The sequence below is a fragment of the Aquila chrysaetos genome, chromosome 8, assembly GCF_900496995.4.
Source record: "Aquila chrysaetos chrysaetos chromosome 8, bAquChr1.4, whole genome shotgun sequence".
In the NCBI taxonomy this organism is placed as follows: Eukaryota; Metazoa; Chordata; class Aves; order Accipitriformes; family Accipitridae; genus Aquila; species Aquila chrysaetos.
The window spans coordinates 29,768,898-30,922,330 of record NC_044011.1 but is presented as its reverse complement, the minus strand read 5'-3'; the positions used below and the strand labels follow the sequence as shown (position 1 = coordinate 30,922,330).

Sequence of the window (1,153,433 nt, the reverse complement as noted above, 5' to 3'; positions counted from 1 at the left end):
ACTGAAGATAAGCAAACAAGCTACACAGTTTTGTTTGGTTTTGCCTTTTAAGTATAATTTTTCATCTGTGTAACTAAAACTGTTCCTTCACAAATGAGGATGGATCATATTGCATGCTGCACTTGATAGCATGAGAAACAAAATGTTTGCATTTATTTAGCTAGCAGATTTCATTTGCCTTTTATGGAGGCAAAAAAAAAAAATCCTCCACCAAAAAATCAGAATATTTACTCTCATCATAAAGAACACTGCTTTCTGATATTCTGAACATCTGATGTCCCTTAAAGAAGATACTTAAAAAATACGCATGTACAATGAATAAAGCCTCATTCTTGCTTTAGGACCAGGCCACATATAAAAGGTAGCAATACTGAGAACATCCAATATTTGATGTCAAGGACTGGATGCTCTGTAAGCCTGTTCATACCTACACCACAAGCAGCTGGAAGAAGATGACAATCTCAAGAAAGCAGGTGGAAGAAGACAACACCTTCAAGAAGGCAGATAATACTTTCTTTGAAGCAGAAACTCATATAAACCATAAAAGGGAAAACTATTTGCTTGTGAACGTGTTTGTAACCTTAATTTTTTAAATGGCTCCGGCTTTGGACAATTACAGGCAACTGAAGCTGCCCTCGTTGATGCCAGCCTTATTCATGCCAAGTGCAAGCTATGCAGCTGCTCAAACACAGCCACGGAGTTGAGCCCTGCATGTATGGAGCCACCAGGGAGATGACTGAATTTACTGGCGCTCAGCATTGGGCTCTAGATCCTTAAAACCAGAAAGAAGTATGTGTCGAATTTCAACCTCCCCGAGCAACACAGTTTTTGCAAAGACTGTCTTTATGAAGCCAGGCTGGGAAGCAGCCTCACTCTCCACGGTTGGTGTGCCAGGCAATCACACAGCAGCCACAGCTTTTTGCTAACACCTCGAGAACAACGTGAAGGCTTAATTCTGAAGCTGCATTCCCAGCAGTCCAGGGGAGAAAACACGGCGGAGGATTTATATCAGAAGGCACGACAGGCTGATGCTCTGCCCCACTCGGGCACAAGCCGTGCTCACACCTTGGCTCTCAGGCACACTTGTAGCGGAGGGTCTGGAGGGGATATGTAGGAGCAAGATGCGATGTTACCACACGTGTGTGTTAGTTCCAATACCGAAACCGTGTCCCTGTCTGTGGTACCCCCCTGTGGCCAGGTCTGACATAGCAATCTCCCTGCCACCTGCGACGCTTCTCCCACAGCAATCTGCGTGCATTTCTCCATCCACCCGGACCGCCGTGCCATCCGCAATGCTTCTTCACCCCTAGTGATCTCCACGGCACGTGTTCATCCATAGCGATCTCTGTGTCACCTGCAACACTTCGTCATCCCTCACCACCTCCCTGCCACGCGTTCATCCGCAGCAACCTCCAAGCCATCCGCAGCCCTTCTTCATCCCTGGCGATCCCTGCGCCTCCCGGGACCCTTGGCCCCTGGTTTCTGAGCAGAGCCCTCGGTGAGCACAGAGCTCCCACGGGGCCAGACCTGCGCCGGCACAGGGCACAGCAGCCCCTGGCTCTGCTGCTCACTGGAGACTGCCCAGAGGAATGGAGCTGCCCTTTCCGCAGCTCCCAGTTGGGCAGCTTTGTAGGGGTGGCTCCTGCCTCTGTCCACATCTTATCATCCAGCTGCTCCTGCAGCTGCCTTCCAGCTGTCTGTGTGCAGTGGGCAGGGCCCGTGAGACCCCACGGCCCCTCCGTATCACCGGCCACCTCCACCTCCTCTGTTTCCAGCAAGCAGAGCCCCCGTCAGCCCTTGGCAGGCTGCACCCGGAGCAGCAAGTCTGAGCTGGGAAACGAAAGGAAATGGCGTGAGGACACAAGGTGCAGAGGGTTTCCCTCCTCGTGTCTGCCCAAATATGCAGCGTCCTCAGCAGACACGTGGCACTCCTGATTTCGGAGGATGCTGAAGACACAGGGGAGCCCAGGGATGCAGGAGTTCTACCCAGCAGGTTTCGGAGGCAGGTAGCTGGTGCACCAGGCCTGACGCCCATCATTTCTCTTCACGGTCAAAGTGGAAAGGCTATTCTTGCTGCTGGGTTTTGGGGGGATTTTTTTTTTAGCCTTTTTTCGATATGGCAATGCGATGCCAACAGATGGAGCTGTTCAGAGCAGAGACCGCTCACTTTGGCAGAGCACCGAGGAAGCACTGGACGAGCATGGAATTCTAATTATAAAACATAATGAGAGATGAATCATCTCCAAGCAGGAGACAAACTCTATTTACTATGCTAAAGTGAAAAATAAGTCTGTCAACAAAGCTATAGCCCAGAATGGGGGAATCCCAGGATTTCTCCGTCTCCGCAGGTGAGGATGTTCTGTCCCAAGAGAGAGGAAGGGCTCATCACAACTCTTCAGCAGAGGATTGGAGCCTCACAGTCCTGTGCTGGACTCACATCATCACTCACCAGAGCTTCAAATCAAAAGGATACATCATGCAGGACTTTTTTCCTTCCCCCCAGCCCAATCCCAGACTTCAAAGCCAGGACACATCGGCATGTCACAGAGCTATCACCCTTCATCTCCTTGGAGTTGGATCAAAGTCCTCAACCCTCTTCCCTAAACTATGGCCACAAGCAGAGCATGAAGCCTCCACAGCTCACCAGCAACCAGGGATGTGTTACAGGCTATCAGGAGGACAGGAAAGAGGAAAGAGTAAACAACAGGTGACCCTTCTTGGATTTGTGCATGTGTGTGTATGGACAGTGAATTTGAGAGCTGCGTTGTTTCACTAGGGAGCAAACTGGGAGGAAAAATCGACTGTCAACTGTTACTGCATTTTTTTTCCTGGCAAGATGGAGTGAAACAAAATGTATTTGGTATCCTTACTGGCACATGACTAACAAAGAACAAGGTCTTGCAGCCTATCTGCCAGTGAAATATAAATAATTAGAAAATTTAAGGTGAGGGGGAGATGTCAGCTCTATTTGAAAGATACTTGCCTTTTCGTTATTTTCAGGTAAGGAGAACTAATTAGTTACCAGGCAGGGGAAAAGGGCTTGTATCTTCTTTCCAGACACATGAGGTGTTTCAGAAAAGAAGAAAAAAAAGATTAGGTGGTCTTTCCATTATAAGCCCTGTTCCAAAAAGCCATTGTGTCTGCTTTTATATAATGGATACAGGATTTCTCATGGCAAAATTACCTGAACATTGCATTGTTCTTAGCAAAAGGACTGCATATGCACTAATGGAGGGACATCTGTGATGAAGAATTTGCAGGGCAGAAAAAATAAACTGCATCAGTACAGAAAGCAGATATGGGTCCTTCGTGACCTTCACCAGTAGCACTGTTGCCAGCAGGAATGCACTGGCTTCTTCAGGTGATATTCAGTGTAAGCCTGGCACCACATTATTGTGCAGGTGATTTTTACCAGTTGTGAAAAAATCTGAGAAATAAAAAAGGCAAATAAATTGGTGAAAAAAAAAAAACAAACAAAAACAACCAAACAAAGCCAAAACTTTTGCACCAACCTAAAACATTCCTAACTGTGAATTAAGCTGTTCTGTAATCACTGGAACAAACAATGCCTGGTTTCTTCCAGATTTGTGCCAACTGGAGCTCACAGCAACCTACGCTTTAGCCCTAACTGGGAAAAAAATCCTGTATAAAGACTTTCTCCTGCATGGATCCTCAAGGGACTCATCAGTCTCCTTTCAATTCAGGAACTTACTGTAGTTCTTTATTCACTCTAGCCACATATATTAATTTAACTGGGGAAACTTAATTGTTTACCCTCTGTTAATAGTATTGAACTGAGACAAGTGATGCCGTTGGGGGAAGAGAGAAGAAAGAGGAACAGAGAAGAGTGGCGAGAACAGGACATAAAGATGGACATACATAAAGACAGCACATGCACATATAAACCTTGTTCACAGGAGCACACTAGCCTGAAGAAACCCACACCTAAGATTTCCACATGAATAGGTAATCACACTTACTAGCCAGCCTGGCCACCATTATTACTAAAAAAATGTTAAAATGTAGTTTATGGAGACTACTCTTTGACTTATTTAAAATGGAGGCTTCAAGTGTTTTCTCAGGCACCAAATTATTCTGCTGATCCTGGACAGGGTCACTGCTGGACAGGAGAACTCACTGCTAGAAGGAGAAACAGCATTAGAGTGGTGGAAACAGGCTTTAGTACTCCTAGTACTGTGACTGCAAATCATCATGCTGTAGCATTCAGAAAGCATCCTAAAGAAAATGTGACATATCCTCAGGACAGGGCTTAGGCAAGGTGAGTAGTATGGATTGGTTCTGGGAAAAAAAAATTCAGCAGGTCTTGTTTTCTTCATTACCTTTCCAGGAGGAGTAAAAGGAAGCCTTTTACCTCTTTGTGTGTGTTATTTATGAGACCACCTAACATGTCTGTGGCTCATTCTATTGCAGTTAAATAGATGAAGGACTAGAATTTGAACTAGGTTGAAGAAAAAGAACAGGGGATTGTTGAAAGCCTACCTCATTTCCTCAGACACCTGAACACTTTCAGGTGCTGCTTCCCTGCAGGGTTAGTCCCCACCAACTACCTTATCTGGGCTTGTCATCCCCACAGAAGTAAAAGCATCTTTATTTTAAAAGAGTTTACGTGACTTTAGGGATACCTAAAATGAAAATACTTTTACTAGTGAGGCAAAAGAAAAGGCATGTTAGTTTCAAAATTGAAAACAAATAAAATAGAGAAGTATTGAAAGAAGAAAACAGCATTAGCTCATACCTGAACTTAAAACTCTCACACTTTGGACAACAGGATAATTCAGTTGCCTTCTGCCCCTTGTATGTTAACGGTGAATTTTTTCCTGGGTTTCTGTTCATCATTTATAGTTGGGAGTTACCTTATTTTTGAGTTCTATTCTAATTTAGGTACCTCCCTTATGTTGGTCAAGATTTTTGAAACTTACCTGGGAATAACTATTTTTTTGATGTGCAAAGAAGACACTCAAAATTCTGCTTTTTCTATCCATTCATCCTTTTCCCCGAGGAATGAACTGGATTGCAGTTCCCAAATTGTAACATTTTGCAAATCATGTATCATAACACATTTTCTGCTGTGCTGTGGCATTGTTTGTCTTTTGGTTTGCTAATTTTCTTTCATGGACATTACACGACACATTAATACAATAAACATGGGGTTTGAAACAATCTCCCTTCCATCCTCACACACACACAGTATTAGTTTCAAAGGCCACCATGTCACAACATTGACTTTTAATTACCTCAAGACTTGGCATGCTCTTATCTCCCCAGAGGAGTTCACTGCCTTTCAAAAGGACTAGCCTCCAAACTTTAGAAAATGTTTCTTCATCGGATTGAGAACTGCACTTAACTAGAGTTGATTCCTGTAAAATTAGACACAAATGCAATTTTATAAACATGGCAAATTTTTCCCAACAACATCCATAGTGCATTATAGCAGTTACTTCCAGAGATGGACTGGAAGTGATAAGAGCAACATCCAGCAAGATGAAAAATCAGAGTAAGCGCAATGAAGGGGCAATTTCATTTTATACCTGATCTGATTTAACAACAGCCCAAAGCAGGTTATCCCATCCTCCCCATCCCTCTTCCAGCCGTACGCTCCTCTGTTTCCTTTATGTTAGCTCTAACAATCATGCAGCTGCAGGGCACAAAAAATCAATTCACTGGCCCAAGAGAAAACTAACCTACCAGAAGAATATCTCCTGCAAAGTTTTACTTTTAGTCCTGAAGAGAATTCTGGGTACAATTGTAATTGATACCTGCGGTGCATTGGTCTTGGCCAGCTGCTGGTGCCCACCCAGCTGCTCTCTCCCTCTCCCTCCTCAAAAGCACACCAGGGGGGAGAAATTAAGATGAAAAAGTTAATGCGTTGATCTTACAACAGGGAGATCACTTGCCAAGTACCATCATGGGCAAAACAGACGCAACTTGGGGAAAAGTAATTTAATTTATTGCCAACTAAAATAGGTTTAGGATAGCAAGAGACAAAGGCAAATTAAAACACACCTTCCCCTCGCCCCCAAATCCTCCACCCTCTCCTGCAAGAGGGGCTCGCAGGGCCGTTTCTCACCTTTTTTTTCCTCACCCTTTGCGGCCGGGTGCTCTTTTCCCTTTTCTTAAAGCTGCTTCCCCTGAGGTGCTGGGCTGTGGCCTGCACTGCCCCTGCCGGAACCGGCCGGAACCGGCCGGAACCGGCGGCAGCTGGGGCGGGGCAGGCACGCCTCTCCTCGCAGCCCCCCGCCAGCCCCTCCGCACCTGCACACAATACAGCACCACAGACAAAAGAGCTTTCTTTTAGCCACAAAAAGTAAAGCAGCAACACTTTCAAATATGGACAATTTGATCTCAACTTAAAATTGAATCTCCTCTGGCCCACGGGCAGTGGGGCCAGGAGATTTCCAGCACAGCGTCACACTGCCCAGCTGTATCAGTCAGATACAACTTACATTTTAAGAAAACAATTGAAAAAAAATGTTTAATAGGATTTCTATCCCAGGTACAGTACATACCAAAGATGTTACAATCCAGGCTGGTATCACGGTTTATTGGCACTTAACCTCGAACACAGTGGTTTTGCCACAAGCGAGTTATATCGCAGCAAACCGAAATCCTCGCTCATGCTTGTGCTGCGAGGGTATGTAGTCTGTACCATTCAAACACATACACCCGAAGCGAAACCAGGGCTGCAGAAATGATTACCTTTAGGAAAACTGTTGAAATTATAAAAATATGCTGAGAGCCCTTGGCTAGTGAAGAGCTCCTTTTGGAGCAGTCATCGCCTGGCTGCATCAGATTATTTGCCCGGAGGAGTCTGCAGTTTGGCTCTTCCACTTGGCTTTTCAAGCCTTGCACATCCACCAGATATTCCCAGATAATCCAAAAAATAAGTATGAGTCTTCAAAACATTTTGCACCACCTCATTTCTTAAGTCTCCAGTGTTGACATTAAAGGACTTGCAGTGTTTGAGTCCTCTAAGAGAAATACCTCCAAGGGTGATGTCCCGGCTCCGCCGAAGCTGACGGCTGAGCTCCAAGTGATCTCACTGAGGACAGGACCTCACCTCAAACACTGGCCTTCATGAGGTGCTTTCTGAAAACTGCATTTTAACAACTTTGAAAGGCTTTTTATTTTAGAAAAATGAGTTTAGTTGGTCTCTTTCTGTAGGTCTATGTGGATACTTACAGCAATATAACTGAGTATAATAAATTGGGCAAACTGCACCCTAAATATCTATCACAATACATCGTAGCTGATAGGCTCTAAGAGGGATGATAAACTATGGGGGCTCCTCCTCTGTAAGTCCACCTGGATGTCTGACCGACATACACCTGCACACTGTGCGTAGGAACAGCCATGCGTGCCTGAAGGTGCAGAGCCTCGGGGGGTTAACCATGCGAGGACATGACACCCATGGTCCTTAGGAGGCTTGTACAAACTCCAGGATGAGCCCTGACACCGTAACTTCACAGCGCTCTTCTCTCTGGGATGATTACACTGTGAGGAGGTTGGAGCCTGCCAGCTTTGCCACATTTACACCCCACACTCACCCTCAGGGGAGTGGTGAACATAGCTGTCCGTGTCTCTCATGCTGTTTAAGAAACAAGGAAAAGCAGCTACTTCGAACTCTTGTAGCCTGGACCCTAAGGAAACCATGCCTACACATTCACGCTGTCCATCTGTACAGTTTCAGCAATTCTTGCGTTCGTTAGCAAATTCCTACAAAGCTGAAGAGGACTACAGATCTGACAGATGCTCATTGCCTATGGGAGTCTCGCACAAAGTATGGCCTGGGGCTTACAGGCAACTCTTGAGACCAGCAGCCAAGAGGTAGGAGCCACATACACAGTCACCACTCACGTACACTGTCTCTTGTGTAACAGATATATGTGGACACAAGGGTTGGCTAAAAGTCTTGGAGGCAGAGAAGCTGGGGTAGCTGACACTTCTGTACTAGGATAGGGAACTCGGGAAGAAGAGCAGGATAGTACCTTGCAAGGAACTGTGAACTCAAGAGTTTGTAAAGGAGCATAGGACATAAAATAAGTGCATTGCATTGCTGTCACAGAGGAGGCTTCTAAGGTAAGTGAGGTTAAGGCACAAAACCATACGAAAGCAGGTCTCGCTGTAGCTGTTGCTCATGTGTTCGTTAATGTATTTTATTTGGTTCATTAGGCAGACAGGAGTGGGCAACAAGACAGACATTTATTGCATTCAAATCACCATTAAGTGATGCTAATGGTCTTTATGGGGATTTATTGCCCAGGTTATGTGGAAGATAAATGCTGTGTCACTAGAGGACCTAAACCAAGAAAAGTCAGTGTACAAGTCCTCCTTATTTCTGTATTATCTCGTAATGGAATGAATAATCAAGTACAGGGCGATTGGAGCCGAACAACCTCCCACAAGCTTTCCTGTAAAAAATGAGCAAAAAGAAAAGACGTAAGTTTTATTAATGAGTACTGCTATCTTTAGACCCACTACAGGAGTTCTTTACCACAAGCTATCAGTGATGTCAGCTTCCATATAAAATCTCAATACAATTTCCTGCAATTTGTAGGCTCTCAGCATTTTTTGGCAGATCTGGACTCTGATACGAGGCAGTGGCACTTTCTTAACTCACCTGCAAGGCATCTACAAAAACCTCTGCTGACGCTCCATGCTAAAAGCCACAGAAATTGTGTGTTTGTCTTCACTTTGCTGTAAACCAAAATTGAGTCTTTCACATGAAAAACCTGGCCAGGTATAAGGTTACAGTTTATATTCCTTCACCTCTTCAAAGCTCCCTTGGAAGATGAGCCTTATTAGCACTGTGAAGTATATATCAATTCTTACCCAGGTTTCTTGGAAGTTCTCACAACTATTTCCTCTTATTCTTTCTCTTCTTTCCTTAAAAATAATTTTGTTTTCCCTCTACCCACTTTACACTGATTCCTGTTCTCCGCTGTTAAAGAAGTCTCTTTGTATACTCTGCTTTCTAACAAGAGCCTTTATTTCCTTACCTAGCCACATCCTAAACTTTCCCTTCAACTCTCCAGTTCTCTGCTAAGCCTTCTCCTGCCAATCAAGCTGACCTGAAAATCAGATTCTTTCCTAAGTCATATTTTAACCTGAAAGGTGCCTCTCTGCTGAATTACAGGATGGGATTGCAGTCACTTAGAATTGCATAGGTCCAAATACAGTTAAGAGTGGCAAACCTTTTGAGATTCAGGAGATGCTTTTGAAATAGGGCTGCATATAGACTGCAGATAGTGTTATTTGCAAACATAACACTATAAAAGCTTTCCATGCCATTCAATGTTTTTGAATAAATGAATCCTGCTACCACTGAAACACTAGAACTCCTAGTATATCTCGTTGATTCAAAGTAAATGACTCTCATAACAACCAGAAGAAACAGAAATTATGGTGGAATTCCAAGTTTTCATTTTTAAAATATGTAGATATATACTCTAGAACTTCCTGTCTAATTCTGCATCATTCTGCTCAAAACTGAGCTATAAAGACTGTCCAGTTGCTGCATTACCACATGCCACTGTGAAACGTTGCACCTGTTTCACCTGTAATACCATAATAACCAATAGTTGTGGCTTCTTTTTTTAGACTCTGCTATTAACTTACATTTTAAGTAACAATAACAGTTACCACAGCCTTGCTAATACCCCTGGATTTATTACTAGCTTTCCTTCCTTTTAGGCTTCTTTCTCCTTTCACAGCATCTTCCATATTGTACTTTACGGGTGAACGGCTGCAGTTTCCCTAAATCAGGCCACTTCTTCCTCCTCAGTCAAATCTTGTATTTCACAGTGTTTCCAGAGGTTGATTCACAAGCAGAGATGCATACTCTTCATACCTACAGAATACACAAAATAGAATTCAAATCACCTCTAAACATTTTTTTAGTGTAACAGTGTATTGGCTTTGTGTGGCAAGGTTTTGGTGGGGGGGGGGGGTGGGGGGGGGGTGGGGGTTACAGGGGTGGCTTCTGTAAGAAGCTGCTGGAAGCTTCCCCTGTGTTCGAGAGAGAGCCAATACCAGCCAGCTCTAAGACGGACCCGCCGCCGGCCAAGGCCGAGCCAAGCAGCAATAATGGTAACACCTCTATGATAACATTTTAAGAAGGAAATAAAAAGTTGGGACAGACAAAAGTGGCAGCCGGAGAGAGGAGTGAGAACATGTAAGAGAAACAACCCTGCGGACACCAAGGTCAGTGAAGAAGGAGGGGGAGGAGATGCTCCAGGCGCCGGAGCAGAGATTCCCCTGCAGCCCGTGGGGAAGACCATGGTGAGGCAGGCTGTCCCCCTGCAGCCCAGGGAGGTCCACGGTGGAGCAGATATCCACCTGCAGCCCGGGGAGGACCCCACACCAGAGCAGGTGGGTGCCCGAAGGAGGCTGGGACCCCGTGGGAAGCCCGTGCTGGAGCAGGCTCCTGGCAGGACCTGCAGATCTGTGGAGAGAGGAGCCCACTCTGGAGCAGGCTCCTGGCAGGACCTGCAGATCTGTGGAGAGAGGAGCCCACTCTGGAGCAGGTTTTCTGGCAGGACTTGTGACCCTGTGGGGGACCCACGCTGGAGCAGTGTGCTCCTGAAGGACTGCACACCGTGGAAAGGACCCATGCTGGAGCAGTTCAGGAAGAACTGCAGCCCGTGGGAAGGACCCATGTTGGAGAAGTTCGTGGAGGACTGTCTCCCGTGGGAGGGACCCCACGCTGGAGCAGGGGAAGAGTGTGATTAGTCCTCCCTCTGAGGATGATGAAGGGGCAGAAGATAACGTGTGATGAACCGACTGTACACCCCATTCCCCATCCCCCTACACCGCTGGGGGGGTTGGTAGAGAATCCAGGAGTGAAGTTGTGCCCGGGAAGAAGGGAGGGGTGGAGGGAAGGTGTTCTGAGATTTGGGTTTATTTCTCATTACCCTACTCTGGTTGATTTGTAATAAATTGAGTTAATTTTCCCCAAGCTGAGTCTGTTTTGCCCATGATGGTAACTGGTGAGTGATCTCTCCTGTCCTTATCTCAACCCACGAGCCCTTTGTTATATTTTCTCTCCCCTGTCCAGCTGAGGAGGGGGAGTGACAGAATGGCTTTGGTGGGCACCTGGCATCCAGCCAGGGTCAACCCGCCACAAACAGGCCTCTCCTCTGTGACTTGCTCAACAGCAGCCCTCTGAAGTCACTCATTGCAGGGCCACACCATTAAGGTCCAGAAGCAAAGATAAAGGTAAAGGAGCAAAGGAAGACAAAAAAATGGGCTATATGTTAGGTTTGGTTTAGGCTATTACGAGCTTTTAGCAGCAAGATTTATTATGGCAGAAGACTGTACTCTGGCACCAACTTGTCTGCTACAAAACACTCTAGGACACGTAATTGTGTGTTTGAGTATAAAAATCAACAGTATTCAAATTGTTTGTATTTATATGCATTGCATCTGGTTGCCCTTCCTTTATAATTTTAGCCAGCTATTGCTGTCAACTGTGTAATTTCCTCCTGGACTGTATCTCTATGCCAGTGGCAATGGTTACTCATCGTGTGCAAGAGTTTACAGACCATGTCATTGCAAAGTGTGTCCATCCTCACCATTTATTTTTTCATAAGCCCCTTTTAAGTCCAAAATAGAACTGGTAGCAGACTTAGACCCACAACAAAATTAGTGTAAGATCTTTCATTAGCTTAAGTGGGAGTAGAATGATAGGAAGTTCTGCTCCTGCCAGTCTTCATGATTACTGATACAGAAATACGTAAGTGCTAATACAGTTTTCTTCTCACAAGTACCTTAGGTAGGTGGTCAGCTCTGTACCTGGTTTGCGCTCTGCATCTTGCTTGTGATTCTCAAGACAAGAGAATCCTTTTTTTCCTTTTTACTCTACCTAGACAGAAGGAAGAAACATTGGACAATGAAAAGGGACACTGCTCAAGTTCAAACAATGATTCCTAGGTAGCTTCCTGAAGAAGCCTGGCTTTTTTGGCAAAAAAAAATTTGGAGTATTATATGGACACGAAAGCAAAGTAAAAGCAAAATATGTTATTTGCTGTTCAAGTTATGATTTTTTATATATATATATATATATATGTATACATACAAATACAATTTTTAGATAGTGAGTGGGAAAAAATTATATGCTGAAATCCAAACCTCCATGGAGAGAGACAGTAAGCAAGTAAGGGGAAGAAACGATTTATCAATTTACACATTTTACAAGCCATTCTGCCATGCTTATTCCATGAGAGAGTGAATTTATGCCAAAGTTTCTATGAAGTCGACACTGAAAAGCACTTTTAGAATGAAAGTAGGCTAACAGTTACTTAACTTTTCCAAAACCAATGCCATTTTCAAATGTGGGTATTTACAAACCCATATACACGATCTTCAATTTTTTCACTCGCTATATAGCAAAGCTCCCACACAATTATTTAATGCTGCATGTTAGAGTAATTTAATGGCTCTGACAACACAGCTTCTTTGCTAGAACATTTCTGAAGCATTGTAGTCTGCACTGCCAAGGCCTCAGCTAGTGTAAAACTGTATAGGTATTCATTTCATCAGACCATGAGTGTATCAGCTGAGGATCCAACCTGATAGCACAAACTACTTCAAAGAGATGCAGTCCACTTTGTGTTTCTGCAACCCGGATAGCCTCTGTTTCTTATTATTCAGAGAGCTGTATAGAATTACCTTCAACTATAGGACTACACTGATGTCACAACTAAAAAACCACACAAAGATGACAGTATCTCAATGTATGCTGTAACATAACAGTGAAAATGAACTCAGGCTATTAAAAAAATTTATTAAGATTTTTATCCATGAAAGATTGGTACTACAATCAATGTAACCATTTAATCAGTCAAGTATGTCTGTTATAGGCAGGCACAACATTACAAAACAGGCAAATACAATGCCTGATTAAGCGAATACAGTCTGAATATCTATTTATCCACTATTTCTGAAAACAGAATTATCAAATATCCACCAGGGAAAAAGATGAACTATTTTAGTTTCTCTTTGGCATACTTATCAGAACAATGAATTAATTACAAAAGTCTTCTATTGCTGCCAGTGCTATGAAGAAAAAAAGTACTGAATGGAAGATTGGATGTCAGAACTCACTTTTAGGTCTCAGGCGACCTGACTAACGTTATCAGAACTGGTGACAAAAGACAGTTCAGCTGCCAATGCTTCACAAGGCAGACAAGGATTACATTGTTTTATAATGCAGTTTTGTTGAAGGTATAAAAAGAATTACAGTAAATTTATGCACAGTACATACATATTACACACAGTTATATAAATACCCATGCTGTGGCTGGACTTTAGGAAGTTGCTTTATCAATAAGAAAGCTAGTATCAGACCTCCCAAAATCCATTTAATACACATTGCACTTCGCATCCAGTAATATGTTCAATTTCTGTACCTCTCAAAAATAGATTTAAAACAGAAGCGAAGAATAATAGCGAATCTTTCCATAAACTTTGTTTTCTTATTTACATTGTAATATTCCATTATACATAAAGACTGCGTTACGATACATCATCTTCATATAGCTTTTTGTAATACATACAGCTTGAAGCTATTAACATCTTAGTTTGGGAACAGAGATATGACCTATAAGACTATTTAAAAACAATTCTAGCCTTAATTTTGCTCTAGTTTGTTTCACTGAAACCATTCTTTGACAAAAAAAATTCCTCCTTATTGGGGAGGAAAAAAACAACCCATGTTTAAACCACCACTGGATTTCCTTAAACCACTGAGAAACTTAGAAACCATAATCATTTTTTGCATAATTATATAGCCACTTCAGAGGCCTGTTACTTTTAAATTTAGACCATGAATGACAATTGTGACCATATCTTTAAATTAAAAAAAATTTTTTGAACTTCCTATTATTTTTCAAATATAAAACAATGAAAACGCAATCATTAATCATACATAATCTTTGCACAACTGGGAAGAGTTCCTATTTTATTAGGGGAAAAATGAACATGCACATACCCCCATTCACAGGGTAAGAACATAAACTACAGCAGCACTTGTCTCAAGTTATGGTGCACATGGTTGCAATACGGGGTATAAAACAAGAGTAGAATTTCCAACATCTGTTAAAACACAAAAAACTTATTGTACAAAAAGTCATTCACATTCTTCGCAATGAAGTGAGGAATCAGCTGTTCAGCTTTCTGGACTCTCCAGCCTGCAAACTCCTCCTTCTATTGCCACAGACTGTCCTGCCACGGCTCCAGGAGGAAGTCTTGAAATGTGAGTCTGTGGAAAGTCAAGACAGTATTATCCAGTGAGAAGAGAGGCAAAATTATGCAGGGGACAAAGCAAGCTTGTAAGTATTGAACAATTAAGCTGTTCCATCACTGAAGTCTGAGGGCAAACTACAAAGCAACTTGAAAAGTTGCAAACAACTAGGATTGTTTTTTTTTTTTTTATTTTGTTTGCATTAATGTTTAACACATGAAGAGGAAGACCATGACAGATGGGTAGAAAAGGTACAGCGGATGACCCAGCACACTGAAAGTAGAAGAAAGGAATATCCAGCATGAAGACAAAAGAAAAATAACTGTGGCATTCCGTGGTTTAATAAGTCTATTTCTTAGGGAGATTCAAAAAAAGTTTAGTACTGCATACAGAAATACACCTTACAGAAATCTTAGACACAATAAACTATTTGACAGAGAGAAACTAACACTTCAGAGCCTAAGGCAACTGCAATGATCAGGATGCAAAGAAGAAATTTCTCTGCATAAAATACCTACTTGTCCACCTAAAAAAACCCCCACTTCCTCTAAAATATTTGTTGCCAACTGTCAAATAAACGGACCCAAAGAGCAGTTGTGTTTCTGTCAACAGGCATCTTTTCCATGGAGAAGTTTTAAAAGCAGGCCTTTGAGATGGCTCTGTAATATTTCAGCCAGAGAGCAAAAGCCAGAGAGGGGGCACATGTGTTTGTGTACAAAAAACTTCAGCTTATAACTCTATCGTAACTCAGTGACACTGAAAATCTCTTAAAGATCCTTTATATTCTGAGGCGCATTTTATCACTGATGCACATTTGCTTGCAAAAAGATACTTTGACTTATCATTAGAAATAATGACTTCCTCCTCTGCCCCTTGCACACGTTTTTATACTGTGAAAACTGCTTATGTTTTCATTCACACTGCCAATTTTGAGCTACAGCAAGAGCCACTTACAGATATATTGACTGCTTTCATACAGGGCCAAGTGGCTAAAGCAGTGTTTACACAGAACAACAAAAAGGAGTCAGAGGCATCTTCCTACAAACTTTACTGTTTCCTACTTTCAGAGCTGCTGAGTGGGCTCTGGTAAAACACAAAAAAGAGCCTTCATGAAACTCCAAAATGCAATAGGGCTGATAACAGCATTTACACAGGCTTGAGGCAGAAAGTAGCAATCACAGGGACTCACCAGCTCAAGCTACACTCCAACCATGCCTCCCACGGAAGCGAGAGTGCTGGCCTTCATTCCCCTCATGAGTTACAAGTTTCACCAAGTGATTCATTAATGCTCAGACAATATAATGGTTAAACAATTATTAAATTAGGAACTAGAAATGATTCCTACTACGATATAAAGCTCACAACATAGAAGTTGCTGGCATTTAGAAATTACAGCTTCCTCTAAGTGCAGCCAACTACATATTTAAGTTTTAGTATGTACATTATCCCATTTAAACGATTCAACTGCTGCAAAAATGTGTAACTTGCAATGAGGGCAACAGACAACAAAAAGTATAGATGTAAAAGTTCAGTAAGAATAACTTGCATCAATTGAGCAGCAAGTGATTTGAAAATCACTTTTCAAATTCATTGCATCAGAGACATTCTGTATCTCAGAGGCAGCTTCTTGTAATTCCTTTCTTGATAAGGGTATCCTGGTGTCTGCTCTTAGGTGGTCTTGTTTCCAGTTAAATTACAGTATGAGATTTAATTAAAAACATTTAAAGGTTTTCATTTTACTGTTAAAACTTTGATCTCCGGCCTTCCTGCTTGATGTATGAACATCTTCCTACTTTCAGAACAATTTTGGTTACAACTGTGCTTTACCACTTCAAGAAGAAAAGATTCTTTTCAAATCTGTTAGTTTCCCCCAAAACGTAACTGACAATTTTTTGAGATATTATTTCATAAGTTTAAATAAAATACAAAAAAGAAAAAGGAAGAAAAACAAGCGGAAGAAGGTTATTTTTCATTTTATGACCGAGAGACCCAAGTCATTTTTCCAGGTCTGTGAAAATTTCTAAATGAAAAGTGGGATAGGATGACAGTGTAAAAGCAACATTGTATGATGGGCACAGTAGCAAATTTCCTCAGTGGAAGAATCCACTGACTGTTTAGTGAGATACTGCAATCAAAGCAAGCCAGTGGTCCACTCTAAGGCAGGCATCATTTATGAGTGAGATGGCTTATACAGTGATCAGTCTGAATTATCAGCACATCATTGCAGCAATACAATAAAAAGCACAGAGGCCAAGGATGCTGCCAAGAGGCATAAGAGAGGAAGCTTGTTACTGAAACAGAAGAAATATTAGCACCATCATGATTATCATGAATCTTATAATAAATTTTTTTCATTATAACTACAACAGACCTGATTTGTGTAAATTAGTTTTCTGACCCAAGTTATGAATTAACCTTTTGCATAGGCTTGACTTATCCCACAAATCAAAGTTAAATGCCTAATAAGCCCTTATGCAATTGCAGGCGCAAAATGTGAGGCTTCATTGAATCCACATGAAATTTATAGATCCTGTTATTTTAAAAAGTTAGTTAAGCATAATATCCCAATAAGTTTTTGAGCACAGAAAGGAAAATATACAAGAGGGGATAAGCAGATAGTCAATATCTATCAATACATTATAAAGTAGCTATGCTTAAATAGCTGTCCAAAACACACTTCCTGTACAAAACCTCATTTCCTATAAAAGGAAAAACACGTTTCCCACACAAAAGACCCCAAACCACTATACACTAGCATCTGTACATTTCCACTTACAGAAACACCCAAACCACATATAACAAAACCTTTCTTAAAGCCTTTACTTGCATCCTGTTTATTTGCATACTTTATATGATGGAGCAAATACAGATGCTGTTTTACACTGACTACTTCTTATTACTTTCACCAATGGCTGCCTTATGTAGAAGAAAAACAAGACAGATTTATGATGATAGTGTTTAAAATATGCTACCTAATAAGTAATATGAAAGGATAACATTGCCATATCAAGACAACTTCAGATAAACTTCCAAGTGAATTCTTATAATTGTATCTCCCTTGTTCTTAGCCGTAAGAACAAACTCTAGTAAATAAAAAGAAAGATCAAAGAATATTTAATATTTTCAAATGCAACCACAGAACTTATTTGTAGAGTTCGTTACATTTTTATATCCCAACATCATATTTTACATTAAGTCCAGATTGTACAGTGGATTAGGTTTAGATTTTTAAAACATAAAAATAAAAAGCAAACAAAAAAGAACACCACTGGAAAGCTTTTAATTGAATTTGATTAGTCTGTCAGCTTTACAAGCTGAATGAAACCACATCTGGGGGAAATTGTGCCTGGGAGCACAAAAATGGGAAAAGAAAAAGTTTTCCTGAATTAATCCTCCATTCAGCTTCGTGGAAGCCTCTCTTTGAGGAAACCATATGCCAAGGAAAGGTAGATTAAGAACGTCAGGGCTACCCATATCTTCAGCTCTACAAATAGAAATTTTACTGTCCCTGAGAATATTCTGATTTGATTTGCTTTCCTAGAGAAAAGTGGAGTTGGTGAGGGCCTAGTAGGAGCAGAGGTCCTGACAGCTAGGAAACCAGTTAGTCACCACAGACCTTTGTCTGTGGCTTCTAGGAGGAATCTCTTGCCCACATTTCAAAAGGAAAAAAGATAAATGCTAGATGAAAGACTTGATTTTGCTTCCCACCCCTCCATAAAGCACAAACATGCTAACCAACCTTCCAACACTGATTCTTGCTCCGTGTACTTGCCATCCAAACACATGACATTTCCCTCTTTCCCTCCTAACCAAACCAAAACCATGGAGCAGCCAGCTCCCCCAACCCCAAAGCTGCAGACACTGCCTGTGCAATGTTACTATCTCTCAGTCCCTTTTGATGCACACTGGAAAGTTTCCCACTATCCTTCGAGTCCAAAACTAATAGGTCTTTCTGCCCTGGAATAAGTGTTAACTGCTACAGGGTCAATATATCGTTTCATCTTCTTGTCACGAACATTGTGTCTATTTTTTGAGTTACGTATTTTTAGTATACCTTTTTTAAAAAAGTAAAATAAAAATACTAAAAGTTGTGCCAAGGCTTACTTTACTTCAAGTCTCATAGGTAAAGATTCTGAAACAACCTTGAGACCAACTAACATAAAAAATATGTTTTTTAGTCTTTAAAGAGCTACTCTACTCCTTTTATTCACATAAGAGTATTAGTTTGTCACAACAGCTTCATTTTTTTTTCATTAAAAGCATAAATACAATGTAAAATGAATATAAAGTTTAAGCCAAAAGACAAATAGTGCTGCATGAGAAAACTGAAGTCAATCTAACACTGCCAACAGGACAGAGTACAACTACCAGATGGCAGCACCTTCAGTTCTTAAGCAAATCTAGGGAGTACTGCATGCGTTTAGCTTTCCTATTACATGCTCAGGATGTGCTTTGGACAGAATAATTAATAAAACAATCTTTTTCCATTCATCACCCTACTGAGATGAAATATAACGAAAGACCAAGGAGATAACATACTTAATGAAATTGCTTTCTACCACCTTACTCCCTAAAGAAAAGTACCACCAAACCCATATATTCTTTAGAAATTCAGAATCACTCAGAGGTCTACGAGCTTTCTAGCTGGGTACACACTTCCATCATAAGAACCATCTGGCCACCTATTCTGAATTTACTTTCTAGGCAGTAATAGCCCATTTGGACACCAATAGCCATCCTCTGCTGCTCTGTCTACTGGGAAGCTCCCCTCTAACATGGTTTGAATGTACACCTGCCATATGACAGGAGAAGGTGCCCTGCAAAATACTGGTAAGTGCTGCTATCAGAATATCCCATGTGCAACTTATTTGGTAAAAATCTTAAAAAAGGAAAAAAAAAAGGGGGGAGGAGAAAAAAAAAAAAAAAAAAAGAGGGGCTCCAGAATTATTACCCTTGTGGGCAAAAGACAGACAGACATACTGATGGTGTGCTTCTGGCTCTCAGGCACTGAAAATACTGATTCTACATACAGGTTTGTTTAGGAAGCTAACGGTTTTCCAAGCACAAGTTCATTCTGTGGGTTAAGTATATTACTATACGCTATTTACCTATCTAAAACCATTAATATAATGCATTAGAAAAAAAATACCAAATTTTAAGGAAGTTGAAAACTAAAGCATTTTCATCTCTCTAAATCATTCATACACGTATTTAGACAGTCTAAAGCCATGTACCAACCAATCATCTATTCAGCTCAGTGTCCCAGGCTTTTGTAGTGGTATTCTAAAATACTGCCATATATCTTAAAATGTGATTTTTACCATTCTGAATTGCAGGTGCTAAGTCAGGTTATTGCATTTATATTTGCATACCTGGATGCACAATCCCATCTTCTCTGCTCCATTCTAAAATGTCGGCCAAATATGTGGAGAGTTCCAGAACTACTGGGTTTATGCAAGAACTCAACCCAAAAAGCTGAACTTATCTTCCCATCTCAGAACCCATAATTTCCACAAAGGTCTACAAGCCAAATATTTTAAATTGTAACTTAGCAGTGAAGGTTATTTCCAACAAATATAAATACCTTATTTTTATGAGAGAACTGGATGCTCTACTGTATGCACGGAGTTCTTTTCAAGTGAAAATTTCTGACTGATTCCCCGGTCTCCAGACAAGAGTACAGATTAAAGAAGAAAATAAAAAACCAACCTACAATAGTGACATATACTTTTCCTGTCTCATGAAGTTAAAAGACTGTCTCTGTAGTCTGAAATGAATGACTGAATTATTTGACTTAATATTTCTGTTAACTAAACAGGCTCAGTAAATTTTTCCAGCAATTTTCAAATTGGAATTAGGATTCTTCCAAGATGTATTTCTTCACCCAATAAGCACTGGATAACTGCCCTTCTCCTGACAAAGGGCTTTCACAGACCTTTTACTCACAAAGTAACATACAGAAGTCCATCATCAGAAAACCAACAACAATGACTATAATCAGCGTTTGTCATATGTATCACTTCAAACAGAGGGAGGTAATTTTGCTAAATTTTACAGTGTTAGTAAAGGCGAATAAATCTGATTATGACACCTAACATCTCAACACAAAAAGCACACTGGAAATGGTCTCCCTGTCCACTGTTTGCTCATACTAGAAAATGAAATTAACTGTCAAAGATTAAGTTTCTGTTTGCATATTGCAACCACCACAGCAGTTGTTGCTGACGGATGTTTTCAAACACAGCAATATGCAACACTCTCCACCACTGTTATCCTATATCTTGCAAAGCAACTTGAATTTGGTTCATTAGAAAATGGAAAGAATGGCATATGTAGCTTTGCAATATTAAAATCTGCCATAACATAAAGCTTAGCAATTCATGTTGTAAGAACTGAATATTTGCCAAAGAGAGATTTAAATTGGCAACTGAATTGGATTACATTCAATACTACAACTAAATTTTTAGAATTTGTTGTCTAGGTCATCTAGCTGTTACAAAAACTAAAACCTACGAAACTGAACTACAAGGATATCTCAAGAGTATTGCAACATTTACAATAATTGCATAAGTTACCAAAACTTATACACAGATCATATAGTGAATTTATACATGCTAAGAACCATAGTGAGTTGACAAATTATTTCAAATACGTATGTATAACACAAGACCAAAACTGCACATTATTGGTATTGAGATTGGATCTCTCACTGTGAAGAAAGCACTCTAACTTCAAACACTACTGAAAACACTGTGAAGAAGTAACTATTTTCAAGCAAAAACATTATCCATCCACCACCAACTACTCTCAATCACTAAGATAATACAAGAAACTTTGGAGATCCAGGAAAAAAAGAAGTTCTGTGGCACATCCTGCTCACAGAATACTGTGGGCCTCGAGTGAACAAATACTCTGCAGAACCTGTCTGAGATAAAAGGGCTCCTGCTTGATTATGCACAGATACACAACATTAAATCAAAGAAAGGCTGCCTACCCATAACCAGAACCTTCAAGAGATGCAGTTGGTACGTGAATTCACATTGCAGGCATACGCTGCACCGTCATTTGAGACTGAAGAAATTCTTTTCCTCTGCAGCATCCTCCTTTGGGCAAGCAGACAAGGAACAAGAAAATATGAAGACTATGTAACTAAGAGGAGTCAATTAACTTGTAACCTACCCACGAACCTCTTTTCCTTCTCGTTCTCCACATACATCTAAAAATCACATTATGGGTGAATTCAAGGAGTTATTTCTCCCACTCCCAAATTACAAGGCAGAAGGTCTCAGAGCCCTTCAGGCGAACTGACACTTAAACTGCTCTACCAAATGCTACACCAACCATTAAGACCTCAAATATTGCACACTGCCTGTGACAGTATGGACAGAGCTCCAAGAAGCAACACTGCAGCCATCAGAATAGAGCTATTTTCCCAATGGCGACAACACAATTGCTTAAGCTCTCAGAATGCAACCTAATAAGTTCAGGAAAATTGGAACAGATTAATTGAAAGCTGCCAGAGTATCTTTAAAGAGGTCACAGCTCCGGTAACAGGATGACCTCTTAGCTGATGCTATGATCAGCTGTTGCATCTATTTTGGATCCATGAAAAAAAACATCTGGAAGGTTATTCTGAAGACTAGTGTCTCAGAGAAGAAAGTTTGGGCAGGAAACCTAAAAAAACTAACTGTTTATCAAAGATCTTGAATTCATGTCAACTAATTTATGACACAACATCAGAATAACAAAAAAGAAAAAACATACCTCCTCGGTTCATAAAGATATTTAATTTAAATTTTTAATTTAATTTAATTTACTTCAATCTAGAAGTCTTAACCTTTGCTGATGCAGCAGTTACTGCTACAGAAGGAGCTGGGTAAGTGCAAAGGAAGTCCACAGACTAGTATTTTCTATCTACTCTCATGGCTGTGGCCAGAAACTTTCACAGCAGCCTAGAATATTTTAACAGCCTCACTAATGGCTAGAAGTAGTTGAGTGCCAGCTTATGTGACAATTCTACCATCATATAGATGGCAATGCAGGAACTTGCTTCAGGAGATCCCGGGAAGTCCATTCATCTTCCCAAAGAACAGGCCTAATGCTGGAAAAATCTGTCACGATATTGCTTCAGGAAGGAGGTCTGGGACTGGCAACTTCTAAAGCAATATATCTGTCCCTTAAGCTTATCATAGCTGAGGCTCCCTGGCACCAGCCTGGGTAAGTTGTAGCAATAGGTGGTATAGGTTAGTTCCAAGAAGTACGTAAAAGAGTCAAAGCTGTTCAGACAAAGAGTTTGTTTCCTTCCACGTCCAATACATGACAAACACTGGCACCGAGTGATTATGAAACTGCTCGTGTCAAGAGGGATGACAAGAAACAAAGAAGAGTACAGTTGAACCAGCAAGTATATGATTTGATCAGCTGTTTGTGGCAGTGATGTAGGGGTTCAAGGGCATAAGACTCAAGAGGGAAGTCAATGAGATATCCACTATGCAGGTAGTGAAGATAACATTGTCAGCATTATCAGTGGTGGAAGAGCTGAAATACTTTCAGCCTCGAGAGAGCACTAAAGGCAAGTAATAGGACATGCAACCAGAGGTGACTGTGTCAGCAATAAGGTGTGAACTTAGTTCATCTGGCAAGCCTCCACAGTATTTTTAAAGTAACGTTCAACTGAACATTTTAAACCAATGTTCAACAGGAAACAGTGACTTTTCCAGGCAACTGGTTTTCCAAAATAAGACTGGACACCTTTCCAGAAAGTATGCTTTAAATCAAACAATTATTAGTCACAGCGCAAAACTGTTCCACAGCTCTTGCAGGCTCAGCCATTTTATACATTTAGGCTAGCAAGTTAGCATTCAGGCAGCCTAGCTGGGAGGTGAGTGGCCAGCCGCAGAGCCCAGTCTTTGCTAAATTGGGAGGAAATAAACCCTGGTTGCAAGGCTACATCCGAATCAGTACTTGGAGAGCTCACAGTGCTAACAGCCAGAAGCACCGGCAGGTCAGGACATACAAACCACTTCAAGTCTCCGATCCCACTTTCCTGTGCCACTGTTCTTTTAAGGAGTTGCTAATAGTTAATTGGCTGAGTACGTTTCCACCTCTTGAGTATACCAGTGTCTGCAGGTGAGCTGGTATCTAGCTTGTAAGTGTCCAAGTGCCTTGAAAGAAAAAAAGCCTCCTATATGTCCACAGTCTTTGTGTGGGGTTCAGTCCCACCATTTGCTAGGTCCTATTATGAAATCCATTAACCTCCAATGCACAAAGAATCACACTGAGATTATAAAGCAGGATCCTTTTCTTCTTTAGTATGTACCCCTTTATATAATTACAATACTAATACTAGTCTAATTCATAACAGTATACACTCAAAACCCTTCTCACTTTCTAAAAGTCTTGCTATAAAAATATGTTTTCATGTTCATTAAATTGAACCAGCCCAAAATCAGCCACTGTGACAACCCCTGGGTTTAAGAATAAAACTTGAGTCCTAGACTGATGAAAGAAATAAAAACTGAAGCTCTTTACCACCCTAGAAAAACAGGAAAGCAAGATGTTTCCCTACAAGCCGCTGCCTGATCATTTTCCTATGGTAGTCATAAACAAGTGATATTTTATACTTTTATGAATTCTTATACCATTATTCTTTCATGGCAAGCACTCAAAATTAATTGTACCAAACCAGTTACTCTGTTAAAGAAAAGGAATTTTTTTTTTCCACTAGCAATACATTGTGTTCTATTTCAAGCCCAGTTTTCCATCTATAACTTAGCCCTAGTTGTAGCAGAACAAAATTCCAGCTTTTATGACAGAAGACTTTTTTTGATCAATAGAAGTCAGCAGCAAAAGCATTTGTGGTTTTTCTCTGGAAAGCATTTGTGGCCACAGACTCAAAGGAAGAAGAAAGGGAGGGGGATTAACTCTTCAATGAAGGTCAAAAACATAATTTAAAAGTGAACCAAGAAGAGCAGCTGTGTCTGTCAGCGCAATCAAGATTACCAGCTGGAGAATTTACCAGCAGTATGAAAACAATGCACACCAGATGTCAAATGTTGCAACTGTGAGTAGGAAAACATCTCTGGGCATGGCACTGTCATGCTAGTACTCATTACCAGACAGATTCATATTTAGCATTTATTTATTGATTAGACAGACACTACCAGAAGAAACAATAATATTTCCTTAGAAACAGCTTTTGAGCTTGCAGTGTAAGCCAGACACAGGTGTGCACACTGTAATAATTTTAACATTGCACATTCTAATAATTTTCCTTATTTCACTGTGAACACAATACAATTGACTTTTAAACTAACTAGAGAATACTAGAACATCTGCAGCTGAGCTTGCTTTAGCTTCACTCAGTTCAGTCTGAGCTTTTAGCTTGATTTTGGATTCTTTTCTAACAAATCTAAAATAAATACTAAGAAAAAGTAAAAACACACCCTATTCCATGGATAATCAAGCGGAAAAGACTCTACATAAGCCATGAAAGTGAGTACTTCAATAACATCTCTGCCAGCACTTCCCTCACCAGCTGCTTTTTATCTTCCTCCTCCTTCTGGGGCATTCTTGTCTTTTTTTTCTATACATTTTACTCCTTGAGGATGAACTCATTCATTCCCAATGCTTCAACCACCATTCTTGCTGTTTAAAATATCTGATGTCAATTTACTTCTTTTGTATGTTCTTTTATTATCTCACTCACGTCCTCCTTTGTATTTATCTCTCAAGTGAAACAGAGTGAGAAATAAAGAAAAAAAAAAAAAGAAAGAGAGAAAGATTTTGGTTTTGTACTCCTCTCCCCCTCCATTGTTGATGACTAAACTTTCTTCCTCAGCAGATCCACAAGCAGCCATTTCTGCAGAGCACCAACAAATCCAGGCCCTCAAATTCTTTCTTTTTCCAGGCTTTAAAATTTATCCTTTAAATTCTACCATCAAAATGCTGGATGTCTTTCTTGCTATTACCTGCTGGTATAAACTTCCTGGGTGTCATCTCCTCCTCTAATACATGCAAATATTCCAGTAAACACCCTGCCTCCCCCATTAGTTTAACCGTATCGGGGAGCTGCCTTCTAATTCTAACTCTTCCCCCACTTTTGTCACTTCCTTTAACCAGTTCTGATTGTACATTCTTACCCTTGAATAGTGAAGGCTGTACATTTATAAAAATCTACATAAATCATGATTTTGTCTCTGCTTGAAGCTTCTCCCATGTTCATTTCGTTGTCCAAACACCTCTCCCAAATGCTCTAGTTGCTACTTTGCAAAACCTGCCTTTTTCTCCTTTCAATGCTATATTCCTAAGAGTAGGTGGCTCTTGGTTAACCCCTACTGTTTGATGTTGAGGATTTTTCCAGTTTCCACTGCTAAATTGAGTTTTAACATATTATTTCTCGCACTCCAGAAAAAAAAAAAAAATTAGACCCCAAGAAACAAAAAGAACCACGGATGTTAATATCCAAATTGTTTACCACGGAGGCTATTCTAGAAACTACTTTAAAGTTTGATTTATACCCTCTCCCTTCTTCCTTGGTGCAAATGCTTTATCTGAAGGAAGACATGCCATCCTAAATAGCTAGTATAACTGAATCAAGACAAAGTTATTCAAATACAATTACTGTCAGCAGAGGAAATGGAAATGTGTTTGTGGCACCTTTTCCTGACCTAATACGTATGTTAGCGTAGGTTTGTCAACTGCTGCACGTAGGTTTGTTAACTGCTGCAATAAAAAAAAAAAAAAAAAAAAAAAAAAAAGCCCAATCAATAGGTACATTTAACCGCTTATGCACCCATTACTTTTTCCATTCTCTTACAGACAGACATTTCTTATATATTTCATTATCATAATTTCATATTCGCCTTAGCTTCTGCACTCATTCTACTGTATTACAACCTATTGTCCATGGCTTACCTTAGCTTTGCCATCCTGTGCAGACATATATCCTACACACATGCTCTCTGTTGTATGGCTCCACAGAAATTCCACTATAAAGGAAAATGCAAGAAGTCACAAAAAATGCTTTGGTTTAAAATGTAAGATGTAATTTAACAAGACTGGAATCTTGAGAAACAAATACAGCTTAAAATATAGTTAGGGAAAGGACAAAAACCAAAGGACAAAAACTACTTACCAGATTAATTCAATCTCAAAAGAAACAGTTATCAAACAAACAAGATTTTCCTGCACTATTTGCAGTCACACACTGCAGCACTAATACCCAGAATGAGAATGTCACTTCAATGATATGGAGCATCCAAGATGAGAAATACCTCAACTGCAACTACAGCTAAAAGACAGGACCAACTTCTAAAGCAGAAGCCTGTTCCACCCATAAAGTAGAAGCAGATATAATTTGCATTTACTTACCTTGAACCCAAACACAAGCACACTACAATAGCATAAACCCAGATGGTTTATGGATGGTACAAGGATTCTGTAGAATTGTAACGCTATCAGCAGAATAACCAGTAACAAGCATTTTTTCACAGAACTGAGCATAAATACATACATAATATGTAATTACCAATGGGCAAATGGAGATTTGTGCTTTAGCTCCACAAGTAGGGTACAGAAAAACATGCAGAAGTAGTAAAGTCTGCAAGATGAGAACTGAAGATACAGAGCAGGCAGGAAAGACATCTGGTGAAAGCAAAATAATCCTGCAGAAGAAGGAGATGTCTGCTGATGGAAGCAGAGTACCACTGCATAAAAAGCAAGAAAGATGCCTGGCAAAATTAAAGCAAGACCTGGTCCCAGAAGTAAGCTGAATTACATCAAAAGCATATGCAATCACCCCCTTTCTTAGGGGAGAGGATAAGGAGCACCAAAGGTAAGAGAGAAAAGAAAGATGGAGACGAAATGAGCCCATTTTGATTTTGGCTTCGCCATCAAAGCACTCTCAGGTCTGATCACCTTGACTTCTAGCATTTGCTATATAGCATCAACTCTCTGGTACTGTATACTCACAGCTAATTTAGGATATAAATGTTAAAGACGAACAGTTTTGTGTTTGTAGTGGTAATGATTAGAAAACTAACCATTGGTAATGTGTATGGTTAATGCATGTTAATTCAGTAAGGTGTTGTTTTAAAGTTTGAAACTGCCCTGATTTATCAGCCATTTAAACAGCCCATTACAGCGATCTTTAATTCCCCGATACATACATAGATATCTTTATATCTTTACACACACACACCTCTACTCAGTTGCAACACAAAATTCAAAGATCATATTATTCCTACGTTTAGCTCCCATCTAGTGGAGCTTTATAAACTGCCACACTATTCTTCCTGCTCTATGTCACAGTAATTTTTCTTCTGGTTCATTAAGTACATAATTTGGAAGGGGGGAAAAGAATGAGTTGCTGATCAGAAGTCAGGGTATTCATAGAATACTGTAAAGGGCTTAAGAAATTGCACTGAAGTGTAAATTTTTCCTTTGGATTACAGGAGTCAGCTTACATGAATTACACAAGATGCCATGAAAAGCTATTTCCAGGTATTTCATTGGAGAGAGACTTTAACATACTGCAAAAAGCATCTTTAGATGGTTTTAAAACTCTTATTCATTCCTATTCCTCATGTTCCTTTAATATGATTGAAGAAGGTCACAGCATGCTGAGTATGCTTACCCTTTGAACCATTTATCCTTGCATAGCAATTAACCCTGAGTAGAAGATCAAAGTTTAGACAATCCCGGCAAGACTTGAAGATTCCAACAGATATGTAGATATCATCATAAAAGAAAAATGAACTTCATTTAGGTATGCGATTTGCTCTCCCCTGTAACAGATTCATGACTGATATCGCCAAAGGTTAGTCAAAAGCTTTCAGAGACTGAAATATATTCAGTGCAATGTAACTGCATTCAATGAGGCCGACCCCTCCCTAATACCTTAAAGGTTCAACTGTCAGTGAAAGCATTTATTTTTTGGAGACAAATTTAATCTTATCTTTCAATTTTGAGAAGTTGGGCAACAGTTCCTGCCAAATACACTCAAAATATTATTTCTTTGCCTTTGATAACTCTAGGCATAGTCTTTTAAGTTTTTAATAATTTTTTCCTTCTACATTGTCCACCAAAGGTAGCATGTACTAGCTTGAGACATGGTTATTGCTAGCTATTACAAGTAGTGGAATTAGAATGAAAATCCTAAATTACATAATTATCTGAAGACTTTTTACATATTTTCAATCATTTAATAAATTGCTGTCTTGCCATTTGTTTCAATAGTTAAAAAAATAATAAAAAAAAAGATCATCCCTACAACAAAGACATGAGATTTCATTATTCTACACACAGACTTCTTCAGTATTACACAACTTATTTTCAGTCCAAACACCACAAAAACTACATACGTTTAATTATACATTAACTCAGCATACACTATAAGGCAGGAAATTTCTGTGGTACAGAAAAAAATCTTTAGAATAAGCTGTGCTACATTAATCTTATTTCAGTGGAAAGAAAACCAAAAATCAATGGACAAATAGTCTTAAGATGTATCGGGATTTTATTAATTTTTGAGGAAAAAATCCCAATCTTCCTGAATAGGTACATGTTATCTTACATGAATGACAAACATTAAATGAATAGAAATATTTCTCTCACTCCCAAACGTAAGAAATTGAAGGTTAAGTTGATCTTGTTCGTTATTATTTAGTCAAACTTATATTTTCATTTTCTTAACTCTTTTTTAGGGATAGAATTTATGTTGTAGGATGCTCTTCCACTAGGTCAATAATGTCATAATTATTCCAATCTGAAAACTGTAAATCAAACTTGCAACGTTCTCTGTACGTCTAGCAACCCATGCCCTGATTCTGGAGTCAGGATTAGACAGTCTTGGCTTTCAAACAGTTGAAAGACAAGAGCAAGATGATTGTCAAAGTCTATATGACAGCCCGCTTCTTCAAAAAGACAAGCTATTCAAGTAATAACTCCAAAAAAATATAACATACAAAAGCTATTTCTAAGACCTTTTCCCACCCAAGCCTTACAAAATTCCTTTGTTGTCCATCAGGATAATCCCAGAACCATCATCAGAATTGTGAGGATTCATGTCCCAAATCTCTGGTTCTTTGTAATAGCAAAATAAACGTACATGAAACTCTTATGGATAAGATGAGATGTTGACTAAAAGCATAAAAGACAAAAACTGCAACTGTTGGGTAGAGAAACATGAATGTTATTAACTGTATTGAGCAAAATTACTTATTAGAGTGAATGACTGGAAGGCTGTACAATCAGACTCAAATTGACCAACACAGAAAAAGTAGTATATGATATTTAAAGAATCTTGTAAAACAAACTAGCAAGGTGTAATATGACAACAAAACTGAAAGATAACATACACCTCATCCTGTGCAACTGTAATAACTTGACCCTAACATCCTGGAAGTCATTGAACAGACAGCAATAAACACTAGATTTTGTGTGAGTTAACCCATCGTTAAGAATATATCTGCCGGCCCACCTTTAGCACACTCTGCCTGCTACTCCAGGCTGGCTGTAAGCAGGCAAAATCTGGTGACACGATGTTAGGATTTAGTGGGACAAAAGTAGTAATGAATTAAAACAAAGGTGAGGTGTCTTTCTAAACAATAGCCTATAGATTAAAAAGAATTATGCAATTCAAGAATTACCGGGTGAGATGCTATGACCTGCCTTAATAAACAAAGTTAAGTTAGGTGATCAAATTTGTCATGTCAGATCTTAAAAGCTATGAAATCTACTTTAAATCTGTAATGCTACTGGCAGCGATTCAGTAAACACTTGGGGAAACAACAATAAAGCAGAGCATTATGCAACTTTCATTGTGGTAGCATAACATAAATATACATTAGACAGGTCCATGTGACCCAATACATAAGCACATAGCATGACCAGACACATAAGCCCACATCTGAGGAGCACCACTGGAAAGGAGATGGTACAAGTGTCACGCTGAAGTAATTCGTATGTCCCCAGTCCCAAATCCCTGCCTTCAAAGAGAACATGGGCTTTACTGTCTCTGCGTTGTATTTCCACCCACCTCTGCCAGGAGTCTACAGCCTTCAGTTTCCTAGCTGTTTCTCCAGGACAAACCACACAACAGTTTACTATAATACACTTGTTCCACTGTAAAAAGCGAGACAGATGAGGATCTTGTTTCTAGGACATAAACAGGGTGGAAGGGCTGTAAAGCTCATTGCCTTTTTAACCAGTCAGCTACTGATGGAGGCAAGGTACAGTTTTCTGCTGATCTCAACATAAACAGCAAGTACTCCTGTTGCCTGCACATGCAAATAGTAACTGCGACTTATCTGAACACATTTTCCTGGGCATAACAAAAAAATTCTAGCCATAAACCAACTTCCCTTCCAAATTTTAAGTGTATCCTCCAAATTGTCACATTTTGTCCTGCAAAAAGGAGGAACGAAGAACTTTTTAGATAGCAATTTTAGCATATAAACCACTGAGAAGCAGTAAACAGTCATACGCATTACTCCTAGCTAAAATGTGACTTTTTTTCTATGAGGAACATACCCTGTCTTGCCACAAGCAACCGTTATTTCTGTGCCGTGGTTTTAGAAGGTTCCCACATAACCCTCTGAATCACAATTCTGCTTAGAAATAATGAGTCAGAAAGAATGCTCTTCTCCAGTTTTAGAGCACAAACACAGATAATACTATTTCACTTTCTAGAATTTTATCATCTCAAACAATTTCAATTCCTTTTTGTTTTCCCTGTGGATTTTGAACAACGGTAAACATGCACAGGCAGTTTTTACTTCATCTTTCACTTTAAGTTAGCACCTAGCTAAAGTAAAAATGAGTAAGAATTTCTTACCTAGTAAAGTCGGCTTTTCCTGTGATGATTCAGGATCTGCTGAACACCTGCAAGACCGAAGAACTATCACACCTCCGAGTACACCATCTTCATTGGCTAGAAAAGGTGAACCTGGGTAAAACCATTGGGGAGAATTATTTGTAATAGGCATAGTTTCTTGGGTATTTTTTTATTTTACTTTCCTGCCTTCCCCCTTTAATCTTGTCACTAAGGGTTGAAAAGACTGTCAGGTCAACCAGTACTTCTACAAAAGCATCAGTTTTATTTTTTCTAGTGTTTCTAATGAGTAACTTTCTAAGTAGTAATCTACTAATCTACCAGTAATCAAAAAATGAAAAAGAGCTACACGGAATAAAAAAACATATTGGAAATTACATTTGCGAGTGCAAAAACATTTGTTCGTGGATCAAAGAAGAGATAATGAAAAGTGGAGCATCGAGTTGAAAAAAAATCATGTCTCAATATTTATATTAATTATAGTACAGAAAGAACCAAAAGATGGGCATATATGAAAAAAATCAAGCAAATTTCGGTCACTTTTACTGTTTATTAATTTTTCCCAATTTAAAGCATTTTGTACAGAGACATCATCAAACTGCTGTACGCTGCCTTCCTTGCTGTTTTATGAATATGAACAGAAAAGCCAAAACACATCCTACTTTATACAGTGGCTTTTCTGCTCTTAATTTAAGATGTATGATATAAAACATCTTCTATCAGAAGCTGGAAAAGTTTTAAAGTTAGCTGCATCAAGTCTAAGTATTCTTTTTCTGGTTTGTAGTTTGAAATGAGATTCCTATAGTTTTAAATGTGGAAACAATTGTATGATTTACATATGACCTAAAATGTCTTGAGCCACAAAATTAACCAAGTTCTTGCACTTAAGCCCAAAGAGACCTTAGTCACACATTCACAATATACTGTGATTTAAAGCTGAATATACAATTGCAACAGGCTTTTCATATATTTCTTTTCAATGATTTTCTTTTAAATAAATTAGTATACTATGTCTAGTGTACAGACACTGTAAAAGGATTTGCTGGCCCCATGAACTTTAGAGCAGATCTACCCATCAGCCTCCTTCAACTTGCCCACAGCTATTCATATAATTAAAATTACTCCTTTAATGCAAATAACAGGCAAAAAAACACCAGTAAGAACCAACTTCAAGGTTTACTGTAAGGAAAACTAAAAGCTTTACCATGTTTTCTCTCAACATAAGAGTAGCCACGTTCAAAAGTGATTCAAGGTGGTCATTACAATAGAAGCCCATATTGCAGGAAAATAATAAAAGTGGTATGCTTAATAAACAGTAACATCTTATTTGATGTAATACAAACAGATATTATCTTTAAAGCGACACTGGCTTTGTACAAGAATTACTACTAGGTACCAATTACACCTACTGTATTACTCATTGACTGTGACCAAATCCCTGTGAACCAAGAATCCAGCCAATCGTAACGTAATAGGTAACAAAACAGGAAAATATGTTTGGTTAAAACAGAAATGAAAGGCTTGGGAAGTTATAAAGAGTTTTACCACTCAAATCAAAGTTTTTTACTCCATGCTTTCTAAGATGCTAAGTATATCTCTTACACTTTCACTGCATCAACCAAGTGCTGGCTAAGTATGTGGTATGACTTCTGCAAGCAAATGAACAAAAAACCAAGTGGTTTTCCTCATAGGGGACATGCACCCTTTAATCTTTACTTCAGAAACTCAGGTACTTCAAAGACAATGTCTTAACCTGAACTTCGTATGCAGACCTAATCTTATACTGAATTACATAAATTATTCAGGCTATAAGGCATGAGTTGAAAAGTCATTGCAAAAAGACAGAAAAGTTTTGCTTTGTTTTTTAATAAGCAGTTTCTCCTCCTCTTTCAAGGCCCGTGAAAGGTTCTTTCAAGGTTCTAGTGAAAAATACTAATCATCTCTTTAATTAGAATGGTTAAAAATGTTCTACTTAAGCAGAACACAACCAGCAAATAGTATGTAAAGCAGATAGCATATTCAAGGCCATACTAAAACACTAAGACCGTATGAATGCACAAAAAACCAGACAGCAACTACTGATTATAGACTTGATGCCACTTAAGTCTTGTTCTAGAAATGCTTACATTGGATTAATCACTTTTTTTTGAAGTGTTTTTCTTTCTCCCACTCTCAGGAAAGTAGATGAAAGAAAAGTCTGTAAATAAACCAATCACATATTTCTTAATTTTCCCAGTATTTTTGTCAACTATGTGCCATCATCACTGATCAAATTTTCAATCATCTGAATAACTTGCACATGCTAGGCTCTCTCTCTTTTTAAACTGTAAGAGAAGACTTGGCAGTATATTTCTTTCCATGTAAAAAGTCTGCAGCAAAACATGTAACGCTACATTTTCATCAGAATTCTTTCATTTTTACAGTGATTTCTTTGCAAGAACAAAACATTCATCATCTTCAGTGGAGTACAGAATGAGAAAAGTAATCGCTCAAAGAATGTCCTTTGTGAGACTTTTTTTAAAAAGGGGTTTAAAAAAAGTTTTAAATCCGCAAAATTGAAAGGCTTTTAAGTCCATGATAAACATTCAAAAGCTACAAAACTGACTGTATTAACTCAGTCTTTGCTGAAATACATTGCCACTCTGTTATTTCAACTAGAAAACTCAAGAGGATTAATTTAATAGCACTGCGCATGATAAAAGCATGATAAAAACATGATAAAGTACCATTTTAACTTCAGCACTCATAAAACACACCAGATAAGCAAGAAGCTGACTTCTTTAAGAATAACAGAAGTTGGGCCCTTGGAGTAAGGACAAATGTTCGTTATGCCAAACGAGACCATGTCTTACTGCACTGACTTTGTAAGAATTGACCATGACAGTAGTACTGGGGTGATACAGAGATGAGTAAAATGGCTTAGAGTGACTTGTAGTGTGCAATTTGAATGGAGTATTAAACCAGGAAATGTCTTAAAAGTTTGTGTTATGCAAACAAAGCAAAGAAGGCAGGATGCATTATATCTCTCCTACAGATGGAGGAAACACAGTGTTACTTGCCCAGAGGTGCCCAACATCAAAACCCAGAACCTACAGGCTATCCTCAGTTGTAGCACCTTGACTGATATACTACAACACAGCAGTGAAAACGATGGGATCATGTTGGCTTTCTTGTTGCAGCCAGCCATGGTTTGAAGCCATAGCAGTAGAGATTGAGCCAAAAAACAGTTGCAACTCAAGAAATTACTGAGATTTAGTATTGTCAGCTGAGCTACTGAAGATTTTTCTTCTTTTTTTTTTTTTTTTTTTTTTAAAGAACAATGCAGAGCCAACTTTTAATCTTCTGCACCATTTTATCATCAGCTGCACAATCAACATTATTCTGGAAAGGAGAAAAAGTCTGAAACAAGAACATATCCCTTCTTCTCACCTCCAAACACAAGCAGCAAATGAAGACACAAACACACAGTCACTTGCAAAACTCCTGCAATGGTTCACAATTTTCTCACTCACGCCACTTCCATGGGCCATCTCTTTCCCCACTGCTGCTGAAGGTTGCCATCCAGAGTAATCAGAAACAAATTGTGTGACTACACCCTCATCCATTCTGATTGCTTTCACCAGCAATTTCAGCCAAACCATCTCAATACAAAATCAGCAACAATTCAGTAGGTGCCTCCAATTCACTGCACTGGCTAAGTCATGGGGAATCAACTTCTAAATAGTGGCAGTAAAAACCAGTTGCCTACAGTAATAATATTACAGTATTCTACATTACAGTAAATTCAGACAGACTGTTTCTCCTCTCTTAAAAATCAGACTCTAAGCCAAATTAAACACACACTGAACAGCACATTCTTTAACACAGAGAACATATTTTATTTTCCAATTAAAGCAATTTTTAAAAAAGTTAAAAGAGGGATTCAAATATATTAATATTTTTTTAAACAAAGGTATTTCTGGATATGCAGACTTATTACTGATTATTACAATTATGCTAAAGAGTGTATTTTAACACAGCAATACAGTGCAAATTAGTAGGTCTATGTTAAGCAAGATTCTAGACAACTGAATGCTGTGCATCCATCATTAAAGCTGTAAAAATAACGGCAGCACAGAAGTAGTACTATCCTTTATTTCTAAACGGAATCAATGCACTGTACACAGGAATTAATTTGAGTGTTCTCAAAACACTCAATTCAAAGGCTAGGAACATATTTCATTAATTTAGTTCTAAAAATCATTTTGTTACAGCCAAGCCATTGAGAAAAAGAAATAATACTGCACACTTCTGTAAAAAATAACAATCTAGGTAATGGCATTTTTTCATATACATTATATTTAATTAGTATTTAAACAGGAAGAGAAAAGGTGCAGCTGAAATACTGCCACGTATATTGAAGTCATAATGGTTTCTCATTAGAAGGAAAAAGTAATCTGGGTCCAACACTCCTACACCATTTTTGCTCTCTCTGTACTCTTAAGAATGATAGATCTTGCTGTACAATTAAAAATTTATTAAAATAAAACAAAATATGCCTAGTAGCCAAAAATATCTTTTTCTACTGTAATAAAATAGAATTGCTAGACAAATCTTTGATCTAATAGCTTGCTAATGACAAAACTACAAAAACCTGGGGCTTTTAATACCATTTTAAGTCTCATGAAACTCATTGTTCCTTCCCAGTTACACTGGCATACCACTGAAGAATTTGGCACGAAAAATCCTAAGCAAAACTTCAACTACAGCATTTACTAATAATGTTAGCACTGACTGGCCACACCAGAGAGAAGGGGTAGGAAAAAACAAACAAAACCCATCTTTCAATAGTTTTGGTTTAATCCTCACCTCCCCCAGACACAAAATTGTATTTTACAAAACACATTTCCCTCCTTCAAAGCTCAACTATTCTGTTATTCCTATCTGACATACAGAAAGCATTATCAAGTTTTTATTTATATATATTGTATGTTATCAATCTGCAGTAACGGTCTCTTAAAAATAAGCAAACAGGTCTTTGTAGCAACTCCACATTCACTGATCCCATCAAGTTCTGCAAGAGCAACCATAACTGAACACCAAGACCCAGGTTCAGCCTCAGACCGGGGACAGAGCATGTGGATTTCACAAGTGTTAAGGCAAATAATGGCCTCAACTTTCAGTCTTGCTCTGGAGGAACTACAGCTACAAGTGAAGAACATTTTTTCTTCTATGTCTCTTGTAAATTAAACTGCTCCCATGATGAAGGTTCTTTCCACTAGAGCATGCGATCGATATGAGTTGTTCATTTCTGATCCTGTGCTTTTTTTCCCATTTGTAGCTACTGGACAGATCCATTCTAGCATAGATTCAATATTAAACTGTAAAAGAAATGTTTTATTTACACTTACCCAGCTGAAGGACTAACCAGCTGTTCATCAGATGTTTTATATTCATACTCTTCCATAGTAGAGAAACCATTACCAGCTTCATTGTTTACATTAGCTTTCAAAGTCTTCAGAACTTTGGTCTAAACACTGACTGTGGCGTGGTGTAACCAATTAAGTGCTTTAGCATCCCTCAGTTTTAACAGAATGCAGCTAAACAGTTCTAAACCTTCTTGTGCTGCACTATGAGTGAAATTCAGACTTGTTCAGGTCAATAATCTATATATCACCGACGCCACTGGACTCTGTCAGCTTGTGTACACAACGTGTTTAAAGTGAAGCTGTTTGTCACTCTGCTTCTGCTATGTACCCCACTGAACTTCAAGCTAACAATTTAAATAAACATTAGAGGAATATATAAGCACTAAATGAAGCCTGCTTTTAATTTCATGCACCATTATTTCTTAAATGTTTAAGCGCAAGCTGTCTGAAAGCAGAGATCTTTATATTTCACGATAAGTAAGTTAAAACATCTGTTTAGAATTTTTAAAGAAGCTGCAAGGAACAGCACCTGTACTTCCAAACTTTACAGGTCAGATTTTAAGAAATTAAATAACTGAGGATACTGCAGTCAAATAAAATCCCAATGCTTTTGACAACGAGAAGCACAGGCACAACCTAGGAAAACTGTCGTGTAACATCACCACACTGTGTTAGTTTTTCAGCTGATTTTATTGTACGGATAACAAAGAGGCCTATTCAATTTTGTCTAGCACCAAATACAAAACTTGTGAAATCATCAACTTGCAGTGGATAAAATAGGTTATATGAAACTTCAGGATCACTTCATTCTCTTCTCAAATCTTTTCCGCTGTGTCATGGAGAAAACATAACAATGCTTCTGTAGCGTGATTCCTCTGTTACAAACCCACAAAGGATACCACAAAGCTAGAGTGATGCAGCACCAAAATACAAAGTAACAATAACACTGTGCAATGACAGTCACTGGCAGTCTTGTAACTGTTGAACTATGAAGCTTTTCTCCCCCTAAAAGCATAACTCAATCAGGAATGTCACGTTCTACGATTCCTAACTGTCCCAACTCCTGCTCCCAAGAAAGGTATTTGACACAAAATTTCTAAAAGAGAAAGCGTCAGCGTTATCCTTCTGCTATTACCTTTCTGCAGACATTGCTCATTTGTGAACTGAAGCACAACTTAAAAATACAAGAATAGACAAACATATTTCCGCTGAAGAAAGAGTATCAGATTCCAACTGTCTTTCAGCTCATTGTTTTCTAATACTTTATAAGAAGCTTTAAAGTACAATTCATAACATTGCCATTGTTAAAAGCCCAGATTTCCCGCCAGTGAGATGACACAAACATTTACTCTAAGTCTACATTCCACAAACTTGGCCACATTTGAAAGGCATGATGAGTAACAAAATCCTCTGTTCTTCTGTTTGGAAGGTATTTGTGTTTACAGAACACCATTCTTTGACTGCATACCAAGCCTTTAGTGCTCTTCGACTAAAGATATCAAGCCCATTCAATTTACAAAAAATCTAAATTTCATTTCTCTCACCTCCAATTCAACCATCAATTGTGCATTATCCATAGTAAGTTGGCTCTGAGAAGGGATGAGAGAAGCACATCTGCCATTTGTTTGCTCATCACCTGCTGTTTAAACAGCACTCACTGTTTAAGCCAGGCATTCCCTAGTTGGAAGGATTCCCAGGGCTCTGTGGAAACTGTGAGAGTTCTGTAAACAGGAAGCACCAATCTGATGGCAACTGCCAAAATCAGCTGTTCACCCCTCCAATACAAGTAACACACATTTTGACTTCTGACAAAACATTCTAGCTCTGCTTTGTAAAAGCTTTTTTGTTTTGTTTTGTTTTTTTTTTTTTTTTTTGCCTTGGTCTATTATAATTCTGGCGAAAGTTTGACAAGACCACAAAATAGGGCTTTAAGAAAGGCTAGCAAGATGAGAATCCATGCCATCAGCAAGTAGGCTATTAGCCCTTTTTATCCTATTGTTTCAGAATGGTAAGAAATCCTACATCATACCACACATCCTGAGATACAAACTAGCACATCATCTGTGAAAATTCACAGGAAAAAAAACCTATTTAGTATAAGCCTATTATTTTAAGTGTAGTGCACGTTTTCAACTGTTGCACTATATTAGCAAGACATAACTTTGCATTCCATCTCCAGAATTGCCAAGATCCCCCAAAACTACACTACTGGCTACAGACTTAGTACTATGTCACATGTAAACAGCAAGATGTATCTGGATTTTGAGGTTTTTCCTCAGTCTTCATTCATAGGACAGCTAAAGGCAAACTAGACTTTATGCTTTCTAAACAAAACACAGAATCCAGGCACTTCACCTACACACACACACGAAAAAAAAGGTGGCTGTATTTTTTTTTTTTTCTCCACATCAGAACTGCCCCAAAGTACAACTGAGAAGATAATACACATACCTGCTGTCGGGCAACAAAAACTTGCAGTGATAATTTCTGAAAATACAAGACAGACCTATCCCTAATTAAAACACAAAACCTTAAAAAGGAATTATAAAACACTTTTTTTCAAATTTTCCTATCATGAAAAGCATTAATTTGATACTGTCTCTCATTCTTTTCACTTTCCCTTGTTTTGTTGGTTTTAGTCTGTTTTCCCAAGGCAATATGACATCACACTGTTAGCCTGGTATCTTTGCCTGTGCAGCTCCTCTTTCTCTGCAATTGATAGTTGCAGGTGTAAAAAAAAATTTAGCAACTTTCAATATGTTCTTAAGTCAAATACAAACATTTTCACATTTTCACTAAAGAATACAACGTATATATCACATACTAGCCAGTTAACATTTAAAATAAAAACATCTGCTATGCAAACCAGTGGCAAAATACATTTCAACTAAACAGCAAGAGAAGAATTGCATTTTCGCTAACAGTTACCAAAAAGAAAAAAGAAACCCCAGAAAATTCAAAGCAACTTAAAGGAGGTATCTCAACTAAAAAGTTCCTGATTTTTTGGTCTTTTATCAGCCAATTTCTATGAATTACTTTGGCAGTAGCTTCCTCTTTTGTGTGTGTGCAGGCACTAACATGAAATTGCATAAGGATATGTATAGTTTGTGCTTGCTTTTACTACTCCTACCACAAACAGCACAATAAATTTTGAGAGCATGGACTGAAGATCTCACTTTCCTGAAGTTAGGCCACTTCCACACAATACCTTCAGAGTAGTGTAACAAATTAGCGAAGCTATCACAAGCATCCTTCCTAAAGGTTTCTCCTCAGTAAACAGATCCCTAATTTTATGCCACTATGAACTGGAATAAGTGATTAAATACAAAAAGTTACATTTGTGCTGCTTGGATTATAATCTCTTCGGGGAATATACGAGGATTACTTTGTTCTGCATTCTTACAGCACCTAGAAATGACTGCAGTACAGCTGTAGATTATCAAGTGCAGCGTTCCAGTGTGAAGGTGACTTCCCCTCAAACAGTCAAATGTAACATTGTCAGAAGCAAAGTTTAATATGGATTCAACACTATAAATAGAAATAAAGAAATTGCAACGCATTGCTTGCCAAGACCAAGGGCAACACTGCCTAGGTCCCAAAAAGGTATGCCTATGTCCCTCTTCCAGTTCTAATTAAAATACCATAATTTTAAAGGCTATAAAGACAGTGCAAGTCAACATATATGCCAGAAGCTTCATTGGAATCTATGCTATCTTCCAAAGTTCAAGCTTATATAGACATTTTAAAATTCCACATTCATATTTTGGTTATGACTTGAAGAAGGAAAACAAGATCTATATTCACAAGAAATTAAACATCTATAAATAGTCATGTGCAATCCTCTGAAATCAAGGAAAAAAAAATGTTTTTACCTTACAATAGTCTTGAATGAAATATACTTCACTTTTCAAGAAATTAATTTCATCATGTAAATAGCAAACCAGAATCTGTCTGTCCAAAGCATTTAATTAGAACATGCAGTGGTTTTGAGATCTATTATGTTTAAAAGGGTTAACATGATGAATAATTTTTATTAATGCTCCTAAACCACCAATTCTAAAATATGCAATTGTACACCACAGCCAGTGATTCAGGCAGGAAATTCTTTCTTCAAACCTCTCTGGGTATTCTATGACTCACATAACAATTGAGGTATTTCCAAGGGTTTTCCTTTAGATTTCCTAAAAGACTCTTCTGTAGTTTGATTGAACATTTTTTAGATGTAACACAACACTAAATTTGAAGCCAACTGCAACATAAGGCTTCAACAGAAATCACAAAAATAAGTATCTTAATTTTATTTAATAGAGTTAACTGCATTTTAAACAATGTTATGCAACGTTTAGGCAATTAGCACCATATACTTACCAATAAACTTGTTTTGCATAGTCTCTAGGAGAGCTTGGTGGGCATCTTCCGTTTGCAAAGCACATGAACATTCTCTGGCCAGTATGGTTCGGACAAGGTGCTCTCCACAACCTAAAGAAATATTAAGATTGGAAATACTCAAAATATAGATATCACTATGAAGAAATTCCTGTCATTATTTTACATCATCACAGCAAAAAAAAAAAAAAAGCATATGACAGGTTTCTGCCGTATTTTTTAGTGACACTAAGTCTCATGAAAATTCAACAATGTCAGCAGTTTTCCTCACAACTTTCCTGAAATTTCTACTGCGAGAAGTCATAAACTAAAAAAGGTTAAGTACAGAAAGAAGAAACAGCGAGACTGTCTCTAATATGTCATTTTTATCCAGATCCTGCAATTCTCCCTCAAAGAATCCACTTACTAATCATTCTCACAGGAATGATCCTTGGATGCAACTCTCTTCAAACCAAGAATATCTTTAGTGAATGCCACAGTAACTCCTTTGCATGATGTAATCTTACATTTAGGCCAGCTAATTTAGCTTTTTGTCAACAAAGGAATATGTGAATTTACCTATGCTTTTTTGACAGGGTGGCTGCTCATTGGACTCCTAATAAAAATGCCTGTAATGCTTAAGGGTTTCTCTTTAAGAAACTAAAAAGCTCCAGCAAACAACCACTTACTGCCTCAGTGCTTTCTGTAACTATCCCCTGAAACCTGTGCATAACAAAGACAAACAGGTCATTAGTGCTACTCTTACTCTGTAGGAATGCTTTCACACCTGCTGTTTTTCTCCCACGCTCTTTTCCATTCCTGTACTGTGCTTTGGGACATACAGCTGTGGCCAAATGGTACAGTGCATGTTTATTGGATCAACATTGTCTTGGACAGGGAAACACACTTGGTGATACCTGCAGCATACATACAAAAGTCATTATACTACTACACTTCCCGTTTGTTGACATTTTTCCTCAATGGCTAGGAAGCAGATGAAGCAGCTAAAAGAGGTCTAACCAAGCACCAGTTAAGCTGAAATGTGTTATCCAGTTAGGAAAAAAGGAAAAACACAACTAATTTACAGCTGTAATATGCCAATGATTTCAAATTATCTAAATTTAGGTGATTACGGTTTGATTTGACTTGTAACGTCAAGAGTATATCAGGGCCTAAAACTGCATTAGACACCAGAATATATAGAGAGAAGTCAAATATAGTAAACTCCCAATTATCTATATATATTTCTAGCAAATTTCTCATTAACCATGACAAGATGCAAGCACTGTGCTGGCTCCATAAAAAAAATCTGGTATACTCCAGTTGGACTTATTAGCTCAGGTGCAGAACTACATAAATACGCCTATGTGGCTTCCAGAGACAATTTATGGCTGGAAACAATCTAGCTGCTTTCAGATGGCAGAGCGCCGGAGCTGGTAAGACATCAGACCTAAGCTGGCTTCAGACAAAGGCAGCTCAGTCTCCATGGAAAACACTCACTTTACTGGAAGCACTAACAAGCCCAGAACAGAGAAAACTGAGTGAGTCTGGCTGAAGCCAGCCTAGATCTGGCACAAGGGAAGAACTAATAAACTCAACCCAAACTGACTCTAGTGCAGCCTGCTGAGCGTCTCATCGCTGTGCTTCCCAATATGCTGAGTTTGGAGCACTGACTGGTTTGGGCACAACATTGCATGAACACACATCTGCAGGTCTAGTGCTGTGTCTTATAGCTACTCACAGACTGGCTTCTTGTTCTTGCCATCACTTTTAAGCCCTAATTAACGTGGCAACCTACTCCAAGAATCTCTCCTTCTAGTTACTTGTCACACAATTACATCCTTCCCGTTAAAGGCAAACTGAGTTTACAAACACTGTTCTTCAAAGACTGCTAACAAAAAAAAAAAAAAAAAAAGACCCCTCACCTCTCATTTCCAAGATTAAAAAACCACCCCTATGGAGCATTATATATGCACTAGATGCCAGAGAATAAGCCCAGGGACCAGACTGTGGAAAAACTGAGTACCCGTCCTAAAATCTTGGTATCTTCAATTATCAAAATTACACCTTAGTCCTCAGTTCTGTACTCCTTCTAATGGGAAGTGTCTCCTGATTAATACAATTCAGTTAAACTGAACTGTTTGAAGTGGGGTACTTTGGCATTGAATCTACATGTAATTGGCACAACAGAAAGACAAATTCTTTTTATAGCAAACAGATTGAGTAAAAAACAGTTATAAATTCAGAGGAAAATGAAAGAGCTGAAATACTACAGCAATTACAGAGCAAATGGAGGCAGTTCTTGAGAGCACAAGGAAAAAGTGTTTTCATTGAGACTGTCAAGCTCTCGAGTTACTGAGAAAAGTGTCCCAGTTAGGATATTATCTTCAAGACGCCCACATATTAGTGTCCTCAACAGCTGCTTACAGGAGGATCTATCCGTTCATTGCCTCATTACTTCCATGCTCGAAAGCTTTTGTCCACAATAGAATTGAGAGTTATCTAATATTTGTTCAAGATGAAGTAATGTATAAAGAATATGGAAAAACTGCAGGATGCATTTTACCCATAGATCACAACATGGCTATCACTTTTGGTAAACTAAGAAAACTCAATCATTATGAAGTTTTGCTGTAAAGAATAAAACTAAACAAGCATACGCTCTAGCAATAATTTAGCAAGGTGATTTTTCCTTTAAAAGAAATTGTTAACACCTTTAAATATAACATTTATACCCTGTGTAAGGTAAGAAGCATGGGATTTAGCATATGAATCAAGCAAATGAGACACAACACTCAGACTGAGCTTATGCATCTCCTATGGATCTAGTAATAAAACCAGATGTTACTACTTCACAATTTTTAAGTAATTCCTAAATTGGCATCAAAAAGACAATAGCCATTTTTTAGCATGATGTATAATGTTATTTTCCCCTAAGAGAATGATTTTATTGAAGAGTTCCCATAACACCAAGTCTGCTACAAAAAAAAAAAAAAAAAAAAAAATTAAGAGAGAGAAAACTTAATATGGGTTAAGAACAGCTGCAGCCCACTGATGTGATCCAGGATCAACCACAAGGAAAGCAGCCTTGCAATTCTACTAACACATCACACATCTCTACATCCCCACAGACAAAGTCATTTCTTTTTGTCGTATTTATGTCAACCTATAAGGCAAACTTACAGACTGCTGCTGGCAGTATACGTAAAAATCTTTCAACGCATCACATGCCAGCAATCTGCAGGGACAGATAACTAAGGAAAATAAGTCCCCCATTTTGAAAAGAAAAATTTGTTACTGAGGTTTTTGATGTAGGAACATATACTTTTGAACAACAAAAATAACTAAGCAGTGTTTCACATACTTTGACCAGATAAAGGCTGAGGAAGAGAATTGCCCTAATTATTCCAATAGAATTGCCCTTCCTATTAGCTCAAGTTGGAACCAAATACTAGAGTGTGAACTGTCTTGCAGGTTTAGCAGACCTATATGTCTCGATAATCTCCAACTGGGAAAACACTGTAGATAATACTAGGGCTAGACACAAAATAAATGTATACAGAATTACAGTAATCAAAACCTAATTTATAACTTACAGTATAAAGTTGTGGGTTCAAATTTACAGTTCCATTCACTTATAATCTCACCACCAGCATTAGCCAACTTCCGAATAAGTTTTATTAACATGACTCAAGACAGCAACTACAGCCAAAACTACTTTAACGCATTTCCAAATCATGCACATAAGCTGATGAAACTGTAAATCTGGTTAATTTGCTTAACTATGTCACATTATACTATGTTTAACTGTATGCGTTGTTATACTCTGTGGTTTGTCACTGAATAACACTGAAACCAAACCAACAGGGACTCCTAATAAGAATTTTTCAATTCTACATTAAAGTCTTAAATGCACTTGTTTTAGTAACTTTCATGTAAACAGAGTTTAAATCATTTTATTATCATTTCCCAGTTAAGATGATGACTTTTTGGTAACCTGAAGCTCATTATATCTCGGAGACAAACACTTTGCAATGACAGGCCAAAACTTCCATAAGCCTTCACACAACAGTGACTCAAATGGAGATGACTAACTGGAAAAATTTACTGGGTTACATTAGTGCTTCTAACTGAAATAACTGTGTCATATAGTAAACAAATTATTTTCCTAACACAGTAATATTGTGCAAACACCATGTTGTTGCCTACTCATAACCTCTCCACTGACAAAAATACTACTGTTGGAACTACTGTTGTCCATGTTTGCAGAGGTAAGTACAATTAGTTGCCCTCCTCTAGGATTACTAAGGGCAAAGTAAGCAACGTTTCTACAGGAAATGTATAGTCTATTTTGATAAAAAAATACATACATATGTACATGCAAAGACAGATACTTTGATGCCATTTCCAGCCTCCCAGGTTAAGGGGAAAGAAGTTTAAAAAAATAGATTCCTAAAGTTTTACGAGCATATGAACCACTAGCCATTATGCTGTAGAGCCAAGTCCAGTCTTTGCATTTCAAGTACTGTTCAGCTGTATGCATATAACGGTTTTTAAGCTCTAAGTATTTTTGAACATTTTGTTCTATTTACTTGTCAGTAAATGAAACCAATGTAATTCAATAGCATAGCACCAGATAGGTACATACTGCAGCACGGTAGCTACAGAGACAATCCAGCTGCTGTTTGTGAAAGTGTCAGTTGCTGAACTGAGAAAACAGACAAGCCAGCGACATTTAAGATAGAGCTTAAAATTTTGTATTTTATCTTCCTAAGTGATCTTTAATAGTTAATAGCTCTATTCTGTGGTAATTTGCTAGTTAGCCTATGCACAACTTTCACAACCACCAAGTTACTAGGGGGTTTCTGTGGGTTTGGTTTTTATTTTCTTTTAACATCGTTAACGTCTTTAATTTTCAGCTATTATATTGGATACTATTTTACACTGCATACTATTTTGAAGAAAAGGTAAGAAATCTGAGCTATAATATTTAAATTTTACTCTAACCTTCTGTACCAAACAGTAACTAATACTCTACTTAATTCATAGGTTATACAAACCTTAACTTGCAATAGACTTTGGTCCTTAATTTGAGCTTCATGCAAGAAACTAAGGATTAAATTATTGTTTTTTCCTCAGCATAGTGACTTCTCAAGTAGATTTCTAATGCTTGAAATAACCACAACAAGAGAGGGAAGAACCCAGCACAATATAAGCTGAATATCCCATTCAATGCATGCTCTGCATCTTGTAACGTTCTACCAATGGAACCAAGATGGCAAACGAAAGGAAGGCCTTCTGCAAAGCAAGGGCCTCCAAGCAGCGTGTCAGAAAGAAATTGTTTTTCTGCTTCTTTTGATGGGAGATGCTTTCAAGTCAGGAAATTAGAAACAGGTGTGCCAGAGGGCACACACACATCCATGCACCACACTGAAAAACACGCGTTTTCAATTTTCAGACATGAAAGAGACTCCTGTTGAATGGAAGGAGAAATGAAAATCTAGCTTTCTTTCTGCAAGCCATAAGCAGAGAGCTTATGGAGCTTTGACAAGCTGCCGGAGCCTGTCTAGCTATTGAAACATACAGTACCTCAACACAAAGTGTTGGAACTTGTTTTAAAGGAGTACAAAATGGAAACTTGCATTACTCACATTCATTTGAGAATGGAAAAGTTAATCTAGTTTACTCCACTGCCAAAGTATGACTCTTCTCTTTTCAGAAGCTAAAGACAGCAGTTACAGGTTATCTGTATTTTATTATCTATTCCACACAGCAGAGTCTGAACCTGGTGCTGTTAAGTTGTTTCAACTTTGATGTTGTTATTTTCAGTTAAATAGCAGTACCTAGAAGTGCCAGTTAACAAGTTAAACTACTATTTCTGCTTTATTTCCTGAATAACTTCTAGTTATGTCCAATGGAAACACAGTGAAACCTGTATTTTAGTAAGCTCTGGTTGTCATTACCAGCATCTCTAGAAAGAGCTGACTAAAAACTTGCAAGCCTATGATTTTAAAAAACAAAATACAGTACAATAAAAACATTTGGCTGGTAAGATACTGATACAGTTAGTTACATATTAAAAATGTAAAGTCTAATTCTGAAAAGACAAAATGCTACAGTCTAGCATAATGCATTACAGTACTAAATTAAAGTTGCATAACTTTTAGCTTTTTGTACTGCTATCAGCTGCTGGATCGTGCCTTCATACTAGCAGGGGAAATTTTTAGCTTACTGACCTGCTGCCAGGAAGAACACCTGCAAAGTCCTGTCCATTTCCTAAAGCATTGATCCTAGAGGGATCAATGGAGCATATTCTTGTTGCAGACAGAAAATTCTTAGATGATTTAACTTCCAAACTAATGAACACCTATTAAGAATATGCAAATGGAAGTTTTCCAAAAGGTTGTAACCTCAGTAAATTTGGGTAGGATTCAAAGATAACAAAAGACAAAATCAACATCCAGACAAACTGTATCTAAAGTACATTCTCTAAGGAAAAGTGGGAAAACACTTTCTATTATCTTTAGGTTTTTAAGATGGGCAAAATAAACTAAAATCACTCCGAAGAACAACTCATTCAGCTTTTCTACAATTTTACAGATAAGGAAAAAAAAAAAGGCTGAAGAATTAAAATCTGCCAAATGTATGAATCCTTCACTTCTAAATAGTGGGAAATGCCAGATAACTTTAACTATTAAAAAAAGCTATTTGTTTCAATTATCATGAACAAGAAGAATTTCAGATATATCTCCAAGAGAGCTTAGAATGAAGAAAAAATGTAGTTCCATTAAAGAGGATGTGCGTTTTACATTCTTCTCTACATTTAATATATTTTGAAAGATTAATTTCAGTTAAACTGAAAAGCAAAAAGCAAACTCTTTTTTCCCTAGGCCTTCATCAGAAGCTTTGTTGCTATTGGTCTCTTTGTAAAAATACTACACCTTTCCAAACCACATCACTTTTGTCATATAAAACTCATAAGAAAGGAAGTAAGATAGTAGCTTATGTGTTCGCTAACTAGATGTACACAACCATTTTCTCCCAATCACAGAAAAACATTTAAGACATGAAAAGAGAGTTCAGTTTGCTGCCATCCCCATCTCACTTTATATCCTTGCACCTATTTCAAGCCATTTGGGCAAGACATGGCAATCGGGAACACGACTGACAGCGTTCAGAGAAGGAGACGGTGCTCAACACACTGGTCTCCTTCTGCAGGAGACTACCACTTCTAAAAAGCTCGTGCAACTTCATGCTTACAATATACTATTACACTAAGTCCAATTAAAATTTCAAGAGACAATAAGTACTCTTTGATTGTTGCATCCATCCAGTTCTGCTTCAAAACAACCCTTCCGAAGGCAATTCAAACAACCGGTCTGATTACATTGTGGACAAAACCCTCAGCTTTGAACACTGCGGTACTGCGTTTAATTGACTGCTTCTTAACGCTACCATTCCCACAAATCATCTCTGCCTGTTGCTTCCTCTCTCTTCACACAGCCTTGTGGTGGTAGTGAGTTAATTCAGACACCACATGCTACAGCACTGAAGCCTCCAAACGGCATCTGGACACAGAGGCTGAACTCTTGACAGAAGCATTCACTTCAGAGGTAAATACTGATCTGTCTGGAGATAGACCTCTGTCTTCCTCTACCCTCTGGTTCACTGTAACAATGACATAACTCTTCTCCATATGCAGCTGCTTCATCTGTGATGCATTAGATTACCTATTATTCCCCAAATCTTACAGGACCAGACTGATTTTGAGAGATAATACATATTTCTAACAAAGAGATTAACTGTATCATAATATCAATCTCACCTAATGTAGCTCAAACAACCTATACAGGATACAAGATTGCATGTGAAATTCCTCTGTACGTTTGGAGCATGGACTCAGAAGGATGCAGGCCAGACAAACAGCACCTGCCCAGGTATCGGCAATCACTGGATCCCAGCGCAGCCACTACTACCCTCAATGCATAGGGATCACAAAGCCAAAAAGTCCTATATCACAAGTCAATTTATTGGCATTAAAGCATCCTTGAAAAATACTTACTCCAGAGATTTGCACATCGCTGTGGTCCTGTCGAAAATGAGTTTTCAAGTAAGAATCTATGGTTCAGTGGCTTCAATAAGGAGTGAGGAAAATGCTGGCTGAGGACATAGCTCTACAACCAATTTAACAAGCAAAGCCATTTCTCTGTAGGTGTCATTTCCTATTCCACATTACCTGTTCTATTTTGCCAGCAAAAGCATGCATGAGGCACATAATGGACTGGAAAGGAGAACAGATGTGAACAAAAAGTAGAAGTTTGAGCAGGAAAAGGCATGGGGAGGAAGAGTGAATACACTTATTTCCTTATTGATAAGGATTTTGAAAACAGGAGAACCCTCCTTGAGTAGGGGAGCTGGACTAGATGATCTCCAGAGGCTCTGTCCTGGTTTTGGCTGGGATAGAGTTAATTTTCTTCACAGTAGCTAGTATGGGGCCGTGTTTTGGATTTGTGCTGGAAACAGTGTTGATAATGCTGACATGTTTTCATCATTGCTGAGCAGTGCTTACACAGAGTCAAGGCCTTTTCTGCTTCTCACCCCACCCCACCAGTGAGGAGGCTGGGGGGGGGCACAAGAAGTTGGGAGGGGACACAGCTGGGACAGCTGACCCCACTGGACCAAAGGATGTTCCAGACCATATGATGTCATGGTCAGCAATACGAACCTGGGGGAAGGAGGAGGAAGCGAGGGACATTCGGAGTTACAGCGTTTGTCTTCCCAAGTAACCGTTACGCATGGTGGAGCCCTGCTTTCCTGGAGACGGCTGAACACCAGCCTGCCGATGGGAAGCGGTGAATTAATTCCTTGTTTTGCTTTGCTTGCATGTGTGGCTTTTGCTTTACCTATTGACCTGTCTATCTCAACCCACGAGTTTTCTCACTTTTACTCTTCTGATTCTCTCCCCCATCCCACCAGGGTCGGGAGTGAGTGAGCAGCTGCATGGTCCTTAGTTGCTGGCTGGGGTTAAACCACAACAGGTTCCTTCAAAGCTAAACAATTCTATGATTCTTCACAATACAAAATGTGCTGGTTTTCACTTCATGGAATAATGCATCATATATATCATAGAATCGTTCAGGTTGGAAAAGACCTTTAAGATCATCAAGTCCAACCGTTAATCTAACACTGCCAAGTCCACCACTAAACCACGTCCCTAAGCACCACATCTACGTGTCTGTTAAATATCTCCAGGGATGGTCACTCAACCACTTCCCTGGGCAGCCTGTTCCAGTGCTTTGACAACCCTTTTGGGGAAGAAATCTTTCCTCATATCCAACCTAAACCTCCCCTGGCACAACTTGAAGCCATTTCCCCTTGTCCTATCGCTTGTTACCTGGGAAAAGAGACAAGACACCCACCTCGCTACCACCTCCCTTCAGGTAGTTGTAGAGAGCGATAAGGTCTCCCCTCAGCCTCCTTTTCTCCAGGCTAACCAACCCCAGCTCCCTCAGCCATGCCTCATAAGACTTGTGCTCTAGACCCTTCACCAGCTTTGTTGTCCTTCTCTGGACACGGTCCAGCACCTCAATGTCTTTCCTGTAGTGAGGGGCCCAAAACTGAACACGGTATTCAAGGTGCGGCCTCACCAGTGCCAAGTACAGGAGGACAATCACCTCCCTGCTCCTGCTGGCCACACTGTTTCTGATATGGGCCAGGATGCTGCTGGCCGCCTTGGCCACCTGGGCACACTCCTGGCTTGTATTCAGCCGGCTGTCAACCAGCACCCCCAGGTCCTCTTCCACCAGGCAGCTTTCCAGCCACTCTTCCCCAAGCCTGTAGCGTTGCATGGGGTTGTTGTGACCCAAGTGCAGGAGCCAGCACTTAGCCCTGATGAATCTCATACAATACATACAAATGTATGTACACCCAACACAGCTTTTAAAATATTTTTATGTAATCCCTAAAATGCCTTTATGAGAACAGAGGCCACTGCTTTTGACCAAAGAGCTTAACAGTCAGTCCTTTAGGATCTTGCTGAATTCATGAGAAATTGGTAAGGGAGTCAGGCACATTCTGCTTATTTACAGAGAATACATACAGTCTCTGTATGCATTCCTAAAACATTGCTGTTATCCGTATCTGATTTTCATTCAGTGAGGAAAAGACTCTGGATAGGGGAGAAGAGCAAGACATCATTGAAACACTTCTCCCAGACTGAATCCTCACATACACCTCAGTTTGGGTCCAGAAAACTGACATCCCTGCTACTTCCTCAACAAAACACAACTTTGGGCTCAGTCCTGAAGTCCAATTATATTTGTTAATATGCTTAATTTTTTGAAAGAATTAAAAATATTTAAAGATTCTACTCCTCTTTCTTCAGGATTATAAACCACAATTAGGTACCATTTAAATTTTCCCTAGAACATCACATCAATGTACTTCTCTTCTATCAAATATTCTCCTGAAATGGATTCTAGTAAGAGCTGGAGACTTTGCAGCTTTGTGTTATGGAATTTCTGCATTTTGTAAATAATGCAAGACTTTCTGTCCATCTTCAGAAATGCAATATTAAAAGGTTTGCTGGCTTCAATGGCTGATACACATACACAAAGCATACCACCCATATATGAAGAATGGGTAAGTACGCTTTCTACCACTTACTGTTGAAAAGATGTAAAAAGGAATGCAACACATTATTCTCAGTCTCTACATTACCATTCAAAAATTCCACTTATAGTTGCATTTTCAAAGCCTCCTGCATTAGCTGTTACTATAAATTTTATATTTATCTTTATATTTTATATTTAAGGTTCTGTATATCCAAAGAGAATTATTACTTTTCAACTTATCTCCCAGGAAAAACACAGCCTCCCTTTTACCCCAGTAGTACTACTTTTGGCACAGTTAGTAGACAAATACTCACAATCAACATGGATATTCCAACTGGGGAAGAGATTCAGTGTCAACACTCGATATTATTTTGAATGAGAAGAATATGCACAAAGTCTTTGATTCCTATTATGTTCAGGAAAAAATAGGAAATGTTTTCTTAAAGTACAGCCAAAAAATGGACTATTGTTTCTCCTGCGGTCAGGTTTTGTTCACAAATGTTTTCCCTCCAAATAATAGCCATCTTCCTGTGTTTACATTCATATACCAACGAAAAACATTCACCAAAGAGTTCCAAGTGGCCTTACAAGTGTGATTGTGGCCTCTTTTTTTCTGGGAGGTGGTGGGGGCGCTTAAAGGGGAGGCTGTTTTGCTTCTGTCTGTGTGCATGTGCAAATGTGTGCACACGTGCATGCACGAGCTTTTAAAGACCAAATATTTGGCTTCTACTATGTTGATCCAAAAACCAGTTTAGTTGTTACTTACATTTACACTAATTAAAGGCCACTGGTAATGCTCATCTCATTTAACAAGCTTTCATTCAGTCTCTACCATCAGTCTTGCATGGTATGGCACTTGCATTATGTTGTTAGATGTCACAGTTAAGGTTGCACAGTATCTTAGCTATGGCTGCAACTGCAACATTCTGTGAATTTCTTGAATTTTAATACTGGTTTTGAGATACTTACAGAATTCCTGTAATGTTTATCCTTCAGTTGCCAATAAAGTCCCACAACTGTATTTTTTGTAAAAAAATAAATATTAATTTTCATGTAATTCAGAGGTCATATGTTGAAATGTCTCCAGAAATTTATACCAAAAAAAAATCAGAAAGATTTTACTTGTTTACACAGAGAATGAATTTTAGACTGAGAGTTACAGAATAAACCTTGAATTTAAGGCCCTTTATATTCACAGTCACTCCTAAGTTCTACCATCTCCCCCATTCTGTCTTTAGAAAGTCTTCATCTTCTGATTTCAGTTGTCCCACCCCCTCTTAAACTACAGCCATAAAATATGAGTTTTACAATATCCTGTATTTTATAAACGAAGTAACTTTTGAACAGCCAAAAAAAATAAAACCAAAGACAGTGTGGCTAAACAACAAGGCCAAGAGACTATTAGAGGTAAGAAAATACTGTTCAAAAAGTTGAAGTCATGCCCAAACAAGTTCAGAACCACCACCTTTGGCACATTCAATATAAAATCATGATAAAAATGGCCAAAAATATTTGAGAAACAACTTGCTAAAGGCATAAGAACTAATACCAAATCCTCCCTGAACAGGCAAAAGCAGGAAGCCTGCCAGCATCCACAGGGCCAACAGAAGATCAAGATGTAAAAGCCTGTCTTCAAATAATACATGACCATTGAAAGAAAGCAACATGAATTTGGAAGTACTTTTAATGAAGTACTTCTATGGTGACGTGCGCCCCCCCCCCCCTTTTTTTTTTTAATGAGGAGGGTATTGAATGATGTGTCTCAAATTGAAGCTTCAGTAGAAGGATTTTAGAACAAAATTAATAAAAATTCAAGAATAAAACCTACTGTGTTACCAACTGTGGCATTTAAACTAACACTTTCCTTTTTCCAAGAAAGCTTCTAAAAGGTAAAGCATCACAGAATAAGAAAACATTCCCAGAAAAATTTAAATAACTGGTCTTCTAAGTACAAAAAGAAATGAGAAATCTTGAGAAAGTCATCCTGACCTATTAAAAACAAAGATATCTCCAGCTTACAAAGTCCCAATATCACAAATTGCTAGAAGCTTGGATAACACAGTGGAGGTGCTTTTCCCAGTCCCTTACTTTTCCTTGAAGACCTGCAAACACCGTCTATCTGAAACAGGACACCAAACTATCTGGAGCTCTGATTCACCCAGTGTGTCCATTCTTGCATTCCTGCCAATTCCACATGGATTTCCATATGCAAGAGTCTGTATTCTGTATACTTTGAATTACTGTTCCAAACTCTCCTCTCTCCACACCAGAGGTTTTCCCCAATCCATTCAATCTCTTGCTGATCAAAGCCTCCAAAACCCAAAGACATGAGCAATTTCCTAAGGATGGAATCAAAATAGTTTACAAAACTTGGCCCTTAAAAATTGCTTGTAGGAAACTAATGCCAAAGAACATCCTATTTCAAGGCTGAATATAGAGCCTGATATAACAAACTCTCAAGGCTTGAATTTCTATCCCCAGCTATCACTAAAAAAGTTAAAATGTCTAAACCAGCACAAAGGTGAAACCTTTCAATTCCCAAAGAATCCTTCAGTTAAAATTATTTGGTTTAATATATATTAATAATTTTGAGCATACTTTCAATAAAGCCTTAAGGGAATCACAGTTAAACTTCTCAATTTTTTTTTTTTAAATTCTAAATATGATTTGATGAATCAGCTATTCTGTGAAGTCATTTAACAATAAATATTAAGTCAACACATACAGTACTCAATATACAACAGCAACCAAAGCCTAATTTTCCTCCTTTTTTTCTTCTGCCCCCATACAACAGAAAATAAATTTCCCGTAAAAAATGTTAGGATAAATTTGTGCCAAATTTACCTCTTAAAGACAAATTAAAATGAAGAGACAAGTGAAATTAAAACAATAAAACGTTATATTGTGAAAACCACAGAAATCTGATTGTAAATTTCAGTTATTTTACGTACATATTTTAAATGTTTTTACATACAAGTGTGTATGTCTGTATGTAAAATGAAACATGAAATGAATGTGCATGCACCCAGTTTTTATTTATACATAACATGCAAGTTTCATATGTTGCTGGTTTTTTTAAATATATGTCCACACAAAACCAATTTAGAAACCTACAAGAGGGGGGTATAATCACTATTACAAATACAGTCTAGTCTGATTTTAGGTACACCAAGTGACCACACATACCTTCTCTTAGGAAGCACTGTCAATCTTAGAGCTTTCCAAATCAAGGCATCTTCTAGAATTTAGGTAGTACCTTTTTTTCCTAAACATTTTATCCAACAACAATGTATGTTAACATACTATTTTCTTGCTTAGCCTTGGCAATTTCACCTTTTAAATATTTGCAGATGTTTATGCCCCCATTCCCACCTCCTGTTGTGATCCAGCCAAGTTGTAAGTTTCATTCTTTCAACCTTTTCTATACTTTAGTTTTTCCATCCCTCTACCCCTTAATTAACTTCATGGATCACATTGTTGGATGCTTATATTTTAAAAAAGAGTCAGGCATCAATATATTTTAAAACTGCATTAAACATAAATTACATCATAAAATAAAACATTATGAGCTTCTGAAAATGGAAAAAAGAATGGTATTGATTACTGAAGAGTTCTCACTTCCTGTAAACATTTCTATCTCCCTCTGTCTCCCTCTCTCTCTCTCTCTCTCTCACATATATACACACACACTTTAAAGGAAAACCAGAAACAAGAGTTTAATTAAACACCGCTAGTCTGAATTTCAAATCACTGAATAAACAGATGGCCATGCTTCATAGACCGCCTGCAGTCTACTTCAATTAACTGGGATTGGTATTAATGTAATGTCATGGAAACTAGAAGATTTGAACCGAAGAAACACACACACACATATATATATGTGTGATAGTTATAAATAGTATAACACTGAAGTATTTACCATTATATAAAATTGGTACCAGCAAAAAGAAATGAGGCTTCTATTTAAGGCCATCATTAAACCCAGACATCTCCTTTAAGTGTATCAGGATGCTTGCCGGTACTTGCATAGACTTCAAATTCAACTGACTTTGTAAAGAACAGTTTTAAAAAGTTAAATAAAGGTGTCCTTCTCAGCTTTTCTGTAAACGTTCTCTAATATTGGACTTATACTTGCTAATTATTACGGTTCCCAATACTGCATTATTTAAATAGATTTGCTTACATAGGTAAGCATTTATTGAAGGAAAATCAGTATGGTGTTCCTTGAGTAGAAAGATCTTCCAACACTTCTGCATTCAGTAGAACTTACCTTTGCATAAGTACTAAAAAGGACAATCGCTACTACTAACATTGAACTTAAGGGTGAACATCTACACAAATTTTCAACAGTGAGAGACAGACTTAAATACAGGGGAAATTAGAAAGATACATGACTTCAAAAGCAACACAGGATATTTTTGATGCTCTTCAGCCTCTGTCAAATTTTAGTTCTACACCCTGTTACTTTGCTCCCCCCACTCTTTCTGCAACAGGATTCTAACTCTGCAGTACTCTTGGGATATAGTTTACCTAAATGTGAACTCTGCAGATTTTTTTCATCTCTCCCTATACTGAACGCTAATAACTCTGACCATGAAGCAGTAGTCCAAATCATAAATTTTTGCATCCTGACATAAGCATTTACGAAAAAGTGTTACAAGTAGTTTTTCCATTTGAGACTGGAGTCTCAAATGTCCCGGAGTTCATACAATCGGGGCCAGGGGGTGCGGGTAGGTGAAGAGACTAAATGCAGTCCTTTCAACTGCTTTTATGTGGTAATTGTGAAGTAAAAGTAATTCCTGCATAACTTCACCTTAAAGCTTTTGTGTTCTAGAACATTCATCCGGTATTGTATAATAATACAATTATCTTTTCACTGTCTGTTCCTGACAAATTAAAAACATCCTGTCTTACATTCTCAAATCTTACATTGCAGTATGAGCTATTTTCCTAGTCATCTTTTGGTTGTTTGGCATTGGTTCGGGTTTTTTCTTTATTCTACTTCTTACTATTTCTTCAGTCCTGTTACATTTAGTAGATTCGTTGACAAACTTGGTTTTATAATTGATATCTCTGGTGCTCAGCACACTAACTGACTGAACAGCTCTGTGTGCAGCTGGCTGATAGGCATCGCATGAACAAAATACATTTGTGTGTCCAGGATCCTGAGACTTCCAAATGGAAGACAAGCTACCCTAATTCTTATGTTACTTTCACAATTTCTAAATAAATGTTTTGGAAGACACTTACTCTAGTCATTTGGTTCTGCCTTTTCCCCTTCCTTTGGAGAAGAAAAGAGAGATGAAGAACAAATTCACTTAAATATCCACTTAAAATAGTACTTAAAATATTTTTGGAGGGAAAAATTCAATTTTATAGCATTTTTGTATCGAAGGGACACTCTTATGCTGAAGAGCCCTCTAGTTATCTTAGTCCCTTACAGAAGGCTTCCAGTCACAAGCATTCTGTGTTTAACACAATATTAGGCTTATAGCAGCACTTCTTTACAGGAGGACAAGTCACTTAATACCTAAAAAATAGAGTACATCCTTTCAGTGCAATACAAAATCTTCTGAACAGAATAAAAGTTCACATGGTTGTTAATTTGTTTTTTTAAGTAAAATGACCCATGTAAGCAACAGATGGAGACTAATTCATAGATTTCAAGACAATACTGACGTATATATATGTATTTATATGTAAATAAATTATACACATGTAGAATGTAGTCTGAAATAATGTTAATATTTTAATTCCCCACTCATAGAAATACTTTATTTGGAATTTGTAAACTAATTACAGAGAAAGATAGCAACTTTTGGAAAGATTTATAAAAGTAGCAAATACCTGAAGTACTCACAGCAGTGGAGTAAGGGGTATGAGCTCCTGTATTTTCAGCCCAGCAGCCACAACCATAAAGAGCTGCCTAAGGAAAAAGTGCATCTTTCATAAATTTAAGTATATAAGGGTTTTGGTTGGTTTGTTTCCTTCCCTCAAAAAACCCCAAACAAACAAACAAACAAAAAAACCAAAACAAAAAACAACATGAAAAAACCCCAAATCAACAAAAAAAAGAAACCCAAGAAAAATCCAAGTATTAATACAAAAGATAAATAATAAAATTATAAGTCAAAATTGCAATTCTAAACCATTTTGCTACATCTTCTTTTACTGTTCTTTAGAACTGAGTGATTATCACAGATGTATTATATTCTAACCTAACTTTACAGAAAATGAGGGTACAGATATCAAAAGACAAAATAATGCCTGCTGTTCCCTATTTATATAAAGTCCCTTTCACTCTGCTATTCCAAAGGAAAATCTTAAATAGATTTCAAAAGAGAACTGCGTTTAGGACAGTGGCAAAAGTCAACCAAAAATACAGCTGTACAGCAATGGAGTGTGACATTTCTGATGCACCTCAAAATTCCCCCACCTAATAACAGTAAGGAATGCCTATATCTGATGTGTTGTTTTAATACCTTTGTCACTTCTACCAATTCACAAGATGATTTAAAAATTAATTAGGACAGCTTCCCTAAATATTGATGAAAATCTTATTTAAAAACACTCTTAAGCATTTAAGAGTGTATTTGTGGTATTAAAGAGTACTTAAGCTCAAGAAATTAACTTCTTAATAGTTCTGGCAAAAGGTAACTAACTACAGAACAACTTTTTACCTATAAATGTTTTATAACACTGATGGAGGACACTAAAAACAAAACTTGCATTCCAATGAAGTGATAATGCCTTCAGAGTTTAACGTGAAGGAAGGGAGAACATCAGTTCGCTATCGCAGCTCTTGCTTAGTGTCACAACTGCTGAACAATCATTCCCAACTAAAAAGGTATAATCACCTGACCAACTCTTCCAGGATGCTTTAGTGCTAAACCTCCACTGGAGACAGCAGCAGCAACATTTCCTTCTTGGTCAACAACCACTGCACCAACTGTATCCAATGTTCCTGAGTCATTCTCCTGCAGGACACACAAACACAAACAACTACTAAAAATAGTATATTAAAGTCAGGTTATACTTCTCAGCAATGTGCAAACTAACGTGCACAAAACCAAGTGGCAGGCCGATCAACAAAATGGATTTGCTATTCATGCATATTGTACCAGCTGTGCTGCCATAAATCCTCCCAAAATGCTTTCTTGCCTCAGACAGGACCTGAAGAAAACTTCTCTGGAAACAAGAAGGTAATAGACACCTCAGAACTCACCCAATGCTTAGATTACCTGCCTTTACTCACAGAAGTGCCAAAAAATGCCGTTTTATTAGTGGTGGGCACTTGTCCACTAAGAAATGATTCAGCAATTCATTCCAGAGAGGCCATATCAAAAGGCCTTTCCCAAAAGCTTTGAGATGGCATTTTCAGAGATTCTGATCTTTAAAGCTATGTGTGATTAAAAAAAAAAAAAAAAAAAAAAAAAAAAATTCCACAAGGAGCAGCTTACCATATAAAGAGAAAATTCTGATATTCTGAGAGACAATAAATAGAAGCCTTGAGAAGGAATCTCCCCAGGACAGATTCTTTCTCCCAGACTTGCTCTCCCTCTGGGTCACTAGAAAAGCATCCTTACTTCCGTTGCTTCTGAGGCAGATTTGCTCCCCTAAGAGCAGGGGTCTTTCAGCATTCAATCCTGATGCAAGGAATGCATCCTCTGCCTACTGTCTCACAAAAACTTCATCCATCTAACCCTGAATCTTTCTGTTCTTCCCCCCTTACTTAATACACCACATTCAGTCACTCTAAGAGAAAGAGCAGTTCCCTCCTCTCTGCCTAGGCTTGCCGTAGATTCCCTTCTCTGCAGAACCCAGGCCAAGGCACTCTGACTTCATGCCCAGTCACACACTTTTGATGGGACACAGCATGCAGCGTACATAAAATAAAATGAATAAACACAACCGATACATCATCCATCACATACTCCACAGATGAACACTGCTGTTGCACAAGCCCTCAAGCTTTTAAGCTGATCAGTCTTTCCTACATAAAAACTTACCAGCATTAAAAAAATCCTACATAAACTTACCCAAGCAAATAAACCCAAAGGATGTTAAGCTATTCGTATAAATGCATATTTTTTGGACTAGGATCCAGAGGAAGGAAGAAAAAAAAAAAATCTCCACCCAACTATTCAACTTCAAATTATCAAGTTCCCATCACCTATTAAAATTTCTTTGGGTATATGACATCACTTGTCAAGCAGAACTCTTAGGTGACTCATGCTGATGATACTCTGGCCACACTTGATTTAAAAGATAACACCTGAGTTAATACTGCACCAGTCTTAGAAGGAAATATATGCAATGCAGCACTACAGTGCTCAACAGTAATTTTCAAGCAACTGGAACTCCTAAGCAGTATTGTCATCCTTGGCTTTTACCCAGAGTAACAGCAAGTTTCTTCTCTTCACCTACACCTAGATCTTCCTGAATGAGTTCTACACTCAGAAGCTGGCACTAACCGTATTCAATATTAAAACAGAAGGATGGCCTAACAGTAAAGCAGAATAACTGATTAGAAAAAGAAAGGTGAAAAATTATAGAACTAGAGTCTCAACAAGCATTGGGAAGAAGAGTTAGTTGAAAAGCAGAGGAAGGTAAAAACCAGGATCAGGGAATGTAGGAGAAGGAGATGCAAAAGGAATTTTGAGGACGGGAGCAAAGAGGATAAGAAAATAGCAAGTTCCCTTCCAAGTTGCAAAGATAAAAGAAAATTAAGGAACCCTTCCTTAACATTTCATGGGCAAATGTATTTCACGTCTCCCAGGACTGCCAGCCACAATGTAATTCAGGTGTTGTTAACCCAGTTAGAACAATACTATTCAGTGGACTGAAAAGATCTTAAGCTGCAGAGCAGGCTGCTCACTGCAGGTGCAGACTCCCATCCTTGGTGTTTTCAAGATCTTAAAGCTCTTCCCAACACCAATTTTCCTATGATCCTATGATTTCTATATAGAGAACAACTACTAATATGATGCAGATTTTGTTGTCCATCCCCTGCCCTCTTTTATCAAAGGAAATTATACCCACAACAAACAACCTGATTAATAGACATTTACAGATATGAAAATCAAGCCTGTCAAAGTTAGGAAATGCCAGAATTAAGGCCACCTGTGTAATCTTAATTCATATTAAGTCAAACACTTGGGGTTCCCATAATGAACAGAAATACATTTTAGAAGCATGAGGCTTAGTGTGGATCAGTATGTTTTCCACATCATCTGACAGCAAAGAAAAAAATGCCTGCAGCCTTCTTTGCAGCATCTGTAAAACTATTTCCTCAATCTGCCATCCATCTTCCGCTTTAGCTCTCACATGCGTAAAATATTTGCCTTCAGTAGCTATGTTACTAATTTCTTTTTTTAAAAGGTATTTTATTCAAAAAACCACAAGCATTTACAAGTATATGTTGCATGGAAAATTTCTTCACCATTATTTCCTTTAAAAGATTGTATTGGCTTTGTGTGGCAAGGTTTTGGTAGCGGGGAGGGGAGTTACAGGGGTGGCTTCTATAAGAAGCTGCTGGAAGCTTCCCCTGTGTTCGAGAGAGAGCCAATACCAGCCGGCTCTAAGACGGACCCACCACTGGCCAAGGCCGAGCCCATCAGTGATAGCATTAGCGCCTCTGGGATAACATTTTTAAGAAGGAAAAAAAGTTGGGACAGACAGTAAACGGCAGCCGGAGAGAGGAGTGAGAACATGTAAGAGAAACAACCCTGCGGACACCAAGGTCAGTGAAGAAGGAGGGGGAGGAGATGCTCCAGGCGCCGGAGCAGAGATTCCCCTGCAGCCCGTGGGGAAGACCATGGTGAGGCAGGCTGTCCCCCTGCAGCCCAGGGAGGTCCACGGTGGAGCAGATATCCACCTGCAGCCCGGGGAGGACCCCACACCAGAGCAGGTAGGTACCCGAAGGAGGCTGGGACCCCGTGGGAAGCCCGCGCTGGAGCAGGCTCCTGGCAGGACCTGCGGATCTGTGGAGAGAACAGCCCATGGAGCAGGTTTTCTGGCAGGACTTGTGACCCCGTGGGGGACCCACGCTGGAGCAGTGTGCTCCTGAAGGACTGCACACCGTGGAAAGGACCCATGCTGGAGCAGTTCAGGAAGAACTGCAGCCCGTGGGAAGGACCCACGTTGGAGAAGTTTGTGGAGGACTGTCTCCCGTGGGAGGGACCCCACGCTGGAGCAGGGGAAGAGTGTGATGAGTCCTCCCCCTGAGGAGGATGAAGGGGCAGAAAATAACGTATGATGAACCGACTGTACACCCCATTCCCCGTCCCCCTACACCGCTGGGGGGCTTGGTAGAGAATCCGGGAGTGAAGTTGTGCCCGGGAAGAAGGGAGGGGTGGAGGGAAGGTGTTCTGAGATTTGGGTTTATTTCTCATTACCCTGCTCTGGTTGATTTGTAATAAAGTGAGTTAATTTTCCCCAAGTTGAGTCTGTTTTGCCCGTGATGGTAATTGGTGAGTGATCTCTTTCCTGTCCTTATCTCGACCCACAAGCTCTTTGTTATATTTTCTCTCCCCTGTCCAGCTGAGGAGGGGGAGTGATAGAACGGCTTTGGTGGGCACCTGGCAACCAGCCAAGGTCAACCCATCACAAAGATCTATTTCAAATAAGTATTCGCTGTCAATTCAGTATAGTTTTCTTGCTTTGGCTTGTTTTATTTTTAGATGGGGCAACTTAGGAGGCTGGAAACCTTTTCTAAGGGAAGCATTTTTTTTAACCTGGCGCACATAACCTTCTGAAGGAAATTTGTATCACTGAAGCAAAGGAATTCCATATATTACTTCTCAGTAATATATGTTTGGCGGGTTTTTGTGATCAGAAAAAGAATCACTGCTGATGCTATATTTATCCTTACTCAACGAACTGAAAATCAATGAGGATCAGTTCTATTCCATATCCAGTGGGAAAAATATGTTGTCGGATCTATTCTAGACCTATTTTTATGTTTGCTCCCATTTCAACATTAGTGACTTCATATACTTAGAACTGACACCATGAATCAATTCTGTAGTTCAGTACTAAAATTTTTCTACGTATGTAAAGTGTATTGACAACCCTATGATTTCTGAACCAGTAAATGAAGAGCTCGTCACAATTTAACAAAGGAACTTTCTTTACTTCTCCATACAAAAAGGCATTATGCGCCTGAGGAGTTCCAGGAAGAATGCACCTGATGAGAAGACTTTCATTGTCACACATTTCATCTCTTCAAACCATATAAATTTTGAAAAATACAGGATCCCATCAAGCTAGTATCAAGACAATCAAAAGAAATATGTTAAACACTACAATTCATGAACTCTAAAGTAAGTCCAAATTCTATATGGGTCTAACAGGGACTAAACAAGATCCACCTTCCTTGCCCTTATCTTTTTACGTATCTTAGATTTAAAAATCTTGCAAGTTCCAAAGGAAACTTGATTATTACTTGGTGATATCTGTTAAGAAATTCGATACCTGACTTTAGCTAATAACTTAAACTAACACATCCATTGCAAAAGCAGTTTGGGGGTTTTAACAATGTAGTATTGCAACCTAAATAAAATCTATTATGTAGTTAATATTTTACATGGAAATAACTTAAAGTCAATGTGAAAAGTAAGACCTCACATGACTGACTTAATTTGCACCTTGCAACAGGAAAGGAAGTTAATTTCATGAAATCATGGACCAAATATTCAAACTTAGCTAAGAACATGCACACAAAGCTGGAAGACGCTCATCTGCACAAATGCAGACTTCTATCAAGTATTTTAGAAGTCTCATCCTTACCACCTTCTGCACGTAAAAAAACCCCCATAAATAGTCATCATTCTACAAGCCCCTAAGGAAGGAATTAACAGTTTAGGAGAGCTCTACCCAGTGCCCGCTGAAAGATATCTACACACAGGGCCTTTTCCCTCTCAACTTGAGATGGTTTTGAAATTCTGTAAAAAGTAACTACCATTAAATCTCACCTCCAAGTATCATAACTGACAAATGCAAAATGAATCAGATTGAAGCAATTAATATCTATACGCTATTACCCAACTATCCACACAAATAAATAGGATTTTATATTTGATGATAATTAGATCAAGTAGGTTCCTCTAAAAATATGTTTTTATACAGTATCCTCCTACTCAAATCAGAACAGGGCAACACATAAATCTTCTAGTATATCCCACATTGACCCTTTACAGATCAAGTGGGAACAGAGAGGAGCACAACAGTAGATAGTATTATCTAGAAAATAACATCCCAACAATGAATATATTTTGGTCTTTTAAAATCTCAGATTTAAGGTGTTCTTGATGCAGCACTTCTGCTGATTACAGCAGTATTTAACAAGGTGAGAGGCAATCTTATAAGCAACATTTTATTAAAGTATTGTCAAGAAATACTTAAATTCATCTAAGTCAAGGGAAAATGTCACTATTCTGTGAGCACTGAGACCAATTCATACATACCAATTTCTAGAAACATTATCCTCTAGGGCAACTGGGAGCATAGCATGATGTACTCTCACAGCAATCTAATCTTGACAAAAGTATGCATGATTGGTACAACATTCATGTGTTTGAAAAGGGGCAGTTACAGTCTAATCATACGAAGATCGACAAACAACCCTAGCCTTTCCAGTTTAATAGTTGTTTGGTATGTAAACAGAACATTTTGTCTGACCTCCATGTTCAAGATGAGGGAATTATTTCATACTGTACTCCACAGGGAAGTTTTGCTGGTTTGTTTTTATTTTAACTGGAATGGATGAAAAACATTTAGGTTTCTTTTCCACATTAAATGAATTCTGAAGTATACTTTGGAAGTCTAAAAAGTATTATTATCATCAAAGACCATTTCAGCGTGGATGCGTGACAGAAAATTTATTTCTTTAAGGAAAAGGAAATGCATAAAATTCAAATTCCTTTTCAAACTGCAAGAATAAATAAGACAGCCACTACGATTCCCATATTCAACTGCTACATCTACAATTACCTTCACACAGCCATAAAAAATTTTATTTGAGGAAAAAGCTAAGTGATTAAAATTCGCCATATATAATGGGAATGATGCATATTGCTATGCATTGACTGTTGCTCACCCAAAGAGTGCAACCTGGAACTGGCTAAAAGTTCACGTGGTACATTCAAGATGATCAATGACAAAAATTATAAAGCACAAAATACTTCAAAGAATGTTTTTCTGTTGAACAAGGACAGACGTATTTTTCTTTTCTAAGTATGTTCAGCATTATTGCCTCAATACAGTAGCTGAAGAATATGAAACTGCTGATTCCATACATATAATTCAAATTGTTGTACGCATACTTCAGTACATATCTTAAACTAGATAAAAACCAAATCAGTTTTAAAACTCAAACTAAATAATGTTATTTATGGAGTTATATAACTAGCCTATAAAAAACTAACTTATAAACACTAACCTGTAAAAAAATTCATGTGCACTGGAAATTCTTAGTGCCACTTATTCAAACCAAGGAGAGGACAGCTCCTCTCACAAGTAACTTCAGCATAGCTTTAAAAAAAGTTTGTAGTAGCAGAAGACAAATTAAAAAATAGAGCTTTTAGCCAAACACTACTAAGCTACTTTCAATGATCATTTCCTCTAGTAGAAGACAGGTTAACAGTACGACGACAAGCATTTACTTCTGATGTTTGCTGGTGCTTGAGGTGAGAACTTCAGAATGGCATCTGGCTGAATTAACACATCATAGCCAGGCCCCCTATGAATATGTTTAGTTAATTCACACACAAACAAAAATGATTTCTTAACTATGTAAATCAATATATAAGTCACTACAAATTAAAAAAAGTCCCAATTTTCACACCTTCAAAATTCGGTGAAGTTATTAAAGGATCTTCCTGTGTGCAACTGCATAACCCTCTACAAATCCTACACTGGGTAAACAATGAAAAACACAGCAAAAAGAAAATTCCATTTACTCAGGATATAAAGTCCTTCAGTAGAGTTACACTGCCTAGTTTTTCCATACACTCTTTATTAAACAGCCTCATTCTTTTTAGGCTTAGTATAATTTAACTTTTATTGAAAAGTAATTTTTAAAACTGTATGTTTATTTTTAGCTGGTGAAATTTATCAGCAGCTAAAACTTCCAAGTAATTTCAGCTACTATCTCTTCACATAGGCCTTTTAGTTATGATTTCCATTCAACTTCAACTTCATTAACATCCTTTCTACCTTGGTCTTTTCCCAACTTCTAAAACTTCATAGACAAACAAATGACCAGAACTTACAACTGTGCAGTACTGGCAACAGAGGCACATAAGCTAAGCTGCAGCATAGGGTTGGAAAAGGCGAGTCAAACTAGACAACAGAACAGCTACAAAGTCCTGCTGAAAGGGACAGGTCTGCTCCATCATCAGCTCCAGAGAAGCACAGCAAATAAAATTAAATGAGTATTTATAGATTAAAGCTTAACTTTGTCCAGAAGATTAACTTTTAATTATTCAAGTATTTAAATGTTTTTTAAACAATTATTTGTAAACCTTATATGAAAGTTCAGCTTTGACAGTACGAGTTTTGGGATGACGGATCATGTGCCTTAACCTTGCAAAATGACCCTTTTCTAATAGCTTAGAGAGAATTATTCTACTTTTTTTCATTTCGAAAACCTAAACTTCCTGTAAGGCTGCAATTATCTTACACTCTGTGGATAACACAAGCAGTCCACATCAAGAGCATGGTTTGGTTTTCATCCCCCCTCCATGGACAGGATGTGCCCAGAAAGTTGACAAAACTGGTGTGTTATGTTACTGGACTACTTACCGGTGAGTAGATTTCTATTTGATCACCTCCTTTACCTACCATCATTGGCCTTTGGGGGTCTCCCACAAACGCTGCACATGACTCTGGAGCCCTTGAAATTTCAAATTGCAGGTCGGTAAGCTCATGCATTGGCATATGTTTCAAGCATTGACTTGCCCCTTATTACATGAACATCAATACTGTACAGAGACCCCCTCCTCCCTCAGTTACGTTTTATCACTGTTAGTTTCACAAGGAGGGTACATGAAGTCCTGTAAACAGGAAAAGTTCCAAAACGAATAACTAACTTTTTTCCCCCCTCTACCCTTACTTTATTTACAGGTGTTATACCTCCTTGAAAATAGAAAAATTAGCACCCTGCTAGGGAAAACTTCTTATCTAAGAACACAGATGAAAAATGCCTAATTTATCACTGGTTTGCATTTGCACAGACTACAGAGAATAAACTTTTTTGCCAATTCTCTGGGATTTATATGTTATTCATATCAACGTATGCAACTACATAAGGCAGTGGTCAGTCAGCTTACCAAAGCAAAGAGAAATGGCCAATCTGAAAGCCCACAGGCCCCAAATAAAGCATAAGCATTTAAATTAATGAGCTATACTTTGATATTCAACAGTAAACACAAATACTGTGGTTGACATTCTCAAATGGTAACAAAAGCTCTAAATTCAAACTAAAAAGTGAGGAGAACAGAGGGAATCCTACTAGTTTTGTAGTAAAAGTAATATGGGCCAGGTCAATGCTAGATGCATGCACAGATGCACATGTTTACCTACCTGATATTTCAAATTTCACCAATTCCAGCTCCATAATGCAGTGCGCTCAGGAAACATTAAAAAGTGGGAAACAGTGACAGAGATCCCAAGCTAAAGAAAATGTTTCAGTAAATATCTGTTTGTGTTCACATTTGTCATATTTCCAGTGCAAAATGAGCAAAATATTTTTCATAGCAGAAATAAGATACAAAGTGACAGGCTGGTTTTCAAATAGCAAGGCAGAAAGTTTTAATTGCACTGTTATCATTGTATCATCTTAACATCAGGATGGTCAAGGAGAAGTGGCTTCTGATGCTACATTAGTCTCATCATATATGACATGAAATTTATTAGAAATCAGCTGTACGTTTAGGATGACACAACAAAATTTTAACCAAGAACTAACCTTTTCATTTGATTGTCGTCTTTTCTTTAGTTGAATGAGATCTGTTTCCACCTTTTCAGCCAACTCCAGCTTCCTCTTGTTCCTCTTAAAAGCTGCTAAGCTAAACCCTACAAAAATAGTTCAAAAGCATTTAACTAAATTGATGTTTTGGAAGTCTCATCCCCCACATTTTTACTGATGCAAAAAGCATCAATAAAAAAGTCAACAATTAAGTATTTAAGTTTCAGTACAAGATGTTTACATCTTTTCCTAAGTGAAAAAGTTCTACTACTGTTCAGCAACAGTGATGGGTAAAATATCTAGTAGAAACAAGTCACTGAACACATATGGAAGCTATGTTGGTCTAAATATCTCTCTGTTTGGCAAAGCAGCAGCACTGCACAGAAGAGAACAGAATAAGTGGCTTGTGTTAAAATTATTGTTTTTGACTGCTGACAAGTAAATAGATACCATGTGAGCTCATTCTGATATCCATAAAATTAGGCTACTATTTTATTACCTTAATTGCATATCTGTATGTTTACCCATATATTTAAAGCCACACAATAGTGTAGCAATACTTTTATGTTCCATAATCCAACACAGTCTAAAGACCACCTAGGTCTTGAAAAGACAAACATGTATTTTCCACATCTAAGTCCCACATTCAGAAACGAAGTGTTCTCTAAAGTGGAGTTAAAAAAAAAAAAAAAGTTATGCTTAAGAGACCAAAATGACATGTTCCCATTTTAGAAGTTTCAGTTCATGAAAAAAATACAGATATTGACCCTGTTAGTTTAAATTAGTTTTAACTTAATATTACCCACAGATTGTTTTAACATCCTCTTCGAAATGTAGAGAAAAGAGGAGGGGGGAAAATGTCTTTTGTCACTTGTTTAGGCATGCAAAATCAAGCTATTAGGAGGGCAGAAGTATACACAGGTAAGTCAAATTCAATGGAAGTTAAGAAGCACAGGTTTCCCATTTAATCTTAGAACTTAAAAAACCTTAAAAAATGTAATTTTAAATTAAATTCTCAATACAGCTATATCACCATTATTCAGATGGCTGCAACAGCTCCAAGTACAGTCTATGAATAAAATCAATATTGCACAGCCAACAGAACACAAAGCTTTCATTTACAATTCTCAAAGTACACAGACGGTCAGCATTTTACTTCTTTGAAACCTTCCCCATGCAGGTGCCAAAATCACCTAGTGAACTCTCCTTTAAACCTGTTTTCAAGTACATAAAACTGCACCTTAAACTACCACAGTTATTCAAGTATTTAACCTAAAAGTAACAAGAAAGCTGTCATTTCTCTCCAAAAACCTAATGAATACAAGTTTCTTAAAACTGTAAACACATATTAATCTGCCGTTGCCAAGAAAAGAACTCTTTCTACCACACAGAGCTGATTAATGCAGCTACTTTGGACAACACATTTCTACGTTTGAAATGAAGTGCAAGAGGTAAAAAAACCCCCACACTTGATAAGGGGGAACAGGCAAAGAATCATTGAAGTCTAGTACTAATTGGGGGTGGGGAGGAACAAACAAAAAAAAAACCTCACACAGATGAAAAATTTGTTAAACAGAAGTGCCCCAAAATAAACCAAGCCAGCACATTGTTTTTAACAGAATTTTTAAACAGGTGAACTTGTAAGTTGACATGACTTCAATAACTATAGCTAATACCCATGGGCAGAGCCACAATATGGATGAGTAGGAATGGTGCCTGGCCTTAGTACTCATCAAAAGTAAGTATTACACAAAGTATTACACAGGGATAAATATGCCTAAGTCTCTTATCTACTGCTGCCATTGTCTCCTGCCAATTCAGAAAAAAGGTGTACCTAGAGAAGCAAGACAAATACGAGGGTGCAGGAGCCCACACGTGAAAACCTGAACATGAGAAGTTCTCCTTGTACTCCAGAATCTAATGCTAGTGGTGTTCTGAAACTTTCTGCAGTATTTGCACGTTCACCAGTTCAAATATGTGCACAAAGATCCCATCAAAACTAGAGAACACATGGGCTAGTTCCAAGCTGCCCTGCCAGCTACACAGAGTGCTGCTATACGGCCTCTCAGCATCATCACTTCAACTATACCTTGCTTGCTACTTATCCTGTCATTTTTTCCACAATGTATGAAATTCTCCAAGCTTAAGAGAGAGGTTTCATTTACTGAAATCCTTAGTCTCTAGCTAAGCAATTAAACAATTTTCAGATTTTACCTTGTGCTTTAAGATTCTATTTGTCTTTTCAAAACAAGTAAAAACCCAAAGATTTGCTTTGAAGGATCTAACTGTTCACAGTAACTTCTGATCTGCATTGTTAATTCAAAGCGGTATCAGTATGCTAAGAAATATAGGGTGGCAAACAGGTCATTATTAATGGAAGCATACATTTTACTAGGCAATAAGAAACACCAAGTATGAAATTAGGCTAGCAATGTACCCCCTCGTCCATGTTTATGGAATGGATGACTACCCTACAAAGCAATGACTTTGGTTAACAAAAAACTGTACTTAGTCCTCAAGTGTCAGAAGTATTTTCAATCCCTGGGTACCCCAACTGCCTTTCAACTGTATGCTGGGGTAAAGACTTGTCATGCATTTTCTCTCTATTGCTTTTCTTACTTTGCTAGTCTCATATGTGGGAGAAGTGGTGCAGTGCATGAAGGACTCTTTCACTGGATGATCAGATATCCAGAGCCCCAGGAGATACTGCGGCATGCATTTTTTGCCTATCTTAGACCATGTCAAATGGACAGATGAAGAAAGTTTTCTAGTAACATAGAATGATGTATGTTGGAAGGGATCTTGGGAGGTCATGTACTCCAACCTCCCAGGAAAAGGAAGTCCAATTCAAAAGGGCTGCATAGGAACTTTTCAAGTTTTGAATACCTTCAAGGATGGAGATTTCACAACTCCTCTGGGCCCCTGTTCCAGTATTTGATCAACCTCATGTTAAAAAAAAATTTTTTTTTTTTAGTTAATCAAAATCTCACATATTCTAATTTACGTTAGTCCTCTCTCATCCTATCCCTGTGCATCAGATACCACCATACCTAAGTAATATAACACTAAAATGCACAAAGACAGAACAGTCTAGGTCAAGGAAGCTACCATGTTTCCCTCGTAAAATACACAAACCTTCCCAGCTTCCTTCATCACAATATCTACAAAACTTAATCATCAGCTCCTATTGTGACAGATAGGGTAATACTTTTCACATCGAAAATTTCATACCATTACACTAGAGAGAGATATCAGAGAGGTGCCAGTCATGCTTCTGTACTTCCAGATGACATGAATTTTTACCAGGAACAGCTGAAGGTCTTTTGTGAGGGGTGGGGAGGGGATTGTTTTGGGGAAGTCCTTTTTCAGAGGTGGAGGAGGGTAGGTTTTTTAATATCGTACCTCCCTTCCCAGAGTTACTTATATGAATTAATATATTAACTCAATCACTCTCAAGTTTTATTCAGTTTAGCATGAAATGTCATACCTTTCCATACTGTGAGGGAAAGAAAGTCTATTCAGACGTCCCCTAGAGTGGAAATTCTTGCACTCAGGCTACATTCAACTTCAGAACAGTTATTAGGATTAACTTTTGTCTGAAAGTTGAAGATTTTGTTTTAGCAAGGACTAATGAATAATTGCCTTTCATTATTTAGGGAAAATAATTATTATCAGTGATTATCAATTCCTCTTAGCAGGATAAAATAGCTAATACCTCCAAAGTGATCAAAGAATTGTGAAACAAAGAACCAGTTTGTAAAACAAAACGTAGCAATTTCTCTTTTTTCCTCTGACATAGATTTATGCCCAACTTCAGATGATCAGTTAAAAATAGTGTCTTGAATCTCAGATTTTTTTTTTCCCAGAATAAGGGAATAAAGACTAATAGTGAGTGAAAGGCTGCCTGCCCTCCATTTATTCCTGCCTTTGTGATGTTCTATCTATGTAAAACCACTATAAATGTCATTAAACTGGCTAGTACTCTGGTTGCTTTATCTTGCTCTACTAGTGACAAAAGAAACAAGAAAACACAAGTGAGCTTCACACTAAACAAATGAAAGATGAAATTAAAAATTTTCTGAAAACATCCTGTAAGTTTGAGCCTTGACAAAGAATATATTATAGGGTTTCAAGTTCAATGAAACGTTTTATGAACTAAAAAAAAATCCAGGATTCAAGTGTGCTTGGTTAATGATGCATACACAACATGGAAAAATAACCCACTGAAAAATTATTTTGAAAATAAGCACTATACACAGAAGGAAAATGCCTACACACAGTTTAAGTTTATAATTCACATTCAATCTAAAACAAAACCTCAACTTCGTGGTGCAAGGATGCTGAGAAATTTAATTTGTCCTAAATGACAGTACAAAAAACACTCTCACCTTCTCCAACAAGACAGCATATTCCAAGCTTGAGAAGAGGAAAAGGACACAACAGTGTTGAAGACAGGCATGTTTTCCTAAAACAAATGCAATGTAGCTACATCAGCCTGATGTTGCCTGGGCCAAGGAGAAAGGGAAGCAAGAGAGGTAGAGTTTATTGGCTGGGGAGGAAGCTAGAAAGGGAGGTGAGGGAGTAGATGGAATTCTAGTTTGAAAAATTCTTGGACCACAGCCCAGAGGTATTGTTGCCAGAATCTATGGAAAGGTATTTAGTACAACATCCTTCAATTTTGCTCAAGAATTTAAAAGTTCAGATGAAAATCAAATATGTGCTTTCAGATAAAAGTCCCTGCCAATTACTACCCTACACAGTAATAACATGTACGCCCAAACTCATTCTTAAAAGACTTGTGTCTCGGAAGCCACAGAGTACAACCAGCCGTTCTGGTTTGCTTTCTCATTTATGTATATACTGTAATAAATAAAGTTACTTCAGAGCTGCTGGGAGAGGAAGAAAAAAAAAAAAAGAACAAAAAACCCCACAGCTTTATAAAATGATTGTCTGTTAGTGTTTAAACGCCATGCTCAGGCCTCATCCAGATTAAAGACATGTAACAACTGACAACAAAAGCATGTCAGAACTACAATATTATTAAAAGCTCAGGACTTCAGTTTCACACTTAGACCTGAAAACATCTTCCCAGTCCTCCACATTCTCCCTTCAACCCTGCAAGGTACCAACAGGAGCTACCCACATGTACTCTCTACTTAAATGCACTGCATTTTGGGTCTACCTGTGCTAGACAGTGGAAGCACTGGGTAGAATACTTGGTCACAGCAGAGTTGTAGAAGTTGAGACAAGTGTAGGGGTTTGCTGTGGAGAAGGCTCAGTGGCTGAGCACAGAACAGGTGGCAGTAGCTCCTGCTCAACACCACTCGCCTGCATGAGAGGTTGGTATTAGTGGATGTGGTGTCAGAAAGTGTGCTTGATAATATGATGTATTATCTATAAATGCAGAAGAAAAATCTCACAGGCACATCTTGCTCAGAGGTAAGACTGTCATAGGTTTTCCCATTTTCAAAAGGTTCCAGTGTTACTGGGTACCCTGATGAGAAAGGACCACAAGATGGTCATTACATAATTCATTAGCACAAGATCTATCTCCTATATTATCATGGCTAGACAATAAATACAGCCTTTATACAGGCTTTTTACATCGTTACCACCACTTAACAGAAAGAGATGAGAAAGTAATTTTCAGCAAGCAGGTCAGTGGAAGAAAGAGAACATTGGTCTCTGAGTCAGTTCAGAAATGCCATCTGTGTGCCACTTGTTTGCCATAAAACTTTCACATCGTTTACTCGTTTCTTGTACTAATCCTGTTGGCACTCTGGCAGTCTGATCATTCCCATAACTCCTTTTACCATTATACTATGTACAAGTAAAAATTTAACCAAAAATCTTGAAAGTTCTATTACATAAGGATGCAGTCGCTAAGTAAATGAAAGACAACTGTATTCCCCATTCTACACAGCTCTTCAGAACTTTTTGTAGTCTCCTTTCACAGCCCATTAGAAATGATCCAGAGAACAGAGGTAAAAGAAAAATTATTAGAGAGAAAGTTGTAATTGTCCTATTCATGGAGTCATTGAAACTACTGAATTGTACATACAGAACAGAATGCAAGACTAAGGCACTTTTTTTTTTTTTTAATAATAGTAAAATTGATACATATCTACTTGTTAGTTCTAGCTCTGTGTACTTTAAATAGGCCTGTAGCTGACAGGCTGTTAATTATAATACACTAACATTTCTTGCCCAAAGTTAATGCAAAATGTTTTCGTAAAAAGTCCATGTTTCCTTTTACAAGCCACATCTATTCCCTTACATATTTTCAGGCTAGGTTGAAAATTCAGAAAATATTTAAGTGAACAATTAAGTTTTCAAACAGAAGTAACAAATACAAACTCCTAGCACCACTAAATCACAAATCAAGTTCATGATAATACTCAAACCTTCTTATTTACAGTGGTGGAACAGCAAGCTGGGAACACCAACACAAACTCCAATGTTTCTATTACAGGCATAACAAATTATTATGCAACAAAACATTATGCAACCTATGAGTGTTCAGCAATCCTTGTTTAAAAGCAAACTGTAAACTGAAGATACTAAGAAAAGTCTAAGAATATTTTTAAAACTTTGAAGTACAGATTGAGCTCTGACCAATCATATAGCACCCCCTGGCAGACATTTTTTATAGTCAACTGAAAGAACCAGAAAGAACTTTCTGCATTTTATCTTTCTATTCCATATTAAAAGAGAACGCAACTATTGGAGAGAAGCGAATTAAAAAGGAATATACTAGCAAATTAGTTAACCCACAGGAATTAAAATGATCCAGTGAATAATTCTATTGAGCAGTTGCTAAAATAAATGGCACAAATGAAAACAGACAGATGAAAATAAATTTCATTTTAACAAAGCTGTTTTAAATGACAAATTAACACCACTTATGCTTGTGTGGGGACCAAAGACTACTAGTGCTACTTCCGACATTGCCATACGTTGACAGAGACAGCAACATGAACAGGAAAAAAAACCACGCACTTAGCATCAAAAGCATATAAAAAAAACCCCCTATCTTTTTCAGAGCACTACTATAGAGATCTGTTCTTCATAACAAGAACTCAGGGTAAACTCTTGCTAGACATACCATTTCGTACTACTTCCTGGAAGAAATCTTTTTTCCATCAAGCAGCTTTTCCTGCTCCCTGGAAGATTTTCATTCAAAGCATCCTCTGGGTACTTCAGCCCAACTTTTTTCCTGGCCAACTTATAGCCATTCTATTGGCTGCACTTAGCTGTTCGGATTTTAGAACTGCAAGCGAACCTACAATATTACTTTCAATTCCAGGGAGGATTTATGTCATGTCTGGCCCTCCCCCCACCAGCACGTTTTTGGTTAGTTGGTTGGTTGGGTTTTTATTTTTTTTTTTATTGCTAATGAAACACATGCACTTATCAGAGTTCATTTACTTTGAATATTATGGAACAGAGGTAGCAATTTTTGCTGTTAAAAGACAAGCATCTCCTGAGAGATATCCCTCAGTCTCCTAAAATCAGATATGTATTCAGATTAACCAAGCTTCCTAATCAAATCTCCAAAACTTTTGAGTGTCTCTTCAGATCTCTTTCATTCTCGCCCTAAAAACAAAGCAACAAAACATGGTCTAAGCCACTGCCCTGAGCCACCGACCGAACCTCATAGCACAGTTCTGGCAATACGGCCGATGTTTTTCTTAATGCAATAATAGAGGAGGACAGAGCTGGGGGTGAGGTGAGGTTTGGGGGAGAGAGGCAGGCTAGGTAGGCAACAGTGGTGGGACAGGGAGATATACGGTGTCACTAGAAAGAAGACAATCTGCATGACACTTACCTAGAAAGGGCTCTCCCTCATTAAAGCAGCCAAGTAGCCATAAGATAAAAGGAAATATCCTTGCATTCACAAAATTGGTTAAAAAATAGAAAACAAAGGAGGAGTAAATAAATATCTTGCTACAAGTGGAATGCCAAATCAACCTACAGTAGCAACTACTCTGTTCAACAACATGATGTGATTTTACTGATGACACTAAGTTATTCAAGGTAATAAGAGACCTTGAGTGAATAAGGATTCTGAGTACTGACCTGACAATAAACCAGCAGATTTTATTCAGCAAGTCTCAAAATAATGAAAAAGGGGTAGTTCTTCACACAACCCATAGTTAAGTGGTGAAGCTAGAAATTAATATGGGCTCAAGAGGAAACAGCAATTTCATGGCAGAAAATGCCACTGATTACCTCCATGTATGCAGGAACCAGACATGACTCAGGAATGTAGAGTCTGGGATAGCAAATGGGTTAGGGAAAGGAAGTATGTATTTGCTCTGTTCTTAGATTCTTCCTTAAGCATCATTTGTGGCTACTCTTGGATTCCAGTTATCAAGCTATGAGAATCCACTGCAGCTGCTTTTGTTCTTATGTAATATAACTTACTGAAGTACTTATGGTCACTTCCACATTGCTAGAGTTAGAGGTACAAGCTTGCTGCATTAGTAGTTACCTTCCTTCTCTTCCCCTTTGAAGACTTAACATTGTAAGCAATTGTAAGATGCTGTCTTATACAGTGTTATCTTTGTCAAATCAACTACTTTGCATCTACTATAGGCTGAACTGAAAAAATTCAGATAAAAGTGGTTCAGTTACTAGTGCAGGCACAGATACTCACAGCTGAAGCTGTACCTCAAATTTACGTTGCCTATTTAGAGTAAAGTATACTTTTAACATTTATATAAGAGGTTGCATGATACAGTAAATTAGCACTTCTGAACTGTAATCACACTCTTAATACTCTGATCACACTTTCAAAGCAGTCTCTCTAGCACAGGATAACAAAGCTGTAGCATAAGCTAGTATTCGCTCTTGTATTGGCAGGAATTAAGCTCTAGTATAGGCAGGAATTAATAAATTCAGCTTTCTTGCAGACTGTAGGCAATACAGGCAGATCACATTTCACTTTTTTTTTTTTTTTTTTTTTTTTTTTTTTTTTTAGAAAAACACCCACTCACTACACTGGAAAGCCACCAGATTTCTACAAATGGTAGAAATCCCATTTCCTCCCACACTTGGCAAACCGAAGACAACAAAGCAGGTGAGCCTTGACATAACCTTGATGTAGTTCAACAAGTAACATGGTTTAAAACATCATTTCAGTTCGGTGCTTAGATACTTTGATAGTTCTGAGAGAATTATGGAGTGTGACCACAAAGCTGATCGTGCAACTTTCTTTGTAACTGATCAGACAGAGAGCTCCATCCATGCAAAACCAACCACACAATCCCACAGCCTTACAGCATGTATAACATTACTCTTGCCATCTCAGGTCTGGGAAAAATGAGACAGAATAATGCGACTTCAACAATATGTTCCATGTGCAGCACAGAGAAGCCAAAACATATGCACCTACTTCTCCCTGCTAATACTTATTGCAAGTACATGTCTAAGGTTTGGGTTAGGCGGTTGGGAGGGGGGGTGGTGGTGTTGGTTTTTATAATTAAGTTACTAAACTTATTTTCCTGATGTTTGGCAATTACTTCGTTCTTCATTTCACAAAGCTATTCAACAGTCACGTAATTTCAAGTTAATTTACCCCCAATTCTCCATGCAAGCTCTACCATAGAAATTGTAGCAAGCATAATGAAAAACTCTTCCATTTTTTGAAGTTTGTTACATTATTTTGTGCAATAGCTCACTTCAAATGAGATCCTTTGTGGTTGCTTGGAAAAAAACGTTCTCTTTAATTGTAATTTCTGAAGCACCTCTAACTTTCTCTCCCCTAGTAACACTGGAAAAAACAACTTCAGCTTTCTTACATGTTACCTGTGAGACACCTTCCAGCTTCTTTTCAGCTATAACAATCCCATGTTGTCACACATGGTGTTAACTTCCAGCCTCCCTGACCAGAAATCTATGCATTAAAAGGCTAGCTTTGCTATGGACTGGTATGGAAATCAACATGATATCATTTTCTAAAACTGAGTTTTCAGGGTTTTGTTTGCTCTTTATTGCTGTTGTGGTTTTGTTTTGTTTTAAAGAAAAATCAGATATACTACCATTAATAATTATTCTGCAAAATTAAGTTTACTAAAATGTTAGGAAAAATGACAACCTTTAAGTTGCTCAGGTAAACCAAACTAGCAGTGGTCATCCTTATCTTTAAGCCATAACGTGTAGATTTGCTCTGACCAGGGTACACTTTTGCTAGGAAGATATCATCTGGCAATTAACGTTACAATCTAATCATCTCTGTCACAACAAAAACACACTGGTACTAGAAACAACGGAAACTTTTGTGCATGTTAACAGAATTAGTCAAGAAACCTTCCTTCTGGAGTATATCCCACACATAAGTAGCAACCACCTTCTAAAAAACCAACCCCCCCCCCCTGCCAAAAACCAAAACCAAAACCAACAAAACAAAACACCCACAAAACAAAAACCACCACAAAAAAACCCCAAACCTTTACATGTTTTTTTTTCTAGAGTCACAGAAACAAAGGTGCTCTGCTTAACTGAGCCCCAAAGTTGTTCTGGAATGCTGTTTTGGACAGCAGATGGATAGGGCAAAAGTTTCAGTCATGTGGAACTAGAAATCAAAACTTTCTGTTCAAAATGAAACGTATCATGAATATGTATGAAAATTGGCATGATCAAGAAAATGCTGCCACTGTTTCAGAGGTTACATTTAAGCACTGAGTATTAGCAACTTTGAACTGCAATTTCTGGATGTTTATCTACATTTAGATCTAGACCCAATAAAAGCCTTAATGGGAGCCCTGGGTTTCTATCTCTGGTTTAGGGACTACTCATATATTTTATGCAGTAATATTGTTTACTGTAAAACAAAGAAACGTTCTGTATCTTCTGTGTTCTCCTTCTTCTTCAGGTAATGATCTCTGATTTCTTTCCCGCACAACTCAACAGGAAGTGTAGGGCATGCTCTCACCAATAGCAAACTACAGACTAGTAATAACAGCACTTTCCAAAAGGAAGGGGGACTGAAGAAGAGAAGGAAGGGGAACCACATCCTCCTTTCCATGGGTGAGTGCACTAATTTTTAGCCTAGTTTATAGATGGTGTATCAATACAACATAATAACCTCTTTTATTTCAAGAAAAAAAGGTTTTGTAAGAGACCCAACTACTGCTAGTATACAGTATAATCCAAGTCCATTTCTGGGTCGGGTTATTCCACTATATCAGATGAAGCAAAGCCTACCTAGGTAAAAAATTAAAAAAAAAAAAAAAAAAAAAAAAAAGAAAAAAAAAAAGGCAAATGAATTTGACAGCCTGTTTAAACCAGAGGAGTTCTGGACAAAGACTCAGAGATGGGTGTAACTGCAGAATATGAGAGTCAAACTGGCACCTGCTGCATTTAGATACATGGCTAGTTGGTGCTTTTGGGATTCAAGATGGACCACAACTGGAGACTTGCAGGACTGAGCTGTTAAAAAGCCTACATTTTGGTAAAGAAGTCCTTCACTGGATTTAATCCTAGAATAAGAAATTCACTTGAATTAGATGTTGCTAAAATGCAGCTGGAGTAATAGTTTATAATTTTTTCTATTCAGATACTTAATAGAAAATTAGTATACTTAAACCATCCTTATATACCATAATACCATAAGCTAGTTGAATGTTAAGAACAGTGAAGTGATGTACACCTCAAAGTATGAGGCACCGTTTAAAATTACTCTGTCCTGTTCTTCCTACTGACACCACCAGTTTACTCACTTGTAGCCATGATACCTGGAGGACATGCTGGTATCCCGTGATCAACTGCCCATCTGTAAGCTCCTTCACCAACTAAAAAGCTAGGAGACACAGAAGAGGGAGTTTAAACAAAACCATATAACAAATCCCCCTTTTCTTGCAATTATTTTTTCTATTTGGTTTGGTCATTTTAAAATTGTAAGCTGTCTACACTTCATAGAAATGTCAGCTACAATTACATTTGGCAACCTTATGTAGTTTCATTAAAAGACTACGCAGCTCTGACATTAAGTTCAGTATTGGATAAAAACAAGTGCTATTATATTTGAAATTAATTATCCAATAGCACCAGCTTTTAGTTGCAGCTAAAACAGGAGAAAGCCATCTAGAGTCTTGCTCTCTGTAACAACTTAGTAAGATCCTGAAGACCAACATGGGATGAATGAGGTGAGAATGGTAAGCTATTTCCAGTAAAGTCAGCCAATGCCACAGGAATATCAAGAAGTATTTCGAGAAGTACAACACAAGCTAAAAATAAGCCTTACTTAGAAGGATGATGATCTATCTCGTGGAGTTCCAACAAGCATTTACAAATGAGACTAGTTTACTGAATTTTTAATATACTTGTAAAAAAACCCCAACAATCTGAGAAGTTGTTTTCTAGTCGGTACTGAACACTTTACAGTAGTGAAACAGTACACACTGCTGTGACAATGAATGACAGCAAAAATTATACATGGACATGTGACTTCTAGGCAGAGAAAAAAAAAAAAACAAGCCACAATTATCTATAGTGTTTCCCCTGAAAGAAATTAATATGATTCCCTGAAAAGGGGAATGTAGTAGTTGGAAATCATAGATTTCAGAAAGCTGCTGCGCAACAGTACCGACAACAGCAGCACAATAAAGGGCAACTATTTCCAATCTTAACTTCATATCCCACTTTTGAAATAAGAATGACACAACTGCCTAATGGACACAAGAAGTAAAGACTGAGGATTTACAGAAATTTCAAAAAGTGTTACAGTAATACCAAATTTATGAATATAAGGCTAAAAAAGTTATATCGGCTACAAAGTAGTCCCTGGGGCCACCTAGTACTACAATTTCTGAGAACGTTACTGATATAGCAAATTTGTTGTCATTAATGCTGTTGGAAGTTTTGACAGTGCTGTATCTGACACCTGCAATTTTCAGTATGTATTTTGAGGTGGTTTTGTATTTTGAGATGGTATTTTCTATCTTCTCTATGACTTAACTAATACAAGAGGTGTGTCTATTCTTTCTTTACAAAAGTCTCAAAAAAAAAGTTTATCTAGATGAGAATTTGAATTGTTAAATACATATCTCTTACCATCATTAGTGCAGCTCCAGATAAATATTGTTCATGTTGCAAGATACTGTAGAATAAGTTACTGGGTACTTTGGGAAAACTCAAGCGTCTCCTATTAGGTAAGCTAGTGCTCAAGAAACAACCTGTCACTTTTATTAACATAAGAGAGAAATGCAAACTGTAGCCAAACCTAATTAAGTAGTATTCTCCATTGACTAAAAGAAGGTTTTGGTCTTTAAAAGAAAAGTTTTCTATCAACAATACATTCTCAGGAAGTGAATAAGCACTTCCTGTTCAATAAAACAATTTACCCAGAGAGGAAGAGTAGGTGGAGAAACTCTCAAGCTCAAATATTACGAGTTTTACATATGGTACCTTGAACAGCACAGATCAGTCAGAAACACTGCACTTACAAGCAATCTCACAATTGCCTTTTTAATACTTAAAAACACAGAAACAGTCACTAGGGTTTATGAAGACTGCAAAAAAAGCACCCAAGAACATCTCTAAACTTAAGTGATGTGACTTTTACTTTGCTCACACCTGCATCCCTAATTCCCAGATTCCTCTCCCTCCTATAAAATGGGCACAGACAAAGTATTTTGCAGTTCTGGTCCCAAAGAATAGTTAGATTAGTTGAAGCAGACATTTAATTGAGGCCCCATAAAACCAGAGAGATCATCCATCTTTTTTGAACTTTTCAGTTCGGATTTCTTGAAAGGACAGTGTAATCATAGAAAAGTTAAAATAAACACTATAAAAAAAAGTCAGTGTAATTATAGAAAAGTTGAAATAAACAGTATAAAAAAAAATAATCAGGATCTCAGTGCTTTGCTGTCTGTGCTACATATACTCTATCTCCTATAAATTGATACAGAATTAGTTGGTAAGAGACTCCCACAGGACATACAGCATGAACTCAGTTCTGCAGGTAGCCAAATACATAGAATCTAAACAAGAATAAACAGTCTTTACACCATCCCCAAAAGCAAGCTCTGTGATCCTGTTGAGCACACAGCCACACACAATTGTACCAGCCACAGATGATAGGGTGGCAAGAGGGTGGGAACCAGCAGTCTGGCACTAGGGAACTGCTTTAGTTGCCATGAGAATCATCCATGTAGTCATGTAGAAAAGCTGCAGCAGGCAAAAACGAACAGGGCAATACTTAAAGCTGACATAAAAACAAAACTACCTCTAAACAGCTACCACTGAGCTTGATTTGTTGGGGGAAAAGGGAAAATAGGGAATAAAGCCAGTGGGCTATAGAAAGCAGCCAAAACCCCACCAAGTTTCAAAAACCTTTAGGCTAATTCAAAATACAATTTTCCAAAGGGGGGGGGGAAACTTCAAAAACAAAGGATGAATGAGTTTGTGCTCTGCTACTCTGAAAGTTGGTTCTGCACTAACAAGATAAAAAGATCTTTCTTGCAAATACATCAAACGAAGAGTACTCTGTAGTTTTTACAGGCTCAGAACACGCAGAAGATGAAAACATCCTCCCAGCAAGGAGACGATGCTTGGACATGCTTTCCAGTTCCAGGCAAACTAGGCCATATGAATGGAAAGTGCCAGTAAAGGTGTCCAAAAATGGTCTTTTTTAAGCAATTTTCTCAAGAACATGGTTATCCTGGTGCTATTTGCTCCAAACGGGACCATTTAATATGGGGTGTAGGGAGACAGGCCACACCAAGCTAAGCAGAAGTGGCAGAAGATTAGGTTCATTAAAGATGGTCAAGGCATCCTGAATGTAATAAACTTACTCTGTAACATTTATTATAAAATGCAGCAATCACTCTGAAATCACTGTTACAAAGCATAAATCGTTCTGAAGAAATATAGAACAGAGATAAAAGGTGGTGCAACTCTTCACTCTAGGCACTTTCTTGACTACACACTGCCCTACAAGTTACACAATGTACATATCCTGCATACAGTACTGTAAAACTGTGAAGCAATTACAAATCCCTGTATACTCAAAGAGGGTGGGGGATGGGGGGGAACCCTAAGAAGTTTTAAGAAGTAACCCATTTTTCCCGTGTGGGTTACTATTAATACTGGAAGAGGGATACAGACATGAACTCAGGTATCAGTAGTACTAATGAGTTCTAAGAAAAGAGACATTTAGGTGTATTTGTACCATCCTGCAATTCTTACATATCTATACTTAATAGTAAACAGATGTAAATAAGCATTTTCCCTTAGGAAGGTCAAGGTTTCAGCATAATAAATAGAAAATCTTCAAACTACAAAACATCTAATCCATTATTCTGTAACCAAAGACCACTTCCAAAGATCCATCCAATACGTAATTGTGCAATTATAATAGTGCTTTCTTTTGTAAAGTTATACAATGAACAGGAATATCCTATATGATAACATGTAACATTTACAAGTTCAGTATTTTCTGTTCCTCCATACATAGGCAGAGAAAATCCTGACAACATCGAGCTGAATAAAATATGACAGTAAAATGTAAGGATCTTAGAAGTTTCAACAAATACACTCATGCATTCAGGGATTCTTTACTTTAAACTTTTTAAATTTTAATTTGGATAGTGGGATTCTGTGTTTAAACAAGACAGCAAGACATTGATCCAAAACGACACAGTCTACAGAGCAATTTACAGCAAATTGGATACATCAGTTAGGACACTTGATCACTCCTTCCCAATAAGCTTATAATCTCAGAAAAAAATCAATTCATATTCATTAGAATTTCTTCTACTGAAAATCAGAAATGTACTGCTTTGAATTGGTTATGAACTGTCACTATAAAAATGGGCGCTGAACAGGGGTAAACAGGCCAAACTAACTGCCTCCACGTGTTCTTTCATAAACAAGAATCTCCATAATGCCACTTTTACTAATCTCACAGTTCCTGAATTTTTCTTGTGTGGTTACGTGCCAAGCATTCTGGCCAGAAAACATTAAGCTATCTTAGATCATGCTATAGAAACAGTCTCTACCGCTAGGTTCTTTAACATGACAGGTTCTTAGGCTAAGCAGTATCCAGAAGATTCCCCAATACACTACTTGCCCATGAGACACAAGATGAACCTTGCATATCTTCACAAATAAAAATCAGTTACTAAAATCCTGACACTTGGTAGGAATGCCAAAATACAGCTGCTCTCTTGTCATGACTATATATATTCCCAACTTGTGCACAAATATATTTCAGTCCCAAAATAACAACATGTCATGCCAAACCCTGCCAGAATGGCAGGGCATGAAATTGTCAAGAGTCATCACCTACAATGAACATAAGCTCTATCATTCTGAACTTGGGATACCCTGTATGTACAGGACTATCTACCAAAGCAAGTCTGAAGCACAACCCATCATAGCCCGCTAGTATAGATTGTTCCCAGGGTAACTAATTTGCTCTAATAAAATATACATTCAAAATTCAGAATGGCAAAAAGGAAATGAAAATACATATTAGGTAACTCAGGTCCACAATATTTGCACAATAAACTGTATGTGTAGGCTCACGTCACACCTCAAGAGTTTGAGCTCCCTTGTCTTTAAAAGCATCTGTTAGCCAAGACTTTGCAGAGCGTTTGAAAGATTTAGTCTTGTCCTTCGAGGGCAAGAGGATATAGTTTCTTTTCCATTCAGTTATTTTTAAAATAGCAGCATAACCTGGATCATGATGTTACAGCAAACATGCTAAAATGCCCAAGTGCTCTTCCTTACAACAATTTGAGATAACATACAACAATTTGAGAAAACACTGAGATGATACAGACAAACCTAAATCACAAGTGCTTGCTCCTGTAGCTGACTTCAGCACTAGTTCTGGAACACCAGAAAACCCCACCTCATTTGACAGTCTCTTTAATGTAACTCAGCTAAGCCCCACTTTCTCCTGACATCTGAAGAAATGAGCTACTAACAGCAACTGAAATTCAAGTTCTTATTCCTTAGTAAACATCTCCTCTAAAAAAAAAAAAAAAAAAAAAAAGAAGTTATCTAACTACAGTTACTCTTCTCTTTCTTCATTAAAGAGTTTTAAATGCAAAATCTGCTTGTTGATGGCTTGGTTTCAAGGTAGCTTTTTTTGATCTATGAACTTCCTTTGCAGCATGACTGAAATAGTGCTTTTCCTCACTGTTTAAATTGGAATACTATACCATCCAGATACAGGCTATTTGGCTAATTCTACAGAATAAGAATAACATGCTAAGGAAAGTAAAATTTGTGAATCTAAATATACATATTTTAAACTACATAAATTCTGGTTTAATAGATCTGCAAATACTGTAGTCCATTTGTTAGCAAACTTCTGCAACAGGTATGCTAACTGAGGATAGCATTCAATTAATACGAATGAATCATTCAAGTTCTCTACTTGTCAATTTAAGCTGCTAATGAAAATTAGACAGTTTTAAGAGCAATCAATTCTGACACATTTCTTGGCTTCTTTCCAAAATGATGCAATAATATTTAAAGTTGTTATGCATTTAAGAGTCACCTCTTCCATCTAAGTATTATACCCATCTCAATAAAGGAGTGCATGTTTTCATTGTTGTTTTAAATACTACTAAATCTATCTTTAAAATAACTTCCCATTTTGGCTAAGATAAGAGGAAGTTACTAAGCACTGCACATTTCCACACTACACCTGCAAAATAAAGCCACAAAGACAGGCAGTAAAGTAGGATTCTTTTATATACTTGTTAAAAACTATGTTGCTTTTTTTAAAGGTAGACAGAGGCAAAGGCAGTAGAATTTAATGTTAATCTTGATGTATTTAGGCATTTTTCAAAATGCTACAGTAACAAATGTAAGAATTCAGTATGACATAAGAATTCAGTATGACATATGAAATAGTCACACAGACAGAAATTATCACAAAATGATGTTGCCATCTATTCACAATACTTCATTCTACCCACAGCTTCATCAAGTACACAAGATGTTTGAAGGTCAGAGAACAAAGCTTATCTTCTTTTTAAAGGCACACTATCACTGGTATGTAAAACAGCACCAGCCTTCTTGGGATAAGATATAACCTTCAAATATTGCATGCAGTAGAGACGAAAGACCAAAGTAAAGTCAAGCAGAACAAAGCAATTACCAAGGTGGAATTCTGCCAGCAGAGAGTTTTCCCTTCTGCCCTTCACACAACAATCTATTTGCAACTGAAACTGGATTCTTGATTCCTGAAAAGAAAAATTATCAAAAATGGGAATAAAACATTAAAATATTTTTCCACATAGCATTGTAGTGTTCATTTTGGCAGTGGAAGTCAGCTTCCTTAAATTTCCAAGGCTTTGCCAAGTCATTAAGAGATACCTTATGTTACGTTTCAATTTACTAACAACTTTATCAGTTTTTCCTTCACATGTCCTATCAGTAGTGACAAAGCCTTCTAATCAACACCCCTCCCACCTTTTTAGTTTTTAAAAAAAAAGAAGAAAAATATTGAAATATTAGGAGTGACCTCCTACTGCACAAATCTCAAATTAAATCTATGGTATTCTACAGGCCAAAGATGTTTTATAAGCATCAGTTTTTCAAGATGGAAAGAGCTTTCATTTGGATCTATCTGCCCAGAATAGGGATTATAGGATTCAGGCTTAGCCTTCTCTCATTCCCTCATTTCCTCCTTCCCCATGGTTGGAAGGACACATTTTGTAACAAACATGCCTTGAAACACTTAATTCGACTATTTATTTTAGATTTACATCTACATGAGGAAGTTATTACCACGGTTTAGAACTATTCTAGGATAAAGAACAAAGCTTGAAATGTTGTCATAAAAGCTATTCTATAGTAACAGTTAAGGCTGTTCAATGAATTTATGACCAAACCTCAACAATCCCTATTTGGGACTGTATACCTGTACTTGTTTTGTACTGAAAGCTGAAACTAGACAAAAAAATAGAAGCATATTAGTTCTCAGATTAAGTAAGTCCCATATGCAAATGCATCTAACCTTATAACAGTAACACACAAAATAAATCCAAATGTAAGAGAAATTATAATGAAAAATCTACAGTATACAGAAATTTTATGTCCCAAGCAAACAGCTTGACAGATGAGCAGCTGCACCCATTCTCAAGAACACATGAGGGGCTTTAGTTTGGAGGCTAGCACCCTGCATAGCCTTCTGATACTATAAAAGAAACTTTGGTCCCCTAGGAGCCTAATTTGACCAACTTAACTAAGAGACCAAAATATCATTTGTCCTTATGATTGAATTATGTACCAGTAAGTTCTTCGAGGAGACCCAGAACAAAAACAAATAAAAAGCTTAAGTTAAATGCTTGTAATCTTTTTTTTAATAATTGTAGAAAAATAACTTTATAATAAAATGCTAATTCACCTGGGCAAACTCACTCCCATTGTGAATACTGTATAGTTTCATACAATTGTTCTGCATCAAAGGATTATCAATGAACTAGTAAGACAATATGTTACACAAAGCAAATTAACACAAAACAGTATTTCAGGGAGCAGCAATGCCTCCCCCTTTTTTAAAAGGGGGCAGAATTCATTAAAACAGGGCAGTATTTACAATGTTTCCCCCCCCCAAAAAAAAATTAATAAAAAGAAACAAAATTGATCTTTGCACTTAAATCAGTAGTTAGCTTTTTAATACGTAGTTAACATACCACTCAGTGCTCCAACTGCTCCAAAATTTAGTGACTTTCCATCCATTATACTGGCATCACATTCTATCTCACCCAAAAGGTTTAGGTTAGATCCCAATCCTGCATTTGTAAAAGGAGAATCCTAAAAATAAGAACAAAACACTATAAGGCCACATCCGTAACAGACTAAATCAAAACCTCTGTATAACTGATCTCACAACACTGATCTTGGTGCAGAGCACTTTGTTATTCTAGTAGTTTAATCTTCCACAACAAAAACAACAGCAATTTGAACAGGGCATCTCAAATTACTATAATGGATACCTTACACCCTATAGAGGGTGTGATATATCTCAGTGTAATGATATGCCAATATAAAAAACAATCACCCAACAATTTAACATTATCATTTATATGCAAGCAAAAGCCTTAGAGCACAAGTGAAAATCTCTCCCTCCCTCCCCCAAAATACACACCTCATTTGGTCCCTTACCCGTCAAGTAACATTTAAGTAACATCTAATAATCACCACACAGACCACAGTCTACCTTTGAAATTCTTTAAGTATGACACAGCAGCAAAACTGAACTGTACCTTTCCTTAACATTCTAAGCCTATGATTGCAGCTTTGCATGCAGAAATAAAGAATCGGCATCAGTAACAATTCACTTTGTATAATTTCTATTTGATCATTAGCGTAAGGACAGTCATTACTGCAGGCTGGAAGTTCCTTGAATAAAAAACAAGATGTATTTCATAGAAAGTATTGAACAACGTTTAATAAACTAATTAAAAACCTAATTCCTCTTTTATTAGCACCTTCTGTAGCTTTTTGCAAACTCATGGTTCTCAAACAAGTTTTGCACGCCAGAATGAAAAACACCCATTTTTGCCCCCCCCATTTTATCAGAGCATCCCCATGACTTTAAAAACACAAAATATCAAAGTAGCACAGTTCAGGAGTCTCACTGCCAGCTCAGTATAATGCCCTCTTTCTAGATGCAAGCACAAAACGAGTACAGGACAAAGAAAGATTAACAGCCCAGAACAGCCAAACAGTAAAATTTCAGAGATGCAGTATGCTTTCAGAGTTTCATATCTGTTTTTATTAGAACAGCATAACAACCTGATGCGACAAAGAAAAATGGTTGTCTAGACCACAGGTGAACACGTCAATGAATTAGGTAGTCGTACTTTTACAGTACATGTACTAAAAGCTGAATCAGGAAACAGATCTACTGGAAACAGCTCAAAGTTCTGTCTTAAATGTTAAGTGAACTGGTTCTTTTTTGTACTTACTAATTCATAGTGAATACAAGGAAACAAAAGAGAGAGCACAAACAAATGAAAAAAATTTGCTGTCAGTTAGCTTTTGTTAACTTTCAAATGAGCAAGTAGTGAGTAAATTCAAAACTTGTTGTGCAAGATGTTGATTCTAATTTACAGAGGTATCTAAAGTGTTCTTAGTGTTTGAGTCACCAAAATGCTATCTTCCTACCAAGAACCATGAATACATAATACGATTAATACACAATCATGAAACAGACTGTAATGTCTCAGTGTCCATTTTATACTACTCATCTTTATTTTCTGCTTTTTCCTTCTGCATCCAACAAGCAGCACAAGATTTTATCCCATTTTATCCCTTCCTATTTTATCGCACACCACAACAAATCTTCAAATTCACTGTGATATTCATTGTGTTGTTCATTTTGGCAGCTATGCCTCAGCAAATAAGTAAATTTGAAAAGACTTTAGGATAATGAAACATCTGCAGTTTAGTGCACAGGGAATAACTTCCTGGGGTGGAGGGAGAGGCAGTGGAATATGATTAAAAAAAGGCTACCAAGATAATGGCCTTGAAAAGGTGGAAGACTGCAATGAAGCCGCTGGCTTAATTGACTTCATTGCTCCCCAGGCTCTACAAGTATGAAGAAAATTAAGTCAGTGAAGTTTAGAACAAAAGGAGCAGAGAAGTGATGGAAGGAATCTGAACACGAACGGTGAAAGGTATTTGGAGGACAAAGTGAAAAAAGGAATGCGTTAGGATGAAAAATGCTTACTCCTAGTGCTGTCCAAGTTCCCTGCCCATGGGTAATCAGAGTGCATAGACCTGGAGACAAATTTCTTATGTTCTGTTCCAAAAACATTTGCTCAGTGCATTATAATCAAAAGCATTAGCAAAGAGGAAGAACTTCATGCTCTACAGATTTGTCACTGCCACAAAGCGAAGACAGCTGTTATCTTAAGAGCAGATGTCATGGCCAAATAAAGGGAGTGAGAAGGACCCATCAGAACACAAGTCCTAGTAACACTGTCCAGAACCCTTCTGCAGTCAAGACACAAAGTGCTCTACCATCTGATAAACATAATAATCAAAAGAGGGTAGGGAAAAAATACAGGATACCGGGTGGCACTAGTTCACTGTATTTTGAAAAATCTAGATGTGCTTGATGCTTTGGCATAGCACCTTCACTGGCACAACATCAAGGATGCACCAAGAGACAATTTATTCAGAGGATCTCAAGACAAAGGGAGTGCCCCCTGTTTCTCCCTACAGAATATTTATCAGAATACTGCAAAATATTGGATAAATAAGAACTCTACACCAACAAAATGTAGATGCCTCTTTGGTGGCATAACTCTTTCATTTTAGGACTCAGAAGGGATCTTACCAGTACAATCAGTCACAACATGAGTAACTTCTCCAGTAAAAAGAAATAAAGACCAAATTCCAAGCACCTGTTCAAAATTTCTCTAGAGTTTTACTTAGCTTTACAATCAGATTGTATTCAATTAAGAAGATGGCCTCAAAATTGCCAAGAAGAAGATGGTCTACTCTAACTTCACAGATATGAAAGGTGATCTGACAACAGCTTTAGAAAGTGCAGGAACTGGGTGTGAACACATGGAATTTTTGATGCCTACCTGAGTGTCTCAGAGGAGATATAAAGCCTTTGAAAGAAGGCAGAGGAAAGCCTTTATAAAAAATGGAAACACCTACTTCTATGAATAGGCATGGACATGAAATACCCCACAAAAATACATCTATTTTTGAAAACAAGAATCTCTGCAAAGTCTGACCAAAAGATTTCAAGACTCTGATACACAAATGGAGGAATACAACTTATGAAAATTAAGGTGTGTTTTGAAATGAAAATACATAACCTTTAAGGACTGCAGAAACATTATTAAAACAGAAGCATGCATGCTTTCAAAGGGGGAAGAAAATAAACTGAGCTAACTGAAGCAGTCTCTTCATACCCTCGGATGGAAAAACGCAGTACTGCAAGAACTATATGGCTAACATAGGATGGGGAAGAACCCAATCAAAGCATGTATCCAAGAAGAGGGAGGAAAGGAAAGGAAGAAAATGTTTATAATACAGAAGGTATCTTCAGGAATATACTTTTATTTAAAAACACAAGCAGAGATCAGCCTTTATATTTCTAAGGAAACTGAAAACAAAAGACAAGAAAGCAAAACAAGCATGAGCTTTGCATGTTAACAGCAAGCCCTACTACCATAGAAAAGTAAAAGAGAAGAGGGAAAAGACAAATGGCTATTCAAAGCATTTTAACAAAACATAAGCTTTCAATTATGTGAAAAATACTAGACTACCTGGCCATTACCCCACCACTGAAGTACCTCTAACTTACAACATAAACCTGTAGAAAAGGAGATAATACAAAGCTTTAAGACATGAAACAAGAGTTTCATTTTCCCAAGTTACCCATCTTGTAAAAACTCTCAAGCTACCAAGGGTATCATTTTTATTTTTAGAATTCTTTTTCCTTCAAGATGTATTTATAAATGTTCTGGCAGCAAACACAGGCATGCTGAAGTTTCTAGCTGCGGTCAAAGTTGGAATGCTTGAAGAAGTTACTCAACACTATAACACTAATAGTCCTGCATTACATCTAGGCAAATAGTTAAAATGCTCTATTTTCAACATGCATTAAAGAACGTTCCATCCATCTTCGATATAGTTTTGGCCATGGTTTATTTGCAAATTTTAAAACAGATTCAAAGTCTACAGGCATTTCTTTTTACACACTGTAATTTTAAAATTTATTTTTCGGGGGGAATTTAGTGACAAGAATTAATAGTCTACAAGGATGAGTCACATCCCTTTCAATTACACCAGCTAAAATGTTTTCAAAGAACACTTTTGTCACAGATTACTGTTAGCCACTCTGCTGCAGAACATCATAGTATTGCTTTTAACTAGAATTAACAACTTCCAGTTCATTACCCATTAAAAGTTCATCTATGGTGACTGCCTTAATACAACAAGGCTGCTAAGCACTGTGCTTTCATCTTTTAAGAGAAGTCCTCGGGACTAAGATTGTATAGTAAAAAATCTTAATTACTATAAAATTAATAAATAAAAACAAACAAAACCCAATTCAACAAGAAAAGTTCGTTCACTGCAAAATTTTGCTGACAGCCAGGGAAACCCACTGCTTGAGTATACCAACAGGTTCAAAATATCCTTTGCATTGATCCACAACAACAACAACAAAAAAGCAAAAGTAAATTGAGCAATTTCAGTAGCAAGATCGAAACCCAAAATGTGACATCTGCTTCCCCATCAATCATATTAATTTCCAATTTAAATGATCATAAAGAACATTCTACTGAAGTCAGATTGATCTGCACATAGTATTAATAAACTTAGACTAAACTTAGAAAAAGGTTGAAATCATCATCGCTCTTTACAACAAACTTCTATTCTTGTCTCCAGTACCTCCAGTAGACTTTCTGAAGTGCTCTATAGTCAAATAAAAGCTTGAAATTGCACACTGTTCTCACAGCCAGCCATAAATGTAATCAGCACACGGTTTTGTTGAAAACTGCAAGCTTTAAGGTGGGTGTGTGGAGGGGGACTCCTCCCCCCCCCCCCCCCACCCCACCACCCCCCCACCCCCCCCCCCCCCCCCCCCCCCCCCCCCCCCCCCCCCCCCCCCCCAAAAGCTGCCCAAATCCCTTTGTGTTCCAAGAGAAACTCAGACTTCATATGGTGGCTGATAGCAAGAGTCCAAAAAGAAATGGTACCACAATAATGTCTGGGTGGAAGCATACAGTATAAATGATGACTCTTATGAAGCACCTTGTCCAGACCCATTTTATTACCAAAAGCTGAAAGAGGTAACATGTTCATTTGTTTCTCTGCAACGACAGAGTTCACAAACTGGAAAACGTAACTGCCTTTAATCAACTTATCAAATACAGCTGATGCTTATGAAGACCAGCACAGTTTTTTTAAGAGTATTCTGCGTCAGCTGCTCTTGTTACTTTGCAAAAAAAAAATCTACCTTTTCTCTACCAATTAGCTTTATTATCTTAATCACAGAACACTATTTCACTTGAGATTCATATAGTCCAACAAAGAAAAGCTTTTCTTTCTCCATTTAGAGCCTGCAAAAGTAAAACAAAAAACAGACAGCATACCACAAGCAAACTGTCAGCTTGCTCATAAAAGATCAAGAGCAAGTCTTGCGCCTCAGCAAGTCTTTGAAGTGATGCCTCTTGGATTAGCTGAAATTCTGTGTAATAGGAGTTGGGTAATTGAGCAGAACTGAGGAAAAAAATTCATCTTTTGTGACACTTCCACGAAAAGATATTTGTGCCTTGCAAAGGCTACAGATTTTTGGAATACAGCATTAGAAGTCCTAGAGAACTGTAAAAGTGATTAAATATTTCAGATAAACTCACAGCAACAAAAATATCAAGAAGTTACAAACAGTACTCTACAATTGAATCTGTTATCACATTATACAAACTTTTGCTGTTCTGTCTCTTAATCTCTCTTGCAGTAACACATGTAGACAAACATTGTTTTCATACGTATTTTTGCTATGCATTTACCAACTTGACATGCTGAAGTACTTTACAAAAAACTCACTATTTTTTCCCTGCATAAACAAAAGGGCAGTGATAGTTCATTGGAGAGACAGTCAACATACAAACCTACATCGCTACCCATAAAATTTTGTAATTGATGAGAAAAACTCTTCTCATTGCTTTGTTGACTTGCCACATGCAGTTTCTGTTTTCCATAGAGCAATAGGAAAAACACGAGAATTAAAACAGAAGATGCAGCTCCAGAAATGACAGAGCTGTCTGGAGGTGGTGTTCAGAATGAGATAGGAGTAGATACAAACTTTTCAACATTTTGAAAGCTGACAGTCTAACACTTTGAAATTTCTCATACCAGATTCAAAAAATACTGTCATGCAAATCACACCATTTTCTGTTCTAAGTATACCTTGGATTTTTCCTCAGTGTAACTGTATAGCTCCATACATTAAAGAAGCCCAAATCCCAAATCAAATATTCTTTATCCCAGTAACAGAGAGAACAACCCAGAATTAAGAGGTTATATAATCACTTAATGAATAAATGAAAGCCAATAATTACATTAATGACAGCAGTACAACCTGAAAAAAATTATATTTAATCTTAAAAACAGGAAAAAGAAAAAAAACCAGGTTTTGTGCAACAGTACACATAAAAATACTACCTAAGACAATTATACAACCAGAAAGTGGAATGACAGCAAGCATCACCACAATAGTAGCAAGATAGATGAAGAGAAAGACATTGCTGATTGGAGTAATTTCATAAAAAGATTTTAATTTCATCTTAAAGCCATACCTTCTTACACAGAGGTACTTCAGAGTATTTAAATCTACTAAAGTAAAAGAAGAAAAGTCTCTTGGGGATAACAAAAACAGATAAAATATTTACCCCAGGCACAGCTGCAAAGAGATATGTAACTGTTAAGTTAAGCTTCTTAAAATATGTTTTCTTCTGTCACAACACAAAGTAGATTCCCACACACACACTGAGGAGGGAACTGACACACAAAACAATCTTGTGGAGTAACAGCAGGCTCAGTTAGTTTATGGAAGCGCATTATAAATAATTCCATTAGAAAGATACCTTTTGTTTTCACATAGCTATATTCTAATATGTAAGATAACACATGAAAGCATATTTGAACAGTTCAGTGGAGACCAAAAGTACTGTTTAAAGCCAAGAAGCTTGCCAAGTTAAAAGTATGACTGAAGTCTTGGCTCCTAGTCAGCATGTCTAACATATTAAAGTACGTACTGCCTGCCTTACACTAACCCTATCAAGTGTGTTAATTAACACTTTCCCAACATACATGTAAGAAAATCCACTGCTAATCCTCTCAGAATACTACCATCAATTCCAAACCCAGGAAATCATTTTTAGAGCACACCACTTACCTTCCCTTCCTTCTTTACTAATAAAGTTGGAGAGGAAGAAGCAATTACTTCTTACAGGAGAAGAGGAATACCTGTTTCAATCATTACTGCCATGAGGGATTAGTGGACCTGGGACAATAACCAAACTGCCTCATTTATATCCCAGAAATTCTTTTAGCTTTACTCTCTTCTACGTTATTTCATAGGGACCCTTCACTAAGTCAGATGCTATAAATATCTCACCACTCCAAAAAGACACTTTTCCAAAAACCTCACAAACAGCTGCTCATCTCTTTACAATTATCAAGACTTTCTATCTTCATTAACAAGTACCACTTTCAAATAAAAGCATTACTTGTCCTATCCTTCTACACATATTTTGTCATAAAAATCAGAAAAAAACATTATCTTACACTGAAGTCACCTTTCTCTGAAGAGCCTGCTTCTAGTCTCTTATCCTGTCAGAGATCATACAGACACAAAGTAAAAAACGTAAGAAAAAAAGTCTTTGGGAACTGCGTTAATTTAAGCACATAGCAAATGTATGTTGTGGGACAAATGAGAACTTAAAATTCCTAGTTCATTTTCACAGAGTCCTTTAATTGGATGGAGAGACAAGCAGCGTTAAATTTATGCAATCACTTTTGTAGAATTATCCCAAAGAACTGAAAAAGGTATAAATAACAAACCCAAGAAAGCATATTCAGAGACAGTTACCTCAATATAATTACTACATGAGAGTGTTAATAGAACTAGTAAAGACTTTGGATCATAATCTCAAGAAATGAAACATAACTCAGTGTGAGATATTAAGGTAAACAAAAGGAATGAGGACTTATCCTAGAATTTCTAGTTAACACGTGACCAGTAGCACGATTTTTTTTCCCTATCTAAGAAGCAGTGCCAGTACAGTCTGTCTGCAACTCAGTAAGTCAGAAAAATTTCCCTACAAAGTATTCAGTAAGTCTTTAATGACTCTATTCTTGAAGGTTAAAGACTATCTGATAAGGCATACCTAAGATGACAACTAAACTGCACTAACTAGACAACTTTTATTCAGTCTGCATTTTTAGAAAGTCTTTAAATAAATATACTCCAAAATATAGTGGAAAAGCAAAAGATAAAACTAGCATAGCACAAAACCAGAGATCTCAGTAGATTTCCCATTTGAATTAATAACCTTCCTACAGAAAAATCTGGCAATGTACCCGGGAGAGATATTTACTACTAGTCAGAAATTCATACCTCTAATTCTATAAGTGCTGCAGTCACTGCATCTGTTGCAAGAGCACCAGCCTGTAGCTTTTCAATTGCCTGTAGAACAGAATTTTTAGTTGATGATTAGGACAGGCTAATATTCTGTGACTAAGCCCTACGTTTTCCTAGTCCTGTACAACACAAATCTTCACCAAATTAGTTTAAAATGTAAGAGGACATAAAAACAAGAGGCACTGGAAATAGTCAGCATGCACCATGCAAGGGCAGATCTGAAGGCACAATTTTACTACTCCGACTTTGCGACACTGCATTTAGAAGCAGACTCCTGCATGATCAAATATATAGCAAAATAAATTCTTATACCTGGTGTCCTCAAACACTTAATGTTTCAGTCAAAAATTTTCTCATTTTCCTTCCATGATTCAACAAAAGTCCCTAGTACCATATATGGCAATTGTCATGAAATCAAACAGAATCTACAAGTAAGGTTGTCTAAAAGCCAATACACGAAAACAAATCAAGTAAGACAATGTTATCTTCAAATTACATACGCACACAAAAATGAACTTTTAGAGCCTAAGATTATTTCTTAGATCCATACTGGACAAGGCCTTACAGTCGAGTACTCTCAGGGAACCCCAGAAAACAACTATGGCTTAATCTTCAGTTGCATGACAAACCTGCGACTGTTTGTTCTTCATACAAGTTATTTATGTTGGCTACCTAGCTTAAGGAACCAAACAGAATCTCAAATTAGACTTAAATTCAACTGCAAGCCACCTTTTTTCACACATAATTAGCTGGGAAATGAATATCATTAGGGCTAATGCACAACTTTAATGAAGCTAGTGTTAAGTTTGGATGATTTTTGAGGCTTCTCATTACAAAATTAGATCGGTATTAGGATTGAGCAACAGAACTGTAAGATGAAGTGATAATTATCAGAGACCAACTCTCAGACTCTTCTAAAAAGCCTGCCAAGCTTCCCAGCTCCTTCTCCCTGGAGAAAGCAAAAGGCATTAGAAATTTTGGAGACAGGTCTTCCAGCTTCTCATTCAACACTTAGTAGACAGGACTTGCCAGTTCCAAAGCAAAGTTCTTGGAGGAGATAAAAAAAATTTAATTTCAATGGAAATTAAAGTCTTGCCGTTTCTCTTTCCAGCTTTGGGAAAAGGGTTTTGATTTTTTGTTTTGTTTTTCCTGTTTCTACCTCCTCTCCTATTAAGAAATTAAGAGCTACCAGGAAGAAAAGAATTCTAGAAAACCCTGCATTCATGGAGCAATTTGGATGCTAGATATTAAATAAATTCCAAAAAGAGTGGACATTGATGAAAGAAAAATACAGACACCGCATTTAGCTCCAGAAATCTGAGAGCCTCAGGAACAGTGCAGGAAGCTGTAGGAATACTCCACTGTGACCTTGTACCACTGTGACCTCCTCCTGCTCCCCCACTGTTCCTTTGGTGTCTGCTGTTTGCCACCACTGATGAGAATGTTGCTGCACCTCATGGCCATGCGCTCTGCTGACTCTGTATCATGTTAACTGTTGCTGCTCCTTTTTTCCTCTAGAAATGCATACAGCCTGACTAGCTAAGCCCAGATATGCCCATTCATACTAAAGGGACAAGGCTACCAAATATATTTCTTGTATACCCACTACAAGACTGTGGAGCTGGTAAGACTTACCTTCTGACAGGCTCTTTTACACACATGCTTGTATTCTTTAGCTTTGGATTCGGAATGATAACCTGCACCTACAAGTAAGGCAAAAGGAAAAGAGATTATACTACCTGTCAAACTACAGCCTATAGTTTGCATAAAGAATTAAGACACAGACAAATACAGCCTTCCTTCTTCTGGATTACACTGGCATTTCCTTTTTGTATCAATGATTGACAACTTTATGCATTCGAACATTAATTCAAATACACTCAGTAAAATACAGGATACAGAGCAAATACGCAGAAGCATACAGGTATAAATCTCGGCATCATACAATCTATTCCTATAAACATTCTCCAACAGATTCCAGTTCTGCTCATTCTTGGAGGATTTCCAGCATAGCTTTTTTAATTATTGTCCATCATTAGGCAAAAGCCTTGGTTTTAAGTCAAACTCCAACCTTCCTTTTACTGCTGATTTGGAAGTTTGCAATTACCATTCTGTTCATCTTATGTTTATGCTACATTTTTAGAGCTCATTACTCCTGCTTTAGAACCATGAGAGTGCCTGGAAATAAAAATCACCCAGGTTTTTTTCACCTTTTTCTCATTTTCAGTCTTTATGTCTATCCTGTTGCATCTAGCCATTTTGCCCTGTTTTGAAGCCACTACCCCCTACTTCCATACCTGAAAAATTTATCAGTGCCCACTATTCAACTAAATACAGCATCAGAAAAATAACAAACAGGACTAGCACACTGATATTTAAATTCCATCATCTTCTGGTTTTTTGGTTTTTGAACTCGAAAAATATGCTTGTATTTATCTCAACTTCCCTTTCCTCACCTCTAGAAATGTTAGCTTTGAGAAACTCTAATAAAATAAGTTTTAGCACTACTAGTGTAAGAATTCTAAACAAAGTAACCCAATAAAGGACAACACAGAATACCAGGGTTGTCAAATATCAACCCAGAATGTTTTCTGAGGGTTTTGTTTTGGGTTTCTTTTCACCTTAAGGATCTTATAATCCAAGTAGCATGTTGGTTTTTCAAATATTTTAGGTGTCGCCAGGCTACTTTGCTCAATTTTACCTCATGTCACCACTCATATGCTAAAAACAAACATACAGCCAGATATAAGCATCACTAATATTTTCAAGATTAACAGTATTTAAGAAAGAACCTATGAGAAAATAATTTACGAACAAGACACACACAACACATCATTTTTTTATCACATCTGAGTAGATGACCTCTTTATTACACATGGAAAAAATAATAGTAATTCACTTAAACACAAACAATATTAAAAAAACCCAAAAACAAACAGACTTGGAGGAAAACTTTCAAAAGGGTAAAAAAAATTAAATTCAGCAACAAACGGCCTAAGGAGGTTTTAAAAAGTCTTAACTAGACTGTCCTTACAGACAAGTTAGACAAGAAACTGTCAGTAAGGAAACAGCTGTGTTTCCCAAGCTTACCAGATAATTGCAGAATTTGACATTTTATAACCATTTAACTTAGGGATTTTGTTTGGGGTTTTCTTTGTCAAGGAGAAACAAAAAATTACCATTCAGAACACCCAAAACCCTACATTTTTATTAACAATTTCCAAGATCCTCCAGCCAATGCAACTTCCAATCAAACTCTCCACTCCCAGATTTACACCCAAAGTTAATGTCACTTCATTGAAACAGTAGTAGTCCAAAGCCAAAATAACGTTTTAGTTGATATTTAGTTCGTATGTGCACTATTTCCATTCCAGCTGTTATGCTTCTGCATCTTACCTGCATGGACAAGCACAAATCCCACTCGTTTCCCTCTTTGGGTTTGCTTTGTTTCGGGGTCTTTGACCACCACTTTTACAGCTGTAACCTGAGACGATTTGGAAGGTAACACTTCTACTGAACTTATCCCCTTCTCCATGATCATACATTAGGATCACCATCTTCTACTGGAAAAGAGCATCCTTCCAGTCAAAAATAAACTCTGGAGAGGAATCATCCTAAAACCAAATCACATGCATACGTTAGATGCTGATTTCAAGAGATGAATTTCATACAAATGACTCCAGAAAGAACTTTTGGAAGAGAGGTTTAAAACAAGGAGAGTATGCCTCTTGAAAGAAGGGCATCCAAGTTCTGCCTCTTCCCTAGCTAACAGTATTAATAAGACTTAAAATAATCAAAGTCCATGTTGCAAGTTGAAAGCAGCCTTTTCGTTACAACTTAACTTGAACCTAATAATCTTTCCGGACGTTGTGGGGACCTGTTGATAGAAGGCTTGCCCATGACTGAGAGAAAGCTGCTTTCCATGGTCTCCTTTTATTCAACAGTAAAACTTATTTCTCTACCCATCATGCCTAACTAGTTCTTAAAGTGATGATGCTCCACAGCCACAATCTTTACTTCTTAAATGTGTCATTCCCTGCTTGAGTGGAAAGTTCTAAGCAGCACTGTAGCAATGATGGCAAAAGCTGAAAGTCGGTGTATGTGGTTGCACGGCAGAATCTCCTATCCTCAAATCACATACTGACATCTGCCTGCATGACTTTGTGTCTACATTTTATGTAGGCGATGTAGAATCTGTGCATTAACACAAATCTAATAGTCATACAAGAAGTTACAAACATGTGCTCCAGAAAATTGTGGCATATGAGTAACACTTAAAAATGCCATACCTTTTCCCTTCTTTTCCAGGAAATAGGTGTTTAAGATCCTATAATGAAATCCTACTCTTCCACACTTTTTCATCCCTTACCCTTATTATTCTCCACTAATTTGCAGGGGGGGGAAGAAAAAATTAACTTTTTTTTTATGCAAAGTATTTCTAAACAATGCCAAATAAGCCTAAAACAGTGAAAGAAAGTTTGCCTAGATAAATGTAAGGATAGCTACCATGATCATTAGCGAACCACAACATTCTTAAGTTGATCTCAAATACTTCAGTAACCCTATTTGGTTATGATCTTAACCCTTAGGATGTTTATAGAATTTAATGTTTATAGAAAGCTAATAGAAAAACTGTCAATATTTTCTAGTATACAAAACAAAAAAGCTCCCAAGTTAAAGTACAGGACTATGTATTTTTCAGGAGTCAGAAAACAAATTCACTGTATTCACTGCTCGTCTTATCCACAGCCTAATATATGTTAATCCTGACACAATACCATTTCTCTAGTTCAGCAGGTAAAATTAAAAACAGAGACATTCTACATGTTGAATTAATTCAGGAAGTGAAAAAGCATATAGTGTTAATGTATGAATGGAGAAAACCTCTATAACATATTAATATGATATTAATATGTTGTCTATCACCAATATGATGTCTATCACTCCTACCACCTCGAAAAGAATACTAGAAAGTGAATAGAAGTGAAAAAAATGAGACATTTAATACACAGGATTTAAACCACAGATTTGGCAAATGCTATATGGCTTACTCCAGTAATTAAATACCACTCCATTTGAACAACCATGCAAATTATGTTTAACAAGATTCAGCACTGGCACAGAACAGACAAACTTGCTAGTTTACCACAGCAACCCTTTCAGTAATGAAAATTAGCACAGCTTTCTAGGAAGTTAGTTATTTCCGCTCATTTTTTCTTAGATGCTAAACATACATAGGTATCTTCATATATTTATAAATTTGTATTTTAAGATTAAATATGAACTTATTGTTATAATTATAAATATATATATATATTTATACAAAATGAAAGACCGCTACAATACCTAGACTCTACAGAGAGAAAAAGCATTTATGGACTACATCCAATTGTAATGGTCTCCTCTATAAACTTCAGAGCTAAAATTGAAGTCCTAATCACTGCATTTACTTCCTTTCTGCTAATAATAATGAAGAAACCTCCAGCAGCCATTGGTACCAGCAGTAGGGTGAAACACAGTCAGTTCCCTACAAACTCTGCTTCACTGCATCTTATTACACCACACAGAATGTCATTACAGCAACAGGGGCATGACAAACACCGAAGTAAAATGACAGAGGAACAAGTAAGAGACCTATATTCTTGCAGGAATGGCAGAAATGGTATGGCGGTAGGGAAAGTAATAATGATGGTAGTCGAATCATTTTTGAAAATGAAGATACAGATGCCACTTAAAGACTACCTAACAGCATAACTCCAGGCTGAAAACTAATTAGGCCTTTACACGCACTTGGGTCTGAGGATGCATTTATTTTTTACCAGACAACGTATAGTCAACCTATCTCAATAATTTTCTTCAGTTCATAACACTTCCTCCACATGAACTCAATTTTGTCAAACCCCTTCCATCTCAAACCGTTCTTCAGGTCCTTTCAAATTTCATCCACAAACATTCTGCTTCTATTTTGTAAGCTGCTGTTGGACCCAACCTTTCCCTTTCTAGCTGCTTCTAAGATTTATCTGTTCTCCTTCCTGGATGCCATACATTCATCATTTATGATCTCACCCCTCCTTGTTACACAGTTCACTGTTCTGCATCTGTATGGCTACGGAAACGGTGGAGGAACATACTCTAGCTTGACTCCTCTAGAACGCGAGCCATAATGATTCTACCAAAGTAGCCCAAAGCACTTCTCTGAAGCGCACTGAAAAAGTAACTGAGTCCTACGCAGGCACTCAGAAAAACGTAAATAAACGTGTCACACCCAACGTCGAAAGAGTCGCTCAGGTCTTTCGGCACACTTGCCATAGACGCTACGGCTCTTCTATCAGCCAAGAGGTAGGCGGCCCTCACCGTGCCCCCCAGATTCAAAGCCCTGCCTAACGCTCACCGCGTAGAACGCCGCACCGCGGAGCCAACGCTTACAAACGCGGCGCAGGGATGGAGGCAGAGACGTACGCACCGGCGCCTCCGTCCCAGCACCGGCAACGGGGAAGAGCTCGTTTTTAAGAACTTTTGGGTTTTACAGTAAGAGGCCGGAGGGCGGCGGGGAGAAGGGCAGGTGGGGCACGAAGAGCAACCGGGCGAGAGGAAAGCCCTTAACCCCACGAGCGAGCAGCCGAGCCCCCGCAAGGGAACGCTTCGCTTCGAGAGCGCAGTATGAAGAGCAGCCACCGAGAAGCTGACGAGGAAACGAGCAGCCACGAAACCGAAACGGAAAAGAAACTTTTATTTGGGGAGGAAAAAAAAAACCCTCCTCGGCGAGACCGGCCGCGGCCGCTGGCGGGCGGCGCCGCTGCCGCCCCGCGGAAGCCCCCGGGGAGGGGAGGGCCGGGCGGCCCCCGCACGCTGGCACGGCAGCAGAAGACCCGCGCGGGCGGGAGAGGCCGGGGCGGCCGCACGGCGGGAAGGAGGCGCAGCCCGGCGCGCCCTCGGCCCCGTTACCCGCCCCGGGGAGGCGACGGCCAAGGGCCGCCGCCCGGGCAGCCGCCGCCGCGGCCCCCGCCCCCCTCCCGGGAAGCGGGGCCCCAGCGGCTGGGGTGACGTCACCCGGGGGAGCCCCCGCCGGCGGCGCGCGGACCGCTCGAGCCCGCGCGACCGCCTCGCGGCGGCTCCGCCGCCGTTACGCCCCAGCGCCGACCCGCGGAGCCCCGGCGGGAGGATTAAGCGGGCGCGGGGAGACGGGGGGAGAGGAGAGGCGGGGACCGGCGGGCTAAGGCGGGGCAGGGCGGAACCAGGCGCGAAGCACTCACCCTCCACCGCCGTCAACCTCACGCACACCCGGAACCGCCCGCCCGCCCGTTGCCTCGGTGAGGATGAGGCGTCCCGCCCACCGCCTCCCTCCGATTGGGCCAGCCGAGCCAGGCGACCGGAAATAGCGTTACGCCGATTGGCGGCTCCGCAGGCCAGTGCCGCGCCAGCCTGCCGCCGGCGCGCCAATCGCGGCGGGGGGCGGGGGGCGAGGGGCGGGGGCTCAGCCCCGGGGGAGGGCGTTGTGGCTGCCGCTAAAGGGCCGGGCGCCCCCGTTTCCCCCCTCAGGCTGGGCGGACCGCCCTGGGTGGGCGGTGGCGGGCGCTGCCGGCCGGGGGAGGGGGGAGAAATGGCGGCCGCAGCCTCCCCGAGGAGAAGGGGCTGGTGAAGGCGCCGCTCGGGCGGGGGGGGAGCCGGGCCCTGGGCTCTGGGGAGCGAGGGGGGGAGGCGGGCGCGGCGCAGACGCACCTGCCTGTGGAGCAGCTGGGCTCCGCCACTCCTAGCCCGCTTCCCGGCCCTCTGTCGGGCTGCTGGGCCTTGGGGCCGCTTTGTTTTCCCTCGCCGTCGGTTGCTTCCTCGCAAAGACTGTTTGACTGAGCAAAACCTAATGAAAAAACAGACCAGCGCGTGATGCGTTTTGCCTTAAGGATTTGTATCGGGTTTGTTACCTTGCTCCCAGGAGATGCAGGACTTACCGATGGCTGCGCTGAGCAAAACAAACTTCACTGATCACAAATAAGTGTTTTTCACAACTGTTTTGTCAGGATATCTCACAGCAGTTGGATGTTTTGCATCTCCTCCCTTCAACGGGCATTTGAGTTTTGTGTACTGTTAGAGGAATATTAAGTTCCTATTAATTTCTGCCCATTTTGTTCCGAAGGGGACTTGATGTCAACTGTGCTGGTGTCACTTGTTAAAGCTACTTTGCCAGGAACGAGGGCAGCCACATCTAAATCCCATTTCCTTCATACCTTCTCAGGTGGTCATTACTGTCAGTTTTGGGAACCAGCTGTGTACGTGCATGCCACTTCATGTATCCCAGCTGACATTGTCTACGGTTTCTAAAGTGCCTTCACTCTTACAGTCCCTGCTCCTCTTACTTTTAGGACTGTGAAACAAGACCAGATGCCTTTATGGACTTACTTATATTGCAGAGAACATTTATCTTAGCTGACGTCTCAAATTTTCATTTGCAAAGGTCAGCTCTTTCAAGCTGAAATTGTAACATTTATAAAATCAAGACACAGTTGTTCTTTTTGCAAAATTCACTGAAGAGATTTCCCTGATCTCTTGCTCAAGCTCCAGCGTGAGAAGTGATAAGATATATTTTATATAAAAGATCCTCCTCAGCCTTCTAGGTGAAACCGATTTCAACTCCTCCCCATTTTTCTTTTCCTAAAAGCGAGCACAGCGTGTAGCTCTTGCAGTGGTTCCTGCCACAGTGGACAGTATCATTCATTCTCTGCAAACCAGCTGTCAGGAAATCACCTGCTTCAGCCAAACTACATCTTTGAAGGGAATTTTTAAGAATCAAGTTTCTACAGTACTTCCTCTGACACCGATTTCATTCACTAACCAAAATACATTTCAAAGCAAATAATAACTAGTAATAGATTACTTATACTTCTTACCACCATTACCGTGTAAGGCAAACATAATTTGGCCTTGCTCACATTTGTAGCGAATACACTTTAGCCTGTGGCCACCGTGTTGCACCCAAGTTATCATATATTAAACATTAGCAAAAACTCGAGCACTGAACTGTCAAGAACTGAACAAAAAATCTGCAAACTAACCTTTTTACCCCCAGACTTTATTCCATCTCCACTGTGTCCTAATCTTCCTAAGTAGGATCTTCCCCAGGCATTCAGGAGGTTCCTTCCTGACCTGCCTTATAATCACAGAAACCCCTTTTATGGCTTTTTTCCCAATAAATAACAATGTGCTTCCATTAATTTTTGTATTATTGACTTTTTTTTTTTTTCAAAGACCAGCCTTAAATTTTTTTAACGATGCAAAAAAATGTCAAGAACACATGCAAGTCTCCTTTTTCAACACACGTTTTTGGCACACAAAACTATGTGGCTTATGGAGATCGGCTTTTCTCTTCCACGTTACCAGGTGCTTCCTCTTCTGTTGGATAAAACTACAAGGAAATAATGTGAACTCCGCAAACCCTTAGAAAATCTTTGGCCTCCTTTCACAGATTTTAACGTGAGGTCCAAATCACAGTTGCGAGTTGCTCTGTTGCCAATTTTTTTTTTACAAGTCCTCATGATTCTTGATAGCGGTGCTGAAGTGAACCAAGGAGATTCCACAACGTACTTTTTTTGCCTCTCAGATGGCAATAGTTACATTTCAGCTAGGACAGTCCGATTTTGGGGGACAGGGAGGGTGTTGTGTGGAAGTGTTCCAATGCACTTGACTGCTAGCTGCAGCCTTTCTTTGACACACAGTGTTGGCCACTACCACCACAACTTCAGCTTGACCTTGTGCATTCATCTCTATGTCCTGTATAAGGTCCTGCGCACCTTCTGCCCACCCTCTGTTTTCCCTTTCTCTGTCCACCTCTCCCGTCTGTCGGCTAAGAAGGAGGCAGCACAACATGTGGCTGACTCAGAGCTACATATATTTTGACTTGACCCTGCTGTCAAATCTCCTTGAAGTTGGCCAGCAGGTTCAAATTATGAAGATAGGCTGACAGACTGATGGATGGACAGTGTGATCACGGAGCCTTCTTTCTTTAGGGGAGTAAGCTAAACACACTGTCAATGTTTGTCCTGCCCCGTTCTCCAGGAGAACTGGATTCCAAATGCAAATGTCTGTTTTCACTTGTTTTTTGATGCATTTACTTAACTTGTCCCTCGCTGCTGGTGACAGTTTCCAAACTGGCCAAATATTTCTTGGGTTTTCCTATATTCTGGTCCTTGCTCTTCTCTAGATTTGTGGTGCTACTCCAATAAAGAAGTGATCTCATTCTGTAAATCATTCCTCAGCATACAGGTTTGAAGTGAAAGGCTTCCTTTATTCCTTTTACGAAGTTTCCAGCTGTGTTTTAATGCCTGGTTTTGGTTTTGTTAGATTTCTTTTTGCACTTTGTGTTTTGAGGCAGACTCTAGTAGTTTTACTTCCTAATTTGATAAAGAGCTTATCTGCTGCTTTAACTTATTCTGAATATAAGTGGCTGTTCAAGCCCAAAGGCTTCAGTGAGGCTTCATCTCACATGCTGTACTGTAATGAAACCATTAATTAAATAAAATCTGAGGTAAGAATGCAGACAAGTGTGCCACCGCTTGATTATTTCTTGGAACTTAAAGTATTGTTTTAATACTGACACCCTCCATTTCCTGAAAGAAAAGCTCAGAGTGTGGATACTTTTTGGGTTTTTTTGACCAAACGTTGAGTGGGGTGATCCCATGTGCTCAGTAAGAAGAATTTAATGCATTTGCAGCCAGCCAGACCCATGGACATCCACGCAAGCACAAGCACATCTCTACAAGAAGCACTTCAACACAATGCAGCTGGAAACTTCTCCTTTGACCAAGACTTTGAGAAGCGTTCTGCTCCAGAGGTGTGAGCAACACCCAGTTCGGAGCTATGTGCAAGGGGTACGCGTTTGCTGTTAAACTCAGTGAGTTGCTTAACACCATGCCAAGCAAAATCATTTGCCTCAGCGCAGGGAAGCAAGATGAAGTCCAGCCTCTCTCTGCTGCCTCACAACTCCCATTTCAGACTCAGCAGTATAGACTCTTGTCAAACAGGGTTATGGTGGATGCTCTATACGTGTCCTATAGTTCCTCCACTGAGGAAATTCCTTGCAGAGATAAATTTTGGAGCTTCTTTGAGTACGTCTAGGCAACATAGTATGCCTCTATGAGGTTCTGGCAAACCAGGCCCATGTATCTGACAACGTACATTCAGATATCATACTAGTTTGTTACAATGATGTGGACAAAGTACAAAGTAAAAGGAGAAACCATTTGATACCTCTCCTAGTTACAACCCTCCAGGACTGATGATTTTTATTAAGTTTTTATAGGTTTCTTCAAACCTTTAGCAAAGTAATTCAGCTGCTTCACTTAAAGGCAGGCTACAATTTGGAGTTGGAGATGCTAAGCTGTAGCCTTCAGGTGCAATGAAGGAGAATATTTCACAGTAGGTGACAAGAAAGGCAGGCATTTCGTCACAGTTTAGATCTCCTTTCTCATAGTTCTTTCACTATTTTGTGAGGCAACAGGAGAGCTGCTTTGAATAAAGAGATCCTGACCTCACAAAACCACTTTATTCCTGCTTTGCAAAAGAGAGCATTCCAGGCAACGAATAGCTGAATGTTTGGGTTGGGAGGTTTCAGTGCTTTTGGGCACCTGTTAAAGGACAGAGATGCTGAGAAAAGGTAGTAGAAGAGGAGAAGGCTCACATACCTCTCCTATCCCCTTTGACCCAGGTGAGAGGACAACCTTAAACAATCAATTCAAGACAACTTCAATGCTTTAAGAAAGAATTTGTCTGGGAAGTGGCCATGGGGTGGGGGGTGGGGGGGAAGCAAGCATGTAGAAATACAGCCCTATGTCGACCATTCCTGTTTAGGAACTTTGCAACTCATTTCTACAGTCAACGGAAAAAGAAGCTGAACGCACCACCAAATATGAACAGGAATTGTTATCTGAATGATTGCATGCAAAAGGAGAATAGCATCTGAAGGCCACTGTAAAGGCTGGAATCAATCCACTCAGATACCACATTATTAATCGCCCTGAAAGACTGCCTGATCTTTGCAGGTAGCATAAATAAGCCTGCAGTTTTCTCCAGGCATGCTTGTTGTTTCCTCTGCATAAGAAGAGGCCCCTTCTTTGACTTCCAGCCAGTAAAATAATGTTTTTTCCAGATAATGAGCCACTTTACATGAGGAAAATACTCTAGCATCCTGGACCTGTCTAAATAGCATTCCACATACTCCTGGCTGCTCAACACCCACGGACGGTTATTTGCAACACTCGTTCCATTGCATCTCAAAAAACTCTTAACTCAGTGTGCTTGTGATCTTCTCTCAGCCAGCTTTCACAGTTGTAACCAGATGGGGGCCAAATCATAAGACACAGGACTTATGAGAAATGAAACTTCAAATATGCATTCATCAGCTGTTGCCAAAATAACCACTACTAGTAAATCCCTGCAAGGTTTTGTCTTTATTCCTTAAACACAGAAAGTGAGTTATATGCGTACTGGGTCCGTACTGGCCCTTGTAGGAGGATAGTCATCTCCCCATCAACTGCTATGGGAAATCAGGAAGCCAGGACTCACAGAGCAGTGGTTTTCAGAGTCAGAGATCATTTCTCTTCACGCCCACACAAAGCATGGTGCAGATTTAAATATGACAATTTAAAAGAACATATTTTGTCAGAACAGGCCAAGTTGGTGACTAAGTAAATCCTGGACTAGGTTTTCTCTACAAGTTTTATCATCTCATTATTTTTAAGGGGTTTGACCTGCATGGTTGCTTTCTGCAGCTCTCCGTGGGTAATGACTTGGTCCAAACCAAAGTTATTTTATTGCCCTCAAGGTGTGATACAATTGCAGTAGGGCAGTCTTCACGACACCCTCCTCTTCAAATTCTGTGATACTGATCCAATTGCAACAGAGAGAGCTCAGGATATCTAAGTTCACTATGAAGCTTTAAGAATCATTCTCTTACCGGAGAGGTTTTGATCTTCAGGTTGTAAAATGAGGAAGAAAAAAAACCACAAAACATTCTCATCCCTCAGACTAGCTCATGAGCTCTATGAGCAACTTCATGTTTTGGAGAGGTTGAGATCGACACAAAAATCGATGCAGGTTTATTTTAGGACAGAATTTGCACTTTTAAACTACATCTCTTTAGACACGAATTTTAAGTTCATTACTGTTACCCTTCTTGTGTATATTGTACCTGTTGTCTTTCCAAAAATTTGACTTGCAGCTAAGTAAGGCAGCCATTCTGTGACGAACGCATCTTTGCTTACCAAGGCAACTTGCTTTGCTGTCAAATGTAAATTTTGCACCTCTTCAGAAAACAAGCTAACTTTAGTGATAGATTTGTATTCCTTTTAAGTGTCATTGGTCTGCTAGAACTGTTTTAATATTAATACAAGAGTGTTGTAAGTAGCTCTATAGCCATCACCTTGTGCAGCACCCCTTTGACTCGGTAAACTCCACCGAGGGCCATACACAGCACACTACCATTCACTGCTACCAGTTAGGATGTTCACCGAAGTGATCAGTCTGGTCGTCTGGATTGAGGAAGTGATGATCCATCCACGAGGCAGATGGACTTCCACAGAGCATAAGGGTTGTGGGTTTTATTTAATTGTAATAAATTAAAATTAAAACCCAGCTAACAAAACAGTTATTTTGCAAAGTCGACCACTTGGACCAAAATACAGAATAATGAAGACTGCTTCCCTTCATAGCATTTTTGTGTCAGACTACAGCTTAAAGAAAAGCATCCGTCTGTGTAACTGAAACACATGCTAGAGCTGATTTCACACGTACTATGCTCGATTTTCTCTCTGACATGGTTTTGCTTCCTAGGGATTTGTATTTAGTTACCTCATACAGAGTTCTAAAATTCACCAAATGAGAAACATGCGGAAAAAAAGATGCGTAACTTGTGGTTGGTTTGGGAATTACTGACCTCCTTTCCCACCTCCAGCTGTAAGGACACCCTTCAGAACATCTCTTGGTCAACATCAGAGGCTGCGTTGTTCATCACCGCGCATCTTCTCAGGCTCTCTCCCTGCTGGTGCTGCTCAGTTGTTACTTTTGCAGAACTCTTTTAGGAAAAGAACTGACAGCTCAGGCTTTCCTGCCCTGCCCTGCCCTGCCCCAAAATCCTCCTAAAGCCCAAGGCATCTGTTCTTGGGGCAGCTCACGCACCCACTCCCTCTTTGAGGGCCTGGGCATTAACCGAAGGGGAAAAGCAGATAAGGGAACGAGGAAGGGAAGCAGCTTATGCTTAGGGGGTTTTGCACTCCCCAGAAATGATTTTAACACTTAATCACCTGTAGAAATCACAGCCATCCTGAAACAGTCACTTTGCTATTCTTAGTCCTTTTGGTAACCACTCCTGTTCAGACTTATATTTTCCACGGACAAACTGCCAACCCGTTTGAGCAGCGGTTCAGCCACACACGTTGCTGACTGCAGCGGGCAGTTTTTCTGTTCAGACTTACAATGTCCGTCTCTGAGTCACGCTGTCGGAAGTCAATACAAACCCTATCTGCCTCAGTTGTCCTTGCCCTGCTTCCTTGTCCCAGAAATATAAAAAGAGCAAGGTCTAAGTGCATCGGGCAGGATTTCAGTGCAAAGCCAAGGGATTTCTGCAGTGCCAAGGAGCACACGGGATGCAGTCCAAGAGCATTTGCCCATGAAAACGTGGCAACCAGCCTTTGGAGCGAGTGTCTCTGAGAATGGGAGAGGAGTGAGGTTTGCCAGGGCGCTCACTGGAGGCTGGAAGCAATGTTGTTTGAAACTTGCATAGTCTCGCATGGCTGAAATACAGAGCTGGAACAGTACTGGTAGGGATTACTCATATGCTAGTGATGAGGAGGATATAAAGTAATAATGACCTTAAATGACATTAATCTAGATTGGATCCAGAACCCAGACAAAAATATTCCCATTTGTAACACCGTATGTCAAGCACAGAAAAAATATACAAGACAATAGACCTTTCTGCCACCTTGTCTTGCCTTTTACAGGAATACAGTAACATAGTCCTGTGCATGAAAAGGTACATTTTTACATTAGGAAGGTTGCAGGTTTTTGAAGTATTCTATGAAATAATGAAAATTACTGTGCCATCAGAACTACTACTTTTGTTGTTCTTATCATAGCTACAAAACTGAGGTTGAGGCATTTAACTCATGATTTAAGACAAGTTAAAAACAACCTAATTAGTAGCTTTATTTTAAATATATATCATATGTAACTTAACTTTCTAAGACTTTATTTAAAAAAACCCACAGTATTTTGGTTGGTTGTTCTGTTTGCTAAAAAAGTACGTGACGGCACAACTTACTGTTATTTTTGGACACTACTGAAATATGGAAAGAACAAAAAGCCGACTTGCTATTAATTGGAAATAATACATTTAATTTTTAGAAGGAAGGAATAATAGAAAACATACGTGGCTCTTCATCTCTGGTTGTCTGATCTTTCTTGGGTTTTAAATAAATCAAACCCTCTTGTGATTTCCACTTGTAATATTAGATCTTTAAATGTCTGGCTTATACACTAGCATGAGCTCTGGTGGCTGCCAACTTGGAGACAAACTACTTTATACCAGACCTCCATAAGTTGCTAGAAAAATGACTTCTGTCTCACTTCTAGAAGTCCTGTTTTTTAATGTGTTATTTTACTTAATTGCCATCACTTTTGCTGGTTACATGATATTTAGTGAAAGGGAAAAATAACATCATATTTTAAAGTTCAGAGGTTAGAACTTCTAGATCCTATTTTCATGTTTAAAAGGATGAGAAGGTCAAAAAGATCCTTTGTTTTGTTTACACCAAGGGCAATGAATTGCAAGGAATTCTAGATGAGACATGACCACTTCTTACCAGACTTCCAAGACACGCTTCTGCTGAAAACATAGAAAGAAATCACTTAAGATTTTGTTAGCGTTGTTCTGGAATTATGGAGATCACATGATGGGCTTTGAGCCATTAGCAATTCTTAATGAATAACTTGATTTAAAAAAAAAAAAAAAAGGCGGGGGGGGATTTAGACCTAGTCATTTTAAAAACAGGCCAAAAATTTCCCATCTAAGATGCGTGCAGAGGCAGACCCTGAAGTTCTTCCCAACCAAGATGTCCCCTCAGGACTTAGCAACTTGAGAACAAAAACAACAAAAAAGAACACCTGATAGATAAAGTTATCATACATTAAACATTTATGTGATACCCACTACACATTACCACACAGCAAAATAGTTTTTTCAACCAATAGTTAAAATCACTGTCGAGTCTGTCTTCACATTTTTGTGCATTTTGTCTGGCTATGACTTCAAAGTACAGGCTAGGCTTCCCAACTAGAAGAAAGAAGGTCGCCAGCACATGTACATGTGAAGAGAAGACACACATAAGTTATACCATCTAATTTCAATAAAAAGTCATCCCTATTTGTGACTTTTTAATTTTAGAACCATTTTTTTCAAATTAGTCCTCCAGCAAAGTTATTGTAAAGGACAGATGAACTGTAGAAGTACATAAGCTCTGTTGGAGAGTTTTGTACCAGTGAGTCATCCGGCATATCTGGGCATTCTAGAGGAGTGGAGATTCACCGATGCCACGCGTTCTTTTTCAGTAAAGTTATAAGAGCACGGAGCCAAAAAAAAAAAAAGGCACTGATAATTTAAGCAACTCTACTCAACTACTGCCAGGAAGTCCAACACAGCAGGCTATGCCTACTGCTAGTGCACAAACAAGGAACACTCCCTTTGTAGGAGCACGCACATCAAACGCATCAAAACAAGTATTTGGTAGAACTTAGTAGGGTTAGAGGATTCAAGAGACAGTGCAGTTTGTTGCCTTTCATCCCCCACCAAATTTGCTTTTCCACACAAATTATTAAAGTTATGGGGACTGTCTGTGGACCCGGTATTAAAACAGAATTTGTAAGCACACCAACGCCGAACGAAACTCTCTGTTGTTCCTACAGCTATAAAAGTGTGCTTTTACAAAGTTAAGTAACTATAACAATTAGTCCTACCCGAGCTGTATTTCTGAAAGAAACAGTTAAAACAATTACGAACTTACCTACTTCCCCACTGATGAGGTGTAATACTATAAGTGCACCATTAGTATCTCCTGTTAGTAGCCCCTGTCAGAGCCGAGATGCTGGGCTAGGTGGATCCTTCATTTGACTTATGTTGCTGTTCAGACCTTTTGCTTTTGCTCTCAGCTGTCCGATTTTCCACACACTTTATACAGAAACATAAATGGTTGCCCTTCCGTCACTGCTAATGTTAGTATATCCAATCTCTACATCTCATTCAATTCAAGCTACTGTCCCTAGTGCACTTCATATGCCTACAATATATAAACCATACAATGAATCACACTTAGAAAAAAACCTGTACAAATACATGGTATGTCTAAATTTACCCTTTTGGCTTGGTGTCACTACTTTGTGCCTGGAAATCATCTCATATGTGCCAGTCTTAAGAAACCGCATTGAAGAAAACTACTTAGTTTTCCATGGTCCAAATTTTATTACAAAACTAATATGATCTCTCGTTATGGGAGAGGCTTGTCTCCTTACCCACTGTCTGTATCAGATGCATATGTGTACACTTTTATCACTTTTGTATGACACAATATTTTCTTAAGTAGTAACAACTGGCTTTCCTGTTTGATGCAGGGACACTTCCCTTGGTGGAAAATTCTGTTTCCCAAAGCATCTTTCTTTCCTCTCTTTCTTTATAAATTCGTATCTTGCTGAATATCATTGTGCTGTTCGCCACTGTACACCCATGTTCAGAAGCTTCCTGTGCCTTCCAGCGGGACAAGTTTTCCTTGTTCTCCATCACAGTTGGTCAGTTCAAACTACAAAACATGGGTTTGTTGGGTCCTGCCATATTGCTTGTAAGGCTAAGAAGCTGGATCAAAGTTACGTACAAAAGACTGCAGTATCTCCTCAACTTTTTCCGTTAACTCCTTGAAAATGAATCTGAAGATGTTCAAATGTTTATGAAGAGCAATTACATTTAAAATGTTCAAGGTCTGCAAGTATTCCTCATTGCAGAGCCTCATTCCATCATTGCAAAGCACTCTTGCAAAAACCATCTCCACATGTATTTCTATATTGTGTCCCTTACTTCCTTCATTTTGGCCATTAGGTATACAGCCTCCCATGTGCTAAATCTAACTCCATAATCTCCTTTACATATTGAGATATATTTACTTCATATAAACACTAGTTTTGATTATCTATAGTTTCTAACCTCTGTTTTAATAGAATCCTTTGTTTAAAATAGTAGAGTGTCTTAGAAATTAATGACAATTCTGTAAAATTACATATTACCTTTCAGGTCCTTGTTTCTAAAATTTTCATTCGTTTTTGATACAAAGTTGTATTTCCACTAGAGCTGATACAGCAAACACTTCAAAAAAACCCCACCAAACCAAACATTAAGACAAATCAATCCCCACACTCCAGGGAAGAGAGATCATTTTCTACGTACTGTATTTTCCTGCACCATTGATACCTTCATTACCAACACTAATACTAAAATGGCCAAACAACAGGGTTTCTAAAATTGTATCATCTAGATCTGCCTTTAACTTTTCTTTCTTTCTTTCTTTCTTTTTCTTTCTAACACTGGCAATGCTGGAAGACTTTATATAAGTGTAACTATATTAATGGCAATGCAATATTAATAGCAAAAAGTTTAATTTTGACATAATTTAATTTAGGCGCAGAAGAAGAAAACACAGCTAAGTACCCAAAATTCCTCTGGGACAATTTAAACCATTTATTTCCAATATATATTAATGAAACACTTCTAAATGGCAGTATTTCCATTCCAGAAAGATATCCAGGAAGTCTTCAAGTATTTAAAGGAGAAATTAATGAACCATATATGTAATCTTTAAAAAATATAGAAAAAACCTGTATACAAAATTTCTTCAATTTGTAGTTATATTACTACCTTCTTTATCAAGAGATATGTTTTACAGACTTCTGTGGAATTAAAAACACTAAGACCATTTATTTTCAGCAACAAACCTCTGCCGAAGTGTTTTTCTTATTTATAAATACAACTATATTTATGACTGCTTTTTGTAACCATCTTCAGCATTTCTGTTATCTTTAAGAGATGGCATGAGACAAAACAAACCACTCCAAAACCATCAATTCCTTACTTACACGTTTTCAAGGTGTAGTTTTTCAATAGTAGTACAAACCAGTATTTGTTGTAGCAGAAGAAAAGAGTGATTATTACTAGTCATTTCAAAACTCACCACCATAATTAAGTGACTTTTTGGGGAAATTTTAGGTGGATAGGAATCACAGCAGGCTGTAGTAACTTTAATAGATGTTGCCAGTTAGAAGAACTGAGACTAAAGTTTGAGTAAAAATAAAGTTCAGTTATTTGAATTTCTGCTTTTTCCTTGCCTGAAACTCTTCGGTTTTATTTTTGACAGATTTTATTAGCATTGATAGGGTAGGATCTATGGCTTTCTTAGCAACCCCTCCTTTCTTTGCCATATTGTTCTCCTGCCCCTTGCTTGTCTTCTTAAGATCTTGCTCCTTTTCTTCTCTTTGGCGAGCTTTCTCTTCCAAGATCTTTTCTACTGCTTTTGTCTTCTTGAAATTTGGATCTGAAGGATCCAAATTAAACAGGGGAGAAGTAAACATGGCTTGGAATCTTGTATCAGCAACATTTACCTGAAGGCGGAAAAGTAGTATTTATTTTAGGCAACCTTTACCCACAATAGCAAAGCTTTCAAGCACAATAAAATATGAGCTGCTAGCGAGTCATAGCTCATGAGATTGTTCACCATTCCTGAAACTGCTTCAGTTGCAAAAATCCCAGTGAGTGTGAAGTAGAGAGCCAGAAGATACTATTGGTAAAACAGACAAATGAATGCTTGTACAAATCCTGTATATGCCTCTACCGGCAGACCAAGGAAAGGTTTGTTATTGAGAACTGACCAGGACGAAAGAAGCATGGATAACAATCAGAGCAAACATACCAATGAGTATTTTAGGCAATAAGTTGTACAAGGCCTTGAGTAAATAGCATCTTGTTATCTTACACAGAGTTTGTGTCTGTTGCCTTCAACATTGTATCAGAATATTTCTTGCTTTTTGAGGACAGCCTGTAACTCCCTAAAAAGGTAGACCTAGTTCTTCTCCTTCAGAGAGAATAGGGGAGAAGGATATGAAACCACCAAATTTGTCCCGAAAATAATTGATATTAACAAAGGTTCTAGCCGAGCCTCAAAATCAAGAGCACACCATTACCTGGAAGTCATCTTCTAGTAATTCTTTCTTTTTCATTAGAAGTTTCTTCTTCTTCTTGCTCAAATTCTGTTGTTCTACAATCTTCTTATAATTAAAATGTTTTCTGGTGTCATCCTCATCATCCATCATAAGTAGGGCCATTTCAGCCTGTTACAAAATAAGAAAGTCCATGCACACAATGAAATTAAGTTTTCTATGAAAAACATAGCATCTCGTTAATAAAGTCTGTATGAGTCTACATACATATAAATGAGTTGAAATAGGGTTGTCAGGGCATTATTATTTCATCCATAACAACATTCTTTTAACATTTTGAGATGTAATATTAAATACGATAGTTGATTTCCTTTTTATTAGATATAAAATAAATGCAAATATCCACATTCAACTTTCAAACATACTAATAATCTAATCTGAAAATTGTACACCATAATTTAGAAATCACAGATACAATTTTGTAATGATATTTATATAACAAAATAAAAATTAACATATATGAAATTAATGAATGAAGAATGAAAAATGAAGAATGAAAAGCAAACATGCAATAGCAAACAATTCAATCTTCAAGGTTAAAAGTCTACAGGACAAGGTTTGAAAACACGTTTTATACAATGGTGATGTTAAAAGTAAATGTTCAGTACAGCCCAACATGCAAACATACTGGGATAGCTTTAAAGCTAGAGGGACTATCAGCTCAACCAGTATGGCTTCTGTGCCCTTGCATTTCAGTGTTACCTAACTGTTGAGCTGTGTTCAACTACAATCTTCCAGAAAGATATCCTGGCATAATCTTAAGACCTCAAGGCATGGACCATCTACCATTCTTCTTGGATAGTTTTTGTTCCAAAAGCTCTCGTTATTAAAATTATAAAGTTTTACTCTATTGCCATCCTATGGAATTCAGTAGTTCCACTCACAAACACCCAACATAAATATTTGCAGAATTCAGGCAATCCAGTATCTCTAATTCTTAACATCTTAAACCACTTTACCTTCTGTTTTTCAACTTCATCTTCATCTTCTGAGGTACTTTCAACCAATTCTGGCTTCTTCTTTAAACCTAAGTGCAAATATAGGACATGCACACATTTATTCAAGCTTAAGCATGAGAGCATAATTTACCTATGAATAGAACCTCTAAGTGCATCTCATTTTCTTGTAATCAATACTTAAATATCAGATGTGGAAAAAGGCTGAAAAGTTAAGAAAAACCAGCTAGACTTAAAACGATAAAAATCCACTGAATATTTGTTCAATTGAAGGAGGCAGCCACATTCAAATGGCATAAACCAACAAAAAAGAACAGTTAGAAAAAATGGGTTTACTGTATTTTTCATAGAGCAGTAGAGAGAAGTATCACAACAGTGCAGGCAAACATATGACATTACTCCACTTCCAAGGCGTTTTAAAGAGAAATTAGTTTATATACTCATAAATGTAATTGAAGCGTCTTGCAGTTGTCAAATTATTCATTCTTTCTACTTAAGTAGACAATGTAGTAAATACTTTAGAATAAATAGCAAATGTGCATCTCTTGTCTGTATCCAGAATATAAATCTGCCAGCTGAATAAGGGTTCATCGGGGAAAAAAAAAAAAAAAAAAAAAAAAGACAAAAAAAATTTTAAAATTTATACGCAAGGCTAAAAGACCATATTGTGCTGTTAGCCATGATAGCACAAAAAACCCTTGCAAAAAAGACCTCAACAGAATCACGGGAATGAAAATATGATTGACTCTGTTCAGACTGAATATTCTTCTGATGAAGCTCCCTTACTCTCTTAGAATTTACTTGAGATACACAGTGCTGATTAGACAGACATAATGAATAGTAACAGCATAAGACATTAGTCAAACATAACTTTTAATGAAAACAGACCTGTTTATAAATCCTACAAATCAAATTATTCTCTTTGGAATGCCTGTAGACCTCAATCAAGAAGGAGCAGGAAAAGCAGAAGGTTTCCTGACCTGAACCACATACTCTGACCTTTGGGCTTGGAATTACATTCTCAGGCAATTTATTACAGTCCACTGGGGGTACTCTTAAGAAAGATATTTGGCTCCATTTTGTTAAGCCAGATTTGTAGTCAGGCTAGAAATACAAACATGCCAGAAAAATGTCAAGTTATATCACTAAGTATACTCTGGAACAGGATGCATTTCTTGAAGAACATTTTTTCTGCCTTGACTATTCTCTTGACTATTTCTAAATGGATTCCAAGCTGGAAATGGATTTCTAGAAGAAACAAACCACCACCACCAAAGAATAAACTAGCCAGATGCACAATGTCATCAGCTCAAGAACTGTTGATTTAGCATTTCCAGAAAATGTGCAGGAAAATCAGATTCAGATATAATATTGGTACCTAACCTACACGATTTACGTTAATGTGTAGAAGGAAGAAATAAATGTCTTATATAAGACTTCAACAACTACGAAATCTTTTGTATCTTCCCAGAACTGGCTAAACTACAAAAAAGGAAACAAGGCACAGAGATACAAATTGGAGACAATTATTCTTGAAGTTAAATCAGTAAATCTCTTAATGTTTCCACTCATCCCCCAAAGAAGGGCCCCTCAAGTCATCTTCCCTTGTCTTTCACTATATGTAGAATCACAGAAGTGAAGATAGCTTATCTTTATGCCTTCAAAGATTTCTGTTGCTGCAGATGGGGGTGAACCAGGAGCTAGTATCAAACTAAGCTCTTTTCCATGAAAATAAATAAATAAATAAATAAACAAACAAACCCTTATTTCTTACTATGACACTATGCAGCTAATAAAACCAGCCTGGGACCTAAAATCACTCTTAGCACTAAAAATTTTGCATCACACTGAAAACAGTTTGGTTTCAGAATTCACAAATGCATCACTTTCTGTCTTTTTAACATACTCCTGACACAGTTCCCCTCCCCACATACATTCTGGAAGCCTCCCCACACACACATTTTGCACACTTACAAATGTAAAACCTATGGTAAAAGCCTTTCCCAAACTGATTGCAAAACCTCAGATTTCTCCTGGCACATGATCCCCGCTGCCACCCTTTAGTCAGATTTGTTCCACCCTACAGCAGCAGATACTTGTCTTCAATGCTATGCAGAACTGATAGCTGCCACCAGCCACTGAGAAAAGCTAGTCTCTGCTGCAATCCCCCCTCAAGCTGCTGTTTGGCTCTTTCTCAGCTCAGGAATTTAGTTTGGAACATTAATTTTGCACATCAACTTTCCAGCGCTAACAGTAGAAGCTAATCATAATTTTGAGACTTCAAATACAGAGACCGACCCCAGACCAAAAACTCCTCTCACAAGACCTCTTCTCTGTCTTACTCAGAAGCTTGTAAGTCAGTCTCAAAAGCCTTGCAAAGACACACAGTAAATGAATCAGTAATACAGCTAAGACCTTTATCTTCCAAGCACAGGTTCTACAACTATACTCAGATTTTGCTGTTAACCTCTTACGTCCCCGCAGTTGTACTGCGACCTTCCAGCATTAAAAAGCCATCAATTCCTACACATATCTTAAATTAGATCATGAGAAGGCATCAAATGGTTTGGAACCTATAGGAGTTATAACAATGTGTAAAGACATGTAGCCCTTTTCCTCAAAGAAGGATCAACAGAAACTATGTTTAATAGTCTAAAGCACTCTAAAACCAGTCAGTTTGTCTAACAGCTCCTTACACTCTTGCTTCCCTTCAACTGCCTCAGCTTGTCAAAAAACTAACTTCTACAAGACCCATACACATTACAGTCAACAAGTGAATCCAGCATGGGAGCAAATATACCACTGCAAAACCCTAACAGCACTACTGCATTCTCACAGTTTCTGCACTGAGTCTGCGAACATATCCTGTCATATACTTTTTGAGCATAATTTAAGATCATCTGACAGTCAGTTTAAGGGAGAAATTTCTATCTTTCAGGGGAATAGTGGAAGGCTTATGAAAAATTACAATCATTCAAGTTATTGCTGCCTATACCCTAAATACAAAGTTGGCAGAGCTATAGCCTAGTTCAAAGAAGATTGTAACCCATTTTCCCCAACTGGATAAGCTAGCTGTGCTTAAAAACAACCCCAGCTATGAGACAAAGGCTGTTCTGGGTAAACTCGGTGAAAGCCAGACAAAGTTGTGCTGTGTAATCATCGTTAAAATGTCGACTGGCTTTCAGCCAACCACTGTACTCTCCCTTTAAAACTTCTCCAGGGCTAGCCACATTCTGTTTTCCTTCTCTTTCTTCCTTAGTAGCTTATCAGTAATCTTGCAGACAATAGCTTCACTTTCTTAAGCTTTATGTCTATTTTGCTATCCCCAAAGACTCCATGCACACTAAAAGCCTATCCTCTATATTATGGGCAAGGTTTAAGAATCTGCAGATACAACCATTCTCTGCTGAGCCCCTCCATGACACAAAGAATTTATGTAACGCAGGAGAAAACATTTTTTCGGAGATTTCACATAGAACGTTGAAACATCAAACATTAGTATAAGAATACCTACATAATCTTCCTAGTTAATGAAAAAAAAAGTGGTAGAAGGAATGGCATCTTTACAATGAGTCCTAAAATAACCTATACACAACTCACCAGGAAAGCATGGCAGAAAACAGCATTGCATGACACCTTGAATTTTTTTTTTTCTATAAAACATGGATAGGACTCACCTACTGTTCTGTACTTCAGACTACCAAGACATATACATAAGCACATTAAGACACAAAGAAGTCCAGGTTTTGTTTTTTAATTATTTACTTTCTCCTATTAAAAATTTCAAACTATCAGGACAGAAGCCTATGCTGACTCGTATAAAATTAAAAGTAATTTACTTTTTTTAAATGGAACTTGGATCTGCACTACTATACTCAAAAAAACCCCAACCAAAACAACAGACTAGTGATATTTGTAAATCTGTTGCTATCTTCTTTTTGTTTGTTTGCTTTCTTACTTTTTTTTTTTTTTTTTTTTGTCTTTTTGTCTTCTTTTAATATACAACAGTATGAGCCACTCTTAGGTTTTGGCTCCCAAAAGCATGGAAAGCCAGGAACTCACACTTATTCATTATCCCTACCTTAAAATTTTAACCAGCAAAATCATACTCAAAATAAATTTGCTGTTACCACAGCAAAAGCTAACTTAAACATCAGACTAAAAGCTTGTAAAAAAGGTATCCTAAAAATCTAAACTGGACAAGTTATTCCCTAAAATATTACATTTCACTATTTGGGTTTCTAGGCAGCCAGAGTACACTAATAAAAATGTGTATCAGACTAAGAGAAAAGAAAATTGATTACTTCTGAAAGACAACTTTGTTTATGATGCAAAAACATTTGACATTTATGAAATTGACCCAAACTTCAAAGAGACCCATAGATATCTGGCTCCTCTTATATAAAAGGAAACAGGCTTCAAAGGCAACGAAGTTCTTTCTTCTGGAATATTTAGGGGAGCAGATGGTCAGCTTGTTTCTAACAGCCAACCCCAGAAATTGGCTAAATAATGGCCTCTGATGAAAGCTAAGAGGACAATGTTCCCTACCATTCTGCATATCACAATATGCATCATTTTACAAGAACAGCACCTGCAGTTTCAGGTAAATGACACCTACTTTATTTCATGCTGAACATGCTATCTGTGCATTTACTCTAGCTTGACTTTATTTCTAAAGCTCATTATTTAAAGAAAGGGCAAATTTATTCCAGAAGTCACCTGTCTTGACCCACCTGTTTTCTCAAGTTCTTCGGCAAAATACGGGTCGTTGAGATCAACGTCAGATGGAAGTTCATCCTCACTCTGTTCTGTCTCAGCAGTAGCCTGTAACAAAGCACAAACATTATTTCAATCAACATATAAACTACTACTTAAGTTTCACTGGAATTAGATGTTCCTGCTGTTAGTAACTATGAAGATGAAAACTGAAATACTGTATGCTGAACATCATAAAACTAGAATACACTAAAAATTGCTAGTAAAGGCAAATCAACAATTTAAAATCTGTTTCACAGATTTAAAGCTTTTTGTGTACCTGAAAAAGGGCTATTTATATATTCCAAGGATCTTTATTAGATGCACCTACAAACTGTGATGCATTAGCTAACCATACCAACAAATTACAGGATCACAGCATTGTTATGTTCCACAAATGCTCTACTTGGGAAAAAACTTGAGCAAAGAGCTTCATTTTGCGCTCCAAAATTGAAAAAAGACTGAGTTCTGATTTAAAAGAACAATTTTTTTACTGGAAGTATTGTGTCATATACCTTGCCACTTGACTTAATTTATCAGACTGAACAAGAATATTATGCTAGCAAGAGTTGCTCTACTACCTAAGAGTGCTACTTACTCTATTCAGAACACTCACCTTCTGTAAGGTTTAAGTTACTCATCGAATGCCAGTTAAAACTAACTGGAACACACAGCATAACTCAGGTTGTAGAGATGAGTCTTAAAAACATTATTCTGCAACATGAATTATATGCAGAGTAATTTAAGAATTTAGGGAAGCTAGATTCTGCATGCCATATGCTTTTTTTCCTAGCATATGCACAAACATTTCATTTATCTGCCTATTTCTGCACATTACTGCCACAGGAGTCAGTTACTTCACAATTACTTTCTGTGTGTGGAAAGATGAAGCAACAGTAATTTTCACATTACTGTAGGACCATTTTGTTATTCCTAGACAGAACTATTTACCAAATTTGCTCTTACCATTTGAAATCTGAATAGTTCTTCGGGGCTATTAATTTTTTGCCATTACAGCTTTGGGAAACAAGTCTGTATTATTTTAGGCCAAAAATTTCCAAAACTACAATTATCATTATCATAAGAACTTTGAACTGATATGCAGACAGTAGCAAAAAGACCCTTCCTAATGCATTCAAAAAAGTAAATTAAAAACCAACTATTATTATGACTCATTTATCTTTAAAGCAACACAAGTAGATAAACGAAATTTTGTGTAAGCAGATGTATGATCAGTAGTACCCTGAATATCCTTTTGCTCTGTAAGTTTGATGAGGCACTCTTGGTCTTTCCATGTGAGTGACCACTGCACATTCTGACCTTAAAATACTACTGGAAGCTATGCAAGTTTTTATTCAGTTTATCCAAAACAAACAATAACAGCAACTTAAGAAAACAACCAAACAACAACTGCCCCCCAAGCGGCCAATGCAAACATTACCTTTCTCTTTTTTTTAAGAATTCTTTTTTCCTTCTTCTTCTCTAGATATTTTTGCCATGGAGATAGGTTATCCTTTCCTTCCAACCTGTTTTTGACCATTTCTTCAGCAGTTTCTTTGAGCCCTAGAACAAAAAATAGTAAGTTAAACAAATGAGACGAATCTGAATTTTTTTTTTTAAAATCAACTGTTTTCTCCTTTGTAAAAGAATAATCTAGTTTTTCTTTAACAAATATTGCTTAAACCAACATCTTTATAAATAAGATCACTTTACAGGATGTGTTTTTCCTAATAAAACATTCCTTCAGTAATATATTGTACAAAAGTCAGAAGAAGAGTTTGCTTATGTGATATCTGATTCCAAACACTCTTGCTATTCTTCAGAAAGGTCTCCTCTCCAGACATTAGACTGTGCAGTCTACAGATGCCACTTTTTAAGGGTGAGAGTAACACAATAAAAATAACAACAGCAGACATATACACAGCCCTTATATTTAATATACCTTACTATAATTATTTGAGATTCAGAAAAACACTTTGAATACAGTCCAGTCATTCCCATTTTTTGTGCACAGCAAAACAAAGTACAGAAGATGAAGTGACTTGACAATGATTCTGAAATGTTAAATCACTATCAGAATATAGGGTTATCTCACAGCTGGCTTGAACCTCTATAGCTGGTGCTCTCCATCTCACACAGAGATACTACCTGGTTGTTGCTGTATCAGTATGCCTCACTCACATGATAAAGTTGCTATATATAGCATCTCCATTGCTGAAACTTTGCCTCTGTGATAATACTGTGACAATGCTGCAGTGCCTCTGATGACTAGTGTATTTTTCATCCATCATTGTAAAAAAGAACAATAAGCTATTATTTGAATAAATTTGAAGTAAAAATAAATCTGCAGCTAGAAAGTACAGAAAAACGTAAATAGAAAACCCAAATAATTTCTTGCATCATGTACTAATGTCATAACATGACATGCATTAAGTTAAAGTAGGGAAGTTTTTTTCAAGTCATCTAGCCTTTTAAAGCTACTTAGTACCAGTCTGATTTAACAACAGAAAAATAAAATTAAAAAACATTACACACCTGCAGTAAACCTAGATTCAGATTCAATGCTTAAGGTAAATAGGTTTGGGGTTTTTTTAAAATATTTGTTAACAAGAAGCAGAGATTAAGGGCATAGATTGCTTGAAACATATCAGCCTCTCAAAGAAACAAAAAAAATATTTGAAAGACTGTTTTCTGCTATCACTGATTACCAGTTCAAATTGTAATAACTCAAGATTAAAAAAAACAAAACACAACCAAAAAAAACAACAAAAAAAAGCAGCAGCAAGAGAAATAAACCATCCTTATATTTGGTTAGCACACCGCGTTACCAGAAATAATTTTTGTACTTAACAGCTATGTGAACTGAAATCTTGAAGAAGAGTACCATTCTCTCACCAGATTCAGTGAGGAACTGTAACTATTAGACCATTAACTCAGGTCTGCACCTCTTCCATATCCTTTTGTTATGGGCATGGTGTAAGAGAAGCCCTCAAGTTTGTGTTTCCTGATGTGTCAACAGCGGGGAAAGGTGGCTGCATACTTTGCTGAAGGAAGTTTCATCTTTTCTTTCAGAGTATGAGAGTTTTCTGAGAGTCCGAGAAAAGTAAACCCCACAGAAGTGCAGCACATCTGGCTCTAAATAATTCTCGCATAACAGGATCAGACAGTTAAGTTTGGATGTGTTAATTAGGTTTACATTATATTCCATAATTTAGCACAGACTGCCACTGTTTCAATGCCTAGCACTTGAAGCTGCATGCACAAGTATGTCCTAACCTTTAATTAAGCCTTTTTGTAAATATGCATTCTGATAGTTTCTCATCACATGATCACAATTTACCTTTTCCAGATCTTAACCATTTGATCTGTAGATCGTGAACATGTAACTATTCAATATTTTGTGTTACTGTTCAATGTATAGCTAAGTTACTGAACATAATAACGTACAGCAAAATTACTGAACATAATTGAACCCTACCCTAGCAACAGAATGGAGTTTTCTATAATATGCATCATTACAGTATTCAATGGTGCAAAAACGTCACCTTAAAATAGAATCCATTAAATAACTGAAGGATCCCCATTTGACATCTAGAATATTTAAATCAGAATAAGCACTTTATTTAAAAGCAGTCTTCGTTTTTTGGTGAAAAATTCTGTACACTTCAGGAATACTTTTTCAAAAGTCTTTACATCACACAGCACTTCCATGTTATGAGGACAAATACTGATTTCAGATGCAGCTTATACACTTTCAACCCCTTCTTCGTGAGATGGGCGCTTGCAAAAACAAAATTTCATGATGTAAAGAGATTAACTGACTTGCCTTGCAACACACCGGAGCAGAATTCAGTGGCAGAAAGACAGAATCCATTTCCCTGGCAGGAGATAACAGCCTGAGCAATGAAGTATTTTTCTCCTACCTGTAATTCCTTGCTTCATTCACTATACACTTTTTTTTTTAGCTTCTGTAACAAATGAGTCAGATATCCTATAGTTAACATCCTCTTTTACGACATGACTGATAGATCTTGGGAGTGTGTAGGAATCGTGTTTCTGCTTCCCCCTCCAAGTCTGGTACTTGCCGTCTCTTCCCCAACTCTACTTGTTCGAATTGTCTCTCTTCAGCATCTCCTTCTTACCCTCTCAGTCCAGCCCTCACCTAACCAAATCCTACTCTCCCGCCCTTCACACCAGTTTTATTGCTCGGAAATCATACTCGGACCTCTCCAGATGTCCTAGACTAGATCCCATTCTTTCTCCCAACTCCCAGGTTTCTCAGTTGGCCAGTCCCCGCTCCTCATCATTCCTTCCAGCTCTCCTCAATAACGAGAAACTGAAAACAGAGTTCATAATGGAAAAAATGGGCAGTTTTCATGGATAGTTCTACCCGTCCTCAGAAAAGCAGGCAGAACATTTTTCTGAAAAACTGCAAACACAATTCCTGTTCTTGTGCTTGTCAACACTCCAAAAATAATTCAAAGGCTGGAGAGCTGGTTACAGCATGTCTGAAACATGAAGTGTGGACAAGATCTAAAATCATATTAAACCATGCCTTATAGGAAGAAAAGAGTGGAGCAAAAAAAAGATAAAGCATCCTTCTACTATCCTGGAAAGAAGCCAGAATTAACCGTAAGTGGCAAACCGTTACAGCCACAAAAATTGGGTACTAAACCAGGAAATATGCAGAGCCATGATAAAGAAAGGGTATTGCATAGGTTCACTAAAAACGTGCCACTAAGAAACCCTCTCCATACAACAAAAACAAATACTTCGTTATTTCCAACTGTAGACCTCTTCATCTCCAAAGTCAAGGAAAGCAGAGTCAGAAAGCTTCCCAGAAGTTGAACTACTATTACTTTGGATATTATTTTGCAGTACTTTTGTGGAAAAAATTATTGGTCAGGTAGCAACCTTGCAGATTCTCTCTGCAGACAATAAATACTGGATTAAAAAATATATGTCCCATCTCCAGAAAAAGAGAGACCCAAAATCTCTAAGGAGGTTACAAGATTTCTGATTTATTTGCCTGGAAAAATGGAATCATTTGATCCATCTGGCACAGAAGGACTTGGAGGAAAATACAGCCCTTTCTTGTGGTATTTGGCAGTCTCATGAAAGGCATTAGAGTTTCTCCACAGATTAGAATGGGTTAGAAACTACTGTCCAGACCACTTCCCGAGAATAAGAGTGTATTTAAGTGGTCAAAAGGCTTTTGATTGCAGAAGGGGAAAGGAATTGACTACTTTAGGTAGAATTATTAACTGGCCATACAAAAGACTAATTTATACCCTTATCGATATAAATTTTTTTAGAATAAATAAATCACACTAGTTTTATTTAAGCTTCACAAATAAGGGACAAGAAAAGAGGGGAAAAAGGTCATCTATATTAGCATACAATTAAATCATACCTGAGCTGAAGTATACCTAAGTATATTGCTAAAGTAAACCTAAGTATATTGCCTCTCATGCTGGTGGGAGAGTGAAGGAAGGTGGGCAGGCCAGAATTTTTACTTCTCTAAACACTTAGTTTTGAAAACTTTTGGAAGTTTAACAGCATGCAACTGTCACAATTATTAGATGCTAAGAAGATATTTCTCTATTCTCAAGAAAATCTAAATGAGCAAGTTCATCTTGCATGTAATGTCTTACCAGAAAAAATAAACACCTTGTTGCAGGTAGCTAAAAGGAATGGCAGACAGAAATATTCTGATAACATTAGAATTTGTCAGCCCCGAAGACAAGATATCTTAAGTTAAGACAGTTTTCCTAACATAGTATAACTACTGGAAAAAACCCCGCCACACTTGGCAGCTACGATGTCAAGTGTGAAGAACTACAGTGCTGAGCCCATGGGTAGCTGAGCACACGCTGCTTCGTGCTGCAAGAGGTAAGGCTGCTTCAGTCAGAGGACACGGTAAGCGATGATATAGACAGAGATATATATTCTATATGAGCGTTTTTGTGCTCCATATGATCTGCAACAACATGCAGTTGGGGTTACTATGCACTTTAAAGAGACATGATTGCCTGCTATTCTACTTCTGATGAAAACAAATTTCAAATTTTCCTTTAAGCCTAGCTAAATATTTACATCTCATTCTTCCAAAGGAAGAATTTTTAAGTCCAATTAAAAAAAAATTCGTATGAAAAACTGGCTGAATATCATCAGAAATGCAGTTGTGGTCTTATCCCTCTTCACCTTCTGAAGGGAGCTTTGGGAGCTGGATAAGGATGGATAGCAATTGTTGCTCAAATCAGATATGATTAAGAAAACAGATGGATGCTTAAATATAACACTGATTTTGTGCCTAAAAGAAAAAGACCAAAGAGAGTTGGAACTACATCTAATTTATTTTTGCTGGCACTGTGGTTTATGTAAAACTATTATGATTCAAGAATAACTGAATCATTCACAAAGTATGCTTTCTATAACCATGTGTAAATATTTGTGCCAAAACTCAAATTTTTAAATTAATTCAAATCTCTGCCTTTCAATTGAAAAGCTTCCTAGATTTAACTGTTGTAACTCTCTGTATATTAAACATTTGGGCAGGAAAAAGATTTTGTAATAAGTCAAGCAGATTAAGGCAGAGCTTGATAATAAAAATATTTCAACAGCCATAAACTAGTTCTCAAAAAATTAAGGAGTCTTAAGAGATTATAACATAAACTATTTTTGAATTCCCAGAATGCTCCAACTGAACATAATTAAATTGTTTTGGAAATTAAATATGCACATTTGTTGAAGAAAAAAATAACATAATAACTGATGTACTTTTCTCCTGTAAGTAAGCACAACCTCAACTGTGTATATATTACCAGAGCTATAAACTACTGTTCGGCATGTGCTGACTATGCTCCACCGCAAAAAGAAATTTAAAAAAAAAAAAAAAAAATCTCCCTTTCAGGTGTGCAGGACCTCCTCTCCAAATGCTGCCTGAAGTCAGTAATGGCTAAAGTGTTCCCATACATTACACTCAAAAGCAAAGTTAAGACACTTGTCTTCACTTTTAGGACTTCTGTTTTGGACAAAACCATATTCCAGGGACTAATAGCTAGTAGTGGTATTGACTGACTTCGTGGAGTTGAGTAGTATAACGAGCAGATGCAAGTGAACACTTCTATGATTTCCAGAACCTCTCTCTTTGAAAATACTCTAACTTTTTCAGGGGAAGAAATAAGGAAACACTAACATATACTGCAAAATCATAGCTCCTAAACTGACATCAAATACTATAAACTACCAATGTAAACTTCATTGTGCACACATGTACATTCAACCCATCATTATATGAACAAATCTGACCCAGTGCACAGACATCCAACTGACTCTTATGCAAAGTCAGTCATATTTATCAGGATAGGGTTTGGTTTTGTTTTGGTTTTCCATCCTTTCCTCAAAAGAGATGAGGATATAGCAAAAGTCCTAGGAACCCCGCAAGAAGGTGCAGTAAGGAAGGGGTTGGACTAGACATAATATGGAACAAATCAAATTTTCTAAAGTCAAGTTCAGTTGCAAAGAAACGGGGAGCTTCTGTATTAGGGAACTGGATTCCATCTCTACTACAGTTCCTAAATGTTAATAGAATTCACTTGGAACATGCAAGGCACATTTTTAAGAGGCACAGCCTTTCAGAAAACTTCTTGCTCTCCCTGTGCAAGAGAGACTAAAGAGAGTTTCCTTTAGTCTCTCTGAAAACAATTTTCCATCTACTTCAATGAATGGTTTGCTCTAGATTCCTATGTCACCACATTACATTGCTTAAACTTTTTTAATTTACAGAACGTCATTCATACAATTTGCAAGATTCTTCAGAAGACAGACTGTATAACAAACAAAAAAAACCCCAAACTTGTTTTCCAAACCAACACAAAAAATGGTAGCTTTTCTTAACTGTTTAAACAATGCCTGGCCTATATAAATACAGAACACATTCCTAGCAGCAATTGTTTCGACTGTGGTTTCCACCTTCAGTCTGAAAGGTGTCAACAACAAATCTTTATAAAAATCTTGTAATAGCTACCTATGTATGAAAACTCATTTGCCTTGAAAGCTCGGTGACACAACGAATTAAAGCTACTAAGTGCGCAACATCAAGAATGCAAATACTGACACACTGTGGACAGATGAAGTAAAACATGACAATCCAGCTGCATTTGCAAGCACTTGTCCTATAGCGTGTAATACAGGCGTTATCTAAAAAGTTTTGGGAGAATTCATGCCAGAAATGATTGGAATTATATAAGCACGACTGAAAACAAACAACTATTTTTAATGCCAGTGTATATTTTCGAATGCAGATCTCACCAAGAACTAGAAATAAAACTATTCCATTCAGTTCAACCATTTTAGTGAATCAGTACAGACCAGAACAAGATTTGAAAAGTGAGCACTTATATTCAACAGAAGTCACCTGAGTGAATTCAGAACGGTATTAGTGTAAATCATATCATTAGATATGCATTCCTAGCTGGAATTAACACATCAGTGGTGAAGGGGCTGGATTCTAGTATATCTCCGGTCTCAGTATTTACAGTAACAGATCAGGCTGTGTACTTATGCAGCCTGCAGTCCTACACCTACTGAGCCAATACAGCACCTTGCTGCCCCCCAAAAGGTAATGTCACAATTTTGTAGTCTTTGGACTGCATAATTCAACCCTCTGAGCATTTGCCTGACTCACTAATTCAGTGGAGGAGATCCAGATTTTTTTCTTCTTTTCCAGAGTAGTGCTGTCATTTTAGCAAACGAAATTAAGGTTGCAAAGAGATCTAACAAGTGCTAGGGCTGGTACAGGCAGTCAGAAGGAGCTCTGGGACAGGATCAAGGAGGAGAGGCCACAGTGAAAACCTTTCCCTTTGTGGATGTAGCGAGTTGTTAAATTGGCTCATTACATCACAGGGAAAGCACACCCATAAACAAAGTATTAAAAAAAAAAAAAAAAAAATCAGTATGAATGTCTCTTCATCAAAGGAAAAAAGAAGAGACATTGATTTTCAGAACTCAGGACGAGTTCTGCAGGGATGCGATATGGTGAAGTTATCTTTTCTAATTTCCAGATGAAAATCTGGGTATCACTAAATACAACTAAATACCTCTGGTAGCTGGGATTTCTTCCTGGTAGCTTTCTTTTCCACAGAGCAGTCTCACAGGAAGGTCAGACTTCTCCCTTCTCTGTTCCCCCAAACATTCATCATTATGAAAGCAAGATTTTCAAACCATTCTCCTCTAATTTTATGCTATGTCTCCAAATCATACTGGCTTTCATTTTTAAAAGTGCAGGTATGTTTTATGACTCTACTGCAAACACATGAATACTATTCAAGAAAATCTATAAAGTGATGAATGAAGAAGGAAGCACCAAAAAAAGTGGTGAAAAAATAAGATACAAAGAGCAGCTTACAGTTGAGGAACTGAGTTCAGTCATATTATTTCTTCTATTTACCTCATTGTAATCCATCTGGATTTCAATTTATGGAAAAAAAGGTCAGTTTCTACTGCTATAAATCCAACACCATACACTACATCCCTATTAGCAGGCCAATACTGCATATCTTTTACTGCATAGTAAAAGAAAAAATAAAGCTTACCTGGAACCCATTTAATCTCCATTCCTATATCCTTTTCTTCCTGTTTTTTCTCTTTTTCTTGGATACTTTGCAAAAGTTCTCTGTACTTGGCAATTTGCTCTTCATCATCTTTCTGGCTTTTTCTGGATTTGTCATCTTCCATTTCATGAGCTACATCACCACCTAGAAAGAGAGAGTAAAGCTCTCACAGACAGCCTCAAGAAAGTGATCAATTGAAGTTAGTGTTTAGGATAAGGCACATACATTGTTTCTAAAAAACAAGCTAAAATATTTTCATCTATTATTCCCCCAAAGAGTAGTCAGTTTTAGAATTCCCCTACTTAGATGAAATAAAAATAGTATCTGAAAAGACAAAGAAAATTTGCCCACCAAAGGAAATCACTGATCGGACACAGCATCCTTTACTGCATTTTAAAATAATTTGTTTCAGACTCCCTTACAGCAGAGTAGTAACTAAAACTCAAAAAATAGTTATGTAAAGCATTTTGAAAATAGAATGCTACATTTTAACAAATAAACCTTGCAAGACTCTGTAACAGAAATAACTATTCTATGCCTTAATCTTCAGTGACTTGCTGAATTAATAAATGAAGCAAGATGGAAAGAGGTTTTTTCCTTCCTTTTTTTAAAAAAATACAATTACAACGTAACTTGCAATAAGCTTTTAAACAAATGTTTCAGAGAGAACATGCCTTTAAGGCTTTAAAGATGCTGCAGCTCCTTGAACTGCAGAAAACCAGGTTTGGGGCAGGCTCCTTTTTCTTTTTTCTCTGATTTAGCAGTAAAGCTGCGCTTCCTACAGTACCGAGTTGCATGGACAGCGTAACTGGTGTCTAGAAAGACAGATCACAGTTGCAAGTTAACACAGCGTGACCTCTTTGGCTAAAACTTGGGTGTGATGCTGTTCTCTTCCACATCCCATCACTGCAAGCTCATTGTTGGCTGGGAGCAGAAATCTTTACTGTTCATAGAATCATAGAATCTTTTAGGTTGGAAAAGACTTCTAAGATCATCAAGTCCAACCGTTAACCTAACACTGCCAAGTCCCCCACTAAAACACATCCCTAAGCACCACATCTACGTATCTTTTAAATATCTCCAGGGATGGTCACTCAACCACTTCCCTGGGCAGCGTGTTCCAGTGCTTTGACAACCCTTTTGGGGAAGAAATCTTTCCTCATATCCAATCTAAACCTCCCCTGGCACAACTTGAGGCCATTTCCTCTTGTCCTATCACTTGTTACCTGGGAAAAGAGACAGACACCCACCTCACTACAACCTCCCTTAAGGTAGTTGTAGAGAGCGATAAGGTCTCCCCTCAGCCTCTTTTTCTCCAGACTAAAAAAACCCAGTTCCCTCAGCCATGCCTCATAAGTCTTGTTCTCTAGACCCTTCACCAGCTTTGTTGCCCTTCTCCGGACACGCTCCAGCACGTCAATGCCTTTCTTGCAGTGAGGGGCCCAAAACTGAACACAGTAGCTGAGGTGCAGCCTCACCAGTGCCGAGTACAGGGGGGACAATCACTTCCCTGCTCCTGCTGGCCACACTATTTCCGATACAAGCCAGGATTTGCTAACAAGTCACATTTGCTAACCTCCAGTCAACTGGGACCTCCCCGGTTAGCCAGGACTGCTGATAAACGATGGAAAGTGGCTTGGTGAGCACTTCCGCCAGGTCCCTCAGTACCTCTTGGGTGGATCCCATCCGGCCCCATAGACTTGTGTGTGTGTCTAAGTGGTGTAGGAGGTTGCTAACCACTTCCCCTTGGATTATGGGGGCTTCACTCTGCTCACCATCCCTGTCTTCCAGCTCAGGGGGCTGGATACCCAGAGAACAACTGGCCTTACTATTAAAGACTGAGGCAAAGAAGCCAGTAAGTACGTCAACCTTCTCCTCATCCTTTGTCACCATGTTTCCCCCCCGACATCCAATAAAGGATGGAGATCCTCCTTAGCCCTCCTTTCGTTGCTGATGTATTTATAGGAACATTTTTTATTGTCTTTTACGGCAGTAGCTAGATTAAGCTCTAGTTGGGCTTTGGCCCTTCTAATTTTCTCCCTGCATAACCTCACGACATCCTTGTAGTCCTCCTGAGTGGCCTGCCCCTTCTTCCAAAGGTCATAAACTCTCCTTTTTTTCCTGAGTTCCAGTCACAGCTCTCTCTCCACCCAGGCCAGCCTTCTTCCTCGCTGGCTCATTTTTCGGCACATGGGGACAGTTAACTGCAGCTGCTTTTCCACTTTCCTCATCAGAAGCTGAGATCTAAGAGGAAAGCATCTGCTCATGCAAAAAGCAAAAGGCATTCTGTTTTGAAGACCAAGAAGAAAAATAAGCCATTTTGTTATTTTTCCTTCCTGGTGTCACGTGAAACGAGAAGTAAAGCTATACTGGATGGGAACCAAAGAAATCCTTAAGCTAAGAAAGGCTCCCTTGAAACTGGATAAGTAAGAGGCTACCAATTTGTATTTATGACTGGTTTTGTTAGTTTTGATATAAGAAATTTAAGTGGCAACGCATATTGTCATACTTCCTCATCTAGGTAAAACATGCGTTTGTTTTGTCAAAATTAACAGTTTTAAAACAAATGTTCAACATTGCCTTCAAAAAAACCTTAACAGCCTTTTCATTCTGTAAGCAAATAAAGAACACTTGACAACAGCTGCAAGAAAGGAAAGTGAGCTGAATATGTTCTCAAAGTTTGTTCAGAGTTCAAATAACCTTGTAACTAGCTTTCAAGTATCACACTGTATTGCACAACAAGAGGAATCACTTTCTGATGGATATTAAGGCAGTAATGCTTTCTGCCAATAGCCTGTTCAAAGACTTTTTGAACAAAACACACAAACAAAACAGAAAGTTCTGCTGCATTAACAGTTGCACCGCAAGAGAAAAACAATTAACCTGTGAAGGAAAAAATGGAAAAAGCTGATGAAATTTAGAGTACAAAATATGAGTATATTCTTACTGTTTTCAAAGGAGAGTAGTAACAGAAGCCCAACACCACAAGAGACTGTGCTCTCTGCTCAAACTCCTACTGCGGAGAGCAGGGTTCTACAGAGTTCCCTATAAGCCTGTTGGTATTCAAAAAGTGTTTGGATAACTCTTAGATATACGGTTTAACTTTTAGGTTGCCCTTTGTGGAGTCAGGACTTAGACTCAATGATCCTTGTGGGTCCCTTCCAACTCAGGATATTCTATGATTATACATCAGGAACAGCTAATTAAATAAATATACTGATAAAAGTATTTTGTCATATAGTCTATTCAGGTATTCTGTGTGGCTGTGCAAAGCCGAACCGCAGAAAAGATGTTGTTGCTCTTGCAAAGATAAAAAAAACAGAACAAAAGTTTAGGCATAAAAACCATAATGCTTAATTTGAAGTATCATTTAAAATGCCATACACTAAGTCACTTGTGCTCATGGTCAAAACAGCAATTATGGGCTGGATTTGATGCACGCCACAAACGCTTTCTAACTGGAACAAATGCATCCAAGTAACAGAAAATTCAGAATCAATGTAAAGGAGATACTTTGTGCTATGAACCACAACATACCAGGTCACTGAAATACTTGACATTACAAAACTATTGTATAATAGTATTACTAACATTCATGACCACATATTTTAAGTTTAAAAATTCCATAAAAAACAGATTAGAACAGGCCAACAAAACCTGTTTATAAATAAAACATTTTAATAAGTTAAAAAAAAAATGAATAAAAGTACAGGACATTTTTTTCCTTCTTATCACACTCCTACATTTCCATTCAAGCAGCTGACATTGATTTTTCCCATTTGTGCATAGTGCCACATAATTCTGCTGGATGGAATCCTGTTTTATCCATTCAGTTATGTGATACAAAAGTTCAGGAACACGTTAAAGACATGACAACATAATTCCTCTATTAATAACTTACTTTTCAAAACATCATTAGAATCTAGACATTTCTAGGTTTAAAATTGTTAGTGTGATAAGATTACTTAAGGTCAATTTCTTTTCCTTCCCAGCAATGGAAGTCTATTTTTTAAAATTCCTGGAATGTTGCTCACTTATAGATGTTTGCTTTCATCACCACCCTATTACAGATGCTAGTCTTTAACATAGCGGTAGTCTTGTACATAACAGAAGATGGAAATGCTTTCCTCTGCATCTACTGCTCCCATGCAGATACTTTACTCAGCATTAATAGAGAAACTAAAGCTCACGGAGATGCAGTTTATAAGTGCATTTTTATGTAAGATGAGAAACAAATGGACATTAACCCTGCCAAGATATTGCCAAGCTGAGTTCACTGCCAGAAGATTTCCCAACTCTATAACCAGAAAAATCTGTAATGTTCTTTTGCATGCTCTAAACCCATCTCTGATTGCAACAACCTGCTTTAATGCAGTATAAATCAATTTTAACATCTGTTTGAAAGACCTGATTAAGGCTTAATGCAATTTTCTTTGCCTTGTAATTTAGGCTATATATATTATTAATTAAGAGCAGACTGAATTTTAGAGTGAAAACAAGCAAGGCAATTGAGGAATTTACATGATGGTGAACTATACACAGAAGATTTACATACCTTATGAAGTTAAGATTACATTCTCTTTATATTCTTAAGAAGTACGTGAATCAAAAAGCATTTAAAAGATGTTACTACTACACTCTAAAGTTCTCTTAAATATGTTCTGCTGCTTAGCTTTCCCCTTACTGTATAAGACCTATAGCTTAGGAGTACCAGAAGGCCCACAGCACAGCTTTTCTCCACTGCCATTCACACTCTCCTGGTTACCCAAGAAGAGCTACTGCTGGAGTGAAGAAGCTCTGTACAATCCACATCTCCCTCAGGACCTTCTAAGGTCTGGAGTGCATTCAACACCCTGTCTAGGCCATTCCAACAAGCACAGTCTTAGGGCGGCTTCCTCAGTATCTCCTTGCCCTGCAGAGACTTTAGTATGGGTATAGAGGACCACGAAGAGGACAAAACACTGTATTAACCTATAAATAGATTTCTGCAGTGAGCATTGTACTTAATCCATTTAGTTGTTAGCCACTCCATGTTTCGAAGCAGGACTTTTCCTCTGAAAAGGAAGTACCTCCAGTTCTATTGAAAATAATTTCATCTCAGAAATCAAGAGATTAAAGCAGGTATTGCCAAACTTGACAAAGAAATGTTAAGGTACCCTGTAAAAAAGAAAGAGAGGGGTAGGAGGAAAAAGAAAAAGGGAAAAAAATGATTTTACACTCAGAGGTGGAAGGTTCTATTCAGAAAGCAGCTATTTAGCGGCTTAATCATTAGGATAATTCCTAATCACCTACCGTTTGGTAATTTTTGATCAGTGTTACTCAGGCTTCACAGAAAGGCAGCAGGTCTTCATTCAGCACTGAATGAACAGAATAGCTACCACATTCTCTACATAAATCATTCAAATGTATGAAGAAAAGCAACTTTTCTTTAACAGATTTATCCTAACAGCAATAAAGAAAATATGCCATGATTTAGATCACCTGTGATCTTGCTACTTGAAATCACTCAAATTATAATCATTATACTTGGCTTAATCAAACATTAATTATATCAGGTAAAGAGATTTTGCAGTACAGAAATGAAAACCAGAAAGGTGGTTTAAAGCTAGGGTGATAATACTTAAGCCAAACTCTCACTAACAAATCTTCTAAGTAAGCTGTAACTCCAAATTCAGCTAACGTACTCTGTCTTCAAAAAGAATGTAGTAATTTTGGGGTCATACTAGTGATATTTATTTGGAGAATCAGAATCAGGTTTGCATAATAAATCTCAATTGTGGCTTTAGAGATACCATTTTAAAAACCTGCACATGTGTTTTCTTATCATGTATAAAGAACACTGGAAAAGTGTATTTAACTCAAACAAACAAAAGAAATAAAGAAAAAAGGAATGTCAAGTTCCAGCAAATTTAAAGAACTCTACAGCTTCCATGTTAGCATGCCTAACTTCTGAATCTTTTTAAAAAAAATTTTAGCATCTGTCAACCTGTCAGTGTTCTGTCATCAATCCATTTATTTCTGAATTGAAAAGAGCCAAAAAAACCCAACCAACATGGTCACCACCAATTTCCCTCCACCTTTAGGTCACACACACAAAAAATATATGCCACTTTCAGAGATGTTTAGGTCTGGAGGAAAGGTAGGTTATTTTCATAGTAGAACCTGACCACAGCTTTTATATAACGAGCATAATACTGACCCTGTAAAAGACAATATTCAAAGCATTTTCTAAAGATATGGAATTTACATATGTAAATAGCTTGTGTTCAAAACACTGCAGCTAATGACGTTGTGGACAACATTTATTCACCTAAGTACCTTGCTGCTGTTCTTCCTCTTCTTCACTAGAAGAAGCCAAATAGGCTTGAAAATCCATGTCAAGAAGTTCCTCTTTTTTAAAAGTTCTGCTAAGTGACATTACTCGTTCATGATCTGTCTCATCCCATGTGATATCTACCTTAAAAATAAAAATGCCACTTGTAGAATCTGAAACACTAAAATTAAACATTGTTAACTCTGTTGTTTTAGGGAAAATTACTCGACACCTTCCATTTAAGACGCAATGTAAAACTGTTACTGATGTTCTCTACAACAATTAACTATAATAACTATTTACTAAAATAAATTTAATTACAACTTTTTGGAATTTGTTCTACAATGAGTTTCAAGGAGTTTTAACTACATGAAAGAATGAAGAAGTCTCCTCATGCACTGAAGGGTTCTGTAACAGCAGGTGACAACACAAAACCTCTGCAAGCCAAATTTCCTTTGTGGCAGCAGATACTGTTGTTGAAGCAGCCACCAACTCCTTTCCTTCCCTCTTCCAGCAGCAACTCATTCCTGGAATCATGCATGGATTGCAATGGGGACAATGAAAACATTTGCGCAACTGCACCCTCAACCAGAAGGTGAAACAGATCTGACTGAAAAATGATCCAGCAGGAATTACTTATTTCTCAACTAATCACTTCTCCAATGTGGTTCACTTCATGGCCAGATGGAAGTTTTGGCTGTCACATAAGACAGAATAGGAATAAATAGCCTCAAGGAGAGGAAGCAACTGTTTAAGCCTGGCACTACCACCAAAAAGGCTCTTGTTGAGCTACAAACAAATACCCATTTTAGACAAATTACAAGATTTTACTGTGAATAACAAAGTAATTCCACGTGCAACTTGTAACAGAGGTATAACGAGGTCAAAATGTAGTACTTAATTTGTAACAAAGCAGCTGAATCTCTTTTAAAATCCAAAACTCCAGCTTATTTATGGGGTTGCAACTTGTGGCTCTGTAACATGCTTACATCTTTTAATATGTTTGATGTCTTTATTTTGAAATGGTGAAGCTAATCAGGAATCTTTCCCCACTACTTATATAATTTATAAGCCGACAATAAAACTAAACAAATTCGAAAAACATTACAAAAACATTGTAAAGATACCTTTGATGTTCCCATAGCGGCAGATGTGAAGTACTTTGGCTTGTATACAGCTATGTTCACTTCTGAAGCTTCATCTTTTGGCTTATCATCAAATGTAACATTATCTGGAATAAATCTTAAAGGCAAATAAAACATGTTATTATTCAAATACACTGGGAAATTTCATAGTATAAACAGTCTAAGCTTTTCATGAGTATGGTACATCAGCACAAAAGAATTTGCTAAAATAAAAAGTTGGTAAGACTGAAAGGGAAACAAAAGAAATGGACAAGTACTCCACACATGTAAGATGAACTGTCTGGCTTCTGCACGGCTATTTCACAGGTTTTTGATGTGTAACACCACCATGTTGGGGAAGTAAACTAAACAACTTTCAGTTTGGTATTAGCAGGGTCAGAGGTGTTTTTGTTTGTTTTAAGAATCATCTTTTCAGGAAGCTTAATATTAAAAAATCAAAAGAAAAAAGTTAATAAAATAGAATTTGGGAACAGATAAATAAAAAAATGGAAAACATTTTAAGGAAGCCTGGTACATCTTTAACATTACAATTAGTAGGGGACAAAAAAAATATTAAAAAGACAACACTCGTGTTACAATGGAAGAAGTTAGATAAAAAACCAACCCTTTGTACACTACATGAGAAATTACTTCGGCTTTTTTTTTTTTTTTTTTAAATCATTGCAAATGTAATCTGATGAATACTATTCAACATTAAAATTTAACAAAGTAGATTAGGAAAAGCATTCAAGAGTTTTAAGCAGCTGTGTCTGTTGTAAAACACTATCTTTCTATGTTTCAAAGCATGAAAAGTTACATGTTCATTTGGCAGAGGTCATCATCTTCAAAACAGTTCAAAGCAAATGAACTAAGTTCATCTAGAAAATGATTCAAAGCAAAAAGACTTATCTTTCACTGACTTCCAAGAGTGCCCATAACACAGGTCTCAGCAAGCAAAGCCAGTTTCTGCCAAAACTTCTTATGATTTAGTAACTTCTCTTCTGCTCAGACTACAAGGCTTTTCAGTAACAAAAGGAAATACTAACAATAAAGCACAACTATAATTTAAAATTCTTTCTTTCCCAAACGTGCTTCCAGCTCATTCATAGGGGCTAGCATAGTAACCTATTGCAGCTTCATGACAACAGCAGCAATATCCTTGCCCTGTGGTAAGCAATCCTGAAAAAAAGCCACTTCTGGGCCCTTTGGGAAAGAAAAGAAAAAGGTGGGGGGGGCAGCAGTACATTGTTTTGTTTTCTAAATCCTACCACTTAATTGTACCCAAAAGGTTGAAGATGCAACCAGAACATTTTACCTGACTTCTCTGAGAATAATCTCTCTATGCAGAGATCCTCTCAAACTTCCCGTATTCCAGTAAAAATGCTCAAAAAGAAGCAAAAGGAATCATAGGGAAACCGAACAACTGACTGGATGCCTAATTTATTTACATATCTCGTTTTGGTTACAGATTAAAGACAATATAGTTTACTCCAAATCATTTTAAATTGGCTTTAATTCTCCCTCCCCTCCCTGGCCCAACATGTAAAGAAGTCAGCACTGGAGTTACCTCAGGTCTATAAAAGAACAGCTACTTTCAAATTCCAGTCCATCACATTCCTCATAAATTTTATTGGCTGTTTCAGGAGAATCACATTCTACAACTGCATAGAAGTATTTCAGTCGCTTAAATTGATACTCCCGCAGTTTTTCCCTATAAAGCCTGCAAAAGTGGAAAACACCACAATCAAGTGAGCTGCTTTTAACAAGTTCTCATTTACAAAATATTTTAATTCAACTCACTAAAAATACACACCATTCAAACACTCTCCTAATCTCATAATAAGATGTTAAACAGCATGAAGTTCCACCAGTATCTATTCAGTTTTATTTAAGTAAAAGGACTCATGTTATTAAGTGTACACTTTCTGTACCTGACTCTGCTTCCCACAGGCAAGGTTAGAACAGAGCACAGAATAGCATATTTGTACACCCCTGTGCAGGCCACAGAAAGTACTATTTAATAGTTCCTATCAAGTTGTTTGCAATTATCCTGGCTCCTAACAAGGCAGATGAAAAGGATGTTCATACATAAGTAAGAGTACATGTTAAGAACGTAAGAGAAACTGGGAGACTGTAAGGACAGGATTGCAGATGCTCACACTAGAAAGAGGCAGTGTAGGACTGATGAGTAAGAAAGTGGTATGGGTGAGGAAAAGAATCAGGATACCAAGTTGGTTAGCACAGCTGGTGGTGGCATCATACAAGATGACAGCAAGAGAAAAAGAAAAGCAGAACAGAGACTGAGAAGTGGATGAATTGGTGGAAGGATGCAGGAGAGAGATCGCAAGGCTGAGGTCCTGTCCTGTGAATTTAAAGGGTATGTACACAGGTATCACTGAGGTATCTCTGGGATATCTGGATTTCTGTTTGTTGTATTCCAGAATTTCTAGAGCCTGCTGAGCAGCAAATCCAACACTTCAAGATGCACCTTGATGCACACAGTGAAGCTGAGTTCAGCACACACTGTGAGTTCATCATACAATTCCCTGATGCACTAGAGACTTTCTTCAAAGGGATCTGCACTTATTTTAGAAGTATCCAGATTTCCCAAATATAGGGCAGTCCAGCGGGATGTATTATACAGAAGTGGCCCCAGTCAAGCTGCCAAACATCTGGAAATTCTGGAAAAATATAAAAGCAAAACCTCCCAACTTCCATACAGACAAGACTTTCAAGGAGAACAAAAGGAAAAAAAAAACCAAAACCAAAAAAAAACCCCAAAAAACCACGACATGCCTGAAGAATCCTGGACAATGGTAGGCCTGATGAGCTCAGCCTAGTAAACCAGGGCTGCTGCTGGTGGCATTCAAGAAATCTCAATCTGGGAATTCTTGGCCTAAGTTAAGGTCCCTGTTGATTACGCATATAAAAATTTTGACAGTAAGCAACAAAGGGAGTTTACTGCATGAATGGCAATTCATAGAGGAGAAATGCTACGTTAAGCTTTCCACACATTTGTTCCATTTATTATTCCAATGAGCTACATAATAAAAATTTTGATCTCAATTATCAACCAGCAAATTTTCTCAAGTTCCATTATAATGCATTTATTCAATGCATTGACAATGAACAAGGGCCAGTTGTAAAACATCCCTTGAAAAAGCTATAAAATTGAGGCATCCACAGGAGACTTCCAGATATGTAATTTTAGAAACAGGAGCTAATCGGGATTTTCACTGAGAACGAGACATATTATATCTCTCATCTGAAGATAAAGTTAATACCCGTCATTCTCTGTGGTACTTTCTGGAAGATCGAATAGTTCCACAGGTCCTTTTTGTTCTTCCTCTTTCAATCTCTCTTTTCCAAACTCCGAAGGATAAATCTACAAATACAACAACACAAAAGTAAATTTAACTGTAGCAGCATAATGTATACCAACTACGAAAAAATATCTCACCAAGCCTTTAAGACATTATGTTTTTTCTCTAAAATCAGTAAAGGGATCAATTCCATAAACTTTAATACCCTCTTAATTTTAATTTACAGAAAAGACAGTTTAATAAACAAACTGCCTGTTAGGAATGAGAATATTTTGGCATAGATAAAGAACAATAGGAACCCTGACTTCGTGCATTTCACTGTGGCCCTGAATTTTCAAAAAGGGGCTAACATTTCTCAGGAAGCTGGAGACAGACACTGAAAATGGAAAAATATAACTTAACTGATCAGAATTCAACCAATTTATTAATAATTCAAAAGTGGGTAAAAACAAGAAGTGTTGTGAATGGTAAAAGGGGTTAGAAAGCATTTAGAAATAGCCAGATTTAAGCTTGGGTTATCTACCATAAAGATCACTGAAATTAAACTAGCCAAGGAAATGTAGGCTCCCCCACTAGACTTTGAGAACTTCACTATTAGTCTCAGAAAAATGCACTTAGAGTCAGCCTCATAAACATGAGAAATTAACAGCTTTGGACTGTAACTCTACCAAATACATGCCCATTGCTGAAAACCAGCACATCTTTATTTCTAACACAGCAAGTTAAATTGCAACAGTTTCTCATTTGTCAGGTCAATATCTCTTTTGGTTCTCCACAGAACTGTCTTACTTCGTTCTTATTTTGTAGTCTTTTTATTTTTTTTTTTTTTGTACAGTAAAAGCCAGTACTCCTTTTATAAATCAGGTCTTACCTTAACAGAAAATATCGTTCCTCCTTTGGGCGTGAAAGAATTAAATAGAGCCAGCAAATCCTTAGCCTTCAACCTATCCCAATCCATATTACAAACTGCCAATCTACTTGTAATCTGAACAGAGAGGAAAAAAAAGGACATAAAGTTCATAGGTTTAATTCCTGACTGCTATGGGGAACACACAATTCTTTAGCAGCTATCCTTGGTAAAAATCAAAGTCAGCAACAAACTGCTGAAATAAATAAAAGAAGCATTTTCCTCAAGAGTGTGTATCACTCAAACTAGCAAAGGTCAGAAGGAGCAATCACCGGAGCAGATAAAAAGGACATAAATAGTGAAGCACCACAGAATGTCCTGCACCAGTCACAGGTTTAAGACTGCAGTTACAATGTCAGCGCTTAGGATTTTGTTATCATCATATGGTTAGTGACAATAGCAACTAGTATCACAGTATCGTAACAGCAGCAGAGTACTGTGATTTCTTATACACTAATGGTGCTCAGTCTTAAAGTCCTACTTCATTGTCTAAAGATTTTGTATTTTCTTAAAGCGTGAATTAAAAAATTAAATTAAAAAAAGTGAAAAAAAGCCAGTAGTGAACAAAAGCAGTACTATTTAAATTCTGGAATTTCTGAAAAGCTCCATTCTGATTGTTCTTTCACTTACGGATAACTTATCTATCTATAGGTAAGCCTCTGCTTAGAGGGAAGGGGAGACACCAGTGAAAACTGCAAGTCTCATTCTCAGCCAATTTCATCACTTGCATTCTGCAACTAAAAAGCTGAAAAACCTTTATGAAAAATACTTTCACAAACTGTTTCACAGATGACGGTCTATACTGAACTCATAACAGTGTACAATTCTGAGTTTGTCATGTAGCAACTTTACTCGTGCCAAGTATTGTTACCTCATCTCCACGAGGGGCATCTTTATCTAGCTCACGCCACGAATGCTCTATCTCTGGCTCCTTTGGAAATAGTTCATTTAAATCCTCATCATCCTCTGAGCTCGTTTCAATGTTCCCTATGCCTCTAGCTAGATCAGGCCCGCTATCACTTTCTTCATCATCTTCTGAATCACTATCTTCTTCGCCTGTTTCCGCATCATCTTCTGGCTCCTCTTCCTCTCCTGTTTCCCCATCATCTTCTGGCTCCTCTTCTTCTGATTCTGCATACTCAGAAGGATCACTTGCAGAAATTTCTTCCTCTGATTGCCTTTTACTGAGGTCACTTTGATCACAGGTGTCTGTGCACACAGTCACTGCAAAATAAACATTAGATATCTATTTTTATGTTGGAATTACATATGTTGCTTTACAAAGAAGAAGAGACCTCAGGTTTTCTTCATATGGATTTACTGAACCCCTGAAATGCGTAACGATGCAGGAACAAATTACATCAGGGAAGTGCAAACAACATAAATCATCAGTATTGCCTCTTCAGCTTGTCTAATCTAATCTAATTGCTCTTTAGACCCACAATTGTATTATCAATCTCAAACTCTAATTAAATATTACTCTGTTACTCTATTTATATGTAGAGAATCAACAGCTAGAAATTAGATTTCAATAATGTAGACTATACGCACGCACAAGCAATATAAAGAAAGTTTTTCTTCAAGTCACCTGTTCTCTCTAATGCCCTCTAATATTAATAGCTTGATGCTGCCATCCTTATGCCTTCAGTCAACAAGCGTTGATACACTGAAGCCTTCGTAGTATCAGATCTTATATTTGCCATTCAGTTTGATAAATACAGTAGTGTATACACTACTATACATTTTACTTTTCTAACCAACCAACAATTTCAGCTCCAGCAATTAAAAGGACATGGATGTTCACAATCTTACTGAAGAATCAGCACTGGTTCTATAAAGACCTGACCAACTCCAATTCTTCAGCAACACTGAATCTGAGTCAGCCAGCTATTTTATGACTGACCTTGTGGAATATCTTCCATGGATAAAACAAAACGAGCAACATTCAAGTAAACAAGTAGAATTCAGCTATGTTATTTGAACAACTAACCTGATTCCTTTATTTTTCCTCCTAGGGAGTGGTCCCTCCTGGGAGCTTTAACTGATTGAGTACCACTTGGTTGTGAAGACTTTTGCTTGTTTTGAATTGAAATTGATTTTCCTCCTGATGCATCTCCTTGCTTGTTTTCCCCTTTGTGTAAAAGGCCCTTGCTTCCCCGAGAGTGGTCAATTTCTGTTGCAGTTTTCTTAGAGTCCTCTTTCAAGTTCAATTTAGACATTTTTTGTCCTTCATTTTTAAGGTCATCTAGTTTTGTCACGGCTCCACATGTTTGGTCCACTGCTTGTTTGTTTATTTTGCTCTCCTCCCTAGGAAGGCCTTCGGGTAGTAGTTTTGCAGAATCTGCCCCTCCTTTAGGTTTAGCTTTTTTTTTCTTTTTTTTTTTCCCAGTATGTTCTTTACTATCACTTTCTGAAAGATCAGAGTCAGACTCTGACAAGGCATAAAATTTCCTGAGGTTCTCTGTAGAAGTATAGTTAACAGGGCGACCTCTTTTGTCCACTGTATATTTCAGCTTAAACTTCTTGTCATGAAACATAGCTCGGAATCGTTTGTCAATCTTGATTTTACGTTCTTTTTCAGGCATCTCCCAAAATCTGGGATCCCTAGTAACACAACTAAACCGCCCATCGCTCAGTATTTCCTCTTGGGATGACATTTTTGACGCTGTTGAAGACTTGGACATCTACAACGTAGGAGAAAAAAAAGCACTTCAGATTAAAAGGCCTGATTAACATAGAATCATACACATAATTGAAAAAAAATAAAGAATTAAGCAAAGTTAAGGCTTCTAACCTATACCTAAAAAGTTTTTTCCGAAAGCACGTATGGCAATTTAAACGAGTTGCAAATAATACTGTCACCACCGCAGTCTTGGCCACCAATCATAGCTTCCTCGGATAACGGATACGCAACTAAAAAGACCATACCGGCTGCAGATACGGCCTTAAGTGATTCCCGATCAGTCGGGAACAGGACCTTAAGCAGCTTCACTGTAAGCCAGGCCTCAGACTTTTACTTCCGAGAGGACTCGGCCGCTTCGCATTTTAAAGCGCCAGTTAGGAAGGAAGTCAGGAGAGCGGCAGCGTTTTGAGGAGCTCAGCCCAGTGCCACCAGCAGCTCCGGGGCAGGCAGAGGCTTAGCGCGGCCCAGCAGCAACGCGGCAGCACCAGAACCTGCCTTCCCCCGGGCACCCGCTGCCCCGCGTCCAGCCCCCGCCCGCACCCGGCTCCCTCCCCAACCCCAGCGGCGGACAAGGCCCCGCGGACGCGCCCCAGTGAGGAGCCCCGCTCGCACTACCCGACCAGCCCGAGCCCACACACCGTTACCGGCCGCCGCCTCACGGCCCGGCTGCGCTCCCTCAACGCAGAAACCCGCAACCTCCACCCACCACGCCGCGCCGCGCCACAGCCACTTCCGGCGGGCACTACGGCGACCGCAGCAGGGCAAACTCCTCCTAACCAATCACACGGCGCGACCGGCGGAAGGTTGGGGGGGGGGGAGGGGGCAGCAGCGCGCATGCGCACAGGGAGTTGGAGGCCGAGCCGGGCGGCTCCAGGGCCACAGAGGCCGCGCATGCGCCGGGGGCGCGCGCCCGAGGCCATGGCCGCCGCGGCGCGGGCCCTAAGGGGATCGGGCCGCCCGGCCTTGCGGGCGGGCTGCGGCTGCGGCTGGGGCGGCCGTCGCCGGCTCTGGGCGCCGCCGGGAGGATCCGCGGGCGCCGCCGCCGCTGCTGCTTCTCCTCCCGCCGGCTCTTCCTCGGGTTCGGGCGCGCTGAGCCCCTTCGACCGGTGGCTGAAGCGGAAGCAGAAGAACTGGGCGGCGGTGCAGGCCGAGCCCGCCAAGTGCGACTACCTGCGGGAGGAGGTGGGGGCGGCGGCGGCGGCGGCCGGCGGCCCGGGGCGGTCCCGGTCGGCCCCCTCGGCAAGGTGGGGGGGGGCGTCAGCCGCGGGCGTGGGCGATGCCCCCCGCCGCTGACCGGCGGGCTTTCCCCCTAGGTCGGCGGCAGGATAGCGGACAGGGTGTTCGACATCACCAGGTGAGCCTCGCCGGGAGGGGAAGCGGGGCACGGCTCCGTGTGCCACCCCCCCCCCCCCCCGCTCGCCCCTCGCGGCTGCGGGGTGTCGGGCGGGGGCCGCGGCCCTCGGGAAGAAACGCTGGCTGGTGGGGAGAGCCTTGCTCTGCGCCTCCTCGAAGCGGTAGCCGCGGAAGGATGCTCGGCGTGTTTAGTTGGGAAGGGTGTTTGGAAGTTGGCAGGCGAAACCTAATGCAGTCACTTAAAATAGCTCTAAGTCCTGATCGTGTTTTGTGTTGCTAAACTTCTCTAGAACGTTTCCTCTTGCTTTGGATCTTGGCTCTGGAAGAGGTTACATAGCTCGACATTTAACCAAGGTACTGGCTCTTCATACTTGAAAGTGTTTAAAACGAGTATTTCTTTATCCCTCTGTTTTCAGATAAGGCTCTACGATAACTTAAACCAATTCTCTGAACCTTGATGAGGTAAATGTAACCTCCCTGCCCCTCCGTATCTGTAGGTGTTATCCAAAGAAAGATGTTTGTTGTGCAGGCTGTTATTCTGTATTTATTGTCACTGAAGACTAGGCAAATGGTAGTGCAAGGGAAGCTATCTGTTACCTTTAGTCTTGAGTAGGGATATGCCTGTTTTTCTGATCGACGCGCTTAGTTGTTGAAGACGAGTACCGTTACAGAGACTTTTAAGCGGTGAACAGGCTAGCCTTCGTGAACCACACTCTAAGTAAAGGTACTTCATTGGATGTTAATCCATGGTTTATATTTGACTGAACTTATACCTAAAAATGCAGAATATGTTTTCTGTTACTACTTCTACCTCGGCTGTTCTCCCTGGGAGGAATTGCAAAGTACTATGTTGGGGGAAAAGATGCTTTCTGCTTTATATAAAGTTTTTATCGATTATTGAAGAAATTCTTTCTAAGTTCTTGCAAGTATGTGTAAGCGCTCCAAAAAATGACTAATGTCAACTTAGAAAAAAAAAATGTAAATATTTGATAGACTTTTTAAATTTTATTTCAGGAAACAGTTGAAAAACTTATTCAAGTTGATATTGCAGAGAATGCTTTAGTAAGTAGCTTTCTGAATGCTAATGTGTTTCAATTCCATAATACAGGAAAACAAAAGAAGTGAGTTTCTGATGTTGTTTTTCTTCTAACCCAACATTAGAAAAAGACTGTACAATCTGAAATCCCTACAGTCAGTGTTGTAGCTGATGAGGAATGCCTTCCTTTCAAAGAAGATACATTTGATCTTGTTGTTAGCAGCTTAAGGTATGTGTTAATCATTTATTTACTTTTTATTTTTTGGTTCAAGATGTTAAATGATGTTCTTTTCACAGTAACTTTAAGAAAAAAGAAGAGAAAGATTAATAGTCCATTAAACAGCAGTAAGAAATGTACTTGCATAGTTAATATGAGTGTACATTAGGAAAAACTGCTCTCCTGATGGTTCTTACTGTTGTGTTTGTTTGTTTTCCTTCAAAAGACATGTACCTTCTCTCTTTCCTGCATTTTGACAACTAGTTTCCAGGACCTTCATCTTCTCAACTTACAGAAAAGAAAAAAAAAAAAAAAGCTATTTGTATGAACTTTTGCTTTTATTTAGTATCACTTTCAGGCAGGCATTTCAGAAGTTTTGCAGCTTGAGAAACTAGTTTGTTGCTTTGGCTTCTGAAACAGATAATGTAACAATTATTTGCGTTCCCTAAATTTTTTTTAATGTGCAATTATAAAATGTACACTTCTGTTATTTCAGTTTACATTGGGTGAATGACCTTCCTAGAGCTTTTAGAGAGGTAAGAAACTGCTTTTTGGTACTAAAAATTAACACTTGCCATTACTTGCCTCCAGAGCACTCTGTATTTCCAGGTCTTTTTTAAATAAGAGACACAGAAACAGCTCATGTTGCACACAAGTATTTTTCGCAGTATTTTTGGTAGTTTGAGGAGCATCAGTTGGTATTTCTATTAATTTACTGTCTCAAATCAATTTGGAATAAATAACTGTGAAACAACATGTTTGTATAATATTTTATAGTCTCAATAGCTGAGATCATAGTAACTAATGTAAACTGAGGCAATGCTATTGATTTTTATTGTGTGTTAGCTCTTACTACTTGTAGTACAAGAGTTTTCCAAATCTAACTTCTCTAGAACTGGTTTATGGAACTTGTATTATTTTTATGTCTCAGCTATTTACTTTGAAATACAACTTTAATCAGATAAAGGCTTTTTGATTTTGAAATGAAGCAAATACTTGTTGAGGACAGGAAACTGAAACTGTTACTGAAAAAAATCTGATTTGGGATTATTTCAGGTCCTTCCTGCAGGTGAAAACTTCTTTCAAATTGGAGCAAGAGCAAGGAATATTTTAACCAATTTGCTGTTTTTTCATTTATTTCAAATTTGTGAGTCGTTACAGTGCTATTCTACCACCTGTTGGTATGAATAGGAGTACCTTACTGTTACAGAAATAATAAAAATAGAAATTGGAATTCCTTCAGTACTTTAAAACAAACAAACAGAAAGACTTGGAAAGAAATACATCATTTTCTCTGGAACTTAAGTGTTCTATAGAGTGTCAAATATTTTTACCCCCACGGTAGAAATAACTTGACACCTTATAATGTCCCTCAAAGGGGAGGAAACTGGGGTTCTTGGCCAACTTTAATTGTGAATGCTCATTTCCTATGTTGGGACCACTGGCTTTAACTAGTGGAAACTGCCTTCAACTGCTTAAATTTCTTACTTGTCAATTAAAGGCTCCTTTACTAGCATAGAAAAGGTAACTTGATTGATACTTAATTAAAAACCAGTTTAAAGGATTTTTGTTTCAAATCAGTAAGGTAAACTGAAGCCTTTGCTGTCTTGTTAAACTGATTATGTAATACGGTTCTTCTGGATATCTAAACCAGGGACCATTGCCAATTCTTAAGGAAACAAGAAAGCATGAATTTATTGGCCTTCTCAGGAGGAAGGGGGCTAGGACTTACTAGACGAGAGAGCAGCTTGTCAGCCTTGGCGTTTGAGTCATGATATTGCTTTTCTGGCTAGTTAAAAATAAGTAGAGGTAGACATAATAAGAATTGCATTACTCTGTTGTGTGTTCAGAAGTGCAAAGATCACTACTGGAAAGTAAGACCTCCATTTCTCTTAAATCAGGCCATTAAAAAGTATTTTTGCTGCCTTCATCTGAGAAAGTAGAAGTAAGCAGAAGCTATCTTAATCTACCTTACTTTCAGAAGCACATTAATTGAGGATATTGTTTTAGGAGTATTGCACTGAAAATAGTTTTACCCTAGGTTTCCACAGTGCATTTTGTGTTTCCAGACTGTAAGTGTAATTACTGGGGATTCACTCTTTCTTAAGAACAAATAGTCTCTTCTCAGACAGGTTAGTTATCTTGCAGTGCTACCAAAAGCTTTGGCACAGCGTGCCTTGTGGAATACAGTCAATGTTAAAAATCTGTTAGAAGTAGCATAACTATTGCTTTTAAGTTCATTTAAAAAAAAAAGTCCTAACAACTTCTTAGTTACATAGGCTTAATAACAAAAAACATTTTATATTTTTTTTTCTGTGTTGTAGATTCACCAAGTTCTGAAGCCAGATGGAGTATTCATTGGTGCAATGTTTGGGGGAGACACTCTGTATGAGCTTCGCTGCTCTTTGCAGCTAGCAGAATTGGAGAGAGAAGGGGGATTTTCTCCTCATGTATCACCGTTCACTGCTGTCTCTGATTTGGGACACCTGCTGTCGAGAGCTGGCTTTAACACCCTGACCGTGGTAATTCTAAATAAGAGAACAATCAGATAGAACAATCCAGCACATCAGAGCTGCTGGTATATAAAAAATACTATTTATGAAGGTATTGGTAATGTAGTGCTTCTTTCTGCATGTTGTGCACCTTGCTGAATAAGTTTCTGAAATAGCCTGGACTGCCTCTCTTCTCGGCTACACTGTGATTAATGAAACCAACTGAAGTGTATCTTTGGCTGGTGGCCCAGTAGAATTTGGATGGTCTTCTTGGCGAAATGTCAGAGAATGTTAGACCTGCTTGAAAAACTTTAGACAGTCTTGCTGTTCTTCTAAAACCAAGGAGAAAATAATGGCATTTCAATTAAAATTTGATTTCATTTGGGCTACTAACCAAAACTTTTTAGAAATGTTAAGACAGAATATTCTTCTGAGAAATACGCAGTTTGAACAGAAGTGGCAGGTGAATAGTCTGTTAGCAGCTTTGAAGGCTAGTGTAATGTTACCGTTTTAGCTTGATATGCTCTAAAACCAAGCTTCTCAATTCTTTTAGGATACTGATGAAATTCAGGTCAACTACCCAGGGCTGTTTGAGGTTATGGAAGACTTGCAAGGCAAGTATATACTTTGTAGAAACATGAATGTTTTGTGTCTTGGTGATGCAGACACAGAAGAGTTTCACTGTGTTTTTTTTAACTCCAAATCATAGAATGGTTTGGGTTGGAACGGACCTTTAAAGGTCATCTAGTCCAACCCTCCTGCAATGGTCTTCAACTAGATCAGGTTGCTCAGAGCCCTGTCCAGCCTGACCTTGAATGTTTCCAGGGATGGGGCATCTACACCCTCTCTGGGCAACCTGTTCCAGTGTCTTACTACCCTTGTAAAAAATTTCTTCCTTAAAAAAATATAAATAAATAAAGCTTATTGTAACAGTGGAAGCATTACTTTTTTCCTGATCTCTACTGATTCAAGAGATTATGCCTGTCAGTAGATTTGTGTTGGGAAACAGAAGTCAAATATTTGCTACTTCATGGTCTGCTATGAATTTTCTGCTTCCCTTGTATTCCCATTCTTTGTGAGCCTGTTCAGTGTAAGCTGCTGAAGAGCCCTGAAAGGGAGACAGAAGCATGTATGCCACATACTAACTTTTCCTGGGAGCCTCCCTAAGTATCAGGACATTCAGGAAACTGCTTTGGAATGAGAATAAATAGGCCCTCAAACTGGAGTCTGCTGAGGAATGCAAAAAACAATTGAGATGCTTAACAATTGAGTTAGTATTCTGATTGCATTTGTCATGGATTGTAAAGTAGTCATTCCTGTGCAGTCAGTTGTTATTTACAGAGCAATTCAGGGCATCTTCTTATTCTGAATCAGCTGTTGTTGTTTAGACTAACTCCTTAATGAGAATAAAACTTTAATTCTCTGCAGAAACATTCAGGTGCAATAAGTGATTAAAGAGATCAGAATTGTGGCTATTTTATTTCTTATTAAAAATCTCTTGGGATAGTCATTTTGATGCTTATCTGTGTTAAAAAAAAAATACATATGAGTGGTGTGTCTGAATAAACACTGTGTACTTATGCTTAAAATCAATGATACTAGAAAGCCTAAATGTTGGAAGACTCGGACTGAAGAAGTAGTAATTTGAAATCATTCCTAGCAATACAAACTGTAAATTGCAAAGCATTGGCATTAAAAGGTTTGGATTCTTATAGGTAAGAAACTCACCTAGTTATGTGCAGTATGTTGGTCTCTCTTACAGGGAGATTCAGAGGATTCTATACTTGTTATGCTTTAGTAAAAATCTGTCATTAGTGCATGACACTTAACTCATGGCATGTGCTATATCTTCTTTTTCTTAAAGCTAAAACGTATTTTTAGGTATGGGGGAGAGTAATTGCGCTTGGAATAGAAAACCTCTGCTACACAGGGAGACAATGTTGGCAGCTGCTGCAATATACCAAGGTAAGTATTTGAGAGGTAATGAGTTAATCCGAAATGACTTTAAGAACATATTTTCTATGTCTATTTCTCTGACCTCTGTGTAAAAGAAACCAGTTTGGAATAGAACAAAATACCATTACCGTACAGATATTTTTAACCTTAATTATGATGGCAGGATTTGAACTATGTTGATGCACCAGTATGAGATATTTTTATTGTCCCAAATCTTTCCCCAAGAGTCATTATGATGAATATGTCATACTTAGTTCTAATGTTGTGAGAGCTAAGTATTTCTTAGAACTGATGTTCTGTGTACCTTTTTTCCTCTCCCTTCCTGCCCTAACAGAAATGTACGGAAATAGCGATGGCTCGGTACCTGCCACATTTCAGATCTACTACATGATTGGCTGGAAATTCCATGAGTCGCAGGTAACGTGAAGCTGAGCTATTTTCTCTTTGAAGCTGCTTTTTAAATTACTGATGCTTTAAAAGCTTTTTACAAAATATTTTAATTTAAAATTAGCCCTGTAAATATTTTTTTTTTTCTTCTTTTTTTCTTAGGCAAGACCAGCCCAGAGAGGTTCTGCAACAGTTTCCTTTGGAGATCTGGCAAAAATAGATGGACTTCTTTCAAGAGGAAAAAAATAGTTCTCCATCAGAAATAATAGTTGTCTTGAAGCTTCTATAAAACTCATTGCAAATAGTCTTCAGTTGTGCTTATTTTGTGATGACATTCTGACATTATAATAATCCGCAAGCAAAAGAGTTTTGGGGGTTTTTTTACTGCCTGTGCTACATCATCAGCTGTGGAAAATGGTGTTCATTTTTTGTTTCTAGAGAAATATTGAGCAGTATTCTAACTGAATACATGCTCTCCCAACTTTTGATTAAATTACTATTCTCAAGTGTAATGCCTCTTCCAGCATTTCAGTAGCACAGACTGCTCCAGGTATGATTTGCAAGTCTTGAGTGTATATCACCCTGCGTTGTGTTTGAATTATTCCTAAAGGACGGTAGATCATAATAAAGAATAGTGCTTGGTGGCAAGTGTATTTATAAGACATACTGTAAGAGAGAATAATAGCAAATACACACATCTAACTTAATATGTGTTTTGTGGGTTGGAAATTATGAGTAAAAAGTTACTGTCAGTTACTGTTTCAAACTTGAATGTTTGACTTGTGTATAAGGAAGTGGTTAAGTAAATTCTCTATTATAAAAATATCTCAGGTTGCTACCTTTCACTTACAGCCCTCAAATTCAATTACTTTTCCTTCCATCCCCAAAGCTAGAAATGTTCTGAATGTGAATAGTAGAGCTCAGCCATAGGGAAAGTTGAATGCTTCATTGTAGCTTTAACAGAATGTACGCATCATGATTTGACTTAATTTACTGAAGGGAGCAGCAAGCAGAAGGGTCATCTAGCACTCAGAAGGATGTGTACGTTTCAAATTAACTAGCTTAGAATTGGCATTCTCTGGAGTTGGTACTCTTCTGGAGTTCCAAGGCATTTTTTTAACCTTTTATCTCATAGCATTTGAAAAATTAAAGGTGGTTCTTTATCTGTTAGTTAAAAGTTACATTTGCATGTTACTTTCTGCGTTTCTACCATCAGAGGCTGAAAAGCATGAAGTATACTTTTTTCTCCTTAGCTGTAACATGAAGCTATGACTTTTCCTGTATATAACTGCATTACCAGAAATCAATATTAGTTATGAATATGGCCAATTAACCTGATGTGTTTAGAAAAAATAATCTATCCAGAGATTTCACTTGATTGTAGTACTGACAGAGAATGGTAGAAAGGAAAACATGAAGAATATATAATCAGGTATACTGTTCAATCAGTTTTATCATTGTATCTAGGTTTTGTATTAATAGTGGTGAAATGAAAGCTTCTCTAGGCTTGTTGTAAGAAGATTATCCAGCAGGTGGAGTTTGACAGAATAGTGTGGCACAGACCAAATAGGCAAGGTAGGCAGAAGCCTTCGTATTCTGTCAGGGATTATTGAATTATGATTCAAAGACTAATGCAGATAGTAGAGTTACCTCCTACTGCTTAACCAATACAAAATTTTCAAAATAACAGAAATGCTGTTTAAAAAATACAGCTATTCATGCACTATTCAGCTGACTAGAAGATCAATTTAACGGCCTAATTTGGGGGTTTATTTTATCTACCAGGCTTTGACTTTAAATAAGAAATGGGCAGAGAAGGTACAAAAAATCCTGATAAGGACAGAAGGAATCTTCTGTCCAGCTTTTGCTTACAAGCCTAATCCATAGTTATTCAAGGGGAATGAGTTCATCTTTCATTTTACTTAGAAAAGAAGAGTAACCTTTCTGGAAGAAGGGGGAGAAGTGGTCTGGTAACCTTTGTAACCCTTAATGTTAAGACTAATTCTAAAAGAAGAGCTTGTCTCTCTGAAAGCTTTCATTTTTTTCATAGTACATCAATGGACTTAATACGAGACACTGCATCTCTCTACAGGTCCTCTCCATCTTTAATAAAATTAACTTATTTCCAGGGGAAGCTCTCTACTTTCCCAAATGTAGGTTTCTATGAAGTTGTGTGTCCAATGACTGTGTAACTTTATGCATTTTTTGCTTTAGTAGGTTAATTTTCAGTCACTTGAACTGGTGGTTGTGACTCAGATGTGTTAAGGGAATGAGGAGGTGGAATGTGCTGGGTAAATGTTAATTGGAGAAGTGCTCCTACTGTGCTTGTTTGAAGCACTCAGTTAAGTTACGGAGAAAAGGAAGGATTTCCAGTTCTTTGATTCCATATTCCACAAATGGAATATATAAACAGTAAAGTAGGTAAGAATTTGGTTGTTAATGGGGGAGGGTACCTTCTGGACAGAAAGAAGTGGAAGAGTAGTTTTCTTCTAGCACTTGGAAGAAAAAAAGTGTAGATATTCAGTTAACTTGGAAAAGTGCTTAGGAGCAGTAGAAGTGGGAAGTAATAAATACGGCATTGGAGCAGTGTTGGTTGGAACTAGGGGGGATGCAACTGACAGCTAAGGTGTTCATTTCCCAGGCTGACTACATGTGAATAACTGCCTTTTATGTGTTTTTTTAACTGCAATCATTATTTTTTTTTCTGTAGTATTTCTTGGAATTCTAGATTACTCTGGTTTCTGCTAGCCACTTTCTTTGTATGGCATTTGTATGAATAGCTTTGAAAACAGTTATGTGACAAAAACATGTGTTCGTAGTAAACTAAGACTCTGTAATATTTTGATACTCTTTTTCAGATTTAAGTCTTTACGGCTTTCTGAAATTGTAATGAAGAATGCTAGTTGCTAGTGTAGAAATTATTTTAAACTCTTAAGTGGATGTTAAAAATCAGCTTTTACAGAGTCAGTGACTTCTAAAAAGTAGTTGCTAAGGTGACAATGTTTCTTGCAAGCTTAGTTTTAAAAATCCTGATGCATAATACAGAATGCTTTAATCTTGATTACAGAAGAAAGGAAAAAGAATTCCGGGAGATAATTATTTTTATTAATCAAAAGTTAGGAGCCCATAAATAAAAACCAAATTCTAGTAGTAGTACATTTACACTTAATGAACATCAGTATTTTTGAGCCTCCAAAAGGTTCTGAGGGTCTGAGTCATGGATCAATGTCAACGTATAGTTTTATGCAAGTCTACTTAGGATATAGGGATGATAATGAGGCCCTACATTTTGTAACCCAGGCATTAGATTTTGCAGTTCTACACTTTCAAAAGACGTTGAGAATTTGTGAAGTTAAAACATGGGAAAGTATTCTTGATTACCTCTAATTTATAAAAATGTCATCAGCAGAAGTTCAGAAGCAAACCATACAAAATTAAATGTAACTGTATTTTTTTACTCTGCTTAAATAAAGAAATAAATATGAATGTCACTTTTTTCAATGTGTTCTAGAAGTGACCTAAAACTAAACTTTGCTCGTTGCAGGGGGAGAAACACACCAATCGTTCGTATGGTGTTTAATTGGAATTTCCTGATGCAAAAATCTCATTTAGTGGATTAAATTCATTAGAGCATCTTGTTCAAGAAGCCACATGAAGAAAGCTAGCATATATGTTAAACCTTCTAATTTTTCATTTGTCTAACCCAAGAACTTAATATCCACTTTTCAAAGACATGATCTATTTTGGTCCAGGTTTTGGAGCCGTTATTTTGGGGGACTACAGTTACCGTAGTAGTTTGATTGGAATCAGTCTTGAGTACCGAAGCAAATGTTACCTGTATAGCTAGTTGGTTGATTTCCTGAATGTCTTAGGTGCCCTCAGGTGAAGGAAAAGGAAAAAGAATTAAACAAACAAACAAACAAAAAAAACCCCCGAGACAAACAAAAAGAAAAACCTGTGTATCAGTATGAAGTAGAAAACACTGAAGAGAGTGCATGTGCTTGTTGTAGGGGAATACAACTCTTGGCTTAAATGAAGTTGGAATTTAAGTGGTTTGTTGATTTATTCATAGCTTGTAATTAACTGTTAGTCCATGAACTATACGTGCAGGATTAATAGCAGCAATATAACAGATAAATGACTGTACTAGACCCTTACAAAACCTTAGTAAACACCTTCAGGTATCTAAATGGCCTTCTACAGCAATTCCCCCACAAGTTTGCAGTTACATGCTCACCTTTATCCTATTAACGGGAGGTTTGGGTTATAAGAGCCCACCCTTCTAGGAGTGCCTTACCCTATTTACGTCCATCTTCCTGGGAGACGTGGGTGCTGTAGCTGCATGCGTACCCGTGCTGTTCCCTACACTCCGCTAATCCATCCACCCCCCACAAGGTGATGTGCAGACACCCCAGGGCTGCTGGGTGCTTGTTGCACCCTGTGCTGTCAGCCCACTGGCCAGAGTGCAGGCTGCTCCGGGCTGCTGGGGGGGGTCTCAACACAGCCGGAGAGGCCAGGAGGGCATCTTCTCGGTGTCAGACCAGGTTTTGACTGCTGCCCTCTTCTGAATTTTAGTGCTTTTTATACTTGGTCTTAAACTGACTCTCTTTTTTCCGCCACCCAAGGTCTCTTGGTAAGTGCCTGGTTAGTGTTTAGTGTGGCTGATGGTTGTCATAATTTTCAGCCTTACCGGATTTTGAGCAAACACCCAGTTTTGGATATTCTGTTCACACATGTTGCACTTGTATTTCTCTCTTAGCAGCTGATGTTGTCCAGGCTTTTTATGCCAAGAGGAGGCTATGTGGATTTCCCCCGTGATTTGGAGCTGGTTCTTGGGTTACAAGGTACTTTACTCATAAAGTAAGAGACAAAGTCTTCCTCAGAAAAAATGTTCCTGGTTGGAGCAGTGATGATGAATACTGGGGAATCCTGGTTGGCTTCAAAGTGTTCATGATAGGCTGGAATGTATCACAATATAGCAGTTTTCTCATGATAATGCGTAAAATAAGGAGGCTTCATTTTTGCCACACTAATGAATCCCGATTCATACATTTGTTTTTCGGCATTCTGTAGGGATTCCTTACACTTTGTACAAGTAGAAGTGCAACTTGAAGTTGGGATCTGCACATTATGTGTGACTTCTGATCATTGACGTGTTCTTTTAATATTGCATCCAAAGTTTGAGTACACTAAGAAAACAAAGAATAAAACTACCCTTGTGAATAAACGTAGTTACCATGAAAATTTCCATACTTCTGATCAAATATAATTTTGTGTTTCATGGATGACAAAACTACAGGGACAGAAATGCATTGAATGTATTTCTGCTGTATATAACACCAAGGTTTTAGCCAAATGAACAACCTACAAAAAAGTGACTACTTAGTGCATGCATTATTTTAAATCATTTGAAGCTCTAATCTTAAACTTTTTACTTCTAAGGTGAAGTGCCCTAATATTAAGAAATTACTCTGTGGAAATACTATCCAAAATGAGCAATTTAAGGGAATCTATTCAGTAACAGGTAATTACATCTAGTGTATATCTAGTAGGTAGTAACTTCAAATTTTTGTGGATATTGGAATTGCTGTACTCTGTTTTCTCCCTGAACTGAGCCACTGGTGGATGTATGTAATGCCCCTTTTGTAGCTCCTCCACCATGTCATCTCTACAAAGTATATACTGCTTTAGCATCCAGGTGGCAGGTGCATCCATTCCTACCAAAAGCTACTTTAGGAAAGTTAAGTCTCCCACTTCTTTTCTACTATGTATTCTAACTTTTTTTTTTTGTGAAGATCCATTCGTTTATTTAAGTTCTAGAATTATTCACTGCTTTAATTTGATGCAGAACTTACTGACATTTGATACAGGACTTCTGATGTTATTTCCTAATACCAGAGTTGCTTTCACTTTTGTAATTAAAAATGTAATACCCATAAAGAACCACTTTAGATTTGATTATTCTATTCCCAGTCAGTATCTTTGCTGACACAACAGCAGAATGCCTAGTCTTACAGCAGTAATATTGCTGTTCTAAGGCAATGGCTGTAGCAAGATTTAGTTGGTGAACTAATGCTGCACTTCATAGGTAGCCAGGTTCAAAACACAAACCACTCTCATAGCTTAGTATCCGCGTAACGTGCATTTGCATAACATCCCATCCATGCCTAATTTTTTGCGTGTGAATTTCTTTAGTTACCTACAGTTATTTCTGGAATTCCAAAAAATAGCAGAGATGTAGCTACTGCCAAGAGGTTTTGTTAGTCACATCTCAAACAAAGCAATCCTTAGATTATTTTGCCTACGGAAGTCAACTTAGAAGGCATTCTCAGGAGGAGCTGTGGTGCTGTCACAGCACTGTTCAGTCAACAGACTTAGAGCACTTGTTTGATGCAGGGATGACTGATCTTTGATTACCACCTTTCACAAAACAAACTGAAACATCTGTTGTTTTGTTTATATGTGAGCTTTCCAAATAGTAGCTTACAGTTTTGGTTTTGATTTTTTTCCTCCTGGCTCAGTTAATCTTTATTGTACGGAAAGTGGAACTTCGAACACTGAATGGATTGGGTGACTGCATCTATATTCAGGACATTGTACAGCATGGTGGCTGATAACTTTTTGGTAGCTGGGAGTTAATTGTCCCTTATTCAGAAGATAGAATTTAATTTATAGCTTCTATACCTCTGTGGTTAGCTATCTCAAAGATATGAAATTAGAAGATAATAGTGTGATTATTTATTAGCGTCTGAGATATGTTTGGAGTAGACTTAGTTGTTCCACTTTGGGAAAGAATTCAGGTTTATGAACCCAAAGCCTTCAGAAGTGCAGGGAAGTGTTTCCTTGCAGCTCGCTGCAGAGAGTTAGTATATCTTCACAAATATAAAATTTCTGTCTCTGCACTCCTTGCTAGTATTTTCTACTGGACAGCTTGGCTTTGTTATACTAGTTTTCCTAGATCTCTGAACAGTCACATAGAGACTGTGCATAATTTTAGGAGTCTTGAGCATGAGAAGTCAGAGTCCCTTAGTTGTAAAAGGAAGGATCTAAGAGTTTGCCATGGTTTAACCCCAGCTGGCAACTAAGCACCACACTGCTCGCTCACGCCCCCTGCCCAGTGGGATGGGGGAGAGAATCGGGGGAAAAAAAAGTAAAACTTGTGGGTTGAGATAAAGACAGTTTAATGGGATGGAAAGGAAGAAAATAGTAATGATAAAAATAATTGCGTCACAATAATAATTATAAAAGAATTAGGATCTACAAAACAAGTGATGCACAATGCAATTGCTCACCACTCACCGACTGATGCCCAGTTAGTTCCCAAGCAGCAATCTGCACCCATCAGACCAGCTCCCCCCAGTTTATATACTGGACATGATGTCACCTGGTATGGAATACCCCTTTGGCCAGTTTGGGTCAGCTGCCCTGGCTGTGTCCTGTGCCAACTTCTTGTGCCCCTCCAGCTTTCTCGCTGGCTGGGCATGAGAAGCTGAAAAATCCTTGACTCAGTCTAAACACTGCTTAGCAACAACTGAAAACATCAGTGAGTTATCAACATTCTTCTCATACTGAATCCAAAACATAGCACCGTACCAGCTACTAGGAAAACAATTAACACTGTCCCAGCTGAAACCAGGACAGAGTTAGGTGTTTCGGTACTGAGTACTGCAGCATACAAATGCTTCTGTACACCTATCTTTTCAGATTCTGCTTTTGAGTATTGCTGAATAACTCCATTTAACTGTACTGTAAATATTATTTGTTTTCTAGCAGTTAACCATCTTGAAAACACATCAACATGACTTAGTAAGTTTAACACCTGAGTTGAATTTACAAATGAATCTTGGCGTAGGACAAACATGTTTTAATGCTGCGGTTTGTATGCCTGCTCCCCGCATATTTATTTTCAACCTCCAGTTGATTAGCTGCTTTGTCTTGTGTACAGAAATGGACTCTTTAATGCAGTGGGAAGTCAAGTAGAAGCCAGCATTTGTTAATGGATGCTTAGAACAGGCACAGTCAGACATTTTAAATTATTCTAACTAAGCAGTAATTCTAATTTATTTCTAAAGATAGAAGTATAACAACCCAATTACCTAGTTTCCTCACAGACTGTAATGAGTACAGTTAGCATAAAATTGGTCTATAAATTTAATGGGCAATTTCTTGTTGCATGGACATTGAAAACACTAGCAAAAATGTGGCGAGCCGTGTTGAGTCTATATAGTAACTTGCTCCCATTGGATGCTTCCTTGACAAAATGCATTAAAGTAAAATATCAATCTAATCTGTTCAGTACAAGGAGTTTTTAAAGTATTGGCTTAAACAGGGATGGCAGTAGAGTTGAAAGTTCCTGCAAGAAAAAATACTTTTCTTTTTTTTTTTTTTAATCTGGATTAGCAGTAGGGTTTTTGCCCCTTTTAAAATGGTATTATGACTATGTATTCAAACTTGTAATATATGTCAGGATGTGGCTAGTACCAGGCCAGTTCTGTATGTGCAGCCTCACAAGAATAGTCGTGTCAGTTCTTCTAAATGTAGAATATACGCATGGATCATAAAGATAAAAAAAATGCATGGTAATACTCTGCTGAAGGGGGAAGGGGGTGCTGGGGTCCCACAGCTGACGCACAGATTCTCAAACCATGATTCAGGCACCTGCTGCTGCACACAGGTGCCAGCAGTTGTGCAGTTCCTCGGATGTAACCAGGTGTAGGGCACTTCAGAATTTCTAGATAGAATCCAAAGGACACTTTTCCTTCCCTTCTAGAGTTGATTTGTTTATGATGGGCAATACTCTTTGTGACCATATTTTCATATGGCACAGTACAGAAAACCGAGAAAGACATAGCTAAGTTGTAGTGAACTGCCGAGACTGAAGTGGTGAAAATTACGGGCCATGAGAACACATACTTAGTAAAACATGAAGTTTCTTCTACTTTGCCTGTTCCCTAGAGAGTGAATAAACAAAGAAAAAACCCCAAGGCTTGAAGAATAGAACCAAGTTTTCGAAGTATGTTTTCATGATGGACTTTTGATTTCACCTCTCCTATGCAAGCAGGCATTACTGGAAAGAGGGATGAATGTAAGACGCTCTTCCCTATCATGGACTTCTTGATCATGAAAATGCCTTAATTACTTCAAATGCATCCATTTTAAAAGTACTTTTATTACATCGTTTTGTTAAATACAATGAATAAAATTATAACTGCGACTGTGAAAGTAGCAAGTTATTTCTTGCGCATTAGAACATCGACTTCGTGGCACTGACTTCCCTAGGGATTTATGCCCTACCACACTTTCTCCTACCTGATAATTTTGTACAGCACACTTGCCTGCCTTTCCCTTTTGCCTTACAATGCTAACTGAGCAAATGGAATAGTGGGGCTGATCCTGGGCTGCTTTTGAGAACCGATGGGGCACTGTATAGTCTGGGGCTAGCAGCCTGCCAAACAAAACAGGCAGTGTGTTCAATTTACTCTTGTTTGGAGGTCCATTAAAAGATGTATCTTTGCCCTGAGTTAAATCCTAGAAATGTAATGTAAATTATTTTATTAAAATGTATTATTTGCTTACATTATATAAAGAAATTTGATCTTTCAATTTCTGGGATTAACAATTGCGTTCCAGGTTAGACCCAAGGAATTTTAATCCTGTGAGACTTTTAACTTTAGTTTATTCAAGAAATAGTATTTAAAAACAGGTATTAAATTTTTTTTTTTTTTTTTTTTTTCCTAGTTCCTGAGCTCAATGTAAACTCCTCAGCGAGGGGAGAAAAGCATGGAGCAGTCCATTGCTGGCCTCCATCAAACTGAGCTGTACTTTTCTAAAATAGAAATTCTTATGCAGGAGAAGCATACTCAGGACATTTGTTCAGAGAGGGTCACTGAAAAGGTAGGTCAAAGTTTTAAATAAATCTCTTTAGAAAGTGCATTCATATGTTATCCAGTCAATCAGTGCATCTCTCTTCACTAGTAGCTAAAGACTAAAGATCTTAATAAAGTGGAAATTAAAACGTGTATTCCTTCTGTAAAATGCTTTGGGACTGACAAAATAGAAGTAGATGTAAGCACAAAGCAAGGCCCTGTTTCCCAAGGAGTTTCATATGTAAAAAATGGACACATGGCTAAGTTTGGAAGCTGGCTGCAAGGCCAGGTAAGTAAAGCAACATTTTTGTTTGTAAGAAAATTTCTCTTGCAGTCCAATACTTGATTTTTCTCTTCTGTGATTTTTTTTTTTTTTTAGCACATATCTTCACCATCTATTGGAAGTAGAACACCTGTGCTCTTAATGAATGTAAATATTTGTTGAAATATATGTCATAGGTCTGTGCTGTGTCAGTACTGTCTTCCACATGCCTTCTCTTACATAACAGAGAAATTAAAACTAAAGGGAGGAAAAAGTTACTAAACCTTAGACACAACTTCAACTTTTAAGTGAAAATGAGAATGTGATGTTAATGAGATACTGCTTGGGAAAGACACTTCAGTGTTGCAGTGATGAGAACAGTAAAATAATCTCTGTTCATGTAACTTTCTTAGGCCAGAGTTTTTCTGTAGAGTCATTCTCACAGTTTTTGGGTTGCATATGAGCTACAGCTCAAGACTTGCAATGTAAATCCCAGCACTTTGCTCTACATGTGTGCAGCCCTCTTCATGCAACGGTTGGCATTCAGAATAGGGACCTACAGTGATCCCCATCAGCCGCCCGTCAAAAGTCCTACATCAATCTGATCTTAGTGTTTTCCTAATAATCATATTTTCAGTAGTGTTCTTACAGAACAGACTTTCTGAGCATACTTCCTTTAAAAAAAAAAAAATTAAACTCCAATACAGTGCCATTAACTGACAATATTTTTACTAAATGGTACGCATGAGAAGAAAATCATTTAACAGTAACAAGGACATTAAAATCAGTATTCTATGGGCCATATATGGTTTGTATTTTAGTAAAACATGCATCTTTCATTTTTTATAATTGTCCTGGTTTTGGCTGGGATAGAGTTAATTTTCTTCCTAGTAGCTGGTTTAGTGTTATGTTTTGGGTTCAGTATGAGAAGAACATTGATAATACACTGATGTTTTCAGTTGTTGCTAAGCAGTGTTTAGACTGAGTCAAGGATTTTTCAGCTTCTCATGCCCAGCCAGCAAGAAGGCTGGAGGGGCACGAGAAGTTGGGAGGGGACACAGCCAGGGCAGCTGACCCAAACTGGCCAACGGGGAATTCCATACCAGGTGACGTCATGCCCAGTATGTAAGCTGGGGGGAGTTGGTCTGATGGGTGCAGATCGCTGCTCGGGAACTAACTGGGCATCAGTGAGTGGTGAGCAATTGCATTGTGCATCACTTGTTTTGTATATTCCAATATTATTATTATTATTATTGTCATTTTATTATTGTTATTATTATCATTACTATTTTCTTCCTTTCCATCCTATTAAACTGTCTTTATCTCAACCCACAAGTTTTACTTTTTTTTTCCCCCCAATTCTCTCCCCCATCCCACTGGGTGGGGGGAACCTAGTGACCAGTTGCATGGTGCTTAGTTGCTGGCTGGGACTAAACCGTGACAATAATGTATTTTGCAGAAATACAGAATGTGGTTACTCTTTTTTGTAGTGTCTATATTTGCTGTTATTGTCACTTGTATTAAGTTGGTTTGCATCTTGTTCAGCTCTGTGGAATACAGCTAACTATGTTGCTGACTATTTTAACTTTTTTCTCAATAAGCAAAAAGGCGTAATTATTTATAAAACGAAGTGTGAAAATCCCTGTTCTGGTAAACTTTACTCAGCAATGCAGTATAACTTGACCACAGAGAATGAAGTTTGTGATGGAAGAGAAAAGTAACTTGAAAAGGCACAGCTGTAGTAGATGCACATGTGATAACCATGAAGATCTGCCTCTTTTACCAAGAACTAGAATAGCAAAGAAGAAAAGGAAACTAAAGAAAGAAAGATGGCTCACAACTTGTATATTGAAGTTCACGTTCAAAACTACTGACAAAGACTTAAAGGTATTACCCACTCAAGATTAAAAAAAGTAAAAAGTTGTCTTATTCTTTAACCTTATTTAATAATTTGGATTTCCATATGTATTTCTCTATTTCACCTTTTCATGCCCTGCCTTCCTCTTTATGTACTGTGGATGACTCTCTGCTAGTTTTTATTTTCAAGCTGTGTTGCTTCGAGGTACACAGTCATAAATCACAATGGTGTGTTTCTTTCCATTTACTAAATGAACGAGCGCACATCATTTCTGGATTGAATGATAAGTTTGGTTGCCACAAATGCTTTGGCTTAAGACTTTGACATTCATTCCTTCTCCACAGGCATTTATGTCAGGAAAACTCAATTGTTTGAGCACTCACGGAAAGTAAATGCAAGAAGTGGCCCAGTATGACTAAAGCAAATTCACTCAAAAATCTCAGTCTGTAGATGTTTTTCAGTACTTTCTGCAACAGCCAGAACTAACAAAAAACCAGAAATTCCCTAACCGGTAACACAACTGTGAACTGTGGTGGGTTTTTTAATTAAAAAATGAATGGATAATGACAAGAAAAAAGGTAAAAACTGAAGATGTGTGGCTACAGAACTGGAATGTGGTTAGCCATGGAAATAAGCCTTGTAGCTGGCTTGAGCTCAGGTTTTTTTATTACTTCTGCAGAAATTAGTTGCAGAGCTGCATGTAAAATCTGACACTAGGTCACACAAGTCTGGCTGGAGCAGGTCTGGAACTTTGACCTCCAGGTCGCTGGGTTATCGCAATCTCTGTTTTCCTTTGCTGAATGAATTTGTTACTGTTTTTTAAAGCTGGTGATTATTACCATATGCTACTCTGAAAGGGAATAAAGGGTATAGCTACAAACAGCGAGGCTGGCATTTATGGCCGGTATATAAATAACGTCATTGTTCTAGGCAGTCCTAGATAGTTACGGGGCTGGAAGTTCCCGTTTAAGGCAGCAGGCTCCCGAAGAGTGTGCCTCTGCAAAGGAAGAGCAGGAGGCACAAAGAACTGAACAATGAATCTTCCTCATAGTTTCTGTTAGCCCTTTGTTGCTCAGACCCTGAAGTGCTAAGCTTGCAAAGTCGCTTGAATGTTTCGGCTTTTTTTTTTTTTTTTTTCTTCTTCCAAATGGAATGAAAGTAGCTGTCTGGAGCAGCATATTTGTTACAGTTGTGTATTCAGTTTGAAAGTAGAGGGACTTCTGAGGGCAAAGCCTTTCTTTTGGTATGTGACTCAAGATAGCATTTTTGCTTCCTCTTCTTGTTACCAAAAATAAAACATATTACTAAACTAGTAATGTTTGCAGCTATGCCAGGGAAGCTGTCTTGCTTTCATGGGATTGCACACATGTAACTACTTAAAACTCAGGGGAAAAAACTAAAAGTGGATGCAGTCCCACTCCATTTATCATAGTTTCGTTAGCTCCACAAGGCTAACTGGACTGAGGAGTCAGAAAATTCCCTTTCGTCACTCAAAGGTAGGTAGAGCCAGAATACTAAAAATGTATCCAGAACACAATTCCGAATTCAAATTTTCCGGGTTTACAGTTCTGTTTTAAAGTGACTTCTCTGCCCTTGCAAATAGGTCTTAGAAGTGGACTAATATAAAAGTTTGAGGGGGCAGATGGTTGAGACACACTAAAGATGCGTCCATTTTCCCCACATTCCCCAGAGGAAGGCAACTATGCTAGATTTTACTTAGTTGATGGTACAGGAGTTACTCTGAAACCATCCAATCCCCTTTTGGCTCAATTTATTTAATACGGGCTCCACAGCGATTACCTCATTTCTTAAGGAAATGCTGAGAATTGTCCAAGGGAGAGGACAGTCCACAGAGCATCGGAGAACCAGAGAGCCAAAAGACTTTGACGCAACTGACTTTCCTTATGACATGTATTTCAGTGTGTACCTGTCTGTGGTAGCCACTTCATCCTCCCTTTTTAATTTTCCCTTGTACGGGAGATTGTGCTTCACCAAGCCTCTTAAATCATAATAATAAATCAGCTGTAAAAATTCAAATTATCAATTACTGCTTTTTTCCTTGTTAATTTTATATATGTTCAGCTTGACCATGGCCCCATGTTACTCATGGAAGGACCTGAACCGTGTTCATTGATACATACCAAACTGAACATGGATTGAGTGCTGCTGTGATTAGCTGTAATATAATTTGTTCTGCAAATGCAGGAGTGATAATTGCTGATAACAAATTTAGAAAGTATTTCTGAAAAAAAAAAGTTTTAAACTATTTTTTCTGCAGAACTTAACAAAATTTTGTTCCTTCTATCTGGTGTTAAAATGAAGATACATGAAGAATTATACTTTTTATGATAAGAATCCTATGATTTGTAATCAACAGGAGAGAGATGAAGAAAGAAAAAAAGTCTTAACCTAAAATCTATACACGTTATTCCGAACAAAAGAATAGAATTGGATAAAGGTGTCAAAGTACTGACAGAGAACACTATGAAAAGGACTCAGAAACAGGGCATTTGGAGCAGAGAGCTGAGACAGCACCATAGGCTAAACTAAAGCCCGAGGTGTCAGTTTAGGTAAGAGTCAGAGAGTTCTGAAGCTGAAAATGAAAAGCCTGAACGTGATGCGAAAGATAAAGGAATGACAAAACCATGTGCCAAGGCGGGGGGGTGGGTGGTATTTAGCAGCTGTATTCCCAATAAACCAAAGAACGCAGGGTGACAAGCAGGAAAAGGGGTAATGTCAAAAGTATCTACTATGGTTTCAGGATCAGAGAGAGAGGAAAACAGATTTAGAGAACAATGTGAAAGGAAAGCAGATAGGATTTAGCAATAGCTTAGCTAAAGGAGAAAGAGGTTTGAGTGTTCTGATGATGGAAGAAAAGAAGTTTGACAGAAGAGAAAGAGATCTAACAAACTTGAAACTTTTTTTTGTTGTTGGTTAGCTGGAGGTGACAAGGCACACCTTCAATTCTACTGCTAAAAATGGGAGCTGGGAGTACAGCCAGCAGAGATTTAGATCACTCAAAGGCAAAAATTACTTTTGGAAATAATGAGAATAGGTGATGTCATATAGGGGAAAGACACAAAGTGCACCGAAAGAGCTCCCCTCAAGGCTGCAGGAATAGGAAATTTTTCTTTTATCAGTTTACTCTATGAGATTAAGTTGTAGGAGGAGGAGTTATTACTGCTCCTTTCTTCTTTGACATTATATAGATTGATAGCTGCAATCATCGAAAAGATTAAAAAATTATTATGATGATAAGATTTGGACTTTGTCAGTGTCTTCCTGGTCACTTGGATAAGTCAAATTTCAGTGAAAGAAAGGGAAAAGTATGCTGTAGATTCAGAAGGTTTAGAACTAGTGGAGCAACAGGAATTACTTCGCTATACAAAATGCTGAAAAAGTTTTGGAGAGAGGTTCACTGGAACAGGTTCGGTAGTGAAGATGAGAGGCTGAAAAATGAGAGAAGAGTCAGTGTGGAGAGTGGTGTAGGCTGACTCTACTGTATGTGAAATTCAGGGTAGGCTCAGTATTTGTTGGCACTGTGAACAAGGTTGAGTTTTAATGCCCAAGAGGTGGGGGGAAAATAAAATTCTGCTCCCAGAGAGAATGAAAAGTGATTCCCGTGGCTGCTGCTACCTGCCTGAGAGAGAGTAAGTCTGCAGCCATTGCAGACAAGAAGTCAGACACAGTGCCATGGCAACTGCTATGAGACCTAGCAAGTCTGTCTCTTCTTGCCTTCTTATATGTTATGCTTTTTCCATCCCATTGGTCTGAAACGCTCTTTTCTTTTCTCTGTCCCCACCCCCATAGTTGCTCACTTTGCTAAAAAGTGAATAAAAATGAGGAAAGATGTACAAATTGTTAGACAAAGGTAAGAATATGCACAGGGATTAAATCACTTGAGAAGGCATCAACAGCAAAATTGACTATTTTATTGGGCAGATGAGAAGGCATATTTCTGTTTTCTGAGTAAATATTTTATTATCTAGAAGGAAAAGTTAAACCCAGCTGTAGGTGTTACTATTAAGGATTGATTTAAGGATACAGGTGAGTACTGTACTTAAGTAAGTACTTAAGGATATCTGTTTGCTTCCTGTTGGCAGCTTCCTACAATAGAGTGTATTAGTTTTCAAAGGCTCCAGTGGAGTCCTGAGTCCTGGTTTTGGCTGGGATAGAGTTAATTTTCTTTCTAGTAGTTGGTATAGTGCTATGTTTTGGATTCAGTATGAGAAGAATGTTGATAACTCACTGATGTTTTCAGTTGTTGCTAAGCAGTGTTTAGACTGAGTCAAGGATTTTTCAGCTTCTCATGCCCAGCCAGCACGAAGGCTGGAGGGGCACAAGAAGTTGGGAGGGGACACAGCCAGGGCACCTGACCCAAACTGGCCAAAGGGGAATTCCATACCAGGTGACGTCATGTCCAGTATATAAACTGGGGGGAGTTGGCCTGGTGGGTGCAGATCGCTGCTTGGGAACTATTTGGGCGTCGGTCGGCGAGTGGTGAGCGACTGCATTGTGCATCACTTGTTTTGTATATTCCAATCCTTTTATTATTGTTGTTATTATTATCATTACTATTTTCTTCCTTTCCATCCTATTAAACTGTCTTTATCTCAACCCACAAGTTTTACTTTTTTTTCCCCCGATTCTCTCCCCCATCCCTCTGGGCGGGGGGGAGCAAGTGAGCGGCTGCGTGGTGCTTAGCTGCTGGCTGGGGTTAAACCATGACATCCCGTTTGCTTGAAAATATCTGGGAGTTTTTCACGTTGATTGGTAAAGCTTTTTGTGCTTAGGGTCTTGACTACTTCAAGGACTTGATACCTGTTTTCCTGCCATCACCTCATAGTGCCATCATTCATAATACTGAAGAAGCCTGAATGACTTCAGTAAAGGACCCAAAAGGCATTTAATCCTGATCTGAGAGCTCAAATGCTAGAGAACCTACCACAGGCCCTATTTGCAATGGTTTATTATTTTCACTTTTTAAAACGTGAACCTTACCTTCAGCCTTAAGTCTTGAGCTTCCAGCTGTTTAATTGATTATGGATTGCTATATATGACTGTAGCTCTTCAGAGTCAAAGCTTATCCAAGAGTGGTTGGTGATCAAATTAGTTTTTAACACACTTGGATGAAGAATCAAGTAAATGTTTTTAGAACTGTTTATTCTTCAAATAGTACTTAATTGAATTAAGTACTGTATGTTTAACCAGGAACATCTTTTTACCTGTTTCTCTCAATTTTTATGCTTAATTTCCTTCAATTTTTTGAGGGAACAAGATGACATTTTTTTCTGGAAGAGATTCATTTAGCTAAAGATGACTTCTTTTTTTTTCTTTTACAGTTTTATTGATTGTAGATATACAGACTGTACACGGTAGATAATTTTTGATGCAAAAAATATTCATGTATGATGATTATGTAAATGAGTAGTATGATTGTACAACCTGAGGATGTGAAAACCTACTCTCTGTCCATCATTTTTAATATGCTTAAGGCTTTATAGGACATCTTATTTTGTGAATTGATGCAAGAATAAATCTTTTGATGATAGAATAATTGCAGTTTGCAGTACCAAACCAAATGTGGACTGGTTTCACCAATTCGGGAAAGAAAATATGCAGTACAGAAGGTCTTAGAGCAGCTTTCTAGTTCAAAAGCACTTTGGTAAAGCTGGACAGAAAACTAGCAATAGAACTAAATGAGATTTTACACTTCTGCAGCACATCTGAGCAATCGGCCAGACCTTAGTGTTTTAATATGCATAATCTATTCTATGGTTTAATGAGATCTTGAGCTATTGACTCTGAAGATTGTTAGTACCCTGGTGAATAGCCCTTTAGACTTCAGGCATACAATGAGAATTTGCTTCCTCTTTCAATTCTTCAAATTCTAGGATAGAATTTATTATTTCCTTAAATATAAGCGGCTGCCAAAATTCATTATATATTATAGTACTCCTTTCTGCTATATTTAACTCTGTTTCATTAAGTGGATTAGATGGTTTCCTCTTATAATTAACTGCAGATCAAATATTGTATTGCAGTATTATATAAAAAACATAAGAAATGACACCATTTCAGCTGCCATTCTGAAATTCTTAGCTACTCTGACGCTGATGTTTTTTTCCAGAAACATCTGTTCAATAAAAAACTGTATCTTCTTATAGATGTGATAGTAAAGTCAGAAATATCACAGATGAAATGTGCTCTGTTCTTTCCCACTTGAATTCCATTTAAAGAGAATTCTTTCTTTGCCTATTTTATCCTTTCAGTCTCTGGGTAATAATGACTTCCTTCAAAGATTTCTGTTGGATATGGTTATCTGGACACCAGCAAACTTAAATATTACTAGAGCTCAGGGAACAGAGAAAAAAATTTAAATCTAGTAGGGGCTTATGTATTAATTTGGTAAGTATTTATTTGATAACAAAATAACATTTCTATTTCTACTAGCTACTTAGGGTCAAATCAGTCTATGAGAATTACTTATAAAAATTCTCTTCCATGTTTTAAAATTTGATCAAGACAAGCATTGTGGACCCAAATCTTTCTTCATATGAACTTGCAGAGTCCCCAATCTGAATTCAACCCATTTAACATCGATCACGTAACTAAGGTTCTTCAGTTAAGACTCTCCATAGAAATAAGAGAGGGATTAGTTGTCCTAGAGATTTGATCCCCACCGGAGACTTGTGTCAGCCTTGAAAGCACCTCTCTCCCTTATTGACTACAAGGCAGTGCAAGGCAGCCACACTCTCAATCTAGGTGCCCCGTCAGTGCCAAAAGTTGGGGCATGTAAGCTCAGGGGTCTCCACGGAGCTCAGTGTAACCAAAATGCTCGGTGTAACTTGGTCCTGTATCTTTGGAGTTGAGTAGCAGGCAAATACACAGCATTTCTCTGAGTTTGGTTCAGGTATGGTTTAAGTTTAAACTAAGTTGTATGTTATTAGTAATCTCAATCTGTATCCTACAGAGATTTCTTTGGATAATACTGTCACTAATTGTAATTTATCTGGTTTCAAACTGAGCCGCTAATTACTTGATTTCTAGGCTAAATTGTTTCCTAGCTCTGAGGGTAAGTAGAGGTGAGAAGAAGGCCAGTTTACTACTGCACGTATAAGAAAACAATTCCGATTATGCATACGTGCTGGCTCTGTTCTGCCCTTTACTCTTTTGTACCTTTTTTCATCCTACATGGCTGTGATGTAGTGGCAATCAGCCGATTCTGTCACCAGTGCTTGAGTCAAGTTACAGCATTTTCTCGAAAAGAACAAAGAACAGGCATCATCCTACTCTTATTTACCTGAGCAGCTGCAGTAGACCTAGCCATTATGAAGTCCTTAATTATGGCAATTTATCAAATTATCCTTAAAATAATACATACCTTTTCCCAAATGCCATGTCATTAGCATGCCCTATTTTGGCTGTCTTTATGAAATAGTAGAAAGCTTTCTTTAAAATAAGACAGTCTTTCTACTCATCCCCAAAAGCTGAAACAAGCTTAATATATTGTACATTTTCACTTTGTTTTATATAGCTTGAAAAGTATTAAATTGCACAAAAATGGGTTTCCCTGGTTAGGTTCTTAATCTGTAATTTCTCTCAAAAAGTGATTATTGCACGTGCAGTCCCACTCAACAGAGATTCACAATGACAAAATAGCCGTAGTTTAGTGTGGGAGGTGGTAAGTGGCTGAATTTAAGGTCACATGAGAACAGTTACATATTTCAGCTGAAAAGACTTCTCTCTAAAGAACGAGGTCTAGTTAGAGGTTCTAGTAGAGGTTAACTCTACTAGAACCATACAAACCAGCAATCTGAAATGCTTGTTGCAGTGAATTGGTGTGTATGGAAGATGCATTACTTTTTGTGAAAATATGCATTAGTGTTCTTAAGTATTATCACTTAAAATACATTCTCTGGTCTGCCCAGCTGATGGTATTATCTCCAAAAGTGCTCAGCAAAGTATAAAATGTAAATATATATATTTATATATATATATTTATATATATATATATATAAAATGTAAATATATATATTTATGTGTGTATAATTTATATTTATCTCTTTTTGAGAGGGCAAGCCTTAGGCATAAGAAAGTACTTGCATCTTTGTTATTTTGCAAAGTCTTGCGGGCTATGCAGACCTAGTAAGTCAGAAGTTGTTCCATCTTCTCTTCTGACAGTAGGAATAGAAAGAGAAGACACTCACCTTCTGATTCAATTTTTTCCTATAGCACTGAAGTGGGAAGGAACTTTCTCCTAGTTTCATTCTGTCAGGCAGCCTCAGTCCCACTTTAGTTGGAGACGTAGAACCTACTTTGATTCCAGATTTGCAGCTTATTGTCTTTTGTCATATTTCTAGGTTTTATAACTGTTGCAATATTAGAAATTCTTAGGATCCAGATTGGAGTCTCATAAATCTGGGCACTTTGAAAACAAGTACAAGAACTAGCTTCCACCGCAAGAAGTCTTAAAATACAATCTGCTCTTCTGTGAGCTTTTCAGTTCTGTAGGCTGTGTCTGTGTTAGCAAATAGTGTGGAGCAGTGGCTGTGGATCTGCAGAAACAAACAGGTGGTGTTGCAGGCTCAATGTACTCACTGTATGTGTTTTGAAGGGGTGGGGTTTACATCAGCCTAGTTAAGATCTCATTCTGTGAACTAAATGCCCATTAATGGTTGATGTGCACTTCCAATTTAGTTTCATCTTAAACTAGTCTAGTTAATGCACACCAAAAATAGTCCACAATGTGAACTAAAGCAGGTAAATGGGGACAATCAGGAGATTTACTTTGAAAGTACATTATTGAGCAAAATTAGCACACCCACGATTTTTTGTGTAAAACATGCTGTTGTAGCAGTGCAAATACATTATCTGTGTCCAAGAAGTTCATATCCTGAGTGCCTAATGAATCCATGTATCTGAATGGAATCCAGTTGAAACCAATGGCTTGGCTTAATATCTTCCAATGAGTCCTTTGTTTCTATCATTTTCTGTGCCTAAAACAGAGGCCCTAATGACTTACAAAATAACACTCAAAGGTTCTTTGTGTATGACGGTGACTATCTTGAGCAAAATTCAGGAAACGCTGTTAGAGCAGAGGGCTCAAACATATCCACATAAACACCCAAACCAGTGTTTCCTTTTGTACTGCTCCCTTTTTGCCCCACACCCCCCAAAAATTTTAACAAAATATTTGAGTGTCCCCCAAACCCTCTGTTACACAGCACATAGCTTAGTGACTAAGGGCTGACCTTTTTTAACTGGTATGTCTTCAATCTTTTTAACCTAACAGCAGTTGTTAATAAACTATAAGACCTCAAGCTGAGATGAAATAGCAGTATATAGTAGAACAAAGATATCGAAACAGCCAGCTAATGTTAAATGTAATGAAACTGTGCATACACTTGTTAGGTAACTAGAATAAACATGCACAAGAAAGTATTTCCAATGCTCTTCATTTCTCCTTTTAGTCATTATTGGACAGTTCAGGAAAACAAGAACAGTATCTTTGTGTAAGATCACTTCTTACTAATGACAAAATTCCTGAACAAGTCAGCACAGAGTGGGTTGTTTTGGGGGGGTGGAGGAAGATCTGTAGATACGTTTCTTTGTTAAGAAATAATGCCTTGGCTCTACTATTATTGTTGTAGTATGATTCAGGATAACTGGCCTGCCTCCTGGTCCTGTGTGCCCAAGTATATTGGTGAAATGCAAAGAGCTACCAAAAAGCCTCTAACAAATCATCATACTGATTGTTTTGCTAACAGGAGCTGGATCTAAGAAAGAGAGAAGCAGACAGAGCCTCCACTCGTTTGCCCTCTATGAGACAAAAGGTAAGAATTAGAAGTTGGAAAAAGAGTCAGTGCCAGGGCTTACACTGGAAATTATCAACAGTTTACCCTTCATGTGGCTGCAGATAAAAGGCCAACAAGAAGTGAGAAATAATGACCGTATTTACCAAAATGTAGGGCATTTCTGTGAGCTCTGTATTTACTGTTGCTACACTAATGGAACTATTTTAAGACTGTTGGTTTGCAAAATAAGATACTTTCATTTTAGCATCGCTCATGTAAACTTGATGTTCTACTGATGATGCATTAAGGATAAAATTACCTTCTGCAAAAACAGAATAATATAAGAAAACTCAAATTGATTATATTAACTTCAAATGGTAAAATATGGTTTCAGCCATTACAAATACAATTTCTCATGAAGCTCACTATACTTTAGAAACAAAGTTAAAAGTAAAAATATATGACTTAAGGTACAACACAGCTACATTTTTCTAAGTACAGTATCATCTTGTGAATGAGGGAAACTTCTAGTTAACAATTCAGTATCAGGGTCAACATTGCTCCTATCTCTGCCCACCTGCCAGTTGCGGAACGGAGCTCATCACCAGTTCCCACAGGAAGCTTAGTCAGCTCTGTTAAATAAATTGCAAGAGTACGGTTTTAAATCATACGATAAAACTTAACACCTACTCTTGCAGTTAATGTAGGGTACAGTCATTTGTAAAGAAAAAAGTATTTGGGGAACTCGTAACTCAAATGGCTGAGCAGATTTTGCTTATAACGTCAGTGAAGCAGTACAGGTCTCATGAGCTATGGCTCTGCTGGCTGAGCTTGATTTCTATGAAATCTTAAACATAGTTCTCTCATGCTTTGCAAGACTAAATAGGGTATAAGTATAATCAAATGTGAAGCCATTAAAGCTGCGAAGTTCTACAGTCAGGTTCATTTCTTGGCTTAAAGCACTAGTGCACAGTTGAAATTTGAAATGCAAGTCTACAGTGGCACAAAATGCATCAAACTATATCTGGTGGAAGCTCTGCAAATTTTTTTCTTAGAATATCTCAGCTGCTCAAACCAGAAACATTTTTCAGGAAGAAGTACACCCATTTGATTTAGTAAAGATTTCATAGGCACACTTTGGAAATTCTGAAGAAGAATGGGAAAAGGGTTAATTGGCTGGTGGTGAAATCCAAGATCACCCTCTGTCATCTTTTTCATTAAAAAACCCAACAAAACAAACAAAAAAACCACATCAAAACCTCAACTTTTAGATTGAGTCTAGAATAAAAATGTTTTTGATATGTCAAAAACATCAGCATTATTTCCAGCGTAGGCTACTGAGAACTGGACATATTCCAGTAAACTGGTGGAAATGGCTCAGAAATGCACATAATCACATCATTATAAAGGCTGGGAACCCACAAATCAAGCCTGTAATGGAAACTGATAGGGAATCTGGGGTATGTAATTTTTGCCATGTATTCCAAATTTTTCAGTAGCTGCCATCTGGAATTGAAAACATTAATGATGATTATGAGATTAGAAGGATAAAAATCTACAGCAGCTCCTGCAGATATTATAGCAAAGCTCCTTGCATGTACCCAAGGAAATAGTGCTGTACCATGTGTAAAATATTCTCAGAGATTTTTTTTTTAATTTTAATTTAATTGATTTTCATTTTATGTATACAATGTATTTTTTGTAAGGAAGAAACAGTTCTTCAGAGCCTTTAAAATGGATGAAGGGGAAAGAGGAGTGCATAATTCATGTACTATTTGCAGCTCACTATCCTGCACAAGAGGGAAGGTTCAGAGGGAAAAAAAAACCAAACACCTGTACAGTTTAAAAAAAGGTGCTGGGATGTTAAATAAGCAAGAAATAGAGCTTCTCTTCCACAGTTTGAAGGCTGAAATGTTTGTTAAGTATAAAGGAAAAACATTCTGAAGCGCTTGAGAGACTTCAGAACAAGGCAGTGGAAGCTTCATAGTTAAGGGTGCTAGTATCTAAGTATGACTGCAACGTGGCACGCTGTTTCTTGCAAAGCTATAACAAACTGCTATCCTAACAAGCGTTTATTGTACAATTGCAGCTTAAATTGTTACCTATTACAGGACTCCTTCTTGGTCATGGCGTTTTCTTTCTTTATAATCTTGTCCACTGTAAAACTACAGGAAATGTCACAAAGGAGTTACAGGAAAAGAAACATACTTTTCAGGCTCTCTGCGGGAGACTGGAGCAGGCTGCCAGGCAGAACTTTGAAAAGGAGCCTTGCTATGCGAGATGCTAGGGGAGTGTGGAGCAGCTGAGGAACAGGGAATTAACATTATACAAACCTTCTAGTTCCCGACTGAACAAGACAGATGTCTTGTAGAAACTGAAGTTACGAGCTGATGCAAATCCCTAATATGTGTGACAAAAAAGCGTCACAGCAAAGTGGGAGAAAGCATCCTGCGTCAGACCTCTGGTGGGATGAACCCAAGAGGGGCAGCTGCCCCAGGTATCTGTTTGTGGGGTGCATCAAATGAAATGTAGGTGAGTGAAATTGTTTTACGGACAAAAAAACTGGTGCACAGAAAGTGGAATGAGCAGATCTGACTTGTAGGGACAATGGAAGGAGGCCAATGGTGCTGGGCCAACACGTGCCTTTTCTTCTATCCACCTGATGCCATCCAAGGGAGATTGCATCAACTCCTCTGCAGTGGGATGCAGTTACGGGGTAGGTACCAAACTGTGCCAGGTATGGTATCCCACTCCTTTGAAATGCAGACTTCACGGGGAAGAGTAAACAGAGATCCTGCCAGGGTACTAGGTGGATTCAGTTCAGCCTCAAATACTTGTTTCTTCCATCTTAAAAAGGAAGAAAAAAAGGCAAAATGAGTGGAGGGAGAGCCCTGCTTTGGAAAAGAAATTCTTGCTCAATCCAGGAGTGGGCAAAGTTGATACAAATCTTGGTTAGATTAGCATGTATATGAGTAATTTACAGTCGTTTATCTACTTTTTCCCTAGTGCTTTTGTCCTACAATTGTTCTTTTGCTCCGCAAAAGTGAGGCAGCGGTCAGCTGCTTTTCTGTTATCCTCCGAGGGAAGAGTTCTGCAGGTGCTGAATTGCATGCTGAACAGTGGAGAAGGATCACCATGATTTACAAGGAGGCTTCAGGTCAGTAGCCTGCTGAGGAAGAGAAGGAACAGGTTCTGAGCAGAGGAAGATAACTGCTTCTGCCTGAAAGTTAAACAGGTGCCCTTGAGGGGAGACCACACAGGGATCACAGGTTCAATCAGCTCCAGAGATGTGGTAATCACTAGATGGGTCATTTACCTAAGTAGTCTGGAGGTAGCAATAACTATTCATTACTGTAGAGCTATCAAAATGATGGTTCTCTTTTTTCCTTCTTTTCATGGGCTTCCCTTCCCTGAGCATATAGAGAGCAAAACAGGAAAGCCATTATATTGAATAGCTCTTAAATAAGGTGGAACAATGAGCTTGGTTATAAGTAGCATTTATAAATGGTGCTGAAGAAGAAAAAAATCCACAGAGGACAGTCTACAGCTATTAACACAAATGATTTCCACTCATGGGTTTGGAAAGTTCTTAGTCCAAATTAATCTAACTTTCTACATTTGAGTGAGTAATGTCACAAGAGATTGATAGTCTTTCCTTTTGAGCACAGGAGTAAAAGAAGAAGAAAGATGGGCATTCAAATCAGTGTAGTCTGATGAAGGGTAGACTCATGCCAAAGAAATCTGGATGTTCAAACTGCCTGAGACACAACCTGGCACAACAGCCAAAACAAGTTATTCAAAGCTGCATGGTTAAAGAGGATAGGTTATAGAGGCCAGACAGCTGATACGCATTACAGAGCGCGCTGTTCCTGCGTTGATAAGACTAATCTGTTCACTTAGACATTCAGCTGGGATGCAGAAGACTTGTATTCAGTTTCAGGTTTTATAAAGACAGCCCATGCTGCCTGGACAGTTAGTCATTCGACCTCTTCTCTGGTTCCTATATGAGAAATTGGTGTAGTAGTTCTCTTGCTCTGGTAACCAACAGAAAAGTTCCCTGCCAAGGTGCTCTAACTCCATGCTCCATCCACTAAAAGAGAGTTCAGAGAAACAAGAATGGATGTTTTCCTTCTGTAAGCTTTGCTTATGAAATATGTTCTCACTGAAAGCCATTAATCAACACATAGTTTGATGCATGGTTATTTGCTTGATCTAATGTTTACTGAAGTCAGCAGAAATCTTTCACTGCACGTTTAATGTCTTCCCTTCCCTGCCTTGCTGTGATGCTTTATGGTCAGCGGACCAGCTGAGGAAAAATGCTCTAGAGTAAAAGCCCTTGGGATGAGTATTGAGGCAACAAGGATCCAGAAAAATTAATCTGAAGGGTTACTTAGTTTGTAATTTAAAAGCAATCGTAGCCCTACAGTTAAGAGATGGTGTTAATGTAAGTACTGTTGCAGCCGTGATGGTTTAAAGATGTAAGGGAAATTAGGTTGTTTAACTTAAGTTCAAAATCAACTTTAAATGCATTTATTCTTACTTTTATTACACTTATCCCCAGAGTCTGAACTGCAGAACAGAGCGCGCAAGAAGCTGAACACTGACCCAACAAATCTTCGTATTTCATCAGGTAAAGCAATTGACTTTTGAAGTTGTAAGTGCCATTGTTTGAACTTCTGGAATTCTTCGCTCGAGACTTAACCTTCATTAGATAACACCGTCTTGAATTTGCCTTATTTTCCCACAAAGACTGATAATAATAACCTAGAATACAGTCTGTAGGTAAGGAACAGAAGCAGGAGGAGCATGTGGTACAAGAAAGGCTGTGTCCAGCCACAGTCCACCCAGCTCTGCTGCAGGACAAGTAGTGGTTGTCTTAGCAGCTTGCTCGTTGAGAAGAGCTCAGTGCCATAGCATGTGAGTGGTCGGATTCAAGCTCTGGGCACACCAGTGTCAGCTCCATACAAACTTCATGTGCAAGGATGTGGGCAGTTCTGAAGGAAGCTGGGGAGGTAGGGGAATGAGGAGGATTTCAGTTTTTGCATCTCCTGGAAAAAAAAATTTTAGCGTAGTCTCCTTTCTCTCCCACTCCTGTTCTGTGATTCACATATCCTGACTTATTTTATTATATTAAGAGCTACACGATGAACTTCTCTAGTCATCATTTTGGTATGTTCAGCCTCTTTTCACATCAAATGCTTATTTAGTAAATACCCGGAGCACAATTTGTAATTACTGGGACAAATTCAATATGTCCACAGAGTGTTTTAAGGGGATTTATTATAATCTACTTGTGTTATCTTTCTGTTAATAGTTTCTGGAGTGATTTTTGTGCCTCTAAGACAAATTAACTGATGAACCTGGAATGAAAAGTAGGATTTAGACCTAAAGACCAAAATTCCTAAAAGGTCTTAAAATTCTACAGCTACAGGATTTTTATGAATGAAGTAAGGAGCAGCACATAAGAGGTCTTCAGGTAAGACACTTTCCGTAGCATGTGTAGTAAGTGAAAATATGTCTTGAAAATTCAGCCCTCGCTTGATATTTATTCTACTATCCATCATGCATTGCCTTTTAGACTGTATTTTCTACACTGTATTACTGCACAGTGATAAATGGTTCAACAAAATTAAAAATTAATATAATGAAAAATGGGAATGAGATTATGTACTTTTACTATGACTTGTCAGGTTTGTACAGATGAGAGAGTATATGAAATATAATGTTATCAGTTTAATCTATGTTACTTTGGACATTACCATACTTATAGTTCATTAACAGTAACATTTTTGCTGTGTAGGTTTTGTACCAGCTAAGTTGCTTAGCAACCTTAACTCCAAGATAATGATGTCTTGCTGCCTGTGATTAAAGACTGTTTTTTCCTGTATTCTGTTTATGATACATCCAGCTTACTTATTTTCTTGTTTGCAAACTCTGTTCCTCATTCTTCATTCCAAATATAGCAAGGTATATACACATTTCTTGAATAATTTTATGTTTAAAATTCATCACAGTCACCTACTCAAGTGGATGCAAATAGCACAATAGTATTACAAAAAAAACCCACACTGTACAGTAATACAAAGAACATAAAATGGAGAAGCAGTCTATAGAACTACTACTGATACTGCTGAATAAATCCTTAAAACCTTTTCAGAAGTACATTGCTAATAACCATGGATAATGCTCTAGTTCTATGATTTAATTCCCTTCTTAAATAAATAAATAGAAGGCTATGGGACTTGCCCATATGTGATGCTATACTTTGGAAGTGGTCCAGAAAAGTGAAATACTATACTTTAAGTGGTAGGAAATATCTCTTGATACTGTTACTAGATGGATCAATTAGTTCAATAGTATTTACGGAAGCCAGCTGGATCTCAACGCTAACGGTATTCCGAGCTAATATCTGAAGGATGGCACACATTGAAATGGATATTGGGTGACATTATCTATTTAATATATTTCAGATAATTCTGTAATTCCCGCAGAGCTTATCACCATGGTTACCATGACAGGAAGTTAAACAAACAGGACAAATTTTAAATTAATCCATCCTGAATAAGATTCCAGTGGAATCTAAAATCTCATTTAAGCATTGGGAGCCACGTTGAAGAGTGACAACTCTTTAGCTAATAGTATAACCCATGCCTGCCGGAAGGAGGGGTTCTGTCCTGAGATTTGGTGTCCCTATCATAAATTATTTTCCAGATTTTAGGAAGTGGTGGTTTTGGAATGGATGCCTAGGTACGAGCTGCTGATGTAAACTGTCTGCTTCCAATAGACTGGAATCAAATCAATAATACTTCATGGTGTAGAGATTTGGAACTGAAGTACTAATATTGGTATGGATGCAATATAAGTGGAAATACGTTTATGTGACAGCACCAAACGTTACATCAGAGTAAGTGTTACAAGATTGGGACTTGTATTGAACTCTCAGTACACTGTACACTGTAGTGACTTTGAGGAATATGCTGTTTAAATCTCTGCTAAGAGCACAGCACAGATGCTTCCTCAGTGCAAGATCCTCCATCCTAAATCCAGGAGGATGGCAACAAGTTGCAGCACATAATGCATGCCAATTCTTTCCTTTTTGAAGCATACATTTCAAACAAAAAAAAAAGGAAAACCAGACAATGCATAGCGAGCTTAGCTAAGGCTTAGGGAGCTACTGGAATCAAAAGCAAAGCACCAGCTGTCAAAATGGGTAAATGGCTTGTCTTTGTGCTTCAGTATTACTTTCATTCTAAATTCAACTATCCTCAGCCAAGAGATGTGAACAACTTCTGTAGTATGGCATTTACCTACCATTTTGAAGGGCTTCTAATGTATCAAGTTGCTTACAGTTCTTAACTGTTTATTTTTATTTCAACAATTATCATTACTTAGAGATACAGAAATTTCTGATCTAACAGCATTTAGAGTAGGTTTTTAGCTACTGAACTTGACTGACTTTCACTGCAGTGTTGGGTATGTGAGGATGTTACAGAAAGCAGGAGGGGAAGGTATCTGTAATAGGCAATTATGTTAATGTCTACAGTGAACTTATTGGTACAGTAGTTTCTTTAGACCAGTGATGTAAAATCTCAGCATTTGTGCAGTGAATTCCTGCTGGATCAGTCAGGTGTTTCTTGAATATTTTTGTAAAGAATACTTTAAAAACCAGATGTGTTACCTCAATAGAAGTTCAAAGTTGTCCTGTGTAGGATATAGTCCCTCTACATGAAGCATTTGTTTCAAATGTCTGCCTTCCAGATGTACAACAAATTTGAGATTGTGTTTGGTGCTTAGTTTGAACTGGAAACCCTGTCTGCTTCTCCTAGTGTTGCCATAGTTGCCATGGGATCTGAAGCAAATTTAAAAAGTATTCTTCACAAGGAAATTCATGCAACCAAAATGCAAAACCTTGTTGAGAGCAATACCAAGGCATAAGAGGAACAGAGTACGGTCAATTAAAATACCCTCTTGAGTGACAGGGAATTCTGTTAAGTTTAGTTCACATTTACTTTATATCTTCCACCAAATAAGCATGCTTATACAAGTAAATCTTTGGTATCTGGAGATCCCCCTTCACTTGAAATCAGGCATCAATTAAAACACTTCAGCTTTTGCTGGACTAAATATTAGTCTGTACAAAACAATACAGTGAGAAACATCCAGGAAGCTGTTAACAGACATACAAGGTTGACGATCTCATCCACTGATAATTATGAATGAAATTAATAGAATCTGGAGCACCTGATTTCTTTTCGTAATGAGATCCCCGATGGGGAGTTCACAGTGGTAATGTTGGCTGGCTCTGGAGTTGAAGGTACATTAAATGATAGCGAGTCGTAATGGGAGGTGAATCTTGTATGAATCATCAGAAAACAGCAACTGGGAATAACGCAGTAATTTTAAGGGAATCCCTAATACCCATGTAGTTAGTGCATATGTAGTCACAAAGGAGTTTTACTCAGCCCAAAATTCTTCTAAATGGTATCTGGTATTTAAGAAACTTGAGGAAATCAGAAAGACTGCATTGTGATAAGTTAAAATATTTTCTGGTTTTGGATTATAGCTGATGTTTTTCCACAGGAAAACATTTCAACCTTGGTAGCACTTAAAGACAGACCTATAACTTCAACAGCTAAATATAGTTTTCAGTGGTAGTGTAAGAACATCTGAGGTAAAATAGTCAAAACATCTCTCACATTATACACTCACTCAAAATTCAGGTTTAAAACCTTCATGGGGACTCATATTTAATATTTAGTTAAACATTGCCAATTATCTTTGGAACCACAGAATAAAACAGAACTCTAGTACTTGTCACAAAAAGTGACATGGAACAGCCTATTGCAATATGAATGAAGCTCTGAACATAAGTAATCCTTTTAAAGAATAAAAAGGAAGTACATTTAAGGTTCAGTGGCTCTCACTAAAATTAGTTACTCCCAACACTTATCAGGAAATGTGATCCTCTTAAAACTATCTCGGAGAGGATACTGTCATTTTGATAATTACACGTGACCCCAGTTTATGCTAAGATATATGTAAAAGTAAACTACATCTTTACTGCTCTTCAAATATTTATAAGCTTTCCAGCTGAGTAGTGCTAATTAAAGCTTTATACACTTAAAAAGAAAATTTAAAATAGTACTTTTAGCTTGGCTTTTATAAAATTCTTTTTTTTCCCCCAAGATGTCACACAGCAGCACAGCTGCAGTGGCATTATGTGCAGAAGGCCATCATAACTGAAGAGTAAATCAGGAGCTACTATTTCCATTGCATTCTAATTTCCCACAACTTGTTTTGTTGGCATTGGTAGAGTCTAATTCAGAATTCTTGGGTTCAAATTTAATTATTTAATTTGAATGTTTCCCAAGGTGTCTGAGAGTAGTTATAGAGAGTGTAGAGCACTGGTCTGAACACCAATAGCTGTTATTCTACTGTCTGTGAGATAACTACAATACACTTTTTTAGCAACAGAGATCTTTCAAGTTCTGTTTCTCTTCCCACACTCTCAGTGCAATAGTTTCAACTTAATGTGACTATTACATGGTACATTAATATTAGCTATGTTTATGTGTGTTTTTAAGGATTAAAAGTTAACATTATCTTGCGTATTTCTTTGTTTTTGTTATGTTAAAACCTACAACTACTTTAAGGAGATGCTTATATCAAAGATTAGTACTTACAAAATCTATTACAGCTAAATGTAATATTTTATTCAGGTATTGCTGTGCTTATCTTGTTTTTAGCTAAGCTGCATTCTAATTGAATGTCACTGGTTTTTAAAAGCTTTATTTCAATAATGTCTTTGACATTTAATGTCTTATTTTATAGAGCTATTTAACTTGTAATAGTAATGGATTGATATGATACAAATTAATAGCATTATTTATAATTTGGGCAATCACTTTAATATAATGGCATAAAGTAACATTTTCTTATTGCAATAATATTGCAAAACAATACATGTTATTATCACGTTTACTGTACAGTTTTTACTATGTTAGATGTTTGACAATGGTCATACAGTTCAGACCACAGACCGTGTGGTCCCAGACCACTGTCCAGTGTTCATCAGCTCGTGTATACTTGAGGAGAGCAATGAATACTGTCAAGGGTGGTCTGAATCTCTTCCAGTTCCCTGTTTTTTACTTTTTTTTTCTTACTTTTTGATTTTCCTTCCATCTTTTCTGTTTCCTGTTTTCTCTAATTATTTGTTTCTTCCTGCATTGCTTAGGGAGGACGCTTCAGCCTTGGGAGCAGACTTCTGCTTGTCCTTAAGAGGACACTCAAAGGAAAAGTGACCAAATGAGAATGTTTCTGAAAGATTAAAACCAGGGTAAGTACACAGGATACTTTCTAGCTTCCATCAACTGAGTAGCTCAGAGAGTTCTTGACTTAGATATGGTGTGTGAGTATTTAATAACCCTCAGTGGTTTTACATTCTATGCAGTTGTCCAGACTCCCCTAGTGCTCCTGTAAGCTTTCGGCACTTACCATACCTTTTGGCAAGTAGTTCCTTAAATCTACTCTCTGCTACATGAAGAAAACTTTCATTTGTTTCCAGCGTAGCTCCTAATAGCTTAATTTGATCCCCCGCAGTTTTTGTTTGGGAAGAGGCAATGAATACTTGGTCTCTATCCAACCTCTCTGTACCACTCATGATTCTGCAGATCTTTGTCATACCCCTTTTTTGGCATCACTTTTTCAAACTAGAGAAAAATATGTATTTGACAAGTTTGGGTTTTTTTAAAAAAGCTTATAAAAATGTTTTTAAGACCTTGGGAAAACACTACTGCTAATGAAAGATACCATTCATTCTGTAGAATGATGGGCAGTATTCTGCTTTGCTCCGTGATTAATAGATGGTTGAGCTATCTGCTTTTATGATTGGTATGCCTTTATCATCACTAGCAGGGGGCTGTCCCTTCACTTGCCTGGTAGTAATCCTTACCATAATGAGGTTTGCTGCAGTCTGCCAGGCTGTTCTGCAGGCAAACAGAGCCATCCAAATAAATTACAGCACCAATAATAGGTAAGAGGCATTTTCTTCTTCCCTATTTAATATCTTACTGAAACAGCTTTCGTAATAAACAGTTAACAGAAACAGACTTTTCAATGTATTTAAAAAGGACTGTCAATCACAATGGAAGTAATATCATTCTATCTGCTATCTGTAGTTACCGTTCAGAAAATGACATGTTCATTGAATCTCCTTGTAGACACAAAATAGGAGTCTTTGCTGAACTTAGAGAGAATCTACAATCTCAGCACATGACAGTAAAGTAGAAACAAGCAAACAGACAACATCAACTTGAAATAATCAGAAGAATTGCACTGGCAATGCACTACTCGGAAAAATCCAGCAGTCAATTTAAGTAAGAGTGGATTATTCTTTTTGGGTACTTCAGTATAGATTAGATTACAGTAAGGGAAAAAATACTGTGATTCTGGCTTTTGTCTTTTGTAATAGAGGCAATTGGCTTTGCTTAATTTTATCATAGAATCACAGAACGGATGAGGTTGGGTGGGACCTCTGGAGACCACCCACTCCAATGCCCCTTCTCAGGCACGGTCACCCAGAGCAGGTTGCTCAGGACCCCATCCCAGCAGGTTTTTAATATCTCCAAGGATGGAGCCCCCACAACCTCTCCAGGCAACCTGTTCTAGTGTTCAAACACCTTCACATAAATAAGCATTTGCCTCTTGTCCTGTCTAGATACCACTGAGAAGAGTGTGGCAGTTTTCTTTACTGAAGGTTGATTGTAACGGGAAAGACTGAAGTGACAAAGGAATTGAGTACATTGGTCTTTTCTGTGTCCTTTGTCATCAGGTCCTCTGTCCCATTCAGCAGCAGGGCCACGTTCTCCCTAGACTACTTTTTGCTGCTGATCTACTCGTAGAAGCCCATCTTTTTGCACTTCCACATCCTTCAACAGATTCAACTCCAGTTGGGACTCAGTTTAAATGTAACAGATTATTTTAGATAGATTTAGCTAATTCCAAAGCCTCTTGCAAATTAGTCTGGCTCTAGTAGAGGTTTCAAGACTGAGTTTTACAGATGCTGCTTGTTACTTGAAGAACCAGGAGTTTAAGAAAAGTAAAAATGCAATTCCTAAACCAACACAATTGTTGCTTTGGACCTCAGTTTCCTGAAATATAGGAAATCTATTTATTTTCAAATTAATTTTTGCCAGTAAAGAAAATCAGGCTCTCCTGGACCCGGTATAGCTGACAAAGCACTTAGAAATGGAACGACCTGTATGAAAACTGAGGTAACTTGTTATGTTGTTCAAAGTGCCTGCCTCTGGTTTTTGCACTTCTCTGTAATCTGCCCTTAAAACAATGCATAATACTCCCTGAGGAGACAAAATGTCATTGTCGCTCAACTTAGCTGGAGCTTATGTGAAACAAGTAGCTTATTAGAATTAGCTTGTAATTAATCTAAACTTTGCTAACTATAAATATTTAATTGATTTCTGAGTAGGCAGTAAAAATATTTGGTGTAGATGGTTCAGTGCTCTAAAAGCACTAAGTCAGAAAATTCCTTTGCCTCACAAATCCCTCTGACATGTACCACAGCACTGAAAATTACTATTGACCACAATATAGAACTAAAGTCTGTGTATTTCACAGTTAAAATACATGGAATCTTTACGAGTTTAAGACCTCTTTATGGTTTTCCTCTAACCGTGACTATTTCTTCATTTCGATGTGCTGGCTGCACATTTTCCCCCACTGTGTCACTTATTTATATCATGAATCTATAATCTTATTTTTTGAAAATCTTTCTGTAAAATACATAATCTACTCCCAAATGCAAATTAAGTAAACAAAGATGAATTGGGCCCACATTCAAAAAAACCACTCAATTAAAAGTTTAAGGAAATGCTCAAACATTTTACCATATGGAAGTCCCTTTAAGCATGAATTCAAAATTAACCCTGTATGGGATTGACATGCTGAACTAGGAAAGCAGGTCATGTTTGTAGGACAAATATGTGAGCACCTAGAAGTCAAGTGTAACACTTCTGTTTACTGACTGATTCATTGTCCTCTTTTACAGCAACAGTAAGGAAGATGAGATTGGGGAATGCAGTCCTCCTTGCTTAGTCTGCAGGCAAAGAGGTATTTACGTCTATACATATGCTTTACTTGCAACTTGCAGTTTTTCGGTGCATGCATGAAAATTTTTTTATACCATATGTGTGAAATGAGAGGCAGAAATGACCTTTTATTACGATTTCCATGGTGACGATCCTCATCTTGATGTCATTAAACTGTTCATTAATACTGAATTAACTACAAGGGACATCTGGAGTGGACATGATATAACAAGTAAAAGTAGAAGAAAGGTAAACTTTGTTAAAGATTGTGCTTTAAATGTTTTAAAGACATCTGTTTTAGAAAAGCTTTGCAATTCCATTGTCTTGCACTGTCAGCATGCTTTACGCAAGGCAAACAGCATGTGGGGAAAAAAAGTACTTAAAGCCAAGGCTGATAACTTGCAGAGAGGTTGTCTTAGCTTCTTAAACTTTGAATTTCATTCAGTGTGTCCTGGATATGAGAAGAAAAGAAATTATGCACCATTTCTTTCAAAACCATTTTTATTTTTGAGGTATACATGCATCTATGTGTATTTCTAGATATCATACATCATTCACATTAGCAATAACTGAGATAAGATGTCACTTAATTCTCTACTTTTATTCTTAATATATAGGGTATAAATTAAACAGTCTTGTTATGCTGCTGTGTGAGCTACAGAGCTGTATTTGCAACATTTGTTAAGACTGAAATCCCATAAATAAAACATCTAAGAATTCAGCTTATCTACTTTTGAGATGGCACAAATATGTTCACATATTGTATGAGCTGAAGGAATCTGGGTTTCTTAGATCAAAGAAAAATAGGTTATAATTGGTAGCAGCAAACAGTGTGATCATCAAGAAAATGTACACTGTATGTATTGACTTTTAATAAACAGGAGTAATGGCCCATTCTCTGTTTAGCAGAAGACACATCAATAAGTATTTAAAGAGTCTGCTTTATTAGCACTAGGAATTTAGTAATAACAGGTATGAGAACTCTAGTGTTACCTATGAAATCTCATATTTAATGATATTTAGTATTTGTTACATTTTGCAGAAAACAAAAAGCAAAAGAAGGAACAGTTGAACAGTTGTGTAGTAAACATTTACATCTTCCATTTGTTATGTTAATAGTTTTGCAACTGTGCTTGTTTGGTTTTTTTCTTCTTGAATTGTTCTCATTTGAGGAGCCTGCTCTTTTCCAGACTAAGTATTTGCTCACGTTTCCACCCAAGTCAACCTATTTCTGTAATTTGCAGACCTGGAACCAAAGCATGTGTCTCAATAAGTAAGCAAATCTGATAGACTCTTTCCAAGTATAATATCTGTCAAATGTAATGCAAATACAATTATTTCGGGGGGCTTTCTCTGAGGAGGTGGGTTGGTCGGAGTTTACTACATAGTAATGTGTTATGAAATGTTACCATCCCTCTACTAAATTCTAAGTCCCAAGTGAAGCTGCTCCCCATCTCATTGTAGCTGGGCCACTGTGGAGGTTCATAGCCCTGGCCACTCACAGCAAACAAGACTTCTAGCCCAGGCACTTGTGGTTAATGTTTGTAGATCTAGAGGACTTTGCTGTTGACCACTCAGCTAAACGTATGATGTGAAATGCCCTCACTTCAGAGCAAGAGTTTCTTTTGGAGTAGTGTCCAGGATTTGTTTGGCAATTATTAATTTTGCAAAACAGGGTATCAAAATAGTGTATTTAAAAGTAAAGATCGCTTTTGTAATGAACTGTTTTCTTCTGCTTAAAACCACTATGCATCTTCTTTTCAGTACTGTCAAGAGTCTCTGACTTAAAGCTGAAGAGATCTTATTTTGAGCCACCATATGGTTGTGAATGATAATTTTTTAGGTAGGCAATTTTTTAAGATAGAGTAAGCGAGGTCTAGTCTATTGTTGTTGACTTATATCTGTCCTTACAAGCATGACAGGCACAGCGTGAAAGCTGTTTTTTCTGAGGGATGATTGTTCCATCTTGTGCTAACATTGCCCACGTTTGGTGACATCCTTCATTATATACTTTGAAGAGTCTTACATTCCTGATTAAAGTGCATACAAATCCATTGAAATTCTCTCAAACTATTATTTCATTTAGTGTGCGTGCCATGGGCATCACAATCACCTAAACTTTTTTCCTAAATGCTTGCCCCACTGTATTTCATGTTAGCCTGACCTAACTTACCCACATCTGAAAGACTGTGTAAGGTTTCAATCACTGTAAGTCAGTATAGCCTCTGCTGACAGCCGGGTGATATATACAGATCTAGTGAAAGTAGCTATATGCCTTGTTTTATTATTGCTGGAATTTGACCTATAAGAAACCTTCAGTTTTTATCCTGCAGGAGCTCTTTCTTAAGCCAAGGAACCGAAATTCTGTTTTTCCCTCTAGTTCTTTTCTTTCTCATATATGAGCTGACTACTGAAATATTTCTGTGGTTTCTGAAAAGCATACTGTTTTTTCCTTTTTTTTAAAAACAAACCACACACGATTTCCCCACCCCATCCCCCAAATACTCTCCGTGACTACTGATATAAATCTTGTTAATGTCCCTCACTGCTACTTCGTATTTGGAGCTATTCTTGATCTACTTTTTCTTCCAGAAGGAAACTCTTATAAAAATCTTTTCTATAATGGGAGAATCTTCTAATTCTTTGAAGAAATAAAATTTCAGCATCCTCATTATCCTTTCATCAGGATTTGGAGTGCAACTTCTTGTGTTCAGGTAGTTCCTTATCCCATTTTAGTTTTCCCTTTCAAGGTATTACTTTTTCAATTGGAACTTGACATCACTTTATGCCATAAATGGCATTTATGACCATGGACAGCATTCAACGATCATTAAAGGCAGTGGGCACTTTTGTCTTCAGCAGCCACCCTTTGGGACTAAAAACCTATTCAGACTTCTCTCTAATCCTGTTCAGATGCAGGAATATACTACGAGAATCCAACAAGACTCTAACATCAGACCAGTTTTAATAGTTTTATACAGTTTACTTACATTAGGCTAGCATACCAAAAAAAGTCAAGTTAATGCAAATGTTATAAACCTGTAGATATCACTGCTGAATCACAGCAGTATTTCATTTGAATAGCATAATGTGAAACTGCATATAGAAGGTGATGGGCAATTAAGAATAGAAAGAAAAGTAGAGACAGATCTTGTATGCGGCTGGATAATACATATGAAAAAGTCTGCTGGTAGAGTTATATTGGTAAAAGAACATTTTGGCAAGAATTGCTGTTACTGGTTCATCATGCAAAGTCAGTTGTACTAACAAAAGCACTTTGATATCAGCCTTATTGTGTCTATACTGGAAGGATAGTGGAGAATTAATAAAAAAATAATACAAATAAAATTCACCAGTGTTTCTGAGTTGGAACTTCTTTTAGAGTGGGTTTAAATTGATTTTTTGCTAAATAACTACTGCTAGGATTTCTATTTTCTGGCTTTTCATTACCTTCTCCTATTCATGATTTGCATTCTACTGGCCTCCTTAATCTAGTCTTTAAATCATTTCTATGAACCTAAGATCAAGCTATCTCATTTTGGTATTATAATATTAATATGCTTTGTTGTTTTCAGCTTGGCAGTCTTGTTCAAGAATGTACATCATTTATATTCAGGTAAGACTTTATTTGAGTGAAGAAGTTCAAGCGCAGCAGCACTTCTATTTCCCCTGGAACGTTTTTCACATTTTAAACATGTAACCATTCTAGATCACCTTTTCCATAGCTTGAGTAAGTCTATTAAAATCATATTTGCTCAAGGCAATAAACCAGCCTAAAGCTGAAATACTGACTGTGACCCTTTGGAAAGATGTAAAGAATTTCTCAGAAAAAGTGTTGTGTCCCTTTGGCAATGTCACAATTAATTATCCTTGTGACATTGTATATCTAGAACGTATATTGCCATCAAATGGCCAGGGCGAACTAAAATGCATTCTGTTATTCTATATTGCATAAAGAAACTATTTTAAAGTTAAGCAGATATTGTTATTATAGAAAGTGGAACATTGTGAAGACTGCAAAACTCTGCTAAAGCAGATGTAGTCATATATTTCTAAGTCCACTGTTAATCTAGCATTTTAACTTCTCATAAATGTTACAGTCCATAACTTCTGATGCTATCTTAAGCTGTATGTTTAACCAGAAAAACAGAAGTAGAAAACACAATTTATCTACAGGTAAATTGTAGCTGATCTTGTGATTGTTTAAGGTGAATTTTACCTGCTGCATCTGGATATATGGCTTAGTGTTAGGGGATTGATAGAGAGTTGTTCTGTCAGCTTTACTTGAACTAACCTCATTACTCTTGAATTCTTCCCTGAGGCTATTTCTACCCCACTTTGTACAACTAGAGCAACATGAAAAGACTGAAGTTTTGCAGAGACTTGAGTCTATGACATGAACTACTAATTTATCTAACTCTTTTTTTTTTCAAAGTAGCTGGCTTTTCTTGTACAATTGTCCAATTAGATTGTCAGAAGGAGCATTTTATTATTAAGGTCTGAGAAGACATGTTTGAGGTGTTTCTTTTGTGTTTTAAAATCGTTGTGATTAAACTTTTTTTTTTTTTTGTAACATTTCATGTTATTTCATTTTTAGGTTGAAGTTAAATATGGAAAATGATCAACAACTAAGATGAGTGTCAAAACCAGAAATCATAATGGAAATGGTTTTGCTACCTTTACGGAGGCAGTCTATAATGATAACATTTTAAAAAGCTAGAATACATATTTCATACACACAAAGCTGTCACTATTTCACGAACTACAGAAGTCCTTCATGATGAACATGGTATTTTTCTTTCTACTTATCGTGCTATTTACCTATCCAGAAAAGTTAACCTTGTTTTCAAATCCAACTTAAGCAATGTCCAAAGAAGTAACTGAATTATTTAATAAATACACACTGGTTTCAGGTAGATTGTATGTTGATAAACCTGTTTATTGCTCCACATGCAAAGCATCAGCAAAAAAAGTCTAAAATACGTGCGAGTCTCCAGCAGAAAAAGATTAGCAATAAAAAGCTTATGGAGAGCAGCCTATGATAATACTGTTCATAGATAAGAACCTTCTTTGATATAGCTTCTTATTTCCAATAAAAACGTCAAAATGCAACTGAATTTAGGCATAAAATGAGATAATATTTCAAAAATTCGCTGCTAAAATAATTACATCTGGAAGCAAATATTTGATAAGCTCTTCTTATATACATCACGGCTATAGCTTAACACTTGAAATTGAACTCATTTAATAAGTGGCATCTTCACAAATCACATCTATGGGATATTGATTTGGATACTGGAAATGAGCAGATCCAAAAATAATGACCACTCTGCAAAAGGTAGTTGTACTCAGATATTGTGGGACATGTCTAGCTGTGAACTGCTGAATTTCCATTTCCACCTGATTGCTAGTTTAAGAACTTGGACTGATGTATCAGTCTTAGACCAAGAAACTGGAAAGTACTTCCATCAGCAGCAACATACAAGACACTGACATTATATGGTATTATATATAAAAGAAGCTTATTGTTATTTATTTTTTCCCAATAATAATGATTTATTTCACCACAATAATGATATATCATAATTTTAAGAATTTTATTGAAAATTTTCAACCATCGCATGCGAGAACACTTTACAGTAAGAAACAGTGTTTAGGACTCAGGACCTAAAACCTAGCTCTCATTTGTTCTACCCATTTCAGATGCTCTGTGTTCAAATGTATTTCACTGACTACTTATGTACTGGTGACCAGCTACCAGAAAGATGGACAGAAGATGGGAGATGTTTGTGGCTCAAGTAATTACTAGTAAATCCACCTGTAGCGAGACGTGCGCTTGTGGGAGGGAGCACGATTTCTGCGAGGTCCTGGGGACAAATCCCAGGCAATGTATCCCACTGATGGTCCTGCTCCCCCCTCGGCGCATGACACAGTGGCTGGACTTTGCTGCTGTGAAGTGCAGACCTGACATCTCCTCCTACTTCTGGTGACAAGTCACTTGGGAACATGTGGCCCTCGACACGTGTGGTGGCCAGCGTAGGACAGCCATATTGCGAAGGCAGGGGGCTGCCCTTTTAAGTGCACAGGCTTATTTCTTTAGCACCTTCTGCACATGTAAGCTTCTCTGTGGCAGCTGCCCTCTGGAGACTTGTTTCAATTCTCTCCCACTACTCTGGTCCTTTATGACATCTGGGGGGGTCTCTGAAGCTATCAACTGATCTCTCTCTTGTTCCTGTCTGCGATTTCCCCAAGTATTATCTCAGTGTCCAGATGGAATGGTAACCCTCCAAGTCAGGGCTCAACAAGAAACACGCGTCCCTGCACATGCCCCAGAGAGCGACTAGAATTACTGTCATTGCTTTGTAATCTTCCAGCTGTGGCAGGCTCTGCAGGTCGTTCACACAATCGAGTATCAACCACGCTGTTTGCTGAAGGATGCCCGCATCCAGGAAACTCAGGACCCACGCAGTGACTGACCCTCGCTTCCCGCTCTTGCTCAGTTACGTGAATGTGAATGGTGCATGCTCCTTTCTGCCAAGCTTGGCCAACCTCATTACCGTGGCACCCAGGGGACAATTAAACCAGGTTCTCGGCTCCTGCTGGCCTCCACAGCATTGCTTTGGGTCGCTCCAGAGACCACCGCAGCCTGCCCTGAGCCTCCTGAAAGCTTCTTCCCAGGTAGGCACTTACTGCCCAGGTCCAAAGGTCCCCTTAACAGTGAATGCGTGGGACTGCTGCCTGTCTGTGACGCCTTTAAATAACTGGGTGGATGCAGCCTGAGCGTTCGTAAAAAATAACAGTATTTAAGAAAATTTTTCAAATTTATTGAGAGATAATGTCCCCATTTAGAATAATTATGCAACACAGTTTGTGACAGTGTTGGAGGGGCTAAACCTTCATCCTGATAAATTATACTTTGAGATGCATTTACTTGTTTTGAAACATTATTTCTCTGTGGTTTTCAAGAAAGTGTTTTCTGCTTCTGAAAATAAACAAGATAGCAGTAAGAGGGTACATTTTGGTATAAAACTATTTTGTTTCTATTCAAACAGAAGGTATTTGGGAGATGAACTTTCTTACTTTGCTAACTAATAATGTAATTCTTTTTCTTTAGAGATAATTCTAACACCTTAATAACCCTGTAGGATACTTATTAAAATATAAGAGATTGAATTCTAATGAGGACACTACAGACGTCTTCTTGAAAGGGCTTCCAGGAAGGGTTCGCTATAAGAAAAAAAGATTAAATTCATTTTCCAACCTATAACAAAAGGCAGCATGTAGTACATAGCTGTAACCACCTATTTGAATAACCATAAATTAAGTAGTGTTTCCCTGGTTAGCCAGCCATTTATCCCCTAGACTGCTATGCATGAGCAGGCAGAAAGTCTGCATTTTTCCCAGAATGGATGATTTGAAGACTTTGCTATATATCAGCCTTAACCGTACTTCTTGTTGTATATAAGTACTGAAGGATTTACAATAAAAAGGGTATCAGGACCTTTGTGAAGCTTGTAGATAACCCATGGAAGAGAATACATAATGCAAACACCTTCTGCATTACTGTACAGCCAGAAAATGACCCGATGGGAGGAAGACAGCATTGCAGAGCCATGGCGATAACGTGACCAGATCATGGAGATCCTCAGAGGAGAAGGGGCTGTGACCATCATTATAGTCCTATCCAGCTCATAGCAGGACTGAAACGTTTTATACTCCCTGCTTTCTCTAACACCGTTTGCACCTAGGCTTCGGATTCACTGTAGTAAATGAAATTCTGTATCCATGGTAAATAATTTACTCTCAGTCAAAATAAAAAGAGATTTTCCTGATAAGTTCAATACGAGCAGAATAGGGCTCATAATACAGGTCTTGACCAACTTGATGGGGGAAATAAAAACAAACCTGTTTCCTACAGATCAGGAAATACTTTTGGATTATGGTTTACTACTAAAAAGATTAGCACTGATTTGGGCACATTAGGAAAAGTCATTAATATACTAGCCACAAAAAATATTGTAATGAGGTAAAACATACATTAAAGCTAAAGGTGATGAGTACTATAAAAAAATGAAAGTCAGAAGTAAAACATCTAAGAATTGTGATGTCAATATCCTACTTTCCTAGTATATCTTACACTATAATGTCAATGATACAGTGACGTGCTATTTAGTAACACAAAGCAATAAAATACAATTGATGGGGAGGACATTTTAATTACCAGCATTCAGGCTGAGTATTATTGTGAATCTCCTATAAAACCTGTACTCCCAAGTTATGAACTAATTTTTACTAAGTGATATAATTAAACTAAAAACAGTACGCACAAACTGTTATGATACCCAGGTGATCAAAGGTAAAGCAGTTATTTACATTACATTACTGTTCTCCCCTCACACCAAACAAATAATTTAGAACAATTTAGTTGAGAGGAAAGTAGTGAAGTGGATATGGGGTATAGTGCATTAAGAAGAAAGAAAAATATAAGGAAAATGTAGATATGCTTTCACAGTGCTGGAAGCATTATAAGAAAAGGAGCAGGAGTATGTGTTGTATTTACAGGGGATAAAAATAGAGTGTACTACTAACAGAAAGGTGAGCAATAAACAATATGAGAGGTTAGGCAAAGCAAACAAAATGCAAGAGAAGACAAAAGAGCAAAGTAAAATTAGAAAGAAAAATAACCATGCCGTTGCTTCAACAAAGTTGAAAGACACCCCCCACCCCCCGCCTTTTTTTCATGGTGGACTCCATACAAGTAAAAAGATACAGTTCTGTGCCCAAAAGCCATGCAATCCCGCATGAAGTCCAAGGCAACAGACAAAGTGAATGTAGTTCAAGAAAGGTATAGTGTAATGGTGATACACTCATATCGTTTTATGTATTGTGGTACATCAGTTGCTTGAACTGAAATTCTTAAACTATTGTTTTAAAACTTGACTCTAGATGAAAATGTGAGAAGGATGGTGATAAACTTCAGCAAAGCCAGCAGAGGTTGGGACAGGTTGCCCAGAGAGGCTGCGGATCCGCTATCCCCGGAGGTGTTCAGCACCCAACTTGTAAAAGCCCTGAGCACCGTGATGTGAATTCAGTGCAACCTTGCTTTAGGCAAAAACCTGGACTAGAGATCTCCTGTAGGCCCTCCAGCCACAGTGAGTTTGTGATTCCTTTATTTTGTACAAGCTATGATTCTGTATGTATCGCAAGCGCTATCTCACTAATGTTAATTAGCAGATGTGCTTTTGTAATTGAAATGTGCTTTGAGAAAAGATTTGTCTCCAATCTACAAAAGGTGCATAGGAATTGATGAATTTAAAACAACAGAATCAATCAGAAATGGTGAGAGTAGATAGCCATGAATAGATGGCATCATTTGGAGGGGAAAAAAGCCAAAACCAACCAACCAACCAAGCAAAGAAAAGAGATGGAAAGGCAAAGAGTTGAAAAATTAATTCAGTTATTTCTTGTTACATATGAACTAAACATATATTTTTAGTGGTGTAATTCCACCAATTTTGATGATACATGATATCTGTTAAAACAAAAATAGTAAGATGTATAACATTTACGTTCAAGATAGCCTAGGTTTTCATCAATAACTATTTTGTACTATCTTTGCACTATATATAATGTTAAAATTTTGACTTGTCTTTCCAATTCTTACATCTTTTATTTAGTCTCTGTGTTCATTCTTTCAACTCACAACCATAACTCTTAGCTTTTTTTTTTCTGTCTGGCTACAAAGTTGTTGTAAAAGACAAAATAGATAAAATAGCAGAATAATGAAAGTGGATGTCCCATCTGGTGAGGTCTAGATTTCCTCAGTGGAATATATATGACCTTCTTTCATTTTTGACACTTGAAAGCTTTCTTTAATAATGTCATTTTGGTCTAATTTTATACAGTCAGCATGTTAGATGTCTTTTAAAAGTACTCCCATCTTTTATTGTTTTTAGCAACCAATTAGTTCCCAGCCCAGCTAGTCCCAGCTGCTCAGCTGTAGACTGGGGGATTTGGCATAGCATGTTAGAATAAATCACTTGCCTTCTGCCCTTGCAGTCTTAAAATACAAATCAAAGCATAGATGTAGATGCGTGCAGTGACAATGGAAGAACCAAACCAACAAAATGCATCCATTTACCTCTTCAAATAGTCACCCCATGTAAACCTTTCTAATGCCAAGATGTTGTTTTTCTGGAAAGAAAAGATGCAATCATTTAAGGAATTTTATAATTAGTAAATATTTCTACTAATACTGCAGATTAATACAATGCTTTCCTCTGCTAGATGTGATTGCATTTAATTATATTCTGTCCTTGCAAAGCCACTCGATGATGTGACTCTCTTGATTATAAGAAGGTTGTGCACAGCGGAGGTAAACTTCCTAAGAATCGTATAGTACATCAGCAGTGTCGGTTGAAGTCAGTAGAATTACTTTTAGGTACTTTAAGTTTGAGCACATGGTTAAGTCCTGCTTTTTTCTCTGTTCTTCTGTATTGAGGTCACTTTGACTGTTTCATTCTATTTGTGCTTTCAATCTCCATTTTTTACTGAGGACATCGCAGGCTGAGCAGGAATTCCACATTTTCAAGTGGCATACTGAAAAGTGATTTCCTGCGTAAAAGTTTTCCTCTTTATTAAGTACTTTCTGGAATACGTCTCAGTTTGTTCTGATACAGAATGACTGTGACTAAAAGGTAGTTCTGTTTCCAGCAGCCACTGGCAGAGGCCTGAAAAGGCTTCTTCAAGTGCTGCTGTCACAACTACAAACATCTGAACTGTGGCAAACTCCCTGGTAGCTGGGACCTGGGTGCCAGTTTGGCATTCCACTCCCCGCTCCATTGAGCCAGCTCCAGGGTGCAACACTTCTCTTTTCTTCCTCTTTTCCTCTCTGAGCCAGGAATAGTTCCAGGAGCAGAAGTCAGTTTCAGTCTAGATCAACAGCTGGGTTTTTTACCTTGTATTTTTATCTCTTCCATATGATGCTGATCCCAGAGAGAAGCCCAAGTTGAACATTCCTCTCTTTTTTTCTGGGTCTTCTGCTGCACATAAAAATTCACGTCTGTGAGGTTCTTTTGGAAACTCTGGAAAACTCCTTCTCCTTTGCCTTTGCAAACATGGATTTTGATCATAGGATACGGCTGGTGTGAACAGTAACGTTCACCATATTGCAGCCTTCGGCTACAACACAGTAGCCATTGCAATAACTAAAACATGCATCAGTCTCACATGGTACACATAATTACACCTGATACTTCTGAACTGTGATTAAGTTTTGGGACTTCTGCAAAGTTTGGGAACATGCTCCATTCCTTTACATTGTAAGACCAAACTGTGTTAGGATACTACTGTGTTGGAACAATGTTTTCCAAAATAGTTGACTTAAAATAGGTCTGACTTCAAAGGTTCTATAAATTTCTCTTCCAAAAGTGTTTCTGATGCTCTAACAAATCAAATAAAGACAAGTGTATACCTAAATACTAGAAAATAAGGGTCCCTTAATAATGTGTCTATATTAGATTATTTGAACAATTACCTCAAATTAATTGTTTTAAGTGTTTAATGTTTTATTTCTTTACTATCAAAAATGACCATTTCTAGAGACAAGCATAACCTTAGTGGATAAAAGATGTTAACCTGAAATACTGTGCATCTGACTACTCATGAAATAATACCCATAGAAAATCATATAAACAAGCTGATCAACAGTACAGAAACATTCTTTTTCTCTTTGTTTGAATAGTTTAGTTATCACATTATTTGACAGACCAAAATGTATTTCCCTGACAAAATGGATTAAAATCATAAAGCTCTAAGAAACACATGAGTATATTGCCTTTCATCTTTCTCTCCAATCACCCAGCTGGACAAATGGGGCTTGTAGTTACTTGCCTCCTCTTTAGCTCAGTTGCCCAAGGCAACAAACCAGAGAAATTACAGGTAATAGTTTATCAAATGCTTGTAGTCAGTTAACTGCCACTCTACCTGTCACTAGGAATCATTTTATTAACAGAACCTTGACCCAGGTGTGCTAGTAGCTTGAAAGTTCAGAAGGTAGGATGCAACTGTCAAATAAAAGATGGATGATGTGCATTTTATGTTTTAAATACACATTAGCTTATCTGAGAGTGAACATGCTAATAAAAGGTGACATTTTATCAACGATACTGTGGAAGCCTTGTGAAAAGAACTCAGAGCACTTTTAGCATGTTACATGAATGGACAGGAGGAAAGACTTCATGGTTAATGTACAAGGGCTGTAAGTTTGCATTCGAATTTCCTGTGGTGGAAGTGTGCATTGGCACACGATTGAATCAAAATCAACAAGACTGTGCATAACACAGTTTGCTACACAAGCAAGCTTTGATAAGTAAGAATAATGACAGTTGAGATACATTTTTATTAAATATAAATAATTTATAAATCCATTTTAGATTTTTATATTGCTGTGTTATTGGTATAATACATCATTTTTTTTAATAGCTACTGAAATTATACATTTCAAAATGTACCTTCACATATATGAGGAAGGAACTTCCTCTCAACATGTGAAACTGTTGTCCATTACATTGTGTTGCCTTTTTTTTTTTCCAGTGATGTAGAAATTGAGGAAATAATCCCAATTTAAACTTGAATTTAAAATTTTTGTCAATTAATTAAAATGATATTTATATGATGAAAATTCAAAAATATTTAAGATTTTTTAAGACATCTTAATTCATCTTTTCCATTTTCACTGTATTCAATGAAAAGTTGAATAAACAATGTAAATACCGATGAATTAAAGGGCTGCTTTCCATTGTACACAATGGAGTGCTTACTGTCTTTTTAATTTCTCTTAATTTCATTTTTTTCTTTTGTGCCCCAGCATTTAACTTTGTAGCAGTACAAGAAGCTCTTGAAATGAATTCATAACCAAGACAGTCTCTAGTTAAAAAAAAAAGAGAAGAAAATCTCAAATATTTTGTGTTAGACGAGGTAAAAAAAAACTTTTAGGTAAAAAGATTGAAAAATTAGTTTATCTATGGATTCTGTTTGCAGATTGTGTACTATTTTGTTGGTTTAGATTTTTATAAAATAATAAAGAAAATGAAAATATAAAATCTGAAAAATGAGGTAAACATGGCTGTACAATCATTACTGTACATTATTAAAAACCAAACAAAGAAAAAACGCAACCCAAAAAACCCCCAAACCAACCAAAGAAACAAATATACTTTTTTTTTTTTTATAGCATTTACTGCAAATAGAAGAGTTTTATTATCTGTATAAACATGCTTTCTGAAGTGAAGTACAAGGAAGTAAGAATTTACTCCAGGTAACTCATGTTACATGACCTTTGAAACAAACATACCTACTTTACAGGCTATGTGTAGTTCACAGGCCTGTTTTAAACTGTTTTATGGGCAGGAGCTTCTGACAGTTGCTTCTGTGATGAAGAAGATATAAATTTTCTTCTTGTTAAACATTGAGGCTTTTCTCACAAAACTGCTCAGTTTTGCTGCCCTCAGTTCAATGCCCACAAACACAGGCCCTGGCCCTGCATCGTGTTGTGTTCACAAAGGTGGCATCAGTTTGCCATGACTAAGTGCCCTTCCGTCTTTTGCACAGAATTTTTCAAATGTTTTTAAGACTATCAAGATCTGGAACAGCCAACTTCCATTCCCGTCCTCTGTAGTTCTCCAGCAACTGACATTTTTATCCTTCCTTTAAGATCTGCATCTCAGACCAACCCTCTCCTTCCTCTCTTCTGGTGTGCCATGTATCCCACACCACAACTGGCACCCACGAGCCACTGCTCATCCAGTGGCCACAACCTGCCTCCTCCAGGGACCTAAATCTGCTCGGCTTTACTCCACTATAGGCTCAGCGTGGCATCTGCCATGACACTGCCTTTATTTTGGTCAAGATGGTTGATGGCAATTGTAATGCTGTGTGTAGGTGCATTAATGCTAGCTTGGTTGAATGATCCAGCAGTTTGAATTGAAGCTTTAGCTCTCCTTTGGTACATTTATTCACTTATATAGTGTAGTATTCACTCTCGTATTAATTTACGTTTCCTATTATAACTCTAACAGGAACTCTCTAACCAGTCATTACTTTATCCATATGTTAAATGTTCATTTTACAGCTATTAGCAGAAACCTATATTCTGCCCAGGCTATATATCTCTTAAATGCTACTTTTTGACATTTCCCAGTTTTCTTGTCTTCCTCTGTAGAATGTCACCAGTGTGTTCACTAGGCCTTGGATGGACTAAATTCACCCAGATCATTAGACAAACACTAATTTCCTATCAGTCTCATTTTCATGCTCATTGTTTCAACAGAACATTTTTAAGCCTTCTGAGCATTGCTTTAGCTTGCCGTGTACACGGCTTACTACAGTTTTCTCAGAAAAATAACCTCCTATTTTGCAGCCTGATTGGTTTTCATCCAAGTACTGAAATGTTGCTTTTTAGATAAATTTTCCCACCACCTGTGATACTGCCGATTGCTTCTCTCCATTGCTTCTCTCAAAGATCACTGCCGTTGACTTCCATGCTTCCGTCCTAGTGCTTCTGCTCTTACTTTTCTGGCCATTGCACTGGTGGTTTTTGTGTAGACTTGTCCTCTGTTCTTCTCCATTAGCATCTTCTGGGATTTCTGTTCATGCTCACTCTAGTCTTTGCTGTAAATCTAGTGTTGTCCTTGAACAATCTCATCTATTTACATGGACAGTTAAGTGTCTGCCTAGAGGCAGAAGTTAATTACTGTATTGTGTGTTATACAAATTAACATTGTGTCTAAGCATCACTCCGCTTTTAGGTTGCTATCTGTTGGGAGACATTCCTTGCTTGGTAACAATGGGCCAACTTTCCACTTCAGGCTAAATCTCTCATCAGTGATGTTATGAAAAAAAAAAAAAAAAGTATTTATATTTAATGTTATGCCCCTGTGCCTGCTAGTCTGTTGCAGGAAGAAAAAGACATAGTCTACACTTTGTTCCCTGCTTTCCTTGGAGCTCATTGCAGTGTGTTAGTCTGCTGCCAGCATCCAGGGAGCAGGATTATTATTCTCGTCGTGTGGACATTTTCTTTCCTCCACAGACTGAGAGCCACAAACTTGTCAGAGAGAAAGTCTGATATATTTGTACCTTTGTCCCTTTAAAATTCATTCATGGCAGGCATTACATGTAGTCATCCAGGGAAAAACATCGTTATTTATATAGGTGTGTTCCCCAAACAGCATTTCTAACAGCTGATTTCCCATATATTATTCTAGCTCTGGCTGTGGGAATTGCATCCTTGCAGACAGCTATGGAATGTTTATTCATGTTTCATATCTACAAAGCTGAACGTTTTGTTCCTATTCAGGAACAGCGTGGAAGACCTAGCCCAAGTTAGCTGGGAAATGACTTACGATTTTACTTGACCTGGAAGATCAGTGATCTTTGGAAGGTTTAAGGCCTCCAGAATCAACAAGTGTAAGAAGCAAAGGACAGGTGATGCTTATATTGAAGTCACTGACATAATTTCTTACTGCTTCAGCGGAATGAACTGTACCACCAGTAACTGATGAAAAATAAGTAAAATGCAATAATAATTTTCTTACTGGAATTACAACATTTGAACATTTCTATTTTTAAGTTGAAGAAAGTTTTCTTCTCATCTTTTATCAGGTCTTCCATTTTGGTGCTGGTGTAAACATCAGGCTTCATAATTTTTTTCCTTTTATATATGTACATACTTGCCAAAATTATGGCTATTGTAGATGCTTTTACAAGTGAAACTGAAGAATGAGTGCAGATGCCCTTTACAGGAAGAGAGTTAAGTTTTCTCTCTCTCTCTCCTTCTGGTCCAATAAACATTGATTTATGAAATGTGGAACAGATCCCACAGGACACTAGAATATTCAGTAGCTTGCTGAATATGCAGTGATCTAGGATATGGGTTCAAATATTTGCTCCACATCATGCAAGCAAGCATGATTTGAAACAAGATCTCTTTTTTTAATGCCTGTTTACCTGTTGGCTTCTCTATCATTTTTATTATTGAGATGAAAAAACTGTGCTTGGGCTACCAAAGCACATCACCTGGGCCAAGTGAAGAAATCAAGATAGAAGATAGTAACATACCCTTAGGAGGTGATCTAATACGTATATTTAAATACGCTTTGTAAAGAGGAATCTTAGTCTGATTTTTAACTGGTTAAAAGGTAAACTCTGAGTGCTCCCTTGCATCAGTAAGTGTGATAAGACTGAGGATTTTGCTGTAGTGAATTGTACCATGACCTAAGACTAATGATAATAGTAGAGGTGCTAATGTGTTTGTTTATCAGAAACTATAAGAAAAGAACTTGAAAGGTTGCTATGATGTGCCTCACCTTTCCTTGCTACCAGTCACGCAAAAGAGCGTATCACCAAAGAAAAACCCGTTCTTGACCAGAAGGTATACACAAGATCCTCTCTGTATGATTTAGCTGAAATGGTACCTTTTTCATGTGAACAGATGTGGACACCTTCATACGCTTGACTTCAACCTGATGTTTACGTCCCATCGTGAACTACTCTTTATAGGTAAAGTTGTGTTGGTTTGTAAGCATTACGAGGCAGATGAAGGCCGTGAGGATGTCCTTTCTTGCCCCAACTCCTCGTAACTCCTGCGAAGCTCCAAGTTAAGCACCTGCCAGCACCCACTGTGTTCCAGGGCCAAATTCGTTCACCTGCATGAGGAAGGGCCTTTACCTCCACATGGACGCAAGTGAAGCTAAGAGGATCCATACAGCTGGAGGGAAGCTTATATATTTATTTCTTTAGTCTACAGAAGTTTACGTATTTATTTAGACAAGGAGAAAAATTAATCTCGGTAAGGAAAATGGAGAGTGAAGGAGGCGCCCAGGCGTGCCTTTCCCGACCTTCGGTCCCCAGGGGGACACTGACCTCGCTCGAGGTGCGGGTCTGCAGCGGCCGTTTTTCACAGCAACGCCGCGGGGAGATCAAAGCGCCTACACGCGAGTGGAGCCGCCCGCTCCCTCTAACCTCAGCCCGGCACCTATGTTTAAACCGACCGTGGCAGCCGTTTCCCCCTCGTACCGAGGCGCGCGGGCCGGCTGCGCTTCCAGTCCCGCTGCGGCGACGGCGTCCCCCACGCGCGACAGGGGAAGCCCGGGAGACGCTCCGGGGCGGGAGGGAGCGCTCGGCCAGGCGGGGCGGGTTCTGCCGGGCCCCGGGCCCCGCCGCGCCCGGCCCCGGCCCGCAGGCCGCGCTCCCGCCGGGCCCCGACGCCGTCGCTTAGCAACGGCTCCCGCCCTCCCGGCCAATCGGCGGCGCGCTCGGTAACGGCCGGCAACCCGGAAGCAGAGGGCGCTCTGCCCCGCCCCCACGGAGGAGGCGGGGCGGGGGGCGGTGGCGGCGGGCGGGACGGGACCGGGTGCGGGGGGGGTGGAACGGCCCGCTCCCGCCCCGCGGGGGCACCGAGCGCGGCGCTGCCGCCACCGCCGCGCAGAGCGGCCACTGTCGCACCCAAGCACTCACCACCCCTGCCCGCCCCGGCGGCCCCCCCACCCCCCCCCCCCAACCCGGCGCCGCCGTCCGCCCCGCCACCGCGCTCAGGCCTCTCCCGGCCGGTACGCGCGCCGGGTCGGGTCCGGCGGCGGCAGCGGCGGCGGGCGGAGGAGGGGGCTGCTGAGCGGCGTCTGCCGGAGCCAACGGGCGGCGGGGAGGGGGGCGGGCGCTGCGGGGGTGTCGGGTTAGAGCGAGGCGTGACCCAGCTGACGGGCGCCGTGCGGAGCCGGGCGGCGGGCGCGGAGCCGAAGCCGGCGGGGAGCGGGAGCGGCGGTGGCAGCAGACAGCGGCGCGCGGCGTCGGTAGCGGTCGGCTCTGGCGCGGCGTCTCGTCCACCCCCTCGTGAGCCTGGGGAACCTGCAGCTCAAAGCCGCCGCCAGCCACACCACCATGTACCCCGGCAACAAGCGGAAAAAGCTGTGGCGGGAGGAGAAAGGTATTACCGCCCTTCCCGCCTCCCGGTACCGGGCCCGGGCCCGCTTCTCCCGCCTTTGCCTCACGTTGAGTCGTGGGGGGAGGGCGGGTAGCGGGGGGCGTCCCGTCCCCTCAGCAGCTGTCGCCTCGCTGGGGGGTGTCCGGCGGCGCTTCCCGACGCCCGGGGCTGAGGGACGGGGTGGGGGAGGGGTGCGTGTGTGCGCTCCGTGCTCTCCGCCCTTGCCCCTGAGGTCTCCCACCTGAAACACCCCCAAATCCCGCACACCCGGGGTCCGTCCCCCCCCGCGCACCCCGGGTGTGCGGGATTTGGGGGTGTTTCCCCCCCCGCCTCGGTTATTGCTGACTAACTTTGCCTGTAAGGAGAGGGGCCTTGGGGCTGAGGGGAGCGGGGGGGTGGAGGGAAACGGCCCCTCTCCTGAGGGCTTCCCGCCCCTAAGTCACCTTGTGGAAGTCTTTCAGGCCGGAAAGTTCGGCACATACCGTCAAAACGTGCCTTTTCTCATTTTAATGCGTCTGTGTTCCGGGGAAAACGTGGTTTATTGGTATTACTGGTGTAATGCACTTGAGTTTAGCTACTAGCGTTGATCACCCGGGGTGAAATGTTTGGGGTATGGGGGCTCTCAAAGCACATACGCCCCTGGTAGGAAACATTTATTCCTTTTATTTTTTTTAAGGACCCCCACCCTGTGTAGTCTCAGTTTATAAAACCCCAATCAAACTCCAAAGCGTGAAAACTGTGGGACAAGCATTTTATGCAGACCTTGCCATTTTGATACTTTATGTTGATCACGTGGAGAGCAACGTAAAAATAAAGAGGAATTTACACAGTGGAAGCATAATATTTACATTGGCTAGGAGGAAACGATTCTTGCCTGGTGGGTTTACAAATAATCTAGAAATATACAAGGAGGAGAGGAAGAAAAACAAAAACATACGAGTGGTTTGTATTTTAAGTTTTCTTTCTTTTCTTCCATCACTGCTACGACTGTGTGTGTGTTTCAAGCCAAGGAAGCAGAAGGCCAGTTCTGAGGATGAGATTAATCCTTTTTTGTCTGTGGCAGAAATCAAGTGCATGTTTCTAAGGAAAAATTGTTAAAACACAAATAAACTGGTCTCTCTGTAGGTTAGCTGCTCCTGTCAAACTCTTCTCAAACAAAGTGAGTTTTGTTGCTTACTTTTTTCTTTCAAAAGTGTCTTACAAAGCATGTTTCTGTAGTTAAGCTGAGGCAACAAATTTCTACCAGATGTTTTAAACTTCTGTTTTCACCAGGGAAGATACTGTTAAATCTTCTCAGGCATTGCTTATGTGTGATCAATTGCAACTGCCTTTCCCTGTGCAAGTCCTTAATGCTCTATGTTGTTACCTTAAAAAAAAAAAATGCTGTTTTTTGTACTGGGGGCAGATGGGGAAAGGTTTCTAGTAGGCTCTGGTGAGTGTTGCCATTACTCCCACTTGTCTCTTCCAGCTCTGCTGTTGTCTGTGTGAATTCATAGCCTGCCTGGCATGTGAACTCAAACCCTTGGTAAGGAGGGTTGAGTGGAGGGCCTGGAGAGCGAGCTGGAAACCTGACCTGCAGGCACGCTTTTGTTGTCTTAGTCAGCTATGAGAATGGTGGCCTCTGTCAGTACGAATGCAAACCAGAGCTCACAACTGCTGGCGAGATTTTTTTCTATCCAGGGCAGCATGTTTGTGAGTGCTGGCTGGCCAGAACTCAGTGTCTCTTTGCCTAGTGAGAACAAACAGCATTTGCCAGTCTTCTGCTCCAGTAACTGCTTTCTAGCACTATGCTAATAATGCAGGCCCTGGGTATTTTGAGTGAGGAGGGCAGAAAAAACTTCCGTGTTTGTAGTTGGCATTGCTCTTCAGCTTGTAACCCTGTGTGACTGTTCTTACCAAGTACCTTCTTTACTAGAGAGGAAAACTACAGAAGCCCAACTTCTTTCCTTCCTACACAGATTGTACTTTTGAAATCAAATCTTTTGTTAGGTCTGTCTTTTACCTTTCCCAGGTAATCCTGAACCCCTGTAAAGCTGGCTGTGCTTGCTGGTTCTACTCTTCTCAGGAAGTTCTGAGTGCAATTGTTCTCAGCCTTTTATATTCTGAAGAACATTTTTTTTAAAAAGAATATGCACTGATTGCTAAATATTGAGTTCAAACCCACTGACAATACACTTGCTTTTCTTAATTACTGTCTTGGTAATTAAGGATTGGTCCATGTTCTCCCAGGAAGGATCTTGCTTGAGGACAGCTGAAACAGAGTTGGACTGGGACTGGAGTTGATTTCACAGCCTTAGACACAGGACTGGTCTGCCCGCAAACTTTCAAAGGCGCTTCATAAAGCTACAGGCAGAAAACTGTACTTGCAGCTAAAGCTGTTGGAAGCATTTTCCAGGAGGTTTGTGTATGATTAGAACTCAGTTAAAGTTCTTGCTGCTGACTTGCAAGAGCAAAGTTTTGTAAAACCTTCCTATAGAGTGGAACTTGTGTTTTGAAGGCACAGAATTGGCTCTGTAACCTCTTCAGCAAAAGGCAGTTAAACTTCCTCTGCTTGTCAGTCCCTCAAACCTGACACGCACAAACACACAGTCTCTCAGGTTTGCCTTTCTGTAGTATGTCTAATGTGCATGTTAAATACTTGGTGGTTTGTATGTTTGAAGATTAAGTAGTGGAGTTAAGTGCGTATCTGTTGTGCATAATGACAATCCTAATCACATTAGCTTTACTTTTGCATTTGTAAATATCCAGTTAAGATACTGAGCCTGAATAATGGGAGAGAAATTTTTGTGCCAACTGAAGAAATCAGTAATACTGTCAAAAATATCAAAATAAACTTATTTTTATAAGGGAACCTGTGCTCAAAACCTGCCTTTGATTATTGGACTGTGCTGATTGCAGCCTGCATAATTAGGAAACTTTATTTTGCAAAAAAAAAAAAAAAAAAATCCCAAACCCCCTGAAAGTGATTTTTCTTTCTCTTTCTTTAAGGTTTAGATTTGAGAAGTAGTTTCCATGTTCAACTCACTGCTCCTTCAGCTTGAGATGAAAATATTCTTTTCATGGCCATCTAGTCCTTTATGCCAAAGTCATATAATAAGGGTCTAGTCCTCCCTTACACCCCTAAAAACTCTTGAATTGTCAAAGGGCATTTATTACTGATTAATGTGTCAAGAAAAACTATTAGTATGGTAATAGTAGTACAGTGCCACTGGTGAAAACAGATTCAGAAACTTGATTAGCATGTGGGTGTTGTGATGCTCTCTATAGTTCGGGGTTTGTTGTTTTGTTTTTTTTTTTTTCCTTCCCTTTTGGAAGGGGAAAAGCTCTGCATCCTGTGCTGAGCTAATACTAAGCACTGATGGGGTGGGAAGGGAAAAGATGTGGCTGCAAAAATTGGGTACAGGGTCTTGCTGAAGTGCTGGGGTTTGCGGTGTTGGGTTATTGGGCTGTTTTTTTTTCTTATCTTAGAACTTAGTCCATTTATAGCAAGGTCTGAAGAAGAGTGAAGTTGGCAGTAGCCGTCATAATGATACAATCTTCGAGGCATTGCTTTTCACTAAATGTTTGAAAAAAGATGTGGTAACTTTCTCAGGAGAAAACCACCATCCATATGTGTTTTAGTGTGGTAACCAAGTGTGTCATATTAAACCTCAAATAAAAATCTCTAAAGCTTAACCCATGCTGCTCACTTTAAACCCACATTCTGTTTTGCAGCACTTGAAATCCAGCAGATGGAGTTCATGCTGATCCTGGTCTGCTTTGTAGAAACATGTTTAGTCAGTGGATGGCAGTGGGCTTCCCTAGCACTTGGGATTATGTTGAACCAAAGTTTGTCAAATTTACATACTTGTGTTACTCCTGGGTACCTAACAGATACCCTAGTATTTTCTACAGCTGCTGATTTTTGGCCCAAAATGGGATTAAATGCCACTGGATGTGTCTAAAGCAAATGACAGCAGTTTTCTCATGCTGAAAATTACATTGTTTGTGGAACAAAAAACCGAACCAAACAAAAATGCCTTTCTTATCACCCCAGCCATCTAGAAAGTGACATAATGTTTGCTTTAGTTCTTTTTTTCTTTTGTCATATAGTAGCACTTCGTTAATTTCATGCCATGCTCCTTGCTTTTACTTGCTGGCATTGGTAAACTCGTTTCAGTAAAAACGTTTTAATTTTGATCTTCTTAACTTTTTTTTTTAAGTTCTGGTTTGCAAATGCAGCATCTAAAGAATAGACTTTAATACCTGAAAATTCTCTATAAAAGAACAGTTCCCTTCTTAATAAACTTGCTGTTAGTGCTCTGTTCCTTGAATTAAAGTGGCAGCAAGAGGCAGAGTAGCGATGTGGGGAGGAAGTCTGGACAGCCACGAGTGCAGTGAAGAGGCATTTCTTTTTGCTGAACTGGGATATCCAGAAATAGGTGCATGCAGTTGTTTAGATGCTCCATGTTTAGCTCCTGTTACTTGTAACTCATTGAATCATCTGTTCTTGGTTCTCTCAAATGGCATTTAATTGCATCAAAGACACTTAACTGGTCACTACTTGGCTAATATGCAAGAATATATGAAAGCTTGCAAAACCTTTTTTATTTCTTTCCCCTAAACAGAGCGTTTGCTGAAGATGACCTTGGAAGAAAGACGCAAAGAGTACTTAAGGGATTATGTTGCACTGAAAAATATTCCAACATGGATGGAAGACTTAAAAAGTAAGAGCGAAAGTGATGGTAAGTGAAATGAGGGAATCTTTTTTAAATACAGACCATTCTGTTTTTTTTCAGTCTGAAGTTACTTTCAGGTGGGCCAAGGCTTAGAACCCCTGTTGTTACTAACAGTGGCAGCCTAACATGAGGACAAGAGCACTTTGGGGGCAGGGGGAAGAAACCCCAACACAATTTCTTAAAGCCTCACTGGTGTCCACTAATTCGACAAGTAGCCCCAGGCAGAGTCATAATAACATTGATACCTTTAAGTGTGTAAAATAGCTATTCTCTGCATGAGTCTTACTTTCCAGATACTCTAGCAGTCAGCTGTGCTTAATGAACTTTGTCGTTGAAACTTAGCAAGCATAATGATATGGGGAATTTGGGCAAAATAGTGTTGTTCTTGTAGGTGGCTGAAAAGCAGAGGGGAAGTGCACAAGTGGTGGTGTTTTCTGAAAATCCAGGAACGGGAGAAGATTGGATTTGAAGCCTCTCTTACTTATGGTCCTGCCTGCTTTCTTGGGCTGAGGAACGTCAGCCTGCCTGGATTAACTCCCCTTCTCTTACCCTATGCAGCCTTATCACAGTTATGATCACCAGTAGAGTGTCTAAATACTTGCAGTGAAGTCTGACCAAAAATGAGAATCTGATTCACTTGGAGAATTCAGTATTCTGTACGTAATTCTGTAATAGTGCCTTGTTCTTCATCTAGGTCTCTTTCATCCACACAAGTGTGTGGAAGAAGAGGGACTTCTGAGCTGGTTTCCTCCTCCTTTTTTCTTTCTGTGTCTTGTTATCCTACTTGGCTGAAGCTTATGTTTTTTGGAGGAGGATCTAACTGCGAGACCTAAGGTGTTGCCTGCTTCTGCAGATACAGGACTAGTTTTCTGACCCTTTTGTTATTGTTAAGGGCAAATACTGGCCTGTGTGGGCAGGTGTGTAGAGTAATCTTGTGGCTGCAGGTGAACATGGTCTTTATGATAATACTGCAGGTGAGATGAGGCCTGGAACTGATCAGCTGTTTTTAATAAAATGGGAAAGCTGTAACACTTACTTTAGCACAGTCTGGAGGAGCTGACAGATTTGCAGATGCCATTGCCATAAACAACTAATGCTATCGTCTACTCCAAAAAGCATCTTTAATGACTTTGAAGTGAAAACATGTCCAGGTTGCTGAGCTCTTCAATGCTGATGAGTAGTTGTATTACAACAGTACACATTGACCTCTTTCTCCCATTAGAGTAGGTCTTTTATATCTTATAACATCAAGAAGCCTGCCCATCTGGAAAACAAATGCTGCATAAAAATAAAAAAGATTACCTGACTTCTTCAAAGTTCATTTCGGAGGCCTGTGGTATATGGGGATGTGCAGTATATCATGTGGTTTAACTGTGAGACTCTTTATCCGTTCTAGCCTAAACTATGTTTTTATTCTAACTACTCTTAGATTCTGTATAACGTGTTAGAATTCACAGATCTTGTATTACTTGGGCTGCTGAACGTGACAAGGTGCGGATTTATGTTGTGATTGCTGTTACACTTCACATAAGCAAAATGTCAGTGTCTAATATGTGGGTATTGAATCATGGCAGTGGTGAATTTATTTTCTTCTAGCTGCTCTTGCATTCTTTCTGTTAGTACCTAGTACACTGCAAAAAAAATGCTGGAAGGCAAAAGTTGTGCTGAAACACTTCTCTGCTACTTGAAGCTTTTGTTACGCAGTACGTTCAGGAGAAAATATCCATAGCACTTGTTTTCTTTGATCTATTTGTTGTAAATAAGCCATGTGGAATAGTGAAGTTCTAGAATGTTGAAATGCTTCCACGTTTCAACTGATGAGTACAATTAAAAGAAATATGTGTATTAATGTGACTGTTACTGCATCTGTTTCAAACTTTTATTTCCCTTAAATATCGACCCCACTCTGAAGGTATCAAGAGTGTGTAAGAACTGTCTTTCTGAGCTGAAGTACAAAAAAAAAATAATAGAATTTATGTCGTCTTGCTGATGAGAACTTCTGCTCCATATACTGGGACATACAGAGGGAAACTGGTACAACCTAAACAAGACTCTGGAGAGAGCAGGTGAAACCCCAGGTATGATGAAATTGGTGATGACTTGACGAAGTCATGCCAGAGTTCTGCTGTTTTCTACAAATGAAAGGCTACTTCTTGCAGTGACAAACTAAAGAGGTCTGAAGGTGGGGGCCGGGAGGGGGGCCTGGGAGGGGGGGGAGGAGAGAATCCTCTGCATGTTTGACAAGCCACAACAACAACTGAATGTGGAAAAAATTCTTTATTGTTTACTTCCAACACTGCATACAGTGAAAAAATGACAGATTGATTAGTAAAGTGTGGAGTGGCTGTTCAGGAAGAGTGATGAGGAGAAATCAAGAAAGGAACCAAGAACAAATAAAGTGATGCAAGTTCAATCAATCAGCTGCTGGAGTAATAAGCTGTAGGAGAAGGGGAAAGCATCTGGGCTGGCAATAGTCCCTGTAGATAGTCAACTGGAGATTAAGGGTGTTCAGTAATGCACAAATTTTTGTACTGACTGTTAGGAAAAATTGTGTGAACAATAGAAAAGCTTTATGGTACCCATTTTTAAATGCAATGACGTACTGGAGGGTGTTAGGAGACTCCAGTTAGGCACGTGTTTTTGTTATATGGATGTCTAACAGAAGATTGAGAAGTCTGTGTGCACAACTGCTGAAACTGAAATGACCTAAAAGGTTCATGTTGGGAAGGAACCAACCTGACTGCCGTGATATCTCTGCATGTTCTTTATTGACAAGTTCGGAGAACATACCTTAGTTTGTGGAGGAAAGTGTTTCTGCCCCACCTCTCCTCCTGCACCCTTTGGTATGAAGTTGTGTTCAGAACTAAATTCTGAAGAAAACCAGTAAAGCTTGGAATAAGTTGATATTAAGGTGAATTTTGGTGAGGCTGGAAGTCTTTAATAACAGAGGGATGTGTAATGGCGTAAAGGCTTTTGAGGAGTGAGGTTAGGGAATTCTGAATGCCAGCTGACAAGGGCTTTGTCATCTTTTATGGCAGCAAAGCTGTTTGAAAACATTTGGAAGTTGACAGCAGGACAGCAGCTGTGTATAGTTTTTGTCTTTGTTTTGCTCTTCTGTGACTAAAAGAAAACCCTATGATTTTTGCAGGACTCCTTGTATGGACATGGTTAGTCATAAGAAATTAAGTTGGTGTGCATTTTGGCATGGAATTTGGTCAATATTTCTGATAGTTTTTGATTTTGGGGGGGGTGGGGGGGGGGCAATGTGGAATTCGGGGATTAAGCCCTGTACCCACTGCTTTGAATTGAGGGAAGCAAGCTGACGTGGGTACGTGCATTTCCAGAAGGACTATGTTGTCAACAGCCGTGGTTGTTGGATGGGTTTTGGTGTACAACTTGCCAGGCTGCACAAGTGGACCTCAGAGATCAAGTATCGTAACGCTATCCCTTTTTCTTCCACTGCTGTTACTGGCAACTGGCCCTCTTTAATGTCAGAGGGGATGGTAGGAAGGGAAAAAAATACTTGTTCCTGAAGTAGTTCTGTAAACGTAAGCTTTCTTTGCTTTAACCACATTTATTAAGGAAATAAGGAGTTGTCCACTTTGGAAACGAAGAATGAGCCTGTCATACAGGGTTGGCTAGCACATATATACTGTAATCCATCGTTCCTCCCACTTCTTATCCTTCAGATACACCAAAGGCAGACACATCTCATCTGTTCTGCTACGTACTTTGAAGTAGAGTTCTTTCCTGACAACATGCGAATAATGGACTTGTTTTCTGAAGCTCTGAAATTTGTATACCTTTATTTCAATGCTATCTATTATATACTACTTTATGTTAGGCATTCATGCTGTACAGCAATGGTAGCTTATGTGTTGTGATGCTTGGTGAATAAAATGCCACCACATAGACTAATAACTAGAGTGTTTTTTGAAGTTAAATGCATTTATTAGCTTTTTCTTGGGTACACAGTTATTCCCAAAGATGTCTTTACTCTTCAGTGGGGAATGTGAGAGAAGACTTCAGAAAACTTTTTCCTGAAAGCTTTTTGAAAAGTTAGGGTCTCGGGAATTCTGTTGTCACTGAGTTTGTATGTCACTGGTAGAAAAAAGTTTTGTCACATTAACAGGATAATTCAGAAAATGGAATAAATTATATAGTTTAACTCAAGGCAGCTGACAGTCCTGCTGACTCTCACAGCCTCTGAGATTCATTGGGATAGCAGTGGTGCCAAGAAAACAGCAAATTCAGGTGATGGTTTAAAGATCTTTGCTAATGGTAAGAACTACTTTTGATTGGATGAATTTACAAAGGATGGACACAGTAACTGGGTTTTTTTTTTTTTAATTTTATTTTTGTTTAAGATGAAATGACATGAAAGGTCTGCAGTCCTTTTTTTAAGCAAGTTGAGAAGTATGTGTAGACGTTTTGGCATCCTCTGGATTTTCTTAATCTGCAATATTTTTAGAAAATTATATGGTTCAACTGTATTCAAATTAATCTACTTTAACACTGAGGGTTTTATGTATAATGGTAAGGTTTGGATTTAATAAAACTGTCTTTTGTACTATGAATCTCTAGCTTTCTAAATATTCACAGTGAGTTGACACAAGATTATAGAGACAAAGCATCTAGATGAGCCACTTGAAATGCTTCATCCTGAAAAGAAAATGTGTGGTAATACTGAGCAGAGTTGACCAGCATTTCTTGAGATGGTTAACTAACCACGGGTAATACTGGGTTCTTCAGAGCATCTCTGTTTGATGTGAATATCTGTCCTGCAGGACCAGGAATCAAGATGATGATCATCAAACAGCCTTTGGAAAGTAATGCCACTGCTAAGCTGCAGTGAAATTAAGCCAGGTGTCTACAATTGAGAAATAGCATCTCTTTAAACCATTCATTATTTTCAGTGAGTTATACAGAAAAAGAAATTGTGTTCTACTAGAACATTAAGATTGTCAAAAGTTGCCCAACAAGCAGTGAGTTGTTTATAATAGCTACTTGAAACCCGTATGCTTCTAGACCATCCCCCCACGAAAAAAACAAGTCCATCAGCTTGCATTATCTTTTTTCTTATAGTGCCTTTAACAACTGTGTTCAGAACAGATTTCTAGTTTAGTGTCAGGGATGAAAGTAAGTCGAGACATCTTAGCTCAGTGTGATCCTTGCTACCTGTCAGTCAAAGAAAACGGTGGTTTTGCTACTGAAACTCTTTGTTTGGTTAAGTTCATAGTACAGCAGTTTTTCTGCGAAGTTCACAAAGAAAACCCCAATAACTTGTGTGCCACAGTCCAGGACCTCCTGGTATTAGCTGTGGCCTTGAATGTTATTTCCAGCTTCGCTTAAACTCAGTGCTGTATTTGGTTTTGTCCTTTCTTTTCTTATATTGGCATGCCGCTTTGTCACTCATGCTAAATATTTTATAACAAGGTTTCTTGAAGTCTAGTGTGTTTAAGGGTAGAAAGCTGTGTTATTTAGATACATGTGGAGATCACTGCTTATTGCTGTGTATAATAGCTGGGGGAGTTCCTTTAAAAGACTAACATCTGTGGCTTCTATGAATTGTGTGAAGATCATGGTAATGAAGTATTTTGAATGCTTAGGAAATGATGTGTTTTTTGTGGAAGTGGCTATAAATCTGTTTGCTCATTTCTGTTGCCTGTCCATGTTACACATGTATTAAGGAAGCAGCAAAGGAATTGGAGTGGTAACAACAGCAAACCATGTTTGCAGCTTTTTAGTCTATTCTAAAGGTGTCCAGGAGTTTGCATGCCTGTAGCATAATGCAGAGTGACTTTAAGGCCGAGGTGGTTTATGTTTGGCTGCAACAGATATCAAAGGCTGCCAGAGCAATAGGGAGTAACTGGAACCCTGTGTGCTCTGCTTTTCCCAGCCTCTTGGCTGCCGTTTGGGGATCTGTCCTGAACAGATGCAAAGCTGCAGAGTGGTACAAATCTGACCGTGTAATGTAGTGACCCCACGCACTTTTCTGTCTTCTTAAACATACACCTCAGCTATTCTTTTCCAAAGATAGCCTTGTGCAGCACAGAGATGGGAAAAACTCTTCAGGTGCAAGTTTACTTGAGTGTAAACTGAGAAATAACCTTTGGTGGGGTGGGGAAGGGAGGGGTGTTTGTTTGTTTTTAGAGGCAAGAATTCCTATGTAGTTAGTGATATCCCTGATGCAAGTGGATAAATCAGTGTGTTTAGTATGGTGGGGGGAAAAAAACTACAGTAAACAAAAAGAACCAATATGTATTCAATTGACCTTGTAATTCCCTGGTGAGCTGCATGCATATAACCCTTATAGCATGGATTAGCTGTGAAAGAAATGACGCTTGCATTACAGTTTTCTTTACAATATTTTTGGGGAAAACATGCCCTTTTTACAAGGGTGTGTAGTGACAGGACAGGGGGTAACGGCTTTAAACTGAAAGAGGGTAGATTTAAATTACATGTAAGGAAGCAGTTCTTTACTGTAGGGGTGGTGAGGTGCTGGACCAGGTTGCCCAGAGAGGCTGTGGATGCCCCATCCCTGGAAGTGTTCAAGGCCAGGTTGGATGGGGCTTTGAGCAAGCTGGTCTAGTGGAAGGTGTCCCTGCCCATGGCAGGGGCGTTGGAACTAGATGCTCTTTAAGGTCCCTTCCAACCCAAACCATTCTGTGATTCTATGAAAAACAAAAAAAAAATCTTTCTTTTAGCAAGTGAGAGATGATTATTGAAAAGCAAAAAATCAGCTCTGTTTATATAAAGAACACATAATCCAGTATGGCTAATCCTTTCTCTAAGAAGGTAAATCACTTGTCTTTGATGTAATTAAGATGATGACTTCTTTTTAAGCTGCTGTTCCATGATTTTTTTGAACAAGTTAACTTACACACAGTGTTAAGATTATACAGGTCCTTGATAGAGTCATCATTTTGTGGCCCTTTCGCATGCAGCTGAGAGAACCCTCTTATCTCCAGTGGCAGCCAGCTCCTCGAGGGGCAAGACCTAACCGTAGGAAGGGATGCTGCTCTCAACAATAGATTAGTATCCTTATTGAAGCTTCACAAGCTCTTAATGTGTTTTAGGGAGTAACAGGTGGAGATGCAAAGGGAAGTTAAGCACGTCTTTGCCAGAAAGAATATATCTAATGTTTAAATGCTGGTGACATGAATCTTGACCAGATTAATAACTCCTAAGCTTCTGTCCCATGCAATATGAGAAACAATAGGGGTTTTTTTTTGTAGCTACTGAACATCACTGTGCACTGAAATTTTGCACAGAGGTCCCTAAGGAAGTGCTAACCAGAGTTAGAAAGTCCAGATGATGCAGTGTGCTGTTGAGCTCGTAGGCTCATTCAGAGTGTGAGGAAGGATGGCTTTAGCAGTAGTGATGCTGTGTGTAAGTCGGTATTTGCTGTTCCTCAGAAACTGTTGAGAAAGTGTAATGTGTCTTAAGTTCCAGCCTGGAGTTTTTCAGTGGCTGACTTGTCTCATATTCAAGACTACTAAGGGAAAGAAGAAGAGTAACTTTTTGAGTGAGATAGTTTAATATATGTGGGGGAAAAGTAATAGGTTATACATCTTGGTGTCCAGTAATTTGTGTTTATATATATGTCTGTCTTCTCTCCTTTGATTATTTTTTTTTTTTCTCTCCTGCTTTTTTTCCATAAAGGAGGAGTTCCTTTTGAGCATGGGAAGCTCCTTTTGAGCATGGAGGATTGCAAGATCAAATCCCCAAATTAATTTCTTGCTCTACAAAGACAGTTTCAGTAAGTCATCTAGCTTTGCTCAATATGGTAGCTTGGCTAAAGCCCTAATCTCTAACTTATGATGGATTGTGGCATATGTCCTCACAGTCTTGTGGAGACAGATATGAGCCAATGTGCCAGCCTGACTAGAAGCCATGTGTCTTATGATTAGGTTGAGGCCAAGATCAAACTGTGAAATTGTACCCCTGTCATGGCTTACTAGTGTAGACCTTTTGCCCTGTTGACTGGCTACATGACTTTTGGATATCTTCAATTCAAGGGTAGGTGGACAAAGCTGATGTCCTCCTGCAGAAAAACTGGGAGCCTCTTTTGATGAGACAGTAAGAGACTGGTATGGCTTTTCTTAATTCACTGTACCTTAGATGTCACAGACATTTATGAAGGTGCTGAACTATTGCTTCAACTAGGATTTGCTGCCTGGAGCTAATAATAATTAGTGATCACACAGGGTAGGCCTGTCAACTGCTGCTCTCTGGATGTGGGAGGCTTGTATCAAGTCTGAAAGTTCACCACCACATAAAGGATAATGGTTTAACTCTCTTGATAAGGTATGGGGATCACTGATGCAGTTGAAGCTTACCGAGCTCTCTGTTTGGATCATATTAACCAGCTTTCATGCATAGCTGCATTTGCTTCATGCACAATTAAACACTTGATTATACATGTGTAAAAAACCCAATCACTGGAAACCAGGTAAGCTTGGTTCCCCTTTTTCGGTTCACTAGAGCTGAACTGCTCACCATGTAGAAGTGTCTCTAACAAACCAAGTAATGTCCAAATAAGTTGTTGTAGTACTTCCTATGTGAAGTGATATGTGGCCCTCTCTGTGAGACGACATCTAGCTGATGTGCTGTTGGAAAATCTGGTTGACACAGAATTCCTCAGCCCTGTAGGAAGTGCTGCGTACAGACGTGTTAGTTACGATGCACAGAAAATGTTCTTCCGTGCTGAAGAGAGGGCTTAATGATCCAGTTTATATTTAAACTTCTGTTTTGCACAGCTTTAAAAACCATTGAAATTACAATTTTATGTATGACTCCATTTCACTAAGAAATATTTCTTATTTAAGTGAAGGGAGGAAGAAGGGGAAGCATGCTGTTTGTGCACAGAAAAGGTACTGAGACTTGCAGCTGTTGTGTGTTGGCTTGGCATGTTTGCATAAGTGTGTGTTAAAAGGGCCTTTACCAAAGCTTCCAGATGTTTTTTTTTTGTAGAGAGGATGCTATAGAATGTACATCTTGCAAAATGAAACCTCTCAGCCTTGTGTTGCTATAGCCAATACATTTATTTCTGAAAGTGGAAGTAGTTCTCTACATGCACCTTTGCACTAATAGCATCTCTAGGAGTTCATGATCAAACACTGAGTTAGAAAAGACTGCTCTGCAGTTTACCAAAGGGATCCTGTCCAAAAGACTTGGTCCACCTATAATGTGGATAGGAAGAAAGTGTAGAACTGGTTGCACATGTGTCTTGCTTTAAAACGTTTACCTGCTTTATCCTGCCCTTTGCTTTTTCACAGAGGCTTGTTTATGCAAATATGGGCCTTTTTGATTCTCTCTTTGGAACTGATGGTTAGTCTTTAAAGGTTTTGTAACTTACTTGTTTTTCATTTGCTGCACAAATACAACTTGAAGTTCAACATGCATTGGATTTATTTCCATATGCTTAATGTCATCTTTTCTGTATGAATAAGGTACTCTTTAAAAAGACACTGCTGTCATACAAACGTATTGTGTGTTGCAGTGCTGTCCTTTTGTGGGAATACTTGATGAATCTACATCAACTAAAAGCTATCTCCAGACTTCAAGTAACTGTCACTAAGGGTATGAATCAGTTAACTTTAAAGAAAAAGTAGAGTTCCATTTTTTTCCCCTTGCTGCATTGCTACTGGAGTTCTTACAGGAGTTCTTACTACAATACAAGTGTATTGCAAATAAGTAAATCCGGACAGAATAAGCAGTGCACACCAATGTATGCCTATATTGACTTAAGGGCTTTGAGGTTTGGCGTGTCCTTTTTTCCAGGTAGACACGCAGAAGAAGATAAAACTGTATCTTTCTCCTAACTGCTAGTGAGTTTGTAACTGCTTGTGAGCTTGTATTAATTTCTATTTTTCAAGTCCTTTAAGCAAGTATGACTCAAAACACTAATGGGTCTTGGTAGAGTCCTCTTCAAATACTGAAGTTTTTCTTCTGTACCTTGCTGTTTGGATAGAAGCCCTATTGTTTCTTAGGGTAGTAAATTACATGTGATATCTTGGGGAGTAGGGGAGGGGAAAGCTACAAGGTAAGCGCTACCCACCAAGCCTAATGTCTTCATGTAGAAAACATTATCTTTTGTACTTGCATAAAAACTAATGTATCTGTCCCGTGGTACTAGAAAACTAAAGTTCCTGTTCCCATCTGGTAAGCAGTTGTCACTGTATCTCATGCAGAGGTTCTTGAAAGACAATGCCATGAAATATTTGCTGGCAGTTTCACGGAAGTTTTATAGTTTGCTGGTAGTAACTTTTTATTTCCAAGCTCCACAGTAAGTCCTACAAAAGGCTGTAATGCTCAACTAGAGGAGTTGTTGCTTAGCAATGGTGTAGGGAATTCAAAACGGCAGAGCATGTAGAGTAAAAATTGTCTGACTGCTTAGTAAGCTAATGAATCTGTGGTTTCCCACTATAAACTTATTTTAATTTTGCTTGATACTGTATGTGCTGTTCACACCTATTAAAAATGGGTTTTTACTTCTTGGTAAATAAAATAGATGCTGCTGAAGACCAAACACCCGGTTGCTTGTGAAAAGGCATTTTTTTCAAGCCAGTTTCTAAAGCTGAGTGAAGGAATACTGTGCTGCTAGTGTAAATTTTGGATGAAGGCTCGTGATTATCCCAGGAGGTACTAGATTGATTTGAACATACCAGGAATAGCTGTATGAATGCTGTGACATTACCAAGACACAACTCTTGTAGTGAAGGTGATCTGCTTTGTCTGTGAAGGAATCTAGTGAAGTAGCATCACTTGTAGTCTTCTAGCTTTATTGAAAAGGATCAACATACTTCTGTGAGGCAATGAACAGTGGTCTAAAGGAGTGCAATATGTTTTTCCTCTCAATTTTTATACTTCCATTGTTAATCACAAGCTCTCTGTAGTAGAGGGAGGTTATAAAGTAGGAATTGAGTTGGAGATGATGCAGTGTAGTTCTTGCCTCCATGTGACCTTGACTGACCATTTAATGTTGCTTCAGTACAACTCACCCTGCCATTCTGGAAGAAGGATCTGTGTATCGAAATTCTTGGTATCCCTCCGATTGAGGTCTGATAATCAGGCTTGGGCAAGAAGTTAGTAAATATGCTATCCAACAGCATTTTTATTCCAATATATTGTCACAAATTCTTGAATCCCTCTGAAAGCTCACATTAAAAAAAAGAAAAGCCAAACCTGAACCAAACCAGACAGTGATTGAATGAGTTTCTTCAAATGCACAAAGCACAGCTCCTTCTGGGTCACAGCTCAACCAGCAGCCATTCCTATGGACCCTAAATCATGAAATCTCGAGCCAGCAGAAGCAAGCGTAGCGACCACAGCAGCTGGATGCTGACTCTCCAAGTAAACACACAATACCCTAGGGCCTTAGCCTACTTATGTCATGTCTTTGCTGTCACTGTGCATGCTGCTGAAGTGAGAAGACTTTGATTTATGAATTGACAATTGTGTGTCCCTGCAGACCAGGTTGCATCACAAATAAGAATTGAGAATGTATTTCTTTTCTTGTTCTTCTTTGTTATTACTGCTTTCTCAAACTTCAGTTTTTGGTACTTTTGCACTCCATACCAAGTCTTCCCTCATTTTACAAAAACTTCAGAAAAAGGGCAAGTTTCTCCATTCTCTATCCTTCTTCTTTTCCAAGACTTAAAGGGTTTTTTTGCCTCTCAATTTTGTTTTTGGGGGACATAGAGCTGTGTGGGATAGACTGAGGAAAAAATTGGGACTTAACACTGTAAGGACTATGCAAGACCTTTGTAACACAAGAATAATTGCATTTTGCATGGGCGTTGTGTGGGTTGTTAGGACTGACTGCCTATTTTTTATCAATTCTCATTGTACACCATGGCTCTTCGATGGCTCCAGTTCAGTTGTGCAGCTGAAAAGTAGAGGCTCATATTTGCAGCCCTGTTTGTGGGCTGCTGATAGCCATATCACTACACTTATCTGGGACCAAGTGTGTTAGTTTTGGGCTTTTTGCAGTAGCTTTAGAGGGGTGTGTTATACACTGTTGAACTCGATTATGGTGTGGTTCATTGGATGTGGGCTCCTCAGTTAACCAGTGGACATCAAGTGATGCTTACTTCCTCAGATGGGGATATTTCATGCCTCCTGAGAAACTGTGAATGGGAGGTACCATGACCTCCTGACCTGGAAGATGGAGCAGAGTTCAACATCAGCAAATTTGTCAATGGTGCAAAAGTGGGAAGTGTAGTTGATGCACTAGATGAGCCACAAAGATGATGAAGGAACTGGAGCAACTCTTCTGCAAGGAAAGGCTGGGAAGGCTGGGTTTTAGCCTGAAGAAAAGATGCCATCTGATCAATATTTATAAATATATGATGGCAGGGTGTAAAGAAGATGGCTCCAGACTCTTCTCAGTTGTACACAGTGGCAGGACAAGGGGCAATGGGGACAAGTTGAAAGTAAGGAAATGCTTTCTGAGCATAAGAAAAGAAACCCACACGCTTACTGTGAGGGTGGCTGAACACTGGAATATGTTGCTCAGAGAGGTGATGGAGTCTTGGTCTTTGGAGATACTCAAAATCCAGCTGGGACAGGGTCCTGGACAACTTGCTCTGCGTGACCCTGATTTGAGTGGAGAAGTTAGACTTGACAATCTCTAGAGGTCCCACCCAACTTCATCCGTTCTATCATTCATGGTGTCTGTATGCCTCAAGCTTCTTACTTGGCTATAGTCCTTGGTTAATCCAATTATGCCACTTTGTAATTAGCTGAAACAGAGCATATTGGCAGAGTGTGCAGCCAGGGAGAAGGTGTTGGTGTTCATCATCAAGTGCCTTTGACTTGTGTATTGTGCTGTGTTTTTGGCTAGGTAGAAAGTGATTTGTCTGCAACAGATGTTTTTTCCTTGTGCTCAGGTTCTGATCTCGTTTAAGTCCAAGAAGTGACAGAGCAAATCTGTACTACAAATCTGAAGTACTAGAGCGCATCTGTGAATGCTTTCCCCCTGGTGATGGAACATATGGAAATAATGCTTATCTTGATTTAGATAAGCAATTGCTTTTCCTGTACAATCATCCACGGTTAGTAGGAGTAGAAGCAGGCACGTAATATAGCAGATCTTACAATCTGTCTTTTCTAGCTTATGCAGAAACAAATGGAATGGAAAGCTGTGTTACATGCAAGGTTAGTAATTGCTAATAGTTTGTCTTTTTTAATCTGTACAAGACACTAGTAAAAACAAAGCATTAAAAAAAAAAAAAAGGCACTGAAGGGAAGAGTGCAGATTATGTAGCAGAATGATTGCTGCACGTTTCCCTGTGGTCAGATGCACTCTTAAAGCTTGCTCAACTCCATTGTTTTTTCAGTAGCCCAAAAAAGTGGAGCAGTGTCCCAGTCCAGCCTTTGCTGAGGATTCTCCTAGGAGTGGAAGGGCTGGCTCTTGTCTGGGGTCGATGTTGGGACTCTTGTGCCTTGCTCAGGTTCTTTTCCCAGCGCTGTTTCCAGATCATGTTACAGACTGCTGTTGCAGAAGCCTTCCTTGTGGGGATACACTTTTCTACTAGTAGCGGTTGTAGCAGGGATGAGATAATGGGCAGACTTACTTATTTTTACCTTGAAATTAATTTAATTCCTTCAGCTGTGAATTCTAAAGCTGAGTATAAATTATGAACTTCTCCCATTTTCAGTATTGTTTCTTGCAATTCAGTCTGTTACTCTTATTTTTATGAACTAGAGGAAAAAGACATTCTTGTCTGACTTGTTAAAATTTCATTTTAATAGTGCAAGCCTGTGAGCCTAGCTGCTGTAAATCCTTTTCAGTTGTTCTTTGATTTCTTCTCTTACCTGCTTTTGCTCATGGAGTGCCAAGAGCCTTTTTCTTTGCTATAGGTATTGCTTTATACTATTGGGCTTTAATAACTACTTTTACTACTTTGTGTGTGTGCTCTATTCTTTCATTATCAAATAGATTTAAAATTAAAATGTATTTTTTAACATAAGCTCTTCCAGCTGTAGGTTTTTCTCCTCCCTTTGGTTGCAAGCTCTTTGGCATTGCTGTAGGGATTTTTGTAAGTGGGTGTCTGAGACCTCTTTCAAAAATTAAGATGCTTTAAAGTGTACTAGACTTTAAAATCCTGGATATTTTGGCAGTGGCTGAGTTTCAGAGTTAATTTTACAGTGATGTTAGCTTTGTGCCATCCTTTTCTATCGCACCGGCTGAGCATATTCATGGCCTTTATGGGGGCTCCCTCTAGTGAGCTGTTTTGAACGTCCTTTTTCCTCTTGGTTCTGAAGAATTTCACGCGTTTTCTTACCAAGTGCACTTTTTGTTCGCTAAATCTAAAGCGTTTTTCTGCACACGTGTAAGCTGTAAAGGTCCTTTTCCTTTGGTGCGAGCTGGAAGGAGTTGTAAGTAAAGCTGAGGGACAGGACTGCCTATTTGCTGTATTTGGTGTTAAGACCTCAGCTGATCAACTTCGTCATACTTCAGGCTGTGGCTCTGTGGACTCATAGATGTTGGGAGCATGATTGAAGGCTCAAAGGGTGTGACCTAGGAGGAAAAGCTAAAGGAAGTTGGGTTGTATAGGTAGAGGGATAGAAGATGATGGGGTGGATCTGTAGGGAAAATATGGTGGGGGGACATAAATTTTCAACTGTTGATAGTGAAGTTTTTCAACTCTAATGTATTTCTGAGGCTGGGGCAGAGGGGCGAAGAGGAGGACCTAGGGCATTTGTGGTGTCTCCACTGTTGTGTGTCTTTAAAAAACAGCCTAAACAAAACAGATTTTGGGAAGCAAGTAACAGGATCAACTCTATCCTTCCTGCATGTGGGTGCAAAGATGATTTAGTGAGCATTGACTTCACTTCCTAATAGGAGCTACAGTAAACTTGTTAGCAATACTAAAGTTAAAAAAAAAAAAAAAGCTGTCTTTTTTGCTTTATTTCTGTATTAGATATTTTTCAGTATATTACTACATTTCCCTAGCAGATGTTGTTTTTTGATTTTTCTTTTTTTTTTTTTTTTTTTTCCTTCTGTCAAAATCTGTCAAAATCACCCAAGAGAAGGGATGGATAAGACCTGAATGAGGGCTAGGTAGGCAGAGGAGAAAAGTTTGTGAATTTTTTAGGTCAGAAAAGTGGCAGAGAGGCTGAGTAGGCACTTGGGAAAAAATTCAAAACTTAAGTCTTATGAATTGCTTTCATGTTGGGTGTTTTCTTAGGGTTCTGTTAGGGCCTCACCTGCTTGTGAATATGCAGATTTTTGATGTGTATGTGGGGTTGCTTTACACCTCAGTGTCTCACTTGGCAAATTTAATTTTATTTCTTTCAAATGAATAGATTTGAACTGACTGTAGTTATGCCTATAGTCATTTTACTATAGAGTTTCTATTGTGCTGTGAATGGAATTTAGAAAGGCATTTCAAAAGTTTGTGGATATTCCATTTACCCTCCTCCTTAATAGTTTTCTTTGTGTGCCAATTAATTCTTCGAATTCATCTGAACCTGAAAGCTCTAAATGGTTTTGAAACTACCTGTATGGGAGATCGTGGCTTTACTGCTGGTTTTAGCCCAAGGTCTTGAATTAATTAGGACCTTTTATTCCAGAGGCAGAGCTGGCATTAAGTGATCCTGGGAAGTCATCAGGGATGAAGACTCTGGGATTGCACTGTCTCAGAAATTAGATAGCCAGACTTTACATGACATATCTTGTAAAATTCACATTAAACAAAAGAAAACAGGGTTTATTTGCTTTTGACACGCACACATGATTGTAATGAAATATGTGAAATGTTAATGTGCTTGAACTGCAGTTTGGGTCCATTCATAATCCTCACTGTTGACACAATGTACATAACTGTTTGCACAACTGTTGAGATTAGGGAAGAAAAATGACTAATGAAATTCATTGTGTGAGAGTTGGGAATGAGTGAAGATGGCTAGACTAATGCTGATTATTGCTGCTTTGTGAGAGCTCCCCATGGGTTTTGTTTTTGGTTTTGTGTGTTTGTGGGGTGTGGGTGGTTTTTTTTTTTTTTGAGAACCGTCTCCCAGTAAAAGCTCTATTTTTACTTTTTCAATGGAGATGGACATGGGGTAGAAGCTGGGGACAGAGTCATACTCAGGAGGGAAGGAAAACACCAGAAACAATCTTCCCGGGGTACACAAGGATAAAACCCCAAATAAAGCAGAAGCTATTGCTCATACTTAACTCTGCCACAATCCTATTTTGACAGCTATTTTAGCATTTTACTAACCATGGCTTGTTTAAAACCGGTGATCTAAAGGCATCCAGACTTCGTGCGCAGGTGCTCGCTACCTGTTTAGTTTTGCTTCTGAGCCAGGAAAGCTGTGGTGATGAAGGAGATGGGAGCAGTTCTTCCAGCAGGGAGGGAGCCTTCCTTCCTAGGCAGTCTTCACTGCCCAGCTGGATGATCTTAAAAATCTTCTAGTGCCTCTTAAATTTTACTGTAGCTGTGCTGGGATTCCTGTGGAGGTATTTCAGAAAATTCAGTCTCCATTATTCTGCTTGCTTCTTTGTCCTGAAAACTTACCATATTCACAGCCACAGACTAAACAAAATATTTCCTTGTCTTGGAGTCTGTGATGCCTCCATCTAAAACTGAGATGAACTTTGTCATAACCTTGATGTAGTGTGGGTTTAGTTGGTGTGGTTTTTTTGTTTGGTTGTTTTTTTTTAGGACTGGAATATATCTGAATTTTCCTGGCTTTCCAACTGTTCTGCCTTCTAAGGTGCCTTCTGGACAACCCATATGGACACAGACTTGAAAGTTTGATTTGCTTGGCAAGCAGGCTTTCTTATCTCTAAAAACTTAGGCCTTTCAGTCTAAGGACTCAACTCCTGTTTTGTATCTTGTATTGAATAGTAGGTTACATACCAGCCACTTCAGAGGATTTATTTCTTGAGCATGTATGTAAAGCTGTCTCATTAATGAGAGCAAGAAATATTCTCATTATGCTACATGTGCAAGGTAAATCTGTCATTGCTAGGATTTTATTAATGTGCTAGTATGTACCCATGGTGTGTGTCCTTTGTGAAATACACAATACCCTGGAATTGCTGGTTTGTCCTTGCTGAGTTATGGTACCATGAATTACAGCATAATACCTACAGCATTTGAGTTTCTTGGGTGTATTTGAGGGCTTACCGTACTTGTTCACAGACCTGAGATTTATCATTACTTTAGGAAGACACTTTGAAGTAAATGAGTGCAGGTTTTTTTAATCTGAGAAGCAGTCAAAAATCTGTGTGGTGAAGGAAGAGATGGGAGACAAAGGTGGGAAGCGAGTTATTTGTCATGGGCAGGAATGACTTCACTGTCCCTGCCAAGATGACTAAATTGACTACAGGAGAAGAAAATATCCCAAATCAGATATCAGTTTTGACTTTGTTAGGAAATGTTGTCTGCCAGACCCAGAGATCTAACAGATGGCAAAAGAAAAACGGTTGTCCCTCCTACAACTATTTGTGTGATATTGGGATTACTTTTGTAATCAGCAGCATGTTAGTAGACTTGTTGAGTGTCTTTGTGGACGAGACTTGGCTCTCTACGACTTCTGTCAGTGTTGAGCATCCTTCTGTAACAACCAGAACGAAATAAAGTGCAAGCTCAAATCCTCTGTTAAATTAGACTTTTATTGAAAGAAATGAGGGTAATCTATCAAAGATGTACAAGGCAGCATATGCTTTTACTGCTGAACTGTATTAAAGATAGTGGTGATCAGGGCTCTTCCAAGAACTGTGGGGCAGGTAAGGGGCTTGTTGAAGAGGATGTGGTAGACCATATAGGAGTGGGGTGTGTTTTGGTTGGGTTTTTGGTCTCCTTTTTTTTTTTTTTTTTTTTTCCTCATGAGGCAGTGACTTTATTAATGCATTTCTGTGGGGAAGGAGTCTCAGGAGAACCACACTCAAGTATATTCAGTACTTGCAAAGAGTGAGAACTAGAGGCAAACTTGTGAAGGCTGTGGAGGATAGAAATTTGGGAGGCAGTGCCAGGTTGTGCAACATCGTGTTGTGTGTCACCCTACAGAGTTAGGTGACCTTACTGGTGAATTGACTGAGGGACATGTCTGCTTTCCCTCAGACTCGGAAATTAGCGATAATGAGAATTAGCTTTTTTTATTGTGTGGTGTCTTCATGGTTCTTCCTGGTGGATTTTTTTTTTTTTGGTATTTGTTTTTGTATCGTATTCGCACAGATACTGTAGTGTCCAAGCTGTACTCTCTATTTAAATTTAAATGGTTTTAGTTTGAAGAATTCAATGTGTTTTGATTTGATGTTAGGTAGTGTTGCAGTAACTCGGGCAGAAGTGGGAGGGGGAGGATGATGGTGTGCATTTTAAATTTGGCAGAGCTCCAGTAGGATGCTCACTGGGGAGGGATGGGGAAAACAACTGTCCTACTTGCTGGGAGAATGCAGTTAACATGAAAGCAGATAATAAATTAGGCTCTAAATTGGTCACAGAGGCTGATTTTTATTTTAACACAGCTCAACAGCTAACTGCAATGGTTATCTTCTGTGGAAAAATGGTTGAATAGTATGACTTTTAGGTTAGAGTGATACAAGGTTCTTATTATGATAATAGAAACTGGCTACCTTTCACAGAAACACTCTTTGCTTTGGTTAAGGCACTGAGGGTGATCTGGTGGCAGTGGAATAGTAGCTTTAGGAGCCACATACAGAAACTGAACTCCTGAATATGCACACTTGGATACAAGACTACCTTTATGCTAATGTATGTCATAGTGGCAAGATATCTTTTGCTGGAGCATGTGATAGCTGATTTAAAGTAGAACTGAGTGAGACTAGTTAATTTGGAGTGGTTGAGAGAAACGATTTCTGATACCAGTCATTTGTGCTGAATTAGAAGACCAAGATCTGAAATAAATGCAACTTTCTTATTTCTACTTGTGGTTGCTTGTAATGCTGACAAATTTGAGCAGGTATACTTGAATTGGTGGAAATTGATTAAAATGAAGGTCAGTGTAAATACTGAAAGGCCAAACTTGTTTGGACTGCTTCTACCTTCTCTCTAAATCTTCCCTTGAGATTTTTTTACTTACAAATAAATTTCACTTGTTCTGAAGATTTGGAACTGTTTCCCACTTAAATTGTCACCTTAGCAATTCAGTTCTATTTCTGGCCAATATATAAGCTCAAGCCTCTTGAGATGCTTGACTTGTGTTGGAAAGAATTGATTTAAAAAAAAAAATCAGTTAAGCAGTCTTTTTTTTCCTCTTCTTAGTTATTTGCTAATGATGTGGATGGCTAATAACGCAAGACTAGGTTAAGCTTTTGGCCAATATGTGTTTGTAGAAGTGATTGGGGTAACTGAACTGTTATATAGATTGAGTATGATGCAAATGAACTGAATTGGTGATGGAGAAATTAAGAGTTTAGCAGAATAAGGGACCTATTATAACATTGTTTAGTAACAAATCTTTTGAAAGCTAATGTATGTTGTGTCTTCATGCCCCCTTCTAGTTGAGCAATTTCAGGTAGCAAAGCCAAGTTTGTATTTGCTGGTGGCTTTGTGTTTTTCTTCTCCCTACTACCTGCTGCCAGGGCTAGTTCTGAATTTTGGGGCCGTTGGCAAACGGCATGCTTGTGTGTTGTTGTGCACATTTGGAATAATTCTGGGTTGGATAAACTATTGCTTCAGTAGGAGGATTATCTTAACTAATTCTTAATTTTTTTTTTTGTAGGTTGCAGTCTTGTGGTTACCAAAGAAAATTCTTTGATGGATCTAGCTCTAAAAAATGTGTATATTTATACAGTTTTTAAATCAAATGGTATGTGGGCAAGGAATCAGTGCTTCGCAGTAGCTTGTATTTGAAAAAAAAAAAAAAAAGAAAAGCATGTAGTGTGTTTTAGGGAAATGCTGGTATCTTTGTGGGTTACCGGTGCCCTCTCGAGGCAAAACTGAAAGATGCTGCAGTCTGACAGCAATAGTGTAACTGGAACTGCTGATGCCTGCTCTGGACTTGTAAACAGAGATCTCAGACTGATGTTTGTAACCAGGTTTTACTGCTTTCTTGCTTTGTAGGTGAAAATGCTAAAGAAGATCTGCAAGGGAAGAAAAGTCTGAGTGAGAAAGTTTCCCTATATAGAGGTGACATTACGCTGCTTGAGGTTGATGCCATCGTTAATGCTGGTAGGTGGTTAAATGTTTTACATTGTTATGCCTTCAAAATCCTTTATAGTGCCATGTAACGAGTTTGAACTTTGAAAAGTTGCATAAAATTGGTATGTCCTGTGGAAATCTTTTGGAAACGACATATTTTTTCCCCAACTTTTCTATATTGCCTATGTTCATCCTGTGTGCCTTTACTGTGACAAGGATTATTGTGAAACTTTAATAGCATGGTCACCAAGAAAAGAATAATGATCTTGTATCCATCTTTTGACCTAACTTGAACAGCTGAGACTTCACACTTGACATTGTAGAAGGCTGAATTTTGATACTAAGCTACTGCAGTACATTCCAGTCTGTTTTTATAAATCAAGCCATTTGTGGGCTAGGTAATGTGAAAACCTCAACAATAAGCTGATAGGAAAACTGAATTTCTGTTTTATGTGGCTTGAATATTTGCTGTCTTGTAGGGAGATTGTATCTTTCAGTTTTTTGGTTGTGACCTACAGAGTTCTAAGTAGTATCATAGAATAGGTTGGAAGGGACATTTAAAGGTCATCTAGTCCAACCCCCCCTGTAATGAGCAGGGACATCTTCAACTAGATCAGGGTGCTCAGAGCCCTGTCCAACCTGACCTTGAATGTTTCCAGGGATGGGATTAGTTTTAGTACCTCTTCTCACTTAGTGACCATGTCTCCATGTATGCAACTGAGGTGAAGAAGTGCGCGTAGCATCCTCTTGTGACAGAAGAGGAGGGGGGAAATGCCTATGCAATTTCGTTGTGCATTGGGTTATAATAAGCTAATTTGGCTTGCTGGGAAAAACTATGGGAAGATTCCCCCCTGCACACATGCCCCAGCCAAATCTTGCCTGCACTCCCCACCCTGAAAAGAGTATGTTTTGTGTGTCTTGAGGCTGGAAATCATTTTCCCCCTAGTATTTGGCTGGTGTTGTCCTTAACTGTTAGGAGTATTGATTCATTTTCAAGAACTAATTTTTGGTATTAGTCATTTTTTGGAAGGAAACATACTGCAGTATCTTTTCTGTGGTGGAATAAAGTGCAGAGATTCCCAAGGCTGTGCTGGCCAAAATGAAAAAGCTGTGTGGAGATACTGGCTCACATCTGTAAAGAGTACAGAAATACTTGCTCGTACAGTGTAGAACTTAGTGAACAGACTCTCTTGGATTGTTTGACGTTGTTTCTCTCTGCCTAACTCCCCATTTCACAGTGGAGACATGCTACTGGGTTTTGTGGAGTACAGGTAGAATCCAGTTATCTCAAAATGCTTTTTTGCACTCCAGTAAGTGATGAGGATGGTATTTCCATGCAGAAGTTTTTTTAATTAAAATCTTCTAGTTTACTGATGTACAAAAGCCTTTCCAAATTACAGACAAACAATACAGTAGCATCCGTGTAGTAACATGAACCTCTCCTCACTGTGTTGGCAAAGCCTCTGAAGCTTTAATCTTTTAATTTTTTTCCCCCTGATTCTTTCAAGATGACATTTCCAGTAGTGCTCTTGCTGACTTCCTTACTTTATTACTCTACAGTAAGTCAATATTAGCATACTTCTCTTGATTTATATTTAGATTCTCTTTGTTCCTAGGTCTCCCTTGAATTACAGGCTGGAACTGGTTGCAGGTTAGCTTCAGAATGGGAATACTTTGCTTTTCTTGATTTAAAGGAGTTTTCTCCCTTTCTCTTGAAATGTCCAAAAAACTATATCCCAGGCTGTCAATGACATTATCTATTTGTAAACTTGCCTGCCATCCTGGTAAGGAATTCCTCTATCAGAGTAGAAATAAAAAATAGAACCCAATTAAAATCAACACATATTAATGTGTAATTTTGAGAAAAGGATTAAAGATCACTCAAAACCACGTGGTAAAACTGAGGTTCCAAGACCTAAAGAGGGACATAAGACTCTTCAAGTATCTTGAAGGCTATTTGGCAAAAAGAAAGAAGTTGTTTCTACTGATGTCTTTTGTAAGTAATTTAAAGAGGAGTTGGATTTGGCCTTGATGAGAGATTCAGATTAGATGTTGGCAAAACTACTTATAGGAAGGGACAGGGATACTTTGCAGTATCACGCTGATGTGTAGCAGCAGTCCTAGGTCAGGACATTGGTATGGGTCAGTTTTGGAGATTCTTCTAGCCATTTCCTTCTCTAATATTTTATAGTTCCTGAACTGCATAATATATTAACTACTATAAATTGCTAATATGCTTAGATTAAAATACTATCCTATAGTTACCTTGAAAAAATCAAATATTCTTTATATGTCAAAATGCAGTAATTAAATTTTAAGTGTAAGCCTTTGATTTGTTCATGGTTTCAGTGTCACTTTTTCTTTTGAAGTTAAACCTTTTAAACTTATTGTGGAGGATAGCTGGAAAGCTAAACGAGGAGGATGTTTTGGTTCAAGTACTATATTATTTTTTTTTAAATCAAACAGAAAAGTTTCAGTGAAATTGTAGTGTCTCCTGGATGGTGTCTAAAAACGTGTTTCTGCACTCTATGACGCTTTTGCAAAGAACTCCATTGTTTTTCCTTCTGCAGTTAAAATTATCCAAGCCTTAAAGAGAGAAAGCAAAAAGTAGTCATGTCCTGTTTCTCTTTTGGAAAGCTCCATCTTGCAGACATTCTTATGGTCTAACTAACTGACTAACACAATCCCCACAACATCAGCTTCTGTCTGTAAGTTGAATAAAATGCAGCCCATCGAACATGGAATAGGAGACAGACTTTTTAGAGGTAAATCTGTGCAAGTTCTTTTCATACTTGAAGCCTTTTGGCTACCCCAGATGTTAATGATTGACACCCTTCCTATCCCAGGGCATGCAACTGGCAGGGGTAAGAAGGGAAGAGACCCTACTGAGACTTTCTGTCTGAATTCAGGAATTCCATTAACTACCTCCTGTAATAAATAGTTTAATACACAGCAAGTCATACACAAAGCAACAGGAAGATACTTACAGTTTGAATTTTAATTTACATTGACTTACAGAAACAACATAATATGCCTTCAGTAAAGGGAATAGTTTGGCAAATTCTGGGACCATGGAAGGGTGCTGCGTGGTTCAAATTGTCTCCAGATTTGGATACAAGCATATTAGCAAAAAAATTTGTATTTTCCAATACCTGCCTGTGAGGGATAAATGAGACACAAATGGATTTACTTGATTAAACAGGGGTGTGAGAATATGTGCAGTAATTTGCTTATAGCGCTGACTTCATGCTGTGGTGCTCTCCTTTGGGTAACCAGACAACGACGTGACTCTTTGGAGTATGGCCAGGTTTATTTCTGAGCTGTACTATACAAATGCTTCTGTTAAATTTAGTAGCTTACCTTATGATCTGAATTCTGTTTCCCCTTTGACTTTCTCACATATAAAGGAGACAAAGTGATAACTGAATTTGTTTTGTTAGGCTAACAAAGGTGTTAATGGTGATCTTATGCAGCTAAATACTGAGATATCACTGACAAGCACTGCTACAAAAGGATCCCTTTTCTCCTAGACTTTAACAAACTGAATGTTACTTACTTCCCCAAAGTGTTTTACAAATATTTTATGCTAAAAGAGGACAACTACGGAAACAGTGGAAGTAGAAGTTTGTGTCTTTGCCTATTGTCAAAGCCATTGGATCATTACAGTCACTCTGAAATAATTCATGATCAGAGTGAGGATCTATTTTCTGGCTGCTGAAGAGAGTGAGAGTTAACCTAAGATGCGTTGTGATGGAGAAGGTAGCTGAAGAAGTGAGCTGATACACCATTTTGCAAAAATCGATGTCAATTATCTACCCCTGTAAATGTGTTTATCCTTCCAGAATGGTTCCCTAAAACTTCCTTGCTACTGATTGAATTGCAGACAGGTATTAGTTTAACTTGATGTTTTGCCTAAGGTGCCCTGTTATGTTAATTTCCTTCCCCTCCTTTTTTTAAGGATTTGGGTAAGATTTGTACCAAAAAAATCTTATTTTTACTCCTATATCCTTTTCTGTTCTTTCAGTATTACACTCTTAAGAATGTGAAGAGGCTGTCCCTGAGGCAGGTACTTAGTGCATAAATTCATGATAACTGCCCTTTTTAACAAATTAAATATTCCTGGATGTCCCTTCATCCTGATGTCAAAAGTGTTTCAACCACCTGGAAGCTAGATAACCACAATTAGCCAACTTCCAAATAACCCGTGGGAACTGAGTTCAGAGTGCGTGTGAGTATTTAGGGAAGGGAGAGGGAGGTTGTTTAGTCCCTCTGCCCCTTTCCTCTCAGCTGTAACACATATTTTATTCATACTGCTGGCATTTCCTGATAGAAAACATTTCTGTGGGCCGAATGGGCTATGTGAGAAAAAGCGTTTCAGACAATATTGGAATACTAAAGCCACAAAATGTGTAATGCCACCCCTACTGCTTCGCCAGCTCCCTCTACCTTAATGTTTTTGAGCTGCTTTCTCCAAGGTATGATATGGATTTAGGGAGCAAGTCTTTCCACTGCTGGTTAATTTAGCAGCAGTCCAAAATAAGTGGTGTATGTCCTGCGTTGTGACTCTAAAAAATGTTTCCCTCTGAGTCTGCTTGCCTGTTGCCTCTGCTTATTTAAAGTCTGGATGGTATGACATGATGGTCTTCGTGGCTTAGGTGTGCCTGATGTAGCAACACTGGTGCTGACTGAAGTTTTCAGGGCCTAATGAAAAAACAAAAAGGATTAGTCCACCAGTCATGGAGCTTATTCTTCTTGCTTCTAGGCTTCTTCAAGTATGTTGTTTTTATAGAGCAGCCAATCCTAAATACAGAAATAAGCAGTAAAAGCCTCAGTAAGATTTGAAAAATAAATTGTGCCGTATTTATGGTACCAGCTAAGCAGTAAATACTAAATTTCCTTTGCATTTTCAATGAAAATAGGGAAAAATATGTTGCTATTCGTATCATATGCAGTAACTTTTAAATCTGAAGTAGATAAAGGAGTTGCATTTATGGAGTGAGTGTGTATGTATGTCTATGTACCTGATACACCTTAAGCAGCAGTTGACCACTGCTGACCTCTGGTATTTCTTCACTTCTTACTTGTTAATAAATCATATTGGCCCAGTTCTAAGATAAAAAGGCATGTACTAATGTGCTTGTGAGTGAGTTTTTACTAGGAGTAAGATTGAGGGGAAAAGATTGTGGGGAAAAGGAGGACGATGACTTGCAGAACACTAGAAGAAATGTTACTTCTTAGCTTTGAAGAATATTACTAGATATCTGTACAAAAGTATGGTACTGAGAACAGAAACCTTTAATCTACAGGAAAAAGGAAGGTGATCAGTTCTGTTCAAGTAGGTATTTCTGGCAATAAGTTTACAGCATTGCTTTGAAATTAGCAATTAGACAGTTGCTACAGTTGTAGCAACTAGGTGGCTCCCTTTAAACAGTACTTGAGTGCTGGAATCCTTTCTAATCCTCCCAAATCTGGGAGGATTAACTATCACTTTTTAAAGGGAATATTTTTTCCATATGAGAAAACAAGTGGAGAGTAAAATCTTACTCTGATAAATAGTGAAAAGAGTTAGTGAAGAAAATAAGTAAACAATTTTTTATATCCCTTTTTTACTAATCTCTGATGCTGGAATGTTGTTACTGAACCTCATACTCTTCAAGAAGAGGCTTCGTCTACAGGAAACCATCTACATATCTGCAGTGAGTCACTTTGGCTGGGGATGCTGGTTTGGCAGACACACTGCACAGGTTTCTTCGCTTCCTTGGCATATTCTGCAGCACTAGCCGAGTGAAGGTACGCAGAGGGGAGGATCTCTTGGTTGCTTTAAGAGGCAAGGGTGTTTTCAGGTAGTGAATTACATTTGAGTCTTTTTAACAGGTTTGTAAGAGTTTGAAATGCTTGTCCTGCTTTACCTCCCTGTCCCAGTACTGGAAGCATGTGGAATTGGAAAATGTTTTGTTTCGAATATGCTGTGTTTGCTTTGCTTGTTGCAGGACTGGTTTCGACTGGAGCCTCTGCATGACTTGACTTAAAGGATGAAATCGCCATTTTCGTAATAAGTTTCAACTTTCCCTAATGACATATGCCTTTCCTCCCTCAGGCTTCTGACTTTATGACTGTGTTTAAGTATTTTAGTGTAACACCAATATCTTTCTCAGTTTTCTTAACTGGACATAGCAACAGATTTTCTTCTGGACTCTTCTTTTCCTGGCCTTGAACTTGAAGTACAATCTCATTGTTTAAATTCGAGGCATCCCGTTTTTCTCAAGTTCAAAATTACACATCAAGGTAGAAGTACTATGTATTGAAACTGGGAACTGAATAGATTATCAGTGAATTATGCTTAAACGAGTGTGTAAGTATAGATAGTGGCTGAACTATGCCTTTCCACATAAACAGCTTGTTAATGTGCAATCAGTCACTGCAGTTGCCTTGAACTTGGTGCTTAATGAACAGGTGGGAAAAAGGATGGATTCTAATCTGGAACAGATCTGACATCAGGCAATTTCACTGATTGCTAATCCATTTCATTTGGCAACTTAATTTATCGCACACAATTTTTATCTTGTAGCTTCTGAAGTAGAAATTACTTTAGAAGTGGCCTGAGTATTACGAAGGTATTTGAGTTAGTTGCTGGGCCTGAGCTAGTATTGTGTATATACTTACTCTCCCTCTTTTTATTTTACAGTGACTGATAGTTCTTACTCTGGAGCTTATTTGAAATTATTCTTCAGCTCTTCATTCACTATAAAAATAAGTCCCTTAACTCAAATGTTCCTGCTATTGAAAGTGGAATCAACAAAACATAAAATCTGCCCTTATGTTGCTTGTAGGATTTTTGCATGGGATTTTCGCATTTATTAACTAACATAGATTTTGTGGGGGTTTTGTGTTCTCCCCCCACCCCCAACTGAGCTAAACACAAATGGTTGCTTATGCTGCCAGCTTCTTAGTGAGTTTGGTGTCTAGTAGCATGCTTTGTAAGCATGTTTTGAATGTTTTATCTCCAGTGTACAGATAGGGAAACTGAAAACTTGTATTGAAATCACTTGCATGGAGTCATCTGGCATCTGCCTATGTAACTTAGACTGTTGTAATTTCCTCTAGGAATAGAAGCAATAATGTTAACAAATTGTTGTTAATTTGGTTTTCATCTTTAGTGTGAGCAGACTGTGGTCTTAATCAAAGGTTTCTCAAGTTAATTTACAGTCAGTGCAATTACACTTGTGTGTAAAGCCCCAGACTAATTTATATATAGTCCCCACTTACTCATCGGAAAAGTTAATGTTAATAGTTGAGGGAATTGGTCATTCTCAATCATGACATCTGTGAGTGAGTTTATTACTACTTTCTGTGGAAAATACTTTAAGTGTGTCTGGTAAGTAGTAGATATGGTTAAACTTACCCTCTGCTTTTGGTCTAATCTGGTATCAATGTAGTTCTTCCCTTTAGTGTGATACTCATTCGGATGAAAACTAAAACTCTGTGTAAAGTGACAGTGATCAAGAGAATGAAACCAAAGAAAAGTACAGCTAGATGTGCAGTTTAATTTAGGTGGACTACTTTAGCTGCTGTCTCAGTCAAACACCATTTGCTTTAAGGATGTGGCAAAGAATTAAGACTGAGGAGACCAACTCAGAATTGTACTGTAGCAAGGATGGTCACAATATACTTTGAAAATACCTCAGGTGTAATTAGTATAATTCAAAACTTAAGAACAAAAAAAGAAATGATTGGCAGTGCTGCAGACACATGGCAGGAATGAACTTTTTTCCTTGTTCTGGGGTGCTTTGGGAGGGGAAAATTAATTGTGGTGAAGTGTTTTCAGTATGCCAGTATATTCTACCAGTGTACTTACAGCTGTGTCGCTTAGCTAACGGAGATGGCTTCTGGGTGGGTCTGTGCCTCGGCCATGGGCCTGGACGTTATCCTGCCAAATCGTGTTGTGCCTGAGAGTCTCAGGTGATGGAATGAAGACCTAAACCTTGCATGCCTACAAGGAAAGCTTTGCTGATCAGCCTGCTGTGTGACCAGATTCTGCAAATAGATAGGCACTTCAAGTTAACAAGCAGTGGGATGTAAGTGTTCAATGACTTAATGAGAAGCCATAAAAAAGGCAGTAGAGAAAAATAAATACACTTTCCATTGGAACAATGCACTCAAAAGGCTCCTTAAACTAACAGATTGTGGACTGAGGCACCAGATGCACAACAAGTTGAGGTTCATAGCAATGCTATTTGACCTTGCGTGTTATTCTATGCTGGCCTAGAAGCCTGAGAAGAATGAGATGAGGGTGCAGGTTATCTAAGTGTAATACCTAAATACCTAAAACAGGTTGCCCAGAGAAGTTGTGGATGCCCCATCATTGGAAGTGTTCGAGGTGAGGCTGGATGGGACTTAGAGCAACCTGATGTAGTGAAAGATGTCCCTGACCATGGTAGGGGGGTTGAACTAGATGATCTTTGGAGGTTCAATCCAAATTCCCTTCCAATCCAAACCATTCTGTGATTCTATGAAATACCCTGGCACAAAGTTATATGGTCAACTGTCTCCTCTGACTGGATTCGGTATAGTCTAGTAGTCTTCTGAGAATCTAACATAAAAAGGGCAAGGTGGACATTATAGTAGCCTAATCTAACCTGATGTTCTATGGTACATGGATTTCTTTAACAATCTGGTCTTCATCAGTGTTGATGCTTTCAGGCCACTGTCTGTTTTACCTAGAGCAATATGTACTCCTTATTTCTTTGTGCATTCATTGTCGAACCCATTTATTGTGTCTGATTATTTCTAGGCATCCTGGGGCAATAATTGTCTATATAAACCATGTGCTGCTGATATTTTTGTTCATTAAAAAAAACAACCCAAATGCCAACTGCTTAGGAGCTTTATGAATACAAATAAAACATTTCAAGAAACTTTGACATTTTCCAGTGTAGGGGGAGAATGGGTGGGAGTCGAGGACACTACTTGCATTATCTGTGACTTGTCAGGTTTGGAAGTAACTCATTGTATTGCGGTGTTTGTGCTTTCACTTGGTCTCTTTGCTTCTCAGGTTTGTGCTTGGCCACTCAAACTTATCCTATTTTATCTCCCTAAAACCAGGGACTGTATGTGTTGCAAGCAGGGCAGTCAGAGCTGCGTGGGCTCTGCTGGAGATCCAGGTTCCTAGCAGTGTTCACGAATTAAGGGGAATAGTAACAGGCTGTGAGATGTTAGGCCTTTCACTGTATCATCTTCTCTTTTAACGTTTCTGTCCTCTGACACTGCTTAATTTTATCCTTTGTAGTTTGAGTGGGTGGTAACTTAAAATCCTTGTTCCTGTTAGCAGAACTTCTTTCCTGTATTCCAGGACTCTAACATGGACTTTAACCATCAGACCAATGTGATTATTGATCCTTGATGCCATGGTTACCCTGGACCTTTTTTGTGTGTGCCCTTTCTAGAGAAAACTAGCAACATACAGGCAAAACACGTGCCAAGTTGAATTTCTTGAAAGTCTTTAACTTCCCACGGTCGAGAAGTGCGAGGTGGTGTGGGATGTCATGAATGCTTTCTGACAGCAGGTGGCAATAGTGCCACTGTTATTGTGAAACCATTTTTTGCCTGTATACCTTAATTTTACTAGACATAAAATCAGTAATGACTTAAGCAGAGGAAACAAAATGCATGTATTCTAGGAGTGCTTGTTGGATAGGCCATTGATATGGCTCGTACTTATTAAATGTGTACTCCATTTCATCATGTGTGTTTAGTGTGTGTTTGAAATAGAACAGGAGACAGACATGGTTTGGAAGAACTGTAAGCATCTGTTTTACTTCACAGAGGAAAATATTTAGGAAGGACCTTGCTATAAGCCTGTCTCATCCTACATTTGACAGTGCAACTGTCATCTTGAGTGCACTGATGGAGCAGTGTGGTGTGAGAAACTGCTCAAGGATGGCTTGAACAATTATGCTTCGTTTCATAATATTAAATCCACTTTTAATCAGGACTTGTGGGAGATTACCCAAAGGATTGTGGGGGTTTTTTTAAGCCAATAGTTGCAACAGTATGTTCTCAGTCAAGATAGGCTTGCAACATGGTATTTTTTTTTTTCAAGCTTTTGCATTTTACAAAATACAAACCGGTCAAGCTTCTAGTAATTGTGAAGTGTTAGGACACAAAAGAGAAGACTTCTTTGAAGTCTCCTCTCTCTGCAATACCTACGAAATCTTGGCAGCAGATGGTCAGCTGGTAGGCTGAGATTATTCATGTAGTGTTAATATTCATACTTCTCTGGATGTATGATTGCTCTTTCCTACCTTTATGTTGTAACGATAAACACATTGGGATGGACTAGGTTGTTCTGGGTTTGTACAGGTATTAGCTCAACATGATCTCAGTCAGTGTAAGTAATACAGTAAGGTTTGCATGGGAATTAGTATTTCTATGCGTAACGTAATCCCATTAAATATGTGCAGTTAGGTATTGAATAGGAGAGGGTCTACTTTGGTTGGAGTAAGTAAGCTTTAGGTTTATCTCATCTAACTTACTAGATGCAGGAAACAGGATACCTACTTGCCAAAACGGTAATGAGAGTTGTTAAAAAATGCTGTTGTATAGCTTGTTGTGTAGCAGTCTGGCTAACCCTGTCTGTCTCCTCTTCCTTCTCCTTTAGTAGGAGGCATTGCTTTTGCTTAATTCCCTTAGCTGCTGAATAGAAGAGTGATGCGGTGTCTTTTACCCTGTGTTAGGATTTCAGATTTGCCTAGTGTTTTGCCATTTGCTGCAGATTTTGGGGAAGCTTTTCGGAAATGTTAGTTACTTGAAATACAGTTTCAATTACTTGTTACATAAATAATTATGGACTGTGAAATGCAGTTTAGGTTTTGTTTTGACCTATGGCTGTTAGAAACTGACTTTTCTGACAAAAGGAAAACATTTCTGTTGCACACCCAGAAGTTGCTTTCTTGAGGAATTGAGAATGTCTCTTGCTTAAAAATTAGTATTAAGGGTATGGCTTGGCTTTAAAAATCAGAACTCCAAACCCCTTTGTGTGACCTGTCACAGTCATAAAAATTAGTAATGGCAGCTAAATATACATCAAAGCATGGTGGAGGCTTGTGGAAGTGGTATTTGCTTGTTAATCCAAGCACAATGGCAAGTGCTGTTTGCGTCACGTGCATGTAATAGACGCTTGTATGTTTATATGCTGTTGTTCAGAGTTGTTTCTGAAACATGCTGTGTTGTTTGGATGTATGTGAGAGTTGTTTTAATTATAATATTGAAGATGCTGAAAACCCCTGTGCTTTCTTCGCAACAGTGGGGTGATGAGCTACTGCTGCTCCCATGCGTCTCTGATTCACTCAGAGGTGACAAGAACATTCAAGGTTCATTTTACTATCTCCTGCCTGGATTTTCACTTGTGCAATGTGCTTGAATGGCCAAGAAGTGACATGGGTCTTACCATTCCTTCCTCCTTTGGGGTACCCTGTCCCAAATACTGGACCCCCGGCTGCAGAGGAGCTATTCAGAGCTCTGCAGCTTCTCTCCTGGGCTGTGCTGGAGGGCAGGCAGTCTCATAAAGAAGAGATTACTTGGCTCTTGTTAGGAGCTATGTTGTAATGGCCCTTGTTCTCAGATGGTTTCAGCAGTGATGCCTTGAGGCCTGGGGCTTTTATTGCTTACTGTGTTTGAGTAGTTGAAATTTGTGAGAAAACACTGATTCAGAAAGCTTTTTAGGATTACTGCTCCCTCTCTCTTTTGTCACTTGCATGTCTATGCTGCAGTAACTTTAACCTGGTGTACAACATGAACCACTTAAGTACGTCTCTGTAGCACCTTTGTTTTATGCTTTAAAGTTGGTTCCTGTAGAGTAATAAAAAGTTAATATCTGGTATGCTTGGTTGTAGGCTGTCTCAAAAAGATGGTTCTGTCAGCTATATTTGATTTGTATTTAGAATGTTTTGGTTTGCAAATCCACGTTAAAAATGCTTTTAAATTTATAGTGTGAACCATATTGGTTTTTCAAGAGAACTGTACTCTTGTGTCATGTGAAATAACTTCTTATTTAAGAAAGAGATGGTATTGCTTTCAACTCTATCAAACCAGGTTATAGAGGAATGTAAGTCTTCCCAGTGACTTGATATGCTACATAATATGAACTGGCAACCCATTTCCTTTACATTTCTAAGAATTTGTGGTGTATAGCCTATTTCAGAGAAACTCTGTTTTTTCATCTTTTTGGTTTCAGTCCACTTTGAAGTTATTACTTTGAGCAGTGTGGTCCAGGTCACTACTGGACTAGTTCTGAATTTCTGCAAATCTGAGTCCTGATACTAGTCTTTCTGAAATTAAAATAAAATTTTATAATGACTTGAGAATAGTCAGTCAGTGAAAAATGGTGGATTTTACCTGCAGAGTTCACTGAACTATATTGGGAAAACAGAAATCCAGAATTTATGCATGACTTCTTATTTCTGAGGTTCTGTGAAAACTTTCATTTTAGCTTGGCCGTTTCCTTAAAAAAATAAAATAACTGTATCTGCCTTGGGGGAAGGGTTGACTAGGATAAATACAGCAGTTCTTAGTTTTCCTTTGATTCCTTGGCTGAAGGTATCTCCAGACACTGGAGGCCAGATGGTTTTTGCCTTGTCACAGCAGAGCTTTGCCTACCAGCAGTTCTAACCTTGGCTGTGACACAGCTAATTATAGTGTGGGGTTTTTTTGTTGTTGGTTGTTCTTTTGTTTTTTGGGGGTTTTTTTTTTTTTAGTACTAGATGACAAACCCCAGCATTTCAGAGAGCTGAGCGACCAGCATTAGGGCTGTTATGCCACAGAGTGATTTCTCTACCTTGCACCTCCCTTCAGGCAAAAAAATGAACCTGCTTAGGAGGCCCAAACTTGGTGTTTTGGTAGGGCTTAGAGCCCAAAGACTCTGTAGGTCAGGAGTTTACAGCTTCAGAGGCTGCAACTGTAGTTCAGACTAGTCTCCAACACCAGTGATAGATTAGATTAAAATGAAAACTGTTTCTTAAATTCAAAGTTAATCCCCTGACAGACAGCACAAGGATTGCTTTCAGCTGGGAGGATTTCTCTCTGTTATATACTCTTATCAAAGACACAGCATAAGGTTTCGGTTCCACACTTTCTTCATGCCCGTGTCCCAGGGGTTGAGTTACATCTTGCTTCTCCTCTTCCTTCATCAGACTCAAAACAAGATTTGAGCCAGAAAGTATATCTTAGCAATATCTCTGCTGCCTTCCTCTTCTCTCCCATCCTCCAGTTCTAGCACCCAGCAGAGCACCTTGTGTTGACTGCAGCCTCCCTTTCTACCCTTTCCACCCTTATCCTTCTTGTGGAGAAGGATGTAAGGGGGGAAGCATACATGACATTGCCTTTTTTCCTTAGAAAGGCTCCTATGAGCTGTTATCAGATGTAGTGTCATAACTGCAAATCGGTGTCGCAGATCATAGCCTTCAACGTTTGGTTTCAGCAGCCATGGGCACCAGCAGTCACGGAAGCTGTGCTGATGTATTTAAAACCCCTTTTTCTTATTTAGGCCAGTGCTAATCATCCAGGAAAGCTGAGTTTTGTTCTTATTTCTTGTCAGCCTCTTTTAGAGATCCAAGGCTCTTCTGCTTTGCCTGGGGGTGAGAGATAGATGGCTCCTTGGTGTCTTTGCTGTAGACGCTGTGCCTCAGGAGTCTCCCCTGAGCGCTGCTGGAGTCACTTCATATTTCATAATCCCCTGCTGACAATTAAGTCAATTTGCTGGTGGAGGCATGATGGAGCTAAGCTAGGACATGCTCCTTTTTTAGCCAGGATATGGAGTGAAAAGCTTACTCTTTTGCTTTGATTGAATTGAAAACTGAAGCATATCGTTACCTGTCCCTGGCTTGGAACGTCCATCAGATTTATCAGTGGCTTTGCCACCCTTGCTGGACTTCTTACTCATGAATTTGTTTTCCTTTTTTTGTTTAAGGGGAGGAGGAATCAAAGCAGGCATGCATTGAGTTTGGTGCAGAAGATGGTAAAGCATCACTCCTCAGCAAGAAAGGATCCAGCTGTGAGCTGGGGAGCCTGGATCTCTAAGGACCTCCTTGTGGGAGTGGGGGAAGGACATGGCCTCAACATCCAGGGCTTTAGGAAAAGGGGACAGGCACTTTGGATCTGTGCAAACTAAGTAGTGTCTTTCTTGCCCAGTGTGGTCTCTAACTGGATCAGGGGATTATTTTTTAAATTATCTGGCCAAATGCAACATTCCTCTCGCTAGAAATATTGCTTTGGCTTTGATTTTTTTTTTTTTTTTAAACAACATTGTCTTGTGTAGTCTTGATAAATATATAATTTGGTTAATATTTTCTTGGTCTGCCTTGGGTCTAATTTTTTTTTTTTTTCTCCCCAATCCTGGCATGAATACCGTGTTGCAAATGTGGTTAGTTTGGTGACATGGAGGATGATTTAACATTTAAGAAGTGGAATTTTGGGTGCTTTCTGGTTGTGGTGAAATCGGTTTATGAATTGACTTACATTTTTTTGCTTGGGGTTGTTAATGTTTTTTAGACACAGGATCTTTCTAGTTCATGTTTATACACGCTTAGCGTAGTATTTCATTCCAGGTGCCTACACTGCAACATGTAATATGTGTGTATATTTGCAGTCTTTGTACTTTGATTTTGTTTTATTTTTTTTTAATTTTAGCTGCAGTTTTAAGTGTTTTTCCCAGACTAGCTAAGTAAATAGTCTGTACCATCAGCAGTCTGCTTGGCATTGTACGAATACTGAAAATAAATCCTTTATAATTAGCAAGACTGAAGAGTTGTTATGAACCTGAATATATACCTGCAGTATACCTCTTGTGAATGCATATAATGAATCTATGAATTAGGTAAGAAAGAAAATGTGCATGTAAACTGGAAATCAAATCAGTTGCTGAACAGCCCCAGGCTTTTAATTCAACTTTTGTACAAACTGGTCCAGGTATCCCACAGTGGGCTAATTCTTAGCAAGATTGAGGTAAATGTATTAATACAGCTTCAGTGGTCCACACATGAAAGTACTGTCTTTATATTACAGAAGTTTCTTTCAATTATATCATCTTTTAAATGCTTCTTTCTTTTCCTGTGGAGTATCATAATGGAATATGATGGAATTTCCTGACATGTAACATGTATGCATGTGTGAAGGTAGCTGATGGGAGAAGGGAGTGGAAAGAAAGATGTTTGAAAAGATTGTTTATGGGTATTTTTTTTTTTTTATACTGATACAACTGGTGTCTCACTTTTTTCTTTTGAAAACCTTGCTGGGTGAAGCTGATGTGTTAATGGATGTAGGATGTCCATTCTCAAATTATGTGAACTATTTCATCTTAAGAATCGGAAATCTGAATCTGATACTTCCAAAGCATTTGGAACTTCTTTGTCCAAAATGTTTGCTTTTCAGAGTGCACGGGTGACTCTTTTTGGTACTGACACACTATTCTTCTGAAGCTTAATACCTGCATTGTATATAATAGCTTGCAAGTTTTATGAAAATGCTGATTTTAAATAAGGCAGTTGTGTCACTGACTAGATAGGAGTTTAAGTCTTGAACCTGGAAAAAGCTGCAGAAGTTCTTAAATTCTAGTGTATACATAGTCACATTCACTTTGGAAGGATTGTTAATACATAATTTTAAGGACATACACAAGTCTTGAAAAAATTATGTGTTAAAGGGCTATTTCTTAGTGAAGTTCTTTTTTTTTCTCCAGTATTTAATAAAAAGGCACTAAGTTCTGTTCTCTTTAAAAGCTGTTCTCTAATCACTGTAGTTCATAATTTTAGCTTCAAAGTGTAGTCTGTACAGAGAGGCAATGAGGTGTATCCATATCTAGAAATTAAGCAGTAATCATGTAGTTTGGTGTTTCAACAGGCTTTGTTCATTAGTAAGTACAATGATCCATTGTAAGTACTTGCTATAGTCATGATGTTCTTAACAGTCTGAAACTTAAATGCTCCAGAATGATTTTTAAATATATATTTCTGACTGAAGCGGTGCTGCCAGGTGTACCAAATGCACTTCTATGTGTCTTGGTGTAATGGTAACTGTTCTGTAGAGTCCTTATGAGAATAGTATCAGAAATTGTGTTTTTGTGTAATGTGCGCAGGCATGTGTATGTGGCTTTGGATTTACCAATAATTCATGCTTGCACTAAGAGCAACAACAACAACTATAGACATGGCAGCGTGATTGGAAAAGGTTGTTTAAATAAAACATGTCTGAAGAAATTGAAGCAAGAGAAGGAGAAACAGAGGCGCAGCAAACACTGAGGAAAACAGAGAAAGGGGAGAAATAAAACTGAAGTGCTGCAAATTAGTGGGAGAAGGAAGTTGGCACTGAAATACAGGTGAGCACACGCAGAAGAAGTTGTTAGTGATTTGATGGGTTTGAATTATTGAAGTTCATCTTGTAGCTCCATGAACCCAGCTCTTAATGACTAAGACAATACCTACAGATTGTGAAGTTTGATCAATAAGCTGTAGAATGTGAAGAAATGGATGCTTTTAATTTATGAGATGAGGGAATGTTTTGATGTGCTAAAGATGTGAGTGGGAAGGAGCAGGAGAGGGTCACTTGACCAGGGTGTTGTGGGTTGGGGCTGTAATTATACAGCAGTTTGGAAGGTTCTTGGCAATAAAACCAATTAACACTGAATGAGAGGGTCTGTCTGTGCTTTAACTCCTCCCTGGAAGCTGTCAACCCAGGATTGTCCTGGGCAAGCACATGAAAATGTGGAAGGCAGCCATTCGGTGAAATTTCTTTCACCTTTCCGACCTTAGTGAAGCAATTTAGCTTGCGACTGTACGTTAATATTTTTTGTTAATAGTGTGTGTAAGGTAATTGTGAAATGCTTACATGGGGTTGAAGGGAGAGAAGTAGCCTGTGTTTTTAGTTATTTTGGTATTGCAAATGGACTGTTTGTTACAGTAGCTGAACCACCTGTTAAGAAGCTGCTGATTTTCAGTTATGTTTTACAGTGCAGACTGTACTTGCAACCTAGAAACTGTGTAAGAAGATGCCACAGTGTGCAAAATCTTTTTAATCTGGAGATTTTGGGGCAGGGGGGCTGTCCTGGCGCAGTCCTGCTGGAGCTCGTGTGCTGCATGTGCTGCTGGGGCTTCTGCACGCAGGTACAACACTGTTGTCTGCTGCCCATCGGTTCTCAGCCAGTAAGACAGAGTGCAAAGCCATAGCTCATAAATGATTAACTATCAGTGTGATCCAAAGAAATGGCAAGCTGTATAATAACCACAGTTGCCTTCGTGTTATATTGAGAGCAAAAGGTCGGTGATCCCAGACCAACGCAGGTCTATCCTTTGCCTCCTAACAAGCATCAAATGTTTTATAAATGGAGGCAGAATTCAAATCACTGCTCTTTAGGTTTTTTTGGTGAGCGCAGCGCTGAATTTATTTAGTTTTTATTGTGGAGACTTTGGGTCACTAGAGTGTGCTGCAAGCCCAGCCCTGCGCGGCCTGAGCTGGCTGCAAGCTTGCCCCAGCGCTTTCCCTGCCGTTGGGTGACCGTGAATTTTTCATCATGTTGCTTTGCTGTCGCCTGGGCAACTTGAGCAAATTCCCCTGCTATTTTCTTTGTGTTACACCCTGCTTTCCTGCCAATGAATGACCTGGTGGCTTGTTAGCCTGGTACCTGGATGCCCCAGGAGAGCATCGTGTCGTTAAGCATTGTAATGTCCCTACGGCCGCCTTTATTTTGCCAAATAAGAAGCCCATATGAGGTTGCCACGCTGATGGCTTATAAAGAGTTGGTATCAACAGCATCTAATTAAACCCTTTATAGGTGTTGTGTAGTAATGTTTATGGAGTTGGGCTTTTGAGCTTTGTGGTAGCGAATGTGGGGAAGAAAATGCAGACCTGCTGCATAGGGCTGTGTATGGAGGAAAGCACACTGTGTGTACAGTGCTTGGAAATTTATTCATTTTCTTTATCAAAAAGTCTTAGTTCTGCCTTTTTAGAATAAATGTGGTCTGTTTTCCATGTCCCTGCAAGTTATTCTTTGATAGAGATGCACAAATTGAAACTAGTAATTTTTTTTGACGTTCAATGCTTTTCTGCTTGGTCAGGAAAACTTTGTACAGTTGAATTCTTTTCATATTTTTGGTGAAGGCTGAGGCAGTCTGGATGTCTAGCTTGAGGACAAATTCAAAACTGTAGAAATGTAATTAGAAGATTTTTTATTACTTCTGCTGTCCTGTCTTATTTTAATTAAGTTCATCTCTGATGAAAATTGCACTCTGAAATATAGTGGGAAATCCATAATGTCTTCTCTTCTTGGATGAAGATCACGGTTGACAATTCTCCTCTGCGGGCATACTGTGAGTTTCTGTTGTGAGAATAAAAGTTCAGCTGTACAGGGAGTAGTTTTCATAGGGACAGGGCTAAAGTTGTGAGGCTTCATACAGAAACCAAGGACAATTGCCTTTCATCTGAAGTGTGAGATTAACCTGTCTTCCATGTAAGTAAATGTGTATTTTTGAAGTCATAACTTCCCGAAACCAAAAGCCTGCTAAGAAAAAGCACTGTTATGTATACACTTGTCTACCTACACGTTCTGCAAAGGATGAAACAAATTATTAACTTGTTTAATGCTCTACTGGAAGGCATTTTAATACAAGGGCAAAGTCTATCTGAGCACCCCTATATATACAACAGGATTACTTGCAGTTGCTAGCATCAGGCTACTGTCAGGGCAACTTCTTTTGTTTTACTTGCAGCCGTGTGTGCTATTGCATGTTTCAGTATTAATCTTGTAACTCATTCTGCAAAGCGGGCAGGCCATCTTGTGCAATTCAACAGAAAACTGGGAAATATGAGCATGGATTAGGACAGCTAGGAAAAAATACTGTGCTGAGGGGTCCCCTTTCCTGCCCCTTCTGATGATTTTGACTTTATGCAAAAATAGGTTGTCCAGCTATTTTCTGTCTCTGAGCATGTGGATGAAGTGGCCAAATCAGACCGGCAGAATCTTTAAGTGGTGTTAGTGTTCAATGGCAATGTGATAACATGGTTTAATCTGGAAATAGTTATGGCTGCTAATATGTCTGGAATTTGTGCCAGATGGTCATTTTCTTGTCTAGAATGATACAAGCTAAACCTGAAAAAAAAAACCACCCCAAAACCCAAACCCTACAAACAGGTCCAGCAGGCTCACTGTTCATACAGTGCATGGAGCTGTTTTATCCAGTGTCTTTAATTGAATGTGATGAACATAGGTTTGGCACACCGACTTCCAAAAAGTAAAAATTCTCTTTTCAGGCCAGTGAGGGATGAATGCTTCTTGTTAATTTTTGCTGCACTAATGTGAGAAATAAATTTTTTTTTTTGTTATTTTTGAGCTATATGTTAAGGTTGTAAATTTCCTTGGAAAGCTAGCAAATGGAACATGCCTATGAAGAGATTAAAGTAATTATACTTGCAATGCTCCACTAGCAACAGAGAGCAGTCTGGGATAAAATTATTTGGAGAGACGCCAAAGCCAAGTTTGGTTCCATTTTAAGCTAAAACTAATTAAAGTTGTCAGGTCTTACAGTGGTCAAAGGTTGCTTAGCTGCTACTTGAAATAAATGAATCTTTTTCTCAATCAGTGACGCTAACAGCTACGTGTTTGCAGCTGTCTTCATAATAAAAAGAACTTCAAGAACCTTCTAGTTCTTGTACGTATGTTTATCTCTGCATATGTCTCTTTCAGCATGTCAAGTGGTATATTCTGGCCATAATATGGAGTTACCAGTCTCACCAGCTCTACGTATTAGTCTTTTTGCCTATGCCCGTCTTCTCCTTTGTTATTTTATTTCATTTGTGGGGAGGAATTCTTATGAAGAAACTTTATCAAGAGGCTGCTTTAAGTCTTTCTGTTTCAGAAAAGCTGCTTTGGGTCATTCTATATATTTAAAACAGCTGTGCAAGATTTAGGAGAACAAATATGGGTTCCTAGAATATAAAGTCTGATAGAATATTAAATTTTCTAAAATACTCTTAATTTTTCAGATGTCATATGCCAAATACAGTTTACCTCAATTTCTGTTGAATGAGCTGTTGGTGATGAAGATAGTCATGAGTTCGGCAGTTTTAAGTGGTGTAACCATCCTGAAACTCTGGATTTATTTTTTTTTTTTTATTAATGATGATAGATGTATTTCCTCCCTCAAGCAAGTACTGATAAGTAATCACTGAAAATATGCTTATGGCACTTTCAAGAATGGAAAGCCTATACTCACTGTCAGTAGTAGGTTTTTGAGAGAATCTGTATAGGGGATGACGCTATATATAATGAGGATATATTATCCATATGTTCCTAAAAATCTGAAATGGTTAAAAAGAATAGAGTTGGGATTTTTTTTTTGTTTGTTTCTTTGTTTTTTTGCTATTGCATGTGCATTGATGTGGAGGTAGGTGTATATACCCAAGGTTTGATCTCAGCATGTTAAAACTGAATTTTTGCAGTCTTGCATTTTGTAGTTTGGAGGTGGAAAGTTTGAAAATGTTTTTTCCAGTGTCCAACTTGCTGCATTTATATACCCGGTTCTGACTTTCTGCTACATAAACCAGCATGAACCTTTGGAAGCAGCTTCACTTACGCACCTCTGCACATGTGTGCACACACATGTGTGTTGAAATAACACAGCCAAGCAGTTAATTCTTTCATGCTTTTGTTATGGATGAGATGTAAAATTGAGTCACTTTTTTTTTTTTTTAATCATAGTAGGGCTCAGGAATGGCGCTGGGCCAATATCTGTGTGAAACTTATGTTTTTGACTGAAGAACTATCTAGAAATAAATTTGTTTGCATTACTTACTAGTTCAACTGTTTTCCTTCCAAAAAGAAAAACAAAACCCCCCATGTTGATAACTTTAAAAAAGCTCATTTAAAAATTTATTATTAAATTTACCTGGATATGTTTGTACATGGGGAGGAAAATGAAGAGAAGACATGGAGTGAAGAGGCTGATATCAGCCAGAGCTACTTGCTGAAACGTTGGATGTGTCACTTGTATGTACTACTTCTAATAAATAAACTTTTACCTCTACAGTTTCCCCTAGCTCTACTGTAAGCTTACCATGAAATCTAGATGTCAGGCTTGACTGGCTAAATTCCAACTGGGATAATTGGTAATTTGCCCTTGCAAATTCATTTGGGGTTTTTTTTTATTCCTCTTTTTTTATTTTACCTGAGCGGCTTTGAAGTGGTACTTCTAGGTATACCACGTGCGTGTATATATATATTTTACTATATGATATCCATTGTGCATTAATATAATGAGGAGCATTGAGGAGACAAGCTTGAAAGCATGAGTTGGGATTGCATGTCAGTTGACTTTCTGTGCTTTGGATGTCTCAACCCTGATACTTCATTAAAGCTATTGGGTTAAATTGACTTTGCGCATTAGTCTTAGGAAGTGAAAAAGCTTAGTGGATATTGCAGGTTGCAAAGAGGCACTTTATGGAAATTAACTATGTTGCCAAGATATTTTTTGTATATGAAAATTGCAAACATGAGATCAAACAGGTTGTGTAAGACTTGCTTTGGCTTTATAGTGTCTATGTATAATTTTAGTAATAATGTTTAAGCACAATTATGAAATAATACTGTTTCCTGTGAATTTTTGTTGTTGTAGAGCTTACCCTTACAGTGAGCTCATATGTCTGTAACTGTTCACAACAAGCTTTCAGCAGCAGCTACACAGAGGAGACATATTTAACTGGACTGGAATGGCAACCTAAAGCAATGCTAACGAACCCCGTGGGATTGGGATAACTCTTAGTTACAGCAGGTGCTTGCTAAGCTGGGGTTTAGCAATTTGTTGCCTGAAACTGTGAGGAAGGCAACCTGTCTGACCAGAATGTCAGTTTATGAAACTTCCAGGGGGATGACTCCAGAGTGGTCAATGTGTGATGTTAAAAACTAACAGAACCTTTTTATTAAAAAGGGAAAAATACACTTGCAGTGAGTGTGTTGAGAAAAGTGAGGAAGTGCAATTGCTGTACTTTATTTTTCAGTAAAAGAATCTTAAAAGTATTTATTAACAATAAAAGAAGTTATAAGCATATTGGACTGGATGCTGTCTTTACGTGTTAACCTACTGAGAGAGTTACCCACGGCTTGGCCATGGCAGTTCCTCTGTGTCTGTTTGGTGCTCCCCTTGTCTTTGCAGGAGAAAGGCACCATTTGACCATAGTGTGCTGTCCCGTGTTTATGGATGTGGGGAACTTGGGCTCTAGCATCGAGCAGCAGCCTCTAAATGCCAACTTCCTTAGTGCAAAATGTATTTTAAATTGTTTGCTGCTATTGCTGCAAAATTCCTGGACCAGCTTTTTACCCAACTCCTCTGTTTTGGCCATCTCACTCCCTGTGGGAGGGAGGGCTGGCTGCCCTTAGCCTTTCAGAACAGGGAGTAGCTTCAGTGTTAAACTTCTCTTCTCAACCTGTAAATCTTCTTACTGTAAAAGTGATTAGACAGATTCATAGTCAACGGGTCATAAATGGATAGTAAAAGGACTGAACATAAATGTACACTCTAACATCCTTAATGGAGCAGTTACTGATGCAGGGGGAATACAAGGGGAAGGGACCGCAGGCAGCTGCTGGGTTGACATGTTCTCCCTGAACATTGTCCCCTGTTGCTCCCATCAGAGAGATAATCCTGGGCTAGAAAGACAATTAGTCTTACCTAGTAAGGCATTTCTTCCTCTTAATAGTATTATGGAGTAGGTATCTCTTGCTCTTAAAACCTAAACTGCTCAGGCTTCTCAGGACAGACTCATTTCACCCTCACTGCCCCTGCCATCAGGAATAAGTTTAAATTTGCATAAAATATGGAGGAAATGCTTCTGAATTTATTTCCAATAGCACTGATGTCTGGAGCCATTCTTCCCTTGTAGGAATAAATGTTGTAAGAGAAGTCTACCTTCTCTAAATATTTATTTTTTTCCTTTTATGTTCACAAGTTGCCTTGTAATGAATGACAGTTCAATTATTTCAGTAACATGTAGCAATTTGGGATCTTGTGGAGTGGCATGTATGTTTATATATATGAACTCTAGTAGTTAAAGCCAACCAAGGCAGTGATGTGAAGTGGTGTGCTGTATTCCTAGAAACAGGAATATCCAAGTGGCTATAATTGAGTGATCTGAAGATGGTATCTGTTGGGGATTTGCTCTTGGGTGCATTAATAAGCAATAATGGTTAAAATAGAGATGTGGATCCACATATATACATATGCTTTTTTACCATGGCATTTTAATCAAGTACAGACTATGTAGGAGAAAGTATTATGTTGTTTTTGTGTACATAGCACAGTTAAGACTAGAGTGTTTACTTGCGAAGTTCACAGTGGATTGCCAGATTTTTTTTTCAAATCTGCTTTCAAAACTACACCGTGACAAACTGCACTTGCCAGTCTGAGTTGCTAACGATATCTAGAAACCTTATGTTAATCACTAAAACCCACAAGCCCCTGAACAAGCAAACATATCAAAGAAGTCATGGATTAGCTTGTTATGCTGTCCTGGATGACTTGTTTTTCAGTATGCTTATGGGGATTGGTTTCTACTGCCCACCAGTTATTTAATCCTGTTTTTTAACATGGAAATTTGGTGGAAAAAGCTACTAAATCTCCTTTTCTAAAATAGAAGATCTTTATTTATTGTTTATCATGGAACAATTAAAATGAATGTGAATATCTGTTTATGAAAGCGCCAAAGCTTGTAATTGCTTGCTTGTTTGCTCTGGGGTTTATTTAGGGTTTTTGAGGGCTACCAATGCCAGGTAGGAGAATACTCGCAGAAACTGTATGCTGGGTTTTGTGTGTGTTTGTTTGTTTAGTTGGAATTGTAGGATTAAATTATTATTGTAAAGGAGACAGGCCTTCAAAGGGTGCCGAAACAGTAACTGTAGCATTTAAATTACGTCTTGTTTCATCAGTAAAATTCTTGAACTTTAGTTAAGAACTTTGCATGTCAAAAGATAGTTGTTGAGTGATAGTATGTATGCATATATTTTATCACCAAATACTTCAGTGTAAGTATTGAGTATTTCACAATGAAAAAGTGGAACATTTTTGTTTATTACTGGTAAACAGTGGTTATGCTCTTCAGGTTTCATACCAGCGCTTGAACAAGTAAATATCTACTGCTTCACAATGAAAAACCCCCAAAGCTTCCAGGTTGCAGCTGGTGAAAGAGGTCATGTTTGTATTTGAGAACAGATTGATCGCAAATTTTGGCTCTACTATAATTTGTTTATTACCCATTGGCTGATTGATACTGTGCAAATAGAAAAACCCCAGGTTGAGGCAGAAGTGAAACTTGCACTTCTCCTGGTCAGCTTTAACTGAACTGGCTGCTGTCCGTCTCAAACAGAAATGCTTTTGCTTTCATCTGTGGTCTGCAGTGGAAGGACAAAAGCGGGGACTTTTAAAAGCTATATTGAGAATCAGGACCTGAAATCCCATTGACTTTTAATGAAGGTTAGGGGCAGATGCTTTTGTTGTGCATCAGAAACTTCCCTCCTCTCTCGATTGTCCAAGTTGCTGATGGTGGATGAGATGTGCCTGTGCTACTTTATGGACACCTTTAGCAACAAAAGTTGTCTGGAGTTATTTTGTTCGCTATCTTGCCTGAACTGAAATACAGATCCCCTTTACTTTTTTCCATGAAGAGCAGTCTGTAATCACACACACATCTCCGTCCCTTTCCTCTATATGCTGCAGAGCCATGTCTCTCTATAGTAAAGCCACTTGAAAGATAAAAGCACTGAGAACTTACTGCTTGGTTACTTTGTGCTGGAGAACTGGGTACCATGAGAAAATAGAGTTAAGATTTTTCTGAAGGTATCTTGTGCTGTTGTATGGGAGAAATTTTATCTGTTGACCTGCAAAAGGTGTGGCAAAGGTCTCTTTCAAGCAGTGTTGCAAATACCTTCCATGTACCTACATATGGCTGTGCTTACAGGAAACATAGTTTAATAAGTTTAAAGCACTTCTTCATTCCTTGAATAAATGAAGAAGTTGCCTCCCTAATTTTTTTTCTTTGATAATGTGAGATGATACTGTCATCATTTATATATTTTACAGTATTGCCAGTCACAACCTTGGAAAAAATGCTGCTAGCATACAGAAGCTTTTTTTAAGAATTTTTTAAAAATATTTGGATCTTCCTCTCCAGGTATGCTTTTCCCATGCTGACAGGACGCTGCTGCCATGACAAGAACTGGTTAGCGCGCACACTTGCTTAATTCACTGCAAAGTGTCCAGGCAGCTTTCTGACTGTCTCTCTGGTACTCATGGAGTAGGATCATAGCCTCTCTGTATGAAGAGGGTGGGGAGGGAGGAGTATTGTTGTTTTGGGAAATACATGGGAAATGCAAAGACTGATTTCTTTGACACTTTAAGTATTCCTGGATACAGCTTGGAATCAAACCTAGTTTTACATCTTGGTGTTTGTGCTCTCCTAATTGCCAGCTGGTTCTTCTCTCTTTGCCTGTGAATGCATTGTGTATTGTGTACTATAATCTCTGAGAATTTAGGACGTAAACGGATTTGTAGTTACTTTTGTTCCCTCCTTTTGTGTTAGAAGATCTTTGTATTTTGTGTGGTTATTGTAAGTGCAGCATTTGGTTATAAAACGTGAAACTACTTTAACTATGGGGAGTGTGCAGTGAATGCCTCTATTTTCTGCATTATTTTAGGAGTTGAGAAGGAGATGCATCTGTATGTGATTCTTGCTTCTTTTGAAAAAGGTCTTTCGATGCATTATGGATGAAGCTAAAGACAGAGTGCTTTTTAAAAAGTTTATCTTGCATAGTCACGCTATATATGAATGTAGAATCTATATTTCTCTTAATGACTACACTGTTGTCCACCTTTTTACTTGTGGCTTTCTTCCACAATTCAATAATCATCTTCTTTATTATGCATATATGAAATGATGAATGATTGCTTTATAAAAGTCTGCCGATATAGGGTTGGAAAGTATTGGAAGCAATGTAGGCTCGCCATTTGTCTTGAGTTGCGTTTCACAAATACCTGCATCCTGTCTGAACTGGTATTTTCCAAAGCTGCTCTTCCACGTGGCCTGTCTGTAGAAAAATGGTGTTCTGGCAAATGCATCTGCTTACCTCTGTGTGTGTGTTGCATATGGATTTTACTTTACCATACTGTATCAGAAAACTCAATATCACAAGAAGCTAACATACTTTCTATAACATTATGAAGTAACCTGCATTGGTAGTTGTTCTTCATAAAGGTTAGAATATATTTTTATAACCAGAACAGTTACTACTGGAAAGCTAAGATGAGGTCTCCGATTTTGGCTATTAATATTACACCCTTCAGCTGTTCTGTCTGCGTTTTTATAGTTATGTAACTTTATTTTTGGTTTAATCTTTTCATTATATAAACCTTTGTCATTTTTAAGAACAGATTATGAAACCACAAGTCAGAAGAAACTACTCTTGGGTGCTTCTGGAAAAAACTGAACATAGGGGCAGAAGTATGGTAATATCTCCATCACTGATTTAAAAAAAAAAAAAATAAAAATTGGAAGAGAGGAGATAGGGAATGCTTTCAGCCGCCTGAGCAATGTTTTCTTGGCTATGACCAGTAGTGTCTTTATGCTGAAAATGGACAGTAACCTTGTGTGTTGCCTTCATCATCTGTGTCTTATGTAACATTTGCCCAAAACCTAAGCTGTTTTCTGAGTGTTTTGATAACTGAGAATGTGACAGAAGGTTATTAAAAAGTAGAGATCTTGAAAGTCTCCAGAATAATTAAAATGCATAAACCACAAGTAAGTAGCAGATGGCAAGCAAGTGGTTGAATTAAACCAATAACTCTTTAAATACGTAACCTTAACAGCTAATGTACTGACATGGTAGGTTGTACTACAGTTCCTACTAGCATTGTTTTAATGATGGCAAGAGCTAAAATACAGTTTTAGAGACTATATTAAAAAACCCTAAAAATCATTAGCTTACTGGGTTTTAGGTTTGATCTCATCCTCCCTTCCCCCATTCACGTGGATTTTGTTCTTTAGGCTGGTGTTCTGCAAACTGTTACATGGGCTGAAGGATGGAGAGGAGTTGGCACCTTTCACTTCTTGGTATTTGAAAAAATAAAAGGAAAGTAGGTTTGCCGCATGAATTTCAGTAGATATGGTCAAGGTTCAAATCATGTTTGTTGGTTTGCAAAGGGAAGAAGTGTTATTTAGGAGGCTTTGGAGTAAGTGTAACTGAGAAAGTGGTTCTTGCATGTTTTGTAATGTGGACTTTAACATCATCCCCATCATTTGCTTTCTGTTAACTGGTGAAATTTGGACTTACTGGGTTGGCAGAGTAAGCCCTAAGACAGCTTTAGACTGAGGTTTAATTTGCTGCCTATATGCCCACCTGGTTATAGTACCTATGTTCTTACATGTTTGTAAGTTGAACTTTTTCTAATTTTGACATGAGAAGGCAATGAAGTAGATTCTGTTTCAGCTGCTAGTGTGTGTTATTTTAGAGTTTATTTTGGTTTTGGACTTTGCACAGTAGCGTTACCAGCTCAAAGACGTTCTTCATATTTCTGTTCTTTCTAAGATTGGTCAAACAGAGGGCTTGCTTCCAGCAGTGGTATCTGGTGGATTAATTGATTGCTATGACAGCATGTATGGTATAATAATTGTTCCCTGCCTCCCCAGCAATGAACATGCAAGCATAACTGTGCAGTACATGTACTTGTGAGTAGGAGAAATGGGGTTTGTTGCTAATTCTTCAGTTTAAACTACAGAATAAACAGATTAATGGTATTAGAGCCCTTAACAGTATATGTATATTGTCATGGTAACAAGGACACCTGAGATAATACAAGTCTAATCTGATTTTTTTTTTTTTTAAAAGAGAAACAGTTTAATGGAGTATTACCTACTTCTTACTTATCTCCATAGCTTATTTACTTACTCTGTAAGAAAATGTGTTTGCTCGGCCCACCCCTTTCTTTCCAGCCTTGCAGAATCCTTTGGGTATCCAAGTCAGGCTGTGTTGTGTTTTTGATCAGTCCTGTGCCAATCTTCAGGACAGATGCTGCACTCATTTTTATGTATATAACTTTCAGCATGGGGGGAGAGAAGGGAAAGAGTAAAGGAAAGACTTGTACCTAGTCATGCGTGAATTCATTTGTATGTGAGTATTAACTTTCTTACCTTTCTTTTCTCCTTCCAATCACTTCATTAAAAACAAACAAACAAACAAACAAAAAACCACTTAAAGTAGTACTGTAGGTTTTCCTGAAGGCCCTTTTAAGTTTTATTTTTGGTGGTGGTAACTTCAGCTTAGCAGAATTCCTTGGAATGATTCCTTGGTGGTGTTGAAGGTCATAATTAATGGGATTTCTCTGGAAGTGAGACAGGTAGTCAGGGTTTTGGAAGCAGAAATCCTTTGTAGGGGGGAAGTTAATGAGATGGAGACAAGGAGAAATGTAGTAGCGGAAGTATCCGCTGTAGTTCTTAGCAATTTTCTTTGTGCTAGGGCTGCTCTCTGCTTCCCTTCCAGTGCAGGCTGCTGCACTAAAATGAAGCAAAAAATATGGTTTCAATCTCAGCTCCCCTCGTGTTTCTGCCTCTTCTTAGGGAAGTGGGGAGCTGCATCTGGTCACTTATTCTGGAGAGGGACTGCCCAAAATTTGTTTTCTAAGCAATGCATTTCTTCAAACCAGGGATATTTCAGTGGAATGATAATTTCGAAGGCATTTTTTCCTAAAGTTTCATATGACTTAATGAGGAATTTAATATTTCCAAATGAGAACAGGATTTGTGAATACACATGCTTGGGCTTCTCTTAGTCAAATCTTTTTTTTCCAAATTCAGACTTCTTGGTGCTTTTGCAAGAAATCAGCAACAGAAATGTCTGAATAATTTAAAACCATCTTTAAAGCAGTATGTGTTATGACAATTTCCTTTTCAAAATTTCTGTAGCAAGGCAAGATCATTCTCTCAGAACTGTACTGCAGAACTTCAGTAGGATATTAAGATGCTGTCTACAGTGTATGTTAACCAAAAGGTAGCACCACATAGTGCTTTTGTTATGACACAAATACTTCCTGTTCTCTCTAATGGAAACTCTTATTTTTGCTTGCCTCACAATAGTAATGCTCAACTAGTCATTAGAATATCATTGCCAGATATTTTGAATAAATTGTTTTCCTTGAGAATGAAAAATTTATCAACAAATTCAAGAGTGTATTCAGCTATGCCAGATGTACAAGTAAGAAATTTGAATATGCATAAATAATTTCCCTTGGATTGCTAATGAAGTCGACAGGCAAGAAAACAAATGGCATGCATTTTTATTCATTAAACTCATTATTTAATTGAAGAACTATTTAAAACTTACTTCTGACACAATGACTACTTCTTCAACCTTATCTTTGTATCAGGCTCTTCTTAATTGCTTTTAATTCCCTGTAACTCCCCTCCCTCCCCCCAGCCTTTTTAAGCATTGTACATGATCTGAATCCACACGTGTGGGATCTAAGTTACGCTGAATCTGTTCTGGTGTTCTCTGTGCTTTTGGCCATATGGGTATCTTTGTTTTTCTTTTCTGAGTCTACTGAAAAGTCTTACAGCTTACTGTAAACAGGAACACTTGCTTTTTTCTTAATGTATTTGTTTCCACTTCTCTAAAGATACTAAAATCCAGCTGAAGGGAGAAAGAAAAGGTTATTCCTATGAAGTAAGTTGGGATGAGGCTACATTCCATTGAAAGCCCAGGAGTCCTAGGTGCCTATCTTGGGTAACCCTGGAAATTTCCCTCTTGAACTTAGGAAAGAAATGCAATAGTTTATTTTATCATAATATACTAAGAAAAGTTATTTGCTGGCATTTCAAACATGAATACCTTGATAAAGCGGCGTTTTATTGAACTTGTTTGACAGCTGTATTACAGACGAGGTTTTCTTCTTCATTCGTAGATCTAGAGTTTTCTTCTTGGTCTCTTTTCCTTGGTGTAGAAATGAAGTGATACATTTATGTATGGCCAACATTCCTTTGTATTTACATTCCAATGCAAAGAATTCGTTTAAGACTGAATTTAGGTTTGAGATTGCAATGTAATGAAGAGGGATAGGAATAGTGGTAGAACTTGGTCTTTCTTAATGACATTAATTTTTCTTCTAGATGCTTTGTGCTTAAATATTTTAACTTGATTAAAATGAAGCTAAAGGTGCCCCTTGATTCTCCTTGAAATCTCTTACTGGGCTGCTGGAAAGCTTTTGTTAACTGATGTTTGGTTAGCTGATAACAGCAAAACTGTGGCTTTCAGGTGTGTGTTAGCAGGCTGTTAGCTGAGACTTGGTGCTTGGTGATCTGCATCACTAGTAAGCCTCAGGATGAAGTTCCCTGTTGCCTTGGTGGTGATTAAGTTCCCTCTGTCAGGTTTTACTTACCTCTTTGTATCTTAACTATTTCATACAAGTAACCAAATTCTTTAGAAATACCTGTGTTTTGAATTCCAGGTGTTTGGAAATCACCATGGTAGTTTTATTCCTAAAATATGCAGTTGTCTGGGTGACAGCCTGGAGAGGCGTCCCCTAGATGAGAGGAGGAGGGTGAAGATGTGTTGCTGCTGTAATGAAGCCAGGGTGTACATGCACTCATTTGTGAGGAGTGTGCCTGCAAGGAGAAGTTATGGTTTGGAAATTGGAATAAATTTGAGAGCAAAAATGTCAGTTGGATCATAGGGAAGACTTTGGAGCTCTCTCCTGAGCAAAATAGTCATAGCAGCTGAGCTCAGTAATGCGAAAGAAAATGCAACATGCTGCCTGCACCAGCTCTGAGCCGAGGCATGGCCCGACCTCATACAGCTTCTGCCTCTAAAGCAGCCAGGAAGGCTGAGGGCGTTTGCATTTTCTGCCTTGAATAGCAAGTTACTCAACACACACGTTTATAACTTTGGAGCGCTTAATAGTAATGGAGTCAAAACTTCTTCATGGAACGAAATTTGCAATGAAGGGCTGCTCTTCTAAGGAAGGAAATTCAAATGCAAGACTTCGGATTCATTTATCAATTAACCTGTTACAGAATTGAACTCTTGCTTGATTTAATAGATAAGATGTTCACTAGCCGGGTCTTCGTAAAGCATAATGGCAAGTGAAGTTTTGTGTATTGTAAGCAGGAATAGTATCCCTTTCCAGATAACTTGCCAGACTTCTTGTGAGTTGCCAGGTTCTTAAATGAGTCTTGAAACAGGGCAGTGCTGAAGGAATTTATGGGATGGGTTTATAATCAACTGATGATTTAATGTAGCATCTTAACTACTTGTTTCTGATTTAATTTTTTCCAGATGTTTAGTTTTAATGAAAGTCTCTTCAGAGACTCATGAGGAAGGTAATGTCTGGGGAGAGCATTTAGGGCAAGCTTGCATGGAAGTGAAGCAATGCTCCCTTAGACATTACCTTCCGTGTCAACACAGGCAATCCTGAGATTTGGGCAGGCTATACATATTTTTACATATATGCGTGTGTGTGTGTGTATATATCTATAAAAGAATGAAGAAAACCAACTTTGTTTTAAGTAATGTCTTGGTTTTTAAAACACGCCCCCCCCCCCCCCCCCCCCCCCCCCCCCCCCCCCAACTGTCACTAGGCAAGTGGTAATGGCAGTTTATACTGGCAACGTTTTTGTGGACTTGGACAAAAGTGCAGTGGTTGTTACAGGTGACGTACACAGAGGTCAACTTTCAAATCAGTCAGCTTGGCCTAGATACAGCTAAGCTTGCTCCTGTTTCACGGTAAGACTTAGCCTATAAAGCAGGAGAGCTCATCTGAAATACTGCAAATAGGATGCAAACAAAAACAAGAGCTGTTGAGTTTTCTTTTGCTGAAAACTTTTATTTTAATGTGCTTTTAAGGTTCCTGTGTTAGAGGCACGTGACCTGCTCATTTAGTAGCCTGGATGAGAGCAGACAGCGACTGGGGCAGCTGATGTGAGTGTAAGATGCTTGGCCTGCATCTTTAACAGTCACTTTAGAAGAATTTTTCATTTGTTGTGTTGACTCTATTCAGATGAGAGATTGAAAAGTGGAGTCTTTATGTCAATACCTCAGCAAGCTTTTGCTTTTATAGTACACTATAGAATTACAGGAAAAGTTATCTGCATTTTCTATCCATATGCAAATACTTAAAAAACCCAAACCCTTGCAATGTTGATTATCAATCTTAGATGATCTAGCTGCTGTTTCTTTAGTTTGTGTGGCAAAGTGATTTTATTCGTACATGTTTCACATTCTAGGGGAGTAGGTATTAGGACTTGTAAATGGTAGTGCCCAAACCCAAGGAGTAGTAGGAAATGTTTTCCTGAAGTCCTGTCCCAGTGGGACAAGGAAAGTGCTTCAAGATACGTTTAAAGGGTTAATTTAAAAAAAAAAATCATTCTTTGAAAAGCTTTATGTTAAAAAGCATATTTGTCCATATGTTTTAGATAGGCTATCTATATTTTTGTAGAAAACTGATATTAAATGGAAATTCAAGCCTTGGCAGCTTTCTTAACAAAAAACACTTGTGGTCCGGAGCTCTGAGGTCCCAGGATGATTCCATTACTGTAATTCCACAGCGTGAGCTTTAAAGGTATCTGGAGATTTTAATGGATCACATGGGAAGTAAATCTCTTTGTACCTGCCTTAAGCCATATGTTACTGATACAAGATGTTGAGCTGCCTATCTCTTTCACTCAGGCGCAGCTGTGCGCTTCCATAAGGGTTGGCTTTTTGAACCGTAAAGGGAAGTTTCAGATTCCATTCTTCTCCCCCATTATAGGCGATCTCATGCTTTGTAATTTCAATTGTGTAATTTTATAGATTTTTCCAGAAGAGGTAATTTTTTTGATACATTTCTAAATCTAATGATGCTTTTAAAAATGCTTTATGACTTTTCAGGTAATCACTTCATTCTTTCGTTTCTTTATGCCTTTTTGTGTTGTTGATCAAGTTTCTTTGTTCTTACTATTTAAATAGGATGCACAAAACCTATTTGCTCCCATTGATATTGCTGAATATCGATGCAAAGCAAAATTAAACATTAGGTTTAAGTAATGGACTTGTTTTTCATACTCCTTGTTTTATTGTTTTCTAATATAACTGTAATCAGTGAATATTGTAAACAATTCATATAACTGTGAGACAAATAAAACAGGATTGAAATTTTATGCATGATAGGACACACAGACTGTTAATGTCTAAGATGCAATTTATTTTTAATAAACTAACAGTTCCCATTTGCAACTCTAACCACTCTTCTGAATGCTGCTTGTGTTTTACTTGTTTTTCAGAAGTCATACTGGTTACTTCACAGTTCTTTCAGGGACCCCTTAAATCACTGGTTGAACTCCCCACCCTGGAAATCTGAGATTGATATTCTCCCTCAATAACCAGGGCCTTCTCTGCTGCAGTTCCTGGAAAAAATATTTATGGCCAGTAATTAGTAAATCTTCGATAGTGAAGCAAGGCTTCTTCCATCCAGACTATCTTGACAGTAGTTGTAAACCCATTCTTTCTCTCTTACATGTAAGTGGCATGGGACTTATGGTAGTTACCGCTCTCTTTGTGCTCTTTTTTTTTTTCACTGTCAGAGGAAGAGTTTATTTAAGAATGAAAAATGGGTGTGGGAAGGAAGCACTGGGGGAAGTGCTTAGAAATACACTCCACAGAGCTACAGGTAGCAGGCAGCTCCTTTCTCAAAAGCATATTTTAAATAGCAGAGAGAAGGAACCTCTATAGAGAAATTCTGAAATAGAGGGAGACCAGTGTGATGACAGCAGAGAGTAATTTTTTACTGCTTTTTCTCTTGGTAAGGAGAAGATAGTTTTGTTGAGAAGATATTAGTGAATAGGGACACCCCACCCCCCCAAACAAACAGTGGTGGAGTGGTGGTGGGTATGATGAGGCAAAAACGCTAAGAAGGACATCAGCAGAACTGAAGGGAGTGGATGAAGAGTGAACGTTGGTGTGGAGATTTAGAGAAGAAAAGTTGATGAAGTTTACTTAATTCTTCAGAATGGGGTTACTCTAGCCAAAGATGTAAAAGCCCATTTTTGGTATGACTTCTGTTTCAGGGAATAATGACTTGAAACTTTAGTTTCTGTAGAAATCTTAATTTCTTTTAGTATTAAGCAATATGAAGCTTATCCTTTTAAAAAGAAAATTGATTCAGTTATTACTCCTTTCAGCAAGATGCAAATTATATGCAGTATTACCAATAAAGTTTATACAAGTTGCTCTGTACTCATTGTCTTACGTTTAATGAGCTAGGCTAATTATACCATACCATAACTAACCAAGTAATAACAAAATTGATTTTTTTTCATCTACAAGAAGCTCTGGGCTTGTAGTTCTCAGATTTAATATACCCATGTAATTGCACAGTGTTGTAGTTCAGCAAATCATCGCAGAGTATTTAGATTGTAAGTAGTGTTGCGAGACCGTGCAACTTCTTGTCCACTTTGTCCACACCTACAAGTCTGCACTTTGACTTCTGAGGAAAAACCTTGACTTAAAATAAACACAGAGTTGCTGAATTTCAGTTGTCTGCATGCAGGAAAGAAACATTTCTCAATTTTACATTTTCATTTCCTCTTTCATTTAAATGAGACAAAGGCATGATGTTTCTGTAATAATGTAGTTCTTTTGTAGATAAAATAGTGTGGATGGAATTTGCCTCCATTTAAACTGTCCAAGTTGGCCCTCTGCTGCTTCTGTAGGCAGTGGAGCAAGAGTGCATCTCCAAAAGGCGGTCCAACCTTTCCTAAAAAAGGTGCCTCACAGCTGAAGGTACATTCTCTTTTGGAGTTACTGATGTGTCTCCATTCCCTGTAGACAGAGATGGAGAGTGTTTAACCTAAGAAAAATATCCAATTTAGACCTTTGTCTTGGTCTAAATACATTAAATGTAGCTTGTTTGACTTCTTCATCACCTTTAACAGAAGTTTGCACCAACTGTCGTGTTTCAGACTGTTATTTCCATTTAGTTGAACTGGGCTTTAGTGAATGTTACTACCTGTTTACATTGAGATAAGTGGCTTCTTGTTCAGGAACATGGGCAGCCTTTGAACTGGGACACCTTAACAAGGTGCTTCCCAGCATGTTATCCAAGTATCCAGAGGCTAACAGTGGTGTCCCCAGATAAACCAGGTAGACTTGGCTGAGCAGGTATGGAAGGGTCACAGAGGAGCTCAACCAAAGATGTGGCTGGTGGTAACCAGGAAAGCTGACACAGCAGGATTTTGGAGAACTTGAGTCCATGGGGTCATGAGGCTTGTGGGTTTTTTGTTGTTAATCTGGAAGTCTTTGTTAGTTGATGTGCCTTGCGCTATTGCATGAGACAAATGTGCGGTGCTCAGTCTTGGTTATGTGCTGTTGCGGGGTAGTTTTGCTGTGAGCTCTGTGTGAGCCAACTTAGCTTTTATGATTGCTAACATAAGTCTTTTTTCTGTAGCTTAGATTAAGCTTAATGATTTTGTCATCTTTTCTGTTACCTTTCTTTGAGCAGGAAGTAAAAAAAAACAATACCCTGCAAAATAACATCCTTCTTTATTTCCTTTTAAATAAAAGAGTTTGTGGAGCAGCCAAGGCTATTTAAAATATATAATAGAATATATCATGCAGGAAGAAAAGCCACCAAATAAGTGGATTTAGAACCATAATTTGACCAGCAGTGGGTTCCTTTTGAATGTTGACCGATTAATATCAGTTTGAAGTGTGAAACAAAGCAAAAATTGCTTCCTTTTTCGTATTTCATTTGAAGTGATTTAGGTTTAAATTTTTGAACCCACTATATTCCTTCTTGAATGAGATAAAACTGTTAAGCCGAAGGGCAAGTTTGCCATTATACTTTTCTTTTTAATCAGCTGAAGAAGGCTTAATTTTACCAGCAGTATAATTTGTTTGGTTTCTTTTTTCCCTACTTTCTTGAAGAGTCAGCAGAATATAAATGATGGATACTCTGCAAATAGGTACCTGGTATTTCACATCATTAGAACTAATGCTGCTGTTGCCATAATGTTACAAAATTGCCTTCAATGTATCTGTTTTCCTGGGACTGAATTCCAGATGTTAATTTACAGTCTACCATCTGCTTGGTTTTGGTGGTTTTGTCAAGTTGCAGGTCAAAATTACGACTTGTTTGCTGTTAAGAGAATGCCAGCATTTGCAACACCCATATCTTATGCTGAATGCTTGTCTGTAATTGCAGTCCAACTTGCATTTTTGCCTTAACTTGCTAGACAATATGCATACAGAGCATGAATCTGCTATAATTGTACGTGACCCTTCTTGTGTGTATACGCTTTTTGGTTTATGGTGTACAAAACTTACAGGCTAAACAGCTCAGAATTTTATTCTTTCTGAGCTGGTGGAGTAAGTATGGTAATGCTGGGAAGCAGACGGTGACCTCTCATCTTGCAGAAGCGTTGAAACTCTTCCTTGATGCAGCGATCACAAGCTGGGTGTAGTCCTGATTCTATGACTGTAGTAAATGTTGGGTTTATTGCTAAGTGAAAACATTTTCAGCTATTAACTATGGAATTGTAAACTGCACCTCTGTGACAGCAAAAATAAATGTCAGTCTCTCACTTTGAAACATGGCTGAACGATTTGTGCTAACAAATATGCTCGTATGATTTTTTTTTTTTAATTTTTTTTTTTTTTTGCTAGAAGCTTGTCTTAGAATTAATGTGAAATTAATGACATGCAGCCTTTTATTTAGAAACTCATTACAGTTCCAGTCATCTGGTACTTCAAAAGATAAGTACATTTAATCTCTTCTCAGACCTATGTTGATAGTTGGGGGTTTTTTACCCCCAGAATTTGGTGGGGTGTTTTTTGTTTGTTTGTTTGTTTGTTTGTTTTTTATGGTTAGATGAAAAAGTAGTGAAGAAAGGGGATGGTTGGAGAACCAGATGCCTCTCTGCTGTCGTTTTTTGCCCTGAGGACACTGTAGGAGTTCATGCTTCTCCAAAAGTGTGAAGTCCTGAGGTCAGGCACAGTAGACGCGCACACATGAGCAAAACAGTGCATATGCGCTACTAATGGGAGTAGTAACAGCTCCTTTAAGTTAGCTTATGGGCAATTCTTCACTGTAATTTATCAAACTTGCATTGCAATAATTCCTGTTGCTGAAGTTCTTTAAAGCTGTAAAGCAGCAGCTGAGGATGCTCAGTGCTGACAGGTGAGTGCCTGTGTTATCTCCTGTGTTTTTCACTTGGTAATGAGCATTGCGCTATACACCTTCTTAAAAAGTAACTGACTTCACTTTTTCAAGATTTATGTTTAAATGAATGTTATTTCTGTGATGTAATGCCACAGTAACAAATAGACTGCATTTTAAAAATACTGGGTTATAAACACTACAGGTAGTTAAAAATACTTTAATTCTTCATTTAGCTTCCAGTAACTTGAATTTGCGACATGTCTCTCTTTAGGCATATTGCTTTCTTTTATCCTGGCCAGAAATATGTTCTGATATTTTAACTTAGCTTCCTTCTTAAATGAAAGTTGATATTTGAGACACTCTTTTGAAATGGACAATAGCCTCACTTAAAAACCCTCAATAGTAATCAGTTCTGGTGGGCGCTTTTAACATCTTTCTGCCATTGAGTTAGCTTAATTCAAGTATATTGGTGCTGTGAATGGTTGTGTAAAAAAAATTTTCCTTCCATTAAAAAGCTTCATGCTTAGTGTTACCATGCAAATGAAATAATGCAAGAGACAATTTCTTTGCGTGTAAATTTTTTTGAAAGGGGAAAAAGCAGTAGAGCAGTAACATGTGTGTCTAATGTATTACAGAATGAAAGACTGGGTTGCAATGACTTCTCAAAAGGCAACAAAAAACTTCTGTATCTCTGCTTTTATAAGTCAAAATCTGGGTAAGTAAACGTTCAGAACAGCAAAGGACTTTAGCAGCATAATTAATGTTTACCTTTGTGTCTATACAAGAAACTACAACTTGTTTTGACATAGTTAAAATGGAAATATTTTTTTCTAGCAAGGTTAAAACACAGAAAATAGGACCTTGTTTTCCTTCTACAGATTTGCTTCCATCCTTTAGCTTCAGTCTGTTTGAATTTTGTTGTTCTTGTTGTTATTCCTATTATTAGGAAACTCCTAATTAAAACTCCTATAACCATAAAATCTTCTATGTTGGGTTTCACTGGCAGCTCAGAATCAAAGCTTGCTGCAATCTGGCTGGAAGGCTTGTTGGATCTGCCTCCAAATTTGCTGCTGGTGTTTATCAGGAGTGGGTCCCTGCTTCCTCTTGCCAGGCAGACACGGTACTGTGCTCTGGGTCTGTCTCCCTTGGCTGGGATGGTCCCTGTCTGTTGCAGGTTCAGGGTGCGCTTCTGGCTTCTAGTGCTGTGTGATGCTGTGAACACCATGCGTCGCCTTGATCATCTTTGTTTTCCTCCATTGAACCTGTAATACTCGCTGTCAGTTTTGCTCTGTTGCACCTTCGTGCAGTGGCATCCTGCTACAAATGCCCGTGAGTGACTAATGGTTTCATGTTAAAAACCCTTCTATGAGGCAGAGGAGTTTTGACCCACCATGGCTTCGCATGTCCCATGGAGCAGGTCAGGATTATTGGAAATGTATCTTCATATAAACTGTGTACGGATATTGGCGCCAAATTCAGTTCTGTTGTTGTGCATATAGTGGTTTATCCAGAAGTATATGTGCTAGTAATCGGCAGCCCTGACTTCATTGCTATTTCCAGATTATTAAGAGCTGAAATCCACCTGTAATTCTTAGTTCTGATAGTTAGAATTAAACTGGGGCTGCCAGTTATTGGGCAGAAAAAAAATAATCTGTAAGTTTTTAGTTACGTCTGTTAAACGATTGTATGCACTTGCAAACTCAAGTAAGATGAATAAATTCTCCATGTAACTTACATTTTGCTGTAGTGTTGCAAAAGAACATGAGCTTTCTGGTGTGTGGGTTTTGGTTTTTTTTTTTGTTGTTTTGTTTTTTTTTTTTCTCCTCCTACCATGTGCTTGCTGAATATTGCATTGAGTGTAAGCAACACTTGTTTAAAGAACTGAAAACCCCCAAATCCTGGGATTGGAGAAGATTATCCAGAGAAATGAGAAGCTTGGTGCAGGGAGGACTTTTCTCCTGCCAATTTAGCTCTTTTCTGGAACGTAACTATTCAGTGCTGGATGGCAGTGCTCCTTTGCTTGTTCAGGGTTTCAGAATGGGGATGGTGCTGGTGAGAAATCCAAGGTGATGGAGACGGTGGACAGGTGTCCCTGTCTCTGCTTCCCCTTGCTCCGGTTGTTTATAAACTTTTTCCCCTGGATCCTAGGGGTCTTACTCCTGCTGGTTTCTACCAGTGTATATATGTGCATCGGCAGGCCTGGTATTTGTAACCTTTTCCATACCTTGTCATGGCCAAGTTTTCAGTCTTGTAATAAAATCTGATAAAGAAAGCTTGTATAAGCTTTCAATAAATTCATACACAAGTTGGCATTTGTTCCAAGTATTCAAAAACCATTTGAATAATTTCTTCCCCTGCTCCTTCTCCCTAACTTACACTTGCTTGTTTTCAATAGCTACCAAACACGGTATTAGAAGGCAAAAGACAGAACTTGGAGGACACCAGAAATCAGGGCTTCAGGGTTATTGCGGAAGCACTTTGCCATGTGTCTGTGCTTTTCTTTAAAGAAATAACAAGGGGGATTGAAGAAACTTCAAGTATTGGTGACTAAATCATATTTGTTATGAAAATGTTTGGTTTGTATACTAATAGAAATATAAAATAAATTGTTTTTGCATAAAGCAGTTGGTACTGCTTGATGCCAGAGCTTGGTGCCAAAGAAAAGTTCTAGCAAATCCTATTGAACAAAAACAGTAGGGGAGAGAAAGGATGATTCATACCAATGAAGAAGTTAAAATAGTAAGAAAAAGGAAAGGCAACTCCCCCAAACTTGGGTGAGGACATTTTCAGGCAGGGGTGTTCCACATGGTTGGTGATGCTGATCGCCGTGAAATACCTTAATAGTGTTCAGCTTCCATTGGGAACCCATAAGGAATCCCATTTAATGCCCCTGCATAGGTGGATGCAGTATTTGTTTTTGAAGGGGGTAAGACTATGTAGTATTAAAAATTCCTTGGCCAAACTGTTTGAGCTTTAGGAACACAGTTTACACGTGGTGATGCCAAATACTATTACAGGTATATGTGACTGGCTGTTGTCTGTTAAGAAATGTGTTGCTTAGAGTTTTTACAGACAGGTACAAGAAAGGTTGAAGGTAGCGGGTGTCTTTATAGGGATGGGCGGGGAGGGTACCAAAGTTGGAATTGAATTTTATCAAAATCCCTGAAGACTCAGCGAGGTATTCGTAAAACTTGACAGAATAATCTCGCGAAGGGTAGGTGCTAGCAAAGCCCTCAAGTGCCACATCTAGGCAACTGTGACAAAACATGGCAGGTTTCTATTGATCTATAAAAATAGAGCCTGAGAGGCAGTGTGTGCTCGTGGCTGGATCAGTGAATTTCTCCTCCCTTAATAACGGTGCCCTGAAGGCACCATTCAGCTTAGTTTCAAAATGGTCATGATCATTAAAAGCAGCAAGCTGCTTCAAAAGTATATTGAAATTTAGGAGGCTCTATTTCAAAACAAGAAAAATTACAAGGCTGGAGCAAACGAGCCAGGATGTGCAATATCAGGTTATAACTCTTCTCCCTTACGAAACAGTCCTTGATGCAGCTTTTCAAGTACAGCCTAACAGCATACAATTTCACATAAAGCGTCAGTCAATAGAGAATACTTTGACAATAATGAAATTATTACCTTACTAGAAATGAAAAATACATGAGGGAAAGTTAGTTTCTGAAAGAAATTGATTTAGAAAAAAAACAATTTAATGCATTGTGCAATAGGTGATGTTACACTGCAGTACAAATGCTTAAATACGGAATTTAGCATGGAATAGTTGTGTAAAACATGAGTAAAATAAAATGAAACTCTTAGAGAAAAAGTAAGCTAAACCAGTGACACACAAATGACAGCTTATGGAGTGTTTATCTTAGAATTAATTACGCATATTTATGTGTGCGTGTATATGAAATATATAACCCAATAGTTATAATAACCGGAAATGGCATGATGGGTATGAATCTCAGTTAATTGTTTGATTTCACCACTTTCGCAATATAAATTTATATATTTAAATTGTTTTAAAGAGTAAGTCACTGGAATGTTTGTTTTCACACAAAGTGTACGAGTACTAATTGGTATAGCAAACTTGCAGAGAATTCTTCATATGATGTCAGTATTCATGTTTAAGGCAGTACTATAAATCTGTAATAGCTATTTCTTGTTAAGCCCAATTACTACCCAGGCTTGCATCATTTGAAGAGCAGTAGCCTTTCCTACTGCATGTAACTTCTGTTGCACATCTAATTAGCAATAATTTACAAACATGATAGTATTTTTTGAAATAAATGCAAATAAATTCCTTTAATACAAATGTTAAAATTTTCTTAGACTGCATAATGAATTACAGACAGTACAAGTTTGTTTTAGAGTTTATTAATTGGGCAAAATAACAATCAGTTGACTAGTCAGAACTGTTGCCTGTTATATCCGCAGGGTACCAAAATTACCAGCAGCTTGTTGCAGCGCTTCTCCTCTGCAAGAGCGCACGCTGATAATCTCAATTAAGCGAGATATTTTGGTAACACTTATATAATAAACATTGTCAAAACCATGTGTACAATAGCTTATTTTTATGGTGGTGTCTGTAGCTGTACTAAATTTATATGTTCTCTAAAGTAAGTTTCTTATTTATTTCTTATTCTCAGTAATACACGGTGGTCAAGTGTGACACTGCTCCTGCAGCACTGCTTTTGCATCTTTACACAGGGAATACTACCCCTAGGGACCACTCAGAAGTTGAAGAAGAAATCAAGTATCTTATAAAAATAATGTTTAAACTCATAAAAACCATCCTAGAATCCTGTGATATTTTAACTTTCTCAGCAATTTTATTGGAATTACTATTTTATCCGTCTTACAGTATCCTAGGTAGTAGCACCTGGAGTTTGTGCTCATTGATGTATCCTAGACTCTTAAACATGGGAGAGATGTTGATTGTGTGTACGCTTTTATTTTTCAAATGTTTTGGGGTTTGTATATGTAAAGTCAGCTTGTTCTATAAACGTTTAAAGTTGGTCAGTCAACAGTTTGCAGTATGTAAAAGGGTGGTAAAATCATGGTGTAATGGGTAATATAAAATGCTTCTTTTCTGAGAGAAAGGAAGGAGATTAAATAGCAGATTGTTTGGGTTTGTGGTTTTTTTTTTTTTTTTCTCTTGCTCCTGTAGTCACTAAGCTTGGATTGAGTTTTAGATGGCCAAACTTGAAATGGGTTAGTTGTCATGGTACTCTATATGAAAACTTAGTCAAAACTTTGTAAAATCTGGATCTTGATTAGATGAAAAAAACTTCAATAATGATCTTGGCTAAATTGTTTGAATCTATTAAAAGCTTCTGTTTTACTATTCACTTGAGGGAAAAATCCCTCAAGCATGAAGAATAGTATTTTTTTCCAGTTTTATTGTGTCACAAAACAAGAGGAATCCTGTGTGGTTTGTGCTTTATATAGCACAGGAGGGTCTCCAGATTTTTTTTACTGACTGTTTTTCATCCCCTTCAGCAGGCACTAACCAAGAGGAATAAACCTAATGTCTGTCTTTAATAAACTCAGTAGAACTGTGTCTTTGCCTGACAAATTTAGTCCATGCATCGCTGGAAGAGTGAAAACAGTTTTCTGATTCTTAATGGTCTAAAATGTCCAGGAATTCCTCTGGAATGTCCATGCAGATGTGCATTACGGTAAATATATTCTTATACCCAGATGTCAGAGTGCATTTTTCCCTCCCTGTGTCCCCAAATGCTGCTTTTACACCTTTCCTTTTTTTTTTTTTCCTTTTCTTTTTCTTCCCCTAGCTACTGGCTGGGCAAGAGGTCTCTGTGCCCTGGGTGGTGCTGGTGTGCGTATGCTGCTTTGTAAGACTGCCAAGATGTTAACCTAGGTCTCCGTAATCCACACAGACTCACTCATTTTTCGCTAAATAGTAACTAAATACCTTTAATCTATGTGCATCTGAAGCTGCTTAACAAGCTTTAAAGTTAGTACAGGGAGGAATGATCACAAAAGACCCTTTCTTTAGGAAAAAAAGATTACACTTGCAGCAGTTTTGCCTGTTCTATGATCTAATAATTTTTAATCAATCAGAAGTGTAACCATTTGCTATTGTTTAAAGTATTATTATAGATATATATATAAATATTATATATTTATAAAGCTCACTTGGGCACAGATGTTATTTACCACCTTGACTTTAGTGTCATGGATCACTGCGCTATTCAAATACTCTTTTTCTGCTTTTTTTGACCCTGGTTGCAGCTGAACTTCCGAATGTGAAGGCTTGTGTCAGTTCGGACTAATATTGATTACTGCTGCTTTTGTGTGGTGTACTTGCTTCCAAAGTGAATAAAATAAAGGAGGTTGTTTCTTAGGCCTGGCTTGTATCTCCTGATACAAACATTTTCGAGACCATTATGAAAACCACCCGTTCTTAGCTCCTGAGCTGCCTTGGCCAGTATCTTCACCTTCTTACCTTGGACTAACTTTAGAGGGTGGGGGTCCCAAAGACTGCCAGTAGCTAGAGTTCTAGAAAATGCAAAAAATAATACGGATTTCATACTTTATTTCTTAAAAGAAAAATAAAGTCAATACTGATAGTTGTTAGTTCTACATTTAAGAACACGGTTGCTGTTTGTGCAAATGATTTCTGGAGAAAAAACTCATCACGGTTGAAAATGTGTATTATTAAAAAATCTACTGAATACTTGATTGTGTATGTGTGTTTTGCAGGAAGATGAGATTTTAAAAAGCTTAATGCTGTAAAGTTCGTGATCTATCCTCTTGGTGTCCAGGCTTTCACTCATACATTTTGTCATTCATCAAAATTTCTCATTTCTCTCTAATGTTCTGTAATTCTTGAGGGAATAGGGGATATGGCACTTGCTGTGGCCTGGGGTCTCATTCCTGTACATGCACAAATATTTCCATTTCCCTTTCTAAGGGCAAATTTTATCAGATGTTTTCTGTATTCATTTAGGAAAATTTCTGATACTTAGTACACCAGATTGTGTTCTCTTATATCATCAAATTTCATGGAATCTTCTCTCCTCAGATGTTCCTGAGGAGAATGTGTGTGGGTTTTTTCAATAGCTGTGTCAATTTGTGTATCTCAAGACCTTGTACCCCTCAAGCTTGCTTGGCTTTCATAGTCATGCCAACATATCTCTCAAGGTAGTTAAGGAATGATTCCCACCCACCCCACCCCCCCCACCCCCCCCCCCCCCCCCCACTTCAGAGTTACTTTTATTTTTCTGAGGGAAAATGTGGAAGAAACAAAGCTGAGGAAAATTGACAATATTACACAAACCCCTGAATATAAAACAGCTGCAGCATGTTCATGTGTTATGGGAACTCTTGGCTTTATGAATTAACTCCTTTACCAAACTTCTAAAGCTGATTTATTACCTATGAGAAGTACTGACTGAGCTCTTGTACCTGTAATGCTGTAAAATAGGTGGTTATGAATAAGCTTATGAATTTACCTTCCCCCACCTCCCTGGGGCATTCAGAGATGATAGTATGTCTAATTACTCTAGGTAGCTTTGTCTGTTAGGTAGTTCACGGACTGAAATACTTAATTTGTTGGCTGTATGATGTATATAATATCTAGTTTGTTGGAGTGGGCTTGTCAATTTTGTAGAAATGGATCCAAGATCATAATTTTTATTCCCTCCCATCTGTTAACCTGGCTTCTTTTTTTACCATGCTATGTCTAGGAAATACAAATGTAAGAAGCTAGAAAGCCGGTAGAAATCTTGGTCTGAATCAAAAAAAAAAAAGTAACCTAATTCTATTGCTGCACAGGAAATGAAAGCTTAAATCCTGGTATTCCTAAATTGATCAGTGCAAATACGTTTATCCAGGAGCCTTGACTGTAGCAGCAGTAGTGTGTTGTAGTGAAGACGGGTCAATTCCACCCTCAAGTCAGTGTTTCTCTGGACATATGGCTCTCGCAAGGACTCCGTGCCTGGGTGTTAGCTGGTGATAGGTGACGAGCTCTGGATGTACAAGGGGGAGGTGCAAAGTGCACCTCTGATAGCTTTTTCTTTCCCCACACCATCATGGGAAAGTCTTTAACTTGAATTCCTCAGTTGCTCTTTTTTTGGCAAGTTAAGAGAGAAGATTGCACCAAGGTAGCTGAGACCATCTCTGACGTGATGTTGCTGACTGGCTTTGCCACCCCTGTGGCAGCAAGCTCTGGGTGTCCTCTGCCTGCTGTGGTTTTACCTGTCTTAAATGGACTTTTTCCTAGGTATAAATCCCATTAGTTTTGTGTTGTGCTTTCAGCCTCTCCACTACCTGTGCTGCCTTACAAACCTGGATTATGTCTCACCTCCACCTTTTCCTTTCTGGTCCGGAGAGTCCCAGCCTTCCCAGTCCTAATGCAGCTGCGTGAGTGTATGTTTTCAGCCACGTAGTTTTTAAATTATAGCTTGCTATGTGATGTACAGGACTTTGGCAACATTTACAGTCAGCGTTTGCTGGGAGATAAGCAACACTCAGACTAAACCTTTTCACCTAAGACAATAAACGTCCTTGTAGAGCTATACTTTAGAGGTTTGTAAAGTATTAAAAAAATGCTTTTAACGAAAATTCTCAAGAGATTTCAGATGACGAAAAAGTAATGTAAGAGTGATGCTAAGACACTCTGTGTGTATGGTTCTTGAGTTATTCTCAAAAAAATATCTTCTGTGGCACTAGAGTTCTTGGAGAAAACCAACCAACCAACCAAACAACAAACCACCTCAGATTCATGGAATTGGTTGGATTTGACATTAAACCATCTGGCAGGTCTATAATTTTCCCTACCCTGACTTTGCCACGCAAGCATTATGTCCCTCTGATACCATACATTGCATTATTATGTGCACAGGAAAAGCTAGGAAGCTTTTATGGCCGTTTTCCCATGTCTGCTGAAGGTGGACAACCTGTGCAAGTGTGTCTCTGATTCACAGTCAATTGCACAACTGGGGTTTAAATGATTAGTTTTGTTTCAGTCTGAAACATGCCTGCCTTTTGGACAGTTTTATATCAATTCTTACAATTAGCTTCTTTTTGAGAATTGCTTTTTTTCCTCATCCTCCTCTTGTAAAAACCACTTAATTTTTTTTTTTTTTTTGTGTGTGCGTGTTAAACTTATCTCTGTTATATCCCAATAACCAGGTGGCCAATGATACTGTAACTGGGTAGGCTGCATGAAGAGAGTTGGCAGGTCACTGGGACAGGGGTCTCAGCTCTTTGAGCGAGGCTTGGGTGTCATCCAAGTCAACATCTACTCAACTTCTAGCAGAGTTCTGGAGCTGTGACTCTGGTCTTAGGGGTTACTGTTGTAGTGCATTAGTTTTTATAATAATGTTTGACCTGAGCAGATTAATAAGCATACTTTTAACTTTTTGTATTCACTCCTTGCTTTTTGTACTTTTCTTCTATCTTAAACCATCTTCTATTTGTGTCTCTTTACTTCCACTCTTGTCTTGCTGTATTTATTCCCCCTTCACGGTCTTTTTCTTTGTCAGTGACTTCTTCCATTTTCCGGCCTCCCAAGTTATTTTAATTGGACTTTTCATTCTCTGTTTCTTTATAATCTGGCAATTTATACTTCACAATCTAAAACTTTCCCCAGATACATGTTTGCTAAACCTCTTAACGTTGCCTGTGCTCCTTTCACTGTTCCTCAGGCTTGAACACACTTACATTCTCTCATGAATATCAATAGTGCTTTTGATTTTATAGCTCCAAATACTCTTATTTCACTTTGGTTCCCTGCTGCTCCGCTCCACTTCTCTCTAATCTTATAGAAGAGCAATGTTAGATTGGCTTTCCGTGCAAGCTCCTTTCTCCGATTTCTTCCTGAGAGAGGTCGGGAAGAGCAGAAACAGAGTCCAGCCTTTCCAGGAACCTCTGCAACTGTGGAAAAACCAGCTCCGCTTCAGGACTTGTTCTGAAGGTGTTGCTGATTCCCCAAGTGGAGAACCTTGCCTTGTACCTCAGTTGGTCTGTGAGGTGAAGCTTTTTCCAAACATGCTTGACATAGGAAAATGTGATATGCTTTTCCATGAAGACTTATTTTACATAATGGGATATGAAGGTAGGTTCTAGATGACTTGCATAAAAGTAAAACAAAAACTTGAGAAGAAGAAATTTGCTACCTTTTATCATCCCTTGTTTCAAGATAGGATAGAAATTACTCACAGAGCTAGATAAATTTTATGTATTTATTGCTAAGTAATCAAGTTTTAAAGTTGTTTCTCTCCCATTTCCTCTCTTATATTCCTGGCGGTGTTCCATCATAAATTTTCATTTATGAAAATCAATCCTTCAGATTTTTGGAGACAGTGATACTGAGGGACAGGCTAGGTTGCACTGGGCAGAAATTGTATAACTAACATTAATTTTTTTCTTCTGGAAAACCTATTAAATGGAAGTTGAGATGCATTTAAAACTTAACCATTAATGTTTGATTTTTGTTGATTTTGTAGTTGTTTGTGGGGTTTTTTTTGTTTGTGTTTGGTTTTTTGTTTTTGTTTTGTTTTTTGTTTTTTTTTCCTAAAGAAGCTGTGGGCTTGTTGGTTTTAGAAGTAGGTTTTAGGGGCCTGCTGCCAGGCAGAGCTTTGAGGTGGGTCTGCACAGACTCCGATGAATGCTGGAAGGCTTTGAAACAGGAAAAAAAAAAAGGCAGGTTTTATTACACTATAAACTAGAATAATTGACTGTTCAGACAGAAGTCAAATGATATGGGGAGGTGTAAAAGAAATCAAGAGGTTCACATACAAATCTTTCCTTGACCGTTGTGTCCTGGTGAGTGAATTTATTCTCGCAGCCTTGATTTCAATTGCTTGCTAACTTTGTGGTGGCAAGCCCTTACTTCGAGATATGGTGTTCACTTGTTTTAGTCTTCTAGTTTTTAATAAGGATGTGAGAAGGGTTACACTGGTCCATCTATGATTGACTGCAGCAGGATGCTGAGCAGTGAGCATGCAGTAACGTCTTGTCCTGGAGTACTCTTTCAGTCTCCTCTGATGGGTAGCTCAGAGGCTGCTTGAGTATAGGTGGTCTCAGTGGTTTTAGTATTTGTCATTTTTCTGCTGTGAATTTATCCAGTCGCTTTCTGAGCGTGTCCAAACTGTACTATAGCTTAGCTATATACCCAGTGGTTTCTTTTGAACTTGCTCCTTGCTGGCTTAATTAAGTTTTGCTTAATCATTGCATTGGAAAAGATGGGGAAAAGCAGTCCCTAGTAGTCTCCTCTGTGCCGGTCTTGCCTATAAGATGTTCACCTTTGCAGGTGGAAGATTTCTCTTAAGCTTTTGAGAGGCAGTTTGTTTTTGATGCGTGTTTAACATGAGTTGATCAGGAAATGCAGCCATTTTAAAAGGACTGAAAATTGAGAAAACCTAATACATTGAGACAGAAAGGAAGGAAAATGAAATCTATTTCTTCTCTTACTTGACTCAGCTTTCTACTTCAGTAGTAAATTGTAATAACAATGTAAAAGTAGGGCAGCAGCCCTAGAAAGCAGGAAAACTAATTGGTGAAAATTAGTATTATTTTTGTAAATAACTGTCAAAGTACAATTCCAAATGGGAAGGGCATCTGGTGTCACAGCAGCAATGCAAGTGGCAGAAATCTAACAGGAAATTACAAGACTTCTCTGAGGGACTTGATCCCTTCTCTGTAAAATGCAGGCTGCTGTATATATTTTCATTGGAGTATTTTATTCTTGTTAAAATAATCGTGTGTTTAGCAAATTTCTTGGTGAAATGGCATCCTTATAGGCAGCTTTGCACTTACAGATCAACAGTGTCCGTATTCAGAAAGAATATATATTTTGTTGCATTTACTGGAGTGACAGTACTGTAATGTGTCTTTTTGTTCAAAGCAGTCTGAGAAGTGCATAATCATATAATTGGTGTATTCAAAGGATAACTGTAGTGCTGAGTAAAGAATTTATTAAATGAACATAATTTTAAACTCTATCGAAAGGGGTTTAGTGAATATTTGAATCTTAAAATGCTAGGAAAAAGAAGTGGTTTATTCTAATGAAATTTCTGTTTATTTTTTTAAAACTTAGAGGGAATAACACTTTGGTTTTTACATGGCAAATACATTGTATTCTTTGTAAATATAAATACAGCCTTTCCTATTCTGAAATGGACTCACTGACTTTGGTACTTTAAATGCATGTTTTATATCTTCACTGCACCTGGAGAGAAACATTTGTGTTTTCAAGTAAAATGATACATTTTAAAAGGGCAACATCTTATTTTTCCTTTAGAAGAGATAACAACAACAAAACTCCCAATTTGTAGGCATTTTTGTTTCAAACTGATTCATATTTGGGAAAGGGGAGAAAAAAACACACTGATATCTTCCCTATATAGGTATATCTGATCACAAAATATCAGATGCATTGAAGCAGAACAAGAGGTCAACTGTGTTTCTAGTCAGTTTCTGCCACTCTTCTCTCAATATGTTAACATGACAAAAAAAACTATGTGTCATTGACACTTGCTTTAAAAATCTTCATCTGGAGGCCTGTTCTTATTTCATTAATTTTGCCTTAAATAGCAGTGCCTAATTATGAGCTACATTAACGTTTATATAAAAGGAGAAAAAACTGATGCAGATAAAATCAAATTTTCTTTTCATTTTATAGGCTTTCTGGGGGCTACTTTTGAACTGGAATAACAGTAATGACAATCAAAAAAAATTGCTCTGACTTTAGGGGTCTTTTCTCACCATGGGAGCTGGACAAATCGGAGTTGAAAGGACCTCTCCAATTAACATGTCGTCTTCTGTTCATATGTTGGACAATACACTGAATAGCCAATTAATTACAGATGTTTCAGCTTGTGTGGTTTTAGGTCAGTTCATAGACGTGGATCATGCCTCCTGATAGTTTTTTCTCCTTTAATAGCCTAATGACAAAATAAGCACTCCAGCGAGAGTAGGGGTAAGTTAGTAAGACAGCCTGGATCTAAATGTCACGTTTGCAGTATTGGGCTAAAAGGGGTCTGCTGTGTACGGGAGGGTTTTTGTTGTATGGTGTCTTCTTTTCAATGACCTTGTTTCTCTTCTGGACAAATGTTTGAAAAGCAAGGATAGCACTAGGGGAATTAGGATAGGTAAGAATCTGCACATTAAAGTGGTTTTTAGAAAATACTACAAAGGGTTATTGCTTACGTCTCTTAATTGAAAACTTCTTTTTTTTTTTTTTTTTTTAATTCTAATAACTTTACTTTTGGGTGAAAGAGTTGCTGAACGGATATAGCAGCTGTACTCCCCTGCCTGTTCGCAACCTCAAAACTAGCTGAGCTTTGATTATGTTGTCTACAGATTTGGAGACGAATCCAGATTTCTTTTTGAGGTATGGGGTTTATTGTCAGCCACTTCAGCCTGAGTTTGTATGTGAAATTTGAAATAACGTGAATGAAGATGGTAAGAAAATAGGCTGAATATTCAAAAAGCTTTCTATGTCTTATTGGCATTCTTTCAGAAACTATCGTCCTCCCAAACTGTCTGGGAGCCCAAAATAAAGGCTATTAATCTCTACATATTTATTGTATGCTCTGCCTCACCTGAAGGCTCTGCCTCAGGAGACATACTTGACTTTTTTTTCTTCTTGCAGTATGGTTGGTTGCAAGGCCAGCAGTTCATTTCACTGGATGCTGCCTATAGTTTTCACTTGGCCTATAAACTATATTTTGCACCCACAGAGCTGAAATCTGTGCACCTTCTGCACCTAGGTACCCTTTCCAACTTTCAGCAGCAAAGACATTGGTTTTAAAAAAAGGCAGCCATGAAATGGGATTTTTGATTTTTCTAACTTTGGTGCTTTATATTCTCCTCTATCCTTCAGACTTTAAGGAAAGTCTCCAGTTGGTGACAGATGGCTGATTAGGTAGAAAATGTGTGCACGAGCCATATTAATAGAAACGTTTGTGGCTGAACCACATTAGTACTAACCTTGGAGAGGTTGATAATGCTTGTTATGAAATGTTGAAGTAACGAATTAGCCATTAGGATTTTATAGCCAACATTTTTATTAAAGGCTTCTTGCAGCGTATTGTGACCTCAGAAATTGTTGTGCTAAGAGTATAATGTTACTGCTGCCTTTGGCCACCTGAGAATGTTATTCTTGGGTGGGGGGTGGGTGGGAATCAGGGATCATCTAATTAGATGCAACATCTTAAAAGTGGTGGTCAGGATATCAATATGTACTTCCAGTTTTGCTCAATTTGAGGGACAGTTACAGCCTGTCCGCTGAAGAGGTGGCTGAGTTTGTTTAGGAGACAGGTGGGAATCTCCTATCTTTCCCTGCAAGATGAAGGACTGTTAGGGCACAGAATGAGGATGTTGAGCACTGGTTCTGTGGTTGAACCAGAAAGAACAAGTGTCAGAGCTGCTTTTCCCTTCTCTCTTGTCCCTGGGGCTGGGCAAGATTAGGGGCCAGCAGTAGACAGCTATACTATCCTTTGCTGACCACTGAAAGCAAATATATGTGGGTATTTAAAGCTGCTGTGCTCAACATGAGTCACAAACATGTAGTTTCCAAAATGTTGATTACTGTGGTGCTGGTGGAGATCTAGCAGTAATTTTGAGACTTTTTTAGTTCCTTTCTTTTAGTGTGTGAAGAGCTGTTAATCTGATGGTTATGGATACTGGAAAAAGCTTGAAGTTCCCAGGTACTAAAAAATGTCTCCTCTTCTCTCCCTCTGGTGGAAAGACAGGGTAAAGGGCTCAGGAGTAATTCTGGATCTGTAAAATTGTATTGGAACAAATGAAGTGCCTCTCAAGTGCAAAATAAATAGGTATATATTGACGTCATCTACTGTTAAGCTAATAAAATATGTCTGCTGCTCAAAACCTGTTTCATTTTCTCATATCTGCACCTTCTAAATAGGTCTGGCTTCAATTTATTTTGTTGACTTAAAAAAAATTTTGTTTATTTGGACATTAAAAATTGAATTGTCAATTCCATTATCCTCCTTGTGCACTTCAATTTCAGGCTTATCTGCATCAATGAAGAAGTGTTCCAGGAAATCCTTGTTTTTAATTGAAAAAGATCTATTATTACTTGCAAAACCTATGTAGAAAGTTGCACAGTTGCTAATAATCTGGGATTTCCCCAGTGTATATTTTTTGCTTGCTTAGAGTATTTGGAATTAGAAGTCTTCATCTCGATGGGATAATTAAAAAATAATTTACCACTTGGAAGGAATAGGTCTCTTCGGGCAATCTGCACTGCTATTGGTTAATTAATACTAATTTTTGGTTATCTGATACAGTTCTTCCTGACCTGACATCTGCATAATGTAGAAGCTAATGAGAACAGAAATTAAGCCTGATAGTTGACATGTCCTCTATTCTATTTGAGAGAGTAAGGTGGAAAGAGATTAAAAATAAAATGGTCCAAGTGGGACTTCAGCATTACCAGAAACTTTATATTACACACAAAATTTTTATATAGATGGGTATATATGTAAAGAGAGAAAGGCACACATGTGACTTAGCAACCTTTCAATTGCTTTTTGTCATACTAGCTGAAGTACTGAGTACAAAATCTGAATATTATGGTGTACTCTGCATAAGCTTAATACCTAGTTTGTTGTGGGACTTGCTGTAAAATCCAAGTTTTCCTCTTTCTTTGCGACAAATAAACTTTTTACTTTGACAGTTGCTAAGGAAATATTTCCATTGCATGATATGCAATGATTTTTTTTGTATTATTTGCTTAATATGTCTTGGGTAACATCTCAATTTACAAATTGTGTCAGACTGTCAGACTCTCCTGTTTGCTATATTTGGTTCGAGAAGGCGAGTTTCTGCTGCAGCTCACGTGGGTTACTCCTCTTGCACCATGCTAGTTCTTGCCCGGTGTTACACCTAGTGGGGTTTTCTACACCTCTCTTGGCTCCGGAATGTTTATCTTTGTCAATATTTATCTTTGCCAAAGCTGAAACTATTCATGGAGCTTATATTGAGCCACAGTGGGGGTGGAGATTATGGGATCTAACAATATTTCAAAATACTCTGTGTGTTTTAACATCATAAAAACAGACACATAAATTTGGGTAAAGGTAGAACATGGCTTTTCAGTTGTTAATGGAAATTTTTGTTCACAGCAAACAGATGTTTTCTGTGGAGTGGTTGGTGTGAAATGTTTCCTCCTCGTTGCTGGTGAGAGGTTTGTGCCCATGCGTACGCACGCAGAATATGAATTTGATATTTGCTCCCAGGTAGATCGCTGCTGGTAGCTCTGGGAGGCACTCCGTGCTAACAGTGCTGTGAAGCCACAACATGCTGTTTTTTCTGTGATTTGGGGGCAGACGAGGGGAAAGAACGAGCAATGGACTAAATGTTTGTATCGTACCAATCCCAGCAAACTCGAAAAGTGTCTGGGTGCCACGTCAGCATGAGCTTGGGGAGGGAAATCAGTTTTCTATGGTAGAGTAGGTCAAGGGCAGAAGCAGAAATTGGGCCCCAAAAATAAATTGCAATGGGCTGCGGTTCTGGTAGGCAAAGGGTTCATCTTGTCCAGTACAAAACTGCTTGAAAATAGTGCAGTGGCACTTTGCTGAGGGAGCCAACAGGATTACCATGGCTCGACAGATGGATGTAAGGGGAGGAAAGAGGTTTGCAGAGACCAAACTGTTATGGTTTCTCTAAAAGGGACTGCTCTGCCTTGAAACTGATAGCAAAACCTTTTCTGGTATTTAATTTCTCTTTGTTTATTTAAATTCCCGTATCTAATAGAAGTCATCAATGGCTCATGGGCACATGGAGACCAATGACATGAATGGAGTGCATGTGCAAAATAAACTGTATGTGATTATTTTAAAGCCAATAAAGGTGAGATACATGACAAGACCATTAGGGGAAATACTAATCTGATGTTCAGCTTGGGTCTTGCAGCTCTTATACAGTGGTAAAAGGTGGTTTTATTTGGGTGAGAACAGGTTATTCCAATTAGTTGTGAACATGGACAGGTTTATTCAGAGATGAAAGGCCACCTAGCACATTTCGGAGGTAGTTTACCTGTGTAGCTGTGACCTTTATTGATCCAGAGGCATTATTCTGTTTTTAAAAAAATGCCCCATTTTCTTTTGTTGACTGCAGAGCAATAAAATCATGTTACACTTTGAATTTTTCTTAATGAGAAAATAGCCGTATCACAATTGAGAGGATTATTATGATAAATGGGCAAAATCTGCTCCCATCTCAAAAACTAAATATTTTTTTCTATTCAGCAGCCACACAGCTCACGAAATATGATGACAGATGCAAACAAGCAAGTTAAAAAGCCCATACAATAAGATCGCAGCAGAACTTTTTAAAAAAGGGGGAGTGCAGCATATGAAACGAAGCCATCTGTCTCTGCGTTACAAAGAATTCATTCCCTTGGAGAGCATAATTACGGGTCTGGCTTTTCTGTTGCTGGATTTTTATACAAAATTGTCCCTAAGAAAAATAGAATTGATTCAGAACAATGTAAAGTAACTTACTTGCGCTACTGTAAATTCCCTGGAGAACGGCCAGAGAGTTATAACTTCCATTGCTGTTCTCCATCTCTCCAGTGGCATTAGGTGAGAATAGTGGTATCTGTGGTAGCGATTTACTGACCTGGTGGCTTGTCATTAAAAAAAGCTCTTTCATGCTTTATCAATAAAATAATTTACTATGTTGGAACAATTCTTTTCAGGATGACAGATAAATTCTCAGTCCTGCTTTAAGTGATAAATTGCTTTTTGGCTTGCTAAATATTAATTGTAACTTTTATTTAAAAGTGAAAGAACACCTGAATTGTATTTCTTACAAGGGGGAAATTGAGCAAATGTCAGTATTTAGCTTAGAATTCTGTAATATTTTTTTCCTATTTTTAGATAAAATATTAGTATTTTGAATAATACACATAAGTATATGTGAATCATTCAAATTAGCAGTCTCTTGTTGCACTTAGTCATAAATGACTTATTTAAAAAAAAAAAAAAAAAAAAAGACTTAGTGTTATGGTAGAACTGAATCAGGTCATTTTTACTTGGACCATGGCTGAATTATAGTGCCGTCCTGAAGATCGGAAAGGTGGAGTTCAAGAATTTAGCACTGCTCTGTGTAAGCTATTTCACTGCTTATGTAATTTCAATTATTTAAAAATGAGGCTTCTAAAATAAATAACAGCGTAGAACAGAATCTTGTTGTGTGGAAATAAGATTGCTTTTACCTCCTTATATTGGCTCTGAACTTTAAGTTTCTTGATGGAGGTGGTGTCAAGTATGGAAGCGGTACAGGGATGTGTCTTGGCACAAAAAGTAATAATGCAGTTAAGGGAAACATTAGGAGGAGTGAAGTATGATGATCCTGAAATGCTTTTTACTCAGAGAACTTGTGAGCATTCAGCATGTTATTAAAAAATAAGGAAGTTGGTTTATATTTTGTATGTACCTATTCCCCCTGAATAATTGTCATTGATGTTACAGATGCACATCGCTCTCCAGTTCTCCTTGTTCAGGCTGCACCGTGTTGTGGTTTTTTATTCCTAAAGTTTAATGGGGTATCCATGAGAATCCTGCTCCTTGAAATTATAATATTTATCTTCTTAAATTCCTGTCAAGCGGTTTAGCAAGGTCAGATTTGCCATCAGTTACCTTAGCAGCTTTTTATCAGCTTATAGTCATGCACCCTCTGTGCACGTTTGCTGCTTTTGCTACAGGGCTAGAGGCACAGTAAGCCCAAAGAGGCTATGGAGGATGGAGGAGGGAGAATGGGAGGTTCCTAAAATATTGATTAACTCTCATCTGTCTCTAACTCCAGTACCAGCCACTGCCTGACTTCAGGTGGCCAAACATCTTTTGGTTGACGGTAAGAAGGAAAATCTCTTTTCTCCCTGTACACTCAGAATGTGTTGGTTGCTATGAAATCGAGAGTTGGCTTCGAACTGTATTTTAAATACTTGCCCACAAGTTTGGCTCTGAAACAACTTCCAAGCTTTATTTCTTTCCAGTCACTTGTGAAAGGTCTTTCCTTAGGTCTTGTCCTAACTAGGTTCGGTTTTAATGCCCTTGTTACCTTACAGTGGACAGACAGGTGCTGGTGACCTGCAGCTTTTCTTTTCCTGAGCTATTGTGTTGCTTTGGGTAGCATCTGCTTTTATGTTCTCTTACAGTCTTCCAGTAGCAGATGCTTATTTTAAAAACAAATATTAATACATTAGTATGCAATGCTCAGAGCGGCAATTTGAGAACACAGTTAATGTAATTTTCCTGTTCTGTAACACTTGTTTTCCTTGTATGTAAACTCTGGTGGAGCAACTGTGACAATCTTCTCACTCAAAGTTTGAATATTAATTTTGCACCGGCTATAGGAGCTGTTACTTTAATGAGGCTGGCACTCAAAAGCATTGGTGCGTAACTGGCACTGTCTTGAGAAAAGATGAAAACTCTCTCATGTCACCAAGGGGCAGCTGAAATTGAAAAGAAGCTTGTCAGCTTTTATTATCTCCTTGACAGTCTCTTCTACTTGGTTTTGGTTTGGCTCTATCGATCTTCAAGAATATGCAGAGTTTCTTGCATTTTCTATTTAAGATTTTCTATGAATTTACCGGTTTGCCTTTAAGAGGGACAATCCGAACACCCTCTGTGAATCCAGTGGAAAGCGGTCCCTTGACATCAGAGAATTTGGATAATGGAGATGCTGGAACAGAGGGTAATTGTTAGGTAGCTGCTTCTTGCTGACAGAAAATGAGGTCTTCTGTACCTAAGATGTGTCAGTAACGATTTTTGGACACCGGACCCCATCCCATGCAGGGAAGGGACTCGTTTGAGATGATAGTTTTTGTGGTTTTGCACTGGCTAATCTCAATACTTTATTTCTGTGTTGCAAAGTTCATGTTCTAGTTAACTTTACAGATAAATTGATGCTTAACAGTAAGTTGTGTTCTTTAACAGTAAGTTTTGTCCTCTGGTGTGAATTTTCCCTGCAGGTGTATGGGTTTTTTTGTTTGTTTGTTTTAAATCTTGAAGGTATACAGCTACTAATACAACCGTTCTTAAAAAACCAAACAAAATAAAACAAGCCCCCCAAAACCCCACCCCTATGAGTAAAGGGCCTCCCCACAGTGACCAAAAGTGAATGGCAAAACCCAAACCCCCAGTACTGTTCTTCAAAGGATCTTTTGCTGACCTTGGCTGGGAGGTTTTCAGTGCTACATGCAATAGAGATGTAATTTTCAGTGCATTAATAGGCTTTTTTTTCCTTTTCTTTTAAAGAGGGTTAATTGGACAGATTTTCAATCTAGCCAGTTAAGGGGCAAGTTCTGCTTGCTTTCTACCATCAGTAATTCCTTGCGGTGACTGGAGCTGCTTATCTGGAGGAAAATGCAAGCCGAATTTGGTCTGTTATGGATAACCACTAAAAACTACAATGAGTCTTAGCAAAATGTGTGTGCTCTATGGACAAGTGCAGTGAAAACTGTTGGGTGCAGATTTGGGTGGGAAAGGGATGGTATTTCCATGATATCGTCAACGCATTTCATATGGGGCATTTGGGCTGAGTTGATTCTTACTCTACTGAAGCTTTAGCGATGCTCTGATCGGTTACAGCAATGCTTAGGAGAAAACTGGAGACTTGAATTCTTGAGAACTCTGTGAAAGGATTCTCAATTTGAGTGGAACATAGTCAGGCCAAAGGATTTTCTGCAGTGTTTGCAGTGTGTATTGATTTCCTGCCCCCCACCTAAAACAGGAAATCTGCAGTTATTTCTTAGTTACGTGGAGTATTGGACTAAATTCAGAGAAGAACAGATGACTGACAGCAGAACAGAGCTAATCTGTACTCTAACACGTGGCTTGTTCTGTACAAAAACAGGCAGGTAAGTGATCCGGTAGAGTAAGTTAGGATGATTCAAGGGACTTGGATTACAATCAGCATCTCTGCTTCTAACTTGTGCCACTTGGGGCAAATCACTTCAACTCTGAGTTAAATACTGTTTTCATTAAATCTAAGGTAGACTTATCTTGGTTTTGGTGGAACATGGTTTCATCCTCTGCAGTTTCTTGTGTTTTTTCAGATATTATACACAGGTGAAAACATTATATAATATTGAACATCATCAATGTTATTACGATGCTACCAGTAGAGAAACAAGCAAATAAAATCTATTGTGACTGCATGCATTAAGGCTTTCCTTACACTGATGCTTTCCTTGGTTATTGAATAATTTTTCATTTTCTCATTTCCATTTCTTAAAATCTGTTGATTTAATGACATTTTATTCACTTGTTACATTTTAAAACTTCTATTTTCTGACAAATTTGCCTGTGGTATTTGCACATATAACATTATTGTACTTGTGTGATGCTATCTTTTGCCCACTGAAAAAAAATCCAGCTACTGAAACATTTTTTAGGAAATACGTGTAGTAAATTACTTAATGCTGTAAGTACATAATTAGTCTTACCAATTATTAGAAAAAAATCAACTTTAATACATTCTAATCTCTGTACAAGTATTTTTGGAATATGACATGATAAACAATAGACTTGGGTTCCCCAAATTAAGATGCTTCCAACAAATGGCTATTAAAGATGGTTGAAAAATTGCTGGTGGTGAAGGGTGGAGCTTTGCTTTAGGTTAATTTTACATCGGCTTATATGAACTTATAAATAAAACCCATCTTTTCCTTCCTTGCTCTCCTCCTAGCCTGCACTCCAGTCTATGCAAGTCCAACTAGTCTTTCTTCTGCTGTTGCACATCTGTTTCTAGGCTCTAGCTAAATTTTACACTATGCAAAAAGTACTTATTGTTTCTCACAGAGTTAGAAGAACAGGTAGAGGGGAGAGGTTTGCAGGTACCAATCTCCAAGTCTTTAGAGTGAAAAGAAAGATGCTAGTTGTTACCAAGGAATGAAACCATAATCTAATTTCCTGTAGTCTGATAACTTTCAGTTACTGCTAACTATGGTTTGATTTGAACAAGCCACATAGAAGTGAACAGTTATGTGTAGGATTATTCAGTATGTGCAAAACATCAGTTGTCATATTCAGAATGAAACAGCCACATCATTGCTGGCATGCCAGAGAAGAATGCCAGCAGTTTGTATTTCAGCATGATAATACGTTGGGAATTGGTCCATCGCTAATGAAAGAAGTGGGCAGGATTCTAGTTTTATTAAAAGGCTGCTAAGGCAACCTTCTCTCACTCATTGCTTTTTCAACTTTGAAGAAAAACTGCTTTGCTAAGAATATTTATTTGAACCTACTCAGTCTTTATTTTTAAAGTAATAAAGTTAAAACCAACACTGCCAACACAGTTCTAACAAAAGGTAGAATATAGTGTTACATGTTTTGTTAAAAGTATCTTGAAGAGGTGAAATGTGTGTTTACTTCAGAGACTGAGTATGTGACAAGGAGGAAAAATGGTGGCAGAGAACTTCTTAGTAGGCAGAACAAGGTCTCATCCCCAGCCTCTTTTTCTGGTACTCTTTATAAGGTTCATTAAGGCAGTTGCTTTCCTATAATCATGGCTATATAGAAAAACAGAAGAAGCTTCAAATGTTTCTGGGCAAATAGATTATTGACACCCATAGCTAGCAGCTACTGTAAAACTACAACTTTTTCACTTCCCTTAATGATTTTTTTGGTTGTAGATGCTTGAGCAGAGAAGAAATTTATTTTTTTAATATGCATCTGTGGTCGTTATACATATGACTTTCAAGCTGTGCTCTCTGTTAAATTGCTTACTGGTGTTGACTGTTGCAAAGACACCTTTACCACAGGAGGCACAACTTGTGTCTGAATATGGAAGTAAGGTTTCTGTAGAGGTCTTTCAGACAAATGAGTATTTTCTTTTGAAGTGCCTCTTGGGATTAGTATCTCCTGAAGAGGACCCGCTGGAAACCTTCTGCGTGGCAGCTGTAACTCTCACCTTGGGGAAAGGGTTTAATGGATTTCCCCATCTCTAGGGGCTTTTAAACAGTTTTGCCTTTAACTACATCAGCTGGATATAAAATATGTATGAATACGTCTTTATTATGCTTTGTGACAAATTGAAGGTATAAAAGTAAACCCTACTCAGATAAGGGTTTGCAACGTCTTCGCTGTAGGGAAATGAGAAGAAAAGAAAATCCATGAATGAAACTAGTGGGTTTGTATTTTTTTTCTAACTTAGGCTACTCTCTTTGAATTGACAACTTGCTATCTCACTGAGAAGAGCTTAGTCTTTTTGAATCCAAGTCCTTAGTCTTGGATATGTGTTTTATATAAGTATTTTGCATTTTAAACTACAACTGGAACATTGTAATCTGTCACCTAGAAAACAATGCTGGTGAAAATACTGGTTTTTTTATAAATATACCTGCCGATATGGCCATATATTGGACTTTGTGTAGAGCAATCCTGTGCAACTTCGGAGTTCTTTGATGTGCAGCTTTTAAGGATAAGAGATTAATCTCTTTCCCTGGTAGACAAAGAGTTCTTATTTTTTATCTTTTTATGGGACCTTATCCAAAAGTCATCAAAGTCTATGGAAAGCACCCTATTTACTTCAATGGGAGTTGAATGAGGAACATGATTTCTGTGGTCCAATGTTTTAAAAAAAACAACAAAAACTTCGCAGTAAAGTCATAATTGCATCCAGATGAGTTTCTCTAAGTGGTTGTGAAGCAGCTGGTGGAAATGTCTTGATCTGACCAAATTCAGCATGCCGCTTGTTTCTGTATGTGGGAAAATCTGACACAATCTGGAAGTAATTAGTCTGGAACCAACAGCCCCCCTGAGTGGTCCTTTTAAAATGAGTTGCAAATAAAAATGCTAGAAAATCATTAATCCTTAGGGTATATCATCCACTGTGCATTGCAGAAGGTGTTTTTATCAGTGACTTGGCTTCTAGGGTTTTTTTAATGGGCTTTTTTATGTGCATTAAGCTGTTTGTGCTACACATTGTGCAATGATGGTTGTCTTCCTATTGTTCTGTTTTATTCTGTTCTTCTGCACGTAATACACATTACGCAGTCTTCTGGCCCCGAACCTCTTTTTACATTAATATATAGGACACCAGACTTGAATTTCTAAGCAAGACTCTAGTTTGGTGATACAGGTACAGGAGCCTTTGCCTTGCTCTGGACAATTTTCTGGACCCTAGCTGGGCCCTTTTGTGTATTGCTGCTGAGGAACTAGGAAATATGAATGAAACTTTTATGAATAAAACAAAGAAAATAACAAGTTAAACAGTGAAATGGAGATAAATGTGTATGTAATGTTCAACAGCAGGTTTATTCCTTGTGGTGCTCCTCTCTCTGCAATGGGGCACGTGGTGATTCATTCCCAAGCACAGCAGTCTCGGGGCAGAGCATCATCCTGCCTCTGACAGTGTTCAGTAACAGCTGTTTAAGGAAGACAATAAAAAAAGACAAAAAGCTGGTACTAGCTCACCGGAATTATGTTCCCATCTTCAAAAATGGGCCATAAATGTATTTCACCAATTTAAGTGGAATTATTTGTACTGTTTCGAGTAAGGGCAATATGAAGTCAGTGGCCCTCTATCTTTTTTTTCCATGAGGTCAGTGCTGAACTGCTGAGCTATTACTGGTTGACCAGAGACCCTGAAAAAACAGGTTGGGGCAAAAAAGAGAAGCGGCTAAAAAATTTAAAACTCCATGATTTTTTGAGAGGCAGTGCACACAAGAATGGAAGCATTCTTTGGTATGCTTTTTAAAGTAGCGATACTACATAGGACATGTATTTCTAAATGTAAAATGGGAAGAGGGACCAAAAGAGGAATTTAAGAAAAATGTACTGATGGAAAACCAGCAAGATGTAATGTACTCTCCAGCTTCTGAAACAGAGAAAGAAAATTAACTTTTTAAATTCTGTTATGACAAGCTGAGCTGTAATGTAATATAGTAAATCTCTCAGTATTATGTAATACAATTAGTCAGAAGATGACAAAAACATAAACAATGCACTAATGAAAAAGCCTTGCAGGACTCGTATTTAAATTGGATTCTGTTTGATTTATGCTGGTGTGTAAGTACATTCGGCTCAAGTGTTTGTGGAAGCATGGACAGTATCCTCTCACTCTGTTTGCTGTTCTTTTTCTGTATTTTCTTTTTTTTTTAACGTTTGGAAATACATTACTAAATATTATAACAGCATTGTCAATTATAGGGTACTGGGAATAGATAAGTCTGTTGTGCAGTCTGAGAATATAATTAGGAACAAGCAAAAAGCCATATTTTACTGTAACATGGTAAATGGTGGAATTGCTAGATTGTCTTGAGCTCACTTGGCTCAGCTTAGATGCACATAAAACCCATCAGCAGAAAACTTTTCACTTGAGCAATATCAATGCATTTTAAAAGGAAGCATTCCCCTGGTGTCGTTTAGATTGCAGGCCAGAGCTCTGCATGTGTTGATATTTCAGAAAATGAAATACATGCAAATACCCCTTTTTCAGCATCAGTTCTGATGGTACCTCTGATGTCGCCGTGGTTCTAACGATGGTGACGACTGCTTTGTTCATGCATAATATGCATAAACCTGCAAGCTGTGCAAACCCTGTTAGCTGCTTTTAAAACAAAACCAAAACCCAGGTATATAGATGAATATAGATCTAATCTATAGCTGTGAAAGATGAGAGGAAACGGAAGTTGCTTACCAAGTTCCATACCAGTTTCTTTCCTTGTGTCCAAGCCTTATTTCTGCTCCCTGTCTGCTGATAGAAGTACCACTTGATGCTTCATCAGTATATTGTTTTCAGCTGTAGCATGCAAATACTGTCAATGTTTCAGTATCCCAAGACACTAGAGCTTAGCTCTTTCCTACTTTGATTCGACATGACAGATAGGTTTGAAACCTCTGTTCTGAACAAAAGCACACGGATATTGGAAGGTGCTCTATAATGCAAGTTATAAAGAAAGTAGCATAATACAGTGGGAAAGATTAAGAAATATATTAAAATTGAGTACTACTTCATAAAATGTAATCAATTTAAATGCGGAAAAATAGAGGATTGAATATAAGCAAACATAATGCTAACTGCTCTGGGATGAAATAGGAAGGACTGGGGGACTCAGATGTGTTCCTGCTTTAAGAATCCTGTTTGCTTCTAAAACTATTCTTGGATTTATTTATGCCTTGCTGTCCAAACAGGCCAGGAGAGACTGTGTGGTAGCAGCAGAGCAATTAGGACTGTGCGCTCGTCCCTAGTGATGTGGTATATCTGTAATACTGTTCTCTGTTGAAAAAGGCACATCTGTACTGTCTTTTTAGGGCTGCATCTTAAATGGAACAAGTATCAGACTCGCCTTTTGGCGCTATCTGTTTTGCGGGAGGTGGGGATCTGTCGTGCTCCAGCATGCTGGGTGGTGTGGTGTGCCAGTTGGCATGCCCTGGCACAACCTGTCCTCACGTTGCCCACTGTCAGCAAGGCGGTGACCTGAACAGGAGTGGGTGGGAGACAGTGTCTGTCTGAAGATGCCTTCTTGAGAGGTGCAGGGATGAGGTAACTTTGTAGGATTTAATGGAATCCATGTGACTCGAGTTGCTGATACCGATACACTGATTTATGTGCTGATGTATATGACAAGCACCCAGCCTCCTTTGAACCCTCCCCCCTGGCCTGCGTTACGGAGATGCAACGAGGTAACACTCATCTCTTTGTGGTCTCAGCCCACCCACATGCACCATATGCATAATTTTTCCTTAAAGGATGACTGTTGGGACGTATATGATCTGAATTTGAGACAGTTGCACGTACTCTTATTTTTCACATACAACTGTTTAGCTATATAATTTATCTAACCAAAGCTAATTGTTGAACACCCGAACAAGGCTAATTGCTGCGTTTTGAGAATGCATTGTGTGATGCTTTTTTAATGAAGGTCCTGATATCTGTTATCTGATTTTTCTGTTGTTCAATTTCATTAGATATCTTGCGTTTGTTAATATAAATGCTCTTACAGGAATTTTTAAGTATGATGATATTGTTGGTATACCAAGTTAACAGATAAATGGTTGGCTTTTTAGAAGTGCTCATTGTTGGGTGAATCTCATTTAAGTCAGTGGTAAATCCTCCATTAGTATCAAAACTAGTATAGTTAAGGCAACATGCAAGCACTTCGGGAAACTGTGCACTAAGAAGGTGTCTGTTTGCAGGACTGACAGGATAACAAGCTCATTGCTTCTGTTACAATGCTAGAATTCAGCTATTTGCATAATATAGAGCAGTAACACTTTAATTCACAATTCAGAAATAAGTCTTTCAGACAGTGGTTTCAGACACGACTGAAATTTGTGAATGCTTCTCAAGTAAATTGCTGGTTTTGAGCACATTTTGTTATTTATCGGGAAGCCAAAATTATACTCAGGTGCCCAAGCCTGAAAACAGCACGTAATTTGGCATTTGTGCATAAATGACTCCTGAACAAGGATGGTGGGGAAGTACTGAAATGATTCTGTATTCAGTTGTGCGTGGAATAGGTAAACTTGGTGTGGCGGCTTGACCCTGGCTGAATGCCAGGTGCCCACCAAAGCCGTTCTATCACTCCCCCCTCCTCAGCTGGACAGGGGAGAGAAAATATAACAAAGGGCTCACAGGTCGAGATAAGGACAGGGAGAGATCACTCGCCAGTTACCATCATGGGCAAAACAGACTCAACTTGGGGAAAATTAACTTAATTTATTGCCAACCAACCAGAGTAGGGTAATAAGAAATAAAACCAAATCTCAAAACACTTTCCCTCCACCCCTCCCTTCTTCCTGGGCACAATTTCACTCCCGGATTCTCTACCTACCCCGCCAGTAGCGCAGGGGGATGGGGAATGGGGTTTACAGTCAGTTCATCACATGTTATCTCTGCCGCTTCATCCTCTTCAGGGGCAGGACTCATCACACTCTTACCCCTGCTTCAGCATGGGGTCCCTCCCACGGGAGACAGTCCTCCACGAACTTCTCCAGTGTGGGTCCTTCCCACGGGCTGCAGTTCTTCATGAACTGCTCCAGCATGGGTCCTTTCCATGGGCTGCAGTCCTTCAGGCACAGACTGCTCCAATGTGCGTCCCTTGCGGGGTCACAAGTCCTGCCAGAAAACCTGCTCCAGCGTGGGCTCCTCTCTCCACAGATCCGCAGGTCCTGCCAGGACCCTGCTCCAGGGCAGGCTTCCCACAGGGTCACAGCCTCCTTTGGGCACCCACCTGCTCCGGCGTGGGGTCCTCCACGGGCTGCAGGTGGATATCTGCTCCATCGTGGACCTCCCCACGGGCTGCAGGGGAATCTCTGCTCTGGTGCCTGGAGTGTCTCCTCCCCCTCCTTCTTCACTGACCTTGGTGTCCACAGGGTTGTTTCTCTTACGTGTTCTCACTCCTCTCTCCGGCTGCCGTTTTTGTCTGTCCCAGCAACGTTTTTTCCTTAAATATGTTATCACAGAGGTACTAGCACTATCGCTGATTGGCTTGGCCTTGGCTGGCGGTGGGTCTGTCTTAGAGCCGGCTGGTATTGGCTCTGTCAGACACAGGGGAAGCTTCCAGCAGCTTCTTACAGAAGCCACCTCTGTAACCCCCCCCGCTACCAAAACCTTGCCACACAAAGCCAATGCACTTGCTTATTCTGTGCTTGCATTGTAAACTTACTGGTTTTGTTAATTAGGTGGCTATTAAAGAGAAAAGGCTGCAGTTGAGAAGAGTGAATCAAGATAAACCTTTTTTTTAAATTTTTTTATTTTTGATCAGTATTTAAGGGTAGTGCTAGTACTGGAGAAGCCCTGCTTGCTTTAGAGCTGTAAGAAACTCTGGTGGGTTTAAAAAGGATTCCTGTGCGTACTCTACACAACTGGAAGATATTGCTGGAGCTTTTCCTGTGGTTGCTGTGCTGGTCTTTTGGTTTAAAAGTAAGATAAAGCATGAGGTGGGGCCTGGGAAGTGTCTGGTGGTGGTGTTCATGGACTGCATGAACCTGTCTCCCAACAGCGGGATTGTGGTATTCCCTGATGCCAGGAAGGTTGTGTGAAGATGAATGTAGGAGTAGTGGCAGATGTGCTGACTGAAGAGCTGCATCAGGAGATGAAGAGCTGAAATACAGATAGAAGGTAAAGTCATGTATGATGTCTGTGATAAACACGATAAAAACTTGCTGAAGAGCAGCTTGGATTACAAAGAACTTTTTGCCTCTTTCATGTCTCACGATAATTAAATGCTCCATTTTTATTCAACTTCTTTCAAATGGGGTTCTAATTAGCAATAACTAATGAAATAGGAGATTAAGCATCAGCAAATCTCTGGTGGTCAGAGATGTGCCCAGGGCAAAGTCCAAAACAGTTTTGTAAAATCTGTGTTTGAAACAAAGCAAAAATAGTTATTACAGAAACAGGAGACGGATTCTATGAGTGTAATTGCTGATTGAATTAATTTTCTTAGTGTTATGCTGAACCAAAAAAAAAGTAAAATTAAATATGTATCCCTTTTTATGTGGTTTCTATATCATCACTGCAAGTTTTAAAAAAATGCATCTGTAACCAGATAAGACGCTATCAGGCACTTTTAATTTTAATTAAGGTTTAACCTATTGGAGGAATATGTATTTAAAGAATTAATTAAAATGCTGTTCACTGTATAAGAGATTTCAGTATAGGAAATGAGTTAATTGCAGTATCATAGGGGATCTGTGCTTTGCAAGCTGTTTTGTGTTGCTTAAAAAGCATCTTCATGTGGATGATTGGGACCTCTTGGGAGAACTAGAAGATGATGATGGCCTTCTTTTCGGTTTAGTTTGAATAAAAGTAGTTGCTGGTCTTGCTGCATCTGTGTGTGTCAAACAATCTTATTTCAGTTTCTGTTTTTCTTCAGGGTGGGTGGGTGGCTGGCACAAATGCTCAAAATACTTGAGATAATTGGGCATAATTTGATTGCAGCATGGTAACCCTGTATTCTGCAAGAAGGGTTTTTAAGGTGGTTAAAATACCTTTAAAATCTGGTGTCTTTCAACACTGTCATTCTTTGTAACCTTGTACCGCCGTGAGTTTGTTTTTATCGTTCTGCTGAGCATACGAACTTACTGCTGGAGTTCCTCAAGGATCAAATCATGCCTTATTTAATATTTTCATTAGCAGCCTTTACAGAAGAATTAGAAGCATGCTAAATAAATTTGCCAACTCCAAAGCAGAGAGACATTGGCAAGGCAGGGGAGGACTGGGTTATTATGTGAGAAGAACCACTTTCCTCTGCTGTTAATTGGTTTCAGGAGAATGTCATGTGCTTAAGGATGGATGACATTAATTTCTTCTATAAGCTCAGCCTCACCATTTGGGAGCAGCAAAGAATGAAGGTGTCCTACTTGTATTTAGGAAGATGAGTTTAAGCTGCCATAGGTCAAGGAAGGGTAATTAGGATGATAGTGGAAGGATTGGTCAGCCTTTTTGAGTAGCCTGGAAGAGCTTGGCTTCAGCCTAGAAAAACAAAACCGGAGTGGAGATAGGATTGTTCTCCATATGTATATGGAAGAAAAAAAAAAAAAAAAAAGCACAGTTATTTAGGTTAAAGGATGGTTTTAGGAGGAGGCATCGAGTGTAAATATGGAATACACTTAAGCTGGCAGGCAGGTTCTTTCTCACCCCATTTGGTGCTGCCCCATGGACATGGTGCGTTGAGCATTAACTCGTCTTGGAAACCCCACGGTCAAGCATTGGAAATAGCTGTCTTCAGAGCATGTTGATTGGGGAGCTTGCTTTCAAGGATTTCTTTAAAAAGAAAGAATAAAGCTGCTAGAGGAAAAGTATTTAAAAAGCAAACATAACGCATAGGCAGCCTTGTCTTCCTTAAGCATTTACTGCTGCTCTTGATGGTTGCGTGGACGCGCCAGACTTCTTCTGACACCTCAAGAGTAGGTGCCAGTCTGTCAGATTAGCTCAACTAAAATAAACCTTTCTCCCACTTCCTGCTTGCTGTCGGCCCTTTGAGAGAGAATTACCTTTTAAAATGTACTGGGGTGTTCACTGGACTTTTATTCTGCCGTTTTAAACTAGTTTTTAAATGAGCAGAGAGGAGGTGAAACATGTTGGCCACTTTTAATACTGTGATTTAATGATCTCATCCTTTGAGCTAGTGTTTGTGGAGAGATGGCTTATCTTGAGCGGTTCTCTCCTCTACTTGCCTGTTTTCCATGAGCGTGTCTCCTATTGTGTTAAGCCAATAACCCTTTTTTATATAGGTCAGCATATAGTATTAATGAGCTTTTATACTGTGGTTATAAATTTCACACATGTTTCTTAGAGTAGGAGTGGGGAATAGAAAATATTGCCTGGATTTGTTCTTTTTTTTTTCCAGCAGTAGATGTGTGAAACAGTTGATCTCCTGGTAGAAAAAAAAAAATCACTTTGATTAATCAGAGCCTTTTAGCTTTTGTTATTTAAAATGCAGTCCCAAAGACCAAATGTTGTGGTGTTTGCCTTCAAAAGCACCTCTTTAGGAAAATTGAAAAAAAAAGTTGCTGTGAGATAGGTGTACCCATAATGAGAGAATTTTACAGGACAACCTGCAAGTAACAGTTGAGAGCTTTTATTTGTCTTGTGAACCTACACTATGTTCAGAAGTGCTTGGCTGTGATGAACCTCTGCTTGCAGCAGAGCCATGTGAGGTTTATCACCGCCTCAAAAGGCAGCAGAATTAGTGCTGAGAGATATAAATGTGGCAGGCTTGGCTTATACCAAGAGTGGTCAGTATATTTGACTCAGTGTAACGTGCCCACATCTTGGTGTGGATGGCAGGTATAAGAAAACATACTGCATAACCCAGATGACAAAGTAGTGGTTCATAGAAGGGAGGTGGTAGTAGCTCTCCAAGGCTCTTGCTCCTGCCTTTTTGATTGTCTGGATTGCAGAGCACCCCAGTAATGTCATCCTTCAGAGTTTCTACTATTTAATTTCCTGCAGCAGCAACCGCTCCAGCAGTGTTACTCCTGGTAAGACAAGGTAGCCCTTATGCTGTCACGTCCATTCCGTTTTCAGCCACCGTTATGTTAGTAAACAAAGGGTTGAGCATCTGCAATTTTGCTTTATCAAATGGTCCTGTAATGCTGCAAACAAAGAAAAGGGGAAGCTGAACACATTTGAAAGCAGTTTAATAAATTAGTATTAGTATTGTAATTTGCTCAATCTTTACTTCAGGATTTTGGCTACTTAGCAAAAACTGCTTGGAAGAGCTATTAATTTTACTGTAAGAATGATGTTGCTGTATACAGAAGAATATCTGACCATATGTTTGTATCTTTATTTGAAAGGACAATGACTGATGAAATTTAATTTAAAGGGAAAAATTAATTACTATTATACATTATACTTGCAAAGAAAATTGAGAAAAGGTGGATTTAGAGCCCTAATTTTCTCATTTGCACTATGGCTGTGCATAATACATGTTTTTGAGAGTTCAGGGTAAGTGTCATCTGAAGAGCGTTCTTGAATGGAGAAGCAAGTATCACAAATTTTGCAGTTTTACACATTCGATCTGATACGTACTTGCATGGATTTCAGTATTTTATAGCTGTTTTCATATCTGGATAGTACATTTTACGTTCCTCTAGCATATTGTCCTGATTGCTTCTATTGCTGCTATAGTTGAGCTAAGAATTACTGTGAAGTTATAAGGTCTCTTTCAAGCTGATTACAAGAACTTTTAAAATTCATTAGTGAAGAAAGAATATTATAAAAAGGCCTTGTCAAGCATACTTTTAAAAAAGATTTTTCTGGACACAGAATACTTCCAGGTTTTTAAAATCAAGTTGGAATATGGAAGTTGGTCACTGTGGTGGGCAGGACTGGTCTTTTTTTTTCTTTTCTTTTCTTCTTTTAATTTCCTGCCAGTTTTATTCTAATACAAAACACCTGCGATTATCATTATTACCTTCCACCATACAGGGCATGGGTTTTTTTCTAGGCAGGTACAATGATTACTCCTGCAAAACTCTCAATTTAACAACAAACCCCCCAGCACTTTGCAGTGTTCAAGGAACCTGCATCATCAGCATATAATCATGTATCACAGGTATTAAGTAGCAAGCGATTATTTTACCATTAGAAAAATAGTCAAATCTGGGTTAGCCCCCAGGAGAATAAGAGTTTAAAGGTCTTGGACAACTTCCTAGTGCCCATGTATCAATCGACCGCCTCACTGTTGTCCTTCAGTGGTTCAAGGAAATGCTGACAGTTTTTCAAGTGCTCTCTTGAGTCCTGTGCTGAGGCCACTCGTCTGCAGGCTCACAGTGCTGCTGTCCTCTTTCGAAAGAGAGAAATGCTTCAGGTTGGCATGTGGTATCTTGGGATTGATGACAGAGCTGCTCTTTTGTTGTCTGTCCTGTACCTGAACAGGTGATGCACCATAAATTCATACCATTTACTTGTATTAGGTCATTGGGATGCATAATGCCCTAAAATAACCTTGGTGCTCCTCTTAATTTTTCTGTTAACAGTCCCAAAATAAAAAAATACAATTAAGTTTTGTAGGAGTTGGGTTTTCTATCTTGGTGGTGTCTAAAAATTGGAGGAGCTGAGGACCACTCTTTGCCTTCCTGTTCTTCCTGCCATTGAGCCTGTGGTCCTTTTAATATAGCACTAAGCTGTTCAGCCAAATGGTAAATATCATGGAGATATCTTCATGTTTGTTTGGGTTTTTTTGTGTGAGGTGAAGCAAACTTCAGTAATCCCTCATCTGATCATGAAGAATAAATTTGACGTTGCTTGTGGGCATACTTATTCTATATCCTCTTCTTACTTGTTTTCAGGACATAAGTGACACTAATTTGCACTTGCACAGTTCTTCTATTTTGATTGCTGAGCAGGCTGGATGATGTGAAGATTAGCGATGATGTTTTGAAAGACTAGACACTTGCCAGTGTCTTTAAAATTCTTTACTTTTTCTTCCTTGTCCAATCAAGCCCCAGGGTGAGATGTCAGAGGCAGCTTCCTACAAACGCAAAAGCAGTAGAAAACATGATCCTGGCTTGTTCGTCAGATGAAAGTTCATCCTAAATTTTTTTTTTTTTTTTTTTTTTCCCCCTCCTCAAAGGAAGGAGGAAGTGTGGCTGTCCATTGACCAGACCTAGCACAGGTATCACCATCTGCTGGAGCTGCTTCTGGGCAGGGGGAAAAATATTTTCCCCCTCCATACCGGCATTTTAGCAGGTTGTGAGACATATGAACAAACGCCTTGGCAGGTCTCCAACACCTGTTGACGCCTAGTATGGTTATTTCCCTATCTTCAGGAATGCTGTTTCATTCCGGGAAGAGCTCGAGCATGTCCCAGATGGGTTCATCAGTTGATGGTGATGGACCTGAGCATACCCAGACATGAGCTGCTTCTGTTTTAAGACAATTACCTATTTATTGTCTTTAAGCACCAGTTTATGGCAGTGCTGTAGAGATTTCTATGAATGACTCTGAGAGACTACACATTTTATTCCCAGATTGACTTGCAAACTTTAGAAAGAGGTTGGTGATGTGGGGATTTGACCTAATACCTTGCTAGAGCTAGTAAGCAAAACAGAATAAGAAATATTTTTAAGAGCTAGATTTATTTTGCTTCTCTTGGAAATATTTTGCCACTGAAATCTCTGCATCAGCCAATTGCTGCAGAAGTTTTTCATAATCCAAACCAGGCTTTTGTTAATACTTCACTAGTATCCTTTCAACCCACTAAATGCGTTCTAATTGATTTGGAGGGATTATACTGAAGGATAAAGTTAGTCTTTATTAGCAGGAGGACAACAATAGGTAATTTTTAATTTTTTTTTTTTTTTTTTTTTAATAAAGCAGCAGTATTTAATGTGGCAGTGAGTGCTTTCAGTAGTGTTAGGTGTTCTGTAGAGGAAAAATAAAATACCTGTCAAAAATGTGCTGATTACGGCAGCTTGCCTAGAGCTGAAGTCATTTTAATAAAACCTCCCAGACCGGAACGGGGTGCCGTTCACGCTGTTCACCTCCTGAGTTGTTTTTGCAGTGTGTGAACCCAAAGCCAACAGCTGTCAGGTCGCAAACGGCTGAAGAGCCGTGTGGCAAGGCACCGCCGAGCTGCGGGGCTCCTGTCCTTTGGAGGAGGTGTCAGCTGGGCCCTGGCAACAGTGGCTGGAGCCTGGAGGAGCTGAAAGAGTGGGATTAGAAGAGCTTACATCCTTTGACTTTGTACTGGATCACTGGATTGAAATCACTTTGATAGGTGCTTTTTGAGGATTTTGAAGGGTTGGTTGTTTTTTGATTTGTTTGGGTTTTTTTTTTTTTGAAGTCTCTGAAACTATACCCTGGGTTGCTTGCTCTCTAGTTTTGCAGCAACACAAGTACTGAGTTTGAAGTGGACATTAAGACAATCAAGCCTATACTTACCATATCAGCAGGGTGCTCCTTTACAGGACACAGAGTATCACCTTCAAACCAGTATCAAATAAAGAGACTCCCTTCTCCCTTCCCAACGTGGCAGTTGCTTTGGGAAGAAGATGCATTTCTTGCGTAACCAGCTCCATAGGTCCTTCTGTCAATATAGCTGGGTTTGTGAAATTTGTGGGTTTTTTTTTTCTTCTGATCAGCAAAACAAGGAATCTACCTGCAGCATATTGTAGTGCTTTTTTTCCCTAATTAGCATCCTAGTGTAATGTCTCTCCTTCCTTTCCCTCTCCCATCTCTAACACCCTAAAAAACTAAATTGACAAACCACTTTTTGTGCTTTTAATATTTAATGGCTAAAATGATACAAATGTTAAAAAAGCCAGTTGATAACTCAGGGAAAATGGGAAGATGTTGATGAACTGTGCTGTACTAACTGCCATTTACTTTTGTGCAGAATATGTATTGAAAAGTACTGGGGAGGGAAGGCTTTAATTAAAATGTGCTCATGATAGCTAACATTGGGTATGAATTCAAATAGACCAAACCTTTAAAACTTATTTTACAGGAAAAACTGGGCATTATGTCAAATCATCCCTGTTGAAAGCTATGTCACTTGTTTTTTAGGTTGGTTGGTTTGTTTTTAAAGTGTAGCATAAGATAGTAACAGATTTCAGAGCTTAGACCAAAATTTTTTGGACCAAACCAAAAATTTGGGACAAATGTTTTTGGACAAAACCAGTCCTTGTTACTGTTATTTGGGTGCATTTGGCTCCTCTTAATGCCTCTGTCCGTACCCAAGGTACGCACTGATCAGTGCAGCCCAGTCATCCATTGGGTTCCTAAGCCAGCAGATAATGAGAAAGACCTGAGCACTTACTGACACAAATAAGCTATGATAAACCAGATTGTTATTCTTATTTTCAGTATAATTCAATTTTCAGTAATAGAAATGTTACTTTGTGGTGTTGCATCATTCCCCCAAATTGTCTTTAATTGACCTTGTTTATTTGGACTTTCTAAGTTCAAATATGGGCCAGAGGGAAGTAGCAGTGTTGAGAGCAGCTTCTTAGGAATACGGGTCTTTTCTTCCCTGCCCCCCCCTTAACAATCTGTATTTGTAAGCTCACATAATAGTGGAGATTTCCAGGGTAAATATTTTGTGATGTGCCTACTTTGAATTTAATTGCAAACTCTTTAAGAAGGGTTTAGCACTATTCCACTATGTATCAACAAGTACAATTAGCAATGAAGAGGTTTTTACATGCAAATCAGTTGTGTTTACTGAACAAAATCTCTCAGTGAGCTTTATTTATTAAAAAAAAAAAAAAAAAGGAAAAAGAATAGAAAGAAGAGCTTAGAGGTAGTTATGGTCCTGCTAGTGCTCAACCGTCTTGACCCTTCAAGTACTGACAAAAAATTTCCTGTAGTCAAAAGGAGCAAGATACATAACTTGAGCTGAGGGGTCTGAGACAGCCATACTTGAGCCATTTGCATCCTCCATACAGTTCATTGCTTCCATCACTGCCTCTTCTCCTTTATCTAAGGAAATTGCATGAGGTCAGCAATTTAGTTCCCCCAGCAGTATTCTCCTGTACCTGACTTTTCACTTTGGCTGCTAAGTGCTGAGTTTCAGCGACCAAAACAACTTCGAAGATCTGGGAATACTGTGGGGTTTTTTTCTTAGTTCTTATTTTGGTGTATGTCATTTCTGTATTGGGGAGAAATGAAAAGGTTTTTAGTGGATGAAGTAGGTAACATGCCATTAAGGAGTTCTTAGAGTAAAATAATTGCTTTAAAGACATCAGGCACAGAGGTTCTGCATTATCAGCTAATGCCCTAAAATTATGTTTACTCGCTGGGTTAGCACATTCCTCGTATATGGCTTACTTTCTGTTAATGAGCTCATGTTCCTTCATGGGCAGTGAAGTATTCTGTCAGGCTTCAAAAATAAGCATCTTCAACATTTCTTGGGAAGATCATTGAAACCAGGAAAACAAGCAAAAACCCACAGATTCTGTAGTTGTACCCATTCTTACACTGTTCAAAGTGTGTAGAAAGTGAAAATAGACTGAGTTTCTAGTTTATATCCTACTAGAGGAGTGCAGTGCAAATAACTTTTGTTTCTGATTAATGTAGTTTAAATAGAGGATGAGCATATAATACCTGCAATCAAAAATTACATAGGGTTTATACAGGCTTGGGTTTTGCATGTACTTCTGGGGTAAGAGTTATAATGCGACTTCTTAAATCCTCTGCTTTGTCAGAACATCAGTATTCCTGGGTAGAAGGGTTTACCTTTTATAAAAAATGTATTTACTTTACCATTGAATCTATGGAAAAATAACACTTAAGTTTAAGGAAGCCAAATTAACTCCACTTTACGCATACAGAGCGGTAGCCTAAGATAACATGTGAGGTAAGGATGCTTTCTCTTACTCTGAGCTGCTAATGCTTGTTCTAGTCATTTAGGAAACGATGTTAATATAGCGGGTTCAGAGTTGGATGAAGGCTTAGGTTTGATGTGGCCTGCTGTGTGTTACCCAGCCTGAAAGATTTCTGCTTCTGGTCCATAACTGCATCTGTAAATACAGCTGCTCGTGTGCATCTCAAAATTAGAAAGTCCCAAATATTGAATAGGATCTTACAGTGGTGAAAACTGATCTCATTACCTTACTGCAATTCTTGCAATAAAAGCAAGACTTCAAGTTAAAATCCTGGACAGCGTTATTGTGAGGAGAGATGGGAAAGGAAAGTTTGTGGGGAGATGTTCTACCCCCCCAGAACCTGCCTTAAACGTGTGTTGATACGAGATAGGCGTTCACTTAAATTCGTCAACCAATTCACTTTTGTATCCAATGAAAACTGAAAGATTTGTAGTGAAATTATTTATGCTTCTTAAATAGAAAAAAAAAAAAAAGACAAGAAAAAAAACTAAACTAAACAAAACAATCCCCCCACCCCCAGAAAAACACCTGTTTTCCTGTGGAAAGCCGGTTGCCTAGTAGGCATTTATAATGGACTAAGACCACTGGAGGTATTGCATAAATCCGATGTGCATTTCTGATCTAAATAATTATTTAAATATTGTGCATAAATTAAAAGTTAAATTATGCATAATATATGCATAATTTCATCCTTTTGTAAATGATGTTCCCACAGCTAGTGATTAAAGAACATTGTGTAGTCCCTTGCTTTTGAACAATTAAACCTTCCATGGCTGCGTCTATAGATAGATAGATATTCCTTAAGCTCAGTAAGGGGACAGGAGCGCGCGCTAGCACTTGGCTATGATCCGCTCCCTTTTTCTGATTACTTAAGAGGGCTGTTCAGGACAGAGCATCAGCCTATATGAATACTATCAACTAGCTTAACAAGTCAGATTATTTAATTAGTCCTATTAAGACACTTCTATTTTTATAACTTATTTATAAGTACTCTTGCTAAGCTTAGAAGGTCCAGCTTCAGATTTCAAAAAGTGTTTTCAGCTCATGTAGTTGTTGGTAGTCTTGAAGGGTTTTATACTGTGACTCTGCAACATTTTCATCCTAAGAAAACACAAAGGGGCTCTGAAAAGCTGTTGAAGTCAGGTAATACACTTCTGCAATCCTGGCCTGTAGGTTTCAGGTGTAGGACATTTATGATGTGCATGCACAATGGACATTTGCTCAGCTTCCAAAATGTAATCCAGAGGATGGTTATTTCTTCTAATGCCCGCTTTGTTGAAGTGTTTTGGTTTCCCCCTAGGGCAGGAATGTTCCCCAGCCATCACTTAAAGACTACCATAAAATGGGTTATCTTGCTTGATGTCCAGTGGCTGGTAAAATGCAGGTGATGCTTGTTTTGAGCTAGATGCTCTGTCACTGTTTTAGTGAGATCCACATACTTTGTGTGTTTTCTAATCTTGATTTAGAGGAGCAGGAAAAGATTTGATGAAATAACTATTAAAATTAAATCAAACATGCGTGTTTCCCAAAAGAAAAAAAACTTTTAAAGCAACTGTGTCCAGAATCTGATACCTGTGTCATGGTTATACCTTCAGAGTGTTTGAAAGGGCTCTAATTTCATCACAAGGGTGGGACTCCTACTCCGCCACCCCCCAAATTTAATTCATCTGCAAAGAAAAAAGAAAAGTGCAAAATTTTCATGTCTGAATTCAGTCACTGGGCTTTTCCTTTCTGGTTAAACCACTCTGGGCTAGTTTGGAAGAAGAAATTCCCCAGTTACGGAGTAACATTATGCTTCGTAAAAAAAACTTCACTGTTGGTAAGTGCTGGCTTGTGGCTTGAAGCTTTTGTTGTTGTTCTGGTATCAGTAAAGAAACAGTTAATTAAGGTGATGCTGAAACAATATATGGACTTGGAAGCAAGGTTAAGGTGTTTTGAAAGCAGAGGATATCTATGCGAATTATGGCTCCATCCAAAACTATCCCAAACAAATGTGGTTTGGATAAATCCAGGCAGATGGCATCTGCCAGCTCACGTTTGAAAAGCTTATCCAACTTTAGCTGCAGGTGAATATGCAAAATGGCATCCTCTTACTTAGCAGAGAAGTCTATATATGTGCTTTAGTGCATTATATCATCAGTAAATTATTTTAATAGCAAATAAGGCTTTATTACTTTTGCTCTTGCTTTATTGCATTTGCTGCTCTACATTCAATATGTACAGCATTGGCACAATATAGCTTGCATGCTAGCTAGTCGATTAGCAGAAGAAATGGTAACTGTGTTCCAAGACCATAGTACTTTGAATTTGGTACTGTTAAAGCCAGGAGAAAAAAAAAAAAAAACCAAACCCAACAGTTCTTGCATTTCAGGCTGTTGTACAAAGCTAGGAAATAACAGCTTATAAATGAAGCAAATTTAGTTCTGGAAGGTACTGAGATGAGACAAAATTCATGTGATTGCCAAAGTACCAGTGGTTATTTTTGAGTCAGCTTTCAGGTTAAAACCGACCCGTGAGCACTTCAGGATAGCAATATAAAAAAAGGGGGGGGGGGGGCAGTAATAAAGAATGTAAAAGATACTTGGCATAGTATTTTAATATGGAGGATGCTGATTAAATTAACTCTGCACATAGGTTTAGGAAACACTGGAAAAACTTCAACTCCATGCTCCACACTTAAATATTGAACAGTACACTGAAATAACATGGAATTAGAAAATTATCTGACATAAATTTAATGTGGATTAATGTTATTTTGATAAGTGTGTTGAGTAAACTGCTCAATGTAGTAATCCGATTTGCCTACATCTATAACTGTCTAATAGAATGGATTTATGCATGGTGCTAGAGAGCATTGCATGCTATAACTGCAGTGCTGTGATAAGTAAAAGAGTCTTGAAGAGACAGGCATGACATGGAGCAGAATAGAAATTCGTATAAGTATCCAATGAAAAAAATGCAGAGTTTAGTTCGAAACCAGTCTTTCACTTGCTGAATTAATCTTAATTTTATGCATGTTGCATAAAAGTTGCTGTAGAACCTAAGGAAGATCTTGTATGCATGAATGTGCCATTTTTTCCATTGACATCAACTGCAGTAGGAGGACACCAGCTCTCCCCGCAAACCTGGCCTGGCTCTCTGCAGAGGACAGAATCACTTGTCCAGGTTTTCAGTCTTTCTGGTGGGGTGAACCAGGAACAACTGGGTCAACTTGTTGAAGTTGCTTTGGATTTGCATACTACTGACTCACAGTACATAAATTTCACATGAAAAGTCCTCATACTTGAGATTCACATCCAATTATCTCCTTCTCAAGTGGCAACTTTTTTTATAGCCCATATGACTTTTGCATGGCATCACCCGAGATGGGTAGTAGATGGTATGCACCATTACCAGGCTACCTCTGGTTGAGGTGCCTCAGAGGAGGCATGGGAGAGTACTCAATGAGTGTTATTTTCCCGTTTCACAACACAAACTTGGAGTCAACTAGGAGAGAGGTTTTCATGTAAATAGCTTGAAAATCCAGCAAAACCTATTTAATTTTGTTATCGGGGAGCTGATAGCAACGAAGTAGTAATCTATTGCCAGTGACCCAGCCATTAAATGTATCTCTGATATAAACGGTCCCTATATGCTAGCTTAGATGAAAAACAGGTCTGTCTTCTCCATCTGTGTTGGTTTTCCTTTCTCACTTACTGCTCAGGAAGCCTTTTGCACAAGAACATAATGAGGCTCCATGTCCTTAGTTGTGGCTTTCTCGCCGTTCCCTAGATCTGTAGCTGATGGGAAAATAGAGCAAAATAGTCTTTAGTGCATTACACTGAGCTGAGCACATAGTTGTTTAGCATTACATGCACCTTTCTGTTACTTTTGGCACTGTGGATCTGATCAACGCTCCACGTGCAGCAGGGGACGTGATTTCCGTAAAGTCAGTAGGGAAGCACAGTGCTGCTGTGCTGGGACTCCTCCACTGCTCAGGAACTACAGGAGGCATTTTTGAAGGTGTGGTTGAGGAGACAGTACTATGGCACAGGGGGTTCGGAGAGGAACTTCCCTGGGTACATCTGGAAAATGAGGGTGAAAACAGCTGTGTGTTACTGGAAGTTTTGGGTCTGCACAGTTAGATGGATCCCTGGCAGGAGAACTGTTTGCAGGCTGACTGCTGAAACCATCGGTCTCAATGTCTGTCACTGTTTGTTCTTGTCATCTTCCATCCTTTACCACTCTCAGGGAAACAGACAGGCCAAGCACAGCTAAAATTCTCGTAAAACTGGATTGCATTTGGTACACGTTCCTTCTTGTCTGAGATATTGTCCAAAATATTAAGTATTTTTCTTTTTTATTTGCCATTTCTGTTGAAAAAAACCCTGTATCTCAGAGGGTTGTAACTCCATGCTTTCCCTCCCTTTCATTGTTCACACACTTCAAAGCTGTGAAAACTTGTTTTCCAAGTAATTATTAATAAAGAAGCCCTGCAAGTGTAATACTGTCAAGTTGAACAAAGAAAAAGGTGAAGCTCATGACCTGAAAAATAGCTTCTGAGTGGGTTTCCTATCAGTGCACTGCAGTGGTGCAGCATTATTTTCAACTAATTTTTCAACTTTATTCATCAATAAGACCAGTATTTTTCATAGTTAAGTTACGTATGAAAAAGTGGGTATTTTATTTTTTTTTTTCCTTTTTAAGTTTTTAAAAGCTTGATACATGTAGCGTTGGATCAAGGCACACACAAGACTGGCCAAAGGGCGTACAAAGCACTTTGGATTTTAGTTGAAGGAACAAATGATTATGGCAACAAAGAGTGGCTTGGGGTTTAAACATGAAATAGCTCATAGTTCAGTAGGAAGGCAGAAAGAAACATGTTACCTTACAGATTTATGAAGGAATTTCTGGAAAACTGTGACAGTAATGGGCAGTATTCCTGACTGTAACGGCAGTATACTGAACACACACCTGTATACTGTTTGAGTATACGCTTTAAAATAGCTGTATTCCCCAATTGTCTGCTTACATTCGTGACTAAATTTTTTGAGACCTTGCTTATATTGTCTGGGTTTTTTTGTCCTGCTCTTTTTTCTTATGAAACTGCATTTTCAGCCTTTTTTCTGTTCAAAGCAGTTTCTAAGTGTTGACTCTGTCCTCCTGCCCTTGCCTCCCAAATGCCTGTGACCATCCATCACTTTTTCTCTGTAATAAGCAGAGCACTGGTTTTGATAACCAGAAATCTAACCCTAAACCGTACCTACCCGCTTGGTTTGTAGAGCCTAGTGCATTTTTTTAAATTCCTTGTTAAGAATTTGGTTATGCTTTTTTCTAGGGATCAATTTTTTTTTTTAACACGTCAAAAGCTTCAGTCTAACGCATGTCATTGATTTGATTATTTTCTTTTAAATTGGATTTCACAATTGTTGAATGGATATATCCAGACAGCTGATATTGCCCATTACTACACACATTTTTGTTTATTGAGTATCGTTGTGGTTTACAGATTTAATAGACCCAACATTGAAAGTTCTGTGAATTTTTGCAACCACTTCTTGATCTTCCTGATTTGCCAGGTTCAATGTTGTTTTATTGATACCAAAGTGAAAAATGGCCTGTGCTTACACTTACAAGGATCTCAGATGAATGTTCTGACTGCTCAACACGGCAAGAAAATTCACTTTCACAGTCAACAAGTCATCTTACTCAGTAGAACACAAAAGTTAAATGGTCTGTAACTTCAATATTAGCAAGGAAAATACAGTACAAATTACTAAAAAATACTAAAATATAGAATTGTGGTCAGGTATCCCCACTACATTAATCGCAGCAGTAGCCTGAAATTTGAAACTTTTAATAAAAAGTTCTTAAATATAAATTATATGGCAAATGTACAGTACATTGCTTTGTCAGTCTTTTAATCCAGTGTTTTGCAGTAGAACAGCAACTGTTAAGTCAGTCTTTTCTCGTTTTCTTTAAAAAACAAAACAAAACCAAAAAACCAACAAAACCCAAACCAGTCTTTTGTGTCCTTCAGTATCATGAGTGCGAATGATCTGAATCTGGAATACCACTGTCTCTGTAGCTCCTGTTACTACTGCTTTCACTGTGGCTGTTCTTGTACAGATTCATGCCATTAGGTGGGAAAATGGTGTGTATTACAAATTCCTCCTTGGACACTTGGTCGTTGGTTATTGGTATCATCTGGAAAGAAGTCTCCCTGATTTCTAGGATGGAGTTATCCTTCTTGGTTCCCGCTTCGGCATAGTCGTCTTTTCTCCGGCGTCCCTTGCTGTAGGCGCAGTTCCGGGAGAACAGAGACCCGTTTCTGTGGACATACCAGCAGACCAGGGCCAGCAGCGCTATGGCCACCAGCGCCACCGCACCGCCGATTATGGCAGCCAAAGGCAAGCTGGAGTTTTTATAAGGTTCTTTCTCCTGCTCCCGATTGAGGGTCGTGGTAGGGTTGTACATCTTAAGAGGTGCTGTCTCGGTCTCAATGCATTCAGGCGTTTCATCGGAGAGATAGATGTTGCTGGTTTCCATGGGAACCATGCATACACGGTATGGTGATTCTGGTTCAAGAGCTGTGAGCAAATAGTCGTTTCTGTCGCCTGTAACTATTGTTTCAGTTATAGATCCAAAGGCAGGGCTGTGACCCATCTTGAGCCAGCTCAGTCTTAAAGCAGTCATTGGTAGTGCAACTTTCCAGGAGATGTGAATAGTCTCCGTGCTTACGGATTTCACAAATATTGTAATGATTTTGCGTACCGGGCTTGCTGTGGTTCTGTAGTTTTTATTTAGGTTGGGAGTCTTGATGTCTGGTTGTTTGGTCACAGAAACCGGCCAGTGTCCCTGGGCCGGGTATAACGTGTTTGGTACCGCAGTAGTGATTTGGATGGTGCTTATCATGCCATCGTCCTTACAATCAAATAGTTCCGCATTGAGGTCTTTAATAGCCATTCCACGTACTTTTTCTGGTGCCTGACACATCAGTCCACGTACGTTAACTTTTAAAGGCAATGACTGTAACCAGTCGCGTACCCATTTCATTTTGCACCCGCAGTGCCAAGGGTTGTTACGAAGAAAAAGTTGAGTTATGTTGTCCAGGTCATCAAAGACACCCTGAGGTAAATTGCTAAGATTGTTATTGGACATATCTAGTCGATACAACTGCCTTAAGTAAGAGAAAGCATTGGGTGGCACACGGTTGATGTGGTTTTCTTGAAGATAAAGCTTTCTTAGGTTTGTTCCCGGCAAGTTTACCGGTGCAGCTGTGAGTGAATTGCGGACCAATGACAGTTCTGTAAGATTGACTAGATTCATGAAGACTTTGTCTCCTAATCCATGATTATTTAGAAGATTTCCGTCTAAAACAAGGCGTTTTAGATTTGTAAGGTCTTGAAGGGACAGCTCTGAAATCGTGGAAATACGATTATCATCCAAGCGTAGCTCTTCTATCGTTTTAGGCAAACCCCAGGGAATGGTGCTAAGGTGATTTCGAGAGAGAAAAAGAAGTCTGAGATAGATGTTGTCCCGGAAAGCTCCATCCTCAATGCTAACAGCGGAAACGGAATTATCATCCAAATGCAGTTCTTCCAGATAGGGAATTTGTGAAAGTGAATCATAAGTAATGGTCCTTATATTATTCTCCTGCAAATGTAGTTCCTTAACGTACTTAGGGAGGTTAGTGGGGAATTCATCTAGGCTGTTGTGGTATAAATATATTCTTTCCACCCTAAGCAAATTCTTCAGTTCTGAAGGAATCCCAGCATTATTTATTTGATTGTTCTGAAGGAAGAGGGTAGTAGCATCCTCTGGGATTCCTGTAGGAATAGACGTCAAATGGCGATCATTACAATATATGAAACCCACATCACAGCGACATACTGAAGGGCAGGGTTTGGCACTAACAGAATAAGGTGCCATGTCAAGTAACAGCCCTATTTTAGTCCAAACTAGGAAGATGCTCCAGGTTACACTAATCATGGTCAGGAATGATGAGATTTGTATACAGTTCTGATCTTCAACAATCTAAAAAAACCAAACAAACAAAATTATCCAGATCATCAGTGAAAAAACTGCAATGAAAATTCAACTTCAGCATTACAGAAGACATCTGAAACACGCATATTAAACTAAAATTCAAGTTCATAGAAACATTTTACTTTCTTTTCCTTACATCAGTATTTTACTACTTCTTATACTAATTCAATTAACTTAATAGGTTATTCTGCATAGTAATTGAAAAAATATAATCAAGTATGTCTGATTTGTGAATTGTTTTGCTTAAGCAAGAAGGCTCTTTCTAAGGATTCCTTCACGTTGCATGTGTAGAGACAATCTGTGTTTGCAGATACCAAGTAAGTACAGAGCTGAAGTCACACCAGAGTTCAAGTAAATCACTCTCTATCTGAAAGATAATAAGTAATTCCTAAGCCAGCTAACTATTCCAGGAGCCCTTAAGTGAACTTTAAAACCCTTACCAAACCTACAAGTTTAGTGGTAGCTATTTTGGAGGTTCAAAGAAATCCTAATGGCAGAGCATAAAATGCAGACAAAAGAGCAAGGGTCAGCTAAAGACTTTTTTCCGACGTTTTCCAAGTGCTCAATATCATGTTGTGTATCTTACAAATACTGCAGCCTACTTTTCTTGGTTTTTTGAGCTGGAAGGTTTAGAAAGGTGAATGTTAGAATTGGTAGGTAGCTAACAACCTGATGTAGCCAGTAGAGCTATGGTTTTCTAGTTGACTGGATGGAATATTTCATTACATGCTTAATTTCATGTTTAAATATTTGTCATTCTCAAAAGTTTTCTTACTAAGCAGTACACTAATAAGAGACTATTTGGCAGGTTTAACCACATTTTCCCATCTTATTAGTTCAAACTGCACAGGGTAGGATAATATAAATTAACTCTTGACTGAAATTGTACTTTGCATTGGTAGTGTGTTTGTACATTGAGCTCAGGTAATTAGCATTTTTATAGCTTTTAAGACAACATAATTCAATTACCATTGTAATTAGGGTTGTGAGAACTTCTGCAAGATGACCTATGCATTAAGCAGTGTCATGACCTTTTCTCTTGTGGGTTCATATATTAATTGAACTTTATTCTCTGAGGCATGAAAAGGAAAATAAATTAATATTGATCCTACCGTATTTAAAGGTATGAGTAAATTTTGTGCTTGAGGATATCCAGTAAAAGAATGTCTTTCTTGCGAGTCACTCTTATGGTTTACTCCACGGAGCTGTGTTTTTCTCAGCGGTGTTTACTCAGATGGTCCTTCTTGGTGGTGTGTGTTTCCTGGCCCCTGGCAAGATACTCAACGAGCATTCCAACCAAGATTTATCATGGTACATAAGCACACCAGGCTGGGGTGTAGAAAAGCTTCAGTTTTCCTCTATTTTTGTCCTCATGTGAAGTCTGTGAATGAAGAGCCTCTTTTGTTTGGTTTAATGCCTTTAGCAGGAATTACTTTCTTTGTAACTCTTACAAACTCTTCTGTGCAGTGTAGTAGTCGGAGGTGGTAACTTCAGCGCCGCGTGATGGAAACTATTCATTATGCTGAGGCTTGAAGGATGGTAGCCTCTTCAGGAGGTCAGGAACGGGGCTGCTTTTTCCTGTCCACAATTATCCAAGTATAAACTTTGTACAGTAGCTACATCCTGATACATCCACGCCTCTTTGGGAGAACCATTTTCTGACTCTCACTTTTTAACACTTCTTCCAAGTTTGTAATGCAGGAAAGAATTCCTCCTGTGCTGCAAGAATGCAAGTTACTCTACTGTAGAAATGTTAGGCAATTCAGATGGTTTTCTTCATTTAAAAAAAAAAAAAAAAAACCACAAAAATATGATTTCCTTCACAGAAAACTCCCCTTTTAAAGCTTTTCTTGAACTCTTAATTTCCTGCGAAAGTAAAAACAAACAAAAAATTTGCAATTAATAACAACTGGTGGACGCTAGAATTGTGTTGCATCCCCTATATAAATCATGCTATGCTTATTGTATACATGACTAGCACATCTTGTTTTCCCAATATATTGGTATTTCAGCAAAATACAGAGCTCTTTAAGAAAATGTTTTGCTATTTAGTCTCATGTTTACCACATTTTTGCTGGAACTATATTTTCCTTCCTTTCAGTAGAAAATAAAGTCATCCTGAATTGACAGACAGTAACAAAATATTCATAAATTGTTTTCCACCCCATTACAAATGTCAGTCCTGCTTCCTTGGAGGAAGCAAAAATGGTTGCTTGCTTTGTGTTCTTGGTAAACTGAGGTAGATGGTGATCCTCTCCTTAGTTTTAAATGTAAAGGGAGCTAATTACCATTCAGTAGTTACTACATGAAAGGGGAAACGGTTTTGCTAAAACACTGTAGTAATATTTCACATCTGCGACATGCTGATTCTGAATTGGGGACTAGCTAGGCATCTGTTATCAACTCTTCGACAACAGAGATTCATATGTGAGTTTTGTCCATGAAATTTGCTTGATTTGCAGTCTGAACTTTTAAGCTATTATATTTGTCACTTTGCACAGTGGAACTGGTGTTGAGATTAGCATTTTATCCGATTTTTCTAATTTAAAAAAAAAAAGAAAGGTCAGTCTTGGCTGTTTGTATTTCTTGAACTCCAATTATTTGGTTATTTTTGAATGTTATTTTTAACTTGGGCTACTTTGTATCACTATTGCACTATTGCAGAAAGTATCCACTCAGATACCAAGTCTGTGTTCCCCCAGAGCATGTACGTAGTACCTGCCTGAAATACAAATGGTTAAATCTGAAATTACAAAAATCCTTAACGTTTACTTGCTTCTCCCTTTCATTACTGCATGTTGTCCAGAGAACTGAACACAATCCTCAGAACTGAAATGCTCGGAAGAAACAGCATGCTGAGTAATGCTTGCTTAGCTGCCTTCCTGTGCGCTTAACTAGAGTAGCTTCTGGTCCTTCATGAAATATTAGACCTGAACAGAAACAGTCCGTTTTAAAACTCTGTCTTTTTCTATTTGAGTCAGGTCCATCATGAAGTAGATCAGTAATACTCCTAAAGCAACAGGAAATTTACACTGATACGAAATTACTGACATAGAAACAAATTATGCTGCTCTTTTCATAGAAAAATGTTGACCGTTAAAAAAAAAAAAAGCCCCCCACTTTAGAGATGGTGTGACTGTCTAGTGAGGGAATGGTAAAGCCTTTTCTCTCTGATGCTGCTTTCATGTTCATCTAAGCTTTGGTTTTGCACCTTGTTTTCAGCAGTTGTGTAATGAAAACAGTAACTTAAAATGAGAGACTCTCACTGTGGCATAAATAAGTATTTTAACATATGCTTTATGTAAGGGGAAAACTCAGCCTGCCTGGTCACATTTTAGAATATAAGGGAATGCATATTTTTTGGTAACTTATGTAATTTGGGTAAATTATGCAATCATTATAAAATGGAACAAAAAGACTCCATGTTCTTGCAGTGTCCAGTTTTCTTGGTCTGTATTACTGAAGTGTTTGGGAAAAGAAGTCCAGGCTCTATTCCTGAAACTTTGAAATAAACAGTTGCTTAACAGCTGTAGAAAACATGGTATCTCTTAGGAACCAACGTAAAGTTGTGATAGAGGGTATTTTCTGGAAGTATATAGTGAAGTAGGAATATGAATTTCTTAAATAGGCCTTTGAAGGCTACAATAACTTTTAAGTGCTTCTGAAGAAAATTTATGGTTTTTTTTTTTTTTTAACTTTTAGAGCTGTAAAAAACACCTATTAAGCAAAACAGAGGTTCTAGTATGCATACGTTACATATATACATACACACACGAGAAAGTAAATTCATTTGTTTTACCTTTCTAGCATATAAACTGTTTCCTCTTTGCTCCATTTGATAGTCATCCCTTCATTTATTGCCGCTATTATAAAAGCAGTAATGTGTAGGATTAAAATGAAAGCAGTAAAGCTCATTAAGTTCTTGGAATTTTTTTTATCCCTTCTCTCAAAATTACATGAAAATGAGAGAGAAAAATAAAAGCTGGTCTCTTTGGAGAAGACGACACTGTTTCAAAAATGTGGATTAAGACTATACCCCCCACTCCCTTTTCTAAACTTAGAATAGTTTTCTTCAGGTCTTGATTGTTTGATATCTTGCACTTCCCTTTTATATCTCTAGCCATAGCTGAAAACAATGTTTTTGCATATCAAAGGCTCCAGTGATCTGTCTACAGAGAAGAAGGGAATCCTGCTGCCATGCTCCAACTTTCCCCTTCTTGAGCTGTCTCTAAATATTCCCTGACATCAAGTCATTATAGCTGATCCACCAGGATGAAAAGAAAAGTGACCCCCACTGGTACAGACACTGTGTCCAGGTTTCTGCAACATCAAATTGGGAGGCTTCATGGACACATGGTTTTGAAAGAAGCCATTACTTTTGAACAGAGCAGATTTTAGGAAGTGTGTGCTAAAATTCATTTTTAAATGCAAAAATGACTTTTTTTGGTAACAAAAGTAACGTTGGAACAACTGAACAGCAGCTTTTTTGCTTATCTTTATTCCAAGTTGAATGTTTTCATGAACTTTGCTGAACTGCATGGTTAAATTACTTTTCCTGGGACATTGTGTAAGCAAGTGTATTACTAAAGATAGCGGTAATGCGTGAGCCTTGTGTGTGTACTTATCGCTGTGGTACAGCTAAGCAGGGGGACATCTTATTTTAAGAAGTTCAAAGTAATTTGCACTCTACAAGAAAAATGTACTGAAGAACATAATTGTATTTACTATAAAGTATGGAGTCCCGCTGCACTCCCTGTCCTGTAGGCAGGCAATGGCCAAAAAAAAAATTAAAAAAAAAAAAGTTTTGGTATATTTGAAAAGTTGAGTTTTTCAAAAAATGGTGCCAAAGAGATCTTTTCTTTCCAAGCTGTGATAAAACATGAACAAAATCAAGACCTGCTTCATTTGAGGTCACACAGTGCTTATTTGAATTTCTAATCTACCTCTGTGTTCTCTGGCAGGAACTCTGGTAGTTCAGTAGCTTCTTTCTAACCATAAAAGTAACAGGGGGAAGGGAAACAGCTTGGTATTTTTAGGTTATAAACGAGAAGAGTGTCATTTAAAGTTAACATTAGAATATATGTATTTGATATGTCTAAAATATTGCTTAATTGGTGTACTTACATTCCAGAATTACCTCTGTATTTGTTTATAATCTGAAATGTATCAGAAACATAAAATATGCTTATCATCTTTTAAAAAGACTTGTGAAGTCTATCTACTGCATATATTGCCAATTTAGTGTACAAAGGTCATGCTGCCTCTTAAATAGTTTTACTAACTTTAAAAAAAAAAAAAAAAAGTTCCACAGTGCTAATCTACACTTAAAGCAATGGCCATACTTCGTTTTCTTTAAGTGTATTACTCAGGGTTAGTTGACAGTGACAGCAAAATGCTTTCTAAGCACCCTGTCTAGGAGCAGCAATTTCCACGATCATCATATTTCAGGAAGGTGCCCCAGTCTTTTGTTTGGTGCTAGGCAAGTAGAAGGTCCTCTAGCTGTCTTTCCAAGGGGTAAAGAATGCAAAGGAGTTTGTTAAACTGAGAGTCAGGTTGTATCTCTATGTTGGTGAAATTTGGAGTTGTTTTTCTTCTGTTAGAAAGTTTTTATTTACTTGTAGAAAATTTGCTCCCCCCCCCCCCCCCGTGTAGTAGTTCAATATAATATCGCTTTTGTCTTGCTAGTTCTAACTCAAGTGTCTTAAAAAATCTGCAATTTTTCATGTGATCTTCCCTTAAATGCAAGTGAATCTGACTTAGAAATGCATACTGAGTAAAAGCTTGCCTCCATGCCTAAGATGAACCAAACCAGCATTTGCTGTAGAGGATGGAAATGAACCAAGAGTTGTTCACTTCTGAAGTTTACTTTTAAAACCTTTCCTGGTTTTGAAGATGCTAGGTTGAAAAGATCCAGACTATTACGCTATTCCTACTCACTCTCTTGTTTTGACTACTCTGCTTCTGCAAAGGTTGCACGTTAAAAAAGCACTTTGAGGGGGAGTGTTTTGCAATGGCTTTTTGTTTGGCGTTTTAGTGCTCTTTGAGTTTAGCCAATTATGGCTTCTAGGTTTTCTTTTGAGAGCTGCTGCTGAGGTAACCCGCCCGTGCTTAAAGTAAAAGAATAGGGAACAAATGCTGCCATTGTTTCAAGGTAAAATCTGTTTTTTTTCCCCTCTTGACAAATTTAGGTGAAATTATACCAGATAGGAAGTTCCTGGCACAAAATGTAAGACATGTAAAAAATACTACTTAAACACTGGATAAAGCTTCAGGAGTTTTGTTTCTTTCCCTTTTAAAACAGTTGGTTGCTCATTTCCCGATTACTAAATTTGCTCCTCAAAAAATAAGACTTCAAAAAGCGTGAAGCTGTAAGATTGCTTGAATTCTTGCAGCTCGTGGAAGGAACAGAGTTTGTGATGATACAATATATTTACTGAACACTTTTCAAGATGCCTGACCCGAGTGATATTTGGTCACTTATTAAAAATAAATGTAAGAAATCACATACTAATTCTTTTGTGCATTCCTGTGCTTTGAAGTGATTAAGGAAAAAACTGCAGAAATAACTAGCCATTAGTATCCATGTTTGCTGCTAGAAGGAGACAAAGATGGCCATCTACCAACTGAAGCCACTTCAAATAATTGCAATGCAAAGTTTGCAAACTCCAGCAATTGCTTTGATTAGTCACCACTGCCTTACATAATATCCTTCAACTTTTAGCTATTGGTTGCAAAGGAAAAATGAAAGAAGAAGAAAAAAAAACCAACCCAGAAACGCATCTTATTTTGTTCTTGCTGTAAAATGTATACGCTTTATTTCTGGAGATTAAAGCTTGTTGTGAGTTTACTACAGAGTTTTTTGCCCACTGGGGGGTGGTACACGCTACAAAAACTGTGCTTTTAAGAGCCACAAGTCAGATGTTTTTTGCTGCTGTCCAGTTTTCTCTGCTTTAATTACAACAAAGTCTCCTGTTGAAAAAAACAGAGGCAGCCTCCAAAGGAGGGAATTTAAAAAATTAAAAAGAAAAAAAAAATCACTTTCAGAGAGTTTACAGATTATTTCCCATGCTGATTGTATTAACTACGGTATTTATCTGGTCATTCTCCAGTTAAAATAAATGGCATGAATGTTAAAAAAAAAAGATAATTAGCATTTTTAATACATGCTAAGGGTTGTCACTGTTCCTGGTGTATAGGAGGAACACAGAAGGCAGGAAAAAAATACAGCTTTTAGAAGTGATTAAATGTGGATGGAAAAACAGAAAACCTTGATAGCAGTATGAATAGAAGGATTAGAATAGCCTCAGTATATTTTAAGATAATTGGCTTTCTATAAACCCAGGTATACCTTTTGTTTATGAAATATTTGAAAACCTATCTTAAACAAGGCTGTATTGTATGGTTTTGGAATAAATTAAAGGAAACTTGAGGGTGGGGTTTCTTTTTTTGGAGGGAGGGAGGGAAGGGCACTGAAACCTCTTAAGTATGACCTAATGCATGGCAGATATATTGACAAGGAAAACACATACTGATCTGTTTTATAGCAAATAATTCTTTTCTTTGTACACTTGAATTGACAAATGCATTTTTCACTCTAATTCAGAGAAATGTTCATTAAGACGCCATATCCCCAGGCAAGAGATGGCAAGCATAATTGATGCTTCTGTCTTTTTGGGCAGTATATTTTAGGCAAGGAAACTGGGGTCAGGATAATGAATTGTTTTTTTTGAAGTCTGAACATTTTCAGCCTCTTCTTTCTATACTTTTTCTCTGCATAGAGGACTTACATGGAAATGCAAAATGTGAATCTTCTTTTTCTAAGTGGCAATAAGAAAATGCATTCAGCTGCTGTGCTCTTTTGCAGGAATACGATTTAATTGTAAAGTAATTCTGCATTATGGTGTGAAGCTGGTGCATAAAACACTCCACTGTAGTCTGTTAACTGACCAGAATTGATCCCTTGAAGAAGGGAAGCAACTTGCCTTCACTCCAAATTAGTAACCCATGGCTAACAGCACTCCACGAATTAGTTAATTACATGCACTCATCGTCGCGCTTGCAACACTCCTCGTAACTTTGACTGGATGCGCCAGGGTTGCGCTCAAACCCCTTTGCGGTCAGCGAGATGAAAATTTAGGCTACCTCAAAGGGAAGGACTGAGCCAGAAAGGCAACTGTCTGTGCAAAAGCCGAGCTTTTATTTGCCAAGGGGCTGATCTTGAAAACTAAGCAGGACCCCCCCCCCCCCCCCGCCAAAAAAAACCCAAAAAAGCAACACACAAACCCCAAACCAAAAAAAAACCCAATCCAAATCGGAAAGCCCGTGCCTAGATGCTGTAAGCTGTGGCAGATGCTGGGGAGCAGGACTGCTGCGTTGAGCGGTGGTGCGCTGGGAAACGCAGGGACACCCGAGCTTCGCCTTACCAACTAAGTTGCAGATCCTAATTGTGTTGGAGGAAATCGGTAAAACAAAAGACTCTGCCACATCTAGCAGTCATGAAACGGTTTTCGGGGCGAGAATAACGTAGAGATGAGGAGTGCAAAGGAATAAGTGGACGAAATAGTTATTTGCGAGCCATTTAGAAATGCATTTGCTGTGCTTGTATGAGGGCAGACAATTACTTAATAAACTGAAAACAGCAGAAAAGTTCATTAAAACTAGGCAAAGACCTTTCGAGTGCTAGGAGGATTATCGGCCAGCTCTTCTTCCCAAAGAAAGTGGGAAAATTTGGGCCTGTTGCATTCTTTCTTAACGTATGTGCAACCATTTTGTTCCCCATCTCCTTGTCCGCAGACTTTGTGCGTGAGGAGCAGCAGCGCTGGGGAGGGTCCACAAACCCTCTCACTTTTTTTTTTTTTTTTTTTTTTTTTTTAAATATATGCAGCAAGGGGGCCGGGGGGGCGGGGAGAGCTTTCAAACCTGGGGAGACAGGCAGGGTACGGCCAGGAAGATTTCCCCCTCCCCGCCCCGTTCAAACACGGGGCTGGGATCCCAGCACACGCGGGGCGTGGGGAGCCGGCCCGCCGGCGTTGCTATGCGGGTCCCTCCGGGCTTCCCTCCGCCCCCGCGGAAGGCGGTTTTGCGCTCTTTCTCCCGGGGCCGGTGCAAGGCTGGCACCGCACTGCCAGTGTGGGGAGCAGCCGCCTTGCGCCCCAAGCCGACGGCGGGCGGGTGGGTGGGCAAAGGCCGGCTGCGGCCGCCGCTCTGCCCGCGGGGGTGGCCGCCGCGCTCCTGTGCGCCCTGCCGCGCAGCCAGCGGGGCTCTCCCCGCCGCAGCGCCGCGCCCGCACCCCGCGACTGGGGGGGGTGGGGGTGGTGGTGCGTGTGAGCGCTCAAACTTCCCGCCGCATCCTCCTTCTCTAGCTCCGCATCCCTCCCTCCCCCCTTCGCCCCGGCCCGCGCAACTCCCGCGGAGAAAGCGCTCATCCCTCGCTTACCTGTGCGGCGCAGAAAGGAACGATCCCGGCTACAGGGCGCCCGCCGCGGTAATTCCACTCATGGCTGGGGAAGGGCGGCCGGGCGCGGAGCGGTGCGCGGTGCGGTGCGCCGGGCGCTGCGCTGGCGCGGGGCAGCCGCGGAGCTCGGCGCGCGCCCTCAAGTCGCGGCGGCAGCGGCGAGCCGCGGGGGCGGTGCCAGACGTCACCGGGGGGCGGGGCCGGCGGGCGGGGCGGGGCGCGCGGCGTTGTCGCTAGGGGGAGCAGCAGGCGGCGCCATGGCCGGGCTGGGGCGGGGGAGGGGCGGTGGCGTCTCATCCCCGTGGAGAGCGGGGGGGCCCCGCGCCGGGGGGGTGTTTCTCGGCTGGTTTTTTTTGTTTTTAGTTCCCCCCCCCCCCCCCCTCTTTTTTTCCCGGCGGAACTGCGGTGGTGGCGCCGCTGGCTGTGCTGGGGGGAGGTGGCGCCCCCTCTTCCCTTCAGCGCGGCGAGTTAAACCCCGAGTGACCGTTTTCGGTTCCCCGGGTGGCGGCTGGGCTCCCGACGGGGCGGGCAACGCTGGGAAGTTAACCCCGGCCGCCGCCTTCGCCTCGGTTTTGGCCCAAAGATCAGGGGTCGTTACGAGTTGCACAAGTGCTTTTAAAAGAAAAATATTCATCAGTCGGTGTTGCTTTCCTCAGACTCCGAAAACAAACAGCTGTCGCTCCTCTGGCATCGTCCTCCAAAAGCAAGGGCCGAGCCGTAGCGCTCGCTTGAGGCGTCACAGGCAAGGGTGGCAGCTTCGGGAGGTCTAAGGGTTTTCTTGAGGTATTAGCGTTTAATGCCCTTTAAAATCGGCAAGTGGATAAGAGTTGCCTGGTTTTCGTGCTCCACCCGGGACGCCATTTGCTTGGAGATAACCTTATCGTGCCTGCCGAGACTGAGATTGAGGACGAGTGAGGCCCGGCCGGTCTGCAGTCTTCAGGGATTTTTCATTGGAAAACAAACTTTCTACTCTTCTAACAAACCCCTAAATTTCTGGTAGTCACAGGGCAAGCTAGAAAATATATTTATGAGATGTTTTTTCCTAAAACCTAGTTTCCTCTTGTTTGTAGCTTACTAACTCACGCAAGTAGCGTCGGATTTGGCAGATGCAGTTGATGTTTCTCCTCTTGGGTTTTTTTAATTTTCCATCAAAAGGGGGGTTTCTTTCCAGACAGACAGCCACTGCCTTAATGATTATCCTGTTCTCTTCATTAGCGGTGCATAGGTGATCTTGGCCATCTCCTGCAGCGTTTTGACCATGTGCATTCGCCAGCACAAGGAGCTGATGTCCGGGGGAAGGCAGGCTTCCAAAAACTGTCTCTGCTAATCCCAGTTGTCCTGCAGTTGCACTTCTTGCTGGTACCAGAAGACGGCAAGGCCAGGCTTTGTTAAGTTTAAAGAGAGCTTGATTTCTTTAAGGCCTACGGAAACTGCCAGGTAGTTGTACTTTATATAGAAAGTTTGAACACGTAAATTCCTTTTGTTTATCTTTTGGCAAAACGAAATACAGACAAACTAGAAAGTGTTAAACCTTATCCTTTCTTGAGAGGCATTTTAATAGATTTTTGAACGTCGCTTGGTGTATTCGGTATTTAGGTGTTTGGAATGTTATGTAAGTGCTGTATTTATTCAACTAATTAAAAAAAATCTTAGACTGATTTTCCTTGACAACGAGGGAAAAGGATTTTTTTCTCTCTATCACTTCAATTCTAATCTTTCCCTGAGGAGAGTAAAAACTAATAATAAATTAAACCGACTTCAAGTTCAGGTACAATTGTCTGTACCTAATCAGCTCAGTATATACAATTGTGTTGCATATACATCTTAATGTATATATAACATGTTATATGTATGCCTGTATGGATACGTATGTATGTGTACTATACAAACATAGGTACGCCTAGTATTATAGTGTGTCTGTATCTTGTCATGTGGGACAGAACAGTGGGCTATGGTAATGCAGAAGGCATTTTGAGATGCTGCGAATGTACTGTAGGTTTTCTTTTTTTAACTGAGATTCTGTTAAGATTATAGTAGCATTTTTCAAAAACAGCATGTATTTGGTATTTCTCATGCCTGACTTAGTTGTATTAGTTAACAGATTCCAGCGTTATGCTGCTGTGCTATGTTGCTAAGTCTTAATGTATATCTATGGGATATTCATAAAAGATGTATATGATAGGCATTCAGCTATCTTTCAGTTTTATTCCAAGGCTGGCCCAGTGCTTATGGCACCAGTTAGAAATTACAGTAAATGTTCCTGGAGAATTCCAAAGGGCATGTGAGAAATAATTAGATTTTACCAGGTCACAGCTGCTCTAGAGTACTGAAAGGTCTTTAATGTGCTGTTGCAAGCAGATTTTTGACGGCATTCTTTTATGTAAACTCCATAAATATACTTCTTAAGAACATGGGTAGCCTTTAAAATACTTTCCACAAAAAACCTGTTGTACATGGAGAGCTTGACCATGTTCTCCATCTTCTTAAAATACAGAAATTCAAGGCCTCTTGACTTCCAGGAGATTGGAGGACCTCTGTTAATACTGGTGGAGGTACTCATATGTGGGGAATAAAAACATGAATATGTAACACAGATGTATTAAACCCTAGGAATATAATGAGATAATTTAATTTAATTTCTAAGTTAAAATAGTCATTTACCTGTATTTTGTTTATAGAATTAATTAATGCTTGTGACATGGAGATTAAAGTTCTTGTCAGACCTATAGGGAAATTGCCTTTTGGAAGACATGGCAATCTTGTTAACACTTCATGGGCTGAGAGAGTTTAAACGGTGGCAGATGGGAAATTCAGAGGACTTGCACTACATAATGTGTTCAAAGAATTTTAAGGCACGTTTATAACGCACACTTGTAAGGTGCTATTAGGTCAACGTGATAATGATGATGCTTGTTGTTTTTTGTTTATTTGTGTTTTTTTTTCTGAGCACCCTGACGGTATGATAAGAATCACAGTTCTGGGAACTCCCTCAGCCAAGGTTGACCTGAATGACTCTCACTATGACTTGATAGGCATTTTGGATCTACTTTGTCCTGCTGTAAATCAGGTTCCAGTCATAAACGTTTCTGGGCAGGACATTTATGAAATGTTAAGAAACCAAACACATTGACCGGGAAGTGGAATTGAATCTGACATCACTCACCCTCAGTGCAGAGGAGAGCGAGCTGTCTTCCAAGCATTGAAACTGAACCGTTGCTTCTTCAAGCTTCCCAAGGACAGATTTCTTTTAGATAAACCTGAGAGTAATAGTTTGATATTCAATGAAATACCCTGAAATGAATGTTAGTGGTTTTTGGCTTTAGGCTTTTATCAGGTTTTATTGATTTTTTCAAAGCAGGCTGTCCCAAATCCAAGCTAGGCATTGGTTGATTTGTAGAGACATACAAGAAAAAAAAGCAATATAATATATGAACTTTTGTATGATACGTGTCCTATAAGGTTTTCTGATATTGATTAAGTACAGTTTCTCAGCAAATATGTATTGCAGTTTGTATTAGACTTTAATCTTTAAATAATCTGAACCATTTCAAAATTAGAATCCAATTTTGGATACATTCCTTCAAAAATAAATGCCTGTCAAATTCAGCTTTTAGCATGGTGTATGTGCATAGAGTACCTTGTCAAAGCTGGTGCGGCAGCTCTATATCGAATGCAACAGAAATGAGAATGTAATCATGCAAGACAGTTTACAGTAGAGCTAAAAAGGTATGAAGAGTGTAAAGCTAAATACTTGTTTAAGATCAGGTGGGCTCAAGAGTGCTTCTTTTTTTTCCCCGACAGAGGAATGTTTGAGAGGTAATAGTTGTAATTGTGCTTATTCTTTTGTTCTGTCTGTAAGGGCCAGGAGATTACACCACTGCACCTGTGTTTTCTGCCATTCCTCTCCCTTCTATCCGTGCTCTCTCCCTGTTCTTCTTTCCACCTCTCCTAAACAGCCCCAGGGAAAAGCCCTGCCAACTCAGAAACACCCTTGATACAACCACATCTCTATTTTTCCTAAGGCAAATAAACAGTTTTGCTTATCAGATCATGTGCTATTGATAGCAAAATTAAGTAACTTAATGGGGTACTTGAAATTGCAAAGCCTATGAGTAAGGTATTTGGGTTTTTTTATTTACAGAAGATAGAGAAGTGGATAAAGAGAGCTGACTGGGTAAAGTCATAACAAGAAAGTTTGCTCCTAATGCTTAAGGCTGATTGCTTTTTCTATTTAGAAGTCAATTTCCTCTATTTGTTAGCTGTCAAACCACGAAGGCACCACGACAGAGTTTTTAGGAGAAACAGAGCTAACTCCTTCACAGCTATGACGAATATGGAGTTTTTGCTTGCAAACTTGACAAAGTAAGCGATAGACTTTCCGTACGCTTGACGTGGCTTTGAAAGTGTGGTAAAGGAGGGAAAAATAGCGTTCCCAGGAAACAACCCTGAAAACTTAGAGATTGTTAGTAACGTTTAGTATGTGTGAGGAAGAATCCTGTAGAGGACAAAACTGCTGTTCTTCCCTGAGGGTATTTTTTTATATTTGCAGATTCAAGTTTTTATGAATGCAGCCTATACTGAGCCGAACAAAGTGGTAAATGCGTTTTTACACCTACCTCTGTATAAGGGCTCTCAATAGTACAGAAATACTTAAAAAAAAAAAAGAATTAAACATCCTGAAATGGCAAAAAAAAAATAAATTCTGGTGCAGTTTTGGTCTTGGACTCTTTTTCTTGGAGCAGTAGTGATTTGTGGCTTGCTAAGAAGGGGCTTGGGACAGATGACTCCTTTCTGTCCACGTTCCTGTTCCTGTTTCGCCTGTTGGTGTTTGTGAACTCTTTGCTGCTCATACTGTTGACTGTTTAGATACCAAACGGGCATCCATTTGGTGAAAATTCATGTTTCTTGTTGGATTCTGTGGGTCTAGCAGGTGTATATCCATTTGAAGATTAAATATGCTTTTGCCATTACTCAAAGAATTGTGCAGTTTTCAGGAGACTTTTTGGATGAAAAATGTGGGTGCTGAAAGTTAAATAACAAAATACAAAAATGTTACTGTAAGTGCACTTAGATTACAAGTTATCTTGGAGTTTTAGTTCCCTAGATGTGAGAAGTATTTGACTGAGTGGGATTTCGCTTTACAAAAATAAGACCAGCTTTCGCATTAAGTATCTTGAGTCAAAATGAGATTCTCTCAGACAAAGAAATATTTTCATGGAGGAGTTAATGTTCCCTTGGTGATGTTTTTTATGGTGGAATCTCCCCTCTTCTGAGGTAGAAGTTTAAACAATGCATGTAGCTAAAAGAACAGTCATATTTCCACGTGCAGTTTTCATAAATCTTAGTTCTTCATAGTTATACACTGAAAGCTTGAAATTCACCTACTTTCTCGCAAGTTTATTTTCAGGCCACCAAAATGATTCTTTTCCTGGTCCTTTCTCTTTGTTTTGTTTCACTTCCTGATAGCCCCAGAGTTTTTGCTGTCTCTCTCTTTCTTCTCGGCATTGTCAGCCTCTCTCTGCAGGCTTTCTGCATACGCCCTGCCTCTTACCCACCTCCTCTCCTCCTCCTGCAATGCCCAATAGCTCTTCCTCTGCACATCAAACCCACACAGGAGCGTTTACATTCCAGCTTTTTGTGCATTGATCTTCTGCCATGAGAGGCTGCTTCTGCTGAACTCTCTTCTCTCCCTCATTGTCCTTCTCCTTTGGCTCCCTTTTACATGTTAAAGAGTTTCCTATTTTCTTTCCTTCTCCTATTGGTTCCAAATTAGGTGAGCAGTTTCACATAGGTCTAATCTTGTAAAATTACAGTGACCAACTTGTGTGCAGATCTATAATGTATGAAGTTAGCCAATTTGAATATTTAGCATTCTTTGTAAACTTAAAGCAATTGCTTGGATATAGTGCTGCTGAAGGCTTTAGGTGGTGATCTGTTATCTCTCAAAAAATGTACACCCCCTGCTTTGCATGCAAATCAAATCAAACCATTTGCATGCTATTTTGGCCAAATGCACCACCCTAGTTGTTTGTGTTGTTTGTGTCTAGTCTGTGTTAACATCTAGCAATAAGCTGGAGTCTGTGCATTTGCTGATTTGCCTGTGTAATACCTGGTTTTGAAATTACAAAAGGCTATGTGCCAGTGTTGAATATATGAATAACTCAAAAGTGTTTATTCTCAGGAAGGACTAAGTTTACGTTGTCTGAACAGATTTGTTTAGTCTTAAGTAGGGGTGATTATTCTGTCTTTGTCTATTCAGCAAGAGAGGGCGTTTCAGAAATGGCTTTGCACGACAGCAGTTAATGCCATTGGCAGAAAGTTACAAGTTGATATGGTGATTAAAAATGAGTTAACAGGAATTTTGAAATTTCCCTGGCCATGAGGAGTGTAGTTACATTTAACGAGATTCTGACTCAGAAAGAGTATATATATGCAGAAACTTTATCTCAGTTGAGAAGACAAGCCGCTCTTGTACGAGAATCAACTCCACCAGCACCATCTGCGTGAATCAGTGTGGAAGCTGGCTTGTCTTCAGCATCTGCTGGCTGAATGTACTGTGGAAAGCTCCTTGAAGCTAAACAGGGAAAAAAAGTAGTTGTAAGGCATATGTGTGTTCTTTCACATTTGCTTTTGCTAGTTATACATTATTAATACTGTTTTTACTTTTTACCAGTGAAATTTTGTCTAGAATTTACCTCAAATGTAAAGGAGATCTCATTTCTAAAGTGTTGGCATGCTCGGCGGAGGCATACTGTTTCCTTCGAGTTGCAGAAGCACGTTCATGTTGGAGAGTTTCCCGGCTATTCCTAGAGTGATCCCTCTTCAGTTTTCACCTGTGTCCCAGTTGCAACACCTGGAGAGAATGACTAGGAACACTGATGAGTAGAGAGAAGCTTTCCTCTGCCAGGTGTCTGCCCAGAGCTTGCTGGTAAGCAGGGAAGTGAGGAGAAGGCCTGAGACCTGGGAATTACTTTGAACAGGTGATGGGCATACATTATTTAGTTGGTATGCTTTGCTGCTACTGAGGATGAAGTTCATTGAAGTGGTAACAGACTGAAATTTTATGGGAAACAGGATCTGAAAGTCATTTCAAGCTTAGTATCTAGAGCAATGTTCTACTTTTTTTTTTTTTTCTTAATCCATCTTTAATCTCCTTCCTCAAAATTTTTGTTCTTTGGCCTTTTGTGAACACGCACTAATTGCTGCTGCCAATCCCAAGGCCTTAGGGGAAATGTTAGGAATCCTGAAGAGAAGCAACCTGTAGAAACCCATAAGAGACCTTCAGCTTTGTGATTCAGGAAAACAAAGGCATTTTGGTTGAGCTCAGGTTGGATGTAGCCATGTATGATGTGTGGCATGCAAGACAGATGTCTTGTCTGAGATTGTGACAGCAGTGGCTTTGTTACTGAAGAACAGAGTCTTTCTGTGACTCTGGGTGATTCAGAGAAGTATAAGATTCCAGAAGGCAGGATGGACATCTTGAGGTGCAGCAGCTGTGCATTTGCTCAACACTCTCATCAAGGTCTTGTATTTTATCTGCTTTCCTTGTTTTTCCTCTCACCTTAAAAGTAAGAAAAAAACCCCGCATCCTACCTTTCACAGGTGTAGTAGAACATGGTGAGAGTGGTCTACACTATAGGAGCTTTGTATCAAATTCATTGATGGGGAAAAAGATTTTCAAACTGCTTAACAGTCGCTCTCCCACCTGCTCCTCCATCCTAAAACCCACAGGTCTCCGCTGAAAGCTTGTGGCATCAATGCTGGAGGCTTCACCTTCATTCCCATTGGAGAGAAGGTCAAAGGCAGGTCTAGGTCTGCCAACCGGCAGGTGATACAAAAGGCCTGTAGTACAGTCATTACAGTATAAGTGATGTCATAGAATAGAGAGATCAGTGATATATGCTCTTAGGTGCTTTGGCTTTTAATTTCTTTGCTTGGAAGTCTAGACGGGTTATAAAACCAGAATATAAATCAATTTCTAATTTTCAGGTATTATGACAAAACTTGTAGGTGCAAAACTCAGTTTTACATGTTGCTATGAAAGCAAAAACTACTTGGTGGTGTGACAGGACTAGTTTGACCTATGATCTGAATCAAATATGGTATGTCTGTAGTCCTAATTAAAGCATTAATTTATCTATTTCTAGATAAGCAGGCTTTCAGATACAGTAACGTGTGTGAGAAATATTTACTTTCCACTTATTGATGAAAAAAATAATCTTTATTTGAATGAGAGAAAAGGACCAAGTACCCTAATTAAAACAGGAGTAGTTCTTGACCTTAGGAATGGTTCTTTAAAATCATGCATTTCTAAAACCAGCAGTGGTGCCTGAACTAGCACATTATTTATAGTTGTTCACCTGATACATATCTCAGTATGTCTTTTGATAGATTCAAAAACATGCAAGATGCTTGTTAGAATAGCAATGTAGTTTTATATATAAAGCTTAAAACCTTTTACAGATAAAATGACCATAGTATCCCCTGAGATACAAAGTATGATTTTTGGAAGTAATGCTTGAAAGATTTGCTTTTGTAGTTTTAGAGCACTAAAACCAGAACTTTGCTTTGCAAATGCCAGCAGATGCAACACCCAAACTCCAAGAGAAGCTCAGGAAGATCTGTTAACAGCTGCACTGGGAAATTACCTTCATATTTAAATATGAACACATCTAAAAATAACCCCAATGAGAAATGAAAACTCTGTTTGTTGTTAGCTTGCCTAGCACTTGTCTTTATTTCTAGTTTATGTTATTTTACGTTATTGTTCGTGGATATAACAAAGCCTATTTCATTTCTTCTTGATCATTTTTCCCAGGGGATGTAGAGAGGCTCTGATTGCAATTGTAAATTCTTTAGCGAACAAGTCATGATTGCTATGGATTGTTCAACCACAATCATTTCAGGCCGGTGCCGGGTCAGCTCTGTACTCTGTGCACACAGTGGAGCCTAAAAGCATATAACAGAAGGGATTCAGGTTATTGGGTTCAGTTCCTTGATACTCCAGGCAAGAGCATCTAAAAATGGGTTTTAATAATACAGCTGGGCTGTTATAATGGCTGGCTGCTACCACAGAGGGCAACCCCGTCTCTGTTTTTGCATCAGTACTTGTGTTTGGCCAATCCTTTAGTTAGCTCAGCTGCCATAAATCAGACTTCTTCCCAAAATAAAATATGTTCTGTCGGTGCTGCTTTTCCATCCAGCTCATGATGGAGCCAGACAAGTGCTGGTGCCTGCACCACTGCAAAAAGGGAGCGGGATGGTCCTCTCCCACTGCAGTTTGGTGGTTAGGTCAGGCACGCTGCACTGTGGAGCTGAAGTTGGCTTTTGTGGTCAGCTTTAACAGTACTGCAGGTATGCTTTTCAGAAAGATGAAAAGTCAAGTTTTAAGCCTCATTAGGGGCTCTATTTAGTATCCACAGATTCAGTGAACGCTCTCTGTGTATGTGTGTGTGGAATGGTTTCAAGTAGAATACATCAGCTGGAAGAGCAGATGATCCAGCTCTGAATGACAGCCAGTGACAGTGCACATCACAAATTACTGCTGGCTCAGTTTCACTTGTTTGTTTGTTTACTTCACCGTTCTGTGCTGCCTGCAAAACAACTGCAAAGCCCTGCTGCCTGGTAGTTAGCTGTGGTCTTCAACCTACCATTGCTGTTCAAAACTCACTTCAATGCTGCAGCTGTGAACTTCTGCCTTAGAGCTCTCATATAAACTTGTTGTTAGTAAATGTACGAGTTTGGCATATGCAGCTATCAACTTTCTCATGGTTTATGTCACCTGTCATACTACTACAAAAACAGCTTTCTTCTTTGCTTTTTAATTTCTGAAACTAAAAAATACTTGGTTCTTTCTGTAACCTGTAATGCTACATCCACTGTATTTTTAAAAGCTGTAGATACCGTAACGTGCTGGGGCTGTGGAAGCTGTAGATACCATAACATGCTGGGGCTGTGGAATTACTTTGTTGTTTTCCTGATGGTCTTAAGGTTTTTAATATGTTGGCAAAATGCCTCAGTGAAGGCATTGTGGTATTGGTGTGGAAATTGGCACTTTCATCAAATTGTGTGGCAGCTGTTCATTTTGTCATGACTAGCAGCCCTTTGCTCTCTTGCATTGTGGTGCTTACGTTACTTAAGATTTCAAGTAGAAACAGCCCTGTGTAACTATTGATGAAATGTGCAGCATTTATTCTGGTAGTCACCTGAGCCATGGCGTTGCTGCTACCAAAGACAGTACAATTCATTAATCCTATGCAGCCAGTTACAAAATCCACCCGTCTTCTCAACCAAAGGTGGTTTGGGTTCTTTTCCCTCTCATGGATGAAGAGAAGTTATTACCTTTGACCGTTAGTTGCTTTTGGAGTGACTGCTGGAAAAACATCACTGTAACCATGTAAACCCAGGAATGCTATGGAGAAACGCAGGGAACTGGCAGTTTGTCCTTTGCCATGACATCCCAATCTGTAGAAGACTCTATACGAGAGAAGCATATTTGTATATGCTGGGCCAGAGAGCCAGGAGGATATGGGATGTTTTTGCATTCTCATTTCAGCTAGCAAACACGTTGCTGTGTTGTGTTTGCGGCGAAAAGCAGAGGTAGATGGGAACGAAGGCAGTTGTGGCAGCCAAACCATAAGTCATTTACAAGAATAATGATGAGGCATCGCTGTAACAGGCACTGACCTGTTGCTGGCCTGTGAAGGGTTGTACTTTTCCTCTTTGAAGCTGTACAAGTTTAATAGTTTTTACCTGAAAATTTTCTAATTCTGTTGGATATTCTTATGATACTGTAGATAGATTTACATATATTTTTAAATTTCATCTTATAGCAGGAATATGCTGCCTGGATTATAGGCATCTTATTGAAATCACAAATTAAGGTTCCTTTAAAGTTTTTGAATTTGCAGACTGAGCTAAGTCTTTTCGGGATTGTTTCAAAAGTGGGTGTTGTAAATTTTGCAGGCATTAGTGTGTTGTTTTGAAAACAGATGTTATTTGATATCTTCAAATCATCTGACTTGTTCTGGGTTAAGAGGGAGAACACTGCAGACAAAGAGGACTTTTAAAACCTGTGCTGTCAATTTGTGTGTCCTGTTGCCTGCCAGCTCCTTTACCTCTTTCTGGATGGCTTAGTCATCCACATAGTGGTGTGTCTACTTTAATGTAGGTACTTAAGGCCAGTGTTTTGGGTCTGTTATTTGAAATGGAGTTAATAGTATATGCCTTTTAAAATTTTAGAACAATTACTTCGTAATAGTATATTGCTGTGGTCCACAGCATAGAAGACAAATTGGTTAGGAGTACAGGAGTAAATAATCTGCTAGAATAAGGAAAAAAAAACACTTAGAAGAATAAAGGAAATATTTTATGGCTTCTAGAACTTTTTTTATAATTGAGTGTGACTGGTTTTCTCCCTGTCTGTGCTCTGTGCACACATGCACGTACATATTTTCCTTACATTCCAAACGTTTCTGATCAGAACAGCTAGTTTCAGGCAAAAATGTTGTTAGGAAAATATCAACCCTGGAAATGGCAGCTATTGAAAGATTAGAAGTGACTGAAAACAAAATCTTGTAAAAGAATTTCTAATGTAATTGTAACATAATTTGTTGCTGCTCTTGCTCTGCTATGGCATGATTAAGTACTGAATTTGAATCGGCTTTTAAAAGAAAATGCTTAGTTTCATTCCACAGTACAATTGGCAACTAAATAAAAGTTCAGACTGGATTTCCCCCCCACCACCCCCAGCCCTCTTTTCACAGAGAAAGAAAAATGTACATAGAGTCTTTTGTATTTTGCAGAGAGGAAGTGTAGCACAATAGACCGTTGGAGGAAAGCAATTCCGATAATCAGTTTTCTGTACTACTTATTACAACTGGTCAGGACTGGGTTTTAATTAAATTTTAGGGATAAAGGACAATAGTGTGTGCTAAGGGTGGCGAGTCAGCTTAAACTTAGAATTTCCTGGCTTTTATCCATTTCTGTGCCAACTCAGTAGTACTTAAATGTATGACTTCAGATGGGATTCACTTGTATAGAAAGTAGTAACTGTTGAGATTTTAGGAGTTTTTCAAAGAGTGTCTTTTGACTTCCAGAGTAGGTATTTGTTCATGGGTGGGTAATAGGAGTATGGCACCTGGTAACACCCCCCTTCTGTGCCAAGCTTCAGCACTGTGTGTTTGCACAATAAATTGGCAAGTTTGATAGTTTGTCATTATTTTTAAAATAAACTTAAAATATAGTGATTTCAAAACGGTAGTTTATTAGGAGCCAATGCTTTTTGACTCTTAGGTGTTTTGTGTCAGTTTCAGAGAGGATGAAAGTAACCTGGTGTGCCATTATGACATTTAGCATGACCTTCTGTATAGTGGAGCCCAAATAACCTCTCAACATTATTTTTTGGTATCGGAGCTGTCACAGGCACAACTTCAAAAAGCATCTGATCTTCCCAGGTGAAATGAAGAATCTACTGCATATCTTAAGTATTAACTGTTGCATGATAGTCCTCCAATCTGCCCTTGCTATTAAAATCTGTTCTCTCTAGTTTGTGATTTGTCTGGCTTCAGTGACTTTGGACATTCTCTGCAAGAATAGTAATCTACTTGATAAGAGTTCCCACACATTCTGGGTTTTAATGGCTGCAGGTAAATCACTCTTAACTTGCTGTTAGATACATATATTGATTACATTCCTCCACTTGCCCCCATTGAAGCAAAATTTCTAGGTTTTTAATTCCTTCTTGTAGAGCTTTTCTAGTGCTTTTCTGGAGTCATTAACATTTTTTTTTCCAGGGTGGCTACAGCTGCAGCAGTGATAGCTTCAGATAGTGCTCTACCAACAGACCATTTGAATTCTTTACTGATAGCATCCCCACTTTTGCATAATTTTTGCCATACTTTCTTGTCAGGCTGGCAGTCTACAGACCTTTTTCAACCAATTTTGTAGAATTCTGTTTCTCAGACACAGCTAGAGTATTAGAAAAATGAAAAGCAAAATGGGCTGTCTTGCAGGCAGCATGGAATTTTGCTTTTGTATTATTTAATAATTGCAAGAATATCTTAGAATCTTGAACTGGTACTCCTGCACATTTATTAATGAACAAACACCACTGTTTCAGCATCTACTTCATGGGGCATGGTATTTATTAGATAATAGAATAAAACATACTCATTTTGGAGAAGCCCCAAACACTGTGTTGATATATATTTAGTTCACCCTCTGTGAAAGAGGACACTGCTTCACAAACTTTCCCTTTATACTTTTGTGGGTAATATGCTCAGCTAAACTGGCATGTTATGTATGTGCTGTGCTGTACATATGCATGACAGTAGTTTTTCAGCAATGATGTGAGAAATTAAAACAAACCCAAACTGTACATATGCATGACAGTAGTTTTTCAGCAATGATGTGAGAAATTAAAACAAACCCAACATGATAAATCAATACACAACCTAGATCTTTTGTATCTCACTGCTTTTTAGCTGGTATTATAGGTTACATTTATGGTCCTACACAGTATGGGTTGGGATACCTAAAATTTGAAAAGCTTTTAGGCTTAAAATATATGATCGTAAATTAGCTCATTTTAATCTAGAATTAATTTCCTTGACTAAATTGTAAACCACTTGAAAATGGAGGCGCCTATGAATTTTGCTGACACATCCTTAAAGTGAACATTGCTAGCTTCACAGTACACAATTGTATAAACGATGTTAATAAGCCTAATTATTAAGACTGTAAATATTTGGATTGCTATTTGTCATAGCATTTTGTTAGGGCAAGTCCCTACACTGTATTTATTCTAAGTCTAAGGCATATGCTGCTTTTACACAGATGTTCAAAATCAGACTGCTTATTCCCACTCACTTTCATGAATCATTTGAAAAGGGAGGATGGAAAACACTGACAATTTTATCAAATGCAATTGCAGAAGCACATTAATAAATACTTTCTGCACGCCCCCAAAAGCTTGAATTAACAATAAACCCGATGTGAGAATATGAAATTGATACCTGCTACCTATTTTTTCCTGTGTTTGTGCTGTAAATGGTACAGGGAAGGCTATTGAGCAATTTTGCTCAATGATGGGTTATATATTGCTTTTACGGAGACCAATTTTCTTCCTTAGACAACAAAAGCTCTCGTTTTTTTTTTATTCTAGCAGCTGAAAAATTATTTCAGCTAGTCTTGCTTATCATATAACAATAAAGCTTTAGGGCAATTGACCTGCTGACCTTAATTCCCAGGAAACTGTCACATTTCTTCTTTATTCCTTTGTTCAGCCTAACAATGTGACCCAAAATACTACCCAGCTTTAAAGTTTCTCAGCATTGTAAGGTCAGGCTTTGGTCGCCATAGTTACAGTTCAGCTCTGCAGGTCAGAGGGCAAATAGATTAATGATGTCAGACACATCTTTAAATGGTTCTTACACTGCTTCGCCATGCGGTAAGCAGCTGAGCATATTTGATATGACAAAGGCCTTCTTAAGTCTTGCTAATAGGAGGATCTTTGGAGAGATCTGATGGAAAGGTCCTTTCCGCTGTGCACCGGTGTTCAATATTGAGCGGCAGTGGGCATTGGCGGCGGTCTGTTTCGGTTCACACTGTCTGAAGAATATTGCAAAGAGTAGATAAATAGGCGCTGCTCCTCTGTGCCTTTCTTTCTGGGCATCTGATTCCTTTGTCCAGGATTCAGTCCAGTGGTTAAAAGCCCCAGAGAGGATGTAAAATAGTAAGCTGGAAGAATATATTAGCATTCTTGATGAAAGACGTGCTCTTTCCTTCGCGGCTGTGAGGTGATGCACAAGCCAAGAGTAGTGTGGTTTATGTGCCTGCTTTCTGTTAGTTATTAATAAAAGCCCGTCTTCATACATGTAATAGTCGCACATATATTAAAAACATGTCTAGGTTCTTCCTCTAGATAATGAGACTTTTTAAAATAAAAAAGGAAATATGGCTCGCTTGATGAATTATATGGGTTCCTCATGGAGCAGGCCTTGGTGGTTTGGTCTAATGTTGCGTGTTTGTATCAGAATTCAGCGAGCTAAGCAGCTATATGATCATTTGAATTTACAAGAAGCTTTTTCCTTTTTAAGATCTTATTACTCACACACCTACACTATTGTGCTTTTTTCAGAGAATGATGCATGTTGCACAATAATGAGAAGCTGGGGATGACCTTACATCATTGCTATGTTAGTTTTAAGAAAAAGCACAAACCAACCCCCGCCCCCCCAAACCAAGCAAGGTACTTTCATGTGCACTGTGTCTGGGTACCTTCAGCAGGCCCCTGATTTTGAAACACCATCTGTGTGAACCACGAATTTATTCTTAAAATGGAAATCCAACTAATGGCATGTGTAAGTCACCAAAATGAATGAAAGGAATAAAAAAGTTTATCATGAAGTATGTAAGTAAATTCAGTATTTTTCATTACATATATATTCTACTCTTCATCAGAATGCATTATCAATTCATCATCGGGACAGTTGACAGCAGGAGAGTAGGAACTGTTGATTTAAAACTAATTTAGATGAAGAGTGGGGTCAGAGCCTCTCCTCAGCTGAGCGTGCCAATGCTGGTGGATAGAAGAGTAGCGTCGGTCCTGGGAGGGCCTCAGCCCTCGTTACCTGGGGCTGTTTCACAGCCTTTTCTTGTGATTGGCAGAACCATGTAGTATTTCTTTTTCAATCCCCTGGAATTAATTGGAGTGAAAGAATTCAGAAACCTGATGATCAGCAAATTAAATGCTGATCTGACAGGGCTTACTCTATTGTGCCATATAAGGGGAATAACAAATATTTATGTTCTTTAAAATAGGAGTCATTAATACATTACTTCTGCCTCTGAAAGATGTGTTGTTAGCTTTTTGGGTAGTTTTCTTAAACCTTTTTTATCTTAATATTTGGTATTTAACAGAGTCCATTCCTTTCAATTTGAAGTTCCATGAATGCAGAGTTGTCTTTATTCTAGTACTAATGAAGAATAGACCACTCTAATCGTGTTTCAATATTTTTTTTCTGTTGTTGCTGTAAGGGGAAAGAAGGGACTCCTTATTTTCCAGTATTACTTTTCCAGCGCTGTAGGATATATTACAGCCTCTTTCTTTATAGCTCTCTCATTGACTTGGCCCAGTGCAAAGTTTCCTTTTCTTCCGCAGAACACTAATGTAGTACTTGAGAGGTAAGTGTTGTCCCCTGTTTCTTGTGTTCATAGTGCCCTTCTTCCCCAGCCCAAATTGTTTCGCTGGTACTCTCACATCCTGCCCTGTGAAATCATTCTGGTTTAGCACCTATTTTTTTGTCTGAAGTAAGTTTTGATTCCTTCAATTCTTCTGTTGTATAATTTCCTGCAATCTTATTAATGTTTGGAGACTTTCATATGTCAGCTGAATTTAAGAAGTTAACTGATACTTCCAAAAAGTATTTCTCTTAAAGAGTAATTCAGTTTGTCTTGGCCTCGGGAAAACTGAGGAGTTTCATGTATGTGACATAACTGGATGTACTAAATACTGTGATTTAGCCCATGGCATACAACCAAAGTGGGAGAGGGTATCGAAATGCAGTGGACCAGGAGCAGTGCTGCCAACACAGAAAAACAATTTGCATCAATAGTAAATTGTTGATAGGGCACTACGTACTAAATGAGTGAGGCAGTGCTGGTCCTTGTACTGGTGCAGTCCTGGGACAGGGAGAATGTTTTCAGTGTTGACCTCTTAGTGCCAAGATATTATCTTGCAAGATGAAGAAAAAGCAGCTGCTGCAAACTCTTCCACTTTTTTCCCTACAGGTCTGTGCACTTTCAATCTGTGCTTTATCGATAGAACAGGTCAACTAAGGTTTTTCTTAATGTGGCAAGTACTGAGCTCACGGCCCTTGAGTTCTCTGGGAGTTGTCAAGTACTGTTGCTGGAGTTTGATTTGGCTGTGATCATTTGATGATCAGTAATGACAGTATTCTTTATGGTCATTATTTTGAATCAATTTTTTGTGATTGACAGAATCACATAATTAAGAAAGAAAAAAACCCCAAACCCAAACTTTAAACACTAGTCAGCTACCATAATGTGCTTGTGATGTGGGAAAACGTAAGCGTTACCTCCTTTTGTATATGGATTGATTTAGACGTTGAAAATGTAACCTAAGAGCTCTTGATTCTAGAGCCCTACTGTATGTGCTTCACTAGATAGCCTATTAGTTTTGTTAGGAACTATATCTAAAACCATGTTATTATTCCATAATACTGGAAAAGAAAAAAGGTAAGACTTAGTTTCCATGTCCTAGTGACAAAGTGTATTAAAAGGATTTGCATCTCCTTAGTTGATGAAGAGTGATTCTCCGCTGGAGGCAGGCTGCTGAGATATAATAAAAGAATTGTAAACCTGATAGAACAAATACTCTAAGAGTGAAAAAACATAGTACAGTGATCTCTGGCTACAAATTTGTGTGCCATATCCTTCCAAGATAACCACTAAACCTAAGGAAATTTGCTAACTTAGTAGTGAATTTGTTTGTTAGATTTTAAGTCACATTTTCTGACACATGCTTTATTGTAGCCACATGCTCTGATGCGTTTCATGTCTTCGTTAAACACTCATATCCTTCACTGGCTTCAGTGCAGCCACTGCCTGAAAAATGGCAGTGAGCATCTTCGCAAAACCTCCGTGTGAAGCGACTCCTTTTGCACTGCTTAAGAGATCCCTTGAAATGACTGACGGCAGAGCACACAGGCCCGTGCTTTCCCTCATCTGCTCTCTCCTGTGTTGAACAATATAATCGTCCTTTCTTTTGCAACTATTTTTATTATAACTGCATGAAACCTCTGTTTTCCTTGTGCTCTCTAAGGTTGCCCTGTCAGTAGTTTCTGTGTCCGACCTTTCATTTACAGCGAAACTTGAGGCACTGTTACTGTCTTCCCCTATCTGAAAATAATTCTTCTTCCTTATGGTCTCCAGGACAGCCCGTGCTAGTCACTTCAAAGGTCTGGTTTCTTTCAGGGAAATAGTTGATAGGGATGGAAATTTCCACAATCCTTTCCTGATGTTAATAGAGGAGCTCTGATTTATGAGAGATACAGTTCTTCTAGTTTTAAGTTTTACAGTTCGTGAAGTCACTTGTGTCCAGGATATTATTAGATTAGGTATCCATTTTCTTAATAAAAAACTTGGATAAGAGGAGGCTCAACATGAAGATTCAGAAAGGGAACCATTCAAAAAAATACTGAACATTGTAATTATTTTTTCAGGATATTTGGTTTTATACTAATCTTACTGTGCAAAATGGAACTGCTCAAGCACAACTTACAGTGAATTTTAGTCTACTTCTGAAAGACAATTTTAATGTGTTGTAATTAAGTAACTTCTGATACCTCGATGTTACCAAGTACTGTGATTTTTTTCTTTTTTTTTGCCACAGTGAAGGCAATTATCCGTATTTCTTATATAACAAACCACTGCTATCCTCATCACTGCATAAAAATAAACCCGTTGAACTGAAGTTTTCACATTTTGTGCGTCTCAAAAAATTTATTTTGGAAGCTCGAAATAAAGACTTCCTTTTCAATGTGAAGCATATTGTAATTGCCCTGGACTTCGAAAGTAGCACAAAAGTAGGTTTTTCACAGTGATGTCCGAAAAAAATGAGGCTTGTGCCATTGCACATGAGGTGCGGGTACACAGACGATCGTGTACAACAACTTTTAAGCTGTTTACCAATTTAAGACAAATGTGAATTAAATGATGGGGGAAACTTGTATCCAAATATACTGACATGCTGCTTTTTTAATATGAAGTTTAAAAAAACCCTTGAGTGTCGTGTCTGATCTGATTGTCTGCCATTATAAATGGTGTCTGGCAGAGTGGATGTAATTTGTGTACAAAAATGAAACGAGCGCTTAAGGGTAGAAAGTACTGCAGCTTTTTTAATATAAACACAAGCACAATACAGGCTGCTTGTTGAGGCCACTCTTTTTTCTATATTAAATCTCATCATTTACTGTGCACCACTACTTGGGTAATGTTTCATTTTAATTCCAGTCATAGCTAACATCTTCATTTTTGTAAAGCATCTGAGATTTCTTTTTGTTCAAGAACTCTTTTGAAGTGCCCGGGAGTACTACTTGTAGCTGCATAAATGGTTTGGCACTGTAATTATGATCCCATTTCTCAAAGGTACACAAGGGGAGAAACAAAAGGGGGCTTCCCCTAATCCTGCTTACATCCAAGAATGGCAAAAACAAATCAGAGACTATAAAAATAATAGTAGCAGACAGAGAAAGTCAGGAGTTGGCAAGGAGTTGTGGTAGGTACATTTCTTTCCAGATGTTTAGAGGAGAAAGTAAATAGTGTGACATACCTAGTATTAAAAAAACAATATCTAAAAAGTTGATTGAGAAGCAGAATAAGAAAGAAGGAGGCATTTTTCCCTTGATAGAACTGGAGATAGGGTAATCATCTTAGAGAAGGCTTGAAAATCAAAATGCATAAACAACGTTCAATTTAGTTGTACATGTGTATCCTTTCAGCTGGTAGACCAAATTATTCTGATTGTTCCCTCATCAGATTTTAGTCCTTCTGTTCCGTGCTGTTTATATTAACTTCCATTAACCTACATGTTTTGAGTGAAAGTTTAAAATGGGCTATGAAAATTGCTTTCATCACTTCTCAATTTTAAAATAAGCATCAACGCTGGATTACTCTGTTCCTATGATAGATTAGTTTTAATCCACAATAACGTAACCCAGAATGACTCCATGCTTTTAAATGGAAGTTTAAAAGTTTAATTTTTTATTTTGGTCAGTGATTTTAATAGATTTGCAGCACACGAAGAAAGGGTTGTGTTTATTGAATGCTAGAAATTAGATATTTAGGAGTTTTTGCTTTTACAGTTGAGATATCTTGTTGCACTTTAATGTAATGCATTTACAATAGTAAATCTATAAATTGAATAGCCTGAACTTGCTGCTTGTATGTACAGGTTAGCTTTGAGTTTGAGTACATTTTCCGTTCTTTTAAAATCATCAGTGATGAATATAGTCTAAGGATCTGAGAGTATATATATGCATATATTTTAAGCATTGTTGTTCACTGAATAATTCATGTGAAAGCTGCTCATAAAGCTTGGCTAGTAATGTACCTTTGAAAGGTATTACCATCAATATCTGACATGACTTTGATTTCCACTAATGATATGTAACCAGGAAGACTGCTTAATCTGTCACTATGTATAAATCACTGTATTTGGGTGGTCAAGGAGACCACTGTACTTGGTAGTTTGGGAATGTAAATCCCTAATCCATCACTGGTAAACTGGATTTCTAAGTGCTGCTTTATATGTTCTGTTGTAGGTCTTTGTTTATAACATATTTGATGGGTTTGGAGCGAGTAAGAGGTGAAACTGAGCAGAAAAGCGTTTATTTAATGCTGAAATCCCAGCACGTAATGCTCATTTGAATAAGGAGAACTAAAATGTAGAGCAACAAAAGGTGAATGAACTATAAATGAGCTATGAACTACTAACCAGCTGTTAGATTCCATTTTAGAAGCAAAACAAATTAATGCAAAGGAAGAAACCCAAGGAGAACAGAAAAGGATTTTTGAAGCAAAACACAAATAAACAAGTAGTGCCAAGAAGGAAGCGGGAGGCCAGCTCAGTCACAATTGCAGGCAAGGATGCAGTCATTAATTGTTTCGTAACACTTTGCCCTTACGCAGTGTGCATGCACACATAGACACAGGGTGCGCATACGTGGTATATTTTATCCTAATTTCCCAGCTGAAGAAGCAAAGATGCTTTACCCAGTGCTACGGAAAGACTCGGTGTGGAGCTGAGATTAGAATTTAATTTGATCAGCTTTTAGCGAGAAGGAAGCAGAGGCAATTAGAAAGTGATGAAGAGCCTGTCAATACACCTATAGAAGGCTTTGCTGGGTGGAAAAATTATTCTGTGTAGTAAGTGACATGTTTGGGTGACAAAATATCACCAATTTTGTAAGAAATTAGTTCATTTCATGCCATTAGGGCAGTTATCTTCGCAACCACATCCTAGGCTGATCCTTTTGGAGGAAAGCAAAGGGAACAAATGGGATTAGGATTTCAAGTTTTATGAACAGTGAAGAAAACAGCCTTAATGTTTTCATCTAGTAAAAACTGTCTTTAGTTTCCAAATAAATATAACAGCTTTTGGGAACGAAAAACCGAGAAGCCAGAGGATAATGGAGCTGTGAGCAGTAAGTGGGATGAGCTTGAAATAATTAAGTATTGCTGGAAAAAAATACTTCTTGAGATTATTACAAAAGTTTTGCACAAAGGAGGTAGGATAGTCTAAATGAATGCAAGGCTTTTGTACGTGTTGCATGAAATAAGCATCCTGAAAAATAAATTACTAAGTACTCTTTGACACTCTGCAATGTATTGAAAACTTGTTAAAGAATTAGGAGCAGACTAGTTCAAAACAATGCAGTCAGGTGATGAATCAATTGGCTATTTGCATTTAATGGAGATTTGTCAGTATATATGTTGTTTCATTGCGTCACTCTGAAATGATCGATGATTAGTAAACTTGTTTACTTTGAAGATAATACTTAGTTTGAAGAGGTAAAAAAAGCCAATGTACAAAATGAAGTTAAGGAGAGAAAAAGGAAATTATTTTCCTTTGTGGAATGTGTTTTGTGCATCCAGGGGAAAAAAAAGTGCCCAGTAAATAAAAAAAACTAGGGCAGCAAGTGGTTGTGGTGAAAAGGGACTTAGGTAGTAAATAGTAAAAATGATGGGAGTAACTTCACAACTTAGTTATTCTATGAAGAATTGAAAGTTGGGGTTTTTCTCCCTAATAGCAAATAAAAGTCAGATACTCCTTATGCAAACCTAGTAGTCACTTGCTGTGCTGAGATGGGCTACTGAAATGCACATAGGAGTTGGCCTTCCTAACCAGCCAAAACCTCTGTAGCATCCTATCTCTCAGACTGGAAACACCTGGAAATTCAAGCATAGCCCCAAGATCTGCTGTACCATCTTGTCTCTTCCCCCATTTCTCCACAGAGGAAGGGGGTCTGAAGATAGTATATGAATGTAAAATTGCTAACTGAAGCCTTCTTGGAAAAAGAGCTTCAGCTCTTGTCTCTTTATGTCAAGTTGAAAACTGAAGTTCTTGTGTCAAGAACTAAAAGTAAGCTAACATGATTTTTTCTTTAGAAGTGAGAGGGTGAGGGATGTTAGACACGGATAAAGAAAAAGTATTGAACAGAACTTAAAAGGCAAAAACAACAATGCAGTATCTTAATTGGATCATATAAAAACATTTACTTCAGTATGGTAGTTACCCTTTTATCGTTGTTTTGCATTTTCTAAGACATTATAGAGAAATCATTTAATTTCTATGTTTACTTTGAAATGAACTAATGCATAGTGCTAGGTTTTCTGTTTTATGACTTGCATTATTGCTTCACTGTATTAAAATCCTGTCTAAGTTCTTTAACCAGCACAGATCTGTTGATAATTGAAATTTAAGAATCAGCCCTCTAAACAAAGAAAAGGACAGATATTTTTTCCCCCTATGCTAAAGTAAATATTAAGTAGCTTGCCTGGCAATAGAAAAGCTAAAGTGAAAAAATGTTTCTGATTTTTAGATTCCCTTCTTTTGGTGCATAATGCTGTTTAGCAGTGTGCAGGAGTGGAGATCATGAGGCTGTATACATGGAAGAAAAACGTGAACAGGAGTTAATTGGTGCTCACACCTTTCTGACTTGAAGTGAAATTATTTGCATATCCCAAAGAACCAAAAATGAATAGACCAGATTTCCTTGGTTTTATTGACGTGAACTGATTTTTTAATTGACTAATCTATGCATATCTCCTATTACAGTCTTAATAAAGTTAATATTGCTTTTAAGAAGTTTTTTAAAATGGAATAATCTTTTCCCTCTCTTCCAAAGTTGCGTTTGGAGGAGCTTTCTGTGAGGTCTTGGAAGCCCTACTGGGCATGGCTGACCCTAGTCTTTCTACCCTGTGCAAAGCTCACATACTGCTCCTGTTTGCAGCTTTATCTTTGTAATTGTAATGTGAACTTGTCACAGAGCTAAGAATGCAATTTTACACAGACGTTTGGCTGATTTTTTTCCCCTGTTTAAACAGAAACAAATATTCCTTCTGATTTCGGTGACAAGGTGCTGTGTACATCATTTAAGTACTAGCTCACAACAGTAATAGCTACTGTGTGACAGTTTGTGAAATGAAGCTGTGATTTTCCTGGTTTTTGTGGATTTTCAAATTACACTGGATCACCAGTCACTGCTGATTATTGCTTTGCAGTGGAGAATTTTAAGAAGAAACAATGCAAAGATGGTGTTTCTTGTAACAGTGAGAGCCAAGCTGCATTAGGTCATCTTCGAGGGAGGCTGATGAAGTGTTCTGGAGAAGCTTATTTCTGCCCATGATGAGCTGCTTAGTTGATTGAATAGGTGACTCAGTTCTTGACAGCTGTCAGTCTTGATGTTTGCTTCTGAACCTCTGTTTTGCCTCAGTGATCTTCATCTCTGATTTTCTTTTCAATTTTTTTTTTGCTTTGCCTCCTGTGCTCATTTAAGTTCTCGTCTCCATGTTGCCTCTTCCTTTAGAGTGGCAAACTTTTCATCACTTTCCCGGAGTTCCCTCATAAGTAGGCTGTTGGGTTTAAATTCTAATTTTTTAAAAAAATACAGAATCTGCAGGAAAGGTGATATATTTTAAAAGCAGTCTAAAGAGGAATAATGAAGTTCCCTTTGTCCAGAATGGCTAGTGTAAGATAGATATATATATAAGATTCCTTAGTTGGCAAATGGCTGGCTGAAAATCAAGATGAAATGGTCAAAATTAATATGTATGTATCTGTCCAAACAATTTTTTAAATGCACTTCGACCATCACATAAACTGAATTTAGCTGAGTTTTTTTCCAGGAAAAAAAAATACAACAGGAGAGGGCTGTCTTTGAAAGTTTCCCAGAGATGTAGCCTGAATTAAATTTTTTGCGCACACAGATCACAGAACCTGCTTTGCAGCTTATAAAGTATTGTTATTGTTGTATCCAGTTGTGAATTATGAATAGGAATGTCTAAAAAGTGAAAAGCTACAATAGTTTCCAGACTATTGGCTGAAATTAGAGATGTATAATACTTTATTTCTTTTAGACTGACTCTCGAAGTACTGTAGTAGGTTAATCTTGCAATTTTTTAAAAGAATTAAAATTACATATTGAACTGAATGTCACATGCATTGTTTGTATAGAAAACACTACTTCAATATTAAATATATTTTAAAACGGAAATAAATTTCCTTCAGTGCTAGAACACTGAAGCCAGGAGGCCTTGAGTCCACCCCCAGATGTGCTGTGATTTTGTGACCTATTGCGTGCAGTCTGTTAATGTTTATTTCCCTGGCTCAGGAACATGTGAGTAGGTAGGGAATTTAAGTACCTAACTGAGAAATTTTATTAAAAGAGTAGCATGCTAGTAATTATGTGTGCATATAATAATGTTAATTTTTTTGGTAATACTTTACTCACTATCCTGGATGAAATTTGAATGTTATCAAGAGGGGAACTGGGCTTAAAGCCGTAAAGTCTGTCCACTTATTCCTAATAATTTGAAGAGAAGAGACTGCCCTCTCTATTGCTGCATACAACAGATCAGGCAAAGCATAGTCACCCTACATTTAATTTTGAAGTTCAGCATAATTTTCAGTATCTCTGAAATACCTGGCCTGGTTCTGATTTATATAAGATGAAATTATCAGCCACACAGCAGCCCCCAACCCCTGCCCCGGTATTTACTCAAAACTTGAGTATACAATTTAAAAATAAGGTATGTATTCTGTTGTAAGTGTGACAATATTTCAAAATTAATGGAAACTTCTTCTGCCTGTGGAATCTTTGAAATGGGAAAGGAGATTTTATCTCTCCTCCTGTTCTGATGCTTATGCACTCCTCTGTGTCAGATTTGCAAATGTGTTGGATCTGGTACTGTGTGTTGCTAGGTGGCACAGATGATAAAAGATGCATTTTCAGTGTTCCTCTAAATGATTTTGTTTGTGGTTGAACTGTGTGTATTGGTGATGACTTTTTTTTTTTCCCCTGGGGGTGGTGTGATGGAGGGGAGGTGCTAAATTCAGGTTTTAAAAACAAATAATAAAACATGTTCACACCTTCAAAAATATAATCAAAATGGTAGTTTGGCCAAAAGTGTGGTAGTTTTGCAAATTTTTCTAACATGTTTATTTGAGAGTAAAGTGAGTCTTCTCTCTCAGTGTAAATTGTCAAAACCAGTATGATGTATTACTGGGATTGCTTTCCTGTACGTGACTACAGATTATGGTTTTACAACACAAGATGCTGTTTTCTGAAAGGATGGACACAGAATACATATGGTTGAAAGGGATTTCTGGAGGCTTCCAGTCCAACCCTGTGTTCAAAGCAGGTCCAGTTAGATCAGATTGCTAAGGGCTATGTCCAGCTGAGCTTCTGATGTCTCTAAGGATAGAGATTTTACAACCTTTCTGGGCAACTTTTTCTAATACTTAAATGTCTGGGCAACTTTTTCTAATACTTAACTGCCCAAATGATGAAAAGTGTTGCCTTATGTCTCACTGGAATTTCCAGTTAATGGAAATCTAAGGTGGCAGGTGCCAGGACGTTGTGCAGAGGGTGGATAAATGCACACTAGGGTGTTTCTTACTGGTCCAGTTATATTCTGTGCGGCATGTGAGGTTTCTTGTCAGCGCAATGAGGTAAATGGTTTGACATTTCATGTTCAGCATCTGCTCTTTTGGCTTCTTTGTTACGGGAAGAAGATTGGTTGGACTCCAGCTAAGTTGACCAGAAATGTAATGTCCTTTTTATTCCTAAAGGCATGACCACTGGGACTCAGGAATCCTGCATCAGGTCCTTGATACATCCCTTCAAGAATTTTGGAGTTTGAGTGGTAGGATCTGCTGATTATCAGTCCAAGTGATTTTGCTGCCTGCACTATCTATGACAGTCATCAATTGTCAGATCAGATCTTGTTCCTGCTGTAGATGCTACTTCTCCACACTCTTGTTATTTAAACCTAGATGATCTCTGTGTATGTGTTTATAGCAAGAACTTGTTTTTTTTCTAGCAATATGCAGTGTGTTTTCATGAAACTGCATTTCCACAGTTCTTAAATAGCTTGAGTTTGCTACGGAAGATACCTCTAATCTCAAACTCATGCTTTTGCATGAAACGTTTTAGTTCATGGTAAGATCCATCTTGCCTCCTCTTACATGTCTAACCTTTAAACACCTAAATGTGAGCTACACATCTCTCAGCTTTCTGTTACAATCAATGGAGAGAAATAAATCACAGAAAGTGATTCAGCTTGATCAAATTGGGAATTGAAGAGAAGTTAGAGTAATTGCTGTCTAAAGCCATTTATTCCTTTCCATTGTCTATAGGAAACTTTGACAGTTAAATGTGAGCTAGTGACATTAACTCATGGAAACCTTACCTTACATGACTGAAATCCCACCTTCCTGTTATTACACTGCACTTCATATATTCTGCTTGCTTAATTATGGATGCTGCTTTTAGCAGACAGCAGTTCTGTCTGCTTAATGTCACAAATTCAGTGACAGATACGCTTTGGAAAGAGATTTTAGGGTGAGCGATGTGTTACGATTTAAATGATTGAATGTATTTTGATGTGACAGTTACGTTGTCTAACTAGAAATCAGTATTTTCTGAGTTCTGAGGAAAAATATTCTGAGGAAGGACAAATGATAGCACTGTGTAAAGGTAGCTGACAGCCTGTGCATGGTGGTCTGAAATTTCCAGACACAAAGACTATGCAAATGTTGACAAGACATAAAAGTAAGTCCTTGTGAAATATTGTACTTGATCTGGATAGTAATAAGGCCAGTTTTAGCCAAGATATTTCCACTTGAGGCCAGCATTCAAGTGTCTGGGAAGTCACTAGATGACCTGCAAAGAGAAGATGTGGAGTTTTTTTATTTGCTTGGTGGCTTTTGCTTTTCTTTTTAGGTGGCTAACCTTTTGCACTGCTGGCAGTAGCTGTCAAAAAAATACTTGTTTGAAACATGGAGACTGGGCAGTATTTTTTAGTTAGGATTAGAGGCAGAAATAAAACTTAACGTAGAAGCCTGAATCTATTACAAGTTGGTTGGGGAGGTTTTTTCATAATATTGTCAACTTTATGGATTGATGGCATGGAAACTGTTCTAAGGAGTAAAAAAATTAGGTAACCAGTTGTTCCTCAGAGGTAGAAAGAAGATGCACCTGACGCTGATAATTTATGAGATAATTCCCTGCAAACTCTGGACTTGAACTGAGTACTTGTACTTTCAGATTGGGGTAAAGTTGCGGCAACGCTCAATTGTTCAGAAGGAAAGAGATTCTGACTTGTGGTTGGGATTTGATGTTTATTTTAGAGCTCTTCAAGAGCATGATAGTATTTGGAAGATCCTTTAATAGCAAGTGAGGCTGTCACATATACATGATAAAATGCATTTTATTATGTGCTTTTGCAATTCCCCAAATGGGTAACCCTATGTTAAGTGTAGAATTTATAGATAGAAAAGCATTGCAAGAATATAGCTCAATATTCAGAAGTATACCATCTATAAGAGGCAATGAAAACATGTCTCGGTGCTTGGAATTGCATTCATTCATAGTTCATCACCAGCAATTGTGAAAGTAACTTTTACTAAAATACTCTGATTTTTTTCCATATTACAGTGTAAGGCCTCTTAAATTTTTATGTCGCTTTCATTTTTTTTTTGAGTTTTCCATTCTGTCTTCAATAACTTACAAGGAGTTGTTTGTTTTTTTTTTTTTCCTCCTGCATGTTTTTTTTCACCAAGAAGGAAGTGTTGTGCTCTCAAAATCTTAACCTTTCCAACATCCTTGTGTGATATTCATGCATGAGTATTGTCTCAGTCTACAGGGACCTTATCCTCCTGGAGCTACAGGAAGATGCTGTGAGAACTCGGAGTAAACCTCGAGTCCTTTGTTGTAAAGCTCATGCTCAGGGAGGTAGATGATGCTTTTCTATGCAGTGGCAGGCTTTCTTGGGTGAGTCGGGAAGTGCTGGTTGCATGAGAAGTGTTTTGACTGGAAACAACTCCAATCAAAGAAATCTCTAAGGATATAACTGTTGTGTTTCTGAACGAAGAATGATCAAATAAAAGCTTACAGTGAGGTCTTAATTCGGTCCCTGACAAAGCATCCTCTGACTTCACTGAGGTCATCTTACATTTCATGTATTGAAAAGCTGTCTAAAAATCTCTACCTTTTTATACATTTTAAAAAGCCAATTGTTAATAATAAAGGCATTTTTATCACCATATCAATATAAATTAGAGATTAAAAAGATGGATAGCATTTCCATTGTATGTTAATATTTAACTGACTCCACAGATTTTTGTATAAATAATAAATGAAAGGTGTTGTCTGAAAGATTCAGCTCGGGATCTTCGTAGTTACTCATTGTAAATTTTCTATATTTAATATTGGAAGGAGAGTCTTAAAGTAATTTTAAGTAGTATCAGAGTTTTGCATTGTCCTTTAAATATTTGCAATGATGTAAGAGAGTGACCTTTCACTGCTTCAAAAAAAAAAAAAAGTAAAAAAAAAAAAGTACCACGGGAGAGCAAATGCTGTCTACTGTATTTAGATGTAAGAGTTAAAAAGTCATCCAGGTAGAACAGCCTTCTTTCTCCTCTTGGTCTGCAAAGATAAATAGAAGTTAAACCTTCCAGCAGTAGGCTCTCTGAGTTAGGATGGTTAGGCTGATTAGACCTTCTCAAATAAAAAGATGCTGAAGTGTATTTTCTTATGTTTATTCCTTCCCGACTTTGAATGATGGAAGGAAATATTTTTATTAAGAATTGAAGTGTTGCTTTTGTTGTTTAGTTTCTTTATTGGAGTTGTCTTGTAAACTTATAGCTCGTGACAATGCCTTAAAAGATGCTTTTTATTTACTAATCAGTGAAATCTGAATCTCCTTCTGACTACCCGTTTCCAGGTTAGTCTGAATTTCATTGGGCTGATTTATTTTACAGAAAAGAAGTATGTTTTAAACAACACACCTAGGAAAGATTATTTTTTATTCAATGGTTGTGCAAAAAAGAAAGCATATACAGTTTGGTATATTAGCTCAGTTTTGTAAACAGTTCTGGAAGGTGAGGTTGTGGTAGAAGAGTGCTCCACAATTCTTCTTCAGGGAAAATGATGACCTTTGGGATCACCTAAGTTACCTTTTCTCTTCCATGCAATCATTAATACTGTTTGGTTATTTTTTGGTAGTAGTTGCCTATTTTCTGGAGGTTTTGTATGTTTGTTTTATTTGTAACCAATGGAAGCTTTCCCCTTCTGTTGGTGAGAGGAAAATGTTTACTTTTTACAGTGTTTCCATTTATCTCTTCAGCTCTTGCCTGGGGGTGTGTGTATGTGTATATTCTTTTGCAGATATGAATTATATTTTCGCTCTGGAGATCATAAGTTTTTCTGAAAGCAAAACAAAATGATTAAACTGAAGTCAACTACATTATTTGAAGCTGCTGTATGTGTTTATCCTCATAGTGCTTAATCCTTGACTTTGCCCGAGGCTACTAACCCTGGCTGGTTATTAATTCCTTAAAAATGCCCTGAGCCAATGTTGCTGGTGTTATAACTTGTTTGGGGCTGAAATGAAGTTGACGTTTTTCTTAGCTGCAGCATCTTCTTGCTGTAATGTCATAGGATCAATTGGTTACAGCAGTGCTGCTGTTTCACCATGTGCCTCGAAAAATTTATTTCTCATACAGCATCTGTTTAGACTTCTCAAGTTAACGTTTAGTCTACCAGGATGTAACCTATTTTAATGAAAGGATGTCAGATCTTTTGGAAGTACTCTCACTATCCTAAGTGGCCTGTTATGAAGAAACCTGTGTTTGTACTATACGAAACAAAAAGAAATCGGTCAGCAAGATTGGAAACTTAGCTCATTATGCTGTAGGAGGAGGAAAACTGTGAAATTGGGGTGAAATACAATACCGTTTGAAATGTTATGAACTTCTTTCTATGTACATTTTGGGGCTGATTTAATAAACTACTTTAAAACACTTCCAGGGAAAAAAAATATGTTGGCCCAGTGTGTTTGAGTCTGAGATTTTCCTCTCCTGAATGTGCAGACAAGCTTCTTCCAGGCTGGAGTTTAGACTTTTCTGTTTTAATAGAAGCCTTCCTATAAAAATCAAATAACCTGCTGTAAAATTACAGATTAGCTTCGGGAGCAGCAAAACAGCTTGGCGAATTATCTCCTAGTGCTAAAGCCATTCCCTTCCTCATCAGCTGGCGCGAGCTGTATGATAGCCGGCGTAGTGCAGACAATTTGTGCTACTGGACGCCCAGCTTGACTCCGACTGACTCAGCGGTGATTGGGGGGGACACGTCAGAGGGAGGATGAGCCTGAAGGATGTGACGGTGCGTGGAGCCTCTGCTCTTCTGTGCCCAGCACGCAGCTGAGCTGATGTCCCGGGAAATTCCTGTTGCCGTGAGAAGCCTGTGGACCAGTGTGTGGATCTGTGAAAGCCCTGCAAAGGAGAAGGAGCAGAGTGTAGCTGCCAAAAAGCCACCATCTCTTTGCTATGCTTTTATAAATGTACACTTCTTTTTTTTGGTGTTAAACATCATCTGTTTCCATGGGTTCTTTGAGATGTGCTTTTGTTTTTCAGGATGAGGCAAAACATCTTTAAAAGTGGGGGATCACTTAAACACCTTCAAAACCCAAAACATACTCCCCTTCCCCTCACCCAAAATTTTTCATTAAAAAGGAAGTTTTGGTTCCAGATTTCTATTTCAAAAATGAGTGCCTTCAAAGCCCACTGCAGAAATAAAATCCCAAACCATTCCTGCTACCTTCCAGGAAACCATGCCCAGCAGACATCACGGAAGAAAAATCACTCGATTAAAAAACAGCAACAGAAGGAGGCTATCCATTATCACCAACAGTAATATTTAGCAATCTACTTCTCCTTTAGTCACAGTCCGAAATATAGAATACTTTTAAGTGTCCTGGTATGTCCAGCTACCAGAGCATCTTCCAGCTCGTGTTACAGAAAGGGCAGATAACTCGGTTTCTAATCCTCGTTCGAGGAACAGCAAAGAATGTTATTTCAATGCATCTTTATATCAATCTATAAAGACGACTTAAATATTTGAATAATGTAATGAAAACTTTTAGTCTGATACATTACATTCATTGTGTTTCATTGACCTATTTGCATCTTGTTCTGTTTGTATCACATTATCATAAAGCTTCCTCTGTTCTCGTAGTGCCAGAAATGTTTCAAATTACCATTTAAATGGTAGAGTTAATCATTATAGATAATTAAAGCAAAGGCTGTGTGAAGAATCCTGAAATTCTGTGAATATTAAGCCAAGAAATTATTTTATGCAAGATTACTGTAATGAATATAATACGAAATAATTTAATCCATGCTAAACAACTTTATTAACCATAATCCATACTTGGTATCTCACCATTTTCCCTGTTATGACACTTGTAGGAGACAAAGTTAACAAGACGGTCAGCAGTCTATAATTAAGAGGCAAGTGGCCTCATGACGTTGGACTTCCCAAGCAAGTATTTTTGAGTTGGTGAATATAATTTATACGTCTAAGTTTGTTTTCAACGTATTACTTACAGTGTTGTTCAATGGCAGTCTAATAGCTTACTGAAGTCGAAATGTGAGATGCATAATGCCAGTGATATGTAAAGTGCTTCAGAAATTAGATGGAGACATCCGACTGCCTTTTCTCCAGGGGAAGAGAGAAAAGTGTCTCCTTTTGTAGCTGCATAAATTTTCCTTAGACCTGAGCAAGTTACTAGGTTACATGGGAGGAGAATGGTTTGGGCTGGATCTGTAATGCTTCCTGAAACTCCTTGTTGCCCAGCACACAGCGTGGAGCTGCTTCTGCCACCACCATTCTGCAGCAAACTTTCTCTTTTGGATGATGGTGATCCCAAAGCAAATTACGTTGGGGGAGCCTGGATCGATGTGATATGGTCTGTAAAAGCAATGGAGAAGCTAATTCAGAGAAGTGTTATTTCTTATGCATTAAAAGCTGTGAATTAAATGCTGGAAATGAAAGATCTTAATCTTGAGAGTTGAACAGATTTAGTTTCAGTGTTGAATTTGGTTCTCCTGGCTGCACAGAGAAATCTGTGAAGATTTTGAATATTTAGCAGAATTCGGCTCGGCGTCAAGACAGTCTGGAGTTTGAATTGAGCTACACTGATCTTGTTTCAGCAAAGTTCCCTGCCACAAATTGAGGTTCAGCACCCTGACATGTGCAGCACAGGCTTTGATACGGGAGGGAATTAGCAAAGGGTTAAGGAGCAAGGGTGGTTGATCAGAATAGCTAAAATTTTCATAGTGCTTCTTGTGTTTTCGGAGCCACATTTACAGCACTTATGCTGGAGTGGGAGAAGGCAGGGAGCTACTGGCAGAGAGACAGCAAATCACAGCTATTCACAATGTGACCAAACTGCATGGCGGATGGGGGTGGGGGCGATGACATACATACGTTGCATTAAAGATCTGCTAGTCAGGGGAAAAAAAAAAATGAGTCATTTTAGTCGCCCCCTCCCCGCAATCTTGCACAGCCACTCTCTGCTCCCTTGCTTCAAGCGCAGCCCTGGAGGCACAAGCTAGTTGTTTCATGAGGAGTTCTGCTCTGGAAAACATCCCCTTTCTTACTCAACAGCACTGCCAAAGATTATTGAAAGCCTGTATCTGCTGACTCCAGTGACAATTTCTATTAAGTTTTCCATCACCAATTTCTATGGTGATGCATGAACAGAAAAGAACACAGCTTGACTTTCAGCTCCAGAGCTATTTTTACAAGGCTGGCTGTTAAAGACAAAAGAAAACATTTTCTTTCTAAACTAAGCGTATTTGACATTGAAGGTCAATGAGAGATAATATGACCAGAACTCTGATGTTTATGCACACAGTTGCTTATGGAGCAAATTAAATGATTTAATGACCTGATGACTTCCTCTTCTGTCTTCCCTAGATGAAATACAACCCTCTTCACCCTTTCGTATGCCTCTCAGCCTGTCCCTTCACCCAAAAACCCTTAAAGGATTTTGTCTGTGAAATCCACACCTTCCATTACCCTTGCCAGGTGCAGCAACTGGAATTCCTGAAATGAGATTCAGGGGCGTCATGTGACTGCTGCTGCCATTATGCAGATGGTCATTTCTTCCCTTGCTAATTAATACCAAACAACTAAGAGAAAGATTAAAAGGTACTGTGTGCCTCAAAGCCTTTTTTTTTATTCCTTATATTCTCTGAAGGAAAGAAAAAAATAATCCTGGAAACCAGTTGGTCGGGGAAATGCAGAGGGTTAGTATCTGTTGATGCTTAGAGACGTGCATGAACCTAGCCCTCCTCCGAGGAGGGGGAGGGAGGGGGAAACAGAGGTGTGGATGTTTTTATCGGAAGGTACTTTTCTCACGGTGTCCAAGATAAAGGGACTGACATTCTTGCAGCGCTCTAATGGGGGTGGAAGAGTAACTGGATCCTGAATTAGGTGGTTCACTAATGTGCGTATTTTTTCCAGTCCAAGTAGTTCTGCCTAGCGCCTCAGGCTTCTGGAACGGTGTTTTTATGCCACTTAAGGTCTCAGATTTGTACTTTTCAAACCGAGGAAGATGCGAGTCTTGTAATTTCTTCATCCTCGGCTTTTTTTTTTTTTTTTTTTAAATACTAGGTTCAGTCCAATTGATGGTTTTGATTTTTGGGGTGGGGTTTTTTTTTTTGAATCAGTTTAATTGTGATATTATGTGGTTAATTTTATTTGGATGGAAATAATTTAATGCAGCACATAATGTATTGAGATCCTGATTTTTTTTGTCGAGTTTACAGTCTTTTTTCCAATGTGGGCTGTGGTTTCATTACAGTAAGTTCCTGCTTTGGATGCAGAGACTTACGTCAGATTCACCAGCTGCTGCTCTCTCTAAATAGGCAGCATGCCAGTACTAAGGATTAGCTGGGTTACTGTTTGTCCCACCAGTTGTTTTTAAAATCTTTAACTGCAGAAACATCCTTGTGTGTCATCCCTGCAACTCAGTGCCTCATGTTCCCACCCTCCTCTTTTTTTTTCCCCAGGTGATCTGTTTTGCTCGCACTTTTGGTATTCAGTTATTTGCTTTGGAAAATACTTTTGTAAATACATTTGTGTTTTATTAGAACCTAGCAACCTTCCATATAAATATCTTTCATCTCTTGTCTTGGATGATGGCTTTTGGGGAATGGGTTTCCTTCGGCTATCGCAATGGCTACAGTATTCAGATACTGTCATTAAAATGCTTATCATAGGGTGTGAATGACTTGCCGGTAATCCAGGAGGAGAAAACAGCAGCAGTAAGCAATGCTTACCCAAACCACAGTTTCCTCGGCTTGTGCAACAATTTTGTCAATAAAATTACCTCCATCCTACAGGGGCCATGGCTTGGAGACAGTGGCTTTGTGCAAGTTCTTCAGTCCATCAACTTCACTAATAAAGCTGAACTGAAATCCTAAGCTGGCTCCTAATTTAAGCTAAATAGCCATGTTGGTGCAGCCGAGGCAGGCAGAGATTTGCCTTACAGGGACTGTCTGAAGTACCAAGAGGGTGTATTTCCCTGGAGGAGCTGAGGCTGTGAGCGGAGGAACCTGGGACTCAGTGGAGTGCCTGTGTGACAGCGCTGGGAGCAGAGCTACACCCCTGTTATTGTTTGTGCGCTATTTCTGTGCTCCCATGAGAGCATCTTGGGACATATCATGTTTCTTTCTACTGAGATGCTTCTGCAGTCTTCAACTCTCCCCCTTGCCCAAGTTAATCGTGACAGTTTTGGAGCAGGCATGTGCTTTAGGGCAAATAGCGGGAAAGTTATCGGAAGACCATGAACACTTCGATGTATTTGCCGCTGTGCTTCCCTGCAAAGATGACAGGTTTTAGCCCAAGTTTAAAAAAGAAATCTGAATTGTAACCGCAGCCCAAGCCAGAGCAGCCAACCTGTACTTACAGGATCTTCATACTTGTACCAAAGGTGATGGTGCTGGGCCAAAACACATGTCGGAGCTAAGGTGAACTGTGAGTTAAGTGAAGAGAGACTGCAGTGCTCTTCTTCTGCTCTAGGGCAGCTGCTTCCCTCCAGGCTACAGGATTTAACTTCACTAACCACGCTAGGTCAATTGGAGTGGGCGTTTTAAGATCTACAGAAGATTTATTCTGGAAAGGAGGAAGAGCATTTTGAGGCCTGTAAGGTACATGCTGTGAGCATAAGGAAGAGAGGTGTCTGGCCAGGAGCAAGAGAGTAGCTTGTCTGGGGAAGAAAACATGGCAGGTTTAAGATTATGGTTTCCCTCTTTACTCCTAAATACCCTTTGGACAGAATGGTGTGGGTCCTTACTCTCAAATCCTGTTTTTTGCCCAGCACTCGATTTTGTCAGGTGGGTACAATTGTGGTGAGAAGTGTGTGTGGAGCTGCATCATTTTCAGTTTCAATCTTTGTCAGCAGCCATACATGATAGTGGGGAGTGTGCATATTTAGGCTATTAGTATGTGTCTTGAGTGAATGAGTAGAGAAAGCTTTTGTTCAGAAAAAGCATCCTCTGGATGCTGCAGCTATCGTCAGCTCTTCAGAGTTCCAGATGAGAGTGCCCCGGCAGCGGGTGGTTGAACCAGCTGTAGTATATACATAGCTATACACTGTATACCTGTGCGCTGTGAACATTTCTCCCACAGTTCTTGCTGCCACTCAATGTGATGAGCTCTGCTGCTCTGTCACCTGCTGCTGCTGCACTGCTGATCTGCCCAAGCCATGTTGTTTCTCTTCAAAGAGTTCCAAGCCTTCCCTCCCCATGCTCATCTCTTGTGTTTTCCAGCAAAGAACTCAAAACCATCATCAAGTGATTTTTTTGGGGCAAGCACACTTCTTTGGCATTCATGCATTGGTTATCTAACGGATGTGTCCTGCCCAGAGGACTGTGCAGCAGTATGCCACGAGTGCCCACTCAATTCTTCAACATACTTCTTCCACTGGATTTAAGATCACCTGAGGAAGCCAAAGGGATAATAACAGGAGGAGAAAAAACCCCACCCTAATTCTAGTTTAATAAATACTGGACTTATATACAGTTTAAAAAATGTATATAAATATTATAACATTTCATTAATATACATACACGTTTTAAGAAGACATTACTTAACCATTTGAAACCTGGTAGTTGCCAAGCTATTGAAGATTACCCAGTTGGGGAATTCACCGGAGGGATATGTCTGATTTGAATTTTTAAAAAATATTTTCTTAATATTAGTTTCGCAAGTAAGAAAGTTAACCTTCTTGTGCTCCCCTTGATTGACTCTTATGTAGTGCACAAGCCAAAAGATTCCAGTGTTGTTTTTAGTATGGTAATGCATAGGTTGTCAGTATTCTGAATGACAGGAGGAAAAGGTGATTGTCTTTGAAGCTTTCAGAGCTAAAACCTACTTAGCAAGCATCCTACCTAGAAGATATTCTTTCCTTTGTCAAGTACCATGTTTCATTTTGTAAATGGAATGTAACTACGATGGCCCACGTCTCATTGGCTTTCCCTTGAGATAGAAAACACAAAATCCTACAACTTTCTGGGAGCATTTCATTGTCCCATGCACTGATACTAAAGACTGTAGAAATGATGGCTGTTTAATTGTTGGACAACTGACATTGCCGTGCCACTAAAGGATGTCCTCTGTTGAGGAGAGAAAACTATGCTTTCTGACCTTAACAATTTCATGGATTACCTTACAAATCAACTTAATTTAAGGAAGTTAAAAAGAAGACAGTCATAAAAGCTCCGCAGTCCAAGGAGTGAAATTTAACTTTAATGGTAGCCTGAACTGTGGTAGCTGGATCATGTTAGTTGATCTCGACAAAATGATTTTATTGTTTCCCAAAACTTATTTAACTCTTGTCTGTGGTTGGTAAGCTGCTCTTTTGATGATTCAGTGAACTGTCACAATGGTCCATCTTGTCTCTGTATATTTTTTTTCTTATTTTCCCATGCTATCTTCTAAGGCCATGTTAGCACAGAGATGATCAGCAACAGATTAAGTGCTGATTATGGGTAACCAGCTGTGGACTAGGACATGATCCAGCAAACCACTAAGCATGGACCTTGTTTCATTGACGTCAGTGGCGACTATATGAATTCTTAAAGGTGAACATATGCTTTGGTGCTTTAGTGAATCAGTCTGCAAGGATATTTGTAAGTTAATGTCAGGACTGTCATGAAGAGAAAAAAGGTGGCTTTTTCTTAGCAGTGCTTCTTTGGTGGTGTCCAGCAGAGCTTTTTGGAGACATCACTTGGAAATTATTTCAGGTTTTATTATGGGGGAAAAATCTGACATATTTTCCTGCAGATAAGATTCATGATTCCAGTCTGACTTGACTCAAAATTTAGGAAGAGATGCCTGTATCTGGCTTGGACAAATGCTGCTTTGTCCTTGGTTGAGGTTTGTCAAATTATTATGTGAAAAGTTTAGAGGCCCGTGAGAGAGTTTCATGCTGTTTGTGGTTGGACCCATGCTTCTTCTGTAAAAAGAAGTAAGACTCTCTCCAAAATACATAGCTAGTCCTCTGAAAGAATTATTTCTCATGTTATCAAATTTTATTCTTATACTTTTGTAACATAACACAGAATATTTTCTATCTGCTTATGGCGTGTTTGTTAAAAGGAAGCATTCTCCTATTTAAAGGTTGGTGTTGGTGTTTCTGAATTTGTTTGTGCACTGGGTAATTGAGGTAGGCCACCTAGCTCTTCTGCTGTCAAAATGTGTGATTCTTCTTTAGACCTGAGAAGGTCAGGGGAAAATAATCCCCTGTTCTCATTGCCTTCCTGGCTGCTGTGTGAATATGTTAGAGTTTGCTGTGTGCTTAGATATAGCCTGGTTCTTGAAATAACATACACAGGTTAATTAAACACCAGAGAAAGAAAAATGGTGCTCATTGTATTGGTATCACTTCAGTCTTTAGTTTATTGTGGATATGAAGTTAAAACTCTAGTATCAAAGAGTGTTCTAAAAATACGTGTAAGTTAAATTATTTAATATAATTTTCTTTTATTAATGTCATACATATATTAGTATTGCCTAAGTTGTCTGATTTTGCTTCATAGTAGCAATAAAGAAATTTATGTGTGAGTTGATATAGAAAGGATTATTCAAAGCATAAGGATTAAAAATAGATTCCTTCTCAAATGTTTTTAAGAACCCAGACCATATATATTTTACACGATAGTTTAGTAGCATATCCCCTTTTGTAAGAGAATTTTTAAATAAATTAGGATCAGCCTGATTTCTTTTGTTTAAAAAAATAAATATTAACACAACTGTGTAGCATTTTAAAAATACAAAATTCAAATGTCTGAAATCAAGATAGCTGTAAAGTTGCCACATATTACAGATGTTAGTACGCGAATACATTAAAACAAGAGAATTACACTTTTAAACTGAAATTTATTGGTTTGAATATTATTTGAAGGTAGTGCAGAAATAGAATAGTGCATGATCCATCACATGGTTGGCTGTAATGGCTGCAATTTTTTTCATCATCAGTTCAGTATTGGGAAACTGCAGAGTCCTAGAAAGTTACGACTTTACGAAAACAGAGTGTTTTGTCTTGCTTTAATGTCTTATGCGAAATGGTTATGCTGATGACTTAACCGCTTTGACGATTCCGCAGTTCTTCTCTCAAGACTAATACTCTTAAAGACCAGATTTCAAGAAGAGGTGCATCAGCTTACCTGAGGGCTGCTTTATAACTACTAAGACTGAAAAGTCAAGTCAGTAACCTGAAAGAGAAGCGTAAAATGGTATGAAGAGACTATTCTGTATATAAGAAACAATCTTGATATTAAGCTTGTATGGCCTATATAAAACCCATAGCTTCTTAGGATATTGGTGCTTTTGTGCTTTGATAAAACAGCATTACTATAGTGAGTTAATCTTATAAAGTGGACTTTTTGAAACAGCACTTGAAAAAGCCACGTAAAGAGAAGCCAGGTGAAGATGTTGAGTTAAATTTTGGGTTTCTTTTTGCCATTCAAGTTGAGGATGGCAATTAATGCAGTCTTCTTGATCTTTTTGCATTTAGTCGTTCAGCATAAAGCACGAAGCTCTCAATTCAAGCCTCCATACAGCGAGTGATTGCTTCCTACTATGCTGAATAGGGCTGTTTCTGAACCGCGACTGTATCTAATCAGCAGAGAGTGGGCTGACTTCACACCAGTTATTGAAAACACATTTTCATAAGGCTTCTTTGCTGATAAATATCCAACCAGAATTCTCTTACATGTTGTAGTATGCATTGCTATTGAGAAATGTTTAGAAATGCATTTATAATACCAACCGTACAAATACGGGTTTGTAATACTTCTTAGCATATTCATTATGAATTCTTGAAATGTTAAGTTATCTCTGTCCTACAGTATATCTGTGCTGAGCAAACTGTGGCTGGGGGCCAAATCCATTTTACAGCTATCCAAAACAGTCTTGTGACCAATCAATCAAGTTTACACTTACAAAATGCCTATAGTGTAAGCACCTAAGGCACTGCGCAATCCATACTAAAATAAATACGATATACTATCTCTGAATAGTGAAGTCAGGTGAAATTAGACATGTACCTCTGAGGTTGTAGCAGATAAAGGAATCCGGTTCTGTAGGAGGAGATGATTAACACGTGGTACAAATGCACACAACTTGTAAGGCAGTCGCACTTTAGAGAAGTGAATGGAAAATTGATTGAATGTCTGAAGGGAATGAAAGGATAGTGAATAAGAAGGTTTTATAAATGGGACACAATCAAGCCACTGAAACTTCTGCAAATTAATGTTTAGTTCTGCAGAGAAGGCTATCCTCTCCTCTATCACAATCACAACTCCATGAGCTTCAATTATTTCTAAAATTTACCTGCTGTTTGGTCAAGGGCATTGACTATAAGAGTGGACAGCCCTCGGGCTTATCAGATTTTGCAGTAAGAGCACTGCGTATTGGCAAAATGTGCAATTTGGCAGTGTCTCTTTAAAAAAAAAAAAGGAAAAGAATGAGATGAATGTCATGAACGAGAAACATTCAAAAAAAAGTGTGTGAGGGGTAACCTACAGTCCGAAGTCAGTCTGGATACTGTGGTTTATTTAAGAATGAATGAGATTAAAGGCTTTATCCTGTTTGAACTTGCACATGCATTGCACCCTCCCAGCATAACCTTCACTAGGTATCACGAAGGGAGAAGATTTAGATCACGTAAAGAATCACTGTCAAAGGTATTAGCAAAAGGTGATTTTAATGTGAATTTGTAAAAAGTGTGACTTACCAAAGTTGGATGGTAAGGTTCACTGTATTACTTACTACATGGAGGAAATATACTGAGGAAAATCGAGTTAGGATTGATTTAGAATGATTTACACAGAGACTGGAGATGGAAAAGTGTAAGGGAGACCCTCCTGTTGAGTCATGAGGTTCAGATGGAACCCCTTGGTTTCTAAACTCCTGATGAAGCTTAGGTGCAGCTAGATCCAATCTTAGTCTCAGAGTTGGTCAACGGTTTATGTCTAATGGAATTAATACAAGGGTAAGGAAAACCTCCCATTGAGTCACGGGGTTCAGAATGGACCCCCTTGCTTTCTAAACTCCATCTCAGAGAGGAGTCTAGGTGCAGCTGGATCCAAACTTAGTCTCAGACTTGGACAACAGGTTATGCCTGGGATAAAGGGATACAAAGGATAAGGAAAATCTCCCGTTAAATTACTATGCCAATTTGTCAGGGAATGAGTGATTATGGATCCTATATGACTTTGATGTAGCACCAATTTAAGATTTATTAACACTATTACGGTAAATCACAAGATTAGGTTATATGATTTTTAACAATACTTAATCATCAGCCACCTATCAGGGTGATTTAATAAAGTTTGCTATCAGTGCTACAAAGTTTCATAAATCAAATCGCACAAGCACACAAACACACACAGATATGGAGGTGAACCTATAACAGAGATTTTTCACTCTTGGCCAACTATAGTAAATTATTGGTACCAAATGATCTCCAAAAACCTCGCGAAATCGAATTGTAGTGAATTACTCATTGTTCTCCCTTGTCAGCATTTGTCAGCAGATGATCTTTGACCCCTCTTCTTCAAGCCCCCCATTTTCCTGGTCTAACTGTCCCATGTGCAGAAGGGTAAAGCGTGGTCACCCTCCTAGTCTGCGGTTCTGTCTAATGTCCATGCCAGCTGCAGCTAGCAAGTAGCAGGTTTGTGTTTGAGCATTCAGAAGTTCAATTTTGCTCCCCCCAATTACCTGCTGCCCATCAGCTTTCGCAATTTAAGTTACTTTTTTTTTTTTTTTTTGCAACAACACCCCAGCACTCAGCTATTAGTAGACTGCTTGTGCAGCTATGAGCATCCAGCCGCTCTGTGTGTGTTACAGCAGTAATGATCGAAAGAAAGCGGTGTTTTTTGAGAAGGGTTGAAATGGTTTAGACAGTGCGGATTTTATTCTAATGTATGAATCCAGTATTTAACGGGCAGGTAGGAAAAATTGCTTCCTGTTCTGCTAATCCTTGGCTGGATAATTGACAGCCTTCTGGAACTTCATTTCTAGCCTTTTCAGCTTTTGTTGATAAAGATGCAAAAAAGACAGACATGTACAAAAGGACTGTATATAGCGTATAATTCATTTTGTGGAGCTAGAACATCTAGCTGAATGTGCCATTGATTTACCCTGGCACTAATTCCTGGTGAGTAGCTCATTTTGAAAGTAGCTACAAGTTGGCATATTTGCAGGAGCATTGAATTCTGGCATGCAGTCACTGTTGTATTAAAAACATGATGTGCAGCGAGTCTGGAGAGCCTTTGAAAGTGAGATATCAATAGAAGCTGAGTTACATTGTTATTCTCAGTACATACAGCATAAAAAACCCAGAGTAAGCTATATATGTTACCAATAGTGTGCAGTTTGTGGCATGGATTTTTCTTGCAAAATGTGTTAGTGGTGTTGCGTTTATTAAAAAATGGTACTCAAAGCCACTTTAAAGTCCATATGGTATCTGTTATGATTGCCCTAATAACAATAGGATAATTATGGGTATTATATCTTTATAGGATTGAATGTGCAACAAACATTGCTTGTGAGCAGCAAGTTTTCATAAGGGATGACAGCTGTTTTAGAATGAAAATTATAGCTTATTTATTGTGTGTATACATTTGAGCTGGGCAAAAAATAGCAAAAGAATGAAATCTGCAAAAGAACTATTTCTTGCTAAGTGTTATTTTGCAATAAAAAAGCTAGTTGTATACTAATGAACAATAAGAATGTGTTGGTTGGAAATAACATATTTCTGTAAAATAAGATGTTTCAAAAGGGTGCCTCTAGCTGCAGAATCTACCGAGTATCAAGGTTTTTTTTGCCTTTTCTTGGAGGGAGAAGGGGAAGATGAGAAGGGGGAGCTCCTTCAGAATTGGAAGACTTTGCTCAGTAGTGGAAACTTGTAGTGGAAAACATTGAACTAAAAGAGATGACTAATCGTCACCTCTGTAAAGCAAGGATGGTTATGGCCCTGATGAGAACAGAGGGGAGAGAAGGAAGGAGTTGTTGAAGGTTCATCACATTTTGCATGAAACTTGTAATGGAAAGTCTCAGCACTCCAGCCTGGCAGGGACAGCGCTGACCTGCAAGCAGTGGCCCTTGCGTGATTACCCCAAGCATTAGGTATGAGAGTGAGTTGAGTTGAAAGGATCGGTTGCAAGAAGGTTAACTCTGGACTAGGGTTCTCTTTTCCGTGCTTTTTCTAAGTCTATGCCTGTCTGAAGGAGTGGTGAGTACCACTCAGAAATTTCAGCTACCTCAAGCCTTTTACACGCTGTAATCTTGATGCTGGAAATGATGGCAAGGTCTTTAGGATAGGTTACAAACAAACGTATTTTAAGAAGGAGTATTTTAATTGAAAGTTAGTTTTATACTGGTATTTACTTGTCTGAGAAATCTGTATCACTTACAGGTTTTAGGAACTTGTTGAAGGTTACAGAAAATCCGGAGTTTTAGCTTGCTCACTGTTATTGCAGAGACCGTCACCCTCTCACAGAATTGAAGACATGCGAGGTGGGAACTTGTAAAGCTGTATTGAGGAGGCTGGGATAGGAGAGGAATTCAGATGGGTGTCTTCATTGCTGCAGATGAGCTAGAGTGTGGCTTCTAAGAAGGGAAAAAAAAAAAGTACATGCAATACAGTTGAACAGACAGTTCGTAGCAAGGCTTATAAAGCATTAAAATTCAGACATAACTACTATACAAACACAAACCAGGGCTCTTGCATATACAGAAAGGAACTTCGGTTCTGTGTGAAGGATCTTGGCACAAAAAGAGTTTTCAAAATATTGTGAGGTTGTTAAAAACTGGTTCCCTAGCGTAAATTAATATAAAATTTCTGGTGTGTGCTGTGAGCGAGTGTCCCATTGGCTGCGTCTCACTGAGATCTAAAACTAGGAGTAAGAATGACAGCTCAGACTTACTCTGCGGTGATATTCTGACAAAGCTGTTGGACAAATTCCCTGTAACAGATGATAAAGGTTGATCAGATATAAACTAGGCTACAAAAAGCAACTTCATCAATTCTGAATAATCGTGAACAGAAATTCTGTATGATCCCTGTTTAGGTTGTGTATCGCGTTGCTGTAGGTAATGTGTCTGTGGACACAGTGGATGAAGGGCCGTTGCCTAGAAGACTGCATATATTATAAATTCTATATTACTATATTCTATATACTATATTCTGTATAAAGAAAACCAAAGAGAAGTGACGGGGAAAAGGAGAATTCAGGGAGCAGGAAGGTTTTGAGTTGCTTGGAGGCATCATTGCTGGCATGGGCTCAGAGGTCAGGCTCAGGCTGCATTCACATCTTAGGTTTTATCCAGATTTTAACTGTCTTAATGCCTCACTGGCATTTGTATGCAACTGAGTGCAATGGGTGTCTTGGTTTTGAGGAGCTTTTCTGAGGGCTGCAGCCATGCAAAGTGAAGGTGAAGGCCTGTAGAAGATGGGGTGCGTAGCCGTTTGCACAGGCAGCGGTATCTTAAAAAGCCCTTCCCTGAGCTGCTCACTCCTGTGGCTCTGCTGCTGCTTGGCTCCTGCTGGGATCTGCCGGGATCCCCCAGGACTGTGCACGGAGCAAGCAAATCCTCAGGAGTCTCCGGCTGCGCACTGCCGGTGCCTTCATGTCATGAGAACAAGCGTCTGCTTTGAAATCTGGTGGCGGAGAGTTTTTGTGCTCTGACAATTGACATGGGCAGCAGAGAGATCTCTCTTCTGTATGGAACAGATTTTTCCAGATGGCGTTGTGGAAAGATGTACTGTATGATGGCTTGCTTCGAAAATACATCATAAACTCAGAATTCTTCCTGACTTTGTGGAAAAAAAAAACAAAACCAAAAAAACCAAAAAAAACCCAACAAACCAGTTGTGGTTTTTGGGTTTTGTTTTTTTTTTTTTTTCTTTTCAGGATCATTGTAAACATAGTGGTATGCCAAATCCTTTGAATGGCAAATACTGGCAAACTGTATCATATCTCTTTTGTGATAGAAATTATTATCAACAGTGTGAAAATGTGATGTTGACTATTTATGCAGTGGTAGTTGTGTTTAAGCAGCTTTAAATTGTATAGACCTTGTTAATCTCTCTGAAAAACCATTATAAAATGCAGTGGAGTTTAATGGTCTTGGGTTTTATTCTGTGGCTGCATCATTTTTTATTTTTTTATTTTTACCAATGCTATGAAATGGTTGCTGGTCTCATAATTTTATGGAAATGCTTTGTAAAATAATAACCAAGTTACTCAGTTTTGTCTATTGTCTCTGAAGTGATTTAGAGCAAAGTTTTAAAAAAGATTTTGCAAATTGCCAGAGCTCATTACCTAATGCATTGAATTATAGATGGAAAGAAATGCTGTAGTGCGTTAATATGAGTATAATGGCTGATCCTACTGGGACTAGGCTGCAGTATCTTTAAAAAAATGTGTACATCCTAAGTATAATAGAAGTGTAATTTCGAGGCCATACTCATTCCAATGTTGGCATTTGTTTGGAAATTATTCTACTAAATTCCAGAATGCTTTGCATAGAAATGCAACAAATAAGGTTACATTAGACAGGAAAAGTGATTATTTTTTTCTTCAACAGTAACATGAACAGGTTTTCCAGTGGCATGGAAGCCCGTTTGCAATTTAAAAAACTGAAGGACTGCTTTTCCTTTAGGAAATTGCTGTGTGGTCAAAAACTTGAGGTTCTGATGGAAAAAAAATATTGGCGCTGATGGGGAATTTTTGCTTTTTTGAGTCTCTTCTAGCATGAAATGTTTGGATCTGAAACAGCTTCCTAGTTCTGATTTTTGCTAACTGAAACTTGTATTAAAATATATATATATATATATAGAACAAAATGTTACACTGAAACTAAAAAAGTAAAGAATTTTTTCTTTTTCCAGAAATGAGTTGCAGAAACTTGTGACTGTGTTTTGGCTTTTTTCCACTTCAGAATATGAAGGTGGTTTAGATGTGGAATATTTGGTGTAATAGAAAATATAATTCCAACTGAAATCTAGTCTCTGCAAAGCAGTCAGATAAACTATTGTAATTTGATTTTAATTTTTTTAATTTCAGACTTTGTAAGGTGCACCTTACAAAATGCCATAGAAGCATCTGCTGATTGGGTGTTATAAGTAGCATTTGAGGCAATAAATTGTGTTACTTAAAGAAGTTTTGGATTCTAAGCAAAATAATGTATTTCTAAGATGATGTGACAGGTTTGCTGGATTCTACCAACATTGGTTTGGCACTATTAATATTCAAGAGTACTTTGTCTGTCCTGATTTCCCAATTTAGGAGTTACTCCAAGACGTTACAACTATTGCTACTGCACTGTTGCTGTTTGTCTTCCCTTTGCACGAAGCTGGTGTTTGCGAGTGAATGAGCCGTCTATTGTGATGAATCCTTTGAAGAATTAAATTAGGAAACAGTCAATCTTTCAGAGTTATTTTTAATGATGGAACTGACTCAAAGAAGAAAAAAAATCTTGCTGATTACATCTGTCCAAATTTTGTAGGTCTGTAATGTCATTCATTAGGCTGATACAGGTCTTGTGAGGGTTTCCACTTCAGCTGGAAGACCTCCCTTCACTTAACTGGACATTGAATCTACTATGAGTAAAGACTCAACAGGTCTGTAATTAAACAAGTGTAATGCTGCACTCTCTTTTGCCTTCTTGGCATAGTCATCTGCATCTGAGACTCATCTGCAAACTCTGTGGTGGTGAAAATGGGCTGAAACGTGCAGTGTGACACAGCAACCCTTTATGCCAACAGGAAGGGACATGCAATAGGATCAGACCAGACTATACTGAAAAAACCCAATATTGCATCTGTAGTAAGAGACCCTTGCACCAAGCTAGGATCATTTCCAAAGTGATTCATTATTCTTCCATATTTTTTTATTAAGTCCCCAAAATTACAGAGGCAGTTTATGTTATATAAATTATACTGGTTTTCAGAAGTCAGTTTTCAGGTGAGTATTCTGGTACCAAAGCTTGTCTGCTCTTAAATTTGGGAGTGTGTCATGGACAGTTTTGGTAGAACATGAAGAATTACATAGCCATACTATACCACACATACCAGAAGGGATTTGCACTGAAATGCTGGTAACCACAAAGAGCAGAGAATTTTCTTCCACCAATTTCCATTGGCAGAGATGGTCCAACATGGATTTCAAGGCAAGAGTGCCTGCTTGACATGATAGAAGCTGAGTTTTGCTTTTTGCCTTTGTGGCTCAAGATCAAATCAACACTCTCTTGTCCTCAAGAAATAGATATTGCGAAAAAATAAAAAGTGCAGTATAAAATTATCTGTTTTGCTTTGTTTACTTTCAGTTGAATGCCAAAAGTAAAACTTTAAAATGGTTGATCATTTAATGATCAGAATAATCAGTTGAGTTGAAATAGCATGCTTTTAAATCTAAACTGTTTAGGCCAGAAAGGAGCTTGAAAATAAAACAACATCAGAATCTTAATGTTTTTGCAGACAAACACCTGCATATTCCCACTGAGTAATTCTGCTACTTAAATATTCTTTGCTCTTCTGGTTCTGTATCTGCCTGTGATCTTCGGGATGATTCCTTGGAGATCAAGGAGTCAAGCCAACCAACACAAATATAAAAGTGTTGACAGCGGAGGAGAAACCTGCTGCTTTGCAATCTTAATCTTGGGTTTGTCTGAGTTTCAGCATTGTGCAAGCAGCTGAAGGACTGGGGGTATGACCACTGTTTGTTTTTTTGTTTTCTGAACATAACATTAATGTTGAAAGTAGAAAACCATATCTTAAACTAGTGTAGTTCTTTCGTAATTCTTATTTTTTCTTGCTGGTTGATTAGACTGTGTTAGTTCGACTCATAATATTAATTTTAATAATTAACCTGTTTGTTTCTGTTTCTTATTTGTCCAATCAGTGATTGGAATATTTTTGCTTCGAAAAAGAATGTGGATGCTGTCAATAGAAATGGATTTTTTAATTGTGTTCATCACCTTGACTTTGCCAGAGAGGTTGATAGCCCTTAAACATTGGGGGAAGACAAATCATCATAGTCCTTTTTCAATAGACAAAACAAAGAACCTTGTTTTCTTACAGATGATTATACAGAATATTTAATATAATCTAAATAAATTGCCTATTGAGAGCAGCAGCAATGCATGAAGAAGAGTTGTACAGATTAAAAGGTATTTATAGAAAGTAATATTTTCTAATGAAAAGTATTTGTCTTCATATGTTATTCTGCAAGTCTGATGTTTAAAATTTGATATGAATATTCAAGTAAGGTTCTTTAATGTGCTGAAATGATATGTATATAAAAGTTTTACCTCATATTTGTCAGCTGAGATTTGTTTCCTGCAATAGGAAAATAACAGGAGTTTTCTTAATTAAGTAACATTTTGTTTGGAATACATTCTTATTCAAATTCATTAGTTTTCATTCTGTCATCGGTTAAAGAAGAGCTTGTAGAGATGAGTTGCATACCTGTATGCCAAGATGATCTGGTCAAAATGCTGTGACTTGTAAAGTCTTTTTGTTATAAGTATATTCCAGCCAACTCCATCTCTTTTATTCTCATCAGAATCAAATTATAGCAATACTTGCTTTACCCAAGATCATCTGTTCCTCAAAAGCCCTTCAGCATTACTTTTAATATTACCTAAAAATGCTAATGAATTTAAAAATACTAAAAGCAGAATTTAAGCTGATTACATTTAGTGCCTTTTTCTTCTGTAGGTTACTCAGGCTCACTCATCTTTCTTTAAATCGAGCATTTCTGGAGGTTTTTCCATTTGCACACTTTGCATGTGGTGCCTTCCAGGATAAGGCCCATGCCACTGAAGGTTTGTCAGATTAGTAAAGAAAAAGCAAATTCTTATGTCAAAGCTGAAGCTGGAAAGGATGTAAAAAGGTCTCTAATGTATTTGCTATAAATAAGGCGCACAGCAAAAAAAGTCTTATTTACAGAAGGTCAGTGACTATCTCATTCCTGTCTAATTTTGGGTGGGGATTTACAAATTGATGTGAATGCTCCCCGCTGAGTTTCCTTTTTCTGTTGTCTTTGTATTTTATTTTGGTTGTGAATTACAATATATTGTGGAAATCCCTGTTTACAGTCCCCCTCAAACCTTTTGAAGGTGTCTAAAATTGACCACTTAAAATCTGTAACGAGTTTGCGAACGATGGACAAAAATAAGTGATTTGATTATTCAGTTGTGAATGATTTAAAGGATTCTTTTGGGGGTTGAGACTTTAAATAGAACTGTACAAAGTACAAAACTGTTTTTCACTGACTTTACTTAGCAAAACAAAAAGAGGTGAGGGTCAGAAGTGATTATTGTATTCTTTAAAAACGACCTGGCTTTTCTTTTTCCTGCCCCCGTGAAAAATCCATTTGCTTCTAACTATCACAGATGATAACCTAAGGTTTGGCAAAATTGCTTTGCCTGGACTAGAGGTGACTGCTGCTGTCTTACATGGTTGACGACTGAAACAATGTGCGGCTGGGGAGGGTAAGTGACTTCTTTGCGTCTCTGGAAGAAACTGAAGAGATTCATGCTACAGCAGACTTTTGTTGGGAAACTTAGAGGCTGTGTCTGAAGATAAAACAAATACGAAAGAGGTTATGAAGCGAACAGACAAAACCAGCAGTAGCACGTTTCCAGGATGAGGTGGCACTTCTTAAATGTTGTGAAGGTGCTCAAGAATGAAGAAGGTGAATTACTAATGGTGTAAATGGTTGGCTAAAACGGTTTTGGTGTTTAAGGTGGCAGATGTAACGTCATTATCTTGAACACTGCATTGGGAAAGGTGAGGATTGCAAGCCTGCAAGCTTCGTATGTTCTCAGCAAGTTATTAAAAAGTGTAATAAAACCTAAAACTTCTAACACCTGTATAAATAGAGTTAGCGCCAGGTTTGGAGCATGTGAAAGCCAGGCTTTCTATGCAGTGGGTACTAAGCTTGTGAAACTTGTTGCCAAAGGGTATTGCAGGTGCTTATGGTTTAAAGAGAGGCTGGACGAGTTCATGGACAAGAAAGCCACTGAGGATTATTTAGAAACTACAGCCAACTGAGGCATTCCCTAAGCTGAAAGCATATATAGTATTCGGAAGAATAACCGTATTTGGGAATATTGTGCTTGATTATCCTGTTCTTGTACTTTTTGTTGGTCTTGTTTTCATGACGTCTGTTAGAAGTGGGGTCTCGGGCTAGGTGAATCTTTGCTTTGAAATAGCACTGCAGTTGTCGTGGTCTTTTCTTCCAGAACACCATCTGCCACGTATGAAAGGCTAGTTACAAAAATAAACCAGCAAATGGCAGAAAACGCAGTCTATTAGAAAAATCCCGTGGTGATATGCAGGAAGAGGTCAGTAGACCAGTCATGTATCCATCATGTGGTCTCACTGTACTTCTCTTTTTCTCTCTGTAGAACAACTCTTGAGTTACCAACAAGAGGGCAAAGAAATGCTCGAAGGAAGGTTAGGGTAGGGTCTCTGAGTTTGTGCTTGTCTGGAGAGTTGAAAGGAATTACACAGACTGTTTCTTATCCCATGCTCTGGCTTACAGTACAAAAGGCATGGGGGGGAAAGTCTGGAGAGGAGTGGGATTTGGAGGTCAAATAATAGTATTTGATTTTGTTTAGTGACTTGCATTCCTTGCTCCTGATTACCTATCATTGGCCCCTGAGTTTGTGCATCACTGCTCTCTGTGCCCTGTGAGAGCGTTAGCTCTTTCTTTGGGGTTGGGGTTACTCTCTGTTCGGTTCCCAGGCTGGTGTACGGAAAGGGGAGGAAGAGGTGGTTCTCCTGAGGGCAGGACCTTTCAGATCTTGTTTTGCTGCTTCTGTACGAAGTGGCAGGCTGTCTTTTTTTGCTGAGCTTAGGGGGCACGAGCTTGTCAGCAGGAGTGCTCATTTCCTGGAAGCAGGACGTGGAAAAGGCAGTTGCAGGGGGGCAGGATAAAACATGATCCAGTAAGAAGTTGTATCTAAAAAGAAAAGTGGACTTCATACTCTCTGTGAGCCTCCATGTTACTGCAAAATAAGCCTTACTGAAAAGTATCAAGCATGCTTACCGAATCATCATTTTGAGAATAAATGGCACATGTAGCCTCATTTTTACTTCAGTTAGTTGCCTCATGATACTGGCCCTCTGTCTTGGAGGACTTGAATTTCTAGAACCAGGCTAGGTATTGATTTCCTTACCTGTCGTCTTGCAAGAAGTGGCTGTATTTTGGATCTTTTTATTTTTCAGTTCCTGAGGCTGTAAATCAGGGAAGTGTTGTATGGAACTGGAAGTGTGGAGGTCTTTAACTTCCATTTGTCCAGCCATTGGAGTATTAAAATAGTATGATTAAGAAACATCCTATTAAACTTCCCATGTTACATTTATATGACTTTGCAAATTTTGAGGTCGTATTAAATTAGAATTTTTACAGAACCTGCGAAGAATCCATGCTTCATTGTACAGGCACAGTGCAGTGTGATCTGGTCCTTACACCAGAGAAATGCATGTCTAAATAAGCAGGATGGGGAGAGGGTGGGAAGTAGACTGCAGATTGTATTCAGCTCCTCACCATATTGAATTATGTGAGCAAGCGTTCTGTTCAGGACTGCTGCATCATGGAGGCATCATGTAGTGCTCCAGTGGCACTTGCAGAGGATGAAAATGTCGTCTGCTTTGTCCATAGATGCTGTCACAGGGGTCTCCTCTTGGTGGAGGAGCAGGCAATACAGTTGCACTTAGAAGGCTGTGATTCTTTTAATTGTAAGCATTAGGTTTGGGTGGGGTTTTTTCCACATCAATTTTTGGCGGTCTGTTAGGATCAGTAAGTTGTTTAGACCTGTAGTTAGTGACAGAGGAAGCAGCGGCATTCAGTCTGACACAGGCAATTAGGTATTTTATTTTCAGGATCAGAAAGGCAGGGTTACTTCAGAAAAAAAACATCAGAGGAGAAATTTGATTACTGGTGAAGCCTAGATAACGCTTGTAATATTTAAGATAGATATATGCTTGGACAACGACTTGTATTGCAACAATTTATGAATTTATGATTGTTTGTAGAGATGGGTTATAAGCAGCGTTACAATATTTTATGTTCTTAATTACAACTCATAGTGCTGAAGCCAACAGCAAAAAATAGTGTGATGGAAAAACAAGTAATTAGGGTCTTAAAACAAAACCCAAACCCAACCCTCTCCAGAGGCAATATTGTTAACAATTTATCCATTGTTACGGAGTGTGGATTCAGTTTTTAGTCCATAATAAAAGATGCTGAAATAGACTTCCTAGAATTCTGTCTGTGAATAATCATCCTCAGTGCATGTGGAAGTATGGCGGAATATCTGTTTGTAAAAACTGCTCATTCTCTGGCAGCCGGTGTTTACTCATTTTAATTAGAGAGAATTTAAGATTGACTGGCATATTTTCCATATCATATGTTGAAGTTTAGAAAAATCTTAACTGTTTATGTGCATAAATAACACTTTTTAATGTCTTTCTAATTTCTGAACTTCGCTTGTGATAATCCTGAGATTTCCTCAGCAAAGTTTCCACTGAATGTGACAGGACTTGGTTGAAAACTCATTTAGCGACTCTTAAATATTGAGTCACTTGAAGTTAATTGATTACCTGTAGGCACCTGCATTGGAATTCACTGTCTAGTTTTATGTATGTACATTATGTTAATAAGAACAGAATACTTCTTAAATAACATTTGACAATACTTTTAAATAGCTTTTTACCAATGTTACGGGCATAACTTCTGGAATATATCCTTCATTGCATCCAGGATCCCAGGTGTGGGTGAAGGGAGGAGTACCTGCCTTGGAGCAGGAAGTTTTATCTCTCCATGTCAAAGGAGAAAGAAAAGACACAAATTAAAAAAAAAACCAACGTATGGAGCAGGCAGTTTCCTAGGAAGGCTGCTGTGGCTGCTGAGATAAAGATGCTTGCCAGTTCTTAGAAATTATATTCACTTTTGAATTGCCTGGATTGTGATAGGATCCTTATTTGGTTAAGCAATCCGAAGAAACTGGAATAAAAGGCCTTCACTGCATTTTCACCTAAATCCCTTATCTAAATTAAAAAAAGATATGATTTTGGCCCATGAGGTTTTTTTTTTCTGGGAAAGTGGGCCTAGCCAGTTGTGCACCTGAGCACCTTTTCCTTAGCCTGACGTAGTCACCAAGCATGTTTTTCATTGACAGCAAGGATGAGGCAGTGTGATAGCTTAAGAGAAATGGTCGTTAACCTTCTACTCCTTTCAGAGGTAGTGGTTTTGAAATTCATAGCCTTTAAAGTCATGCTTTTTGAGAGTCAAGATATCAGCCAGGAATTCATCCAGCTAATGCTTTCTGTTGTTTGTGGTTTTATTCGGGAAGTACCATGCTTTGCTTTTGCTTCCCAGTTGTTTAACCTTTGTTTCAAACGAATGGGGTTGTTTCATTGCAGTTGCCAGATGCAAGAGGCATCTTTTTGTGTTTGTTAAATGGGCAATGATGAAGTGCTTTAAGTGCTCCAGAGGTTTCCCCTTTTTACAATAACAACAACAACATAGCTACAGCTGAACTTTTTAAGCTTTTTTCTAGCAGTCTTAGCACTCAGGTGAAAATCATTCAAGCTTGTTCTGTGTTCTGTATATGTGACTAAACCTTGTGCGTTTGGGTGCAGGAGAATGAGCTGAAGGCTGGGTGGAGCTTTGGCTTACATTTTTCTTCGTGGCTTATTCCTCATTATTGCTCTTAATAGCTCTGACCATGTTCGTGTTTCAGTGGCGAGGGTGCTTGAGATTGCCATGTTTTGCTATGTAAAATAAAGCAGGAGAAAACAGGACGAAGAAGTGAATTTGCCAGTAATTTGTCTTTTTAGTTTTGAGATGCTCTGATCACCTTTTCCACGTCCTGCTCCCCAATGGGCAGCATGCAAACCATGTTGATGGAACAAATTACCATTAGAGAGTAGTGCTGAGGAAGGACTAAACTCTGGTAAAAGAGTTACTTGGGCCTTAGAATCCTGCACAGAGCAAACATGCCAAACGCCGTGTAAACACAACTTCTGAATTCTCCATTGTGTTGTAGTTAATTGGTGAGAGTTGATAGCGCTGTGGAAAGCAGGAGTTAGCGCGCACTGTTCCGTGACTGGCCTGTCAGCGACTGGAAAGCTGTGCGGTGAGCAGTGGCACATGTCATGAAATACCGAGTTTTTCCCTGTTTGTGTAAGCTGTTTCCATTCTGTCTCATTTTTCTCACAAGTGGCGTTTTGAAAGCATCGTGTTTTGTGACAAGTATCTGAACAATTTTATTTCTGGATTATTTATTTAAGGGAAAAATATCTTTATTCTACCCATTGTAGAAAAAATAGCTGATATATGTCCACCCACTAAAACTACTTCGGTGGATTTGAACTGAGCCCCCTGAGGACTTTCCGTTCAGGATAGACTGCCTCTCCCATAATCACGATCCATAAGCTCCTCTTAGTAAGAGCTGCTCATGTTTTCCTTCAGAAGAGCTTCTAGGTTCTTGAATACCCAAGCTCTGCTGACATCCACCAACCAGATCTGCTGTGGCATTTGGAGGTAGTCTGGAGTGGCTGACGATATCATATTCCTACCCGGAGCTAAACTGTGCATGCCATTTTCTGCAGAGTTTGATCTGCACTATTAAGTGCTCAGTATTTTCTTTACCTTCATATTTCAGGACTGTTATACAGAATTATTTTTCAAATATGATTGCTCAGTCTCTGCTTTCCAGATGACATATTATGGTGTTAAATTTCTGGTTTAAACATCACTTGTGATCTTAACAGCACACAGTTACAGAGCCCAACTTCACCCCTGAGGAGTTCCAGTAGAGCAGGTGGCAGGATACTGGGAGATTAATTTATGTCGTAAAGCCTCCAATTCAGTTGTTAATTCATGTTTCTGCTCTCTGCTTCTGTGGGTAGAAAGTAGATGTTGCCATTGGTATTCCTTCATGAAAATACAAGATAAAAATAAGACAAACGGTCATAAGAAAAAAAAAACTTGGAGCTTTAATCTAAATATTAGGTTTCAGTTAATGGTAGGAGAAGGGTTGTTGTTCAACCTACTACAGTTGAAATGCAATTGCCATATAGGATTTTGCTGTTTTATTTGTTGTTAATCGCATAAACAAGTGGAAGAAAGGATGGGGGAGTAAAGTTAATTTGAGAAGAGATAAGTCTTCTGAGACAAATCTTAAATCTTGCTGAACCAGGGAGGTTAAAATAGTACTCTCTGAGCACTAAATTTAACCTTTTGAGTATTTATTTCCTGTAGGCTGATTAAATTGTCTAGTCTCAAGGGAGCAAGTTTTTTCACATTGTGATAATGATTGGTATTCAATATCCAATTTAGGTTGTTTGTTTAATAATTCAATCTTTGTGATGAATCTTGGTAAGTTAAACTTTTTGCATATACATCTGAGTTGTAGTTGAAAAAAAGGCTTAATATCTAATCTTAATAGTGCATATATACATTTATCTTGCATACTTCTGTTTTTCAATAAATAGTATGATTCTGCAACACATTTGTTTAGTTTCATAATTACATTGCCAACGTTTATGAGACACCAAGGGACAGGCTTCAAATGATCTGTATGGTGTCCAGTAAAATTTTCTTAAGAGCTTTGTTTCTGAGAGGAAAAAATTACCATAATGCATGTGAAAGGATAATGGCTATTCTTCAATCAAGACGCTTCCTGGTCTCACGTGACCTTTTAAGTCCCAAGCTATCAGATGAGGTTTTCAAGTTAGCAGCTACATTCCCTCTCAAGAGAAAGCCCTGATAAATTAATTTGAATGTGTATTTTTCTTGACCACCCAGGGATGTGTTGTAGGTATCTTTCATGAATGATGACTCTGAAAGATGGAAAGCAGTTGGGAAGTTGCAGGCAGTATTTACTGGGGCAATGAAAAAAGGGTTGTTATCTCGAATGACAAAGTTGCTTGGATGAAGCCTGCTTTAGGCATTTACGTCTAATAGGTGCTTGTTTACATATTTGCCTTCTTTCTAACTCAAGTCACTTTAATCCGGTTACTGGAAATGGTGTGTGCTGAAACTGAAAGGCAAAAAGTCATACTGCAGTGGAAAGCTGGATAGCAAACGGTAAGATGGCAGCTTGACGGAGAAGCAGATGAAGCAGAGGGGTGTAGAAGAGCAAACTGGTTAGGCAACATAGACCTGGGGGAGGGGGGTGCGTGGAGAAAGCAGCTGAGAGAGGAACTGAAGAAGAAGGAAGTACCTGGTAGAGGATGTGGTTGTGAGAAAATGCGTAGAGCCTTGGAAGGAGAGGAGAAATGTAGGGATTAGGTCAGGGGGAGGAAACCATGATTGGGACTTGAGAGGCATGAGCATTGAGATGGGATGGCTGTCCTCTGAAAGAAAGTCTTGGAGACAAATAGTACTTGTTGGCCCTGATAACAGTGTCTCTTTTGGGCTCAAGATTATTTCTTTGCTCTGGAGTAGCGGTTCCCAAAGGGTTGCTTTCAACTAAGTATTGTGGTATTTTCGGCGCAACTGTGTTTATTTAAACATGTGCAGTCATGGAAGGATGAAATGGTCACATAAGACAATCCCTTGCAGCAGTCTGAGGCCAGGTAGAAGTAATGAGTAATGTGAAAGTGCAGCTGCTAACTTTAAGTTTATAGAAGCTGACTTAAACTTGTGTTTTGGGATGAAAACCTGGTCTGAATCAGTCTCTTATGCATTTCCACTTACTTGTGACGGTATCCGCTGAGTGCTTGAGTTTTCCTGCTGTACCTGCTGTGCATCTCTGCTAAGGGCTCACTTAATTTCCAACTGTGGATTTCTGCTTAAGAGTATTACTGTGGGTGAAAACCCGGACTTTTCTACTCTGTTGTTTGACTGTATTGTACTGAAGTGAAAATGCTGACATGCTCCCAAACTGCAGTAACCTTTTACTCTTCAAGATTTTGAAAATTGATATCGGTTGTCCCTTACTGTCCTGCAGAGTGCATATTTCCAGCTCTGATTATGCATGATGTGAATGCTGTAAAGCTTATAGGTCAAATGCTGTTTCTGAACCTAAAGAAGGATATTCACTAAAGCTAACTAGATCCATCCTACAATCAGTGGAAAGAGGGAGATTGCTCCACAGGACGAGAGTTCAGTGGCTACATCCACCGTGTGCTCCAACTTGCTTTCTAGAAGGACTGATGACTACATGGGGAACCAAGGAGAGCAGTACATTATGCTAAAATGATTATTTGTGAACACCCTTTGAAATGTCTTAGTCCAAACACTGTCATTTACAAATTCCCCATTTGCTTTCCACTCATGTGGCTTCAGCAGCATTAGTTAAAGTTGGCTGGTTTAGCAAACATTTTTTGTCATTATGTGTATTTGCTATTACATTCTTCAAGTGTAAATCATGGAAAAGTAAAAGCATTAAGCGGTTGAATAGTAATAAAAATATCTCAACCTGATGTTCTAGAGATGATATATATACAGCCATTTACAAAAAGAGAATAAAATGGAAGAAAGAAGAAAGGAGTATCAGTTGGGAAACATCTTATGTGTTCCTGGCAGTTTTTAAAGCTGCTATAAGTTTTAGTAGTTCTGTTTTTCAGCAAAAGAAACTAATATTTTTTCAATTTAATGAATTTAATAAGTAGGTGATATTAAACAGAATTTTTAGTTACAGCTTTTTTTTAACTGCAGCTGAGTAAATGCTCAAAGTATTTCTTGTTTAACAAAATAAAAGCTGATAATTTAGCTTTTAAAAATATTCCTTTGGGATGTAGAGAGTTTTCTTATAGTTTCTAGACTTCAAGAAGGTGTCCCATGAGTAAACAATATTTTGGATCTTTTCTCATGGATTTTGTTCCTTCTGGTGAGCTTTTTAAACTATATGTTAAAGTGGAATGTGTGATCCTTTTTCACTGTATTTTTTTAACAGAATGCTTTCACGTGTGAGTACAATACCGTTCATAAATGGTCATTGTCCATTACTAAATAGATGATGTTAATAGAGGATTCCTAATGCATTCACTAAGCATCTTAATTAAGATTGGTAAAACCTGGTTTATACCTTGGGAAATAATGCAAGATTCAGTTCCAGCTTGTTGGCTCTTTACCAACCCCGCTTAAAGCTGCTGGCCATCAGGGTCTTATGCTTCCCATGCCTGTAGTTAGGGTTTACCTGTTGAATATGATTTTGATGACAAATCTAATGAAAGTTCATATATGGAATAATACTTCTACACCATGGCAACGATATCAAAACATTACTGCTCTTCCTGCACTCATTTTCTTTTACTGGCCAGAAAAGTGGTTTGTGACTGGGGACTCTGAGAGACTTGTGAAAGCAGAGAACTGGTTTTTGTTGGAGTTGGGTTATTTTTTTCCACCACTTGATCTATAGGCTCAGTGTAGGTCACAAGTCCCAAGACAGAAAGTATGCATATATTAAAATTAACTAGAACTTCCCCTAACTAAATAAGCAAACCCCCCAAATAACCCAGCTTTGACAGAAAGATACGTGGAACTTTTTTCTCCTCTTCTCAATAGTAGCTCTACAGTTCTCTCTCGTAGCAGGTTAAATTGAGCCCACAGGGGTCTTTGGGACATTTTTCCCTATAAAGGTTGTAAAAACACCTACTTTCCTCTAACAATAGACGCCCTTTCTAAAAGCATAAAACCTCTTGGGCTCAGGAGCCAAAAGCATAACTGCAAGCCTGGTTTCTAAAAGCGCAGTTCAGGGCAGATTGGCGTTTGCTGAGTCCCGCACCGGGCTGTCGCAACAGATCTTCGCTGGCATCGCTCATCCCTTCCCACCTCCCACGGGGTAGCTGGGCTGGGCTGCTCCCAGCGAGGGTGCTGGGTACGGAGACCCATGGAAGTTAGCTGACAGCATGAATAACTGGCTGGAGGAGGAAGGTCAAAGCATCTGATAACTGGGGCTTCTAGTACTTTCCAGCAGTAACTGCAAGAGGTATTAATTTTGTCTGTCAAAACAGACTAAAGCAGTACTTAGGAGCTGAAGATTATTCATTTAAATTATGAAAAGGCTAAAGTTACAGTGATGGATGTTTCGAAGGATGCAAGAGGGGACTAAAGTTATATTTAAATATGAATCCACTGTGAAGCTGTCATAACATCCCTTACAGTAAAAAGTGAAATTGCTGAGCTGCAAGATTTGTTTTCTGAAACTATACTTAGGTCATATCCAGTCTTCTGCTTCTATGGTATTTCTCAGATTAGGGAATTTAATCTTTTAAAGGCTGGCTGTTTAGTTGGTACTGACCCTCGTGGTGGTTGTGGCATGAGAGCTTTCCATGCAGCTCTGAGTTTTGGCTGGGTCCCACGGGAGGTCTGTTGGTTGCATGAAAGGGGCTTGAACCTCCACATGGACATCCTCTGGAATTACTGGTTTTGAAGAGTAGGAATTACAGGTTAAGTGCATTTATTCTTCTCAAGAGTCCTTTGGGTCCACCAATGGTTGAATTTACCTTTATGAAAGTATGTTTTGCTTGCTGGATATAATGCATTTCAAATCTCAGCTTCAATGAGATGGCAGCGATAGAGTATATATTAGTATTCTCTCTATTATAAAACTAACATGGACTGTTTCATTTCTAGTTCAGCTTTTTTTTCCTTCATTTTAAAAAACTATATTAGGTGCTTCAAACAAATATAGTTTTGTTCTTTTGAAGATTAATTTGGAAATTGTAATGGTGGAACTTATCATCTGATTGCATTAATAACAGCTGACTTCATCCTGCCATATGAGATGCAGTCAGTGTGGGTCTCAATAGAATTTTCTTCAATTTGTTACAGAAAGGTACCCATGATGATGATAGTGGTATCCCACAATAATATGTACAACTAATTTTTGTGTTGTTTCTTGTAGGACCTATTACAGCTTTTATAACCATAATTCTTGTAAAAAGTCTCTCATAGAAACATTTCAAGAGGTGTACTTAGAATTTGTAATGTGAATTGACAATATAGATACATTGGTGTATCTTCTGGGGGGAAAAAAAAAAGAGACGGCTTTTTGGCAAATCTTTTGTCACAATCTTAGCCTTTATTTGCTTCCTTGTGATTAATGTTTTGTATTTGTTTGTTGGGTTTCTTTGTTTTTTGTGGGTTTTTTTTGTCCTCTGGTCCTCTCTTCTTACTCTGTTTTCTAATTTGATCTCGCAGAGGAAAACCAAATTTTATCACGAATGGAGCAGGCAAAAAAGCCATCAGCTAGTAGGGAGTTACTGCTAATAGATCCATGCTTCTGGAATATTTACATTCTTTCCCCATTTTATTCATTGGTGGTTTTATTAGCGCTTCAAAAGTCAGAACCTTCAGGATTTGCAAGGTAATTCTCTACAGCTTTCCCCATCTTCTAAGAGAAGAAAAGTCTAGGAAAAAACTTGGGTAAAAGACTGGGTAAAATATCCTCTTCAGTGTTTATGATAAAGCAATTGGGAGTGGGTAAGGGTACATGAGGACATCTAAAGCTTTGCTTGAGGTGTATTGTCCTATTAGATATACATGATCCCACTAACACTACAGCCTTTTAAATGTTCAAAGCCAGGTATTTTTGAACAAAGCTTGTGAATAAGTGACTTGCATTTACCGTAAGTATGAGGATTCTCCACCCTGGGAGTTTATAACTTGATATCCTTGATTAGATAGTCCCTTCAGGAGAGCACTGTAGACACAGATACAGGCTTGGTGTGTTTGCTCATCAAGATACTACTGCTTTCTGCAGTTCTTTACAAACTGAGGGGATTTTTAAAGACTTTATGGCTACAGATGTCTTGGCACAGGAGGAGACCTTGTGAAAAGTGTGTGTGTTGTCTTGCAACAAAGTGGTCTTTTTTTAAAAGACATGACATATTTCTCTAAGAGCATGCATGTTTTGCCTTTTAGTAAATTTTATGTAGTTCACCTTTCCGTGTTTCTGTGCAGATTCCAGGATGCTAAGTACTGCTATGGTATTCTCCGCTCCCCCCACAATTTCCATTATTAAAAGATTGGTGAACACAATTAGTTAAAAACTTGTCTTGGGTTTCACAAGTTTCCTTTTTGGAGGAGGATTACAATTTTTGTCTGTGGCAGCCAGAATTTCTTTTTTCTGCAGTGCATATTATAAAATACAAAGGTGGCTGATTGGTGAATTCAGCAAAAATAAAATAATTTGTTCCAATATGTTTAGACTTTTAAGTGTTGGTATCTCTCTTACTAGCATCAATCCGTGCTTTATGGCAGTTGGTTTTCCACTTTTGACAGTGACCACAGTGTCTTCCAGTAAGAGTCATCTGCATACTCCTACCCCTGTCTTGTACAGATCAGATGGCTTTGTGGTATTAGTAGAATGTAAACTAGCAGTTGAAATGGGATTACTGGAATTAGTCATCTGGACGGAGAAGATTTAAATTGGCCTTGATTGAGGTCCTTACAATTATGAAGTAGACAGTAAAGCCATTATGGTCAAAGAGGAAAAATTATAAAAAGAAATTAAGATGCAATGAAAAATGAAAGAACAGATTTTTTTTTTTTTTTTTTTATGTTTTGTGTACTTAAAAAGAAATAAAGGCATGATATTACCTTGTATTTTTCTGATCAGCATGGAAGTTGCCTTGTGGCAAGAGATAAGAGAAACGTACCATGAAATAATTACTTTTTAAAAAAGGAATTTCATAGCACTAAGAAATGCTTTTGCTGTGGAAATCAAGTGGAGGAAAACATGCATACTTATTCTTTCGAAATATTTCTATATAACTCTCTGTGTGTGCCTAAAAGACTTGTTTAAGAGACCTTTCATCTCAGTATCTTTATGTCATATAAAATAGAGCATTTCAATGAGCAGCTTATACTTTTTCTTCTGCTTCTTTTCTGTTTTAGGGAATCTTTCCTTTGTGTCTCAATCCTGGACTTCTTTCTTAGGATCCATTCTCCTCCTGGTGTTATTCTTCTGTTTGGTTTCCACCAGGGTGTTTTTCTACACTTAAGACTTTTATCTCCACGTTTTCCCTTGACTTCTCCTCCCTTAGTGTGGACTAATAAAACAATTTTGTTTTAGAGCATGGCAAGAAAAGAGTGTGGCTCCTAGCCTAGTTTTCTCTCCATGTGCATGGACAGTTCTTCAGTGCATGAATTATTAGCTTCTTTCTTTTGGTGGGAAAGAGAGAATTAAACCATCCTGGGTGGTGCATATTTTGCTTTTCCATTGCTCTGTGCAGCAAACATTTGACCAAAAGACTGAGTAGGAAATACAGCTTAAGACTCAGTGGAGCTACATAGGTCCTGTGTAATCAAGTCTTTGTAATACTGAAGTAATAAATTCTTCCCCCAATCTCACACCTTGGAAGTAGTCTGAACTGAGTTTTATTCTTGGCCTGTGGCTTGCCATTTCCACCTCCTCAGTCTGATGGCTGTTGTCTAAGGAATATTAGAATTTGTCTTTATTTTTGGTCATTTCCTCTCCCTCGCGTACAGTATCAAACTGTTGCCACCCGGTATTCTTGTGCTACCACGTGTAGCTTTTCTCCTTTGTTCTGGTGTAAGAAGTAAGGGGTTTTTTGATTGTAATTTTCAGTAATTAAACTGATTAGAATTAAACTGGTGGGGAAACTGCATTTGATTACACAGGCAATACAGAGGAGGTAAAACTCATCTAACTAGGTTCCTTTCCAGCCTTTAGGCTTTTAATAGCTAAGTTAATTTCCTAGAGGAATATGGGCTGATTGAAGGAAAAACTATAATCATTAATTGCAGTAGATTTAATTTGTTTGAAGTATAAAGAGAAGACTGTCTGAGACTTCAGGGGAAGAAAAGAGCCGTGCTCCTGCACAGTCACTTATTCCAGCCAGAGTAGTACGGTTTTTGCTGCCTTTAATAAATTGTGGTAAAATTTTTGGACTGTTTGTGGGTTTTATATGTATTGGTAGGAGTGTTATTCTTAGATCACAACATTATTAGATATAAATTAACAGGACAACTCTTCCTGCAAATCATGACCATAAACTTACACTGTATATTTAGTAGTGTAGGTTTCGTATTATAATCTATCTACCTGATGCTTCAGGGACATAAGATCTTCTCTAGCTATCCACTGAACCATTTCTTTGCTAATGTGGTTATAGAATATGAGATTGTTCTAGTTGCTTTCCAAAAGAAAATAGAATTTTCCATATTCAATAGTGTTTGGTTTTTTTTTTAATTGGCATTTAATTTCTTTCTCCCTGACGATTAGAGCATGTGACCAGTGTTTTGGGGCCTCTCTCTATTAATTGCCACTAGAGAAGTAATTTTATATAGAGCTTTAAAAGGTGATTCATCTTTTTCTTTTCTGAGCAGCTATAAAAACATACTCTACCTGCCTTACAGATGTGCTTATATATAGAATAAGATGCCTGTAATGACCTTTTGACATTACTGGTCTCTGTATTTGTATAAGCAACATTTGTACTTTGCCTAATTCTTTGTTTTCTTAGTACATTTTTGAAAAAGTACTCAGCTGACTCATAAATCACGCTAGTAGTGTTAGAATAATGAAATGAAGTGTTTGCTATGCACAAATGAGATTATAGTATCCCTGTTTGTGTTTCCTAGATGTGGAATAGTTCCCTGTGAGTTACATACTAATCCTGGATGCAGAAGGTCTATATGAAACCTTGGAGCTTAATATTTTGAATTTTCCTGATATAAAGTATAGAAGGGATGATAACTCATCAAAATACCAACTTACTGAGAAGATGTTTTCAGAAGATTGCTTTAGATGGGCTGTATACGTTGCAGTGTTTGGGAGAAAAATGACTAAACTTGGACCACACACAATCATCCTAGTGTGTTTTTTTGTGCTACATGTATTTGTCTCCCTTTTTCCCTTACAGGAAGATAGGTAAACCAAAAGCATAGAAGGGCTTATTAGATCAACAGTTTAAAAATACTCAGTAGTAGGAAAAAAAGGAGGAGCATATTTTGAAGTGATTAATCAGCTTTCCCAAATTTATCTTTGGTCTAAGTGTCTGTAGAAATTGTTTGTAGGATTTTTTTTTTTTTTTTTTTTTCTGCTTTGCTTCCTCTGTCCTGAGCTCTGATTAGCAAGCCACAGTCCTTTTTATTGAAGCTTTCAGTGAGAATACCTCCAACAGTTAGGTGCTATGGTATACAAAAAGGCTTACAATTGAGTTGTGGCCCAGGCAAAGGGTCAAACTTGTTCGCTTATTTGTTTTACACGGTGGTACTACTCTTGAGTCAATGGGCAAACTGTTACTAGAAGCAACGAAAGAAAATGTTAGCAGAAATAGCAAGTACAAGCAGTTCTTGCGGCTTTGAGTAGTGGTTATAACTGAAAGGATTTGTGGTGGAAGTGCTTGTGGTGATGATGGTAAATTAACCACAAGCATCTTTGCCACCAGAGGGTGAATTCACATCATCTGTCTTGGGTTCACAAAACACAGATGTCCCACATTGCCACCTGACAGTGCGTACCTCTCATCACTGGCCATTTAGGGAAATCAGTCTTCCACATGTGGTCTTCTGATCGATATACAAAAGTCATGTCTGCTCTAGACAGCCGAAATACATTGCCTAACTGGGAATAGCCCTACATGATGAGGTAGCACGAGTCCTGCTTGATATGGGCAACATTTTCATATCTAAATTTGCCCGGTGGAATTAGCAGGAAGCAAGGATGAGATATTTTAGGGTTGACGCTCTGGTGCGTATAAGATGAAGCTATTGATTTAGGTGTTGCAGCTTGACGATTTCTCTTTCCGCATGGCATTATTGGCGTGCGACAGTGCAGCCAGCTGACCCTCCTGTTGTGCTTCAGAGAAAATGAAAGATTCTTGTCCAGCCTAACCTCAGTAAATTTTTCATCAAAGCCTTAATACTGCTTCTGCCAGATATTATCTGCTTGAATGCACAATCTTATAACAGTGCCTATTTACTGCATTTTTTTTTTATATTAGCTTTAATCTCCATCATTAAGAAGTGCCTGTAATCTTAGTGTTAAAGAGGTATCTTGAGACTATAATAAAACTGACTCCTTGCTTTATTTCTCATGCAGCCATGGGGTACCCAAGGAGCAGGTGTGCAGCTGATACACAGGCAAATAAGGTGCAGGGCAATTTCTGGTAGGCAGGTGACTGAGCAGTAAGGCTCCAACCTGGCGATTGTTGAGATAAGTCAACTGTGAGCATCTGCAGCTGGGAAAGATTAGAAACCCCCAGAAAGGTGACAGGAGCAAAGAATTGTCCCACACAATCTGAAATCCTGTCATTGCTGGGGATTTCATCTGGGCTCTTGGCTCTGTCATGCCTTTGAAAATATCTACAGGCCTTCACATCATTTTGATTACTTGTGAGCTCCCTTTTCTTTAAAGTTCCTGAATAGAGTTTAAGTTTTCAGGGCATGTGAAAATGGTAAGTGCACAGTAAAAGTATTTTTTTGAACTTTAGATTATGTTTCTCCATTTTAAGACATGTAACGGATTGCATGTTGCAGGAACAGTAAAATGGAGAAGATAATCGATCTCTCTCTGACTAAGCTGACTTACTTTTACCATAAAAGAGGCAATTTCTGATTTCTCTGATAAAGTAAGTTGATGGCTACACTTTATTCTTAATATCTTTTATGGCCTTCTCAAGATTTTTATTTTTAGCTTATAGATGGTAACTTTTTGAAACAATCAGTTAAGAGCAAGTATGTATAGTGTATTTGACAACAGTATACAGAAAGATTTGGGACAATATTCTGATGGACAGTGTAGGATGTCCAGTCCATATTTTACTGTAATAGATTATTCTTGGTTTGACTGAAATACTGAGTTTGTTAAGTTCCACTTTCCCTTATAAAGGAATACATGACCATCGTTATCCAAATATTTAGCCCTATAGCAACAGTTTGGGCCTATGTTTGAAAACAAAAAAAGTGCAGTAAAATACATAACCAGATTCTCTGTTTCTTCTGTAATGTGGCTCACACTGACCACAGTGGGAGCTGCTTCTAATTTCAGGCTATATAAAGAAAGGATCATTAGAGAGGTTATACAACACGTTCATATGCAGAGCATGTTAACATTCGCCCAGTTGGATACATTTTAAAGTAGACCTTACTTCAGTGCTTTACTTGCAGGCTCTTCACATCCTACGTGTCTGCGCTAGTTGCTTGCAGGAGCTTGTAATTCATTGTCAAAATCTTCCTTCCAGGCTGCTCTTGGAAAAACAGTGCAGTAACACCTTGCCTTCCTCTAGCTTTGCGGCAAAATTTGCAAGTGAAGTCTTGTCTGCATAGCTGGAAAAAAGTGCCAGGGCTGTTTTGGTAGGGCATGAGGTGTGCCTCCCCCCCAACCCCCCTGTTTCTTTTTTCTTCTTCTTTTTATTTTTTTTTTAAATGAATATTGTTTGTGAGTCTTAATACCCTAAGAAAAAACAGTGGTATGGCCGCTTACTACTTTTACTCCAAAATACGCCCACTGAGGTCAGCCCTGCAGCTGTAGCCAGGATTGACCTTGCTTAGACTGCCGTTGAGTAAATCAGAAGCACCACGGGGTGTGCCTGCACCACAGGGTACGCCTGCACCACAGGGTACCTCTTACTGCTGGTTACCCTATGGAAAAATGCACTGTGCTGCTGTCAGGGCAAGGCCCCAGGTAGCTTCTTTTCAGCGGTGGCCTTTGTTTTCATAACAAGTTAGGGGGTTTTATTGTTTTGAAGCCTGAATGTTGAATATTGGCGTTTCAAAACTGAAATATGTTAGTTTTTATCACCCTTTGATTTCTTTTTGATTTCAGAGCATAATTGTTGTATTAAAACTTTTTGCAATCAGACATTTTCCTTCTTGAAATGGAATATTATGCAATTATTTCCTAGCGAAGGAAATTGAAATGAAATCTTGTGATTAGCTACACCATAAGTACCATACCAATGTTTTAAAAAAAAAAAAAAAAAAAAAGAAGAAAAGGCTCATAGGGTAGTGGTCTTGTGTACGGGTAGACTTTGGGAGGTTCAGATCTGGTTGTAGTTTTGAAAAGACAAAGGAAAGAAAGCACAAAGAACTTCACTCTAATTTTTTTCTGTTTTCCAGACAACTTGTTCTAGTACCTTTGGGATACTGGAAAGATGCATGAATTATATAATTTTCACTAATGATTTTGAAATAATTACTACCAAAACTGCTTTTCTAATTGTGCAAGTAGAACCTAGGACTACCTCTTACTCTATTTTGCGTAGGCTTTTAAATATTGATGATTACTCTACTTAAGTGGATTAATTATATACTGCAGCACTTTGATTCCCTTTAATGTTACATTTACAAACCACACAAATGGCCCAAATTATGAGATGAAGAATTGGCTGTAGTAGACTTGATGTTTTCTTCCTCATTATTCTGCCCTGAAGTTAGCTCCTGTTGCTTTACGTTTTAGCTCGGCTATATTCTAAAATACCTTGATGATCTAGAAGGCAACTTTACATGGTTGAGCAAACCACAAATTGACACACAAAATGGATGAAATCTTAATTCATAGCTTTCCCTTTAGCATCTGGTAGTGTGTGTGACAATTTATCAACCTGTGTTTTAGAATGAAATTATTCCTGCTTTGTGCCTTTCTCACGTTTGCCAGAAACAATGAGAGGAACGTAAAAAATGAGCATGCCTTCTGCAAAGGGGTTCACACAAAACATGACAGTGGACGTTTCTGTGCTTACCAGCCAGTTTTAGCCTTTTCTAGCTCCTTCCCATTCAAACTGCAGCTTCTGATTTAACAAGTCTGTCGTCTTCTCCCTCCCAAGGATGAGATCAGCCTCATCAAACAAGTTCTTCTAACTGTCCTTCACAGGGCGCTGGCAGGAAACCTTTTCCTTTTGCATCACTTTCTTTCCTTTGATTTGGAATAGATGTTTCTCTCTAGCTGGAAATAATACTAGTGGATGGGTATGAAGGGTATGAGTTTCACTGGTATGAACCCGTGAACTGATGGTTTTGTGGGATTTCACCTAGAAATGTTTTGCAGAGTTGTGTTTGGGACTGAAGACCTTCTGATGATGAACACCATTCTTAAAAACAAGTTCATCTGGATTTTTTTGATATTCTTTTAAGTTACATTTTTTGCTGCAGTTGACTGACTTCCCCACCAATTGTGGTGATTTGGAGTCCTCAGGCTACTGTAAAGTTTAGGCTCCTTTTAAAGTTGGAGCCTAATCTTCAGTCCATATGCAAGTTTATACAGCAGCATTTAGGAAGCACTCCAGGCCAAACGCCTTCTCTCATGTGTTTTTCTCAGTATGTGTTAGTCAACTTCCATTTCTGTTAATTTTCGCTCATTCTGCATTAAAGCAATTAATGTATTTCACTGTAAAGTAAAAACCTGTCATTTTGCTCCTTCTGCTTTGAAGGTATGCCTCTGACGAACTCTAAATTTTAAATGCCAGACTGACTGCTGTGTGCTTATTTCTATACTGCGTTCACAGTACACTGATGCTGCTGCTGACTGCTGCCTTACCTACATTGGTTTTTGTGGGTTTGGTGGTTTTTGTTTTGTTTTGGTTTGGTTTTTTTTTCACTCTTCATATCAGATTTCAGAGATGCTTTGCATATGACTGATTAAGCTTAATGTGTATAATATATAACTGTTAAAAATAGCTTTCTTGCATAAATGCACATTATATATTGACTTGGTAACATATTAACAGAAGGAAAATAACTAAAAAGTTATGACAGTTATTGTTTACTTATTGAATTCAGAATATTGTGAAGGCAATTTCCTTGACAGGTTCAACTCCAGAGCACTTAATACTATTGCTGATTTTTTTTTCCTTAATCTACCTATGAAGTACCCTTTACAAGCTTGAAATTGGAGATAATGACTACTTTATTGGAAAAGATGGGAAAACTTAGTTTTAACAATTTGTTCTCTATACAGAATTTGTGAGGGGAGGAATAGAATAGCACAGGTTGTATGGCAAGCAAACCACAAAGCCATTTTATTAGTTCCAAATACAAAACCTGTACTTTTAATTGCACAAAGCCTTCTGTTAGATTTTATTTATCTTTAAAGCAGGACAAATTTGTAGTGTGCACTTTCAGTATTTGGGAAAAAAGTAAGGCATGGAAAATTCAGTCCCTTTCTTTTGTCTCCCACATCATCTGTTTTGCTAACACAGATGATGGAAACTTCATAAGCTGAATTGTTTGGACTCATTAGGTCACGCTTCTGGACACCTTGGCTTTTTAGAAAGAGAGCTTAAGTTGGTACTCTTTACTAACAAAATAAGACTGGGTAGACATTCACGTCTATTTACTGAGTTTTATTATGGGCGGAAGAGGAGGGGGTTTCTTAATACGTGGAAGCTCAAGTCTTTGAGTGTGTTTTGAGAATGTGATGTACTCTCGATCACCCATTAAAAGCAAGCAAACCCCCAAACTATTGGACTAAACTCAGAAGCATCTTAAGAGCCTTCAGGAGCAGAGTGGTTGAGGCCAGGTCTTTGGCCGATGCAGGGATTGCTCCAAGGAGCTGTGGCATGAGGGCCGGGGTGTGCAGAGCAGCCAGTCCTCTGCGGGGACTGGCCCAGTGCCCTTGCACTCGGTGTAGCGGCCTATGTGAGGCTCCAGCTTGTGCGTGAGCCAAAGGATTCAATCCCGGTTTGGCTCTTTGGTGTTAGTCCAGAGGGGTGAAAGCCTTTTCCAGGTGTAGAGAGAAGCAACTTGTTTATAGAAATCTTCTGCACCATAGAAAACAGTTAAGTAAATTGCTGCTACCCATATTACGGAGCTGTTTCTGGTGTATGGTTGCATGCAGGTTATCGTCACACACTCCATATTGAGTAAGTATCTGAAGGCTGTATTTACAGAAGGTATATAGGTGTCTGAAGATGCTAATAGTGGTACTGACTGATGTGCCTAAAGATTTTAAGTCAATCTTATTTTGTAGGCTGGGTGGTTTTCTAATTTCTTGTAGTCTCTGCTTTGCATCATTAGGCACTTACATAACTTTGCAAATCTGGCCCAGTCCATTGTTGTAATGTTATTTTACCTCTCCTGATTGCTGTGGCTTTGTGTGCAAGGAAGTATTTTGAGTAAAGTTAATTATAGTGGTGACTATATTGCAGTATATTGTGTATGGCTGATTTTATTTACTATATGTACTTTGAAATTACTTGATGTTCTTTAAGCCTACAGCTTTTTACTTAAAGGCACCAAAACACATCTCGTGTTAAAAATGGTTGAATGTACAAGGTGCAGTTGTTAGCTCACTCTTCTTTGTTCTCTCTGCTTTCTTGAGAAAAGATCAAACAAAATGCAGTGACAGGTAAGGATGTTTCACAAAACATGTAGAAGAAATGTAGCTTCCCGTTCCATAAATTACTGGTACTCTGCTCACCAGCTGCCTGTTATGATGTTTTATTGATGGCAAAAAATGGTGTCTGAGGCAATAGAATGTCTTGCATCTTACAACACTGCCAGTTATAAAGATGTCTTCTTGAATAAATTTCACAATTAGAAAGTATTGACAAAAATATTTAATGTTTTTTACATCAAAATAAGCTCAAAACATCTGCTGCCAAAGTCAGACAATATCAAGTAATCTTTTAAAAGTATATTTTTATTATACTGACAGATGCATGGCTGCATGACATAGATGTCAATTTAAGTTACTAGTGCCATTAATACTTGACAAAGACATGCTCCCAGAAGAATTTACGTTTTTAAAATGTTGTCACATGAGTATGTGCCAACAAAAAGTAACCAGAGTTATTCAGCTGTGTTGTTAACAAAGCTAAAAGCATGTTATCTCCAGAGACATAACAAAAATTGGTATTCACATCTTTTCTATTCTCTAAATTCCACAAAATTGACAGAAGAAAAAATAATTCTGTGTCTGCAAATGTCTGTTTAAGCAACCCATACATATATCCTTTTTCACTTTTTATACCTTTTGGCTTACTGCGCAGAAAGATTCGCAGTTTCATTTGAGGTGAACTTCTTCAGCATTCATTTGATTTCCACAAAATTTAAAATAATCCTACTTCTTGGCAAGGATGCTGTTGTAAAGAGAACATTGAGGAAAATGTTAAGACCTGTGCCAGAGTTTCTGGTCTGCTCATTCAGTCAAAAAAGTATTTGAAAGCTATATGACTTAACTCATTAAGAAGGCTGAGATTTAAAACATTCATGTCCAGTTCTTATTTGTCAAATATGCTGGTATATTCATTATTCAAATTTGTACATTTTAGTAACCTCAGATTTCATTGTGGGTATTCCATAATGAGAAACTAAGCTTACTTTAAATTCTTTCCTTCCAGGTGTTCTATTTTTCTTTTCTTTTCCTATTTTTCTTTCTCCCCACAGAAGTGTTTTGGAAGGAATTTTGTTTCTTAGAGCAAGAATGGAGTTTTCTGGGTAGACCAGACCAGTGTTCATGAAGTTTGCTTAGTAGTGCTGTCCTGGTGCTGCTACGCTATGTTAAAAAGCATAAAAGTCTAGTCCGCTGAGGTACCCACTCATTTGAAATACTGAATTTCTGGTTGAATCTGGGGTCATAAACATCTCATTAAGGGCTAAATTGTTATACTCAGTGATTAGAGACTGTTTTTTGTTTTAAGTGGATTTTTTTTAGAGTGGATTTTTTTCTTAGATATGAGGCTGAACTTTGAGAAACACTTTTTACTGCTAATGCTTCTAATGTATCTAATAAAAAGAAATCTAGAACTAAAGGGCTGAAAGCCATATTACTACTTCTAGAAGTATTTCAGTTTGCTGTACTGAGGCAGACTGTGAAGGTGAGATCTGTCTCTCAAAATGCAGAGTTCAAGACTGCTTTTAAAGCAGTGGCGATGCACAGCACCTCCTGTGCTGTGATTTATCTCATCCTGAAGCTGCTATTTAAAATACAGCACAGGAACCACAGGTCCCCAAATACAGCTGGGTTTTTTTTTTTTTTAAAAATTATTATTATCATCATCATCAATATTGAAGCCTATATTACTGGTGCAGGCAAAAATACCTAAAATTAGATGAGCTCTCACCTCTGCTGCCTCTTGTGGGCCATCACCAAGTGAGATGTTTTGGATGGGGTTTTATCAATGTGTGTTATATTTCAGTCTGACAAGGAAGTATGTAGTCTGCTGGCTGCCTGACCACTCTGTGTAATCACTCCTTTTAGTATAAATGAGTACATATTAAAATAATATTTCAAGGTTTGTATAGTGAATGGATTTTCAGAATTAATGCCCAGGAATCTATTGTAAACTGTAGTTTGGAAGGAGGCAATTTTAGAAAGGTTGGGCGGGTCGACTTGAAAGGGTAATGTGAGGAATGAAATGAGGTGCAAGAAGTCTTTACCTCACATTTCTTTGGAGCCCCTTTTATGCTTGTTTGTTTTCTTTTACTGTTCTTTGCCTTGGTAACTTGGCAGCAATTCAGTCTTCCTCTTTCCTCCCACCCCAAGTCTCCTATGGCTTGAAAATCTTGTGCAGCTCTGGAGTAGAGAAATAAGGAGAAGAGGTTAGTCAGGATAGATTTACCAGTCGTCTACAAATGTTGTAAGGTGTGCTACCTAAGGCTGGGCACGCCCTGAGTTAGGTGGGGGAGTTGTACATGCGCACAGTGTAGTGGTGCAGCCTGGGGGGTAATTTGGACTGCATCGAGTTTGGAGGTTGAAAGCTCTCAGGGTCCCACTGCCGGTTGCTCATACCTTCCCATAGTTGAACCTCTATAGCAGGAGGCCCTTTCAAAGTGTTTTGTGAGATTTGATCATTTGGGAGCACCGATGGACAAAATGCAGCTGTAGATTAACACTGAGGGACTGAGAAGAGAGGCCATGCTTCCTCCAACACAAGATGATGCGATTACAGCCATGGAGCTGTGCTGACCTCCTCTCTGAATCCAGGTGAAAATCCCCAGCTCTGGCTGGGGAAAAGTATTTATTAGGTGCTAAGTGACAAGTTACTTCTTTAATGGTAAGGCTTTTCCAAAGATGGAAAGAGAGGTATATTTTATTGAACCTTTCAGGTACAGTCTGAAAAATCTGAAAATAAAAGTTCTTGCTTTTTGAGTAACACATTATCTTTCTGGAAAGGATACTGTGAATATAATTCAGTCATGTTCTATCCTGGCATTGTAGGAAAATTGTTTGATTTTCCTTCTAGTATGCAAGCATAATTCTTTTTTAAAAAAAGTGCTTATGAATTATTACTGCAATTTCAATAGCTGTAGCAGATGCATTGCAGCCAAAAATCTATTTGAACTGTTTTTGCTGTTTCTATAGAGAAGTGTGTGGTGCTGACTTATAGTATATGTTATTAACAAGTTTTAGAAAGTGTTGGAAAGATGAACATTGTCAGGAAAACTTAATGAGAGAAACATAATTCTCTGAGAAGCCATCAAATGAAAGTTTGCAATGGGGATGTTGGCTTGGTATCAGAAGAAACTTTTTTAGCAGTGGAAACTTTGGTTACAGTGAGGTATAACAGGTCTTAGCTGTGTCTCTCATGTCTCTCAAACATAATAACTGAAATCCTAGAATTTGACTCATTCAAGAATGGTAATCGTAGGTATATTGTATGGTGCCAGAAAGAATAAGCTTGAATAGCATACTCATGGCAGTAGATGACACTTCATTACTTTTATTTTCTTCTGATTTGAAGTATGCTTATTTTTATCTCAGATAAACTCATTTTACTGCAGGGAAGGTGATGTTACCTGTTGCAAGAGGCCTTTGGAAGCTGCTGTAAAAATATGTGGGGCTATGTTTAATTTGTGTCTATCTTTAATAGTGAATTTCAGTGAGGGGAAGAGCAGGTAAACACAGAAAGATTGAAGTTCAGTGGCACTCTTTGCAATACGTCTGCACACATTTATTATTACTATCATTATGTCTTTTTCAAAGGCAATTTATATATGGCAATATTTGTTCCCAGCTAGCACTTTATAGAGGATAGCCAAGAGTCTAAAGCAGTCTTGTTATGCTATGTAAAAGCAAAGTAACTGTGACAGTGATGTCCTAGCAACGCAGTTGATTCATGGGATGTAGATACATGAAAGTTAAGGATCTTGAGCTAATATAACAGTTTGTGACAGCCAAAAAAGAGGATTTGCACTGTCTTCTCCAAACTGTGTTGCCCCATCTTCTCTTTCCTAGCCACACCATTCTGCCACTTGTGTATCTCTCGATGAGCCAGTTCAACTCACTGGTGTGTCAGAAATCTGAAGCAAAAGAAATAGTGGATAATTTTCAGCTGGTTTACTGAGTTGCATCTGAGGGAGGAATCCAGGCAGCAAAAAGGAAGTCAGGCACTTCTTTGAAAATGGCTACAAATAGCTTTGTTTTAGAAGCAAAGATTATTTGCCCCATTTTCCTCCATCTAATCTTGCAGAGTATTAGAACCAGACTTGGATCAGGAAGATGCACGAGAACAACCCTCTAGGTCTTGGTCTCAACAATTCACTCACTCGGTGAGTGTAGGAGCAACTAGTCCTAGGATGGATAACGGTCCCTGTAGTTTGCAGTTTATTTTGATTTGATTTTGTCAGCTATGCTGGATATAAACCTGTGTATTTATCTCCTTAAAGAGCATTGCATTTTGAATAATCTAGAGCTACTTCCTGAGTCACTGTAAGATAATAGCATTAATGGTATATGTTGCTTTTAAAATTAGAGATCTTGGGTATGCTATTTTGACGGAAAATCTAGCTTTTCGATGAAGACAGTTTCACTGCAGTGTCAGGGAAAGCTGGTTGCAAATGGTTGAGCTGAAAGTGAATGTTAAGTCAAAGATGTTTGTAGAATATTGGAAAAAGAAATGAGGAAGACAAAGGTAACTCGATTTTTTGTAGAAGTCTCAAGAAAGTGATGAAATAAAACAACAGCAGGGAATTTGATGTTCACAGTCTTCTATTTAGGAAGCAGAGGGAAATCATAGAAACAATAAAGTTTAACAGTAAAAAGTTTGGATACTGGAAAATACCTAATTTATTCTGTGTATCTTGCCATCTACCCTTGTCCTGGAGCAGGAAATGTTTTGATGACTTGCTTCTCCTTTACTCATCAGGAGGCAATAAGAAATACCTGCGTCCATCCCTTATACTCTTGCTTTTATACTGTGTTTTATCTATGTTACGATAAGACAGGGATTTGTTTCGCACACATCTAAAGGGTGAATACTTTACTGAAGGCAGGCTTAGAAGCCTAGGCTTTCCTTCTGTTTTTGCCTAGGCTGTGAGAGGAAAATGTTTGGCATGGCTCCAATTGTGCTAGCTTAATTTGAAGGACCATCTTGTATCACCATGCTCTGAAAATTGCTTTCCATAAGTGATTTATCCATTTCTGGCATGGGTAGCCGGATGGTTGCAGTACAGAGGCAATTAAGCATACTGAGTGAAATCCCAACTTAATTGCATACAATGGTAAAACACCCTTTGATATCAATGGGGCCAAAGTTTCTCATTGCCATCCTCAAAGGTCCCATGTCATAGAAAACAAGGAGAGCTAACCCAAAGTGGCATCAAAGTCTATTTAAGTTCCTCTAAAATTAAAGACTTTTACTTCATTTGGTAATCACAAAGGAATGTAGTTTATAGAATTATAAATTCAAGACTGTAATTTCATAAGCTATTCAACATGTTACGTTTAATAATTGTATTACTGTTTTATTTATTAGTTTATATGTTCAAAAATATTGCAAAATAGTCCAAAGGTAAAGACTGCAATTGCATTTTACATAAATGCTTGTTTTTGCAATGAATATTTTTGGATAAGCGAAGAGTAGCAAAGTTACTGAAACAATGGAAAATCTCTTGTCAAACATCTTCTGTTTTGGTTCTATCTATATTTAGGAAGCTCAATGCTAATGATTCTCCTTTTGTTCTTCTTGCAGCTAATTCCAGCCTTCTTGGAGGTGGAGGAGGTGAGTCTTGGCTTAACGGTCTGTTTATTCTTAAATAAGTGTGAAATATATGCTGAACAAATGTAGTGTTTAGTTGGTTATAAAACAGTATGTGATAAGTTCAAAAGATGGAAATGTAAAATTATTAGATGGGCAAACTCACCAAAGTCGATAATGTTTCATATCACCATGAGGCAGGGTTTGTGACTGCTGCTCAATCCGGTTTCTCTTCTGGATTAGACTAGGGCTGACCTGTATATGAGACTGACTGAAATATAAAGGAGCTGAACTGCCTTATGTTATGTTGAGTTTAAGTATTTAGGTTTTTTAATTTACTTCAAGGGAACCTTGAATGCATGTTAAATAAAGAGTTTTAAAAGAAATATTAAAAAATTAAAACACTATAAAAAGTCATCTTAGTAAATTAATGAGGCTTTATCTTTGTACTTTTTTTGTTTTTTTTTCAAAACTCAGTTGCTTACCCCATTCTGTTTGCCAGAATACTCAAGCAGATTTAAATACAAATCTTTGGTGCATGTAAGATAAGCTACCAACATGTCTGCTAGTAAGACAGAGATGCTCAAGTGCATATAGTGTGTATTGTTTCCAAATATATGGATGCTGTTTTATTTTAGTAGATTGATGCTATTTTGCTTTTTGTAATACTGTAGTACTGTGGCCATAAAAGCTTACACAAGTGTTAACAATTCAGGAAAAAAAACCCATGAAGAGCTTGATCTCAGTTTTCTGTGACTTCCCCTGCCTCCCAGAGGGAAGTAAAAGAGCTCAGTTCTGGAAATTTCACAGTGCAGGAGCGGTACAGGCAGCGACTAATCTTCCTTCCTGGCTGGAGTTAAAAGGACTTGATGATCAGAGCTTACATATGCAAGGGTAAAGGAAAGGGCTCTGTGAAAAGACAGAAGATTGCTGTTGCTTGTGAGACTTGAGGATAAGTCATCAAAGCTTTTGTTTTAACAGCCTAAACTGAACAGGCCTCCCTTATTTGTGCCCCACGAAAAGGTGCTTGACAACTGCACCCGTGTGTCTAAATAAAACCGTTCATGTTTCTCAGCTGTGTGTCTGGACATTAAAGTACAGGGAAGCCTTACCTGGTAATCCTGTTGGATTAATCTGTTTCTTTTGATTCGAGTTAGTTGTTTGCAGTATCCCAAATTTTTCTTTGTTTAAAAGATAATCCTTTAAAAGGTAATCCTTTGCTAGCCGTTCATGTTCCTGCGGAGCCGTCCGCTTACCTCCTCTCCAGCGCTTGCTCCCAGCTGGTAATGTCAAAAAAAAAAAAAAAAAAAAAAAAATCAATGCAAATGTTCAAATTCCAATCAGGTTCCCAGAGCATTGCTACTGCTGAAAGGATTTGGCTATTGACTTTCTGTGGTATTTATTCAGCTGGACTGTACTTCAAAAGTTGATGTCCATTCCGTGTGGCACTAGATGTGGCTCACCCTCCGTGGCAGATGGGATGAGCCCACGCCGCAGGTCAAGTCGGGATTTTTCCCATATTTTATGTGTTAAAACTGGGGGAGTTTCAATCAAGTTAATTTATTGGCAATTAAAAACATCTCCCCCCCCCCCCCCCCCCCCCCCCGCACTTCCTGGTCTCCTGCCCCCCCCTCAGGGCAGGCCGAGGTGATGGCAGCACAGAGACTGGGGCACCTTCTCTTTTGCATCTCCCCTCTCTCCTCCTGCCTTGGCGTCTTTGTGGGCTTTTACCACCATTTCTTCAATAACTTTCCTCAGCAGCGTTGGGAAGCTGCTGTGGCAGGTTGAGTTTTGGCGCACGGTGGGTCCCGTGGGGAACCAGCTGCAACTGGCTGTGGCAGCACAGGGCAGCCCTGACGCCCTCCCACAGAGGAGGTCTCCGTGCAGCCCCCCATGGCCAAAACCCTGTGAAACACAATCCCAGATCCTTTAATCTCTGGTAGAAGGATAACAACGTACCCCATGCTTGCCATGCAGGTAAAAGACCAAATTTGACCATTACTTTATGGCTTAGAGTTTGACTGCTGATGGTTGAGGGGCTGCGTTTGTGCTCTGGAGGTGCCATGAGCTGCCTTTGGGTAGGGTGGCTGACGTGTCCTCAGAGTGCAGTCGCTTAGGTTTTCTGAGCCTTTTGAGGAAAAATCCCGAGAATTTCACTGCCAAAGTACTCTACGAGTTTGGGCGGCTGCCATGGGGTGCCTGTGGCTCCGTCCTTGGGTGCATGTGTTGGCTGTGCCCTCTTGGAGAAGTGAAGGGTGCCCAGGGTCTGCAGGCTGGAGCTTGCTCAGGGGAGCACAAGATGGCAGCACCCCTGGCTGGCCCACCTGCCTGCCGCAGGCAGATGAAGTCCGGAGCCCCTACCTCTTGGAAAAATTGCTTGCTACTGGCAACGTGCATTTCTTTGTAGAAGGGATAGTTTTGTTTCCAGTTGAATGGTTTTGGATTTTAAATTCTGGATATATTTTTCCTTTTTGATAAAGGAAGTGGTGGCAGCGCTCTGTGTGAAATATTGCTAGTGAATTATTAAAACTTTATTATATACGTAAACACCAAAGCCTTCTTTTGATTGCAGATGCTGAATATTTATGATAATGCATAATACCAGTGTAGTTTCTCCAGTAATGGGATTCAGATCTCTTCAGTAACGCTCGTTAATTTAATCTCTCTGTCACTGCTGGGGGTATGAATACGTATCTTAGTTTTACAGAAAATGAAAACTAGAAATTTCTGCTTGTCCAAGCTTGTGCAACAGGTTTTGTGATTTTGAGCTGCTTTTCAGTTGTTCTCTGTTTGAAATCTTTCCAGAATTGAACAGAAATTAGTTGGAAATAGTTATTTGAACACCCTGATCTAACATTTGCAAATTACTCAATATGTATGTTAGAACCATCTGCTGGAGGAGAACTGTTGAGGAACCCAATGGGCAACGTTGTCGGTAAACATAGTGCCCTTGGTTTTAAATTTAGGTGCTGGTGGTTTTGGGTGGCTGCTTATCATCTCTGTGTCACCTCAGAACCACATCAGGGCATCTGTGTGCTTTGCTTTCCCAGAGCTAGAGTAATGATTTGTTCTTGCATTCCCCATTTAAATGCTGTCTATTCATTTTCATGACCATTTGGAATGAAGAGATAAAAGCACAAAAGATACCAGAAACAATTCTTCACAGAACTGTTTAATCATAAAATCGAGAAACCCACAATAGAGTCTTAGAAGAATCTTTAGTTAAATATAGATGTTGAAGGTTTCTTTCTGTTTTTCACATAACTCTGAAGTTTCCAGGATTTCATTATGAGTTTGGTGAGTGAGCCTTTTTTCTTTTTCATTCTTTACTGGTTTTAATAATTGATTTTTAATTAGGAGGCATATTTCACTTTCAGGTCTAGATTTATCACACATTCAGCATCTCACTGCTGCTATTAACTTGCACAGAGCATTATGACTTATTTGTGCATCATGTATTATTTGTCCCATTATGTTCAACAGTGCAAAGGTGAAAATTATTAAGAAAATTGCCTGCATTTGGAGGGAGTGAGGAAAAAACATTTGATATTTTGAGAAAAAGTGACCCCTTTTAAAAATGTATCATGAAGTTTTGGCTGTTGAGAAATGGAAATGCCCTATTCTTCTTGGCAATGTTTTTCTTTACATTCTTTAACAGCTGTGTAAAGGAATGAAAGTTTGTGGTTTCATGCACTTTGTTAAAGCAAAGTGAGCAAAAGCTGAGACTTCTGCTCCCCCTTAGGGTTTTGGATAGTCTGTAGGGTTTTTTAGGGTTTTGTGCCCCACTGTCCCCACTTAGTTTTCAGTTATTTTCCTTGGGGTTCATTTTTCCTTTACTTCATTTGCTGACTGTAATCAGGTTCCTGTTGCATGCTGATTTCTGGCTTGGCTTGCTTTCTTTAACCTTAAATTGAGGGTATATTTAAAATAGCAGCTAGGGATTTTTTTTTTCCCTCATAAGATTTTGTTGCCTATGCTAGAGTTGAGGAAGGAGACATCATCATTTAGTGTGTCCTGTTATGAACATAATTTTTGTCAGCTGTGTATTTGAAAACGGTAATTTTGTATTTAAAAACTCTGAGAGGAGACAGGTTATATTCGCAGTCTTTTGGAAGCATTGTTTGGACCCATTTTAAGTTGGTTGCCCCAAAAGATCTGTTTGCTTTTCTGTTTCTCTCCATGTCCCTCTTTTTTGGCCACTGTAACTATGTCTTTTCTAGGGCTTTTGCTGGCATGGAAAAAATTAATTCCTATATAGCCATAAGTATGTTAGCATATCTTAAATGTAGACCAGACCTACCTCTCCAGTCTGCCAAGATACGGTTTGTAAGCATGTCATTTTAAGCAACTGTTACAGCATGGGGAGCTTGTATTGTGTTCATGATCACAGCAGGGAACTGGATTTCTCTGTACATTATCGGGTAGACTCCATTTTGAAAGTGGGATTTGCTTGCCTTCTTTGTTCGCCTTTATATCTGTGTTAGATTATAATAGTGGCAAAAAAAGTGTTTTCTCCTGCTATAGAGAAATTACCACAGGCTGACTTCTATCCTGGAAAACAGGTTTATCAGGAGGGAAATGAGCTATTCAATGACTGGAGTCTTTTGCTGAGCCTGAACACAAAATCACATGGTGCAGGAGATGGACTTTGTGCAGGGGTCAGTATGCCACTTCAAAATGCGAGCAGCTATGCTCGTCTATGTGCAAGCATCTAGTGCCATGTCAGCCCAATGGGCTTTCTGAGATAGAGACATGGATCTGGCAGATAGGACCCAGGGTTGGGTGGGGTTGAATGTCACTTTGTCTGGGGCAGCTGAAGTACCAGTAGGTACCAGTGTTCCAGCATCTGGCTGTTACCACTTGGGTCCAAACCGATGGTGGAGTTTGTCTTCAAACGTGGATATAGCAAATCTGTAGCACAACCATCATGGCTGCTGCTAATGCTATAGAAATAGACTATAACTGCTGGTAGAGTGCTGCTGCAAAGTCACTGGCGTTTGCCAGCCACCCTGTCTGTTTGTCACATAATTGCAAGCTAATGAGTTCAAAAAGCCAGTGATTATCCAGTCAGTAGTGACAGAAAGGAATGGCTGACACAAATATCTTTTCTTGACATCCCTCCCCTTGGCCAGGGATAAAGTTTTTATTCTCACAGCTGTGACTTAGTTACACTACTAACCATTTCCACCCATCTTCTGACAGTTAAATCTCTACCAAAAAAAAGGAGGTTTTTCACTGTCTGAATAGTAACTTGACATCAGCTTACATGGCAAGTGAATATTCATGACACTGAGAAGTGAAAGTTGTACAAGAGAAAATTGGAGGCAGGAATGAGACAACTTGTAGAGCACCCCATAGCAGTGTAAAAGGAGAATACTTTAAATATTAGACTGGCCCTATGCTAGCCCATTCAAAATGTATAACAGGAAGAAGACAAGCCTGTTTTATCCTGAACCAGGATGAGATGCTCTCTGTTTTGGATTTCATAGAGCTTGGGCTTGATATTTACATAATTTAAATGCAAGTGAAGCAAGGGTTTAAATCCAAAGTTCAAACTTGTGCATGACGTGTGCATAACATGAATGCATCCCTTGAGAGGAGAAGAAAGAGTTTGGGAAAGGAGCACTGACAGGATTCTTTCATCGAGAAAATAAGCATTATTATTTTGTATTTTTTTATGTTGGTCTGTTGGCATTTTCTTGTATCATGTCAAATACGTTTGTCAGATTGGGGTGTGCTTGCAACAAATGGCTTCATGGAACAAATGTGCTTCATCTGGGATTTCAGCTAGCTTCAAAAGCTTTCAGTTGCTTTGTACACTGAGTCATCATATCTTAGGTATTTAGATAATAGCTATGAAGGTACAAAGATTTTCCTAGCGAATAATGATCATGTAGACGAACTGATAATTTAAAGCAAATGGCCGTTAGCCTTTGTTGTTAATTAATCCCTTTCTGCTAGAAGATTGCTGCTGCAATTCTGTAGGGTTGTTAAAGTGTTTTATCTCTTTTTACTATTTGCATGCTATTCTTTTTCATCTCTGTAAATAGAGTGGGTTTGAGAGGGCTGTATCCACCAGTTCCCCCACTGTGACAGTACATCAGCCAATTAAAATTTTAATATTTATGCATTTATGTATTTCTTTCTGTACAGCTGTAATACTAGTTCCATTGGTAGCCCAGTAGCTCAGGGTAGACTGTAACCCTTTCAAGGTGTTTGGTTCAGCCCAAAGTCTTGTTACTATTTATGAGCTGTTTGGTGGATCAGATCAAAGCAAATAGATTTCTCTGTAATTTAACCGCTTTTGTAGAATTTATTCAAACTTCCTATGTAAGCAAAATCTTTCTTTACAGGTCAGTTATTCTTGAAATGTTTTTTCTTTCTTTCTTCAATCTGTGTATGTATGTTTGCTTTCTGCCTTCTGTTATTGCAATGGATATTTCCATGTTTTAGTTCAGCTTTAATTAAAATTAGTGTGTTTTCTCACTTTGTAGTGCATCTAGAGATACAATGATGATAGCTCTATAAATAAATAAGCATAGTTTATTTCAAAGGACCCTTAACCCAAACTGCCATGATAGTATTTAAAATGTGTGCTCTAGTCTAGTTTCTTTTTTTGGTGTTGTTGTTTTTGTTTAAATATGATATGTATTTTGCTCTTTGGGTATATAGGGTGCTAGCTTCATTTCTCCAGTCATTTTATACATTCTTATAGTTATGGGTAATAATTATAAACAGGAAGTCTCTGGATTGATTTTAAGTATTTCTTAGTTGTTGCTTAATTGTATCCTGTTAATTATACTTTCCCAGCAGTTACTTAAAAAAGAAAAAAATTATGTTTTGCTATTTACAGGAACTGATACAGGTATGTGATCAGGTGTTAAGTTTTGAATGTGTGTGTATAGTTGTTGATGCTCATAAATGACTTTCCGTAACGATGACTTTTTTAAAATACATGTTCAGCCTTTGATTCTTTAAAGTGGTGCTCCTATTCCAGCCAGTGATATAGGAACATGACTGTATGTTTTGGTCATGAAAATAATCTAAAATCTAGTGTGTCCAGGCATACTTACTCACTGCTGTCCTCAGACATTTAATGTTGCTGCTGTGTTGACTTAATTAGGCATTAAAAGGTGATGTTTTATTTTTCACTCATCCGTTAGTGAGTGCTGAGTCCGCAACACTCTGAGCTCCCACTTAATTGTGAGGCCTTTTTTCTTACTCAGACTGTCACACTGACTCTCCTCGTTTTGTTTAATTTCGTTATGAGGTAATTACAGTGTTATGTACCCACAACTAAAAAATGAACATACACAGTTTCTGCCATATATATATGGCTTTCATATACATGTACTTACATATATGCATGTCACTACATATATTTGTGACTGAATCTTGCAGTCGTGTCAGAAAGTCAGACTTAGCGTGTGTGTGTGTATGTGTGCGCACACACATGCGCACGTGTATAAATAAAAATATGGCATTAATTTTGTTAGACTGGGAAAGACCTTTGGTTTGTGGTCATTGAAAATTTAAGGTGCTCTTGATAAAAATCCAAGCCGAAAAGGCAGGCAGTTATGTAAGGGATGTATTTCTTTTTTTGTTTCATGTTATGGGACAGAGCTGCAAATGAGGATTAGAGATCACAAACCTTCCCTAATCCACAGGTACCACATTATGTATAAGGCAATTCACAGTATGTTTGTTACGTGAATTGGACATAAGCTCTAAAAATGTTAAACACTCTTTCCACATATAGACAAATACATATATGTCTTGCATGTATGTCTTGTATGCAGAAAATACAATTATTTTTTCATTTACCAAGGTGCTGCTCGAGCATCTTAGGATACTTCGGTTGAGACTCTCCCCCTGTAGTTGAAGGTGAAGAGCACAGCTCCCAGGGTGAAAGTAGAGTCTGGGAGTGCAGGAAGCGACACGTCACTGTGTGATACAATGAGAATACAGTAGGTCAGACATTTGAGTCTATATATGTGCCTGTCTATAGAAGACAGTTTTTAAAATTAAGCATTTGATTGGTTTTCTTTAAAGAAAAATCTGTAAATTGGGACACCTGTCAAAGTTGTTCAGTTTCACACCTAACAATCTTGACAGTGTTCCTTTTGCTGAGGTAAGAATGAAGCGAGCACTGCAGTAAAGACTTGTTTTATTAGGCTCAAGCAGGGGTGGTGGTGTTTTTAAATCTGTTTTTCAGATTTAAGGTCTACAGCTATTTTCCTGGTCCTGTCACAGAAGTACTGACTATTCAGTAGGAGAAAAACGTGAAATGCAATTTAAAACATTTAAAAAACCCCACATTTATTTATTTTTACAGCTGATATTAAAAGAAATAGAACAAATGAAATAAAGGAGTGATGGAGGTACTTGACTTACAGACATAGAGGCACTTTCGAATATCAGCCCATTTATTGAAGTTTTCATGCTGGTATGCCTAAATACAAAACAAAGACCTTAATCAGTAGAGAGTTCCTTAAAAGTATCTCTAAGCCCCAAGCTCATTACCTTCTACATCAAGTGTGTATACAAGTGTGAGCAGCAAGGCATGGAAAAATGGCATAGAAAAATGGCAACAACTATTTGCTGATCCTTGTTGCTTATTCTTTTTAAAATGTGTACATGTCCAATAAAATGAAAATATGGACATTGCATAGCACTAGCACCTCCCCAGAAGGAGGGAGAAGGTAACCCTAACTATGTCTCCTGATGTGCTGGGGCATGAAAAGTCACATTCCCCAAAGGTCAGAGGTGGGAGGTTGTCATTGTCCTTAATGCCCTACCTCCCATAATGGAAAAAATTTACAATAGTTCCTTCTTTTTATTTCTAATGAAAGCAATTACTTCTTAGACACTATATTTTCAAAGAAAATCTTGAATAAAACCCAGGATTAAACTACAGAGGCAAGCAAAAACCAAGTTTCAAAATTACTGATATTATAAGAAGAGTTTACAACTCTCTTCTTGCCGCATAGAATGAAGGATTATGAAATCAGGTCTGCATTCACCTCTCACCTTCTATATCAAATTTTCTGCTCTTTCCACAGAGCTTCACTACTCATTTATGAATCGCTTTTTGCTGATCACATTTTCCAAAGTTCCTTTGTTCTGTGCAAGACGCTTACAGATTATAGCATGCAGCTTTTCAAAAGCCAAGAAAATCTCCAGCAGAATAGCTGGCAAGATGGTTGAGTCTTGGAAAGAACTGTCCTTTGTTTTCTATGTGCCTATCTTCCTTCCAGTTTTGAGAACCCTCTGTCAAACAGACAGTGTAAAGTGGAATGAACTTTTGGCATAATAAAAAAAAATGAAATGTGATGATTGCTAATGAAGGATTAAAACTCTTACATAGGTAGAACTGATTTTTAGAGACATTAGCGGAAAACCTACATGTATAAGTCTGTCTCTGCAGTTGCTCATCTTTTCTAGCTGATAATATTGGATGGTAATGCGGCTTCCAGTTGCTGATTTTCATTCTAATGTCATATGGCAAGCTCCGAAGCAGACAGCTCCCATGATTTAAGAAACAAATAAAAAAGCTCCCTGCCCTTTCTAGGGCTTCAAGTTTAGCCTGAATGACTTTGTACATTCAATTTAGACTTTATTTTTAAAATCAGTTGTAGTGGGGGAACAGTAAACTGAGGTGTGAAGTAACCAGGGACAGGAACTGCTGAAGATGGCTTTGATATGAAAGAAAACACATGATGAACCTCATCCGTATGAGCATTATTACAACAGAATCTAAATGCTCCACAGACCTTTGGTGCATTTATCCTAATTGCTCTGTAAACAGAGAAGTAATGTTTTCTCCATTTTACAATTGGGAAAATGAGACAAGGAAACCGTATGTTTTGCAAAAGGTCCAAATAGAAAAGAGCTCTCTGAAGGCAAAGCGTAACTCACTGGGGTTTCATAATGCCTATATCAATTTTGCAAATAGGAATTTTGATTCCTATTTGGAAGGAAGAGGAATTTTAATTTTAGTACCAGTTTCATGGGTAGAAACAGGATGATATTTGGAAAAAGAGAAAACATACTCTACTGAGAGCAACTTTCTGACAATTAGACCTTAATTGGTTATACAGCAAATTCTCTAAATGAATGGCAGAAGGACCAGCAACTGGAAATAAGGTACTGCTAGATAACCATTTTTACACTAATGGAGATAAGATTTGAATATAGGAAAAATGTGATGTATTTGAGGCTACCACCATTAATAATTCTAAATATACAACAATTCACTCTTCTTATATGGGACTTTTCTATATTAAGTTAGAGAAGGGCTGTTTACTTTTAATTTGTATTTGTATGGTGTTAATAACAAAGCATTTTAAAATCTTTGATGATGAAAAGAGAGTCTTCTAGATTAAGAAAGTATCAAATTTTATTATTGACCAAATCCAGCCTCTTCCAACAGCAGAAGAATTTCAATGATTCTCCCATTAAAAATGCTGCCTTATAAATATGTGTAAAACAGTTGGGTTTTTTTCTTTACAAAGTTGCCTTATTTACATCTTTTTCCTTGTTCTTATGTAAATGCCTTGTAATGTGTAGGGTTTATAATTCAAGGGTTTTTTTTAAAGCTAATTTATCTTTTTAAAATTCAAAATCATATTTTTGCCATTTGGACTGACAGATCTGTAGTGTTGTAGTTTTGGCTACATATACAGTAGCAAAGAACAAAATATTTTTTGTCACCCTTCTGTTACAGTTCAGTCTGTTCCTTTTACATTGTCAGCTTGTTTCTCTGGGCTTCACAGAGGCATCTGTTTTAATTTTTATTGGGGAGGGCTGCAACTTAGCAAACTCATGTAAGCTTCACAAATCATTCACAAATGTGGATGATTATATCAACTATGTCTTGGCTGGGTGATCTATGAATGTATTATATGCACACAATGTTAAAAGAATGCTATTAAGGTGGAAAACCAAGTACTTAAAGTTAGGAAGTGCCAGAATTCAAGTTACCTTCAGGCTCACAGTGTCTATGCATATATGTCTTATGATATTGCTTCTAACTGTACAATTGCACTGTTTCTCCAGCTGGAACCTCATCTCAGTCATCCTCTTTGTTCAAAGTAAACCCATGTTTTACTTTTTGTGTACTTAAACTCTGGTCTGCAAACCAGTATTTTTTATGGTACTATCAGTTTGGTATATGATTTCATAAGTAAATTAAATATTTCATAGGTAATTTATTTTTCTTCCCCAAAACAATGGTGTTATCTTCACCAAAAGAAAAGGAAAAAAAAAGCAGAGATTAAGGTCAGAATTCTAATTTTAAGGCCTAAGATATGCAACAGGGGACTAATTTCTGTAAAAAAATGGAAGTCCTTACATTTCAAAGAGTAGATCTGGTAAATTCCAAGCGATTCTGCAAACTGGAACTTGCGTATCAACTCCAGATGTAATGCAGTATTGTATTATGCATAATACAATGCATAATTGTATTATGCATTAATTGTATTGTCAGACTGAAATTCACCCTGGGATTCCCACCTTCATATCTACTTCTTGTTCCCAGTCCCACTGCCTGTGTTTTACAGTTTACTTCTCCCTTAATCACATCCATTCAAAAGTCTGCTGGCCTAAATTTGCATATTAAAGAGGGATTGGTTTTAGGGAGGGTTTCTACTCAGACAATTTCAGACTGTGGTCTTAAAAAGGTTTGCTTTGATGTGATTAAGGAGCAGAGAGCTGATTGAGAGGAGTGATGGGTGTGGAAACAAGCGGGAAGGGGAAGAGATGAGTGGTAACTTCCTCTGCTGCTGGGCAGATTGTAATGTGAGACCCTGTTCTCAAACATTTGGGGTGCAAGGAGTGAGTGTCCCCTTTCTAACTTTTCGCCTTCATGTTCGCTTCTGAAAATTAGTCTCTGTGTCTAGCCAGTCATGGTTTTTCCCTGCTCCTGGCTCACTGTCTGATTTCTTTATTGGGAAATGATTTAGTTTTAGTCCCAGGCCAATTTCCCAGATTCTCTGTCTTTGAATTCACGTGCCTGTGCCCTTTCATTGCTAGCTTCACTCTTATACCATATCCTAATCACAGGTTTAGTCACCAGTCCCTGTCATCTTGAATCATGCCATCTGCCCCTCAATGCAGGTGGTGCCCCTTCTCCTTCCTTTCACCAGTTTGTACTGGGATGAAGGTAAAAGTGTTCTGAATAGGCAGTAATTTGTCGAGTCAAATGAATTTATTAGGAAAATGAAAGAGAACTGCCAATTTCAGAGTTGCTGTAAGTGAAGAAAAAGTTTATGAAAGCCTGCAGTTACGGTTGTCATCTTTGTTTATCTTTTAATCACAAATTTGATTTAAAATGGTTAGCCCAACCACGGTGGTCACCCTGTCTGCTGTGCCACTGGTCTTAGGAATGAAGGAAGTATTTTCGGTGTAAAAGGATAAAACCCCTGGTGTTAGTACCTTCTTTGTATTTCTTCACCCTTGATGATTGGACAATAATTTCTCCACAGGGATTATTTGTTCAAGGGTGGGGCCTCTCTTCAATCCAGAAATAAGCCAGCTGTGGTGGAATTTAGTCTCCTCTCTGGACTTACAAGCAATTAGCACTTCAGCCAGGACTGCCTGCCTTCCCAGAGAACAAAAGATTGAGCAGAAAACTTTTCCCTTGAAATGACAGCTGGACAAAGAATTGGCAGATTTATCAGGCAATTATTTCAAGTCACTTTTTACAGAAAAGAAAAGTAGCATGACCTCACCATGGACTGAGATGAGACCTCTTACATGTATAAGTTTATATGTAGATAACTAGTGGAACGTGTGTCAAAATCCTGAATCTTCTTAATAACAGTGGGTACAGATAACAGTCATATGTGAGTTTTGGAGGAAATTTGCTCTGATGACAGGTCAGTTTTTCATCAGGAGCTGGAAAATTGCAAACATATGATTATTCATATAAGATGATATCTGCAAATAGGATATACTAAGCAAATGCTATAAAGTTCATAGGCGATATTATTAACAACTTCTCCCTTAAGAGTTGATTCAGCAGGAGCAGTTGAATTTTTTTAAACATAAAAAATGTGGATGTTTAGAGGAAATTGTTTCATTATAAAGGAAAAAAGTACCAATGCACATCAAATATTAAATAGGATTCTCTCTTTTTCAAAATTAATTTCCAGATTTGATGCTATAAAATTTTAACAGTTGTGGGAGAGCTCCCAGAAGACCCTTCATTATGTCTCATTATTAGAGTATATGTGAGGCCATAGTACCCTTGGTTGCTGTAGTTCCTTATTTAATCAAGAAAAATATGTTTCACGGGTGCACAGCTGGGTAACCTTTATGTATCTATAGTTTTCTTAAGAAACAATCATATCTATGCCCCATACTATCTTAATGTGAATTTTGCTTCAAAAATTCGTAAACCAGACTTCTTATTCTTTCTTTCTTTACTTGGTAAAGTTTAAGGTCAGACCACAGTTTTGCCTAGTGCTTCTCTGAGTTTTCTTAATAAAGGGAAAGCTTTTTTCCTTTTGCAAAGCCAAATGTGATAGCAGGATTTTAGTGTTGCAGCACAACGAAGGCAGAGAGTCCATGCTGGTGGGTGTGACAGGTTTGCCATCAAGCATATAGTTGTATGTTTTTTAAAACAACCTGAATTCTTAATTATGTGGTTTTCTTTCATTTATGTTATTTAAAACCTAATACTTCTTAGTGAACAAGTTGTATCAGGTCTCCTCTGGAACTGCTATCACATAGCAGTTTAAGTATTATCTAGCTTTAGGTGCTAGCTTTAGTTAAATACCTGCCCTGCCAGGGGAGACACTGTGAGGGAGACTTGTTTAGCTTTACAATTTCAGTGGTAATGTTTAAATAACTTTGCAGGCATGAAATATCCGGGAAGGCTGCTGTAGTCTCTAGGAGCTTCTTAGAGTGAATTAATGCCCTAATACTCAGGGAGTATTTACAGTTTAATAATTGAGGAAAGTTGATTAAATATACAAAGCATTTAAATACCCATTTTAAGCTCACATTAATTCCTGACAAAGTATCTTGGCATTTAGAGAATTACAAACTTCTAGCAGTAGGTTTGGGCCTTACAGCAGTGTGCCCATTTCATGTTAAACACAATATTTGGGTTCACAACCCTATTGACGTGCATGGTTGTATTTAGTCATACTGAGTCTGATCTCATGTGTTGGTGGGATTTGAAGATTTGTGAGTACTGTTCCCCCTAACTAAGATGGTAGAAGACAACTGGAAAAGTTCTTGGTTTATTATAATTATGGGGATCATTTCTTTCCTTCATGTGGCTCTACACACTGGTGTCACAGGTGCTGATCTTTAGCAGGTCTGGGTAAGAGTATTCCAACTATTTTAAAAGATTCTATATATAATCAGGGGAAAGCAAGGGTGGATCAGACAGTGTCACTTTTGCTCAGGTCACTCCTGGTGGATACTTGTCAAACTCTTCCTTGTGTTCCTGCTTGAGACTCTGCAACTTCTGTAGGCAGTCTTGTTTTCAGTGCATCACTATCTATACCATTGTGCCATTGAAACGTTTTTCCCTGGAATCTTAATTTTTTTTTTTTTGTTACAGCTTTAAGCCTGAAATTAAAGGATTCCTGTTGCATGGGGTGGGGGGGGAGCTGTCGTCTCATTCACAGTGTCTCATCTGTGAGAAAAGCAGGTGCCTGTGAAGCAGCCCACAAGCCTAATGAAGAAGGACCAGGACACAGAAGAGATTTGTAGACTCATTGGTTTATTCCAGGCTGCCCAACCTGGTTTTGCTTTTGTAGCGCAAAATGTCTGTAAATGAAAGTACACCTTCTGAATTTCTGGGGAGAGACAAGATGACAGCAGTACTCCTGCCTGCTCGTTTGTGAGTAAATCTCCCCTGGATGCAGTTGCCCTGAAATTACAAAAAGGTGCAAATGGCTGTCTCCTCCTCATCTATGGGAATAAATCAGACATGAGAGTTGTAGGCTTGGCAGTTAAACATTTCCATTTGTAGAACAGTGACATACTAATGATGGTAATTTTGCATTTGTTACTACATGCCTAATCTAATTAAGTTTTTCTTAGGGTACAATTGTTGTTTTCTGTGTTTAATTATGTAAGCACCAGGTGCAAATGTTAACAGTAGCTGAATTCAGAAGGAAGCCTTTTATCTTTGTGTTATGCAAGACCTTTTTTCTGTATCTTTAATTTTGCAGTTAAAAAAATACATACAGTATTTGGTTGTTCCAAGGAGTTGTATTAACATTTCTGATTGATACACATAGGAAATGCTAATGAGGACTAAAAGTTTATATTACTCTTCATTTAAATGTGTTTAGAACTATTTATGAGCTCTACATTTTCATTTCAGGTGTTGCAACAGTTCAGACTCCTTTTACCAGCTATACTGCTGATTTTGAGGGTTGGCAGACTTCCCACATTCCATGACAGATCTGCCCCTGTCTATTTGAAAAGTTCTGAACTATGTAGGGGTCTGTTGTCTGAATCTGAATTTCGTGGAGCACTGGTAAAACTGCTTCTCTGACTGCCAGCCTGGCTGTGAACTTTTTGCTACCGTTTCATCAATGCTTGTTCAAACATTGAAAGAGAGTTTTCAGTAGAATTCTTTGCCTGAAATAATAAACTCAAGTATTATTTTTAAAGCTCAAGGACCTGAGCTTTGAAATAATGTCAAAGACCTCTAGTGACTCTCAAAAGGTTTTGAAATTATAATGTTAATTTTTTAATAAAGTGAACAGGAATTGCAATAGAATTTTCCACCTGTAGATTGGTAATTGTTTTAATCTATTAAGTAAAAATAAGTATAAACTTGTATTTTCTAGTTTCTAGTCATTCATTAGTAATCTATATTTACATAAATTTGGCATTAAGTACAATAGAAAAAATAGATAAATAATTGATGTGTGTTTGTTCTAAAGCATAAGGTACCCATAAAACTTTCCCATTACTAATGAATGAAAATTGTCTACAGAAGCATTTTTCAGCCTTTTCTAATTTGTGAATGCCTATACATTTTGTAGTAGAAGTATGGTCTGTATGTACCGCGAGTTTAAGCCTGCTGCCAGCATGCTGTCTTCTATTAGTTACCTTTCGTGGATTCCTTCAAAGTAGAATTTTAAGCCCTCCATGGACCACAAGTCAGTAGTAGTGACCTGAAATACGCTACCTTTCATTTTAGGATCCTGTGTGATCACTTTTCATTGGGGTGTGAAGTATGATTTTATGGTTGACTGTTGAACCATTTTTGGTATAGAAACATAAAGGTTCACATTTATACTGGTGTAAGATTGACAGCATCAATTGTTTTAACTGTAGATCCAGGTAAAGAAAGAAGCTGTGTCTGATAGTTTTTTTGAATTAAGCTTTCCAGTGTTGTTAATGGTAGTGATTTCCCCCCATCTCTGCTATTGTTCTTAGAGACCTCAGTTGTTTCAAGTTCGGTTTGTTTCTTACCCTTTAGGCTTTTAATTCAAACTGCACTCCTTTGATGGTTTATCACAAAATTTGTTCAGAGGCTGCCATTTTTTAAGGTAGTCTTTTAACTGCTACTGATTATGCATTGCATCAAAGAAAAGTGGTTGAAAACTTTAAAACCACAAATAAAATATACATCAATGGGTTACAGTAATGAATGCTAACGTACTGTTTCTTCAGAAAGAGCCCTTTAGGGACAGAACACTATGTTTCAGGTAAGGTAAAAAATAGTAAGCTTGACTTCTGAGAACACCTTGCTGGAGTTAGTGGTCAGGTTTTACTAAAAATGAATTTTAAAAAGATTCAAATAGGTATGTTTAGTATTACTTCATAGAAGTCTTCAAATTAGTATCAGGATTAATTCTTTCTGGCAACGAGGCCTGCACACTGATGGGAATAACCACTTGTCACTTAGTTCCTATATGTGTTTTGCTTTTGGATTAATTTGTCCGTTATTCCTGTTCCAGGTGTTGGTTTTTTTCCTCAGAAGTACAATGATTTATTTGGGTGATAATACACAGGCTGTGATATTTCAGAAGTTGATATCTGTTTCCATGTAGGGATGCTTGGGAAAAAAGAAAATAAGACTATCTTCCAAAAAATATGCTGGCCTCATTAGGTGCAAAAGTGTCTCAAATGGCCCTTAAGCAACACTTTGGCTTCTCCAGCTTCTCAGCATGAAAACATGTCTAAGTAAGTTATATTATTTCAGGACAGTGAACAGCTTGCTTCAGATCCAGCAAGCGTGTTTATTCTTTGGTTTTGGTTTTTCTCCCAAATGAAGAATGTCATTCTGCATTGTTTACATTTACATCTCAAAACAATTAAGCTAAAACAGCTTCATAAGATTTGGAACTGGCTTTCTCTCAGGGAAAGCTTTACATTTAGTTTCCAGAGTCACGCAGTAAATAGACTTATTTTTGTTTTTTCAAGCTGGTACAGTTGCATATGTGTTCATCTTTCTGAAGAGGTTTGAATGCTGTTGATTTTGAATTTTGCATATTGGCAAGGAAACTTGCCATAATTTCTGTATAGTGCTTTAATTATCTTTATGAGAAGAACAACTAACTGATTTAGTATATCTTTGGGGATATTTTTTATTATGTCTTTGGGTATCTCACTGAAATACCTTTTTCATGAAGAAGTATAGTAGAAAACAGTAAAAGCTTGCTTGCCTTTGATTACAGGACCAGGAACACACAAAATTCAGAGACTTTACTCCTTGTATTTTTCTGTGTCCTTGTACTACACTCATCTGTGAAATATATGAAGAACTTTTCTAGTCTGAACTGAACTTGATTTACAACATAATTGTGTTGTTCTAGTGCTTAGTCGCAGAAATATTACAATACGTAGGGAACTTCAAACAGACCTAGTGTTGCTAAGTTTTTAGGGGACCGTCCGGCTCTCTTCCATTCCTTCCCCATTTCCAGGTTTCATCAACCTACTCCTATACAGTCAAGATACACGTTGCTGAGTGTGCAATCCAATATTTCTTTGCTCCCTGTTACAATAACTGGCACTTGTTTCTCAGTAGGCAAAGCTTTAAAAGTCATTTTCCCTTACGGCAAGCTACTGGGGTAAAAATTTAGAAAAGGCTGTAAAGCTTAAGACCTTTTCAGCTTTCTTGTTTCTGGATCCTGATTCTGTTTTATCCTTATGGGATTAAAGGGGATGCCTGAGGTGGCTGTACGAATGAGCTGCCTTCCATACGCTGTTGCTTCCTCCTGCCATTCCTTAGCAAGGGCAAAACCTTATTTCAGCCAAGAACACAAAGTTGTTTGTACTAGCTGTGCTATACGGGTCCTGCATGCATGGGACTGAACAGATCAGAACTGTTAACGTAGCTGCTTATACGGCTGTCTGCTATAATGAGCTGCTATCCAGGGCTGTATGAAGACCTTCTGATGCATGGGTAACATAGGACATCAGTTTTGTATTCTATGTATGTTTTTCCCTATACATATACTGCCTGGGCTCTTTGAAGCCGGAGCAATCCCTTACAGACAGTGTCTGTCCCTCATTCTCTGACCTGAGCAAGTTCCCTGTGAAGAGTCCCGGAGCGTTTTCAAATCCCTCCTACTTGCCAGGGGACAGAGCAGGTGTGAAGCAGGACAAATGGGGGCTCAGTCCATTGCAGACTGAAGGAGACCCTAATTTTCCTCCAGATGCTTGTCATGCCTCTTCCTGAAGGTTGTCCCTACAGAGCTTGGGGGCGTCCTGCTCCGTGGAGCTGGTAAATGGTGAGTAGAGACAGGCATCGGGCTGTGATAAAGGTGCTCCCGGTTCCCGGGGCCAGTGCTATCACCTCTGACATTCCCTATGCTGCTGCTTCCTCCCCCAGGAGCAACACTTGAGATCAGCGTCATTTCTGCACTGGTTTTGCAAGCGGTGCAACCACAGTTATGAGGTCTGCTGTCAGCAGGGGTTGAGAGAGCACCAGGCGGGATTTAGCCACTGTTGCATATACAGTTCAGAACAATTTTCTGCTCCTTTGATAGTTCTTGATGTGTTTTATTCAGTTCCAGTCTAATCAAGTTAAATGTTTTAGCACATTGTCTTTCTTCAGACTTTTTACAGAAGGCAAGTGTAATCTTTCTTTGAAAGAAAAAAATAATTCCCCTTTCATCTTTCTAGGGAGATCACTTTATTCATGTGTAGTGACCTGGCTCAACATTTGATAACTAGTGTGTCACTGAAAGTTCCTCATTACGGTCCCAGCTTGCAGACCACCTGGAGTGCTTCATTATTAATGTGAACTTCAGGTTAAATTTTCAGATCTGTGCAGGTGCATTTGCACTATTCATTGCAAGCTGGTGACACATGGCTCATGAAGGGACAAGAGTACGTGAGGCTGAAGGCATATGGAGCACTTATTGTTTTGACACCAGTCATATGTGGAGTGTAAGGACTGAGGCTTGAGCTCTGTGTTGTTCATAATTTAACTTTTGCTTTCCTTGGCAATCATTCTTTGATATATAGGCACTTAATCTCAGCACCTGGAGAAAAGAAGTAGAGAAGTCAGAGAGGGGAGGATAAAGGGGAAGCCACACTCTGGTTAAAGCCAGTAACATGGAAAAAGCTTAGTTCTTATTCTAGACATGAATGTGTCTTCGGATGTAGATGATAGTTACATGGCAACCAGACACTGCAGAGCCCTCCAGATTGCTACTGGTTGTAGTGCAGGATGTAAGTAATCCTGTTGATGCAGCTAGGATGCTGTTCAGATGATGAGTTTAGGAAGAATCTTGCCTCTCCTTGATGGAAGCTTAATTTTGACAGTTTTTTGCTGTAGTTGCTTAAACCACCTAAACTCCACCAGCTAGCCATCTTTGCCTCCCGAAATCAAATAAGTGACCTACTGAATTAAATCTCTGATCTTAACTTGTTTGGTTTATAGTCTAAATAAATAAAAAGGCAAAAGATAACAGAGTCTAATGTTGCATACAGATCAATGGAGCTCTGTACAGTTGCAGGGTTATTCATTGTTTTCCCTGAGGTTTTTTTTGTGGGTTATTTTTCTTTTTTAAGGGGGAATTTCTTTGGGGACCTCTCTCTTTTTTTGTTCTGTTTTAGAAGAAATATGGAAATAGCAGAAGTGGGAGGAGATGTGGATTCATTGGAGCAATGGAGCTAGAAGGACAAAAGGAGATGGGCTGAAAAGGAAGGGGAAAAGAATAGTTGCAAGTGTGTGAAAGGGATTGGGAAGAACGGGAAATCTGAGTGTGGGATTGAGAGCACTGGGAAATGTGGGCAGGAATAAATTGGACAGGGGAAGAAAATTCCTGAAACATGTTGTTGTTTTCTTTAAAGATGCTAGCCTTATTACAATAAGATAGCATCCACTTTACTCATTGAGGACCAGGTCTTGACATACTGTATCTGTTTAAAACAAGTAATAAAATACATTAATGCTTTTTTAATGAAGAGCTAAAGCACCAAAAGGTATAATTCCTCAATAGCTTAGTATTTTAAACAAACATGTCTCTCAAATGCTGAAGGATTAAGGGTTTTAAAATCTTATACAATTGTATATAATTTGTGTAGTGGAAATCTTCCTAGTCATTTTACTCTTATTTAAACTGAATACATGCTGATTGTTTTTTCTTTGCACATGTGAAGAACAGTGCCCTGATTTTCTAACAGGTTATCATAGCACCTACTTCAGTTGAGTTGAAAATAGCATATGGTCTGAAAATGGAAATGTGAATTGCCTCTGGGATAAAATTTGGTTTTAGTGACTAAGCTGGTCATGATAGTCTGCTTTGAGTTGAAAAGCTGATAGAAAATCAACATATCTGATGACACTGTAACTACCACAGACTAGAATTTCATAGAAATAACCATTTTTGAAAATTACAATTTTATTCAGAAACCTAATCCATATAGTAGCTCTGTCCAGTTATATCTGAAAACATCAAAGTTGACAAATCAAACGAAGGGTTTTTTAAATTAATGTTTCTGGTTCTGGCCAGTAGCACTAGAATTTGAAATCTCTTTCTGATACAACCCAGCTCCTGAAAATTTTTTTCATTAAAAAAAAAAAAATTAAAAAAAGAAGTAAATTAGATCTGTGGGCACAGATTTTCTAAATTTGCTGTTGACACAGTGATTTTGCCTTTTGGAGCTGTTTTTAAATATGTGGATATACCTATCTTGTAGCATTTTAAAGTGCTAAATTGCCATTTAAAAGATGAAAGAAGTCTGGAAATTTATTGAATAGTTTAAAATGAATTAAATATACTAATTAAAGTTATTTATATCTATTATAATTTTTCATCTACACCTCAAATATTTATGGGAAGACATCCAAGGATTTGTATGGTATATTTAAAATGTGTCTGGTGAATGTCCCACATGAAGTAAATTATTTTTATTGCATTTTGGAAAAGTACATATTTAATAGTGAAATGCTTTGCTTATGTACTTATATAACTCCAGTGTATAATATGGGTCCAAAGGTCTTTAATTTATTATAAAGATAGGACTTTAATGACAAAATAATGGCTCTGATATATCAGTAACTTTGGGATTAGATATTAGAAAGGTATCATATCTTTCAGCTCTTCCTTTTGTGATGTTACATTGCTGCCCCAGACATTTTTTACTGCAGGAGCAATCAACATAAATGAAAACTAGAAAGCATTTATGTTAAGACAAGAAGCAGTGTTACTTTCAATAAGGTGACTTCAGAAAACTGTCACACAGATATTTCACTGGAGACATTCTGGTTTGACCTCTACCTTACCATTCCTTCTCTTCTTTTTTTTTTTTTTTTTTTTTAAATCATTAAGCAGAGGAGAAGGGGTTTGTAAAAACCCTCAAGAAAACTGACAGTTCCTTGTAGAATGTAGCTCTTTCTAATTTCCATATATTTTCCTGTAGGAGAATGGCTCTCTAACAGCACATTAGCCTTCAACCTTGGCAAATGTAGAAGTAAATCTGCAGTATTATGATTGAAATGTTATACCTGCTTATTCTAAAACTGACATGATAGGTGACAAATGACAGAGGCATTACTGGGTCAGGTGAAGCCTTTGTCATAATCCCTTTTCCCCTAACTTTTAGCTGGTGCAGCAAAGAGAATCCTGTTTCAAGGATTATTAACACCACCTGCTACAAAATTCCTTTGGGAAGGACCAGAGTGCTTTGGATTTGAACGCTGACTTTGAAACATGCAGGAAAATGGCACAATTTCTGCAGATACTGTAATGACTACTTTGGTTTTGTTATAAGCCAGTCTTTCCACTGTGAAAATATATTATTAAGGATATAAATGCTGTTTCTCCCATTGCAATGTAAAAATGAATTTTAAATGAATGCCTTAAATACTTGAGTTTCACAGGATTTAGACATGCAGTCTGCTGCAATGAATTGTGCAGCAAGGTTTAACTGATCTCTGGGTTGAGGGCTTGCCCCTTAGTTTTGGGTAGAACAAACAGAAAGCTCTAACTCCATTACACAAGATTTTTTTACCTATCTTTCTTCTCCAGCACCGTTTCATGTTTTTGTAAGTTTTACCTCATGTCTGGTTCATCCATAAGGCAGACTCTTCCCTCAGGACAGCCTGTGGAAAAATTATTTCTCCCTTTGGTGAACTATTTCTGTCCTACTTCTCTTCTCTAACTACTATACAATTGCTAGGAAGGAATACAATGCCTCCCTGGCTGGCTACGTGGTATGTGGCTTATCCTCTGCAACGGCGGCATGCTGGAGAGCGGAACCTGACAAGAAGCTCGAGCACCAAGTTTGACCCCAGTTCATCTCCCCTTCTGAAGTTGGCTTTTGGACTTTTTCAAAAGCCAGATGAGGGAAAGGTGTGCTTCCTTTTAATTGAAGAGCGGCATTGATACGGTCTGTTTCCTGCTGGAACTGCCTGAAGCAGAACAGGCAGAGCAGAGGAACAGGAGAAGCCCTGAGCTCTTTTCATCTCAATCTCTGATTGCAGATCCCCCTGGAACCAGGTGGTGAATCTGTCCCTTTGTATTTTTGAGTGAAGTGAGTGCTGATTGATCTGTCAAGTGATTACATGCTCAGATGAGATACTGGAATGTATAGTTTGATTTGTATTCAGTACCACAGCAATGCCTAGGAGTAGCTTCATATAGTACAATGAAGGTTGTAGTCATTGTAGGAGAATGAGTACATAGAAATCACCTTTCTGAATGTCTTTTGGAACCTGATTCAGCATCGTATCTTTTAGTTTGTTTTCTTTTGCGGGAATTTTTTGACCTTGCACTTGCAAAAATGGAATGCTGCAGTTTAAATGTTGGACAGAAGGACCTGTTTCTCAATAAACAATATCAAAGTGCACTGAAGTTAATTGCCTTTTGAGGGTTTATCTGTCCGTTCTAAACTCAGATGCCATAATATGTACCTAAGCCATGAGGAGTTTTCAACTCATCAAGCTGAGCTTTAAACAAATACTTTGGTTGGTTGGCACATTTGTACTATGGAAGGTGTTGCTCCTGTGAATATGAATCCTAGAAGATCTTCTTTCTACATAAATGCTTTCTCTGTCAAAATAAATCCCCTCAAGACCCCACTACCCATAGTTTGTTCTTGGCGGGCCATTTTGTGTTGCCATCCCCTGTCTGCCCCTTTACTTGTCACAATCTATTATTTAGAGAGTCAAACTTATACTGTTGTGGAATCTGTAAGCTCCTTTAAGACGAGGCTGCTTTCCAGAATTTTAAGCTTTGAAACCTAAAAAAAGATGGCATTTTGCACCATTTTTAGGCAATACCTAGGTGCTGTTTACTACTGTTACTGGTTACTAATGTATGTCTGTTTCTTGAAAAGTAGTTTTCAATATTTGAGGCACAACATACTTTGAGTCATTTTTTTCCTCTTAAAGCAGAAGAGGATTTTTGTATAAGAGAATCTTAAGAAGCAATCGTTATGATGTGAAGTGAATATATTAAGTTGTGATTTTTGAGCTAATCTTGGAGTCTATTTTAGAAATTAAGAAGTGCAGGCTATTTAAAACAATTCTTATATAGTAGTTGCATTTACTAAACAGTGGTTCTTCGCTTTGGTGAAAGCAGGGAGTGGGAATGGGGTTTTTGTTGGTATTGTACATTAATCATACATGTTCACATGAAGTGACTCTCTGATTAAGGACATTGCTTTTCCAGAACAGAAATAATAGTTTTGTAAGTTTTATTGCCATCAAGCCTCTAGTGAAATCAAGTCATTTTAGGAATACTAGAACTAATAAAAGCTTGAGTTCCTTTGAAGTTGCGGCTTTGAGTTCACTGTGAGCTCAACCAAACCTCTTTGCCTTGGAGTTTGGGCATCTGAAATGTGAGAAATAATTACTAGTTGTTATTTGTTTGGCAGACTGGATATTACCAGATTGAAACTTCTGGGTCTGTAAATAGAGCAAAGAATGCATGATCTTAAGCTGAGAAAAATGGGGATTGATAAACAAAAGGCAACACAGATACTAAATATGAGCTTGAGTTTGTTCCCTGTATTCGTAGAAACATCAATGAAGAGGGGGGTTGAACTGGTGTAAATTAAAAACATGACTGCTAAGCTGTAGTGAGTCTAAATGTCTCAATTGTCTGCAAGTCACTTGGTGGTAGTGGTCTTAGGCTTAGGTAATCCCTTGATACTGGCTTTCTTCATGTTAGGGGCATGTGCATGTATCTGTCTATCTAAATGTGTTTGTGTGTGTCTGTATATATATATAATAAATACAGATATAAAGATACAAATTTAGCAGATTTCAGTTCAGTTTTCACGCTGTCACTTTTTTGACAACTGTAATAGTTGTAAAGGGATGTTGCTGTATTTACAGTCCTGGATTAAAGATGGGTTACCACAAAGATGTTACACGTGCTTTATAAAACATTTGAGAACTGTTGGTTAAAACTATCTAAAATGGCTAACTTCTGGGACTTGCAAGAAGCAAAAAACACAATTCAATAAAAAACTTGAGAGTGTTTTGAGGTGATGGATAGACACTAAAATGATTGACAAGCCACTCAGCATGGGCCTGATCTTTTGAAGTCTCAGAGCAATATAGCTTTTGGGATGGGACTGTTTTGCTTGTTCATTCCATCTGTAGAAGCCAAGTTCTGGGTTTCTCTGAGAGGTCAAAAGACCACTTTAAACCCCTCTCAGGGCAAAATTACATTGGTGTCATCAGTGGGTTATCTTCTCAGTGCTGACGTGGAACTTACCTAGAAAGCAGAATCCTGTTCTATTCTACTTGCGTTTCATAACAATCTCTCACAGTACCTCTTGAAATACCAATGGTGGTATAAAACACTGAGATTCTTTCCAGATGGCTGTGGTGGTGTCCATACGTCAGTGTACATTATTTAGGAAGCAAGGATAATTCATAGATGAATACTAGAAAATACTGAAGGATATATTGTTGCTCTGATTTCCTCAAGACAGAGCAAAGGAGGATAGTGTGTCTTCTGTCTCCTACTCCATGGATAGTGCAGGGAAAAAGGGAAATGTTTGCATGGTCTGAGAGGAAATGGGATTCTTATTGGAAGAAAGACATGAATAAGATGAAAGGGAGTATGTGTGGTACTTGAATGTTATCTGGGTTGCTGCTGGATCATGGAATGAAACGGAGGCCTTTTGGGAGGAAGTTGTGAGGCAATACAGCCTTTCTGGGCACAAGATCATTGTCTTGTGTCTGGAATGATCTCTGCAAATATATTTTAGGAAGTAATTTTTAAACTTCTTTTAAACATCACTGACATGTTGAAGCAATCAATGTTTTCATTTGGTTTTGTTGACAAACTGTGTGTTTAAGAGTATGTTGTTGCAGTGAAGGCAAGCCTGTAGCTCAAACTTGCAACTGGCTGAAATGTGGTATGTGTTAAGAGTCTATAGCTCTCTAATGACATTCACAAACAATAGCAGGCATGGGTGTAAGTAAACCAAAACCAGTCTCTGCTGATCAGTTCCTTTGTGTGTAAAATTTCTCTCTGCATTGGCTGTGTGCTAAAAAGATAACTTTCTTTGTATAGTATAGTAAATTTCTTTTAACAAATACAGTGTATTAAGAGGATGGCAGACATATCTTCATTGCCAGCCTGGAATGTGCAGTTTTTAAAATGGCAATAAATGTCTTTTCACTTGCAAAAATAAAAATATCCTTTGAAACATAGGTGGGGAACATAATTTATTCCTTTACTCCATACAGGTATTTTGATGACCAAATCAGATGCAGAATTTCTGTGTTTTGTTTTTCATTAGAGTTGTGCGTCTATTCCTTCACCTCAGTGTATAATACTTCATGATACATATGACAATCTGTGTTGGAGTAATTTATTTTAAATCTTAAAAGGTAAAGAGAGTACTAATGCTCACCCAAGTTTCTCTGGCACATACATGTATCTATTCCATAAGTGCTGTAAATAACAAAGAACAAGTCATTCTCCATTTTATTAATGTACCTCAGCTTTATTATTTGAAGTTCCTGTCTCGTATATGTAATAAGTGAAAAGGAAATGAGACTTCAGAGTAGATAATGTAAACACACACTATTTCTGTGGTTTAACTGGAACAAAATGAATGCTTTGTTTTGTAAAAACCTAATTATTGCTATACCTTCTGTATATTCAGACTCTAACTCTGGCCAAGCTTGTAGTGCCTCCATTATTTCAGGCATCAGGTTTTATATAATATAATATCTCATATTGTAAACACAAGACTGTTTAATTCTCTGCTGACTTTTGGTCATCAAAAAAAGGGTTTTCACCTTAGTCCCTTGATGTTTGTTAACTTGGCTATAGGAACAATTTAATTCTTGGTACTTCATATTTCTTTGTGAAAGTGTGTTCTCATTACATGTGCTGCATGTAGGTAAAATAAACTGTGAATTGGGAATAAACTAATTTAAAAATAAAACAAAAAATTGCAAATCAGTGCACAGGCCTCCCCAGTTGTAACCTTGTCTCTAATTCTTAGCTCTTTTGTCCCAGATTATTTTCCCATCCTTCCAACGAGGAGTTCTACCAAGTTCTTGTTTCTTTCTAGCTTCCCTCCCCTGCCCCCAAGCTGTTGTGATTCAGTCCTTAGATTAAATAGTGCAGACATGTTCTTGAAAGTATTGAATTTTCTTGGCTGAATCTTCTTTTTTTTTTTTTTTTTAAAACTTGGAAGTGTAATATTTTAAATCTGGTGAAGTTATGAACAAAACCCTGGATCTTTTTTTCTTCGTACTGATGCATTTCATCCTTCTTTGTGTTACAAGTTCCAAAACTGAGAAGAGATTTGTATCTCTGTTCTATATATCTTGTCTTCGAATACTTCTTTACTGTCAGTTTTGACTGCTAACTGTCTGTTTATATTATCATACAAAACTGTGATTCCAAAATGATAACTGTTGCATGTTTTTATCCCTCTTCCTTTGGGCAGTTCTGTGGGTTGAGGGTTAGTAACTAAAGAGCCTGTTCACTCAACCAAATGCCTATCAGCCTCACTTTTATTTTCAGTTCTTGCATTTTATTTTGAAAAACAGAAGAAATATTCTGTTTGGTTTCAAATCTACTAAAATAGCCTAGACATAATGAGTGAGTAGCATATTTAGATTAGCTTCATAATCCTAACAGAAGGAAGTATTTGTGATGTGTTTTATGTGTGTCATCTTTAGATGATGGACCACTTTGCAGGAATTGCCTTTGGTCTCTTAGTGGCAGTTAAGAAGCTTTCTCTGCCCTTGCCAAATGTATAAACTAGGGCAAAGTAAATAAAATACTTGTCATTTTAGAAATTTCACCTACACTGTCAAAGTTTATGTAGACTTTTTTTTTTTTTTTAATTAAATATGGAATTAGTGCTATGCTTTCTAATTCATGTCTTCACTTCGGAATGATAAATAGTATATCTAGATCTGGAGTGCTGTGTCCAGTTCTGGGCTCCCCAGTACAAGAGAGATATGGAGCTTAATTGGGTTTTGAAGGTTTTCCTGTAGTCTGGAATATCTAAGAACCTCCACATATTTAAGTAGCATCAGAGAGCAGGAAATGATGGACTGCATGACTTCTTGAGGTCTGTTCTTAATTTCTATGAATTTTGTCTGCAGAAATACCTCCTTATTTACATCAGCATATCAAGAGTGACTTTCTTTTTGGGTAGACAACCCACAGTTTCTGAGGAATCCTTCACTTATTTCAATTTATCTAATTGGGCATCCAAGCATAGGAAGTGTCAGATTATATAATGGAGCTTTATTGCTGCTGGATAAGGATAGAAATTAAGAGATTGCCAGATTTGCATTAACCATTTAAAGTGTAGCTTTCTCAGAATGCTTTGTCTGGAACATCCCTAGAGCCATCCACATCTTCAGCATGCTTTTCCAGTGAAATAGAATGAAATGCCTAGAGGCCTACCAAATCTGCATTAATAGAATACCAGCTAGCTAATTTTTCTGTATAAAATGTATAAAGTTAAGGTAGAAAGCATGTTGATAAACAGCGTAGGCATGTGAGACCACAAACACATAACCTTATTCTATTCAGCAGTATGTAGGACCAGAGAAGTATTTCGAGACTCTTTTCTTAAGCTGTCCACTACATATAATGGAAGTGGCTGATGTCTCAGTCATCATTCTAAGTATATGTATAATTAACAGTTTTAGTTTCTATCTAAGTACATATACATTCTCTGTGGAGTTGAAACAGTTTTATTTCAATGAATATTAGAAACATTTTGCATAGTCCTCTGGAAAGTATGAACTGCTAATATGTGCATAATAGTAAAAGACCTTCTGATAATAGACTATAACTGTGCTAATAACTTTACTGTCAGTTAACAGATAATCACTTGTATGCAAAATTCTTCTGGGAGGTTCTTTAATGTAAACAGTTGCCTTTAAATAAGACAGAAATTACAGTTGCTAGCCATAATATGCTAGGTTTGTTACATTGTAACAATTTTTAATTTGCATTTGGAAACAGGCTCTTGTTATGGCTGGAACAGCTGAAGTCAAGCCCATTTAAACACTGCCCTGAAAAGCCTTTTTCTTTGGTTGTGCCAACAACAGGTTGATGTGTTCCAAAGCTGACGAACTAGTAGCAGATTTAGGTGCTACAGAAACATTTTTCTTACGCATGAAAATTGATCTGCCAAAGATATACTTACGTCAAAAAGCCAAAGGCTTGAAAATGTCTGTGTTTCGCTTTGTATCTGCCATAATATTCTTCCTTCCCTCTCTTCCTTTTTATCTTTTGTTTTCCTGTTTTCTTTATGATTGTTAGGCTTAAATTTTAGTAAGTATAAGCATTGTCTTCACTGTATTTACTAGAAGTTTCAGGTATCTGTTGTGAGCTTTGTCAACCTTTAAATCAAAGAGTAAGGGCTCATTAACAGCTGAGCAGTGTCTTGCAGCTTTCATTGAATATTTGACTTAAGAGAGATTTGGTCATAAAATACTACTAAGTAGCGTTTTAAACAATCTGAATGAATGTTGTTTTTCTCAGAATCAAATTTAAGTCCTCTGTTATCTGGATTATTACCTTGCCACCTTTCCATACTGTTATCTCTGAGAAATGGAATAGAAAAAATTGAGTTTTCTAATTAAAAAAAGAGAAAGCATAGTGTATCTAGAGGACTTGAATGTTCTGTATCCATCACAACAATTTGCATACTGCAAAAAAATCCTTTTTCTCTGGGAATATCGCTTTTAAAGATGACTGATTTCTAGGATGGCCTGTCTAAAGAGATCAAAAATTATGCAGTCTCTAAATATTGATCCTTTGTGTACAAATATGTGTGCTTTTTCTACTACATTGTCAGGAAGACTTGAATGATTGTGTGTAGTATTAGATCATTGTGTACAAAGAAGAGACATTAGCTTCTTAGTTATCGAGAATTACATAAGTCAGTCTGTGTGCTTAGTGTGGAGTGTGCCCCACAAAAATTCAGAGTTGGTATACTCTGTCTTTGGCTCTGTTGTGCTGTTTCATAAATATATTTTTTTTAATGTTATAATGCTATTCTCTGTAATAGGGTTTTCATTTGCTTTATATGAATTGAACGTGTTTCCACAAGTAAATTCGCCCAAGCAAGTATTTTTATAGCTCATACAATGGTGTTACAAACTTCGGTCCTAAATTAGAAGTATGTTTTTTAAAGTATAAAGTTAGTTCAAATGTCCATGAGCTTTTGTTCCTATTAATAACAGTGATACATCCATTTCAAATCTAGACTGAGGCAACTAGTTTGTTTTAGCCTCTGTAAGGTGCTTAAGCCTTTCAAAAATTTGGAACTCAATGAGCTAGAAGATGCAGTGTTTCGTTACTTAAGTCCTGAGCCATGCAGATTGCAACCTCAGTTTTCAGGTCTGAAAGCTTTCTGCCAGAGGCACATTTAAAAGGTAACTGTAGCAGACTAGAGAATTCTAATTTCAAATAAAATAGTATGATAGTTTATGCTGTTATTCACTCACAGTGTCAAATGTCATTAATCTTTATGTCAGTTTTAGAGGTTTAAGAAGAGCTGAACACCCAATTACAAAGTACAAGGTACTTAATGCAACTGTTTAAGGATGGGTGATGGTGGGTGGGTGGGTGGGTGGGTGAGTGAAAGGGATGCTTGCGCAGATCCTTTCACTAGTGATGAATTATACGCAAGTACAAAATTAGTATTTAAACAAGTGATAATTCTTCTACTACTTCAGGTCTTAATGCATAAAAATATTCATCATTTGAGAGCTAAAAAAAATCCAGTTACAAATTTTCTATATGACTAAGTATTCTAGATCTCTTGTATCATATAGGCTGTTTTATTAAAGTTGATCTGTAAAGTGCAAAACACCTTATCCTTCCCTGAAATGGAAGAATTGCAGAAACCTAAAATAGTCAGGAGAGGGTTAGAGACTGATGGACTTAATATCTGAGGAAAGTATGCAAACATCATCATGAGATCAAAATGAAAGGGCAAATAAAAAGAGCTCTAGGTCAGCTTTTAAAATGTAATATTCTTTGGCTAAGATCCCACTACTTCATGCTTCGATTTAATCTGTCAGGGCAAAAGGGCAAAGGTCCGCATGATTGCTGGGGAGGGTACAAGATGCATGACAGAGCAATTTGCTGAGTTTCTCTGGATGGGTGTAGACAAAGCTTACATGTCTTTGCTCTTTGTCTCTCTGACAGTAGCCTTTAACATAGTCCTTATTGTTCACTTTTTGGGTCACTGAAAGGCATTTATAACGTATTTGTGGTGCAGAAAACACATGAATCTGTTTTCTAATTTGTCTTAATTGCTTGTCTCACTAAATGGTTAATTCAGATTTGTATGTGCTCAGCAGTTTAGAAAAAAGGTGTTTGTTCATATATGAAATCTCTGTAATTGCCAAAAGTCATTAGAAGTGTTGGTGGATGATCAGCATTAGACCACCTAAATGCCTTTATTCTCACTTCTCCTACTTTACATTTAAAAGTGCTAGATGATTATTTTATAATTTGTAGAACTTTACTGAAGTTGTGCTCAGTCCTTTTTCTCCTTGGGGAAATATTTGGTCATTTGAGATTGTATTTCTTGATTTCCTTTGGTGATGGCATGTGTGTGTTAACCCTTTGTTGTGCTGTTAAAATCCTGTGCAGTCAAATTGGCCTTCAAGTTACAAAACAGTATGTGTCTCTCTTCAGGTCAATCAACTTGGTAGTAAATAGAGGAAATTACGGGAGCATAGACGCATGTCTAAAAAGTTTCTTATTTGATCAGAACACAGTTACTTCTAAGTCATGAGCATTCGAAAGACAGTCATCTTTTACTGTTCTGTGCATTACTACTAATATGCATACCTTCTAAAGAAAATAGAAAACTGCTGGCTTTTCAGGTCTGTAGATTGAGGCATTCATCCTGCAATTGAATATTCCCAAATAGAAGGACTTTCCAACCAGATGCAATGGTCTGTTTCAGAAATTTGTCATAGATTTGGAATCAAAGTACATGCAAAATACCTTCTTGGTTTAAAGAGTTGAATGCCTTTGTACAGTTTACAGGAATAGGTTCATGTGTCTTGCTTCATTTAATTCAACTTTATTCTTTTATTACAGAAAGAGAGAAAATGTCTTGCAAACATAAGTTTACCATTAGCAGAACTAATGCAATGTTTTTTATACATCTTGCGTATGGTAGTACTGTTCAGTAAGTCACCTGTAGTAGCAACAAATGTCTTAGATCAAGGTTAATTTTGTTAAAGAATGGCAAGACTGCTGGTAGCCATGAAAGCAGAGAGGAAAAGATTTGACAATGTATTTGGGCAGTTACCTAAAAGCAGTCTGCTTCAATCTCTGTTCGGATTCATTCTCGTTGCATTTTTGAGCAAAAGAAGAAAATGACTAATGGGACTACAGTAGGTCATTTTACGGTCCAGTTTTGTGTCATCATATTAAATAATGAGTGCTAGGTATTTAAAGGTAATGATTAAATGCCTCATGACATTCTAGATCTGATTAGTGATTACCGACAGCTAATGTAGTCATACATACAGGACATGAGTTTGTCAATATTTCGGACTTTGGGGGAAAAAAGCATAATTTGTTGCTCATACTTCGTAGTCATCTTAGAATCATCCTCTTTTTTTTTTTTCTCCTTCTTTTAATAACTGCCTGTTAGTGTTTCGGTTGCTTTGTTTGCAGAGAAAAAAATACATTACACAGCCCATAATGCTTTGGACTACTGACCTGTGCCTGGATTGATGTCCAGGCATAGAAGATGACTTTAGCAAAGGTCAGCACCTGGGCAATGGAAACTACATAGTTAGTGAGTGGACCCAGCTCTGAGGCTTAACATAAGAATCCTGACATTAATATTTACTGGTGCCAACCAGAGTTTTGAACAATTTGAGCTGAGTAATGCTTCCCTTATCAGTTGCCTAATTTTGGCTTGTATTTTTGGGAGTTATTATTTTACCAGTTTGCCAGACATGATGGTGTCTTCATAGCTCTGAACATTTAAGACAAATAACAATTACTAAAGAATGTTAACTTGCTGGTTTTTGAAGTAGCAGTTACTAGCCATAATTTTTGTGAGCACGTCATCTAAATTCAGCCCTCTGTTACATATGTGCCTTTCCCAGCAGTATCATCAGCTAACCTGTGTCTGTACAGACACTCCTGCCTCGATGCCCATGAGAAGGTGGGCATGAAGAACCTTTCCTGTTGTATCATTTCTCTGTTTTACACTGACTGAACATATTTCTGTTTCCAGACATTAGCATGCCAATGTTAGGGGTGGATTCGATAGGCCAGCTCGAATGCATCTATGCCAATGCACGCAGCATGGGCAATAAACAGGAGGAGCTGGAAGCCATCGTGCAGCAGGATAGATATGACTTAGTCGCCATCACAGAAACATAGTGGGATGACTCCCATGACTGGAGTGCTGCAATGGATGGCTATAAGCTCTTCAGAAGGGATAGGCAAGGTAGAAGAGGTGGTGGGGTGGCTTTCTATGTTAGGGAGTGTTTGGACTGTACAGAGCTACACGATTGTGATGACAAGGTGGAGTGCTTATGGGTAAGGATGAGAGGGAAGGCCAACAAGGCAAATATTGTGCTGGGAGTCTGTTATAGACCGCCCAGCCAGGTTGAAGAGACAGATGAATCGTTCTACAAGCGGCTGGCAGTAGTCTCAGAATCATGTGCCCTTGTTCTCATGGGGAACTTCAACTTTCCAGACATCTGCTGGAAATAAAACACAGCAGAGAGCAAACAGTCTAGGAGGTTCCTGGAGTGTGTGGAAGATAACTTCCTGACACAGCTGGTAAGTGAGCCAACCAGGGGAGGGGCCTTGCTAGCTCTACTGTTTACAGACAGGGAAGGACTGGTGGGAGGTGTGATGGTTGGAGGCTGTCTTGGGCTTAGCGACCATGAAATGATAGAATTCTCAATTCTTGGTGAGGCAAGGAAGGGGGTCAGCAAAACCACCACTATGGACTTCTGGAGGGCAAACTTTGGCCTCTTCGAGGCACTGGTTGAGAGAGTCCCTTGGGAGACGGTCCTGAAGGGCAAAGGGGTCCAGGAGGGATGGACATTCTTTGAGAAGGAAATCTTAATGGCTCAGGACCAGGCTATTCCCATGTGCCACAAGTCGAACTGCCGAGGAAAACGACCGGCCTGGCTCAACAGGAAGCTTTTGCTAGGAGTCAAGAAAAAAAGGAGAGTTTATCATCTCTGGAAGAAAGGGTGGGCAACTTGGGAGGAGTACAGGGTTCTTGTTAGGTCATACAGAGAGGAAATTAGAAAGGCGAAAGCTCAGCTAGAACTAAATCTGGCCACTGTCGTAAGGGACAACAAAAAATGTTTTTACAAATATGTTAACAGTAAAAAGAATCCTAAGGAGAATATCTATCCCTTAATGGATACAGAAGGGAACGTTGCCACCAGAGATGAGGAAAAGGCCGAGGTACTTAATGCCTTCTTTGCCTCAGTCTTTAATAGGGAGACCAGTTATCCTCAGGGTGCTCTGCCCCCTGAGCTGGAAGGTAAGGATGAAGAGCAGAACATACCCCCATTAATCCAGGAGGAGATAGTTAGAGACCTACTACACCATCTGGACACTCACAAATCTATGGGACCTGATGGGATCCATCCAAGAGTACTGAGGGAACTGGCGGAGGTCCTTGCCAAGCCACTCTCCATCATCTATCGGCAATCCTGGTCAACGGGGGAGGTCCCAGAGGACTGGAAGCTTGCCAGTGTGACTCCCATTTACAAGAAGGGTCGGAGGGAGGATCTGGGGAACTACAGGCCTGTCAGCCTGACCTGGGTACCGGGGAAGATTATGGAACGGTTTGTCTTGAGAGCACTCACATGGCATGTCCAGGATAAGAAGGGGATCAGGCCCAGTCAGCATGGGTTTACGAAAGGCAGGTCCTGCTTGACCAACCTGATCTCCTTCTATGACTAGGTGACCCGCCTAGTGGATGAGGGAAAGGCTGTGGATGTTATCTGCCTTGACTTCAGCAAGGCCTTTGACACTGTCTCTCATGGCATACTCCTTGAGAAACTGGCGTCTCATGGCTTGGACAAGTGTACTCTTTGCTGGGTGAAAAACTGGCTGGATGGATGAGCCCAGAGGGTTGTGGTGAATGGGGTGAAATCCAGTTGGTGGCGGGTCACAAGTGGTGTTCCCCAGGGCTCGGTGTTGGGGCTGGTTCTGTTTAATATCTTTATCAATGATCTGGATGAGGGAATCGAGTGCACTCTCAGCAAGTTTGTAGATGACACCAAGTTGGGAGGCAGGGTTGATCTGCTTGAGGGTAGGAAGGCTCTACTGAGAGATCTGGACAGGCTGGATTGATGGGCCGAGGCCAATCGTATGAGGTTCAACAAGGCCAAGTGCCGGGTCCTGCACTTGGGTCACAGCAACCCCATGCAGCGCTACAGGCTTGGGGAAGAGTGGCTGGAAAGCTGCCCAGCAGAGAAAGACCTGGGGGTGCTGGTTGACAGCCGGCTGAATATGAGCCAGGAGTGTGCCCAGGTGGCCAAGGTGGCCAACGGCATCCTGGCCTGCATCAGAAACAGTGTGGCCAGCAGGAGCAGGGAGGTGATTGTTCCCCTGTACTCAAGGCCGCACCTCGAGTGCTGTGTTCAGTTTTGGGCCCCTCACTCCAGGAAAGACATTGAGGTGCTGGAGCGTGTTCAGTGAAGGGCAACCAAGTTGGTGAGGGGCCTGGAGCACAAGTCTTATGAGGAGCGGCTGAGGGAGCTGGGGCTGTTTAGCCTGGAGAAAAGGAGGCTGAGGGGAGACCTCATCGCTCTCTGTAACTGCCTGAAGGGGGGTTGTAGTGAGGTGGGTGCTGGTCTCTTCTGTCAGGTGGCTGGAGATAGGACAAGAGGAAATGGCCTCAAGTTGAGGCAAGGGAGATTTAGGTTGGATATTAGGAAAAATTTCTTTACTGAGAGGGTTGTCAGACATGGGAATAGGCTGCCCAGGGAAGTGGTTGAGTCACCATCCCTGGAGGTATTCAAAAAGCGTGTATACAAGGTACTCCAGAAATGGTTTAGTGGGCATGGATGATGGTTGGACTCAATGATCTTGAAGGTTTTTTCCAACCTAAATGATTCTATGATTCTGTGAAATGTCCCAGCTTAGCACAGATAGCTCCTTAAAAGAAATGCAAAGAACTTATTTCAAAATCATTTGTTTGCAGAAATCACAGGGACAGTGTTTATGTTTAGATCCTTTAAATAAATGGAAATTAAGTAATTTTATTTTTTTTCTTCTAGTATTCTGTGCTGCATCTTAGGATAAATCACTATCCAAGATTTTAACTAGCTTTCTTGTTTGTTATGTCTTTACTATTTTTCTATTATTTTTGGCATGCCTTCCTTTGCTGATGCTTATGTTGGCATTTATTCTGATCAGTTTAAATGAAGGTCTTAACCCTGGCTCTATCCTTTTAGATGTCATTGCTTATGAAAGAATAGGAATGGCAATTGTATCTAACCATGCAATGCATTTAGGTAGTTTGTATTTAATGTCTGTTGTAAAAATGTATTTCTTTTCTGAGGTAAATGAACCATGTACATTATGTAAGAAATCCATGTTCCTACCTTCAGTCGTTCAATGAAAAATTATCTCTTTAGGTAGTGCTTGTGCTGTACCAAGAAGTGTAAAGCTTTCAATTGTTGGTGTGTTCTGACATTGTACAAGGAAGATTGTTCTGTTGCTTGTGCTTCTGCTTGTATGTATCCCATGATATGATTTCAAGGTGGTGGGTTTTTATTTTTATTTTTAATGAAGAATAAGTGATGCTGAGGTGTTCTATTTCATTCTTTCTGGGTCCAGTTTGGTAAGTTATTGGATTCCTGTGACTGTTACTAATATGGCATTAGGTGAGGGCATTCAGCACTTCAAAGATCTGATTCCTTTGCTGTTCTCTGTGTCCGTTTTCATTTAGAAAGTTATTTTCATATCTTTTTCTTGAGAAACAAATTCTTTCATAGACATTCTGTGCCCCAATTCCTCGCGCAGGAAAAGAGGAAATCTTGGAAGACGTTGCTGCTGGTGGGTTAAACAGTGGATTCTCTTTTGAACATTGTGCTTCTACCTGAGGTGTCTCTTATGTGGGAAGCCAGGGGAATAGATTTGATTATTTTTGAAAATACACTTCCTCCCTGCCCCTTGTTATTCTTAATGTTAGGTAAACTTGCATGTTTGTGTTTGACAAGATTATAGTATGTGACTTGCTTCTAGCGTTACAAATGTTTTTGATTTGAGTGGTATTTTCATTTGCAATTAGATCCTAAGTGTGATGGTAAATGAGGATCTGTTTTAAAATTATGACATGTGGAATCAAATGATGACATGAAGATCTCATCTTTCATTTGAAAAGTTACTGCTTCTTATGCCAGAGTGTGGCTTTCTCAAAATGGGCTGTAACAGGGAACTTTATCCTACCATCTATAGCATGGTCCGTCTCTGCATGGGCTTTACCAATTTCCAGCAAATCCTGAGAATATGAACCCTGAATAGACAAAATACAAAAATTGTCTTATTTTTTTTAAAGACCAAAATACGTAAGCTAATTCAAAAACCCTTGAATGCTTTTACTGTAAGCACTGCGAGTTGAAAGTCCTCTTCAGAACTGGCTGCTTTGATTTTGGCTGCTGCCTCTTTCCATGTTCAGTTCAGGGAAAATCAGAGAATTTCCACATAGATTTTGTCTCGGGTGACTCCTACTTGAATGGGAATCTCCTTGTATGTCAGTGACTCATCAGCTTTCCTGGAATACCGCACTTGAACCTCTTCCTGCATTGCGCCATTCCTGATTTTAAATCCTTCTGCCTGTCCCTCATTTGTGGCTACATGTTGGGGGATTTCTACTGGCAAAGCTAACATTAAACTTGCCTATAGATGTTTTCAGTGGAATGTAGATACAACCCGACTTCACTTAATTCCCACTTCTTCCTGCATTTAAAGGCTTTTTTTAATTGTTGACTGAAGTATAAACAGTGTGGGGGATTGTTCTCTTTCCCTTTTACATTTGTGATTAAAGAAAAAAGAATAACACTTAATTCAAGATATTAGTTTTCTTTCACTGGTTTTGTGAGATATGCTTCAGGAAGACAGTTGTTCCTATACAACCTGTTTTGTTGACTGCAGAATATAATGTGCCAGAGGAAGAGGGAGAGTATGTATTTGTTGGGGGCACACTGTGCATTTGGTATAAACCAAAAATTTTTTAGGTGCTTGATGTTTGGCAAATGCATTGATTTGCCTGTCATTTGAAGAAAGGTTTAAGAGGAACAATAAAGCCAAACTTGGTTTGTATTTTCTAAGTGAACATACTCATTTTGATAAAAGCAGATCCTTCATGTACCTAGCCTACATAAAGTATGTGTAAACTATCTGGATTAAATCAGTAAAAGCCAAGGATAATTTCTGCAGTCTTACGTATCTGAAAGAGTTGGCATTCACTTAGCCAGGCCAGTCTGTAAGCATTTCTGCGGGAGTAAAACCTGGCATTGCAAAGTATCCAAATTAAACATAAAGTTAGCTAATGTAAGGAACGTTTAAATATACGTTCCAGTTTATGTGCTTGCTAATATTACATCTGTTTTCCAACTTGCATTGGATTTTTTTTCAGCTGAAGATGAAAAAAATTGGCTAGACTTGGTTTTAACGGTTGTTAGTATCGGACTTTTTTTGTTTTGCGGACAGAGTGAGAAGACAGAAGAATAAGGAGGCTGGAGGGGAAGTTATGTTCTTGAGAGTAATACCTGATAACTCTGTAATCTTTTTGGTTATATCCCTTTGCAACTGTGGGTTTTGACAGTCTATTATTGGCTTATTTTATGGTTTTGAGCTGAACAGAACCCTCCCTGTACTCTTGTAAATAAATCTGAGAGCTCCTAAAGAAAATAAAAATCTATGTACCAAAAACATTTATAACAACTTGACTTTTGACAGTGATGGATATCTGTCTCCAGTAAAACATTTACTGTTGGCTGATTTGGTTTAGTTAATCATTGATTTGCCACACAAAAAATAATGACAAATTATGTAAACTAATCTGAAAACTCGAATTTGTTATGCCAGGCATTTACTTTTCAACTTGCAACCCATTCTCCATCATTTTACATTTTTATAGCAATAATTGAACTTGAAAAGTAAGTGGGAACTGATGTACCAAGCCTGCTAGTAGTATGATTTATGTTATCCATGAATCAGGCTTCTACCTGACACTAGAGAAGTGGCATAGCATGTTTCAGATGATTAAACCCAATCTACTGTTAAGGCTTGAATTGAATGTTGTGCCATTTTAGAATAGTGTGCACTCAGAATATTGCTTGAAAATGTGGGAAAAACTGAATGATATGAAAGGAAAAGAAACAGAACACACTCATGTAATTAGTATCCCCAAGGAAAGGAACCAAAGCTATGCAAGATAATTAAAATGGCTTGTGATAAACACAACTTTTAAACTAGTTGGTTGTGGATGCACCATTTTGATTTCTTGTGACGGTTGTATTCTGGGAGTCTCATTTGAGAGGTCAAACTGAATCCCAGGAGCTTAGCAAGCTCAGACAAATAAAAGCCATGTTACAAAACAGAAAATAATGCATGGAGGATAGAGGAAAAGGACAGAAAAATACATTTGGAAAGGTCAGAGATATTCTTACAAGTACTGGTGGCCAGTTTTCTACTGATTTGTATATTTTCTGTTTTAAGAGTGTTTGATTTATTGTGTTGTGGAAATAATACCAATTTTATAATAATCTATTCTAAAGATTAATTATTAAAGCCCATTATTAAGGGCGGTATATTCTTAACCTTATCTTTAATTTACGAAGGTCATAAATATATCCAAACAAGGCCAAGACCACTATCTAGAAAGCAGATGTGAGAGCCAAGAGCTTTGGATCTCTTCCAAGTGGTTATTCTGGGCTGTGGACCAGCTCTACATCTAATAGTAAGAAGTGGTTTTCTGGGACCCGTTCAGAGTAGAGTGGCCACCTGATCCTGAGCTACAGAGAGGAGCTTCCTCAGCCTGCCACGGGCGAGCTGCAAGTCTCACAGCCCTTGCTCTAACCCAAAAGAGTTGCTCTCCTTGCTCTCATCTGTGCAAAAAATGGCCTTTTTTTGGTGGGTTGGGTTTTTTTTTTATTTATTTCTCCCATTATTGTCTGTGAAATATGCCATACCCAAATAGTGTTTAAAAAACTTGTGTGGAAAAACCTGGTGACTGTCATTTTCTGCGAATGTTTTGAACAATGCTAAAACAATTTGGAAAAACCTTTTAACATACAAATTAATTTGCAATTTTAATACTTTCTCATATAGGAAGCAAAGGCTTTGTTTGATAGATTAAAAGATTTTATCTCCAGGTAGTCCACATTTCTCTAAAGCAGAAATTGTAGTCAGTGATACAAGGTACAAGGAAGTCTCTGCTGTGTTTCCCAGCTGTGAGTTAGAATGAAAAACATTTTCATGTGTTCTTTTAATTTTAACTTGATTCCTATCTAAGAGTTTGTTCTTGCACTTTTAAACCATTTCCTTCCTGTTATCAGTAGATGCTCCCTAATTAAAAGCTTTTAAAATGTAACATAAATTAAGTATAGAGGAAGGAGGCAAGAGTAAACAAATGTTTATAACTAGCTTGCTATCTGTCTGGGGCATAGCTGGTTTGGATGGATGGATGGATAAAGCTTAAAAAACAACCAAGCTGTAGAAGTTGAGAAAAAATTTGGAGAAAGCTGGAATACTACCTGAGACAAAAAGCCTTGTATGATTCAGGAATTGGAAATATGGACTTGATCATTAATGATTTATTACTTGCCTTTCTGTCTTAAGGATATTAGGATGACTGAATCTAGATATATCAAAATATTATTTGATTTTTTTCTGTTGTTTAAGTGGTATAAAGTGGCAGCCTTCTGACTGAGAATGGTAACTAGCCTTCTTTTTGTTATCAGGATGGAGACTTCACTGTGTAGTGAGTTATTGCTTCAGACCTAGCTCCTCTTCTGCTCTATAGCACTGAAAGTATGCTGAAGGAGGGGTGAAACATAATAAAGTACAACTCAGCGACAGTAATTCTGAAGCAATTGACACAAATTATTGCTGTACTACTATTGTAGATAGTACTGCAGCAGGCTGGAATTGCTTTTGGGTGCCTTTTAAGTTTCTCCCCTCTTCTCTGCAGTTGGGCAGAACATCAGCTCAAGACCCCAAGGGCCATGTTAATCACAGCATCACTTTGCAAATTTATTTCCACTTTTTTTTGGTAGTATTAATGTCAGCAATGTATTTTAATTTCTTCATTGCAGATAGTGGTGATTCTGCCAAAAATAGTTACATTGGAATTTCTTACGGCCAGCTACATGATGATTTTGCATATTTATTTTTTCTGATTTTTTTCTTACCAAATATATGAAATGGATTAGCTAGTGGTCCTTGAAGAATAAATCTGTCTTGTTGGACAGTGGCAAATATAAACTTCTTCTCACTATCCAATATATGTGCAAAAGGGAATAACCAGTAATGAGAGAAGTACCTGGCAAGGATGCAAAAAAATGTGCTAATTAATTTTGATGGGAAAATTAGATTTTAATTTATTTAATGTCTTCATCTGATACATTCAAGACATTTACTATTAGTAATGATAGGGAAAATCAAGAGCAGCTGCACATTCTGAGGAACCATCTATTGGAAACTGAGCTGAGATCACTAAATATTTAGCTCTTCATATTATTTGAATGAGCAGCATCAGCATTTCTCTCTATTTTTCAGGGCTTTTTCCATTCCAGTATTTCAGAAGTTTGGGTGGGATGAGAACTTGACAAATGCTAATAACCATTTATTAAATAAGACCTGTACTCTCAACTGTGCCATGACATTAATGGTAGTAATATTTAGCATTGCTAAAGGAATTTTCATCATTGTATCTTAAAGGGCTGTGCACAAACAGATTGGAAATGTTATTCCCACTTCACAGATAAGAAAAACTAAGCAAAATGATTTTGGTATGTTTTTAATGGCGAGATGTTTGAGGAGCTAGGCTTAGATTCATCACTTCTCTTATTTCCCATCTGTTCCTCTAGCAGCTGCACGTACAGGGATTTTTCTGTTTCCCCCAGTTGTGGTAGAAGAACAGAGATTAATGGATTGAAAAAAATGCAGCACTCAGGCACACGTATTTGGTAACACAGGAGTAGGCTATTGGGTGTGGATGGGTAGTCGGCAGAAAGCTGCATGGGACCAGTTAGAGCAGAGATAATGCAGAAGGAGAAGACGGAGCAGGACTCTTTGCATGCTGCTTTGCTCTGTGTGATGTGGGTTTAGGAAAGAAGAACATCACTGAGATGAAACAGGCTCAGAAGAGAGATTGAGTTGGCAGGAGCCTGTAAAACCAGTTGCATGTGAAGCTTTCAGACGCTGGATAAGTTCCTGGTCTCCCCATTCCCACCATTTTCTATTCTAGCCTATCTGATCTGCAGCTGTGTGTTCAACACACTCCCTTTCATCCATCCTCTCTCAAGTGCTCTTTTTTAGTCTAATACGAACTTTATTGCTATTTTCCTTTACTCTTTTTCTGTCTTTTTCTATTTCCTTATTTTCTTTTCATTCAGTTTGGCCTTCTGATTATGCCCTTTCTTACGTCATCTTTGTTGTTTTACTGTCCTCATAATTTCCTTGCAAAGCCCCCTTCCAGCTGTAGCGAAGGAACATGCATAGCTCACTCAATATTTACTGACCATCATATTCCCTCTGCTTTTATGGTGTATTAGCAAATCCTTGTCTGTTTTGTCAGCTCCCGGGAACCGGGATTGACTACGGTCTATCGAACATTTAGCAAAGGGAGCTATTGTTTCAAAAAAGGTTTTATCCATCAGTATGTATTTGCGTATTCATAACTCTCTATCTCACAAGCACTTGAAAAATTCAATCCTGTGCAGTGCCAAGCCATTCCTCCAAAGGCTCAAAGCTCTGTCAGCTCTCCCTGACTTGAGGGCAGGCAGCGGGTTAGACTTGCCCCCATCAGATCTCTTCACTGCGATGATTTTTTTCAGTAAGCTTAAAGTCAAATCAGTATAGGATGTTTGAAAAATCTCAACCATAAAGTTTGAAATGTATTTTTTAGTAGTTCAGGTTCCCAAAGATGATCTTGGTCTCATGTCTACACACTGAGTCTTTAAAAATGTGTGTGAGTGTGTGGGTATACCTGTAGGTAGTCCTGACTTGAACCTCTTTTGTCTATTCATTACATAAACAAAATATTTTTTAAAAATACTTCTGGTGCATTCTAAGTTATTATTTGAAGAATTAATAATGGAAAAATATTCTAAATATAATGTTTTATAAAGCATATAGTGGCTTTAAAATAAGCTTATTTCAGCATGTAATTTAATAATAATACAATGTTAATATAGGATATAAGTAAAGAACATAGGGGCAGAATTGCCTGACCTTGATTTTTTAACTGTATCGCTTGCATGGATGCATTATTCATTTGCTATGGTGAAAATGAAAAAAGAACCTGGAATTGTTTTTATAGCCAAAGGAAAATATGTGAGCAGTAATAAGAAGACTGGCCATGTCAAAATCTGGAATCATTCGTCAAATTTGCTTTGAAAATTAAGCTTTTAACACCAAGCAACTGGCTCTCTCAAATATCTTGTTTCAAGGAAAATACAGCAAGCAATAAATTGCAGTATCAAATGGCCACTGTAACTAAATCTTGTTCTTCCTTCAGTGGCCTCAGGACAATTGGTCTAAAGTCTTCTTTAAAGAAAAAGGCTATAATTACTGCTGCAATTGTTTGCTTTACCTCAGATGTAGAAAACATGCTTCCTCCTTCTTTGTCCTTTTTATGGCTATTTTAGCTTCATCTTTCAGTGTATAACTGTTTATGTCTTAGTAGATTCTCTGTAAGGTTTAAAGACTACATGTGACTAAAATGTAAATCGACAGCTTTTTTGATAAATTGAACATAATCAAAATGTATTAATACTATAAAAAACAAATTTTATGTTTTGTTTTCAATGTACGGAAATTGCAATTTTTACATAATAAGTGAACTGCTGATTATAGTTTTAATGATATTAAAAAGCACACACTAATTAAAAATATTAAAAATCCTGTGAAATTTGGTTTCACTGGAAATTAATACTCAACATTGCAGGACTGAGGGTCTTGGCAGATCTAAGCAAAGCTGTTTCTGCACAGTTGCTGATATTTATAATCTACAATAGAGAAGAGACTGTTTTATGAATGTTGAGAAAAGATCAACACTAACACCTAACAGATGGGTTATATCAGGAGAACATTTGCTAACAATACTTGATCTTAAAGACCTGCTGATACCTTGTGGAAAAGATTACAAAAATGGTTCAGAATAGATTAAATAAAAAGGCTTCTAATGACACAGATTTCACAACTGTATTCATTGTTTTAATGGACTAATTAAACAGATCTCATTTTCTGAATTAGTTGTTTCACATGTCAGTTTATTTGATCCTGGGTTCTTCTGTGGGAGTATAGATTTTGACTTCAGTGTTATGATCTCAAGTAGACTTCTGCTGTATATTGGATTTTTTAAAATGCATATTCAGAAACTTTTGAGACAAATCATTAGATTTACATATTTAATTAAGTGAGTTTAAACAGGAAGCATACTGTGAAAAGGTCACTTCATTTGTGCTGAAACTTTCTGGCATTTCAAGATGGTATAGCTCTGTAAGAGAGGAAACCAGGCTTAAACAGTTCAGAACTGGAGATGAAAAGGAATTCAAAGGCAGAGAGGTGGAAGTTCATTGTCTGTAAAATATTTATTTTGCTACAGTGCATGAAAGTAATGGATTTTGGGGGGCATTGAATCATTCATATTCTCTTTAAAGGGAAACATTCTTCTTGCTGTAATATGAATTATTTTAAAAATACATTTATTGAAATTTACTGTTAGCACAGGGCATCTCTCACTACCTTAGGTACTTCTGCGGTTCCCATCCCAGACAAATGGAAGCATGTTAGTGCCTTGGGTGTGTTAATCTTTTTTGCGCTGGGAACTGAAGGACAAGGCCAATGATAGTTTAAGATGAGGGGACTTAAACTCATTACTAAACAATGGTCCTACCTACTTATGCAATACTAAATAGAAAAAGGTTAAAATGTTTGCAGTAGTGTTTATTTTTATAAGTAAAGCTAGATACTTATAAACAGCTTGATCCTTTGCATACAATCATCTTCTTATAGCTTGTAAATTTGCTCCCTTATTTGTTCAAAAATAAATATTCATCGCTGGATGTTTGCCAAGCTTATTCATTTTTCATGTTTTTCAAGTAAAATGGCTTTCTAGTTCACAAGAATAAGACTAGAATCATTCCTTTCCTTAAATAGCTCTAGCACTCCTGAGTTTTACAGTACAAACTTGATATTTGGATACAGGATGAGCATTTCCTGCCTTCTGAGAGTATTTTATTACTTGGACAAGTTTTAAACAATAGTTGAATTTTCAGACTTCTTGGCATTTTAGAAATATATTCAGTAAAGAGTGCATCCATGTGGAACATTGTCTGCTTCAGAGATGAAAGAGACTTTCTAGGCAACTATGTTTCCATGCGGTTCACAAATGCAAATAATAGTGCTATTTCATTAGTATGAAAATAAGCTGAGGAACATTATTAAGCACACAGATAATTCCATGTCAAATGTCATGACTCCTACCAGGATATTTTTATAAATTGGTTTCCATGGCAGGTCTTGAGAAGCATCGGAGCAAAAAGTGAACTGAAAAGTAAACAAGAAGTGGCCTCATGCTGAACAGCAAGAATTACAACTTTGAGTAGGTAGAGCATCAACCATTCTTTGTACTGAGTCAGGCAGATGTACTGGGGGAAAAGCAGCCACCCATGTAGTATAATACAATGGATCGAATTAAGGCTATACTGGCATTTTCTAACTCTCAAGTGGTTCTCCATACAACAATTATCTTAAAACATAATTTTTATGTAAAAGATAAACATTTTCTTATGTAGCTAGTGATATCTCTTATCAAACTGTGTGCTGAGGAGATCCATAGTTGAAAGTGTGTGGAATAATTTGCTGTTATTACACATCTTCAGCTGCTCTCCCCCTGTTCTTAACCTCAGTCCTTTTTCTCTGCTTGCACTCTATATGTGTTTGTCCTTATAAACCATGTCTGTGAATGTCCTCTTACTCTCCAAGTGCTTCAAGTTAACGGTTTACGAATGTTTTCATAGTGTGGACCACGTTTTAGCTGTACTCTAGGTTGTGGATTCTGTGCATTCCACTTCTGATTTTATATACAGCCTTTCTGCTTTATCAATACTTGAGCAGTTGCTCAGAAGGAAAATAAATATTTCAGGAGTATTTTGTGCCTCTTAATGCAGTTCAACAGTTGAGGAGGACCCATTGCTATCAGATAATAGCAAGCTTATCTAGAAACTTCTTTGCTAAGCACTGGTGATCCATAGATGACATTATGAGAATCTGTGCTATAACTGATATTTTTCCCACAGATACTGTAAATTTCAGGTAATGAGCAAAGAGTGCATTTCCTAACTTGTCTAAATTAGTTACATGCATCAATGCTTAACAGGAGCTTTTTCATCATCACAAAAATCTGGCTCTGGGAAAGAAAAGTACTCTTCATTCCCGAAGGTAAGCTGCTGTTTGAATGGCAGACTGAGAGCCAAATGTTGCCTCATTGTTGAAAAAGCTTTGTTAAATCAAGCTGAATGTCGCCTCTTGTGTAAGCCTGGAAAAATTAAAATATCGTTGACTTTGTATTCAGTAAATCAGAACTTCTGATAACAGAGCCCACAGCAGCATGAAAATGTCCTTTGCTTTTACAAGAGAAACTGTAACCAGAAAACTCTGTTACAGGCCCTTGTTACAGCTTCAGGGTATAGATAATAGGCTGGGATGGAGAAAAAATTTCCCTTCCAGGCAAATGACAATTATGTTTAGAAGACAACTGCTGAGGATGAGAAATGTGGTCAGACTTATCGCTGGCACTTGCTTAACTAGCTCGGTTCTGAAACTTCTTATGCACACAAACTAACCCCAGATGGTATATTACTTAGTCTTTCAGTTTTGTTTTGTTTTAAACTTTTGATGTTCAAAATGTGTTAATATTTCTGCTTCTTGCTTACCCATTCGTGACTGTTGAGGATGGTATTTTACCTTGATACTCTACGTTTCCTGGGAGGTGCATTTTCCCTTGGTGCTGGATGCCCACTTACGTCACATTGCCATTAGAAATAAGCTTTAAAATTAATTTGAAATGGGGCTTCCTTCAGTGGAAATTTGGGAAAGGCAAGGGTTACCGAGGGTGCGAATGGAAACCTCCTCTAGACTATCTTTATATTTTTTTCTGGGTGATCTCCACCATGGGCAGAAGCAGGGGACTGCATATTTTTCTCCTCAGCTGGGAGTCTCTCTGGGAGAAAGAGTGAGTCCTTGTGCCCCAGGCAGTCTCTAGCAGCTATGCTCTCTTCCTTGTTGTGATGGGAAAGGTTAACATGAAGAAACCATCACTTCCTGATAAATCTGTTCTTCACCTTTCTTGGAAGCAGCTACTGCCCAGTTTCTGCCATTAGCCTTTTCCTTCTGCAAACAAATACTTTTTGCAATTTTCAAACAGTAAATGTTAAGATTTTTTGCGGCCCCCCCCCCCCCCTTTTTTTTTTTTTTTTTAAATCCCTTGAGGCTCTCACTTTGAAGATGAAACTTGTTAGGTCATCTCTTCCATTTCCTGGCACATTCAGGATCATCCCCCAAAAGCAGTGATAGCTTTTTGTGCAATTCAGTGCTCCACTTCCCCCTGGAGAAGTCCCCCAGATGAAAGTCTAATGCATCTCAGTGGCAGCTTTGCGAGACGTGCCATACAAATGCCTGGATTTTTTTAATGCGCTGTGTCAGCTTATGATTCATATTTAAAATAAAGATATTACTTTACCTATATGAGTAATAACAATTTATAAAGTAAAAAACCCAAAACAACCCTCTTCAATAATCTATTGTTGTGTGTCTTGTTAGAACAGTTTCCAGGACATGAACAGATTAATGGAGTCAGGACTGGTTTTGTTCAGTTTCCCTTAGAGATTCTGCAACACTTGAACTGCACAATTTGTTTGTTTGCAAAGGTTTTGATGTTTCTGTCTCTTTAATCCAAATTAGAAAAAAAAAAAAAATCTAGCAGTTACACATTTATAAAAATTCCCCTCTTATCCTTACCTGTTTTGATTGGTAGCTATTTTTTTCACTTTTGGGGGGTCAAAATAGCTTTTCTGTTAGAACGTTTGAAATGAAAATTTACCAAAAAAATCTGTTTTATATGCTCGTAAGTTACAGCATCCTGTGTCAGAAGCTGTTCCAGCTGCTTAATTATATATGTTAATTATGAACCTTATTTCTGTCTGAACTTTTCTGCACTCAGATTTTAACCACTGGACCTTTGCTTTGTTTGTTATATCAAAGAGTCTTTTAATGTCAGATATCTCTGCATGTGTTGCAAGGACTGGTGGGAAGACAGCATGCTCTCCATTTCTTTATAATTTTCATGTCCATTGGGGAAAAAGGTATACCAGATTGTTACCCATTTCTCCTCTTGGCTTCAGATGTGGTTTGCAGACGGCAGTCTCTTGGTTGACTCATGCTTAAGGTGATGGTTCCTCTGCGTGGGTCCAGGAAGCCATGCTCCAAGGTCTTGGTTTGTTACTTCCTAAGCAGTAACAACTGATACATAGCACTGGACATCTGAGCCTATCCTAGAGTCATAAGCCTCAGCTGCTAGTTTGGCATATGTTCCTATTTTATTTTTACTTTTTTTTTTCTTTGAAAAGATACTAGAAAACTACCTAGTGTTTGTGTGACTATTTACCTAAAATATTTGAATTATCATTAGGGGAGAGGGAAGGGGCAGTGAGGTTCCTAGGTATGTGTTTATAGCACTTGATTCGATGTTTTTATCACCACGTTGTGATCTGGCCCCTAAGGAGTTAGTAAATGGCAGTGGCTTCAGAGTTAAGTGATGTTTGGGTAACTCTTGACACACGAGTATTGCACAATGCTGCACCGTTGACACCTTCCAGATATAGACCTCCAGGGAATAGTGGCATATGATCTCATCAAAGATTTATAAGCTCATAGGAGGGTACAATGCCAAGTGATAAAAATGGACAAAAGATGCCAGAAAAACCTGAGGAATAGACTGGAAGCTCCTGACACCTTATATTGTAAGGGACAGAAAAAACAAGGCAAAAACACTTTCACCAGCTCCCAGATGAAGGGAGGAATGACACTTCATGCTGTTTTTGTCAGATAACTCTTAGTGGAGATGAATTATAACCTAACTAAACCATACCCCCTGCTGCTGCTTCTGTGTCCAAGACAAAAGAGATTTTTGTTAGGGGGAAAAAAAAGTAGTCTTAGGGTCTGATTTTTTTTATTATCTTTTTTTTTAAAAACAACAAAGGAGTACAGCTGTGAACTGATCTGATGTCAGCATCTGCAGATACAGATAATATACATGCATTTTTTGCATGTATATTTAACCTCAGCCTTTAATCTCTTGGCATTTTAATAGCATCTATTTAGATTGTTACACTATTTCTGTAAGGATTCTCACCCTTACAGATACCCACTGTGATTTCGAAAAAGGATATTCAGCTTCACCGCAGACCATTTTAGAGTTGGAAAATCTGTGATTAGTTTGAATTTCTGTTCCGGTGAACTTGTCAATATCTCTCCAAGAAATATTATCATTCCTGTACTACTGGCTTCCTTTAATTTGAGTCTATGGGTTTTTCTCCTGTAAAATTATTTTAGATATTAAGGACTTGTTGTACAGGGTCACTAAAGACATAATCTTAAGAGTAACTTTGAATTCAAATCACATTTTTCCATCCAACTTAAAAAAAATAATCCTACAAATACAGTTTTATAATCAAACTGCTGGCAGGACTTTGTTCATGGCTGTATGAACACCTCTGCTAAGATATAGCCACAGAAATATAGCACTACCTGTTTGTAATTTTAGATGCAGTTACATATATTTGTTCTGTTTGTGTCATGTAATGAACTGAAGCAATGCTGCAGGCACTTAATGAGGTTAGGTCCAACTTCTAAATAGAATATTTGCAGAGTTCTTCTGCGTACGTTATGGCATTTAAATATTGTTATGATATACTGCTACTGACATTGTTACTCTTAATAAAATCAAAATGGGTGGTGATTGCTATTTATTTGAAGTGGGGTTTATATAAATTTTTATGGAGATTAATGTTTTTTACAGTGTCTTTTTTCAGCCTGAAAACTGTAATTTCTTTCTAATGTCTTTACTCTGAAAGATGGAAAATGTATTTCCTTTTCCCAGACTACTGATCTTCCACTCCCAGTCTATTCTCAGTGTTACTTGGGCTTTTTTTTTTTCAGGGGCAGGATGTCAAGGGGACTTGTAATGTCTAGTGTTGTGGTCCTTCTCCTAGGTCTCCCTTTCCCCTCGTAGGGTGAGGCTCCTTTTCCACTTTCCAAGGCGTAACGGTTCCTTGGACAGCAAAGTACAGGTGTAAAGCAGGTTTGCTTGGGTTGGGAAGATGCTTTGCTCCTGGCAGCTTTCCATTTTCCTGTTAGCCAGAATTTTCACCCACTGACCAACATTTAGTATGAAGTTGCCCTTCACATTACAAACACAGCCCACCTTCTGTACCCACTATGAATTTTCAGACTGATGCCAAATGGCATGTGCTGGCTCTCATGTTTTGCCCAGTAATGCATTAGAAAGACACTGGCTTGCAAGTAATAAGTATTTTCTGGATAGAAGAAAAGCTTGCACAAAGAATAGTGCTTTTAAGGTTGGTGAGATACCCTAAATAATTTTGTGGTCGTGTAAATTGGATTACACCAGGGGAAGGGAGAGGTGAAGTTGTTGCAAGACTGTGAACTGGCCAGAGCTGGGAAGGGGATCTGCCCAGCGGCAGAGCCTTTAAACTCAAAAAGCCACATTGTATTTGGATGTGAACTATAATATCTCACATCTTAAACAGAGAAAACTTGAAGTGATTAGGCAAGACAGAACAAAAATAAAAAGGGTTTATAGACAATCTCCACCTTTGTCCTGGCAGGCAGCTTCCTGCTTTCAGGCTCTGTTTCAGTCAACTCGGTGCCCTTGGATTGCACCAGGGTGATGGGAGGAAGCTTGCGGAGAGGAGGCTGCCAGCCCCATGCCTCCTGTGGCAGGCTCTGTTGGAGCTCAGGCTCCCCACATCTTGCTGGGGGTCCCCCCTTTCCTGTCTGCCGCAGCCGGCCAGGGGATCCTTCTGCCACGGGCAAGGGCTAGCTCCTTCCAGCCAGAGAGCCCATCTCCACCTCTCCCTGTGACCCTTCGTAGCCTTTTTAGGCAACACACCGTAACTGTAAACTGAGAAGTAAAACAAAATAAGATACTGCCTCTCAACGGAGTTTCCTTTCAAATCAAAGAAAAGATTGGGAAAATGCCACTTTCTGATATAAAACTGCTTTAAGGTTGCAACAGTTTGTCAGAATTGTTCTCCAGCAGGATGACTTTTAAGGTTTGGATTAGATACTAAAATTTCTGGCAAAATCAGTTTCTTCTCATAACACAGTTGTAGTTTTCCTTTTTCTGCATTAAATCTGCCGTTCTTGCCTACTTCTGTGGATACATGTGGACTGTGGTCACTGCAGATCTTGTTTGGTCATTAGCAATAACCAAGAGCTGCTGGAGCCTGGTGTCCAGCGTAGCCTGCAAAACCCACTGAAGAATAAACACCAAACTCATAATGTACGCCTAGCTCTGTGCTGCCATAGGGATTTTAAGACTAGCACAGTTATCTGTACACTGCACTGCAGCATAGGTACAGCAGCACAAGTTGGCTACTAAATTAAGTCCAAATCTTTCTCACTCAGTTGTTTCAGAGGACAAGCAGCCTCGATCGTACGACGTACCCGTTTGCAGCTCCCTTTTATCACAAATGTCCTCCTGCAAGAGCCTTCTGCAAACCCAGCACTGCTTCACTGCCCGCCTGCCCCAATTTCAGTAATTTCAACCTACGCGATTTTGAGCAAATTCAATGCTGTGAATTCTAATTTTCACGTCTAGTGTCTGTTCTTCACATACTCGTGACGTGCCAAGTGAACGTGTGCAATTTCAGAGTTTTCTTGGCTGTGTTCTTGGCTTGTGTGTGTTGTGGGGGAGGCAGACATTTCTCCTAAAGCATCTCAAATAATTAGTCTCCTTTGGTTATTTTACTGTTTTGTTATACGTTGCACGAAGCTAATCCTTACTAAAACAGATTTTTACTTTACTGGAGAGATGGAAACTCATTACTTCACTATTAATTTCTGTGTCTGGCTGCTTTGTTACATCTGTAGTCAGTAGGAGTTTTGCCCCAAAGCATATAATGGCCATTATATCTTCTGCTACCCCTTACGAATGACGTCCAGATTAAACTTCCAGCACTGTGCCTTGTTGAGGACTATTAAAAAGCATCACTGTACTGATACTTTTCATAGATGCAGCTCCCCCAAAGTGCTATTAATGTGACTGAAGGATTTCTGCAAGTGAGCTGAAGGTGGAAGGGCTGTAAAAGAAAGAGAGAGGAGTTTTGACATTTCTACTTATGGTAATTCAGACTTTAACTATTGCCATGTACTGGCCTCTGCTTGGCCTTACAGAGCTTTTCTCTCCTACTGTGTTCTAAGACAGTACTATATAGCTTCTCATAATATACCCATCACTGATACCAAGTTTTATGATTTGTTACACGCCGTATGTTTTGACTACTTACAGATTTTCATTATTTCTAAATTGCCTACATTTTAAAATGAGGTGTGGCGTTGTAAGACAGAATATTCAGGCACTTATCTAGATTTTGAATCATAAACTAGATCAATGATTTTTTTTTCAAAGTAGAAAAGAGAACATTATCTACAGAAAGAATTGTACTCATGGGTTCTTGGCAGCAGCATGTGGATCTCTTGCTTTTATACCTATGAAACTAAATTCAAAAACATATATTGGGTTTGTTCAGTGTTGCACCTTGTTTATAGAGCTTTTTGGTGAAAATTATCTACCCAGATGTTTGATCATCAAGAAGCAGCCAGTTTAAAGCACAAATTAATGCTGTGCTCAGTTTAAATATTTAATTCTCAGAAGTGGTCCATTACAACAAGTTTTGTTTCTTTGTACAATATAGTTAGGTATTGATTAAATAGAGGGTTAACTTATACATGAAATATATATATAATATACTTGAAATATGAGAAATTGGTAAGTCACGGCAAGGAAAAACAGTAGGAAAAAAATTACTGCAAGTAATAAATAGAAATTAGGTAGCTTTTAGTGTCTGATGTTGAATATGGCTCTTCTAGTTTTGCTGGTGGAGGCATTATTAGGTCCATTTCCAGTTTGTTTACAAAATGTGCCTGTGTCCATTTTTGTTGTGAGCAAAGCTGAAGCATGCTGCGGTGGCTCTGAAAGCCCTGGGCCACTGACAAGGGTCAGCTCAGACAGGTGTGTTAAAACTTTTTCAGAATGGGGTCTGTGTTTGTATCATCGGCATGACTTCTGTGCAGTGTCATGTTCAAGAGAAAAGAGCCTCGCAAATCAATAACAAATTGAAAGTAGGACTAAAATCCAACTAGTTCACTTGAATGCCATTTATTTATGACAGCCCCTTCACTCCACGCTGTTGCGGAAGCTTGTTATTTTCTGCAGAGTCACAGGACATACAATGATGTGTCTTAGGGGCATACGTGCCCTTTCTGTGTTTTTATTGCAAGGCCAGGCAGCAGTATCATGCTAATAGGGTGCATGCCACTCCATCGTCCCTGAATCATCAAGGTCCCATGGCTCCCTAGATCTTTATGGCGTTTTATATGAGGCTTAGTCAGTGACATTGTTCCCTGGTGGCAGAAGCAGAGTGAGACAGATGGCAAATGCCATTCTTTTGTCGGAAAAGCTGAGGTGGAGACAGGAAAATGGAAGGAGAAAGTGTTAATATAAATGTGTACGACAAGGGAAACCAGGAAGGACAGAAAATGATGGCATACAGAGGTTAAAAAACCAGGAAAAATCAGTGTCCTGTTTCTTGGTTAATGTACCCTATTGATTTCAGAAGATCTCTATTGCGAATAGTTTTTCTGAAGGCAGGTGATCTAGTGGTAATATTCTCACCGTCTGTATTTCTTTCTAACCTTGTAGGTTAAAATTTCCTGCATGTAAAGATACCATGCTCTGGTGTGTAAAGGTTGCTCCAGCATCAGCCTTTAGTTTTCTAGGGAGTGTGGAGCATTTTCCTCAGAAATGGGAAAAGCAGTCAGAAACTGTGTTAGTAAGTATATAAACATAATAAGTATACGTGGCTATATAAACTCAGGCAAATTACATTTGTACTACTTTTTCTGTCATCATGGAAAACTAAGTCACAGGTCATCAGGTTAGCAAGTACCTTTGTCGCTTCCCTACCCTCAGACTGCAGACCCCTCAGGCAGATGGTGCTTCATTGCTCTGCAACGTGCCATGGATGTGAAGAATCCTACAGTCAGTACAGCTCCCAGTACCTGCCTTGCTATTCCCCGCCTTGCCTGCCGTCTCATCCACCCCATTACAGTCTTTGCCGCTGCTTTCTACTCCATCACTCCCTAGTGTGATTTCGTTTGAGATTCACTTTTTCATAAAATAATCAAGGAACAGAGCAGTTACATATACATACACGAAAGAAAAAAATCCTCAGTGATTGCTTAATATCTCCATAACAAGTCTTGTCACAATCTTTTTAATTTGTTTGCGTGCAAGTAATTTTCAGCGGTGCTGTTGGAAAGTCTGAGCTGAGGTTCAGTATGTTCTGACAGTTAGCTGCAAAATTGTATTGCATTGCCTCTTTCTTGATACACTTTTGTCTATCAAAAAAGATTTGGCGTTTTTGTTTCACTCCAACTCCTTCCCTGCCACCCAGGGACATACCTGAACAGGTTGGCAGACTGGTTAGGGCTAATCCTACGTAAGTAAAGTTTGTGAGGAAGACAGCAGCAATTTAAGTGTAAAAATTACACATTTTTTATCTCTGTATGGACACAGATTAGCTATTGGTTCAAATATTTTTTAAAATGTTCCCATCAAAGAACAAGCCTGTCTCGCTTGAGTCAGAAAAGCAAAACACTGGAAAAGTATACAAGCATCTGGAAACAGTGCACTGCACTGGAAAGTCTGGGGCTGTGTTTTTTGTCTACAGTGTCTATATACATGATTTGAAAATGACTCAAGTCTTATGAAGTCTAATTTTATTAGGTCTGCTAGGCCTTTGTCAACCTTTTTACTTCTCTCCTGATTTCCTTAAATCTGGATTTTTATGGAAGTTATTTCTAGTCTATTCTTCCACCCTGCCCTTCCACTGACTGCTTTAAAACAAGTCAAGTTTTTCTAGCACATGTGGCTTTCTCCAGCTCAGCTATGCTCCCTGAAATAGTGATTGCTTTACCAGATCAGTTTTCTTGGAAAGACTTCCAAACAGTGATCTAATAAACCTGATATGTTAAAATACTTAAGCATTCAACAAGTGTTTGGCGAGACAGAAGGATGTTCTTGGAGTTAATATCCAAAGAATATAGAACACGTAGCTTCTTACTGTGCTCACAGTGCTGTAACTCATTTTATAGTTTGCTGTCTGTAGAGGTTTCCCCCCCCGTCTTGGGTTTTTTCTTGGTCTGCGATCTTAATTCCTGAGGGGCAAGCATGTACATTGGGCAGGTCAACATTCAGAAGTGGCTTTTTCCAGCTGTATGCTCTCTGTGCTTGTTTGGCCAGTGAGAATTTCTATTAATACATTGACTTTAACTGGATGCTTAGCTGATTGACTCTGTCATCACCTGATAGCTTTCTGCAGACCTGGGGGATCTGGGGAGGCTGGTCAGGAGGTGGAACGGCTGTTCAGCAAACCTAAGCTTAGTTCTTCCTCCTCCTTCCCTGAAACAAACTGATTGTTTCCAAAGTGGTTGATAGATAGAAAGGAGGTAAAAATCTTAACAAGACATTAAGTAGTTTCATTGAGAGATAATTATTCTAGGAACAGATGGAGGCCTAAGGAAGACCTAGGGTCTTGGAAAGGACTGTTTTTAGATCTTCTTCCTGGATTTTGTGTCTATGTGTGTGTACATATATATACATGCATATATATGTATATATTTAAAAAAAAGATGTCTCTCTTGAAAAAAGGGAATGGATTTTTCCTGCCCCTGCTGTATTGGCTGAGGAGTTGGCCCATTGCCTTAGAAAGCCCCAGGTTTTCCTGTCTTTGCCCAGATCTCTTTTTCTGTTCCCTTGAAAGGTGTTTTGCCTCTTCTAGCACTCATCCCCAATTTGTAGAAAAGTGAGGGTCAGCGATGTTAAGCCTAATAAGCAGGGGATGCAGCTGTTTCTCTTCCAAGACTGCTTCTTACCTGTTGCTTTGTTCTGTCAAGGGTCCTTGCTTTTCTGGGAAGTTCTTGTACCCCGCTGCTCTGCTGCCTGTGATGTCTGAAAAGGATTTAAAATTCTTTTTTAAATTGCTGTAGCTCCAGGTGGCTCTAATTAGTGACTATAGCACTGCTGTTCTCTCTTGGTGCCAACATGGAACAATAAAAGACCATCCCTGCCCTGAAGAACTCACCGTGTAAGGGGAGGACAAGAGACAACAAGCAGATGTAGAAAACAGGCCTAGAAAGCCCAGCAGAACGGAGAGGTGATCATGACTATTGGGTTAGGCAATAGACAAAGCATAGTGGCTACCAAGGCACTGTCAAGGAGTTCTTCATGCCAGCAACTGCAAGCAGCTAGCTTGTTGGAGCAGGCTACTGTCGGTCTTTATTTGTCTGCAATCCCTATCCAGGGAAGGGAGCAGGGTCAGACACCTAATATCAATGGTAGTAAGACCACATGAATCTTGCATGTAACAGTTGCTAGTGCGAGAAAGGAGGGGAAAATGTTTTCTCTGTGTCTGCCAAGTCCAGCAGAGGAGAGGGGACTTTTGTGAGGAGCAATGTGCTGCATGAGCGTGGGGAATGGCAAGAATAACTGGTGCCATGGTTAGGGGAGTTATCTGTACTCAATGTGGGCTTCAGTTACATGTTATACATCATATCCACTCTTTATTTAAGCTCATCACAGGAATTGCACCAATTCTGTTTGCATAAGTCAATACAGGCATTGTACTGTAAGCAGATTTTAGAAGCAGGGTGAAATATGGTAGTCTAATAAAATATTTAATGACTTTAATTTCTTATATTTAGGTATGGTCCTTAATTTTGTAAGGACCAAAAATGAATCTAATACTTTTAGCTGCCACACAATGTCCTGTTTAAAAGTGTTCAGTTTAATCTGTGATCTATAATCCCTTTTCCCAGTGTTTTATGGGATTATGCAGGTGTATTCAATTTTCAGAAATAGATTTTTAGGATATGAGACTGGACTGTCTGCTTTTCTCCTTCCTGGTGTCCAAAAGTTTTGGAGTTTGAAAACACTGTTGATTTAGATTACTTAAAGATGTTCTTCTCTGTTCTCCAGTATTCATCAGTGTTAACATACTGCTTATGTAATACATATCCAACTTAAAACATCATAACAAGATCAAGTGGGTAACAGAGGTTCAAGCTGCCTTGCTTTCCTCCCAGAAAAATACACAAGATGGTGAAATAGAAGCCCAGACAAATAATTAATTATTGACTTTAAAAATAGAATGGAAGAGACAAGCTACATAAAAATAATTAAGTCCTGTCTTCAGAGAATACTATTTATCCACACATAAAAGAGTAGTGACCTGTGTTTCTTGTGAAGAAAAGACGATGGCAATTAATGTTTTTCTACAAACCTTTAGTTCTGAAACATTTTCTGCTGCATTAAAAAAAAAAGGTGTAAGTGGAATATTACAGAACACAAAACAAAGTGAATTTAAATTAACAATAAATTGTCATGATCAATTAGCGCTTCCTATCATGTTAGAAATCTACTCTACTAAGTGGAGATTTAAAAAAAAATATTTCCCTTCTCACCCTCCACTCCTGAAGAAATTAAATAACAATGACAAATCAGACACTTGGTAGAGAAAACAACCTGGATGATTAATCTGTTTAGTTCGCTGACTGACATTTACACAGCTAATTGTGTAGTGATGGTGCTTCTTTAATAGATCTGAATATTAATGAAATATTTGGTTAAAGTTGAAACTTGTTTGTTTAGGAATATCACTGGAGAAATAAGAATGCTTCATCAACTTCAGATTTTCATCACAGGTTTTATGACATATCATGGAACTTAAGTGCCTTTATGACTTGTAAAAAAATTGCTTCAATATTTGACATTCTGTGCTTCAAGGAATCCTGATTGGCAGTTGATTAGCCTTTTGCTCAAGTCATTATCTTCTTCAGTGAAATTAGTTGGCTAGAAAATTGCATTGTAATTTATCAAGGGGAAAGCAACGTTTCAGAAGCTCTTGAGAGTATGATCCTTTTTATTTAGTATACAATATAAATTATTTTCCTAGCATGCTCTTCTAAAATGTACTATTCATCATATTATGGCAGTTTGTATTAAATTATTGTATTAGTTTTCATTTCAGTCTTTCATTGAAACTAGGTGATACCTGCGTTTAAATTAGCTCCTGAGTAATATTGAAGGATGTGTGTACAAGAAAGAGTTCGGCCTTGAATAGAAGAGCATTGAAACGTGCATTTAAAAACTAATCCAAGTATGTGGAAAACTCCTTTCTTACTATATTTAAGGTAATGCTAGTAGTCAGATCTTTCTCATTCAAAGGGAAAACTTTCTGCAAATATGTTAATAAATAATGCACACATGTTATGGTAAGGTGAGGAAAATGTATTTGCTGAAAGAGCATCAGTTTTACCAAGTCCATAGTGTACTGGAAAAAATAAGACAATAGTTTTGATGAATGTTCCTCATTATCTAATGGAAAGTACGCTGTCTGAAACACATTGCTAATTAGGTGTGTATGGGGGGAGCATGGTGGAGGTCATCTGCTAGAAGGTAAGATTTTCCCTGCCTTGGTTTCAGGGAGGTGACTTGTCTCCTCTTAGATGCTTTCCTGCTCTCCCAAGTCACTGCGAGAGCTCATCGCGCAGATACTTCTGACGTGAAATAAGACGGAGAAACAGCAATGGGACGATGGGAACTGCGTTCTTCTGAAACAGTGGGTTTGTAAACAGTTCCCTTCCAGACACCTGAAATGTCATATGCACAGGTTGACCAGGCCTGGTGTCTGGAGATTGTCCTGCCCTGAGGGAGGGGGTGGACTACAGGACCTCCAGAGGTTTCTTCTCATCAATATTTCTGATTGCTGTATAGCATATTTCAGTTTGCTTCCCTTACTCTTGGGTTGTGGAATAAAACCAGTTTTCTGTGGTGGTGTGGCATGCAGTGGAGAGCATTCTCTTTTCCTTTTAGTAATTCTCCTTCATTCTCCAGCCATGGCTTAAGGTCATTTTAGGCACAAAGAGATGCTTTTTGACACACTGAGTGTCACCAACTTAATTAACTTCAGTTTGTGATACAATTAACAAGGTGCTTTTTTGGTGGTGTTTTCCTGATTTCATAGCATGCATGTTTTTAGATGTTTTAAAGCAGCATCTTGATATTAGAATTTCTAGATGAATTAAATATATACTTAATTGGAATACAACCACATGTCTACCATATAAAATAAGCTACTGTGCACTTATTATCCATGTGTACCATATAAAATTAGCTACTGTGCAGTGATAATCCAGTGGAAGTTAATTCCTAGCTTGCTGGTAGTCTTTTCCTACACAGAAAGACAGAAAACATTTTATCATTGCATTTAGCGTTCCTCCTGTGAGTTGAATGTCTGGAAGGAAACACACAAGTCAGATGAAATAAGATTATTCTTTGGTACGTGATTTAATACCAGTTAACTCACTGGACATCCTCTAAGACTTTAATTAAAATGGTGGTTTTGTATGTAGCTTTGTTCCAGTATTGACAGATGTGTCTGCCCAAGATCGTTTAATGAATCACCTCACTGTTGAAAATAATGGCAATCTCTCGTAACTTAAGTGTCTCCTAACTTCTCTGTGTTTCTTCTCTGTGCTAGAATAGGCTTATTCTTATTCCATGCCCTTCCATCTTCACTGCACCATTATCTATTGCTACTGTATGCTTGCTGTTGCCCTGTACTCATCTGATAGATGAGTAGCAAAGATCATTTGAGCAGAAACAAGTCAATCTAAATTGTATTTACTGTTAAATGGTCTGAAAAAAGTGTTTCACAAAGTGGCCTCCCTAGTTTGAAAGTCAGAATTTTATGCATTTTGTGTTGCATGTTTTGTATCTTTCCTGCTTTAATTATCGTTGTTATAATAATAAACCATTTTTTTCCCTAATGTAAAATACTTAAATTCCTGGATCGTTAATAAAACATACCTATGTTACACTCTGTACAAAATACTTGTCAGAATGAGTAATTAAAATTAATTAATGCTTCTGGTAAAGGAGTAATTGTCCCCTGAAGGTATCGAGCACTGGACTGGAAGATGTTTTTTAAAAGCTTCCAACAAAGTAAACAAACCAAGTTTCTTTAAAAAAAAGACTGCTTTGAAATTCGACCCATATTATTGCAGCTTACCTCACGAGCTTATTGATCGCTTATTGCCTTAACAAAAGGAACTCCGCAGTCTCTCCAGGAAACATTACCAGCTACAAGCTATCCCTCTTGGCGGTCATGCTCTGACCACACGATGAAGTATCACTCCTCATGCATAAAATACAGGATGGAGGAATTGGTCATGTCTGTTCCGCCCACCCCCCAGATGTTATATTATGATATGCTTACCGGGAGTAATGTCACAGCCTTTAATTATTTACAAAAGTCATAGTAGCAGCCAGTGTAATGATGATGATACTTTGCGTATCTATAGTTCTTCTATCTGAGGAATGTAAATTACTTTACAAACATTAGTTAAGCAAGTGTTATCTTTCCATCACTACTACTAAGTGGCCCTACTGGAATAATCAGGCTGCTATTAACTGAAGTTTCTCTCCTCTCCATTCATATTTAACATGCTAAAATAATTGACGTATTTACTGCGTGCTCTTATTTCCTTATTTTCCCTGTTCCTTTTACTTTGTGCCTTACTCCTTTAGGGCTAGTTTTGGAGGAGGGAACTTAATTTTTAAAAAATGTTTATTCTCTAAATGTGAAACTGAAAAAAAAAAAAAGAAAAATCATTTAATAGGAAGCTTGGTTTATAGTTTAAGAATTTGTAAGACTTCGGTCTCCAAAGGCCCTTTCTCAATGCGTGTTGCAGAGTAGCTGGAGAATATGCTGCTTTCTGGAATGTTTGTAGAGTTGCCAGAGCGCCTTTCAGACAGAGGGGGAAATACAATTTTAAAAAATTGTTTGGCAGTAGTTATAGGCTAGCGTGTATGGTTCTAAAGCTTCTTGGCAATATTGTGTAACTCTTCTGTCTAGGAAAAATATAAAAGTTGCAGACAGCTTTTATCTAACCTGACAGGGTGCAGTAAAATACAGTACTTACAGCTCAGGAGGTGCTATCTTTCCAAATGCTGCCAAAATATATTGGTGTGCCACAATACAGTGCTGCTTTATTAAACTCTCTAAACGAGAAAGTGGGATGGGATTTACACATTTCCTGTCCCGTTATCCAGAAGTACCTCTGTTCCCTTTCTTCAGGAAAACCATATTCTAACTCTCTTGTAGGATATTCACTTTACGGTCTGAGACCTCGTATCACTCATTTGCATCAAAGGTGTGATAGAGCAAAACCAAGACAAAAGGTTTTCTCTTTGGCTTTGCTGATTTTTGTTGATGGGCATTTCTAAACTTTGGTGGTGTTAGGTCAAGAAGTCATCCGAAGGGCAAAGGATATCTTACAGCTATGAGGAGACACACTTTTCTCCCAGCAGAAAAACAATGCTGATTCTTTCACAGCATATTTCTAATTTCTTTCCCTGGCAGATGTCAGAGTAACACCATAATACCATGTTTGAAAAGACAGAAGGGCGTGGGACATCCTCTAGATTGTAACTTCAATTATTTGTCACCGTTACCTGTCCTGGAAGAATTTTCAAAATCTGTCCCTCCACTTTCTGCCGTGTTCCTAAATCTTCTGAGTTAAATTAAGAGTATTTGAACAGAAATAACTTTCTGTTAAGTTCCCATTCTCTAATATGGTCATTGTGCTTGACAAAGGATACTTATTTTATTGTGTAGCAAAAAAATTGTACAAGGGTAGGTTTATGCTTATAATTTGTAGTATTTCTTGAGCTTGGTAAAATTGACTAGAAGCATAACAGAAGCTCTGAGGCATAAGGAAAAGAAATCAAATTTCATGTTTTCTAATCTTACACACATTAAATTCCTTTTACGGTGATTTTTAAGCTGTACTGTGTTAGGTCAGCTATGTTCCTTGCCTCTTCTGGGGAATCTCTGCATATGTTCCTGAGTGTAGTAACATCTACACATCTTTTTTTTTTTTTTTGTAGCTTTCCTTTTCAGTATTATAAAAGAATTACATTTATGCTCTTGGGGACTGTTAATGGTTTTGATATTCAGTAAAGCAGTCTTTTTATGAACAGATAACATTTATCATTTGCTTAATAACTGTCAATTTATGTGCTAATGTTGAATAATCAAAAGTAAGATAGGGAAAACACATTTGGTTATTTAACAATGCCATTTGACTGTAGCCTTTTAAGAAAGACTATATAACTATATATGTGAGAGATGTTGGCAGCACAGGTATTTAGGAATAATTTGTTTGTTGGAAAAAGGATATGTTTGACAAAAGCTTAATTGTTGTTTTCCCATACCTGTGCCAAGGAAAAGTACGTGCTGCAGTTAGCGTGGTGCTTTTGTGCATTCACCCAGGTGTCTCAGCATTCAGGAGAGAATGCTCGCAAAGTGCTCACTTTTGAAGAGACCTTTCAGATATCCACATTTACCCTCTGCAGTGTACCGTGTGGTATTGCATCCAATTTGGGGGCTTTTGAAAAATTATGCCTTGTTTTGTATATTGTAAATCCATTTCTGCTTTGCTTTGGAGTAGGTTTTGTTTTGATGTGTAGTGAAGCAGTACGTAGACCAGAGTAACTAAATGGAGCGCAAGAATTGGGGAAACAGTAAGTACAACAATCACACCTTCTGCAGCAGAAATGGGAGCAGAACCATGAATACCTAATTGACTGCAGTGATGGCTCTGCCCCATACAGACATTATTTTTGAGTGTCTTTTAGCAATGCTTCAATTTTAACTCTTTCACAAAGCTCAAGACCAGGATATGTTTACAAAGTCCCCTGAAAGAGTATGCCTGACTGATGGCAACGTGGGTGAAGTTTTCATCTGAGTCAAGGAGTCTTGCGTATTGTAAGAAGTTGCTCTCATTGTCTGCTACATCATGGGAACAGTTTATTTTGTCCTTGAGATTAATTTAGGAATGTATTGATGGAAATGAGAATAGTGACACTGACTGTTGTGTCTTCTGGTTCATCCTAGCATTTATACTCTACAAAAACCTTTACATACGAATCTCTACTCTTCTTCCTTCCCCCTACTGCAGTCCCTGTGACTTGTTTTGCTGTTTTGTTGTTGGTTTTGAAGGGGTCCATCCCTGAGTAATATAATTTTACTATTAAAGTACTTCTACATCAGTTTAAGTTTAAGCATATCCTGAGACCAGTGAGTAGAAGGAGGTTTTAAGAGGAGGGAAGGGACTTTTTTCGGAGCTATTCTGCAATGCTTTTTTATTCCTCACAGGATTCTGGAGGCATCTGTGGCCAAGGTGACTAACTGGAGTCCCGTAGACAAGGGGGCTGGTCGGACTCCTGAATCACGAAGGCCTATTATGATATACAGATGGTGTCACATTTTGGACTAAATCCATTGTGGAATTACTGAGGAACATTGTCTTTTGGGGAAATGCTATTAAGATGTGGCTCTGTGTTTGCAGGGAAGAAGTATACCTCCTGATGTGTTGGAATTAAAACTTAATGAGGCCAGGTTTCTCTGAGAACCCCTAATAATTGCGTTTTCCTTTAAAACCTGCAGGTTTATGAATAATAGAAGGGAAAGATTGAACACGGCTATCTAAACTTTTTCTTTTCACTTCTTCTTCTGTACTTTCCTGGGGTATCTATCTGAAGTACCAAGAGAACATTGTTAGTTTCACAATGATTAACTCTATGCCATCTAAAAAAAGTGCAGATGCTGTCTCGTGGAGCTATTTTGTTGCTTTCAGATAGTTAGGCTTGCAGTACTAACTCATCTCATATTTGATAGAGAATTTGCTGAACAAGACAAAATGTTCAGACTGAATGACGACTTGGTCAATATTCCACCAATAAATGCTAGAGGTAGAAGTTCAAACCCTGATGTTCACTGAGTCATCTTGTCAGTCACATCTGTGATCTTTGCTGTATTTCATAAACATTGTGACCACAGGTGCACACACTTCACTTAGTCATTCACAGATGGGCCGATTATTGTAGTAAAACCTGGGGCTTCTTGAAGCCCAAGACAGTTTTGTCAGGGATTTCTTGTCAAACTGGAAAGGAAATATGTGATAGTATCCATTTGTGCTTTGTTTATGCCACATCCTATATGAGCAGTCTGCAGATTTTGAAACACTCTTATTCTGGTTTCCTTGTGCTGTCTGTTGCCTACTATTAATTCCCAACATGTTATTTAATGTTATGGTTATTTGCAGATGTGTTTGACAGAGGGTTGCAAGATTCAAAACAAGTAGGTTTCTGCACATTTCTGAGGACTCATGTACAGAGAGTAGCTAAAGCCTTTCTTAAAGTGGGGAAATCCAGTGAGACTCAACCATTATATATTTTGTTGGCATTGTGTGGCTGGCCAGTATTTCAGATTCGGTATAGCACATGTGGCTTTTACCCTGCCAGCAAACCAAAAAGGTCCAGGTTGGAGACGTGGAAGAAGTGAGTGTACAGTGAAGGGAGACTGGAGATGTGGGACTTTCTGTAGATACAGAAAGGGTCTGGAAGGTATTGAAAATGCCATGCGTTATTTTACCCTCAGTTTCCCTCTGCATTTTGCTATTTGGTGTCTGTCTCCTTTGTGAAGTACATAAAATTGTCTAATAAAAAAGCTGTATAAAGCCTTGAGGAGTTGTTTTGATGTGATAAAAACTCTTGCTTTCAAATTATGTCTGGTCTATAAATCATTGCTCAATGAGATTTCAATTCAAAACAAATATTCTTGTAATATTTGTATCTGTGCTGACATGCACATAAGGCATTAATGGAGAAGGAACAATATATTGGTACTTGACAAAAAAAAATCCTATTAATTTTAAACAAAAAAAATCAAATAGGAAGTTTAGTTCAATAGCGAAAAATGCCTTTCAGAAGGTCGTGAATGTCACTCACCCTTTTATGACAATTAGGCTAGTAATCAGCTATGTCCCAATGGATTTTATACAACAGTATTTTTAAAAATGCTTTTGTTGGGTTGTTTATGTAAATGCTTTCAGCAGGCAAATAGATTTGTTCAGGCAAAACAATACTTAAACTCCAGGCATTGCATGCCAGTGTGAAGTAATTAAAATCATATTGTGCAATAGGTCAATAGATCAGGAAGTTGGCCTTCTAATTAGAAGAGGTAGGTATAAAAAAACTTGTTGAAAGGGAAGAGCAAATTTAAGAAAAATAATCTGAATGTGAGGAAAAGAAATCAGAACCCCAGTTCTCTGCTGAAAGCTGTGTTAAAAGTCAGCCCTTCCTTTTTTGAATCACACCATGTTATGTACTGAGAGATTTGAGGCTTTAGATTGTCCCTCATTAAGGATCTTTGTGCTCATTGCTATGCCTGCAGTGCCTGCCCATGTTGTGCATACCTCAATCCTCAGATAACAAATAATAGCCTGGCCTCCACAAATGGAGGTCTGACGGGAGTATTCAGATCTGGTTTGTATTTGCTGTCAGCTTAGACCTTTCATCCTCCTTAATACTTTAGCTACACCTTTTTTTTTGTGGTTCTTGCTATCACCACAAATAGGTGCCTGGCCAAACTGAATAGGTGTCATCTTGGGACTGGTTTTGAGTGAGCCTTTTGGGCCAATTATTGTTTAGCTTTTGTTCTTCCTTCTTAATAATTGAAAAACATTTATTTTCAGTATCATGTAGGTGCTGGGTGTTGTTTTACCCTGGAGCATAAACATAATTAGTAAAAATAATAACAATACAAAGATTTTAGATGGTAGAACAGCTTCTCAACTTTTTCTGTAGATTTTCATCACTTCAGAAGGGTAGAAAGCAGATCTATTTCAACCATGCTTTCGTTTTGTAATGGAAAGTTGAGCAGGGAGTGGGAGTGCATAACCTCCAGGGTCCAATCCAGCCTAAGTTATTCTCTGATTCTGTGTAAGGGTATACGTTGAAAATAAAATACATTAATACTATTACAGCTAGTAAATCTAAGATGTCCATTTATTGGAGTGAAAGACATCATCTTTCCATAGGACTGTGACAAGCTTGTCTTTACCGTGTGATGCTGGTAATACTGAAACATGTGAAATATTTGTGGTGTGGGATTATAAGTTAACCACAGGCTTTCTGGAGACTGTCTTATAAAATGTTTCACCAGCATATTCACATGTTTTGCTTACTTACTTTGAACTGAGATGTGTTATTCACAAGTACTTAGATGTGTAAAATTTTATGTATAATACTGTGAAGGTGGGGAGGATTACTTTTCTCGATCATCTTCCCATCAGCAGTAACTAGAACTATGGCATTAGATTATTTGTGTAAGTCATCTCAATGCTCTGAAAGAGGTTCTCCATCATTCCCTCAGTCTTGTTGCTTCCCGACGCTTTATCGTTAACATCACCACTGCAAGCAGAACGTATTAGTCATTCTAAGACAAGACTTGTTTATGCTCATACCCTAGGGTGACTGCTGAATGTTTTTGTTCTGCCATTGCTCAGTTGTTTGTTAGTGCCTGTTTGCAACTAAAACCTTAAGGGACTAATATCCTATCGTGCTGACTTCTGTGTGTGGCTGGTGCAGAGTTTGAGTTTGATGCGAGTTGTTACTTTGGTCTTTTGAACTTTGATTCATACAGGTTGTTAGGGCTCAGTAACAAAACTGCTGCCCTCTTATAATGCAGAAATCTATTTTACTTGGGTGTGAGAATCGGGGCTTTTCCCCTTTATTTGCAGGTGCACTAACTCAGACATTTTCAAAAATCCTGAAAAATTCAAATACATTTCAACTAAAAACAATACTTAAAGGGTACTTTTACCTTGTTTATAGTTGGGGCCTAGAATGTGCTTTTGAAGGGAATCCCCCGACTCTCCTCACTGCTTTGGTATTTAGCATCATCAAGTATCTTGGAGCACATGAGCTAGGTTTCTTTTTGGTACAAGTAGACTGGAGGATGTGTCCCTAATGCATTCCACTGGAAAACTGGCATTCAGTCCTAGGACCAAACAAGAACTAGCCCAAAATAAAAATAAAGAAAAACCAAAGACACCCCCTCCCCCCAAAAAAAACCACAACCCCAACAAACCCTGAAGTGTGTATAGTATTTATATAACAGGTTCTCAACACCAGTTGTTTTACTCCACAGGTGTGCTTTTATTGGTCCTTTGTATTTGCTAGTGAAGATGTATCCAGAGTGCTAAATTTTAATAGAAAAATGTAGATGGGGCTTAATATAACCTTTGTATAGATGGCAGTTCACAATGCCTCTCCAAGCTTCCTTGCCAAATTAACTGTAGTCTCTTCTCATAATCCTGTGTACGACTACCTATTTCCAAGCCTTTAACTACTATGAAAGTAAGTAGCCAAAGCTATTTTTAAAAGTATGCTTTCTGACAGTGGGTGGAGTAATACTAAGAATTATGTTGAACTTTATTCCGCATTTGACACCACTGACATAAGTTATTAAGATTTTTTTTTTTTTTAAAGTATGGGTAAAGATTCTGTTCTGTAAATGTTTCCAGAAAGGAGGGCGATCTGGAAATGGAATTTATGCCTAGGGTCCATCACTGATACAGTCTTTGGAGCTTCAGTATCTTCAGCCAGCGTTACATGTCCTCTGACTTTATCCTTTGACATAGTAGAATGATTACTTCTTTCTAATGGTATCAGGCTGCATTTTAGATATGAACCACGTATGGTTAAAAACCCTGTAATTTTAATGACTTAAAGGTTCTGAAGTAACTTTTCAGAAACAGATTAACTCTTTGTTATTTTTATTTCTCTGCAAGCTTTTTAAACTGGAACTTTGCATCTTTTTTGTACAATGCTAGAAATACACCTCACTCCACACCCCGCACCCCCGCTCCCTTTTAAGGAAGGCTGGAAAAGAAAATTTGGAGGCCTAAGTATAATACCAAATATCATAGGATATATATTGTTCAGTCTTTCTACTTATATGTGTTTTCTTTAAAAAACTGTATTTTTATATATTGGACATATGCACATTTGAATATGTTTACTACAGTTTTTATGGGCTAATGTTGAGCTGCTTTTTCCTTTTAAAGTCATGTCTCAGTGCTGTTGTATTATTTCATTAATATTGCTCTAACTGCGTAGGACTCGAGATGCTTTGGGTAAACTGTTCAGGATTACCTCTTAAAAATTCAGTTAATACATTATGTATCCACGGAACATTGTTATGGAATTGATGCTGTTTACTTGTTAATTACTGTAGGCTGCAGCTCACAGTGTTGGCGCTGTGGCTTGTTTGTTACATGTGATGATAACTTTATAAATGTCAATAAAATCAAGACAAAAACCTCTAGTACAACTGGAAGTAACTACTCACTATTTTCCTCATTAGTTTTGGCAGCAAAGTAGTCTTACAAAGCAGTATGCAATAAAACACCAGCCAACTGAGTCCCACACTGTGGCTATAATTACATATTTTTGCTTGCTAATCAGTAGAATTTTTCTGTGTACACTATTATACTTTAATGGTTCTGTTGCAACACCAGATTTACTACAATGTTCTCTTGAAGAAAATGGCACATAATGATTTTGTATTTACTACAAGATGATATTAAACTAAATAATACATAATGATGCTGCACAGATTAACCAGCTCTTTAGTTCTTCTGTTCCTTATGTCTCTTTTAATAGTGTTTTAGGACAAACATGAAGTTATTTGGGAGGGAATTACCAGAATTACCGAACTGGTAAATATAGCCATCTGAGTGGGATGTCTTGTTTCTTACTCAAAAACTATTAGATTGTAATTTAAGCTGTGCTTAGTACTTTAATTTCCCTTCCCACAACTCATGGTGCGTAAGGAGGGTTGCAGCCACCTCTGATAAGTAATAAGTTCATTAATTACAGGCTTACCTTTCTTGTAGGTTAAAAAAGCTTGTGTGGGACTTGATTAAACAAGTTGTTGGGGTACGGCCCTGTGGAGGGCTGGATAGTGAACAGCTCAGAGAAGTTCCCAGTGCAACTTTTGGATTCAGAGTCTTCCATTAACTCTAAAGGTCACTAGCTATTATCAGGCTTTGTGTCCTTCTCCTTTTTTAAATTATTTTTGTCCAAAGTGATTACACTGCAAAAAAACCCAAATACAGTGGGCAATGTGGAAGGCATTTTTTTAATCTAATGCTCTTTCCGTTATCTTCTTTATATTTCGGACGTTAAATAAATAAACAAATGCTCAAGAGTTTTTATTCCTTTTCTTTTTATTCATGGTTATGCAGTCCCTTAAATTCCATGTGATCATTATGAATATATCTGACAGTCTTAGGTTAGTATAATGCTTTTCCATTTACCTTGGAAACAGAACTTTACTTTCAGAGACAATCTGTCCAGGAGTGGAAATGGAAGGTAGGGACTGATGGTGGCAGCTCGCCCCCTTTACTCCATATACAGTTAACTATGTGTGAAGGTTGTGCTGATGTGATTTGTCAGATTCTGCAATGCAATCTGACATATTAGTGAGAGTAAATAGTTTTTCTTCTGTATTTGATTTTCAGTATGGCTCTGTATCAGGATATGATACTGGTTTTATAGGGGAAATTCTGCTTAGTGTATGTGATATTTTTGCATGTTGCTGGAAAACATTTGATATTTCAACATTGCTGAATGTTGATTATGTCCTAGGTCTTTTAAGTTATCTTTTGGCAAGATCTTTTAAGTTATCTTTCTCTTAGATATGTTGCCCCTATGATTTGTCATAGCCTCTCGACAAAAGGAAAAGAATATTTGAGACTTTTTATGGGTAATTAGTTCTCAGGCTTGTGTTAAAACACTGTCTGAAAGAACCTTGTTCATACATCATTTTCTGGTTAATCTAGTGTTTACCTTTTTCTTCCCTTGTATTATTCCATTTGAATACATTGTAATGTGTTCAATTGGATTTACCTATTGCAAGGCAATTTTTGGTATAATTAATACTGTTAATTAATCTGGCTTGAAACAGCACTCCAAATTGAGAGGATGTTTCTGTGATTGCAGACTGAGAAGTATCTCAACCAGGTTTTCTCCCTTCAGTGGTTCACGATAAAGTAAATTAGCACAAGTGAAAATGGTCCAGGAAATAAGAAAACCAGCCGCTACTCAGTAAATAATTCATAGTATTCCTATAGCCTGTTAAGCCTTACTGCAAGCAAGAGAGTATCTCCTTGTTGATACTTAGTCTTACTCCCTTGTACATTCCAGCTGCTGCCCTAATTCAGAGTTCCTACAGTCCCTGTTTTTTTTTAAGTCCCTTTTGAAGTATGCTCGGAACGGGATGTACTTTCCTTCTGTAGCTAACCTTTTCTCTGTTACTTTCTTCACCTTCTCTCTCTGGTAGATAATGTATCACTTAAACCTGCGTCAAGATTCAGTGCATAGTCAAGCTGAACCCATATGGGTTAGAGGGGAAGAGATGACTCTTGAAAACAAACAAACAAACAAATTGCTCATAAAAAGTGTTTAGAATGTAATATTTGAGATCATAAGTGACGAAAACTTTTTCTTGGCAGACCTGCCCATCTTTCTTTTGCAAGATTTTTAAGGAAAGTGGAGCTATTCACCTTGCATCACACACCTCCCTCATCTGGCTCAGGCTCAGTGTCTTCTCCGAGGTTTTCTCAAAAGCTTTAATGTATTCTTTTATTCTACCAGTGATGTGTAGTGTTCTGGTGCTTGGTGCATCCTATAGCTAAAGAGAAACACCACATTCTCCCGTGTCTGGTTTAGTTATATTTAATCAGAAGTTGTATTTCGCTACAGAGGCCTTCAGGCTTCAAATCTGCAAAGACCTATGTGAGAATGCCTTTGTTTCCCTGTTCTCTGTGGAGAGAAGATCTTAGATCATCTCTCCTTGCATTTCAGTAGGGAAAAAGTGGTTAACTTTAGACTTTTTTTTTTTTTAAGTTTCACTATATCTTTAAAACGGTTAGGAATGACATGCCAACAGCCTGTTGGGCTGTGAGGATGCACCACAGTTACAAGGCTCCCTTTCACACAATCATTTTACAATTATGACTTGGTAGCCTGCTCTGTCTAAATCCTTGACCTGTGCCTGACAACTGCTAGCTGATCATAGTGAATAAATTTGTATAATCACTGTGTGATGACTGCTTAATAACTGTACTCCAAATATGCAAATACCTATTGTGGCTTAATACAATTCATCTGCCATGACTGGCCCATGCACTTAGTATTTTTGAAACGTTTGCAAGTAATGGAGCATGCCATTGCAGTCTCCGGTGTTTTCATGCGGAGCCCTAAAATGCTGAAACCTACAGAGAAGGAAATGATTACAAAAAACCCAAAGAAAAGTAGTTATCGAACAACAGAGAGGAAGTGCTTGTCTGTGTGGGGAAAAAAACAAACAAAAAGCTTCCTTAAAGACTTTGCAGAAGTTTTTGTATTTTCATTCTCTTTTTCTAGGTTAGCAGCATGCTTTTACTCAGAATATTCTGCAGTATTTATGTCCTTGCTAATGGTGCTGTCCACATTACACAGAGGACTACATAAAATTGAAAGATACAAATCCAAATGCTTGTATGAGTTTGAGATGCTCACAAAAAACCAAGAAAAAAAGCATGTCCAGAGTGATACAGAAAGACACCTTGCTCAGGTTTGTGAGTTGCCAGTACTGAAGGGTTGGAAGAATATTCAGTGGAAGCACTTGTAATTTCTTTCTTTGATCGTACCCTCTTCTTTTAAGCATTTCCTTTGGCCATCATGTGAGATAGGTTGCTGAGACAGATGGACAGTAAGTCTTAGCAGTTTGTCCATTTCTGTGTTCTTTATTTCATTTACATGCAGCATCAGAACATTAGTAAATTGCTTTTTTAAATAAAATCTGAGTTTCATTGCCCTTTCCGACAAGTTTTTTATCTTTTTAGATACTTGTTTCTTTACTGTTTCTCAGAATTTAACTTAGTGTTTCCAAACAGTACACGAGGAAAAACAGACTCCATAGTTCTATGCACTGGACAGAGATTGATGTGACGGTAGTAGCCTAATGTCATGAATAGCTTAATAGCCATCATGGCAAAAGAGAGTTTCAGTGAGATTTTAAAAACAATAATGTGGATATTTACTGTGCATTTCTCCTGTGCTTGAGGGAGGAAGCACAAAGGTGCTTCTTTAAAAAAAGAAATAAGTGGGGGGCTGAAGGAGGCTGGCATCTTGGTCCAGGTGAAGGTGGGCATCGACTCTTCTGTGTGGAATTAGAAAAAAGTCTTAAGCAGAGCCTAATTTGCAAAGGGCTGTGAAAGCGGGGAAAAAAAAAAAAGTTCTGATGTAATCTCCCTAAACATTTACATAATTTAAATTCAAGATGGTGCAAAACCCTAAATGGTAGGTTAAAGCTTAACTAATAGAATTTTATTTGTATCCCTAAACTGGGTAGTGCAATGAGTGTAACTCTCTCTCCCAATTTCCTGCCTTTTCAGAGGGACACAGCTATAATTTTTTTCATACAGTCCTATTCTTAATCTGTTCCATGCACTTTTTATTTTTTTAGTGGGCATAAGAAGAGGCTATGATGCATGAAGTTGGACTTCAGAGTTGTTTTCTTGATGAAGAATGAGTGTCCTGTAGTAATAGCACACTGACATGAGCAGAAATCCAGGGCAATGTAGGCATCCTAGCAATAAAATGTAGATAAGCCTTTTTGTCCTTCCAATCTGTGCAGTGTCCAGCTGGAAATGAAGTACTGACTGCCCAGGAGGCTGAGGAAAGGATTTTTGAGTCACCAAACCCATTTCTTCATGGTGATACTGCGTGAAAAAAACTTGCAGCTTCTTAGTAGTCAGTTTGGGAAGTTGGGGAAGCAAGTTGAGATGAACATCAGCTGAGTTTGGTTTAATAGCATAGAATAGCCTGAAATTTCACCAGACTTCAGCTTATCACTTCACTTCTCAATAAACGACAACATGCAATTTTTCTGCTTGCTGCAATGAGGTATTTAAGGCTTAGCTGTCTTCATTTCCATCTGCAGAAGAGTGTGGTATGTCAGGTGTCTCAACACTAACACAATTAAAAGGAAGTAAACGGTTCCTTCACACATGCCTTAATGTCAGCATTTTGGACTGGGAAAAACTGGAAAAACACTATTGGAGCCTCTCCTAGTTCTTTTTCTCCTGCCAAAAGTGTGACATTCAGACAGGTTTATCAGACCCATGTCTCTCTGAGCCCTTATGCTGCTTGAGTGGGCTGACAAAAGTGTGAATCCTATTGACATTATAACTGTCTACAAAATTGGAGTGGAGCACTTCGAGACTAAGGAAGATGACGTCCTAAGTGCGAGATAAAATGAATGCTTTCTTTATTGCTTCATGGAAGGAATTTACCAATCGTCATTGCTAACGTGACAGAACAACTTTTGTTTGGCTTTGCATGTATTTTTAATATGAGTTTGTGATATCCCAAGATACTTGACTAAAATAAAAAATCTGCCAAAATTTGTGAGTTTACTATTGTTTTGTGTTTTTGTCAAAGTAAGAATGATTGGTTGTGTGCAATAAATGTAGAACACTTAAAATTTAACAGGTCCATGGGTAAGGGAGCTTTACTTTGAATCATTGTTGACTTCTTTATTTCCATATGTCTTTTTGCCTGTTTATAGCATGGCCATTGATTATGTTGGATCTTTCAGCTGCTTTTGTTATGCTTGAATGTGAACTGCATCCAGATTAAGGACAGTCTTCTCTTAAAATAACCAGTAGGTTTTAAAATTTAATTCCAAGCCCTTTTCACCTTAGCAGGCAATAACTGGTGGTTTTTAATGCTGAATTTTGAGGATTTGAGCTAAGCAATATTCTAAAATACAAGTTTCCCATGTATGACTTTACAATAAGACTTGCACGTGCCATTGTTATGAGTAGTTTTGTTCCTTGGAGTTTGTACTGAAATAATGGTTTTGTTGCATCTTATTATTACTTTTCATTAAACTCTCTCTGCAGCATAGGTTGGTGGTTGGAGCTGGGAGGACCCAGAATTTTAAGTCTGGCTGCAATGAGGACCCTTGTGCAGCCTCAAAATGTTGATTCTTAAAGATAGGCACTATACAGAGAATGTGAATTGACACATTAGGTAATTAGTAGCTTAAGCATCAAGACTTTCAACTCTCAGTTTTGTCTTGATTTAACTCAGGTGTAGGCACTAAGAGTTTCTGAAAATAAGACAAGTTTAAAGAACTATAAATTTAGACTGTCTGTGATGAAACGTGAACCTAATTCAGTGAAATAGCCATCTCAAAGTAAATGTTTCAACTGTGCTTTTTGTTTTTAAAATGGAGAATTTTAAGGCTAAAGCAGATCATGCTTTTAAACTCTTTGAGATCTTGGCCAGAAAGTACTGTATAAATGCTAAGTATTTAAAATTAATTATGTTGGAGGCCTATAAACCAGTGCATTGATTAAAAATGTTCAGTTCATTAAACTTCCCAATGGCAGAGGCCATCTCCATAATATAAACTGCCGTTTCTAGCAGCAGCGGCCGACTGGCATCTGTGTTGTAATCTTTTTAAGATCCCCACCTTTGTTCATTAGACCAGCATCTGTTGTCTCTTGCTGGGCAGGATTTATTTCCCCTTGACATCGGTCTCAGAGGTGCAGTTGCAACTTTGGCAGCGTTTGATTCCAATGAACTTCCGAGAGGTACTTTAGCAGTTTTGCAGAATGAGGTTGCTTTTGGTTGTGAGTTTGTTTTTTGGTTGTTTTTGGGGTTTTGGTAGGGGTTTTAGGAGGATGGTTGTTTTTTTGTTGTTGTTGTTTTGTTTTGTTTTTTCCTTCTGGTTTCCCACACACGTCCTTGCAATGGGCATTTTCAAAAGGTCCACAAGGACTGAGGGTATGTATACCAGGGGTGTGCTACAGTCTGGGTAAAACAGCTTCCTCTAGTGTGTCCCTAGCAATATATCTGATATACTGACATTTTTCTGTTTTTATTCACTCCTGGCATTTGCCATGTGGAAGAACAGTACTGTTCCATAGATAAACCATGCACAATTAACTTTCTTAAATAAGTAAATCTCCTGAATTTCCTAGTGAAAATGATAAATAAAAATCTGGAAAAGCACCAGAGAACAGGGATTACTATGGAAAAAAAAAATATATAGATTCTTGAAATATAACATGATAAATCTGCAGGTGTTGTTTACACCGTAACTTCAATTTATCCAGACTCATACACAAGGTCACAAAAGAAGTTTGGGGTTTATTATTCCTGTGGGAATTTGTATTTTTTTGCTGTGGTGTTTGATTACCTTACCCTTTTTTATTACCATCTGCACTGCAAGGCTAGTTTTGCTGAGGTTTTTTTTTTTTTTTTTAAGCAGCATCCCATGATACCCTTAATTCTGTGTTTCCTGTGCTTTTGCTTCATTTGCAATTTTAAGAGATTTTCTGTAAGAAATAGATTTCTTCTATATTGTACATCAGTAATTAAATAGTTTTTACTGTATAGGTTTAACCCTTTAATTCTGGAGAACAAATACAGTTGTTTTACAATTGTATTGGGTTTGCATCAGCAAGGTTTTGGTGGAGGGGGAGGTGGGAGTGGGGGGGCTACAGGGGTGGCTTCTGTGAGAAGCTGCTAGAAGCTTCCCCTATGTCCCATGGAGCCAATGCCAGCCGGCTCCAAGAGGGACCTGCTGCTGGCCAAGGCCGAGCCAATCAGCAACAGTGGTAGCACCTCTGGGTTAACCTATTTAGTGAGGGGAAAAAGTTGCTTTGTGACAGCAACTGCAGCCGAAGAGAGCAGTGAGAACATGTGAGAGGAACAACCCTGCAGACACCCAGGTCAGTGAAGAAGGAGGGGGAGGAGGTGCTCCAGGCACCAGAGCAGAGATTCCCCTGCAGCCCGTGGTGAAGACCATGGTGAGGCAGGCTGTCCCCCTGCAGCCCAGGGAGGTCCACGGTGGAGCAGGTGGATGCCTGAAGGAGGCTGTGACCCCGTGGGAAGCCCGCGCTGGAGCAGGCTCCTGGCAGGACCTGCAGCCCTGTGGAGAGAGGAGCCCACTCTGGAGCAGGTTTTCTGGCAGGACTTGTGACCCCGTGGGGGACCCACACTGGAGCAGTTCAAGAAGAACTGCAGCCTGTGGGAAGGACTTACGTTGGAGAAGTTCATGGAGGACTGTCTCCCATGGGAGGGACCCTACAGTGGAGCAGGGGAAGAGTGTGAGGAGTCCTGCTCCTGAGAAGGAAGGAGCAACAGAAACAACGTGTGATGAACTGACCGCAACCCCCATTCCCCATCCCTCTGCGCTGCTGGTGGGGAGGAGGTAGAGAAAATCAGCAGTGAAGTTGAGCCTGGGAAGAAGGGAGAGGTGGGGGGGAGGTGTTTTAAGATTTAGTTTTTATTTCTTATTATCCTGCTCTGATTTGACTGGTAATAAATTAAACTAATTTCCTCATGTCAAGTCTGGTTTGCCCGTGAGGGTAATTGGTGAATGATCCTTCTCTGTCCTTACCTTGGCCCACGAGCCTTTCGTTTTATTTTCTCTCCCCGTCCAGCTGAGGAGAGGAGCGATAGAGCGGCTTTGGTGGGCACCTGGCATTCAGCCAGGGTCAACCCACCACAACATAAATTAAATAAGAAGGGATTTAACCTTTTAGCATCCTTTACTGTGCAGTGTAGAAAGATGTTGTCAAGGATTTCTGTATTTTTTTTTAACACATTGTTTTTAGTACACTCTCATTTTGCCTAGGAGTTTTATTTTGATACTTGATTTTGTCCATGTGTTTTAAGCAATTACTTTCGGGTGACTTCTTTGTGCAACCAATACCATTGACTGCAGTAGATTTGAAAAGAGTTTTTCTTCATTAACGGCTTCTGCTGAATTGTAGGGAGAACGAAATGCTGTCCCTGGTGGCTCCTAAAACTTACGGATGCATGCAATGAGATTGCTAATAATATTTTTAATGAAAGATGTTGGAGTAGTACTTTTAATAGCGTTACACAAGCATGAACGACTTGAACTACAGAGCTAAATCTCAAGCTCCTTGAGCTCTTCTTCAGCCCTCAAAATACAGTTCATGTATGTAGGTCTTCAAAAACTAAGAAACCCCTTCCATGTGCTCATCCAGCCAAGCTGTGATGAAACAGTACATATAGAAACCTCATTTGTATAGGGTCTCCACATGTGACAGTGCAGTGAATGATGGGATCACACTTCAGAAGACAATTTGACCTGCTGAAGTCTTTGCAGTCATCTGAAAGCAGAAGTGTTGTGTGTTTTTTCAAAGCATTTATTTTACCTTGAGGTAGATTGTAGGGATCACTAGGCAGCCTGGCAGCCTGCATGTTGGGAAGGGAACACAGAAGAGAAGAGAGACCATCCTGTGGATATTTGCTGCCTTGCTGGTGGCCCTGGGCAGGACTCATTTAGTATTAATGCTTTCAGAAATCCTTAGAAATAGATGGTTTATAAGTATGAAACTCCTATCAATAAACATAGTATCAATAAGGACAGTTAGCAGCCCTGCCTTTAGTGCCTTCAATGTTACCAGTACTTAGAAATGCCAGTTAATCAGCATGCAGACCGGAGATGGGATTTCTATGATTGATAGTCATGTCTGTGGGATTTTTCCACATCTTTCCTGTAGCTGTGAAATGGCAGGTCCCTTGTGTATATAAATGACCCAAAGTATATATATGATTTCCAGAAACCTGGACAAGAAGGGCAGCCTGTAGAAAAATGGCATACTGTAAAGCGGAGTGATAGCTTCAAAGTAAAATGACATTTTTCATTGGTTGTAGAAAACAGTGATGATGCATAATTCCGTATCACTGTCACATGACGCAAGTCAGATTTGACCATAAGTGCCTGGGTTTTTCAGCCAGTTGCACAAAGAAATTCCAGGGAAGGAACAGTGAGATATGGTTTAACGTTTTCCAAATCTGTTTTGAAAAATGCAGATGAGTATCTAATATATCAAACTGATGATACAGATGAAGTATCTGAAACCAACGTATCAAAGACTCTTCACTTTCCTATAAAAGTAATTTGGCAGCATGCCATTATTATCATGTAAATCTCTTCCTCCTTACTACACAATAACAATATATCTTTGGCCATCATTTTTCCCTCCTGAGGTTGTTGCTGTTATCTGTAATTTCCATAAAGTTTCCATGTTAACAATGCTTACCTTTCTGTACACTTACATTACTAGTCAGTGCACACTTCCAGAAAACAAAGTATCTCACGTAAATGTTTTGTGCATGCCCGTTCCATGTTTTTTGAATTAATACAGCTAAGACATGTTTTAGCAGAGGCTGAAGTATCACATTTAGATTTGCTAATCTATTGCACCTTTGCCAATTTTTTTCTTTATGTTATGCAGAGTGCTCATATTTGGCAAGATATTTCGCTGCTTGAGTTTTTGCTTTAAGAATTATTAAACTTGTGTTATAGATTGTATATATTATTGGAAATGTAGAATATTTCCAGTGTGATTTATTGAGTTATATTAAATGGAAAATGCATACGTAGATCAGAGGTCATCTCTGCTCAAGTTTTTAATGAAGTATTGTAGAAAAAAGAGGTTATTCAGAAAATTGTGGGTGGTTTGGTGTTTGGGTTTTGGGGGGTTTTTTTGGTGGTGGTTGTGCCCCTGCTCCTTCATTCTTCTGTGTCATCGGTCACTGAAGTGTATCAAATGCTAATGTCTATATTTCCATCTATGCCTGTCTGGAGGATTCAATCATTCTCTGTTATGCCACCTTTGTAAGAGAAGTATGCATGTCTGCTTGTTTGGTTTTGGCAGATACCTTTCATTTCCCTTGTTGCATGTCAAAATTGGTTATCATAGAATCACAGAATGGTTTGGGTTGGAAGGGACCTTAAAGAGCATCTAGTTCCAACCCCCCTGCCATGGGCAGGGACACCTTCCACTAGACCAGCTTGCTCAAAGCCCCATCCAACCTGGCCTTGAACACTTCCAGGGATGGGGCATCCATAACCTCTCTGGGCAACCTGTTCCAGTGCCTCACCACCCTCACAGTGAAGAACTGCTTCCTTATATCTAATCTAAATCTAACCTCTTTCAGTTTAAAACTGTTACTCCTCGTTCTATCACTACATTTCCTGATAAAGAGTCCCTCCCCATCTTTCCTGTAGGCCCCCTTTAAGTACTGGAAGGCTGCTCTAAGGTCTCCCTGGAGCCTTCTCTTCTCCAGGCTGAACAACCCCAACTCTCTCAGCCTGTCGTCATAGGGGAGGTGCTCCAGCCCTCTGATCATCTTTGTGGTCCTCCTGTGGACCCGCTTGAGCAGGTCCATGTCTTTCTCATGTTGGGGACCTCAGAGATGCATGCAGCTCACCAGGTTATGATGGAATCTATTTTCCTCTGTTAAAAATTTAATTTTCTTCAATTATGTTTTCATCTTTCTGGAGGCTGCTTCGATTATAGAGACTTGACAACCTGTGTGGAACCACCTCCAGGAAACTAGTGATAGACCATCTGTATCGTAGCTGTATATGCATTAAGAGCATGCTTCTTTCGCCATGAGATGATTTATAGAAGGGGAGCTGGGACTGCCTATGTGTTCACTGTCACAGCTGATCTGATCTGGCACGTGGTATGTTAACATATCGGGTATGTTAATACATTGCAGATTTAGAAGTAGTGATAAATCTGTGCTTCTACTTCCTCTCCAGAGGCAGTGGTTCCTTTTTGTGGGTTCTGTTGTTTGGCTGCGCGCTGAGCTGGACTTGGGTTAAAATGAATGGATTTTGGGGGAAAAGAGGTTGATTTATCCAGATGATTTGGTTGAGAGGGTCACTGAACAAATCGCTGTACAGACACTGCTCAAGGGAGGGTGCCTACTTGTTAGGGACAAGAAGGAGGTCAGGCGTAGAAATGATTAATCCATTGCCAAGGGAATAATTGCATGGACTTGAGCCCTTGTCCAGTATTCCTGAGGTGAAAGACTTTGTCCTCTGTAAAGAATCGTGCAGAAAGTGCTAGTCCTAAGCATCAGTGCTGTTAATGTGTCAGGAAATATAAATGTTGGTAAAGATTGTGGTGGTGATGCTTACAAAAATATACTTGAGTTTTCAATGCATACTGGTTTATTTATGCTGCTTGGTTTGGAAAAATATTTAGTAATTAAGTTAAAATAATTAAATCAGATATTATGAGCACAGGATAGATTTCAAGCATTCTTTTTTCCCCTTGAGGTCACAAAATACTGTTCTTGCATTAGCATCTTGGAGTCTGTTGAGCACAGATTTTGGGTAAGTTAAAAACAAAGCTAAGGTAGAGTAAGAAGACTTGGTATCTTGGCATAATGAGTGCAGAACTTGCTTACGGCTGGTGGCTTGGCATCCACATTCTTTTCAAGAAGAAAATTTTAGGAAATTTCACTGAAAGTGCAACATCACGTGATTCTCTAATTATCTTTCTGTGTAATATAAAGTACTTCAAAATGGCGTTTTGAAAATCAGTGGCACTGTGTCCAGGATGAGTATGGAGTATTACAAGGAACTGCTTATCCAATTTTACTGGGTCACCTGAGTATTAAGTCTGGCATAGAACATCTTGGAAAAGGCAATCAAGTTTTTAGCACTTAGTAGAAGACAGCTTCATTCAGATAAAGATGTTATCTGCCCCTCCACTTGGGGATGCCTGGCTTCAGGGAAGTACTCAACACCCTGCAAAACCAGCTATGACTTTAATGCAGAAAGGCCAGTCGTTGTTTCCATTCCAGCTTTGAAAAACATCTTGGGGTGAGGGAGTTACCTGACCTCCCTGCATCCCAGTGGGCAGTGAATGGTCGGTAGGGATGCTGAGTGACCAAGCCTTGTATTGCCCAAATCTTGCTCTGCTAGCCTGTAGAAAGCTACACAGGTTATGCTATGAACAGATTATGTGCATCTCTTGAAAACCCATCTACACTTGGCTTTTCAAACCTTTTCTGGTTTAATTGCTTCAAACATGCTTTTGGGTACTGCTGGAACTTTGAACTGGTTAAATCTGAATTAAAATCTGAAATAAATATTGAATGATATGCATACAGGATCTTCCTTTCTTGTCTCCTTAAGTATTTGTTTAGCCTTCATACTTGAGCTTATTTTACCTTTTTGGAATTGATATTGTACTTTATATGATGATTATTTCTCATAGTTGAACTTCAACATTGCTGCTGACCTAGGGCCTTACTGTGGTTAATATGTTCATTCATACAGTATTTCCCTTGGTTTTTTTCATTCATACAGTATTTCCCTTGGTTTTTTTCTTTCCTTTTTCCTAAACTTTTTTGCCATAATTACAGTAAATGATTTCTTTGATTGCATGTTAAGAGGGCAGAAATGCTGTGCCAGCAGCCTTTTATTATTCTTTGTCTCCGCTACTATTCTTTTGCTGGCTCCTGAGGGTAATAAGATCTATGCACTCTACTAATTTTCTTGCATACTAGCTGCAATTGCAACCTTTAGTAATTATTATTTAATTAACTCCAAAGTATTGCATGAATAATGCAAAATTAAAATAAAGTAAAAAAGAATAAAGGTCAAAACAAGGTATTTTTATATTTCAAATCCATAAGCATTATTTCTTGGAATTTTTGTATAAGGTATTAGTAGGATGATGACATTAAATGGTCTGCGTAATTGTAGAAGTATCAGAGGTATGTAGTAAAAGAGAGTTTGGTATTTATCTGGGGATCAAATTTGTTTTCATAATTTGTAGTGAGAATTTCTTAGAGCCTTGAATAAAATGCTTTCCTAATGTTGACATTTTAATTCTGCTTTACCTTTTCTAGGTGTTTTCTTTTCAGTTACCAGGAGTTGACTAAATATTATTTTTTGATAAACACTGACTAATTCTGGCAGGAAAAAGTTTGTATATATTTGGATATCTACTTACAGATCAGTAGGTCTGAGCTGTGAATGTAAAAATGAGCAGTAAAGGTTTGTGACTGTATATTTGTGTGAAGGCAACATAAAGACTGGCTTTTAGTAAGTAAGAGTTTCTGGGTTTGCTTTTGTAGTGGATGGCTGTATACACAGAGCTGCCGGGCCCTGCTTGGTTGCTGAATGTCGTAACCTGAGTGGCTGTGAGACTGGACAAGCAAAAATTACGTGTGGATATGACCTACCTGCAAAATGTAAGTCAACCCTTCCTCAGTGTTTTCTTATTGTTTTAAGCATGTGGAGCTGGTAGGCGTGCTTTATTTCCCTGTAGTCTAATTCAACAAGGTATTCATTTTACAAAATTAGCAGTAGGACTTAATTAAGCATGTTCTGTAATAATGTCTTCCCCTCAAAGCAATTCAGGCTTTTCTAAACGATTATTTCACCTGTGTTATCCGATGGAAACCTACATGTCTCTAAAATATAAAGCATCTTTCATGTTGGTTTTTTTTTTTTTTTTTTGCAAGCTAAAACATATCCTTTCATATGCATAATAAAGGATTGGAAATGCTTTATGAAGTATGAACAAAATATACATTATCATATTTAAGTTCCACGGAGACAGTTTTTGAAACTGTTGCATATTTCATATTCTTCATGCAGATTCCTTGATTGTGAATACTTTGAGAGCTGAGGAGATCAAAGTGATGTATTGTGTTTTCGGCTGCTGCGTTGAGGCTGATTGGCAATTACTGTGAAGGCATCTGTCGCACTTTAGCTTTCGACAGAGTGCAGCTCAGTGCTGGAATGTTTTTGCACTTTGAAAGTGGAATTGTCAAAATTCCCATCCTATTTAAAATAGGGAGACAGGTATTTGACCTTGTTGCATAGATGTTGAGCTTGTCTTGGAAAAAACTAACATTGACGTTGGTCAGCACGTTGATCGGCCAGTCTGTTATATAAGAATAAAAAGTAGGAAATCTCTGCAAGTTAGGATCTTACAGAATAATATTTTAAGATATGATGATACAAATACCAAGAAAGCATTGCAAAGAGCATATAACTAGAATTCAAGCTCTCTTTTTTCATATGCAGTCTGCACTAGGAGCATGGCTCATTCAGAAATATTTAGATCTGCTGTCTTAATTTGTTCTACACTTTTTTCCTGTAAAATCAAATGCTTGCTGCAGTAGCAGGTATCTTTTTAGGTTCCTTTGGCCCTTAGTGCCTTAGGTAAAGAAGGTGCCAACAAAGGACTGGGAACACAATTTTCTTCTATGATGTTGATGAGAGCTATCAACTATTTCCTTGACAGTGATAATTGCTATATGTGGGAAAACTTTCCCATGTTTTATACCTAGTTTTACCACATGTTAATGATTATTTTTGAAAAGTTAATTTGACTAGAGGTCAGGGAAATTGTTGAGGAAGATTCAATGTGGTAGTTATGTTGGGTTTGTATATGGCCAAAATCTTCACCGGATTCCTATAAAACAGACAGGGTTGTTAGATAACACATTGTAATTTACTGGGGATTTTTGATGTTTAATTCTTCCCCTTTAAAAAAAAAATCTTGGGAGGGACAGGAAAATTGCTCATCCATAGATGCATAATTCCTCCCATGTATTTTAATGAGATAAATTAAAAAAAAAGGTACCAAAGCCATGAGCACTGAACTGTGTTAGAAAGAGAAAGGGTCATGTCTGAGGCGTGGCCTTCCCTTAAATTTTATAGCAGTTTATTGGGTCTTGCTTAAGTTAGGTTTGTAGAACAGGATCCTGTTTGAAGACTATAGGAAAATTTTTTGGTTTGTTCTTTATGAAGGAATAATAAACAAAACAATGAGAAAACCCATTATCACTTGCAGTTGGAAATAAAACCTGTAACCAGACATAGAGAAAAGTCAATATTCTGCTTAATCAATATTCTTAGAAATTGAAATTGCATCAAAACCACATCTATTTGTATTTGATCATGCATCAACATGAGAGGGGGAAAGGATACATTAACTGATAAACAGGCAGAGGGAGGGAAATGTATAGTTTGCATGCAGAGACTGAGAATTACATACTCTTGAGTTCTTAGATTTTTTTTCCTTAAAACATTGTGTTCACCAACTGTTGTTTTCTTTTACTTTTCCCTTTAGAAGCTTTGGTTGTAGGCTCATTAAATTATTGTACCTTTTAGACCATTCATCTGAAAGTGATCAAACAATCAAGACTCTGTTTTCCTATTTTAAAGAGCTATAGAGCCATGGGATATCTTCCGTCACTCTGTGTCGCTTTGTCATAATAGTATGACAGTTTAACTGTGGAAACTACTTTACATCTGATTTTTGTGAAGAGAACAGCAACACGACGGGAGGTCCGGACTTCCCCGTCCAGATGGGCTGTGATGCAATTTTGTGTGTCAGCAATTTTTCGAAGGTTATAGGTGAATGGATAACTGCCAGCTTTCACAATGAGTTTGCTTTTCACTTATGTATTTGTATATAGGAGACCAACTACAATAATGCATTAACAGTTTGAGTAGTGCAATGATTATTTTGTTGTCTCTGCTCTTCTCGTGATTGTAGTTGGATGAATAATGGTAGTAAATGTGAAATGTATTTCCTAGCATGATGAATTGTTATTTTTTTGTTGTCTAAAAGAATTGTAAAATGTTACAATTGTATTTCCTACCCCTGGGTTTTTCCCATCTCTAGTTCTTGATCCTGAAATGCTTTGCTTGGAAGCAGTTTGCTGAAATCAGCAAAGCTGCTCTGGGATGGAGCAGCCTGCCTGGGTGCTGTATGATGCAGGACTTGGGCTTAAGCAGAGGACCCCATGTTAAGATTTAGTATTCAAAGATCGTGCAGCATATTGCTTTGTTTGATAGACAACTTGGAGGAAGTTGGAATTAAATTTGGCATTTGAAGGGAAGGTATGCTTTGTTAGGAAGCTGGTAGTTGGTAAATAAAAAACTCTGGCAATCTCCTTTATGATCTATTGTATTTTTATTGAATACTTTGCTGTATTTACTTAGGTTAAATAAGAACAGGTCTGACAAATAATTTCTTCACAAAGGAAAATTTAAAAATAATGTCTGACTGAAAAATGTAAAGATTTAGTGTATAGGCTAAGCTTTCTGTGATTTGTTCTTGTTGCATCTGAGTCAGAGGTCGGTTTCTGAAATACACAAGTAACAGTAAATGTTCAGGGAGAGAATACATAGAATAATTCATTTTTTCCCTCATCTTTTTATCCTAATAGTGTGAACAGACCAAGATTAACATGTCTATAGCCTAGAGATGTTGCTTTATGAACTTCTCACGATATATATTTTTGAATGCCAAAAAATAGTCGGTATGAAAATAGAAGTGAAAGCAAATTGAGCTTTCTAATTACCTGTTAATGTAACATTCAGTACAGTTTTACAGAAGTCAGTGTAATCACCATCTGCCTTCTGTGCTGCAAAAGCCTACACAAAGCCCCCCCAAATGCCAACCGAGTTATTTGCTGAATACATAATTTGGTTGATGTAATCTATTGTTGTTTTTCAGCAAACACCTATGCAGGCAACCAAGTTTTCATAGCGCTTTGGAGGGCTGAAAAAGGCAGTGCTTTTTGCTCTGAGATGTTTTCCTTTAAGGCTTTCCCAGACCAATCATCAATTACTTAACTTCTGTACTTCATATTGTTGTTCCTTTTAAAGAAAAGTTCATTCTAAATATTGTACAACTGGTCTTCAAACATTGAGCAGTACTCTGATACCGTCATGCTTTAAATAACAGATGAACAGTATCTGTTTAAAGCTCTACAAATGCTTGTTTTCTTTCTCATTTGATTAATAGTCTCAGTTGACTCTACTGGCAGAAAATGGTATGAATGTAAATTGTGTTTATGGCTGGAACCAAGGGTCCAGAACAGCCTCATGGCTTGTTATCTGCTTGCAGAGGTTCACTATAAAAAAAAGACCCTGTCAGAACACATTAGAAAATACAGTCCCATTCTGCAAGGTATTTAACAGGCTTAAAACTAATTGCAGACGTGGTAACAACATCCAACACAGGTAAGGGATACCCCCACCATGGCAGGAAAGGACCCCCAAACTAACTTTTTTCTATTGTTAATATGTCTAGTAATAATTTTTTATTTTTCTGAAAAATGTTTGCTAATAAACCCCTTAAACCTAAGAAAATAAAATCTTACAGCTTCTAATATGGGATAGAGCCAACCGTTGGTAAATTAAATCTGAAAGGTGGCCTTTCAGTGGAGGTACCTTGCTGGAAATGCTAGGCAGTTTCTAATACATTGTTTTATGTTGTTAATAAAGCTATAATACTTAGAATAATTTTTTTTGTTTGCTCGATATTTTTAGTACTTTAAGCAATGTCCTTTAGGAAATGCCATATATATTGGCATAGTCTTCTGGTCCAAAGTCACTGTGTAGATCAATCTGGAGTAATAATGTGAATGTGCTCCCAAAGACAATTCCTGCTGTGAAATAAGTAGTTAGGAGGAGTGCTAGTATTAAACGCAGTAGGAAGAATCAGCCTTTAAATTTGTTTAATCAGATTAAAAAGTGGAGATTAAAAACAGAGATTAAAAAGTGTCCTTCTAGTATATAGACATAATTTTCTGTATTTAAGAGATGAATATTTGGAGGGTATTATTTTAAAGTAAGGCTGTAAGGGTAGTGATTTTAAATCTCTCCATATTTTCTTGGAGATCGCTTACAGAGCTGTAATTAAAAGGTTGATTATGCAGAAACAGAACTCCAAAACCCTACACCAGTACTCCAGAACTGATCAATTGGAAAAATGGGGCATAATATTCAAGCGCATTATCTGAATTTCCAGGGTTCCACAAAGACCTTTGTTTGTTTATTTACTTTTAAAACCTTGGTTGATGATGTAATAATACGTAAATTTTTTTCCAAACAATTCTATATTTCTGATACACGAGAGTCAGAGATACTTTCTTCTGTGTGGTTCTGACGTGCAGAAGAACATTGTCTTTGCATGACTGTTCAGTTTGCTACCTCCCTATTTCTTCTGGAAAAAGTCTGGGAATTGAAAATGAAAGCATTAAAAGTGAGCAATATGTGGCCAAGAAAGAGGATTGCTTAGAGAAGACTAACTTGGTTACTAGTTCTCTGTTGGTCAAGGTCCTTGATCTTCTTCCACAATTGCTTTTAAATATTTAAGTGAAAACAGGTGTGCCACCAGATGCATAGCTAGACTGAAGTTTGATGACATTTCAGTTGAAAAAGGCTGCTGATAAGCATATGGTGACACAATCATTAATATAATTGAAGCTTCATAAATGTTATGATAGTTTTCCAGGAGGGATGTCTTTATACTCTTTGTCTTAGCTGAGAAGCATCACATTATTATCAGCATTGTGCCCAAACTATGTGACACCTATTGGAAAAAAAGATAGAGCCCGAAAAAGCTCTAGGTAGGTATTTTCTGAAACAGTGCTGTGCTGCAGCAGCTGTTTGCTGTCCCTTTTTTGTATTTCATAAATCTTTGTCGTTGCTTAAATATTTAAAACTAAACTTAAAATGAAGCAAAGCAAGTTAATATTAATCAAAGGTCCAAGATACCTTATTCTTGATATTTTTGTTGTTTAGACTGATTTGGGAAAGGATTTTTAAATGGTTAACAAACCCACTTACTACGTATTTGTGTGTTTTTCTTCTGAGTTATGTCTAGGTTTCAAAGTTGGTTTTTTTTTTTATAAGCTCAATTTATGTGTTTTATGGCCATTTTGAAAATAAGTGCAGTGTTGTCTTTATTGTGTTTTAATTTGGTCTAATTGGCTTCAGTCATCTTAATGACCTGCTATATTCACCATTAACAATAGCGTACATTGCATATGCTGTAAAAGTGTTGGAAGGGAAATATTAATGATTACTTCTTTGGTCCTGAAACCTGCTTAGATTTTAGAGAGGGTATTATGGTATATTGTAAAGCTTTATGGCTTGTCTCTCCCTTATGTACACCCCTCCACATACACACACAAAGGGAGAAGTTAGGACCCATGGGGAATGATGGGGAATGCATTTATCAACTTCAACTAAACAAGTTCAAACATCTCCTTCTCTTCCAAGTCTGCTCAGGGTCTGTCATCAGTTTGGGTGGAAAAGGGAGAAGTGCTGTAGCTACCAGTTGAAATATGTTGTTAAATATGAAATATGTTATGTGGTTATGAATCAGCGAGAATCTTCCAGCACAAGACTATGTGGTCTTTGTCCTTGGATTCGAGCCTAGCTCATATACATTTTTTAATGGATATATTCTTTAAAATTTAATTTGTGAATGGACCAGTGTGCGCATTTGTCAGTGCTCTGTGTAGTGTCGTGCTGTGGCACTTTCAGCATGTACTGCTGGAAACCCTCGTTTCCGATCAAATTGTTCAGTTAACAAACGTGTGTATTGTGGCTAAAGGAAATGTTTTATTATTGATCCTCACTGCTAAATCTAAACCCTCTTCTTCTGGGCATCACTTGTTGCAATCCAGTGACTGAATACTGAACTCCAGGACAGGAGTGGGCACAGACAAAATTAATAGGAGGACTGAACCGTTTGCTCAGTAATTGGGTCCACCATTGGCTTATAGTTAATAGGATGCGTTAACACAGTGTAATGTCAGGCAGCAGAAACTTGATGCCATGAATTTCCCGCCCTGGTCTTACTATTTCTGTAATTCTGGATATCTACAATTTCTGCAAAGGTCCAATTCTTGGTGTTATTGAAAACAGTAAAAGAACTGAGTTGGCAGTGTAGTGTGGTGGTGACGGCAGCTCACGCTGCTTGTTCCTGGCGTCAGCATTCTATGTACTGGGGTTTACCCTCTGGATACCCCCTTGATGAAACAGAGAGTAAGTTACAAGGTGTAAACACTTTCCTAATGCTTAATTTATGTGTAAGTTACTATTTAAAATGTCTCCTAATTCATTGAAAAATAATTTTCGCTGGAACATGACTTTCCACACTGGTGGCGTATAGTCATTCCTCAGGCATGTTGGCGCTGAAGCAGGGCGTTGTGCCCCTTAAGGCTAATATATTTTATTTCCTCCATATTTGGGTAGAGTTGGTCCTTTTTACTCAAATAATAATAATAAAAAAAAGTCTAATGCGTAGCAGAAAAATAAACAAAATTCTGATCGCTACAGTCAGCTGACAAGTAGAAGGGGTTATAATGGGTTATAATGGAGATGTTTATGCTTCTTTAACTGCAGCGGTTGCTGCTGCTCCCACTCTAATACGTTCCTCAGTAGCCAAAGCCTACACTCAGTACTTGAAAAATTAATCTTTGATGCATGAGATTTTGCCTGCCTGAATTTTGCTTGTCTCATTTTAAATGGTGATAGAAATTGCTTACTGTAGTAAAACACAACATTAACCTCATAGTGTGTTGGCACTTTGTGATTTATGCTGGTTTAGTCTCTGAAAAATATGCAGCCTGTCTCCCAAACCTGGATTTACCTTATAAAATATGTTGGCACAGGCTTGGGGCTTGAATTGGAACACTAACTGCTGATACTCCATCTCTCCAGGGTAGGAAAAGAGTTTAAAATTGTAGCCTCTCAGAGGTCATTAACTTCATATCATTTCTTCAGATTAATAATAATTATATTCTTGTAGCTGGAATGTTTTAAAAACAGTACAGCCTGATTTTCTTTCTTGCAAGCAAAGTATATGATTCCTTTTTGTGCTGAATCTGCATATTCCTCAGCCAAAAATATGATAAATTATTTGCAAATGGAAATAATCAGATCATAGATAATAAATAAGGACATAGCTATTTTCATTCTCCTATTTTGAAATAAAGCAAAAGGAATAATATGGATGTGAACGGTGCTGTGATTTTTTTGAGTTATCCTTCACTCACCCACAAACCTCACTTTTTACTCGAGGTTCAAAGCTGCTAATTTTATTTTTATGTTTTTCTGAACGTATTTTGAAAGAATCTTACAGATGAAAAGTGGGACTGTTTTAAGAGGAGTTCTTTACCTGTAATCTAATTCCTTTAGACCGGTCTAAAGTAGATAGGATGGGAGGGTTATGTAAAATGGTTTTAAAAAGATCTTTGTTTCACCCAGCAGAGGAATCTTCAGGCTATATCACATAAACTAAGTGCACAGACCAAAATATTGTTTTTTGGTGAAACCTGAGGCCAAACATTCAAAACATTTTCTTCAGGAAGAAGACATCAGGTGTGAGACTGCAGGGCGTAAATAATGTTTTAATTGCTGTAGGAAAGAATCTAAATAGTGATTAACCAGATAGTAAAAAAAATTTTTTAAAATTGGTATTATTTGACATCCTAAAGATGCTGTTTCACTACTGGTGAAAAGCTACCATCATCCAGGACATTTTGCCTTTGAGTATGGGGATCAAAGTCACATGGATTTTTTTGTTGTTGTGCTGCAGTAGGAATTTATGAAAAAATTAGTTTCCTGGTTTTTTTAGATTTCTCTTAGTGTCCCCCTTTTCTTAACATTGTCTTCACAATCAGATTTTTATTTTTTTTTTAGTTTTGTTTAAAATATTTCATACAAGTTGAAGAGGATACATTAGGTTTTATTTTTTCATTTCTTCTTGGATTTCTCAGAGTCTTTCCTTCCTTTTTTTGGTATTTCTGAGTTTTCGATGATGCTTATGAAGATTCTTGAGTTATCATCAGTGATATTGTACCTTTTTACAAAAAAAAAGGAAAAACAAGTGATGGAGGGGATACATTTATATTACTATATATCTGTAGCTATACATCTATTTATCTATGTGTGTGTTTATATTTTTTCTGTGCATGCTAGTCAATCTTGCAGATTATTTACACGGTTGCGTGACTTGCAAATGATCTACCACTTATCCTCTTCTAGATTGATGGCAGTATCTTGTAGGTTAATTAGCTGATAGGAAAAAATAGGTTCTGGATGTCATTGAGTTTTGGCCATTTTCAGAATATCTGGAGAAGAAATGTTAGTTTTTAGTGGTTGCAGCGTGGGGCTCTTAGCTTGCTGGATTAGGACTGAAGTTTCACTGTTGGGAATACAGAGGAACTTTGAAATGCGTCATCTAGAGGGCACAGCAGTCACCCTGATCTGGGCCGTACACCTTTCTGGATGTCTTTGAATATTAACAAAAAATCAAACTGTAACAAAAAAGACCCAGAGGTACTCCAAGTGACTGATAATAGTTCTAGGACCAGGTTTAGGAGGAAGGTGTATTAATGCAAGATACAATACTCTCCTTGTAAACTTTTTTATAGCTGTTTCTGCCCACATGCTGGTTTGTAGGTGAGTATAGTTTGTGTAATATAATTTACACAGTAAGAAGTCAGAAGAAAGTGTTAATTAAACAACTGTCACCAACTTTGATTTATGTCTTCTTACATACTCTTTCTTAGCTAGTTGTCATGCTACAAATCTCTCTTCTGGCTCCTTGGGAAAGTGAGTTATACTGAATTCCCCTTAACCTCAGACACAGTGGTCTGAATTCTTATATTTTCTAGTGATGTATCAGAGAGACGGACAGAGAAGTGTCTGACCATTTTAATGTTTCAACATGGCAAAAAAGAATGTTTTTAATAGATCACTGCACACTTCTAAGTATGCTTCCTATTTAGTTTTCAATAAAAATAGTTGGTAGCTTTCCAAGGCTTTTCCAGGCTTATAAATAAATAAATACACAAATGAGAAATGCTTTGCAACACTAAAAATAACCCCTTTGATATCTAATTATATGTATGTCTGTCTGGATTGCATTTTTTTTTTCAACTTTCTTACTACACTTTCAGTATAATTTTATACAGTGTTTGCATTAGAATTAAAACATGTGGGTCCATTTTGAGAAAGTAAGAATAGTATTTAATATCTTGTAGCCTGCATGGGCTATAAACAGCAGGTCATCAAGACTGTAAACTGTTTAAAGTAGCCATGAACACAATGAAGGAAACAGTTTTTCATTGAAGCTTTTTGTTTTAACAGCTGCATTATTAATTTTTAATTCTCCAGTAGAACTGGGGAAATTCCGCACATGTTATATGTGAAGCAGAGAGGGGAAAAAAACCTTGAGACTTTGAGAGGTGTCATGGATAGCAAAATAATGTCATATAATATGCTCTGAAAGCCTGCAGTTTTGAAAATCACAATTCATTCAAGTAAGAGATTGCATTTGTGTCAGGTGTAATCCTGTCAGAGGTGTAATTTTGTTTAAAACAACTTTTTTTTTGCGAAATGGTGCAGAAATATTTCCAGGGAAGACTGTTCATTTAAAATTAATTTGTTGTAATACAGCCTCATGAGAAGCTGAAATTGAAGCTAATGCAAAATTGACTGGGGAGCCATGAATGTTGTTGGATTTCTTTCAGTTTAGAGAGTTGAACATAAACAAAGATGCAAAACAAGTAATTTTAAATCAGAATCTTACAATTGGCAATGAAAGACAACTTCAGAAAATGAGTTTTGGCTTTGAACGATTGGCCACAACTTAAGAATAAAACTGCCTCCCCATCACTGCCAGGATCCCTCCTTCTTGCATGGTTTTTGAAGGGCATAAAAACTCTCCTCTTGTTGTGATTTATTGTTAAAGAATATTTATTACCTGTCTTGCTTAGGGACTGTATAAATGGAGACTGCATTTGACATAAAAATTAGTTTTAGCCAAGACTGGTATTTCCCTCCAGATTACAAAAGCAAAGCCCAACAAGACAGAAAAAAACCAAAGCCCCTAAACAACAACAACAAAATCTTGTTTGGGTTAAAATTTTTATAGTGGTTATGGTTAAAATGCTTCCAGTGTTGTCGTTGCCTTCCTCACTAGCTCTTGCTTCCAAGTTAAATTAGCTCTTGTATGGCACAGCCACCACTTTGGCCTTTCTTGGATTTTTGCTGCTTTTGGCAAGGGAAGGGACCTATCTGACACCCCAGACTGGGATGTGAAAGAAAATCTAATTATGTTTGATCAACTGGAATGCCACTGTGTTAGCCTGGGAACAATTAGGGTAGAAGTAAAGAAAATTTATATACAGGTTTCCCCCCATGGGGAATTCAAAGGCATCAGAGAAGAGCAGAAGCTCTGTGTCGGAGGTCTGTGAATCCTACAGATACTTGGATGTCCTATTGCAGCTACAGATCCACAAGTCCTCCTTATTTATGGAACTTTTATTATGCAATTGGGGTATCTGGGTTTTCTCCTTTTTAAAAAATTTAAATATGCCACTATTTAAGTTCCCCAGACACTTTTTGTCAAATTAATGTAATTTGTAACACTTCAGGATCTCTAAAACATAGTAAGATTTCATCTTATTTTTTCCCTGTCTTTTTATTGTTGATTTTAGACAATGCTTTATTTAGCTTTTCTACCAGATGGTTTTATCAAAAAGATCAATTAGTTCATGGGTCAGAGAATCTCCTGTGATCATACATAGAGGGTGAGGCTGAAAATGAGAGGACTTTTTTGGTCTTTTTTTTTTTTAGTAACAATATTTTAGGGGCCCAATGACTGTGAATAAGAAACCAGGGCAGCACAAATGAGTAAATCCCCTGTATGGCAGACACAGCATATTCTGAAAGGAAATCCACTAAGGTGGGACAAGGTGGTACCTCATATACCAAAGAGCTTGGGGGACTTTGGCCTTTTTCACATGTTGTGATGCTGTTTGGAGTGTTGTGTGTTCCTGTGGCGTACAAAGAAATTTCAGCTGCAGAACTCCTTCCGCTCCTGTTGCTCTCCTTCTCCCAGACAGCTCAGAGCTGCGTTCATGCCTCCAGGGATGCAGACTTTAAGCGCCTGTTTAAAAATAAGAAATAAAAACCCGCTTGTGCGTAACCCCCATTAGACAAGTGGGTCAGCATGACAGCAATGGGAAGGAGAAAGTTTCCAAGTCTTGACTTAGGTTGACTATCTTTTAATAGGAGAGGAACATAATTTTTTTCAGTTTTTGGAATATTCTGTGCTTTAAAAATATTCTTTGAATTAGTTCCAACTGTGGATGTGACTTTTGTATCAGAGTAACGTACCCACCAAGAACAAACTGAGGGTATCAGTGCATTTCAAGTAATCCACTGAAACAGCATCAGTTGGTAACAATTTTCTGTCACTGCTATTCAGTGTTGAATTTGAAGCAGAAGTGTATAAGCAAATGGCTCTGTAACCCATTATCTAACCTAGTTCCTCATAAGAATCCTATTTTATTAAATAAATGGTGATTCATATTAGACACAGGTGTAGTAAGTCCCTGTCTTGTGTTTTTCCAGCACCCTGCCAGTGTAAGCAGCCTGAGATTTTGATGTATTGCTGGAAAGTGAATGAATTGTTTCCTAATCTGCCCAGTCTTTTAGGAGGTGAGTTCAGTGGCTTTAAACTGGGAGAGCTTTGGGCAGGGCCAACTGTACTGAGCCCTGCTCTGAAACGAATGCCTGCGAGGTGGTTGCCTCTCAGTAGTGCCATTTTTGGCCACATGTGAGGTACACATGTTTGTTCTCCTCTCACACTTTCCTCACTTTTCCATATTATCCAACCAGCCAAACATATCTCCCAGCCTATGGCAGAGAAATTCAATGTGTTTCTTTGATACTGGGCCTTGCATTTAACTATCAGCTCCAGGCTATCCTTAATACAAACCAGTGCTAATGCTCATTTGGATTATTGTGTATTTTATTGGAGAAATTGTAACGGAGATGTGCTGTTGATGTTTGGAAAACAATGTGTTTACCTACCATTGTTTTAAAAAATAAAAGCACCCCTGTTGGTTTACAGTAGCTGGATGTTCAACAGCAGGAGCTGTGATTTGGCTCTAAGCCCAGCATCCATTATATCTTGCACCTTTATCCTCCAAATTGATAAAATGGCATGCGTACAATTAACAGATTTAACTACAGTGTCTCTTCTAAATGCTGTGCCTGCCAAGTATATTATTCCTCCCCTACCCCTGCGTTTTTCTACTTCTTCAAACTTTCCCCCCTCTTTCCACCACTTTCTTGGGCAGTCACTTTTAGTGGTGATCTCTCGGTATTGTTGTTGTGTCTTTTCACAGACTGGCAGAGCATTCTCAATCAGTTTAGTGTCTTCCCAACCATCTCTCGCCCTTTCTCAGCTGTCTTTCATTCTCCATTCATTGTCCAGCTTGCTTCTGTTTGATGTGAACTCTTTTTTGATTTTTTGACTATAGTGTTTACCTCTATTTCTTCCTTCCACCTAATGAAAAGAACACTTCTAAGTACAAAGCTGGGTCTAAATCTTGGGTTTCATGAAAGTCAGACTATTTGAATTAAGGTTTAGGGTTCATTCCTACTAAATGTAAGAGAAGCATCTGAGCTTGGGCTATAGGGAGATGGAAATGCTATCATCCCAGAAGCAAAGCAGTCCTGTTTCATCAGGTATCAGTGTAGCTACACTCAAGCATTTCCAGTTGATCTGGAAATATTATTTTCTCATCTAAACCAATATGTTAATTCAGGCCATAGTTAAATGCAAGTTCAATAACTAAAGATATTTTATTTTTCATGTCGGTTACCTACCTTGTTTTAATATATGCATTAAAAAGATGATTGACATTTCTTTTACTGCATGAGGTGTGGTATGTGCAATACTGTCCTCTATACATACAGGGAATACCCCTTCATTTTTAAAAATCACAACTGTTGAAACACTGCCTGTATATCATTGATCAAACCATACACATTTTAAAATGCGTTCCTTCTGCTTCCTTCCTATCAGATGTTGAGAAATCGTTGATTGCAATTTCTCTAAGTTGCAAGAACTAGTCTAAGCTTGCCTTCTGATCAAATAAAGTCTTAAGACATAATGCTTTGTAACAGGCCAGACTCTATGATTAAACACACGGAGTTTTAACTTGTGAATACTTGACCAAATAAATGCCATAATCAACAGGAATAGATGACGTAATGATTTGCTGGGTGTGAAAATCCTCCTTTATTAAGGCATTTGTTACTTTCATGACACGAGTTTCATCTGCGATCAGACTCATAGTACACATAGTATCTATAAAATTATCAGTTTCTTTTTTTTTTCTTTTTCTTTTTTTTTTTTTTAAAGAAACCGTGGCTTTTCAGATGGTTGTGTTACAGGTCTTCATGTAGAATTATGCATTCAGCTGGTGGGCTGAACAAGTATTTCTTTACCTTGCGTACTGTAACATGACTCATGACTAGTGATCCTATTAAAAGTGTCTTGAGGCTTTGGTAAAAATCATGCTTTTCTCCCTTTTTGAATGATCATTGTTTTTGAAAGCTGGAGAGACTTCTTTGTTTCTTAGCTTTTAGTCTGAAACAGCATGCGTTACTTCAGTCTTTAAAATGCAAGGTTTCTCTGTAACCAAGGATTTTGAGATCCTTTCTTTTGTACATTTATGTTTGAAGGTATTCATTTGAGGGTAATTCCAAGTAAAAAGAAAGTCTCTTGTGGCACAGTGGATGTCTGCAGGTGTTCTAGTCTCCTGCTATATCACTGTCTGGGAGATTTCACCTTCATGTTTAGAGAGTTCATTCGGGCTAATCAGGATTGGCAACTCTGTGCAAATTAGATTGTAAATGAAGCTTGAAAGTGGAATTTATTTTAAAGAAAATATTTGGATTAAAGAGACTGTGATATATTTATCATTCTATTTTCCTCTTCCAGCTGAACACTCTTAACATTTTCTTATTTTGTTAAGTTTTATTAAAAATTAAAAAAAAATGTAAAAGAAATTTTACATGAGGTGGATCATTAATACATCCTGCTGGGTTTTTTCCTGAATATCAGTCATACTTAATGCATTCAGAACATAATTGTAATGTATGGAGAATTCAATCTTAACTAACAAGCTGAGAAAGAGACAAGTAAATCGGTTTTCCTTCTTCATTTTGAAGTGTTTTCTTGAGAACAATTTTCCGAAGGGAAGACGGTTAAATTATGGGTCCCAGTTAGGTAGCTCTTTTTTTAAGTGCAGTGAGAGATGTTATTAAACACTGTTTCCCCCTGAAGTCCTTGCTAGAGTCAGTGAAGCTGGCTTGAAAACTGACAGCACTTTGCCCTTCATGAGTACCTAACTTATCTTTATGTTTCTGAAGACTTGTGGAATTTACTAAATCCTTTAAGGAATAAACGGGATATACTTTGTATGTACAGATTTTTATCTATTTCCTTTTCTTTTATTGACATTACGTCATGATGCAAGGTCAGTGAACTAGGCATGGGCTTTCTCTGTTACTGCACTATGCTGGCAGTGCTGTTCTGTTCTCACAAGCACACCCAGTTCTCTTTCTTCAAGTTTCTACTTGACTAATGAAACATTTGCATTGCTCTTTTGCCCAGTTCCTAACAATTCCCTGAGGAGCTGTTTTCACTTTCTGTAGAGCATTTACATTTTATCTTTGCAAGAGAGGAGTTTTGGCATCTATTCTTCTTTCTACCCTAATGGGATTGATTTCAGAGTTACCTACACAACCATTCCTACATTCCTGCATAAGTATAAACCTTCAAAATACATGGAACAATGACCTTCACATATCAGAAGATTAACTAAACTGGAGAACAATAAAACTTAGTGAAGCAGGAATCTTCAAATGATGTGGAATGATTTTTGAAGCTTATGTCAGTTTTTTTAGAGCTTTAATTTTACATTCCTGTACTTTTCAGATTACTTGACAATAGTGAGCAAATAGTAGGGTGTACTTTTTTTACTTAGAGAAAGGAATGGAACAATTTAAAAAATAAAAATAGTGTCTTGCTTGAGAAGAATGGTGCTTATTTGTGACTTCTAAGACCAAGAAATTTCAGTTTGCCCTCTGCTAAAGATTTCATTTCAGCAATGTGAATGAAGTGGTGGTGGAAAATTTTTGCTTGGAAAGCCTTTTTGGGAGCTTAATGTAGTTTGCAGGTTTTCTTGTGACATTTAAAAGTGATTGGTTAGGTTGTGGCAGTGACACAATCCTTAGTTATGCAAGCAGAGATTGGTTTTCTTTCTCTGGCTTGTGCCCTTCATGTTAAGATGGTTACTGTAGAGTTAAATATACTGTCTGCGTAAATCTATTTTGATATTGTGGATAGCACTATGATTCTGTATGTTCATGTAGCATATGGTCATGTTCTTCAAATAAGGGGAATCTTAAGAAATTTTTCAAGTACATAAATGAGCACAGATATTTCTGGGGGATAGCAATTTCTGCCATTCAAATAATTTTCCAAATTGTTTTTTTTCCCTCATTTTTTCTGGGCTTACCCATGGCTTAAGTTGTCATACATGGTTGATGTGTGTAATTCCAAAATAATGGAAAGAATAACATTCTGGAATGAAATGCCCTCCTTTTGGACAAAACAAACACAAAGCTGGAATGCTGGAATTAAGGCTGGAAAAGCTGGGAAGGAAGAAGGTTTGTTAAGAGATGTATAATTTTGAAGGTATTAATTCTTTACAGCTTGAGCTGTCACATTTAAGACTGCTTCCAACAGTAGAATATCAGAAGTTACCAATCCAGATTGTCAACACAGAGTAAACAGTCAAAATAAATTGAAATTGCCCTATGTGAATCATTGTCCTAAGGAATTTGAAAGAAAGTAGTGTTACTGAGATATGTTATTTTCTCAACAGGGCAAGCAAACTTGCCTTCCCAAGACTTACCTGTCACCTCCTAAATACCTTATTCAAAACCATGCATATATTTTCATTTGTTTGTGATAGGCATAGGATTGGAAAGTCCCCATTCATCCCTACTGCTCTCAGCACAATATCTAACAAGGTTGACAGGTCTTGTAATTTGTTTGCTTTTTCTATTCTTTCATTTCTTTTTCTTCAATTCACAAAAGAGCTGTATTCCAACTCCTGTCACTTTTTGTGTGTTAAACTCACTTCAAGTGAACCTACATTTAAATCTCAAATCTTCTGCTCTGAATTAGGAGGTGGCTGCACTTACATGAATAGATTTTAAGGATGAAAATAATAAGCTTCAGTAGCTTAAAATTTTATTGCCTAAATCTGTTACTACATACTAATTCTAAGCACTGCAGTGCTGATTTAAGATCTTGCTAGATGCCTTTTCAGAGAGATTGCAGAATGAGTGCGTGGGTACTAGGCACATGGGAAAATCTGGCCACTAAATAATTCTTTAGATTAAAAAAAAAAAAGGGCACTCTGGAGCCTGAAGAGTCTGGCTTAAAAGGTGCCTGGGGTCGAGAATTCAGTTCAGCAATCCATGATTGCTACAAGCATCCAAATGCCTTAAAAAAGGTTGCAGCTACTTAATGTGGTGCATTGCTTGATGGAAGATACTGCTGTCAAACCTCCAAGTATACATTTTCATTGCCTGGGAGTGTCACCCTAGCCGTATAAACTTTAATTAAGGGCTTAAAGCATTATGTTATGGGGGAAGAGGGGGCAGAGAAGAAGGAGAATTGAGAACTTTGACCAAATACAGAATTTAGGCCAAAAAGTTGCCTCTTGGCTCTCTGCCATTTTCAGTGTTAAAATTCAGTGAGATGTAAAAGGAAGAGGAATAATTGGGTGATGAGTTGCTGCATGAAAATTTCAAGGAGTTGTTTCTGTTTTGTGGCTCTGTGTCAAGAGTTTTCTTACTAGGTGATTGTTTCATAAAATGAGTGGAGAAGTGGTTGAAAATGTGGGTATATTGAAGCTTACTACAGTAAACTATCATTAAATGATCATGATCATTTGCCCTGTGTAACACTTCTCTGCCTGTGGTGGTTTTCTGAACACCAAATCCTGTAAGGCTCTGGGTGCCTCTAGAGCACTGCTAAAAATCTCAACTTGCTTTACAGGTTCTTGGCACCTTTCACGAGTGGATGGAGGAAGACTGTACCAGACTTGTTGGAACAGAGCAGTCTATGAGTGCATGGAAAAAATTCTTCCACCCATACCATGACTGGGGATAGGGTGTGTCCCATGAAGCTTGGGATGGGAAAGATTGTTTCCCGGAGGCAATCATCGTCCTCCCATTGCTGCCTCTCCCCAGAGTGAGCTCAGAGGCATGCGTAGGAGGCAACCCATTCATTATGTCTCAGGTCTGTTGTCAGAGCCTGCTTCTGTGAGTGGCTATAGGGATCGGCCATGGAGTTGTGCTCCTTTAATGTGTTCACGCTCTGCCCCGCAGCATGCATCCTTTGCATTTGACGTCACGGTGTGTACTGCTTGGTCTTTCAAGGAGAGGAGCGAGGTAGTCTTCCAGTCTTCATTATACCCCATTTCAATGAGAATAATGAAATAATCCAGTATTTTAAATATTGGAAAGGATTTAGGCCCATTTATGCATTCATTTTTGATTTCCTTATTTGTGATTCTTCAAGGCACAAAGTTAAAAAAAAAAACAAAAAAAAAAAACCAAACCAAATTGGAAGGTACATATTTCCCCAGCAGGTCATTAATAATGATATAGCAAACTTTATATTTAATTTGTATTGTTAGTAGATCAGACCTCCAGACATTTGTCTTAATGCTTGTTTCCATGTTTAATAGCTGAGCTAAAGGTTAAAAAAAAAGGGCTGCTTCATCATTCTTTCAGCATTTGGGGAAAGTTAGTCCAGCTTTAAGGTTTCTGTACCAATGTGCTCCAATTCTGAGCTGCATGATTGGCTTCTAACCAAGGTCTTTGTGAAGCATGGAGAGTCATGGTGTATTGGAGATAACAAAGCATACCACATTATAACATTTCCCTTTCTTTTCCTTTTATGCTTTCACAGAGCAGAGGAATTTTTTCCCTAGTGTTTACTGAGGGAATCAGTGATTACCTTCCGGAAAATAAAACTATTTTCTTGAAAGATGTAAGTGCTTAAACCTAATACTGAAGCAGCAGGTGAAAAATAATAGTGAGGCTGCTTTTAATGCGGCAAGTGGAGAATGCGTAATTGAAACAGTATGATGATGAAAAGGCATTATGTGAAGCTGTCAGAAGTCATTATAATACACTAATTAACACACTTTGCACTCTTAGCTTATGCTGTTGTGCGCTACTATTTGTTCCTCTTTTGCCTTTTATATTCCTTAACCTTTTCTGCAGGTATTTGAAGGCAGGCAGTGGTATTTCCTGTATGTTGCTATATTAAATGCCTTGTTAGAGGAACCTGTCACCTGCATAATATGGATTTTCCTCTTGGTAGCAATTTAATGTGTATGCTTAGGCTTTTGTTTTGTTTTCCCAATATTTTCAAAAAAACCACTGTCGTGGTTTAACCCCAGCCAGCAACTAAGCACCACGCAGCTGCTCACTCACTCCCCCCCACCACCCAGTGGGATGGAGGAGAAAATCAGGAATAGAGGTAAAACTTGTGGTTTGAGATAAGAATGGTTTAATAGAACAGAAAAGAAGAAACTAATAATGGTAATGATAACACTAATAAACTGACAACAGTAATAATAAAAGGATTGGAATATACAAATGATGCACAATGCAATTGCTCACCACCCATTGATCGACACCCAGTTAGTCCCTGAGCGGCGATCTCCCCGCCCCCACTCCCCCCAGTTTATACACTAGATGGGACGTCACCTGGTATGGAATACCCCGTTGGCCAGTTTGGGTCAGGTGCCCTGGCTGTGTCCTGTGCCAGCTTCTTGTGCCCCTCCAGCTGGGCATGAGAAGCTGAAAAATCCTTGATTTTAGACTAAACACTACTTAGCAACAACTGAAAACATCAGCGTTATCAACATTCTTCACATACTGAACTCAAAACATAGCACTGTACCAGCTACTAGGAAGACAATTAACTCTATCCCAGCTGAAACCAGGACAACCACAGATTATATTTCAGCCTAGGTGGATAATGTCAGATTGTAAAGGGAAAACTTTATTCTGTGTGTGCAACTGACACCTTCCTTTGCTTGCGGCTTATCTGCCTTCTGTCATGAGTCTTTCTGGAGAAAGCCTCCTTTTGAACATAACAAATGTAAACAACCCAGTAGTTCTTCGTATCTCACAGGACTTCTGGAAATGGTTCAGTGTGAAATCATCCTGCTTAAAATGCTATCATAGGGTTTATGTACTACCTGAGGAAATAACAGCTTAAATGATACATAGGGCAGGAATTGGTTCCACGTATGAATTTCATCCATCACACTGAATTTAGCTAATAATGCTTTAGACTGTTTACCATGATCTTTACATAGTTACAATTGAATTTTGCCAGTGGCGCTCTTTTATTCTCCCTAACAGGACTACATACTGTGTAGTTTAAGGCCTGCTACAGCTTTTCAGTACCTTTCCAGGCTCCAAAATACAGAGAGCAGGGCATAAGCAGTTGTCCAGCCTTTCCTAACTGGCCCACACTTTGTGAGGCTCAGTTGATGACTGCTTCATCCCTGAATGTCCCAACTGATTTAAAGCACTGACAAGGCTTTCCTCTACTCAGATATGTTTAGCCATCTGAGTAAACCTTGCCTCAGTTAATATTTTCTGAATGGAAGAACCAAAAATTAAAGATGAAAATGGAGAAAGTACCACATGTTGAAGTAAATCTTGGAGGAGAACATAGTGAAATCAGATTCTTGTTTCTCTCCCCAGTGATGGATTTGAGATGGGAGCAGTTCTTTCATTCCCAAAATATTTAGAGCAATTCTGCTTTTTTTCTGAGGCCAAACATGGAAAACTTTAGTACAGTAGGGGGAAAAGCTCTCTACAGGAGATTCTGTTTATGGAAACCGTTGTGCAATCCATGACTGCCACAGCTTTTCTTACTCCAGTGTGCATGCCCGCATATACATCCGTGCTGAATATACCATTTACAGTTAATGCCTTAGGCACATCTCCAGTGTAGTGAACGTGTATAATTTCTAACATAATATTATGTGGTAACTGTTGGCAAACTGTTCACTCCATGATGGAAGTCAACTTAGATTAATTACTTTTTGATGTTAGGAAACAGCAGCTTTGAGAGGTATAAGCTGTCCCCTATGCTTCAGAGGCAAGTTACCATCATGTTCAGGGTAGTTCCTCCTGTAACTCACCATGTTGGATGATCCAAGAACATACGAGTTTATCTGAGGATGCTACTTGGGGAAGGGAGTCAATACCAGGCAGGGAACAAGGTGTGGGCTGCAGGTGGGTTGCTTCCACTTAGGGGTACTGCTGAAAGGGTGGTTTTTCCATGGGCTGTGGTTGCTGTAATCTATTCCTGAACTTCGATGCCAATTGTGAAATTGCATTTCCCCGTGCTTACATTTTTGCATAATCATGTGAGAAATTGCTAGATATGCATCAGTCCTAGTGCTGCTTCAGGACTTCATAATTTCCCAAGATCTTGGGGATATGGTGGGACCTTCTGGCTGAGATCCTGTTCTTCACTGAGTTTCGCAAAATATGTTTTAAATAGGTGAAATTTTGCAAAAGCATGGAGTGTTGGCTGTTTGTGAACAGCCATTCTGAAAGCCAGGCCTTTGGCTCCATGAAAGAAGCGTAGGATCATAGAATGGTTTGGGTTGGAAGGGACGTTAAAGATCATGTAGCTCCAGCCCCCCTGCCATGGGCAGGGACACCTTCCACTAGACCAGCTTGCTCAAAGCCCCATCCAACCTGGCCTTGAACACTTCCAGGGATGGGGCATCCACAGCCTCTCTGGGCAACCTGTGCCAGTGCCTCACCACCCCCACAGTGAGGAACTTCTTCCTTACATCTAATCTAAATCTACCCTCTTTCAGTTTAAAACTGTTACTCCTCGTTCTATCACTACATTTCCTGATAAAGAGTCCCTCCCCATCTTTCCTGTAGGCCCCCTTTAAGTACTGGAAGGCTGCTCTAAGGTCTCGCTGGAGCCTTCTCTTCTCCAGGCTGAACAACACCAACTCTCTCAGCCTATCCTCATAGGAGAGGTGCTGCAGTCCTCTTACATCTTTGTGGTCCTCCTGTGGACCCGCTCGAGCAGGTCCATGTCTTTCTTATGTTGGGGGCCCCGGAGTGGAATGTAGTGCTCCAGGTGGGGTCTCATGAGAGCAGAGTAGAGGGGCAGAATCACTTCCCTCGACTCGCTAGCCACCATTCTTTTGATGCAGCCCAGAATGGGACTGGCTTTCTGGGCTGCAGGTGCACATTGCTGTCTCATATTCAGTTTTTCATCCACTAATACCTCCAAGTCCTTTTCTGCAGGGCTACTCTTAATCCACTCATGGCCCAGCCTTTATTTGTGTTTGGGATTTCCCTGATCCATGTGCAGGACCTTGCACTTGGCCGTGTTGAACTTCATGAGGTTCACACAGGCCCACCTCTGAAGCCTGTCAAGGTCCCTCTGGATGGCATCCCTTCCCTCCAGTGTGTCGACCGCACCACACAGCTTGGTGTCGTTGGCAAACTTGCTGAGGATGCACTCAATCCCACTGTCCATGTCGCCGACAAAGATGTTAAACAGCGCCATATGAACATAAACATATGAAGAACACTTTCAGAAGTCTTTTGGTTTGGGTATTTAAGGTTGTGTCTTCACAAGAGCTCTTACCGAGACCTGCTCTCTCAGTTTACAGAATTACTTGAGTGGTAAGAGAAGTGCTAAAAATTACTTAGATACTCATCTCCTCTTTTAATGGGACCAGAACGATTTCTGTAGGGAGACATTCCTGCAATTTTAATTTGGAAGCTATTTGGTGCTCTAAATAACACACATAATCTGAATTATACCTGTAAATTATAACTGTGTTGGAATGTTTATCTTTTGAAGTGAACATCTGTTTGATTTGCTCAAGTTTCTTTTTAATATAATTTTGATTTCTGTATATGTTGTTTTAGATGGATTGATTTGCTTTTCTGTTGTCAAGGCTTGCCGCTCAGTTATTATTGGCAGCTCTGGAACACTTTTAAGGTCTGCTCAGTAAACTGAACATTCATCAAGAATCATTTTCCATAGCAGCTGATACAGTGCGTCATGTCAGTTATTTCCTACTTTAATGAGTATTTGAGAAATATTCAGAAAATAATGGGATTTACCTGGGCAAACCTGATTCCTTTTCCTCTAGCTTAGTAAATCTGCTCTACCTACCAAACTTAGGATATATTCAAATAAGAAACTGATAAAAAGGACATTAATACTGAATCTCTGAGATGAAACTTGCAGGTATGTAGTGTGGTGCCTGATGATAAGCTGACTTTTCGAACGTGCTTTAAGTACAAGAATTGTTTTTTTCCTGGTCAGACTGTGCTATCCACTTGTGAAGGATGATTCCTTCCTTCCTTTTTTTTTTTTTTTTGGTTGAAAAGAAACTACTTAACACTAACACTAGAAGAAGATTTGCACTTATATAACATAGCTATTAGGCAGTCAAAAAGAGCTTTCTAAATCTTACTTTCTATTACTTTCACTAGCACTGTCAGATATTTATAGTAAAAGCAATTATGTTTGGTGGGGGTGGTGGTGATGGGGACAGACAGGATGGAAAGTGGTTATAAAATGCCATTTCTCACAAATGGTAGATGTCAAACAAAATGTAAAATCTAAAGGTGCCATGTAAGCTCTGTTCTCAGAACCTTTGTTTGGAAGACATGAGTTTTACTGACAGCGTATGACAGAAAGCTTACATTTTTCAGGGTGGGCTGAAATGTGTCTGAAACTGATGGCAGTCAATCTCAGCCATTCATATCTCTGGTTTTCACGTTTTGATGCAGCTAGAATGAAATGAAAGAAACACTAAAGAAGCACAAATGAAGTAATTGGAACCTAATCACGCTTAATTATTAGGCATGTGTTTAATTTTAGGCATATAAATAGGCCTGCTGAAAGGAAAAGGACATATTTCTTTTCATTGCCTAATATGACTTTTAAAAAATGTATGCTCTTCAAGTAGTTGGACATTTCTGATATTTTTACAGAAGAATCCTTACAGTCATCCAGTTACACAGGATTTTTTTTGTTACATGGGCTTTAACTCTTTGTTATGTTTCCCTGAAAATAAATGATTTGAAAATAGCATTAGCAAAATTGAAACTGTAGCCATGTTTCATTGCCTTACTTCAGGTTTATATCCAGGTATACAACTGTTTGCTCTCCCCTTTTTATTTATATATAAATTTGCAGTCTGCTGTCTTTTATTTCTGTCTTTTAGAGTCACCTTGCCTTCATTAAATAAGAATGGTTAAAATATCTTCAGTTGTAATGTGTCCTCCACAGTTTTGTTCTAAAACTTCCTAATGATTTGATTGTATTTTACTGCTTGTTGTTTCTTTTCCTTTACATTCTTGCTATGGGAAAGATCCATGCCTGGGGAGCATGACTAGCATAGACCCTGATCCTGCAAAACTGCCTGTAGAAAGACAGTAGCAATGATTATTGCTGGTGCTGTCAATTAGAGTCAGAGCTGCCAATGGATGGACACCTCCATCAACTCCTATTTTTTAAAAATAAGAAAAATGTTTTGCTTTTGGCTTTCTGCTGCATTGGCTTTGTCAGCTCATCTAGCCCTCCACTTTCACGGGAGGCCAGTTAAGAGCGGCCCACAGAGAGAAGTGGGTTTTCCAGATGTGTGATGGCTGCCTTTTCAGCTGGCACGCTCTGATTTGAACGAGGCAGTTCAAGAGCTAATGCCCTGAGTTCCCACAGTTTAAGCTCAGCAACAAAGGTCCTCGTGACAGCATCTGTAACAGCATCCCTTCTGCATGGCTTACATGTAATTATCCATCACTCTGCACAGGAAGGAGTCTGCTGTGCCTGTGGAGATGCTGAGAATGTGCAAGATACTGATAACACCACTATAGTTTATTACTTTTACCTGCCATCTCTAGAAGGCGTTTTTCCTAATCTGTGCACTCTTCCTGACTGTCCAGTTAGTCTTTTGGATAATCTGTGTGCACGTTAAGTGGTGGAGTTTTCATCGTTTAAACAAACATATTGGACTGTGCCACTTCCTTGAAACACTGTGCATTGTGTTTGGCCATATTCTGGGTTTGTATCTTTGAAAACGTAATGCCATCTTTCATGTGCCCTGGGTATTGGTCCACATGTGAATGCTGCAAAAAGAACATGGCACTAATCCAAGTACCATGCAGAAGGACCCCGGCTGACACCCAGCTCAGCCACGCCTCTCTGTGGTTTTGCTTTGTTGGTTTATCTGCATGATAACCAGTGACATGAGATGTAACACCTTGTTTCTGCATTTCATGCATTTGTCTCTGTCGTACATTTTTTGTTCCCCACTGCAAAAGGGAGAATATGTTCCTCACTGTTTGCATTAATGAGCCTTTGATGCCATTGCTAAATGTAGCAGGTGGAGGAAACTTATCCTTGATTTCTGTCAATGATTACACACAGTATTACTCACTTTTCATTTGAAGAGGACCTGTCGATATATTAACACATATATATTTTTCCTTCAGGCTGGATGCTCAATTTTGCTCAAGCACAATCACTTTTGTGGCACTAGATGTTTGAAGCAAGTAGAGAAGTTTTTGTTCCTGTGTCGTGCATTGGCACAGGTAGAATTTTCACATGAATGCATCTTTCAGCTTAGAGTGTGCACATCAGAGTTAGATTACACAATTACATCAGTAAAAATATGTATCTTCACAGTTTTAAATGTCTTTCCATGTCTCTGGCACTAACTGATGGTATTTTACATGGATGCTTTCTGTTTGCAGAATGTATTATTAGAGCAGAAGTGTGTTGCATTTGAGTTTAGACTTAGGTCTACTTTTTACCTCTAGAGATCTATAGCATAAGTTTTCACTTCTGAAAAGTTCATCTGTGCTGACATTCTCATTTTTAACTCATTAGGAGCCCCCAGAGCAGAGACGCTGAGGTATGCTTTGCGGTCCTGAATTTATGTATCACTGGGGTAACAGTAGAGCCTTGAAAGCTCCAGAGGACTGAGTTTCAAAGAACATGGCAAGCCAAAAGGTTGCCTAAAATCATGTGTGCCTGCACCTAACCCCATCACCCCAGTCTTTTTCAATTGTTCATAGTCATATGCTTTTCAGTCTCGTTCAATAACAGGTTTGCAGACCTTTGACATCTCTATTTAAAAATGAACTGACAGCTTTCCAACAACAGCTGGTGAATGGCACTTTTAGCTGTTCATTATGAAATGGATTTAAAAAAAGCACATGGTTTCATATTTCGTGGTTTGTCTCTAAGTTCAAACTAATATTTACTGCATTTTTTGTTTCTGCTTGACATTGATTTAGCTGATATATAATATGTGCTTTTTACTTTACTAAACATTTCCTTACGTGGGAAGTGTGAAACCAACAGTCCTGGCATGGTATTTTGGTGTTATGAGTAAATTTTATAGTTGATTGAATTGCTTGTAAAATGTTAGCTACGTTAACTTCCTCAGATGCTGCATCTCTGATTTTTCTAAACAATTCAAAGAGACATGCAGTTGATTGCAATTGGAATTGTTTTTGCAATTTAAGCATAGCAAACTGAAATCTAACTTGGGGCATCCCATTGAAATACTATAGCAACTACCGGTAATCTTTCTCTACAAATTTCCTTATAAATACATCAATTTCTCATTAATATTCCTGGTTAATCATAACAACTGAGTATAGAGGGAAAGTCAGGGTTTTTCTGGAGTCAGCTGACAAATGTTGTACATTTTGTTAAACAAGGAAATAATTTCATAACGTAAAAGCCCATCCATATATTTACACATTCCTAAATGCAAATTTTAAAGCTAATTTCCATCTCAGTATTCAGATACCTCCCTAGACTGATAGCTGGCATTTTCTTTATAGTTTGAAGTACAAGGCTGTGTGTTTATGAAAACTCTGAAGGCTTACATCTTCAGTGATGGCAGTAACCGTCTTCTAAGCAAAAACCACTCATCTGACTGCTGTGATCTTCAACCACTGCTATCACTCTATTGAAAGCTCCCCAACTATGTCAATTTGCTTTCAAACTTTGATCCCTGACTCTTCTCTTGAGTTCCCCCAGGGCAACATTCCACTTCCCTGAGCATCTTGTATGTAAATTGGTTTCAAACGAGTGAATTAATCAACATTGCAGAACCTTAATTGAAAATACAACTGATGATGCATGTCAGTTCATTCAAGTTAGAAATATATTTTAATTTTCATGTTCCTCAGAGAAATTAGCATCTCTTACTTTAGCATTTCAACCCTCCAAAATTACAAAACGATTTTAACCTGAAAAATGCCAAAATTACCATTGTCAAATACCAACTTTTAACTTCCCTTTTATTAAAACCTCCTAAAAACATTTAAGAAATATTAATCAAATTTCAAAGACAGCTGGAAAGTCCGGAAGAAGTTCCTACCAGAAGATAAAATGCCTAATTTTGGTTTAATCTGTGGCCTGAGATATTGAACTTTAAAACGCCGGTTTGGGCATATTCCTGAAAGAGTTTTCAGGTGTTACAGAGAATAATTTCTGCAGTGATACTTTCAGGAAACTAACTGTGGCAAAAGTGGGAAGTCATGAAAATAGACCATATGTTTCTGATGGAGGAGAACTTGATGTCTAGAAAAAGTGCTCAGTCGACACTGCAGACCTTTGCAGGTGTGTGCTGTGCCATTTGCCCCTGTTCGTTGTTCATGCTTACCCTTTGCCTGGGGTGCACAGTCCTTGGTGCTGTGGTGGGTTCTTCCAGTTGGAAGATACCCAACACATTTTTGGGTATGGCTTCAAATAACGATCTAGCAAGACTGGTGAAAGCAAATGACAAAGTTAGTAAGTCCTTTTTTTACCCCCCTGCCTTTTAGAGGCAGGGGGAAAAGTCATCTCTCTCAGCATGCATCAGTCTCTGCCCCTATGAAACACACTTTGATTTCTGTGCTCAAAATATTAGCCTTTGCATTAAACTCACAACAATTATGTTTAATATTTATCGTGTGTAAGATCTATATGCACTGTTGATTGATCAAATACCCATGGTAGGTATTATGCTGTACCTACTTTTTTCCAGCAAGATCTTCCAATGAAAATAAGAGGCATCCAGGTGGCAGCCATGCAAAGGAATAGCCTGGTGACTTATCACAGACAAACATTTTAGGTCAAGTATTTTACTTTTTTTCCCTGTACCTCTAGGTCGTTGCTATTACAATTGTTACTGTCAGCTTCAAGCAATTCCCTCCCCTACCTCTGTCAGTATATTAAATGAATAAAGTGGTTCATGTGACTCGAACAGCTGTACTAGGAAGGTTGTTTTTTTTTTAAACTATTCTTATTTTTAAATTGAAGAGCTTATTAAAAAAGAAGTACTTCAGTAAGTTAAATTACTTAATGCTGCATATCCTTGGAACCCTAATCACTTCCAGATGGAGCAATTCATACTTCTAAGAGAGCACTAATTTTAAAGTAAATTCGGGTTTTGGGTATAGGCATCTTAGAGCACCCTTGTACATAGCAGAGCCAAAGCCCTTAAAAAATTAAGCAATCTAGTTTTGAAAATAAGTACTTTATTTTTAAACTTTATTTGAGTAGTTCCCATTAAAAATAGATTTTATTTCCTGCTGCTGTTCATGTGGTACTTGTACACATTCTTTTGAAACTGCAGTAAACACAGAGGCAGGAGAGTAGGAAATGTAATTCGGTGAAATACCTTAACCTTACCTCTGGAAAGGTAACCTCTGTGTAAGTGAAAGTGAGATATCTTTACTATTCAAGGTGTTTCATATTTGCTGTCTTTGCTAAAAATCTTACACTTCTCCTCACACATCTTGTATTTAAACTCTGTTTTCAAATTCTCTTTTTACAGTTAATTACTTTAACTAACTAACCCATTTCTGGTTTTCGCTTGCCATTGCAGTATTCAGACATCCTCTCTATAAAGTCAATGTAAAATCACAGTGTCATGACTTGCTTCTTGGCCTCTTGAGACAATTCCTTACAACATCAACAATTTCGTAGTGATCTAAACATGATGCTACTGCATCTTTTCCCCTAACAGTATTACACAGGCTAGTATTCGCTGAAAAAAAGGTTGAGTACGTAGTGGTGTTTCATTCTAAACTTCTTGTTGCTCAGAGCCATAACTGTCACTTAGAGGGGTGCAAACATCTCTGTCTCTGCAGTTGAAAAGAAAACTTAGTAAATGTGAAGGAAATACAACTTGTATAGTCAATTCTATTTGAAATTTTAGATATTTCTAACTGGAAATGTCATTTATTTCAATGAGCGTGATTTCAAAAGGTTGATGGTATCACGGTTAGCACCACTGCTTGTTGTTTCATTGCTTAGCAGAGGAAACAAAAGTAATAGTGTAACTTATCTAACGTAAAATAAGTCTAGCAAATGCTAAATCACATGTTCATTTTGCTGTACAGATAAATGTAAAAAATTCTTAATGTGGAATCCTGCATAATCTGCCCGATGACTTTTTATGTTGGGGTCAGCAGAGGGTAGGCTGGGAAAGATGGGAAATCATGGAAAATGATAGGCATAATTTTTCTCTTTGTGCTCAGAATTAAAAAGGGGAAGCAGCAAGGAATCTGAGTTGTATTGGGAGAAACCTGGTTGCAAGGACCAAGTGAATCATGCCATATTCACTGGCATGTTGATACCGAGATAACACCAAATATATTTCGTCATTTCTTACCTTGTGACTTTTTCTATCTGTGTGGTGATCTCTTGGACAGCCAAAGGCAGGTTCCAAACATAGCTCCAGTCCCAAATCACAACCCTTTGTCCCTAAAGATTATGTGAATGGCTGGCACTGAAACCTGCCCTGGACATCATATGAGAGAAGTTTTATTTCATAGTAAGTCCTGTTTAGAGAAGGAAAAAGGTGCATTTTATAATGTTTTGTGCTTGTCAGAGGTGTTTTTCTTTATTCTGAAGTTACTCGCTTGAATCCTGAAACAAGCCTGGATTCTGTCTGTGCTTTCTCTCTACCCTCAGCCTCAGTATTTTATGTAAAGATTTTATTGTTAAATATTGAAAGATTTTAATTATCTGTAAAACTGAATTACACATTTTCCTCTCACAATTTGTCATATAAAAAATAATTCTACATGTGAGTGGGTCAAAATATAGTGTATACATTTCTCAATAATTTTTACAACATACCATTTTTCTGTATCAGACAAATCACAGAATCAGTTCTGTGATTGTAGGCTAAGAATGTTTCCTACTATGACAACCCTTTTTTAAGGTGTAGATGTGACATTTTTTAATGATAATGTATTAGTAAATAATTTCTGAAAGCTACTGTTTCTGTCGTTACTATGTATCTGTAACAAACTCCATGTACAGTTGGAGCATTTTTCTCATTTTGAAATTGTTAGATGTAACTTGAGCAAATCAGGAAAGATTTGTGATAATTCTCTTGCTACAATAATCGGGTGATAATAACTTTAATATTGTGAAGAGTAAAGGAAAAGAGCAACATTATGAAATATTGCCATTAAACAAATAAGCAGCACATCATGAAAGCGAGTAAACCCGTGGTGTTAACGTTTGACAAACTCAGGTTATTGGAAATACCCCTCATGTTTGGATTGTTGTTGAAAGCTATTTTCTTTCAAAGGTTTATAGCAAAACAGCAGTATGTGCCATGACATATATTTACCAAACATGTATATAAAAGCTGACACTGTAAAATGATACAAAGTAAAACCAGTTTTTTTCCTGGAACAGGTCATACTCTTGGGACACAAGATTTTATAGTTGAGTGTGTTGGTTCAGCATAGAATTTACAGACTTGAAAATTTGCTACTGCTCATTTTATGAAAGCTAGATTACAAATGAAAGACTATGTATTCGTGTGATATGCGAAGTCTAGGCCTGCCTTGCCAACTGGTCAGCTGCCAGTTATAAATTATGTTGTAGGTATTTTCATGTAGAATATGGATAACATACTGCAATTTCTGTGTTTAATTTATTAAAGTGCAGTGCAAAGCAATATATAGTCAGCATTTGCGTACTTTAACTGCACAGTAGGCATATGCTTTTGTTCTAAATGTAATGAAAATTATGGTATCTCAGATACCACTTAGTGAAATCTGTTGGCAAAGGCTACAGTTTTTATTGTGATGACTATATTTTTACATGTCTTAAACCTAAATGACATTGCTGTAGCTGCTGATTTTGGAGGCAGCGTTCTTTTACTTGCAGTGCGGTGCAGAGCTGCTTTGTGAAACAGGTAGCATGCTAAGGGTGATGGTACTCCCATGTTTCAAGTCCATACTAATAACATAGGGAAAGAAATCAAAATCATTACTCTAATGCTCTTCTACTTATTTCTAGCACCTGCTCCAGGGGTGGCCATGGATAATTTCACAAGTAGTCCCACGACTCAGATTCAAGTGCCTTGGTGTTTATTGGCAGCAGTTTTCTTGCGTTGAGAGTAACATCCCACAGGCATATACTCTCTTGGAAGATCATTATAGGATAGGATATGTGGCTTAGCATAGTTTTAAAAAAATTCGCATGCAGATCTTCCATTTTGATTCAGTACAGGTAGAGGGAGTAGAAGATTATTGCATGATGCCAGCCCTTGTTCCTTCATAAATTAGCTTAAAAGTTGATGCAAGGTTATCTTTGAAGATTCAAATGCCAATTAAAGCAATAGCAACATAATCAGTCATTACAGCATACTGTATTTTAATGACCTGAAGAGCTTAAATCTTCTTTTTCATCTTTGACCACACCTCCACATATTTTATTTCCATCTGAGATGTCAGACATTCAAATGGTTTTCAAAAGTTGGGTGTCTATTTTTGAAGGCCAGGATAATTTCTTTATTTTAGCTATCCCATAAGAAAATCTGAGTTTTAGGAGAAATATTTATGCAATAAATATTTATGAAATATTTATTTATACCAGTATTTATTGGTAACTGTCATTGTCTGATCTCTATTGCCTATACAGAAAGGCTTGTTTCACTTTTCACCTTCCTTTAAAATTTGCTTAATGTTCCATTAGAGAGGGTATAAGCCCTGTCCAGAGAAGATGTTTTACCCTGTGGTCCTGACACACAATATAAAAAAAAAAATAATCTTTTGCAGTCAGGGCAAATTTTGGGTTCTGAGCCAAAATCTGTGGGCTTCTCTGGACTCTGTATAGTGAATTAAAACCCCAAATGTTTTCATAGCTATAACCTTGAGCAGTTGTTTTGGGATAGATACCAATAAATATAATGGGCCCACTGGGAAGAGACAGAGCATTTTCAGATTTATGATGGGGAAAAAATCAATAGTCTCCCTGAGGCTGTATAAGTCATGAGTAGTACCAGTAGTTTTATGCAAAGTTGACAATACCATGAAATATAAACCCTTGGTTTGGAATTTTACCAGAAATTAAAGTGGCATTAAAAAGAAAAGCAAATGTTTTGGCATATGTATTAAGAAGGTGGTTTGTATTTCTTATCATTTTGCACTGCAGATTCCTTTCAACTGAGCAATAAAAGATAGTTCAGAGAAGGTTTAAGAAGAGTTTGGTTCTCAATCCACATGCCTTCTCTGAATTATGTCTGTTTTTTTCCTGTCTTGATTAAATGTGTCTGTCTCTGAGGAATACTCATTCTGTAAATGACAGGTCAGTAAGACTGTTCTTTAGCAAACTGGATGTAATAGAATTAGGAGTAGATACTGGTTTAGAAAGGGTTGTACGTGCTATTCACTTATAATAGCATTTAATTGCAAATATTCCCATCTAAACACACAATAGTTTTGTGAAGTCATCTGGTTGCTCCCAAGTCTCCCTGGCTGATTGTCCTCTGCACTTGCTGGTTTGGTTTCCAATTTGTTGCGTTATTTTGTCTCAAAAAAGAGAAAAGAAAAGGAACCTGCACTTAAGTTCTTATATATATATTTGAGGGGAGGGACAGGTTCCTTTTGGGGCAGAAGGAAAAGCAGTTCTTTACACAAAACAGATCAAGAAAAAGAAGTTCAATACACGAGTAGCATGAATTGCATTGTAGCATGAATTGATCTGTACGTGCTGGAAATTGTACTTCTGTCTTTGAAGTATTACTCCTGTAAGGCTGACCTGTATTTGTGAATGAAAGAAAGGGAAAATAATTCTCTACTGAAAACATTCTGGTTCAGTGCTGTCCTTATAAGTGCAAGTCCCCTTGCAAAACACCTCATCCTGTTAGTACCCTGTCAATATTTTTAGAATGATAATTTTAATTTTCCCATATACATTGTAATACATCCAAAGAATAGCATTGTCCGTAGGTGTTTCATTACTAGCTGCTTTTATTGGTATGTTGGTAAGGAATTTGGGATGACTCCCTGATGGTACTCGGTCACGTTGTGAATGCAGTGTGTTGTTTGAAGACCATGCAGATTGCGTTGTGGAAGTTTCATATTTATTTTCCCTCAGTATATTACAAATGTAGATACCACAGTAAAGATCACAGAATAAAACTGTAGGGGATGTTAAATTGAGAGTACTAGTATTATATTTCTGCTGCCCACAAAAAAAGAAAAAGTGTGTTGTTGCTACTGGAAGATTGACAAGCTTAAGAGCATGTGAAAGATTTTTTCACTCTTTATCTACAGTGAAAAACACTTGAAGGAGATACTTGTTTTATGTATGGGCTGGAAGAGAATCCTGCTTAGTCCTTGTTAGTTATGCTAATAGAGGTATAAATAAGAAGACCTATGTAATCTATACTGGCATCTGTGCAACAGCTTTTTGGTCGAAGCTTTAGGCTGGGTTGCCTAACCAGCAGCCAGCTGGCTCTGCCTGCACAGGTCGATTCATGTGGCCAGCCTCCTCCCGCTGCCTCCTTTGCCCAGCAGCCTTTGAGGTGGGCAAAGATGGCTTGATATTAGACATGTTCGCCTCCGTGGTCCCAGACAGCTGTGTTGTGCACGGAGGATGACTATGTCTCTTCCCATGTGAACAGTGTGTTAAAAGGAAGGGGAATCTGCACTCTGGGTACAGTCCTCTTCTTGGCAAGCTGGGCTTTGCAAGGCGGTTACTTTCCACCGAGAGCGGCAAAGCTCACCCGTCCTTTCTGCCTTGGCTTTGCAGAGGGAAGGTGACAGGAGTTTTGCACTATCCATCTCAGGGTTTGGCTATGTCTATGGTCCAGAAGATTGAATTGTACCAGGCTCTGTTTTAAATACAGTACCTGCATTTAATTAAAAAAAAAAAAAAAGATAAAAAGTTTCAGCTGTTTGGGACGTGCACACAGTTTGGATATGCACAAGTGGAAATAAATTTAAACATGCAGCTCCAAAGTAAACAGATATGACTGAATATACACAGGGAACAGATCAGTTGAGCTTTACATAGTCATTTTTCAAGTTAAACATGCTTTAATGTAAGCCATAAATTTCATCATATGAATATTTTTATGAGCTGCATTTCAGCCATTTATTACTCTGGAGTTCCAGATAGTGACAACGGGTAAATACAGTGCCAGTTTGCCTGCATGTTGAGTCCCCGGGAGCCTTCTGTCTCCTACACATTGTTTAAGCAAGGGTAACAAATTAGTGGTATCATTTCAGACATATTTCAGTGAGATTTTTATTTGACAGAGCAGCTGCCAAGATTTCTTTCGTAGGTCCAGGCTGTGGTTTTCTGACTTTAGGTTCAAGGTGGAGGTTCTAGTTTTGAGGGTTCAAATGTGGTAGTAATGGCAGCAATCACAGTATTTCCACCTATTTTGGGGCACAGTTTAATTTCACTTAGGATCTTGACTCTTTAGTTTGTAAATTAACAATTTCTAAATCTGTAAGACTGTGGTGCTCATGAAGCAATGAAGAACACTAGAAGTAATATACATTAGAATAATTTGTAATAGATTTTCAGACAGATTATTGCGCATATGCCATATTATATGCACCTGTGTTATTAAGAAAAAAATCTGATTTACTAAGAATACTTTGAGAAACAGGGTTGTGAAAGGGAGCTCTGACATAGCTTGCCTCAGGCAAAAAAAAAAATCTCGATTCCCTAAAAATATTCAGGTGAGGAAATGGAGTCTACTGAAGAGACTGTGGCCTGGTAAGGCCCAGATTTGTGCTATCTGTCTTTGGGTGCTTAACTGAGGGATCTAAGTTTAGATATCTGCAGATGTGAGTGAAGGACGTACACTTCTCCTTCCCTCCTTCCCAAAGAGGGACAGCTAAGTTGATAACTTAGCCATATTCATTAAGTGTCTAATGGTAGGGTGGGATAAATGCAACCCATAAACATGGGCAAAAGACAGTTTGTTATTGGAAAAGTCTTTTTAGAGGATGACAATATGTGTTGGACATTAGGTATTTAACCAAGTCTGTTTTCTGTATTCGTTAATGTAGACTAAAATATCTTTTCTGGTACAGAACCCACCTTGGAAAGACGTCATATGTGCATCAAAGCACAAGTAAAGTAGAAAGAGCTAATTTACAAGTAACTTATTATCTACTATATTGATGCTTTATACATACAGCTACACATACTGTATATTTAGAAGGTAGTTTAGTATTTTTTCTACATATACCTGAGAAGTAACGATCTCTTTTGAAAGTTTTACTGCAGAGAAGTACATCATGGCACAGTCCAAGTGCCAATGCAGGTCCCCAAATTTGCTTTTCCTATTTCAGTCTTACTAGTATTTTCATCACTAACTTAAAATTAATCAAGGAAGACAAGTCTTTGCAGCCATGAAATAAAGTGCTGGAAGCAGTCATTGCCTTTGTGAATGATGTACCATAGCAACCCAATCTGTGGCATCTACCAAAGCACTGCAATTTCAATTTTGGTAGATGAAGGAACTAGCTATAGTATTAGCAGACCTTAATCTGCAAACGGTATAGAGCTTTGAATGTGGAGTGACCTTGTTTGCTAGGCATAGCACCATGCCTGATACCTCTATACTAGCTTTCCAATTCTTCTATTTTCCAAGAGTAATGATATCTTTTACCTGTGTATTGATGACAAAATTGCCATGTTTCTAGAGAAGGGATTGTACTGTATCATGTAATCTTTTTCTCTGTCTTCACTTGGAAAGAGATTCTATTTGCTTTAAAACATCATGGTAACAAGAAGCTGATTCTGTAAATTTGAGAATAACACCCTCCCTCTGCCCCAAATATCCAAACCTTCTTTTTTTGATTGCTATTCATTTCTTTATGCAGGGAAATCCACTGTTGCCTTTGGTCATTGCAGCTTCTTATATCTTTTACTAGTGCTACACTTAAAGATTTTGTCATACCAATTCAAATAAAAATTATATGCTGAATTGGAAATGCTTTATGGTCCTTACAGTGGATAAAATATGTTAATTTGTGTAGATGCTCTTCTGAGTGAAGATGCTTTCACTGAAAGCATGCTTATCTTAAAAGCCGCCTGACTTTCATTCTGGCCTTCTTTTATATGCACAGTTTATTTTTTTTAATATGTGTCTTAATATTTGAGAAGAGTTTTTAAAGGAGACATTTGAAGCTAAGTGAAAAAAAAAACCTCCTAGCTTTTTCATAAATATTCATGGTTTCATAGAAAATCTTGTAACTGAATTGCTATTTTCTTTTGAGGTTTTGTGTGTTCTTCCCCTTCCCCCCTTTTTTTGCTTTATGCTTCATTTCATTGCTATAGATTAGCAAATTAAGAATGCTAGGTTGGCTGAGCCATTATGTGCTTGACATCAAGTCTGGTATGTGAAGTGTTAGTCCGCTCACTTTTGTTACAGAAGTTCTATGTATCTTAATAACATGTGATAACATACAAACAACTGAATTAAGCGGACTTAATATGATGGACTATGTACTTTCAAAGTTTAGATTATAAGCTGAAGTATTTACTTTATTTGTGTGTCATAGTTATTTAGCTTATAAATAGAAATATATGCAAGTTGCATTTGAGGTCAACAAGCACAATATTGCATTATATGTTAAGTATGTTATGAAGGAAAATTTAGTAAGAAACATTTCTTTTTTAACTACTTCTGTTTGAATGCTTCTTACTGAAAAAGATTTACTTCAGAGCTCAGCTGTTAAATTCAAATTCTGAATCCAATGGTCATTTAATTTAAGCTAGACAACAGCTTGGTTCCCAGGCACAGATAGGAAAATAGACTAATTCTGATTCAGGGGAAGTTGCTTCTGTTTTATCAGATTCAATAGTTTTGCTCATTGAAGAGATGTCGTCTTGCTCTTCCTATTTTTAGTAGAACCTCTTTTACTAGAAGGAATTTAGTGGAAGTGATGCCAGGTAAAGCAGAAATAAATGTCTGGTACCAACAGCTGGACAATACCATTGCAAATACTGACCTGTTAGAAAAACATAACAGAATATATGCAGCAAAATACACTGATACATTTTTCTTACAACAAAATACAGGCATATATAATGTTATAATCATTAAATATTCATTTTTCAGGTTTTCAAGTCTACACCTGCGGTAAATCGGTACACTATATAATACATAAAAGATGGACTGTGTAGTGTGATAAGAGTAATGAATTTCACATTTCCTGCTACGAAAGCCACAGAGCCTGGTACCAACTGATCATAAATAAATGCCCAGTCACCACCAATGTCAGTCCCTGTAAGGAGAACATCGGGGTAAATAAATCAAATGTTGTTTAGGACATTTTTCTCAGTAGGAAAGAAATACACAAGTGCTTTCCGGATGTTATTCACTGCTGATTATTCACTCCACACTTTTATTCCATCTCATTCACTGAATTTCAATGTGTTAGACATTTAAAATTCAGTCAAATGCTGGGGAGAGAGGGTAAAAATGGCAAAGGACTAGGATATTCAAATCTCACTGGAGAAGTGAGTATATAAAGCTGAAAGCTGGCAGCACACTATAATAGCAAAGACCTGTAGTCCTTTTTCCCTGGTCAATAGCTTAGTCAAAAAGACAGCTTTACATATATTACAAAGATATCTTTTAATAATGCATTTCCCTTTTAAAGATTTACCCTTCTTCCCCGTCCTTTTTAGTGTTTTTGCCATGTGCAATTTGCGTTCAAGTTACATATTCCTGTTTGAGTAACACATATGCACACAGTCATTTGTACAACTTCGTCTGGTCAATGGCTTTCACTGGGGCAGAGGGGGAATGGCTTTTAATGTCCCAAACTCAACTGTTACTGCCCGCTGTAGAATGCAGTGGATTGAAAAATTATTACACAGAAAGCTGTGTTTTAGTTTTTTGCCGTACTTTTAAGTTTCTGACACCATTTCTAGGAAAGCTAATTACAGCAGAAACAGAGGTTTCAAATTCAGATAGTTTCTTATCCTTCCAGTTTCTTATTTTGAGTATGGCCTTGGGAATGGAAAATCTGGTGATTTGTCCCTGGTCACATCTAAGACTGCCATGGAATGGGAAGTCTTGAAGAACTGAGTGTAGGGAAAGGTGACTATACAAATATAGCGTGTGTGTAGTAAAAACAAAGTGTTTGTGTGTTATATATGCTGACCTGAAATAAAAATTAATACAAGTCATCCCTAGAAGCAAATTATTTTTTAAAAAGTATTAAGGACGAGCTTTACATCCTCCAGGCTCATGCAGCCTGTATCCCAGTGGCATAGCATTTAATGATGAAGTCAGGAATGAATCTGAGATTCAAATTTCTTCCTCTGTTACAGATGAGCCACAGTGGAGCACAGAGCTATTGCTGTCAAGTCTGAAGTTTGGCCATACATGTCTGTATTTTCTAACTGTTTCTGTTCATCCAGATTCTTGTTTAGTGCCTAGGGGTTTAAGATTTCTGCCCATTCCTTTTCGTTAGCATGGTTGAAGCTAGCAGGGAACCAGAGAGATGAAGAGCTTCCAAGATGAGTTACGTATGTAAAAAGTTGCACTAATGATGGCCCTGTCATCAAGTCCTCCTCTCTTTCAACAAATAGACCAAATTATACAATCAACGTATATAAAGAAATTACCTCCTTCTACTTCTTTCAAGTGTTTTTGGGTAGAAAAGGTCGACCAATATTTTTGTGAAACACTTACATAAAATTGCTCTGGCTGTTTGCGCTCTGTTGCAATGCTACCAAAAAAGATGGTGTGGAAATAGCTTTGAAAATTCTACAGATTGTTCTCCTGGCTGTTTAAATGGTAGTTTCTGACTTGCTGAAATGCATGGCCATGCCATGGCAGAGCGGAGGCTCCTCTTCCTTGTTATTTTGGTTGTGTGCAGTATGCATCTGTGAAACAAAGATAATAAAGTTTATGTGACCTAACTCACTGTGAAAGCCAGATCTACGACTTTTTATAATGTTGAAAACTGCAAGCCTCTGGGAGCTACCAGCATAAATTATAATACGAACTTAACCTCCATCTTCTGTTTGTTTGCATTCATGGTTACATCACCTTTACTCGAGTTTAGAGCATGAAAGAAGCATTTCCCTGAAGTCAGAAAATCTTTGCCATGGAGTAGATGCAGGTTATGACCTCCCATACCCTGTTGTAATCAGTACACATGCTGCTGCTGTAGCACAATGTTTGCTGGATGCCAGCATATAATAATAATAATAATAATAATCATCATCATCATCAACTTTCAGTACAAGGCTTTGAATACTACAGTGATGCTTAGGTTGATGACACAGTTAATCTCTCTTTCAGCTATAATGACAGTATGGGTTAATGTAGTATTAGATAGATGAGTAAAATGATCAGTTGTACTTTGTTTAAATGAAAGTTAATAGCTAAATGTGGATAGGCATAAACTGGACATAGCCAAAGTGATAGGAGAGGTGAAATGACTTGAGTAGCAATATTCTGGATGTATCTAAAAGGAATTGTAGCAGATACGTGGAAGCTCAGGAGTAGGAGGTTCCTTTCATCTTAATAAAAGATACTTAGGACCTTAATGGGAAACTTAAAAGGGTTGAAGAGATAGCTATTACAAATTCTGCAACGGGTAAATGAAGAAAAAACTGTTGAAGAGACTATTGGGAAGGAAAAAAGCACTGAAAAACAAGAAAGCATGAGCTTCAGTTGATAGTGGAGCAGTGGCAATGTCGCTGAGCCAGAAGGGATTCAACAAGAAAGAGGACCAATTGAATTTTTTCCTGCTTGTGTATTTGAGATACTGGTCGCCTATCCAGGGTAGGATTACTGGAAATATGTAAAATGGCAAGGAGATGAAGGGGAAATGGATATAAAATGGCCTGAGAATAAATTAGTTCTAGTTTATTATGCTTTACTATGGTACATGTAGAATTAATAAACGAAAAGGAAATCATGATGTAAAATGAAAGAGCAAGGCAGACATAAGTTAACACATTTAAAGGACTTGATCCAGTTGGTTTAATGTGTTTAAGAGCTTAGTGTATATCCTGATGCGTCTCAGATGAAACACCCATTGATGTGCACTAAAAGAAAATAGATGAAAGACTCTCAAATTTTCAAGGCAGGTACTATTTTTTTAGCTGTGAAATCTGACTTCCAATGCATAAAGATTTCCTGTTAAGTGAAAACAGAACAAGGGAAAACAGAGATAAAATCTCTTCCATCAAACTCTCTTCTATCAAAGCATATAAGGCAAGTTTTCCTCTCACACTTGTTTAGTGAATGTTAGCATTTGAATCTTAGAGGAGACCTTAGTCCACAAAATGTCATCACCCTTTATTTTTGCCAATACTGTACTGTAGTTTTCAGGAGGGAAGTGGAGTGGAAGTAAGAATGGCCATATAAGTAAATACCTCACACTGTCGTAACCAGCCACAGAAGGAATCATGGGAATGCATTACACTTCGGCAATAAACCGCCAAGGCTTCAGAGAGCTTTAATACCCCTCCCCCCAAATCCTGTCATTGCCATCACACTCTTTAACCCCTTTATGCCATGACTCGTGGCTTTGTACCGTGGAATGCGTTGACAGTTGGGCAGCTGTCATTTGCTGGCTCTCTCCTGCCGGTCTTTGAATCAGAAATGTAATTGGAAACAATGGCAGACTGAGTGGTGCTGTTTGGAGGAAACAGTTCTGACTTCAACACCTGGTTTATTAACAGAGGAAATGCTGTAAGCATTAAGGAATTCTATATTTAATAGTATCATACTGGATGCGTTTCTGCTTTAAACATCTTAGGCTGCTGAAAATCAGCCTTGATTTTAGATCATAAAGAACTGATTTTATTGACAGAAAATAGAATGCAATTAATATGGGAATATTTGGATATATTGTATGCATGCTTTTTTTTTTTTTTTTTTTTTTAATGTTGTAATCAGAGAAGGAGGAACCAGGGTATTTACTGCAAAAGTATCTTAAGTTAATAAGGTGCTGAATTTTTTTAGTCAGTAGTGACTTTTTTACCCAGAGTCTCCACCCAGACAATCTTAGTATCTAGGTTAGATATGAGGTGACACAACAGAGAATAAGAAAACATTAGGCCTGGGAAAGGGAGAGGACATTTACATAAAGTAAATGAAGCTCTTTGATTGCTCTTGGTTACACAAGATAATGGGTTAGTGTGGTCATTTCTTTGGGGAAGGATTTTATTTTTTGTTTATGAGCAGATTTAAAGAGCAGAAGACTAATGCTATGGCTCAAACTGTTCAAACTGAAAGGGAGGATTTGGCATAATACAGTTTGATAGAAGCATCGACTAAAATGATTCAAAAGGCTTTTTCTGAATTCCTTTGATCATGTAGCTTTCAAAATATAATCAACCTGCTCTTTGGTTCTAAAGTAGGACATTGTCAAAGAACATGTGCTGCATAACATCTTGCTTCCCTGTAGTCAACCAACGTTGCATCACTTAGTCTTCACTTGGAAAGATGCGACACGAACCCCCCACACTTGGGGGACTGTCATACCACTACCTCTGGGGATGGCATTCCAGTACTGAGAGAAATGCAATGCCACCTGCATGGAAAAGTAACGTTTGTGTTTTCAGTACACCGAGATCTTGGTTTTAGCTGCCTTTTGCATATCATTGTGTTTGTGTTTACAGCCCTGTTCTTTCCATAGACACTTTTTCTATATGCTTCTGCACAGCCTAGCATTCTGTAGGCCTAACAGTGTCTTTCTGATACAGCTTTCTTTGCCTTGCTGTCCCCTGGGTTGCTTCCACCCTCTTGAGAAAAGAAGTGTTTATGCTCCTTATTGCAGATAGCAGTGAACTTTTGCTTAAGCAGCTAGGTTGACTGCTGCTTGTATGTTGTGCAGTTGGAAATCATAGCCATCTGCAGTAATGACCTCAGTGTCTTGGGTGTTTAATTCATGCATTAAATAGGAAGCTTTTCTGTGCTTGCTTCAATTTTGTGATCTTACCACATGAAAGGGATTCTTTGCACTCATGAGATCCCATGGGCATTGATCCATAGTCTTTATCTGTGCACATAGTTGCTCTAAGAGAATACAAGAGTTGGAAAGCTTGTCCTTTAATACAATCCAGACTAGCAGGTATGTTTGTGTTCTCGGAGGATGTGTTCATCTGATTGCCTGGGTGAGATAGTAGGTTTGTAGTTAGAGTCTGTATCCAACATTCAAGCATGTTTGCCAGAGATAGTTAGCTGATCCTGCCTGTCTCCAAAGTAAATGAATTGCTTTTCATTTCTTTTCAGCAACAAGGAATTTGGGATTTCTGAAACGGTACGTTGGGCTCAATTTTGGAAATAATCCAATACACGTTTTGTAATTTGTTAGAGCTAGTATGCAGATGGGTGGCTCAGATACGGGTGATTTAGGAAGTGTAGCAGCTATTTTGGTTAGGAAATTGGGGACCACTCTGATGAGAATATTTTGGCAAATTTCAGGAACCACAAAGAAGCATTTATTTATGCTAAACTACTAAGCCATTTATCACTCAACTAAAAATCAAGCATTAATCAAACATGTTAGTCAAGGCTTAGCTGTACAGTACCATACATCTGATGCTGTATTGTTGGCTCTGCTGTCTGCAAACTGTGACGGCTCTTCATCCCTGAGGTCGAGCTGGCTCAGCATGAGAGCTCTTTGACGAGGGAAGCCAGTGGGTGTCACCTTTCTTCCCCAATCTCAACTGTGCATCACTGGTGTTTATATATACTTTTTCCACGCATGAGGACCAGTCTCGTCCAAAGGATTATGTCCTGTTTTCACAGGTCAGAACTAGTCTGTTCCAGCATGTCCAGAGGGTTGTTGTCTTCTGAGTGCTGATCCATTTTGGCCTCTTCAGATGCATGTTACCTATTTTCAGACTGGGTCATAGTCATAATGTTTCTTCAGGGCAGTGCAGACTGCGTATGACTTATGACTGGGTATGGTTATCTTAGTCTTACTACTTTTTCTTTCAACTCTGCTAAGCACAGATACTACAAAATATTTCATTTCCTACCCTATGACATGCCCTCTTGTGGTATTTTTGGGGTAGAGGGCAAATGAGATGCGTCCCACAAATAGGCCTTATGCTACAGTTGAATGAGGATGGCCCTGAAATTATATGCACCTCATGTCACCTACATCAGATAGCATTACAAAGGAATTTAGTTGCAGCGTCAGATCCTTTCTAATTGAACGGATATCGCTTGGGACTCTTTTCCTTAAAGACTACCCACGCATTTTCCTTGAGATCCAATCATGAGATCCTTTACTGAGGAACCACCCGTTAAGCAGCTGAGCAGATGCCTTTGTAATCTGTTTGGCTGTCTAAAGTCATCAAAGGCATGAACTTATATCAAAAAAAAATTTTGCCTGTGTTAATTTTATAATTGCATGTCTTCCTAGATAAAAACATAACAAAGAATCTTCTATATGGTCAAGACAACAAAACCATGCCAACCTTGAGTTACTCGGACTACTGAGCATGTTCAGTAAAAGGCATGATGTGGGATTTTTTTGCAAAGTGTACATGACTGCTTATGCAAAAGAATTTTGCATAAAAAGTTTAGGAAGGCTCTCTGATGGGTGATACTTTGACTTAGGTTGGTTGATGAGACCCCTTCTATTTTGCTGTCTCCAAAGTATTTGGTGCAACTGTACAGCATGTTGGACTTCTCTCTGAACACGGCTTGTGAGCAAGGAATGGAGCTCAACAGGGTTCCATCTGATGTCCCTGAAAGAACGGGAAACTCTGCATCACCTATCTTTGACTCAACGAAATACAGTTCAAGTTTTATCTAAGCTGTGGGGAAATCCTGTCATTTCTGCTTTCTTGCTTCACTGAAATGGAAAAAAAAAATCTTTTCAAAAGCAATCTTATTTGGCAGATATGGCTAAGTTCTGCCATAATGGGGACTAAATTTCCAAAGTATAGTTTATGTAATCACATGGTGCAACTCCTTGTTTAAAGAGGTAGGTGCTGTATATGTGTCAACATCATGGCTTGCATTTATTATAGTCAAGGAGATCTTCCCTTGTGTGGACTTCTCCCCTCTCTGGGGCTGTAGCTTGAGTACAAGTCTAGAGCATGAGTATCAGGATGCAGAATACATTATTGCAGTTTTACTGTAAAGCACAGACAAAAGTTTTCTTTTCTTTATTTCTCCCCTTTAGGATAAGATGTGAGAATATTTTTTGAGCAGTGAAGAAGCAAGCTCAATTATGCTGTTCTGCCTTGTTAGTCGTTAAGTCCTATGAAATATTGCAGGACTTTAGAAAAGATTTCCTATCGCTCTCTGCTTAAAGAACCCTCGCTATTAAAACGTAAAGCTTCTTGGTTATTATTAAATGTTTCAAAAGGAATGATTGAGTGAATCAGAAATTGCTGTTTTCTCAACAGAGTCCTTTGAGAATTTCTGAAATAGAGTGTATCTTCCATGAATTGGATGCACTGCCATAAATTTGGTTGTTCACTAATCAGCTCTGTGTATGACCATAGATTTCATAAAACTTACCCTCTGTAATGATTTTTCACAGGATCACTGTTTTACTGAGGCTGTGGTACCCTAAGACATGAAGGCAGTGCATATTATAAAGTAAATATTTCCTTTGCTTTGTAAAGAAATCTAACCTGATGAGCATTTGCATGTCATTACCCTGCTCACAGCTGTTTATGAGCAGTGCTGCTGTCTCAGCTCTGGGAACAAACAGGTTTGGGCATGCATGTGAATGACATGGTTTGTTCATGTCTGTTTTGCAAGCCAGAATTGTGGAAGTATCTCCCATTCTTGGCTTGACTGTTATTCTCTGTAGCAAGCCTTATTTTCCCAGGAAGGTTGTTGAAACGTGCTAATGAGCCTCCAAAGAATATAAAATATGTGCTCACATGGTTGCACATTTTCTAGTTCAAAAGCTACTTCTCGTGGCAGACCCAGGTATAACAATCTGAAGCAATCTGAGGTCATTTGCTATGTTGTTTGCATGTCCACACCCAGAATGCACATCTAGTTTGCTATTGTCTTGTAAAAGTAGTATTGTCTGAGAGCTGGATATTAAAATAAAGATTTGGACTGATGTACTTTTTTGATACACACTCATTTTCCTTCCACAGTAAACCAATGCTAATAGCTTCTTCCAAAATAGAACATAATAAACTGGGAAGCAAATGTATATATGTAGCATGTTGCTCCCTAATAATCTTTTCAGAATGAGGTAGCTTTATGTTACAAAGTTAGTCTAAGCCATAGCAACTGCAGTTAGGACCCTATATGCTATACATACAATCATTCCATTTTGCTGTGTACCAGCTTCCTTGCACAGAGTGAGTTCTCTGAGAAAGTGGTCTTTGGAGGTTCACAGATGTCCTCTAAAATTTTTGTTTCAGGAAAAACATGGGTATCCCAGATACAACTCTTCTTTCCCATGCTGCAGACATTATCTCCAGCATAAATGGACACCTGCCAAAGTGTCTGTTATCCTTACGATCACAGCAGCCTGTGTCTCTTAACTTCATGCCTCAATAACACGTGTGACTTGCTTGATTGTGTATCAGCTGGCTCAGTGTCCCAGCTTCTTGAGTTTTCTGGGTCTCTGATACCTGGGGGAATGTGAAGGAGGGGAGAAGGTGTGGCTATTCCCACCACAATGCCTTGAGTCCTCTCAAGCCCCAGCTGGGTAGTATAAGGTATTCAAATCAAATTTTCAAAGATAGATGGTGATTTTTTTTTCATATTTCTGCAATCCTCACTTAATCACAAAATAAGTGCTGTACTGCTTTCCACTCGTACACTCTTGGCTGTACACAGCCAAGTAAATGTTGCATATACTTGGCTTTGTAAAGCTGGGGACTTTATCTTTGAGGTATTTTGCCAAATTCCTGAATGGAAAATAGCTAGTGATTTTAATGACAATATCCCATGTCAACTGAGCTTAATTCTTTAGCATTAGTACTCCATTTTTTGAAAAGAAAATTTCCAATGGAAAATTTCTGGATTTTTGATTATGTTATTTTCCAGAAATGCTTTGCCCGGCTCGTTTCAAAAACAAAATGTTCAATAAAATCAAAGACACAGTGGGTGTTTGTACTTTTGTGGTTTCACAGGAAAACTTGATGACTTTACTTTTTGTTGTTTTTGTAGATCTACAGTGCCTTATTTTTACAATGTACCTGTGATTTAGGCCCTTTCTCTGCTTTGGTAGAAAACAAAATTCACAACTTCAGTAAATTGGCAGTGTGGTTCTTATTTTGTCACCTATTTAAAAGTGTGAAATCATTTTTGGCAGAAAAAAATAATGCTTAAATATTTCTTACAAAGAAGCATTAAACTTCATATATGAAGTATTATGAGTATTCCATATTAACTAAATCACTACCACGTGCTGCTACATTGTGGCCTTTTAAAAGCAAGGTGGGTTATTTTTATCACTGATCAAGATGAATTTACCTATATTTTATGAACTCTTTGCTGACTTGGAATGTTGTACAAGTTTTAATTTATAAATATTTTTTATATAACTCTCTCCTTAATTGGACAGAAAGCAGGAAGTGCCGATAGTTGTGCTTGTCCCCATAAAGGCTGTCCACGTGAATCCAGTTCACTGGAGCATCCATACGCACTGGCATGAGGCAATAGCTCATTCAGACAAAACTCAAGAGGTATTAACTTCAGTTGTTACTATTAGGAGTTTTATCTTAATCTTTCCTTTTCCATGATGTCTCTTCTCATAGTTCCCACACCTTGGATGCTTTTTATAGTATTCTTTGAACTGAGTTAGCTACAAAAGGGGTCAGATCACAACCTCATGTGAATCATGCTTGCTCCTTGAAATGAATTGGAGAGATGGACTTACCTGTTTACCATCTGCTTCTTTGCTTGTTGCACATGGAGGAATATGTCTGCTAAACGCATTCAGTAGGGTTTTTTGTTTGATTTCTTTGAGTCCCTGATGTATCATTAAATATTGATCTAAAAAAAAATCTTAAACAGCGAAGGAAGGTGAATTGATTTTAAACATTGGCACAAACCACATTCTTTGCTAACAATTTTAAGTGAATAGGAATGATCTGGGGAGTGGGTCTAACTTCACCTCTCCAAATGTTCTTCAGAAATGAAAGGAGAGAAAAGTTTCCTTGCAGGAGTTGAGTGCTGTCTGTAGTATAAATTTGATGTATTATTATCTCGTGAATAAAACAGAGTGACTGTCTAGTGAAAAAACTGCTCTAACCAGACATGAACGTACCACATGTTTCAGTTAAGAGTATGAATATCTCCATCAGAGGTCCAATATAAACTCTGTATACATGGCAGGGTACAGTGCACCAACAATATGTAAAGGAAAGTAGAATTCTTTTCAGGGATGACTGTCTTTCTGTATTTCAGATTAAAGCAATTTATTAATATGGCATCTACAGTTAAGAGTATCTTCCAGAGATGTTAGTTCATAATGATTTTGTCTCTCTATGCAATGGCATTATAAAATGTCTCTCCAGCACTTCTAGCATTAGAGTATGTGTAGCCTACAGTCAAAGTGCAGTAGCTTGAAAAAAGAAGTGTGATGTTTATTAGGTCTAATTGTGCATAATTTTAAAAGCTGTTTGACATCTAAGAAGAGATAAATGTTTTCACACTTTTAATGTTCAAACACAGCACACTGTCTTCCCACCAATTATGCTGCTGTATCCTATGATGTGACCTTCTCTTTAGTTTTCAAGCTTCTCCTTTTTATTAATTTCCATCCTAGAAATTAAGTAGATACTCTGCTTAAAGATTTTGTAAAACATTGGATTTGTCTGCATTTGTACTATTTTACTATGTTAAGTAAGGTACAGGTGGTTTTGGAATTAATGTGCCTTAACATCCTCCTTGAACCTAAAATTCAAATTACATTCACATCTATATAGAGTAATACTTGTGAAGAAAAATTTCAAATTTCAAAGCATGTTTACAGTTGAGGTTCACTTATTATTCATTGTACAAATTATACTTAATGCACTGGATCATTAAGTGTTGTTTTTATTGCAGAAAAGCTTGGAATTTCCTTCTGTACTATAAGGAACCAGCATTTATTTGCTTTCTCATGCAAGTAGGATCTTTCTTCATCAGATTTTCATATCCGATCCAATAATTTGTATTTTAATATTTACATAATAATGTTTCTGTTTAGATTTGTATCTCTTCTAAATAGAATAAAGAATAAGGATGTGATTGTAACATGTTTTACATATGCCATGAATACTTTAAGGAAGGAAGAAAGGATGACAGTTTAAAAAAAAAACAAACCCAAAACACAACAAAGTGGTAATGCAAAATTTTGTAGTGAAATTTAGGTGACATTTTAAGTTGTTGAATCTGGGTATCAAGCTTCTGAAGCTTAATTTGAGGTCTTAGTCCCTCAAATAAATATTTTAATTCTCACTCACAAGTAGTGACTTTTAAGAAAAACTCAAGCACTCTCACATTTTGGCATAACAAACTCCACCGGTCCTTCAGCAGTAATGATTTTCTGAATGGTGTTTCTTCAGTTGTATTCTTCACCAATTGCTTTCTCATTTGAGTGGGCAGGTGAAATTGAACTAAGGAAGCAGAAGTGACTAAACATTGTTGGTGGTTGTGGTTGCAGTGGAGAGGGATTTTTGGGAAACATATGGCTGTCTGCCAGCAATGGAAAAAAAGCTGTTCATTTGAGGGCATAAAGAGCACCTCCCAACTTTGATTGCAGCTGACCATAAATGAGGGGCAGAGCTCTTCTGTGCAATGGGTAGGAAAAGTCAAACAGCCAGTGAATGAGAACCAGAAATCCCAAAAATGTGTGTTGGGTAGATTGAGAAACCTAGATGAAGTTCTTGGTTTGTATGTATTAGAATAAGAAGGCAGTCTGAAGAAGAGAAAGGGAAAGACAGACAAATAAATGCAGGAACAAAAAGATATTTATACTATATACTTAATTAAAAATTCAGCTTCAGTGATAGAGTTCAGATGGAAACCTAGGGAAGCGATGGAAGAAAGACTACATGAACATTAAGGGCATACCTCTCTGTGTTATCCACTGAAGTATTTGATCAAAAGGCGGGGGAAGAAACTAGTTAGAAGATGTCACATTTTCAGTGAAGAATGGGAAGAGGAAATTGTGTAAGATAAAGGATGCTGCAATGGATGCAGAAATACCAAAAGGAAAAGCGTCGCTATAGTACTAATATTGATGAAAATGGCAGGTTAGGTAGTGGAGCCTATGGAAGAATATAAAGTTATTCTAGTGAACAGAAAAACTTTTTCCACTTTAAATGAGCCCAGCGATTTTCCTTATAAGCCTCTTCTTCAAAAATGAAAATAATGAAAGGTTGAAAAGGTTATAGCCTATTCAGAGAGTAGCAGAAAACAGTTAATTTCGGAGTATATCCAAAAAAATAATGCCATCAGTTTGGGTACATAGTGGTATGGTAGTGGCTGAGACGAATCAGTTAAGGTCAGAAGGAGAAGGGGAAGGGGTAAGGTGGAGGGGACCAAGGGTGGAAGGAAGAGATAGCAAAACTTTTTTGATGGAAAATGCCCAAATTTCTTAGGGCTGCCTGCAGTCTTAGATTTGTCAGTCATCACACTGAGTGTCTTCAACAAACACTAGATGGAAACCTTAACTGTTTTTGAAGAATAAAAACATAGAAACATGAATCTGTCAAATTGTAGCAATTGTAGCATCCAATATACTTAAATAAATACCAAATTCCCACAGAGACTGAAGAAACATTTAGTGAAATATAGCACCACTGAATGAAAAAACAGACCCAGTAGATGAGTGCAGTGAACAGCATAAGTTGCATGCCCAAACACGTGATCTCAGAAATACAAGTTAAAAATTGCATAATTATGAATTGAAGAAAAACTTGAAATCCTCCATCTTCAGTTTGAAGACCTAATGCAGACAGGACATTCCCATCTTTTTTCTTTGAAGGATAGAAATCTTCTGTTCATCATGACAGAAATGTCAGCTTTGTAATAATAACACACTAACAAACAAATGGGACTTGCCATGGATTCCAGGGGACCATGAGAAATATTGTTTGCGTAGTCATTTGCTGAAGCAGATATTACGTGATCCATTCCTACTGCTGGTTTCCAGGTGATGTTTTAATGCTAGCCTGTGACAGCTGCATACTTAAAAAAAAAAAAAAAAAAAAAATCAGTCTTAGTAATGAATGAAAAAATACGGAATTGACTTATTTAGACCACACAAGTATGAAGAACATCTTGGTTAACAGGAACACTAAATAAAGTGGCACCAGTGGGAGTTAAGAAAATATAAAAAGGATGTTCTTATTGGGTAGCTTGTGGACTAAACCACAATATTTAATAATGCCAAACATAGAAACTTAATGAGAAAAACTTGTATGAAAGTCTAGAAGGGGTTGTTTCAGGAATGTGTGTGTTTTCACACCCCATTCTCTTGTTAGACGGATGGCTTTCAGTTATTTTCGTATCACAGAAATGCCATATCAGATATAAATATCAAATATTTTCCTATTAAAGAAGTCTAGATGCCAAGAGGCAACTAGAAAAGGAATGGGAAAGACTTTAATAGCTGTTTGAATTCATTTATGCAGTGGTGAAAAGCCATATAGAAAGTCTAGGAAGAAATTATTTACAGTCTCATAAAAATAATTAAGATTTGTTGTTACAAGAAAATTGTTCTTTTATAGTACTAATTCCACACTCCATTTGATACAATTTCAGTACTGTTCTATCTTAATTTCATTATTTCATGGTTAAGAGGGTTCTTAAGCTAAGCCCAGTAAAAGTTGGGTGTGTCTGTACTTTTCCGCAGGATCAGTAGACTTGAATTTACCAAATTCTCAGGCCATCATGGGAAGGGACCGTTACCTTTTTTTTTTTTTTTTTTTTTTCTGTCTCTAGCAGTTAGAGAAGCATCTAATGTCTTTCATCAGATAGTTTTGCTGTAATAGTTCATATGTTTTATTTAACCAATTACCTTCTGGCCTGAAACTAGGTAGAATAAAGCTAAATTTTTTTGAAGTTTTTAACTTCATGCACTTAGAGTGGACAGAGCCTGTCAGTGGGACAGGACCAGTTCCCATCTCTGAATGATTAGCAACTTCTCAGCTGGGAATAATCAGCAGAATGAAGTGCATCTGTGCCATCCCTCCTGAAGGCCATCAAGGTTTATTCAAGAATCAAGGATGTGGAGCAGGACAGTTCCAGCAGAAATCTCTGGTTTAGGAAACAATGATGTAGGTTTTCGGGGGGGACCCAGCTGGCAGGATTCTGGGGTAAGTAGACTGAAACTGAAGTCATCCCTGAATCCTCTCTTTTGTTATTCAGTTTTGAATTTGGGCTTTGGTTGGTTGGTTGCGGTATGGAGGGTTTTTCTGGCTACAGTAGAGATTTTTCCAATTTCCTAGTCAATTCATATTACCCTTTGTCTGACCTTTGTTCAAGAATAGCACATGTGCTGTGGTTATGGCAGCCAGCATGGGATTTTTTTTCCCTGAGGGTCTCTGTTAGACCTCTACCCATTGTCCAAAGATTATTTTGACTCTCATCTTTGTAGATTCATTTGTTTATAATGCTCTATACATTGGGAGTTTTTACTTTCATCTGAAAAGTAATTTCAAACATTGAAGCCAGTAGATGTTTTATTTCCCAACAGCATAGCAGGAGAGATTAGAAAGACAACAAATCAGTATGTTGTTGGGGGACCAAGGTGCTCTTACCTAACTAATCAGTATTCAACCATTAATTCTGTTCATTTCCAGAAAATAAAATCTTTCTTCAAGGTTGCAGTTAAAAGGTATTCACATATCCAGATGGCTTATGGGCATTATAATGACTTGTGAATTGAATTAGTCTTTATGTGGAGTTCCATTTTTCTTGTTTCCCGATTTGTATTTGCATAACTTATGGCATGGGTGCGCTGTCAATGCACTTCACTTGAAGCCCTCCTTCTTTTTTGTGTAGCATAGCAGTGACCAGCAGTGCCTGAAAACAGTAACAGTATTTTGAGAGTCTGATAGATTTTCACTGTTTTATATGTTATATAGACTTTTCCTCCAAAACCAGGTTTTCATCATTGTTACTGGGCGTCACTGATAGGTTGTCAGTGGGAAAAAAAGAATTCAACATGGACATGATAAATGAATTTGAAAGTCCGTGGTGTTGCCTTAGAAGGTTTAGAAGCAGCATTGCCTGGGTAGATTACACTGTGGATACCGGCATTTTACATGTTATAGTAATAAATGCAGATGCTCCATCTTTATCTGTATTACACATGCTGACATCTGCCATAAGTATTACATTTGCTCGCTGAAAAAGAGCTTTTTCCAGCACCTTAATGGTGCATAGCTATGTTCTGAAATGAGTCTTTTTCCACATTAGCCACATTTATTAATGACTCTGGCAGAACTTTTTTCACATCTACCAATTCAGAAATTTAACATGTTCACCTGCGGCATATTGTAATTCAGATCACTGCAGGAAAATTGAAGCTCAACATTTGCAGATAGACTCTATTTCACTGAATGTGATGGATGTGGATATAGATTCTCTGTACACTGAATAGGTTGCAGGTAAAAGCAAGTATTCTGTCTTGCACTGAACGTGATGAATGTGAGACTTGAATGCCTGGATATTGAAAAAACACATTGCTTGAATGGACAGGTATACCGTATCCACACTTCTGATCTCTGCTGCATACCTATCCACATTAGTCATTTTCTTTGGTGCCTGCTGTGTGCCAGATTGCAAGTTTAGTAGAGGGGGAATTCAGTGTGAATCTAAAAGCCGAGATTTCTGGGCCACTAATTGAGACAACATGGGAAATATCAAGGAGCATCTGTTACCTATGCTCACATATTTTAAAATAAAAAAGGAGGGGAAGTTTCATCCTTCCATTAGTTTGCTAGCCTTAGGTGTAAGAAATAAATATAGGATGTTTGTTGGTGTTCAGAGTTCATTTTCTTGAAGGGACTGGTTGTTGGCAGGCACCTCGCAGCAATGCAGGATACCTGCTCTGCTTTTCCTGCTTCCCTGCTGGCCATGTTGAAGTTGAATGGGCCATTATTGATTGGTTGTGGTCCAGGAGCTGCTTCAAGTTTCTTACAACTCGACAGTCTGAAACTGAGCAATTTTCCTTGGAAAACACCAGTATAATCTCTCTCACAGCAAAAGGAGACTTGATAATATGAAGCTGTGTGATCTGGTGGACTGAACAAAGGACTACTTTTTGTCTCTGACGTGGGCTTCTTTTTGTAGCATTTGAGTCGCACAAGCCAGGCCTTTCACGCTGTACAACCACAACCTAGAGAAACTGGGCGCTTGCAATTTCCACTGGAAAGACTGAAAGCATAGCAACTCTGAGAAAAGCATGCCGGTTTTAATTTAGGAAAGTAAATAGAGATTATGGGGCTATTTGGGAATAGAAGACTGATCTAGAAGCAATATCCATAGCCTTTCAGAAGGGGCTTTAATTACTGTTAAAATCCAGGATGGAGCAGAAAGACTAGTACTAAAAGGATCTGTAAGCAGGGAATAGCAATCTTTGAAGAGCTATTCAATTTGTCAAGAATTATACTATATATTCTTTTCCCCAGCCATCCTGAGGGCTTTCACACTGTCCCTTTGCGTGCTCTTGCCAGCCAGGTGTCATGACCCTTTAAAGGTAAAAATGGCCTAAATAGAAGACTATCATTAGCATGGAGTTTGAAGAAGAAAAAAGTAAAAGATAATTGACTCAGAAGAGAAAAAAGAGTTGCAGAATCTTAGCTGTTCTGAAACAGAATCTCTATTTTATTACATGGAGTAGACGGCAATTCTCACTGACACACCTCTGCTTCTTTTCTGACTTGAGTTTCTACAGTAATTTCTGATAAAATACTAAAAAGTTACTGTTAAGGCCCTCCGGGGGTGACGAGGGACTGTTGGGATTTACAGTGTCGATTAATAGAATATGAACTGTCAAATCCGAACAGCAGCTATTCAGAAATGCCAGGAAGATCCCTCTGACACACAGAGTGTGAATGCATGTGACTTGCTTGAAATTTTTATCATAATAATAATAATCATCATCATCATCATCATGTAAGGCTTAGTGCAGTGTAGTCCTGTGTTTTAACGTGACAATGTTTTTCAAGTTGTTCTTGACAAAGCGTATGATTGTACATCCCCACAGCACATAGTACTGAGTGAATGCATTTCATGAGATATCAGTTGTCTTCACAAGCCTGCTACCTTGTCATTCTTCCTTCTGCCATTAAAGAAAAGGCCTTGTACATGCATCTTTTTTGGTGTCCCACCACTTCTCATGTAGCTTTTTGAAAGAACTGTTTGGGTTTTTGGACTGTCCTTCATTTTAGGAACAGAATGTGCTTGCTTTCTCAATAGCACAATTCTGAGCTTAAATTTATACCCCAGTGAGATGGGTTGGAGTCATCAGCAGGTGTTTTGCAGAAGACCAGCAAGAGACTAAGTAGGGACCATGCCAGGCAAGTGCACAGGGATAAGAAGTGCCGAGAAATATTTCCTTCTGTACTCTTCAGATTTATGTAAGCTGGTGTTAGTAGTCTAACTTGTGCTGTGCATGTGCAAAAGGATAAAGTTCTGTTGACCTTTCCTTAATTATCCCATAACTTTTCTGTGAACAGTGAGATAACATAGAGTGTTTTCCTACTGATTTCTTCACTAGAAGTCTGGTGGTGTAGCAAGTATCACACTTGTGACATTCAACGTAAACTTCAGAGCTGCAGATTTAACAGGTCCTGCTAAGCTAAGAAGAGGCTTTTGGGCCTGAAAAGACTGCAGACTAAATATACATCCCTTTCCTTGATGGGCTGAAACAGGTATATAAGTACGTTTGACTTAACATAAACATTGGGACTAACCTAATTGTCTATAACTCTTAAAAAACCAAACAACCCCAAACTAACCACCCGGTCCCGCCCCCTTCCTCCCACCGTCAGCTTTCTGTAGGTACAGAGCAGACATATTCAGGAAGGAATTTCACTTAGAAATGTAACACGGATTCTGGCTGTTAGAAATGAAGGTTTGGGGGGTTTTTTCTTATACAAAGAAGAAAGTAATATAAACATAGGATTATTTTTGCTTTTCAAAACTAGTCAATAAAATTTGATTTTTGCATACAGCATACACTTGTTTTAATGGCTTCGTCTGTGCGTATAAGGAGCACATGCTATTAGTAATAACTATGAAGTAGAAAGAGGTCTGGGGAACTGTATTTGGTAAAAGTACTTTAGTAGAACTGTTTAAAGATTATACAATTAAATTTTTGTAAATCTCATGGTGTTTTCTGAGGTACTTTAAATTTCCAGTGTAAAAGAGACATTTGAATTATGTGTTTTTAATTGTGTTTACCTAGTGCCCCATGGAAAGAAGTTTGCTTAAGACTTCACAGAGCGAAACAGGAACAGTCCCTCTTTTCAGTTATAATTAGAATAACTGCTGATTTGTCTATAGAGATTTGTAGCTGTAAATGGCTGTCATTATTAAGAAATATGTAACCCATTGTAGATTGTTTTTCTCAATAAAGTTAGAAGTTGACAGTTCAGTATGTGAGATGTGTGAATTTAAAACAAGGGTGCACTGGGAGGACAGGCTGCAGAAGGTTTAGTGGGTGAAGAAGCACTAGCAGTTTTATCTGTTGTTTAGAGATTGTGCTTTTGAAGCAAAATAACTGGACATCTAAACACATTGGGAAGTACAATTTTGTCTTCAATGTATTATCCTTAAGCACATTCTATATTTTTAGTAACTTAGTTTGGTGGGGTTTTTTAATGTTCTTCAAATTGTGCTTGGAACCATTTAAAATACATATTTAAAGTACTCTTATTTAGACCAAAACTAAAAATTAAAAAAATCCCCAAACTGAAAATCTCTTACTTTTTGCCAGGCTTATAGATCACAGAAGAGAGAAGTAGAATGTCTTAAAATTTCCAGTAAAGCTTGAACCACAGCAGCTAAATACAGTTCACTTTCTCTTTGCTTCTGAAACTTTCAAGCTGTTTTATGACAGCCATCGCAGTCTGTGCTTTATGCACATATACAGTTTGATAAGAGGGAAAATTACAAAACTGGAGAAGATGAATTTTGCCTTGATTGACCTTGGACTCTTAATTGCTGGTTAATGAAGAAACACTCCTTTGAAGTGCAAAAGCAGTCACTCCGTTTAAAGACTTGGACTGCATAAGTGGGAAAACAATCTCTTGGATATTTTTCATTGAAAATTTGATCTGTAAATGATAATCAAAGAGCAAGCTATTCAATAGTTTCTTCTCTTCTTGTTCTTTTAAATACTTTCTCTTCTCATTCTGCATTCCTTATGCTGCGCTTTGGCATTTGGAGATGAATACCATCTCATATGGTGACAATAAGGCCAATTCAGTGCCCTTCTGTAGGACATTAGGCTGTATGTCCTGCTACATGTATGGGATTAATTAAATAGCTGTGAATAGCATATTTGAGACAGAAAGGTCACTGTCTGCACTTTGTGTGCTTATGCTAACCAGTTATGTTAGGAGAATAAAATGATGCATTAAGCATAATTAAACGTGAATTTGAGATGCTTCAAAGAAGAACCAGTTATTGTCAATTAATTGAGATGGTGGTGTTTTGTGTAAATGGTTCACTTGAGACTTTGTTAATGACATAGTATTTCCATGTTTTTGACAAGGTATTTTTTTTTTTCTTAGCAACTTGATTCAGAGTCTCCTTGTCAGGTGGCCATCCTTTGGCTGCTTAATTGAATTTATAACTACTGTATATCTGTCTGTATTATCAACCTGTATCTACTCTAAAAAAGAAAATATGTATTTGGAGAAACGCCATGTCTAAAACACCTTTTGGAAGAAGGTCTTATCTCAGCTGCTACCATTTTGTAATGTAAAGATGAGCATAAGACAGAGGCAAAGAAATGAGAGAGATGGGTAAAAACTACTATTCCTACACACTGATGAGGAAGTCGACCTCTGCATATATGTCTATGTCTTGGCCATATTGATCACGCTGTGATGTTCTCTTTCTTCTTTGTCTTGTACAGCGCTTGGGGCAAGGGGGGCAGAGTTGAGGCACGACCGAAACCTTGCATGATTTTTTTTCCCTGCCCTGGTCTGAGTGTACTGCAAATGCCAGTAAATCTCTCCTGCCTACTCTGCCCCACTGCTGCGACCTCTTCTGGTGCATGTTACCTGTTTACTAGCCTTAGGTCAAGAGGTTAAGTAACAGAGGGTCTCCACCAAGAAAGGAAAGACCATCTTCTTCATGGCCCCATGTGCACCAGCCTGCTTCTACATGCGCCCTTTCACGTGCCCTGCGATGGTGTGTGAAGCTGCAGTTACCTGCATAGGTTCCTCTGTACGTCTTTATTGACAGATTTGCAGCCCTCTCTTGGACACTGGCTCTGTGCTACAAACTGGATGCTTTCGTTTTGATTATTACTTTATTTGATATAAATTTATTTGATATAAATTGAATACCACTATTCTGGGTGCTGTAAGACTGGATAATAAATGGCAGTCTTTGTCAGAAAGAGTTATCAGTCCAGATTGTTTTGTGGGTAAGTGATGAGGCAATAGACTGCTAATGCACAATTGTTCAGGCACATGGGAAATATTTAAGTACTACTGTCATGATGTTTTTCTCTGCTCAATTTACTGGTATTATTATGTCATACTGGTGAGTTCATCACCAGGCCCTCGTATTGCTCTGCATTTATAATAACTAATACAATTTAGTTTGTGTGCTTTTCTTTGAAATGATTTCATATTTATAGTGTATTCTTTTGGTTTTGTTTTTCTAAAAAGAAAAAATGAAGAGAGCAGAAATCCTGACTGTTGTTTGGGAAGATTGTTTGCCTCAGTTTTTAATACGTGCAGATGAAGATATTTATTACATGTATTCAGCTGGCTTTTTCTCACAACGACAGGTTATCACTTTAGTACTGTAGGGTAAGGCTTTAATTGCGTTCATTATATTTGGCCGAGGATAGGCTAGGATAGCCTCTAAGGATTAAAACTGTTTATCTGGGTATGAGAGACTCATTTGGTAATCTGCCAGAGCACTCTTCTTGTAAGGGGAGGTTTTCCTGTCAAACCAAAGAACCACTTGGATAAACAGGCTTTCTGTGCAGCTATCTTTGGTGCATGAGGTCATTAGCTTAGGACACCTGTACCTCAAAACACTTGGGCTACCTGGTCTGCATCAGGTACTTGTGCTGACATATTAAACGTGTATTTCAGTTTGAGGTCAGTTAACATTCAGTCCTTGAGGTCATGTTAACATTCTTTCTTATCATATTACAAATACATAATCAGAGTTTGGTTTGGACTTTCTTTTCATGGTTTTCCTCTTCAGTTGATAAATGAGTCTTTTGACAAGAAGAGCTCATTCAGTGCATAGTACTGGTAGCTGTTATTGGTTGTAAAACAGGAGCCACATACGTAGAGCTGTCCTTCATCTTCTGGAACTTCATGGGTTACCCAAAAGTATAATTTCAATCAAAATAAATCCATAATGCATGCAGAAAGTGCCACAAAAGATGCGTTCATCTTTTTTGTGCGAGGGAAAGCAAAGAATTAAAAACAATCTACTGCAGCAAGGAAAAAAATAAATATAACAACTAATGTATGTGTATATAGTTAAGACAATGGCTATTATTTAATAGTTCATTTTGGTTTTGTGTCGGTTTTGCTTTCAGTACAAGAGAGGAAAATACGTGCTATACTGTCATGCAATGGGAGATGATTTTGATAGTTTTAAAACTTTAACTGCCTTTTTAGTGGAGGAAGACAGCATTTGATATTAAACAGTGATGAACTTCACTTAATAAATTTGAACGTGTTTTATTGAATACTGCTGATAGACAAGTAAGTTAAACCTTTTTATGTAGAAACTTGCTCCTATAGGAAGGTTCTGCAACAGTGCTAAGTCAGGCTCTTGCATTGCCAGCAGAAGGCTTACTGAAGAAATATTATTTCATTTATGAGTTTATGCTGCATCTTTGAGGCACCGTGTAAAATTAACTTTTATCTCTAGACAAGATCTAAAACATTTCCAACCGTTCACTTAAAAGGGTGGGGAAAAAAGAACAGTGTGTTAACTAAGAAGATGACATACTGCCTGAGGCAGTCTGCTTTCCTCTTGGCTCTAGGAGGAATTTGCTGTCTCCTAAAGGTCTAATTATCTGTAAGTGGGTTTTTGTTTTTGGTTTGGTTTTTTTTTTTCTTTTTAAACAATATGTAGCTGTGGTCTTCTCAGATATTTTATGAGTGCCAGTTGCCACAACAAAACAAGAATAAAAATAACCCATATTTCTGGATAAGGTGAATCATCTGCTAGCCTGCGTCATCTTTGGTTTAAGTACAGTGTTTGATCCACATAGCTCTGGGGAGCATTCTGTTCCTGAAACAACTGAAATCCATAAGAGAAAATTGATCTGGTTTTAAAACATAGGAGGTGATGTGTCTCACAAGTGCTTTTCATTGAGAAAATGATAATCGAATAAAGTTTCAGTAGCACTCGAGTGGTTAACTATCGTGTGTTGGACATAGAGAATCCTAACAGCTCTCTGCCCCAAACAAAGGGATCCTTCTCAGAGTTTGTCTAGGGTCACGTTATACCACAGGTCTCAGCTTTACAATTGTATTTATGGACAATGAAACGTAGTCTCCTTCATGACACTTTAAGAATAGGGAATGGCAAAAAATGCTAACCTGTTAGCAAAGAAGTTTTTCACTGAAAAAGCGAACAGGTTTTGAATATAGTGTGACTTCATGTGCAGTATGCCTCTCTATTTAGAAGGCAGTCCTAAGGACTTTAATTTCAGAGCGTGCAGCTAATCAGAATCCTGATTCTATTTTGAAAATCACCATGGGAATGTCTACAAATAATAACCATTTCTGTGCAAATTAAAATATAAATGAACTTGTACATAAACACTGTCATCAACTAATGTTGAAAATGCTACTGAGCTTTAATGTGTTTTTCTGTGCACTTAGACAGATATTCTGCCCTGATTCGTTCTCAGGCATAATACTGGGCCTCAGCATCTGTTTTGTCCTCACGTAGAAACTAATCCAAAGCCCACAGAAGTCTTACCGAGTTGTGAAATTTGGATCTGATACCCATCTTATTTTACTGGTGTTTAATGAGGATTATTGGGGGTGAAATTCACTTCCTTGCATGCCACAGAAAAACATTTTAATTAGGAAATCTGTGTTGTTTTTCTCAGCTTTGTCTTGCATGGCACTTTCCCATTCCCATGAGGTGAGCCTAAGGTTGGAAGAGTGGGACTAGGTCCATGTGCCACATCCTGAAGCCTCCCAAGGTTACGTAGGTGAAATAGACATATGAGGCAGGCCAGCAAAGCTGGGCATATCTGTGATCACAAATTCTATACATCACTCGTGTATGGAAAAAATAAAATCATTTAGTGATGATGTGATAAGAGCTGGAAAAGAGTAGGAAGATGAGGATGTATAAGGGAAAATGGGAGTCAGAATAGGAGTATGTGTACTTTGTCTTCCCTGTGCTTCTGTAGCCCTTAAATCTGACACTTGAAAGGTCTCTTTACTTTCTCCAGGTGAGTGGAGAATGAGCCATCACTCCAGGTGGTGGAATGAGCCATCACTACATCTCTGCTACACTCTTCTACTTGCAGCCTGCTCTGGCTGCTTTGGTACTCCGTCTGAGGCTGTATGTTTGTCTAATAGGTTTGTGTGGCTTTGCTTTAAAATAGGGTAGTAGTATTTTTATAATCATTATAGGAGTCAAAATGTTACAGACGTACACAGATTTCTTTAAAATTGGGAATAGATTTTTTTTTTTTAATTCCAAATCACAGGAATGCCAGCTTCTGGGGTTATAAAATCCCAAGTGCACCCAGCACTTCATAATTCCTGTGCAAAATATGCAAGGTTACAGTTGCAGCCAAGTTCTTGTACGCAGGCTCAGTCTTAGTGTCATGAGTTAGATTTTAGGGAAGGTGGTAGCAGAAATGTTGGCATACCTTAACTCAGTATTCAGCACGAAAGGATGAAAAATATTACTGGCCTTGGGAAGTGCCTTCTGCTTCCAGTGATGCTGTTCATCATGGCTTAAGGTGTTCTCACAGTGTGAAAGGTTTCCCATTCAGTCCATTGCAAAACAGTAATAAGAATGCATGAAATCAGTAAAAATAATTGCTTCTGTCACCTCATTAAGATTTTTTTATTAATTTGACTAGCTGTAAGTGCTTGTGTATCACCAGGACATTGTTTTTAACGTTGCAACGTGTTCTGCAGGAATCTAACCATGCATTCTTTTTGAGTGAAAAGGGACTACCACTATTTTTAAACACTTTTTTTTGAGGGAGACCGTTTTCATTGAAAAGCTCCGTTGATCTGAATATTTGTGCTTTGTAACGTATAAAACAAGAATGTTTGTGTATGCCTTTTTTTAGGAATGATCCGTTAAATGAGATGATTAAACCAACGGGCCAACTTGTGAACCTCTGACTTGGCAGTTAAGTGTGGTCTATGTTCAGCATATATACTTAGGACGTTTTTCAAGTAACTGTGGAGCCCTTAGTTGCTTAGGTTATCTATAGCTTAGGATCTCAGAGGGAGCTCTGTTTGTTGTATCTCTATGAACCAAAAGGCCATTAACTGGAAGGGTCAAAGGGTTAATGGAAGAAATAGTCTCCGCTTGCCATTATCTTGCAACGTTCTGCGGGAACCGGGGAAACATAACACTTGCTCCCCTATTTCTGTAGGTGGTTTCTAAAAAGGTGACCTCAGTGTTCTGTGACTAAATAAAAGATTAAATGCAAATGCAGAGGCCAACAGAAATGAACTTGCTCAAACTGCTAGTGGAGAACCACGCTCCATTAAATGACCACTTTGGTAGCATCAGGTCAAATTCTTCTTAGATGAGTAAAGGTCATAGAGATTGTATTGCTTAATTGCCTAACTTTCTCTTTGTACGCACCATTGTTACCCTTTCATGTACTCCAGGAGAAGAGCACTTATTCTCTCTGGGGCTTGGCTATATGGAAGATATAACATGGAGACAGATAAAAGGAAAACTTCAGCTTAGTATCGTATCAGTGATATACTGACCAACTAAATAATATTCCGGAGTGTTTAAAAATGCTTGAAAAATACTTGAAAGCATTAAAACCAAAATGTGTAGCTTTCTCCAAGATACACACATGGTTCTTTAAATAGACAGGAATATGTGTGTCTTGCCTCTATGAAGGATTGCTGATCAGAAATCTCGTGAACCTGTTTTACGTGTTATAAATTCTCTTATTAATTATTAATGCTTCTTATAACCTCAGTTTTGATGCTTGGTTAGTCTTTTGGAAAAGTAGAAACAAATACGAATCATAAAGGTAGTCCATGATACATTGTATAAAAAGGTCACTCACTGATAGAGCGGAACATACTAAGTAAGGTGACGTTATATCAGAAAATTGGAGAAAATGCTACGTGAGGAAGATTAGATTCACTTTTTGACATCCGCATTGCATTTGGTATCAATTCTAGATACCCATGTAACAGTTGTGAGGGAGAATGACAGAGGTGTTCAAAAGCCAGAAAGAATACAGGGAGAGTCCAGACTAAAGGTTTAAAGAGATGATATGCTGATGGTTTGGGTTTGTTATTTTTTTTCTTCTTTAGTTTTAGGCTTGTAAAGCAGATTGGGCTTGTGAAAGCCAATATGAACTGAGTTGTTAGCCACATGAGAGAGATTCAGTGTGGATGTGAAAAGTTGAATTCATGCATGAAGTTTAAGTTTCTTGGTCCAAAGGGTACCAAGTAGCACTTTTTAATGGAATTTTTAATACTGTGCTGAACATCAAGATAGTCTTGATAGCCTCAGTTCAGCGTCCTAACTGCATTTCCTTTATTTGTCTCCATATTATTTTAAAGCTGGCTTAGAACTGAATGCATATGCAAAAGCAGATGATAACGCTTTGATTAAAACTACGTATATGCACATATGTATATGTAGAGAGAGTTTATCTAAAGCATATTACCAAGAGGAGTCTAAAAGAGGATTGTGTCCTTTGGGGTTTTTTTGAGCCTAAACCAGGTCAGAGTCATCACTGATGTTGTTGTTCACAAAGATATATTCTAAGTTGAATGAAGTACAAGTGTCCTTTTAATACTTCTTGCAAAAAATACTTTATGAGCATCAATCTGTAAGGGGTCATAAGGCACGACGAGGCTGACGGACAGGTAACAAACCAAATACCAGTGTTGCACCCAAGGCATTATGTATTCTGGCCAACTTTTGTAGCTGTGTTGTTGATCCCCAGACTATGTCATTTTGAAGTTAGCTTGAGGCTGTTGACAGCGTCAGTTACTGCTGTCACTTGATTTCACTAATTCTGACAAGAGAACCAGGTTTGGATAAAACAAAGGGAAGAATTAATTGATCTCGTCTTTAACGTTATCCCAGATAGCTCTATCCTTTTCCCCTTTGGTTTCAGTTATTTTTGGGTCATACAGTAATTCAGTTTTCCATTTATTTTTTTCATCTCCATTGCAATAAGATGCATTAGTGAACAGGGCCACCCTCTTGTTTGTAAAAGCCCTGCTGTGGAAAATATTTGGCAAAATTCTGCTATTGCCTTTGTCACCTGTCAGTTTTTCTTTCAGTTTCTTTTCAAATTACACTATTTCTTTCCAATGCATCACTTTCCATATGTTAAACGCTCCAGTTCTTAAAATTGCAAGTGCCTTGACTGTTTTATTCCTGCACAATGAATATGGTGGTTAAAGGGACATGCCACACATGTTAAACTTATGCTAAGCACAGAAGACACTTTGGGGAAAAGCATTAGACCGTTCCCAATTGCAATTAAGAGAGAAGACTAAACTTGTAGAATTTAAACAGTTGTTGAAAACTCTGCCTTCAGTTTGACCCTCATCGTATGTTTTCTGACTTCACTGCACTAAACTAAAATTTCTGATGAGTCCTGTTAAACAATTGTGCTTTTATTAAAAGTCGCTGCAAATTCTTAAAACAACTTTCTTTTTTGTTTGCTGCTGTTGTTTTGTTGTTTTATTTATCACTGAATGCTAGTCTTTTTCTTTCAGTATTTTGATTCATAATGTTTCTTTTGACAGGAATTTACATATAGCCTGTGAATAGAAACATGTAACTTCTAATAAATGTTTAGTTTAATTGTAGAAGGGAAAACATACTTGAGGTTTTTCTGTCATACTCAGTTCCATGAGTTACTTATTGCTATGCATGTCCAATAGGAGTTGCATAAACTTAGCTAACAAAATCATTTTCTGTCTTTTCAGGTGAATAAATACTGTTCATTAAGATAAACAATTGACTCAGTTATTCATTGCAAGGGAGGAAAAAAATAATTTCTTGTTGCTATATTGGTGGTTTCATAAATAAAATTCATGCCAAGGCATTCTTGACTCTTCAAAAGATTTTAAACATTTCTTCCATTCCTCTGTAAAAAATCCTTTCTCACTTATTTTGGCTTCTGTGATCTTAAGCCAGCAGACTCTGTCTTTTTTTAAGGTTGGAGGTTAATTGGACAAAGCATTTCTTCATTCACATTTCGAAGTCTTCTCTCTGATTTTTCACTTTGTGGAAAGTCTTTGAACTTCTGTTGGAATGTCTGATCTCTAAAAAGACTATTCAGGGAACTGAAATTTTTTTTGCCCTACTTCGGGGGTTGGGGCAATAAATGATTTTTAGGCTTGTCTCTGAAAACTGCATGGCTAATTCTACCTACTTCAATTATACTGGCCACAAGTCTCCAATAACTTGCCTTCTCTTTCATAGGGAGCAGGTGACCTTTTTGACTGATGCATAAATGAAGGAACAACATGCATGAAGTCTGTCAGAAGTATTTGTGTGTGGCCACCAAAGAGGACCTTTCTTGGGCAAACGAGAGAGAGAACTGGGGATTGTAAAGGCCAGTGCTGAGGTAGCTGCTGGGAATTTCTGTCAGTGAGGTAGACCAGAGCATTGTGCTTTTGCAGCCCCATAAAGACTTACTGGGGGAGTAGTGGCTCCTGGAGGATTAGCTATAGCCTACAGCGTGTGCTTGAATGTTGATACCTGTCAACAGCCTTGGAAGAGGGGCAAGACATGCAGCAGGGTACCTGGTTAGCTTTTTGCAGCAAGAAGTGGAAGAACGTAATATCCCTTAAAATGCTGTTGAGGCAATTGCAAGATTAGGCAGGAGTGCGGTAATGACTTTTTTTTTTTTTTTTTTTTTTAAATGCATTGCTCTTTAAGTGGTGAGATGGAATTTTTAAGACCTCAGGAAATTCAGAATTAATCTTTATTATGTTATGTATTTTTAAAAGTTTATTTTATGAATAAACCCTTTCACACAAAGTTGTCAGTTGTTCTTGTAGGAGAATCATATGTTTTGGAAATAACTTTTGTTTCCCATACTATTTTTAGTCTCTGTTGCAGGCTAAATCACAAATATTTTGTATATGCTGTATTTTGTGGTTGTGAAAGCATCTGACAGGATAACTACTAATAGTGATGCACTTCTCTAATCTGTGTTTTCTGACATGAATCTTTTATCTTGTCTCTGAAATGGATTTTTTTTGTATTATCTGGTATGTTTTTTTGCCGTACATCTTTGGCACCCAGTAACCCATAGAGAATTTCATTTAAGACAAAAGAGTGGCTCCAACAGAAACGAAGTGGAGCCTTCTCCTGTGTAAATTGTAATTGAGGTTATGGCATGGCATATTGCCTTTGGCAGAGGTCTATTACTGAGAAACTGAAACCATGATTTTGAGGCTGCTGCAGTGTAAGCAAAATGAATTAATTTGAGACATAGGAAGAATTAGAGGAAAAGGGAATGGCTTCTTGAGTGAAATACAATGTATTGACTTTCCAAAAAAGAGAGAAGGAGAGCAAACAACTTAGTAATGAATAATCCACTTTCATGTAACTAATGACTTATTTGCATACCTGCAAGAGTTTTTCTGCTGGTTGGGTTTCTTAGAAAATTTATTTTTGTTACCTAAGTCTTTCTTTGGATTTAACTGTGACTCTCTGACGAGGGGCTTGTCAGATATCAAGCCACTAATATTACTATCTGTAAGTTGGTTTTAAAAATATTTTTAAATTAATTGCAAGAGCTCTCACCTCAAGAAAAGAAAACAATTGGAAAAGAAGGAGACAAAACGTGGTTTTTTTGATATATTAGAGGAAAATACTGGCCTGATTAAGAAAACATTCTAAGTTTATTATTTAAAGAACATGGGATATGCTATTGAAGTAAATCTTTACAGGTATGTGCCTCTTAAGCATTTGCTGAATCAAGTCTTTCTTTCACAGAGCCACACAGTACTTTAATTTTGAGTTTTTTCTTAGTATCTGCTTTGAAAGAATATTTGTTTACAGTCTTGGATGGTCTTTGTGTGAGTTTAGGTCTGTATAGAAAAATAACCAATCTGTGTTTGGGTTTTCCTGCATCTGCTGATGTAATTTTGTACCCTATAAGCTGTCTTCTAGACATGGCAAGGAAAAGGGTGGATAATAGGGACTATTTGACATGTATAATACGTAGCAAACCTGGCCTTTCCTCATTTTTGCCTGTCACGCACTTCGTTACTTTGTTGCTTGCCTTTTCTTTGTTTCTACAGTTTTATTTTTACAGTTTTTCATTGATCTCCATTATTTGATCAGACATCAGTGAAGCCATTATTAATTATTTTCTGAGGGTCAAGAAATGCTGTGAGTCTCCCTACGCTGGCAAAAAGTGATTTTTTTTTTTTTTTTTTTTTTTTTAATCTCCTTTGAGTATCCTCACGTCTTATCCATCTCGTGGTTCCAAAATGTTCAGTTTTGGTAGCAGGAAGATGCTCAGTGAGTATCACAGGTGGATCTGATCAGTTCAGTCTCTCTTTACTCTGATAAAGGAGGGTGAGACTGCTATCATACAGTGTTATTCTTCAGCAGCCCACAGTAATGGGTGCTTATGGTTAAGCCCACTGCCTCTGCGCTTAGTGTTTTTATAATGTGAGAAAGATTTTGCAAGCATACAATTAGGTCACAGATTTGCATGGTGCTTTTAAGAGTTTGCAGTAGTACCCTTATCTCCTTGTTTTGATCATTAAAGTAATTTTTAAATACAAGGGGGATGTATCTCTACAACTCTCATTTATATACAGCCATAGTTTTCACCTTGTAAGAAAATCTAAGTTTGTCATAAAATAAGAAAGGGCAAATGTTAGCTTTTAGAGTCTTTGATATATGGTGGTATGATATCTAAGTAGCTCTGTTAGTAAAATACTTAAGATCCATGTTAGAGCAGCTAACAGAAGAGGGAAACTTTTAAAAACTCTTGTCTTGAAGTCAAGGCTTAAAAAACCCCAAACACACAATTTCTCTATGAGGTCGGAATATGAATTTTGTTGAAAGTCAATTGGACTTGTGCATTTGAAAAAGATACTTTTAAAATTGTATGTGGCGTATAATGAAGTAACGTATATGTTGTAAATGCATGCATTAATATGTTTAAGTTGGGTTCAGACTGAAATTGTTAGAATTATTGAGGAAGTAGGGGGACAATGATTTCTCAAGTTCTTCCACCATTTTTTTTTTAATATCCTTGATATTTTTATAATAGACTCTAGCTTACCTTTCTTTTCATAGCGCTAACACCCTGAATTGAAAATTATGGCATAGCTCAAGGATGAGATAGATGGAAGTGCTTTTTATTACTGACTGTTCCCAGGCAAAATGTTTTAAGCAAACTGGGTAATGGAGGTAAATTACATTATATGGGGTGCTGGCTTTAAAGCGATCTTTCTATTATGTCTTCTGATAAACCAAATTGCATTTGAGTTGTGTAAAATGTAAAAAAATAATTGCAGTGTGTAAATGAGAAAAAAAAAGTGCATTTTGACTTGTTAAATAAATAAAACAGAAAATCCATGAAGTTGAATACTTCGTTTTTACTTTAAGATATTTGATAGAGGACATCCAGTCTGCTGGAAGGCTACTAAAAGAAACTAACTTTTAATTTAGAAGGAGCCTGAAAAACTGACAGATACAAGCTAATAACTCACCAGAAGTCTGTAGCCTTTTCTATCAAAGTGCCAGTGTCACAATTTTGCAAGCAGACTTTAAAGGTTTGAGTCCCTCACAACCATCTACAAATTGTGCTGGCTGTACTGGATCAGACTGAAGATGTGTTTAGTCCAGTGACATGTCAGGGGCCAATGAGAATATTCCCAAATCTCACAATATTTTCCTATCTTCCAGGTATTTGTAACAGAGACTTCCTCAGCCAACGGTAGCATTTTGGTTTGTTTGTGTTTTTTTTTTAATTAACTCTTTAAAAAAAAAAAAATTTACTGTCCTGAATGTCTCTCGTTGCTTTTGAACTCGCACAATGCTTCACATTTGCAGCATTCTGTCACATTTTTTCCCTGTTTTATTGCATGTTTAATGAAGAACCATGTCCCCTTGTTTTTCATCTGTTTGGGTTTTTTATTAACCTCCCTGCTGCCTTTTATATTTGACTCCAGTTCTTGCATGTGAAGAGGCGGTGAACAGCTGCTACTTAATCACCTTCTCCAGGCCACTCAAGTTACTGTGATCCTTCATCAAAATTTTTTAAAGTAATAATTATTATAGTTGATATTTTAAAATATCTTATGTTAATTAATGAAAGGGGGGGGTGTATACTTAGTGGTTTCTGTGTATTGGTTAGGGCTACATGCTGAGTTCTGGAGCCCTTAGTGGAGTTTGAAGGAGACCTACTGGAGTTCTCTGTTATGAGAAGAGGGTGGTGTCCATGCCTTCATATAAACACAAGTAATTACTAGATTGCCGAAGGGGTGTGTAAAGCTGCGTTTTCTTTGATTTGATTTGTCTTTTTTTACAACTCCAAGGTAATACCTTTGATCTGCTCTTGTGGTTTATGTTGTACCCAGGAAGCAGCCAGCGCTCTGTTCTCCAGGGTGAGCTTTACCTGTGCTGCTTTTGGAAGGGAGGTACATCATCTACATAGCAAGCATGCTTTTTTCTTAATGCAGTGCTGCTGCATATGTGGTCAGATAACTCGTTTTTCAAAGGGCAGTACACTCTAGTTTATTTCCGTCTATTTTGCATCATGCATGTTTTGCTTACATCTGCCTCAATGTAATTTGCTCTACATTTACCTTAATATCTTGGCTGTAAGAGAGGCAAGCATCCCTCTTAATGTAATTATGACATATCTCTTGGGGTAGTAAACCCGAATAGTTACAGTTACGTGCTCTGTGGGATGGGGTAGTTCTGAGGGCTGGCAGAGACATACTGAAACCTCCATTAGTGGATAAGCTGTCCTTTCTAGCTGGCATTGAATAACTTGCACAAGAACTTGTCTTAATAAATTGCACATTAGTCAGGAGTCATAGCAGAGAGGTCAGTGCCACGTGCATGCCTGTCTATGGCCTGTATGCTTCATCTGTGTCCTGACTGGCGTGTTTAGACAGTATTGATAAAAACTTCACAACCTTCTCAGAATCCCTCTCTGAAAGGTAAACTTTAGTCACCTGTAGGCAACTCAGCGTGGCTGGTTTCATAAAGAGTAGGAACGGGCAACAAGATAGGATAAAACTGGTTTTCATAAAATCTTCATCACAGATGATGATGGTTTATTTGGGAAGGATGGCAGGCAAACAGGAAAGGGGGAAACAAAACCACTGAGAAAAGAGAATGCTAGTCTACGGTTTATAAAATGGACCTCAGAAGTTCTCATAGTTGTCTTCTTCATCCTGCGATACTTCTCTTTTCATAACAGATTGCCCCTGACAAGGGTATGGTGTATTATTTCATGGATAAACTTTTTTTCAAAAATTTGCAGTATATGTTTTTAAGACTTTTTTTTTTTTTTCCACAGGAACGTGATTGATAAGGTGACGTGTCCCCAGTTCACCAAAGCACTAAAGCATGGGCTGAAAAGCCCTGGTGAACAAATGGCTGATACAGAAAGTTTTCTAGTGATCTCATTTAAAAATCCATTTTCCCTTTTGCTGGTATCCCATTTTCCTGCAAATTGCCATCTTTAGCACTAACGTTCCCTTGCCTTCAATATAACATTGTAGCATTAGAAGAATTGGTGTTTGGGCTGGCTTTACAGGATACAATTTGGAAGAATTTAGTGCAACTAAGCTGCAGCGCTGTGCGCTTTCCTTCTCAGTTTGCTTGTGTTTAACAGTTTGAAAATTGGTCATTGGGCCCCAAGGAGAGATATATATATATATATATATATTTACTCTATTAATTTTGGGACACCCACATTGTTAGAGCACAGTTGGTCTTTACCACCTAGGTAGAACGTGCTGTATTCAACAAGGCTTGTGAGCTCTGTCTTACTTGGATTTTAGTATGTCATGCCTTGGTGACCAGATTGAGAGGATCTTCATTTGCCTTTCACAGTGAATTTATGGCCCTTGGCCAAATTAAGTTCACATACTCTCCTGATGCAATATGTGCATGGGCGTGGAAGCACAGATAGAAGTTCTGGCTTTCCTATAATGGGATAATGGAAAGTCTGTAGGGAATAGGACAACAATTTCCCCATTATGAATGGGCCTAGGAAATGAGTTTTCGGTTTCACTAATGTAAATCTTCTCTATGCCCACTCAATTTACTATCTGCTATGCCTCTGGGTCTGCACTAAGAAGTGCTTCTGCACTTGTCTAGACCGATTAAGATTCATATAAATAGATGCTTTCTATACGAAATGTATTTTGGCACTGTATTGACATTGAAATATATAACTCAGCCTTTAACAGTTGAACAAATTTAAATAAAATGATGGTTCTTTTTTACAAGGTGATAAAATGAACATAATTAGGTTAATATCTTAATCTGGCAGTCTGGAATTAGATTACACATACCTGTATGCACAAAATTTGATGAGAGAAAATCAGATTTTCCATTCCACTCGCTCCTTTTGTGACCTTTGGATATTCCATCTTGTTGCCTAGAAGGAGCCAGTTCAGACCAGCCAGTCCAAATCTGGTGGTGTCACTCACTCCTCCCCTCCACTGCTTTTTGTCCAGACTGTTTTCTTACTCTGAGAGAACATTTGTTTTCCCTTAATATTGCTAAATAAATTTCCTGTAGAAATGGCAGTCACGTGAAGAGGGGTTTAGTACTACTTTGGCAGGTGGCTCTCACAATTATTTCCTGACAGAAAAAAGTAAAATTGAGATGAGTTTTGTGATACTAGCTGTGGTTAGCTTGGCTTCCTAGTATTTGCTGTGTGGACTTATTTTTCTTATCAGTCTTTTTTTTTTCTTCTTTTTTGTTTTTCTTCTCCTTTTTTTTTTTTTTTTTTTTTTTTAACCAGTTTTCTATTGCAAATAACACCATAGTGAGGTTGGTTGCAAAAGCCTGCCCAGTCACTGTGAGGGCAGTGATTTCTGTCACCAGGGCTTCAGGAACAGAACAAAAACTGCCAGAACCTACTCCTAGACATACTAAAATTATTAGCACTGCTTCCTTGCCTGACTAGAAGCTGCAGTAACGTCACTCTCTGCTTTATATAAAATAAGTCCGGTGACAGAAAATAACAAATGAGATAACAAAGCACAGCTTGTTGAGCATTGTGCATGGACTCATAAGCAATGGTCATTTTTTAAGTACTTTATATCACAAATTGTTGCTGATCTGTGTATTACTAGTTTTTTAGTCTGGGGTGGGATATGATTTAGAGAAGATATTTTTGTTCTGAGTATCCAGGTTCCACAATAAATACTAGATAGTTTGTTGACTAGAAAAAAGATGCGTAACCTGGCTTGCTGTGTTGCATCAGAGCCTCATCCCATTCTACAGAAACTCTTACTGAAGGCAGTGATTGGGACGGGTCCAAGAGTGAATGTTTTCAGCGCATCCCTGGGCCTCTGTTTGCTGCTGCTAGATCAAATTGTGAGAAGCAGTGAGTGGCCAGCTGAGAGCAGCAGTTTGGCCCCCCGTGTTAGTCACAGAGCTGGGCTCTCATCTATTCTTTCAGACAACACGAAGTCGGACTAATCTAATAAGATGTTTGAGTTACATTTCAGTCTAAGGGGACAGTTTTTACAAGAGAAAATTATTGTCCTGTAGCTTCATCATAGCGAATTTGAATTATATGCAATCTGATAGAGAAGTAAGATATGTGCTTTCAAAAGTATAAAATCTTATGAAAGCAAGGATGCGTAAAGAGGCATTTAAAAAGACTTCCAGACTACCTCCACAAAAATCCAAGTCTGGTTCCTCCCAGGGGAAAGGGGTTTTGCTATCAGTTATATTTTCTGTTTATTACAGAGCACTGCCTATGCTGCATCTACCCAGATCTTACCACATACACTCTCTCACACGCTTCACTGTTGACTTCCTCGTTAGTCTAATAGTTTATTCTGGTTTTGGCAGATTTGGTGTGTCTGTTGAATTGCGCTGCTTTGTGTTGATGTGCCTCCACCACATGCTGCTTTGTAGCCACTCCTTTTCTCTCTTAAAATATTAAAATACTGCCCTGGGACCACCAGGTTACATTTGTGACACGTCCTCATGATAAGGCATAATAAATGAATCCTAATTAATTTATTGCCCCTTCTGGTTGAAACACTTATATATGACTTATTTACATGTTGACAGCAGTTTAAAAGCTTAAATAGCAATCGCTGTTCCAGGAGAAAACTTGTTTTAAATTAGTTACTTCAAATTGAATGTAGTCAAGTTTAGCAATTCAGTAGACTAAATAGAGCATCAAATTAATAGAACTGGAAGCCTCTAATGTTTGAATGAACAAATTAAGGCATCTGTGCTCATTATTTAGGCTTTTAAGGATAAAATAATGTCAAAACTGAAGGTTGGCAGAAGTTATTTTTTCTAGGGAATCTTCATCAGCCCTTTGGTTTACGGTCAGGAGGTGCAGTAGCCCTTCCCCTACATGATGAATTATGCTGTATTTTCAGTGGTGTGTGCTTGGACGTGTTACAGTGGCATGTATCGTTCAGGTGCTATGTGAAGTTGATCCCTGTGCCCCGGCATGCACAAAAGCAAGTTTATATAAAAAGTTCAGCTTATGTTCTAGTATGGGTGAACTGTTTCCTCCTGTTCCAGGTCTTTTTCTGCCTGTAGGTCTGTAAGTAGCAATTTTATTCTGTCGAATCAGTGATAGTAAAATCCTGTGGCACTCTTTGGTTCTGGTTTTATTTTTTAATTTGCTTTTTCTTACTGTCTGTTGCTGTGCAAACTTCGTGCATGGGTATCTTCTATCATAAAACAGGTTTCCAATTATTATTTCATCCTTGAAAGTCTAGTCCAATTTTTAGTAAATACTTTTATTGTGCTTGTTAACAGATGGTATTATATTATAGTATTACATCCGTCATTGCAACACCTACAAGAGAATGCAGATGAAATTAATCTCAGAATTTTAGACATCTCTAAATTCCTTATCCTGTAGAAGTTTGTATTGCTGATATAGTGCCTTTCTATGTAAACATATATTGAATCTCAGATGCCCCCCTTTTTAAAAATGTTTGTTATCATGGACTGTTGACCGATGTATGATTGCAGCTTAAAAAATGAACCAAATGTTAGCTTGTCTAAGGCATGGACTGCAAGCATGTGCAGAAGATACTGTAATGATGAATTAATTGCGTGTTTGCACTTTGGATGCTTCTAGACATGTTTTCTCAGAGAAAAACTGTCACAGAACTTAAAATGATCCACATCTAGGCCGTGAAAATAATTTAGGGGCACAGAAAGAATCTTTTATACAGCAGGACTCAGAAGATTGTTTTCCTGTAGAGCAAGGCATAAAAAATACTGAACAGTTGTTATGTACAACACAGAGGTGAGAACTTGGTTTGTTGTGGCACATGAGGACAAAGGTGGGAGAAGTTTAATGAAACAGAACAAGCTGCAGAAAGCAAAAGCTGATATAAAAAGTACAGAATGTTTGAATAGTTACAGCTCTAAAATATCAGGCCAAGCCTTTAAAAGAAGTAAAAGCAAAAGGTGGGAGGGGAGATGCTGGGATTAGACCTTTGTAGGGTCAATAGTTACATGTGGAGAGAAAACCTTCTCGAGTTACTCGGTGTTCAGTCAAATGAATGAAATCAGGCTTCCTCTGGGTACGTGTTCTTTGTCACCTGAATATCCCAATGAATTAACAGCAGCTCCTTTCTTTCTCCTCCTCTGGACTGTACTGGAGACCCTTGCCTCTCCTGGGTCAAAAAGCTTTGGCTTGGGTTAGGCATGATTTGGTGGATCAGCCTGTAAGCGTGATGTGATTGATTGGCTGGCTGCTGCCAAACAGAATGTATAGCTGCAGGCTATGGCCTGTCTTTCCCTCAGCAGATGCATGAATTTAGGTGTTTCTTTAGGTGTGTCAGCTGGCTTTCATGATACTCTGGGAATATAATTGTCTCTTAGACTTTCATGCCCTTTCATTTTATCTTTGATGAAGTTGGCCAAAAGGTTCAAAAGTCACGTTTTGGTGGTGGAAGAAGGGAAACTGTTATGGCCAGAGCAGTCACATTAAGCCTTCTTGCTATGTGAAACTAGACCTAAATGAGAAAACCTGGGTTTTGGAAGTAATTTAAATGACCCTGCTTCAGGGCAAAAGACAAACTCAGATTACGTTCACAATGTGGAGAAAACATTTATCTTTAAGTATAATGTTATCCCTTAACAGTGTCCATCTGGATTTCTTGTATGTTCCTCGGAAACATCTGGTATTGGCCACAGTTGGTGAAACGATACTGAAGAAGTTGAATCACTGAGATGATCTTGTCTGGCAGTTCCTAGACTGCTAAGTCTACCACTTTCTCCTAGTTATCCTGATTAATACAGTTTATGAATATTCTTCTTTTTCTAAGTAATTTTGTTGTACGTGTTGATAATTTATAATTTATTTATGTGGTCAAGACATTTTTATTTCTTCCAAAAGATGCTAAAAAGTAAATTTTAAAACAAAATGCTCTTGCATTTGAGAGCAGGAATGGCTTGTGAAGGGATGAGAAAGAGCTACTTTGCTACCTTCCTTCTTAAACACGCCTGAAGAGCACATTGGAACAGCAGTCACTGACGTTTGAACGTAACATATGTACTGTGTTGATCCAGCTCTCTATCCTTATTTAAAAAAAAGGGGGGGGGGGGGGCAGGGAGGGAACTAAAGATGATGCTGACAGGCCAGCATGGTTTCTGTGGTGTCTGACATGTGCCAAATTTCCAATGATCCAACAAAGCCATCTGCTTTCACATTTATCAAAGGTCAGTACTTATGAATTCTAGCAGCACAGCTGAATTGATTCACTGACATGAAGGTAATTATGAGCTTGGGTCAGAGTCAGGATGAAGGTATAGCAGTGAAAAATTCTGTATTTTGATGTCAATCCTTTATACGGTCTAGATCATACTAAGATGAACTGGTTTTAAATCTTGTATTTTCTTCAGGGTATATGGAGTTAGGTGTCCACGAAACCACAAAACTTTTGAGAGAAAATCATTGACTTACAAGGAACATCTATATAATATTTTTTAACAAAACTCATAGAAATTAAAACAAAAAATTGGGAAAATGGAAACATTTCTTTGAGAAGGGAAGGATGTGGTAGATGTCTTTCTGGCACAAAAACCAGTAAAGCAGCTCTCGATTCAGTTCTTAATTTTAATGCTTATAGATAGGCATATAGATTGTATAATTACATTTGTCTGTTAAAATTCACTGATACAATTAATTTTCAGGAGCTTTATGAAACAATATTTTTCCAGTTTAATTTTCACTAACTCCTCATATAAAAGCAGTGGAATCAGTTTTTGCTCCTCTGGTTTGCACATTTGTCTCTAGTTAGTCTAGAATTTGAAGCACTAGAATCTTTTTATGCACATCTTAAAATACAAGGTTATGTGGTTTAGAAGCATCACAGATGTATAAACAGAGCAATTGTAGCTTCAGAGTGAAACATGTTTTAAGACTGAAGGGATGTAGTAATATCCAGATATGATCTACCATCCTTGTGTGAGAGGCTGAACCTAAAGGATCAGAAGTTCCATATTATTATTCAGTGATATCATTCCATGATATTACTCCATTGATATCATTCCCATCTTACAGATGAAGAATGGAAAGCGAGTTTGACCTACTGGACATAACATAAAGGTGAAAGGCAGCATATCAGTGACCACTACGTGACTTTTCTTGATTTAGTCTAATGCTAAGCAAACTAGATTGGTTTCTTGTATCCTTTCCTCAGAGAATCTCCTGTGCCAGTTTGCCCATGGATCCTCAGTTAAGTGCTTTGTAGAAGTTATTTTCCCTGTAACACATGTTTTTTTCTGGGTGTCTTCAAAGCGTAAGGCCAAAAATCCATTAATTTGCTCTTGAGCTTGAGTAAGTATGACACTTCCCACTTTTGCTCCTTCAGGAGGAAGGGCAAGAGAGATTTGCTGACACACTAATCTTCACAGTAATTCTTAAAGTCAGAAAGGAAAGATATTTTTTTTCTATATTGTCCATCATCATACTTTGAAGAAAAAGCTTATATAGTCTTGAAGTTCATGAAGAGCTATTCTTCCATCCCAACTTGAACTCCCATGAGGAGAACAACCTTTGCTAAGTCAGCAACATCCAAATTCTTCCCCTTCAACAAGAAAACATTCAGAGGTATTGATGACTTTTCTTCCTTTCTTTTTCTTCTGATTTTCTCTAGTAAGACAAAAGTTAAATCTGTTGCTAAGGCTTATGTTTCCTCAGCAGATTCAGATGCTTACTGTGGTAACATATCTCATCTTGCAACCTAGTCAAACCCAAGAATATTTTGAAAGACAAATACTTTAGCAGGTCACCCATTTTTTGTCCTTTACATTGTAAAAGACTACCCATCCCTCCGATCAAAGTTTTCATTTTGGCACAGCATTTGCCAGCTGACAACATTCATTTGGCATACTTTAATTACTCTCTTAGAAAACCATTTTACAGTTTGGAAGACGTGTTTGTGTAAAACTCCATCAGTCAGAACTGAGTGGAAGTTTTGCTATTGACTTCAGCGAGGTCAGGATTGCATCCATTATTTTCTAACACTGTTAAATGGAAAGACAGAAACTCTTCCTGTCAGTAACCATTAGTTGTGGAAGTGCACTGGAATTATTACTAGAACTTTAATGGCCCAATAAATCAAAGTAGTTCAAGTTATGAGGGGAGCCTACGATACTGCCACAGTGTCTCACAAACCAGGGCATCATGATTCCTTTCAGTGGTTTTCAGCATTTATTTCTTCTCTCCACACGGCTCACTGTCTACCACTTTTGGGGGGAAGGAGCGGGGCACAAAGGGGGAAGAAACAAGCTAAATCTGCACTGCAAAGTTAAAATTCTATCATGATTGGCTTTTACAGATTTAAAGGGTAACCATTAAACATTGAATTGAATACACTGCTGTAAAATATAGCTATTGAGTGGTTTTGCTTCTTAGCTTTTGCCTTTTCTCCATAAAATTTCTGCTTGATTGGCTAGGATTCAGTGAAACCTCTCATTAGGGCACCATGGTTCATTAGAGCTTAAAGAGGCATCACTGAAAATTGAATTGACTGTGCTATGATTCTCTAGTTGCTGTGATTAGTAATTGTCTGACATTATGCTATGTCCTTTGCATGCATAAGTCTTTCTAAACTCCATACAACTTGTTAAAGAGTTAATTTGTTTAATAGTTAAACTCTGAATTGCAGAATCGGCAGAGAAATGCTTTATACAATGACAAAAATATAAGCAATGATCTTTTATTCCGAAATATTTTTCAGAAATTACTCTGATAATCTGTACAAAACACTAATTTTCACACTTGGATTTTCTTCGTTATTTTTTGATTTGAGAGATGAGACTCTGACAATTCCTTAGACTTGCTACTGCCATTAGCCAGATTGATAGTCAAAGAGGAACAAATGCCATCATGAAAAATCAGTCTTTAAAACTTTTCTCCCCATCCCCCAATAAGTGGAATAATAAAGCATAATTATGTTTTTTTAATCAAAGTTAGTCATGTTTGCCAGAGTACCAATGTGATTCTGCATGTGTAATTCATTGTCAGTAAAATTAAGTCTGTCCTGATTTGAATCATGAAGTAAAATATATGGAAAGGGTTGGAATCTAATTTAAGAAACTAATGACTGAATTGCTGAAAAGAGCAACAAGGGAGATGTTTTTCCATGTGTGGGCACAGAGAATCCTATTTGCCTCCCTGAGACGACAATTGTACCTATAAACGTGGTTTGCTTGTGAAACAGGGAGGGGAGACCATGACATGTGAAATGATGGTACAGATAATAATTGATCTTTGCTCTGAAGTGATGATGATGTGACTATATTTGACCTAGGAGCTGGTTCCTTTTTGCCTTCCAGCTAGAAATCTGATATTTTACAAAGTTATTGCTCCTTGAAATTGCAGTGTCAGGTTTTTTTAAACAGGCAGAAAAACGTTTTTTTCAAGGAACAAAGTCTTCCCTGCCGTGCTTTGGAGGTGCAGAGGACCTCCGCAGAACTTCAGTGGAAGAGAAACACGGGGTGGCTCTTTCTAGGAGCAGCAAGGAATCTTTTTGGTCTGTTTATGTGGGACTTGGCTGAATGTGCCAGTCCAGGGCTTGACTCAGATGCTACTGAAATACTAGTAATGAAGGCAATCGTGCCTCACAGTGTCCAGTGGGGCTAAGACATCAATAGCTCAATATTACATTTCACACTTCTGTGCTAGTTGCTAGACCTTGTCCTGCCCTTTCTGGAAACTCTTTGCTGTAATAACTTAATGGGCGATGACCAGATTTTCCCCTTTGATATTAAAAGAAATATTCATTCATTCATTTATTTTCTTGCTTTTATGCATATAATAATGTGTTAATTGCCAAGAAATTTAAGGGTAATACATAGCTGTAGTTTAGCTGGGGAGTGAGGTTTTGAGTTAGATGAACTGGTTCAAGGAGAGCTTGCAAGCATCTGTTGTGAATATCAGTATTGTTTAAATTTGTTATTATCAAGCCTCAGAAAGAATACTGTAGCATTATTGTTGGTATCACATAAACTTGGGTTTATCTCAAATAATAGAGAGCAAGAAGCAATGATAATCTCCATTTTAATCTGTGTACTCTGTGAAATGAAACATAATGCAAAATTACTGGTTTTTGTCTCTGAGGAGGTAGAGCACACTGATACAATGACATATATTTAATCAGAAGGAATATATTTAATAAGAAGGAATTATGTGACAAAAAAATGTGACTAAATGACATGCAAACTGCTTAGAAATATCAAGACACAAAATTTACACTTTCTATTCCATTTCTATGAAATGAGCATTTAAAGGTCAGGAAGAAAGGCTAGTATTTGCATTTAAATGGAGATATTTTAAGTTGAAATGGTGATTGCTGACCTCTGTCCTGACTCAAGTGGATTTGTGTTTTGTTTTTAGGACTCAGAATGAGGCATCAAAAAAAAAAGTGAAAATACTATAAATCAGTAAAATGCTAAAACTAGCTCTCAGGCTCTACTTTATTGCTACCTATTTGCACATATTTGGTCTTCATGAAACTGTTCTGTGCTTTGTGTAGTTTTAAATGGATGTTTGGCCTCTACAGCATAGCCACTGTAGAGTCTTCTGAAGGTGAATACAAATTCAAGGAATCTGACTAAGAAAATACTACAGGTAACTGCAAATCCACACGTTTAAGCTCTCTGTTCCCTCAGAGCATGCACATTTCTCAGTTTGTGCATGAAACACCCAAGAAGTTTGTGCCGTCTGATAGCCTATGGTTCAGCACATGTACCTCCTGAGAGAGTTGTAACATTTTCATTGTGTATTGGTGGTGCACAAAGTGATGTTCGAGCTTTGGAACTACACAAAAGTGTCTCAAGGATGCAGGTTTGATTTGAAGTATATTTTCTTTCTGCCTTCTCAATGCTGATGGGTGTGATGTTGGTAACCTTTAGTTGTATCCCTCCAGACTCAGCTATGTGTTTCCCTCTGGAGCAAGCAATGCTTGTATTGCACTGTGTGGCTGGGAGCTGAGACTTGTTTCTCTCATTAATTTGTGTTTGTTACAGATGCACGCACACTCAAATCCAACAGGTGTTAAAGCTCAGATTTATTCTTCAGTAGAAAAGTTAGTTAGAACTCCGGTAACAATAGTGAACTACAAGCTCAATGATGTAAGGGGTATTAGTACTACACAGCCGACTTAAGAATCCTTGAGATTCAAAAGTGATGGCTCCAAAACGCGCGTATCACTCACCTAAAAGCTGAGGGCTCTCTCCCTCGAGGAGTTACCTCGGGCGGTGCTCCGACCCAAGGGGGAGTCCCCGACGGCAGACCCGCTGCTCCGAGGAGGACTGATTCCAACGTGTCCTCCGGCGGGACCCCGTTTATACCCCTGTCGTATCTGACCGGTGGTCATTTAATCCCTATTGGCCAAGAAGGTCACCTCAGCGTACCTGGCACGTCTCGATTGGCCAGTTCAAATTTCAACCTGCGGCCTCCAGGGTTTAGGGATTTTTTCCTCTTCTCCCTGCCTGGAGAAGTTTCGTTTCCTGCTGGGGTGGGGGGGAGTGTACTGCCACAGTGTTGGGTGGAAATATTAATGCAGCAAAGATTGTTTTTCCTGTTCTCCTCTAGATGTGTGGTAGGTGTAGGCTAGATGAAAGATGATGATACAGCTGTGACTTCTCTGCTGGTTCCAGCTTGGGCCAGGCAGTGTTAATATGGAAGTCACAGTCCTGAGATACAGATTTGCTATCATTATAATGCTGACACCCATTCTGCTGAGAGCGCTTCAGGTAAGACTTGAAGAAACTTGTCTGTGTACAAAGTTCTTGAGGGGATTTTTACTTAGTGTCACACCGCCTACAAGTGTGCGTAGAAAAAGTACCACATTACCTTCTGTGAACTGCCTCTAAGATGTCACCTGCATCATCTTCTGAGCTGTCAAGACTGGCAGCAAAATTTTCCCTTATTTGTTAAAGAACTTTCTCGCTACAGGGGTCTGCTGCATTGGAAATAATGCACAGTAGATGGGAGAGATGCATATAAAACACAACCTGAAAGAGACTTAAAAGATACTAATATTTGAACAGAAGCCTGCTATACTTAAAACTTTGATAAGTAACTATGTATTTTTGCATGCAATATATTATGCTGTAGATAATCTCTGTAATTAGGTAGCATTTAGATTGCCTGTGTACTTACTCTCTTTAAATACAGGCTATATATTTCAAATTTGCTAAAGAAAGAGTTTGAGTCGTTTCAGGTATTTCACTGATGGCATCTTCCTGCAAATTTCTAGTCTGAAAACCACATGGTTGTGGCCTGTCTTTATTATTCTGAAATATGAAATACTCATATGAGCTATTGGGAGCTACCTGGCCAAACTGGCATGTGCATGTAGTCAGAGAACTGGAGAAAAAACACACACCAGAAGTTTTTATTGCCCTTTGGTAATGACAATGTCTTAATTACTTATTGGTAATAAAATGTTCAGCTAGAAATACGAGTTTTTAATTGATCCTGCCCTTTTAATAAATCATGTCCAGTCTTAAAGATTCCTGTTCCCACAGACTTCAGTAGGGGCGAGGGGTCAGTTCTCTTTGCAACTGCTTGCCTCTTGAAAAATGAAGAAGTCCTTCTTTGCTCAGTCCCCAGTTAGGGGCAAAACAAGATATTGAATTTCTGGTTTCATCTGTGCTGCCTCATGAGTGACTTCCAAAGCTGCTGGGGTGACTTATGTTTTTTATGAAAATACTGCACTGCGGCATATCTTGGTCTTGTGGTACTGAGGCGTCAATACATTTGTTCAGTCAGAAACACACGTTCTTTTTTTGAACATGACTTTTTGAGTCTTGCTGCTTGGGAAGGGAGTGTTTCTCTCCTCATGTTGTTTCTTAATTATTAATTATATTTATTAGTTATGATTAATACTGATTATCCCTCTTCAGTTTCTGATGTCAGTTTTTAACAAGAACCCCATCTCCCCACGATGGACTTCCTCTTTCCTTATTAATGCTGAGATGCCAGTGCTCATGGCTGAGCAGTCAAGTAAATGAAAGTTCACAGCTTCCCACAGTTGTGTTCCCTAGTGACAAAATTCTACCTAAAGAGGTGCTGGTTGAGTGCTGGTATATTCTAGTTTTGCTTTTGAAGGAATGCGTTTAAAACTAATAAGTTTACTTTGCATGTATGGACCATTACAACTGTATGTGAATAAAGTAATTATTTGATTTTCAGCTGTAAAAGGAGTCATTCTGCAGAAGAAACTTAGAATATTTTGATAAATATATTTGAGCTCTTCCACCTTGATTTCATCAAAGATTTGTCAAATTTTTTGATACCTGTTGATGTGGTTTTGGGGATAATATAAAAAAGGTACATGTTTTTGGTAGTAAACGATTCATTGTGCTAGCAACTGCAGGCAGCATAAGTGTTCTTACATGAACAAGACTGACATCTCCTGAGTAAAAATTAAAATTGGTTCCACTTTTCAAGTTTTGAGCATCAAACGCTTACTTTTGACCTTCGGCTTAACCATTGTGAGGGTATTTTTCTGGATGTTCTGGATATTAGATGGTCAGTGTGTCTGTAGACCAACATCTTTACCTTAATTATGTGACAGGAGGTTACACTGTTCTTACTAAACAAGATGTGCTTGTAGACACAAAACCTCTATCTACTAAAACTGTAAGTAGGTCTTTCACCATTAGGAAGTAACAACATACTCTGTCTTAGCTGAGGAAGGTGAGACTACTTAAAAAGCAAGATTATTAGTATAGATGCTTCTAAATTCAGGGCTCATTAATCAATTTTACAATCAGAGCAGCAAAAATAAGAAGTGTGTCATCTGGAGCTGTGATTATTTCCATCAATGGCAGCAGTTTAAAATGGGACTTGTGTAACTAAGGTAGTAAGTAGGAAGTACAAAAAAAAAAAAAAAAAAAAAAAATTCCCCCAAGATCATAACATTTTAAATTGGAGGTTATACAGCAAGCGGGAAGCAGCCAGGAAAACCTATCGTTCTTGCTTTTTGCAGACTGCAGGGTGAACTTTTGATACGCTGACTGAGACTCTTTGTCTGAATTTACCTAGTTTGAGATACGCTAGCTTCATATCTTGTGACATTCAACTGGGACTCAGTTACCTCTTTACAGCGATGGCCAAATTCCTGAGTCAGAGGAATCCTTCCATTTATTTCAGCCAAACCTATTTTTTACAAGCGACACTAGCATTTTCACATTTCTATTGGGGACATTTGCAAGGGGAAGAAAATAAATGGAGTAATAAAAGTGAGAAGATAATTGTCAGGAAAATGAAATGGGAAAATAGAAAAAGTGATTTAAACAAAAGAAGGGAGAGCCAGCTAGGAATTACTTATGTTTTCTCCAGTCTACTTTCATTTATGTGGAAACCAGCTTGCTGAAGAAATGAGAAACTCCTATGTTAACCTACAGAGAGGAGAAATAGCAGAATATATTTGCAGTGCTGTGAACCTGGTCTTGCTAGCTTCGTTTCGATTTCCCTAGTGGTAATAGCATAGAAAACAGCAATAAACATGGACTGTCTGCTGCTGCATCTTATTAAACATTCTGCTGTTTAAACACGCATTGAGCAGATCTAATTGATACGTCAGGGCACTGAGAGGTTATTCTTGGCTATGAATGGGACAGCCGGCATTTCTGGATCCCGTAATGGCCTATAGATTTTTCGAAGGCTGTCAAGGAGACAGTAGAAAACTGGGGCTTCTGACAGCCCCTATAGTCCAGAAGGGTCCAAGAATCTTATTGTTTTTATGAAAACAACCTAAAGAAATACAGTACTGTTGGAATAGAGATGTATTTTCTTGGTATCATAGGGAAACAGCAAGGTAGGGAAATTCTTGCTTAGTTTTAGCATCAGAAGCAGATTTCTATCCATCAGCCATAGCTACCCAACAGGCTCCTCAGCCTTCACTGGGACAGCTGCCCAAGTCCTGAGATTGTATTTTCTGGAAATTGATTCTCTGTCATGTACCATATAAAGACATATTTTTGGGTATATTTTAAAAAGTATTTGAAACAAATGGAGATTCTGATTTTTTTTGTGGCTTTAAGTGGTATTTTGGAAAACAGATGACGTTCAAATTGTGCCATCAAATTGTGCTACACTGAAGTTAGATCTCTGATAACTTGTCTAACGTCAGTGAATTCACTGACTTTAAATTTTGCATATGTGATCCTGTTGAGATTTTGATGTTTCTCTGAATCCTTTTTTAAAGAAAACATTTTTTATAGTCCAATATTTAAGTATTTTCCAGTGTTGGAAATATTTAGGTGCAACACTACCTGCAGTTGGATAAACATGTATACCATTTAGAGCCAACGCCATAAACAGCACAAACATGGCAGTCTGTGTGCTTGTCTATGTAATGATGAACAATTTCATAATTTTTTTTTTTAGTGATGTTTGAAAACCATAAATATAGCAAAACATAAAGCTATCACAATACGTGATAGTGGCAGCCTAGTGGGAAGATAATCATGATGCAATTAAGGGTGTTCTTGGTGCTTTCTGACAAGTAACTGTTCGTAAATTGAAGAAAGATGCAACAGCAATAGGGACCTCCATGTTCTAAACTCTGTCAAATACGAAGCAAACAATCAGTTCTCCAGCTACCTAAAGTGTGTATGACATGCAGTCACTTTTGCAATTATGAACACAGTACAGGTATCATTTGCTCAGATATATTTATCTTTTTGTTAGCTTTGTATGGACGTGATTTTCACAGAGGAGTAGTCATGTACTGTCAAAATACACCACTGCAAAAATCGGTCCTCTACCCCTCTGCTGAGCTGAAGAAATTCTAGCTGAGTATTTATCTTCATAGCCTTGTATTTCCAGTTCCTTTTAAAATGCACTTTTAAAAAATTTTGACAAAGCTTACAGATTAAAAGATAGATGTACAGAGATGTATAATGATGGCTTAAGGTGACAATTTCCCACTATATCATGTCTTCATTGTGCGATGTCAAGAACCATTTGTGAAAATTTTCTTACTGTGAATGGATTTAGATCCTATGAAGTTTGAAGTCTCCTTTTTTACTCCCAGCTTTTAAAAAAAAAAAAAAATCTACTTGATAATAGGAGGATTCTAACTTAGTCTGACAGATCAATGGAAATTTAAAGTTGTCTTTTCTGTCCTTTTTATGTTCCTTTTCTGCCAATGAAAATATTGCTGCATGGAGATGTCAGTCATCAAACAGCACTAGGACAGGTTTCCTTACAAGTTCTGGCTGTCAGCAGTGTGTATGGAGCATAACACAGAATGGTTTCAAATCCTTCAGTACCCACACATGAATCAATTGAAGAACAGGTCTTGATCCCTCCCCCCTTAATTTTAAATAATGTTTTTCCCAGTATGTGCTAGGTCTTTATGGATTTGCTTTTAGATTTGCTTACAACACAAGATCTTGATGTGTTCACATGTGCTGTACAATATTTTCCTATGCATGGCATAAATTTTGATGTAGTAGCTGGTAAGTTGGAATGAGGAGATAAGAATACAGCTAGCAATTAATGTTTAATGTCATCAGAAAGTTTCCTATAACCCTTTTTGCATGGGCTTGCAAGAAGAATGATACACACTAAAGAAGAGATTTAATTAGATGTCAGCTTTGCTAAACTAATTTGTTTAGAGACTTATCTGGCAAAAAGTTGCATAGCGCAGTGTAGGTTCCTGTTTGTATCCAACAATTTTAGTAGGGCTGCCTTCATCTGCTCTCCCTTCCTGATCTGATTTCTGTCTGTGGTTGGACTCATCCCTGTGACAGGCATTAGAGCCCAGCCAGAGTTTTTAACTTTTGTCGTCTTTACCTTTCAGCTGATTTCAAGGAACCAGACTTCCGTGGAAAAGATACTTGCCCTGGTCATCTGCCACTTGCTAATTGATTTAGTTTAAGCAGCAACATCCTGATCTGCCTGGATGGATACTGAAAGCAGTGGTGGTGCTGGTGGTGATGGTAGGGAAAGGAATTTGAATATGTAAGAGAGAATCATTCTCTATCCTGAGAAGCTCATCAAGCACAAGGAAATTGTATCTTACTGTGAGCCTGTGGCTACAAAAGTGGGTTGCACTTGAAAGAATGCATATGTGTACTATATACCTTGTCAGCTAGGACAGATGATGCCCTGCCTTACTTGGACCTCTTTCAAAACCAACTAACTTAAATAGGACCTGAGGACATGAACCATAAAGCAGAAAAGGTCCGTGACCTCTTTCATCCTGCTTGACCAGCAACTGCTGCCCTGTTTCTGAGGCTGCGCTAATTATACTTTCTCATTTCAGCTTTGTATTGTGGTAAATGTTGTTTTAATTAAAAATAAATAGGTAAAATAACTCCTTAGAAGTGGTATCCCAGGAACAGAGTTCTTCAGGGTATTTTGCTAAAGTTAGGCTTGTTTTCATCAATTTTGCTGGAGGACCTGGAGGATAGATGTCAGTTCTGTGATCTCAGTTACGTATGTTAAAGCTAAAGGAATAGTTAAAAGGTTACAGCTAAAATTGACCTTAAACCCGTTTGATGTTCAAATCTTTCATGTGTTGACAGGTCCTCTCAAGTGGAGGTCACTGCTTCAGCAGCAGTAGTTTTCCACTTCTGTATAACACTCACCCGCCTCATAAAAATATTACATTTAAAGTGGAAATTACGGGGCTGTTGACTTTCAGCTTCTGGATGAGTCAAACTGAGTCCCCCTAAATAGTCCACCGATCCATTTCCCAGCAGCTATACATTTTAAAGCTGGAATAGGTGTTCAGACTATTTATCAAGACAGGAATTTTGTCCAGTATGTTTATTTTTTCCCTCAAAAGTTATATGAGGAGTATTTCTATCCACAGGTGATTTCTTACTTGTTATTAGGCCTAAATTTATTGTTCTTTATTCAACCCAATAATATATACCCTCAGATAAACCCAAATAACTTACCTTTGTCCTTTCTATTGATAGCCTTTACAGTATGGAAACGGTTAAGCCCCACAACTACTTAATCATTCCTCAGTCAAGGAATGGATTGAATTTTTTCAAGAATTGTTAGATGCACTATTCTGTATGGGTCTGGTGCTGCACCAAAGTATGTCAGAAATGTCCAGCATTTCATCAAGCATTAAGCTGAGCAATGTGACTAATTCCTGTCACTCTTGTTTGTTCCGTTACGCTCCCAGCAGTGGGAGAAAAGTGTGCAGACCAGAATTTTGTTTCTGCTGGGCCTTTTGCTGCTTTTCCTTAGCATGCGTGAGTCACTGTGTATCTTAATTAAGTGCTAGGTTTGCTGTGCAGTTATGAGTTTGTTCACTTTATCACTGAAAACCTCTTCCAACCCCACTGGTTTTTTTTAGATCTCATTTTGTATCTTAGTCTTGCCAGCCTGGAGTCTTAGTTTTTTTTCTTTCTGAACTCCCTGCAGTTTGTCTACATTGTTCGCAGGAGTCAGCATGGTGTAGAGGTTAGGTAATAAATCTGGGTTCCTGGCTCTGGCTCAGACTTCCTGTGTGATCTTGATAAATCATTTACCCTTATTGCCTCAATTATGAAGCAAAAAGAGGTAATATTTACTTACCTCAGAGGCACTGTAAAGTTAAAATGTTTGAAAGCTCCTCCACCTATTTCTCTGACTAGTTATGTATCTTTTATCTTTTTTTGTTTCCATATTGATCTTTATCTTTGGTGTCTCTTCCCCCCCCCCCCCGTTCTCACTCAGTGGCCCCTACCCATTTTCCACCATAGTTATTTTCTCCATAGTGGAGGGTAATACTCTCTGGCTCATGATCTGTCACTGTGTGGGTCATCCTGAAACTCTCTTCTTGGAATGTCTTCTAGAACATTTTGTTATGCTGTAATTTTTTGGTGTTTTTTGTCCAAGCTTTGCAAACTTGTAGCTTTGTAAGGTGTTTCTGCTTTGTTAGTACCACCTCAATATTTTCAGTTAAGTTTTCGTGTAAAGGTTCAAAGACACGGTGCCCCTTCATATATTCTACTTGTGCTTTTCTCTTTTACTTAACCTTTTTATATTGCTATAAGAAGCCTCACTAAGAAAGTGTACTATATTCTCAGGGAACAGTACATTGTTCAGTAGGAATTACCTTCTTATAAATACAGCTGTATTCTTAAACAAAGTAAAACCTCTAAGTTCTGAGGTAGAGCAGAGATGCCTGCGTACCTGAACTACCTCAAAACGTGCCTGTTTGTGCAGTTGTATCATCAGTGAACACGTATTTTATGTTCCTCCCTGAGTGCCTGTCACAGGGATTATGTAAAAGACAGATGAATAAACAATTGTGTGAAAATGAATATGCTTGAAATTTGAGGACTGTTGTTCTTGTTATTTGCACATTTATTTTGCATAATAGATTGTTAAAATAACAAATCCATAAGATTTGCTGCTTCTTTTTGTTCATTTTACTTGGGGCATGAACTGCAATCTTTCAAGGGTATTTTGCAGTAAATCTGGGGCTCCTCTCCCCGTATTTATTTCTGTAATGATGGAGTAAAATATTCCAAATATTTGTAAGTTTTAAGGAGATTAATCTATACTGCATTGTAAATGAGGGTTATGCCTATTTAAAAGGTACTAATGATACCTAGAGACAGATTAATCAGAATTGCAGGTGAAAACTTCCTTGTTCCTGGTCATTCAGTAAATGGGGCGCACAGTCAGGCAGTTACTGTGAAACAGTCTGTCTTTTTTTTTTTTTTTTTTTTTTTTTGTCTTCTTCTCATCTCTTCCTACTGCTAGACAACTTCAGACTTCATTTTTTTGGTCTGCACTCCATATGGTTTCTGATATAACTTGGAGAAATGTTAACTTCAAGTCCGGAGCCTGTTATGCATTGCTGGCCTAATAACAGACTCCATGAGAGATTACTAGAAAAGTGATTTAAGCTCTTCTCTCAAGCTTTAGACGTTTTCTGCAGTCTTCCAGCTTCCAAGGCACACAGTGGAGCCTCTTCTTAACCCCAGTTCCCTCCATCTCTCTGCTTTGGGATTTAGATCGACATACCTTACAGTTTCAAAGGGTTTTGAATCTCATGGAGCAGATTTAGACCTATGGGGTACAGAATCATGGCAGGCGCTTTTATTTTTGGCAACAGGTCCATTCAGAGGTGGTTCATTTAATGATCCTGTCTCTGGCTGGGGTTCCTGTTCCTCTACAACTCTCCCACAGCGAGGAAGTCTGATAGTTTAGCGTTTGGAAGCTAAATCAATAGCATACATTCATGAGGATAGAGATCTGCAAGCATTAGAGGGAGCAGTTCTTGTTCCCACGCCAGTAACTCTTCTGCCTTAAATGCTGAGTGAGAGACACTTGCTTAAACTAAAATGTATGTGGGAGTTCAGTGCTCATAGTTACTCCCTCTTCTGTAGTGTTAACTATAAGGTATTAATTAGAATAATGATTATGCTTTTTAAACAGCATCTGTTTTTTCTATTTTGAATTGGCACTTTAAAAGCCAGTGATCAACTTATTGCTTTATTAATGTAGATCTGGTGAATATACTAACTAATAACTTCAGAATTTGATGTGACGTGAATGTTCTATTAATGCAGAGGAAAAATTGGGCTATCATCCCTGTCAAGCAAGAAACAAAGGAATGATAAATGGGGTGAATAGTTATCCTAGCTCCATGCAGTTTCACGCAAGTTTGAGGTACCACCCTGAGATTATAATTTGAAGAGTTATTTTTAGAAGAAAAAAAGAATAAAGTGAGACAGCATTTGCCATGTGTTAGATCCCCTGAATGACAATATAAAGGGACTTTCCTAGGCACACAGGACAGGAAAGTCTTGATGTTTCAACTTCAGCATCCATCACTGGTGGTTACTGCAGTGTAATGTTGTGAATGCAAGTTTATGCCAGGATTTTCAGTAAACTTGAGCTTTGTCTTATTTTTTTGTCATTTAAAAGGCAGTAAAGCCCCCTGCAATGAAATGGCATCTGCCAAGTGATAGGAAGCTGTTCTGTAGCACCTGCAGCATTTATGTGCTAAGGACTGGCTTAACGTCTTCTCTCCTTCAGGTACAGTTTAATAGAATGAATACTGCAACCATTTGTTCCAGAGATACATCCCTCTAAAAGGTTTCTTTATTGACTTTTTTCAGTGTTCCCTTTCTGTAATTTCTGTGGAGTTTAATTATTAGCCCCAGGTATCCTGGTTGAAATCCGGACTATAAGAAATGGAGGTTTAAATTGAGACTTGTCTTTTGAAGTGCTGTAGAATAGTTTTAATATAGTCGCTATAATGTATGTTTTTCTGTTTACACTGTTGGGTAAATGAGACAAAAATGATAGCTTCTGTTTGAATTTTGGTATATGAAATCAGACTCCCAGAGCAATGTCTGTGTGATTAAAGTGGTATTGAAGCATTATTAAAAAGCTGTGATTTCAGATATTTTATGGGTTTTTTTTCGCATATAGTCAGTCTACAATGAAGACTAGTTACTTAATGTAATTCTGGTGCTTGCACTCTACTGAAGTCGAAGCAACTTTTCATTGGTCTCTGTTGGTTTTGGATCAAGCCCTTGGTTTAAAGTATTGATTAAAAGAGAAACTCAATATGAATGGGAAGCCAAGACAATTAATACAGTGAATGTGGTGAATTAGCAAAAAAAAAAAAGAAAAGCAGCTCCCAAAAGATTGCATCCACAAATGTAATTTGTTCCTTTGATCTGATGATTCTGGTTCCAGGTGCTTATTCAAAAGCTAAGTAGTGGCTTTGCCTGTACCTACCCAAATGCTTTTTTTCTTCCTCTTTATTCTTTTTCTAGTAACTCTGCTCTTTAATAGATTTGTTTTCCTAGTATTTATTAGATTGCTATGCAGTAAAAAAATATGAACAGAGGAGACTTAATTAAGGACTGCTGCAGCTGGTGAACCTTAAAAGACAAAATACTGTAGTAGTGAAGATTGTCAATAAAAGATGAAGTGCCCATTGGAAGAACTACTGTTTTCACTTATACTATATGTTGTTACATATAGTAGCCTACGAGGGAAAATCAGAGTGGTTCAAAGTGTCTGCTCTATTCCTGTCTTTCCTAAATGACACTCCTCAATAATACAAATGCATGTTTTTAAAAGGAAAAGGGAAAACAGAATTGAGTAGCTTCTCAAACAGCTCCCTAAGGTCTGCCATATCTAAATACTGTGAATGGAAATTGCTGAATAAAATGAATGCAGCCTGTTTGACAAATCATATGCTGATTTACCTGGGTTTTTATATCCTTGGGAGGATTATGCGGCAGAGAAAACAACTGAAAAATAATATAAATCCAGAAAAGATATTGCAGAACTTTGTTGTGCAAGTATGCTGTGTTTCAAGTCAAGTTGATTGGACAGACCAATGCTTGTGGTTTAGAAACTAAATTTCAATTGAGTAAATAATGTTTTATATATCCCTTAAGGTGTTTGACATTTCAACCATCCAGATTGGTAAAATAAATGCAAATTTGAAGGACATCTAAAATTGCAGTGCAGGTAGAAAGAAGAGTAATGAATGTTATTATTCATCACAGCACTGCTCACTGGGCATATGGTTAGTTTTTTATCTACAGCCAGAAATACAGAAGAGAAGGATGCATTTCAGGGACGTACTCCTGATCTTGGTTAGCTCTCCCCCTCTTACACAACATGGCCTTTTTCCTCTGTACCTTTTTCCTTTTGGCAGACCTACTGTGTCAGGAAAATCTATAACCCTCTTGACAGAGAAGCAGACTGCTGCTGAATCTATGACTTTATTAGGCTGCAAGTGAGACCCCTTCCTAACACACCGAGACCCCTTCCCAGCACACTGAGGCCAAACAATCCTTGGCCTGGTCTTCAGGTAGGGAGAAAATTTTGAAGACTCTCAATGTGCAGAGAAAGCATCTGTAACAGCAGACCATGTATTTTGGCTTTTCATTAGGTCAGCCCTTCCACTGGTGAAACTAAAATGGTGGAGAAATAAAATCTGGGAACAAAGAGAGGAGAAGAGGGAAGAGTTATGTACCCTATGGTTTAGTCATTCTCAAATCACTATCCATATCTTCAAAATGCATTTTATAGGCTTGAATTTCAGTCCTGCTCATGTGAAGGGCCAACGTGAGATGCTATTTTACTAAGGGTATATGCTTAACAAATTATGAAACTCATTACTAAAGTGTGGGTCCTAGTATCCTACAGAAACATCCATATTTTGGCGTAATGGAGACATAATCATACTCTCCCAAACAGATAAAATAGAATCTAATACAGATTTATTTTCCTATCCCTGAGATTAACCTTATTTCCAAAGAAAGAATAAACATATGCGACTAATAGTAGACACGTAGAAGCAAAAGCACAGTGTCACTGGGTGCATCTACGCTGCTAAATAGAGAGGATGATGAAACAACCTTGAGTGTTCCCCCAGCTCTGGTTTGCATTGCTCTGACTTGCTCTCTCTGGGGCTGGCTAGAGAGCTAACCTGCTTCAGGAACTGCTCCAAAAAGATAGTGTGTGTAAGACTGCAGCAGGTTGGGCTCCTTCTACATGCCATGACAATTCCTGCTGTATCTCTGCTCCAAAAAGATAGTGTGTGTAAGACTACAGCAGGTTGGGCTCCTTCTACATGCCATGACAATTCCTGCTGTATCTCCAGAAGACTTGCATTTTATGATTTCCATTAGTCCACCTTGTTCCTGAGAGAGCTTGTTCTCATTATCTAATGTGTCTGTGAAAAGGTTTTTTGGTTTTTTTCTCATTTTGATACCCAGCATTTGGTGGCTTTCATTTCTGAAAAGACTGTGGCAACGTTTGGTCCTCAGGTTCTGCTTTCTAAAAAAGCACATACACAAAAAAACAGAGAGGAAAAAAAAAAAAAGAAGGAATAATACGTATTATTTCTATTCAGAAGTTGAGATGAGCTCACCTGTCCTTTCAAAAGATTTGTGTTTTAAGAAGCATTTGTATGTGTTTGCTGGGTTTTAGCTGTTTTGTCATTCCGTCTGATCAATTAAGTTTCAGAGTCATAGCTAGAGAAGATGTATTCTGTTGATGGTCAGTTATCTTTTAAAAATTTTCTTCCAGTTTGAGTTTGTCCAGCGTCACTGAAAATTCTGTCAATCACATTATATAGTCTGTGGTTTTAGGCAGAGCTTGTCAACAGTTTTCCAAGGTAAAGTTTTTTTCTTCAGAGCTCACCAGTTCCTCAAAAGAGAAATGTTTTCAAGAAATGTATTTCATATGTAGCTGATGGAGCTAAATAAGCAACTGAGATCTACTAATTTGTTGCCTGCTCTTTCAAGTTTAATAATTTCTTTATTTTCTACATGTTTATAGAGTTGATTAGTGACTCAGGTGTGTCTTTCAGTTGTCTTGCCTGAGTCTTCCAGTTAACATTTCAGCACTCTGTGAAAAGGGAAGAATGTATATCAGTAATAGATTTTGGATAAATACTTTATAGATGAACCAACTTAGAAGTTATTTAGTTTTTCTTCATATCAACTTCTCAAATCTATACAACAGCAGAAGATTTATTTTATTCAGGTATGAGTGTGTGAAGTTTTGATACGCGATCAAAAGTCTATACTTCTGATTTTTCTGCACTGTTACTTTATTTTTATTGGAGAATAAAAGTGTCTCTGTGCATCCCTCATGATGTTGTTGAAAAGAAGACCAATGAGAATGTGTCTAATAAATTAAAAAATAAGTTTCATTCCTGTATTCAAAGGGGAGTTTAATGAGTTTTTCACACAGTACACAGTAGTGAGTTTATGAACAGTCCTACCATGCCTGTGGTGAAGGCTGTGTAAATTACACTGATGCATATTTATTGATGTACTTCTTGTGGGAATATATTTAGGGACCTATAAGCATATATCAGAATTTGTTATAGGGAAGGGAACTTATGAGGAAGGCTTATTATCCCAAGAGTGGAATTAAGGTGAAATTAACAAGTAATTGAAGTTATCTTTGATCATGATTTTTCATTCCTTTTTTTTCCCTGCTCTAAGGAAGTGAATATTTTTGATGTTCAGTAGAGCAGTACAATGCTGCACAGAGAAGCATAATGCTGAATTTTCATAATAATGTTTGTAATGCAAATGAGGGACACTTCAAAACCAGGTTGATTAGCATTTCTTAATAAAATGTCAGTCTCCTCCTTTTTCTTCATTAATTCTATCAGCAGATTACATAGCTAGATTTTAACATTAGTAAATGTGAAGTGTGTGGTGGCTTCTTGTGATATAATTATTTGGTGGCTCTAAATTGTTTCAGATTGTGTGTTTAAAACAGTTCTTCCAGCACTAAAGCATTACAGTGAATTAATGAGCAGCTTGTCACCTCTGGGACCTTTCCTTTGAAATCCAGTCTGGCTTAAAGTGAACTCCTACCATTTCAGGCCAGCAGCTGGTAAAAGGTTAGAAAATGAATGAGCTCCAGGGACACCACTGAACTTCCACAGGAGCAGATATATTTACTTTAGTGCTGTTTTTCAGAGATCAAACCTGGGGAAATACAGAGCTGCTGTGCAGTTCTTCACACAGACTGCATCAGCCAGCCAGAGTATTTCCCCATTGCACGGCTCTCAGTAATGTGCTTTCCTCTCCTCTCTTTTCCTTCCCTAGCTTCTGCAAGGGAGTTATGGCAACATAGCAACTTGAGCAAATGAACTGCATTCTCCTTCCTATGTGCCATTTAGGCTTTTTCCTAATTATTTCTTGTCATCTCCTTTTTAATTGCCAAAGCTTCCCCCTGTTCCCTCTTGTCCTTTTTTTCATTTTTTGAATAATTTATTCTTTTCCTTATCTCCAAAATCTTGCTTTCCACCAGTGTGTGTGTTTTATTCTCCTTTTCCTCTGTTGTTTCCCAATGGGAGACTCAACAAGCTATCTCACACTCCACACCAGGCGCATCTTTTGTCCCCTGCTAGACACCTGTAAGGAGCTATCTGTTGCCCTTTTTTGTTCCCGTTAGAGAGACTTCAGAGAATGAAATGTTTGTTGTGCTGCTTTGATTTTAGAGGAGAAACAGGAGTGACATTGTATGAACTTTAAGTTCAGAGCATCACTAAGAGCAGTTGGTGAGCATAAGTCTCTGCCCAGTTTTGGTTCCAGTTCAGCATTGCTTTGCTGGTCAAATTTCTTTTCCTAAGTGCATAAGGCAACAACTGAGTTTTCAGGCTTGGTATTTAAATAGTATGTGCAAGTTAGGATAAGCATTCAGATTGCACAACTGAACTTGGAAATTCAAAAGCCGTGGAATAACAGAATCATAGCATAGTTTGAGTTGGAAGGGACCTTTAAAGGTCATGTAGTCCAACCCCCTGCAATGAGCAGAGACATCTTCAACTAGATCAGGTTGCTCAGAGCCCCATCTGACCTGACTTTGGAAGAAATAAAACTCCTTACTGTCCCTGGAGAAGCACTGAATTAGGGATACTTTAATCTGTTCCAATTTTTGTGTCTTAATGCTGTCTTGCTAGTGGTTTCTGGCATGGGGATGGATCATTGTGATCAGACTATGTAACTACCTAACATAACTCAACATCTTGTTTCTTCTAAAATTCTGTGCAGGATTTTTTTTTTTTCCTTCAAATTTGAATGTAGAAATAATGTATAACACTTGCTCTTATTAAGATGGTCCTGGAGTCTCATCTTTGTTAGTAAATCATCTTGACAATCTTCTTCCTTTCATGTGTGTTGATTTTGATTAGGTAATTCATCAAAAGCCTGTTATTAGCCATTTCTTAGGCCTTCTGTCTTAGATAACCACTTGTCATTTTATCTGGTTGTGGATTACCGCTCAGCAATCAAGCCAAGGCTTGCTGCATGCCACGCAGCTCCGTCCTTTGATTTCCCTTACAATCCTGCAGGAAGTTGTGTGGAATTCTCCTTTTTCAGTAATGGAGTCACTTAAATTTTGCATTTTTGCATTGATTTGCACTATTGATGACTGCTTAAGCTTTTGCCGTTGAGACTGAGTTGGGTCTTAACTGTTTTAAAAATAAATGTAGCTCCAACAAGCTGCGTAGTTCTACAGCCCAGCAGTTTAGTTAAGTTTGTGCATGGCAAGTTACATTGATGGCTTTTGCTGTTCTCCTTTTTTGTTTGGTTTGAGAGAGCGAAAGAGAAGGAGTTGTATTATTTAAAAAAGATTGTTGCTAAATGAATTGAGTGAAGGAAATTAATTTGTGGAAATACCTTCACTTAGAGAAAAATGTGCCCTTTGGTTTTGGTTTTGAATTAGAAGCGTAGAAAAGTCTGAGTTGGAAGGGACTTCTGGAGATCATCTGCTCTGACATGCTGTTGCAGGCCTTAGATTTCAGGCATTAGATTAGTTTATCCAGGACATGACCAAGATGAGCCTTCATTACTTCCAGCAAGGAGATTCCACTACTTCTCTGAGTAATCTATTCCAACACTCAGTTGCTCTCACGGTGAAGAATTTTTTTCTCATATCCAGCTGTACTTTCCCCTGCAGCAACTTGTGCCTGTTACCTCATGTTCTGTCAAAATGCATCCTGATGAGAAGAGTACCTCTGCTTTCTCTGTAACTACTATTTTTAGGTATTGGAAGATCATAACTAGATCATCTGAGCCTTTTCTTCTCAAGCCCAGTTCCTTCAACTTTTCTTCATAGCATAAGTTCTCCAATTCTCTTCTTATCCTGGTGGCCCTTCATTGGACTCTATCCAATTTTTCAATGTCTCTCTTGAAATGTGGGGGGACCAAAACTGGGCACAGTATTCCAGACATGCCCTAGCAAGTGCTGAATAGAGTGCAGTAATCACATCCCTTGACCTGCTGCAGTCCAGGACATGGTATGCCTTCATTGCCTCAAAGGTGATCTGCTGACTTACATTCACCTTGCCATCTGCCAGGACCTCCAAGTGCTTTACAGCAGGGTTATTTTATGGACTTGTATATGTCCAATTTGTACAGCTGGTCCCTAACTCAACTCTCCTCTACAGCTACAGGCATCTCTAGCCTTTTTAGTTTGAATTGTATTGGGTCATGACTACTGCAGTAAGAGGTTCTGGGAGGGAATTACTTTAACCTTGAGTATCTTCTGGAGAGAAGCTAGGATGTGTACACAAACACCCCCACCCCCTTCTACCTCAGTGCTCTGATATTAATGGAAGTGAACTGGTGTTTTAATTCCTTTATGCTTGCAGGAGCAATCTGGGTTTTGATCAGAAAGATACTATAAGAGCATGAACTGTTTCTGTGTTGCGTAAAAATGCTTGTCTGGCCTCAGACACTCACTACTGGAAGTGCTGTTTGCAGAATATTGCACTTGCCAGGCTCTCATCCTCTCTGGCTTTTTTCTCTTTCTTTTGCAAGCTGACCTGCTCACTTTGCCTATTCTCCAAGCCAGGCATCCAGAACCCAGCTCCAAATCCAGAGACGGGGCTGTGTTAGCATAACCTCAGCTTCCTCAGCAGGGCTGAAGGGCTCAAGGTCAGCTTGGGGGTGGTTTCCAGGCCCACCTGGACTGGAGCACCAAGCAATCTCCAGTCTGTTGTGAAAGACCTGACATACTTCTCACAGGGCTTTACCTAGCAAGGCAAAATGAGAGGAGGAAGTGAGAGGATGCACTGCATAGCCTCCCTAACCACCCAGTGTTATGTTTGTTCATTCTCTGCCACTGCCTCCAGCAGCTTTGTTACAAAGGTTTTCTTGTGTCATAGGCAGCAGACTCAGCCTTTGTGCTGCTCTGTCAACAATTACTTTACAGATGAGTACTGCCAAAATTTTGATCATTTACCAAGTTGACAGTTGAATGCATTTTCTCAGTGGAAACAGGGTTGTGCAGCCTTCCATGTTAAGGCGAAACAGCTGAAAGAGCTACAGGAGGATAAGCTAGCTCAGAGTATGAGGTTGGGAAGGGAGGACTGCCCAGCCACAACAGAAACTCCACTGGCTGACCAAGAAGGAGTGGTGATGTAGCTTCTGCTCTTGCCCATCCTTTTATTCAAAATCTAATGGCTAGATGTGTTGTCAGGTGTCTGGCCAGGTTTCCAACAGGTGGGGTTGGGGGGGGGGGGGGGGGGGCGATTTTTTTTTTTTTTTTAATAGAGAAAAATAATTGCAGTTATTATTGATTGTGAAGTGCTTTATACCTCAACTACTTTCAGAGTCTGTGGCTCTAGCAATGCCCTGTATTACTTGATAACAATTATGTAGGACTCTTGATAGATGGATGATATGGGGCCAACCTTTCTGTTAAGCCTGTGGGCTCTTTGCATGATTGGATTAGGTCAGTTCCTAATGGGATCTTTTTCCATATCACAAGCCAGACTCAATACAATGTAATCAGAGAAGAGCAGCTAGAATGCTACCACGGCTAGTTGTAATAAAGTGAAAAATCAACTTCACTTTTTCTTAGGTTGTTGCAGTAATTTATTTTAACAATTAAAAATTAATTCAGTCAGGAACCTGCTATAAAGAGATGATAGTGTTGCTGAGAGTCAGAGCTGGGAAGTTTTCCTAGTTCCCCTTAAAGCCAATGGAGAACCAAGAGATGATCAGCATGGAGTCTGATAAATTTTGAGCCACTCAACATATTCAAAGTCTTATTAGACGTTCAGAACTTGACTCTGAATGGCTTTTTATTTGTATGGAGGGGAAACAAAAAGGGAAAATATGTAAATATGGCAAGTTTTAATTTAGGCTTGAGAGGACAGTATCTTAGCCAGCTTGTTAACATTCACCTTTCAGCAATGGTTTGGTTATATGGCTTATTTTAAATAAATCTTCAATGGCTAAAGAAAAACAGAGACCATTTCTCTAGTAATGAGAAAAGCCCAGTGCCCTTTGTCAGTAATAGCCCTTCTTTTTTTGCCATCACTTTAAGTTTCCAATTACTTTTTCTTCTCTTTTTCCTTCATTCTTAAGTTAAAACACATTCAAAATTGTGCTGACATTGTTTGATGAAGGTGAAATTTCAGAAAGTTAAATGTTCAGAAACAGGACTAATGTGATTTATGTTAGCTGTCCTCTTGGGAGCATTGCTTTTCTTCCAGGTATAAAGGCTAAGGAAAGTCAAACAGTTCCTGCATATTCCCAATATTATACCCCATGTGTCTTGACACTGCAACAGATGTTGGCCCAAGACCCAAAGGACTGTGTCCTTTGCAAGCTACTGAATTCTAGTCCAACTTGTGACTGGTGGGAAGGAGAAGACAGATGTTGTCATATTCTGATCATGACACCAAAAAGTCTGTGAAATGCCTTATTTACCCTGACCATGCCCTTAACAGAGCCAGACAGGGATCTATTAAATGAAGGCAGTAGCTAGACCAAAGGGGAACGAAAGCATGAAAGTATGGTCATAAGCTTGATCCTGAAGTTACAGGAATGCTGGAATATATTAAACAGATAGGTGATGGATAGTAAATTCATGCTAAGAATAGATTTTGGTAAGCAAAATAAATCCCTCCAATTAGTTTCCTCCATGATTCATTTAGATTAAATTTTCAATAGGACTTATATCTGGGCTAATGACAGCACTGGAAGATCAGTTTGCTACTGGTGAGTAGGAAATTGTATCTGGAAGGGCATGGTAGGAAGTGGGATGCATTTCATCAATTTCTTAGGAAATTAAGTTTTCAATTAAAATAAAATAAAATGAGTTTATCTTCCTAGAGATAGGCCTATAGAGGCTTACATTTGGGAGAGTATCATCAAACATCCACAAACAGATGGCTCCCATGTTTCTTTACTACCCAAGCAGAGAAAAAAAAAAACCCAAACCAACAAATCAGTACTACTGGAGTCTTGGGGAGCTGTAGAATTGACAAGAATTGGGGGGGGGGGGGAGGGGGGGGGTCATGGAGAGAAAGATCTACAATGAACAGTGGAAGACAACACTCAGCTAAAGGTGAGGTAAAAAAACCACTCAGCTAAAGTCAGCAAGTTTAACTGGTTTGTCCCAATGACATATCTTTTTCACAAAAAGCTATTTTTTTTCTGTTGGAAAAGTCAGGGTTTTTTTCTTTTTCTTAAAAAAACAAAGAAACACCATCCCCCCCCATCTGTAAAATCAAAAGATTTCCCTGAAACAGTACTGCCAATCTAGGATACTTATATTGACTTGATTTTACCTCCATTGGAATGAGGGAAGAGAATGTTGAAATAGGTAAGTATATCTCAGCGTTTGATATTTTAAAAAGTTAATATTCTGGAAGCTATTGTTAAAGAAGCTGAATAAACATTTTTTGAATGTATGTATAAGTGGTAAGTGTTGTGGTCTGATTTGGAGGAAATTACTTGATCCCCTGTTCAGCTGGAAGCCCCCAACAGAGCTTGGGAAAGGTGTGATATTCTCCACTTAAGGATTGCTCTGCTCTTCCTCCAAAATGTTCCTATCACATGTGTTTCCATATTCCTCTTAAAGCATTTGCTAGCATGCGCAAAATTTCCAAAATATCTAGTTCTATTGAAAATTATCCTTTCTAAACCAAGGTTCAATCTTTTCCCACAGATGCAGAGTTTGCTTTACGTTTGGGGAGGTAGGGATTTTATAATTGAAAAGTTTATATTTGCTCTCAGTTGGTGCTAGGTAGACATTTGGGAGTGCTCAGACCCTCCCCCTCTTTTCATCCCATGCTTTCACTTCCACACAGCTAGAAACACTACAGATATGCCAGACAAATGGAAACTCCATTTTCAAGTGGAGAAGGAGGGGGGGGGAAGAAAAAAAAATGCTAAGATCAAATAGCGTTCACTACTGCAATTCAGTGTGAACATCTGGAGGTGGCAGACAGAAAATGGAAGAATTAAAATAATCCTTCATTTGCATTCACAAAACTATGGAAGGAGAATTTCTCTTCAAAACTAACCCACTCCTGAGATGTGTGCAACTAGGGCAGAAAATAAAGATTGGAGGCAAGGCAGAATGGAGGCAAGCACTGACCAAGAATGTAATTTTGGTTAAAAAAAAAAAAAAAGGTGAAGGAAAAAATAAAGGAAGAATATTGAAAGGAAACATGTTAAAGGATAAAAGCTGGCACTGGAGAGCAGTCTAATGCATCGAGGTATTGATCCAAAAAATGCCCTATAAGCTTTGCAAAGAAAGATGTGATGCTGTGGTTTCCCTGGAGCATACAGGTATGATAATTCTGAAACAATTCAGATCAAGGGAAGAAAATGTATCTTAAATCTAGTAGAAAGGTGAAGCTTCTGTCATTTTCTAAACCCAAGTTGTTATGCATTTCACCATACTTGAAATGCAATCCTTATTTGTGAATCACGAGGATCTGGGACTACAGATTTCGCTTGCTGTGTGTGGTCAGCTACTTTCTGAGAATTGTTGTGCAAATGAATTTAGAAAATGTCCCCAAACTGGCACTTACTGTTTTCTATATAAAAATACTCTAGAGAGAAGGACAGATAGAGGAATTTATATATATAAAATAATACAAAAATATTCTTTGAGTATATCTCAATCCCAAATAGTTGCTGAGTATTGATACTGACTTGACGAGAGCAGAATGGAGCCATTTGCAGTGAATAATGTATTAAGTAGTTGAAATGTGAAGTGTTTACTAAAATAACAGTAATTATACAAACCAAGCTAATGGCAGTGAAGTTGTCAGGAAGCCTGTAGAATGTGATATGTTGGTTTGCTGCAGTATGAATGCTGCGGCTAGTTTTTTGTTTTGGTGGGGTTTTTTTACACAATACTCTGAATTTTTTTTTTTTTTTTTCCCAAATTACTTCTACATGGGAATGTGGGAACACCAAGTAAAGCATTTTTTCCCCTGGTTATAATGTCTCTTCATACCATGTTTAAAAACACCCACACTGTGCTACATGCAACATGCAGAGAGTCAAGATTTCCTTTCAAAAAAATTCTGAGTTTTTAAGTACTATGCTAAGATTGCAACTTTTTTTTTTTTTAATAAACTTGCACCACAACATATTGTGATAAAAAGGGAAAAAATTAGAATGGTTCTTCAGCATCTTCTGTCTGGAGGTAATAGCTAACAATATATTTGATTATGTCATTACACAGATTTGCTGTTTATTATAAGGACTGCATCCATATCATTCAAATACAACTAGAAGCCTATTAAAGAACTTTGTGTTCTCAACTGCAAAACTGAACTGATTCTGTGCCCACTGGCAAACACTGAAGTTTCCATTGACAAATGTGTACAATATGTAGAGACTTGGATTTTGTACTTTTTTTACAGCCAAAATTCATGCTTTACTGTTGTAAAGAATATATTAGAATAATGTGAAAATGCCCTTTTAATAATTTTATTCATGACTCGACATGTTTTCAAATATTTAATCTGTCTTTTGCCTTTTAGTGTGAAAGTTAATCTGTTATTAATATCTCTTCAGATATACAAATGCTCTTTTTCACAGATGCACACATGTGCAATGGAACAGAGAGTTATTTCACTATAAAACTTGGAATCCAACCCCGAGCCATAGATGCCAAATCAGAATTTGGGGTTTTTTTTTTCCTATTTAGAATAAAGGGAACAAACCACTAACACACCATCTTTAGAAAGATTTTAATGAAAAATATTTTTACAATTTTAATTGTTCACCATTCCTTGTTTTGTTAAACTAGTTAGCAAAAAGACCCCTTGCCCGGATATTGCAGGTAGGATGTGTTGTGAGAAACAAGGTGTTTTTTCTTCTAACAACCTGCTTTATTTTGTGTATATAGATGAAGACATATAAAGTAAGCTAATGAAATAACTGGAAATGGATTGGCATGTCACATAAAGGAGGGCATACGGCTCCCTTCTGAATGACTGTGATGAATGGTGGGCATGGGTAGATGAAGTGGTTGCTTGTGCTCAGTATGATCCATAACCTCAAACTTCAGAAAGCATCCTTAATCATGACAACTATTGAAAAAGCTAGAGTCCTGTGGATAGCGGGGAAAAAAACCCTGATTTTTCTCAAAATTGCTGTTGTTGGTTCCTGAATCTCTTTGGTGTTCTGCAACTAGCTCAAAGCCAGGAGCCATCTGAAAAGCTGTCCAGCATCTGTGGGATTTGCCCGGCAGGGCCAGCAGCGGCAGGATTGTCCCGCTTTTGTGGGGTTGTGAATTCAGGGGCCTCCCCTCTGCCCATCTGTTGATTTCCCAAACTGAAGGGAAATTAATTGCCTACTATTTTCCACCCCTCTTCCAGCTCTGGTTGAAGCTGACTAATGGCTTCCAAATGTATTAGAAGACAATTTCCATAGAAAAGGATGGAGAAGCAAGTAGATGGGAGGAAATTGCCTGGGCCTTATTTATTCTAGGGAGCCAGGATCAAAACAGCCCATATGTGCACTGTAAGAATTAATCTAGGTTTTGGGTCTCATCTAGGGATGGGTCCCTCGCAAACGCTTCCCTCTCCAACAGTATGAGTTGAAACCTTGGTCTCATGACTCCACGTTTTGAACACAACTGCTGTAGCCTCAAGTCTTGGCAGTGTATCAGCACGTCCCGTGCGTGGTAGGAAATTCATTCTGAACTGTTTGGTTGTCTACTGAGGGTCGGTTATTGAAAGCTGGGACTTCCAGTGAACTTTGGGTCAGATGAATAAACTGTTCTGGTTACAAGGAAGCATCTTGTTATTGAGGAATTGACTTCTGAGTAGTAGTGCTTTCACACTGTGTTTTATTTACAATTTTACTTAGGCTTTAGGAATCAGGGCTTCTCCTGTGTTTGACTATCTGAATACTCCCAGGAAGGGGAAAAAATCACGTATTAGTCATAATCTCAAATGATTCTTGATTCAGGTAGGCCCCAAAAGAGTTTGAAAACCTTGTTAGTATTTTGTACAGGATTTGATTGTCTCTGGAGTTGTATTGACTTTTTTTTCCACCCTTTGGACTGCATTATGCTTCCTTGCCAAAGTTAACAGATCTGAGACAGACTAGATTGTGCTTGTAGATGTGAAGCTGCTTGGTAGGACTGGGTTTTTTACTTCAGTTTTGGTGGGGTTTTTTTGTTTGGTTTGGTTTTTTTTCCGAGAAAGTACAGAGAATGAGGAAATAGATTCAATGAAGTAATAAAATAGCAAACGGGTCCTTTTTCATAGCAGAGTGTCCTGTTTGAGTGTACTAGCAAAAATCATGGAAGAGAGAGAAAGAAATATTCCATGAGTTATGATAAGTAATAAATATAAGAAGAAAACAAAGGATTTGGTATGGTCAAAAAAAAAATATTTACTTTTTCTCAGTGATGAAAGCTGACCCAGGAAGATACCTACCTATATGCTTATTTTGTGTGTATCTGCCTTTCATGCTGCCTGCATACAAAGTACATACAGAATAATTTATTGCAAGTTTCAGAACTGATCATCCACATAAGCCTGTCAGGAACCCAACATTAACTGAGCATAGAGGGGAAAATACAGTTTTGTTTTGGATCTTTCCATGACCTTGCTGGTAGTGGAGATAAAAATATAAATTGTGGTTTGGTTTTTTTTTTTTATTTTTTTTTAAATATTTTCTTTTCATTTGGTATCCCTTTAAACAGAGAACAAATGTTCCTATGGCATGACAGAATTCTGAATTCCTAAAACATAGAAACATAGAATCATTTAGGTTGGAAAAGACCTTCAAGATCATCGAGTCCAACCATCATCCATGCCCACTAAACCATGTTATGGAGTACCCCGTCTACGCACTTTTTGAATACCTCCAGGGATGGTGACTCAACCACTTCCCTGGGCAGCCTATTCCCATGTCTGACAACCCTCTCAGTAAAGAAGTTTTTCCTAATATCCAACCTAAATCTCCCTTCCCTCAACTTGAGGCCATTTCCTCTCATCCTATCTCCAGCCACCTGACAGAAGAGACCAGCACCCACCTCACTACAACCCCCCTTCAGGCAGTTACAGAGAGTGATAAGGTCTCCCCTCAGCCTCCTTTTCTCCAGGCTAAACAGCCCCAGCTCCCTCAGCCGCTCCTCATAAGACTTGTGCTCCAGGCCCCTCACCAACTTGGTTGCCCTTCACTGAACACGCTCCAGCACCTCAATGTCTTTCCTGGAGTGAGGGGCCCGAAAGTGAACACAGTACTTGAGGTGCGGCCTCACCAGTGCTGAGTACAGGGGAACAATCACCTCCCTGCTCCTGCTGGCCACACTATTTCTGATGCAGGCCAGGATGCCGTTGGCCTCCTTGGCCACCTGGGCACACTGCTGGCTCATATTCAGCCGGCTGTCAACCAGCACCCCCAGGTCTTTTTCTGCCAGGCAGCTTTCCAGCCACTCTTCCCCAAGCCCGTAGCACTGCATGGGGTTGCTGTGACCCAAGTGCAGGACCCGGCACTTGGCCTTGTTGAACCTCATACGATTGGCCTCAGCCCATCGATCCAGCCTGTCCAGATCTCTCAGTAGAGCCTTCCTACCCTCAAGCAGATCAACCCTGCTTCCCAACTTGGTGTCATCTACAAACTTGCTGAGGGTGCACTCAATCCCCTCATCCAAGTGTCTACAATTCTTTTTTTAAATCAGAAAATTGTTAGTCTGTGTAACAAAATTACTAAAACGGAAAGTCTAATGGAGAAGCAAAGGAAATTGACTTAAAGGAGTTCTTTATTATACTCGTGCAAAACCCATTAAGAGAGTAGCTAATTTAGATCTCAGTCAAGACACATGTCAATAGTTTAGGTATCTCTGTCTTTTAGAAGTGTCAGGCTGTTTCTTCAACATCCAAAGTGGCAGCTAGATTTTAACTCAACTCTATTATTTCTGAACGCATTAATAATCACTTGCCAAAACAATATTCATGTTAGATTATGGACTAATACTAGGTTCTCTGATGCACAGATTTTTAGCAGAGGCAGGAGGTCTAAGTTCTCTTATGAAATATTTCAATAGTCTGCATTCCCTTGTTCTCCCTCGTTGGCACATAAGTATATGCTCCCTCTCTTGACAGTGAGCTGGAAGTGATACTTTTCAAAATAACTTGACAAAGATACTTTCAAAACTGTCACTTCCTTATGATAATTTAATTATTCCTTATTTCTTCAAAGAAAACTTCAGTCTATTTGCGGATTCTCATGCACATTTTTATCTACTGCTTTTGCAATTGGAGCATAATATTACTGAAAGCTAACAGTGTAAAAAAAATCTAGATATTGCCACTTACAAATGTAGGGTTTGGTATTACAAGTATGCAGTTTTATTAATCAAAAAGAAATATTAAAATCTGACCAAAATGCTGATTTTTGCATTGAAACTGTTGGATAATCATTTAACAATATAAATTGCTTTTCCTATGTATTAATGAATAGCATATTCATGAATACTAATAGTAACAGGCTAGATTATAATTTTATAAGAGTTAATATTGTACTTCATAAAAGTGTGTTTCAAGGAAATAAGTTTTTATTGTAAAATAGTTTTCACTGTATGGGCAGTTTTGCTTCCTCTAGAATGTCCAGGAGAGAGCATTTTGGGCTATTAAGGGAGAGTTTTGATAAAAGTACAGATCTGCTTAACATGGCTTAAGTGTTGTGTGTTTAATGAGATTTTTTTCCACTATTTCAGGTTGATTATGTATAACAGAACTCCACTTGATAGTAGTGAGACCTGGAAAGGTAACCATTTTGATGAGGTAGTTCTCTTCAAGAATAGTATTTATTTTAATGCTGTTCTCTGCTTCAGTGACAATATGTATGGCTAAAAGAATATATATTTTAGAATTTCATCCAACTTTAAGGATGTCATACTACGGGGAGCCTCTCACAGTCTTTGTTGCCCTCCTTGCAGTATAAACTGAAGACCTGCTTTGGGTTTCAGAGCTTGAGCCACCAATCATAGGTTCCTCAAGCACCTTTACCATCTGGAGTTTTGTGATGTAGGCTTTTTGTTCTTTTACATGTATTTGTAGACTGACTGGTTAGATTTAGTGAAATATTTGCAAAATTCCATTCTAAGACAAGAGCGTTATTTTGGTGACTTTTTAAATATGCACCTCCATACTTGGGTTTATCTGTATACACACACACACACACAAACACCATGTATATTCACATTACATTCTATATGGAGATATCTTTATTTTTAACATCAAGGTGGTGATGGTCCTAAAATATGGGGGTTTTTCTATAATATAGACAGTTTTAATTTATAGAGACAAACACTTGCAAATTGAAATGAAAAAGTGACATTTTCAGAAAACAGTAATATCACAGTAGTATGATCTCCACATAGTGTGTAATACTGTATAAACTGCATTAGAAATATTCACCTCCAAGGGGAATGGCAATATGAATTTGCTTAAAACTCCATGATAGTTAATGTCTAGTGTAGCTGAATATTGTTGCAAAGACCTTTTATAAATCTCCAATATTGGAGGACTCAGCTGAAAATAGCTGTGTGACATGCCTGAAACAGATTCAGACGTCTCTGATGAGCATAAGGAAAGACCTGAATACCAGGATTACAGATCCCACAAATCCTCTGCTCAGTTTTACAGAAGGATCAGACAGTTTATGTATTCAGTTAATCTATTTTCACTTCAGTGTAATGACTTGCAGCTGTAGCCCACTTCGTTGGCAGATCAGAAGCTACACTGTAATATCTGTCCGACCCATACCATTTGTCTTGGAAGGCTAATTGTTTAGCATACAGCATGTTTTATTCTCCCAGGCTGCGCTTAAAAATAAACAGAGCCCAGGCAACCCGGACCCTGCTCCCCTGTGATAACTCTGCGATGTCCATGGCGCTTGCTGTCTGCACTGGAAGAGCAGGCAGAGGAGCCCAGGCAGCGCAGATTTATCTCACCGGGCCCTGGCTGGGTAGTCCGGTAGGTGGTCAGTCCACGTGTCTCATGAGGACTCTTCCGCAGATCCTTTTCAGATGCTTACTGAAGCCGACGCTTGAAAACCCTCCAGCTCACCCCAGTGAGGGATGCTGAGGTGGACTGTCCAGCAGGGCAGGCAGGTGAGGCAGATTTTCTGACTTGTTATTATCCAAAGTTAAGAGGATAACCCAGCCTCCAAAACCAGGGTGCCTTGTCAGGTCTTCAGTCTTCTGTTTATTTTTAAAACATCCCTCTCAAGCTGTGTTATTTCATTTAACAAAGAGCAGTTCCCTTTACTGCCATCTAGTATTTGCATGCATCAGGGCCAAGTCTGTCTGGAAGTCTGGCTCTACATTTCAGGGAAAACAGGATCAGAGCTTGGCTGCTGGTGCGCAGCACCTACAGTAGCTAGGCCATCATTTGTGAACTGTGTTCTGCAAAGTTTCATAAAACTACAGATGGTCTAATGGTTTGCTGTGCTAAGAGGAAGTTTGTTGGGGAGCTCAATGAACTCTCAAGTTTTCAAGTCATCAAATGACTTGAAAATGAGAATGTTCAAATCTTTCAAAGTATGAAGTGACTGGAACTCATACAATCCGAGGTCCTTTTGGCTTCCACTGATACATTCGCATCTGTGTCGCTTTCGAAGTTGGGACCAACTTATTTAGGCTCTTAGGAGAATTTCACATCGAAGCCTCAGTATGCACTGCAGCTTTGGTATGCCTACATTGACCTACAGTGGGTGGAGAACAGGATGGGAAGGCAACAACTCGTGTTTTCTGTCAAGAAGCAAAAAGTTTCACTTCCATTGAGCCAGTGTGCACCTGAAGGTGATGCGAACTTCCCATATCAAAACGTGATGCCTGATGAGCAGGGCTCGGGCTTGCCCAGTATTTATTTGGGTGGACGTTTTAATCAGATCAGTCTTTCAGCCTTTGCTTTTGCCAACAGGAGACCTGACTGGTAACAACTGTGAAAATACATGTATGTGACCTAATGTATGCACAATATATGCAACCTTGGGATGTGAATTTCATATGGGTTAAAAAAAATTACAAGCAAGCACATGTACATAGATAGGCACACCATCATGGTTCCTGCTTTGCTGTGCATGTTTTGGACTTCATTAGCTTCCGTCCGTAATTAGATGTACAGTCCAGAAATACTTGAGTGCTCTATTTCTTCTCCTATCACTTCAGATTCAGATCAGCTTGGAGTTCAGCATTTAATGCAAGCTTCTGCAATTAAACCCTTCCCCATGGCATTTTACCACATGGTGTCATGCTGCAGCGCTGTTTACTTAATCGCCTTACTATGCTGGATGGCAAGTGTTTAATTAGGAACTGTTATGAATTTGTTACAATGCAACGTAACCTAATGAGGTCTTGTCTCCAGTCAGGACAAGTTTGCCTTACTGGTTGATATGATTATGTAGGTAAAGCTTCAGTATAAACTGGACTAGGGAGTCTTTTGCACACACATTTTAAAATACAATTATGTTGTCACTAAATGACATACCTGCAAGAACTGGCAAGATTCATTTAGTAGCTCAGCTGTGAAATACTGCAAAAGACTTTTCATTTTAAAAGTTCAGACAATTAATTTAACATGTAAACAGTAATTGTTTCGAGAGATACCATGGCTATGTAATGTTAGTGTCATTCTTGTTTTATTATGGTAAACTTACTTAAATTTAGCATTGTGTTATAAAGGCAGAAGCATGCTTTTAATTTGAACTATAAAAGTAGGTTGAAACATTGCCTTCTGGGTATTTGAACTGAGTCCTCGCCTTTGATTTTACTAAGAGAAAGGTTAGTGGTGGGAATTGTTGTAGAGCATGTGATTCAAATTCATTCTTTGGCAAGAACCTTGATTCAGGGTTTAATCTAGAGTCTGGCACTGCTAACAAAGGTGAAGTGTAATTATTGACCAAATGGCATTGAAGTGGCACCTAAATTAAGCACTAAGCACATACTGAATTATTTGTATAAAGATAACCTGTGCTTTCAGTGTTACTCAGTAGGAAAATGCTGTGGCTCCCCTATGAGGACCACAGGAATTTTCAGCTTTTGTTTCCCCATTGAGTCTCTTTTGCCTCCTTTTTCAGACTTTGTGTAAGTTTTTGAGCCAGATTTACTGTATCTTAATAGGAATGAAATGCAGATTTCTAGGAGACTAGGATGCTTGGCAAATGGGCACTTAATCTTTGGAAGTGTTTTTACATTTTATTAACTGTATGTCCTCAAGAAACAGAATTTTACAATTTTTTTTCTCCTTTCTCTCCCTTTTGTTGACTTTTCTCTTGCCTCTCTTTTGCCCTTTTTCCCCTTCCTGCAGTCTCTTTTGAATTTGCTTCCTTGATTGCAGAAGTTTCATAGTTGTAAAACATTGAGCAGTGAATCTCCTTTTGCACTATTTTCACCCCATTCTGTGGCTTACATATTTACACTCCGATGTACAACTTCATCTGTTATCGGACTCTAACGTGCAGCAGAAGTGGCTCTCCAGATGAAAAGGCCTTGGGAAGGACATTGACTACCACTTCAGCGAGTTCCCTTCAGCAACCCTTTCACGTGTAAAGCTCACACAACCTGCTGCCGAGAGAAATGGACTTCGCAAATCCATTTCTCGCTGCAGCAGACTCAGCATGCAAAGAGCTGGCAGGGTTAAAGCTACAGAGAAACCCAAGTGTGACATGAAGGCCGGAGTATTCATCAGCTGGGCCAGAGTTTGGCACTACTTTATGGCCTTGTTTTCTTTTAAAAAAAAAAAAAACAAAACAAACAAACAAACAAACAAACAAACCTCCACAAAACCCCAACCCCCAAGCCCTTATCTCCCCCTGCCTGACAGCTGCTAGCTTATTTTCTAGAAAAATATCTGAAGTATTTGGTGCTAAACTTCCTTTTAGATGAAAGTTTGAAGGAGCTTTACAAGATATGTGCAGAAATTAATGTTAGCAACAGATGTTTAAGCTTTACCTAAATGAGGCATTCTTTAGACAGATGATATAGCTCGCTGTTATGCTGAAATATTGATCTAGAATTATGAATTCCTAATCCCTTCCTCAGGCTCCCACTGCTGGATTCCAGATGTGGAAAATAATGTGTTAAAACAGCGCTGCCTCTTTTCCATCCCTCTGAGTTTCATTTATTTCTCTTTTGTACTCCATCTCCTCCTCTTAAGATACGATTTATTGATTCATGATTGATGAACATCATCAGGAGTAAGCAATGTGCTGTCCCAGCACCCTAATTTTGATATGATTGTATTTATCCACAAAATTAACAGTTTTTTAGCAACCTGAACTCAAACTTTTTCTCTGCCCTATACATTTCAACTAACAGGTGCCTTTACTACTTCTGTTGTAGTAGTGCTTTTGAAGATCAATTAAAAAAATGCAGTACAGGCTGATTTAAGAAGTATCAGAAGCATTAGAAAGCAGGTATTCTGAAGAGTTTTCCTAGATGAAGGTTCTCCCAAACCTGTGGACAAATTGTTCATTGTACGTATTTGATTTCTGTTTAATTTGCAGACTGTAATAAAATTACAGTAATAATTCTGAATAATTATTAAGTATGATGAATACTTATATTTAATAATAAATATATTAGATTGCTATAAATTCTCCTTTATTTCCCAAAAGATTTTCCCCCAAACAATGGAAATATAATGCCTGCATAGCATAATTCTAGGCTATGGATTCCTTCTTTTGATGCTGTTCTAGGGATTGGTTAGTAGGGAATCAGGTGTACCTCCACTCCAAGGATACCTTTGTACTCATGTATGCATGCAGGTAAAGTAGGATTTGAGAGCTGTTTATATTTGTTTATAGCCCATTCTGCAGCATGCTGCATAGACTAAAGGAGTACATGATATATTTTTTTAACATACAGATTTACAGTGCTAGGTAGCTCTCTGTCCTTTTGTTGTTTCCCAGTTTTTCCAGGAAAAAAAACCCAACCCCTAACAAACAGGTGGGAGAAGTACTCATTTGAGTTTCATATTGCGGCATGGATGGCCTTAAAAGGATTTTATAAATTTATGGCCTCTATCATCTGAAGTTCTGCTCTTCCATAGCATTACAATAGGTTGGCTGCCGAGTTGTGTGTTACTGTGCTCTACTTGAGCTGTTTGGAATATTACTTTGAGAATTGGAAGGGCTCCGGGGTGCTAAAACTGATTATGAGATTTTTCTTTGCTTGACAAGATGAGCAGGTCCATGTGAAGTATAAGGCAGTTATGTGGATTGACGGCAGACAGGTTTCAATCACAGAATCATGTTGTGTTTTGCTCATCTTTTGAGGTGGGATGCCAGCGAAATTGAGTTTCAAGAGGATAATTACAGCCCAATCAAATCCTCAGGTTAAGTTCCATGACTTCTTTTTTTCTATTATTATTCTTAAAGAGACTCCTTCCAGTGATTCAGTGTATTCTGAGAGTTTTTCAGAAACTTTGTTTATAATTTGTCTTCCTGAAAATCAGACTAAAAGGTAGTAAACTGAGCAAAAACTCCAACTGTCAAAAAATCTACATTTAAAAAGTTTTATGAGTTGAATAATGTTGAGGGTCCCCAGTCCTTATTGGTAAATTTTTCCATCTGTTAGCGAACATTATTCTTCAGCATGTGTTTGACAACGGTTTTGTGTGCTGGTACCTCTGTCAGGTAGGAGTCTCAGCAGGCTGGTTAAGTGATCCCGGCTTGTAACTGCCCACCCCAGAGATAACCTTCCGTAGTCAAGTACCTGAGCCTCTTAAAAAATCAGGAGTTAACTCTATGAATGGGGACTGGTTTGAGTGGTAAAGTAATCCCTTTAGCTGAGCAGGATAAGCCCCGAGACCAGGCAGAACCCTTTTAGGAAGTTATAGTTATACATTCCCCAACAATAACACAACATTCACAATTCCCCCAGTATCATTATACAATTTATTGGTCTCTGACCACAGAGGTTGGGTAAGGGCTACGGCTTTTCTTAATCTACTTTCTTGAGAACCATTTGCTGCAGTCCCTGGTTTTCATTTGTTCACTAGAAAGTCTCAATGCAGGCTCCTGTTGCTTGAATTGTCCCTCTTGCCAACTGCTTTGCACTTCCAAGTTGAGTCAACTCAAACTGCTTCACTGGGGATCAGGTTGGGCTCCTGCTCAACCCCAGAATCCAACTCCTCACACAGCAGGTTTGTCCTTTCCAGACCTCACCAGAAGAGTTTCTGGTGTGATGGGAATACTCCAGTAACACCCAGACATTCTCCTCGGTCTTCAAAATACTGACACCTTCCACTGAAGTCCCCGGTAGCTGGCATCCCACCTCTGCTCTCTGGGGCTGGTGTTTATCCTGTCCTCTTTTCTGGTGTTGCATATTAGTACAAATTATTTCACAAGGGGCGGTACTGTGTGAAAGTGCTCCTCACCCTTGCAAGGTTGCAAGTGATGCTTTAGATTTTCATACTCTAATACACAGTTCTGTTGTTTAAGACATGTCCATTATATTTTTGGTTGTAATAGGTCTTTTGTACTATTCTGAGCTTTTCCTACTGTTTCTACTTTTCTGTCGTGGTTTAACCCCAACCAGCAACGAAGCACCATGCAGCCGCTCACTCATTCCCCCCCCCCCCACCCAGTGGCATGGGGGAGAAAATCGGGAAAAGAGGTAAAACTCATGGGTTGAGTTAAGAACGGTTTAATAGAACAGAAAAGAAGAAACTAATAATGATGACAATAACACTAATAAACTGACAACAGTAATAATAAAAGAATTGGAATATACAAATGATGCACAATGCAATTGCTCACCACCCGCCGATCGATGCCCAGTTAGTCCCTGAGCAGCGATCCTCCCGCCCCCACTCCCCCCAGTTTATACGCTAGATGGGACGTCACCTGGTATGGAATACCCTGTTGGCCAGTTTGGGTCAGCTGCCCTGGCTGTGTCCTGTGCCAACTTCTTGTGCCCCTCCAGCCTTCTTGCTGGCTGGGCATGAGAAGCTGAAAAATCCTTGACTTTAGACTAGACATTACTCAGCAACAACTGAAAACATTAGTGTGTTATCGACATTCTTCTCATACCTACCTCAAAAACATAGCACTATACCAGCTACTAGGAAGACAATTAACTCTATCCCAGCTGAAACCAGGACATTCTCTTATTCGTACTTCTTGAACTATATCATATCTGAGTTGTAGAAAGCTGAGTTTTAACTCTGAAATGTAGCTGATATGATTCAGCAGTGCCCTGGTATATGAATTGATAGATTTCACGATGTTGAAGTTCACTTTTGGTCTGGAAACCAAACTCCCAAGGTGCCTTTGAAGAAATTCTACTAAATTCCTTGAACAAAGTTTTGTTGCTCAGAATGCCATTTTTGTTCCTTTTATATACACAGAAGCACCGCTCATGTACAGAAGTTGTCATTGAGCCATCTGAGCACTTGCCACCTAACTTGAGAACTAAGCAAGGGCTTTTGAAACCAGACTAAAAGAAAAAAAATGAGCTGCTCTTTCTCAATTACGCATGCCCTGTGTTTGGGGCTTTGATCTCACCACAGCTGAAGGCAGCCCTGCTCTTGGCTGACACCCTCCTGGGCATGCGGCTCTGCCCCTCTGGTGGTCCAGCTCTGATGCACGTGGGAGCTGTTTCATACTGCTATGTCAGCAGGGAAGTGTTAGATAAATATTAGGTTTTCCAATAACCTGCCCCAAACCAGTGGGATGGGAGCCTGGCATACTGTCTACAATAGACAGAGAAACTTTTGGTACCTGCGTATGTCGATGGGAATAGAAACATAAGATCAGTGGAAAATAATGTAGCTTTACACTTTTGAATAATCTAAGATGGTTGGTATAAACCCTGTGACAAAACACAACTGAAGTGTACCAGTCAAGATCCAGTTTAAGCAATTTTGATGTTTTTCTTCCAAATTAATTGTTTGGCACTGTGTAATTCTTTAATACAAAGCAGTTGTTTTCATTTTTAATGTTAGTTACAGGAAAATTTATGATGTATTTGTACTTTGCAAATATTCAAGTGCTCTTCTGGAAGCAGGTATGCAATAAATAACATTGCTTCATACACAGAGTGGACATTAAATCATTTAATAGTATAATAAGAAAGCCTTGAACTAACATCCTTGTGGACCTTCTGAAGGTATTTTTATTAGATTTTCCAATATTTTGTTCTTTAATGGAAAACTTTTCCTCCTGCTAGTATACATTGTCTTCTCTTAAAATTAAAATATGGCAAAATATTTACTGTAACTACAAAACAGAGATAGACAGAAGAAAGAAAATACATCTATATTACATCATTATGCTATAATCTAAAATATTTACATGCCTTTTAAGAATACTGGCAAGTCTGAATGGCTGACAATATATAGTGGTGCCTGTGTTAGTTCAAGTTTGCAAATAATAAAATCAAGAAATAGGGTTTTTTCAGTTTCCAATGATCACTCTGAATTACTTCGAACTTGGAGTTTCTCAGAAAATGGGTTGTTGATTTTATTTCTCAGTGCTACTGTTACATAAAAACCCTTAATACGATAGTTTTCTCCTTAAGTAGGCTTAAAATACACATGGAAGCTTTAAAGTCTAAACCAATACAGACACATATTCAGCAAGGACTGAGGGCAAGATTGACAGTACCAAAGTCCTTGAGCTGAAGGAGTGACTTCATTAGCTGGCGTCACCGGCAGGCTTTTATGATCTTCTTAGGCCTCATCCCATTGAGCAACTGTTTCATACATCCAGGCTATCATCCTTGCAGCCCCATTTTAGCTTAGTAACAATTCACTGCATCGGAAAGCACAGTTCTAAACCTTTTTCTTTTAGGGACATAGTCATGCTCTGAAAAGTGAATGTAGGGGATACAATTGCAGATGTGAAATTTTTGCATTTCATTTGTCTCAATGACTCAGATTAAATGTCATGCGCACAAATAAAAATATTTGTTTGTAGCTGGCTATTCGTCAAAGAATTACAGAATTTATGCTTTCTAACCAGCTATCATCTCCCTATCTAGCTTCAGACTAAACACTGAAGGCACATAGAGATCTAAAGATAGGAGGACCTATCTTCAACTTGTCACTCTTCAGGATAAAACTGCACTTACAAATTTTGAAAAACTGAGAATCAAATTACTGTTTCTGCTTTGATTCAAACAAGGGGAGAAGTCCTCTGTCCATTACAGAGAATCTGGTCTCGGAAGAGGGGCAGGTAACAATTTCTCCCCTGCTCTCTAATGGTGCAAGGTTGGCATTGGATTCTGTCCATGCATTGCTATATAAAAATAACTTGTCAGAAATGATCAAAATTAGATCAGATTCTTGGTCTGTAGGGATGACATGTCAGAAGATGTGAAATTTCCAGTGAAATAACTTGTATATCATGCAGTGAGATATGCCTGCATACATTCTTGTGTATAGTGCGAACACCCACAGATCTGCTCTTATTGCCTACTTTCCTCCAGTTGAGATTCTGTGAAATCCCACTCAGAAGGGGGCAGATTTTATGACTGAATTTTATTTTATTGCTTCTGCTTGTGCATTTGTGCTCAGTATTTTTGAACTTCCTATATATATCTGTGTATGGTGTGAGAAATTTGGGAATAAATTTACAACTAATCTTGAAGAAACCATTGCAGTGCCACACTTTCCTTCAGGACAGCTTTTTAGTCATGTATTTGCTTTTGTGAAAAAGTGGAAATAGATTTAAATACTTCCAGAAAATACTCTGGTGAGCAGTTATCTTGCACTTACTGTTGATTTTAAGCTATGGTTAACAAAAGCATAGTGCCTTATACAGCACAGCAGCTACTTCAGCCATATACATCCACTCATTCAAAACATTCCACCAAGAAGAATTTTTTTTTTTTCCTGTGTCTTTTACTCCCTTCTTTGTTCTGAAAATGTGGAATGTGGTATGTTTCAATTCCTTTGCTCCCTGGAAATGTTAAAGCCATTTGCTGTTCTAACTGATCCCTGCTTGGAGTGTTTCATTACTGACGCAATCATCTCGAGGTGAGCATTATAAAGTGAAGTATTATTCTTGATCTCAGTGCAAAGTGGTATGGAGTCAAACTGCAGGCAGCCAATGTCAAAATAGCCTCTTCTGAAAGATATTTTTTTTTTTTTTTTTTTTTTTAGTGTGAGGGTGAAGTGCATTTAAGCCTGTGTTTGCTGATCTTGAAGCTTGGGATGTAACAAGTAAAATGACAGAAGAATATGACCTTGCAAAGAATGAGAAGGATAAAATCTACATGAGCTTTGGGAATAATAGAAATGAGGCATAGTCCAAATGAATGAGACCTTTAAAGGTTGCCTTTCCCTTCAAAAAGGTTTTTGATATAGTATGAAGCTTCTAACAAACCCTTAAGAAAAGACAATTACAGTACTATCCATAGGGTTCAGAAGTCAAGGTGTTCAGTTTGACAGCCATAGAAACCATTTCCCATTTGATCTATTTAACAAGAGTGAAAGAGTGTTTTCTTGCTCTTAGTATGTAGAATATTTAGTCATTCATTTGGTTTTATACTGTTTTCACTGCTGAGATTTGAGCATATTGTGGAAAATTAATTATCTTAGCGCATACCATACTTATGAAGTATTGATTTGCCTCTTCTAGTTACAGAAGATCGTACCTTTTTTTCCTCTTAAATTGAATTTATTTCTTCAGAGGAGTTAGACTGGAAAATGCTGCATGAAAAGCCAGTATTTTGAAAAGCAGGGTCTATTGAGTGGATTTTTTGAAACTAATTTGAAATATTTTGGGCAGCCTTTTTTCACAACTGCCTAATGTATCAGTCCCCAAAGAAATTACACAGCTGTTACAGAACGAGGAGTGATTATGTGCAGATTTGAAAGATGTTGATGAAGGTGTCCATTGAGGGCCTGGTCTGAGGAAAGGCAATTCAACAGTTTCCCTTTGGTAGCTTAGGCCCTACGAGAGGATGTCCTTCATGACTAAGGTAGCAATGAGATTTCTGTGAATAGTCATGTTTCTTGGGCTTAGTTATGTTTTTTACTCTGCTGGGGTAGCTGTCTTTTGCTTTCTATGCAGTCGTCTTATCCCTGATTTTTACCATGTTCAAAGCTTCTTTCTCTGTCCCTGCCTTCGTGTAACTGAACTGATTTTTTTTTTTTTTTTCTTTCTTTCTAGAGTTGCTAGTTTTGGAAGAGGGAAAGAGATGGGGGTGGGAAGGAGGTTGGTTTGGTATGTGGGGGTTGTTTTCATTGGTTTTTTTTTTTTTTTTTTTTATATTTTTCTTCTTTCATAATCCCCTTTTTCTTGGAACTGAAGTCAGTAGTTTTAGGAACTGTGGAAAAAGATACATGTTCATTTTAATTTTTCTGTTGTATTTTTGCTTTCTATGCCTAATGTCTCTAGACACCTCTCATGACTGGCACCAGTTGCACATTAGTGCTCTTGCACATCCTTTTGTAGTTACTCTGCTGCTGTGTGTAATGAACCCTCCCTCTCTCCCCATCTCTGTGCTGTGCTTTTCCTCTCCCCTTTTCTACCAGATTTCAGCTGTGATTTCTTTAGCTAACATATGAATGCTCAGAATTTCAAAACAGCCCACAGCTGCAATTAGCCATTTGTCAAGGTGTGCATGAACCAACCAGCCTCCTCACTGCAGTTAAGTCCTTCAGTTGGTCTGCTGACACACCACAAAATTATCGTCTTAGCTCAATGAGTGAGAAAAGTCCCATAGCAATAGAAGCCCATCTTGGTAATATATAAAAACCCTATTGTGTGCATTCACCTTTCCCCCCCATCCCCTCCCTCAATGTAGAGTTGTTTTTCCCTTTCATCTCAGTGTTTCTAAAGGCAATAAAAGCTTTGTCCACCAGCAGTTATAAATTTCTGGTGTGCCACACCCCCAATTCAGTGCTATTATGCTTAGGCTTGTATGGCTGGAACCCCACGAGGCATTTTCAAGTATCTTCTCCATCCAACTCAAGCAGTTCTCATCACTCCAGAAATGTCTGTCTTTAGCTTATAGGACAGAAGAATGAGCTCCCTTCAGAGCTTAATATGCCTCTGCTTCACACAGAAGCTGAAGGGGTGCTGAGGTAATGTAATGAGAGCACAGGCGATCCAAGTTGGAAGTAAAATACATTTTCTCTGTGATGTGCTCAACCTTTTCTGCCCTGGGGCTTAAAAACTGAAATCTACTCTTTAATTTGGCGTTCTCCGCCTGTACACTGAAATGCTGCTAATGATTCAAGAGAGTTAACAAGAGGGTAGCAAAAATGATATGTCAGATATGTCTGAAACCATAAAAATTCTAGAGGCAAGAAAATTTGACTCATGTCAATGGATTTTGCAAATATAATTTTCTGTCTACTGGAGGCCATGGAAGAGAACATATTGAGTTCATTTGTGTCACGGTATTTTTACAAACTCCTTATTAAATCAAACTTGAAGTAAAGGTTCATTTTAACAACAGTTAGTGTGCTGTTACCCTTATTTCTTTAGAACGGCAAAATAGAATAATTTTCAAATTAAAAAATAGTCTAAAAATCTAGATCGCTTCAAAACAGGGACATATTTTGTTGGTTTTTGTGTTTTGTTTTGGTTTTTTTTTTTTTTTTTTTTTTTTTTTTTTTTTTTTTTTTTTTTTTTTTTTTTTCTGTACAAGCAGTTCTCCTGGGAAAAAGGCTGGAATTTGTGATTCACCAGCTCAATTATTCTTACAAATGTGTCATATGTGTCAGTTCTTCTGATTTTTTTTTTTTGTTTGTTTTTTCCATGAGCTTCTACTGGGCAAGCTTGCCATGCATCACGAGTGCAAGGTCATGTGTTTCAAGGAGATTAATATCCGTTTCCAGAAACATGGCAATTTCTCATGATTTGTGATTCATAGAGGTGGCTATTTACACCATCTAAAAATGTTGAATAGGGCATCTATTATTTAACGTGTCTAATTTATTTTTAATGTTGTAACAAATTTCATTTATTCAGTAAGATAGCTGCTTTTCATGACACTTTAACATCTGTTTTTGAATGATATCTTCTGCTCTGTAGCAAAACTTAAATCTGCTTTGGAGCTGGAAGCTAATGCATGTTAGTGATGGCATACAATGCAATTTTAAGCTGTTCATGTGTATTTAAAATAAGATTGATTTACAGTAGTTTCTTTCCCAGGGAAGTACAACTTAAACTAATTCTTAATGATCCAAATGCATTTAAGACTGGTTCATACAATCCTCAAAAACACAAAACTCAGAAATCTTTCAAAGCCAGTTTACTCCAGCATTATTGTCATGGCTAAAAAAAGCACGCTCTCCTGACAACAGACTCTTTGGTCGGCTTCTTTTTTTTCTTGGCATTGCCTTTACTTAGCTCACAAAATGAGATGGAAAACTATATTACTGCAGTATATCCTTTTGGTGGAAGTCAGTTGGAGATGCGCTTGGGAAGATATATTTCTCAGAAAATAGGTGTGTTTCTTAACAGAAGGCTGCAACTAAAAGCAAACCCCCCAACTAGCCTGTACGCAACTGTGTGCTACATGGGTGTTTGAGGTGTGCAGCCAACTGCCCTAAAAGTGCAGTCCCTGGCTGGCTTTTAGCAGTATGGGCTCAGCTCTGGAAACAGTCCTGAACTTTGTCCTCATCAGAAAAGTAATTTTTTTTTTTTTTTTTTTCTTTAAGAAACGTACTCTTGGAGGCTACTCCTATCTCTTCATGGGGCTTATATTCTGCTGGTCATCGTATCTATTCCCTGTCTTCTTCTATTTAGGCTGAAAGCCTTTTCAGATGCAGCAAAGCCTCCATTTTTTTTTGGAGTGGGAAGCAGAAAGGAAGAGAATGAAAAGCCAGTTAATTGGGCAAGAGATGACCTTAAGCTTTTCTCCTGCGCTGGCCGGTGGGTGATCATTATTGAAGGTTCTGGTTTTGGAGGGGATATTGCAAAAGCACGAACACAGGATGCTCAGCACAATGGATGATGCTTTGGGAGCAACAGCTTGCCTGGTAACTGCCCAAGTGCTTAATTTTGACCTGCAGCAGGGGTTGAATCCGTGTTGTAACCAGCATTTTACAGATTCACGATGTGGTGTAAATGGAGTCAAATGTCATATTAGATCACGTTGTCAAGGCAAAGCGAAAAGTGTATCGGTGCTACCTCATTAACAGCATAGTAAATTGAATCTGTTAAGTCTTAACAAAATTTGCTTTGGTCCCCGATTTTGAGCATACCTTTATTATTTTTAATGGATTGAAGCTGACAGGAGATTTGTGTAAGAAGGTTTTACATAGTTCTAGTGAGAATCTGAGTCCTTTGTCAGTGTGTTACAAAATCCTGAATCATTCACAGAATTTTAAGATGGTGTTAATGTTATCCAAGATCATTTGGAGAGTATTTTAAAATGGCTAGATGTTTCTTCATCATGTATTGGAGACATTCATGGGTTTTTACACATGGTCTTGCCGACTGAGTGGCTGAATGTACCCAAGCCCATCAGCCTTCTCTGTTACAGATGGGCCGAGTACACTGTCACCACAGTATTAATGATGCAAAATGGCAGACTTCAAAACTCGAGTGGAGGTGCTGTCACCGGCTAGAAACAGCTCTGAATCGGGAGAATTTGAATCAGTTGTAATTTTTTGTCAGTTAAGAAGCTTTGAATCACCGATGCTGGTACTGAGAAGTAAAAGCAACCCCGGCACTGCTGCCTTCCGTAACCCGGCTGTGAGGGAAGCACTGAGCGGGCCCCGTTAGCCCCATCACCGTCCACCACGTCCTCGCGGCCAGTGCCGGGGCCCCCGCCGGACAGTCTCTCCCGCAGCCGCCCGGGGCGGCCCCGTCTCCTCGGCCGGCGCCTCCGCGGGGCGCCGAGCGCTAGCGAACGCGCCCGTGAGCGGCCCATTGCTGCCACGAAGACGGCGGGTCGGGCGGTCCGGCCCGGCCGCTCCTCAGCCCCGCTCCGGCGCCGCTAGGGCCGGCCGCGCGCCTTCTCAGATCGTGGCCCGGCCCCGCGCTGGGGCTCACGGCCGTTACGCAGCGGCGCCCAAGCTCCGCCCCTGCCGGGTGTTGGCGGGCGGCGCGGCGCTTGTGTCTGTTGGGGATCCGGCTGCGACCGGCTGGGGCGGCCCCTCACCTCCTCCCGCCGCGCCGCCCCCCCCCCCCGCAGCCGAGCCCTGACAGGCACCCCAAAACAGCGTGGGTGCTGCACGGAGTCATGGAGGTAGCGGCTCTGAAAGCCCCTGCGGCAGCAAATACTCCCTTAACTGTGAAACGAGTGTAGCGAGTCTCAATAACCTGGCAGGAGCCGAGAAGGGCTGTGGTGGGCGTGGAAGCCGGCGCTGTACGCTGCGCTCGGGTTGTGCTGAGAAATGGCAGGACAGAGGAAGGAAGCGGGATGAGAGCTTTCTAAACCCCAAAATGAAAAGCAGAAGCCCTTGAGGTCCTCTCCACGTTGCCGCCTCCTGCCTGGCCCCTGCGCGGCTGGCGTGCCCGTGGTGTCATGGCTGCTCTGGGTACAGCCGACTGGCTGCCAGTGTCGGGTTAGCCAGCCTCAACAGACCCGTAAGTTGGGTCTTGTGCAAAAAGGAGCACATCAGGCATTTCTGTCTGTGAAGGGCAGCAGCAGCTAGGGGTAGCTGAGGTATTTGTGTTGATGGCCATTCCTGCAGATACCTGCCCTTCTCCCAGCAATCACCTACACGTAGTAACCTCGCTTGGTTAACTCCTGCTCTTGTCTGTGGGGACAACTGCAATACCCCGTGTGTGGCTGTGAGCAAATGTAAACTTATGCAATGGCAAGTAATACTGCATGGAGTATTTAATCCTCATTACATATGTAGCCTGTTTTCAATATCTTTTTCAAGGCCTTTTCTGTTTTCTTTGAGCATATGGGCACTGCTGAAATAATATATTAAGAAGTAAACTGAATTTTCCTGCTGCCTCAGTAGTAGGCTTCAATTTCTGGGGTTCGTAGATTTGTATAAAATTTATCTTATCTGTGTCTCATGATCTAGTAACTATTTAGCAATAACGGTCACCCATACAGTGTGCCAGGATACCATGCTGTTTGGTAATGAGCACTCCTGGAGTTCTGTGAAGGCCCCAATTAATCATCATAGTGCCAATTAAAAAGGCCATTAGAAATACTGTCGGTAGCCATCAATCCTGCATAGGTATTCTTTCTCGAAGAGGTGCATGTGTAATGCACTCAGGTTTGCACACATGTGCATACTTCTTTTTCCAGGTCGATGTGACCTGGAAGAGCTATTGGGCAAAATATATTGGCAGCGGCAATGAATTTATGTTCGGTCTTACATCATACTATAGTTGGATCCCAAATTTATTACATTCTGTTAAATCTTAAATCAGCTTTTGTTTTCATAAGTGGGACATAGTTCCTCATGCGGCACAGTTACACTGAAGTTCTCATTGTAGTTGCACTGCAGTATTATTAGGGTATGATTTTAAGGCCAACATTCATTAAATCCTTTCAGAACAGGGACTTTGTTGTCCCACAGTTCCTGGTGGGGAGCTGTATGACAGTTTGGGTCTTCAAGCAAGCACTCCAGTAATATAAATAATTGTGGGTGGAGCAGGTAGCATTTTTACTTTACATTGTTTATTACTTTTCACTTTTCTTTTTGTCAGCTGATCGTAAGTTCTTCATATTTCACTTTTTTGAGCTGAGAGATTTTAATACCCATTGTATGCCCCGACGTGGTTTTTTTTTCCTGAAAAGTCCATTTGAAAACAGTTGAAGCATTTACGAGACCAAGAGTAAAGCAGAATGCTGTTTTGTCAATACTAAAACAAAAAAAAGGTTTTTTTATTAGGAAGCAGAGCTCATGCTTTGAGCAAGGGTTTCAAAATTCTTAAGGGGTTATGGTTTTTGTTTTTTCTTGTAAAACATCTGTCTAAGTTGTTCAAAGTTACAGTAAGGCACTGAAACCCCCTGTTGTCTCATGCTCAGCAGAGGTGTTAATGTTTTAGAGCTGTGTTCTGCAAGAGGAATGGAGCTGAGTGGGACAGATCTGTAATAAGTGCAGCACCTTTATCAAGAATCTGGAATTGAACTCAGGATTTTTCTCTGCTGTTAGCAAATACTTTATGAAACACAGTAGCAGATATGTATGTTATCGTCCTGTTATCACAGCAGATAACCTGCTACCTCTGTCTTTTACTTCAATTGCTTAGGTACCAGGTTTTTGATAAGTGGATCTTTGGAATTGATGATACGCCTGTCAGCATCAACATGCTGCTCCATCAGCATGGAGGGGATATCACTTTGGCTTTCCAGTTTACAGGAAAAAAAAGAAAAAAAGAAAAAAGCCAAACAACCAGTTTACAGGAAAAAATAATAATCCAAACAAACCAATTTTAATCTTTTTTCCCAGCCTCCAAATCCCAGAAATTACATACAGAAGCTATGCATTAAAAGAAAGTCAGAGAATTACAATCACTGGCACACTTTTGCTTAAGTCTTCTCCTTTGTGTATGATCATCATCATTCAGTTTTCAATGACGTGATCATAGAGGCCAAAAGATTTTTTGGTTGCAGCTCTAGGAATCAGGCTTGTGTTGTGAAGGAGTTCCCTGTCTCGTTTTGTTGCCGAAATCACGAGGTGGGAGTCTTATGAAGAGAAGAGACCAGCCCGTTACTTGTCTTGTTGCATGGCCACCATTATTGTCTCCCTGTGGAGGACCTGGCATCATCATCATGTCAAGCAGACACCACCTGCTGATGTCCCTGTTTCTGGAACAAAGAGACAGAGGCCTGGGCAACTGCAGTTCTTACAGCTGCCACGGAAATCAGGGGAGTGATGCTCTGAACCCCATAAAACTAAAAAAGCTAAAACGTGCTGAATAGCCTTAGTGTGTGGACGTGCCGGCTTTTCACATGGGTGTGCAAGGGTCTTGGAGTCAGTTGACCTTCATCTTGCTGTGCCCCCGTATCCTAGCTTTTATCCAGGAAAGGATCAAATGCTTTTGTCAGATAGGAGTGGGAGTTTTCAAACAGTAAATAGCCTTGTTTTATTTTAAGTAGTCACATGCTAGTGTGCTGAGCACCATGAAATTAGGATGATACTAAGAATTTTGCATTCAGAGCAAAATCCAGAGGGTGTTACAAAACAGCGAGAAATGACAATAAAGCCAATTATTAACTAGCTTCCTTTCATTCAGTGGGAGCCAGTGTTTGTCATTTATATCAAGACAGAGGGAAGATGCAGCTTGTGAACAAATGTTGGGAGTTTAAAAGGGTGAAACTGTAAATTAGAGTCTTTGTAATAATAAAGGAACAAAAGACTTGTATCTGTTAAAAGCAAATTTTAAAATGAGGCCTATTTCCTGCCCTTCAACTTAAAATCTTGTGATTATCTTAAATCCCAAAATGTGGCTTCATTGTTCGTTTCCTCTTTACCAGAATGTAAAATAACAGAAGCTTGAGGTTTTAGTGTATTAAAAAAGAAGTAATCCGTTTTCATTATAACTTCTGGTAGTATTTTAATTAAAGGTATTAGGAGAACCGTCATGTGCGACACATTTTAAAATTCTTGTACAGTGCGCTAGGAATATCTAGGAAAGGGATTATGTGCATAACTTGTTCACTTGCAGTGAAGTAGACTGGATTTTGTTATCCTTGACTGTTTGTCACCTGCAACTTGATCATGTATTTTTACGTGGCTAAGAGGAAGGATGTCTTTGTGTGTGTTCTTTGTAGTTCATAATGTGTTTAACAAATCAAGACTGTTTTTAGCAAAGTTCAGTGTTGTTTCTTGATGCTGAAAGAAACCTCATTAAAGCAAGCTACATAAAATTTCGAGAAACGGTTAAAGAAAAGACCAAGAAAAATATTTATCTGGTTTTGTGAGTGGCCTTCATTTCTTTGTGGTTTTGCCCCACCACCTTTCCCCACCTCCCTCCGAAGTATGCCCTCATACCATGTTGCAGCCTTTATTTGTATGTGTCACCTTCCATGAAGGATTTTGAGGATTCACTCTGATGGGCCGTGCTGTTCTGTCGGAATCATATGGTGTTATCTGCCTGGCTTCCTGGGCTCACACTGCGCTGCCCAAGTGGCGAGGTGCTACCTTTCTGCAAATTCTATGAATGTAAGAGGGTAATCCGACAGAATTCTTTGCAAGCATGCTCTGATTGGGTGATTGATGTTTTATGTAGTGTTTTTTGTTTTGTGTTTTTCTGAAAGAGTTTGCGTTATGTCACTACCCTGTAAAACCGAGTCTAAAGTATATTATGGCAATGACGATGAGCAATACAGAGCAATGTACAAAAATTGCAGTGGTTGCTGTTTAAGAGTGAATGGTTTGGGGTTTTAACCTCCAAGATTTTGAATGAGAAGAGGATGGAGGAAGGAATTGGGGAGATTGTCCCCAGGAATTGTAATGTGACATGATTTGTATAAATTTTGAAAACTGTAAAGTGTAAGCTTTTAGGGAGATGTTTTAAAAGTAGAATGGTGTTTCCACCGACTCCTTAGCCTCTGTGTAAGACAGGAATGTCACCACTTTAACAGCTGCCGGTGCAGCTGACCTGGGTTTGAATAGAAGGATCTTGTTGATTGATGTTTAAACAAAATGTTAATTTGTTTACATGCCATGTGGTCCCAGTGGACTTGTTTAGTTCACCAGATGCCTTGAAAAGCTGAAGTCTTTGACCATTATAAGGAATTTGTGCAATTTTTCTTTTTATCCTTTGTACTATTATCTTCCTCCAGCAGATCTGATTCACTTGTAAGGTGTCTTTAAGTAGGTCTTTTTACTTTCATATTGAGTTAAAAAAAAAAAAAAAAAAGCTAAACAGGTGTCTAAATTCCGCTGAAGTTACTGGATATAAGCACATAAAACCAATTTATTAGGTGAAGCAGGGTTACTGTTCAGAGAGACAAGAGTCCCCCTGAAATAAGAGCATACGTTGGCTTCTCTGTTTGGAGAAGAGGAAGAGTTGTGTGGTTTTGTTAGTGTTTTTAAACAGTTAGTGAATAATGTCAGTTAACTTTCTTCTCTCTCTCCTCCTTCTTTTTTTTTTTTTTTTTTGAGTTGTTTAGCTGACAGCTGATTGACCAGCCATTCTGAAAGCAGATGGGAAAATCTGTTCAGGTGCCCTTTTTTTTCTTTTTCTTCTTTTAAGTCCTCAGAATCTCACCTAATTACAAGGTGTATAGAGTGCCTGTAGCCTAATTCCTTTTACCCAAACAAATAACATCCATTCTGGAAACTGGGTGTTCCTTGCATGTTTTCTCCGGATGAAGGATCTCAAGTTTAGTTAGCAATAATACAATAACTCTAAATTTATATTGCTATGAACATATGAAAGACAACATAAAATAAATTCATTCTTCTTCCCGTCTGTGCTTAGTACAAGTGTTGATATAACGAAAATTAGGTCCAAGTGTTTCATCAAAACCAAAATGTTGTCATTTCTTAGTACACAAAAGCAAAGTATTTATCTTGCAAGTATTTGAAGGTTTATAGAGTCCATGTGAAGAAATTCCTGCTCATTAATGCGTATTATTAATGAATGCCGCTGGTTCATTTGGGATTTTTGTATATAGGAAACAATATTAAGAGGCTTGTGTGTATGAATTTTTCTAAAGTGCCTGCAACAGTATTTACTTAAGTCCAAATGTCCTGTGGAGGTTTTGCAATACCAGCATTTCAGCAGAAAGCCCAAGGTGAAATTTTATGGAGTATACTTTGGGTGTCTCAACTGATTATAACATTAAATAACTATATAGACCATAATGTAAATATTGGAATTATTTGAAAAGCTACTACAGATAAATAATTTTTGTAATTTGTATTTGTTGAGGTGTTATAAGATGCTGAATCTGAAAGGATTTACAATGATGCAGTATCTGAGTGAACATGTTGTCACTGTGTTTAGCGGTGTCATTCTGCTGCACCATCTAATTTATCCGAGAACAGAATATATAAACAACTCCTTTTCAAAGGACCCTCAGTTACACGGTTTCACTCTCACTACTAGAGAATGTGTCTGTGTGTATACACAGACAGAGGCGTACTCTTTTTTTCTCAGACATCTCCGAAGACAAAACTAGAGTACCTGTAATTTTTGATTACATGGCCATTGTAATCTCTCAGTTATTAGCAGTCTGGCACCCATCAAGAGCAGTTTTGCAGCACTTGCAGTCATTGAGTGAACTGAAACTCTTGGCTTGACAGAGTATTTCAGACAAGTCCAGAGCACCCTGTGGGAATTGGTTTAAAATCCCAGATAACTGGAAGAAATGACCCCCTAGGTGTCAAGTGTCCCTATAGTGAATTTAAGCACACTTTTCATTTCTTTGTCAATGAGATGAAAATGGAGCTGTTTCCCTCAGAAAGTGGAAGAAAGCAGCCACACAGTGTAATAGCATCTTGCAAGGGAGCTTGGTGAATGTGCCACAGGAAGTGGGAGAGCACAGTGGTGTCTGACACTTTTCTCCCCTCCACAACTGCACATTAAACGTAGGCTGCTGTGGATAGGGGGGCAGGCAGGTTTTAAAAGTGGGGAGACCAAATAACTGTCACTGAGTTTATTCCCATTATTCCTTCTGCAAAACAAGGGAAGCCTCTTATAATTCACTCCTGACAAAAACATTTGTCCAGTTTTTACTGCCTCCTGCTTTTTTTTTTTGAAACATTGGGCAAAGTGAACAAGCGTTAAAATTGAAGCAGGAACAGGAGAGGGGAGGAGAAAAGGAAGGACAAGTCCTAGAGAGCAAGTTATACAATGCTAGCCCTTAAAGCCTCGAAAAAAGCTGTATTGCTGAGTATGAAGCAAACATCGCCTGGGTCAGCTTTCTAGCATGACAGCAATAAACACGTGACCAGTAATTCAACCCGACACAAGAGGTGTTCAAGAATACAAATATCATGAATGCTCTGTTCTGCTTATCCACTTGAAATGCGATACGTAAGCCTGGACTTCCCCGACAAGGTTCTGTCTCTCCCGTCCTCTCATTTGATGAGCATCTTCTATGTGAAAGCACAATCTTTCTGATCCCATTAGAGAAGAGAGGCTCTGTCTCTGCGGTCCTTTTTGCAACCTGTGCACTCTGTGAACCACGCCATGCATGGGGGATTTGTTAAGAGATGCATTGGGACCTAACATGTCACAGGCAGACTTGTTATGGATGAAACCCAATTGACAGAAAGGATTAGCTGCAACTGAGAGATAAACACAAGAAGTCATATTTTTAGAGGACGATTGTGGTGCAAAATTTTGGTTATATATTGGGCAAGGAGATAGTCAGGGCTTTGTGTTATTAGAGATTCTGTACCCTAGGAAGCTGGCAGCAAATTCAGCCTGGTGCTGCCAAACTGTACTTCAGAATCTGAGGTTTCATATGAAAAAGGGGAAAAAAAGCAAAACAAACAGAAAACCCTCTATACCCTGCAGCTGCAGAGAAAATACTCAGAAACTCACTGTGACCAGAGTTGTGTTCTTGTCTTGAGTCAGCAATCAGCTTGAAGCAATACCTTTGAGAAGAACAAACTGTGCTGGTCATTTCAATGCATGTGAGCTATGAAGTCTGACATGTTTACCCAGCAGCAGCTAGCTAATTTCTGTGCTTTTTTTAACAAAAACCTCAGTGTAATGCATGCTGTTTGAGAAGGTATTTTCTTGGGACAGAATAAGAGAACCAGAAGGAAGTTTTATTATTTTTCATGTAAATTAGAATTAATGTTAAACTTCCCTTCCTCTCTTCTTCTCCCCCCCTCCCCCCCCCAAAAAAAAAGGGGGGGCAAAAAAAAAGCAAGCAACTTTTCAAGTTGTGGAGAAACAGAGAAACAAGGGATATTTTCTTTGCTCACCGGAAAAAGCTTTAGTCATATCCGGACTCTTGAAAAAAATCAAAACAAAACCCCCTTCTTCCCACTAACTCCTGCATTCTGCTTAGTGCCATATGCCCCAACTTACAATTATCCAGCTTTTTATATATTCCGCTTCTGCACTGACAGCTATACAATGTACAACAGTTGCACAGAGTCAGAAGGCAAATCTGTGAAGCACAAAGAGTAAAGAATTTGGTGAGTCTAAAACAAATGTAGTGAATATGGAAGTAAATAACATAAGTAAAACTGGATAGTGATGGTATTTTTTCATTTCTGTGTGTCTGTCTAAACCTCCTGTCTCAAATTTACCTATACAGTACTGTGAATTTCCCTTTTGGCATCAGCTCCACTGAAGTTACATTTAGCAGGCTGCAAAATGCAGGGGATCTTGTACCTAGTGCTCGTGATCACCCTGAGGAACCTGTTAATCAGTGGAACAATTGTACAGTTATATGGCTGGCATCATGTTTGAGCATTGGAGCTCAACATTAGAAAAGCACTGTAATTGCTAATAATTAGTACTGGGTAAGCCTCACAAGGTTTACTGAAGAGTCCCCTTGTGTCAGATTCATATCGAAAGCGTATCTGAAGTATCTGAACCGTTTAAGGATCTGGGAGGTAATACTTTGTCATTGTGTAAGGCAGAAGACCCGTGTATGAAAGGGCAAGGGGATTGTGAAATAATTACTGGCTCTGCATTTAATTTGAGTCAATGAAAATGCCAGAATGATTGAAGTGTTTATGCTGAAGATCAAGGAGCTAGATTAGAATAGGATAATCAAAACCAGGGACATCTTTCTCAAGTTTTTTAATATTTCCTAGGGAAGAGATAATGGAGGACTGTGAGAGTATGGCAAGGGGAGTGTTGGAAGGAAAATCAAGATCAGAGGTCACACCTGTGTGAAGCGATGGCTTGAAAATGACAAGTAAAAATAGAAATATGCTTCACTTGACGGTGATGAATGGGTTCCTTGACCTGCGGAGGAAGACTAGAGGTGGCTTTGCACTGTGGAGATAGATGGTAATTTGATAGTGGCAGTTACAGGTGAAAAAGTTTGCTGTTAAAAATACGGTGGAAGAAATGACTGGTTGTAATTATGTATGAATACTCATGCCCCTGGGCCTCAGTTGCAGGGGTAGCTGTGCTTTTCTGCAGCCACGGCTGTGACACTTTCAGTTTGCCGTTCTTCCATACATTTGATGTGATTCTCCCATCCCTGTTTTCTCCATCTGTTCCCAGTATGCCTTTTACTTTGTGTTTGTCTATGCTTCACTTATCTTCAGCGCTGTAGTATTCTGCACCACTCACCTGCCTCTTTCCTCTGGCACCACAAAACTGCTCAACTGGCCTCGTAACGTTGGTAAACATGAGCAAGGCTCATAGAGTCAGTATTGCTATACCTGGGACTGTACATATAGTTTCCACGATGTGGGAGGTGGGATCAGTCATATCTTGCTTCCACATCTCTTGTATCCCAAGGGCAGGGAAACATTTGCCAATGGCCTATGACTTTGCCTCTCTGCAAGCAATAAATGCCAAGAGTCTTGTCAGCTTTTTACATACTAAGACAAAAAGCATGTTACGGGCTGCTGGCTGCTTCTGTTCAAACATGAAGCGTGGATTTTGAGGTTAGTAGAGGTCTGTTTGCTTAAAAGAGGTTCGGATCGAGATGAATTATTAAAATGTCAATAAATACCACATTTTAAAAGATAATAAACTGACTGTTCATGTTGAAGGCAGAGCTCCAGGCAAACATTTGCAACAGCCTGAACCACCTACCTTTATGTACCTTCTTCCTCTATAGCACTCAGCATGAGGAGCCTAAGCAGCCCTGAAGCCCAGAAGGGAGTTCTTAAAGGCCCAAACAGTCAAAAGTGCTTCACAGACACCATGTTCATGGGTTTTGTTCCTTTCTGTGTGGGTTTCAGTCACAACTGGCTATGGAAGTCCCTTATGTGCATGTGACATGAATCCATTTGTCAGCTAAAAATACTTAGTACACTGCTGTTTAGTATGGTGCAATTAATCATACATTTGGGCACTGTGATGCCAAGTTTTATTTTGTTTTTAAATACTGTGTATGCAAAATTAGAAAAAAATAAATAGTGAAATGCCATGTTTAGCATAGTTCTCTTCTTTTGCAGTTCTTTGTAAAAGCGTGCCAAAGGTTTATTCTAAACAGTTGAATTTAAAATAAATAATCTTTCATATGTCAGGTCAGGGTTTAATTGGTTGCCCACCCAGTCAGGGGTTACCTGCTACTTGCCAAGTTCTGATCTGTATGCTATCGTAACACTAGTTTAGAGATTATCAACTCAAATGACCCATTTGGGGAACAGTCTTATCCATAGGTCTTCCCCCTTCCCCTTCGCTGGACTTGAAGTCTGATTAGTGTTTAGACATTGCTTTGAGATAATGATAATGTGCCTTTTAATTAGCATCAATATTTCTAATCTTTTGGGAAATAATAATGTGCTGCTTTTTTAACTCCTTGACTGTTGACAGATGGCCACTTATTAAACATCATTAAATTCTGATATCAATCATTTTTGTGCTCTTTAAAATATGCTTGTCATTTACATGAAATGATATATTATAGGAGGAAGGTTTTTCACACCGGGTTGTGTAGACTTTGATGCAGTGCTGCAACAGCATTTGGTGGAGGCCTTGTTATTTAAGATGTTCTAAGTATAATCTCTGAGGCCTTGCTAACTTGTCATTTCAATGTATATCTGTATGTTAAAAGGGCCTCTTGTATGGAAGTAGCTGAAATGCTTTTGAGACAAAGCCACTATTTAAACATTTAGCAACTTGAACTTTTGAGAAGCCTGTGCTTATATGCAGAAAACATTTCATGCATTTACACAGGAATTCATATTGTATCTGTTTTTGTGAATGCCATGAAAAAGTGAAGATGAATTCCCACATGTTATTTGCAGCAATGCTTTATTTGACTTGATGCATTCTTGGCTAGAACCTCTAAGTTGTTATTTGTGAAACTTTATTTAATGGGTACAATTACAATCTGCATTGTGTCCTTGCTCATCTTAATAGCAGTATTAATTTGCAGGAAGGGACAAAAATTATCTTGCAGAGTTATCAAGCGGTGTTTAGGCTTTCTGAATGCTAATTAATTCAGAGCTCAAATGCTGTACCTGCTGTTTAAAAGGCTGGCAGCTTGTATTCATCACCTGAGTGACAGCTGTTCCTAGCCTTTTGTACTCTTCAAAAGAGTGGGGAAGATTAACTCCTTCCATGCTAATGACTGCCATATTGAAGTAACAATTGTTATGTTCAAAATTTAAATTTGCAAAATTTTGTCTTTAACAGATTTGCTGATTTTGACAGTATATTAGAGAAAGGATTGGTGACAGTATATTAAAAGAAATTGCTAAACATTTCTCCAATACACTGTTAATTTTTCTGGGCAGAAAAAAAAAAGTCTCTCTGACATTTGATGTCAGAACCAGATCCTCCATGTAAGCCAGAAGAAAAAGAATTACAATATTGTTAAGTCAGATTTGAACATTTATGGTGAGTGTGGAATCTGAAGAATTTTTCTCCTGGAGTCAAATCCTTTTTTTAATATTTACTGTCAAGGAAAATATTTAGTAGTTGCAATTCTATTAAATGTTCACTTAAGCCATTTAAATGTCACACGAAAGAGTAAAGAACAATTTTATATTTGATATGCTGCATTCAAAGATCATTGAGTGTTATTTGTTAAACTAAACTCCTCCGCATTAGGAAGAAATGGTAGTCTTTGGTAGTAAAAAAGGGGGTTAAAAGCATGCAGGTAATTTAATTTAATTTAATCTGAGAAAGAGTATCATCTGGTATAATGCAGATGTTCATATGCAGGTTTGAGAGGATTACACAGTTTGCCTGAATGATTGAGGAAGTGAGATACTAATATTGGATTACATTCCTTCTTTTTCACAGAGGAACAGATAGCTAAAATATGTATGTTAACTTGATCCCTCCATTCCCTCCTGCCCCCAATCAAAACATTTTAATTACACTATATTTTCTTTTTGGAGGAAACATGAGATAAATCAACAGTTGTCTCCTGTCAAAGGGTATTGCTGAACTACTGATGCCAAACAAATTTCCACAAAAGCTTTCAGTTAGTATTTTAGGGTAGATTCAAGGGTTTTCTCCTTTTCCTACTTTAAAGACCTATAAAGTCTGGTATGTGTTTTGCTACATAATCAGAAATACGGTTGTACAGTAGACATGTCATAATAATTATAAAATTTTCAGTCACATTTTGGAGGCCCTGTGTCTTTAGGGAAACTCAGGGTGGACTTGACTAATGCTTCTGGGCTTTGATTCTGTTCACATCAATTTTTACGCGTTCTGATTCAGTAAATCTCATTAAGCACTTTAACTTCCAGTATTCACTGAAAGTTCTGTTGACTTCAATAGCAGATTAAGCACATGCTTAAATGTTGTTCAAAGCCTCAGGGAAAGGTGATTAAACTAAAGAACAAAGCTATGCTATTAAAATATTTTAACTCATTAAAATCCAATAGATTTGCTGATACCGATTCACTGAATACTCTGTATTGAAAGTAAAACAATTACCTTACAGTTGGCTGGCTCTCTTGTGCAACTCGGAACACCAACATCAGTATATTAGCTGGGTATTTCTGCTGTGACAATACATTTCCTTTTACTTTTGACCTACTGTTCTATTCTTATAAATAATCAGTAATTATAATGAGTGATTGAAAATATAATGGGAAATAAAAAGGTTTCCAAGCTTGTTTACAAAATGTTCTTGAAAATGAACATAATTTTAAAGAAATTTTTGTCTTGCTCCAAGTTACTCAAATGTCTTTTGTGATTACTCATTAACTTCAAAAGACATTTTTAGTTTCCACGCACAGGGATGAATTTTTTAAGCTTTAGCAGTATTGTCTTAGTGTTCTTTGTGTGTTGACATTTTCTGTGTTAATTTATTGTGGAGTTTGGTGCAGAGTAATTAAAAATCATGCTTTGGCAAGACTGAGATGTAGTCTTTGAATTAGCATGTGAGATGCTCTAGTGAGTCCAGCAAGTGTTAAGAAAATGCACTGCAGTATGTAATTCTGTCCATAGTATGTTATTTATTAAAAAGTCCTTCAACTTTTTAGAATTTTGTTAAATACTTTCTGTAGGGGAGATGTGTTGCTCTCTAATCCAGGGAGAGAAGGTTCTAAAAGAACCCCGTAATGATTCAGAAACCAGAAGATTGCTTAAGTGTTTGGGGCGGGGGGTAACGGGGCAGCAGGAGGTTAGAGGGAAGGTTGTTGGGTTTTTGTTTTTGGTTTTTTTTTTTTTTTTTTTTTTTTTTTTTTTTCATTTAGTTTACCGTAGAGGAAAGAATCTGACCAAGACTGGAATATTTTGGGAGGCTGGACTTGGCATCATTAGCTTTCCCAAGTTCCTGTCCTGGAACAGTTACTGTGTGTGCAAAATCATGAGCTCATTGAAATCCTGGAGTGAGTTATTTGGGGTCTGTAGTCTGTCTGCAGCTTCTTGAAATAAATCTGAATGATAAAGCTACATAATTTTTGCTACTGTGGTATTAAAATCTTACAATGATTCCATCTCAGTGTGCTCACTGAGTCAGACCAAGAAACCATCGAGTCTGCTGATTCGTGTTTGCTTCTTGACCTTTTGGCAAAGATCAAGTGTAGCATATGTTTTTATCAGTTTAATATCTGCTATGTCCTCAACTTGAGGATTTTATATTAAATGAGTTTGGGGACTGGGAAATGTACTAGGAGCTTACGCCATCCTCTTCATGCATGAAGCTGGCTATTGCTGTGTTTCTAGAATGGTGTGAAAAGAAAAAGAAAAAAAAAAAAAAAGGCAACAAGCCCCCTAATGACCATAAATGAGTGCGAAGAGAAGAGCAGGAACAGAGCAAGCATAGATTATGCTTCTCTAAAGTATTCTCTTAATCTCCACCTATTTTCCACTAAGGGTTTTCCTGAGCTTCCATAAAACCCCTGTAAAAATAAAATAAAATTGCACTTCTGATTGCATTTCAATCTTGTTTTCACATCTTCTCAATCCATGTTAATATCCATTTTGTAATGTCCAGTATTGTAACATCAGGTTATCACCTTCAGGACTGGGCATTGCTTTGTACTTAGCAGATACAGTGAGCTTACACTCAGTCTCATCCTTGCTGAAGAGCAAGTCATTGCATCACTGTTTATTTTCACTGGTCACTCTTACAGGTTCTGTTTTTCTGAAAAATGAGATAAAATAGCAATCAGAAATAACCGCAAATTCAAAAAGAGAAGATACATACACTACATCATGGTGAAATGGTACATATAGGGTGTGATTTGGTTTGATTAAAGACCATTGGAAAGAAATAGATGTGATTGATATCTTTGAGGAAACACTGCTTTCACAAGTGTTTAAAATATATTCAGAAATATGCCAAAAACTATGGAGAGTTGGTGTTCACTTGAACGTTTTTGATTGATTAAATACCAGCTTATGTCATTTTATAAACTGGACGTCCAGAACTGTTCATACATGTCGCAATCAGTGGGTGGCTAACAAAAGCTGGTTTTATTTGGCCTGTGACACAGTTACTGCTGAGGTCTATGTAATGCAGCAGGTGATGACAAGCATGGTTTATGACATCTCTTGAAACAGAATCAAGCCACTAAAGGCCAAGTTGATGTGACAGGGTGAAAACTGGAAGTTGTATTAGAAACAAAATGAATACAGTTCAGATAAAGAGTGATGAAAATAATTTCTAGATGACATAAGAATTTGACCCTTTAAGGATTTCTTACTAAGTATGTGAGGTAATACAGAAGGGGGGAACCTGTGTCATTGTAAATTAGTGTCCTTGAGTTAAGTCTCATTACCAAGACACCTTCAGTTTTTTAATTATTTGACCTGCCATGGTTAATAAAAAGAAAGTTAATTTGGTGTGACATTTTTGGTGGTACCTTGGTGCACTACCAAATTAATTGCAATAAAATAAAATAATAGTTTCTAAAAAACCCCCAAACTTCCTGTTCCTTGCATTTTTGAATCAGCTGATGATTTCTTAGTCATTATTTATGGCCTCAGTATTTAAATTAGGACATGTTAAACAAAGCTGATGTTTGGGGCAGGGAGGGAGGGGAGGAAATTAAGTGTTTGTTAATGGTAACTATTTTAATGTTGCTATTTCATGGAAAATACAGTATTTTGATTCTTTAAAATTTCTGTATAGAGCCAAAAAATAGTGTCTACAAGATAGAAATCCACTGCAGCAAAATACCTTCTTATTACTATGCGTGCTATGATGCTTACAGGTTATTGTCAATATACAGTGTCTACTGGCAAGGAAGCTTTTGTTTGTCATGGGAACAAAATGATTGCTCCTCATTTTTCTTGACTGCTGAGTTCTTTAAGTGAAAAGCATTTTGATCCTGGAATAAATATTGATTCTTTCTTTTCTCTGTCTGAGAAAATTAATTTAGTGTGAGTTATATTCACCCAGGTGAGGTAAGGGCAGCTCAGGACCTCACAGGCTACTTAAACCTGTGACACAGGCTGGCATTCAAAAAGTGTCTTCATTACCCCTAGGTCAGCACATACATGCTAGTTCTTTTGAAGAGTGTCTCCTGGGGCGGAGGAAGGGAGGATTGGTGGGCCACTTGTCTATAGCAATAGGACTGCAGGCTTTCTTTTTTCTAGCTAAAAAGTAGTAGAATCTATCTGCCTTCATTCCTGTCCCCCTCACCCCATTCTGAGTGGTTCTGTACCCTAAAACCAGGTGGTCTAGGTGAAACCAAGGGCACTAATGCATTATGCCTTCCAGAGACAGCCTTCAGAGAAATGTAAAGATCTCTGTTTTCCTGTGCTGATTTTTAGCATACAGAAATCCTTTTCACAGTGCATTGGGGGGAAAGTAGAGAGGTTGGCAATAGCCAAGTCTTCCCTTTGTAAGTAAGCTAAAAACACAAAAGAAAGAATGCAGAAGGTTGAAATAATGCATGGGATTACGTGTACAAAGCTGAGCATCCATTGCTATGGCCACTCTTCAGCTGACAGGGGACATGCTCATCCTTGGAGAGGGGCTCAGTGGCATATTCTTGTGTCGTGGTTTAACCTCAGCCAGCAACTAAGCACCATGCAGCTGGTCACTCACTCCCCCCCGACCCAGTGGGATGGGGGAGAAAATCAGGAAAAGAGGTAAAACTCGTGGGTTGAGATAGGAACGGTTTAATAGAACAGAAAAGAAGAAACTAATAATGATAATGGTAACACTAATAAAATGACAGCAGCAATAATAAAAGGATTGGAATGTACAAATGATGCGCAGTGCAATTGCTCACCACCTGCCAATCGACACCCAGCTAGTCCCTGAGCGGCGATCCCCCACTCCCACTCCCCCCAGTTTATACACTAGATGGGATGTCACCTGGTATGGAATACCCCGTTGGCCAGTTTGGGTCAGGTGCCCTGGCTGTGTCCTGTGCCAACTTCTTGTGCCCCTCCAGCCTTCTTGCTGGCTGGGCATGAGAAGCTGAAAAATCCTTGATTTTAGACTAAACACTACGTAGCAACAACTGAAAACATCAGTGTTATCAACATTCTTCACATACTGAACTCAAAACATAGCACCATACCAGCTACTAGGAAGACAATTAACTCTATCCCAGCTGAAACCAGGACATCTTGATACACAAATTGAAAGAACAGGCAAGAGCAATGGGAAGAGTTGGACAGATTACTTTAAAAGAATTGCGTGTTTCCACTTCCTTCTCTTTGCAGGTCTCTTAAGAAGACATTGTTGTGCGGTGAGAAACATCTGAACCTTTGCAGATGACTACGTGTGCCTGTTGCTATCGTAGTATTTGATATCAATCTGTGTCCATATGCATCCCTATCAGATTCAAAGCATAAGCCCGTGTTACTGTAGAAATTATGTCATGCAAGTGCAAAATTTTCACTGCCCTGACTTAAAAATTAACTTTCATTAGTCACTTGACAATTAGTCCAGATTGCTGGATTCCCTTTAGAGAGTGATACCTACGGTGTCTTGATTTCGCCATTATAAAAGCAACAATTAGCATTCTAAGAAATCAGTTGAGTGGAATTTATTGCAACATGATAAGCTTTGGTATTCAGTCTTCTTCTGCATGAAGTCGTCTTCTTCTAAAGAAGTGTAAGCTTCTGACATGCTGAATCACTGGATATTATTGTGTAACTATTTTTTTTTATGTTTATGTGCTGTACGCTGGTCTTTGTATTATAGCATTGGCTGTTTCCTTAGTAAAATGTTTTGAAGAGATGAAGAAAAATGATAAGGATTGTGCATGTCTAGCACAATGTTAACTGTACATCTCCAGCATGATGTTACCATGCGTTTGTTCCAGTGAGTACTATTGAAGTAATGTTAAATTCACGTTTCATTTCATTTTTTATTTTTGTCTTCTCATACTATTTTTTAAAAAAACTTCCAACACAATAAAAAACAAACAAAAATGAACATATAAATATAACTCACTCATTTCTTATGTGCGTCAGACAGAGCATAATCCTGCCATTGACTTTCTGAAAACATTTAGGATTGTTTGGGAAGGTTTTAAGCTAAAATGGGGACTTTCATATGGCCTGTATGATCTCTCCTCAAGGGAATGCATTTTGTTAAAGTGACGATTTATGAGATTCAGTACTAATGTCAAACTATGTTCTGCTCTGTGAAGTAACATAATTAAAACACCAAAACAGAAGAACACAAGCAGTGCAGCATTGTTGAACTTGTAGATATTTCCACATAGGTGATTTAAAATCTGATGGAACAGTGATATGAGTGTTTGAGGCATGTTCACGTGAGATGTAAGAAAAACAAGCCTTGAGCATCTTAGCTATTTCCCTCAGAAGGATTTTATCCAGAGAGGAAGATGCAATATTTATGCGCAATAGCAGCTGGGTATTTTTAGAATTCTTTTAAATTCCTTTATGCTATGTCTCTGCATGATTAGAGAATAGCTACCAACCAGATAACGTAACAGTTTGTCCCATTTGTGTGAAGTGATATTCCAGGATAAAATTACAATTTATTTCCTTCTAAATGCGGTATTCATTTGGGAGTAAATTAATTAAGGCTGAGCTGATAAGTATCTGCTGTTGTTCTGCAGTCATGACATGGCAAGATACTAGGTATCTACATGCAAAACTTACTTGTATATCAAAAAAATAAATAAAGTGCCTGTACCTATTGTTTCTAGAGCTGTTATGTGATACTTTAAATAAATTACTTAATTCCATGTTCAAAATACCCAAAGGTATAATGTTTTATTATTGTTATTATTGACTTAGATTGCATTAGTGTAAGAGCTCATTCTTCATTTGAGAGCCTTTTCTCATGAGACAGGAAGGTGGTCTCTGTGCACTGTACCCTATCTGGTTTCCTACTTTATCCACGCTATGACTTGAGCAAATAAAGATGAACAAAATGTAAATCGAGCATCCTAAAAAGTCTCTCAGTTTGGGGTTCCCTCAGTGTTCTTCACTGATGGGGAGGGAGGACATATTTCAAGGTTTTATCAGTGGGATCATGATATGAATTGCTTAGTTACTCTGTACGTGCTGGAAAACTGGACGGTTTCCTTGTTTCTCTTTGAGGGAAGATCAAAAATTCATGCAGCAGAAATGTTAAGACTGTCAGTGTTTGAAACAGTCGGTTAAGATAAGAGAGAACTGCACATGAGCTTTCCATTGAGTTGTAGAATATCGTTGACTTGATGTCTACATGTGTTTAAACACAATTGCTTTCTATACTTATTCCAGTCATCCTGTGTCATTTTCTGTTAACTTATTTTTCTGCCTTAAAATTAAGCTAATTGCAAAATCATTTCATATAACAATATTAACTGTAGAGGTATGCATTTCTGCATGTTCTTTTGTATGAATTCTCTTCAGTACTATATCAATGAGGTGGATGAAAAATCAAGTGCTGAATCTTTTAAAACTGCTTTTCAATGCCATCTTCAATCGGATATTAAGAGGAATGAATATAGCTGGAGCTTAATCATAAACTTTTCTCCTTCCTGACAGTACTGACATTTACTTGTTTCTAGACAAATAGATGAATCATAGCTAACGAGTTGTTTTGATCATTTTTGGTGTTAATGCAAAATCAAGGCTCATGTATTTTGACCCTATACCTCCAAATTAACTCTAAAAGACTAAAAGCCTAAAAGCTGATCTTTTGCAAAGACTTAGAAACTCCTCTAAAAGTTGCTCCATTCAGTAGGCTTCAGCCTGGGGTAACAAACCACTGGTAAGCCATGGGTGACTGCATGCGGAGGGAGTCTGCAGGGCAATCCATCATCCAGTGGACATTTGCTGGCACATACCACTGGAAGCTGAATATTTGGTAACGCTCTTTTTTTTCACATGAAGCTTTACCTGTGGCTCTTGCTGTGAGTAAAGTTGAGTGGTAGCCTGTGATCCCAGTGAGTCTGATTCACAGCAGGCTTTTTAGTTAGAGGGTTTCATGGCACTATATCTGTACTTACTGTCTGTTGATCATATGTGAAAGAGGAAAAGAGGATTGAACAAGGAGATGCTAAATCTAGAAAATAAAAATGGAAACCTTGACCAGACTGAAGGTAGGAATACTTATCTCTTCCAGTTTTAGTATCCCTACATTTTTGTATGAAGAGCAACGTAACGGAGTATGGTGTTTTGCACCTGCGACGTTCTTGGATACTGGAACAAGATTTTGGTTCTGAAGTTGGCTTCCAATAGTCAGTTTGGGAAGCATGTATTGAGTCTTTCTTTGGGGAGCAATATTAGACTTTGCATGTAATTCAGCTAAGGTAGCAAATTTAGACCTTGAGCCTGAATGTTTCTGTGATTTTAAAACTATTTAGCTGTATGTAGGGCTTTTTTTTTTAGAAGTGAATATCTAACCCAAAGGCCATGTACAAGCCTTCAAGTTTAACCTTTTCATTTTACTTGACACTCTAGAAGAAGATAAGGGGGAGAATGCTGTCAGAGAGCTTACACAGAGGATGGAGAGTGGTGGTGGTGAAGGGGATAATGACTTCAACTCTGACTTTCTTCCTCCTGCTGCAACAAGGCATCCGTATTCTCTGCTGGGTGCAACCAGCCTGCAGGAAGCTTTCGTTCCTGCAAACCCCAAGTAAGTCAGCAGATCATCTGGGAAATTAGAGAGACATCAGAGCTGGACTTGAGATGACCTGTTTTAAAAAAAAAATAAAAATAAAAAGTGTAGACGGATGGTGAACGGGAATGATGGGAAGAACGCGAGGAAGGACTTAGGTATACTTCCATCTGCAGTATTGTAAAGATAATACTGCTGTGGTATCAGGTGGCATGAGCTGCCAGCCAGCCTTAGCAACAGATCTTTGTCTTCCATTTCACATACAAAGGGGAGAGCTAAGTCAAAAATCAACTTGCAGCTGGCTGACACTTCAGGGGGATCACTGACAGTAGTGAAGGAATAAGACTGAACGTTTCTGGGCTGAGATTAGCTGAAGTCTTCTCTTATCATATAATGGTTTATTATACAATAGTATTCAGGCAAATGTGTATAGTGTAACAGTATGTCAATTGTTCTGTCTAGTAATCAGACACTTCATTTTGCGCTGCAGAAACAAATGCCTTTTCAATTGCTTTAATATGTTACATTCTTTAAATTAGATGGTCTATAGGCAGCATATAAACAGCACTCTCCAATATTATTTCAGAAAATGAATAGTACATGTGATGCCCATGCTCATCTACAAGAGCAACTGCAGAGTGACATAGCTTCTTGTTATTTCATTCCATATGAACAGATCTGAGTAAGTGTCCGTTCTCAAGAAATACACATTTGTTGCATTCTGGCTCAGGAAGGCTGTGTGTCTATTTGACGTGCTCTCAGTGGAGAATTGCTTATCCATGCCTGATCCTGACTGGTTTCACCTTCCAAAAGAAACTAGCATAGGTCAAAAGTTGGCAAGATGGATTGAAAAGTGTTTCCAGCTGATGGAAATGCTTTTGGTAACCAAGTGGGGGAATTTGAAATCTAATCTATTCTCGACAGAAGAACAGCAAATAGTCCATGTTTCAACACGAACAAGCTATTCCAGTATCTAAAGTGCTGATATACATGAGTTTTTCAAGTCACAGAGACGTGAATCAACTACTTTTGCATGAAAGGTACAAATACAGAGTGTCTTCTTTAATGGACTGCAGTATGCCAAAAGAACTTTTTTGTTCACTAGTTCACTGCAGTGCTAATGGCCACACCTATGTGAATGTCTCCATACTCCCTCTTCCAGTTCTTATGTTCAGAGATTTTGGCATTCCTAATTTCTCATTTCATTCTCTTTTGAAATTTTTAATATTTTTCCTTCTGTAGTTGAATCTTTCCCTCCCTTATTTGAATAGTTATCATTTCCATTTTTCCTTTTTTCTCATCTGAATTTCTTTTTCCTGTTTACTTTTTTTCACTCTTGCCTGTTTGCCATGTTTAGGTTCTTCCATATGCCATTTCTTCACAAGTAGTTCCAGTGTTGTCCAACACTTTGAGGGAAACACACTTTCTCAGTTGTTACCTGTTCCTCCACGTGAGAGTGTGTGCTGTGAGCTTAGGATGAGAAGAGCGTGTCTTGTTGAACAAAGATTATTTTATTCCTCCTTGATTTTCTTAGCTTTTCTTTGCCCTCCATTCCTTCCATCTGTCTCTGACTGCAAGCAGAGTGTAAAGCAAAGTAAGGGCCAAGTGTCTGTTAGGTTTCTTGTTGAAATACAGAATAGTGATGAGGATGTGAGTCAGAGACTGAGTACCACTGGGTACAACAGCATAGAAGTATTTTACATATATGTCTTCATTATAATTGTCCTTTTTTTTATTCCATTGTTTGTCCTTCTTTTTTTCTCTTTGTACCTCTCCTAGCTCATGTAAACAGTAACTAATTGATCTATTATAGGAGATCTTTAATCAAACATTGTTACCTTCTCATTTGCCTGGAACAAGTAGCTCCTTAGGTATAGGAATTGTACCAGGAGGGCTAAACTGCCCTTCATGGCTTTGCAGGGCTAATGAAACCTTGTTATATCCATACACCCCCACCCTCCCACTGCCCTTTGCACATCACAGATTTCTTAGCCAAACTGGTATGTGAAAATTTCTAGTGTAAATTCAGAACTAAACAAGGCAAGGAGCCCTTACAGTTGTTTTGGTAAAATCTTTAAAACCAGTTTCAAAATTTAATTTCTCCTGACAAGGGCAATCAGCAAAGACAGATCTCTATAGTACGGAAGCAATCTTGTTTGACTGTCTTGAGCAAATTCTCCCACTACCGACTGACTACTGAGATTAAGTGGAATTTCTAACAAATCCTGTTACAATGGGTCAAGCACTGTCTCTCTAGTTGTACTTATTGGTTGCAAGCCTCTGTAGAGGTTTATTTTAACGCACCCATTTTATGGTGCTTGGAATATCTTCATACTCTGCATTGCTGCTACTATAGATAATGGATGACCACTTCGTTAATGTTTGATGGCAGTTACAATACACATCTCCCAAAGTTAAGTGTCCTTATGTCTTTATATGAGAACTGACCTTCAGGGACAGTAAACATATTGTTTGGCAACAAGTTAATTACAGACTTTATCTTCCAAAAACATTCATGTCATGGGTGGGATAATTAAGATGTCCTTGCAAGTGAAAAAAGTTCTTGAGTTATAGTAATGTTCCAAAGTAGGTGTTAGAAACCGAGGTCACAACGGTATTACAAGAGCTGTGTACTCCTGTTATTTTGACTAAATAATTCTCCTCTTCAGGCTATAAAAATGAAAGATGGACTTAACTGATATGTGTGGCAATATATTCTGTAAGTCTGTGTAAAAAACAGGGATTTGGGTTGTGCAGGGGTATCATGGGCAAGCAGAACTGATTGTGTTTGATTTACTGGGGGATTGATTGCTAGGGTTTATTTTGTTTTTCTCCCCTTTCCTCCTTTTAAGGCCTGTATCTTTTGTGAAATTGTTAGGATCGTGTCAGCCCTTTCTGCTTTTATAATATGAACTTCATGGTGATAAATAGCTAATTATTTGCAATTGAATTGGGCTATGAATTTAAATACGACAGAAACAGATGTACCGGTGATTACCTTCAATGCATTGCTCAGGGAATGTAAGTCTAACATAGTATAAATACCTTCTAGAAATGTTATTTCTGAAATGGAGCAGTGCAACTATTGAACAATATCATAGAGATGTTAATGAGTTCTGTGGTACATGAATATCCTCCAGACTGGTGTATCTCATTTTGGTTTTTTTCCTGGAAGATGTGTTTCATTTTGGTTTTTTTCCTGGAAGAATTTGGGGTGGGAGGAGAGGAGTGTCCACTGGTGGGATCTGAAGTTCCAGTTCTGGAGTGTTGAATCTCTAAGGTGGAATCATGTCATTTGGGTGAAGTTATGAAGTATGTTTTTCACAACATACATTCAGAAGAGGACACTGAGCATTTTCCAAAGATGGAGCCCCTAGAGGGGCACCCTGCAGTGCTATTTTGTGGGTGCCACCTAAATGATAATCTTTGTTGGCTGGCTGAATTACAACATGATACAGTGGGTTAGCTACCCTGGGATGCCTTTGTATTAACGTGAAACTAAGAATGAATACACACACTAATGTAATTTAAAGATTTGAATTGTAATATCTGAAAAAAGCATGGACTCTGCACATGTTCTCCTTCTCAAAACTTGATTCAGGAGATCGATAGGTCTGCTAAGCAGGTAATTCTGAGCTACTGTTTTCAGTTTCAGTTTTTCTATTTGGAAACTTACATTCCAGCAGAAATAAGTAATTCCTTTTTTAATGGACAGTATAATTTTGGACAATCAAATAACTCTGGAATGAATTTTATTTTCTTCACTAGAAGAAAAGTTGTTTAAAATTAACAAAACATTCCCCAAGTGTAGCCACCATACATAGCAGCTGATGAGTCTTACCTTGCCGAAATATAGCAGGAGTATGAATGGTTGAAACATACACTTGGAGACCTCTTTCTGTGTATCCATTTGTGGTTAGAATGATAATATTTAAGCATCCCAAAATTAGAGAATAATAGAAAAATATGATCTAAGCACAAAGACTTAAATTGATAGAACTGTGTCATTCATGTCTAGTGCAGCACTGTTAACACACCTATATCTAATTGATACAACAATACAGAATGTGTCCAGGCTGTGTTTATACAAAATGGAAGGCAATAGAGTAACACCTTCAAAATGGTTAATTTTCAGGCTGTCTCGGTGACTGTCTTTAATGTTAAATCCCTGTATCTTTGCTCTTATGAAAATGTTGTCCACAGATATTTGGGCATGGTGTGCTCAAGAAAAGTCAGATAATCTCTCGAAGGTTCCTTCATTATTAAATGGCACTGGAATGTGATTTTTATTGTGCAGATCAGTTCAGTGGTTCCATATTTTGAAATTCATCTCCAGCCCTATCCCAAAAGCTAGTTCATATTTGTTTTAACTGCTGCAGTACATGAGAGTTGAGTAAGTCAGTTGATCTCTCAGGCAGGATGTGGTGTATCTTAAAATGAAGTTATCAATGAACATTGCATGCAATATGTAACTTTTTTATTTTCATGTCAACTAGATAGTTTTTGGTAAGCAAGCTTTTTAGTTTTGCATGTTTTAACTTCTAAAATATGCGGTTTCCTCTTTGATTTCTTTTTTTGGAAACTTCATAGCTTATTCAAGTTGTCTCTTGTTTATCAGGTTTACTTGGGTATTCTACTCAACATAATATGGCTCAGTTGAATTTCATTTGAGGTGATTTTTTTCTGCATAACTGTGTGCAAATAAGTGTTCTGATAATCTCTTTCTTTTTAAATCAACCAATTTAATACTTGCTTCTGTCACTGTTACATAGAGACTTGACCTATTTTTAAAAATGAGCTTTTTAGCTTTGTTAGCTAAAGGAACTCAGAATTTTAGAATTTTTAGAATTTATTTTTTAATTAGCTGCCATTAGGATTTGCTGGGGCACACATGGATGATACTTCCCTTTTAATTGTTATCTTTTGCAGTAATACTTAGTGGAATTTTTTTCTTCTCATAAGCCCCTGATGTTTTCTAACCTAGTGCTCTTCAGCATTTGACTTTGACCTGCTGTATAGGCCTCAGCTTTGTTGCATAAAAATTGCTTGGATACTGCTAGAATGTATAGAATATTCAATTTCATGTGCATTCAAGCAATAAGCATGATAGTTGATTCATATATGATTACAATTATTTCTAATGTGACATTTACACCAGAACTATATTAAGTTTTTAGCTCTGGAAAAAAAAAAGAAGTATTTTGTTAATGCTGTTCTGTATTCAATGGCTTTGATGGTACTTCTTGCAAATGTTTCAGATTACTGTCAAAACTTCATTATCAGTGATAATATACTAATGCAGTAAGTTGACATAGGGGCTGACTGAATGACTATTCATAGAATCACAGAATGGTTTGGGTTGGAAGGGACCTTAAAGAGCATCTAGTTCCAACCCCCCTGCCGTGGGCAGGGACACCTTCCACTAGACCAGCTTGCTCAAAGCCCCATCCAACCTGGCCTTGAACACTTCCAGGGATGGGGCATCCATAACCTCTCTGGGCAACCTGTTCCAGTGCCTCACCACCCTCACAGTGAAGAACTTCCTCCCTACATACAATCTAAATCTACCCTCTTTCAGTTTAAAACTGTTACTCCTCGTTCTATCACTACATTTCCTGATAAAGAGTCCCTCCCCATCTTTCCTGTAGGCCCCCTTTAAGTACTGGAAGGCTGCTCTAAGGTCTCCCTGGAGCCTTCTCTTCTCCAGGCTGAACAACACCAACTCTCAGCCTGTCGTCATAGGAGAGGTGCTCCAGCCCTCTCACCATCTTTGTGGCCCTTCTCTGGACTCGCTCCAACAGGTCCATGTCCTTCTTATGTTGGGGGGCCCAGAGCTGAACTATTGCAATATATAATTAAGTTGGTGTAATATGATACATTTCCACTGATCCTACAGAGCCTTTAAATGAAATCTGTTTCAGACTGAATTCCCTTGCTGCATTGTTACCATTCCTAGAGTGACTGCTACAGAGTAACTGATTTTTTTTAGGATTCTTGCAGGGGGGTGTGCATATGTTAAAGAAACTCCATGTTACACAGCTGCAAATAAATTTTCTTCCAAATTTTCTTTTAATATTGTTATCACTGGAAATAATAATACCATTATACAGTTAGCAAAACATGTCTCTCTGTCTCAGTCTAATAAATCAGATCAAAATATATTGTGTTTATAGTATATATAAACCATATATATACTATATATAATACTGTATATTACTTGTATTTACAAGTATTAAGCCATTTGAGAGCTATTGCAGTTTCTAACCAGTATAAAGAAAAAATGGTTTGCAGAGATGTTTGTCTGCAAAGTGAAAAACTGAAATTTTAATGGAATCTTTCCAATAGCTGTCAGTTTCTTCCTCAGAGTTTGATAATTGAAAAGTTTGTTATTTTTTTAGAAAAGGAAGATGGTTTCAATTATCCAAAGCTAGTGGAATGTTTTAACTACCCTTCTGCTATCAGTGGACTTGTTTACATTGGGATTTTGACTAAATGGAGATTGCACATATCCAGATGTTATCTGCCCGGCTGACTTTTTCATTTACTTTGGCAAAGGATTTGATGGTATATTGCTACCATCTCCTTGTCATTTTTCACATTATATATTGCAGGCTACATTTAGACTTTTGTTTTATAAGCTTCTTCCACTAAATTGTTAACTCCTAAACTTTTGCTCTCCTTTTCTGAGGGTGAATCCTCATTTTACAATAGGCACATCTGAATAAAGATTATAGGATATGGAAAGTTGTATGTTCTATCCTTTGCATGGCTCTACACACAACTGAGCAAATGCTAAATTTTATTTTTCAGTTTTTATAGTTCATTTCTTTTGGTCTTATACACATTGGGAATGTCATTGCTATAAGTCTAGACTGCAGCCTGGCATTCTGCCTCATGTGGAAAGCATGGCGTTATTAGGCTGCCCAAGGGGCAGCACGGGAACCAGACTGAAATGAAGAGATGGGATTTCGATCCTTACTGCAAGTTTTCTCATTGGTTAGCATGAAAAAAGCCAAAGTCCCAGACAAACAAACCCAAAATCCAAAAGAAACTTTTCTTGTTCTTGATTTTTATCTCTGCTTTGCTGTGCCAAGGGGCAGAGATACGTCTGAAATGCATCTACTCTGCAACGTCCTTCAGCAAGATAGGAAAGGCAAAGCTCTCCACCAAGAACTGCTTTCTTCCCAGCGTCCAGTGACCTATTGTGCCAGTGGCTTGCACAGAGGAGCAAAGGCTCCTCGTACAAGTAGCTTACAGCACGATAACATTCCACAGAGTATCAGTGGGGAATTGTAGAAAACATTAGCCAGGACTACTCAGAAGTAGAACTATAGTACTGAAAAATAGGAACAGTTAAACAAGAGTATCATTTAATTCATTACTGTCATGTCAATTTTTCAGCACTATGGGGGTTGGGAGCGGGTGGGGAGGGAGAAATATCCTAGCCCAGAAACCTGCTACTTAGGATGTGCTAGGCTGAGAAGCAGCATGAATAAATAATTCCATTTTTTATATCTTTAGAGTGCTAAAGATGTAAAGTGGGCGAGTGCTCAAGCTCAGCAGTGATCAGACAGAGGTGCAGCCAACAGAAACAGAGGTTTGAAAGTGTAAGATCCTCATCTATGTTCTAGTGAACCTTTCTGTTGAGTTGTTTTACCTCTCAACCTCCAGACCTTCTGATTGCAAATTAAAGAGAGTTCACGCTGGTGTTCTTATGACTCACAGATGCATACGTCTTACATTAAATCTGAATGGAGCTCCGCTTATTAATGTTTATACAGACTGGGTAGATCTAATCCTATTTGCAGGCCTTTAAAATGCCAACTTTTTATTTTAAGCCTGGTTTACTTTAACTGCAGTATTTAACCTCAGAAATGTGTTTGTGGGTTTTTTTCCTCAATGGCGTTTTAAAAAGTGTAAGGCTTTAAATCAGTGAAAGTAATGAAAATTTATATGCTCTTTTGCATGTGTGATTTAAGCAAACTTATGGTGGAACCATACATAGAGGGATTTGAATCAAGCAGATTTAGTTGTTGCTAAGACTGTTTATTTTGGTAATGCCTGAAGACCAGCTTTGCTTGGTAATGTAGAAACACATGGGGACGGGTTTATAATCTCCTGTAGTAGCCAGGGTTGAGCGATATCGGTAGAAGTTTGTGGTAAAATCCATAAACAGTTGATGTTCAGCAAATATCAGGCTAGTTTCAGTTTGAATATGGGAGAGAGAAGAGAAAGGGAGAAGAAAAATTGACTATGAAGATGCAAGATGGTTGAAAGGAAATGTGACACTGAAAAGGGAGAAATGAATAAACAGTGAAACTGAATTGAAGGGTAGAGGCAGGGAAGGAAAGTAAAGATCTGCTAAGCAAAAGAGCAGTTAGCCCAGGAGAACACATCAAAACTTCAGAAATTTATGAATCACCAGAAGTACCTCTTTTTGGCAGCTTTTGCAGCTGCTTTTACTAGTTGGAGAGTGGCTAGGTTTCTCTCTGAGAAGTGGCCCCCAGGCCAAATGATGGAGAGAGGTTGGGCATCTGCAGTTAACTGTCTGCTGTTAATAAATTATTACCAACAATTAGATGGGTTTAGATGTGTGCCTAAAATATACACAGGGCCGTGCAAGAAGTGAATGCAAAATTATTTCCTGTCCAATGACTTCACAGCCTGCATGACAGGTACAGAGACAACAGGTGAGTGTTACAGTGGTGGTGGTGGGAGCTCTTAGTGTACCTCTTTTTCTTCCTTTTTTTGTGAACGAATCATATTTTCAATAGGCAGTTGACTTACTGTATAATGACCTGATATCTTTATAAGATCTGTGAGATTTAAGAGAATTATTTTTAAAAGGTGGATCTGAAAAATATAACATGAAAATAAGTTTTATGTGTATCTTACAGCATCTGCTGGGTGGGGAGCTAGCCTACAGTGTTAGCTTTTGTATAAATTTGAACAATATCACTTCTAGGTACAGGAGCAATACCAGAGTATCATGAAAATCTGGAAGAATCAATTGTCTTACTTTTTTCCATTCGCTTCTCTGAGGACATGTTTGTTTTGCATAGAATTATTTTTTTGTTGCTTAGAGAATGGTGTTTAAAAGGTTGGAATTTTGTTTTTATAGGATGATTTTACACAGAGAGAGTAGGGCTGTTGCTTGTGGGCAAGTGAACATGGGGACAGGTGTTAGAAACCTGTATCTGCCCTCTCCCTTAGGTATTTACAATGGCATTGATCAGGTGCTTAGCATTTAGTTGCATTGCTACATTGGCAGTTATGGCCTGGTCAGAAAGAAAGGGCAAGGGCAGGGGAAAATTTACCAGTGCTGCTTTTTGGGTCAGCCAAACTTCCCTCAGGAGCTCCCAGTAGATCATTCTCCTCTTTGCTCCTTGCCTTGTATATAATTAATTTGGGCTGAATAACTGCTTTTTAACTGAGTTCTGTGTTAGCTGCTCATGCAGAAAGCGGTGCCAATCAGTCAGCCTGCAGAAAGCGGTGCCAATCAGTCAGCCTCTGATCTGTTTACTCTTATCAGTTGTCTTCTCAGTAGCTGGTAATAATTTACTTAGAACAAAAGAAAATGTGGGCTCTGCTTAAAACCTGAGATTCCTGTGTCCTCTTCCCCTGCAGAGCTGGGAGTCTTGAGAAGAATGGGAATTTAGACAGGAGTGGAGCAGAGCAACCAGGATTAGTGGTAGAATCAAAATAGTTCAGAAGTATTTGGAGAGATGGAGCTCTGGCTGGAGGACAGAGGGACAGCATTACGTAGAAGGAAAACCATTTGCCAAAGGACATCACAGAGGGTTCTGCTAAATTCCAAAAGGCATTCAGCAGTGAAGAAAGTGAGGCTTTGTGGTGGAAGGATGTTTGATTTTTTGGTGGGTTTTTTTTTAGCTTCTTTTATCTCTTGGTGTATCTGAAGTAGAGGTTCATAGGATCTCTTTACAAAGCTGGATGGTACACATGTCATCTAACCCTGGTCGCTGGAGACAGAGAGGCACTGTAGCCCAGGGTGCCCAGAAGGAAGGAGCTGTGAAAAAAGGGTAGATTTAAGCTATCAGGTTGTTAATTTTTTATATGAGGTGTTGTGAAGGACTTGGGAAGCTGGGGATTATCTCTCTCAGTAACACTTGCCAGAAGAAAGAGACTGAGCTGGTACTAACTTACACCAAAGGAAACTTGAGAGCACCTGGGTGCATACCGTGTCTAGTTATAACATAAGAATTGCAACTGACACTATTTCCCTGAAAACTTGACAGGTTGAAATAACAGTGGGAGACTTATGAAAAGAGTGGAAAGAAATATTGAACAAAGAACTGCATGGCTGATTGCATCAGTGCCTTTATGTCAGTAAGTCTTCACCATGAGACGTGCACGAAGGCTATGGAGCATGTATATGCATATGGTGGCATATACATGTCTTGTTGAGGTGTCATTAACAGTAACAGCTGTTTCTTCTAAAGATTTCTAGGAATTATATTCAAATAAAGTGATGAGTATCAATCTCTACCTGAAGCACCTGAAGATTTTCAAACTCTAATATTTAACTCACTATGTTTCATTTCATGTTTCATTCCTGTTAACAGGCAGACAGGATTAGTTGGAAGCAAGAAGGCACAAACTGTGTATTTGAGGAAAGAAGGTAAATTATACAGTATGGAATGAGCAAAATTCGAAGAGAATTCAAGCCTTAGAATCTCAGTTACTAATTACTGTGCCTCTTGAGTCTCTGAATTGTTACTCACAAAAGCAAAATGAAACAAAACTCTGTTACCAAAACTTTATCAATTCAAACAGAATGTGCAGACGTCAAGGGAGTGCCAGAAAACAGCACCCTTCAACCCACTGTAGATCAGTGAAGTCTACAGATACCAACTGTAGTTTGCTAAGTCCTGCTCCGTTGACTTGACTGCTTCCCAGTCCCATGTCACCAAATGAGTTCTCTAGTCCCAGGTGGGCCTTGGTGTGGTTTTACAGATCTCTTCATGGAGATCTCCCAGCCTTTGACGAGGAGCTACAAAAAACCAGATGGTGCTCCCAGACAACTTCCTAGTGTCCCCATTCCCTCCTCTCTCATATTCCTTTAATTTGGGCTTTTAATCAAAATGCTGTTAATCCACTTTCTCTCGACTAGATTCAATAATTGTTTGACCATTTAATAATTGCACTTACCTATATTTAATATTATTTCCCAAAGTAAATTTGAACTCAGAACAGTGTAATGCAAATGCAACAAGGACAAAATAACATCTATAAGTTCACTGGCTGACATTTGCCCTTATTTCTAAAACAAGAGCATAATTTCTTTACCCTTTAATCCTTGTAATTTTAAGTTTCATGCACAAAGTTTTAGCTTTTGTAGAAACTACAAAATCAGTGCATACATTTTGAATGCTTTAGAACCTGGAGGTGTTCTTACTTTTCTCTTGAGTTCAGATCCTTTTTCACCTCTTCCTAAAAGTGTTTCCTTAGTTGAAATTTGCTATGCTTGTCTCAAGCATGTGAATGTTGCCTTGGATCATTTGCAATGAACAGCTGCAAGGAGATCTCAGAAAGAGAGAATATGCGAAGTAAATTAGTAGTTTTAACTGCACAGCAGTCAGCAGTCTTTCATCTGCGATATTGTGTGCTTGTCTGTGAATTCTGTAGTAAGTTTCCGTAGTTCCAGAAAGCTCCTGGTTTTGATGTGTGGAATTCCAATGAGCAGGAACTTCTGACAGCAACTTTTCCCAATATTTAACCTTCACAGTGTCAGTGAAGACAAGCTCAGATTCCCCCCCCCCCCCCCCCATGTCACCTGTAAAATATTTTTTTCTACACAGTTAACAGTCACTGTTAAGAAACTCACTGCCTGAATGTAGGCTTTACTGATGAACTTATGCTCATCCAGAACATCTTAGTATGGAAATAGCATCCCTTGACCTTTTTTACATCAAGAGGGTAGGTGTTACAGAAGCCATATTTTATCCATACAGCTGTTGTCTTGGCTGTCACTCATGCTTTAACACCACTCTTTGAAGTTGGAGAATTTGGGGGTAAAGTGTCAGTCATAAATCTTCATATTGGTAACATTCCTGAAATGTAGTCGCTACATACACTTTATTATATATTCTGTACTTCAGACTGTTACCTGCTGATGAAATTGCAGGTTAGGAGGGGGAGTGGGTGGTTTGGGGTGGATTTTTTTATGTTTTGGAAGTTAAAAGACATTTAATACATCAATGTCATTATAGTATAAGCCATTATTTCATGGTAGTTTTTGTAAGGTAGTAAAATATGTTTGTTCTCAACTGCTTCTCCATTGTGAAGTAGCATGAACTGTTAGGATAGCTATGTGAAACAGGTTTGAAAATGATACCATCAAAAACTGGGTTTAAAATGTGTAGAAAGCACAGCATATTTTGATATTGAGTTCTGTGCAAAATTTCATTGTTCCCTCTTTAAAACACTGAGAACAGAGAAGTTCTGAATTCATTTGGCAGATAATGAAAAAAGTCTGAATTGACCAAAGCTTGTCTCACTACCTACCTTGCATGTTGTATGTCAGGGTAGAGCGAAATTAGTCCCTTAAGAATAAGATGCTGGTAATAAAGATTATGTAAGATATATTAATTTGTCCCAGCTTTCAGAAACTTCTGAAATATGCAGAGGTTTTGAGAATACATAGTAGTTGCCTAGCCACACTAAGAAACGCCACTTTCTTTTGCTAAAAAATATGGGTAAATCTTCTTGTTTAAGTACATGCTGAGCTATAATTTATCATACTACGTTTTATCTGTCATTTTACATAGGAGCAGCAGCATGCTTCCCCCAGTATTTTAATCTGTAACCATCAGAAAACAAGCTGATTTTTATTGTCAAAAGCAATATTTTCATTGTGCTGGTAACTAAACAGTCCAATATTTCCAATTTCACCAAACATTGTTATAAATACACTTTATACTTATTGAAAAGTTTTGGCTTTAATAGAGGGATGTGTTTTGGAACCTTCTCCTATCAGAGTAGCGGATGGGATGGTTCTACATTAGCACTTCTGGGATTTATGCTGTATTTTGCACTACAACTGTTAAAAATTACTCACACAAGCACCTGCATCTGCGGAAGAAGAATTATCTCAGACCAGTAACAGTTCCAAAATCTGTTATTTTTCTGCTAGGAACCAGGATTTGAATGCAGCATTCCAGTTGCTAATGGATATTCAGGGCCCTTCCGGATGGAGTCTTGATTAGTAGATGACAGATTAACAGAAGAGCTGTATTTTATGGGTAGGGAGGTTAAACAGAACCCATGTTGCCTTTTGGATGGTGGGGAAGCAGGATCATTCAGAGTCTTTGCAGGAAGTCATGGGAGGGGGATGCCGTAGTGATTGATGAAGGTGGTCCATTATCAAACATTTTGTGAAAACTTTTGTTTCCTCTAAGTAAATCATATGGCTTGTACAGGGCACAAGTAGAGAATTAATTTTGTTGCGTTTTGCTGGAAATATGTCAAACAGTATTCAAGCCAAAATTTAGGAAGGGAAATTGCATAGTGTATTTAAGCCAATCATGTAGTTGATGTTTCCTTTGAATTTAGCAGCTTTTATTGTTTGGTAAATAATGTTTTGTTGGAAATGAACTTTTTATGTCAAGGTCTTTTAGATTTGTATATCCAGGCACATGAAATAGAGCCACATAAGTTATAAGCTTTTTCTGTAAAGTAAACCTGTAAATAGGTTGATTATTTTTGTCTAACTGAGAATATTGCAATTTTCTTTTATTCTTAACAAAACAATATTTAAGTATTATTTAAGGAAATTGCTTTTTTTCACTTGCTATTAGCATTTGAGGCAGTGTCTGTCCCCTAGGTAAGGAAATCGAAGCTTGGGGAATAATAATTTTGTACATGCCATGTATTGTGAAAGTGTTCTTTTGGACAGGAAAACTGCGAAGGTGTTAAGGCTCAAAAAATTCATTTGACAAATCCTTCCGAATAAGAATGGTGCATGCAGTCATCCATGCGCTTTACAGACTGCACAATCCCCAAGGAGTGCAGCAGCCTGGGATGTAGAAAGGGATATATTATCCCTGATTGATATAGGTAGGACTTGTTCTGTTGAATGGCCCTAGGGATCAGGATCAAGGTTTTCAGCTTGAACAGATGTGGGCTGGAATCTACTAGGAGCATATGATAATATCGTGAAACAAATTAATCCCTTCTAGTTGTAGAAATGCTAATGAATGTTTCTGAGCAGCCACGTTTTGCACAAGCTTGAACCTTTGTATTACTTCTAGGTATGCCTGTATATGGCAGGAGAATCAATATGGTGCATGTCTGAATCACTGTCTGTGAGTAAAGGGTTGAGTTTTAAACCATGTGCAGGCTGGAGAATAGCTTTCTGCAGGCAATTATTTTAGTCGATCATCTTAATTAACTTATGATTTAAGCATGATTCTAAGCTTCCCATCACACTGGAAGGAAGGGTGGGGAAGGTACTAGCTGGAAAGGAAAGACATTCCCCAGGAAGTCCTCTAAAAAAACTATTAACATCAGACTTGTTCAGGTTTATTTTGTGCCAGGTGTTCCTCTGTGCGTGAAACTGATATTCCTGGCAGTCCTGAATAATCAGGATTTACACATCTTCTTTTAGACTCTGGAATAGTTTGTGAGACAAAAGGGAGATCAGGCTTAGCTCCTTTTATCTGACATTGTGTTTCTGTGACCTACATGTCTTGTGGCAGATAGCTTGAATATCCATCCTAATGAAGTTAGCGTCTCTATAAACTGAAGTGTGCTATCAACTGAAGTATGCTAAACGAAATGTCGGTTATATGGGTGAGCTGTGTAAGAATCTGAAGTAAGCCAGAATCCGGGAGTTGAAGTGTGCCATTGCTCCCTTAAAGCATGCCAACCAAGAAAAAGGTGCCAAAATTCAGGTCATATTCAGCACTGATCCACTGTGCCTTTATACAGAAGTTCCCTGCGTGGCTTCCTGACTCATGTAACACAAATTGTGCTATGAAATCTAAAGTGTTGTAAAGCTCCTTTAAAATTTCAGTCTAATAGAAATGAATAAAATGAAAGAATCTAAGGTTGAAAGACCTCAGAGGCTAATATAGAAATTTTCCTTACATATATAGGTACTTGAAGATAATCTCGGAATAGATCACAGTTGTTTGTCAAGAAATCTACACAGAAAATCTGTGGTGGTTAATGAATTAAATATATCTTGTATTTCCTCTTGTAAGAGAGGCTGAAAGGATGAAGGTAGGTAGGCCATTCTTTCCAGTCCCAATACAAAGTACTCATCTTTTGATTACTTCCTTAAATATGAATGTTCAACATTTTGCTCCAAAATTCTTATGAGAGAGACTCTACTGAGTCATTAAGAGCCTGTTAACTGAATTGGGTTTTAATAGCTATGCTTCTGCCTCAGAAAGAGATGTGTGTTAGAAAAATCTCAAAATTGGAAGATCTGATTTGCCTTTCCTGCTTTTAACTTCGGGTTGGATGTAAAGCCATTTCCTAACCTCAGTCAGATGCAGCAAGTTTCATAGGGAGAGGTTCTACCCTCATATACATAGACAGCATCATTCAGGCTGGAGAATTTCATTGCATTCCTGTATTACCCATAGCTAGATTCAAGGTAAAAATCCCTGGATTTCAGCCCCCAGGAAGTTCAGCAAAATGGAAGTGCATTTATACTTAATTCTGTTTGCAGCATAGCTTGCTTAGTTGTATTTTTCTGTCCATTATATTTTTTCCCCAATTCTTTAATACAGTTTATCTATTTCCTTACATTTGATTTTTCTTGCCTTAATTTACCTTTTTATTTTTCTCCTATCTTTCCTATTTTCCATTTTTTCACTTCTTTGAAAAGTAACTGCATCTCTCTTGATGCTATTCTTTCGCTCACCTCTGTACTCTCCTGCACACTCCGTTGTCTGTTGCTTTTCATCCAAGTATTTTTGTGGTTTATTTGCTCAGCCTTCTCTAGGGCTTTTGCTCTGCCAGGTTTAAACTACATGGTCAAAATGATTCCTTTTTGAATGAATCATTTAATCTGGTCTTGACATACTCAGCCATATTCTGTTGTCTTTCAAAGGCCTATACTTATGTCTAGTAACATCTAAGTGGCACTATAATGCATTAATGGTTAAAGCATCATTAAAGATACTTAAGCAACTAGCAGGGTTCTTGTTTTCTGGATGGAGAAGCACAGATAAAGGGAGAGGCTGTTCATGACACAGGATTTTTAGGTGATAATTTCCTGTGGTTTTCCCTCTAAGATTCCTCCCTGCATCTGTTGTGCCTTTGAAAATTTTGCTTGAAACGATTTGCCTAGAGCAGGGTGTAAATAATGCAGTGAGAAAGTACCATGCTCTTGCTCAATTAACTGTTCTGGGCTTCCTTGTCACGGATGAGCACCATTGCTGGTGGTCTCCTCTGGTGGGTTGTTGGGAGAGTTAAGAAGATGCAGGAACTTCCCTGACATCAGGCAGGGTACTAACAGACGCAGAATTGGTCTTCCCTTGCTACGGTGGTAAAGACCTTTGTAAAATCAAAGTGACAGTAGGTGGTTTTCAAGAGACTGGCGTAGGCTTATGCAGCCTAACAAAGGTTTTCACATGTTATTAACTTGTATATTTTTAAGGTGCTTTTAATACTTTAAAGGATAGACACGAAGATCTGCAACAGACATCCCAAAATCAAAGTGGGCCACGGGACCCCCTGTCCCTCCCTGCTCACTAGGAATCCCTAGAAGGTTGGCTGTGTTTGTTTATTTTCAGTCTCAAGACCCACACTCAGGCTGCCTTGCACATGTGTAAATGCTTGGAGTATTTCAGGGTCATCCTGCATGTGGAGTGAAGGCATGGAAGGAGAGGATTGCAAAGCAGCCTTTTTTTCAGTGCACTCCCTGGTTCCAGTCTGTTCTAGCAGTACAAAGTGCAATAAATGAATCTGAAAGAAGCTTTCAAAGAGGCCTCCATTACAGGGTGATGGCCGAGTCCTCTCTATTGTGTTTGATCTTATTCGACATCTAACATTTCTTGGGGCTTTTTAAATTTAAGTGACTTTGGCTTTTTAACTTTTAATACTTTCTCCCAATTAAGATGACCAGGCCTTGAACTTAAATATCCTCTCTGAGCTTATGCCAGTTGATGGTCCTCTGGGTAACTCTCCTGACTAAATTTCTGCAAAGGTTTTTGGAGGGGGGGTAAGGAAAGTTTTTTAACTTACCTTTTTTAGTTCTTTTCAAACTGACCTCCCTGTAGAGCTGTCTTAAATTTCAGGAGGCATGCAGCATAAATCCTATGTGGTTTATTGCTTAATGTAGTGGAATTTCTAATGCAAATAGGTTTTCTCTGCCTTTGAGACGAAGTGTAACAGTAAAACAAGGAACCTGTTGTTGTTATATTATCATTTTGTATCAGTGTGTTACTAAAGATTCCAGCTGACTAAGGCCATTAGGATTGTAAAATTACCTGATAACAGACAACACAAGCCTGAGATCTGTGATAAGAAAATGACGGAAGTTTTTCCACAAATAGATATTCAGGACTTAAGAAATCTTTTTAAACTCTCCAGCTTTTCTATCCAAACTGATTAAATCTACAACCTACAGAATCTGCAAAATTACGCTGCTTCTTCCCTTTATGACAGGTCTTCATGCCCATACCCAGCCTAACTTCCTTAGGCAGCATAGTGATTTCTTAAAATTTCTCCTGTACCCATATTCCCCACCAATGCTGCTTTTAAACTTCACTAAAATAGCGATAATGTCTTCTATCTCCCACAACTTCTTTGCAATTCTTATAATTTCTGTTTGGTAGAAAAAGACACCTGGGGTAGGGCTGTAAACAGATTTTCTACAGTTGTCTCCTTATACTGCTTCCATACATCTTCAAAAAAGATGCTTCCAAGTTGAATGATTTTTTAGTAGCAAAATCACTTCTCTGTTTGATTAGATTCAAACTGGGTTCCTCATCTTTCAAACTCTCCATGTATAAAAGATTTTGAACGTTTTTTGCACCCATTTTGCTATATTAGTAAGAAACTTTCACAAATGGTAATGAAGTAGTAAAAATTCTTGTATAGAAAATGTTGTCTACAACAGAAATACAGATTTTTATTAGTTACTACTTCTAGCAGTAAGTAGCTGATTTGTTCCTGGTGTGAGGAATTTTCAGTGTAACTTGATTGTAGGATGATAATGTGCACCTAAAGAAGATCCAAATGTTAGTGCTTCAAATTGCCACCTGGTGGTATTGAATGTACTACTCAGGGCATAGCAAAATCCTTAGTAGATTGAAAATAAAATCTTATGCAGATGATAACTTTGTGAATGACAGAAGATGATCTCGATGTTCATGTGAAACATCATCATCCTGGCTTGTGATTTGAATTTTGTTATGTTCAGAAATGCAAAAATGGCAAAGATTTTGCAAATCGGGGACTGTTCAGATTTATTTGCATGTGACATTTGTTTCCTTTGTTTTGACAGCTAGCCCTACACATTTGCTCCTAAATAATTTTAAAAATCAGGTCCATATGACTTCTTTCAGACAACTTCTTTAGAATCTGCGTAACGATAAGCATAAGGAAGGTTCAGATGGTTTGAATATAAGTTCACTTCTGAATAATAATGTATTTAATTGCTCTGCTAAATTGAGCAATGGCTTCCAGTCAGCAGTAGCATGTAAGCGTGTCTCTGCTTAACTTCGTGTTCGGATGTTTTTTGAGTAGGGATATTTTGTTGACTGTGGGCCCCCCCATACCCAAAGGAGGTGATTGATCCAAAAGAAGGAGGTGGTATGAAGAATTGCTTTTCAGAAAAGAACTGTGGACTGTTTTTCAACATTACTGTTGCAGAATGCAGTATCTGCACTGGGCACCGTGGCTTTGTACTCTCTCTGTGGGCTGCTTTTTGGGGTCTACAGGTACAATCCGGTCCATGTCCAAACCAGCACCCTCCTGAGTGGTGGCCCAGGTCTCTTTTTGCTTCGTTTGTGGCCCTAACATTGTTATTTCAGGGACTGGTTTTGGTTTGCCCCAGAAATGCATCTGACTAGGACATTGTGCCGAGACTAGAGCTACACCATAGTTTATCATGTTACATTCATGATGATAAAAGTCTTTCCTTTTTGTGCTTGTGCATTTTTCACTTTGACTAATTTAGAGGAAGATGGTTGAAGTGCTAGCATGTAAAGAAGTTTGATTTCTTCATAGCATGAGTGTTTGGTTAGCGCAATCTCTGCCATTCTTACGAGGGAGGAACAGTTGTGAAGAATTTTAAGACTTTGGTGGTAGAAGTCCCACTTTTTAAGGTAATTAAATGGGCTCATTTTCAGTGTTTCTTTAAAAATAGATCTTAAAAAAACAGCAATAAGTTTTTCTCCTTATGTCGAATGATGAAAAGAATGGTGTAGAGGATCTTGTGAAATCAGAGAATACTGAGGGGTTTTTTATTATTTATGACAGGCTTTTTCCATGAATAGAAAAAAAATCAGGGAAAAAAACAGATTTTATTCTGTTACTTTGGGTTTATAACCCGTTTGGATGATATCCATGCAGCTGAGCTCCTCAGAAGTTTTGGAGGGTGTGTGCAGGAGCCTGGGAGTGTCAGGAGTTACATGAGACAAGCTAAATATGGGGGTGACTTGGCAAAATCTGTTACAGAGTTGTGCAAGTAAAAAGAGATAAAGAGGGGAAATGGGTCTTTTGTGGAATGGGAGAATAATAAAAGCTGCTGCCAGTTTGTGGGGAGTGAACTACTTGGAAAGGATGGTGGTGAGAAAGGACCCAGGTGTGCTGCCCTCACAGGTGATTAGCTGAGGAGAAGATGGTGATCAGTAGCTGATACTGTGCAGCTGTGAAAAAAGAGTGGGCTGCAGTGTCTCTGAGAGTAACAGGCCAGGGCTAGGGAAGGTGAACTCCTGGAGTATCAAGTATGATTCTGATCCTTTGCTTTCAAGAGAGACTCCTCTGGGATAGGTGAAGAGTCGTTAGGCTGTTGGAGGAGAGAGAGTGTTGCTTGCTAGCAGAAATGAGCTCTCCATCAGTACAGGACGGACATACGTCAGGTAGGGAGGTGGAAGAGAAATGCTGATGATGACATGAGCTGGCCCTGTTTGTCTGAACCTGGAAAAAACTCCAAAAATTAGGTTCTGGTGTTGCCTTGATGTGCTGGGGGGGGGAAGTGAAGATGGAACTTGTAAAAGTTTATGAAAGGGTTTATGTGATACTGTCCTTGAACTATTAGATTTTTAGAGGTCCCTCTTCTCTATGTTCCCATGTACTAACTGGGTATTACTGCTTATTACTACTACCAGTTACCATGCTGTTAAGGGAAAACTGCTTTTCAAGAAAGTCACGTGAGAAGTCTTTTGTACATACTGCAAAATATTTCATGAATGTGTTCTTCAGGTATGTTTTTCTGCTGTTACTTTTGCTGAGGAAACTTAAGCTTGATTTGGTTTGGATACTGTAGTAAGATGGCTTGACTTATTGAGCAAAAGATAAGGTGAAGAATATATACTAAAAATAATAAATGGTGATTTATTTATTTTTACTAGGTACTCTTTATTGTTGTCTGATATAGTGGTGAAATTAAAGTATATATAATCTAGTTCAATGCTGTTATGTAAATTCATCTGCTTTTTCATACTGTACTTAAAGTTCTCAAAAAAATTGTGGACTATAACAAGTGTTGATTTTAAAAAAAAACCAAAAAACCACCAACCCAAAACCAACACAAACCACTCCAGCAGAGTTAAGTGTGTTGTTATGCCCTTAATTCTGTACTTTTCTTCCTGCGTGCAATCATTTCTGTTATTTGGCAATCATTATGCGGTATAATGGAAGTGAGCTGAAACACTCTAAGCACAGAGTTGTCTTTATAAAGAGATTTTTAGAAAGAAATGGGTTGTGGCAGGGGATTATTATCTGAAATACATCAGCATACACAGATAGAGTATCTTCCATATTTAGTGGCACTACAAAAATATTCATAATTAAATGTGTGATGCATGGAGTAATTCTCATGGGAGCCATTTCATATAATTAATTTCCAATAATTGCATTACTATGTAATATTGTATCACACAAGAAGATAAATACTCTGAATAGTAGCTGGAAAATATAAATGGCTAATTCTTCAGTTCATTAAAGAGAATAGATCCATACAGAAATGGCTTCTTGCAGAGGGAATAATGCAGATGAAGTGTTGCATGCTCTTTGAGGAAGCAGTGCGGGGCTTCTTCCAGCAGGTCTTTATTAGGAGTGCCAAAGAACTCATGCTTTGCGTTGAGGTATACTTTTATTTATGGTTTTGGAGCTTACTGGGTCCAAGTCACAAAAGAATTTGGCTTTTTATTATTTTCACCTCACTTTGAAATCATAGTACATGAGAATTCTTTGAAGTAAGTTTACTTATGTAAGCTGCTGAATATAACGTTTTTTCATTAAAACATAAGTCTGCTGGCTTACAGTATATTCAAGTTCCTTGTACGTTCTGTAATAACTAATAGGAGGCCTGATTAAAAATGCAGAGGGCTTGTCAGACTGTGAGAGGTGATTTACACAGCTTTTGCGCAGCTTTCCTCATAGAAAACCGAGACCTTCCTTTCATGGTGTTTTTTAAATCTTTCATTTCTCTCCACCCACTTTTCCATTATCTTCTATAGTGCTAGTAATAACAATGAATACATTTTGAATGTCAGTTAAAAGCCAAGTCTGTGTCTGTTACAACTAATGAAAATATATTGAATTTAATATACTTGGTTGGAGATATTAGTTTCTGACAGTAAATGATTGCTCACACTAATTATGGTTATTATCATGCAAGTAGAGTGCATTCTTTAAGTTTGAGATATGACTGGTATTTGAAACTCAAAACAAAAAGGGTTGGGGTTTTTTGTTTGGTTTTGGTTTTTTGGTTTTGGTGGGGGTTTTTTTGTTTCTGGGTTTTTGGGGTTTTTTTTAGTTTTAAAAAAGGTGTTAAGCTTATTTTCAATGTTGTTACTTTGTTGGCCACTTCTAAGAGAACTGTGTCCATCACAGCTCAGTAGGCTGGCAAGGAGGCTCTGATGCATTCGGAATTACTTGGTTTGCATGGGAATGAGGAGGAAAGGTGGCATATTGACTTGTCGGGTCTTTTCTTTTTCCAAATCTTTTTCTTTTTACCTCTTAATTTTCACCATCTCCATTTCTTATGTGTAGGGAGTATCTCAGGGTAAAGGGAGTGTCAGTGCAAGTGATTCAGTCAGGATCACAAAGGTCCTCTTCAGACATATGGAAAGAGATGAAGGATAAATAGAGGAGAGAGCTAAGAAAATACAGCTCTTGTGAACTGTTAGGATCTAAACCAAAATACTTAGGCTTTTTTTGTTCCTGCAATGGAGAGAGGAGCTCCCGTGAAAAAATTGCTTTTTTTTCTTGTGATAACAGCTGGGAAGTCAGGCTAGCCCAAATTTGTGAAAGAAAAGGAAAAAATAGTCTTTACTTCCTCTTTTGAAAAGTTCACACTAACGACGATGTCAGATCAGTTCCTTTGGCTGTTGCTTGGCAGACAGGGAAAGCTGTGCCAGTGCCACCCCTGCTCTGTTGATCACAGCAAGGTGGCTGAACTACATCACTGTCCTGCCGAGAGGCTTTTTCCAGACTTAGTTTCTGGAGCCTCCCATGGGGAGAGGGAGAAGAAAGCATTTAAAATGCTCCTAGACTGATTTTTTTTCAAGTGTATGTTTCTTAAAGTTGGATGGTTCGGCATGAAATAAGTGTGTTGGCTGTGCCTGGTGACACTTGGTGTGCAGAGGCTTTTCGGAGTGTGTGCATGTCCCTAGCACTGCCCCGAGCCTGTGTTGTCCTGTGTCATCCAACCAAAGGATGCTGTAAATCTGCTGCTCTGTAAGGCTCTTTCCTACAGTGAAACAAAGCCAAAAAAATTTACAAGCCTATTTCTGTTTTAAATCCAGAGAGAAATAAAGCTTATGTATCGGGGGGGGGGGGGGGGGGGGGCAGGCAAAATCTGGACAGTGTTGTCTCTCTTCCCTTTTACACAGCAGCACAGCTGTCAGAGGTTATTATATCTCTAATTATTCCAAATTACTTTATATAGTGGCATTCAAGTATATATGATCAAGTATGCACTTTTCCATTATGCTGCTCGTTTTTTTCAGAAGAGTTTGTGTCTCATGTTAGCAGTGTTATTGCTTTGTGAACACACTGTACCTTAGAAATGCTTTTCTATGGTGTTCTTAGGAAAATTTCTATATAAATCTAAATTTCTCAATTACTGATTTTGAAGTGTGTATTTTTAGAACACCAGAGGTACTGCCCATAGGATGCTGCTGCTGTTTGACATTCTACTCCTTAAAATAAGTTAAATTATTTCTTTCAAAACTGGAGTTGGAAATCCCAGGGGATCAATGGAAAGAAGTTATCCTGAAGCTGAATGTAAGCTGTTTTTCTGTTTAAGAAGCCACCTGGCTTAAAAAAAAAAAAAAAAAGGGCAAAACATTTTGCATCATGTGACCACTCAGTTTTGTGCATCACCAGTCCCATTCCGAACAGAATTTCTGTCTTTAAAACCAGCGTTGGCTAAAAATACAGCTAAATATTCTGAATTTTATGGAAACCAAAGTAGTATTTAATCTATAAACAAGATTTGACTTGATAATGTCGTGTAGTAATGTTTCTTTGGCTTGATATGAAGTCCATTAGAAACTGGTGATTGTTCATAAAACTTTTTTTTTTTTTTTTTTTTTCCCCTCTCCATTGAATTCAGGGGCTTTGGAACATTCCCACAGTCACAACTGGGTTATGATGGGAACGTGTTTGAATTATTTAATATGCCATGTCTTGCGGTATATTTAAAATTCTAGATATTTGTGAAGAGAAGTAGTGGTAAAGGCTTGATACGTATGCTTCCTGATTGTTTTCTTGTGAGGATGTGTCAGAAGAGAAAATTAAGTCCTTTAGTCAGAACATTTTCACTTTATGTTTTGAGCTTGAAATTATACTTCCAGTGTAGTAATAGATGAAACACATTGTGAGTAAACTTAGAAAGTATGTGCTCCTCCTGTGATAGTATGTTTAGGTTTCAGCTTCACATGTGGTTATTTTCTTAAAAATACCATAATACAAGGAGAACTAAAAGTCTTTAAAGCTTAGACTTCTCTTTTTATCCTAAAATAGTGGAAACAAGTTTGTATATTGCAAAATACAGCTGTTTTCTACAAAACAGTACGAGAGTAGAAGCACAAGCTTTAGCTTAATACAGTTTTTCATTGTTGCTCTTTGCTACCTAAGCAGGAGTAATACTTTCAGCTGGCATCACCTGTAACTTCTGGCATATTTACAAAAGAAGGATTTGTGGGATCATATCTTAAAAAATACTCATTATGTATCTCAGTTACCAAAACCTGTGGTCCTGGTCTACTCAGCTGCTTAAGATGAATACCTGAAAAGCCCCCCTACACTGGGGCTTTTGACTATAATTTTTTTCTGATTTTTTTTTTTTCCTCCTTTTTTAATCAGTTCATGATAGCTGTAATTCACTGTTGTGGTTTAACCCCAGCCGGCAACTAAGCGCCACGTAGCCACTCACTCGCTCACTCCCCCCGGTGGGATGGGGGAGAAAATCAGAAGAGTAAAAGTGAGAAAACTCGTGGGTTGAGATAGACAGGTCAATAGGTAAAGCAAAAGTCACACGTGCAAGCAAAGCAAAACAAGGAATTAATTCACCGCTTCCCATTAGCAGGCTGGTGTTCAGCCATCTCCAGGAAAGCAGGGCTCCACCACGTGTAATGGTTACTTGGGAAGACAAACACTGTCACTCCGAATGTCCCCCGCTTCCTCCTCCTTCCCCCAGGTTCGTATTGCTGACCATGACATCATATGGTCTGGAACATCCTTTGGTCCGGTGGGGTCAGCTGTCCCGGCTGTGTCCCCTCCCAACTTCTTGTGCCCCCCCCCCCAGCCTCCTCGCTGGTGGGGTGGGGTGAGAAGCAGAAAAGGCCTTGGCTCTGTGTAAGCACTGCTCAGCAGTGATGAAAACATGTCAGCATTATCAACACTGTTTCCAGCACAAATCCAAAACACGGCCCCATACTAGCTGCTGTGAAGAAAATTAACTCTATCCCAGCCAAAACCAGCACATTCACATACAGTAATGTACAACTCAAACTGTCAGACTAATTACATTCTTCTAAAAAATTAAAAGGATGGAAATATTTAACAAGCATAGAGACTATTTTCAGGATACTATTATGCCTTTGTTGATGCTCCCCAATTTGACAAAATATTTGTGTGTGATTAATGTAATAGATTGCTATTAGAATGTGAAAACAGAAATTCTAATTTCTTTAGTGTGTTTCACTTATATATGATAATGCTGAATTCCACAGTAAGATGTATTGGTTTTAACTTGCTTGTGAAAATCTGCTTCTGTCAGCTGCATCTGATTGTTCAATGTAACTATTGTATGGTAAATGGGACGCATTTTGGCGATGAAGTCATAAGACTATTTTTCCTTGCCACTTCCCTCAAGGCCATGGAAATTCAGAAGAATTTCAGTTCTGAAGTGCAATGGGTGCATGTGTATGCCTGTTCTAGGCACTCAGATTTTAAATAAGTACAGAATTCAAGATGAAACTGTAGGCCATGCATTTTTAGGTATGCATCATTGGCTGCACTTTTGCAATTTTATTGCTATGAAAGAATGGTTGCCTTGATTATATTTAAGTCATGAGAGCTGAATGATTCTGGTAAGTTAAAAATGTAAAAGTGACGTTTTCACTGTTAAAAAATGCAGGAGCTTAGCCACCGATATATTAAATTAAGGTAACTACATGTAAATGCCCAGCATGTATACATTTAGCATGTTGCTTGGACTAGCTGTTGGATGAATAACGGGGTTGCTTCATATTAGGCAGCAGATATAGATGTGAATAACAGAAAACATCTAGAAGCAGTTTCATTCATCTGTTCATCCAGCCTGAGCAGCTCTTAAAGCCTCTGCAAGGCTTAGCTGCCTTTCCAGTTTTCATAATGTGAATAAAATGTATCTACGTTAATTAGTGTTTTTGTTAAGAGGCCAAAAGGAGGAATGCATTTGTTTCTTAATAAGAAAATAATTATTGTATAATTTCTTTTGAATACATCAGCATTTTGTAGTAGTTTTCTTACTAGTTAATGATATATCTTTCCTCTTTTGGTGGGGAAAGTTGTGTGGGGAAAAAAACCTACTAGGTGATGTGTTTGTAATGTCTGTAGCACCGAGTACTGCTCAGAATGTACACATTCATTTAGTTTATTTTCCATGCTTTTTAGGAATTCTGTGTTGGTTGTTTACATGAGTAGTTAATGGACCAGCTTTTTTATTCTTAATGGGAATGGCCCCTCCTGATGTCCTAGAAGGTCATCTTCTAATTAGTAAAGTGCATAATTCTAAGAAAATGAGCACATTTGCTGTATCAAACTTAGAAATTATATCATTTTAATTTAAATATATTAAACTCTGCCATTTTTCCAACTACTACCCCTCCTTATGTAATGGAAACCTGACAGTCTGAAGGAAGGTAGGGAGGTGGCGATACAAGATTTTTTAATGACCTTTTTTCCTATAGGTAGTCACAATACTGTCCAAACCTGTTTGATGTTAGATTACTGCTCTTTCTTCCCACTGCCCACCTGCCCATTATTTGTGAACCAATCATTTAGCAAATGAATATCTAAATTCTGTGGCTCTAAAAAAATTAAGAAAAACTGGTTGCTAGGAAAGACTATCTAAATGTAGGGGAATTAAGTGTGTGATACTATCAATAATGGTCTGGCAATCATAGGGCTGACACTTCTTACTTGACAAGAAGATGAAAAGAAAAGCATTTAGACCATCTGTATGTCTTTAAAGTGATTTGGGATCCAAGAAGACATCTGATTTCACTAAAGAAACTAAACATTCCCAAGAAGATAGTAGTAATATCGGGAGCTAAAAGGTGATCCTATTTTATTTTTCCTCAAGGATAATGGGAAACAGCTCATCTGAGGTAGCTTCTGTTTTTTCTAAAAATAGACAAAGTTTACTGAAAATGGAAGAATTAACTGCACCATTCTCTGGGCCTAAAATATTTTAGTTTTCTTTAATGATTTTTCCTTTCTGCTTTTCGCCTATGCACTCATACACTTTGGTTTGGAATAGATCCCAGGGCAGTGTTGCTTTTTGCACAGTTAGCCTTATTGCACCTATGTATTTTTTTCATATGCGTGCTACAAAGATTAAAATTACATCGTTGTTTGGAAGAATAACAAGGAAATTATGCTGTTAAAAAAAAAAAAAAAAAAAAAAAATCATTACCTGCACCCAGTAAGGGTAAATATCACTACTAAAACTACTGCAGTGCTTTGTCAGGTCAGAACAAGCTCAAACATTCAATGTATTTTTCAGAGTTGCCGAAAATGATTTTGTAGTTGCCTAATGTCGTTAGTTTGCTCTGATTGCAGTGAGATGTTTGGACTCTTACTCTTTGTTTCCAGATTGTGGATAGCTGATGGCTTGGTGTTCATAGAGGCTCAAGTTTTGTGAGGAGTGAGGTTTGCTTTGTCTTGCTTTCTGCTTATGACATGGGTATGAGCAGAAAAGTCTATATGTATTTTTTGAGTAGGAGGTAACTTGCAGGATTATGAACTGGTCATCTAGCACCTAGATGATCTTGTTCTACAAGTCTCATGGTAGTGCTTTTTCCAGCAGCACCCAGCAAACAGGAATGATCTCCCTTGTGTCATGTTACCTTAGAGAGTTCGTTTCTTCCAGTAGAGCACTATGCAAGATGGAAGCTACTGGTGCCTCCTCACCACTGCTTAAACAGTTCAGCATAAACGACTGAAGGGTCATCTGACTAGAAACTGGAGAGATTTAAATTAGAATTGAAGAGATTTCCCACCACTGTCTGGTTTCCTTTGGGTATTTCTAGTTGGTTGACGCATCATTGGAAGATGTTGGCTTCTGGCAGTCTGCACATTCAGCCTTTGTGAGGTGTGTATACATCAGCTCGGAGCTATAGATGTATCCAGTTGTGTAAATTAAAAATCCTTACCTAGCAATGCTTGCTGCATCAATTTAGGATGTTTCTGAACTTCATGTAGGTGGATAATACTTTGTGGTTGATTAACAAACAAGCATGTAATTTGTTGTTATTTCCTGTGCTGGTAGCTGGAGATGAATGAAGCATATGCCCTGGAGAGGTCACCTCTCAAAGGTGATGACTGCAAATAACTTTTCCTTTTACTCCTAAATTGGTAGCAGCGTCTGTGCATGGGAATGCAAAGAAGTATGTCCAAATTTAGCAATTCTAATAGTATGATCTGGTAAATTCCAAAAGTAATATGAGCTAGTGACTCCTTGAATCTGTGCATATATAGTTCTGTAGGTCATTTTGAAGAGGCATCATCAATGGGATAAGACTAGATTATTTCTTTTTTTAATAAAGCAAGCTTTTTTCACCAGTATATGGGTTACTTTCTTTACTGTTAAAAAATAATGCTTACTCTTGAATAAATGCAATAGTTCCTAGCAAACAGGTTTAACCCAGTTTTTCAATGCAACATCTGGCTGGGAAGCTTGTTGGGACAATACTCTGACTTGTTGTGAATGTCACTGTTGAATGAAAGTTGGGTGTTTTGGGTTGGTTTCTCTAAAGACATACTTTTTTGTCACTGGCAAAATGATTGTGGTCATCAACTGGATTATGGTTGTCCCTTGGAAAGGAAAACTAATAATATTAAAGTTAATTTTTCATTGCAAAGGAGTAATGAAAGCATTGCATATGAAGATGAACTAATCTCAAGTTGCGTAAGGACATATTTTTGATGGTGTTTTTTTTTAATCTGAAGTTCCTCTTCATATGCTAATCTTGTAACAGTCAAGTTGGGTATAGAAATCTCTTTATCAGTGTAGGATGAAATAATCATTAAAAAAACCCCAACCTTGGGCTGAGTAACATTCTCAAAGAGCACAGCCTTTCTGAAGATGCCATTTTAAGACACTGTTCAATTTGATACACTTTTCTCAGTTTCTGACCCAACATTTAAAATAATGGACCAGCTATACCAGCAACTTATGAAGGGCTTGCTTCTACGTGTGGCTTTTTTTATCTAGGTGAGATCATTTTTTGTTTACAGTTGATACTTAAACCAGTTTACCTTATAGTTTAAGAAGAAAGAGCAACCATGATGTTATATGATACTTTAAAACATCTGTAGTTGTGTCCTCATTTTCGAAGGTATAAATGCATTGAGAGGGGAGAACTGCATCTTAGTGAGCTTAATAGTATAGATAGAACTTCTCTAGCCGTAATCAGTCCCTGGAGCAACTTAAATCTATATATAATGAGCATTCTGGAAACAGCACGTCTACCTCTACTGTTAGAAATTGGAAGATACTATTTTTTTGCTATTGTAATTGGTGTGATGTTCAACTTGAGTAAATTTCATTCACGTTAACCTTGAAGTAAGGAGCTTCAAGTTGTTGGTTATTATTTTTTCAAGTCTTGAGTGTTTTGTTTCTCATTTCTTTGTGCTTTTTATCATAGGAAAATGAAATGGAGTTAATAAGATTTATTTGTAACATCTTTTATATTCTTTGGTTACAAGGAAGACTTTTATTTCAGTTGCTTGCATAAGGAAAGAAAATTAAAAACAGGTGATATCAGCTCTATTGCTTCCAAAAGCACTTTTAAACAGATGCTAACAAGGCTGCTGGGTTTATAGGCTTATTGACAGACAACAAATGAATTTCATCCCTTTTCTTCTCTTGAGTGCTTCTTCCTTCTTTTTCCTCTTAGTTGCACTTTTCTGGGCAGGCGTAATAATTGAAGTGTACAGCATATGAATGTTACTGACTGGCAGTGTGGCAATGTGATGTAGTCTGCACATGGCTCTTGACTTCCCTGCATATGAATTCGAGTCAATTGTTTTACAGGTTCCCTGAGAAAAGATTTTAAAAGGCAATAATTGAGGAAAGGTAGATTACATTTTACTGTTTCATAAGACCCTGTTTCAGGAGAAAAATACTCACACTTCATTTAAGGCTCTGAAAAATACGATAAATATTTTAAATAGAATATAACAAAAATTAGTATGTAACTTTTTGTCACTAATGTTGTCCAGTGGGCTTCATGAATTACTTCTTACATCTCACTCTGAGCCATAACTCAAGATCAGATTCTCTTCTGAGGTTTTTCTTGCTTTTCCTGTAGGGGTTTGGGGGGGGGGGGGGGGGGGTTGGTAACTAGTCCGGATGTAGGGATTGTGGAGGTTATCAAGAATGTTGGTTGTGTGGTAGAAAGTAGTCCGACTAACTTCACCTGATGCCATGTATGTTTGTTCTGTTACATAAGAGAATTCTGTTTCCTTCTTCACTGACTTGTTTTCCACTTTCCCTTCATCTCAGCATTAATTTTCTATGCCTTGGTAAGTTGGTTTTCTCATTAGTAGATGATCTTGTTTTTCTTTATCCTTTTAGGGTTTTTTTTGGTTTTTTTTTTTTGGTTTTTTTTTTTTTTTTTAAGGACAGCATTGCAACACAAAGTATGTGTGTGTATACATACATGAAAAAGATGACCTGTGTCCAGGTAGTTATTTCTACATAGTAAAAACAACAAGAATAATGCTTGAGTCTCCTTGCAGCCAGCTGTGCTGCAAGGAGACCTGTGCTATGGAGCATGTTGCCATTTCTGAATGCTGTTTCTCTGAAAGCATTGCATGTGTATTGCCTTAGTTCTGTATTTTTAGGGCCTTTCATATGGAGGTGGTATTAAGGCAAGGAAGAAAAAAAGATAGCTAAAAAGGAGGCAGAGAACATGCTCAATTTTTTTGTATCATCTGCTAAACAAGGTCTCATTCTGTTGCAGACATTGCTGACCATTTGAGCAGAGACTCATCTAGTATTAAGTATTTTGTCTTGCATATGTTCCCTTCACATCTATCACTGAGCTAGCATTTTTCGTCACTGCCTCTGACTCAAAATGTGGGAGGCTCTTGCACTTGTCCTGTTGCAAAATATGCATGCACCAATGTTAATTTTCCCGGTCATCCTTTACACAACAGGAATGATCTCATTGGATTGGCTTATTACCATGTAATATAGGATATACTGTGTTCTCATTTGGTTTTGATGTTCAGTGACAAAAGTACGTGGAAGTATGTAAGATATCTAGTATATATTTCATTTGCAATAGATGCATAATACTTTTTTTCTGGGTTTCTCTTGTTTTTGTCAGTTTTCATGTATGTTCTACCAAATCAGTGATAATATTTAAAGAAAAGCGTTAGGTGGGAAGCATTCCTTGTCATGAGTTAAAATATTGCAAATAACGTTTCCATTGAAGAATTTGTTCTGAAACACCCAGATTTTGAGGATATGAACTTTCTGGCATTCCTCCTAATTAACTCTCTGATTATGGAAAATAAGCAGTTGTTTGACCGTCAGAAGAAATACCTGTGGGTAGCCTGGTGCCACTCATAAACATGAGAATACTGCTGAGGTGGCCTGTCCGTTTCCGCACTGTGGGCTGCAGCAACATTAAGCAGCTCCCACATGAATTTGCGATGGAAAACAGAAGATAAGTGGGATGAATGTAGCTGCAAGTCATTATTAAAACAGAAGAGGAAAAACCAAAACAGAAAACTAAAAATGTTTCCTACAAAAAGCCATTCTTTCATCTTGGGACTCCTTGTCCTCTCTCAGCTCATAGAAAGCCTGGCTTATTGCACTGTAATTCTTTTATTTTTATTTTTTTTATTTGTTGTGTGTAAGGAACAACCCAATGACATTTTGATTTAGTTACTTAACTTTTTTTTTTAACTGTCTGTCAACAGAGTAGGAACATGGCTGTGTCTAGCCAGAAATTGCATTTCATGAAGAAAACTGCAAGTTCCCAGAATATTAAAACCCAATTCTTTACTGTTTCAAACAATGTATGTTTGAAAATTATAATTAAATAAAAACATCTAATTGAGAACCTGACAAATTAATGTTCATAAAACACTCTGGAGGTTTAGAGTGCTGTTTCCAGTAGTAGTCATTTAATCTGGTTGGGTTTTTTTGGCATGGGAATACAGGTTTGTGTCCTTATTATTCAGAATAAAGTGTTGCAGTGTGAGAGGAGGCGTGCTGGACTATGTGGTAGCTGAGTGCTGACTAACACACGCTTGTGCATACCGAAGGTGCTCAGCTTCACCCGGGCGCCTTGCTGCCATACTGGAGATGTGCATTATCAGCACTACTCTGTCTTGCTGCTTAATTATCTTTGTGTGCAAAGCTGGAAAGAGAACACAGGAGAGAAAAATGTCTTTGCACAGCAATAATCAATAAGACCAGCAGTATTTTAGGCCTCTGGTGATCACAATTTAGTTGTTTTGAAAACAATCACAAGAAAGACTAATGATGTAGAACTTGTCATTTGCTGATTGTTCCTGACAACTCAGAATAAATTGTGTTAGGAATGGATTAATTAAATACTCTGTTTTTCCAACTGCATTAGTGAAGGTTTGAAATATTAAGTGTAAATTATGCTACACAGTTTTAAATCAATGGCAAGCTTTACTTCCCTTCCAGATTACATCTCTTGAAGAGCTTGGGGGTCTCCATGCACCCTGCCAGGTCCAACTCCACTGTAAACTAATGGGAGTTGAAGCAGCTCTGCAGCATATGCTTCTGGGATAGTACTGTAGTGTTTGCTTAGCGAGATTAATGATCTATATTTGAAAAATTACTTTTTTTGTGATGAAAGTGGGTGAGGCTGGAAGTGCTAGCTTTATCTTTTTTCATGCTTAGTGTAAGGTTGTAGGGGAAATGCTATATAATCTTCTGTTAGGTTTCTGCTAAACAGAATGGCTGGACTATTGGAAAGTACTCCAGTTTTAAGTGAACCAACTACAGTCTCTTTTTTGTTTGGTTTTTTTTTCTGGAGTTCAAATGCATGTATGTTTCTGCTAGGATAACTTTTCTTTGTTGGCTTTCTAAGGTGAGTGACCCAAGTAAGTGCCGATGGGTGTTAGTCATCTTGTATAGTAGTGGCAAGTTACAAGGTTTACTTTTGGGAATAAAAATGTCTAGATTGAGGGAATTACCTATTGGTTAGCATACATCTTGTCCAGCAACTAATATGCTATGTTCAGACCATTTTATATCAAAAGCTATGTGGAAATAAGTTAAAACTCAGAAAACATCAAAGCTGCTTCCTTTGAGACCCCAAATAATATGTCTGAGGACAGACTTGGGAACAAAATATGATCTCCTTTGTGAATTTGTTGTAAATATAAAATAAAATTTATTAATAAGTAGTTTAGGCTGAGCTGCTGAACTGCATAGCAGCTGCTATGAGGACAAAAGCAACAGGGATGCAAGCATAGAAATGTCGAGCTAACTCTCACCTGGTTACTGGGGCATGAAGTCATGATGACTGCCCATAGTCAGGGAGCTAGTGTGTAAAGGTTTCTAAAATTAATATTTTTGGAAATATGTTTTTCTGACCACAGCATCATCAGTATGATGAAGATGCAAAGAAGTGCACAAGGGAGCATATAACTAGGAATTGCATGCCTAAATTTGGGGAGGGGAGCAACAGTTCTGTTTCAGTGCTTCTGAGGCTATTTGCTCAGAACTACACTGTCTGTTCCGAAGAAGAAATGAGAGGGTGAGGAGGTGTATAAATTGTAACTTAAGAGGAAAAAAAAGTAGGAGTTGTTTCCACTTTAAAAAAAATGTGAGACAAGGGTGGTGGTGGGGGTGTCTTTCATTTTAAAAGATTTCTGTTTAAAAATACAATAATAATTCATTTTCTATGTCTTGTGGGGGAAGCTCAAGAAGCAATTGATTTAATTTGAAGCAAAGATGGGTTTCCTTGCATGTCAGAAAACCTTTTCTAAGTCATAGGCTTAAAATCATTTTTTAATGGAATTTCATTTATAGAAGAGAATTCCTATATACTTATCTATCTATCTGAAGCAGCCTTGTAGATATGCAAATGTGTTTCTGTAGGAGTTACATGGAAATGTATTTCCGTAGAAGGCTTGGGACTACATAATCTCTTCCAGTTCCATATTTTTCTGATCCTCTGGTGATTTTTATTTTTCTTGCTTTGACCAAGAGAGCTACCTGAAATGTGCATTAGTAGTTATTTCTTGTGGTAGGTTCCTGAGAAAATGCGCTGAAAATCATTTTCATCTGCAGGTACAGCAATCTACAATTTTTAAGTCTGTTGTAACTTTTGCTGTATCCTAATAAAGAATTGGTTCACAGACTGTTTTAAAAGACAAAATTATAATTAAGCAAACCAATCCTCTTCTAAGAAATTTACTCCTGAACTCACTTTCTAGTCTTCAGGTTGACTGCGATTACCCAAGTAAACAATAAAAGTTTAAAAGTAGTTCTTAATAGTAGAAAGAAAAATTGACAGTGTCCTGGCTGCTGTGTAAGCAAGCATTGCTATAAGCATTTCTGATGTGCATTTAGCTTCACTCCCATGCACTGTGTTTTCTAATCAGGCGTCCTTTTCCTGGCTGTTTTCTGTTTTCTCCTACTCTGGTAAGCTATCATCTTCCAGCTATGTGATTCTTCTGCCCCTCTAATAAATCTGGAATGGAGACAGGTGAATAACATGCCTTGAAATGTTTCTTGTGCCTGAAATAGTAGGAAGACCCTGATATTTCACTGAGAACCTTGGCAACCATTAATTCCCGTAATGGGAATTAATTATATTTGGTTGGATCATTCTGGGCTGAGCTGCACTCAGTTACGCTGCACATGGTATTGGGCCAAAGATGTTTTCTCAGATTTTCTGAGTGTCACTGTCAGGACAGAGTGGTCAGAGGTCTATATTATTGAGGGTATGTCTGCATGGTCGTTTGCAAGAAAACTTGAACAAGCTCTGCCTATACTCTGAGCTGGCTAGAAGCTCTCCAACAGTGCTAGTTTGTTGCCAGGACCTGATCTAACATCCTTTTCTTCTTTCCCTGGGAATTCAGCTTGAGTCGGAGAGCAAGCAAGGACAGCAATCATCACTCAGCATGAAGAGTGAGCTCATGTGTACAAAAAGGCTTTTTACACTAGTTGTTTAGAGCCCTATGTTTTATTAGTAAAAAGTTTCTTTTTTTCCCAATTGGAACTTTTTTTTTTTTTTTTTAGAATATAGCTCCTAAAGGCTGCAGGGTTATGACACTGTTAAATGAGATTTTTTTTTTTTTAACAGAAGTTTTTATTCATTGACTGAATTGTTAATATTTTTTATTATTATTATTCTGAAAACTTAGTAGGAGGGAAAAAAACATGTTAGGATTTTTGAGCTGTGATTTTTGCCTTTTGAGATGCTAAAATTCACCGGACCTGGTTGGTAACTTGGAGAGTGAAGTAGTGCATAGGGCTGTGCATGGAAATGGAAGCCTCAGGCGACACCCTACTGCTCTCCTAGGCTGGTACTCATGGCGCTTGAGGTGAGGGGAAGAAGGCTGTTTTCATAGATTGTGTTTGGTTCATAGGCTGGGTTTAGTGATCAAAACATAACACATTACTGTGTTTCAAAATGTATTAAGGTACTTGGGGAAAAATAGTGGAAGGAAGATGCTTGATCTAGAGGAAGGTATCCCTGCCTGTGGCAGGAGGGTTGGAACTAGATGATCTTTAAGGTCCCTTCCGACACAAACCATTCTATGATTAATGTACAGCAACCGACTTTAGTTTACATATGCAGCTTCTTACGCAGCTCTTTGATATCTTATTCTTTCTTCAGAGTGAGTCTTACTGTTATAGGAGCTCTCTGAAGAAGAGGCGCTTTTTTGTCAGGTTTTCAGACAGGCGTCTTAAATTTTCAGTAAAATCAGGCAGTATCCACTTCAGCAGGACTACCCAGGATGTGGCTCGATCACTCGTTGGGTTACAAGTGTGTGTATCACTCGGCACTCCTTGCAAACCAGTCAGAAGCGAATCTTCCCTATACTTGCTACAGAGCTAATCATTCTAAACAGTGATGCTTTTGTTGCTCCTTGTGAGTTTTACAGGATAGCGGTAATTTTGCACAGTTTATGAATTACGCTTTTGGGCTGTTCTTACTCCTCCGTTATATAGATTAGAGAGAACCAATAGAAAGATTTTTTTTTTTACTAAAATGCGTCAATATCCTGAGTGAGCTTTGCTCATCACTAAAAGGCTCCATTTCAACACAGCACACGGGAAAAGTGTTGTATTGGGGCTTTCTCTGCAGTTGTACATGGAATCAAATGCAAATTTGCAATACATGGCATACCGAGAGCTCTGGGATAAGAGTGGCCTGTGCTTATCTAGGTCGAGAGGCCCGTTCTCTGGAAGCCGCAGTCTCTTAGCAAAAACGTTTTCCATTTTTCTCTTAACTAGTACCTTTCTAGATATGAGACAGTGTTTCCTTTTACCAGGAAAGACTAGGAACACATTGTATTACAGAATGCTTTTTAAAAAAAAAAAAAAAAAAAGGGCAGAGTCCCTGATAATTATTTTCCAATAATCTGCCCTTAGTGTTTTGAAATTTAGTGAGAGAAAAAGCAAGTTAACTTTTTGTGAGACAACATAAGCTATTGAACAATACTTAAATATATAAAATGTTCCATGTTTAAAGCACTTTAAGAGTTATTATAAGTAAGATTTCTAGAAATTACATACTGCTGTGCATCAAAACTTCTAACATAATATCAAATTCAATTATTAAAGTTTTAAAATAAGTGGAAAGAGTCGCTGTCAATTCAGTGGAAATATAAATGGGCCTTGTGGCTTATCCTGAAACTTCGGGACTTTTTTGAATTCTAAATGTTTTTAAACTGCTGCTCCTGTCTTCTGTTTCTTGAATATGGCTTCAGGAGGGTAATAATCTATATGGTGACAGTATCTCTGGAGTAAGGAGGATAAACACGGGGTGGAAGAAAGGGCTTTACCATGCAAGCAAAGTGGTGGTTTACAGTTACTGTCTATATTTATCTGTACGTGTGGAAGAAGGAGAGTAAAATTTTAACTTGCCAAATGAAAAGGAAGATGAAAGGCAGGGATCGAATTCCACTGATGGGAAAACAAGGGGGAGGGAGACCACTGGGCTGGAAGACAGAGGGAGAAAATCTCCAGAGTGAAAACATTAGGAAGCAATTGAAGCCTTGCACCAGTGTTAATGCTTGAGAGTGTCAGTGCTTTTGTCTTGATTTTTCTCTGATACCTGATCTAAGGATGAGTTCCCTCTCTGACATGTTTATCTCGTCCCAGTCCACAGACCCTGAGAACCAAAAGGAGAAACATGGCAGTTACATGCCACAGAGATCCTTCCTTGCGTGGGGTTTATTCCTGCAGAGTTTGGAAACCAGGGAAAGCAGCAGGGCAGCATTTAGGCCAAGCTGGTATATTTTCAGCTCCTTTGTGCTGCAGCGCTGCTTTGGTGCCTTGGGAGGTGGTTTCTGAGTCTAGTTGGCTTGTAGGAGAACCATCTGCTTTGTTAGTAATCTTGTAATTTAACAGTTATTTTTTGATATACTATTGTATACTTTGGGTTAAAGTTCTAGTGAAAATTTTAGTTGGGAATTGTATAGGGGACTTGGTGAAATTAAAGACATTCTGTGCACCTCACTTCTGAAACTTCCAACTTGAATATAAAATGTAATTTCAAGCTATGTGCTGTTGGCTTTGCATACAAATATTTGCCTTTGCAAATATCTTTAAACTTTAATTATTGGAAAGGTAATTTCTGGATTTACTGTTGGGGTTCAGTTAAGGCCAGCCTGCTACCGATATGGAAAAAGATACATTTACATAAGCATCAAGTGTTTGCTTCTGTGCTTTGACATCCATTGTGTGCAATATCATCTATCGAGACAATTAGTTTGTGGGTTGTCAGTTTGGGAAGGCTTATGTTGAATACTAAAAAATATTTTAGGAAGATTCATTTCAGCTAAAATATTTAATCTGTCACATCTTACGCTCTTTTGTGGTAGTCTGTTTTTCCTGATGCACAGGAGGGAGAAAAAAAAAAAAAACAAACACAAACCACCTGCTTTTATTTCTGAAAGCTCTGTTGAAGTGTTCTGCTTCTAAACCATGTTTTTCAGAGTATGAAGACAGACAAGGAACTAACTAGTTTCCTGGAAAGTTTGCATTGATTTTAATTTAGCAACGTGACTAAATCAGGTAAATTACTTCAAGGGATTTATTGTTATTTGCTTAAAAAAAGCAAGCTATTGAATCTCAGTGTGCATTTTTAAATCCAGTAATAAGTAATATGGCTGAAAAATGCACACTGGAATTAGCTTTGACACTCTATTTGCTATATGTCTAGCTTTATCTCATGATGCATTATTCACTGGTAATATACAGACTACTTTATTAAGTCTTAATCAAATGCATTTTATCATATGTGTCAATTCAATATTTTGCTATTGTATTTCTGTTTTAAAATAATGAGCTTTTTGTAGGGGTATGATAAATGTATAGCAGTTTGGTCAGGAAGGGACAGTTTTATATTGACATTTTGTAAAATTATCTATAAACTGTAGTTCTACATTCTGTTCTAAAATGCCTGTGGATTCAGTCTACTTTATTTGCTTATGAAATTGCAAAATTGAGGAAGCAAAGTGGCTGATACATATTTATCACATCTAGATTTGTTGGAAAGAGTGTTTGGAAGTGTATCTAAATGTGCATTAAGTCTTTTTGATCACTGCAGGTTGTGTTTGCATTAGAACTAAGAGGAGTTACATGTACGTGGCATTTAGGGTGTGTGTCCAATGTATGATTTTTGTATGTAAAAGCAGGGACCAGGTAATTGTGTATGTTACTGTACACAACTGTAATGCCATAGCTAGAGATACACATGGCTTGCATACATGAGTCTGCTTTTTGGACTCTTTAGATGTTTGGGCTTGCATGGATTGTACTCAAAAAGATCACTTCATCTGCCTTGAGTTGACTGGATAATGTACAGGAACCATTAGTAGCTGTTTTAAATCAGAATCTTGGCACTTTTTCCTGCTTTCCTAGCAAAACCTAGTTGTGCTCTAAAAACTTAGAGCTGGACAATTAGTCCCATGTAGAGCTGTAAGGAGACTGTAGTTTTGCAGGCAGGTTAAAGTGAAAGATGATAATTCTGAATTTTCAGCATCTCAGCTGAAGGCTTGCAGTATCTTCCTTATGAAATACAGACAGGTTAAATGGTTGCTTAACCGTCTCCCATATGGGAAGCAAGAATTAAGTGGTTTCCATGTCACTAATCAATTTGGTTTGTTACTCTCATAAATATACATTTCTCTGCAGCAACAAAGACTTGTCTAACTACAAAGTATGCTTAAAAGCAACCGCTATATTTCATTAAGAGGGACCAAAGATAAAGCAAGCCATTGACTTGGGCTAATACAAACCCTTTGTTTTTCTCTATAAATTCTGCATTAAGCTTCACTAATGATGATAGGAATTAAGCACATGTATGGTAAAGAACAGACCTCTGAGGCTGCAACAAAGTCTTTCACAAAGAAAGTAGATGATGATGTTCACTGCTGATACTTTTCCCCAGGCTGTCTGAACTGTTTGGTCAGAACACACATCATGACAAAACAGTGGCTTTAGAAGCATTAGGAGGTTTATAAGCTCAGAATCAGTGCAGCAGTTCCAGTGTTACGAATTCTGGCTCTCTTGTCTCAGTTTTATGGCCCTGAAGATGTCACATCTAGAAAAAATTAGGACATTCATTCTCAAGGAAGGGTTGGGAAGTGTATAAGTATTATTTCTTATTTATTTGTTTATAGAGTAGAAGGTAAGGTAGAAGATAACTGACCTGCCTAGGGCATGATGCAGTTATGTCACCGAACTGTGAAATACAATCATGTATCTGAGTGCTTCTCTTGTGTCTCAATCAGGCTGTTCTTTGCTGCTGACTGTATGTGTATTTAATGACCAAAAAAAAAAATAAAAAGCTTATATAAAAAATACTACTGGACCAATCAGATTCAGTCCTGCCATTCTCAAATATATACGTCTGTTTAAATGAAGTGATGCCTGTGTGCAGAAGTGGCTTTTAACTTGTAATAAAAGGTAGTTTAAATATGTGGCCTGCTATTTCTTGCATATATGCTATTGGATGTTGTTTTTCCATATGTGCTTGGATGAATGAAATTAGGCCTATATAAAAGAAATACAAGAACCTTGCTTTGAGCAATGAATAGCAGATGGAACAGTGTTAGAGTTGACATACTTTGTCAGCCTTATACACAATAGTCACTCTTATTTGATCACTTTGTAATATAAATTGAACAGATCTGTAGGGTTGTCAAGACAATATAAGCTGTGAGAAACTTGGATAGCTGTAGCTTGAGAGAAGTTAGAAAATACTCCTGTACTGAGAGCATTGACAATATGCTGAAGTTCATTTTCAAAGTTTGAAAGGGTATTTAAATGGTGATTTTTCACTTTGCATTTTACAGCATTTTTTCCATTTAAACATATTAAAATGCATGCCAAAATGTCTTGTGATCCAGATTGTAACGGCTCTGACTGTATCCTTTTTGGAAAAAATGCACCTGTAGTTGAATAGGAGGCTTTCCTAAATTCCTACTTGAGCTGCTTGGGTTTAGTTAGTAGGTATAAAATTTTGCTTTGCTGGTAGCACTATGGTTTGAGTTGTGTGGAAATTCTATGGATTTTCCTTTGTGAAAACAAGACAAAATCCCCAAGCCTCAATCCAGCTGAGAAGCTGCTGTGTTCCTGGCCCAAACACCAGGGATGTACTCTGAGGTGCTCGGTGTGCCTTTCTGTATTGAACACTGTGGTGCTGAATTTGAGTACTGAGATATGTTGATATCTATTCTGGTATCTATTTGTTTTTGTACCGAAGCTGTGCAGAAGCTTCTCAGGCCTTCTTAAAACACACATGTAGTTGTGATACCTAAGCAATCCATTCATAAGACTGCTATTTTTGGTGGGTGTTGTGTTCATACTTGATCCTTCTATGAAAAGTCATTAAAGGGAATGGGGAGAGAGATGAACATAACAAGCCATAGAATTATATGGAAAAATTGGTATGGCTTTTTCAGTTACATATATTGCTTTTTTATTTTCCTGGCAGTCATCAGATCCCCTTGTATTATAAAAAACTTGACAGATGTGATAACGTTTTCCTTGCTTCACCTACTTCGTTTTTATAGGTTCCAAAATTCAGTTTCACTGCTTTTTATAAGCTGGCACCACAACACAGTGTTTAAAGTCTCTTAATAGAAGAACATATGAAAGCTACCACAACCTTTTGTCTGTTTGGGCGTTCCTACTAACAACTAATGTACTTTAGCCTACTCATTGCTTTTAGTATTTTGCCAGTAGGATTTACAGAAGATTTCTTTAGCTTTTCTTCCTTGACTCGTAGAAAAAGATGTTTTCAGATCTAACTGGTTTTGGACTTGAAGGAGCCCCTGGCATTGCCAAATGATTTTCTTTTTCTTTTCTATATTGAAGTAAAAAGTAGTGTAAAGCTAGAGAAGTGATTGACTGAAAATTTGCTAACATGTCAGACTTCTGATTCAGGTTCAAACAACAGAGATCTTTGTAGCTTGCATAAGAGAAAACAGTTTGTAGTTGCATGTGTGTATATAGACATTCAGATTATTTTTTTTTTTTTTTAAACACGTTATTTTGTGTTTCTCTATTCTGGATTCATTTTGAAGAAATGAGAATGCTGCTTGACTGTCTTATGGAGAAATCAATATTTCTCTTTTGACAAATGTATACAATTCCCATAAGTAAATATTAAGTGTCAGATCTATGCTACGGTTGCACTGGAGGGCTGGGAAGAGAAAGTGAGCTTATCACTTTGTATGTGGCTCTGCCACCATCTGAAGTAGGAGTGATTTTTAGAAATTTCACCTGTTATTTCAGTACTTTCTGTGCCCTTATCTTCCCTTCCTGACCACAAACTATTTTCCTGTTCTCCACAGTTAGTCCTCTGTGGGAACTGCTCATGCTGCTGTGTACCCAGTTGTGTGAATTGCATGTGCACACACAGATACGCACATTTCCAAACCACATATTTCATGTCCCCGGTATTATTAATTATCAGTATAAACACAAGTAAAAGACTATAAATACCAAGACTATGGCATTTAAAATAAATCCCGTAGAAGATATCCTTCCTGGGAAGGTAGATGGCCTTTCAGAGCAAGGAATCCTGACCTTACTTCCAAGTATGTCCTGTGCTGGGGATCTATTTCAGGTCTTCAAAACATGAGCCCTTAGATCGTGGAAACATAATCTATTATAAACTATGACAGTACCGCCCTTTTAAAAAATGTGTTTTAAAAGATATATATAAGTCTAGGAGTAATTTGCAAGTGAAGTACATTTTCTCTTTGGGATGTTGTAATTATTTTGGAGACTTAATTTGTCATGTATTCCCTGCTGAGTTCTTGAAATATTAGTTTGCTTTCTTGAGGTTTCTCTGATGTGCAAGGGCAAATTTGGGTATTCAACCCTCTGGCTATAGATGCTATTGATATGACAAATAGGTCAATTTGTGTTTCTAATCATGCTGATAATGTAGTATTTAAATCCTTGATGACAAACAAACAGATATGTACATTGTGGAAGAAAATAAGAAGTCTCTTCAAAAAAAAGCAGGATGTTTATATGAAATTTTTCAGTCATTATACTTTGAAATGTAACATTTATCTTGGCATTCAGTTTCATTCTGTACTCTTGAAGGCCCCTCTCTCATTTATTACTGTTAGCATACCAGAACAAATGTCTTTCAGATGTGAAAAATCAATCATCTCAAAAATGTCTTCAGTAGTTATTTGGGTGGATTAATGCAAGGTGTTGGGAGAGTAAGGTTGAAATGAAATGTCATAATTGAGCAGCACAAGTCACCAGAGAAATAATAGTCAATTGATCATGGTGCTGGCTTGAGAAGCTTTTTAAAAAACAAAATAGAAAAGAAGAAAAAAAACCCTCACCAAAAGAACATAAGGAAGAAACTTGGATAGTGATACATTAGATACTGGAATGAGCACACACTTTGTGAGTTAAGCTCATTGAATACAGCAGGTAGTTCTTTACTCTTCAGATTTTTCATTGTTGGTCCTGATTCTGTTTTCAGAGCTACTTCATAGTCCTCTGGAAAATAGAAAAGGTAGGCCAGTAATAGACTTATTCTGTAATCTCTAATGCTTGAGTGTCAAGTCCAAAATCTTTCTTATCAAGTCCACATAGCCTTGGCACCTGCAAGGGATGAGTAGTGATGGTCTTGTCAAATAAGAGTTGCAGAGAAATAATAAATTTTTTTTTTAATTTTTTTTTTTTTAATTTTTTTTTTTTTTTTTTTTTTTTTTACTACTAACAGTTTAAATGAGTTGTCTACAAATGCTGAGAGTTTTAGCTGATTTGAGGTAGGATAAATCCTGGCTGTGTAGCTGAGGGGAGGTTGTCCAGATAACAAATTGTAACAAATCTTTTTTCCTCTGTAAAATGCTAAAGAATAACTCGTATTCATAAGAGATCACCCACATTTACACTATTCTTTGCATAGTCAACTGAAATTATGGAAAACGCATTGCTAACTCCTGCCATGTTCAGACGGTTATCTTCAGTGACTGAAGCTTCCATGAGAGGGAGTAGGGTCATTAATATATTATTAATAGAATAATGTATTATTAATATAGCGTATTTTGAAAGCAGAGGAACATTTTATTATACAAACATAACCTCTTCCCCCAGTATTCTGATGGTCTTAATTTAGTATGTAGATGATTTTTCCCTTTGCAGCATACAAATAAACTTGGAGAAATGAGAGATGTGTACCCGTGTTAGAGTTTCTGGTGCATTTTCAGTGAAGGAATGTCTGCATTTTCTAGTATGTATGGAACAAACATTGAAGCTGATTTGGGGAGAAGAAATATTTTTGAAAGCTACATGGGTTTGCTTGAGGTTAAGTGCTAATAATGTTTGGAAACCTTTAGGTTTTAGGGCCAGAGAAAACATGTTAGTCTTTAATACATAAGGCTCCACTGTAATGTGTCCATTGCAGTGAATCTTGGAGAGCCATGAGGAGGAAGCTTTGGGTTTTGTTTGGGTTTTTTTTCATAATTTATAATAGCCCATGACATGGGTTAGCTTAATTTGCATTGTAATGAGCCATTCCTTTTCCAGAAAGCGTCAGTAAGGGTAAGTGTCTGTATGCAAACTACCCACAGGTCATATTCTCTGAAATCAGAGTGCTTTTGTGGAAATTGGGAAACTAATTATTAAATGCCAGTTGTCATTGCTGCAAACTCATAAGACTTCAAGAGAAACAAGATTTTAATATAAAACACAAAGCAGGACATGACAGATGTTTCAAAGTTAACCCTGAGTTGAAAGGGAGTAGGGAAAAAAGAGCATTGTTTGATAGTATTTTGACATTAAATTAATTCATGGAATTGAGTTATGCCCTGTGACGGTTTTTTAGTGCAGATGCAAGAGAGGGTATTGAGAGGAAAAGAAAAAAAGGCGGGGGGAGTGATGTAAGGCAGAGGAAAATAGAAATGTTGATTTGGGGACTCAATATTGTATGCTTTTTTCTTAACACAAGTTTCACAGACCTCTAAAGAACCGTTCTGGGGATGGACATTTAGGTCAAAATTCAATGTTTGCCTGGGCCAATAATAAAGTGGGTTTTTTAGTGATTACATTGCCAGTACTCTGCTTATAATATTCACCATATTAAGTTGAATGGGGAAAAATTTGGAGTTTAGCAGTATATAAGCTATTGAAGGTCAGGGGTATAAACTAAACTCTTTGAAGTTCCTGTGCTACTTCCTTGTTTTACCAGGCGTATTCAGGGGGAAACTCTGGTCCCATTGAGTTAAATGGCAAACTTCATGTCACATCTGAAGTCAGAATTTCATCTGTGGTTTTTTTCATTTTCATTTTTTTTTCTTGTTTCCCTCTACAGCCATAGAAAACTGGGCTGTTGAATACACTGTATCTTAAAACAAAACCATTACAAAAGATGTTACTGTGCAGGCTTTCCTTGATAAATGATTAAATTAACTAAGAAAGATGTGCAAATTTGCTAAATGGTGATTTTCTCCTTCCTTGCCCTCAATTCACTTGAATGCGGATTGGTCCTTTTAACTGTGATATTCCTGCTCTGACTTTGAGATCTGCATTCATTCAGGAACCTCCTCAAAAAGAGAGCACCAAGTGATCTGTATTTAAATTCTGTATATTAATTTGGATTCAGCATTGCTCTGCCAGCATGCCTAAACACAATAGGCCTATGCATAAAAATACATTTGAAAGTGCCTCCTTCAAGGTGAACTGTAGCTTCTGTTTATGAAAAGCATTTATAAATTAGCAAAGATGAAACAATAACATACAAAAATGCTAACAAATTAAATAGTTTTGTTTAGATGGTAAGTAATTCAGCATGGATCATTAGAATTAATTAGAACTGTGTGCTTATTTTGAAGCTGTAAGAATTCAAAGCAGATGGGATTTTGAAGGAAAGGATAATCACCCTATCCGTATCTTTCAAGAGTTTTAAAAGATAACTAAGTGACTTTAATAACACTTAGTCCAGTAAGGTTCCTTCAGCTGGTGTGCTAATACTGTAGTGATGCCTTTCCCTTCTATATAGCATCCCTTTAGATGCTTCACTGAGTTTTCTAACTTGCATTTAAAGGACAAAGCTTTTTAAAATATTAATCTTCCAATGAATAAACATGGTATTTTTGAAGTCTATCAGGAGACTCCAATTAGAGAATGCTTACTGTTGTGGAAGAAACCATGGCATGTGAGCTGGAGCAATGATTTGAGAGTTATAGTAAGTGACTAAAAATGTAAGAATATTAAGATGCATTGCTTTGTCTCGGTTGGATTTGGTGCAAACTTGTGCTTGCAGTACACTATTGCCAAGCCTGGCTCAAGAAGTTGAAGTTGTAAGGTTGGATGAAGGCCAATATGCAGATTACACAGGTGCTTAGTAAGTGAAGAAGAGCAATAAAGAGCATCATTTAGAATACCCACTTAATTGTTTTACATTTTAGAATTCATTTTGCTTCCACTTCCAAATGGCCATTGTGTAATTTTCAGATGTTATCTTGTTCTGGTAACTAGTCTGGCAAAGGGCACTGAGATTTGGTTCTTGATATGGTAGCAAAGCTTGGTATCTGTTATGATTCTTGGAGGTAGCATGGGTGTCTATGGGAGCATGAGGGTCCAGACCAAGAACATCTGGTCATCCCACAGTCAAGCGGTGACTGGGAAGCAGTGTGATCATACTGGAGTACCTTCGGTGGACAGGATGTCCGAGGAAGCCTTTGGTTTGAACCTGGGTTCCATTTGGACTCAGTCCACCAATTGTTCCCTTTAGTGGTGTTTTAGTTTATTTGCAGAACATTCTTATACTTTCATGATTTTGAATTTGAAATATTGAGCCAATGGAAATAAACATTCCTGTCTTTTGAACATATGCCTCAGCAGTACTGTCTCTGTAGTCTCTGGCCTTTCTAAACAAATAGCCTATGGTCAAGTGTTTTTTAGGCAAGCCAAACTCCTTGCTAGAAACCCAGGTATTTGAAGCTTGTATAGTATTTTCCCCTGTCCTACTTGGTCTTACCTCAGTGACTGTAAAGGAAGCCTTTGCTGTAGGCTGCTGAAGAGGTGAGCTGTCACTACATAGGTACCCACTCACTTCCCAGTGGACCAGAGATCATGAACTAGAACTTTAAAGGTAAATCAATGGCTCCCATAATCTATTAACTGATACCATGTAAGTTTAAAGGGAACATTCTGTGAGTCAGCTAGACAAATGTTAGTCAGGAGCCCTGGGAAGAACAGAGTTTTAAAACAGCTTTTACAAATGAGGCAGTAGGCTAGCCCAAACTATATCTTTTTCTGTGTGCTTGTTCCTTACATGTTTTGGTTTTTGGGGGGAGGGGGAGGTCAATTATTCTCTTTTAAATAATGTATGCAGTTAGTACTCCTTTAGTATGTTGGGAATAAGTCTGCCAAAACAAAGATCAACTTTAATGTAGCTTTTTTCTAAAAGTATAATTAAGGTAATTCACTCCAACTGTAGGATTTTTAAGTTACAGTACTCATAACCTCAGCTATCTGTTCAAGCTGTGGAAGTTTACAGGAACTTGGTTCTATTTAGGGTTGGTATTTACCAATTGTGAAATTATTTTAAGATTGGGAAAAAGGGATTAGAATTCTATGTGGGTTTTGAGAGTCTATGCTTTGCATAGCATCTTTTGGGTAGATGCTGGACCAATGCCATATTTCCTTATTGTTTTATGGGGCATCATAGTGTAAGAATGGAAGGGTATTTGTTTTGACACCCCAACTTCTGTTTCTGTGAGAAGTGTTAAAAGATGCAATACAGCTGGATTGTACGAACTGATAAGAGTCGAGGGTTGGGCATGGCTTATTCCCTATTGATCTTTGGTGAATGTGCATCATCATGCATAAACCTGTTCAGTATTTTCCTTAATGACCTGGATGATGAAATGGAGTGTGTGCTTATTAAATCTGAAAGCACTTCAGGCTGGACCGTGAGCACACTGAAAGGCAGGAGTAGAATTCAAAGTTAGCTTAAATTAGGGAAACAAACCCAAAAAGTTGGATGACATCCAGTGTGGATGGGTGTTGTGCTACTAGCTTTAAATAGCAGAAATTGGCCACCCAAACAGCTGATAGGCAGGAGGGCTACAGGCAAGGATCTTGGGATTATAACAGATCACAAGCTGTTGAGTCAATGAGATCCTGTTGTTAACACAAAAAGACAACTAATTTGAAGGTATAAACAGGGTAATGGCCTGCCAGAGGGTACCCAGTAGTTCTCCCAAACTCTGTTCAGCTTTGGCAAAGTCTCAGCTTAGCATACTGTGACGGTTTGGAAAGAGAATAACCATTTGTAGAAAACCTGAAGGAGACTGATCAGAGGTCTAGAAAACATTACTCCACTAGGTATAAATAGGAGCTGTTACTAGGTATGGACAGGAGATATTTAGACTGAAGAAGAGAATGAGATGTAATACTTTGTAAAATATGTAGTCCTACAGTAAAGAAAAAGGGAATAATATGTTTTGTGTTTGTGAAGAACAAGATGAGCAGCAACAGGGTAAAAGTTAGAAAGTTAAAGCCTGTTTATTAAAACAGCAAACTGGTGGAAAAAAGCAACATGGGAAGGTGGTGGGTTTTCCATCTTTGGGAATCTTTAAGGACAGTTAGAAAAGCATCTTGTTTAGTTGATGATCTTTTAAAGCTGGGAAATAATTTCCCAAAATCCCCAGTAGCTGTACTCTCAGACTGGGTGTTATGTTCTGCCTCCATTTTGTGTGAATGGAATCTATGTACTGGCAAATGCCTGGGAGTGTGAAAAAATGACTGGGCTTAGACTTGCTGAGATTTTGTATATTTGGTCACTTTGCAGGTTAGATGCTGAAGAAATGCGAGTGCTTACATCTCTCAAGTGGTAACAGCTTTTTTCACAACTATAGGAGGTCTTTTGTAACTTTGTAGGAGAGCCTTCTGCTGCAGTGGCTTACAACCTACTGTATGTGTGTGGTCATCCTGAGGAACTACAAAATTGTCACATGCAAATGCAGATTAAGTTATGAACAACTGGCTTTTGAAATATTTCTTTAATGCCAAGAGTGTGTAGCAAGACAGAAGACTTGTGAAGAAATGCTGGCAGAGAATAAATCTGATAGCCGTGCCCATAGGTGAGCTCTTGATGGGCTCCCTGTAGTCAGTCAGATATTCTAAAGATAGCTTGAAATGGATTGTGTTTTTATTTCTTTGAAGAATATGAGATGAAGTTCATTACAAATACAGCAAGAAAGAAGGTCAGACACCTTGCTGCTTCACTGTAGAGTCTGATTAATCAACTGTTGATCTACAGTGAGAGAAACAATGTAATTAGAAAAATAGATTAACTGTAAGCTTAAATCACATGGTTTAAAAAATAGTGTAGAAGGAAATCCTCTCACACAAATTAAAACAAAAATAAATTTGGTTTTGTAAGCAGGTTACTTTTCCTTTAGAGAGGAAGCCTTGTCTATGTTTAAAGAAACCAAACAGTATCTTTTGGCTAAGTAAATGTGGTGACAACCATTTCACCATTCCAGACTTCTGCAGTATGGATGTTCCTGAGCTGGTAGGGTAAGTGCTGGCAGGAAGGGGAGTAAGTTGTGTCAGTGTAATGCATCTTTACAGTGAAACCACATCTATTATCCTGGAGATAAAGATAAAACCATTTCTGGTGGGGGAAAAACTAAAACCAAAAAAAACCCCACAAACAAACAAACCCCCTAAAACACCAAACCACCAACAAAGTATCTTCCAGCCCAAACTCAGCAACCAGCAGCAAACAAAAATAGAGTGCTACCTCCTATTCGGAATGGTTTGGTGTGCCCATAAGTGCTGTGCAGCTTGGGAGCAGGAATAATGCTGTGCTGTGGAGGCTGGGGAGCAGCTTTATCTCTTCTCTTGAGCCCAGGAAACATGCAATTTGAGGTTACAGTTTCTTTGTGACTTGAAGTTGCTATAAATGTAGAAGGGAATGTGGTATGACTAGTGTGTGAATACAACTTACAAATGAGTCTTTTCTTACCTGTTCTCTACCTCACTATAAACCATTGCATCTCTGTCTCCAGCAGAGAAAAAAGAAGTGGCTCTTTCCTTTGCCTTCTCATTTCTTTTTTTCTCTGCCCTGTTTAGCTTGAAGCTTGCTGGGTTTAGGAAGGCAGATGGGTGTCTCTTACTGAAAGAGAGAAAAGCTTTCATTTATTTGCCTCTTCTGAACAGGAACATGTGGACATAAATGCTATCCTACCTGACTGAGAAACAACAGAGAAATGACATTGTGTTTTCTCTCCTCCCTGACCCTGAGGTGATCTGGCATGTTATGTGCCGAGCTGCTCCCTGATGAAGACTGCCATTATGCAGTGAGCAGCCCAGCTGTGGCAAATTTAAAGAGTCACAGGTGCAGCAGTTAAAGCAGTCAGCAGGAACTGAAGCACTAATTTTGCTATATGAAAGACCTCAAGGAATAGCTTGCAAGCCGTTTAAGCTAAAAGCTGCAGGAGGCTCAATTGGCTGTCTCTTGTCTCAGGACTTGACTTGTATTTGGTCAGTATTTTTGGAAGCTTAGCCCAACTTTGTTTCTGTTGTCAATAAATGTTTAATTTTGTCCATTTTGCATTTCATATGCATCATCTCTTCTCAAGGCTAACCTACTTACTCAGCCAGTGACAATATCCAAAGTTTTCAGTGTGTTGTTTTCTCAGTTATCAGCACAGAAGTAGCTGTGGACTGGAAAGGGTTTCTGGTTACTAATGTGTGACTGAGCTCTCTTTGTGTCTTGCAAAAAATTTTGTTTGTTTGCTTCTGCTGGTCATTTGTTCCCAACTATCTTCCAGCAGGAGCCTTGTTTTATGTGCTGATGGTGGGACATCTTCCTCACAGCCTGTTTCCTCATATGCTTCGCTTAGCTCACCACTTTCCCAGACTCTCTTGCCCTTTTCTTTCTTTGCCTTGCAATGACCTTCTCATCTTCCCCCTCTCACCCTTTTCTATTGTTCCTTTCTCTTGTTTTGGATTTTTTTTCTGTTTTGTTGCATCTCCCTTGGCTGTTCCACGCTCCCCAGCAGCTCCATGTGTTTGTGATTGTTTGCCAAGTGCAGGACATCCACTGGGGTTGGCCAACATGTGTTTTTGCAGCTGCTGTGTGAATCCAGAAGGGACATTTTGGGTATAGAAGCTGCTGTTTGCTTGCCACTCTGTATGCATGAGTTATCATCTCGAGCATAGACCCCCTACGAGAGCCAAGGGAGAATGGGAAAGGGATTTTGAAGCGGTCAGCTCTTTATCCATAGTTTAGGGATTATGCCCACAGTGGGTGGGTTAGATACACAACTTTCCAGCTCTACAACTTTTATCTCCCCTGTATCTAACAGTGCTAAATTCCAGTAGGATTTCAAACTGAACACACTTTTGTACTGAAGTTTAAGTCAGTTATAGGTTACATTAAGCCATTTTCTGTAGGGAGGGAAAGTATGCAAAGATCTTTAAAGGTCACAGAGTGGGAGGTGGTCAGAAGAACAGACTGTGCTTACAGCTGTGTGCAAGCGTGAGGGGTAGTTGTATGGGCTGACTCAGGGCAGTGGGGTTTCATGGTTCCATGTTTCTGTTTCCTTGTAGCTGTGGTGGTTGGTGGATTAATGGCAAGAGCTCAGAATTTATTTGTTACACTGTTTTTCTGCAGTTTGCTGCTGTGGCATGTCTAAGCTTTGGGAAGTATTATATGTTGTTAAGGTGACTGATTTCTGAGAACTTCTAACACACGGAGAAGCCATCCAGTGAGATGGATCCAGTACGTAAGGTGGGGTGGAGGTGAAATGAAATTCAATGAATGGTTTTGAGACTTGAAACAATTGATGCTAAATGGTGTTCTCTTACACCTAGGAGCTGGTATTAAAGTCACACAATTGAAAATCCTCAAATACAGTGACCTCGGACTGCTCTTAAGTTGTATAGGTTTTTGCCTGGTGTGTTCCTCAGCTGAATAGTTCCGATTTTGAAAGGGCTCGGTAGGAAACTATTGTGGTTTCTACTTAGGAAGAAGCTCTGGATGGTTTCTGGCAGTCCGTGGATCTGAGTCTATGAAGGTGGTGATATGACTGGTTGATGTCTACAAAGCAAATAGCAGTCTTTGCAGGTAGCAGTTGGCTGCCACAGGAGACTCGGGAAGACAGTATCAATAAACAGCTGCCCCAAAAGAGAGCTTAGAGGGGAGGGTTTCAGGTTCAGATTCCCTTTAGCCTTAATCTACCCAGCCCTACTGTGAATTGTTCTCCTATTTTAATTTCAAATGAAGACACTGAATTTTCACAATTATCTACTATCTGGAGCACGACATGTAATTTCTTTCTAACTCAAATACAATATGAACAGAAAATGCAGTGGCTTTTTTGGTGTGAGGTTTTTCTTTTTTTTTTTTTTAAACAAGCATAGAAGGTTTCTAAAATATATCGAGAGATATGTAGCTGCTTAAAACTTAAAAATTTTGAGATACATTTTGTGTGAAATGACATTTGTTATCTTACTGTTTTCTTTAGCTGCAGACGTTGTTTGAAACGAAATCTGGCTGTAAGTCTCTGGAGCTGTAGATATTTAATTTCTATTTTCAAGACATCCCACTAAAATCAAAATTCAGTGTTATTTGTGACTCCTTAAATGTGCAACATGCCTTATTCAAGCATGGTTCCTATCATGTTTTTCAGCCAAGAATTCTGTTTATGGTAATAGGGATGAAGTAATCGTGCATCCTAAGGGGTTATAGTAGTTTGGAGTTGATAGCTTCTGGTTCTTCCTTCCTTTTTCATGTTTTTATTTTCTTTTGAAATTTAAGGTGGATAGGCCAGAACAGCTATGTTGAGTCAGATTTTTCTGGCAATTTTTTTTTAAATAAGAAAGTTTTCTGTTTCTCACTTCCATAAAAATGGGATTCATTGTGTAATTGACTCATTCCACTGTTTAGGGAAGGCTTTTTTGCACTTTTGGTTAAATGCATTACCTTGTCTTATGCTGACAAGTTAAAGGGGAGCCTTAACATTCACATTGTTGTGTGGTTGGGGTTTTTTTTTGGTTTGTGTTTTGGGTTTTTTGGGTTTTTTTTTTTTTTTTTCCTATTTCCCTACTCTATTATGTTTCTTGATCATTATTGAAATAGAATTGCTGGGGAAAGCACAGAAATGTCATGTCTGTGCAATGTACACCAAATCTGGCGTATGTCAAAAAAGGTTGAAGTTCTGACATTCTAGTGAGTTAAATTGCTCAACATATCTGCGCAATTATTGCTGCTGCGTTGAGGTGGAAGAGGGGAATGTTGGTCTGCTGACCTTGCAATGGCAAGGTTAAATCCCCCTCTGTGCTGACTCAGACATGGGATGGTGGCAGCTGATTAGTCAGTCGTGTGTGCCAGTCCACCTGTAGTGTTATAGCTAGCAAATTAAATCACACTGTGTAGAAATGACAACGGCTTTGTAATTTAGGCCAGCAAACATCAGCTTTAATGGAAACTCATGTGAAAGAAGCCAGGGTGTTTGTGTGGATTGTTTTTTCTCACTAATATATTCCTTAAAAAAACTCAAACAAAACCCCTAACCCTATCGATATCCAAGGCTAGAATTGAGTCTGGTTTTCCTTTACAAAAAAATTTGATCAGCAGGTTTTCTAGATAATCAAAGAAAATAGCAATTTTGAATATGCCATGCTGTTTTCAATGTACTTTTTCTCACACACTAACATAGAAAAGATGATAAAGGAAGAAATCAATGCAAAACCATTCCAGTAACTAAATGGATCCCTATTAGTTTTCAGACAATTGATTTTTAGTAGGCATTTGTGTATGTTAGGCACTCTTTTGCTGTGAGCGAGGTGTTATTTCCAATTAGTTTTTTAACTGTCAATGATTTAATAAGCATGTTATGTTATTGATTATGTTCCACACAAGGAACAGTTGGGGGGTAGGGGGAAAGAAAAAAGAAAAGGGTCTTTTTCTGGTCCAGGTAAAGGCTGAATATTTCTGTTATACCATTGTTACAGATTACTTTTCTAATATGTTGATTTTTCCCAGTGCCATTGCTTTTCACGATTAGGCTTGGGTTTCTTAAAGTTCATACTATATAATCAGATTGGCTTCATGGAAAATTCTGCTGTATCATTTTAGTGAGAAAGCCCATATAAAGCGTAGAAGAAGAACGGTTTCAAATTTTGTATTTGAATTTTACTGCTTTTCAGGTTGTAGCATCAGTCCTGATTAGATTTGGTCAAATAAACTCAAGGCTACTGTGTTGGAGCTGTGATGCATAATGGAATGCATGAGGTTAATCCATTTTCTTACTGTAGGGCACAGCTACTAACTCTGTCCCTTTTAAGACTTGTATTCATCATATATCATTAAAAAAAAAACAACCAAAACCAACCACTTTGTATTCGTATCTTACCTGCTAAGCCATTTGAGTTTCAACAAATGAAACTGAATTTGTAAGCCAGTAAAGGTGACTAAAATGACAGTGGCGATAGCAGGAAAGTCTTGCACTGCAGTAAACTAAGTTTATTGATCTTGAAATGAAAGTTCAGTGGAAAAGCTGATGGAAAAAGTAACAGAGCACAAAAGGACAAGCTGCACAACTGATTCAAATGAACTGGCTGGCTGTGAACATTCATGTGAAAGAAATGCTAATGCAAACAATACAGAAGAAGAAACTATAATGGAAAAAAAAATACCACCAGTATTGTGACTTCTCAAGTATACATAAGACATGTTTTCTTATGGAAAAAGAAGTGTTAGTGGTTAGTCAAACGAAAGTGTTCTGAGAACGCAGGAACTGAATACCTAAGGTTTCTCTGCAAAACCCATTCTTGAGTATAATGACTGTAAGTCCAAAACTTCCAAAGTATTTTTAAGAGAAAACTATGAACATGAACATGCTACTTGATCATAATGTGTATTGAAAGGCAAATGCAATCAAAGTCCATTATAGTGTATCACTGGGTACAGTAAAACAATGTCATCTCCAAAGAAATTTTGAAAATAGCTGAAAGGCAGCTGTAGACAGGATGCAAATTTCTGTTACTCGCTACACACCCATGAACATGTGGCTTACAGAATGTAAAGAATTTGACTATGGGAAGGCTGCCCTTTAGAAATATAATTTACTTTCCTGGAGTGAAATATAGGAAAATCTGACATGGCATCTAACAATATAGTTCATCACATGTTGTCTCTGCCGCTTCTTCCTCCTCAGAGGGAGAACTCCTCACGCTCTTCCTCTACTCCACTGTGGTGTCCCTCCGACGGGAGACAGTCCTCCACGAACTTCTCCCGACGCGAGTCCTTCCCACAGGCTGCAGTTCTTCACAAACTGCTCCAGCGTGGGCTCCTCTCTCCACAGATCCACAGGTCCTGCCAGGAGCCTGTTCCAGCGTGGGCTTCCCACGGGGTCACAGCCTCATTCGGGCACCCACCTGCTCTGGTGTGGGGTCCTCCCCAGGCTGCAGGAGGATATCTGCTCCACCGTGGACCTCCCTGGGCTGCAGGGGGACAGCCTGCCTCACCATAGTCTTCACCACGGGCTGCAGGGGCATCTCTGCTCCAGTGCCTGGAGCACCTCTTCCCTCTCCTTCTTCACAGACCTGGGTGTCTGCAGAGTTGCTCTTCTCACATGTTCTCGCTCCTCTCTCAAGTTGCAGTTGCTGTCATGCAGCAATTTTTTTTTATTTTTTTTTTTTCCCCCTTCTTAAATCTGTTATCCCAGAGGCACTACCACTGTTGCTGATGGGCTCAGCCTTGCCTAGTGGCAGGTCTGTCTTGGAGCCGGCTGGCATTGGCTCCATGGGACATAGGGGAAGCTTCTAGCAGCTTCTCACAGAAGCCACCCCTGTAGCCCCCTCCCCATGCTACCAAAACCTTGCCATGCAAACTCAGTATGAGTGAATTACACATGCTTCCTCAGAGATGTACCTATTAGTTTATAGTCTCTCCATGTGCAAAAGGGCGGAGTAGTTTTTCTGCAAACTTGACTGAACAATCGGGAACAATTGGAGGATAATTCTGAGAACAGTCATTGGAGTTGATCAGGGAAGATGTCTATCATGTAAAGAGATGCCACATGGGACATGTTGTGGCGGCCTTTCAGAGAAAGGTGGCAAAGTGCAAGGAACAGTCAGAGGAGCATTTTTATCATCAGCATAAACATTCAAAAATGATGTATTCATTTTCTCTCAAATCGATCATGCAACATACCTGGTCTCCTGCAAGACTACTGAATCTTCTGACTTCAGTATCATGGGTAACAAAATATGGAGCTAAAGAGAGAGAGAGGGAAGAGGATACCTAGAGTTATCAACAACAAAAAAAACCCTAACCCAAAATAAAGATACTGCTGCGTCTGTATCCAGTTGCTAGAAGTCTGGTGTTACACAGACTTGTAAAATTGCATAAATATACACTGCATGAAAAAAGGCTGTGATATAAATCAGTTCTTTTGTGAACTGTTAAGAGAATCTGGATCTTGCTTTCAAGTCACATCCAGCCAGTACGGTCAGAGAGGCCTACTGCATTTGTGATTTGGATTTAGACTATCACAAAGTTTTTAGGTGGTTTTGTGACTGAAGTTTGAATTTTAAGGGAAAAACTTAATTGCAGTTGGGCAAGAAAGAATTGTTCTGAAGTGTTTCAGCTTGCCAGTCTTCTGACCACCACGAAAGGCCCCTGGTGCCCCAGGTTTTTTCAAGTGCTGATCTGCTTCTGTTTTTTATAAGTGCTTCTTGATATTGTATGTATTCACAATGAACTTCGTTTGCACTGTACATCAACTACACAGCCACAGAAAGTGGAGAAATGTGTCAGGATTTATTTTTAAAATGCTTTTCAGTTTTCATATAAACAGTCTTGGATGATTAAAATTGAAAGACAAAGCCTAACCCAGATGAAGGGTCAGTATCTGTGTCAACTTGAATGCCAAGCACATATTTGGCTGGATTATATCCTCCACAGGAATATGTGTTATTTATCATGTGGTTTTACAGCACTTTAAAAAAACAAACAAACAAACAAAAAACCAAAAAACAACAACAAAAACAAACAAACAAACCAAAACAAACCCCAAAACCAACTCCCCAAACACCACCTTCCCCCCCCCAAAAAAAACCCAACCAAAACCCAAACCAACCAACCACAAAAGCACTAAACCACCAAAAACCATTAATCCTGAATCTTTCATTTAAACTAGTATAAATACATTTGCATAATCAACAATTCAAGATTGACATCAGATTAAATATAGTCATAAATCCTGAAACAGCCATCTACATACCCGAGGCTGAATCACACAACCAGTTCCTGGCTCAAGACAACCAAATCAAGAGCAATAATGTGTCCCCTATCGTGTTATAGCTCTATAGTATATATTTAACCCACGCCATTCTGTGATTTTGCTTCTCTGTAAGAATTTAACAGCTGAATAATTAACCTGTGTTTCTGCCTCTGTGTTGTGTATTAATGTAGTCAAGCTGACAGGTTTAAGCAGAGAAAATACATAAAACATATTAGGGAAACATTTTGAATAAATTCTGGTTTAATTGGAGAGGATTGTAGCATGAAAGCATGCCAACAGATAGTTCAGTGCTTTAGTATCTAAAATTAGCTATCACTGTAAGTAATTGAGTAGAAATGTGTTTTCAAAAAGCTGCTAGAAAGTGTATATTCGTATGATGACTCCTCCTCTTAAACAGCTCTGCTTTTATCCTTGAAGGGTATTGCATCAGCACAGATCAAAGTCATCAGACATATGTTGCTTTACAAATAATGTATCTATTTTCTTTTTCTTCTAAAAGATATGCCAAATAAAGAGAGTTATTAAGCTTTTCAAGACAATTTGAATAAGATTAAACTTGTCGGTGATGTTGAGCTGCCAAAAACAAATGATATAATGTCAACATTAGAAGAACAAACTATTCCCCAAACAGTCTGTTGGGCTCTTATGCCAATCAGACTGCACCATATTTCATTCTTGAATACGGTCTGTAATTCTATGATAACTCCCCCAGATAGTGATAAAAATACTTCAGGTAGATCTCAAGCACTTCAGCAACTTGGGTTATGGAAGAATAAAGGGTCCACGTTATGTCGGTATAGTTCAGCCAGCATTGCTTTTACTGTCGATGATGACTGCACAGCCAGTCTGGCTTCTTGGTGAGCCCAGTATGTCTAATTTGCTGCTTCTGTAAGTACAGATGGACTGCAGGGGACTGACATGGCTCAGATAAGTGTCTGTTTAACATCCAGGCGTATGAAGTGTGGGTGGAAATGGACCATAATAAGATTAAATTCCAGTGAGCTTGCCTTTTGTGTCTCTTGCCATGTACGTACAAGTAGCAGAAGAAAATCATAAGCCGTCATCCTTCAGGGTTTTATCCCCCACCCCACCTTTCCCTCCTTGCACTACATTCAGCTGCAGCATTCGGAAGAAAACTAAGTAGCCGGATTATGTGCTGTTTACATAGAGCAACATAAAGGAAAATAAAGTCTTTGCTGTTGCTGCCGCTGCATTTGTGAGACTATGCAGTCGCATGAAGATATCTTCCCTTGTTTAAAATACAAGACTGGAAGTGAAAAGATGAACTGCTGTCTTGAGCAGGACTGTGCTAACATGATAAATACGATGGTTGTCCAGACAAATCTCATTTTAATTCTTTGCAGAGATTATAAGGAAGCATAAGGAATTTATAAACTTTCCTGAAGTAATACAGCTTGAGTTTATGATGGTACAAATTGGCAGTTGATGCTGATGGGAAGTATAGCTGGACAGATAAAAAGAATACGACTAGAGGGATGAGGGAAATGTATGGCACAGCATGTGGTTTTGTACGGCGATGCATTGGTTTAATTTCCCAGCAACAATCAGTTCAGAGAAGCAAAGTATATCAATTACTTTATTATAGATAATGTCTGAAGCTGTCTTTAAAAATTAAGAAAAAAATCTGATTAAGTCGAACTCCTTGGAAGCTTAAATACAAAATCTGTTACTCTACAAAATTTCCCAACCTCTTTCCTGTGTACATAGTTTGTTATTGTAGGATTTCTGAAAAGATTTGACTTAGTCACTTGACTGTTTTGCAAAGCGAAAGGCGGTGTGAAAACATTAGCTTTTGAAAAGGATCTCTTAAACAAAATCAGATAGACTTCCAGGGAAAAAAAGTAAGAAGAGAAAAATGATAGCCTAGGTTTAATATCCTGAAGGGTATAATGCTTGTTTGGCATTTGGTGTCTGCTTTTTCAGGACAGAAGGCAGAATGGGTTCAGAGAGGGCAGACCTGGCACTTGGAAATCTGACTTCTGTACTGTAAAGGTAGCCTGATCCTTATTCAGGATTACAATTTTTAGTCATAAGTACAAGTTTTTGATATCCTAAAATTTGGAGATGTTCCCCAAACATGTAAACTAGGAAGGGATAATAGTTTAAATCCAGATTTTTAATGTGTGTGTAGTCCAAAGCACTGTAGCTCCCCTGCTGTTTTTTGCTGTTTGTGCAAGTTTGCACTCTCATTCCAGATAATTAGTTCCTATTTGGCAATAATATCAGAAAGCATTGGGTTACTTTTGTACGTTTGAAATTTCCATCTGAGTCAGTTGCACAGCTTTACGAAACATCCAATCCTGAATCTGTGACTGAAGAGTATAATATGAGGGATGAATTGTGATGAGAGGAAAGTCTAGAAATGTGGCACAAAGTATTTTTTTTAAAAGAAAATATTATGCATAGCTCAGGTTTAGTTACTTTCTGAAATAGTACAGCAGTTTGCAAATAAAAATAGAACTCATATTTTTGCATAGTTTGCAGTTTGACATACTTGGATTCGATAGTTTCAAAAAGTAAAACATCCCACAAAACCAGTTGAAAGCAATTACTGAGATTGAAGCTGCAGAGGAATTGATTGTGCTTATGTGTCGTAATGTGGGGGCACATCCACATTTTTATTCCAGGAAAGTATGTTTGTGATTACTTTTTTCATCTCTTACTGTGGAAGTGCTTTCTGGCTCTCCAAGCACGTGTATATGTGATTGTATATGACCATAGATACCATAGTAAGAATTGCGTTTCTGCGCATAGGGGGATGGATAAAAAGTTTTCCCATTTCTTTTTCTTTTTTTTTTTTTTCTTCCTTTCACCCTGAATGTTGATAGGAAGATTCTTGAGCCTTTCTGTAAAAAAAGAAGGAAAAATCTGAATCCACAACTCGAATTTGGGAAGAGCCATAGGAGTATAGGAAAAAAGCAGTTAAGAATTTCCTTAATGCCATGCATAGGAGAGAGGGATCTGCACTCAGTAAAATAAATAGGTAATGTATCCCTGTTCATCGTACTGATCTTCTTGCACACAACCTTGTTAGCCAAGGAGTAGCTGTCCTGGATGAGGACCTGAGTCTTCTCACGTGATTGCATTGTAAAACCAAATTAGTTGTTATATGGGAAGTTAAAAATAAAGGTAATCGCTAGCCTTGTGCTCTTGCAAGTGGATAAGCTAGTTCAGGACGGTCCTCTACAAAGTGCGTTTTAATACTATGTTTACTTGATATGCAAAATAGATGTAAATGTATGCAAATATACACGTAGAATAGCTTTGACCCTCAGGCTGTTGGCAAGACGCCAGCGTGGCCCTGGGTACTACAGCACTTTCGATCTCTGTATCCTGGCAATTTCCTGGGATTATGTTATCATTTGATTTTTAATGCGAGTTTCAGCCACTTAACAGTCTGATCAGTTTCCCTTTTACCACCAGCTTTGCTCACGCAGAAGTAAACAAACATATTTATCACCCCTGGGATCAGTAAGTGCTAATAAAGTTGCTGTTGCTTGCATTTTAGGTTTGGTTTCATGACAGACGCATTGTAAATGAACTAGTAGTGTACTTGCACCACAGCTCAGCAGGAAAGGTAAAGATCTGAGCCCAGCAGCAGCCCTGGGGTAAGAGCATCGCGATGCCTGTGGGTTAGCTCTGCGAAGGGTGTCTCACTGGCCTGGGGAGCTCCTGTAGCTCACAGAAACCAGCTGGGTTGGTGGCACTTCAAGACTGACGTTTCAGATGGCCTCATTTGGTTTTAGTTCCGGTAACTCTGTGTTTACAGGGGAGTGGAAATGAGAGTCTGTAACAAACTTGAACCACTGTGGGGGTTTTGTTTGCTGTTTTTTAAAAGTTGGCTATAGTCTGCCAAAGCTGGCTTTGTTTTTGGAAGGAATACCGTCTGTCTTGTTACATGTGGAAATCCTGTAATTGCATTTTTGAAAGCATAGTGAGATGTCTGTCTTAAGTATGTTCCTCTGGGAATCCATAATAATACATTACCTTTGTTAAAAAATCACTATGGCACATTGTATCACCACAACGCAGGAAGCTGTATCATTCATGTTTCAATTTTTAGGTATTCTAACTTCTGGTCCCTGCTATGCCTTTTAAACTAATTGTTTGCTGTTCCTGGCAGATATGTCCAGTGGACATTCTGTGTTAAAAGTTTTAGGTTTGGGATTTTTGAAGCAATATTTACAGATGTAATTAATCACTGAAGATTAACAGGATGTTACTTTTTGCAAAAGCAGCACTGACTGTGTGCCCTCTGAATTTCTTGCAAGGTGATATTTCTTTTGCAGTACAGATTGTATTAAAATATGAAAGTAATTGTCACATTAATGTGTGATGCTTGATTTATAGAACAAAATGTTATTGTCTAATTTGCCCATGGAAACTATTTCAATTATAGGCTCCCACTCATGTAATCAAATATGTAAAACAAATATAAAGAAGACATCTTTTCTCCCTGCGCTCCAGTCAGGAATTTTAATTCTTTTTAAATTAGCAAGTTCACTTGTATCTTTTGATTTTGTAGTTTCCTTTGACAGTAATGTTATAGGGCTAACAACATTTTCTCAACGTTAACTATTACTTTTGTGTATTGAATCATTCTTCTTGCATTTTCATTTCCCTGTTGTTACTGGTGAACTTGCTGTTCATCAGCTTATTACATGCCTTGGAAATATGACCAAGCCTGTTCTCACAGATGTCGGAGTATGTTGTTATTCAGGAACACATACACACAGTGGGTTTGGGAAGCAGAAGGATCATACTGCCTTCACACATGCATTAGAACAATGTCCTTAGTAGCAAGTCACCCAGAAAATACTTAGAAAAACTTTCATGAAATTGTTGTGAGAACAAAAAAGAAAAAAGCTGTTGCATCTCATGATCATGTTTTTCACCTGAGAATACTTCACAGATGCCTTCTTTTCATGTTGGTCCTTGGCTCCTGACCTTCACTTGTTTGCAACATGGTGACCTACCCTCTAGTCGAGCAGCTCTGCTCAAAACCACTCGAAGTGTAGAACAGGAGCCTGATGATGATGATGTGAGTGTGCCTCTTCCCAGAGGGCTGCCTCATCTGCTGTCCTCCGCGTGTACATGAGGGATCTAGAGCAGGAATAATACAGTATGGGATTTTCTAGAATGGGTTGTCAACTGACGTGTTGGCTTGTGTTAAGCCTTGTCACACCTGTGATTGGTATTTACAGTGTTGAGATGTCTCTTAGAAAAAAAATTCTTGTGCATACTTTTGTGCTTGAATCGTGTTGCTCTTGTGTGTCTAGTAGCTGTAGGTTTTCTTGTTAGCCTTGAAGGTCGCTTTCTAAGTAAGCAGCAGCTTCCTTGTTTACTGAATGGAAAAATCTGTCGATAGAAATGGGGTATGGAAAATGAGAAACCATTCCAAAAAAAGTGAAAAGTGTAAAGCAACTAGCTTTGAGCTAAAGATTTTGAGGTTCAAAAAGGCAGATGACAGGATCTGTTAGACTTTGAGCCTCCTGTTGGGCTCATTATATTTTCCTAAATGTTTTCCAAGTAATAATCCACGATGAAATTGAAAACAGTGTTTCTGTCAGGCTTTTAGAGCTCTGATGCTAACAGTGACATCATAGTAGCATTACATTTTAGAGACAAACAGTGCACGGAAGCACAGAACAAAGACTCTTTGCACAAAAAGAGAAACCCACTTTCGCTGTTTTAAAAGGGTGTTTGATTTTTTTTTTTTTTTTTTTTTACTGCCTTGGACTTTGCAGAATTCTGTAGCATTCTGTCGGCACTGAGTCCTCTGTAGTGCTAAAATATCCTTTGTAAGGAAAAATTTCAGTGCTTTTTAATAAATAACTTTAGTTTCCAGTCTTGCTTTTTTAATATAAAAAACTATTGAATTTTCTTATCATAATTAGACATTTAGTTTTAGAGTGTTTCTTACAGAAAAAAGAGGATTATCTTTGTGGGGTTTTTGTTGTTTCCTTGTAAGTGAAAAGGCTTACAGAGGTAAATGCTTGATAAGCAAAAGTGCCATCTTCCTCTGTTAATGTTGGTATGATCTATCTTTGGAGCAATGTTGAGCTGAATCAATTATTATAATAGAAAAGGGATTATTTAGATTAAAAAAAACAGATTCAGTTGTCTTGCCAATCAAGGATGTCATTGGATCTCAGTGTATGAGACTATTAAAAAGCTGTTGCACTGATCTTTAACTGTAATGCATATCACTCATTTGTAACAGTATTCACGTAGCCACTTAACTTTGCTCTGTGGCTGTTGATGCCAATGTATCAGCCACTCTGCCGGTTTTTCTAAACAACAAAAAAAAACCCTAGAGCCTCAGACTACTGAGAGATGGGGAATTTTTGCCTTTTCTGTAGCAGTTTGTTTCATCGAGGCCGCCAGGCATATCTAACTTCAGTGATCTTAGTGCATGGTCTTGAACCCTAGGTTTTCCAAAAACTTGTTTCCACCAAGGATTTTCCCTCCTTCTTCAAGATACTGCTTACCATTGCTTCTATTCCTAGCTGGATAGCGTGTGCAGTGCTTGACTCTGGACTCTATTATGAAGGAACACATAAGTTGGCAGTGTTTTCTCTTTCTTTTTCCTATTGATTTGCTTTCATGTCATTCTCTCTCTCAGTAGCTCATTTTCTTTTAGACTTCATGTCAGGGGAAATGCAAAAGAGGAGGAGGGAATGTACTCGTGATGAAAACTATGCTTTGCTCTTATTGAATATTGTTAGGATCGAAAGTTGAGGGGGAAAAAAAATAATAATAAAAAAAGATTATTTCTCTGCAGCAGTGTCCTTGTGATAACAGCATTTTTCTGGAGTCGTCAGATTTTAATGACCTCAATCAGGAGATGCGTATAGAGGTCAGCATGCTTGCATGCTCTTGCTTGACTGGTGATTTTTGGTAAAGGCCTGCCTTGGTTCTTAGCTGCTGGGTTTACTTTTTCACCTGTGCAAGTATAATTTTATTGTTTACAGTGTTCATCCATTCCTGTTCACCTCTGCCGTGTTGCAGTGTTTGGGCAGGAACATGGGATTTGGTCTTGAAGGACAGTGGACAGGATAGTCCAGGACAGGCTCTGGTGAGAGAGAAACCTGAGGGGTAAAATTAAATAGTAAGACTTGTTATTTTTTCCAGAGCTGAGTAAGTCCCCTTTGAAGTTGGTGTCAGTTGTTTAGTTTCTGTTATTCCTTGTTGTTTATGTAGACTTTTCTTACCTGTTAATGTGAGATGATGTGTATTATAAAGAAAAAAAAAAAAAAACCCTCAGCATTTGTTATAACACTTCTGTTATATTCCCAAATTAGCCGCAGTCTGCTCCATTTTATTAAAAAATAAAATGGGGTATTCCTTGTGAACTGCTGGCAAGCTGCTAATTTGTTTCGGAGACTTATGCATCAGACGGCCTTGCAAATAGAAATACTAACCTTCTGGATTTGTTCAGTTGTGGTACAGAAATGTATGTTCTTTAATTGTTCACTTCAGGATCACAGAAACAGAAATGCAATCTTATCAATATGCACTCGAGGCTTAAGAGCTCCATGCTGTTACATCTGTGTGATTTAGGAAGTTTAAAATAGGCTTTGCAGATGTTGGGAGTAATGGAGTATGTTGTTTACTTTTTATTTGTTTCCATCGTATGTCATGCTCTATACATGAATAGTCAATCATTGGAGTATATCTCCTATAAGGATTTCATATGCTTTCAATGTGTCTTGTTTATAAATATTTAACTTTTGTCTGTTAAATTTGGGTTAGGCAATATTTCATAAGGGTCTCTTTCGTATGTGTGAAACACAAATGAATTTGTTTTATAGGTACCAAATCCTTGAGTTATTGATGGTTTTGCCAACATGGATGTCTTGCAATAGTACCATAATGCTTTTAAAATAAGTTGGTGTTTCAGTTTTTTGAAATACGTATTGTAACAGTCAGAAGTCGATACCAAAGATCAGCCATTGCAACTTGGCTTGTGTTGCTGTGATTAAATTATTGTTCAGCGGGCTGCAATTTAGAGCTATAGTGATACCAAAAAAGAAAGAAACCTGAATTGTAAACTGGTAAGTTACTGCTTTTCTTAAAAAGAATCTCTTAATAGTAAGATCAATGTGACATTAATTTTGCTGGGCAGTATGTCTTTTGTAATGCTTTGAACTTTGCTTCAACATGGACCCCAATGTGCAAATTAATTATTATTCGTTAGACAAGTTAGTGTATGTTATGCCTGTTATATGAGTGATTCGTGCTGCTTTCATTACTGCCTGAATGCGCTTTTACTGCTGCAATAATGCATTCTTCTTTTACATGAGTTCCTATCGCAGTAGTTTTACACCTCTCTGTTTTACATACATACATATATGCTGTACTGAAGAAAAAAAGTGAGATCAAATTCAGTCACAGACTTCATCTCCAGACTCACTGTCGTCTTGGCCCACCAGTTGTTTTTTGATAGGCAAATTGTCCCTATAGCTGAAGGAGGAACGCTGAAAGGATGCGGTTGAGCTGATAGGTTTTCAAGATAGTTCCTTGCATTACTTTAGGAAAGAGTAAAATATAAAACTAGCATTTGCTGTAGGTATGATCAAATTTTCTATACTGATTTTACTAGCAACTGCAGTTTGGGGAAGAAACGTTTCTATCTTAGCCAGCTGGAACTGCATTGGACTGTAACTTAGCTTCATTCCGGATTTTTGGTGTCCATGTGTTCATAACCACAAATCTTGTTAAATTAGATCCAGCACTTGCATTTATGTGTGCAGTATGTTATCTTTAAAAGATAAGCTGTTATGCATCTACATATTTTAGTGTACAATTAGACTTTAGCATATAAATGGTCATCCTCAATGCCAAATTTTACTTACAGGTTGCAGCATTAAACTCACTCTAAACCATATTTTTTTTGATTACATAATATTATAGGTATTCAATATGAAGACAAGGAAATGTTTGGGTTTGATTTTCCTCTATATGCAGTGCTTTATTCATACATTCTGAAACTAAAATTTGGGGGCTTTTAAACTTCTAAGCAACATGCTGCTAGCACTTAATATTTACAATAGGCACAGAATGTAAGTAATTGTTTTATTGCCATCAACATATGTGTCTCCATAATTGTTTTGGCTTGTGCCCTGGGTGAGTTAAGAGGTGGCAACTGTGACTTTTCATATTCTCATCCCCATGCTCCTTTTTCTTTCCCTTTTTTTGTTCTGAGTTACAAAGAAATTGGGATTTAAAATTTTTTAGATTAAGCTCTTACTTGTGCCCTACTGTCTCCCAGGGTTTTTGATTGTAATGTGGCCTGGTGAGGGAGGGGAAACAATATAAAATACAAGTTTTGTTCTCCAGTGCGGAAAACAGCCCTAGAGAAATTACGGGGTGACTGACAGTCTTTTTCCTTCTGAAATCTGAAGAAAACCAGCAATGATACCCCTCTAGTCAGGGACCTAAAAGTGGGGGAGTATTACCTTGAGATGTATACCATAAAGAAATCCTTACTTGAAAGGAGAAGCCCAATTCCTTGGGCTTACCAAAAGAGAAGGAACGGTACTCCAGGTGGTATGGAAGAATGAGAAGGAATTGCCAGCACCTTTAGAAATGAGAGGGGATCAGTGGCTGCCTGAAGATTAACAGTGCTGTGTTGCACAGTGTTGTATTCTGCCATTCATAGACTTCCCAATGAAGCTCAAGGAGCCGGTCTTGGCTCCTAACAAATAAGTGGTGCTGCAACTTTCTTGTAATCCCTCCTTTTCCCCCAGAAAATTATTACATTTATTATTTATGTTGTTCAGCAGAAGCATGTCAGCTGGAGGGTGTTTGTGTTTTGGTTTGGGTTTTGTTCTGAGTGTGTGAGGAGGGCTCTGTAATGCATTGCTCTGTCAAGACCCTTGGTTTTGGAGCTGGTTCCCTATGTGGTCCTTCTGGATGTGCTTGAAAAGTCACCTTTCTCTGAGGCTGGTGAGGGTTTGTTTGGTAAGGTGAGGTTTTTTTGGAGAAGCATGGGATCAGAATAGGGGAATGGATGGCGGCATCATGATAAAGCTAATGGTCAAACTGTGCTCCAGCTGTGCAGTTTGCAACATGTGATTGTAAGCTGAAAGGATGAAATACATGGAATTGAAGCTCATGAAAACATTTGTAAGAAGTGGTGTTACAGGGAGGTGAGAGGAAGAGGGGCAGAAGGCTCTGGGCTGACAGTTTTGTTAAATTGACTTTCAAAGCCTACTTGGCGTGGAGCGAATACCTGATGTTTCCGTTGTGGGCTAGCACTGCTACTGCAGCAGGCACTGCCGGCGGGTGCCCAGATCTGCTACAGTAAGCCAGATTGCTCAGGAGGCTGCTGTGGAAGTATCCTCCGCCACAGGAGACAGAATGTCACCCTTAATATTTGTAATTACAAAGTGCAATAGTGACATCCACAGACAGGAGGCATGGCAACAGTAGATTTGTGACAACTACTTTTGTGCCTTGCCGTGATGCAACTCTGCCCCCAGAAATAGGGAACAACATAATAATACCAAAGACCGTCTTAAGTTTCACTTTCTCCTCTTTCAAGATGGATGACAAAATAAATGTGTAGGGATGCTACTTATTTCCCCATCATATATAAAAAAGATTTAAATGAGGGGTAATAATTTCTGGTTTTAGTCTGAAACATGCTTCTGAAGATCAAATCTTTCTAATGTGTCTTAAAAAAAAAAGTTTATTAGTAGCTGGGGAAACGGTGCAAAAGCTCAACTATGCTTAAAATGTAATATATGCCACGTTGGCGCTAATCATTTTGTGATAAGTGGCGTGATTCCTTTAATCACCTATGAGAACTTTCAGGAGTTGTTAACATTTTCTTTCATTTGTACAGCAATGTCATTCTCTGTTTTTCTGAGGAAAGAATAACCCTCTGTTGGCTTATGCAAATAAATCATCTCTTAATGCACTTGAAACAGAATGATTCCCAAAGGAAGATGAGTGGCAAATCAAACTGGCTGCAAATGAAAGTAACCTCTCAGACCGGAGTTACAAATGTTTTATTCAGATGAACAAAGTGTCTTTATTTTAGCGCTTTAATCCATTTTCCTTTTGCTTTTTTCCAAATAGTACTATCATCCTGAAATGACAAGGATTGATCGTTAAATTACCGTTGCGTAACTTGCCTCATCGCTCCTCTGTAGCCAGTGTTTGATTGAAAGTTCAAGTCTTTTGATGGGTATTGCTAATATGGAATTTTTAAAGTTTTGGGCAATATATTACAATTTTTGACAAAAATGCAAACAGTTTGCTGCTTGGATGATTAACGTTTAATTAATAGCTTTGCAAAAGAATCAAATGTGTTGTTTCTAATTAGTTAAAGGATTGTATTCTTAGTGCATCCCAACATGATAGATTTTTCCCAAATTGCCTTTGTACCTGCTTATTTAAAATTCTGAATGTTGCCTTTAATGTGGATAGCTTTTGCAGTCAGTGTTTTCGAAGTCACTTAAGTTTCGCTTCTCTATTAGTCTGCCATGAATTACCTAGGGGATAATGCTTTGTAAACATTTATATAGTATTGTCCTATTTTTAATGCTATAGGAATGTCATTGTTATCATTAGAGAAAAAGGCACTTTTACCAAAAAAGTTCGCCAGATAAGCCAATATGTTTCTGTGAAACTGCCCTCCACCAGCTGTTGGATTATATAACTGTATTTATACTTGCAGTACTTATGGTGAAAGTTTTCTCAGAAAGGAAAAATGTAGCAGGTAAATGTTGTATTGCTTTTGCCAGTTTGCAGAGCTGAATGAGAGACAATTGGCTGCTTTTGCCTGTATGCATGAGCTTTTTTTTTTAATTTCTTCCCTGAACCTTGCTTTGCTGAGCGTATTGTTTCACTGTCTCTCTGCCAACACTGCGTGTGTTTCCATGTTCAGGAGGATTTTTGATGATCCAGCTCTCAGCTGCCAGAAGTGTAGTCAATGAACTGATGCTCCCAAGGTCATCCGTAATGCGCGTGGGTGTATTTCCTCACTGTAAACTGTGTTCACAGCCATCCCAGGAAATGGAACTGGCTTTGATTTTTTGGCTTTGGCTGTAGCTTCAGACAAATCTGCCTCTTCACCTAAAGCTGTGGAGAGAGAAAGCGGACAAATATAGGGAAACAAAGAAGTAGAAACAATGCAATTTATAAGGCCAGTGGCTTTAATTAAAATCCCAGTGCAAAGTTTGCCAAATGCACACACCACAGTTTATGCTAAAGTTTAGTAAAAGCGCATTTAAGCACTCATTTATTAAACAGTTGGTTTTTCAGGCAAGGGATAGTTGATGCTGGTAATATAAAAGATTCTTTTGTAACTCTAGATTGTAGTCAGCTCCGTTGTTATGCTGTTGGTTTTATTTATTTTATAATATTTACTTCTGATGCCAGTCAAAGAAAACACTAAATGCCATGAGGAATTTTAAAAAGTTTTTGAAAGCAACAGCAATTCTGTGAATTAAAGTAACTTCTCTGTAAGACAAAAGATTAAGATCCACATATATATTTATGTTTGTATATGTGTGAATGTAATGTATGTATATTTATTAAGAGAGAACCTGCTTTTTTTTCTATGAATGGTCATGCAGACGGCCTTTATTTCTTTTTTCTTTCAAAAGACAAGGTAGTTTTGTATTTGGACATATTGAGGGCAAGCTTTGTGCTTAGTTTTGCGTGAATGGAAGCAGATAGCACAATCATTGTCATCATCTGGTCTGACTTGTTATGCTGCTTCTGTGCAATGTAGGAAGTGTTTGGGCTGGATTTCCCTGATGTATAAAATCATGTGGTACAGGCACCACTGTTGACATTAGCTGCTCCATAAAAGAAAGCATTATATTTGTCTCTGTGTTCACAGTGGGTTGCATATAATATACAAGGAACAAGCCTCATCAGCAGGGCACACAGGCGCTGGCAAGTCACGTTTATCTCAGTGGTGTTTTGGCTACAACCCCTTTGAGAGTCCAGATAAAGCCTAACGTGTCATATACTCTCATGTGAACCTTTTGTCCAGAAAGTAAAAACTACTGAAAGTCCCCAGTGTGAGTCTGTAGGTAGCTGGGGAGATGTAACCAGACAACTGTAGGCTGTTTTTATTGATTTCTTTCTTCTTTAAATTCAGGACCTATGACCGTGCTATCACCCAGTCAGCGACACAGAGGGACCATGACCTTGTTCTTGCTGAAGTCAATGGGAGTTTTGCTGTTGACTTCAACAAGAGCACAAGTCAAAGGTGAGAGAACTGGCTGCAGATCTTTAATAGAAAAAGCCTAACATGTCTTATTTCTTTTGGGTAATATTTAACTGTTTAGGTTTTTCTCTTTGGCATCTACACAGAAAAGAGAGTTCTTCCCCATGGGAGTTCATTGCAGGACTAAAGTTGAAGTTGTATACCACTGCACAGCATTGCTTGGCTGCTCTCATAAGGATTTTATTAATTGGCATTATTATTTTAGGTGTTACAAATGAAGGATACAGAGAAACTGTGAGATTTATTGAAAGCTTTTTTTCCCAACAACATGGTATTAGTTGTGGTTTTAGAGATGCTGAGCACTGATGGCTGCTTAGTGTTCCTGACAATCAGGCCCATCTCTATGGCAAACAAGTAAGTAGCCAGATGGATCAGAGGTAAGACACTGCTGTGTCTGTGCACTGAAGATGTGCATCAAGAACAGAAATTGTCATCTGAAGGGGGCTTTTAAAGGCTTTTTTCAGGGTATGAGGACAGGCTTACTCCCAGTGATTTGTCCTTGCAATCCCGTGGAAACTTCTTAACCTGTTAACATGGGGATTCTTTCACATGACCCTGCAGGGGCCTGATTAGCAGCAAGAACCAAGATTTTTTTTTTTTTTTTTTTTTTTTTCCTCCTGATAAACTGCTGGCAGAGATATGATCAATTGAGCGAGGTGTTGAGAGCTAGCTAGGTGTCTTAGTATTTTTCTAGCTATACTGGCAGTTGTTCATCAAGGGTCTAAATATGCCACCTGAGACTTGATAGAACTGAGAGTAGAATAATTACAATGAAATCATGATTCATCCTAGGTCCTTATCCTGTTGCTAGGGTATGGGGCCATGTATGACTAATTCACAGACTGAGGTCCAGATTTAACAAATATTATTCCTATCACAGGATTTTTTTTAGGTGAAATTCGTACTTTCATATTCTGTCTTTGTTTGGCTGCATGCAGGCTTCCTTTCTGAGTTTATGGTGATCACAAAAAAGGGTTTAATATGCAGTCTGCTCTGTATCTTGCTTCACTTTTGTTTCATTTGGTTACTTGGTACACCCCTTCCATTGCCTTCACATCCAGCTGGGGCAGCTCATCAGTGAACAGCCATCTTCTGTGATCAAATACCCTTTTGTGTAGTGCGGACGCAGGAGCTTCTACAGCCTTTAAGGATAACTCAGCATTTGGAGAAAAAAAAACTAGGGAAAAGCCAACTCTGTTGCCTCGTGCAGTCTATTCAATGGGTTTGTATTTTGAAGATAGCTTGTCAGAAGGACTAGAACTTGACTTTAACAAAAAAAAAAAAAGTGGAGTGGGGGGACAGGTCACAGGACTCTGCTATACCTAAGAATGTCATGTTAATCTTTCTTACTCAAAGTAGTTTGCTTTAATCATGTTTGTCGAGGCTCAGGACTGTAGAAAGCATCAACAAGTGTTATATCCTGTTGCTGCTGTGACCTGATCAGTAGAATTTGATGCTGTGTAAAGCACTATTGGGTTTTTCTTTCTTTACTCTTGCTGGTATTTTGAAGAAGGTGAATACCATTATAGTGTTTCATTTATTGGAAGAATAAGCAGGTGTATGCTAAGTGACGTGCCCAAGACATGCAACCTGTTAGTGCTAAGGACTAGAACAATAATTGGATTGTCTTGTATTCTTTATGTGCATATATACGTGAAAAGTACTTCCTAAGCTACTTGAAAGGAAATGCAGGGGAGGGGTCTTAGGGACTTGTTTTCCATAATACTCTTTGCCTTTTGAGTACTAATTTTTTCCAGTTTTAATTAATGTAAGAGAAAAGAATGAATACAGTAACTTTTTAAAAAATGTTGTTCCAGTGTTCAAAAGAAGTGGAAAGCATCCTCTGAAAAATCCTGGCTGTTCAGAAATCCAGTTCAGTTTCAGTAGCTGTATCTGATCCAGAGCCTTCCAGTTTTGCTTTAAGGATGTGAAGTTATTGACAATCCTACACATCCGTGAAAGGATAAGTAAATGAATTGTTATTGAGGAGTGTTGAAAGAGGTGATTGTCATAGAAGAGTTACAAAAATGTTAATGTCAGGATTGACAAGGAAGTAATTATACTTCAGTAGCTTCATGTTCAATTGATGTTTACTGGCAGGAAATCTGGAGAGTATTTCACAGGCCTATAGCCTGCCTCCTCCTCATTCACATTTTCTGCCTCTGTCTCTTCTCTGTCTTCTGGTCTCGTTTGTCCCTTTCATGTATGCACACTTGTATGCATATTCTCTCGGGGCGGGGGATGTTCAAAAGCTGCAACCCTCTTTCTCCTTTCACTGGATGTAAAAAGATTGTTTCATTCCGATTAGAATTGAATTCAGTTCATTGGAAGTCATTATCAGTTATGAGAAAAATATGGGCCCTATTCTGACATTTCATGTGCTTTCTGTGCTTTCGGTTATCTGTGGTTTAAATGGCAGGGGCAAGAGGGAAGTTCTCAGTTTAAAGTATGCAATGTGGGTGTCCTCTCAACTTCCTGAGAATTTATTAAGGCACTTGTCAGAAAACTGCAAGCGTTGGGCTCATTTCCCACAAGCAGGTAAAAATACCAGAGAGAGGAATGACTGGGGGAATCGGTGTGATGGTTTTGGTTTTATTTATTGATTAAAATTTTTCAAGGCTGGAGTTTGCCATGACTGGGAAGTTGCATATTCCATCTGGTTCAAAGCTGTAGGTGCTGACATCCCCAAAATCTTCCCAGGTCCTGTCCCTGTGTGTCCAGGAATTCACGCCATTTCCTTCATTACCTAGTAAGAAGGCCATCTTTATAGTATTGTGTGAATGAAAAGGTTTTCCTCAGAGCCATCTACTTACTCCTCTTTTGGAGCTTCTGAGGTTTTAATTTGGAGTACCTTGCAGCTGCAAGATGTGCATGGGCCAGCACCAGTAGCAACGGAACTTGGAGATTTTTTCATATATTTGACACCAATATCCCCAGCCTATTTATGGAGGAATTACAACAGTTGAATCTTGCTACTGAACTGCGTGGGCAGAAGATACAGGTAATTGTTTTGCTATTTAGTGTACCAAAAATGATGTATTCGCTGTGATATGACGATCCCTTCTGGCTGGGAAGCTAAGGGGTAATAGGAATGCCCCTGTGATGAAGGGCTATTTCAGGTGAGGGATGCTTCTCCCAGCTGCTCGCCAAAGCAGCTTGGGCAGAAGAGACCCAAAAGGTCCAAAAAACTTGAAAGCTGCAGAGCAATTCCTGACAGTGACACCTTCCCCAGGCGGCGGCTGCTGCTGCTGCAGAGACCACGAAGGTAAAGCAGCTTCAGTCCTGAGGCACTTAGTCCTATTTAGCGTGCATCTCCTATGGCAGAGGTTGGTTCTTTCTGTATTAGGTCAGGGCTAGCTACCACAGGAGAGTGTGTTCTTTCCCTTTAGGAACCGGGGTATGAAAAACAAATGCTGGACCATGCTGAGCACCTGTAATTTCTGTTGATGGTGGCAGCAGTTCTCCATAACCAGCTTTACGAAATAATCAGCTGGCAGTTTACAGACATAAATAGCTGCAGTGCTAATTTTTAGAGGTGCTCAGCACCATCTGCTCTCATAGGACTCACCTTACTGAAGAGAAGGTTAAGTGGCTATTTAATCATGGTCTGTAAGTACCCACTGAGGGATAAGATGTCTGGAGCAAAGGACTCTAAGCTAGCAGGCAAAACCACAAGATCCAGCAGCTGTGAGTTGGAGTCAGCAAAGATCAAACAGGAAATGCAAGACATATTTTTAAGTGAGGGTAATTAGTCCTTGGAACAACTTGCTGGTGGACGTGGTGAAACTGTCCATCACTGCAAGCGTTTAAATTGTGTCTTACGCTCTATTGCAATCACAAGTAGTTGGGCTAGACAGAGAGGCTTGGTAGGGAGAAACGCTGTGACCTGTGTCATGCGGGAGGTCACACAAGACGGTAATGTAACCCTTCCAGCTGTAAAGCAATACACCTGGAGTCCAGGGTGCTCCGCTAAACCCACCAATGCAAGAGGAGGAGAATTTCTTACAGCGCCTCTCCAACTTCCACAATTGGCTTTCATCCTCCGGTGAACTACAAAAGTCTTTTTGTGTGCAGAAGATGTATAAACCCTACAGGCGGACAGTTACATTACTGAGCTGGGAAATAACAATCCAAGTCCCCGATCTGTGTCAAGCAGGGCAAGTTTTTTCATCAGAAGCTGTAAAATTAGACAATGTATAGAATTGAGTCCAGCTCTCCCACCTTCATAGCTACTGACCTGTTGACTTAAATACTTCAGGTCTACCACCGAAAGCTGGTTTGAAAAAGTATGTCTCTATGAAATGATTAGGCTCCAATCAAATGTGGTATTTTCATTAAAATTTCCAATTAGATCATGTGCTCAGGACCTGTGAAACTCCGCTTTGAGTGAACAGGAAATGAAACAATCACATCATGATTCCGGCTGGAAGAAGTTTTGCTATTTCATTGAAGGGATAATGCAGTTCTGCAAGTGGAGGATTAAGCAGGACAAACTTCTTGGGGGGTGGGGGGAGATGTTTTGTTGGGGATTCAAAAGAGAGAGGCCAGCTGGGGCAGGCAGTGAAAGGTCTTTCAGTTGCAGGGCATGCTGTGAATAAAGATGTAGAGGATCATGGGAGAGTGCGGCGGAGGAGGGAGGGCGAGCCTTGCGTGCTCTGCCCGAGTGAGCTTACCAGCTGGGATCGCTGGACGTGGCTTATCAGGCTGTGGGTTCAGGTCAGCGCATGCAGTGCTCGTTTCCATCCAGGAAACGGAGCCAGAGGATATGAACAGAAAGACCGAGATCCTACCCTCTTGCTCCTAGAATACAGGATGCTTTACACTAAATTAATTATGATATGTTATTACTGGAGTCCACATAAGTTCTTAGACTTGTGTGTGTTGTTCTGTAGGGTGTTTGTAGGGGGTGGTTGCCAAGGCTTCGGTTTTCGTTTATCTGATGTTTTTTGGATTGCTTTCTTGATGCTGAGAAAACATCTGCAATCCCAACTCCCTGAACCTGTAGCAGGAAGGATACTTTCTGTTTGCAGCATGAGTTTTGGTTAGCTCTCTGTTTTTTGGCGTTGATAATAATCACTCTACAGATACACCCGTTTTCTGATGGTGAACCACTGTGTTTGTCCCCTGTATCTGAAATCTTTATACACGTGGCTAGCACTTGAATCAGATCCAGTTGGTGGGTCAGCATTGCCTGGGATCTAGTAAATACATCACTAACACTCTCCCTTTTCCCCTTATTCTCCCCCAAAAGTGACATGAGGGTGGGAAGAGAAGTTAAAATTCAACCTCAAGACAGGTTGAAAAGAAAAAGAAAAAACTGTCTTGGGCTCCTCAGCATTTCGGTTTGTTAGGCGCTGCTAATTGCTGCCCATGGAGGGTTTAGCTCCACAGGCAAAGCATTTTCGTTATCAATGTTGCTACAGAGCGCTGGAGCTTTCTTTAAAGCTGTAAAGAAAATCGAGGGGGTTTAGAGATGTAAGCTTCTTCTAGAACCAACTGTCACTTGTATGTTGCACTGTTAATACTAATAAGTTAATACTGTATATGCCTGGAAACAAATGCTTTTTCATTAATACTGAGAAAGTCTGGAGGCTATTCGATTTGTATGCTTGCTTGATGAAATTACAATATATCGGTGGTCAAAAGGATGTTACATGGTAATTTACATGACACTCGGGGCAAATTGGCGAGCAGTTTTAGCTGACATGCGTGGTAAAATGTGCAGTGGTTACAATATTTTTTCGTTCCTTAATTTGTCTCTGAAGTATTACATGGGTTTTGATTTTGCACAGGCAATTTAGAACTCAAATATTTAGATTTAGCCTTTTGAATCATTTGGTATGCAGGGTTTTTTTCTACGTCTTTTAATCATGTCTGAAACCATTTACAAAGTTTACAAAACGATTTATAAACTATGCAAGAAAAGACATAATCCTCAATAGTGGGATGATTTTGGACAATATTTTCTGCATACAAGATTTGTCCTGTGTTAGAGAGGAGTCACAGAAGTCCACTCATCACAGGAGAACTCTATTGTGGTCTCAATGTCCAATCAGAGCCAAATTTGGCCAAATCCTGCTTTTTTTTAGAGCAGCCGTGTTATTTAGCAGCATACTGCTTTGCCTCCTAGTTGAACACAATCTAGCGTATCAGTAACAGAAGATCAAAAATAGTATCCTCAAAGCTTGCACTGGAAGTCTCCGAAGAGGTCTGCAATCTTCTGCCCCCCCTCCCCCCCTTCCACAGAGAAATATTAGAATAAATTGTTCAAATAAGGTGTGCCCAGGGGAAGGGGGCATTGATGGCTTCGTGTCAAAGAAGAATATACACAAACTCGATTGTGGTCAGGTAACCACAAGTAATTTGGACTAACATCTGGCATGTTATATGTATGGGCTTCATCTGCAGCTATTATCATCAGGGGATTAGGATGGAGAGGGAGGGAGAAAGGACTAGACTTGATTGGCTTCTGTGTTTTGGCTAAGAAGATTTAAACTTTGTGAGAGACATCTGCTTTATTTCACAGAAACAAAAAGCAGATGGGAAAGAGGATATAAAACAGTAAAGTTTATAAAATAGTAAGGTGTAAGGTTAACAGGGATAGCTATGTCTGCTGTTGAGATACCTGTGTATTTCTTTGAATAAGATAATATACCATTAAAAAAAGATTTAATAAGATTTGTATTCATTATCAATAATGTAGTTGTAATTGTTCTAATATTGCCTATCTACCACATTTACAGGAAAAGATTTATTTTTGCTGACGTACATTGAAAGAAAAAAAGCTGGATCAGCAGTAATAGGATAAGTGGATCTGTTTTGAAATATGTGAAAAAATATTATGACGCTGCCAGTAGCATCATTTAAGTGGGTGTTCCCATTTTAAGGCTGACTGGGTGAGAGTTGCTTCTGCCAACAGATGCTCGAGCAGACTTAACCCATCCCCTTGCGAGCCTCATAGCTGAACTTGCTTTGCCTAAGTGCCCTGTGCCTACCACCAGCGCTGTCAAAACTCCTGTGTTCCAAAGTGAACAGTCCCAGTGAACTTCAGGGACTGTTGGCAAAAGCTTCGCTGACCTTATTTCAGCAAGAATTTTCTCTGGTTTAGGAGAGAGAAAGAAAGGTTATTTCTAACCCTTTCTGTATTGCAAGACCAAGCAGGCTGTCATTCAGTTGAATCTCTAACTATGTGAGTTAAATGAGAAGAAAGCAGCTGTAGTCATGCTCTGTTTCGATGCCAGGCCAAATACGGTATTGGAGTGACTCAAAGTAATACACAGCCAGTGCACTGATAATTCAAGTCTGGATCATTTGCACATTCATTTGAGAAGGATCCCTCAAACCTTAGCTGTAAAGCCCTGGGTATTCTTGCAGCTTTAGACATAGTTTGAAGGAGCTCAGAATATCAGGATTTCACAAACATTGAAATAACTGTTGTGAGGTGGTTTCTGTAAAAACTTTTTGCTGGGTAGGTGATGCATAAAGTTGCATACTTGCCTATATGTTGCCGGGAGGCAGCCCCAGTGTAGCTGTTCTCAGGAACACCGGATCTATCCTACAGCTTAGCCTGTTGCAGAGGCACAAAGCTGGCACTTCTGCACCTTAGTCACCTCTGGGACTCAGCCTAGCAGGCATGTTCAGACCGTCCCCAAAGTCCAGTGCAAAACACAGCAGCTGCCTGTGTGTATGTGAGAATCATGGGGAAGGAGGAGAGAAATATCCTGCTGTGTTTTTGGATGTAGCATCCCTGGATTCTGCGTGGTCCTAGTTTGACTGGTAGCTCCCAGGCATGCTGAGCACTCTCCATCGCGAAGCTTTTGGGTTATTTATCCTGTCAAAACTGCAGATTTATGGCTCCCAAATGCCGGCTTGCATCAAAGGGGGAACTTAGGTGAGGCTCGGCCGCCTCTGGCCAGGAGTCACACTGTCACCTCCCCACAAAGCCCAGTGCAGGTTTTCCCTGCAATGGTTAAATCCTCCCAGCACCCTGGGCAGCTGAAGTCACTGCTCAGAAATTTTGGCAGCCTGATGTTTTATTACTGTTTCTGCAGAACTTTAATGAGAAACATTTAGTGTGAACTTCGTGTATTATGTTTGCTCAGTCATATGCAACAAGGCTTTTAGGAAGAAAAGTTTTGTGTATCTTCATAATAAATGTGTGTTTCTGTGTGTGATGAAGAATGAATGCACATGTTGAGGCAAGAGCCCAGGCACATACGTATGTGCATATATCTCCTTTCTTTTATGTTCTGATATCATCATGCTGTATTTTTGGATGAGATAGACTTGCATGGTTCTGGACTAAATATTTTATTTTTGTTAATGTACTAAGCATATTTATAAATGTAGTCACTGAAGTATGTTTTAAAATTATATCTAAGTATTTATTTATATGTTCACTAGCTTTTTATATTCTAGACTATTTTAATGACAGTATTCCAGATATATGTGCTTGGCTATTCCTTTTCAAGAAAAATGAGGAGTTAAAAAATGAAAAAAAAAAATTAAAATTCTTGTGACGTTAGAAATGTGGTGGGGTTTTTTTTTCCCAGTGGTCCCACTGACTTCAGTTGACAATTTCTAATAAAATGCAAACATCCAGTCCCCATGTTCAGTGTGAGAATTAAATATGAATGTGACATAAAAGCATTTAATTCAGATGCTATTTAAGCTCATCTTGTCTTTAATAGCAATAGAATCAGCATGTTTCCATTGGTTTGCAATGCTTTGTAGCCTCTTTTTTAACAAGTGTAGGTTCTTGGTGTTTATAATAGTAAAATATGTATTTGCTACCACCAGAAATACTGTATTTCTGGCAGTAACAAAAATCTGAAACATTTCAAGGTGAAACATTTCAGAGCTATGGGAGGCTTTGGAAAAAGCAATGAAATTTCTTTTTAGGCTTTGTAAACTTAACAGTGGTTTAATGGGTGATATGTTTTGACAGGATATGTAACCTGCGTGCGTTTCCTTAGTGAAAGGTATTTTTAGTGGTGGGCGCTAATTTAATTTATATTCTAACAGCTAAATTATAAACCTAGGACACAATTCGCATTAATTATGTCTCAGTTCAAACTCTAGTTCAGGTATGAATTGTCAGGATGACAATAACAAATAGAGTGTATGCTTGCTGCATTAAATCTTTGTTGGACTCTGCGCAGGGAACCTGGATATTAATTCTTGACTCACAACTTTGTAGTGATAAAAATGGATTCTGTACGCGTGGCTTTTTTAAACCAAAGAATAACCTGCTCAATGAAAAGTAAACTAAAGTAAACTGAGAGTCTGCCAGAAAATCCTGCAAGTTTGGGGAGGGACAAGGAGGCAAAATGTCTTTGAGAAGCAGGGTGGGTGGGGTGGGGTGATTACAGATTGAGTTTTTTGTGTTTTCTCTACTTACGACATGCAAGGCAGTACGTTACTAGTCATGGCAACTCAGAAAATGATCTTCCAGTAGAAAAAAGTGCCACAATTACTGAATATGGGTGAAAAGACTGTCATCAAATTAATCTAATTCTGCACAACACGGAGTTCATTCCCTTTCAGGAGAATTCTGGAAACTGGCTGGATTTCAAGCTATGTTTTAATGCAACTTTTTGGCTGCCTGCCTCCTCTGAAAGTCAAGGGTCACTGCTCAATAATTGAGTATAAATACAGTCAGTGTAGTAGGCCTTTATTTCAGTCATGCAGAACCAATTTTTAGTTTGATGGTATCACTGTTGCATACTTTTAATTGAAACCGTTGTGAGAACACTGACGTAAATCTCATTATTATTCTGTTTTTCCTGTAAGCTTATGGCACTGTCTGACTTTGATATTGCTGTGATCACCAGCACTAATATTCAAACATAGATGTATCCCCAAGTTTGGGAACTTGGATGAGAATTACCTTTTGATGATTAAAACCAGAGTACCACTGTATTCATTAGCCTGTTAATCAAATGCTTCTGCTAATGCCAGTTGTTACAAAGATTTAATAGGTTTAACATGGGGCTGTGGCACAACCCCAGCAGCCCTTAGTGCTCTTACTGGATCTAAATATTCATCCTGGCAAATAGACCTAATGTTTATTCCGTAGTGATCGCTTCTTCCTGCTCCCCAACAAAAAGAAGCAAACCTCTAGTGTATGTTAAACATTTCCATCAAACCAATATTTTTAAAATGACAAGAGCTTTCCTTGAAAGTCTAGTTTTCTACCTTGTTAAAATTAACAGTTCTCATTAATAAGTCATCTGTAGAAGATAATTATATCTTTCATAAAGAGATTTTTCCCTATAACAAAGCTGGAATTTCAGAACTGATGCAAGAACGTGAATAGTTGAGTTTTATGTTGACCTTCGGGTCTCCTCCCTTTTTAAACCGATCTTACTGTGTCTGCTCAGGGCAGACCTGGTTATTCCCTTTACTTTTTAATACTTACATGGCAGTTACCATTTTTGTCACCTCCTACTGCTTCCTCTTTAGTCGGTAAATATAATTTAAGATACTAAAATCCACCTGTAGCTGTTCACCATCCTATTCACTTTAAATGGGTGACACTCCCTGTTGGAAAAATAAATTTCCAGGTTTCTTTCTGTGTGCTGAGTGTATTGTTAAATATTTGAATGTTCTCAATATTTAATGACTTAGGTTTTTCAAAGGCACACAAAAAAGCTGACAATCCTTTTGTTTGTTTATAAGTAGTAGGCTCAGGTAGGGTGATTATATGTTGTGTCAGTAGCAGCATGAAAGGAATGTTTGGGAAGACTCTGAAATGTAAATTTGGTGAATAGCCTACCAGGAGGGAACAAAGATGGGGATTATAGGAAAGAATTTGCAAGCAAAGACAGATTAGAGGGACTTTGTTTTTCTCATTACTTTCTGTTCCTTCAGGAGATCAGCTACAAATCACCCGAAAAACTCAAGAATCCACTTGCAGGCTCTGTGCACTTGAAACTGTGTTGGAGTTTTTTCTTCCCACCCCTCCCTCCAATATGAGACTAATTGGAAAGAAGTGTATCTGCTGTGTGCATGCTGATGGGTAGTATAGATCTGCACACTTTATATAACACACTAACTTTTTAGTTGAGTCTTCCAATATTGTTATTGTTCCTCTATGGGGAGAACTAGGCCCAAACTCTGCTCTGGCCTGCGTGAGCTCAGAAGCTATCTGGGGAAGCATATTTCTCTGAAATTTGTGTACTAAATGGCTAGGAAAATACATATGGATGTGAATTTCATGGATGGACTCAGTTTCTTAGTAGGAAAAGCAGTGACAGGACATGAATAACCTACAATGGTTGGGGTCTTGCTCTCCCTTCTACTTCTGGCTTCTGGGTACCCCCAGGCTGGGGAACACGTTTACCTTCTGTGGTCTCTGTGTGTATGTAGTCTTAAATTGGACCAAGCTTTACTCTTAAAATTAACATTTTTTTCCCTACTGAAGCCTTCGGCAAAGATCCCCGACACTTGTAAGCGGTACTAGGTCTGTTCTCTAGGAATTGTTGTAAGCAGCTTAGTTCACGTTGTGAGGAAGGAATTTTGTTTCTAGCTTTACGGAGCTGCAAAAATCTTCTCTTCTTGGCACGGAAAACCCACCAGGCCTGCAATCTCTTTTCCAGCTCAGCGTGGTGATCAGGCAAAGCTCCATGTCGATCACTGAAGAACACCCAATTACAGCACAAATTTCCTAATTCCGTCAAAAGTAATTTATCTAATGGCTTGACCAGCAGTTTAATTGCAGCTTGAGATTCACATTAGGTAATCTGACCAGACAGGTAGAACAAATTAAAGAAATAACATGGTGGAATGGGGTAGGTTGGTGGAGTGTAGCTTGCTGCTCCCTCATTTCCCTTCCAACTGCGTGAACACCAGTCTGAATTTCTCTGGACCCTCTGTCCCTGCTTTCATCAGGTGTCAGTTGGCAAGCAGTTGTTGGGACTTCTCAAAACCCAATCTGTAGGGAGACAGGGGCTTCCACTTTATTTCACTGGTGATGATTTTTAAATGACTGACTCCTCTTGCCTACTGATGTCTGGTGGTGTGTGACTTCCCCCTGCTCTGCCCCTCGGGTTCTGATTTGGCACTGAAGCTATAATCCTTCGTCACCACAGAAGTTACAAATTTCTCATTATGCATTCACTGTAGGGTCTGCAAGAGTGAGAATTTCCTTTTTGAAATTGTACGTTGATAAATTTCATGTGGATTGTGTTCTGCAACAATCCATATCCTGATTTTTTCTTTTTTGCACCCTTATTTTAACTCCCGCTGTGGTTTGTGTTGAGGAAGAAGGTCTGCCATTCCGTGCAATACATACACTTTCAAAACCTCTTGTGTCTTATTGTACTTGGACATCTATGAGATACTCAAGTTTTGTTCACTAAAAAGCACTTATTTTGAGCAAGCTTTGAAATTTGCAAGGCATAATTAACTCTTTTTTGTTTGTGTGTTATCAAATTAGCACAGCTGAATTTACTATAAATGCAAATTAAGTTTCTGTTGTAAGATATGTAGCAATTGAACTTAGTATTTCAATTCTTTGCTTTGCATTTGGCTATGTAATGTAAGAGATAACAAATACATGATAGAATCTGGTGGTTTGGCATAACCAGAGATAATATAAAGGCCTACTGAAGTATTTGTTAGTGGGAAACCAAGTTTTTCAATCTCTCCTTCAATGAAAAACACAGAACAGCATGATTTATATCTTAAGGAACTATAGTTTATCTTACAGTGGTCATCAGACTCTCTACAAGTTTTTTGCATTATATATTGCCTATAGATTACCTTGCTACTTTGTTTGCACTAGGGAAATTGAGATTGGTAAATATACCATTCTTCTTGTTAGAGAAACACAACTTAATAAAACGTAAAGACTTCATACAGATTGACAGATTAGTATTGAAAATAGCTTAGCGTTCCAGTCCTGGCATGCCTAACTTTTGATGGTTTAAACAAAAACCGTGGGGTTTTTTTTCCTCCAGTTTTTAGCAAGATTGGCTTTTTTGGCTCCTTGTGCTTGAAATAAAATCCTTCTTTATTCTACATGTATAAGGTTGGCTCTCAAAAAAACCAAAACAAAACAAAAAAACATGCTATGAAGGTATTAGCTGGTGATAAAAAGGCGAATAAACATGTCCTTAGGTATTCAAAAACATTAACCATAGTTTGCCTTAAGCATTGTAATTGTCATTCACATTCTTTTCTGTTGAAAAGATTTTATTCATCTATTGTATTGACTTCACTCCTGAAAATTATACTTTTTGCTGATAATATACATGAATTCATGAAATCTGCAATTAAGAGACATATTTGCAGGCAACAGACCTGTGCAATGCTTCAGTATTCCATTTAAAAATAAAAACTAAAAATAATTGCAGAATATGATAGCATAGCAATTTACATTAAGTATAAACCAGGACTTAGATGCAGAGCTCATAAATATAGCGCTGTTATTTGGTTTTTAATTGTGTTGGAACTTACTGGAATTTCTACTAAATCTACAGCGCTGCCAGAGTGCCATCAGGCATTGAACTTGCAAACGCACAGTCTTTTATGTGATGTCTGAATTGGAGTGGATCACTTTGGCTTTAGTGACTCTTGACATTTTTCTCTATATGAGTGCGTTGTTTTGGTTGTATTTGTAAACTCTTCCTGGGATTTCAGTTTACCCAGTGCTTCAGGACAGAGAGTAACTGGCCAACGTTTTCAAAAAAGCTTTTGCCATTATGAAGTATGGAAAAACCCTCTTCTCTGCATGTTGGGATCTTTCAAAGTAAAACAGCATTATAATCAAAGATCATGATCATCTCTCTAGCTCCAATGACAGGGTTTGGGGAATCTGAACATCTGTCATCTAACTCATCCCGATAATTTCGGCATTGAGCAGGGAGGGCTCTGTACTGAGCAGAAGCATAGTGCAAGACACGAATAATCTGTAATTGTGAGCCATCCAGACAGCCTTGCATCTAACTCACGGCAGTCCTGTCAGGAACTTGCTATAGTCATTATTTTTTCCCCTTATTCACAAAATACATTGTCTTAGCTTCAATGCATCTGTACTGGAAATGTCCACAAAACTTCCTCCAGTGTGGTCAGAACAACAAGCTTTGCCTTTGCACCAAGGCAGCTGGTCCTCTAAATTTGCCTTTCATTGCAGTGCTTTGCGTTTTAAAATGAAAATAAAAAGTCTGCTCCTGACAGCAGGTGGGTGTATCCTCTGGTAACGGCTTGAAAAATTCTGGAGTCTATGGATGTGGCTGGACAGGGCATGGGAATGTTTTTAAACGGTTCTACTAAAATCGGTGCTGCTGGTGCACAGTTGTTCATTTTAATATAATATAAAAGCTGTCAATAACTACTGCTCCAAAATCTTGCACTGAAGGACTATCTTGTTTGGCTTATTTTTGTAGTAGGAAATACTGTTTCTTTTCCTGAAATACTAGTCAGGTTCTTTCAAAGGGATGGCCAAATGATGGGCGGGGCAGGGGGGAGATATCTTCAAAGTCATGATAGCATAAATACCTGTTTCTACTGAAAGTCAACAGATATTTAGCTCCTCCCCAATACCAGACATTTTTGCAAATGTCTAACTGAAGTAGGAGAGGGACGAATCCAGCTCGGTTTCCAAGTGGCGTGTGTTCACAACATGTGAACACATGAACTCATGTAGAGAGCCCTCAAAGCCAATGACATCTGGCAAAAATGCTGCCAGAAAGTCAAGGAGTAATTGGTACAGAATTGAGCTGAGACTCCAGTGCTTCAAGTGATCCCAGCTGGGACATGGGTATGATAATAAAGCAAAACATTTTCTGTCACCGGTCATTCATTCTGTGATTCAGCAAAATGCCTCAGTCCTTTTGCAAGCACTGAAGTTCACGATTGCAAATCTTCCCTAAAAATAAGGGAAAGAAACTCTTGTCTTTTGGGTTTGGGTCTATCAATGTTTTCTGTGATGGTATTTTCAAATGCTATATGTGTTTACCATACTGGCAACCTTTCATGTGCTACATGGTCAGTCCCCGGTGTCTGAACCCTATAATTAAGCATCTGTCAACCCTGTAACCATGTCATCATCTCCAGGATGGCATTCTTCCCTATGTGCTCAAAATGTTTTATCTTTAAACTTCATTCTTCTAACTGTATAGTTCTGTTTCTCATGATGAAATTGCCACGTAATTATTTATAATAATAGTATTCTACAATATTGTTTTCACGTGAGCATAAATGCACAAGAGTTTTTAAAAAAGAGCTTTTATAAACAACCTCAGTATATGTAGTCTAATAAATCAGATGGTGGATATCACGTTGATCTCAGTTCATTCAGTCAAAAATTGAGAGTCTGATTCTTGGTAAGTGGTGGGAATGCTATAATACTAGCTAGTGCCTGAGAAGAGGAAAACTACCGTTCATCACTGGGTTTAATAATGGCAGTTTGCCTTCTCTCAGGGTGAGTGGTCCAGTGTTGTTAATCATGTCAAGCGTCTCTGATTTATGTTTAGTGTAACACTTTTTTGATGTAAGGCTTATTATCTATTCAAAACCACAATGGTTCAAGGGTGGGTATTAAATTACTAGATGGGTTTGAATGATTTACTCTTACTTTGCTAGTGTTGAACTGCTCAAAATCTGGTACAAAAATGCTTCTCTCCAGAAACTCATTTTTATTAATACATAGTCCATAAAGGTGTGGGATGTGGTATATTTTATATTTAAAATTGTATGAAACCAATGTCAAAAAGAAACTTGATATTAAGTTTAAAATCTAGTTCAATATTGAACAACGTCACTGGCAGATACTCGTACTTGCATCTGACTGACTCTAGTAAAATTCAAATGATAAGACATGGTTACAAGCTCTGCTGGATGTGTATGTGTGTATTTGCAGTTGGGCATTTATTTCAATATGTGGATGAATTCTGTGGAACTGACTGGTTTCCATGTTGCTCGCAGTATCTAATTTTGTTTTTTCTTACACATGAGCAAAAGAAAAAAAGCAAAGGATTTTTCCCTTTGGTCATTTTTGTATACAGATGCCATTTAAACTAACTGGATTAATTTTTTGAATACTAGATCTATGCAAAGAAACAATGTTTTAAAATGCATAAGCCCTCCTGGCTTCAAAGCATCAAAGAAAAACAGTACTGTGCCTGCTGCCTTGGTACACTGCCCTGCTTTTGCCCTAGCATAGTTAGCTTTATTTTCTCTGTGACAGCTTTTTGGGCTAATGTGGGTAAAGAGCTGGTGGAATGCAGCGGAGCATCGGGCCCAGATCTGAACACGGTGGCGGTTGCCAGAGAGCTGGTGGTGCCCAGGGTCACTGCTGAGTCCCGCTGGCCCAGGCTGTGCCCCGCAGTGAGGCTATTTTCTCTTGACGTGCCAGCCAGGGAATTATTCTGTGGAGGTATTAACTCAGCAAAGAGAATTGACCTCCTGCTCTTTAGCAGGAATATCAAGTCGCTGGATAATAGTATTGTGTGCTTCCACTAACAAGGAGGTTGATTTAAAGTCTTATCAGTTGATGTTCCCACGTGGACCTATGCCAAGGAGCCTTCGTTGAGAAAACTACCGAGCTAAAATGGAAATAATATGCGCTAGGGGGGAATAGCAGCTGTATAAAAATATTCATAATGGTTTGTGTTTAAATAACACACTGCAGCATCTTTCGACGGATGCATATTGTGGGTAATAAAGTAAACACATTAGGTTAACTGTTGTAGATGGAGGTTATATGCCAATGAAGCAAACTCTTCTGTCCTTTGTGTAACTTATTTATATGGCAGTGCCTCATGGATGCAATCTCGCCGCATTGCTTCACATGACGCTGTTCAGCCCTCAGGAGCAGAGATTCATCTTTGCAGTTAAAAGGGAAGAAAAAAAGCTGCTGTGCATGTGTGGTCCCTCTCACAGGTCACTAGATGACTGTGGCAGAGCTGTAATGGTGGAAGCAGGACGGTTTGCTAGACAAGTCTTTCAGAGGAGCTAGCCAGTGCAGCAGCTGCTGTGTTTGTCAAAGATTTGTCTGTCTATAATAGCATCCCATATTTGAGAGAGCATGTGGATCTTGGTTTATATTTGATGCCTTTTGGTGCATCAAAGTCTGTGTTGTTTGCTCAGCTGGTATCACTGAGTGCACTGGTACAGGAGCCGGTGGGGCAAAACTCACCTGCGGGTAATCAGCTTTGGAGGATCAGAGCCCACAGATTAATTGTGGCTACGGAAGAATGAGTTTCTTCTTTTCTGTTATTGTCGCTTCTCGCTTGTGTGAATAGATGGTGACTATTCTGATGGCCATGCACTTTTTCAGCATGCTGTCTGGTTTCCGAATTATTTGCTTAAAAGTATGTAATAGCTTACATCAAGCCAACAAATAGTTCAACAAATATGTTATTCTGTATTGATGTTAAGTTTCAATTTTTCTGCTTCTCCTTAATGTCCCGTTCCCCTTGTTCTCTCACTTTCACGTAGCTTTGTTATGGTTGCATATGTTTATAACTATCCACTACGTATGTGTCTATTACTGGATGTTCTCAAATATTTCCTAAAACGGTATGTCATTATTTCCTACTCTTTTTTGTAGGGATAGCAAGGATAGATGGCAAATAATGGCTTGTTGATGGCACTCAGTCCTCTGTGTGCACGTTTGCGGAGAAGCATAGGTAGATGTCCAGATTCATACAGGTGTTCAAACCCCAAACAAGAACAATTGCTTTAATTGCTCACTCTCCTTCATTCATTTTCCTTAAGATACTGATACAAAATCCCATTCCTCCGCTAATCTCCTTACACATCCTGTATTAGATTTCGTAACTGCTCTATAACTTTTACAAGAGCTAACAGATCATCAGACACTTGTAATCAAAGTGCTGTTTCTTTCCAGTTGGTTACACAGTGCAGTCATACAGCATGAGTATCGTAAAGCTTTTAACAGGCTAATGGAAGAGAAAAGGAAGCTACAAGAAAACATGCCGAAAATGCACCGAGTGCAACAGAAGTACACCTTAGTCCAGTGCTGTGAGGGGTAAAATACTGCGCTTTTCAGCTAATAATCTGGAATCCCATTATCACTGAGCCGTAAACTGAATTATTGGTGACGTACAGGTGGGATTATTCTATCTACTTTTTGTACCGTATATCCAAAAGTTGACACTTAATTATTTTGTCCCACAGTAGATCAAGTTTTACAGCCGCAACAAAAGATTAGAACGGTTTTATATTGGGGACATTCAGAGGATAAACAGCCCTGTATTATAGGAGGGAACGGCAGTCAGCTGTGTTGCCATCTGGGAGAGAAGCATTGAAGTGCTATTAATATTTAAACCTTTTAGATATTTTTTTTTTTAGAGTTGGTAACATTCCTAAAAAACTGATTATAACGCTGTAGTAAATTTTGGTGTCAAGGAATGCTGCAAACAGTATTGCAGCAACAATTAACGTGGCCAGAACTATAATCTCATTTGCTTTTGAGGTATCTTCTTCAAACACTAGCGCAGCGAGAGTAAGAGATCAGATCAGGTTGCATGTATGGCAATAAATCTACTGTGTTGCATAAATACTTTCCATTTGACACAGAAGAGGACAGTGCAGACTCTCTTCTCCATCTCAACAGAGCTTATCCATATTTATTTCAGCTAATCTGTTGATTCAATGTGGTAATCACTTAAATATCCTAATTGGCTAATTTTATTATTATATTCACTGCTAATGTGCTAATTGTTTTATTTCTGGGAAAAATGTAAAAAATGCTACTCAATATTGATTTATTTATCCTCTGCTCCATTTGTTTTTATTAAAATATGGTTTGATTTAATTCTGTATTTCAGAAAATCATTATCATACATAAACATGTTAGTGAAGAAGGGTAGGGGCAGAGTGAAAAAGGGGGAGGTGCCATTATAGAGAAGAGATATGAATACGTGGTAGAAATTTTGGGTTTAAATGAATTTGTTGTGCGGTCAAAACATGTCTGGCTGCATTTCATTCATCTAGTTTTCCTTGCAATAAAACAGCACAAACTCTCCAGGGTTTTACTGTCCTGGTTTCTGGTCAACAAGGCCCAATTGCCTCTTTACTTTCTTGAAAGCATCATCCCTTTGAAAAGGCTTGTATAGCTGTGCCTAATTGCTGAGAGTGCCTTTCTGCACAGCCCTGAGCTATGGCAGGGAATTAACTCCCCAGAGCGAGGATGCTCTCCTTTGGGGAGAAAGTAGGGGAGGAACAGCTTCTTATCAAGATGATACCAGGTGAAGGTACAGAAACTTCTAAGTCCCATCTGGGAATGGCTCCCTCCATTACAGGCAGAAAATTCATGTAACATTACCGTTTCATCAGTTTGTTTGCTATCTTTTTGCTATGCTAATTATTGTGATGGCTGTGTTAGTTACTTCATAGGCCAGTGCTGACACTTGTAGGGGTCAAAAGCAAATAAATGCTAAGGATGTGCTGCAGTTGTATTTTTGCCTGCTAGTTTATTTCCATTGAAGTCGCAGAAACACTGCACAGAAATAAGAGAATGCTTATGCTTAAAATTGAGCCCATGCTGTGAATGTAGGTCTGTACCATTTTCTGCCTTTGGTATTTACGGGGTCAAAACTGTAAGACCCGTGGTTTTGAGTCTCCTCCATTGCAGCTAATTCTGGAAGCTTTATCCCAACATCCAGCTTACAGTATTTGTAGAAGGCGCTCATGGATCTGATGTCTCTGTAGATAGGTTTCTTTTGGTTCAGAGCTGTTAGTGACTATCAATATGGTTAACAGTTTGTTCTTTACTCTTTCTGATGTGGCGGAGGAAAAAGAGTGTGTTCTGACCTCTATAATTTCTCTATGTTTTGTTGCAATGCAACCTAGACTCTACATGTGCTTAATTTATAAGTAATCCAAATTTTCAAGTTTTGAACTTACATTTTAGTCATGGAAACAAGGAAGGAATTTGAATTCACTGAAAACACAGAAACCATTAATGAATCAAATAAAGCATTTGGACAGGTCAGCTGTATAAAGACTAGACTTGAACATCCAAATAGCACTGAACACTCTTCTCAAACACTCTCTAAGAAGTTACCAAAATGAAGAAAAAGCCTCCTTTAATGAGAAGTTATATTTGACAATTTTATTACTTACTGGTTAAATGATAAGTTTTTGAAGTGTGCTACCTGTTTTCTCATCATATAGCACAGCTGATGCATCCTCTTTACATGACCTTAGGGGTGCCTCATTTACTTTCTTGCAGTCAGTGGACTTTCCACGTCATCTCTGATGAATCCTTAAAAATCCTAAGACTCTTTGTGCTCTTCTTAAGGGGTGTTGGGTTCATTCTCTGAGGGAGATAGCTGCCTTCTCTCAGAAGTCCTTTTCAGCATTAAAACGCATACGTTTTCCTAGAAATCAAGGAGGTTTTAGGTGAGAAGTTTTCAGAATAAAATAAATTGTACTCTGTGTCTTCATAAGTGTATCAAGCACACTTCTATCCATTGTTTTTCTTTATCATTGTGTCTTTTAATGAAATATGTAGTTTCTGAATTCTCAGATGAAAGGATTTGGGCGGGGGTGTGAAAAAGTTCACTCCTAAGGCTATTGAATCTCCTTGTAAACCTTTCTGTGGCTTTTAGCAAGACTGGAAACCTGTGAAAAGGATATTGTTAGTTCAGATACATTCAGATGAAGTTGGGTGCTAATAAGCCTTTCCTGAATTTTACAGAACCTTCTACTTGCCCCCCCCCCCCCCCTTTCTTTCTGTACTGCAGTATAACAAATCTTTGCTTCCATAGGAACAGTCCCCCAAATTTATTTCCACCCAGGGCTATATACATCATGTGCGTTATCTGTTCCTAATATGAAGTTTCAACAGTATGCATAGCTTATATCCACAGTAGTCATCTATCACTTGAAAGAAGGCTTTAATTAACAGAACCCTAATTTTAATGAGGTACTGAGCCATGATCTTGTAAATTCTGCGGCACAGAGAATCACTTAGTTCAGGTTCACTTGTAACAATCCTCTGCAGCGTGGTGCTTTTTATGACATTGTTTAACGGATTTTGATGTTAATCTAGGAGCCCTTTTTGGCGTAACTGTGTTCTTTACCTTGTAAGCATATTTTGAATTAATTGTGTTATGTTTTTTCAAGCTATGATACTGTTGCTTGCCTTCTGAACAAAAATTTCTGGTTCATCTGAACTATTCACCCTGTGTCCACCGTGGAACTCCAAGGGGATTCACCACTCTCAAATCCTTTCCAAAAGCATCTTTGCTGCATTACCTAGGCCAGTCAAATTCCATTACTCTCACAGAAATCACTTATGTTTAACAACTGCAGCAAAGTAAAAGGGTTATGCCACTTCCCCAACCTCCTTGTCTTGCAACTGCAGGAATGAGCGCTGGGGAGGAAGGAAGGGCAGTTCTCAGTGGCGTGTTTAATACCCTGGCTGAAATGTGCTGGTTTAAACATGCTGCGCTTGACATAAGACCAGAAGGTGGGAAGTGAGGCAGGGAAGGTTTGGTGCCAGCTTTCTGTGTCTTTGTGTCTGAGCCAGCCTGTCGCCAGTCCTCATCTGATCGCAAGTGACAGCGGCATGTTGAGCTGCTTTAACCTGTGATGAGCTCTCCCCACTCCCGAGGGGCAATTCCGACAGTGCTGGAGATGCTGGGGACAGAAAGACGTATCCACAAGTGCCCTTTCCCTGAAAATGTTGCGTGGGGTGAAGATGGTGGCTCTGCAGCAGTGTGTAAACGTTCCCTTTGGGGGAGGGATGGCCCTACGGCAGCAGTGCCTGCTGCTTTCCCTGCTGTTTCCCAGAGCCCTTGCTACACAGAGCACATAGGTGAATTTAAAAGTGAATCCCTATGTGACTTTTTTTCCCTTTTTTGAAGTATCATCACTTACAAGAAGCCATTCAGGTTGTTATGAATGTTATTTTAATGGGGCTATTAGAAAGACAGGGCTCCCCCACAGAACCGAGAACCAGAAACGTTGAAATAGTTCCCTGACAATGGAAAGGAAGAACATCATGCTGACAGATTTTAAGCACTAAGTATCCAATTGCTTATCCATAGCAAAGTAGGAAATTCAGAAGGCTCAAAGCATGGGGCACTCTTTTTCAGATAATCACGAAGTAATCCAAATTCTTTATTATTTGATTGTGAATAATCCAAATGCCTCTGTATTTACTGTTCTTTAACTATTTTGGATCTCTAGTAGTATTTTTTAAAAATAAATACTATGTTTTTAACAAATTGATATGTTATTTAATATCATACTGACTTACCATTCATTTTGTTGAGCAGATACCATTATATTCATCTCTGTACTGCTAGGATACACACTAGAAGTATAGATTTTTGTTTGCATTTTTAAAAAAATGCATTTCTTAGCATTTGAGTTCATCATAATTGTTCAACTTCCCCATCAACCTGTATTTCATATTATCAAGGAGCTCCACTTCCAGAATTTAACTGGTGCTTTTGTTCAAATTACTAGTAAATTGTTTTGTACTCAGATCAGCAAACGATGAGAAGTAATTTTGTTTGAAACCAAGTAATCTTCCTATTCAAGGGCTTTTAAAAGAAAACTTAAATCAGCATTCAAGTTACTATTCAGACTCTGTTTATCTTCACCAATGATGCATTTTCATTGTCGTCTTGTCCTATTCATGTTGTGATGAGAATGTAGAATTAGACCTTCTGGTATCTGTGGTTCGTACCACAGATAAATGTAATTCTACCTGACTTGTTCATCAGCTGGTAATTGAAAACATCAGCAATGGTTTCCATTTCAGTCTCAAGCTCCAACAGTTTTGTTTGTGGTTTTTTTTCAGAATTTAGCAGAAGTGAACGTGCACTTATTTTGGCAATCCCATTTCAAGCAACGTCATTAGGAACTTCTTTTTGGAAGCATCAGTGTGTTCTTGGATGTGAACCAGCATTGAACACTTGTAACTACTCAACTAGTTTTCACAATCTGTTGTCCTGTAAAGTAATAAATGGCCCAAATTTTCTGCACACTAATTAAAATTCCATTTCTCATGAATTCCTTAATCGAGAGCAAGTCATTATGTGCTTTGTTGATTCTTAAGTGCAAAGATAATTGCAATGGGCAGCATGAAAGTGGTTTGATTATTGCCTGTCGACTCTTGTGAATTCTAATAGGTCTAATTGCATAGCATCAATTCATCATCTCAGCATCACTTCTTTTTATTATTAGCTCTCTGAATTGTAATGTGCTCATAAAGAAGTGTAGTAGTATATCAGGACTGACGTGGTACCTGGCCTATTGTTATTTTCCTTCCTTACCTAATGTTACTATTAAAATTAGAAGTTTATTATACGGGTCCTCTTTCCAGAAACTAGTTTAAAAATTTGTCTCAATGAAGAAAAGGGTACTGTCTTCCTCTGAATTTGCATTTGTAATTTCTCTCCTAAATGATAGTCAGTCCTATTTTTTTACTTTTCCAAATTGTTCGCATAAATCCTGACCTTAATATGTTGGCTGCGAAACATCTATCAAAAGCTTTATGGGAGAGATCTTTGTTATTGCTGAATGTTATTTAGATGATGAGGACTCTGTAATGAGGTAAAGTTCCCAACAAAAACTTTATTGGTTGAGAAGCAGGAGAAAAGGAGCACTCAGATATATTAGAATTTCATTCTGGGGGAAATCAGGAAGGGGGATGGGTTTTGTTGGGTGTCCTTTTTTTGCCTTTGCTTTTTTCCCCCCTAAAGCAAGCGTATCAGTTTAGAAAAAGTTATCTTGAAGGTAGCTGAAGATAGCTATGGAGGAAACCACAATCTTGTAACTAAAAGTTACAAGGTTCTGGATTAGTAGTTTTTAATAGATTTTACTGCAAACATGCAGAAAAATCCTAGCTTCTCTGATGGATAAAGTTTCTACTAAGCCAGAGTATTACAAATATTTAAATTATAAAACATTAACGCTGTCAGCACTAACATGGGCTAAATTATGATTTCTGAAAAGTTTTCTCTTGAGTTTTCTTAAAAATGGAAAGATGCCTTTGTGCTTATGCTAAAGCTTTGCCTTTTTCTAAAACTTTGTGAGCGTAGTGAAATCATCATCCTAGATTCCTCATCCTTCGCCTCTTCCATATGCTGCTGCAGGACCAGTAGTACCTACAGACTTCTCAAAGCACTAATAGCCATTGCTGTAAAGGGATCTTCCGAGTCATACCACAGCCCAGACATGTTTGAGCACTTTACTGTGAAGATGGCACTAGTGAAGCAATTGGATTTAGCTTTTTCCAATGGGTTGCTTTCAGACATGGGAACTACAACGAAAGCATTCATGTGCATAAGGTCAGGATGTTTGCCATGATTAGTATCAAGGATTTGGCTTGCCTTGCAAAAAAAAAAAAAAAAAATTGCAGCAGTTTCATGAAAACATATGAAAGTACATGTCTATGTTTTGTTTTCATTATTGCTGTCTTGCCTAACATGTTTTTGCTTGCTTGACTGTATATTGCTCAGCTGGCAAGGTCAGCCAAATTGTTTGCTGCTTCATGTGCTCTGATTTCTGGCTTTCTGTAAACAATAAGAGCTGACATTATTCTTGAAGCAATTGCTTTCACTGTGAAAATATCAGTATGTCTTTCTGACAACCCACGCAAGGGGAGACGGCGCTGTGAAGTACAACTTTGCACACAGGCTTCTAAAAATTCCACCTAATCCTCAGGCTGGCGTTAAAGTGGATAATGTGAGTTTGCAGACATTTCCTCTTTTCCTGGAGAAATGATGCATTGAGCTTGTGGGCACTGCAGGTGGCAAAATAACCATTTTGCTTCAATAACACATGCAATAAAATTTACAAATATTTTTCTCAGTACAGTTTCCCAGAAACTGAGCAGTTCCCCTTAGCAAAGCGCAGCCTTGTGTTTGGAAATGACATGTTGTTCTGACACTTGTCACCCTTGCAAACTTTGCCATTGCCACATTAGATTTCTTCCAAAGGCATTACTGTGTTTACAAATTATTGCTACCATTTCTAGCCCCACTCTTTCTGGTTCCATGTTCCTAAACCACGATAGCCTATTTAAGAGACTTAAGTTTGAAACTCCCCACTTGAGATTACCATGAAATGCTTGTGACAGGCTAGCAGGATGCTACGATGTTACTTAGAGCGTAAGTTGACTGTACTTACGTCTGTGTTTCTTCTACAGCAAGGCTAAGCTCAAGACTGCTCTTCAGCAGCTCTTTTAGGTCATTACATGACTTTCCAGAAGGTTGTTTACTTGTATATTTTCTTGATTGAGCTGAACCAAGGTATGACACCAGTGTTTTTCCAAGGGTTCTTCCTAGCAACATCGACATGGAGAACATTAGCAGTGCAATAAGCCTCTGCAAGTTGCGAGCAATTTCCTTTGCAATACATGTATTTTATCTTGACAAAAAAATAAGAAAAATAGTTTCCCTGCTTATTTTGGTACATTTGCTCCTGCTGCAAATTCAACTGTTTACAGCTTCCACTGATGCAAAGCGCTCTGAAGATGTTTGTCAAAGCTTGTTTTTCACTTGGATCCACATGAGCATTACATATTGTACAGAATACCATACCACAGTTTTCATTACATATCCTTGTTGGATGCATTTCATTTCTCTACTTAGCTTTTCTATCTGCCAGCATTTCTGAGCTCATTTGCTGGAGACTCTTAGCTCCTTTCCACCTCAGTGGTGCTTACCCGTGTCATTGGTGAGCGAAGCTGCAACGTAAGCAGGCAGCTTCTGTATCGCAGAGGGCCAGTAGCCTGGCCGAGCTGGTCACAGCCCGTGAGAGGGTGTATATGCATTAATGTGAAATACTGCTAAGTTAGATGTTGTGACATGAACGCAATCCGGACAGTAAATGGAGTAAAAAGATGGGTGGTGTTTGCTTGTCAGCACTTTGTTGCATGTATCTCTCTGAGTTGGAAGGGAGTAGAGATCGGAAGATTTCAATGCAGTGTTTCTGTGGTATCTGTGAAAGCTTGGTTCTGTGGAGGTTTCTGAAAGAAAACTGATAAAAGCAGGGCCAACGTTAAGGAGAGAGCACCATGTTCAGCTGCAGCCATATCAGCCAGAACAACGGTTTCTTTTTCCCCTCATCTGCTGTGAGGCGCATCCTGCCGCCCCATCTGTGGAGGTATGGACTGAAGTGCAGATTGTAAGCTTGGGCTCAAATCTAAGGAGTCCCAAGACTGAGCAAGACGTAGCTGGAAAGTCATGGCCTGTGTCCTGTTTGCATTGGGCAAAGGCTCCGGTCGGCTGAGTGTGCTCAGAACAGAGTGCTGTTAGGGCAACCGTACCCTTGCTCACCTGGGCAAAGGATCTGCTTTCAGTCTCAATGCAAGCCTTATGTTTGCTTAGCTCTGCTAAAATAGTTGCTGGTTTTATTAATAATGTAAATTAGCATGTTTGCTCAGTTTGTTTGAAGTATTTGGAGAAGTAATAGCTGTTTATCAATAAAGCATGCAGGTAGCAAGGCTGAGGCACTGAAGTTGTTCTCTGCTATTTTTTTTCTTTGGTCTGCATCTACGGTATGGTATAGTCTATATAGATACATGTCTTTCCATTTTCCCTCCCCCACCTTAGGTTCAGGCTTGCTCACACCCCCATCATCTGCTGGGTTTGCTTTTAAGATAGGTTGCAGAGCTGTGATTTCCAAGTGCTAATGTTTTTCTTGTTGCTAGCTGATGAAACTATCTTTCAAACTAGAGAGCGTCTCTGGGGAAGAGACTGGCAGGAGATGGTCAAAGGAATTTATCGTGGATGCTCGGCATGTACTGCATTCCCAAAAGTTAGTATCTGGAATATGTTGATATCAGGAGGGCACTTTAGTGTGGTTTCAGCCACCTAAAATTAAAATAAAATTGATGATAGAAAGCGAGATTCCTCTTCTAGGCATGAAGTCTTATGTTACGGTTCAAAGAGCCGTCCAGTTATTTTGCTTATCACACTTACATGAAACAATTAAAGTGGCACTGCCAACTTGAAATCTAGTCAGCTTTTAAGAATGAGTTGAACTTATTCTTGGGTACTGTATATGTCCCTGTTTCTATTGACTGCTTGTTGAGTGAGTTTGGGTGAGAGGTAGCAACAGTAAATTTAATTTTTTGCTCTTTCCACTGTTTTGTGATGGGCTCATAGGCATAGCAGGGGAAACCATCTCTAAAGGAACTGGCTGTAGACAAAGGTCTGTGAAGTGCAACTTGCTGAAAATACAGAAGAGGAATACTTAGTGAAGTAAATTGGAGAGACTATCTATATTTTTTCTTGTTAAAATAAAAAAAGTAGTAAAAGATTTTTTTCAGTAATGCCCCTTAAAAAATGGAAGTGATAAAGATGCATTCCTTCACCTTGAAGAAGGTGTGCTGTCATTTCCTTTGCTGGTATTTGGATCCTTGCTATCTTTGAGCAATGGTCTCACTGATTTCAGTGGGACTGCTCCCAGGCTTGAAAGCAGTTTGCAAGTTCAGAGCTATAAACACTATGTTTATTGTTTATGAGGAAAATACAGTGTCCCCTGTATAAAATGCAGTCCTGTAGCATGGTTCACACATCTCCTCAGCTTTGTCTTTTTAAACTGGGAACAGGCATTTTAAAAAATATTTAATGGTTTCAGTCTTCTTGTTTCTAACTTTCTCCTCCCTCTGCGTCCACTCTGCTTGCAGAGGTGATAAATAGTACCAACAGGTTGCACAAGGCTCTCTTGTCTGTATTCCAAGAGCAGTGTGTTTGTGGCAAGGGAAATACTAAACTTTCCTAGCATGGTTTCCTAAGTTCTAAGTGTTCAAACCTTGAAGTTAATTAGGCTGATTTAGCTACCACTGGTTTCTTTAGGAGATACACGGAGAGCCTGTAATTTTATAATCTTTTTCTTTTTTTCTTAAAGATGACAAGCAAAATTATTAGCAAAGCATGTATTTTCTACTCTGAAGGTTACATACGTTAGAGAAGTGTCACATGAAAAAGATATATGCTCCAATTTTTGGAGGAGGGAGAAGTTTGCTTATTCTCAAGAAAATGTGTATAAAAAGTACATGAAAAAAAGAGCATGGTAACTTTTTGTAATGTGCCACCATCAAGGAATAGATGCACTACAGTGAAGCTATGAATATAGTAAAATTTTCCTTGGAACCCTAAGTCATATTTTATAGCCTCTTTTAAGAAGCCCATACAATTTCCTATTAAGGAAACAATTCTTTCAGTCTGTTTTTTAAAAACATTTTTACCTGAAGTGATCTGATTAAAAAATTTGTATCCCTTCACTAGGCAGATAAAAACAGTGCTGGCAGTTTCCTCTTGTTTTACCTGAGGTTATTCTGCCATTAATGTGTGAGTAAGGGTTGTTTAGTTTGGTTTTCTGAAAATGTGTTGCTATAATCACTGGTGCTTTCAAATGAAGATCAGTGCTTTGTAAACTTTTTTGATGATATTCTTAAATCCCATGTGAAGGACAAATAATTTGAGAGATTCCATAATTTTATGAAGGGAAAGAAAGCCTTGAAGTATTGGTACAACAAGCCCTGGTTCTGACACTTGCCCTGCAAGTGATCTGGGGACCTGCTTGTATTGAAGACACGGTTCAAGATTTCCCATGGCCATGGCAACCATTACATGTAGGGTTGGGGGGGGGGGGGGGTGTTAGTCCTTTTACTGTAGTTCTCTTGGGATGCCTGCCTTCATTTCAGTGTCCCTGCAATGATGCCAACCAAATAATAAAAGGTGGCTTAATAAGGTATGTTAGTAATGTTATCAAAATGGAATTTGCACAGGAAAAATCCTTAAAATAGGAAATAAAGGGCTTTTGTTATAGCTTGTTGTTAAATTATTAGAGCATTCTGTAGCACTGGCACTCGGAGGAAAGGAGAAGAATTTCAGTTCTGAGTGTTAATCTTTTCTGGATAAAATTAGTCTGGTACTATGTTTTGTAGTGAAGCTGAGCAGGTTTTTTTTGTGGAGTTTTGGGGGTCTTTTGGTCGGTTTTTCCCTCCCCACCCCCTAAAGGGCATATTTATGCTCTAACTGCAACACACTAGTAGAGCTAACTAAATCAGCTTTAATGGAACTGGGCTGGACACTGAAAACAGCCCAAGTGTGGCGAGGGGTCTGTGCTTTAAGAAGGTGAGAGCATTAGCTCATTTCTGATTTCTGTGCCCCTGTAATTAATCCAATTCCAGAACTAGAACTGAAGTTAACTTAAACCCCGTTGGCATATTTTTATGACTTGATTTGTGTTGCATGATTTTTAGGGGAATATTTGCAAGCTTCTCTTTCTGAGTCAAGAATCAAGTGCAGTTAAATATACCTTGAATTTATGTGGCTAGTGTTATATCCTTCACCATGCTGTGTATTTTGGTTCGAAATTTTTGTGGAATGGCAGGCTGAAACTCTCACTTAGTGTCTTAAGAATAAGCACTTTCAATTTAAGGGCAAACAAGTTTATTTTTGAGTGCTGAAAAGCCTTGTGACTGAATTATTAGATGAATTAAAACCAAACTCACTCCCCAACTTTTTTTTTTTTTGCTGCTCAATAAAGAGAGAAGTAAAGAATCTTTGTGGCTCATGCTTTCCTACAAGTGGCAAACATAAACCAAAAGACAGATTAAAGCATCTTTGTCTGTAGCCTTGTCCACTTGCAAAGAATAATAGTCAGAGAAAGGTGGAGAGCATTACTTGGGTCGAGGGGGTCACTTGATACGTGCTTTCTGAGCCACTCAATGAGGACGGTGCTTAGTCGAGTTCCTCTGCTGCTACAGCAAAATGAGGTTTGTTGTAGTGTGATGAGGACAAAATCTGCTTGGAGCAACATAATTTCATTTTATCTGTTTGGTTTTCCTAGGGATAATTAAGGTCTTTATTTGGGTAGATGTTATGTAGAGGGGAACAAGGATAACATTTGAGAATTTCTGCTGCAAATTCTTCAAGTCAGGATTAAAAAAGAAAACAGAAATAGCAAGTCATGGATGTCATAATTTCATGTTAAGTCATGTCATGTTCATTTCATGTTCATTCATATCACATGTTATGAATATCCCAAATGGAGCCATTGCCTTTTAGCTGTACATGTAGGCAATTATTTCCATCAAAGTTGTGGGGCCGTCTGTCTAGTTGCTGCTTTGACATCTGTCATCAGAGTACTAAATTGCTTTGTAAAACCTATTACTTTGGAATATAGTATAGTGTCTCTTAATTGCACCACTTGCTTCTGCTGCCTGAACAGAGCCTACTTTTGTTTCCAACGTTAATGGCGAGGCCCTGATGGCAGAATGATGCTCTAAGTTCATTGATGGGAGGGGAACGACTCTGGGACTGCCCGGGCATACTTGGGCCTTGTATTTTATGATGAGCACGAGTGCCAAAAAGGCTTGGGTTTTGACTTATGTGACTTAATTCTCTGGCTGGCTGTTGAGGCAGTGGTATAACCATTGCGAACAAGCTCTCTGTGTTTTTTAGCTTCCCACGGATGTCGAGTGATCGCTCTCTGCTAAATGCTGGCCATTGAGCACAGACTGCTGTGGCTCCCCGAAGGATTTCTCGGGCTCGGCAAATCCTTCGCCTCTCCCTTTGGGAATATTGTTTTCTGACTGTCTCTGCTGTCTCGTACTTAAAATAAACACCTAATCCACAGAGAGGGATGCTGGTTAATCATTTACAATAAACATATTCTTTATCTTTTCTTGGGCAGACAATGCTGTTTAAGTGAAAAAAGGCTTAAATATTTTGCACGAATGACTTCTAGATAGCATAGCTTTTGTGGCTAATGAAACATTTTTTTGGTTCGCCCAAAACAGCTAATAAATCACTGATGGCAGCTATAAAAGGTACAAACTTCAGATTGAGCACTGCTTACTGCTTCCTGCTTCAAGCCTAAAAACTGAGACTGTCTCTTTACCCGCTGATAAATGCAATATATAGCTATATAAAGCAAATAAATACTTCTGAACTGAGGAGCTATGTCATACGTAGTCATACATAGCATTGAGTGATCTATAAAAGATGTCATCTTGCATTTAAAATATTCAACTCCGCTAATCTAGTTTTGGAGACACATATTAGTAAATAAATTAACTGTGGTCCTGGGGGATTCATTTAAGCTGGACTTAAATTAACAGTTTTTTGTTACACACTGAAAATGCACATTTTATGTGCATGTAACTAGAAACAGAAAATGAACAAGTTGAGCAAATTTGTATACCAAAGCATTAGGCTACACGCATTCCTTAAGAACAGGGATATTCGGTATGTATGAATAACTGGAGGGGATTCCACTTCCCATCAATTGAACCTCAGCTATCACTTTTCAGCACCAATATGGTGGGTGTTTATTGTGTAAATCAGCTGATAAGATTTACAAATGGAGCCCTAAATGCTGTGAATTTTCGTCATTTTTTTTGTTTATTTTATTCAATGCCACATGCAGTGCGGTACCTTCCCTCTTAAAATTCATACAGTTCCTTCTGTGATTGACAGGGTACAGCTTCATTATGCAGTTCACTAGATGGGCCGATTATGGCTATGAATGCATGAATGGGATGAATGAGAGAAATGTGTAATTGATTCTAGCCGTGGTCGGCTGGTTCATTAACGGTGTGAATGCGCCACACTTGCATCTGTAAGGGAAGAAATGAGAGAAACTTATTTGTACTTCTTGAGTTGTTTGGAAAAACTCATTATGCTAATATTTTTGCTATCTAGTGTCACTTTTATGAAGAACAAAGGAAGAGTAAATTACATCAAAAGTAAATTACATCAGTCCTCCAGGTTGGTTTTTGAAGCACAGTCACTTCTCTTCATCCCTTTGCAGCTGGAAGTTGTGTTTTGTCTTTGCCCGTGCTGCTCTGCCATTCCTCTGTAGCAGTGCAGTTAAAAACTCACATGACAAACAGCATATTAAGATGTATGGACTGACTTCTTTAATAAAAAAGACCAGAGAAAACAAGCCTCATTGGCCTTTTCACACATAGATTTTGTATGCCACAGCAGATGCAGTTTCATTTTTGAGTGGCCTATACGGGACTTTGAGGGGAGAGTTGCTGTGCTTTTGAAGTGTTGATTAAACATGCAAGTTCTCTTTATTTTCACTGGTGGCTAAGAAGTGACAAGGATGTTTTAAATGCCCAAGTGCCTGTTATACCTCCAGATTAGTTTGTGGTTTACATGAGATTCAGTTGTCTGCTTTCATTATAGTGCTTCAGGGAAAAAGAGGGAAAAACTGAATGAAAACAAGCACAGATGATACAGAGGGTGCACACACACACACACAAATCAGTGTGTGATTGCCACAGGCCTTGCTTTGGCTGCCAGAATTTCTAACCAAATGCCTGAAAGTCAGATGACCAAAAAGAGAGCAGTAGATCCTGTAAGCTCTCCTTGGATTAACCATGTGTTGCAACACAAATCTTAGAAAACCCATGTAAAAATACAATTTTGCTTCAGCCCTAAAGGAGTTCCAAAACATGGTTGTACAGCGCAGATCTGTGCTTATGCTTTCTTTCGACCGCCCCTACCTTCTCTTTGGAAGCATTTCTGTAGGAAAAAATATCTCCTTCCCTTATAAATGTCGCTTTAAAACTAAGCAGCTTCATTAGCATTAAAAGCAGTTGATCCGTTGCTGTGGCCTGAATCCCAGATGAGAACATACCTTCCTCTGGGGCTTTCCATCTCGGCGTACTATTAAAAATGTAAGCAAACATCTCTGCTCTGTGTACACAGAGAAAGTGATTTACGAACACGTGGATTGCAGCTTTCTTTTTAATGAAGTTTCTTATCAATGTGCGTGGCTGGAAGACTGACCATAGTAAATCAGAAGTTTCAAAGCAGTGCTGGCAGCTTCATTTGACATAAAAATTAAAATGCTACAAGTGGCGAGTGTGGCATTCTCTGAGAGCTGACCGTTTTCAGTTTTACTCTGTTTACCTGGTTTTGAAGAACAAAAAAACATATTAGGGGTCGTTTGGGGGGAATGTTCATATCCCTTGCTTCTGTTTGACCACATTAAGATGCTCAGACAGCAAATGGGTGCAGGAGTTCCAGGAAGGAACGGGAGCTGTTTGGTAGCAGGGATCTCTACCAGGCTTTTCCAGCCAAACTAAATCTTTTTGGAGTTTCTCAGCATTTCCCCCAGTTTAAAAATCTTTAGGTGATGAGACCACTCCTGTTTAGTGCCATTGTGCCTTTGCATGCACAGTGTATCTTCAGTCCGTCGTTGTGCTCATCCCCATGACTGGTGCTCCCATCTGTGTTGCCCTCTGCAGTGGGTTTGCCTTCTGCGGTGAAACTCATCACTGCACATGTCATGGGATGGTCCTTTACCATCACTGAAATCCAGCCTGGAAGTCATGTTTGCTTCAGAAAGGCCATGTGCTTCTCTAGGGTGGATGCTTGTTCTGGCTGCAGGTAGACTGGTGTGGAAGGTCCTAAGTAGGGCTTGCACATCCATGTTTGTCCTTGCCAGCGGTGCTGGAAGTTTGCATTTGGGGCTGGCTGCTGCAGCCGGTGGCCAGAGCAGCAGGGCAGCAGTTCTGCCCCTTAATTTTCTTGTAGACAAGTGCCTGTAGACCTCCCTGCTCCAGCACACCTGTCCTTCTCCATCTTCCAGCTCTGTAGCGTACAAATTTCTCTGGTTCTGTGCAGCTGGGTGAGGGGGAATGTGTGAGCAGAAAGGAAACTTTATTATGACAGACAAGCTGGAAGATTGACACAGTATTCGTAGATATATTAAAAATAAATGGCTCTGCTTCAGCCTGTGAAGTCTGATCCTCATATATTAATGGCATGGGCTGGGGGGAGAGCTGTTCTATTTTCTGGTTTGTTTGCTTTATGTCTGTATAATCTCAAAAGGTTTTGCCTGCCTGCAAACCTTAACGTATTGTGGAGTAGCTTGAGCAGAATAATGTATAGTTTAGGCAATGTATAGATACACTGATTTTATTGACAAAGTAAAACAATAAAATTATTACTTCTCTGTTTGTCTGCTGACCATGAAACACTGCCATATTATTAATGCTGCTCTACTAGTAAAATCATACTCTATCATGTGTTTCAGAATAATAACGTGCCTAAGAAAAGCCTTTTTTGCTGATGATACGCTGTAAACAATTACAATAGTTTTGATGTTTTATAAACCAATTCATAACTATCTTCAGTGTCCTGTCTAAAGAGCTGCCTATGATGGACTTGTAAAAATTACAACATAAAAGCTAATAACTGCATTAAAGGTTACCTGTTTATGTGAAGTGTCTGCTGCAGCGATAGAGGGTTGCTAACAAGGCTAAATCAGGAAGTTCTGAAAAAAAGATGACAAGAAAAACATTTCTCATTTATTGAGCTGAGAATTTTTAAAATCAGTGTTTAATAATGGAAGACTAAAGGAATGGAGTTAAACATTTAACGAGTGAAATGCATCTAGAAATTATACCAAGGGGAGTTTTATACAGAAAGACCCAAGCAAGAATTTGGTACCTGGGCTGTTCCCCAAAATTCCTTCTTGTCATTAAGTAATAAATTAATAATTTAAGCTATTAAGCTTCAGCTTTTAAGCAGCTGCACTTTGAAATGCAAGTTAACTCAGCCTTAGCAGAACGAAGGAAATTTTTATCATTCTTTCTTTTATTCATCTTTTACATTTTCTTCTTAAGTTGGTTTTATACTCATTCCTTTATTTGCTCGTTGGCTGGCAGATGTTGTGAATTTGAAATGCATCATGGTACCTCCGATCTTAGTGTCTATAAATGCAGAATGACCTTGATTGAGGTTCGATTCACTAGTATATTCCTTCCCCCTTGCTCAGTAATTGCAGCTTACCTCTTTCAAAAGCAAAGAACAAGAAAAAAAAATAGTCAAGAGAAGCTTTTTCTTTCTCTGAAGTTGCCAACAACCAAGCGCCAACACTTCCAAATAGAAACTTTCCTTGGAAAGTTTCAACCTGAAGGAAACTGCTGTAGTTGTGGTCTGAAATTATGGTCTTTCCTAATGGAAGTACTCACACAACCTTATCTCTGCAAGCAGAAGCAAATTTAAACTAGCTATGCTATTTACTTTTTTCTAGGTATTAATAGTTCTCAGTTTATTATAGTAGCTAAAACATGTATACAGAAAATAACTCTCTTCTGAACTCCCTGGGTGAAGCTATTCTGCTTGTTTCAATCACCTGCTATCATCCTGCTCATCAGCTGGTAATGGCTCAACACCTACTTGATGGTTCAGTCGCCTGAAATGCTGTAGGGAGGGTTTGCTGGAGTCACTGTCTGGCAGCTGTGACATTCAACAGAAATTATCCAATCTGTCCATCTTGTTCCCACAACTGGAGAAAATTACTGTGATCAAAATGGAAAGAAGAGTAGTTAACCTTTTATTTACTTCTCAGTAGGGTGGTTTTCTCTAGCAGTTGGGAAGTTTAGCTCCTGTGGGTTTCACTTTCCCATCTCTGCAGATTCCTCTGTGTTTCTGGGCACTGGGATTCTCTGACATGCTTTTATTTGCTGAATTATCAGTACTTTCTGGCTAATGTAAAGAAAACTTTTGGAAGTGTTCAAAATGTTATTCCTTAGCACATAAGTCACCTTTTAAGTAGTAGAGACCAGGGCTTGACAGATGATGTCTGGATTAAAAAAAAAAAGAAAAAAAGATAGCATACATTTTAATGTTAGTTTGTCCATTTTCACTTATACTTTGGTATAGGTTGGACAATCAAAGACAGCTTGGGCAAAGAATAACGCTGTGAATTATGTAGGATTTTTGAGTAAATCAAAATATTCTGGAGTGTTACAACAGCAGATGTCGCGTGGAAACCTGTCCCGCATAGGATGGAAACACAACCTAACCAATGGGACCAGTGGTACTGCAATTAAAAGCATCGGCCTAATCCCGGCAACTTTGCAGAAGATAGTGCCACTGTTTATTGCTGCTGCTGTATATTGCAGGGGATGGTAAGGAAGGAGAAAAAAAAAATGTACCTGCCACCATAACTCATTCTATTGTGTTCGCATGTGCTATAGAAGAATGACGTTTGCAAAGTAAATGTGCTTCCTACTAGTCAAATGGGGGAGGCGGGGGGGGGATAAAAAATAAAAATCATAACACCTTTTAGTTTGTAGATTTCTTTTCAAGTTTGTTTTTTTTTTTTTTTTAACTCCAAGCTTTTTACTTCATTTTTCTTAGAGCACTTTAGAGACTTTGATTGATTGCAGCATCTGATTTTGCTGAGTCCAGAGGCATCATACCTAAGATATTCCTTGACTGTACTTTCTCTTTTTGTTCATTATAAGTTTCTTCAAACAGAATATTTTGTTTTATTGCATGGTGTCTCCATCTGGTCTGATGTGAGAGGAAAGCACATTCTTTGAATAACTAACGCATTCATAGGTCACAACTTTTCTTCTCTTAAAATAGTTGCTGAGGAAAGACTTGAAGTATTAGACCAAAAAAGATGATCTGTGTATCACCATCAATGTGCTGAGGTTTTACGTAGTGAACTTTCCTAGTGAGTGGACCTTCAAGGGGTGAGAACAACTGTTTCAAAGTTGTACAACATTTACAGTTGTATTGTACAGCCACTAAAGATTCAGGGTATTTATGAAAACATTTAATCTATCCTGCATGTGGATTGCAGTACAGATATAACTAAGCATTTATTGCATCTTTTTCATTTTTTCCTTTAATCCAAATACTTTGAAATTTAGCCTTTACTATTTTTCACTTTAAATTCTCAGAGATGTAGCTTATTATGTGATTTCCAGTTATAAACAATTTCTTACAATATTATTCCTACCTTTGTGTCTAGGTACAGTATCAGTGCAATGTAGTAGTTCTGCAGAGTCATGACACAAGCAAAAAAACCACCATAGGATCTCTGATATTTTTTTTTTCTCTTATTTTTTATTTCCTGCAGATGTGATCCATACTGTTGGGCCGATTGCAAGAGGCCATCTCACTGACACTCATAAAGAAAACTTGGCAAATTGCTATAAATCCTCTCTGAAACTGGCAAAAGAAAACAACATCAGATCAATTGTAAGTACTGTATGAAAACACATTATTTTTTTCTAATTGGGATCTTGGTTTCCTTGCTGTAGAATAATTATAATGGTAGCCTTCCAGAAGGATTTCTTGCTACATGTGATGTGAAAAAGCAAGAAATAATATGTTATTTGGCCAAAATAGTTGCTAGAGGAAAGGGATGTGCTTATTTTAGGAGTTAGGGAAAGTTGGCCTGGTAGCAGGGGTACAAACAACTGTCTCATTACAAAAGGGAGGGAGCTGTTCCCCTGGGTCATTCTTATACTGTGTTATTTATTAAAAAAGACCTAAGAAGCTACTGGTCAGGAGGATAACTGCATGCAATATTGTCTCCTAAATAGCTGAGAAGAGATTAATTTGTTGCTTATTCTGTCAGTTAATGTTTCTTTGTAAAAATAAAGGTATTGGTCAAGTGACACTCTTTATAGCACCCTCTCACCAAAATCAATCATAAAATAGTCTGTTATATGATATTCCATTGAATTATAAAGGTTCTTTGATTGCTTGAAATACATGTTACATTTTTGTACCTCAAAAGGCCGGATTTTCAAAGTCCACAGAGAAAAGGAGCTGTTCCCTCTCCAGCTCTGGAGATTTGATTCTGTAGCTCAAACCGTTGCAGCTGAAGTCTTTAGATATCCATAGGTTAGTTCCCTATATGTTTAACCAAGAAGGAAGTTATCACCTGGGCCTGACTTCACACCTGAGTCATTTTGGCTGGTTGTGTGATAGCACATATGTTTGGCAACTTAGAACACACACGCTTAATCTAAAAAATGTTAGTTGAACCAATGGTATTATATCAGGGTAAAATATTCAGTAGGGGAAGCTATTAACATGGAAAAGTCGCAAATGGAAAATAAAGCTTTTTGAGGAGAAGAGCAAGACAAGTGTAGGACTTTGAACCCCAGTTAGATGTGCCTTTCGGAGTCAAACCTGATGAATATTATTTCTTTCTTGTTGGTGTAGACTGTGCTCTTTATACTTTTTTTTGCTAAAGAAATCCTCTCTGTCCTTCTCAAAATGGTGTCCAGTGAGCCCTCTCTTTGCCATTATCCAGCCACAAAAGAGAGGTGGTACTGTTATTTGATTTTTTTTTTTTTTTTTTTTTCCTTTTAATGCTCAGCACATCAGTTAGAACTTAATACGACCTTGCGGGGGGGGGGGGCATGTTTTGAACTGCTTGCTGGGATTGTTTAAACACACGAGGATGTTTCTGTCCTGCTGTGATTCTCATTGGAGCCAGTAAGATCTCTGTGCTGTTGCTCCTACATTCATCCTTGTTCCTGCCTTTAGGCTCTGGGCAATTAAATGCTGCTTCTGCGGCATTCAGGTTAGTGAGAAGAAAGTTCCTAACATGGGAAGGGGAGGAGGGAGAGACAAAAAAAAAAAAGAAATTGTTTAAAAAAAAAACATTGAAATAACAAAGGAAAAAACTGCACTGGGCATTGGTCAGTCTTGGCAATGCTTGCATCTGCAGGGATTCTGTAATTTTTGGACATTCTAGGTGTAGCTTGGTATTTAACATAGAATAATAAACAGTGGTCATACTCATGGGTTTCATGAAAAGTAGCCTGATGTTTTAGTAAGAAAAGATGACCACGGGAGAAATCATCCACGGATTGTTTCCTTGCTGGTTAAGAGCTGTTGACTGTGCACCTGTTTGAGATAAAAAATACTCAACACCCAGACTTGCAGAACACAGCTGCACAAGCTGAACAGGAGCCAAGAGCCATTCATTCATACCAACATTAAGAAGCTTAGCAAGCAATATGGATTTTAAAGTCCACATGACAGAGCATGGACTGTTCTGAAAAGTCCTAAGTCCAGTGATTTCAGTGATGCTTTGGGAAGTGAAGGCTACTTGAGTGTCTACCCTAATGAACAAATCAAGCCTGGAGCAAAGTAAAATGTGTAATTCATTCAATTAAGGAGCAGTAGATTACTGTGAGTCTGAAGAAAAGAATACAAAATGCAAGTGCGTTTCACAAGGTCCAGTACAGTAGACATAGAGGGAAAGGAAAGAAAATGAATGAAAATATCTACAGACTTCTGAGGCTTGCAGAGACCCTGTAGAGAGAACAGAAGTACTCAAATCAACTCAAATAGTCAACATCTGAGTGTGGACTGGATTATGGCAACAGATATGTTTGCAATGTGGAGAAGGCAAACAAACATTGGCGGGGGGGTGGTGGTGGTGGAAGGTTACCTGTGTAAAATAAGGGAGAGAAGATCAGCTGTGCTAATTGAAAGCATATTTTGACTGCCTCTTTAACAAGAGGATGAAATAAGTATGGGAAAGAGGAAAATGAGGAATTTTAAAATAGGTACTGAATAAAAGCAGTATACTTTTTTTTTTTCTTTTAATGCTAGGCACATAAGTTAGAACTGAAAGTAACCTACATATAAATGAATAGGTATTGATGATAGCAAGTTGTAGTATACTAAAAGAATTAACTAAACCAGAAAGCATTGGAGCACTAGCAGTTGTAGTAAGTGAGAAGGAAGCAGGAAGACGTTAAAGGATTGTTACTTATCTTCAAAACAGAAAGGACAGCAAGTCTAGAAATTAGTGCAGAAAGAGGAAAAAAATCCCACAATTCAAATTACTTTGAACATGAATTGTGTCATAGGAATTAGAATTGCTGGAGGCGTTATGAATGAAGAGTAATGATGAATGGCAATGTATCAAGTTGGACGGAAGTGTGCAGGGTGGCTCAGGGTGCACCACTAAACGCAGTTTAATTTAACATCTTTATTAATGATTTTTGAAGAGTACATAAACAGCTCATTAATTACATTTACAAATGATACTACATTAGGCAGTGTTGCAAACACTAGAAAAGGACAGAGATATATGATGACAATTGATTACAGAGACTGCGAATATAACCTCATCCAGCATCCGCTATAGCACCAGAAGGGAGTTTTTGCCTCCACTTTAGTGGAAGATAGGTCAGAACCAGAGCTGACAGCTACAGTGTAACTCGGCATGGGAAAAGATGAAGTAGCATATGGTGGGGAAAAATAACCCAGTTTGCAAATAGTCAAAGGGAGGAGTGTGCTGGAAAACCAGCATAATGAGGAAATGGTCTTGAATAATAAGCCTCAAATTAGATAGACTTACAGCAGTCACTTGTTTTGTTTTGGTATTACATATTGTTGAGCTGCCTATAGAGAAATGATGGATGCCATAGAGGTTGCAGTTTCTGTTCAAAATGGACGGGGGAGAACAGGAATAAGATTCAGAATAGATCAAAACTCACTTATACATATGTGTATATAGATGTTTCACATACTGAAGAAGGGGAAGCAATGATCTTGAAATACTGTGTAAATTGTGAGATGCAGCTTTGTGGAAGGGGAGAGAGAAGAATGTCATTGTGTGTATGACAAAATGGCAATTAAGTGGTGTAGCTGATACTAATTTGGGTTGTGTTCGCATCCAAGGTGTCCAGACATGGATGAGAGCAACTCTGTGCTAACTCTTGGGGGAGCACTGAAATCTCATCTGAAAATGTTATAATCTCAGTAGATGAAAAAAAAAAAAAAAGAGTTACAATGGGTAAAACCAGAAATGAGATGAGGGAATATAATGAAATGCCAGTCAGTGTGATTGCCAAGGCTCGTAATTCACCCAGCCATGGGCGAGGATTTGCATAGCCATTAAGGCAGAGAGAAGAGCCTCAGGAACAAATTTGATTGTCCGCAGGATTGTTCAGAGAAATCAAACAGCCCGAGATTTGTCTCCCGCGCTCGTTTCATACAGGAGTTTGTCTTTCTCAGGTCATCTACTTCATCTACCTTTTAGCTTACCAAAGCAAAGTTTATGGTTGTGTTCGTACTTGTTATCTGGCATTCCCCAAAACATGCATCGCTTTTTCCTTTGCACTTGCTTATGTAGCTGTGCCCACTGTAGGACACTTGAGCTGTTCTCTGACTATTTGTGTGGTCATAGGTGCTGGGTGAACCTTTTGTATTGGATGAGTCTTATTTATACAATCCTCTGCCTGGTTAAGAGGATACTTGAGACATTGTTTCTGTTTGTCTGCAGTTAAGTTGGTACAGATCAATGGGAGAAAAAAACATTTAAGGTAGTACAAGGAATTTGTTATAGGAGTAAATAGTTGGCATTTAAGCAAATTAAGTTTCTTAAATGTTCCAAATAATTTCCTAGTAATTTAAAAAATTGTATTTTGATGTTGGTCTCTAACACAGTAGTAGCAATTGCTATTCTGCATCAATTAAATCTCCGCTGCCTGAGACACTGGGATTACATTATAGGCATTGAGTCTTTACTGAAAGAATAAATGGTAAAAATAGTCAAAGAGATGCTTTTTCTGTTTTCATGTATTGGTTTTCTAAATAAGAGTCTTATAGGCAAATTAATTGTTAGGTTATCAGGCAGACTGGGGGAGTTGTAATCACTGTTTTCAGGGATGAAATTGGTCCCATTTACACATTGTTTGAAATTATTTACTCTGTGTGCTCTGACTTTCTCGGAGGACTTCCTGACCTGCTTTTCTTTGCATATGCTGCTTTGAAGCCATCTGATACCCTGGAACTTTTCTGAACATCAAGCACTTCCCTGCCACATACTTCATTCAGACTTTGCCTGTGGTTGAAAAATCTCAATCAATTGATGTCAGTCGAAGCCAGGATTGTGGTTAAACGGACACTTTATGAACTACACAGAAAATAAAAAAGGTGCTGTGGATTTTTGTGGGTGGGATCCGAGTCAAAATGGCTGTGGTGCCTTTGCAGAGAAGGGAAATTGGTGCTGATCCCTCACCCAGAAGGCAGGGCAGGCTTCCTCTGCGATGGTTACAGAAATGGAGAAGTTATATTTGGGACTACAGCTCTGTTGTTGTTCAGGACTCCGTTCGGCATTGCAGTCTTCAGGATCGCTTCATGTTGGCAGGGGGTGAATTGTAAAGCTTCAACAAGAAGCATTTCTTTAGACCGTGCTCTCTGACCTCCCCCTCTAGGGAGAATTATGGCTAGTGGGGGGGGGGGCTGGAGGAAATCCTCAAAGAATGCAGCTCTGTGAGTTGCAGAAAGAGGTGTGCTTATCACCAACAAATATATTAACATGGTTAAATACAAAATAAAGCATTTTTTCTTTCGGTTCCCCAGAGTCAGGTAGGGAAGAGTTCATGCTATTCTAGAGCCTTACTAGATTAGCTTGCTGTTGCATAAAAAAACCACACACCAAAAGTATCAGTGTGTCTTTCTGCCCCGATGTTTGTGCTATGAATGCAAAAGGTAGTCCTGCTCCAGGGAAAGCCAATTAGCTGGGCTTTATTTCTCAGCACAACCACCCTGCTCCTTCTGTCTAAAGTATATAAAGGCAAAAGGCCATTTAGAAATACCTGGGAAGTAAGAGGACCTATTCAAGGGCTGACTTGCTCATCTTCAGGTTGAGTGGAAAAGCCATCACTTGGCGGTGGGATGGCTAGTGACCTGTAATGATGGGATATTTCTGAGAGAGCAAGTTGTCTCTTTTTGACTGTGGATAAAGTGGGTCCCTCCTGTGCACACAACTTATGCTGCATTTTGGCTAGGGTTATTGCAAAAGTATGCTAAATAAGATCAGGACATGCTTTTTGACATCCACATTGTACCTCCATTTTTGGGGTCCTAAATCAGTGTACACAATGCATATTACTAGCTGTGCATATGCAGTGCTTTTAAATTAAAGTATTATTTGAGGCTTTGTTAGATATTCCTTTCATATAAATATTAAGTTAATCTACTGGGAGTTTTGACTGATACCCTTATTGTAGGTGTTTTTTACAAACAAGGGTCATTTACTTCAATTATATGTGTTGTCTGGGTATTGGCAAAGTTAATACCAATACTAATTAACTCATTTGTACAGAAACACAACCTACAAATTATTCAGAGCAGCACATAAAAATACATCAAGAAAGGTACCTGCCACTTACCCATTTATAGCACTTAAGAAATAACCGAATTGTCTTTTTAATTGTCTTAAATATTTGTCTTCACCTGTATTTGGGGATTTTAAAAATAGACTTTGCAGCTATGCACTGATATTCTTGGTATTTGTATTCACCTTTAAAAAGAAGTTGTACTGCTTATAGGCTGCACTGTTTCTTTGAGCTTCGTTTGAGTGGAGACATATTTAGTCTCTGTGATGCCTGAATCTTGAATTGTAACTCATAGACTTAAATTTTTAATATCAATTTGAAACCCAGAGTGTTCTCGGCTCCTCCTGTTCTAAATTATAAAATTCATGAAAGGGATTTTACTTGAATTGTAGAAAGGCACTTAGAATGGTGTACTGTAACGTATCAGTCTAACAGATTGTTTTACAGTCTTGCCTTTACCTGTCTTGTTTTCTCATGATGTGGAGTTATGTTTTAGGGAGAAGTAAAGCAATTGGTTTTTTTTATTTGTAAGGAAATTTATTTCTTGCTGAGAATGTTGCCATAGCAATGAGCTATAAGTCTGAAATTCCTAAAGCTTGACTTTATTCTATCATCTGGTTTTCTGATACAGATTCATATCCATCAATCATAAGAGTTGCTTTGGAAGGAAATTTCCGCAGCATCATAAATCCACTTAATTTGTTTCTTTGAAACACTTGTTTAACTTGTAAGCTATGATATGACTGATCCTACGTTTTCAAACTCAGTTTTCTCCCCAGCTTAGTCTTCCTCTTTTTTTTTTTCTTACTAACTTTCTTCTGCTCTTAGATATTTTCCAGATAATATCTGTAAAAATTAATCTACTACATTAAGTTTTTAAGTGTGCTTAATTACCACATTGGCTTTTTACACCTGCATCATATGAGGGGGTTGTGGTCTTTCCTTTTAGTTACAGGACTTGCTATAGCTGGTCATGCTTTCGTTAACCCAAGGTGAACCTGCTGCTTTGTGTTGCATGCGCTCCCAACCATTTCTTCCAAAATGATCTTGGCAGATTGAATCGCAATCCTGTTTCTTCAATAAGTTTTTCATTAAACGAGATGTATTCAGCAAGGTCAAGTGTAAATCGTTACATCTAAACAGAGATGCTTACTCAACCGAGAAAGGTTGAGCAATGGTTGTAGCCCTAGGCAGAGGTTCCTCAGAGAATAAGCTGGAGTTTGTAGTGGATCATGCACTGGCAGCTGGCAACATCACCCTGTTGTGGGGAAAACCAGGAAAGGAGCAGCTGTAGCGTGACAATTAAACAGGAAGGTTCTGTGAAGTTACCTATTGCACTATAGAAGAGTTAGCTGGACTGCTGTGTCCAGAGTGGGGAACTGGAAGACAGTGTTTCAGCCAGGGATGCTTATGGAGTTAGAAACAGCACCAAGAGTAGAGTGAAAGAAAAAGTGAAAGAAGAGTCCAGAGAATAGAAGACTAAAGGTGAGGAGAGGAAGATAGGAAAAGAAAATTAATGCATAAAAGGCTATCGAAGAGTAAAAGTTAATAAATTGTTGTCTGTCTGGTGACAGGACAAGAAGTAACAGTCTGAATTTATAGGAATGGAGTTTTCAGTTAGGGATCATGAGGAATTTCCTAGTTGGAAGGATGGTAAAGTGTTGGGAAAATTGTTTAGGAAAGTTATGGTTCCACCAGTATTTGTATGTGGAACCATCACTAGCATTTGTTGAAACCCAGGTTCTTAATGCATTAAGCACTGCCAAAAGCCCAAAGGTTGCAACAGCCAAGAGGTTGAGCTCCAGCAGCAAGGCTGTTGCAGCCTTGGGGAAATTGGCAGGTAGCCTACTCACTGTGGGAGCTGGCTCTACAGTGCAGAGGCAGACAGATTGTCTTATGCTGCAAACAGAATTCTTTTTTTAAAAAAAAATTGGTTTAATGCTGTTGTGTTTTTATTGTTTTGATCACACAGTTGCACATTTTTTTTTTTAATTTTTTTTTTTTCCGTGCCAATTTGTTTTTTCTACCTTACCAGTTTGTGCTGGGGATGGTTTTCCTGTTGAGATAAATGCCTCTGACTTCTGTTTCTCCTGCTACCTGGCTACCCTACCTTCTCACCATGGAGGGTTTTGTACAGACACAGAGAAGATAACCAGCTTAGGGTGCACATATAACACATGCAATAACATTCTGAGACTTGTGTACACTTCTGTGGTTTTTTTGAAAATCCATTTAAATTTTGTTTCTGCCACTGTACGGTTATATATTCACTATATATTTCCTAGGAGAAAGCGGATTTGTTTTATTTGATGCTTGAAGTGTATTACAGTGTTTGTTTTCTATGGCCAAGAGTGGCAGGAGCAGCTCAGAGGGATACATCAATCAGTAGTGAATATGTTTCATAACAACGTACTATGTAGAAATTATTTGTGGTAACAGTGATGATGGTGTGACCTGATGTGATTCTTCCTTTAAGTATGATACGATGACTCCTGAATAGGGATATCCCCCCCCCAATCCTAGGTGGTGGGAAGTCTTTTGAGTACAGACAGGGACAGGTACAGCTTAGATACTGCACCAAGTGGCATTGACAGAGGAGAGGAGAAAAGACCCTATAGTCCTTCCACCTACCTGGTTCATCTTCTGCCTGACCACAAACAGCTGTCTACATAGTATAAAGAAATAACAGTGGTGCTTTAACAAACAGGTTGCATTACTAGGGAGTCTCAATTCTCTGTTTTGTTGTTCTGTGATGTTACTGTTGTAGCTGTTCTGCAACATGGTGATTTTGTGATGGGAAGAGGGAGAAAGGTTAGTTATTTCAGTTGGGTTTAATGAAACACTGACTGTACACTTTAAAAAAAACGGGACTGGTGGAAGCGGCTGGCAGTAGTCTCAGAATTGTGTGCCCTTGTCCTCGGGGGGGACTTTAACTTTCCAGACATCTGCTGGAAATAAAACACAGCAGAGAGTAAACAATCTAGGAGGTTCCTGGAGCGTGTGGAAGATAACTTCCTGACACAGCTGGTAAGTGAGCCAACCAGGGGAGGGGCCTTCCTAGATCTGTTGTTTATGAACAGGGAAGGACTGGTGGGAGGTGTGATGGTCAGAGGCCGTCTTGGGCTTAGCGACCATGAAATGATAGAATTTTCAATTCTTGGTGAGGCAAGGAAAGGAGTCAGCAAAACCACCACTATGGACTTCTGGAGGGCAAACTTTGGCCTCTTCGAGGCACTGGTTGAGAGAGTCCCTTGGGAGACGGTCCTGAAGGGCAAAGGGGTCCAGGAGGGATGGACATTCTTTAAGAAGGAAATCTTAATGGCTCAGGACCAGGCTATTCCCATGTGCCACAAGTCGAACTGCCGAGGAAAACGACCGGCCTGGCTCAACAGGAAGCTTTTGCTAGGAGTCAAGAAAAAAAGGAGAGTTTATCATCTCTGGAAGAAAGGGTGGGCAACTTGGGAGGAGTACAGGGATCTTGTTAGGTCATACAGAGAGGAAATTAGAAAGGCGAAAGCTCAGCTAGAACTAAATCTGGCCACTGTCGTAAGGGACAACAAAAAATGTTTTTACAAATATGTTAACAGTAAAAAGAATCCTAAGGAGAATATCTATCCCTTAATGGATACAGAAGGGAACGTTGCCACCAGAGATGAGGAAAAGGCCGAGGTACTTAATGCCTTCTTTGCCTCAGTCTTTAATAGGGAGACCAGTTATCCTCAGGGTGCTCTGCCCCCTGAGCTGGAAGGTAAGGATGAAGAGCAGAACATACCCCCATTAATCCAGGAGGAGATAGTTACAGACCTACTACGCCATCTGGACACTCACAAATCTATGGGACCTGATGGGATCCATCCAAGAGTACTGAGGGAACTGGCGGAGGTCCTTGCCAAGCCACTCTCCATCATCTATCGGCAATCCTGGTCAACGGGGGAGGTCCCAGAGGACTGGAAGCTTGCCAGTGTGACTCCCATTTACAAGAAGGGTCAGAGGGAGGATCTGGGGAACTACAGGCCTGTCAGCCTGACCTTGGTACCGGGGAAGATTATGGAACGGTTTGTCTTGAGAGCACTCACATGGCATGTCCAGGATAAGAAGGGGATCAGGCCCAGTCAGCATGGGTTTATGAAAGGCAGGTCCTGCTTGACCAACCTGATCTCCTTCTATGACCAGGTGACCCGCCTAGTGGATGAGGGAAAGGCTGTGGATGTTATCTGCCTTGACTTCAGCAAGGCCTTTGACACTGTCTCTCATGGCATACTCCTTGAGAAACTGGCGTCTCATGGCTTGGACAAGTGTACTCTTTGCTGGGTGAAAAACTGGCTGGATGGATGAGCCCAGAGGGTTGTAGTGAATGGGGTGAAATCCGGTTGGTGGCGGGTCACAAGTGGTGTTCCCCAGGGCTCGGTGTTGGGGCTGGTTCTGTTTAATATCTTTATCAATGATCTGGATGAGGGAATCGAGTGCACCCTCAGCAGGTTTGCAGACGACACCAAGTTGGGAGGCAGGGTTGATCTGCTTGAGGGTAGGAAGGCTCTACTGAGAGATCTGGACAGGCTGGATCGATGGGCCGAGGCCAATCGTATGAGGTTCAACAAGGCCAAGTGCCGGGTCCTGCACTTGGGTCACAGCAACCCCATGCAGTGCTACGGGCTTGGGGAAGAGTGGCTGGAAAGCTGCCCAGCAGAGAAAGACCTGGGGGTGCTGGTTGACAGCCGGCTGAATATGAGCCAGGAGTGTGCCCAGGTGGCCAAGGAGGCCAACGGCATCCTGGCCTGCATCAGAAATAGTGTGGCCAGCAGGAGCAGGGAGGTGATTGTTCCCCTGTACTCGGCACTGGTGAGGCCGCACCTCGAGTGCTGTGTTCACTTTCGGGCCCCTCACTCCAGGAAAGACATTGAGGTGCTGGAGCGTGTTCAGTGAAGGGCAACCAAGTTGGTGAGGGGCCTGGAGCACAAGTCTTATGAGGAGCGGCTGAGGGAGCTGGGGCTGTTTAGCCTGGAGAAAAGGAGGCTGAGGGGAGACCTCATCGCTCTCTGTAACTGCCTGAAAGGGGGGTTGTAGTGAGGTGGGTGCTGGTCTCTTCTGTCAGGTGGCTGGAGATAGGATGAGAGGAAATGGCCTCAAGTTGAGGCAAGGGAGATTTAGGTTGGATATTAGGAAAAACTTCTTTACTGAGAGGGTTGTCAGACATGGGAATAGGCTGCCCAGGGAAGTGGTTGAGTCACCATCCCTGCAGGTATTCAAAAAGCGAGTGGACAGGGTACTTCAGGACATGGTTTAGTGGTCATGATTGATGGTTGGACTTGATGATCTTGAAGGTCTTTTCCAACTTAAATGATTCTATGATTCTATGAATAAAAAATGGAAACGGCTTGTTCAGGAATAAATTCGGCAAGTTTGTGTATGTGATAATTCACCAATCACCCTGTGAGAATCCTGTGCTTAAAAGGATGAAACTTTCTGGAAATGTTGCCTGTTGGCTTGATAATTGGGGAACTGTCTCATTAGGGAAGGACAGAGTACAAATCTGTCAGACAGTGGACCACAGTGCTAGTTATTTGAGGCAGCTCATAAAAAAACTAGGCATTGCTGGAAAGTCTACACCTTAAAGTGCAGGGGAAGAGAATGTTTGATGTTTCGGTACAGAGGAAATTGTACTGGGAAAAAAAATCTTCCTTTTGATTGAAAAAATAAAAAATGGTAAAGATAGACTAGAGGAATTCTTATTTGCATGTGTATCTTGGCTGTCTAGAGTCAAGTGTGTAAGATGCTTGTCATTATTTGAATAGCAGGTTCTTGTAATGGAAATTCATAGTAAAAGTTGATGGCATGTACAAATTCCTAACAAAGCCCATAGAGCTTGTGGGCTGTGGCCATCAGGCTCTGTGCAAAATCATCGTTGTCCTTCTGCTTTACCTCCTTTCACTGGCCTATTCCCTGTCATCTTGTTCACAGTTTGTAGGCTCTTTGGGAGGGCTTCTATTTGCTCTGTAAGGACAGTCTGCATGTGCTATGAAGGTGCAATCCCTGTTAAGACTCATGGGATTCACAGCAATTGCAGTAATGGAAAATAATAGTTGCAACAGGGTCTTTTTTTTTTTTTTTTTTTTTTTTTTGACACAGACTGCAGTGACTCTGTCCATCACCAGAAGTGGAGTCAAATTCTGCTGAAATTCGAAATTGCTTATTCACAGGTTTTCATGCTGGAGGTACCCTCCATGATTCCTAGAAATGTCTGAAGGGTTGTCTGGCAGATAGTGACTTGTCACTACCAGATTTTTTTTCCTCGCAATTTAACGCTGAGGAAAAGAATGCATGATGATGTATTTTAGCACTGCACGATGCTTGCAAGGTCCCTGTCACTTGGCATTTTTCATCAGATAATTTTGAGATGCTTTTGTACATCCCATTTGATTTTTTTTAAATATTGCCTTAATTTATCTATGCAAAGAACAAACTATAGCATGAAATTTGTATCTGCTTTTTTCACTTGAAATCAGTCCATTTTTCAAATAGCAAATTAAAAAATTATTTTGAACATTGCTTTTTATATTTACATAGCTAATATAAAGCAAAGAAATTAAAATTTAGAGCATAATTTTTTCTGTATATGAGATGGGCATCATAATACTTAACTAGGTTAAAAAAAATGTATTTCATTACCGCATAATATCTATTTAGGATCAGGGTAAATATATTGGAAAGTAGTTCTGATAAATAAGCGGAAGGGTCACACTTTCATAAGCCTTGTTTGCCAGCTCATTAAATATGTTTCCCCTGCTTTGCTACCAGTCACTTGGAGCCACGTACATTATACAGAAATGATATATTATGTCATAGCTACATATAAAGAAACAGCAATGATCAGTAGTTAGCTGCAAAATTTATACCCTTACCCGAGAGGTTTTTTAATATTATTCCAGTATGATGATGTCACGTTATCTTTTAAGGCCTGTACAGTATAAAACCACTGTAATTTGAGTAATATAACTGAAGTAATATGACTGGTACTTCAGTATTGTATTCTGATGAAATACTCATTTCTTTAATCTGAAAAACTGTTCTCACCTATACAAACTACATGCAGACCACATTCAAGTAAACAGTTCAGCAGCCTTATTTTTTCAAAGCTGACTTGCTTAACAACTCCTAGTGATGTCTGCCAATTAGGATTTAGAGATTTTTTCATAGCACAGATGAAAACACGTATAACAAATAGAGTTAGTTTTGGTAAAGAAACTATGGTAAAAAAGATGTGTATTGTAGCATGACTTCTGATGGAAAGTAGTTCATAGGACATAGTTCATAGTTCATTGTCATAGGACATCACTGCAAAGAGGGGGAATTTTTTAATTTGGGATAGTTATAGATAAATTAATTTTTCATTTTGTCCTGTTATGCTGTTCCTAAAAGTTGACTGCTTAAGTTAAAGCTATGAGCCAAGAACACACATTTCTGTAGCCTGCAGTTAGCTTCAGCATTTACTTTACTAGTGGTCTTATTAAAAATTATTATTTATTCTGTTCACATTGGAATGTAGAATATGCTACATTGCAAATATTTTCTTTTTCTAAGGAAATAAATCAGTGTATTGCTGGTTTTTAAGACTTGTCTTACCTTTCTGAACTTTCTCTGACGCATAGTGGCTGGATTAGATCTTTATGAGTTAAACCTCGACCTGTGTCTATTCCACGTAACCGTGCCCTTCCAGAAGAGGAGCAGACATGAGACAATGTTTTTTTTGTGCATACCAAATGACATAGTTTGGACCGAAACCTTGGATGATGATCTCAATCGAGAAGACTTAGACAGTGTTGGGGCAGAATTATCCACTAACATGTCCTCCTTGAACAGCTGATCCTGACTTTGCACTTCCATAAACACAGTGCAGTTCTTTCTCCTGCTTGTGTGAAAAAGAGGAAAACTGCAAGTGTGTCAGAGCCTATATGAAAAGTGAGAAGAGCATAAGCCCAACAAGTTTCTATATTTATTACTTGTTGGTATTCCTTGTTGTGGAATGCATCCCTCCCTGAGTCAAGCATAGACCGTCAGGCTTTGTGCAGGAAATTTTGCTAGCATAGTAGTGATGGGATTGATTCTCCTAGTTCATAAGCAGATGATGCTGTTTCAGTATGATCTCTCCATGCTCTTTATTTTTGCCTCCCCTGGATTCATCTCTGGCCACCCTCGTAAATGTGCTTCTTTGTGTTTTAGCATGTTGGAACTGAAATGTGCCCCTCCTCGTCACATCCGTGAAGCTGAACATCTGAGTGTTTGCGTGATACAGAAAGCTTTGTACCTGCCTGCCTCTGCAGAAGAAGGAAATGTTGCCATTAATGATTCTAGATTACTAAAATGTTTTTGATATTGATCTTCAATCTCCATCTCCTATTCAGTTCTCATTTATGTCCTTTCTAAGTCCTTGTGTGAGCATCTTTTCCAACTGGATCATTGCAAATCAAAATTCGTTTTTCAAAGCAAAATACACAATGGTGCAAAGCATTTCTTCATATGTCAGTTACATGCAGGCATTCCTGTTTGACCTTTTCTTATCTATTCTTCTATTCTCAAATGCACCAAGGCTAAGTTTAGTGACAAGGACAAGCCCAAGACAAATGTAAGTGATCAAACTGTCATTTTTTTCGTTCTTTCTGCTGAATTAATGTCTCCCTTGCATTCTAATTCCCCTTTTTACTCACCGTGGTGCCATATTTTCTTTCTTTAACAGAGAAACACAGTGTTCCAAACATTATATTATTACTTATTGCAATCTTGAGTCATTATGTTTGTTGTTGTCTGTAGCTTTGTTCCTTTAAGTGTTTACGTACTTCCCTTCTTTGATCCCTCAGTGTGTTTCATAATGTTTAAATTCCCTAGGACATTTATTTATCAATTTTCCTAATCTCTCTCCATCTCCCTTTTGTCCTATATTCTCACGTGTCTTCGTTATTTCACCCCTTTTTAATCATCTGCAAAATTACTAAGGGTCTTTGACTATCAGAGCTGCTGAGTTGCATTACGTAGAAGCAAAGGTGTATCCAGATGTAACTGAAACAGCAGATATGTGAAGATTCTCATCTGGTTATCTCACTAACATATCTTTTCTCTATTGCCCTGGCACAGACTTGAGGAGTGTGGCATATAAGCTGGATTTTTGATGCAGTATTAATATCTGAATGTTCATAATTCACCAGTTCAGAAAATGCAGCTCCCTGTTTTCTTAGGAAAGCAAGCAAGCCTATGGCACCATATCCAGGTCTATTTGAAATAAAATACAAAAGTTTTAGTAAAAGATGGCAGTCATAAAAAAAACCAACCCCAAATTAGTGTCATTAGACCCCCAACCATTTGGTGGTCCAAGAAACATATTGCTAAAAACTGCAAGGTGGCGATGCTGTCTGACATTGGTTCATTCAAATAAGCTGCCATTTGAGTGGATGTATATACATCATATTTCATTTCAGGACTTCACCCCCAGAAGCTAATGATGTTAATGACAGCTAATTCTACTTAGGCCTGATTGTGGTGGTGACTACAGCCTGTAATCAGGCATTAGAAAAAACCCACTTGATAAATTCAAGGATGCTGAGCCAAATCACCTACTGCACTGTTGACTTTAATTAAAATTGCTAGTGATAGATGTTTTTAAAAGCAGGAACTGCTGGTGTTCTTCATCACCATTTATTGTGCATCATTTCAGTGGTACATCTGTTTCTTTCATTTATAGTTGCGGGGGGGGGGGGGGGAATATTTTGCTGTTGTCATGTATTTGGCCTAAGCTGGATTTATTTTTTGGAAGGCTTAATCCAGTGTCATCAACATCATCTGAAGGATTTCTGCAGGTACCAGAGACAATCAAAATAACTTATCCCATTCTGGCTAAATACTCATGAATCTCAACCAAAAAGTGCTCTGTCATAGCTGCACCACCTGTAGTCCCTGAACTGGGTAGCTTGGATGAGTTAGTATGATTTATCATCATACCTTTCCTTTGTAGTGCAAACGTACTTTAAGTAAATGAAACCATTTTTCTTTATTATCTCCTTGTTAAGAAAGCCAGGCCTTGCATTTTCCCCAAGTGTACGGCTTCTCTGAATAAATATGCAAAGTATCGTTTCACAAAATGACATTCTACCGAATCCCTTTGTACTTAGTTCTGCCAGAGGATGGAGAGCTGAGATGGTTTATCAAACAAATGTGTGCACCTTGCAAGTCTTTATGAGGTAGTTTGAGGAGAATAATGGAATGCTACACAAGTGTCAGGGAGATTTTGGTTAAATGACAGGCTCCAGAAAAGGCTTTGGAGTATAAAATACAAAGTTAAATTCTCACTAGTACCTAAATAACAGACTTAATAAAAGCATTTCCAGCCAAATAAAACATTAGATAGTTTGGGCTGAATTGTGAAAGATTTTTTTAGTTAAAGGTAACAATTCCATGGTAATTCTGACTTGTGAATAGTACCTATTTCAGTGGTTAAATCCAAAAGGGAGAATAGCAAATAGGCAGGAATAGTCAGGCATGAATGCAACATAAGTATAGGTCAGGAAGAGCTTGAAAAATCCTACCCAAAGCAAACTTGCAAATTGTATGAATGCTTGTGGAGAGGGCTAATTAGAAGCAGATGCTTAGGTTTTTGGAGTTACAGTGGGACTGGAGGCAGGCATTGGGAAGGCTGAAGTCAAAGACTTCCTAAAAGCATATACATATAATACATTGGCAATATAACCATTCCATGTATTGTTAAGTTATGAACATACAGGTGATGATGTTTAGTTAAGCTATTCCTACAAAGAGTTACTGGGTGCTTCCTGTTCGTGCATACATTTTTTTCACCTTGGCGTGTGCTGAGGGTGTGACGATGCCAAGGTCAGCAGTGAAGTTTTCACTGAAGTGTTTGCCTGTCACATCTTAGTCTCTTCTAGTATGCAAAAGAGGTTGAATTTCATCAGAGAAATGGCAGCTGATCAAGATTAAGTGCTCCTCCAAAAATTAGTAAGCAATAGTGGTACTGTTAATAGTCCTAAGATCTCTCCATCAGTAGGAAGAACTGGTTTATATTGACAAAAAAATTAACTGTTATGAATGCATGTCCAGACCTTTGCTTTAAAAAGGTTTCTGGAAACCTTCTGTGCCTCTGGACTGTAACTTGGGGGTTTTTTTGGGTTTTTTTGTTTTGTTTTGTTTTTTTTCTGTTTGGTTTTTTTTTTTTTTTTTTTTTGGTTTTTTTTTTTTTTTTTTGAATGGCTCAGGATCTTCTTTTTGTAAATCCTGTTGGTCCTGTGGATGTCAGGGAAAGCACTGTCCTGAAAGACTTAGAGTTAGAGCCAATGACCTAAGTTCATGTGAAATGGTAGCTCACTTAGAATAACAATGGGTTTTCATCTGTAAAATTTTGGAAGGCATGAAAGCTGTAAGTAAAGGGTATGTGTCCAATGGGCCACTTTCCTATTTTTCCCAAGGTTTTTCTAGCGTGTTTCTAGTGTGTTTATTAAGCTCTTCCAGAATACATTGTTCTGATGTTTTATACTGAAGAATAAATAAATCAAACCCCTTTAATGCAGCAGGTTCTCTTAATGGTGAAGAGTAGGCTTGCAGCTATATCTCTATCCTCTTCTGAGGAATTATCAGGAGAAGTAAAACCTTTCAAGGGTTCTTGAACACAGTGACATCGAGCAATTGCTGGGTACACATTAGGAAATGTGTTTTTTTGGGTTTTTTTGTTTTTTTTTTTTTTACAAAACCAAAACATATGAAATTGTTTGACTTTCAAATAGACTGATCACAAGTGTGCTTTTTCCCAACCATGATGGATGAAAAATTTTGACTCAGCCAAAGCTATTGGAGTCAAGCTCCCACATTGTGTATCTGAAGTAAATCTCGTAAACTCTTGGCACCCAAAATGACTTCAGTTGGCATAATGACTGCAATCAATAAGTAATAATCAAATCTTAGACCAGAGAAGGGAAGGCTCTGTAAGTGTTCTGGTAAATCGTGCATCACCGCGTTGATGTTGGAAAATAGCACTAGTAGAAACGATCAAAGTGGGGCAATACTCTGCAGCAGAGGAGTGTCAAAAATTGAAGTTTCTGCAAAAAGATTTACATGATTTTCTGTAAATTTTCATTTCTAACATGATATGTATTATCATACACTTGAGGTTTCACTGCAGAAGTGCTCAGCTGTTGCTGCAAGCCATTTAAATGTGCTTATTGCAGATCATGGTCCCTGGCTTTCAATAAGTTCAATGTAACAAAAATGATTAAAGGCTTACAGAAAGTAATAATTTAAAAGACAAAAATGCTGGTATACTTTGAAAGCTAATAGGCAACTTCTGTCATAAGGAGTAGTGACGGACAAAGCCCCAGCAGTGGAAGAGTTGCAAATAATTGGACGTGTACTGAGGGCTAACCACAGGAGTAAGCCTGCCTTGTTCAGTGTGATGCTCTGTCTGCAGGGAAATGTTTGACGTGGGTAGATTTGAGATTCATAAACTGTAGCAGGTAATACAGTGTGCACAGAGAGCCAAGGCTGATTTTATGTTTGCTTTATTTTGCTTGCCTTGGTTTTAACCTTTTTTCCTAGCAAAGTAACATGAAAGCATATCTGTTGGGTTGACAGGCTAGTGTGTGAGAGCTTCATGGAGGAAGCTGTGTCCTGTTTTCATTGACTGAGAGACAGCTAAAAACCTTGGCACACTATGAACTTGGAGACATTCCTGTACGAATGTCTAGCATGGAAAAAGACACACTTAAGGGGACAGAAAATTAAATCTAGAGGGGCTCTAATGGGATCACTGACAGAGATAGAAAGAGTGAAGAATAACGTAATTTAAAAAAAAAAAAATTTAGGTTATCAAATTAGGTGATCTGGTTGCAGAGCGTAGTTTGAGTCACAGTACCTTGGAACTGGAAGGAAGCAGAATAGATAGCAAGTGTTGGATAATTTTTTTTAATTTTTCTCTTTTGAATGATTTCTGGGTCAAGGTAAAACAAAAGCTTGGATGTTTTAGGAGAAGCCTTGGGAGGTGACCTGAAGGTCACAGCCTCTATGAAAAAGGCCAGGATAAGAGGCTAGTGAAAGAAGAAGAAAAATGGAGTCTTTCTGAAAGGCAAGGGGGAAAAGACAATAAGGTTTTTGCCAAGTAAGTATTTTCACAGTACTACTTGGAGGTCTGTTTTTTCCTTGCAAGGGCAGACAGGCAGGTGTGGACAGAGGCAGGCTGGAGGAGAAGGTGGTTCCATGCAAAGCAGCAGCAGGAGTGCCTTGGTGACCCTGTAGAGGCCGTATACATACATACATACATAAGTATTTGCATGGAAAGTGAAGTTTACTCCTCTCTACGTGATGCAGCTGTTGTGAAACAGGCATCTCTGAATCCTAATTACTCACTTTCCACCTGTTACTTAACTGGTGTGGGCTGGAAGAGTGTGGAAGCCTACAGGGATGCATGTAAAAATAGTAGGGACTGTCAATAGAAATCATAACCTGGCTCATTAATGCAGCCTTTGTAGCAGCGGGAAGAAAACTGTAGCTTTTCCCTGGTACATTCAGAGTCAGTAATTAGCCAGTGACGTTGTCAGTGTTGCACTAGTATTTTTATATATATGGATGAGCTGTTCTTAGGTGACTTGTCGCTTCACTGTAGAAACTTGCACTTCAGTCCATGCAGAGTTTTGAAATGAAGCAGATGGGAAAAAATCCTACGCTTTTCCGAAGCAGATGGATAGGAAAAGCCTGAGCTAACGGGATGGCATATCCTGAGCATCAAGTACTGCGCATGCTGCTGAGCAGTGGGGCTCACTCTTTGAGTAAGAGGGATTCACCTCTTGGTGCTGCTTATACAAGCCTCAGCACAACATCACGGTGGTGTGCATCACCATCCTCTGCACTTGTAGGCTGCAAGCGCCGCGAGGCTCTTGGTGTGCAGGCTGGCACACAAAGCTCACTTCTTAACCTGCTCTTGAGGCTGCTGGAGTGCTGGCTGCTATTTCATGGGGTAAAAATCGTTTCTACCTCCTTGTGCCCCTGCTCCCTCTTTTCTTATGGTTGACGCAGGAGGTTGAAGGAGAGATTACAAATACATTGGAAGTGTGTTATTGTGAGACACTTTAATGTATCCTACATGTTTTCCTAACAGATGCAGATTTCCACATTGTTGTTATTTTTGTCATTGTATAGACAATGTTTAAAATAAGGATAGTTTTGAAAAGTCTTTTTATCATATTACCAAAATTTGTAACGTGAGCACAGTAGCTTAGCCTGCAGTATTTTTGATTAGGGGTGTTTGGGGTTTTTTTACATTGTTACCCAGATAAACAGAACTAATGGAGAAAGGCTAATTGACTTACCTTGCTCAATTTGTTGGAATGCTTTTGATAACATTTGACATCATTTTATTACATGTGACGGAGAAAGGAAAGTGGTGGAATGTTTTGTTCTTCCTGGTGTGTTATTTTTGGTAAGTGTCTAGGGTGCATTTAGATAAACTACAGTGCTAAGTCTGAGCAAGAAAGACCTAAATATCCAGTGAATTACTCCTATTTGCATTGAGAAATTAACCGTAATTAGCATTCAAGTTTTAATGGTATTGTATTTGTGAAGCTGATAAGGCCTCTGGGAGTGTAATTGCAAGAAACTTCTATTGTTTACTATATGCAAATCCAGCCACTTAGCTTTAATTAGAGGTTGAAACCTGGAGCAATTATCAGCAGTTGCTTTGGTATTAATGAGCTTGACAGAGCTGTCCATCATGGTGTTTTATATGATTGAGAATTAGAATATTGAATCCCAGTTGGTTCACTGTTCAAAGAACTTCCAGCCTTCGTCAAGCAAAACCATTTCATTTAGTATGCCATACATTTCGTTAGTTCCAGTTGTTGGAAAGACCGAAGTCCTTATAAATTTGTATAGCTGCTATTTTCTGCATGATGGTTTGAGAATATATGAGAGAATTTCTTCTAAGGCATACGTTGCCAATAATTTTTTTTAAAAATAAATGATTCTAAGAGCACTTATATGGTTGCAATATAGAATTTAGCTGCTTGATGTCCAAATAATACAGTTTACGATAACTGTTGGCTGATGAATTTCCTCACAGAATTAGCTGAAGTCTCCTCTTATGTGATGGTGTTGGATACTTCCTTTCACATTCTGGTTATAGTAGAGGACAAGAGAGATGTAAGGGGAAGAGAGAAGAAGCTTATAATGCCTAGCCCCAGAAATGTTTACTTCATTCTCAATGGAGGCACTAACCATTAGTGACTTCTGTTGCTGCTCTTTAATGTTTTTTTGAACAAAGCAGCTTTTGTGTCAAAGAAGTAAAAAGTTTTCACAGAAGATCTGTAGAGAGGAGGGGGGGGAATTAGAAAATGTCACTTGGAGTTAATACTTTCAGTAAACCCTGTTGAAAATTTTCTTTTTTTTGACTATTTCTTTGTGAAACAATTCTCTCTTCCACAAACCTTTGAACAATTAGATACTTTATAAAGGTATATTAAAAAATTCACATATAGTAGATGCTTTGTATTTGTAATTTTTTATTGTAGTTCAATAGATGGCAAAATATAATTGTGAACTTTCTTGTGCTCTGGCAGATGAGGCTGAAATGAAACCACCAACGACATTTTTAGCATCTCTCGGTATTCCTTAGGGTGTAAAAAGCTTTACTGTATTGAATGACAGTGCAACGCCATCTGAACTACAGACCGCTGGGGCGTGAAATGCCCTTTTAGTCACATGTGTATTTAAATACTAGAGGTTGTAGTTTTTTCAGCAGGTGAGAGACTGGAAATATTTACAGAACATTATTTTATGATGTGCTATTGAACAGCCCCAAGTTTGAAAGTGCAAGGGGGGGCAAGTTCTGGGAATGGCTTACGGCAGGGGAGGAAGTATGTTTTAGGGGTCTTGCCCTGCCCTCAGGACGTGCATGTGGTTTCTTGTGTGGATGGGGGCTACTGCCCTCACTGCAGGGTGGGTTTTTCCTTCTGCTGTGGGTTCAGGTTGCCTCCTGTCCCCAGCTGCCACTCACAAGACAAAGCCTGGTTACACACTTAGCATTGGAAGGATCGTATTGAAAAAGAAAGCCTTGTTTTTCAGGGGGAAGGACAACTATAGAAAGTTTTAAAAGGCTAAATAACAATGCATGTTCTAGATCAGTACCTTTGACAGCTAAATACTGCGGGGGAAATAACATGCTGAATCTCAGTTGTTTGTAATTCAGAGTAAGCTGGCTAGAGCTAGATGGAGCAGAATTACGAATCAGATATGGTAGTGCTAGTAGCAGTTTTTTCCTCCAGGAAAACACAGCTTAGAAGCCACGTGCTTTTTAGTGCTTTCTAATTTATTTTCTAGGTGAACTGAGTTAACTGAAGTTAAGGGACTAATGCTACATCATGTAGGCAATCAATTTTTTTTATTATATTGGTTTGTTATGCAGCCGTGTTGTATAGGAAATGTACTATATGGCAATATTCTTAGCTGTTTCATCTTTGGAAAAAGGCTAGTTAGGGATCATCAGATCAGTAATCCAGATGGCTGATTAGAAGCCATTAATTACTAACTAGCTCTCAAATCATCACCCTTCCATTTCTGGCCTGTTGAGTCACTGCTCAGATTGTCCATAGCAGGGCCAACTTTGGCATAATCATGTGCAATAATAATCTGTAATTCACACAGTGTCTGGTAATTTGATTTAAGCAACAGTCCACACAGGCTACTAAAGGATAAAAGACAGCACATAAGTTACTCAGCTTAATGGGTCTTGTTTGAGGTGTACTTTGCCACTTTATTATTACAATGTGAAAATGGGATCCATTTTGCCCCTCTACCCTCTGGCGTAAGAGGAAATTCAGAAATTGCTGCATATATAATTTCCCTATTGATACTTTCCCTGCTATTCCCTTCATAACAATACCATATGCATTTTTCAATACCTAAATTGCATACAGCATTCATTCTTCAAAGGTTTGTTTTTCCCATGTTGTTCAGCAAGGAAACTGTGATTTAGTCTTGCCCTAATTTGCTCTGAAGGTTATATGTGGTTACAAGAAAAGGAGAAACTGTTTTTGTTGTTGTTTTAAATGCTGCTAAGCTTTTTAAGTATTTTTGGCACGTAGACCATTTACAATTTTTTTTTTTTTTTTTTTTTTGTATAGCAGAGCTTACAGTAATACATATTTAACATTTGTTATCTTTATTTATGGCTCCTATTAGTTATTATATTCATAAAGATAAAAGATCCATACATTACCAGTGAATCAAAACCATGTTAAGCTATTTTTGCTCATCCAGTCAGGCAATGTTTCTGTTGTTGTTTAGGCCTCTTGTTCTTGTTCATGTCCCATTGCTCTTTTAGATTTATAGCCATTCATCAGCAACAGCTTCGTTAAAAGTTTGCAAATAGGTGACACATTTAACATTTCTTGCAGACTTCCAGCAGCAGTATTTTTTGTTGGTGTGTTGTTCCATTTTCGTGTTTCACCCACTTCATTTGCACTTTTGAAGTCTTCGTGTCAGGAACCTGGAGAGGGGAGCTTTGGGTATTTTTTTAATTATATTTTATTTTATTTGAAAATTGAAAATAGGGTTAACATTAACATTTCTCTTAGGAAAGATTTTGCCCACTCTTTGATCAGATGCGAACCGTGTCAAACAGTCATCACTCTGAACATAATAAAGTTTGGAAGCAGGGATTGTATTTGCTAAGATGCCATAGGCATTTTACAAGATACAGTGTTATTTGTTCTAGATATAACTCTTTGGGTTTGCTTACATCAAATCTCTTTTGCACTTGCCTAAGTGGTATCTCTGATAAGTTCCCCAGTAAACAACCCAAGGTCATTGCAATTCATTCCCACAAGTCACTTCTCGCTGTGGAGCAATCACTTCAAGGCACACGTTTGTTACTTAGCAAAGAGCAAAAGAGAGATGGGACCGTGCGGCTGCTTTAGAGGAGCTTTGATCTTCTCTTTCCGAACAACAGTGCACAATGGTAATTACAGTTCCTTTTAAAACATATTAGAGAGGTAGGATAATAAGTGAAAAGGGAATTTTCAGTCATTTTCAGTGTCGATGAATGCGTTATTAACTCCCAGTGATTTTGCAGATGCTATTTCTGCCAGATGAGCATGAATGAGTGGCGCTTGCCAGATCAGCTATTTAAGGATCTCTGTCTTCTGCACTTAGCAAGGGATGGTTCCAGTCAAGTCTAGTTGTAAATCCGAATCTGGGAGATGGGGTGTCTGTTTAGGCTGCCAGGATATTATGTTACCCCAACTCTGATTCTTTTGTCTAGAGCAGGACCAAGAACCTTGCTAGAAAATTCTCTTTTTGATTAGTGCAGCCTTGGCTAGCTGGCTGGCTTATTTCTGCATCATGGAGGGGCAATTAACTTTGCAGATGTAGCCGGGCGAGGCGGTGAAACTGAGGAAGGCTGCTAAGAGACAGCCTCTCCGAAGACAAAATGGAGCACCCTGTATGGGTGTTGGTGCTCCAACACCCACGCAAGGAAGTCGGGTGTTTTGTCTTTGTGTGACTGACTGGGGTACCTTCTGGTCACCTTTATGTTTTGCAGTGTGTGAAAATTGAATAAAGAGCTTATGTGTGACTGTGACTTCCTCAATATCAAACTATTTAAATATACCAATCACTGGGCAACTGGTACTTTTTTTTTTTTTTTAAAAAAAAAAAAAAAAGGAAAAATTTAAGCTTTTCAAATGTATAAAACCCAAGTTTTAAAAATTGTCCTAATCCATAGGTCTCCATCAGTTTTGTTTAAAATTATTTTGACTTGTTAGACCAATTCCATATTTAGTAAAGGCTGTAATGGAATTCCTGAGCTCATAAATAGTAACACAGCTAAGCGACCAGTTTTAATAATCCACTGGCAGTATTGCTTACCAAGAAAATATGTACATTTTGAAATTACTTCAGCAGAAAGCTAATCAAGCTTAGTCACACTCTGTGAATGACTAACTTCTGCCTAGCAGTTCTGCTTGATTTGTCACATGCTATAAGAAATGCGGTTTTGTGGTTTCATGGAAGATTATCTAAACTAATAGCTTTTCAGAAGAACTCTGCTGTTAAATAATGTGAGAGGATTTCCATGATCTTTTTTTATTTTATTTTTTTTCCTGGACAATATTGCAGGACTAAACCTGTCTATTTTGTTCAGTCTTGACAGTTGTAGCTCCTAATATGCTTTAGTTATCATTCTCGATATGTCTGTTTGGATATGGTGAAGGAAAAAAATGGCAGCCAGTCAAAATGTTCATGTGATGCTGCAGAGTTTTTGTTCTTATTAGGAAGTTGAATCTTAGATTCATAACTTGAAATTTGTGTCCTGTAAAATTGGAAGCAGGGAAAGAATTTCTTGAGCAAACAAATAACATAACAGCACCTGTAGCAACATGATGACTGCAAGCTGTTTCTCATGTTACCTTAAAAACGCTGATTGTTAGAGATTCAGCAAAATCTCTAGTTCCTAAGAGATTTTTTTTTTTAAATCAGATTAGTTGTTTATATGAACATTTCTAAGAGGACTTACTTGGTTCCTAAGCATTTTCTTGTATATCCTGATGTAAAATATTTGGGGGACAGGTAAATGTAAGGAAAATTCATTTGATATTCCAATTAAGTCAAATAATTGCTCTAAATTTTTTTCAAAGTCAAAATAATACTAAAGATATAGAGTAGGTATTTCGTGAAAAGAAAGCTTTGATCAAATTTCTCCTGTGAAGCTAGTGCTCCTTTATAGGATTCACTTCCAGTATATTTCTACTGAAAGATGACAATCAAAAACATTTTAACAGGATTTAGAGTTGGACCTAACGCTCTCTTCTTGAGCGCTAAGGAGTTTAAGTCCTTCCTCCTCTATTTTTAAAACTTTCTTTTCCTGGTTATCTTTGATTTAGTGTCTCACTCCGTAATGTTTTATTTTACTTTATTTCTTTTTTACCCCTCACTGTATCTGAGGTCTAGAATGCACAGAAGTGATCCAAGTGTTTTACAGCTTTCGGTTTCAGTTGATAGCAAGAACATTTACAAGGAAGCATACATGCTCTTGCTGTGGTTGTCTTGAACACCTAATGTCAGAATTGAAGCCATTAAGCTGGTAGTGACAGTTGTACACTATGGAGTGAGTTATTTTTACTATAGTTTTAGTTGCTTCTCCTCTGTCACAATTTTGGAAGTTTTGAATTTTTATACAGGCAGAAAATTTCTGCCCCTCCCCATTTTTTTTTTTTTGTTTGTAGGCAGTTCATTAGCTGTTCCTCTGGGGTGGCCACAGTGTTGGTGGTTAGAATGTGATGTTCTCTGGATCTTGAATTGTAGTTGTGAAATTTTGCAATCTGTACTCGGATCAGGAGACTGGCACTAAAATATTATGCGTTATCCTTGAGATATTCTTAGGTATCACGTTATTGCATAGGGTGGGATGAATGAATTTACTAAGGTGTGTTGAAGTTGCCTGTTCCCTTTATGTCATTACTATTAACTAAACAAATGTCAACATTGGGGTAGAAGCCCATTTCATTAATGAGATTTTGCTGTTGACTTCGGTGGGATTTCATTTCAATCCATATTAAGCTGAAAGTCCTTTTAAAGAGATCTGCAACTGTCCTCTTATATATATTCCTTATTTTGGTCACCATTAATAAGCACAGTGTTAGTTAGGGTGTTGAGGCACCTTGAATCTTAACATGCTGTATTTTGCTTCCTTTAGACCTACAATGGCAATATACAGTAATAAACCTTTCCAAATTTCTATCAGTTTTTGTTGAGCCATCTGGCTCATCCTGTAAATGAAATATGTAACAATCAGGAAAGCATTTATAGCCTATTTTGTGTTGATGCTGTTAAATTGAAATTCTTTTGTAATTGTAAATTTAATAACATTTTAATTCATAGTGCCTTTGTCAAATTGCACTGTTCTTGCAGCAGGAGCGCCAGCAAGGTGTTGAGTCAGACCAGAGATCTAGCTAACTCCCCGTGTGTGCTCTCGAAGAGTGGCCAATCGCAATTACTTGGAGAAAAATATAAGCAAAGGAGAAGCATGCAGCAATGTGAAAATTTTTTTGATCTTTGTTTGCTTTTCTTAATCTCTGCTAAGCACTGAGGTGGTGTTTTTGTAGAATTACATATAACTCCAAGCTCTTGTTTCGGAGTTCTAATAGCTAAATTACAGCTTATCATTGTGTAAGTAAAGTCAGGAATGTTTTTTCAATGTGTGTTAATTTACATTTGTCAACATAGTATTTCATCTGCCATTTCATCACCTAAGCAGTCAATTATTGTGGCATCTTTCTACAGCTGTTTGCGGTGGGATTTGCTTTTCGGCTGTCTTGAATAGCTTCGCCCAGGTGCAGGTCCCTGCCAAAGGACAGGGTTGTTGATGGGCGTATAGATGCTTTCTTGGTGGCTGCTGGCAGTCTGTGCTGAGCCTTAGAGGAATCACTAAGCGGGCGTGGTGTGACTGTCCTGAGACATTAGTGTTAAGGGTTGTAACTCTTCAGAATATTTCGGTAAGGGCTGGATTGCATCTAGCATTGTTAGAAACGCTTTTGAGCTTTGGACAAGCTTCCTTTGCCTGCTCTCATTTTCTGGCTTAAGTTTTTGAAGTAGTTTGTCAGAGCTTTCTTATGGTATTAGCGGTGGCTCACTGGCTTTCTTGTCACTTGATGTGCCCGTCTGAATTTGCTGCTGCTTTAGTCTCGTTTCGCTTTTCTAGGAAACATGTTTAGGATCAGAAACATTACACCCTTGCAGACTTTGGGGGCGGTTTTGTATGGGGTAAGGCTTCTGACAAGAGAGGCTCCTTTTGACAGGTCATAGTCCAAATCTGCCACATTTTACAATTTAACACTTCTTCCAGAAGTTGTACTCCTAGCTGCATTGCTGTTGGCTCTGAAAGATCAGCATGCCTTTTCTGCTCTTCTTAGTGTTTGTGCTGTTGCTGTTGTCTATGCTCTTTTCATAAATGATCCCTTCTCGCTGGATTGCCAAAAAAAAATGTCTTTTGGCCCATCCTTCTTCCATGGCACTGGCTAAAAGCATCTTTGGTGAGCTGCTTACAGCAAACAGGCTGTGGATTTTGGTAGTAGGAATCTAAACTAAACTGCTGTCAGCTTTTTTAGATAGATGCCAGTGAGAGACATTGGGATGCTTGGCTCCCAGCGGGGAGCACAAGTCGACAAATGAGTGCTGGTGTGAGGATAATAAAGGAGTTTTGCTTAACAATTCCTTCTTTGTCTTTCATTAGTGTCTTAAGAACATTACTGTCAAAAGATTATTTGTCTCCTGAGAAGAAACGCCACACATTTGTGGTGGTGTATTCTTGGAAAAAAATGGAACTACACGACTTAGGCAGCATCATTAATTTGGGTTGGTTTTTTTTTTTTTGGGGGGGGGGGGGGGACGGGACGAGGGGGAGTGTTGGGTTTGGGTGCTCAGTTTTTTTGGTTTTGCTTTATTTTAATTAATTTTAAATATGACCCGTTAGATGATCTAGATGTTTTGTGTAAATCTTCTGCTCAGATATGGCTATGTTTTGATCGGTGTGCACCTGGGGAGAAGCAGCACTTTTTGCCTCCTTAGAGAAAATTCCTTTAGTCTGATGAGGATTGTGAGGAGTATTTGTATTTTTCATTATTTTATTATGTGCCTTCCAAATAAACTTTCTCCTAAAGGGGTGTTGTACTGGGGGGTGGTTGGGAAAGCGTATGAATGGTGACAGGACATAAAATACAAACCAGTAAGAAAGGTTGTGACTGAGATATGGGACGGCATCTAACTGATCATGTCTTGCTCTTAAACAACTAACTTTAAATAAAAAAACCAAAGCTCCATCCTGCCTCTTCCCAGGCTAAGTGATGCTTCAAAACACTGTCAAGGTGTTGTATGAGATTTTATATGTTCATAAGTTGTTTAAAGAAATACAAAGAAAGGTTTAACAGAAGATTTTTCTTCCAAATAAAACTTGAGTGCTTTAGTCATTTAAGTGACTACCGAGGGTACAGATTATTTTCTCAATAATTATGATACTTTTTTTTTTTGACAATTTATCTTTTGCCAGAGAACACAATTTAAATATCAGTTTTAAATAGTAGTTTTAATAATTTTCCTGGTTTTAGTCCTGTTCCTGGGAACTTTTAATAAAGATTTTTTTAATCATTAGCAGTTACATTTCTTGATAATTAAATGCAAATTTCATAATCTTACCACTTTTAATTTGTCCTGGAATGATGCGAGAGAATTAGGAGGTTGGTATAATGCTCATAGTCAAGGACACACTGTTCTAAGTCTGTCTGTATCTTAGAAATCTTGCAAAACTGGTGATTGGGCAGCTTTCTAAGATGCATATAAATCCTTGCTCACTGTCGGAAAGTGATAGACAGAAGGTTTTGAAGTAGAAACAGGTTGTGACAAAGCAGTTGGCAGGAATATTGGATTTTGGAAGATTCATTAAAATCTCAAAATCTGATCTCACAGGCAGGGAAAAGCTGTTCTTTTTTTCTGAATGATTTTTGAAGGACCACAGAAAGATGCAGCAGTTTAACTGCCTTATTAATCACACTTTACTGATGCTTTACCCATTGGAACTAGGATAGTCAGAGGTGTCTTGCTGTTTCTGCATTACAGGCTCTCATTTCACTGGACTTGAGTGTTAATATTTTGGTCGAGCTGAAAGCTCTGGGAGTTTTAACTGCATTGTGATTCCAGTGATGAATAGATTTGCAATTCTGTGTTGAAAGATTTGGGAGGGGGCAGGTTTATGCAAGCCTCATTATTTTTTAAAATCAGCTATTTCAAGTTCTAATTCAGTTTTTGGAAGGAAAAAAATGGTGATTGAAAATGTCATGCTAGTCCATTGAGTTCTCTTACTGAAAAAATACGGAGAATGAAAGTGGTTGTCAAGCAGAGTAAGAAAGACATAATGAAAATGCTACATGGTGCTATTTCATGAATAAGTATCACAGGAAAAAAAAAAATCTTCTCTACTAATAATGAGAAAGCCCATATGGATGTGTTTCTCTGTCTTGTTCAAATGTGAAAGAGAAACAGCCAGCACTCTATCCCATTTCTGTTCAGAAATGTCATAGGGTTTATTGTTCCTTGCCGTTTTGAGTCAAACATTGCAAATACATTAGATATTTCTGATTCCTTAGCCTCCAAAAGACACCCCCATCCCTGATTCATTCTCAGAGCTCCCATCTAAACTTCAAATCTGACGCACATGTTGTCTCTTACTTAATATTAAGAAAATTCAAGCTTTATTGAAACCATTGGCAAGAAGGCTGTTAAGTCATGTAAATTTATTTCCAAACTGTCCTGTGGCAGTGAGTTCCACAGTTCAATCTTACATTATCTATAAGAGTGTTTGTGGCAACGTGAAGAAAAGGGAAATAAAGTCATAATTTGCTTTTCCTGTACATTAATCACCCTTTCTGTATTTCAATCCTCTTCCTTGTTATGCATCTTCCTTCTGACATATGAGTACACAGAATATTTAAATCAGTTTAAAATGAGCCAGCTGGGACACCAAAAGCAGTACAGCAGTGCCGCATGGGCATTGGCACAGGCTGATTTGCTCTGCTTCATTGAGTGTAACCCTGTGCGATGTAGATGCAGCCTAAGGTAAATGATTCCAGTCTTCTCAGTCGCTCTTCATAAGGGCTTTTTCTAGGCAGTTCAGGAGTCTTTGAACCCTCTCTAATTCTACAAAATACTTTTGGTGGTACTTGGTGTGCTCATAACCTCTCAAATCATCCATGCTGACACCTGTCTACTGCATGCCCCAGTGTTTCCAGTATCTTGGGCTTTCCTTATGGCAGTGATCCTAGTTAACATTTTTGCAATATCAAAATACATAGGAACTGTTATGAAATATTTGTTATCTGTAACTCTGGGTTAACTTGATTTTATTAATGTCAGTCCATGAACTTTAGTTGAATGCTTAATGTGGTCTAATATCCTCAGATAGATTATTCCTCTACTTTCTCACCCTTCCTTAAGGCTAAATGTGCTTGCTTTCTTATTCTGCGGTGTCCAACGAATTGTTGGGAAAAGCTGACACTCTGCTCTGCTCTGAGGTCAGTGTGCACTCACACATACACAAAAGTCTGCAGGGTAGGACTGGAAACAAAAGGAAGATCTTTATCAAGTTAGGGTTTTTTTAAGATTTAGAGAAATTTGAAATATGGAGGAAGCCTTTGTTGCAATTTGCTGTATTTCTAGAATGGGAGTTTCCCAGTGAGCAATAGGTGAAACCATGATTTAAGTGAGGACAGAACTACCACAGCAAAACTCCTTCACAAATACCATCCCTCTTGGTTTATACAGTGGTAGCAAATGTTGTTAAGCTTCCTTGCCCTTTAAAAATCATAGCACAGATTAATTTTCTGTTTAGAGATATACTTAAATGTACTTAAAATGTAATGGTCATGTTTTGTACTGGGGGGAAAAGGTACAGCAAGAGTAACCAAGTAGATGGTCCCCCAGCTTCCTTCTTATGCATGTAGGCATTACAATATATTGACTCTTACTCAGAAAATACCATGTTATTTTAGAGTTATGATACTACAGTTAAATTATCAGAGAGCACTTTGTATGGAGAGGTGGAGAATATTCATCTCAGTTGTTTCAATATTCTAACTACTTTGGAAGTGAGGAAAATGAGGTTATTTAAAATGCTGTAAGGCATATCCCATGACCAAACATATTTTATGGATTTTTCGATTCAGAACCTTTCAAAAATATAAAAGAACAATGTAAAATGTTAACACATAGGTTTGAAGGATTGTTTGTTTGAAGTTGCAGAGTGTTCTGTATGGATAGATAGTTTCGAAGAATTACGCTTTTAATTATGATTTGTGGCCACTTAACGATATGAGAAACGTAAGAGTTGCATCGACTTGATGTTATTGATGATACATGTTAGAATGAATAGATCACTCTCTTCATTAGTTCTACCAACACCGCACAGCTTAAGATGACAGAATAGGACAGAATGACTGGTTGCTGTAACACGGGAGGACTTCTGAAGAAGCTGGAGTAGTTCATAGGAATTGCAGAGACGATTCTTTCTGGGAGTGGGCCAAACTACAAAAGTTTCCATATGTTACATCTTTTCTCCTTTCTTTCTCCAACCTTTTTTAGGCCTGTTTCAGTTTCTTTTGTCTTCTCTAAGCAGCTGATGACTGTTGTTAGATATACCATGTAGACTAGCTATCCTGAAGCTGGGAGACAGGAAAAAAACTCTTGTTACCTCCCAGTTTTGTTTTGGATTTTCATAAAGGCAAATATCCTAGGCAATCTGTGGAAAGAAAAACAGTGAGAGCTGAAAAAAGCCTTCTGTCCTAGTTTCAGCTGGGATAGAGTTAACTGTCTTCCTAGTAGCCCTTTATAAATACTGCATGATTTAGGTCATGCTTTCTGTTCTGATGCCAGACATAAATGGGGCAAGAATAGCAGGAACTGGAGGCCAAGGTACTTGCATGTCTCCTTGTCATGCCCCAAACCCTTGCTCGAAGTCTTGGTTGAACTAAATTAAGTGCTTAAAGGGTTGCAGTGCTTTTGGGAAGTGAACAATGATTTAGACTCTTGGGAAAGCTCCCTCTAACATTTTGTATTCATTTGTTCATAAATAAATTCTTAAATTCATAGTGGTTTGCTGTAGGCATAACTGGTAACTGTTCCATGGTGACACACTTGGACATGAACAAAGCCATGTCACTTTGTCAGTCATGTGGTGTGTCTGCTTTTCGGCACAGTTGATGCATCTGGACATACAATGGGTAAATTCTTACTAGGCAGGTTCGTTCATTTCTCCTCTGTCTTTTGGAGGGGGTGAAGAAGAGGAAAAGAGGAAGCTCCTTCCTATGTAATGCATATAAATACAAATATAGTAAGCAAAATACAGTGATTGGAGACATAAGATTACACATATTTACCGCTAATCTAGAAAACATGAATGTCTGCACTGTGGAAGTTCCTCCTCTCAAAGGGTTTAAAAAAAAAATCCAAAACAGCAGAAGAAAAACAACAAAAAACCTCACCTCAAAACCAGATTTCTGAATCGACTGGGAAACTATAAAAAAACATGGGCGGGATCAAGGTGAAATGCAGATTATTATTATTTTTTCTCCATGTTCCTGGTGACTTTTTTTCCTCTGTTAAGTTGGGCACTGCCTGATTTCCAGTCAGTGACCTCTTGCCTGTGTATAAGGAGTGGAGAAAATGAGGCTGGCGGTACAAGGTAGCAAAACCTACTTTTGGTTATCATATCATACCTACTTGTGCAATATTCTACTCTTTCCCTGAGAAAAATCACTTGATTTAATTTGTCACTGTTGTTCTTAAGAGTTTTGTACATCCTCCATGAATAGTTTCAGAAAGCTTACTGAAATTGTAATACTGTTCACTGGAAAACTTAATTACTTATTGCTGAAGGATACTTTCCAGAAAAATGTCATTTTTCAACTCCCAGCTGTTTTGGTACTGAAGAAGTTGAACAAAAGGATTTTTTAAATTATATTTTTATGAAAAATGTGTTTTGACTGTTCGTGCAAAAATGGTTGAATCGATTTCTTCAAAGTACCTAGAAAAATTCAGCTTAGGACACAGCCTGATAGGTGGAAATTTCAGACCATATTGAAACTGAAATAGCCTTAAATAGAAGTGCTGGGTTTTTAGACAATCTTAAAGCTGCTGCTCCTCCATCCATTATGAAAAGTCTGAGAGAATTTGGTGTAATATTAATCTGTAAAGATCCATTTAGCAAAAGCGTAGGTCTGTGAAGGGATTGTATTAAGCCAAATAACTTGCTGAATCAGGGACTCAAACATTAAGTAAAACTAACTCTTTTAACTTAAATAAATGTGTAAAAAATGAACAAGGGCAGTAGATGATGTAGGGTAAACTTTTAAACTCAAATTTTTAATGCTTTTTGCCCTTTTCCCTTTCTGCCAGTTGCAGCCTGCTGTGAAACTGCCAGTATCTCTTTGATACAGTAGTTCTGTGGACCATACAGATTCTAGTTGTTCAAATTGTCTGAATTTTTACAGCCATTTTTTTGTAACTGATAGTTTCTTGCTGTTGCTAATACGATATATGTACCCTGTAATGAGTTTGACAGTATGAAGGGATCCTCCATCTCAAAAGCTGAAACTTCATTGGTACACATAGTTTTTTACACCCTAAATCTCTTTAATCGCTAGAAAAACAAAATATTCCCTTTTTTTACTCCAGTCTGCAGAAAAGGTTCCCCCTCCTAGGGTGTTTATGTTCAGCAACAGTAGCCTACACCACTCATCCCCACCTTTAGAGATATGCCCACTTCAGTGAGTAATTCAGCCCGCATATACTTCGCTGCTGCCTGACAAGTGATTAGGAAAGGACCGCCTGAGCAGTAGGTTGTGGTGTTAATAACCAGTTGACATACATCGAATCGCAGAAATACTTTCTTGGGGGATCTGCAGTCACAGACAGGTAGTTGCTTTGTCAGGTACGGTTGGACCATTTCTCTGTGCAACTGCAAAAAGCTGTTCTTTAGGAAAAAAGCGAGGCTGACATTCTGGTGCAGATGCATACTTCTAGGAGCAAGAGCTGCAGGCTCCAGCTCTGCTACCTGGTGGATTATGATATCAGTGCGTTTATGAAATGCATCACACCGTCCACATGGTTTCAATGCAGAATCATTACCTCACTGTAGATGTTACTGTAAGATCCATTTGAAACGAATGAGAGCTTGTTTAGTCAACCCACATGTTATTTGTATTTGTAGACTTGTCCTCGCAAAGGCACATTACCAGAGTCTCACCAGAGGATACCAACTTTATGGACTGACGGTGTCAAAAATGCATTGCAGCTCTTCAGAACAGCATTACCTTGCTGATACTTCTCGGCATAACTTGCAGATGTCTTGGGATTGACGTTCAAGGCAGTCTTCCAGCCCACGCTGTCTAACATTTTTTTCTGTCATACTTTAACTTCTTCCTAATCTTATTTCACTTTCCAACAACCTTCAACACTAATGCCTGAGAGATTTTTAAATATTATTTTTATTACTAAAGTACAACTAGGCTGTCATAGCTCAGTAGTTGTTCCTCACTCTAGATTCGGTACTGAGATAGGACTTGCCTTAACTGCATCAGACTTGATGTTCTTCCATCCCCAGTGCTAACACTGGTGTGTCTGGGTGCTTCAGAGAAGCAGTTCTAGTATTGAGCTACTCAAAAGGAGGCAAAAGGCTTTGCTAATGATTTGGGACATCAAGTTGAGGATATTGATGCTTCTTTACTTTTTATTCTTAAATAGAGGAGCAGGGGCATTTTCTTCAAACCTGACGCTATTTAATGTATAGATAACTGGGCAGCTGATCTCTGACAAACTCCTGCTAACAAATCCATTAACAATTTGTCTAAGCCTCTTTGCCAACAATTTCTAGCTCTAAGGTTGGGATATTACTTCTTTTTTTCTCTAATTTTGAAGGTTGGTTAATTAAAACGCTTGGATAATGAAGTGTTGTTAATAATAGAACTGCTTGAAAGACCAATTTTGCAAAGAACTTCTAGGTCTGTTTGGCAGAAACAGAAATCTTGTTATGACCAAACAAAACTTTTCCCCCAAACAAAGCAAGATGTAGGGACCCTGCTTTAGGCTAAGCAAAAGCCTCATAGATGGGGTAATCTCCTGAGCTGTGAAAAATGCATGCTTCCCTGGCACTGCAGCTTTTCTCTAAACCTCAGGTGGTTTTGTCAGCCTCTCCCTCAGCTTCTCCTGATGTCCCTGTTTTACTTATTACAGAAAATTAAATATTCATTTGGATTAATATTTGATGCGGATATGGAGAGAGAGACTGATGCTAAAGATTAGGGATTTTTTTCATCATGTGGGAGACCCAGGTTCCATGGAACAGTCTCTCCAGTCCTCTCTGAGCAAACGAATATGCAAGTCGTCTGTATAAACTGGAGCAGCTTCAACAGGACAGACTGAGTGAGAGACCCCAACTCCTCAATCTGCTAGGTAGGAAAGTGTTCTTGAAATATGTGGAAAAAGGAATTTAACTTAACTGCTTTCATCACCTTATACCATATGTGCTCTTCTGTCATACTGAAGGAACATTTACAAAAGCATATGCAAGAAATAGCTACTGGTTCTCACCAGGTTTTAGAAGACCCTTCCTTCACTTTGCTTGATTTGTGTATCTAAAGCTTCTAGTCAATCATAGCAGAAAGCTTTATCCTCTGTGTGACAGAAGAGGAAGAAACACATACGAGTTGGAAAGAGATGTCAAATAGGCCACCTCTGAAATCAGTCCACTTCAATAAACCACCTTATTGATCTGCTGTAAGCTGTCGTTACAGCTGCATCTATGGCTGGAAAAAAGGTCTATTTTTGGCAAGTTGGATATAATATGAGTGCTTGCTCTGTGACAGCTTCTCTTTCTTTAGGCTGCTGAGTTCAATACAGTGTCAATCAAGTATGCATAAGGTTTTTTGTTAGATGTCGAGTTGCTTTTTCATCTGGGCTTAATGGAAGACTATTGCATATTAATGGCACCTTTTTACACTCTCACTGGAAGTTAGTTTTAAGATGCTAAAATGGAGTATTCACTATCTCTGGTACTTGTTCAGAGTTTTCCTTTGGGGTGAAAAAACAAGCTTTGTAAGAAGAAAGTGTGTTTCATACAGTGAATCAAATCAGTCTCTAAGGAATGTTAATTAGTCTAATTACTAAAAATTATGTGATGCTTGATTGTTTTAATAATTTGGGAGGAGCTGGTGTTTTATCTTGACTGCAGTAAGCAGTTTTGATGACATTTAAGAAAACCTTTCCTTCAGGGAAAGAATGAATCTAATTTTTGTCTATTTTTTCATTTGCTTTTCGTTCTGGGCAAATATTTTCAGATTATTGTCAAACAATTAAGGTAGGATTCTGTTTTGGTTATCACAGAATATTAATTCCCTAAGATATTATTGTACACGAGTGAAGATTAGATAGGTTTGGGTAAAGGGCAAATCTCTTAGTGATGTCTGGCTTTTTTTTTTTTTTTATGATATACCCTAGAACCTTTGTTCTGATCTTTTCAAATCACATGGAGAAAATATTGAATCTAGGTTAGAGACGGGCAAATAGTTATGACCTTCATTTGAGGCATTAAACCTTTGTTTTGGAACAAAGATTTTGTTAGGCTGAAGGGCTATGGTTTGAATTTAGAATGATGGTAGCACTGAAGTTGAGAATAAACTAAAGTACATTAATTCTTTCCACTGTTGACTTAACTCACATCATAGACACCCAAGATGGTGATTCACAAACTTTTTGGAGGAAATGGCTACTTTCAGTGTCTCAGCATTTGAGGAAAAACATTATTGTTCTTCATTGTCAGATGTTTTAGAGCTGAGATGTGGTAGTTTCTGGTTAATGTGATTTGCTGAAGCAGCTGCAACCTACTGACTGTGCGTCAACAACCATCGGCTGGGAATCACTGACCCAGCACATGAGAAGCTTTGGGGACAGAGGGAGATCCTGTATGGTATCCTTTAAAATGAAGATGTAGCTGATATAGTGTATATTCAAGTGCTTCTCTCTGCCAGTGTCTTTGTCTCTTCGTATCCTCAATTTCACTGGGTTTCTTTGATCTACTTTTTTATTTGTGAAATTACTTACCATAACTCAGAGATAGAATTAGGGTTTTTTGGTTTGGTTTTTTTTTTTTTTAGTTCCCTTTGTATTTTATGGCTGAAGAAGTAATGATTCCAATAGCTAAGAAATGTTTAATAATTGCATGTCTGCAGTTAGCCTTTGACAAATAATATATAACTTTATTTTTTCCTCTCACTTGATTGTGCTTGGGCTGGCTGTTTCAGTTGATGTTATTCTGCTTGCAGAGGCAACTTTGCCAATGTTGCTGCATCTATTTCTAAGGCCAAGCATCTTTTTCTTTGTCTTCGCTTACTGTATATCTTAGCTCCGACCTTAACACCACGAATCAGATGCATAATTGTATCTCATTACTTAAATCATCAATCTCTGTTAACTACAAATGCTTTTTTGTCAGGACAAGACCTTTTATTAGCCATTATCTAATAAGACAAATCTTGACTGAATAACCTGAAAAAGAGGTGTGCTAAAATTTGCGTAAGGAGTACCCATAAATTTAGCTGTGTTACTACTGTGGGTGGACATGGATGCTGTTTTAAGCAGAATATTGCAGAAGTAATATTGGTTCCAAAACTTTCTCGTCCATTTTGAGAATTTCTCTGCCGAAGTTGCTGTAACTTTTATTCTGTTCCTTTTCAGTTATGAAGCTCAGTGTGAACCCAAACTTAGCAAAGGCTACGTTTTCTCTCTTCTTTCAGTCATTTCAGGCTGAAAGGATGTCTATGTATCCATGAATCGTTATGTGTGATATATGAATATGAATGTTATATATAACATGAATGACATTGTGCCTGACAGATTGGGTTGTTTTTTTGGCTTTTTTTAAACCAGTGTTTTACTTATGTGCCATTCTGACAAATGAAAGGTAACTACTGAAGTATTAAAACACTATTACGTAAAAAAGAATATCGTAGTCTGGTAGCTCAATGCCACATAAGGTAAGGAAATGTTTCAGTGCATACTTGGAGCAAGTTTCTTACCTATTCCAGGTTTTTTGAGTTTACCTCCCTCTCCTTGTTTCAGACAAAGGGTGCATGTTTCAGAAGCAAACAGAAATGGAAGAAAACATTTAGAAGAAGCTTAGCATGTTTGGTTGACTTGGGTTCCTTTTCATGAAGCATTCAAGGCAGGAAATATTTTCTGGCTTTATGTGGTTATCATTTACCTACATAACATAACATGAGCAGATTCATTCTGTGTGGCCAAAACGTGGGAGTGATTGCAATATTACTTATGTGGAGAGTGAGCTTGGCACTGGCCAGTCAAAAAGGAGTATTTATGCTCAATTCTGCTGAATTAAATTTTTATATTTCTTCCACATGGATTTTAAGCTATCTCATCACTACATACAAAAGGATAGACTAGGTTGGAAAAAGAAATACCTTTGTGTTTCAAAACTTCTTTGGAAATGGCTGGTGGAGACATGCACATGCTGTTTCTGCACAGTCATGGCAGTTCTAGCCACAACCTACCTACCTCCTCCTTAACTTTGGAGGTAGCTTTCTTAGTAAATACTTTCCTCCAGACTTTCAGAAATGTCAAACTCCCATCAAGTAATATCTAAGCAATGTCTAAACAGTCTTGTAGAAATGAAACACTTACCTTGGAGCTTTGCATCTGCTGTGCTACTTTTAGTCCAGTACTATTTGTTTGACTGTTTGTGGTGGTGAGAGTAAAAATACTGGTATTTTTATGAACAGTGCCCTTTTCTTTGAAATAAGCTTAGTAGATGTATGTGTACTCTGTGTGTGAGAGAAGTGTTTATGGCAAATGGGGGAAAAAAGGTGCTGGTGAAATTTTACTTTGCAGCTGTCATAGCACCATATCATTGTTTTTCATTAGATTTAGCTGTGACTGTAATAGTGACAATAAGTTGGATTTACATGCTTGGCATGTATCCATCCCCAAATACTTTAGCCATGTTTGGTGCAAGCACAGTTAGTTGACTTTTGTATAACTGTTTTGGTCAAACTGTTGTAAACACTACAGATGTAGAGAAAGAAGCTTAAAAATACAAAATAATGTACCTGGAATGGGGGAAAAGCATGCATGAACATTATTGCATGTTGCCTGTTTTATTCTGCTGTTGTTAGTGGATGTTAATTTACCTTAGATCAGTATTAGAAAATAACTTTAGTCAAGGGTCTGGTTGAAGGTTTTTCAAGTATGTTAAATTCACTGAAGTCCATTGCAATTCTACCCTGACTTTGTAACAAATGGATAGAGTAGTGCTCTGAAGTTACTGAAAATTCTTCTCGTGGGGAATATGGTGTTTTTCAGAAATTCCCTTATGGCTGTGAAAGTAATGCTCTCTCAGATGTTGCAGCTGGACCTCCAGTTCCGCCGTGTTTCTTGCAGGGCTGGGGTCTTCTACATGCTCCATTGTATACTCTGTAGAGATCTAAAGCTGTCTGCCCTTTCCTCATCCTAACCTTAGTCCATGGAGTAGTAAGATGGGAAGACAGCAGGGTGCATAATGGAGATAAATGGATTTGCTGAAATCTCAAAATGGATTTCAGCAAATCTGAGTTTTAAGCTGTTGGAGTGGGGGAAGGAAATCTATACTTGATTTTTGGCTTGGTTGGTGGTTTGAGCTTTTTATTATCTAAGCGGTTGCCAGTTTCTTCCATTCCTGTTGTCAGGCTCACCTACATGTACACGGTAAAGCTGCAATAAGTGAACTGCCCCACAGAAACACAAATATGAACGGGCTTGTGCAGCACCCCATCTGAATGATAAATATGTGGCTTGTGTCTTAATATGTATTACCATGCTAAATGAGCTTCAAGATCACAGCTCTGACCTCTGGATAAACTACCTCAAATATTTGGGCAGAACTGGTGGGTTTCTGTGTTCATTAGAGGCTTATGCTATGAGCCATTACAAAAGTGGAATTATTTCCCCACTTTACAACAAATTTTCTAAAGATCATTATTGAGGTCAATGGCTCAAAAGTTTGAAAAAGTATCTGCAGAGTTATTTGAACTATCTCTCTAAGGGACAGTGAAATTAGTTATGTTGAAAATATTTATCTAACTGTCACTAATGAAAATGGAGGATTATAAAAGGGAATTCAGTGACCAAACACAAAAGTTGGGGAAAAGAATATGTTTGTTGTTGAGATAGACATAAGAAATAAGCAGTAGCAAGTAAAAGACTTGCATTCCCCTTGTTCCCCAATACATTAAAACCATAAGATTCATGGTATCATCCAGAAGCAGTTCTGGCACTTTTACTCAATCGATGAGTGTCTGTTTGTGCACTTGGATGTGTCCAAGAGTTGAGTGAGTATTCAGAATAAAATTGCTTTTCTCTGGAGTTGATTTTTCATATTAGCACATTTGTATGCTCTCCTGATAATAATATGGGGCTCGCGGATTATATAAAAGCGTGATTCCTTAGTGCTGTCTTGTCTTTATTTTCTAAAATAAGACTATTTGAGCTTTATTTTTTAAAGCAGGGAAGGCGGGGGGGGGGGGGGGGGGGGGGGGGGGCGGAAATCACCTCAGTAAAGCATGGCAGAACTCTGCTGACCTAGCACAGTTTTGTGGTTCATTAACAGAGGCTCAAAGTACTCCCATTTTGATATCAGTTCTCAGTAATATATTGGAATCTGTAAAAGCAGGTAAGATTTATTATTTAATGATATGACCTTATCCTTTCCAGTGGCATATGAAAGATGTTTGACAAAGCCTTGTTCAGTGTTGACTTTTTTTCTACATGCATAAAAAGCAAACTGGAGTTTTAACTGCATGGAGTAGCTTCTTGATACAAAGAATTGTTTTGTGGTGAGGGGGCAAGATGTTTCTGTGACTATGGGGTTTTTCCTTATGAAATCTGCCTACATTTTGAATTACAGTTAGTTATTAATTAGCCACATGCAGACGAAAATTAATGTGATCTTTCGTAGACTACAGCGCAGTGATGTCCTGCTCTATAATTCGTGAATATTTTTCACATAATCACAGAATAGCTGAGGTTGGACACGGCCTCTGGACATAGTTTTGTTCAGGCTCCCTGCTCAAAGCATGGCCACCTGGAGCAGGTTGCACAGGACCATGTCCAGTTGGGGTTTGAATATCTTGAAAGATGGAGACCCCACAACCTTGCTGGGCAACCTCGTCTGGTGTTTGACCACCCTCTCACAGTAAGTGTGTGTTATAGCAGGTAACCAGTGAATTTTTATGCAAAGTTTATGGAGGGAAAAAAAAAAAAAAAGAAAAGGGAGTTTATAAATAACTCAGAGCTGTATAACATCTCCACTGTGGTCATTCACTCTGAGCTACCTCCAGCTGAAATCTATGAAAAGCCTACTGTCAGCTTAGGTGGACGCTTGAGTGATATCAGAACTCTTGAGCCTGTAGAGATGACTGAGTCGTCGTAGTCTTTTGGTGTCATGAATCAGGATTACCTACTTCAGCAAGGTGTCATTTAATTTAGAATGTTTGTTTTTTTTTTCCTCGCCACTGATGAGGCTGATTTGATTTTATTTGTAAGAATTGCATTGAAAGAAGAAATCATCAAAACAGTTCTCCCTGAGAAACTTCCATTTCAGATGAGCAACCCGTGTCTTGCTTTTCAAGTCTATGTCAGTGTGTTACAGACACGGTTTGGGACAGAACGATCAACCACTAGTTATTTTGTTGTGGAACGAGTTAACTGATTTCTGATGCAAAACTTGAGGACCGCAGACTACTAAGAATAATTCCTGTTTATTAGAATGAATCCTTGAGGTCATTCTCAGCATATCAAAGCAAAGATCTTAATTAGGATAAGTTCCAGGTCTTAAAGAAATTGATTGTGATAGCTTAGGAAATTGGAAAAGATCTGAGGAGTGTGCTGTTCTTAGCATTGTCAGTGCTGAAATTTTTGATTGAATTAGAAGAAGAGTTTTAATGGCTTCTTTGTGGGCAAAAGAGTCAATTTTGTTATGCATTGGTTAAAGAATTATGCTACTTTTTTTTTTTTTAAAGGCTTAATCTGTTGAAGCCAGCCAAAGAAGTGCACATAATTAAAATAACTCCTGTATTCCTCATCTGCATCAGTCCAAGGCTTTCCAGTTACTGTGGAGCTATAAATCCACACATACATGGATTTTTATGTATCGATAGATTTATGTTATATGTAGACAGAAGCACATTTAATGTAGAACTATAGTGAGCCTTGTGCAATACACGGAAATAACCTAGTTCAGGTTTCTGCTTTACATTTAAAATTATTGTGTATAATGATTTTGTCAGTTTGCTCCCATTTTGTTTAGCTTGATTTTGATCCTCGAGGAGGGGAGAGAGGCGATCAAGCTACCAAAATGATATGCAGTACTGCCAGGTTTTCCAGAAACTTTAAGTTAGTTGTTAGTCTTTCACTACAAGAAACTAAATATTCTTTTGATCAGAAGAGAAAATTAATTCAGTAATGTCAGCCTGAGCCCAAGCTGGCATTTGTCAACATTGCAGAACCACCACCTAGTTTGACATTCTTTGCTTGCCTGATCTGAGAGCAATTTAGAACTGAAATAACGGGTGTACTTTAGATCAAGATTTATATGTACAAGCAAGGCTCTACAAAGAGTTTGCCCATAGCTGCTGGCACTCTGCCTAGGGCTGTGTAGGAACTGCCCTTACAGATCAGAGCGGGAGTCCATCTAACTCAGAGTTTGCTGTCTTGACAGCTTCTTCAGAAGAGCAAGGAAAAAAGCCTGTGGCACGCAGTTAAGGGATATCCTGCCTGCTACCTACTGTTAATCCCTTATTAGCAGAGGCTAGCTTCAACTCGCATGCAAGAAGACATTGCATGTCTTCTGGAATGCTTATAAAGCCAGATATCTTGCATTCAAATTTATTATTTGATATTTTTGTATCCTGTTTATCTGTTATTTTGAATTTCATTCTCTTCCAGTTAGTTCCATAGCTAATTCTGTTGCATAAAAAGTAACCAAACAAGCACTGATTCCTTTTTCATTTTCAACTGTTTTTCAATTTCATTCACTGCCAGTTTGATCTCTGAGAGGGACTAGAAATTCCTAGTACATATTTCTTACATAATTTATTCTTATATCATCTTTCAGTTTGTGTGCTTTCATCTTTATGCCTCCTGTGCTGTCCAGCATTATAGTGAACTGAGAAGGGTCATACCCGATTGGAGCAGTGAAAACGATTCCTGGTCTGGCATGCAACTTGCGTCACGTATGCAAGTCAAAAACAACAGCAGGAGTCACTTGCAGGCAGATCTCTAAGGCAAGAAACTGCTTGTGCTCTCTTCAGTTCAATTACAATAGACCATTCTGCCTATTCCCTGCATCACATTTTGGTGTGTGTGCTGGTTTTGAGATGCAAACCGTACAAACTCTTCCTGCATAGTACCACTTCAGGCATGGGACAGTGATACTGTGTGTGCATTTTCTAGTTGCAGAACAGATGTGTGCCTGATATGTGGATTTGTCTTTTAAGTGGTATCTTTCTCATCAATAGTGTATTACAATTGATTACTATTGGCAAGAGAAAAAAAAAAAAGTCGAAGAGTGTAGAGTGTTTCTGTTACTGTTATGAAAGTACAGTCAGTTGCTGTAATTATTTCATACCATAAAACACATATATTGTCTAGCTTCACTGTATTTTTCTTATAGCTCAGTTTGATTTACGGTACATATTAAGCCTTGTTGGAATGCTGCTATACATTAGTATGAACATAATTTTTTTTTTTTCCTTTTTGAACTAGACATTCCTGCTTACCCCAACTTGCCACTATTAAATTCTGCAATATCCTTCGCATGTATTTTTCAAGAGTCAAGCCTGTGGTGGCCAGCTACTTTTTGTTCTCGTTAAAGGTGTTAAAACAATGAAAGAGCCTATTCTTGAGCTCTGCTGCCCTGGGTGCATCTCAGCACATGATTGTGTAATGCTTCTCTGGGCCTTTCTCCTCCTCTATAAAAAATGGAGGGGAAATGACAGTATACTGAACAGTTTATTGAGGGTTTTTTTTACAACTGTTTATGTCCTGCCTATGCTGCATCTGAGTGACCATGCAGTAAAGCTAAAAGGGTAACCTGGAAAACTCAAAAGCTTTAAAAATAGTTGGAGAGGAAAAGCTTTTCACATCTGGAGCAGAAGAGAAGGACAGACTTAACAGACATGTTTCCAGCTTCCTAGTTGGCAGTAACAGCACGCTGCTGCTAAACTAGCTTGGTTCTTTATTATTTATGGTTTACAAGTTATTTTAAAAGACCTTCATAATAATAGTCCCATTTAATTTCTGTCTTTTCTATAACCACTTTTCTTCCACCACTTCATTTTCAGCTCCAGCATTTCAGTTGCATGGCACACCGAGAACTGCTGTTAGTTGCTGTTTTATGGTGGAATACATTTATGCTCAGTAGCAAAAGTACATTGTGTGTAGATCTTAGGTGATATATTTTGCCTCACACATTAGTTTTGAATATGTTGTTTTTAAGAATGAACGGAGAGCGAGCGAGCTGAATGCGGCATTAGGGGGATATAGCAGCTTGGCCAGATCTATCACTGACTTTACTAAGTGACAGAGGCAACACCAAGGCAATCAGTGCAACTGTCTGCTGTGCCTGCCAAGTACCTATGAGTTATATTATGTGCCAAAAATACTTTCCATAGCTTGCCATGTATTTACTGCAATGACTTGAGTCAAATGCGGGTGCTGGAGGAAAATATCAAGGAGTAAGAAAACCAGTTTGGTAGTTCAATGTGAAGCTGCCACTTAGAAAGGGATCAAATTCTACTGATGGACCCTCTGTTTATGGTGGTTTTGAACCTTTAAAAATATTAAACAGGAGATTAATGGTTTTCTCTCTTGACCCTCTTCTGCTTCAGCATGAACTCCAAGCTCTTCTCATGCTGATCATTTGGTCTCTTGTTGGTCCTCCCTTTCCATTTTAAGAAATTTTATTTTTTCCTTTCTTATATTACTTTCCCCCTACTCCTTACAATTGATTCTGTTTGCCTAAAAATATTAAAAATACCCTTACCCGGTCCTGATGTTGCCTTTCCTAAAAATCAAATGATTGAGGAAGTACTTTTTGGTTTTTATTCCTGGGCACCTTCCCCAAAGATTTATTACAGTCTGGCTTTAGTTTTGGCTGTAGTACAGAAACAGCTTTCTTCGGTGTTTTATGATCTCCCTCACCTTTCTGGTTATGACAGTTTCCTGTTTCCTCCCACTTCTACTTGCCCTTTGAAAATATGGACTGTTACTTTCTCCAATATCACTGCCTCAGCGATTTCTGGTAGGTTTGCTTGTTTTCTTCTGTCATGACAGCGCTAGCCAAGAAATCAAGGTGTTTTCCCTTTTGCTAGCGACTGTCCTTCTACCTTGTAACTCCTGGCGGGGAGAAATGCGTCCCAAATGTGACCTGTAAACTTCCTTTTCCTAGCTCTTTGCCAGAGGGGCCCAGCCTGACATCCACGTAGGGACGCTCGTCTTCACGCACTCGGTACCAGCAGTCCCCAGCCTAAGCCTGGCAGCTCATGGGGAGGCTCTGCCTGGGCTCCAGAGAGCCATGCAACATGTGCCGAGTGGTGGGCACCCCAGGCTCTGCCAGTTTGGCCTCAGTAAGAGAAGCTGTGACAACTCCTGTGGGATCTGAGTTCTCTCCACCTGTCCCCTGCTCCTAGACATCTTTGCCATCCAGGATTTGCGAGTGAAGACAAAATGAAGTTGATTTGATTACAGTAAGAATTAAGTAACTTGGTAGGAGATTAGAAATAAAGTTGGAAGAAGATGTTAACGTGACGTGCTGTTGCTGTCAGCTCAGTAACTGGCAAGTCCCTTCCATGCTCTCAAGGGCATCCTGCTGCTTTGCTGGCTGTGCCTGCATTCTGGCATGTCCTCACTGCCAAACCATGGGCTGAAGGACTTGCAGAGTCGCATTGCTTGCGAGGGACCCCCAGCTGTCATGTAATCAAACCGTCAGCTCTGAGCGGGTCTGGGTAAAGCAGAGAATATAATTTAAGAAGCAAGAGTTATGCAAACAGCTGATTAATATCACGCCCTTGGCACTGCACAGAGATCAAATGTGACGGTTCACTGGAACAAATGCTGGGGCTAGGAGAAGGGATTTTTGACCTGCCTAACGCTCCCTTTGTGCTGATCGCTCATTCCACGGGACACTGTCAGAGAGTGGACAAGAAACAAGTTGGTGGGACGAGAGATCGGGAGATTGTTAGAACTCACTAAACTGGAAAATTAAAAACAAACTCTTGTTTGTGTATTATATACTGTGTGCGAAGGAAATGGATGGGACAATGCAAATTAAGTAAAAAACCAAAGCAATGTCACATCTAATTATTGAAGTCTGTGACAAAACAAAAGTTTTGCTTTTGGTGCTTGCAGGATTCATTTATCGGCTTGTATTTAATTTGAATGGGTTTTTTATTTGCATTAATCTTGACCACTTCCAACTTTCTCTTTCACTTAGTGTTTAAATTTGCAGGATTTCATAAAATTGAAAAAATACTGATGAATCTCTGTGTCTACACATCATAGTCATATCCATGTCATAACGTCAGGGGCATATCATAACTGGGGGTTGGTTTTGCTCCATTCCCCGGCATCTGCAGAGTGCACACAATATGATACCAATGCTTTTGTTAAAAAAAAAAAAAAAAAGCTTTGTGATTGAAACCAACCATACTGCACTTTCTAAATACAGCAAGGGAATCATGGAAGAAAATTACATTTGAATCCATTGATTCATCGTGTTGTAATGTAGGACCTGTTTGCGTTTAAGCTTATTGTTTATTAGAGAATTATATAGCTAGCACGTAAGATATAAACACCACAAATTCAGTATAAACACAGGTAAGACCTTGTCAAAACTAGTGAAAGAGAATGACATGATATTTGGAAATGAGGAAGTTCAGCCCACAAAATAACAGCTGCAGTTTTTATCTTTAATGTCTCCAGTTGTGTTGCAGTGAAAATGAAATCTTTGAGCAAGGAAACAATTTCAATTAACTGTGCTCAGTGTTCTGCAAGGAGTAACTGATTTGAATGAAATACCTGAAAATTACTAATAATCTTCTTCAGATCTCACATAAGGAAAAGAAATACTGCTTCTGCAGTGGAAAGGCACTGATAAGTACAAGATAAGTTACCAAGGAAATATTCTCCAGCAGGGCTTGGGATCCCTTCTCCTGCTGAGCTGTGGGTGAGAGAAGCATTTTAGCAGCCAGTTCTTCCATCTGTACTACAGCAGGCTGGCAGCCAGGGGTAGAGCTTGATCAACAGCCTCAAGGGGATATGGCTTACCAGCCAATGAGTAATCTGTTTGGCCGTTTCGTGTTTTGTAGATTGATTTTTTTTTTTTTATTTTTTTTTTTTTAATTTTTTTTGTTAAACTCTCAATTGCCAAAGTAGCAGCCCACCTGCCAGCAGTCCAGCCTTTGCCAAATAATTTGTGCTGGCATCCAAATTATCTGGAACGTCCAATTCAAAAAACAGAGCTGCAGGCAGGAGGAGAGGAGCATTGAAGACATTTTGAAACTGTTTCACTGACAGGAAAAGTTCTTTGGTGGTGATGTTTTTGGTTTTGGTTTGGTTTTTTGGGGGGGTTGTGTTTGGTTTTTGTTTTTTGGGTTTTTTTTTTGTTTGTTTGTTTTTTTCCAAAGGAATATGATTCTGTTTGATTTCTGCCTCCTAGACATGCACAGTAGTTTCCTGCACAGCGTATGGCCTGCTGCAGGGAGTGCAAAGCAGTGATTTAAGCAATCTGAGCTGAAGGAGGCCTTGATGGAAGTCCTCCAAGGACAAAAACATGAAGAGTGGGTTGGATGGTTTGGTAAGCAGCCCTCCTTCCTCTGGAGTCTGTCCCCCAGCCGTACGGGCAGCAGGTTTCCACAGCATGCCGAGCTTGGGTTTACTGAGATCGTGCAGCTTAGAATTGTATATTATTTAATGAAAGAGCGGATTGAATTCTAGATGAATTAAGCATTTTTGCCAGACAGATGAGCTAAGAAATTGGGGTAATGAGAACGTGGGTGTAGAGAGGTAAGTAAGAAGTGACATGGAAGGTGGCAGCTGTAGCATCATCCAGCCAGCGCATGCCACAGAAACTGGATTCTTTTGAAAACCCAGAGATCCCAGGAGGCCAAGGACTGGAAAGCTTTGGCTTCAGTGATGAAGGGAGTCTAGTCCTGCGTTATCTTTAAATGTCAGGAACTTTGTTCTGGTGGTGCTATAAGTCCAAAATGGTTTTTAGAGGAGATGTCTTCTAGCAAATCGTAGACAGTCGATGCCTTGTAGCAAGCAACACTACTCATGTCTCGTATTTCACCCCTTTACATCAAAGCAGTAGCTCAAGGGATATTTCCCACCTCTAAGAGAGAAGAGCATGATGGCAACCAAGAAAGGTGAAGTGTCCAGGCAGAATTGTGAATTTGGGTCAAGGTCTCCTGAACTGAATGGTGCTCTGACTTTCAGGTGAAATGTCTCCCTTGAACAGGTTCTTGTGCCCATGTGATTTGGTACTAGTAGTCTGCAGGCTACTGACTGCATTTCAAACACCTTCTGTTTCTGTTTATTCTGGACAGAGCCAAAGGCCTTCTGCAGCTAGCAAGACCTAGTCTTTGCTACGTGAAGTTTTCTAAATAAATGTCTAAGGCTCATGCTGTAGCAAACCTTCTTTGGCACATGAACAAAGTTTTATATGCTAGCTTGTACTAGCTTGGCAGTGTATACAATCTTGTGTAGTCGGGCTTAGCAAAACATTGTATTTGGACTCAGCAAAGTATCTAAGTATGCGCTTAACTTCATTGCGATTTAGCAAATCACATAAGAACCGTAATGCTTTGTTCAGCGGTGGGCCATAGTGCAGGAATTTAAGTAATTTTCACAATCAGAGCTCATGTTGTTTCTTACCAAAAGAAGAAAAATACCAACAGAAACTTCTGTTAATTCACAGTTGTTATTCAGTTGCTAGAGTAAATATAGCCATTTCAAAAGACTTATTACAGGAATACTGAAGTTGATAAAAAGCATCTTATTTTTAAATATGGAGAGCAAATAAGATATATTCTAAAGGGACATTTACTTCTACAAGAACAGTGGGGTTTGGGCTGCAGTGATTACCGTGCTCTTTTCCTCATTGCATTGCTGGCTAACAAAGTTATTCATTACACCAAAGAAGAATTTATCTAAAAGAAGATGTATTATCGTATGTTGATTTTGGCAGACAGAGTTGTTTTTAATGATTTCTTTTGTTTGCATGAATTTATGGAGTGCACTTTACCAACATTTCCAATTGCACTCTGCATTGGGTAGTCTTCTTTCAGTGCGTTTCATTTGTATGCCAGCATTTCTTACAAATAGTATATCTTGTGCCTTACTATTCATTATAGGATTGTTTTTAAGATTTGGCATTTTCATTACTTTGTGTGTGTGTTTTTTTTCTTTCTTTTCTATTTGGCGTAATTATGTGCTCATGATTATTACCTGCATAAGTCAGCTAAGCATTTCTTTGCCTGCATGTTAATCTTTCTCAATTCTTCACCCACTAAGTGTGAAGTTAACAGTACTGCTAACTGGTTTCTGTGACACTGCATGCTGAAAAACATTTCACATTAACAGAGTAATTGAAACTGTAGCTAATGTATTGGTCAGAGTTGGTAAGCTTTCTAAAGGCTTCTTGCAGTGATCTTACAGAGAAGTCCTGTGGCAATTAGCTTAAAGAACAGACAGTGTATGTAGTGAACTATTCAGACTTGAAATTCAATGCTTTATGTGCCATTTGGGGTAGCGATTCCACCACTCTGCCTCTTTTGGACATTGGAAGGACTATTGGTGGAGTCAAGTCTTACTCAAACAGAATAAAAGGCATGGTAATTTGGTTTTGTCCTGTTATGAATGGTTCCTATGATTCAGTGCATGGGTCATGCATGCATCCTGTGGACATACTTTGTTTTTCATATTTTTTGCAACTAGAGTACTTTTTAGTTCATTAAAGGTAAAAGTTTTCAACTCAACAGAGAGTAATGAAAATCCTTACATTTACACTTAAATTTTTAAATTTAAGGGATATGTTTGCTGCTGCATTACTAAGGGTGAATTTGGCTTCCTGTATAACATCTGTGTTTCCTCTGTCTCTCTCTTTTAGCTGTCTACATCAGCCAGTTGTCTGAAATTTTGCATGGCTTTGAGTTTTTCCCCTTGGGGAAGCTGGGAAAATGAGAAAAAGAGGTACGATCTGTCCCTCTCAAATTTAGAGGCAAAACTCTCATCATTGTAATAGCACAATATCATTCTAACCTCTGTGCTGACTCTTTTAGAAGATAGGGAAAATTGGTTGACATAGATTGCAAATTGTTTTGATAAATTTTATAGACTAAGCCCTCATTCATTACATGAGCCTGAATCGCTGGAGGCAGCGGTGTGGAAAAAATTGGATGTTGTCCTCAACTTTTCTTTAAGAACAAACCTTAAACAAAGAAAACCCGTGGAATGAAATTGATGCCGGTTTAACTGTCCAATTGTGAGCTTTTACGCCAGACCTCTGCCACTCAAATGACTGGAAGCCACCGGCTGGTGGGTAGGAAGGAGGAGTCTGAGACACAGAGGTAGGGAAATGGAGGGAGAAACAGTATAAAATGAACTTGGGTGGTTCCCTGCCAAAGTTGGGGTTTGTTTTGTTTTTAAATTAAGTGTTGGGTTTCTGTAAGCTCTGTCCATTGAAGTTTTTAAAGGAAGATGCAGTATCTTTCCCGAAATGTCTTCTGGTAAGCTACAATTATTGAGTACATAATAAATATTACTTGACAAAGTACTATGGACGTGTTGCAGTATGGTCAGAATACATTGTTATAGTGGTTATTTCTGGGTTTGGACTGCTGTAAACTTTATAGAAGTAATTTGCCTTGAGGGTATGGAAAAAGGAAGAAATTCAAATGCGTGGTTACTTTAGCAACTATGGTTTTCCCCATGAAACTCCTTAATTTATTTTATGCTGTGGATGCTATATGGATCAGCGCCCAAAGTATCTCAGTACTTTCTTTTGGCGTCCCATGTGCATACTGAACCAAGATGTGATGGAGCAGGCTCCCAGGAGCTCTGCACAGAGAAGCCTTGAGGATTGCGGAGGTGCCTGGTCCTGTTTTGTCAGGGAGCATACAGAGTCGTTGCAGCAATTGTGGTACTAATCCAGCTCTTCAGCGTGGTAGCATATTTTGCTGAACTTCATAAACAAAAGAATAATAATAATGTCAGGTACGTGCAGACGTGTCTCAGTGAGCGATAAAGAAAATAAAGCTTCTAGCTCCTGAGTGTTGCCAGGAAGAAGGAGAATCACCATTATCTGTGCATGGGCAAAGAGCCACATGGTATCAGGTGAGGATGTGAAGCCTTTCCGTTCTATCTGTAGCCTTCCTCCATAGTCTGAATCAAAAAAGGAGACAGTAGCAGTAGGAAGAGGCATTGGTAAGAGTACAGACTCCAGAATACTACATTTTGAGTAAGGACCAAATGATTATATGTCCAATAACTTCTGCCCCATAGAAAGAAATCAGTATTTTCAATCAACCAACAATAGCCCCAGTAATAGCCTTAAACTTTCTCCTAGCCACAAAGAGCTAGCACCTAATAAGGCCAGAGCTCTCCCAGTACATTTAGAAGCATATTGAACACAATTTTGTCATGACCATGACAAATATAGTCCTAATCCCATTAACCTTCTCCACAGCCTGGATTGATGGTTGGATGCCAAGTAGTCGCAGTCACTAGGCTAGGCCTGAATAGAGGATTTTGATCAACGCTTATATGCATTACAGTAAAAGTAATGAAAGATTTCTTTGTCATCACTGCTCTTCTCGGTTGAAGCTCCAAACACTTGTTTTCAGGATTCCCCCTCCCTCTTTCTAAAGATCTGCTTTCAAGAAGTCCCTTCAGAAGAGCTTGGAAAATATGAGTAACAAGTGGTTATTAACTGATTTTCTTGACGGTGAATGCACATACCAGTTTTGGCACTGCAGACACTATATCTTTTCTCTGTCAGTTCCTACAAAAGAGAAATTTGCCTTTACATTAGGCTTAGCAAAGTTCCTTTGGCATGTATTTTCCAAATTTCATTGAGACAACACCTCAGATCTGGGCTTGGGATGGGAAAACTAAGATGTGGAGTTGTTTTTGCAGTTCTGGTGAAATGCAGTCTTTCACTTTATTGCAGTAGCTTGTCCCGTCAAGGTCAAAAAAGCTTACTGCTTGCTGGCTGTTAGCATATCAACTTGCAGCAGAGCTGAAAGGTAATCTTGCAGCTCAATGGGGATTGTACAAGATATTTACAGTATTTTAAGTCAGTTATCAGGAAGAAGGAAGAAGTATATGTTTAAAAGAGAAAGGTGTTCAGGGACAAAAATTGGAAAAGGTAAAAAACAGCTCTGCTCCTTAACTAGATGCTATTTAGTTTTTTTTTAACTAGTTGTCTTTATCAAATTTAGCATGAATCTTTTTGGAGCGGGGAAGCAGGAATACTTAGAGACAACACTGTTGGTAAGGTAACATCAAATTTAAGACCCCAAAGTTCAGAATTTCCTTCCATTTTTCACTATTGGTTTCAGCTTCTGTTTTGTGTCAACTTTTCTTCATTCTTGCAGGCATCCTTTTGAAGAGCTAATTTTATTCCTAGACATAGCAAAAAAGCAACCAGGATTGTATCTGCTGGCAGATCTTGCATTAATAAGGGTGTTTTCTGCTGCAGAACATTACTGGTGGCAGTCAGATACCCGAGAAGCCGCAGCCAGCCACATGTTCTGCTGTGCACTTGAAAAAATAACTCTGGAGCAATTATCCAGCAAGAGCTTTACAGGTTGTGCACCAGTTCTTAGTTTCTGCAGTTACTAAGTATGCTAACCGAATAACAAATCCTGAATCCGTTGTGGATATTAATGAATATGTTGTCTCCTAAGATGAATTAGGGTGGCAGTCTAAACAGATCCCAGCAGAATACTGGAAGTTGAAGTCAATACAAAAAGAATGGATATTTATGGTATGCACACTCTTGTCTTTCTCCTGTAAACTTCCCAGCCTGAGTAAACTGTACATTTTAATTATTTATACTACATTTACCTTGGATTTAACTTTTTTTGTTTTATTATTAACCAAAATATTGCTGATATTTAAAGAAAACGTAATAGCTGCTTGTATTCTTACTTGATAAGATCTTTGTTGTAGTTACGTATCTTGCGTATCTCCAGTGTTGTTGAACATAAGGTGAAAAACGTGCTAGATTAGAAGCATGGTTATATATAAAAATATACACACACACATATATATATATAAAAATAACAATTATATATCATTGTTAATAATATAATATATAATTGTTATTTTATATAGCAATTTATATGATCTCATCAATATTGGGCAGCGGTATACTGGCAAATTAAGTCAGAGAAAGATATACCATAACTGTTTTCTTGCTAACATTGTATATAACATAACAATTCTGTATTATATTATTAGCAATGGTATATAATCAGCAACTGTTATATAAAATAACAATTACTTTGTTAATAATGGTATATAATTGTTATATATATAGGAACACTTCAGAAGAAAAGAACTGAATGTTATTTTTTGCAAGATGAAGGTTAGAAAAGGCAAATGTTTGATGTTTATGCTGAGTTAATTTGAAAGCAGCTAGTTAGAGGTCAGGCTTTGTGATCACTAATAATTTCTCTGATTACTTAGTCTTTTCATTATTATTATTATTATTATCCTTCTCCATGTTATTTCTTGTGTGTCAAACGCACTTCTGACTTTTACTTGAAAACTGTACTCATAACTCTCTTAAGACAATCCTTTACCTTCTGCTTCTTTCTTCAACTGCTTTCTAGAAGAACATAGAGAATATAGTGTTAGATTCTCCACAACACAGATTGCATTGTATCGCCCCCTTACTTTTAAGGGACTTCAGCTGACTATTAAAATAATAGAGAGAGTTAAGATCTTCTGCAGAGACAGCCCCTTCCCCAAGTCCAAAAACCTTGTTTTTTCACTAAAACGAAGATGGAATATTTTGGGAAAGGAACTTGAAAGCCTTAGTCATCATCTCTTACCCAGTAGAGGTATAAGGAATTGTTTGATGTGTTTTCAGTAAGCAGAGATTGAGAATGGAAAGGCTGATATGCTAGCAGGTTAGTAAAAAATGCAGTGAGAATACAGAACAAAACAGGTTTGTTATTCCCAGTTAAAATCTCAGACATGATACTTTCAGCAAAGGGGTAGACTAGTCTACAGCAATCTGTTACAGCTAAAGACATGTGGGAACTTGACAGCCTATATCACAATTGCTCAAAATATTACCCCGGTAATTATAAATTCCTTCCATAAGATGCCCAGTCTCTCTATGGATCAGCTGGGGAAATAGGATCTCTCTTTTGAGGTTCACTTTTCAAACAGTTCAGGCAAATCCCAGGCTCTAAACTGCAATTGTATACATTTTTAAGCCTTTGCTGGGCTGCTGTCCTAGTACTTATTTTGGTATCTTTTTAGCTGCCTATTTCCTAGCTTTACAGTTAACTATGAGCTGCGGCAAACAAACCACAATAACAACTCTCTCGCTTGTTAGTCATGTCCATCCTGCACCCTTTGCAGACAAAAGGAATATACACGTCACTTCCCCATTTTGTATAATGAGGTTTTTCTGTCAGTGTATTCACCACCAGACACCCCTCTGGCTAGTACAGCTGCAATCTGTGCGGGCTGGCATGCGAGGGCTTTGTCATAAGATCTCTGGTGTGCGGGTCTTGCTTCCAGGAAAATGACGTACAGGGTCTTTGCCCGCCCCCCCCCCCCCCCCCCCATAATTAAATCAGCCCATGATGATGATTGCATTATTGGCCTGAACAAAGAAAATCCATCTTCTAGCAGGTTAGTAAGGTAGCAGGAATGATTTCTGTTGTCCTAGGTATGAACCAGAAAAAAAAAACAAACTCATGAATTTTGGGCAGCGGTATACTGGCAAATTAAGTCAGAGTAAGCTTTGGCATATCCATTTTCTAGCTAATATCCAAGTGGCAACAACACAGTTGGTAGAAGGTAACTCATGTAACCATCTTTAAGAGAAGGGACAACTTAGATTAAACTACCTAAAAATAGCTCCAAGAAGTAACCTACAAAAATAGGTTAATTAAATAGTGAATGGGCATTGGGAGAACAGACAAGAACTAATGTGATCATTAAGTTGACTCTATGCTAAATTTATTCAGTAGCAGAATTCATTTTTTCCCCAAGGTTAAAAAATGATAATTCAGGAGTGCAGAGAGTTGTAGGTCAGCTGATGTGAAACCCTGCCCCCCTCCACTTCCCGTCTTTTGGGTTGGTAACTGTGTGTGTATATATATATATATATATATATTTATTTTAATAATAGTGCATTGCACAGTTATAATTGTAGGGATTTCTCATCACTGTCATAATTTTAAAAATTGGTATATCTGTTGTTAAGAGAAGTTATGTCATACAATAGTCAGATTACAAAGATGTGTCTGGTGAAGCCTGCTGTATCTGTAACTCAAAACCATGGGAAAATACTATGGGAGGAACGTCAACATTTTGGAGCTATTCCTATATTGCCTTACTCATTGTTAGTTTTTTCAGAGGTATTTTGCTTTTAATGGTTGACGCTGGAGGATGTGAATACATGGATATTAAGCTCAGCTGCTAATAGAATACTAGCGATTTTTATGCCTGTTGTTATATTTGAACCCCCAAGTAGCAGATCAGACAAGGGAAATGCCATCAAGCCTAGACAGCCCAACATGGCTGAGCTCAAAGGAAAGAGGAGAATAGCAGGAGATAAATAATTGTTTTGCCAGTTTTTTCTTAGTTCGTTTCTATTGGGATCTTCTGGTTTTCACTGTGATCTAGTCAGCAGCACGTCAGCTTCAGCTTTGCCTTATCAACTAGCTGCGTGCACCTACCCTGCAAGGGAGGTGCTTGTCATGATACAGTTGTGTTTTGTTCCCACATCAAAAACTGAAGAACACATCTGTTATAAGAAAGCTCTTACTGGTCTTTCAACTGGCCACAACTCCTGCAAGAAGGAGTAGAAGGAATAACTGGAGTCTGGTGACTCTGGGGCACTGATGATACTCAGTGTTGTAGTAGTTCAGGTTCCAGCAAAGCCAGGGAGAATTGCTTAATGCCTCCCAGGGGTAGAGGGGGAAAGCTGTATCCAGAGAGGCAAAAGAGATATTGCGAGTGAGCTTAATCCCGCAGAGATTATGTTCTCCTGAAACCTTGTTTTGTCTTTACATAATATTGTTAAATAGGGGGAAGTGCTATTTGCAAATGGAGGTGGTGACTGTACTGGTGGTATACTTGGACATGCTTGGTGAGGAGAGCTGGAGAAAACCTTGTGGGTGTGACCAAAAGTGGAAATAGGCAGTTGGGACTTTTTGGCCGTGGGGTTTAGCAGAGTAGCATCAGGGTTGTGTGGAGAACATCTAATAGTCATCTCTCTGGCAGAAGCCATCATGCTCCATCGCTGCGTCACCTTTTAGTGCTTGGCCTGTGACTCTGGCTGTTTCTTTAGGACAGGATCCCCCATCTGCTATGGGGTAAGAGCCAATCCCCAGCTCAACCTTCCAGCCTTGGCTGACTCTTTGCAGGCACGGAGCTGAGAAGTTGCCTGCGGCCGTTTTTCTGCTTTGTTAGGAAACAGGATTTTAATGTGTGGGTTTTTTTGTAAACTAACAAGATTATGTTAATGATGTGCCCGATTCATGTTGCTGATTTATTACATCATGAAAATGACTCTATGAAGCCCCAGCCTTGGGCTGATCTGTGAGGGCAGACTGCTGAGAGCAAGGGCGTTCTGAAAAAGCTGCTCATTTTAATGCTTTCAAATATATAAGCTCAGAAATCTCTATCACAGGTAGAGCACACAAGCCTATTTTTGCACTCCATGAAGTCTGATTAGCAGAGTACAGCTAGTGTGGGAAACTTCCAAAAGGATATTAGAGGTCTTTTCCCGAAAGAAACAGTGAAGGAGAAAATCTACAAACAGTTGTTTGATAAAACATAATCCAGCTGTGGTAATTAGATCCCAGTAGGATGAGTTTTGGGTTTTTTATTTGTCTCCAAGCAAAGGTTGATATACAGTAAGATGTCATCACTTCAAGGATGTAAATAGAAATGGAATATTTAATAAAGATCAGGGTAGCAAAAACGAAAACAATTTAATTTTGCACAAAATGCAAATTAATCCTGAAGTTTCTTGCCTGTATTCCGCTAAAAGATGAGAAGACTTTTTCTTTTTTTTTTTTTTCTTGTAAATAGCTGAATGCTTTTTATAATGCTCTGTAACCAGATATTGCCTGACCAAAAGCTTTTCTCACAGTGAGGGCTGCTTGTGCTTGTATTACACTATTAATATAGGAAGGCAGATTATGTGGCTACCATTAATAAGCAGGTGATGGACATCAAGTTTTACTACTGAAAAAACAGGAAAGTTACAAAGCTTTGCAGACACTGTGGAAGACGTGTCTGATAAACTAGTTTACTGGTGTTTAAAATCACCAGAAGTACCAGAATTCCAGCCCATACTACACAAGCTGCTGCTTGACAAGCAATGGGAACTGAGCATCTGGAAGTGGGATTTCACACCAGTAGAGAAGCAAAACCTTGAGGAGGTAATGTGGGTGAAGCACGTGTGTGTATGGAGCTGAAATTCTTGTCAAACTGCTAGAGAAAAACTATTGCTTTTAGGAGAAGTTCAGCAGAGTGACTTGTTTCTTGTGCTTTTTTCTTAGCTATTTATGTGTCTCATGAATTCACTTTTGCTCTGAAAATCATATTCTTTTGAAAATAGTTTTGAAGTAAACATTTCAGAATTGTAAAGAAATAATTTATTTCAATAGCAGAAAATGGGAAAACTGGCTGTTGTTAGGAAGCAGCTGTATAAGGTAAGCTGAGTGAGCAGAGCTGAGAGCCTGAGCAGTGTTGCTGTTACTTGAAGGCTGCCTGCAGCGTGAGCATCTCTGACTGTGTGATACAGCCAGGTTTCATGAGCCAGGTAGTGTTGGGCCAGTGCTCAGACTGTGAGTCTGGAATCAAAACCTGGGGCTCGGCAAGAAGTGTGTTTCCTCTGTGTCGCCGCTGTCAGTACATGAGCACAGATTCCATTTCATCACTGCTGGGAGCAGAGGAGTTGGCTGGACCGCAGATCGAGCAGTACAGTCGTGTGATACACTGCAGGGTTGCCTCCTAGGTCAGCCAAACTGAGGGACAGGTGCGTGCTCTTTCCAAAATTTTGTTCTTCTGATCTAGCTCTAAAAGGCTGCATGTAAGGGGAGCTTGTCAGTGATCAAAAGAAATGCACAGATTTCTTCCCAGCTGTAACAAATCTCTAGTAAAAAAAATAAAGAGATGAGTCAGGCAGCTGTATCTCTAATTCTGATACTGATTTTTTTCACATGTGAATACCCCACACTAGGAAGTCAATTTGCTCCTATTTCAACTGTGGCTTGATGATGCAGTAAATCTATTTGGGGGCTCTCGCTGCTGCGGTAAGGCTGCCACAGCCATGCACTGGACAACACTGTTTTGGCATAAAATCATTGCACTGGCTCAGTTTTGAAAACCTTGTCATATTAGGTGTTACCTCTCTGCACCTCACTAATTTTATGCTGGATTAGAGTCCATCTGCTATAGTATAGCCAGCTGAAAGCCAACATAAACTTTGTATCTGGTGTTCTGGCTCCTTCAGCTGAAATGCAGTCATGAGTCCATCTGAATCCCAGTCATGTTTATACTGCTGATGGATCTAGACTTTCACAAAGCCTTACTAGCGAGTGTTGTGTGGTGGCATGCATGCTTTGGAGAGTCAGGAAGGACCAGGAAGCTGAGGCACACCCTTCAGAAGATGCTTAAAATGACCTAGTTCATGCTGGTGACTTAAATTGTGCTTTTTACGAACTGAACAAGGGAGGGCTCAGCAGAATAAAATGCGCTAATCATTAAATTGTAAAAAATGTATCCAAGGGAGAGTATATGAATGAAAAACTGTATAACAAACTTAATTCTAGAGTTTTGTGATTTTTGAATGTCTGCATTGGCAGCCTTAAAAATGATTTTAAAACCTATCTTTATATACAGAGCATTATCACATTAGTACCCAGGAACTAAATGTTCTAATTGGTAGCTCAGAGAGCTTATCTTTCTGAAAGTGTATGTGAGATAGAGATGGCTGGATAAAAATTGTTTTGTGTGCTGAAGGAAATACTTTGCGAGCTTTAAATACATTTGTGTTTGGAAACAGTCTCGCCAACACTTGTTTCCCCCTCTATCTTTAATGTCATGGCATGCTTTTACAGCAAAGCCTGTTTATATGTAAATAGTTCCTTGATGGAGAAATTGGCTTAGTCAAGAATATGCAGCAGCCTTCCCAGGGCTTGCAGGTCTTACAGGGCCAATAAAATCTCTTATCATGATATGCTGCAGATAGGTTCATTTGAGTGGCATATTTGTAATATTTAAATCGTTGGAAACATTGACTTCCCCCCCCCCCCCCGCCCTTCAATAAGGGACTACTTGAGACAGTAGCTCACTGGGAAAATTGCTGCTAGATAGTGTAGGTTCAGCTAAGCCTGTTGCTGTGGTTCTGGTAGTACCCAGAATATGTTTTTGTTAAAACGTGAAAGATAATGACCTATTCAAGGACTATGTCTTGGGTCAGGTTCAGATTTTTATGTATCTGGGTTGAAACAAGATAAGCAACGTCTGCACTGAGGCATCTCTGCTGGAAGTACTTCGGACGATGGCTTTTGTGTGCTCTTTTTCTGTAGGGTTTCCAAATGCTCACAAATTTGGTGTGTTTATTATCCCATGGTGTTTTAACAAAATATTAGTTGGCTGTCCTTAAATTTTGGTTGAATATAGAAGAATGCTTACATGAAGCTGATTTTCACGTAGTGTGTGTTATCCACATTCAACTTTGTTTCCTTCTCAATTGTTCTCTATCAGGAAAGAAGTGAATCTATTGGTGAGATTGCAAATCATATTTTCTGTGGCGAAGCTATCTCTGTATATTCAATATATGCAAAATGAACATGGTATCGACAAAAAGGCAGCTAAAGTAAAATGTTTCAGCGGTATCAGAAACTGAATACACCACATAGGTGCAGCCATTGACAGTCCCATGTGTGACAGGATTGACTTCATCCCCACAACAGGAACAATTGCAGAGAAGAATGTGCACTCCTATTATTTTTATTTGAGCAGATCACTCTTTCTACTGCGTAAAAGCCAATATTGCAGAACTTGAACACTTAAGGCTTCAACACAGCAGCCTCAATGTCAGGAGGGACGAGTGCTGGGAATGCCATCCTTCTGCATCCCCGGTTGTTGTGTTGCTGATCCTGCAGCCTTTTCCATTTTGGAAAAGGTCGGGGGTCCCTCTGAGTGCCATACTGACTTCCAGCACTAGACTCTGATCACAGTCTGTCTAAAATATGCTGCCAATAGCAGGTCTTTTATCACACATGAATACTTTCCCTTCCTGGCTTGTGCCAGAGATTGTTGGGGCTTTTTTGTTTTGTTTTTCAAGGCAAAGAGTTGCCTTGTTCTAGTTAGTGATGACAAAACATTATCAGTTTATGCCATGTTTCTCATAATAATTCATAGCGTGGACTTGGGATTTAGACCATTATATATGGATTTCATGGCAAAGTGTAGCATCTAGTTTGTGGTGAGAAGTATTGTCTATCAGCTTTTTTGTGGAGTAAAATTTTTTTTATTTGCTACTTTCCTTTTGCAAGTAATTAGAAAGAGTAGGTAATGGTTGTCTTTTTTTGGCATGAAATACAAAAGAATGGACCTTTCTGCCCTTCATGAAGTAAGGTAAATTATTTTGCAATAGAAAAACATCGCAGTTGTGCTGTAACTGGAATTGTTCATTGGCAGTAAAATGTCTTCCATTGTTAGAGTAGATTTGGAAATTAGAGATGATACTGAGAAAAAAAATTAATTTCAGTTTTGTATACAACCAGCTACTAAATCTGTACTAATGTACATAATCTGTCTTTTTTTGGGGGTAGCTATTTCATGACAATAAGGAAACATAGTGAAACTATTGGTTTTGGCAATTGCTTTTTGGGTTTAATTCACTTCCTGAGAATTAAGTTAAAATAATCAGGAAAAGCTGTTAATTACCTTAGTAAGTGCTTGCGTTATTTTTTAATGGAGAATGGTAACACACCAAACGCTTACCTGTCTTTGGAGGTGCTTTATAACTGCACAGAAGAGTTTGCAATGCTGGGTAAATTTGACCAGTTGTCATGTTTGGAAAGCTGCAGGGATTGTTGGGCTAGTCCATGCATGCTGCTGGCTTGGCTTTGAAGGTAATGGTTAAAATAAACAACAAAAAAGGCCAAAGAGCTTCTCCCATCACCTTCAAGAGAGCAAAGACTACCTTTGCAGACCGATCCATAAGCATTTAAGCACAAGGATACTTTGAGGCTCATTCTTTGTATACCAACATGTGTCTGGTATCTTTTTCTTTACTCTAAGAAGTTCAGTGTTCTGGAATAACCATGATCATAAAGAATTTCGGCAACTTCACTTGCATAATGCAGTAGTTCAGCTGGATTTGTGTATCACCAGGAGTGACATGGTCAAAACATAACTTAGCAAGGGTATGGCTGTTGCACATTCAGTGTCATTTGCAAGTTCTTAAAATTATAAAATACTCCGAGTTGCAGAATTTCACAATAATTAATGATGTTTTGAGTGTATAAACATTTATGATAGTTAAAAAGGAAATGTGATGTAGCTCATAGTGAAGTTTGCACAAGGAAACAAGTCAAACTTGAAACAAGTCATCTTTCCCTTACTAATTATATTGCTTTCTGGGAATTTCCTAAAAAGCTTTGAGTTGGGGATGGACCCTTTCCTCCCTCTTCCTCTTATTTGTCCACACAGCTACATGTAGAGAGGTAAATTATTCTGCAGGAGGGATGTGCTAGTGTTACATGAATTAGGTTCACTACTTGTTTGTTCTTGGAGGTTTTGCATTAAAATAAAATACTGGATAGGTTTATGGTGTATGTGATAGCAGCCAAATGCTCTTTGAATCTCTTTGATCTGACGTGTTTTTAGAGCAAGATATGTATCCTCGTGGGCTTTCCCCTTCTCCCCTCCATCATCGCCCAATTTTCCTTAATTGGGCATATTACAATTCCCAGACAAGGCTTTTCTATAAATGACAATCCATTACAGATGTCCTGTAACCAACCCTTCACTATCCTGACCAATGGCACAGCCACGTCACAGACACTCTGGGGGCTTGGGACCCCATGAAGGAGTATTGCAGCTGTAGGGATGGACATAGAAGTGACTATAATTTGCCAGATCACATAAGGTTTTTTTCTGAGTTGCTTTATGGAGTTGGCCACTTTCTGTTCCATACCATAATGCTAGACTTATGGCTATACTTGTTCTGATACAGTAAAACATATTAGTGTTGATGTTAATTATGGGTGAAGTGGCAGCCAAAATCCTGAATTATATTAAAGTGGGTTTAGCTTAATCTGTATATTTTAATGTTCTGCTTTTTAGTCCATAAAGAATTTATGGATTGTCTTTACTGACCCCAGCAGTTGAAGAGACCAAATCAGTCACAGCTGATGTTTTTTTTATTGCTGGTGTATTTAAGAGCACTGCTTAAAGACCAGGAGCCCACTGAAGAGGTATTGTTAGCTGGCATGATTTGAAGTAGACTCAGCGTAACACCAGGTTATGTTTTGTCAAGTTTTTTTAGACACTGATGTAAAAGGAAAAGGTTTTAAATAATAATTTGAAGGAAAGAAATGAGGCAGCTTTGTGCCTCACTTGTGGTACTTTGTTGGTAGTCAGCCAAATTACCCCAAATATACCCCATGTACAGCTTAAAACACAGTATTTTGATACAGCCTTAATCAGTGTGCCGCTATTTTTCTGAGTGGTGCTTACTGTCATAACATTTATAAAATAAAATCTTTTCTTCTTAAGAAGAAAAGCCAAAGACCTTTAACAGTGCTCTCCATCCTGTGGCGCGGGATTGAGCAAGCTGAAGTCAGCGTTGCCGTCACAGCGGTCCAGGTGCCAGGGAAGGCAATGGCTGATGTTGCTTGCGGTGTATGGACTAACAAAGGTCAGGGACCACTGCTCAGTAACGTGTAGTGTTAAAGCTATTTCTCTGGTTTATTATTAGAACAGGTCAAAACTGGACTGAAATGTTATGTGTTTTCATCTCCCTCTTTTCTGTTTGCTTCCACTTGCGCTTAGTGTTGCTATTTTTGCCCAGCCCTACCTATCTGTCCCAGGCAGTGTGTGCCCCCCTTCACTGAACTAAGGATGGAAGTCTTGACTGTCTTGTTTGGCAGCCCCAGAGATAGTCTCCTGCTTTATTTCTGGCACCAACTAGACTAGGAAGCCTTGTGCTGCAATGATAACCTCCCTTTCATTGCCAGGTATTGTTGAAGAAATAAGTAGTGTTGTTTATTGACAATAGACAAAAAAAAAAAAATCACGAGATGGAGAAGTTGATAGCCTTCAGAAGTTATGGATTAAAAATCAATTAGCAGATGAGAAATGAATACAAAGAATAAAAAAGCCATTCTCTTGATGAAAGAGGTTAACGGTAGTATTAGGGGGAGCAGTGTCAGGACCAGTTTTGCTCCATATATTTAACAGCATTTCCAGCAGTGCAGTAAAGAGGGCTATAATTTGATGATGACTCAGAATGACTGACGTTTTATATAAACTTCAAAGACTTTAGATAAAAATTGCAGAATCCACAATGGAATCATCTAAATGAATAAAACACGGATGGGTTCTTCATTAGTTGTAACTCCTTGGGGAGAAATTTTCTGAAAGTGTTTTTAGACAACTTCTTGAAAACAGTGCTGGCTGGAAAGGCAAATAAAATGCTCAGCTCTTAACATGTGGCCAGGGATGATTTTTTGGGTTTTTAGGGGGGTGGATGATGTGAACGCTGCTATCAGGTGGGACACTGAGTTACAAAAAAAGGATATAGCAGAAGTAGTAAAGATCTGTCAAATATTTAAAATATTATGACCATCAGTGTATTCAGTATGTTCATGAAAGGAGAGTCTAAAACATGCCTCTTACACATGTTTGTTTTGTCATAAAGCAAGAGGGCTATAACAATGTAAGATGATGTAGTATTTTACTTTCCTGATTCGGAGAGCTGTTTACAGTGCAGGGATGAAGTCTTTCGTAAAGCCTCCCACAGCAGCACATCGGGAAGAAACAATGAAGGCCAAAGAGAGAAAATCTTCCCAGTGGAATTGAGAAGGCTTCTTTGTGGCTGGAGGCAAATCCAGCAAGGCTATGGAGGGTCAGTAGTCCCTTTTACTATTAGCACTGACTAGTGTGATACATGTTCCTTGCTCATGCCATGGGGAAGCAGGAGCACGTTGCACAGGTGCTCCCATGCCTGCCAGCCACCTTCTTTCCAGGTGAGGGTTCCATGGCAGAAGATGGGATGAAAGGCTTGCTCTCCAAACCCCTGTGGCTTGGGCAGGGCAGGGGAGGCTGGTGGGCTGCTTCTGTGTGATGGAGACATTCCTTCCCCTTGCAAAAGGCACTGCAACAGTCCCATGCCTCTTATATAGGTGCTGTTTCTGGTTCTGACCTTTGCTGACTCTGTGAAGTCTTGGTAAAAGGACAAGGAGGCATTCGCTGAGTGGGAAGACTCTCATGTCTCTGGAGAAGGGAGGGTGCGGTGAGCACTAGCTGGTGTCCGGCCAACGTGTGCCATCCTCCTTGCCTGTCAGTGGCGTGCTGACAGCTCTGTGAGCTGTGTACGCCTGAGCCAGCGCTTGGCTCAATGATCCATGTCTGCTATTTGCTGCTTTAGTGGCTCTCTTCCTATTTGGCAATTATTGTTCTGATGCAATTTGTTATTTTCACAGATTTTAGCCTACAAAAAAAAAAAAACCTCATCTTGCCAGCTTGTCCGTAATTTTCTCGATAGTTATGCAGAAGTTTGTTGAAGACTGTATGAAGGGCCCCACTGGGTCAGACCAAATGTCTGTCTCATTCCGTGCCCTGCCATTGCTTTGGCCGAGAGCTGATGCTTAGTGAGGAGTGTAAGGATGGGGCAAGCATATAATGGCAGTTGTCAGAACACTTTCCTAGCCCTGGCTTTTCATCGCTCAGGGACTTTATGATCCACAGATTTTATCTTCATGCTTTAAATTCCTCATTGGCTTTTTCTTAGGTGAATTTGTAATATTGATTTTCAACTCCCATAAACTTTTCTCTTTTCTGTGGCATCCATTCTGCTTTATGTGAAGAAGCATCTCCTTTTGTTTGTTTTGAACTTGCAACATGCTGGTTTCATTTGATATCCCCTATTTTTTTGTCCACCTGCAAGTTTGATTTGAAGGAACCTTAGTTCTTATTGTTTAAATGTAATGTGCTGTCACCGTGTGCCACACTATAATAACACAGTTTTATTGTATTGGTTATTTCATTTTAGGGTTTTGCTGATGTTTAAAGGGGTCAGTGCATACACTTTAGCTGAAGAGGTTTTTTCCTTCAATTTTTTTTTTAACTTCAGCTGTTTGGTTTTTTAATATAGAATTAGAGTCTTGATCATCTGTTAAGTTTAATGTAGTGTTACTTAGTGCTATATTGCAAATGATTTAGCATTTTAATTCAAGTCTACAATGTGATTATTACCCAAATATATTTCTTCTCTCACAACTGGGTAAGTCTTGACTGTAATAGTAATTTTGGAATATTACTTTATTCTTGAACTGATGGTTAATAATGTTAGTTTTTAGAGAAATAAACACTTTGTGGATGTGTCTCCATCTACTGGAAAAATACTCAAAAGGACCTACACATTTTGCCCATATAAAATCTCCTCTTTGCTAGCTAATGCGGCAACAATTTAGAAAACATTGGTGGGAGGTCTGTCAGATGTGGGTGTTAGATGAGAGTCCCAGGTGGGGAGAGTAGGGTTTGAGGGGAGAGGGACAGAAAGGGACAGAGGGACACTCTTTCCAAAGTAAAATGTGCAAGAGGTCAGAGAAAGTGTGGCAATGCCTATAAGAACAACAGTAAAATCCCTTAACTAGTTAAAGGAACATTTAAAGGACTGGCAAAACAGATGGTGCATAAGTTAAAACTGTACAGGAGCAACTTACCTTCTGCGACAATTTCAGCAAGACGGTTATTTCTGTGGTTGTTACTCTATCATTCAATCACAACATGCAATTACTATAGCAAACCTTCTGTCATATTGCACGCGTTTTCACACTTGTCAGAGGAGAAGTCGTAGATTAAACAATATGGTTTAAAGTACTGTTTAGTTATGAATTTTGTAACTGTATTTTAATGCAAGACAGAAGTGTTCTGTTGAAGCAGATCTCAAAAGAAGAAGGAGTCTTCCTTCTTTTCAGGAAGAAAAACAAGTATCGGTGGCCATACAGATCCCATTAGCACAAATGGAAATGTCTCCGTATTAATGCCTTTGTATCAGTCTGAAAACACAAGCAATTAGAGCCCCGTTTTGGAGTCACTGCATGTGCAGAACTCTCACTGAAATCAATGGCAGCTTGGAGAAAAGACAGAAAGAACCACCGGGGCCTTAATACTAACATTTCCCTTTTTCTTTTATACAGTCTTTACTATAGCACATGGTACACAACCTTTCAGTTATTTCTTAATTCCCTTCAAAGTATTTGAAAACATGAAATTGTAAAACCAGTTTCTTACACCTTTACCATCTACAGATGCAAGTTCTTAATTTCATTAATTTTCCTCACTGCTTTGGGATTTTTTTGTGGGGGTTTTTTTTGTTGCCCCCCCCGGCCCTGTGTGCTGTATTTGTTCTCCAGAACTGGTATCTCTTTGGCATATGTAGCTGTTTAGATGTATATGTATGCTGGTTTTGTCTCTCACACTAAATGGTTTGCATGAATGATAAAGTATTAGTAATGCAAGTGGTTGTTCCTTATAACGTTTCTTGAATAATAATGCGTCTGTGGTTTAGACCTTTTCATGTCTGTCTTTCCTTCAAAAAAAAAAAAAAAAAAAAAATCAAAGCAACAGCACAAGGATCTTGATAGGATTTTTTAAAAAAATGAAAAGGACATCTGGGGGCAACTCAACCAGAAAAGACAGGGAAATCAAAGCGATAGCTATATTTTTCTGTTCCATTTGGATTACTCTGTGCAGTTTTCTTCATTTGGGAAATACGTGTTTTAAAAAAGAGAGAAATCTTTATGCCTTTTCTCCAGTTTTGCCGCTTCTACTGTTTTAAAAGTATATGTACTAGTTATTTCCATACAAAACATTTGAAAATAGGAAGAATTTGACAAGGCATTAAGTGTTACTTGAATCCAATACAAATATCTGTCTGGATCATTACATTAAACAGGAGGACATACAAAATTAAAGTCACACTTCCATTTGAAATTGTTAACCTTGTATTTTTGCAGCAGCACCTATCGAGAGAAAGAATAAATGTCTGTAACAGAATGAAAGCTGGAAGAACTTAGAGAAAATATACACATTTTTTCAGGTTTTTTTTACTTTTCCAATATGTGTGATGGCCTTTCTTGCATTGCCATTGAAGTTTTATTGAGACATATCCTGACACGTTTACTGATGCCAAGTGAAGCATTATGCAGATTCATTCAACTTGGTAGAAACACTGTTGGAGTTACTCAGAATGAGGAAACGTGTCAGAACCTGCAAACCTGGATTGGCCTTTCTTCAGGACTCCTCATTTTCCAGTGCCCCATTGAACACATTGCCACTGATTTTTCCAAAACCTTCTTTTAGGCAGTGTGTTGTTTTTCATTTTCTGAACCAACCCCACTGCACCAGAAAAGAGGCATCCCGAGTTGTTGACCCGTTTTTGACAATACTGGTGTAGCTTAATTTGTTTATTTGTGTCATTTGACAGCAGTTTGAAAAATGGTAGAAATAGGATTTGGATTGCAGTTCAAGTTGAGGTTTTCTTGCTGCCTGCAATGGCTCTGAATCAAGCCACAGATGGTGACGAGGTTCCTGTAGCTGCTGCTGCTCTTGCACACGTGCGCCAGCAACGCTGAAAGCGAGGCAGGGCCTTAGGAAAAATTGTAAAGTGGATCTGAAAACAGATGTGCCACAGCTGTAAGGGAAGCGATAATGGAAGCAGCGAATTCAGAACTGGGCGGATGGCAGCAATCTGTCATGTGGGGTAGGGTGGAAGGACAGAAAGGAAAAAGCTAGAGTGGGGTGACAGCAGAGAATAAATAGGGAGGAGAAAAATACTGCTTTGAGGGGACTCACAATAACTATAGAAACATCTGTAGAGACGGTGCCTGGGAACAGCAGAAAATAAGTTAAAAAATACAAATAACCTCCTTGGTCTTTAAAAGAAGTCTCAAGTCATCTTTAACGTGATTTATGTTACCAGCTCTCCTCAACAGAATTACAGTTGCGTAATCCACAACTGCTGTTATTTATTCTGGATAAAGAAGACAATTTTGACTGTGATCTCCCTTGACATTTCCCAAGGTCTACTCCTGTCTCATACCTTTCATCATCATGTACTTCTTCAAGGCAATCAGCAGCTCACTTGCCTCTCTCAAAAAGAAACATGCATTTCAGTTGCTCACCCTGGACCAGAGTGACACAGACGTTACAGGTTAGGGGAGATCAATTGCATAGCCCTGCTCCTCTTCACCTGGGAGGATCTTTGATGTGTTGACAAGGTTGGAATCCAAATAAGACATTAACCCACTGTATTGCAGTGGCTAAGGTGGCAGGAAGGAAATAAAATAGCATCTTATTCAACAAGGTATCCTCCCTTTTTCATTTTACAGTCTGTGTCAATGGCAGCTGGAACTATTAGACCTGCATTAAAATTACATATTACTTATATAAATGGGAGCTATAAATATCACAAATAGTAAAACTAAAATTGCACAGAGGTTCAGGAGACAGTATGTCTAAAACCTACAAAATTAAGGACATTTAGAGGAAAGCCTCAATATCCATCTGCCCTTAATTTACCTCATTATTCTTGGTTGTCAGAGAATGATCTCAGTACTGCATTAATGTCATTTAATGGCTTTTTCTTGCAAGGTTGGCTCAGATCTGAATCAGACCACAGTAAAGGTGCAGTGCTATTTTCTTGGGTATGTTGGTTTAGATGAAGCAGTAAGGACAGGCTAACCTAGTGTTAAGGATGAAACAGTTATTGTCACCGCAGTCAGTAAATACTTCTGTTGCTGAATCTCTTTCAAATGTTTTTATATTAATATAATCTTGTGTGTTCTTATTCCTTTTTCTTTCATTTGAAAATATTATAAATGTAAAGCTAGTATTGATCTGTGGATGTGACACAATATTGATTTGGATCGGGGCCCTACACGCTAAGTTTGAGCTCGTTAAGTATGTATTAGTAAGTATAACAACCTGTATGCTGGAAGTACTAATGCTGCATTAGGTACGTCCTCCTACCAGCCTGCATAGGCTCAGGCCAGGCTTGCAAAGTCTGTTGTCTTCTGAGCACAATGTGTATCTCAGCCTTTGCATCCCCTGGGGTGGAAATCACCCTGGACTACCAGGAGCCTATGCTGGGGCCAGCAGATCTGATTTTCACAGCTGTGCTCCTGGAAATGAGACCAATGCACAAGACCAAAGATGCTGTGTAGTTCTTAATTAACCCTTTTGAGAAGCAGAGTCTATTCACTGGCCTGGAGCTGCCTGCTCAGTGCTGGCGTGTGAGTATTTCTGTCTGAGGCAGGATTGTGCCAGACAGACCTTTTCCTGGACTGTTTTAAGTTCTCCTTTGCCATCACATCCATGAGGCTGACTACCATACAGGGATGATCTCATGAAGCTGGAGAAGTCTGGCCCATCATTTTTCATTAGAAGTAATTTTGTATTGAATCAATGGAAAGAATATTCCTATGGTTAGGACTCAAGAGAAAGAGAGTTCCTGAATATTATTTCTGGCAAACACGTATGATTTCCTGTGCTCAGGGAGAGATTGGTTTCACCTAAATTTAGCTTAGGTATCTAGCTTCACTCTGTAGTCAGTGGTGCCCCATGACAGCCATTCACTTCACCTGAAACAGCTGAATTACCCTCTTTATTAAGTGTAGAGCGAACCTTAGACCAGAAGTCCAGCCTTGAAATGGCTTCACTGAGATGAAGCTGGATCCTAGCTTTCCTCTTAGCAATACACACGTAAGATAAGGTCAGTGGATCCTGCAGGATCTTGTGAGCAGAAATATGCCAGTGGGGGTGAAATGCCCAAACACTGCTGTGAAGATGGCCTCTCTGGCTAAAGAAATGGAATCCCTTAAGATAACAGGTGTTTTTGAAGTGAGTATGCGTGAACAGTATTAGTCTTCTGAAAATAGTTGATATCCTTCATCTAAAAAAGTAACAAGGGCGGTATCTGTGTTGTTCTTTTGAAAGAAGTTGCATATTCAAGCTCTTCTTGACAAAATAATTAGACACTGATAGTTCAGGGACTCTAGAGGCAAACCTAGCAACTGCTCCATGCTCTGCAGTACCGAGAAGCTGATGCAATATGGGATGTGTAGGTAAATGTCCCTTTCTCTTTTTGAAAAAGGCAAGGGGATTTTTAATTCTTGCTCTTCAGCATGAAGGAAACTCATAACTGTTCTCTGCTGGGCTAAAAAACACATTACAGATGTGGTTTAAAATCAGTTTGTCATTCATTTCAAGCCTGTTTTGGCATGGGTTGGTATAGAAAGAAAAAAAAATTTTTTAAAAATTAAGTCTGTTCTAAGTTCTCATTTGATGTTTTAGTCTTTCCTCATCATCGTCTGTGCTTTTGCTCCTTTAATTGGTGTTTGAACTGCAGTGGCTTCTGAACATACTACGCAGATGCCGTCTTATAAACCCAATTATTATGTTTCTGTCTATATTTTTTGCTATGTGAGAGGTGGACCGAAAACTGGCTGCGCTGCTGGGATTAAAGGGTTGTGGTCAGTGGCACAAGGTCCAGCTGGAGGCCAGTCACTAGTAGTGTACCCCAGGGGACGATAGTGGGGCCAATAGTATTAAAGATCTTTCTTATTGACTTAGATGATAGGGCTGAAAGCACCCCAGGGAGTTTTCAGACAATACAAAGCTGGGAGAAGCAGCTGATACAGCAGATGGTTGTGCCGCCTTTCAGAGGCGCCCCGACGGGCGGGAGAATGGGGCAGAGGGGACCACATGAAGTCCAGCAGAGGGAAATGCAAAGTCCTGCCCCTGGCAAGGAATAGCCCCAGGCACTAGTACGTGCTGAGGGGCGACAAGATGGAAAACAGCTTTGCAGAGGTAGCTCTGGAGGTCCCAGTGGGCAACAAGCTGACCACGAGCCAGCAACGCATCCTGGAGGCAAAGAAAGCCGCCAGCCTCCTGGGCTGCATTAGGAAGACTGTTGCCACGATGTCAAGGGAGGTGATCCTTCCCCTCTATTCAGCTTTGTGCTCCCCAGTACAAGACAGACATGGACACACTGGAGCAAGTCCAGCGAAGGTTCACGAAGATGGTGAAGGGCTTGGACTGTATTTCACAGAAAGAAGTGCTGAGAGACTGTTCAGCCTGGAGAAGAGAAGGCTTAGCGGCAAGATGTTATCAACATGTATTAATGCCTGATGGCGGGAGTAAAAATGAACACCTCTTCCCAGTGGTGCCCATTGAATGGACAAGCGGCAATGGGTACAAACTGAAATACAGGAAATCCCATGTAAACATAAGAAATCACTTATTTACTCTGAGGTTGGTCAAACAGCAGAACAGGTTGCCCACAGAGGTTGTGGAGTCTCCATCCTTGGAGATATTCCAACCTGACTGGCCATGGTCCTGGGTGACCGGCTTTAGGTGGCCCTGCTTTGAGTTGGGTGGGTTAGACTAGGCAATCTCTAGAGGTGCTTTCCAACCTCAGCTATTCTGCAGTTGCCTGAAACGTACAATTTCATTTCTGAGGATTTCTAAATGTAAATGGCTTCTGATTTTTAAAAATGTGTACCAAACTGCTAGTCTGTAGTTCCGCTACAGACTTTTCATTCTAACTACAAATGTGCAAATAGTTTAGAAAAAAAACAGACAATCCCCACCCCACAACTGAGTTTGTACTTGAGGAAATCAAATAAATTGTTTGACCAACTTTCAGTCCAGGTCTTTATCCAGGCAGTTAATTGAGCTATTACTTTTAATTACTGAAAGATAATAAATTTGAAAACTTTAAAATAAAAATTTGGTGAGAATTCCTCAAGTAGTGAATCTTTCTAAGTTAATTCCATACTACAATACTATCTTGGATAGTTCATTGTAGCAGCTGGTTTCAATGTCTTCAAAAATCTATTTTAAATTCATATAAAGTTAGAATACACAGCTGCTAAAAATGATTTGTAATCTTGGTAGAGATTCCTCGGTATTTTTTTTTTCCCCTCATTCTCATTGTTGAATGAATGTTCTTTGGTTGAAGTTTTTAATTATTTCAGTAAAAATTAAACAAAATTGTCACTCATTGTGTGAGATGAGACATGCAATTTGACAATGAGAACGTTGCTGCTTTTGTGGCAAACAGGTCATCAGAGGAAGACCCTCCCCTGCAGCCCCTTGATCTATTTAGTTTGGTTAACAGGAAATATTAAGGTTGTTCTTTTGGTCCTTTTAACCTCTCAGGTGGCCTCTTTCAGTAACTGCCCTTCTGTATAAATAAACAGACTTAAAGAAAAACTCCAGTCTTTGTGGTAAATATTTATCTGGAGCAGTCTTTAAGTGTGACAAGCAGGGGAAATTTGTGGAAATCCTCTGAAAAACTGACACACATTTGTTTGGGATTTCTGTGTTTTCTGAGTTATGGTAAAGTTGTCTATGCACTTGTTGCAAATAATTTTTACTAAATAGGAGTCCTTCAATCAGCTTTCAGTAGCTTTGCGACAGGTCCTCTCTCAATAATCATTTGCCATCCAGCCGTTAGATTTTTATTTTAAACTTAATTACTGCTGTGTGTCATTTTCTAAACCCGTTGTCCTTCGATTATGCAATATTAACTTACATTTTGGTAAATGAAGATGCGTAGAAAAGTCTTGAGCCACAATACAGAAAGGATGTTTCATGTTGGTTTGGAATCTGAGCTTCAACTGTAGTTGCTTGACCAGCATTTTGTCAGCTATCAGCATCCTTTGAGAACCTTCATGTAGTTGGCATGTAAACTTTTAGGCATGTAAAATAGCTGGAGGCTACCAGAAAATTCCCCCCAACTTTTTTTGGCACTTGCATGCCTGGTGTTTCTGACTGTGCTGAACAGCTGGATGTTGTAGCTCATGAACCTGCCAGTGTGTGAATGCCTAAAGGTTTGTGTGTGATGTGCCGTATTCAGGAGACTCACTTTTGAGGCAATAATTACTTTTGTATTCTTTAAAGACAGATTAATAAACATGCTAATATGGTCCGTAATGAAAACTGAGTTTAACCATTCTCCTATTCAATTCTTCCATTTAATTTTTTCCCTTCATTTTCAGTATAGAGAATTGCATTAGAGTTTTCTATTAATAAGTTTTCCTTGAATGATAGCTACTTGCAAAATTTGTTGTTCATTAAATTACAGTTCAGAATGATGACAAATACAGAATTTATGGCAGGAGATTGACTGGGAAATAACATAAATTTGGGTTTTTTTTTTTCTTCCAAATAGTAGTATAGGGATTTTTAAAAGGTAACAGGATAGTATTATAGTTAGTGGTTTATGAAATGGTTTGGTTTATGAGTTTGATCTAGTAAAAGTAGCGAAACTTGACTCTGAATGGCTGATGTTACTGATATCTTAAACATGTATGTACATATTTACCGTGTGAATGTTTTTTGTGCGGATTAAGAGGTACAGTAGGCCCTGAAGTTTGTAGGTTTATTGTGCTTTTTGGAGTTAGGTGATTTTATAGAACATGTTATTTTGAAAAGCATCTAAGCATATTTTGAAAAGTTTGTAGGTTTATTGTGCTTTTTGGAGTTAGGTGATTTTATAGAACATGTTATTTTGAAAAGCATCTAAGGCACCCAATTTTTTTAGGAGCTTCAGCTGATCAACAGGAATATCAGTGTAGCTGATACTGAAGTTAGTTAATGAGCACTGAAAAACAGTGCTACAACTGCTTTCAGATTGTTTAGGCTCACGGAAATTAAGTTAGGGCAGACTCTTAACAGTCATGGCAAGGGGAAAGGAACAGTAATTTGCTGGTTCTCCTGGTGCTAACTTGCACTGTTTGATGCTAGACTTAGGAATGGCTCGTTAGTGCGCTTACATCCCTCTCACTGTCCCTGAGCTCTACAGATTATTCTCCTGTTGAACTGTGGGCATAGATGGTGCTATTTGCGGTTGCATACCACAAGTCAGTGTCCACACAACGGAGATGATTTAATTTAAAGCAGGTATGGGACTACTGATGTTAATGCCGCACTGAAATGCTTGGCGAGTGGTACTGTTGCGCACACCTGATGTTACGTTTGTGTGTACCAGCTGCCCAGGTGGATGCTGCCAAGATGGGCATGCATGAGCTTGAAGGGTTTCCAGTTTTGAATCCTTCTTCTTGTACATGGAAAATAATGATTACAATGGGTCTGGAGCATGTGCAACTGATGGTTAAATGTCATTTTCTACCACCAAAAAACTGAAAGGTTTTCTTCAAGTTCATCCAGGACCATACCTTCTCTGCTTTTCCATATTCCAGCTTGACAACTGTAATTCATCTCAAAATACCTAGGGGGGGGTAAGGACTACAAAATGCACATCACCAGCCAAACAAGGGGAATGAAAAACACCTTATGTCGAACCACACCGAGCTCTCTCCCATCTTCCCATTTCCTGGCTAAGGTCCTGTACATTCCTTGCCATTGTAGCACCTCGACCATGTGCTCCAAATGATACACATACACCACTATATTCCCCACCACGCCTCTTCACCACCCACTAGATTCAAGTCGTAAAATCTTGTCATGAAAATAAATTATTCATTATTCAAACAATTTATACCATTTAAATTAGTTTACTTTGTGGTTGAGCTGATACTTAGCTTTCATAGCCCTGTGCTGCAGTCTTGATAACAGCACTTCATAATGCCATGATGTACATGCCACAGCTTTTTGGTGTTGCATGTTAAAAAATATTCACAGTATGCTGTCTGAACGTGGTGGGTTTTTTTTCTGGCAGAAAGCATAGGCTTTAGGCAGTAAATATTTATTTATTTATTTATTTATTTTAAAGTGGACATGACAAGTCAGAGGCAGTAAAGTGCCAATGAAACCATTATTAATCTGTGATGTTCTACAAAGTTATTACAAATATATATTTACATTACAGTGAACTTTTTGAAAACACACATGGAAACTTAAGGTGTGAAAAGTCCCGTATTATACTCTATGCAGCAGATCTCGTTCTAGCATAGGCAGTTTCACCTTGTAACCCTCTGCTTTACCTCTGCAGAGTCCCTCTGGCATTCACCCTCTTGAATCACAGCAGAGCAGTGTTGTCAGGGCTGTTCTTAAACAAGCAATTTTCTCTCTGCCCACTCACCTGCCGCTTCAGTTCATGAGGCAATCACCAACTGTAAGACAATCTAGCAAAGGTGCTCATGGTACTACTTTTAAGACAAGAATGCCTACTGCACAGAGGAACTGATCTTACTGTAATATTTTGATATAAATGAAGGAAGCTGAAAAACAAAAAACTCAAGTCCAACTTTAAAAGTAATAAACAGAGGTGCTATTGAGAGCTCAGTTTGACTGAGTTTTGGGTCAGGTCCTCTGAGTGGCAGGAGTGGGGCATTCTCCTGTTGAAGCAAGGACTCAAGTTTCTGATTATCTGACATGGAGACTGTTTTGGCACATAGGTTTTTGGAGCTTTGGGTCTTTCTTTGGTCTGGGTGTTAGTGCTTCTGCAATTTCTTAATGCTGCTAAGGTGCTGTAGGGATAGCCTTTCAAAGTGGAAGGCAAGTTAATTATTTTTGGTCCATAAAAAAAACAGGCAAAGAGAATTAACTGCACATCATTTTCTTGGCCGCTATGGAAAATACAGTTGCACTGGTGCAGTGCTCAAAACCAAGACCCAAGGCAACTTCCCGCTTGCTAGCAAATAAAAGAGAGAAGGTCAGAAAGAGAGGCTGTGGACGGCTAACCCCTAGCAATGTCAAGGGGATAAAGGCAGGCAGCTCAGGACCGTGTGAGGCTTCGCAGGCTCTGGAGGAAGATGATGGGGAAGGGAAGTAGCCCAGCTTGAGCTGATAGAGGAGGGCATCATCTTCATCGAGCAAAGGCTGGCTGCTACCTCAGATTACGGAAAAGAACAGGGAGATGAAGAGGCAACTTCTGGAGATCACAAAGGAGCAAGCTGCTTGTTGAATAAATCTTTTCCCAGTGTCAGTTATCTGCTCCTCCTTTAGCACAACACCTCTATCACAGGTCCCAGAGCGCTGGGGCTATATGGAGCATGTTTGCTGCATGGAGGCTCCTGTACTGCTCCTCAGCTCCTCCAGACCAAGATGCTGAGAATGGTAGTCTTTTTTAACATCCTTAGGTTTGTTCAGTTGCAAGCTTTCCTGCACTGGTGGCACAGGCCCTAGCTAGCAAGGAGAGTGACCAAGAAAAAAGTCAAAGTATAAAGTACATGGCCAGTTTTTGGGGGAGGGAATGTTTGTTACTTTGAACTTGCTGGAGAAGCTTCTGTTGGTTTTGTGTGTAACACATCTAACTATCTTCAACCCAGTTACGAATTTTTGACTTTGTTGAACAATTAGATAAAAAATATTTCTACTTGCAATTTTAGTAAAAATGACAACTTTTTTAAAAGTTCATGAGTTCTTCATGCAAGTTGCATGAAGGAATGGCTCTCAAACATGAGTATAAGTCAGTCCGCTTCATGAGGTGATACAGTAAAATCAGAGAAAGCTCAATTTGTGTTTGATATTATTTTTGTCTGCTGTGTTATGTGCTGGAAGAAAAGTGCTTACCTTATATGTGGCTTGGTCATGGCAGAAATCACACTGGGATACTGGTGCAGAATGGCAAGCACTTAATTTGAAGAAAGTCCTTGCTCTGTGGAGGCAATTATTAGGATGGCAGTAGGAGGCATGTGGTCATGTAGACATAGCAATTGTATTCATCTAATGTACAACAGTTAATACATTGCAGCTCAGTGTGAACTAGAAGCCCTTGTTGTAGAGAAGCCCTTAAGTATTTAAATACCCAGGTCCCTCTTATTGAAATGTCTTAGAGTCCAACTTGGCCTCCACATGGTGACTATTGTAAATTTTCATCATGAAACTCCATTACATTTCATCCTAATTAGCACTGCTGCTGTAGCCTTAGTAAAGAAACATTAGATTAAAAAGTACCAGAGCCTGAGCACCCACATCCTCTCCTACAGGAATTAAATCAATTTCAGTCTTACAGTATTCACACAGCTGATTTAATTTGGCCTCTTTCTTTAGATGATGGCAGCAGCATAGTAGTAGGAAGCTTTCACCGTTCTTACTTGTGTTTCACTCCAGAGTTGTAATCCTTTTTGGGTGCTGTCAGGGTAGCATTTCTTATTACCCCCGAAGTAAAGCAAACACGCTATTTCAGTAGCAAAGGAATTAAAGGTTAGTTAGTCAATAAATAGCAGTTACCGGCAACAAATTAAGATGAGAAACGTTTTATTGTGGAAGTAGGAATGAATGTTTCCTACTGTGAAACTGAATTTTTTATTGAAATCAAATATATAATTAAGATATTATTATGCACAGAAAAGGTTAGAAACCTTAACATCTTTTGTCCATAAGCCAAGTATTGTAGTATGTTGATATCCATGCTGTGAGTTCCCCATTACTGCTCTGCCAGTAATTTCAACCTGGCATCTAGACTAAATTGTCTCCCTAGGAGCCAAGAGGAAACACAGTTGATATGTGATCTTGGGCACGGGCCTTCCTTGAATGAATAAAAGCACTGTCACATTTTATGAAATTACATCTGCTGGTTATATGCTGTGATCATCTCTGAATGAGGGAGAGGGCAGAGCTCATCTAAGTTATGGCACAGCCTGGTATTCGGAAGGAGCTTGATGAGATTTTATACACTCTTGTAGCTCCATTCAGATGTGTTTCAGCTGCATGACAGAAACTGAAAGCAAGGTAATGATTATGACGTGTCTACACAGTAATTTTAAAGTAGGTATTAAGAAACACGCGCAACACACAAATTGCTAGCTAAAGCTTGCTAAACAGCCTCAGAGCAGCGTATTCTGTGAATGGAGATGAACAAATGCGACAAGCGTCTGCCATGCAATGCTGAAAATGCAGTTGTCTAGTCTTCTCCAAGCAAAGCTGAAAAGGAAGCCCAGTCCCCTGGAGCCCATTCCCTTCAGGAACTCGGGTCCAGGGGCCCAAATAAATACAGCTGCGGTGCGAGATCTTGGCAGTGTGTGCTGAGCCTGTCCCATAGTGCATTGACCGGTCTTGTAAATACCTCAAGATCACCATCAGGGCTTTAAGTAGATGCATCTTGCTTGGACACCACATCAGCCATATACCCTTTGCTTTGCACAGATGATAAATCTGCAGAAACATGGAGGGAGCTGGCGCATGGTGCTCTTTCACTGCCCAGGGGCTGCAGAGCTGCCCCAGCTCGTGCTCCCTGAGGTGGGTGGCTTTGCCACATGCGTGGGGATCTGAAGTCATCAGTGGTGGTGCTGCTTCCTGTAGGTACCATGTGTGGTGTTCCCCAAGGAGCTGCAGGATTGACGGGATTTCAGAGGTGCTACAGGACTGTTTCCCCTTGCCCAGAGTTGTGGGGCCAGTAAGAGAAGGAACCCTGAATACTCTGTTACTCGTTCCCTGTGGCCAGTAAGAGCATCTAAATCATGTGCTGTTACTCAAGTTGTGGAAAAGAATGGAAAACAAAACACTTGTTCGGAGAAATTATCTCTTAACATGTGAAACTTCAATAGTTGTAAATTTTAAAATCTGTTGCTAAACTGGACAAAATCATCCTTTATGCCTCTCTCTTATTGATGGAGCCTCTGTTGCCACCTCAGCCTGAGCTCTGTAACCATGTGTGGGGCTTCCCCCCCCCCCCCGATTCCTCATTTCCTTAAAGAGCTGATTTGTTGCTATTTATTGGGTACAAACTACAAAGCTAAGTATTTTTCAGGATGTAAGTTGTCGTGGTTGTGAGAAGGAATTACACTATATTTCTCCCCCACTTTATTTTACTTAAGTATTTTCAGAGGGGAGGGGAGGATGTATTCTTTCCATTAGACCTCTCCTTTCTTAATTGCCATTCCCTAATTAATTCCCTGGTTAAATATAAAGCAAGCATTAGCTTTGAATAATGTTTTCCTGTGTGATTAAGTAAAGAAGAATTCCTTTCTTTTGTATGATGACTCATTGCCAGGGGATCTGGAGGGAGCCTGAGGGTGGATATTTGAGACTTTGGTCCCAGGTGCTCTTGTACCTTTGAGCTGTGTTTTCTGTCAGTCCAGAGGCTAGAGGCAAAGGTGATACCACATATCAACTGCACACAAAGAAAATTGTCTCTCTTGTGAAACCTTGTGGGCAGTACAGCTTTTGTTTCTTTTGGTGGAAAACTGACTCTGGCTCACAGAAATGCAAATCTGTAGACAACACGTACAGCTAGGAGAAACGTAAATTGTTGTTCCTGCTGGCACAGTGTCTATAACCATCTCTTGTTGCATGATGCATTTTCTTTGGTGTCCGAGCTGACCCCAAAATGTACTCTTTCTTTTCACCCAGCATCTTCTAGTTCCTCTCCCTGCACCAGTTTGCAAGCCTTTGACTTGTACCAGTACAGCTGTGTTGGGTCACACCATAAACCACATGTCTGAAAGAACTGAGGTTAAAAATGAAAGGCTCTGAAACAAAGGAGGAGGTTATAATGAACGAAGGCATGGCAAAGAGGCCATGGAGAGCAGGGTTTAAGCTGGCCAAGCTTATTTTACTACTGAAGAAACATTGTCTAACCCTACCTAGAGAATATGTCTTTTTTTGCCCTACCATACTAGCTTATGGCATTAATTTTTAGCTCATGGCATTAATTTTTAGCTCAAAAGGCAGTTTTAATAATGATTCCGGGTTCAAATGTTGCTCATAGCTCAAGATGAGAAAAAGAATGCAGCTTTATTAACATGGCAGCAAGGAAAACATATGGAATATGTTTCATATAATATGAAAATGCCTGTGAATTGACTGCTGTAAGAATGAAGGCTACAACATATAATCTCTGAGTGTTGAAAAACAGGCATTTAAAAATACTCTTGGTTTTGATAAAAAGTTCAGCAAACAGAAATCCCACTGATTTTTTTTTTTTCTTTCATTTGTTTTACAGGCATTTCCCTGTATTTCAACAGGAATTTATGGTAAGTAAGACCTTAGATGTCGCTTACTGCTTACTCAGTTTTTCCTATTATTACTATTTTAAACAGTGATATTTCCTATCAGATGTCTCGTCAGTCATTTTGGCTTGTGAATCTACTTATCCTGTGTTAACTAACAAGAGACCCAAAGCCTTTGACTGTGACTAGATACTAGTGTGCTGCTAAGTGGGATACTTTTGTGCAGCCCTTAGTACAACCCTTAGCCTGTGAGCTGAGACCCACAACTGTGATTACACTTCTGCAGCTCCAGTAACTCTTAAACACACTGCTGTGGCTTCAACAGGGAAAAATAGGGTTTTTGCAAAATTTTCCATCCAGAAGGCAAGCAAGCAAGGCTCCCCAATGTCCAAGACTGGGCAAAAAGTATGTTTTCCTCAAGCAAGCTTACTAGAATAACATGAAGTTGTCTTAGCTCCCTTGAGTGGCGCTTCCACATTTTTAGTTTATTAATTTACATGCAGATTAATACTGCCTGAAGAACTGGAGAGAAAGGGTTATTATAAAAGTTTGTCACTTGCTTTGTTACCATCTTAAGGCAATTCATCACTAATAGTCAGCTGCTTTTTTGGTTGACATTGTGGAAGAAGTGGGCATGATATTTGAAGGAGGAAAAAGACAAGCTGTTCAATATTTAGAAAAAAATATGGAGAAATTTGAGAGGACATGCAAATTACAAGGGGACAAAAATAATTTTTCATTTAAAAATAACGTAGGCTGATTTTTCTTTCATTAAGCTTCAATAAAAGCATACAAATGATAGGTTGGATTACTAGTACAGTTGAAAGGTTTTAAAGAAACATGCTAAGCAGCAATAAATTTAAAAAAATGCAGTCATCGTGTAACACTATAGTATGACAATAGCTGCTGCTGTCTGAAAATAACATATAGTAATTTTTAGATAAAATAATTTGAGTTTTGACTAATCAGATACTGCAGATGCGGGGGGGTAGAGGGAAGTGACAGGAATATTTAGGGGTTTTTCTTCTTTTTCAAAGACCTTTTATTTAAAATTGATTGTTTGATGATTGTATATCTGAATTAGGCTTCAGAAGGTAGAATATAAATTACTGTGGGTGCTGTATCCTTTTCTACTTGAACTGCACTTTCATTATTGCAGAACGTGCAGATGCCATTTCCACAAACGCTAGAAGTCACTGAATGTGAATCTGGTTTCAGATAAAGCTCTGCCTTGGTCCTCAGTTCAGGTCCCCCTCTTGAATTTTCAGGGGAGCTCTGCATTTCAGTTCTTGACTCTTTGGCTTATATATTGATCTCTAACATAGACACATTTTTGTTATTAGTTTACAAAACCAGGCAAGACATGGTGTAAATATGTGGAAATTACTAGTAATTACTAGTAAGTGGAATGTACAAATAATAGTTCATTTTATTTTAGAATTGGCCTAGGTAATGGAAAAGGTCTCAGCAGGTGAGGAATATGGTTCCCTGAAGTCAGTAAAGAAAGTTGGAAAGGATCTCTGGTAGGAATCTTGGGTTTTCTTTTCCTGAGGTAACGGATGCTTTTCTTCAAGTAAGCATTGATTTTAACTGGAAAGCTGTGGCATTACTGAAACATTATATAGTGTGGCAGATGCTTTTTCAGTAATTGTTTGCTTTGGAAATGAATTAAGACACATTTCTGCTGAAATACTCTGTTTTTCTGATGCTGCTTTGTATTCCCAAAACAAACAAAAAAATCTCACATTGATTTTACTGTTTACATTTTAATAAATACTTTCTATTCCTCAATGAAAAAAATACTTGCCTTCTTTCCAGACTCTCAGACCTACTGCCTGAGAGTAGTAATTAAACAGGCAACTCTGCTTCAGGTGTCAATATTTTCAAGAATGTTTGATAGCAGTTGCAGCACTAAAATTATGCTGTGTGATGTGTTTGAGGTGTAAAGTACACCAAAAACCTGCAAAGCTATGCTTTCATCTTTCTGGTTTTGTTGGGTTGGTCCCCTCTATACATGCACATTCCTTTAGATAAAGTCAGCGTCTAGACAAGCAAGTGGATCAACTTCATTCCTGGTGGCCTAGCTGATTAGTATTGCTTTATGTATCGTGCAGTTAACGCTGGGCTATCCCAATAAAATGTTATTGAAGGAACATACGGCCTTGATTTCTCACTTCAGATCCATACGAAAAAACGCTGTCCCTTCAGAAACCCTTGGCTGAGAATTGAGTTTCACCACCAAATGGAACTGGACAAATTTGCAAGAGATCAACTGAGTGTATCCAATTTAAGAATCTGGATTACATTCTGCTCCAAATTCTTGTAAATGCTTAGATTGCTTGCCTTTTCTACTATTATTAGGAGAGAGTAGTCACGCTCCTCTGGAGAGCAATCCTTTCTTGTGTGCATCACTGCAGAGCACTCCTTTTCTCCTGTAAAAAGGAAACTGGAAAGAAAGAAGCAAGCAAGCCTTTTTCTGAGGTTTTGGCGAAGGGCAGATTGCTTTTCATGAGAAGGGTGTTGGATAGAAGAAAGGTCTGCCTTTCCTCCGCAAACACTTTCCTGATGTTCCATTTCCACCCATAGCACGGTGGATGCTCCAGCTTGAACAAGTTAAAGTCCAGAGAAGGCCACTTGCCATTAAGGCACTGTGCCAGGAGTCAAAACTTTGATTTTAATGTGCTCCTATTTAAAGAGTGCTGGCAACAAATGCACTCATGAGGGATCTTTGTTTTAGAAGTCTGATAGCTTCAAATGAGGGATTAAATCTTTAAAAAATGAAGTAGAAAGCAACCAATGCTGAATGTTTGTAAGGACTGCAAAACAAGTAAGGGTCTACCCACAGGCACTTTGGAAAAGAAAAAAGGAGGTGCTATCTTTTCCGAAGAGACCCCTGTCACCTCTAATATGCTTATAAACTGATGATCACTCTAATAAAGCAAAGGTTGTAAAGACTCATATCCCCATGGATTCCTGGGTTACTCTCTTCTGTTGCAATAAATATTTTCCTTGATATCAAGAGCTTGAAGTTTCCATAAACAAAACTGCTTCAGGAGGAGTACAGAGGACGTGTGTCACACCCATATCATTAGGGAGGTCCTGGACTATCAAGCAACAGATCCTCAGTAGCTGTTCAATAATACTCAAACATGAGCAAGAGTGCAATCTTAACCTTATCACAGCTTTTCTGTAGGCCAGCTAGATTTTTAGGGTTTTTCTTACATTTTGTCTCTCTTGCCTTTTTCAAAGCAATTTTACTATCTGTTTAAAAAAAAATAAAATTAAAAAGTGATAAAAATAAACCTACAGACAAATCTGTAGTCTAGAGGGTAAAAAGTGTTATTTTAGGCTGTAGTGTGTCAGATTTTCACCTTATACATGGTGAATCACCGTTTACACATCCACTTTCCCCATAATTACCATCTTGTTATGTCTGAGGTACTGCCAGAAGTAGAAAAAAAAAAAGCAACTTTCTTCAGTAGATTTTATGGAAGAGCACCTCATTATCATGTCTTTAAGAAACTATCTACAAATTCTGGTGTTTGCAGCCTGCAAAGTGAACAAGGATGTCTGATATGGTGCTACAAACCTTACGAGCTGCAAATTTAAAACAAGGCTCTGCAGATGGATATGAGAAGACAGGAATTTTCATGTTTGTCACAATACTCTGTTGAGAGATAATTATGGGGAGGACTACATATGGAAGGAGTTGAAGATGTTACAGTCTATGCACACCTATTTGTGACCTTCTTACTGTTATTTCACAGTAATACAAGGTTTGGCTTCTGTTCCTAGATACTTATGTTGGCAACGTAAGCTGCTCTCTGGCAACATAAGCAAGTATTTAAATGTTATTTTAAACTTAAGGGAGGAAAAAAAAAAAGGAAAGGGGGGGAATAGATAAAACTTTAAGAGATATCTCCCGTTGGTATTTCTTTTTGTCTCTACATCAGTATAGTTGTATATTTTACCTTAGCTTGACTTTCACTATAAATGATATCATCTGTCCTTTCTGAGAAAAAAGATAATGGCAGCTCTTAGATTTTGTTGTGAATGTATATTTGCACTTCTTTTAAAGACACAGAGATAGAAAGGGAAAGAAAAAGACCAAAAACCATGAAGGTGCAGAATGTCTGCAGTGATTTAGGCAGTGGAAACGCACAGTTTCACCACATTTTAAACACCTTTATTACATTGGAGTAAGACTTGTTTCTTTTATAATCAGGCCACTTATGCTTACTTGTAGCTTTTGGCTTGGTCATGGCAAACCATTGCAAGGTTAAATTTATTATGTGTTGCTAAAGAAGAGTCTGAAAAGCAAACTTAGAAAGCAAGGAAAGAAAAAAAAAAGAGAAAAGTATGCAGTGTGTATAGGAAATAGAAGCATATAATATGTTCTCAAGGCAGGATGCAGGGAGGTATCACAGATCCTCTGCTCTGCTGTGTTTATCTGGGGAGAGAGGTCCCTTGGTCTAGTGCCAGCTCGTGTCACAGCTGTTTTGACCTCCAGTGCGTCCTCCTCAGTATCCAAAGAACGATTCATCCTGCCAATCCACAGAGGGCTGGGACCATATCCATCAGCTTTTCTCCCTGTGAGGTGATCCAAGATAGATTATAACAAGGGATTAACTGACAGGTGCGCTACTGAAGGATTATAAAAGCCCTCTGAAAATCTGAGTCAGAAGACTAAACCAAATGTTTTCAAAAGCAGAATAAATTCCTGACATGGGGCTAAAGGTTGAGGCAATCTATTTCCATCTTTCCCATCTGTTTCTTCTTTTTTTCTGTTGGCATTTCATTTCTAAGATATGTATTTCTTTAATGAGCAATTCTAATAAGGGTTGTGCTGTCATCTTTCCAAGGAAGAAGTTAGCTGCAAATTTTTCAGAGCCACTATACACAAATGTATAATAAGTAACCATGAAGCAGTCTTGTCTTTATGTGCAGTCTGGTGCTTTGAGTCCTTGTAACCATCACAGTGGCCTAATGCTGTACGTGATCATCAGCATTTGAATATTGTGACGTCAATTATGGTGACCTAGGAAAATGGATATTATCTTATATATAAATTCTCCGTGATGGGGCGGGGGGCGAGAAAGTCCAGTAGGTTCACATAAGGAAAGTTCCCGTTAAGAAGATTGTCTCTTAACTAAGCCAATTTTTTAACCTGACCAGCAGCTCCTCATCCCTCAACTCAGACTGCATGAACTTTTTTGACACTATTATGTGGTTTTAACAGTCATTTTTTGGTAACTCATTAGGAAGTTACTTGCATTTTGTTATTTACTCCATAATTCATGTAATGTAACATTTTAGTGAAAATGAAGATATATGAGAACTCATTTTTTGATGCTTCTTTTGGGACTGATCTCCAGTTAACTGAGATTATTATTAAAATTAATAATAGTAAGAGCTATGAAATGACTATTATAATATTCAAGTAATCCTAGAAATCTAATTACTACTTGTATAAAAATTTGTTGCATGCATTATTTAACAGTGTTCTTATTTCAGACAGTGTAGTGTCCGTGATACTAATTGGTCTCTTCCCATATTTTAAATACTAAAAAAATTATTACTGGAAAGTGTAAATCGATGAGCTCTCAACAGTCTAAAATTAACATTCATATGATATATTTAGCAAGGAGAAGCTCAAACTTGATTCCAGACAAGAGACTTAATAAGCTCTCTTTTTCAGTGGAAATTGGCATTTTATGGATATTGTAGTTAGACTATCTAGAATTTTATCTATTCTGAAGTTCTTGCTGACTGGTCCAGCTTACAGCATTTCCGCTGAATACTAGAGGATAAATCCTGTCCTTCATTAAAATGGCGTTTAGTGATTGTCCTTGAAAATTTCCCTTTGAAAGCTTAGACTGTTGAACACTGAATACTCAGTTGCCTCATGGCCTTGCTTTTTTGTCTTTTCGCTTTTCATTGTAGGAAGACATCCAGAGTCTATGTAGTTACTTTTTTCTTTTAAAATTGGCAGAAGCACGAAGAACTTAAGGCTTTGTAAAGTCTGGAAAGCCTGGCTCCTTAGTTAGGCTCACTGCTCTGAGTTTATATTTGTGTATATTAATTGCCCCCATCAATCCTGCAACTTCTGCGCACACTCTTTAACTTCAGTCTTGGCTCTACTCTGCAAGAAACAATTGTTTGTGTGCTCTCTTCCTCTGATTTTATAGTGGCTTACATCTTGAAGCTCCTAGCATGGCTCATGTCTAGTTGCTTTTGCAATGACCTATGCAGATACCTGCAGACTGTTGAAGAAAAGCCAGTAACATTTTCAAAGGCATCAAAACCACATTGCGCTTTGGGTGCTTTTCCCCCATTCCCTTTCACTTTTTGTATTTTTTTTTTTCTAGGCAAACTATTCTGCAAGCATAAGAGTTGGAAAAGATCTCTGGTATTCAGAAAACATATTGCTGATATCACAAACAGGGCTTCAGCTGGTCAGATATAATGTTTGTTTTGGTATTTGTGGTTTTCCATTCAAAGAATTAAGAATGTCTCAAGTACCATGATGAAAGTTAAAATTCTGTATTGTTATATGCCCACAGTATCACTTAATTCCCTTTTCTAAATTTTCCAGACTGATGTCAACAAGATAATCTTATGTGTTTGTTCTGTGGCTTTACAATCAGGAAAAGCTAAAGGTTTTTGAAGCTAATTTGTTAAGAAATGAATTTAAGCAAGAAAACAAAGATATATGGACCTTGTCCTGGAGACATTAAATTAACATGATACATGAAGTATAAAATACTTCTTGGTAACAGGCCCAATTATCACTATCCAAGATTTTTCTTTGATGTAATCTTGCCCCTTCCCCCAGAAAAGAGCATGTCTCTAAAACTAAACTTGGAGCCCAATAAGTTAATTAATTCCATTCTTTGCATTGGCTCTAATGAGTGTGGAACGTACCACAGCATCATGGAAGAAGAGAGCAGCAGAAGGATGCCCAAGTTCAAAATTATGCAGTTTCACTTTATTTAACTTTAAATGTATATAAAGGAGTGAACCGGCCCAAGATAACATAAAAATTACTGTCTCAAAGAGTTAAGAGGCTACTAGCAACTAGTCTAATCATTTGGATACCTATTCAGATAATTAAATCAACCAACCACTCAATTAAATCCAGTGTGTATATTGCTATTCATGACTGCTTCTCTGCATTTATATTTCACCTTGAGAAGTAAAAATTCAGAAGCAAAGACAAAGATGTGCTCTCTTAGGGTTCTCTGAGCCGCTGAGTATCCTTATCCAATTTTGAAATTGTTCCTGCTTTGAGCAGAAGGTTGGACCAGATGACCTCCAGAGGTGCCATAGCCCTTCCAACCTGGGTTTTTCTGTGATTCCAAGCTTCTTACATGTTTTCTTCATTGACAAGTGAGATTCATATCACAGAATCACACCGTTACCTCAGATTCCTTGGTGAGATCTCATCAGGTGCTATAGCAAAGCAGGTTTTCTTTGCAACAGGAGAACATTGTGGTGTTGTGGGTGTCTTTTAACCATATTCGCAATTAAATACAGTGTGACAACTTAGTAACTATAAGAACATCTTTTTCATGCCTTCCCCATTTCTACAAAAAATGTTGTATATGAAGTGTGTTACCTCTGAGTTTTAAACACATTGTAAAAAGACAGACAGCTAGTTTAATGGTTTCAGTCAAATTTCACGATGCAACTGAGCTTCCTTGAAAGGAGGAACTTAATATAAAATTAATCTAGTTAAAGAAGAATAGGTATCATCCTGACAGCTGTAAAACTGCTCCTGGGTTTGAAAAACTTACACTAGAGCTGATGTGTGTTGTATTAGCAGTGATTTCATTTACCCCTGCACTGTGGCATAACTAGTCTTGTATGTAATCTTAGTTACACAACACACATTTTCTATACTTTAGCAGCTAGAAAAAGATCTAAAAAGTGCCTAGGGTAAGATTTTTAGTCCTAGATCATCACCCACAATCATTTTAATACTGTACAATTGTTTTATCTGACATTTACAAATGAAAACTGTTAAGTGTATTTAGTTAATATTGAATCCCACTCACAGCTTAAAACTTATTCTATGAGAACAGAATAGTCATACTAGTCTGTGCTTGTGTGTCCTTACATAGCTTTTAAAAGGACTGAGACACCAAAGTTGACTAGGAATAATATTGATGGTGTGACGTATGTCAATTAGTTTTACCGCAAAGGTATTAACTGTATCTTTTTGAACTTCTGTGACTGCATTAGATAGTAAATGCCTTAGGAAAACAGCTCCTCTTATTCTTTCCTTATTTTTAGTGCACAGTGATAGGCCTGGCCACAGAATATTGTGGAGCTGCCCCTTTTTTAGCTTATATTTTGTTCTTCATAGCAGACATTGTCTCTTATTGTGTATTTATATGATACCTATTGTAATGGGCCTAGTCAGTGTTGGAGACCCTAAATACTACTCCAGTACAAATACATAAAGTCACCACATATATAAATTTACTCTATGTTACCAAGATCATCTCTCATTCCTATGTTTGGTGTCTGAAGGTTGCTCCAAGAAGTGTGGAAGAAGTGTATGTGAGAATATTGGGGCTTCTAGGTGGCCTGTGAAAGGTGAAAAAATGTATTGCTGTTAGGGCAAATACTTTCTCTTTCTCCTGAAATGAAAGAAAAGATCAACAGAATAGACTTGCTATTCTGAGTCTCATCGAAGTACCTGAAAGACAATTTAAAGGTGTCTCTGCCTCCAAGGGTTGTTCACTGTGTTGTCCTTTTTTTCTGCATCTTTGTCAGATAGGAATGCTACCATATATCATTGGAAAGGGCAACTGCTGCTGAGGCAGAAGAAGAATAGCAAAGTCAGATGATTCAGTGTAATGAATGACTAATCCTGTTTCTAAGCCAGGATCCTCTTTATAAGAGGTATTCTGCAGTTCTGCATACCACAGATCTGGGTGTGGTTGTGTTAATGGAAGGCCATCTTGGGCCTGGAAGGGAGTTGTGCCCTTTTGTCTTCAGAAGGTGTTTAAAGCCATTGTGTGCTGCTGACTGTTGGAAACACATTCACCTTTCTTCTGTCTGAAGATGTGATACCCGAGACAATAGTATAAAATACAGTGAATTACAACAATGGAAGGAAGCATCTATTACAGTGGTCTGAATTTTCTTGAGGGAAAAGGGAATTTTTTTTTTTTTTTTTTTAGCTGAATTTCTAAGGTAATAGTTAGATTTGTACACAGGCTTTGAATTTATGCAACTTGAGTAATTTGGTGGTGATTGTATCAGTGCATAAAATTAATTGCATGCATGCATTGCTGGGACTGCGGTATTATTTCTCAAATTCCATACTAATAATTATTAATAAAAATCAGGTTGTTGTGGAATTGTTTCCTATTTCATTAATCTATCAGAATCTGATTATTCAATTTAAGCTAGTTGGCTATATCAACGAAATATTAAACAGCTTGTGAGGACATGTAAGGTTTACTGCAGAGGAAACGCAGCAAGAGTCAAAATTTACCTTTCTGTGAATACTGTTCAGGAGGAAGTTTAAATGCTTTTAAGAGCTTCTGTACAGAGCAGAATCATTGCTGGTTTTGTTTACTTAGCAGTAATAGTATGCATATTAAATTCCCCTTCAGGCTTACTCAGGCTGAGGTATTGAGGAACAAATGTGCACCTTGTTGAAGAGTGTTAAGTCAGAAGTTCAGTACCTCTTAACAAGGGGACTACAAAAATAAATGTGGATGGTCTTTTTGTGTACCTGCCAGGCAGGCAGGCTAGAAGTCAACCATTTACTGAAGAGCTGGTTGGGGGAGGGGGGGAGTCACCTTCTGCTTTAAAATGCACATTGGGTCATGTTTCTGCTCAATAGAGCTGAATTCAGTTTATTTCTGAGCTGTCACTACTGCAGAATAGCACCATTTCGAGGGGTATTCTGTGAGAAGACTAACTGTAATTGGCAATCCATTTCTTCATTTCCATGCTATAGCCAGCCATGACAAATTAATCACAATCAAAAACAGGCTGCGGGAAGGGGGTGACCTATGTAGCACAGAAGAAAAATGAGGCCTCATGCCAGCACGACAGACTTAATCTTTCAATTCACCTTGTTAGACTGAATGAGGGGACTTGTTGGTGTGCCTGTCATCAGCACCACCCATAAACAAACTGTTCACTCTTGGTGCTAGGATTTGGTGGGTGTGATAAAGGTTATTGAGTGCCACCTGCACCTCATTGATCACTGCTGTGGGACCAAGATCACCTGGATTAGTCCTGAGGAGGAAGAGTCACTGTGCAGTGGCTTACAAGATCCCTGGAGAGAGCACAACCTAAATTATTGTTGTGAAGAGTGATTTTGTGTCTGATCCCACAGACACCAAAATGGCTCCTTGGTTTGGGTGGACACGTTATGGCTACTGCACAAGAAGCCTGTCACAGCAACGATTAGTGCTAGCAGGTCTGAGTGATGATAGCTAGTCTCTGAAGTTGTCCCAGGGAATAGGACCTATGTTGGTTCCAGATGGAAAGGAAAAAACGTCAGCCTGAAGAACTAGATTTACTCTGTCAGCTATGAAAAAAACTTCAGATCTTTTGGTGGATGTCTTAGCTTTCTTCTTACATACTTCTTGGAATGGTGCAGCACATGTGTGGCTTCTAGGGTTATATTTGGAATATTAGACCCAATTTTAACTGACCTACTCGTAATAATGTTCTTTATACTATCTACTGCTATGATTTTAGGCTTTCATGTCGTAACTAAAATGGAAACAGAGCTAAATTCACGCTGGAGTAAGTCAATGTACTTTGGCTTCAAAGAAGCTGTAGTGGTTTGCACTAGCTGTGAAATATTCCATTGCATTTGGAGGAATAAATGTAGCTTTTTGTAATTGACCCTATTCACTTTGACTGTAACTTCATTGACTTCAGCAGAGGAGAAATCTGGTCCAATCTATCATACCTTTCTTATAATGTTCATTTTGGGCAGAGAAGACTTTACTATCTTACTTTTTCTTGAAAGAATATCTAGCCCCTTGTAAAGAACATTACTTTAAAGTCTGATCTGTAAACGATTTGTGTGTGTCTCTCTCTTTATTCCTTTCAATATATTACTTACGAGAGAGTAGAGTGCTTGCTTTCCTATATATTACTAGATGATAAACTGTATCTATCATTTTCCAATTTAGTTTTGGACAATGCAGCATATCACTTTTTTTTTCCCTTTCCCTTCTCTCTGTGATGTTTGAAAGAACCCTTTAAGAGAAATAATGTATAATACTATTTATAGGGTAATAATTTACTGTATGTGATGCTGTGGCAGTGGAAGACTTTCTGTCCCCTTCTATTTTCATTTCTCTCTGGAATAAGAACATTAAACCTTCACTTTCAAGGAGCTGGAAATATCCCATATGGAAAATACCATCTTTTGTCACACATTGTGACATGTTCTGTCAAAAACCAAATTCTGGTTTGCTTAGTCAAATTGAGTAGCACTTACAGGTCACTTGTTGAGGAAGGTACTGTTCAATGTGAATAATGTTATGCTGATCCTGCATGAGGAGGGCCTGTTTCAGACATCCCTGAGCTAAATAAGAGCCAGTATAAATGTCAGCACGTTGTTCCAGCTGGCAGCCAGGTAGCGTGTTTTCTGTATCCATTTCCCTGTTTCTCAGTTTTTATGATGAAAAGCGTATTTCTAAAATGGAGAAGATGACAGCGTGAACTGTTTGACATTCTGATGAGGAAAATACAGAATAGGAAGATCTAGAACCTAATCTTAAAAAAAAGTTGCATCCTTAGGATAAGAGTAAATCAACTGTTCCAGCAGTGACCAGCGTGTGGTGCGTAGTTTAAGCTTTATGTACCAGTTCATTATCCGGTGTTGGAAAAAATGAGTATCAGTTTTATGCAGAACGCATATCAGCCTAAATTGCCCAGTGTAGGCTGTGAGCTGTAGACAGTGCAATCATAATAGCTTTTCAACTGATGCATTTTTATGGCTTCAGAACATCAATCATTTTCTTATGCCTTTAATTACCATAAGGTAGTTATACTTGTGTCCATAATAGGTGCTAAACATTATGCCACTGATAGGTTTTTAACCATTCTTTTTGTTGTAGCTAGTAAACACAATATAGCAGACCATTATGAGTCCAGAACACTTTTTTTAGGTGAGTGCCATTAGGAACATTACTGCTGTAAGTCCAATGACATTTTGAGCTGTATTTGCTATCTGATTGAAGTCTTCTGGGTTTTTTTTCGGGCTTTAGGGATGAGAGAAAAGAACAATTTGGTTGCTAAACAGGCATTGCTTAATTAAGAGAAGATTATTTTTGTCCCTTTTAGAAAAATAAAGCCTAGTTCCCAAAGTGAGAAAGAAAGGAAAAGTTGCTGCCTTTTCCACAGCACTAAATACAATATAGAAGAAAACAGTGATGCTACTTATATGCTGACCATGCTGGTCAGTGCTCTAGGAATCTTTTTGACTTCATAAATTATAATTTATTAGTTTTCAGTAAAGCAGTAGTTTACTTATATATAGTAGGTTCTTCACAAAGGAAGATGTGAGATTCAAAGCTTCCTTCTAATTAAAGCTGTCAGCCATGATGCAGGTAATGAGGGTGCATTTTGGCAATGCTTCCATGTCATTCCTAATGAGGATTTCAGGCTGTGGAACATTATACCAGTCTCGTTATTGTGTGGCCTGATTAATGATTTGTCACCATTTTATTGAATATAGATAACCAGAAGCAGTGATTGTATTTACCATGCTTGGCAACTAAGAAGTGGAGAATGTACAACTGATAAACTTGAATGTACGAGAATCTCTAGCTGTTTAATTTATGTGCATACACAAGGTTTTATCAACTCCCTGTGTATATTTTCAGCTGATGTTTTTCAAAATTGTGCACAAGTGACATGGAAATACTTAACTGCTCTACTATTGAATTTCTTTAGTGCCAGCATATTCAAAATTGTCTCACCCAGGGCAGTCAGTGATGTTCTAGCTGTGGAATTTCATGCATTTTATGGTAAAGAATTAACTTCCAAATCCTTTCTTAGCTTGTTTCATGTTTTCAAGATTTCTTTTCCTAGTGGTTGACCTTCTTCTGAGTTTCTGATGTTGATTACATGGCATTTATGCTGACCTTAACTAAGCTGAACATTTTCTGAAAAGGAAAAGATAGAAATGTTTCTTCATCAGCACTTATGCCAATAAAACATAGACTTGTAGTTCATAAACATATATTATGTTTAAATTACATATGATTTCAAGAAATTATCTACTTCAAAAAAATTACATTGGATAACGAATTATGTTTACTTAATAGACCAATTTTCAAAATTATTGAAGTTTCACGGAATCAAAGCTTCTGGCTAGGAAGAGGTCACCTTGATATTTGCACTGAATATATTTCAGCCTTGGCTCCACATTTTATCATTCTTGATGTCTTAAGTTTTCTCTTACCTCCACAATTTTTCTAATCTACTTATTTTTATTATTTGTTTTTATGACTCTTGCTGTCAACATATTTCACCGGTTTTCTACTTACTAAACAAAATGGTTCTGCCTGAATTTCATGTGTAGCCTTAATTTTCTAACTTTTAATGTATGATCCCTGCTATTTAGGTTACTCTGTATTTATTGCTTGTTTTTGTCACTGCCTACTAAATACATTAATGTCTGTGGATCTCTAAATTTTAAGGCTCCTCTCTTCCCCTAAAATGTCAGAACTGATGATGAAACTCTTCCTCTTCCTTCACAACAAATCTAAATATCCACTAAGTAAACAGTAGGAGGTAATCATGTGCTTCAATCCAATCCTTAATTATCTGTCTATAAGTTTCAGCGCTTAAGACAGTATCATCACATTAGTACACATTTGATGCAGTTATTTAAAAGATACTTTTCTTTTAAAAAACAAAACCAAAAACTACCACCAACAAAACACCCAGACAATCCTATCTAAACACTATTTGGCTACTCCAGTTCCACCTGCTGTGAGAGTGTTCACCCTGCAGATTCCCTCAGCCACCCCGTGTCCAGGAGTCACGGCCTCCCCAGGTCTGTCAGTCTGCCTGCTTGCTGATATATTTCAATCCCAGGGAGCGTGGCTGGGAAAAAAACCCAGGTTGAAGCTGTTGAAGCCAACCCATCCCACTAGATTCGGATGAAAACAAAGGATGTTCACACAAACGTTTCAGCCAGCAGGTCTGAGTGTGGAGTTAACTCCTGGGGGACAGAGATGAGCTGCTTGCGGCAGTAGCATCTTCATTTGTTAAAACTGGATTTAGAAGGTGATGTTTTTCCACACTCTCAATTTGCTTTGTTAAAATTAGGGGGGGGGGCTTTTTTAATTTGTTTACTGAATTTTCAAAAGTACTTCAACCCTTTGGAATCATCAGTTATTTTCAGTGTGTAGCTGGTGGTATTATCCTAGTCTTACATACACAGAACAATGAGAAAGGTATATGTAGAATCTGATGGGAACTGATAGGATACAAGATCCATATTAAAATTTCAGCACAAGAAATGTCCCAGAAGCTCACACATTCATTGTTTCCTCCTTTGACTTAGCACTATTATTGCATGCTAGCTCTTTCTTCAAATAGTGTTCTAAGGAGTTTTGAAACTGTTTGCAAAAGCTAGTCTGACTGCTATCCTTAGCATTTTTTTTTCTCCTTCCTGCTCTTTCAATCTGTATAGAAATTTTTTTCCCAAATTTCTATTGGAGGGGGGTTTTCTTAATTCGAGTTAATTTCCCTTCTTTTGGTGTTTGCGTGGATTCAGATAACTTGAAGCAGTTAGTCTTTCTGTTCAAATTCATTTGTGTCTTAAAGGTTTAATTGTAATGTCCTTTTTGCCAAGGAATACAAATCCTCCTTCTTTGACCCTTCTAAATTTTGGAGATCCTTCTTTCATTCAGATATCCACCACTTTTTTTTCCTCTGTTCCTAGAATACTTTTAAGTTAAATACTGAGTGCTGGATGGTTTTAACATGGCTTGATTAGTATCTATTACAGTGTTAGTATAATTTATTTTTATTTATTCTTAACTATTTTAGGTAGCGACTGCACCTTTATTTGGTTTTTGAAATAATTTAAAGTAGTAATGTTCAGACTTTGTGGCATAGCCCTACAAACTTTCAGTCCATTATTCGTTTCCTGTCTCCAGGTAGTTACTGTAAGTTCAGTAGCTTTTATTTGCATAAGCATCAAGCTGCAAGAGATTATTTTGCAAAGCTCATATATAAATATGTATAATTCAAACAGGCATAGATATTGATCTCATTGGTTTTGACTCATTAGTACTGTGAGTTTTCTTGCTTTGTTGTGGAGGTCCTTTCTTTAGCAGTTGATTTATAAAAATCAACCTTGTTTCTTGTAGAATGACAGTCTGTTAGTTTTGTAAATCTAACTAGAAAAATCTAGCTAGAATTGCTTCTCCCCCGCTCCCCCCCAAAATACTTCTTTGATTGTTTTCAAACAAACTCTTATGCTGGTTTCAACAGCATAAGAACACTCATGCCTTAATTTTCCATTCCCTGCCTTTTTTATATTTTTTCTGCATGTTATTGTGACTTCATTTTGCAGGCTTTCAAATTGTGTGTTTCAGTGAAAGAAAAGTAGAATAGTTAGAATATTTTATGACAGAGAAATCTGTAGTAGTGTGGTGGCTTGATCTTGGCTGCCAGACCACTCAGCCACTCTTACTACTCCTCCTCAGCAGCATGGAGGGTGGAAATAAGATGAAAAAGCTTGTGGATCGAGATAAAGACAGGGAGATCGCCTGCCAAATTCCATAATGGGCAAAACAAACTTGACTTGGGGAAAATTAATTTATTGCCAGTTAAAATAGGTTTGGATAGTGAGAGACAAAGGCCTTCCTTGCACCCCCTCTTTCCCAGGCTCAATGTCACCCCCTCACCCCCAAATCCCCTGCCCCCTCCTGCAGGAGGAGCTTGCGGCCTGTTTCTCACATTTTCTTTTTTTTTGTCTCCTCACTCCCGAGCCCTGTTTTTCCCTGTCTAAAACCAGCTTACCCCAAGGCACCACGGGCATTGCGGAGGGTCTGGGCTGTGCCCTGCGGCAGGGCTGCTGGAGCCAGCCAGAACCGGCTGGAACTGGCTGCACCTGGCACGGGGCAGCCCCGGCCTCTCCTCACGGTGGCCCCGCAGCCCCCCTGCTGCCAGTGCCTTGACGCCTGCACACAATACAAGAGCAAAATCTTAGCCAGAGACCAGGAAATATTACAAAGTTTTAATTTAGACACGTTCTTTGCCGTCTGGTCTGCGATTGCTGCAGTGGGAGGAGGCGAGTTTTTGAAATCCCTTTTTCAGTTTTAAGCCATAGAGCTAGGAGAGGCTCTTTTCCCCCTCCAGGGGAAAGTCCGATGAGGAGAGCTGAGGTAAATCCTCTATAAATCTACCTTAACTGCCCTAGCCAATCTAGATTTTGTCCCATACAGTGATAATTTTCCCTCCTCCATGCAGTTTTGGGGTTTTTTTTACTGGTTTCTGTCCCCAGACATGTGGGGAAGACTGAGCTGTGGAGGGAGGGTGGTGACTGCATATCAATAATTCACTGAAATAATCCTGACCTGACTCAATTTTGCAGTGGTATTTTTCACAATCTGGAGACGTGCAGCTGCCGTGTTATTGCAAGCTATCTCAAATGTAATTGTATGTATAGAGAGGACCCTTTGATAAAATTAATGGAAATCACATTAGCTAAAGCTGCTCCATAAGCTCGACTCTAACACTTAATGTTTGGTTTTGATTATGTAAAAAGTTCTTTCGAACTGACCCACCTTATTTTTACGTTTCCGCTAATTAAAGATCTTTTATTTTCCCTATTTTCTTTCACTGCTTTATAATCAATGAGGTTTCTTTGTCCAATAAGTTTAAATGCTTTTCTGTACACCTGCTGCTAATCTACCTGGGATGTCGTGTTTCCGAGGATTAGTTGTGTTTGGCTGCGGCGTGGCATGTGGAGATCTGCCTCGAAAGTGTCGTTTTCCCCAGGCATAGTGTGGGTCATCTCATGCTGAGCGTACACACAAGCTAAATTTAATAAAGTGCTGGAATAAACCACCCTTTTGCTGCCACATGTCTACATTTACAAGGAAATTGAGGTGGGAGGTCAATTTTCACTTAAAGACTCAGGTTGGAGATGCCTGGTTTTTTAAGTGGAGGGCTTTAAATCTCCCTTGTCTGACAGGTGGTAAGAAATTTCCATTTAAATTGTCCAGATCAGCTTCTTATTTGTACTCAGTTGTTGGACAAAAAAAATTCTTAGTCTTCCATATCCTTCACTGCTTGATCTAACCAACCATAGCATAAGCTCCTTCTTTTCAAATATGGGCATTGCTTCTGACTACAGTAATTGTCATTTGCATTGGCATTTCTCTTTCTCCGATATCAATTTGAATATTGTTCAAAATGACACGGAAAACATGTTTGTTGGGGTTTTTTCCCCCTGAAGAATGGCATCTTGCAAAATGAAATAATTTTCTTTTAAAGCCAGTTTTACCAATGTTGGTCTAACTAGAAATGTTGATGTTTGTTACACCTTTCTAAACATTAGGAATTTGCATTACTTGCTAAAGCGGAACACATTTGCTTGTATAATGATTAAAAAAAAAAAAAAGCCACGCTGACAACTTGTCAGAATACATGCTGAAAATGCTATTTAAAACAAGTGTTAATAAGACCTAAAGTTCATATCAAGACTAAATTGGATTTGAATTTGTGGGATTGGAAGTGCCATTAACTAGTTATTTAATTTCCTTTTTGATTGAAGTATACAAGACTCAGTAAATGCATAATTGTGAGTGAAATGCAAATTAGAGATATTAGCAGAAATCATATTTTTAAAAAATACTTGTTTGACAATTAATGCTGTGATCTTTTGGCACACTGAAGAACCTGATGAGATCTGGGATATTTTGTTGGTCAGCTACTGTTGTTGGGTTTAAAAGGCAACTGATACTAGGGGCTGATTGTCAGTAAAGAGAAGTGTTGCAATAAGGGGGTTCTAACTCAGGTATATATAATTAGCATGTGAGTGAATGAATCCTTAAAAACAGAAAGAAGGTAGAAGAAGAGTCAGTGTTTTCTCAGAGATTATGATATTTTTGTATTTTACCCATTAATCATTTTTCTGTACTCTTTAGGAAATGGGGACTTGCTAAGAGCATTGGAAGTATGAGATGCACAGTTGTAACCAGTCGGGTTTGCTGTAATCAGAGTTTTAAATTTCAAGTTCTTCTTACCCTTGCTTTAAACCAGTTCTCCCATTAATCCAATCCCTAAAACCCTTTCTAATCACGTTCCTCCTTTTGTGTATATTGCTGTGATCTCAGGTAACACAACAAGCAAAAAGAGTTTTCAGTTCAGCGTTGGGAGGAAGTTTGAATAGCTGCTGGTGGCTTCCATGTAATTTTTGTTCACAAAGTTGCTGCAATACAGCCTGGAATGAAGTTAAGTATCTAGAGTAGATTTCTGGTTGCTGATATACACAGTAGCATAAAATCAAATAAGGTGCACTGTGACCCTTGCCAGACAAAAAGAAGGATAAGTGTTTTCAGATGGAGCTCACCTCTTGCCAGGCAAATGACTACTACAGAAATGAAGCAGCATCTAGGCAATGAGGAAAAAATGCTTCCTCTTAAAAAATTAATGCATAAAATGTTGAGATAGTGCAATGTTGTGTCAAGTCAAACATCCTGCACAAGCACTTGTTCTAGCAGTATTCACATAGCGGGTGTTGAAGTAGTATGAAGTGCCCTACTGTACAGCGAAGAACAGAAGCTGTTAAGCATCAAATATAAAATGCTCTCCCCTTTCTGATCCTCCAAAATGTATTGGCATTTTTGAACTCCAGATTATCTGGAAATATTTCAGTTTCGAGCTGTTGTAGGTTTCCTGAATACAATAGCTGCTGGTCTGTGTGACCCTTTAGTATGGTTTATCACTGCCTGAGGCAAGAATGGAAAAAAAATCCACAGTGAATAATATACACAAACTAAGAATCAATAATGTATTTGTTAAAAAGAATCAACTAGATTAAACATGCCTCACACAGTATCTTGCTTTTTCACCCAACCTGCCCTATAACTTTTTTCCATATATGTCTTTTGGGGAAAAAGAGAAAAGAATATCTTTATTCCCCCCCTCCTTGGTTTGTTTGTTTTTTTTTTTTTTTCCCCACAAGGAGTAAGTATATGTTGTTTCAGCTGATTTTCTTTATGTGCTCTTAGGAAATCTTTGATTTCCCTTAGAGAGGAGATAAGAACTGCGCTTCAGTAGAAATAATGTCAGATTGTTTTGTTTGTTCTTGTACGTGTACGGCCTTCACCAAGTACTCTGTTGGTTTTAGATAATCCAGCTAGGTCTTTGGGTTGCATCTGTCAGAGCAATTGAATGTGGTGGAAGTGATTCAAAGGATAGAGCTGGGCTGGCAATGCTGTCTGGTTTTTTAATGTGACTTTGTATTTTTGTCCATTGTCTATGTATGTTTTATTCCTCTGAAGTTTCTCAGACTTTTTATACCATCATCTCCCTTCATTTTGCTGTGGTAGCTTGTCTTCCCTCACGTCCCTTATATACATGTGTATCCCCAAGTCCTTGTACTTGTAACTCCTGTCACAATGTGCTGCCTATTCTAGTCAAAATACTGAAAGCTCCAGCAAAGCCAACAGCCCTCATACTGTCTCTGCCAGTTTCAGCCCTTCTCCCCAAAACCCTGCACCTTATCTTGCAGCAAGAGGTCCTGTGCTCCTTCCCTCTCCTCCTCTTCCTCCACCCCAACCTGCTGCACTTCAGTATGCTTTCCTGGCTCCCGCTGTCTGCACAAAGATCTTGTCAGTAAGAAGAGCGAGCCTCTCATAGCTATTTCTCCCCCTGGCCAGGCTGTAGTGGCAGATGCATTGATAGGCATCAGGGACTCAGCAAGGAGAGGCACGTTGAGAATATCTCAACTTCAGGCGAGCCTTCAATTAGAGCTTGCAATCAATTGCAAAATGCATTTCCATAGGGAACCAGGCTTTATGAGGTCCAGGATTGTTACTTTATTCCTATTGCTGAACAGCAGATCTCTGGATGCTTAGGCTTCCCTCAGAGCTTAGAGGCGCTGTGTGTTAAGGAGGGCCTGGGATAGTGTTAGTAAAGGATAAGCATCACTTCATTGGACCACATTTTTTTTAGAAAAACTACAAGTTTCAAGTGGAATTCAGAGTGTTGGGGTGCGGGGAGGTTTGTTTGTTTTCTATCTCTTGCAGCATTAGCAAGGGACTTCAGGAAAGTAGGATTGATCCCCTTACACATTGCTTTAGTTGAGAACAACAGGGCATTTTTATTTAAATCAGTGGGTAGAATAAATGTTTAACCTTGTTGGGGTTGTAACTACAATGAAGCCAATATCCCATTGCTGTTCAATTCAGTGTATGATGGGAGATTTCACAGTTGACTAGTGCTTTACACTTTGTTTCAAATTACTTTTGCCATATCATGTTGCCACCCTAAAAAAACAACTTGCTTGCTACATATGGATAAGTAGAAGATGAAATACTCTGCATTAAGGAGCTCATGTACACTTTGAAACCTCTTTTCAATTAACGTTTCTCTGTAGAACACTCATTTCTGGAATAGCAATTCTGGATATGGTGTAGAGTGTTTTAAGAAGAATGATGTACTTGAGCTCATGAACAGCTGTATACATGTGTCTAAACGGCCGTGTAATTTATACAGACATTGCATATGCAGTCTCATAGGTAGATTTTATAATTGCAAAACTACCTGTGTAAGTATATCTTTCACTTGCATTTGCATTGTATATGCTTTCTCTTACCATATGAGAATGCTAATTGCCAGAGTAGTGAGATCTTTTTTCCCTTTCAGTGTTATAGTGGTATCTTTCTGCTGTTTCTCCTATTATGCTCAGCTTGAAGCCTTAACGTTCCACATGGGCATTAGAAATACCCTGACAGACAGAACGGCTCTGTCACACAGCACAGTAAACAGCACAGCTATGAAGCAGCTTGCTTCCCAGAGAGTCTCTGAGTATTGCTTGCTATATTTTTTTACAAGACCATTAGAGAACCCATTTATCCATGATGTGGTCCCTTTGCAAGCATACTCCCTATAAATGCTGGAAAAAGAATGAAACCAAAATTTTGACTTCTAATAAAAATCTACTGACTGCTGCAGAAAAGTGAAATTCTTGCAAATGTGCAACTCTCCTGCAGAATCGCAGTATAATTCCTTCTGCAATAAGGTACTTATAGGGTGCTCTATTCCTCTTCAGCAGTGTAAGTGTAAATGCATTTTCAGTAAAATAACTTTTTTTTTTTTTTTTTAATCTTTCCTCCTAATGCTAATAAATATCAAACAGCTTGGTAAACTTGAAATCTTCTTTTTCTTTAGTGGAATCCTAAGACTTATTAGTGCAAGCCTCTATCTGCTCACATGACCTAAATAATTACAGTATATGTCTATATTCAGCTGACACTTTCAACACAATTATATGGCAGGTATTTTTCTGATTTTATCAATGTAATAGTGTGTGAAGTGAAGCATGGTATGACATCATGTGTTTCAGAGAAACAGCAGTGACATGGTTTTTCCTGCATCTCAGCCACCTTCTTCTTTGTAACTGACCTCTTTGACTGCAGCCATAAGCTAAGTCCAGATTTGCAACTCATACAGAAAAAGCAGCTGAGTTGTAGTTGATGAAGGTGGGTTGCCGTACTGATCAGAAAAAGAGACCACTGTCAGTCAGCACAGCAGTGAGCACACACTGGGCACCTTTTCTGACAAGCTGAGGCTGAGCCAGCCCTCTTGTCAAGAGAGTCAGTGCATCTCAGCCTGCAACTTGTCTTGGTTTTGCTGACTTGCATGAGGTTTATAATGTGCCCTGGTGCCAGCATTGACCCTGGTTGACTTAACCAGGGATCACCCAATGCACTTCTGTGGGTGAAGAAGGGCTCTCTGTCATTTCAGTACTCTACCTGCTTTGTGTCACTGTATCACAGCAGAGACATTCTTTTTCTTGCATTAGTTGCTAGATGCTTATTTTGGGTTTCTTTATTAACCATATTCTACCAGCTGCCTCTTTATCATGTCAGCGGTTGAATGCAATTGGCAATCATTCTTCAGGAACTGTATGTATTTTTCTGTTGCTGCTGAATTTTTTCACTCAAGGAAAATGAAAAGGCATGTTCCTTGCTTGAGAGGAATTGAGATATAATGATTCCTTCAGAAGAATTGTTTTCTTTATGCATTTTGAAAATCTCTCATTCTCCTTTGACATTTTATATGCATGCTAATTAATTACTCTAGCACAGTCTATGAAGGATACAGTGAATATGTGCAGCTTGCTTTCTTGGGGTAACTGGGGTAACCGAAAGGTTACTGGCTTTTCACAGTACTTAATTTCACTGTCTTTCTGAGAGTTACTGTTTGAGTGGACAGAAAATAAGGTTTTCTCTGGCTGAATGAGTTCAATAAGGCAAGGTAGGTTATTTAGTAGAAGATTCATAGCTCTTCTGTTTAGTCTTCAATTCAGCTCATCCAAATGAGGGCACTGCCTTTCCAGGTTGTGAGTGTCCACAGCAATGATCAAGCTAGCAACTTGTCAGCTTGTTTATCCAATCACTACATGACCGTGGTTATTAGAAAAAAAAAAAAAGGGGGGTGTGAGGGGGTGGGCAGCAGGGAGGGGAGGAAAAAAGCACAAGGATAGCAACAACCTAAGCTTGTTGGTAGAATACTACCATCTCTTCTTCCAAACACGCCAGATTTACCATGGTAATGGGAATTGACCTAGCATGAGTGAATTCATTTTGACTACTAAAATATATCTTTGACAAGATGATTATATGGGATCAGTTGCAAGATTATACTGCTAGTTTCACAGCTGAAGGACAAGTGAATGTATTGAGTTAACCCTACCTCAGGCATGCTGGGCTGTGCATCTCATTTGTTTGCTTTTATTGTCATAAAGTGATATGGCTGAAGTGTGATGATTAGTGTGTTCTCAATAGCTAGCCTTAACCCACATGACCATAATGAAGCGCAGTTATTCCTGTCTCTTGTGATTCAGAAAGCATTTGTAGCACCAGTAATAATATTGGGTTTTAGAACATCTATGGAATAAATGCTTAGTGCCTTTATTCTTTTCTTCTTTTTTTTTTTTTTTGTTTTGTTTTGTTTTGTTTTTTTTTTTTTTGTTTAATAAACAAACCTGGGAAATGTCTTTATTTTCCACACCATCTGGTGCTGATGATTCCCACATAGCAAATACTTGATGCATGGTGAAAATACCCTGTCATACTGACTGCAGAGAGGGCCTTTGGTACACTTTCACAGTTTAAAAATGTGACTGTTGAGCTACTATTTGAAGAGCATCCTTTATGTGTTATTAAACATCATTGACAAACATATAAACTAAATAAGTGGAAGTTATTACATTTTGACAGTCATGTTGATTAAACAATGGGACTCAGGTTTGCATTTTAGAACACGGGAACAGTCTGCAAAATGTTGCATCTTGATATACGCACAAACATGCCAGTGTAGATTTTTTTCTGAGAAAGTATGAGAAACACATAATGGGTATTTGTGTTGATGTGCATTTGGTTCTTTTCATGATTTGCTTCAAAACGAAACCATTAAAACTGGCAAATAAGAATATTAAGATTGTGATGAGCCTTTCAGAAACCTTAGGGAAGGGAGCGTATTTTAAATTAATAAAAACCTGTCTATTACATAGGGTGTGGTAACAAAAAGAGATGCAGACCTTTTTTTACCAGGATGAGTTGATTTACAGAAAACATTGGGCATCTCTGTTAAACTGACAAATTCTAACACTTACCTCTGCAGCTACTGAAGTGATTTTCTGGATTGACATTTGCTTGTTAGTATTATAACCTAACTGATAAAATCTGTTATCATTATCTTCAGCTATATCGTATTAAAGGTTGATTATTTAGTACTTATGTTTTGTTAATGGGCTTTTCATGGGGAGGTGGCATTACCTGCTTGTAAATTAGACATTTTTAATAAGATGCAGCATTGGATTGAGCACAGTAAAAGAGACAGATAAAGCTACCAGTGTCTCCATACAAGTTGGGAGCCCCTTAAATAGAGTTCTGTTAATTTTATCTCACAAAATCCTTCTTGCGCTGTTATTCATTGAAGAACTTCTAGTATATATTTTTCAGATACTGCACAGACAAATTAGGCATACGGTAACAGACACTCACAATAGTGTGAATGTTTCTCTGCTAAATCCCCCATGCACAAAAGGCTAAGCATTTACACTAGAGTGTCTAACAACAGGGAATTCATTGCATATTTTCCATATGTTGGTGAAACAGGGGAACTTATATTCTTACCAGTTGCTTTCCAGGAATAAATACAAAATGTAAGGTGAATTTAAATGTGTATCTCTGCAGTTACTATCTTTCTCAGTCCTCCACGTTCTCCTCTTCTAAAACAGCACATTTATTTAATATCAAATATTTCAGAATAATTCTGCCAGATCTTATCATGCCTTCTCTGGAAAATTATGGCCACGATGACTGCGAAAACTTGCACAGTGTACTGCTTGTTTCAGCAGCCATTTCTCAGGTTAGTGTTACAATTTCCAGGAATAAGGTGGTAAAGTCCTAGAAAGAGGTGTGGAAGCTCATAAGTTTGAAGACCTTTTAAAGCTTTCATAGGCTGTCACTGTGGGTAATATCTGCGCCAGGACATGCCAAAAGCAGTAGAGTTCAGATGAGGTATATTTTCTGTGATGGTAGTAGGATGGAGTTTTTGTAGTGGGGAGTATGAAGTCATAGTCATTGATCTTAGGGAGTGAATGTAGTAGTGTATACATCTATTAGCAACACGCAAAGAGGAGGAGAGGAAGTTTCGAAGTTTGGCTGTGGCTTGGCTGATGCTGGTACCCAAGTCAGTGTTAAAGCTGGCAGTGACTTTTCTAAAGGTGTATACAAAGGCAGCTGTCCTGTCTAGAGTGACATTTTAGCTGTGAAGCAACCTGGACAAAGACGTGAGAGTTTTCATAACAGTTTCTAAGCAAATTACAAAGATTTTGGAGTATCAAGTGTTTCTGGAGACACAGCTGCAATACAGCCTTTTCCCATATGGTCAGAGGGACAGGCACGTGGCGGTGGTCAACACTGACATACTTCCAGAGTTGGTAGTGTTGAACAAGCAGAGCAAAGCTCAGCCCAGGCCATGTATGCACATGGGATCTCTCCTTTATCTACCATGTCTTTCTAACCGTGCAGGACTTTCTGCACACCCTCATTCCTACTGACTTATCAGGCTTGCTCCCACTGTGGCATCAGCTGTAACGAATAAAACTGTACTTTAAAGGAGAGTTCCTGAACTGATTGGGGCACAAGAGGTGGTGGCTAGGATTTGTGGTACTTGAAGGGTTGGGAGTAGATCCTGGTAATAGATGGTCAGATGTGATTAGCGGGCACTGCAAAATGCAGAGGGCTGCAGTAAAATTCCCACTTGCTGAAGCAGCTCTTCAGGAACCAAAGATAGCCTGCACTGTTTTTGTGGTATAGCGGGATTTGTTGCCAAAATGTTGTCTGCCACTGGAGGATGTAGGAAGCCCAGTTCAAGTTGAGAGGCCTGTGTGTATAGGTAGGTACATGCTTCACCCCACACCTGTCCATGACGTACAACCTGCCAACCCTTCTTTTTTCTCCAGCCAAATAAACCCAGTGAAGTCCTACGGAGGCACTGCTTGCCTGTACCTTACGGCTAATGCTTCTTTGCCTTTTTGTGCCCTTGCCCTTTTCAGTATTCTGGAGGAGCACTCACTGCAGTAACATGGGCCAGTGTCACTCTTATTACTTTACCTGTTTTATCTTTTGTGAAATTGAGCCTTTAGCCAGAATTGCCTGAGCTGCTGCTCCAGCAGTTGGTTAACTGTGAGGCTCCTCGAGCTCATTTCTCTCAAGTAATTTGATTCCCACGTGCTCGCTGAGATTGCTTTTTTGCTGAAAGGAAAGTAGGGAAGGGGGATGGGTGCATGTATGGGAGCAGACCAGAAATATTATGGCAGACAAATGTAGTTTAGAGACAAAAACAACACAAAAATGTGTTTAAAAAGATCCCATCTCACTTTATCTCCCTTTAACCCAGTCCTGTAAAACAAAATGTTTTTCTGTTTGAGAATCAGAGACACAGGGTCTTTTGTGCTGGTGCAGGTTATGGAACAGGAGGCTAAATTCCATCCTGCTTCTGCATAAAGCTAATAAGGTAATCCCTTCATTAAAATTACCAGAAATGTGTATAAAATACTAATTAGATTTTGGGGGGGAGATAAGGTGTCATAAAAGACTTCCATGGATTTCAAGATATTTTCTGAAATCATACACAGAGTTGAAGGCTTTTTATTTTGGTTGCTGAACTATTTCCTTTACATTGTGGTTACTTAGGAGTAATTGAACACCAGTTTTCTAGATAAGCTTCTATTTAAGATGGTTAGTATGACAGCAGTTTTCTAAATAATGTACAATTTATGGAGAGATTCTATAAAATCGTCGGTGCTTTATCACAGTTTTGGGCAAATACCCTGCTGCAAGGGAGTGAAAAACAAGCCTGAAAAGTTAATCTTGCTGGAGGGAGAATTGTTCTGAAAATAAACCATTCAGTACATAAACAATGGTGTATCAGTTGTCTGAAATACGCATTTGTTCCTCTGCATGGCGTTCATTGTATGTCCAGGCAGATCTACCACACTCAGGGTACAGAATTTCTATGTTACAAAGTCCCAGTTTGTTAGATAGAATATTACTAATTTGAGCAGACGGTCTGCTTAGAGGTCTGTTATTTTATATGATGAAAATGAGGCTGTTGGAAGTGCCTGCTTTGGGTTTTGTTAGTGTTCATTAGTTTGTGTCGTAAGAAATATGCCTTGATGATATCAGCAGTGTTATTAAATGTCATAAGAATATATTTTCCCAGCAGCAGTGGAAGTATTCACAGTAACACTTGTAGGATCTTAGCTAATTTTCCATCTTGGACCTAGAAAAAAAGATTTCAAAAAATTTAAAAACTTACTTTATTGAGAAATGTGTGTAAAGGAAACACATGCTGAATGTCAGTATTACCCAAACATTGACTCTTTTACTTGCTACTCTTGCTGGATAGTTGTCATCTATCACTTCAAAACATTACACAGGCTGCTGGACAAAATCATTGCAGAGTCCAGTTACAGGGAGTAATGTTTTGGGGATGTGACTCAGGGTGGAAGGATTTTGTTGGGTTTTTTTTTCTAATCTAGCAGTGCACACGTCCTGAAAAAGTGTTAAAGAAGATACGAGTCTGGAGGGTAACATGCCAGGTCAAAAAGCTGGACACATCTACTGATTTTTGCAGTGTCTGCATTTCAGTTTATGGTGCAAGGGTGATGTATGATCTAAAAAAGGCTATATGTACACAGCTGTATGCCAAATTTCATTACTGTTTCTGTCTAGCCCCGTTGCTTGCTTGTACACTGTGCCTGCAGCTCCACCTCTTCAAAGACCGTTCTATTAATCTAACCTACTGAGAGCTATTCGTACAGCTTATGGGTTTTTATTTTTAAATCCTCACAAAAATGATTTGCTGCCCTCAAGTTAGGAATTTAAAGGAAAATTAAATTAAGGCTGCCTAAGTAATGAAAGCTTCTTTAGATTTGATAGATAGAGACCATCAAAGCAAAAAGTGTGTATCCCTGGAAAGATTTCTGATATTGTTTAGTGCTGGGGGGAGTTACTATTGCTAGTATATCATGCAACATCAGGCCTTAAATTCATATGCTTATGTTTCATGAATTCCTTAATTTCCAAAGTTGTTCATTGTGTTTTAGGTCATAAATTAAGAGATTTCTAACTCAACCATTTCTATCCTTATAAGGCCTATGGCACTGGGGTCATAGTGTTGTATAGTTTCGCTGACAGATGGATTAAAGAAAGCAAGCCTTAAGAAATGTCTGATTTTTTCTTGCATGCCATGAAATGTAAGCCTAGTATTTGTTACTGTGATATATGCGTTACATTGTTGCCTGCCTAGTATGACACATGTATAGCTCTCTATTGCTTCTATATTTCCTGAGCAGTGGAGCTTTCCCAACAAGAGTTGAAAAACAAACAAAAAAATCCAATAAAACATCACTGGCCCTATTTTCAATTTGTTTAACTGGGGGGGGGGGGGGGGGGGGGGGAAGTAATTGGTGTAACCTAAAACCTTTATACAAACCTGTGAAGAAGGGAGTTGACCAACTGTAATCCCAAAATAGTCCTGAAAATGGGGGGGTGGGGGGGTAGAAATCCAGATTTTTGTTTTCTTATATGTGTAGAAAAATGTATGCCTTTTATTTATCTCTCATTTCTTCTGTCTTTAGGTTTTCCAAATGAGCCTGCTGCTGTCATTGCCCTTAACACTATTAAGGAGTGGTTAAGCAAGAATCATAATGAGGTATGGAATAAAATAGAAATTTCCCAAATTTCTGTTTAAGGTTATGGTCTTTGACTCCAAAACTGTGAAATGAATAAACATAGGCTTGAGCCTCAAAGTCTTTTATTATTTCATCTTAAGACCAATGAAATCAGGTCAGGAAAACATAGCCAAGGGAAGATTGTTATCTATAAAAGCTATGCTGGATTTGAAGGGAAATACCTTTGTTTGAAACCATACTGTGCATTTCCTGTGCATTGTAGTCTTTCCTGGCAAAGTAAAAGACTATTCTCTTCCTAAGCTGTTTCTGAGCGTCAGAGTTTTCATGTAATAATGAGGAGATTCTTGGAAAGGAAATGTATGTAACAGTTGTCAGTGAAAACAGCCACCAAAGGTCGGCGGTGTTCCAGAGGTCACTTTACAGTAAAGAGCTGTATGATAATATTTTCTGGTTTCATAAATTTTTGGTTTGCTTACAGTTAAGTGTTCATTTTCCCTGGAACACTCACTAAATATGATACAGCTGTGAATCTTTAACGGGACTGGTTGTCTTCCAGTAGCAACGTGATGGTGATTATGCTTAAAAGACAAAAAAAATGCTTTCAACAGAATCATCTCCATATCTCCCCTTTCTAGTTTTTGTCTTTTCTCTGGTTTGAGTTCTTAGCAGGCTGATAGTTCCTAGTGTTGAGTTGGAGAAATGCAACAAAGAAGTGACAGAGCAAATAAAATAATCATGATGTCTTAAACTAAAGATGTGTCTGTTTCCTCATGATGACAGCCAGCAGATTTCAGACAGCTAGAGTTGTTCAGTATTTTTGTCTGAAAGTATTTGACAAAGCATCCAGTGGAGAAGCACTCAATACAGGGACATAATTAGTAGTATTTCTCCTCTAGCAATATATTCAGGGGGCCTTTTTCTCACAAGAATCTGATACGTGAGGGTATGAATTTAGCAGTTTTATGTGGTATGTTTTGGTTTTTACCAACTTTGAACTGAAAGGAAATACTACGATGAGATTTGAATGGTAAGTTGAGGTTTTAAAACCTGAAGGTACACTAAGGAATGCATACATGTTTGGACACTGGCTCTTTGTAGCACTGAGCACTTGGTAGCTTCCTGTGACTTAGAGATCTGAGCAGTGAAGCAGGAGTTGTGGATGGACAGTCTTCAGTCTTTGTTAACACCCTAGGTACCATCAGCCTAGCTCTAGGCTTACATTTTGGGAATCTAGTCTGTTAGTATGTAATTTTAACCATGTATTGGTTTTGTTTGGCAAGGTTTTGGTAGCGGGGGGGGTTACAGGGGTGGCTTCTGTAAGAAGCTGCTGGAAGCTTCCCCTGTGTTCGAGAGAGAGCCAATACCAGCCGGCTCTAAGACGGACCCGCCGCCGGCCAAGGCCGAGCCAATCAGTGAAAGTGGTAATGCCTCTGTGATAACATTTTTAAGAAGGAAAAAGTTGGGACAGGCGGTATTCGGCAGCTGGAGAGAGGAGTGAGAACATGTAAGAGAAACAACCCTGCGGACACCAAGGTCAGTGAAGAAGGAGGGGGAGGAGGTGCTCCAGACACAAGAGCAGAGATTCCCCTGCAGCCCGTGGGGAAGACCATGGTGAGGCAGGCTGTCCCCCTGCAGTCCATGGAGGTCCACGGTGGAGCAGATCTCCACCTGTAGCCCGTGGAGGAGCCCACGCCGGAGCAGGTGGGTTCCCGAAGGAGGCTGTGACCCCATGGGAAGCCCGCACTGGAGCAGGCTCCTGGCAGGACCTGCGGATCTGTGGAGAAAGGAGCCCACGGAGCAGGTTTTCTGGCAGGACTTGTGACCCCGTGGGCGACCCACGCTGGAGCAGCGTGCTCCTGAAGGACTGCACACCGTGGAAAGGACCCATGCTGGAGCAGTTCGTAAGAACTGCAGCCCATGGGAAGGACCCACGTTGGAGAAGTTCGTGGAGGACTGTCTCCCGTGGGAGGGACCCCACGCTGGAGCAGGGGAAGAGTGTGATGAGTCCTCCCCCTGAGGAGGATGAAGCGGCAGAAAACGTGTGATGAACTGACCGTAAACCCCATTCCCCGTCCCCCTACACCGCTGGGGGGGTTGGTAGAGAATCCGGGAGTGAAGTTGTGCCCGGGAAGAAGGGAGGGGTGGAGGGAAGGTGTTCTGAGATATGGTTTTCTTTCTCATTACCCTACTCTGGTTGATTTGTAATAAAGTGAGTTAATTTTCCCCAAGTTGAGTCTGTTTTGCCCGTGACGGTAATTGGTGAGTGATCTCTCTCTCCTGTCCTTATCTCGACCCACAAGCTCTTTGTTATATTTTCTCTCCCCCGTCCAGTTGAGGAGGAGGAGTGATAGAAGGGCTTTGGTGGGCACCTGGCAACCAGCCAGGGTCAACCCATCATAAACCCTTAAGTGTAAGGCTAGAACCTCTATGTTTGTGCTGCTTTGCCATCTTAAAATTTCTCTTAGTTGCAATTTTACCACATAATTTAAAAAATAAGCTAAAAATCTTTTTTTTATGCTCCAGAAGTAAGCTTTTCTTCCTCAGAGGCTATGTATTGTATATACACCCCTTAATTACTTTTCTCTTAGTGGTATTACAAGAAACCTGACTTCATTTGGTAGACTGCCTATCAAAAGTGTAGAAGTTTTCTCAATGAACGCTATTTTCTGAGGTATTTTGCTCTATGGTTCAGCCATTGCTTCTCAACTATAAGACAACTTCCACTTTCAATACACTTTGAGTCTTCTCTTTTTCTCCTTTTTTTCTGCTTCTGGCCTGGAAACTCATATGCCCTGCTTGTCACCTTTCCCTCTTTCTTTCAGTTAGTGTGTTGCTTCCACATTTTTCTGGTTCCCTCCGTAGACTTCGAGTTCTTCCCCTTGTTCTTGGAAAGCTCCAGGTCTGTTTTGGAAGAAGACTTGAGGTTCATAGCAGTTAGTGATTGAAGTGACAGTGTTTGTCATATATGTTCATGACTCTTATCTCAGTTATAATAATTTTTTTATGTATTTTGACCTGCGTTTGCAAAATGCCACTGTATTTTTTTTTATGGTCCACACGGATTAGTGTAAACTATGAACACTGAATATGCATGATTCCTTCTTTCTCACTCTCTGTAAAAAATTCCCTTCTAATTCTTGGCCTCCTTGGCTGCCTAGCTCTATACCACCTGTCTTGCTCCCCACAAACTACAATTTAATCTGAATTCTTTTTAAATAAGTAGCTGTAGTTTACAATGTTTGGACAGTGAAAGGAGCCCAGGCTATCCTGACTACAAAACAATTGTTAAGAATTATCCTACTGATTTTACATCACAGCTGTTTTTTGAATTTGGACTAGTATAGCTAATAGTTGTTACATTAAATGTTTCCTAACTCCCTGAATCCCATACTCACCAAGCTGAGGTCCCATGCTGTTTGATGCACTTGAAGACGTACGTGTGATGCGTTTGATGCAATTAATACATATACATGAATATGACAATGCAGAGCTAATCCCCAAGAGCTTTTGTTAGTTTTTGAAGGGAGTACTAGATTTCAGTCTAGATACGTTTTGAAGGTCCAGTCATACATAGCTTTGTACTTTCTTGTACAAAGTTTTCCCTCTTTGTAAGGTTTTTCTGCAACCTACTGGCTTGAGTTTTAGACTATCGCGTACTAACATCTTACATGTCATAAACAGGTCAGCAGCAAAATAAAAATACTTAACAATTCTGTTGAAGGTAGCAGTAACTTATGCAGTGAAAGGCATCTTTGAGAAGCTTAGTTTTGGGGTTGCTGTCGCTTAATGCATATTAGCAAGGTGACTATAGTTCATCTCGTTTAAATGAATTGACGTAGCTCTGTGCCAGGTGTCAATCTGATCCATTTTATATTGTGTACACTTACTCCTTTGGATTAGATTTTGGGCTTTGAGTAGTAATATTATACATCATCCAAACTTTTCCCAGAAGTACCTCATCATACAGCAACGGAAATGAAAGGGACTTTCTGTATCTCAACAATATAGCCTCCCCTTATTGCAGATAACTGTATGATATAGTCCTTTCTATAAACTTCTTTCATAAAGGTAGAGCAATTCCTACTACACCCACTGGATATTTAAATTCACATGTTCTAATCCAGGAGCAAAACCTCTAATGATTTGCCACGAGGCCAGCTTTTCAGAGGGCTGCCCATGTTTCACTCCTGTTATCACTAACCAGAACCGCTCCCCTGACACTGGCTGCGCTGTCAAAATGAGTCAGTGTGTCCTGCTAACAGCCTCTCCTGAACAAAAGAGGCCTCCTGCACTTGGCTCTGCCAGAGTTAAATGACTCAGTCTGTTTCTTCCCTTCGTTCCTTTTTGTGCAGTCTGCCTTGCCTTTGAGAAGGTTCTGCTCCTTTAGTCCCAGAGATGTTTGGCAGCCAGTTATCCCCTTGGTATGTTTGGTCCTGGTTGTCCTAACTAAGATCTCAAACTCTTTGAGTGTAGAATGTGATTTGATGGAATGAATTCAAGAAGTTTTAGTGCAAGATAGAGACCAAAATGATAGCCTGCTCACTAGGAAATTTGCCTACATAACAATACACTTGGCAAAAACAGATAGGTGAATAAGATGGAAACCTGACAAATTTGTAAGTCTTTTGTTGTGCTCTACAGCAGCAGTGTCTTATCTGCCTTCCTGCATCCCAGGAAACTGTGACAAATTTGTGAAAGATAAGGCAGTATTGTTGTTTTTTCCTCTCTACCTTCCTGTAGTACTTCTCTCCTTTTATGCTATAATGAAGATTTTATCCACACTGATATTAATTCAAAATATAAATAAATCAGTGGCTATATTCCTTAGTCAGCCTGGGGGCCTGAAAATATAACCTAAATGATTCCATTCTTGCAAGCTGTGTTAGAGTCCTAGGAAGTTCTCCATCATAGTATTTACAAGAAAAGTGATTTGCATTTAATAAAAGGTTTTCTTATCCAAGTCCATGGTTGTGCTTGACCCCTCAGGTGTTTGCATTAAAACTTATTAGCATGCTTAACTCCGATGTCGCTCAGATGAATGTCTCATTACCATGCAAATGGCATTAGCTCCTTTCTGAGGTTAATTGTTACAAAGCAACACAGAGAGAGATCTATTGTAATTTACTGAACACAGAACACCAGCTTAGGCAGGGCAGCAGCCATCATAGTCTAGCAGCTTAAAACTTAACTACATAAAGTCCACTAGGGAAAACAACAGCATTGTAAGTAATGGTTTGGACTTAGTTGTATATAACACGCAGCACTGTTCTGGTCTTGAAACGCAACTCTTAGTCAAACTAATTTCTGGCCATGTTTTACACCAAGGTCTGCTGACTTGCAGCTGGAGGGCGAATCTAGTTTAGAAGCTGGTAAATGGTGTTATACTGTAAATGTAGAAATCCCTTGGAGCAAACTCACAAGAACGGCCACAGTCAGCAGTACTGGTTAATTTACTGCAGACCACCTAGGCTATCTCTTTAGCAAACTGCATTTTCACATTTCACAAAGTGCTTTAGAGGTTTAATAGAATTCTTCAGAGCACAAAATAGAATTGGATCCCATCCTTTAGGAAATTATACACTGGGATTCATTTAAAAATGCACATTAAGCCCTTTGAACAGTTCAGAATGTTTCTTTGTGGGATAATTTGGCAAGGCTTGAGATATTGCCACCTGATTTCCCATAATGGTATCACAAAAGAATTGTGACACTTTTAAATACTGGACCCCCCTACATTTTTGGGGGCAGTGGGGAAAGGGTTGTGTTTGTTTTTTTTGTGGCGGGTATCTTCAAACATTTGCAACATTAGAAATTGTTATTTGCTTTTACTTCAGTACCATGCTAGGTTTCTCAGAAGGGTGAAAAATAAAAAATGCTCACTGTATGCCTTACCTTATGTTACTGACATGAAAAGCCTCAGGACTTTTTCACTGCCCAAGAAAAGACTTTAATTTAACAGCACATTTAGTTCAAAGTATTGTTCTTTCTCTTGCACAATATCTCACAACATGTATTATGCACCCCAGCAGAACAACAACCAGGAAAGTGCGATTGCAATATACGTTCCATCAAAATAATTGATGCAGATTAAAAGCACATAAATGGAAAATAAATCAATACATTCCTGATTCCTTTTCATTAGAATCATTACTGAAGAGAGACTTTTTCTTATTTTGCCTGAAGTACCTGAGATTTAGGTCCCTGTGTTTTTTAGCAAGTAGTTATGCATCATCCCACTGGCAAAAAAATTTTGTACGTTTCCAGCAAAACAGGATGAGCAAAATCTTTCTACAGCTGAAATTAGTGCAACTCATTTTTTTGGTGAGGTTGGGATGGGGGCAGGATCACACTTGCTATACTCTTCATGACAAAAATTTTCAGGAGGAAACACCTGGCTTGTCAAGTTAGGCACACCACAACATGGGTGCTCTGCACCTGTGCTTCATTTTGTACTGTGCTTCATCCAAATCATGGTGATATTTTCCATTACTGAGATAGTTAAAGTGGAATTACCTTTCCTTTGCACTGATTCCCGTATGGACTTGTGCCTTCATAGCACGCAGGGGTTGGGCTGGCCTTGCCCAGCTGTGGTTGTATGAGAGCAGGGAAAGCTGGGGAAATGCTCCCTGCAACAGGACCGTGGATGTGACTGGAGGGGCTTTTATCCTGCTGATAAAACCTGCGTGAGCAATTGAGTTACTAAGGATGGGGAGGATATGTAGGAATTTGAGGAAGGGAAGATCTGTGATGAAAAAGCAGAGCTTCAGGGATTATACTGTTTTCCTTGTCCTCATGGAGCTCATTGCCCTGATGCTATGGTAAGCAGGTGTTGTCTCCTGGTCAGGATGGGCCAGAGCAGGGCAGTGAGGGAGCAGCTTCCTCAAGTGTAAGACGCAGCTGAGAGGTCCAGCAGGACTTCAACCGGCTGTGCTGTATGTTGGCCTCCCAGGCCTAAGCCTGCTTGAGGCATCTTGGCTCAAAAAGTTATTGTTGCTGAAATAAAAAGAGCACTGGTCTTAGTTGCCTGAGGGAGGACAGGACCGCTGCATGGGCTGACAGATATGTCACAGGACCCACAGGAGAGCCATTGGCCTCCAGAGGGATATCTGTGTGCCAGGCAGGATATCGCAAGCACCTAAAATGGTGCTAGGTACTGGTGCCTAGTTTGGAGAGAGGTAGATGTCCTGCTGGACAGCCACTGCCTGGGAGGACAGAGCAAAGGGAGTTGTCACTGTTCTCTATTGCACAAGGCAGGGTAGTGCAGGTGTGCCTCAGTGAGTGTCTAAAAGCGCTAGAGCTTTATTTTGGGTTAAACTAACATGATCACAACTTTGTGTCATGTGCAGCTCTCTGCAGGTAAGCATGGCACCCCATGGTATCCATTTGGGTACCACGTTAAGTCTGGCAGTATCTATGCTATGCAGTGTTATGTTACATAGGCATATACCTAGCAGGTGTAAGACAGCAGGGTAGGAACATTTCTCATGTCTTTCCCTTCAAAATCGGGTCAGGCAGCTAACAAAAAGTTGCTTTTACCTCCTGAGCCCATGAAAACATCAGGGCAACCCAATTTCACTATTTCTGCAGACTGTTTGCCCGAAAGATCATTTAATTATTAATTTTTTGTTGTTGTTTTTAATTTCTCTTTCCCCCTCCTTTGGTGGTCTCGGCAACTTAATTTTGGCTCTTCATTCTTCAGAGGCAATTAAACAAAGTGGCATCTTGAGATGAGGTCTTGTCTTTATCTCTACGGAAGGGTGCAGATGGAAACAGTGTGTCTTGGAAAATGTTGTCTGATGCAGTTTGCTTTAACGTAACCTCAGTTATATTCCCCTAGGCAGAGCAACTATGTTTCTACGTTTATTCCAAAAAGGAGTGGAGTAGCTAGCTGACAATATTTAATTAAAGAAAACAATTATTTTAAAAAAACCAAACCCTAGTGCAAAAAACTCCCCCTAAGATAGTATTACTTTTGTTTTTGTTTGGATAGTTTTCATGCTTACAGTTTCACAGTTGTCAACAAAACTAGGTGTAATTTTGAAAAAAGTATATGTATTTATGCCTAAGGTGATATCTTCTATGGCAAGTTTGGGCCTGCAGTGACATGTATTTATTTTAAAGTATATTTATTACTCAGAAATAAAGCTCTAAAAATACAAGTTTCAATTGAAGCCACTGACAGATCCTCAAGGACAGTAAGGGTGCTGATAAAAATTCAGGCGGCTATTTTGGTAGCTCTTATATGCCAGTATCATTTGATTAACATAATCTCCTCCCCTCCCCCAGCACCGTTTTCTTGGGTAGGTTAAAAAATGATCTCCTTTCTATTTCTACATTCTAATTAGGTGGTAATCATATGCTGCTCTGATTGAAATGAAAATCAGCCATCATGCCACTGTCATCTAGCTGAAGTCGAGGAAAAAATGCTTTTCAACTTGTACAAAATTAAAATGATTTACTTGCTCTATGTAGCTGCTCTCTCACTGGACTCAAAGAGATTCACTGCTGTCCCCAAAGCCCAAACCTAACTATCATCCCAACAGACAAGTCATTTTCTGAAATGATAAGTAAGCTGCCAAGGCAGCGATGCTTTCTTATATGTTCTTCAGACTGCTATTTAGGTAGAAGGCTGATAAAGCAAAGCAAAGCCCATATTCATTACACATGATACTTTATTAAACTTAAAAAGCTTTTGTAATTTTTGATACAGCTATTGAGAGAAAGGCAGGAAGGCATCCTTCTTGGAAAGATATGTTAAAACTCTTGATTGCTGTGAATGTTCCATGTGACCGATGTCCCATGTGACTGGTTTCTGAGTTACTCATTTGTGACCCAAATAAAAACTGGGGGGGGGGGGGGGGGGGGGGGGGGGGAACATGGCTTCCTGTCAGCCCTTCCCCCTAAAATTTGCTGAGGATCAAGGAAATCCACTTCTATGCATAGTGTAGATGTTTTAAATGAATACATCTTTGTGAAGGTTTATATACACTTAGTGTACTGCATAAATAATGACTCCTGTAACTCTATTACAGCTAATGAGTGTCACTAATACAAGACAGGTCTCTGCATGCAATTTGTCAAAGCACTTATTCTTTTTATCCTTACAATTTAATGGCAGTTATGATAACAGGAATGTGAATAGCTTCTATAGGTGTGTAGCTAAATTAACAAAATTGTCACTAGTTCAGCGTTGACATTTGTCTTGTTTCTTTGATTTTTTTTTTTTTTCCTCCTGATACATGTACGTTTGGAGGGGCCTGGGTACTGTAGTGAGCTGTGTGAAAAGACCTTAAAAAATAAAAAGAAACAATGTTACATTTTTTTTCTTTCCTGTTACTTCTTGCATGACAAAAAAGATCATGATAACGTCCCTTTATTTCAGTACTGGCTTTCAGCCAGAAATTCCAATAATTTCAACTGGCTTGTCAAATCAGCCCAACGCAGAAGAGGTCCAGCCTTCGTTTTGGGAAGATTCAGTTATTGTTGCTACCCTTCTGGAGACTCTTTTCTTATTGGCTTGTGCTCCTCACCCCATGGGTACATAGGAATAAATAGGCAAAGAAATGAGGAATAGCAATCCTTGTAGTTCTAGCGAAATACATGGATAACGTGCTTCATGAGTAACAGAGAAATTGCTGTTACAATCTTTGTTTTGCTTCTGAGCTCTTCATATTAATAAATCTGCTGTGATTTATGTTTTGCTATACTTTCGCATCCCACTGAACTGTATCTGTGGATTACAGCTGGATCTTAGCAGGAATTGAGCTGAGACAGGGTAAGAGGAAGGAGAGGCAGGAGAAGGTTTGCCTTTTGCTCTGTGGAGGTTTGCAAGGAGGCTTCCATCATGAAGACAGAGTTTTGGGAGACTCACAGTGGAAGCTGTCTGTAGCGGAGGGGTATGGCCAGGCAGTCACCAGCAGCAGATAAACCACATGGCCAGATGAAGTCTGTCCCTGATGCCAGTCAGCCACCCAGGCCTCACCAGGGTGCTGGCATAAACCAGGGGAGGGTCCTTTTGGTTCGGCCTTGGGGCAGGGAGCCCAATGCCCAGCCTCCTGCTCCACAGCCGTAGCCTGCAGAGGATGTCTTTGATTTAGGGATTTCGTTTGGCTGCAGGGTTTTCAGTTCTCTGAACTGACTCTCAGGTGATGTGTTCATCGGTCTTTGCAGACGAGAAACCCATGTGACCTGGGCCTCTCTGAGTGCCCTGGAGGTGCTTTAGCTGTGCAGCCCAGCATGTGCTGGAAGCACCAGCGGTCAGGGCAGACGGCTACCAGCTGACGGCTGCGCTGCCTGCCCAGCCGCAGCGCACAATGCATTGCCAAGTGAAGCCACTCTGCTGGCATGGGCAGTGGCCCTTCCACACAAGCCAAGAGCACATGCTTTGTTTTGCTGGCACTTTCCTGGCATCCTGAAGAGCATACGATGTCTGCTTTTTGGTGTTCTGTTTCCAATAAATTCACATAGCTGTTTTGCTTCTGGAAAGCTGCCCCTTCTGTTTGATTTAAATTCAGTTCTGTTGCCAACAATTTTCCCCAAAGCAGAATGTCCAGCATGCAAGTGAAGGTGAAATAATAATAAAATACAAAAATACATTAGGCAAGTCTTATACTGGAGCAAGCATCAGATCACCCTGCAAGGGACCAAACTGGTACAGCTAGCTAACTATAAAGGGAATATTTTGTTAAGTTTTATTCCATCTTCCCATCTGAGATTTTATCTGGCCAACTCCTACCATCATCTCTGAGCATGTTAGCCATCAACAGTAGGTCATAATCAAATCTATATGGAAGGAAACCAGTGTGGATTCTTACAGCCAGAGTGCATTCCCTGTGAGGAACAAAATGAGTTTATTGCTGCTAGACTACAGCATCTTGACATGTAATTTGAGATATATGATTCTGACATTTAATAGGTTAGATGATATTGGCCACATACTTCATAGGTTCTGTATCATACTGTATTCCTGGGAAGGTGAAAAATGGGTCTGTCTATTATGTATGAAATGACAGAACAGATGAGAAGTGCACTGTGGATGTGGGGAGCATTGACAATAAGAACCTGTGGAAGCATGGGAATGACTGGTGGGCTTCTAAGATAAAATACCTGATTATTAATAAAGAACAACTGGCTTAAATTCAAATGTGAGCACAGTGTAAGGCTGTGTATCACCTTCCTACTTAGACTTCAGGGCAGATTATGTGATTCTTTCATTTATTTGGGATTAATAAAAAAATGGAGAATAAATTAGGTGACCTATGAAATTCTTTACTTCAGTAGGTATAAACAGTGCTTTCTGAGAAGAGTTTTTGAACAAAAGCTACAAAAAGGCTTGCTCAGGTTCTCACCTTGCTTCTAACCTGATCTCTCATGAGATAACAGAGTGAAGGTTAATTTTACTAGCATAGGCTGTTTACAGCTACTAAATCTAAATTGGATTCATGCATTGAAGTCTTATTTTCTTTTTATACATTAAAAAAAAGGAATGTACTTTGGGACTAGTAAAATGACTGGAAAACAATCAGTGGTCAAGATGATAAATACTAGCTGAGGGTTAAAGCAGAATTAAGTAGGTTTAAAAGCAGTATAATTTTACAATTGAAAAGAAAGTCACCATGGCACAGAGCACAGATTTGACTTGCAGTTATGCCCTGTAAATAACCGGTTGGAGTTGCCCATATTTCTCTGCTTTTCTGTCTGTCTTCATCCCGATTCAGGAGTGCATTTTATATTACCAGAACTGAATTTGGGATGCTTTTCTGAACCAGGAGTATTGAATTTTTCTAAGCCCGTATATTTGTCTTGTCTTTGCTATTAGACTGAAAATACCACATGCTAATACACTGCTGTTCTCTTTAGTACTGCAGTCTGAAATAAAATCCTAAGAACCAGCTGCTACATGTTCATCCACATGATCAATGCACAAGAAATCCAGGGGGATAGGTATATCTCTGCTTTCTGCTCCTTGCAAGAAACTAGGGCCTTTCATGAGCCCATCTCCAAATGTCCTGGATTTGATGAGGTGTGAGGAAGGGATTTTTCAGGTTCTGCATTCTTTGCTGACTTCTTCCATCCAGCTTTTCCACACACTTACAAGGGACTGTATATGTAAGACTCAATCCAGCTACATGTTCTCAGGCTGGGGGAGAGGGTTTTATATGTGACTTTCAGCCTCTTCTGCTGGAAATTTCACCTTTCATTTAAAGTCCCTTTGGGTTTTGTAAGCTAAAAGGTTAAAAAGCCTTAGTCTTCTATTTGGATATTCATAGTCTTATCCCTTTAGTTGAGATGTTAATGTATAACTATTGTTTTATTGCTAAAATACGGTGTATTTAATTAATTCTTTTTACTTTTACCTTGTTTTGCAGGAGTGCATGTCAAATGTCTTTTCCATGTGTGGAAAACGTCTTTGAACTTGCACTGCTGTTTACTGTTTTGAAGTGAATGCGCAAACCTTGCCCTAATATGAAAGAAACTTATCATATAGCACTTTGACTCCCCTGAATTTAATCTTTATATCTGTCAGATGATAACCTCTTCCCTGTGGACATTTAAACAGACATCTTCCTTTGGGACTGCATACTAATAATATATGATCTGTATGATAACCTCATGATGGGGAAATGTTTCAAAAGGCACAGTAGAAATTACATGCTTTAGTCCTACTGACTTTCACTGTGACTCTGTTGCCTTGGTGCTCTGAGTTCCCTGTTAAAATCTCTCCCTCCAGACACCATATTAAGTTCATTAATATTTACAAAGCAAATATATTTCCCTTTAGACAGTTGAGGCGCAACTGCCCTTGATTTTTGTTGGATTATAGGAACATTGACACAGCGTTATATAACATAAGTGCAATATCTAACTAATATGCATACTTATATTTGTAGAATACCCTAGGCATTTTTTTCCAGTGTTTTTTATGGGGCGTATCATATGAGAATAAAAATCTCATTATAACTACCGGTTGCTTATGCGTGTATGCTCCTCAGGATGGGGTCCAAGTCTTCATGGGAATTTGGAAAGTGCCTGGCATGTTCTTGGTACTGAAGCTCCTATTAGCAAGGTGGAGCTGCATATATAAGAAACTGCAATATTGCAGATGATCAAAGATACTTGTAATTCAAAGCTCTGAGTGTAAATCCAGAGGGTAAGCTTCTATAGACTAACACTAGTCCTCAAAACCCTCCTAAATTTTATCAGTGAAAGAATTTTTGCATCACAGTTGCTAATGAGGAAGGGCAGGCATTAGTATCTTTAATGATGGCAGTGTTAGTGTTTGTTACAGGAGGTAGATGAAAAGGCTGAATTTGCTCCCATGTTGAAAGAACAAGTATTTACAGAAAATATAGTTGTGTATTTACTAGTGCTTGTGTTGTGAGCATGGTCTTTCAGATTCTGCAAGGCTTACTCTGAGACAGGGATGTATTTGAAGGACAATCCCATCACATGCAATTTATAGCCATGGTATTACAAAAATAAATCTAGCTTGTATGATGCCTCCAAATAGCAGAAGCTGAGAGGAAAATAAGTAACTGTAAGATTTTTCAGAGCCTATTAAGAGAATAAAGAATTCTTTACAGACAGATAATAATAAATATAAATATTGCTTCAATGCCAGATTGCTCAGTGAACTGGGATTTCCACGTAAATGGTCAGTAACCTGTCTTTATTGCCAATTTATGGTCACCTTCTATATTTTGTACGTGGGAAAAAGGGATCCTGCTGTGGTCTGATGAGCTAAGGTCTGGCAAAAGAGGGCAGATGTTGAGCCATGGATAGCCATGAAGTGTGTGTATGGTTTTTTCCCTTTGGTCAGAACTGGGAGTAAGCAGGAGCAAGGTAGGCTGACACTGTCTTTTACCTAGAGTATTGTGGGAACTTCAGGAGTGAACTGCTGAGAAACTATTTGATCCAGTTTCTTAGTTCCCAGATAGCCTAGTTGAAAGGGAAAGCTGCAACAGACCTTGAAAGTGCATCGTTAGCTACTGGGTTTTCTGAAGCTTGCTGGTAGAAAAAGTTGATTTTGGATGTCCTACATATCCAGAGCAGTTGCATAGAGTAAAAATGAACTCCTGATACAGGGATCTGGCAGGTTCAGTACATGTTACTCTCCCTTCATTTGTACCTCCTTTCCCTTTGCAATTTTTTCCTTTCAGTTATCCCTGTTCTGCCCCCTGCGTGAGTGGTGAACTTGTCTCTTTATATTCTGCTCTGTTGCCTGGGCATTTAACTAAGTGCTTTGGATAAGGAGAGAGGAAACAAAGACTGTACCTCTGCTCTGGGTCTGTCTTGTGTGTTGCAGCTGTTGTTTTTAGGTAGGGATTTCAAGTCCAGCTGCTCCTTATTGACCCTGTGGGAAGTGGCAGGTTGAATCAATTATTTGTCATGCACATTCTCTGTTGGCAGGATTCTTGAGAGCCTTATAATGGCACAAATGATGTTACTTGCTAGTGCAAAAAAAAGTTACAATTGGATATAGCAATTAATATGCAATTAGGAAGGCATTCTTTTTTCTTTCCAAGTATTTTTTTCCAGTTATTTTTAGATTTGAATTGACTGAATAGTTGAAGAATTCCTTTCGGAAAGGAGGAGGGGAGTAGTATTTTTTCTGCATTAGCTTTGATTTTTCCTTCTGCAGGGACACTGAGAGGCACAGACAGCTGTTATTTAGAACAAAACTGAACATGAAATGCTATCAAACCATTTACTATCTCTGAACTATAATGCAGCAGTCCTATGTTTTAATGATGTATTTTTGTTTATTATGCACTGCATTACTGCTCAAACTTACATTTGTTTAGAAAAGTAATGAGATTTGAACGTAATCAGATTATATCTCTAGAAACAGTCGATCTATGCCATCTAAGGTATTTTGGTAATTTACTGCTTTTCTGCCCAAGGTAGTGACACTGCCCGGCAGGATGCAAGGAGGAAGGGGTTGAAGGGTGTTGGGCCGTGGATGTGTTGAGATGTCAGCATTATCAGAAATGACAACGTCTGTGAGCAAAAGAACAGAGCAATCACAAACCCCCTTCAGCCTTTGGCACCACCGCTGAGGCTGCCAACAAGCGTGTCAATTTGTGCCAGCTCCTGGAGCATTTTTTGTGATGGTGATGCGTGTCGCTTTGGAACTGGATCGAGACAATCCATGCATTTCACACAGGCCACCAAGCACCTCTAGCCCCAGCTGCTATCCGCTTTCAGACACGTGTCACCTGGGCTGTGTTTGACCTAATGATGTACAAGCAAAAAAGGCTGTATATTTTATAATAGTCTCCAGAGCTGTCAAATCCCAGTTTTTTACTAGATTAATTAGCACCGGTGTGAGTAATTCCCCACACAGTCATTTAGAGCAGTTACCTTTTTTCCAGATTATTTTTTTCTAAATACTCTAGAAAGTGGTTTTGAAGAAATATTCAGTAGTTAATTAAAACATCTATGAATGTAAAGCCATAGATGGTGTATAATTTATGAAGTTTTATCAAATGAAAATATATGACAAGTATAGGGTTTTGCTGGCTGGGTGGCCTCTGGTCAAATTGGATCTGTGAACTTCACAACTGTACTAATCAACGTGATAGGAAAATGTTAGGAAATGCAATATAATTATTCATAGAACTGGGTCATAATTTCTTTTTCAGTTAGTCTTCTAGTATGTTGCCACACCACAGTGCTTTCCATTAATAATGAAGACATTTTGGAGAAATAGTATTAGCAGCTGTTTGACTGTACTTAATTGACATATTATTGTATTCCAGCACATTCTGTCAGGAACTGCTGTGAGTGGCTTAAAGGCTTCTAGGGAGAAATAAAGCAGAGATAACCAAAGAGAAGTTATTTTAACTTAGCAGTTCTCAGACTCCATATACCCTGATTCTAGGAGACAATTTGCTAAAATATGTAGAGAATTTTGATTTAGAAAATAATGATGTAATGGACTTAATAAATTCTGTCTGTGGGAATAGCACATAAGCTCCTGTAGGAGTAGGGCAATGCACTGAGTCTTTGGAGTGTTTTAAAATCTGAGTGACTAAACAACATGAATCCATTTACTTATGGATTTAATCCAGGCTGCTTTGTCAAAAATTGGAGTAATGAATTGACAAGGAGTTTAAGAAATGAACCATGTATGTAACTGAGGCATGCTAATTACTGTCCTCCCCCCACCCCCGAAGTTGACAGAGCTTAAAATAAATGCATCTTTGTTTTCAGAATGAGGACTAAAGAAGTGAGCCAGAGTGAAGCTGGGGAGGTTACTTAGCAAACCTTTCACCTCCAGGTCACTGGTTCAAATCCAGACCATGTTTGAGAGCTTTTCAGCCTTTGCACTAGTCTGGCCTGTGTAGAATGAAATAGAGAACATGGCTTTGGTCCCTATCACAACTGACACGACTTTAGTTGTACTGATGAACATTATGTATTTAAAGAGTCTTAATCTGCAGTCAGGGCACCCAGCTGGAGATTTTGCTTTTCTCTCCAGAGTAGCTGGGATTAGGCACAAAATAGAAAACGGCAGCCTCTAGTGCTGATAGTTTCAAATGTTCATGGACGTATAAAAGAATTTCTCTTAGATGTGCTTATTGAAGGAAATGGAAAGTGAGTACTTCAAAGGAACTGAGCTATTTGATCATGGAACATTTTATTGTACAGTTAATTACATAAAATAGGCTGAACTGAGAGCTTTTAGTGACTTTTTTGCTGTGTGTATAATTAGATAATACAGAGCTGTTTCCTCAGCTAGTGTCAGTCTGCTTAGCTCTATTTAAGTCAATTTGAATCAGCTGAGAAGCTGGACCCTGGTATTTATGGAACCATTGACTGTTTATTATGCCAGAGTAACACACGGCCTAGTTCTGTACCCTAAGGAAATTTAGGCCAAGATGTATAAATAAGGAAAATGGTACTGTGTTCATTTTTAAAGTAATGATGGGCTAATCTTAACCTTCAGCACTTTTATTTGAAGCTTATTAGAACTTAGAGCAATTAGATATAGAAGTAAAGAACTACCATGATGTTTTGGGGATGTACTTGCAATTTGGAAGGAAATCTGTGGTGGGGGATTTTGGTCTTTGTAGGCTGTGATCAGAAGGCAAAAAATAGCAGGCGTGGAAAAGTTTGTCGGGGGGGGAAAAAAAAGACTGATCTCTAGAAAAGCCTTTATCACTGAGTGATAGAGGAACAAAATAGTTAATGAAGAAATGGTAGTTGATAATGAACAACCAGGGTACAATAACAGCACTCTGAATGCTCATGTTTTCTGTTTTCAGAAGTGTTTTACATTTGAAAAATATAGAAACACTCTCCATGTGCAAGCTTCCAGATTCTGATTTTAAAAGACGACACTAAAAATAAGAATTTTCTCATGTTATCAGAATTTAAGTTTGAGGCCAGTGATACTCTGATGCTACAGCTGAAAACACAGGGATCCCAAAAGAGTAGCAGTCTTCTGTATTAATTAAATGATTTTAAAACAGTTAATCCTTCAAATTGTGCTCAAGCTGTTCATGGATATTTTTAGCACTGTAGGCATTGAAATGCTCGGCTCCTTGCACTCTGCTTTTGTGTTGGCCATAAACATGGTTAACAGAAGCATTAAAATATTTTAGAAAATACCAATGTCTAAATCATTGGTAGTAAAAGTCCTGTTTTGTTGAATTGAAACAAATGTGGCTGTCCTGTGTTGGAGAGACTTTAATTCAGGAATTACGGACTTCCTTCAGCCGAGATGCTTGACTTCGTCATCAATATATACAAGGAAGTGTTTCTGTGGAGAATGTGTGTGACTTTTCTCACCACTCTGCACCTGATGAGTTGCTGCTTTTCTGGGCAGGGCAGGAACTGCAGACTGTGGTCAGTGCTTGGGTCTGGCACTGTGTGGTGAGGTTAATGCACCCACAAGTAATAGGTGTGCTTATTTTGTTCCGTTCAGAATGAGAATAAATATCATTCCTTATGGTGTAAATAGTCAATTCTTTTGTTAGTTCTTAAATGCTGATGCTTTTTAATAATCTCAGAAGAGTCACACAGTTGTCAGATTTGTATTCTCATACACTGGGTAGGAATGGTTCATACAACTTTTGAAATAATTTAATTTCACTTTCATAATTATGTATGGGAATTCTGTAATATCCTACATTCCTCTGTAGTGTCAAAGCAGTTTAGTTTAAAAGTTTACAATACACTTAGTGATTAATGAAGTTAGTGTCATTTACCTCAGAACTAATTCTGCTTTGAAAAGATGGTTTGCCTCACACTAATTATTTCCTGTATTGTCCTTATTTGCATCACAGGCATTTCACTGCTCTTCATCTTAACCTATTAAATCCTTCTTGCTCATGCATGAATCTGGACAGCTGGATGCCACTAATGGGGCAGCTAGTGCTACCCAGTGGTCTATAATCAACATTCTGTTGCCACACATTAGCATCACACCACATGCCTAAAAGGACTAAAAATTTGATTTGTGAAGCAACAGCTGATTAGGGATGATTAACAAAAAGACTAGGGGGTGGTGGATATTGTGTAACACTGCTTCCATCCTTTCAGAATCCAGCAAAGAATGGCATATCTGATATGTCAGTGTGAACAAAAATAGATGAACCATTATCTAAATGTTTTTATCACTAATCACTTCTCAAAGGCTGTTTAAAACCAAACACATTTAATAGCATTTAAATGAAAACAGAGTTGGAAATCATCATAAAACCATGACAAAGAAGATATGTCTGTATATTTTAAACAAAATGTATCATTTTTTTTTCCTGCAGTGTCAAGGCAATACAAGATGCCATGATATATATATATAAAAATATTGTATTACTAAATGTACCTTAAATGCCTTGCTAAATACAAGAGACTCCCACACATTGAGATTGATCTGTAGTCTGTAAAGAGACACAGTTCATTTTGGATGCAGAATGAGATACAGTGGAAAAACTGAAGTTGCAACAGGCGATCTTGAATGACCGCTGAAAAAAATATTCAGTGGTTTCAGTGTAACCTGATTATACCTTCAGAATAGCTCTATTTCTTCAAATTTCTCCATATGCATAATCTGCACTGGTATGCAAGACTGTTTCCAGTTTGCAGTTTTGGATGGCAATGCTTTTCTTCATTAAAACAACAACAGTAAAAAACAAAAACCGAAACAAAACAAACAACCCCCCCCCCAAAAAAAAAAAAAAATCAATCAAAAGCCTGTGTGAATCCAACAGTTCTGCTTGCATATATTTCCTCATCCTGGGGACCTCAGTATATGTCTCTGTTGATCTTCTGCTCTTCTCGTGCTGCAGATTGGCAAAGAGAAGAAACAATTATTTCTGCTCTTACTGCTCTTGCTGAGGTGTGATTTTGAATGGAAAACACTGATCATCTTTGCTGCCTGTATTCAGCTGTTATCAGTGCTAGAACAATCATTTGCTTGGGAAATGCCCTTTGCTGTGGGATTTTGACAGTGTTCCCCTTATTTGAGATTCTTGGCCACCCAGGCTAACATTGGATGTAAGCAGCAGTTTGGAAAGTGGACAATATGACATTTCCTTGTTTCATTAATGCTGTGAGTCCAGATATGGTCTCTGTTTGCCAGGAATTACTTTTGGATTTTATTTTTTGAACAACAGTAAAGAGGATGTGATATAGCTGTGTCTGGAAATGACCCATCTGGAAAGGGTTAAAAAAAACAAACAAGAAAAAATTATTTTGTCATAAATATAAAAATTTTATTTAAAAAAAGGTATACGTTACCCTCTTCCTTCTGTCATACTTCCACTGGCAACTACTAAAAAGGCAAAAATGTTTGCTTTAAAAATTGGGAAGAAAGTGAAATATTAGTTGCTGCAATCTCAGTAATAAACCACAAAGTGATATGAATTACAGAGCTGTTGGTACACTTCTGAGGTGACCATAGGCAGAAAAACCTAATGCAATCAAAGTGTACATAAATAGCCTAGTAACACAGAAACCGCTTCAGTTCATCGTTGTAGTGGACATTATTAAGATAATTATTTTATCCTTCATGACTTATTATTCTACTGTGCTGTTATATGAATCAATCCAATCTAACTAATATGTTTTGAGGGACAGTTTTCACCTCTTCTTACAAAAAAGGTTTATTGCAGGAGGCAGTGTTATTAAAGACTTGTCACTTTAGAGATCTGGTGACAATGAATGCTTGACTGTTTGTTTACTGGCAGGTCACGTTTCAGTTAAAAACAAAAGCAGTACAGGAAATGGCATGTAAAAAAATTGGTTGTCTAGCTTGGTGCCTTGGCTAGTTCTATTGCTTGTCATTTTGCTTCAAATAATATCAAGTTGGGCTTAAAACAATGTCTTCAGGGCATTTTGTTCAACCTTCAAAAGTTCAAGAGGTGCTACTAACATATATAAAATGCAGATCAAGATCCAAGTGGAAATTCATTCTTGACCTGAGTCTTTTGTTTATGTCTTATCGCTTTGCTAATCATTTGTTTGATTAATTGAAAAGCTGAATGTAAAGTTATAAGCTGAGATCATAGTTCTGTGTTTCAGCAACAGTGTGTTCTTTTCTTATCCCTGTTCCTTGTGCAGCTTTGAAGTAGTTGTGGATCACCAGCCTGGGACCATGTGCTACTGAGATAGCTGCAGTGATGTACAAAGGCAGGGTTTTTCAGTGGTGTATAGAAGGGTTTTCTGGGAACATTACTTTGCTAGATTCACTCTGAAAGGCAGTATAGATGAGTCTGTGTTTTGCTATATTAGAAACGCATCTTTTGTTTCTTATGGAAAGGAATGCATGCAACCTCTCACTTGAAGTATTTGTAAAATACGGTTGTTGATGTTTGACTCTTTTGTATGAGACATTGCCTGCTTTGCAGGTGTTGTGGTTTAACCCCAGCCAGCAACTAAGCACCACGCAGCCGCTCACTCACTTCCCCCCCACCCAGTGGGAAGGGGGAGAAAATCGGGAAAAAGAAGCAAAACCCACGGGTTGAGATAAGAATGGTTTAATAGAACAGAAAAGAAGAAACTAGTAATGATAATGATAACACTAATAAAATGACAACAGCAATAATGAAAGGATTGGAATGTACAAATGATGCGCAGTGCAATTGCTCACCACCCGCCGACCGGCACCCAGCTAGTCCCCCAGCGGCGATTCCCCGCCCCCACTTCCCAGTTCCTATACTAGATGGGACGTCCCATGGTATGGAATACCCCGTTGGCCACTTTGGGTCAGCTGCCCTGGCTGTGTCCTGTGCCAACTTCTTGTGCCCCTCCAGCTTTCTCGCTGGCTGGGCATGAGAAGCTGAAAAATCCTTGACATTAGTCTAAACACTACTAGCAACAACTGAAAACATCAGTGTTATCAACATTCTTCGCATACTGAACTCAAAACATAGCACCGTACCAGCTACTAGGAAGACAATTAACTCTATCCCAGCTGAAACTAGGACAGCAGGTCTGGGAGATGCATGAAAAGACGCTCTATGTATTACTGAGTTTAAGAAGCTGTGATCCTCCTTTCCCTAGATGAATGATATTTGTATGAGGACACCTCAAATAAGGATTTGGTTCAGATCAGTCCATTGTAGACTTTTGCTTGCCAAATGAAAATGAGGTGGCTCTCTCTACAACCATACTTGCCTTGCAGGGTGTTTGCCAGCTCTTCAGGAGGATCCTGGCCCATGTGGTCCCCTGCAGGGAATCTGTGTCCCTGCAAGACAGGGTAAAACTTCAGGCATAAGGCAAGGTGTTGAGCTGAGTTTACCCAGAGGCTACTTCTGCTGCAAGAGTGACAGCGCTGTGTCCTGAAGTTACGGAAGCATTTTCAGGCCTCCAGGATATGGTTAATTCTTTGCTATGTATGTATTATTCCTTTTTTCTTACTCTTCCTAGCTTAGCTGCCTTCCATATACCTACACAGTATATACAAAGTTTGGGTGTAGAAGGTCCTCTTGTTTCCTCTTCTGTTTTCACTACATGTGCTGTATTAAAAATCATGGAGGAGTTCTTAATACTTTGTAGATGTCTATGTATGTTTTGTGCTTACATGTAAAGAGTTAAGATTGAGGACTTGTGAATATGTCATCAAACATGATCCTCCTTTACCTCCAATTAGTAATTACAATTTCAGCAACCTTAGTGTAAGTACTTGGGGGTGACATATTGTTAAGTATATGCTGTTAAGTTCTCTGTGATGTTCCATAGTCCCTCTCACTGCTTGGTGTAAAGGTGCCATATGGATGTTTGGGTGGTTTTTGTCTCAATCCCTAATAGACCCTTCCTATTTCACAAGAGTATAGAAAAGGGTTTTCTCAAAAAGAAGAAAAAAATCCACATTATATTGTTTCTTTGTGGGTACTGATAAAGAAATAAATCACAAAACATGGAGTTGTATCAAGAAAGCAAAAAAAAAATTTGACCTAAACATTTTCCAGATGATTACAACCAGCCATCTGTAACTTCCATTGCAAGTACAGTTAAACATACTTCACCTTTCTTGTGGGCACATGGATCTTTCAACTATTGACTCAGCTTGGCACATGGGACAAGAAATATGAGGGGGTCGTGCTGATTTTGGAAGGGAAAAAATTTAGTGGAAGTGGAACTCCAGTGAAAATCATGCTGGTGAATGTATACAAATGATTGTGTGATTGAGGTGGTTTGAGTGACTTGCATACACCAAAGTAAACATTGCAGCTCATCTTGGCCTTAGCAAGACTGTAACAGTTGCCACGTACGTGCTAAATTAGCTTTTTTGGTGATTTATGGGTTCACTAAATATAATCTGATTTATCTACATGACTTCAGTAATACCTTTTGGACTAAACTGACCCAGTTCTCAATAATGATATGAACTTATACTCAGTCATTGTAGCACCAGTCATGCACGAGATTGGTGACTCTATAGAATATTTGTCAATAAATTTTGCAGATTATATTGTTTCTGGGGCAATAAGAATCAGTCAAGCAGTGCTAGCTGATTAGTCTGCAAGTACCAGTTCTAGATGTATGTTTGAATGATTAGAGAAATGACAGTGGCAAACAGAAAAGACTATAAATAATATAATATTAAAAGTTAATTATTTCTGTGACTTTTTTTTCTGTCAACTTCTTTATTTCTGTTTTCTGAGGTCAGTGATATTCAGCTGTTACTTAGAATACAGTAGATATAGATTAGCCATATTGTAGCTTTACTTGCAATGAAAATCATCAATAGAGGTCATAGGCTTGTTCACAGTGGAGCACTGGTGATTGCATTTGGTAAAGCCTTTCGGGGAGGGAGTCAGAGGACGACAGTTTTGGGTGGATTTGGATGAACACACACAGATACGTAATTTTTTTGGTGGTACTAAGTCTCTGGGTGATGGTTTTGAGATTTTAAGTCTGATTATTGCTGAAACACCTACGAATTTTGCATGTTAAATGGAAAAAAAATTACAATTTACTATGTGCGCAATATGGCAAGAACTTTAATGCTTTAGAGAAGGCAGCCCTAGAAAATTAGATAAAAAGCTTTTCTCTGAAATTCAGGATTTTAATAGCAATTTGCATCTTCAGAATGAGAGTGGAAGAACATGAGGTATTGTTTATTATTGCAATTATAAGCACAATAAAAATGACAATAGGCAACAAGTTTAAGGCAGGTCTGCCAAAGTGCTCCATGTGACAGCTCCTTACATTTGTCAGCAGTTCTGTTTCCAGAAGCATTTTGCTTTGATGAACAAATTCAGCAAGCGAACACTCATGTATTTGCATACGGCAAAACAGTAGTGACTGGCAGTTGTTGATAAAGATGCATCACCCTCTGGTTTTGTTCTTCCTCATCCACATGGAGGTGAACTGGGAATGTGTCGGCTTTTTATCTCTTCCACATGGGTTGTCTTGGCTGTACAATGGCAACACTGCAAAACTGGGCACTCATTTCTCGTTTTGTGAAACAGTGAAAAGAGTCAATTATTTCCAGTGCTTCAGAGGCTGGTCTTCCTTAAGAATACGTAAAAAAGAAGAAAATGACTACATATTAAAGGGTTCAATGGCTTTTCTTCAGTGTTTTTCTATACCTCCCTCTTCTCCCATTTCCCCCATATAAGTAAAGAAACAAAGCAGCAGCGTTCTGACATTCATCATGAACATTAATTATACTACTATCTTCGGCTTCCAGGAGTAGGAGATTATGAGGAATGTATTAACCATTTTGGCTTTTTGAAAATGGTTCATTATTAATATGGTTCAGTAGGAGTACTGGGTCAGCAAGTGAGGGGAAGTACACATCAAGAGTGTTCATTTGATTTTGGAATAAACATTTTATTTCTTAAAGCACTCCTTAATTACTTATGGGTAGATATATCTGGGGAGCGTGTAGTGGCTAGTTCTTTACCTCAAAGCTTCCTTTTCTGATCTAAGCAAGGCAAAATCTTTTCAATCTTCAATTAAAAGTTATTTTGGGGAATGAACTGTGATTTGTGTAGTGCACAGTTATGAGTTAGCTTATTGATTCTGTACAATTCTAATTATTTTTTGATGTAGGACAAGATACCTTCAACATTTTGCAGCAGCAACACTTGCATAATAAAAGCTTTAACAAATGCATTAGTTGTAAGGGACCTAAATGCAATCTCCTTTCTGAAGAAATCCTAAATTAAGTCCTCCTGTACTGTCATTATTATGGAAGGATGCTACAACAAATTGATAATTACTTGTCCAGGCAGATTTATAATTCAATTCACATACTGATTCTTTCAGAAGCAACACAGAAAATATTTCTAGCAGATGCCAATTTAAAATCATACCGAGAAACCAAGCCTTACTACCATGAAAAAACATGACGTTGGATATGTCTTTTTGAGTAACATCAAAGATCTCTAAAGATATGTTGACATGGAAGCTATTTAAATCTAGATGTACCCGGTCTACTTGTTGTAATAGAAAAGCAGGTTTTCCAAACAGTGGAAGAATTTGATTTTAAACTTTAGCTGTAGAATAAAATAGATGAAAGAATAGTTTTAAAAAATATATGGAGACAATACACAAATGAAGAAAGTTTCTCACCACTGAAGCATGATTACAATATCAGTGCCACTTCCTAGCTCCTGTCAGTGAAGCTTGGAAGCTTTATCATACATGAAGACCTGGCCCTATGTGTCATCTATTATATAGCCTGTACATACAGCTAGAGGCTCTTATACCCTATCAGAGTACGATAGTGTCTATATCTCTGCAGTTTCCCATTGTAGAACTGCATACTACTAAACTTCATGAGAGAACTGGGTCATGTTGATGTGTTGTTGGATTGTGTCCTGGAAATTAAGTTTCCTCTAATAAGTGGGTAGGGATTTGCTATTTCTTCTAGTTTTTTCTTGTTTTTTCAGTTTAACCATCTCAGCTTGGGCACAGATAATTTGGCATTTCACATCTCAGAGTATAGAACTTGAATGAACAGTCTAAGTATTTTTTCTTTTCATAAGCTTGTAAATTTTTTCCTTTTATTTGTAACGAGACATATTTAGGTGCTCAGGGCCATTCTTGAATCAGGTTTATGAATTTCATCTGATTCATTTTATCTTCCTTAATGAGTTTTCCTAATCAAAAGGTCAGAGTTCAAAAGCAACATAGCTTCTATTTTAAGCTAATGAACAGCTGAGTAAATTAATAAAAATGCATATTTATACAGCTTAGCACATTTTCTCTTTTTTTGATGATGGTGGTGTACATTGCTTAAGAGCATGGTTTTGAGAGAGCACCCCTTGAATCTGGATGTAGCACTAACAAATTTGCCAACTTTACTTGTACTGTAGCTATTACTGCTATATTGTCAGAAGTCCTCCATGCTTCCAGACAAGGCACATAAGACCTTTTGCACTACTAGGCTAATGGTAAGGAGGATGTTGTCTGGAAGTATTTTCTTCCTCTTCATACTTATATCCCTGCAGCATAACAAAAGGTCATAAATGGACAATAGAGTGGAGTCATGAGTGCATTATTCTCTTTTAGCTACAAGTATGTCACACTATTTTTATAGTTTCCTGAAGGATTATTAAAACATCGCTTGAGACCTAGAGGAAACTGCTGAAGTTTTGGGATAGTTTTCTGTCCCTTTTTTCTGCATAGGTTTAGGCGGATACAGCTTGTAACTCTATCTGAAAAACACAGATAAAACTTATAACTGGATTATATGAAGTGGAGGATGTTGTGGTTTCAGTTCTTTGTTTAAAAATAGTTTATTTTTCTATGCTGAAGGTCTCCATGGATCTGAGTGTGTCATGTATATGTTTTGATAACTCCGAAAATTGTCTATTATTCTTAGAATATATGTGTATAGGCATGATGCTCCAAAGATAAAGGGCGGTTTTGATAAACATAGTTTAGTTGAAATCAATAGCTGTTTCAGTGTTATTTTTTCCCACTAGTTCAAGATCTTCCCCAAAACACTCACTCAGTTGCCTTTTCTTAGTATTGGCCAGATGTACACCCATCTCCCTTTCCTGCAGCTAAAGGCAGTTTTTGCACAGGTAGAACAGCAGAAGGGGGTGATTGCCCACATAGGAGAAGAAAGTTGCAGCTGACATTTTGTATCAGTTCACACTTCAAATAATCTGTTGCGGAGGGTTCAATTTTCACTTGTGTCTCAGAGTGTTCCCTGTTGCTGGGCAGGATTGTACTGAATTGCGCTGTGCAGGAGACTCCCTTTTTCCTGAACAGGTGAACTGCAAGCAAAACTGTGGCCACTGTAGAAGTTTTCCTGAATTGAGCTACATAAGATGGGCATGCAAGCTGTTGGAGGATAATCAAATAAAAGTGTTCCTGCAGTGCCTTCTTTCACCTCTGTTTAGAAGCAATGTGTAAGGTTATCTTGCTGTGGGATGATTTACTTTAAAATACTGTCTGTTTTCTTTCCTTGCCAGATTTTTTTTTTTTTTTTTTTTTTTTTTTTTACACTTTTATCATCCCCATGTTGAGACTAACATGAACTCTAGAAGAATTTCAGTCAGAGAGAAGTCTCTTAGGTAGAGATTCAGGTAGCATTTAGTGTCAACACTGCTCTCAATACACTTAGTAAAATCCCTACTGGTTTTACTCCATGTTCATTCTCTTATTAGTTTGAGATGCTTTTATAATATTGTCATCATCTTCCAGGATGCAAGGGATGGGGAGTAACATCTATAAAAATACAGTGACTTAGTGACCGAATAAAACTGACTAAAATTTGGATTTATTACCAGAGGTTTTGAAACTTTGCCATTAGCCCCTAAGTGCAGAATGAATGTGGTGCATGCAGGTAAATATTTTACATATGCTTCTGTTACTCAAATTTTTAGGTCTTACGTCAAGCATATCTTAGACACCTAGGAGCCAAAGTCTCATTAACTTTCAGTGAGAAATCTCAAAAGCTTTCCATGAGAGTTGGTGTCCTGAATGACTAAGGAACCCTGGGAAATGTAACCGAAGCTCCTAGACAGTGAAGTACTTCTGACAGTTTTACTTCAGTTGGACTCAGATACCTTGCATGGAAATACAAACTCTCCTGAACTGCCAAGACTGTGCCTCAGAGTAATTGTCACCGTATGTCCACTGTCACTTCTAGTCTAAGGTTGCTTCCACCAATATCATCCTGTGATGGTGCTACTGCATCGTAGGCTGGTTTGTGGGCACTGTGCCTAGGAGAAAATCAGCGTACCTTAAAGCAAAATGATAGTGCTATTATTTTAGAAGGTCACTGAACATCTCTTTGGCATCTGGCATTTATATATTAAATGGGGAACCCTTCAAAATGACATCTCAGGTAATGAAAACTAAACCAGTGTGAGGCCTGGTACATATCCATACAGAGCTGAACCAATGCCAAAGCACATCAGTGCTTTTCTGTGGGATCAGTGACATTTAAGACCTGATATTATGAAACCATCAGAGTCAGAAATTCAGGCCTTCCACTAAAGGCAAGTTGGAAGTCATTATTTTGTGGTGCTCTAAAGGCAGCTGTTTCCGAATCTTTCAACTTATGTTTGGGTTTACTAAGTGCTTTTCCTAAAACGGTTGTAACTTACAGAGCAGGTCTTGTGGTGAGAGGTACGCATTGCCCCATTGGGCCTATTTGGCCATCACAGTGGTTGACGTCCATAGTTGGTAACCATCAGGTCCCTTGGCATGGATGAATGCTGTGGTGTGGCATGAAGCTGGTATTATTTCACCATTTTTGACTGCTTCTATTAGCAGATAAGGCTGGACTAACAGATGTGACTGGATCATGGATGGTCTCAGAGGAATCCCTGGTGTAAATCTGTTATGTCAGGTTTGTTTCCAGGTTACCCATAGCCTGTTTCCAGTACTGGAACAATCAGTGTTGTTTATATGAAGCGACTCATTCAAATAGGTTTTTAAAATAAAAGTAAAGATCCAAAGTAGCATGTTGTATCTTTTTGTGCATAACAATGAAATGCGACTGAAGATTTGACTCAACCAAAATGAATTGTTTATATGTCTTACAGAGCAGAACAGCTTACTGAGCTATATTTATAAACCTTCTTACTGTTAAACAGCATCTCTTCAGCGGAATACCTGTAAAATATTTGACGGCTGGTACGCCTTTTAACCAACCACAGTGTCTTGCCATTGCACTCTGCCTCTTCCAGGTTTCTTTACGTGAATTGCAGAGGCATCAGTCCATGGATGTTGTAATTTTTTATTTTTTTTTTTAACCAACTATCACCAAATTCAATGAAGCTGTGTATAGAAGTGGAGATTCCCACACACATATATACTTGCTGTGAAGCAGTTACTTAATTTGTCCTTTGTTTCTAAGCAGGCAGAATTTTAATCAATATATTTATTAATAGGGAGGCTTGAGCTTAAGGAGAAATCCAATCAAATGATGTTCTCTTCATTGAGAAAGCATTTATCATTTGGCTATGCAACTATCCAGGATGCGGGAAAATTATGACTTTTGGCAAAGGTACAAGAAGCACATTGAAAGATGAAAGAATTGCATGGTATGCTCACAGTCCATTTAATACCTATGTGCCTGTAAATCAGTGGTACAAGGTAAACATTAAGCTGCAAATCGGCTACATGAGACCCCTGTTGATCATCTAATGTAATCCTGATAAACTGTTTAGTTCTCTGTTGTAAGCAGATCTCTCTCTTAGACTGTCATCCAAGCTCCTCTTCTTCCTGAGTTTTAAGAAAGAAATTAATAAGGTATTTTTTCCTAAGTTTGGTTGCTCAGAGAATTGACCCCTCAGGATTGCTGGGCACATGCACACCAGCTTGGGGGAATAAATCTCTTGCCTTTATGAATCCACGGAGCGCTTGTTGCTTTTTCTCTGCAGGATCAAGCCCTTCAAGCAGGCAAAAGCAGCCAGCCTTTTACATCTGTTTAACTCTTATTTCTCTAATTTTTTATTTAAGTCCATCACTCTGCTAGTGGTCCTTTAAGCTTAGATGAATCTATCTGCTGAATGTGTTTCACAGGAGAAAGTGTGTGTGCATAGACGGATAAACATTTTATAAAGTTATTGTATTTTTCCTCATGTGATAATAAATGTGGATTGGCCCTCTTTTGGCAGTTAGCAACAGAGGAAATGATGAAAATTCATGATTTAGCAATCTGTGCCCCATTGGCTGCACTAAAGTAAAAAAAAAAAAAAGGTTTGCACATCTTTGTAAATGTGCTTGTAACTTTGAGATGTGTGTTTGACAAATATTTGGATTATGTCTTTGTATATTATCTGTGCTTTCAAACTGATGGCTTCTATGGATTTGGCATAGAAGGAAGGATTTGATTGATTTGTGATGTCACTGTCATAAAGATTCGCACTGGGTAACTGATTCTCTAGCGTTTAACACCAGTTCAAAAATGTCAACATACAAAGTAAAAGGCAAAGTTATAGTTTTTTAATGAATGCTTTGTTAATGAAATGTCCACAGTCTTAAACATTATCAGAAGAAGTGAAATTATGGAAGCTACCTTGGGAGCTAAATAAGATATAGCATTTCTTGGAGCTCTCTAAGTGTAATAGCCACACTAGCAGTTTCTGTGTCAAAGCATGACCATCTTCGGTGTTTTGCTGTTAACAATCTGTCAGAGACTGTTCCTTTTTCTTTCTGAGGGTTCATACCAAACCTATTTGTTATTACTGGACCTAAATACTTGATATAGACTTCCCATTTCTCAGGAATTTATTAGTATTCATTATGCGCTCTGTCTTGGAATATATAATCCAATAACATCCATAGCAATTGCATAAATGATCATCTGTAAAATATGACAAAATAGATTTTTGCATTAGACTCTATCCTCTAAGTTTCCTCCTTCCTTCTGTTTCCAAGTATTGTTTCTTAGAAGGTGGTGTATTCTATTCTGCCTGTCCTCTTCAATAAATGACTTCCTGATACTGAATTTGTTTTGTGTTAGGATAGCTGGATTCCTGTCTTCATCTAAGGTTGTTTCTCTCTGTTTTTCTTTTATCTCGACATTTTCAGCATAGATCTTATATTTTAGTATCAAGTTCCTTTTCCTTTGCTACCTCTAGGCTATTGCAGATCTTGAACTGAATTTAAGTTACGGCATAAAAAAAATCCGCAGCATTAAATTGGCTTCTAGAGTCTTGAACCAACCCTGGATGTGTGTGGTTTGGGGTTTGGTTTTTTTTTTTCTTCTTCTTCTATCTAGATACTGCTTTTAAGGCATGGTACAGAAAGCTCTGACTAGATAATGTTCACTTCCTTCCTCCCAGGCAGACTTCCAGCCAAATGTTTCTTGCCACTGAGAAGACTCAACTACAGATTGTGTCACAGAGAAAGGGGAACCACAAATGTTCCTACTTGTGTCTTTCCCCAGACTGCAAAATGAGTCAGATTCTTGGATGGAAGAACCCAGAAATTCTTAACCTGAGCCAGAAAAAAAACTTTTTAAATGTCCCCATTCTTTTTAGCATAAATGCAAAATATATTCCACTAATGTTTCAGCTCAACACCCTGCAACCCCAGTCCCCTGCAGAGTCAACTAGCAGAGCTGCACCACAAGGCACTTCGCACCATGATGCCTTTTCCTGCCCACTGCCATTGCTGAAGGGAATCAGCAACATTTTTAGCCTCCCTCCTACCCATCGCAAACAAGAAAATGGATGTCTCAGTGGAAATACCATCCTGGCCCCAGAAAGGAAATAACCAGATATTTCTCATCAGGAGCCTTATTAGGGAGTATCTTTTTACACCAACATCTCTGAGTAATACAGGGCAACTTCTCTATGCATCGTCATAATGCGTGAGCTCTCCACCATGCCCTCGTGGCTATTCCTTTGCTGAATCCTAATTCAGTGGTAAGCAACTGTGTTGGTTCAGTATTTCTGCAGGTGTTATCTGGTTACCTGGTTTTATGAAGCCAGTCTTGACTCCTCAGGTGGGGTTGGCCACCACAAGGTATGCTGGTGGGATCCACTGCCATGAGCAGTCCCTGCATCATTGTTTACCGTGCCTTTTTGTTGAATTTGATACCACATTTTTCTCTGCCTATCTTTTGCTTTGTCCAAATATTGGCCTTTCCTTAATTACTCTTTCTGAAAGCAAAATCAGCTTTAGGTGTTTGATGTGAGGAAATGCAGCTTACACTTGCCATCTCCTGACATGCTGTCCTTTTCTGATGGATGTCAGTGCAGTGATTCCTAGACATTTTGCCAGAAGCAGCATCTGGCTCTTCGCCACTCTCCTCAGGCACTATATTTGCAGCTTTGAACTTCCCTCTGTATATATCACACCGTTAACATGTCACTATCTTCCATTAGCCTTCTCGACTGCTCTGCACTTGGTTGGTAGCTTCCAAAGGCAACCTTTAAATTTTCAGTAAATTGTAGTCTCTCTATTGTGGGTTTTTGAGAGTCTGACTTTCAGGGGGGATTCTCTCTTTTTTTATCTATCATGTTGCACAGCACAAGACTTCAAGTCACATGTTCTTGTGTGAAGTAAATAGAAAGATCTATTCAGAACCATGGGAACACCGTCAGAATTTTTGCATTGCTTTACATGGTGTTATTTTCTGATAAAAACAGTACTTTTTTTCTCCACTGCCCCCAATAAATCCAGAAGTGGTCTACTGCTGTATAATATGTGCAAAGGGTCTCAAACTACTGTGTTTTATATCCCTAACCAACCTTAGTAATACACACATCAATGTTAGTTGTGGCAGCAAAGGCTTTCTGTTATGAAATGCTTGCTTAGTTGTTATAGGCATATCGATAGGAAATATCTGACTATTTTACTAAATTCTAATTCTGGGTTTATTGCCTTGGCGTGTGCTAACAGGCAGGTATTTTTAAGGAATCACAAGACAAAACTAATATAGTACAGAGTGGTTTGTTTTCTCAACATGAGGATGAGTGTGAAAAATTGGTTTCATTTTTTTATAAAATTTTCGTGTGGCTTATTCAGCAAGAGAATTAATGCCTGGTAGCTGTAGAATCATTTTGTTTATCTAAAATGAATTATGCATGAAATTACACCTAATGTAAGAGCAACACCAGTTGTGATGAGATCAATATCCATTGTGGATAAAATTTAGCTCCATGCTAGCGTCCAGTTGAAGGCCTATGCATCACTTAAGTCCTAATTTAAAGACTTAAATGAGACTGAAGTGGTTCACAGGTTTTATGCCATCCCTCTGCACAGGAATGAATTTTACCCAGTATGCACACACAGAAGATATAAGCCAAATGACCTTGATGCCTCAGGAAAAATACTTTGTTGCTTCTGATAATTTTGCTTTTTGCTAACATGATTTTATTTTGAATTTCGCATTGCTTGCTCACCTTAAAGCCTCAGGTCCTGGCATCATGTAATCACACAAGAGTCTCAGCTTTCATTGAAAAGGAAAGAATTTTCCTTTTCTGGTGGCTATAGAAGAAACTTTGAAGACCCAGTGTAAAAGGCTAACAAACCAGAGACAGAGAGAAGAAACCCCAGTCTTATAAAAACATGACATAAGAATGTAGTAAAAATGGTCACAATGACTAAAAACATCAGGCTGGCCCTGTTCTGTTTCTCTGAGCAACCAATGCTAAGTGCTTTGAGAAGGAGGGGAAAAAGAAAAAGAAAAAAAAAAAAAGAAAAGAAGAAATAATAAGCTAAATACAAAGTGTTCTCTCCCACCTCCCTGTTCTTTTCTGCCAGATTCTAGCAGTCATTATTTTCAGTACTTTCTCAGATTTATTTTTGTTGGACTGGCATCACAAGATAATTAACTTTTAGGAAAGTACTAGATGTGCCACGTTAGATTTAAGATTGTCCTTGAGTCTTTTGTCATGGCCCAATCCTGCCTGCAAAAATCAAAGACTGTTATGTATTTGGATTGTGTTGGCAGCATGAAATTTATTCGTTGCTGATCAGTGCCACTAATGAACCTTCTTTGATGTAAATGGAATATTAAGTATTTATTTGTCTATGTACCAGCGCAATCATGGAGTTTTGAAATAGGCAAGATAGATGTGAGCTTAGATAAGCACCGGGAAGTAAACACTTCACACATTTTGTAAGTGAAGGTCTCCTGCTATCCCTTACTCTAATTGTAGGGGATTTTCCTGAGTGAATACTGAGTAGTGGCAAGAGCATCTGACTATGAATGTTTGTTTATTTTCACAAGCAGCCCTTCACACTAATGGATCCTCCAACCTCAACAGGATCTGCATATGAGGTTTTGCACTTAGAGGAGTAAATAGAATTTTATTCTGGTTTACTCAATGTGTTATTTCTTGTTTGTTTAATGTTGTTATGAAATGATCAAGTGTGTCACTGGAGCTGCTCACACTTCACTCCTGAGAACTGGACTTTTAGTTATATATCAGCTGATTCAGCATTGAAAGAACAGTCCTTATACAAATTTCTCATCCTTCAAGTTTCATTCTTTAAAGTTTTGCCTTAGGAGCACTGATGGCAAGAGGAGAGAGCAAGTGCTGATACAGTTTAAGTGAAAAACAAATGCTAATCCCATCAGCCAGCTAGTCTGGGGAATGTTGGTTATATGTGGAGTTCTTCTGCATGGGAATTAGATGCTCTTATATAGTTCCCGAATTCCTTAGACATTGTAAAACCTTTAAGTCTTATTCCTCTGCCTTTCTTTGATGGCCAGGAGGACGCTAACCCCTCACTAGCTGTGAAAGCAAAGTGAGATACAGTCACAAAGCTAAATAGAAATCTGTTCCTCTTGTTGCTTATTATTTATTTTTGTACTTGTTAACATAGCCAGGTCTATTGCTCAGTTGATAAATAGCAGAGAATACTTCTTTTCCCCTGATAATAAAATGACTAATTTCTTAAATATGAAGAGTCATAAAAAACTTATCCTGTATTTATTTCTCAGTCTTCAGAGTATTTAGGAATGGTTCACTGGGAATATTTGCCATTCAGAATTTTTGGAGTGCTAATTAGACTTAAAAGTCACATGGTGATGTTGATGTTACAGGGTTGAATGAACAGCCGTCTCAGCATGAATCAGAAAGTCAGCACGTGAACATACTGTAGATAATTTTCTTCTGAATGTTTTAGTAAGTGAGATCAAAATGTGCTGTTGGTGATTAGCACTGCGAATAAACTCACGTGCCTTGGATTTTTGTTGGTAATGAGCACAAAATACATCTTCAGAAATGTGTTGTGGAATGAATATTTGCAGAGAGTGGTTTCCACCATTACGTATTTCCTACTTGGCCATAAGAATTTGGGTTGGATTTCTCTGAGTAACATTTCCAACTATAGAAAGGTAAGTAAAATTATATAATGCAGATTTATATTTAAGAGTTTATTGCTTCTGTAGTTTCAGCTATTCAAAATATAAATTCATTGTGTGATTCTATTAACAATTCCATGTTTTATCAATACTTTAATATAAAACTCATTGCAGCAAAGTAACCTACTGGATGGTATTATGAAGATGGTATCATAACCAGCAAGGTTTGCTCTTAGTTAGCTGAAAATAAATTACTGCGAGCATCAAAAGTGAGATGCTGATGAGAACCGATGACATTTCAGGTTTATGGCCTATGTTTATCTTGTTCAATGGGAATTCTTCACCCGAAGCAATTCTGCAAATTAATTTGGGTGTGCAAGTGTGATGTTTACAGCTCTGTAGAGTGTTCAGATGGAGAACAAGTATCTGTTTCTGACAGAAGGTAGTTTACTTGGGATCCAGTGCCCCTGATCTTTATTTCTCAGGAGTCATAAACAGAGCACTCACTTTCATCACTCTGAGACCCGCTGCTGAACTATGTCTTGTTCAGTGAAGCATACTGACTTGGATGAGGAAAATTAAAAAGGGTCATACGTGTCTGTGTTTTCTTTCAGGCATGTCCTGAAAACAGCCATTCTGGGAACATCATGCAAGCTTTGCCCATCTGTCCATTTCAGACTGTTTGGGGAGTCTTCAGTTCTGGCATCTCAATGAATAGTGCTGTAATGTTGTGATGCACGCTAACAAGATAAATTTCTTGTATGCTGAAAATTTGATGCAAGTAGTGGGTTTGTGTCACTTTTTTCATATGGAAACGTTCAGATTTATGGTTCTCCTGAGTTAGACTGTGAATTCTTGCTTGTTTTTCTGAAGTCCTTGTTTATATTGAGGTGATTTACTTAGAACGAAAATGAGCTTACTGTGTGAGTTGTGTCAAGTAAATAGCAGGTTTTGATATACTGCCCTCTTATAGTTTCCCTATTAAATGTAGTATGTTATTTATGGTTATATGTTTCCTCCTCAGTGATCTTGAGTAGTAAAGTGTGTAGCAGAGTGTAATAGCTATTTTTTACTTCTGAAGACCTGGTTTAAAGTTAATGCTCTTTTTCTCTTAAAGTAATTAATTTGTTAAATAATAAGTATGCAGATACATTCCAAAAGGTTAGAAAGTGTTTGTGTATGATTATGCACTCTAGAAAGTTGTTTCTGAGGGACAGAGAGTTTTCTTTCAGTTGTTTGGTTTTGGGAGAGGATGGGGCAGCGTGGGGAGAGTGCTTTGCTCCAGTGAGCACTCATCAAGCTTTGCATGCACCAGGAATAACAACTGGAAAGTTGGTGTTTTCAGTGGCCTAACACAGTTATGTTCCCTACCCAGCAAAGTACTAAGGCATGTGTATAACTTCTAGCACGTGCCTGGATGCCTTTCGAACCTCTCTGAACATGTGATGGATTACATCACATAATGTAATATCAGGCTTGCATCATTCCTTTAGATGTTGGATGTCAGAAAGAGCTGAAATCAAATGCAGTAGCTTCGTATGGAGAATCAAAATTCAGCTGCCTGCCCAGCCTTTTATGTTACTTGGTATTCTGGAGTGGCATGGGACACTATTTATTGTTAGAAAACATAATATCCATATATGTAATATAAATATTTATTCTACAGGAGAAGTAGGATATTGAACCACAGCTGATATCTCTCATCTCTGCTAAGCTGTTTGTCTTTTGGGCAGCAAGGGAATTTTAAATCTTCTGGTTTCTTGATTTGCTGTCATATTACCTTCTGAGCATATTTAGCATACAATTTATTTTTATATGTGCTGTTCACCATGGAGAACATCGTAAACTACTTTACAGTCAGAGATAAACCAGAAAAAGAATTCTTTAGTTACAAACAGTGAGTTGCAGGCAGCCAAAGAGGGAAAGAACAGTGCATTAAGGTGCAGTAAAAAAATGAAAGTTGAAATTTAAAAGTAGTAAAAATTCTAATCAGCATGCTGAAATGATTCATTGTAACTTCTTTTCAGAGACGTGCACTATAGTACACTGCTTTCAATGCTGATATTTGCAAGTATCAGCATATGCTGTATAGTATATGTTCCTAGCTTCTGAATGCTTAGTGTGGACATGAATGAGACAGAAAAAGAGGAGCTTTTCTGGGAAATTGGATTAGATCCAGGGAAAGAAAAAAACAACACAGAAGTGAATGAAAAATATTAAGTGCTGTATTTATAATGATCACAAATACCTGTTCACATTTAAGAAATCTGCAGTTTGTTCCATTACAATTTTCAGGTCAGAGTTGATATTTGTGGTAATCTAAAGGCTTTGGCAAGCTATTCGTTTGTTTAAAGCATTTGCCCAGATGTATTAGAAGAAAGTTTTCTCTGATGCTGTCACCAAAAAAAAAAATGTTTACTCCATATAAATCAATAAAAGCACCCCACGCTCAGCTTTCTTCTGCAGTCATGGCTTTGCTGAAAAAGATGACAACGGACACTATGCTTAGTATAGCATACCTGTTATTTTAGTGCAGAGAGTCATGTGGGCTCTTTTATATAAGATGTACTGTGCATGATCCACTTTTGATTGTCAGTATTCTGCCAGCTAGAGAATTCTGCCAGATAGTGGTCCCCAAACTACTAGATGTTACTCCTTTTTTTTTTTTTTTTTTTTTCCCCCCCGCCTGCGGATAGGCAAATGTTAGAGATGTGATTCACATAGAATAAGAATAGTCTTTAAATTTAATCCCCGAAATGAAAAGGAACATCAAGGGAACAGAAAAACATGCAGTCAGTCTCACTTTCAAAGTATGTCATTATCCTACATGTCTTAAAATTCTTCATTTCTGGGATCCAGCTAGAGCTCAAAGCAGGAGGGACAAACTACATAAGAAGAGCTATTCTTGTGAGATTATCAGGCCTGTTCTGTTCACTTCAGAAAATGGTGTAAGTTACAACTTCTGGGCATTTTCTCTGAAGAAGTTTGGAATGTTTTGGTGCTTATATATTGTGTCAGGCAGGATACACTAAACTATTAAAACACAAATTTCCCCTTATTTCAGAGTATGCTGCTTTTTCAGAAACTAGTGCTTTCAAAAATAAGTCTTAGTACAGTTGATAATGTTCAGGAAGTTTTAATTTCAGAATGCTTGTCTCTAAATGACAGCATATTTTAGAACCTCAACCCAAATAACAACAGAGTATATAGTTTTACTAATCAAACATATTTTTCTGAAGATGTACTTTTTAAAGTGGAGATTTAAAAATTGCTAGCAGAATTTAAATGCTGACTTTTAAAAATTAACTTTCCACTGTGAGTTATCATCAGCTGCATGCCTCTAAGTAGAGCAGACTTTTATCATGTTTTATTAGTGTGTTCTATATGAAGTTGCATAAAAGTGACATATCTGCCACCAGCAGACCAAAGCTAAATGCTGTCATCACCACAATTGCTTTGTTTTCTGAAATCAGCGCTTTTTGCACCTCTTCATCAGTGACAGGGTTTTGCCTTTGGATAAAAATCAAACAAAATCATTTGGCACTGAAATTAAGATGGCAAAAGTGCACAGAATGCTCCTGTGGCATCTTCAGATAACTCTTTAGCCTTTGTTGTTTGCAGTAAATTATTTAGCAGTAGTTATCGTTAAACTGGCACGTACAGTGGCTTTGAGATGCTTTTTCCTTTGTAACAATATAAACCTAGGGGGCTGTTGAGGGAATTAAAAGAAATATCAAGACAAGCCATGGTGTAGTAAGAGGTATTGCAGAATCTATTCCTGATATCTTTATGTTAAACAAGTACCTGTTTAATGCCCTGAGCAGATATTATTATGTATTATTTTAATATGATCATCATGTAGATCGTTGTGCCATATAGCTGGAAGTCCCTGTTCGAAAGAGGTAACAGTCTAATTTGAAGTGCAAGTGTGACAAATGAAAGGAACAGAAAGGGAAAACAGAGAATAGTGCAAACTAAAATTGCACTGTTACACTGGCTATTTGTTGCATGATTGTTTGCAAAAAGCTTATTTTTTTAATCAGCTATCCCCAGCTACTACTTAGCCATAATTGGTTAGCTGGGTTTTTTTTCCGGCTTCAAAGCAAGGTGAATTTTGAGGATGAATTTGAAGTGGGAGAGAGAAAGTGCAGCTTGATGCAGTTTACAGGCAATTTTCTCTTCTGGCTAGTAATGCTTTGGAAAGAGATCTGTGCTGGACCATGGCATCACTATTTGCTGTGTGCTGCGACAGTAGGTTGGAATACAGATGCAATTAGCCTTTTGTATGTCTTTGACACATGAAACTGTGACAGCAAATTGGGAAAAGTACTTTGGATTTCCTGTGATAAGGATGTTATTGTACCTGGGAAGGGCTACTTATTGACCAAGGCTAGGATAATAAACCCTCTTCAGGAATTTGTTTCATTTGACTACCCCTGTTCTGTTCCAGATAGGCTTCATCTCACAACACTGTATCTAGATGTGGCAATATTGCCTTATTTAGTAGGAGCAACTTTCTGCCTTTGTTACTTCACTTTTTTTCTTCTCACTCTCTGTCCTCGCTGCCATCACCAGGCTTTGCACTCCTACTCAGATAGCAGTAGCTCAGAGCCCTCCTACATCTTAAACAGCTTTTTCTTGCCATAATGGGTTGGTGTTTCCTGTTTCTTATTTCAACCTTCCTTTCCCAGCAATGGCTGATCACACCTTTCACTATAAAAGTGGTTCTCATCCCGGCTTAGTTCACACATTGAGAAGCTATCTCAAACTGTCAATTTTAGCTGCCCAAGTCGGCAGCTCTCCTCCTGGTATAGATTACTTTCACATTCTCAGCTTAGTATAGATTAGTTTCATATTTCTGACCCAGCAAGACACTGCCTGTCCTCGGCTGCTGTCACACTCTCTGTTCTCTCTCCTGGGAGAAAAATGGGTGACCACGAGAAGGCAAAGCAAGGGAGAGGTGGAGATGCTGCTTTTTTTCCATGAGCAATGCAGTCTGACAGTTGCCCTGTGCTATTTCCTATCTCCGAGAGGTGCAGGCTTTGATTTAGTTAAGTGTCTCTTGTCCTGACCCTTCCTTTGAATAAACTGGCAGAAGGCTCCCCATTTCTGCTGGCTCTTGTCTCAGAGGTGTGGAGGCAATTACACTTCTGCTTTTTTCTTTTTTTTTTTTTCTGCCAGAGACTGAATTTTTTTCCTTCCAGGTTAATTCTACAGATGCTCTTTAGCTAGTCTGTTTCTCAGGGTAAGTCTTAAAAGCCTTATGCCGTCTCTATTCATACCAAGTATTCTCTCTTCTGTGAGAAATCCCCCTGATTTCCACATCACTTTCAAAGTAACACATTCTCAGTGTGCACATGCATAGCATCATTGCACTCATTAATATTGACCACATCAGGGAAATATGCTTTGCTGAAAAATTAAAGCTAGCACAGATATGGTTCAAATAAAGACATTCACAGAGAAGGTAGGGCAGAGACAGGGTGCCTCACAGGAATTACTATATGGAAATGAATATTACCATAATGAAGGTGGAAGCCAAGCTCTAAAGTCCTTACATAAATGCCCTGAAGTCATAGGAACCAACATAATCTCCTTTCCAGAATTCAGAAAGACCCAATAATATGAAATTACTTCTCTAATAGCAAGGGATGGTGATAAATCTTTCAAATCAGGGACAACCAATCAAAAGAGGAAGACAAAGTGATCTGGCTGACTACAAACTTGTTAATCTGTTCTGAACAGTATGCAGATTTTGTGAGCAAGAAAGGAAATAAAGAATAATTAAAGGCACAGAGGTTAATGGAGAACTGGGATAAAATGCAACCATGACTTTGCCAAGACGTTGTTTCAGATATTACCTAATACTTTTCTTTGATAATAGGCTTGACTTCCTATTTGAAGGGAAACCATTAGATCTTACCTGCAATTTGATAAAGCAGATGTTGCAATATTATGTAGGAAATTTTCATTAGCTGAAGAAGGTGGAGATCTGTAGAAAATCATATGATGACTGGCCAAGGTTGTGGAGGTGGTGAGATGCCTACAACAAGTAGTGGGCTAGAGAAAGGTCATAGTTCTCAAACTTTGGCCGTGGTTTTGATTTTCTTTGTTATTTCCACTGATAGCTTTGGTGTGAGAGTTAGATGAAACCGATAGAATTTGTCGATGAAAGTTGCGGGGCTTTTGCTTTCCATAACAATAATGGATAACCTTGAAGACTGACTAACAGAAACATGATTAAATTTGCAGGGCAGTTATAAGGTAATACACATTGTGGTTAGTAATAATTTCTGCTATATCATGTAGGTTCTTCAGCTGGAAATGACAAGGCAAAAAGACTTGGGATTATTAAATCACATAATGACTGAGCAATGTGATGAAGCCATGGTCAAGGCAAATGCAGTCTTAGGAGGTATGGTATGAAATATTCTAATAAAAATAGGGACACAGTCATGATGTGAAAGACACTAGAGAAACCTGGTCTTGAAATCAGTGTACTGTTGTGATCGCTTGTGTTTAAAAAGGATGAACACAGACCAGAACTGGCAAACAACAGGGAGAGCTTACTTATTGAGAGGAGGATAAAAAAATCTGGCTTGTTAATCCTAGCAAAAGTAAGCTGAGAGAGGTGATATCATTACTCTCTATAAATACATCAGGCAGGTAAACAACAAGAGCAGCTGCTGAAGCTGGAGGGTAATGCTGGCACAGGAGCAAATGGAGATAAACTGGCCACAAATAAGTTGAAGCTGGCAAGAAGGTGTTCAACTATCCGAGTGGAGAAATTGAGAGCAACCTGTCCAACAGGGGACAAAATAGCTTCATTAGTTTTAAGACAGACCTTAATAACTTTATGGAAGGGGGTTCATGACTTGGTTGCCAGTGGCAAAAGGAGGCTGAACTGGGAGAGGTAGAGTTGCAGAGTCCAAGTTGCTCTTTGTCTAAATTTTCAAACAGGAACACCTAATGCTACAGTGTTAATTCTGTATTTAAGCAGCTGAACAAAAATAGTCTAATTTGGGGGGCTTTTGGTTTCTCCAGGAAGTACTGGCATCTGCTTGTATTTACTGAGATACCTGTAGAACTTGGGCTTTCACATAGTTACCTCAGTATTTAAAGACATCGTGGAGGTTAACACCAAGAAGAGCTGCTGCTGCAGCAAAATATTTAAACATCGTAAATATACAAAGGCCAGATGTGAGGTTTCAGAATCTGACCTCAGTCTTTTAACAGAAATAGAAATGTTCCATCTACTCTGTTGTTTCTTTAGTTAATATTTATAAAGTAGTACATTACTAGGATCTGTACAGAATTGCTAAAATGGTTATGTCAGATTCCTTGTGTTGTTCCTATAGATACAGGATACTGGTACAGGGTTGTAGTTTTCAGAGGGACCGATTGCAAGTATACATTGACATTTCTGAATGGCCATTTTCCACATTCTCAGTATTTGTGGTTTTTTAAATGCATGTGATGGGCGAGGCTTATATGCTTTAGAAATATTCAGAAATATATTTCAAGCAGCTTTACAAAACACAACTGTAAAATCTCGACAGTATTAATTCCTCTGACAGTAAAATAATATCTAACCAATAAACAAATCAAAATATTTTTCATCACTTGCCCACCCGTTCCCATAAAAAAGCAAACACACACCTCTCTTCCCCAGAAAACCCCAAACCCACAAAAAAAAACCCCAAACCACCCCCCCCCAAAAAAAAAAAAAAACCACCACAAAAAAAAAAACCAAACCCAAACAAAACAACTCCCAGAAATACGGAAGTGGTGAGTGGAAGAAATAAGGAAGTGATTATACAGATAAGGTAATATACTTTATCTTTCCCCAGAGTTTAAAAATTAGCATTGTACTGGACTGGAACAGAATCTCAATCAACTATTTAGATGGTAGTTAGCTAGAAAAAGGGTGCACTGCCATGTATATCCTCCTGGGCTAAATGTGGCAAGGGCAGAAGTTTATGTAATCTTCCACTCGTGTGGTCTGGTTTGATTGTTACTGAAACAAAGGACAGCATTTCTTCCTCTTTCCTTTTGTTTCTACATTATCTCTTGGTATTTAAAAAGAGATTTAAGTAAGTTCATTTAAATCAGCCAAACCTTGTGCTTGGACTAGATCCCCCTAAACTTCCTTCTGCGTACATTTATTCCAGATGGTTTACGTGTTCCCAGTTTAGTATCAACAGCAAGTGACACTGAAAGAGTATTTGCTACATCAGTTGCTCCGTCAGTCACTATCACTTTAAATGGTAGCAATAAATATATTCAGTAAGTATATTACAATCCAGCCCCAAACCAGTAACAGTTTCAAATAAAGCATTAAGAAATGTTAGCACATTTTGGTTGCTATCCTTCTAGGTTGTTATATACGATGTAACTTTGACAGGCATTTGACAGAAAGTGCCTGCAGGTCATCTTTTGTTACAGGCTGTAGAATATGTAAAAAAAATTAGAAATGATGAGAAGGATGTATCTTATCCCATGAGGGAATATGAATGAGTCTGCCTTCTTTTTCCTAGTACCGTTTCGCCCTCTGCATATTGAACTATATTTTTATTTTAGACTTCCTTCTACTCCTGCGGCAGCTGATTGCACACATCATGCTGTAGTATTCCACAGAAGAAAACTCTAAACCACTTCACATCCTGTTGAGGATGTTGTACCATTGATATAGCTGGTAAAAACCTGGTAGATGGTACCATAATCCCTGGTTAGCAGAGCTACAGATCACAGGAAAAAGGAGTAGATTGCTTTGTAGTCTGTAATAAAATCTTTATTTACACATAGTATTTTTACAGTTCCTCTTATAAATGATACAATGTTTTCCAATTGTCAGCAGCTCCACTTAACCTGTCGGTTAACCTGTAACCTCCTTAATAAAGGTTTCTGAGCAGAAGGCTTAACAAATGCAAATTTCCTTTCAGAATTCTCAAGAGAGGTTGCCTATAGGTGAAAACTGAAACAATGATAAAAGATGCTTCCGAGGACAACTTGTAAATCTGCTAAATACTATAGTAACTGTATGTGGGATTCTATAATCAACTCTTTCAGAAGAAAAATTGAGACATTCTCATTAAAACATTTCTATTATGTAGGCTAATAGCTTGTGTGGTGTTCTAGAGGGATTTTATTTTCTTGTTTTGTTTTGGCAGAATTGAGTAATTTTAACAGAAGACTGTTGTAAGTGAATCATCTTGCATGATAATGCTGAAAAGGGCTTTCTTGTGAATCTGAACAGAACTGGCTCAAGTATTTGAAAAATGGCATTGAGACTTTAATAAAAAATAAATGTTATTGCACAAATATGGCAAAATGTCAAGGATACATGTACACTTAAGCAGCATTAATGAGGATGAACTTTGCTCGTATGCAGGGTTTCTTTTATAAAGTAAAAATTTGAAAAGTCATTGTGTTTAAACCATTTTTGTTGAATATAAAAAGCAGTTGGAAAAGGACTGGATTTCTTCAGTCTGGTGGTAAAAAAACAGTGCTTTTCACCTTACAGACATATGTTCCACACTGTTCCTTGGTTCTTATGGACCCATCCCAAATAAAATACTTCAATATAATCAAGAAAAAAAACCAAAAACCAACCAAACAAACACGGAGAGGACCATAGTTATTCCTAAAATCCTCACGAGTCTTATAGTTCATTTTCTGAGCTATGCTCTCCCATCCCTTCCTGTTTCACTTTCAGGACTGGCATCAGGAAAACAAGTAGAGACTGGCAGGGGTGTGGGAGGGTCTCAAGGCTGCTCCTTCCAGGACCTCTACTTTCAGCTGAGGTGGCTGCACAACCAGTTGTGTTCTTGCGAGCCCCAGGGAGTAGCAGAGCAAAATTATTAGAGCAATTGGCTTTTTGGCGGTGCTACATATTTAAAGAGAGGAAAGGAGAAGAGAGACGTAATATTGTGACAAGATGTCACATCTTACATTATTCTCTTTCCCTCTATGTCGCTGTCTTACAACTTTTTTTCTAGAGTTTCCCATAGAGGCTTTTTCTATAGTGGCCAGAAATCATTATCATTTGACAACTGTTCGCCTCTGTGAAATTGGCTGAATAGTCCAGTGCCAGGTATCCATTTCACAACACAGAAAATGTTATTGTCATTGGCAATACACAAGTGTGCTTGTCGGCAGCCTCGCAGGAGATGTGAAGGATTGAATGGTCAGGGGGAATGGTCACCCCTTGAGGTCTCTGTGGAGAGGCATGATGTTGGCAGACCATTAAGCTCCATGTCATAAAAGTGGATGAATAGTATTTCTAGGCTCTTGTCATTTATTTTAGCTATTTTAATTTTTTAAAATGCATAGAAAATAAAAACGTTGCAATAGCATTAATAAGTGTTAACTGGGGTCCATTTGCATCCTGAAAGCCTGTCTCTAACTTTCAGTGTTAGGGGGATTCTGTTTTTCCCCCCATCTCTATTCTCGGTGAGTGAAATTACTTGTGCTTTTACATAGAAGTCCCTCCATACCCCTTAAGGAAGAAGGGCCAAGTCTGCTAGATCTGTGGTGGACGTTTTGGGTGTTTGCTGTGTTGTGAAAGGCATTGGGGCTTATTCTTACACCTCTCCAAATCTCCAACAGAGCAAAACCTAGTAGTGATGGTGGTGGCTTGTCGTTTAGATTTGTGCTTCACATCAATATGCAACAGCAAAATTAACATATAATGTCCTAGCATGTATAATTTAGGGAGGGCCAATTTCAAGATTGGTAGTTGACGTAGCCCATTATGTCCCATTTTATGACCTACTTTCCTTTGCTTAAAAGTTTGCCAAGCATTCACTAGCTACAGGTTTTTTTTTTTTTCTCCAGGATGCACAGATGGCATGTGCTTTGGACAAATCACAGCTAAGTAGAAAAAAGATGCTGTTGTTTCAAGGAGCTTCATAAGGATGTTGTGTCACACCATATGTAGCAGAATTGAGAAGATGAAAAAAAAAATGATGGATGCTTGTAAAAGAGAGAAAGGATAATATGGTGGCCAAGAAAGCTGCCTTGAGAACTAGTGCCTGTCTGGGCCTGTGAATGAGTCATCCTGCCTGACTTTAACAGAAGTTTTTCACGTGTCCAAGGAGAAATGTTAAGATGTGGATCTCAACAGCTAAACGATTAGAGTCAGCATTAGTGAGAAAGCTAAGTTACCTCAAATAGGATGCTCAAAAATAGTGGACATTTCTTTAGCTCATCCTTCTTGTTGTCCCCAGTTTCTGTCTGTAAGTTGTATGTTGCAATATTGCTTGCTCACCCTGTGGGCGTGCGTCCTGGTTTCAGCTGGGATAGAGTTAATTGTCTTCCTAGTAGCTGGTACGGTGCTATGTTTTGAGTTCAGTATGTGAAGAATGTTGATAACGCTGATGTTTTCAGTTGTTGCTCAGTAGCGTTTAGTCTAAAGTCAAGGATTTTTCAGCTTCTCATGCCCAGCCAGCAAGAAGGCTAGAGGGGCACGAGAAGTTGGCACAGGACAGAGCCAGGGCACCTGACCCAAACTGGCCAATGGGGTATTCCATACCATGGGACGTCCCATCTAGGATAGGAACTGGGAAGTGGGGGCGGGGAATCGCCGCTCGGGGACTAGCTGGGTGCCGGTCGGCAGGTGGTGAGCAATTGCACTGCACATCATGTGTACATTCCAATCCTTTCATTATTGCTGTTGTCATTTTATTAGTGTTATCATTATCATTACTAGTTTCTTCTTTTCTGTTCTATTAAACCATTCTTATCTCAACCCGCGGGTTTTGCTTCTTTTTCCTGATTTTCTCCCCCATCCCACTGGGGGGGGGGGGAAGTGAGTGAGCGGCTGCGTGGTGCTTAGTTGCTGGCTGGGGTTAAACCACAACAGTCCAAATCCATGAATGTCTGTTAGGCTTGGAGAAATAAAGAGTACTTACCTCTTTAGTTCCTCCTCTTGTTCAGAGGTACAGAATATTAAATCTGTGCTTGTTTTGTGAACGTTAGTATTCTCTGTACTGATTAAAGAATGAACAATATAGAAAAATATAGTATATGATCATATACTTGTATGATTCAACTTATTTAGCTCTTTCCATCTGAGTGCTTTAGCAGACTTTGTGTGTGTTTAAGGAGGTAAATGGAGCAAACGGGAAACTTTACATTTCCTATATGGAGATATAGCATACAGAGGACAATGTCAAGAGCAAGTTACCAAAGGTTTGTGTAGGAGCATTCTTGCAGGCAAGGGGTGGATTATCTTACTTTACTGTGTAGTGTGGGCTGCCAAATAAATGTTATGGTCTTACTGAATGACAAGACATACACAAGAACCATGTGGCTGCATTAAAACTTTCCGGCTATCAAAATGATTTGCTACAAGAATGAGACATTAATTCATTCACCTTGGGGAGAGTCCATATGACATGCAGGAATTTGTTAACAGCATGACAAAGCTTGTGCTTACACATGAGGATAATAGAAGGCGATTTGTGTATTTAATATGTATTGTCACTTTTCCTGATCTGAGTTCTGAATGGCTCCAATTATCTTTTGCTTATTCAACTGCAGAAATGTTTTCCTGGATACTTAATGAGCATTGAGTCCTACTTCCCAAGCTACAGGGAAAGGCCTTATCTCACACGAGGGAAGTAGAATGGAGCAAGTATCATGCTTTATATACCATATTCCCCATCAGATCAGCATTGCCCATACAATTAGTTAACCATCCGTACCCACCAGGTATCTACACTGAAACTTCTTGTATTCAGACCCTGGAAACAGTTGGAGAAGTGTCTGAAAGATATAATGAATTTGCAGAGTGTTTATTCAAAAGCATGTTTTGTTCAGAAGGAACAAGCGGATGACTCCTGAGGCAGGTGGGTTATATTTTAGTGCTGTTCCCAAAACGTGAGAAAGGCGACGGGGGATACAAGGTAGGATGTGGAAGGACACATTTCTGACCATGTGGGCATAACACCAGCATGATTCTAAATATGAGAGTAAAAATAGAATGTAGTATTTAAAGAAAAAAAAAAAAAAAAAAGCCACCACAACCCCTTTATAACCCCAGAGAAATTTATCAGTATTGTGTTTGTCCAGAGTCAAATCAGGAGTTATACATGGTTTTGTACCTGTTAGGTGTTTATATCTAATGTAGTTGTAGTGATTGATACCGGAGCACTGCAGTAAGTCACAAAAGGGAAGCAGGGAGAGGTTTCATTCCTTTGTGAAAGCAAGAAGAGTTGCTCAGTAACCACTCAGTACTGGCATTGTGTCTTACAGAGACATTTGCATCTCTAAGGGAGGATAGCAGTGATTATGTTATTAGAAAAAAATAGTAAGACCATCCTCTGGATAAGGAGAGATTAGACTGCATTTTGGAATGAAAGATCAGATCTGTCTGGACACCTGGGAAACATCAAAGGAGAGATTAGCTATAAAAGCTTGCACGGTCAGGGAAGACAGACCCATGTGAGGGTGAGCTCTGACAGGTGCTTCCAAGGGTTTTCTTTTATTGGAAGCTCTCCATGGGGAAACTCCCCCTTACAGGGAAATTTTCTGACAGAACTCAGATGTAGGCGCTGTCTAACAGATACAGCCTTGGGCATGAACTATGCACAGAGAGTGAAACTGTGCAATGAGCAGAGACATGTATAAAGGAGACAATATAATTAAAGCATTGCTCTCCTTTCATTTCTTCACCTGTCTTTTATAAAGTTGTGTAACTGTGCTGCTTATTTTGGATATTCCAAACAAAATGCTTTTATTTTTGTTCATCTTAAATTGGCTTAAAGCTGTAGCACCATTTTAGCTACGTGAGCCAGATGGGAAAGCTTGGCATCACAGGAACGAGGAGAGGAAGGAGTGTCACGCAATGAGCCTGGCATGTGTTTCTAAAATATCAGGGTGCCTGCACAAAACCAAAGTCTTCAGGGAGCATGCTGCACATGCATGCTAAACATTATTTTACTCACCTTTTTCTTGTACTTTAGGAGCACAGTGTGGCCAAACCACTGAGCTGGAGGATATTCTGTGATTTATCTGGATTTGGTTCCAGCAAGTGTGACTTAAAGATGATTAAATGGACTGAGCTTTTGGCCTGCTTCTATTATGGTTTCATTACAAAGTTTGAATTGAATGTAGTAAAAGGCAAGCTCTGCTTTTACCTAGGAGCCTTGTTATGTGGAGAGAGCCATAACCTACAATTCACAGTTTGTTAGAAAGGGTTTAGTAGGACCTTGAAGTGAAAAATACATACATGGGGAGAATCCTATCATGCTGTTTTCTGTTTGAATTCATCCAGCCTAGAACGGCTGAGACAAGCTGCTGATTGTTTTCTAGTCTGCCTTGTCAAAGCTCACTTTGCATGTGTGCAATGTCATTCTGTTAAAAGCTTTTAGGATTTGCAAGACTTGCTTGCTTGGTTAGATTTACCAAACACAACTGTCCTTTCCTAGTTTTATCAGTATTAGATGGAATTTACACTTTTCCTGCTTTGATTTGAGTATTATTTTGTGAAGCTGTAAGAATTAATGTAATAAAGTATGTTTTCTTCTTTACTTAAAGGGCATTTTTAGTTTTATTGGAAAAGGTGTTTGTTCTAATTGCCTGTCAAACCCTAATATTTAATTTTTAGTTCTTCTGATAACCTCCTAAAAATGCTGCAAGTTTCCTCCCTAGGACAAACAGTCATATGTATCATTGAAACCAGCACTTAATTTAAAGTAAGAGAGTGGATCTGTAAAACAGTAAATACTACTTTACATACAGTGTTAGGTATATGCTGTGGACTGTCCTCACACATTTGTCTTGGTGCCTAGGATGATAATGTACAATATCCAAAGAGGATGAGCAATGTTATTAGGTGCCTGTGGACATGGTAAACCTATGATGGGACTTGGAAATATCCATTGTCCTCATTGCACCATCCATCCCTAGGTTTGTAACAGATATGTATGAGTTAACATCATAAAAATCTCTTCTGCTAAAATTGTCTTTTATGGCAGTAAAACAGATAGGGATGTGGGCTTCCACCGTGCAGGTATTCACTGCAGTGTGACATTAAGTTGTAGGAGGAGACAATAGCACTATTTTCTTGTTGTAACAATATGAATGCTTGCCAAAACCACTTAAATAAATGAACACATGCACAGCTATAAATCCTAAGCATTTAGACCAAATTAGTAGTATTTTGATCAAGTCCTATCATTTCTTTATAATACTAATCTTTTATCAGCCTGTGCAGCCAAACATTTTGTTGAGTCTTTTTGCTTTTCTCCATATTTCATTTTTAAAAAGGACAGTCATTCTTACATAGATCCACACTGCTAGTTGAGGAAGGGAAGACAGCTTTTTTTTTCTTTTTTTTTTTTTTTTTTTATTCTTGTTGGAGGATACTGGGGAAGTTTGGAAAAATATAAAAGGTCAGTTTTTCCCAAAGAATGTGATGTGGTCTGGCAAATTTGCACCTGCACTGTTGCAATGTTACCTTAAAGGCAAGTTTATTGGAAGAAAAAAATATGTGTACATTTTTAAGGCATATTTGATATGTACAGAGGAACTCGAAATGGTCATCCAGAAGAAGCCAATGGGTAATCACACTCATACTAAGGCTCCTTAGTTAAGCTGCTTGGAACTCGACTGGCCTCAGGCACAACTTACTCATCTTATTAAAGGAGGAGGGGGAAAGTCAGTGTACATTTTCATAACCCTGAAAGGAGTCAGAAATTTTTAGGTGTTTCATCTGACCTTAGGGCTAATGCTACTTATTTTGTACTGTATAATCATAGTTACTGTTCCCCAAGGCAGCAAAGGCAAACAGTGCGGAAAGTCTGTGAAGTAGCAAAGGCTGAAGTAATGAAAGACCCTAATTTTCCTACTTTTTTAAGGAAATCTCAGAAATTAATTTTTAAGTCTGTTTTCTTTTATAAAGACTTGTACAGAAGGAGCTTATTTTTTAAATTATTATCTGTTTTTTGAAGATTACTTTCCCTAACATCTGGCAGGTTTTGAGTGCAGAGTGTGGATTTTTAAGTGGATTTCACAGGAACATATTGACATATGCCTCAAGTCATGGAAAGAGTGAAAGACATGACTTTAAAAATATGATCCTAAAAATCTACAGGAGACCTTTTTTTTTTATTTGCATCGTTTCTGCTTGGAAGCATCTGAAACTAAAGAAGTTGTGAACTACCCTAAGTCTACGGGTTTTTTTTCCTTCTGCGTTTTGCCTAATGTTGCATGCATGATGCAGTTAGTAGAATCTAACTTCTTGTGAGGGACAGACCAAGCTCTTCAGGATGTCATGCTTAAAATCTGGAATGAGATTATTTTTATTGCTGGCAAATGCAGCTAAGGGGCATGGAAGAATTTAGTTGTTCATGATACAACTGTTAGCCAATCTTCCAGATTTCCATCTCCTCATTGAACGAGGCTTGATTTCTTCATTAAGTTCATATAGTAACTTATTTTAAACTTTCTTCAGCCTAGCATTTAATTAAACTCTATGCTCATAAAATGAAATGTTGGTTGAATCTAGGTTTTCTAATATGAGGTGCTGCTGCTTTTTTTTTTAATTCACCTTGCCTGTAAATATTTTTTTGATCTCAGATGAAGGTAGAATTGTCTGTTGATTTTGTGAACTATGAAATGTCTCTTGAAACACCACAGTGCAGATTTTTTGTATGTCCCTTCAGTATTTGCAAGAGTATAATTATCTTTTCTGAGGAAGAACCTAGTGAAATAATTGCATTGTAATTTGGAAGTTGATTCCTCTTCTTTATAGTCTGCTAATCCAGCTGAGAGGCAGCTCACATTGCACTGAAGGCTTTAGTTTGTATTTCTCTTCAGCTTTTTTTTTGTAACTGCTCACTGTTGATTACTTTAAATGTTGCTTCTGTTCTTTCATTAAGATTACACATTGTTTTCCATGTGTTCTTTTACAGCTTTCTAGTATTCTTTCTCATCTTCCTAAGTAATTTTGAGAACCCAAATGCCTTGCACAGCATGTTGCTGTCTACATGAATGCTGCATGCAGGTAGAGGACTTTTGATGAGGTGCATCATGTTTCCATCAGTTTCCATCACAAAATCTTATGTAACCACTGCCAAACCACTGGTGGTCCTCTTTGGCCCCATGCTTTAGTCAGCATTGGCTCATTTAAAGAGACTGAGACTATGATTTTCAGAAGGATGATTGAGACTCTGTTGTCAGGTTTTATTTCTGGACTCAAAGGACCAAACACTAGCTGTATGGAGAGTACATAGGTGGAGTTGTTCTGATTTTACTCCTGTGACTGAAATCAGAATCTAATCTCACTTTTTCTACTCTGCTGTCTTAATCAGAGTAGAGAAATACTATCTTTGATAGTCATAGGTCAGAGCTCATCTGTCTACATTGGAAAGACATTTTTCACTCCGTCAAAAATTTTGCAGGTTTGCAAGCAGGAATAACTGTTTTTTGCAGAGAACATGGTTATTTTGCAACTGCTGAATTCTCCAGTACTGACCTAGGGCTGAGTGTCTGTTCCTCATCATCTGCTCAGAGTGTGCCAAATATTAGGAACAAGGTAGTATCTGAAATTAGAAACAACCTTTGTCAGGAAATTTTTCTTCTCTGAGAAATAGAATTGTTGGAGATGCTTCCTCTCCCACATCTCTGTTCCTTACAAATTTTAGACTTAACACTGTCCTGAGTTTTCATTTCTTTGTGTTTTATTATTAGTAAATGTCTATTCACAGTTGTGAGATGATTTTCCTTTGTGAGTTCATCAACTTGTATTGTTGCACTGCTGTTTTGATGACTGTCGGAGCTAATGTTTCAGGCCCAGGAGGATGTGAACCAGTGAGTAATCCCAGCTCACTATTTGAATTATGTATGTAGCTATTGGCTGCCTTCTCCCATTTAACAGTGTACTTCTGGATAATGATTCTTCTCATTATAGACTTTTTTGATATATAAAAATGTACTTCTCTGACTAGATCGTAATTAAGCCAGGAAGCAAGTGTGTTTAGTTACTTATGCTGATACGTAATGATTTACTATTTGCACTTGTAAACTTGTCTAACGCCTTCTAATTGAAAGCTCTTCAAGGACACTAAGTTTATGACAATCTGTTAATCTCTTGGCATCCTCTGCACCTCTCAATAGTGCCATTAATGCCTTCCATTATATTCTTGCCATGTGGTAGCGTATCTCTGTTCTGTCTTCTGCTGGAGTTCGGTTTATTGAGCACGGGTGAGCTAAATGACTACCTATTACTAGTTAACCTAACACAATTGAACACCAGCTTTATTGAAAGTTCAGTGCTTAATTAATTAGTGAACTTAGGATCTGGAATATGTAAAAGACAACCAGCTCTATGTCAGCAACAGATTCTTATTTTCATTCCATGTTACCAAAGAGGTACTTAAGGTTGAGGCTGTCCCTTAGGTATTAAAATTCTTGTCTATTTGTTTGATGAAAGGTACAATGAATTCCTGAATGTGATGTATCTGCCTAGTAGTAGAAATGTCCTAACACAACAGGGTGAGTCCTGAACGTGGAGAGGAGTGGGACAGGAGTGGCTGATGTTCGAGCAGCTCTGTTTTAGACTCTTCACATTCACATGTACTTGCATGTACAGCTATCTGTATTTATGCTGTTTAGGCACCAATTAGGTTGATTTTTGTGGCAGTGATAATACAGAGTTATGAAGCAGAAGTACTCTCAGGACCCTTTGCCCTCCAGTTCTGTAACTGGGTTCTTCAGTTCATTGCTTCTGCTGTCTTCGCACCCTATATGCTCTGTAAACAAGGGTCATGATCACAATTCTGCCCTGTCAGACCATCGGGGGTGCACATTGCTTGACATTCTAAGCCTTGATGTGACAGTGACCAAACACCTGTGTATCAATAAAAATCTTAAGTGCAGCTGAATTTTTGATCTAATGACAAATGTCTCAACCTTGATTTGCAACACTCAGGCTACTTTCATCTTTTTGCCTGCAGTGTGCCATCTCACATCCTGCCTATAAAAATGGAAGCGCGTTTCTGCTGTTCTTCAGCTAAACTTATTTTACCTTTGATCATCATGTAAATTTCTGGCCAATTCAGGCAGAGCTTTTCAAACCACAATCCACTGAGCAGGGGTTTTCAGTTGCTCTTCATCACAAAGCCTCGCAATCTAGCTCTTTGTTACTGGTGTTCAACTCACAGGCCACGCTCCCTGTAATAGTTACTTGTTCCCCTATAATTATTCACAGCCCTATTTTGGCTTTTTGTGAGGGAATTTGTCCGAGTATACGGTATACCGCATCTGTTGCAGATGATACTGCAGTTGCTATGTCTGCTGCCTCAATGGTTTAAGATTGGTGAGGAGCCATATGAGCACCTTGAAACACTTCATTTTTGACCTTGCGAGAGGTCGTAAGGAACAGTGTGAATATCGTTGCCATATCTTGCAAGGTCATTTGGCCATATCCAAGGTTACTCCCTCAGTGTTACTGTCTTCATGATTTAGGTGGATTCAGTCTGGGAAACATAGGAGGATTGGGGATTATTTTGCAAGGATTTTAAGCCACACATCAAGGTATACTTTTTTTTAACACTTTATTATTTCTCATTTCTGAGCATACTTATGGAGCAGCTGCCCAGAACAGAGTAAGATTCTCTGTCTTCCAGTCAAATGGAATCTCAGGTGTCATCCTCCCTTGCTCCTTGCAGACTCCTGTTTGTTAGCATATCACCTCTTTCCACCAGAGGAAAGGGAAGCAGGGTCAAGGCAGACTGTTGTCTATGCCTACTTACATTGTTGCAGAGATATAATACCTGGCCTCACTGCTGGTGAGCAGCTGCCAGTGCAGCAATGTGCTGGTGCCCCATGTGGGGTAGTGTTAATGCTACCTCTGCCAGGACACAAGTGCTCCAGGTGGGGTTAGGGCTTGTGAGCTGCAACATGTGTTCAACTCCTTTTTTTCAGTGCAAAAATTTCTGTTTTTTAAATCCAAGTGATATATGTCAGGTGGGCTAATATATTTTGGTTTTGTTTTGTGTTGCAAGTAACAGGATGTATAGTTTGAGCTTTTATCAAAAGCCAAGCACTACAGTGACTGCAGCAATAACAAACTCTTACTGCACTGGGACTTAATTGGTACCTGCTAATATGTTAGTTGGATTTAAAAGAATAAAATTATAGGGGGTTTTCACCTCCACAGTGTATGACTGAATAGATGTTGACTGTTGAGTTGCAAATCTAGTTATAATACACAGAATTGTACGTAGGTCTCAGAAGATCTTGTTTTATTATTACAGGCTCTAGCATTGCTAATAGGCTTGGCAATCTCTTGTCCTTGTTAGCCACACCGTCTCAAACTCCTTTTCCCTCTCTGATCCTTATTTAGTTGTTCCTACAGGGGAAGTCTTTTAATTTGGTTTTGCAAGTTAAAATATTTCCATGTGACAATTTGTATGAAAACTCTTCAGGTTGATTTTGTTAACACGTATGGCCCACCTAATGGTGTTTTCTCTATATAAAGTCCTCTGATGATGCTGGTGATGTATCCTCATTCCACATTGGAGAAATTGCTACACTGTTGTTTTTCAACATGAAGCATGTCTTTTGCTACTGTTTATTTTAAAATGTTGTATAGTTCAGGGCATTTTAGCTAAAGGTCCCTTCTTTTCTCAGCTCACTATGGAATAGAGTTGTTTTGCATGTAAGCTCTGGACTTTCACAAGTCCTGACTTTTATTTCATTGCTGATTCTTTCAGGCTTTTAAAGCTCCTTCTTCCTTGAAATACACTGAAGATTGATGTATATGCGTTTTGAATTCTGCCCATAAAGTCTGGTTGATAAACACTATTGCAGGAGTGCTATTCCTATAGATGAGTATTTTTACTAATACTGAGATAAGTATTGCAATGTCTTTCAACTATAAGTTAACACAGTTATTTTTTTTCTCTGTACCTCATTGATATCTATGATTGCTTTGACTTTGTGTAATAATATACACAAATCCTGTTAAGTGAGGGTGGGAGTACTGGGTTCCCGACAAATATTTCTGAAATAAACTGTTAGATTAGATTGTTATTTTCAAAATATATTAAGTGTTGAATCATTTTGTTTCTCATGTGGTTTTGGCTGAGTTAGTTTACCTTCCAAGCTACTTTTACATCTCTACCTTCTGAGTGGTTCAATAAAATAATTTGACCACTTCTGTAGTAAGAGAAACAGCTGCTTATTACTTCCAAAATGGAGATAGTACAAGTAATCGTCAGACAATTTTGAAAGAGTTAGAATTTCTTTTGGCCAAGGCTCTAATGCACATTTAAAACCTGTGTTCTTAGAAAACTGAATGTGCGTTACATTGGTTTAGCATCTGACATTTTCATTCTCTGTGTGTGTGTTAGGCCCTTTGAAATCTCCCAAAGTAACTTCTAAGGTTTGCATGCAAGCTTTATTGAATGTAAGCTTTGAATTGCTCTGCTCCACATCACTGGACTTCTCTCCCATCCTCAAGTGCAGGGAGTGCATGTTTCTCTTAGTTTGCAAATCGATGTAGAAAACCTATCTTTTTGATTTAGACTTTACTAGTTGTTGAATTTTATGTCAGTGCTATAAGCTCCAGTGGTGTTTTATCTGCTGATTAGTCTTATAATGTAAAGTGCCTGGTGATGCATTGCATAGAAGATGCTATAAAAATAGTTTATGGTGCGATAGCAAGGAGAAATGTGGGGAGCACAGATTCACTTTATTAGATGAGCAGGAGTCCCCAAGCAATCGTTTGTCAACAGTAGTTAAAGATTAGTTTATCTTCGATCATTGAACCTTTAATAAACATGGTTTTAGCTTGAAGTAAAATGGTTATATTGAAAATAAAGGAAATTTATATGTTTGTGTCGGTTTTGTCTATCGAGAGAAAAAATTTGAATGTATATCTAATTTTCACACTAACTATCTTTTCCAGTAACGGTGTTGAGGGAAATAAAAAAATAGTCTTTCTCAATATTATATGAACAAAGTCCTTTCCTTTGACAAAAGCAGCTGAAGTTAAATGTTCTTGTTTAATTCTGTCTGGATATGTGTATTATATTTAACAGTAATTAAGCACAATTGTTCTATATAGAGAGATCCTGTTAACTGCAAACATACTTGTGTCTTAAAGCTATTTTTCAAGTGCAGTCTATCATATTGTGGCCTATATGGTAGTGGTCAGCTTGTTTTCAAGCCTTATTTGACTGTGGCCTTGGACAGTAAGAATCTTGACAAAGCCAGCATCAAAGAGCAACTTTGGCACTTGGCTCTTCACAAATATTAGCCAACGAATTTCTGACAGTGCTGGTAGGTGACATTGGTATTATCATCTCAGTTTTACAAATGGGGAACATAAGAGTTTGGTTAAAGCTGTCCGAGCATCTGAACTCGTATGTGCTTGGTTTTTTGGTTTGGTGTGGGATTTTTTGATGGACTTCAGAAGTATTACCAGAATTCCTGGATCTTGGAATAAAGCTTGTTCTAAAACCTTTTAAACATTAGCAGTAATTTTACAAATGGCTATCTGTGTGACCACACTGCAACAGCTTGGGTTGAGGCTAGAGCTATGTGCAGGAGAGACACATTTTTCATATATGGGTTAGCTTCTGCTGAACATAATTGATGTCTTATGTTAGCTTCAGTGTGGGTTTTGTGTGAATTTTTTTCACAGAATGTTAATGGCACATAATTGTTAGCTGCAGATGAAAGGATTGTCTTTGGGATGGTTTTGTCTGCCTGTGTTTTAGGGATAGTTTTTCTCATCTACTATTGCTGAAGTCAATGAAATTAAAAGAAATTGGCTTTCAGCAAGAGAAATGTGTGCATTAACTGTTTTTCAAAATATAGAGAGATGTGCTTTGTGTGTAATTAGATAACCAGCACTGGTGGCTGTAACATATGATCTTTATATCAAAGATGTAATATGAGACTGCAAAATAATTAGCATTTTAAAAGTAAAGATTAATGTGGAGAACAGCAACCTCCTGTCTTTTCTTGTACGTGTATTGAACTGTGAATGTAACTGTGGAAATGTAATTGTGACAAGATATAGAGTATTCTGATATTACAAACTCACCTCAAAATTCATCGGTGAATCATATCTTAGTATTGATTTTAGTAAAACAGTTCCCAAAGCTGAAATCTTTCAGGTGACTCATGTGCCAAGTTTCTGTTGTTTGGACAGTGAAATGCAAAGCGGTACACAGGCTATCATGTCATCCGCAGACAGGAGAGTCTCACTGGTTCTTAAAGCGAGATGCTAAGGGCAGCTCCACCTCCTCCTTCACAGGGGTCAAAGTGCCAAACAGTCCCTGATTCCAGTGGACGTTGGGCATGTACATCCTTTGAAAACCTCTTGCCGGTCTTCACTCTACATACTTTTGGAAATAAATGTGTAAATTTTTTCCTACTCAGTTGCCATGCCTCCAACTGACAAGTGGTTTTCCATCAGCTGAAATACAGGATTTCTTTCTTTGGGTCTATTGCTGTACCTGTTGTTAGTAATTTACCTTCAGAAGCAGTTCTGCTTCTAATTAGCTTATGGAAAGGCATTAAAACAACATTTTTTCTTTTGCAGTTCTAGATATCTAGGGAGGGTGGGAAGTAGAGTGGGGGAAACAATGCTACATCACTTTCATACAAGAGCCATTTAAAGATAACTTCTGCTGAGGGCTTTTAATGACATGGCAAGTATTTCATAGGACCCATTTATATTGTAGATGTCTAGTTAACAAAAAATAAAAATGTGCCTATTAATAATTAAAAAGAAAAGACTTGCCATAAGCTACCAAAATCTACAGGAGAATAGCTGAGAAATGTTGAAAATTTTGAGAAGAAATATAATAATGTAAAAAATAGGAACTATTTGGAAAAAAGCCACTATGTTGTGTAAGTAGGCTCTGGTGAGGTTAAAGAAGGAAAAAAATAGTCCTCTTGCTGTATATGTTCCATTATGTAAAATACAGAAATAATATATGCATCTGTCATTATTCATGTAAAAATACATAAGTTTCAAATTTTGTTTTTAAGTGCCTTTGCTTCAAATTCTAAGGATTTTAGTGCAATATAAACAGTTTTTTTCCTGTTTCTGAAGGGAGGGTGAGTAATATATGTTCTTAATGAAACTGAAAAACAATTTTTTGTGTTTAAATTGTTCAGTTATCATTTTCTTAAAATAACAATCTCTAACAGAAATTCAGTGCAAGCCCTCCTGAGTGGCATTGTTATAATAATTGAATATCAGAGTTAATGAAATATTCAAAAGGTTCCCTTCCTCGTTTTCACTCTTGCCTGTCTGTTAGTGAGATCAGCAGTTAATGAATCTTGAGGCAGCACAATTGTTCTGTTACCCTCTCAATATATATGGACTTCCAGTAGAAAGGAAATTTTTAAACCTACAATTTAATATCTTTTCATTGTCTAAGAGCTGTCTCTTGCTAAAAAATATTATTTCTATGTATTGAATGGCTTAGTAATGAAATATGCTAATAAAAGAACACCTGATTCATTATCCAGAGAATAATTTAATGTGGGGGGATCAGAAAAAGTATTATTCATATTAAAATGTAGTTTTCAGTTGAATCCATGACAAATTTTCCTTTTCTACTTTTGCAGTAAAAAATAGATTGTGACTACTATTAAATGGATGCTTGCAAGGCGAAAGAGGAGGAAGTTTTGTAATGGACTCAGATCCTCAGGGCCGAATCAGCAAGACACGCTATGGGATTTGTAAGGGTACATTTATGTAGTTGCTTATTATTCAGTTTACAGTAGTACCTGCACTCCCGACCAAAAGTGTCAGATGCTGCATAGGCACCCAGTATAGCAGAAGTCCTGTCCTGGAGGTCTCAAACTTAAGAAAGGAAAAAACTCGGATGAGAAGAGAGCACTTCTCCTTCTTTTTGTCCTGCTATGTCTGTGACAGTTTAGCAGCTCCAACGAGCTCAGGGAAGGATTTGGGTACTGCAGTGGGGTTTCCTGTGTCCCAGTGCCAGGGCAGGTGGGTCCATCTGTCTTTCCTGTAGGGCAGTGTACAAGGGCAGTGCCAAGTAACTTGAGTTCCTTGTGGGATTAGTCCAGTGTTCCTCATCACCCTATCTACAAGACAAGGGGAAGCAACTGGCGCTTTTCTTCCCTTTTTTTTTTTTTTTTTTTTTTTTTTTTAATTTATGTCCAGGTTGTCTTTGCTCATTATCATCATCTCATGCAGTGAGACTGCACCACCTAATTCTCTCACATTGGGTCTCTCCAGGCAGATTAATAACATAGGCTTGTTTTAATCTTCACTGTGTTAGAAAGAGAATCTCTGATATTTACAGCCATTGTTAAATACATGTCCTGATGAGACACTTGTCCTGTCATTCGCAAGATTGATTTCTGCCCTGATTTCTGTGGCAGCAGGAGTCCAGAAGCTATGCTAGAGAAGCCGCCAAGCTAAGTTGCACTAGTGTCATCATCTTCGTTACTGAGAAGAAAAGCGTTTTTCTTCAGGAAGTGCTTGCTGTTTTATTGATAGAAAGTACTTCTTACGTGCTGTTCCTCTCATAACACTTTCTCTGTCATGTCAACAGTCAAGTGGAGGAACAAAACTGCAAGTTGCTCTCAATGAAGCAGAGAAGAACACCTACCCCCTTTTCCTCCAGTCAGGTTTATTGAAATAATTGTGCCTCTTCAGCTGTTTATTATTGCCTTGCTGCAAGCGGCAGCGCAGTTGTCTCTGTGCTATTAAGGACTGTGAGCCTACAGTGAGCACTGTCCACTGCTACCAGCCTGGGAAGACAGTGCAGGGAATCCATGCTCAGATCTTGCTGAAGGCCAGAGTATTACATTTATGGCCAAGAAATCTGAGTACCAATGGGAACAGTGGGGCAGGCTGACCCTCAGGCACTGAAGCCTTGTTGCACCTACGAGCGCTTCCCTAAGTCATCTGCATGACTAACTCTGTGGAAGATCAAGTGACAAAGCTACACTTGGGCAACAAATGTAGCATAGAAGTATGTGCATCTCTTCAGGATCACAGAGCTCATGTAGTTCTATGAGAATTTTAGGCATGGTAGTGAAATTTTGACTTAAAAATATCCTTCTAATCAGGTTCTTTCCAATAAAAGCTTGTATGAAGCTACTAATCTTGTTCGATGGAGATGTGCGACAAAATTTAAAAATCTTTCTGAGCATTTGTGCAAATTTAAAATAGTTCAAACTTTTAGAGAACACATAACCTGTTAATAATAGATTTATGATAAATGTTTTGCCTCTCTCTCTTTGGGAGAGATTATAGATGTTTTTTGACATGGGTGTCTGAAGTTGGACACCTATAGGAACAGCCTAGTTTTCAGAGGGGCTAAGCACCTGCATTTCCCACTGAATATTAAAGGACTGTCAGAAGTCCCAGTGAGAGGCACTAAGGTTTTTAAGAAGCTCTTACCGAAGTGTGCTTGGTAAAATGGTTATAAGACAGCTAGTACAGCGCTTGTGTTATGAATGGCTCGATCTCTAGGGTGAGTGGCTGGACTCATATTTCTCTATTCAGTGACTATGTAAGCATCTAGCAGTGCCTTGGGGTATATACAGTTCTCAGACCTGTGTAAATCCCATCAGTCTTTAAGCATTACACATGCAAAATGAATCTTAGGTAATTCTTCCCTTGTAGATCCCAAACCAGTGAAGATTCATGAAATGGTGAATGGCCCTCATTACTTCCAAGCTTGTTTTTAATGATTCTGATTTATCTAAATATTTTCAGTATGTCTGTATGTTTACAGTAACAGGATCTGAATTTCCAGCTAGTGACAAGAAACCTGAAATTGTCACGACACACAGTAGCTTAGTTTTAAGCAACAACCACTTGGTATAAACTAAAGTTTTAAGGTACAGTAAAAGAATGTGGATAAGAAACCCCACAGAAGATAAGTGTTTTGATAAGCTCTGTAATCCAGCTGTGCGAACAAATAATGTATCTTCCACTTGGCAAAGCTGGCAATTGAAAAACAAACTTGGGAATGGGGATTTATAGCAAGATGACAATTTAACGACTTTTTATGGTTTCAGGAGGTTTTCCCCTATTCCTGATTATTATCAGAAGTACTATAGTAAACAGAAATTGTTTGCCTAATAATTACTAACACGTATTTTATGAACTCCTTCAGTAACTTTCTCGCTTTCTAAACCCAGCATCATTTAACACCAAACATCTAAATCTTAAAATAAACTGTCAAGACTGGTTGTTTCTCAGAGCTAGTACAAAAATGATTGATATAAGTAGGAAGACATTCTTCAAGTAACACGTTCATTTGGACAACTGAAATGCATAGTGGTGCTTGCCTATTTCAGACTATTTTAAACATGGGTTTTAAATGAGTTAAACTAATGGATAGAAGATGAGAAATGGTGAGAAAGGCTCTATACAGGAATACAGAGCCTCTATACAGGCTCTATAGGAATTTGTAGAAGCAGACTTTTAATGCAGTCATTGTAGTTTCAGGGTCTCTTGTATGCTTGATATGGTTTTTGAGAAAGAAAAGATCAGGCAAAAAACCTCGTAGTATTCCTTGCAAGACTGTTGCCATCCTTTCCTAATCCATGTCTTCAGATATTGGTGTGTGTACATGTCACCTATGGATGAGGGGCCCAACTAAAAAAAGCGGTGCATTTGCTAAGTTGCCAAAAAGTTTGAGACATCATCTTATTGACTACAGCAGTTTTCTACCACTTTCCTTGTGTGTGATCAATAACACTTAGCCTAGCGTTTGCCAAATGCCAGTGACCCCATCATCCAAATGAAATAAGCTTTGCTCTTGTTTGTGTGGGTTGTAATAACATAAGCCAGACTGCAGCCAGTTGTTGTGAGACCATTGTTTTGGGTGCTTGGGTGAAGGCCTATACAAGTATCTCGTATGGGATTAAATGTCAAGCTAGACTGTGTATTACATGGCCGTATCTTGGCATGAGCTTTGTCCGCTGCAGGGCTTGGAAGAGGTTAGTATATGTTCTATAACAGAGAGAAACCAAATTCTTTGGTTTCGTTTAGGAGCCTTGAGGAAAGAGTTAGACAGTCCTTCAGCTGGATCTGTAGGTCTCGGACAGGACAAGAGCCCAGCAGCTGCTGCGGCAGGCTGGTCTCTGGCCCTGGCTCAGGGGCCACCAAGCTGCTATGGCACTCTCTTACCTCTGACCTTTGACTCTTGGCTGTCTAGCTGCCCTGAGTCCTATTCCCTTAGTTTCCCCTTTCCTCTTGAGCTGTGAGTGCACAAGAAGCTTGCTTTCCCTGTGCCGTATCTGTTGTCTTTGTCATAAGAAAGATACCGTCCTTGCTTTGGGGCAGGATAGCTCTTTTTTGGAAAAATTCTTCATGGGCCCCGCAACTACAAACAGCCAATTCCAATCTCCGGTTTCCCCTCAACATTGTCAAGAACAGACAAAAGACTGTTGATTGCTCAGCTATTCTCCAGATGAGTTACAAGCCCTTCTGCTTGCCTCCTTTCACCTGGTCACCTCTTTTCTGGGATCCTGAGTATCGGAGGGAGAAAAACAACTGACACTGTGATGGTCCATGATCTGTGTTTCTTTCCTGACCAGTCAAATGTCCCAGTTAGCAAAACCATCATAGCCCACAGCCATGTATGTACTGAAATGTGTCCCTGACTTAAAGTGTATTAATAGTTCTGTTCATACCAATCTGTCAATTCCAGAATCAGGACGGCTTCTTTTTAAGTCTCATCAATTTAAAATCATAGTGAAAATTAGAATGAAAACAAAAGAAAATATAGTTATTTTAAAAGTTTCCAGCAATAGTGGAAAGTGTAGTTAGCAATGCTCTGATCAAAAGCCAAACTTAAAAGTGAATGCAAGTAAGAGGCAATGAAAGTTGAGGACAGTTCTCATGTTTATCCTAGATAGATACAGCAATTGCTGTGGTGCCTTTAATACTGGGAGACAAGGCCCATACCACTTTCAGCTAAATAAAAGAAACCACAACAATGGGCAACTACTGATGCAGCGGACTCATGGAAGAATTACCTTTCGAAAGGTATAACAAAAGCTTTGTAGACTAGAGGTTTTATTTAATAGTAAAAGTTATTGCTTATTCTTTAGAAAGTCCTTTCTAAGTGAGATATAGTATTTTTAGCCTATGACTTTGAAAGGCATGCTGTGTGTCAGTTTCAAACCCACCTGAGTGAAAATTATCATAAATACCCATTTCTTCCATGTATTTATGTGCATTTAGTTCAATGACCCTCAGCCTGAGAGTTTAGAACAGGAATTATATGTGGACCTGTTTCTCTATATTGAAGGATTACCTGACACTGAGCCTTTCCGAGACTGACTTGCGGACACTTGCATTAAATGGGTATCTGATGGAGTTCAGAATCATTACTGCTGATGTGGATGGAAATTATCAGTGAGTTTCTGAAGAAACAAGGAAAAGACAAGAGAAATTGCTGGCTGGGTAAATTACAATTGGAACTAGAAATTTAGACCATAATTTTTTTCCTATAAATATTGGATCTATGCATTACTGCATCAAATAGAAGTACAGATTTTGTCTGATTTGTATATCAAATTACCTGAAGCATGTGATATGGAGCTTATGATAGCTTAAATTATTAGGAATGAGGGTGAAAACAGGTAATTCCTAATATGGCTTAATGCCTTCTGTGGGACTGTTACTCCATCAAAAAATTTTTTTATTAGTGTGATCCTGTAGACTAAATTTATTTCAGTCAATCTTTGCCTCCTGGAATTGGAGACTTTCTTAACTTATTGCTGGGTATTCAAAAATGGGACTTTCTGTATTATTTATCCCACAGCTATCAGGGATCTGTTTACCCAAACTCATTGTCAGATGGGCTCTGTTGCAGGGTTGTCTATCTTGGGACAAGGTCTATACATCATATTTAGTTGAAGGTGACCCCCAGCCCCCATGTTTGGTAGAATTGTGCTGTATGACTGAAAGTCATTAAAAGAAGCAAATTTGGACTTCTGGTGCTGTAGTAAGGGAGGTACCAAGATTTCTAGCTTTATAAGGAGTGGTAAAAGGCTTAAACAAACAGACGCATAGCATTACTTAATTGAAATACCTTCAGGTTTTTCTGCTTTATCAATATTTATTTGGTTTCGCCCTAATTTTTCTGTAGATTGCAAAATTGCTAAGAAAAAATACTAATTTAGTTCAATTTTTAATCCTTCATTACTGGCATTATTTTGTTTTTTATCCTAAGATCTGAATCAGATTGTCCCATTTGAATGTCAACATTTGATCAGTAGAAGTGCTTTCGGTCTTTTTTCACTTGTCTGACAAAGGAGCAAAGACATTCCCAAAAAGCTAGGGAAATCCACTTAGTATACTATGAAGGTGAATATGCTAAAGGTAAATCACTGAAAATCCTACAGGGAGGAATCAGGAGAGAATACTAGGTACATAAAAATATCTGAAGTTTCAGAAGGACTAAAGGTGCCTGATGAAAGCATAAGATAAGTTCTATAAGCTAATGTGAGTAATCTGCAGATTTGTAAGCACTACATTCATATCCACAGCTTAGACAGGGGAATCTTTATAACTTCTAAGATATGGAATTGGCTGCTAGGTTGCAGAAAACAGAAATAAAATTTGTTGCCCTTGTTAATGTTGTTATTAAATATCCTTGGCTTTTTGCCTATCTCTTCTTAAACCACATTAAATGGAGCCTAGAGTTATATAGTCACAGTTGAATACCCTTTCTCTAATGCCTACATTTAATGCTCAGATTTTGCTTCTTTGTGAGCTGTATGTTATGTTCGTTTGTGTCTGTGTGACAGCATTAAAGTAACATGAATATTTATCAGCTTGATAGAAAGTATATTAGAAATCAGCATCACTATATTAATTAACTTTAAAAAAATTATCAGTACTTAGTCTCATGATAATTTTATGTAAGTCAAATTCCTGTATCTTTTAAAATGCTCTCCTTAATATATTCCTGCTTATTGAAATTGTCTATTGTTCTGCATCATACTTTGTCCAAGGAATCTTCCAAGGGTCCTACAAGCCAACATCCAATTATTCTTTAATAATATGCAAACTTTACATTTTAATTTTCATTGGCAAATATCAAACCGTTATTACTGAGGACAACACATGTGCATATATATGTATAGTATATGTGTCATTATATCCAGCTTGATGCATACAGGGCTAAGCCACCAGATTGAGCAGTTTAAGATGCCCACTGAGGTGTAAAAAATGAAAGGCTGATCTTGGCAGTGTGAGTCCAAACACCCAGGTCAGCCATTTCTTTGGTCCCTGGGTGGCAGGCATAGTACTGAAGGGACTCGGATGGGAGGGCACAACCCACCTCAAATCTGCAGATCTCTTCAGAATCTTGTTTGATATCAACTCTTTTTCTTTACAGAAGCTTTAAATAAAACCTGAATAATTTTGATTATTTTTTTTTGTTGTTCAAGGGCACGTGTATTTTATTGTATCTATCATCTCTAAGTTCACACTAAGAGCTGCTGGTTCTAGATAAACCTAAGTATACAAAACACAAATACACAAATAATCAGAATGCAATTGCAGACACAGCGTGTTGCAGAGTCCACAGCAAACATTTGCTGACATGACTTAGAAGTTGTCCGGGATGACATGTGTTGAGTAGGATGGAGAAAACCTGTTCATTCCTAAAAACAGCCCTACCTGTTTTTTCTTTTTTTTTTTTTTAAAAAACAGAGAGGAGTATGGTTCTGTTCTGAACAAGGCACAAGCCATTTTATCCTTTATCTGATAATTGTTCTGTATGTTTTCATGATTTATACTAACCTGCAGTCTTTCTGTACTGTGTGAGATAGCGTCACCTTTGGATCTTGAGTTTCACTGAATGCGTGAGTTCCTGCTTTCTACTAAGTGGGAAAGAAAGGACTATTTGAAAACAACCCAGACATTTTTCACAATATGGAAGTAATTGCAAGTGGCTAATCTAATTGGCAATCCAATATTTGCTGCTAAAATGAAAAAAAAAAACAAAGTAAGATTCAGACTAAGACACACAGCTTAGTCCTTATCTTAACATGGTTATTGGTTTAGGGGTTTATTTAAAATTTGGCTTGAGTGTTTGTTTAAGATAGAGTTTCATATTGCTATGTAAGGCTGTAAACCAGGTTTCCATTATGCTATGCTATGCTGTTTATATTCAGGACCTTACAAAACTTTTCATGGCCTTTAACCTAGATGACAGTGCCGGGGATTCATTACATGGCTGCCTAAGCACTTTCTTTTTATATCAAAATGATTTATACGTTCTGTACTTTTCCCATTTCCACTTTGGAGAATGCCAGAAAAGGAGGACCAGTGCAACAGTCACTGTGATTGATACTATGCTTTTGAAGACAGATGGGAACTATTTAATGCTAGGGGATTTTCCAATTAGCTCTCTATCCTAACCCATGTTTAGAATTATCAGTTAAGTTTGTATGCCGAGTTAGCTTAGCAGCTCCTGACACAGGCGCACTTAGCAGCACCAAGAACTGGGAAGCTAGTATCAAATACTTTTCAGATGGTTATTGTATTGGGTTTGTGTGGCAAGGTTTTGGTAGCGGGGCGGGGAGGGGGGTTAGAGGGATGGCTTCTGTGAGAAGCTGCTTGAAGTTTCCCCTGTGTCCGACAGAGCCAATATCAGCTGGCTCTAAGATGGACCCGCCGCTGGCCAAGGCCGAGCCAATCAGTGACGGTGGTAGTGCCTCTGCAATAACAGATTTAAGAAGGGGGGAAAAAACCTATGAAACAGCAGTGGGAGAGAGAACAGTGAGAACATGTAAGAGAAACAACCCTGCAGATACCAAGGTCAGTGAAGGAGGGGGTAGGAGGTGCTCCAGGTGCCGGAGCAGAGATTCCGCTGCAGCCCGTGGGGAAGACCATGGTGAGGCAGGCTGTCCCCCTGCAGCCCAGGGAGGTCCATGGTGGAGCAAATATCCACCTGCAGCCCGTGGAGGACCCCACGCCGGAGAAGGTGGGTGCCCAAAGGAGGCTGTGACCCCATGGGAAGCCCACACTGCCAGCAGGCTCCTGGCAGGACCTGCGGATCTGTGGAGAGAGGAGCCCACTCTGGAGCAGGTTTTCTGGCAGGACTTGTGACCCCGTGGGGGACCCACGCTGGAGCAGTATGCTCCTGAAGGACTGCACGCTGTGGAAGGGACCCATGCTGGAGCAGTTCATGAAGAACTGCAGCCCGTGGGAAGGACCCACACTGGAGAAGTTCGTGGAGGACTGTCTCCCGTGGGAGGGACCCCACGCTGAAGCAGGGGTAAGAGTGTGATGAGTCCTGCCCCTGAAGAGGATGAAGCGGCAGAGATAACATGTGATGAACTGACTGTAAACCCCATTCCCCATCCCCCTGCGCTACTGGCGGGGTAGGTAGAGAATCCGGGAGTGAAATTGTGCCCAGGAAGAAGGGAGGGGTGGATGGAAAGTGTTTTGAGATTTGGTTTTATTTCTCATTACCCTACTCTGGTTGGTTGGCAATAAATTAAGTCAATTTTCCCCAAGTTGAGTCTGTTTTGCCCATGATGGTAACTGGCGAGTGATCTCTCCCTGTCCTTATCTCGACCTGTGAGCCCTTAGTTATATTTTCTCTCCCCTGTCCAGCTGAGGAGGGGGGAGTGATAGAATGGCTTTGGTGGGCACCTGGCGTCCAGCCAGGGTAAACCCACCACAATTATCGTATCACCTAAGCTGGAATGGTTTTCCAGATATTTATTCAGGAGTGACCCTTGATATTTAAGATGTTTTCCATCAGTATAGGACCACTGCCCTTGAGTAAATTTCTCCTAAGTCAAGCTATTAGAAGTGACCTTCTTTTACTAGCTGATTTTCCATTACTGATGAAGGGAAGCAACGCTAAATGTGATCGATACCCTATCCTCATTGTTCTACCCCAAAACTTAGCAAATGAAGTTGAAACACACAGAAGCAGAGGTTTTAATAACTGGTAAGTGGTCAGAGGCTCTCCAGTCACCAAGCTTCTGAAATGCGGCACTCCAACACGTGAAGTGCAGAGTATGGAAAATCCCAAGATATTTCAGGCAGTTGTGTTCTTTGGCATTATCCCCAGAAACAGTGGCTCCTGAAATTGCCATTTTAACAAATGTGTTGGGTGATGAGTCTGATGCTAGAAAATAATTGCCTTGCTTTTTAAGAAGAGGAATAAGACTGTTGTAAGTGAACACTGAAAATCTGTAACAGTTTTTAAACCAGACAGAAGCCTGTGCAGGCAATAGTGAATATTGCTTCACAGTAAACAGAACACACAAGATTTTCTCTGTAATGATAACCCAATAGTTTGCATAGTTTCTTTCTCTCCAGCTCTACCCGATGATAACATTAAGTCACCTGGCAAAAGCATGCGATTTTAAGAATCCGGCAACTTGTAACTGTGGAAATATGTAAAGCTTTGAAAGAACCTGAGTACTACGGTGACACAGTGTGGCTTTACGTGCTTTACTGGGAGATTGTATGCTACTATGCTGGTTTTGTAGCATTCCTCTCAGCTAAAAGCTTAGCTCATACTGCATTATCGGTATTATCTCCCATTCAGGTTTACAGTGGCAGAGACGATAGTTTGAGTAAAACATTTTCCTAGAAATACCCTTTCCTGTAGAAGCATATTTGGCAATAATGTTTTTGTTTGCATGTAACATACGTTTCTGTAAATTTCTGCAAGAATGTGACTCACTTCTGCACTTACTCTAGAAATGAAGCTACTATTCATTAGGAACAATGTAATTCTATGTAAGAGGCATTTCTGGTATTTGTGATAAATAATAGTGATTACTCTGTTTCACTGCTGCATAGCCATTCTGAAAAGAGGCATTTGCCTTTTGCGTGAACAGAGAAACACAAACACCACTGCTAAATTCTCTCTTTATTTGCCCTAGGCAATATGTCATTTATATGTAGGTATAGATTGTGAGAATTAATTACATTTTCTTACTTTCAACTAACCAAAGAAAGAAGACTGACAGGTAATGCACAAAGGAATTTGTCAGTCTTATGTTCTACGTTAGATTTGCTGCTATCCTTTGCTTTTTTAGAGCCGTCTCAAGCAACAAATAATATTAAATCATTAAATTCTCATTAGTGAGCAGATTGTTGTGAAAAATCTCACATTTCTTTAAGAGAACGGGAGAATAAGGGGGATGTGAGTCTAGAAATCCCAGTGAAATAAATTCCTTAAAAAAGAATGCTTCTGCAATTCTAATGAGTGAGCTTATCAAGTGTCACCTACACTTGTGTAGGTATTCAAGATTAATTATTTTTTACCCAATCTTTTTTTTTCCTTGCAAATATTCATTTTTCTTTTGTTCAGCTAATCATGTAACAAGTACTTACCCATTGTTATCTCTATGTTAACTTGAATGTTGCACTGTAATTGAACACTTTCTTTAACCTTATCACATGAAGAACTTAAGTGAATTGAAAATCTCTTATATCTTCATAATCCATTACTTATCTTTCATTTCACTGGAGGTAAAATACACCCATTGAACTCAACTCACCTAGAAGACTTATAAAATACTAGTACTCTGAAAATTGCTAGTTTAGTCTATTTAGATTCCCACTTATTGTGCAGACATACTCATTTTACATTCAACTCATCCCACTGTCCAACCATTTTTATGCCACTGTCTACGCTGCTGCTAAGAATCCGGTTCACAAGCTTTCTGCAGCAGGGATTGTAGGCTGACTCCAGCACTGTTGACTCCAGTGGGAATTGTGTCATGGGCTCCTGTAGGTCAGGGTTTACTTCATAACCTTTACTTCTTTTGTTGTCTTGACAAATAGCATCCTGTGTTGTAGAACACCTGATTACTAGTGTAATCTTGATAACACTATACCAATATGTAGAAATGTATACACTTCTGGTGTACGTGTAAGGTCATAACTTTTATCTACCATGCTGATAGGAGGACACATGCCCCATGATAGTAAAAGCAGTCTCTGGTTGATTTGTGTGTTTGGCTATGGCAGCAATTGCTAAAATGCTTATTTTCTTACAGTACTTATCATAAACAGATTTAGTGTGTTGAGGGTACCTGACATTCATCCTGTATTCAGTGTGTCTTATACCTGGATTTTATTTTCACACATTTAGAGACAGCTTGCCTTTACAATAATTTTAAAAAATCACAGAGGAGAAAATGTTTTTTGTGCTTTCATTTGTATTAGTTCATCTCTGGAGTCTGAGAGGGGTTTTCTTTCTTGTGCTGCACTGTGACCGAGATGGAATATGAGCCCCTGTTTAGGCAGCTGCTTAATAGTTATCCTTAAAACCATAGTTAATGCCGTCAGTTTTTCAGAACACCTCCTCCTCTTCCACAGCACTGCAGTGTATTTACTCCCACAAATCCTTCCTGTTTCTTCAGCTCCCAGTGCTCAATGCCAGTGCCTGGTAAAGCAGTCTGAGTGCTCTGCAAAATATGATTTTTAAACCCATGCAGCTAGATTATTTTTCTCTCATTTTTTTTTTATTTATCAGAACTCTACATCCTACTTCAGGTTAGTGGAGAAGGTCAAGCAGTAAGGTCGGGGCCTTTTTTTTTTTTTTTTTTTTCCATCATCCATCTGTCTCCAACCACTTAGTCAGGATCTGGCTGCAGAATTGCCCTCTAGAGCTTTAATTTAATCTGATAACGTACGTTTATGGAGAGCCGTGCCTATCCTCCCTTAGCTGCACAGGAGAAAGAAGTAATAGTCAAGCCATGCTCTTGGTGCTGCAGAGCTGCACGTGCCTTTCCGAGGGTTCATGGGCAATTACAGGTGCGATGCCAGGTATCAGATTTTGACTTAAAGAGAATCAGGGAATTGATTTTAGTAGCTAAAGGTTTCTAAAAGCACCCTAGGACTTTTACTAGAGCATTGTAGGTAAACTGTTAGGGTTGGTGTGTTGTAGGCTTATTACATTCTGGCTATTTAAATTGGTTATATCTGCCTTAGGCCGTGAACACACAGAACAGCTATGGCACATTTGAATTGCTTCCCTGGATCAGGGTCTTGCTTGCAGGGCGATGTCACCACTGGTTTTGGTTTTAATCCAAAAGAGGATAGGTCTTTATATATAGACTGTGTTTCAGTGTTGGAAATGTAGTTCTCCTCCTTATATCTTTTAACAAATCTTTTTTCTGGCATGTCTTTTTATTACGACAATCAAGCATTATAAACCCATTCCCATCCAATCATTTTCGGCTTCTCTCTGTTTGCATTGTCTCTTCTATTTGCAAGTTTGCACTTGCCTAATGCCACTCGCAATCGCAAGCAGACTCATGCGGCCTTGGCACTCGTACACCTCCCGAATCCACACATTCCCGGTGGTGCTCGTCTCCGAACCGGTCCTGATTGGATGCCAGGACGTATCCTAGGAGATGCTCTCAGCCTCCCAAAGCCTTGCAGTTTACATTATTAATGGCTGGGTTGTGGTTTGGGATGTTCATACCAACAGAGATCATGCAGGTCCCAATTATTTTTGCACTTGTCTTACCAATTCCCATTTACCACTCCAAGTCAGGTATTTTCTAAAGAGAAACAAAAGCATAGAAGCAGTTCTCTGTTCCTTGACAGATATTTGAAGGGGGAAAAGATTTAACAAAGCTTTGTATTGGCAAGCAGTAAATTGAAATCAATTAATTAGAACCAATGCTTTAGAAAGGGATGTTTTCAATGCCTCATCACTTTATATCAGGTGGCCTATGATTTTGAATCATAGACTGAAATCATGCCATCCTATATTTTGCTTAGATCTAACTTTATATAAATGAAATGTTGTCAAATTGAAGAGAGGATTCTTTTTTTCCCCTTTCCTTTCTCTTACTTCCCCCTCCTCCTCCTGTGTTTTCAGGGAATGGATTGTGTCACTTTTTTTTAAAGGTCTGTTTCTTTTAGTGAGTCTGACTGCCGCTGCCTTTGTTTTGTGTATTATGGAATCCTACAGGAAATGTATAATTGATTCTTAAAATAGTAGTGAACAAGAAATTGTTCAGAGTCAATTTATTCACATTGAAATAGTTTTTCTGTTTACGCCTTGTTTCACAGGATCTCCTCTTTGCTTTATTCCTGACGCTCGTTATGTCAGACGAATGCTCGTGTACTGAATAGAGGTAATTAAAGATCAGGTCTGTCACGTCACGGCAGTATTTTTTATATTCCTAAAAAGTACTTGTACTTGCTGTGTGAAAATACTGTGCCTGCTCTAAAGCTAGTCAGACTGCTTCATGGTTTTATATCAGCTGCAAGTTTCCCTTTGGCTGCTCCAAACCATGCAAATTGAAATAAGTACTTCTGTTAATGTGACAAGCTGTGATAATACAAGATGAATGTGCCTTGCATTATGCTGTCCACCACAGCCAATGTCTGTTTCTGCATTTCCTTGTAAAAATCCCCCACTCCGTTATAGCCAGGCATTTATAACTGTCATATTATAGTAAATTCATTTGTTTGCTGATTTGTATGTTTGGACTGGTAAGGAACCACCGTCCAGCAATTTAAGTTGTACCATGTCACAAATAGGGACTTACTGCCTTGTTGGGAATGCCTGGATATCTGGGGTTTTAATGCAGGTCACCCTTCCCATACTGTTTGCTGTTTTGTAAATAGGACAGATATGTCCCAGATGCGTTCAAATAAAGTCCTCCCCAGCCTGACACAGAGGGATGGATGACGCGGGTCATCGCCAGCTCACTGCTTTTGCAGGGAGAGGGAGAGCATGCATTGCAGGTGCCATTTGCAGCGTGGAGGGTGCACGTGGCTCCTGCAGGGTGCCTGCTGCACGCTCTGGCATTAGGGAGCATAGAAACATGCCTGAGCTCAGCGGGAGCCCTCACTCCTCTAATAGGCCAAATGCTGCTGCTGAGGACGGCAGAGGTTCCTGAGTGTTTCAGCTGCCGTTGCGGCTCAGTGGGTTCCCATGGTGCTGATCAGCAGTGCGGGGAGCCCTACTTCGCATCAGTATGTGCTGGTTAGAACAAAACCAGAGGGGATTATAGATGGCAGAGGGCCGCGTACAAGAACATTTCCAGTGCTGTCTTCACCTCTAAAGAACAGGATGAAAGTGGCATCACACAGTCCTTGTTAAAAAGTAGAAAAAAAAAACCACAACAAAAAAAGGGTTCAGGATCTGACATATCTGTAGCTCAGTGTTGCAAAGCATTTTAGCATCTCTTGTGAAGTGCTGGCTGCTCTCAATTCTCACTTACTTTAATGGACATTCAAGGCACTTAGCACCTTGCGGGGGTCATTCAGCACTGTTTAGCATTGGTCCCTTCCTAGGTCTTCACTTATGAAATAACCAGCTCTGCAAAGCAGAATAAAAGTTTACTTTGACAACCCGCTGTGATGTATGGGTCCAATTACTGAAGTCTCCAAACTCATGTTAGTTCTGGAAATTTTGGGGGGGGATAGTAGAGGCGTAATCTAAAACAAGGAATTCTCCTTTATGTTACATTCCCTCTAGGCAAAAAAGTAAATGTAGGAAGGAAAGGAATTAATGGAGACTATAACTCATACTGGTCTTGTTTGTTCATATACATTACATTACTCTGCCATGCTCACTTTTTCTTATCATTTTTTCCCCACTCCCAGCTCTCCCTTCTCTTATCATATTTTTACATCAGCATAACTTTTGGGATTTCGTAGGATCCACTCCTAATTTAATCTAATGCCAACAACATGGATGTTGGAGATGTAATTTACACCATCAAATTGAACTGGGGCCAGGCACTTCTCCAAGAGCTGCACCTGCTTTCTCTAGGCTGTATTTAGTGGAATTTTTCCTTTCATGTTTAATTCGTCTTCCTTCTGGGAAAATATTTAGCAAGTAACAATTGAAGTTAGGGATAGGGGAACTTTGTACAGCTTCAAGTCCTGTAATGCAGATAAAATATTTTCCAAACATTTTGGATATCACAAAATGAGTTTTGATTTATGTGAATTTCTCCCTCTGCTCTTTCTCATTATTAAATCCATGTTCCTTTTCATTTCCATTAAAACATATATTTTTCTGCCCTGGGGAGGGAACAATGAAAAAAAAAAAAACCACAACCAAAACCAACACCACCACCAAAAAACCCCACCAAAAAAAGCCCATCAGGAAAACCCCCATGAACAAGTAAGCTTTATAACTTATCCTTCTGTTTTGGAGCAATGCTCGATCACTGGCCCTTCCCTCTTACAGGAGAGAAAGAAAGAAATTTTGTCTTGTGAAGTAATCTGCCATTTACAATGTACAGCATAAAAAGTGTTTAACTGTATGCTCAGAGATGTATCAATGAACATATAATGAGCTAAAAAAGAGCATTATTTGTGGGCTTGAGGGTTGCCTGATGAGCACATGTTGTTATCTGAAGTTAATGTAATTTAGTCAAGACAATTCTCTTTTTTCAGTGGTTCTACATTAAAAAACAGCTCATGCTTATTGTTAGTAATATTGGAGCAGCTTCCTTCCTATTTTTGACGCAGACCAGTAAAGATAGCTAGATGTCCTAAGGTACGTGGGATTAGGACAAGCCGCCTATACTTAGAAGTGTTTTTTGTTCTTTCGCTACCTAGTTTTTCATCCTTCCATTTTTCAAGAGCAGTTAATCCTTGGCAACAACAATATATTTTTTATTGGGCATGAAACAAGATTCTCTGACCATTTATTAAGAGCTCAGTCCTGAGAGACAGCAGATGATAACGAGAATTTTCATGGTCAGTGCATGGGGCAGTGAATCCAGCAGGCTAAGGTCCTTTCTGGCTCTCTCCCAGATTTGTTGGGGTTTCTAAATCAGGTAATTGCTGTTTCATTGTTGTCTGTAAAATGGGGAAATAGTATAGACTACACAAACCAAAGGTGGTCAAAGCCCTTTCATCTCTCAACATTGTTGTGTCAGTTGTCCATTAGAAAACTCGGATGCATCAAGTTTCAAGTCTTTTTCTAGAAGCCTCTGAGGCAATTTTTGACAGCCTTTTTTGTCTCTTGTATGGCAATGAATGGGAAGTGCTCTGCAACACGTGTAATGCAATGGGTTAGTGGTTTGGACTGCTACAGTAGGGCAAACCTCTTTTTTGATCCCTTAGCAGTACCAAGAAGCTACCAGACTTCTGTTGGTAGATCTAAGAAAATAAATGAGCTAAGCATACTTGCCATTGGATTGAATGAAGACACCTGGTACAAGTACTTAAAACTCCTAAAACATCTGGGGTCTATAACAGAGGAAAAGATGTCTTTAGAAATTCATTTTGCAATTTATTATCAAAATTATACTCCTATATTGCTGTAACTTTTGCAAGGTCTTGTGTCAAAAATGATAAATGCTCAAATTGCTGGTAGCAATCTATGTCTGCTATTGTATTCCTGCTCAGCTAAACATCCACTTAGAGTGTGTACTTCTTGGTGGGAAACATAAGAATTCAAAGGTGAACTTAAAATTTCAGGACAATTTTTTGTTTTCTGGTGTAGAAGGAAATAGCTTGTGGTAACTTTAAAGAGCTCATAACAGTAAAGCCAAGAAGGAAAAAGAAAAAAAAAAAAAAACCCAAACAAAAAACCAGGAACAGGTTGCTCAGCCTGTGGCTGGACTGGTACAAGCAATCTGTGCAAGATTTCTCCAGAGGAAAAATCTTGAGACTTGTGCTGCTGAGAAACACGGCATAGAGTGGCAAACTGAAAATTGTTGAAGAAACAGAACCTGTATGGGGCTTAAGACAAAAACCGATCCCAGAGCATTTTGCTGTGCTTGTAATTCTTCTGTTCAGTCTGCATACCTCTCTGCAGCGTTTTTCTGTTAGAAATGAATATTCTGCTGGGCTAGAAGTGGCATCTGCAAAACTTTTACAACTGAGCCTTTTATGGGAACAACCTGGTCATTTTGTGATTTAACTTTCAGTCTACCACAAAACTTCGCAGCTGCTTGGACTTTGGCTTATCCATATGTCCCACTTTCTCAATAATTAAGTCATAAAATAATTGCTTAACTGTTAAAAGGCTATGTCAGAGGTTGTATCTTGGAGTCGCAAACCAGAGAAGGAGTATCATCCTTGTGACTTTATTGAAAATCACCTGTTTATGAAAACTACGTGGTTCCCTTGGTTCATCTTGCAGTGCAGTTGATTCCAGGTGGAAACTTGGTGCAAAATCAATACTACAATACCTTCCTGTTTTCATGCATTAATGTTGTTTACTTCTGTAACCGTAATACTGTCAGTAGCTCTGTGTTCACTTGATGCCTTGCTCAGAAGTGAGGCATTTCCTCTCCTAGAGGAGGCACACAGCTAGAATAAACATAGTGACTTGTATAAATTGTGTCTCTGCTCGATATGTTTTTGATTGTCTGGAATTTGTCACAAAATGTGAGAAAAGTGGCAACTAATGATGAAGAATGCTGTAGTTTGGCAGAGTAGCACACTCTCTGCTTGCTGCCTGGGCTGGCAATGGCCAGCTGCTGTCAAAGCTGCAGGTTATTGGGAGAATCTGCCTAAGACAGTCAACTCTGGGCTCTCCAGGGGTGTTGGCAGGATGGGGTAGCCTGGATAAAGCAAAACCTGGATAAACCTGTAAATTCAACAGAGGACATCCCCCTTTAAAATGATGGCAGCTGATTTCTGCAGGCATGAGGGCTGACTGAGCAGAAAGGCAGGACCGTGGCTGAACGCCTGAGGCATGTGCTTGGTATCGTAAACACCACAATGCTGAACCGTGGCTACCAAGTGCTGTAGGTTAGAGCTTTTCGTTGTTGGTTTCATCTTCACCTCCTGTTAGATGTTTGCCCAAAGCTAATTTTTCAGAGCTCTTCCACGGGATGGCAGGAGAAGAGGCGTTCTCACAAAATTACTGGCGGGGTCATCTCTTTGTAAGCAGCATGCGGGCACAGCGTGTTTCTGTTCAATAACATGCCATAACATATGCCAAACAGGATTTTATGTTCTAGACACATCCTGGAACAGGGTTGTTTTGTTGGGGTTTTTTTGTGGGGGTTCTCCCCCCCCCCAGTTTTTGCCTCTGAGCTAAACAAGATATTCACATTCTTTGGAGAATGAATCAAACAACACCTGCTTCTCATGCCATTGAAAACATATTCCTGATTTTGCCATTCTGTCTTCTGAAATGCCACGCTATGTACATTATGTACATGGCTTCTGAGTGTGCACAAGGCGTATCACTTGTTGAAAGCCTTATCCTCAAGTGCTTTAAGATTGTCTGGATCATTGTTGTTCACCCTGTTCTCAGACTGTTAGAAGAAAATATCACTTTTATTTCTAATTAAAATGCCTGCAGATTAAATAGTGTGAGCTTTTGAGAGGCTTCCATAGGGATCTGTGCCGTTTGCAGTAGATATTGTCAAAAGAAGTCAATGAGCAATGACAGCTATGTCATCTTGTATCTAATTGTCTGAAGTATGTTGCTCTCCCCTTGCTTGCTTTGTGCATCTTTATGATTGAAGCACATAAGGCTTAATGCATTAAGGGAGTTTCTTTCAGGAAACCATTTCTCATAAGAATAAAGTACTACAATTCTGTATAGTTAGAAAACTGCACCCATACTGTCACCCCAATTATTTTTTGAGGAAGAGGGAACAATGGCTTTAAATTATTGTGGTTTTTTTCTGTGCGTGTTATTCAGAAATCTGTTTAAAGCACATACATAAGTGAGGGTGAGCTCTCTCTTACCCAAGCATGAGGTTTACCATTCTTCAATCCTTGCCTCAGCTCCTAAACAGTCACGTTTCCCAAAAATAATTCTCTCTGTCTCCTTCACTCGTCATTGCAATCTAAATTGCTGGCCCTCATCCTGTAATGAGGGGCCACTGCTACTTTAGTCTAGGGCCTTGCATCCATGCTGTGTCTAACGCTGGAAGATTTTTAAGATAAACACTTTTTTTAGCTAGCCACTGAACTGAAACTGTGATCCAAACATCATCTCGCATTTGTTTCCAGCTATCTTTATTTTTTCTCTGGCTCTCCCAAATTCAGTTGTGGTCTCTTCTTATCTGTTTGGGATGCTGCTGTAAAGATCATATCCTTATCTCTTGCCTTGGCTATCTTCATGTTTTTGCACTGCCTTTTTGTAGCATTACAGGTGGACGTGTTAGCTTCTGTGCCCTCTTTTCCTTATGATTCCACACCGAGAAGTCAGCTCCTCAGCTGGGCCAGCCTCTCTGTTATATTCTGAGATAAGACCTTTTATGCGTCCCACAAATTATTCACCTTGTTCTCCCTGAAAACATTTGTTAAAATTTTTTAAACCCTTGAAGTCCTTCCTTAAAATATCCTTTGGCATAATACTTGCAAAATAGTTGATGTCTCTCTGCATCCATCTGTTGTCTCTTATCTTATAATGAGGCTGTAAAATTCAGGACTATTTTGTTCATGCTCACACAATATTTCTTAAGTGAGCCTTGCCCATGCCAGTGACCTCTGAAGTACTGCAGCAGCTATTGTTGTCAGGGCCAGACAGGCTGTTGATAACTGAAGGAGTTTCTGCCTGTGCATTATTATCACAGTCTTTGCCATTAGCATCCCCTTTGTATAACCTATTTTTAAATGTCACTAGGGGGATGTTCCCAGATGGTGAGAAGACTCTGTATCTCCTTATGCTTTGCTGAAGTATACTATATTTAACATCCCTGGCAATCTAGAAAATACACCTCATAGATAACCAGCTGTTCTTCATTCTAAGAGCAACAGGCTGAGATTTGCTGCTGGAAGCATAAAATCTCATCATTATCTATATGAGACCCAGTCTAGTCTACTTGCTGCAATTCAATGTAAGTCCTTGGAAGGAAGAGAAGGAAGAATTGTGTTCTTGGTGGATATTCATCGAGTAAACAATTTTTTTTTTTTTATGCTTAGTTAGGAGCTATTGTGCCCTTTTTATAATAAGCAGGCATTTGTCAGTTACAGGTGACACCAAAATCAAAGTGTTTACACAGTGGTGGTGATTCTCTCACATTCAGAAAACCAAATGACATGAAAACTGCTGATCTCTTTCTCTGAAATGTTGAGTGATAGCAGTGCCATCCATTTGTACAGTATGATCAAAGGCCTTTTCTTTTTACTAGCAAGAGTCACATCTGCATCTTTTCATTAATTCCCAGTAACAGCACACATTTGAGGGAGTTTTGCATGAACAATACAGTTCCTCTGAGGCATTCTGAGAACATCAGATTTACTCAGTAAGTGTGGGACAACCAGGCAGGGCATGCACTGGTTGTCCAATGCATGTCCCTCAGTAGTGCACGGCACACAAGACAGTGCCTGTTCCTGTATTGCTGCAGTAAAGAAACCATGATGAATTTAAAGTGAACCGAAACTATATTTATTTGTTAAGACCTACTGCAGCCAATTCTGTTGTAGTTATTACAAGAAAAAAAATGAAGTCTTAAACTGGAGTCTGAAATAAATGAGATGTGTTTGCATCATTCATGGTGTTTATGCTTTATTATTCCATGGTGACATTTGCCAGAGGCATGGTACAATGGCACTAGATTAGGGGCAAAGCAACATCATCTACACAGAGTAAAGGCATTCCTAATTCTCTTCTCCCCTATCTTTCCTCTAGTCATACATCCTTTATGTTTATCTGTACACCAAATTTTTCCATCTCCTCACTCTTCTGTTTTTATTTCCTCCTCCATCATCTTTCACAGTGGAGTGCAGCCTATTGAGTACAGGCTGGAAAAGTATTTCTGGATTTTCTGGTCTGTGGGAGTCTACCTCATTCAGTAATGAGCTATCCCCATTAGGCAGGGAGCGTGTTACTAGCTAGGAAACGAACATGTATATTACCAGGATAAAAATAAGAACTTTTCTTCTCTTGACTAAACTTAAAAAGCTAGGCTGAACTCTGATTCTTTTGAAGACAGGGCATCTTTATCCACTGATTTTAGCAGCATTCACAAAATTGTCAGGATCTGCTCTGCTGTTTCTCATTATTATTAGATCTACGTAGCTGTTGGGTGTGTATTATTTTCTAAGACTGAGCAGACTAATATCATCAGCCATAATTCTGTGGGTTTCTCCTGAAGCCATTACCATAATTAAGATAATGATATTTAAAGTGAATGTTTATTTCATACTACTTTGTATAGCAAAATATAATTAGATGTTTGGCTGCATATGTATATGGTTGAAAAGGATTTAGTATTTTGAAAGAGGCTGTAAGTAAGTCTGAGTAAAGCAGTAGTTTAACTCCTAGAGTGACTCTGAAACTTCAAGCAAGTGTGCCATGAGCACACCATGAAATTTGCTAATACAGAGTGAAAAGACTCTCATAATTTGCCTCCACTTGAGGAATTTTGTCCAGAGTGACAACTGTAACTTTAAATTTACAAAATTCCCAGAAGTCTGGTGTTAACTGTGCTGAGCTAATCTTGTAAATATTTATCTGCCTTACATTTGAAGCTAAATAAAGAACATTTTCTTATCATACACTGCAGTGAAATGTGGGCTTTTTCCCTGTAGGAGCTTGTTTATGTTGCCCACGTAGACTCTTAAAACCTGAGATCCTGAGCACGGAAGCAGATTGCAAGTGAATTAATTCAGTTGGCTATCTTGTGGCTCTAATCCTTCCTTTGCTATTTGAAATGGCAAGCTTTGGAAGTGTTGATATCTTACGGTCAAAGTTGTGTGAAAAAGAAGTTGCCTTCATGTTTCATGCTGACATTTTAGGCTTCAGTTGATGCCATTTGTTTTTTCTTTTACACAGGACTTCTCTATTTTTTGAATGTTAGCAAGGATAAGACACAACCTGACAAGATGAAGTGCACCTTTTCTGTATCTCACTTGGCATGTTAAAAAAAAAAAAAAAAAAGAGTGAGTGAAGAAAAGGATGACCTATCTACTAAGTAACAACACTACAAGTAATATGAGGGTCAGAGAGCATGAAAAGAGAAAAAAAGATTCAAGCTTAAGTATGTCAACTTTTTTCAAAACCAATTGAGTGCTGATTTAATAATTTTAAGTTGATGTTTGTTGCATACAATAGTAATGATTTGAGTTCAATATTAGGTAAAATGTTTAAACCATTATATCTTTGAGGAAACCCTTTCTTTGTTTTCATACTCCCAGGAACTCTTATTCTAACCCATGCTTTCTTAGCCAAGCCCTGAAGAAGGCCTCACTTTTTCAACCATTTTAGCACACACTGCATCCCTCATCCATTTCACCTTTCCAGTTACCTCCCTTCTGAATACTTCTATCAGCATGAAAAATGATTTTTCCATTTTCTGTCAATCAGTGATCCCTGTAAATATTTATCCTTCCCTCTTTTAGCACAGTGTTGAACACTGTGGACCACATCCATTTCTATGGAATGACTCTGAAAGTCAATTTTTGCATCAGCAGTACTCCTTCTCAGACTTTCTTGTTAAAATCTTCATCTCTCATATTGGCTACATCATTATTCTGTGTCTGTGGAACTTTCTTTTCACCTCCTAGTCTAGTTTACCTAGGCTTACTGTCTAGTTTACCTAGGCAAGACACTTTTTTTCCTATTACAAATCCCACCATGAAATTTCAAATTTAACCCATTGCCCTGATAGTTTTTGAGATATGTTACTGTTATTTTAGTGTGTCTTTTGTTCAATGTCGAGCAATTTGTAGTGGATACCATTTGGGCTGGCTTCTAAAGATGCTGTCCTCCTCCACATCTCTAAGTACTTGCTTTACACTACATGAATATTTATTGCTAAGTGTCTGTAATAAAGCACAATTCATGGTTAGCAAACCTAATGTGGCTACCAAAGAGTCTTCTCACTGGCAACACGTACACTGAGCATACTGGCTGTGTGATATCTGCTCTTCGTCCTGCCTGGGTAGGAAGCATGTCGGAGCAGTCACGCCAATTCAACACCAGGTTCAAGCTGTCAAAGAAACAGGTTGCATCCCAGACCCCATCAGCACAACTGTGCTGAGGATTTGACTCATTCTCTGGTTCAATCAGTGTGAGTCACTGAAATTTTGACCACATTTCATAGAAATCATCAGCCTCGCTGGTGGGGCTTAGCTGTGCTCTACCGAGAGTCTGCTGAAGCCCCAGACATGTGTTTGAATGGGTGGCTCTGCACATAGAATGGATTTGGGAAAGGTTGTGACATACCTTTTTTATTCACTCAAAGTTCCTTCTAAGGCTCAAACACATACAGATTTCTTTGACAGAGCTATTGATAGGAAAGTGTAAGAGCTTATCGCTTGGTATTTCACTGGTGTAACAAGGTGAAGTTGATAATTTTTTCTTCCTCAGAATTTTAGTCTCCTGATTACTGTAACCACTAGCCCGTACTAATGGGACTAGTAAGATAATGAAGCCCTACTTTCTACCACCATTCAAAGCTGTAAAACAAAATATGTAATGCTTGGGATAGGGATGACAGGGATTTTTTTTATTTTTCAACTACAGAAACAGTAATTACTTTATGTGAAAAACAACCTGAAATATTAACATGCAGGGGAAAAGAGCAAATGGTGTAAGTCATGTCTGTATTTTGCTTTCTTCAAGTGTACAGTTTTTTTAAATGGTCTTGTGGAAAGATGTGGAAAGACCATTCAGAAGCAAAGGAAAGGATGAATCGTTTGCTGTAGGGCTGTGGCTGGTATGCACAAGCAGCTTGGAGAGGAATCCATATTTCTGACACTTCATTCACTGAGGTCAATTATTTCATTGAGTTAAATTCTCATAGATGGCAATCTCATTTCAGGTTGAAATGGATTCTGTAATCACAGCTCTGTTGATATATTCAATTTTAATGAGGAAAAAATCAGCACAAATATTTAATAATTGTGTGTCCTAAGACTCAGTGTTTTTGTCATTTAAGACTCAGTGGTTTTGTCATTACCTACTGTTAAGATTCCAAGATAATGGATTATATAGAGCATCTCTACCTGTGCATGTTAGTAGTTAATTTGGGAATCTCTGCAACAGTTAAGAGTGAGGTGAGGAATATGTCAGGTCTGAGCTCCTCACCAACCACCTTTTGTGAGAAATGATCCCATTTCTAACTGGGATGAGCATGTGAAAGAATGACTGTTTGCTCATGTATACACACAGTATATAGAGGCACAGGACCTAGCAATGAGGTCTGGCAAAGTCTGCTGGTATATTTTCAAAGCAGGTTGGTCAACTTAGGGATATTCTGTTCTGTTCTCAACTTGGTTTAGTCTTGAATCTCTCTGTGGTCTTAATTTGTTCTCAGTTCAAGGCCTGCCCTTAAACTGAAATCTTATTCCCATTGAATTTTATAGCAAATTCTTTCGGTTTAGTGAAACTGTGGTTTTATTTCCTGTGTTTAGCTGTACTTCAAAGCATTTTGCCAGATTTGGCAAAATATAGGGAAATTAAAAATAAAGGGAACTAGGCCATCTGTATGATTTATCTAGATAATGGACATACATGCCTCCAACCTGAAGACAGTTACATAATTAAAATGACTAATTAATTTGGGCTAAGAAAAGGTGCAATTAAGATTTTTAAAATTAGACCTATGAAGATATTTATCTTAAAAAGATATTTCCAGCCTTGCATTTTGCTGTATTTGAAGTTTTCCTTCGACTGAAGTCGAAGATGAAGTTCCGTTGAAAAACTGAAAAGATGTACGAAAAGGACTGTACTATTTTATGGTAGGGAGAGGCACGTCAAATGTTGATCTTTTACATGTGTGTAAGAGAGGTTGTTCTCCAGTGGCCAAGCAAAAAGGGAAGGGTGAGAGTACTGCCATTATTACCAAATGGAACAAATTAGCTCTGGTGATGGAAGGACAAATGTTTTAGAGATAAAGGGTAAAGAGTCCAGTTCTGGTGACTTCATTAGTGAGTGCATTTGCATATGAGCTTTATCTCAGTTACATATTTGTTAAAAATAAACATAACCAAAGGGAGTGAATAAATACTGCAATCACAACTTCTTGCATTCCAAATAAGCAGAAAGACTAGAAAAGTGTTTTTAAAAACTGAAATCAAAAGTGTTCTAATGTTTAAAAACTTTAAGTGTTTTAACAGATTCAAGAGCATTTGCCAGTCTGTTGTCTGATACTTAAAATCATAAAGCATCAGAAATATTATCCATTTGTTAAGCTGTTTGTCTTCAAAGTTACTGAAATCTGACTTAAATTTTTACTGACCCCTTTGCATCTGATGCGGAATGTGCAGGTTACTTGAACTGGCTATATATGTATTTAAGCTTCCTCTATAAAATGTATTGTCTTTGTAGTGTAAAAGAAAGACAGTTTCAGCTGTCTTATGCTGCTTGCTATATATATGCAGATATTTAAAACGCCATGCACCAGGATATATGTTTGCAGTGAGATTTCTCTGAGAATCATTTTTGACTGGGGTAATGGGCAGGTTTTAGAGGAAAAATTACTTTGAAATATAAGGCACGTTTAAGATTGAAAAGGCTTCTTTTGTGGAAAGAGCTGTCTAGGAACTTCACTGCTGGTGGTGTTTTTGAAAATATGTAGAATTCAGTGGACCCTAATAGCAGCAAATTATTTTCCAGTACGCGTCTTTTAGAGTTCTGTTACTCTCGTTTTCCTACACTTTCCTCCTTTGATTTACTGGCTTTGTGTGTGAGATTCAGTACATTTGGGCAGATGCAAGCAGCTGGAAGTAATAGAGTTAGAGCACTTTGAAAGGCTGAATTTTCACAAGTGGTTTGGGGTTTAGATGCTGGGAGTCATTATCTGGTGCTTCAGAATAACATTTAGAGAACTTGCTCTCATGGCAGAGATTTGAAAGAGGTTATTCATGGGTTGTATTTCACTTCTAAAAAGTTGAATAAAATTATATTGCATTATATTTTTAAATGAAGAAATCTGATTGAGCCATGCAGACACATTTTAGAATAATATATATTCTAATGGCACAAATCACTACTTTTATTCCATGTATTCAGAAAAACATATGCTCCCAGAAGCTTTAGAGAGAACCTTTTTTCTTGCCAACTATATATAGTACAGTGAGTGTTTCCTTTAAACTCAAGCCAACATCCCATGTAAACATGATAAAGTTAGCTATGGCAGTTTTATGGGGGAGCAAGAATTTGTGGTCTTATACTGTGCATTTTTTTGTTGCTGTGTTTCTTTCACGGCTATCCTTTCTGTCTCTGGGGGTTGGTTTCATTACTTGTCATACAAACAAGTTTCCCTTGTTTTATCCATGCCTCTCTGTGATTCCACGTCCTCCACTTATTTTGGTTTATGTTTGCTTTCAGTAGGGTTTTTCAATACTGACAAAATCTTGAGGGGCACCTATTTATAAGGCACATGGTGCATTATTTCCTCATATTGTCTCCTCTTCTTCTTTATAGCATGTCAGATGGAGTACTTTTTTCCTCACTAACAACATGGGGAATGGAGCCACCATAAAGCAGAATAACAGGCCCAGATTGTTTCAGTGGATGTGTGTTTGTTGTAATTGCCATTCCAGCTACAGTGCACCAGTTCTCACAGCAAATTGCTCTGTAGACACGGGCAATGCGTAGGACATCTGGGGTTATCCTTTCCTTAGCTGTTTCGCTGTTACTTCTGCAAGTGAAATACCGGGTAACTTTTCCCACATCTGTCTATCTCTGCTCATAATGCAGGTTGTAGGAGAGTAGTGCCATACCAATTATACATGCTCTTTGGATACTGTTGTATGCTGTCACTTTCAAACAGAAAACATAAATGTGTGTGACCTATAAAGGTACGTGAGAACGTGTACTGCATCCTTGTCTTCTGCAGAGCCCAGATAGCACATTACTGATACCTTCATCCATCAAGCTTTTATTTCTATACGTCTTTAAAGGGCTTAATACTAAATTCTTATAATTAAATTTTGGAATAAGAGACCATTAAAACAGTTTCAGCCCCTCCTCTCTCTGAATAAGCCAGAAATGACAGTTTGGGCCTCCTTTAAAATGGGCATGTCTCAGTATAAATGAATATCAGCTTTTTAAGAATATGATCATCCAAAGTAACATCTGCAGGGAGCTGGAAGCTAACAGGTCTTCTGTGCTGGATTTACAGAACAAATAACAAAATACCATTGTAGACAGAACTGAAAAGACTCTGGGATAAGGCTGTAGGGGATACAGTGAAGTCTGGAATTCTTCAAAAGAAAAGGTCAACTATCATAAGCTACATTTTCTTCTAGTAAAAATACACGTGGTTTTAGTGGAGCTGTAGCTGTGTAGGTGTTCATATTTGTAATTGTAGTGGCAGTGTGTGTTCAGGACCAGTTTTTTCCTCTCCAGCTTAAAAAGATGAGATATCCAGGCAGGCTTTATTATCTAACTCTGTTGTGATCTGTTTTGAACTTTTTTTTTTTTTTTTAAATCCCCCAGGCATTGAGTGGGTCTGAAAAGGTGATTTTAGAAAGATTATAACCTCCATGCTGTCTTTGTTTAAAGAGAAAACATAGTTACTCATACTCTGTTATTTGAATATCTACTGCATGAATGTGATTTGAAACCCACCTTTAACAGAAGTTGCGTTTAAAAGATATCACTTCCATGTGGTTTCAAAATGATATCAAGATAAATCTTTTACTTCTCTATGTAGACTGAGTACTCTCTGGGGTAATTTCTAGCAAAATTTGGTGATGATTTCTATAGTTGATATATTCTACCTAGGGAAATAAAAAATGTGAAGTAAAAGTTGGAATCAGCAGCTGAAATGGTCTCATTTCCTGCCAGACAATTTGCCTTTGGTTCGTATTGAAGTTGATGTCAGTCTAGAAAAAAATAATGCTCTGGTTTTACATTGCAGTTCTTTAAAAATAATTACCCTTATCTTATATTCTGTTCAACTCTACTACTCCCAGTTTAAAAGAAATTGAGGTCAAAAGGCCCATAAATAACCATCTGGTCAGTAACAATACAGAAGAGTGATAGTATTGGTATTTCCTACAAAATTTCAGGTGCCAGCTGTCACTTGACGTTTCCCTAGTCTACTTACATAAACAAATTCATCAGGAATGTTTTCATTTCCAGAACATTTTTATGTTTGCATTTGGAGTATGAAAGCAGAAAGACATTCTTCTTTTTAAAGGGAAAAAATTATATCTCTCTCTCTATATATATCTTAATCTGTTTTCCACTCAATGCTTTTACACCAGAAAATATTTGTTAGTTTTGTTTTCTGCATCCCCAGTTTAAGTGAATTTACAAGTCACAAAAGGTCTAGCTGACAATGAAATATTCTGTGCCAGATGTCGTTTCTCTTTGGTGCTTCATATTACCATGTTGAAAGAAAAATAAAGCCCAAGTTGCTCAAGTAACAGATGTTTCTACCCATACCCACGGTCTGTTTACCAGTGTTACATTAGACATTTTTCTCTTCCAGGGACCAGTCAATCCGAATTTTCCATGATTCCAAATTCTTAGTATCAGAAAGCAAATGTTCATAACAAACAGAGCTTTTTACTTACAGACTGTGAAATTCTTTCGTGAAAGAAAGAATGACTCATTTCACTGTTCAGCTTGCAAGTGCTGTGTAGATGGTATTATTTGGATTGATGCAATGCTGCCCAGCAGATTGCAAAATCCTCCCCACTTCTGGGGAAGTGCATGGGAACAGGTTCAGTTTGGGTCCTGGGGAGGCAGTGAAATGCTATTTAGTGGAAAGATTCGAGTGCGGATTGCAGCATGCAGTGTATCCTAGAAAGAAGTGGTCAAGGTTTGGAGGCCTCAAAATGGGTTACAGATAAGGAACATTTCCATGGATGAGTCATCACCACTTTGACTGTCGGCACATTCAGCTGCTGCTGCTGCCAAGTCACCTCAAGGTCTCAGTGTCGAGTGGTTTTGTGTTGAGAGTTGTTGGCCTTTGGAAATGCTTTCTCCCCGATAATGAAATGGTGTGCAGGGGAGGTACCACTATTGGCATGCTCAGTTCATCCTCTCTTACATGAGCATCCATTATTGGTTGGTGATAAAGGCAATTAATTGGATCCCAGGCAGACCTTTGTCTTGCTCCAGTGTAACTGCTCTTATGTTGGAATTGTGGATTTATTTGGAAAGACTTCAGTGCAGGATTATGCCAAAATGGGTAAAGTCAAAGTTCAAAATTCTGCATTGTTTCTATCAGTCTTAAATTTATACTTAAAAAAAAGAGCATATAAACAAATATAAATACATATTAAAAAAGCCATTTTTACATAAAAAGTTCCTATTTTAGGGCTCTCTGAAAAAGCAGTTGTCAATTTGTGCTGAAGGCTGACCCCACTCTGAGCTAGGTATTGATAGCTACCTTGTCAATACAGGTTAAGAGGCCAAAGTTGCCACAAGGGATAGTAATCACATTATTCACTGCAGTGCCATTGGGTACAGAAGCTGTGTGCTCTAGGCCAGGCTAGACTGTGGGCTAGGTAAATAGAGGACAGAAATTCTGTTGCTTTCTTTAATCTTTTTCAGAAAAAATGAGATAGATCATGAACAAGGACACATAGTCAATTTAGTTGTAAGGACGAGTGATTCTTGAGAAGGGCATTAGTATATTTTACCAATATAATTGTAAAGTGCTACCACACAGCTGTCCTATTTCATATGCGCTTAAATCAGAATTCAGAACTGTTGAAATAAAATATTTCTAAAATCAAGGTTCATGACCAAATAGCTTGTAGCCAAGTTGAGATGATGTTGCTTACTTCGAGACTATCTTAAAACGCCATGGCCAGGGGGGAGGCAAATAAGCCACCCAAATACTATTAGCTCCAATAATCAATCCCAGAAGACATTTACATATGCAATTGGATTGGCTCATTAGAAGTTAAGCTCAGCTGCTGCCAATTAGGGTGTGCTAATTTGCATAAGCAACTTGATTGCGTAGCATTGTTAGAGACTGCAGTAGGATTGCTTTCTGAGGAAGCAGCAAGAAAACCTTACCGTATTGTCAGATGGATTTAGCTGATCTGAAGTCAAAGTGTCTTTGGCGTATGTAACTGACTATATATTCATAAATGTTTGCAACTCCTTCATATCATATTTCTACTACATTTAACTTTGAGGTGGGAGATAATTTTTTTGCTGAGAACTGGATATTTAGGAAGATTTCAATCTTCAGACCTACTAGAGGGAATGTGTTTGAGATGTCATGAAATAGAACTTTTATGGGTATTGCTTACTGAGAGGAGAACAGTGTGGCGTGTAATTCCCTAGAAATATGCACCATCTAGAGTTCAAATTTCTCCAAGTTACCTAAATCCCATGGCTTTGAAAATAACTAATGATATAGCTTTTAAGGTTGAGAGACAGCAGAATGGCTCAATTTCAAGAAAATATATATTTCTGCAAGGACTGTCAGTATATTCCCTTTCTTTAAGGACACAGGCACATTAGCCATTAGAAGACAACGTGTTGCTCAGCAATAGTGACAGGCAGAAAATCATCATGGTGTCATCCCACTTCATTACCTGAGCACAAAGCTACAGAAGAAAACTATATGGTGCTTCTATGTAATTATCAGATAATTTTTTTTCTTCTGTTTCTGGCTTTTTGAGTGGAATTGTGTCAATTATAATCTGCAGAATATAGGAGGACTATATATAAGGAGGTAAAGTACAGAAGTCTGTCAGATGTTTACATGCGACTCCAAATTTGGTATTGCTTATTCTGGTTTCCCAACACTGCATTTCCTCTCACTACCTACTTCTATCCTTTTGTTTAATTGAACGTGAAATTGCAAGTTTTCAAATTGGAGTATGTCTTGTTGTTTAGTTCAGTTCCTTTTCTGCTTTTTCTAAAATACCTGTGGTCCTCAGTATAGCATTCAGGTGGGAGCAATGCGCTGTTTCTGTGTCACAGAACACCTCAGGCTGGTGAGAATGCTGTCAGAAGTTAAGCAAAATTGTTATGTTTCTGGAGAGCATTAATTTTATTGTAGCAAAAAACTGGTCATTGAAGTTCGCACTGTTATATGAAAAAAACTTTCAAAGGGACATTTCAGATCTTTTTAATTAAAACTTCAGTTGCGATTGTTACAGTTTCTATATCAGGTTGTTCAGAAAATATTTTTTTGTTTTATTAATCACAGCCAAAGATTAACTTCAGCTTTGAATACTAAAATTTTGGTTTATATGGTATTTTTAGTCTTAGACATGCAAGGGAAATACTAAAAGTTTAGTGGCTTTAGACTCGACCACTTTGAGTGCAGACAGGTAATTAGAGAAAATTGTGATATTGTTGGATGGCCAATTTTATGAAGTGAACAGTCTATTGGAGGGTGGGTACATGCTTTTTTCTGCTCTTCTGTGTTTTCCTTCTGTACAGGTTTGACAGAGGTCAGTGGTGAAATGGGTAGAAAAATCTGGTAACCCTCTTTGCTCTGAAGTGTAGCGGCATTGTTAGAAAGTTTGGGCAGAGGATTTCAGGATCTGGGGCCATTAAGTTTGGCTTTTCTGAGCAGTGACATTTTAAAAGTATTTAGGAAAAGGAGGAAAAAACGCAAGGCTAAGACGTCTAGAAGAGTGTTTTAGTTTTCACTGAATTGTCACCGGTTAAACTTTTGAATTTAAGGCATTACTCTAAAAGGAGTTCAGGGGTTTTTATATAGTTTTTAGTTCTGAACAGTTACATAAAACTTCTTTTTGAGCATTGGCTTTTTTGCTCACTTTGTTTGCATTGTGAGCTCAGCCTGGCTACACTAGCAGCCTTTGAGAACATCCACGCATATTTATGGACTCTCAAGTTTGAAAACATCAGATCACTTAGTTACAGTGAGGCTCTGGCCAAGTAAATGCACGATTGTTCAGTCCAAATGTTAGCCAGAATGATAACATGCCATTTCCATCATTATTCAAATAAAAGAACCATTCAAAGCTTTTTTTCCCTTAAAAAAAAAAAAAAAAAAAAAGTCCCCATTAAACTAAAATATGGAGAATATAAGAAGTGTGCAGAAGCGGATTCCAAATCTCCTTGTGAATTGTCAAAATTCATGTTGAAATGAACTGTTAGAACATAGGTTGGAGCCAGGAAGTTGGTTTTCCCTTCCAGAGGCCAAAATGTACTTGATACAAGGGGAAAGTTAGGAGGGAGCCTGAGGGGGTGTCACTCTTCGGTGAGTCCTCCGTGCCTGCAGTGTGGGGAGGGACTGAATTTCCCCAGTAATGTTTCCATTTCCTGTGGGTGCTGCCTAATCCCATGGCTCTGACTGGAGGAGCTGAAAGAAACTGGTCCTCCCAGGACCAGGGCTCGGGAACATCTTTTTCTGCATGGCAGGGGCCTCTCTTTGCTGGATCGTGTGATGCTGGAGGTCCATGCCACGCACAGGAGCTCTGTGGCCACTGATCAGAGTAATCCACCATACCAGATTTTTTGCTGGGGTATGGCAATAACAGGTGTAAAAACTCTCCTTGTGTTAAGTATTGAGGGTATGTCTTTAGATTAAGAAAAAAGGACAAGTACCAATTTGAAAACTAGGTGCACAAAAAGACTTCCGAGAGAATGAAAACGTTGTTTGAAACACCACCAAGTTGACAGCTGTTCATCCTTCTGTGAAAGGTATAGGAGACTTTGCTGATGCATAAAATCGGGTAGGGAGCAGCTCTCTCAAAGAAAATAGCTAGTGTGGCGCCAAGGAGTTTAGAGGTTGGATCCCTTAGAGCATGAATTCTGGGAACTGACCTTTGCTGCCTTATTAAAATCTTCACTAATGGTGTCTCACACCTGGCAGGGAATGGCTAACTGGGGATTGTACTTAAAGACTTGGAGAAAGTCTTGGTTTGTGCAGATGCAAATCAGAAGCACTGTGCGGCTGCTGCAGAAGAGCATGCCCTGCAGCCACTGACACATTTGCTTCCTTCACCAACCTGACCCTGGCTGGGCTGCCCACAAGAGCCTTGTGGTGCTCTCATCTCCCAAGACAAGATTGTCCCTGGTTGGAATCTGATCCCTTAAAGGGTAAACTTTCACTAAATTCATTGATATGGTTTTTTTAGCCAATGATTTTCATTATTTCAGGATTATTGTTTTTCACTTCTGTCCAGAAATCAACTGTGGTATGCCAAGGCTTAACTATGTTTAGTCATAGTTTCCCTGTTAAATCACAGATGTGCTTCTCAAGATGCTTTTTTTAAGATTGGGAGAGCTTCACTTTTAATTAGTAATTTGAAAATTCAGTATTGGTTTATATAGTCACAGTTAATAGCTTATAGTATTTGAAAAAAAAGCCAAACAAAACCTCATGTTTGTGAAACTAGATATAGATAGCAAACATAATCATTTTTCAGAGGGATAGTATGACTACAGAAGAACTTGAATTAAAAAAAACAGTGTTTCCAGGCAATTAAATACTAACTTCAGACTTGGTAACTGCAAAACCAGTTAATGAGTGGACTGTGTACATGCCAACATTGTAAATGTTAGCCTTAATAAGGTACAAGGAAATAGCAACTCGGCAACTGTAATATTTAAAAAGGAACGAGTTCCTGGCACATAATAATTTTAAAAATTGTCCTTCTGTTTCCTGGGATATACATCAGTGTCACTTTAGTGACAGTTAAAGGGCAGGGTAACAAAGTGAAAAATGACAGCTTGGTCCTCAAAGTGAAAAAGTATTTGGCATGTGTGGCCAAGAAACAATGTGATGGGACATTGTGAAAGCCTGACCTCAGCAAACTGAATGGCAGAATTGGCATTGACCTTACCAGAGCACCAGGATGTCATTTGTGAGCTGCTGTCTGATTTGATTAATTTGTAAAATTGGTTGATCTGCTTCTCTTGTTTCATATGTCTGTTACCTGCTCACATGGCTCTGTAAGTACTATTTATTACAGCATATGAATCAAATATAGAGATTTTTGAAGGATAAAGTATCATTATTTTTGTTGTCCTGAATTTATCGAGGTGGTGGACAAGGGGCATTTTTTTTTCTGATGCATGAATCTTCATAATAAATTAACTGTGCTACTTTTTGCATTTTTACATTGTTTGTCATGAGAGAGAGATATCTTGCTTTCTTCCCCTTCCCAAAGGGCTATTGGTTTTTGTTGAGAAGGGTCTGGGATCACAGTGAACATGAGTCTGTTTCTAACACTTCAGCTGCTTTTAGTTTTTAAAGCTGGACACTGGTCAGCTATATCTAAAGGTTTTCCATCTTTGGGAAGATGGTTTTGCACTCTTTACAGCAGTTATCAGTTATATCAGTTTTGCTCTGCTAGATATAAAATATGACCTGAAATGCTGCTCTCTCCTGGTTCACTGTAAACAGTGTATTTTAGAGCTGTCAGGTCCATGTATTTATGCTCCTATCCATGCTCTTTTATTTATCTTTATGACAAACCTTTGAAGTTCTAGCTCATAAATCAGGAATGCAGCAACTGGTTTTGAAAAGTACAAATCTCAGCAATTTTATTGGTTCCATAATTTACCCAATCTTTTGGTTAATGCCAACAAAACTGCCTAACTCTGGATGTTTTCTAAGTCAGCTGATGCATCCCAAATATAAATCTGTCTTACAAAGATCAGTGGTAAAATACCTTAAATGCCAAAGGTCCGCTCATTATTTGTATAATTGAACTATTAATTTGTCCCAAGCTTCTAGAGTGGTCAAAGTGAAAAGCACGGTATCGGTACCATCCCCAAAGTTTGATGTTGACTGAGTTTTTTATATATATGCTTAAAACATTAGAGGCCTCACAAATCATTTAAACTAAGTTAGGAGAAGTGAATGCTGAACAGGTGCTTTAATAGCTCACTGTAAAGCATGTCGTTTAAAATACACCTTCTGTTATCTGCTACATTGACCTTCAGGGCACATTGCAAAGGCTCATTTCTTTTCAGGGCCACAAGTGGTAAGTAGATGTGTCTGCAGACTGGAAGAGGAGGATGCGAGTCTTTTGTCTGTACCTGTACATGGTGCTCTTTCACAAACACTTCAACACTGCTTAGCTTTATGCATGCTATTAGTCACAGGGCCTGGAATTAAGCACAAGTGTTTCTGGAAGCAGCATCTGAATTGTTGTTGCAGTTTATATGCATGCTTTTAGATGGTTATGATGCATACGTGTAAGCGCTGGAGTAAAATCAATTAAGGAGGTAAACTTTCATTTCCTGCTTCATGGTAAACTTGAGGAAAAACTATGCTTCTCTATGACTTTAAAGCTGTGAAAGAAAGAACAGCCAGCAGATAACTGTGAAGACATAGAAATACACTGTAAAAGGCTCTTTTTTTTTTTTTTTTTTTTTTTTTTTAAGCAACATGCGAAGAAACCATTGTAGCCAACTCAAATTGTGCTCTGTGGTGGCAATATTTTCAGTGATTGAGGTCTGATGTCTGGTGGTTAAGAATGTGATGTCTATAGCAATACTGTCTGTAGCAATACACAAATCTGTTGTGTTTGAATGAAAATTAACCCAGGGCTTAATTTTCTGTCCATCTTCAATTGTGTATGACCTGGAAAGGATCCAGTGTGTCCGCTGGCTTTGTAAATGAACAATCGGTTTCTGGTGTTCTTGATTGAGCAGACACAAGATCAGCTAGAGGTATCAAACCCTAGAGAGTACATAGTATGGTTTGTTTGGGGGTTTTTTGAGACGGTTTTCGTGGTGGCAAAGGCTCCCACCGTCAGTGCTCTCACCTGTTGCATTTTTTCCCCAGAAACTGCTGTGTTTTCAGCCCTGGCAGGGGAGGGCAAAGTGATTAGGTAGCTTTGAGCTTAGGGTAAAGTACAGTAAAATATTGAAGTATTCTCTGAAGTACAGGACTAGAGCTACAAATACATGGGTATCTGAACTGTTCTGGCATGGGCTGCTTAATCTTGTAGCTGCTTCCCTAGGTGAGGTGGTAAAGGAGCTGCCCAAGATGGACATCCCTTAGGGCCACAGTTATCTGCTGAAATTATGGGCTCCTCCAACAGTCTCAGCTTCTGCCAACCTGTAAATGTGCCTGGGCATGGAAAGAATGGTGAAAAGCTACTAACACTGGCAAGTTTTGCATCATTAACCATCCAAAATCTTGGGAGGAGAGCTGAAGCTAAGATAATTGCCAGATGCCCTTGGGGATTGGAATATCACTTGAAAGACTTATGCTGATTTATTACTTAATAATTTTCCAACTTTTTCCTGATGTTTCTTCCTTGTCCACATACCAGCAGAATTCTCTGTGTTTTAAAGCCTGCAATTCAGTAAAGCAACCCTACAATTCAGTAAAGTAGTACTACCTATAAAGATTGCTCAAGGGAGGTTATCAATTTTTCCCACATTTCTGGGTGGGGACATGGGTGGTGGTATTTAACTTTTAAGGAGGAATCTGTGGATGATTGAAAATGGCTCTTTTTGCTTCTGACTGCACCTGGAACAACCAGAGATAATGGCAATTAATGGTGGTTGTATACTTGTGTACAGTAAATCACTATTACGCCAAGCTTTTTATCTGCATTTTTATTAACAAGAAAACAACGCAGTATTATTTTCGTGAAGTTCTGAAAACCATAGGAACAGAGATTGCCATCTGGACCAAACTAGTAGTCCAGTTTATCTCACTCACATTCCTGACAGCTGCAGAACCTGAAATTAAAGATTGTTTTTCTTTGTAAGCGTGGTGACATCAATGCAAACTAATCACTCTCTCCCTAATTTTTGCTAATATTCAGTGTTTCTCAGTGCTGCTTTCCTGCAGGTGGTGTAGCCAGGACCTGGTTTGTCTCAGTGGCAATGACAAGAGTTTTTGTGTGCCATTTCAGTATAATATCAACAATTTGTACTAACAACCTCCTAGGGGAGGGCTGAAGATTGCTGTGAATTTTTGTTATGATGAAATAAAAAAATGGATGATTAGACAGAGAGCTGCAACTAGTATTACTCAGTCAACAGTTTCACCCTGAGAAATCATTGCAGACATTATCTGCTCTTGCACTTCAACATTGCAACAAGAGTTTGGTCTTTAAGTACAAATAGTGGCCTTGAGGCATGTTGAGGCCACTTATATACTGCCTTTCTATGTTGCAGCTTTTGAGGATTTTTTTGAGAGTTGTAATACTAATTCCTAGTGCTGCAGTTGAGTCAAATATATTGTCTTGACATGCAGTCAGGATGAATTTCAGAAACAGATATGTTAGTGACTTGGGAGTGTTTAAGTATCAAAGTTTTAATGGGTTTTCTTCATTTTACAGATTTAATCACCACATAGTAGGCATGTCATTGATTTTTAAGCATATCTCATTATTGACTCCAACTGGGAGTTCATTTTAAAAATCAATGGCATGGTATGGCCATGTGTCTTTCTACTGTTTTCTGCAATTTGTGCAGGGCCGTGGATTGGTCATTGGATTGTATTAATTCTATGAAGTGGCCATGGATACAGTTTATATGGAAAACACTCTGCTGCCTGAAGTTGATTCATAATTTTTAAGTATCTGAAAGAGAGAAAAAAATGTAACTGGAGGTGAATTTACTAAAGTGCTTGTTGATAGATGTGGCAGATTGAGAGAAGTGAAACGGCTTTGCTACTGCTGCCATTTAGCTGACAGGAGGGCGTTTGTGAAATGGGTGCAGAGTTCATCCTTTACCCTCGGCAATCTACTGTTAACTTCGGTGCACAAAGGGTCAGTGGGACCTTAGTGCAATTTTAGGATCTCAGCGAAAGCCCTTTTGATCTCATTTCACCATCATTTATCATTCTCTCTAGAGCTGCACTATATGTATTTTCCCCTGATTTCCCCATATGTGGGTGTCTGCCACGATTTCTGGCACCAGCAGAGATTTTAGAGATGGAAGGGGAGAAAAAAAAAAAACAAAACACTGAGTTTACTTACTTCAAAGTTATGCTTACCATTTTGGGTAGTGAATTGAGAGAACAAAGCAGAATTTAATTTTTGTGTGTCTGTAGCTTTGCTTGGACCTATAAAATATAGATACAGAGATTGATGTCAATGAAGTGTTGAGTAAGAGAAAAAATTTTGATAAAATCATTTTGGGTAGGGGATGGTTTGGTACAAAATAGCCAAGCAAAGGAGTTTGATGATGGATGATTAGAAGCAGAGAGAGAGAGATTTATCCATAGGGCAGGAGGAGGAAATGGTTGGATGTAGGAAATGGTGTGGAGGATTAACTGCAGTTTGAAGAAAGGGAGGAGAGGGAAGATAACTGACAATAGTTTGCAACGATGATTTGTATCACGACAATAGTGTTTCCAACCAATGTTTCCCACCCTGAGGTTTCCAGAGTATAATGACTGGAAATGATGCCTTTACTTTGTTTTAAATAAAGATGGGTAAATACAAAAAAATACAAAATAATCAGAAAATCATCTGGAATTGATACAGTGAATTTTTTTTGCAGGCATGTAAATGTACTAGTTTTGTTGGGGGCAGGGTCAGAAATAGGCAAGATTAATAAAATCTCATTCTGCGTGATTTGTGCAGACTGATTAGATCAATGACAGAGGGGAAGGTTGTCTGTTTTGGGGTTTTGACATTTTAGCAACAAAAAGTATGTTATTTTATCAGCTTGGCATTCCCAACAGTTACTACAGTATCTTATAGTCTGGTTTAGGGAGCAACATAAGATTTGGTTGTATCATGTACAGCGTAACACTTTGGGATTCATAAAAATTTATTGACTAGATCTTCTGTATTCATATGGGACAAGATTCAAGAACATATAGGTAAGATATATAGTGTTGCTAGTAGCAACACAGTAAAAGGAGTTGTCTAAACTCTGCTACCTGTCCATAAGATGTCTGCTTTACCTGTAACAAATTTGTAAGAAACTGCAAGTGCCTATCTGACATTTACTGTTTGCAGTCCAAGGACTGATGCCTCATTAATTCCTCCTGGGACTTCACTGTCCATGACAGTTTTGAGTTACTGTAAACAATATGCTGAAAAATTTGCTTGTCGTATTTTACTGTCAGAAACCTTTCTTCTGTAGCCTTTCCTGTTTACGTTATAGAGGTGTGTAGCGGAGGGCTTACTGGCACTTGTATCTAGCTAAGTTTTCAGAAGAGATCATTATTTTATAATAAGCACATCTAAAATGAAAGGTATTAAATTTTGCAAACTCTGTCATTGCCAACTGTTCTAAATTCTGGTGCTTATTCACATTATTCATCTTATTTAAAGCCATAAGTCAGGGCTTTCTTGTCATCATCTTGATGCCCTATTACTAACTTATTGCGTCTTTCCTTCTAAAAGTGACCAGTAGAGACAATAATTAGTGGGTTTTGGAGTGTAATAATAAAACTCGTTAATGAACAGTTTATCCACAATATTTTAAGTGATAGCTTGTATAATATTTAGAAGTCACTGGCTTTGCTTGCCTTGAAAACTAGTATTGAATTTGTTTGAACACCATGGATAAATATTAGCTAGAATGCCAAGAATAAATGAATGGTTTTGTCCATGATTTTTCAGGCGGGAGTGATGCTGCAGCACAGATACTTAATCTCCTTTTAGCATTTATCATAAAGTGCAGAGCTTCTTGGAGGGTAATTTTGTATTGTAATTGTTGACAAGAGACTTAAGTTGTTTTAGTGCATACATAACTTGGGAATGAATTGTTCAAATGGTTTGGGGGGAGTATGCTACCCAGGATTTAAGAAATTATAACATCTGGAATACCTGTTTCACAACTTTTATTGCAACACTTAAATATTTTGGGTGCCTTTAGATAGGGCATATGCAGCACAGACAAGACAGCATGAACTAAGAAAGACTTCAGTCACTGGGAGAATTCTTTATACGAATAGTCCCTCTATTGTGAGGGACTTTTATTTGCCTGAAAGCTGTTTTATTCTAATGGACTTTTCTGCTCAAGGGTGTAAAGAGGGTAGGATTGGGAATGTGAATTTATAGATCGCTAGCAGCTCTCTACTGCCTTGTGGTGTGGACCTGCTCACCTAGGCCCTTTTTTTAGCGGGTGTGGTGGTCGAGAGCAAGGACCTGCCCTGAGCTCTCCAGCAGATGCCTTCTCTGCAAGGGATTATCCCATCTGGGTACAGGCTGCTGAAAGAGACTTCAGGTGCCTAAAATCAGCTATTGTGAATACTCAGCTCCTGAGATCCTACTACCTGTGTAGATTCAGGTACTTCCAATGCTTGACCTGTTCTCAAACACATTAAGCTACACCCGTGAAAGATCCTAGCTGTGGAGACAGAAAATAGCCGTAGTGAGATTGGTGTGAAATAGCGTGTTGTAAACTACTGTCCTAACTCATTTTCTGCTAGCTTTCCTGTAGAGAGCAGGCCTAATTTAAAACATCTAGAAACCTGACAATGACATACTACACTTACTACTGCAATGGTAGTATGCATAAGTTGTAGTGATAATTTTTTTAATAACTTTGTAACTAATTATTTTAAGCAATGTTTTTGTTAGGTGTGTAAATTGAGTAAATTGTTGGCAGGTTTTTTTTCATTTGTATAGTGTAACACAGCCTGATGAAAGCCCCTTTCTCAGGTGCAGCAATGTTGGAAAGAGAATTGCCAAGAGCTACAATTGAAGAACCAGCAGGTTTCCTAGTGGAAAAAGATATATGTATATATACTTGGGAATTCAGGTGGCTCTCAGGAACCATTACCTTGCCTGGCTACCCAAGCTCTTGGTTTTGAACACAGGCCAGAATATAATTAGCTGAAATTAATGTGAGGGTGGTGTTAGAATCAAGGAGAGCAGCTAAAGAGAGAAGAGAAGGGAGGCTGCCCCTCCCCAGTGGAACCAATGGTTTGGTGATAGTGTTAGGCACGTGCATCTCTGAAGGCTATGAAAATGTGGAGCAATTGCTTGTATATATAGTGGGTCTTTCTATTTTGAACATATAACCTCTTCAGGGCTTTCTGGCTCAGAAGGAACCATTACATCTCATCTAAATGCTAGCACTGGAATTAGGTCTGACCTTCCTTTGGGCCGGAAGTCTTCTCTTGTGTCTTTCCACATCTGCTGCAATTTGGCCTTACTTTAGCCTACTCTGTTTTCCAAATGGATTACATATGGGGCACACACATAATGTGGTCTCTCAGATCCAGCCCTTTCCCCTTATATTTTCAGCTTATGCCCCTCAACGCATGACATTTTCTTCATCATTTGCTTTCTGCAGACCTGATATTTATTCTATATAGCCCTGTCCCTGATGACCATAATACCAGAAAGAAACTTTTCACTTTAAATTGTTTATAGACACAAAGCTAAAATGCTGAAGTGGATTTGTGACCCTTTCTGTGTAAAGCAATCTGTAGAATGGCATGATGATTTTGAAAAACTCAGTCATCTCCGTGGGTATCGGTAATACAAAAAGCACATTTAATAAGTTTTTCAGGAGCCACTTTATTACCTTATCATTGTTCCTAGTGGTAGCTTACTGTAATGGACTGAGCATATAAAACACCCCCGGGAACTCCCGTGATTAAATTGAATTTCTGATAACATGTTGCACTGTGAACTTAAGAGAATCATTTAAAGCCCACCTGCGAACCTTTGCTTCCATATTGGAGCAGCTATTTCAGAGAATTAGTACTGAAACAATGGGATGACTCTGGTGAGCAAATGCTTACAGCCTGGACCTTGATCTGTCTCTGCTTGCTTCTATAAAAAGAAATGGGATACTTACTTGTCTCACAAATTATTGGGAGGATCGGCTGTTTGATATTTAAGATCTGTTAAAACACAATTTTTCATGGAAGAAGAACAAGGGAAAAGGCTAATTACAATAGCTGCTCTTTTTGAAAGATAAAGTAAGCATGCATCTTTTCTGTCACTTCTGGGGTTTGTGGTTTTTTCATTTTGCATTTTATTCTTTGGCCAATTTATGTATGGCAGCATATCTTTAGAATTAAGTATGCATATTTTCAAATTCACCAGCCAAATATATAAAAATACAAAGGCAATGGGATGAAGCACACATTTTTGCGTTTTTCTGGCTTGATGCCCTACTAATTGTGAGAAGCAGAGAATGACACACTGAAGGCAGGTCGCTGTGTGAGGCAGAGTCCGCTTTGTGCCTGGAGGGGACAACTACATACAGTGAAGTCTGCTTTGCGCTCTGTTTTGGGTTTTTTTTGGTTTTTTTTTTTTCCCTGGCATAACTTATTCATCTGATACTGAAAATCTGATCCAGAACATTTTACAAACAAACCCTAGAGGCTGCATATATGCTAAAATAGCACTTTATATTTTGTTTACATCCCTTGCAGAAGATTGGTATGATATAAATTACTGGTTGAGAGATCCTATTTCTGTACTTGCTTTAAACACATTCTCATTTTAACTTCCTAGTTCTGGAATCTTAAAAAAAAAAAAAAAAAAAAAAGAGAGGCCTTAGAAAATTTTGAGCAGAAATAACCGTGGCTTTATATTGCTGCCTTTTGCCCAAGCAGACACAGTTTACAGCGCTCACCCTTAGGAGACAGGCTAAGATCTGTATGCAGATTTTGCTGGCTGAACTTGTGACACAAGCTGAAAAAATTCAAGCATCTATTAGTTACTGAAGGTGCCACACCTTTACATTGACAACCCCACATCCTTTCAGACTTTTGCTTTTTATCGGCCTTGTTGATGTTGAGCTCTTGCCAGGTGTGTTTTGTGATTAATGTGTTTGTCCCATTGAAGTAGGGAATAAACTTGAACATACCAGCTGCTCTATCTGTAACAGTGCTTCAAGCAGAAAGCACAGTATTAGTAAATATTGAGTCCTAGCTGGTCTTCAGAAATGGCACTTAATCCTGAGACTCGGATCTGAATTTCCCTTTAGTCTGGAGGGGTGTCGTGGTTTAACCCCAACCAGCAACAAAGCACCACGTAGCTGCTCATTCCCCGCCTCCAGCCCCAGTGGGATGGGGGAGAGAATTGGAAGGAAAAAGGTAAAACTTGTGGGCTGAGATAAGAACAGTTTAATAGAACAGAAAGGAAGAAACTAATAATAACAACAACAATGATAAAATGACAATAATAATAAAAGGATTGGAATATCCAAAACAAGTGATGCACAATGCAATTGCTCACCACTCGCTGACCAATGCCCAGTTAGTTCCTGAGCAGTGATCCCCCCAGTCAACTCCCCCCAGTTTATATACTGGGCATGATGTCATATGGTATGGCATATTCCTTTGGCCAGTTTGGGTCAGCTGCCCTGACTGTGTCCCCTCCTGACTTCTTGTGCCCCTCCAGCCTTCTCGCTGGCTGGGCACGAGAAGCTGAAAAATCCTTGACTTAGTCTAAACTCTACTTAGCAACAACTGAAAACATCAGCGTTATCGACATTCTTCTCATACTGAATCCAAGACATAACACTATACCAGCTACTAGAAAGAAAAATAACTCTATCCCAGCCAAAACCAGGACAAGGGGCAAGAAAAACGACAGCTTTGGGATTTGTCGTTTCACATGAGAGTGAGCTGCTCTAAAGGAGCCCCATTAAAGCATGCACCTTCATGTGTTGTATGATTTTATCTCATTGTAGTCTTCTCACAAGAAATGGTAGGTGGGTGTGCACACTCTTTTACACAGTTATTGAGGCTTATACATGCCACAATGCAATGAAGTATAGCTCAGCTGAAAAAAAAGTGAAGAATTGGGATTCTTGGTGACTCAGAACTGTTCTTAAAGCTAGGTTCAAGTTCATGCAACTAATATAGTTGTTACTGAGTAATGTGCATATTAAAGCAGCTGGCAATTCAGAAACGTGTGTCTGGGCAATAAGCAAACATAAAGGCAGATCACAAAGGCCTGTGAAGGCCCTCACGAAGGTGTCTAGTGAATCCTCTTGATCTGAGTCAGTGCTGAGCATCCTTATATCTTTGGGAGATGTCTAACCTGTATCTTGAAACAGCCCTCCAACAATGTGGATTCTGCTATTTGTTTAGGTTGCTCTGTTCCAATGCTTAACTGAATGTACAGTGGGGTAATTTGATCTAGTACCTTAAATTTATGTTGCTGCAAGTTCAACTGATAAGATCTCATTTCCCCAGACCAGATTCATGGAGCATATGATGATCACTGTCCACTCAACCACGTTTGAGTGTGTTGCTGGAGCATGTTCCTCAGTCACCTTTTTGTAGGCTGAACACGCACACGCATACACACACTTCTCTAAGCCTTTCTAAAAGCACATTTCTAAACCTTTCATCTGTGTTCTTCTCTGGACTGTTACCGGTCTGCCTGGTGTTATCTTTTTTTTGTACTCCACCTGAGATCTCATCACTGTTGGACTAGTGATAGCAATGGACTAATTCCTCTGGGGTATTAAAAATGGCACTCCTGTTAGTGCATTCGTAGAATGATGTTTTTCATCCTTTGTAGCAAATTTTGCATCACATTGTTTATTCATTGATCCTGTGATGATGTTAAATTCCTCAAATCCTGTTTTCATAGTCTGGCACTGACCACTTGTATTTATGACTTGTGTGTTGTAGGTGAAATGCTTCTCACTTGTCTTTGATCTTAGACTGCTTCTCCAATTCAACAAGATTTGTTTTCTAACTTCAGCCTCAAAAGTAATTGCCCTTGCTCTCAGTTTTTTTCACCAGCCGATTTTATATGTGTGTTCATTCCATCATTAATGGTATCAACAATCAAGCATCAGAGCCCAGAACAGAGCCTCTGGAGCCTGTGTTGATATGTTTTCTAGTTTTGCCAGAGAATCACTGGTAATTGTCCCTGAGAGCAGTTTTTCAGGTAGTCCTGCACTTGTTCTGTTGTGGTTTCATGTTAACCTATGTTTCTGTGGTTTGCTTAGGAGCATGTCGTGTGGAATATGTCAGGAGCATGACTGAAGTTAAGGTAGATCCCATGTGATGCTTTCTCTTTAGCCCACTGTAGACAACTATAGGAAATTAGGTTGATTTGACAGCATTTGTTTTTAGCAGCTCTGTGCTGGCCATCCTCAGGTATTTTGTTATCCTCTAGATGTTTTTTTTCTAGATTAGAACCTTTCTTATTTCTTTTATTGCTCTATAATTTCCTAAATCCTCATTCTATTGTTTCTTCCCTTCCTTGCTTCCTACCTGTCCTTTGGGATTTCTGTCATCATCCATGAATTCTTCAGGAGAATGGTCAATATTCCCCTGGACTCCCTGGAGCTATTTCATCAGGCTCCACTGACAATTCTTTTACCTAAATATGTTCAAATGTACTCTTTCTCAGATTTTTCATCCCTTTGTTGATGAAATCAATTATGTTAAGGGTTTGATCACAATGGAATGTGTTTGTGAATAGTGAAGCAAAAAGGCATTGAATGCATCAATCGTCTCCATTTGTCCATTACTTTAACATTTATAAGTAAAGGACCTTTCCTTTCCTTCATATTTATTGCTCCTTATGTATTTACAAGCTCTTTTCTTACTGTATCTTTTCTTGCAGCATTTTATATGCTCACACCAGAATGTTGTAAAATCACTGTCAGGCTAATAACCCATTAGTTCAGTAACTGTAACCAAACAGTAACTGTTGCTTATTCTGCATGATAGTCAGGAAAATCTGAAATAGATACGTAGAAGATGCTCTCTACCTCTCTGTTATTTGTTGGCTTGGTGTTTTTTCTGGCCTACAAGTATGCTAGAAAACACATGCAAAACAAATGCACAAGAAAAGAAGGGAAATACGTCTCTAGACTTGCAAGTTTGGCAGTGTTACTCTGTGGAAAACTCTGCTTGGATCAAGCTCTGCATGTTTTGAGGGTGGTCATCAGCTGTGCTCGTATGTACTCCCATGAAGACCTGGAGCATGTGTGTTTTTCTCTGTGGCCTTTCAGATGTTTACTTCTCTGGGCCACTGTTTCCACCCTTGCTTTGGGTTCATCACCTCTTCAGTTTGCCAATTTGCTACTTGTTACAGGGAAGTCATCTCCATTTTATTTAGGAAGGGGATTTTGACTTTGTTTTTCTCCCATCTCCTCTTTGTTTTTCTCCATGTAAGGGGAAACATTTGGCCTGTTGTCAGAAAGTGACATTAGAAAAGTCCTTAAAAAGAAGGTGGTAAGAGAAGTGCATATGGCAAAAAACTATATATATTGTGGACAGTACAGAATGTCTGCTCTGTTGAAATCCAAACTGTCAGGCTGTGTGGGTGGTCAGAGATGAAAGGGTGATCCGATAGCAGAGAAAGGATAAAAGATAAGTGTAAATGACAGTTGAGCCTTTAACTATATTTAAAGTGGAAACCCTGTGTTCCTAAGTGTTGAATGTAGGAGAGGGCAGATCCATATAGGGGTGAACTGGTGAAGCTGCATCAGCTTTCGTGGCACTCTTTTCTGAAAATCTGGCAATACCTTGGAGTTTTATACATTAAATCCATTGAGCTTTGCTTTCATTATGTAGAAAAAAACCCGAATAGAATCTTACGATGGAACTGTCTTCATCACAGGAACTAACTTACAGACTGGACAAAATCAGTGATATAAAAATGTAGCCTATGCATGAATAAAAGGATATAATTTTGTTATATAAGCTATTAAGTAATGCTGGTGTCAGTTCTGTTTTTAATTTGAAAAGAGAAAGAAGGACTTTGAATATGTAATTAACTTCTTCAAATTGCCTGTGAAACTATGACCAATCATAATTAATTTTATTTTGAAAATTGCATCCATGGACTTCTGTGCATTGAATAACATCATAGATGTTACACAAAAATAAAATTTTCAAAATATTGTTTTCAATGGAGAAGGTAACAAAAGGAGTCCTGTAAATCTTTTCATGTGGGGTGTGTAGAAACATAACAGGCAAAGTTTTACTTCCTGACTACGTTATGTGTGTTTTGCAGGTTTTAGTCCTAGTGATTCTTATCTTTAAAAAAAAAAAAAAAAAAGTTTCTAACCTTCTTTTAGCTCTAGCAGATGTGTACATCAAAAGTTTATAGGGAAAAATATTTTCCCAAAAAATGAGATCTTGTGAAGTAGTAAGAATTTTTATTGTGTCTCTTTATGCAGAAAGCATTTGTTTTCTAAACACTCTGGGCATATAAACATTAAAGAAGTAATGCTGTATATTCACAACATGATGTGTCTATCACTTCTCTTTGTCAGAATTTCTCCCCAAGTGATACTTGCAATTGTAGAGTTCCTAATAGTTTACCCAGCTTTATACTTCTGATGGCATCCTGGAGCAGTGATTTAATGTTCTGCCGGGACTACTTTCAATGTTTGGATTCTTGAATGCTGGAACATTACTCTTGGTTTATTTGCACTGCAGTTGTTTCACCTTCCCTTATTATTTCTTCCTTCCATCACAGGGAAAATAGAGTATAATTCTCCTAAGAATTAGAAGGGGGCAGGGGGAAATCTTGTTTTCTTGTCAGAGATGCGTAGATTATAAGGCTGGAGAAGAGGATTGTGATGAACTCATAGGCCTTCAGGAAGAGACAAGATTCGGAAGTACTCTGACTTTAATGGCTTTTCTTAATTTTGAACTGGAATTCATCTTAGAAAATCCATCACTGTTTGGTAAGGTCACTAAAGTTCTGGTTATATTGCTGTTAACTTTTGCACCTTACTTCCAGCCTGAATTTAGTTAACTTCTTTTTTTTTTTTTTTTTTTTTTTTTTTTTTACACATTTTCTTTAATCTGCAAGGTTAAAGACTCTGTAATGTTGCATTAGGAGCTCATGCTTGGTTGATTATAGAGTCAGAATCAGAGTAATTCAGATTGGAAAGGAGCTCTGGAGACATGCTGTCCAAGTTCCTGGCTCAAAGCTCTGCTCTGAGCTGTGTCCAATTGCGTTTTTAATCTCTCCAAGGATCAAGAACGCATGTTATAGACCATTTATCCAAACCACACCACAAGAATTTGGCTACAGGATACCATAGCAAGTGACAGTGATGAAAACTTTGCTGAAATGAAGGTCACAAATATCTGCTAGTCCTCCTTTGTCCTCTGAGTCATAGAAAGCATCCAGGTTTGTCAGGCAAGATTTGTCCTTGGTGCCTTCCTGATGGTTTCTCCAGTCCCCTTCATGTGCTTGGAGATGCCTTTGGGAGGATTTGCTCCATGATTTCCCCAGGAACTGAGGTGAGGCTGACTGGCCTGTAGTTTTTTGTATCTTCCTCTCCCTTCTTGCACATGGGCACAATTGTCATAAGTTTTTGAAGATGATGTTGCAGTAGCATCAGGTGGCTGCCCAGCACCCTTAGTCATTGTGACCAGCGTGTCCTTTTCACTTGCTGCTTTCTGGGTTAAAGTCCTTACTCCTTAAATATGGCCTTTATTCTTTGTTTCTGGATTTATGTTCAGTAGCAGTAGGGTAGAGGTTTGGTCCTTTTTGGCCTCTACTTGGAAAACATCCAATTCAATTTCAAAATGTGTCAGTTAGCAGATCTTTCATGTATTTAATGTATTACATTGAATTTGTAGTGTTCTTATTTCTTAAACGAAATATTACACATGTTGCATACCTCAGGGAAGTTTATCTTCTCAGCACCTTTAACTTTATTAACCCTATAGTGTGTAATGTCATCAGCACATATCTTAAGTTAGATTGACAAGACCATGAACACTTTTGATTGATATAGTCCTTCTTTAATTACTTACTTGAAAAGGCTGTGTTCCATAAGTTTGCCCAGGACTGATTTCAGGTGACAGGTCTCTACCTACTTACTTCACTAAGTAGGTACTACAAAAGTAGGTTTGCTACAAAAAGCAAACTCTTTTTGCTATATTAGCATGTTTACTTTCTTCGAAACCTCTTGAATTTTCCTTAGTGTTCAAAGAGTTACTCAAAATTGATGTTGATGGTAAAAATTGCTCCTTGAAAATTACTCTTTGAAGGTGTTGGCCTGAAGCTTATGCAGGCCTGCTGCTTTAAAAAGGTCTAACTTTAGAAGCTTCTCTTTAGCATCACTCTCGGTTACTTTTAGAATGAAAGATAAATGTCGTCATCATGAAATGGTATGACTTTATCTTCTGCCTTATTTTCCAGACACAGGAGAGAGAAATTTACTGAATGCTTGTACCCTTTTACATCAGTACTGACAACTAATCATTTTCATTTGCTAATAAACAAGCAAAATTGCTGTGACTCATTTTGTTCCTAAAAGTTTTTTAAAAAAACCCTTTTATTACTCGGATCTCCAATAATTGCCAATTTCTTCTGTCTCCTCTTACTTTTCCTTTAATTTCTACTCACAGTGCATCATCACCTGTTAAGTGCCTTACTGATATATCATGTAACAGATGTAGTAGAATTTATTTATATGTGTATCTCCACACATGTTCACATTGCAGGTTGATGCAGGGCCTGTACATATCTGTAGACTGAATCTTTTTTTTTTTCCTTTGTGTTTTTAATGTCCACCCCCTTTTTTCACTGTTTAAGCCATTCTGAGTATGTGTGCCTGTTTGTTCATGGAGGGCTGTTTTCTCTCTTCCTTGTGCCATTTTTTTTTTCTGTGTATAGATAGCCTTTCATGATTGTGAGTTATGAGGCAGTTGGTGACATATATTTAAACAGTTTTTAATTATCTGACATATCTCTTACTCAGACTCCTTATTTTTGTTTCTTGGTACATAAACATTTTTGGGTTTGGTGAAATCATTCTCCTTAAAAAGCCTCAAACTATTACAGATTATTTTCTTTGTACAATAAAAATAATCACGTCTTGATCATTTCCATGAAGGCACTCATGACTTTTAAATGTGGTCAGTCTATTTTTATTTTTCAAGTTGATATCTAATGCTGAGTTTATCTTTGTATAGACTTCCAGGATTTTCATCAGCGGTTTTTGGAAATTCTGAGGAAATTGTCCCTACAGTTTGTGGCTGCATTGAAAAAATGAGCACAAATCAACTGTGTAATATTAATTGTGAAATTACATTCATCTAGCGCTCACCATTACGCATTCTCCGATTACCTGAGCGGGGTTTATGTTGTTTCCTTAGCCAAGGTAGCCTGTAAGTATTTTTCAGGGAAGCAAAAAAATTTGAAAGGTGGATAGAATTATTTTCTTCATTTTTTCTTTGTACTCTAAATCAAAAGGTATAGAAACACATGCTTTTGATTAGCTAATAAGCAAAAAACACAAAGCTCCAGGCTTCATCTTCTGATATGCTAATTCTTGAAATAAAAAAAGAGCAATGAAACTCTCTGTAAATGCAAAGCACTGAACATCTGATAACAATACACTTGCCAGAATGCTGAAAACCATTTCTTATCTCAGCAAATCCTTCCAGCCTTGACTGTCATATTAGCCAGTTTTATTCTTCATTGCTTGTCTTTGATCATCTGCTGCATATTCCGATGGGAGAAAGTTATGCCCACTTGCCTGTGAGCTACTTGCAATGCTTAATAAGTATCTGCACATTCGATCAAGGTTTTAAAAGCACTTCTGCTTGGATAAATTAAGCAATCCTTTCATTAACTTTATATATGCAGACTTTCTGTTCCTCTCAAAGACAATAAGGCATTAGAGTATTTATTTTGTGGGTGGACTTGCACATTGGCAAAAATATCCTCTAAAAAAAATAGCAATGTTTTCATTTCAGCTGGATCTGAAGACCTAGTTTATACCAGTTTCTGCATTACGGTGTAATGCTATCTCTGTTGAGTCTTTTTCCAAAGAGTCAGCAAAAGATTACATTTGTAAACACTAGTCTGTAACATGTTAAAATAAAAGATATCTTATCGATTGTGACATCTGGCAAGTTATATATCAAGTATTTCCCAAAAGGGACTCACAGTATTTTTTGGCAATGTCTGTCTTAAAATGGTATAATTTTTTGATCAATCCTTACAAGCAAGTGCTTAGAAATTGCTATTTTAATGCAAGTCCTTCAATTTATTTTTTTTAATTGTCCTCATTTTTATTTTGCCTGTTTTTCCATGTTAATGGTATGAATAGTATATGGGTGCAAAATTGACCTAAAGAACTGCAGTGTAGGCACGTACTGGGTAAATCTTGTGTCCATTGCATTTTATGTTGGATATTCATTTAGTTTCACTTCTATCCTTATTTTTAGGCTGTCTGCATTTAATTTTAAGTTCCTCAGTGTCTGTAAATTGTTCCAAATTTAATTAAAGCTGTCCATTTGTGACAGCATTACTGATTCCTCAAGAACTGCTTTGTTATCATGGCAGATTAATAACTTTAAGGAGGAGGACGTGTACCCAGTAGCAAATGGATCCTTAACATTAGAAGGACCTCGGCTTAGTGCTGGTATCTTCATGATAACTAGAAAGAAAAGGGAGAAAGCTGGCCACTGCTATCTGGGGGAGAAATGTTTCTCAAGGTTGTAAAAGGGAGTCATGTGATTGAGCACTATGGGCCCTGCTAGCCAGCTGGTTCCTGGGAAGAGCGAGAGTGCTTTTTGTGCCTGAATTCAGATATCGAAATGCATTTGTGGTACAAGCACCATTTAGAAATCAGGCCAGCCAGAAATGGGAGCATTTTAAAAGAAGATTTACTGTTTCTTTTTCTTTCCTTTGTCAGGTTAATTTAATTTTATGCAAAAATTACTTTTTGTTATTATAGAATGACATGAAAACAAATAATCTTTAAAAGATAAATTTTGTTCTTCTTTAGAAGACTTTTGGAACATGAATGTGGACCAGTTTAAGTTTCTATTTAAAATCAAAACATTAAAGAGTCTTTCCAGTGTTGGCACGCTGGTGGGAACAGAGGCCCCCTCTTTGCTGTGCCAACGTCGAGTGCGTTGGAACCTCATTTCTGTGTCAATTCTGTGTGTGCAGAGTGCAAAGAGCTTCTGTTTAAAAGAATAGGCTCATACCTATAGTGAGGAATAAAGGTAAAAATGCTGCTTTCAGGTATGCTGGAGTTAGTATTTCCTCTCTGTGCATCTTGCAGCCTATGAACCAACAAACAATACTGCTTCTTTCTTAATAATTGTGGAAGGCAAATGGGAAGCGGTACAGCAGCTTAAATTACTAGAGGGCATGGGCCAAAACTTGCTCAAGATCTTTTTCATTGCTCCAGTGGACTTGGCAACTTGACTTACATGTCTGCCAGAGAAGGATGTTCTCTAGATATGGCAGATGCCATCCTGGGGTTTCATAGCTTACTCTCTGCCTGATTAACTGAGCAAAGCTCCAGAAACCAGAAATGCACATGGCGGGTGATTTCCCAGCACGTGGGGACTGACAGCCTCCCTCTGCTCTGCTGCTCCCTCTTCAGGGAAAGGTGAAGTAGTCTTGCAGTATGCAAGATGAGGATGAAGTAAATTTCTAGGAAATCAGTGACTATATTTTGTAGGTTCTCAAGACAAGTAGGAGTTTGGATGGATATAACTCAGGGCTTAATACAGACCCTGCTAGCTGCAGGAAAAAGAGCAATATTGCTGTCTACCAGCTGGCCTGTGTGCAGGCAGGGAGCATGCTGATGATGAGAGCTAAGAAGGAATTACTTACCTTGGGTAATAGATACCTTAGTTTTGAATTGAAGACATCTTTCCTCTGAGAGTTGGATTTACAGGTGAATTCTGTTTGTCTGCAGGAAGTATCTGAGAAAGGGAGGAAAATTTGGACAGTGACACTGGAGCAAGTGGCGGGATTGGGACTGGCAGATGTGTGTCACTGCACAGATGTGAGAGACTAAATGATGAGAACAAAGGAATAGTAGGATTTTCTGAATACACAGACAAGCAGGGATTTGAAGGGAGAAGAGAACAATGAAAAGAAAGAATATGGCAAATCAAGGGGAGGAATTTCTAGAAAGAAGAAAAAGTGATAAATAATGGAATAATTTGGCATATAATAAAGATAAAGAATGGGAGAAAATGCAGAGTGATTAGTCTTAAGTAGTATTATGAGAGAGTCTTTAGTGACAAAATTGTGCATTATTTTCCTCACGTTGATAAAGTATTACAAAATAGCTGTTTCATCACAGTAGATGTACATGTTTCATCAACTGCACAAAACTGAGAATCAATAAGCAGAAATACGACATAGTCAATTGAAATAGTATGTATCAGGACTCTTGCAGCAGGTGACGTCACATAGTATGGGAGAGGAAAGTGGGTTACTAAAGAAGCCATATTGCAAAAACCTCTTAATAGGTGATGTGTGTTTTTTACTGAAAACTCCACAGTTTAATGTTCTTTATCCATTGAGGACAAACTCAAATGCAGCAGTTGCCTAATATTGGATCAGGGTGGTGAAATGCTTTTCAAGAACCTCTACTTTCTTATCTTGAAAACTGGGCAGAAGAGGGCTGTCCAGCGTGCTAGTTCCAGGTAAGACATAAGCCTGCACCACCAGCAGTAAGCAGTTCCAAAATACTTGGGAGGAAATAATACACAATTGTTATCCAGGAGGATAAGGTAGATTAGCTTCAGGTAAGAGTATTTTGTTGCAGAGGTTGCGTTCCTCAATATTAAGAAAATAAAGCGGACACAGCTTTTCTGGCCATGTATGTCTTATCTGGGCATTCAGTTAGAAATCACATGACAGTTTATTTACAGTTTAATTTCATTACAGTGTGTTTTTTCTTATATCCTAAAATACAGAATAGAGAAAATGACCACGTCCAGTAGAAAACGATTTCCTTAGTGCATTGTAGAATGTCACAAATATTAATTATCTGTAAATTAACTGTGAACAGCAGATGCAGTGATATCCTACTGTAAGATAGGCCCACCAAGTAGGTCACCCCTATTTCCTACCAAGCACATAGCTAGAAGACCCCAATGTTTCCACAGCAAAGCATTCATTTATCACTAGCTGCTTTAGCCCACAACTGCATGTTGGCAAAGATTCCACATTGTCCTGGGGGTCAGCTTGTTATTCCTCCAACCCTAAGTGACAGGACCATCTTCTTATACTCCAGCGTCATTTAATGGTTTTGCAACTCAACTGCAGGTTGTAAATCTGCCTTCTAGGCGAAGGAGAGCATGTGCACAGACTAATACATAGTCAAAATTCATTGACACTCTCAAAGACTGCACTGTTTAACCATGTAGAAGTTTGACAGCCAGAACTTTACTGGGCTGAGATTCAAGGGATCTCCAGTGCTGTGAGTCTACAGAGTCTACAGATGTATTTCTGCATCATACAACTCATTTCAGTGCTGGACACCTTGTTCTTCTGTCAGATCTTATTAACTTGTGTAGGTTTGCAAATTTACCATCGTCTAGCCAGTTGCCTGTTGGAACCTGCCCAAAGCATATTAAGTATAGGTGGTGTTGGCAACAGAAAAATTAATTGAACAAAACTTTTCCGCTCAAACCCAAAACTTTATTGCTGCTCATGATACAGAAAGGAAAAAGAGTTAGTTCAGTAATTGGAGGTTGGAGCACATAATTTGGAAAATCCAGTTGTCAAATCCTCAATAATAAATCTAAAATCCTAGTTTTAGTGTATATTCATTGGCTGTCCTTCAATTCTGTGATACAACTTAGCCCCTTTCTCATGAAAAAGATCATTTACTAAATGTATGCTGAGTTATATGGAAACTGTTGTATGTTACAGCTGGAAATGTTTTTCCCTTCAAACTGTTCAGTTACTGTATGTGACAGCTCCTCCAGTTTTATACCACAGTAGATCAGATGTACTGAATCACTTCCAAGAAAAAAGTAGTTTGAATGTGTTCATGATCTTTAAAAAGGCATGTTCCAGATGTTCGTTAACTCCTTGCTACCATCAAAAGAATGATGTAAATACTGATGCACAGCATTTTTTAATGAAATACCAATGGTCTTCAGCTACTAGCACAGCAAGGGTTAACAAGATCTGTTTTTTCCATATGTGCTCTAAGTTCCATCTATTAACTTGGCATAACTTAAGCTTTATAAAATAATGACAACATGCTGCTCAACAAGCTTTATTTATAACTGTCTCATCCTAATATTGCTCTTTAGTTGTAATTAGTAAAAATAGAAAATTATGTGCTGCTAGTCACTTTCAAATTGATTTAAAGATAAATAAATTTCAAAAATCTATGAACAGATCTTCTAGTAAGACACCCTTAGCACAGACTTTTACTGATGACATTTCTGGCTGTTGCCTCAACAATTCCATAATTAATTATTAAAAAAAGAAAATTTTCTTTTATTTCTAAATAAATGCAGTGACATAAATAAAACCTGAAGTTAGTGGGTTTGGGTACAAAGATTTCCTGCCTTGATTCCCTCCCTGCTAAAGATGAACATCAGTCTCAGATCCCAGATTCCCTAAGAGAGGAATGGTTGATTTCAGTTGCCCTTAATTGGGTTCGTCTACGTGGGATGGTTGTGTGCAGTAATTCAAGGTGGGATTTAACAGAACATTAGCTACTCTGCTTTAACTCTCATGTGAACACACTTGATACGCGCTAAGAGTGCAATTGGGCAATGTGGCCTGCTGGATTTTGTAAGTTAACCTGGGGGCTTTCAGTTTGCCTCCATCAGCCTGACAAGGCAGAGGAGTTCAATTCTCGGCGGTCTTTGATGTCCGCTGCATTTTGTGCCATTGCTGTGGTACCACTGTAATGCCAGACAAATGTGCTGGAATCCATATAAAGCGTAACATATAAAGAAGATACAAGAACAGTAACAACTGGAGAGATTTCATGGAATTAGGCTTCAGTTCATTCATTTGCATGGAGTAATTCCCAAGACTGTCACAGGAGCGCATTCAGGCAGGCGGCAGGCAGCCAGCTAGGGACACTGCTGCTAGCACGGACATTGCACCAGCGCTTTCCTAATGACTTCTCAGTAAAAGCTGTAACTTCCAGAAAACTTTTCCTCTATGGGAGCATCTTTCCAGAAACAAAACACCAGGGAAAAGGTATCTAAAAAGGAAAAAACAGCTGGACAAAAGCCTTCCTCTCCTGGTCTGGGAAGAGGGAAAGGAGCTTAATATTGTTGCAGATATGCAAGTTTACTTCTTAACTGTGCTGTATAAACATAATGAAACCACCCTAAGCAGATGCCATAACAAATTCACAATGTATAGCTTGCTAATGGTGAAATCTTTGTAGGGTGAGTAAAATTAAACTGAAGAGAGGACACAGTACTCTACAGATCAGCGTTTAGGTACTCATTACCCATTCATGACAGCCCACTGTCCCCATGGACATCTTTCTCTTGTACCTTGGTGGGTGAACCATGTATTAGTATTGTTAATGTCAGTATGGCTAGTCCATAATACATTGATACTTCTTTTTTTACAATTGCCTCATTCCCATAAAACTACTGAAAGAATCTCTGGGAATGGTTTTGAGGATCTGAGACAAACATACCAATATTAAGGAAATGGTCAAAGTCGTTATCTCATTATACTGCCAGAGTGACTATTCTAACAGCAGCTAAAAGCAGTTGTAATTTCTTCCTCATGCCTGTCTTGATTTTTTTTTCTTCCTTTTTTTTTTTTTTTTTAACTTCTAAATGATAAAATAAGCTGAGAACAGCAAAATATTTAATTGGGTCACTAATTAAATGTCAGGCATGAGCTGCCTGTTAAAATCAAAGGTTAACTGGCAGTAAGAGCATTTGTGACAGAGGGGATCCAATGTCTAGAGATATGCAAAATAAGATGATCAATTTTTATGGAGTATGTTGCTCTCCACACATGAAATGCATTTGCAGACTTCTTATCACTATTTTTTAGTTTATGGTATTGCCAAACATAGGAGATCACATAGTTTGTTTCTCAGTAAGTGTGCCTTTTAAAATCAGCATATTAAAAGATGCAGTAATTACTATGCTGAGATTGCAGCTATCTCAGGAGATTATTTTTGTTCAGATTCGGCGAAAGAGATAGGTTTTGTGTTTTAAAGAGAGATGTTAAAACATAATACTGAATTAAAGCCCCAAACTTTTTGCATTGGAATCAGAAGTAAGCTTTTTTGTGCAGTGGTACTTAAGAATTTGTGGTTCATGTGACTGAAGAACCTGACACTCTTTAATATATTACAGAGCTCCTTTTTGGCATTGACTAATATCCCCATTTTATAGATGGGGAATAGAGTACAAAGAGATCAAGGTATGTTGACACTCCCCGTGGGAGTTCAGTGTAGATAAAAGCTTTAGAGGGGCTATTTAGCCCTGGAAGTGTATGGAGGCTCTGCTTAGATTCCCTTACCCTGGTTTTCATCAAGGTAAATGAACCTTCATGCCAATGTAGCTAGGACTGCTAGCTCATGCACATTTCTGGAAGAAATTTGAAAATCTTACATGCTCTCATACAGAAGAAACATGGATCTTTTTCTTTCAAGAATGAAACTGTTCAGAATGTTTAACTTGTGATAGTGCTGACAGAAATATTGGGAAATATAAACCATGCTTTTGAATACATATTTATAGGTAAATCTCTTTATGTATACATACTTGTGTGTGTGTATCTAAAACTGAGTTTCCTAAAAAAGAAAAGACATTGAGAGTGAATGGCAGGTGAATTTTTAAGATTTTTAAACAACAGTTTTAAGAAGCTTTGAGCCACAGGATGGTGGAGGAGAATTTATAAACCTCCACATAATAGAAGTGTATTGCAGCATAATATTGGAATTTTACTTCACTGAATAAATTTTTAAAAACAGAACAAAACCACTGTATGACTCTTATCCTGTGCTGAACGCTTCATCACCATTATGATGATGGGCAACAAATCCTTGAAGTCCTTGTATTAGCTGGGTAGTGTATTAGTATTAATTGGGTGAGACAGATCAAGTAATGCCAGAAAACATTCAAAGACGACATTCTTGTAGCCTCAAGGTAAGTTTATTGTAGGCTGAAAGCTTTTTGCCTTTATTATGTCAGACTTGTGGCTAGTTCATCAGTTCATCTATTGTTGATATAAAATGGAGATCAGATGGTCTGTTTTGCAAAGACGGGTGACCTGCTTTGATCAGGATCCCCAGAGTTTACAGTCAAGCCTGTGTTTCCACTTAAACAGAGAGTCAGCTGTCCTGAGGAGTTTCCCACTTGTTTATCACTTTGGGGGCTGCTAGTCTACCCTTTCCCTCTCCTGTCAAAAACTCAAGTTGGTGACTGAGAATAAAGCCTTAATGTTTTATACCAAACCAACTTTTTTCCAGTCTTCCCACTTCTTTTGAAAACTACTTTTGAGCAGCAAAGAGAAAACTCTGTGTTTCTATTTGCAAAGTTGACAGTTGTCATCTTCAGTCAAGAGGCAAATTTGTTTCTCTACTTCTTCTGAGCTGTGAAATCAGCAAAGGGAAAAACTCTCCAAACCCTTGCAAAGCAGAACCCAGACTCATGAAGGCACCTTCTCTATTTTTGCATACTCAGAAATAGATGGGGTTTAGTAGTAGTGTCATCTCACTAAAACTGAACTACTGGGATTGCTACCGTAAAGCAAAGCATACCATACATTTAAGTGCTTTCCTGGGTCAGGGACTACTCCTTCATCATGGTCAAATTGGATCTCAAAACCAATGTGACTGCCAAGGAGTTGTTCCAATGTGTGCTCAAAATGTGCCAAGTTCTCAAACTTTTCAGGGCAAAAGCAGAGAGGAAAGAAGGATGGCTCTTTACATGAGAAAATTAGTTATAGCACATATATATATGGTCATTACATTGTACTGGTCAGATGGATAAAATCAGCTGACACTGCACCAAAATTGTTTACTTGCAACACCTCTCCAAAAGGAGTAATTTTACCCCACTTCTTTTGTGCCTTTGTCTCAAAAAGAATGGGAAATGGGGCAAGCCCTAATCAGGTTGATGGAGACATTTTCTCAAACAATGAACTCTGATTTTAATGTCTACTAAAAGAAATGCAAAGGCCTTTTGCACTTTGGATTGCTGGAAGTAGCAATCCTGCTCAGGTCCCCATTATGGTCTGAGCATCTGAGAGAGATGGGAAAAGAAAAACAACTACACAAAAACAGTTAACTAGCCAGTACAAGATGGTGTTACTAAATTAAGTTTGCTCTAGGGCTCTAAGGCCATATTAATCTCTCTCTGGCTCTGAGTAATAAAGTAATTTACACTGAAGATTTAGTAAAAACCTGCAAAGTCTGACAGATTTTACATTAGAGATCACTCTGTGTCAGAGCTTTATACCTGCTCTGCGGTGCTCTACTTCATGAGCAGTCATTCAGAAATCTATCTGAGATTTATTTAATCTGAGGTCCTATTAAAATATGAAGGAAGGGTGCATCTTAAAATTTAGCATGTTTGGAAACTGGAATTTTTATGTTTTAGTCTGGCTTCTTTCAACCTTCAGATTTTCTCTATAGGTAAATCTCTCTGAAAGTTCATCCTGAAGTTGAACAAAGCTGTTGTGAATAACAGCTCTTGCTAAGAGAGAATTATGGTGTTTTACTTGGAGCTTGCCCTAGAGCAGGTCAGTGTATTTTGGAAGATTCCTTATGCCACCTCTGTGGCCAGTCTTTTCCACCTTTGTTCCAGTGCTCATAGAAGTGCAGACTGAGGTTCCTGCTGAAATGTCAGTGGTAGGGTGGTTTGGTTTAGTGGCGTGGAGTTAGCTTTTCAGCTTGTAACACTGTGGTGCATGGTGGCACCAAATGATAGACCTTTTGTAAAGAAGTTTTTGAGGCTGGGGGCTTGCAGGAAGAGTTGTTTGGAGTTTTTTTACTTATGAATCTTAACCAAGTCACCTGTAAAAGCAATTGCTTTGTCATTAATGCAGTCAAAATTCAGTGAAGATTTTGCTGAAACCCTTGTGTAAGTGACATGCATGTTACATGTGTTACATAGACAAAAAAGCTTTTTTTTTTTTTTTTTTATAATTTGAGAACAAGCTGTCAGTCTTTTTCTAAGCTCAGGTTCTTCACAATGACTAACGGCTCTTTAAAAAACTGGCCAAATTCTAATCCTCTTGAAGCTTCCTCCTATTGACTTGATTTTCTACGGTTATGTGAATGACTTCAAAATTGCACCAAAAAAAATATTTCAGAAATTTTAATAAAAGACTTATTCGTTGGTGATGAAGTGGCTGCTATATGAAAGATATAGGTTGATTTTTCAGTCCATTCAGGACTGGATGGCTACCAAATATCAAGAAGTGTGTGGGGTTTTGCATGATTAAAAGAAGGTTATGGACTCTGAATGCCAGGGTACAGGTCTCAATCTTTCATCTGTGTACAAAAGATAGAAAGCTCGATGTAAGTATTGTTGGCTAATCATGAAGAAGTTATCTGGAGCATGACCTCTGTTTGGAATACAGATAAAAGACCCAAGTATTATATGTATAATGCACACATCATTGAATTGGTTAGTGAAACAAAGCTTGCATTTAAAATCCTTTGGATCTGTGATACCAAGTCTGTTTTAAAACAGTGGAAAGGCATCATGTGAAATGTTAGTGAATGCAGCTTCCAACATATTAACAACAGCTTTTTCCCTGTGCTAAAATATTTCATTTATTTAAATTACCCTGTTGTGATGTTACATATGTAGTAAATGGTTTAATTAGAGCTTGTTCAGTTAGCACCTGTGAATTTGAGTGTTGAGCATGTCAGTGCCCTATAGATAATTAAGAAATCAGATGATGAAGAGGAGAGGAATTTGTCGTCTCTTTATTAGAGAAACATCAGAGGTCTGAGTTCAGAAGGGAATGTAAAATGAACTTTCCTCCTGATTAGTGAAGTCCAGCTGTTGTTACTTGACAGGGGGGACAGATATTATAAGGGGTAAATATTAGAATTTGGAAAGATGCTTTCTGCCTGCAAGAAAGCATGACAAATGAGAATTACAGCATACTACATATTTAATTGCATTTACCATGACATCTAACAGATGCTGGAGAAGATGGGATCAATACTTTTGTGTCCCAAGGGAAGGTCAGCTCACACCAGATGTACCAGTTTTCTTCCACCTTTTTATATCATAAAAAATGTGCTGTGAATTGATTTAAATCTTACTTGAATCTCCCTAGAGAAGTATGTATGTAATAGTATTTCAGCGTTACTGACAATATAGGTACCATTCATTTACCCAAACTCATTCCACCATGCTAATGAGGTAATCTTATTCTGAAAGAACAAGCCATTAGGAGTAAAGTTTGTATACAGAAACGTAACACTTCTTAATGGGGTATGCGCTGCCTTTTGCTAGTAATCACCAGGGAATTTAAAGTAGGAAAGAATGCATTTTTGCCAATTTTGTACCTTTTATATGATTTACTTTATCAGAAATGCAAAGCTTAAGTTAAGGTTGGATACAGACTTAGAAACAAAAATGAAAATCACTTTGATAGGAGAATATAAAGTGTAGCATGACGTGTTGTGCAAAATGTCATTACTATAGCAGCGGAAAGAAAAATGTAAACTTTAGGAAGAGACTCAAAGCTGATGGATGGTGTGTTATCAAAGATTAATTTTGACACCTGCCTATCTTTTGATCTCGAATAAAGCATCTACTCAATTCTGAGGGGTTTTTTAATCCTTACTTTATAGGCGTATTCCCCACTAGATGGCTGAAACTCTATCTTAAAAATGGCAATGGTTTAAGAAAAGAGATAATTAATCAGTATGTTCACCTTCAAATTTCAGACTGTTGAAAACAGGGCAAGTTACTATATCTCTGCTTAGATGAAAGTTAAATCTGCTGGATGCTGTCAAACATTTAATTTGATGAAAGAATGACTTTACAGATGGGTCCATCATTTTCGGATACCACCTGGGAATTAAGTGTTATGTAAAGGTCAACTGTATTTGTAGAAATCTGTAGTCTCTTGGTGCTTCAAAAGAGATTTCCTGGAGAAACTGTTTATTAACTCTACGGTGTGGTATGGAGCCTCATACCTTTGATTACACAGAGCAAGTGGCTATCAAAGAGAGAGCATTGCAAGGTCATTAAATTCCTTTTCATGCTGGGTAATCATACCTTCTGTGGATAACCAGTTGCCCTGTACTCCCTGTCTCACAGTGGGGTAAATTACAGAATCCCTATAGGTGCACTTATTGATTTTAGTGTGTCGGATCTGCAGGTCAATTATTTGCATATGGCAAGTACAGGATGTGTAGTTGGCTATTATTGGGTCTATGTCCTTTTCATCTGGCATCACCAAAATGTAAAGATGAGAAGAACCTCATTTCGTTTCCCTTCTGAAAGGGTGGCTGTATCTCAAGCATTCAGTCTTGTTTTCATTTATGTTGATTAACATTATAAATGATGCTGGAAGATTCTGTTCAGAAATGGCTGTCCTTTCATGACCGTCAGCCTTTGACAAGTTTTGATTACTTATTATTTACTTGATCTATGAAGATGATAAGAATTCAGATGCAATTGATGAAATAGTAGTAAGTAATATTCCCTGAGACAATTGATGATGTGAACAAATAGAATTAGTCATTGAGACAGTCAGACTAAGAGGTGGGGATACTGAGGATCATCCACGAACCAATGGGTTTTGCCTTAGGTGCAAGTAGAAAAATTGATGGCCGTAATTGCTATATCTAGTTTAATTACTTATCTAAATCTGAGCTTGAATAATGTTCACAGCAGTAATGGGAATCTGATGCTTTCCTGTGAGTTTCAACGTCTTTCCAGTCCCTCACGGAATAAGTACTTGCAGTCTTTATGCAGAGTGAATAGGGAATTCTCGTATCATTCTTGCAAGAAAAAGTTGAAGACAATTCCTTTAAAACACTGTTTTTTTGGCTTCTACAACCCTAGTGCAAAGGACTTAGGCAGTGTAATAGGTAAGCGAGAAATCACCTACAAAAAGGGCAAAGCAGAGCTGAGGTGAAGTTGGAAAGGGGAGGTCGAAGCCGCTGTGCGACACTGTGCGCACTTAATGAATAAGCAATATTCAGCTCTGCGTTTTATTGCCAGGTAGTGTCCTTGGAAGATATGGCCTAAATCCATTGTGTCCTTTATGTCTTGTATGCATTTTTTTCATGGAAATTGAAGATACAGCATGGTAACAAGAAAAGCAATCTTTGCAAAGTGAATATTACAGGGTTTTAATAGTTTTACACAATCAGTTCTCAGTTTCGAGCCTACAGCAGAAATTTTATTGACTGAGTTATAGGTGCTCAACACCTCTGACAACCAGGCCCCTTTCCCCATGAGAAATGAGGAGACCATCGGGGAAGACTACATCATTCAGGGCTTTCCAGAGGGGGTGTATTTACATGATTTTCAGACTCTTCCTAATGGCTTTGTTGTTGCTCTTTTCAGCAGACCTGGGGAGCAAGTTTTAAAGTTGTTCACTTGATGTAATGAATAGTCGTTAGCTGATGTTGCCATAAACACATCACAGGGCGTTCCTTGAATGAATGCTTCTTACTGCAAAAACCCACCAGATCTCCTTCCTCCTCAATTTAGTGTACACAATGTGCAAGGAAAGAAAATTAGTTGTAATAATCTACTTATCCAGCCAGAAATATATATAACCCCAAAGCACTCTGAAAATGAATGTTTTCTGTTATAAATGAATGTTTTCCAATATTTTTAGTGGGTTTTTTTGTTTGTTTGTTTTGTTCTGTGGTTGTTTGGTTTTGTTTTTGTTTTAGGAAAAAAGATATGTGAAACATTTTAAATTACTTTTTATTAGATATATTTCTTTCCTACTGCAACAAAGATGAATGGGTTTTATTATTTGAAAGTGTTCTTGTTTGGTTTAATGACAGTTTTCCCACGCTTCTCAACTGTACAGGATTAGGACCTTTCAGTTTAATGTATTTTTCTGAGAAAAGAGTGAAGTACTGCTAATCTGACCTGTCTGCTTGGAGTTCCTGGATTAGACTCATAATCTGATGCAAACCAATTAACCTGGTTTTACTCTGGGCTTATAAAATATGAATTATGCTGAAGTATTTTGAATAATTGAATAATAGATGTGACTTCTAGCAGTATGAAATACAGGCAAATTATTTGCATTGGGGGAAAAAAAGCCCCAAGGCAGCATTCTGGGCCTTTGCTGTCCTGCCTGGTTTTTGGTTCACTAACGGTACAAACATTGATTAATGAGTTCAGTAAAGATGTGACAAAGCTGCTGCTGCTGCTGCTGCCTCATGTTTGTTTTCCCTTTTCATGACACATTGAGCAAGATATGGAATCTTGTCCAAAAGATTGTAAGTGATAAAACATTACAGTCATGGGAGAAATGTACTGTAAATGGCATCTTTTAGTTGTGATTTCTGCCTTCCATCAGCAAGAAACGGTTGAATCCACTAAATGAGAGGAGGCTGCTAGGCCAGTTAGGGTATTATTGAAATGCTGCCTGAACAATCAAAAATTTCAGCAGGGATAGGGCACAGTATATATATCCTGTCTATATATAGCATTTAAAGCACCTTGATGGTTTTTTTTCCCATGGCTCCTGACTGTAAGCGTTTTCCTTTATGTTTGTGGTGGCTGGAATTGGTATGACTTGACTTTGTTCCTATCTTGAAAAACAAAAAAAAATCATATGACACCCCAGAATATTGGAATAAGAACAGAAGTTAGTCTCGTAGCCAAGCTGAGCTTTGTGAAAACAGAAATAATATGAAAGTGTGTGAGTGAGAAAAAAGGGGAACCAGAAGTAAAAGAGCTGTTGAGAGGAAAGTATCTCATGCTGTAGTTAGAGTAGCCATGGTACTGTACACCTAAAAAGAAAAGGGACTGTGAATTGCTGATTAAGGAAAAAACTGCTGCAATCCTTTATCACAATGATCTACTTCACCTTATGTATGATCTCCTTGCTTATAACAGGGCTACTCACACAGTAGGATATTATTTATTTTGAGTAGCTGTTCCAAAGCACAGCCTTAAAAATGGCAGGTGAGTTGTGAGGGGTTTATACACAGAGAAATCCCTGAGAGTGCTTTTAAAAAAAATCCCAAAGGGCAGAAACACAGTCAGGTACATTGAGTGCCACCTAGGTCGTGCAGATGACATTAGCATTTCTCTTTCCTAAACGCACTCATATCAGCTGTATGAGATCAAAAGGGGTTTATGATAAATCCCATCTTGCCACAGGTGCCTCTGCTGAGATTGCTGGGCTAAACTTACTCTTATACCAAGGCTCATTGTCTGGCTCTTCTACTGCCCCTGTCTCTGCTCATGCTTTTTACTGTTGTTGCCATTTCTAATGTGTAACTCTAGGAATGAGCTGAATCAATCAGTTGAAGCAGTCTTACACCAGTGCCACAGGCTACAAAATACTCAGTGAAAGGAGTGGTCCGACAGCGAACTTGGCTGGTGTGGATGCATGCCGAATAGCACTGCCATCTGCATTTTATATTGATGCTCAATTCATGGGCTGATCTGGAAAACTGTTTTAGCTTCTTGTGGGCAAAGCGAATTAGGAATGCTTTAAAATGCTTTCAGTGTTTTTATACTTTTTGTGTGTTTGGTACAGTGAAAAAAAGGTAAATGACAGATTTGTTTTACATTTCTGTGAGCGGTAATGGCATTTCAAAAAGAATGCAGCTGGAAATACTACGTGGCAAAATCCTGACACAAAAAGATAACTTGTGTCAGATGGATTTGTGTAGCATTCTCTTAATTGCTATCAGAGCCATGATATATAAAGTCTCAAAAGCGTCTGGAAATGTGGAGACTTTATCAACAGGAAAACGCTTAAAAATAACATAAAATAAACACAGCTTATTATTAATCTCTGGTGATTTTTCTAGGAGGATCAAGATCTCTCTTACATCAGCAAGTGAGCAGCTCATGAGGTGTATTGTTAGCGAGTTATTGCTTCTGCAGAATCTTTTGGGGGGCAAATCTGGTTTTATCATGATCCCAGTCTAATCATATTCTGCTGATTGGTGGCTCATGGAGAGAAGGTTTCTTTTTCATTACCTTTGTGTCATCTTGACGCTCTTTTAGCAGTCTAGGAATGGAAATTTACTCTGGAGAGCTTTGGTTTCTCTTTCTCCCAGCTTTGCTTGCGGCAGGTGATTGTTGGAGTGGCATTGCTGGGTCAGGTTATGTGTCTGTAAGAAGGGAGGGCTTCGAAGGATTACGGGTAGGCCTGTGGTCTGAATGAGACTGTTATGCAGGAAAGATTTCATGGAGAAGTTTCTTTGTGGACAAGCAGAATTGTAAAAGTATATTAATTTCAGTGGAACTCCTCTTTTAAAATCCCTAAGCAAAGAGAATACTGAAGTTGTGGAACTGGCAAATGTGCTTCTTGCTCAGTTCTTACAATCTCTCCGTCGCTCACATGGGAGCCCGTGTGCAGCTGGCAGCGCCCAGGAGAAGGCCACAACGTAGCAGGGTTTCTAACCAGTGCCCCAGTCCTGCCGTTTCTCTTGTAAGCTCCTGCCAGGGGAAGTGTGAGGTGACACATCACCGCCTCCCACTGTGGCAGGCTCTTGTCGATCCCACCAGTGACTCCATCCATCATTTATATCTGGTGAAAAACAGCAAAAGCTTCCTCCCAGGCTACTTGAAGATGATATTATATTTTGTGAACGCAGGACCTGACAGGGTGTATTACAATCTGCAATTGTCTTTTTTTATAATAATTAGCTATCTAATTGCATGTCCGAGCCAGTTGATGCATTTGCATTTGTAAGTAATTAGGATTTATTTGAAAGCATGCTGGTTTAATGTTTTGTCTCTACTTTCTACAAATGAAATTACAGATAAATTTAATTTGAAGTAATAAAGTAAAAACAAAACCCAAAACAAAACAAACACCAATCAAAACCAAACCAAAACAAAACCCCATAAATTACATCAAACATATTGATCAATCCCAACTCATGCAACACTGGCTTCTGTGAGCTTTCATTGTGGAATAGTTTGCCTTGAATTCTGTTGAACTTAACCTGAGTAAGAGTTACTCTCTTGAGTAATATCTGGAAGCACATTGTAGACCCATTACAAATGCAACCACATTTGTAATAAACGTGCAGAACTAAGTACCAGTTACAAGTATGTACCTGCCCAATAATTTGTTCTACCCAAATTATGTCCCACAGTATCTGTCTTTTTGTCTAAATGCCAACAATCTCATTTGTCTTTCTCCTACCCTGTATGCTCAACAAAGATTAGACAGAATAACAAATGATATCATTATCCTTCTAAATGAATATAAGGGAGAGAAAATAAAATTAAGAGTGAGGCCAGAAATTGTTAATAAGTTTATAGAATTACTGTTATTGCATTAGTGAAAATAGTTTTTCATCTACTTGTGTCTTTCCTTTTGATTGCAGCAGTCATTTGGGTAAAGCAGGATCAAGATACTGCTGGCGTTTTAAGTGGTTTCTATGCAGTTGCAGGCAGGTAGATACTACATTCATGAGCAAGAGGGTGAAGACAGGTATATTATTGTAAAGGAAAGAACTATTTTCAAAGTTCAGTTGTGATTTACCATTTCAGATGATCTGGTTAAAGATCCATCGGCAGAAGTTACTGAGAAAATATGTATTATTTGTTTTTGTTTCTGTTCTTTTTTTGTTCCTTTTCTCTGGAGTAAAAGGCAACATCTCAGGGAAAAAGGCTTTGTGTCAGAAAAGTCACTGATGCTTTTCATAACAAGTTTCCTTCAGATGCCTCTTTACTCCATGGCCCCATGATTTTCATAGTGTGCTATAAAAAAGGGAATACTCTGAAGTGCCAAGGGCTGCTGTAGTCTGGTTTGGGAGTTCAGAGCACAAAGAATGAGAGCAAGAGATGATGAGCAGCTCCTCCCTTAAGGCGCTGGAGTGGTGGCTGCTCCGTGGCTTGTTTGGGTTGACGCTTTCTGCTCTCAGAAGAGACTTTTTCACAAGAAGTGGAGCTCTATAAAGTGGTTACTTTTGGAGAAGCATTGATTTGGCAGAAAACTACTTTTCATATTCGAGGATGAGTCCAGCCTGAAATAAACGCATTCTGACTGCATTCATGATCAGAAGGTCAAAGCCTATGGTGGCAGTAGGCTGTCTCACGTGGTTAAACTACAATTTCTGTGAGGCCATGGACATGTGTGCCCATTACAGCTGTGTTGGTAGAGGGGGGTGTTTTTGCCATGAGTCTGGAAAAACCTTCTGTATCTTCAGCAAGATGCCGTAACTGTTCTGCCACTGTTTCTCCTCTGCTTCCACCAGCTACTTAATTTGTAGTGTAAAATATTCCCATTTATTTTTATGTGACACTGTACATGTGGTTAGACCTTATGGGATGCTTAAAATATATGTTTTGAAAAGACTGCCTTTTGGCTTTGTGGCTTTTTTTTGCTGTGGGCAACATCAGCTGGGAAGTAGATTGTTCACGAAATAATATTGCCCACTGGCGGTGAAGGAAGAGGCAGATACAGTAACTGTTTTATGTCATTGTGACAGCTTTCAAAGCAACTCATTCCAACAATTTAGTCCAGGAGGAAAAAGCATTAGTGTGTGCCTGAAGGAATTTTATGCTACAAAACCTACATATAAGTTCATAGTAGAAAAGATTACATACATTGAACAAAAAGGCTGAAGATCTCAAGGGGCTTCAGTTTCACTACCAAGCCTCAGAGAGCAGGTACAACGAATGTGATATTGCACATGCCATGCTGTAATTATGGCATCCAGAAGCCCCCTACTAAAGAACATAAAAATGGTACTCAAATGTTTAAAAGAAGCAAGCTTTATTATGGCTGCAAAGCAGTCAAAAATTAAGAAATGCCAATGTTAAGAGCATTTCTCCAGTGTGAATGCAGCTGCCTTGTGTCACTGGTGTTCTGGGTTGCCAAAACATCTGCATATGTAGAAGAGAGCTGAAGGAAGGTTGTATGGGCCGTTTATTTCATGCATTTCTTAACTTTTTAGTGATGACAGCCTTTCTGGTGTTCTTTTGTGTAGGTCTTTAAATGCAGCTGCCTAGGGTTTTAAAAGAAGGAACTGTGATGAGGCATCCACTTGATGCCTTTTGTTACTCATCAGGGCCCTCTCTACTTCGCTAAGAGTGGAGCTGGTGGCAGAAGTTGCTGTTAGCCCTGACCGTGTGTATTGGGTTTGTGTGGCAAGGTTTTGGTAGCAGGAGGGGCTACAGGGGTGGCTTCTGTGAGAAGCTGCTAGAAGCTTCCCCTATATCCCATGGAGCCAATGCCAGCCGGCTCCAAGACGGACCCGCTGCTGGCCAAGGCCAAGCCAATCAGCGATAGTGGTAGTGCCTCTCTGATAACATATTTAAGAAGGAAAAAAGTTGCGGGAGGCACAGAAACAGCAGCCGGAGAGAGGAGTGAGAACATGTAAGAGAAACAACCCTGCAGACACCAAGGTCAGTGAGGAAGGAGGGGGAAGAGATGCTCCAGGCGCCGGAGCAGAGATTCCCCTGCAGCCCGTGGTGAAGACCATGGTGAGGCAGGCTGTCCCCCTGCAGCCCAGGGAGGTCCACGGTGAAGCAGATATCCACCTGCAGCCCGTGGAGAACCCCACGCCGGAGCAGGTGGGTGCCCAAAGGAGGCTGTGACCCCGTGGGAAGCCCGCGCTGGAGCAGGCTCCTGGCAGGACCTGCGGATCCGTGGAGAGAGGAGCCCACTCTGGAGTAGGTTTTCTGGCAGGACTTGTGACCCCGTGGGGGACCCACGCTGGAGCAGTATGCTCCTGAAGGACTGCATGCTGTGGAAGGGACCCATGCTGGGGCAGTTCATGGAGGACTGTCTCCCATGGGAGGGACCCCATGCTGGAGCAGGGGAAGAGTGTGAGGAGTCCTGCCTCTGAAGAGGATGAAGCGACAGAGACAGTGTGTGATGAAGTGACCGCAACCCCCATTCCCCATCCTCCTGTGCTGCTGGAGGGGAGGAGGTAGAGAATCCGGGAGTGAAGCTGTGCCCAGGAAGAAGGGAGGGGTGGAGGGAAGGTGTTTTAAGATTTGGTTTTATTTCTCATTACCCTACTCTGGTTGGTTGGCAATAAATTAAGTTAATTTTCCCCAAGTTGAGTCTGTTTTGCCCGTGATGGTAATTGGTGAGTGATCTCTCCTGTCCTTATCTCGACCCACGAGCCCTTTGTTATATTTTTTTCTCTCCCCTGTCCAGCTGAGGAGGGGGGAGTGATAGAACGGCTTTGGTGGGCACCTGGCGTCCAGCCAGGGTCAACCCACCACAACATGGCACAGCACTAGAGAGGCACCGTAGAGCCTCTCAGGGATAATTGCTAGTAGACAGGCATGGTGAGATGCCACAGTGACTTCTCCTCCAGGCATCCTGCAGGAAAAACTGCCTGGTCTCCTAGCCTGGACTTTTCTGGTGTCCCCTAATTATTCCTGCCCTGTTGGTTTTCCCATTGCCTACTCAAGCCAAGTCTTTGCTTGTGCAGCTCCCAACTCTCTTCATGGTCTTTGTACGCAGACTCAATCCTGGTCTTGCTCTCCAGCCTCATGTTTGTAGCTGCCTTCTTCACTTTTAATGTGATACCAGTCCATCTCACCTGTTTGTTTTCTCCTCTCCCAGCTTACATGTACCCCTGGAGGGTTTACATGGAGCAAGGTCAGCCCTGTCCTCAGAGCTGCTGGCCTGACAGATCCACCTCCCCGCCTCCTCCCTGTCTCCTCTTTCACAGACTCATTTTCCACATGCCATTTTAGTTTCTCAGCAGCACTTTGTTTTTTAACACTGTTTAAAATGAGAGGCAAGTAGTTATTTTAGAATGACTTATGTGCCAGTGACTCTGACGCTGGATAAACCTTTTTCAGTAATCAACATTTAGAAGTAATGTCCTTGGCAGAGATTTGATAAAACCACTGAGCAAAGTAGAAGTGTGAAGCCCGGTGGTGTTTTGATGGTTCAGTGGATTCCCACTGCAGTCCATCCTGTTTGATCTGGATTTATAAATATCAGAGCAGTTAATGCAGAGGAGGTTATTGGCTATGTCCAAATGTAAAGCTGTAGAGTAAATATGAATGGGGATGTAATGTGTAATATGAATAATTTGCTTAGAGCTAAGTGATCATTCTGATGTGTGTGTGTTAGATTAATTGGCAACATCTTGGTGTATCCAAACTTGGATTTCAACTAACAGAGAGAAATGAAAAAAGTGATTTTTAAAAAATGAGTATGTTATGCATTTATAGTTGCATCTGGTCTGTGACTGCTGAGGTTAACAGCTGCTCCTTTTATTTTTGCTGATTTTTCAATCATAAAATAATGCCTTATTCCAAGCAGAGGATTTTGGGAAAATACTGGAACAGATGAACAATATTAGCAAGTTGCTAACTAAATATAATAGAGGGGGTATGCATTTCGATGTATTCAATTTTCTGGGATTATGGAGTTGACATAGCATTAAAATGGGTCCTTATTATTAAACTATCAGCCACAGAAAATGATTACATGTAATATTATCATTTATTTGATTTCTAATTTGGCTTCAGAGAAACTCTATTACCCAAGTATTCATCTAACTATAAAAATTGGACAGTCAGTATAAGGCTGCTGCTCACTAGGACTGAATGAATCCTAGGTGTTCACTGGCGATATAAAAGGTATGCATAGTTTGCGGTTGTTAAGTAGGCAGAAAGAATAAGGGATTCTCTTCAGAAACCTTGAAATTTTCAAGCTCCTTTAAACAGTACACATAGGGTAATAATGATATTTTAATTAGAAAAAATTATAGCTCCATCCCACTGCTCGAAGGGACCACTTAATAATATAAAAAGCGAGATTGCATTTTCTGTAATCCATTACTTTTAAGAACTGGCTTGAACAAAGAATTTCTTTCATTGGTCTTTATAGCTCTACATTGTGGCTAGGGAGGCTATCACCCCACAAATCCCCTTTATTGGGAACCTACCATAACCATCAACTCAGGGACTGAAAATGTATAGATTTGTTGCGCTTTTGTGAGCACACATTATTCTTTTTTTCTTTTGCATCTGAAATAAATGACATGTTCATTTTTTAATTACACCATGTTCTTTACCAATATAAAAACTGAGAGCATACCATGTCAGATATTTGTTATGTCTTGCAGGACCATCACAAGTGTTAATTATAATTTGTAGTTAGTATTTGTTTTGATACTTGGAAAATGCATACCCTAAATAAATGTACAGAAAAATCTGGAAAAATTGACTGTTCCTCCCCCTCCCCCCCCCCGCCCCCCAAGTTTAACATTCAGTAATATGCTCCATATTTCTAGGCATATTCATTTTTGGTATAACATTCATAGTATTTCAGAAAAGTGCTAGAAGATTTTCTTTTCAGCCAGAGCAAGGAGCTGCACTGTAGTCTCTAGCACTCAATGATAGTGGTTGAGATTTGGGTACAAAGCTGGGAAATGGGCTGACACGACCAACTAGCATCTTGCGTGCAGATGCCAGAACAGGGCTGTGCTCAGAAGATCCTTAGCTTAGGTAGCAGTCTGACTGTGCCAAATTATGGGGAAGGCTGAGCCAGGTTCCTGCCACTTGCTTTGATGCCGTGCTCCAGCCCATCAAGGTACAGCTGAGGACATGGGCCTGTCAGCCACATGTCAGGAGGGCTCCCTGGGGCAGTGATGCAGGACCAGAATTTGGGAACTGGCTCAGTTAAATAGCCAGGGAATTTATGCTCAGTGCTTCAGGTTTGCATTGCTCGTTTGCAGGGCAATAACATATGGTTATTCCCAGCTCTGGAATAAACATTATCTAAAGAGCTAATGAGATGCAATTGTTGTCTTTGTCCATTACTTCCATAAATATTGAATAGTTCTTCTGTGACTGAGTAAACTATTCTGAAGTTGGCTAAATAATGATTCCAGGAGTGTCAATAATCCTGCAAGGGTTTATAAAAACCTACAGTTCTGTCCCGTATATGCACATAAAGGTATGGCAATCTTTACTGTAATGTTTCTGCAGCCCTAGATGCTTGTCCACGACTACTTCTGTTATTTTGGCTAGAACAACATTCAACAAAATGCTCTCACCCTCCTAAATAATGACCATTCTGTTAAGAATAAGTGTGTATGTGTGGAGAGGGCTGCTTTATCTGGAGAGGGCAGAGGAGATTGCAATCTGGGGAGTGTATGGTCCACAGTGACAGATAGCTTACAAGTAGCATGACGTGACACAAATATCAGGCATCCAGAAAGTATGTTTTTGTTTCGAAAATTGTGCAACCGATGGCAGTTTGGCCCTCTTTTTTTTCTGTTTTGGATGAATATGATGAAAAGGGTACATTTTGGTTATCTGTTGTTAATTTAGTATCCATGGATAATTCATAACTCACAAATCTCACACACTATTTATATTTTTTGAAGGCTGATACAATCCCCTTTCCCAGTTGTAATACAATCAGGCCACCAGTTCAGAAGCTGCTGTCATATCCTCTTAGTTAATGTACAATTTAAAATCTGGGTGAGAATAATGGATTAGGTGAACACAGATGCAGTCAACGGAGATGTGAAGCATCTATCTAGCACCAAAACTCAAAAGGCAGAAAAAAATTCAATTTCAGCTTCATTTCAAGTGTTTTCTTGGATTTTTTATCTCACGAAGGAATATGTGGGGAAAAAAACACTCGACCATTTGCCAGAGCAGCAGTAGCTGTACACTTAGCACACAGCAAAGTCTGCATTATTTCATAGCTGTTGCAAGGGAAAGCATTTTATCTTTTTTCCTATGCTGCCTCAGCATAATAGCAGTGCTTCCCATGTAGGTCAAGAGACCATGATTTTGTTGGTCTCTTTACCCTAACGTCAAAAGCATATAAGTGTTAGCTTATTTGAGTCCCAGTGGGGCTTTCTTTCTGATTTTTTATTTTTATTATTTGGGTGCAGAGAGGGTGAATGAAAGGTCTTGTTAAATATAAATTGGAGCATACAAAGAAAAAAAGATATGTATTATAAAAAAGATAGACTAGTGCTCTGTGTGAGAGCTATGTTAAGCATCAGTAGATAACGCAGTGCTTTTCACAGTAGATGTCTCTGATCTTTTTGCTTCTTTTTTTCCCCCCTCTCTCCCTGTGATTACATTTTACTCACTCTCTGGTCTCTTCCACACCTCTTAGCCTTTCCTGACCCGTGTGATATTGAAAGTACATTTAGCATCTGAAACGCCCTCATCTCAAGGATCAGTCACCCTAATGCAGAGCACTTTCTTCAGGTTCAGTGATAGCAGAGCTGACTCTCAGACTCTTCTAGGAAATTGCTTCCCTGCTGCCAAAACAGACTTTTTAAGTTTGAGCAGTGGTCCTGCGTGGAGTGAAAACAGAAATGTCCTGGGTAGTGAGGCTGGTGGTAGAGACAAGATAGCAGCTCTGCCTGCTCCCTCTACATCCCACTCAATCTCATCTAAAGATTTTTACATGTCAACATCTAAAATAATCTTCTATATGCTTGCATGAACCAGCAGCCTTGAAATTGAACTTGATCATTGTTGGTGAAGGTTCTGTCAATATGATTAGAAGGAATTGTGGTTGGGTCCCCAAAGGGTGTGTGGGTTGAAGGCTTTGGTCTTTAGGCAGCCCTGGTCTGGTACATCCGTTTTCTCTACCTAAGGCTCGAGCAAGGCTTTTTGTTTGGTTTTTTTTTTAACAAGGAAGAATACTGTGATATTTTATGAAATGTCAAGTGATTATTTTGTAAACTTCTCAGCAAAAATTGAGCATGAGTAGCTTAGCTGAACTAAAAAATGAGAGAATCTAATCTTTGCCATAAATGAGAGAAAAGATTAAATAACTCTGTGGGCCCAGATCTCCAATTCATTGTAGAAGCATGTTGCAAAGCTTCCCTGTGAGCAGCATTGCACTGAACAGGGAGCTTGAAGTCACCCCTACATCTGTGCTCAAGCCTGGGTAATGATGTTCAACAAATGAAATTGTTCCATATATATGATAATATTAAAATCAAGATAACGTCAATATATACTCCAGTGCAACTGGGAAATTTGGAGTTGCTGGTTAACTCCACGTGTGGGGCATAGATACCTATCAAAATCTATGAAGAAATGAGAGTTAAAATGAGAGTAGATTTGAATATAGTATACTCATGTCAGATTATTATTTTTCATTTTTTAAGTAATCTCAGGATTCTTGCCTATGCTGTGACTTCAGTTGGGGTTTCGTATTTTTTTTTTTTTTCTTCTTGTAGAAAAAAGAAGCATTTTCCCTGAGGTAGGCAAGGCCAAAATATTGGTTATTCTAAAATGAGAATCTGAAAATGTTCACATCTCAGCAGATATGACTAAGCCATTAAAATTACTGCTTGGATAAAGAATTTGGCCTAAAGGAAAACACAATGTCTGTAGCTGGTCTTCAGCAAGACTCCAGATACCTCAGCTTTTAGATTGCCAGATCATAATTTCTGTCTCTGCTGCCCTGCAAAGCAGCGCTTTGACACTCCTGGCTCCTGTCTGCCCTTGTCCTCACTCCAGCCCCAGGGAAACAGAGAATGGCAGTGATGGAGATTAAAATTAGCCTTTCCAATCCCAAATCAATTTTACTGTGAAGCTGCATTGGGGTGGGTGGAAGTGATTTGGGAGTAAGAAAGCAGTCAGGGTGGGCGGGAAAACACAGGCTTCCTTGTTTTAGCTGTGCAACTCTGTTATGGCTTGTGTCCATGAAACCATGGTATTAAAAATTTGCCATCGATCTCCCCTATAGGCTGGGATTAATAATGGTGGAGTGAGCTATTGCAGTTTAAACTGAATGCTTAATCCAGGATGAATGTGCCTACATGTCCACAGCTACACCTGTTTGCATGCATTGGTTTTCTTTAGTTAGAATAAGTCAAAATACAAAACCTCAGATAAATAATGAAATGAGCAGTGTTCAGTTAATTTTAAAAAATACCTCCTGAAATAAGAAAAATGCCTAGTATCTAATGCATCTGATTATACATGTTATCAAAGCAGTGAATGTATGCTTATAAATATATGAAAATATTTTATTTGTATATGAAAATATTTGTATGTATATATTAAAAATTATATTCATATTACATACGTCTCCATGTAGGCATTTACTGTAAATACTGGATCAGATGCAGGGAGGTCAGCTACACTGAAATTATTTGTAAAAGATTTCAATTTATTTGTGCCGTATGAGAAAAGCACGCTCTTTTCCTTACAGCTGCTGCTTGCCATATTTTTGCATTGACTTGCCTCTCATATCTTGAAACACTCTGATGATAAAGACAAATGAGCAAATAAAATACTCCGTAAAATATTCTGCAGCAGACTTGTCGCTCAGTGCAATGACTTTCTGACCAGTATAGATACTCTTTGAGGGCTAGTGCTTGACATGCCCATCTTTGTCTGTTAGTGTAAATTTTAATTTAGTGGATTTAATTTGTATTGTTAAGTGGCAAGAATGCGTGTTATTGAATTACTGTAAAGCTATTTAATTATTGATTTCCCCAACATAGCGGCCTTGACATTTTACCAGATATAATGAAGGAAAAGATGCACATTAACGGGATGGATATGGAACAAACAAGCTTTTTCAATAGAGACTTAATTCATTTTAATAGATATACAGTAATTACCTAGGAAGTAAGACTGTTTTCTTCATTGTAACATTAATGATTCAGATGAAGTGACAGAGGTAATGTATAGGTATATTACGACTGTGTTTAAAACACCAGGGTTGGCTTATGACAGTCTGGAGGACACCAGTGTTGTCTTTAAAGATGCATAAAACCTTCAGATTTACTTATCTGTTTTCTTTACCACTAAATAGAGTTTTGTAATAACACATATTTACTTCCCCCCTCCATCCCTTTCATCTTTTAACGATTTCTCCATCTCCATTTGAATTACCCAGGAGAAAAGGAATCGACTTTGCTCCTAGTTGGAGAGCGCAGGGCCAGGAGGATGCGGCTGGTCTGACACGGCTCTGTCCGGAGCGGCTGGCAGCCCCCTGCCTTTCTCCTTGCTTTAATCTTGGTGAGGGAGACTCCATGCCCTAAAACGCACACTCTGCAATTTACTTTGCTTAGAAAGCTGAAGGCTTGAAGCAGCCCTGCTGGGGTTTGAATGCGTGATTTCAGTGATCCCCATCCATTTTAAACTTGCTTCGTGGGCTGGCAAGCTAACTCTTTTCACACAAGCATCTGTATTGCAGTTCAGTAATTCAGCCACAGCTCTCCTGGACAAGATAAAAAATAACGGCCCTTTCTCTTGGGAGAACAGCAGTGCATCAAACCCAGAAGCAAACACAGAATGAAGACTTCCCTGTGATGGAGAGTCCTATATCTTTGCATGAGAACATCCTGGGACTATTATCTGAGGCCACCATTAAAGAGAACTTGAATTGCTACAGATGCCGCTTTTTTCCTCATTTTTTAACATTCTTTTGTTACTTTCCATTTCTTGATGTGCAGTTATACCAGAGCTGACTTCCCTAATGCAGGTCCCAGCCTGTAGGGCCCGTGAAGCCTGCAGCTGCGGCAGAACCCAGGTCAGCTCCAGTCTATGGCGCAGGGAAGGAGCTGAGCTGCCACAGCCCTGTGTGCTCTGCTGCAGCCCCAGCATCCCCCCACACTCGGATATGGCGGGTCATCACACAGGCTCCAGCATGTTTCCAAATTCACATAATTCACTTTTAAAAGCAGCAGGAGTGTGGTGTTATGGAGAAGTGTTGTACTTGCTTTGAAGCAGGTTTTAGTCACGTGATGGGCCATAGATAAGAGCACAGAAGGATGCTCCAAGGGCTAAGGTTTATCTAGGATTTGAGAATTTTTAAACTATTAGGATGTATGTCCAGGGAGAGCAAAGACACCTGTAACTACTGTGACTTCCTCTATAGCTGATGGTACCATATAAAAGGCAAACCCAGGTGCCTGCAAAAAAAAGCAAAGAGCAATAATAAGGAGACGTCACTTCTGATAACTGTTGATTATTGCGTGGTTCTAAAATACAAGTTCCTCCAAGTGACTGGGGCTGTGGGGCTTTCCTGCTTGCTGAACAGCACCTACATCATGTTTATTTTATCATAGCAACACTAGGCTTTGAAAGAGTTTGGATTTTGTGTTGGGGAGCTGTGGGTAGTCTGTCTCATTTACACAGAGTAGGTAAGCTCTAGGAGCTGAAGGAACGTTACTGAATTGATATCATGCCATATAGTAAGAAGTCTTTAAACGTTTTTTTTTGACAGAGACACCTGAAGTTTCAGTAAGTCCGTCCCTTGCTTGAATTTTACAGCTATGAAAAGAAAACAGGCTGTACAGAGGCAAAGGAGAGAAATAAGACAGCTGGTGCTTAGGTGGTTATTTCTAACCCATTGCCTTCTGTGTGTCAGGTCAGTATCTGAGCATGTGTGCAGAGCTCCTCATGGGGACAGGCCACTCTGTCTGTCTGTAGCCAAATGGCAGTGGGTCGCAGCCTCCTTTCAAATACACATGTACAATTTCTGCTGGTGTTCAAAACTGCGTAGGTTAACGTTAGGAAATATGTAACAAGCTACGGCAGGATTGCTGGCTTCTGCAGGTCACGTGGAAATGAAATGGAAGATTTGCTGGCATCTGCAAAGGTTTAAGCCCTGAATGAGGGAGGCTGATAGTGAAAAACCACTATTATTGTACGGTGCATGGTATAAAGAAATAAAAGGCCAGATTGTAGCTAGGCAAGTTTTCCTTTATCCCTTCAAAGCCAGTACCCAGATTGTACATATTGCCAAGGGAAAGAGCAGGCTGCATGCAGCTGCCATGCTGTTTGCAGCTGGGTTTGTAGCCAGCACTCTGCAGGGAATACCCTGCAGAAGGTCTCCGCTTTGGATGGAGATCTCACCTTTCCAACCAAAGGGAAAACCCATTTGGCCAGCACAGCCTCTTGTGACAGACATTTTGCATGCCTGGCAGCTGAGAAAGCATAGTTTTTCCCCATGTCTGTCTTGTGATGGATCAGTTCCCTGATGCCATTCACTGTGCTTAGCGTCTGGGCTTACTGCGAAGGGTGGTGCAGTGCAGGGCAGGGCTAGGAGGCAGACGGCGACAGACTTGTGAAACACTGCCACCAAATGTGAAAAATGGCCTCACAGCAGGGCCGGGATTTGCGAGCAAGCTCGAATGTGTCCCTCAGAGCTTCGGGTGCCCGTGGGCAGGTGGGCCCAGAGCTGCAGCTCTCCCTGCAGCCTGCCTCGGGGTGAGCCACAGCCAGCTCTCAGCCCTGCAGCATGGAGGTCATGGTGGTGGCTGAGAGGGAGAAGTAGTGAAAACGGGGTTTCTGTTACTGCCACCCTCGGCTTTCGTTAGCGGTGTTCAGGCTCTTGGTCCTTTTCGTTTCCCGCACTAGTGGGAAGTGTTATTAAATCCATTAGTTTTCCTCAGGAAAACTCCTTAAAGGAAAAGATGTTTTGTCTCATTTAATCCACGTTCATATTGTTTTACCATACTTTGTGTTAGGCTTGTCTTGCAAAGCAACCTGGTCGAGGTGCTAAACTCATCTATTGTGGCTATGCAAACATCTCTACTCAGCCTAGGCCCCATCCTCTAGGCCCCACACCCGGGTGCTTCAGTAATGCTGGTATGTGATCAAAACAGTGAATAGCTCAGCAATAACTCCTGTAGACACAAAGTCGAATAGTCGGCAGACTCCTGAAAGACTCATGCTAATGGCATGGCTGTCTTGCAGATAATGGAGAGTAGAAACAAGGAGGACGGGGACTCGGTGCCGTTAGTCGTATGCTGCAAGTCAGAGGCCTGGTCTGTCGGTGTCCTGGCTTGTCAACAGCAAACTGACAAACAGTAATGCCCTGGATATCACATGCGCACAGAAAAGCTTTATTCATATCCCTTTTTTTCCAGTCATGAATATTTGAAAATAATTACATTGGAGATTTCATATTGTATTTTTACTAATAATGTGATGATGTCATTCTGGGTGCAGTAGTGACACTACTAGAATGGCGACTACAGTCTCTAAATTTAATTAGATGATGATTTCTTTTCCAACCTATAAATTATGATTTAGTAAAAATTAAAGAAACAATGTAAATATTTGTCGTGGTTTAACCCCAGCCAGCAACTAAGCACCACGCAGCCGCTCACTCACTCCCCCCCCCGCCCAGTGGCATGGGGGACAAAATCGGGAAAAAGAAGTAAAATTTGTGGGTTGAGATAAGAACGGTTTAATAGAACAGAAAAGAAGAAACTAATAATGATAACACTAATAAAATGACAACGGCAATAATGAAAGGATTGGAATGTACAAATGATGCGCAGTGCAATTGCTCACCACCCGCCGACCGGCACCCAGCTAGTCCCCGAGCGGCGATTCCCCGCCCCCCCCTTCCCAGTTCCTATCCTAGATGGGACGTCCCATGGTATGGAATACCCCGTTGGCCACTTTGGGTCAGCTGCCCTGGCTGTGTCCTGTGCCAACTTCTTGTGCCCCTCCAGCTTTCTCGCTGGCTGGGCATGAGAAGCTGAAAAATCCTTGACGTTAGTCTAAACACTACTTAGCAACAACTGAAAACGTCAGCATTATCAACATTCTTCGCATACTGAACTCAAAACATAGCACCATACCAGCTACTAGGAAGACAATTAACTCTATCCCAGCTGAAACTAGGACAATATTAATTTGTAAGCAGCAGATCCTTAGCTGCTACAAATCTACCTAAAGCTGTATCCATACAGGCCTGCTGAGAATAAGGCTAAATAAGATATTATAGTCCACTGGATTCATGCTCAGCATGTGGCTGTTAGTCAATTTGTGGGCCTATAGATACAACTTATAAAATTTTCTCTAATTTCCATGCAACCTAAATTGAAAAACTGTTTGATTACAAAAATGAAAAAAATGTATATTCATGAAGAACATAAATGTTTTGAATAAACATCTCTTTGGTGTAATATTAGTTTTTACAAGTAAAGGGAACAGTAAATTTTATCATTGCAAAGAACTTGACAGGTAGTGTAATAATATTGCCACCTGTTTTGTATATACTTGGGAAATATTAGGAAAAGCCAAGTGCCTTACTCTTTTGTGAATCCAAGTCTGCAGTACTCAAAATAATTGAAAAACTAGGAATATAAAAATAAATCACTTATTTCTTGCCATCTGTGTGAATGCCATTTTTGAAAAATTATAACCTTTACTTGACTAGGAAAGCTATCTCAGTGCCATGGCTGAATTACACAGTAGTACTCAAGATAGTACACTCTTCTGGAAAAGTAATTCCACATTTTTAGGAGGAAGATGTAAACATGTTACAAAAGTTTCTTCAAATTTGAAACTTTCTAGTGATTTGAGAGCTAATCTTTGCATGTAAAATGAGCGACCCTTGCTGGATTCATTAATGTTTCCTAGAATGGAAGCAGATTTTGTAATGCTGTGGACTTGTGTGTAATATACTGCATACTGAACTTCACCTGTGGTTCCTGTAAATTATTAACAAGAAATCCATGAGAGAAAATATAGAGAAACCATCTTCTGTAAATTAGTATCCTCAGATTGCTTTCAGTTGTTCCTTACCTTTTCATTGACCTGTCTGTGTGTCAGTGATTTAACAGGCATGAAGGGCCAGACTCTCACAGTTTGGCTTCTACAGTTAAAGACAGTTTTTTAAAACGATTCCTATTTAGGCAAGCTATGGAAGATAAAGTTTTCATCTGGGGGTTCATACGTATGTATTGCATTACTGCCATTATTTCTATAGGCAAGCTTCTTGGTTATTTTTTTATTAGGGTAGAGACTGCATCTTCTTACAGGTTAATGCATTTATGGCATAATGGTTATATATGAAGGAGGAGGGAAAGATGTGTACGTACTCTTAAAAAAAATTTGGATTTCTGGTCCTAATTTTTGTGTACTAAGTTTTTGGCCTCTCTGATATGCATAAATTGTCAACAGGAAACATTTTGAGCTTTGAAGGTTGAGGCTGGTGCTACTGCAATTGTGCAATCTCTTCTTATGACAAAATCTCATCTACTTGCTCAGTGTTAAAGATCTCAGACTTCTTCCTTCCTTTCCTTCCTTCCTTCCTCAGCAGGCAAGGAAATGTGTTTGAAATGATAAATAGTATTCTTTGAGATTTTTTTCCTCAAATGAGAGTTCTAATGTTCTTTAAACCCTACAATTTTCAAATTGCTCCCGCAATTTATTCATTAGTTCTCCTTGGTTTTTTGAACTTTTGGTCACCAGACTGCACCATTTTTCTGTTAAATAATTTAAATGTTATTTAAACAGAAAACAAAGACAGTTGAATGGTTTGGATAGAAAAATCTTGCAAAGAGGCACTGTAATGCACTTAAGAAACTCTATAACAATAATCACTTTAATGAGCAATCAAATATGCATTCTTAAAGTCTCAAGCAGTTAAAAAAAAATCTGCCATTTCAAGGGTGACATATCTCCTTTCTGTTTTGACATTCATCTGCATTAGTGTACACTTGTTAAACTTGTGTATCTAAATCCCGCTTGTCAGATATTCTGGAATCTATTTACACTTTCACCCAGGGCTCAAGTTGCACCACTCTCAAACCACTTAACACATTTCAAGTGCCTAATTGCTAACAAAGTCTTCCCTCCATCACAGAAAGTGCTGCTATTTAGCTCCCCAAAAGTACTTTTAGGCATGCAGTGGACAATTAATAAACTTGAATGCTAATAATAATGAAATAATGCTGCTAAAAGCAAGGTAGGGCTGAAAAGGGGTCTTTCATTAGAATTCACTTAAAACACTTACAATCCACTTCTGCTTGCAGAAGTCACCCCAGACAAACTACCCTGGCCACAGAGGATAATGTTTTCAAACCTGCTTTACGATCTTAAACTTTTTTTCTTCTTTTTGGATTTCCATCTGAGTTTTTCATCCTTCTGTAGGTTTACCCTGGAGGTTATTTGTATTTCTTATCTTCACGGGATAAAAGGGGGTGTACCGCATTTCAAAGTGCTGAATTTGCTTTAAGGGAAGAAGAGCAACCAATCTTCAGCCTTAGCACAGCTCTGCCTCTCTTCCGTAATGCTGGAGACATGGTTTCCAGCTAGCACGTGCCTACCCAAACTTTTCAGTCACTTCAGCACTGAGCATTAACAACTCTCAATATAATGACAGCTGAGAGTATCTACTGCAAGATCAAGCTGTTTGGACTGAATTCTGGACATAGTTCTGAATTCTGTAATTAAACATTTGCTTACAGTCCAGTGGCTTTAAAGACCCTCAGTGGTTAGCTCAGGAGTATGCTAAAGTGCTCTCCTGAACTGGAGCCAGAATTTGTACCCAAAACCCCTTGTTCCTCTTGCCCCTAGGTCATATATAGAAATGTTCTCTGATTGACAGCTTTTCACTAATTTAATTGTATTGCTGAACAAACATAGTGGTCAAAAGGTTACATACACCTGAAAGATGCTATCTCTTTTCCTCCAAGAAAAGTAGTGCTGCCTTCAAAAGGTACAGTAACCTGATATTGATTTGAATGAGTGGCATTAGACTTTCACAATACTTTTAATAGTGATGGGCAGATTAGTTAACCTTCCTAGGAGGTTGCCAATACCAGTGATGATTAAAAGGGGTATGTGTAATACGGTAATGAAAGGTTGTTTAAAACGTTTGCTTAACACCTGAATTCAGTGACCTTAAGATGTGCCTGCTAAAAATCTGATTTATCTTTCCTTCCAATTTGTGCTTATAGATGGAGTTTTATTGTGTGTTTGCTTTTGCATTTGGGATGTATCTTAGTTGCACTACAGCTAGAATCTCCGTCAGTGAAAACACTAGGTCAGACACAGTATGAAGGGACAAGATATACAATCCTTTCCGCTATTCATAAATGCAGCATACATGGGACCTAAACAGACACTCCACTTAAGAAATGAGAGATTTATATGGATGACCCGATTCATTAATCGTTCAGAATGTCTGAATATATTTATCCCAGAGGGGCTAACTCAAGATTTAATGTTTTATCTTATTTCATGTCATTATGTTTATTATGTGTTGTGCATCTCCTTTGGAACATAAATTGCCGTCAGTAAATTAACAACTCGCACTGAGACACCCCACTGTGTGAACCCAGTCTTTCACCAGTACAGCCAGATTATTTTCATTGATGTTAAAAACAGATACGAAACAGAAATGAAGGCGTGGTAAATCTGATTAAGAATTTCTTTATGGAAATCTGTGCTTATGCTACTAAAACTCCCATGTCTGTAAAAAACGTCGTAAAAACAGCTTGGAAAATATATTTTGTAAGGACTGCTTATGTATTTAACTTCAAATACCTCTGTTTCTCAGAATTATTAATTCTTCCATACATTTTTTTCCTTAATGGTAACTGCCATATAAGCAACATATTGTTCATTGTGTATATTTGTAAGGTCTTGCTGTGAACCACAATTACTGGGGAAGTTCTGAATTTAAGCTAATTCTCATGCTTAGCTTAAGTAAGAGTTCCCTTTTATTTGCATTGGATAGACACCAAGATATCTTAGGTATTCACCACACCAAATGAGAAAAGAATTGAGCATTGATGGTGCTTTTAGCCTCTCTTTTCAAGTAAACGATGTTCCAGAGAGGTTACTTAGCCTTAGTGGTTTTGGCCCAGGTGTAAGATTGTGAGTATATTTTTAAAAGTTGTTTAGTTCAACTTTATTGACTTTTTGGGGGCCTTGGAGAAGAGTGAAGTGCTGCTCAGTAAAAACACCAAAAAGGTGTGCATAATAATGACTTGCTAGCTCCCTTCTAAAGGTTTAATCCAAACTCCATTCCAGTGATGAAATTTTTTTAAAGTTATTTACCTGATTGATAGCTAGACGTCCTGTGCATATGAACTGCAGTGGTTGCTTTCGATTACAGTGAGAGGTTGGCATCATCAGTTAGTCTTTCTGATAGAAATATGTTTTGAAAGTCTGGATTGGGAAAAATGTAGTTGATGTAGCATAACCTGCTTTTATCTTTCACAGAAGCAATTCAGGTGTTATTATAAGGTAGTTATTGCATTTCTGAGCTATATTATCATGCAGCACTTGTCCCAGTGGTGGATCTAGAGGCTGCTAAAGTGGCCTGAGGAGCACATGCAGTGATTCTTTGGGTCCTTCTCCTCACAGAGAAGGCAGTAGCTTCAGCCTGATCCTGACCCAGTTGTGATTCAGTTCAGTCCAACCTCAGATCCATGAAGTTGAATTTGGAGTAGAATTTTGTGCTCCCCTTTGAACAAAGAAAAAATATCTGATGGTTTTTAGTTTGGGAACAGCAGTGCTCCTTTTTTTCTTCAACTTACAGAAGACCCCCCAAAAAGGTCAAGACCCATTGCAGCTTGCTTATGAAAACGCAACCTCTTCTGGTTAGGTATTGTTAACAGATCGCACTGTTGACCTGTGGGATGGTCCTTCTCTGAACAAGTCATGAGATGAAGCTGTTAAGGATGACATGTAACCAGCTCCAGGCAGCAAGCAGCCTTCCAGAGCCACCACATCCCCAGTCTCATACTGCTTCTGTTTACTGCTTCACTTCTGGTAGGGGTGAGCGGAGAGTTTGATTCCCATGTTTCTTCCTGCATGAAATTATTGTTAAATTTTGAGATATCAGTGTTCTTGCCTGATAACATGACGCTGAATAGAAGTTACATTTTCAGTTGGCAGTCACAGAAATGTATTTACTGTTTAAAAATTATAGTTAGCTCCATTGCTGTTCAGTGCAGTGACCCAGCAGTGGTGGAAACAAGGCAGAAGAAGATGGGACTGTTGTTTGAAGGTTAAGTGCCAGCCTTCACTGTGTTCTGTTGTTCTTACAGACTTTTGTACAGAATGAAAGCTGTCTGCTCTGAGCAAGTAGAACAAATGCTGTGTGAATTTAATTCATTCTGAAAAGCATATATGGTAAAACACATTTGTTTACTTCATGCTGTGGAATGGGGCCTTTAAGTCTGTTTCTAATTTATTCCAAGTTAGAAATATGAGGTAAATGCAGAAATCATGCATTAATAAAATCTCTTTATGTTCCCAGCTGGCATGAGAAATAACAGTTGTGGTTCACTGAAAATGACTTTGGGCCAACACTTTTGATGTGATTTTAGGTTTTATTTTCAGTCATGAAGAACTCTCCTGCGATGCTTTCTTTTTAGTGTTTTATGAGCAGCTAGTGTTTTTGTGTGTCACTGAAGAATTGCTAAAGAAAAAAAACCCAAATTTTCTTCTTCTATTTTTTTTTTTTCTTCCAGAAAAGAGCATTAGAAAAGCCAGGTCTATCCAATGTTTATCATCAGCAGAAGAACTGGTTAAAAAAAAAAAAAAAGTAAATAAAATGAAAGCACACATTTGCAAGTTGTTATTTATGGAGCAGGCAATGTTAGTGAATTATTTGTTTCTATCTAACAGCAAAATTTAGTCATCAAAAAATAGCTTTCATTTCTGAGATCCTTACTTCTGTGCTGAACAGCAGCCTTGTTTGTGTTACCATTTCCCCTTCATTTGCCACCCTTTCATCTCTCCTTAGAACATGCATCCTTCCACTTCTTTTTTCTCCATCTTTTTCTGTGCCATTTCCTGCTTTCTAGTGTTGCCTAGCATCTTTATTTCTCCACAAGTTTTTCCTCTTCTGAAACTGTCTGTAGCATGAATTCCAGCAGTTCCCTGACTATCCTATTTGCAAATTAACATTGCCCAAAAGAAAGATCTGCTTTAAGCTGTAACTCGACAGTGTTCATGTATTTGTATTTTTAACAGAAACTATTATGCCTTGTCAGTTGGTACCACATTTTGCGAATTAACTTGTTCATATTGTCCATTATAGAAGAGGTGCATGATTAGTATGCTAACTGACCTCTGAAATATGAAAATGTACAAGACCAGACTCTCATTTTCAATAAATTGTCATATTTCCACTGGAAATACAGAATATTAGCTAGGAAAAGAGACAGTTCCATACTAAAGAGAGAATATTATCTAGTAATTAAAATGTTCAATAGTTTTTTACTTCATCCTGATATAGAGGCTGGGTTTTTTATATATGGTAGAGCAAGATAATTGTTAGAAAGTCTGTTTTGCTTAATCTTATTGCTCCTTAAATAAATGATGTTGTTGTTTTCTTCTGTATCGTTAGAACATTGACATGGGCACTTAGTACATCCTCAACCAAAAGCTCTTCAAAGGCACAAGATGAAGTCCATTGACTTCAACTAGGTGTGACTTGGTTTTTTCCCTCCTGAAGGAGGAAGCTTTCCTGAATCAGCATCTCCGTTGCCATCCTTATAACTGCTGAGCCTATATGGCTAATGACAGGATAGTCCTTCCTGAAGTAATTCTCAGACATGCTGTAATACTCATCTCTAAAGTCAGAGCCATTCTGGAGTCAAGGGTTGTTTGGTCCCCAAGCATTTCATTCTGCTGCTGCAGCCATTAATGCCACAGATAGTTATTTGTCTTACCAACTGTCAAGTTAACCATCGTTATTTGAAAACATTGTTTGACTTGAGCTGTGTGATCTGTAGTGTCGTCTTAAATATCTGTCTACAATCCTTTTGCACTATTTAACTGGAAAATGAAATCTGTGTATCAAAATTTGATTTCTTAAGGGCCAATCAGTGAATCATGCCTTTGTTGTTCTTGAACACGTCACGACAGAGGGCAGGATTTTAAAAACAGCTCGGGACTGGTCTACCTTTGCTGTCAGTGAAGTCAGTGATGAAACGCCCCTTTTTTTTCAAGCACTTCCAGAAATGCCACACATCTGAGCCAATACTGTTAATGAATGCCAGCAAGTTCCACCCAGAATAGTTACTCCTTGTGCTATTTTATTACTGGATGCACTAAGGGAGACTTTTTCCCCAGCAAAGGAAATTCCAATACATATAAGTTGAAGTCTTTTGGGAAAATGATTTGCTGGAGAAAAAAACTTCTCATAATCAATAAATACATGCTGCATTTAGTTCTCTTTCAGCAAAATAACATAATAATTTTTTCTTTCTTGCTCTTATGTTGAATGACACTTGTCTACCTAACAACATTTTAAAAATGTGGCTTGAATTCTGCAAACATTTCTCACTGTTCAATAAGGCTGGAACTTTTCTTATGTATTGATTGCAGTTCTCTCCAGCTTTACTCCAGACTTCTCACACAACCTTGGCAAGTGGCTTTATCTTTCTACATCATAAAATTCCCATATGTAAAATGAATAGAATAATTCTTACCCCACAGGGATCCTTGTGGCTTAGTTCATTAATGTGTGTAAAGCACTAAATAGAAAAAGGCACTACAGAAGTTTAGAATATCACTATTGATATAGCTGTGAGTCTACAGGCATTCAGTTATCATGGACCAGAGGATGATAGGATTCACATCAAAGCCACAGTGCAAATTTGTATAAACGCGATCTACATCTGGAGTGAGAACCATTTCATACATTCCCCAAAGAAATATTTACTCAGCTGCACAATATGTATTGTTTTAGTGAACATCAAAAATGATGGGAGTTTAAGACACTCTACTGGCAGTAACCTAATTAACTCACTCTTGATCAAATATTTCAGATGCCAGAATCAAAATAATTACATCTGCAGTCCCAACTGAAGACAATACACTGGGAAATAACATAGGGTCAGTTCTTGGACTAGTGTTAAATAGCACAGATTTGTTGACTTTGGTGGAGCCACACTGATTAACTGCACATGAGGGTCTGGCCTGCACTGTTTCAGCTGGAAGCTAAAACAGAGTTGGGCTTTTAAAAAACAAGGGTATTGTTTAGTTGAGCTAAGTCAGAAGGGTTATACTTTTCACTGGCACTGAGTTTTGCAGAATATGCTGTCCCGGAGGACAAATCCTGATTGTGAAGTGCTGGTGAAGTACTGTGTCTGCCTGTCATTTTGTTCTCTAGGTCGATTAGACTTGGAATACATCTAGCAGAGTATGCTGTTAATTACTCTATTTATTCATCTTCAATGTATATTGTGGGTTTTAATGCTTTAGTTTCTTGCCTTTCTTTCAACAAATTTAGCATAACATGCTATCAACTATTGAGTGTCTTACATTTATTTTGCAAGATACACTTAATCTAATGCTAAACTATGCCAGAAGCTGATTTGATTGAGAGCGAAAATCTGCAAAATCTAGCCAGGATATCTTGGTCTCTGATGGGGATCCCTGATGTCTCAGGCTCCTTGACAGTGAACTTGACAAAACAAAGCAGAAAGAGGACAAAATCCTGGATATAGGTCAAGAATTTCTAACACTTACATGCTTTTTAAAAATTGCTGCAAATTACTTTATTTTTTTAAACAGCGCTTGTTCAAAATATTGGTTAGGGAGCAATCACCATGGATGATTTAGGAAGCAGCTTTGAGAGTGCTCAACATAGATCAAACTGTCCGTCACTGTAAAAGCTGAGTCATGGCTTCATAACTTATTTGCTTACTTAGTATTCCATGTGAAAGCCTCAAACGTCAACTCAAAACTTTTAGACCTTCTGGACCTTTGTTTGTCAGAACATAAGAACTTCAGAAATATCAACAGCACATTTTGATTGTTTCACTGTGTTGGACTGCCATCTCTCATCTCCCTGATTCAGTCTTTGGCTGTTCTTCCTTATTCAGGTTATTGATTTGTTTGTGCAACCGTGATATTTTATAGTACTACTTTACACTATTAACAGACTTTATATCTTTTGAATATTAAGTGATTTACTCCAAACTCTATTGAATTGCTGTTATGAGAGTCTGCAGATAGAGAGGATGGACACGTAATGACTGTTTTCCCCAAGAAGGATTCAGTGGCAGAATCCAGGACTCTCCTGGCTGTGTGGGCTCTGAAACACATGCTTCATTGCCTTTCATCATTTCAAATGCTCCCCATTCAGCATTTTATTTTGCTTTTTTTACTTTTGCATTTCATTATGTATTTGCTGACTAGAAGGGGTGCTGAGGAAACACCTCAGCATTTTCTGTTTTCTGTTATTTTATGATGTTATAATATTCATCATGCCTCTTCCAGTGGCAGTCTTTTCAGGTGACACTTCCCTATTGCTCTCTTCCTTTCTAAGGAAGAAAAGATTAGGGAATTTCTAACAGTTACAGAAGCGTCCATTAGACAAAGGTGTTAACAGCGCATTTTGTTCCTTTTTTCTTGTAAAATATACTCAGGAATGTGGACAGACTAGTAAAATAAACAACCCCTGTGTACTTCACCTTAGGATGTGGTAACATCAAAGGGTAATTTATGGTTCTGTTTGTCAGGTGTCAGTTTGTTCACAGGCTAATTGAAGTTGTATGGAATATATATTGGTTCAACAGTGGAAGGATCAATGAATTGATTTATTGTAAATTGCTGTCAACAGTTGAGCCTTTTGCTGCACTTAGCAGGCAGTGTTTATGTGTAGTGGTGCATGAATGACCACTGGAGATTCACACAGGCCAGTTATGCTGCTAATTCTTTCGGTGTTTTAGAACGGATTCTGCTTTTGGTGTGGTCTTTTCATATTTCTTGGCAATTGGGGTTCAGATACAGCATAGAAATTGGTAAAATGTGGAATGTCGTGGCTTATGCTGTCATGGTATCATTCTCATTGGCCCTGCAGGCCCAGAGAAGAGACTTTGCATGCAAAAGAAGTGCCTTTTTTTTGTACTTTGGAGTGCCTCAGTTTTTACTTTTGTTGTGGCAGTAGGCACGGGAACAGGCAAATAAAGAAGAGATTTGCTTGTTTTTAAACCTCCCGTTCTTCCCCCGTGGCCACAGTGCTGTTCAGCACTGATGCAAAGAGCAGTGCAGCATAGGCGCCCTATTCCTCTGTGCATGGCAGACATGCAGGGGATTGTAGCAGGGGATTGCCGCCCCATCTACCCAGTTCTGCTGTGTAGGAAACTGCAGGGTTGGGTACGATGCCCCAGCAGGAAGGACATAGGACTGAGCTCTTTGTGTCCACCACAGGCCACGGAGTTGGCTGTCGACATCTCAGCGAAGGTGGTGGGAAGATGGGGTTGTTTCCAGGACTGCTGCCATTCATGGCAATGGCCACACCATTGCATCGTCTACATGATACCAAGACTTGGCTGTTTGCAGCTGAGTCTTCCTGTGCTGAGCTTGCTCTAGTGCCTCAGTTGATATTTAAGACATCTACATACGCAGGCTGGCTGTGAGTATACTTGCAACCAGAGATGTATGTGTGTGAGAACATGACAGGCTTTCCCCTATTTTGAGAATACTTAGATGCACATAAATTATGTATTTCTTCTAACTGATGCATCATTTAATACATCTTTTCAATATTTACTGTGTATTAATCTGTTATTTTAATGCATTTCCAATCAACATATCTTCTGTAGTTGGTCTCCGGTGGCTACTCTGTGCATACGCAATTATCACATTTCCTGGAATGAAATAATTATTGAAATATATTTCTCTTAATGTCTGCCTTTCCCTTCAGCTCTTTTTTTCAGCTGCACCAACAGTAGGATTTGTTATTAGACCAAAACATATTGACCTTCTTGTCATTGTGTTTTTGCATCTCCCTCCCTGATTACACCTAAGCACTACAGCTGGATATCCATATTCATGTTGCTCTACCACAGAAAAAATAGTCCATCTGCATAGACTTAGCAGTACATTCCCACCTGAAAAAGAGAGCTTTACCCCATCCATCAAACTGGGAACATACTTTCCAAACCAGAAGTACATCAGTGACACGCACTGCAGTGTTGTTCTGGGTATATCATTTTAACATCCTGGGATGAATGCAGCGTAAAAAGAAAACTCAGAGAACAGAATCTGGAGAATTAAAGAAAACAAACAGCCTATATTTCCAAGGAAATGAAGATTCAAAGAGATGAAGTGATATATATGGCCACACAATGAGCAGAAAGAGAGATTTGAGATGTTACATTATGCCCACAGAATTTAATTAATGATACAAGGAATGGATCATCCTGATAAGCTGTACAGAGTAAAAAATAAATAATGAAGTGTCTGTAATTAAAAATAGTGTTCAAAATTAACTGACCTGCATTTCTGATGCATTTCTCACCCTTGCACTAAGCATGAAATAGTCTGCCTCTTTGCAATGTGCCTGTTAAAAGCTCTTCATGCCAGGAGAGGAGGTAAAAAAACAAAAGCCAGGCTGCCCCAAGGAAGTTTCCCCAAAACTTCTGGGAAGTGGGACTGTGTTTGCTCCATTCTGGATCTGGCTGGATGAGCACAAACTGGGGACTTGGGAGTCTGCCGGAGAAAGAACCGACATTTCTCCTGATGTAGTGGGGTGAAGCCATGGAGGCATGACAACTGCTGCTCCGCTGACTGTAAAAAATTGGTGCAGTCCAGGGATGGAAAGACAAGCCACTTCTGCTCCCTCAAAAAAAGCCCTGTAGAGCTCACAGTGCAAAGCCTGGCTGCCTCTGTTGGTTTACGTCTAGAGCTTCAAGTGTTTTGGCAAAGTTTTCGAATGTCCCTGGGTGATTCAGTGTATAAACCCCACCGAAAGCGAGTGGAGCCGAAGGGCTAAGGTTGCTTGAGCACTTTGGAAAATGCTATCCTGTAACATTATCCTCAAAGATCAAAACACCAAATTGGATACACTAGCTTAAATGAAATTACCACTGCGTGCCAATCTTTTATCAGTCACTTTGCCCCAGGGCATCATCCGTTGTGGTCAGAAGAAATCTTTCTTATTTTCCCATGCTGTAAATTGTACAGTAAGGGTCAAAATCTGGTCTAGAGCTCACCACTATCTTGGTTTCAGCTGAGTTGATTAATATGTGAATTAATCTTGCTAGCAGCAAAATTTGATCTAACTTGTTCTGAAGCATGTGGCACTGACAAGGATACTGGACCCTCGGTCTATTCTAACATAGCAGTTCCTGTGTTTCAGAACTGAAGTGAAGATAACATACTTTGGATGTGAGCCCACGGTCAATGGCCATCTATTAGCAAGATTGCTGCTCTAACACAAAAATGCTTTAGTTCAGAAATTGGTTTGAACTAAACTCAGGGAATTTAAGAATTCAGAGTTTGGGATTTCATTACCATTAAGTCATACACTTATGCCTAATTGCAAAGACACATTTAGGTGTGTCTTGGGAGATTTCCTGCTGCACAGAGCTCTGCAAATATGATCTGAAACAGTCAAAAAGCCTTAATTCTGAATTTATTAGCTTATGATACTTCACCTTCCATCTTGCATTTACCAGCATTGTCCTGTCTTCCATCTCTACTCCAAACCTGCAGGCCGCAAGAGAAAGAAAATTCCTCCTCCTTTTCCTCAGCGGTCTGGCAGAGTGGAGGACCTGGGATTGGAGGGCCCTTTGACTGGTTGGCCAGATCAGAAAACGCAATGTGAAGCCCTTTGGGCTCCTGTGTGTTTGGAGGAGAGGGATTGTAACCTAGGATGGCCTTCTCTATTTGCTATTGAAAATGGTCTTTAGCATATGTAAATAAGTAATATTTCTCCTTACTGTCTTAGTTCTTTTTTGTTCTTTCAACAGCTGTATTTTCTTTTTCATCTCTCTTTTGATCTACATTTATTTTCCTTCTGGCGCTCTCACTCCTTTGAAATGGGTAGCAAGCATTTCATTTTGATGTACCCTTGTCTCTGTCCTTCTGTAGCTGGTACTTTTGGGAAAGGGAAGGAAATCCTTCCAGGATGCCCTTGCACAGAAGGCACGGGCCGGATGGGAACTGCACCCTGTCCCCAGCCACCAGCTCTGTAGATTAGGCCCTATACATCCCTCTCCTCCAGGAAAAGCTGCCACTGCAGAGTGTCTATGGCATGGATGGAGGTGTCATCTTCATTTCCCCGAGCACATGCAGTGTCCAGCCGTGGCTGGACAGGCTGAGCATGGGGAAAAGCGGTAGCTGTCTTTGCAATGCTTACAGTAATTTTGGCTTAACTACAGGGGACCCTTATTACTAATTACACTCATTCTGGAAAGAGATCACACCCCACCCCCCCCCCCCCCCTTACATTGGCTGGTATCATTGCACAGCTATTTATCAGGTATGGATGCGTACTCTTACCATATTAATGTGTTTGTGCCTAAGTTAATTAAGTGTAACTTTCATTAGTGTTTCCACAGGAAATGAACAAACCAGATTTACCACTTTTTGCATTAATTTTACACCTGAAAGGGAAGTGCTGAATCAGAATCTACTGCAGTAAGAATAGTTTATAGCAGCAAGGAAGAAATATCCCATATAAATATAGTTAACAACTGCCTCATATATCTGTAGAACTTTAGAAGGGTTCAGCTGATGTTTTATTTAGTAATGACATGATGAAAAAGCTTATACAACATTAATAATGCTGAACACTTGGGTCCTGTAAAAGGTCTCAGACTACTTGTCTTGAAAAGTGGACTTTGCAAACTGTTTTTGAGAACAACAAACTCCTTTTTTATGAAGTTAAAGGGAATTCTCAAGAACAGTATAACATAGTGTACCTGTTATTGTATACGCTGATGGTCTCACCTGCATGCGGCGTTGAGCACTGAGAAGCTGTGTGCACAGGGCTGCAGGGCCTTTGTCGTCCTTCATCGTTACTCCGTAGCAAGCGAAGAGGTTTGTTGGTTCATGCCTAACACCTGACCCATGGTGTCTGCACCTTTGCTCTTGCGGATGTGTGAGACTACCTTCAGAATAAGCTGCACAGACATTCTATGGGGTTTTATTCTGAATATTATAGAGCGGTTAAATGCTGCCTTTCATAAATATGCATTAGATATATTTGTGTTTTCCAATTTATTATGTTAGGTAGGGAATATGAGTTCTGCATTTTAAAAGCAGTTATGCTTTTCTCGGAATGCTTTTGTCTTTATGTCTTCAAAAAGAAAAAAAATCAGATTACCTTGTTTCCTGCACTGTGCCGGGGATGTGTTTTAGTGACATAGTTTGGTATTTAATTAAAATAAACGTAGAGAGAAGAGATTCTCCCTAAGGAAAGAAGTTGACTAATTGAGGCTTCTCTACATTAATTCAGAGCATTAAAGCATTAATGCTTTTATAAAACTGTCTTTTTGACCTACATAGGTTCAGGTAAAATTAGAAGCTACTGTCAACAGCTCTAATTTGTCCATATAGAAATAAATGTGGGTGTTTCTGTAATGCTCCGTTTTAAATGGCTTATGATGCTGCTTAAAAAGTGTGCTTGAATTAAAGTTATGGGGTTAAAGTATTGTGCTGCAAGTTAAAGTGTTTCACTTATAAATGCCTAGCGCTGGGAGTGATAGGTTACTGTGCTCGGGTGAGGAGCTGTAAATTGTTAACTTGCATTAACTCAATCACCTATCTTTGCTTTTAACCTAAACTATCAAATGTAAAATCCCGGCCTCGGCAAAAAGCATCGTGTTTTATGACTGAAAGGAACTCGGTAGTAAATCACCTCTTGCCTGTCAGCCCATTCCCACCTGCAGAGGATGCTTTCAGCAGGACACAGCGATGCTGTCTGAGGTCCCCAGATTCTCAGAGGACATCTCTCTGCTTCACTTCAGTCCTCTGCCAGCTTTGCACATGCTGACTGTGAACCTTGAGCTATCCTCTGCTCCTGCTAACCAGGGGGAGAGAGCACTCAATGCCCTTTAGGGCTGGCATTTGGGATTGCTCTCATAGCTCTCCTTTCTGACCCTGGCAGGACTCATGATGCAAAGCCATGCTAGAGCTACTCTACATAGATATCTAAAAGGGTCTTTATCCAGTCTTCATTTATATCTATATTTTTAACAGTCTCTCAGGTGTAGGCTATAAACAATTTTCCTCGATCCATTTTGGGTGGGATTTTTGTTGCACTGTGGCTTCAAGAACTTCCATTTGTTTTGATTCTCCTGTTTTTAAATACGTTTCATTTTTTTTTCCAGACTAATGCATACACATATAAGTCTTTTTTATGTACTGAAGATTTCCCCAAATGTGAAAAGTGTTTCCCTTATGAAAAATTACTGTAAAATTTAAGAGGTAATGATAATATTTCTGTGGAGGTTTTTTTAAAAAATGAAGCACAAAGTGTTATGCCCATGGGACAGAAATCATAAGATGGATCAAAAATATATAAAAAGCTTGTCATTGTCTCATAAATTCTTCAGCTTTTCAGACTATTTTCCTGTTCAACTCAATTAGTTTCAGCTAAAGTCATCTAGAGGCATTTTCCTTATAGGAATTGATGAGACTATTTATCTGGTAATTCCTGTTATTATGTTGTAATTATACATAATGATTAATTTTTCATGCAGAAAGCTTAACTATTTTTCCTAAAATGCATCTGATGATTTTTATCATAATACAACAGTTCTGGAAAAGCCCAGTACCACTGAGTAACAATGAAATATATGGTTTCTGTGGACATTTACTACATCTGTGCAGTCGCTATCCTGGAAACAACCAGATTTAATGGTGAATATGGTAATTTCTGAATGATGCTTCTTGTAAGAACATACTGCATTTCATCCTATCGGTCTTCCTGTTCTTGGTACATCAGTGCTCCTCATCAATGTAGTGTCTGAGAATCGTCCTATTGGTTTTTGAATATGTTTCCACTTTCGAAAGTTAAGAAAATATAATCTCTTTTTTTTTTTTTTCCAGTGGGAGCCAGGAAACAATGATTCCCACTTTTAATTCTGAAGTATTAATCAACACATACAGATGTTGCTGGGGTTTTGTTTCAGTTTTTTAAGTTATCCTATTTACAGTAATTGCAGGCCTTCTGGGGATTTTATATGGCTTTTGTCTTTTGTTTTGTATTTAAAGAAATTGATGATAAATGACCTTTAGATCCTTTGGCACTAATGTATTCCAGTTCTAATGAGCTGTTAAAGGAATAATAAGTGCAGTAAACTGTGTTTGTCACCACTAACGAGGATAGAGAGGGCTGACTTTTGAGAGAAGTTGAATTAATTGACTTAAAAATAGTAGAATGGTCCCTGTGGGTGGCAGGCTACAGGCAATCTTTTTTCTAACTTAAATCAGAACTTTTAATATGTTTGTACTACTGCATGTGCATAATCTGCCCTTTGCATTAATTATTGGTTCTGTAGCAGCTTCAGAACAGGGTGCTTAAAGTAATGGCAATCTTCCAGTTAGCACATTTGAGACATCACTTGATTTTAAGATTAAAGAAACTCCATGCCAGTGGAATTTCTAATAACTGTTAGCCTATCCAAATATTGCTGTTTCTGTACTGAAGGCGAATGGATTACAACCTTGGTCCCTATGACTTTAATGGAGCTATGCCAATTTAGATCAATTTAAGATCTGTCGCATCCTTTTAGTTTTGCTTTGTTCTTTTGCATTGTGAAAGCAATGTTAATTTACATCATTTATGCTCTATTAAGTTGAAAAGCCATATACGTTCTTGTACTCCTGTGTTTGTAGCAGAGGACAAAAAGGCATGCAATTTGATTTGTAATCTTACCTGGTTCCCTGCTTATGTTTCTGTGGCTCAGGTGTCCTGAGCGTGCATTTGTTGATATATAAATAAGATATGTGCCTATTCAGGCTGATGTGACAACTGAAAATGCACTTCGACATCTTCAAACAGAAGTTGCCCATCTAGTTTAAAGTATTATCAGTTTCCAGCTCAGGGACCCATTCCCAAAATGAGAAATCTGCACTGCGAATTTCAGAATTGTGCCAAGCAATTGTACCAAAAGGATTATACCAGCCATACTAGTTAAGCAGTGAAATATAGTGAATTTGTGAGCTTCTGCTACATGGAGTCACAGACCTGGATAGGAGTTAGCCTGCTTTCTCAGCCTGCAGTGAGTTGCCAAACTAGAAGTAGCTCATGTGCTGCACTGCCCAACCGTTGTGTTAGAATAGTGCATTTTACAGATTAGCTAGAATAAATATCAATAAATATCATTACAGAAATGTGCTGATCTGCTACATTTAAATATTGAGTTTCTGAATACCTGTTCACAGGTTGCTGAGTGTCATAAACTCTCCAGAAATCCCTGGGCTGCAGTTAGTAGCTCACAGCCAGTACTGGTTGCTGATTCTTGCAAAACTCAGAAGCAGATTGCCCACAGTGGCGTAGAAGTCTAGACACCGAAGCAAGGGCAGGAGGAGAGAGGATGCTGACTGTGTACAGCCATCAGGATTTTAATCTGGAATTATCCTAAATCACAAATATCAGACATTCATTTTATTTGTAGACTGTTTTTACTGTTAACCCAGCAAATGATGTAAAAGCTAGGCAGGCTCTTTTGGCCTGTGTGTTTAGAAATGTAAAATCATAATACTCATTTATGAAGTTTCCTAAAACGCTGAATTTGGCCTGCATGGTTCCAGTCAGAGCGGTTCTAGCAGTTCCCTTTCCTTTGCCTTATGTCAATCCAGGGTGATGGGGGATATGTTTTAGAGGCAGTGTGCAGGAGGAACATACACAAGCCTGCTTGTCTGTTAACCAAATTTAAGCGCGTACCTCCCAAGTACCTCTTTGAAATATTACTCTCAATTTAGCTCTTTGCTGCAGGTGTCAAGCAACAAATTTCAGATCCCGCTTGTGCTGACATTTGCTCTTGGGGAGAAGGAAATTAGATTTCTACTAGTCTGAAACCAGAAACAAATGTTAGAACTGAGAGCAGTTTGTTTGAGCTGTAAGTTATAAGACTGCAAAAATAATGAAGTTGGTAGTTGAAGCTGCTTTCTGCCCTTCTATGCAGGAAAGCTGAAATAATTCCTTCTTTATTCTCAGTCTTTCTTTTTTTCTTTTTCTCTAACATGTAATATAAAAGGAGGGACTTCTTTGGTCCTAATTCCTCTACTTCAGAATTGCCTGGTCTTTTCATGTTTGCGTCCAGCTGACACTGGAGCAGATTCTCCTTCTTTTCCGTGCAGCTCAGCACAAAGGCTGAGGAAAAGCTTTTCCCCGGTTTGCATGGCCAAAGTGCGTTACAGGTTGGGGCTGGTTTGGTGCCTGAAGAGAAACAAAGAAACCGTGGTTATGCAAAGAAGCTCCCCCATGAAATGGGGAAATAGGGGCAGTGCAGGTCGCATCAGTGAGTCCCTGGCCTCTGGAGCAAGGCACTTTGAGGGACTCACGCAAGAGCCAGTCCCTCACAAACACATCCCTATGCAGAAAGAGAGGAGTTCAAAGCGTGCTGGGTCTCCTGCTCTCACGGCAGTTTTCTCCTTGCCTGCACTGGGAACAGCCCGGCTGATCTAAGTGAAGGAAGCCATGAGCAAGCCGAGCTCCTTGCTGGGGCAAGCAAAAGCATCTCATGGGTGTCCTCTGCATATGCCAGAGCTGCACTGTGTACATTAGCAAGGATTGGGACCATGCTTTCCACTTTAAAGAACAGCTCTTTGCTGTATTTATTGATGTTCCTAGTTTATTTATTGAGACATCTGCTAGGTATGGCATAAAGATTTTGACAACAATATGTTATGAATTACAAGTTCTCTTCCTTCGATCACATCCAAAACAAAGCTATAGCTGTCTAAAAAGCAGAGGAATGGGGAGGTCCTACTTTTATTTTATGGAAAATAAAAAGGAATGAAAAAACAAGAGAAAATATTAGAAACCCCTGTCTCATCTGCACGCAGGTCCTTTAAAGCAGTGTTCAGTTTCATAATTACTGTTTGTTCTCTGAGAATAATTGTCCTGTCCAGCTTGTACTTGTCAGACTGGAATTAATCTACAATTTGTTGAATGTAAAGGGCAAGTTCAGTCCCAAAGATGGCGGGGGGGGGGTGGTGTTTATCTCTTATTTGACCTACAGAGGTACATATGTCAGAAATCTTGTTAGCATATAGGTAACAATACTTTCTTCTTATCTCCTCATCCTAGGGGCTGATTTTCATAAATACACATTTCTGCCAGGAGACTTAAATACCCTGTTTTTCTTCTCCCACTGAAATTCATTATAGTATATTTTCAGTAAAATACACAGCATAATATATGTTTTGTTTTTTTCAGTAGTTACTGTAATTAGTCCCCAGCCACAGGCTCAGAGAAGACGATTAGAGAGAGCATAAGTAACGAATCTTTAAATATTCTTTAACTGTTGGGAGAAGGCTTTTCTTTGTTTTCCGACAGACATTTCTGTGGTACCAAATGATGACAGAATTTGCTAGACTTAGCCGGTGAACGAATTTGACATGTCTCTTCGGAGACACTGCCCTGGATATTGGTTCTGCTGTTTCTGTTTGCAAATCCTGCAGCAGTATCATTTTTGAGACTCAGAAATTGGTGCTTTGACTCTTGAACTTAAATATACCTTTAGAAATAACTGATCTCTGCTGGAGCTTTCCTTTTTTGGTCAACAAAAGCTAGAACTTAAACGAAAAACCCCAACAACCACAAACCCCACCAGCATCCTTTAACCAATTGGGATTTGGTATTACAGCTTCTTATCAGCACTGGAGGCTGATGACTACATCCTCACATGGTGACTGGCTTAGCCTTTATGATCCATGTGATGAACAGGATTTCCTGGAATATATGGGACAAACAGTGAAATGCAGTACCAATAAGTAGAGAGAATGTTTCTCTGCCTAATTTGTTTTTATGGAATAAAATCTGTTGTGGAATTTGGTTGATGACAGCCATCAAAATCTCCAGCAGCTTAGGAAAAATAATGAAAAGCATCGAAGGAAACGGCTTGTTAGTACCAGAGCTTCTGAAAGCACATCAGAGAGGTGCTTTGAAATAATCCAGACTCTTTTGAATATCTCAGATTGATGCATGCATTATCAGGTAAAATTACAATAGTCCTCAGAGATGACGCAGTAGGAGGGGAGAGCAGAATTTCTGAGGTGCTCTTTGAAAACCTCCCCAACTTTCCGTAGCCCCTGAAGGTGCTGCTCACTCCTGCAACCAGACCTGCAGCTCAGAAACGCCATAGCTGCCTTTGGGCCCCCTCACTCCTGCCATAGTGCTTTTAGGGTTGGGGCACTTTCATATCCCCTCTGTGAATCACAGCTTGTGAGTCTTTTTGACATATATGCTGACACTCCTGCTGTGCTCCAGAGAGACCTCAGACCGGATCACATGCTTGGACATGTGTGTTTCAACAGGATGGTTACCTCTGCAATGAAATTGTCCTTTCTGACATGAAGACTCTTTCCCTTGTTACACTCTAGAAGGGCAATGTATAAAATATTTTTTCCCTCTTCCTCTGGCGTTGTGGTGACTTTTACAGGACTGTCATTCGTAAGTAAGGAATTTTTCTCAATTTAATTTTATACCTAACCTTCGGAAGGGAAGTATTCTGGCCCCTTGCAAATGGATGTTAAAATATTTTTTGCCCCTCAGGCTAGTGCATGCATATTATCACCATTGCAAGAGTATATACACACAAAAAAAGTTGGGTTATTTTTAATGTATTTTCAGTACCTTATAATTATGGATGACTTCATGTCAAATGTCACAGACTTGTTTATAAGCACAATATTTTGAGCAATCTAAGAAACCTCCGAAGGGTGATAGAGGATGCTTTTTAACAGAGACAGTAATATGATGACTAAAAGAGATGATGAGCCCAATTGCGCTACCAGCCAGTATCACAGTGAACGAGGTGCAGACAAGGTGAGAAATACATATGCATCCATAGCTGCAAAAGTGAACTGATCCATAGGCTGAGCAGCCACTGACATCAAAATAAACCCTCACGTTACTTCACAGCCCTGGTACTACTGTAAAGACCGTACCGGTCTCCTACCAATTAAACCCCAAGGTTTAACTATCTGCAGTGGGCTCTCTGTGCATTCCCCCAGACTAGTTTTTGCTTGTCCCTTTCTCTTGTACCTGATTTTTTTTTTCCCCAATGTCCCCACTATGGGGCATCACCACTCGGCTTTCCTGATGGCCATGTGGAGCCACATCTGCCCGTGGTCGGTCATGCCAGGGGCTAATGAAGCTTAGCAAGCAGGACATCCAAAGCATTAAGGTCATCTTAAAACTCTCCCACTGTGCCTCTCTGAGAAGAATGGTGGCAGAAAATGTTGTTTAGGCGTCTTTGTGGTGCAGGGAGCAAAAGCACTAAAAAGGCTGCTGACCAGCTTCAGGAGATTAATGAGTCCTTAGTGGAGAGCTTGGATATAAATGTGTTTATAGGGCAAGTGAGGCGGAACTAGCCAGCCACACGCAGAAACAGGCTGGGGCAGAGGCACAGAAATAGCCCGTTTGTAGGAGAATCGCAGATGGAAGATGACTGTTAAGCTTTTTGAGGTAAATTGAGATATTAACAGTACTTCAGATGATAAAAACTAGCCAACACACTGTGACCTGACTGCTTCAAAAGGCAGGGGGACCATGGGACAGTGGTAGGATCACACCTTGGGCAAGCGGGGAGTTAACAAGACTTCAGTGGGTGGAGCTATCCTATGAACAACTTAGTTGTAAGTTAGAAAGGATGAAACATAGTAAACACTAAAGGGTTTAGGAACATTGTTTCTTCTTTCAAGGAGACTTGGGGGGCTAAAAATAGTAAGGGATAGGTAAAAGGTAAAGTTGAATGAGGAAGAAATTGCTCACAGGCCAGCCCATCATACATATGACTGGGCTGTGCTGGAAGTGCCACATGCCATTTGTTTTGGGGCCCCACTAAGGCAAGGAAGTTGTTAATCTAGACATATGTGGATTGTATGGACATAGCAAGGAGCAGAACACTGCTTCTTATCACTAGTGCTACTTAATATGTAGATTTATTCACAGAGCCAAAAATACTGTGAATATATTTTAAAGTTGATACTTTAAAAATAGGCTGAATGAAGTCAGGAAAAGGTAATGTCAACCTATTTATTTATGCATACTCATTACAGAAACATGTATTTTCATACAGGATACATCAGAGTCTCAGGTACAATGCAGAACCTCAGATAGGCACACGTACCTTCAACGTGGTGTTTGAACCATGATTTTACTTTCCCCTCAGCTACTTCAAGCCCATTAAAAATCATATTCATTAGAGGGTCACTTGACAACACATCAAGTGGTTGGCTTCTAACAATGGTATTTTACTGAAAACTGAAGTGTATATATTTAATTTAAATGAATACTGCAAAGTGTTAAGATTATTTTATGAATACTTCTCAGCAAAGTGACACAGCTGGGAGGAGGAAATCTAACACGTAAGTGTTAGTGTCTGAAAATTATACAGAATTATTTAGCCCATTAGCTTGTTAACCAGATGCTCCTTGCACTTAGCCTTATTTTCTAAACTCAGGCTATGCCTAATATTTACTTGCAGGTAATGAGGTAATGTTAGATGTAGAGGACACCTAATTCTTTCTTGGACTTCTTCCATTTTCAGGCTTTGGCAGTCTAACAGCTTGTCAGAGAGAGACATCTGGAATGTGATTGTTGTTGGAGATGGCTGAAAATGTCTGTTACAGCATTTTTTGTGCAGAAGATGGGGGATTTGTCTCATTTAAAATTTGTGGAAGGTATCTTATTTTCTTGGTTAAAAGCAAAAGTCTTTGGAAAATGCGGCCTCCCTTCCCCCCCATTCCTTTTATGCCCCTGGTTTGGAGGCAGAGACTAGTTTTGGGGCTGAGAAATTTTAGCTTGGGATTTACAGAGAAAAGTACAAACCTTCCTAGAAAGAGAAAACACTCTACAGTAAGAAATCAGTTGAAATGTCTGTCTGCCCTCATGTACATTTTCCTTCGTTACCATATCTGAGCATCTAGGAAAGTTATATTTCTCAGTACTTGTAATCTGACCTGAACTCATTTCACTTTATTTCAACATTTGTAAAATACAACTTGTTCTTATTTGTTCTTCTTTTCCAATCCATAATTGTGCTCTTTTTAGTCAAGGCTGAAAGAAGTCTCAGCACAGCATCATAGCTGTTCCTTTCATCAGTCCAGCCCTTCTTCTGGCACACTGTGCTGCCTTTCCAAAAATACAGCTTGATTCTGCTCCCCTTATGTGCATCGAATAGGCCTTTCCTTTGTATGCAGCCTGAGCCCTGTAAACATGGACACCGCAGGAGTTCCTTTAATAAATTAGCTGTTAGCACATTCAAAACTTTTAAACGATAGGGTGTTTTTCTGCAGTGAGGGAGGAATTTTCATCAGATCAGAAGTTGTTCTCATCACGCTGTGAGTTATAGCTCAGGAAACTGCCACTAGTGTTATTAGCAGCAGCTCAGCAGCATGCCAAGGGAACCTGGAGATCGATGTTTATCCCTTACACTGCCCTTGTTTTCCTAATTGGTCAGCCAAATGAGTGCAAGAGAAATCCATACATGGGGACTGTGCAGAGAGTCAAACTATTTTCTCTAATAACAGAGGTCTCAATCCTAGAAATCAAAAAGATTATTTTGGTGCAACTATTCTTGGTACTGAGTCAGACCCTGAGGTAGGAGGTCAGCTTGGATACCCCATATCTGGTTTTATTTGCTTCCCTATATTGTAGCCTTTGCAAAGCAGCTGTAAACAATGTGCCTGTTGCATCTGATATGATGTAGTTGTTGGAAATAGATTCCTGCAGGATTAGAGGTGCAATCACAGTGCCTGACTCTTGAGACTCTTCTGAATAACAAGTCCTCATATTGATTTTCCTTTATGGTGAGAAGTGAGGCGATCAGGGGAGATGGATATAGATAAGCACATTTCTACTTAGACGAGAACTGGTTTGGGTCTGCTGAAAATCCCATTGCTGTGGAAGAGAAAATCCCTTGTTGCTTTCCAAGCTATTAATCTGTTTGTGATTACTTTATTAAAAATTCCTCCGCTGTTCTTGTAACACTGTCATTTATAGGGTTAACCACACAATTATCTCCTGGTATTTGCTAGCGATTTTTGTTCCCTCTTATTTATTTAAACAATTTGCCATCAAAGACTAAGTGATGCATTTAGATAATGGCCACAGGTAATTGCTTTAACAAGAGAGTCACCAGTGAAATTGCTGTTTTAATACCAGCCTGGGATGACCATTCCCTTTTAGACTGTAAGAAAAGCAGTGTCATATTATGGTAAACCTCACCAGTTTCAGAGGAAATCATGTGAATTCCAAGCAGGCAGGAGTTTAGCAGCAAAAGTCAGGCAAAAAACCACAACTATTTCTTTGTAGAAGATCCAGCTGTGTGTTAGGTATAATATGCCTAGGAGTGGTCGCCTCTCTAAATGAAAAACAGAAGGGGGAAACGCTGTGTGCCTGCCTAACCTCTGTTCATGCTAATGAGAAAATCCTTGGCCTGTGTTCAGTTGGTGTTGGTGTTTTTCTTGGAAGACACATTGGGCATCTTGCATGGTATATAATGCACAATGTCTGTCCAAATGTGGTTTATGAAGTGTTCCGTGTATATCTGTTCTTAGAGTTTGGCATTGTCTCTGTGGCTTATATAGTATGTGCCTTTAAAAACAGCGCCCCCCCCCCCCCCCCCAAACCACCAGAAAGCAAAGACCCAAACAGCCTCCCAACACATCAGCATTGGTAATTCGATACCACTACTTCATTCCTTTGCTGTTAAATAGACAAAAGAAGTAGAATGGACCCCACAGCTTGAAAGCTGATGCTATTTTGGTCTCTAACAAAAGTCCTTGCTTTGGAAAAGAAGAGATATTAGTTAAACTACTTAAGGAATTAATTTTCAGGCACTGAAGGCAGAGTTGACATTAAAAAAAAAAAAAAGAAAAAATAATGTTAAAACATGTGTGGCAAGACATTTTTGTTCCTTCAGGAAATTAAAACAATCGTTTGTGGACTCTGATGCAGATTCAGCCCTGAAGAAGAACGCAGCCCAAGGGGCAAATCCCCCACCCTGCAAATCAGGGATGATCTTCCAATTTAATGTGAGGTTCTGCCCTTTCCTGTTTGCAGGCTTATGTGGAGAGAATCTGGGGGTTTCTGCTATCTTTTATTATTGATTTCCCAAAATTAGAAGTCTCTTTCTAATAGAGAGGAGGTTTAAAAGCAATCAATAGTGTTTATCTTAGGAGACAGTAGTTCAAACTGCAGTGGAAGGTGGTGTAATTCACCCTTTCGCTTGTTACTGATTGTCTCATTTCGTGTAGTACTGCACAACAGCTCCAGGTTTTCATGTTGTAAATCCCTTAATTATGCACTCACCAAATGTGTTAAAAATCATTTAAAAGTGTTAGTCGGCATTTCTGACTATATCTTCCTCCTCCCGCACTCATATTCTGCTTGCAAATCACTACAACTTAACTATGTGATTTGTATTGGAAAGATTGGGTTTTTTGGTTCATTTCACTTTATTATCTTTCAGCAGAGCTGTGACATCCACTTAGATATCTTTACTGCAATTGTTTCTTGATGAGATCAGATTGCCCACTGCAGCTATATCACAATAACAGTAAGATAAAATTCAGGCTGCCTTGCTTCCTTTTGATGAGCTGCTCTAGCCTGGCTTCAGAAGGGGGGGGCGGGGGAAGAAAGAAAAAGAATAGCACATAAAAGAATGATAAAAAAAACCATTTTGCAATCAAAATTGCTTTGAATTAAGGCAGATTGAACCTTTTAAGTAAACACAACATGAATAAAAGGGAAGTAGATGGTTCTGAATGTTACGACAGGGTAAAAAAAACATAAAAACTCCTAAAAACAGTGATTTGTATACTTGCCTCATTTCAAAAGAGAGCACGTTTCAGTTCCTCTGATTGAAAATATTTTTAATAGCTACTTTCTGTTGCCAGAATGTGTGTAGTAGCAGGCTTTAAAACCTGTCCATGGCTATACTGTTTACTGTAAAGTGAGTATTTTTGTTTCAACTTACGCTGATATTCACTGAAGGAATCCTGTCTGTAGCACTTCCCCACTCACCACCTCGATTCATGGACTCTCAAATCAAGTAACACGCACTCATGGGAGTTTGCAACAGGCAATATTATTGAATTCATTAACTTTCCAGGTAAATTTAATAGGTCAGGTTGAAACCTCATACGGAAACTCCCACAGAAGGCTTCCAAGGCCAAGGGCAGGATCCTCTTAAGATTATTTTGGAGTTTTCTTGCCACTTTCTTTTTAGCGAAGGAAGGTTAGAATAGTGGTAGCTTTTTGAGTGTGAGCTACAGCCGATTGCTGCTACGTTGCTCGCTCTCTGCCTGGCAGCACTGCTACAGTAGGTCCTCCATATCATTGGTGTTATTCCCTAGTGCAACGTTACAGGCTCCAGTGGAAGAGCTCTGCAGGGAAATGAAGCCTAGAAATACACATCCAAGTGGAAGTATGTCCTGGGGTACATGGTAGGAAAAAGCGCAGCAGAAAAAAAGCTCATTGCCAGAGCTGTTGCTGCTGCTTCAAATCCTCAGAGCCTTTTCTTGGATGTTTCAGGAGAAAATGACGCACTCTACAAAAAATAAAATGCCACCTCCCTTTTCAGCACAGTAAAGAAAAAATATCCATGCAGAGACACTTATATACAGATAATGGCAGGAGGGATGTGACCCATTGTTCTCTTCCACGGAGGCAGAAGTGTGCAAGGGCCATCACAGAAAGCCTGACCCAAGTCCCCTCATAATCAAAGAACCCCAACTGAGTTCAGTAGGAACAGGTCAGAGCCACAGCAACCCTGCAAATCATACCAAGGAATTTCAGCTAGGTTGTATGCTTCTGCTTCGGTGGTTTTCTCATGTTCCTGTACTTCTGAAGAATGGATAGCGCAGTCTACGTTGTTGCCAACTCTTGTGATATTTGATGTTTTTCTCAAAGCCTGAGCTTTGAAGGCATACAAGACACAAGATTTTTTTTTTTTAAGCTATTGCATATGTGTGCTTTTAATATGTTTTAGTCTTTGTAGTTGGAAAACAGGTGGAAACATGACCTGAGTTCCTAAAAGCTCAGAAACGACAAGGCAGAAGAGATGCCCACAATTATTAGTTTGTGAAATGCTGTGATTTTTTTAAGCTGTTGTCATGATTTTGGATGCTTAAGGATGTAAATATGGTGTTTACAGCAACAGTATGTTTTCAGTTCCGCAGACAGAATGAGGCACGTACTATCTGAAAGCTGCTTTAGTCCCACAGAAGCTCAGTCATCTATCACTCCAACAGGATCTCTTATTAGTGGGCAGAGTTGCCTTCTAAGGAGGAAGATGCCATCTTCATTCTGTACAATAATTGGAAAACAATGAAAGTCTTCCTCCCCCAAGAAAGCATCATCTTGCTGTGGATCAAGAGGCAGTTCAAACCATCATATAACATCCCTTGAAAACTGGCATTTGTAGGAATGTCACATTTGAAACGTTACAGTTATCAGACTTCCATTATATGTATTATAAATCCACATTTTAGAGGGTTGTAATTTAACTGTATACAGTCATTCTGCTTTGAAACTTGGCATAAAAATCACAGCCCTGGAGCAGGTATTTTTATAACAGAAAATACATGAGAAAATTGATTCGACTTTTCAGAGATTTAGACGTGTTCAAGTTGTCGCTCAGCACATTAGACTTAGAGAAGCAAAATTTGTTGGCGAGTTACCAGATAGAAGAACGTGGAGCTTTGGGTGGGTGTTATGTGTTCTGCAGCAAGTAATAATTTGGTTTTGATAATCATGAATAATGCAAATACAGGGACAACCCATGTGGATTTTAACACGGGACTACTGAACGTTAGAGTCAGAAGCTAAATAAGTTGGAGTCGTCTCTGAGATCAGCTTTGCAGACGCTCCATGAGTACTTGCAGGCGAAGTCAGTGGTAACGAATCTGAACAGAGCTGCTCGTCTCTGTAGGCTTTATAGTCAGGTCCTGGCTGTGTAATGGGGAAAAGTGCAACAAATTACCCTGTGAGATCAAGGACTCCTCGTCCTCTTGGCGCTCGAGGTTGCAGAGAACTGGGAATCAGTAGGAGTTATTGAAAAGAGGTGCCTGGTAGACTCATGTCTGTTATGGGAGTTGGTTGTTTGAGTTGAAATGGTTTATTTACAACATTTGTATGAGATGTGCATTTATTCTTGCTTTTGTTCCCCCTCCATCTACAGCAGATTAAAAGGCAGCGGAGAGTATTATGTAAGTCTGTAGCTTATTATTATTAAATAATGTATATATCTGGAATCCTGACTGTACCATACAGGTTTTTAACACCAAGAATTACTGAACCTGGAGAGCAACTGTATGAAAGTGCGGTGGTAGTTGAGAGACTTTGCTGTTGTAAATTGCTGTAGCCCCCCAGCAGCTACACTGACTTACACCAGTGCCAGCCTGCTGCATTCACAGCAGCCAACTCTCTTCTGCCCTCCGTTTTCCCTTTTTCTGTCTAGCTAAAATGAGATAAAGATGTTGCTGTGTGAGAGGGAAAGACTGAGAGCTCACCACAGAGCCAGGCAGAATAAGAGCAGGTGCTGAGCAACGTTTCCAGCAGTTCAGCTCCCTCTCGGCAGGCTCGGTGCACCCCTCGCTTTTGAACGCAGGGCCCCTCTGGAGCCCAGGTTGGCAGCTGTGCCGAATTGAGGGCTAGTCCTGCAAGGCTGCACAATGCTGGGAGCCAGTGTATGATCTCGCTGTGTTTACCTTATGCATAAGATATGCAGTGTAGCTGCCCCAGAGTGGTTTGTAAACTTACGCTGTAAACACTGTAAAATGTTTCATCTGTTCAAAGTCAGTTGGTTCAAATATTCTTTCATTTCTTTAGTTTTAAAAATCTTTATATTAGTTTCTCTATTTCAAGTGGAGAAAATCAGTCCAAGCTTTATAGATCAATGTTATTGATATCAGATATCAATATCAGATATCAATCATCAGATATTTCCCACTATTGTTTTTCTTTCTCCATTAGTTCGAGAATAAAAAACGATGCTGAATAACTATACTTATCAGCTATCAAGGGTACAGTAGGGTAGTTGTTAATAGGAGATGGGTGTGGTGCATTACAGACAAGGTTCTTTAAAACTCTTTAAATCTGAACATCCGGACAGATTTGTAGAAGAGAAATTCTTGGCTAGGTTAATCCCACACAGACTAATGTATATTATGGATAGACATGTGTTTAAACAAATACAAGGCATGCATAAAAAATGTCCTGATTTGAGAGTTATAACAATGATGGAGCATATCACTACTAGGTCAGCCAGGAAGCAAAACGCTCTGGAAACACAGGGCTGACCTGACTGCAGGTGGTACTCAGGCCAGCTGTAAGTCATCACTGTTCTTGTTAACTAATCGAGACAGGAGAATGGTGAAGTTTTGTTGGTTTCTCATTATTTTAGACTTAGATTTCCCCCATGAATGTGATCATGGAGAAGCAATTTTGTGCAAAGATGGGGTAGCCAAGCATATTTTTCTCAAGGCTGATGCAGCAGATGTGCTTGTAGGTATAAAATGTGACCTTGTGAAAGCTCTCTGTTCTCTCACTTGGGAAGGAAAACTCACGGTCATGGCATCTCTTCAGTCACAAAGGGAAGAGGGGAAAAAAAAAGCCCAGACACAGGGGGTGATCAGAGGAGAGGAAATCACAGAGTGGGGATAGATAATAATGATACCATCTAGTTCTTATGTAATGCTTTTCACCAGGAGATCACAAAAAATTTGAGAGCTACAGCTCTCACAAAGGTGAAAGGGAATCCTAATCCTGTGTTATATCCATTAAGCCTGTTGCATTTTGTACAGACGAAAGAGAAGGAGTTCAGTCACAGCTGACACTAGTGAGCCACTATTCCCAAATGTTTTGGGCAGATGAGGAGAATACAATAAAATGTTTGCTGTCCTGCTATACAGTGTTAATTACAAAGCTGTGAAGGCACCTTATACCTGGTATATATTGTGAAGAACTCAGTAATGAATGTGTTGCAGAAAATTTCCAGCTGAAACACGGACCATTTACAGATGCTTTACTGAACAGAAGTGCCAAATCTTAGGTTAGGTTTTGGCTGTGGACCAAAAATACTTTCCACAGGAGGTGATTATTATGTATGATTCATACAGTGAGTCCACACGAGTAAAAATAATACTGCTTAGCTCTCAGTGTTCAAAGTGCTTTTACATTTTCAAAGTGCTGTGCAAACATTAGTTAATTAATGGCATAAAGTAAGTTACATTTTTGTGCATTTAGCATTGACATTTTGACAATAAATGGTTTTGGAGACTTTATATGCATCAGTGCATTTCAGCAGCTCATATAAATTGTGCTAATGTTCTCAATTGTATTTGAGCAACATCTTAGTGATTTAGATGCTTTTTATCTTATGATGAGCAGATAGATAGAGCGAAGGTTATCTGTAGATAGCAACATACCATAAATAAGGTATCTTCTTGTCCTTTCTAATAAAACATAAATCTGCACTTACTCGCCTCTGTGGCTTATGTGCCATGATCTGCCGCAGAAATAAAAACACTGGTAGAAGTCAGAAACCACTAAGAGCCGTCATTAGCATTCCAGCTGCAGAAACAAGAGCTCCATCCAGAAGATGGATTTTGTGGAATTGGTGTACCCAAGGTTAGACATCGGGACTCAGTAAAGTGCTGGAGCATCTGCTGGCTATTTTCAGAGAACTGTCAGCCTATTAACATCTATTAAAATTAATTTAAAAGTGATCCTTTAGAGATTAATCTCTTTTTTCCCTTCCCAAAGCTTGTGAAAAATGTTGGCATACAGTTGACATTTATATCCCAGTGGATTTTTTTTTTTCCTAAACAACCTATATTAAAGTTGCAATATCCTCTGTGGAAGACATTCGTCAATTGTATCAAGCTGGCTTAATGACCTTTCACATGAGGACGTTTTGGCTGAATCGCAGACCAAGCTCACATGCCAAATCTATAATCATATCTGCTCTCAAGCATAGATCTTCCTTACTGGTCCCAGACTCTCACAGGTGCAAATATCCCAAAAGAAGGCTCTGAAGTGCAGCCATTCCCTGAGCTGACCCAGCCTCCAGCTCAAGTTCTTGAGTTCTTGGGGAATAAATATTTTACATCAAATTTTCTTGTCTCGCTTCTTATTGTTTCTTCTGATCTCCCTTCTGAGTAGCAAGAAATGCTGCAAAGGTTGCATTTAGATCATACAAACTCCTGACTTTGTTTCTTTCAAGATGCTTGGAATCAACCATTGCAAAATCTTGTGAAAATAATTCATTACTCTACAGTCATTCTTACTTAACAAAACCACACATTATTTTGTCCTACCTACCTAAGTGTCTCAGGCATGAATAGGGTGTAATTGTGACTGTAAGTGACTTTCTACAAAAAGAAGAACGAACTTTTGTGTAGGAAGAAGGTAAATAGACTTTTTTTAAAAATTACATATACTTTACCAGGCATCTATCTGACATGCAGTAAGCAAATGATCCTGAGTTTACCTTCTTTTTTGGAAGAGACACTGGAGTGAGCATCCTGGGAATGGAAGTGGTTTTTTCTGGCAGTACTGGAAATTTAATAGCTTCCTCTTCTGCCTGGTTCTGTCTTTTCTGGATGGGGAAAAAAGATTATCTCTAGCATTAGAATGAGAGACATACAGTATTTGAGAAAATCAGCCTTTGTCCTTTAAAAATGGTCTTTAATAGCTTGCATTAATGAGTTTGATTTGGTCTATAAATGACAGATAACTTAATCGTAAAACATTTTCTTCAAGGAGAGAGATAAGGTAATATTTACATAAATGAGATTCAGTCCAGGTTTTAGTACGAGCAATGGTTTCAGAGCTGTTTCAAGTTATGCATTGTGGCCTATATTCTTGGGAAAGCTTTTTTTTTTTTTTTTTTTTTTTTTTTTTGAAGGGCTCTTTTTTACCTACAACAAACTTTTTGAAGAAGAGTTTTGCAAACTCTGTGTGTATATTGTTCCTTTATAATCTGGGTAGCAGGTATGTTACCCCTTCACTTTGCTTCCACTACAGGAGTTTTAATCCCCTCAGTGGGGAGTAATTATTAACTTTCCACACCACTGTTATCTCTGCCTATGTTCTCCCTTGAGTAAAGAATAGAGAATATACGGAGGTGCTGGGGAAGAGAACCTGCATTACGTTGCAGATGATTGCAGTGGTAGTGCTGCTAATGCAGGTTAAGTGAGCACTCTTCATCTCTAAAAGTGCAGTTTTTATGATACTTGTTGAATTTTTGGAAACCTAGCTGTAGTCAGACAAACTTGGTGTCCAAAATGCTGCTGTTGTCTTCCCAACAAGGTGGGAAATGCTTAGCTGCACTGATCCAAAACACCTTTGAAGTCAATGGCTGTTGGATAAACGTTCATGTAACTAACTTGAACGTTAATGTAGGATGAAGGTGAGAATGATTAAAGAAAATGCAATGGTGTCCTGGTTTCAGCTGGGATAGAGTTAATTGTCTTCCTAGTAGCTGGTATGGTGCTATGTTTTGAGTTCAGTATGCGAAGAATGTTGATAATGCTGACGTTTTCAGTTGTTGCTAAGTAGTGTTTAGACTAACGTCAAGGATTTTTCAGCTTCTCATGCCCAGCCAGCGAGAAAGCTGGAGGGGCACAAGAAGTTGGCACAGGACACAGCCAGGGCAGCTGACCCAAAGTGGCCAACGGGGTATTCCATACCATGGGACGTCCCATCTAGGATAGGAACTGGGAAGTGGGGGCGGGGAATCGCCGCTGGGGGACTAGCTGGGTGCCGGTCGGCGGGTGGTGAGCAATTGCACTGCGCATCATTTGTACATTCCAATCCTTTCATTATTGCTGTTGTCATTTTATTAGCGTTATCATTATCGTTATTAGTTTCTTCTTTTCTGTTCTATTAAACCATTCTTATCTCAACCTGCGGGTTTTGCTTCTTTTTCCCGATTTTCTCCCCCATCCCACTGGATGGGGGGGAATGAGTGAGCAGCTGCGTGGTGCTTAGTTGCTGGCTGGCGTTAAACCATGACAAATGGCAAACGAGGAAATTACCCAGTGCGAGCTTCTTTCAGGAACTGCTCTCAATTGCATTAGGCTTGAGGGACTTCTACATCAAATGATGTATTTTGCAAAGCTTTCTAAGGTGAAACCTTATAGGTTCTAGGTGTGTGTATAATTTTGTATGTGGGGGTCATCTGGCCTCTTTTGTTGGAAATAATTAAGTAAGTTGAATTTTAAACCAACTTTGTAAGAGCAAGCCAGAATTTTTTCATCTGCCAGTAATTTGGAAAATAATTTGAAAAGCCTAAGTGACAGCAGTCAACAGTTGTAAAGTACCCCAGCCCTAAGCTGAGGTAAAACCTTTGCTCAACCTCAATGAGAAAATTGTTGATGAGTTTATCATGGCTGCAAATTTACCCTGCCTGTAAGAGCACACTTAAAAAGTTATTTAAGCCATCATCTGCTTCTTCTAGGAACTGTTTCTTCTGCTCTTTTTCTGCAGGTCAAACATTTATTGTGCATCCTCAGGAGCCTGCTCAGGGCTTCTCAGCAGCACAGCCAGAAACAAACGTTTCTGTCCCAGCCACAAGATGCCAGCACGCTCCTATTCCTGCACCACGAGGGGCTGCCCACCCCGCTACAGGGAAGAGCAAGGGAGACAGAGCTTCTGGGGACTGACAGATATGTGGTTCCCACTGCTCAGGGACCTGGTGACTTCTCATAATGCCTGGAAGTCCCTGCCATCCCCTGCCTCTGCACCACAGTAGTAGGGAGCTTTGCTTTCCAGGGCGTGAATCCCCATTGCTCTCCCTGCTGGTCCCCAGCCTCAGGCAGCTCTGCCTCCTCCGCGTGCTGGCTCTAGCATCCAAACCTAAATTACTGGGTAGGAGGTACTATCGCTTGGTCTCTCTGTGTGGTTTTAAAATCTGGGGCTGTTTTACATTCAGAATCTTGCAGCAGCCACAAAGATGATGGCAAGGAGGAGATTACGTTTCTAGTTTCAAGTGTATTCTTTTTTCTTGAGTGGTGGACTCTGAGCAAGTAGTGCTGATTCTCCTTCTCCCTGGGAAGGAGTGGAAATTGTATTGGTAGATATTATGTGGTACTACAACAAAACTGGTAAAAACCTTAAGAACGCAAGTGATACCTCAGTCTCAGGGGATCCAGCAAAGAGCTTTTGGTGTTAGTGGAACATGGCATCTTCTGGGAATTAGTCTACCACAGGTTGGACGCCCAAACAGGCTTAGGATGCTTATAATTATTGGCAATTTGGGGGTATTTAACTCTGAATTGTACTAATAAGATACTGAAAAATTTACGTTGTAAGGTAAAATGGGGTGCAAAAAGTTGGCCTATGGAATTACAACACCCTGCTTCGCTCTATGCCACAATACCATCTTATTCAGCCGAGATCCACAATGAGGATAAAATGATAACTTTAAGTAAGCTGATGATTTATCTCCTAAAAAACGCATGGTTGTTGTAAAACTGCCTATCAGATATTTTCAGAGTACTATCCTTCGCAAGGCCTTATTTAACGCAGTTATATTTGCATGCATACCCTCTCTTCACATTTGCCATTTGTCACTGAGATAGCAAATTACATTCATCAGAATCCATTCATTCCCCTGGTTTCGCTGAATACAGGATTATCTTGGCTGTGTCAGCTGCCCTATGACTGGTAACTGTGAAAAATGGAGGTCGCCTTCAGATATTCCAAACATGTATCTTCAAAGGACAGTAAGTATTAAGCTGAAAAAGATGAATGGGCTTTATGTCATCGTGTTTGTGTGGCATAAAAGTGAATTGTGCAGATTGATGGATATCTTGGTAAAAACAAATGCATTTTTAAACTACTCTCTTGCCCCTTTCTTGACAAGTTGTAGTGACCATCAAAAGAAATATACTGAGATGTTACCTTAAATCCTAGGCTGATTTTACAGGGGTTTTTTCACCTTTAGGAAACCAAAAAACTTCTAGCTGTTGAGTAAAAAACCACGTGCACTATTAACTACTGGTTATTTTATAGTCTGACTGTGTTTATATTAGCACTACAGGACTATCATGTCTTTTTTGTCATATAATCATGCAATATATATGGAGCTGGGACACATACAATTTTGTTGCTGACCATTTGTGAATTCTTCCAGAAATGTTGTCATAATTTCCTACTTTAGATCCAGATTGCTTCTTTAGGACAGCCACTCGGCTTGTCTGGCAGTGCTTTGTTCACACAAAAAAGTAACAGCTCAGCACAAAGAGAAGGCAGGTCCAAAAGGCAAAGCTCTACCTGTCCTTGAATAATACACTGTATTAAAAAGGTATTGAAGGCACAGAGTGAATTCTCTCACAGAGAAGAAGTAACCTTTAAGAAACAACCAATGTATTAGGCAAAAAGAGTTATCATTATTGATTCTCGCAATACATGGGTACATTGAAAGGATGTGCCAGAGGAAAACTGGTGGCTTGCAGTGAAGCTTGTGAACTTTGCTTGTGACCATTGATAGGATTTATTTTTTCTTTTCCCCTGTAGCATCTTTGCTTGAGAGAGAACAGGAGAAAAATCTCAGGGTCCTGGTCTAGTTCTACTGCTCTTGCTCTCTGTGACCTTGGGCCCATCAAATCTCCATGTGGATGCAGAGATGTATCAGAACTGTCACAAAACTATAATGCTTACCTGTGTTTGAGATCTGTGGGTAAAAGTGCTTCTCCACTGGAAAGTATTATGGTTTTTATTGTGTTTCAGTAATATGGAAATAGGCTTGTGCCGTAGTGATAACTGCAGTGGTGCGTCTGGTACCCATGTGATACATGGAGTAATTTGCCCTCATCTGCTGAATACTATTTGTGATAAGCATAAATCATTTTATAATTCATGTGGTTTATATTATTTTTTCTTTCAGTGACTGCCTAAGTAATATGATGGTTTAAGTAAGAGTTGCTTCTTCACAGCTAGTCCTCAATGGGTATTTGCTCTTGATGTGATATCATAACGCTCCATTAATACTATTACTTGCAGGAGGTTTACAGTAATGTGGATTTTTATTTAGGTTTTTGCTTTGGATTCAAAGAATCTCAAAACTCAAATCCATGAAAATCGAAGAGCTTTATCCTGAGAGTACATCTTTCTCCCTCCACCAGCAGGACTGAAGGGTGATTTAGAGATTGCCTCTTTGCCTGAAGCTGGGTTCATTTGGATGGCTGCAAGTTCAAGTAAATGGGGCGGGGGGGGGTGTTTTGACTCAGGTCTGCAGTGGATTTGAAGCTAGGCCAGGTGTAAAGATCTTAAGGGCTAGATGAATTGCTTTGTGAACATCATCACACAGTTCGTTGATTGTCAAATTCACCGTATCACCAGTCTGACACCTCTGCCCCGCTTAAATCTTGTTATGAGGATGGAAGTGGCGCCAAAGCTTTGTATTTGCTTTAAATACTTGACTGAAGTTCTTTTTGAGAGTAATTCTGCAATTATAGACCATGATGTCATGCCGAAAGGAGCAGACAGTCAGCTATGCTCTATGCTTTAATGGTTTCTGTGAAATTCATAGTAATATCAGGAGGCTGAATTTTAATTTACGGTGCTATGAAATGAGTAGTTTTTATAGGGCCTGAAGCATTCACCTTTCAAAGGAGTGTGTGAAAACTTCTGGCCTCAACCACAGCTCGTTCCCAAATGGGATGCAGTCTTCTCTGCTTTTTCTTTTCGGTCAGGCAGACTGCTGTCTGGACAGCTGGCAAGATGTGCATGGTGCGCAGGAAAGGCAGTGCCTCTGGCAAAGTGGATCACAGCTGCTGCAAGGGATATGGCAGATGCCTGTGTTATTTTACAAAGCTGGTATTTCCATCTGTTAGTTGGTTGCAACAGGATTACCAGAGGATCAGATTGGGCAGAGGGTAGGCTGAAGGGGAGACTGTCGGCATCAAGAGCATCATTTACCAGTACTTTAAGGGGGCAGAAACAGACGTCGGTCTCTTTGAAGTGTACCTCTGCATGTAGTCAGTTCAATGCGTCAGCTCAGTCCTGGGCAGGGAGGAACTCTGTCAGAAAACCAGAGAAGAACGAGATGGAAAACAAGGTCCCTGAAGATGAGCTAGCGAGCGAGCGAGATTTGGACTTCAGAACAGCAAACTGAGCCCTCACCACAGAAATAGAAGAAATTTTACACAGTGTGGAGTGACCAGCTAGGACACTCATAGCCTGATCCTGTGGTGCATTAAAAATCTCTTCCTCCTTATTCTTTGCTTCCCACAACTGAGAGTTTGATTCCACGAGAGCATGCCTTGGAAACCTGACTTAGGTGACTTTGTTCCTACTGGTGTCTACAAGAGAAGTCTTGTCAGGCAATGAAAGCCAACGGGGCTACCCAAGCAGCCACAGTCCGAACAGAGGGAAAATGTGGGATTGCAGCACAGTTGAAGGTTCAGGGCTTCTTCCTTACAGGCACTGTAGTCAAGGAGTCTTAATGGGTACAGGCAGATCTGAACTGTGACTGTTAAGGATATGTTTGAGAAAGTATCTGAAGATTTAGGGTAATGAAATTTGAATATCAGAAGAACTTTAATTCTTAAGGAGGTAAATGTTATTTCTGGTGTTATGGAGTATAGGCACTGATCCAAGCACGCTGAAGTCAATAAAAAGCCTCCATTTGGCTTCAATGAGTTTGAATGAAGTCCACAAAATGTTTGATAAACTAAAACTGTTACAGCAGGCTTCTGGTGTTCACCATCGCCTTATGACAATAGGTCCTGGTGGGATCAGGCAAGGGTATTTCATAAAAGGGATTTGCTACACATACAAAGAACAGAAAGCTGCTTCATTCTCTTTGTTGTTTGTTACCATTAATTTGATTTGGGATTGGAAAAAAATTTTTTACAAGTTAGCATTGTTTTTCTATTGTGTATTTTCTGGTAAAATTTAAATTATGATGAAACTTGTCACATATAATAAAAAGCAGTCACTGCCGGCTGGGTAAATGTCTTGGTACTGGGGATATACACGAAATACTTGGGAGTGCTGAAATGCAGTTGGGTTTAATTTCATTGTGAGCTGTTATTTGTTAGGACACAAGGTGGCAATGACATGGAAACACTCATTAGATAAAATAGTCTAAAATGTCTTTTGATCAGTTTTCTGCTTCAAATTTGTGTTTGATATACACAGCTTGGCATCTGGGTATACATACAGCTATACGTATGACAACATTTGGCATGCCCTGTGCATTGTACTTGGCAATACCTCTTTGTAGTGATGTATAAGTGCACAACTAAGTATTACTGTCCGGACAACCTGCCAGAGGCCACAGCAAAAGAGCTGAGATAGAAACAGACACATTTTCGATCCTAAAATGTATATAGGTACAGCTGTAGAGTATAAGCTCCTCCTATATCAGTGGCTGCACGCACAGATATGCGTGTACGCATGCAGTGTCGTCCCCCACACTGAAGGAGCGGGAAGGGTCCGTTAGGGAACTTGATGTGCACTTTTAGTTTGCAGGGAAGGCAGGGCTTTTTTTCTTCTCAAAGAATCCATAAAAAAAGAGTGTAAAGTTGCCAGAAAGCGTCAGCAGACTCTTGTTTTATTGTGGCTTTGGATGTGGCGAGGCTTGCGATTATTTCTTCAAGCGGTGCATGTCCGCCTTGCTCCGTTTGCCTTCTGTGGGCAGAGCTGTCTCTGGTCGGCAGTGTCTGTGTGTCGGCAGAGCTCGGCTGCCATGGAGGGGTGCAGCTCCCAGTTCTGCCATGTGGTTTGTGGGACCCTCGGCAGCTTTTCATTGTTCGTGTGCTGCGGTGACAGTGCAGTCCCTGAGCACCCGCCCACCCCAGCCTCCCATGGAGCTCTTCTAGACCATTAGTGGTCTGTGAGTGAACTAACCCAAGGTGCATTAACCCACCAGTAAACTTAAAACTCGCTAGATGCAAAGCGCTCTCAAATTCACTGGGGAAAAAACAAACAAAGGCAAAACCCCAATGAACAAAAATCAGGAGGAAATATTTTTGCTAGCTTCTTTGTATTAAGATCAATGCTGCTGCTATTAAGACCAACAGTGTTTTTAGACCCAGTGGAGGGGTTTTCAGTTCATGAGATTTGGCTGTATCCTTGTAGAATCCTGGCATTAATGACTGACTCTGGGTCCATTCCACTGCAAAACAGCCTGAGCCCTGTGAGCCATGTAGAGCCCCAGAAGTTTACTGATCCTTGTCAGGTGCAGCTAACAAAACCGCTGGGAACGTACCCCCCTCAAAATTTAATGGAGCCTGGCAAGGAGAGCAGGGCCCAAGAAAATAAAATAAAAAAAAAAATTTTTAAAAAAAAAATCAGTGTGCTCACAGCCTTGAGCTGTGAAGCTGCCTACTAAGTGGACAGCTCATGCAATTTAACTCCCTTTTTCCTGTGTTGCGGCACTCTTAATTTGGGGGTTCTTTGATCCACCTATTCATAGCTGTGAAGCAAGCAGAATTTAATCAGGCTCTGACAGGGGATGGTTGATTTTAATACCGGCCTCCAACAAAGAGCTGTCAATCAAGGATGAGCTTTAATACCTTCAACTTGCAGCTCCTTTAAACTTTTGCTGCAGTTGAGTGGTGCTTGGTCAGCTGTGGAGGAGCCGGGCACCTACAAAAGGTGCTGGGGGCTCCCTGGGCACGCTGGGGGATGTCCCTGAGGGCTGCTCCCTGCCCTCTGTAAAGGTGCAGCATGAAACGTCTAATCAAGTTGGCATTTCCTAGCCACATGAGAGGAGAGATTTCCTCTTTGAATAAGGAGCGGCTTTCATAAGTGCGCATCCCAAAAGGCCTGCTGAGCTTTTGTGAGCCAGCAGGCAAGGCGGGTTTGGAGTCACTTGGATTAAACCTTTCCTTATTGTAGCTGGAATGGGAACAGTGAGGGCAAGGGTTACTTTCCATAACTAATTTTGAGTTATTTTAGCTGGGGATGTTAGATAAAATAGTCAATGACTGGCAGGATGATAGAATATGGTTTAAATTCAGATTTACTATCTGCCAACACATGCCATTCAATCAGATAAACACAGGATTTCAGCTGTCATTACAGTATCTTATGCATACTTAAAAATAGAGCACTTTTTCTCACACCAAGAAGAAATTGAACAAGTTTATATATAGGAAGTATACAGTCAGGAGGCTAGAAATTTTGAAATAGTCTGCCGCTTCTAGAGAGATTCCCTATCTTTAAATTAAGGAATTATACTAGAAGTAGTAGAAATTCTCAAGACTGCAGAAGTTTTATCATTGTCAACTGCACAGAATAAATAAAAGTAAAGGGAACACCTTGAGAAGTGGAACTATATAAAATGAGGGAAATATCTGTAGTATTTACAGCAGAGAATATGAGACTCTATAGAGAGCAAGATGACTCAGAACTTCTCTGCGTGGGAATATCATTCCTCCTCTGGTTTATAAGTTTCCATCCTTGCTCTTTTGTCTGTCCTGGTTCACATATTGGGCCTATCACTGTAATGCTTGAATATCTGCTCCGCTTGGGAAGTGGAGATAGAAGATGACAATCTAGCATCACCCCAGCACTATCCTAAACCAATTTTAACAACAAATGTAATTTAAGCATTCACTGTCTAAAGCTTCCCTCCTGAAAACACACAACTTTACTTAGGTAGAAACTCTCATATATGTAAAATGCGGCACCTCCGGCCACCGGTGCTTTATGTTACAAATCTGTGAGTACACAGATGAGTATGGCTTTTTGGCTTGAGCACTTAACCAGTATTTGGGTTCTTTATTATATCCTTTGTGAAGAGTAGCTGATGACACAGTCCAGCATATTTTTAAGGTCTAGCCTGGCTTGTTTATGAGGGATGCACAGAACAGCTTGTTTCTGTGAACATCATATGAGCAGATAGCAACAGGCGGTTTTCTTGCTCGTAAATCTGCTGATATGCTTGCCCAGCAAGCAGCGTCCGCCCAAGCTCTGCCCTGCTGCTTTCTCTCCTACTCACAAGCCTCTTTCTTCCTTAACACCCACATAACCTGTACCTTCAGTCTCATATTTCCTACCTAGCTTGCTCTTTCAGGTTTGGTAGTCAGCTTTGATTCAGAGATGTTCTTGTTAGTGACTACTAGCATTTTCCAGCATAACCGATTATCGCCTGCTCTCGTTCCCTTCTGTATTCTACCAGGCTGCTCTAAAATGAGCTCTAAAATGATGTCCTGAGCTGCTCAGCATAATGGTATCTTTGAAGCCAAGACTTGTACTTTGCTTCGAAGAGCAGCTCTAGCAAAAGGACAGCATTTTCTACTGAAGATAAGGGAAAGAAGGCTTTTTTTTTTTTAAGAGTGTTCCTCCTGCTGGTTTCCCTGCAGGGGAGAGGCTGGTGCTTTTTCTAGCACGTGCAAAGGCGCTCTTGAGGAGCTCTGCTACAACAGATCAGTTTACTGCCCATGGAGACACGAGGACAGCATAATGCCAGCCAAGATGCTGAATTTCCTATTGCTTGGGCTTCATCCCTTTCTGATTAAGCTCTCATGCACTTCAGAAAAAAAATCGATTACTGGGTTGTGGGTCCCTCAGCTCAGCCATGGGAGGGTCTTTTTGACTTCCACAGCTCCCTCCTGGATCTGGCTTTTGGCTGCAGAGGCAGTTTGCGCTGTGCTGTGCAAACAGATAAAACAAAGAAAATAGCAAGGCTAGAGTGAAGTCCAGCGTGGGTGTTTTTCAGTCTTAAAGGCTTTGGAATTCTGTTTGGTTTTTATTTTGTTTGGCCTTTTTTTGGTCTCTTTTAGAAAAGCCTTTCACATACAATGATCTCCCAAACAATTTATTTGAAATCATTGGTGGGTGGCGCATACATTATGGGCTGTGGTTTCATTGATATGCTCAGCCTCACTAAGTAGATGGCATATTAAATGTTTTATTTACCCCGTGTGCTACCTGTCATCTAATCAGCTTTTGTTTTTGCTGCATTCTGCTTGTATTATAGCAAGAGTAAGTGGTTTCATGTAAATTAAAACCGCATGAAACCTTTTAAAGCCATTTTAAAATACTAAATGGTTTTGCAAATAGGTTTGTCGGACAAGGATTGGAAAAAGAGCTCTTTGCTTATCCATTTACTCTTTTGTATGCTTATTAGAAGCCTCCCATGTGACTCTTTCATCAAACATTGCATCCCAGTACTCATCTAGAATGCCAAAAGTCATTTATACTGTGCTCAAGAGTGGTTTGCGTAAACAAGAGGCAGTTGACAAAGAGTACAGTTGTGAGCTGTGATTGCAAATGTTACTTTATAAATTACAACACAGACGCACAATAAAGTCAAAACATGCATCCCTGTGATGTTTTCTTGCTTGCCTGGAGCATAAAAGCACATTGGCTTAAAAGTTTCTTTGCTTTCATTAACTATTATTGCCAATGTTTATGATTGCTATCATTTCACTGTGAATAATTTTGTTTCTTACAGGTGGATCGTATCATCTTCTGTGTCTTTTTGGAGGTTGACTACAAAATTTTCAAGAAGAAAATGGGCGAGTTTTTTCCTCTAGGTAGGTATAGTAATTGAGTGCCATCTGACTTTAAAAAATGATGCAGCAAGAAGACAACAGTTGGTGTCCTTTCTTCTTTCCCTGCCTAAGCCAAATATTAAAATGTGAACTTTCTTTAAAGATCAGCTGCTCATAGAGGCTCTGATCCTGGACAAATGCAGACATTTAAAATTTGTGAACTGGTAAAACTGCTTGTGATACTGCTTTTGCAAAATCAAGGCCTGCTTTTGTATGCTCAGTATAGCTAGTTTCTTCATTCTCTGCTGTATCCGTATCTCCTCCTGAAACCTGGTGTGTGGCGCTGGGTCTCTTGACTCGCAGAAGAAAATGATTTGCACTAATGTATATAGCTCCTAGTGTATATTGCTTTTCCATGCACTTTGTACATGCTTTGCTCTTTCATTAATGATGCTGGTAGGGTTTCTCTGGGTCTGAAAAGATACCGCAGGGGTTAGAGCCCAACTGTGTCTGAATGGGAACTTTAAACTTGAGCTGTCCCTGTGCAAGAATGAATGGGAGAAAGATGGCTCTCACCGGAGCACTTGGGAAATGTTAGCCATTCATCTTACATTTCACACAGGAGGTTACTTTCTAGAATTTAGGAAAACCTGGTGGATAGTAAATTTGTTAATCCCCCTCCCCCTCCATATGCCTGTGACTTATTTTTATCATATATCATTAGAAATGTGTTCAGTGTTTTATTAACCCTAATCTTCTCCCATTTTATTTTGTTTTCTATGACATCAGTCCTGCTATATGAGGCAAGATCCAGATTTCAGTATTTCAGTTTATCACCCATTTCAGAAGTGGCAGTCACTTAAATACGCCCCACGCTGGCTGTCTGGTGGAAAGGGCCTTTGAGGAACAGGAAGCAGAGCTTTGGTGTGGTGTGTTGTGAGTCTCCATTAATTCTACAGGACCATGTTGTCACAGTAGCCACAGTGTTTTCATTTTGCTTTGGCTGGTAGTATGGAAATTGTGATGTTTCTGTCTCATCTCACTAGAGCAAAGCATTTTGTAGATGACTTTGTAATCTCCAGTTCGCAATGATTGGCAGCTGAAACTTAAAGACCTATTGAATTATTCAGGTAGCATAGAATGGTGTCTAACCGCTTAATAATATTTTTTGTCTGGAGCACATTGAACATGCATTTCAAAGACTGCATTCATGTCTAATCCATTCATTGTGTGATTTTATTTTTTTTGGCAGTGTACCCCAACACATAGGATAAAGTGGCAGTACCCTGCCTACTGTTGCTGGCTCTGTCCCTGCCCTTCAGATTAAGTGAGAGTAGACTACAGTGTCAATTTGTCAACAAATTAGAGTACTTAATACTCACCTTCATCATTAAGGTCTTTGAAATCATGGATTAAAGCCTGGTATTGTTATAAGTGTAAAACCCACTTGGGTTTGAAAGCCTGAGAGACAAGAAGATGCTTCAGAGCTGAAGGATGGCAAGCCCAAAGGGGAAAAGAGAGTAAGATGGGAGATCTATTTCTTTTTTGGGCTTCTCAAAACCTGACATTGTTGAACTCCTGTCTACAGAGAACCTGTGTGGTTGGGTGTCATGTTATATAAAGACTTGTAATTGCATTACACCACATTATGTAGATGATCAGTTGTACCATAGTTTTAAAAGTATGTTTATTCTCATGCATGGAAAATTTACAGGTTTTTTGCTTGAACTAAAACTGGGAATTTGATATGTGACCATAGAGAGGTGGTCATAGTGGGGACCCTCTAAGGTGCAGCCAATCCAGTGGTTTGCAGGTATGTGACTATGCAAAAGGTTGATCCAGTGGTTACAGAGACAGCTGTTCAGAGAAGGATGTTTTAGTTCTCAGCAGCCACAATTTGGTATAGATTGCTAAAAGATCTTAGGACACATTTTCATAGGCTCCCTGCTGCAATTTTCTTATAACTAATGATTCTGAATACCAGATTTTATATGCCTTAATGATGCTGGTTTCTAGAGGGACCTGAGCACCTGCTGGCTGGTGAGCTGGAGCTTTAAAAGGAACTAGTTTAGCATCTAAAACTTTATCCCTGACTCAGTGAAGGATTTCCTATGGTTAGGTCAGGAGTCAGTGATTCGGGAGATCTGATTTTAATGCCTTGTATCACCACGGACGTTTGGTACGCCTGTACAGGAATCACTTAGATCTTCAGCTTGTGAGGAGGCAGGAAGGGTATGTGCTGCCCAAATGACTCTCCATTAGTGTCCCTGGAGAAATGATCAGTGTCTGTGTCTCTCTCCTGGAGGGGTGCCCTAATGATTACTATACGGTCTCAGGCTTTCACTGCTGTCTTGAATGGACACTTTTCCACAGGGTACCACAACTTCAACAGATGTCAGCTGAAGTCATCCCCATCCTAAATTGCCTGTAGCCTACTGGTGAGAACATCAGCTGAAGGTCTGGACAGTGATCACCAGATGACCATCATGTCTGCTATTTGTTCCTTTTTTCTGGTCTCTTGTGAATTGCCATCTGCATTTAACATAGTAGACTTTGACGAGTTATCAGCAGACTCTCCTACTGTAGGGATGTTCCATCTCTCTGCAGGATGGGTTTCTTGCACAGAGGACTTAGTCAACATGGCTCTGTGTCAAGGAATTAGCAACTGTCTCTACCTTTGACAATAAATTCCTGATATTTAGACTGTGGAAGGAATTGCCAAAACTCTGGTGTTTTTGTTTCGTTTTTAAGTGAATCTATTAATGTAGTGAAATGAAAGTCTTTAAGGATAGACTTGCCCAAAATCTAAATTGATAGGACACTATCTGAACACTCGCAGGAGAGAATAACACTGATTATATTTCTTTAAGCTTAGAGAGAAAACATCAAGACATTTTAAAAGTGTGTCTCGCATTCAGAAACATTATGAAATATATCTACTTTAGTAGATGTGGACAAAAATGCTTAGAAAGAAGAATATAGTCATGGAGTTATATACATAAATAGTTATTACTTTAAACCAGGTGCATTAATAAATCCAAAAAGACATCCAAGTGCTTGAGCTAGTCAAGTGATAATGAAATGAAGCTAGAGTTACACCTCAGTGCATTAGAGTAAGTGGAATATAGATATAGGGAAATTGTTCCATTAGTTGAACATATCATTAGGCCTATTTTGCGAGTGGAATGCCAGAGAAATTAGTCGAGTAATAGTACTGATATTAAGACAACTGCCAAGAGCCCTGTCATTTGCAAACTTTAAATATATAGGGGGAACAGGCAGACTTCTAAGTAATTTCATATCTTAGGAGTGTAGCAAAGCTGTTCAGTAACAGACCAGTTGTCACAGTCTCAGTGTTTCTGATTTAATCTCAGTAATCAGTAGCCTGTACAGAACCTGAACCAAAGCCAGCATGCTCTGAGGGGGAGCGCCACTTAATCTTTAACTCAGATTTAGGATCTCATCCTAGTGGTTGTCCAGAAAAGCACTGGTTTAGAAAGTAAAAGGTCCTGGTCCATGCAGAATTTTCTGTTGAACCTCTGGAGTTTTGCTGAGAAGTTTTTGTATGTCCCGGTAGAAAAAGAGCAAGGGTGGAAGACTGTTTTGGTAGAACAACCAACCTTCTGTGCTTAAGATTGATCACTGTTTTAACATATTAGGTGCAACAAACAGTGATTTGATTTTTTTTTTCTTTTTTTTTTTTTCTTTTTACTAATTGAGTCCTATCTCCTAGTGGAATGAGACAGCCCAGCCATTCTCCCTTCACCTGTGTTGGGAAATTCTCTCTGCTAAATCTGAGAGAATAGAATGTCTTGCTACATATCTTTCAGGCAAATAAAATACCCTTGCCTGCAGTTCTGGCTCAGATGTGTAGTTCTTACATTGCTGGATTCATTACTACTAGTATTATGAGTGAGCTTTCCGGGAAAGGAGCTGATACTCATACTATTTTTTCTCTTGGAATTCATTGTGTCTTCTAACAGAATTCTGCATGGAGCCTAGATACTAGGCATTATGCTTATTGCTAAATATATATATTTATAAGACTGGCCAGGAAATGGTATAAAAATAGTCCCCCTTGGAAAGCTAGATTTACCAACATTTACCTTAGAGTGATATGTACTTCTAGGATGCTATTCGTAGAAGTAAAATTAACAGTATTTGTAAACAGTTGCCAGCTGAAGGCAAAGATACCTTTTTTTTTTTTTTCCTCCTGTGTACTGTGTATACCTAGCTACTTAATATGTCAGATAGATAATCTTGTAAGGACCTTTGGCAAATGCTTATATTTCATGGTGGCTGTTGTATATTATGAAAGGTTTATCTTAAATTGTAATGCTTAAAGTATTTCTAAATCTACCACCTGTTATCAGTGGATTGGAGAGGGGAATCATTTTTTCTGGAAATGTTCTTTAGGCAAAAATAATGCTATAAAGGGTATGTACAGTGACGCTGCAGCATTCAAGGTTATATTACATTCTCACTACTTTAAACAGAGTAACAAAATTACTTCACTAAAGCATCGCTAAAATTGTTAGAGAGAGGACAGGTTTGCACTTTTATTAGACTACTTGATAGATGGAATATGCAAGCTTTTAGACTCCATGTCCTTTCAGAGCTAATGAAAGGATACTGAGCCCAAGAGCTTGTTCATGTTTTTTTGAGCCATATCAGTTGGTGTTAGGAAAAAGAGAGAGAAATTGCTTCATCTTGAAAAAAGTTTCTTTCCCCTTTGTTCCAGGTTATGACATTTAATGCATTTTCTGCTTTTATCCTAGTTGACGAAAACACTGTCTCCCCTACCCAAAGCACAGGGATTAGAACTACTGTCTTATATTAATCCTCCTGTTACTTCAGGAGGATGCACAGCATCCTAGTTGTGCATAAATGTGCAAATATATTACAACTGCAGAGGAAATTCATTGTTAAGAGATCTACCAGGCTTGGAATCGAATTGGAAACTGTCTAAATGGCTGAATGAAGGGCTTTGTATTAAAAAGGCAGATCCCTGCACTAATACGTGAGTGAACTCTTAAGCAGAGATTGTAATTTCTGTACTGGTATTGAGAAGCATCGCTCTCTCCGCTTAATATGGCAGACTTCACTGGGGCTGAAGCAGTCCTCAGTGTGAGCAAAGGAATCATAAGTTAGCCCTTAGTAAGTAATCCTGTATCAAATGGGTAATTCGTTTGATAAATTTAGCCTCTCTATTTGCATTTGCAGTGTTCATGAGCCGATTGGTTTCCTTAATTCATCACGTGAATGTATTCCACAAAATATTTTTCATGGGCTTTATTTTACTATGTGGATAGGTGCCAAGCGGTTTACTGGAAGTACCTGATATCCTTTATCTGAGATTTCACCTGGGTAGTGATTTGTCTTGTAAGTCACGAGGCTCTGGTTCTTCTGACTGGTTCAGGCAGGCGTGCAAAGGCCACGGGGGCTTGGAGCCCCCTGGAAACGGACGTTAGGGAGTAAGAGTTGAGGGAGTTTGAAATCCCTTTGGCCTTCTCCTCCTGATCAATAAGGGCCATCCTGAAGGTTTTGGTTGCAGCTACTTTTCCTGTCTCCGTGCAGATTTTTCAGGTTGTCATGTTCACAGCTGATAACTGCCTGTGTTTTCACAGGTTTAAACTAGAGGCAGTCAGACAGTCATCTCCCTTTCTTCACTGCTTTCCCTCACAAAGCTTTCAAGGCACTGTGGATGGGCCGGGTCCTTGCTGATGGCACAGAGCCTAAATTTGTGCCCAGACACCTGCTGTGGGTACATGACCATGTCCGCGGCTGAGCAGAAGCTGGGATAGAGCTGCAGTGACCAGCCACAGCAGCAGCAGATTGGGATGTGGTGTCACAGTCTGTGGCCTGTGCCCTGGCTGTGGGCAGGATCACCTGCAACCCAGGCCTATTTGCTGGAAGGAGAAAAACAAGTCTAGCTTCCCTGTCCCCACAGTTCTGATGGAGCTGCAATCCCTGCTGTTGTATTGGGACGCTCAGGGGACTCTCTGGTTTCTCTGGCTTGTGAAACTTTTGACCTGTCACTTTGAGATCCCGCTTGGGTTTTCAGATGGTGAATGTGCAATGAGATGGTGCATGACCATGCATCCCTTTCCTTTCTAGGGCTATGTATCAAGCCACTGAGAGCGTACCAGGGTACCACTCAGTATTTATGCATTCACAGCCATCTGGCTGGCTCTGGACTCAGTGCCAGCATTCAATGTGCGCCCCCCCCCCCCCCCCCCCCCGATTGAAAATCGGGGTGGGGGGGGAGTCTTGTGTTCAGGGAGAAATAAGTGAGGATTTTTTGGTGGGTGGAAGGCTGCAGTGGCTTTGGAGAAGCTGTGGTACACTCACATGGGTGCGAAATGCTCTCTGCACTCCTTTGAGCTGTCTTTATATTGGAGGATCTCATCCTCAGATGACTTCTGCAAGACCCCTCGCTGAAGGACTTAATTCAAAACAGCTGGGGAGAAGCTGTTTCCCATGATGGTTCCTTGTCCCTCAGTAGTGGAAGCTTCAAAGGAAGCACTACCCATATGGGGGAGCTGGAGGAGCCTGTGCACCAGAATAGGATGCTGGCTTTGCGCGCTTGCTCTCTCCCTCTCTCTCTCTCTGTCTCAGCACCTGCAGATCCTGATAAAGTACACTCCAGCATAAATAGGATGCTGTAAAAATTGTTCTCAATCCAAAAGTTTAATATAGCCATAATGCTTAAAATATCTGTCCATTTCAAAATGTGTCTGAAACAACTTACCTCATAAAATCTCAAGCTAACTAAAAGCTAAAAGTGTTCATAAAACTGTGAAACAAAATTTTTCTATGGCTTTTTGTCTTCATTTGCCATAGCAATGACTGCCAGTCCTATCACTCATTGGGGTTGCCTGTCTTAGCCCCTTTTGCCAGTGTCTCGATGTAGTGCAGGAGGATGAACAAGCTCAGGAGCAGTGGTGGGGAGGCAGAGTATGTAATTGATGGCTTAGATACTATTTTAGCATCTTAAGAGATACGCAGACCAAGAGAGGGTTCCTAGCACCTTCTAACACAGCAGTGGGTTTCCAGTACCTAGTAAAAAGTTAATGGGCAGTTTCCTGCTTCAGTTTGAATCATAATAAAACTTCCTGGTATGATCCCTTCTGAATTATTTCCTGGCTGGCTGCTGACAGAGCATTGCTCTAGACGTTGGCTGTGTGTTGCAAGTATTGGTCACGTCAAAATTTGGCCTTGGATCCTCTGGTTGTACGTGCTTTGACAGAGGCTTGTGATGCTGTCTGCTATATGCTCTGGAAAATTGTTTGCCTCCTCATTCCTGATGGCAGCAATGGCACAGCTTGGAGCAGGGTATGGACAGACAATGGGGCCATAACCTATTAAAGCATTGTTGTCAGGAGCTTTTCTTTGTTAAGTGGAGCCTCCTCTTCTTTGCTCCAGTAGCATCTTGTAGACATTTTCCTTGTCTCCTTCTGTGAGACTGATGATGGAGCCTGCAGTCAATCCAGAAGTCAGGGGAAATGGCTGTTTCTATGTATTTGTCTACTCACTTCAAAACCCTGAGCTCTCCACTTCCTGGGAGACACCTGGCTAAGGGCTGCATTGAAACAGGCTATGAGGATGCCCTTGAAGGCACAGGGGTCATGCAGATGCAAGGACCAGGCTGCTGCATGTGTTAACAGCATGGGAGAGCACAGGGAAGATGATGAGTGCAGTAAATAGAAAGGTGAATATGGAGCAATTATTTACCATCTCTTGTAACACAAGAAGCGCAAGGTGTCTCAGGAAACGATATATCAGGATGAAAACAAGCAAAAGGAAGTATTTTTTCACCCAACACATAGTTAGTGTATAAGAATGCTTGCTATGAAGTACTGTGGAGCCTGTAGGTCTTAAATACGGTTAAAAAGAGGATTAGCTCAACCAACAGAGGACTGGTCCAACAGTAGCTATTAATCACCATGGTCTATATGTAACCTTAGGCTCAGGGAGAGACTGGTAGGGGGTGGGAAATGTATTGCTGTTCTGCACTCAGTCTTTCACACACGTATGCCTGGCACCAGAACGTGAACAAGCAGAAGCTTCTTCTGTATAATACCTTACGCGAAAACATCTTTGATCAGGGATCTTTTCTTCTTGCTGTGTTGCATATTGTGGCATCCTATGTAAAACATTCCAAATGCATTTTATGTCATGCTCAAAAATACCCTGTCCTCTCTGGTCACTGACACTAAGTCACTTCATGTGCTTGAGTGCTTCTAATTGCAAAGGGTGCGGTTAAATTTGTGTTTGTCTCATTTGATTGCCTCTGCCTTAGGTTACTGCTGAGATTTTGTTAGAAGCTTGTATTTAGAAATGTGTCGCCACGTGCAAAACACACAATTTTGTGTGTGACTACTACATTAGCATACGTGTGGGTGAGAAATCCACTTTAGCACTTGTGCAAACAAAAGTCAGTTGTTATCAGTATTTTAGGGCAGGGAGGAAATAAGGAAGTTTTGCAATAGGTTCTTTTTTAAAAACTGATGTATATTTTCCCAAGGGTGCCTCATTCCTTTTGTGTAAGGTAGAAGCATCTGGGAAATAGAAATCCAAATACGATCCTGGCTATAAGCACCATTTCCTGTGCTGGAACAATGTTGTCCAGTTCAGTCTCAGTGGGAACGGCAGCTACCGCGTAGTCTTTATATGCAGCTGAGGCCCATATGGGTATATGTATTTTACAGCGGATTAAGTGATACGGTACATAAAAGAAGCCATCTATGTGGTGACAGAAAAACCAGTGCCTAACTTCTTAGGAGGTTGGTACTAAGGATTTCTATTTGATATGGCTTCAAAAGCTACAAACACATTTTACATTCAGTGAGACTCCGGTGTTGTGGGACTGGTGTAACTAAGCAACATGGGAAGAAAAACTGCACCAGTGCAGCAGCAAGGCCTGGATGTACAGAGTGTATCAGTGGAAGTTTCTTTATAATCAGACTGAAAAATTTGATTAAACTTGCTTAGTGTCAGGTGGAGGTTTATATAGTGCCTCTTTCTCTGTTTGCAGGATTGCATGATTAAAGGATACAAATGTTCAGAACCAAAAGAAGTCCTATTTCTTCTTCCAAAGCAGAAGAATGTGCTTTTTTGTTAAGGATCTTTTTGTTTTACCTTTTCCTTTTTTTCCTTCTTCCTCTTATGAGCACTGAGGATGAGGGAAAGCTTTATGGAAAATATAATTTTTTACAAGTAGATATGAAAAGAGTCAGGCCTGGGTTTAGTTGATCTCATCTGGCAGAGATTTCCAAATCTGCTTTTCCTCAAAGAAAATGTTCCCTTTTTCTGTGCTATTGGTCAGTCTCTTGTATTCTCCCAGTTGAGAACTGAGTTGGAGGGATCAAAACAACCAAAAGAGCTTGTGAGCTCCTAGGTTATTGCAAGCCTCATATGTACAGGGCTTCATCAAACCCTGGGGTGTTTCCGTGTGGTTTACTATGCTACCAAAATGTTGACTCTTTTAGATTGAGATGGACATAGAGCCTGTATACTATTGTGAAGCTCCTGTTGGGTAGCAGCAGTGGTTGTAAGCAATCAGAAAGAAGTGATTTTTCAGTTACTAAGGATTGAAAATAGACATGAGACACATGATTATAAAGCTCCCTAAGGATATTAAGATGATCATGTAGACAGATGGGTGAAGCTTTGGGACAAAGTTTTGGAAAGACAAGTGTGATAGAGAGAAATACGGAGTGACTGGTCTTTTCAGCTACTGGACCTGGTATTATCATGGTTTAGACAGTTTGCATGAGGCAGGTACCCTGTCCCACACTGCTGGCCGCTCAAGATTGGACATGAGAAGCTTTTTGTTTGAGCAAGCAGAGACTACCCCAAAATGGGATCCATTTTCCTCAATGTTGCGAGACTGTTGTGCCGCACATCCTCTGTTATTCTAGTGGAAACTGTACAGGCAGATCATGGAATACATGCTAGGCAAATGCTTGACAGCAGGAACTTTATCAGCTGGACCCCTATTTTTGTATAGCAAATAAGCGCAACAGGATGGCTGCAGCTGTCAGTGCTGAAAAGTTTTATATTTTTTTGGTTTCGGCTTTTTTTGAGGCATCAGCAGTATGATCACCAACTTGTCACTTCAGCCTCCTGTACAGCTCTGCCCATCTCATTGCTCTGTTTGCCAGTGCATGTGTATACAGGCTGCAGAGGGGAGTTTGGTCTGGTCCCACAGTGCCCTCCCAGCCCCTTCCCTGGTTACGCTTAGTACACGGAGCTGCACTTGCAAGGAGGAGCAGACTGAGACATGTGGGTTGCCTGGAAATAAGGAAACATCTGGAAATCAGGAAACAGCAGAAGGTGCTGAAAAAGGAACAAATTCTGAAGGATGAGACAAGGCAGCTGAGGAAAGGTTAGAGGAAGGCAGGGAGGAGCTAGGAGCCTGCAGTGCTGTTGGGGGAGTGCCGGCAGCCCGGGATGCAGGCCCTGAATGCAGATGAAACAGCAGCCTCCTGCAGCGTGGAGTTGGCTCTTGTGTAAGAGCTCTTCAATGCATGCACAGTTAAAAATAAAAGGTGTTTGTATAGCATTGACTCTCCGCGTGCTAACATGAGGAAGAATGCAAATAGAAGTGTGAGCAACAAGGAGGAGGCTGTTTAATGGCTTTGGGGATTAGCAGCGGTATTTAGAGCCTTTCACCTCTCTGTTCCTAACATAAATCTTAACACAGATTGATGGTTTTAGCCATCTGGTTTGTGTTTGCTTGTATGCAATGACTAGTGAGACAGAGAAAGAACCTGACCAGCAAGGCAAAGGAAAAAAGAAGAAGTATATAACAGAAGAAGGCATCCTCTTCTCCGGTGTCAGTAAGAGCAGGTATGGTGCAATTACTCTGTTTCACAGAGCTCGACAGGTAACAAGGGAGAGGGGAATGAAAGAGAAACAGGCATCACTTGGTACATGACCCTACCAGGGAGTCTATGACTTATACAAATGTGTATGCTCTGAGCAACTTGCTCCCAAATGTAAAGCTCTGTGATCTTTAGCGATATAGTTACCCCCGATAGCATGAGTGTTAGAGGGTGAGTTTCAATCATAAGTTGACTCTCAACTGTAAATTATTTTATACTTGACTGGTATATTATTTTATACTATACTGTTCTCCAATAGATCACCTGTCTAATACCTTAATTTTATATACTATAGCACAACTTATAAGCTGGAAAATTTTGCGCTCTGAACCATATGACACATTTTGGATTATATGGCTTCCTTGTATGCTAAGCCTTCTAAATACTGATGTGAGTTTTCTTGGGTGTGGGCTGACCCTTGGAGGAAGCCTCTGTTAGTTTTCCTCTCACTCCACGCTGCAAGGTCTGTCATTCCTTTTCCAGCAAGGTCATCTCGGTAGAGCTTCCCAAAACCCAGGGCTTTAATGGGGAAGCCATGTGAAAGGTCACTGTTCGGCTTCTCCAGCCAAAAGGGTAACCAAGAGTTGGTACATGCGTGCACACACTATAGCATGTTTTCCTAGTCAATTATTTTTCAACAGGTCTTGACTAAGGTTGAGAGTTACAGAGGACCTCACCTCCATTCTTTCAAATGGGGGAGTTTGGACGAGAAATGTTGATGGTACATCTTTAAGGAAATGTTTACTGGTGTCAAAGATTCACTCTTGGGTTCTGTGGTTTTACTCTATTTTGCTTTGGGATTGACTGTCTGTGGTGCATATTTCAAACCAAAGCAAAGCTCTAGAAGGCTTCCTCTATATGGGGTAAAAAAAATCTATAGGGAACATAAAAAATCCAAAATGTAGGTATTACAAGTCTGATTTATAGCAATCTTGGCGCTGATTTTGCTTTATATTAGGCATGTAGAGCTTCAGTAAAAAATATTTTTACTTGCTTTTACTTCTTCAGAACCAGTAACAAAGAAACTGCCTGTAATATCATTCTGCTGCGGGGAAAGTAAATGAATTTTGGATATAGATTTCTACAATACTGTTTTTTATCCCAAATAATTGGTTTTGGCATAGACCTCTGTCAACTAAGCATGGTGTTTATCACTTCAGCCAGCCACACCAAGGTCAGTGAAAGAGACCGATTTATATTTGACAGGGAAGCACTTCCACCAGATGCATTAATAGTGTGAGAGTAAGAATTATAGACACATGAAGTGGCTGGGGAGTGCTGTGTGCCAAAGGGAAACTCAGATTCAGATCTAGATTGGGGTAGAATTTTCAAAGGCTCCACAATGACCTAGAGAGCATGTCACCCAGTGGTTGGGAGACCAACTCCCATTTTCAGAAATGACGTAAGGACTTTACTGCCTTTCAGCAAGACTTAGGTTCCTTTTCCCAGAAAAAAATAGCCTTTAATTCACAATTAGTTCACAAAAGTGGTCTTTGCCTCTTCATAATTATATTGCATAATGACTTCACTACTTTTTAATAACATCAGATTTCTTTTCTGTGTCCATTATCACTAGCTTAGAAGCTATTCTGTTGCTTTGGGAATTTCATATTCCAAGTCACTTACAGAACTATAATTAAGAACTTCCGCAGAAGACTAGGTGATTATGTGTATGTTAAGATATTATATTCTGCTGATCTAGTGTCAAGTCTTAGATTAATTTGAAATTTTATCATGCTGGTTTCATTATAAACACTTCCATGGAAAGAACATGTTATTGAAAACTGAATAATTAATAATCTCTGTGTTAACCAAATGTTTTCTGAGTGGTTTGTTGAAAAATGTCAGGACTTCAGTTGAAAATCCTGGCTCCAAGTCAATGGCAGAATCTCTATTGGCTTTAACAAGATCTTTCATTTTCTTATCTCAAAAATTACTTGTCAAAGCTCCTTAAAGTTTCTGGATACAAATTTATATTTGTACAGTAGGTGTCCATGTGCCTTTTTGATCTCCAAAACAATTGTTTGCAGTATAAGGAGAAAGGAGGTAAATGAACAGTGACTTTTCAGTCCTAATCCTTTGGGCTAGACTAAAGCGCACTCGAGAGAAACCTGCTGTCGTTTAGTGGCTTCTGAAAGTCCTGCCCTCCAGATCATGTGTGAATGAGATGGAAGGAGGAGAAGGATGAATACAGATCCATCTACTGTAGATTCACAAGGATCCATTAAAATTCTCACACTCATGATTTTAATGCTTATGGCAAACATAGTTCCCAGTGGAGGCCTCTCTTATTAACCAATTGTTCTGTCCTCATGCTACTTAAAGTAAAGTTTCAGGCTCCAAATCTTGATGAAAGCAGAGCTTAATCCTCATGGTGTGTGTCACAGCATTTGGATCTCGGTGGAATTTATAGTGTAAAGATCTGACCCTGTAAATTAGGACCTAAATACTGCTGTTAGTTTCCATTACCATTGATCGTAATATTGCAAAACTCCCTTGGGTTCAAATGGTGGTCATAATATGCACAAGTTTGAAAGATGTTAAGCTTTAGACAGAAATTGTAGGCTTGCTACAGAATTTGCACATGCCCAAATCCATTTAAAAGGGTATAAATGTGGTCTATATGAATTAGGAACACAGCTGACATAAACTTCTGTGGTCAATGAGCTCTCCATTAGATGATTAAGGCTCTGGAACGTTGAATTACTGAGATGTTAACTAAGGCTAATAATTTTTTTTTTCCTCATCAAAACAACTTGCAGTAAGAAATTCCTTTGTTACTGAAATGCAACTTTTTGCAAAAGGAATCTGCTTTCTTCATGTATCATGTTAATAATTACAAGTGTTCAATTCTTGGCTAGCCCAAGTTTGGTCTTAAACCAAAGTCCTGTCTGGCAAATTTATAGTAACTTCTTTATGTGGTATGATTTCTGGATAACTAGTTCTCTTCTTAAGATAGCCAGTTGCTCCCAGGAAACAAAGCAAACTGAAACTTGACAAGTAAACCAAAAACTCTGCTAGAAAAGAGAATGCAATTTCATTTTATAAAAGTCATAATTTGCAGAATTCTGTAAATTATTTAGAATTTTATTCCCTGTCTTTATTCCTTGCATTTCCTGTATCTGGTAGTAACAGTCTAGTATCAAAACCTTCTTCTCCCATCCACCTCCAGATCTCACTGCAAAATGTCAAACGGGAGGAGGCAAACTAAGATATGGGCAATTTGAAACATGGAAACATTTTAGATGTTTCCTGGTATTCTTATTAATAATTTTATTTCTATTTTTTTGACAGATGATGCTAATGAAGAAGGGATTGAGCTGAGTGAAGAGACAGGTGAGTAAACAATATTTTATGCTGAAATATATCATTTCTCCAAAGCATCAACTGAACTGAAAGAATTCTTGAAACTAATTGGCTTGGTTGTGATAAGCAGTGCCGGTCATTTATTGCCAATGTTACCACAGTCATCTCTGGTTTTTAACATCACAGAGGGTAAACTATCCCTGATAATAAACAGTACATGGTAAGAATGACTGAAACTACCTTTTTAATGTCATCAACTGTTATGAGCCTCTGGGTGATACTCAGTTGCTTTTTATTAATAACTAGTTTGAACATGAATGGGAAATAATTAAAATTCTGCGGTCTCTTTGCCTGTAAAAAAGGTGTGAATACAGCAATTCTTGAGTCATTTGCAATTCTGATTCGTGGCCATGATTTGTTTGCAATGAAAATGGTAGCAAAACTCTTAAATACACTGAACTTGATTGGACAATATTTCAGAGGACTTTTTTCGTGGTCCTCCTAGTTTGCTGTTTAAAACAAGTGTCAATGTTCAGGGTTTGTGGATGTGGATAGACTTGAAATGGAAATGATGGATAGGTATAAAGGAAAGAAAGGCCTAAGGAACAAGAAAAGGAGAGGACAGAGGATTAGGTATCTCCCATGAGGACAAAAGCTTCCAGTCAGAAGACTTCTGCTAGTTTTCTGTAGAGATCTTTATCTACTTAATCTTCTTGATCAGGCTTTTTGTAACAGGCTTCCACCACAGCACCCTGTGTTACTTTCCCTGCTGACCTTCACCTAGAGGTTCTCAGTGGACATCTCCTGTTCCGTAAGAGACCTCCTTTTCTGTGCAGCGTAGCTCCCCCTACTCTTCCTCTCTGCCTCTCCTTCCTAACCAGCTAGTATCCATCCGTGACAGTGCACCAGGCATGTGTCCTGTCCCCCAGGTCTCTGTGACCCTGATCCCATCATAGCCTGGTGACTGCAGAAACTTCCAGTTCTTCTCTTTACGAAAAGATACGGGATCAGAAAGGAGAGCCACATGGAGGAAGGCAGATATATACCAGCCAGAAAACAGAGGTAAAAGCTTTTGAAGCAGTATCTTGGCTGCTTAAATTGGCAAGATTGTCCTAAAGACAAATGGATTGTGATGATTTATGCAACCAGTTAATTAGCTTAGAAATTAGAAATACTCGAAGAATGGTGTATATGGATAGATGTGAAAACATGGATATACACAGATAGATATGTGTTACGCTGATGGATTAGCACATTCTTTTATGGCTGTTCTGGCCTGTTGATTTTATTACATATAATTATAATTACTTTTTGGTGTCAAGATTACTGGATAGGAACTTTTACAAATTTTAATACAATTAGTGTGATTGATATAGTTGTACATACATACATACATACATAAAAGTAGAAAAATAAAGACCGTTATTATACAACAAACATTTGCTGAAGATTATCCTACTGTTGAATTTGCAGTATTAATCTAAAATATCCAATTTCATTTTTTACAGTTATCATAGCATGTATACTTTTATAAGCCAAATTATTTTGCATTTTTTATCTTGTTGCTTTTATGGACATTATGCAAATTACATTGGTTTGGGGTTTTTTAAGCATTTTAAATTACAATTAAAAGGAAGTACATTTCCACTTAATAGCTGGTCTCTTCTTTCTTGCCTTGTATCCTTCACAGTTTCATTAATTTAGGTGAAGCTACATAGCTGCTCTGGAAGTTATCACTGAATTAAGTCATTTGAGGAAGGTATTTCCCTACCTGTCTGTTTCTTTGTGCATACGACATAGATGAGATCATAGCTTCCCTCACAGGTTTGCCTGTAGGGTGCTATGAGCTTCAACAGCACGTACTTGGTTATTTCTTTATCACTTGGAGATATTCTGGGAGTCAGTGATTGGTTGTCAGCAGTCAATACCTACATGGCTAAAGAGAAGTATCTTGTATATCTGCTCCAGTAGTGGGGCAGATATACAAAAGTTATGCCCTTTTGACCTATTTGTGTATGGCCTTTTTAATGATTGTAGGATGCATTTGCAGGAACTATAAATACATACATAATTTCTGTATTGAGGGGAGTTTTCATTTTTATACTCAGATTTTTATCAGTTTGAAGGATATATGCTTTTTACTGTTCTAAGGGAAAAATAGAGTAGGAACTTCTAGTCACCACTTCAAGATATTAATCAAATAATCATTCTTCGTTCCGCTTGACTTCATGGGTCGTGACTCCAGCAGATGGAGTCAGCAGTTGGCACCAATATTGATGACCCTGGTTTTTTGAGCTGTCCATATCCAATCTGCTTTGGGGTTATTTCTCCAATTCCTATGCTTCGGCGGGGGAAGAGAAAAAAAAAAAAGTTGGATTCCTGGAGACCACATGTTGCAGACTACACACATGTGTAGGACCTTTGGCAGAGATTCAAATATTCTGAATTTCACCTAAATTCCTGTGCCTCCAACTTTGTATTGCTAGGTGTTTCTGAGGGCCAATATCAAACAAAGAGAAAACACGAAGTACAGGGACACAAATGAGATGTAGACTCATTGTATCTGTACCAGTTTTTGTTTGAAGAATGTAGTAGAATGAGGTGGAGGTTACAGAAACGGTCCTAATTTAAACCTGGTGGCAAGAGTTAGAGGAAAAAAAAACCTGATCCTGGTCTGGTGTCAGCTGAAGTCAGTGGGAATATGTCCATTGACTTCAGTGCACACCAGACTAGGCCTTGGGAACAGCTAGAGAATTAGCTGGGAGTAAGGAATAACAGATGACCAAATGTATGTATTATTGAGTGATGGATACATTATGAAAGTAATCTGTCTTGTGTTTCTACCACCCTGAAGTGCAAATATCTCATTACACTCAGAAAGGCCTTTCTTTCTATGATTTCTCTTCAAAATAAATAAGGGAATATCTTAATTACATCTGCCAGATAATATCCATTAATTTCTACATTAATACTATAAAATCAACAAGCATGAATGATCATTTTAGCGAGTTAATCACATAACGACACTGTGTATATTGAATGTACTAGAATAAGAAAAACATCTAAAAATGAAAATAACCTAGTCTTATTAAATATACACACTCAAGACCAGCCTTTTAATGGTGTTAACTCACGGGTTTTTAACCCCTCAGTTTGTTATTTTGGATGCTGTATCTTGTAGCAGCTGCTGACTTAACGGCACCATTTAATTCAAAGTGCTTTGATGTTATCATATGTCATTCAGTTTGCTGTTGGAATGGCTTGAGTCAAAAGGGCAGATATAGTAATAGCAGGTACGGACCTGTGCAGTTCTATATCTCAGCTTTCCTTTATGAATGATTTCCTACATAAGCAAAGACAAGGACCAGATGATGTAATAGTCTTGTCTACCTTTATTTTAACGTCAGTGATTTAACACTGCAGAGTCATGATGCTTAATGTTTTAAGCTCCATTAAGGGAAGATTATTCTAAACTTTAACTTCTGAAGGACTTTGCTTTTATATCCATAGATTCACATATCCATGCACAGAAGCATGCAAAATAAGCCCTAATACGGCCATAACTGTGTGTGCAATTGCAATGATTGCATGTGGAAATTACAGAAGCATGTGCTATTATGAGAAGCATGGTCCAGATTCCTACACAATAGTACCGCATTATTAGGCACTGACATAAGTTAATTCTCTTACCATTAAAAAACCCAAACCAAACCCCCCACACAGAAAAGAGTTTCAGTTCTGAATCTGTATTCTGCATCAACCTGTTCAGCTTCACTCTCCATCAGGTACCAAAACCTTTTGACCTCACGTGTATGAAACTTGCCACACTACTGTCTCTTATTTCCCATCTAATAGTTGTTTGTAATAAATGCCCTGCTGGTTATCCTGTTTCTGTCCTCAGCATCCTAATTAACCACCTATTCATTACTTCAGAAGCTACAGCCATCCCAGAATGGCAGGACAAAGGATCTCGTTCACAGTAACAAGGGAAGCCCTATTATAATCAATGCTGTATAAGTACAGAATTTCTTTGTATGTTCCACTGTGTGCGCGCTCTGATACTTTTTTTGGATGGAGACTTTCTCTTTTTTTCTGAGGTGAAAATAGCAATTACTTGTAACCAGGGAGATTTGGAAGTTGTGAGGGATTTGGGGAATACCTTACTTGGAGACAGACTGTGAGATTTAAGTGGCTCGTTGACCCTCTGAATTAGCCTATAAAGAAGAATTCTTTCTCCTGGTGTTAGACCTCAGAAACGTTTTTGCACAGATGATCAAGTTTAGAAAAGCTTTTAATACGATCAGTTCAGACACCAGTCTAGGTGTGCTGTTTTTAAACCGAAATTTGCAGGCAAAACTTCTGTAATATTTGGCTAACTGTTCTGAAAGACATATGTACTGTTGGATAGCAGAAAGGGTTAAGAGTTGTATTTTGACCATAATAAAAAGACATTATTTTGAAGCCTGTACAAATCCCTTTCTGTCTCTGGAATGAGAGAAATCTGCTAAAAAGCAGTGAAATTGTGATTGAAATCTTGTTCTCCTGGGACAGTGCCTCTACATCCTTTTGTGAGCATTTTAAGGTTCTCTATGGAGTGCAAAAAGATCATTTATTTTGAGATAGTAACAGTCCTGACTTCTCTGAATGTAAGCCTCCTCCCTCTCCATCTTTGTGCTGTCAATTAAGGTGTTGGTTATATTATCTAATGTATTCAGATACTCCTGAAAGACCTGGCTGGACATTTGCACTTAAACTTGATTGACGTTTGACTTGTGGGACTGGAGGAAGCCTCACAGATTGGTTAGATGGTAAAATTCATCACTAGAGGGGTGAGTGTTGATTGAAACACTCCTATTGATTCAGTCCCCTGATGTGAATCATTGTCAACCAAAAAAGGGAATGTAGCAGGTAGTTCAGAGTGGCATTAGAACCAAAGCAGCCATACGTTGATATGGTCCACTAAAAATATTCAAGTTATTTTTTAAAAGAATGGGAGAATGTTGGCAGGAATCAATCCTTAAGAGCCTGGTTATTTTCAGGATCTCTCTTTTGTATTGAAGTTCTTGTTGAACTCTATCACCATTGCTCCTGAGTAACCCCTTTAAAAGGATGATAAAGTGTGTCTTTATTTGGCAGGTTTTGCCTTTATTTTTCCCCACAGTATTTCTTGTGGTTACTCCTACATTCTCACCACTCCAGAAATAAATTAATCTTAGCACTTGAAAACTAATTTGTTTTCCTCAAAATATTGTATTTTAATTTCAAATTCAGATGAACGTGATACGCGACATGTCTTATGTTAAGTACTGTTGGGAAAGGTCTACCTCCTGATACTAAGCCAAACCTGAAAGTATGTTCTGCTTTGCAGTAACTAGCTTTATTTACTGATATCTAAGGGCCCTTCATGGTCTGAACTGTGTGGAATTCTATAATGAAGCAGAAATTCCATTCTAGAAGAAATTTTTAAGAACAATATTCAGTTTGGCTTTTTTGGGTAATGCTCATTACTTAAAATTAAGAAAGTGAGATGGAATTTAATCACTCACAGATCTCCATTTTGGAATTTTTGTTGACATTTTAAGCTGTTGCTTCACATAAATCCCTGCCAGCTTCCCAATCCATGGCTCTTCTATTTTTTGGACATTAAGTACAGTAGAATAACCAGTTTCCCAGGAGGGCAGGTAGAGAACGTTTCTGAGTTTCCTGGGCTCCGTGCAAAGCCAATGATTGACTCCTTTTTTTTTTCTCTTGAACAAACACAGTATTCCCCTTGACTGTGCAAGTTCCCTTTCCACATCCTCGCTTACTTCTTTCACACCTTCCTGTTTGGAAACTTTCAGCATTTGGTTGCTAGATATCTTCTACCCTTCCACAACTATGTATAAAAGGCTAGTATCTACAGCTCTTAGCAGAGCTGAGTTCTTTATGAGAACTGGGCATCTGATCACTGAGAGCTGTTTAAAAATCCACTGACATACAGAATAGATGATTGTGTGGGGTGTGTATGACAGCAGAAGAGACGGGAATTTTCAGAACACTTAAGCAATTCATAATACACATGTAGATAGTTTTTTTCCCAGTTGCTAATTAGCTAATCTGTTTGAGGTAATACTATGATTCTTATTTTCTCACAGCACAGCAATAGGGGTAAATCAAGCAAGGTCATATGTCTTCCTAAATGTCCTGGTTACAAGTGGCCAAGGTTTCTTTCCAGCATGCACAAAAGTATGTTTTCTTTAGGCTTCTCCTTCACCCAAGCCCTCAGTTGGCCACAGGTAATCAGGAGGTTTGACAGAAATTCAAATGACAGAAAGTCATTTTCCCGTTGTGGTTGAATAGATTCAATAGGTGCAATGAATTGAGTTTTAATCGTCTGCCACTCTCTGCTTTTGTGGTTAAGCAACAGTGTTTGAAGAATGTTTTAATTAGTGAACCTGCTTGCATTAAATGTCTTAATTTACAAATACCTTTTATGATTAGTTCCCAGCTTGGCCTCCGTTTTGTGCTAACAGGCTTTCTGTGCTACCAGTTTTGTGCTATCATAGCAAACAGTAATTTCATCCTTTAGGTTAAGGTGACAGGATATTTTTAAAATGTTGTAGCAAAAGTACATAATTTTAAAAGTTTAACTAACTGGTATTAAACACTGTGAACTTCAGTCCCAACAAATAAGGGAGATCTTAAACTTAACAGGCCTCAGTTACTGTTTTTACTTTGGAGGTTTTCCTTTTCCTCCATCATCCTGTTGCTCTCTAGCTAAAAGGTTGGAATGGATTTTTTCAACCAGAACATTTCTATCTCGTAAAGCTTTCATTTTCTTAACTTTACTTTGCTATCAGACTTGCTTCCCTACCTTTCATTTCATTACTAATTTCAGTCAATATTCATTTGTTACTGTGTTACAACATTGAATGGAGAATTGAGCTGAGAGGGAAAAATCATTTCATTCAGATTATTTCTCCACAGTTCCATAATGCAGTATAATATATATTATGTTAAAAACTACAAATTAAAGCATTATTAAATTTTTTATTTCTGAAGAGATTAAAAGCTTCTGATGTACGTTGTTTTAGTATGAGCTGTCTTCACTGCTGTCATGTAAAAGTTAGGGAAAGTCCAGTCCAAGCTGAAAGATACCTATAATGACTTTTATAACAGATGATGCAGTAATTAATTTAAATAATAGAAAGATAGGCATCAGGTACTGAATGGAGTGCTGAGATAAAATGTATTCACAGTTGTGGTATCATGCATAGTAATATTTGATACAATAAAATAATTTCAAAATAATATGTCTTCTTTTTTTAATGTTTAAAGAAGGATTGGAACAAAAAGGCCAGCCTCCATGTCCCACAAAGAGCAAAGCAGAGCAGCCTGAGGCCCTGCAAGATGATGCTGAAGGTAGGTGGTCTGATAGCTTTTCAGAGCTATTAATCAATTTTGCATTTTGGGGGGAAAGGTTTACTCTGAATTCTTGGGAAAGAACTGGAAAACTCTCATTTAAGAATGTTGTTTACACACACTTGAAAAGTTCCTTTTGGCCTAGATCATAAGATTGTAATTCTTCTGAAGTGTATTTCATCTCAAGGTAGATTCAGAATTACAAATGCTATTTTTATGTGGTGTACTACTGATTATTGCTGATACATAATGAGAAATTGTTGGCTGTTTTATTTCTAACCTGTTCTGACTTCATGTAATTAATATCACAAAACGTAAGGCATGTTGTGCAGGGCTTGGGTCATAGTCTGGTTAATTAAGTTGTCCAGGTAAGTCAGCTACCTGCTGCAAAACATGGAGCAGTAAAATTCTTGCTTTCCTTTTCTACAAGAAATTTTTGCTGTATCTCTTTCCACTCCAGTTATGGTGTTTATGGCTCTAGACGTTATGCAGTGTATTACATCTATCCATGGTCAGAAGTCACAGGTGCTTAACTTTATGCCTATAGTGTTGTTCCTGTAAGAGTGCTTTCCTGCACTTGAGTCTTCACAGGACACCTCGTCCATGTGTACAGAGGTAAATGTGGTCTATGTTGTTCTAAAATTGGATCAAAGTATCTTTTCTTAATCTGTATCTCATTGGGAGAGTTGTTAAAAAATGTTAACATCAAAGACTTACTTTCAGAGTGCAGAGTTTCGCATTGCTCTCCTGTGTGTGGAAGAGCAAAGTGCCCCAATGCTGGAGAATTCCCCTTACATGAAATAGTTAAAAGGATGAACCTTAATCTTTAATCCATGACAGTTCCTTATCATCGATTCTCTTTGACCTAATGTTCCTCAAATGACACATCTTATTCTGCACCTCAACCAGTGGCTCCACGATCTTCACCATTTTCACCTAGCGCTGTGCATTCAGCTCCTAAAATATTCTGACTGGGGTATAGTGTGAGTCATAAAGGGCAGAAAAATGTTAACATCTATCACTTCAAGTAACTGCTAGTAACATCCTGTTACTAACATTGTGACTGGTTGTTAATGGCAAGTACTTAAAGCAACAGCTGTCATCGCTTGGAAGGTGTGGGGGGACCCAAGAAATCTCATCCTGACTGGTCATCTTTCCTTTCACGCTGCACTAAACCCAGCTGAAATTAAAATACCAGGTTTATGTTTGAATTAGAGAATTCAGTGATGACAAACCACATGTCAATTTGTATGCAGGTTAAACGGCATGTGGGACTGTGGTGTCATTTTCCATATTCCTAAATAGGTGAAACAATAATAGTTTTTATGATATATTTTTATATAGAGTGTGGCTAAAATCTTTCATTGTATGAGTGTCTTTTAAAAAAAAAGAGGGGAAAAAAAAGTGTTGCAAAACTGTAAGGTTTTCCTTCCATTGGAAAAATAACTGATGTTGTTCCACTATTTCTGTGGCTTACTAGATACAGTTTCCTAGTTTACTATGCCTGTCAGTGTTTCCTGGTGACCTACAGTTCACTTTGTGGAGCACAAACAAATGCATTGGAAGGGTGAAGTAAATAGTATGGCAATAGAATGATTGCATTACCCTCGAGCTGTAAAATGCCTGAACTCCTTGAATTTGATGCTGTACAGTAGCTTTTGCTGATGCAGAAATGAGGCCTGTAACACATAATCACTGCTGCAGAATTTAATCTAGGCAGTGATGGAGTCGTCTTCTCCGTAGGCAGGAATCAGGCCTGTAATGTTGAGGATTGAAAGTCTAAATTTAGACTTGAGGGTTGTTGTGATGGGGTGGGTGGGGGGAGGTTATTAAAGTGTTTGCTGAGGGGGGCTGGGGAAGAAACCTGGATCAGATTTCTGTGGCATTACCTGTGCCTCTGTTTTGAAGAGGAGTCAAGCAGTTAGGCTCCAGACACTAAATTCCTATGAAGTTGCCGAGTGGGTAGAGTCTAATGTAACACACCTGTGAGCCATTTCCATTTAAGTAAATGGGATTTGCACACATTTGTCTGAGAATAGGATTTAGTTTCTACTGTTCTAATTATTAGCTGTTGGTTTTGACTAATTAAAAGTACTTTTAATGGGGAGCCTTGAAGATTATGAAAGCTGTGAATATGTGACGTGAACCCGAACTACACAGTCTGAGTAATTTTATTTAGGTAGGAGTTTGTCTTCACTTCCAAAAAGCTGCCTTTTTCTTTTTTTTTTTTTATTTTTCTTTTTTTAAAGAACTTCTGGGTAGCTAATGCATATAAACAGTCTCAAATAAAACACAATAAAGCCAAACTCTGCCTGAGGTCGACTTTGTTGAATTTTCCTCATGGTAAAACTGAAGTGCTTTGTGTTTAGCGTATTTTAACTCTGGCATAGTTCACGTGCTTTAGGTACCTCAGCTTTAAAAAAAAAAAAAAAGCAAACAAAAAAAACCCCCAACCCATAGCTTTTAGCAATAAAAGCAAGTCCAAAGATACTTACATTTAACATAAGATATTATTTTACCCTTGGTAACATGACCAGATATAAAATATTTAACAAATATACACTGAGGCACAGGAAGAACCAGATATTTTTTCCTCTGCTTAGTTGTCAGTCTCCTTTTAGACAGAAGATGGGAATACAACTTGCAATTTTAACAGCCGCATGCATGCCCTTGTGGCAGTCTGTAAAAACTATTCCACTGAGTTCAGTAATATTTCTGCTGTAATATTTTTCTCCAGCACACTAAGCTGGTTCATTGGCTAGAGGTAATGGAGCAATATCTTTTCAGTGCATGTAAAAACCTCCACAGAAGATCAGGGAAAGTAGGCTCCTTCATTATTACCCTCTCTGCAATCAAGGAAAGTCAAATAAGTGGCTGTATGTAAGGAGCTTGTTTTGCAGTAAGCTAAAATAAACACTTGACATGCTAATGAAAGCAATTTTATACTGAACCTCTAAAGTATTAATGGTGTCTGTTATTATGCTATTAGATATATTGTTCTCTGCCTTCAGACCACTGATAGAGAAAAGCAAGTGTGAACTGCATAGCAGATTCTCCTGTCAATGGTTGTATTCAGTAGTTTTTCGTTGTAGTGCAGGTTATTGTCTGGGGAAATGGATAGACTGGATACGTGGAGAAACACTCTTTACTCCCAGGTTCCCTGCAGTATTTCAGGTTTGACATGTGCAAACATGCAGTATAATTTTCTTTTTTTTGTTTTTCTACCCACCCCCCCCCCCCCCAGGTCCTGGGAGAGTAAAATCAGCCAGTGATAATTTTGCCTTTCCCCTCAGTCAGGTGTACTCAGTGATTGAGTGTTTGTAAAGTCTCAGGTGAGAAAAATATGTTCAGCACTAAACAAAACTTAGCACGTCTTACTTCAATAGCTTCCTAACAATCGTAAAGTAATTACATAGACAAAATGGCAGTACTTGTCACAGCATAGCAGCAACGAGTTAGCACAAATGCCGCAGGTCACCTGTTCTCATCCTACTGATTGTCACCAAGCAAAAGCAAACAATTTTTACAAAAGTCTAATAAAACAGGAATTTAAAATGTTCCCTATTTCTCTCAGCTACCTGCCCAAATGTCCTCCTGTATATACTGAATGGCGAAGTGTGTGCAACAGATTTTCTTGATACTGGGAAAAGGAAAACTGTTTGCCCTTTCCTTCCTTACAGGATTTCTCAGATACAATACGGAGCCTCCCCAAGAGCTGCCCCATCCGTTCCCACCATGGTCTGCAGGTGATCAATATTGTATCAAAGACGACTAATACATCTAATAACAGCAGCACAAATGCCTGATCTTTCTCCTCCTCCAGGAGAAAGATAATCAATCCATGCAGCAAAAGCCATTTCTGTGCCTCCTGAGGTCAGGATCTTCCTTGCCCTCCCTCGAGGGACAGAACTGGAGCTCTGCAAGTTGTCTCGCTCCAGCTTTTCTCATAAGCTTCTCCCAAAATGAATGACCAGATTCTTCCTGATAGATTGATAGGTTGTTGGTCTCATGCGATCACCTTAGCTGAGGTTCAGTGTATGTGCGAGGAGCTGGTCTGTTGGAATTGCTCGTCCTGGATGAACTTTGTCTGCTTCCTGTTCACTTGGTGGGGAAGAGAACAGTTTGATGGATAAGCCAGGCCAGGAAGGTCAAAATGAACACAAATCAGCCTTAAGGTAGTGGGTAGAGTTGGTTCCTTTGCCTGATGGGGTCATCACACTATCGACCCCTTGGCTTTCAAGGGCAATGTCAAATGTCTGAAATGTTGCTCGGCAGTGTCAGGAGTCCGAGGCTCACCAGCAGGCTCCTGCCTCGCTCAGTGGATGCTCTGTCCATGAGAGATGTCAGTCTAGTGATTGGAGTAGACAGTAGAAATGAGACAAAATGAAGTCACAACTTATCTCGACAACTCCTTGGTTCAGCATGTTACGGCGATTAGGTAGGATGCTCACCAAGAGAGAAGACACCCTGGCTCCTCATCCCTTCTCCCAAAAAGTTTTTGTCCAATGACAAAAAGTGCATAGTCTTGGGACTAGAAAATAAAACTCATTTTATGGTTTAGTCCTTTAATTGTGAGATTAATGTAAGGCATCCCCTTCCTGGTTCTCCTTTATATACCACAAATTCTGCAGCTTTTCTGCTCTCTCCCTAGCTTCACAGAGAGGAATATAGTGTATGCAGCCACAGAAGTCAACAGAGCTTGGTTTGTGCTGCTTTCCTCTGAGGTGGGCTTAATCTTCCCTGGGGCTGGGGGGGTGCATGCAACAGCTGCTATGTTACCATTACACAATGATATTCGAAGCGTCTTTTCTAAGGGCTTGCTAATACTATGCAGGCTTGATTGTCTCTCTCTTTACGGTATGGATTAATATTAACTACATTCGACTTATGATTATTTTTTAAATGTTCCTCGGTTTATAGCAAGCAATTCTTTTATCATTTGAGAAATTGTATCTACATTTCTTCTTTGCATCCCACAGGGCAGTAATATTCTTCAGTAAGTTTCTGCTTCACTCATAATCTGCTAAAAATGAACATCTAGACACATAATTATACTTCAAAAACACACACCCTCTTATTCAGCCTTAAAAGTGCTGCTTCTTATTAAGATAGCTAAGAAGTTGCTGTATTCTTTTTGCCACCAAACCAAATCCTTAAATAAAATTTTAAATTAAGATAAAGTACTACAGAAGAAATTCCCTGGGAAGCATGTATATCAAACATGTCTGTGAAATGTTTCACCTTAATGCAGATTGGTTATATTTAAAGTGATGCTATTAACCCCTATCCACTTTGGTTGATAGCTTCTTTTTTCACTTCTGTTTTGAAGTCCACCATCTGTCTTGACTGATTACAGCTCTCAGAATACCAGGTGATCACCTTCCACTTAGCCAGGGGAAAAACAGGACGTTATCTGTATTTTTATTTGTATTTGCTCTCTGAGCAAACCCTTCTTAGAAGATGCTTTTCATTGCTGAAGTGATTTCTACTGTTTCATTCAATTTCTGTGCAGTGGCTACACAAGACAAGTTGGAAAATGCAGCTCATTTTGGCCTCCACAGGTGATGTGCAGTCCTGTTATGTTGACTATTTACCCATTTGGGTTTCTTTTAGCAGCCAAATTATGTGTGTGTAAACCATACCAGGCAAACAGTTGCAATTCCTGTTTTCACACTAGATGCTTCAGAGTAGATTTTCTTTCTCCTGAGATGAGGTAAGGTGCAAAATACTAAGTTACTAAAGTGACTAATGCAGTGTTGTCAGAGGAGAATTACACACAGTGCAAAACAGCGTACCTGCAGGGGACTCATCTGTCAAGGAATGCATTTCTCACTACTAACCATGATGTGAATAACAGTAAACCATCCTGATTGTTCAGGTCCAGTGCACAGGGCTAGTCCCTTAATTCTGAAATATTGATGCAAAATAGTGCATGTTTTGGTTCACGTTTTATGCTGGTTTTAATAAGTGTGATCTCCTGTGTGGCTTCCCCATCCATTTCTTCACTTTGTTACATTGCCACACCACATGATTTTGTGACCTCTATGCAAAAAATTGAAATAGGTCTCCTGTTTTATTTTGACTGTGGCTTGGAAAAGAAGCTGTGCAATCCTTAATGGTGTGTAGTTACATAGTCTCTTAGGCACACCAGGAAAGTATGAACGAATAGTAAATTGACATGGTAACGATAAAACTTGTGATTGTATTGTGCACCTTGGCGTATGGGGGCCATTTCTTTCTCTGTCTCTTAGGTAGGACTGCCTGTAGGACTAGGAGTCAGGGCTCCTCCATTCTGCTCTGAGTTCTGCCTCAGCCTGCTCTTCAACATGCATCAACTCACATGAGTGATTTCTGTCCACTTTTGTATACTATGATAACAGTGGTAATACTTGTGCAGCACAGTGTGTGTATTTTTTGCATCAAAATGCCAGTTGTATCTTTGTCCTCTGTACAGGCTGCGTATGATGTCTAGGGTATGATGTCCATATTCTGCTTATGCTGAACAGCTCAAGCTTCCAGGAGATGTCTGCTTTCATTTGTTTTGAACAGAGTTGCAGATTGTCAGAAACAGTGATGATCAGCATCTTTGGCAATGAGACTTTAAATATCTCTTGCCAGGCACCTGTACTGCAAAATCTGAGTCACGCTGTATGTCAGACAGAAGAATTATACCCAGTGAAAAACCAGCCTAGCACCACGTTCCCAGGAATGTTATGTATGAAGTGGGTTGGGACAAATCTGAGTGCCCATGTCTTCCAAGCACCTAATTTGATGCTGTAACTGTTGTCCCCTGGTTCTTACCTAGCCAGCAAAAGGTATAATGAAACCGATTTACTTGCCTTGAGATCCGTGGAGGAGTGAGGCAAGGGCAACATGCCTAGTGACTTCAGTGGGATTTAGATTAGGCTCCTATATTTCTCAGGATGTTAAATAGGTGGAATACAATAATGTTATTTTTAACCTGTGAGATAATCCCCACGAGCTACAGTTTTCTCATTCTCTTCCCACACTCCTCGACAATTCTTGACAAAATGCTGCATAAAAATAAAAACCTGTTATTTATTATGCTGACTACTTCGCTAGGCTGGGTGCATTGACATCAGCGCATTCAGGTCTGTGTCTGCAGTGAGGGAAATTGTTGAAGCAGCACAGAGGGAAGAAGTCTCACAACTCCATTAAACAATTACTGCAGATAACTCTTTACTAACCCTTCTTAAAATTTACCCCAAAGGGGTTATATACAAGTAGTGATTAAAACTGACCTAAATCATAATTTAATTAAAAGAAATTAAAATGCAAACTGAAAATGTTCAGTAACCTCAGGCCACCACCCTAATGATTCATTTTAATGCATTTGTAGTTCTACAATAATGGCCTTTGTGTGTATGTGCTTCTTGTTTTATGTCTGACATCATTTTGCCACTGGAATAGTCTGAAAATGGTTGCAGGCTGTGTGATCTTGAGTGTATATATGGATACACATGTGCTTTCTTCTCACATTTTAGGAGTTTCACTGAAGTCAGCTTATCTACTCATGTGTGCAGAATGTAACAGCTGTAAGATCAAGGCCCATATTTTTAATTTTCTCATTAATTAGTTTCCCTCTTATCCTAGAAGGACCTTCATATCATTAGTATGATTACCGTGGCAATATTTTTGTGCTGTAGAAAAGATAAGTCAAAACTGGCATCCTTTATCTGCTAGATCTTGGTTCGTATTTGCATTTGTCATAGAAGTGTGGCCCAGCTTGAAGGCCAGACCGCAGGAGAGATGCATGGTCACTGGCCACCTGGAGAACCAGAGGATGCACCCACACTTGCATGGCAAGAGCCATGCGGGGATGTAACAGGGTCAAACCTGGTGCTTGGGGATGTGGTACGTCCACAGATATGTGGGACTGGCAAACAAGATGTGAGCCTGAGGCATTGGCCCTCCTTCTCTTTTATTTCTACTTCAGGAAGGAAGAGGTTGTTTGAAGGAACCTTACTCTGACTACATCCATAGTTGACACACTATGAATGATATAAGTACAGCTTTCTCAGTAGCGAAAACAATTTTATTATTAATAATATCTATGTTGGAGTGTAGAAGTTGGAGAGGGTAGACTGGTTTGTACTGTTTAAGTAGAATTTCTTCCTTTAACTAAAAATGTTATCTGCGATTCTGTTTTCTCCTGGAAAATGTCTTTTTTGCACCAGTTTTTGAGAGGTCTTTTTGCACCAGTTTTTGAGACACTGACTTTAGCCTCAGCTCTAAGTATGTCGCTGACTGCTTGTGAAGAAAGGTACTGCTGAAGAGGAGTAGGTGTATGAGCAAACCTGGCACTTATTCAGCTCTGAAATGGGAAGAGCCAAGAGGCCAGCAGGCTATTAATATTTTTGACTAGCTATGTTTGTCGCAAGAACAGTGAAAGATCTGAAAAGCCATGTGCCTCCAGACTCTCGCAGAGAAAATGGGAACAATACTAAAACCTGCTCTGGTGCTGCTGCTGCTGAGAGTCTGTCCTCTGGACTTTCATAGGGATCTTGTCCCAGCCCTCTCCCACCTGACTGCCGGCTTGTTATTTATCATATCATCTGCTTCATTTGGGGGCTGCTACTGCAGCTGGCATATCACTGTGCATGCTAAATACCTCTCCTTAACATAAAGTGGGCAGGCATTCACAGAGTATCCGGTTTTCTAGTTTAGTTAGAAGTGCCGCTTGCTCTGCCAGCTTGCTGAGTGTGCAGATTGATCACTGTTTTGCCTGTTTTCTACCAAATATAAATGAGGGTATATATCAACTGGGGGAGAATTTTCTTGCTGATCTCAAAGAAAAAGGCCAAGAGGAGAGAGCAAGCTGCCTATCAGGCAGTAGTCAGCTTGGCAAGGGAAAGCAAAATATATGGCCAGAAGTAGGTATTTTAGTGTGTGATGTGCTTATTTTGTTTGTACGGTGGTACTGTAATTCTCAAACTCCTGTTTTTTTCAACTGACTGCCATGCTGGGGAACAGGAACAGATGTTCCCATTTGTCTTTTGATGTGGTTCAAAATCATTTACATTTGGTGGCCTAAAATGACATGACATGCCGTTCGCCACTTTTTCTATCTCCTTTGGAGTGAGTGACAGATTGCTGTTATATTACTAGTATAATAGAAAAGCAGATATTGTGAGGACAGCTTTCACCTAAAGGAAATGCAATCGCCAATTGCTGCAGTAGTGGAAAGAGAAGGATGGCAGATACTGTAGAAGCCATCCAGTGGAAAAGACGTTTTTATTATTAATAATGTCACGGGGAAGACTCAAGGGAAATGCACTGGGTCTGGCTTTTCTGCCTGAAGAAAAGGAGAGACGGGGGTGAATAAAAATATGATGAAAAATTGGCTTGCTACTCTTGTAAAATATATTTCCAGCTCTTTGCCTTGAGCATGTGCTACTTAAAGCCTTTCCATTTGCTCTGCACCCAACTTCAATGGAGAGCAATAATTACAGAAAGACTCTTCATCAGTAGAAGACATTCAGTGAGAGGCTCATTAGAAGGGTTTTTAAAAAACTGAAAAAAATGTTTGTCAGATGCTTCGGGATTAGTCACTTCTCCACCCTATAGTTTCCTTTCTTATCGGTGTATTCATACTCCGCTTCCTCCCTTTCTCCTGAGATGAAGAGATTCTCCAGGCCAAGCAGAGCTTAACCCTTCCTTCTGCAAGTCATCTACTGGAGGATCACTTGTCCATTCCTAATTTTTTAACATTTCCTTTTCTCTAATTCTATTGAAGTCATTTGGCAGGCACAACACATACTTTCAATATGCTGATTGAGATTAATTTTCATGTCACGATCCAGTCAGTCTGTTGGACTGGGTCAAAGTACAAGAGGTGAAGCTTCTGCTTAAAGTCTTTTACATTTTTCTTTCTAATGGAACAAAATGAACTGCTAGATGGAAAACATGTTGAGAATCCAATATTACAGTGCTGTAATTATTGTTCTATTATACCAGTTTTAAACAGTGAATCTCCAGTGAAATTATAGACCTAGGGTTGACAAAATGTACTGCTGAATATGTGCTTTATCTGATAATCTGAAACCAGAAGATCATTTAAACTTTCTTTTGTAGTTCTAAGTTTGCTCTGAGTAAGTGACTTCAACAAGAGGTGTAGTCCATTGGCAATAAACATGAATGAATCCTTGAAATACCTGGTTTTAGCCAAATAACTCATGGTTATAGCCATACTTGTTATAATGGATGTAGAAAAAGTATTGTCTAGAAATGTAGTTTTATGTTGTGAATGCAGTGAGGTAACCGCTGAAATGATTTTCAGTGATATATTGGTAGTTACCATTTATGCCTGACCTGCTTTTTCTGAATGTAAAGTCCTTCTGTGCAAAGCAAAACATGTTGCACTTGGCCATAATGAAATCCTTAATGCTCTGGCACCGCTTGTTTCGCAGTGATGCAATATTCTCTTTGGATCTGACCTAATGGTAAAGATTTTCCAAGTGTCACTGCACTGTTGCGTTCAAGACAGGATTGTCTTGAACGTACTGTTCCTTTCTGCAGCTCCTGAGCTAGGTGACTTTATCCCTTTGAAACATGTCCTGGTGATGCAAAGGATGTGTTTTTCCATATTTATTAATTGCTTGCTGCAAAGCTTGCAAAGTCCCAAGTCCATGTTTTAAAAGAAAAGGGGGAGGGAGAGAGAAAAGTTTATCTTCTAGTACAGCTAACTTCCTATTTTGCATGCAGTTCTCCTGTTGTGCGTCGACAGGCAGAACACTGATTTTTGAAGAGAGGACTATTTGATTTCAAGGGGGGAGGGAAAAAACCCAGCTGGTTTTATCAAGCCATTTTGGTCATCTATGTAATGCAATTTTTTACAGGTTAGAGCTCACTAATGTGCTAAGAAATCACTATAGCTAGTCATCCATTAAGGCTGGTAAAAATCGGTACAAAGAATTACCAAGCAGGCAGGACGCCCGAGTCCCCGCTGATGGCCATCAGCCGCTCCCTGCCCACGTCTCCCCTCTCAGGTGGGGTGTCAAACTCCTGCTTCATCTACTCTCATCCTGAGAGCAGCTCCGTGCAGGGTCAGCCTGGAAATACTTCTCCACTAGTCCCATCTGCTGGATGCCGGGATGTATTGCCTGCTGGAAAGAGGGAGAGCATCATACCTCAGCCTTTAAATATTAGCTGAATGCGGCGTGCCACCAGATGCACGTTTGCTTCTGAAACACACACACTTTCTCTAGTTTTCTTCCATCCACCTAATTGCTTTTGGGCTACTGCCGTTTTCTTCAACCATGTGTTAAGTAAAAGCAAGGTGGAGGCGTGAGGAACTTTAACCGTGTTGCTTTAGAGAAGCTGTAATCAGAAAAACCCAGGAGCCAGAAAAGATCACAGCAAAAAATATGTATATCATTATCAAGCCATTTACAGGCCTGGGAATGAATTTCCTTTCTCCCAGTGTATATGTTCAGCAGTCAGTTTTCCAAATGCCTCATTAAGGCTGGTACTCAGCTGTTCTTGCCGTCTATCTCGCCATGCTGGGAAAGAGGGAGTGTAGGCATCGCATCTGATCCAGCATGCTGCACTGCAGCCTTTATTATTATTATGAAGCTAAACCAGCCTTCTCCATCGTTGAAGATACAGACTTCCTGATATATTTCTAATCAGGCCAAGCAAAGGTTAAGAGAGCTTGATCTCATGTCCATAGATGTTCCCTAGGGTATTACTTTTCTGGGTAGTAATTTGCTGTTTGGTACCTGCCTTCCAAAAGGGAGCTGGAGGGAAGAAAATGGATAATGAATGCAAATGCAAAGTAGTGGAGAAAATTGGGAATGAATGTGAATGTAAAAAGGGGAACATTGCATTCAATCCTAGCAATCTTTCTTTGGTTTATTTTGCTCTCTTCTTTGCAGTCGTTTGTGGTGCATTTTTATACTTTATGCTAAGTGGCATTGTGCCTTTTGCTTTAAAATAAAATTTGGGCGATTGTCCCTCTCCTATTCTTACCTTCCATAGACATTAAAATAGGTTCTGCACGTTGGAAACACGGCCACTTCAAGGATCTTGTGGAAATGTTACTGGAGGAAAATAATCCTAGAAAAAATCTTTATAAAATACATAGACTAAGATCAAGCAACAATTTCATCTATTGCAGACAGTGTTTAGAGGAACATACCTTTATTTAGTATACAGATATTTCCAGTGTGCTTACTGAGATAAAATCTTTAATCTAACCCCCCTTCCTCAGTTTGAGATGTGAAAATGTGACTGTTTTAAATGTAACTGGTTATGTTTGCAGGTTTTTTCAGTTTACCTTTGTATCTCTCCCCTTTTATCATGGCACCTTGCTGTAAATTAGCGGTTTGTGCTGAATTGGTTACAATTAATATTGCTGCTGCTGTTACCAATAAAAAGATAGATCATAAATAATTTTTATATGTTTTCCTCGATAGGTGGTAACAGCACAGAAGAAAAGCAAAACACTGAAGAAACCGAGGCCCGGAGTGGAGAAGCAGGTTTGTTCCTTAAAGTACTTTCTTAGGTTTTATCCACCTTGGTGAACAATAACCTTAGTCAGTGCTATTGAAGGAGAATGTTTGTACATTTTCACCAGATTAGCTCAGGTCTTGAGCAATTCTCCCATTAGAGACCAAAACTCCATTCATTATGAATGAATGTATTGCAATGCAGGAATGCAGACTTCCCTCTTTAGCTTACCAGCTCTACATTCTCCCTTTAAAGTGGACTAACTCTAGCTAATCCTCTAACTAGAAAGAAATAATTTTCCCTCTGTCTACAACAGAGTAGCCCTCTGCATAGAATAGAAATGGGGGAAAAGGAAATTTGGAGAAGGAGGAAGCAGGCTTCTTTTGATCAAAACTGTATTTCTGATGATTTTAAAGGGTATTTTCAAGTTTTAATAAATTGTCCACAGAAGTCTCAGGGGTTATGAAGATTTAAATCCATACAGAAAGATATTGCATATACTGCAAATGAATGTCAGAGTTCACGAGCAGTGGGTTTTGCAGATGGCATGTTTATAAATTATAGTAAGTTCAATATTTTAAAATATAATGTCACTCTATGTTCACAAGAGATTTTCTTTTTTTTTTTTTTTCTGTTTATGGTTGTGTTTTTCATCCTACCCAACTCTGTTCAATGCAAAAGACAACTAGAATTAATCAGTTATCAAAAGAGCTGAAGTGACAATCAAAATGTCTGCAAAACCCCTTATTTCTTAAGGATTTTTTTAGTGTAGTATTACATGTAACACAATGCTTTTCTTGTTTGTTTGTTTGTTTTCTCGTTGTAGTGCAGAATGTTGCCTACACATACTTAATCCAGAGAGCATGAGTCGGTTTTCTTCAGAACTTCTTTTTTTTTTTACGATCAGAATTGAAGATTGTTTTCAATATGTGTGGAAGATTGAGCTGAAGAAGGCCAGCCAGTAAATGCAGCAAAAAAATTTAGAAGGCCTAGATTCTTGACTTATCTTGTTTACTGCATTGTGGCTGTTTCCAGATGAGGAGTTCACTTGATGAGGGTCCTTCTTTTTGTCCTATACATTGGGCACTGCGTATGTGGAAGTGCAGCATTTCTCCCTGCACTCCACAGGTCAGTCTTCTGCAACTAGGTGTTAACAGCCGATGCTGTCCACAAGTGCTTGAAGTCCTTCTATGTTTCATGTCCTCTTTATCACCTCTTCTTTATGTCCTCATGTGGGGCAAACAGTAGGAGGTGAAGCCGTAGGCACACAGTATTACAGAATAAAAAAGATTCCCATGGACCTCAGCAAACTTTGGACCTAGGGCCTTTATCCTCCCCAAGATAAGCATGCAGTACTATTTTGTAAGTGCTGGAGGACAACCACGTTTCCTTTCCTGGGTTTTTCACTTTTATGCTAGTCATATTTTAAATAGGCGAAGGGGACCAGGAGAAGGGAGAAATGAGTTACTCTCTCTGAATCTAGACTCCATTTTGAATGTCTGACTAGGCAGGGGCATATCTTTGCCCAAGCAATATTGAGCTTTTAACTGTACCAAATACTGCTTGGCTGCTGGCTTGTCTAAGAGCTAGTACTGCTAGGAGCTTCTAGCTCCGCCTGCAGAGTGCCCGTTAAACCCAGTTATACTACTGTCTACAGATGCCAAATACAGCCCATTGTGCTTGTCAGGTGTATTCACTCTGATGGGGTGTGTATTTCCCTGGTATTTTGATTTGCAAAACAGTTCGATTGAATGAGATACGTTTCATTTTTCCCAAGAGAATTAAGGAATATATACCTCTCTAAATTATTACTTTGCTACTGGAGATGTCTTAAAAGCATTGTGTTTTTCCCAAAACCATCATTATGACTTGCTATGTTACAAGCTGTCAGAGCTGGTTTATCAGAGCCATGATGTACATTCTTTTGCAATCTCATATTGGTAGTCATGTTTTGTTACTATCATGAAGAGCGTCAAAGAAAAGATCCAGACATTTTAGGTCCCAGATCCAGAAAATGTCATACTTTAGGAACATGTTTTAGGTACATGCCTAAAGATAGCGTTCTGCCTACACATAGTTCATGAATCACCTCCACGGCCACAGGCGCACAGTGTTACAGGAAAAAATTATTTGGCTTAACATTTATCTCTACTGGTTCACACAGTGACAAGAGCAGAGAGGTGTACAATTACCTCGACTTACATTCAGCTAATGAGTTGCTGCTGCTTTCCACTCAACTCCTTGTGGAGACAAAACATCATCAGGAACTTTTAGATTGTTGCTTCTGTGCCCTTTCTTAGCAGTAGGAAATGACCGGATTTTCCAAGATACACAGTTGTATGCCTAAAAGGTTTCTAATCACCGTGAATGATCATGGTAAAGAGCAATCCCATCAAATGTTAAAGTTCTTATGTGTATTTTCTAAACTGAAAGGCATAACCTTCATCTGAGTGTGACAAATCACAGGTCGTATACTTCGATATTAGGAAAGAAAATGTAGGAGAAAAAATAGACACTGTTTTCTTACTCAGTCCATTACATAAAGATTTATATATTCTTATTATACAGTAGTGAAAAAGCCAGTTATAGTGTACAAAGACTGGCTTGAAATTTTTCAGCTATTACTGTGAGTTTTTTTCAAAGTCTGGCCTTCAGCCTATCATCAGTGAACTTCACAGTTAACACGCAGAAAAACAAAATGGCGGGTGGTCCAGAGGACCTGTTTCAAGCTAGTTAAAAATACTCATTCACAACATCAGGAAAAAAATTTTGTCAGAATCATCAGAAGCAAGTTTTTTGAAAGAAATCAAAGGCTAGAAATTAAAACAAAGGCTTATAAATGTTTTAGAACTATAAAAATTGCCAAGAAAAAGCAACAGTGAAAGTTAAAAAACTATAATAAATTCAGGTACTAGTTTTATCTGTTAACTACAATAGTTTTAACTGCATGCTCTACCATTAAAAAACTCCAATCCACAGATTTTTCAGGGACTTGCTAAATTTCAGGCCTGATTCATGAAAGCTTGCATTTTCAGGAAAGCATTTGCATGTAATCATTTTGATTCCAATGGGATTCATGGACATGATTAAAGTTAAGAATGGCTTAATTGTTTTTTTCTCAAAATAGATGGATTAAATGAAAAAAGGAATCTCAAAGCAAATAGCAACACCAGCCTACCCATGAAACTGATAGCTGTTCCTCTCTCTGTATTATGAGAAATTGAAATATAGACTTGATCTGGCAGTATTGTAATGTAAGTTTACCCTGGCTTAGGGAAGACAATCAGACCAGTAATGGCCAGTGAATGCGATGTGAATGGATCGAAGCCCAGTAAATCAAATTCAGGTCTAGTATCTTGCCTCAATAACGCATAACACTTTTTTTCAGTAAAGTGGTTCATCAGTTTGCTATCTAATGAATAACTTCTCTTTCATTTCCTTGGTTCTTATAGATGAGACGAAACCTTCAGCTGTAGCCAGCCTGTCAGCATCAGAAGAAGCAGAGCTGAGTGAGGATAAAGGTACAGATTGTAAATGGTGTTTCAAAATATCCAGTCCCAAGAGGACATTTCATAAAGCCTTATTTTCCTTTGTCTGGAAATGGCCAAAATCACAGTTAAACAATACAGAAATAGGTAATTGCTTAGATTTTCATTTACAAGTGTCTTTGTAACGAAGTACTTGGCACCAGCTGTTGTGCTGGTAGGAGAGATGCTGTGAATTCCTAAATCCCCTTGTTATAGAGGTAATACTAAAATATCATACATGACATATCAGAAATAAGCCCAAAGCTTGGGCTCGCTGGGGCAACTCACAGGTGTAAACTTAAGCGTGCACATCTATCTTGGCAATATTAGCTCCCTATTTGGTGTTCTCCTGATGGGGAAAAAGAAAAACACAATAGCTATAAACACATCAAGAGGAGACAGGAGGAGATGAAGTCATAATTGAGAGGGAGAAAGCAATGTTTATCTTGTGCAGACTGTGCTGGGCACTCAGATCATTTAGTTTGTGATAAATATTTAAAAGTGTCACAGGGCCAAATGACAGGGAGTTTAGGAAACAAGAAAGAGAGATGATCTAATTTAAATGTTTCAAGCTGAGATTTTTCCTGTGGAGTTGTTGGTTTACAGATAGGAACCAGTGCACAGACATACTGTTTTTGATACTCTTATGATATCACGCTATTAATTGCTTGTGCCAGTCTATGGGTTTTGGCATTTTTGTGGGGGTACGTCAGGAAAAAGCCTGGGTGATTTATAAAATGTTCGCTACTGATAATTCAAAACAGGACTTATGCTATCTATAATAAATACAGTCCATCAGTACAGCCTTCAAGGAAGACTAATAGAAAGTTTTAATGCATTTTACTGAGATAACATAATTATTAACGTCCATTAACTTATTTATTTTTAAAGATTTAATGTTTAATTCAGCGTCGCTGCTTGACTCTTCTCATTTTTCTAGATAAGTGTGACGGGGTGTGAGATTTTGCCCTTTTGTTCCGAAGACACATGCTAGAGAGCCCACATACTTACCTGATTATGAGTTCAAAGCCTTGTGCAGGTTGATTTAAGTGCTCTCTTAACTGATTGATTGATCCTGCAGGGAAAAAAAACCACAAGCCCTAGCTGGAGCCTGGCTTTTGCTTTTGATATCTTCACAGATTGAAGTCGTGGCAAGGCTAGTAGAAGGCAGAAATAGTGATAGATTCAGCCCCAGCATAGCTGGTGATTGCCTGCCATTCATTTCTCTTTTTTTGCTGACATTTGGCCTGTTTATGTATCCTGTATCTATAAGATCCCCCATCAGATGTGTTTTTTATGTTTCGTAATGTGAGGGTCATGGTGAGGCTTTGGAGGTTTTTATTTTGCTGTCTGCAGTCTTACTGAAGATCCCAACATTTTGGTATTGCTTTGAGTGCTTGTTCCTGACTATGAAGCCAGTGTCTTCTAATAGGCTTTTCAGTGACTATCTCAATGTGTAACCACTCCATTTTTTTGACCCATTGTATTAGTTTTCTCTTCTCAGGAAAGTAGCCAGCTTAGTTGTGTAAGTCTCAATTTATCTATAATATGCTAAGAGTATAGTGTTTTCCTCTCTTCTCTTGAGAGGCTGACAGAAGAGACAGTGCCCTGAGAAATCCAAAGGGCAGTTTCTCTTTGATGTCCAACCTCTCCTCAAAAGTAAGATGGGTAGCATCTGGTAGGGGAAAAGGAGTGAGACAGACTTTCCTCCTTATATTTCGTTTGTAAAGTCTTACAACTAGAAAAAAGGAATGGTGGGGAAAAGAACATGTTTTGGGATTTGCTTGCTAGTTTTTTAAATGTAACCAAGCATATTGAACGATGAGGCCACCACATCCACCAGGCCATGGTTTTCATCCTTATTTCCATTAGTAGATTTTTCAACTTTTCAGATTTTAGCTTTTGAGTCATTTTGAAATGAATACTAGTGTTACAAAAAACTTGCTACTGCTTGGGAAATGGCACTTTTACAAAATCCTGGCATTTCTGAAAACACCTGCTGCTTCCGAAATAAATTTCAGCCTTCAAATTGTTTGCCCACTGAGTTAACACAGCTAAAACCTGCCAGGTTCTAGAACATACTCATTTCTGTAGTTTATCTTTGACTAAACGAAGTGGATGTAAAGCATTTAAAGAAATTATGTTTTTCCAGTCCTTTCACCTAATTACTGTGAAAGGAGATTTGTGGCAAGTAAGCCTAGGCTACATATTCCCAAAATGCATAGTTCAAACCACTCAAAATAGGAGGTTTCCAAGCCTACTACGGAAGTATCGCAGTCTTTAAAATGTCAGTTCTTGTGAGCACACCAAAAAAAGTATTTTGACTCCAGTTAGAGTTGAGACTAGTAGTTTTTCTGCTTATTTTTTCTCATATTTCTGGGATTAGAATGTAGCAAACACATTGAAACAGTTATTTATTGCTCTAAAATGTGGTGATATTCAAAACAGAGCACATGCATCTCTGCTACCATGAAGTTCTAGTATTTTTGTTCTACCTGAGTCATCTTTATCAGATTTCTTTAAAGTAAAAGGGGAAGAATAGGAACATAAAAGAGGATGTTTCATGGTAAGTGCATGGAACAATCCAGGAATCATGTTTTGCGGGGCTCCAATTAAAATGAAAAACCTACTGTGAGATTACAAATCTCATATGAATGTGAAAGTGTATCTCTTCTGTTAGTCACAATAGAAGAGACACTGTCCAGAAAAAAAAGTCCACATGGACCCAGTTTGCATATGGCCTTTGACCAGACTGAGTTTTTTGAGTGCTCTGTCTGTCCTCAGAAAATAAGCAGCAGAACAGTCATATTGCAAGAATATCAAGATATTTGTTGTTATGCTGTGGAGGTATCCTCTTATTCCACTCTGTGCCAAGTTTTGTATTTCCACTGTCTGGAAATGCCCGCAAAGAAATGTTGCAATTTTACCCTTGAAAACTTGCATGCATAGCTATTAGCTCTTGGAGGGAGAGCTGACATCTCTAGGCAGCACCTTCGTAGCACTTCATTACTGTGCATATGGAAGTAGATCCTTTATACACAGCGTATTTCAAGTTAGAGATGCTTCCCTTTATGAAGTGTAAGGGCAGAACAAAGTGATTAAAGTCATTAATGTTTATGCAGTAGATAAAACACGTATCAGACAGGCTGCATTCAGTCTAGTATGCCTGTCCATACAAGATTGTGCTGGGACTGCAAACTCATTTTAAATGGACAATACTGTATATAGCTGTGAATTCGTTTGAACCTGTGATTTCTTTTTGGGAAAAGAGTATGTGTGTGTGTGAGAGAGAGAGAGAGTTCTGCATCTCCATCTGAAGTTAGCTGTCCTACCAATTACTGTTTAACCTGATTTAATGATAGGGCTTTCTGGTAGAAAAATGAAAAAAGGAATGGGCTTTAGTACAGGTGAAGAATGAACTTCCCATTATGCAATCATGGCAAAGTTTCTGCGCACAATACGCTGATTTTAATTCATTAGCACTTAATAAGAACTGAATTTTCATTTGAAGGTCAACTAAATTAAATCATATGCTAATTAATTTTAAAAATAAAGTAGTGATTAATTATTTCCAGGTGTTCACCAAAGTCTGTGCTCCTGTGGGAGTGCCATTTAAAGCAAGTCACTATTTTTCTACATTCTCTGAAATGGATTCAGATTCAGTCAGCTGGAGGGCTTATGTTGTCAGAAACAAAATTAGGTATATGTATGCCTTGGCTAGGGCTTAGCCCTAAAAACTCACTTTGTACAACCCAGAATCCTGTAAGTATCCTCCCTGTAAAACATAATGGATATAAAATTCTTGTTTGGCCAGCTGTAGTTCTCACCATGGAAAAATCTTGATGTCCTAAAGACATAAATGATTGAGAAGGGATAAACTGAAAGATAGAGCATTTCAAATGCAGGGGAGCTGTGCAAATGGATGTAAATCAGACATTGATAAGTGGGTGAAAAAGATTGACTGAAAGCCCAATATGTTCAAAAAGAGGTGTTTAAAATCAGCTCTTAAGTATATATTAAGACATTTAAATGAACGACCTGATTTTCAGAAGTGCTGAGTGCTCAGCAGCTACCAATGAAATGTTTTTACTTCACCCTTGGGCTATGATTAGACCTGGAAAATTTCAGCCTGAAAAATTTCAATTATAGGTAACTGAAAAAGAACCTTTTTAATGGAAGAGTTTCGACACCCCCAACCATAGCTGTGGCTCTGCGTGCCAGCCACAGTGATAACGTTTTTCTCTCCCTTGGTTAGAAGGATTTCTATGAAAGCAAATTAGCTAACACAAGCTAAATGGTGTGGTTTGTTTTTTTTTAACCCACGTACATAACCATCACCATCCAACCAAGCGCCTATTCTCCTAACACCCTCCATAATGGCCACTTTGAGCTGTACATAATGTGGGTTATTCACTTTTCCTTTTAATCTGACCTATCTGTGCCACTGCACATCCAGATGGGGTCCAGCCCATAAAATACTCGAGGTATTTCTGCTCTAGCCTTCACCAGTACAGGCAGCCGCCACAGCTAACACTAATCTACTTAGCTGGTTTATTTAGATCCTACTTATTTTCAAATATTAGCTGACCTGGAGCCATCCAGCTGCGCTCCCGTCAGTCCGATGCGAGCACCTACTCCTTCCATCTGTCCCCCTCAACCCTTACCTTCAGCTGTGTGGCAACTTCTCCTGGGAAGGGTCTAACTGAGGTGGCCAGGTTTTTCTCAGTTTTTTCCTTTCCCAGTGCCCTGTTCAACAGGCCCTGCCCCTGACGGCAGCAGCAGGATGCCCACGGTTATTGTACCAGCTGCGCCTGAGATTTCTGTTGTGGTCAGAAGGTGAGGTTAGAGGAGATGCTCTTCTGTCAGCTCGAAGCATGAGCGGGTGGGAGCATTACTCCATGGACCCCACCTGTGGAGATGAACTGCCTGGTCTATTACCTGAACACTTGCAGAAATATCTCTACAGGTTGTTCCACCTAAAAAGGTCTGTTTTACCAAGCCATATAAACTTGGGCTCCAATAAATCTAATCTGTCATAAAGATAGATTAAAATGAAATCTTGGTGGATATAAAAATAACATTTTAAAGTCAAAGCTCAAGAATATCTCCCTAACTTCTCATAAATCACCATTTTATAGTACTTCATTTTATCACATTTTTCTCGGTTTATGAGGCAAAAGAATACCCTAATCATGTGGCAGCCTCCGTGCACACCATTACCTGTAATTTTAGACGCCTGCTTGATTTCTTTCACTCTGGAAATATTCCAGTCATTTTTCACAGTATCATGCTTAAAAAATAAAATGCACTGAACCTGTTTCTTTCATAATGACCAGCTTTTTCCCTCTTTAATCTTCTTACAGCTTCCTAAAACATGGTGATTTATCTATGCTGTGTGCAGGACCCAGGTGTGTTGCACATTAGAAACAACTCAGTAAATAAGCCACACAGAGAGTAGCTGGAGAAGTGAATTTTATAAGATCATTAAAACCACTTAACATTCAGATCTTACCATTTCTCCTCTTCCTTAGCATTTGCAAAATTTCGTTTGAGCAGCGTTGCTTTATACAGTCAAAAAAAATATGAATGGCATGGAAAAGCATGGGGGTTTATGCAGCATTTAGACAAAATAGTGTCTGATTATTGGCAGGAAGGGTAGGATTGATAGTTTATTGCAAGCTACATGGTTTTCTTGGAGCTGAATTCAACATATGGTTGATATATTGGAACAGTGAATATACTTGGGGGCTATTCTGATCGGCTTACTTAAAGTCCAGATACTTACTTCATGGGTTGTTAAAGGTTGGGGCTAATTCCCAGGTGCATTCAACCATGCAGCCTCACGAGACAGTTGTTTCAATACAATGGAGGGGTGCAGAGCCAAGTGTCCCTGATGTGGACACTGTCACTGCAGCCACCAAGTAAAAGCAGGTTTGAATGATCCAAGGCATGCTCAGACTTCAATGAGCACTTCAGTGCTTGATGTGCAGTAGATAAAAGTGGCCTATCTTTGGTTCATTTATGTCCTTAAGTGTTGTGTTTGGTTCACTTCATGTGTGATCAATGATTACATTAGGAACTGTGCTCCAGTGTAGTATCAGAAACACTGATTATTTTCAGTCCTGCCTGGAGGAATGTTAACCTTTACAGTCCCAATTTATGGTTACCCAAGGTAAATAGTGCCCAGCGTGTGTTATCAAAAAACTAAGCATACTGTGCTGCAAAATAGTATCCTGGCTTGGATTCTCTGGTACAACTTAACAGATAAGTAGCAGTGTTAGGAGAAGACTAACACTGCTTTATGCCATTTAAAAAACCAGAGTTAGTTCCCTAGCCAATTAGAGATGAACAAAGGCTTTAGGGATGGCCAGAGCTTTTGCAGACCCTGGAATCATTTAGGACTGTGATACTGTCTTCTGCCCAGTTGCATAAGGCTCCAAAGGGCTAAGCGAGCACAGAGGACCAGCTGAGCCTGAGCAATACCACTACCCTGCTGAAAACTTGCATGCAGAAAGTAGTATATCATCAGCATTTGTGGGATTCCCACCACTGCTTGCCAGCTGAAATGGAGGTGGCACTCTTGCCTTGTATCCAATTTGGGAACAGCTTTTATTGACTGGTGCATTTGGTCTTACACTTTCACTCTTGCTTGGCTCAGATTTTCATCATAAAACTGTGTTTACTCCTTTATTTCATTGTTGTTAATCCTAAAAGTAAATCTGTCTTTGGACATTTTGGCTTGAATATTTGATTTAATATTTGCATTTGAAAAGAAGAAATCTTTGACATGGTCTTGACCTTAAAGATTTTGAAACTCAGAATCTGCATACTAATGTAAAGACTGATTTCTACTGCTGAAATAAGAGCAGTGGACTCTTACAGCTAGGCCGTAACTCCTGACCATGTTCTGCTCTTTTCAGAAACATGCTTTACAAAGAATAACTTGTGCGAAATTATCATTGTGTATTGCCTGGGATAATTTGGAATTCTGTGCAATTAAATTGCTTTCTTGAACCCCGGAACAATTAGAAAACTGTTTATGATAAAAATGGAAGCTTAACACAAAATTACAGTCCTGTAAGAATATACGGTGCAGAGCCAGCTATGGGAATGTGTGAAGATGTGCCAAATAGCATAGGTGGTCTCTAGCCGTGGTGCCTAATGCTGGCACTCAGCGCAGCTGTGGAGTCAGACTGCCAGCTGTGCCAAAGGGTGGGAGTAGCGACAACTCCCCACGCTGTGTGATAACTGTAGTTTGCCATAAGCTATGTGATGCTTCATGACAAACAGCAGTGTGATGGGGCACATACATCAGCCAAGCACGAGGCTCCTTGAACTCCATTTGTTATTATTGACCAAAGCGCGTAATTGTTCCTCTGATGCTGGGGATTGATTTTTGCATGAAATTGGAGTCATTCCTCATTCTGGGAGAAAAGGTGGCACCTGTGAACGGAGATTAAAGGCACAGGTCTTGGAGTATGAACTACTGTGCAATAGGTGTAGGATAAGATAGCTCTAAGGGTCTGATGGGACAGAGCCACGTGCATCTCCCACCCGTAGTAGGTAATATCACAGTTTATCATTACTTTTGGCTGTTTGAAGGACTGCATGGTATTTAAGGCAGAGGACTTCTGATTCCAGCTTCGTCAGTACAGTTCTTTTTACAAACTTGCAACTAAATCATAGAGAAAAAGATTATATTAAATTATGATATGGGGGTACAGGTGGTACAGATCTTGGCTTGTTTGATATCCTGAGAGCTTTGTCAAAAACTTAAGCAAAGGCAGAATTTCACTCAATGGGTTTAAAGTTTGCTTGAAAAATTCCTTACAGATTTTTAGTGCCATTCCCGTTTATACCAAGAGGTCCTTCAACTCACTTTTTGATTAAACTTGGAATTTGATTAAATTCTCATTTATTTTTGCTCTGATTTGGGCTGATAGGGTAATCCCTTGTAACTCATAGCACAATGTGGTATCCTAGTATGAAAGGCCAGCGCAGTAGGTCCAGCTGATAGTAGTGAGTAGCGTTTTAAGTCCACAGTAGGGTGAAAAAAAGTGCACCAAGGGCAAATTTTAGTAAATTGTACATCGGTGAGATATTCTGCTTTCAAACTTGGATTTATAAACTTATTGTCACGCCATGAAAGAAGTAAGAAGCTGTGCAGGTAATTAAATATTTGCCTTGGGGGATTATTTGCAGTTAATTAAAGCCACACACTTTCATTGCATACCTTTTCTACAGATTATTAAATTTGGATCAGATGTTAACAACCGAGCTTTCTCACTTATCCATCAGAGATTATTCTTGGCAAGTTTCAGGAACAGAGTTTTACAGGGGCATCCTTTGGTATATTTTAAGATTTGCTCTGCTATATTGTAGAAAGAGACCTTGCAGCAGTAGAGCCATAACAGGACTGTCATAGCATAATTTAGTATCATGCACCATAGATCTTTTGGCACTGTTACTTAAGTTTTCCATCTAGAAGCATTTCAGAAAATGTTTCACTCTGGAACACAAATACCGATTATCTGTTACCGTTGTTATGACCTCAAGTGTACTTACCCCTGTAGTTTGCAGACTTGTCCAGTTAGATCAGCGGTGGTTTTTTAACAAGACTCAAACAGAGCTCCTTATCCAGTGAAAGCTGTGTTATGCAGATGAGCAGAACTAAAATGGGTGGCTGTGTTGCTGTGATTTCCTGACTGTGGTGGAATAATGCATTTCTCCATCCCCATGCAAAAACTAAGGAGTGGCTGTTGTCAGAAAATGTCATTCAACACAACAAAATAATGCCCTGTGTTTATGAAGACTGCAGATAGCATAGCGATTGGACTTACATCGTCTAATTTAAACCTCACTGTGCCACTGGGCAGTTTGTTTTGCTGGTCTCCCCTAAAAGGAAAAACAGTCTTGGCCATGGTAATGACCTTGGGAGTTCTGTCACCAAGTGAAATGAGGCTAGGATTTGCACTGGGATTTATAGGACTTAATGTTTGTCAAGCTTGTGGAAGTCCAACCATGAAAAGTGTTGGCATTGTTCTAAATAAATAAGAAATCACTTTATTTATCAAGTAGGTGGTTCGTGCTGTTTCTCATAGCTTTGTGCCACTCCATTCATTAGAAATAAAATTCTCAGTAGCGCTGCTGATTATTCTTACATGTCCTTTCTTGCCAGCTCCTTGTTTAAGGTTTGTACTGCAGGCAAAAAACTGCTCAGTAAGTGTACAGATTTTGAAATGAATTTGAATAATTGAAACCCATGAGTATACTTTTGTAGTGTATAAGTCTGTAGTTAAAAAGATAGAAAATCTGTCAGCATATCTGAATGCCAGATATGAAGCTGGCACCTAAGGGCTACCTGTGTCTGAAGTAACTACCAGACTTTTCCAGCATGAAAACCACTGCAGGATTTGTTTGTTTGTTTGTTTGCTGTTTCCTCAGACTCCCTGAAAGACTCCAAAGGCACACGGGAGAGTGACCCAGTGCATCCTGTGGGATGTGAACAAGAGCAAGCTGAAGGTAGTTTTGTATCAAAATTCTTTAAGACAGAGATAATGAACCAGTTGGGAACCTTAGTTCCTCCGGTTTCAGCATCCAGTGGGTTTCAGCCTGACCTCTGCTGCCTTAAGAAAATGCTATCGGCTAATAGAGGTTGTGTGCCAACCAGCTGTGGTGCAGTAATCTCTGGTGTTGCTGGAAAAGACACACATCTCCAAATATGTGGGTTTAACCATATTGATCTCGGGTGCATAGCATTGTTATTATTGTCCTTCTTATTTTTTTGCTGTTGTTGTTCTAAAAGCCTGTGGGGTGATTCTGTTCCTTCTGCTAAGTCAACTGTCAAGTGCGAGTGCTTTGCAACAGCTCCTATGAGAATCAGTGTGTCAAGGCTGAGCTACAAAAGAAAAAAAAAAAGTTGATTCAGGGTCAGTTTTGACCAGCCATTTAACATACTTAATGCTTAGAGTTTGTTAAGTGATATTTTCACATATAAAATACGTCCAACATTTTTTGTTTAATAGAAAAAAAGCAGTACTTGGATGAAAAGGACTGTGCTATATGTTAGGTTCCTGTCCTGTTTTGATGAACTTGCCATTCATTGCCTGCACACAGCCATCGTGCTGATGTCATTTTCAATTTGTCTTGTTAACAGGACAACCGGATGTTTCTGCAGAGGAAGAGATGAAAACTGGGGCAGATTCCCAAAGCTCCTGCATGGAAATAGGAGGTACTGCACATGCCTTGAAACCAAAGAGCAAGATTAACAGGCAAACCTGCTAGTTATTGCTCAGATATCAGGAGTGTTTAAGTTCCCTTTCTTTCTCCATGCCTACTAAGCTAAATCTGTGGAGCTGGATCTTCTTATGGTAACTCTAAATTCAATGCTGAGCAGGGGAGTATCCATGGATTCTCGGTGATAAAAGCTGACTTTTTAATGACTGTGACTGTTAAAGAAAGAAGTGAACATTGCATTTCTTATTCCTGATGACAAGCACTTCAGCCTTGTATGTTCGGAGCACTGAATACTCTGTCCCCAGTCCAGTAAAACACTTGAGTACGTGTGTATCTGGGCTTGTGATGAGTCCCAGTAAAGGCCCATGCTTGGAACTAGACACATGGGGTTTTTATGCTAAATCCCAGAAAGCTCAGCATCTTGGAGGATCAAGGCCTTGCTCTCAACTACAGCCCCTTGGATTTCCCTGAGACAGCTTTTGTGTCTGTACGTTTGGGGAAAAAGATCCTTTTCCTCTGCCAGTGTTTTTAACAGGAATCTCTCTAGTGTATGTTAATCCTTTTATGTCCATTCTGAAAAGCTTTACTGTTCATCTTCTTTTTATCAAATTAATTCAGAGCCGTTGTTGAACCAAGAAGACACAACAGAAGTTGAGATACCTTTGATTCATGGTGCAGAGGAAAAAGAAGAAGAAGGAAAAGAAGGAGGTGAGACTACTTATAGATTGAGACAGAAAATGCTACTGGGCTCATGTTCTCCTTTTCTATTGTGAGGAAACATAGAAAGAGCACATAAAAGCTTGCTTCCCCCCCCCCAGGAAAAATCCTTTGTTGCCTATCCTCGAGTGTTGTTTTGATATATTGGACTTGTATTTACGTAGGAAAATAAGTGCAAAAAAGTGCATGCTTAGGTTCTTTAAAATAACTACTCTTCTCATTGGTTTTCTGCAATAAAGTGCATAAGGCTGATGAAACAACCAATTTATGTCCATTTAAGTACCCTCTTGATCATGTTTGCTAGAAGCATCAAGAGTATTTACAATAAATGGGTATGATAATTATTTGTGAGGTCATTAATAGAGATTTAACTACTAATTAACTAAAACTAGTAATTCTAATAAAGAAACCAATATTTGGAGAAGGAACGTAGAGTCTTGCTGAAGCAGGTTTTTCTTCTGGGAATAAAGTATTTAAATCCTTAGGAATGCTTTTGCAAAGAAACGTAGAAGTTTACTTCTGGGAACCCTACGTTCAGCTCACCATTTCTAACAGGCATGTGCTTATATAAAAAAATAACATATTATGTAAATAATTCTCTAATTGTAAAGTAACTGCAAGTTAATAATTATATGGTCATTTGTACAGCACAGGGATGAATTTTATAGTTCCAAATTGAAATGCAGACATGATTTTTATTGAAAATTCAGGTCAATACTAACTGTGTTGTCCTAATTATGAACTCCTTTTCCCAGTCATATTGACACCAACTTAATTGCAAACCTATGTTAGCAATATTGACACTTTCCTTCACTGCAGACCCAGGTTAATAGAACCTCTTTGTTCATATACAGCTAAACAACATTTCTTCTCCTTTTTCTTTTTTTTGTTTTTTTTTTTGTTTTATTGCCTATCCAGGTTGAGACTAATCACATCTCTCTATTATCAGTCATGTTAATGGTATCGGTTTTGTGCTTTATTACTGATGGTGAAAATAGAATTGATATAATCCTTACTTCAAATCCAGGTAAATGGTGTTGCACTGCCTTCAGTTGCAAATCCAGGTTATATAATACAAGCTCACTCTGATTGCAAATACCAAAGTCGTTATGTTAATTTCCTCCTAATAGAAATTATTTACATTTTATTTTATGCCTCATCAAAGGCAAGTTGGACAAAATGTACTTTCATTATTTGTACATTTCCTTCTCTTTAATACTTTAGTGTCCCCTACAGCTAGTGACTGTCATTTAGTTCTCAGTGGAGAGATTATATTTCACCATCTGTTCTACCTACTATTAAAATATGCAGCATTAAGGAAAAGAAGGTAATGTCAGAAAAGCGTTGTTCTTGGCACTTTCCTTTTCCTGCCCCTGATTTAATAGGTTCAAGTACTAAGTAAGTAAAAAGTTCTTTCCAAACATTTTGGAAACATGTTCCTACCTGGGGGCTCAGGTATTGCTCCTGTGCAGGATTTGTCTAATTCAAAGCTCGTTGAATTTCATAGAAGGACTCTTATTGATTTAAGTCAGCTTTTGGTGAGTTCAATAAGAGGAGATGATGTGTTGAGTCTCCATGCAGAGTACAGCACTTATGTAACTGCATAGATATTCTGTTTAGCTTCTTCCGAACATACTGTCTGTGGGTCAGGGAAAATAAATGGGTGCTTTTTCAGGGTTTTGAGAAGGATAGGTAATTGAGGCCATGCTTTTTCAGGGTTTTGAGAACAAAAGGAAATTAAGGCTTTCCCGTGCTTTGTTTCATTCTTATGGGTATAAGAACAGGTAGAGCACCCTCAGTGCTCATCTTGCTAGATAATTCCTTTTCTGGTGGGCACATACCCTGCCACATGAGTTTTGAAAGTTCACCACAAATCAAGGTGGATCTGGACAGAGTGGTAAAATGGAAAATCAGCTGAAGTTCAGGCTGATAAAATAAGATATATTCCCCAAATAGAGACTCCTCTTAATGGGAAGGGATTACCTGGCATAAAACAGAGATTTAATATGTAACATTATTTCATGTAACCCAAGTGCTACCTCAGAAACTAATTCAGTTAAATAGTTTTCCAGCAGCATCTGCAGTACGTTGGACATATGATGAAATGGCATATTTTTGTCTAAAGAACATGTGGGAAAAAAGCTAACGTGGGACTGCTAGTCCCATTAAATAGAAATACATGGATCTTAAGTGGTTTTGACTTGTACTAGACCTATGTGCATAGCCAAACGTAGCAACTACTGCACTGCAAACTACCTGGTCTTTCTGTTCTACATCTGATACTTTTTTGTGTGTTACCAAGCTCATCCTGGAGCAAAGGGTAGCACATAGCTGCCTCTCCTCTCTCTCTCTTGCCGGTGAGCCGTTAGATTAATGGCAGTCATCTGTGACCTGTGCTGCCCCCAGCACTGGAGCTGTGGAAGCCACTAAATGGCCAACAAAGATCAAAGTCCCTTTTCCAACCTAAAGCTAGATTTCTGCTTAGTTACTGATTGCGGCTTTGAAGAGTGCTAGGAATTTTTTCAGTGATCTGGTTTTCCATTGAAAAATGACTGTTTCTTGCTGGTTTTGAGATGTGTCTCAGTTTTCACAAACTTCTGACAAACCATAGGTAAAGCTTCTGATCTAATTGTGCAAGTTTTACTGCCAGTTCATCTATGTGTTTTGGGGGATTTTAGGGTTTGCAGGGTCCTTTCTATATAGCTTGTTTGGCTTCACAGCTCCAGGGTTACGCCATGGTGTGTATTACCAAGGAGTCACGGATCCTGGCACTTCCAAGGTTCTGGGCCTCCGGGAGCCCAGAGGAACGAAGAATCAAAGTCTTGGCAGTCTCACTACAGTTTCCCACTGCCAGCAGTAAGAAACAAGCCAGATTACCCTAAAGAATTTAACAATGTAAGGCACCGTGTGTGTTTCATAAAAACCTGCTGTTGCCTTTTCCCAAAATCAGTAATAAAATATAGCATGTGCCAATTTAGTCCCTTTTTTCCTACTGTAACTTAAAGTTATGTATTACTACGGAGCAACTGAAGAAAAAAGGCAGATGCCTTTTTAATTTTTTTCCAGCTACTATAATGCACTCATTCTAGTTCACAAAAGAATAATGAAAGCCTGTGTTTCTTATAAGATTAGGGAATATTCTCAAATCCTTTTAATAAAGCAGAGTAAGTGGTGATCACTGACCTATTTGCTGACTAGGTAAGTGTATACGCTTTTAATAGACTGTTCAGCGGTCCCTTTATATGTACACTTAGAAATAGTCCTGTCACGTTGTAATGACCGTGCATTCAGCATTTAGTTGTAATTTTAATTAGCACAGTTTCTCCACAACACAATTTGCAGCACACGAAAATAAAACTTGTGTTTATTTGTGTGAATATGTAGCCATTTCCTCCTCTGAGCCTGCTCTCCCCTGTATCTTGTTATTTCCCACATCTTTCTATCTCCCTTTGTCAGGACACTAGATATGATGATTTCCCTCACTGATCATCTCTGGAAGTTGCTTAACTCTTTGGAGAATGGGATTTCTGTCAGAGCACTGGAATATGAACAGAAGTAGCCATTATTTCTCTGTTGGCTCTCTTCTGTATTCGGGCTAAAACATTTTGTCTTATTGTGCTGTTTGGAACATGATTCAGGCTTGACCTGGGATGTTTCTCCACCCAAGAAACAAATTTAGAGTGGTTGGGTAGCATCCTCCCTGGGCAAAGGACACATTTATTTTCCATTGGATGAGTCCAGAAATGCAGAAGCAGGTTGTTGCTGAAGCACAATCAAGGAGCAAAATGCCATATTTAATGCCAATATAGAGTCCAGGGATTTAGGTTAAGAGAAGGACACAGCCCTTACGATTAGTATTTCTGTGCAGTTGCATCTTAGCCTGTTTGAATGCCGTGTTTAGGGAACTGTATTAACCATCTTTTTTTCTGTACGAACCGTGCAGCGTTAAGGCAGGCTTGGGAATGGGCTGGGGATGGTTTCACGGTTTAAATCGTTTGCAGTATGCATGACTTCGTTTGCCAGTCTTCTGGTCAGTGCCTCTTTACTGTAAATTTGAATTCTGCCTAATTTCTGCTCTAGCTAAGCCCAGTTTTGCTCAACAGTCTTTGTTATATGAATAGCTATGTAACTCTGTAGCCATCATTTTGTCTATTCTTCACTTAAACAGCTGGATTTCCAGGACATTAACCCATCTGTACTTTAGCAAGAGATAATTTTATGGCATAATCTTGGAGAGAATTAAATATTCCAAAACCTGGAAGAAAAGGGCTCTCAATTTTTTTATAGTTTCAGTCTCAGGCATTTATAGGATTTTACATGCATTGGTACAGTCGTAAATAATGTCAAAATAATGACTTTGTTTGATATGACATTGTGGCTACAGAGAAACGAAGTACTTCTTGAGAAAGATCTTTTTGGACAAATCTGACGTCTTTATTCTTGAGTCATGGCAATTGTAACTACCTTTTATTTCTCAACCAAACTTCTTTTCAGCTTCAAGTGGAGATGGATGAGACATTTTGGAAAAAAGGAGATTTTAAAAATCTTCCTTATATATCTTTAAAAAGATATTTTCTTTATGTTTGGAGAGAAAAGCATTCAAAGGTATTTTGGACTGTTGTGGCTTCTGAAGATCTAGTATAAAGGCTCCAACTTCTTTTATTCAGTTGCCCAAAGAAGAAAGGAATAAATATCCCGAATCAGATACAGTGTATTTGGTCTTTGATAACAACCCATACTGAATGGATCAGATGACATTTTGGGGGCTGCTACAGAATAGTCTGGCCCTAAATATGAAATATATGTTCAAAATCTGCTTCTGACAGGTATTGATATTTGGCAAAGAAAAAAAAAAGGTGCACCTTTGGACCTTTTGCAGAAATGCTAGAAATGCTGTGGAACCAGAAAATTGTGAACTGGTGTTTAAACTCGCATGTCTAAATCTCTAAGCTATGCAGAGACATGGGCTGTTGCAAAGCAAGTAGCTGGAAGTAGTTGGAGCTACGCAGTAACGAGATTATCGCTGGAAAGCCAAAAAAGTTCCTTTATCCAGGGGATACCTTTAGGTTTTAAGAAGCCTCACTTTACATGCCTTTATTTTCTCGAGAACTTCACAAAACTCAGGTGAACTTCGCAGTTGCAATATCAGCCAGATGAGGAGTTTTTGTGACCAGATTCTGCTTGCCAGCCTGCTGTGGTCAATCTGTGGTGGTCCAAGGGCTGTTTGGTCTATATCTTCCAGTGCAAAGCACTTTGCTCTTCTGAAGGCATCATAGCTGTGGCAGAAAAGTATATCCAGGTAATTTCTATGCCTTGTGGAAGTAACAAAGGCCATAACTGTAGGCAGGGAAAAGAAACCTTTTAGCCTAGCAAAAGATTGCTTTTGGAAGGGGAGGCAGCACTTTTTTCCAAGTTTGCAAACGGTGTGTTGAACTTCATGAATGCACTTAAAATGTCCTGCATAGGTATGGAATTGGGGTAGCTCTGTTAAAAGCTGAAGGCAGGTGAGGCTGACCTGCCTGTGGGTGGCTCTGTGTGAGCGTGTTCTGTGCTCCACTTGGATGTTGCAGCTTTCAGAAGAGGAGTGGGTTTTTTGGTCCCAGTGTCTGTGGTTAGATTTATGGTGGCTTTGTCAGTTCTGAACTGGAAGGTCTCCAGGCTCTTATATCAGCGAAGGGTACGTGATAGCAGCAATTGCTTCACTAGTGGCAAGCGATCAGCAAGATTATTAGGAGGGAACATTGCTTCTGTGGACCAGCTTTGCTATTTCCATGTCCTCTTGCAGGCTGTCATGACCAGTGGTATGCACCAGCAGGACCATGGAGGTGATGGGGTTCATTTGTTTTATAAGCACGGGCCGACGCAGAAATCATACCACATCAGGCAGCACATGCTGCCCAAAATGGTGTTCCTCCCTGGCTGTGAGAGAGGCAGCAAATGGGATGCAGACCCCCTGCAGGCCTTCCCTAAGGGAGCTGCCTGGGCCATGCTGCGCAGCACTGTGCCTTGGCAGGATGGGGTGGTTATTATACTGTCAGTAGTCTGCTCCAGATATTGATTTCAGTCTCCTGTGGGGAAAAAAGTCATATTTTTTTTCCGCCACAGAAGGAATCTGTTTCTTTTCATTACTCTCCATATATCAGATTCTAGCCTGAATGTATGTAAAAAATAGGTGGTGCAAGATCAATTTCAAGTTTTAATTATTTTTCATCTTTCAATGACAAGCGATATATTTTTTTTCTATATGTTTTTCTAATAAAAATTGGAAAAAGTAAGGAATTTTTCAGCTTAAACATTTTGCCTGCTCTCATAGTCACTTTATGTTATCAGGCTTGATGGTAAGGTACAAGACAAAAAGCCAAAAGGAAAGAAAAAAAAAAAAAAAACCAAGAAAAGGGAATACTTTAACAATGATAGTGTTTAAGGTTCATTGTGTGTATTTGATTGCTTTCCTCATTTCATTTTCAGTAAGCAGAATAGAAATACTATTATGAATCGGCAGTTTTTATTTTGTTTAAAAGTATCATCTCTTTGTTCTTGCTGAAAGTGTTGACAATGTGGCCTTTGTTTAGTTTAATTAACTCATGTTACAGTACTGAATTGAAACACATGCAGCATTAAAGCAAGTAAAATAATTTTTAGAACTCTTTCCCATATCCAGAAAATAAAATTAAAAAAAAAAAAAAAAATCCTCTGAGAAGCTGGAGGAGAAACAGGATATTTTTAATGGAATATTTTGAAGTGCCATTTTTGTTTTTATTTTCCATGGTAGGAATGCCAAAAAATATAGTCATGAAATCTCACTGAAAATTAGATGCTATGAAGTCATTGTCCTCATGTGTTTATAATAGTATTACATGATGTTACATGTTTTGTACTTGTGAGCTACAAGGCTTAAAGAGCTTTAAGATGCTGATAATGCCCTTTTAGCATATGAAAACTGGAAAGATAATGGAATCCATATTTCATGTGGTGGTGTCCAAGTCTCCTAGGCTTTGGTTTTGGCTCAAATCTCCAGAAATGCAGTGGTGCTTTATGCAAATGAAACATGTATCTCTCAAATCATTTCCAATAGCACCCAAGGAACAAGTGAAAGTAATATGGGAGAGACACTGACATCGTAGAAACTTTTTCCTGTAACATATTGAAAAAGTAGGGCTCACTGGCCAAGGACTGCACTGTTACAGATGGCATCATAGTTAACAGTATATCTGGAAATTAGCTTTACCAGAGAAATGGCACCATTTTTAAATACACTATACAGCTAGAGAGGCATCTGTTTGAACAGTGGGCTTAACTCCTGTTTGCGACAGTAAGAACTTCAGTCTTAAATTAGAATAGGTCCAGCAGACCAATGGAGTGCGGGGAGCTACACAAGGAAAGAATTTGATCCCTTGTGGACAAATTTTATGTTCTTGTGCCCTGTCTGCTACGAAAGGAGGCTTCATTTTGTTATGCACTGATTAATTTTGGAATCCTACCTCCTTTAATAAAGTTTCTTCATGATGGAATATGCACAGGTCCAACTGAGCTGGCTCTGGGAACTGGAAATTCTGTGCTCCCCCTTGCTTACCTTATGTATGGATGTACCATGCTGCCCAGGTTGTTGCACTATTTTACAGCTATTTCATAAACACAAATGGCCACACGCTTGGGGCAGCAGAGAAAGAAACTGCACTTAGCCAGTGATTTTCATTAAATAGAGTGAGTGGACTGCGGTTATAACTAAGTGTGGGAAAAACTCACAAACAGTGGGAGTGGGGAGGGGATGATTTAGGACAACTGTCTTTTATTTCAAGTACAGAACAGGAACAAATTCAGTGAAAGCAGCATATGTCCTCGGATCAAAAGATTCTCTCGCTTATTCTTCTGGGGGAGTGGGGGAACAACATTGTTGCTTTGCTGTCAGTAGCTTTATTGCTGTAGTTGTGCCCAATGGTATGGGTGAGTAGTTAACCTTGTTCTCATATGATAAGGGGGGCATTTACTCACTCTGCATGCTACCAGCTGGGTCAGGAGGGATGTTTTTTGATTCGGCTCTGTTCTGTTTTCTCTTCTGCGCATTCTCATGGTGTTGGCTCTGCCGGGGAGGTACACCATGGCTTCATAAGTGCCCTTGCTCCTGGCACTTAGAGAGGAAGGCCAGTGCTGTACAAGGAGGGACTATTACACAGTGAGGGAGAAAATGTAACTTGTAAAGTGGAGGTTGCCTTGATAGGGCATGACCCCAACTGAGATTAAATCTGCTTCTTGCTACTGCAGACCCAGAGCAGGAAAAATCCCACCTGATCTCATTCAGATCTTTGAAGCATTACGGTTTCCTCATACCTCTGGATTTTCTCTTCCTTTTTTCTGCCCATTACCCATAATTTTTTGGCAGCAGGTTTTTTTGTCCCCTCACCTTTTCCTAATGCAGTTGACAGGTGAGTGTTCTCTTGAGCACATCTTGCCACCTGGAACAGTTTTCCTCCGCTTGGTTGGCTTTCATCACATTTTGCTTCCAGATGAGCATGCAAGGTCACCACCAGTCACCTGGCCCATAGTGTTAGCCCAACAGCCCAAGCTGACCCTGGCTCTAGTCACCATGAATGATCCATCAGGGAGCAACCTAGCATTTAATCTCGCCTCCTACATCTCTGTGACTGCACCTGTATCTTAATCATGCAGTAGTGGTATCTCAACATATTGGTACAGGAGGACAGCTCTTTGGGACTTCCTGTTATTTAACAAAAAGTTCAGCATCTCCTTTTTGGAGTCTTGCACGAGCTCTGGAGGTCCTTTCCCGGAGCACTCCTGTGTGCCGTGAATGTGTTCATAGCTGCAATTAAACCAGGCCAGCAAAGCAGGCGGTCTGGATGATGCACTTTGAGTTGCAGCTATAGACAGTCTATAGGCAACTGCAAAAATGCTTGGTTTTGTTTGAGAGATCCAAGAGAGATATGAAGAGTATGGAACGGCGTTGTCTTTTACTTACCTGTATACGTGCTGGGATGCTCATAGTGTAATTGTTCCATACCCTATTAACACTGTTCTTTGCTCAAACAGTTATTAAGGATTTTTCTCCCAGGTTCAGAATTTACTTGTGACTTCTATCCTGAGTTTTAAAATCCATATCTTTCTGCAGCCGGCAAATTTCAACCACAAAACACCCTTCGTTATTGTTTCACTGGCACGGGGTCTTTACTCTGAAATGTTGGGACACGTAAGCCTTTTTTCTCATTATTCCCCTTTGCAGATGTGCAGCCTTTTTTGTTTGTTTGTTCCCCAATCACTAGTGTGAAGGGCAGAGCTCTGCCAGTAATCATAGCTACTGCAGAGGCCCAAAACACCTTTACTCCATTTACAGCATCCTGTCAAAAAACACTCAATACCTACATTACTTGACAGCCCTTGAAAGACAGCATGTTTACACGTTCAGCATTTTTTCTGTGGAGGAAATAAGCAGTCACTTACAGGCTATACCATTCTTACTTGGATAGAAAATCAGTTAAACTGTGTTCTGGATTCTGAGAAGAAAACGTCAATAATCTTTTCTCCATTGCCCCCTGGTTACAGCTAACAGTGGTGTATAGTTAGGGGGTCAGGGTGGCAAAGTCACTGTCTCAGTGCCTGGAAAGAATTGAAATTCCTAATTTGTGGCCAAATGCTATCGTGGTTACAAGGTGTTTCATCAGTTAAAATGCATTCACTGGATGTGTTTGTATGATCTGTCAGCCTGAAACGTAGCACAAAAGCGTCAAATGAGCGCAAATGGAGATACCTCAGGTGCTTCAAAATAAGATGTCACTGTGCTGAAAAATCAGTACCTAACTCCAGCAGCTCGATTCAAGGAAATTAAATTGGCTGATTCTTCCAGCTGTCCAGGCAACAGCAAAGATTAGCAGAAAAGCTTGCAGACTGAACAGGGAGGTAGTCCGCAGGGCTGTGTCTTAGCATCTTGCTCTCTCTGGGGTGCCTGTACCTGAGTGTGGTGCCTCCATTGGCCCAGGACCCAGCTGGTCTGGAGAGGATGCAAAACTGAGCAGGACTTGCTGTTTTGAGTGTACAGCAGCTACACTGCCCTTTGTTTTGCTCTTTTCTGAGAGTTGAAAGGGCTCTGCAGGTCATGTGTCTTCATCAATGGTGTCCCAGCGTGCATGGAAGGGATGGAGGAGGCTTTCCCTCATGGCTGCCTTGCAGGGAGCTCTAGGACCTGAGGGTCAGGGGTTGACCCCTTCCAGCATGGAGAGGGACTCGAATTCAGATTTATTTCCAGCATGTGCTGATCAGCAGGGAACAAGGCCAGTGGTAAACATTGGCACAGTCCCTCTCCCTCACTTGTGGTTGGATGGCCATGGCTGCTGTGATCACGTCTCAGTTCAGTCCTGGCCTTGCCTCTTGGCATCTCACCTTGCTCATTCACGGTGTTTTGGTGTGGTCACTACCAGCATGCCCAGTCCTTCCTTTGGATATCAGGAGCTCCTCTCTGGTGGTCACGTTGGTCTACAAAGCTGGACCTCCAAAAGAGTTGTGCTCTCATTTTCTCGGGCCTCCTCCTTGGGACAGCAGATACATTACAGTGCCTCTTACATGAGTGTAGCTAACAGCTCCCACACTGGTCTTCAAATGGCAAAACTGGCACGCTCTGTGGTTTTGTTTGTCTTACCTCTCTGTCTTCCAAAGTAGTAACTGTCCAGTGTGTAGTAAGTACAGTTATTGTGGTCACTTTATACAATTGTCAGGTTTTTTGATGCCTGTCTCATCATAACTCTGCTTGCACATATAAACCTGAGTCTTGAACTGTGCAGTCCACGCCAGAGGACTCAGCAACCACGCGGTGGTACTGCAGCCCCCGCAGCAGCAAGGGCCAGCTGGAACACAGCTGCTTTTCAGGTAAGCGTCCAAAAGTTTGGATGCTTTTTTAGCTTGGTTTTGAACCTCCTGGCCTTACAACACGGGCAAGTTTGCTTAACAAAATAAAAGAAAGAAAGAGGAAAAAGTCCTTAAACAATGTTTCTAATATTACCTGCTTCCAGCATTATGTAGGATGTGGAGGGGAAGAGATTTTCTGCATGCAGTTCTGCTTGCAGATCCAGCTGGCTCTTGAAGTGAAAAGCAGATGATAAGAAATACATATATATCTGGTACCTATCTGAAGGAACCCAAGTTATCTTAGAAACTGATATATACAGAGATCACAGAATCTGCTTGTGAAACTGTTCCCTCTGGCATTAAATGCAGCCAATGTTTAACAGTAATGAATTAAAAATGTGATAGTTTAAGACACAGGAACTCCTTCCAAATGAACCTTCAAGGGGAGCCTGGTGGAGAGAAATTCACGTTAAGATTTGGCCAAAGAACAGGGTTAATGCCATTTGTTCTTATCACAACTGCTACAGGATATTTAACCACCACGTGTAGTCAAGGCCTGGGTTTTATATCTGATCCTGGAGACAGCAGCACAGTGCAATGCCTTGGATTGCCAGTACTGCTTCCTTCTTTTAATGAGGTCTCCTATCCAAGGATGGATATAGCCTGCTCTTGTGCAGCTTGCGAATCTGACTGGATCACAGCACACAGCTGAAATAATTGGAGAAGAATCTGTGTGTGGGAGGGAAGGAAATCAGCTGCATGTATTCGCATCCCGAAGCGAGAGTTAGTGTAGTGCTGCTTTTTGGCAGGGGTTTGGTCGCAGCTTCTGGTGTCGAAACCAGCTTGCTCTTTGCTAGCCTGCACCTGTAGTCAGCTGTAGCTGTATCCAGCTCATTTAAGAGGAGAAGGCAGGGGAGGGCTCTTCATTTGGATCAGCTGGCACTTTTGCAGCTCATGGCTGACAAAGCCATTTAGAGCAAAGATAGCTCAGATTTCACTCCGGTATGCGAAGTTTGCCCTCTGAATGCTGTGATTTTCTCTAGCTGGTCTTAGAGATGGCAAAACACAGATGAGCCTTAACCAGGCCTGAAGAGGCTGGAGCACATCAGCTGCTTGCCAGATTGATGAAACACCTGGGGCATTCATTTTGAAACCTAAATGCAGGCTGTTCACCTGTATTGCCAAGTACAACAGAAGCTTCCTTCTGGCTGGCGGGGTGGTATTAATTTAAAGAGAGCACCATCTGCAGGGCCTTGGAGAACAGCAATTGGAGGAGACAGGTAGAGAGGTTGCTGGGAAAAGTCTTGTTCTGATCTGGGGGCCTCGCCACCCCCATCTATTACCTATCATTTTTAATTAGCAGACGTATCTTGGGGAAAGCTGCTCCGATTCACTTTCCTGCAGATGCTTTTCTTGCAGTTGCTTTTCTTGCTAAGAGCTGTTGGTTTTGCTGAGCCTCCTAAGCTTGTTTCATGGGCTTTCACAGGCATTTGGAGCGGTAATGGTCTCAGTGACCCAGTAATTAAAGGAGTCCTGTACCTCCTTGCTGTGGAGAGCTGCCCCTTTGTCCTTCCTCTTCTCTCTGCAATGCCACTACCAGATGGTTGGAGATTTTTCACCCTTTCAAAAGCTTCATGTTTTTCCCATCTCATCAAGCATGTCTCAGCCATGCTTAATTAGCTTAAGGCTTTTCAGCGCCCGCCCCGCCCCCCCCCCCCCCCCCCCCCCCCCCCCGATTCGCCCCCCAGGAGATCAGTTAAGGACCTGAACAATTTCAGTAAAGAGCTTGGAAAGCAAATCCTCAGAGGCTAGGCATAGCTGCAGGAGAATGTAATGTTATTTAGTGTTGGGGACCAGTTGTTTGTTCCTTCTTCTTTCCTTCTGTCTGTCTGTCCTCCTATCCATCCTTCTGTCCATCTCTCCTTTTCCTTTCTTATCTCTCAGAATATCCAGGGATGCTCCTTGGTTCTTGGCAGAGTTTGGCAGCATCTGATGGCTGGTGGTATTCAGAGGAGGGCTGTTGCCCTTAGGCCAGTGCCTGAGTACTGTTGCTTGTAACCTGTTTTAATCTGTTTAGGTCTGAATAAAAAATGGCAAACATAATTAGCTAAGCAGTGCTAGGAGACTTTTGGGTTGAGGTATTTTAGTTTAGGGGTTTTTGTTTGTTTGTTTGCTTAATTCCCAGACTTGTTTGAAATCAGCTTGTGAGCTTTATTTACAGATCAGAGCAGTTGAGATGAAAGCTTGGTTAATTAACAGTAAAATAAATTTGCTTTGTATTTGACATTGAACAGCATTTGTTTCTGCATTGTCACGTATGCACTTTTATTATTAATCTCTGAGCTTTAGCTGTACGACTGCAAATGAGATTTAAAAAAAAAACAAAACACAACCCTTTCCCTTCTTCTCTCCCTCTCTATAAAGCGTGAGAGCGAGCTGTTTAAGCATGTGAAGCACAGATTTTGTGGGGGGATGTCAGATACCTCAGAGGTACCTGTGGACGTTTGCCACATAATTGAATTCAGTGGCTTGTGTTTTGCATTTACAGGCAAATGAGAGCACCCAGCCATCAGGTGTTTGCATCACTAGAATTAAATGCCTACTAATTTAGCCTCTTGGGAGATAAATATTTAGATATAATTAAAATGGCTAGCTGTAAATACATGAAAGTGTCCGTGGATGGCGGAAAAATGTGGGAGGGGGTTTCTTCACAAACACAGAGGACGTGACCTCAATTACTGCAGTTTTCTCCCTGACGTTCCCCTTCACGGTATATATAAAGTAGATGTTGCTGGGTGCATACTGCCCAGAGGAGAGCAGTGCTTTATATAAGGCTAGCTAGATTGAAATGCAGTTCTTATGCTATTCCAATTCTTGGTATTTTTTAAACCATCAAGGGAAATAAAATGCAGAGTGTGTCTGAATGAATGCACGTTGTAGTTTTTTGTCACAAGGAAGGCCTGTAACATTGCTACCTCCATTTGAGTAACTCAGGCTGTCATTAAACAAAGAGGAGTGCAGCTCCCTGGTGTATTGACATTGCTATTTACAGACCATGTGGTAATCTTTGAAGTGCTAACTGGCTTTTTTTTGAGAGATGCTGTGATTTTCTTTTATATTTGTTTTCCACAAAAAGGAATGTTAGTATTTTTATGATGGCTGGTGCTTAGTGGAGCTCCTCTGTGTAAAGATAACAAATGAGTTATGCGACCTGACATTCTCCCTGGGAATGTGCTCAGAACGAAGGAAGCCAGTGGCATTTCAAAGTCTGCTTTTAAAGTAGCTTGTTTTATATATGTGTGTGTGTATATATATATATAAGAGTCTTTGGGCGAAGATGCCAGGAACCAAAGGATGCATATGCAGAATGAAATTGCACCACTTGAAGCTGCTCCATGCTTTACTGTATCCCTATCCTGTCTGATAGCTTGAAGTAGTCAGGCCTGCTGCAGGCTTTGGAAATGAAAGAGTGAGCTCTAACCCTTCGAGAACAACTGCAGCAGGTACAAATTGCTGGGCACGCTTCACCATTACTGTCTCACTTGACCTCTCGCTGCAATGCTGCTGGGAGTTGCTGAGGAGGCGTTGCCTGGAGCTGCAGGGGCTCCCCAGTCACTCACTGAGCAGCCCTGCTGCTGGTGATGTGTGTCCCCACATGGGGCATAAATCCGAGCTGGGACGATATGTCCATAGACAGAAGCTGAAGGAAGCAACAGGAGGCTGGTCCAGCCTTGGCTGTGCTCAGCCAGGGTGGCTGAGGACACCAGAGAGGCTGCCACTCAGCAGACCCCAAAGCCTTCATGACGACATTTGTGCAAGTTCTGGTTTTCTACAAAATAACTTTGTCTTTGATCCAACACTATGTATTACCAGGAATTTTGTTTTGGCAAGAAGGTAACTTTTTTCCCACATTTCACTGGTTTGTAGTTTCAGAGACTTCACAGTTTTGTGGCTGTGGACCATCACGTACTTAAACTGATTGGCCCACTAGCAGCCCTTTGAAAACTGTTTGAAATAAAACCAGCTAAGGATAGAAAACCACCTTTCCCAAGGCCTGATAATCAAATCACTTTTGTGCTGCCCTCAGGAGGGATGGCCTTTGGTTATAAGCTCTGCTCTATCAGCGGAGAGCCTGCTGCACATGACCACAATGGCAGCACTCCAAGGACTGAACTTTAATGATGAATGTCACAAAATGCTGCTACGTGGGCTCACTCTGGGGAAAGTAATTCTGTGTACAGTATGTGATCTATGTCACCTGGAGTCCTTATCGTTTCTTTCAGCTATTTGCAGAGTTCTTTTGTGTTTGGGCTGCGGAAGAAGCTGCATTAATTCAGAGTTAGTAAACCTGAGGACAGGCAGAAATAAAATGGATCTGAACTTTTAAGCTTGCTATAGCAAACATGCTGTGAGAGTGAAGAGTTGGTAAACTGAACTTAACAAGCTTTAATTTGGGTCTGTTTTCATTAAACTTTCTATTCTACAGTAAGTGGTACACTATTAAGTCATCTCTTGGGTTATGAATTACTCTTGTATTAGGGAAATGAAACTTAACTGAAGAATTTTGCTGACAGGGAACATGCAGAAGGATAAGCAGGATCTTTTTAACCATTAGTGTTGTTACTATCATCATCAATCATTACTGCCATGTAGCATGCAACACAGTTCCTGAACTTGAACTGGTAATATCATGCAAGGTGCCATACACAGTTGTCTCTACCCAAGGAATGCACAGCCTAAATTTCATGGCTTTGCATGCTTATCAGCCTACTTGAATCATCCGTTTCATGGATTTCCAGCACAGCTGTACTGCTGTCTTATACAGGTATCATCTGTGACCAGCAGGCTTCCTCCAGCTCCTGCTGGTTAAAGAACAGCTTGCTTAGCTCTGCCAGAAATACTTGTTGCACGAACAACCAACACACACACTCATAGGTGCTTCCTGCTACCTAGTCAGAAGCACTTCCCTCTTGTTCCTCCCTCCATGAAAATTTTTTACAAAATCAAAAAATACTCATTTCCTTTTAAATTTGGGAGTTTTTTTACTTTTTTGTTTTATTATTTTTTTAACAGAAATCTAATAGCTTCAGTTCATAGTTTTGGCAAGAGCCAGTGTTTGTCTGGAAATCTTGGGCTTCTCAAGCTATGTTTGTATGACTCCCTGAAAACATGACATTTCCCATAAAACTATCTGTTCTTTTAAAAGAGGAAAAAAAAGTAATTTGATTCAGGAAAGGGTTTTGTTAGAAATATTTTGATCAACTCCACATGTGCCTTTCCAGTCGGTTCCCTGTGCAGCAGGACCACCCGCTGCCTGCGGGATGCAGTAGCTGCAGTGCCTTTGGCATGGTGTTGGGGCTGCTGCCGACTGCCCGGCTGGTCTCCAGCCTGAGCCAAGTGCTTTTGCAAGCTTTGATGGTGGGAGGTGCTGCTTTAAAAGCAGCCAAAACTTCTGCGAGGTGCCGCACGACACTGCATGATAGGGAGACTTACCCTCTCCTCCTTCCCCATGTTTGAGGTATGTTTGAGACTTAAGTAAAGTTTTGTTTTATTCAGCTGGTGCGTTTTTGCAAGGCTGCATTCCTTTATTCCAAGCCTAAAACCTGTGGCTATCATGTGTAAATGCAAGTTAGCCTCTGCCATGCAAATTCCTTGTCACCTTGTAGTGCACAGTACTAAGTCAAAGTTAGTTTTGCACCATACTCCCAAATTATGGCAGGTTTTACCAGGCTGAGGATCAGTGGTACTCTGTGCTTAGGACCCTCATAAGATTTTCAATCAGTGCTTGGCATTGTCGCAGATAATCAGTGTGAACTGAAACAACCCATTAAGGCACAAGGCTTATTTCTCTCCTACCGCCCCAAATAATCTCTACACCTGATAACTGAAAGGCCACAGCCTTTACACTTAAAGAACATCTCATGTATGGACCTCTTTTAGGGGCTTATATCAGAATAGCAGGGTCGCTAAGTAGGCAAGATATTTATCTAGATTTGCTGTGAACTATAAACTCTTTAGGCAAAGACCACCTATTTTCTATGTAACAGGCTCTCCCCTTTCAGGGTCTGTAGTATTTAAAATAGAATCGATGTGAAAAGAGCCATGCAAGGTGTTTATTTTATTTCTTTATATACCTAAGAAACATCCTGTGCACAGTTGTGAAGTTGTTTGAGTCTCCTCAGACTGTCAGATTGATGTTTTTTAGTGCACTGAAGTGTAGTAAAAAATGGAAAATATAAAACAATATAACATGAATTGTCTAGACCTTTAAACCTACTCAGGAAATCAAGAGATATATATATATTTAAAGAAACTCAATAAACCTTGTTTTTAAAATTGTGAAATTTGCTATTGACAGCGCTGAACAAAAACATGGTTCAAGGCCACTGACTTAATTCTAGGTGGCACCACTCCTAATCCTTTATGGCTGAATCCTTAAGTTTTATCTGTGACTCTGGGAAAACGTCTGTCAAGGCTGAAGTCACTCACGCCAGGGGATTAGCACTTTTTGCATTCTTTTGAAAGCTTCAGTAGTTCCCATGAAAGTAACAGACATCGAGGCATTTGTGGAGACTGTGGGCAGTGGCAATCCTTACACTGGCATACAAATTCTTGCAGACCTGGACCATGAGAAATAGTACACATCTGTAGCCTCTAATTCTGACCCTCATGCCATGTGCTGGCAAAAGCTCTGTGTTGTCTTCCAGTTGTGGGTACTCAAGGGGAGAAGAAGAGGGAAGATGTTGCTGCTGGTTGACCCAAGGGTGGAACCACTGTATCAATTTCTTTTTTTCTTTTTTTTTTTTTTTTCCCTTTTTTTTTTTAAGCCCAGAACAGTTGAAAGCTGTATGAGAAAAAGATTTGAGGCATCTGCAAGTTCATGAGCTAAAAGCTCTTCATTATGAATAAATTATAAAACATGGTGCAAATCCAGCAATCTGAAGGAGTTTAGCTTGAGGAAATACTTTTTATGTGTGCATGTCATCCTCCTTCAGCAGGACAAAAGTCTGCTGCTCTAAACTGCTAACACAATTATTCTCTTCTGGCTTAATTGGTAGAGGTCTTGACTTTGGTGCTAAGATCCCAAGTATAAGCCTTTAAGTTTTCTGGCACCGCATAGCAGGGGGATGGCATTACGGGAAGGGCTAAGTACTGCAGTGTGCCAGCCTGGGTTTCAGTACTTTTATATGGCCTGTGGCATTTCTGAGTATCCCACAGCACTGGCTGCTGTATTCTGGCTGACCTTCAGGACACCTCATTGTAAGGAACCCGTGTTAGCCATCAATTATTAAGAGGATTTGGGGAGATGTTACAGACTTGCTCAATAGCTTCAAGGAAAATTATAGTTATCTTGTTAGACTCAGGAGTCTGCCAGTTTTCATGATAGACACCAGTTTTATTAGCAGTTCTGTAAATTCTGTTGTGGGAAAAAGAAGGCAAAAGCCATATTGTTAGTTATAATGTCACTGAGCTTTCTAAGCACGGGTTAGAGAGGTGGTGTCATCCTTAGTGCAGTGAGAATTGGCATTGAATTTTTAAGTCTGTGTTTAGGATCTCAAATAGGTGGCCTGATTTTCAAAAATGCTGAGCACATCCCAAATACCTTATGAAGCAAGACCCTTTGAAGCCAGCTGGAGCTGCTGGGCGCTTGGAGCTTTTGAAAATCAGGATCTAAACTCCATTTTAAAGAGGTCCTGATGTTAGCCACCTATTTTTGAAAATACTGACCTATGTCTGCTGGCATCTAGAACAACCTCTCTGTTAAAAGAGTGTTTGATGGAGAGAGGGGATGCAATCACCAGTGCTAAAGGGAAAAATCCTGGTCTTTTTGAAAGCATATCCTCTTGAGACAATACTTTGAGACAAACTGAAAGTTTCCTTCCCCCTCCTTTTTTTTCTTAAAGACTTTTGTTCAGACTTTGTGTTATGTGGTTTGTATTTTTGGCCTCCACTTTCTATCTGGGGCCTTGAGATTTAACAGGACTTTGAGGAATCTTCAATAATTTGGAGTGAAGGCAAGATGGCTGAGAACAAAATGTGCCTAAGCTTCCCAAATGAGTTGCTCCAATTTTTACCCAATGTAACAGTAATGATCTAGTCATAAGCCAGCCTTGGTCTAACTTGCTATTTGAATTTTCTTTCTTTTGATACAAATAAGTCTTTGATATGTGTGAAACCTAGAGTAAATTTCTGACCCCTTGTTCTCCTGCTTATAAAGTTGCCAGCATGACCAGTAACAGCAGGATAGACCTCTTCAAACAGTGGGAATGCGCTTGTATAAGGGGAAGCGTTATTAGGAATAAAGCTGTTTGGGAGACAAAAAAGCCCCCAGTACTTGCCCCCTCCACCTAAACTGAGCTGCAAATCTGGTAAATCACTGGACCTGGGTGTCAGTGTTGGTGGATATCAGAGTTGATGAACCCGACTGAGGACTTCTCTGGAGCAGTTTACTGTGGCTCTAATGCATGTTGTTGGTTTTTTGTTTGCCCACGACTAGTGAGTCCTTGTGTAGTGTCCTGAAGAAGAAAAGCTGTCTCTCTTAAGTGTCCCGCAATCAGAAAGCTGTTCTTGGGGGTGTCTGCTACCTATATTTTTAGGTAACTCACAAGAAACAAAGTGGCCTTCCTCCTGTAGTTATCACACTCCCCCACTCTGGGGATGCTCAGGGTCTTTTCCCAGACTACAAACTGGAGCCATTTTCATAGCTAGAGACTAAGTCAGGGCAGCACAGGGAGTGAGACTTGCTAAAATCAAGAAAAAGGGGCAGGGGGGAAGCGGGAAACAAAACCCCAAAAAACCCAAACCCACACAACCAAAAAAACCCTGAATGGTAGGTTACTGGAGAAAGAGAAAGAAATGTTCAGCTTAAAGCAAATAAGCCAGATCCCTGTTTTACAAAGCTGAGGTCAGTTGGGAAGCTCTCTAGAGCTGTTTGGAGGGGGCGGGGGGGGAAGATTATGGTTGTTAGTATTCTTTGCATTATGTTATCTAAATGTAAATTCCTGTCTCTGATGTAACATCCTAGTTACACCCTAGAATTTATGAACCAAACCAAGGATGACATGTGAAAAAGTTGAGAAGAAAAAACCGCAGCTCTGTCTTTGTGTAATTCTTACTGAGCGCTGATATAAATGGAAGACAATTCAAAGGCAACAATAGCGCCGCACATTTTATCTCACACCCTGTGATGCATATTAGTGTTGTTTCCCATTGTGAGCCAGAAAGAACATTTACAATTTTAGAAAACACTGCATAATGGCTCTCTGCAAGGAAGAGAAGCAAGCGTATGACCGCCAGTACTGACACTTGCTTTTTCCTGGCCTGCAAAATTGCTTTTCTGGAAGCTCTGTTGTGGGCAAAATTTTTCTACCCCACACTAAGAATTTTGAATTTGGTCTTAAAATTTTCTCCAGGAAATACAGGAAATAAACCTCAATGATTTGGTAATCTAAATCCAGTCTTCAGCCTTGCCAGGAAATACTGGCCAAGCCAATCATCATGTGGCGATATGCTGCCATGGTGCAGATGATAACATCCAGGCTGGTGGATTACTTTTTTCTAAAAGCAACCCACAAGAGTCATCTTTTTCGTTGTGCTTTTCAGTGTTTTGGAAATACCCTTGGCTTCATGGAAGGAGGTGAGTGTCAGGAGGACGAGTGGATATTTCAAGTGTTAAACACCAGCTACGCTGTGGCTGTCTGGCTCTGCACCTCCCTCACACCCCAAAATGTCAGTGTTAAAAGCTGATTTTTAAGACATGCTACTGAAATGGGTAGAAGAGCATGATTGCCACCATGGAGCTGAAATGCCCACAGTAGTAGCTAGCTTGTTCTTTTAGGCTTGTCTCGGTTTGGGAGTAGGTGGCATGCGATTCCCTCTGACAGTGCTGTGATTTGGGAATTTTGGTTCTATCATGGCTTATTTCTGTATGCTCTCTGTTCAGAGGAGGATGTGGTTATTGCCTGCTGGCATTGGGCAGCTGGAGGTTAGACCACCCCTTGATGTAGTTATTTCCTGGGGAAACATCTTACTCCACGTCATCATTGTAAAATTTTGGTCTTGTATTCATCCAGTTACCAGTAGAGATTAAAAATGGCATCCATACTTAGGAGGTAATACAGCACTTGCAATATGTTTGCTTTCCCTCCCATTCCTTTGAGGCTGGCTGGCGTTGGCTCACTTACTGTTGTAGAGGAGGGTGGCAGGCTTTCACCGGAGAAATGGGGGCAGCAATCAGCATTAATGACATCCTCTGACAGTGAAAGCTGCATGAATCTCCAGAAGCCAGATTTCAGCGATGGCTTCTCTCCACAGGGCACGTGGCACTTCCGAAGCAGAATGGGGAGCATCGCCTTGGGTAATACATCCAGCACCACCATCTATCACTTGGCTATTCCCTTCTTTACAGAGGGAAAACAACTCCCAGCCATTTATTTATGAAAAATTGCTTACTGCCCTTGAACGTAAATATATACACACAAGTGTGCCTGTGTGTGTGTTTTATTTAAACATCTGTTATATTTTGATGAGTCACCATGCAGGTCCGAGACAAGAGCCCTGAGAACTGGAAGAGGTGAGGAGCTCAGTAGCAAAATTAGTCCTTTAGAGCAGATTTGTGTTTATCACCATATAGTTAAAGCTGACTGTAAAATTTTGGCTTTGAAGGAGTCAGAGCAGAGCTCAGTTAAAAAAAGAAAAGGGTATGGTTCTGTAATTGTTTTTGAAAAATGATCATTATTGAACATGTGTCTCAGTAGGGGAAACAGATACAAGTATCACCTGTGAGGTCTTTGTTATTGAGTGCTGCCAATTACCACTTCTTTTCAAGCAAATGAGTTTCATATTATGTTCAGCTTGGTTTTAGGAAGCTAACAGGTTTCTAAAAATTAAAACAGAGTGCTGGGTCAGGAGGTGATGAGCCTTTAGAAATGCAAGTACTCTTTCCAAAGAGCAAGACATTTCAGCTGCGTGTGTTGTATACTCTACCTCTGGTTATCCAAGTTTTTATTGAGGTTTGCTTTTTTGGTGTTTGGGGGTTTTTTAATTAATTTTTATTTTTCATGCTGGCTGTTGTATCTTAATATCACAAGATGTTTAAAAATTACAGCATACCTGCAAGGTTATGTCTATTAGCAGAACTTTGCTGAACTTCATGTGCCTCTCCTCGCTGTGAATATTCTGTTTTAATTTAAGCTGCAAAATTTAGGTTGTGGTCTCTGGATAAATAACAGGGAAGAGTCTTTCTCCACACTGTGTATTGTAACTGCCTTTCAGGTAGATCCATACACCCTCCTTATTTACCCTTCTGCTGCTGTTCCCTGCTACTTTGAAGCTCATTCTTCATATACTTGGCAATAGTCTCCTTGAAAAGGAATTGAACAGAATATTTTCCAAGGCTACTCTTCAACTCAGCAGTAATCTCTTTCAGAAGCAGTGACCCCAGGAATAAATTGTTGCAGCCATAAGGGCGAGCAGCCCCGCCTGCATGTTATCAGAAACTCAGGCAAAGCCTCCTTTTGTCCTGTGCGGATGGCGCACTTTTTCACCCCATCGTCCTCTCCCCTGTAGCTGGAGAGCAGGGACTTTATAAAAGATGAGGGTGCTTGCCTGAAAGGAACTTTTCTAACTGCCAGTTCTTGGGCAATTTGCTATTTGTGTCCTCTCAGGTTCTTACCCTCTCCCTCCCCACCCTTTCTTTGTAATTTCTTTCATAAATATTGTTTCTATTCACTCCCAGCACACACCTAGTTCTCGTGGAGCTGCTCAGGACTGAGGACTGGCACGATCTTTTCTGTTTGGAGTTGCTCCTTTGGAGGGAAACGGGAAGTTTCTTTCCCTTTTCTGAAACAAACAGTGTGTCATTCTGACAAACCTGCCCAACTTAGGAGATACAGGACCTCTTTGCTTTCAGTCTGTTGATTTGCTGTGGTTGTCTCAAGATCATTTGAAATGCTTAGAAAATACAGTGAATGCAAGATTGAAGTGGAATAGGGGCACAGTATGTGCTGATGGAAAATCCAGCAGCAGCACGAGCTATTAAGTTGTTCATGTTGGAGGGGAAAGCAAAGCCTATTAAAGCCATTGGCCTCCCGGATCAGTTCTTCAAAATTAAGGACCGAGTCCTCACCCCAGATTAGTGGTGCAAAGAGGAATTAAAGTAGCTGTACGAGGACAGCTGGAGAGAGACTAGGTACATGGTAATGAGCATGGTGAGTGTGCAGAGGAAATAATGTTGTGATGGGAGTGGAGGTTCACGTATCATTCTGGCAGCTGGCGGTCGTTCAGCAGGCTTGCTCCCATGGCTGTGGAATTAGAAAAATGCCCAACTGAATGCCCAACATCATTCCCCTGGTGAAAGCTGAGCCTTAGGAGACCTGGAAATTTCCTGCGGCTTACGTGCAAGCGTCCTTCAGTGCTGTAATTCCTCACACCTATGCAGCTTTTTAGGATCAGGAAGCTAGTGATCAGGAACTGAACCAAATCACTTAAGAGTTTCATAAATGGTTGAGGGTGGAAGGGAAAATGACAGAATGGGAAAGAAAGGTAAATAATCTTGCCATTTGTATTAATTCAGAAACCCTTCACTTTTCATAATACCACTGGACATGCTATCTGCGTTATTTGTAGGCAGGGAAGTGGAGCACAAGGGCTTTGGAAGCCATTCGGGACAGGTGATCTACTAGTTTGAGTACAACCAGGCAACATTTTACTTCTGTTAACAGCCAGCGATTGAGGACTGCAATGAAAGCTTCTGGGTGCTCAATTTCAGATATTCTGTGCTGCAGGCTTCTCTGATGAGAGGTTTCACAAAAAGAGCATCTGGAAAACAGCATCATGGCCTCTTGCACAGCTAAGGCTTTTTCAGAATAAAAAATTCAAAAAGGGCTTTCCTTAAAATGATACGCCCTTGTATTCATCAAGAGCCTGCTGCGTGCAGGTTTATCCTGTTGTTACAGAGAGACAAAAGATACAAAGAGCTCCTGATGGGCATTAGCAATTTTAGAGATGCCCAATTTGTATGGGTCTTATGGACCATATTGCTGAGAGACAATCCTCACTACCCTCCCATTCCCACCTTTAGGGAAAAGGAGGCATAATGAGATTTACTAACAGTATGTTTAATAAAGGGCTGGAAGGGGATAGGGATAAGCGGATCTTAGACACTTTTAAATCGTGTTAAAAAAAATTGTGGTTCAGCTTGAGCTGGAAATAACAGTGGCTGGAAGCAGTGCGATGCCTTTAGGTACAGTTGCGTGCACAAACACAGAGAGCTGAGATGATGCACGCTACACTGGAGGGATGGGGAGCTTCATTGCACTAGGTTACTCTGGGAGACAAAGCCAAAATGCCAAAAGGGAGGGTAAATACTCCATTTAACGATGAAGGGGCTGCAACGTGAATCCTGACAGCCCACGCGTGGCATTAAGAAATAATGCTTAGTGCCTTCAAAAGCCCCGCAAAGCTAGCGTCCTGGCCAGCACACCCCCCTCGGGAATCTGCGTCCTTGAGTTTTCTTTTCATCTCTATGGTGCCTAATTGCTGGGGGGCGGGGATGGGGTTGATCAAGGTAGAATATTTGCGATTTAACAGGTGGAGGTGTTTGTTGTTAATGAAGCCGCACTGAATAGCGAGAGGCACTTTTGCAGCAGTGCCGTTCCTGCAGACTCGGCGCTGTTGTGCTCGACCTATGTGTTGCAGAAGGATAGCGAGGGAGAAAACTGCCCGCAGACTTGAACATAACAAAGTACAGACGGACCGTGATTGCTGTGTTTGTTTTAGAGCCCCAAGAGCAGCAGGTTGGGTGGTTTTGCATGTAGAGCCATACAAGAAGACAGCATGAATCTTTTATGTAGTAGAATCTGGTCTGGTTAAAAGGGTCAGTCATCCCAGATGGAGGTGTTGAACCGGAGTCAAACTGAGCCCTTGTATCATGGACAGCTTCAGTTTCTAAGTGAAGCAGCATTTATAATGCTATTAAAATACAGCGGTAAACAAAGTACATGAAGGCTTGAGAGTCACATTAGCAAAGAGCTACAGTGAAATGAGTGGGAAGAAGGAAAAAACAGCTCTGGCTATTTGCAGAGCAAGAAAAATGGAACTGGTTTTGACAGATAAGACAATGCAGCTGTGTGTCAGAAGAGCTTCGTCTGTGTTTTTTGTTGTTGTGGATGAAAAATGGTGCCTTCAATTTTTGACCAGAGAAATTTGGATTTTAATGAGCCTCTGTCTCTCAGAGTCTCCCAATTAGGGGAAGTGTATTTACAGCTAAACTCAAAATAATAAATTTTATTCAATGGGTATGAATCAGGGAAATCTGGATTGTTCAGAATAGCTGCAATGTGGTTTTCATATTGCATAACGACAGAGGTGGTTTTTTCAAAGTATGTAACATGAGTAGAAGGAACTGCTCTACAAATAATTTACAACTAATGAATTTCCCCTGGTTGCAAATTGCCCATGGGCAGGATAGTATTTTATTGGAATTCCTGTGGCAACTCCCAAAATTGCTGGGCAGACATGTTACGGGAATAATAACCTTGCCATTTTGCCTGTAAAAATAGTAGTTGTCTGGACTGTTGTATTATTGATAACTCTTTTCTTCCTCAAATACTCAGAATGATCTTAGGGACCAGGATTTCCCACTTAGTTGCAAGACTTCTAAAATTGGGGAATTTTTAAGATTTAAGTTATCTTGGTGTTGCTTGATTGCACTGACAGTACTCATTTATTACCCAAGCCCCATGCAAGGACTGCCAAGGCTGGGCTCGAAGGCTGGGCTCTGCAGAGAGAGCCCAATCTCCCAGGCTCCCTCAGTATTCAGCAAAGAGAAATAAACTCCCTTAAGGTGGGCAGCTCAGAGCAGAAACCTAGTTCAGGTGCCTTCCAGGAATGATTCATCAATTCTGGGGACACTACATTGGGATTTTGCTTTGAATTACCTGGGAGAGGAGCCTGCCTCTCTCTACTGATTACAAAGGTGCTCTTCAGTACACAGCAAAGCCTTGCTGATGGTCAAGTAAAAATGAGTTTTATGGATTGCTGTGTGTTACAGCTTCTAAGCCTGCATAGTTGCCTGCTTTTATCACTTGAAATAGATGTAAACCTTGTGCAAAGGGAGGAGGACGAGGGGAAGGGGGAGGGTTACACTTTTTACACTTTTTACACTTTTTACACTTTTTACTTATTAGGATTTATCAGGGGTGTGGAGAATAGATGTCTGACCTCTGTACTTGGGCACTTTTAAAATTGATGCTAATGTACCAACAACCACCACATCTTCATGTTAATCTTGTGAATCATGCATGAATCTGGAACCACGTTTCTCTAGAGAAAGAACAGTGTATTAGCTGTAACCACGTGGAAATATTGACAGATTGTGACTATAAAGGAGGAAAAAAAAGATGAAGTAACAGTACAGAGATTTTGATCTTCCTGGTATATACTTGTCTTATGCATTTCAAAAGGCTGGGAGCCGTCCTTGCCGGTGCCAGAAGCCTGTTGTCACTTAGTGCTAGGCTGGTTGTGTAACCAGACTGCAAAGGGTTCAGGTAACGAGCTCTGTCAGGAGCGCAATTGGAAATGGTAATTGAAATTGAAAGTGGTATCTCCCAGGCTCCCTCCCCTTCGGTAACTCTCAGCTCCTGCTGAGAGACCCGAAATACCTCGCTTGTTTGTGCTCTAACCTGAAGCAATCAAAACAAGGGGGTGAAGGAAGGCCTCTAGAATAAATTGGTTGTCAAGGCGGTTCTGGTATTGATTGAGTTCTGCTGTTTATGTGAAACGGGCTCGTTTCTGTGTGGCACTTGGTTTTACTGCACGGCAGGGAAGAAGCTTTTTGGATAATACCCTTTCCAGATGCATGGCAGTATAGTGAATGCTCCTGTCGCCCACCCACAATAATAGCAATGGAAGAAATGAAGATTTATATTAACCGAGTTTGAAAGTCTTCCCCAAAATTGGATGATATAATGTGCAAGCCTCCTCCCAAGGTTTGCAGTGGTGCTTAGCTTTGTTAAGGTTTAAAATATCTTCTGCCTTGTTTGTCCCTGAACATTGTTTCCCACTATCATTTTCTTGCTGACAATATCCAACAATCAACATACACTATAAAAAAAACCCGATATGGCCATATTCCCTTCCAAGAAGGGATGCGGAATCAGCTATTGAGACTTGGAAAGAAGGTGAAAAAGCAGAAAACACATTAGTGTTCTTCTGACAATGTTTATGTCCCTAAACCTCTCAAAAAGTAATTTTGCAAATTTGCTGCTGCTGTTGTTGCTCTTTCCAGCCTCTCTCTAGGGCTGCCTACCCCGAGAGGCGAACCTGTAGCTTTTGGTATTGAGGGCCCTCAATGCCTTCTGCTTTCGTCCCTGCAACGGCAGCGCTAATTAGCACATGTGCATATGCACACACGCATGCGTATGAACAAAATGTCTTCTCTTTAATTAGGCTCTGTCTTCACCTAACGCTGTGCCAATAATCCTTTGCACCTGTCAGCTGCATGAGAGATTTCTGAAGTTGAAAGCGAGAAACCCTTCGGCAGTGTGGTGAAGCCAGGTGTGCTGGCTAGTTAACGGGAGATCTTGGGATAGGGCCTGGGAACCTCACGCAGGCGTCTTTAAGAGCTGACAACAGGAGAGAGACTAGCTATCTCTAGCTGTTAGAGAAACTGGGAGCCAAGATGTAACCTGTGCTATCTTATCTGCTTTACTTGGTTAACAGACGATGTTTTAGAGGAGGCAAAGTCAGATTCAGAGGCATCAGCTGTCAGTCAGCATGCATTGCTATTTAGCAGGGATCCCAAATCCCTACATCAGACATCTGAGTGTCTTGGTGGGAAGGGCTGCGTCCGCTGCAGGCTGTACTTGTGGTGGAACAGTTAATTTTCCAAAATCTTGCTTTTCTGCTTCCCCCCCGCTAATCAAAATGTAGCACAACCTGAATTTCAGTGTATCTTCCTTGATCAATCAGTGCTTTCATAGTCACCCAAATTTCATATTGATTTTGCTAGGAGAAGTCAGGCAGGGATTTTGAACATACCTTCTCAGCCTTGTACTTGACAAGTTCCTGCCATGTGTGCATGCTTCTGTGATGAAGTGACCTGGGTTTATCCTTTCTGTGAGCCAAAAAGAGCGGTGGGCAACTGCTGGGAAAGCTTAGGCCTGTTGGTGCGTAACAAACCTCAGGAGAAAACCATACTCACTCTCCTGAATTCCCTGGAGAAGCATCAGGGATTTGACGCACCCTCAAAGGGGCCATCTCAGGCATTCACTGACATGCAGGGTTCACAGTCACAGATGTTTACAGGCATTTTGTTTGTTTGTACAGGGAGATAATTTTAAACCAGTGAGGAAGAGGTAGAGCTGGTGATACAACGATTCACCAAAGGATTTCTGCAGTAATACTAAGATCTATTAAAATTATGGGTGACATCTCCATCACTGTAAAGTCATCCATCCCACTTTCCCCCATGCTTGCCAAGATGGCTAATTCAGCTTTCCAGTGGCTATTTTTTGTTGGGTTTTGTATGTGCTGTGTTCTTGTCTTAGCATTTTTATGCTTGGTAGGACCATAGATAGTGTGCTGGAAGTTGCCTGTGAGAATAGCATTGCCAACATAGAGAGCACAGAGGAGACTAAAATCTCCATGAAAATGTAGTGGCTTGCAGATACAATTAGAAGGAAAAACTGGTTGAAAAATTCAGTGGTAGATATGTGTTTATGGACAAAATAACTGTAGTGCACTGAAGTGCATTAAAAAAACCCACTCTAGCCTTCCACAGAAAGAGGAGGGAGGTGGTTGTGGGACTGTGAACATTTAATCTCTGTTGCTGAAAAAGTAAATGATTTCAGTTTAAGAGTAAACTGGTTTTGAGATGTCTTGGTGCTTGCTACGCTTTGCTGTCTCATAATAACCACCCAAATGTCTGGATTGCTTAGCAATCAATAGCTTCACACCCTGTAGTTCAAACGCAGGATAGGTGCAACAGGCTGTATAGCAGCCACAAAAGTAGAGAAGTAGCTAAATCAGAAATTAACTAAAAATTGGCTTCTTGGCACGCTAAATGTCAGAATATTAGAAGAACTCCGGATGAAAGAGCAAAACCACTTTTTTTTTCCCATTTCAAATATTGTTAGGAGATTGAATCTAAGCTTCCAGACAAGCCGGAGGCAGAAGAGATAGAAATGTTGAGTTACAACGATAAAATGCGTTTTCCTAAATTCAAATTCTAGTTTGTGTCTGACTACCTGGTATATTTGAACTCTCACTGTATCTATTTTTATTCTGCTAGCTAGAGAAACTTTATAAGTGTGATTACATCCCCATCATATATTGCATTTTATGAGCAGAAGGGATTCTTCAAAAATGATGGGGAAAGAATGGCAGGGAGGCAGAAGCACACACCATGATGTGGTTTTAACAATCCCAGTTAGAAAAGCATGCAGATTGCTACAAATATTCAAGCAATTATTTTCAGACTATGTTCCTCCCCCTATATCCTCTGCCTTTTTCTCTAATGGCTGCCGCTATACAGCAGCAGAATCTATAAAGGTAAGAGCATGCCAGAAGAAAAGGAAAAAAAAACCAGGCATACGGAGTTGAGAATTATACATTAATCGGGTACTGTAAGTATTGATTTTTCTCCTTCTTTGGCTTGTCTTACAGGGATGCAAGGGAAAGAGGAAACTTCTGTGGAGCCTATGAAAGTTGACCTCACATGTGAAGCAGCAGACGTTTCAAATAAGGATGGTATGTTGTTCTAATATTTTAATTGTCCTGAGGCGGATACGAAGGATACCTTTCTGGGGTTTGTTTCTACACTTCCCCCCAAAAATAGGAGTTATATTTATACTCTCTTCAACTGAGTCTTCCTGAGAATTTGTACATCTCTGCTGTCTTGGAAGTCTGGTGGAAGTACCTTTCAGTGCCATAGCCCTGCTTTTCTAGTTGACTGGGTTTATGTGTTCCGTTGTTATGTTCAGTCCACTTGCTTTTTAGCTAAATATTTGAGGCCCACCATAATTTTGGTCTGGATATCAAATTGGCCAGGATGTGTTTGGTCTCATACAGGATTCATAAGATAGTATTTTGAAAATTCCGGTGCTAGTGCCCAACTCCATCATGGGGCAAGCGTTGGCTGCATAACCACTCTGAGCTCGTATGTTGGCCTCCTCCTAGCTCGGAGCCAATTTCCCTTCTCCTCATTCAGAGTCCCTGCTTAGCTCAGTCTGGTAGCAGAAGGAAGTTCTCTCCCTAGAACATTTACTATTGATAAAACTGTCATGATTTGGTGACCCAACAGCAGTTGCAGTCAGGTTTGTGGACATTATCAAGCCAAATCTCCTGACTTTGAAAGGAATTTTTTTTTTTTTATTGACCTCAGCGAGCAGATGACCCATCTGTCTGGCAAGGACCCAGCAAGGGCTGAGTACCAGGATGGTGTGCCAGCTCTGCAGTGCCTAACATATTCGTAAACAACAACAAAAAAGGCTTTCTAGGCTCTTTCTGTGTGTAAAGAAATACTGGATGGAATCAGGGCCCCGATGCTTGGGTTTTGGTGAGGCGAACCCTTTATTGCTCCTCTAGATAGGCTCTTATAGCTTAACAAAGCTACATAAGGGGCTTTCTTGGTTTTTACCCAAAAAGCCCTCTTTACTGCTCCAAAAGGCAGTGCTTTTGGAATTGGGGTTCCAGTCCCTGTTTTATTATTGTGAAGTGGACCCCTCTCTGTAGCAAAGACTGATTTTTGATTCCTTCTTTAACCTCTTCAGCATTGACATAGTATAAATTCAAGGCATACTTTTTTACATCTCAAAGACAAAACAATTATATTATTTTTTATTTTAGTTACACAAAGAATCTAATGCTGATTTCCTTTCTCTGATGTCAGATCGTGCTGCAGCATTTGAATCGGTGGCTGATTTAGATACTGGCCTGTAGGGAAGTTTTTGCAAGAATAGGAAAAGAAAGCATGCATAATGGATTTTTTTTTTTTTTAAATACTAGAGATTATGCTATTACTAGTGAGTGTGCAGAATAAAGCCAAACCAGCCTTCTCTCCTCATCCTCTGAACAAACAAACCAAAAAGTCATAGTCACATTAAAATATTTGAATTTCAAATCCCTGGAATGGTCTGGGCTACTTAGTGAAAACAAATCCAAATTTACTAAAAGAATATCTTAAGGGATTTCCTGCTGGAAAGAAAAACGATCATATAGCTCTTGTAATGTGTGCTGTAGCACAGCACAGCTGCATCAGCTGACAGCTTCTGAAATTATGATCTTGATAGGTTTCTTTGTTTCAAATCTTGCTTATCGTGTAAGGTCGTCTACATATAACTCATCCTGTAACTTCCTTTTCTGTTAACTTTCTAAGTTATATGAAAGGACAGGAAAAGGGTGTTTGCTAAGGCTGCAAAAGAATACTCTGCTGTTCAGGGAAGTCTTCATTTCTCTCCAGCTTAAATTGCTATTGGGATTATATTATAGGGTGTTTTTTTTCTTGTGGACATTTATTACGTGTTTAAAAAAAGCAGAACAGAGGAAGGATCAAACTCCCCATGCTCTGTTTTATCTGAAGGGTTAAGATTTGCTGAAAAAAAGCCCTAAAATTTTTAATGTACCGGGTACTATATGAGATTTTTAAAAAAAACAGAAAAAGGTTCCCTTTGATGGTAATTTTTATGTAAATTGCCTATTTTTCTCTGGTCCTCTTCCTCCCGCCCCAGGAGAGCTCATCACTTCACAGCTGCAATCACAAGCATATATCACCAGGTACCCCTTGGCAGCCCAGCTCTTGTGTTTTAATTTCATGTACCATGTCACAGCAAAAAGTGCCTTAGAAATGCAGAGAGTTTAGAAAGCTTAGGTGGATCTTCATATTCGTTCATCTAGTAGGCAGAGCTGTAATAGTGATATATTTCAGAAATTATTATTATTTGAAAGCTGGCTGTGATTCTCCGTCAGGAAAGCTGTCAGAGGGTGCACACATAAGCCTGAATAAGGATAGAGATACAGGTTGCTACTGGCAATCTCCATCAGCCACTAGAGCGAAGACCCGTGGATATTAAATTTCTCGTACCCAGGACAGATTTGCTGATCAGTATTTTTTAATGATGACAAACCCCACCCTTGGTGATTGGTTTCCTAAACGATGTTTTCCCTGCTGGCAGCCTTTTTTTAGTCGTCTTTTTTTTTTTTTTTTTTTTTTTATGCCACCAAAGCTTTAAAGATTGCTAAGGTAGATGTTAGTTTCCAGCTGGTATTAGGTGGATCAAACTCTTCACTCCTTTTATAATGGGGTTACTCATTCACCTTTTTTATTTCAAGCCTGTGGAAAGCTGTATCCTGACTTGCTGACACAATAGGAGAAAAGAAAAAGATTAAGGCAGTGTCAAACCTGAAATTTCCCATTTTTTTTATAAGCTGGTGCAGGCTGATGAATGTGCCATCAGCATCCTGACTTTTGCGTGATTCGCCAAAGCAATATAGAAGCAAGATATCAACAGCTAACACCCTCATGCTTTTTTGGTGTTGATGTAATATCCAAGAAACAAGTAACTACCAAGTAAACAGGCTCATGTGTTTCATCACTGCAGAGTGGGTTGAATTCAAGATAGATGGTTTTCTTTCTAGGCAGTCTGGAGTTATAGCTGAATGTGCTATAGCCAAGTTATGTGGATGCAAAGGGGAAACATTGTTTAGGAAGTGGCTGATGAAATAGGTTATGTTTGCAAGTAAGAGTCTGACCAAGCTCCTCTTTAAATCAAGATGGTAATATTTTGGTCTCATCTGCCATCCAGGTCTACAGCATAATATCCTGGGGTGGGGAAATGTGCTCGCTCTCTCGCAGATGACTCTAAACTTGGTTTTCCAGTCTCCTGTTTGCCTGTCTTCTCTACTTAGATGCTATGCTGTGACTCTTGGCTAGCTGACCTTTAAGCACGTAGCTTTCTTGCAGGGGAGAGGCAGGATGCCTTGCTGCCGACACACATCCACTGGGTCACCAGCAACTGCAGCGCTTTGATGGATGTGAACTATTTGCTGGGTTATTTCTTCTCCTCTTGCAGGGAACTTGCTTGCTTTTGGGGGGAAGTCCTTCCCTGGTCATGATTTGAGAGCTGCTAAGCAGGTCATAGATTGAGAGAGGAGGTCTCAGACAGGTCCTCCCCAACAGGCCAAAATTTAAGGGAAAACAGACAGGGAGAGTGCATAGGAATGTCTATTTCCATTGCACAGAAATGTCCGTTTCTGGCATAAAAAACCCTGCATGAAGCTGCAGAAGGGGGAGCAAGTAAAACTGAATTTAGGAGATGTGCAGCCTCCTTGAACTTCAGGTGCTTCGCTGAGCTGCTGGCTGTTGTAGCGTATTATGGTAGGTACAAAAAGACCACTAACATAAGTTAGCAGTTTAACACCTCTAAAACATTGTTTAGCGGGAAGAAGGCCACTTTTGGCTTGCAATGCAATCAGATGTAGCATGCCCAGGGCTAACAATGTCGTTCTGACACTAACTCGTGCTGGGAGGCAACGAGGGCTGTGAGTCACATCCCTGCCGTACCCAGTGGCAGCTCTTCCATCTGCTCTTGCAGTAGATGCTTTGCTGCCGTGTTATTTTCCAGCTAAATATAGAGAATTGTGTAGGTGGCCTTGTAGTGACATCTGTTGTCGGGGTTCACCCAGTGGTCTGCAGAAGCTTATCCTTCAGTTAGATCTTCCTGTCCCTACCAGCATTAATGCAAAGAGCTGAGCTTAGTCACAAACACATAGGAAAAAGCGAATAGTGAAACCCGCCTGTGCCTTAGCACTTGCAAGCCATCTTCCCACTGCGACGTGCATGGCGGATCCTTTTTGCACCAGTGATGCGGGATGCCTGGCTGCCATTTCCACTGCACAACAGTGGGATTCAGTGATTCCTCTTGCTTCCCTGCTGGCAGGGGCCCTGGGTCGCACGCCTCCGCCGGGGCTCCTCCATGCTTTCGCGTTGCCCTGAAAGCATTCCCAGGCAGTTTGCAATTTGACTCCCTCTATGTGACGTGCTATCAGCACGACGGGCAGGGGTCAACTGCTCGTAGCCATAATAAAAGGAAGGGGAAGGAGGTGTACTCATCTGGGATGCTGATGGAGCCTAACCTCAGGTTTTAAATCAAGCTTTAGTTTTGCAGATCTCTGTAAAACATGAGTGAAGCCTTATGGTATTTTCAGAAAACCGAGGCAGTGAAACTGGCCGGTATAATGAGGCTGAGAAAGGCTGCTGTCATCAGTGCACAGCAGCCTTCCCTTAATGATTTTTTATTAAGCATCCTGTCTTTGCTATGCAAATACATGTAAAGAACACAACATCACTAAATGTGTTGTGCATCAGAGCTCCATAATCAGGAGCGGATACTTTTCTTATTATTCATTGCATACATCCAGGAAGCCATTACGGTATCTGTTCTGCATATAGATGATGAATAATTTACAAATAATTCATCAAAGCCCTAACAGGTGTATTGACATGATATTGACTCAGAAAGAGATCATACTGCCTGGCTGGAAGTAGCATAGTTATTGATTTTCGGCTTTTTTTCCCCTCCCCCTTCCCATCTTCCCTTAGTTTCCAAATCTCCTGTTCAGGTATGAGGTTTTTTCTTGTCACCCACGTCAAATGACTTGTAATCTGCAGTTGATACCACAACATAAAGCAAGGTTAAAGAAAGGAAAAAAGTCTTAATATAAATGGCTCCATTCACATTCATTGCAGAGCAAATACTAAATACTAATCTTAAAAATGCACGTGCTGAAGTAACCCTTTTTTATTTAGTCTAGATAGGACCAATCATCTGCCATAGTTTAGATGATATTTTTGACAAAGGTCATGCTGAAATGAGTTTAAGCCTTCTGTTTAAATTATTTCCTAGTTTTTAGTAATTTTAAATGAAAAAAAGAAGATTGGTTTCGTAAATGGATATTACACAAGTGAACTGTGTAGGAGTATAGTGATGTTGCCCCTGAATCCTCTCCTAGGCTCCAGCAATTTGCAGTTCAAGGACACCCGGAGGCAGCAGCAGCATCTCTGTAACTGGAGATGGATCTGCATTTGGCCCACAGCTCAGCCCCAGGTCCTGCTGGGAACTTTGTCAGAAGCCTGTGGATGCTTGAATCACAGGATCGAGACCACTTAGCCCAGCGAAACTCTAAATCACCCTTTGGAGATACCTATATCTCTGCCTATGGCCTACAGAGACAGAGGAGGGTCCTTGAGCTCTTGAGCTAGGCACCTCGGTTGGGCGCCAAAGTCACACTGGATGGATGTGGACCAAAGGGAAAATCTAGATCCAGAGGCTTGCATTTCTAGCGATGCTGAAGCCTACACCCTGGCAGGACTGCTTGCCGGGATTTCCATGGAACCGCAGGCTAGGATGGCTGGCCTAAGAGACTTGCAGATTTACGGCATAGAATTTTTAATGCAATAAATGTCCCCTTTGGGTTAGAAGCGGTTATTACTCGACATGATAAACTTAACAAGTATCATGAATAGAATTTGATGACTGTCTCATTTTGGTTTCAGCTGAAATGAATAGTCAAGTTGAAAGTATAAATGATCCTATGGAAACAGAGCGGGAAGCTTAAGTAACAGGTAAGACCTTTTTGGCTATTTTTTCCCCCCATTTTCCATTCAGTTTCTGTTTGAAAACTTGCTTTAAAAATGTCCTTAATTAAAGGTAGGCCTTACCAAAAAAAAAAAAAAAAAAAAAAAAAAGACAGAATACAAAGGAAAATTGTCTAATATGGCCTATGTTACGCAAAAAAAATTAAAATACCCAGTAGACCTGATTTGTCAAGTAAATATTATAGTAGCAGTCTGCAACTGTAATGGATTTAGACAGCACACAGTCTTAGATCATCAGAAGGCAAGACAGCACCAAGATAAGGAACAGAAGAGTAACTGAGTGAACATTTTTTGGCATTGCTTAGGAAAATGACAGGCAATTTATACCAGTTGGAACCGAATTAAGTTCTGTACGATCTGTATTCTGGGAACAACAGGTTCACGTCACAAGGGGTTTATTGCCCTTGGCTGTCCGATGCCTAATGTCACTTGTAGCAATACCACTGAAAAACAAGGCAAAGTCAGCGAGCTGCCTTCTGGAGCTCTGCTGCCTTTTGGAGCTTTTTACGGCTTTATACACTAAATGATACTGCTACAACAGGACCGTGCAATGGTTGTTGTTGCAGCAGAGTTTGTCATAGGCATAAACAGCCTTGCCCCTAGATAAAAATGAATAATTTGGTAGGAAGACAGAAGTCCGAGACTCATCCCCAATTACAAGAGGCAGTTGCCATTTCTCTGTCAAAAGTAGTTTTTAAGCATTAATGCACACCGCTTCCTTTAGCATAGGATTGTCGTGAGATGCCAATATCATATACAGCAAGATGCGTTATTTATGCTTGTAATGGGATTTCATGTAGCTCAAGACCAACTATAGTGGCTTTACAATGGCGGCAACTGTATCACAGAGACTTAAAATACAAGGTCTTATTACTGACCATAGCCCTTTGTCCTTGTCAGCACTATAGACGATGTGCTGCCATACTGCTGGAGTGAGAAATAAGCCTGATGGGGTCCCTGGTAAAAAGTACTGAAGCAAAACTAGAAGGTGCCCTTGCCATTAAAATACGGCTTGGGCAACTATTCCTCCCCCCTCCCCTAGCTTCTGGTTTTATGTTCTGTCAGTCAAAAAAGGAAGAGGAACTAATGAAATCCTCACTGTTAAAAATACATGGAAAGGTTAATAACCTTCCTCGGTTTAAAAAAAGGTATCTACGATTATTACTGCTTTCACATGGCCCGTTGGAAGTCTGTGTTTCATGCTGCATTTTCACATGGAAATGAGTATCTGTGGATGTTTTGGGCTGGAGTTGTTTTTGCTTTACGAAGGCAGAGTTCACAGGAATAATACCACAATTAGCAATCAATCAATAAATCTTTTCAATTCAACTGCTGGCTCTGCTGGCACCTTTCTGAAGCATAGAGGCCCAAGCCGGGGTGCTCCATGTCTTGCCCAGCATTGTAATGGCACGTGCAGGATTAGAAGCAGGCATTGAATCCTTCGCAGCTCCCTATCGAGGTCCTCATGACTCTGTTGCCACTGTTTTAATTGCAAGGAGCGGGTCCCTGGGGAGGATTGATCAGCCTGTTAAACTTCAAAGGGTCTCGCTAGCATCTTTCAGAGCCGAGGAGATCCTTTTGCTTGCTATGTTTAGTATTTTAATATGTTGGTTTTAACATATGTTCTGTGGTCTAGCACCAAAGCACCTACCAGAGCTGGGGGTCTCTGATATCAAGCTAGGTAGCACAGTGCTGTGGAAAACCAAGAAATGCTAATGAGCACAGTCAATTTGCTATACAGATAATAGTGGCTGTTATATATAAACCATGTGACATATACACATGCTGTGTGTGTGACAGAAAGAGAAACTGTAGGCATCATCTGTGCTAGAAAGATGAGACCTGGGTTCCGTACAGACATTTGAAATTTTGCCTTTTTTTGTTTGCTTTTTTTCTTTTCTCTCCCCCGCTGCGGCGAAGGAAGGATGCAGGAGAGGAGAGACCCGAGGAAACCCGACGGGCAGGCGCTGACATCCTACAGCATCATTCTTGGCAGAAAAGAGCACACAGAGATGCTCCGTGGGTTGGGTGGGAGGGAGCTTTGGGGAAATGACTCTCTGCTTTAATTTCTCTTTGTTCTTCATTGCATTTTGTTCTGTAAGCCTGTTGGAAAGAAACATAACTTCCCAGTTCTAACAATGTTTTGCAATTATCCCTGCAATTACAACAGTTTCTTCTGAACTGTGAGTCCCTGTCTGATATTGGATCTCTTCCTCCTGCATCATATCATCAGTAGCCTGTTTCCAGGCCCACCCCTTTCCTAGCATCTTTATCTTATTTCCCAGTTATGGTACTATCTGCAGGCAACCTGTGGGAGCCCGTTTATTCTCCCCCCCACCTCCTTTTTTTTTAAAAAAAACTGTTCCCTAGGATATAAATGGAGATTTTCTTCAAGAACACGAACTGCCACAAAGGATTATAATCCACACACACTGATAAACAACTGCCCTCCTTGTGCTAGGGATTTGCAAGACTAGATGCTCCATAATCTCAGAAATATTGATAAGGACAGCCCTGCACATTGCCCACCTCCAGGCTTGTCGATTGGCAGCTCCTGCCGGCACCCGCCAGCAGGTCGCTGTGTCCGAACCCTGGCTGCTAGAAGAGGCGCTGGCCGGATTCCCTTGAGTCCATGCTGGAAGCAGAGTTTGCTCATTAACTCTATCATCCCAATGCCTCAGATAAATACAGCTCCTAGCTTTAACAACTTCACACTGTATCTTATGTGAGCCCTCATTATATTTTCTACTGCATATGCATGATTTATTTTTTTTAAATTTTTTTAAAAAAGCAATTAACAGTTATTTGGATAAGAATGTCTCACCATATGTCAATTGTTCTGCCAGCAAATGCTGCACTGAAATTTTTAGAAAAGGAACAAAAGGGTTTCACATACGTTTCCCAACCATGCTGTAACTGAAACTGATAGACAATACGCTCAATGGAAAAGCACGCAACCTGTGTCCAGGGTGTGATGTGCTACAAACTGCATTTTAAAATGCTGCTGATAGTAATTTGATCGTGTTAAGCAAGGTAATTAATTCTTTTCTTTCTTTTTTTTTTTCCCAAATATGCATGAATCCCAAAATAGTTATTTACTAGCTGGCCAAAAAAAAGAAAAGAAAAAAAAATATGTAAAAACCAAGGTAAGACATATCTCTATCCTCCTGTGATCTGGGTTTATCCCAGCTAGAGTAGGTTTGGTGATAAATCATCTGCTGGTGTAACAGCAAGTCAAATGTGGCCCTAACACACCTAGAACTGGCTACAGCAGTTGATGGCTGCTGTCAGCTGCAGGTTAATTCAAAAGGGTGTCAGGACAAAAAAGGATTAGAAAGGAAAACAAGAAGAGTCCCAGATTTCACCCAGAGAGTACAGCCCCTAGAAGGGCAGCCCCGTATCTTCCTATGTGCAGCTTCAGCATGTTTGCTTGTGGTGGGATCGAAAGAGTATTTCTTTGTGCTGGCTCCTGTGGTTTTTTAACCCAGGTGACACTAGCACCAGAGAAGATCTCAAGGAGCTGCTTCGTCACCCATTTGTCCCAGAGATCGGTCGATGTGTAACTCTGAATTGAATCGACTGTGGAAGGAGTAAATGACCTGACGTAAGCCTATGAATTGGGTTTATAATATTGCTAAGTTTACCTAAATTTGCTAGGTACCATTCCTCTGGCCCTTGTTCTCCACAGAGCACCCTTGAACGGACTCCTTGTTCCCTTTGAGGTGTCTCTGCTGCTTTTCTTTCCCATCCCTGGGATCATGCTTGACAGAACGTGTCTTTTGGGACATGGATTTTTTTTTTCCTGCTGTTCCTTCACCTTGTCTCCAGCTGATTGCAGTTTTGCGGTGGGAGGCTTTGTGGGTAGTACCTCTACATGGTGTGCATCCCATATGTTCCTGTATATTTTCCATACCAGGTGATTATGATTGAAACGGCCTGTCATAATAGGTGGGGCAGGAGTGGATAAATACCTCGGGAGGAAGGGGAATAAATGCATTGGGTGTGTCTCTTCTCAATTCCCCTTTTGTGTGGTTGCTGTGAAAAGACCAGGATTGAAGGGTTCCCTCCATCTAGGTAAGTGAGGGAACTGGCCCCGTAGGGCTGGGAATGAACTCGGTGAGCTCTGTGAAATGTTGAAGAGATCCAAGGCGGCTGGCGTGAACTGAGCTTTGCAGAGCTGCAATAACTTCAGTCAACGGACTACCCAGTCCCCTGAATCTAGCTCTGTTCTTGTTTCTGTTGTGCTCACCCATGGGCAACGTTAATGGAGCTGTAGGCTGCCCTTATCTGCATGTCGGATGTCTGTCTCGCCATTGCCAGCCTTGGTTTTAGCAAGGGAGCCAAAGGGATAGCCAAGCAGGAGGCTGGCTGCCAAGGTGTGACGGTTCAGCAAGGAGACAAAGGCTCCTTAAAATCCTTGTGAAGACTGACCAATAGTTAAAAAAAAAAAAAAACTGCAAAGATGTGTCACATTAGACACTCTCTAACCCCTGACAGTAATTTCGTTGCACTTTTCATTTAACCTTGGTCCTCAAACAGCAGCGAGTCTTTGAAACCATGAACCATTTGCCCCAGGATGCAGCGGCAAAGCGTGAAGCCCAGGTAGGAAGTGTAAAGCAAGGAAACGTAGGAGTTTATTAAGTCCTTACAGGACAATTTGCAGCCGCATCTATATCTGTCTGTCTTCAGGTGGGTTTTGGTTTGAGTTGTTGGGGTTTTTCACTAGGCATAAAGTGAGTAGAGTGGCAGCATGAGTTCTTCTGCTGAGTTAGTAGTGAACGCTGAACCCATGCCCCTCAATGCAGTCTCCGCCACTCTTGCTGGAGCTGCAGAAATGGAAGGAGCTGGTTTTGTAGAAGAGCAAGCATCAGACCAAGAATCACCCCACAGGGATTTATGACAAGGATTTTGGTTTAAACCTGCAATGTGTTTGCAGTAGGTGGCATAAAGGGAATAGCAACGCTTTGGTGCTGATGTTTGCATACAAAGTATCAGGCTCTGCTTGATTGTTGTTTCTCCTATGCCTGAAAGCGCTCATGCCTACCGTTAGGCACAATATTCTTCGGGCTGGTGACTGCTCCGATGATGAATGGGTTTCCTTCCATACAGATATCCAAAGGGGATGTTTGAGACATAGTCTGTAATAATGGGTCACACACTTGCTGCAGCTAATAGTCAATCTTTCTGTAAGGCACTGAGAAACTTTCTCTGTGAATTAACACTGTTCTGCTTTACGCACTTGAATAAAAATATATGAAAAAAAAAAAAAGACTTTTCTCTATATGCAGTGCATGCCAGCTTTGCTTTTAAAATTACAAACTTAACAGAGTATGTGGATCTATTTTCTCGGGGAATAGGGGTTTTTATCATATGATTCATCCAGGATTTGCCTTACCCTGACATTTGTGATATAAAGGAAAGTTTAAAAAAAAAAAATTTACAAATTAAAAAAGGGTAATTTTCTCGATCCAAAACTATGTTTTTACTTCTGTGCAAAGAAATGTAGACTGTTGTTTGCAAAATGTCTTCTAATAGATAGTCTAGCAGCTATATTGGTTAACACATCCCTCTTCCGTTACTCTGTCATTTACATGCTGAATTTGCCTCCCAGTCTGTTATTTTTCCTTCTGTCTGTGCCATGCATTGGAAAACTTAAAGAACCAATGCCTTCGTACGATGATGTTTGTTAAAGCGAAATGTTAATAAAGCTTGTCCTGAAGACGAGGCAATGCCACTTGTGTGTTTATTCCCTCCTAACCATGCTGATCGTGCAGCGGTCATTTCAGTTGTCAGTGTTGCAGTTTGGACATGCGATCACCAGCATGTGCAGCCAGGTCCTCATTTAAATTTATCGTTCACTTGATGGCAGAATCTTGTGAGAAATTGATACCTCGGAGGGATTTTTGGACGGCATTACCGAAAGGTAAGAATGGGGACTTTGCAGCTTGGAGGGGAACAGGTTGGTCCCATCGCTGCATCAGCGATGTTACAAAACCCATTCCCGCAGTTGTACCAGCACTAAATTGCTGGCATCTATCATCTGTCAAAGAATACTCCGATATGTATGCAATCCAGAGGTATAATAGACAACACGCAGTGTACGCTAGATGTTGCCTGCCCTTTCTGTTGTGACTTATTTCAAGACTGAATGGGTAGAAGATACTGCAAAAAGTGGGAAGGTGGCTTTTTTCTTCCTATGTCACCGGTATAGATGAAAACACTTGTACCGATGTTGCCTTACTCTTATCCAAGGCTAAGGATTTAATTGTTGATAACTGAAGTTAGGGGGCTGGCTCTGTGTGTTCAAAGCTCTCCGAGGAATTGGATTCCCTCTCTGAAATTTGACCTTTCCTTGCCTGCAACCCTTTGACTGCAGAATGGAAGAGGACAAGGCACAGGAGATGTGTGGCAGTGGGGAATGCCTGCCTTTTTGCTGGATGCAGGACCCAGCTGTCATGTATGGTCTTAGTAGCAGCGAGCTAACCTGAGAGCGAGCAATACCAGCAACAGCTGTAACGCAGCATCTCGTTGGATTCAGTTCATCAAGAACTCTGTTTTCACTGTGTCTCAAGAACTGTACAGCCTAGGAGGAGGCACCCGCTTTCCCTATGCTGTAGCCTGTTTCTGCTGCAAGGGAACACTTTTGTCTACAGCAGGTGTCTGTTTAAAAGGAGAAAAATAAATTAGTCTCTCACCTAGGAGCAAGTACTGTCTGTCCCACCCTTTTTTGAATAGCACAGGGTCGAGAGGAAAGCCTCTGTGGTTTTGGAGGATGAAGAAGGGCCTGTGTTTGAGGCTGCTCAGACCCTTGCAGTGATGGGTGCTTGTCCAGATGATGTGGATTAGGCAAAGAAAGAGCATGTGAGTCTGTTAGGATGAGATGAGTGATGAACTTATCCTTAACTATACTCCTGTTGCTGCTGGCCAGATTGACACCCCCACTTCCAGATCTTGTTTGGAAAAGTGGTAGATTTGTGCCTGGGGAAGTCTTTTGCCAGACATTGGAGGTCACTCTTAAGTCTGCAGAAAAGGAAGCTCGGTTACCACTTTTCCTGCTCAGTCTTCTCGGAGAGATTTTCCCAGAGGAATTGGGTTGTCTTTCAGGATTTCCATGCGAGCCTGCTGCTCCTCAGAGGGCTCTGTGCATGCTTTAAATTGGCTTTGATTCCTTGCCTCCCTCTCCTCTTGCACAGAAGCTTCCAAAGGGGTCTTTATGACCTTGATCTATCTTGTAAGGTGAAAACTGTGCTTTGGGATTTTAATTAGTCTTGGGGTTATGGGTTGGGCTTTTTATTTTTTTTTTTTTTGGCCTGAAATAAAAGTGTCAGGAGACATTTAAATACCCTAATTTCTCGTTCTATTAGAATTATCGGCAACCCCTTAATATAAGCGGCAAATCACTGTTAATTCCTTCTGAATTCACTGATAAAACATTTATCGTAATGAATTCCTATAGAAAAAAGAGAAAAAAAAAAAAAAAAAAAGAGTCCTGGTGAAAAGACAGCCGGTGGAGGAGGTACTCAGGGAGGCTGCTCCATCTGGTGGCAGCTCGGGGCTGGTCGCTTGGGGGGGGCACTTCTGATTGCATGAGTCAGGTGAGGTTTCCCTCCGGTTTAAACCTACTGAGCATCACCCTCTCCTCGGTAGAAGGGCATATGCATGTGCACTTGGTTGGTGTTGGAAAGCGGGATTAGTGTTTGCTGCTGAGAATTTTCACATTCCTATTGCTCCCGATGCGAAGACATGTATTGTCCAAAGCTGACTCTGAATCCAGCTTGTCGGGGGGGGGGGGGGGGGGGGGGGGTCCGCACCCCCAGCAGTTGCGTTTGTGTTCTGAGCTGAAATAAGCCTTGTCTCAACGGATTCACCAGGTAAGGTCGCGGGGCTGTTGTGCAATTGCAGGTTGTCGTGGAAACAGCGCCCAGTCAACCTAAATGCTCTTACAGTATAGGTTGTATAGTCCATCACGATGTGTCTGAACACATCGCACCTAGAAACGGTACCACCAAGAAAACAAGGTTGCAATCAAGTTTGGTTTTCACCAGAAAGAAATGGTATTCAGCAGAGGGCAGCTGCGAAAAGCTCCCCCCTACCCCTTAGAAATGGTGTTTAGTCAATGTGAGCGCTCATGGAAAAGAGCAAGGAAACCAAGCCCCATGAGAACAACCTTGCTGTCGCAAAGCAGCACAATGCAGGCAAGAACGGAGCAAGCTTTTATCAATATCTTTCAGCGCCAGCCTGGGAAGCAGTGCCGCCACTGGGTTTTGCAGAGTCCAAGGAGCTGGTTGGGTCTGTGCCGTGTACTTCCAACTCCTACTTGTTTCACACCAGCTTCTGAGCATCTGCTTGCTAGAAGCGTCCTTCTGGATGGGAAATGTAAGCCTAAACTTGAATTTCTTAATTTTTTTTTCTTTTATCCCCACATTCTCTAGCAAGCCACAAAATTAGTTTTGAAATGAAAGTGGAAACAAAGAATGACGGAGCACAGAAAGATCAAATCGCGAGACAGTCGAACAGTGAAGACCCATGAACCCCGAAGCAATACAAAGGACATCCTGAAATTAAAATTCCCTCCTCTGCCCTGTGAGTCACATCACCTCCGCACCAGAGGGGTTTTATGTTTATTTTTGCACAGGAAAGGGAAATAGGAGAGGCTGGGTGCTGAGGAGAGGGCAATTACTGCTTTCCCCCAGCAGAAGCAATTTGGACGAGGAAGGGTTTGGCTTCTGAGCGGTGAGTGCCCCAAGCACGTCTGTGCCAGTACAGGTGGTGCAGCGCTTCGTCACGGTCCTCAGGTCGGTTCAGGTAGCCTGAGGAGAGCAGCAGGAGAGCCGCAGGGGAACTTGCACGCAACTGGGAGACGTGGGGCAGCTTGTCCCAGGAAGGCTCCAGGCCGAGCACAGGGACAGCCCAGGCGCTGGCATTGACCCCAGTCTGTCAGAACAAGGACGCTCCTTCTGCCCGCACCCTCACTTCTGGCCTTCTTTTTTATGCACATATATATATAAAAAAATAAAAAAGACAACTCATCTAACATACATGATTTAGATGCTATTAGGTATAGTATCTATAGTATGTAGTATGTATGATATACACTACATACATAATACATGATGTAATATATATTCCATTTTTACTATATATCAGATGATGTGTAGTTAATATATTTTAGATGGTATTGTGTATGTTATTATATACTGTACATATAGCGTATCTAATTCAATTAGATAAACTGTGTACTCTATAGAAAATGTGTTTTAGATGGAACTCACTCTTATACACTCTGTAAACAATACAGGTAAAAGCTGTAAGGTAAAGTAAATATATAATACCTTGTATGTAAATATTATGTAACCTATACACTACAGGTACCGTCTAGTGTGGAGATACTATATACCAGCAATCTAATCTACTACAAATATTGTGTTATGGAGCACATATTAAAGATAACATATACTATATACTGTTTAATAGTCAATGTAGGATATATAACAATATATATTCTATAACATAATAGCGGCATTTTATGTAGTGTATATGTAATTTAGGCGCTGTACCTATACAGAACAGAATAGTCTATATTGTGTAGTATATAATCTTTAGCCTATAAAATTCTGATATGTGTACTATTCCCATATATAATATATTATATTTGTATCATAGTATACAGTAATTATATCATCATATTACGTTGTCTCTTTGTCTAGTGTGTGTCATCAGCAAGATACATTACATAATAGATAATACATAATAAAATGAGGTATAATAAATGACATGTAAGCTTTGATATATTACTTTTACACTATGCATACTATATAGTATAAGTACATTACATGTTATGTTGATATACAGTAATTATATAATTGTCTTATATGAAATACAGTCTATATTGCATATATCATCTATGGGACATATATTATGTTGCTGTAGATGGTTTTTTATGTAGTATATCCGTTTAATAAAATAAAATATATATATATAATATATCTTACATAGCATCTATAATCTCTCGAAGAATACTCCTATATATATACGCAATGTACACTAGATGTTACTGAGGAAATTTATGTAAGAACAGTATTTGCTAGATGATATATAGTACAGTTTATTTGTACTATATAACATAGCGTGTGCTGCATAATGTTGTACATACACTAGAGGATACACTGTTATAGCATTTTAATTGTATAGTCTGTGGTTTATATTCTATATAGATACAGCAAAAATGCTATATACTATACATATAGAATACATGGTGTATACTGTACATAGCTTATACTATATGTATGCACTATATATAGGTATGTAGTCTGTACTAAATACATACAGCATATACTGGATGCATCAACATGGCATATACATATACTGTGCACATCTATAGAAACTATAAGAGATGAGAGAGCATGTAGAAGGTATATGATAGGTATAATTATGTATAAACACTTTATACATAAACTTTATGCTGAATACATACATATCCTATATGAATACAGTATTCTTTGTGCACATACTGTATACCTACTCTATAGATAAGCACTGTGTGTGTATGTTTACATGTATAAAGAGGTGCACACTTTTTAGGTGAGGAGCTCTCTGTGCACACCTCCACGCACCCTTTGTGGGTAGGGATAGATTCCCCTGCCTCCCAAGTATATCCCCCACGCAGGTTGCAGGGGGGACACAGCCTCACTGTCCACGTAGCGGGGAAGGGGACATATCTGAACTAAACCCCCCACTTTGGGAGGGTGGGGAGGGATATCCCCTGAATTTCACGGCCACCCCCCAGCTAAGAATATCCCTCCCCTTATCCCCCATTTCTGGCTCACACTGAGGGGTGGGAGAGAGCAGAGCGCCTGATTTTCTTCGTAATCGGGGGGAAGGAAATGGCGGGGGATGGCAGGGAACCACAGGGGATAGAAGGAAATGGCAGGGAACAGCGGACAATGGCTGGTAATGGCAGAAAATGGTGGAGAAGAGCGGGGAATGCCAAAGAATGGCAGGTAACAGCTGGGAATGGTGGGGGATGGCAGGGAATGGCACAGAACCACAGGGGATAGGAGGAAATGGCAGGGAATTGCAGAGAATCTCAGGTAATGGCGGGGCATGCCAGGGAATGGAAGGGCATTCAAGGGCATGGTGGGGCAGTCTGGGGAATTGAAAGGAACAGCAGGGGCATGGTGGGAAGGGCAAGGTAGGGATTCTTTTCCTTATGGATGGCAGGAGATAAGGAGGTGGCTAGTCATCACCCTATACCCCCTCACTTTCTCCTCTTTTTACCTTCAATTCATACTTTATTTTTACAGTCTTCAAAGTTTATCTAAACATTAAGCCCAGTGTAGGGTTTTACAGTTCATTATTCCACTTATTGACATCATAAACAGCAACTTAGGACTGAATTACATCTATAGTGGGAGGGTTGTTGTGGTAGGAGTCATAACCACAACGGTGGATCTCACCGTTTCTCTTCTTTGCACAGTACTCCTGCTCCAGAGATTGTACCACACTGTTGAATCCATCGCTTCTGATGATGCAGAGACATCCTGCATGGGGAAAATGCACTTTGTTTAAGCAGGATGTCCATTTTCTCACCGTGATTGCTCTCTGGGAGATGAGCCACTTGAATGCTGAACCAGTACCTTAACAATAAAGATTTTCCTGTTGTTACAATTACTCCATCAGTACCACTCAAGGAATATTTAACAGGATAAAACAAAACATTAACATTGTGGAGCAATTAATTGTACCCCTTTGCAGAGTCACTGATGTGACAGATCTACCCTGCCAGACACATTCAACTGCTGGTATAGGTTTCCAGTCCAAGAGTCCTCAGTTCTCCAGTACTGCTGAAAACCTCAATGAAGGCAATGTTTCCTTCCATAAAGGGCATATTCTCATGATATTTCTTAGCAGTTTCCAATAAATGGAAAAATCTGAGAAGCATCACATCCTATGTAACCACCTTTTACAGAACCAACAATGAGAAATCCCTATTTCTGCTCTGCCCTGGAGGTTTGAGAGACTCATTCATGCTCCTCTGTTGGGAACCAAGAGCCCTGGACCTCATTAGGTCCCTTCTGTACCAGGAGCAGCCCCAGTCAGAAGTCCCAGGGCCCCCATGTCATGCCTCCTCTCTTTGCCCAGTCCCTCTGGAAAGCCTGGGATGGATGTAAGGAAATTTTTCAAATTCAGACAATGCATGAGCTTTCATACATGATTAAATTTTCATTATGACTTGAGCATAATTTCAACAAAATACAGCTTTAATTGCCCAGAAATACTTCCTACTCACTTAAAAATAAAAACACACAGAAAAACCCCACTCCAAAACCAAGACTCCAGTGATTTGATGCAACAGCATTTTCCTTCTTGTGTGCGGGCTGGTGGATCATAGGTCTGGTTTGCTGGCTGCACCAATGCTTCCAATGAATCTGCAACATCCCTTTCCACCCACCCACAGACGTAATACAATAGGAAGTAAAACAGTGCTGTGCAGAGTAGTTATAAGGTAGTGACAGAAAGAGAAAAGATCCTACAAATAGTCCAAGATTCATGTAATACTGATCCAGAGGAGACCTCTGGGCTGTACAGCAATTCCATGGTCTAAGGGGGAAAAAGAAACAAACCACCTTACAAACAGGACGGTCAGGGGTTTTTTTGCACAAAACGGAGTGGGAGGAATGGTCTGCTGCTGCATTTCAGCCTCCTCTTCACAAAGCACTTGCAGAAATCAGCAAGAAAAAAATCTACCTCTGAATTGATATCCCCATGACAGGCCCAACTGGAACAAGGAGAACAACCTTTTGCTGTGGCTGAGAGCTGCTCTGTTTCATTCCTGCAGTGAAGCACTTACTGCAAAAAAAATAAAAGTGGCACAGTCAGTGCTGGCAGTCACTCATGCTGCATGAAGCACCCTGCACCAAGGGCTGGGCAAGGTGACAAGAGCCAGGTACGAGGCATCCTCATCCTGCACACTATGCAGGGGGTAATGAGGCCAAAAGGCTTTTGGAAACAGCGTAAGAGGCCCCTTGGCTGGGAGCTGGGAGGCAGAGGACTTTTGCCAAAGCAGCTCAGTTGGCATATTCCCCATGATCAAAGGCAGGGACTGACTAGAGGCTGCACCACATCCCACATCCCGCCCCCGCCCAGCTTTTCAGACAAATGCACGCATGCCATCAGACAGCAACATTTGCTGGCCACCACCCTGAAGTCCTTGCCATTAGTATCCAGCACACACTGGAGCATGAGTGTGCATGCACACAGGTGCCTCTGTGGAACCACTCTTGACAAGCCATTCGGTGCGCTTGGTCCTTGCTGTCTAGACACCAAGACTTGACTGATCAGGACACAGTCCAACTGCTTGTCATGGTTTAACCCCAGCCAGCAACTAAGCACCACGCAGCCGCTCACTCACTCCCCCCCCACCCAGTGGGATGGGGGAGAAAATCAGGAAAAAGAAGCAAAACCCGCGGGTTGAGATAAGAATGGTTTAATAGAACAGAAAAGAAGAAACTAGTAATGATAATGATAACACTAATAAAATGACAACAGCAATAATGAAAGGATTGGAATGTACAAATGATGCGCAGTGCAATTGCTCACCACCTGCCGACCGGCACCCAGCTAGTCCCCGAGCGGCGATTCCCCGCCCCCACTTCCCAGTTCCTATCCTAGATGGGACGTCCCATGGTATGGAATACCCCGTTGGCCACTTTGGGTCAGCTGCCCTGGCTGTGTCCTGTGCCAACTTCTTGTGCTCCTCCAGCTTTCTCGCTGGCTGGACATGAGAAGCTGAAAAATCCTTGACTTTAGACTAAACGCTACTTAGCAACAACTGAAAACATCAGTGTTATCAACATTCTTCACATACTGAACTCAAAACATAGCACCGTACCAGCTACTAGGAAGACCATTAACTCTATCCCAGCTGAAACCAGGACACTGCTCCACTGCCAGATGCAGAAATAAGCTGCATAGTGCAGCAACCCTCCTACCAGCCGAGTTGCAAGCAAGGCTGCTGCTGCCTACCTAAAAGAAACTTACTCCTCAGCCTCATATCAGCCCAGAGGAAAAAAAAAAACCATCCCTATGGATCCCAGTGCTTCACCAGTCACCCCCAGCCATGCCAGGGCAGTGGGTTGTTGCAGTTGCAAATCCCTCCTCCCCACCTCGCAAGACCTGCTTCAAGCTGCAAAACCCACCTTTTCAGCTCTGAGGGCTGCTCCCTTGTGTCTCACTGCAGTCCTCATACAGCCCTGGCCATCCCTGCAAGCACATTGCTCTGGCTGAAGCTGGACCAGCAGATGAACTCTAGTCCCCAGCTGATGGTCTTTGCACCAGGACTTGAATAGTGGGTATTTGAGCTGAATTGGTTTTGTTGTTTTACATCTCTAGAAATGCCTCTGTTGTTAAGTTGATTTGTACCATGATCAAAAGACAGAAACCAAAGCTTTAAAAACCTTGATAACAAGAAGCATTTTTTTGTTTGTTTGTTTCCAGTCAAACCTACTGACAAATGTAAAAGATAAAAGTAGAGTTTAATTTAAAAACAAAAGAATAAAAAAATGCTGCAATTTTTACCCTGTCACACAGGGCAAGTGTGACAAAACCTGTGATACAGAGAAAACTGTCTAGCAAAGCTGCACACTTGTTTCTTCTGCTGCTGCAAAGGGGAGGCCTTGGAATGTCTTCTGGTGGTTGGTTTCAACCCCACCAGGCTGTGTTAGTTAATACATAATTAGACTTGGGGACAGCAAAAAATTATTTAGGCTGGTGGGCACCACAGCAGTACTTGAGCTCAAGCCAGCCAGCCACTAATCCCATCACAGAGCCAAGGGCTCTGAAACAGCAGCCCTTGCCCAAAATTCAAGCCAAAGGCCTAACAGGACGCTAGAGAATTTGAGTGGCAGGCAGATGTGGATGGCTGTGTGCCTGGGAAGGACAGGGGACGGTGGAAATGTGACAGCAGCAGAGACATAAATCCAGCCTTGGAGATCACATGGCAGGCCCAGCAGTGTGACCCCAAGAAAAAGCAGAGTGCTTTTCACTAGCTATTAGCCAAAAAGAGATTTGGAGCTCCTGCTGTTCTAGCCTCGCTGTGGTTGGAGAAAACAGGACTGAGATGAATCGTTGCTTCCTTTCCTACAGTTGGCCAGCTACCAGCAGTTTCTCCTGCTGGTGGAGACAACCTGCTAGACCCTCTCTGCTGCGACTGACCTCTTGTGTTAAGCAAAGGCAACACCATAATTGAAATTATTTTTGCTAAAGCTCTGACTTGCATTGCTGAACCCCAGGAAAGGCCCCCTTGGAAAGGGAGACTTAGAGGTGGGTTATGTTTCCAGGCCTGGTGCCTAAGCCATGGGTGACTCCAGCCTGCCCAATGTAGGGAAGCCTCCTGTGCCCTTCCCACACAGCTGCTGTGGAGCTCTACTGCTATTTTACCACCACTAGCCACAAAACTACAGCCAAAATTTTGGGAGCAGTATGTCTTTCACCAACATGTATTTGACTATATCACTTCTACTCAAACATGCTTAGCAGACCAACCGGCTGCTTAAGTTCTGTCCCCATGGACTTAGAAAAGTGTCTAAAAAGATGGTAGTGTCGCAGGAAAGTAGAAGGTCTCAGCATCTCCCAAGGAGAGTTAGGAAGGGGTTGAAGGCAGCGAATGCCAGTTTTGGTCCAGAGGTGCTACAGAGCAGACCTCTTGCTCAAGCCTCCTATCCCCAGAGACCTGTTTGGGTGAGGTGATGTCCCAAAGCAATCTGCGAATGCTGGGCTCCTGTGATCTTCTCTTCCTCATCTTGAACCGAGCCTCTGCAGGGTGGGAGGGTGTCTTGTTTAAATCAGCATGAAAAGAAAGGAAAGCCTGTCCTGCAGACACACAGTTGACACAATCTAATACTTACAGTCAGCTCAAACATAAACTTGTTGCTCTCAGTGAAGCTGCAGCATCTTACACCAAAATGTCTTAAAGACCCAACCCCCGTACTTTGGTTTACCTGACACTGCCTTTACATCCTTTCTGTAATGTAGCCTATTTCAAGGTCATGAAATATCCAGGAAACATAAAAGGGATCAGGAGCACCTCTTGGTCCTGAAAAACCATAAGCAAAGATTGTTGAAGCAGTGTCATAATTGTTAAACAAACCACTCAAAGACACCCTTGTTATGGACAGGCTAAGCACGAAGTGTCCTTGACAGCTGTGAAAAGGCACATATTCATGCAAGACTGTGGAAAGCAAAGAGAGGCAGGGATTCACAGGCCCATTACTAAACAAAGAGGGACAGAGTGGGCAAGCTGCATACACACTCCCTTTCCACAGGACAGGTTTGATGAGCACTGCTGCTGGTGACCCAGACTGAGAGCAGCACCAAGGTCAAAGTCACCCCCTCAACCTCCACATAAGCCTCGATGCAGCAGAGCCAAGAGGGGAGCAGCAAACAGCAGCCCCAAACCTGGCTGGAATGACCCCAATGCACACTTTGACCCAGGGCTGGGTCCCTGTAAGGGAGGAGGCTGAGTTGCCCCCCAGCATTGGCAGGGATGGGGGCAGGGAGAAAACAAGGGAGAACACAAGGGCAGGATCTCAGAAAGCCTGCAAGCATTATAGTCAAGGTTGTAGCTGACTTTCCAGCTGAAGCCTCAGTTGACAGCTGCGGGGGTCTATCAGCCAAGTCCCCGGTAGCTTTTGAGCTGTCAAGAGCTCCTGAGAAAGCCCAGATCACTGGGAGGACACGGGCTTGTAGGGCCAAGGGGTTGGCCAGCCCCAACCCAGTGAGGGGGCACAGGTCACACAGCCTGGTGTCTGGCTCCAGAGAGAGAAAGAGTGCTGCTAGACCCCAGTTCAGATACTCCTTAATGTCCCAGGTGGGCCAGGAGATGTTTCTTCCCTCCCACACACTTCTTGCTTGTTTGGTGGGGTTTTTTGGGGGGTTTTTGTTTTTTGGTTTTTTGGGGTTTTTTTTGTTTGGGTTTTTTTTGGGGGGGGGGGGGGGCCCTAGGGGGCATGACTATAACCCTTTACACTCCTTATCTCCATATAAATAAAAAAATTGAAGGCATTTACCTTAAATCCTGCTAAGCTCTTATCCTCACTGCTTCTGTGGAGCAGTTGGTACCACAGGCTCAGCATGCCTTGCCAGAGGACTCATTTTCTTTGTTTGGGTTGCATTCACCAGCTTCTCACTTGGTTGGATGTCCACGCTGCAGGCTGAATTCATCATGGTTGACAGGGGAGGATGACTTGAAAATGTCTTGTTTCTTCCTTGGAGTGAGGCATCTTATGGGCTGCAAGCATGATAGGAGACACAAAGAGGAGAAGGAAAAACAAAAACAAACCATAGAAACAAACCCAGTGGCTGGAAATTACAGCACAGGTATCAACCTTTGGACCCAGCACAGATCAACTGTGCTGTGCATGAAAGAGCTGAGGTCTGTCAAGCAGGTCTACCACATGCCCTTGGATATAAAAAGCATAAGTGGAAGGAATAGATTAAAAAAAAAAAAAAAAAAAAGTTAGTTAGCAAGAGAGGTGAAACTGGAGAAGGGCTTTGCTGGTGATCATTTTTCTTTCCCTGGTACATAATGTATTCTCCTCCCTGGGTTTAAAGATGTAACCAAGCATTTGATCTGGTCTTTGCAGGGTCTGTCTGCCCCATGGCAGCCTTGGGGTTGGGCTCCTTCATCTAGAGCAGCTTCTGTTTTAATTACAGCATCAGCTTTACAACTCTGACAAGCTGCCCTTTGGTAAGGTCATACACTGCGGGCAGAGTTTATTAAGTGTTTGAAACATGGCAACAATTTCTGCCCAGGTTTGTGGTGCCATGAGGGCTGCAGCAGCACAGCCAGTCACTGCCACCGCCCCTCATCGGGGCAAGCAGCAAAGCATTGGGGAGGGAGAAGCACTTGACTTGTGTCTTGGCTTTAATATATTCCCTACAGTTGAAGGTCATACCATTAAAACCAGCTTCTCTTCAGTAAACTGCACTAAGTGTTTGGCAGGCAATTTTACAAGAACACCATCAATGCAGCATGAAAATTGCTCACAAATGAGAGGCAGGCCAGATGGCCTCCAACTGCACTAGCCCAATTTTGGACCTCTGGAAGGGCCAGGTTGCTCTGGACCATGCTTACGTGAGCTGGGAGGAGAGCTGGCTGCAGAGACTATCACTGGTTTGCCCATCAGCCATAGAATCATTTAGGTTGGAAAAGACCTTCAAGATCATCAAGTCCAACCATCAACCATGCCCACTAAATCATGTTCTTGAAGTGTCTTGTCTACATGCTTTTTGAATACCTCCAGGGATGGTGACTCAACCACTTCCCTGGGCAGCCTGTTCCAATGCCTGACAACCCTTTCAGTAAAGAAATTTTTCCTAATATCCAACCTAAACCTCCCCTGCTGCAACTTGAAGCCATTTCCTCGTCCTATCTCCAGCCACCTGGCAGAAGAGACCAGCACCCACCTCAGTACAACCTTCTTTCAGGTAGTTGTAGAGAGTGATAAGGTCTCCCCTCAGCCTCCTTTTCTCCAGACTAAACCCCAGTTCCCTCAGCTGCTCCTCATGAGACTTACGCTCCAGGCTTGCGGAGCTCCCACAAGCACATCTCCCTGTATCAGCCTGTGTGAGCTCACATAAATACAAACAGCCAGGTGTCTCCCATAGCTACTCCATAGGGTCCCTTCTCTTTCTTCTGCTCCTCCTGTTTCCAGCAACCACCAGCCAACAGCTTTGCTAGGAACCTCTGCATCTGATGCCCAGGTGGAGTAACAAATACACAGCTTAGGTGTCAAGGACCACAACTTTCTTACCCTCAAATCACACCCAGGTCAACTCTTGTTGTTTCCTCTCTTCCCCCATCTCTGGAATAGGAGACAAGTTCAAAGGTGTTCTCAGAGAAATCAAGTTCCACTACAGCAGAAGATACTCTGATCTAACCCCATGGGCCTTTTAAGGCTGCTGGAGGTGCAACGCATGCTGGTGCTAAATCTCCCTCAGCTCCCATTTGGCCTCACCCTGCCTTGCCAGGTGCTACCTTGTTTGGGGGAACTGCTTGCACCTGTGGGGCATGAGTTCTGCCAGCAAAAACGTGGGGCTTGGTTTGTTGTCTTTTTCTGGGAGGCAGCTCTTCCCTTTACAGCATTACTCAACAGCAGCCAGAAAAAAATGCTGCAAACACCTCCAGCAGCAAACGCTGCAAGTGTATCCTTGGGATCGAGAGATCTCAGGCTCCTCCACAAATGTCACATTGCTCCAGGAAGGACATGAAATCCTGCAGGAGCCCTGAGGACCGCCCCCCCCCCCCATGTTGTAATAAAAGGGGACCCGCAGGAGGATGGGGCTGAAAGGTTTGACTTGTAACTACACAAGGGACAAATAAACCAAAATTTATAAAAACCCCAAGCACAAGGGAAGTGTTTGCTGGCATGGCTTTGGTGCAGACCCCAAAGTAAGTCCCACCTAGCCATCCCCAAGGGCACCCTGTGCTTTGTCCCTGCTGCCTGGCAGCATGGCTTTGTCTGTAATTAGAGTGAGGTGACAGAGCTGCTGTTGTTGAAGGTGCAAGGGAAGCAGGACAAATGGATGTGGATTTTGGTCTAGGCAGCTGCCGTATGGGGCCAAGGGCAGACAGGAGTGTGGAGAGCTGAGAGTTTGGTTCATAATTATGCATCAGATCTCACTGCTCTATAATGGCCTGTGGTGGCATTTTTATCTCTCGTAAGAAAAAAGAATAAACCCCCCCCCAAAACCCTGTTCCCTGGCAAGTATGTTTTTAGGAATTTATCTAAAATAAATGTTTAAAAAGAGCATGTTTTCTTCCATAAAATTGCTTCTGAAGACTTCAAAAGCCAAGCACATTTGCTGAGTAGGAAGGGGAAAAAAGATGATACTAAAGTAATTATGGCTTGCTTTGAGTGGCTCTGCTTAAGAGGAGATTAAAAAAAAGGCATATTGAAAAAATCCTCTTGACTCTAACCTCTGTTAGAGTCCATCTGCCACTTACTTAACCCACCCGACCATGTGCAGGGGAGCTGTGTTGGTGGTGCCACTGTGGGGGATTATTCCACGAGGGTGATGGGACAGCTTTCTCCTCCTGAAGATGGACCTGATGACCCCACAATGTTCCCAGTTGCCCCTCCTGCTCCTGCCTCCCTCCCCCCCTGTGCTTTCCCATCTCACACTGAATGCATTTAAATACGTCTTTAGAGTTAAAAATGGTATTTATCCAAAAAGGAACAGGCAGCCTCAGGTGACCCATGTCCTGTGCATTACCCCCGGCCCAGGAGCGTCTACCCAGCTTTGCTTTGGGTCCCTCAGTTCACACCAGCTTCCACCTGCAGCTAAACCTCCTCTGGTGCCCCGCCAGGACATGGGCTGCCAGAGCCCAGCACATCAGAGAAGATGGGCATCCATCAAACCCATCCTTTGAATCAGATCTTGCTCCCAAGGGGGGAGGACTTCTGACGGTACAGAAGAGCACATGCAGGACTTGGGTTCTTTAGGAAGTGAACCCAAAATTACTGACCTGGAGCAGCAAGCAACTCCTTATTCATGAGGATCATGATATTAGGGTCCCTCTTACCTCTCCTACTAGGGCAAAAATTGTATCACTTGTGAGAGCTGACCGCCACTATGTATTTCTCATGCATGTGTGTGTCTGAGTATTTCATATATCCAACAGGGAATACTTGACCTTGAAGGGTGAGGGTGTGCAAGGAGTGGTGCAGGCAGAATTTCATGTCCCTGCGTACATGTGCCAAGTCTCAGGAGGCATGCAAGAGTTGGTGGTTTATTTATTGCCTGGCTCTTGACACACTTTGAATTTATTCATTTGGGTTTTTTTTAACCTCATGGTTTTCAGTTAACCTTTTGATTTTTTCCAGGAGCATAGGGGGACGCAGACAGGATTAAGAAGGAATGCACTGTGGAGGAAACAGGTCTTGGGCCAGTTCACCGTCTGCCATCCTCTACGGCACCACAAAATCACCAGTACAGAGCTACGTGGCTTTGCAAGACAACCCCCAACCCCATTGTAGTGCACACATCCCTATGTTTATCCCAGTTTTCCCAAATCCCAAATTTATTTATCCCAAATTACTAATGGATAGGGAGCATGTACTCCTTTTTTTGCTGTGTCTGAGTTGCACAAGGGTGAGGTGGGTGGCACTGTGACAAAAACATGTCTGAAAAAAAAGTTTAAAAATCCCACCCCAAACACTGAGAGGGGAATTTGGCGCCGCAGGATGAAGCCATGCATGGAGTCAGTTTTCACCCTGGTTCGCTCCTCCTGCCTTCCCACAGCTTTTCCTCCACAACAGGGTGGGGAAAAATTGGGTGGCTGATTTCCTTAGCGTCAAACTTCATTACTGAAAGCAGCTGATAGGAAGTGTAGCTTAATGGTTTTAATTTGCCTGGTAATTTATCAAACAACTGGTTCTTCCGTGTGTGTGGGTTCCTCATTTCCTACCTCCAGCCCTTTGCCGTGGCGCCCACCTGGGGGCTCATTCCCCGCCCATGAGCCCACATCTCTTCAGCTCATCTCCCATCCCCTGATACCCAGGCTCGCCCTCTGCACCCACTATTTTACTTTGGTTTATTTTATTTTATTTCATTTTATTTTTATTTACATAAATCAGCTTAGCAGATGCAATCTTCATTAATTCCATGAACTGGTGAGGAATGCTCTGACCGCAATTATTTTTTTCACATGGAGCACGAGGAAGATACAGACAGGGTAGAGTTACTCCACTGGAGGGTCTGTATCATCACATGCCCCCTGCATTCATGAAGAGTTCCCAGGGAGTTACATTAACATCAGAGTGATATTGCATGGTAGGTGCAGCAGTGCGGTTGGACTCCGTTTCCACCCAGCATGGGATTAGATCTGCAGAAGGAAAAAAGTTCCGGAGCTCATTTCTGAGAAGTTTTCAGTCTGATAGATATCAAGATTGAGCCTTTTCCTGCAACACATGGTCCAGGAGGAAAAATGGCTGCCTGCCCAATGCCAGCAGAGAAACATCTCCCAAGTCACCACGGGGGTGGCAATAGCTGAAGACCAATGGCACAAGCAAATGGAACAGGGGAGGAAAGAAACATTTTAACATTAATAAATACAGCCAAGCTACAGAGAACATTCATTTGGAAACAGTTAATGGGGTCTGGGGAAAACTTTAGCTTTTTGCACTGAAATCGGGGAATATGCCTCAGAAAGCACACTGGTGATGCTATGGCATGGTGGTACTTAATGCCGCTGCACCAAGGAGCTGTGCCCATGGCAGGCTACCGCACTGCATCCTGCCTTCCTTACGTCAGATGCCCTTTTTCTGTGCCAGATGATTTATCTCCTTGCCTCAGGGTAAGAAAAACCCATTTGTGTGCTTTGGTGTTTCTGGAAGGGAAAGGAAACCTTTTCAAACTGCAGAAATCCAGAGAAGTTGCAGGCATTTTCTGAGTCTGCAAAGCCTGCGCTCCAGTGTGCTATGCCAGTGCTTATGTAAGCAATTAATTTACGTAATAAAATTTTAATAACAATGCCTAATGAGTGCTCAGCTGTACTTTGCCCGTGCGCAGCTGGGGAATCTGTGACTAAACATCCAGTGCTAAGTGGCACAGGAATTAAACCGACTCCAGCAGGACCAAGTGCTGGCAGACCTGGGCGCTGGGCGCAGACCTGGGCACTGGGCTCAGACTCGGCCCTTCCTCCTGTCACCTCGGGCAAACCCCCGGAACAGGGGACGCCAGCACCCGGGAAATGGCTCTGGAGGAGGGGACCCGCAGGTGGCCTGTGCTGGGGAACCCCGTCCCTCGCTCAGAGAGGGGACAGCAGCCCCAAGGTCCCTTGCACCCGTCTGCCCCAGGGACCACCGTGCTTCAGGGCGCTGGGGGCGTCTCTCATGGTGTCCAGCTATACGTTGGGATGCAGCTCATGGACTTATTCTGCCACATAAATAATCCTCAGAGCACAAGGATGAGGATATGGAACATTCATAAATGCTGTCAAACAGGCCAAGTGGAAACAAATAAACAAATGGGCATCTTACCTTTATTTTACCTTTTTTTTTTGTTTGTTTTGTTTTTCATGTAAAAAAGTGATTTCACTATGGGTCAAATAATAAATTTTTGTTTCATTGAAAAACACACCATCTTCTTTTGCAGCCATTCACCTTGACAAATTAGGCTGAGGCCCATTCGACGATTACCCCACTAACTGACTGTAGCACTGAGGCTGTGGTCCAGTACCTTTCTCAGTCCCCCTCTCCTCTCCTGCCTAAGGACCTCAGCTATGTCCTAGAGAGTTTGGGGGGCCAAGCTGCATCCCCTGCTGCTGGGGAGGCCGTTCTGCTGCGGACACTTCAACATTCACCAGAGCACGAAGCAGGGATGCAGTGCTCCACCTCACTGCTGCATGCACGAGTTACTCGTGCAGAAGGTAATTTGCTTTTCATTTTTGCCACCTCTCAGTGAAAGTAGTGAGTGCTGGGCTAACGCCTCCCTTCCAAATTTCTGTTGCTCTCTCTCCATCTGCTTTTATACATCTACGGGCAAACCAGAACCACCCTCTGGCCACGTTCCCCCTTGCAGCAAGCTGAACAGCTGCGTCGGGTACCTGTCCTGACATGAAATGCTCAGGGAAATAACCAAGTCATCTCTAATTAAGTGCAAGATGACTGTATTCGTTTAAATGTGCCATATTGATCAGAGCTAACGCCGCACCAATCAATCACTCCAATTTAAACTTCCTGCCTCTCTGGGAATCAATACATGCAAATAAAACCGCTAGGGTATTTAGATGATTTAATTCTTACCAAAACTGCTAGGATCAGAAAGATCTCAAGAGGAAAGCCAAGCACAGGCCCACCTGCCACACTCGGGAGGGGTGTTTCATGATGTTTTTACACCTCGCTTTTCTCAATGGCAGCTTAGGTCTTAGGGTTTGGGGAAGGCAAGCAGACCTACAGGGGTAGGGGGAATGCAAAACAGAATTTCATTTGACTTTGTATGATTTTCTCCAGCCTCGGCAGGAGCTATGCACTGGGAGCTGTGGAACCTGCTCATGATGATCTCTGGAGGGACAGATGGAGAGGTCTGGTCCTGCTGGTGGGCAATGCCTGGCAACTCCTGTCCTCAAAAAGACGTGTGGTCTCTCCTCCCCGTTGCCTTGCAGGCAGCGCATGGTGGGGGAAATAAAACACGCTGGTGGATAATGCAGGCAGAGGAGAGAGCTTACAGAGGGGAAGAGAGAAAGAGAAGAAGGGATGAAAGAGAGGACAATTGTATAAAAAATACTCTTAGGAAAAGCTAGTTTGAAGTCTACATCAGTCAGGAAAAAAAGCTTTCACAGCTTCACAGGATTTTCAAGCCATTACAATGAAAGAGACATTTGGAAGGTGCCGTCATCTCATCATCGCCTATCTCCACTGCTCACCACTTTCAGGCTCGATCCTGGTAACCCGTAGGTGAAGGAATTCCATTTTGAAATGAGGCATGGTCTAATTTCATCTCTTTCTACTTGTGGGATGATGGCAGGCCCTTTCTGATGACAAGCCTCTCTCTTTGCTTACCTCAAAGATTAGTCTGGTCTCTGAGAGACCGCTGCTTCTCGAGACATCATCATCACAATTATATAGCCCCTAATTAGATCCTCCACTGCCCTGATGCACATTTAAATACCAACAGGAGCCACTTGAAATCTCCAATGTGCTGCTGAGAGGTAATTGGAGTGTTTCAAATTTTGACGTCAGCAATTAAAACCAGACCAAAATGGGTAAAAGCTTTTTGTCCTTTTCTTTCCTACTTTCTCTTTCCCTTTTCCGTGTCTTTTCACAGGCATGGGGACAATTTGGGGAGGACCGGAAACTTCAGCTGTGAAACCAAAGGCAGAAGAAGCCATCAGGCAGCTCAGGCTGCTTGCTTAGGCGTTTCGTGATGGCTGTTGCTGAGTGCCCCCAGACAGGCTCCTATTACAGCTTAGCCATGGATTATTGCCCTTTTTTAATTCTCTTTGGAGGAAATATGCCTTTGCAGGGGTTTGGTGACATCGGGGGAGACTGTGCAAGTGCTTACAGCCAGGGGACGGCTGGACAGACCCAGCTGCTGAGAGGGGGTAAGGCCATATTTAGTTTTTGTATATACATACCTACATATAAAAAAAGGCTCCTTTGACCACCAACCAAATATCCTGTTTTGAATTGCTTCTCCAGGCAGCAGACTGGCAGCTAATTGCTAGGCACCAAGCTTAAACAGCCTTGTCACAAGAAAAAAATCTGCGATGAGGTGTGCTAAAAGCCTATGTGATAGGCTGTCTCAGCATGCTCCAGTTGCTGCTGGAGGCATTTGTTGCAGATTAACTTCATCTGGGGTGTTATTAAAGACTAGAAGAGTGGACAAAGCCGAGGGTTATGGAGCTCATTTATCTTTGCATGCCTCCTTGGGTTCATTCATCAGTTGCTGTCTTCCAGACAGTGTCTCTGCAAATGCTCCCTGCACTCAAGCAAGGCAAAGCCACATCCGTCTCGGCACCTGGGCGAGACAGCCGTCAGCCATGCCGGGACCCACTGGTTGCCAGTAACTGTGAAAGGACAGGACCTATGGGCTCATTCACATGGTGATGTGGGTGCCTCCAGGATGAGTTTTTAGGCACCTTCATCTCAGTGTGGCAGCAAAGCTCCACTCGGGCATCTACACCCTCTCCGTGCTGCGTGGCCCTCCGGTTTCAGCTCTGCAAGACAGGGATCATTCTCCCTGTCCCCTCGCTCCCACAGGGTAGATGATAACCTGATTAGGTAGGATAGCAACCACAGAGTGCAAGCATGGCCATGTACGACCTCAGTGAAGACTATGAGCTGGATCTCACTCCCCGCCCCGTGTGAACTCTGGCCCCTCAGTTTCTACATCTACGAGAGAGGCAGGTCTGCCCCTTCCTCTGACAGACGCAGCTTTAAAAGCAGAAGACCTTCCTTTAGGAAGGATCCAATGTCATCGGTGTGTGGTTGGGAGGGTCGGGGGCACTGCGTTGTCCTGATTCTGGATCACATTGTCCTGATCTGGATTTTATGGAGTTTAGACACCTGAAATTTGTTAAAGTTCTGGTTTGGGGCACCTAAGTCTGCCCCTAACCCTGAAAGTACCCGTGACAGCAGGGTCCTTTGCTCCTCCTTCATACGTGATTAATTCATTAGCACATCTCCCTGCAGGGACAGCTGATGTCCTTAGTGGGCACAAATCCCCTTCGGGCACCTGCAGTGTGTGCTGGAGAGCCAGCTAATTGGAGAGGCCGCGGGACCCCCTTTGCTCACCTCGCAGCCCCGGGAGTGCCGAGGGCACAAGGCATGTGCACATCAGTCATGTTGCTGTAGGGCATCGCTTGGCGTTTTAGAGTGGCATTAAAACATCACGGTACAAATGAAGCCCAAAGTAAGGGTTAGCCTGGTTTTTGAGATGTTGCCTCTGTAACGGTGTGGATGGTGACAGCCGGTACGAGTGCCGGAGGCTCCACAGACCCTTGCAAAAATGCTGCCGAAAGCCAGCTTGCAGTGCCTCTCGCTGATCGCTGGTGCTTAAGCATTGGAGTATGATGACCACGCTCCATGCAATTACTCTGTTCTCTTTTTATGTCCCTGTGAGAAAAAAGAAAAATAAGTGTTTCGACTGCAGATTAAGCTTTTGTGTCAAGCTCTGCTCATAGAAAAATTCTGCTCAATCTTAGCTTGCAAAAACACTAAAGCATATTCACAAAAGCAAACAGCATAAGCAAATGCAGAAATAAGGACGCATATGCCTAAAACAAAGCAAAGACCAGAAAATAAGGCAATATTTCCCTTCTTAGGAAATTACAGCATTGACATGATCATTTTACCGATTTGAAATACTAAACAACCGAGTCACCTCTAATTAAGTGGAAAGCTGCAATACTCATCCAAACGTGCCGTATCGATTATGGCGTGCTCTGAAACCAATCAATCTTTCCATTTTAAGTACCGAGCCACGAGTGAAGCAGCAAACATGGACAATGCTTCCTGACAGCTATTGATAACTTCACACCCTGTTTCAAAACCCTTTCAAACACCCAGCGACTGAAGAGGTGTCGATCCCATCATTCCAGTCCTCCATTGCCACGTGCTCCTTCCAGTTTCCCCACCTCTCTTCTTGTCCTCCTCACTGCCCTTATTTGGGGGGATTTGCAATGCACCCAATGCTAAATCAGCCTGAAGTGTGGTGAGAAAACACAAGCATGATTACTGGGCTGCATGTGGATGCTTGAATGGCACTTAAATGTGTTTTTCAATATTGGAAGAAAAGCTACAGCTGAAAGCAGCAGATCGGCTCTCAAAAGGGGATTTATTTATTTTTAAATCTGCTTTGTGCAGTGCGCACCTCCTCACTCCCAGCCCTCAAGCAGAGCGGGGGCACAGAGCATCCCTGCAGGACACCCCAGCTTATGGGCATAGGATGGCCTGTGAAGAAGGATTGACCTTTCTCAATTTGGGCAGGTCGGGGATTTTTCTGGAGTGAGAAGAGGCCCCGCTTGCTTGCTAATGGTGGCCTAGTCCTTATGTCATTTTGCCTGTGACAAGCATGTTGCCTTCAGGAAAACAAAGAGGAGTCTTTAATACTCAATAAAAGGGAGTTTCCATTTCAATCCGTTGGGCCTTATTTCCTGGAGACCTATGATCTCAGACTCATCATACTCCTTGAGACACACATGCATCTGCCCTGGTGTGGGGAAAAAACAGGCTGATAAGCCCAGTGTTTCCCATCTAACAGATTTCCCCCTTCCTCCCCAAATCACCATTCTTTAAAAAACATATACTAGGGCTTAAAAGAAGGCACAAACATACCCTTTCCCTTCCAGCTGAAGTTTAAATAAGAAGGCACATCACAGAATTTCTTGGATGTAGGCTAGAGGAGGTCACGCTGCATGTGATGAGCAAACCCAGTTTAGCTGGTGTGGGGTCCAAAGAGGCTACACGTGGGCATAGTCCTCGCATTGCCCAAATCTGCTGTCTGCTAGGCAGGAACAACAGCTTTCAGCTTCCAGGAGAGCTTTTGTCACCCATGCTGGTGGAGAAAGAGGTGTTTCCTTTGTGTTTCAAACTGTTCCAGCTCTGCAGATATCAGATGGCGAAAAAAATAAAAAGCCAAACACTCTCATATCTGTCTTTACCATTTTAGGCCAGCTGCCTTAATTTGGTGGGGAGGAGAATTAACTCCTTAGCCTGAACAAGTGGGAATGGTAATAACAAAAAAATCACCTTCCGGCATCAAGAAATAATTTACCATTTGGAACTTTTCTCTAGTTCATTTCCCAGGAATTTGCAACCTTATTAATTACAAGACAGGTTATAATGCCCCAACATTACACAAGACTGGGGTCTAGAAAAACGAGCAGCATGCTATGATTTAACTTAGGGAATACAGTTCTCTCTCAAGAGATTATTTTCTCAGTTGCAGACTTCGATGAGAAACTTGCAGCAATTGTTTAGGAGTGCCAGACAATAAAGCGAAAAACTGTAATTAACCATGTAGAGAAGCAGTAAATGTTTTGCTCAGAGTAAGTAAGGCACATTATCTCCCATTCATGAGGAGCTCGGAACTGAAAAGAGGATTTTTTTTATTTTATTTTTTTCTTTGCTAAGAACCATGTTTGCTGTCAGAGATGAAATATAAAAAAAACAATATTAATGAGAAGCAGATAGTGGAAATGCTAAAAATCTGATCATGCTGTCTGCACCATCTTCCTGAAATATTGTTACTTCCTCTAAAAAATGACAATGAAGGAGGGAAAAAAAAAAACAATCAAAGAAAAAAAAAAAAGGAAAGGGAGAACAGCCCCCAGCCCAAGGACTTTGCTCACAGATGGGCTGGTCTCTTTGCCGCTAGCTTGGACGAGAGCGGTGCGGCGCTGCTTGCCAGGCTATGAACTTTTCAAACACTTACGCCATATGTGTACTGCTGATTGGATGCCGTCTTCCAACAAAACAAATTACAGAGGCTCCCTCTGGTGCAAATTGGACACATTCTCAGCTTTCTTTAGCTTTTAAGCCTTGCGTTTTCAGTCAAGGCTGGTCCTCAAATACTTGGCGTGTGAGCCTGTAGCAGAACGAGGAAGCGAGAAGGCCAAATGGTGAAATGGCAGCTCCCCAAAGAGGCCTCTCTCTAAAGAGCCCTTCTGCTTGCATTAGCGAGCGTCTGCAGGGGGCAAAGCCGATTGCTGGAAAAGAGGGGAGTGAAGACACCAGAGGCCCTCAATGCTAACCAAGTGCGAGATCGTGCATTCAAGAAACCTACAGGAAACAGAAATTGGATAAATTTGCTTAGTTTGGAAGAAAGGTCTTGCATGCATTGCCTACGCAGACTAGAAATTCTCACTAAGCTTGAGATGCACTGGAAGGTATCCCACAAGACAGACCTAATTCAGAGCATCTTGAAAGCAACTGACAGACTTATCTGGACTTCACTTATTCTGGATAAGGTCCCTGAGAAAACTTCTTGAAAATGTCACTTAGTTCCAGAAAACTTCTGAGTTCCTAGAAAGCCCTCCTAGGTGTTTCATTTGAAAAATGGAGAAGCTATTGGTGTGCTGAAATGAGACATCCTACAATGATGTAATGAACTTCCTGCTGGAAAATTCAATCTTCAAATAAAAATATGAAACAGTAAGAAAAAGTAAGGTTCATATTTAAAATATTGTGAAATAGGCTCTGTTTTTCACAGCCTTCACAAAGAGATTCCCATTTTGTTCATGATCCTTCCATTAACTGCCTGATTTTGGACAAGCTATAATAACTTGCCACACAAGAAAACGCGCTTAATTGTTAATGTTGGTGAAAGGCTTGCGGAGTCTTCCCTAATGGGAGTTTTGAGTAGGCAGGTTCCTCCAAATCCCAAAGACATCACTGCATACCTTATTACAAAGATGTCAATCCTCAGACTAGAAGCTGTCTCCTCTGGTTCTACAGAAAGCTGTCAAAGCATTACAATATCTGGTGATCCACTCTGGCTCAATTCTAGTAATAGAATCTTATCTCTACTCCTGTATTGTGTGGAAAGTACATCAGATCCAACAACGTAGACCCTTTGGATGGCCTGAATTGATACAGGTGCTTTGGAGACAAGAAGTGTACAAGCCAATATACACCAACCGATGATTGAGTCATGATGTTTTCCTCCAGATTTGGTTATTGAGCCAAGATGTCCGAGAATAAACAATGTGGTCCAGAAAGTACCTGCTTCATGCGCACACCACCCAAAGTCCAGAGGAGAAATCCTGGCTCTGTTGATACTGAAGGCAAAGCAACCCCCAACATCAGCGAGGCCAGACATCCTATACGAGATCCCTGGATTTTTGGAGTCTTACGGGACCTACAACCACTCTATTAGCCATTTCCCAGGACCCTTTTGTATTTGACAGCTGCTGATTTGCCCAGGGCTCATTTGTCACTAACTTCCTCTGCTCAGCTCTCCAACAGCTCCAGTGACACACTGCCTGGGTTCCCATTTATTGCATGCTTTAGGAGCTCAGAACTTCTTTTACCTTTATTTATCCCTCTGTCTTTGTTCCATCCCCTACTTTGGTAATCCTTATCAAACATTTTTCCTTCTTTAGTTCCCTGTTGCAGACCATTTCATCATTTCCACTCTGCTATGATGTATGTTTTATATCTCTGTCCCGCTTCTTTCTTTTTTTCTTAATTGCTACACAGAAATAATCAACGTCTTATTTCATTCACACAGACATAACATTTTATTCCCACTGTTCTCCTTTCTGACCCACACGATCTGTCTACAGTGCAATGCTTAAGGATGCAGACATCGCTCCTAAGACACCCTTCCTTTCCTCCATCCTTTCTTTTGCTGCTCAGAGTATCTCAGCTAGACATCTTCCTCTCTCTCTTTTCTCTCCTGTGGATATTGAGCTCTAGATCACAACGGTCTGGACTTTTCTTCACTCTAGCAGATATTATTATCGCTGCATAACCAACCTGGTAAATTACACAGGAAGCATTTGGGAGGGTTGGACCCCATTTGAATTGATTTTGGAGAGCTCAATGAGCAAACAAGATAATCCATAAAATGGTAATTGTGGCTCAAACACTGTCCCTTACTCAGACTGTTGCTCATCAACATGAAGCCAATTCTCAAAGACCTACCTCTGGGTGAGGTGGCACCTTGTCAGTAAAATACATAAGCTAAATCTTTGAAGCATGTTGTCATAAACTGTCATGGTTATACACGGATAAAAGTTTTCCAGTAACTCAGTAAAATCTCAAATCAGGTCCTAGCTCTTTTTTTTTCCACAACTTTCCCACTTCCTTTTGACTGGCTAATATATTCTGAAGTGCTAGCACAATGCTTGCTGGTATGCAATAGCCACTACCTTCAGAAAGAAAGTAGTCCAGTGCATCGACTAGCATGACAGTTTTCTGAAGGGAAAAGATTTTAATGAACATATTTTACTAAAATATACCTGATTCCAATGGGCTTATAAAGAGAATTCTGATTTTTGGAAAACACAGGACTTTCCAGGAAAAAACACAGGCAGCTTATTTTGTCTTGGAAAGCGCTTACCCACCTTTAGTATGAAAAATTGCACAGGAAAAACTTCAGTGGGACACAACACAATGCTTCTGACCAGCAGCACCGGGAAATGAAATCACTCCAGAAAGGCAGGGGGAGGAAGTTCTCAAGGACTGCAGTAAGCCCACTTTCCGGAAGAGGTAATGAACAAAAGATGATATAGCAAGCAAATCTCCCAGTTTTATCAACTGTTGTGATTATTGCAGGTTGGGACATAAGGGCCACAGCCAAAGGGAAATTTCCAAAGGTAAAAATTGGGCAAATTGAGTTCCTTCGTGTTCCCAACAGGAAGCCCAATGCTTGGAGGTGTAGGATTGTATTTTTCTTCTCTTCTTCTTGGTTTCAATGTTTATATCATTTTTCTAAAGTCAATTTTAACAGTGTCACTTTTAGACAAGCATGCCAATGCAAGTCGAAGAGACAACAGTGCCGCAGAAACGTATGGATGCAAGAGGCCCCACGAGGATGTGACACCAGATCAATACCCTGGAAAGTTAGCAGGTTATTAAGATAAATGATTATCATGAGATTGGTTTGAAAGTTTGCAATACCTGCAGAAATTTAAAGGCCTGCTTAAATTATGGCGGCAAGATATTACTGTTTCAGAAAAATTCTTTTAACAGAAGGAACACGAGAGGGAGGATATATAGAAAAAAAAATCAATAAATGCCTGTGACCTAAAGCTGGGTTTTCAAATTAGTTTTAAAGAGTTTTTTTAAGGCATTTGAATCCTCAGCTTCTGTTGAATTGCGGTGCTTAAAGCATTAACATAGCGATATCCTGGTTCTAGAAGGAACTGCGGGAACAAGGCAAAGCTAAGACGTATTTGATAGGAAATTAATCTCTATGAAAAGGGTAAAGAGGTATTATTTTTAAAATTTTTTCTATGTAAGGAAGTAGTTTTATCTAAAGGGGGAGTGGGGGTGCGAATTCATGAAGCCCAATAGCCTTTTCTGTCCTTGTGGTGCTTTGTGCTGCCATTACAATACCATTGGCAATTAACTATTTTAAGTCCCGAAGCTATTCAACTTGAAAAAATTGTCATCATTTTGTCTCTGATGAGACATAGGTCAGATTCATCTAAGAAAAGCCTGTTAATCCATTCTCTACTCCAGATATGAAGTACACAGCTATTTAACCTTGTTGCCATGTGCAGTTCTCCCTCTGTTTTGATGCAGAGGTTCTCTAAGTGTTACAGAAACATTGATAACAATTTAAAAAAAAAAAAGAAATAAAGAAGATGTTTTGGCTTACCATGAACAGAGTAAGCGCAGCTGGGCAGGCCACTTTGAAAAACATCCTGCTGCTGCTGAAGGCAGTGGGAGATTTGTCACTGCCCATCCTGGAGGGTCAAGTGTTGCCTTGTGAACACCATGAGGTTGATTTTCCCTATCAACAGAGCGGGGATTGCAACTCTGCCTTCTCCCGGTAAGCCCTCCTCTCTGTTTACCCTGCAGGCTCTTCAGGAGGGCAGCGCTATCGCCAAGTATTTGTCCATAAGATAACAAAGTGGGACCTTGCTCCTGAGCGGCCTCTCCATGCTAACACGAGTACCGACAGAAAGAAAGTACAAAATCTTGTGCTGACCAGGTATCAACCACTACCTGCAACTGGGTTGGGTCTAAACAAATCCCCGGCATGGAAAACCACTGCATTGTGACATACTGTTAAAGAAAGAGGGTATCATGGCTTCCAGCTGTGCAACAAAAAATATCTTACTTTTCTGTTACATGGGATGTGATGTAGCCTGAAGGTTTAAGGTCAGACTGGAAGCCTTTGAGTTAACTGGGTTTGCATTGTTTTCTTTTTTAGAGATGGGGTTTCAATACAAACCACTTTTTCTCCTTTGTTTTGCTGTCTTGGTACCTCCCGGCAATGGAAATGCCTTCAGATAACTCCCTTCTTGTGGCTTATGCAGAAACAGCCTGTAATATTTAACATGTTTTGGGTACATCATTTGGAGCAGTGGTTTGCTGCCAGCTCCCCAGCCCATCCTTCAACAAATTTGCAAATGTGGGCACTGAAGGACATCTCTAGAATCAGCTTTAAAGCATGCACAGTGGCATCTCCTGCAAGCTCTGGGACATCTCAGAACATCTTTTCCAGGATGCACTATAGAGACTGTCCACCCAGAAGAGATCTCTTCTCTCCATAAAGAGGAGACACAGGAGAGAACTTGATAAAACTTTTGGAGCTAAGTCCCATGTCTTCATCTGAAAAAGAATAGCTTAAAACAGTATCAGATGTGATTGTCATAAATGTTAGAGAGGGCAGTTAGGAAAGGGAAAGCATCGCAAAGGCATCCGTCATAGGTAACCGAGCAGTGCATGGGCTGCACCTTGCAGAAGGAAGAGTGTTTGAAAAAAATAGGTTTTGTGGTATACAGAGCAGGTGTTTGCACTGTAATAGTGCCAAAGAAAAAACTGAAATTTAGGTAAGGTTGCAGGAAGGAACAGCAGGATTTCATGGTGCAAGACCTCCTATTCAAGGTCAGTGATAAATAATCCCTGTCTTTAAGATAACAAAAAACATTCAGGACTAGAGATAAAATGAAATTCTGCACAGGAAGTGGACAGCCTTGCCAATCAAGCCCCTACGGGTATTATGAACCGATGGTAACAATAAGGACTGCATTTGTGCATCTTCCTGGGGAAAGGAATTGGAGACAAAAGCAAAAAGCCCAGAGATGTCTCTTTGTAATGGAAGAGCCTCCATTTTATATCCTCTGCCATCAAGAGGAAGTTCTTCCTCTCGGCAGAAGAGGACCAGGACTCACCATGGAAACATCGTTCCTACCTGATTAATCTGTCCAGAGGGTCACTTGCTCAGCTATTAGGTGTATGAGAGAGTGATGGGAGGTTCTTCAGGACTTCGGATGAGAGGTAGACAATCCACAAACAAAGGGAGGACTGTCAAGGTGAGCATCACCCTGAAGATGGTGTAAGGACATGAGACATTATCACATGAAAACAAATGGAGAAAGTTGAAATAACTTTGAAAACAAATATTTGAGAAAGATTGGGAAGATCAGGTAGAGAAGACAGAGTGAAAAATGCAACCATCAAGGAGATAATGAGGCATAAATGGCTGTCAGAGAATAGAAAGCTCCAGTGGGTGGATCAGATGCTCATGACAGAAAAGTGAAAACAGCCAAAGCAAGTGATGAAGGGGGAGCTTAGATCTTCAAAGAGTGCCAGGCTATTCACTGGAGGACTGACATGCTTTGAAGCAAAGGATACAGTCAGGAAGGTATTCCAAAGGGGTGGGGAGCGAGTGGGAAAGAGTCAGAGGTGAATTCAAGGGCCAAAGACAAATGACACAAAGCACGGTGCTGGTGGAGACCAAAGGGAGCCTGCATTTCATGTGCAGGAGTGGGAAGCATCACCAAAGCAAGGGGTGCAGCCTTGGCTTGTCAACATCCAGGGAGCAATGGGCGTTTCTGCTGGCAGCAAATTCCAGATGATTGTTAACAAAAGGCAGAGCAGAGACCAGAGGGGACCGGAGGGAATGTGGGCTTTGGAGCAACGATAAAATAGACCGCCTGACTGGTGGCAAATTTTAACAGATCAACGTACAGCTAAGACGGGGGAAAAAGCAACACCAGAAGTCTTGAATTTATTATCTACTTGCCTCTTCTGTTCACCTGCTCTCCCAAGCGGCCACGGCAGGTGTACCGGGAGGCCTGGCATCACTATGGGCTTTATGGCCGGTGTAGTGAAAAACTGCTGGAGTTTTCAGAAAGCTGTCCTGCCATCATCCTCTAATGAGACATTTTTACAAGTGTTGATTTTCTGTCCGCTAATTTTATCGAGGCTTAATTAAAAGCAACGAGAGGGAGCAAGAGAGACAGAGGTGGGGGGGGGGGGGGGGGGGGGGAATAAAGTTATTGGACTTCACATTCCAGGGACCCAAGCACAATTTGGCAACAAAGCGAGGCTCTTGAGAGTTTTTTTCTAATTTTTTTTTTTCTTTTTTAATGATATGTGCTAAGTTTATAGTTATAGAGCTCTAGCTCCCTGGCACTGTCATTTCCAGCCAGTCTCATTACAGCTCTCACAGTACATGGCCGTTAATACTAATTCCATAATGACAGTGGAGCACTGAAGTAAAATTTAACAGTTCCTCAGTTAATCATTAAAATTAGCCTATCTTGGTGGATGCTGGATCTTCTAATGTTGCGGTGCGATGCAATTTCAGGTAATAAATGAGATGGTGCAAGAGGGGTTTTAATGTGTTATCACCCCATGGAGGGCAGTAAGAGTGCCTCCATCCTGGCTCAGAAATGTCAGAGGGGGCTGCGTGATCCGATTCCTCTCCACAATGGTTCACTGGGCAAAATCTATTTGGACACAGCCATGAGGGACTGAAAGGTCAAAGATGGTTAAGCAAATCAAAGACAGCTGGAGAACACGGCAAGCAAACAACCATGCCATATTTTTCTGATGTAGTTTCAGAGATGATGCTGGGGAAAGGGAAATGAAAATGAAGGTGCAACACTGGTCAGGTTGATCTGTGCTGTGATTAACCCCACCAGGCACAGGTTCTTCGGGCTTTTTTCTGGCTTCACTCAGATTTTTTTTATTATTATTATTCGTTATTTTTTTATTTTATCATTCCTAAATTGGGTGGCCTTACCTACAAGATGAAATGCTGTGGCATGACCTAGAAATTGAAGCTACCTCAGAACCTGGGCAGGGGACATTTGAAACGGTTCAGGAAAGGGACAGCTGTCTTATCAGGTTAATGAGGAATTCTTGCCGACAAAGGCTTTTCACGAGGAGAAAAAAAAAAAAAAAAAGAAAAGTATCTTATCATCGAAAAGACAAGACTGGCAACAATAAAAGATGAAAATTTCGCTCTTCTTTACGAGTGGATGACTGGTGGGAAATCATTATTACAGATACTTCAGAAATAATCACTGTCGTCTCTTCTCAGATGTTGATTCTTAAAAGCCACAGACAGGTTTACTTAAATAATGGCCTCAAAATCTTTGCTCCTTTCTAGAAGAAAACTGCCAAGCTAAATAACTGCTAGGCTAATAAGTACTTTAACTTTTGATCTAGTTGCTCCTTTATGAGCTATGGCTTTAATACCATTGTCTTGAGTGCTGTTGCCACACAAATCTGTCTGTGCTCCATAGAGGGATGTTTTTGGTTTTTTTAAATCTTAAGGTAATTCACCCTGTGGGGCTGGGGTGCTCACCTCTGCATCCTAATTGCAGATGCTGCCTGTGCTGGTGATGGATGGTGTTTCAAGGCAGCCCCTACAAATAAGTGTAAGTTGGTGTAAGTCAGCACCACTGAATCCATTTTGATCTTTGAAGTCGATTTGTGGCACATTTGTGGTCCTGCTGCTGTCCTGCGTGTCCTTTTCTTTCTCCTCTTCTTCCTCCCTCTCTGACTCCTGCCAGTAACAGCCCAATGCCGCCAGCCAAACCAGGGGTTTTTTTCTAACAACTGCTGTGAGTCCGTGACCAAAAACAAAGCTTGAAATATTTTGAACAGACAGATGCTGGTACACGTTGACCAAGGTTTCGAGTGACTGATAATACCACATACTGTGCTTATCTTTCTTCAGCAATGAAGCTGCAAGGAAAAGACAACAGCAGAGAGGAAAGCTGCATTTTCTGGAGTCAGTGTTCTCATCTCTCCTTTTCAGTGTTTGCACATACTGTTTTGTCTTCAAGAAAACAGGATCCGCTCTTTGTAACAAAAGCAACCGCAAGAGCTCATGTAACTTTCCTTCCTGTCCTCGAGGAGACATTCGGGCCCTCTCTTCATCTCAACAGACTGCTGAACCAGGGGCATCTCCTTTTCTTAAAAGAAAAAGAAAGGCAAAATAACATTTTTCATGCCAGTGAGTGTCTATGAGAGGTCAAGGCCAACCACAGATCTTGTTTAGCTACATGGCATTGCTTAGTGTCAAAGCCGAGTTATCACCTGCAACTCCCTGTAGCTCTTTATTCCCTACCATTAACAGGGCAGAAAAAGCAAGTGGTGAATGGCATCACTGCACTTTTAAAGATGCTTTGGGCAGAGAGCGGCTGTACCCGCTCCACGGCGCGGCTTCGCTAGGGACCTGTCTTGACGTTGCTTCTGGTACCGCCTGTGTGCAGCCTGCCTTGCTGCCCAGATTGCAGTAATAAATGCTAATCCCCAGCACAGCCCAGCGTTGTTTCCCACCAGCTTGTCCACTTCTGCTCTGTGTTTTACCCAAGGTCACAGCTCCAGGCAACCCTTCCCTGGCTATTTGCAGGAGATTGTTTATTGCTGGAAATAAATCTTGTCAGGGTGTTAATTGACCTCCTTTCTAGTGTTTATTATCTTATTCTTCTCCATGGTTTACAGAAAGGAGGTGTTCGATGTAATAGATATTGCTTGCTTTCCTTTCGAGTTTCTGGAGGCAAAGCTGGTATTATCCTTAAGCTTTCCCCATAGCATCTGCTCGTAACAAATCTGAGCAACTTGCAGATTGAAGCCAACCTCCCCAGCAAGGCAGGAGGGTTATTCTCTCCCTTCCAGGTGGCTGCTGCAGTCTGGCAGCGATCGATAGACACAGGGCCATGAAATGAAGCTTTGCAGAAGAACTGGAGAACTGCCTGCAGGTGGGACCGATTGGTTGGTGGTTGATTTTGCTGCTACAGAAAACAATGGAGATTTCCTCATGCTACTGTCCCCCTTTCCCTGCCCCCCACCGCTCTTTCCTTCTGACTGCCAGACACCCAAAATACTTTTTCAAAGCAAAATGATGTTACTTCATCAGGAATGGTGGTAAAATGATAACTAAACAATGTGTTTAACAAGCAGGGAACAAGATCAGAGCTGACTGTGTAGCTGTGAGGCCTTCTTTAGGCAGCAAGAAGAAAACAAAAATATATGGAATAAGGTTAGTTAACTTTGTCCGCCTAAATGAACATTATAAGGACAAATATTCTGTTCACATGTACCCTTTCAGCAGCACTTTTAATTTGTTAAGCCCAAGTGGATTCATAAAGTGAGCACCTTTATCTTCATTAAAACTGATGAGAATGAATTGCAAGATGTGGCATTATTATTCCGGCATGATTCACTCTGTGTGCAAGCCTCCAAAGCATTAAAGAGTGCAAATAGGCTGCAGCATGGCCACGTTAGGCTTTGCCATCGCCGCCTTGACAAACCCGAGCCGTTCTCTCCCTCACCTCAGGATACATTAAAGTAATGGCAGTCCAGCAGCAGTGGCCAATAAAAAAAGCAGAAAGCTCTCTCATTTAAGGGGGAATTAGAGGAATCGGTTTTCTGTTTTCAAAAAGAGACTGCCACAAACCCAGCAAGCAGATGCTGAAACAGCTCTTCAGCCTTTGCAAAATATTGCTTCATGTCCCTCATTATATAACAAAATAGGTACTTAATTTTTGAAACTGCTCTTTCTAGGCTTACAAGGATTTTAATTAACATTTTCTTCATTATAAAGAGGCAGAGCTGTGTCACTTCTTGCTCTTAGATTGCCTGTAGTATGTACCTTTCTTTTGGTCTCTCTCCCTGGCACTGACATTGTTTCCAGAGCTTTTCAAGGCTTTCTGAGAAAGCCCATTACGTGGGCCATCTGTCTAAATTAGGCCAAAAAAGAAATTTAGGAGTAAACAAAGCATGTAGACAGACTGCTCCAGCTAGTGGGTGCCTGTGGGTTGGGCAAATCATCCTTGAGGCTTGTAGGCATAACCATAAGCCTTTCTTTATACAGCAGAACCAGTAAAGGTCTTACAGGAAACAGTAATGGCCTGTCAACAATGATGCTACATATCACAGCTTCAGGAAAAGGCATGTACGGGACTGTTCAGAAATTTGCTTCATGTGGACACGAGCAAAATGCTATAGATGAAGGAGGAGACAGCTTCTAGCAAACCCTTGCTTTCCTGGTGAAACCCTTTGGTGAAAACCTACATGAATGCCAAAGTCCTTAGAAAAAGAGTCCACCAAGCACTTGGTTTCAGCTGGGTACCAGGAGCACACAGTAAGCAGGGCAGACTTCCCTTGCCACATATGCGACCCCAGCCGTAAATTATTTTTGCCTTCTGGGACACTGCTATGGCCTGGTCACCTGAAACAGCTTGAAAGAATTTGATCTGATATCTCATCAGGACAATAGCCTTCCCAATACTAGTTCAGTGCCGCAGCCGCTCCCACCTCTGGCTTTCTCACGATGAGCTTGAGTTCATGAACAGATGTCCCAGAAATGGTAAGTGCTAAATACAATGCACCTATAGAGTAAATTAGACCTACTATATTATAGCTTCATCATTACATCAAATCCATAGCCTCACATGGGCACAAGCAGAATGATTGCCATTTAAGAAAAAGACTTCTCTCTGCCAAAAATATGTCTTATCCCCAAACTCTCAACCAGAACACAATCATTGCATCTTGAATCAAACTATGAACCCCTAATCAACACCTCTATGTACTTTCTAGACAAGGTTATACACTCACTCATTCATTAATCATCTCCTTTTCTTAGACTTGTTGCTTTGAGATCCTCTGGATGAAGGCCAGGGGAAGATGGGGTCTGTGTCAAGTTTTGTACATGATCTGTACATGCTGATGGCCCAGAAGAGGCACTCACCTAGCAGCACTGCTACTGAAGACACCTTTCTGCAATTCAACAAGCTGGTGCCATCCCTTCCACCCTGGATTTGCATCTAGAGAGGGTGATTTCCTCTCTAGGAATTCAGGGAAGCCATGGTCCAGCTTGCTTCAAAGATTATATTCAAGACCCTGCACTGCAGTAGGAGCATCACTGAGCATAGGGCCCTCACCTGATGTATTTTCAGATTATCTCTGCTCCTTTGGCTGCTCACAGACATGGCATGAGACAAAGCCACAGCGGGCTTTCAGCAGAAGTCAAAGGAAAATGCCACTGTAAGGGAAATGCAGTAGTGGAGAGCTTGGAGTCATGTCCCTACCCATTGTTTCCCCAAGAGACACGCAGACATTACTGTGCACTGGAGGCGCAGCTGCTCCTTGCGGGCACGTAACTCTCAGTGAGCAGAAACCAAGTGTCAGCAGTGACAAGAACCCAGTGTCTCTGAGGCTTCGGTTCATTTTGCTGTTGAGAGGGCAGGTGTCCCCACCCGATCCTGGTAATCAGATTTTGACTAGCTCCTCTATACGTTTCTTTTTCCTTCTCCCTCAGTTTTGTTAAACTCCAGACAGTTGCTGCTTATCCACGTGCGTCTCGCTGGTGCACGCTGTGACATCTGTTTAATGTGCTGTCGAGGAAGGACAGGGAGCGAAACAATCCCAGCATATTGGTTATTAGTTTTTGAGGAGCTGAAGGCTCTTTCTGGCATTTCGATGACAGAAGGAGACAGCTCTGTTCTTCTTCAGTGGGACTTATAAATATGGATATTAGGAAAACTTCAGAAACAGGAGGCGGGGAGAAGCAAACAGGCTGGCTCTGACCTCCGGGCAGGCACTTGCTCACTTTGCTGGCTGTATTGTAAAATAGATGTACATAACCAGAGCAAGGCTTTTTCTTCATATGTTTGCTTTTCAAAACAACGGGTAGACAAACCAAATTATTGTTTGACCACCTGATGACTTCTTAGAAAGAGATTGGCACGTTAAAATCTCTTGTCTCTGTGGGAAAACTTGGTTGTAGCTTCTCCACCAGCACCTCTGGGCAAAGCTGGGTGCAGCCCTCAGGAACCAAGTAGTGGATGAATGTTTGACGATGCCGTGTCCATCTGCTGGGGGATACTGAGTGGCTGGCAGGACAGCGGGGAGCGCAGAAACCTCCCATTCCCTGAGGCAAAAAAGCAGGCAGGCACACAGATTAACTTACAGAAATTAATAGTTAACTTGCTGAAAGACCTGAAGGCAGCACTTAGTACATGTGGGGAGAAGCCCATGCTGGGGAGCTTTAATTAAACTAAGCAGCTTGCAGAATCACGTTGCAAAAAACTGGATAAAAAATGCACGGTTCCAACGAGTTATTACCATAAACCCTCACCTGACATCTTACTGGGAACGCCCTCCTTTCCCTGCTGTTGCGGAAGGCCCAGCTCCTAATCCCCCCAAACAGCTGATGCAGGATGCAAAAGATCCCACGCCAGCTGATGGATGAGAAAGCGGGTTGCCAGAAGGGATCCCTGCTCAGGGCTGGGCGAGGGAGCGCAGCACGGCCAGGCAGCCGGCTTTCCTCTCATTACTCCAGCGCTGGCTGATGGCCAGGGCTTTCGGCACTGTCTTGCCCCTGGCTGGGAGCAAGGAGCCAGAATCACTCCATCTTGGATTTTGGAGCTTGCAGAAACGGATTTTTTTTAGACTGTCTCCTTTTAGACAGCACAGCTCGGCTCTCTCCAGATTGTATAATTTTGTGCCCAGGCTTTTCTGGGCAACTTTGCAGCATTTGCCCTTTCTTTGCTGGCTCTCTGAAGGTGGGTGCTCTTGCTCTCATCCAGTTTGGAGCCCCAGTCTGAAAAAATTAGGCACTGGCTTTGCTGTTATTTCTTTGTTTTATGGTCACCACTGGAAAAGGGATTTTCATTTGGAAGCTGCCTCTTTTGCTTATATAAAGAAGGGGGGAAAACCCCGCAGTTCTTACAAATAAAACCTCATGGTGTAAAATAAACACACACATTCACATGTGATTCCTCTTTAGTACATGATATCTATAACTTAGCAGTGAACTCGGTCCTTTACACTACAGCACACTGTAGCTCCTGAGTGAGCCTGTGGATTACTTGATTCCTCATGAGTAGGATTGGACATATGAATGTTTGAGACAAGCCTAAAAAAATCCATAGGTGGATCAATGCAAGTGAATATTTTACCTCTGTCAGAGCCACAAAGCATCACCCACCCAGACCCATGGTGCCCTGACTGCTGGGGAGGGGGATCCAGGATACTGGCAGAGGTAGCTGGAGTGAGGATTTGCAGAGGAGAGGGTTCAGAATTCATTTCTGAGTTGTTTTCACTGGTCTTGATGGACACACGAGGATGAGTTCAGACACAGCTGGTTCACAGTCAGCATGCAAATAGTGCTGCTTTCCCCTCTGCTCCACAGCAGGCAGCAGGGTTGACATGTAGCCCTTTTGGGAGTTGAATTTCTGCATTGTGCCAGCGGGCAGATGGTGAAACTCTGCCAGTGGTGTTTCCTGGCCCACAAAAGCACTCGTGCAAGAGACGCCAAGTATCAAACCCATCTCCTCTATTAGGCACTGCCGCACCGGGTCTGAAGGCATAGAGCCCGGAGGACGCAGGTCACACTGCGGAAACCCCTGGGCATTGGACGTTGCAATCTGCAAGCTGAGGTTTCTTCCACCGGCACATGGATGTGTGATGTGATGCACATCAGAGGTCGCTTTGGCTGTGACAAGGCACGTCGGATGCAAGGGGACTGTGCCAGGCACCCGCTCCTCTGCCGCTTGCCTCCGCACGGTCTGTGCTCCGCATGTTGCCAATCCATGGGAACTTTTAAATAATCAATGTTTGAGGGAGGGATAATTACCAGCTTTTAGCTTGCCCACTGACATCAATACTATCAAAGAAGCCTAAATGCACGCTCTCTTTTCTGAGGAATTACCACCCTGTAACGCAATACCCTTGGCTCATATTGATCCTCCCGTGGCGGATTATGCACAGCTGTTGACAGATAAGACTGAAAATATGAAACAGCCCCCTCGAAGTGCTGGTACCGTACAAAGCCTTTATTGAATAGCAATCTAAACATTCGGGCTGCTCCTCTCAGATAACCTAATCTTTTCCTGCATTAACACCTCCACACTGAAAGGAATCAATTATGTCTATCACTCCATATAGATTGGGTGCTGCGTTTTTGGAAGCTTAGTCTTGTTCCTTCATTATTGGGTGATCAATAAACCCTTTCAGTAGGAGCATTGTACGGTTACGTAATGAAAAACATCATATAAGTTTTGGCTTCAGCTGATCCTCTGCGTTGTTCTTTTTTTGGGGCGTTGGATTTATTTTTTTTGTTTTGTTTTATGACTATGAATTAATTACATAAAGCAGTCCTGAAACAGAAATCCAATCTGTGGTCTCACAAACTGGGCATTCTTTTTGCTGCTTATAAAGAAAAAGAAAACTAGCAATAACAAAACAGAAGTCAGCCATAAATATTTCATATTTTCATTTTCCCTGAATTAACTGTTACTCTTCCCTTATTAATAAGCTATGGAAGAATTGTCATAGCAACAGTGGCAGCTCATTGAGGAAACTACACGTGAAATGTAACCCTGACCATGCAGAGGTGGCTGCGGTAGTGCCCCCGTGCAGGTGGGACTGGAGCGATGGTCCAGCCAGACTCCAAGGGTGCTCCATGAAAGGCTGTGCACACTGGGAGCCCAAGAAAAAAGGTGCCAGCAATCTCATTCCACCAGTGTTTGGGGCAGTGGATGCTGCTCCTTGTTCTCCTGGGGCTTCTTACCTGCTCCCTTTCTCTTCAGAGAGATCTGCCACTGCCTTTTATTCTATGACCCTGCCGAAGCTTCTCCAGCATTGAGCTGCAAAAAAGGTGAAGACAACAGTAAATTTAAGTGAGAACCTTCAATAACACATACCCCATTTTAAAAAATCATTAAATCATTGGAAAGGAAGTTTCCAGATTCCCCAGAGAATTTGCTATATTTCCCCAAGGACAGCACGCGTTAAGCTGTTTTCTTCTTTTACAGCAAAATATGCTGGAACGTGGTATGGGTTTATCTAGTTTTCAGAAGGATGTTCTCAGTTTATGAAAAAAGTTTGTAGGTGAGGAAAAATTGTGCCTTGAGTTTAGATTAAAAAATCAGCGTTCCTCACTGAAATTTTATTTGAAAACAAATTACTGAGTATTTATATGGTATGTTTTTTCACAAATATTTTCTGCAGAAGAAAAATCTGACCAGTTCTGTGTGGGTTGCTTTTACATTGCATCCAATGGAGTACTGCCAATCCTAAACACACAGAAAAACCCACGAGTCAGACATTTAAACCATCTTAAGACTAGCTAAAAAAGAGTTTAAAAGAATTTTAAAAAAAAAAAAAAAAAGGCAACAGGGACTAGGGTTGCCACATGGTTTCTAACTTTTAGGATTTATTTCAGTGATGTTTCCAAGCTTTTCTCTGCAAACATGATGTGTACAAACCTGGAAGGTGCAGGAGACGTGGGCCCTTATTATTTGGTGGCCAGACGCCGACATTTTGTGGGGTGAGCTAACCACTGTTTTCTAGGGGTTTCAAGACATTTCTCTGCCACCCTTCCTCCTCTTTCAGCTGATCACCTCTGTTAGAAGAAGAGGTGCAAAATCTGGGATGTTTTCCAGACAGTTTTTTCATATAAGCAAGATGCTCAGCGATGGCAACATCGAATCCATGCCCTCTGCCTGCAGCAAGGCCACCAGCAGCACCAAGGCTGCTCTTTAAATGGTCGCTGGAGACAGGCCAACGCAGGTGCTGTGAAGAGGACCTGTTTATTTTTCCAAAGCTTTTCTCAATTTCAGATAAGCCAAGAGAGTATCTGCATGCGTGCAGAAAGCAGTCTGTGGGAAGCATCCTATCAAGCACAAGACTTAGGCTGGTGATCTGTATCCCTGATCTCCATCAGTCAGTATTCATTTACAGGCCGGATTCAGTGGAGGCAGAATACCCTCAGCTCCCTTTTCACCTGGTTTGGCTGCTTTACGTTTCCATTTGGTGGCAGGTAGAAGAGGCACTTTGTAAAAGTTTCCATTGGCTCCTGCAGTATGACTGCTCTGAGTGGTTTCCCCCCAACGCCAGGTCTAGCAAAGGCTGCTGGCAGCAGCCTGCACCTCCAAGGGTCTTTAATTCCTCCAGAGCCTTCCTCACCATCAGCCCTGGCACCATGCGCTGCCCCAGCACAGCCTGCTCAGCACTGCGCTCTCACGCATGTCAGTGTCTTGCTAATTGCTTGTTTGCTCCCAGCTTATTCATAAAGATTTAAAGACCGCCCTGCCTCCCTTCAGAGGCTGGAAATAGAGGACCCCGTTCAGCTTTTCAAGTGTATCTGAAAGTGCTTTCAGGCTTCACCTTTTGAAAAAAGCCTGTGAACAACTGGATGCACAAAGCTGGTTTTGCCAGTGACATGCCCAGTCGTCGTAAGCTGACGGTGACTGCATGCAGATGAACATCAAGGTGTAGAACAGCTATGGGAAAGGATGAATATCAGACGAACACATGCAGCCGTAATAATCACATTGGACTAAAGAAAATGTCAGGGAGACTCAATGAAGTGTTAACGAAAATGGTTTTCCAGGCTTTACTGCGCTAAAGCAAAAAAAATTGAAAATGTGGCCCAGGAGTCATCAATGCAATAATAATTTTTTAATTCTCTCAGAGAGCCTGAGAGAATGGCTCTGGAAAGGACTCTGCATCCCAAAGCTCTTCAACGGGTGGTGGCAGAATGCCCTAAACCCTACAAATAGGAAACCTGAGGCACCTGTGCGCCAAGTCAGTAACTGATATTAATATTATATGCACGCTATTTGGAAACACCGTAACGGAGCTTGAATTGAGAGACTGGGGAAAGGTTGTGTAAATAATGCTTTTCCATTACCGCCATCCACGGCAGGCTGCGCGCAGTGGCAGGCTGCACTTGCAGTAACAAGCGCTTGTAGTAACGAGCCTGTTGCAAGTCATGTTTTCCAGGTAGGGTGAAACTGCGAGATGATACTCTTGCGGTGTCTAGCTTTGCAACATGCCATAATGAAGGAGAGGAGAGAGGAGAGAGTGGAGGCAAGGAGAGGTGAGGTGAGAATATTTTTAGTTGGAAGGGACCTACAATGTTCATCTAGTCCAACTGCCTTACCACTTCAGGGCTGACTACAAGTTAAAGCATGTTATTAGGGCATTGTCCAAATGCCTCTTAAACACTGACAGGTTTGGGGCATTGACCACCTCTCTAGGAAGCCTGTTCCAGTGGTTGACCACCCTCTTGGTGAAGAAATGCTTCCTAATGTCCAGTCTAAACCTCTCCAGTTTATGCCTATGGCTCTATGGCCCTCAGGATCCCCCTTTGCTAACGGAAGTACTCACCTGTGCCCAGTAGTGTCTTCAACATCTTGCAGATGCTGACATACAAAAGAGAAGCTTCACCAGGAAAAGAGCACTTGAATCAGGAGATAAATAAAAGTGTGTTTGAAACATGGCAAGAACTCTGAAGAAGCAACTGAATTCCAGAATATAAATGGAAGTGAGGAGCCCGCAGACAGGGTTCCTCTCTGCAGCACACCATGGCGCCTTGGAGTGAAATTGGTATTGTGGGACACCTCAGGGCCATAGGGGAAATCTCAAGTATCGGTGCAAGCTTGGGCGGTTTTCCTGGTTTTCTCCTGTACAGCTTTTCCAATTCTATAATCAGATGCCCAATGTTTTACTTAAGGCAAATAAACTTAATGAACCTTCTATAATTAAAAGGGCTGCTTACAGAGGGATCTGAGACACCCTGGCATCTCTGAGAGCATCTGCCCCAACTTGGACTGGGACATCCCTGGAACACCCGGCCAACAGGGATTTTCAGCAGAGCCTGATTTCTTCAGTTTTTAAAATGGTTTACATATCTTCCAGCCAGCTATAGCGGCAAGTGGAAGGGCCAGTGATGAGAAGTGACATGTCACAGGAGAAAAATCTCCTTTGGCATAGAGAAGCAGGGCCTTAGGTAGTGAACGGAGAGAAAAATGGACCTCAAAGGGACAGCCTGTCATCTTTAGGTTAAATGCCTAAATTAGGCTCTCCCTCCACACACCTTCAAAATGCCAAGGCATCTCTCCAACAGGTACTTCAGATCACAAGTTAGATGCCTGAATTCGATCCAATTCACAGTATTCCCCCTCACCAACTCCAGCACATTTATCAATCTCCATTTTTCTACTGCTTATGATATAATTACTGCTAAATAATGAAATACATAGATATGTGATAGGCTAAATATATATCTCAAATATAAGTATTATATAAAATACAATAAAAAACAAGTATTATATTACAGAATTACAGTATTTTATAGGCACTAACAACACCCTGGGCACAAAACAAAATGACACAGTGGTTTCTTTGTGGTTATACAAGACATACTGAATCCTACAGTGGTTCATTGAAATGCCCTCCAGTCCAGAGCGGTTTGGTGCTTTTT

General features: G+C 39.0%; 5 protein-coding genes, 2 long non-coding RNA genes and 1 other non-coding gene across 26 annotated transcripts; 5 read left to right on the top strand and 3 right to left on the bottom strand.

The window, feature by feature from the left end:
• Positions 1-12,782: 12,782 nt before the first annotated feature.
• On the bottom strand, positions 12,783-102,935 carry TASP1 (taspase 1). 11 transcript variants are annotated; one of them, XR_005933032.1, is made up of 16 exons: positions 102,851-102,935; positions 98,994-99,211; positions 97,233-97,300; positions 95,574-95,642; positions 87,112-87,232; positions 85,572-85,656; positions 79,174-79,253; positions 67,451-67,557; positions 58,338-58,457; positions 57,328-57,406; positions 40,871-40,981; positions 38,954-38,989; positions 31,098-31,208; positions 26,790-30,667; positions 26,177-26,250; positions 14,241-14,278 (listed from the first exon to the last, which is right to left on the bottom strand). XR_005933032.1 is itself a non-coding variant. In XM_041125507.1 (15 exons), the coding sequence occupies exons 2-15, from the start codon at positions 99,136-99,138 to the stop codon at positions 22,447-22,449; spliced, it is 1,233 nt and encodes a 410-aa protein (XP_040981441.1). In that variant the 5' UTR covers positions 99,139-99,211; positions 102,851-102,934; the 3' UTR covers positions 22,260-22,446. The 11 variants fall into 11 exon arrangements, 5 of the variants coding, with proteins under 5 accessions (XP_029878267.1, XP_040981441.1, XP_040981440.1 ...); XR_005933034.1 differs by lacking the exon at positions 26,790-30,667 and having other exon boundaries at positions 12,783-14,278; positions 38,954-39,008; positions 102,851-102,934; XM_041125507.1 differs by lacking the exons at positions 14,241-14,278; positions 26,790-30,667 and adding an exon at positions 22,260-22,473 and having other exon boundaries at positions 102,851-102,934.
• Positions 102,936-114,336: 11,401 nt separating this feature from the next.
• Positions 114,337-146,313, bottom strand: ESF1 (ESF1 nucleolar pre-rRNA processing protein homolog). 2 transcript variants are annotated; one of them, XM_030022947.1, is made up of 14 exons: positions 146,206-146,313; positions 144,875-145,568; positions 143,756-144,108; positions 142,849-142,962; positions 141,939-142,039; positions 140,222-140,374; positions 138,658-138,772; positions 137,536-137,674; positions 131,200-131,361; positions 123,045-123,166; positions 121,582-121,672; positions 116,852-116,919; positions 115,857-116,003; positions 114,337-115,277 (listed from the first exon to the last, which is right to left on the bottom strand). In XM_030022947.1, exons 2-14 carry the CDS (start codon positions 145,566-145,568, stop codon positions 114,978-114,980), a joined length of 2,559 nt encoding a protein of 852 aa, XP_029878807.1. In that variant the 5' UTR covers positions 146,206-146,313; the 3' UTR covers positions 114,337-114,977. The 2 variants fall into 2 exon arrangements, with proteins under 2 accessions (XP_029878807.1, XP_040981439.1); XM_041125505.1 differs by lacking the exons at positions 140,222-140,374; positions 146,206-146,313.
• Positions 146,314-146,398: 85 nt separating this feature from the next.
• NDUFAF5 (NADH:ubiquinone oxidoreductase complex assembly factor 5) lies at positions 146,399-156,499 on the top strand. 6 transcript variants are annotated; one of them, XM_030022983.1, is made up of 11 exons: positions 146,399-146,749; positions 146,881-146,921; positions 147,211-147,274; positions 147,935-147,982; positions 148,082-148,185; positions 148,670-148,709; positions 150,498-150,695; positions 151,219-151,279; positions 152,547-152,630; positions 152,956-153,038; positions 153,171-156,499. In XM_030022983.1, exons 1-11 carry the CDS (start codon positions 146,402-146,404, stop codon positions 153,255-153,257), a joined length of 1,158 nt encoding a protein of 385 aa, XP_029878843.1. In that variant the 5' UTR covers positions 146,399-146,401; the 3' UTR covers positions 153,258-156,499. The 6 variants fall into 6 exon arrangements, with proteins under 6 accessions (XP_029878843.1, XP_029878844.1, XP_029878846.1 ...); XM_030022985.1 differs by lacking the exon at positions 146,399-146,749 and adding an exon at positions 146,793-146,811; XM_030022984.1 differs by lacking the exon at positions 147,935-147,982.
• A 35,855-nt stretch (positions 156,500-192,354) lies between these two features.
• LOC115344395 lies at positions 192,355-197,276 on the top strand. The gene is made up of 3 exons (XR_003924520.2): positions 192,355-192,683; positions 193,598-194,572; positions 196,841-197,276. It is a non-coding gene; the product is annotated as an uncharacterized LOC115344395 (long non-coding RNA).
• Positions 197,277-205,712: 8,436 nt separating this feature from the next.
• MACROD2 (mono-ADP ribosylhydrolase 2) lies at positions 205,713-1,111,457 on the top strand. 3 transcript variants are annotated; one of them, XM_030021602.1, is made up of 20 exons: positions 205,713-205,874; positions 210,479-210,595; positions 230,635-230,742; positions 398,709-398,738; positions 481,116-481,232; positions 729,833-729,954; positions 810,898-810,928; positions 839,307-839,380; positions 1,021,641-1,021,722; positions 1,035,864-1,035,905; positions 1,043,193-1,043,276; positions 1,055,714-1,055,776; positions 1,059,200-1,059,268; positions 1,068,719-1,068,796; positions 1,069,431-1,069,505; positions 1,070,129-1,070,218; positions 1,091,024-1,091,029; positions 1,099,745-1,099,828; positions 1,105,632-1,105,700; positions 1,107,654-1,111,457. In XM_030021602.1, exons 1-19 carry the CDS (start codon positions 205,829-205,831, stop codon positions 1,105,691-1,105,693), a joined length of 1,380 nt encoding a protein of 459 aa, XP_029877462.1. In that variant the 5' UTR covers positions 205,713-205,828; the 3' UTR covers positions 1,105,694-1,105,700; positions 1,107,654-1,111,457. The 3 variants fall into 3 exon arrangements, with proteins under 3 accessions (XP_029877462.1, XP_029877464.1, XP_029877463.1); XM_030021604.1 differs by lacking the exon at positions 1,091,024-1,091,029 and having other exon boundaries at positions 1,043,196-1,043,276; XM_030021603.1 differs by lacking the exon at positions 1,091,024-1,091,029.
• On the bottom strand, positions 310,350-323,345 carry FLRT3 (fibronectin leucine rich transmembrane protein 3). The gene is made up of 3 exons (XM_030021599.2): positions 323,175-323,345; positions 314,851-315,604; positions 310,350-313,726 (listed from the first exon to the last, which is right to left on the bottom strand). The coding sequence occupies exon 3, from the start codon at positions 313,679-313,681 to the stop codon at positions 311,732-311,734; it is 1,950 nt and encodes a 649-aa protein (XP_029877459.1). The 5' UTR covers positions 313,682-313,726; positions 314,851-315,604; positions 323,175-323,345; the 3' UTR covers positions 310,350-311,731.
• LOC115345261 lies at positions 616,307-616,496 on the top strand. The gene has a single exon (XR_003924780.1). It is a non-coding gene; the product is annotated as a U2 spliceosomal RNA (small nuclear RNA).
• Positions 986,975-991,313, top strand: LOC121233470. Its single transcript, XR_005932949.1, has 3 exons — positions 986,975-986,991; positions 990,566-990,574; positions 991,302-991,313. It is a non-coding gene; the product is annotated as an uncharacterized LOC121233470 (long non-coding RNA).
• Positions 1,111,458-1,153,433: the final 41,976 nt, after the last annotated feature.

What these genes read in the sequence shown, in the direction of transcription:
- TASP1 (XM_041125506.1), bottom strand. Translation starts at nt 99,138, where the DNA reads ATGATCATGGAGAAGGGGATAAGTTCAGTAGAAGTGTTACCTTCCAAA. An exon ending in GCTGGCAGAATTCCACCTTG is followed by an intron (nt 79,254 to 85,571) that starts GTAATTGCTTTG and finishes TGTGTCTCCTAG; the next exon opens with CTTTTTAGTTGGTGAAGGAG. An exon ending in ATCCTGGAAGAGTTGGTCAG is followed by an intron (nt 57,407 to 58,337) that starts GTGATTATACCT and finishes CTTTTTCCTTAG; the next exon opens with GCAGCTCTTTATGGTTGTGG.
- FLRT3 (XM_030021599.2), bottom strand. Translation starts at nt 313,681, where the DNA reads ATGATTAGTGTAACCTGGAGCATCTTCCTAGTTTGGACTAAAATAGGG.
- ESF1 (XM_030022947.1), bottom strand. Translation starts at nt 145,568, where the DNA reads ATGTCCAAGTCTTCAACAGCGTCAAAAATGTCATCCCAAGAGGAAATA. An exon ending in TGTTCTTTTATAGACCTGAG is followed by an intron (nt 138,773 to 140,221) that starts GTAACTCCAGTG and finishes TTTGCCTTTAAG; the next exon opens with ATTTATTCCAGATAATGTTA. An exon ending in CCGCTATGGGAACATCAAAG is followed by an intron (nt 137,675 to 138,657) that starts GTATCTTTACAA and finishes TTTATTTTTAAG; the next exon opens with GTAGATATCACATGGGATGA.
- NDUFAF5 (XM_030022983.1), top strand. Translation starts at nt 146,402, where the DNA reads ATGCGCACAGGGAGTTGGAGGCCGAGCCGGGCGGCTCCAGGGCCACAG. An exon ending in ATATTGCAGAGAATGCTTTA is followed by an intron (nt 147,983 to 148,081) that starts GTAAGTAGCTTT and finishes ACCCAACATTAG; the next exon opens with AAAAAGACTGTACAATCTGA. An exon ending in AGCTGCTGCAATATACCAAG is followed by an intron (nt 152,631 to 152,955) that starts GTAAGTATTTGA and finishes CTGCCCTAACAG; the next exon opens with AAATGTACGGAAATAGCGAT.
- MACROD2 (XM_030021602.1), top strand. Translation starts at nt 205,829, where the DNA reads ATGTACCCCGGCAACAAGCGGAAAAAGCTGTGGCGGGAGGAGAAAG. An exon ending in AAGTAAGAGCGAAAGTGATG is followed by an intron (nt 210,596 to 230,634) that starts GTAAGTGAAATG and finishes CTTGCTTTGTAG; the next exon opens with GTGAAAATGCTAAAGAAGAT. An exon ending in CTCCTGCATGGAAATAGGAG is followed by an intron (nt 1,069,506 to 1,070,128) that starts GTACTGCACATG and finishes AAATTAATTCAG; the next exon opens with AGCCGTTGTTGAACCAAGAA.